General features: G+C 38.0%; 3 protein-coding genes, 2 long non-coding RNA genes and 2 other non-coding genes across 10 annotated transcripts; 4 read left to right on the forward strand and 3 right to left on the reverse strand.

The window, feature by feature from the left end:
- Positions 1-6,840: 6,840 nt before the first annotated feature.
- LOC110262273 (uncharacterized) lies at positions 6,841-67,528 on the reverse strand. Its single transcript, XR_002347101.2, has 4 exons — positions 67,427-67,528; positions 60,219-60,340; positions 9,151-13,642; positions 6,841-7,154 (listed from the first exon to the last, which is right to left on the reverse strand). It is a non-coding gene; the product is annotated as an uncharacterized LOC110262273 (long non-coding RNA).
- A 37-nt stretch (positions 67,529-67,565) lies between these two features.
- Positions 67,566-97,376, forward strand: LOC110262274 (uncharacterized). Its single transcript, XR_002347102.2, has 3 exons — positions 67,566-67,837; positions 88,465-88,690; positions 94,359-97,376. It is a non-coding gene; the product is annotated as an uncharacterized LOC110262274 (long non-coding RNA).
- Positions 97,377-248,902: 151,526 nt separating this feature from the next.
- Positions 248,903-938,754, reverse strand: LOC110255407 (uncharacterized). Of its 4 annotated transcripts, XM_084975506.1 has the most exons (9): positions 888,969-889,081; positions 878,573-878,750; positions 790,132-790,303; positions 783,928-783,980; positions 739,503-739,579; positions 698,356-698,477; positions 421,701-421,879; positions 261,279-261,371; positions 248,903-251,318 (listed from the first exon to the last, which is right to left on the reverse strand). In XM_084975506.1, exons 2-7 carry the CDS (start codon positions 878,697-878,699, stop codon positions 421,861-421,863), a joined length of 570 nt encoding a protein of 189 aa, XP_084831632.1. In that variant the 5' UTR covers positions 878,700-878,750; positions 888,969-889,081; the 3' UTR covers positions 248,903-251,318; positions 261,279-261,371; positions 421,701-421,860. The 4 variants fall into 4 exon arrangements, 1 of the variants encoding a protein (XP_084831632.1); XR_002335555.2 differs by lacking the exons at positions 248,903-251,318; positions 261,279-261,371; positions 421,701-421,879; ... (2 more) ...; positions 783,928-783,980; positions 790,132-790,303 and adding exons at positions 891,749-891,816; positions 932,501-932,677; positions 938,653-938,754 and having other exon boundaries at positions 877,234-878,750; positions 888,969-889,084; XR_002335552.2 differs by lacking the exons at positions 421,701-421,879; positions 698,356-698,477; positions 739,503-739,579; ... (2 more) ...; positions 878,573-878,750; positions 888,969-889,081 and adding an exon at positions 332,760-332,979.
- Positions 249,892-249,999, forward strand: LOC146399754 (U6 spliceosomal RNA). The gene has a single exon (XR_014816996.1). It is a non-coding gene; the product is annotated as a U6 spliceosomal RNA (small nuclear RNA).
- On the forward strand, positions 591,870-592,057 carry LOC146399755 (U2 spliceosomal RNA). Its single transcript, XR_014816935.1, has one exon. It is a non-coding gene; the product is annotated as a U2 spliceosomal RNA (small nuclear RNA).
- A 27,727-nt stretch (positions 938,755-966,481) lies between the features above and the next one.
- PRCP (prolylcarboxypeptidase) lies at positions 966,482-1,039,187 on the reverse strand. The gene is made up of 10 exons (XM_021062572.2): positions 1,038,993-1,039,187; positions 1,000,480-1,000,620; positions 995,417-995,518; positions 991,395-991,576; positions 991,029-991,186; positions 989,935-990,107; positions 974,227-974,391; positions 973,336-973,523; positions 967,016-967,232; positions 966,482-966,910 (listed from the first exon to the last, which is right to left on the reverse strand). Exons 1-9 carry the CDS (start codon positions 1,039,146-1,039,148, stop codon positions 967,016-967,018), a joined length of 1,482 nt encoding a protein of 493 aa, XP_020918231.2. The 5' UTR covers positions 1,039,149-1,039,187; the 3' UTR covers positions 966,482-966,910.
- A 1,642-nt stretch (positions 1,039,188-1,040,829) lies between these two features.
- Positions 1,040,830-1,060,530, forward strand: DDIAS (DNA damage induced apoptosis suppressor). The gene is made up of 5 exons (XM_003129716.7): positions 1,040,830-1,040,932; positions 1,049,114-1,049,242; positions 1,054,602-1,054,763; positions 1,055,936-1,056,053; positions 1,057,641-1,060,530. Exons 2-5 carry the CDS (start codon positions 1,049,130-1,049,132, stop codon positions 1,060,221-1,060,223), a joined length of 2,976 nt encoding a protein of 991 aa, XP_003129764.5. The 5' UTR covers positions 1,040,830-1,040,932; positions 1,049,114-1,049,129; the 3' UTR covers positions 1,060,224-1,060,530.
- Positions 1,060,531-1,081,277: the final 20,747 nt, after the last annotated feature.

Here is a 1,081,277-nt window from a genome sequence, read left to right on the forward strand (position 1 = left end):
AACCCCAAACAAGATGAGATAATCCCAGTTTTAGGTTGAACAAATGGAAAGATTAGCAGAAAATACCTAGATGTAAGTGATAAAGCAAAGAGAAATCAGACTAACTAAAAAGAATATTAATGATTTTACATGTAAAAGTCAAATTTTGTGTCCATAAATTCCTTTCAAAATAACCCACTGCACCCAAGAATAAAATGTAAATATTACTTTCATGACTTTAACATAAACTTTAACATAGTTTCCTTCTTCTCTCCACTATGACCCCCTCCTCTTTTCTCTCTCCTTCTCTTCCTCTCCCCCTGCTCTCTGTCCTTCTCATTCTTCTCCAGCCACACTGCCATTCTTACTCTTACTTTTTTTTTTTTTTTTTTTTGTCTTTTTGCCTTTTCTAGGGCCACTCCTGTAGGGTATGGAGGTTCCCAGGCTAGGGGTCTAATCAGAGCTGTAGCTGCCAGCCTAGGCCAGAGCCACAGCAATGCAGGATCTGAGCCGAGTCTGCAATCCACACCACAGTTCACGGCAATGCTGGATCCTTAACCCACTGAGCAAGGCAGGCCAGGGATTGAACCCGCAACCTCATGGTTCCCAGTCGGATTCATTAACCACTGAGCCACGATGGAAACTCCCTGCTATTCCTACTCTTTTTCAAACATTACAGGCTCATTTCTACCCTAGGATCAAGGCAGTATCTGTTCCTACTGCATGGAATTACTCCTTACTGTAATTTTTATATGGCTGGCTTTAAAAAAAAAACTTTCAGAAATAAGTTCAATGCATGTGAGAATTTTCATGATCACTTCATCAAGAATAGACAGTCACAGTCTCTCATCTCTTGCTGAATCTTGATATTTCAACATGATTTTTGTATTTACCTGATAATTTTGCCTAAGTATATATTATTGTCATTTATGAGTTTTCTCATTGACCCCCTTCTCCTCATTACCCTCTGCCAAATAAAATGTTGGCTTCATAGGGACATTACTTTCTTATTATTTTCTTTGCTTTTTAGGGCTGCACCCAGGGCATATGGCAGTTCCCAGGCTAGGGGTCAAATTGGAATTACAGCTGCCAGCCTGTACCACAGCCACAGCAATGTGGGATCTAAGCCATGTTGCAGCCTACATCACAGCTCACGCAACGCCAAATACTTAACCCACTGAGTGAGGCCAGGGATCAAATCTGCATCCTCATGGATACTAGTCAGATTTGTTTCTGCTGTAGTACAACAGGAACTGTGGGACATTATCTTCTTTTACCTTGTTTTCCTCTTATATTACAGAATCAAGAATAATTTCTTTATAAATTATTTAAACATTAAAAAAGGGTCTCAAAGGAAAAAACACTCCCAACAATTCTATGAATAAACTATAGGATATCAGAATATTTTTGACTCTGATAGTCTTTAAGTAGGTGACATTTTAAAATCAACTTTTAATTTTAGAATAGTTTGATTTATGAAAAAATTACCATTGAGAAAATAATTCCCATGTACTCCCACCTAGTTTCTGCAATTGTTAACATCTTATACTAGAGTAGCAATTTGTCACAACTAAATAACCAACACATTACTAACTAAATAACCAATACATTACACACAACTAAATAACCAATGCATTACTATTAACTAAAGTCCATACTTCATTTATGGTCACTTAATTTGGACCTAATGTCCTTTTTCTGCTCCACACCATGTTGAATATACTTGTCACATCTTCTTTGGATGGATCTCTGTGACAGTTAAATATCCCCAACCCCCTTCTTCGTTTTGGCTACCCCCAAGCATTTTAAAATTCCTGGGTCAGGGACTGAACCAGCACCACAGCAGCGACCTGAGCCACTGCAGTGACAATGCCAGATCCTTAACAGCTGCACCACCAGGGAACTTCCAGACTCCGTCTTTTTTGATAACCTTGAAAGTTTTGAAGCTTACTGGTTTGTAGAATGTCCTTCAAGAAGAATTTTCTCATATTCTTCCCATGATTAGACTGAGATCTAAGTTTTTGTGAAGAAGATCACAGAGGTAAAGACCATTCTCATAATTTGTCAAAGGCATATGCCATCAACAAGACTTCTCATTACTGATGTTGACTTTCAGAGACTGAATTCAGCAGTATTTTTCTTAGTGTTCCCATTGAAATCTTTTTCCCCTATCAGCATAGTACTTCTTGGAAGCAGGTCACTATTCATGGCTCACACTTTGGAAGTGGGAGTTATGCTCCACCTCAAGGGGCAAGCATGTACATGCATTATCTGGAACCCTGTTTATGACAGATTTGTCTATTTTTCTCCATTTATGTTTTTTTCCAATCATTTGCCAAGTCATTTTTTATCACTTGTATTTATTTTATACTTTATAATAGAGTTCATACACTATTAATTTTGTTGTTCAAATTGTTCCAGTTTTGGCCACTGAGAGTTCTTTCAGTAGGCATGTTGTTTACTCTTTCTATTGGAATTTCTAACCAATTAATCATAGTTGTTAGAAATTTCCAGCCTGGTTATTCCAAAATCTTCATCGTATCTGAGTCAGATTGGATGATTTTTTTCTTTCAAACTTTTTTAACAGTCATTGTGTGTTTCAATTTATTACTGGAACCTGAACATAGTATTTGAAATAATAGAAACTGAAATAGGTACATCTTTATTGTCACGTTTTTATGTGTATCTGGGCTGTGTGTATTTTTTATGTGTGCTGGGCTGTGTGTAGTTTTTACTATAGCTCTAGGGTCTAGAAGCTTCAAATTCCTCCAGAATCCTTGCCTTTTTGTTTGGGTTTGTTGTTGTTGTTTTAATTGTCCCCACTGTTGCCTGTGGCTTGAGAACTCCTTGAACACTCTGCACTTACAGCCCTGTGAGCTTTAATGCTGTTACTATCCTGGAGCTCTTTCCATGGTTCGAAGAGCCAGGAGAGGTATGGTGCTCTGTAATCATATGATTGAATCTCAGTTTGTTAGAGGGTCTGTGTACCTGGACAGTGATCTTAATAAGTATATCTTAGTTTCTACTTTTTCTTCTTAGGTAAGACAAGGAGACTAGAGGGGCCTGGAGATCAGGAAATGGCAATTTCTTGGTCAGATAAGGTTCTGACAAGTATCTTTCATATTGAGAGTTTGTCTTTGTTATGGAGAAGGCTCTAGTACTTAACAGAGGTTACTTTACCCCTGCCTGTGTCAGAGCCTCAAGGGTACCATTTTTGGCATTTCACTCCAAGAATCAGGTAAGGTTTTTGGAGATTAAAAACTATGAACTCCTAAGGGCCAACCTGAGACTGAGCTCTCCCCCGCCCCCCAAGAGTTTCTCACTCTTACATCAATCCACACTCAGCCTCCAGCAATTTGTCAAAATGACTATTTCAATGTGCCCACAACTTTAGGACTATAACAACCCCACTGCCAGAGTTGCTCCAGGTTTTTGCTCCCAACCCTCCAACCCCATCTTTAGCAGCACTGTCCTTGCTCAACATCTGCTCACCCACCTCCCCTTTAGCAAGAATTGAGATAAATCTTTAAGTTACAGTGTCCAGAGATAAGAAAGGAAGCTACAAACAAACTAACAAAAACCATGTGGAACCAGCTGGGACCAAGATGGTACGAATCTGGAATGTGACCTCCAACAGACCTTGAGTCTCCTTATATCCTTATTTCACCTCATCAACATATTAAATGACACACCTACAAGCACCCAGAACTAGACATTAAGGACCAAAGAAGAAACTAAAAAGGGGTGACACCCTTAGAAGAAGCCCTGCCCCCTCACTGGCAGACTACTGCATTTGCCTCCCCATCATTAGCCTCACTCCTACCCCTTATCTCTATTCTTTAAAATTAAATTCCTCTCACCAGGTGGGCAAAAGTTGATCTGTGAACTTAGCTCAGGTTTCACCATTCTTCGGCCACCAAAGCACATTCTATGGCTTGTGCTGTGTCGATCTTAGCTTGGTTTTATTATCTGCCTATTCGAATGAAAAATCTCTCCTGTGCGGAGGCAGAGAGACTGGCCTTGGTAGGGCCTGAGTGGGGTCCAAGTGAATTCGGTAACAACCCTACTCTAGGTCGACTGATCTCAGCTGCACTTCTGCATCTGCCCATCTCCAGATTTTCCTTGTGGTTTGTCTTGGTGATCTTAGTTATCCAACAGATACAAAAAAAGATTAATTTTCAGTTTGTTCACTTTCTGTTTTCTTCCCTATGTTGTAAGAACAGGAATGACAATTTCCAAAAACTGTATTTTGGAGTTGAAATCAGAAGTCTTGACTATGTTTTGTAAGTTTTATTTATTTCTTTTTTTTTTTTCAATTTTCTACTGCAGAGCAAAGTGACCCAGTCACACATACATATATACATTCTTTTTCTCACATTACCCTCCAACATGCTCCATCACAAGTGATTAGATACAGTTCCCAGTGCTATACAGCAGGATCTCATTTCTTATCCACTCCAAATGCAATAGTTTGCATCTATTAACCCCAGATTCCTAGTCTCCTCCCTTAAAGGAGACATTCGGAAGACTGGTGCTGCTGGAGTTGGGAGTGATGCCATACCCCCATCTGGGATCTGGTTTCAGAATTGTGTGCAATTCAAGCTTTTCCCACTGAATTACAGCGTTTTTGTTTGTTTTAATACATAAGTCTGTGGGTGTTTAGCAATGCTACTCTATCCTACACCTTCCGGGGACCATGAGGAAATTTTTCGCATATATTCACTAAGAGAAACTGACGGTGTTTCTGGATAAAAAGCCCATATTAGTACAGGGGACCCCTATACTTTGGTTGCAGGACTTTCTTACTGTCACGATAGTCCACAAGCAGTTTGCAGAAATTCATTAGAAATTACCATTGATGTTTTGCTCCAGGAGATCTTGGTTACGTTAGCTACGTGAGTTCCCAATCTCCACCTGTCTTACCAGAGTTCAGGGCGTCAGTCTGCCTTTTGCCCTCACCTCTCCATTGCATCCAAGAAAAGCCACTGATACTCAGTTTTTCAATCTCTGTTGTTGTTGTAATGTTGGGAGTGAGGACTGCTTAGCACTTTACACGTTAGAACTAAAACTAGAATTTTAAGGCTGACTTTTCAATCTGGTTCTTGGTCACTTGAGTGTTGGAGTGCCTTCCATATGGTTAACTTTAGGCATGATACGCTGTTTTTTTGTACTTTACACTCCATTTTTATGTACATCAATAATATTTTGTCATTCTTGGCTCAGTTACTTCAGGATTTGCTTATTCTATCATTTCCTACTCAACAGGAAATTTTAATCTAATGTATAATTGATAGTATGATTTCATCAAAGTCTGTAGCAAATTTTACAGATGGGAAAATTTAAGACCTAGAAAGATTTAGTAATTTTCCAAGATTACTTAACTAATTTATGACTTGACTTAAAAAAATATGGTACTTAATTTTCTTAAAAACCTCACCATGTAAACTATGTCTTCAAGAATAGATTATAAATTGATTACTGTTAATTTACTGGGATCTTTCACAATATATTCATTAAGATTTGAGTTCATTAAAGTTTATAGGTAATTAATAGAAAACCTGAGCAAAGCAGCATAAGGAAATCCAGGTTTGTATCTCAAAAAACAATAAGTCTGGATATAGGCAATACAGTGGCTCAAATGCGCTATGAGGGACTCAAATTCTCCAGCTGTTATCTGCCAGTCTTAGCATTTCGGTATATCCCCAAATTAGTGAATAACCTGGTCCTTTAATGGTCTTTGAGTTTTACGAGTTACACATAATGGAAGGAAATGGTGAAGAGCAAAAAGTGAGACTGCATTTTTTTTTTTTTTTTTTTATGGCTGCATCCATGGCATATGGAAGTTCCTGGGCCAGGGATTGAACCCAAGCCACAGCTACAGTGGATCCTTTAATCCAGTGTGCTAGGCCAGGGATGGAACCCACACCTCCACAGCAACCAGACTGCTGCTGCAGTTGGATTCTTAACCAACTGCACCATGGCAGGAACTTGAGACTGCATCTTTTAATTCATGTGATTTTTGTTCTCATGGGTCAAAAGAAGTAAGATGACATCTTAGAAACACAAGAGAGAGTAAAAAGCCAAATAATTTGATTTCTAGCTATTGCAGCAGTGGGAGGCAAGGGAGACAGGTATTGAGCCAACAACTTCCACATTTTATTAAAGGTGTCTAGAAATGCACTGTTTCTATTTTAACTTAACCTTTACTATATGATTTCTTCACGAAGTGATATTATGTTGTTGTCCCTCAGCTTCGAACTCATCTCTATTCTTCTATCTGTGGTACTAAAGCTGAGCTTCTGCAAATCACATTTTCCTTTTGCCAGCTGGCTCCCTCTTTGTCTTTGTCAATGGGGAAGCGCTAGAGGGAGAATGGGAGGCCAGAGAGGAGGGCTCTGCTGCTTTCTGTTTTGCTTCGTATTAGTGTTGATCCAGTTGTCCTTTACTCTGGCGGCAACACCCGGATCCATTTTGCAGCATGATTTTTCCTCCACATTGCAGAACCAGCCTCATCACGCTTTTTCACAGATGCCAGAGCAACAGCTGGCTGATGCCCAGCTCAGGAGGCGCCTATATAAAAGATGCTATGGCTCTAGCACCAGGACAACCATCTCCCCTACCCCCTGCCAACCCCACAGCCTGTAGCTTGGAATCCCAACTCTGTAGGAACCCTACTCTAAATCTCTAAATTCTAATACTCCTCGTCTCCTTCTTTGATCCCTGACTCTGCTTTCAGTAGTTACTCCTTCTGTGTTAATATTCTTCTTGGAGTTCTCGTCGTGGCTCGGCAGTTAACGAACCCGACTAGTATCCACGAGGAGTGTGTTCAATCGCTGGCCTCGCTCAGTGGATTAGGGATACGGTGTTGTTATGAGCTGTGGTGTAGGTCACAGATGCAGTTTGGATTCCGAGTTGCTGTGGCTCTGGTGTAGGCCAGCAGCTACAGCTATGACTGGACTCCCAGCCTGGGAACCTCCATGTACCACAGGTACAGCCCTAAAAAGACCAAAAAAAAAAAAATTTCTCTTTTTTCTCGCCCAGTTCTCCAATCCCTGTAAATAATTATTTATATTAAATTATCTCTTTTATATTAAATTTCTATCTATCACAGAAATCCTAACTGATATAAAAACTGACACCAGAAGGACCCCCGGGCCCATTCAATCAATGATGGGCTTTTTCCCTAAGGACTCAACCCCAAAACTCCTTGAACTGATTAATAAATTCAGCAAAGTGGCAGGATATAAGATTAACATTCAGAAGTCAGTTGCATTTCTGTATACCAGCAATGAAACATTAGAAAAGGAATACAAAAAAATGATACCTTTTAAAATTGTACCTCACAAAATCAAATACCTCGGAATACACCTAACCAAAGAGGTAAAGGACCTATATGCCAAGAAGTATAAAACTTTAATCAAAGAAATCAAAGAAGATGTAAAGAAATGGAAAGATATTCCATGTTCCTGGATTGGAAAAATCAATATTGTGAAAATGGCCATCCTACCCAAAGCAATCTACAGATTCAATGCAATCCCTATCAAATTACCCAGGACATTTTGCACAGAACTAGAACAAACAATCCAAACATTTATATGGAACCACAAAAGACCCAGAATCGCCAAAGCAATCCTGAGAAACAAAAACCAAGCAGGAGGCATAACTCTCCCAGACTTCAAGAAATACTACAAAGCCACAGTCATCAAGACAGTGTGGTACTGGTATCAAAACAGACAGACAGACCAATGGAACAGAATAGAGAATCCGGAAATAAACCCTGACACCTATGGTCAATTAATCTTTGACAAGGGAGGCAAGAACATAAAATGGGAAAAGGAAAGTCTATTCAGCAAGCATTGCTGGGAAACCTGGACAGCTGCATGCAAAGCAATGAAACTAGAACACACCCTCACACCATGCACAAAAATAAACTCAAAATGGCTTAAAGACTTAAATATACGACAGGACACCATCAAACTCCTAGAAGAAAACATAGGCAAAACACTCTCTGACATCAACATCATGAATATTTTCTCAGGGCAGTCTCCCAAAGCAATAGAAATTAGAGCAAAAATAAACCCATGGGACCTCATCAAACTGAAAAGCTTTTGCACAGCAAAGGAAACCCAAAAGAAAACAAAAAGACAACTTACAGAATGGGAGAAAATAGTTTCAAATGATGCAACGGACAAGAGCTTAATCTCTAGAATATATAAGCAACTTATACAACTCAACAGCAAAAAAACCAATCAATCAATGGAAAAATGGGCAAAAGACCTGAATAGACATTTCTCCAAAGAAGATATACAGATGGCCAACAAATACATGAAAAAATGCTCAACATCGCTGATTATAAGAGAAATGCAAATCAAAACTACCATGAGATACCACCTCACACCAGTCAGAATGGCCATCATTAATAAATCCACAAATAACAAGTGCTGGAGGGGCTGTGGAGAAAAGGGAACCCTCCTGCACTGCTGGTGGGAATGTAAACTGGTACAGCCACTATGGAGAACAGTCTGGAGATACCTTAGAAATCTATACATAGAACTTCCATATGATCCCACAATCCCACTCTTGGGCATCTATCCGGACAAAGCTCTACTTAAAAGAGACACATGCACCCGCATGTTCATTGCAGCACTATTCACAATAGCCAGGACATGGAAACAAGCCAAATGTCCATCGACAGAGGATTGGATTCGGAAGATGTGGTATATATACACAATGGAATACTATTCAGCCATAAAAAAGGATGACATAATGCCATTTGCAGCAACATGGATGGAACTAGAGAATCTCATACTGAGTGAAATGAGCCAGAAAGACAAAGACAAATACCATATGATATCACTTATAACTGGAATCTAATATCCAGCACAAATGAACATCTCCTCAGAAGAGAAAATCATGGACTTGGAGAAGAGACTTGTGGTTGCCTGATGGGAGGGGGAGGGAGTGGGAGGGATCGGGAGCTTGGGCTTATCAGACACAACCTAGAATAGATTTACAAGGAGATCCCGCTGAATAGCATTGAGAACTATGTCTAGATACTCATGTTGCAACAGAAGAAATAGTGGGGGAAAAACTGTAATTGTAATGTATACATGGAAGGATAACCTGACCCCCTTGCTGTACAGTGTGAAAATAAAAAAAAAAATGATGGGCTTTTTGTGATTGGTCTGTTTCCTTGGACTTAAAGGGAAATTGAGTTTTTGAAAATGGGAAGTAGGATGAGCGGCATCCATGTCATGCGATGGCATCAGAATTAATTACATCATCATCTAAGGTTGACAGTGATAATGTCCTTACTGAAACCAGTTCCTTGAGGGACCAAGACGCTATTATGCTATTAACTACCTTGGCAGCAATGACTATAAGGGCAGCAGAATAAGATACTGCTATGGACTACACTAAAACTATAATGGAAAAAATAAAAAGAGTAAGCTCATGTCTTTAAACTCTCAGCTTAAGTCTTGGTCAGGAAACTAGAAAGGTTCTATGGTGGTCTTAAGGGGATCTCTTAGTTTTAGAGCTTCAAAGCTGATCTCACCAAAATTATAATTATGTGTTATGTAAGTTGATTTCTATGATGGATGCTGTGATGTACCACCCAAACTTCCTTTAGGAATGAAGACCTGATTCCCCAAGCTGCTCTGAGTGCTAGAGGCGGGACCATGGCCATATCATTCTCTTGAAGAATACCTTGACTAAAGAAAAATGCCTTTCCCAAGGCCATACCCATTCCAGAGACTCTCCGCATCTCCAGTGACTGACACTGTTACATAAAGACCAGGTCCTCTCATTTCCACTTGGTATAATACTGAAGAGGTATCTCACACCAAAGCTCCTCAGAGGTTATCCAGGTCCAGTCTTGTTTCTTTTCACTCCCTTCCACAAATGCTGATGTCACAAGCATTTTCTAATAACAACTGAACTGCAATCTTCAGCTGAAACTTTGCTTCCCATGGAATGCAACCTGTGACCAGTTCATAGCCTCACCAATCCCCTAATGTGAAAATCAAGGCAATAAGGAATTGACTAGGAAAGTACTGAAATTTGGAATAAGAACATCTAGATGAACTTAGATAAAACCCTCGAGCCTCCCTTCTAAGTAGAAGCATACCACCCTCTCGTGTCTGAGTCTATCCATCTTCTCTTCCTTGGACATCTTATAATAACCCAACCTGGGGTGGTTATCTAGTAAGGATGTACCCAGCATCTTGAAGACTCAACATAATCAGTTCCTGCCACCAGATTCTCATTAAGAGTCAGATTTAAATACATTCTAGGGGGAAAAACAATACAAAGCCTAACTCTAGAAGAAGTACTTTATATTTGAAAATAGTTAAAATATTTCTTTTACAATATGTTGTCATAAAATATATGGTACAAAACACACTGGCTACGTGTGGGGATAGATGCTAGGAGTCCAAGTAAAATAGAATATTTACAACAAATTGGACCAAATTTGTTCATGATTTTACTTATCAGAGATTCTGGGTTGTTTGTGCTTGATTATGTAGCTGGAAGTTTAAAAATGTATATGATCAATTGAGTGAAATTAGAATTCGATAGTGAGTAACCCACATCTAATGAAGCTGAGATACTAGAAATTCCTGTCATAATGTCAAGGATAGAATCCAAAAGTTTTGGAAGATGGGGATATTTGAGTTAATTCATTATAGATGAACTATACAGCCTTACCTCCTGCCATTTATATGCTCCAAGAAGGTTTGGAGACTGTTTCCTTCATTAAAGAATTAAGAGATAACTAATGAGGGAGCATTAATATCCCAGAGAAGGGTGCTGAGAGCTACCTCTGTAGACTGGACAGGACAGCAGGAGATGCTACCATAGAGACATTATCCTTGATGCCACTGGTGCTGATGAGCTTTTAGAAAAGCAAAGACTCGGTGTCAGTGAGTATCTCAGTGCTATTGACACAGTTGTCACATTTATCATAATGGGCAGCAGAGACAAAGTAGTAACCAGAATGTCTTGACACATTGAGATATTTAGCAGTAACTAACCAACTACCATGTCCCTAGGAATGAAAAAATGGGCAATTTTTTAAAAGTATTACTTGATGTATATACTAATTTCTCATTGCTCCTTTAACAAATTACTACAAATTTAGTGACTTTAAGCAACACATATGTACTATAATACAGCCATTGAGGTCAGAAGTCCTAAAACCAAGGTTTGGCAGGGCTGCATTTCTTATAAAGGCTCTAAAGAATAATCTGTTTCCTGCCTCTTCCTGTTTCTACAGATCAGCTGTAACAGGGATCATGGACCCTTTCTCCATCTTCAAAGCCAGCAGCATAGATGCTTCAAATACCTCTTTTTCTTTTTCTCTCGCTCTTCCTTGCTTTCTCTCTACTTCTATCGCTGACCTCTGCCTCCATCATCACATCGTATTTCCCACTGCTTCCATGTCACATGTCCTTCTTTTGACTGTGTCCCATTGCCTTCTTTTATAAGGACCCTATGATTACATAGGATTTGTGGATTTACCTGGATATTACAGAATAATTTGTCCATCTGAACAGTCTTAACCTAATCTAATCACACATGCAAAGTCCTTTTTGCCATGTAAGCTAATATATCCATTGGTTCAAGAGATTAGGACATGGGAATTTTGTAGGAAGAGCGTTATTTAGTCAACCAGAGTCAATATACAGACTTATGTCTGTCCCACCTGCAAAATACATTTACCTCATCCCAATATTCCTTCAAGTCTCAACAGCATCAACTCCAAGTTCAAAATCTCATCTAAGTATCATGAACTCAAAGGTCTCAAATTTCATCAATTAAAACACTGAAATCAGGTAGAGGTGAGACTCTGAGTATTACCCAACCTCAGGCAAAATTCTTCTCCATCTGCAGAGCTGTAAAGCTAGAAAAATTATCTGTTCCAAAGAGAAAGGCTAGGCAGACCAACGGCAAAAATTTTAAAAATTTCTGTTTAAAGAGGGAAAAGAGAGAAGGCCAAAAGTCATCGTCATACTCAAGCAATTTTGAAATCCACCTGGACAAACTCCATTAGGTTTCAAGGTCTGGGAACAGTCTTTTTTGGATCAGGACTCCTCCATCTGAGTCAATGGCTTCGATTTCAGAGTCCTCTTTCCTATTTAAAGAAGGATACTACATGTTGGAAGCTGAGTACCTTCATCAGTCTGTTTACTGACTGTAGAATTTTGTGAGTCTCATGTCCTTCTTTCATTTTATTTTCCCTTTATCCCTTTCTGTTTAAGCTGGTGGTGTTACTGCTGTTCGCAGATTCTTAAGAACTCTGTGAGTCTCCCATATATGTCATGGGATTCATTCCATCAGACACAAGGCTCCTCCACAGATCGTTCCTGGATAATTTTATCTCTATTTCTGGCTTCTGCCAAGATAGCTTTGGGGATCCCTGAATCACATACCTAATCTCTTTAAAAAGCCCTTTCTGTGATTGAATGCTTTGACCTATTGATTCTTCTGAGGCACTAGCAAAGGATTTTTCATCCACACCCTTGGCTTTCTCTACAGAACACACTTTTCTAATAGTGCATCTTTTAATTTTACTATTTTTGCAATCTGTATAGGCTAAGAATTTCCCAAATCATCAAGCTCTGGTTCTTTATCACTTACGAATTATTCCCTCAATTTATCTCTGATTTTACTATAAATACTGAGAATAATCTAGAACATTTCTTCAATATTTTACATGTAAATCTTCTTAGATAAATATTCAAGGTAATCACTGACATGTTTTGCTTTTCACATAACTGAAGCGCACAATTCTGCTAAGCTTTATGCTACTATACAATAAAAAACTTCCTTCCTCCAGTTCTAACAACATGGTCCCCATTTACGTCTGAATGTCTATATTTCAACCAACAGTCTGTTAATGATGATTGAGACCTGCCACAATACATATGGCCCCAACAATTCAGCCTGATGGCCAAAATGGAGATTTTTGGCTTTTAACTCAGGTTACAGACCATACTACCTTACTTGAAGGCCAGAATCCACTGAGTAAAGCCCCTCAAAAATGTTGCAACTTCGTATTTTAAATCTTCCCCCAGGAATTCTCCAAAGGAAACTGCAGCCATTTACTGAGGTATTGTGACTGGGTACTGAGGAACAGAATAATTTAAACTGATACTAAATTGACAAATCCTTGCAAATCCAAGATGCCGCCACGGTCCACCAGTCGACATGTAGTCTTCAGGCAGTCAGGTGATAAACAGAGTTTCATGGGTAAATTTAAATCAGTGGGTCCACAGATTCATCCTGTAGTTATTTCCTCAGTTGCTGAATATATAATTGAATTTCCATGTACCCTAGACTTTCCTCCCACTACAAGATGAAAATCTAATAAAAGATCCCACTTCTACTTGATATAATGAAGTCATAAGTCAGAGAGGTATCCAATTGCAAGAATAATGATAAAGAATTGATTTTTTTCAATACTATCAGTAACTTAATTTGGATATGAAATGAGATAGCTCTTTAAAAAGCACACTGAAAACCATAAATGCTGGTAGGAAGAAACACAGCTTCTATATCAAGGACCTTTTCACTGACCTTCAGTACAACAAGGAACATCATCGCAACAAAAGGATAATGGAGAATCCTCAGGAAAATCTTTCATTTTCAACTGGAGCAACTGTTGCAGAGAGAGGAAAAGGAAATTTTCTAAGATAAAATACCCTGTACACTGCAAAGCAAGGATTAAAAATATCATATTTTGATCTACCACCACGGAGGATCTATTCTTCATTACTGTCTCTCCAGAACTAAATCAGCCTTTGAACAAAGGGGTAAACAAGCTTGAGTCAAGTATCCACATCTCAATTCTCTTCCATCATTTATTTTTTTTAATTTTTTAAATTTTTTGCTTTTTTAGGGCTACACCCATGGCATATGGAGGTTCCCAGGCTAGGGGTCTAATCGGAGCTACACCACTGCCACAGCAACAAAGGATCCAAGCCAGGTCTGTGACCTACACCACAGCTCAGGGCAACACCAGATCCTTAACCCACCGAGCAAGGCCAGGGATTGAACCTTCACCCTCATGGATGCTTAGTCAGATTCGTTAACTGCCGAGCCACGACTCCTGTCTTTAATTTTTATATTGGAATAATTATTTGTTTCTCATTTTCTTTTCCTTTCTTAATAAATCAGCCCCCCAACTATTGGGGGGGCAGAATAAGATAGGTATTTAAATAAAGGTGGGCATGGAAAGCTATGGTTATGTAGAGCAATGTGTTGAAACATGATCAAGTTCAGAGAGTGTCCTCAAGTAGAGATGGGAGCATGGGGCAAAATATTAGTAAACAGTGAAGAATGAGGAATGTTTTTGTGCAGAAGAAAGACCAGCATGTGATGTTAGAGAAAAAGCTAAAAGTTTGAGAAGTGGGACTTTTAGCTACTTTTGAAACTCTACAAAAAAAATGCTTACTAATTAGAAAAAAAGTAATTTTACAATGGAGATGCCTGTCTGACAGCCCCTTCATCAAGTGATCAAAGTGAACATCAACTGCAATGAGAAAAAACAAAATCATGTGCAATCTTACAGAATGTAATGAGAATACAGAACATCAGTTAAGAGGTCTTCCTCCAAAGGATGAATAAAATAAATCTTCTGAGAAAACATCAGAAAATCTAAACTTGAGAGATTTTCTATGAAATAAGTGATCTGTAATCACTTAATCACAAAATGAGGAGAGAGGAAGTATCCTGGATTGAAGCAGACAAAGGAGACCTAACTACCCAATGCAATGTTACTCAGAATTGGATTCTTTTCCTATAAAGGACATAATGTGGACAACTGGTAAACCTTAATGGAGAATCATTCTGTGTTCTATTGCCTAATGTTCTAGTGAGGATTAAGTGAGAAAAATTAGCATTTAGGACAGAGATTACCCCTACTATTAACTGCTAAATACACACAGTCTAGTTTGCTCACTTGTTTATATGTGGTACAGATGGAACTTATGTATCCTCCCAAATCTATATGTTGAAACATACTCCCCAAGGTGTTGGTATCTGGAGGTGGAGCCTTTAGAAGGTAATGAGGGCATAAAAGTAGAGCCCTCATGAAAGAAACTAGAGAGGATACCCTGGGGAGTTTCCTTTCCCCCCACCATGTGAGGCAACAGCATGAAGGTGGCCGTCTCTGAACCAGGAAGAAGGCTCTCACCAGACGCTAAATTTGTTGATGCCTTGATCTTGGACCCCTTAACTTCTAGAATGGTGAGGAATAAATTCGTACTGTTTATAAGATACCCAGGCAATGATATTTTTGTTATAGCAACCTGAATGTACTAAATCAACATGTTGGTTTTTTAAAAAATTCTGTCAATATCCTTTTATTAACCATGGATTTTTTTTTTCCTTCAACAGATAAATGAAAGAGCCTGGAGAAGGCCTCTGCACTAGTTCCATCACTCTTAAACCTCCACATGGAAGAAGGACTGAAGTTGTAGTTTGGTCCTATACTCTATGTCTGTCTCTCAAGAATAAGTAGTTATGAGTCAGAACTCCGTGTGGTGGACTGGATGAAGGCCTAAATTTAGGAAGATACAGAAAGTTCCCAATTGGGTCACCAAACCTAGCCGCCATGTTAAATGCGGCTCTGTCATTAATAAAGCAGATTTTAACCTTTAATTTCCTTTAGATTCCAATGTGTATATTTTAGTGAGCTTCATAATGCAGAAGGAAAGAAGGATTTTAAAGGTCATTCTGAAAATGCCTAGTTTATGGTCATGAAGCAAACGTCCTTCCCAAAGAGAAAGCACTTGAGATTCAATAAACAACTAATAGAGACTGAAGTTTCTGGAGCAGATCTGATTTTAGTAATCTTGGACTTTCTCATGAAGGCCTTTGAATTTAACATGTTGTTGCAGGTATCACTATGCTTGATGTTGGTAGGCATGCAGCTTTGTTCAGTGACGATGTACAAGCAAACGACTTTAGTACTTGTATTATTTTGTTAGGGCTGCCATAACAAAGTACCACAAACTGGGTGTCTTGAACAACACAAATGCATTGCCTCACATTTCTGGAGGCAATAAATATGAGATCTGCAAGTTGATGAGGTTGATTCCTTCTGAGGGCTCTGAGGAAGGACCTGTTCATTGACTCTCCCATAGCTTCTGGTTGGCTGCTGATTAATCTCTGTCATTCTTTGACTTGCAGAAGATCAACACAATCTCTTCCTTTATAGAGTGTTATCCATGTTTGTGTATGTCTGTATCCATTTTTTTCCTTTTTATGAGGATACCAGTCATGAGATTAGGGACCCTATCCCATTCCTGTATGACTAGGCCCCATCCTATTCCTGTATGACTTCACTTTAGCTTAACTAATTATACCTGCAATTCCTAATCAGGACCCTCTTTCCTAATAAACTCACATTCTGAGGCCCTGAAGCTTAGGACTTCAAAATAGGAATTGGAAGGAGGATACAACTCAACTCATAACAGTACAATTTGTCCAGTAGTATAGTGTTAGGCGAATCAGTACTACAACTGGAGTTGAGTCCAGACTGTGGGTTCACCCTAGAGTAATAGTAAAGTTTACTGATGATCAAAAATGGGGTCCTTATTATAAATGAAAAGGATACTTTCTTGGGTTTAGGTAGGGAATACTATTAAATTACTACAAAGACTAAAATGGATATTTTAAAGATACATGTTCTTTTAAAAGCTTGTGCCTAAAATGTTTTTTCTAATAATGAGGTTTGATCACAGAGCCAGCTCAAAGAGAACCCAGATTGATTTTACAAAGCAGTTTATTTTTATCAGCCAGTAAGAAAATAGTAGGGGAATGGGAGAAATTAAAAGAAAAGTATAGGCCTTTTACATTATTATTATTAGTTTACAATTGCTTTTTTTTTTTTGTCTTTTTGGGGCTGCACTTGTGGCACATGGAGGTTCCCAGGCTAGGGGTTGAATCAGAGCTGTAGTTACTGTCCTATGCCACCTCCACAGCAACATGGGATCCGAGCTGCATCTGCAACCTACACCACATCTCACGGCAATGCTGGATCCTTAACCCATAGAGTGAGGCCAGGGATTGAATGTGGTCCTCATAGATGCTAGTCAGATTCATTTCCACTGAGCCACGATGGGAACTCCAAGGGAGTGATTTTTGTTTCTGGAAACTCCAGGGGTATCCATTTCCTTCCTTTCTCCAGTTTACTGAGAATAATCCACTTTCCTTGACTCATAGACCCCTTTATCCATCTCAGCCCCAACAATGTTACATCTTTCTGACCATCCTTTTATCACGTCTACCTCTGACTATGTTCTTCTGCTATACTCTTACACATTTAAAGACCCTTGTGATTACACTGGGCCCACATGGATAATCCAAGATAAACTCTCCAATATAAAGTATGCTTATAGGTAATCTTAATTCTCTTTGACATGTAGCATAACATATTTCTGAGAATTAGAACCCAAATGTCTTTTTAGACTTTCTCTATCTCTGCCTGTATCTATATATAGTCTCCCTATATTCTCTCTCTGTCTGTATATGTATATGTGTATATATATACACACACACAGACACACACATATATACATAGATACACACATATATATACATATATAGTTTCTCTGTATAAGCCTGAGGAATACAGATCCTCAGGTTGGAAGTAGAACCTACAAGGGATTCTTGATGTTTCATCCTTTTGGGAAATGTGAAGGGAACTATTATACAGAGGATGTGGCTAAGTGGGGAATCTCAGGATCACTAAAAGAGTAGAAAAACTTGATTATTTAGTGAGTGCACATGTGCGGAACTTAATTAGGATTCTTGAAACTCCCTCAATCCCTATATGGTGGATACTGGTTTGAAATTCTGCAAGTTGTCAAGGCATCCTCCAGGGAAGCAAGTAGAGTAATGACAAAACAAGTCTGGGATAATCTTTCAGGACCAAATCCCAAGGAAGAAACAAATGACAAAGCAATGAGTGCCTATGAGAGAAGATCTAGGGTATCTGACAGTACAGAAGTTTCAGATTTTCACAGAACAGAACAAAGGAACTTCAGGATGGGACCAGTCATTTCTTAGCATTCACCACCCAGAGTGCACCCAAGGACTGTGCAGGGCAAGGTATGCCATTCCATGTAATCTAAACAGCTGATTAGTTTAAAACTATATTATGATCAAGGTGTTAGGAAAAGCATAAAAAATTTACATATCAAGATATTTTAAAAGCATAAAATTATGATTTAAAACTGAGGAATCCTGCTAGATTTTGAATTAGAGATTGATTATAAATGCCTCTTTAGGAGTAATATACTCTTCTGAGATTTTCCCACCTGCAAAAGCGCACTTATCTGAGTCAGTTCCATCTTTAGATTACCTTGTACAAGTGGCATAAGGCAAATGGGCTTAGGGCATATTGAACCTCAATCTACGGATAGTAAATAGCTCCCCTTATTCCACTGCATTTTATTTTTAATTTGTTAAAGTAATCACTTCTGTATATAGAGAGTTTGGGTAAATTTGGACCTGTGAGCTATAAGGTTGCCTAGAAGTGGTTAGGAGGGAGATAGTTAATGTGGACTTAAGCCTCTCCTGCTTCTTAAGCAGGAAAGAAAATTAGAAGAGATATCTGACATAGCCATACCATGATCACTGAAAATGCAGACTCCTGGGAAGCTAGTATAAGGATTTGTTACAGGAGGATTTCCCACGCTGTCTCTGACTCATTCTATTCACACAATTTTATTAATGTTTCCAGTATATCTCCCTGTTCCTACCACACATTGAGAAAGATTTATGTGTGGTGACTATGAAGTTAATTGGTCCACAGGACTGGTCCATGAGGTGTATGAGGACTCAAGGAGCACTCAGAACTGAAGAAGGTGAGAGTTTCCCAGTGAATAAGTTGGCCAAGGATATGCTCCTTAGAACACATGAGTCCAGAGAGAGCAGGTGATTTCTTGTGGAATAGAAAATGGCCAAAACCTGTTTGCTTGTTTTTTTTAAAGAATGTTGTTACTAGGTTCATCTAACTTCCAAGGGAATTTTGGTTTTTTTAAGTAACAGTGTGGGAATTGGAGCTTTGAGAGTGAAGAATGAGGGTCCTCTTTTGGGGTATTCATCTCTTGGATGGTTTATCAGATGATTCAGTTAGATAAAAATGCTCGTCTGCTTCTTAGAGAGAAACTTCCCCTTCATAACCTTTTAGATGATGAAATAGGGATCAAAGTAGTATTCAGAAAGATAAAGCCATGAGCAAGACCATTAAATTTATTTGGGATAGTTACAGAAAGAACCTAACCACTCAAGATTTTAAGTGCTCTAGACAAAAAAAAAAAAAAAATAAAAAAAAAATAAAAAAATCTAAGTAAAGGTGGAGACCAAAACCCTAATTGGTTGTAAACTGGATATTTTCATAAAAAGCCCCTAATTTGGTCCAAGAGTTAGGGCTTTGACATTCCAGTTAAATGTTCTTTAGCCAGAAATATACATTTAGCAGGAAAAATGTAAGGGAATGGCCTTAAAGTCAGGGGGAATACCTTTAGTTGAACACAATGTCAGACTTACATTCCTTCAGTGTTAGGTATTCTGTGAAATAAGAAAGCACGTTTGATAAGCTAAAACGTTTTAAAATGCCTTCCAATTACATTTGCTACTTTTGAGAAAAGTAGGCCCTAGAGATTCTTTATAGTATGTGTATACAGGTCATGTGCCTTTTTTAAAGTAACTCAAGGTTAAAAGGCAAAAAGAGTGGCCCCTAGTTGCCTAGGAAACCCAGGAAGTGCTTTTATAGGACCGGAGGTTGAGAAAGAACATTTATTATGACTTGCAGGTGTAAATGGCACATGTAGTAGTATCTGCCTTATTTTATCATCTTCTCCATTCTTCACAGACGGTAAATGAGTCTTAGAGCAACCCTGCAGCTTTTTCAGTGGCACACAGATATACTACAGAAGGACTAATATAAATACTCACACTCTATCCAACATTTCAAAGCTCCCCTCAATCCTTCTTAATAGGAGATAGCTGAGAGAAGCTAGCTCAATCTTAGACATTTGGCCCATTCCATTATTCTAGATCATCTAATTTCACAGTTCATAAAGAGAGCATGGAAAAACTCAAACCCAACTGCATTTATGATGCCTCAGCTCAGGATATTTGCTGTATATAAAGTAGCTTATTTATTACCTTATAAGAAGAAAGACAGTGAGTAGCAGGAGATATTGATTTATGGCCACTACTTAAAGAATCTCTGATTTCTCAGTCTTCTTGAATCAAAGTCTTTTGTGGCCCATGACTCCCCAGACTTATCTATCTAACGTCAAAGTTCATTAAAAACAAACAAACAAACAAAAAAAACACTACACTGAAACAAAAAACAGAGGTTGGAAGATGTGGGCATTGATGGGAACTGTGATTCAGTATGGCTGGAATGAATGAGGGTTAGAGGGAGCTAGGATGAATAAGATAATCTGGGGTAGCACTTAAGGGTAAAGAAGATTGGAATTTAAAGTTGGAGTACTCTTCCATAAGGATACAGAACTCTTATTCTTCATCTTCATCATCACACTGTGTATGTTCAGAGTTTGTGTACAGGGCTGTGTGACTGTAGGAAAAAGCAAATAGAACATTTTCCAAATAAACATGAATAGAGCAGAATATGAGCAAGTACCCTTCCCCAGAGTGTATATTTGATATACTCAATCTTGCTAAAATCTTCAAGTAATAAAATACAGCGATTTTGGAAGCTTCATAAGCATCAGTTACATAAAAGGAAGCTTAAATTATAGCCCAGAAGCTAACATCAGAGAAGCCAAGATAAATGTACGATAGCCTCAAGATTAATGTGGTTTAAAAGCAGCTTGCACATCAAGAGACTATTAGTATACACTACAGATTCCTTTTAAAGGGAAAACACACACACACACACAGCAAGAACACTGAGCCATAATGTCACATATAAAGAAAATAGGCAATTTTGATAAAGAGGTAGGGAATACTTTTTTTGCAAAACCTCCAGACATTTTGTCTTTTGGAATAAACTGTGAAGGGAGAACTCTATCTTATCAGAACAATTATCTTTCCTGTCTTGTATTGTCATATTGACTGTCTTAATGTCTTTCTCAGTCACTGAAATTATTCACTTACCAAACTGGAGAAGCATGGCTATATATTGTAAAATTACTCTCCTTGTAAGCAAGTATACAAGCCTTCTCTGCATCTATACTATAATTTTAAGGGTCCTTATTTTACTTTTTCCTTTCATTTAAAAAATTGTGTCCTTGTAATTGCTTAGGTGATAAGAAAATACAGATTGCTATTTTGATTCTGCCACTATAAATCTCTAATGTTGGACCTGTCATTTTAGTGATCCTGTGCCACATTTCTTCTGTTTCAAAAATGGTAGAAAATGGACACATAAATCAAACTGAATACCAATGTACATGCAGTGCAAAACAGTGCATGATAAGGGACAGAAGATGCGGAAAGGTAATCTCTGCTCTCTGATTGGTCTCGCTACTGCTCTCTAGAGTTATATACAAGGACTACAATTACCACAAAAGATTAGAAATGATAATATATAACACGCTTATGAAAGCTGACCTGAAAAGAGAGGACAGACTTAAATTGAAATATAGTCACTCTTACAATTTTATCCTCACAATAACCCAAATCAGGCAAGCAAACAGCAATATCTACATTTGTAAGTGAGGTAACTGAATGAGGTAATTAGCAAGACTAGAAAGAGATGAAACTGGTAATCGAGCCCGAGTTCTCTGCACACCTTGCCCACCTCCCGTACCATTTTGTGTGCATCTACTGCACCAGCCAAGCTGCTGCCTGTTTGTGTAGATACAATCTCTCTGGGGCACAGCCACACATGGCTTTGTTTTCACTGCAGCACAACTGAGTAGCTGTGACAGAGACCATAAAGACTACAATATTTACTCTTAAAATTGCTGACCCTTGCTGTATTTCATCAGTAACACAAGGAACTTGACATTTTTCCTCTCAGTGCTTGCCTATGATTAGCTGGTTTTCAGGATAAGCTTACTGAAGGAAGTCTGAAAAGAAGAAGGGAAGGAAGAGTAGATGAAAGGGGGGCAATAACTGAGGAAATGTCTAGATTTGAGAGCATCTAATCTTTTCAATACAAGCATTCTTATCAATGAACTAACCAGCCATGGTTTTACTGAAAAAGAGTAAGTAGTAAACAAATGAATGATCTGCCATTCTTTGGTTAGTACTCAATTTTTTTTTAATGCTTCAAAATCAGATGAAAAGTAACATTAGCCAGATCATTTTAGGAAGAATATGGACACTCTTCCAACTTCTGTGTAAAGCAGCACCATGGCCTGGCTTCTGTATAGTAAATGTTGTATGAATAAATCTTCTCATTTCCTATGGATGACTTTAATTATTAACCTGTCCTCACTTGATTTCTACTGATTGTTTTGCAGACGAGCAAAATTTCATTTTTGGTAAAACTGAGTCACATACAAACAACAATTAAAAAACATCCAGATATGTTCAATTTGGATTTCAAATGGTATCAATGAATGATTTTACCAAAGAAGATTTCTGAGGATTTTGAAAAACTACCTACCTGTACTCAATTTGAAACTTCCCTCTCTGATTAGACTTACTTTTTAGCCCAAAATACATGATGTTATCATTCACATTATGCTGCGTACTCAAAAATCACAATTTCCCTGATAACTTTCGTGTTGGCATATTAGCATCTAAATTCAAAGTTGAGACAATGAATGTGTTAAGGAGGCAATTTAACACCTTCCAGCTTCTTTTTTCCCCTCAGCTGCACATCTTGGAAGATCAGCAGTATTTAGGCAAACATATGTTTCACTCATCAAGCTTCAGTCCACAGGGTCTTGCTTTGACCTTCGATTAACATTATAAGCCTCAGTCCCTTGAAAAAACAATATGGGCCAGAGGGCCATCACAACAGTTTCAGTTATCAAACTCTGTTTTTTGTTTGTTTTAATTAATAAAAGTGGAGATAAAACCCCATTAAAAGTTTTTGATAAATTATATTGAGGGTAAGGTGATCTGTACGGTATGTGTTCCAAGTCCTGCCTCATAAATTAGACTGAAGAGTGTGAGAAGTTTATCAAGCCAATGAAAGTAATCTAACAAGAACTTGGGTTTTAAACAGATTGAGAAGTGGTACCAACTTATATTTCACCAGTGTTGGAAGAAGAGTGAAAATGTACCTGTGTTGCCATCTCTGATGATAAACTTTAGAGCTCAGCTTCACATCACATGGGCGAAATGCCACACTTTCAAAGTCACGCATGGTGCAGGCAAATACAATGCAGGCAGTCCAGAAAAGAGTAACAGGAGAGGTGACAGGCTTTTGAATATTATGATTTTAGGAGATGGTGGCAGCCTTGGGTTCATTTAGTTGGAAGAAACTCTTGGGGTTCCTGAGAGTTAATTCTGTTTAGGTTTTTATTTTTTTAGATCCCAGGGGAAGCAGGAAAAGCATGAATAATTGGAAAAGGCTATACATATCACTTTTTTGTTTTTTGGTCTTTTTACTGTTTCTTGGGCTGCTTCTGCGGCATATGGAGGTTCCCAGGCTAGGGGTCGAATCAGAGCTGTAGCCGCCAGCCTATGCCAGAGCCACAGCAACGCGGGATCCGAGCCACATCTGCAACCTAACACCACAGCTCATGGCCAGTGCCAGATCCTTAACCCACTGAGCAAGGCCAGGGATCGAACCTGCAACCTCATGGTTCCTAGTCAGATTCGCTAACCACTGCGCCACAACGGGAACTCCACATATCACTTTTTTGACTCAGCTTTCAAACACATTTTTCCCAAATTGAATGAATTATCATAGGATATATCAGTCATTCTTCAGATGACTGCTGTATGGGGGGACAGTTTAGAGCAGAATGAGAAATGACTAGAGAATTTTACAGTCTTTGCAAGGGACTTCAGAGGTAATCTACTCTGAAGTAGATTATTCTACTATTCAGAGGTAATACTACTCTCTAGCCTTTGCCTAATTAAAGGCCAAATTTGTCTTAACAAATTTCTTTTGAGTATTGGGAAGAGAGAGAGAACAGTAGTACAAAAAGTTAAGACTCCAAAATTAGCTGGGCAGGTCTATCAGTCTGTATATTCTTAGAGTCAAGAATCACAGTCCTAATACATCTTCATTCTCCCATGCCTAGAACAGGGCACAGTAAATATCGGTTGCAACAAATCGACCTAGACTCATTCCACTGCTCTTTAAGGCTTCTGCTTTTCTAGGCAATATTCTCCATGAGAGTGGAAAACCCCACTCAAAGTAAGTGCAAAAGGTCATTCCTAAGTGTTTTTTTGCAGTATTGATCCATTTAGCATTAGAAATCTCTGGTGGTCCTGAACACAAAGGGTCTTTTTTCTTTGACCTGAATCCAGTTCTTCCTTCCCTTCCTCACTATCATCTTCTTTCATGACTAAGTATCCTCCCTCAGCTTAGACAAAGACCACATGTTCCCAGCTGGTTACCTGGCCTCCAGTCTTTCCAAAGTACCTGCATAAGATAATACCATGTCATGTTCCTACTTAAAAATTATCACTGGATCTTCCACTGTCTACAGGCAAAAGTCAATTCCCTTAGCATCACAAAGAAGATTTCTCAGAACTTTTACTACTCTAGTTATCTTTGCTAGGATGTTTATCTTCCATTTATCCTTCTGTAAACTACTTGTATTTTAAGGCACAGATCATATATCCTGCTTTTGTACAACTGTCCTGCCTCTTTTCCTGAAGGTATACTTCACATCTCCCTTCATGTTTTTCCCATGGAACGTTTTAACATTTTGTTTCTTTAAATTTTGAATTCTTTGATCTTTGTGCTTCCCTGATCTTGGCATTTTTAGATAACCAATTTATATTTATTGAATGAATGACTATTTGAAAGTTGGAAATAAACCAACATGGTCACCACAAATGAAAGCAAAGAATAATGTAAACCCCCCTCATATCTCTCCAACAATATTCACCCAGACCAAGAAACACTTCAGTGTTATAGCAGTTTTTACTGCTTCATGTTGATCCATTTAAAATTGCATCTAAAAAGCCCATATTTTCCTCTCTTTTCATTTTCTGGGTGAGAATAAAGCATAAAACAGATATTTTAGAGCAGTTATTATACTGATACTGAAGCTAAAAAAACACATAAATGATGCTAGTTGGAAACCTCGGAGATTTTGTAGTTATTTTATGTTTTAATTCTCAATCTTCTACACACCCAAGTTATTTTCTAATAACTTGGCAAATGCTACTGCTGCTACCTATACTATTATTCACTATTGAATATTTTAAGTAGGTATATAAACTTGGAATTCCCATTGTGGCACAGCGGAAACGAATCCAACTAGGAACCATGAGGTTGAGGGTTCGATACCTGGCCTCGCTCAAAGGGTTAAGGATCCAGTGTTGCTGTGAGCTGTGGCATAAGTCACAGACCCGGCTCAGATCCCACATTGCTGTGGCATAGGCCAGCAGCTGTAGCTCCGATTAGACTCCTAGCCTGGGAACCTCCATATGCTGCGGCTGTGGCCCTAGAAAAGATGAAAAGAACAAAAAAAAAAAAAAAGAAATGTAAAATAAATAAATAAATAAACTAATGATAAGGCATGGTAACCCATCATAAAGAATACAACAAATATAATCAAGGCTCTATCCAAGTATTTTTCTTTTCCTAGATGAATTTCACCCTTTGTGAGATACCTGGTGTTAGTGTAGGCAGAACGGAGGACCAGATGCCACCATTTCTGACACCCTTTCTTTGTTTAAACTGTGAGGAGAAAACACACTTTTCCACACTTTCGCAGTTGCTGCCTTTCACAACCCCCACCTTCTCTCTCCCTTTAACCCAAGAGATGACTAGACTAGCTCCCATCCCACCACTGCCTTTGGTGACAGAATCCATCAGCTCTCACTTAGTACCACTAGGCATTCACTGGCATTTGAACCCATTGCATCAGTGAAATAAAATTACTCTTAAAATCACTTACAAAGCACCAGAAATAGTAAAGGTGCAGTAGGAAAGAAAAGGATAAAGGGGAAGCTAGCACAAAGACTAAAGCCTTAGTAGAGAGAAGCAGCAGAGATCATGTTGCCATTAACAACTGAAAATGTGATTTCTGGCCCCACCTCCTCTATCAATACTCCTGAAAGTAGCTGTCATACTACACGGTCATTTGCCATAGCAACATTTTCTGATTGATCCCATTCTATCATGTGACCTTTTCCCCAGACAGTTCATAACTCATTACCACTTCCTAGAGAAACTTCCAGGGAAGATAACCATGTTCACTCTATTCCCAAGCTGCTCTTGAGCAGATTTAAATGTCTTCTTCCTTCTGAATGGGAGGGCTGTGAGCTGAATTCTGCCCCTCTGAAATGTATGTGTTGAAGTTCCAATATCCGGTACTTTAGAACATGAATGTGTTTAGAGATACGGACATTAAAGAGGTAGTTAAGGTTCAGTGAGGTCATTGGGGTGGAACCTAACCTAATATGACTGGTGTCCTTATAAGAAGAGATTAGGATGCAGATATGCCCAGAAAAATGACCAGGTGAAGACAGAGGGAAAAGACAGCCATCTGTAAGCCATGAGGGGCCTTAGAGGAAGTTAACCCTGATCTTAGATTTCTAGCTTCCAGAACTATGAGAAAACAAACTGTTGTTTAAGCAATCCAGTCTGTAATGCTTCACTATGATAGCCTTAACTAACTAATAGGAGAATAAATAATTTCTTTGTTAATAAAACATCATTTAAAATGTATTATTCTGGAGTTCCCATCGTGGCTCAGTGGAAATGAATCTGACTGTTACCCATTAGGACATAGTTTCAATCCTTGGATTTGTTCAGTAGGTTAAGGATCTGGCATTTCTGTAAGATGTGGTACAGGTCAAAGATACAGCTCAGATCTGGCATTGCTGTGGCTGTGGCATAGGCCAGAGGCTGTAGCTCTGAATTCGACCCCTAGCCTGGGAACCTCCATTTGCCAAGGGTGTGACCATAAAAGCCAACGAGTTTCAGCTAATTTTATCTGGTTCCTTCTTGGTACAGTTGGCATGATTTCACTACTTCTATCCCTTTTAAAAATTTCAACCAATCACAAACATGTTGCTGATTAAGGTGTTGGGTGTAGTGCAAGAACAAAAACAAAGTCTTCAATCAGCAAATATCATGGACCTGCTTTGATCAGGGAAAGTACAAAGCAAAGAGATGATGAGTACTTTATATCAGGGCCAAAATTTAGAAAAGGAGGAATAAATCACAACATATTGTAAAGTTAAAATTGTTATAGGGTTCCAATTCTGTTTTTGAGAATTTGCAATATGACATGCAACAGAAGAGAAGTGGGAACATAGACTCCTCAATTCTACACAGCCAATACCCTTCCAGATTCATTATTGTACAGGAAAAAGTGTTGAGTTTAAAAAACAGCTCAAGTAAGACCTTGCTTTAAAATGAGCAAGAAAAAAAGAAGGAAGAATTAAAGAAGAAAGAAGGGGGAGAGGAGAGGGAGAGAGAGAGAGAATGAGAGACTACATCTCACAATGCATATAAGAAAATTATAAAATTAGCAGGAAATTCAAAAGATTCACAATATCCCCAGGCTATCTTCCCTTAATGACATTCTGATTTGGGTCCCTGAATGGAATGAATTTCCTATCAATTCTCATTTGTCAAAATTCTCCTTATTCAAGAAGATACTGTTCACATGGTCTCTCCTCTATGGAGCTTTCATAAATATATCTAACACTTGTTTCATCATCTTCTTTACCACAATAATTTGAACATACCCCATCCTAGCATCTTTTAAACTACGTTGTAATTACTGGGTTACATGCCTTTCTCTCCCATTAGACTTGAAGCCTAAGGGTTCAACTTTAAGTCTGAAATAATATTCAGCTACTAAATGACAAGAATGACAAGTAAGGAATATAGAAAGCGGATATCTTTAGAGCTCAGGCAGAAGGAAAAGATAATTTTTTGAACACTGTAACAGAAGTGTATTTGCGGTGAATTTTGAAATAATATGAATAGACTGAGTGACACTTTGGAGCATACACTCATTCAGCAAATATTCAGTGGGGACCTATTATGTCAGTTAGGCATGGGGGTTATTTGAAAGTAAAATTATACGATGCTATTAAGAAAATGTTTTAAATTAGGAAAGAAAAATAATAGGAAGAAAATACATGAAAATGAACTTAAAGGAAAAGTCTATTATCATCACTGCCAACAGTGCACACTTACTGCCTCACTGCTTTCAGGCTGTGCTTTCAAAACACGCAAGTATTAAATCAATGCCAAATCTAACACTTAAGTAATTCAGTGGAAGTTGTACAACTGAGGTCTAAACTGAGATATTTAAGATCCTCAATACTACTAAATTAATGACCTTTAAGTTTTTTTCTTAAACCTGAGGTATGCATGTATACATTAAAATTTTATGATATATGCATGTCCACCATAAATGTTTTATGGATTATTAGAAAGCATGATTATAATAAACCTGACTCAATAAATTTCCTAGGGAAATGCCATAGTATCATTTCAGTCTTGTTTTTACATTATGAGTATTACACTATATAAAGTAAAAGAAATGTTGGATTAAAATGTATAATATTAACTACATGTCCTTTGAGGGAGAATGTCACATCTTCAAAGCACAGACCTAAACTAACTCTTACATCATTCCTGTCAAGTATACACTATTATCTCAATTTTACAGTTGGATAAACGAAGACAGAAGTCTGGTAACTTGCACAAACTCGGAGTACATCACAACTGTACTTGTTAGGATACAGTGTGATCCATTCAGGGACCTGATCTTGCCATTCATTCAGTGACTTTAAAGTCACTGATCTTTGATTCTCCATCTCCCCATCAGCAAAATAAGTTTGTTATACTAAAATCTAGTCAACAATGATCGCTATATTCTTCCTACAGCTACACTATGGTTGATTTATGCACTTAATTATATATACCCAACTTCTTATTTTTAGGTGTCACATTTATGGTGAGAATCATATTCTTTTTCTTTCAATTAAAATTTGATCTTGGAGATCCTGTTGTGGCTCAGCCAATTAAGAACCTGACTAATATCCTAGAGGATGCAGATTCGCTCTCTAGCTTTGCTCAGGGGGTTAAGGATCCAGTGTTGCCACACGCTTCAGTGTTGTGGGTTGCAGATGTGGCCTGAATCCTGCACTGCTGAGGCTGTGGAATAGGCTGGTAGCTTCAGCTCTGATTTGCCACCTAGCCTAGGTGTGCCTCAGGTGTGGGCCTAAAAAGAAAAAAAAAAAATGCTTTGGTCTTAACTTTAGAACTGTGCAATAAGAAACATTAAGACTACTAATGTCAATGATAAAAATATTTTTGATAAAATACTAAGAGCACTGATACACATAACACAATGATATATTTGGGTTCTTCTGCTAGTAAATACATATATTTAAGAGCTTATTTTATAAGATACAAAAGTGGTAGCTATCAGTATGTTTTTATTTCATTTTCATTAGTTATTACGTAGCATAAAAATAACAACTCTTTGCAATTGTATAAAACATTACAGTTCTAAAATTCCTTTCATGTATCTGTTTTTCTTGAGTCTGACATCTTGATCTTTGTGAGGTAGGGATCACCTTTCTGACTTATGCCTAACTTACAGCTAGACAAAATAAAGCCCAGAGAGTGTAAATGAATGCTACATGATCTGAATTCAAGACCTCTGCTTCAATGACCTGTCCTTCATAATAGAAACAATCTTATTATATCAACAACAATGAATGAAAGCAATAACTAACCCTCGTGTGGTTTTTATACAGGCCAGCTATTTTCCAAGTGACATGAATGTATGTGTACATATAATTTATTATTAGCAACTATTATATGTGATAGATGTTCAAAGACTCTGCTTTACAGATGTGGTTTAGGAATAGAAGGAGTTAGGAGTACCCAAATTTGCACAGGTAATAAGTAATGGAACTGAGATTTAAACTAAAAACTCATGATAATGTGAGGAAAAAGAATGTATACATGTATGTGTAACTGGGTCACCATGCTGTACAGCAGAAAACTGACAGAACACTGTAAACCAACTATAATGGAAAAAAATAAAAATCATTATAAAAATTAAAATAAAAAATAAATTAAAAACTCAAGCCATTTGGCTCTAGTCAATTTGCCTCTCTATAGTAGCATAAATAGTTCTTATTTATTCATTTAATATTCAATAAATTTTAAATACACAGTCATGTTCTCGACTTATTAAGAGAATCAGGTAATACTAGGGTCTGTAGGAGATAAAAAGGTATAATCCCTTCCTTCAAAGATTTACAGTCTGATAAGTGCCAGGCTACCATCAAAAGCCACTTTTAAATGAAATGTGATCACAGGTTAGAATATATAACTAAATTAAGTAACAACGGTTATTTGAATAAATGGTTAATCAATCCAAAAAAAAAAAAAAAAAAAAAAGGTCTGTTTACTGCGGTCACTATGACCAGCAGAAGACATTTAGTGGACCTGGGAGTGAGGAGATATGCCAGAGTAATGGCTAGATACTACTTTATTTTCTTTCTCTTTTCTGCATAAAAAAGTAACTAATAGTTCATTAAGACTAACAGAATGATTAAAACTAATGTGAGTACAAGGTGCAGTGTATACATTCATCTTAATTGTGAAATTATAGTTCATTATTTAGTTCAAGGAGGACTGTGTGTAAAAAACACTCATACATTCAAAAATATTTAATTGACCATCACTCTGCATCCAGCTGAGGTAACAGCACATCTCTGTATAGGAGTTTTCAATCTAGTTGAGGGACTCAGAAAAAAAACAAAGGAACAAAAATAAGTAGAATAAATGAGAGATATTGATAAATTCTTTGGGGGAAAAAAATCAAGTGGAAAAGATGAAGAGGGGTGTGTGCATGTCGAGGTGACAATTTTAAATAAGAAAATATAGTTTTTGCTATAAAAGAATACGTATTCATTATTGAAAATTTGGTAAATACAGAAATAGAAAATAATAAAATACAATTATATATAATCTTACTAACAAAATGACCATCATTAGCATTTTGGTATGTATCTTTTCTGACTTTTAAAAATATAAATAGGAAGAGGTCTTGTCTTTTATTTCTATAAAATGAAACATCTTATAAATGACTTTTTCAGCTTAATAGTATGTTTTAAATGCCTTTCTATGTCATTAGAATAATCTTCTAAAACAATGATTCTTTAATAAGAGCAAGAAATGAAGAGCACTTACCAGAATAAACTAAAGCCACATTTCTAAGAACAGGCGCTATGTAATGAGTAAGATCTTGGTGGATAGCTCTGAAAGGCAAGGGTCTTGTGAAAAAACCCCACCAGGAGATTCTGAAATCCATCATACCCCTAACTCTCTCATTCACACTTGAAAGCCTCTTTCTATAACATTTGTTATTGCATCTCATTAAATGGATGTGTAATAATCACTAATCTATTGCTGTACACTCTTTTTCCCCTAGATGTTCACTATAAGAGCACTATTAATATCTTTGAAAATGTATCTTTAAAAATTGATAATTATTAATATTCTTGATGTGACAGTCAGAGAAAAAAATATGAAGAATCCTGTGCATCTGATACATATTTCCCAGTATGTCCCTTCATTAATAGTTCTCTGGGGTTTTTGGATTTTTTTTTTTTTTGATGTCTCTCACATACCAATATTTATTTTATCTTTAACTCTTTTGAATAAACATTTTAAAAACCAAGTCTTGGTATATAATTTGATTTTCTTTGACTATTAAATATTTTTCAAGTGTACTGAACCTCTGTATTTCTTCTTGAAATGATTTACTTGCATAAGTGCTTCAGAAGTTTTGTCTTTGTGTGTTTAGCTTTTCAAATGTTTTAGATTTTTCATATAAAGACAATACTTTTTCTGTTGGGTATGTCATCTAAAAGATTTTCTTAAGAGAAAAATATTGATCTTCTCCAAATCTGTGGGTGATACATAGAAGCTAAACCCATTCTAGTTATCTGTTTAAAAAACATACATTTGTGTAAAAGGCACTGTTAAAATTCAGATATATGGAAGTTAACACAGTACGACGGCATGTGCTATTGGGTAATATTAGTTCCTTTATTCTTCTTATTCTTAAAAACAATGAAAATAAATCCATATTAAAAACAAAATTATTTCATATTATAATTAACTCACATTTCCTCACTGTGTTTTTCCTTATATTGCCAGCAATTCGACATTTTGAAAAATTCCTATATTAAAATCTTTTCTAACATTTCTTAAAACTCAAGCACATCCTTTGGGCTGAACTTTCCTCTCTGGGCTCCCCTCCTCAGTATATTCCCCAAAGTCCTCATTTAGGAAAGTGAAAAATAATAATAACAGCTGGAGGTGGTTTTAAATAGGAGAAAATGCAATGGCTTTCTTATCACTTGTCTTAAGAACTCTGTAAGTTGTATATTATGTATTCATTCATTTGTTCATTTATTCAGCAATTACTTATTGAATATGCTAGAGCATATGCTTCCCCCATCATTTATCTCATAGATGCAGCTAAAACAGGCTTGCTGTGAGAAGATTTAATATAAACTGAGAACAGTGAAACTCTTAAGCTGGGATGGCTGGTTTGACAGACGTCTTCATCAATTAGCTGAATTCTTCCTACATTTTGGCTTTGACGCTCACAGTGTATTTTCCTGGCCAGAATTACAAATAAGCTTTCTTTAAATGCATTTAGGAAAAACTGAACATTGTGTCATTAATTCAACAGTATTCTAATTCATAAAAAATGAATGATAGTAGGCATACATTCTAACAAAAATACTGAAGTTCTAAAGTAAAATAAAATAATGGAATTAGTGGCTAAGTATATGGGTGACAGTTCTTCCCCAAGCTAAAACAAATTGCAGGGAAAAAATGGATTTTTTTTAACTTATCTTTTTGTTGCTCACAAAATACAAACCTATCATTAAATATTGAAACCAAAGTTGCCTTTAGCTTCATGAGATTTTTATTAATTGCTAAAATTATGTAGCTAGCTAGCTTTGTCTTGCTAAGGGTCTAATATTTTCAGAAAAGTCATCCTTAGTTTAAGTAAACAGTAATTTTTTGCCCAGGATTCTATGCTCAGCAAGATCACGGAAGCTACACAGCATTAGCCTGAAGTTTGAAACTACATGGTTGTACATAATGTGGCTTATATTCAAAGAAGACTCTATAGATAGAGAAAGTCATCTCTAAGGGTGTTAGGCTGGGGACAGTGCTACAGTTAGCTGTTTGTCTGTCCTCAATGCTCTGAGTCTCCTTGGAGATGACACAAACCACACCCTCCTGCTGCTCAGCCTCAGCCAAGAACTGTGCTCTAGGATCACAGCTAGACCCTTGGCACTGCTCCCTGATACTTCTCATCTCCTCTGGTTGTTTTCATTTACCATTCCTAGATGGATCTGGATCTTTGGCCTTTGTGGATCTTTTCACTTTCACAAGCCTTACCCTAATCTACCCTTGCTAAGACATCAAATCAGCCTGATCTTCCCCTCTGGAAACAGAATTTTCTCAACATTTACTGAGACATAATATGTACTAGGCACTGCACTAGACCCAGAAAAAGCTAAGATGAATAAACTGTTGCTCTACCCTCAAGAAATGCTGGATAAAAATGAGGGAAAACATCTATAGAGAACATGCATTATACACTAGACATGGCACTCGGGGCTTCATATAATTTTATTATCCCCCCCAAAAAAAATCTGTTAGCTTGAGCCAAAAACCAACTTCCCTGACCTCCTTTTCACCATCCAGCTATTTGTGAAGTAGACCTCTTGGTCCCCCATGTGCCGGTGTATTTCTTTGAAGGTGGTGCGTGGGCATAACTTCCCTGGCTTGCTGTCATTTAGCACATTGGCTCATGATCGAAACAACAGCAGCAACAGAAGAAAGAAAAGAAAAGAAAAGAAAAGAAAAGAAAAGAAGGAAGAAAGAAAGAGAAAGAAAGAAAAAGAAAGAAAGAAAGAGAGAGAAAGAAAGAAAGAAAGAAAGAAAGAAAGAAAGAAAGAAAGAAAGAAAGAAAGAAAGAAAGAAAGAAAGAAAAAGAAAGAAAAAAGAAAGGGAAAGAAAAAGAGAGAAAGAAAGGAAAAGTAAGAGAGAGGGAGAATGATAGAGAGAGGGAGGGAAAGAGGGAGAGAGGGGAGGAGGGAGAGGGGGAGGGGAGGAGAAAGAAAGAAGAAGGCGGCAACTTTGCTAGAAGTATATAACATGACTGAGAGTATGGATAAATCAGTCAGTAACCCCACATGATTTTTAGCATGATATTGAGGCATTAAATGTTTGTTGAACAATTATGTGCCAATAAATATTATGCATATAAGAAAATCTCATGGAAACTTTATAATCAACCTATTCTTATTTTACAGATGAAAACACAAAGAAATACAGAGTAACACTTAAGTTCTTTACCCACTGATACACATCAAGTAAACGTAGACCTATGCTTACTAACTCCAAATCAAAGATTCTTTAGATTTTTCATTGGAGGATTTGTAAGCCTTATTAACTTAAGAAGATCCAAGATACCAAAGAAGAGTTAGAGCTGAAGTGAACTGATAAATATCAAGAAAAACTTGACAGTATTTAAGTATATCACCTGGAGCATAAACATGGAGATTCACACCTCTGTACAACTTTTATTCCACTAATGTGTTGGGGAGCAACCCTGCTTAGGCAGTTATATAAATATTATATGTAACACTATATCTACATATTTATATATGTGTGTGTGTATATATATATAACATTATATATATAACAATATGTTATATATTAGTTATCTAAATAATGTTCTCTGAGCCATTTCTTCATAAAATTGTCTATCTTTTCCTCATTCCTTCCAAGAAGGCATTGTCTAGGTTTGAGATTTGGGATACCTTTCCCTAACCTAATTCTATAGCTTTAAGATTATCAGTAATTAAACCCACAGGAATAGCAATAATCAGCCTGTCCTCTTTTTATAGAGCTTAATAGCTCACAAAGTGCCACTACATACATCATCTCCAGTTGGTGACCCTAATACATAAAATCTAACCTCGTCTCTCAGACTCTTTAAACAAAAGATTCTTGAAAGATGGATGATAAGTCATATAATAGTGACTATTTCTAAACATTTCTTTTAAAAACTTAGTATTTATCTCCCCTAAAATCTGGTACCTCCAGGCTATTTGAATTTTCTGATGTACTTTATCAGCTAAACCTACCATTTTCTCTTTGTTTTATCCATTCAAAGCTTTTTTCCAAGCTGTGAAACAAAGGCACAATAAAAATTCGAAGGGCGAAAAAATTATGTATTTTTTTAAGGCACTAAAAATCCAAGCCATAAATATCTGAGACTAAGAGGCCTTTTAGGTCATCGATTCTGCAACCTTTCAAAGGTAGAGAAGTAACTGAACTAACAGAGAATAGAATGCCTATTAATATCCATTTAATATCTGTGCCCTGAAAACACAATTTGCTTTTGAGTGGATGCTGTGGTTGTTTCCACTGAAAAGTAAATAATCTCTCCTCTTTGGAAACATGCATTTAATAAAGAAGAATCCCTCCTGTGGCTGAACTAATGTGTCTCCCCACACATTCATAGTTCTATGGCTAATAAAAAGGATTATCAGGCAAATAGAAATACAGTTTACAGTTGCAATAGCTCACACCATTACTTTTTACCTCAATAAGTAAATTAAGCATTTATGCCTGAAAACTACTTAAAAGCCAACTTTTCTGATTCTGTATTCCTCTGACAGCTTATAATAAATATTTTGTCATAGCAAGTAACAAATTTTATTATAGCTCTAATGCTTAAAATTCCATCTGTTTCCACAAACAGAACATGAACAGAGGAAAGCAACCATTAATTTTAAAATGCACTAAAAAATCCTCCTAATAAAGGGCTTCTAAAGGCATTTTAAAATATTCAAGGCCTGTTAATGATGGGGTGCTGTGTGTCTGACACCTCAGTTTCCATTCATTTCTCAGATCCCATTCATGTTAATTCTAAAGATATTTTTAATGGCATTTTAAAAATAGGAAACTGCCTATTTTGGTAGTAGGATAAATAAGGTTCATTTGCTATTTCGTCTATACGTTTCCAAATGAGGATCAGTAGATGAAAGGACATGGGCCACAGAATCACAGAATTTTTTTTCATTAAAATACTATGTATAAGGAGTTCGCTGGTGGCCTAGTGATTACACATCTGGTATTGTCACTGCTATGGCACATGGCTTTCACATGTTGTGGGCACAGCCAAAAAAAAAAAAAAAATACTTCATGTATATCGTTCAAATATTTTGTGAACACCTACCATGTGTAAAATAATCTGCCCTGGAAATTTAAAAATGAAAGGCATAGTCTGCCCTCAAGTATAGGTCACAGATAAGTGGATATTGGCAATGTGAATAATAGGGTACTCTCTAACCAGAAGGGAATTAAGGAATATTTCTACAAACAGATAATATGTGGGAAGAATTTTAATTATTAACTAGGCTTTACCTAACAAAAAAGAAAATACAAATTATATTCAGGTTTGTCTAGGTTAACTCATATATTCCCTGCGATTTAAAAATGAGAATACAAGAGGTTCCTGTGTGGCACAGCGGGCTAAGGATCCAGTGCTGCAGCACTGGCTTTGGCATGGCTTTGATCCCTGGCCCAGGAACTTCCACGCGCTATGGTTGCAATAAAAATAAATAAATAAATTAATTAATTAATTAATTTTTAAAAATCTGAGAAAAGTTAAGTAACTTAAACAGGGCTGTTCCGAGTTCTCGTCATGGCGCAGCGAAAAGGAATCCAACCAGGAACCACGAGGTTGTGGGTTTGACCCCTGACCTCATTCAGTGGGTTAAGGGTCTGGAGTTGTGGTGAGCTGTGGTGTAGGTCACAGACATGGCTCAGATCCTACATTGCTGTGGCTGTGATGCAGGCTGTAGCTCCAATTTGACCCCTAGTCTAGGAACCTTCATATGTCGTGGGAGCGGCCCTTAAAGGAAAGATAAAAACAAACAGGGCCATTCTGTGAATCAACCTGCAATAGGCAAGAATTATCCCACTAATAGCACCATGTTTTTCACATACCCACACATATATATGGCCTTAAATTGCTAATTAGTAACGATTATTACTAATAATTGAACAAATTATTATTTTTTACGTTTCTTGATCAAATAGATTATTAGAGATATGATTCTACACTTGGAGATTATTATTTATTTTATTTCTAATTCTTAACTAGAACTAGGAATCCCACTTGGTTGAGGCATAGCATCTGGCAGTGTTACTATTTGTGTGTTTATTTCAGAGTTAAACAAATAAATAATTAGCCTATGGAATGGGAGAGTATGAACTTGCTAAGGTCAGTGTCCGTTTGAACTATATACCCGAGTTAAATATGAAAGGCATGAAGAGATAAGTGCAAATGAAGGGTCTGGGTTTTCCCAAGTCATAATCATTTCAACTCTCCCGTAGCGGATGAATCCCTGAACTGCTTACATGCATCTCTATTTAGAATTCTTTGAGATGAGACTGATATAATATTAATATTGAACATATAAAATACATAAAGTATGCATCCAAAGTACACAGGTGTGTTTAACAACCCACTCCCAGGGCAAAATACTCCGATTTGTAGCATTTCTCAATGTTGTGATATAAATACTCATAGTGACTAATCTTAAGTCACTAACATGACATCAATGAACTGAGTTTAGAACTGGGAAATGATATACACAATTGGCTTTTTATAGCCTATATTACTCAAACTTAGCATACCAATGGAAATATCCAAAGCATATTATCAGAATTACCCAAAACAAAAGAAGCATCAAACAGAACTTTAACAAAATCAAAGGATATCACAATTCAGAAAGGCTTAATTAATTAAGTTCATTGTTCTACGAGAACAGTTCTCAAAGTGTGCTCCACCAAATTTTGGGGGTCCCCAACTCCACTTCAATGGGTCAATGAGATCAAACTACTTGAATAATAATTTTGCAATGCTATTTGCTTTTTCTCTGTAGACATCTGTAGTAATGGAAGAACTTTTTTCTTTCTGACAGCATTTTAAAAATTAAATTACAGATATTATTTCATATACATAAAACTTTCCATTTGTAAAGTGGAATTCCACTGGAGCACAGGAAAGATTAACGATATATATCCCAGGCACATTTATCTCTCATGGACTATTTAATTCAAATTACTATCTCTCAGATGTGAATTAGTTACATGATTCCTTTCAAGGACAAGAAGCTTGGCAGAAGATCCAAGATGTCCAAACAATAGATCTTCTCTGCTCAGGATCAAGTCCTACGCCAGATGCACCTCGTTACGTTATTTTTCATCCACCCCAATCCATACTCACTTCACTTATATTAAAGTTTTGAAACACTAAGTAATTCAGGTTGAAGATATTTGTACCACTTTTTGATAGGGCTTTACTGAGATGAAATAAACTTAGATATTTTGGAACAAAGGAACCATGGCTGATAGTATATCTTCCGATGAACTTCATAAAGGAACCAGTGTGTCCATTTACTTTCTTCAGACATGTATTCATGACATATGGAGGTTTCACTAAGTGGCACCCTCTTTTCTGAATACTGTATTTTGGACCACACTCTAGTAATATTTTTGAACATCCGCCTCATATCTTAAATCTTTCTTATTCTGGATTATAATATCCAGTAACTTCATCACTACCAGTTCATTTACAATGAGTAAAACAAGCTCTAACACCACTCAGGGTGGTGGTACCAAATTGAATGATCAGTTTTTGTTCTTTGATGCCAATAATTTCCAGTTAATACGCACTTTTATTCACAGAAAGCTTCATCTAGAAGAACAACTTGCAAACTAGCTATTCACACACATTAGAATAACTGGCAGAAACTTTCTCAAAAAATGTGAGCCTGACATTTCTATTAAAGCAAGTAATATTATTTGTTGCCAATGATAAAATGTGAGTTTTCAAGAAAAAAAAGTAGAATTTTAGAAAATGTGTGTATATCACCATGAACTTGAAAGCTTTCGATAATTAAAACTTTTCTAATGAGCTTGGTGGTAAAATCACTTAATGCAATGTTTATATATTACAAAGAAATGTGGAAGATCAGTACAATTCAGGGAGCCACTGTTTTCCAAATGACAAGTGAACATTGTTATAAAATAATACGTAGGTAAAAGATCCACTCAAAATGTAAGATATATTAATAAATTTTAAGGCAACAGAGAACAAAAATTTTACTAATATGGAATCAGATTCCACCCTGCAACTAATTTCTAAGAAATTTCTACTGATGTGGGGACACATAGCATATTATATTAGTGGGAAGAACCCCATGTTTTTGCTTACAGCTTTCCAACTGAGTGCCAGTACTGGGAAAAATTATTCATGCATTTTTCATTGGGTGACTTGCCACTTCTCATATTATGCTAATACAGAGTGATAATTGATAATCCACATTTCCCTGCCTTTCTTGGTGATTGCTTTATTCTCCTCTTGATACTCTTGCTATCAGTCATCTATACCATAAAAAGTATGATGCACAGAAGAATCTGCTCTTGTATAGGAGAATTTTGCTTCCTCAAGAATCACATTTTTTTCCTGCTGCAGCATGCAGGTCAAAGACATTGAAACTAGAAGCGCCATTCGTCTTTCATTAGACATGCAAGCAATCAATCCAAAGACAGTTTTTAAATCTTAATCCTATCCCCAAGATGCTGCCACTGGCATACACTGATACACAATGGCTTTAAAGAGGTAATTAACAGATAATTAAATATTTATACTATGTATAAGCAAGGGCCTAAGTGCTTTGGTGGGAGGATAGATTCAGGATTTACTGATTTACTTTGCATAGAGATGTAATTGACATGGTGACAGAGCAGAGAGTAACTAACAGGATCCTGTCTCTAGATTTTGGCCAGCTGATCCATGAGAGCTACAACTATTTTTATCGTTTCCTCTTCATCTAAGGAACATAATGTGTTGGGTGTCTGTTTTGTGTCCCCCAATTTGAGGGACATAAATATGAGTTAATAAATAATCTCATTTTCAGGAGCTTACACTCCACTGGGGTAACAGAGAATATTTCTTGACGCAAAAATTATATACACTTCAAGTTAAAGTATCCATTAATTTTACTGAAACACGGCCACATTCGTTTATGGATTGTGTACGGCTGCTTTCACACTACAACTACTGAGTAGAATATTTGCAACAGAGACCATATGGACTGCAAATTCTAATTATAAAAATATTTAGTATCTGGCCCTTTATAGGAAAAGTTTGCTGACCTCTGCTTTGAAGAGATTGTGCAAATATTAAATTTTTCTTAAAACACTGAGATAATAAGAACTGCGATAATGACGGTGCAGAGAAAGAAGAGCATCGTAATCATGATCATATTACTTTGATTTTTTACTTGCCTCCAGGCTCAGACCATTTCTTCGGTGGACCACTGAAATCAGTAGAAAGCACATCCAATCAACTATATAGTGATTCCCACTCATTCCATTTCTAGAAATGCAACTTTTCATCACGTCCAGTCATTTCCGATGTTTTCAGATGCTATGTATTAGTTCAGTGAGTCTGGCAGGCATTGTTGCTCACCCAGCCAATTTTTCCACCCTTCTCTTTCTTATTATGAGAATACTGACTTTGCCACATTTGAGCACTGTACAACCCCAGGTACAGGACAGGCTTAATCTCTCCGTACTCTATCTCTCTCTCTCTTTTTTTTTTTTTTTTTTTTTTTTTTTGGTCTTTTGTCTTTTTAGGGCCATACTTGTGGCACATTGAGGTTCCCAGACTAAGGGTCCAATTGGAGCTACAGCTGCTGGCCTACGCCACAGACACAGCAGCATGGGATCCAAGCCTCGTCTGTGACCTACACCACAGTTCATGGCAATGCCGGATCCTTAACTCACCGAATGAGGCCAGGGATCTAACCTGCAACCTCATGGTTACTAGTCAGGTTTGTTAGCCACTGAGCCACTAGAGGAATTCCCTCCCTAGTCTATCTCTTTTCCCCTTATCATTTGGTAGGCTTAGATACAGCATGTGATGATTCTGTCCAAACACATGTGAAACAATATCTCCCAGGGAAAGATACTGCCATATTCCCGACTAATATTCTCAAAACAAAAGGGTACTAAATCTAAAAACTAACTGTTTCTGAAATATGCCACTGCCCACATCAGTGCACTCTAGGGTACCATGTAGACATGATTTGAAGGGGATAAGTTTAAGAAAAAAAATTTGTTTAAAGTGACAAATCTTTCTCAAATAGTACGAATGTTATTGACTCCTGCATTTAAAAAAATATAATTTCAGAGTAGTGTCAAAGACCCAATTTTTAGTTTATCTTGTTCTCTAATTTGTGGTTCTGGAAATACAGAAAAATTAGCATGGTATTCAGAGTAGTTGTACTAGGAAGCTGAAAATTATTTCAATATTAAACAATTCATATATATGTCCTCAAATGTGTATATATGAAAATCTATACATACCATACCTGAAGCATGATATTTATATTGGCAAACAAATGTTAACTGAATACTAGAAGCATTAAGACCTTTATTTTTATAATTATTAGTACATTTTAATTAAATTGCTAACGATTAAATAAAAACAGTATTATAATCATTTGTTTTAAAATATTTTAAATACTATATTTGCCCTTTTAATTTCACTAGATATTTTTGAAAGTTTAAATCGCAATAACTTTCATAAAATACATATACAAAGTAATATTAATGATTTATTCTTATATTTATTATAATTTAAAATATATATTCACACTTGATATATTGAGTACAGTTACATTTATTTTATTTTTTTTATTATTTTCCTTTTTAGGGCCATACCTACAGCATATGGAAGTTCCCAGGGTTGGGGTTGAATCAGAGCTTCAGCTGTCGGCCTACACAGCAACACCAGATCCAAGCCGCATCTGAGACTTACACTGAAGCTTGCAGCAATGCCACATCCTTAATCCACTGAGTAAGGCCAAGGATCGAACCCACATCCTCATGGACACTCTGTAGGGTTCTTAATCTGCTGAGCCACAGCAGGGACTCCGTTTTACTTTTTAAGTTTGCTCTGGAGATATAAAAGTATAATGACTCCTATATACTTACCACCCACCTTCAACAATCCTTCTCTACCAACCATCATTCATTCCCCAATATTATTTTGAAACAAATGCCAATCATATTTGTTTATCTATTAATATTTCAGTTTATAATATTAAAAGAGAAGAACAATTTAAATAGTATTTTATCTAAAATATATTAATAATAGTTACTTCATATCATAAAGTATCCAACTGATTTTCAAAATTTCGATGGGCTCATAAGTGTTAAAACTTATTATTCTTTTTATAATTTTTTTGAATTGGGGCCCCAATAAGTTTTAGACATCGTAATTGATGGATATATCTTATAAGTCTCTGTAAATTCTGTTTCTCTCTCTTTTGCTCTTACCCTTCCTCACTCTCTTGATTCTCTTCTTCACTCTCTTACTGTTGCAGAAACAGACATTGGTCCCATAGTGATTTGTACAGTTTAAATCAGCACAGTTCAACAGAATTTTCTGAGGTGATAGAAATGTTCCAGGCTCTTCAACATGGGACCCACTAGCCATGTGGCTACTGAACTCTTGAAAGAAATGTGGCCCAGGAACCAAAATAAGTTTTTTGTTTTGTTTTGTTTTGTCTTTTTGCCATTTTCTTAGGCTGCTCCTGTGGCATATGGAGATTCCCAGGCTAGGGGTTGAATTGGAGCTGTAGCCACCGGCCTATGCCAGAGCCACAGCAACGCGGGTTCTGAGCCGTGTCTGCAACCCACACCACAGCTCACGGCAACGCCAGATCCTTAATCCACTGAGCAAGGCCAGGGATCAAACCTGCAACTTCATGGTTCCTAGTTGGATTCGTTAACCACTGAGCCACAACAGGAACTCCAGTTTTGTTTTAATGTCTAATGTTAAATTTAAATAGCTACATGTGCTAGTGCCTTGTGGCTGCCACACTGGATAGCATACCTCTAGATTTGTTGATTGCATTACTATGGTATAATTTAACAAGGTCCTCTGTTCTTTTCAGCTCCTATAAATTGGTGGTTGGATCCAAACTACTGGCTTAATCAGATACAATTGCTTTTTGCTTTTTCCTTTGTTTGTTTGCAAGAATTCTTCATAAATGGCTTTATGTTCTTTCTTTCAGAGGCATATAACCCTGGTACTCTTTCTCTTTATGATTTTAGCTGGCTTGGATGTTCAAAATTTAGATGTATTAGTTCATTAGAGGTTGCCAAATGGCAATATTCTAATCCTGCCATTTCTTCTTTTTTCAATATATTTTGGAGAGACTAAGGGAAAGATAAATGGATGATTCTTTCTCTTTATTTTCCAGTTTTCAAAAAGTGATTTGGATCCCTAACATCTTCCATAAATATTATTTCAGTACAATTTAAGCTCATGTATTTATTAATATTTAATATATTTTAATCCACTGCAGTTATTATTCTTGAAGATGTTTATAATTTCTGCTATCTGGTCAGTGAAGTGTCTTTTCTTTTTTTTTTTTGACATTTCTTGGGCTGCTCCTGCGGCATATGGAGGTTCCCAGGCTAAGAGCCTAATCAGAGCTGTAGCCGCCGGCCTACGCCAGAGCCACAGCAACGCGGGATCTGAGCCACGTCTGCGACCTACACCACAGCTCACGGCAACGCCGGATCCTCAACCCACTGAGCAATGCCAGGGATCGAACCTGCAACCTCATGATTTCTAGTCAGATTCGTTAACCACTGAGCCACGACGGGAACTTCCTGAAGTGTCTTTTCTGACTGGTTTCTGAATTCTTTGAGATAAGAATAGTATATTTTAGTAATATTTGTTAGCTTACATTTTATTTTTAAATCCTTTAGATCATTACTCTAAATACAAATTAAGTGAAATGTTCTATTATGATGACATTATCACATCTATTTTATTTTTACTTCAAACATCACTAGCCCCAAAAGAATACCTAAGCTTGTGCAAAAATAATCTCATTCAGATGTCCCTCATATTGAGTTAGCTTTTGGTTATATGAGGACCATAACATTTTTTAGCACATATCATCAATTATTTTCTAAGTGAGAAAACTCTTTTACCTTCCTCAGAGAAAGAAAAACTCAAAAAGTTGAAACTATGTCACCTGGGTTTTTCCCAGATGTAGGATTTGCGTCATTCAGAGTCTCTCATGTTAGGTGATACCATTGTGGAAAACAGTGTGGAGGTACTTTAGAAAACTAAATATAGAATTGCCATATGATGCAGCAATCCCACTCCATATTATCTGGACAAAACTTTCATTCATTTATGCACCCCTTTATTCACTGCAGCACTATTCACAATAGCAAAGACATGGAAACAACCTAAATGTCCACCAACGATGAATGCATTAAGATGTGGTATATATACACGATGGAATACTATGCAGCCATAAAAAAAGAACAAAATAATGCCATTTGCAGCAACATGGATGGAACTAGAGATTCTCATACTATGATGTAATTCAGAAAGAGAAAGACAAATACCATATGATATCACTTATGTCTGGAATCTAATATATGGCACAATGAACCTATCTGCAGAAAAGAAACAAACTCATGGACATGGAGAACAGACTTTTGGTTGCCAAGGGGGATGGAGAGGGAGTGGGATGGACTGGGAGTTTGGGGTTAATAGACGCAAAATATAGCATTTGGAGTAGGTAAGCACTGAGATCCTGCTGTATAGCATAGGGAGCTATATCTAATCACTTGTGATGGAACATGATGGAGGATAATATGAGAAAAAGAATGTATATATATGTATAACTGTGTCACATTAGAGCAGAAATTGACAGAACACTGTAAATCAACTATAATAAAAAAATTTTTTAAATAAATAAATAAAAGGAAAAATATCAAGGAGAAATGTTTTAAAAAGTTCAATTTGGACACTTACATCTTAGGAATTTCCTCCAGGAACCCAGTGCTTGTGCCTAACAAGGCATTATTCTGTCCACAGCGATGTCCACAATCATGATGATGAAGTGATATGAATCTTTTTTTTTTCTTGCTTTATAGGGCCACACCCATGGCACATGGAAGTTTCCAGGCTAGGGGTCGAACCAGAGCTACAGCTGCTGGCCTACATCACAGCTACAGCAACATGAGATCTGAGCTGTGTCTGCGACCCACGCCACAGCTCATGGCAATGTCAGATCCTTATCTCAGTGAGCGAGCGAGGCCAGGGATCAAACCTGCATCTTCATGGATCCCAGCTGGGTTTGTTAACTGCTAAGCCATGAATGGAACTCTGATGAATCACTTTCAACATCTTCTTTGTGTTAGGCTTTTTCCTCATATGTGACAGAACAATTTAATGAAAAGTTTAGTGTGTCTTTATCTTTGTTGCTATCTAAGAATAAGAAAGAATAAATGAAATATCTATCTTTTCTTGTTATTCCCCCATCCATCTCCTATTCAGAAATGTTTGGGTTCTGCAATATCAAGCTTATCTTTACCCCACTGAAAAATAAATACCAATATACTGAAATTTATAACCTCAGAACACCAGATGTTTTTGTTGAAGTGATGGCTAATGTTAGTGAGAGGAGGAGAGAAGCAGCATCTTAGACATTATGAGTGGAGAGGCAGAAACGGCTAAGCCAGAGTTTTCTCACATGGAAACACGCACACACACACACACACACACACACACATTTCTGAGGGCCATCTCAGTGAATAACACTGAACTGCATCCACTTTCACTGCATTGTAAATGGTGACTAGACCCTCTCCTTGAAGGCATGTCCGGGTGAAAAGTTCTGTCCCTTCTAGTTACGACTTTGGGAGCTGCTGTAAATAACAATTTTTACTTCCACGAAGAGAGATTTTACTGGAAACACACACATGTTGAAGAGCTTCATCTTTCTAATGCTCCCCTCTCCCTCCTTGGGAGTGTGCTGCCCTTAGGGAAGGTTTTGATGATTTCCCAGGCATTCTTTGCCAGTGTACAGAGGACTTCCTCATTCAGGAGTGCTATGACCTAAAGCCAGGCATTCCAGCTTGGTTTCTTTCTAGAAATAAAGGTAATATTATGATTTTTACCTTTCATTTTTTAATTATTGCTAAAATTGTGCAGGGATTCTGATAGAGAAAAGATAGGTCATTGGTCTCTTTGAGACCACCAACTGTATAAAATATTTTTTATTTATTAAATCATTACTATGTACAAGGGATTGCTCTAAGTGTTAATGCTAACTTTTCAGCCGCGCACCTTTAAAAGGACTTTGTGGGTTGCTTACCATAACTGAACCAGACTGAAAAGGATAGGGATTGATATATATAACTTTATGATTTTTTCCTCACCCATTATTTTATTAATTGTATGTTTTTAAACCAGTAATTGAAGAAAGTATTATAATAAATATGTGTTAAATGAATGAATAAATTAGTGTTTGGAGTAGAGCACAAATGTAAGATACAATAGTTCCCACTTATCTGTAGGATATGCACTCCAAGACCCCCGGTGAATGACTAAAACTGCAAATGCTATCAAAGCCGACATATATACTATGCTACCTCCTTTTTTTCCCTGTACTAACAGAAGAGCAGGTTATACATTGAGGATATGCTGGACAAAGAGATGATTCATGTGTGGGGTAAGATGGAGCTGATGGTGCAGGTTGGTGGAGATTTCATTATGCTACTCAGAATGGTCACAATTTATAACTTATGAATTATTTATTTCTGAAGTTTACCATTTAATATTTTCAGACCACAGATAACCGAGTACCTGAAACCATGGAAAGCAAAACCATGGATAAGTGGGGCTACTGTAATTGTACTTATTCCATGGAAGGGGCTTGAGTTCACTCTGTGAAGACACACAGACAAAATTCAAAGTTTCATCTCTGTCACGTACCAGTGACTGGACCTTCTTCACACAAGTACTCAACCTCTGTCAGCCTCAGTTGCAGTATTTGTAAAATGGGGAAAATAAATGTAGCTTATAGCATTATTGTAACTTTAATAAATAACAGGAAACTCTCAGTGCATAGCAGACACCTGGGTACCAAAACAGAGCTCTTTGATAGAAAGACTGTTTCTGAGTTAAGCTCAAACCAAATGCATTCACTTGGTTCAATACAACATGCCTCTTATTTGGAACCTCATGCTGTGAAGACACAAGGGAAAGAGACAGTAAATGTAATATTTATCACCCACATCAGTAGTCTTGGACCGATCAAAGGAAATACATTTACTGTTGACTAAAAAGCAGAGTTTCATCCTGGTTCCTTGAGAAGGCAACCTGAAAGGAGGAAAACATCTAAACCTGAATCCAATCAGAGCTCATTAATTTTGTGTCAACAGAACTGTTTACTTTGAAGCCAGAGAAAATGAAAATATTGACACAGGAGACAAATAGGGATCTGCAAAAGAATTAACTCATCTCAAAAGAGAATGAGGGTGATTTAATGATAGGCCTTGATAAAAGTTCAGCAGTCTTTATTCAATGATACCACTAAATTGAACTTGGCTTTTATTTTACTTCTATAGTATAAGCAGTTACACAAAATTAATAACCAAAGGCCAAAAAAAAAAAAAAAATATATATATATATATAGGGGTGGGGAGTTTGCAGAAGGATTCTTCAGCTGATGATCCAACGCATCAGAAAGCATTTAAGCATTTAATTTGGCCCCACTTTCTTGGTGATCTAATCTAGCTTCCTGGGACAGTCAATGGAGGGTGGGACTGAGATGCATCAATCAACCCTATTTAGAGAGAGAAGTCTCAGAAGACCTATTAGCTACAGAGGAATGGGAAGCAACATTCTCTAGGAGAAAAGTCATAGTAAGCAAAGTTAGCAGAAGATCAGAAAACTCAAAGAGATGTGGAGTTCATCCTATTGATAACGGAACAGTTAAGAAATTAGATAAACAAAGCTTGGATATGGGGAAGGAATCGAAGAGGAGATGGAAGTATAGATGTATACTATTTCAAGACTAATTTCCCTAACTCATCCATTATTTCTCTATTCTCTTCCTCTGAGCTGAATTTTGGCCTGGTTGACTGAGCCAAGGATATATTTCTAAAGCAGCAGAATAACTTCCAAAACATGGAATCTGAGAAGGAGCTGCTGTGATTTCCAAAGGGCCTGTGGGGAGAGTGGGTGGCTGGTCTAAATCGCCATCTGCTGTTTGTTCTGTCCCCCCACCCCTTTTTTGGCTCTTTCCCCATGATGCAGAGACTGACTCATTCCCAGTCAACACCAAGTGTTGTCTGAGATAAAAAAACTTAATATAAGTTTCTACACAACGTATTGGCTCTAATGCTTTACCATCTAACCTCTTCTTAATGAAATATGTTTTTTCCCCCACCAGGAGTTGCTGCAAATACCCTATAATCCTAATTCAATTTAATCAATGTTTATTGAATTTATTCCAAGTATCAGTTTAATATTATTCCTGTGCTGCAGGAATAATATTAATCTCCAGTTATTGATTAGTTCAATGGGAGAGATACTGTGCATATATGTAACTGCTCGCTTACTTGTTAGGGATGTTTAAGAGGGGATTAATATAGCAGATACATTAGTCTAGATTGGTGGTCTCAAAACTGGACACACATACCCGGTTGGAATATCTTGTATTCCAAAGAACCTGATTTCCAGGCCCTCAGTGGATCTGACTGCTAGTTTATCTGTGGTTCTCTTTTCTACATCCTTTTTCATAATTGTCTTTCTCTCACACAACAACAGAAGAGTATTTAACACTGAAACACCTAGAATTACCAGTGCATTTCCAGAAATGACAAAAAAAAAAAAACAAAGCAAACAAAAACTCTAGAACGTCATCTACACAGAAAATTAAAAACATCAGTGTGAGAAGCTGTGTAATTCACCCACCATATCCATACAAAATACATTTCCAATAAAATTTAAATTATTATTTAATAACCATGAGAGTTTAAGTCATTTAGTTCAACTGTGTACTATTGATAATTATAACTATAATGGACTCTAATATATCTGTTATACTATATGAGTTTGCAGGACATAAAATATATATTTGATTACACATTTCTGCTGTAGAACATGACAGGGTGATCCACAAAAGATATAGATATTTAGGTGTTCAATTGCTATGTTGGGACAAAATTCTGAGGGACCAGTGGCATGACGGATATAATATCAAGGAGAAAAAGAAGTTAAAAACCTTGCTTTTACATTTTTAATGTATTTTTATGGGTATCAATTTATTGTCATATTTCGATTTTATTAGATACATTTAAAAATCCCATGACTATATTTATTCAGTGATCATATTTATGTTTTATAGTGCTTGTTCTCTTAAACTATTTTCTCCAAAAATGATGGGGCTGCACTATCACTCTTTTGATTGTATTTTGTTTATACTGGAGTATTTATTTTTCCATCCTATATATACTCAAATTTTATTTATACTTACTTTTATATGTATTTATTTTTAATATACATTTGTTTAAAATCAACGTGGCAATTATCTTTTACTTGGGACATACAGATAGGCAATTACACATAGATGTAAAACTATATTTTAGAATATTTTGTCTACTTATCCTGTCTAGCACTTGATCCTTTTTTCTCTCTTTCCTTGCCATCTTCTGGATTGTTTTTTTAATTATTCAATTTTTCTTCTTTGTTTAGAAGAAAAATTTAATAATCTTTTAGTGGTTATCTTAACAGCTTCAACATGTTTCCTCTCTCATCAGAAGAATTACTTTTAATTAATTTCTAGGCAATATCAAAGAACTTCCAGCAGGAAAGCTCCATTTACCTGGATTCATCAAATCAGCTCCTGTTCCTCACTTTAGCCTTTAGTACTAACTCCACTTCCTCACAATAGCCTGTCCTAACACAGCTTCCCTCCAAACTAAACCTGTAATTAAAAAAGAAAAAATAACCCTGGACTCATTTCTGATCATACTATAAGCTTTCCTCAAATATTTTATCATAATTAGTAATGTATTTCATTTGGATGACACGTAAGACCTAGATCCTCCATTAGAAGGTAAATTTCACGAGATTAGGGACAGTTTAAGTGTGTATGCTCTTATATCCCTGCACCTGGATCTTTGTGGACAACAAAGTGCTTATTTACAACATGGTATAACTGTTTCTACCATGAATGATTTTAAACTATGAACTAGATATCACTAAATGCAAATTTGGGAAGAGATGTGCACAGCTGGCTTCAACATACGACTGAAAGAAGGATTTTGTCACTTGCATTAGAAATTGCCAGAAACTGGTGTTCCTGTTGTGGCGCAGGGGAAATGAATCTAAGATCCATGAGGTTGCGGGTTCAATCCCTGGCCTCGCTCAGTGGGTTAAGGATCTGGCACTGGCCGTGAGCTGTAGTATAGGTGGCAGACACGGCTCAGATCTGGTATGGCTGTGGCTGTGGTGTAGGCTGGCGGCAAGAGCTCTGATTAGACCCCTAGCCTGGGAACCTCCATATGCCGTGGGTGCGGCCCTAAAAAGACAAACGACAAAAAGAAAAAAGAAAAGAAATTGCCAGAAATCTTTAACAGACCACAAATTCTGCTCTCTTTATGGTCCAAATTCGCTTGTGAAAAAAAAAAAAAAAAAGGCTTGACATATAGAACATCTCAGAATATATATTACATATATATAAATACACATATATATATATATAGTTTGGGTTATTATAAGTGTTTGTTTTTCCAAACCATTTGAGCATTCTTTGTACATTAATATCTGTGTTTTTGCTAAATATAAAATATAAAATAATCAGATTATTAACTTCTTGGTTCATTTGAATACAACGTGCTTTAACTAATAAACTCAGCATATTTGGGTTCACCAAATAAATAAAATATGCACACTACATATATATTAGTATATATACACACATACATATACATCCTTTGGTGAAGAGAGTGCTCAGGCTACATTTAGTTAACCAAATAGCTCGCCCTGCATAAGACTCCAGGTAGGCACAAACTTACCTAATGCATTTCTGTAGGTGCAGCCCGTGTAAATCTCCCATTTAAAATAAGACAAGGAGAAATGGAAAATAAAAATGGATCACTGATATATTACTAAGCTAAAGGATTTCCTGCTAAGAAAGCCAAGGATTGATCTACATTAAAAATGTGATTTATTCCAGAAAGAGAATAATTAAGCATTAGTCAATAGCTAAGGCATTTTAATAGTGTCTGTCTAACAGCCCAAAGCACATTAAAAGACTAAAATCTGGACCTGAGAAAAGCTTCATTAATTAAGCAAAAATCCTTTTTTCTTCACACTGGGAAACTGTCAAAATGTTTTCTAAAGTGGTTATCAGATGAAATAGATACACAGTTACACAAAGAAAAACTTTGAGTTCATGTGGGTCCTAGAATCTGGAAGCATTAGCCATTTGATGAATTCAAACTGGGAGAAAAATTCATATTATATCAACGTCTAACATATTATCAAAATGAATTAATTAAGAATACTCTGTGTAATAGGCTCACTTTATACCTAGCTAAGCCCTGTGTGCACTATTATAGAATCTTAATTTTAAGGTGCTTTGACCTAGAATTGGGGGAACAGAACAAAGACAGGTAGAATAATAAAAATGTAAGTACATCCTGCTTGGATAGAACTACAAAACCAGCATATTAAGGAAGGAAAAAATGCGTGTGGGGTATAGTTCAGAAAATGCTGCCCGGAAAAAACTTTGTGTGTATGTGTGCATGTGTGTGTACTGAGTAGAGTAGACACTATTTTTCAAGTTTTTAAGAACAAGTAGAATTGGGAAATATGGGAGAGTCATAGTTCTTTTGGAGAGAAATAGCCTAATGATCTTTGTAATAATAATAGAAAAATAATAATGATGATGTAATAATAGGCACCTTAATGTATAAGTTATGCAGATGATTTAATTTTTGTAACAGCACCATGTATGTATTATTTCACTTTAGAGATGCGAAGTTGATTCTTAGGAAGGGTAAGTAGCCAGTCCGAATCACATACAGAGTTGGGCGTCAACCGACTCCAAAGCTAATGTTCCACTCTGCCTCTGCCAGCACTGGCAATGTTAAAGGAAGTTTACCAAAATACTTTAATCCCTGCTCTTTGGGATCCTGAAACATTCATTTATCTTATATGCTTTCCAATTCTTTCATGTGAATTTGCTTCTTAACTCAGTAAAGTCATGGGTAGGAGTATGACATGGAGGAAAAAAGACTGGGTTTGAGAATCCACAAGCTCTCAATCCAAGCTGGCTCTATACCTTATAACTTTTATCATCCAACTCTCGCAGGCTCAGCTTTCTGAAACTACTCTGTTCCACGAAATGAGGATGTAAAACCAAACTTGCCTGGTTGTCAAGAAGACAGAGTGTGATAACGTGTGTTTTTTATACTTAGCACAGGATACATGGCCCTAATTATTACAATTCCTTTTTTTCCTATATAGAGAAAAGCCTACCTCATATTCTATTATGGAAGGTCCTAAAACCACAACCAGAATTTGTTGTATCCTATTTGGTTTTATGGTCACACATGTTCATGACGTTTTCAACGAGGGACATAAGTCAAAGATACAACACCTCCTCTCGCACCTGGTAACATAGAAAGCATTCAGCATTTTTGACTTGCATTTCTCTAAAAATCAGTGATGTTGAGCAATTTTTCATGTGCTTGTTGGCCATCTATATACCTTCTTTGGAGAAATGTCTTTTGCCCATTTTTCCATTGGGTTGTTGGCTTTTTTGCTGTTGACATGTATAAGTCCTTTGTATATTTCAGAGATTAAGCTCTTGTCAGCTGCATCATTTGAAGCTCTTTTCTCCCATTCTGTAAGTTGTCTCTTTGGTGTCTTTTTGGTTTCCTTTGCTGTGCAAAAGCTTGTCAGTTTGATGAGGTCCCATTGGTTTACTTTTGCTTTTATTTCTGTTGCTTTGGGAGACTGACCTGAGAACACATTTGTAAGGCTGATGTCAGAGAATGTCTTGCCTCTGTTCTCTTCCAGGAGTTGGATGGTGTCCTGTCTGATATTTAAGTCTTTCAGCCATTTTGAGTTTATTTTTGTGCATGGTGTGAGGGTGTGTTCTGGTTTCATTGGTTTGCATGCAGCTGTCGAGGCTTCCCAGCAATACGTGCTGGAAAGACGGTCTTTTTCCCATTTTATGTTCTTGCCTCCTTTGTCAAGGATGAATTGACCGTAGGTGTCTGGGTTTATTTCTGGGTTCTCTCTTCTGTTCCATTGGTCTGTCTGTCTGTTTTGGTACCAGTACCACACTGTCTTGATGACTGTGGCTTTGTAATAGTGCCTGAAGTCTGGAAGAGTTATGCCTCCTGCTTGGTTTTTGTTCCTCAGGATTGCTTTGGCAATTCTGGGTCTTTTGTGGTTCCATATACATGTTTGGATTGTTTGTTCAAGTTCTGTGAAAAATGTCATGGGTAGTTTGATAGGGATTTTACTGAATCTGTAGATTGCTTTGGGCAGTATGGCCATTTTTCCAATATTAATTTTTCCAACCCAGGAGCATGGAATATCTTTCCATTTCTTTGCATCTTCTTTAACTTCCTTGATATAATGGTTACTTTTTGAAAAACTGTAGTTCCATGCAGATGGGAAATCTGAGTCAGTGTTCTACGTATGTGGATGTATTTCTAAATATTTGCTTACAAATGTATTGTCACACCCCACTTTCCTTGGTTTGTGTGGATGCATCTATTTTAAAACTGTGTTATCTTATTCTGGTATCGTTGATTCAAGATGAGCATAACAAGTAATTTTTTTTCAGTTCTGTTTCAAATCTAGTTTAAGATCTACATAAGTATATAGATTCATTTATATGTGGATCATATAAAGAGTATAAAAAAGAGTTTTTGATTATAGAGCCCATTTGGCCTCAGAAGAAGGCATTCTACGACTAGGAATAAGGACCATGTTAGAAACACTGGGAATTACTAGCACAGGCCAGCAGAATCCTTAGGTTAATAACATCGAGTCATAAATTATTGTATTGGTTTGCCAAAAGCTTGAGAAGTAGCTATTTTTTGAGAAAATAGAGCCGAGTATTTGCCATTTTGGAAAGATCCATCCCAAGCCCGTCGAACTATTTTCCATCATAGAAAATTGTGTTTCAGGGAATGCTCAGGACAGGAGAAAAGTACTGTTGCTCTGGCACTCAATTTGGCTCTCGTGTAAAATTATGATAATAACATCTGTTTTACTCCTTATTATGGGTGTCAGGTGTGATAATATATGTGACACAGTATCATAAACAAATAGACGTCTCTTTCTTTTCCTTTTATTTTTTTCTTCAACAACTGTAGTGAACCAGGGTTACCAACATTAATGAGCTGGAATCCCCCTTACAGAACATAGTACTAATTAGATGAAGTATTGTCCTCTAGGGTACAACTGTACACTGTACAACTGTGAAACCCAAATGGGTTCAGTGTTTCAAGTATGAAAGGGCCCTCAACAAAATGGTACCCAGTGGATGCCTAATAATATTGCAACAGGGCATTTTAAAGAGATTTTTCATGCACTTATAGGAGACATCCACTGGGATCTCCTAGAAATGCTGGGATTCTGAAAGGGCTGAGGTCCTGCATGGGTAGGTTTAAAAAAAAAAAAAAAGTGGGATTTTTGCTGCTGTTAATATTATTTCTTTTTTATCTTTTATTTAGTTACTTTTATTGCTTTCCCCAGAGCACCTTCTCCCACAGTTCTAGATGCTAATTTAACAAAAAACTTTGAGATTCAAGAGAGCATTTCATCTCCTTTCTTACTTTCCTATGGTTATCTTCCAACCAATGATCAATAAAAGTCCATCTAACCCTAGTATCACATCTCCATTAGTGAAGGAGTGCTTACTTGACTTGCAAGAGCACAGAGTCCCAGAAATGGATTTTTTTAGAGACAGAAGAATGACTAGTTACCTGGAACCATAATTAGCTGAAATTAGGCAACCCTTTCAAGGATGTTTAAAGATTGAAATATGCAGAACAAGGGTGTCATCTGGACTAGAAAGCTAGCAAGAAAGGAATTGTGTTGAAATGTAACAAACACACCGACGTGACCACTGTGCAAAATGGTTCACATGCAGAACCCTACATGTGTCAGATAAAAGATCCTGCCGACACACAGATCTAAGCATGAGGATGTTAAAAAAAAAGACACCAAAATCACACAGTGTGGGGAAGGAAAGTAAGAAAATACAGATTATTTTTCTTATTTTAATGATTTGTTTGAGTCTATATGACTATCAGACTAAAGCAAGCAGATATAGGAAGGGGTTAACATAGTTAAAAAACAAGGCTACCAGAAATCAAAACCAAACATTATATTCACAAAAACTGAAAAGAAAATTACTCAAGTATAAAACAAATGGAAACCATCCAACCAAAAAAAGAAAAGAAGAAAAGAGAAATACAGAAACAACTGGAAAACAACGTTGAAAATGGCAATAAATACATATCTATCAATAATCACCTTAAATGTCAATGGACTGAGTGCTCCAATCAAAAGACACAGCGTGGCAGATTGGATAAAAAAGAAAAAACCTTCAATCTGCTGCCTACAAGAAACTCACCTTAGGGCAACTGACACATATAGATTGAAAGTGAGGGGATGGGAAGAGATATTTCATGCCAATGGACAGGACAGAAAAGCAGGAGTTGCAATACTCATATCAGACAAAATAGACTTTAAAATAAAGGCCATAAAGAAAGACAAAGAAGGACACTATTTAATGGTTAAAGGATCCATTCAAGAAGAAGATATTACAATCATCAATATATACGCTCCTAATATAGGAGCACCCAGATACCTACGACAAATACTAACAGACATAAAAGGAGAAATCAATGGGAATACAATCATAGTATGAGACTTTAACACCCCACTCACAATAATGGACAGATCCTCTAGACAGAAAATCAATAAGGCAACAGAGATCCTAAAGGACACAATAGAACAGTTAGACTTAGTTGACATTTTCAGGACATTATATCCAAAAAAATCAGAATACATATTCTTCACAAGTGCACATGGAACATTTTCAAGAATTGATCACATATTGGGGCACAAAGCTAACCTCAACAAATTTAAAGGTACAGAAATTATTTCAGTTATCTTCTCTGACCACAATGACATGAAACAAGAAATCAACTGCAGGAAAATAAATTATAAAAAAAATGTCTACCTGGAGACTAAACAACATGCTACTAAAAAACCAATAGGTCAATGAGGAAACCAAGAAGGAAATTAAAAAATACCTTGAGACAAATGATAACGAAGACACAACCACTCAAAATTTATGAGATTTCACAAAAGCAGTGCTCAGAGGAAAATTCATAGCAATACAGGCCATCCTCAAAAAAGAAGAAAAATCTCAAATCAACAATTTAACCCAACACCTAAATGAATTAGAAAAAGAAGAAAAAAACCTAACGTCAGTAGAAGGAAGGAAACCATAAACATCAAAGAGGAAATCAATAAAATAGAAATTAAAAAAACAACAGAAAAAATCAATAAAACCAAGAGCTAGTTCTTTGGAAAGGTAAACAAAATTGACAAACCTCTGGCTAGACTCACCAAGAAGAGGAGAGAAAAAACACAAACAAAATAAGAAATGAAAAAGGAGAAGTTACAACTGATACTGCAGAAATACAAAAAACCCTGAGAGAATACTATGAACAACTGCATGCAAACAAATTTGACAACCTAGAAGAAATGAACAGACTGATCACTAGAAATGAAATTGAGTATGTCATAAAAACACTCCCTTACAAATAAAAGTCCAGGACCAGATGGCTTCACAGGTGAATTCTACCAAATATACAAAGAGGAACCTGTACCCAGCCTCCTTAAACTTTTCCAAAAGGTTGAAGAAGAAGGAACCCTCACAAAGACATTCTATGATGCCACCATCACCCTAATACCAAAACCAGACAAAGATACCACCAAAAAAGAAAATTAAAGGCCAATATATTTGATGAATATAGATGCAAAAATTCTCAACAAAATTTTAGTCAACTGAATCCAACAACATATAAAAAAGATCATACACCACGACTAGATGGGATTCATCCCAGGTGCACAAAGATGGTTCAGCATACGTAAATCAATCAATGTCATACACCAAAAGAAAAGTTAAAAACTTATGATCATCTCAATAGATACAGAAGAAGCATTTGAGAAAGTCCAACATCCATTCATGATAAAAACGTTTACCAAAGTGGGTATAGAGGAAACATTCCTTAACATAATAAAAGCCATTTATGACAAACCCACAGCAAATGTAATACTCCATGGAAAAAAGCTGAAAGTCTTCCCACTAAAATCTGGAACAAGACAAGGATACACATTCACCACTGTTATTCAACATAGTATTGAAGTCCTAGCCACAGCAATCAGACAAACAAAAGAAATAAAAGGCGTCCAAATAGGAAGAGAAGAGGTAAAACTTTCACTGTATGCAGATGACATGATACTATATATAGAAAACACTAAGGACTCAATACAAAAACTACCTGAACTGATCAACAAATTCAGCAAAGTAGCAGGATATAAGATAAACATTCAGAAATCAGTCGCATTTCTGCATACTAACAATGAAATATCGGAAAAGGAATTAAAAAATACAATACTTTTTAAAATTGCAACCCAAAAAAATCAAATATTTGGGAATATAACCTGACTAAGGAAGTGAAAGTCTTGTATACTGAGCACTCTAAAACCTTCATCAAGGAAGTTAAAGAAGATGCAAAGAAATGCAAAGATATTCCATACTCCTGGGTTGGAAAAATTAATATTGGAAAAATGGCCATACTGCCCAAAGCAATCTACAGATTCAGTAAAATCCCTATCAAACTACCCATGACATTTTTCACAGAACTTGAACAAACAATCCAAACATGTATATGGAACCACAAAAGACCCAGAATTGCCAAAGCAATCCTGAGGAACAAAAACCAAGCAGGAGGCATAACTCTTCCAGACTTCAGGCACTATTACAAAGCCACAGTCATCAAGACAGTGTGGTACTGGTACCAAAACAGACAGACAGACCAATGGAACAGAAGAGAGAACCCAGAAATAAACCCAGACACCTACGGTCAATTCATCCTTGACAAAGGAGGCAAGAACATAAAATGGGAAAAAGACCGTCTTTCCAGCACGTATTGCTGGGAAGCCTCGACAGCTGCATGCAAACCAATGAAACCAGAACACACCCTCACACCATGCACAAAAATAAACTCAAAATGGCTGAAAGACTTAAATATCAGACAGGACACCATCCAACTCCTGGAAGAGAACAGAGGCAAGACATTCTCTGACATCAGCCTTACAAATGTGTTCTCAGGTCAGTCTCCCAAAGCAACAGAAATAAAAGCAAAAGTAAACCAATGGGACCTCATCAAACTGACAAGCTTTTGCACAGCAAAGGAAACCAAAAAGACACCAAAGAGACAACTTACAGAATGGGAGAAAAGAGCTTCAAATGATGCAGCTGACAAGAGCTTAATCTCTGAAATATACAAAGGACTTATACATGTCAACAGCAAAAAAGCCAACAACCCAATGGAAAAATGGGCAAAAGACCTGAATAGACATTTCTCCAAAGAAGATATATAGATGGCCAACAAGCACATGAAAAATTGCTCAACATCACTGATTATTAGAGAAATGCAAATCAACACTACCATGAGGTACCACCAGTGAGAACGGCCATCATTCATAAGTCCACAAGTAACAAATGCTGGAGGGGGTGTGGATAAAAGGGAACTCTCCTGCACTGTTGGTGGGAATGTAAGTTGGTACAACCACTAGGGAAAACAGTGTGGAGATGCCTTAGAAAACTACACATAGGACTACCATATGACCCATCAATCCCACTCTTGGGCATATATCCAGACAAATCTTTCCTTAAAAAAGACACATGCCCCTGCATATTAATTGCAGCTCTATTCACCATAGCCAAGACATGGAAACAACCCAAATATTCATTGACAGATGATTTGATTAGGAATACATGGTATATATTCACAATGGAATACTACTCAGCCATAAAAAAAGAACAAAATAATGCCATTTTCAGTAACATAGATGGAACTAGAGACTCTCATCCTGAGTGAAGTAAGTCAGAAAGAGAAAGACAAATACCATATGATATCACTTATATCTGGGATCTAATATATGGCACAAATGAACCTTTCCACAGAAAAGAAACCCATGGACTTGCAGAATAGACTTGTGGTTGCAAAGGGAGAGGGGGAGAGAGTGGGGTGAATTGGGAATTTGGGTTTAACAGATATAGAGTATTGCCTTCAGAATGGATTAGCAATGAGATCCTGCTGTGTCACACTGGGAACTATGTCTGGCCACTTATGATGGAGCATGATACTGTGTTGAGAATATTTAACACACTCATAGATCAGAAGAAAGTCTGTCAGAGTGGTAAAGACTACTCAAGTATTCCTACTGCCTTTTCTTTTCTTTGATTCAAACACAATTTTCTGGCCCTCATTGGCAGCTGACCAGTACACAGGGGGGATATGCCATTCATTAAAGATCTCAATAAGCATTAATGTTTGACCATGGGTACAACAATCAAGAAGAGAACTGCATAACTTCACATGACAGATGAAAATCATGCATGGCCATAGGACTGGAGGAGCTGGAGTGCTGGCAAATTTGGGGGACAAACACTTGACATGAAGCTTGACCCTTTATGATGTGCTATATGCCCATTAACATACAATTTCAAAATTAGCGGATTGTGGATATCATTTCGGAATGACCAAGCTTATTTCAGCTTTGCTTCACTATTTAATTTCTCTATCATACTTGCACTACTTTGAGTTAATTCCTGAACTCAAGTTCTCTCCAAGGACTCTGAATTTAATTTATCATTGGCTTCCTCTACCTTGAAGAATTTCAGTTCATATACCTGCCACAGCACAGTCTCTCTAAATCAAACTCCTCATTTCTATAGCTGGTCAGCACCCTTGTTTGCCCACCTAATATTCTAGTGAGGGAGAATGTAAGAATTCTGATATTGGAACATAGGCACACACACAAAAAGAAACATACCTTGTTTTGAACTGGCTTCAGAAAGGGTCCTTCTCAAGCAGCACATCATGTGTCTAATCATTCAAGTTGAAGCATATGATCAGAAAATGACTCTTCTTCAGGCTGAACTAGTTCTGAGTTACCTGTTTCATAGACAGTGTGGAACACTGGTCATCAAATTAAAAGCGAGACTAACTCTGTATCAGGCACCACATGGCAACAGCTGTGTACAGTTGGACAATTCAGAAGGTTGGACACACACACACAGGATCTCCTCTGTGCACAGCCGTCTCACAGAGGAGGGCATGTAGTCTTAGGAAGACGTATAACACACACTCTCATCAAAGGTTCCTGGTTTAGAAAAACCTTTCTTTTTATATTCTTGTTATCTATATTGTATACTAATGTTCACATTCATAAAAAAGGGACAATGTAACAATACTAATAATTTCAAATAATCATTAAGAAACCCCTGTTCTAGGAGTTCCCGTCGTGGTGCAGTGGTTAACGAACCCGACTAGGAACCATGAGGTTGCGGGTTCGGTCCCTGCCCTTGCTCAGTGGGTTAACGATCCGGGGTTGCTGTGAGCTGTGGTGTAGGTTGCAGACACAGCTCGGATCTCGCGTTGCTGTGGCTCTGGCGTAGGCCGGTGGCTACAGCTCCAATTCGACCCCTAGCCTGGGAACCTCCATATGCCGCGGGAGCGGCCCAAGAAATAGCAAAAAAAAAAAAAAAAAAAAAAAAAAAAAAAAAAAACCCTGTTCTAGAACTCAAACATATTTTTCTTTTCATAATTGTTTTTCTATATTTTTATCTAGCTCGATAACGGTCGGTATATACATCTGAGTACTGTTTTACTTTTCTGTGTGTGCATCCCATGCACACTGCAGTGGGGAGAGAAAGTGTGTGCGTGTTAGGATTCTGCCCTTTCATAAAGCATACTGGTGTGGATACGTTAATATTCTTGCACATAATCTTCATATGTGTGTTAGTTTTCCATTATTTCCATTAAAATTACTGTAAATTTAGGGCTACACAAATTTATCATCTCACAGAAGTCCAGGACTGGGTTGAGTCCTCAGCTCCCAGTTTTAACAGGGTCTAAATCAAGGTGATGGCAGGACTATATTCTTATTAGAGACTCTACTGAACAATCTGCTTCCATCTTCATTCAGATTGTTGGCTGAATTCAGCACCTCGTGGTTGTAAGACTACTACATGCATGTCCTTACTGACCGCTAGTGAGGAGCATCCTTAATTCCTGGAGATTTCTCTCTGGTTCCTGCCTGAAGCCCAGTGTATACAAAGCCTCTTTTGTCTTGTATGGTGACACGTTCCCAGGTTTCACTGATCAGGATGTGGACATCTTTTTGGGGGGCAGGGGGGTTATTCAACCTATCACTGCATGGACCATATTTAGCAATTTTAAAATTTTGATATAATATTAGAGAACATTTTCTGGGGATATATATTTGTTTTCATTTTGTGTTTTACAATTTTAAATTATATCATCTTACCTAAAAAATTTTTTAAAAATTTTTATTAAAGTGTAATTGATTTATAATGTTCTGTCCATTTCACCTAGAACTTTTGAATTATTTCCTTTAATCAGATATCAGGGAATGGTATCACTGTGTTATGGGTAGAAACTTGGGCTTTTTCAGCTTATTGCTATCTTGAGTCAAAATAGGTTTATAATAGTTTATAAATTTCAGCCCTAAAAGATCAGAGTTTCATAACTATCTCAGAATTGAAGGCAAACATTTTTAGATGTATATTTCAAGTCTAAAATGGATAGAATAGTAACATTTTGTCACACATATATTACAATTTCTATAGTTTCCTATGTGAAGTACCTTCAGTATTATTTCCTTAATTATCTTTTGGTATCGATGTTTTATAGAAGCTACTTAAAATTACAGAAATTATCCAATCATCTGTCATATGCAGAGAATATATTTTGCATATGTTATTACTCTATTTTAGCTTAATATATTTAATATAGATAGTTTTATCCTTTTAAATTATTCAATTTTATCATCTTTTCCTTGGATCTTGTACTTTTTGATTCAAACCTAGGAATATTATCAATTCTTCACAGATCCTATCAATAATTTCAGCTCTTCAAATCATCTCCTACTAATGTAGGTGTAATATTTTGATCTACCTTTCAAGGATTGATTTGCATACTGGGCACTTTTCAACAGAGGGCAGCATTTTGCATTTGTTCTGCTTTGTGGGTGCATATTTCAACCACAAAACACCAAATGTTCCAAAATCTTGCTCAGGCACATACAGTGAACAGCATGTACAAGAGCATTTCTATGGAAACAAACAATGTATTTTCTTATCACAGAGCTTCTGGGAGATTCTTAAATCTTCTTTGAAATGCAATAAATGTTTTTCAAATCAATAATTGTGGTGGAAACAATAAGGAGTGAATGTTAGGAAAAAAATCGTGTCAGCATTAGAAGGTAACAATGACAGAAAGTCTCATCCAAAACTTTCGTACAATTGATTATGACTGAACGACTAAGCCAATGAGGCTTGAATCTGCTGCAGATAATGTAACTAATTTGGGCAAGAATTCCAACTAGAGCTTTATTTCCTAAACAATTTAATTTTTAAAAGTTTGCATTATGTTTTTAATTGCCTTCATGATAAATTCGGAATCTTTTTTGTGGCTAACAAGGTCTTTTATATTCTTGTCCCAGGCTTCAAAATTCAAGCAACTGTTCTCTATTTTAGTTTCCAGGCAAAGTCGGTTTCCCACTCGCGTGTCCTTAATGTTTTCTGTCTGTGCCTTACTTTTTCGTTACATCCCAGGCTCTACCAGGACCTATCTTTGCCTTATTATCTCTACACGCCAGAATTCGAGCACACCAGAGAGCACATATGAGACCATCATTAAATAAGGAATGGAAAGATGCTGAGATTTAAAATGTTCTTCTTATTAGCTTAGTAACCTTTTCCCCCTAACATTTCTAATATTGTTAATTACTATTAGTTAATATTGGGGTGTCTAGAGATCTGACACTTGTCCAGTCTTCCTAAAGCAAGGATAAGGACATTACAGAATCACTCCGATAGCTCCTATATAGGATAAAATTTCAACTGTGGTTCCTCAGTGCTGAAACACTTCAAGAGGAGCACTAAGTACTTGAATTCAGCTAACTGAGTATTTCTTGAATGCTTCCTATGAGCCAGGGACTCTACCATACCAGGTACATGGGACACAATAATAGATGATGTATATCTGTATAGTGGGCCCTGAGCCCAAGAAAAAAAATTGTGCATCATAGAGTTCCTTCCTTTTAGACAATTAGAGACTTAAGCAAGTTGTGTCTGTAAATGTTCTTCCTTCACTTTCACTTGTCAAATCTCTTCAATCCTCATCTCGAGGATTATCTTAACTAAGTTTCCTCTAATACACTGAATACTTCAACTATTTCTCCTAGACTCCAGTGTGAACTGGCAGAATTACAGTGCTGTGAGCCACCTAGAGGAGACTGCCTAGAGGGAAGACTCTGACTCATATTCATCATTTGTTCCTGGCACAAGGCCTAGCCCAAAGTATAGAAGTAGAGAATAGATACTAGTGGATGCAGTCATGAATGAATAAATGAATAAATGAAGAGTAATTTGTTAACATATATTTGTTTTTCATTACAAAAATATTTAAACAGCTAGAGTATTAAAAATAGGCTCCCATTCCCCATACTGCAACATATAAGTATTTTCCACATCACCTTTAGGTGTTTTTTAAAAGAGAAATAAATTATTACATATCAAGCTCCTCACTTTATTTCCCCGACCTTATTCACCCTTCTCCATCCTCAAAGGGAAACATATACTTGGAGTTTGCATTTAATTTTCTCTTCCAAGTTTTTATATTTCAACTTTGCATGTATGTTTCCATAAACAACAAATAATATTATTTTCATTTTATTAAACATAAATGTTAGTAAGTGTATGATTTTATTGCAACATAACTATTTCATTCTACATTATGCTTTCAAAATTTATGTTAATGACTAAACACCATTCTAAGTGCTATGCAATATTTATGAATAAAACACAAGTTACTCATACTACTACTAATGGACATGTTGCTATGATTAAAAATGCTGATTGGTCTTTTTTGTATCTCCTTGAGCAAAGTTCCAGAATGTCTTTAGAACCCATATCCAGAACTGTAATGTCCAGTTCATTCAGTATACACTTCCTCAACTTTCATGTACTTCTACATTGTTCAGCAAAATGTAAAATTTTGCATTCTCATAAGCAGTGTAGGAGTTTTCCTTTTTACCTAAATTATCATCAAACCTCAATTCTCTTCCATTTACTTGCTTTAATCCTTGAAGCAATTCTATACTTTTTAATTACCCTAGATTTACACCACATTGATATCATATTAGTCTATCTCTCACTTCTTAAAAGGTCTCTAAAAATTATCTTTATTTCTGCTCCTATATTCTCCAATATTAACTTCAGGATCAACTTATCAAGTTCTATAAGAAATTCTATGGGCAATTGTATCTAGAATTGTATTGAATATACAGATTAACTTAGGGAAACCTGGTACCACTGATTCATAATCCACCGATATGATTTATTATATTTCATAAGTATGTCTAAAAAGGCCTTGTAAATATTTGATACATTATTCCTAAATATCTTCATATTTTCTTACAACTATAAATGTTACTTCTGAGGCTGTTTTTGTCTGGTTTAGCTATCAAGTTTTACTAGCTTCATAAAGTTACTAAGGTAGCAGTTCTGATTTCTATGTTCTAAAATAAATTTTTAAATATCACAAATATTTTCTTTTGGGAACAGCAGACTCATTACCTATTCAATTCAATAAAAGATCACTGGGTCAGCTTTTATTTTATTTTATTTTATTTTATTTTTTGTCTTTTTGCCTTTACTAAGGCCACTCCCATGGCATATGGAGATTCCCAGGCTAGGGGTCGAATCAGAGCTGTAGCCGCCAGCCTATGCCAGAGCCACAGCAACGTGGGATCTGAGCAGCGTCAGCAACCTACACCACAGCTCATGGCAATGCCGGATCCTTAACCCACTGAGCAAGGCCAGGGATCAAACCCGCAACCTCATGGTTCCTAGTCAGATTCGTTAACCACTGAGCCACGACAGGAACTCCAGCAGTTATGACTTTTTTTTTAATATTTTAGGGAAATTATGAAATTCTACTGTCAAAATGTTTTTCTTCTGATTTCAAAATCTCTTTTAAATATACTTATATTTTAGCATATTTAAATACTTATATTTTCCTTTTATTTTGATATTATTGACCTTTTTTACTTTTTTTAGACCAGTTTACTTTTTTCTAGAAATAAATATTAGTTTTCGTTGTCTTTACTTCATTTTACATTGAATTATCTTACTATTTTTGTATTTCATTTGTTTTATTTATTAAGATTTGTTATTTTACTAACATCTTTGTTTTCCTTCCCTCTTTACTTGTCCAGGGACTTCTGCTGCCCAACATTTTGCTCTCAAACAAACAAACAAAAAACCTTATTCATAGCAGGGGGTGCATATTCAATAGAGAATGAATGAAAGGAGGGAAGGAAAAAGCAGGTCTTATATCACATTTTAGTGTGACTTCTTTGAAAAATAACAGGTGTTGTCTTTGAGATATCCTGTCCAAGGAAAAGAGAGCCACTACCTTGTGTGGAAATCCACAGGATACCTGCAATAGCAAACACATCTTTCTCCCACCACCTCAGCCAGCAGAGCCTGGAAGTGCACAGTTTCTACACCTGGGGGCTCTGTTCTGCAAGCTATGCCCTCTCCAGAAGTCATGTGCCTCCTTTCAAAGCCAGCCTGGATTTCCAGAAAATTGGCTTTTCACCTTACCCTTCTATGCAACTGAATTGTCCATCTTCCTGAGAGCCTGAATGGGTGTCTCTAATATCATTTTGGTGTTGTCCCCTTTAAAAGAGCTCATCCTGGTGAATCTCTGTACTTCTTACCATAATTTAAAGCCTGGAGCTTTAGGGGCAAATTGATTCCTTCATAGACTCTTTTTGGCTTCTGGGGCATCTCTAGGCTGACAGCCAGCCTGTTAACATAACACAAGTTTAGCTTTCCAAAGGGGGTCTCCTGGCTGAGTCTCTGGGGTAACTTGGGAAGCCAGAGTGTCTCATCTCTTAACAGACTTCTCATCATATGACAGAAGACTCAGCCTCAGAGGGTGCCAGCACCAGCAGAGTCAAACAGGATCTTGCATCTAGGATCTCTTCCCTCAGAGGTCAGAGAAACCTACAGCATCCCCAGATTGCAACCTGGCTCTCATCCAGATTACCTCCCTCCTTATCCAGCTACCAAGCTTGGGGTTTAGCAACAAGTATTCCCAAAGACCTGACCAGATTCAGTTATCCCCAAAGCCCTTCTTCAACTCAGCAAATCACCCCCAGCCCCTACTTTCATCATCATTTTTATCTTTTATCTTTTCAGTTTCTTTGAGGTAATTTTATTTTTTAATTTCCGCTACTGGTTGGACCGTATATATTTTAGTTTTGTGGGTTTTTTTTTTTTTTTTTTTTTTTTTTTTTTTTTTTTTTTTGTAGCTTTCCTTAAATTTTGAAGATATAAATTGACCAGTAAACTTTTCCAACAAATTTAGGAAAGTCTGTGTTTACACCTCTTTTTGTTTTTTTGTTTTGTTTTTGTTTTTTTCTTTCCCTTCTTTCTTTTTATGGCCACACCTGTGGCATATGGAAGTTCCAGGGCTAGGGATCAAATCGGAGCTGCAGCTACCAGCAACTCAGAATCCAAACAGCATTTGAGACTTAAGCTTGTGGCCAAGGCGAATCCTTAACCCATCAAGTGGGGCCAGGGATGGAACTGCATTCTCACAGAAACCATGTGGGGTTCTTAAACTGTGAGCCACAACAGGTACTCCTACATGTTTAATTACACATTTAACACATCCTCTTCTGGGTGTTATATCATCGATATGATAAAAAAATTTCAGTTTTCAACTTTCCCATTAAAAATACTTACAATTACTTTTATATGTATCCAGTAGTTGACCTTTCTAGCACACTATCAACTTCGTGCTTGCCGTTCTTCCCTACGACTTATTTCTGCATCTATTCTTATCAATGTCTTAGCATCGTAATGTATATTATTTAGTTACTTTTTTTTTAACGTAGGGTCGGGGGCTATTGGGGTGGACCGAGCGAGCCCTGAGGCTTACCTTGCTGGGGTGAGGGAAGCTGGTCCCCCGCACAGCACCTGCAGCAGCAAAGATAACAGGCGGTAGAAGGAGCCCAGCACCCCAAGCAGCCGGGAGTCATGTGACCCGCGTGACTCTCGCGAGAGCGCAGAGCCCCGGCGTCCTCCAGAGCCCAGCGCCTAGTAAGGAGCTTGTACTGGTAAAGGCAGCTAGTTGTATTACTTAGGAAAATATGTTTTCTTTTCATCCTTTTTTGACAGGTTATAGAATTCGAAGTGAAGTTTATCCTCAGCATTTGGGATATAATTCTGTGCTTCTCTCTTACAAACTGCCTCACCGAGTTTGTTTACATGTTTACTCGCCTATCTTCTTCTCTCACCCCTTCCATTCGGTGCAAACTCCATCAACAAAACAGTGTCAACGTCGAGAAAGGTAAGCAAGGTGCTGATGATACCTCAGTTCATTAGTTTAGCGAGGAGCAGAGAGAGCAGATTGCATTACATTCTGGGGGTGCTTTCTGGCTGGTGTAGCAGACGGATGAGTCAATTAGTGATCTGAAGGTTCAGCCATTGAAAGGTTTCATGACCAAATTCGGGTTCACAAGGTACAAAGGCAGAGTCAGAAAAGGAGAGATTTTAGAGATTTATGTATTTTACTTATAGCATCTTCCGGTTGACTCCACATTAAGAAAATCCACTACAAAGGAAATTTGAATCCTGGAAACTCATTTTCCTCTTTAGCCCTGGCACTGCACTTATTTATTTATTTATTTATTTATTTTTTGGAGACTGCTCACTGGCGGCATAGTCTAACCATTCTCTTTGGGCTGTTTTTGTTCCCCATCCATTGTAAAAGTTGGAAACACAGGACTTTTATTTCCTCAAAAAGTCTTAGTGCCACTTATTACAGTGTGAAATAGGTGTAACCAGATTAGGGGAAGGCAGAGTGTCACATTCTTCACAATAAAAACTTAGATTTGATTATTAAATAACTATACTCACATTTTTAAAAACAAACATTAAAAAAAAAAGAAAAGAAATTCTTTATTTCTTCAGTTCTGGCCCCAATATATCTAGTATCTGAAATTCTGGGATTTAATCAGTCTTTCTTGTAGTCAGTCTCTGTTTCCCTGGTTCTAGCAATCTCTTGATTTTTTTCTGTCTTCGCTGTTCTTACCCTGTTCTCTGATCCTCGTGCCTTGGGAAGAAAGAGACAATTTCACCCATATTCTTTTGCAGTGGAATCTCCATACTCTACCTCAAATAACGACATCTCTTTAGTGTACCAAGGATGTGGTCAGAGCTGCAATTTTACACATTGTAAAGTACCTCCTAACTGAGGCAGCTTCCTCCAGATTCTATTTGCTAGAGCAGACAGCAACATATATAATTGCACTCAAGTAGTAGTTAATTTGTCTGCCAGAATTATATTTTCCTTTATGACAAGATTAACAAAAATGTGATTGAATCTCTTTACATCTGCTCATAGATAAAACAAACAAGCTAACACTAGCCAGGGAGTCTAGAGTGCCATGAAATCAACATACTTTATAGTCAAAAAGTACTGACTGATAAGTGACTACAAGAAAGAAAATGCATATATGAAACATAACTCAAACCATGGAATCAATTTGTATGCATACTGAATTAAATGAATTTATGGAGAGAAAACAATGAGACTTACCTTTATCACCCTCATTAACATAAAATAATTACATAGAATAAAAATGCATTCCCCTTTATATCATTGACCTTAGGGAAATTTAACTTTTCCATGCATCTGTAATGAGAACACACAGATACCAGTTGTCTTAGGAGTTTGCTCTGGGCCAGATGAAGGAATTCAGATTTTACGTTTAATAACTGTGACCCTATAAATGACTAAACCTTTTCCAATCTCATGTTTTTCTGTGAAATGGGAACTAATATAAAATTTCTAAGGCTATTAAGGAAATGCAGGAAAGTGGTATTTGTGAGGATGTTTCTACAAATATAGAAAAAGTAATCAGTTCTAGTCTTTAAATTCTACTTTATAAATTATAATTTACAAATATGAAAACAAGTTAAAACTAGAAATTATATATTTAGAGCAAATGGTTATAAAGATTAGGATTATTTTCCCCTTGGACTTTTTTTGTCTTTGTTTTTCTCTCTAACATTTTTACTGTTTTCATACAACTGCTTTTGACTTTAAACTAACACCTTTCAAATGATGTAATGTGATGTGGAAATTACTAGAAAGTAAAAGGAATCAAGCACAGAGGAACAATCTTCATTCCTTTGAGAGAAGCAATTGCATAACTACAGATGGAAATTGCAAGAAGTCTTATTTACCAGGATATTTTCTCTGTTCTTTCAATATCAAAAATGAAATCACTATAAAGAGAGCTGTCAGACCCTATATATTTCAAATGACTCAGTCACTCTCATTCTCTTTTTTCGGTCCAAATACAATGCACTTTCCACTGTTTTTAATTCCACTAATGAAGAAAAGAGGTGAAGGTAAATGCTTCTTATACAGAATAATAATCCTGTTCAGGCCACATATGGACTGATGATAAAATATCACTCAAAACAAAGCATTTTCAGAATATTTAGAAGACTTTATCTGGAGTTCCCGTCGTGGCGCAGTGGTTAATGAATCCAACTAGGAACCATGAGGTTGTGGGTTCGGTCCCTGCCCTTGCTCAGTGGGTTAACGATCCGGCATTGCCATGAGCTGTGGTGTAGGTTGCAGATGCGGCTCGGATCCTGCGTTGCTGTGGCTCTGGCGTAGGCCGGTGGCTACAGCTCCGATTGGACCCCTAGCCTGGGAACCTCCACATGCCGCGGGAGCGGCCCAAGAAATAGCAAAAAGACAAAAAAAAAAAAAAAAAAAAAGACTTTATCTGTGAAGTGGGTTACCAGTAACAATAACAGCTTCATTCTCAGGTGAGGATTAACTGAAATTAAATGCACGCATATAAGAAACTAATTCAAGGTATATTGTGTAAAGTGCTTCTCATTTTAAGATACGTGATTTTACAGTCCAGGTTTAGATGACTCCAGGTAGGCATGAAGTTTAATCCTTCCTGAGCTAATCAGATACTGGCACCCTGTATTAATTGCTCAGCAAGGTTTTTGACGGGGAATGGCTCCTATTATCTCCCCAGTTGGTGAGAGGGACAGAGACAGTAATAACGTGAGTAAGCACAAATTCTGGAGCCGAATGGCCTCTGTTCAGTCTGTGTGACTCTGGGCAAGTCATTTACATTTCCATCTTTCAGTTTCCTCATCTGTAAAAGGGGGAATAACAATGTCCCCTATCTTTTAGAGTTTTTGTAAGGGTTAAATGAATATATATATAAATAACTTAGAATAATGTCTGGCACAAATAAGTGCTTGAAAACATTAGCTGTGTTTATTCCTACGCCATGATACAATTGTACCTTAAAATCTCTAATTTATAGTTTGCACCTGGCTATGCCAGATCAGCAGGTTATTCTATAGACATTCTGGCTATGTGTCTCCCATAGCAGTTAAGAATGGCCATGAGGGTGTAAGACCACCCACCTTCATCCTTGAAAAGGTCCCAGTTTGAGCTTCTGGTCCTTTGGAGAGAAATTCATGCGTTTCCTTCCCTCAACTGCTAGCTGTTATCTGTATTCCTCTTCACACAATTAAGTTGTAACTTTTACAAAGGGGATCTATATCTTATCATGTCTTTTTTAAAATCAGTGTTTTCTTTTCATTAATCACAATCAACCTAGTGACTGTGACATGGAGAATAAGAGCCTTCTGTTGGGGAATGGATGCATTAGAACACGAATACAGAATTAATGGTATAGAAGTGTCCAAAATATTTCTGGATTCAAAAATGTTTTCAGTAGTAGAAATATCTGTCCTGACCCTTGAGTTATTTTTTCAAATTTTTTATTTAAGAATGGTTGATTTCCAATGTTCTTTCAATTTCTGCTATACAACAAATTGACCCAGTCTTTTATATATATATATATATACACATTCTTTATATATATATCTGTATTGCTTTGGGTAGTATGGCCATTTTTACAATATTATTTTTTCAACTCAGGAGCATGGAATATCTTTCCATTTCTCTGCATCCTCTTTAATTTCCTTGATTAATGTTTTATAGTTCTTGGCATATGTGTCCTTTACCTCCTTGGTCAGGTGTATTCTGAGGTATATACAGATATATATATAAAGAATGTGTATATATATATATATAAAAGACTGGGTCAATTTGTTGTATAGCAGAAATTGAAAGAACATTGGAAATCAACCATTCTTAAATAAAAAATTTGAAAAAATAACTCAAGGGTCAGGACAGGTATTTGATTTTGTGAGGTGCAATTTTAAAAGGTATCGTCTTTTGGTGTTCCATTTCTAATATTTCATTGCTGGTATACAGAAATGCAACTGACTTCTGAATATTAATCTTATATCCTTCTACTTTGCTGAATTTATTAATCAGTTCAAGTAGTTTTGGGGTTGAGTCCTTAGAGTTTTCTATGTATAGTATCATGTCATCTGCATACAGTGACAGTTTTTTTTTTTTTTGCTATTTCTTGGGCCGCTTCCGCGGCATATGGAGGTTCCCAGGCTAGGGGTCCAATCGGAGCCGTAGCCACCAGCCTACGCCAGAGCCACAGCAACGCGGGATCCGAGCCACGTCTGCAACCTACACCACAGCTCACGGCAACGCCGGATCCTTAACCCACTGAGCAAGGGCAGGGATTGAACTCGCAACCTCATGGTTCCCAGTCGGATTCGTTAACCACTGCGCCACAACGGGAACTCCCAGTGACAGTTTTATCTCTTCTCTTCCTATATGGATGCCTTTTATTTCTTTTGTTTGTCTAATTGCTGTGGCTAGGACTTCCAAAACTATGTTGAAGAGCAGTGGTGAGAGTGGGCATCCCAGTCTTGTTCCAGATTTGAGTGAGAAGGCTTTCAGTTTTTCCCCATTGAGTATTATATTTGCTGTGGGTTTGTCATAAATGGCTTTGATTATATTCAGGAATGTTCCCCCTATACCCAGTTTGGCGAGGGTCTTGATCATGAATGGATATTGGACTTTGTCAAATGCTTTTTCTGCGTCTATTGAGATGATCATATGATTTTTGACTTTTCTTTTGTTAATGTGGTGTATGATGTTGATTGATTTGTGTATGTTGAACCATCCTTGTGAACCTGGGATGAACCCTACCTGGTCATGGTGTATAATTTTTTTGATGTGTTGTTGGATTCGGTTGGCTAAGATTTTGTTGAGAATTTTTGCATCTATATTCATCAATGATATTGGGCGATAGTTTTCTTTTTTGGTGGTATCTCTGTCTGGTTTTGGAATGAGGGTGATGGTGGCATCATAGAATGTCTTTGGGAGTATTCCTTCTTCTTCAACCTTTTGAAAGAGTTTAAGGAGGATGGGCACCAATTCCTCTTTATATGTTTGATAGAATTCACCTGTGAAGCCATCTGGACCTGGACTTTTATTTGTAGGGAGTGATTTTATGACCTCTTCAATTTCATTTCTAGTGATCAGTTTGTTCAGTTGGTCTGTTTCTTTTTGATTCAGTTTTGGCAGGCTGTAAGATTCTAGAAAATTGTCCATTTCTTCCAGATTGTCAAACTTGTGGCTGTATAGTTGTTCATAGTATTCTCTTATGGTTTTTTGTATTTCTGCTGTATCCGTTGTGATTTCTCTTTTTTCATTTATAATTTTGGTGATTTGGGTTCTTTCTCTCCTCTTTTTAGTGAGTCTGGCCAGGGGTTTATCAATTTTGTTCACCTTTTCAAAGAACCAGCTCTTGGTTTTATTAATTTTCTCTATTGTTTTTTGAGTCTCTATTTTATTGATTTCTTCTTTGATCTTTATAATTTCCTTCCTTCTGCTGACTTTAGGACTTTTTTGTTCTTCTTTTTCTAATTCGTTTAGGTGGAGGGTTAAGTTGTCAATTTGGGATCTTTCTTCTTTTTTGAGAAAGGCCTGGATTGCTATAAATTTCCCTCTGAGCACTGCTTTCGCAGCATCCCATAGATTTTGAGAGGTTGTGTCTTCATTATCATTTGTTTCAAGGTAGTTTTTAATTTCCTTCTTGATTTCCTCATTGACCCATTGGTTTTTTAGTAGCATGTTGTTGAGTATCCATGTAGTAGGTTTTTTCTCTTTCCTTTTCCCATGGTTGATTTCTAATTTCATGGCATTGTGGTCAGAGAAGATACTTGATAATTTCTATGCTCCTAAATTTATTGAGGTTAGCTTTGTGTCCCAATATGTGGTCGATTCTTGAGAATGTTCTATGGGCATTTGAGAAGAATGTGTATTCTGCTTTTTTTGGATGTAGTGTCCTGAAGATATCAATGAAGTCTAACTTTTCTATTGTTTCCTTTAGGATCTCTGTTGCTTTATTGGTTTTCTGTCTAGAGGATCTGTCCATTGATGTGAAGGGGGTATTAAGGTCTCCTACTATGATTGTATTCTCATCAATATCTCCCTTTATGTCTGTTAATATTTTTTGTATGTATCTGGGTGCTCCTATATTTGGGGCATATATGTTGACGATAGCAACATCCTCTCCTTGGATGGATCCCTTAATGATTAAGTAGTGTCCTTCTTTGTCTTTCTTTATGTCTTTTGTTTTAAAGTCTATCTTGTCTGATATGAGCGTTGTGACTCCTGCTTTTCTGTCATGTCATTGGCGTGAAATACTTTTCCCCACCCTTTCACTTTCAATCTATATGTATCCTTTGTCCTAAGGTGAGTTTCTTGTAGGCAGCATATTGAAGGTTTTTGCCTTTTTATCCACTCAGCAACCCTGTGTCTTTTGATTGGGGCATTCAGTCCATTGACATTTAAGGTGATATTTGATAGATGATTATTTATTGCCATTTTGAGCCTCGTGTCCCAGTTCTCCATTCTTCCTTTCTTTTTTTTTTTTTTTTTTTTGGTTGGATAGTCTCCTGTTATTATCTGCTTGAGTGTATTTTTTTTTTTTTTTCACTTTTTGCGAATGCAATATTTGGTTTTGGCTTGTGGTTGCCCTGTTTTTTAAGTATGTGAACCCCTTCCCATAAATGTGTGTTTTAGCCTGATGGTCCTGTAAGTTCAAACACTTCATTATTATATTAAAATTAAGAAGAGAGACATACAAACAAACAAACAAAAAGAGTTATTTATTTCCTAACATCCCTTGCCCAAATTTTATGATTTTGATGACTCTTTTTTCTTTTTTTCTTTTTAATTTTATTTTGTTTGAAGCATGTTCATGATTAAATCTGTATGCTGGCTTATGTGAGTGACTGCTCTCTGATTGCAGTTTCCTCAGTCCTAGTTATTCTTCTTCTTTTTTTTTTTCTTTTCTTTTTTCTTCCATTTCCTTCCTTTCTTTTTGGTTTAGAGAAGCCCTTTCAGTATTTCTTTTAACCTGGATTTTGTGTTGCTGTATTCTTTTAGTTTTTGTTTGTTGGAAGAAATTTTTATTTCCCCTTCTATTTTAAATGGTATTCTTGCTGGAGAGAGTATTCTAGGTTGCATATTTTTTCCTTTTAGCACTTAAAATATCTCTTGCCATTCCCTCCTGGCCTGTAGTGTTTCTGTAGATAAATCACCTGATATTCTTATGGGGGTTCCCTTGTAGGTAACATTCTGTTTTTCTCTTGCTGCCTTTAGGATCCTCTCTTTATCACTAACTTTTGCCATTTTTATTATTATTATGTGTCTTGCTGTGGGTCTATTGGGGTTCAATTTGTTTGGGGCCCTCTGTGCTTCCTGTATCTTGAATCCAGTATCCTTTAGATTTGGGAAGTTTCCAGTGATAATTTCTTCAAATATATTTTCCATTCCCTTATCTTTTTCTACTCCTTCTGGAATCCCTATTATGCATAGATTGGCCCGCTTTATATTATCCCATAGGTCTCTTATATTGCTTTCCAGTTTTTTGATTCGGTTTTCTGTCTGTTGACCAGATTGAGAGGCTCCTCCCCAGGGCAGCCCAACTCAGAAAGACCGTCTGAGAATTAGGCAGATCTTTTCACGGCCTGGCTAGAGTTGTTCTAGCTTTTCTGGGCTGCAGGCCTTTTCTCGGGGACTGGTGGTGTTTGGTGCTGCTCTGTGGGGGTGTAGCCCCTGCAAAGGGCAAGCAGGCCTGTGCAGGGACAGCCCCTGCAGTGGTAGGCTTCAGGCAATTGTTGAGGCCAGCCCTCCCGGATGGCAGGCAGCCCCAGGTCTGGCAATTGGGTGGGGGGGTGTGGGGGGAGGGGATGCACTGGGAAGCACAGCTTTCTGCTAGCTAGCGGGTCTGTAAGCTTGCTGTGGCGTGGGGAGTATTCTATGGGGACCCACCCCTTCTTCTCTCCCCTCCTCAGCATGGGCGCAGACCAGGCTCTTCTCCCAGGTTCCTTCTGATGTGGCTTTCCACTTCCCCACCCCTGGAGTATTGCTCCCTTCCTCTGCGACAGCTTTGTTTTCTAGTCTCTCAGGCAGTCTCTGTCCTGTCAAACTTGACAGACCGGTTTCTAGACCTCCCAAGCAGTTTCTGCTCCGCCCCGCCCCCCCAGCCCTTTCCCCGGGGACTAACCTCTGGAGCCGAGGATTCGGTGCCCAGCCCCCACCCAGGCGTCTCAATTTTTGGTGACTGTGCCCATAGTTCAGATGGTCCATTCAGTTCTCGATCTGCTTTTTAGTACTCCAACTTACTGCTACACTCTTCTCTGCATCTGGAGATTCCTCCGGTTCATTTGATCTTTCCCCCAGTAGGTGACTTTCCAGGGTGCGGGATCCCTTTCTCCTCAGTTCCCTTTTGGGAGCGTCCGTCCAGCTTGGATTCACCTTCTCTCACTCTCCTCTTTTCTCTTGTTTTACCTAGTAATGTCACAAACTTCTTGCCGTTATTGGAGTTTAGGTTCTTCCGCCAGCAATTGGTTGCTGTTCTGTGCGAGTCATTTATCCTGTAGATGTGCTTTTTTTGTTGTGTTTGTGGGAGAGGGCGAGCGTGTCCCCCTACTCTTCCGCCATCTTGTCTCTCCTCTCCTACTACATCTTAATCCATTCATCTGTCGTTGGACATTTGAGTTGTTTCCATGTCTTGGCTATTGTGAATAGTGCTGCAATGTATATACGGGTGCATATTTCTTTTTCAATGAAAGTTTTATACAAACATATGCACAGGAGTGGGATTACTGGATCATATGGTAGTTCTATATTTAGTTTTCTGAGAAACCTCCATACTGTTTTCCATAGTGATTGTACCAATTACATTCCCACCAAGAGTGAAGGAGGAGTCCCTTTCTCTACACCCTCTCCAGCATGTGTTTGTTGACTTCTTAATGACGGCCATTCTGACTGGTACGAGGTGGTACCTCATTGTAGATTTGATTTGCATTTCTCTAATAATTAGTGATGTTGAGCATTTTTTTTTTTTTTTCATGTGTCTGCTTGCTGTCAGTATCTTTTCTTTGGAGAAATGTCTTTTCAGTTGGATTGTTTTTTGTTGTTGTTGTTGAGTCGTATGAGTTATTTGTATATTTTGGAAATTAGGCCTTTGTTGGTTGTATCATATTGCAAAAATTTTCTCCAGCTCTGTGGATTTTTTTTTTTTTAATGGTTTCCTTTGCTTTGCAAACACTTGATTTTAATTAGGTCCCTTTGGTTTATTTTTGTCTTTCTTGTCATTCTAAGAGGTGAATCAAACAAGATGTTGCTGTGATTTATGTCAAAGAACGTTCTGCCTATGTTTTCCCTAGGATTTTTATAGTATTTGGCCTTACATTTAGGTCTTTAACCTATTTTGAGTTTGTTTTGTGTATGATGTTAGAGAATGTTCTAATTTCATTCTTTCACATGTAGCTGTACAGTTTTCCCCTTCAGTTATTAATAAAAACAGGTAATCTGACTATGCTGTACTTCTTCACAAACCCTATGACTCTCCGTTGTCCTTAGGATAAAGGCCAACATTTTTTTTTTTTTTTGTCTGTTTCCCTTTTCTAGGGCTGCTTCTGCAGCATATGGAGGTTCCCAGGCTAGGGGCTAATTGGAGCTGTAGCCACTGGCCTCTGCCAGAGCCACAGCAACGCTGAATCTGAGCCGTACCTGCAGTCTACACCACAGCTCACGGCAATGCCGAATCATTAACCCACTGAGCAAGGCCAGGGATCAAACCCTAGTCAGATTTGTTAACCACTGTGCCATGACGGGAACTCTGTGGGCCAATATTTTTAACATGTGCACCAGCCTAGCTCCTGCCTTACTGTGTACCTTATCTGTGTCTCTTATCTGTATCCATATTGCTCTTTTTTTAGATCCTTGAATATGCCATGAATTTATGTAACCTCGTTTATTTAAATACTCAGTACAGTAAACACATCACCTCATACTTATTTCTTTGTTAGGCAGAAACTGATCTCAAACTAAGAACAAATGTAAAATATAAAAGACACAAGTGGGTCAGAAGTCAAAACAAAACAGTTTTACTCATATTCAAAACATTTTCTTGGAAAATGCTTCATTATTTCCACCAATCAATACAAAATGTTTTGAATCTCCACCAGCTAAACAATGAAGATATAAACATGGACCAAGTAGTGCCTGCCCGAAGGAGACTCGTATTCTAATGGAACTATTGGTGATGGCATAATTGTGCCTGACTCCAAAACTGAGAAATGTGTGCTAAAGTAACACTGAATAAAACATCCTATGGAATTTTTAGAATTTTATAGGACATGCCATCACCATTATCATTTTTGACAAATTTTTTTATTGGCCTTCAAAGTTTTCTTGATGTTGGGAGGATGTGAAGAGTTAGCATAGTTTTGCTAAAATATATATTTTACTTATTAAGACATTTTTACCATTTCATCTAATTTAACATCCAGATAGCTATAAAATGTCAAGGTTAGGAATATTTTGATGAATTTCTTTAGTCTTTTTTTTTTAAATATATTTTACTCTTAACAGCTTTCCCATTGTGGTGCAGAGGAAATGAATCCAATTAGGAATCATGAGGTTGTGGGTTCGATCCCTGGCCTCGCTCAGAAAGTTAAGGATCTGGCATTGCCGTGAGCTGTGATGTAGGTCACAGATGCAGCTCAGATCTGCTCTTGCTGTGGCTGTGGCTGTGGCAGAGGCAGGCAGCTGTAGCTCTGATTGGATTCCTCTCCTGGGAACCTCCATATGCCGCAAGTGCAGCCCTAAAAAACAAAATGAATAAATAAATAAATAAATCTCAAAAACCCAAGGTGTAGCAATCATTATTATTGCTCTCACATGTAATTAATTATAGATTGCCTTGTATTGTAGCTATTACTGTATGTATTTTATGTGTACATATTGGGAAATGCATTTTTTAAGACTTGCATTGTCTTAGATATTTTATTTTGAAATAGTTTTAAATTTATTGAAAAACTGAAGAGATACTAGTAAATTGGTTTTTAAATCTGTATATCTACCACAATACTTATTGTAATGCCTTAGATGCTCAATAAATATTTCTACTGAAACACTGATTTTATATCAAGTCTCATCAATTTTATTGGTTAGTTTCATGAGGTAAAGAATTTTGAACTGTGTTTGGAAAATTGCCCTGCTTAATTATATCCTTTTTATTACTATTGTGATTAACTGCAATACTAGGAAATATCCATATACATTTTGCCCTTAGCGAAAGGATAGAGGAAATAGAAAATAATCATCACAAAATTTTGGGTTTTTTTCTGTTATAGATGCTAAATCAAAAACCAACAATAGGGAGACCATTGTTGCTTTTAGCTAAATGCAAGATATCAGCGACAAAAAAGATCATCTGTGAATTTAGAATGATACAGTGATGAATTTGGAGTGGATCCTAGATCTCATTTAGTCCACCTCTCATACTTTGCATATAAAAAATAGGTTCACATATGTCCAATGACTTATAAAAAGGGCAGTGCAGCTATTAAGAAGCAATGGAAATAAACCCTGGCCTACAATTCCAGGTCAGGAACTTTTTTTTTTTTTTTTGCTTATTAGGGCTGCACCTGCAGCATATGGAAGTTCCCAGGCTAGGGGTTGCATCAGAGCTGCAGTTGCCAGCCCTGAGATGCAGCCACAGCAACATGGGATCTGAGAAACGTATGCAACCTACACCACAGCTCACGGCAACGCCAGATCCTTAACTCACTGAGCAAGGCTAGGGATCCAACCCGCAACTTCATGGTTACTGGTCAGATTTGTTTCTGCTGTGCCACAATAGGAACTCTGTTTATTTATGTTAGGGCTACACCTGCAGCTTATGGAAGTTCCCAGATTAGGGGTCGGAATTGGAGCCACAGCTGGAGCCTACACCACAGCCGCAGCAACACAGGATTCGAGCCACTTTGCAACTTACACCATAACCCATGGCAATGCTGGATCCTCAACCTACTGAACAAGGCCAGAGATTGAAACTGCATCCTCCGTTCTTAACCCACTGAGCCACAATGGGAACTCCCCAGAACTTTTTTGCATAAACCAAAATGAACAGTATATTGCTAACCACTTAGGCATTTCTTCTATGCTAATGGTTCTTTGGATAAGAATGAAGATTTCATCTCTTTTAATGCACTACTGGATGTTATACAACTGCCATATTGACTGGCATTGTCATGGTCTGGTTTGTGTCCAGGTTTAAATACTTGACACTGTGAGATTTGAATGCTGCCTCTGTCACTTCTTTCAGTGATGTGGTAGTTATCAAATTAATCTAACAAAGTCTTAGTTTTCCAAGGTATATATAATAACAATTTAAGATAACTCTGGGAATCAGACTGGGTCTTGGCTTAAAGAACTTTCTTTAGAGCCTGGCATAATAGATAATCAGTTAGTATTGCTCCCTCTCTTCGCCACTCCCATGGAGAGGGAAACTTTTTCTAGGGGACAAGAATGTTTAGAAAAAGGCTTGGATGTGGGAGTATGACTGGGTACCATTCCAAGTCTTCCATTGCTGTATGTGCAACTAATGTCTCCAACATACAAGTTCTTCATCAGCTAGGTGGGGATAATACCTCTTTCAGGTGATGGTCTGAAGATTTAAATACCTGGCATACAGTAAGCACTTAGCAATTGTTCTGTTAGTTGTTCCATTTCCTGTATTAGCCACCACATTAAGCAAAAGAGGATTTTGATGATTCTTTGCAACTTTTAAAATGAGTTAGAAATTTGTTCTAAAATATTTTTAAATTATTGACCTTGTAGATAACTCATTCCAGAGAATAAAGACAATGCAGTAGGACATGTCCATCTATAGCTCTCTTTGTCCACAGGTTTCCAAAAAAAACCTATGATTAAAAAGTCCTAATAAGGGAATTCCCATCGTGGCTCAGTGGTAACAAACCTGACTAGTATCCATGCGGTCATGGGTGCAGTCCCTGTCCTTGTGCAGTGGGTTAAGGATCCGGTGTTGCTGTGAGCTGTGGTGTAGGTCACAGATGTGGCTCAGATCCCATGTTGCTATGGCTGTGGTGTAGGCCAGCAGCTACAGCTCTGATTCGACCCCTAGCCTGGAACTTTCATGTCCTGGGTACAGCCTAAAAAGACAAGAAAAAAAAAAATGCTAGTAAGAATATTTGCCAGAAAAAAATGCTTTATAAGCAATCTGGGTAATGTTTCTTAGACTGTAACAGAAATGACTAGTCTTCCCATTTATATATAATGCAGATTTTGTATTGGGGAGGAGGAGTAAGATCACAATAGGTAAGTCTACACTAGGTGCTTTATAAACTCTTACATTCTCAAAATAGTCCTATGTATTATATTCACATCACAGATGGGGAAACAAAATTTCTAGAAAGTTAAATCATAACATGCCCAGCCTGACAGATTTAGTAAGGTATGGACTCTAGTTGTGAATCCAGACATGGTTGTTACCAAAGACCTTTCTCTTCCCAGAAATGTGGCTTTTCTCCACTTCTAATATCTGAAGCACTCTATTTTCCTGTGATGAACTTAAGGTGTAATAAAAAGTAAAACAGAGAAGTCTAGGGAAATTGAGAATGCAAAAAGAACAATACTGCATCCAGCTATTCCTTCCCAAATTACTGGCTTCCTAGTCATCGGACAGTAACATGTACAAATACCTACAAACCCATAGTTGACCGTTTTGTTTGACCTCAGCAGAAATTAAAATAGACTATGTACAACCTCTCCTTTCTTGGACATGGGACTTGTGTAATTAATGACTTCACTTTTTCCACTAGAACTAATTCAATTTTGTTAATTAGAAATTGAAACCAAAAATGGTTACTTGAGAATAATATGCTTGTAGTATGGTAGAATTTATAAACATCACATCAGTGGGTTACATTCTGCATAACTTTTGATAATGCATAATTCATCAGGTCACTGGTTACATTCTGCATAATTTTTTAGTGCAGAAACAAAAAATTGTGGATATTTTCTGCAGGCAGAAGTTTTGAATAGAATATCAATTTTCCTTCACAAGGGAAATTTTATAACAACATCAAGCCCCACTTTACGTCCTCTGTGTTTGGGAAACTGTTCTCCTCTAGCCACTATTCGCTTTCCTCCTGTGCAACATGGAATCAAGGCTTCTTGGACAGCAGTGTAAGGATTGACCTTGAAGGCGAAGCTTGGGTCTAGACTTTACTTTTTACTAACTACACACGTTTCAGAAAAACATTCATTTCCTGATCCTCAGATTTTCCCTCTTCTGTGAAATGAGGATAGTCTTTCAGCCTCACTTTCAGATAAGTTGAACGATCCAAATGAGAAAACATATTTGAATATAGCACTTGTTTCCAAGTTGTAAATGAGAAATGAAAGGACCCTGCTATTCAAGATGTGCAAATGTGTGTGGAGGGGTAGTGTGTGTATATGTTTATACCACACTTTGCTGTTGCTGCAAATCCTCAGAATATGCTCTTTCACTTAAAATCTTCTTTTCCTCTGATTTCCTTTCAGTGGTGAATGTTCTCCTGTGGGAAGTTCCTGCCTTACTTTCTTTTCCTCCTTCCTTTCTTCCCTCATTTGCCTTCTACATGCATAACCTTCCACATAACTGTCCTTTCGAATCATCATCATAACAACAACAACCTTTATGGTAAAGGCACTAAATAGTGTTTATTAAATACTTATTATAAGTCAGACATCGTTGATCGCACTTTGTCTCAGTCCATATTCACACCATGCTCATAATGAAAATACCACGACATGATCATGGAAACTTCTGCCTCCATCCATTCCATCCACTGCTTGTGGATTCTTCTCAGAATAAGTATCTCTCTCTTTCCCTCCTTGTTCCCCACTCTCTGCCTTTTCTCTCCATCCACTCCCCTCTTATTCCAGTATCAATTCTGCTACTTCTAAACATTACTTCTCATGCTGCTATCAAAGTGCCACAGATTATAGTAGAACTACTGCTCTGAAATTCACTTTGTTCCTAATTCTTGCTGACTATATGCTGGAAACAACTATTTTTCTTTAGGAAGATCATCGTTAATGTAGGTGTGCAGTTACTTCCTGTGAGACTCCTCTGTGAGATCAGTTCTCTTAGGAAAAAACAAACAAAAATCCAAACCAAAAACAAACAAACAAACAAACAAAAAAGAACCAAGGCACTGATAAGTTGGCTTGACATAAATTCCTTGGGACATTTTAAAGTTTTATTCTGATGGTAAGAACATAAAAGTTGGATTAGAAAAACCTGAGTTCCAGAACTACAGTCTTCACTCTGACCTCACCACCACCGCTGTGAAACAACTATTCTGTACACATCATTTTATAGTTTAGTGTTTTCTCATACAAACTCATCTTACTCTGACTTAGCCAAATTGGAAATCCAGATAAATAGCTATTGTACCATATCCCATGGACTAGGAATGCTAAGGGAAAATATGATCCTACTTGTGATGTTCACCTACTACAGCGTTTGGTAAGAGAACAAAAAGGGAACTAATATTGGCCGTGTGTTTTCTGTGCTCCAGGCAAAGTCCTAGGTACTTCACACACAGTTGAAATGTCAGAAAGCCTATTTTCAGTGAAGTTCTTTCGTCAGGGTTAGTGAGGTTTAGTAATCTGTCCATGGGTCAGGGGCACAGCTAGAATTAGAGCATAGGGCTGCTGGCTTTTAAGGCCAACGTGCTCTTTGCTGTACCCAGGTGCTTCACTTCCTTCTGGAAAGTTAGATTACTTTGTCCTCCTTTAAAGTCGTATTCTTATCATTCGCAGGTAGTTCCCTGGTTTTATTGGACAATTTTGGACATAATTCTGACTCTTGGAACATTAGTTCCCTGCCATTTAGGATATCAAAAAAAATTAAGTCATATATTAGCTGTCCCAAAGTTAATGTAACTTTAAAATTTTTCTAAGTTTTAATCAGGAAATGATTTTAGCCCCTGAGAAAATTGTATTCAATAATAACAGTTGAAATGGTAATATAATATGTAATTTCACCATCTTAGATATGAAAGACATTAATGGAACTTTTTGATCGATCCAAGCCTTTTCTCAAAATTTGGGTGCTGTGAAAACATCCCTTAAATCAATTGAGCCATTTATTTCCTGGTGTTCTCATCTTTCTCTTACACTTGATGATTCTGCCTCTCTTGAATAACTGCAGATTGCAAATCATTTTAATGTTTATTTCTCCAATTGACTTTCCTCTCGGATGTGAATAATTCATCTACACTTCTTTCCCTGAGTCTCAAGTGCCAGATCCTTTTGTATGAAATGCTAATGTAATCTTGATGATTTTTGTAAGGAAAAGGAAAGTAAAGCAAATTCATCTTTTGAAAAAAGATATGGCCTTCATTGAATTTTATATGAACAAAGAGGAAAGAAATTAGTTAAAAAATAATAGATTTGTGTTTATTAAATGCTACATATTAAACTTCTATGGCATAAAATTTGGGATTTATGTTGTATTATGGGCTAAAATGTAAACAGAAATTACTTTTATATTACAGACAAAATGGTACCTTTCCAGTGATTATACCATGAAATAAAATAGCTTGAGTTAGAAGACATTCAGAGACTTAAGGATGATAATGAAATTTGTCTTGGCTCTATAAAACTTAAGATGACAGGATCCTCTTCCCAAGGCCTAATGTATTCTTTCTTTATACCTGATAAAGTAGTGGCATTTAGAGGTTATAGTGTAACTGGACATCAGAAAGACCATTGCAGGAACCTGATTTGACCACCCTAAAGAAGAGAAAAAGAAATACATGGGATAGAATCTAGAATAAATCTGACTAGAAAATAATTGGATAATTAAAACAAGTTTTTATTGGCTAATCATGCTCCTCTACAATGAGATTTCTAGCCATTTAGCACAGAACTTTGCCCATGGACCACTTTCCTTCATCTAAAAGTTGTAACTATGGCCTGATGACACCAAAGAAACACATGCCAGATTGGTTAGTTGTTATGAAACTGGGACGAAGCAAGCATGTGTAGGATAGGTATACTAAGAAGAAGTGTGCTTTGTTATTTTTTTCTACTTTGGTTTATTATAAGATATTGAATATAGTTCCCTATGCTATACAGTAGTATCCTATTGTTTATCCATTCTGTGTAAAATAGTTTGCATCTGCTATTTGCAAACTCCCAATATATCAATCCCCTAACCCCCTCTTGACAAGCAGATGTCTCTTTTCTATGTCTGTGAATCTACTTCTGTTTTATAAAGTTCATTTGTGTCATATTTTAGATTTCACATACAAGGGATGTCATATTATATTTGTATTTTTCTTTCTGACTTCACTTAGTGCAGTAATCTGTAGGTCCATCTGTGTTGCTGCAGATGGCATTATTTCGTTCTTTTGTTATAGCTGTGTAATATACTACTGTGTGTGCATGTGTGTGTGTACTATATCTTCTTTATCCATTATCTATTGATTAATGTTTAGGTTGTTTCCATGTCTTAGCTATTTTGTACATAGTGCTCCTGTGAACATAGAGGCGCATGTATCTTTTCTAATTAATAGATTTGTAAAGATGTATGATCAGGATTAGGATTGCTAGATAATATGGCATCTATATTTTTAATTTTGGAGGGAACCTCTATACTGTTTTCCATAGTGGCTGTACCAGTTTACATTCCCATGAACAGTGTAGGAAGGTTCCTTTTTCTCCACGAACCTCACCAGCAGTAATTGTTGATTTTTGTTGTTGTTGCTGTTGTCTGTTTAGGGCCATACCTGTGGCATATGGAAATTCCAAGGCTAGGGCTAAAGCAGAGCTGTATCTGCTGGCCTATACCACAGCCACAGCAACACAAGATCCGGGCCATGTCTGCAGCCTACACCACAGCTCACAGCAATGCCAGGTCCTTAACCCATTGAGTGAGGCCAGGGATCAAACCTGTCTCACTCATGGATTTTACTGCTGAACCACAATGGGAACTCCCTGTTACCGACTTTTTAATAACAGCCATTCTGAGTGGTGTGAGGTGGTTCTTCCTTATAGTTTTGATTTGCATTTTCTCTAATAATTAGCTATGTTAAGCATCTTTTCATGTGATTATTGGACATCTGTCTGTCTTCTTTGAAGAAATGTCTGTTTAGGTCTGCCGATTTTTTGATTGAATTATTTATTATTTTGTTATGAGCTATTTATATATTTTAGAAATTAATCCCTTATCATTCGCAAATATTCTTGTCCATTTTGTAGATTGTCTTTTTGTTTTGCTTATGATATCCTTGCTCTATAAAAGCTTATAAATTTGATAAAGTCCCATTTCTTTATTTTTGCTTTTTATTTCTATTGCCTTTGGAGACCTAAGAAAGCTTTGGTACAATTTATGTCAGAGAATATTTTGTCTATGTTCTCTTCTAGGAGTTTTATGAAGCTACGTCTTATATTTAAGTCTTTAAGCCATTTTGAGTTTACTTTTTGTGTATGTGATGGTGTGTTTCTAACTTCATTGATTTACAAGTGGCTGTTCAACTTTCCCAACACCACTTTCTGAAGAGACTGTCTTTTCTCCATTGTTTATTCCTGCCTCCTTTGTTGAAGATTAATTGCCCATAGGTGTGTGCATTTATTTCTGGGCTCTGTATTCTGTTCCATTGAGCCATGAATTAGTTTTTGTGCCCATACCACTCCATTTCATTACTGTAGTTTTGTAATACTATCTGAAGTCCAGGAGGGTAATATCTCTAGCTTTGTTCTTTTTCTTCAGTATTGCTCTGGCAATTCAGGTTCTTATATAGTGCCATATAGATTTTAGGATTACTTGGTTTTTTGTTTGTTTTTGTTTTCTGGTAGTTTTATGTTGAGTCTTTAGGGTTTTACATAATAGTATCATCCCATCTACACATAATGGCAGTTTTACCTCTTCTCTTCCAATTTGGATATCTTTGGGTTTTTTTTGGTTTTTGCTTTTTTTTTTTTTTTTTTTTCTTGTCTGATTGCTGAGGCTAAGGACTTTCCAGTACTATGTTGAATAGAAGTGGTGAGGGTGGGCATCCTTTTCTTGCTCCAGATTTTAGCAGGAAGGCTTTCAACTTTTCACTGTTGAGTATTATGTTTGCTGTGGGTTTGTCATTAATAGCATTTATTATATTGACATACATTCTGTCTGTACTCACTTTAGTAAAAGTTTTTATCCTGAATGGATGTTGAATTTTTATCAAAATAGATGCTTTCTCTACATCTGTTGAGATAACTGTGCTTTTTGCTCTGTATAATATCTCTTCTAATCTTCACAAGAGCCCTACAAAATTATGTCATTACTAAATTTATTTTAGCTAAGGAAATTGACGTTAGATAAAGACATATTCCCCTAAGCAACACCTAATCCAAAAAGTGCTAAAATTCAAATAATGAGCCTACATTCCTCACAGGATACTATGTTCATGGCTGACCTCAGTACTCCCTAAGCTTTTGATATTATGGTATGATTTTTTAAAAAAGGAGAAGAAGAGGAAGAAAGAAAGAAAAATAAATAAGACTACAGTTTGAATCTAGAAATTTTCAACTATTAAAAATGAAATATCTTTCAGGTATGTCTAAAATTACTCTTTATATCTAAAATGATCTTTTCTGTAAACTATCTTTTTTTTGGGGTCTTTTTGTGTTTTTAGGGCCACAACCGCGGCATGTGGAGATTCCCAGGCTAGGGGTCTAATCGGAGCTACAGCTGCTGGCCTATCCCACAGCGACAGTAACGTGGGATCCAAGCCATGTTTGCACCCTGCACCACAGCTCATGGTGACACTGGATCCTTAACCCACTGAGTGAGGCCAGGAATCAAACCTGCAACCTCATGGTTCTAGTTGGATTCGTTTCCGCTGCACCATGATGGGAATTCCTCTGTAAGCTATCTTTGAAATCCCTACTCATCTACCTATACTTAGCTCAAAAGTCACCTCCTCTATGAAGCTCTCTCTAACAGCCCGGATGGCATAGATGACCAATTCTTTCCATATTGTTTTTCATAATGACTTGAGTCTTCATAGTACGTTTTTATACCTTTCTTGATTTAATTATGATAATAATTTTAAAATATATGATTATAAACTTCTTGTAATATTCTAATAAACAGTGAGCCCCTTGAAGGAAATTATCAAGTCTGATTTTTCTTTTAATTTCCACAAAATTTGAAACATGATAAACATTCAACAAGCACTTGAATGAAAACTCTTAAAGAACTAAAATGATCAACTTACTTGTATATGCAATATTTATCGGGGAGTTCCCATCGTGGCGCGGTGGTTAACGAATCCGACTAGGAACCATGAGGTTGCGTGTTCAATCCCTGGCCTTGCTCAGTGGGTTGATGATCCGGCATTGCTGTGAGCTGCAGTGTAGGTTGCAGATGCGGCTCGGATCCCACGTTGCTGTGGCTCTGGCGTAGGCCGGTGGCTACAGCTCCGATTCGACCCCTAGCCTGGGAACCTCCATATGCCACGGGAGCAGCCCAAAAAATGGCAAAAAGACAAAAAAAAAAAAATTATCTACATAGATTGGTTATGTGTGCCTAAAGTTAGTAGGAGGAAGTATCTGCAGAGAAGCAGATTTTAGATAATTATAATATGAATATTAATATTATTGTACATAAGTGTAAATTCTTTTCAATGCCTCAGTGATATCCTCCATCTATTGTTACTTAACTCTGGTTTGGATGCTCACCACTCAAAAGCCAGTAATCAAGAGGAAAGTGTCAGTAGAAAGAAAAGATGCTTTAATCAGAAGAGTCAACAACCTAAGGAGAAGCTGGACTCATATGCTGAGACCAACTCCAAGGATTCTTCTCAGTCACAACAGTTTTTAAAGGGGAAAAATGGAGAAGAATCTCAGTGAATCATCGAGGTAAGAGGTTGGATTCTGCATCATTCTCCATAGAGCACAGACTGACTGACTCTTTCTTCAGATGTTGTCTTGCTAAGGTGGCTGTTGAGAGTAGAGAGCTAGTCATTCTTTTACTACTTAATTCTGCATTCTTACTCCTTTTAATATTGGAGAAGAATCAACAGGTTAGGCAAGGCATGGTGTGCATTCCGGAGAGCAAAAGTCAGAAGTTTGGTAAATTGCCTAATGATTTCATTCCAATAAATAGGTTCTTTCAAGGGTAAAGGGGAATAGAAGTGGCAAACAGGGAAGGGACAAAGAGCTGCTTTCACTGTAACCTACTTCCAAGTCGTATTAGTTTGTCACCAGGCTTATTGCCCCGATGACACTGACAAAAATACCACCTCTGCCTAAAATACTTGCAAGACCCAGGTCAGAGTCTACCTTCTCAAAGCAGCTTTTCTCAACACTCCTCCAGCTCCCCCCTGCCCCTTTATTTTTCTTTTCTGGGTTTAGATGTCAGTTTTTATAGGAGTATTCTGACAGTTACAGTTTCCAATCATCTGGAGATCAGGTAGTTGTGAGAAGCTGAGTTCTATTTAACGCCTCCTCCTGGGAGAAGTGAGAGAGTCCCAGGTTCCAGCTATTATTTTTCCCAAAGACCCAGAGATTGAGGTACTCAGTATCAATTTTGAAGTCATCTTATTGTTGCGCCACAATACCTAAGCGATTATGGCGCATATAAGTCAACATATAAATTTGACTCTGAAGGAATGAGTATTGGGTACATTCTTTGCAAGAGGGAATATACATTGGTAAGATATTGTCAAAAATGCATTTTACAACTGCAACTCAATAATCTTATAAAAGTAAAATTGCATTATTGCCTTCCTAATTTATTGCTAACTTCCTAATTGTTCCCTGCTTCCTAAATATTAATGCCCAACACTTTAACATGTTTCTGCCTTACTTCCAAACTTCAAGTTCTTATTCTTTCTTTCACATTTTCTGGACTTTAGTTTATATTCCAAAGGAAATGCTACCTATTCCATGAATAAGTTGTTATTCATGGCTCAAGCTGTTCCTTTTATCTTGACTTTCCTTATCATCTCTTCAGTTTGAAAACTCCATCTTCAACTCAGGTCAAATCTCAAAATCTTGATAAAGTCTTTACTCCTTCCTCTGAGGCTCACAGTGCCTCACAGAAACTTCCTTAAAGTGTCACTACAGTGATTGGCTTTTTTTTTTTTTTTTTTTTTTTTTTTTGTCTTTTGTCTTTTGTCTTTTTTTTAGGGCTGCACCTGCGGCATTTAGAGGTTCCTAGGCTAGGGGTCTAATCGGAGCTGTTGTTGCCTGCCTATACCAGAGCCACAACAATGCCAGATCCAAGCCGTGTCTGCAGCCTACACCACGCTGCATGGCAACACTGGATCCTTAACCCACTGAGCAAGTCCAGGGATTGATTCATTTCTGCTGCACCACGATGGAAACTCCATGATTGGCTTTTGTTCCCTTACTCTTAGCTCTGGCGGATGAGACACTTCTCTTAGATTTCAAAAAACTTCCTAGTTCCTATCACAGTGTTCAATTTAGTAACTTTGTTGTTGTTGAGTGGTTGTTAATAACAACAGCAACAAAAAATCTAACGTAATGTAAAAGGAACAGAACAAGAGAATTGTTTCTTTATGTCCAACTATAAAACATAATTTTTTAAAATATCTTCAGTATTGAAATGTTATAAAACAAATGTAGCAAATTCATGCCAAGAGGTTTCATGAACATTTTATTCTGGATATGAAGCAGAGGCTGTCCAACTCAGAAAATCTTGGTGTGCATCTCATAAAAGGCTTACTTCAAAAACTTAATACACATACTAGAGTGCCTTTGCTCAGTCATTTGTATTACAGCCTGCTGATAATTACATAGAAATGCCGAGCCCTAAAGATAGAGGTAATTGGTATGGGAAGTCAAGGCAGATTAAAATGAGATTCTTAGGGAAATAGGTTTTTTGCTTTCATTGCTACCAACTGGGCTAAGAGCAACTGTCCTCAGTCTCATGGAATGGCTCTTGAAAGGTGACAGGCAGACTCTGCTCTTTTCATGTCTCTGAGCCGTATTCTCAGCTTGCAAAGTGTTTTTAGGTAAATATCCAAATGCAGAGTTTTCTAACTAAACAGAAAGCCCTAACAAGAGCTTTAGATGAAGATTCATGTTTCTCTTTCTTAGGTTTAAAGCAGTGTTAGAATTGCCACGTAAATCACTTAAAAGCTAGACATTACAACTAAGACACAGTTACAAAGGATGAAAAACCTGGGTGAGTGTGAGAAAAGAGAAAATGCAGAAAGAGATGGAAGGAGCTAGGGACAAAAATAGATAAAATTAGTATCATTCATTTAACAGATTTATGTAATTGATTTCAGAAAACTGGAGAGTTTGGGATTATAAGAAAAGCAGTAGCTTAAATCATGGCTCTGTCCCTTAGTAGCTCTGTGACTTTAAGTGAATGACTTAGCTACCTTAACCTCCAATTAGCCATGTATAAAATTAGGTGATAATATTATTGAAAATAATACCACTTTGGGGATAATTTTGAAGATTAAATAATACATACACAGTGCTTAGCAAATATACACTTCAATAAATAACAAATTTTTAAAATTAATATTTTAACAAAAATCTGATCCTGTTATTCACTTGCTAAAACTCCCTTCTCTGGTTTCCTATTGTGCTCAAAAACAAATTAAAAAAAAAAAAAAAAAAAAACCCAGACTCATACTTTGTCCTCAGGTTTCCTTGTGCTCCATCTCTCATGATCTCTCTAGCCTCCCTCCGCATCTCTCTTTTCTTAGACCACAGAGTTTCACTCTAACCCACTCTCAGTCCTTCAAACAGACAATTGTAGAACCTCATAGTTTTTTCTGACAGGAACATTTCCTCTTTCGGTATATTTCATACATAACTAACCTCTCTTAGTCCTCAGGTCTTTTGTTAAATGTTACCTCCACAGAGAACTCTGTCTGGTCTCCCTAGGCAGAAAGGGTGGAAAGTGATATCTACCCTTTTAAATACACAAGCACTCATAATTCTCTATGATTATACATGATTCTTTCCATTAGTGTACTTTAAAAATTTTAATTATATTTGTTCATTTACTTTTATACTATTTGCCTCCTTGGTTACATTTTAATCACCTTGAAAATAAAGACAGGCGTGCTTCCTTAAGTGCCCAACAAATGTTTGTTACATGAGGCAAGGGAGAAGAAGAAAGGAGTAGTAATATCTTTCTAAGGGCTCAATGGAGGAGCAGGACATTTTTAGGTAGCAAATTAGTCATAAGAGTACTATATAACTAACTGAGAAAGACGCTGTCTTGTATGAATTTTGAGCAATTATAGCAAGAGCACTCAAAATAATTTTCTCTTACGAACGACAAAGCAGTACAAAATAGAGAAAGAACTCTGTGGCACTCAAAAAAAGACAATACAATGACGAATAATGGACAGCAACCAGCACTGAGGCAGGGAGAATATCCTTCCATAAACTTTGATAAGACTTTCACAAATTTTATAGTAAAGACTGGAATGAAATTTGTAGCAAAACTCCACTCCATGGTATGTGCAGGTTTTGACAGTTTGAAGAGGACTGCTAACTTGGATGAATGGGTAATTATTTTTGGCAATATCTCAGTTGACACTTATGCTATATTGGTGGGAATACAAAGATTACAGTCATTGCAAAAACTGTTAGTTACTGATAGCAACAAAATGTACATGCCATTAAACTTAACAATTCCACCTCTGGGGCTCTGTTCTTAAATAATAATATAAAATACAAAGTAAGCTTTATGCATAAGGACATTAATGTTATTTACATCAGTGAAACGGAATAATCATCCTAAATACATTCACAGAATAACTGTTATATAGTACATAATATTGTTTCCAGAGAGTTTGTAATGTTACAGGGAAATGCATGTTACATTTTTTGTGAAAACAGATGCAATAAATATTAAAATAATTTCTATCTACCATTTAGAATTTTAACGAATGTTTGAGCCTATATTAGTATATCAGATAGAGTTTAACCGCATAAGCCAATTGTATTCAGCATATTTAGTCCTATACTTAAAGCCTGAAGTCTTGAGGAGAGGTAGCAGGAAGGGAAGCTCAGGAGCAGCCTGTAACGCCACAGGCATGAGCCGAAGCTTGTTATTCACAGATAAGCAGGCAGCAAAGAAGATCCAGGACAGGGAAAGAGAGAGTGATGGCAGGTCTAGCTCTTCGGGGTACATCAGCCTGCAGAGAGCCTATGCAAACTTATAAAGGGTTCCCACCTGATTAGATCAGATCCGCCCCCAAATGTCTCCCTTTTGATTAACTCAAAGTGTATTGATTAAGGGCATTAATCAAATCAGCATATCACTTCACAGCAGTATCTGAATTAGTGTTTGATTGAATAACAGGAAAAGGTATGTGTGTTTGCTACAAAACAGCTGTTGCCTCCCTTCCTCCATCTAGCTCTCTAAAAAGAATATCTGTGTAGCCAACTTTAAGTGGAAACATGCTAGGGAAGGAATTTGGGGGACTGTGGTTCAGAACAGTGAAGTAGGCACATCACAAAGCCATCACATTCCTTTTATAAACAGAAAAAGAAACTGATTAAAATCTTAATACCTGTATTAGTAATAGAAATAAAAGGGAATGTAGTATTTATTGAAAGCTACTATGTGCCAGTTATTGACATACACATCATTTATCTAATCCTATGAGAAATTTTTAATTACTTTGTCTCATTCATAAATTAGAATGAAAGTTATACAAAGACTCCATTTGTCTCATAAAGTGCTATATTTCCAGTGCCTGGAAGAGGTTCTGGAACCAAAGAATTACTTTCTAAATAAATAAATAAGCAAACCAACTAACAAAGAAATTTGTGTTTACAACAAGAATATAACATAGTTATCCCCATTTTACAAGTAACGGTATAAAAATTCGAATACCCTTTCCTAAATATGAAATAGATAAATGGTAGAAACAGCCTGTAAATTCCCAAAGCTTTAGGTTCCAAAGTCTGAGGTGTTTGTATAGTACTACTCTACCCATTAAATGTTCCTTTTTGTTTGTTTGTTTTTGTCTTTTTGCTATTTCTTGGGCCGCTCCCGCGGCATATGGAGGTTCCCAGGCTAGGGGTCGAATCGGAGCTGTAGCCACCGGCCTACGCCAGAGCCACAGCAACGCGGGATCTGAGCCGCATCCGCAGCCTACACCGCAGCTCACAGCAACGCCGGATCGTTAACCCACTGAGCAAGGACAGGGACCAAACCTGCAACCTCATGGTTCCTAGTCGGATTCGTTAACCAGTGCACCACAACGGGAACTCCCACTAAATGTTCTTAATCTTTCATAAAGGCTCTTTATGAACCATAAGATGGCATCCAAATTAAGGAGTCAGCATCACTCACTTTATTGTCTAAGATTAAAAAAAAGGAGAGGAGGAAAGGGAGAAAAGCATGATTGGATACACTCGCATCCATGGAAAATGAGCTGCAAAAGCAGAGGTCCTGGGCTGTGGTGGGTGAGGTCACTGGAAGAGCATTTGGTCTGGAATGAGCCCCTGTGGAGGGAGCCAGGCTAGAAGACAGACAAGATCAATATGAAAATCAAATGCATTATCTTTGTTTACATCCCAGGTACTGAAGTGTGAGCGTCTTTGGCAAGTGAGGGAACCAGGCTATAAGTGATGAATGTCCCACTTAAATGACACTTTGCGAAGCCTTCATCATGTACTGGCAGAAGAGTCACAAGAGAATAAATGACTTTCTTTTTAAGTTTCAAGAGCAGGACAGAGGAGACAGACAGTGTGAATGTCACAGTCCCTATTCAATTGATTTCTCAGCAGCTCATGCTAAAAAGTAGTCTCCCGAGGGCGGAGAAGGCTCACACACAGACCCAGTGAAGCTTGAGTTGTCTGTAATGACATCCAAAGCTTTTTATTTCTTTTATTTATTTTCAAAGAAAAAAAATGGCACCCATTATAGAGAAATGTAACAAAATGACAAAAAGAAAAGAAAAAGAGTCATTATTTATTTTACCACTCCCACAGTGTGAAATACATAATGATTTTTCCCCAAGTTTTCCATTTTAACTTTAAATAGAAATAAGTTTCAGACCTAAATATACACAGTGGCAAATACACTTGCAAATCATTTAGTTTAGCTTCACATTGATAAAAGCAGATATATTAAATGGCAGATTTATAAACTACAAAATACAGTGAGAAATTATTTGAAATTTGCAAGTATTGCTTACTTTCTCATCCTGTGCCTCCTGTAAAAATGTATTTTCCTTATGCATGCAAGGATTCATTACTGACTATAAAGTTTAGGGAAATGGCTGGGTGATAATAGTAACATTTTAACTAAACTATAAAAAAGGTTCAGTGATTTCAGACAACCTGAAATGAAGGTGGTCACCATAGATCTAGGAGAATCTTGAATCCAAATACAAAAAATCAAAGCAAAACACAAGTTATTAAAATAAACCTGAACAGGAACACATCTAGTCTATAAATGAGCAATGCCTACCTGTGAGAATTAATCATCGGTTTACAAAGAGAATGAGTCCTTTGGTAGGAAGTGGGTGGAGTAACCACAATAGCTAGGGAAAGCCAGTTGCTAAAATTAGAATTTCTTGATTATATTCTTTGGTTTGTTCTTTCGTCTCTTCAAATATTTTCATATTTATTGAGCATCTATTCTAAGCCGCTCCTGTTCTAGAAGTTAGAGATTCGTTGGTTAGAAGATTTAAGTTTTCTGGTTTCAGGTAGTTGATAGACTTGAGAAGTCATGTACAAAAGCATTCTCAATTCCACTCAAATAACTGGTATAAAATAATTCATAAGACAGTGCGGTGGACGCATTGGAGAGACACCTCAACCCCTCCCAAGATTTTATATCAGTTTTTCAGTGGAGCTGATACCTAAGGTGAGGCTTGAACGGAAGAGCAGTGATGTTCAGAGTGAAGAGGGCAGAGGTGGGGATGGCAAGCAGAGAACAAAAACCACAAAGAGACAGGAGCAGAAGGCTTAGTGTGGGGAAGTAAACATGGTTTACTGTGATTAGAGCATACTGATGAAGAGAAAATTGGTTTTAGGTGAGCCGAAGTGATAAGGAGGGACTAGATCAGGAAGAAATTTGTAATTCAAGATAAGGCATTTCATTTTGATCCCAAGAGCAGTGGGAAAGTCTTTGAATTCTTTTAATCAGAGGAATTAGGTCTCTCAATTCCAGAAGGATGTAGCGGTTTCACAGTATCAGGCTATCAGCTCAGACGTTATCAGGACATGGGAGGGGTGCGATGGGGAAGCTTTGCTAAATAAACCCATTCCTCTGCCTAACCCCGGGGCCTTCCTCTGAGCACCTGCATAAATGAACTCTGATTCTCCATTTGACGAAGCTCACCGAAATGATAGCCAGGAAGCCTCCGGAATACGTCCCCATTTAGATTACACAAATACAGATCCATTACCAGCCTGGCAAAAGAAAATTACAGTCATATATCAGGGTCCTAGGGATTTCGGTGAAACTGGTTATAATACCTTTCCCAACTGGCTTTGGATTTCTGCTATAACACCCTCCAGTTTCTTAACTGAACTTACAGACCAGGCAACACCATCAGGACATTTGTCTAAATTTGTATTGTGTTAGGAGGGTATTCAGTAACATGTGAAGCCACGTTCTCCTGACAGCATCTCTGTTTTGTGATTCTTGTACTGAGGTGCATGTACACTAAGTAGTCTATTTCCAATGAACCCTTGAGCTGCACTTTTAAATTAAATGGTCCTTAATTCTAAATATATTCTTATCCCTTACAGCAGCTAACCAGATCTATCCCTTTCTGTGTCTGTTGCCGCCTAAACCCTCCTTCCTCTTTACATTCAGTCCAGGCCTCTATTAGAGATCATTCCTTCCACACTGCACTAAAATCATCACCTCTCTTGGCACCAGCTACCCTCACTGGACCATGGGCTACTGGAGGCAAAAGACCATCTCTTGTTCAGAGTAGTGGCTCAATAAGTGGGAATTTCTTGTCTCATCAAAGATCAGGAAGTGCGGGAAGTCAGCTGTCCAAGTAAGGTGAGACCCGTCACGGTGGCTGGCCCCGTACCTCATTTAGCCCCAACATCTCTGGTGCCCCAAGTTTCTTATTTTCTGTCCATTCCTCTCTGCTTGCCTCTTCTGATCCCCCTTACCACTACCGTCACCACCCTCAACATCCAGCAGGTCTCTTTCTGTCCTCCACCCACCCACCTTTCCCTTTTTGTTTTGGCTTCATGTTTAAGAAATCAACTAAGCCTTAACAGCCTCCAGGCATTCGTTCCTGATTCTATCATCTGACAGCTGCAGATGATATGCACATCAGGAAATTTATAATGAGAGAAAAATAAAGACAATATCTGACGAAGAAGGTGTTCTTCATTTTTGTATAAAAATTACAAACTCAATGCTAACAGACAAACAACCTGTGAAATGGGACGGGGTAAATAACTAAAAGAAGGTATGGCTTCTGGGTTGCTGGGGATTTTCTGCTTCTTTATTTGGGTGCTTGTTATATGGAGAATTTCCCTTTATGAAACGTCATTGAGCTGTTCATATGTAATTTGTGCATTTGGTATTTGTTTAACTTTGACAGAATAGTATAACATGAAAGGGGATTGAAAATATTTTCAAACAGAAAGTTGCCTTTTGAGTTCCTGGCCATTTGTAAAACTCTTTTTGAATGGAAAAGGCAGATAATCAATCAATAATAAGCACTCAATAAATAAATCCTCTCCAAAGTTCCAAAGATGTACCCATGAAAATCACACATCTGTTTTCAAGACTTGCATTCACACTACTCTCTTTCCAAGGAATCGGTACAGAAAGATGCAAAAGCCATTTATTTCTTTTTGCTTCTACTTAATTTACAAACACACACTATCTCAAATGTGTTTTTTAAGGTGATTCTTGTATTGACTGGTTTTATATAGTTGCTGGGCCTAATCTTCAACATAAGCAAACAATTATGAGCACTGATTAATGGGCTAAAGATTTTTCTTTTTGAAGCCTCAATTCTCTTTGATTCTAAGAGCATTATTTCTTATTCTTTTAAAATGAGAATATGGAGGCCAGCAATATTAAGTAGATTGCCAGAGGAGTGTGAGACCTCTTTTGGGTTCAGGAATGGACCTACGAGATTCTTCTCTGTTTTTGGCCTCACCTGTTGCATGATGAAGTTCCCAGGCCAGGGATTGAACCCGCATCATAGCAGTGACAGCTCTGGATTCTTAACCTGCTGAGCCACCAGGGAACTCCGTATGAGATTCTCTTGACAACAATCCAGCCGCAATCAAATCTGCACTCTATAAAAATGACTATGGAGACTCTTTGTGACTTAATCTCAGTATTTTTTTCTACCTTCTTATATCTAACACTAAGCACTATTAGGGTATCTGTATATCTATTGACTGACCTGTAGGGAATTGGTGAAAAGGTATGTCCAGTTGACTTCCAGGTACAAGGTTTATGCCAGCAGAAAACAGTGTATGAGAAGGAGCATAGACTTAGAAGAAAAGTATAATTAAAGCAACATTATTTAAGGAATTCTCATCATGAGTCAGGTAATTTAAATATGTTATTGTATTCTCACAATATGTTGAATATTTCTACCTGGCACTCTGGTAATTAACCTTAGCAATTACCTCACCAATTCATGGAATTAAGCTATTCACACCAAGTCAAACCATTTCAAAAAGACTCTTCTACCACATCACCTGTCATGTGAAATCTGCCCCAGTAACAAGCTTTCTTCACTCCATTCTTCTTCCATATACCTTCTATATCAAGGGACCCTGTCACTAGCTTAAGGTTGAACAAGACTTGATAACCGAAGGGAAAATCTGGGCCCTATGCTGTACAGCAGAAATTGAGACAACACTGCAAGTCAACTACAATAAAAAAAAAAAAATCTGACAAAAAATCTGGCTTACAAAAAATGTTCTTTCTTCCTTTTCTTGAACAATGCTCCTTCTCTTCTTCCTAAGCCAAAGCCATCTCTATCCTTCCTCCTCAAATCTGGGTCACAGATTGTGTTGCTTTGATTTACTTTCTTCATTTTGCTTTATTACTCCCGTGTTTTAATTAGTTAGGGATGCAAAAGATTTATCTTTCAGGGAAACAGGAAATCTAATTTATAAACAGCTATTTCTCACACCTGCTTAGTCCAACTCTCTGTTAACAGTGACTCTGATAGGTCTTTCTTGTGATGGCCAGAGTTTGTACTTTTAGACTTATTCTCTGTATTCATCCCTTTTAATTGCATATACAGAGAATATATAGCTACACTTTTAAGTAAAACTATACTAAACAGTGATAACAATAATAATGAACACGACAGAAAACTACAAGCTAAATTATACATTCCCCATTTTACATGAGAATTACATGGTATTTGAATATGGAAAGGTTAAGGAAATTGAATTAAGTCAAATAATTACAAGTGACAGACTCAGAATCCTAAATTAGGTCTCTATAGAGAATCCCAGCCCTGGGTTTTCAGCCCTGCCAGTTCGCTGACAGAGGTTTTGTCGTTGAATGTGGACTTTGTCTTCCTTTTAGTCCCACTAAGTTTTAATTTCCTGATTTTTAAAATGAAGCTCTTATTTTATATATGTATATATGCATTGTATGTAAAATAATATCCGAATATAATTTACTACTGTTATTCTCTTGTTTATGTTAGCATTCCACTATATGGGCTTAATTATTGTTTTTGCCAGGTCTTCTTCTTTTTTTTTTTTTTTTTTTTGTAATCTGTATCAGAGTTTCTGGTCTCAAAGTCTGAACTGTTAGAGAAATTCCCACTGACAAACATTTAAGAGATATGAAATAGATCTTTAACTGGAATTATAGTCCCTGGGGATTTTACTTTTTTTTTTTTTAACTCCTGGGTTTTTCCTCAGTTCTGTAATGTTAAAAGTTGAATGGATGGTTGATTAGTTAATGTATTTTTCTTCCAAAAACTTCTTTAAAAATTACAGCCTAAAAAAATCAATACCTTGTGTCATTGTCAGTTATGTATAATATCAAGCAGTAGGTAGCCAGAGTAATTGAAGAAATTATGCAAAGCTTTCTTTGTCTGTTGGTAAGCCATGTTGAGTGTCTTGAAATTGAAAGAGGCTGAATCTGAGACTGTAAGCAGTGGGCCATTATAAATAAAAGGAAATTTGCTTTCTCTATGTTGTGTTTAGTATTCTGTCACACTCTTGTTTGGCAGAATAACTTATTTTAATGTCCTACTAAAGTCAAAAAACACACAGAAGTACAAGAAATACATACGAGGAATCCATTTTAGGGTGAATTTAAAAATGGATTTAAACATCTTATAGATTTTGGAGTTCCCATCGTAGTACAGTCGTTAACAGATCCAACTAGAAACCATGAGTTGCGAGCTCAATCCTTGGCCTCACTCAGCAGGTTAAAGATCCGGCGTTGCCGTGAGCTGTGATGTAGGTCACAGACACGGCTCTATCCTGTGTTGCTGTGGCGAAGGTCGGTGGCAACAGCTCTGATTAGACCCCTAGCCTGGGAACCTCCATATGCCGTGGGTGCGGCCCTAGAAAGGACAAAAAGACAAGAAAAAAAAATTACACATTTTAATATTACTTTCTAATTCAGTTTTTATAAGTTTCTTGAATACTATGTTCTGAAATTATATATATATACACACACACATAAACACACAAAACACATATATGTATATAACTCACCTATAGGTGTGTGTGTATCTGCCTCTGCCTCTGCCCCTGGTACTAATAATCCCAGTTCCTGACAGAGTCCCTAAAATCCTTCTAATTTCCTGAATGGTAGGAGTGTCTGACACAAAGATCCTGCATCTCTTGGAACTTCCTGGATGCTAGGAGCATCGTCTAAGAGGTGATGACTCTCAGTGAACTCCTGGATGGAAGCTGGTCATTAGAAAGACCAGTCCATCATTAGAACCTTGTAACGTTCGGCCTGACTGTCCCCTCCATTCTTTAGAGAGGGGAGGACAGTGGAAAATGGAGCTGGTGATTGATTTAAATATAATGTGTGTCGTATTTCTGTTGTTAAAAATTGTTATTTTAAATGAAAATAATCGTGATGATGGTAGTAACTGTCGTGTCATACTCATCATTGTTTAAATGAAGTCAGAATAGAAGCTGTTTTCAAGTTGTCAAGATGACGATGACAACTACTACTATCCTTATCACTAGTATTTTGATTTAAAAATATCCATTTTTAAACAACAGACATGTGACAAACATCATATTAAAGCCCAGAGGCATAATATGAAGAGATGTAACATTTATCATCCAAGAGCCCAGAGTAAAGTTGTGCATCTGTGACATTGTGACATTTACTCGTGTCATTTAACCATCACAGAATACCTTTAAGGTAAGTATTGTTTTCCTTATATCTCAATTTTAAAAAATAGGAAAACAAGCCTGAAAAAAAAAAAAAATCAGTGCACTTATCCATGTTCACACAAGGAGAAGGGGCAAGATCTGGAATTTAAATTACCTTTCTTAATATTAAAAAAAAAACCATTTTGTCACACTTTAAGCATTATCAGAAGTTTTAAGCAGTGTGGCATTCTTAATGGAACTAGAGCTTGAAGTAAAATAACACAATTGGGAAGTAAATATTTAAATGGACATTCCAGACAGCAGAAACAATTTGTACAGAAAGATAGGAAATTAGATTGCTGGATCAAATGGTAATTCCATTTTTAGTATTCTGAGGAATCTCCATACTGTTTTCCACAGCAGTTGCACCAATTTGCATTCCTACCAACAGTGTAATAGCGTTCCCTTTTCTCCATACCCTCGCCAGCATTGTTTGCAGACTTTTTGATGATGGCCATTCTAGCTGCTATAAGGTGGTACTTCGTAGTGGTTTTGATTTGCCTTTCTCTAATAATTAGTGATGTTGAACATCTTTTCATGTGATTTTTGGCCATTTGTATGTCTTCTTTGGAGAATTGTCTGTTTAGATCTTCTGCTCATTTTTTGATGGGATTTTTTTTTTGTATTGAGTTGTAGAAGGTGTTTATAAATTTTGGAGATTAATCCCTTGTCAGTTGCTTCATTTGCAAAGATTTTCTCCTATTCTGTGGATTGTCTTTTCGTTTTGTTTAGGGTTTCCTTTGCTGTGCAGAAACTTTTAATTTTATTGGGTTCCATTTGTTTATTTTTGTTTTTATTGTCATTACTTAATTTATTTATTTATTTATTTGTTTTGCTATTTCTTGGGCTGCTCCAGCGGCATATGGAGGTTCCCAGGCTAAGGGTCGAATTGGAGCTGTAGCCACCGGCCTACGCCAGAGCCACAGCAACGCAGGATCCGAGCCGCGTCTGCAACCTACACCACAGCTCATGGCAACACCGGATCGTTAACCCACTGAGCAAGGGCAGGGACTGAACCCGCAACCTCATGGTTCCTAGTCGGATTCGTTAACCACTGCGCCATGACGGGAACTCCTATTGTCATTACTTTAGAAGGAGGATCTGAGAACTTACTGCTGTGGTTTATGTTGGAGAGTGTTTGGCCTATGTTCTCCTCTAAGAGTTTTATAGTATCTTATTTTATATTTATATCTTTAATCCATTTTGAGTTTATTTTTGTATATGGTATTAGGGAGTGTTCTAATTTCATTGTTTTCCATGTGGCTGCACCATTTATTGAAGGGACTGTCCTTTCTCCATTGTATATTCTTGCCTCTTTTGTCATAGAGTAGTTGACTGTAGGTACATGGGTTTAATTCCGGGCTTTCTATCCTATTCCCCTGACCTATATTTCTGTCTTTGTGCCAGTACCATACAGTTTTGATGACTGTAGCTTTGTAGTAGTGTCTGAAGTCCAGGAGCCTGATTCCTCCATCTCCATTTTTCTTTCTCAGGATGGCTTTGGCTATTCTGGATCTTTTGTGCTTCCAAAGTTTAAGGTATTTTGTTATAGATTCTGAAAAAAGGGTACAGTGAACTTCGTTGCAGAACAGACTCTGAAAAACTTACGGTTTCCAAATGAGACAGATTGGGAGAGGATGCGCTAGGGGTTTGGGATGAAAATGATATAAAATTGGGTTGTGATGATTGTTGTACAACTATAAATGTAATAAAATTCATTGAGTAACAAAACAAAAGAAGGACCCCCCCTCCCAAAAAAATTTAAATTTAGTCCTTCCTTTAAAAATTAATTCCTTTGAAAATTAAATTTAATTCCTATTTAAATTCCTTCCAATAAAGAGAAGTTGGTCCCTGTGGCATATGATTAAAAAAAAAGAACTTAAACAAATAAAAAACAATAAAATAGTGAATTTCAGAAGGATATAGCATCCCCTGACATCAGGAACTGCTTTGACACCTACAACAGGCCTCAGTGTTGTCAGAAGCTGGACTGATGCTCACCACGCAGCCGTGTTGTTCTGTTGGACATGTCACCTCAGAGAACATCAACAGCAGACAAGGATATCTGACCAAAACATAGTGGGAAACAACAAGATTATACATTATTCTGTCTAAGCCCAGACTATACAAGGCAGCACTGTGCCCTCTGCAAAATCACCACCAAACCCTCAATCCTATATATGTTTGAAACCTTCATCCTAAGATGCCCAATGGTCCCCACTGGAGTGTGTTCCTCCTCGCTGCATCCAGTTGTAAATCCAACTTGTTTGCCCACGTATGTGCTCCTAGTGGTCTTTGGCTGAAGAACCTTGAGGGATGTTACCCTTTTGTTTGTCAATTTTTTTACATGTCTTTAAGTTTGCACAAGGGCAAGTGTTTATATTGTTGTCCATGTGTAGTTGTCACAGAGAAGATTTATGGATTCTTATGAGTTTTCATCTTCGTGTGATACTTAGAGAAGTCTTCATTCCACATGTGTAAAAGCTTCATGTATATTTTCACCTAGGAGAGAGGGGTCCAAGGATGAACGGAAACAGAACTTATTGAATTTGGGGGGAAAGTACATCAGGAGCAGTCAGCAAAGAATTCTAAGCTGGTGGATTCTAAGGTTACATCTTCTGCTTTATAATTTTACAAGTACATATAGGTCCTACAAGGTGTTTAATATATGTTGGAACACTTTCTCTTGGGCTTAAAAAAAAAGCTATGATGTTATGATGTGACCAGATATATTGTCCCAGAAGATTTAAATGCTCATGGTGATTGTAATAAAGCACCATATTGGACTTGTGGCTGAAGTAAGTAAGGGACAAGTTATAGAATTATGCTAAGCTGAAAAACTGTTGGATGTTTTCAAGTAGAAGAGAAGCATGGTATAATTTGTATTTAGGGAAATTTTTCTGTTCTTCCTACTAACAATGATAATGGAAAGAAAATTTAGTAGTGTTGCCTTTGAATCTGAAACTAAACAAAATTTTATATCCCTATTTGTTCAGTACTGTCAGCATGAGTAAATTTCCCAATGGAAAAATAAATGTTATAAAACTTGACTTTCTACCTTCCAGCAATACCTAGTTTGATATTTGAGAAACTTGTCATGTTCTAAAATTGAAATGGTTTTTATCAATATGTGTTTGCTGGGAGTTCCCGTCATGGCGCAGTGGTTAACGAATCCGACTAGAAACCATGAGGTTGCGGGTTCGATCCCTGCCCTTGCTCAGTGGGTTGACAATCCGGCGTTGCTGTGAGCTGTGGTGTAGGTTGCAGATGCAGCTCGGATCCTGCGTTGCTGTGGCTCTGGCGTAGGCTGGTGGCTACAGCTCCGATTAGACCCCTAGCCTGGGAACCTCCCATATGCCGCGGGGAGCGGCCCAAGAAATGGCAAAAAGACAAAAAAAAAAAAGTGTTTGCTTTAGGCATTTCGTCATTAGTTGGCATTCTTGACTTTGAATAGGCATGTCTTATTCGTATGACCCATAGCACTTTATGGTTATTCTAGTGCCACTATAAATTGATGGAATATTGGTGTCTGTGGCATGGATTCCATATGCAGAAGAACTGGTGGAAGACAATGGGTGACTTCTCTGAAGGCAAGGTCTTTCAGAGTTTATTCTGTGTTATGTGGGATGTTTATAAGCTCTAAGTGAATTTACCAAAGAATATCTCAATATCTTTCATGTGTTTATTTTTCTCATATCTCAAGCTGGGGATACCAAAACACATTTGCCCAGGACATTTATTTTCCCCCAAACAACTTGGGTCCATAGTTAAAGAAAATTGCATTGTAATGATGATAATAATAGTACAATTTATTAGATATCTACTCTGTTACTAGCATTCTTCTAGGGATTTCCATAATTTCATTTAATGTAATCCTTAAAATAGTTCTGTATAGTAGATCTGAGTCTCTACTATACATATGCTCAAAAAAAGTTAAATGCTCAGTTATTGGCAGAATTAGTATTTGGAAGTTAATATGTATATCTCCTAAACCTATCTTTTTGTCACTATGTTATGTCATATGCTTCAGAAAGAAGGAGATAGGACAAAACCTGAAAATTGAGCAGTTGAAGGAAGGAGTTATACCAAAGGCATAGGCTTGGAGAAAATTCAGTGAGAACAGAATATATACCTCTGAGGAGCTAAAAGCTCAGTAAGGTCTTGCAAGGCAAGATGTCAGAATAGGTGATATATTTCAAACCATTGGTTTATGTTGGGAGGAAGAAGACTTACCTCTAAGAGGGAAATAAAGAAGGAAACAGAGTAAGAATCTTTAGGACCTAAAAAATTAAGTGAAGAAGGCTGGAGCCTAGAAAGAACCTGGATTCTAGCACCAAAACCAAAGAAATAAGAATCCTGGTTAGCATTACTATCTGAAATTATGGTGATTCTGTTATGAAGGAAGAGGTGAAGAGTTTTCACTTTGAAGACCTAGATTCAAGCTTGGATCTGTCATTTACCAGCTTTAATTAACCACATTGAATCTTAGGTGATGAACCGCAAAATGAGAATATTATCTCCTTAACGCCTATGATTGTTGTTAAGAATGGAGTTAAACTTGTAAATGTGTTGAATGCGGAAACTGGTTGTTGAAAGTTGAGGGAAATTATACAAGTACCATTGTATTAAAGAAACAGTTATGTGATCAAGAATGTTTCACACAGCACTCTCTGCTTGGTAGTAGCACATTTTTCTTTATTTTGGAACTGATCATTTTTCTTTATACAAATTACTAAAAATGAATTGTATATAATTATACACCATATAGAATTGTCATTTTTTTCATAGTTAACACAGCTGATTTATTATATTTGCTGTGGATTTTTTTTTTACACTATCATCTATCACATTTCGGATCTATGTATTTCCTCCTCAATTTCGATGTGGCTTTTTGAAATGTTCCAGTGTGGGGAACAAGCTCTAGTCTTGGTAGAGACATAACTCCATGGTGTACATTCCATTCTGTTATTATTTTACAGGTTTTTCTCCTTAAAATTTCTATACAATAAGATGCACAAGGTGTTAAGCTCATGGTTTAAATAGACTTGACAGATGTTTTCATTCCATCAGCGTTTGGAGTGAAATGCTGAACATTTCCATCACCCAGAAAAGTTGCTTGGTACCATTTCTCAAGCAGATTTCCTCAGAAATATCACTGAATTCCATTTCTCTCACCATAAATTAGTTTTGCTAATCTATTCTGGAATATGCTAGAACTAAATGGAATATACACATTATATAGTTTTTATGTAAGATTGCTTTCATTCGGCATGGTGAATTGGTTTCAACTATTTCTGTGGTCCTCCAGCACTATGTGAGAGTTCTGATTGTTCCACATCTTTTCCAAATTTTAATATTTTCTGTCTTTATCTTTTCATGTAGAAATGTTTGTGTACTACCTCATTGTAGTTTTAATTTTCACCTTCCTAATAACTAATGATGTTCAGTATTTATGTGCTTGTCATTCATATATTTTTTGCGAGTTATCTTGTTCAAGTATTTTTTTCCTGTTCTTTAAACAACATGTTTTTCTTTGTAATATTTAGTTATTGAAGTGTTTTTTACATGTTTTTGACATTATATTTGTCAGACGTATGATTTCTGAATTCTCTACCATAGAATTGCATCATGCTTTATTTATACAATCTGCCAATCCCTGTCTTTTAATTCTGGGGTGATTGATCATTTGCATTTGATGCATTTATATATTTAGTTAGTTATTTCTGGCCTGGTCAAGTTTAAATCTATCATCTTCCTATTTATTTTCTGTTTATCTTCTATTTCTATGTATATCTGCTCCTTGTTCCCACTTTTTCCCCTTCTTGCCTTATTTTGGATTAATTAAAATTTTTATAATTCTTTTTTTTTTCCTCCTTTATTTGCTTATTGGTTATAACTGCCTAACTTTTTTAGTATTTTCTTTGGGATTTATTTTATACATCTTTAACTTACCCCAGTTTATCTTCAATGAATTTTATAGCACTTCACATATAAAATAGGAACTATAAAATACTTTGGTTTTGCCTCAAAAATTTGTGCTGTTGTAATACATTCTGCTTCTTTTTTAAAAATCCATCATGAAACATGATGGTTATTTTTGTTCTAATTGGTTAAGTATATCAGTATTTTGTCTATTTTTTTCCTTTCCTTGCAATAGGCATAATAGTATCATCTAAATGTCTTGGAAATCATGTGCTTGTTGTTTAAAATTAGATCGCCAATTTTGATTCAGTTAGTAGAACAGCAGTTGGTGGGAATAGTGTAAAATATGGATTCAGTGTATAATGAAACTTTGAAATCAAGATTGTTATATTTTAAAGAGATTTTAAAATAAGAAAAATAAACTGTATATTAAACTATAAATTTATTACTATAGGTACACTTTTAGAGATTCATATTTCTAATTGATAAAATTTTCCTTTTGTCTAAGTTAAGTATGTAGGAAACAGATGATTTTCCACTTTTGTTTTTGATATTTATTTTTGCTTGGTTGACAGGTTTTGTTGTTTTTGTTTTGTTTTATTTTCCTTTAAGTGCTTTTATATATTATTCCACTCTTCCATGGTTTTTATTGTTTTATTAAATCTGTTATTATTACTTTTTTTTCGCCTTCTTGTCTTTTTAGGGCTGCACCTGTGGCACATAGAGGTTCCCAGCCTAGGGGTCCAGTTGGAGATGTAGCCACCGGCCTATACCAGAGCCACAGCAATGCAGGATCCAAGCCACTTCTGTGACCTACATCACAGCTCACAGCAGTGCTGGATCCTTAACGTGTTGAGCAAGGCCAGGGATCATGGTTCCTAGTCGGATTCATTAACCACTGAACCACAATAGGAACTCCTAAATCTGTTATTCTTTTGTGTTTACTTTCTGTTTCCATTTAGATTGTCCCTTTTTTATTTTTTATTTTTTTATATACTAGGATTTTTTTCCCCATTACAAATGGCTTACAGAGTTCTGTCAATTTTGTACTGTATAGCATGGTGACCCAGTTACACAACATGTATACATTCTTTTTTCTCACATTATCATGCTCCATCATAAGTGACCGTAGTTCCCAGTGCTATACAGCAGGATCTCATTGCTAATCCATTCCTAAGGCAATAGTCTGCATCTATTAACCCCAAACTCCCAATACATCTCATTCCCTCCCCCTCACCCCAGGCACCACAAATCTATTCTCCACGTCCATGTCCATGATTTTCTTTTCTGTGGAAAGGTTCATTTGTGCTGTACATTAGATTCCAGATATAAGTGATATCATATGGTATTTTTCTTTCTCTTTCTGACTTCACTCACTGTGAGAGTCTCTAGTTCCATCCATGTTGCTGCAAATGGCATTATTTTGTTCTTTTTTATGGCTGAGTAGTATTCCATTGTGTATATATACCACATCTTCCTAATCCAATCATCTGGGTTGTTTCCATGTCGTGGCCTTTGAGAATAGTGCTGCAGTGAACATGCGGGTGCATGTGTCTTTTTTAAGGAAAGTTTTGTCTGGATATATACCCAAGAGTGGGATTGCTAGGTCATATGGTTAATTAATATTGCAAAAATGGCCATACTGCCCAAAGCAATCTAGAGATTCAATGCGATCCCTATCAAATTACCCATGACATTTTTCACAGAACTTGAACAAACAATCCAAAATTTATATGGAACCACAAAAGACCCAGAATTGCCAAAGCAATCCTGAGGAACAAAAACCAAGCAGGAGGCATAACTCTTCCAGACTTCAGGCACTATTACAAAGCCACAGTCATCAAGACAGTGTGGTACTGGTACCAAAACAGACAGACAGACCAATGGAACAGAAGAGAGAACCCAGAAATAAACCCAGATACCTATGGTCAATTCATCTTTGACAAAGGAGGCAAGAACATAAAATGGGAAAAAGACCGTCTTTTTCAGCACGTATTGCTGGGAAGCCTGGACAGCTGCATGCAAACCAATGAAACCAGAACACACCCTCACACCATGCACCAAAATAAACTCAAGATGGCTTAAAGACTTAAATATCAGACAAGACACCATCCAACTCCTGGAAGAGAACAGAGGCAAAACATTCTCTGACATCAGCCTTACAAATGTGTTCTCAGGTCAGTCTCCCAAAGCAACAGAAATAAAAGCAAAAGTAAACCAATGGGACCTCATCAAACTGACAAGCTTTTGCACAGCAAAGGAAACCAAAAAGACATCTTACAGAATGGGAGAAAATAGTTTCAAATGATGCAACTGACAAGGGCTTAATCTCTAAAATATACAAACAACTTATACAACTCAATAGCAAAAAAGCCAACAACTCAATGGAAAAATGGGCAAAAGACCTGAATAGACATTTCTCCAAAGAAGATATACAGATAGCCGACAAGCACAAGAAAAAAATGTTCAACATCACTTATTAGGGAATTGCAAATCAAAACTACCATGAGGTACCACCTCCCACCAGTCAGAATGGCCATCATTAATAAGTCCACAAAAAACAAATGCTGGAGGGGGAGTAGAGCAAAAGGAACCCTCCTGCACTGTTGGTGGGAATGCAAGCTGGTACAGTCACTGTGGAGAACAGTATGGAGGTACCTTAGATAACTATCCATAGAACCACCTTATGACCCAGATTTTCTCTTTATTATAGTTTTAAGGAATTTTATTGCAATATGCCTTGGTGTAGATTTATTCGTGTTCATTGTGCTTGTTAAGTAATCTTTTTGAATCTGTAGAATTATAGATTTTCAGTGGGCTTATTGTTTTGGATTTTTTTGAATCTATGTACGATAGTTTAATGAAATTTGGAAAATTTTTCTCATCATTTATTCATATATTTTTCTTTCCCACATTCTTCTGGTTCACTTATATTAGGTACTTGAGTTAGTCCCACAAATTATAGCGATGTGCTGTTTATTTTTTTCAGCCTCTGTTTTCTCTGTTTTAATTTGGATTGTTTACATTGCAATGTCTCCAAATTTACTTATTTTGTCTATGTATGATCTATTAATTATACCTTGTTTACTTTTCATCTCAAATATTACATTTTTCACCTATATCAACATAATGAAGATTTGAAGAATGTATTTCATGAGGAAGAGAATTTAAAATCATTTCCTTGGAGAAAGATTAGGATATCAATTCAGAATTTTGAAAAGAGGGGATATTTTAAGAAAACTATAATAACTTTGAAGAAAAGGATAATATAGCAAACCAGATAAATATATAAAGATTAAAGTTAACATAAATTGATTAAACTTATATCAGTTGGAAAACAAAGATCCTCAGATTAAAAACAACTCTATTCTATCAAACAGACATGTCTCAACAAATACACAGAACTGGTATCATATAAATCATATTTTCCAATCATAACACATTTAAGCTGGGGGTTAAATCCATTTTTAATTCCTCACTTTATAAGTTTAAGGGAGTATCAAGTAGTTTATTTATCAAAGAAAAAAGAGCAATAGAAATTATAAAAATACTTGGAAAATATATCTATATATATTATGAAAACAAAGAGGATTTAAAGCCTTAAATAACTTACAAAAGAAATCTAAAAACTTGCCAATGTATCCAACACGCAGTTAATAAAAACATTTTAAAAAGCATCAGCAAAAGAAAGTCTTAACATGTTGGTATTATATAAATTGAATTCTGAATTATTAGAGACAAACTTTCTCCTTTTATTTTCATCTTTATAGTGTGTGTGTGTGCATGTGTGTGTGTGTGTGTTCATGCATTTTCCTTGACAATAAGACTTCACAAAGATATTTGATTACCCCTACTTCACCTATCTCTTGCAGTGTCTCCTGCTATTGTTTTTTTATCTTATTTCATCACTCTTTCCAATATTTTCTTCAGTTGGATAATTGATAAAAGCTCCGTAGGACTTTTTTATGAAATAATTGTACTATCCTCTAATATTGAAATAGAAGTTATATTTACATAAATTATACAGCAAAGATTTCCATTCAATAACCAAGAAACATTTTACTTCCTTTTCTTTTTACCATTAGTATTGCTTTTGAGAAGCTCATGTCAAAATCATATATTTTTTTTCATAAGTGAATTGATCTTTCTGGAAGCATTTAGAATTCTGTCTTTGCCTTTGATGCTTTTAAAAATCACTAGAAGTTATGTAGTGTGAGTTTTCTCTTAACTCTTCTATTTAGCATTTGTCATGATGTTCATTGAGGTTATTCATCTTTCTTCATTTCCTGAAAATACATCTCCATTTCTTCAAATATTTCTTTTTTTCCAATTTTGATTTTCTTCTTCCTTGTGGTTCCTATTATTAGAAACTTCTAATTACATATTTTACATAACCTAAGTTTCTTCACTTTTTTTTATCAGTCTCTGTTTTTTTTGGGGGGGGAGGCACTTTGAGATTGCTCAACCTCATACTCATTTTTTTAGCTTTACTTACATTATCAAGTCCGTATATTATCTTCCTTACTAAAACAACTTCATGCTCTAACTATAATATTTTCACTCATCTTTATAATAATTTCCTGCATTTCAAATTGATAATGCGACACTTTTCTTACATCGTTTGCTTGCTTAAATTCTTAGTGCTCCTGTTTAGATGGAAATCATTCTAATGATACATGTTGTGCAGTGGCTATTTTGTTCTTTGGGGATAGTGTGCTATAGGATAGTTTCTCTTTATTTTGATTTGTGAGCTCATAACCTGCTAGACAAGCACCCTCATATTGCACATTAGGGAAGAGAGATCAGAACCTATTCTGAGTTTGCTTGCTTGAGGAAGTTCAAGAAAAGATAACAGAATTGTCCCTGTGGCAGGAATTACTGAGATCACAAAACCACAACAAATCACTGCACTTAGGCATAACTTTGGCAATCCATAATCTAGATCACTGCCTCACCTTTGGTTTACAGATGTAAGTAGCTCTGGGAAAATGATGGACTCCAACAGTCCTAAATATTTGGTGGGGCAGAAGTAGATGAATGCCAAGAACTAATCAACATTTCCTGCCCATCTTTCCTAATTTTTCATCCCAAGAGACTTTTTCTAGTGCCTTTCTCTAATCTTTGTGAACATCACCATCAGAGGTCTGAACTTTAAGTAAGAAGGTAAATAACGATAGTCTAAAGGTAAAAGAAACGGATAGGGAAGAGCTGGATTCCAACTGTTCTCTAGTTGATTCTTTTACTCTGTCTCTGAATAAGCCATTCCTCCCCACTCTACAAACTCTCTTGAGTTCAAACAGCCTTCCATCTTACCAGTAATTTCTCAGATTTCTTTTGCTTACTTATGCTGCTGTTGATGTCAACATTATTTTCCTTAATTCCATGTTTCCCTCTGTCAGTTCTCTGAAGATTGACTTTATAGGAAGGAAGCCTGCAGTCTACATTGAACTTGATTCTTTGTAGGCACCTCAAAGTAAACAAGTCGTTTACTTTATCTATATTTATAGCATTTTGCAAAGTGCCTGATCATAGGACGGTCTCAAAAAATACCACATAATAATCACTTGAACAGCCTCTGGCCTTCAGGAAAGCAAGATATCCCTTAAGTTAAAGTTGAGATAACTTATGCCTCCATGACTTAATACAGATTTTAATTGTAGATGAAGTATATATTTCATGAATAACACAAATGGATTTTACATATACTTCCTTATTTACTCTCTAATTAGAGATTACCAAAGAGGAGCAGGGGAACCGGAACCCAGATCAGCCTCCCAGTTTGTTTTCTATCTTCCTGGAGTCACTAATTTAACCCTCTAAATTTTGCTTATAATTTCAGTATCATTCTATCAAATAAGGAAATTAATTTTGTCATGTTAGATCCCAAATACAAATGTTTTCCAGCTATCAGCTGATCATATCCTAGAAATCAAATCCATATGGCTTTATTTTATACCAACCTTTAAAATGCATATGAGCAAGCAAGAATCTTTTAAAAACTAAGGCCATCATCACAACTATGCCTGCTTATCATAATGGCAGAATGTAAGATGTTTTTAAGGTGAGGGGGGAACGGTGGGTTAAAAACAAGTCTGCAAATTGTAACTTTTGTTATAATAAATTAAGGACCCCTAACTGCCAAGCTGTAAAACCCAATCGAGAGTAGCCCTGAAACAAAAAATAAAAAAATAAAAAACCAAAAAACCCACAACTCTTAGAAACCATTAAAACTGGTGTGGTCGTAAATCTGTCCCACCAAAAAACAAGAAGCTGGTTATACTGTCTTCAAAAGGCTGTGTTTGTGGAAATTATGGTTAAAGGTATTGAAAATAAACAGTGGTAGGAAAACTGGCATATTTCCCTCTGAAGCCAAAAAGAACAAACCGAGTTAGCCTTTATTAAACACTAATGAATAGGATTCTTTCTATTTAACTTAAAACTGGGTTAGAGTCTACCTAAATAACTTCAGTATCTTAGATGTCTTGGATAGAAACTAAAGAGGCAGAATTTCTTTTGTGATAGAAACAAGCCCAAACACTGCTTTCTCTATGTGTGAGGGGTAGGGTTTGGGGAAAGATTTTAGCGAAAAGACATGACTCTGGTCTGGAACGTCAGATTGAATTCTTTTGTTTGGAGATTAGAGTAGCTTGAGAAAGACCAAATGTAGAGATTTTTTATTCTGCATATCTGTGGTACCCTTTATAGAAAATAAAAAGCACATATCTTAGGTGTTAATTTCCATGAGTTTGACAACCACTCACAGAAGATACAGAATATTTACATCACTGCAGAATAATAGTTTGTACCCTTTCAGTCAGTCATCACCCACAGGCAGACTTGTTCTAATTTATATCCAACAGATTAGTTTTGACATCATAAGTTTCACATAAAGAGAATCACACATACTTCTGCTTCTGGTCAGGAAGTAGTAACTAAGATTGGATCTGTCTTTCCATTTGAAACAATTTTAAAAAACATATAAGAAATATATGAAAAAAATTTTTTATGATATTGGACATCAGGTCATGATCCCTGAGACATTAGAAGCAAATGAAGTAAGCCTTATCCTTGTCCCAGCTTATTGTCATTATGTGAAATTCCAGGTAACAACAATAGAGCTTGTGAACCCAGGCTGAGCTGGAAAGACGCTACTGAGTAAAGGACATAGTGCTGAGTCCACATTGGCTAGCGTGTTCCAGAAAGGAAGGAGCTGCACACAGGATTTGGGAGATTTTCACAGGATTCCCCTCCGGTACTCAGAAGAGTACTAGTCAGAGCTTATGTGTGAGAGAAAAATGTCCAAAAGAAAGTAAACAGCCACTATAAATAATTAGACTTAGCACTCACCACAGGACCACAAAGAGTGCCAGGTATTAGCCAAACTTCATTGATTAAGGGCACTGGATAGAGTACTCAAAAAGGTCTTGCCTCAGTATTGAGAGATAATTATCTCAAGATTAATGACTACTCTTGCCCCATATAATGTATCTTAAGAGCAAGATCTGAAAGACTCAAAATGTTTCCAAGTACCTTAGCTGCATCCTAGAAAAGAAAAAGAGAGAAAAGAAAAATATTTTTACAAACATAAAACATCAGGCAATGAATTATGTAAAATCTGCAATGTCTAGCAACCAATAAAAAAGTTATTAGGCTTGCAAAGAAGCAGATGTATATGGTGCAAAATCAAGAGAAAATTAATCAATCAAAATCCTCTAAGAACTAGCACAGATGTTAGAAATTTTAGATCAGGACATTACAACAGTAATTTATAACTATCAAATATGCTTTAAAAGGTGAGAAAAAGTTTAGCATATGAAATATATGTTAGAGATGAATACTTCAGCGCTTGAAGAGAAAATACCCATGTCTTTGTTAAAATTCTTATATATCTTCATACATGTTTTTTACCTTATTTTCTACTAGGTTCTGTAGAATTTTGGCAGGAGTTTTTTGTTGTTATTTATTTGTTTGCTTGGTTGGTTTTATCTCCAATCACTGCAGCATCTGTGTCATCTCTTTGACTATTCTGTTTATTCTTTAATGAGTCTGGGTCACATTTGATTACTTTCTTATATATTATGATCCTTGATTGAGTGTTGGATTTTTTTATAACAACTCAGTAGAGATTGAAATAAATATCTATCCTCAGAAAGTTGATATTTCTATTCTTCTGTCATTTTGCTGGAGTAGGAAGGAGCTGGGTTGATATGTGACAGGATTGGAGTGTTTGGGGCTTATTGCAGATTTAGTTTGATTCAGTTTCAAAAATGAGATTAAAATTGCCTTCCAGAAGAAACAAGGATCATTGCAGTGCCCAGGTTTTTGAAATCTTCTCTTTCACAGATCTGGTCTCTAGCCTATGGGAAATCTTTCACTGCTTTATAGCTAGCGTGTCATTTTTTGGAGTCCTTTCTCTCTTTTGAGCCTTACCTGCAGTTTTCTCTCTTGTTCCTTTTGCCGCTAATTCCCTGCTTTCTCTGATGACTGGAATTATTTTGGAGGAAACTCCCCCAGCTCTTCCTCCCTGTCCTAAGTCATTAGGAATTAAAATTTTAAAGTGTCTGGTGGGGATGTTATATGTATACATGCACAATTTAATGCTTACATATATGCTGTTTTTCCTAAAGTAGATTCAAATTAGTTATAATGTTTTCTTCTTAATTATACTATGAAAATATTTCTGTGGCAGTACAGAGTATTTTAAATATTTGGATGTATTTTTTTCTTACTGAGTTAAAGTGATTCCTTTTGTTGGACATTTAAATTGTTAGAGTTTTTTAAATTACTGAAATGTTGTAATAAACAAAATTACATATTTTATTTCATTTTCAAATTAGGAGTCTTTTTGTTCCCTTAAATTCTATTTAAAACAAAATGAGATCCAAATAAAATATTTTGAGATTACAGCCTTCCTTACAGAAAGCATAATTATTTATTTGCTTTTAGATATATTTTATTAGTCCATAAGCTCATAAAGAAAAGATGTGAAATACTTTCATTTCTGTATTCTTTATTCCCAGATAGTACCTTCTGTATAAAGGGTATGCAGTAAAAGTTTAAGGAATACACAGCCACATTCTAATTTCTGTAAGTAAAAGAGGCATCTACTTCTCTGCTACCTGCCCTAGTAATACACACACACACACACACACACACACACACACACACACACACACAGAAATTCATATATAATTTTCTTTGTTCTTGTGAACAGATACAGTGTGATGGGCCATTTCACTGGATCTCATTGAGATGTGACTCATTAACCTAAAATGTTTTGGGCTTTGGGGATGTAAAGCAAAACTCTTTTATAAGTCATAATTATTCAAATATAACATATCATGCCAGATTTTTTCTTTAAGTCCCTGTCCCCAAAGGAAGTTCTTTTTTAAAAATATTTTTTCCCTTATGATGAAAATTGAATTAGCTTTCCACTTATAAGCTTTAGTACCTCTTTTTCTTCAGTCATCTGTGCTTAACTTTCAAAGAATCATATTAATGAAATTTCTTTCAGCACAACTACAAAGTCTAAATAACCTAGTCCAGCCAGAATTGCACAGCTAATGGTCAATATCTAAGCAAAAACAACCATTCTCCTTCAGAAATCTGAAAATGCACCTTCTTATGACAAAATGGGAATTTGTTTTAACCTTGAACCAAATTATTGTTTGTCAGGAGAAATTTATTGCATTTTAAAGCACCATAACATAAACATATTTCGACGTAGGTACCCATTTCTTTTTTGCAAGCCAGTATTTATTTAAGATGATTTTTTCCTCTGTGCATATTTCTGGCTTTTCCCTCCTAAGCTGTTTGCTGTTTTATAGCAAATGAAAATATGTTTGCGGAAATTGCATATAAAACTGTTTATTGAGATTTAAATCTTCTGTGGCTGCTTTTTATTTTTTTCCCAAACCTCCCAGTTGCAGGACTCTCTCTCTCTCTGCTTTTCCCCTCTCCTGCTCTCAACCTCAACCTTTCAGTCTCTCTCTCTCCAAAGAGCCTTTGTATAATTAAAATCCTATATCTTCTATACCCTTGTTCTGTCCTTCAATCCAGTAGTTTGGCTAGGATACTGTAAGGTAAAGTTTAGCTATTTAATGACAGATGAGTAAAGAAAGGATAGTCAAATGCCCAGGATCCCAGAATATTTATATTTTACATATAATTTTAAAAGGGAATTGTTGCATATCTTATTAATTAGAATTTTGGTTTGGCTACAAAAAGAGATCAATAGTGACTTAACCAAGGCAGAAGTATTATTATTTTCTGAAGGCAAGTCCAAGCATAAGCAGGTTGGAACTAGTACTACAGTGCCATAGTGGTCCATAAGCAGGCTGCTTCTGGTTTGTTGGGATACAGTTCAAGGACCTGGATAGAGCAAAATAGAAAGGGAGCCCTGACCCCACCATTTAAACAATAGTTCCAAAAGATGCATGTATCTATTTTCCTTCTTACAATTATTTGACTGGAATTAATTAAAGGAGCTAACCTCACTGCTAGGGAGGCATAAAAAGGTGATACTTTTTTTTAGGTGGCCACAAACCAACTTAAAATTTAAGAATTCCATTGCTGAAGTATAAAGGACATAAATTAGCAGTCTCTGGAGATTCATTAGATTATGCTTAAGAGAAAACAGAAAGGCAGTTTCACTAAAGGGAGAAGAAAAAGTGTATTACAAAAGAAGATGTGGAGTGTAAAATGTTTTTTAAGTGAGACTAATATTTAGTATTTTTATTCTGATGGGCCTGGGTTATTAGGGAAAATCTGTTGATACAAGATAGAAAGAAGACAATCACAAGAGTTCTTGAATATGTGATATAAAATGGATTAAAATAAGTCAGAGAAAGACAGATCCTATATGATCTCAACCATATGTGGGACCTAAAAGGAAAAAAAAAATGAACTCATAGAAATAGAGAAAAAATTAGTAGTGTGTGTGTGGGGGGGGGGAAATAAAGGTGATCAAAGTGTACAAATTTCCAATTATAAGATGAGTAACTTTGGGGGATGTAATGTACAATGTGGTTCTATATTTAACCATACAGTATTGTATATTTGAAAGTTGCTAAGAGAGCAGATCTGAAAAGTTCTTATCAACACATGTGAGATGTGAAATGATGGATGTGTCAGCTAAGCTTATTGTGGTAATCATTTTGCAATATATTCATATATCAAATCATTATGCTATACACCTTAAACTTATACAATGTTATGTGTCAATTTACATCTCAGTAAAAATGGAAAAAATAAATGGTGTGGACCTTAAGTAAGAATAGAGTCATTTCAGTAGTTGCAATAGGAGGGAAGAAAGCTAAAAAAAACTTAGTCCATTTGGTGACTGGGGGACATGGCAATTCTCTTCATATTGCCTCTGTTTACTCAGGCAAATAAGAAGCTAGAACTTTAGATATTTAGAAAAATAAGGAGAATATTGGGTGTTGGAAGTTTAGAGTGAGAGGAAAAGATATTAATATTTTTTTTCCCCAGAGAATCAGAGAACCAACTGACTGAGGACCTATAATATAACTGTTTTAAAATCTCTAGATCATAAATTTAACATAGCATGTGTCAGTGGTAGCACATTTCCTGGAAATATTCTCAGCACCTCAGAAGTAGATGTGCGATAGCCACAGAGTTGAAAATTATGATGGTTCAAGTTTTGCAGACAGGTCTTCACAGGAAAGAAAGACACAATAAGAGAATGATAATGCTTAGGATCAAAACCATGTGATGCTTGCTTTGTATGAAAGGAAGTAAAGAGGTTTGAGGAGTGATAGAAAAATGGTCAAGTTAATGCCTTGAAGATATAACTGGGTTCAAGAATTAATGGCATGAACGTGTAGCTGGTGTGAGATGCAAAGTAGGAGGTGGTGATCAAAATGATATGTCAGCTTTGAGTATGGTTATGGAAATGTGTGGCTGAAATGGGTAAAATTGAAAGGAGGAGATAAAGAGAAAGTTGTTAATGACAGACCATGAGTTACAGAGAGTAGAGTGGAAGGGGTTGTACCTAAGATATCTAAGTCAGATTAAGGGATATAAAAAGTATTGTAGGGATGAGGGATGACTTGAAAGGCTGAGGTTCTTTGTGGTAACAGAATCAAATATCTTAGTGGCTGGAAATGAAAAGGAGTTCAACGTGGCATGAAGAGGGATACAGAATCTAGGAGATGGGAAAGCAGCTTTTGCTGCTCTGGGGTGACTATATCACATCTAGTACTACAAGTTATACTTTTTATCACATTTTTTCAACAAATATTAAAAGTGTGCTAGATGCCAACCACTCTAGATATAGGGATGAATAAAATAGAGCCCTACTCAAAACTCTCTAGTAAAAGGTACAGAGTAAAGATGCATATAAAAAAATAATAACTCACTACAGCATGGTAGTGTCTGTAATAGAGATGTGAACAAGAACCATGAGAACTTGGTAAAGGAAATAACTAGTCATGCTTTCAGACAAAAAGAAGCATTACAGTGGCTATGTTCCAGACACTGAGGTAGACAATTTGCATATGCTAAATATCAAGCCCCAGGTCAAATGACTCTTATTTAGATGTGGCTTTCAGACACAGCCTCCAGCCCTGTGCTAATTCGTTATACCACACAGCTTCTAATAACTGGTATGTTGAGTTACTGGATTTTTACATGGGAAGAGATTAACCCTGAATATGAGAAACCTCAGAAGCACATGACTTCCAATTTTTAATCTGTGAAGAGATTTCAAGTAGATAGAGCAAATATAGAATGAATGGTCAGAGTTATCCTTGGCTCCCTATGAGACAACACTTTCCACGAGTTAGAACTATCAGCAAATGGGGATAAGTATTTTTGCTACTGAAGATATTCAGAGATAGGATGACTGGTGAGTCAAGATGCAAATAGCTTCCAAACTCCCTTCAAATTCTGTTATACTGTTAGTCCATGAAACAAGCAATGTATATGTGAGAAATATTAAAGCAAGCCCCAAAACAGTATTATAGGAAGTAGTATGGCAATATTTAAATGAAAGAAGCCTTGAAAAGCAGCAAGTTCAACTCCATCTTTCATTGTACAGATAAAAGAGCATGAAGTAAACAGGCTAAAAGATGTGCCAGTGGACAACTCTGTTAACACTCTCGCAAGCAAAGTCTGGACATACAGGACATAAAGCTTTCAGGAATTCAAATTTAAAAAAATACCTAGAGCTGTAGGAAGGCCTGGACTGGGATGTGGGTATCATTGTAATGGTGTGGGTTTCTGGACAGACGGGTTTAGTTGTTAGGCACTTGGTACCTGAAACTTAATTAATGAAAAGAAAGAAAGGACAGTCAAAGGGATAGCATATTATAAATTAACATCTTTAAAAATTGGCTAATCCTCACCAAGCCATTCTGACCACGTAGAGTTTGTATTCAGATTTCAGTGTACCAGTGTAAAGGCAGAGGAAAGCTGTGCCTTACTTTACATGCCACGAAAAGCTCTGTATCAAAGTGACCATGAGTTCTTATATATTAAACACATGCATGAGCAATTCTGCCAAAGACTAATGAATTCCATGGGTTTTCTTTAATGTGAAAATGCTCTTGGTCCCAAGCCAGGATATCTGCAGATATAATAGATCATGTTTGGCATTTTATATAAACTCCAGACAGGCAGTTGGATGCAAAGCTAAGGACTAGAAATTCATATATTTTTATTTCACTAGTTGAATTATGCATTGATTAGGAGAATCCTATTATAAGTAGAAAAGCTTGCCAAATCCAAAATTTGAAGTGTCTTAGCAAAGAGTTCATTAGATTGATTTGATATAATACTGCTTTATCTTTGACTATTATCACTTTAACCTTGAGCATATTGTTCAACCTCCCTGAATTTTTGTTTTTTCTCAGTAATATATATTTTACTTGCCAAATATTGTTGCTGAAATCAATCGATAAGACATTTTTATTATTCTTTAATATATTTATTTACTCTTTACTCAGTTGAATTTACCACTTTTTAGAATAGACATTTGGGATATAAAAAATGAATAATACACATGTTACCTGAATAAATGACCCCAGCTGAATGCAAAAGAGCTATTGAGTCCTCATAAGATTTCGGCTATGTGATTCATATAACATTTTTTGAGTAAATATCTGCTAGTTGGATTTTGAATTTACAACGGCAGTCATCTTGTTCTAAGAATGGTTCTTCAGTTATTATAAAATATTAGAGATCAGGAGGGTGAAAGGCCAATAACTAATGATTAAATTTTATATACTCGTTTACCATTCATCAATTATTGTCATTCACATTATTACATCTGCTACTCACAGCCACCTTGTGGGGTTAATGTGATTGGACATTGCTGTAATTCCTAATTGCTTAGGCAAAGAAACTGAAGGTCAGAGAAACTAAGCGAGTGTTTACGCTAAGTTGGTCAACATCATGTAGCTAATGAAATACATACTTTAGGCTATCTAAATTCAAAGTCCAATTGCTTCATGCTAACCCAGGCTGTCTTCACATAAGCTATGCTATACTTAAAAAAAGCTTGGTGCAAGAAATGAGGCTGAATGGTTGTCTATGATTTGACAAGAGACGAGGAAGAAAATAAGAGGGATTTTCCCACCTTGTATAACAACTGGAAATAATAACTAAATAGTAAATATTTCTGCTCTGAAGTTATTTTGGATGTGAGTCTCCCATTTGTCTTGAGAACTAAGTAAAGTTTTTCCATTAGTGTCTTCTATCCATTTGTCTGAATTATGCTCAAGGGAGTAACTGTGTAATTGATGATGATAAGGTGTTTGCTATAATTTTGCTCATTTGAGGTAATCAAATCTGGCACCAAATGCCTTTGTATGTCCGTCTTTAGTCATTCTCAGCCACAGAAGTTCTCCATTTCCTCCCTCTCTTTGTTAAGACCATTAAGGTGTTAAGTGCAGAGTTACTCTTGATGGAACAAGGCTCCAGACAGTCTGAGCTGAGAAAAACCAGCGCTGTGACTTAGTTGTCACAAGATACTGTTGATCAAACATTAGGTAACTGAGGATGGTATTAAAGGGAAAAAGTCAATGAAGGACTAACCATGAGGAGTTCAGAAAGGATATTCCAGTACAAATTTCAACAAAGTTGTTAATATTTTCTTTAAGGTCTTAAAATGCCATAATTTTGAAAAGGTTATAGTTTATATTATAAAGAAAAAGGGGGAAGAAACATTTTTAGGTTATATGAATGAAACAGGTTTTTTGTATTCCCTTTTAGAAAGGAAATGTCTCATTTAAAGGTGCATATGTAAAAAGAATTTATACATTTCAACACACAAATTTGATATTAAAAGTTTAATCCATCACTAAAAGGTTTTAAAATGTTGATGGGATATCTTATTAGAAATAGCATTTAAGGAGTTCCTGTCATGGCACAGTGGAGTGATGAAATATGATGAAGGATAATGTGAGAAAATGTATATATATATATTATGTATATATATATGACTGGGTCACTTTGCTGTACATCAGGAATTGACAGAACACTGTAAATCAACTATAATAGAAAAACATCAAAATCAAAAAAAAAAAAAAAAAAAAGAGAATCTGACTTCAGCGGCTCACACTTCTGTTGAGAAGCAGGTTTGATCCCTGGTCAGGTGCACTGAGTTAAAAAGATGCAAGTTGCTGCAGCTGTGGCATAGGTCACAGCTGTGGATCAGTAACTACCATATGCCATGGATGTGGCCATAAAATAAAAGAAAAAGAAAAAAAAAAGAGAGCGTATTTTTTAACATTAAATATAAATTTATATTAATTTTAAAGTCTTTGATAAATGTTATTTTCTTTATTTCTCTCTTGGAATTCACAGGTCTTTATGTTTTTAGTAGAAAACCTCTTTTACTTACTTTGTAATTCTTTTAGAAAATCACTTTTTATCTGTTTCCTTGTTTTTTTGCAATTCAGAGGAAACACTTCCATCCTACCTGGAAAGTTGCTGAGGACCCTATTTGGCAATTTTTCTGTTTTTCTTGGGCAGATATAAAGCTTCAGATTTTTCACACCCTTCCTTTTCTACCCAAGAGAAAAGTCTTCCTACTAGATAAGGGTGCTGAAGAAAATTTGAAGAAATAAGCTGGACAGAGCAATTTTTAAATTCCTTCCAAAGGATTTACTTTCATAAGAAAATCCTATCATTTAAAAAGACAAGCTTTTTACTTTTAGCTCCTTGTAGCTAGGAATAATATTGGTATCAAGATCTCATTATGAAAAGGCTAAATCATTTGGGAATAAATCAGCTATTTGTTTTTTGAGTTTTTTAAAATGATTTTTATTTTTTCCATCATAGCTGGTTTATAGCGTTCTGTCAGTTCTCTGCTGTACAGCAAGGTGACCCACTAGCACATACATTCTTCTTCTCACATTATCATGCTCCATCATAAGTGACTAGATATAGTTCCCAATGCTATACTTGACAGGATCTCATTGCTTATCCATTCCAAAGGCAATAGTTTGCACCTATTAACCCCAAATTCCCACCCATCCCACTTCTAAATCAACTATTGAGATGAAGTTCAGCCTTTTTCCTTGGGTTCAGCTTTTAAAAGCAGAGGTGAAAAAAAAAAAAAGTAAAGAGAAGTTTACTACTGCATAGATCTAGGTTGACTAAGACGGAACTGATTCTTCAATCTGTAGAACTCCCAAACTGTCATTTTTTTAAAGTTCTCATATTTACGTTCCCATGGCTCTTCTTCAGAACGGCTTTCTAAGTGTGCATCATGATCCTCCAAACCACCCGGGCACAGAATTTAGGCTGTTACCCTGTTGATACCACAGATTCTTTCAGCCCATACACATCATGAGACTTATACCTCATAGGTATTTGAAAGTATCATGGAGAGACACCAGATCAACCTTGTACCACCTCTGTGATCTTGCTGGAGCCCTCTCTTACCAGTTACACATCTCTTTCTTTGGTTCCTCCAGGAAGCAAAAAAAAACTCTTCCTTTTCTGTTTAGTCAAGGAATCCAAGCCCTTGCTACTTTAGAACCCAAACCACCGATGCATACTGAATAACAAAGGGCTTTCTGTTAAATAGTCTTTACCAGTGCTTCACCAATATCTTCTCATTTTGGAGCTCATATTTAACAATGGAAAATTACTCAGCCATAAAAAAGGATGAAATAATGCCATTTGCAGCAACATGGATGGACCTAGAGATTATCATACTAAGTTAAGCAAGTCAGAGAAATACAGATATCGTATGAGATCACTAATATGTGGAATCTAATAAAAATGATACGAAAGAACCTAGTTACAAAACAGAAACAGACTCACAGATTTCAAAACCAAATGTATCGTTACTAAAGGGGAAATGTGGTGAGAAGTGATAAATTAGGAGTTTGGGATACCATATATACTCCACTATATATAAAATCAATAAATAGCCAGAACCTGTATAGTACAGGGAATTCTATTCAATATTCTACTCAATATTCTGAAACCTCAATTTCAGATTTCAAAAGAATCAGAAAAAGAATGGATATATGTATATGTGTAACTGATTCACTTTGCTGTATACCTGGACATTGTAAGCCAACTATACTGCAATAACATGAAAAAAATTATGACTCAAAACAATCGTTATAATAAAGGTATTTTAAACTCTTGGAAGAACGCTATGGAGAGAGTAATTAATATATCCAGTTGGGGGATAGAGATGTTCAGAAATGTTGTATAAGGAAATTGACATTAGATCTTGGATTAAAGAATGAGTATTAATATGTTCTATCTACATTTTACTAAGGCATTTGATGAACTCTTTCAGAGATCTTTGTTAAAGAGATATGTCCCAGAAAAATAAAAGAAATGCCTAATACTTATTCAATATTATGAGATCAACCAAGAAGGAGCCTGATTTGAATGGTTTGGGACCTCTAACCACTAGAACACTGAGAGAACCAGCATTCCAGCCTTAAGTCTTTTGGGGTTCAGCACTGGGCACAAGCATGGTGCCTGTTCAGATTTGGGATACAGTCTCCACAGGAGCCTGGTGTGGTTATGAAAGAAGAAGAAAAAAGAAAAAAAAAACAATGACTTCATTTGCATGGTGGAAGAAAATGTTAGGAATTATTAGAGCATGACTCCAGATGATTTGTATCTTCAATTCAGCCTTGTCTTCTGTACTCCAACTTTCTACTAAACCACTCCACTTGGATCTTCCTCATTTTTTTTTTTTTTCAAATTAAAACCTATGCTACAGTGATAACGCCTTCCTCACAAAACTGTTGTTTTTTTTTTTTTTTTTTTTTTTTTTTTTATGGTGTTTCCTGACCTCAGAGAATGGTGACAGCAACCATCCAGCTGTATAGGCCAGAAATTAGGACTGTTCATTCTCCCTCCTCACTCTAAAACTTCCAGTGAGTATTAATTAAGCTCATTCTGTTCTTCTGTAGTTTTCTTTAATTCATCCCCTTGTATTCATCCTTTTTCCAGAAAGCCATACAAGCTACAGTCGGCCATCACTCCAACTATTACTAAAGATCTTCTTTGCACTCTCTCCATCTACTCTCCTTTATTATTTTCCAAAACACAGCCATAGTTATCATCCTAAAAAAGAAATGTGATCACACCACCCATGGGTATAGTGACTTTCTGTTGCTCCAAGATAAAGTCCAAAATCACTTGCATAGCTTACAATGCACCCCCCCAACCCAAATCTTATTGCTGACTAACCCCGTAGCCAGTTTTTCCTATGTTTATTACCATCAAGTTCTGTTGGACTTCCTTCCACTTCCTCAGGTATGCCATACTCTTTCACCTACGGCAAAGGATGACAGACCATTACTCAATATCTGGGGGAATAAACTTGATGTTTTGCTTTCTCTAGCAAGGGAGAACCATGCTGCTTGGGTGTAATTTCTCTGAGCAGAATAGGTCACTGCTATTATATAGAGTTTTAGGAATGTATAGAGTTCAAGGATTGTTGGATTTTTCAAGGGCCTGTACCAGACCTAACTGGTTGATTGGATTTTCAGAGAATTATATTCTAAATATTTAGATGCTTGAATGGAGGTGTTTTTGATTGGTTGGCACTTAGAAGAGTTTTCACTGGAGTATTTCCATTCCTAATTGCCTGACTTAAAGGAACTGTCACTGATTCATCAGCTAATAAGAACATGTTCACTGAGCTGAGTTATTCTTATTGATTGATCAAAGGACTTTAAAACATGTTTCTACAGTCCTACTTATTACCAGGGCTGTAGAAAAATGGGTCTTTTTTTCTAGACATGTGAGGACATGTTTTATTCTCATCTGCCCACGACTTTTCCTTATTCCCTTAGCTTCTTTTTATCTTTAGCATTCAGCTTACTTGTCACTTCCTCAGGATGGCTTTTGTGATACACCAATTGTCATCCCCGTGAAACATCATTTTATCCTACCCTTCCTATTCCCAACACACATCATATTGTTCACTGCTACTTCCTCTTTCAATCTTGCCTGCTAGGCTGTATCGCCAGAGCGAGAGGAGCCATATAGTTCTTGTTTACCAAGGTATATTTATTCCTACTATAGGAAACTGAGGTTGGAAAAAGACTACAATTAGCCTGCAGTTATGCCCCACGTCACACAGCCTGTAAAAGACAGGGCCCACTTTTGATCCCACGTTTTCTGACACTAAAACCAATGCCTCTTCCGCCATCCCCCAGATGCCTCCCACAAGCAATAGTAAGGAAATGACAGGAGTCGCTGAAACCTTGTTTAAAAAGTCGTCCTCATTTTTCTACTGCAGCTTTGGTAATTTTTCTTAATACTATAGCAAGCCTTCTTTAGAGCAGAAGAAAAGCACCCCTTGTAAAACTTTCAGCAGGGAGTAGCCACTATATCTCTCTAATACACTGTGCCATTAAATTATTATCACATTATTATAGCAACAATGAGATATGCCAGGGAATGATTGAATGCCAACTGGCTTCTGCAAACAAGAAATATATACTTATATTCTGTGAAAGAAGTCAGTCAAGCAGAGACTTTTCAAATAACTGGCAGTGTACCAACTCTCACTGAAACTGACTGATAGCGTTGTGATATAATTTAGAGGGTACTGTGTATATATTTTCACTTTTAGTATTTTCCTTTTTGGTAAGGAATTTAGGTCTCAAAGATGTAATCCCATTGTATGTTATTTAAACATCTACTAAATACCTTCATCTGCTATGGCTAATACTGATAATGAAGTCAAAGGTCTGTTCAGGGTGGGTTTGTTTGTATCAAATATAACTTTGTTTTTCTTTTTTTTTTTTTTTTTTTTAGATTCAGGAGTCCATTTTATTTCATTTATCTAGGATAGGTAACTACATCCAGAACAGCTCAAAACCACCTTATCTCGGGAGTTCCCCTTTTAAAGCACAGCAGATTAAGGACCTGGAGTTGTCACTGCAGTGGCTCAAGTCACTGCTGCATTGTGAGTTTGATCCCTGGCCTGGGAACTTCCACATCCACATGCTATGGGTGAGGCAAAAAAAAAAAAAAAAAAAAAGTACCTTACCTTAATATTTCTGGTCTCAGGATATAAACTTCAGTTTCTACACAATACAGGTTTTGCTATGCTAAAGCTCAGGTTGTTAAGTATATAGACATAAACTTGCAAAACAGCCCAAGAGTTTTAATAATAATAAAAAGATCAATCCTTGCATAATAGAGAACCAAGAAGATAAGTATAGAATAAAAGGAAGTTTTGCTACGAAAAGAGAAAGGGATTTTATTTTTTTGAGATGGAGCTTTTTGGTGGTGACTGTGCAAAACTACAAAATTGTTTGATAAAATCGTCCTATTATGTTTCAGGTTTGTATTCCCAAAGACCTTGTTTCATCCAATGGTAGGTAAATTTAAGGAAATTATTTCTATTTTAAAGCAACATGAACATGTTAAAGAGCATGTGATATCTTATAAACATTTGCATAAGATGTGCTTTCACTCCCTTCTAATATATCACCTGGCTGGAACACTTTGAAAAGCAGTGAAACAACAGGCTGATATTTTTCTCTTCTTTTCCTTTGTTTTTCTTTCCAGCCCACCTTCTCTATGATCTTAAATTTTAAGTGGAATTTTAAGATTATATTTCTAAAGTCTCAAAGAGATCAGGGACCCAAGAAAACATTTTGTTAGGCTAGAAAGAAAAGAGGTAGTATTTTTGGAATTAAGGGCTGTTAGAAACTGCTGGAACACATTTTGAAAATATTTGGTACCAAACAATAAAATGATACTACCGCAGAAATGGAAAATGAAACAAAGAAATTCACCAATGGTTGTTAAAATGACAGTTGTCAATAGCAGCCAGAAACATTTTTGGCCACAATGAATGAGAAACTCCGTCAGGATTTTCTGAACTGACAGTGGAGAGATTGGAGTTTCTCTCAATCTCTCTGTAGTTAAAAATCACATCAGAGCAAATCTTCTTTCCTCTTCAGCTTTATTGAGGTATAATTGACACCTAAAATCATAAGATATTTAACATATACATTGTGGCAATTTGATATATGTATATGTTATGAAGGGATTTCCCTCTATCTAGTTAATTAATGAATTCCATCATCTCACATACTTATCTTTTGTGTGTGTGTGTGTGAGAACATTTAAATTCTACTCTTAGCATATTTCTGTCGTAATAGACAGTGTTATCAACTGTAGCCACTATGTTTTACTTTAGATCCTAAGACCTTTTATGATCCTTATCTCTCCCAAACCCAACCCCTGCCAACCACTTTTCCACTCTGTTTCAGAGTTTGGCTTTTTTTTCTCTAGAACAAAACTTCTTTTTTAGTGTTTTGTTGGGATGTCTGGAGGGATGAAGGGAGTGTTACACATATATATTGAAGAACATGAAATATTTGTTTTGTGGAAAACTATAACCACAGCAGTGTGCCAAGCGCTAAGTTAGATACAGGCAGCTGGTTCTATTGAGATATGAACGATGATGGGTGTTTAATATAGATTAGTGGAAACATGAATTCCTGAAGAAGAACAGCACTTCAAAAGACAAAGTATGGGTTAAGAATTATTTTTTCTTTTTTTCAGAGCTGTACCTGTGGCATATGGAAGTTCTCAGGCTAGTGGTTGAATCAGAGCTGCATCTGCTGGCCTTTACCACAGCTACAGCCATAGCAATGCCAGATCCAAGCGACATCTGTGACATACACCACAGCTTGCAATAACACCAGATCCTTAGCCCACTGAGCAAGCCCAGGGATCAAACCCACATCCTCATGGATACTGGTTGGGTTCTTAACCTGCTGAGCCACAATGGGAATTCCTGTGTTAAGATATTTTAAAGGAGGATGCTAAAAGAATAATATTTAAGAAATTATGGAGGCCTCCATGAATGGGAAATGTTTGGGGGATTTCAGATAGTGTAGTATGGTGACTAGTGCTTTTGAAAGATGAGTAAAGAAAGAATAGTAAAGGCAGTGTATTATTTATTGCTGCATAACATATTATCCAAACTTAATGGCTTAAAACAACAGACATTTATTATCTCAATATCATAAATTTGGGAGCAGCTTAGCTGGGTATTTTGGACTCAAAATCTCTCATAAGGTTGCAATGAAGCTCCATTATTTGAAGTTTGGATTGGGGCTGGAGGATTCTCTTCCAAGGAGATTCCCTCGCTCAGCTGTTATCTTGGGTCCTTATTTCCTTAGTAACTGTATACTGTACACCTAAGTTTTTCACTGCATGGTCCTTTCCAAAGGAGTAAGAGTAAGAGAAAACCCAGAATGGAAGCTTGGAAACCTCAGTCTTTTATACCCTAATCTCAGAAGTGACTCTCTATTACCTCTGCCATATTCACACAGAACAAACCTGCTACTCTGCAGAAGGGCAGAAAAGGAGCATATAAATTACAGGAATTGGGGACCATTGGAGGTCATTTTGGAGGCAGCTGTCACAGAAGGTAAAAGGCAATAAAAAGCAATAACAGAGTAAGATATACGTAAATAACTAGTTTGAAAATAAACAGCTTTCACCAAATATTCACATTTGCCTTCCCTTTTTCAACCTGCCCAAAATGTCCATTCTTAACTTTCATATCTCAAATTCATATTAGAGCAATTTTATAGGAAGAATACAGCAATTTCACAATAAGAATTAATGAAACAACAAGGAAAATAAGCCATTTTCTTGAATGCTGTCTTATTTGGTTGAATCATAACTAGTTGCTTTTATTTCTATAGAAACATGGAGGTTAAATGGTTAGTCACTTCATAGTACATGTGAGCATACAAAAGTTTTTGTGTGAACTGCTTTCTCCAAGATGTCACAGCTTATTAACTAGCTGTGCTGAGAATAAATTTCACCCCTAATCTCCACCCTTTTCTTCCTCTGTTGCCTCTCACTGCCTACTTCATAGATGCATTGCAGTATTGTCTAACTGAATCTGCACATTTCTCATGGTCTATAGTTGTGCTCTCCAGTAGGGTAGCCACTAGCGTCATGTGATTATTGAATTTGTATTGAAACTAAGTACTATTAAACAAAAATGTAAAATATTAAAAATTCAGTGTCTTAATTGTACCAGATCCATTTCACATGCTCAATAGCCATATACATTAGAAGCGAGTGTATTAGACAGCAGCTGTATAGAAAATTTTTATTACTGAAAGTTTTATTGAAAAACACCCCTCTGGGAGTTCCCATTATGGTGCAACTGGATCAGCAGTGCCTTGGGAGTCTTGGGTCACATGTTTGATCTCTGGCCCGGCATAGTAGGTTAAGGATTTGGCATTGCTGCAACTCTGGCTTAGGTTGTGACTATGGCTTGGATCTGATCCCTGGCCCCTGGAGCTCCATATGCCGCAGGGTGGCCAAAAAAAAAAAAAGAAGAACACTAGTCTGTAATATATCTCCAGTTGCCTTTTGTTCTCCCTGTGAGATATGAATATGGGCTACATAGTATGATTCACCCAAGTCCAAACATTATTTTTCCTTTATGTCTAAATATCTGTGATATAGGTTAGTCTGTGGCATTTCATGGTTAATTAATTTTGAAAGGCCACGATGAAAATTTTAATTGGTTGTTCCACATCCTTTATAAAGATACCTACAACTATTTAATTAAATATCTATCAGAGAACAATTAATTAATTAGGCCACAGATATAGGGAATCACCTCATCAGTCACAGAGCTCTGTTCCTTTCCATATTCTTTTTGTAAGTGAAAAACTTAATTACTAAGAGAAATTAAACACTGTTATCTTCAGTCTAGACTCATATCTGTCACCTAATTTTTATAAAAGTCACTTATTTGATTTCCCTGCTTTCACACCATCTCACTCCTACTCACCCTCACCGTATCAGAGTCTTCTTTCTAAGCACTGATTTAATCAAGTTCTTCCTCTTCTTAAAGACATTTTTAATCCCTGACAAATTCCACCTACTTGACATGCTACACTAAGGCCTGTAGAATCTGTAATCAACCTGCCTCCCTATATTTGTCTCCTATCACACCCTCAGACTCATTGTCCTTAGTTTTGCTCCATTTCCTAAACTCATAAAGTCCCTTCTTTCTTTTGAGGCTTCACATCCCTTATTTTTTCCTCTCTTTTCTTCTTGAAATTCCTATGTATCCTTTAAAGCTCAACTCAAATATTTCCCCTTATAGATTTCATTGGTCAAGATTAATAGGCTGCTATTTATACTGACATCTCTAAGGCATATATCCAGAAATTATTAGAGTACTTTGCAACTTGTATCAAAATGTCTGTACCTTTGCCAGTCTGTATGCTTTTAAATGACTGCACACTTATAAATGGTTATAGATAGCATTGGTCATGGTGCCAGCCATCAAACATAGTTTGTGAATGAATAAACGGATGAGTAGATGATTGGATGTAAGAGTGAATGAAGGAACGAATGAATGGGTACATAAATGTTTACAAAAAAGCAATCCAAGAGAAGTTATCTGGGGGTTTTCATACTTCTTTCTGGGTTTAGCAGCAAACATCCACTGAAATTACTTCTGCCCACATTTTTCTATAAACAGCATCTATCTCAAACTTCATGGTGACAGCTATGAATTCTTAAAAGCAATGTTCTACAAATGTGATTGAACCTCACTGATACAGCTAAATGAATGTAACGGAACCTTTGCTTTATGTTAGCTAAATTGGCACTTCCCAACAAATTTGGATCTGAAATTAAGAGATCTCATCCTTGATCTGGCTGTTCCTTTTCTCAAAAAGAAGATAGATACATTATCAAATGAAGCTAGAGTTGGCTTTTATTACAAGTAATCAAATAGCCCCACATTATATGGCATCCACTTAAATAGATCCATTTAAGAGATGAAGCACTCCCATAAAAAGCTTCTGCTGGTACTTTAATTAAAAGATGCTCCAAAATAAGGCTTCTTCTTTGTATTGTTTTACATCAGTAATCTCAAATTCAATCTCTTATCTTACATTTTCTTATTTTAAACTGACATTATTTCTTTCTAATTATTTTCCTATATTATTTCTACACAATCTTCCATCTCTTGATGTTTTTCTTATCCCCAGCCTTATCTGTAAGTGGTCTATAACTATTCAAGAAACTTATCTGCTCAGTCCTATATTAATGTAACAATTTGTGCTCTTTATTTATATCCTTGTATGTATCTGATAAACCATTAATCACCCAAATATGCTCAATTATAAAATTATAATATCATGTACTTAACAAAAATCATATATCACCTTACCAAACATGGTTTGCACCTAATTTCTTTCTACCTACTGCTGTTCTGGTCAATATTCAATTAACAACATATATTGCTTAAATTTTGAGTGTGAGAGAGACAGAGCTCATCTTGACCTGTCAACTCTCTCAAAATATCATGACAGCTCACTTTAGTTTAATGAGCATTTATTGAGGGATTATTATTTACTATTCCCTCTTTTAGTTGTCTTTTCTTTCTTTTTTTTATTTATTTTTTGTCTTTTCTAGGGCTGCACCCATGGCATATGGAGGTTCCCAGGCTAGGGGTCCAATTGGAGCTGTAGCCGCAGGCCTACACCACAGCCACAGCAATGTGGGGACCAAGCCACGTCTGCGACCTACACCACAGCTCACAGCAACCGGATCCTTGTAACCTCCTGAGTGAGGCCAGAGATGGAACCCACAACTTCATGGTTTCTAGTCAGATTCATTAACCACTGAGCCACAACGGGAACGCCAGTTGTCTTTCCTTAAGTGGTCAAAATGTAGAAAGAGAAATGTGTATACAAATAGGCAGTTGAAATAAAGTCCATCACAGAGGTGTGTTATATGCAGGCCAATCAGCATGGACAGAAACATCAAGTTATCCAATGATATGATTAATAGGAACTACAGTCATTTTCTGTAACTTGGGGATTTCCAGCAAAATGGATAATGGCAGAAGATACTGGACAAGCAAGCAACTGTGCACTTTACGAAGCTCCTGGGCTTTATCCTGTAAGTAATGACTATTAGTTAAAAGGTTGTCTAGTACCTGTAGATTAAAGACTTGTGTCACCCAGAATTCGCACCTTTAATCCTAACATTCTACATGGTGATATTGGGGTGGGTGGCCTTTGGGAGGTGATTGAGTCATGAAGATGGAGACCTCATGAAAGTATTAGACATTCCTAATCCCTTCCACCACTTCAGGATGGAGCAAAAAGACAGTCATCTATAAACCAGGAAGCAGGACATCAAATCTGCCAGTGCCTTATCTTGGACTTCCTAGCCTCCAAAACTGTGAAAAATAAATTTATATTATTTATAAGCTACCTAGTCTGTGCTATTTTGTTAAAGAAGCCTGTATGGACTAAGACAGATAGAAATATTATCAGTTATGTGTAAATGGTACTAATCACACATTTTTGCTACTTAAGAAAATAGGAAAATATTCTGTAATCCCACTCTTCAGTATAATCACTGGTTAATAGTTTGGTAAAAGTATTTAAAATTTCCCTATATATTTAATATTTAATAATATACTAATGCACTGCAATTTGCTTTTGTTAGTTTATGTATTATAGAATTTGTAGAATATCAATATAGATCTTTTTATAGTCTTTTGTAACAGCTGCAGAGTATATATTTCATTGTTTATATGCTACATAATTTATTTAAGCATCTCTCCTTTAGTAAATATTTAAATTGTTTCTATTAACTTATTCAAATTATACTTACACACAACTTATATATTTGGTCTGTTTGTACTTTTTGTCTTTGGGACATATTCTTGAAATTCAGGTCAAAGGCAGGGCTGTCACACACTGAATGATTCCAGAAGACACCATTCTCAGGATCTATGGGAAGAATGTCCCTGAAATTGTATAATGCATAGCCTCCAGCTTCTCAACCCACACTCTGAATGCTCTGTTGCATTGCCCCTTAGTATGCACCAGATGGTATTCTAAATACTTCACATGCAAAAACTAATTTATTTCTAAAAACAACCCATAAAGTAGGTATTTTATCCCCATTTTACAGATGAGAAAATTGATGCTCACATAGGTTCTGTGATTTGTCCACAGTCATATTGACCTTCAGTGAATGACATATGTGATCTTAGTGGAAATATACAGTGGAATGTCAGTTTTGGAAAATCAGGGATTACAAAATGGCCTTCAAAATCTAGGGTTAGAGCACTTCTCGAAAGGCAAAGAAATCAGTATTGAGTCTGCAAAAATTTATTTTAAAGAAAGAAAAAAGAATGATGAAATTCCCTTCTGCAACTCTCCTGAATTCACTGTATCAGAGAAGTGGAATGGAACTCTCAGGCCAACAGTGGAAGCTGTAAATCTGGGGCTTGTGTCATGGCATTAAATTATAGTGTCAGAAATAAGAATCTAAAGCCCGTCAGTGGTATAAATAACTGAAAAGAGATTACAGTCTAAAACGGGCTGCATACATATTTAAAAAGTGCTGTGTATACCGCTTGGGAAAATATATGATGCTAAATCTAATAGCCCCATCTTGCTTCCTAGCTCTTGAGCAGTAATTTAAAGCCCCAGCATTTTGAAGGAGGAAGAAAAGGACTATGAATATCACGAACACATGTAAGTTAAAATGCACTAATGACTGCCAGGGTATAAATGAAGGGCTGTGTTTGCAATACATGCTAGTCTTTGTTTTGAAATAAATGCTATTTGTTCAATAAACAAGATGATCCTGCATTTTGCATATTTTAAGAATGTTGTTGTACTGTGTGTTTCTACCCTCTTCTACTTTTTTGGAAGGTGGAAGGGAGGGATGGAGGAGACAAAGTTCATTTCAGACTGAAATGAATTATATAAATAAATCTATGCATAGACTTTTAAAAGCATTTTATAGTACACAATAATAGATTAACTTACTGGTATAATATTTTCCCATAATATCATCATGTTTTATTATGGAGAAAAAATACAAGTTTTAATTAGTTGTTTGGGACATAAAAATGATAAAGATGTCCTTTTTGATATTCAAACAAGTCAAAATCATGAAGTATTAATTTCATTTTGTTTATTGGTATTCATTAAGGATTTCTAACAGCATATTTTAGAGAAAATTGAGAAAAACTTGATCAATATAGAGGATTAATTTTTAAGGTTCTGTACTTCTCATGTGAAATATGACATTTTTATCAGCAGTTGAATTGTAGATGCTCTTAGTTGCTAAGTTAAAAACTTCCAAGTGTCACCTTTAAATATTCAATATTTAGTTGTTCTATTATAAGTAGGTTTATTGCTGAGTACTTTGGGAGAAATTATGTTAGATAAGAGTGATCTGAATCTTCCTAAGACATCACGTCCCTAGTAGATTTCCTTTGTGAAGAATTAAAAATAGCTCCCTTGTATTTATCAAACTATGCTCAGAATCTTCGCTGCATCATAAGAGATCCTCACACAAATTTGTTAGCCCTATCAAGAGGCTAGAAGAAATTGGAATGAATGTGGGCATGTACTGGATTTCAGCAAGTAAAGAAAAGTGGATAATTTATTTCAATCAGGCCAGAGGATAGGTGTATGTGTAGAACCCTATTCATTCGAAATGCAGTGTAAATGGTTAAGAATGAGTACGTATCAGGAACTAAAATCCTAAACCAGGTCTTTTCTTCCACGATACCATGTTTGCCTTCTCTCCTGCCAGTTATGACTGTACTATTTGTCACTAGACAGTGCTCTAAAATTTGATCCCTGTTGAATCAATTAGGATCCCAAAAAGACTCTGGAAAGAATTCTGTTGTACAGCAGAGATTATCACAACACTGTAAATCAACTATACTTCAGTACAACTTTGAAAAATGAAAAAAACAAAGATGAAACTGTTTTATAAAGATGTGGGGAGAGATGAGGAGATCAACAAGGGGTGGTTAAGCATTCGACCCCTAGCTACATTAGGGTGCCATCGTCACCCAACTGTGGGACCAGAAAGACAGTGGGTGGGGACAGAGTTTCTCCAGTCTGATAATAGCTGTGGCCTTTGGAGTGTAAGCATCTGCTAGGAACTGTAGTGCTAGAGAGGAACACAGCCACTATCTTTGTAAAGTCACTTCTCTCCCATGGTCTGGCAGGGTGTCTGCACCCCTATGCTCACATAGCAGCATTACTTACAATAGCCAAGACATGAAAACAATATATATCCATCAGTAAGTGACAGATGAGGAAAAGAAAAGAAAATGTTTTATTAGTCCATAAAAAAGAAAAAAAGCATGCTCTTTGCAAAAATGTGGATGGACCTTGAGGCTATTATTCTAAGTGAAATAAGAGAGAGAGAGAGATAACTACTGTGTGATCTCATTTACATGTGAAATCTGAAAAATAAATAAACAAACTTGTAAAAACAGAGATGAGATTAGTTCCCATTGGTTTATTTTTGGTTTTATTTCAGTTGCTTTGGGAGACTGACCCAAGAAAACATGTATGGTTGATGTCAGAGAATGTTTTGCCTGTGTTCTCTTCTAGGAGTTTTATGGTATCTTATGTTTAAGGTTTTTTTTTTTTTTCTTTTTCTTTTTGAGTTTATGTAAGTTTGCACATGGTTTGAGGGTATGTTCTAGTTTCATTGATTTACATACAGCTGTCCTATTTTCCCAGTATCACTTACTGAAGACACTGTCTTTTTCCCATTTTATATTCTTGCCTCCTTTATCAAAGATTAATTGACCATGGGAGTCTGGGTTTATTTCTGCGTTCTCTATTCTGTTCTCTTCGTCTGTAGGTCTGTTTTTGTACCAGTACCACAGTCTTTATTACCGTAGCTCTGTAATGCTGTCTGAAGTCTGGGAGAGTTATGCCTCCTTCCTTTTTTTTTTTTTCCTCAGGATTGCTTTGGCAATTCTGGGGCTTTTTACTGTGGGAATGTAAATTGGTACAACTAATATGGAAAACAGTATGGAAGTTCCTCAGAAAACTAAACATAGAACTGCCATATGATCCAGAAATCCCACTCCTGTGCCTATATCCAGACAAAACTTTCTTTTAGAAAGATACATGTACCCTTATGTTCATTGCAGCACTATTCACAATAGCCAAGACATAGAAATAACCTAATGTCTCCCATGAATGGATTTAAGAAGACGTGGTATATATTCACAATGGACTACTCATCCACAAAAAAAACACAAAATAATGCCATTTACAGCAACATGGATGGAACTAGAGACTCTCATACTAAGTGAAGTAAGTCCGAAAGAGAAAGACAAATGCCATATGATATCACTTATACCTGGAATCTCATATATGGCACAAATGAACCTATATATAGAAAAAAAAACAAACTCATGAACATGTAGAACTGACTCGTGATTGCCAAGGGAGAGGGGGAGGGAGTGGGATGGACTGGGAGTTTGGGGTTAGTAGATGCAAACTATTGCATTTGGAGTGGATAAGCAGTGAGATCCTGCTGCTACCAGGGAACTTATCTCTAATCACTTGTGGTGGAACATGATGGAGGATAATGTGAAAAAAGAATGTATGTGTGTGTATATATATCTATACGTATATGTATATAGCTATACACATATATATGTATGTGTATGATGGTCACTTTGCTGTACAGCAGAAATGGACAGAACATTGTAAATCAACTATAATAGAAAAAATTAAAATCTTAAAAAAAATTTTAAATACAATTTAAATAGTGAAAAACAAAACAAACAAAGAACAGATGAAAATGATGGTTGCCAGAGATGGGAGTGGGAGGTGGAGTAACTAGATAAAATAGTCAAAGAAGCACAAACTTAAAAAAAAAAAAGAAAAGCACAAACTTGGAGTTATAACTTCTAGTAATGTAATGTACATGATAACTATACTGTAGTTAGCAATATTGTATATTTGGAAGCTGCTAAAAGAGTAAGTACATCTTAAAAATTCTCATCACAAGGAAAAAATAATTTGTAACCTAGTTAATGGATGTTAAGTAAACTTATTTTGGTAATCATTTTGCACTGCATACATAAATCAGATCATTTCATTGTATACCTTAAACTTATACAATGTTATATGTCAGCAATACCAATAAAATTAGGGAAAAAAGAATCGTGAAAAAGTGGAACTGGGACAGCTGTTGTAGCTGCTTACAAGACTTAAACTGATAATCATAGAGCCTTATTTCACTTATTTTTCTCTGTTTCTTTTACATTTTGCTAGAACTTAACTAGTAGAGGTTTCAACCTGTTAAGATAACCTTCATTACTTGAGGTTCCAAGTCCTCTGTGATGTCCTTTTATTAAATTATAGCTTTTCCTGTGCCTTTGTTTTTGGTTATGGAAGTACTAAGCTGGGTACCATTGATCCTATGGATTCCAGGCATAGCTTTCATTCCTCCATTAAAGAACACTTTTCTTAGGACAATAGGATTCATCTCTCCCTTGGGTATTAGAATCTGTAAAGTCACCAAGTCCAATCAGGTCTAAGATTTTAAGAATTGGAAGCAAAATTTCCTTAAATGAGTCTTTATAAAATACTAGTAGATGCATTGTTGAAAGGCCTCTGGGTCTCAGTGGTTCTGGATAACATCCCAGTGCTACCCCTGACTACCTGGGTGGCATCGGCAAGTTGCAATACATCTCTAAACCTCAAGCTTTCCATCTATAAACCAGAATATAATTTTGAAGATTCTTCATATCTCTGATTCTTTCATTCTATGATTAAAATACTAATTCATTCTAATCAAAGACATCTAAATTAATTGGGTCTTTCAAAAGAGAAGATAAGGAAAAATAAAATAGCAAAGATAATATTGATATCAGCTAGTACTCAGAGAATTTATTTAGTGTGCTGCACCATGCCAAATCATTTGCATGTTATCTGAATCCTCAAAAATCTCTTGCATAAGTACTACTTTTACCATTTTTCACTTGGATAAACCAGTCTTAAGTATTGAGTTAATAAGTTAAAATCAGTGGAATCTAGCAATCAACCACAAAATGTTTTCAAACAAAAATGAATTGCCTGCTGTAGGCTACAGGGAGGAAAGAATTAATGACTCAGCAGTCTTTGTGTCCGTTAAGACATCCAAAATGTTATTACAAATGGTAAACTGTTCAACCACATTTAAGCAAACGAGAAATGATCCTGGCTTTTTTTTTTTTTTTTTTTTTGGTAACTGATCCAGACTCATCTTTTCTTTTGCCTTTTTTTTTTTTTTTTTTTTTTTTTTTTTTTTTTTTTTTTTTGGTCTTTCTAGGGCTGCACTTGCAGCATATGGAGGTTCCCAGGCTAGGGGTCAAATTGGAGCTGCAGCCACCAGCTTACGCCACAGCCACAGCAATGTCAGATCCAAGCTGTGTCTGCAGTCTACACCACAGCTCACAGCAATGCCGCTGGATCCTTAACCCATTGAATGGGGCCAGGGATCAAACTTCCGTTGTTGTGGATGCTAGTCAGATTTGTTTCCGCTGAGCCACTATGGGAACTCCAGGGCTCATCTTTTCTAGCTCCCTATTAAAAAGCAAATTATTGTTAACCAGAATTTCAGAAAAGGAGACCCAATTGAAATAAAAAGATGTTTATGTGGCATTTGTTAGAACTGCAAGTGAAAAAACCCCCCTTTAAAAAGAACTTGAATTGTGTTCTGCCTGACTTATGAAGGTAAAAAAGGTAAGGTTACAGTTGGTTACATGAATTGTTTATTAATAATTATAACTGTAGCTGGCGAAAAATAAAGAGTGCTTATTAAGTGAGGATTGGTTGGAGTTTGCAATGATTGGTTGCATAGTTACACCGGGAGTCCTTGAGACCATTATGGCAGTTGGCTGGTATTCTTCTAAATACAGCTGGTGGTGTCCTAGGTGTGGTTCAAAGAATTTCAGATTCTCAGTGGTGCAGAGAGGTGTCTGGGGCCAGATCTTCAATGCCATCTGCTACAGTTTTGTATGCATGAACTGTGATTACTCCATTATAATTTACATGTGACATCATAATATAAGCTAGGTAACTTCCCCATAGTGTATCTCATATCACATGCAGCAATTCTATAGAAGAGCAGTCATCTGCTCCATTTTACATATAAACAACTGAGACTTATAGAAGATCTCTAACTTGTTATCGTTACTACATCTAGTAAATACTGGATTAGAGTTTTTCCTAAAATCTAATTTATCCTGAAGTCCTATATTCATCAGCAGTGGACATTCCTCCATTCTTCTGCCATTGATCAAAGCTATACCTTTGTAAATTAGGGCTTACCTTCAAGCAGGATTGGAGTGACTCCTGCCAACAACTCCATCCTGGACTATTAATGTCAGACCCCTTTGTCCACATTTAGTTTTAAGTATCATACAGTCATGTAGGTGATTTTGTGCTACCTTTAAAATATCCCCAAATGCCTTTATATTTCAGTGATCTAAAAGGGTGACAATCCAGACTAGATATTGCACAAATATTCTTTATATTGTTAGCACTGACCCACAGAAACATCCCTGTGCTTTTGAAGTAAATATGGCTACTGTCTTTTCAGTGAAATGCCATTTACAAATCTTGTGAATTTTGACATCATAGCTTAGTTTTTGTGTGCAAGGTCTGGGGCTATAGGCTCATTCATTGATTATAGTAACCTAGTCAAGGTGCTCAAACTCTCTGTGCCTCATTTTCTGCTCTCCATGTGTAAGAAATGGGCAATGGCTGTACCTACCTGACAAATCATATACATTTATTTATGAGAATTGCTTAGCACAATACCTGGCATGTAGTAGATGCTATGAAAATGTTTATTCTTGCTAAGCGTAAGCAATGTGTCTTGCCTTTGAGAACAATTTGTTCTTTTCATGGCAAGGTTAACATGCATGGCTCCATTTAATCATAACAGTCCTGTAAAGTAGTTCATTTTTCACATGTGGAAACTGAGGCACAAAGAAACTAAACGACTTCTACAAGATCATAACTTTTGAATGCCAGGTCTTCTACCAAGTAGAGTGTTATTTCAGCCCCCTCTTTTCTAAAACTTTCAGGAATTTCATTCAGATGTGGCTTCAGTGTGCAACAGTTAATACTTCACTCAGAAAAGAGCATCTTGCAGATTCATTCACTCACAGGGCTCACAGATCACACAAAGACTTCTCAGCCTTCAGCATGTTTAGGGAACTTTCAATAATTAGCAGTCTGCATCTTTGTTTCCTAGTTAAGATATCTAAGCAATTTCCTCTCCCCAAATCTTTTGATATGGTAATACATCAGGGTAGATTTCCAACTGAATTTTCATGGATATAATTACCTGCAAACACAGGTGACATACTTTCTGCTTTCCTTCCTGATTTACAAATCAAAGCTTGGACATCAAAGATGTAATTTAACCTTTAAAATGTTATCTTTTATTCTTAAAGAAAAAGGAAACCTCATAAAAATCAGTTTTTAAATTACCTCATTATTAAATTTCATTAAGCTTTTGCAACAGAATTTTTTTTTTAATGTAGATGCTTGACTGAACGATTTAATGAGAAAGCCCTGCCTGCAGATGTTTGGGAAATTAGTGAGAGTGCAATATTATGTGAACCTGTTTAAAAATTGAGCAGTCTTTTGAGTGTGATAAAACATATATCCACTCCTCAAACTGATCCATCTCCTCCTGATTCCCATAGAAATGACCAAAGGATTCTAAGTATCAAAGACAATTTGAATTCACTTCAGAAATATGGCTTATTCAATAAATGTGCAGTGACAGCCAGTTAATCACTATTCAATCAAAAATGATTGATCCCTACCTCATATGATAAAACAATAGATTCCAAGTGAACTTAAGAATTAACTCATTTAATAAAGCAATAAAAAAGATAATAAAAGTAAGTGTGTTTTGATGTGTCCTAGAGGGAAGCATTTCTGAACTTTAAAAGGAAAGAATAAATCATGAAGAAAATTTCAAAAAAAAAAAATGTAAAGCTTCTGAGCCAAAATATACTATAAATAAAATTTAAAGAATATAAATACATTCACGATTCTAAATATGTAACGAAATTCAATATCTTTTAAAACTAAATGCCCCCCCAAATATGTAAAGTCAGCAATAAAAAGTGGGCAAAGGAAGAAAAGATATACAAATGACCAAAAAGTTATGAAAAAATTCTACTTCATTGGCACCAAATAAATACCATTTAAAGCAACATTGAGAAATATTTTCATCATGACAGTGAGTGAAATAAAGGCAGTATAAAACTGGGATTGTTCTAGTTATTATGTTTGGAAAATGAGGAGTGTGAACGATAGTGATAGTATTGATTTTAATTTATTTTTATTTTTTTTTATTTTATTTTATTTTTTTTTTGTCTTTTTAGGGCTGCACCTGCGGCATATGGAGGTTCCCAGGCTAGGGGTCTAATCGGAGCTACAGCTGCTAGCCTACGCCACAGCCACAGCAAAGCCAGATCTGAGCCATGTCTATAACCTACACCACAGCTCACAATAACGCTGGATCCTTAACCCACTGAGCAGGGCCAGGGATTGAACCCACAACCTCATGGTTGCTAGTCAGATTCGTTTCTGCTGCGCCACAATGGGAACTCTGATTTTAATTTTTGATACAATTTTGTATTTAGTATTAAAATGACAGATTTTTTAATAATCAGAAAAACATAGGTTATTATAGATTTTCACACAGATAACAGTATTTTCAATGAGGCCAAATGCAGGTTTTCTTTATGATCTCAGTGATTACCAAAATTCAGATCCATCTCAAACAACAATTTCATGAGACACTGGTAGGCACCTACTTGCAGTAGCTCTGCCATCAAGGTTTTATCTATAGCATCATACAGATGAAAACAAGAAATAGAAAGTGAGAAAGGGGTGGAGTCGGCTTCAGGGCTTTCTTTGCTACCTCCAAAGGAAATACTTAATACAGCTGGTAAAAGCTTACTTAGTAAGCCTGAGACCCTCTGGCTGAAGTTAGCCCTAGAACACACCTCTGGCCATCTGGTTTTCTATAAGACATATTAGTAGAGGCTCTATGAGTTAACTAGCTCAAGCCACACCTCTTTCATTAAACCTCTCCTGGCTACCCCAACTCTCTTTGATTTAGGTGATTCTCTCTTGGCCTCGCAGGACACACAGTTCCTCCTCTTCCCTAGCACATGTGGCATCATCTGGTTTGTCATTTAACTTTTTTTTCTTATGAGATGGTTATGACTTTAAGTGTAAGGTTATGTTTTATTGTCTTATGTATCTTTATATATGTAACATATATGAGATCTGTATTAGTCAAATTATTATCTGTTCTCTCAAGAATCAGTTTTACCATTAAAGAAAGTTAAAAAAAAATGTTTTTGTTTAAAAACCAGGGCTGCCTTAAAAGGGATTTGAGTAAACATTAAGCCAGATTCTCTTCTTAGAGCTGTCAACATTTTTTAAACTTGATTAAACATATATTCTTGAGTGAAATTTAGTCTCAAAATTTTACTTAATATTTCCTAATATGATGAATAGGTTATCAATTATGGGATAGTCTCATCAAGGGTATCATGTGTATAAGGGGCCTGGAAAGACAGGTTAATGGGAACACATATGATGGAGACTAATAAATTAATAAGCAAAAATGTGCTATATTAAATGGGCCTATATGTTGGAAAATTAAGCAGGCAAGGAGGTAAGCAGGTTTTAAAGTGTAGGATGGCTTGCTTATTTTTGTTCATTTGGATTTTATTACGTTTATTGTTATGAGGTGCAACATTGCATTTGAACAGAAGCCAGAGTAAAATAGCAGTCGCAAAGATCCCATGTAAATGTTCCAGAGTAAAGCTCCTTACACCTGATGCTCTTGAACAGTCTTCCATCTTTCTAGGAATAAGGACATTTCAATACTTCAAAAAGGCTTCTAAGAATGAAAGGCTATGTTTTCTCCTTTTATCAGGGCCTAGATCCATCACAGGCCCCGTGTCAGTAACTAGCCTTAACCCTCAGCACATTCTTATTTTGTCTTAGTCACTTATTTTGGCTAATGAGTTACATGTACTGTTAGAGTTTCAGTTTCCTTGGTCCCCGACTTACCATAGCAAGGCATTGCATGCGCGAACATTTTACAAATTTATTAAAGCGAAAGTACATTGTCAGAGAGAGAAAGACAGCACGTGTGGGCTAAAAAAAAAAGAGAGGACCTGACTCACTTTACAGTTGTTTTTATTCCAACATTGGAGACCTGTGTGGAGACCCAGTTTCTCCTGCCCTAGCCCCCTACGCTGTGTGTAAGGGATGAGTGTTGTTTGATCTTGGATGGGGCATATTTAGTCATCTGATTGGTCTTGTGCCAATAAGACAAGGATAATTTATTTGCATGGGTAGCAGGTTATGTAGTGGCAGGGTGAGGAACAGGGGACATTCCTTCTCTAGCAGGGAGTGAGCAGCCCAGGCTGGTCAAGGTGGTGGAAGGGGCATTACAATGAGACATGGCCGGAGGCTTTTGGGTTTAATCTCCTTGAAGGGGTCTTGAAGCCTCTAACAGAACCATCTCCCTAATGCATCAGCCCTAAGTATCAGCTCTGGGAAGGCTTGCAGGGCAAGGGGCAGAGTCCCTCACCATAAAGACCACCTGATTCCCATTGCAGGAAATAGGACCTAAAATTCTTGTTTGCATTCACTCCTGCCCTGAACTTGGATTGAACCAAGTGGGCTGTTTTTGGATTTGGCTTCTGGAGGCAGCTTGTCAGAGAGAAAAAATTGTGAGTTTATGGAGTCAGGCAAACCTGAGGCTGGATCCCATTTTCATCGTCATTGGTTGTGTGTGATTTTTCGGGCAGTGACTTACTTTCTCTGAACCTTGATTTTCTTCCATTGATAATAATGGTTGTGATGTTTACTTTTAGAGCTTCACAGTGATCTGGAGGACTGGTTAAAAGGCAGATTCATTAACCCATTCCCGGACGTTTCTGGTTAAGTAGGTCTGAGGGTGGAGTGCAGTATTTGCATTTATAACAATCTGCTAGATTATGCAGCTGCTCTGCTCAGGGGGCCATACTTTGAAAATCACTAATAAAAGATTGTGAACATGAAAGCAGGTCACATATTTACTCTATGTGCCAGGCACAGTTCCACAGACTCTATACAAGTAAAGTGCCTGTTGCAGTAACTTTCCTCCTATTACCAGTACTAGGCCATGACGACTCAGCACTAAGTCTTTGACCTCACCTTGGTGCCTGTGTCCAGCTTCCTGACACCTTTGTTAGAGGTCACAGCTTAAAGGGACCACCAAGCACTGAGTTGGGAGGTTGATTGGTTATGTGAGCCTCCGGGCTATAACAGGCTGGCTCCCAGCATTCTTATTAATGCTTTTATGTTCTTTGGCCTTCAGTTGTCATATTTGTTTTCCTTATAATATAGATGTTTTTATAAATAGACTTGGCTCTTAATGAAATTGCCTTTTCTAAAGGACAGCAAGCCACTTACCTGTGCACGTCTATACACAGTTTTCAACCTGTTGGCATCATTATATTAAATTGCTAATTGTTATTAATTACCTTGGCATTTCTGGGAAGAACATTAATCTTGGCAGAGTCATTTTGTATTTCGATAGGAGCATCATTTGCCTCCCATCAGATGGAATTTCTTTCTTGAGGGCTATTCATAAATGTGTCATTTATTGTAAATCACCACTAATGGGAACGAAATCTAACATCTGGAGGAACACCGGTAAGGTCAAAGATGTCAGGGCTAATTTCAGCCTCTTTATATTTAGATCAATCACTCTGTTCCCTCACAGCACCATTAGAAGGAGGAATGTTATTAGAAGAAGGGAGTAAAGTATTTCAAAACTGGGAAAATAAACAGGCATTAATACTATCAATAATAACACTAACAACAATTGCTAAAGGCATTGATTCTTAACATATGTCTGACACTCTGATGAGGGCTTTACATGCATGAGCACTTGTAATCTTTACCATACAATGAAGTATTACTGTTAACCCCATTTTGCAGATTAGGAAATTGAAATTTAGAGTCAATAACTTGTTCAGGATGGTTCAACTAGTAAATGTAAAGGCTAGAACCCGAATTCAGATCAGATTGGTGACAGCACCTGAATTATTAACTGCAAATATATCATGGTCCCTGCCTTTGAAAACTTGGAGTTTCGGGAAAGGAGATGATGGACACACATGGTCGGGCCAGGCTGATTGTGAAATTGATGTGGCATCCCAAAAATAAGAAACAGCTGAAACTAGGAGAGAACAAATAGTTGATTACATGGGAAAAATCTGGGGAAATCTAGGATTTGGGCAGAGGCATTTGAACGTAGTTTTTCCAACACATGCTTTGTCGCAACCATATTTCGCCCTTACTTGCTATTGTCTTAGATATGGCACTTAGCTAGATTTCTCTAAAAATGTGCATTGATGATGTATTTTATACACTGCATGGTGAGGATTAGATTATATTTGTAAGATCAGGCCATCCAGGATCGCTGTTCTCTTGCTTTCTGTCCACCCCCTGCTATACCAATGCCTGCTTCACCTACACCCTAACTCACCTGACTGATCTTCCTATATACTTGTCCCAGCTAGTAATTGTTACAACCTTTAAATCAGAACAATTCCACCTGGAGAGTTTGTCAAAGGGGTGGTGAGAGGGCGTGCCCCTCTGCTGGTTTCCCTGGTAACCAATAAGCCAACCTGACATCACTTCCCCTGATGACTGGTAACCTCCTTCTCTCCAGATCAAGGACTGCTGCCTGCCCCTTGTGCACCAGTGGAGTGTCGCTCCAGGACCTTGCTTCAGATGCGTAAGTTCCTCCATGTATTAGCCATTATTGATGTCTGTCACGAACTCTGGACCTTTTCTTTGTGCTTGAAACTGGCCAGGTATCGGCCTCGCAGGCCTCTGAGGTGCAGCCCAGCATTTGGCAGAGGAGCTAGAAGGCCGAGGAAATGCCTGTGAGCTCCCCGATGTTGGGAAATGAGGGCAGGGAATTATAGGTGTTGTCCACTAACATGTGGGGCCTGAAATTTGTGGGGGAAATCCCAGGGTGTCTGTCTTTGATAAATGGGGGTCCCCAACAGAAAACAAACAATTCATAGGTTCCTGAAGCTGTTGCAGAGATATTGGCCATCATGATAGTGGGAAACAAGAAGTTGGAAATAAAGTGGTTGGGGCTCAGCTGTGGGCTGCCCTTTGCTTTTTATGTTGAGAAAGGCCACAAAGGCTGAGATAATAGCCAGGGTGAAGGTTAATTTGGATACTGATAGTCGTTCTTGTGATAGTGAAGCATGTGAATGTGAGTAAATGAAATGTATTATTGTCTATTACTGTTATTTGTTTCAACTGAATTGGCTCTTTTAAATTTTGTTTTTATTGAAGTATAGTTAATTTACAATGTTTCAGGTATACAACAAAGCGATTCAGTTATATACACATATATGTGCATATATATGTATGTATTCTCTTCCACATTATTTCCCTTTATATGTTGTTATAAGATGCGGAGTATAGTTCCCTGTGCTATAAAGTAGGTTCTTGTCGTTTATCTATTTTATATATAGTAGTGCGTATCTGTTAATCCCAAATTCTTAATTTATCCCTCCTTCCACTTTCCACTTTCCACTTTGGCAGCCATAAGTAAATTTGTTTTCTAAGTCTGTGAATCTATTTATGTTTTGTAAATGAGTTCCTTTGTATCATTTTTTAAGATTCTATATATAAGTTACATGATATTTCTCTTTCTCAATATGATTTACTTCACTTAGTATGATAATCTCTAATTCGTCCATGTTGCTGCAAATGGCATTATTTCATTCTTATATATGGCTGCGTAATATTCCATTATACATATACACTACATCTTCTTCATCCATTCATCCATCAGTGGACATTTAGATTGTTTCCATGTCTTGGCTATTGTGAATAATGCTGCTGTGAACACTGGAATACATATAGCTTTTCAAATTAGGGTTTTCATCTTTTCAGGATATATGCCTGGGTGTGGAATACCAGATCATATGGTAACTCTATTTTTAGTTTTTAAGGACTCTTCGCACTGTTTTCCATAGTGGCTGCACCAATTATATTCCCAACAGCAGTGTGGAAGCGTTCCCTTTTCTCCACGCCCTCTCTAGCATTTCTTATTGGTAGACTTTTTAATGAGGCCATTCTGCCCTGAATGAGGTGATGCATTCATTGAAGTTTTGATTTGCATTTGTGTTTCTTAAAATCTTAAATTCTTATTTTGCAATGTTGAACATCTTTTCATGTGCCTGTTAGTCACCTGTATGTGTCCTTTGGAGAAATGTCTATTTAGATCTTCTGACTGGGTTGTTAGTTTATTTTTTACATTGAGCTGTATAAGCTGTTTATATATTTTAGAAATTAATCCCAGTTGGTTACATCATCTGCAAATATTTTCTCCCATTTTTTAGGCTGCCTTTTCATTTTGTTTATGGTTTCCTTCTCTGTGCAAAAGTTAAGTTTAATTAGGTCCCATTTGTTTATTTTTGCTTTTGTTTCCATTATCTAGGAGAAAGATCCAAAAATATAGTGCTGTGATTTATGTCGAGGAGTGTTCTGCCTATGATTTCCTCTAGGAATTTTATAGTATCTGGTCTTATATTTAGGTCTTTAATCCCTTTTGAATTTATTTTTGTATATGGTGTTAAAGAATGTTTTCATTTCATTCTTTGTCACAGAGTTGTCCTGTTTTCCTAGCACCACTTAGTGAAGAAACTGTCTTTTCTGTGGTGTATATTCTTGCCTCCTTTGTCATAGATTAATAGGCCATAGCATGGGTTTATTTCTGGGCTTTCTATCACAGAAAGATGTATATTTCTGTTTTTGTGCCAGTACCATAATGTTTTGATTACTTTAGCTTTGTAGTATAGTCTGAAGCCAGGGATCCTGATTCCTCCAGTTCTGTTTTTATTTTTCAATATTGCTTTAGCTATTTGTGGTCTTTGGTGTTTCTATACAAATTAAAAAAATATTTTGTTCCTGTTCTGTGAAAAATGCCATTGGTAATTTGATAGGCATTGTATTGGATCTGAAGATTGCCTTGGGTAGTTAGGTCATTTTAACAATATTGATTCTTCCAAACTAAGAACACAGTATATCTTTCCAGCTGTTTGTGAACTGGCTACTTAGAAACTGAAAAAAAAAAAAAAAAATCCCTGCAAATGGTGAAGATGGGAATCTTGTTACATTCTAAAACTGGTTTTTGCATTTACCATTAGGGGAAGTTAGCTTTCAAGAAGGCACTTGTATTTCTCTTTCTGTGTGTTTGAGATATAAATGATCTAACCTGGATCTTAGAAATGTTAACTGCATCCCTGAAAGTGGGGGGAAAAGGTGGGGTTCTTTTTAAAGCCTCGTAGGAAAACTGGGAGATCTCTGTGTCTATAAAGATATTTGTCTGTCTGTGTATATCTTATAAGTTGTCTCTGCTTCCAAATGGCATTGCCAAGATTGGTTTGTGAATGAGCTCTTTTTAATTGTCTTAGAAGAAATTGAGTACTTACATAAATTGTCAGAAATATGAAAGAAACTGACTGAAATGATTTTTCAGATTTATATGATCTGGGAAATAGTCAATACTCAATAGATATCTGGTATTGAAGTTACATAAGCTTGTTTGATTAATACAGACAGGTTTTTAGAATCATAAGTATTGAATATAGTACTTCTGTTGTACCCAGGTTTATTAGAGGTCAAATAACATCTTATATCTGTTGCAAATTTGTCAGCAAGGAAATTAACTTGATATTATGGAACTTTAACTAAATGTAAATAAAAACTCTGTAGGAATCATTATATTTTGGGAATGTCTATCTAAAATAGTCTGTCCAGATTTGGGGAATTTGAAACTAAACTAAGTTAAATGAAGGGAAGTAATTGACTATATGGATCATTCCAGATAAGATAAAGTATTGGAGCATTAATTGCTGGTCAGGTCTAAGTTTACCTACCTTTGCCTTCTTAGGAGGGGAAGACATAACTTTTCCAATCGAAAATGCTAGTGAGACAACAGTTCATAATTACTTGCTCCTTTGTTTTTGCCAGAGATTAAGGTTACTAAGGGTTATGATATCAGTCATAATTCTAGTTATTGTAACCAAGTTTCTTTATAGATTATAGTGTGATCAGGTTTTTAACTGTGCCTTTTTAATTCTTTTGTCATTTATAGAGGAAGTTACTCTTGGACTCTGATGTTTTTACAGAAGTACTCTCTCTTCAGTAAGATTCATAGAAAGGTCCTTTAAAAAGTACAGGTCTCTGATAAGTTTGAGATTGTACTACTGAAGTAGGTAAGAAATTAAAGAATCCTCACGGAAAACCTGATGGCTTCATAAAAAGTTAATTAAAGTATTGGTTACTTAGTTAACTAGTGAATATGGTTATAATTTTCATGTTTTTTGTCTGGAATATTACTGGGTTTGATCTGTATTTTCCGGATATAGGGAAGACCTTTTCTTCAAGTTAGTTATGACTTAGAGTAGTTTGGTAAACTAAGGCTGTGAGTAGAATTGAAACATTCTTCTTTTCCATCCGCTTGTTCCTTCCAGAAATGAGAGACTCTTGGTATCTGAGCAGCCTTATCAGGTGAATGGGAAAGATTATCTCCTGGTATGTACAGGAATCTCAATATTTGGGGATCTTTAGAAGAGAGAAATAAACCAAGTAGAGCCTGATGGCCATCTTTGGCTTGGCTTTCCTTGCCTTGAGAGGCCTTTTGAGAATTCAGTCTGAGGCTCCTGAGAAATCCCACTACAGCCAGTTTGGAGGAGCCTATGTGGTCAGTTGACTATTTATTTTGCAAACAAATTAGTGTTGACTTAGTATGTTTGGAGGAGATGAAGGTAATTTTAGAGAGGAAAATATTATGTTTTCAGTGGATCTTAAATTCTAGATCTGTTAATTGAGGTCTGTATTTATAAAAGTTACTGTCTTAGCCACACTTGTGCCCACATGTTCAGGAGGAAAAGAAAATTATCTAGTGAAGTTGTCTAACTACCCATGATGTTTCACTCTTGCTTTAAGTCTGCTGCTAAAAACACATATACGATATCTGTGTAACAGCTCAGTGTAGGTAATAAATGTATAGCCTATAAAATGTTTCGCCATTAACATTCTTCTGAGTTGTTCACACTATTGATCAGTTTTTCTCCAACATGAATAACTAGGAAAACATAAAAAAGGTCTAGTACCTATGGACGTGATCTGGACACAGGGCAGGCAGCATTCACTCTGACTTTAAGAGACATGTACCTATCAAATGATCCGTAATCAAAAGGGGAAATGATGGAAAAATCTTCACATGTAGAGGTATGGGGAGATCATTCTGGCTTATACATGGTTTAACTTAAACTTTGCTTACCAAGGTGGCTAGTTTTGTGGCCTCTTGAACACGCATTGTACATCTGCTATGGCCACTGTGCAGGGGAATGCATTTGAAAGTCAGAATGGAGCAGCTGTGATTCAGACATCCAAGATAAAACCTTATAGATGTGATTTGAGACACGTTCTTGCATTGCTGAAAATTTGACTTTTCTGAATGATATTTGAACCGGGACACAAAACTACCGGCAGGTGTGCTTTTTTCTCAGCGTGTCGGCATTACTTGTGTTTCGCATCGTGGTCGTGATCTTCTCCTCTGTGTTGTGCCTGTTGGATATTTTGTATTTCGTCCCTAGCTTGAGTGAAGGAAATCTATTTGGGGACTGGGCAGCCACAATGGCCTCACTGTGAAAGGAATCTAGTTACTGGATTGGCTGTGAGGTGATGTTGTCGTCTTCCGCTGGATTTCCATGAAAAAAAAAAAAATAGGCCTGGTTCAGGTGGGTGTGACTGACAATGGGCAGATGAGGAGACGTGTACCATCTTCCTGCCCCAGTTGCCAATACATCAGAGGACTCCATCAGTAAACGTTACCCTAAAACACATCATACATTTTGCAGGGTACCTGCCCCTGAGCGCCCCCGGGTATGCTATGTAGAGTGGAAAAGATTGGCTTCCTGACATACAAGTCCATGTAGTGGGATTAATGTTTTTTATTTGGAAAGACCTAATGTGCCTACCCCTAATGGCACTCAGTGTAACATGAGGTGGCGGCCCTATACTGTGACTGCTGACTCCTATCTAGGCTACCAGAATGTTTCTTTTAGAACCAGGGCCATTCCCTCCCCTTGGGGGGGCGGGGGTGGGGCTCCAGGTTTGTGAAAACCTGGGACAACCTTACTTTGTTTATAACTGGACAGGTATTGCTGCCATCGACTCTCTCTCCATTGACCCAGCAAGTGCTTGGCTCTGGTATTTGGAGCCACAGGATTTGCCCGTATCCTGACAAATGGCTGTTCTTAGCATACTGGGTCATACTCCTGACAGTCTTCAACTGCTGCTATCTGTATTGTGTTTGTGGTATCTGGTTGCAGTGCCCCCTATCTATCTGACCCCAGGAATATCATGGGAAGGGGAGGCAACATTTTAAGGGTTGTGCAAGGTATGTAGGGGTGCAGTGTATGGTCAGGACACCCAAGATGGCTGTTCTTTTGCTCTCTGTACATCCCCTGCTCAGCCAGTGCCTCTTCACCTATACCCTGCTCACTTGATTGATCTTCCTACATCCTTGCCCCAGGCTGTAGCTAGTCATTGTTCTAACCTTTAGATCAGAACATCTCCACCAGGAGAGATTATCAAAGAGGTGAGGGGTGGGGTGTGCCCCTCCACTGGTTTCCCTGGTAACCTGTGACCCAACCTGATGCCATTTCTCCCTGTAACTAGTGACTTTCCGTTTCCCTGGGGAACAAAGACTGCAGCCATGTCCTGCCACTGTCTGCTGTACACAGAGGGGTTTTGCTCCAGGATCTTGCTTCAGATTCACAAGATCCCTCTATCCATTAAACCACTGATGTCTCAGACTCTGACTCTGATCTCTTTCTTCTGTCTTGAAGCTGGCCAAGTACAGGGCTTACAGGCCTGATTGGTACAACCCAGCATTATCTGGTAAAATAATGTTTTCAGAATAATGGTCAGTATATCATGAGAATTATTTAAATGGGTGTTATTACTTGGATAGTCTTACAAGTGATGAAATGAGTTTGATGGATAGATGGCAGTGAGAAAATGCCAGAAGGTTATAGGTTGAACAACCTGGTCATGGTAATGGCTGCCGTGCATGTTTGAGAAGGATTGCTCAGAATGAATAGAGCTGAGACCATGCCGAGATATGCAGGATGAGGTATGTCGAAGGAACCTGTATGCCAAGTGAGAGAACTTGCAATTTACTCTGTATTTAAAAGTGAACAATTAATGAGTTCCAGAAGTGATGTGTCATGATTAGAGCTATTCTATCAGAATGTGGGATCAATATAATGCAAAAAATGGTGCAGAGAAAACTCAGAGAGAAAGCAGTTAAGCTACTGCTCTAATAACACACAGGAGAGAGGCAATGGTCACCAGTGAATTTAAACTGAAGACAGGGGCAAGTTGGAGTAGAAAGCCTGGAAGAGGTGCTGGAATTTGGTGAACTGATTGGAAGTAAGGCACTGGGGATAGGAAAGATGACTGAGGTTTGGTATCTGAGTACAGAGTTTTGATTTGAAAAGAACATAAATGTTTAGAATGGGGCTGAGTACATATAGCCTCTTTAATGGAATAGTGATAACATTCTAGAATAACTTCTGTTGAATTCTTACAACAAACCACTTCATACACATTATAGCATTTTCTACTTTGAAAAACCTGGCGAAGGTGATATTACTCTTCTCATTTAAGTAGAAAACTGAGTGGTGTAATAACTTCCTCAAGAACACACAATAGGAATAGCTTGAGTGTAACCTAGAATTGATATTGGAGCCTAATGTTAGTTCTAATACTTTGTTGCACATCTCAAAGAATAAAGTGTAGCATTTTACAGGTAAGTGATTCCTTATGAGTTTGAGTGAATATATAAAGGAGATAATCTTGAGGGAAAAAAAAAAAAAGTGAGCTGTATTTTTTATGGCCTTTCAAGTTTAAGTTCCCCAAAAGCATAATTGACATAATTTTAATAATTCATATATTGATATAATGCTTTATAATATAAAAGATTATTTCCATTTATCATCTAAATGTATTCTTATATTAGTCTTTTAAGGTAAGCAAAGCAGATGCTATTATCAGCATTTTACAGAGGATGACACTAGGATTTTGAGACAGATGACAAATGACGTCCATGGTCATGCATTCGGAAAGTGGTAATGTTGAATTTAGATGCTAGTCTCCACACCACTCCCAGTGCTGTTTCCTGTACTTTAAATAGTTGTAAGTAAAAGGCAGTAACTTATACTGCCAATAAAAAAAAAAACTCCATAAGATAGAATTAATATCAGAAAGCATAGATATTTTTGTAAATAGCAATTTCACAGTAGCTTAGAAGAGGGGGTTTGGTTTGAGACATTTTCCCTTCCCATATTGCAGGAGTAGTCAGACTCCCACACAAACTGTTATAAAATTATATAAATAGATATTTATATAATGGGAGTGACCAGTGATACCAAGAATCACCATCAAAATGGGGTAACAAAATTGGATTTATATTTCTTCTTGAAACAACCAAAACATTTTCAAACCACTGTACATAAGACAAAGAAGGATAGAGATAACTGAGAAACTGAAACAAATGATATGAGCTCTATGATTGCTCCAGCTTAAAGCCTTGAAATAATTGGCAAGCTGCTGAGTAGGAAAAGGAAACTGAGGCACAGCTCAAGAGACTGCTTGGATTGAGGAGATTGGAATGAGAATATAAATTCACAAGATAAAATATGAAAGGGGAGAAAACTGCAGAGAGAGACATGCAGATATGTTATAGGGTAAGTCTTGAGAATTCACTTGAGTACTGATTAGTGTGTAAGTTAGAAAAATATACAAAGCTGGTAAAAAAATTATCCAAAGTCCCAGTTCTTGGCACTGACAGAGGACCAGGAAGAGTGCCAGTTCTCACCAGATTCATTGGGTATCGGGTAGAGTACATAAAAAAGACATATGCAGAAAGGAGGCCTGAAGCTGGACCTGTTCAGTAATTTCTCTGCTCTAGGAATGCCCTGGAGTTGACTACTAGACCAGCTTACAAAGACAAATACTAATTATCTGGCTTGTCTTGGCCTTGATGTGATTTTCCGTGGGTTTGCTTTACCTCTTAATGGCTGTGGCTCCAGGGGCAGAAGAAGAGAGAATTGCCTTTATCCCAGACAGCCCTTCACATTGTCCAGCTTTGTCATTGTAAACTGGAAAGGAAGACTGACATTGGAGCTAAATTCTCATATGATAAAATGTGTGTCTTTTATTGTTCTTCTCTGTGCATATCTTCTTGGGTTCTTTGTGGAGGGCATTTGCAGGAGAGCAGGATTCCAAGATTTGGGATTCTGTATTTTGGCCAAATACAGTTTTCTTGATGTCAGAAAAGAAGTTCATTTCACTTCATTTCTGCATACAAAAGAGACTTGATTCGGAAGTAGGGAATAGTTAGCCATAGGATTGGCATTGTTTCAATCCTTCCTAAAAATACTAACAAGATGTAAAAGGATAAACTACTTACAGTCTAGTCAGATGTATCCCAGAACAAGGGTCAAGAATATTCCTGTGAATGTAAAAATTACCCATTACCAAAAAGGTAACATATTTGGCATTTAATTAAAAATGATTAGTTATGCAAAAAAGTGGGCAAGTGGAACCTTCCACGAGTAACTAAATCAGTTGGAACTGACATAGCTATTAGAATTAGGAGAAAAGAACATTCAAAGAGTTTTATAATTATACTGTGTATGTTTAAAATGTTAGAAGACATGAAAGATAAAAATGACCAAACTTGAATTTCTGGTTGTGAAACCTGCAATATCTGATATGGAAAATTTTCTGTGTAGGATTATTGACAGATTAAATGTTGAAGAAGAAAAGATTAGTAACCTTGAAGACATATAAATAAACTACCCCAAATAAAACACAGAGGAAAAGGAATAATGAAAGCAAATGAGCAGACTATCACTTAGCTGTGGGATAATATGAAGTAGCCTAATATATGTGTAGTTAGAATTCCTTAAGGAAAAGCAAAAAATGCTTGAATATATAATGGACAAAAATTATACACACATAAATGAAAAAAGCTCAATAAACCTCCAACAGAAGAATATTAGGGAAATTACACCAATTTATATTATAATCAACTTAAAGTCAGTGATAAAAAGAAAAATCTTAAAAAGACCTTTAAAAAATAAAAATGTATTTAAGTATAGAGGAACCAAGATAAGGATTTCCACCTATTTTACTCTCAGAAACAATAAAAAATGCCAGAGAGTGGGACATATTTATAAGTACTAAAAGAAGAAAAGAAAAACACATACTAAGTAATTTCAGGAATTTCTAGTCATATATAAGGATATTTTTAAAAGGCATACAAACTTAAATGGAAGAAGTAAAAACTGTCTTTATTTACAGATGACATCAGTGTCTATGTAAAGAATCCAAAATAAGCTACAAAAATTTAGTCTATGTAAAGAATCCAAAATAAGCTACAAAAATTTAGAACTCATTAGAGTTCCCATTGTGGCTCAGCAGAAACAAATCTGACTAGCATCTATGAGGATGCAGGTTCCATCCCTGGCCTCACTCAGTAGGTTAAGGATCCACTGCTGCCGTGAGCTGTGGTGTAGGTTGCAGATGCAGCTCAGATCTCACTTTGCTGTGGCGTAGGCCAGTGGCTACAGGTCCAAATCAACCCCTAGCCTGGGAACCTCTAAAGCCCTCAGATGTGGCCCTAAAAAGCAAAAACAACAACAAAAAACCTTGAACCATTATTCGAGATTTTAGGAAATAAGATCAATATTAAAAATTTAAGTATATTTCTATATAGTAGCAAAAATGATCAAACTAAAGTTTTGTAAAAAATACACTTTGTAATAGCATTGAAAATATGAAATGATTATAGATAAATGTGGCAAAAGGTAGGAAAAAATTTATTGAATTCTATAAAACTTAGCTAAGAGAAGCTGAATAAGATACAAGTCTAAGGAAAGCATCATTTCCATGGTCTTAAAGACTTATTATTATTAGGATGTCAGTGTTCACCAAATTGATCAAAATATTTGATGAAATCCCAATAAAATTTCTAGTATTTTTTAAGAAATTTATAAACTAACATTAAAATTCATGTGGATGTGCAGAGGACCTATATTGGTCAAAATAACTTTCTAGTCAAAAACAATAGAGTTTAAAAATTGGAAAAAGACAGTCTTTTCAGTATGTGATGCTGGGAAAACTGGACAGCCACATGCAAATCAATGAAACTAGAACACACCCTCACACTATGCACAAAAATAAACTCAAAATGGCTTAAAGACTTAAACATAAGACAAGACACCATCAAACTCCTGGAAGTGAACATAGACAAAACATCCTCTGACATCAACCTTGCAAATGTTTTCTTAGGTCAGTCTCTGAAGGCAACAGAAGTAAAAGCAAAAATAAACCAATGGGACCTAATCAAAATGACAAGCTTTTGCACAACAAAGGAAACCAAAAAGACAACTTACAGAATGGGAGAAAATAGTTTCAAATGATGCAACTGACAAGGGTTTAATCCCTAAAATATACAAACAATTTAACAAGTCAACAGCAAAAAGTCAACAACCCAATGGAAAAAATGGGCAAAAGACCTGAATAGACATTTCTCCAAAGAAGATATATAGATGGCCAACAAGCACATGAAAAAATGCTCAACATCACTGATTATTAGAGAAATGCAAATCAAAACTACTATGAGGTATTACCTCACACCTGTCAGAATGGCCATCATTAATAGGTCCAGAAATTACAAATGTTGGAAAGGGTGTGGAGAAAAGGGTACCCTCCTACTCTATTGGTGGGAATGCAAATTGGTACAACCACTATGGAAAACGTTATGGAGGTAACCTCAGAAAACTAAATAAAGAACTACCACATGACCCAGGTATCCCACTCTTGGGCATATATCCGGACAAAAATTTCTTTGAAAAAGATACATGCACCCCTATGTTCATTGCAGTACTATTCACAATAGCCAAGACATAGAGACAACCTAAATGTCCATCAACAGATGAATGGATTAAGAAGATGTGGTAAAAATACACAATGAAATACTACTCAGTCATTAAAGAACAAAATAATGCTATTTGCAGCAACATGGATAGAGCTAGAGACTCTCATACTAAGTAAAGTAAGTCAGAAGGAGAAAGACAAATACCATATGATATGACTTATATCTGGAATATAATATATGGCACAAATGAACCTTTCTACAGAAAGTAAACTCATGGACTGGAAGATCAGAGTTGTGGTTGCCCATGGGGAAGGTGAGGGATTGGGATGGACTGGGAGTTTGGGGTTAATAGGTGCAAACTATAGCATTTGGAGTGTGTAGGCAGTGATATCCTGTTGTATAACACAGGGAACTATATCTAGTCATTTGTGATGGTACATGATGGAGCAATAATGTAAGTGAAAGAATCTGTATGTATGTATATATATGTGTGTGTGTGTGCGTGTATGACTGGGTCATTTTGTACAGTAGAAATTGACAGAACACTGTAAGTCAAGTATAATATAAATGTAAAAATCATAAAAAAATAGAGCTCAAAAATAGACTCTCACCCATACATATAATTTATTTTTGGCAGTGATGTTATGTTCAGCACATATTGTCATGATTTTCCAGTATCAGATTTATCAAATTAAACACATTAGTTAGGCACAATTTACTTCATGTCAGTTACACCTCGATAAATCTATTAAAAGTATATTTCCCTCTGTACACATGGCAGATAACATAAATGTTCATTTCTGCATCATTATTTTTCTATGCTGCTTCCTCTATGCATCCTTCCTTTGTTCTTTTCACTTCCTCACCCTTCAGGTATATCTTCCTTCTTCCTCCATGAAGCTTCTCTTTTTTGGTTATATAAATTAGCTTCTGAAAAAAATTGAGAGGTTTTCATTTGATTCTTGCTTGCTTCTACTACAGGTGGTTGTACTCAGAGCCAACATGGCCAAATGTAATGAATGCAAGCTCTGTAGTTAGATGGCAATAAATTCAAATCTCTGATTTATCTCTTTCCATCTGCATGATTTGAAGTTAAGTCACTTAAATCCTTTGTTTTTTAATTTACTTACTTATTTTTCTTTTTAGGGCTGCATCCTTGGCATATGGAGGTTCCCAGGCTAGGAGTCCAATCGGAACAAAAGTTGCCAGCTGACGCCACAGCCACAGCAGTGCCATACCTGAGCCAAGGCTGCAACCTATGCCACAGCTCACATCAATGCCAGAGCCTTAACTCAATGAGCAAGGCTAGGGATCGAACCCACAACCTCATGGTTCCTAGTCAGATTCATTTCCCCTGCTCCATGATGGGAACTCCCAAGTCACTTATTCTCAATCAACCTCAATTTCCTCATTGGAAAAAGAAGAATAATTATAGCTAATCTGTAAAAATGATATATATATTAAACTTAAATAATATGTCATTTGAAGAAAGATTGTCTCTTTGAGCCTAATCTGAAAATAAAGAAAAAAGGAAAAAGAATGTAGGGAAAATTGCAACTATTCACTTAAAGATAATATAGGGGTTAAATGTTAGATAATGCATGGTAACATTTTCTGGCCTTTAATTCTAAATGTCTTAATTTCCCTTCTTTTTTTTTTTTTTTTTTTTTTTTTTTTTGGTCTTTTTAGGGCTGCACTCCCAGCATATGGAGGTTCCCAAGCTAGGGGTCAAATTGGAGCTGTAGCCACTGGCCTATGCTACAGCCACAGGATTGTGATCTGAGCCATGAGTCAAATCTGCAACCTACACCACAGCTCACGGCAATGCCAGATCCTTAACCTACTGAGCGAGGGATCGAACCTGCTTCCTCATGGATACTAGTCAGATTCGTTTCCGCTGAGCCAAGACGGGAACTCCTCCCTTCCTTTTTTTTAAAGAGGGGTCTCCCTCTTCTTTCCTTCCAAAAAGATAAAGCACTTCGTGTCCTCTTTTGTGCAAAGGTAGAACTATATTTCTAATAATGTTAGAGTTGAAAGATACTTTAGAGATAATTTGGTTTCAAAGCTCCTATTTCCATGATGGTAGAATGCTGTGTACAAAAACCAGAAAAGGAAACTGGGCAATCCAAGCCTGCCTAGAATTTGTGTGGCTCTCAAAATACTATTCTTTGTGCCATGAACTGTGTACAATTGAGTAGAAACCTCTTTAAGTCTTCAGCAGTGCAACTGTCCTGATTTTTCAGGAAAGCTGGTGACGACTGTTCCTAGGCCCATTTCATTATTGCTTGCCTTAAGAAGCCAATTCTGTCTCCCCTGCTGTTTTTTTCCACTCTGACGGCTCAGAGTAATGAGGTCTAACTAGAAGCCTCAACTTTTTCCTCAGTCATTGTAACTTTTTATTTATGCCTTTGCTTGAGCTACCTTCTGTCAATAGAAATCAGGTTGAGAGCCATCGTTTCTAAGCAGCCCAGCCAGGCTCTGCATTTTTAGCATCATTTCACCAGGAATTGAACAGATCTCTGATTGGGTGGAATAAATTGTCAGAATAGAGTTGAAATCTGTCACAGCTAGGAAAAAAAAAAAAAAAAAAAACACATCTGGGACACTCATAAGGGGAGAACAGTGAATCTCCTTCCAACAGGGATCCAGGGTGGGTCTAAAGAAGGGCTAGTCTTGGCCTTTCATCTCCTTGAAGTAGGATCTGCACAACCCACTGGGGCCTCTCATCAGCTGGTGTTAAATAGGCATCTTGAGCTCTGCTTAATCTTAAGAAAACATGTATCTTCCTCTTCACTCTTGTTCTGTGACGTCTCATCACCACTGTCTCAAATCCTTAATGGAAAGGAGAGATGCTAAAATCTGCCTGGGCAAATATAAGAGGAAGAAGCCATGGAATGAAAAACTGAAAGTACCGTCTCTGAATTAAAACTGGCCTGGTCACTTAACAATTAAGGTTGCCTTTAACCATCAAACAGTCCTTTGAGATATCATTACCCCTATTCCTCAGATAAAGAAATTGAGTTTTAGAGAACTTCAGGGACTCACTGAAACATACAAACCAGATGAAAATGGAAATAATTGAATTTTCATCTCATGAAAAAAATGTAAATATATATTCAATGCCAAATATATATTTATCAATATGTACATTAGAAAATGTTAAATACTGTGGAAGATAAATGTTAGCATAAAGCTATTCTGTATTTAAATTGTCTTTCTGGATATGATCATCATAAAATATTTAACAAGTGAACAACCTGATTGTTGTTTTGTTTTGTTTTTAACCAATTTAATATGCCACTACTTCTGCTTAAGCATATTTAGGTCCCTTCATTCTCCCAAGTTTTAGATTTTAGGTTGCTTCAAAAGATCTCAAAACAATATCAAATAAATCTGAGTTCAGGGACTAACAGAGAGGGCTATAATGCATGATTCAGAATAAAAATTCTTATTAATTAAAATAAATAACATTTATATTACAGATTACCACGCTTGTCCTTCTAGATGACTTCCTTCATCCTCATAAAGGAAATGCTCTGAAAGAATATATTTAGTCTTTTTATGTAATCAAAACTGAAGCATGAAAAAATAAAAGGTACTTTCTAGTTTAGATATGAACTAACTTTTGACAGTTTGGGAATGCATGCTTATAGAACTTGGTCTTGGTCATTGAGCCAGTAGTTGAGTAGATGTGATACCTACTTAGCTTTATCTGTCTCTACCCAGGTCCTTTGTGCTTCTTTCAAAGTAATTAGTTGACTCATGCACCACTATTAATCTCTAAGCTCTCTACAAACTACACGAAACATAGACTACGTTCCATTTGGAGTTCTTTCATCCCTGGAATCGTTCTTCCCTCTTAAATTTAGCTAATATCAGTAGCTTTTGTGATAAGGGTGTAATAAGACTGCACACATGGCCAAACATTATCCCTCATCCTCCATCACCTTTGGAAATGCCCTCTCATGTTGACACCGAGGTGGCATGTCACCTGCTTTGTTCAGTGGGCCATTAGTAGAGTGACTAAAGAGCATCTTAAAAAGCGCTTACATGTGGGGACTTTCTGCTGTTGGGACTCTGTCCCTACCACCATGCAAGGACTGGTAAGCCTGTCAATTATCTAACATGGCGTGTCCCAGGAGCCTTGTTCATCCTGGTTGAATGTCTGAGTGCCAGACTGAAGTGAGGTCATTCTTGATCATCTAGCCAGTTGACTTGAAATAGATGAGCAAGCCCAAAAAGAGGTCTGCCAAGCTAGACCAGACCAGAAGAACTACATACATATCCCACAGATCATGATTTGCTTAAGCAGGAGTTGTTTTAAACTTCTAAATTTCAGAGTATTTGTTACACATCAAAAGTGAATTAATACAAAAGATCTCTACTTATTTTTTTTTTGTGCCTTTTTTTTTTTTCCCATTGTACAGCAAGGGGGTCAGGTTATCCTTACATGTGTACATTGCAATTACAGTTTTTCACCCACCCTTTCTTCTGTTGCAACATGAGTATCTAGACATAGTTCTCAAGATCTCTACTTATATCCCAGCACATACTTGCTACTAAAAGGTGCTGCATTTTGAAGCTCTCTGAAGTTTGAAGCACTCTGAAGTTTGAAGCACAGGCTAAATGGATCTACTGGTCTCTTCCCTCTAACAGATTCTTTTTGGAATTCCTCAAATTGAATATAAATCAGCTAATTCCAGCCTGCCTTCATCTATTTTCAATGTCACTGAAATCTAAACTAAGCTGTATGATCTAAACCTTGCCACAGTGCCCTTAGTTGTTGATTTTGCTGTTGTGTGGTGTGTTTCTTTGTGTGTCACCCTAAGCCTTTGACTTCAAATACTATGTACTCATATAGCTATATAAATAAATTGCTCTTTGTTTATCTGTCATGTGAAAATATGTGAGCATGTTTTGTGAGGGTTTCCTGACGTGTTGTGTCAAAAGTTAGTGGTTTTGGTGTCTCATCTCTCTATTTGCATGGGTACTGAGGGGTACCTTAAACAAACCAGATATCATCTTTTAGAAAAGTTCCTGTAAGCTAATTTTTACTTAGGCCACCTTATATAGCTTGCTCCATGATGAGTTTAACAGTTACTTATGTTTAGGGCAGGCTAGCTAATAAATTCTGCATCTACATTTAATTCTAGGCTAAGGTCTTTATTCTCGAAACCCCAGAAGCAGCATGAAAGGTCATTGACAGCGTATCATTGTGGTTAAGGATATGAGTCTTTTAAGTCTGTCTAGGATCTACCGAATACCACCACCTCCCTACAGATTTACTTAATGTTTATGACTATTCCATAGAGTTGCCATGACTGTTAAATCAGACAATGATTATAAGGTGTTTAGACTTCATGTAGTATATATTCTCAGTGATGCACTAGTTGGATTACTTTATTCTAGTGTAAATAAGGATCTGAAGCACTCTTTCGTGAACAACCTCAATTCCCTTCATCCCACCTATCAGACAAATTTCCAGTTTTGGTCCATAGTCTCTGACCAGTATGCAGCCCTTGATGTGGGCTCATCAGTACAGGTAGAGATTAACACCACATCTCTGAAGTCAGACCACTTGGGTTTAAATGTTGACTCAAGCACTTATTCATTATACACTCTGGGATATAATTAATTAAATATCCGATAATTTTTTATCTATAAAATGGAGGTATGATAATACGGTCTTTATGTTATAGTTGTAAAAATTCAATACAAATATAAATGTGAAGTGCTAAAATCAGTGCTTGAAACATAATAAGCACTGACAAGTTGCTATGAATATGGTTATACCCAGGTTGCTGAGTGCTGCTGATAAAATTAACCAAAATATATACTGGAACTGCTGCAAAGCTGTACCTTACAAATTCAGCTGGGTAGAATGTCTCTTCTCATTTTACTTAGCTTTCTCTACTTTTTTTAAGGATTCATTGAATAGCATCATGAAAAGTATGGATTAGTCAGATATACATGTGTTTACATCCAAGCTCTGTCATTTGCTCAATGTGTAAATCTGAACAATGTAACCTTCATACATCCTAGTTTATTCATCTGTAAAACTGAGTAATATAAGTCCGTGGACTTTCACTAAGGATTAAGTGAAAAGCACATATAAAATTTCTGGCACAGAAATTATCAACAAATATGTGCCTTCAGTTTTAGTTTGATCTTTTTTGATCCTCAACAATTAAAATTTTAATAAAGTGGTAAAAAAACTGATAAAGCTTTATTTTAATAATAAGACTCTTCACAAGTGTGTGGAAAATAGCTTTGTATTAATGGGAATCAAATTGGTAGTATCAGTGACTATTGTCATAGTAACCATAGCCTAGCAACAAGAAAGAGATGAGAATACCTGTTGTGCCATCATGATGCTACTACATTTACATGTTCACCCAGTAATATTTCAAGATCTCTACTAACTATATCAATATGATGGTTGGAATTAAGACAATGCTGCTTAGTCATAATGAATTGTTCTGTTGATTATAACCCTCTACTTGCCCTTAATTTATTTTCTTAACAACTATTCTACAGTGGTTGTATAGCACTCACCAGTCCACTTCTAGAAACACCTGAATATTCTATGTCACATTAAGAGAGCTGAGCTCTGGGGACAGGTAGTAATTTCTTTGAATGTAAATAATCAGGGCAGTGAGGGCCAAAGGTAACTGAAAAGTCTATGAAGTCTTTTGATCAGCAAGGGGAAAAGAGAGTGTTGCCATCTAAAGATTATAAAAACACATAAAAGACATGCTTTTCTTGCTGGGAATATATCCATTTTCATCCTTGTCACCCTTAGTTACATGGGCTCCAGTATCAAACAAAGTCTTTGATCTTACTCATTTCTTCATTCTACCCTGAGTCTATTATTTTGCAGCTATTTAGCTGGACTTCTGTTAAACAGAGATTGACAAAAAATATTCAAATTTTAATTCTACCATTCTTCAAAAAATTAATCAAGAAACAGAAAAGTATCTTTTTTAATTATAAAAGGACATGTATCACTATGAAGAATTAATATACACATATATATAATGGCTAATATTCATGGTGTACACATATGAAAAGCGCTCTTTTAAGCATCTCTTGAATTAACTCATTAATCCTCCTAAAGATTAGGAAATGGGTAATTTTTATTCCTACTTTATAGAATAATGAGTATTATGACTGTCTCTATTTTATGGGTGAGGAACAGAGAGATTAAATGACTTAGCTCGAGCCACAGATGTAGTAAAGTAGTGAAAATGGGTTAGGCATCCAGGTGGTCTGACCACAGGGCTCACATGCTTCCTGATAGTCAATATAGATCTGAGAACATAGATTTATTCAATCAATGGCTCTTGTTCACTAGTTTAATGTCCAATGATCCATCATTGACTGCCTCTACACAGAAACATTTAATTTTCAAACTGGATAAGGCCCAGACAACACCTAGTCTTACCTTTTTATCTTACAGATAAAGCAACTGAGACACCAGCCAATGTGGTTTGCTTAAATTCACAACATGGTGGCAGAGCTTAGCCCAAATTCTGGTCTCCAGACCTCCAGACTGTACTGTTTCTGTTACGTGATATCCCACTAATAAACTCAATCTTACCCATTGATTTCTTATGTAAAGTTCCCCAAAAGGCATGAGCCCCGAAGAGGGGATAAAACATCCTCTTTTTTATTTTCAGCAGGTGTTTATCCTCACAGATATATCAAATGATATATCTCAGCTGCCAAGTACGTTGCTTTTGAGTGGTGCCAATTTTAACCTGAATCAAATTTTAATGGTATTATTTTCAAACCAAGAAAATGAATTATATAAAAGGAAATGACCACTGCATCCTTAACTACCATACAGCCTCCAAGTAACCCTTCATGTCAACCTTCGGAGCACATGCTGAATTGAATTTCTCCATCAATGGACAGAAAATTGGTCACAAGTGCCATGCTATGACTCTACAATACCACTGCTTTTTTGTTTCAATTTGTTTTGTTTTGTTTTCATTTTAATTCAACAGGGTAATTTACTGTTCATCTCATTTTGCATTTCTAAGATCTTCACCCTCTGTATAGCCAGCTCAAAACTTAAAATATCTATGCTCTTTCTTTACCCTTCCTCTTAAGGATACCAATAACATTTCTGTGTTTTTAAAAATTAATATTTTTGTGCAGATTGAGAAGAATGTTCCTAAGCAAGTTTCAAATAAGTCTCAATGATTCTATAAATCTTTTTAACAGCCCCCATCAGGCCAAACCCTGTGTTTTCAGAAAAAATGACTTGCAGTATCTTTTCCAAATAAGTATTTGATTTTTTTTTCTCCAGGAAATAGCTTAAAGCTAAAGCAATAGATAATTAGTTTGCTTAAGACCAAATTAATTAAAACTCAATGGCTAAATTTCTTTGAGTAGCATTTACTAAATGTGAATGCTTTAATACAAAACAAGAAATCTAACTTTGGAGACTTTTTCTGCAAATTATTGGACCGTAAGAGAGACCTATGTTTCCTGGTTCAGGGTGGTTTTAAAAAAAGAAAGAAGCGATAATCTGGAGTTGGAACTTGGTTATTTTGTGATGGTACTCAGAATCCTATAACAGAAATGTCAATAATCTACAGATATCTGGATGACTAAGAATGTTCATGGATTATTCATATTTTTTGCAAAATGGATACATCTAATCAGTGGATGAATTCAACCTTCCTTATCTAGGTTTTACTGTGTGAAATACTTTCAATATATGCTTGCAAAAAGTTATCAATAATTCATCCAGAAGAGGTTAGGTAGTAAGTATCAAGCTGGTTTTGTCCAACGGGATATTTTAGACTAAAATGTGGATGATTCCAAAGAAAAGTTACGGTCCCTGGAAAGAAAATTTTATAATTCCCTCTAAAAGTTTCTGACTCTCCTTCTATGAGGCTGCAAAAGATTTTTTTTTAATTAGAAGCAAAAATCATTGAAATAATGTGTGTAAAAAATGGAGAAAAGATGAGGAAATAAAGAAAAAATAGAAACTCTAGTGGAGACGGTTAAGTGCCAATAAGTTCAAGAAGAATTTACTTGGCATTTATTTTGCATTTGGCAGGATACTCTGTTAGGCATAGAGAGTGTACAGTAGTGAGGGCAAGAGACTTCTGACTAATTACGGTTTGGCATGATAAGTACTACCATAGGGAAGAGGTATAAAAAGTGCTGAAAGAACACATAAAAAAAGGAATTCACTCTGCCATGATAGGACTCATGAGAAGATGTAATATTTTCGATCCTCTTTAAAAAACATATTTTTACTTTTAGCAAGTCCTTTAGTTACCATCCCTACTTTGAAGTTATTGAAGTTCTGTTTCATAGGGACTTTCAAAACTTTCACCTGTTTCCTGTCGCTGACTTCATTATTTTAAATTCTGTTAATACTACTTTTGTGTATTTTTCTTATTTTTGACATTATCAATTAAAAGATTTCTAACACCTCTCTCCCTATTTTATTTTTCCTAGTATAGTTAAACCACATTTTTATGACTCTAAATGTCTGAAAGATACTGAGGAATCAAGCTGAAAAATATTATATTTCTTTTGTTCCTTTTTTTTTTTTTTTTTTTTTTGGTCTTTTTAGGGCCACATCGTGGCATGTGGAAGTTCCAAGGCTAGGAGTCGAATTGGAGCTGTAGCTGCTGGCCTACACCATAGCCACAGCCACGCCAGATTCAAGCTGCATCTGTGACCTACATGGCAACTCACAGCAACGCAAGAACCTTGACCCACTGAGCAAGGCCAGGGATCAAACCCACATCCTCATGGATATTCATCCTCTGCGCCACAATGGAAATACCTCTTTTGTTCATTTTTTGGTTCATTTTTCATCAATGCATATTATTCTAGATTTTGCATTTCTTCATTTGCTTGGTTTGCATTTATCAATATACTGTAAAATTCTTTGAAATGCCCCATGAGAACTGAAAAAACATTTGTTAATACTGTTTTCTCAGTGTTTGAATTCTTCAGATACAATGTCAGTTTAATTTTTGGTTGTTGTTTTGGTTGGGTTATGTTTGTCAGTCTGTGGCCTAAAGTTCTCTCAGAATTTTCTATGCTCCTGCTCCATGGTAGGCTTTCTGCCCTATGGACAGGTGGGCTTCTGCTTTTCTCTCTGCTTTCTAGAACTTTTTCTTTGTTTGCTAGTATTAGTTCTCATGTGTAGTGGATATTTATAATTCTATTTTGTGCTCAGTATCTAAACCCTTTCTGTGTAGCTGAAATCTTATATTTTATGAGCCCAGCTCCCATTATAGAAGTTGATATTGGTAGATTAAGAATTTTTTATTCTCTCTTGCCACAGGGGTATGTACATCTCACCTGGTTTCTGTGAATCGGAGCCATCTATTCTGAACTTTAATTTTTTCTTTTCAGGGCTGTATCAGTGACACATGGAAATTCCCAGGCTAGGCATTGAATTGGAGCTGCAGGTGCCGGCCTACACCACAGCCACAGCAATGTGAGAGCTGAGCCATGTTTACAACCTGCACCACAGCTCAAGGCAATGCCAGATTCCTGACCCACTGAGTGAGGTTAGAGATGGAACCCGCATCCTCATGAATACTAGTCAGATTCGTTTCTGTTGCACCACAGTGGGAACTCACTCTATTCTGGACTTTGAATTCAGAAGCCTTTGACATAATACACAGAAAGCAGGCAGCTCAATCCAGTTGTGACAGAAGCAGCAGTGGTGGGAATTGTAGCTAGAGCAAATCGGGTCTATTGCTGGTGGTCTTGGCAGTATAACTGGTAGTGTTTAGATGCCCAGCCTGCACCAGCATCATGTCTTCATAGATCAGCATAGAGGACTGATCATAGGTGTTACTTCTGGCTTATTCTGAACTTTCTGGAGCTCCTATTAGTATAATGGTAGATCACCTAATTTTCTACTCTCTGTCCAATTTTATAATTTTTTAATTTTTTAATTTTTTTTTTTTAGTGGAGGCAGTATGTTTCTACTTTCACAGAGATTCTCTCAACTTCATAGTCCAACTTTTCCGTGGTTTCTTCTTTTAATTTGATCATTTAAAAAAATTTTTCAAACACTGCATTCTTGTTCTCCCACTGTTCCTTTATTACCTTGGTGTTGATACCATGGTTACCAGTTTATGGATATGACATCTTTCCTTAACTCTCTAAGCATCTCGTTTATAGATTTTCTTCATTAACATTTGTTTCTTCTCCCGTGCATTGAGGGTGAGTGGGTCTATAACAGGGTCCAGGGGCAGGCTCAGTGGCAGGGTCCACAAGCTAGCAGGCCTGGGACCATGGAGCCTGGGTCTATGGGATAGGCCTGGAGTTTGGGTCCACAGTGGCAGGCCTGATAGCAGGGTCTGCAGCATTGTCTGCCAGTCACTTGGCTCTCTTGCCTCCACAGAACTTCTGGTCTGAGGGAATTTCTTTTGGCCTTTCACACTCAGGCTTAGAGGAAGGATGAGGCAGATTAAGTAAAATTGTACTTCCAGCCCTTTTAAAAGCGTCTTTTCTCATTTCTGCGCTACTCTTGAATACTGTAATCTCTCACCTGGATTCTGGTGCTCTCGTGAAGGTATTTTCCCTGATAGATGGTTGTCAAATTGGTGTTTTTTTAAGGGCAGTGAAGGCTCGGCCATTCTGTTCTACCATCTTGCCGACATCACTAGCTGATACATTTCTGTATTATCTTATTTAAGTAAATATTTCACACCTCTTCTTTAATTTTTCTTCCTACTTTTATCATCCTCAAATATATGTCATTATTTATGTAGAAAAATATGTAAACAAAACATGAACACAGGTATGTATGTATGTGCATATCTATGTATGTATCTGATTCATTCTTTTCATCCTTTCTTTACTACAATCCTAAGTATTGGATTTCTAAATGCTGATCCCTCTCCCTCTTGTCTTTTTGCACTATTTAGATTTGCTGTTTAGTATGATAGTCAATAGAAACATAAGGTTATTTAAATTTTAATTAAAGGAAGTTAAAAATTAAGTTGTTTGGTCTTAGGCATATTTCAAGGACTCAACAGCCACCTGTAGCCAGAAGCTACTGTATTAAATAGCACAGACATAGAACAACTTAATTATTGGAGAAAGTGGGATTCACAAACTCTGATCTAGATTAATGGATCTCATTCCTTCCCATAACCTTCAAATATATGCTGAAGACTCCCAGGTCTGTTTCCTCATTGATGGCAGATCCTGTGTGTAGGCTTACCAACTCAAAATTCCATTTCCTTTCTGTCTTATCTAGCTCTGATTTAGAGACTCTAGAAACAAATACTGGTTTTCCAGCTTCCATGTGACTAGGGACATGGGAAAGGTACCATGCTGTGGTTTTGGCCAATGAGAAAACTTAATGTGTGCTTTCCCTCCACCTCTGGCTTTGTCAGTAGTTCATGGCTGGAGCTGGGACCACCGTTTGTAATCACAAAAAAAGGTAATGAACCACATAGATGGAGACCCTGAGCCATAGATGAGAGTGAGCTATTCACAGATTTTTATTATATGAGAAACAGTCCACTATTTAAGCACTGTATTCTGTTGCCCAAAGCCCAAGAACCTTTCCAGCCAAATCTGCTATAGCGTAATAGATATTTTTCAGGAAAAAAAAAATCTATTGTCTTCCTCAACCCTCCTACCTAGTTTCCTACACCACCTCAGCAATTACCAATCACAGAACTCTCTCCTGTCTGGAATGTAGATTCCATGAAGTCACAAACTGGGCCTGTTTTCTCCATCCCTGTATATGCAATGTCTAGAATAATGTCTGCCATATAGTGAGTACTCAATAAATACATGTTTAATAAAAACTAACATGCATATTCTACTTAGGAGACAAATAAATCCAGACATAAAGCCTCTGAGGAACACAGGTTGCAAAATGAACTCAGATGAGGAGTCACCCAGCTAAAACTATTTCAAAGAAAATAGAAATGTCCTATCTCCTTTAGGCTGGGAAGTGACAGTTATACCTATAAAGGAGAGTGGTGAGACAGAGACTTCTTTCAGGCCTTCGTAAATTCCACGAGATGTGCTTTTATTTTATTTTTTAATTCATTTGACTTAATTGTACATTGGGAATAATAGAGGGTATTCTAATAATGATGATGTCTAATAGAATCTCCACCATGTAAGTTCCCCAACTCTACCTACCATAACATTTTGACTGTGATTAAAACATTAATTTTCCTCATTTCATAAGCACATTGAAGTGTTGAGAAATTGCACTATTTATTTAATATTTACAGCACTCCAGAGGCTGTGCCAATTCTGGGACAAATCATTGCCCAGAGGATGCAGTTTTATTAGTCTCATGATATCAAAATATGCATTACAAATTGTTCTTTATGACTGCAGTAAATTCACATCTTTCCTCAGAAGCTGAAGTTTTTTTGGAGATCAGTGTTAGAGAGATACACAGTTAGAAATGTTTGTCCTGTTGTACTCTGATTTATAGTAAATTATTACAGTTTGCCAGGTAGTCATAATTTTACAATTTGTGTGATATAGTGAAACTATTTAGTTCTCTGTGATGGGGAACTGATCTATTGCTAAATGCTAGCTGTCACCCAAGTTCCTCAGTTTATCAGTCATTATTAGTCATCCTGTTTGTGCTGGCACATGCCTCAAAATAATCTAGTGCACACAAAAATTTAAAATATTTCTTAGACAGTAATCTTATCATGTATTGCATTTTAATGCATTATTTCTACCTTTTTATCCTATCTACCTGTCTATAAAGATAGGAAGAAATATAATTCAGTGGGAACACAATTAATTCAGCACTTGCCATGTGAAAAACACTCTACTCTCTACTCGGAGTTCCCATCATGGCGCAGCGGAAACATCCAAATCTGACTAGGAACCATGAGGTTGCAGGTTCGATCCCTGGCGTCACTCAGTGAGTTAAAGATCCGGCATTGCTATGAGCTGTCATGTAGGCTGCAGACGCATCTTGGATCTAGCATTGCTGTGGCTGTGGTGTAGGTCTGCAGCTATAACTCCGATTAGACCCCTTGCCGAAGAACCTCCATATGCTACAGGTGCGGCCCTAAAAAGCAAAAAAAAAAAAAAAAAAAAAAAAAAAAAAAAATCACTCTACTAAGTGTCGTAAAATGAAGTAAAAATTTAGGAAGTGCTCCCTGGAGCTGTTTTGTGGCAAAGTAATTTAAGGATCTGGCGTTGCCACTGTAGCAGCTTGGGTCATTGCTGTGGCGTGGGTTCAGTCCCTAGCCAGGGAGCTTCCACATGCCATGGGCATAGTCAAAAAAAAAGTGCTCCCTACCCACCCACAAAAACCTCTTAATCCATCAAAAGGAATTAGTGATTTAGCAATAGGTAAAGCTATGCTCCAATGTTGAATTCTACATCCAAATAAATATAATTGATTTTTATTTTATTATAGTAATTATATGGTTTCTCTTCTATGAAACCTTTTTGATGGTTTATCTTCAGTCATCTTGAGTACAATAATTGACCCCTGTGGTGCTCAGTTTCTTTATCTTGCAAAATGAGAGACAGTACTTATCAAAGTAGTAAATAGGTTAAGTTGTGAGAAATTTATAACACAGCTCATAGTACTTTTGTTTTCACTAAATGATAAAAAGGCTATGTCCAAAGGAAATATTGGGTAGAGAAGTTAGCAAAACATGGGATATCATTTTATTGAAGTTTGTTAGCTCTAAAATATCTTGAAAAAGTAGCATTCATTGTATAATTAAAATTCCATATTATTTATTTACTCCCACTTGGGTTGTTATCAGCTTTCTGCTGTGGCAAACCCTGGTGCTCTCAACATCTATGACCGTGAATTTTGGTACATACATCCTAGTGTTTTTCCATGAGGGGAATTGCAAAGTCACCAGCAATGCATAGCTGCAACTTCATAAGATAATGCTAAATTGCTTTCAAATTGCTTTAATAATTAGTATTTCTGTCATTATTGTCTAAAATTTACTTATGTTTCTTAATTGCACAAGTATTTGGGTTTTGTCTTGATTTTTAATTTTCACCACTCAGGAGGGTTTATAAGGTGCTATTACATTTGGTTTTCATTTTTATTTTCTTGATTGTTGCTAAGTAAAAATGTTTTATATTAGTTGGATATTGACTTCTTTGGCAGAAAACGCTGTACATAACTCTTGGTCATTTTTCTATGGGGTTTGTTTTTGCTTTTATTTTATAATTGACATTTATAGGACGGGTATATATCTGGATACTGATCCAATGACAGTTCTGTTTTTATAGACTGAATAAGTGTATCCCCCTCAAAATTCCCATTTGAAACTAATCCCCAATGTTATGTTGATGGGAGACGGGGCCTTTGAAAGGTGGTTATATCACGTGAATGGAGCTCTAATGCATAAGATTAGTGCCCTTGTAAAAAAGACCCAGAGAGTTCCCTCCTCCCTTCTGCCACGTGAGGATACGTGAAAAGACAGTCATCTATGACTCAGAAAGCATGCTGGTACCAGGTACTGAATCTCCCAGTGCATTGATCTTGGATTTTCCAGCCTCCAGAGCTGTGAAGATCAAATTTCTATTGTTTTAAGTCTCTCGGTCCATGGTATTTTGTTCTGTAAGCACAAATGGACTGATGTGTACATTACCAATATCTAACTAGAAAGTAAACTCTACAAGGGAAATAAAAATATTTGTATTGTTCACTGATATGTCCATAGCCCCAGGAAAAGGCTTGAAACACAAAGTACTCAGTGAAAATGTCTTGAATTAATAAATAGAATTTTGCATTTACTGCATCCCTTTATGGGTTGCATGTTTGAAATCTTACAATTTAAAAGCCCTTTATTAGCCTGAGAGCATATAAATATGTTCATATATTCTCTGCTAAAATGTTCAGTTTTCTCTTCACGTGTAAGTTTATTTTTTTAATCCACCTAGAACTGAATCTTGCATGTGATGTGATAATTAACTCTCCAAGCATAATTAATTCATAAGCCTATCTTTCCCCAGTGATTGGCAAAACAGACTTTTTTATATATCAAGTTTCCATATAATAGTGAAAATATTCCTGTGTTCTCTACTGTTTTATATGGTTCTTTTCTATTCCTAAGCTGATTATTTCTAAGTCTTGAATAAGTGTTTTAATTATTGTCATTTTTAATTTATTCTTGATGCCATGCATCCTTCTACTTTTCCTCTTGATTTCCTTCAGAAGTGATTTGGTGTTTCTTGCCTCATTCTTATTGTATCATTTTTAAATAGTCCACAGTTTTCTTTAAAAAAAAGAGTACTAGTGGTTTTATTAGGATTGTATTGACCTTAATTATTCTTAATGTAAAGAAAAAATATCTCTAGAATGTTGAGAATCTTTATCCAAGAGCAAAGTTTATTTCCACACCTATTTTTGTCTCTTCATAAATATCCTTCAATATTTGCTTTTCAATTTTGCAGCACAGTCTTGTACTTCCTTGGCTATTTTTGCTCTGAATCTTACGTTTTGTTACTATTATGTAAATTGTATCCCTTTACAAACTACAATTTGCATTTGTGACCACTGTGTAAAATTTTCACTGATTTTGTATAGATTGGTTATAAATCCATTCACCTTAGTAAACATTCTTCTTCATTCTAATAATTTGCAGATATTTTGAGGTATTTCTTATTTTAGACAATTTTGTTTGCAAATATTGGTGGTTTTGTTTCTTGATTCATGAGCTGTAAATATTTGTTTTTTCTTCCTTTGTGTTTACTCCAATGATGAGAATTTTGGGTAAACTGTCCAACAGAAACAGTTTCATGAGCATCTTAATCTTCTTTATTTTAACAACCAACTTTGCTATAGGTTTTTGTTAGATAGTATCTGGAAGATAAAGGAAATCCTTTCTGTTTTTATTAAGACATCTTGAATGGGTATTTGCTATTATCAGATACTTTGCATCTGTGGAGATACACATTGTTTTTCTTCTTTCAATCAGTTAATGTGATAATCTTCATCATTAGCTTTTTCAATGTTAAACCCACCTTGCTTGCCACAGCTACTACACTTGTTCTTGAGTTATGATCTCTTTTATATCTTGCTGGATTTAGATGGCTCATATTTTACAAATTTATTCATAAGATGATTTCCCTGTAACATTCCTCTTTTTTACTACTCTGACAAGGTTTGGTTATCAAGATTATATTGCATTCATATATTTAATTGAAGAGAGCCCTTCTTTTTTTCTATACCTTAGGAGATTTTTATAAAATTTCAGTGATCTGTTTTGCTAATATTTTATGTCTTGGCAAATTTCCTTTAAATTGTGCAGCCTGATGTTTCTCTTTGGAGAATATTTTGAACCTCTGAATCAAACTTAATTTCCTTAGTGAAATTTTGGTATTTATTTTTCAGAGAGTTTGGAGGAATTTGTCTCTCTCTCTCATACACACACACACAGTATTATATGTTTATTGCTACATGCTTGTTGAAGGTATGCTCTTAGTATTTTTAAACATTTCTGTCTTGGAGTTCGCTCCATGAAACAGTGAGTTAAGAATCTGACTACAGTGGCTTGGGTCACTCTGGAGGTGCAGGTTCCATCCCCAGCCTGGTGCAGTGGGTTAAAGGGATCTAGCTTTGCCACACCTATAGCATAGGTTGGATTCAGTCCCCGATCCAGGAACTTCCATATGCCACATGTGCAGCCATCAAATTAAAAAAAAAGATTCTGACTTGTATGTACAAAAATGTTATTACCATTTTCATTTCTAGTATATTTTATTTGAGCATATCTGTATTTTCTTCACATTGTCTTGCATGAATTTGGCATATTCTTTTTTAAAGAAAAATTTCCATTTATTGTTCACCTTTAATGTCTATTGTTACTACTCTTATTTCCTACTTTTTCATTGTTAAATATGATTATTGGCTCATTAATTTTTGGTATTTGATTTCCTCAGTATAAACAAATCACACTATACATTTCTTTTGAATTATCGTTTGCCTCATCTTCATATATTTTATTTAAAAAAATTTTAGGAGTTCCCGTCATGGCGCAGTGGTTAACGAATCCGACTAGGAACCATGAGGTTGCGGGTTCGGTCCCTGCCCTTGCTCAGTGGGTTAACGATCCGGCGTTGCCGTGAGCTGTGTGGTATAGGTTGCAGACGCGGCTCGGATCCCGCGTTGCTGTGGCTCTGGCGTAGGCCGGTGGCTACAGCTCCGATTCAACCCCTAGCCTGGGAACCTCCACATGCCGCGGGAGCGGCCCAAGAAATAGTAACAACAACAACAACAACAACAAAAAGACAAAAGACAAAAAAAAAAACATTTAATTGTTATTTCCCCAATACAGTTTTTTTTCCTACTGTACAGCATAGTGACCCAGTTACACGTACATGTACACATTCTTTTTTCTCCCATTATATCACACTCCATCATAAGTAACTAGACATAGTTCTCAGTGCTACACAGCAGGATCTCATTGCTAATCCATTCCGAAAGCAATAATTTGCATGTATTAACCCCAAGCACCCCATCCATCCCACTCCCCCACCCCCCTGCCTCCCAGCAATCACAAGTCTATTTTCCAAGTCCGTGATTTTCTTTTCTGTGGAAAGGTTCATTTGTGCCTTACATTAGATTACAGATGTAAGTGATATCATATGGTATTTGTCTTTCTCTTTCTGACTTACTTCACTCAGGATGAGAGTCTCTAGTTCTGTCCATGTTGCTGCAAATGGCATTATTTTGTTCTTTTTATGGCTGAGTAGTATTCTATTGTGTATACATACCACATCTTAGTCCAATCATCTGTCAGTGGGCATTTGGGTTGTTTCCATGTCTTGGCTATTGTGAATAGTGCTGCAATGAACATGCGGGTGCCTGTTTTTTTTTTGGTTTTTTTTGTTTTTTTTGTTTTTTTTTAGCAAAGTTTTGTCTGCATATATGCCCAAGAGTGGGATTACTGGGTCATATGGTAGTTCTATGTATAGATTTCTAAGGTACCTCCATACTGTTCTCCATAGTGGTTGTACTAGCTTACATTCCCACCAACAGTGCAGGAGGGTTCCCTTTTCTCCACAACCTCTTCAACATTTGTTATTTGTGGACTTATGAATGATGGCCATTCTGACTGGTGTGAGGTGGTATCTCATGGTAGTTTTGATTTGCATTTCTCTAATAATCAGGGATGTTGAGCATTTTTTCATGTGCTTGTTGGCCATCTGTATATCTTCCTTGGAGAAATGTCTTTTCAGGTCTTTTGCCCATTTTTCCATTGGGTTGTTGGCTTTTTTGCTGTTGAATTGTATAAGTTGCATGTATATTTCAGAGATTAAGCCCTTATCAGCTGCATCATTTGAAACCATTTTCTCTGATTCTATAAGTTGTCTTTCTTTCTGGTTTCCTTTGCTGTGCAAAAGCCTTTCAGTTTGATTAGGTCCCACGGGTTTATTTTTGCTTTTATTTCTGTTGCTTTGGGAGACTGACCTAAGAAAACATTCGTTATTCAACATAGTACTGGAAATCCTAGCCATAGCAATCAGACAAACAAAAGAAATAAAAGGCATCCAACTAGGAAGAAAAGAGGTAAAACTGCCACTATATGCAAATGACATGGTACTGTATATAGAAAACCCTAAGGTCTCAACCCAAAAACTATTTGAACTGATGAACAAATTCAGCACAGTAGCAGGATATAAGATTAACATTCAGAAATCAGTCTCATTTCTGTACACTAACAATGAAATATCAGGAAAAGAATACAAAAATACAAAACCTTTTAAAATTGCACCCAACAAAATCAAATACCTGGGAATACACCTGACCAAGGAGGTAAAAGATTTATATGCCAAGAAGTATAAAACATTAATCAAGGAAATTAATGAAAATGTAAAGAAAATGAAAGATATTCCATGCTCCTGGGTTGGAAAAATTAATATTGTAAAAATGGCCATACTGCTTCATCTTCATTTTTAAAAAAGTTTAGATATTAGTCAATTCAGTTGTAGGCATTTAAAATTTTATTATGATTTTTCTTAAGAGCTGTAAATAATTTAGAAGTTTTTTTGATAATTTTTATATTGATTAGGAAGTAAAGATATCCCACACCTGCTAATTTCTGATTTAACTGAGCCTTGTTTTTTTCAGTAGTGGGATATGTGATAAAAATGTTTTGCTGTTGAGACCTTACTTTGTGGCTAGGAACACAAAGTGTTTTGTATATATTTTATTGTGATTAATAAGATGCATTTTCTCTAATTTATTTTATAGCATTCCATATATTTCCATTAAATCAAGTATGTTATTAATTTTTTTTAACTTCACTAGCATTTCATCTGTTCTATTAATAATTAAGATAATTATGTTGGTCATGGTTTGTATAATTCCTCTGTCTCCAAATATACATATTAGATTATATATAAAATATACATTATATATGTGTGTGTGTGCATATTGTATGTACTATCAGTAGTTCTGTCATAAATATAAATATGTTTATAAATATATTTATATATTTGTGTTTATTTTATTAGGTTCTAATTTCCTCTTCATCCTGGTAATTGAATTTGCTAATTTTTAATATTAAATTTCTTAGTCCCTGGTGATGGTCCTTCTTTTAATCATTATTTTAGAACAATTTTAGATGTCTAGGAAAATTGTGAAAATGATATAAAATTTCCCATATTCTACATCGTTTCTTCTATTATTAATGTCTTACATTAATATGATACTTTTTTTTTTTTTTTTTTTTTTTTTTTGTCTTTTTGCCATTTCTTGGGCCGCTCCCGCGGCATATGGAGGTTCCCAGGCTAGGGGTTGAATCGGAGCTGTAGCCACCGGCCTACGCCAGAGCCACAGCAACGCGGGATCCGAGCCGCGTCTGCAACCTACACCACAGCTCACGGCAACGCCGGATCATTAACCCATTGAGCAAGGGCAGGGACCGAACCCGCAACCTCATGGTTCCTAGTCGGATTCGTTAACCACTGCGCCACGACGGGAACTCCTAATATGATACATTTTTATAATCAGTGATCTAGTATTTAAACAATGTTACTACCTCAAGTCCATACTTTATTCATATTCTATTACTTTTTGTCTAAAATCTTTTTCCCCCTGGTGCAGGAACCCATCCAATATATCATATTGCATTTAGATAGCTCATATCCTTAGGCTACTACTCTTGGCTGTCACAGTTTCTCTGTTTTCCTTGTTTGTAATGACCGTGACACATCTGAGAAATACTGGTCAGATATTTTGGCTCTTTTGGGATTTGTTGATGGTTTTTCATCAACATGGCTAGATTAGGGTTATGGTTGATTAGGAGGGAGGCCAGAGAGAGAGAAAGTGCCATTTTCATCATATATCATGAGTATCGGCACAGCTCATCACTGTTGACCTTGAATATATGGATGAGTAAGTATTTGTCCATTTTCTCCATTCTAAAATTGCTCTTCTCCATTCTTTCCATGGTGTCCGCTTTGAAAGGAAGTCACTTTGTGCAGCCCAGAGAGGAGATATGCTCCACCTCTTTAAGGGCACATGTCTGTATAAATTATTTGGAATCTTTCTGCACAGAATATTTGTGTCTACTCCCCCACTTCTTTAGTTAATCCTATGTTGATATTAGTATGAACCCTGGATATTCATACATTGGGTTATAATTCAATACTGTTTTGTTAGAAATACTTGCTCATTTTTTCATCCTTCACCTCTGGAAGCTCTTACAGTTATCATCTAGGTCTTTTGGACATACCTCCATCATTGTGGATATTTTTCTTAGATTAACTTTTATTTTTGAATACCTCCCTACTTTATTACAAAATGTCCCAGGTTCGTATTGTATATTTCTTACCTAGTCCTAGAATTAGCCTTCTCTTCAAGCAGCCCTCTTTTCCTTTTTTGGAGAACGTTTGATGTCATGTTCTAAGTGTGCTTATTGCTTTTTAGTGTCACTACTCTAGGCCTTCTGAACTGACAGAGCAAGGGAATCCATGTTTGTACTAACCAATGAATAGATACATATCTTACACATTTTTATATATTACGCTAAACATGAGTTTATGCTGATGTCCCTAACTCCAGTCTGCTACCACATAGATCATTGTAGCTTCTTCCCGTGCTTATTTGCAACCTACTACTCCAACAATGAGAATCCTCGTTCATACCATTAGTCATATATTTATGTAACTGTTCAATTTCATGATACATGGACAATGATATTAAATAGTTAATCCACACCCCCAATCTCAGTACAGTGCTATCTATATACACTTTCTTTTACTTCTGCTTTTATAGACATCATTCATTGTCCAGTTTATTTAGTTCGGCATTTTTCCCCAACCCTTTCTGTGTAATTCTAGATATAACTGTAATACAATTATATTTTTTTACCATAGTCCGCACCCCATGATGTTATCCACTGACCTCCTAAATAATACTTGAAATAAAATCACCTAACTAAAAGTCACACTTTTTACTAGAACATTCTATAATTTTGAAAAATATATAGTATATGTCTACCATTTTAACAACATACAAAATAGTTTCATTGGCCTAAAAAATCCCCTGTGCATCATCTATTCAGTTCTTCCCCCAAAGAAGAGGTGTGTGCAAGTGAGTGATTCAGTGATTACTAATGGAATTTGAGTCTGTTTTTAGCTTCTCACTATTTTAAATTTTATTTTTTACTTTTTTAACATTCTAAAACTTAGTTGTTTTACAGTCTATGTCTGATCATTTCATCACCTGTAACCTTTGGTGTTACAAAACTGTTGTTTGCTCTTTCTACCTAATCCTGCACAGAATAATTTATTTCCTCATGAATAAAGTCATTATTACATCTTGTATTGTTATAGTTGGTGGAAGTTTATCTGTGGGATCCTGAGGAGCTTGAGTTGTAGATACTTTCCTGCTGAGAAGGTCTGCATTTATTTGCTTTGCCATCAGTTGCTACGTGACTGGGACCATTTGAATATGATATATTTGTTGGATAGATCCCTGATTGCTTGGGCAATGCATGTTTGAATTCTGTATCCATTTTAGACCAGGTCAATGATTGCATTTCTCAAAAGTTGATAATTATTATTATATCATGCACTATTCACGGCTCTCATTTTGTTAAGTTTCCTTTTAGAGGGAACACTTAGATTTTTCTTACCTTGTTGACAGATAAATGATTTTAGAGGTACGCTTAACTGGAGCTGTCCAGTTAAAAGTGATCACTCAAGGGACATTCAAATTATAGAAAAGTGCAGAGACTATTGCAGTTGTCACACATACAACTAAATATGTGTGTGAGGTACAATGGCAACATAAAGACGGTTGATTTGTTTCTCTTTTTGCCAGGGAGAGGAAAGTTTTTTGGTTTGGTTGGTTTTTTTGTTTTGTTTTTGTTTTTTGGAGGTGACAACAAAGCTGAATCAGTCAAAGGATATATCAGTTAGTGATGCTCATTTTCAAAAGGGCAAGTTGTGATAATAGCCTGGCATAAAACGATGTCACCTTTTCAAGTTTTGTATGGCTTTTACCATTTCTAAGAAATACTCATTTTACATTTTAAGGCTCCACATTGTCTTTCATGTTAAGCTCTTTGTTATTTGGTCCCAATGTATAGTTCCAGCCTTACTTTTTACAAGCTTTCCCTTTATGAGAATGCTTCCTGCACTCCTTTGTTCCTGGACATTTAGGGTTGCTCTTCTTATGTATTTATCTGGATATTCTAATTCATCTACCAGAAATAAACCTTCTGGAGTTCCTGTCGTGGCGCAGTGGTTAACAAATTCGACTAGGAACCATGAGGTTGCGGGTTCGGTCCCTGCCCTTGCTCAGTGGGTAACGATCCAGCATTGCCATGAGCTGTGGTGTAGGTTGCAGACACAGCTTGGATCCCGCGTTGCTGTGGCTCTGGCGTAGGCCGGCAGCTACAGCTCCGATTCGACCCCTAGCCTGGAAACCTCCATATGCCGCGGCAGCGGCCCAGTAAATAGCAAAAAGACAAAAAATAAAATTAGATTAAAAAAAAAAAAAGAAATAAACCTTCTTTGTCCTCCCAGGTAGTCAGCTTTCACATTTCCTTTTGTTCCTTTCATTGTATTCTATATGGATATATTCAACTTCTCTTCTGTTTGTATATATTTTCTACTCTGTGAACTTATTCTCCAGTGGCCAGGACACTATAGGAATAATATTAAGCAATAGATACTTGTGGCTCTGAATGAATGTATGAAATATATATGTGTGTATATATATGTGTGTGTGAGTAAATATATATATGTAATGTGTGTGAGTGTGGCCATTTCACCTAGCCTCCTAAAGAAGTATAGGATAAAACCAAGGCAGTTAATATTGAGTTGAATTGTACTAATTGAGTGACATCAAGTGCTTAGTGATCAGAAAGTGTAAGTAGCTGAACACCAAATGTGGTTCCAGTGACAATGGGAAATAGATATAGTCAGGAGATCTAAAACAAAGTCTCAAAGTGTTAAATTAGGAAGTGGTATAGGAAAGTAATCATGGAAAGAAATTAATGTCCTGGAACTGGGAAAACAAATTATGCAGTAACACTTGGAACCATATATAGCAAATATTCGTTAGCAGTTTGGGTGGACACAATTTATCTAACTATGAGGTCTTTTTTTAAAGAGCCGTGCTTTTTATATTAGCTGGAGCTGCATTTCATCTAAAAGTTTCCATAGTCCCTGACATAACCTTATTGGCAAAATTTCCCCTGTGGTAAAATAAAAACTTCTACCAAAGGATAAAGACTTAATTGACACTCAGTTTGTGCTCTCCAAATACTGAGTTATATTAAATACTTCTTCAGCAGACAGCCTTAATGAATGAATCCAGATTATAAGAGCACTGTCAAAAATCCTCTACTTACTGCTTTAGATGAGTCACTATAAAGCTCACACCATTATAACAGATATTTGAATAAAAATAAAGCATGGTGTTTAACTTATTAACATATCAAAGTATGATTGAGAGATGTTATTACCCTGAAAAACTGTGTCCTGGGAAACATATCTAACATTCATTTAATTCTCAACACTACACTACAAGATAGTTATAATAACCCTTTTTATCCACTAGAAAATAAGACGTTTAGGTAACATACCCAAGGATACACAGGTTGCAAGTACCTTAAATTAGACTTAATTCTAGGCCTCTTTTCCAAAACGCATGATCGTTGCTGCAGATGTTGTCAGAGCCATTTGTTACTGTGCTATAAAGATGAGAACTACAGAGAGATCAATGCAGTGATCGGAAGTCCTCTAGTCACCTTTGAGAGACTAGTTACACTACAGAGGAAAGCGTAGTAAGGAACATTTCAAAAGATGATAGACTATTTTGTAGAAAGAAGCTGTCCCTGGACCAAATATACAATAATGGTGAGTCAATTCTTCCAGCATTTGATTTCCTTTTCATTTTTTGAAAAAAAAAAAAAAATTCATTGTTTTAGAAACCATTGGAGCACTGTCCTGAGACTGAGCAATTTTTTTTTTTTTTTTTTTTTTTTTTTTTTTTTTTTTTTTTAACACTCATAGACATCCAGTAGAAGTGAGGAGATGTAAAAAGTGGCCACTGAGGGGATCCTGGCCCCTGATCTGGCCTTGGGTTTAAGGTATGAACTGAAAGCATTAAGCATGAAACAAATGAGCCTTGATGAATGGTAAGACAGGCTGCCTGAGTTATGAAGATAGCACAGATCTTGAAAATTTTGTATAGAACCAAGAAGAAGCAAAAGAGTCAAGGGATATTTTCTAAAGAAGGAATAAAGCATCGAATTAGAAAAACAATCATAGGCCAGTGCTCTAAAATTGGTAGACCTAGAGATGGAATGGGTAAGGATTCGTGGGCCATCTCTGCAGAATCAAATGGAGTCTGAAAGTGGAAGATAAATGTCTTAAACTTACTCATCCACAGATATCTGAGCTCTGCTTCCATCTTCTAAGTCAGAGTTGTAACCTGCTCTCTAGATAGTTCATGCAGAATTAAGACTACTTTACTGACTCTGATTATGGTGATAAACTGATCTTTCAGAATGTTCTATGAATTTAATTGCTGCTATAGCTGTCCAGGATCATGAACTCTAAATGTACTACTGATAGGCGCCACAAGCTATGTGACCTATGGCAAGTTCCTTAACTTACCTTTGATTCTTCTAGCAAATGGAGACCATGACAAATACTATGCCCAACAGATTATGTTAATCATTGATGAATTATTGATATATATTATGTTATCATTGATAATAAATGCTTGATAAATATTATTTAACAGATGCTTTCATACATGATTTAATGAAATCCTATATGTGAGGTGAAAAACACAATGTCTTATGCTCATTACATGCTAAAAAAAAATGGTAGTTGTTAATGTAAATATTTTAAATATCTGAGTTCCCGTCGTGGCTCAGTGGTTAACGAATCTGACTAGGAACCATGAGGTTGTGGGTTGGATCCCTGACCTCTCTTAGTGGGTTAAGGATCCTGCATTGCCGTGAGCTGTGGTGTAGGTCACAGATGCAGCTCGGATCCCGAGTTGCTGTGGCTCTGGCGTAGCCCAGCGGCTACAGCTCTGATTAGACCCCAGACTGGGAACCTCCATATGCTGCAGGTGCGGCCCTAGAGAAGACAAAAAGACAAAAACAAACAAATAAATAAATATCATAATACAGTAAGAGAGTGACATTATAAGAACAATTAGAAAGCTGCCTCATTCAGCAGTTTTTAAAATTATAAAAAAGAAATATATATAAAAATATATGAAGTAGAAAATAAATATATAAAGCAGAAAGAAGTTATATCAAGGTCTGATTTTGCATCCAAAATATGCCCTTCTTCCCCCTGTAATTTATATAGATCTGACCATAGACACATACTCTTCTCTAACTCTCCCATAGATAAAGGAAACTTACGGCTCAAAGGAAACTACAAAATGGATAATCATTACCCCTCATATTGCTTAGGAAGAAACTGAGTTCCAAAGATACTGAATAGCAATCTTTGGGTTACATAGCCAGTTAGAGTTTTCTTCTAAATAAGTCCAGTGCACCTTATAGCTGCTCTCTAAGCTTATATAGTTGATAACATCTTTCAGTTTTCAAATCCAATCCAATGAAAGTGTCATTAATTCAAAGGCCTTAAAATCAACTGAAAACATCTCTGGCCTATGCTTTGATGAATACAGCATGCAGCATTTTCAAAGTGATTCTTCTCCTCGATCATGTTTTTGGAGATTATTTTGGATATACAAATCCATATTCTTACAGAGTGTGAGATTGCATTGTCCATTTAGCTGACAAGAAATGATTTAAAACTGTTGCATAAGAAACAGCTTAAAAGGAGTATTTTGAATCCAAAGACTCTTCAATAAAGGTTCACCGGTAAAAGAATGAAAAGAAAAGCCATGAATAGATTACACATGGGGTAAAGAAAAATCAGTTATGAAAATATGCCTGAAGTTCTTGAAAGAATAATCTTATTTTTAAAATATGCAAAATTGGAATTCCCACTGTGGTGCAGCGGATTAAGGATATGGCGTTGTCTCTATGGCTGCTCAGGATTGACCCCAGCCCGGAGAAGTCAGTTAAGGATCTGGTGTTACTGCAGCTGCAGTGAAGGTCGCAGCTGCAGCTTGGATTTGACCCCCTGGCCCAAAAGCTTCCATATGCCACAATGTGGCCATTAAAAAATAAAAAAAGGAAAATTCCATTTGTTGATATTTTAGTATAAAAATCATTCAAAGATCTTTCATGTCAGTGGTCTACATAAACAATTCCAAATGGCACCTTGTTAATATTTTTACTGTTGTCTCTCCCACCAAAACCTGCAACCAAGTCTGTAATAAGCATTTTGCCTGGATTTCTTAACAAAATGCAGTACAGTTCAATGACTATAATGACTATAGTCTTATATGTAACAAATAGGAAAACAAAAACAAAAAGCAAGGATTCTAGATTGAGACAATCACCAGAGTAACTGTTTTTTTTTCTTTCTCTTTTTAAAATTGAGGTATAATTGACATATAACACTATGTTAGTTTCCAATGTACAGTACAGTGATCTGATATTTGTATATATTACAAAATACAACAAGTCGCTATTAACCAAAGCCAAAAAATGAAAAGTAAAACAGAAGTGGGAGAAAAATGAATTAATTTGGAAGCTTTTTGTTTTTGAAGAACTTTGGGAAATTTAGGGTGACATATAAATATGAAAACCCTAAAATTATGAATTCATCATAAATTTGTGACCACTAAAATCATTGAAAAAGGAGAATCCAAGATCAGGTTTGCAATTTCATTTCTGTATATTTGGGAGGGAATGAACTGGCAGCAGAATTTAGGAGGCAAAGTGATTCTTGGCATCATCTAGATGCCTGATGCCAGTGGCTTCAATATGGTTGTAGCATTGGAGATGGAGAAAAAAATTGGGAGTTACTAAGATGTCATTTAAGTTTACACATGAAGATGTGACAGTCATAATTTCACTAACAAAAGTGAACAAAAGGGAGCCCAATGACCTGTCTTCAAAGTACTACTTCAGAAGGCTAGGCAGGGATGGTATATAGAAGTAGGCAAAACAGGAGATGGGGAATCAATTAGCCAAAATATTTAGTTGCACATGCAGAAATTTACCTTCTAATTAGCTTGCACAGATAAATAAGATGATGCATTGGACATGTAGTAAAGTCTTGCACAGAACCAAAGGAAGAGCTATGGGAAGCATGATAGCTCAAGATATTTCAAAGATTAGAACTGGGAATTCATACTACCATCTTGATTGCTACTTTATTTGCTCCTATTGATTTTTTTTAATATGGAGAGAAACATACCTCCTGGAATCTCAGCTTCAAATATATCTCCTTTAGTGACTGCAAGGAACAAGGAATTTTCCTCTCCCAGTTTCTGATTGGACCAGCCTTGCTTATATATGTGCTCTTTGAATACATTTCTGGAACTAAAGATAAGTATGAATAGTGCTGTGTGGTTTACAGTGGCCTCACCTCTAGTGGGAGTAAAGGAGTGGTAAGGAGAGAGTAAGTTTTAGGCCGATAAAACCAAAAATGTCAACTGCAAGTTGTGAGATAGAATCATGAATTCTGATTCTCAGGGCTGAAGCAACAGTGAGATAGATGAGTAGAACTATCTAGTGATAAGTGGAATCAAGAGGAAAGAAATTCTGCCCTTGCACTCAGAGAAGAAATTGGCTTAAGACATAGTCCCTGAGTATGCTAATAATACCCTTGATGATTTCAGTGTAGTGACACCCTGAACAAAATGTGCATTAAAAAATGCGATCTCTCTGTTACATTATATGAGGCAGTGAATGGGGGCATTTGAGGAAGAATTAGGACACTGTCCATGGTGCTTTTTAGCAGGCAGTATGCTGATCTAGGAAATTTGTTATCTTCAAAGCATATCATCAACAGTCCTTTCCCCAAATGGAAAGTCACATGAAGATCATTTCTGAAATCTGCTTGCAAGTAACCTCTGTTGTTTCCACATCACATGAAGCCAGGAACAGAAGCCTTGTCCTTTGTGAAACTGTTCCAAAGGAGTGCATAGAGTGCTAAATGTTGCTTGAAATGTGATGGGTATCTTTCCTTCCACTTGCATTTTCAAGGACCTCAATTCATCATATTTGACAGGTACCTTTTGCTCTTTATTTTACCTCCATTTTTTTAAAATTAAGCTTTAGACTGGGGTTGTAAATTCATGGTTTCACATTTTGCTATGAATGTTATTTCTATACTACCACTTTTTTCAATAGTATCTTCTTCAAGGCATCGTCTGAACAGTGTGGTCTGATATAGTGGAATTTCTAGTTTCATCACTGACCTCTTTTATAAGAATATGTTCTCTATTCAAAACAAAAGATTTGAAATCATGGAAGTACTGGACTGGAGGACTTGTCAGCTAACTCTTTTTGTCCGGTGTAGATAAATTGTCTATTTTTTCCTAGAAATGTTGTGTGAGAAACATCCCATATATATATGAGAAAATTAATGGTTTGTCCTTTGTGAAAATCCTTCTAACACTATTTCAGCCTGCCAACCAAATTCTAGACAGTTCCCATCCAAAACAAGTATCTTGATACTCAATACACAATGAAAGATTACCATACTAATATTTTTCTGCACGTCTATATTTTCCATATATCAATCTGCTGGAAGACTTTGGAGACCAGCACATACTAGCTCATCTTGAAAATGCAGCATACAGTTTGAAACTTGAAGAAAGACTTTTAAAATCATAACAACAACCCAAAAAGGAATCTAGGAGGGAGAGAAAGAGAGTCACAGCCAAAGAATTACTCAGACTTAAGGAAAGAGGTAAAGAATGTAAATCATTTTGAAAGAGATCTGGAAAATTGAGAGTGAGCCCAGAATTTTTAAGCCTTTATGAAAGTGGAGTTGCAGAGTATAGCACACAATAAAGTAAATATCTATACAATTCTAAAACTGAAGTCACTATGAAATAAGTGATACTAATTAGATTTCCTATATTATTGTCCTTCCAGGTACAATTTGTTTTTTAGTTAGTATTCCTGGATTCATTTATAGGCTTCATGTGGTTAAGGTAATATCTTCTGAGATGTGATGGTCAAAAAATAATAATAACATTCTAAAGCAAAGAAGGGAGGTGGTGATAGTTTCTGAAAGGCCAAATACAGAAAACAACTGACTCCTTTCTAGGCATGCAAAAATACAGAAAACTCAACATTAATTTTGTAAAAACTAAAGTTATTTTGCTAAACTGAGATATATTCTTTACAGACCCAAATATTCAAACCAGTGGTTAATACCATATTTATAATTAATCTAAAAATACTAAAAATATATGCTTAAATAAAGGAGATAACATTTTGTGACAGAAGAGTTAATTTAGATCCTCCAGATACTATAGGACCCACTTTAATCTCAATAAAAACAAAATAAATTAATAAATCATGTTGTCATTCCCAATCATATTAACCAAATAATATAACTATAAGTTTTCTTTAATTTTTAATTAAGAAAATTAATGATTTTTCTTACATCTTAATTCATACTGTGTTAAATTTTGTTCTTTAAGTTTTGGTTTAAAAGAATATTTGTGGAGTTCCCGTCGTGGCGCAGTGGTTAACGAATCCGACTAGGAACCATGAGGTTGCGGGTTCGGTCCCTGCCCTTGCTCAGTGGGTTAACGATCCGGCGTTGCCGTGAGCTGTGGTGTAGGTTGCAGACGCGGCTCGGATCCTGCGTTGCTGTGGCTCTGGTGTAGGCCGGTGGCTACAGCTCCGATTGGACCCCTAGCCTGGGAACCTCCATATGCCGCGGGAGCGGCCCAAGAAATAGCAACAAGAACAACAACAACAAAAGACAAAAGACAAAAGACAAAAAAAAAAAAAAAAGAATATTTGTTTATTTAAATGGAAGACAGCTTCTCAGTGCTATTTTTTTACCCAAAAAGAACTAAAGAGGATAGTGAGGATATTCAGGTGTCAAAATTATCTTGGATTTGAGAGCTCCAGAATTTATAAAAAATTATCATAAAACTTTTAGTATTTGTACATTGATGTTTCAGGATAAATTTAAGTTGTGCAAAAGTTTTTTAAGTTGTAGGAAATTATGATCATCACACACTAAGTTTGTAAAAATCATTAGGCTTTTCAAAGGACTGAGGAATATTTTTCATAATATTCAGATTGTTACTTATTCAGAAATATTCATAGATCCTGCAAGACTTGATATTTCTCAAGTGAAAAAGTAGCTTGTACCACTTAGTTGATAAACCAAAGGTGCAGACAAGTTCTGCAGCTCTGAATTAGCATTTCCTTCTACTGTATGTTTATATATAGCTCTTGATTTTTTAAAGTTTTTTAAGTTTGATATGAATTATATGACTACTAAAGATACAATGCACTTTTTTTTTATTCCTGAACATTCTTACTTTTAAAAGATTGCAAAATATTTCCTCTCTCAAGAATGTGTTCCTTCCCTCTCTGATTTCTCACCAAAATCTGTGCTTACTTGTGACCATATTCAAATTGGATAATAATTAACTATTTCTATAATTTTTCCCTTTCTAAAAAGTAAGATATAAAAGACAAAGAACATTCTTTTTTTCAATATAATGATGCTCAGTTACAGGAAAAGGCTAAAAATCATTGATACCAAAACAACAAAAACATAGTATTATAGTAAGTATGTAATATTTTCAGTGCTCAGTATGTCAAAATGTACATTAAATGAATTATATAAAGTATCTCAGTTTATCCTTAGAAGATAATATAGCGATTACTATAATTATTTTCAATTTAAAAAGAATGAAAATCTTAATTCTTCATTCCAATAATTCTAGAGTATCTTGCATAGGCTAACCATCCTGCATATAACAATTAGAAAATCTGAAAGATTTAAAAAACAAAAACTATATATAATCACTGGAATATGACCCAAATCTAGCAGAAAATGTAAGAGAATCTGCTTTGAAAGACAAAGAGTGGCAGATATGCTTTTTGATTTTTGCAGTCCATTGACCAGAAGCACTTTCTATTCCTAAAAAATTGGGCAGCATAAAGCCACCATTTTCCTGCCTTGAGATGTCGGATAATGGAGTTCAGAGATGGTAGAATGGCCATATAGTTAATGAGGTAGAGGTGGGGTGCTCCTGGAAAGAACAATATTTGTGTATAAAATTCACTCAAATACTTGGTAGTCATTGTACCACATATTCCAGCCTGATCCCAGATTTCTCAACAAGAATGTACCAGCTAGAAGCTGTGAGAAATTGATATTTCAGATGCTACCCTCTGCAAAGAAGACAGAGTTCAGAGCTTAACTGAAGCCAGGTTAACTGCTAATTTACATAGAAAACTCTTTTCAGAAAACATGAGAGAATCCCAGTTTCCTGCAGGATGACATTCAGAGCATCCAAATTCCCACTTAAATCACTGGATATGTGAAATACAGGATAATGTGATCTATACTTAAAAATCAGCCAAAATTAATCAAATCCAAGATGACCTTGATATTATAACAATAGATATGGATTTAAAGACAAGTATTATAAACAGTCATAAACTTAAAAAATAAGCATCATGAGTTAATTGATAGGGAATCTCAGCATAGAAGCAGAAACCATAAAGAGGACAAGTGGAAAATCTAGAACCAGGAGGTACAACACCTGCAAAATCACAAAATAAGGGCTAATGAAAGATAGAAGACAGAGGTATGCTTAAAGATAAACCCAGAGAAAAGTATAAATCTGAAGAATACAAAGAAAAAAACTAAGCAATGAACAGTCTCAGAAACATAGGGCATTATATCATATAAATTAAATTCAATCAGAGTCTCAGAAAAAGAGAAGAAAAAGAAAAGGAAAGAAGAAAAAATAGAAAAAACAAAGGCCCTAAATTTCCTGAACTTTGAGAAGGGGCCAACTTGCAAAAGGAAAAGTCTAGATGATACCCAAGCAGGAGAAAGAGAAAAACAAACAAACAAAAAAATCAGCACTCAGGCACATCTCATACAAATGATGGTTTAGACAGGCTTTTATAATTGATATCTGGGTAAGGTTGTTATAGAACTATAAGACAATAGAATGGTACTTTCTAGAAGTATCTGTCTTGCACCAGCCATTTCTTAAATAATTTTAATTCAAATATGTATGAAGCATATTTGGACGTTGCGCCTGCGACCCCAACAGTTCTCATAAAACTCTATGAGCTTTTATTTTGTTCTCTGAGTGTTCTTGGTCTTCCCATTTTGCTACAGAGAAATAGAGATAATTTAAATTTAATTCTGTTAAGTTTAGGGTCCCTTCTCCATTATTTCTAATATAAGATTGATATTAAGGAAAACATGAGGTGTTACTACTAATGCACCAATATTACTACCACAATCATACTTTTTTACTTTAATAATGCTCCTATACTACTATGTTTACTGTAACTGTAAAAATTGCTACAACAATCACTGTGCTTACCATGTGCAAAGGACTGTGATACACACTTTTATAACAATTTCAATCATTTAATCTTTATAAAAGTTTTATTTGTATTCTCATTTTATAATTGAAGACCTGACTTTGTAACGCCTCAAAGTTTTGCAGATGGTAAATGCTAGAGTCAGGGTTAAATCTAAAATTATACATTTTATAATTTAATTTATAAATTCACCTAGGAACTTACTAATGAAGGGTATCCATGGTGTTTGATGATGATGATAGAGATTCTGACAGTTCTTTAGTGATGACAGAATTTTCCTACAGCAATCACTTACTGACCTTAACGTCAGAAACCTAACAATATTATCCGCTCAGTATGGAATTAATAGTTGAGACATTAATTTTAAAAAGTAATAATATCCATGCTGTAACTTGTACACACTACAGTCAAACTGCATTCAATGCCAATTAACTGTATATTATTCTAACAAACTAAATTATAACATTTCCCTGTACACATAGTGAATTAAGCTAGTGCTTTGCTGTTAGTTTTGTATTTCACCAACTATTCTAATAGTATCAAAAACTGAAGATGACAGTCTTTAGTTTCCAAAATTTATAAAACATCACAGAATATAAAGCGACTATCTTCAATTAATTCAGCCATCAACGCGGTCATCACAGTAAACCAATGAACACGCCTAGTGTTCAAGGTGATTCTTCCCAGAATAGTTTAAATATGTCTTGAACACATTTTTTAAGGATAGGATTTCTGTAAAACACTAAAATATTTATATTTAAATTGGTTAATGATTTTAACATTGGATTTTAACACCGTTATGTGTTCACACAGACAGCATACTAGGCTCTGCAGGGTGAAAAATTGTGTCTCAAGCTATACTTCCATAATTGCCAACAACTATCATTGTAACTTAAGCCAAAAATACTTTAACAATCTTAGGCATAGATTAAACTTGCTTTCAAGTATCTTCTATCTCTGATATTCTGTATTTCTGTTGTACTTTTAGATAACGTGTTGAGATAAGAGACTTTATTTAAAGCTTGTTAGATAAATTAAGAATTCATGTCATGGACAATAAGATAATTCATCCACTCTAGTGCATTACTATTGTGGATTCAATAAAATAAGGCCATATTTTCCAGGTATTCACCCATAAAAATTTACATATAAAGCAAATAACAGTTTGCTAACACCACAGAAGAAGGGGTTAAAAATACATTTCTTCAACCTTAATTATCTTGTAACATTGTATCTTAACCTGAAAGTTATTATGATTATCTATCCATCTATTTATTTACTTACTTATCTACTGTTTTCTTTGTAAATATGAGCCTGTTGCATGGCCTCCATACTCATTTATAGAAAAGATTAAAACTATAAATCATCACAACTCATAAGCTGCCTACTTGGAGCTGGGCAGCCAACACTGTACCAGAACTGATGGAGATTTATGATTCTCAAACAGCTCTTTCACCCAACTTCAAGGAAGATAAAGGGAAAGGAAAGCTATCCAATTAATTTAGTGTCCATAGAAGGCATTTAGGTAAACAGATGGGATCAGCTACCTGGAAGACAAAACCTCTAGGAACAGGAGAAACATGCCAGAGCAGAGGTACGTATGGAACCTTGCCTCTTCTACATGTTGAAATCCAAGCTATGTATGAAGTCTAATTGAAGACACTTAATTTTTCAGCTTTATCCAGCCCATCATGATTCATACTAATTTTTTATTCTTCCAATATCCAGTAGATACTTTGCCTTATACCACATGCAGGTATCTAAAACTGCTGTTTCCGTCAAATAGGGACTTATATAATGCTTTAAATAATATTTCAAGCTCTTTAGAGAGATTTATGATTTTTCCTTTATTTATACAGCCCACAATATCTTGTTGTTTCTCCATTTTCTAGTCTTTGTGACTTTTTCAGAGATGAGATGACTGTTAAGGCAATCCTCTTATTCCTGCATTCAATATTAGACTACATTTTCTTTCTTTTTCTTTTTTTTTAAATTGTTATTACTTTTCAGTTGGATATGGGTGTGTGGCTGAATTCTGTCAATGGAATGAAAGAGGAAGTGGCTCATCTTAGGGGCTTCACTGTATTACATTGTCTCTAATCTATACTACACATTCATTTTCCGTTTTTTCTCCTTCTAAGGCCTTGAATAAATTTTGTCGTTTGTACCCTCTCTCCATGCCCCTTCCTCTGTCCCTCTGTCTCAGCACTGTCACAGTCATTCTGAGTTTTAAATATTCCTTTATAAATTGATTATTTAATGAGGAACATGTGGCCTTAGATAATGACCATGTTGACTCCTTCTATAGGAATATCAGAGGGCTTGATCAAGAAGGATTGGCTAAGAGGAGGGATCCATAGTTTGATACATCTAAACACATCAATTTTGCTAAGTTGTACTGAATGAACACAAAACCCAGAAAAAAGCTGTTTTAATGGCACTCATATTCTCTTAATATCCTTATAAATGTTGGTATTTTCCAAGCTTGTCTTTCTCAGTTTTCTCACACTTTAAGCTTTCCTTAAGCACTTACATAGCTTTGAAATTTGTATCTTTATGCCAGACCTTTCTCCTTAGATCCAGAATTGCATATTAAATTACATACCAGGTATGTCCAATTGAATGCTGATGTAACACCACAAACTCACTATTCCCAAAGTGGAGCTCACTATCCTTCCCTGAAAATAAGAACTTCTTTTTAATTCTCAGTGTTATATGAAGGCATCAATCATATCGATATTTCAAGAGAGAAATCTGAGAATCACCCTTGATTCTTTTCTACCTCTTATTTCCCACATAGCCATTTAGTGACAAAGAAAAGTCTACCACCTTAATATCTATTTTAACTACCCCCTTTTCTCTAATTCTAATACTTTTACCATATTTGAGAACCTTAGCATCTCTTTTTTGGTTATCTTGTGAAATGAGGTCTACACTTAGAGGAGAGAAATTAAAGGTACATACACGCTATATATCAACTATAAAAGTTTTTTTTTTTTTTGTCTTTTGTCCTTTTAGGGACACACCTGCAGCATATGGAAGTTCCCAGGCTAGGGGTCTAATTGGAGCTGTAACCACCAGCCTATGCCACAGCCTCAGCAATGCCAGCTCCGAGCTGCATCTGTGACCTACACCACAGCTCATGGCAATGCTGGGTCCTGAACCCACTGAGTGAGGCCAGGGATCGAACCTGCAACCTCATGGTTCCTAGTCGGATTCATTTCTGCTGTGCCATGATGGGAACTCCTAAAAGTATTTTTTATAATGATAATCCAGTTATCTCCTCACATAGAAATAAGTCCCTCAGTAGTTTTCTATTGCCTGTAAAAGTGATTTGAAAATTTTTCCATTTAAGGAATTTTCCATTTAAAAAACTCCTTAGCAAACACCCATTATATGAAGTAGATAAAATTATATGAAGATAAATAAATGTGAGATTTTAAAACATTTAGTACCCACAATTTACATTAATGAAATTCATAAAGAGGCTTATAAAAGAGAGATGGCCTCCATCTGAAGTTGACCAGAACCTCTTTAGTTTGTGAGAAACAAAGATTTAGCTCAAGTCAGAGAAGAAAAGGGGAAAAAAAAAAAACAAGAACCAATTAATATTGTCATAAAATAGGCACCAATTATGAATTATGTTTTTTACCATATTTGTTACATTTATTACATTCTACAGTTGTGTAAAATATGTCTTGTCTAAAATATATCTTACCTGGAGTTCCCATTGTAGGTCAGCAAAAGCAAATCTGACAAGTATCCATGAGGACGCAGGTCTGATCCCTGGCCTCAACTCAGTGGTTTAAGGATCTGGTGTTGCCATGAACTGTGGTGTAGGTCACAGATGCAGCTTGAATCTGGTGTTGCTGTGGCTGTGGTGTAGGACTACAGCTATAGTTCCAATTTGACCCTTAGCCTGGGAACCTCTATATGCCATGGGCGATGCCCTAAAAAGACAAAAACAAAAGAGTAAAATATGTCTTACCTGTGTGCTTATAATTTCAAAGTGAACAATAGAATTTCAGCTTTGTAGTAACTTGAAAACAGAGTTATTATTATTTTAATAGTTTGGGAAAGAAAATGGAAGTTGTGTTAATTATTGTAGAGTAAATATGTATTATAATTTAATAATTTTTCCATCATCTTGATCAACCAGTTTTCTTCTGTCCTACTGGGTTGTAAATATTCTACAGTTTTCAACAGGGTTAACAACAGGGAACAAATTGTAACAAAGTATTTGAAAAAGCAAAGTATATCTAAAATCATGAATACCATTGATGGGATTAGATTTTTAGAGGAAAAATTCTGACATCTGGTCATCTTGATTAAAATAAAAAGAGGTGGCAAGATAACCTATATTGCCTGCTCATTATTTTTAAAAGTGCATGAAATTGGCTTGCCTGTTGAAAGTGACATTTAAAAAAAGTTAGATTTTGGTAAAAACATGATTAAGAAAGCAAAGGTTCTTCTCCAGGCCAGAGTAGGAGAATGCCACTCTAAATGGCAGGCTTTCTCAGATATAAAAATTAAGTATGAAATAAACTTTCTTGGAAGAATCTTGGAATAATGTAAAATGTGGCACTGTAAAATTTTAATTCATATTACATATTTGTCTCACATCATGATCCAATGTTTTTCAATAGTGTCTCATGGTATAATGTAATATAATCATCTATGTAGGATTCTTGCCAAAATATTCATCCTGAATCTATTCTGAAATAAATATTAGACAAATCCAGAATGTGCCAAGAAAACTAACATGACATGAGCCACAATAACTAGTATGACTGCTTTAAAAAGTTAAGTTCAGGGAGTTCCCTGGTGTCTCAGGTTAAGGATCAGGTGTTGTCACAGCTGTGGCTCTGGTTATTGTTGTGGCTCAGGTTTGATCCCTTAACTTTATATATATATCCCTTAACTTTATATATATATATATAATACATATATATGTATAATTATACATATATATGTATAATTAAGTCCATTAGTACTTAGAGGCGTAATAGCTAAATGTAAATGGGTAAGCACTGATGAGGTTCTAGATTTGTGTTTGTTTAAAAGGCTGTAGAAGACACCTTTGAGAGAACTGGTGAAGTCAAAGTTTCCAAAAACAGGTTGTATTTATATAGTATTATCAATTGTTACTATTTTAGGTCTGATTATAATATAGCTATGTAGGAGAACACCTTTATTATTAAAAGGTACATTTTGAGTATTTAGTGATGAAGTATTAATTGAATGTTGCAGAGGGGAAAATGAGAGAGAGAATGAGAGAGAGAGAGAGATGGGGAAAGGGAGGAAAGAACGGATGGGGAAGGGGAGAGAGAAACGTGGTAGGTGTAGAGTTAGGCTCATTGGTAAATCTAGGTAAAGGTAAAGAATACGTTGATCATTTAACTTGTCTTTCTAAATATTTCTAGTTTTGAAAAATTTGCCAAATAAAATTTGAGGAAAATAAAAAACTGTGACATTGAAGTATTTTTCACTTAGTTTGCTCTGTCTCTCATAAAAGGTGGAATAAATACGTGAAAGTTTGTGAAACTATTGCTTCTGTAACAATAGGAAGATTATTTTGTTTATAAGTGAAATTTCTTAGTTCAGTAGTATTAAATATGCGCTTTTGGGGGGTTTTTTAGGAGAACAGGGCAGAAATGGGTGGAGTAGAGGAACTTGGAATTAAAGAGCTCAGCAGTGACTTATTAATGAAAGTTAATATTTACTTTGTACTTTTTATGAACCTATTCATTCTGTTTTTCTGTTGTTGTTTGGGTTTTTTTGTTTTGTTTTTGTTTTGAGAACCTTTACCTGTACAGATGTGGTACCAAGAGTGGCTCTCTAGGGACAAAATTTTAAGATGAGGTTCCTGAATTGTTCTGGGGGCTCTGAAATTGACTCTCAAATCTGACTAGATTTAAAGATGCTAATGATTTTATTTCCAATAGTAAAGGGAGCACTGGTAGTCCATGGAGTGATCTGGCTATAGACACATGAAACCTATTACCATTGGTTACTCCTAGTCAACCACTTAAAAGAGCAAAGAGCCAAAGGACTATATTTGAACATTTTGTCAATCTGATGAGTGTAATGAAATTGGGTGATTGCTCCTAAAGTTGCTGAACAATGTAGCAAAAGTAAAGGGTGAGCCCGGGGTTTTGGATTCCCAGCTCAAGCACCGCATGAGCGACCTAAAAAAAAATCTGTGTGTGTCTAGAAGAAGAACCTGTCTCCTGTAGTCAAAGCACTAAGATTGCCAAAAATCAGGCTGAGAATCTCATCCTTCGACTAGCTGAATTTCAGTGTAAGTTAAACTTCCAGCCTTGAGATTCTGAAAGTTGTAATGAGAAGACCCTAATGAAGCTGGAGACATGGATCTCCTGATTTCTGATGAGTCTTCTTTGCCAGTGGAAGCTGCTTTTCCATCCCCAGTGGAAGCCTGGTTCTATTTCTCTGAAGAACTCTGACTAATACAGTATTGAAACTTTTTATTGAAATCAGTGTAATGCCTTTCTTAACCTCTGTAAAAATAATGAAGTGAAATAGTTTTCTACATGTAACCCAGATACCAGCTATGTTCCCTTAACTTTGGAAGATAAAGATGGCCAATGACCCAACGCTGTGTTTTCAAGGTTTCTTTCTCTTTACTTCCTCTCCCTCCTTATTTCAGATTTTTCTCACAGTATCTTAATTTAGATCTGTGATAACCCAAATGCAAAACTCAGTACATTTGCTTTTTTCCATGAGAAATTTTACTCACACCTAGTAATTAGAGAGTGGTAAGGTCACAGGGAGAGGAAATAGCTTTTCTAACATTTCTACATTTTGTGTGCATGTGCTTTTCTCATATCCCTGCCTGTTAATCTTTCAGCAAAAGCTGAACTATATTCAGTGATATTTGATTGAGGATGTTTTTGTCTTTTCTTGGGTTTTTATGTCAATTATGATAATTTTGCATAATGAATTGGATAGCTATTCTCAGCTCTCCATGTTGTTCAACCGTGTATGTAAAGTCTTCTCTTCAAGAAATTAAAATGTCATAAAATTATAGAGACTGCCGTATGCAGAACGTGTCCAGAAACTTTTTAAAAAATGGACAAACTTACCTGACATGCCCTTTTCCTCTTTCCCTTCTTAACTTGTTCTAGCTGACAATGGATAAGATGCTCATTGGTAAAGGAATCCTGTTTGGACCATGAGGACAAGTTATAAAACAGCATGGATCAGCCAAAGGGGAAAGACTCAGACTTTTTTCATAAGAAAAATTAAGCTTTTCTTTGATCTGTCACTGTAAGCCAAATTTTCTGTTAATTTCAACTGAATCTATTTGTAATTGATATAGTTGAAAATCTGGCTTTTAGTTTTTGTTTCCATTTCAGCAGGTGTGTGTGTGTGTGTGTGTGTGTGTGTGTGTGTGTGTAAAGAGAGAAGAAACCCAATTTTTACTTTATTAATCTCTTTTATCCTTTTTTTTTTTTTTACAAAAATTTAACTTTATACATCTCTCCTGCAATAGTTCTATTACAGGGACCATACACTCTGATTGACCTGTTGTCTTCTTGCTGCATGCTCGATCCCTCAGTCGGTGTGATTTTTCTTTATTGGCTCACCGCTGGTGAACTCAAATGATAGGCATGCCATTAGGATCGAGACCTCTCAGAAAATGGCAGCTGGAATGGGGTCTGGAGTCCAGAGATGACTGCAGAGGAGCAGCAAAGTTGCCAGTCTCCTGATGTCTGTCATTCCCCTGATCCTCTGCTCTCCTGGCTCCTTGCATTCTCATTCCCTCAAGGTCGGTGGGATTCGATGTTCTCATTTAGCAGTGTCCTTTTAAGAGTTAGGATGACCTAGCAAAATGAGGCAAGTCTGATGAATTTTAACACTTTAGGATTTCAGAAATTTCGAAGTATAATTTTAAATCCTTATTTGTTGCCATAATGCTAATTTTCTCTCTTGCCTGGCCCTAAGCATGAAAAATCCCAGATTATTTCTTTGTACCAAGAACCCAGCAAACCCTCATTTTATATACACATAAATTATCTGTCCGTGGCTGCTAAGAGCACCTTTGCATATGGAATGATAATTTGAAATTAGGGTGAATGTTAACAAAGCCATTAAATTTGTCTGTTTTTGTTTGTTTGGGTTTTGGTCCATTAATTATTTTTAGAATAAATTTTCAGATTTTTATAACATTTGTTACTATTTTCCTTTTGACAACTTTTCTTTCACTTTGACCTGAATTACCTAGTGCTTCATAGATTCTCTGAAAATCTTTGTTAAAGACAAGTCTTTTGTCAATTATCCTCCATCATGTTCCATCACAAGTGACGAGATATAGTTCCCTGTGCTATACAGCAGGATCTCATTGCTTCTTCTTTTGAAAGATTGCCCCCCCAGTTCTAAAAGTAGTAGCAACAATATTAAATACTATGTTTCAGCTACTGCTGTAAGCAGTACCTTTCTGTTAACTTGCTGAACCCACAATAACCTTTTGCTGAGGTAACTGTTCTTATTCCCATTGACATAACATTTCAAATCAACTGTAATAAAAAATTTTTTTCAATAAATAACTTGCAAAATATTAAAAAAAGACAACTGTTTTGAGCATTATACTTTGTTCATTTCTTTTAATTATTTTTCAATAAAAATACTTTTTATTTATCAATATTGGCATAATCTTTTACAATTTTTTTTCAGTTTTTAAATTAACATTATTATCTTTATATTCCCCTTGTATTTTGTGTTAAATTCTAATGTTGGTATATTTCAGTATAAACATTGCTAATACTAATAATTTCTAGTTTTTATAATCAAAGGATGTGCCAGAATAATTTTCACATTTTAGAGTTTGTGGGTAGTTTTGGCTAAGCAGAGATATTTCCTCCAAATAGTGTATACCTATTTAAAATGAAGTGATAACCCCTGCAAAAGCTTTGATTGGTAAATATTAATTCAAATATTAATATACATATACAATATTATAAATATGTTTAGTTTATCAGTATAATTTCCTATTATGAATTTATTGTTTTATTTCTTAGCTTTTATTTTACATATTTTGATATTACAAACATAATGCACAAAAATTTAATACTGTTTATTTTGCACCGTTGAGTGCCAATTTTAGGATTATAAAATAATTCTGTTCATTTTAGCTAATGCTCTTTGCTTTAAATTCTTCCTTGTTTGCTATTAGCATTTTCATACTCAGCTGCTTTCTTTTTGTCCATGTATGATAAACTTTATGCATCCTTTTACTTGAAGTCTTTCTATGTCATTTTCTTTAGATATTTTAAAATTTGATTTAGTTTTGTCATTCTTCCTGAAAATATTTCCTTCCTGATAACAAAATAGTTTAAGGCAATTTCCTTTACTGTTATCACTGTTATATGTAGCCTTAATTCTGTCATTTTGTTTTATGTTTTCAGTTTTTTGTTTTTTTTTTTTGGTCTTTTGTCTTTTTTGTTGTTGTTTTTGTTGCTATTTCTTGGGCCGCTCCCACGGCATATGGAGGTTCCCAGACTAGGGGTCCAATCGGAGCTGTAGCCACCGGCCTACGCCAGAGCCACAGCAACGCGGGATCCGAGCCGCGTCTGCAACCTACACCACAGCTCACGGCAACGCCGGATCGTTAACCCACTGAGCAAGGGCAGGGACCGAACCCGCAACCTCATGGTTCCTAGTCGGATTCGTTAACCACTGCGCCACGACGGGAACTCCAGTTTTATGTTTTCAGTTTTGTTTTGCATATTTCTTTTTTGCTATCTTTGCTTTGTCATGGAGAATCTGTATTTACTTTCTACCAACTATGGTGATGTGAAAGGTAATTATTAATTCTACTCCTGAGTTTTTATACTTTCCAAATAGTATTTGACTTATTTCCTAACATAAAAATCAAGACCAATAAAGCTTTGATTTTGTCTTTTTATTTTAGGGCCACACCCATGGCATATGGAGGTTCCCAGGCTAGGGGTCGAATCAGAGCTGTAGCTGCCAGCCTATGCCACAGCCACAGTAATGCGGGATCTGAGCTGTGTCTGTGACCAATACCACAGCCTACAGCAACGAAGCCAGGGATCAAACCCACATCCCCATGGATACTAGTCAGGCTCACCAACCACTGAGCCACGATGGGAACTCCAAGACTGAGTTTTTAAAAGATTTTCTTTTTCCTAATCTAACCTTTGCAAAATTAATTCTTGTTTATGGCATGCTCTTTCATATTAGCATTGTAGGGGAGGAAGAGATTTCCTTTAACCCTGTTAAGTTCTTCTGGGGGGCCTAAGAATTCTATTGACATGAGACAGATTAACAGAAGAAAATCAAACAAAAATTTAATAACATAAATACATGGGAGAGACCCAAGAAAACTGAGCAACTCACTAAAATGGCTGAAGCTCTCCCCTTCAATACTGCGATCAGCTAAAAACAAAGACAATGTCAGGAGTAGTAGTTTGAGACTTGAAAGAGGAGGATTCACATGGACGTGAAAAAGCAAATGTTTAGTAAACACATGTTCTCTGAGTCATGCAGAGTCCATGAGACTCAGAGTGGACTCTGATCTCTAGATTTTTCCCCACCACACCTGGCCCATATTCTTCACTCACATCTCTGATGATAGCTCTAGTTTGAGAACAGACTCTTCATATAAATTCTTTCAGGCAATTAAGCGAGGGGTAACAAGAAAAACTGGGATTTTCGGTAAAAATATTCAGCCTAGATTCATCCACATGTCAAAAAGACATTTCAGGGTAGCAAATATTATTTCCTTACAGCATTAGTATGGTATTGCATATTATTTACTACATTTATATTCAATTTTGTGATAATTATTTATATTATTGATTTCCTTTTAATGCTCCATGTTTATAATCTGATGGTCTTTCTTACAGAGATACATGACTAGGCTATAATTTTTATTAATTTTGATTTATATTATTGGGTTCAAATGTCTATTCAAGGTGTTTTTGCCAGAAATGTATATCAGTGACACATTTTTTTTTGAAATTTTACATATTTGAAAGTATCTTTTTTTTTTGTCTTTTGTCTTTTTGTCTTTTTGTTGTTGTTGTTGTTGTTGTTGTTGCTATTTCTTGGGCCGCTCCCGCAGCATATGGAGGTTCCCAGGCTAGGGGTTGAATTGGAGCTGTAGCCACCGGCCTACGCCAGAGCCACAGCAACGCAGGATCCGAGCCGCGTCTGCAACCTACACCACAGCTCACGGCAACGCCGGATCGTTAACCCACTGAGCAAGGGCAGGGACCGAACCCGCAACCTCATGGTTCCTAGTCGGATTCGTTAACCACTGCACCACGACGGGAACTCCTGAAAGTATCTTTTGATGTCACATATGAAAGAATTTTGGTTCTAAATGGTTTTTTAAGACCACATTTTTCTTCCACAATTTACTATAAACTGCTCTATTATGTTTTTTCATACACGTAAAAAAATTCCTTGATAAGACACTTAAAATGATATCTACCCTTTTAACACATTTTGAAGTACACAATACTGTATTGTTAAAGGGACCATGTTACACAGCATATCTCTAAAAATTATTCATTAAGCAGAAATTTTATGTCTTCATGCACCCTTCTAGTCTTGATTCTATGAAGTTGACTCTTCTAGATATCTCATGTAGGTGGACTCATTCAGTATGTCATCCTGTGACTTGCTTATTTCCTTTAGCATAAGTCTGTTGTGTTGTCACAAATGGCAGGATATGTATATATACTACATATCTTTACCCATTTATCTGTTGATGGACATGAGTATTTTTTTTAATCTTGCTTATTAGGAATGATGCTGCAGCGAACATTGGCATGCAAATATTTCTTTGAGATCTTGATTTCAATTATTTTGAATATATATCCAGAAATGGAATTGTGGAATCACATGGTAGTTCTAGATTTTGTTTGTTTGTTTTGTTTTGTTTTTTGAGAAACCTCCATGTTTGTTCCATAGTTGCTGCACTGTTGTACATTTCCACCAATAGTGTACCTGAACACAGATTTCTCCACATCCTCTCTAACAGTTACTGTCTTTTTGGGGGGTGGGGAGGCTATTTATTTGTTTTTGCTTTGTTTTTTTGGTAATAGCTATGCTGACAGGTTTGAAGTTATGTATTGTTGTTTTGGTTGGCAATCCCCTGATAATTAGTTGAGCAATTTTTCCTATACCTGTTGTCATGTGTATGTCTTTTTTGTAAAAATACCTATTCCATGTTCTTTGCCCATTTTTTAATATGGCTCTTTATTTTATTTTTGCTATTGAGTTACAGTTCAGTCAGAAAAATTAAACTATGACAAAATTGAATCAGCAAACTGAATTAAAATGACAACATGCAGAAGGGGAAAAAATATTTATAAACTCTGTATCTGATAAGGTATTAACAGCCTTCAGTGTTATTAAGTTTTTCCTTTCTCAACCTCTGCCATTGGAGGTATTTACTTGTATTTAGTGGGAGAGAGATCAGGAGATGTTAAAAGTTGCCATCAGTTTAAGCTCCTGGACACGAATTATAATGTGATTCTTTCCTCCTGTTACCAGCTGCTACTAATTCCTTGTCTCTGCTCTTACTTGAAGCATTTCCCATTGTAGAAACTTCCCTCTAGCTATCCCTTTGCTGCTACTGTATTCCCAAATGTAACTCTAATTCAAATATAACTGCTTTTCATAAAAGGCAGCAGCTTCCTGGCACATTATTACCTAAGGGTGTTGCTTTTCTGGGTATTGTTTTTGTGGGGAAAGGTACACCATCAGTCGGGGACAAATGTGGAGAACATCCCAACTGCTGGGATGCTGTCCTATTTCAGGTCAGCTCCGGGTGAGGGGTAGGATCTTTCTTCACAGGGTGGGTGTGTGTGAACAGCAGGAACCATTTTTCTCTCTGATGTGTGAGTGTGGAGGAACAAATGAGAGACTGTATTAGAAGAGAATGCAATGCTAGGGTTGGGGAAGAAAGGAGCTTTATTATTTAAATGTCTAAGATTTTCCTGATGACCATTCAGTTCTTAGTATGGGCCGTCAAATGACAGTAAAGATAGAATCCACAGCATAATTAGATGTTCACATGTTTCCAAAGGAAAACAAAATATAACATGCTAAACTTAACAGTAGGTACTTTTTTATGTGTGGTTTCTTAAATGGTCATAAATTCTAAGATGTTTAGAGCAATTTACCTTACCCTCTAATGTCATTCTGACTTGTGATTCTTTTAGCAATAATGTTAAATAGCAGTGATCTCTGAACTGTGCATTGTGTGCCTGGCTGTATATGTATGTGCATGTGTTGTTTTACAGGAAGAATACTAGCTAAGATAGAAGGGCAGTGGCTATTAATTCTTTTTTTTTTTTTAATTTTCCCACTGTACAGCAAGGGGGTCAGGTTATCCTTACATGTATACATTACAATTATATTTTTCCCCCACCCTTTCTTCTGTTGCAACATGAGTATCTAGACAAAGTTCTCAATGCTATTCTTTTTTTTTTATTAGTGGCTATTAATTCTAATTGATAGGTCATCATGACTGGTTATTAGAAATAAAATTTACAAATCGCATATGTTTCTGAGTGTGTTCCTGAAAATAATAGGGCACTGATAAATACAGTACAGTGACCTGGGAAAGAAAGTAAGTTTATAGAAAATGACAGAATCTAGACTTGAGCATTTCTCATTGCCATGTGTAATTATGTCAATTATCACTTCAAAATTCTTTTCGTCAAGCTCCTTTTAACAAATCCATCAGAATAACTGTTCTCTCCTTAAAGCATTTAACAGATACCCAAACTACTGTTACCAAATCAGGTCTGGCTGTTTACAACTTGAAAATCAATACTTGAAAGATGAATGTTGGTAGGAAAAAAAAAAGATTCTTTTAATCAGAATGCTAGTAACCTGGGGAAATGCTGGACTCAGTGTCCTCAGAAAGCCACCTCTGAAGAGTCTGCTCAGCCATGAAAGCTTTTAAAGGGAAAAGGGGACGTAATTTCAGTTAATCATTGAGATAGGAGGTCAGATTGTCACCATCTTCCACTGTATGCAGGCTTGTGCACAGGCTTGTTGACGTGTTATTTTTCTTTAGACGCTACCTTGTTCTCAGTTGGTTTGTGAGGTTACTGAAGGGGAAGCTAGGGAAGAGAACTGGTCATATGTTAATTATTCTTCATTTCAACTTCTTTGATCTATAGAAAGAACCAACAGATTAGGCAGGTATTGTATGATCAAAAGAGTTGAAAGATGTGCTAGGGCCTGAGATGAGTAAGCATGAGGGTGCCAGGTTTAAGGTTAGTGATAACACAGAAGGATTCCTCCTGCAGAAAGCTCTCTGCTACAGAGAGGTCCTTCCTGCCAAAAGCTGCTTCCAGGTCACCCTGATACATCTCCCACATAAGACAAACAAAGAGTTTTGGGTGAGAGTAAGTTGTATTTGTTTCCAACCTCATTCCTGTCACTTGCATTCACTCTTAACTAAGTAATAAATATGTGAAAATATGGGTGCAGAAATAGAAATATTATTTTTGTATAAATAGATGACAAATAATATTAAGCAACTAGAAATGCTGGGGAATATATTGTGAAAATTTTAAAGATCTTGAAATATTCTGCACTTAGATTTCCTTTATACTATAATGTCACTTTAAAGAATTAAAATGAAACCAGACAAGATCTAAGAACAAAAACTTACCAAGTTCCAGTTGTGTGACTCATATTTAATGAAAAATCCTTGGCTTCATAGAAAGAAAAATGTGTGAATAAAGGTGCATCTATATATTATTGTTAAAGCGTTTGTTTGTATAGTGTATTAATATGATTCCTCCTTTATCCAATCGTTTCAGTTAATGGGCCAAGTGCTGTACTTGATCATAGTGAATGCAAGGTCTTCCATGTAATTAAATCAGCTTTGTTTGAGGAAATCTTTGCCAGAGTCATTATGCCTCAGAAAAGACTTAAGACTTATTCTCTTCCTGTCAGCTCCAAATTTGTTATTCATTTAGAGAAGGTTTTTAACCTGTGAATCATTTTTCTCTTAGTCATTTCTACTGTGGAGCATGTTTGCAAAATGAAAGCTGAATCCCTACTCCTAACTTACCCCCCTGCTCCCTGAGTTGATCACCATAATCTGCTGTGTCGTTTTCAACAATTTGGGATGAGAGAACAAGAAATAACATTAAAATAAAAAACATCTCTCTGGAGTTCCCATTCTGGCTCAGTGGGTTACAAAACCAGCTAGTATCCATGAGGATGCAGGTTTGATCCCTGGTCTCACTCAGTGGGTTAAGTATCTGACATTGCCTTGAGCTGTGGTGTAGGTAGCAGATGCAGCTCAGATCCTGCATTGCTGTGTCTGTGACATAGGCATGCAGCTGCAGCTCCAATTCAACCCCTAGTCTAGGAACTTCCATATGCTGCAGCTGCAGCCCTAAAAAGAAAAAAAAAAAAAAAAAAAACCTCTCTGAATCATATCAGTGTTGAGATTGACTAGCAATATTGAAAGCTGTTGGTGAATTAACATCTGTAGAATAAAATCTAATTTCTTAATAGGAACTATTTTTGATTCTAAATCTCACATTTGGAAAGGGTATTTTTGCCCCCTAAACATTCACTAATTGTCATCTTGGCTACTAAAAGGATGGAACTAAAGAAAAAAAAAAAAAAACTCAGAAATTATTGTTTATGGTGTTCTGACATGAAATTAAAAATTGGTCATCTTCCTTGAAAAAGATAATGCTTTCTAAATCTAAGAAAATTTAAAAACTGAATATGTTTTATTTTTAAATCTCCATTTCATTTTTAGAAATGACAAAGCCTTAAAAGAAAAAATTATTCTGTGTAGAATCAGCCTATCTTAGAATTTGAAAGAGGTTTTTTTTTTTTTTAAATCTATATTTTATATATGCTAAAAGCTCAGATCTGAAAGGTATTATTTAATCAGTTTTAATAAATGATATAAAGACACATCAGCTTTATTTTTATGAATAATACGGAGACACATAACATTTCACAGGCCTCTTCCTAGATAGTCCTCCTCCTAGAAAGACTAAAAATATAATTTCACTGACCATAGACTGATTTTGCCTATTCTTCAATTTCATATTAATGGAAAAATATACCATGTTTATTTTTTTGTTCTGTTTCATTCAGTAAAATATGTTGAAGGCTCATTCATGTGTTGTCATTAATCAGAAGGCTCCTCCTTTGAGTGAATTTGTACCTACGTTTCTTTTCTCCATCCTCATATTGATGGACATTTGAGCTCTTTCAAGTTTAGGGCTAGAAGTATATGTAGCTTTGTGAACAGTTTTTGTACAAGATTTTTCATGGGCATGTGTTTTTCTTTCTCTGGTTATGTATGTAGAAGCAGAATTTCTAGATAATAAGGCAGATGTGTATTTAACTGTTTAAGAGAATAAATGAATTTTCTGAAGGGATTTTACATTCTATGGTAGGACGGAATAAAGCCTGCTGAAGTTATTTAGAACCTTACCTGAAAATGTGTGACTAAGTACTTTACATGGAAAATGTGACTTTTCCAGTGTGGCTAGTTTGGACATTAGGCATGTTTATTGGTTTATTATGATGACCTCATCAATGGCTATATTAAGTGAAGATATTTGCTTCACATTTTGTAATGTTTTATAAAATTTGACCACCACATTTTTTTCTTTCCGTGAGATTCGGTTAAGTATCTTGAAATGGGGAGATTATTCATTGTTATCCTGGGAGTCCAAACGTAATCATTTATAATCTTGAACGTGGAAGCAGAAGGCAGCGTGTGGATCAGATATGTGACAGTAGAAATAGAGGCAGGAAAGAGAAACCTAAGGAAATGATGCAAGGAAGGATTTGAGATGAAGGAAGAGGTTCACAAAGCCAGGAATATGAACGGCCTCCAGAAGCTGAGAATAGCTCTAAGTTTGTAGCCAGGAAGGAAATGGTGACCTCAGTCTTGAACCCCAAGGAACGGAATTCATCCAACAGCCTAAATAAGAAATGAAATGGATTCTCACCTTGGTCCTTTAGAAAGTAACACAGTCCTGCTAAGCACACCAGTCCTCTGACCTACAAAACTGTAAGATAATAAATTTTTGTTATTTTAAGCCCAAAGTGATAGGAATTTATTTACAGAAACACACAGAAAAATAACAGACCATTTTCAGAACCCCACCAGTAATTTATAAGAGATCCAGTTGTACAGATTTGCTCCAGCATTTGGTAGTGTCCTTCTATTGCATTTTAGCTATTCTAGTGAATTTGTATGGGCATCTCATTTGATTTTAATTTGATTTTCCTGATGTCTGATAATATTGATAATGTTTTCATGTGCTTATTTGACATTTTTTTGTGAAATGTGTGCTCAGAACTTTTGCTTATTTTTATGACATGGTTCATATTCTATTATTGAGGTATATTTCTGTAAATATTATGGATTCAAGTTCTTTATCAGCTACGTTTACAAAAGTTTTTCCCAGGCTGTGAGTTATCTTTGATTTCTACAACAGAATCTTTAGAAGAATAGTGACACACAAAAGGAAATCTGGATTTAAAGAAAGACAAACTTTACTTGGAATAGAGATTATTGCAATAGGGAAAATTCTGATCTGAGAAATTGCCATGGAACTCAATATCAAAGAGTAAAAGCCTTTTTTTTTTTCTCTCCTAAATAGAGTGGGGTTAAGAAGTAAGGGAAGAAAAGTCAGGCAAAAAAGAGAAAATGATAAGTAGTATCTGACAGAGAACGTGTCCTGCTGTGTTCAGCCAGTTCTTAGAATAAGTTAATAAGGGGCTATGTTCTCTTTTAAATGTTTTCTCAGACTTGGGACAAGCAGAGTGAACTCTTGGGCCTATAGGGAGAAGAAAGTCTGACTAAAATTCAGCAATGACAAAGTGAAGGGTAAGAAATATTCAATTGTCAACACTTGACCAGTAGAAGATTTCTAAATACTAAGAGGGCCGATTTATTCATTTTTTTTATTGTGAGTAATGTATCTTTTGTTTTCTCTAAGAAACATTTGTCCAATCTAATTCTGTAAGAGAGCTTCCTAAAATTGCTTATACTTCCTGTTTTATTTTTTACACTTAGGTCTATGATCCAGCTCACATTGATAACATAAATGGTTAGGGGTCACATTTTCTTTAATCCACATAAATAGCCATTTTTGCTATCAGTTAAAGTTCTCTCTCCTTTGAATTGCTTTGGAAATCTTGTCCAAAATTCTGAGCATATTTGAGAATATTAATTCTTGACTCCCTATTTTATTCTATTTGACTAGGTTTTGTCTTTATTACCGCTTTTACAGTCAAATTTTTCCTGTGATACACTGCTTAGTATAAGGCTTGCAGCACTGAAGAGTTTCTCATGGTTCTGATTTACCTTAAGATTTCAATAGGCCATTGCCTCCTGGTGCCACAGAGAGGATCTCTTGGTGCTGAGACACCTTTCCCCACTGGGAATCATCTCTTGTCTGGTACTTGATGCAAGGATATGAAGTGTTAAGTAGCAGAAATTTGGAGTGGGGGGTCTTAACTTCCTGCTCAGGCCTTATTTTTAAGGGGGTTCTACTTGCCTTTACCTCAGGGGTAGGGACCTCCATCATGCTTGCCTGCTCTCTAGTAGCAGGTGGTCCCTGACTTATACCCAGTGGAGAGGTCAGGGAGCAGTCAGTTGTTCTGCTCCTCTTCCAGCCACAAACTCCTTCAGTCTTCAACTCAGTGCAGGGTCCGGACTAAGAATACTTCTCTGGTGCTTCCCCAGATGCTCAATACATTGTATATTTGCAGTGCTCTGACTATAGGCAAGTTTCTATTGATGTTCCTGCTTTACCTTCAAACTTTGGAAAGACTGCCATGCTTGTGACAAACATAGGGTCTCTCATGTCTAATAATCAGCCCCACCTTTTCCTGTGCCAGGTTGGTACAGATTTTTGCTGTTTGAGCATTCAGAGAATTCCTGTTGTACTAGCTGCAAATTGCTCTTTAGGAATTTGCTCAAATTTTAGCTGTTTTTTTCCTTATCCACTTTTGTTGCAGCTACTACATCCTCCCGCTGTTCTGTCAAAGAGAAATCAGTTCATGTCTACCACTCTCTGTGGGAGGGGCCTAAAACTCTTCAGACGTATATCATTATTACTTCATACTTCTGATGGGCTCTAAAAGGTACCATTTTTTGAATCTTTGCATTTTTTGTTTAGAAGGGGAGCACTATGTTCCTGAGACCCTTAATATTTTAAATGGAAACCTCTTGATGATTGTAAACTTTTATATAGTTCAAATCTATGTTATAGTGGGGGACATGAAGCCAAAAGAGTACATGACCTGCTCCTGGTCACATAGTATGTCCATAAGAGCTTACTGTAATAATAAGATCTCTGAATTCTAACTCAGTGTTCTTTTTCTTAAATGCAACTTACCTAAAGATATTGTTGTGGGAGATCCCACTGTGGCTCAGTGGGTTAAGAACCTGACATGGTATCCATGAGGATCCAGGTTTGATCCCTGGCTTCAAACCTAGGCTAAGGATCTGGCATTGCCTGGCGTAGGTTGCAGATGCAGCTTGGATCTGGTGTGGCTGTGGCTGTGGCTATGGCGTAGGCAGGCAACCACAGCTCTGCTTCGACCTCTAGCCCAGGAACTTCCATATGCTGCAGGTGTGACCCTAAAAAGAAAAAAAAAAAATATTGTTATTGTTGTTTTCTGTTTTTCCTCCAAGCTCTTTGTCCTCATATTACAGAACCCTTTTCACTTCCTGGGCGTTCGTAGCTACAAAGAAATTACAGCACAGAACCCCAGGTGTTAACTCCACTTCCCACCAAGCCACCTACTGTCCATCTAGGGAAACGTTTCAAGTGACAAGCAAAAAGAAAGGGATTGCTTTTGAAAATCATGTTTCTCCATGAATAGAGGAAGTATTTGCATTTTTCAAAGAATGTTGCTTTAAACCAGGAACATCTGATAATACATTGCTTATATGATCATCTTCTCTCAGTGATACTGCAGATCTTTTTTTTTTTTTTTTTTTTTTTTGTCTTTTTGCCTTTTCTAGGGCGGCACCTGTGGCACGTGGAGGTTCCCAGGCTAGGAGTCTAATCAGAGCTATAGCCACTGGCCTACGCTAGAGCCACGGCAACGCGGGATCCGAGCCACGTCTGCAACCTACACCGTAGCTCATGGCAACGCCAGATCCTTAACCCACTGAGCAAGGCCAGGGATCGAACCCACAACCTCATGGTTCCTAGTCGGATTCATTAACCACTGTGTCATGACGGGAACTATGATACTGTGGATCTTTCTTGACCTAAATATGATTAAACCAGTTTAAAAGCTGTCAGTTCTATTATTTACTTCCATAGAAAGCTATTTCAGTTGTCACTGAAATATTGCCTTAGAATTAGAAATATGAAAATATAATATGTAAAAGGGGATAGTGATCTGATTAAAAAATCCTAATTTATATTTGAGACATAGATATGTTACATTTAACTTGTAAGATAGCATAACATATTTAATTTTTCTACATTGAATAGATTTTTTTTAAATTCTCTATATCTTATATAATTTTCCTCATAGGCTTACAACCCACTGGATGGCATATATAACTTAGACTTGCCAAATAAAGTATTTGTTTCCAGTTTAATCATGTTCCTTTTAGTTAAAATATTTTGTCACTTCAAATTTCATCTGCTTATTAGTCTTGGCTTAAATCTTTGATGTGACTCAGTCTCTTAATTAAAGTACAAGTCTTTTAACTTGTCCTAATCTTATTTTTTCTTACTTTGAGTTTGCTTCAATAAAGAAGTAGCAGAATTGTTGTTTCTTTTTGACAGTAGGGAAGAAGGATTCCTTAGATTTTCTTGGTAGAGAAAAAAGAAAAAGATCTACCTGGTGAAGAATGAAAGTAAGGAAGGAAGAAAAAATGAATGGAAGAAAGGACAAGCTATAGGATGAGCATTATAAATGAATACAGGTAGACCTGTTTGACCCATAGTCATGCAGAAGGCATTAAGACAATATGTGGCTCTTAAATTGTGATTCTGGAAATCACCAACAAGAATACACATTAACCTGGTGCCATTGAATGGACAAAAATATGGAAAAATGCAGATGTTATTATTAATAGAAACCATTTCTAAAATGTTTGTTTTTAGTATGAAAAGGCAATGAGATTTCCAGTTTTATCTCTACCATGTAAAGAAGATGGAAGCAAAATATTACATTCTTACAACAGTAAAATCAGAAGAAAAAAAAAACTGAAAATCAATGACTTTTTGTAAACCCATCAAAACCAAGATTGCAGGGTTAAACTGTTAAGAGAAAAATTGGAGAAGTCACTGGTGACATGGAATAGGAGGAACACTTAAATGGCAATTTTGACAAATAGATGTCATCTGAGTATGGACTACGTAAGAAACTCTTGGAGGCTTTAGTCTTAAAGAGACCCTACATTTTCATGGCTTTTATTTCCAGTAGTCTCACCAGATACTACAATAAGTATCACTTTGTAAGAGAGAGGGAAAGAATTCTTATGAATTACCTCCAAGGCATTCTCCATCAAAAAAGGCCTATTTTGCAGGGAAATATGCCTTATCATAGACTTTTCCTAAAGCCATAGAAGGGCATTTATTTCATTCCAGCTATTCTAGCAAGTCTGGTTCACCTAAGGGAGAGAAGGGATAATTGAGAAGCACTTGTGAAGATCACAATCCTGCTACATATAACTAAAAAATTGAGATTAAACCCTAAGATTATATAATACTTCTCCTTTCTATATTTTGACACCACCACACAATAGTAGTAGATTGTAACTAAACAGGTTGCAAGGTGTAGAATCTCTCTCAGGAGTAGATATTAGGGTAATTCATTGACAACAGCAAAGATAAAAATTGACATTAAAGTAATTTGAGGTCTTTGGCACCTAAAGTTACAAGAAATATAAAATAAAACTCAGTGCATAGCCAGATTAACATACAACATGACAAGAGACCTATTACCTCAGTTATTGTTCAATACATCACACATGACTTTCAACAAAAAGCTACAAAGCATGCTAAAAGGCCAAAAAAGCGAGAGAAAGAGAGGAGGCAAAGCAAGCATTATAACCAGACTCTGACATAAACTGTCATATTAGAGGGCTTAAAACAACTCTGACTTATATATTAAGGGATACAATGGAAAAAATCAACAAAATGCTATTCAGGTGGGTAATATAGTCAGAGAGATTAAATATAGTAGAAAGTCAGAAGGAAATGATAGAAATCCAAAGCATGTTAACATAAATGAAGACTGCCTTTTCATGGGATCATCAGTAGATTGGACATATTCAAGTAAATAATAAATAAGTTTGAAGATATGTCAATAGATACTTCACAAACTAAAAGCAAAAGGTAAAATGGAATGAAAACAAAACAAAACAGAAGAACTGTGGAACAATTTCAAACGATTTATGTAATTTTAATACCAGAAGGAGAAGAGAAGTCTAGCTTCACAACCAGACACAGCTCTAAACTTACAATCTCCATTCTTCTCCCCATTAAGTTGATAGCTGCCAGCAGACCCTGAAGAAAGCTGTGACCCACATCAGATCCAGCTCTCCCACCAAAGGCATTGAGTACATGCAATCTGTATAGGATGTTCTCACATAAGAATACCCTCTCAAGAATAAAATAGATAAGCATTTCACCTAAATTCATAGAGGCAGAGAAAGTTAAGATGAAAAGGTGGGGGAAATACTCTCAATTGAAAGAGTAAGAGAAAACTCCTGAAAAAAATAAGAAATAGAACAGAAATAATTTATTTACAAGATCAAGAATTTAAAGTATTGGTTATTAAATGTTAAATGAAATAAGGAAAAGAACAGATACAGAGAATAAGTATTAAAGGGTACAAGGAAATATACAAAGACCCAAACAGAAATGAAGAATTCAATAGCTAAAATAAAAAATACAATAGAAGGAATGAATAGCAGCCTAAGCAATACAGAAGCATGCATAGTGGTTTGGAAGATAAAATAGTGGCAACCACCCAGTCAGAAAAGCAGAAAAGAAAACATTTTTAAAAAAGCAATTTAAGGGATCTCTGGGATAACATTAAGTGCATCAACATTCACCTCACAGGGGTCCCAGAAGAAGAGAGAGAAAAAGGATCAGCCTTTATGACTGAAAACTTGCTAAACCTGAAGCAGGAAACATCCAGGTACAGGAAGCACAGAGGATTCCAAATAAGATGAACCCAAACAGATCTATATTGAGACTTATTATAATGGAAAAAGTTAAAGATAAAAAGAGGATTCTAAAGGCAGTAAGAGATAAACCGAGTCAATACAAGGGAATTCCTCATAAGGCTATCAGCTGATTTTTTTGCAGAAACTTTGCAGGTCAGAAGGAAGTGGCAGGATATATACAAAGTCATGAAAGGGAAAAAATCTACAACCTAGGATACTTTCTCCAGCACAATTATCATTTAGACTGAAAGGAGAAATAATTTCTCAAACATAAAGTAAAAGAATTCAGCAATACTAAACCTACCCTAAAAGAAATATTGAAGAGTCTTTTCTAAATAGAAAAGAAGTAAGAATACATAGGGAAGAGAAAAATCACAATAGGATGGCAAATGTATATAAGGATTCAAGTTCACTTAAATAGGGCAGTGCTTAAAAACAATCAAAATTTTGTAAAAGCAATTATAACTATAATAAACAGTAAAAAGATAATAATAAAGATGTAAAGTAAGACATCAAAATCACAAAATGTTGAGGGATGCAGTAAAAAACCGTGGGTCTTTTGGACTAAAGACTATACTGCAAAACTACAGTAATCAAAATAGCATGGTACTGGCACAAAATAAAATGCATAGATCTATGGAACAGAAGAGAGAACCCAGAAATAAATCCATGCATTGAAGGTCAGTTAATGTACAACAAAGGAGGCAAGACTATTCAATGGAGAAGAGTATCTTCAATAAGTAATGTTTGGAAAATTACACAGCTACATGTAAACAATGAGATGATAACATTTCCTTATACCATATACAAAAATATGCTCCAAATGGTTTAATGACCAAAAAGAAAGACTTGAAACCATAAAACTCCTAGAGGAGAACATATTTTTACATAAATCATAGTAATATTTTTTTCATATCTGTCTCCTAAGGCATATGAAATAAAAGCAAAATGAATAAGTGGGATCTAATTAAACTTAAAAGCTTTTGCACAGCAAATGAAACCATTGACAAAAGAAAAGACAGCCTACAGGAGTTCCCGTCGTGGCGCAGTGGTTAACGAATCTGACTAGGAACCATGAGATTGCGGGTTCGATCCCTGCCCTTGCTCAGTGGATTAACGATCCGGCGTTGCCGTGAGCTGTGGTGTAGGTTGCAGACGCGGCTCGGATCCCGCGTTGCTGTGGCCCTGGTGTAGGCCGGTGGCTACAGCTCCGATTGGACCCCTGGCCTGGGAATCTCCATATGCCGCGGGAGCGGCCCAAGAAATAGCAAAAAGACCAAAAAGAAAAAGAAAAGACAGCCTACAGAATTGGAGAAAATATTTGCAAATTTGCAAATGATATGACTGACAAGGTGTTAATACCCCAGATTATCAACAGCTCATACAACTCAATATCAAGAACAACTCAAATCCAAAAATGGGCAGGAGACATGAATGGACATTTCTCCAAAGACAGGCATAAGAAATATGCTCAACATCACTAATTATGAAAATTTGAAAGATGCAACCTAAACAGTGTTTGGCAGGAAATTTATAGCTTGAAGTATATATCCTAGAGAAAAAGAGTGAGCCAAAATCAATAATGCAAAATTCTAACATAATAAAAGAATAATTTAAACTTGAAGTAGAAGAAAAGAAATAGTAAAAATTATAATAGATACTGATTTTTTTTAATGGAAAAACAAAACTCTCAAACCAATAGTTGCATCCTTGGAAAAATATCAATAAATTTTATAAATGTCTAGCCAAGAGATTCAAGAAAAAAATAGAAAAATATCAATATCAGGAATGAAATCTGTCATGATTACTGATCATGTGAACATTAAAGGATAATTAAAGGATACCATGAATAATGCTATACCTGTAAATTGACAGCTTAAAAGAAATGTACCAAACCATTGCAAAACACAAACTACCAAAACTCACACAAAGAGAAATGTATAATCTAAATAGGTCCATTTCTATTAAGTTAAATGAATCAATAATCAGTAATCTAAAAGCACCAGGACCAGATGTTTCCACTGGTGAATTCTACCAAATATTTAGGAAGAAGTGATATCAATTCCACACAATCCCTTCTAGAAGATAAAAGCAAGAGGATACTTTCTATCTCATTCTATTAAGTCTGCATTACCCCCAAATCAGATAAGCACATTAAAAAAAAGGACAACTTAGATAAGTGTTTTTCATAAACATTGATGCAAAAATGCTCGAGAAGATAATAACATATACTCAAATAGGTATAAAAGGAATTACATACCAATGGCATGTGGGATTTACGGTAAGTGGGCAAAGCTTGTTCAATATTTGCAGGTTATCAGGGAAATTCACCAAATTAACAGGATAAAGAAGAAAAATCATATGACCATATCAGTTAATACAGAAAAAGTATTTGACATAATCTAATACCACCAGTGATTTTTTTGTTTTAATCTCAGAAATGAGATTAGGTTAGAAACAAATTTACTCAGTTCGGTAAAGAACATATGCAAAAACCTGCAGCTAACACCATATTCATAGGAGAAACTGGAGATTTTCCCCCTATGATTAAGAAACAGGTAATATTTTATCATTCGTATTCATCATTATATAATAATTTTAGTACTATAATACAATAACAAATAAAAAGTTACACATACTGGAAAGGAAGAAATAAAACTGTCTATAAACATAGATGTCATTATTGGCTGTGAAAAAAAGTCCAAATAGTTAAAAATAGAAGTTTCTGGAACTAATAAGCAAGGTCAAATGATACAAGGTTAATTAATTCTCTATATGCTAGCAATAAACAGTTGGAAAATGAAGTTAAAATAAACACCACTTGAATAACACCAAAATAAAATGCATAAGTAACAAAATACATGAGGTTTATATTGAAGAAAAACTACACTTGCTGCAAGAAATAAAAGATTTGACTAAAGGATATATATTCTATAAAATGGGATACTATTCAGTGATCTAAATAAATGACCTAACAAGCCACAAAAAAAAACAGGGAAGAAACTCAAATGCATCTTGCTAAGTAAAAGAAACCAGTCTAAAAAGGCTACTTACTGCAAAGATGATCCCACACCACCATTCATTTTAATACCTATGAACTTTACAACACAAAGGAGAGGCCTTAACTTGGTCAAATTTTGAAAAATCATGTAGGAGGTCGAGATATCCCAGGATGAAATTAACAATGTGCAAAAAAAAAAATACCTAAATGAATTTTCTAAAATGATGAAACAACCTCACTGGAGGGGATGAGGTAAAAAAATGCTATCCCAACTGCCTTTGGAGAATAATCTGTAAGACTAAAGGCAAAAGGTACTATTGGCACTTTTATTATTGATAATCAATGTACTCTCATGGATAAAGTTATTTTTCATGTGGATATTGACTAATAATTCTGATATCCCTAGCCAAATACACTATATCAGGCAATTAAATAATTTGATAGCAGGTGGTAGGAGCTTGTATTTCCATTGTTGAAGTGGAAGGTTATAGATAAGAAAGAAGTGGAAACTAGAATGAACCAAGTAGAAGTGACTGGGAGGTTTCAGAGTGATGTTCTGAATCAATACTGTTAGAGATGGTTACACACAGAAATATTTATAGATGAGAGGAGATACACCAGTTTATACATATAAACATACATACATATATACAAAAACAATATGTATACATACATACCGTTGCTTGCTTTTCTTACTATTTCAGCTATTAAGGCCTAGAAACGATGACACTCAGCAGCAATGAGCATATGAGTGTGCAGTGCTCAGATCTTGGTTTCTAATAGGAATCTGTAATAGGAGGAATTCGTGGAAAAATAACTGATTCTAGGAGTATAGCAGAAAACATACAAAATGGGCCTAGAACATTTTGTGGTGGCAAATAGGAAGTGCTCAAACATAAGTGCAAATGCACGCACGTGCACACATGTGCACGCACACATACAGGGAGAGTGTCAGAGAGATAGGAAACAACTGAAGAACTTTGGCCAAAGCTGGAACAATTTGGGCATCAAAGTGAAGTCATGTTGGATTATAAGCTGAAGTATAAAACAAGAATCTGCCCACACTGATAGAAATGGACGGATAAATGAAGAGAAAACTCTCCCAAGAAGCATGGCAGGAATGTGTTCCATCTTCAAGAAGGTTAAATATCACTCCCCTGCTCATTAAGTGTGGGGAATACATAGTGATTTGTTCCAAACTATGAAAAATTGGGAAGAAAAGATTAAGTTTACAGTGAAGAAGTTTGGCAGGCATTACCTTTACGGGAAGTTAATGTCACATCAAGAGCAATAATTTAGGTTGTTAACTTATACCATGTGATGAAAATGAAACATTACCTTTCTGGTCTTCCTGAAACCCATAGCCCCATTCAAATCATGGGAAAGACATCAGCTAAATCTTAGTTGAGGGATACTCTGCAAAATATCTGACCAGGATTTCTTAAAACCATCAAGATCATTAAAAACAAAGTCTGACAAATTTTCACAGCTAAGAGGGTCCTAAGGAGACACAGCAGCTAAATGTAATGTAATGTGATAACCTGTTTAGGATCCTGAAACAGAAAATGGATGTTGGGTGAGATTTAAGTAAATCCTAATAAACTATGGACTTTAGTTAATAACCGTGTATCAATATCAGTTCCTTAATTTTAACAAATATATCATACTTATGTAAGATGTTAATAATAAGGAAAACTGGACATAGTATATACTGTCCCTATCTTTAAATTATTTTTAAGTATAAAACAATTCTAAAAAATACAAATTTATTTAAAATAATAAAGCAACGAAACACATTGTATCACAGAAGAGCGATACAATTTAGTGGCAAGATCCCTGGACTAGGAGTCAAGAGACTGGTGGAGTGATCCCTATCATGCAGTAATTTCTCTGTGTAACCTTGAATATATCACTTAACCCCTCTGGGTTTTTTATTTCTCACCTGTAAAAATATGAGTTTTGTAACAGAAGGTTTCTCTTGTTTTTAAATTATGTTTCTAATCTAACAACTCAAATCAATAAATCTGTATACCACTTATTTTGATTTTTTTCAATAGGATTTGTGTCAGGAGGAAAATTACATTACCTTTGTTTCATATGTGAGGTCCTTTTTCTATTTGTACCCAATGTATAAATAATATACAATGACAGGGCAATTTCACTGTTTCTGAAAAGTGTTCATAGGAATCCAAAATTGAAGCTTGTTACCAACTGGACATGTTTTGAAATAATATATAAATCCTTAATACTTTAATACTTTTTCATTGTTATTTTTGGTAAGGTTATGATAATTGGATACTTTGGCAGATTATGAGGCCTTAAATTAATCTGAAAGATAGCATTCCGAATATAATTTTATTATATTTCCACATTGATATGTTTAACAAAAACTATTTTATATTTGTCTGTCTCACTTGTTATTCACAACACAATAACTGTTATTTTATAGAGAAGAAAATGGAAGTGCATGCTAGCTGTATAACTAGCTAAAAATCAGTTTATAGCAAGTAAGGGGTAGGGTTGTAATTGGGTCTCAGGCTTCTTTCTCCAAATGGACAGACACTTCTATTCAGATCACAGAATTCTAGTTAGCATATGGCATGGCATATGGGACTCAAAAATAAATAATTGATGCCTCTTCTCTTCCCATTTAGGATATGGCCAAAGAACAGAAGATTACTCCCAAATGTTCAATAATTTAAAAAGTAAAACAATGTAAAAAATAATTATATTTTTTAAAATGATTTTTATTTTTTCCATTATAGTTGGTTTAGTGTTCTGTCAGTTTTCTAGTGTAAGGCGAAGTGACCAGTAACACATATACATATACATTCTTTTTATCAAATTATGCTCCATCGTTAAGTGACTAGATATAGTTCCCAGTGCTATACATCAAGATCTCATTGCTTAGCCACTCCAAGTGATATAGTTTGCATTGCTAACCCTAAACTCCCAGTCCATCCCACTCCCTACCCCTGCCCCTTGGCAACCACAAGGCTGTTTTCCATGTCCATGAGTTTGTTTCTTTTCTGAAGATAGCTTCCTTTGTGTCATATATTAGATTCCAGATATAAGTAATATCATATGGTGCTTATCTTTCTCTTTCTGACTTACTTCACTCAGTATGAGAGTCTCTAGTTCCATCCATGTTGCTACAAATGGCATTATATCATTCTTTTTTATTGGCTGAGTAATATTCCATTGTATATATATATATACCACTTCGTCTTTATCCATTCATCTGTTGACGGACATTTAGGTTGTTTCCATGTCTTAGCTATTGTGAATAGTGCTGCAATGTATATGAGGGGGGGTGTGTGTCTTTTTCAAGGAAAGTTTTGTCTGGATAGATGCTCAGGAGTGGGATTTCTGGGTCTTATAGTAGTTCTATATATAGTTTTCTGAGGTAATTCCATACTGTTTTCCTCCATAGTGGTTGTATCAATTTGCATTCCCACTAAAACTGTAGGAGGGTTCCCTTTTCTCCACACCCTCTCTAGCATTTGTTATTTGTGGACTTATTAATGATGGCCATTCTGACTAGTGTGAGGTGGCACATCACAGTAGTTTTAATTTGCATTTCTCTAATAATCAAGGATGTTCAGCATTTTTTCATGTGCTTGTTGGCCCTCTGTATATCTTCTTTGGAGAAATGTCTGTTCAGGTCTTTTGCCCATTTTTCCATTGGGTTGTTGGCATTTTTGCTGTTGAGTTGTACAAGTTGTTTGTGTATTTTAAGCCCTTGTCAGTTGCATCATTTGAAACTATTTTCTCCCATTCTGTAAGAATGGGTTTCTTTTTGGTTTCCTTTGCTGTGCAAAAGCTTATCAGTTCGATTAGGTCCCATTGGTTTATTTCTGCTTTTATTTCTGTTGCCTTTGGTGACTGACCTGAGAAAACATTTGTAAGGTTGATATCAGAGAATGTTTTGCCTATGTTCTTTTCTGTTTGATGGTGTTTTATCTTATGTTTAAGTCTTTAAGCAATTTTGGTTTTATTTTTGTGTGTGGTGTGAGGGTGTGTTCCAGTTTCATTGATTTACATGTGGCTGCCAGTTTTCCCAGCATCACTTGCTGAAAAGACTTTTTCCCATTTTATATTCTTGCCTCCTTTGTCGAAGATTAATTGACCATATGTGTCTAGGTTTATTTATGGGTTCTCTATTCTGCTCTATTGGTATGAATGTATATTTTGGTACTAGTACCACACTGTCTGGATTATTGTGGCTTTGTAATATTGCCTGAAGTCTGGGAGAGTTACTCCTCTTGCTTGGTTTTTGTTCCTCAGGATTGCTTTGGCAATTCTGACTTTTTTTACAGTTCCGTATAAATTTTTGGATTGTTTGTTCTAGTTCTGTGAAAAATGTCATGGGTAATTTGATAGGGATTACATTTAATCTGTAGATTTCTTTGGGTAGTAAGGCCATTTTTACAATATTAATTTTTCCAACCCAGGAGCATGGAACACAGCACACACATAGGAGTGGTAATTTATACTCCACTTGCAGAACAACAGATTTAAAATACTAAGACTTTTCCAAATAGATGTCTCATTCTCGCACATTTATGTATTTATTCAATCCTTTATTTGTATTAGTTTGTTGTATTTTTTAGATTCCACATACAGGTAAAATACTTTGTATTAAATCAATCAACATGCCAAGCTCAAAAAATTTTATATATTTTAATCTAAGACAATGACAAGATAAAGCTAATAAAATGTCATGATTACTGTAAAAATAAGAGGATTTTGGAGTTCCCACTATGGCACAGTGGGTTAAGAATCTGACTGCAGTGGCTCTGGTTGCTGCAGAGGCATGGGTTCAATCCCCAACTCAGTGCAGTGGGTTAAAGATCCAGCATTGCCACAGTTGTGTGGTAGGTCACAGCTGCAGCTTGGATTCACTCCTTGCCAGGGAACTTCCATATGCCCTGAGTTTGCCCATTTAAAAAAAAAGGAAAAAAGAAAAGAGGATTTAAAAAAAATATTTTACAGGCACTGAGGGCAAAACATTTTTATTTGATACCTTCAAATTTGGGGACTTTTTTGGAGATATCTACTCAGTGCTTACTGTTGTCATAATAATGGTAGCATCTTTAATAATATAAATATATGAGAAAGGTCAATGAATATATATCCTTTACAAGACAGTGTTATAATCATTGTATATGGATTTTTCCTTTAGTCCTCAGAAAATCCCAAATTTAACAGAAGAGATAAATAAATGGTAGACCAGTGAAATAATATTCTTAAGATCTTGTAGATAATGGAAGAACTTGTTTTCTAATTAATATCTCTGTCTTCAAAATCTTTACTTTTTCTATGACTTTCTAATGATGTTTCAATTAGAGGAGATATAATAAATCCAAAGTTGATATGTTTATACCAATACAGAAGTAGCATAAGATATTGTAAAGACTCAAAGTTGGTTCTCATGGAGAGTCCAAATTTGGTTGAGAGCTTATAGAAAAAAAATCTTTAGGGAGGAGATGACATCGAGATATTTAATAGGAACTTAGGAAAGATAGGAAATCTAGGAAGTATGAATAACTGAATTTGACCTTGCTGTCAGAAAGAGGGCCTTAGTTATTAATGATTGTAATTTCAATAGCCACATCATCAGAGAGAAGAAAGTCTGAAGTACATACTCTTCAGTGAAATCAGGACAGTACACCAAATACCTTGAGGTTGGCTTTTAAGATCCACTCTCCTCTCTTCTCATATTGTCCCCTAATCACGACCCTCTGCCTTCCAGCTTGACTTATCTAAGCGTATGACTTTACATGGATCTCTTTCCAGATACTGATACCAGTACCTTCCACTTATCCATTCAGGCCTAGAGTTGATAAATCCTTTGTACTGTAATACTTTTGCAGTTCCCCAACCCTCAACTTCTGTAAATAACCACCTTTTAAATAAGCTCTCCTCAAATAATCCAATTTCAAGTGGGCCATCTGTTTCTTATTGAAACCTTCTTGACAAAGATAGCTCTACAGAGAAGATATCCAAACTGAAGAAAGTAGAAAATTTAATACATTTTGTTAAGAAGAGCAAAGTCCATGTATGAATACGTAAGCAGGGCCAGAATAAATATGACTTAGTTAAAATCACTCTGAAAACTAAAATTTTTAGACAAACTATGGAGAAGGAAGTTGCTCATGAGAACAATAATGACAGAAATGGTCTTTTATGGAGTTCCCGTCATGGCGCAGTGGTTAACAAATCCGACTAGGAACCATGAGGTTGCGGGTTCAATCCTTGCCCTTGCTCAGTGGGTTAACGATCCGGCGTTGCCCAGTGAGCTGTGGTGTAGGTTGCCCACGCGGCTCGGATACTGCATTGCCGTGCCTCTGGCATAGGCTGGTGGCTACAGCTTCGATTAGACCCCTAGCCTGGGAACCTCCATATGCCATGGGAGCAGCCCAAGAAATGCCAAAAAAAAAAAAAAAGAAAAAGAAATGGTCTTTTAAGTTACCAGGGGCTATGGTCAGGAAAGGGAATGGTAAAACTAAAATCAAGTTTGGAACCAGAAAAGGAGCAGGAATTAAAATAGGGACCTTGGCAATGTTATCACAAGGTTACTGATAAGAAAGCTGTCATGGAAGCAAGAGGGAATGTCCTTGGTAGATAATATAAGGGGAACATTTCTGGGTAGGAATGTGAAATAAAATTCATAGTTTATGGCCAGAAAAGAAAAATTTAAACATAAAAATATTTCTCTGCCCATTATCCTCCTTTCTGTCCTCTGTTGTATACTGTGTATCTGCATTATACATTCGCCACGTCTCCCCTACTGGAAAAAATACCTGCCCAGCCATAAAGAGCCACATTCTCCTAGCACCAATAAGACACTCCTTAAAAGATAACATTATTTCTGTATCTTGTAAGGGGCCACAATGATGCTTAGATCTGATTGTGTAAACTGTCAATAATCTATCATCTGATGTACAGCCCTCAGTCTCAAAAAACTCATATAACTGCATTTTGGCTTCTAGTGGCTGGAACAATTCTTGGAGCTTTCTTAGATGCTATTCCCAGGTTAAAATCCTCACATTGGCTCTAATAAAAATTTACATTTCTTTCCTAGATCAACTGATTAATTTTTTTGTCAACAGAGGTCAGTTTTTCACACTAGCTTTTTATAAATTTTTGGAGATTGGGCTTCCTGTTTTTTCAGGCCTGCTGTCACCTCCATCATGCACCTATTTTATGGCACAGGATGGTGATGGCAGAAGCTGAAGGGTAGAGAACAAATGTGATATTGTGGTAGTGATAGTGACAGTACAATTTAGAATGATAGTGAAGACAACAGTAACATCGGGGATGAAAGGAAAATATGGCAAACTTGAGTGAGGAGGAATTAGGAGAGGTATTCAGATAGTTGATATGGAACCAGATTATCAAACCCCCCAAAAAAGTGCTTGAGTCATTTCTATTTCTTTATAATTATAGGATGGTAAAAATACAGGTTGAGCACTCAGTTGAGAATATACAACTGATGAGCACAGTAACACTGAATTGAGATTATAGCCATCACTAAAGTAAGTATGTGAATTTGATAGAATTCCCAACACCCTATCATTTGATCTGGGTCTGTAATTTCCTGCCTCTTCACTCAATAGTGATAAGGCACATCACACACTGCATTAATGCTACTTAATGTGCTCTTTTTCATTTTGCTGATTCAGTAGGTCAGAAAACTGTTAATCTCCCTAGTTCAGAGAAACTTGTTCAGAGAAACTAAGCCTTTCTGGGAAGAAATCATTGTTGAACATAAAATTCACAATCTTATGCAAGAATACCAAGTTTGAATAGGTTTTATCTCAATATTTTTATAAGGTGATAATTTAGAGTTTGAAACACAATTTTCTCCAAAAAAGAGAAATACAATTGGCATTCTTTAAACACTTACAATATACACTGGTCAGGGCTAGGTGCACTACTTGTATTATTTTAATCTTTTTAATATTTTAATCATGTAGTATTTGTCAACAAGGCAGCCATTCAGATTGGATGATGTCCACACCATACTGGCCATTAAATAACTTGACTGTTAACCAGAGTCCTTGGGGATAGATATTACTTTCATCTGATTCTATTAATAGTGAAGTGCAGAGAAGTTTAAAAATATACTAGTCATACAGAAAGAAACTGATGATTGAAGGAATCATTACACTTCCCCATAGTGTGGCTGAAATGCTTTCTTCAGTTGAAGCGTTTACTGGACATTTGCTCTGTTTTAGGCACAATGCTAGGTGGGATAAACATAAGTGAGAGATCCACTCTGGCCATAGAAAAATAGAAAGTCATTAATAATCTTAAAATATAAAAATATTAATTCATTTTAGAGTTTAGCCTGGAAAAGTTATCCAGTATTTTGGTCTTTATTTTCTTCGCATCTCAGGCAACCTTTCAGAAAGAAAGGAAAGGCCCAGTAATATAACATTTATTAACCATGGCAAGTGTTTATTTTTATCATTTTATAATTATAAGAATTGGAAGGAAGATAGTTTAGAACAGTGCTTCCCAATCATATTAACATTGTGGCACATAGAAAAAAATGATGATATTTGTACAACATATTTGAGAAAACTGGAAGGAGTTTGAGAGCATCTATGGAGAACTTTGTTTTTTAATTAATAAATATATATTAATATGAATAGGTAATAAAATTTTATAAAATTTCAGATATTAAACCTCAACATTTTTGGCATTTTGACAAGAAAATTTTTTTTCTTTTGGCCGTGCCTATGGAATGTGGAAGTTCCTAGGCCAGGGATCAAACCTTCACCACAGCAGCTATCTGAGCTGCTGCAGTGACAGTGCCAGATCCTTAATCTTCTGCACCACAAGGGAACTCCACAAGAACCTTGAATTTATTACTGCGAATATAACTATAGCAGATATTTTTATATATTATAGTTTATAACTTTTAAAAATAATTTATGCTTTAAGTGGTTATGTAAAATTCCAGATAAGCTATTTTTAAATTGTCTTTAATTTTAAAAGCTAAGGTATGTACTTGGTTTTGTAATCAAATTATGCAAAAGGGTTCTTAAAAAAATACAGTGTTTTATGACTCATATGCCTCCCAAAGGCAAGCCTTTCAGATTATTTTAAAATAATGTGCTTACACTGCTTTGTTTTATTCATGAACTTGAGAAATTATCTTTTAAATTCCTACTAAGGTACATGCAATTTTATCTCTTAAAATTGAATTCTTTTTGCTTTTTCTCTCCTATTGTTCCAATATCACTATTAGGTTTCTCATTTATATCATATAGGTGGTGTTTACAATTTTATCTTTATGGAAGATTATTCTTAAATGAGTATTATAGTATATTTGATGATACTCCCTTTCTTACTTGTTGATTGTTGGAAAGCAAATATTTGACTTCTTATTTATTTGTTTATTTTGTTTGTCTTCTTCCTATATGTTCTCAGGCCTATCTCAGTACAATTTTCCCCAAAGTCAATCTTAGGTAATCCATCATTTGCTGTATCTTCTTGGAGACTCTTCTCTTAGAGATAGCCTTACTCCTCTCTGGACTGAGTCCTCACCAGCCCTGCCACAAAGCTTGGCTGTCCTTTTTTTTTTTTTTTTTGATATACATATTTTTAATATATATAATGATTTTTTTCCATTATAGCTGGTTTACAGTGTTCTCTACTGTACAGCAAGGTGACCCAGTTAGACATACATGTATGTATGAAACCAGAACACACCCTCACACCATGCACAAAAATAAACTCAAAATGGCTTAAAGACTTAAATACAAGACAGGACACCATCAAGCTCCTGGAAGAGAACATAGGCAAAACATTCTTTGGCTGTCTTTTGATCACATTGAATCTGTCTACATTGGTCCCAGTTTGCAGTGAGCTTATTTTTTGTCTCTTGTCTTACACAATTACTATCAAGTAGGACATTCTCTGATTAGTTTCTGGGTCTAGTCACTTGTTTCCTTGTTTTTCTGTATATCATATATATTTCTTTCTTTGTTTATACCCCTCTCCTCCTGACCTTTTTTTTCAGACTAAATAATCAAATCTTAATTTCAATGTTTGGTATAAAAACATTGCTGGGTTCTCAAGATTATAAAACATATTTCTTATTGGAATAAAAAACATACAACATAAAATTAAACATCGTAATAATTTTGACTGTGCAATATACTAGTGTAATATTATAAGCACTCTGTTGTGCAGCAGATCTATAGAGGTTTTTTATGTTGAAAAACTGAACTTCTATACCCATTGAACAACGACTTCTCTTTTTATCTTCTCCAAAGCCCTGACAACCATCGTACCTTCCCTAAGAGTCTGATTTCTCTAAGACCCTCATATAAGTGGAATCATGCAGGATTTGTCTTTTTGTGACTGACTTATTTAGCATACCGTACTTAAGCTTCATCCATGCTGTAGCATATGACAGGCTTTTCTTGTTTGTAATGCTAAATAATATACCATTATATGTATATACTACATATTCTTTATCCTTTTATCTGTGGGTGGAAATTATTTTGCTTCCACATCATGGTTTGAGAATCATGTGTTATGGATGACAAATTCCTACTGTTCACTGCACTACCAGCCAATAAATTTGAAGAAAAGTTGTTGGGACAAGTAATAGTGACTTTATTTGGAAAGCCAGCAGACCAAGAAAATGGTGGATTGGTATCCCAAAGAACCATCTTGCCGAGGTTTGGATGCTGGTTTATTTTATAGAACAAAGAGTGGGGAGATGAGGAGGTAAAAATTTTAAAAAGGCCATAAGTTGTCACCATTTTTCTTCCTTGGTTCTGCCCAGACTCAAGAGGGGATGTGTTAATTTCTTCTTTCCTGCAGCCACTCACAGATGGGCCTGGTAGGGATATTTCCTACGAGTTTAAACAAGTTATTTTAGCTTAACATGCCAGGCATGGGAGTCAGGGCTCCTAGAGATGGCCACTATGTGTACTTTAAGCTATGGGCATGTGTGTTTAGTGATAAACTTGTAGCAAAAACAATAGAATATGAAGGTTAAAGTAAAAGGACTAATCCAATATTGAGTCAGATTTGTTCTTCCCTATTGCACATGCTGCAGTGAACATGGGTGTGCAAATATTTCTTCAAGATCCTGATTTACTTCTTTTGGATATATATTGCAAAGTGGGATTGTTTTATCATATGGTAGTTCTATTTTTTAGTTTTCTGAGGAAACTACATAATGCTTTCCATAATGCATGTACCATTTTAAAACCCCACTGGCATTGCCCAAGAGTTCCAAGTTTCCACGTTCTTGTCAACACTTGTTGTTTCCATTCATAGTGGCAATCTTAAGTGTATAAGCCAATATCTCATTGTGGTTTTGATTTGCATTGCCCTAATGATTAGTTAATGTAGAGTAAGTTTCATGTGCTTGTTGGCCATGTGTATAGCTTCTTTGAAGGAATATCTAATCAAGGTTTTTGCCCATTTTTCTTTTTTTTTTTTTGTCTTTTTGCTATTTCTTGGGCCGCTCCCGCGGCATATGGAGGTTCCCAGGCTAGGGGTCGAATCGGAGCTGTAGCTGCCAGCCTATGCCAGAGCCACAGCAACTCGGGATCCGAGCCGCGTCTGCAACCTACACCACAGCTCACGGCAACGCCGGATCGTTAACCCACTGAGCAAGGGCAGGGATCGAACCCGCAACCTCATGGTTCCTAGTCGGATTCGTTAACCACTGCGCCACGACGGGAACTCCCCATTTTTCAATGAGATCATTTTGTTGTTGTTGAGTTGTACTTACCCTTTATGTATTCTTGATATTAACCACTTATCAGATATATAATTTACAGATATTTTCCGCAATTCCACAGGTCACCTTTATTACTCTGTTGATTGTTTCTGTTGCTCTGCAGTTGTTTATTTGATGTAATCCCATTTGAATACTTTATTTTGTTGCCTCTGCTTTTGGTGTTGTATCCAGGAAATCAATGTCTTATCTAATGTCAGGAATCTCTCCCTTTTGTTATCTTCTAAGAGTGGAATATTTTCAGGTACTACATTTAGGTGTCTAATCCCTTTAGAGTTAATTTTTGTATATGGTGTAAAGTAAAGATCTAATTTCAATATTTTGTAATTAGATATCCCATGTTCCCATTTTATTTGTTGAAGACACTGTCTTTTCCCATTATGTAGCTTTGGCACCCTTGTAATTTGACCATTTGATAATTTGAGGGATTTGAGGGCTTATTCCTGGGCTCTCTATTCTGTTCTGTTGATCTGTATGTTTGTTTGTATGCCAGTACTATAATGTTGATTTTTTTAAAAAAATTGAAGTTTAGTTAATTTACAGTGGTGTGGTAGTGTTTGGAATACAGCAAAGTGATTCAGGTACATTTATAGTGATTCAGTTATGTGTATATATATATATACACACAGACACACACATAGAGGGAAAGAGAGATTCTTTTTTAGATTCTTTTCCATGATATGTTATTACAAGTTATAAATATAGTTCCCTGTGCTATATAGTATCGGTTAATCTCAAATTCCTAATTTATCCGTCCCCTCTCTTCCCACCTTGGTATCCAATAATTGTGATTTCTTTTTTTTTATTTTTTTATTTTTTTAGGGGCACACCCATGGCATATGGAAGTTCCTGGGCTAGGGGTCAAATCGGAGCTACAGCTGCCAGCCTACACCACAGTTCACAGCAACACAAGATCCTTAACCCACTGAGCAAGTCCAGGGATCAAACCTGCATCCTCATGGATACTAGTTGAGTTCCTAACGCATTGAACCACAACAGGAACTCTAATAAATTTGATTTCTACATGTGTGAGTCTATTTCTGCTTTGTAACTAAGTTCATTTGTATCATTTTTTTAAGGTTCTACCTATAAGTGATATCATATGATTTTGGCTTTGTCTGACTTACTTCACTTAGGATGATAATAGTTAGGTCTACCCATGTTGCTATAAATGGCAGGTCTACCCATGTTGCTACAAATGGCATGATTTTATTCATATATGAATAATATGAATAAAATAACTTTTTTGTTGTTGTTGTTGCTTTTCAGGCTGCACCTGCAGCATATGGATGTTCCCAGGCTAAGGGTTGGGTCGGAGCTGCAGCTGCTGGCCTGTGCCACTGCCACAGCAATGTGGGATCTGAGCTAGGTCTGCAACCTACAGCACAGCTCACAGCAATGACAGATCCTTAACCCACTTAGCAAGGCCAGGGATCAAACCTGTATCCTCATGGATACTGGTCAGTTTGTAACTGCTGAGCCACAACAGGAACTCTCATACCACATTTTCTTTACCCATTCATCTGTCAGTGGTCACTTAGGTTGCTTCCAGGTCTTGGCTATTGTAAATAGTGTTGCTTTGAACATTGTGATGCATATATCTTTTCAAATTAGAGTTTTCACTGGATATATGCACAGGAGTGGTATTGCTAAATTGTATGGTAGCTCTATTTTTGCTTTTTAAAGGAACTTTCATACTGTTTTCCATAGTGGCGCACCAATTTACATGCTAATAGTGTAAGATGGTTCCCTTTTCTCAACACCCTCTCCAGCATTTATTATTTGTAGACTTTTTGGTAATGGCCATTCTGACCAGGGTGAGGTGATACCTCATTGTAGTTTTGATTTGCATTTCTCTATAATCCATATTGTTGAGAATCTTTTCATGTGACTACTGGCCATCTGTTATATCTCTCTGGAAAAATGCTTATTTAAATCTTTGGTCTATTATTCAATAGATTTTTTGTTTGCGGTTTTTGGTTATTGAGTTATATGAGCTGTTTATGTATTTTAGAAATTAACCTTTTGTTGGTTGCATAATTTGCATGCATTTTCTCCTATTCCATGGGTTGTCTTCATTTTTTTTAGGATTTCCTTTGCTGTGCAGAAGCTGAAAAGATTGATAAGGTCCCATTTCTTTATTTTTGCTTTTATTTCTATTGCCTTGGGAGAATCACCTAAGAAAATATTGCTAAGATTTATGTCAGGGCATATTTTGCCCCTGTTCTCTTCTAGGAGTTTTATGGTGTCATATCTTACATCTAAGTATTTAAGCCATTTGGGGTTTATTTTTGGGTGTGGTGTGAGAGTGTGTTCTAATGTCACTGATTTCAGGCAGATGTTCAGCTTTCCCATTACATGCTGAAGAGACTACCTTTTCTCCATAGTCTATTTGAAGATTAATTCCCTATAGGTGCGTGGGTTTATTTCTGGGCTCTCTAATCTTTTCCATTTATCCATATGTCTGTTTTTGTGCCAATAGTATGCTGATTTGATTCCTGTAGCTTTGTAGTATTGGCTTAAGTCTGGAAGCCTCCAGCTTCATTCTTTTTCCATTGCTTTGGCAGTTCTGGGTCTTTTGCAGTTCCGTATAACTTTTAGGATTATTTGTTCTAGTTCTATGAAAAATATCATTGGTAATTTGATAGGGATCACATTACATCTGTAGATTGTTTTGGTGGTACAGCCATTTTAAAAACATTAATTCTTCCAATTCAAGAGCATATCTTTCCATTTGTTTGAATCATCTTCAGTTACTTTTATGAATGTTTTATAGTTCTCAGCATATAAGTCTTTCATCTCTTTAATCAGGTTTATTTCTAATTATTTTAATGTGGTTTTAAAAAGGATGGTTTTCTTACTTTTCCTTTATTTTTTGATTTTTTAATTTATTTATTTTTATATTACTTTTCCTTTTTTATATTTCATTGTTAAAGAAATACAGCCTTTATCCCTGTGATTACTTTAGTAAATCATAGCTTAAGTCTTGAATTGATCAAGTCCCTAACATAGCCACACAATTGGAAGAGAAATGAAATCCTATAAAATGGATCTCAGATGCTAAAAAGAAACTTTCTGAATTTCAAATCATTCAGGATAAATAAAGACTCAAGACACATGGGTAGCATTAGCCTCCAAATATACATAAAATTAGGACCAAGAAAAGACCAACACTTTTGTTCATAAGTTCCATGAGTTTGAATAGCTACTGGGGGAACCAGGGTAATTGGAAGTAAATTTGACAGGGAACTTGTGAAACAGGTTTTTTTGTTTTTTTGTTTTTTTTTTATTTGGAAGATGTGTTAAAGAATCCCCTCCGAGAAGCACCTACCTCTACACTTACAGATTTCAGAATTTAACCAACATCTCTGACAGGTTCTGTGACATGTAAAATCTATCTGGGCCAAGAAAAGTTCCTGGACTTTTTCCTTCTCTTAATTGTATGTTCTCATATTTTTACTCTTAAATGATTGCAATATTTTTATAAAACTCAACCAAACAGCCTATAGTTCTAGGTAAAGTATGAAAAGCAAAAAAGATCTCAAATAAAATATAGAAATACTATGATTTATTATTTGTGCAGAGCAATACAATGCACAGAACACTTTGCATATTTAGAATCTATATCTTGGAAAGTATACAGTAGCCCAATTGGTAATTATCATTGTTATAATTTATGTTTTAAGTAAGGAGACTGAAACTTAGAGGAGTTGAGGAAATTGCTATGCTAATAAGTAACAACTAGGATTCAAATAAAATCAAATTCAGACCCTGGGCTCTTTTAATTTGTCCATTCAACTGTTTTGTTTCAAGAAATCTTGGAGTTCCCATTATGGCTCAGTGGGTTAGGAACCTGACTAGTATCCATGAGAATGTGGGTTCTATCCCAGGCCTCTATGAGTGGGTTAAGGATCCAGTGTTGCCAGCATAGGTTGCACATATGGCTCAGATCCCGTGTTGCTGTGGCTGTGGCTGTGGTGTTGGGCCGGCTGCTGCAGCTCTGATTGGACCCCGTAGCCTGGGAACTTCCACAGGCCACAGTGCAGCCTTAAAAAAAAACTCTTTATTTATATTCTACTATGATCTATGTTGTATGCTGGTTGCTTGGTACATACAAATCAAAAAGCCAAGACACGGTCTTGGCTTTGAAAGAATTCGTATTTTAATATAAGGATAGAGTTGAAAAGATATAATTCTAAAAATATATGATAGATTAAATAAAATATTAGCTACGTGAGAAATGAGATGAATTAAGTGAAAAAAATAATTAACTTTGCTTAGAAAATCAGCCAAAACCATGAATTTTTATATAATGGATTCTTAATATGGTGTAGAATTCCTTAAAGACATTATCTCATGTAATCCTAATTATATCCTAAAAAGTAGGGACTTTTATCCCATTTTTTGTAAATGATCAAACTAACGTTCAGAGCAGTAATAAGAAGCCCATATTTGCACAGCTGGTAAGTAGTGGGAACCATACTGGTTTGCCTCTATAACCATTATATACATTATCTCTGAGATAGCCTCCCAGGAGGAGATGCTTCGTCTTGGTCCTTAAGACTATAGGTGTTCACCCATCTTGGGGAAGATGTTTCTGAAGAAGAGAGTAGCAAGGATCAAAGCCTAGAGGTAGGAAACCAGATGTGGGACCAGAGGAATCATGTAATTCAGTTAGTGATTGAGTGTCGACTTTGGAGTGGGTTAAGCTGTGACACTGAGGAGCGGACCGCTGAACAGACCACAATCTGTCCTAGATACTCTTCTTTTTTTTTGTCTTTTTTTTTTTGCTATTTCTTGGGCTGCTCCTGCGGCATATGGAGGTTCCCAGGCTAGGGGTCCAATCGGAGCTGCAGCCACCGGCCTATGCCAGAGCCACAGCAACGCGGGATCCGAGCCGCGTCTGCAACCTACACCACAGCTCACAGCAACGCCAGATCGTTAACGCACTGAGCAAGGGCAGGGACCGAACCCGCAACCTCATGGTTCCTAGTCGGATTCGTTAGCCACTGCGCCACGACGGGAACTCCTGTCCTAGATACTCTTCTAAGGAGAATGAGAGTGATTCAAAATCACTAAAGAGGGTTCATCTGAAAAAAAAAAAAAAAAAAAAAAAAAAAAACCCAACATCATTAATATTACCTTTTTGGAAGAATGAAATTATTGCACTATGATCCATTTTACCATTCTTTACTAACTAGTAATTCATCTAATTATATGCATTCCAGTTATCCTTAAACATGTCCTTGGGGAGTGCAGCGATGAATGAGCAGAACAGAAATATAGTGGAAATAGTGGAAGCCAGGCTTAGATTCCAGAGAGGTAAACTGTTTTGCCTCCTCAAATCTGTTTTCTCCAATGTGCAACATGGGTAATGAATACACCTTACAGTGCTTTGAGTTTCATATATGGCTTTGTGTTTTTATAACATCTTTATTGAAGTGTAATTCATATACCATACAACTCACCCATTTAAAGTGTACAATTAAGTGGATTTGAGACATTTACAGAGTAGTACAACCATCACTACAATCAATTTTAAAATATTTTCATGACCCCCAAAATAAACTCCTTTTAACCACCATTCCCTGTTATCTTCCCCCCAAGACCCTGGGAAACACTAATCTGTTTTCTGTTTCATCTGGATTTGCCTATTCTGGACATTTAATGCAAATGTGTCATATTCTATGTGATCTTTGTGACTTAGCCTGTATTATTAAATGAAATCAACCATTACCTGTTTGAACCACTACCCTGGCCATCACTAATAATAACAGCATAATAAAATAAAATCTATAATAAATCCCTCCAATTAAATAGTGTGTTTTCTGCTAACTTTTATGTCCTCAGAGTTTAGCCATATCTGGGAATATAATAATTGGTCACTCATTTGTTGACTGCTGAATGAGTATTAATAAGAATAATGATCACACATTTGCACGGTACTTTATGAGCTCATTTTATTTGACCCTCACAAAAGACTTTGAAGAATAAATACTTCAAATACTATTTTTATTGTAATTATTTTACCAAGTAAGCAGAGTCCCCAAAAGGTTAAATAACTTACATAAGTACTGAAGTCTTTCAGTAGTAGAGCCAGAATTTAATTATAGATTTTAATGTCTCAAAGCTTTTTCTCGTGGACCACAAATTCTGAACATGATTGACTTGGAGATTCATAAGAGTGACATTACATTAAAATCTTGCCCAGACTGGTTTTCAAAGGGATATATCACTCATACTATATATAGTCACTCATTACGGCATGTCAGTTTTATCAGGTGCAGAGCTCCTATTGACTGGTGAATCCTTGCACACTGGGTTGCAATGGATTCCGAAGCTATATCTGGGTTTGGTAGAAATGATTGTCAAAATTAGTCACATTCATGGTTTTGAGAGCAGGCTTTAGCATGTACTTGCCACTCCTATGATAAGGCATTGTCCCTGGAAGAGGCAATATAAAAATAAATTATTATTTTATCTAGTTATGATAAACTATTACCTATGCTTGTATAAGTGTGTCATTTGATGAATGATTAAAAGATCACAGCATAATAGTTGTTGGCTTTTTAGGGAGACCTGGAGTATACACTATAAAAAATCCACAAGGAGGAATTTTCTGTGCTACAAAACACATTCAAAAAATTAAGCACAGATGATCCAAAATGTTTTTCTGATTTGAATGATATAAATAAAATTGCATTGAACATTTTTGTAGAAGTTCCTGTCATGGCTCAGTGGTTAACGAATCTGACTAGGAACCAGGACGTTGCGGGTTCGTTCCCTGGCCTTGCTCAGTGGGTTAAGGATCTGGCGTTGCCATGAGGTGTGGTGCAGGTCACAGACATGTCTTGGATCCTGTGTTGCTGTGGCTGTGGTGTAGGCCAGCTGCTACAGTTCCGACTGGACCGTTAGCCTAGGAACCTCCGCATGCCGCAGGTGCAGCCTAGAAAAGACAAAAAAAAAAAAAAAAAATTACAAACCATTTTTGTAGATAAAAAGGTTTTGGTATTTTAAATTTTTTTTTCCTATAGAATAGAGTTTTTTGTAATAGCAGCTTGATACATAGTAAAATGCTTTTTTAAAAGTGCTTTTTTTTGGGGGGGGGGTCTATTTAGGGCCACACTCGCAGCATATGGAGGTTTCCAGGCTCGGGGTCAAATTGGAGCTGTAGCTGCTAGCCTACACCACAGCCACAGCTATGCCAAATCAGAGCCACATCTGTGACCTACATCACAGCTCACTGCAACACTAGATCCTTACCCCACTGAGCAAGACCAAGGATTGAACCTGTGTCCTCATGCTAGTCAGATTCGTTTCTGCTGAGCCACAAGGAGAACTCCATTAAAAAGCTTTATGGTAAGAGATATCATTAGAAGATCATAATATAATTGAAGGAACTAAATTAACAAAAAAGGTGGAGTTCCCGTCGTGGCGCAGTGGTTAACGAATCCGACTAGGAACCATGAGGTTGCGGGTTCAGTCCCTGCCCTTGCTCAGTGGGTTAACGATCCGGCGTTGCCGTGAGCTGTGGTGTAGGTTGCAGACGCGGCTCGGATCCCGCATTGCTGTGGCTTTGGCGTAGGCCGGTGGCTACAGCTCCAATTCAACCCCTAGCCTGGGAACCTCCATATGCCGCGGGAGCGGCCCAAAAGATAGCAACAACAACAACAACAACAACAAAAAGACAAAAGACACACACACACACACAAAAAAAAAACAAAAAACAAAAAAAAACAAAAAAGGTAAAAAGTATAGAGTTTATTTGTGGCAAAAATATGGAAATGTATCTGTAAAGAGAGGGCATTCAAAAGTAGGAAGGGCACTCTGCTCTTTTTTAAAACATATCTATTGCACTATAGTCTATGTTCAATATTACATGTTTCAGATATCCAGCACAGTGACTTACAATTTTTAAATGTTATACTCCATTTACAGTTATAATAAACTACTGGCTATATTCTTTGTGTTGTACAATATATCCTTGTAGCTTACTTATTTTTTTAAATTGAAGTATAGTTGATTTATAGTGTTTTCAATGTAAAGCAAAGCGATTAAGTTATAAATGAATAGATATTTAAGATTCATTTCCATGATAGGTTACTACATATATAGTATACTACATACATCGAATATAGTTCCCTCTGCTATACATTTGGTCCTTGATGCTTATCTTTTTATATATAATAAGGTGTATCTATTAATTCCAAATTCATATTTTATCTCTCACCCTCCTTTCCCCTTTGGTAAACACAAGTCTTTTCTCTGTGAGTCTGTTTCTGTTTCATAGATAGGTTCATTTGTATACTTTTTTTAGATTCCATGAATTCATGGTAACATATAATACATCTCTGACTTTTCTCACTTAGTATGATAATCTCTAGGTCCATCTGTAATGCTGCAGATGGCATTATTTCATTCTTTTTTTATGGTTGAGTAGTATTTGATTGTGTATATAATATGTATATTACATTTGTATACATACACCACATCTTTATCTATTCATCATTTGGTGGGCATTTAGGTTGTTTCTTCAGGTTGGCTATTTTAAATAATGCTATGAACATTGGGGTGCATATGAACTGTAGTTCTTTACAGCTGGCAGGAGAGTAGATGCTAAGCTATGGTCTCTAGGAGTAAAGAAGCCAGGTTCCAGGTGGTCTCAGGATAGGTCTAAATTTTATGTTGCATTCAGAGGTGGACATGTGTAGGTTCTGGTTCCTTCATGGCCTTCCAGCTCTATCTTAATCCCTTTCACATAAATGACTTCATTTTTATTGATTTAAGCCACTGATACTTAAGAGATTTAGAATTAGAGGTTTTGTCTTTTCTAGATCTAACTAATATGATATATTTGGTTAGATCACTAAATCATATAGCAACTAGGTTATTAGTTTTTTAAGGAACCTCCATACTGTTTTTCACAGTGGCTACACCAATTTACATTCCCACCAACACTGTAGAAGTGTTCCCTTTACTGCCCACCCTCTCCAGCATTTATTATTTGTAGAATGTTTGATGATAATCATTCTGACCAGTGTGAGGTGATAGCTCTTTGTAGTTTTGATTTGCATTTCTCTAATAATTAGCAAAGTTGAGCATCTTTTTATATGCCTACTGGCCATCCCTATGTCTTCTTTGGAGAAATGTTTCTTTAGGTCCATTTTTAAATTGGGTTGTTTGGGGTATTTGTTATTGAGTTCTATGAGCTGTTTGTTTATTTTGAAAGTAATCCCTTGTCAGTTTCATCATTTGCATGTATTTTCTCCCATTCTGTAAGATATCTTTTTGTTTTGTTTTTGATTTCCTTTGTTACAAAGAAGCTTATAAATTTGATAAGTTCCCATTTCTTTATTTTTTCTTTTATTTCTATTGCCTTGGGAGATTGACCTAGGAAAGCATTGCTACAATTTATGTCAAAGTATATTTTGTCTATGTTCTTATCCAGGAGTTTTATGTTGTCCTATCTAAGACTTTAAGCCATTTTGAGTTCCTTTTTATATAGGGTATTAGAGACTGTTTTGATTTCATTCTTTTACATGTAGCTGTACGGTTTTCCTAGCACCAGTTATTGAAGTGACTCTTCTCTATCATACATTCTAGTTTCCTTATTGTAGATTAATTAACCAAGGTGCATGGGTTTATTTCTGGGCTTTCTGTACTGTTCCATTGATCAAAATGTCTGTCTTTAGGCCAGTGCTATACTGTTTTGATGACTATAGCTTTGTAGTATAGTCGGAAGTCCAGGAACTTGATTCCCCCAGTTTCGTTCTTCTTTCTCTGGATTTTTTGGGCTGTTTGGGGTCTTTTATATTTCCAAATAAAATTAAAAATTTTTTATTCCAGTTCTGTGAGAAATGTGATTGGTAACTTGATACAGATTACATTGAATTTTTAGACTCCCTTGGGTAGTAATATTTAACAATTTTAATTCTTTGAATAAAAGAACATAGCCTATCTTTTGATATGTTTGTGTCATTTACAATTTATTTCTTCAATGTCCTATAGTTTTTTGAGAAAAAGCCTTTTGCCTCCTTAGGTATGTTTATTACTAGTTGTTCTATTATTTTTGATGCTGTGGTAAAGGGGACTGTTTCCTTAATTTCTTATTCTCATCTTTTGTTGTTAGTGTATAGAAATGAAACAGATTTCTCTATATCAATTTTGTATTCTGGAAATTCATCTAATTCATTGATGAACTCTAAGAGTGTTCTGGTAGCATCTTTAGGATTTTCTGCATATAGTATCATGTCATCAGCTAATGGTGAGTTTTACTTCTTTCTTTCCAATTCAGATTCCTTTTATTTCTTTTTCTTCTCTGATTGCTGTAGCTAGGACTTCCAAAGCTATGTTGAATAAAAGTGATTAGAGTGGAATCCTTTTCTTGTTCCTGATCTTAAAGGGAATGCTTTCAAATATTCACCATTAAGTATGATGTTAGATGTGGGCTTGTCATATATAGCTTTTGTTATGTTGAGGTATATTCCTTCTATGTCCACTCTCAAGAGAGTTTTTTAATCATAAATAGATGCTGAATTTTATTTTATGGTCTTTTGCTGCATCTTTTGCTGAATTTTATCAAAAGCTTTTGCTGAGATGATCTTAGGGTTTTTATTCTTCAATTTGTTGATGTGACATACCAAAATGTTTTGGAGATATTGAAAAATACTTGCATCCCTGGGATAAATCTCATTTGATCGTTTAATGTATTGTTGGATTAAGTTTAATGTATTGTTGGATTAAGTTTCCTAGTATTATATTGAGGATTTTTGTCTCTAGGTAAACCAGTGATTTGTCCTGTTAATTTTCTTTTGTGTGTGATATTTTTGTCTGGTTTTGGTATTGAGGTGATGGTAGCCACATAGAATGAGTTTGGAAATGTTCTTTCATCTGCACTTCTTTGTAATAGTTTCAGAAAGATAGGTATTAACTCTCTTTTTTTTTCATATTTGATAGAGTTCACCTGTGAAAACATCTGGTCCTGCACTTTTTTGTCAGGAGTTTCTTTTTTTTTTTTTTTTTTTGTCTTTTTTTTGTTGTTGTTGTTGTTGCTATTTCTTGGGCCGCTCCCGCGGCATATGGAGGTTCCCAGGCTAGGGGTTGAATCGGAGCTGTAGCCACCGGCCTACGCCAGAGCCACAGCAACGCGGGATCCGAGCCGCGTCTGCAACCTACACCACAGCTCACGGCAACGCCGGATCGTTAACCCACTGAGCAAGGCCAGGGACTGAACCCGCAACCTCATGGTTCCTAGTCGGATTCGTTAACCACTGCGCCACGACGGGAACTCCAGGAGTTTCTTAAGCACAGATTCAATTACAGTGCTTGTAATTGGTCTATTCATATTTTCTATTTCTTCCTGGTATAGTCTTAGAAGATTGTACCTTTCTAAGAATTTGTCCATTTCTTCCAGGTTGTCCATTTTATTGGCATATAGTTGCTTGTAGTAGTCTCTTATGGTCCTCTGTATTTCTGTGGTGTTGGTTGTTACTCCTCCTTTTTCATTTCTGATTTTATTGATTTGGGCCCTTTCCATTTTTTTTTTTAATTGATGAATCTGGCTATCGATTTTGTTGATCTTTTCAAAGAACCAGCTTTTAGTATTCATTGATCTTTTCTGTTGTTTTCTTCTCTATTTTATTTATTTCTGCTCTGATATTTATGATTTCTTTCCTACTACTAACTTTGGATTTTGTTTGTTCTTTTCTCTAGTTGTTTTGAGTGTGTTAGGTTGTTTGAGATTTTTTTTCTTTCTTCCTCTGGTAACCTTGTAAAGCTATAAACTTCCCTAGGAGAATTGCTTTTGCTACATTATATATGTTTTGAATCATCATGTTTTTGCTTTCATTTGTCTCCTGGTATTTTTTATTTCCTCTTTGATTTCTTCAGTGACCCTTTGGTGGTTTAGTAATATATTTTTTGCCTCCATGTGTTTGTATTTTTCACAGTTTTTTTTTTCTTATAGTTGATAGTCTTGCTGATAGTCTTGCTTATATTCTTATAGTGTTGTGGTTGGAAGAGAAACTTGATATGATTTCAATTTCCTTACATTTCCTGAGGATTGTTTTGTGGCCTAGCTTATGATCTATTCTGAAGAGTGTTCCATGTGCACTTGAAAAGAATGTGTTTCTCCTGCTTTCTCATTGAATGCTCTATAAATGTGAATTAAGTCCATCTGGTCTAAAGTGTTATTTATGGTTTATTTTTCATTACTGATTTTCTGTCTAGATTATATATCTATTGATGTAAGTGGGATTTTAAAGTTCTCTACTCTTCTGGTGTTACTGTAGATTTCTCTTTTTATGTCTGTCAATGTATGCCTTATATATTGAAGTGCTCCTATGTTGGGTGCATATATATTTACAGTTGGCACATCTTCTTGGACTGATCCCTCGATCATTATGTAGTGTCCTTATTTGTCCCTTATAACACTCCCTATTTTAAAGCATATTTTGTTTGATATAAGTATTGCTACTCTGGCTTTCTTTTGATTTCCATTTGAGTGGAACATGTTTTTCCATTCCCTCACTTTCAGTCTGTATGTGTCTCTAGATCTGAAGTCTGTATGATCTGAAATCTGACTCCATCCATATGAGTCTCTTATTGGCAGCATATGTATTGGTCTTGTTTTTATATCTATTCAGCTAGTCTGTATCTTTGGGTTGAAGAATTAGTCCATTTACATTTAAGGTAATTATTGATATGGATGTTCCTCTGGCCATTTTGTTAATTTTGTTTTTGTACCTCTTTTTTCTCCTTCCTTTTTTTCTCTTTCTTTCTTTCTTTCTTGCCTTTTTTTTTTGCCATTTCTCAGGCTGCTCCCACGGCATATGGAGGTTCCCAGGCCAGGGGTCTAATCAGAGCTGTAGCCACCAGCCTACACCAGAGCCACAGCAACACAGGACCCGAGCCGTGTCTGCAACCTACACCACAGCTCACGGCAATGCCGGATCTTTAACCCACTGAGCAAGGACAGGGATCGAACCTGCAACCTCATCGTTCCTAGTTGGATTCGTTAACCACTGCACCACAAAGGAACTCCTCCTTCCTTTTTTTCTTCTTTTATGATTTGATGACTATCTCTAGTGTTATGTTTGGGTTCCTTTTTCTTTTTTGTGTGTATATTAATTATAGATTTTTGTTTTGTGGTTACCATGTGGTTTTGTTATAGCAGTATTGCTTTAGGTTGCTGATCTCTTAATTTCAAATGTGTTAAATACTCTTCATTTGTACTCCTCTCTCCTCATGATTGCTAGTTTTTGATATTATATTTTACATGTAATTGTTTTGTATATCCCTTACCTGTTTATAGTGGATACAGGTGATTTTACTACTTTTGCCTTTTAACAAAAGTATTTTGTTCTATTGTTTCCTTTCTCAGGGAAGTTTTCACTTGTTGTCTTTTCAAATATTTTTCCAGGCCCTTTCCCTCTTCTCCTCCTGAGACCACTTTAAAGTGAATATAAGTGCACTTGATGTTGTCCCAATTGTCTCTTTTAAACTGTCCTCATTTCTTTTCATTCTGCTTTCTTTTTTCTGTTCAGCAACAGTGACTTCTACTACTCTGTCTTCCAGCTCACTGATCCATTCTGAATCATCTTGTCTACTATGGATTCCTTCTAGTGTCTTTTTCATTTTATTTATTGTATTCTTCATCTTTGATTGTTCTTTATCTTTTCTAAGTCTTTGTTGAAAAATTCTAACTTCTTTTCTCTGCATCTACTCTCCTACCGAGTTTTTGATTGTCTTTATGATTATTACTCAGAAGTCTTTCTTGGGTAGATTGCCAATCTCCATTTAGTTCTTCTGGAGTTGTGTCTTGTTTCTTTGTCTGAAATATATTACTTTGCTGCCTCATTTTGTTTAATTTGGTATTTGTATTTTTATATCTTTGGTAGGTTAGTTACATTTCTCAGGAAATGGCCCTCTGAAGGAAGCATCCTATGCATTCCAGAAGTGTACTCACCTCTCATCACCCATTATATGCCGTAGGGGTTCTCACTAAGAGGGCTGTGTGTGTTTCTGTTAGAGTGGGTTGAGTCTGTTGGCTATCTAGTAGGCTTGTTTAGTCCCTATTCTGGTTGGTTTCCAGGCCCTGCCTCTTTCAGATTTTGCTGGCTGCTGTTTAGCAGGCTTGGTCACGAGGTGGCTGGTTGCCATATCCTAAGGGATCAGGGCTAGTGCTGGCTCACTGGTAGGCATTGTCATGGTCCTCAGAATCTTGGGGCTGCTGCCCACCCACTGGCATGTGGAGCCAGATCCTGAGGTTAGTGCCAATCTACTGTGAGGCATAGCTGGTTACTAGAACGTGGCTATAGGATCCAAGGATCTTAGAGCTTGTTTCATATCATTGGGGGTAGGGAACCTGCAGTTTCTGTCACAGTTGAGTTTGGGGCCTGACGTGTTCAGAACATTGCATTGGCCTGTTAACAAGCAGGGCCAGGACCCAGATGGTCCCAGGGTAAAGTCTGGCCCACATTGTGGGATTGTAGTTTTCTTGCTTTTGGTGTATGCCCCCCTGGTGGTCAAAGCTGGTCTAGAGGCTTGTGCAAGCTTCCTGGTGAGAGAGAATGGTGTCTGTCTACTGCTGTGTGAATCTAGGTCTTGGCTGGGTCATGTCTAAGGGAAAATTGGAATCCAGAGATACCTGTGGGTCTTAAGTCTTTAGCCAGCCTGCCTGCTGATGGGTGTGTTTGTGTCCCTTCCCATTTTGTTATTTGGCCTGAGGCACCCCAGCACTGGTCCTATAGTCTGTTCAGTGTTGCCAGGTCTTGGAACTAATTAGCTAAGATGTCAATTTATCAGCAATAGCAGTGTTCACAGAACTGAATATTCCTCAATATGTCTGAAACTAGGTCTGTGTTCCCAGGGTAAGGCGCAGCCACCTTGCCTCCACCTCTTAAAGAGACTTTCTAACATCATCAGGGCCTAGACACTTGTCAAATTACTGCTTTTGCCTTGGGTCTCAGAACATGTGAGATTTTGTGTGAGCCTTTTAAGAGTGAAGACTCTATATCCCCCAGTTCTGTGAGGATCCTGCAGTTAAACCCATTTGATTTAAAAGCCAAATATTATGGAGATTTATCTTCCTGGTGCCTGACACCCAGGTGGGGGATCCTGATGTACAACTCAGAACTCTCACTCCTGTTGGAGAACCTCAGCTATATAATGGTTTTCCAGTTTGTGGATCACCCACTTGTGGAGTATGGAATTTGATTATATCATAAGACTGGCCCTCTTACCCTTCTTCTTTTGGTTCCTTTTTTAGGTCTTTAGTTGTAGATTTTTTTCTAGTAGGTTTCAGTCATTTTATTTTTTTTTCTTTGATTTTTATTTTTTTCCATTGTACTTAGTTTACAGTGTTCTGTCACTTTCCTACTGTACAGCAGGGTGAGCCAGTCACACATACATATATACATTCCTTTTTCTCACATTGTCATGCTCCACCATAAGTGACTAGATACAGTTGTCAGTGTTATACAGCATAACCTCATTGCTTAGCCATTCCAAAGGCAAAAGTTTGCATCTATTAACCCCAAGCTCACAGTCCATCACACTCCCTCCCCATCCCTCTTGGAAACCACAAGTCTGTTCTCCATGTCCATGATATTCTTTGCTGTGGAAAGATTGATTTGTGCCGTATTATTAGATTCTAGATATAAGTGATATCATATGGCATTTGTCTTTCTCTTTCTGACTTACTTCACTTAGTATAAGAGTCTCTAGTTCCATCTGTGTTGCTGCAAATGGCATCATTTTGTTTTTTATGGCTGAGTAGTATTCCACTATGTATATCTACAACTTCTTAATCCAGTCATTCGTTGATGGACATTTAGGTTGTTTGCATGTTTTGGCTATTGTGAATAGTTCTGCAATGAACATGCAGGTGCATATGTCTTTTTCAAGGAAAATATTGTCTAGATATATGCCCAAGAGTGGGGTTGCTGGGTCATATGGCAGTTCTATGTATTGTTTTCTTAGGTACCTCCAAACTGTTTTGCATAGTGGTTGTACCAATTTACATTCCCACCAACAGTGTAGGACGGTACCCTTTTCTCCACACCCTCTCTAGCATTTGTTATTTGTGGACTTATTAATGATGGCCATTCTGACTAGTGTGAGGTGGTACCTCACAGTAGTTTTGATTTGCATTTCTCTAATAATCAGGAATGTTCAGCATTTTTTCATGTGCTTGTTGGCCATCTGTATATCTTTCTTGTAGAAATGTCTGTTCAGGTCTTTTGCCCATTTTTCTGTTGGGTTGTTGGCTTTTTTGCTGTTGAGTTATATAAGTTGTTTGTATATTTTAGAGATTAAGCCCTTGTCATTTGCACCATTTGAAACTATTTTCTCCCATTCTGTAAGATGTCTTTTTGGTTTCCTTTGCTATGCAAAAGCTTGTCAGTTTGATTAGGTCCCAGTGGTTTATATTGCTTTTATTTCTATTGCCTTTGGTGACTGACCTGAGAAAATATTTGTAAGGTTGATATCAGAGAATGTTTTGCCTATGTCCTTTATTGTTTGATGGTGTCTTATCTTACGTTTAAGTCTTTAAGCAATTTTGGTTTTATTTTTGTGTGTGGTATGAGGGTGTGTTCCAGTTTCATTGATTTACATGTGTCTGCCAGTGTTCCCAGGGGAGTAGGGCAACAATGGGTGGTGCTTGGCTGCAGCGCCCTTTTTCTTTTTTTTGCAGACCCCTGAGGTAAGGGGCCGCAGGTGAACCCCACTCACAGGCCCCCAGTGGTGGCAGACCACGCATCCCTTTGGTCTTCTAGATGATTTCCATGGTCCCTTCTGCCTTTAGATCATGCAAGAGGCACCATGTTGCACTTAGCCCCCCTGCTGCCCTTAGCCCACACAAAAGGTGCCTGGCCACCCATTTCCCACACAAGAAGCACCTGGTCTCTCGTAGACCAAGCAAGTGAGTTCTTTCCACCCGTAGCCTGAGCCAGTGGAGCCCACCCTCTGAGAGCCTGTGTATGTGCAAGGAGATTCCTACAGTGATCCTGCTCTCCTCCTCTTGCCCTCCCCAACAATGGTGCCTTGCTTCTCCCTCAGGTCCAGTTTCCCTATGCAATGACATTCCACTCCCCAGCTCATAGCACACCACTCCCCCATCTGTGACAAACTGGTCCTTAGCCCCTCATGCTGTCCCTACACAGCCAACCCCAGTTCTCTCCCAGAACTGACCTCCGGAGCCTGAGTCTCAATGCCCAGTCCCCACCTGAGCATCTCCGGCTGTGTGTTGGGGCGGTTGTGCAGGTGATCTGTGCAGCTCTCACTCTACTTTGCCCTCCTCAGTCCAGCTGCTGTGCTTTTCTCAGCGACTTTGAGGTGCCTCCATCTCAGCTGATCTCCCCGTTGGTTAGGTGGCTTCCCAGGATGTGGGTTTCTTTTCTCTTTCATAGCTCCCTCTCAGGAATTCTAGTCTCATCCTGATTCCTTTTCTCTCTCTCTTTTTTTTCTTTTGTTCTATCAAGTTATGTCAAGAGTTTCTTGCCCTTTTTGGAGGTTTAAGTTCTTCTGCCAGCATTCAGTAGATGTTCTGTGCAAATTGTTTCACATGTATGTATGCTTTTTTGATGTGTTTGTGGGAGATGGTAAAAGTGAAGTCTTACTCCTCCACCATCCTGATCCTTCTCCCCAGTCTTTTTAACTGATGGTTGTCCTGCAGGAAGTTGTGGTTTTTGTGTGCTTGTGAACAGAAGTGAGCTCAGGATCTTTCTATTTCACCATCTTGGCCTCTCTCAATATGCTTTTTTTTTTCTTCTTTTTTATCTCTCTCTCTGAATCTTTTCCCACATAAATTATCACTGAATACTGGCTAGAGTTCTCTGTGCTATACAGCAGGTCCCTGCTGGCCATTGCTTTTGAAAGAGGTAAGTGTTTTCCATATGCTGTAAATTGAATGTTTATGTCCCTCCAAAATTAATATGTTGAAAAATAACCCCCATGGTGATGGCATTAGTAGGTTTAGACTTGGTGGTGATTAGGTAATGACAGTGAAGCTCTTATGAATGGGATTATATAAGAGATTCCAGAAAACTCCCTCCTTCTTTCTACCATAGAAGGATACAGTGAAAAGACAGCAATCTATGCATCAGGAAGCATGCTGGCACCAGACAGTGAATCTTCCAGTGCCTTGATCTTGGACTTTCCAGCCTTCAGAGCTGTGAGAAGTAAATTCTGTTGTTTTATAAGCCTCTGAGTCTATAGTACTTTTCTAGAGCAGCCAGAACAGACCAAGACACCATAAATGCCAAAGTTGCCCATTGGGACATAAAGGTGACATGGATATGGTCTACCAAGACTAAACATTAAGCCGAGTATCAGACACTTAAATCCACTTGCTCAGATTCCTTGATGCTTCCAGCTCTTTAGGATAGTTGATGTGCCTCTGTGCCAGCTTAGTCATAAGGTTTAAGCAACAAAGAACACAAAAAGACATGTTTAGCAGATTCCTGAGTTATCTGTGAGAATGGATGAAATGAAGCTTACTCAAGGTCCATTTCTAAACTATGCTTGCACTGTTTTAAAATTGTCTCTTCTACACATATACACTTTCAAATGATCAACAATTAGTTACTTTAGCTACAGATGACTCAAATGGACAATAAGTGCTGCACATGCACAAGGGCAAGTCAGAGAGAGGTTTTATCCTAGAATGTTACATGGATGGTTAATTGTAATAAAAGACAATGGGAAACAGTGAGAGTAAAATTCATATGCAAATCATCCATCTTTAAGCTCTAAAATAATTGTTTCTGAACTATCAGGAGTACACAGAGGGTGACGGTTGGTATGCCAGTAATAAAGTGATGGTAGTACTAGAATCTATTGTCAATGACCTGAACAGTTTTCCTGGATCACCCTCTTAGCACACGAAGTTGAATGCCTCAATTGAATCTGAGTGACAATCCCTTCATCTAACAGATGAAACCAGTCTCTACCTTCCCCTAAGTCATGGCATTTTATTAAAAACTTAAATTATGTTAAAGTGCTCTGCCACCTGTGAGGTGACTGTTGTGTAAATATTTAGGATTTTTGTCTTGGGTCAACAGTCCATATCATTGGAAAGTTTATAAGTTTGGATAGTTTTTGACTGTTAATCATCAGTATGCTTTGTGAAGCCTCCAAATCCTTTTTCTTGTCTTTCTTTCCAGTTTTCTCTCCATCTTGTCTCTTACATACAGAACTATCCATCCAAGTCCCAACTTACGTACAGCTAATTATGCCAGTGTGTTTCCATCCCTGGAGTTCCCTTTCCACTTTGCCTTATTGGGTAACTCCTCACTTTCTTTCAAGATACAATTCAAATATCAACTATACTGTGAAATCCTCTCTGACTCATTTAACCAATTTTAATGATTTCTTCTTTGTGCCTCTATCCTATCTTGTACATATCTATATCTATTATCCAACCTATGATGGAACAATTATCATTGAATATGTTGTTCATTCTTCCTAGCTTATGAGCTCATTAGAGAAATGCCCCATGTGCTCACACTGGCAGCACATATACTCAAATTGGAATGATACAGAGACGGTTAGTATAGCCCCTGGTGCAAGGATGACACAGAAATTCGTGAAGCGTTCCATATTTTTGAACACTGTAAACCAACCATAATGGAAAAAATAAAAATCATTAAAAAAATTTTTAAAAATCCAGTCATCTGTCACTGGACATTTAGGTTGTTTCCAAATCTTGGCTATTATGAATAGTGCTGCAATGAACATGCGGATGCATGTGTCTTTTTCAAGGAAAGTTTTGTCTGATATATGTCCAGGAGTGGGATGGACAGATGCAGACTATTGCCTTTGGAATGGATTAGCAGTGAGATCCTGCTGTGTAGCACTGGGAACTATGTTTAGTCACTTATGATGGAGCATGATAATGTGAGAAAAAAGAATGTATACATGTATGTGTAACTGGGTCACGATGCTGTACAGTAGGAAAAAAATTATGTATTGGGGAAATAAAACGCAAAAAAAATTTAAAAAAAAGAAATGCCCCATACCTTATTCATACAAGTGAATAGATGAAAATGCAAAAGTGATAGTCACTGTAATTATTGAATAAATAAGTAAAAATGATGTTGAAGTGGCCTATCTACTTTCTTGGTTACAGGTAAGCAACCTTCCAATTACCCTCCATATCTCAATTTTACTGTTATGATAACCTCATGCATCTGGATAAAAATAATAAGATTTTGTAGCAAATTAGACTTATCCATAACATGCCTTTTATTCTCTCTGGATTTTTAAAGTTGAGTGGCATATTTTCACTCAAATATGATAAACTCTAAGATCTTCAAGATTCCATTCTCATGTATACCATAACCAGAATATTTCTTCTGGATCATGCAATCAATATTGCAGACTCATTGAAGGATTTTTTTGCCTAAGTGCTGAAATAAGGGTGTTTCTTGTGTTGAGGCCACATTGTAGAATTAATGAATCAAATTTTTGCCTTCCTGTCAGTGTGTTTATCTCCCTTTTTGAGTTATACTATTTTTTGCAAATTTCTCATTATTGGCATCATCAAGTATATATCCGTTTTCCTTGGCTGTTGACTCTTGATACCTCTGCTTATTTTGGCAGCGCCCATCTAGAGCTGTCTAAAAGTTTGTAGTCTTGTGTCTATGCACTTAATTGTGGTATTTCTATTGGCAAGACAAATTCTGCTGTGGGTATGGTTTCATGAGTACTTGCTGGACTAAAAGATTTGTCTAACAGAATTAATTTTGCTCATTTTAATTCCATACTCGCCAAATAGACTTCTGGTTTTGATTTGACTTCTGTTCTTGTGTCTGTCTGCATGGGAGAGTACCCATCCATATGACCTCTTTGAGCTTAGTGACTGGGAATCAGTCCTAGAGAGATGGCTTTATTCACAGTGTGCTGGCAAATGGAGTCTTCTGAACCTAAAAGATAAGAGAGAAAACAGGGTGAGTTTTCACCTAGGCATGGTGAAGTGTCTATTCACTTAGAGTAAGTTTTTGAAAAATAATACTTTGCAACTAAAAGGGAAAATCAATATGAACTCGTGATCCTAATGATAATTATCTTCTAGATCCCTCGACAATGTCTGGCTTTATAAGAATTTTAGCTATAATTTTTTTTTTTTTTTGGTCTTTTTGCTTTTTCTAGGGCTGCTCCCATGGCATATGGAGGTTCCCAGGCTAGGGGTCGAATTGGAGCTGTAGCCGCTGACCTATGCCAGAGCCACAGCAACGCGGGATCCGAGCCGCGTCTGCAACCTACAACACAGCTCATGGTAATGCTGGATCCTCAACCCACTGAGCAAGGGCAGTGATCAAACCCGCAACCTCATGGTTCCTAGTCGGATTCGTTAACCACTGCGCCATGACGGGAACTCCAGCTATAAAATTTTTCATGTAGAACAATATGGTTTAAGTTTTCATAGTATCCTGAAGTTAGTCTTTAAAAATATTTTCCATTCAAAGGAATTGAGACTTTCTAGATGACCTCGTGCATCAAAACAGGAAGAAAAAGAAAAAGAAAAAAAAAAGCAAGATGAGCCTATACTAGCTGCTGTTGCCAGAACTCAAAATGCTTTTATAATTTTCTGAGTGGTATTTTAAAAGGCAAAGGATTTAGCTAATTGTGGTTTGCACCAGATAAGGTGTAATAATTTATGCATCCAAAAGACAATCAATTATAGTTAATAAAAGAGTTGAATATGCAAAAAAAGATGAGATTGTAATTTTATCAAATATGTAAATTTTAAGATCAAATTTAGAGTGTGAAAATTTAATACAAAAGTAAAGTAAGTATATTAAAGCGTAAGTATTTAATTAGTTTTAATAATTAGGGAAATGCTGATTATTTTGTAATAGTTATATTTTAAAATTATAGAGAGCATTTTTTCTATATGTTTTAACAAAAAGGGTGATTTCAAAGAACAGTGAGTCATCTAGAATCCAACAGCCTGTGACAAAAATGATAGATTATCTGCATAACTGTAATGGAGAATTTTCTATATAAATTCATTCCCTCATCTCCTGAGGTACGAAACTCCTGGTGTATCCTTACTAATTATGAAGTGATAATAGGGCATAGTCAAGTAAATTGTGAACTGAGGCAGATCACTCTATAACCACTATATCAGTGACATGGAGGAAAAGCTGCAAGGCGGAGTCTTAGCACCACTTGTTTAACAAGAAAATTTTCATTGTGGAGAAGCCCAATTCAATAAACACTGAGTCAGGTTTTAATTTACTAAGATGTAACCAGATCCCTTGACACAAGGAGGAAATAAATAGGTTAATGAAATAAAATCTGCAATATCAACTAGTTTATATTTTTTGATTTTCAGATTGATAAAATTACTGTGCTGAAATGAATAAAACCATAACCCAAGGAATATATGAAATCATATTAGTATAGAGTTAATAATGAGACAAACCTATGGGATTTATGTTTTGAAATAGGTACTCTAATAATTATTCATAATTATAATCTTTTGAGTATATGAGGCATTTGGAGCATTTAAACAATTTGGTATGCTACATTTATGACTTTATTGAACTGTTTTGAAATTTGAGGTTTTATATTTGGTATCTAAATGTGTAAGGGATTTTGATTTATATAGTTGATATTTAAATTAATAAATTATATGAGCAATGACAACCTTGCTCATAGATATTCTTTCTTTAAAAAGGATTCGTTAAGCAAAGGATGCACAGAAAAGTGCCATTCATAAGCCACAGAGCCACTTAAGCTTCTAAGATTCTACACTGAGGGCACTGACCCTGAGAAACCAAGGCATAAGAGATCTTCAAAATACACAGAACTGCTGTTAGACCGCCCAGCCTCTCTGGTTGCTGAGGTAGCTGGGATGAGAAATTATAATTTAGTCTGACCGTTAAATAATTGAAATTCACCTCTCAAATATAAAGATTTCCCTTGTGCAGCCCTTTCAACGAACTTGTTGTTCAGATGTTTATCCAAGTCAAAGTGAGAATTATTTATTTACTAGATAAAAGGAGGAATTATTTATTTGCTAGCTAATAAATTATGAAATGTTATAATTATACCCTCAGTGACACAGATAACTGATAAAGCAAAATTTGAACTCCCTAAACCTGAATTCCTGTGCCATACCACAGGTACTGCCTAAAGAATGGCAAATCTGGATTTTTGTACAGCCTATGGAGATAAATTCCTATGAAACTGTGTCCACTTGAACTAAACTGATTCGTTAAGGTCCATAAATCCAGTAAAGATAATCCATCTAAATTATCTGAAACAAGGATATTTGCTCTGTGATATCTCTTGTAGTCCATGGACCCCATGATGTGAAAGGTAATGGAATTTCCAGCCATCCCTAGATTGTTTCCACTCAGTCACCTCAATCTTATTTCAGTCCTTGCCATCTCTCCTCCTTCCATGCTCACTGCATCATGCTCACTTCCAGTCCCATGGTTTTGCTCTCATGTATCCTTCCACTTGTCCACCCTCGTTTCTCTCTTTTTAGGTTTTCCCACATGAAGTTCTTTGTCTTTTGTGAAATGCACCATGCCTTCCTCAACTCTTGTTCCTGTTTAACTTTCCAAAATGTAGCACAGGAGTTTGCACAAAACAGTTCTATTGAGGCTAAGCAGGCCCTTTCTACATCCCTAAAGAGCAACAGCTAGAAAGTACTCCCTCTATAGAACTACACGGTCCTAAGTTTTTAGGTCCCAATAAGCCTAAGCTTTTCCCATTATTTCACAAGCCTTTTTGTTAGTGTTTTTTGCCTCACTCCCTTACAACCACTATGTTATCTCTAAGAAGAGGCATTTAGAAAAATAGAAAAGTGGAAACTGATTCAAAAAGCTCATGGATATAAGCTGAATTTTTATGATATGTACAAAGTAAGAGGTGTTCATGTGTGGTGCATAAATATAGGTTTCAGAGACTTAATACATAGGGAGCCAGTAAGCAATAACGTAGCAGCCCTCCCATGGGTACACAGTAGCTATTAATATTTTCAAAGATGAGGCGTTCCCTCATGGTGCAGTGGTTAACGAATCCGACTCGGAACCATGAGGTTGCGGGTTCGGTCACTGCCCTTGCTCAGTGGGTTAATGATCTGGCGTTGCCGTGAGCTGTGGTGTAGGTTGCAGATGCAGCTCGGATCCCACGTTGCTGAGGCTCTGGCGTAGGCCCGCGGCTACAGCTCCAATTCGACCCCTAGCCTGGGAACCTCCATATGCCGCAGGAGCGGCCCAAGAAATAGCAAAAAAAAGACAAAAAAAATATATATATATATATATTTTTTTTTTTTCAAAGATGAGAAAATTGGGGCTTGGTGAGACCTCAGTTTTCCCTAGTTATTGTTCCATTTTTACCTTTTCAATTTTCCATGTTTGTTTATCCAATTGTCTATGTTAACTGCTCTCTTTTCTAAAATAATTTGTATGATGTCTATAGCCTGTCTGGACCTAATTGATACATATAGTATCTGGAATATTGGATGAAATCAATATACATGTTTTCCCAGTTTTGTCAGCTTCGAGGGCCCTCATGATTTGTGGAATCAGTTTTTTCAAAAAATTAAATTACATTGGAATATGGTTGATATACAGTGTTGTTAGTTTCAGGCATACAGCACAGTGAGTCAGTTACACATATACATATATCCATTCCTTTTCAGATTCTTTTTCTATATAGGTCACTACAGAGTATTGAGTAGATTTCCCTGTGCTATACGGTAGGTCTTTATTACTCATCCATTCCATATATTGTAGTGTGACTATGTCATCCCAACCTCCCGTTTTACCCCCGCCATGTTTCCCCTTTCATAAACATAAGTTTGGTTTTGAAATTTGAGTCTGTTTCTGTTTTGTGATCAAGTTCCCTTGTATCATTCTTTATTATATTCCACATATTAGTAGTCTCATATAATATGTGTATTCCTCTGCCTGCTTTTACTTAGTATGATGATTTCTAGGTCCATCCGTGTTGCTGCAAATGACATTTCATCATTTTTTATGGCTAATTCGATTGTATATATGTACTGTGTCTTCTTTATCCACTCCTCTCTTGATGGACATTTAGGTTGCTTCTATTTCTTGGTTATTGTGAATAGTGCTGCAGCAAACACTGGAGTGCATGTATCTTTTTGAATTATGGTTTTCTCTGGATATATGCCTAGAAATGGTACTACTATATCATATGGTAATTTAATATTGAGTTTTTTAAGGAATCTCCATACTGTTCTCCATAGTGGCTGCACAAATTTACATTCCCACCAAAAGTGTAGGAGGGTTCTCCTTTTCTCCACACCCTTTCCAGCATTTATTGTTCATAGACTTTGATGATGACTATTTTGAGTGGTGTGAGTTGATACCTCATCAAAGCTTTGATTTGCATTTATCTAATAATTAGTGATGTTGAGCAAGTTTCATGTGCTTTTTGCCCACCTTCTGCCTTCTATGTCTATTTAGATCTTCTAACCATTTTTTAAATTGGGGGTTTTTTTAATAATAAGTTTCATGAGATGTATATTTTGGAGATTAATCCCTTGTTGGTCACTTCATGTGCAAATTTCTTCCCATTCCATGGGTTTTCTTTTCATTTTTTAATAGTTTCCTTTTCTCTGCAAAATCTTTTAAGTTTAATTAGGTCTCATTTGTTTTTGTTTTTATTATTCTAGGAGGTGAAATCAAAAAAGTATTGCTGCAATCTATATCAAAGAGCGTTCTGCCTTTATTTTCTTCTAAGAGTTTTATAATTTCCAGCCTTGCATTCAGGTCTTTAATCCATTTTGAGTTTATTTTTGTATATGGTGTAGGAGAATGTTCTTATTCTCTAACATGTAGCTGTCCAGTCCGCCCCTCCGCATTGATTGAAGAAGCTGCCTTGTCTCCATTGCATAGTCTTTCCTTTTTGTCATAGATTAATTGACCATAGGTGTATGGGTTTATCTCTGGGCTTTCTATCCTGTTCAACTGATCTGTACATCTGTTTTTGGGCATTATAATACTGTTTTGTTGATTATAGCTTTGTAGAATACTCTGAAGTCAGGAAGCCTGATTCATCCAGCTGAGTTTTTCTCTCTCAAGATTGCTTTGGCTATTTGGGGTCTTTTGTCTTTCCATACAAAATTGCAAAAATGTTTTTGTTCTAGTTCTGTGAAGAATGTTGTTGGTAACTTGAGAGGGATTGCATTGAATCTGTAGGTTACCTTAGGTAATATAGTCGTTTTGAGATGGAAAGAATTAGTATTATCTTTCCATCTGTTTGTGTAACTTGAATTTCCTTCGTCAGTGCCTAACACTTTTCAGAGTACAGGTCTTTTGCTTCTTTAGATAGGTTTATTCCTAGGTATTTTATTCTCTTTGATGTGATGGTAAATGGGATTGTTTCCTTAATTTCTCTTTTTGATCTTTTGTCATTAGTATGTAGAAATGCAATAGCTTTTTATGTATTAATTTTTGTACCCTGCAACTTTATGAAATTCATTGATGATCTCTAGTAGTTTTCTGGTAGTATCTTTAGGATTTTCTATGTATAGTATCATATCATCTGCAAACAGTGACTTTTACTTCCTCTTTCCCAATATGGATTCTTTTTATTTCATTTTCTTCTTTGATTGCCTTGGCTAGGACTTCCAAAACTATGTTGAATGACAGTGGTGAGAGTGGATGACATTCTCTTGTTCCTGATCTTAGCAAAAATACTTTGAGCTTTTCACCATCAAGAATGGTGTTAGGTCTGTTCTCCAAACTCCACGTTCCTGCACTCAACCCCCACTTTTATATGAGGACTTGTGCCTTAGTCTTCAGTGCACAAGGCAATTGCACAGACCCTCTATATATGTCTCATTCTGTCTTGGCTGCCATAGACGGCCTGTTTTGGTTTCCCCCAAGCATCTGAAGCTCCTTTCCTGCCTCAGCTCTCTCCTTGATGGTGAGGGGACTTCCTCAGGTGTAGCAACCTCTCCTCTCCTTCAGCTCTCTCCCCAGGGTGCAGGTCCTGACACACCTCTGCCTTTTTTTTCCTCTGAAGTCCTATCCAGTTATGTGGTGATCCATCTTGTTCTTTCAAGGGCATGTTCACACACCTGGGTGTGTTCCCATTTGGGCACGTTCCCACCATCACCGATATGTATTTTTACATGTATGTGCAGGCTAGCCAATTTATAGACATTCTCATTTAACGTTGGTTAAAAACTCTTGCAAGTTAAGTACTGTTAAAATTTTATAGATAAGAAAACTGCATATTGGATTGATGCAGCTAAGTGACCCAAGAATCCACAATTAAGTGTCAGAACCAGAATCCAACTGATGTCTGTATTTCTAGTATTTTACATTGTGCCATTCTAATGAACCAAAGGCCTAAGAGTAGGAATAATGTGAGGAATTGAGATTAGCAATTAGCACAGAGATTAACAATCTAGTTGACTCTCATCTGAGCAATAAAAGAGTACTAAGTCATGTGGATTAATCACAAGAGCCATAAACAGTAAATGTTATAATTTAGAAAGATTATGAGATTTCCATCACCACTGGGCATCATGGTATAATGGGCATGGTTTTTGCCTTCCAAAAAACTTGAATTCAAGTTCCATCTTTCCACTGTATATGTATTAGGTCACCAAATATCTTAGTCCTGTTTTTTCAACACCACCTCACAGAATTATTATAAGGAGTAAAAGTAAATATGATAGATGTTCAATCAATGTCAACTCTCTTCTGACTTTATAAACTCTTTCATATTTACTATTTCCTTCATTTATAAGCACTTGCATCTCTGTACTAACTAATAATAGAGTATCTTTAAAATTAAAGGGACCTATCTAAAAGTAAGACAAAAAGAAGTTTTGAGCAGTCTTTGGAACACTTTCTGAACCACCATAGGTGTTCACTTTCTGAACACTCATAAAGATAGAAAATTAAAAGCAGATTAATATTGAAATAAAAACAGGCTAAGTGTCTAGTCCCATCCAAATGAAGACATATTCTTTGGCTTCCCTGAGCCTAAAAACTGATTTCAGTGTCTTGATACCAAAGAATCCATGAGCAGTGATCTAGGAAATTTTCCACTGGGTAAAAGGTGGCTTTTTTTTTTTTTTCCCATAGATGAGAAAACAAGCTCAGGCAGGCCTGAGTTTCCCATAGCTAAAAACGTTTAGAAAGCTAGGTCGAACCCAGTTTCTCTAACTCCAAGTCAAATACTCTTTCCAATATCATACAAGATTATAAATCAGTTTAATTCCCTGTATGTTTCCCTGTATTTGTAAGCTTGTCCATTTTAGTAAGAGAATAGCTGTCCTCTATTAGATAAACTAAGAAGCACTAAGGAGACATGTATACCAACACTGCATCTCTGCCATATAGTCACTTCTAGAGGTTTACCAGTTAGAAATGGCCAGAGCATCATTGTTTGCACAAGTGATCTCCAAGTGCAAACTTCACATAATGTACATTTTGGATGCTCTTTGTCAGGCAGTCTTATTTTCTGGAACATAATTGCTTTATTCAATCAAAGTGTCTCCAACTGCTGTGGATTGGAGACCTCATAATCTCCTTTCTATCAAGGCAGTTTTGCTCCAAGTGGAGAAACTTGCCTGATCTAAATGAATATCAACAAAAATGATGATTTTACACTTTTCAGGGAAACAGTAGTCCCAAAAGTTCTTGTGTATTTCCAGGGATCTTATTGGAGGCTAACAGATTTATGGTTTCATTATTGCCTAAAGCAATAAGTCTTCAAACAGGTAATTTTTATGCCATGGGACAGCAGAACATATGGGAATAAACGTTCTTGAATAAAGGAACTGGCTGTCAGGGTTTTTGAATACAGCAGTTACTAAAACAATAGATTTTCACAAAGAAATGAGCTTCTTTTCTACTTAGCTTCTCACCTATGTTTTACCATCACACAACATTAGAAACACTTGTCCCTTTAAATAGTGAAAAATATAACCAATTGGGAAAAAATAATGAAAACCTGTAATTCTATAATTAATGTTTTAATAACATTAATATTTTTATATTCATAATATAGTATACATTTTAATGATAATATGCATTCATAATCTATCCTACCTCAATTAATGATAATTTCAATCTATATGATGTTCTTTTATTTCCAGTCTCAAATAAGACTCAGTGGACCACTCTGTAGAAATTATAAGAAATGTATTTTCTTTTATCAATGTGTATGTTAAAAAAGAAATTGAATGGCCATGAGTGAGCTTGGTTTTGGAATTGAAATAAATTGGAGATTTTAGAATGGATTCATGTATTATATAGGGGATGGTACTGTATATCATAGAATGCTAGGGACCCATGAAAACTAAGGAATATAAAATTTTAGAAACCCATGAAATTAAAGGACATAAAATGAAGGAGAAAAACATTTGTCAAATATTTGTTTCATGCTATGTATTTTGCCAATTACTTAAGTTTTCCCTAATGTATAAATAAGAAATCTGAGAGTCTGATAGGAATGGATGAAAACTGGAAACAAGATGACCTAATTTTAAAGAATTTTAAAGGTGTACTTCCCTAATCCTGCGTGAGAAATATTAATAAACAACCGCCAATTACACATTGCCTACATTCAGTTTTAGTAAGTGAATGGGAATTAAAGATTCAGTTGACAAACAACAACAACAAAGTATCTATAGATTAACTTTAGGTTACACTACATGATCATCAGCGTCTAAGGATACTATTCTAAACCTGCTTCCTTCTAGTCCTCCTCTATTACATCATCCTATTGCATTGACCTCATAGCACTTGTTGCTACATGAAATTATCTTTTTCTTTATTTTGCTAAATATTTGCTGTTGCTTCTCCACCTCTACCTTGTTGCTTCAGGGGAAGTGTTAAAGACAACAGGTCCAAATGGCCTATTGGATATAGGTTTTTGGAAGCAGTCCCTGCAATTTAGATGCTCTAAGGTTTAAGATTAACTAGATTCATGATAAATCTGCATGTTAATATTTTTTTGAGAGGAAAGGAAACTACACACTTCTTTTCAATTTGCTATCATTATTCAAAGTGATCTGAAGTGGTTTGAAAATGGGCTTATTTAAAAATACGTGTGGGAAGAATTCATCCTTAAATTCCCCTTGTAGTACATTTTATGGTAATTGGATTTTAATTTTTGTTCATTGCATCAGTATAAAACTAGAATATTATGTCTTTAAAATTCTTGAGCATTTATGCAACAATAGATTTATTTTAGCCTACTTTACTGTATCATATGTACAAGCTACTTTCAGTATCATAAAACCTACTGTGTCACAGGACATGAGTTAATATTAACCACATTAAAATGACTTGGTTCTCACAGAATTTACATTATTTACAGCTCCAAAATGGAGTTCTTTATCCTAAAACCCATGTTCTCAAACTGAGACTTAATTACACTTTCACTTGTCCTAGAAAAGGAATCTTAAACCAGTCCATCAGGAATTGCCTGATCAGCCTTAGTTAGGTAATCTGCCTGATAAACTCCTCCCATCCCCAAGAAGGAAGGTTACCCTACAATAACCAATTCACTTTTCACCTAGTCCAGTGTTCCTGTTCCTTTCCCTTCTGCCTATGTCTTGCCTTGGGCAGTTCTTTGAGTTCTTTTCTATGTGCTAGGTTGTATGTGGCCTAGTTCATGAAACCCTGAATAAAGCCATTGTGATCTTAAAAATTTACTCATTCAAATTTTATTTTTTAATAGAAGCACATTTCCCTGTTCACTACTGTATCTTCAACACAGAATAGAGCCCCAACGATTATTTGCTCAATCAAAAGCAGTGTTAGCAAAATAGCAATACAGACTTCTCACATAAAAAGGTGATAGTCTATAAAAGAGGTAGAACTGCACAGTGGAAGGAAGGCATGTTTGAAGTCGGATGGTTCACTCACCAATGTCAAATCCATTGCCTCATTTAATCTTCATGACTTCAGTGTGAAGTGGACAGTGTTTTCAGTCTGTGCATGCAGACAATGATAAGACACCTAGAAAATCAGAGTGAGTTTTGCATAAGAGGTAAGATGCAGAGATGAAACTATGATACTTAAGTTTGAAGTACAGCATAACCATTTTATTTTAGTTTTCCTATAATAAACCAAACACAAGTGCATATGAAGGGGACTAAAAATATAACAAGCACATAGATTATGAAAGGAAATGAGTGGTCACCTTTAAGTGAAGAGGACATTTCAAAGAACATTATAAAGTGAGAATAATTAGAAAAGCCATGATGGCTAACTATATATTATGTATATAGGGATAAAGTAACTAAATTTTATATTATGCAAATATGTAAATAGCCACATTTATGTATGGCTAATAAGTTTTTGAGTTGGGAATCTTGGCATGTGTCTTACCTTGAACCTTTCTAGGGCAAATTTAATTGGCTTGAAAATGGGAACTGAGACAATCAACTCTTTCTTCTGTATTAAACTTGGTATGATGTGTGTATCATATATGTGTGTGTTACACTCATGTGTGTTGAAAAACATTGAGAGACTGATTTTGTACCTTCAGCTCAAGCTGTAAATTCCCAAACATAGGACATGCTTCTGAAAGTCCTCTAGACAGTACTTAAGCCAAGAAGGTTGATGATCAAATAAAATATGAAGGAAATGGAGAAGAAAAAAAAAATGAATACAACAGGAAGGAAATTAGCTGAAATGAAAAAAAAAAAAAAAAAAAAAACCTGGAAAAATAGAGAATTATTTGCAACCAAGAAGGAAATAGTCTTTCTTTAGCACTTTGTATGCTATGGTTAAACATAAAGAGGTAAACATGCGCTAAGTCACACTAATGGGTGTCGTGGATGTTGCAGACTCCTCATGGGAAATTGGCATATAAAATTAGAATTGAAATAAAGTGTTAAGGTTCCTGTGACAGAAGACTGTACAAAAACAGTAGGAACACAAAAGCGAGAGTGATTTATTTTGTCTATCTGGTCAACATGTAATTAGCTAGTAAGATGCTTTGAAGAGATCAATTACACTGTCTAAAAATTCATTAATTCTTGTTCTTTATCACTTTTGAATGCCTAAAAAATTTCGCCTTTGTCAGTTTTATAGAGGTACAATGCACATACAAAAAATTCACTGATTTTAAGTGAATGATTCAGTGAGTCTTGACAAATGTACTCCATGTACAATGGTGTACCCACCAACATAATCATGATATAGAATATTTCTATCATCCAAAAATCCCTAATTTTTACTGAAATATAATTGATACATAATATTAGTTCTACGTGTACAGCATAATAATTCAATAGAACAACTATACTTTGATATTGTTTGTTTAAAAGGTATATTTGAATATGGTCCAGATTAGAGTTTATTAACTCTGTGTGCAACAGAATGTCATATTCTCCAACAAAGAGGAATTCAAACAACAAAGCTCCCAAATCTGTGGTATCAGTAACTTTCTGGAAGCAAATTCAAATTACAATGCTGATAGAATCTATGAGGAAGCTAATTGCTAAAAATTAATTCCAAAACACACACACATTCAAAATTGCATCACTGTAATCTAATTATTTTAATAGAAGCTAAACCAATTACACATAATTACTTACAACCTTGAGGTTAAAAATATTGAAGCAAAAACTCTGCAACTATGTAAATGCACTAATATAATGTTTTAATTATATCCACATATCCATTTAAATCAGATAATTCTGCTTTATCCATAAAGCAGTTACCTTTGTATTTGAGCCTGACTCATACGGTCTTATTTATTGAGAATTTTTAAAACAAGAGCATCTATTGAAAAAATAAGTTTGTGATTGAAAACCACTCCAATGTATTCAAATTTATTTAAATTGAATTTATTCAATTCAATGGGGAGAAAAAGTCAAGCTGGTTATTTGATATCATGGAGAAAAAAACAAATCCTGCTGATTGACAGATTTGTGAGATAAGTATAGATATATTTTGGTGAAAAATATAAAGATTCTGACTTTTATATCTAATGCCTACTTTAGTTTTTAGGAAGAGCATTGACTCTATTAGGCATGAGGTTCAGAGTCAACCTAACAAACATACAAGACTTTTCTGAAAATATAAATATCTGGTGATTCCAGCATTTGACAACTTATTGAAAAATAGTAGTTACTACATGGTAGGCATTGGTCTATGTAGAAGACATTACCACTAAAGTTCTTTTCCAAACTCATAGAGTTATAAACAGATCCTTCTCTATATGTTGCAAAGTACTTCAAATTATGTATTATTGTAATGATTTGTTACTGTCATGTATCAATATCTGCAGTGACACATACCACTTCCAAATTATTCCCCCTCAAATGTGCTGAGCCTTGAAATCTTCCATCTAAATGATCAGGCATTCCAGAGACTTTTCCACAGATTTCCAAAGGGCTTAGCACCCATTAAATTCACCAGGGAGACTAGGTTAAGAGAGGTTAAGATACTCCAGAAAGTATCCCTTGCCTTCTAGCTGCATGCTGTTCCTAGTCAGGGTCTCAAAGGTCCTTCCTCTCTCCCTGACCTCAAGTTGGGATTGACTCCAAACATACAAAAATAGAATTGAGCTGAGGACCGGAGCCAGCTGCCAAAAACAATATATCCAAACCTTATTCTTGTGCAAGGGCATATTGCAGTACTGTGTGAAATATAATGCTATTATCTCCCTGCCCCTTTGATTTCTATCAACAAGTCCTATAATAAGATTAAAGGATAAACAACAAGGTCCTACTGTATAGCACTAGTAACTATATTCAGTATCTTATAATAAACTATCATGGAAATGAATCTGAAATATATATATAATATATATTTAATACACCCATATTATTTGTATATACAAATATACCGTGTATATATACAAATACACCTGAAATAACACTGTAAGTCAACTATACGTCAGTGACAAAAGTAGAGGACAGATTCCATATGAAATAATAATTCTAGGTTTATTGCAAAATAGGTCAAGCCTAGACTATCTAAATTGTGAGAACTGTAACAAATGTTTAGTGAGAAATGAGGAATATTTCCACAAAATGTAAGTGAAAGAAAACAGAAAAACATTTTACATATTTTAGCCTCGGTCAAAAATTCCAACATTTTCAGAAAGTGTGAAATTTCCACTTCAAATTTACATGACACTATCATAAACTATCCCAGAATATGCTGAAAACTTTCTATCACTTCCTAAGCACCTTCTGTTTCCTACACCTAGCATAACTCTGTAATCTATCACCCAAATCAAGATATTTTTAAGAAATGCAATAAAACGTCATATTTGATTTATTATATATTTTCACAAATTTCTCTAAAAATTAAAAATAATAAATTCATGTGAATTAAAGCTAAATGTATTTCTTAAGCTCTTTTATATTGCTTATCTAAATAATAGCAAGAACATAATAATTATTTTTGTATATATTCATATACTTTAATCATATCTGTCTTTACTATCCTTCAAAACATATTTTTCTGGGGTGAAATATAATGCTTTTGTCTTTTTATGGCCACACTCACGGCATATGGAGGTTCCCAGGCTAGGGGTCAAATCAGACCTATAGCCATTGGCCTACAACACAGCCATAGCAATGCCACATCCAAACCACATCTGCAACCTACACCACAGCTCATGGCAACACTGGAATCCTTAACCCACTGGGTGAGGCCAGGGATCAAACCTGCATCCTCATGGATACTAGTTAGATTCGTTTCTGCTGAGCCATGACAGGAACTCCTAGAATGCTTTTTAATAAGACAGTGTTATTAATTGAAATTCTCTTATAAACTTTCCTGCAGTATTTAACACTGCATTTTATAGTTAAAGTCTTTCAACTTTATATGAATAACATTTAAACATAAATCTTAAAATAATACATTTACTATTAATAGATATATTAATATAATACACATAAATCTACATATTATTGTAACAGTTTTCATTAAGAAATATTATGTCTGTGGTTACTGAGTTACACAGTAAACTCAGAAAATTCTGCCAAATATATGTACTAATTTTAAAATTTTACTAGTTAAAATGTATTAACATATTTGCTCAATTATATTCACAGCTATTGTCTTTTTGCCTTGACTTAAAAAGTCATTTGGTACTATCATATGATAATGTGTTTCTTGTAAATATAAGTACTCTTGGTTTATAGTTGTTTTTAATTTTTTGTCACATTTAACAATTATGAAATTGTAGGCTTTTTTTTTTTTTATCTTTCTTCCATTCTGGCCAAGGGTAAAAAAATATATACAATTCAAACAGGATAGTTAACTAAAAAAAAAAACAAAACAAAAACAAACAAAAAAAAACTCCCTCTCAAGTTTATATATTCCTAACTTCAATATAAAATTAGCACTGTTCATTTATAATTGCTCAACAATTAAATTTTCAGTCCCTACCTTTTTTTTTGTACAAGTCAACTTTGTTTTTCCCTTTGCAAATTTTGTTTTCAATAAATGCAATTCACCAAAAGCTTAAAAAGTAGAAACTTTTGATCTCTACTCATTGAATATTTTCATTAAAGACTGCCAACCAATTTTGTTCAAAATACAAACAAAATTAAGACCTCTAATTTAAAAAAATGCTTTGTATTTACTGGTAAGTATCAGCAGAGAGATATGTACATCCCAATGTTGAAATACTTTTTTAGTCAAGATCAGTTTTGTCATTAAAAATTTGAAGTTACTGTTTATATGTAAATATTCTAAGTTTTGACATTCTAAATTTATACTTTTGTAAATATAACAGCTTGATTGAATAAATAAATTATTTGTGGACCAACATCAGTTATGAGTACATAGCTCTAAGTTTCTTTTTTTTAATTTAATAATTTAGTGACCTATGGAATCTAGTACCTGGGTTTTTGAGTTTAGTACTTTAGTGATGCTCAAAGGAATTTTATATAAAATATCATTGAAGAAACAATTTTATCTTCATATTTAACTTTTTAACTGAATTTACAGCAAAATTCAAAATAATATCAGGTAATTTCCTTTAAATACAATGAATTTCCAAAGCTTAATTCTATAATCAGGTTAAAAAAATGATTGGAAACAAATCCATTGGTTTTTATATTTGAAGTTTTGGACACAAAGTAATATAGAACTGACATCATGTTTAATTATATGTGAAGTTCTGTAAATAGAACAAATGGATTGATGGTTCTAACTACACTTTATGTATACCCCAAGAATACTTAAAACAAAAATAAGAAAAATTAATTTAGAAAAACAATTGTCTGAGGACAGCAAGATTTCTGCTTCACACAAAAATTACTAGAACTGATAAATAAATTCAACAAGGTATGCAAGATTAACATACAGAAATTGGTTGCATTTCTTTATAGTAACAATGAAATTATTAGAAAAGGAGATTAAAAAAAAACCACTACCTTTAAAAATTGTATCCCAAAAAATAAAATACTTTGAAATAAACCTAATGTATCCTGGGAGGTGAAATACTTATATGCTGAGAACTATAAAACATTAATAAAGGAAATTGAAGATAATTTAAATAAATGGAAAGATATTCCATTCTCTCAAATAAGAATTAATATTGTTATAATGACCATACTGCCCAAAGCAATCTACACATTTAATATGATCCCTATCAAATTACTCATGATATTTTTCACACAACTAGAACACACAATTCTAAAATTTATATGGAAGAGTTTCCACTGTGGTGTAACATGAAAAGTGGTTTTTCTGCAGTGCTGGGACACAGGTTTGATCCCTGGCCCAGCACAGTGGGTTAAGGATCCAGCTTGTCCTCAGCTACAGTGTAAGTTGCAACTGCATCTTGGATCTGATCCCTGGCCAAGCAACTCCATATGCCTTGGTGTGGCCATAAAATAAAATTAAAATAAAATAAAAATTTTTACAGAAACAAAAGACCCAGAATTGCCAAAGCCATCCTGAAGAAAAAGAACAAAGCAGAAGGCATAAGTGTTCCAGACTTCAGACAATACTACAAAGCTATAATAATCAAAACATATGGTATTGGCACAAAACAGACATAAGGATCAATGGAACATAAAAGAAAGTCCAGAACCCACACACCCTATGGTCAGTCTTTGACAAACAAGGCAATAATATACAATGGGAAAAAGACAATCTCTTCAACAAGTGATGCTGGCAAAGTTGGAAAGCCACTTGTCAATCAATGAAGTTAGGAGCATCTTCTTACCATGTGCAAAAATCAACTCAAAATGGCTTAAGGAGTTAACATAAGATATGACACCATAAAACTCCTAAAAGTGATCATAGACAAAACATTCTCTGGCATAAATTGTGGCAGTGTTTTCTTAGGACAGTCTTCCAAAGCAATAGAAATAAAACAAACAAACAAATGGGACCTAATCAAACTTAGATTCTGCACAGCAAATTAACCATAAACAAAATAAAAACACAACCTACAGAATGAAAGAAAATATTTACCAATAATGTGACTGACAAGGGCTTAACTTCCAAAATATACGAACAGCTCATACAACTCAACCACCACAAAATAAAATCCAATCAAAAAATGGGCAGAAGACCTAAATACACAATTCACCAAAGAAGAAATAAAAATGGGCAACAGGCACATAAGAAAATGTTCAATATCACTAAAAATTATTAGAGAAATGCAAATTAAATACACAATGAGGTACCACCTCACACTAGTCAGAACTGCTGTCATTAAAATGTCTCCAAGTAATAAATACTGGAAAAGGTGTGGAGAAAAGGGAACTCTCTCACCTTATTGGTGGAAATGTAAGTTGATCCAGCCACTATGGAAAAAAGTATGAAGGTTCCTCGAAAAACTAAAGATACAGTTGCCATATGATCCAGTAATCCCACTCCTGGGCATATACTTAGAGAAAACTTTAATTTGAAAAATACTTGCACCCCAGTGTTTATAGAAGTGCGGTTCACAATAGCTAGGACATGGAAACAACCTAAATGTCCATCAACAGAGGAATGTATACAGAAAATATGATACGTATATATTATGGAATACTTCTCAGCCGTAAGAAAGAACAAAATAATGCCATGTGCAGCAACATGGATGCAACTATAGATTATCATACTAAGTGCAGTAAGTCAAAGAGAAAGACAAATACCATATGATTTCACTTACATGTAGAATCTGAAATATGACACTAATGAACTTATCTATGAAATAAAAACAACATAGAGAACAAACTTATGGTTGCAGGAGGGGAATTGGGAAAGGGAATGGGAAGTTGGGGTTAGCAGATGGATGGTATGAACAACAAATCAACTATAATGGAAGAAATAAAAATCTTTTTTTGAAAAAGGTCCTGTATAGCACAGAGAACTATATCCAATGTCCTATGATAAACCATAATGGAAAAGATTATACACACACACACATACATACACATATATATATATATATATGTAACTGAATCACTTTGCTGTACATCAGAAATCTGGAGTTCCTGTGGTGGCTCAGTAGTAATGAACCTGACTAGTATCCATGAGGATATAGGTTCAATCCCTGGCCTTGCTCAGCAGGTTAAGCATCCAGCATTGCCATGAGCCATAGATGCAGCTCAGATCTGGTGTTTCTGTGGCTGTGGTATAGGCCAGCAAATACAGCTCTAATTCAACCCCAAACCTGGAAACTTCCATATGCCACCAGTGAGACCCCAAAAAGACACACAAAAAAAGAAAGAAATTAACACCATAAGTCAACTATATTTCAATAGAAAGTTTTACTTCACAGAGTGATGTGTAAAGATACCTTCTGCCACTGCCAGAATTAAACTGATGTTTTTAAGCTTAATCTTCTAAAATAAAACCAAATTGCTAAGGTAAATGCTGATCCTTCTTCAACAGTGATACATCTTCTGGCCTTCATGTGGCCGTTGGTATTACTACAACCCCCACGGCTGTTATATAGGGCCCCAAAATATTTTGTCCAAATTGTACTTCAGTATCAGCATTTTAAAGAAGTTGTAAGTTTTTAAACAAAAACCTTTTTGCCTTCTTAAGCTCATTACTGCCGAAATGATTTATTTAAAATTATGATAGTTAGAGATATGTTATTGAATGACAAAATCACTGTAACAGGAACATCTAGGTAAATCTCTAAACTCTATAAGCAGCACTGCTCAGCCTCAATTTCCTATACATATTTACATTTATTAACCTGGTATTTTCCTCCATAAGCTACTAACTGGCACCTGGCAGTCTTGTGACTTTCATAATCCATGGTCCAGGCAACTATGAGTCCGTCAAAGACAGCACCATCAAATATCACCAACTGGGACCAGAAGGAGCTGGCTATCTCTGGTGGCTGCTTTCTTAGTGTACGTCATTTTTTACTACCCATAGCTCTGTATACTATCCTTTAAAATTATCCTATAAGTAGAAAGAATCACAAAAAGAAAGAGGCTATTTTGAATGATCTCTCAAATTTAATCATGTTACAGTGTGAGAACTTCATATGCTGCCTACACATTTCAAACACAATTATATCAGTTCATGGCAGGGTTCTGAACTATCAAGTGAAAGACTGCCAAACCTATCGGGTTATTTTAGTGCAGCCATTAGGTTGATACTTTATTGAAATATATTAAGGATGTGAGAAAAATGTTAAGTCAAATATCCAAATAATAGATGTAAGATAGGGCTAACCCATGCAACTAAGTCTTTTGTCACCCTGTCTGAATGATGGTATTCCGTTCTACGTGTTTTGCAATGCTTTTGTATGGGTTAGGCCTCTATCTAGCAACAAGAGTTTTTCTAAGCAGTCTTTTTTTTTTTTTTTTTTTTTAAGGTTATACTCCATTTATAGTTATTATAAAATACTGGCTATATTTCCTGCACTGTACAATATACTATTTATACATAGTAGTTTGTACCTCTTAATCCTCTACCTGCCTCTTGTTCTTCCCCTTTCCCTCTCCTTACTGGGAACCACTAGTTCTATCTGTGAATCTGTTCTTTTTTGTTATATTCACTAGTTCATTAGTTTGTTTTGGATTCCACTTACAAGTTCTATCATACAATGTTGGTCTTTCCCCGGCTGATTTCACTAAGCACGATACCCTCCAGATCCATCCATGCTGTTACAAATTCATGTGTTTTCCTTCCTGAGTAGATTTCTAAGAAGTCTTAAAGGCATTTTTGGCATAGAGTTAATAGTGCAGGCTCCAGAGTCAGCTCTTTTGTCTCCAGATTCCAGCTCTGCCATCTTCTAGCTGGATAACTTTGGACAATTTAATTCTCTGCTGTACTAGTCCCATCTACACTCTGGGGAGAAAAATATCATTGACCTTAAAACTTTGTTGTGACAATTGAATAATATATGCCAAGTGCCTAGAATAGTATGTAACAAAAGTAAGCACTCAAAAAATATTAGCTATTATCATTATTACCATACTGTATTGAAATGATCGGTTCATATTGACCTCCCCCATTAAATCGTAATTACTGTAAGGACAGATTTTATCTTCTTAATTTTTATGGTGACAACATCTAGCTGGGGTATATACCTAGTCTGCATTTAATAAATGTATGTTGAACAAATCTGAATAAGCATGGGCTACTTTTTTAGCACTTAACTTATTGTGTTCTACCTGATTAACTTTTTGAACCTTGCTCCATAGAGAGCACATGATGAAAGGGTTCTTGTTCAACACATCTTATATACCTAGTGCTCTGTACATATCACATTTCACAAATGATAAAGGAGTTCTAGCTTCCTGTCTTCCAACTGAATAATATTTGGAAAGTAATTTCTATTTCTTCATCTCAGTTTCTTCATTTTTATTTTTTATCTGTTTTATTAAATAATTTTTTAAATTTCTAAAACATTAGTTCTGCACAGGAAGGTTTGGAATGGGACTGGGGCATGGGGCAGGCGGGAGGGGAGAACAACTTTGGCCTATTTTAATAGAGTAGGACAGCATATCCCTAAGTGTGCACCACAGAGCAGTGCCTTCTGTGTGAAGCCACAGGCTTTCTAAAATGATGAAAAGCCAGTGGTAGGGATGTTGTTCAAAGACACCTGTCCTTGATGTTGCTTTATTCCCATGGAGGATGATGCGATCTTGCTGATACCTGGATTACTTATGAGCTAGGATAGTCAGAAGTTTGTACACATTCCCATAAACCAAAGTCCATAAATAAATTGATTATGTTAAGAACGGTTACACTGATTTAGAGAATTAAAAATTGTGGCTCAGCAAGAAGTGAGCCTTCAGACCTGAGAAGGTGTCACAGGCCATAGCTGTCCCACCCCAGGCTTGCCCTTGCCCTCTCCCCTCTACCTTCTTAAGGACTAAGAGAAGTTATGCTGAGATATGAAAACTGGTTGATGTCATGTGTGCACATCATATAGAAAATGTCTTGGTAAAAGTTGGGAAATTAAGAGTACAATATATATACACACACACACACACACACATATACATACATATATATTTATGTTTCCTTAGTCAAATACATTTTGGAAACCCAGGCTCTAGCAAGGGTAAAAGTGCCTGTGTATGCTTAACTGCAGAAAAATTCAAAACCCTTATTATGCTAATATATGTTATGAATCTTCAATAAGAAACTAGAATTTCAGCATTTGCCAAACTTACCTGATCACAGAAAATTCCGTAGGCCTAGTTAATAATATGAAATGCACTCTGGGAAAAACTGAACTAATCAAGTGATAATCAGAGCCTGAACTATAATGTTTGTGGCATTTAAATTAAGTTAAATTTAGAGTTAAATTTCCTCCCCCTATTGTGAGACATTATTTTGTCTAAAGTTAGATTCAGTTTTTTTTTTTTTTTTTTTTTTTTTTTTTCTTTTTTGCCATTTCTTGGGCCGCTCCCGCAGCATATGGATATTCCCAGGCTAGGGGTCTAATCGGAGCTGTAGCTACCAGCCTACGCCAGAGCCACAGCAACGCGGGATCTGAGCCGCGTCTGCAACCTACACCACAGCTCATGGCAACACCGTATCGTTAACCCACTGAGCAAGGCCAGGGATCGAACCCGCAACCTCATGGTTCCTAGTCGGATTCGTTAACCACTGCGCCACGACGGGAACTCCTCAGATCTTTTATAATTCAATTAGATACTTCATTTGCAGTCTCTTTTTGGACAGATATCCACAGAAATACACATATATGTATATATATGTATATGTACATGATTATAGGAACTTGGAAAAATATTAACAGTTGATTGGTAAGAAAGAATTTCATATTCACCCTTGTAAATATAACTCCTGTTACACATGTTTGCAGTTCATTTTAGTGCTTTGATTTTTTTACCTACCGGAGAATTTAAACATTTGATTTTAATGATTGTGTCATATCCCAATCCTGCAATTAACATGTTTGAACCAAAAGTTTTAGATATGTCAGATTATTTCCTTGGAATGTCCCAGCAATGGAAATGTTGAGGCAGAAAGTTTGAATATATTATGGCTTTTGTTATATATAATTTGATCATTTTACCTGAGGTTAGAGGGGATGGGGAGAGGATAGGAAGGTACTTCTCTGTACTTGCAGTGGAAATCCACCTGTAACATTCATAACTACAAAGCCTGTTGTGGATGATAAATGGCTTACTGTGTGAAACAATAATAATTAATGTAGTATTATTATTAGCATTCATGTAGCAACACTTACTGAGTTGTTATACTACAAACTACATTTATATTTATTATCTCTTAATCGTCAAGAAACTCTGAGGTACTTACTCTCTGTTAGTCTTGTTTTAAAGATTAGGACTTGAAGCACAGAGATGTGAAGTAGTTCACCCAAAGTCACTCAGCCAGAACAGATACAAATTCAGGCAGGCAGCCTTCAGAGCTCTCCTTCTTAATCTTGGATTAAGATCTTAATCTTGATGCTTTCTCTTTAGCACTTAACAGGAAATATATACATATACACAGCTCAACCAAATGAGGGTACCTACTATACAGCTCTGAACTTAGCATCTATCTTGCATTATCAGAGTATGAAAGAGACTCAGAATTGTAGGGAATGGTTCTTATTCCGTCCATTCCTTCTCCACTCTACAATAACTACCTTGGTATTAAATCCTTGGCCTGGTAGATATTGTTCTTTCCCGGTATCTCTGTTAATATTGTCAAATTAGAAGCCAAGATTATTTCAATAAAGAGGAGATTCAGGGTAGATGTCTTAGGTCAAATATGAGTTACAGGGGAATTATACTTTCAATGGACATATTAATTGGAAAACACACACAGAGTCACATACACATACATTCCGGTTCATGGTTCTCATGATCCAGTCAAAGTAGCAAGTAAAACAGGGAGGCAGGAACTAACATGGTTGTTTGAATGGAAAAAAGTCTCTCAAATGTTCCAATTCTATGTCTCTTTTATCCAACATCCTAGCAGCTTGCCCAGCTGACAGTTATATTTCCTAGACTTAGATAACCCATTTCCCAACCAGTGTTTGACTAGGACCTGTATATATTTCATCTTAGAAGAAGCAGCTTTCAGATTGTATTTTGGATTTGTGCAAACATCCTAAGTCATATTTCCGCCAACTTTATTTTCTGATAAATATATACAGATTTGCCTATAATTTCTTTGTAAAAATTTATTCCTTTCTTTAGTTTTCTATTTTGAAATATTAGAATAAGTTCACTATTCCACTAAAGACTAAATATATACTGCTATTTTTTTTTCTTGGCACTATTTAGCAAATATATTTATTCTTAATTTGCTTTAAAATCTTATTTATGAAATAAGATGAGTAATAAGTACAATTATAAGCATTACACTTGTATCCATAATGGTCTCATAACTTCATTAGAGAGCTCACTCTTGCTGAAATAGCTCCCCTAATTCCTGCCACAACTATGCAAAAGTTCCCTTTTGCTTGAGTTTTTAATTTTGCATAAATCTTCATAACTAAAGAACCTTAAAAATAAGCTTTATTGTTATTTATTTTATAATCCCTTGTAGCCTATAATGTGTAATAATAGTGGCTTGCACATAGTAGTACTTCAGAAATTGCACATAGTAGTACTGCACTGAAATACAGTATCAGTGAAGGAAGGAATTACATTTTATTCCATAAGAAATTACTTAGGGGCCTGAAAACTACATCAACTGTTGGCTTTTTATCTGTCAAACTTGATACATTCCCAGATTCATTCCTCCCCAGTTTCACTTTTGATTAGTCACTGGAATCACAGTTCTATGACTAATATGACCCTTTCACTTTTGTTCACTTATCCAAAGGGCTAGCAGTACCAAGCTCATTTATGGTATAAATTGTCTAAGATTTAAACACTCTAGTTTTGTTCCCAGTTTACCAACTACTTTAGAAAATTTATTTTAACCTCTTAGAGTCTTGGTTTCCTAATCTATGCAGTTGGAAGAATAGTATATATATATTTTTTGTATATATAGTGTGTATATATATGTATTTTTTTTTTTTTTTTTTTTTTTGTCTTTTTAGGGCCGCACCTGTGGCACATGGAAGTTCCCAGGCTAGGGGTTGAATCGGAACTGTAGCTTCCAGCCTACGCCACAGCAACATGGGATCCAAGCCACATCTGCTACCTATACCACAGCTCATGGCAACGCTAGATCCTTAATCCACTGAGCAAGGCCAGGGATTGAACCTGCATGCTCATGGATACTAGTCGGGTTCATTTCCACTGAGCCACAATGGGAACTCCTGTATAATCTATTTTTTGATCAAAGATAGCTTTGAGTTATCTAATGAAATTAAGTTAAAGGAAAGTTTCAAAATTTGTTAAGGTGCTAGGAAAATATAAATAATGATTATGGCAAAAAGCTAAAATAAAAGCCCAATATTTGCCTGGATCTTTCCTAAATTATCTGCTTTCCAGCTGTGTGTGTGTGTGTGTGTGTGTGTGTGTGTGTTGTCTATTTGTTTGTTTTTGCTTTTAGAATAATCCAAATTTCTACCAGCAATATATGACAACAGTAGTGGCCACTGATAGAGTGGGTACCATTTAACAGACATTCATTTAGGTACTTAAATTTAATTCTTACAATTATGTGAGGTAGATATTAATTCTAGCGACATAACAGAGAGGGGAAAATTGAAGCTTAGAAAGGCTCGGCAGCTTGTCCAAAGACAAATAATTATTATGTGTGGGAGTCCATATTCAAAGCTAGGAATGACTGACCCCAAAGTTCATTTGATTAACCAATTTGCTACCACGCCCCCTTCTATCCCCTCTAAATGCACATCTTTCTTTACTCCTCTCTCTGCATCTGCCAATATGAAAGTGCCAGGTGTGAAAGCTTCTGAGACCTCTTCATCTGAGAAATTGAGAACTCAGAGAAAAATGAAAATTAGGCCACAAATTTAATGTAAAACAGAGGTCAGACTTGAGAGGCCTTATCTATTGAATAGCAGCAGTTTAAATAGCTTCAAAGTCCCTTCTCACACAGAATAATCTCTGCAAATTCAATTCAGTTACATCAATATGATTATGAACTATGTAATGACTTATGGAAATTCAAATTTAGGAGCAAACAGATTGATTTGCGCTTTGCTGACCAGAGCCTATTCAGTAGAGACGGGCACAAATTTTATTTTTATGTAAATCACCTCAAATACAGCTCTTTCTTCTAAATTATATGAAACTGGCATTTGCCCATGTGCATTATTTCCTGGGCAGCAGGAACCGTGGCTGGCACCTGAAAGCCCAGCAAATCCAAATGTGGATGTGAGGAAAAAGGATCAGGAACGGAAGCATTTTCATTTTCAATATTCAGAAATTGACAAGTGCTTTGAGGTTTGATGTCTATTTAGCGTGATTTAATAAAAAAGTTTGGAATTAGAATCAGGAAAAGCCAGGGTGGAATTTGATATGGATGATTTTTTGCCCTCAGTGAAGTTGGACTCTCTTACTTCCTGTTGTCTGTATCTTTTTCATTTTTTCAGCAAACCTTTCCCAAGGACTTCTTACATGTCAGTCACCTGGATAAGACTCTGGGAGATGAGCAACACAGAATTCCTTGCTAATGTAGTTGCCCATCTAAAGACAGGATAATAGAAACCTAAATAAAAGTCACAGCTTTGCAGGACTGGAGCAAGACAATGGTGGAAGTGAAGGGAGAGGAACTGTAACAAAAAGAGTTAATTTTATTTCGGCAGACAGATAGGCTTCTGAGGAAATACATTGCTTGAGAAATAGATCTTTATAGATGGTAAATAAAGGTAACTATATGAATTTAGCAGGGCGATATTGGGAACAAATATAAAAATATATGTAAGTTCTGATCTTAATGATCTGTATCCAAATGCTAGCGTTATTTTTTTTTTAATTGCACAAGTATAAAACCAGGAATTAGCTCTTACTGTTCAGAACCTATTCTTCTGCTGTATTTAAACATTCATTTTTTAATATCAGAGTCATCCTTATTTTGTGCCTGTAACTGATTTTCACCAGCCTGAAACGCCTGTAAAAGGCACAGGAGCACTCAGGGTACTATATCCCAACCCAAAACATGCTTTTTATCTCTATAAAAATATAAATACAATATAAATATAATTTATCCACTTATATTCTATCTACCACACATAAATGCAAGTACCTGAGTTAGATCAGTATACAAGAAATTGCACCTGTACTCTTGGATCAATTATACTCACCCTTATCTCTCTGCATCCCCTAAGCTCCAAACCACAGGCTCTTGCCTCTGGCCTCAGGTTTTTGTTTTTCCCTCTTTATTTAGCAAAATATCTGAATCATTGCATCTAGAGCTGTTTGCCCTGGACTCCATGGAACCTGAAGTATATACCAGACAGGTTTTTTTTTTTTCTTTCTTTTTTCTTTTTTTAGGGCCACACCCAAGGCATAAGGAAGTTCCCAGGCTAGGGGTTGAATCAGAGCTGCAGCCAAGCAACACGGGATCCGAGCCACATGTGTGACCTACACCACAGTTCACAGCAACACAGGATCCTTAACCCAAGAGGGCCAGGGATCGAATGTGCATCCTCATGGATACTAGTTGGGTTCCTTACTGCTGAGCCACAAGGAGAATTCCTATCCCTGGTATTTTAAACTCAGTGTTATGAGATTCTCCATTTTGTTAAATGAGGCAACTTATTCCTTCTCATTTCTGCACATTACTTCATTGTAAGAACGCATCAATTTATGAGTTCTACTATTAGTAGATACATGTTTATTGGTAGGTATGTGTTTATTGATAGGTATGTGTTATTTCCAGATTTTGTTTATTACAGATAATTCTATCATGAATATTTTGTACATATATTTGGTGCACATATATGCACTATTGTAAATGTACCTAGAATTTTAATTGATGGAACCTCATATAGACATATGTTCAACTTAAATAAAAAAGACAAATCATGTTCCAAAATGGCACTATAATTTTATAAATTCAATGGGTCAGATTTTCAGTTGTTCCTTATTCCCAGCAACATAGTACTTTTGGTCTTTTTATTGTTAGTCATTCTGATGGGTATGGAGTAGCATTGATTTATGGTTTTGATTTGCATTCTTCTTATCACTAATGTGAATGATTTTTCATACACTAAATCGCTAAGGGATATCCTCATTTGTGATGTTCCTGTTCAAGTCACTGGTTCATTTTTCTAACTGGGTTGATTGTTGTGATAGGCAGAAAAAAGGGACCCCAAAAAAGTCCACACTATGATCCCCAGAACTTGTAATACAGGTTCTTATAATAAGTGTTACCTTACATGTCAAAAATAGCTTTATAGATATGCTTAAGGTTAAGGTGGTAAAATTGTCCTGGTTATCTAGATGGGCCCTGTTTAAGATCTCACATGAAACCTTAAAAGTGAAAGTGGAAGGTAGATAAGTAAGGTCAGAATGATGACAGTGTGAGAATGATTTGACACCATGTTGCTGATTCTGAGATGTATACCTAAAAGAGCTGAAGAGATCCCTCTAGGAGCTGAGGACAGTCCCCAGTTGACAGCAATTTTATGGAGACCTCAGCCCTGCAACTGCATGGAACTGAATTCCAAGTCTGAATAAGCCAGGAAATGGATTTGTCTTTGGGGACTTCAGAAAGGCATGTAACCCTGCTGACCCTTTGATTTTAGCAGTCAGACCTATTACAGATTTTTGACTTGCAGAACTGTAGGATAATATGTTAATATTGTTTAAAGCCCTAAAGTTTATTCTAAGTTAGGCTCATGAAAGAAAATTAATACAACTATCTTTTTAATTTATATGCATTAAGTTCCTTCTATATTTTGAATATGAATTAACCATTGCAAAGACCTTGTCCCAACCTGATTTTCCTTTTCATTTCTTTTTTTTTTTTTAGGGCCACACCCATGGCATATGGAGGTTCCCAGGCCAGGGGTCCAATCAGAGCTGTAGCCACCAGCCTACGCCACAGCCACAGCAAAGCAGGATCCGAGCTGCATCTGCGACCTACAGCACAGCTCATGGCAATGCCAGATCCTCAACCCACTGAGCAAGGCCAGGGATAGAACCCGCATCCTCGTGGATGCTAGTCAGGCTCATTAACCACTGGGCCGCAATGGGAACTCCCTCTTTTCATTTCTTAATGGAATATTTTGATAAAAAGTTTTTAATTCTAATATAGTTCATTTATTTATCTTTTCTGTATAACTCATTGTGTATCTTATTTGAGATTTATCTGGCTACCCCAAGCTAATTAAGATATTCTCTCAATTGTGATATAAAATTCCTATATTATGGCAAAAGAAGAAAAAATTTTAAACATAAAAATTCTTTTCTGCCCTTTGGTTCTCTCTCTTCCCCCACTATGCATTTGTATGTCTTCATTATGCAATAACTAAACCTCCCTTATCAGCAGGAATACCTACTCAACCATCAAAAGCAACATTCTTTTAGCATCAACAAAACAATACCCTTTTTTGTGTCTTTTTTTTTTTTTTTAGAGCCACACCTGCAACATATGGAAGTTCCCAGGCTAGGGGTCCAATTGGAGCTTCAGCTGCCAGCCTACACCACAGCCACAGCAGATGCAGGATATGAGCCAAGTCTGCAACCTATACCACAGCTCACGGCAAGGCCAGATCCTTAACCCACCGAGCAAAGCCAGGGATGGAACCCACGTTCACAGATACTAGTCAGGTTCTTTACCGCTGAGCCACAATGGGAACTCCAACAACACCTTTAAAGAACATTCCTTCTTGATCTTGTAAGAGCTTATAGGATCCACTAAGACTATACTTAGATCTGGATTCTGTAAACTGTAAAGTCTTCTCTCAAAAAACTTATATAACCATGCCTTGATTTCTAACCAGGAACACAGTTCTCAGAGCTTTCTGAGATGCTCTTCCTGGATTATAATCCTCAAATTTGCCTTGAATAAAAATTTCCATCTCTTTCCTAGATTGACTGATTACTCTTTTGTCAACACAATCCACTTAGATATCTTTGCATATGGTATGACATGAGTCCAGTTTCATTTTTCACATGGCTATCCAAACGGACACTTCACCATTTATTTAAAAGACTGCTTTCCAACACTGACTCTTTTCCAGTCCACCTTTGTGATATATCAAGTGTTTTTATAAATGTATCTCTTTTTCAACTCCCATTTCTTTTTAATCTTTCCTTTCTTTTAATTTCTTTCTTTTAAGTTTTCCTTTCTTACGCTATACAGTTTAAATCAGCAGTATTTTTAAAGTCTTGATAATTAAAAAAGTCACTCGAATTTGTTCTTTTTCAAGAATGCATGGGTTGACGTTCCCATGGAGTTTGGCTTAGCAGGTAAGAACCCAACATAGTGTCCATGAAGATACAAGTTGATTCCTGGCCTTGTTCACTGGGTTAATAAGGATGCAGCATTGCAGCAAGCTGAGATATAGGTTGCAGATGCGGCTTGGATCTGGTGTTGCTATGGCTGTGGCATAGGCCAGCAGCTACACCTCTGATTCATTGCCTAACCAGGGAATTTTCATGTGCCACAGGTGCAGCTATAAAAAATAAATAAATAAAAATAAGTAAGTTTGGGCAGTTTTGCACTTTTATGGTATTATTTGCCAATTCATCAAAATGGAATTCCATGGTTTTTAGGTCTTCCTCTGTTTTATTTGTATTTAATCATATGTTGTGGTTCTCTCTGAAATAATCATACATATCAGTCGTTAATCACTGTACATGATGTTTTATTAAACATCATATTCTTTTACACGTTCTTTTACATTTTATTTCCTAATTGTTCATTGCATATAGAAATTAAATGATATTTTATAAAAACTTTGTGTATAGAGACTATTTTAAATCACTTAGGTGTCTACAAACTATATATTGCTTTCTACATATATGATAGTGGGATTTTTTTTAAATAAAACTTGTACCTATTTCGCCCCTTACAATTATTTTGCTTTTTAGTTACTTTTCAATCTTAATTCTGGATAGGATACCCTCTATCATAATAGAAATGGCAATAGAAGTCCTCCTTGTCTTGTTACTGACTCAAGGGAGAAAATTTTATTAATGATTATTAACAGACATTTACTGTTAGATTTTTTCTATAGGTACCTGATATAAAAATAAGAACATTTCTGCCTATTTCTAATTTCTCGGTAGTTTCTGTTATGAATGGGAGTTAAATTTTAGCAATTGTTTTTCCTGTACCTATTGAGGTTCATCAATCATAGCCTTTTTTCCTTTATTCTAGTAGTGTGTTGAATTACACTGACTGACTTACAATGGTTAAACTAATTTTGTATTCTTGGGAAAAGGACAAACTTCATCATGATTTGGGGATATTTTTATTTCATTTGATGAATTTAGCTAATACTCATACATTTAGAATTTTCATATATATGTTAATGGGCTAGATTGGGCAACTAATAATACCACCTTGAAATACATCCTAAAAACTTGACAGAACTACAGAGAAAAATGATATGATCATCTTAATAGATGCAGAAAAAGTACTTGCAAAATTCATTATCCACTCCTGATAAAACCTCATCAAACTAGGAACAGAATGGAGTTTCCTTAACCTCACATAATGAATCTATAAACAAAATCTATAGCCCAAGACTGAGTTAACCCCATCCCCCAAAGTAAAGATATTTCCCCTCATCAATTCTAATCATTCAGCTTTGTACCTAAGGTTTTAGCCATGCTAATATGCAAGGAAATAAATATAAGTAGTATCCAGATTGTAAAGGTGGCATAATCATCTATGTTCATAATCATGTGAAATTTACAAAAAAAAACTTCTAAGAGATTTTACAGAGTTGCAAGATACAAGAATATATAGTGATTATATTTCTGTACACTAGCAGTGAACACTGAAAGTATAATTTTAAAAGCATGCCAGCTATAATTTCATCAAATTATGAAGTACCTAAGGATAATTCTATCGAAAGATAATGCAAATTGTGTAAGAGTTTGTGCTCTGGGTGCGTCTTATCTGTTTCCTCTCTATTAAACGTTGGAAAAGATCTGTATGAGCTTATGTTTCTACATCAGTAAACATAGGAGTGAATTTTTCACACGCTCAGTGATAATATAAAGATTGAGATAGTGAATGTGAGAGTCATTAGCATGATACCACATAGGAATTCAATAAATGACAATTGTTTTTTGAGGCTTAGTCTTAAACAGAAATTCATTCCATGATTTCTTTGGCAAGAATTTAATTAAGAATTTATAGGGGAGCGTACAGAGTTTAGAGAGGTCAGCCTTGTCATGAAAAGAGGTATGACTTTGAATGGGCAAGAGAAGAAAAGAGTATTTCTGGAGCTCGGTGAACCCTGTTACCACAGAGCAGAGATGGCCAACAGGATCAAGAGTCCTGGGGTGACTGACCCACTTCTACGAATGTGGTGATGATTCAGGCAAGGAGCAGGGAAAGGAATGAATGTTGTGACCTCTGTTTTCTCTTACCCTCTGAGGACCTTCTGATAAGTCCCCCTGGGTGAATCTAATCATAAACCAGAAGACAAGGAAATATGGGAGATAGAGTTCTAGAGTCCGGGCCCTCCATACACACAGCAAAGAAGATAAGGGCAGAGAGGGCAACTAGGGGGTATCAAGTGGAAATTAATCTATGCAATTCCTTTCTTCTCTTACTAGAAAATGTTTATTTTCAAAACAGATACTATGGGTGCCAAAGGTTCTCATCTTCATTTATCTTCCAGCCAGCTGGCTCTGTGGAAGTCCAATACCCTTTAATAATTTGGCCATGACTGTTAGACAAATGAGTCTACAACCTGACTTAATGATACCAGTAGTATGTTACCATCTATCATGCCTACTCCTTTTTCAATTTTTGACATAAAGTAATTAAAATACTATGGAGTAATAGGATCTGCCCTAATTTTCTCATTTATTATGAAATATTACTAGATAAAACCAAGTAGATCATAGTAACTCATCAATACAGGCAAGTGGTTTAATTGAAAGTGCCAAGTGAATAAAACATAAACCCATTTTGCATGGTGGTACCTGATTGGAACATTTGGCTGAGCTGACCAAACAGCAACCCAAATTACTCTTTCCTACATCTGCCTCTTTAGATGCTGCTTATGCACATACAGAGTCCTTCTACCTAAAGCACTGTTTTCTCCCACTGGTGCCTATTGAAAACTTACCCATCCATCCATCCTTCACAAGCTGCCTCACATGTGACCTAGGTTTTCTGATTTTCCATCAAAAATGACCCTTTGTCCCTTAAGGTCGCCCTTTTTACTCCTCCTTTTTTACATCGTTTTCTATCTTATCAGTAACCCCATCCTATCAACAATACTTCTTATTTTATAGGTTATTTTATATTCTTTTCCTCTGTCCCTTAAAGCCTGCCAACACAATCTCTACCCTGGACTCTGCAACATGTGGACAGCCTCCAAAACTTAACATGGTTCGAAATTTTTCAATATTATGATGGTGTGAAAGTGATCTGCTTTCGGTGGAAATCATACTTTAAATTTGAATTTTGGATCTTTTTTCTGGGCTAGCAATATGTAGTACGATACTCTCTCATGATGCTGGGCAGTGGCACCAGCCACAGCTCCCATTCAGTCACATAATCAGTATAGAAAACAACCAACACATTTATAAACACCCTGTACTCATACAACCATCCTGCACAGTATTCAATACATTACATGACATAGTCAACACTTTATTATAAAATAGACCTTGTGTTAGATGATTTTGTCCAACCGCAGGCTATTGTATTCTGAGCATATTTAAGGTAGGCCAGACTATGCTATGATGTTGGGCAAGTTAGATGCATTAAGTACACTTTTGTCTTATTATATTTTCAACTGATGATGAGTTTATTAAGATATGGCCCCATCTTAAGTTGACGAATATCTGTTTTCCTGACACGTCTTAATCTCCTCATTCATACCTGTTTTCACCAGCAAACTGACTCTCCTAAAAACAACAACAAAACAAAATCCAATCGTGAAAATTTCCTGTTGCAAATCCTTCATTTACTTCTCATTATTACAAAGGTCTGTTTCATTAGAAAGAGACTTGTAGTCTTGAAAGAGTTATCCTTCCATGCCTCATTTCCTGCCACTGTCCAGAAGCTCTTGAGCTCTACTACTTAAGCTATAGAACTTAGTTTCCTCAATTGGTCAGGTTCTTTCATAGCTCCAGGTCCTTGCCTAGGGTGTCTTCCTTACCTGGAAATCTTCCCCCTCAACCACCCAAACACCCAGCTGATTATCTTCACCAACTCCTTTGCATTCTTCTAATTCAATTCACATGTTATCTGCTTCATGGATCTTCTGAAATGCTCCTTTCCCTCCTACACATTTTCCCAATCTATGTATGCTTTCAGCATATAATTTCTCATTCTGAATTATAGAAAGCTGTTAGACATTGAGTTCCTCAAAGGTCATAATTGTTTTCTGTGCTGTGTGCTCAATAAATATTTACTGGGAAAAGAATGAAATAAAATCCTAATTGAACTTTATTTGCTCTAAGTTTATGATTTACAATATCAGTTCTCTAAAAATATTACTTGGTTATTATAAGTATATCTTTACTCTGACTTAACATTGTTATAATCTATGAGCATTAAAAAATTAAGATTGTAAAAATTATTCTGGTCAGTCAGTATATCTCTATAACAAATATACTACCGTTATAACAAAACAGTACTGATATTGTCTCCTGCTACACCAATTAATCATTTACTTTGGCCCATCAGTTCAGTCTAAAAACCAATATGTCATGGCTAAGTTGCTTGAGACCTAATGATGCAAATGATATTTATAGGTTGGCTCCTGACCTGTGTGTCCACAGAACACCTAGTTATATAAATAGAATACAATAACAAGCAAGGCAGATAAATCTCACATCATTAAGGGTCCATATGAGGAATATTATTATAATATGATTATCATATTAATATAATAATATGAGATATTATTATAAGGAAACAATAATTATTTTAAATTGTTATATGTCTATAAAGAAAATAAGGTGGTATTGTGGAAAATAATGAGCGAGACTACTGTAGGGGCTTACCAAAATGAAAGGGAGCAGGACCCTGTGGGGTCCTCTGGTACAAATCCCTCCTAGCGTCCCTCTTTCTTGTTCATTGGAAATAGTCTCATTCAGTTTCTTTGACCTTCCCCAACATCAAAAACGAAGATTCAAACATTTGCTAATCAGAGAAGGGAGGGTATGCAGAAACAAAGGAGGGGCAATCCAGAAACAATAGAATAGAAACAGTCAAGACATTGTTCCAAAGAAGACATGCATATGGCCAACAGGCACATGAGGAGATGCTCAACATTGCTAATTACTAGAGAATTGCAAATCAAAACTACAATGAGGTATCACCTCACACCAGACAGAATAACCATCATTCAAAAGTGCTAGAGAGGGTATATAGAGAGAAAAACCCTCCTACACTGTTTCTGGGAATGAAAATTGGTGTGGCCACTATGGAAAAGAGTATGGAGAGTCCTTAAAAATTAAAAATAGAGTTATCATACACCCTTGGAACCTCAGCCCTGGGCATATATCTGGAAAAGATGAAAACTCTAATTCAAAAAGATACATGAATCCAAATGTTGATTGCAACATTATTTACAATAGCCAAAGACAAGGAAGCAACCTAAATGTCCATCAACAGATAAATAGATAAAGAAAATTTGGTACATATATGTGATGGAATATTACTCAACCATAAAAAAGAATGAAATAATGCTATTTCAGCAACATGGATAGACCTAGAGATTATTATATTAAGTGAAGTAAGTCAGAAGGAGAAGGACAAATATCATATGATGTCAACTCTACATGGAATTAAAAAATGATAAAAATGAACTTACTAACAAAATAGAAACAGACTACAGACATAGAAAACAACCATGATTACTAAAGGGGATAGTATTAGGGGTGTAGTGGGGAAGATATAGTAGGAGATGGGGATTAATATATACACACTACTGTACATAAAACAGGTCAACAACAAGGACCTACAGTATTATATACTCAATATCTTGTCTTAACCTGTAATGGAAAAGAATCTCAAAGAGAATATATATATATATTATATATTATATATTATAAGTTATCCTATTACATTATAAATCATATTTGTAATTATAAGTTATAAATATATATTGCAGAATCACTGTTATATATACGAAGGAACATATATATAATGGAATCACTTGTTTCCACTTGAAACTAATACAGCATTGTAAATTAGCTATACATCAATTAAAAAAAAAAGAAAAAGAAAAGAAACCCTAAGTCAGAAAGAAAAGAAAGAAAGAAACAATAGTGCAGCCTTGGGGCAGGGCCCCTAGTTCCTTCTCAAGGGATATGATATATATAACACTATCTTTGCACTCCTGCAGTAGGCCTCCCCAGGTGGAGGATGGTCACTTCAGGCTGAACACAAGATTCCTGGAACAAAATCTCTGTTGCCTCAGCACCACCAACCAACCAGAAGAAAGTCACGCTCCCTCCAGCCCTCACCCCAAATTTTGCCTGTAAAAACGTCTCCCCCAAAACACCATCAGAGAGAGTGGGATTTCTGAGCATGAGCCACCCGTTCTCCTTGCTTGGCCCTGCAATCAACCTTTCTCTGCTCCAAACTCTGAAAATATTGTTTTGTTAGGCCTCACTGTGTCAGGCACCCAAACTTGTGTTCCGTAGCAAAGAGAGGTGGTGAATGTACTCAGCTAACAATTTAAAAATGACTAACGATTGTCCTGAAAGTAAGGTGAGTTCAGTTGAACTCTTTTGTTAACTCACATTGCCCTGTCCAGTGTCCTAAATGATTAAATCAGTTTTAAGATGGAATTCAAAGTAGAATTGACTCATTCAAAAAAATGTTTTTAACATTTCCTAAGTGATGTAGCATAGCTGTCCCCTCCTGGAACTTAGCTACTGGGAGAGATAAGATAAAAATAATTGCATCAATAATCATTATTTGCAAATGAAAACTTTATCATGTAGCTATGGTTAAAATTGATGAGATCTAATTTACTATCTCTGATGTGAAGATAAGCTAAATGGTCCAAACTTCAGTCATACTAAAACAAGGAGGAAAAAAACACACAGGAGATAAAATAAAACCTGTTAAAATAGTATACATCTGAAATAGACCATAACTGTGTGCAAGTGCTTTACCACATGCTAACTCATTTGTTTTCATAATAATGCTCTATGTTTGGCAGTGTTATTCAAACAATGTTTCTTAAGGAACCATTATTCAGAGAGGATGAGAAAATTTGCCTGCCCTGGGTCACAGTGGCCTATTAAAGGCAGGATTCAAACTTAGTTTTCCAGTCCAAGACCCTTCTTATTCACCTAATATGTTATACCACAAATAAGAAAAAGACAAAGGAGTTCCCGTTGTGGCACAGTGGTTAACGAATCCGACTAGGAACCATGAGGTTGCGGGGTCGGTCCCTGCCCTTGCTCAGTGGGTTAAAGATCTGGCGTTGCCGTGAGCTGTGGTGTAGGTTGCAGACGCGGCTCGGATCCCGCGTTGCTGTGGCTCTGGCGTAGGCCGGTGGCTACAGCTCCGATTCAACCCCTGGCCTGGGAATCTCCATATGCCGCGGGAGCGGCCTAGGAAATAGAAAAAAAGACCAAAAAAAAAAAAAAAAAAGACAATTAAAAAGCGCATAATTTTTTCATGTAAATAAAAGAGACATTTGGAATTCAAAATATTCATTTTAGTTTCTTGGAGCTTCTATTGAGAGATTCAAATAGAATTTACAATTCCTTATATAAAAAGCCTGTAAACTAAGTAAGATTTAGATATGATCTAAATTGTTCTTCTAACAATCAGAAAAAGCACACATTATGGATATCACCCCTATTTAATTGTAAAAAAAACAAACCCAGGAAAATGAAATGACTTCCCCAGGGTCACATAGCCAGTACCTGGCACAAGCATCTAGACTTCTAAAGGTACTGTTCTTTCTGCAATATGTTCTATCATAGTTTTTTTTTAATTGTAATATATCAATGTCTCTCCTTTTCCATTCATATTTTCAGCAAAATACATTTTTAAAATACATTTTCAGTTATGTATTTAGGTATAAAATAATTTCTGTTTTTTCTTTCCAAAAGAAAGCACAATTTCAAGCTCATGTAACAGTTGTTAGCCTTAAAATATGCAATGACTTCCAAATTATCTTGCCAAATGAGTTCAGCAACAAACGCCCTGATGGTCATAACATTAATATAATCATAAAAGTACCATTACATTAATTAGAACTTTGTAAACGCTGTAATTAAGATATTCTGTGACAGCTGTCTTTCCTGTCCCTGAGCGTTCCCAAGAAATCTCCCAACACCACTTATTTCTGAACCATCATCTGCCTAGAGTTGGGAGAAGCCATCTGTTAGTACATTTGAAATGTTAAGTGACAAAGGGGTTTCAAAACATTATATCCCTTAGAATTCTTTTGGGGGGAGAAAAAAAAGAAGAAACACTCAGCAACCATTTCTAACTGATTTTTAGCTATACCTGGAAGGGAGGCTAACTGAACTTATTTTTAATCTTACATCAGAATTAAATAGTAGAAACACTCTAGAGTTCTGACCTGATTGCTCAGGCAAGTTACCTAAACTCTGAGCCTCAGTTTCCTCACCTTTATGATGGGAAAAATAAATGAGGGCAGTAGTTCCTATTTTTTATTACTGTTGAGAAAAGAAAATGCTATGTTTCATGTCCAGTATCCTATAACATGGCCACAGAAGGCTAATTTTATTTAAAAATATCGTTAAAAAGACTTTAATGATGATACACTGCTAGTCTTTTTCCAGCTACTTTTTGCAGTTATGCAAAATATGATTATTTTAGTCCTCAAAACTACTTCTTAGGTCAGTTTTACTTATTTTTATTAAATCTAAGTGTATTAAAATGTAATAAAGAGGAATTCAATTTTTATTATAATCTAACACTCATTTGATTTTAAACAAATCACTTCACTGGCCCTCCATGTAGAAAATGATGGAAAAATTAGGGAAAACAGGGAGTTTAACTGTCAGGAGAATAACTTAAGAATAATAATAGATATTTTCCCTTTTAAATCTCATCCTTGATATTGTTTTTATTGTTTTTCTCATTATTATGAGTTTCAGCAGGTCAGCACATCCCACACCAGGTTAACTCCCTTGAATATTTTAATCTTCACAGCAGTTCTATGGAGTGAGTGCTGTCATTAAGACCTTTTTTGGAAATAAGGAGACTGAGTCTGAGGTTAAGGAACTTGCTCAAAATGTCACAGAGTTAGTAAGTGACAGAGCCTAGACAAAAACCAAGCTAACTTACAACGAAGTGCATGCTCTTAATCTTTTCTGCTAGTGTTTTGCAACTTGCAAAATACTGCCTAAGTGGAAAATGTTAGTTTTACATGAGAAAAAAACAATGATCTGATTGGTAATTTTCATCTCTGTGGGTATAGAAAGGCATGTCTCACTAATAGGGGGAAAAAAGTAGTAAAAATTTTAAATGAACTATGTGTTTTACAAAAAAAAAAAAAACACAAAAAACTACTCCATCTTCCTGATACAAGTAGTTATTGTTATTTTCCTCATTTTGTAGAAGAGAAAACAGGCAGAAAGGTAGAGTATCTTGCCCAAGTTCATACTAGTAAGTGAAAAGTGGGATTTAGATTCACGTGGTCTGAATAGCTCCACTATTTTGCCTTATGAATCACAGAGAAAGATGTGGCTCTTTTGTGCTGCTTTGAATGACTAGGAACTGCTTTAATAAAGGAAAAGCCTACTATGTACCAGTCTCTTTACACATACAACTTCCAGTGACCATTCTCCTGAAATTTGGAATCATTTCTCTTTCCCTCCTACCTAGTCCCCTTTCTCATCTTTTTTCTTCCCTTTTTCTCTCCCTCTTTTTTTCCTTCCCCTTATCCTCCTTCTACAAGACAAATTACTTGAGTTTCTGAGATTTTCCATGGGTTAACCAAGACTTCAGAGCTAATAAATAGAAGTGTTATTTGAGCCTATTTTAACAGAGCTTGATTTGTTCTAAAGTCTGAATTCTTTCTGCTACATCACACTACTTATATCTCAGGTATTTCCTAGATTTTCAAATAGCTAGGGAAAAATAGCCATTTCTCAAGATTGTGACTAAGTTTTAATTGATAAAATTATGAATATTATGTGATAAGACTCTAGGTAATAAAGACTGTTAAAATCTACCTTTAGGAGTATTTAAAAAAAAAAAAAAGAAAGAACTTATGCTCTCTGATGCAAAAGAAGACTTAAGAGACTGGAACTGTAGGACATAAGTACAGATTTTATATTATAGGATCTTGCCAAGCATCTCTCCTAAGCATCTTAAGGGGATAGACACTATAATTTAAGGTGGACATATTATATGAGCCTAGGCATAACTGAGAGCTGTATGTCATCTGTGTGTTTACAACATAACCATGAGGACAAAGGCCATAGTCAATTAACTTGTGTACATTTAAATTGCTATTTTCTCTGAAACATATGGTACAGTGTTCTACTTGAGGGACAAATCACTTTAGATAAGTCTTATCAACATTGTTTACAATGATTTTGAAGGGCAATCTACTTCCTAATAATAATTACAAAGGCAGGCATTTTTAACTGAAAAAGGAACAAAAGTAGCAATGAAAGTCTAAATTTTTGCTCTTTTTGTATTCATGGAAGAGTTGCTTTCCATAACTACCTTTCAAGAGATATTTGATTGTTAAATCTTTTCCATACCTCTGCCCCAGCTTAGTAGACAAATCTCAGATTTACAGTTTAATGCTAGAGGCATCGCACTAGAAGTTATTGATATTGTTTCTTTCAACTCATACTACTTAACTACTAAAGCTCTTCCATATAGAAGACCTTAAACTTGTGCTAGAAGTCCTATATTTTAATCTACCATTCATCTTTATATTTGAGAATGGGATATGTTCAACAGAAACATGTCGGCAAGAGCAACTTGCAAGACTTGTGTTTTGCAAACCTAGGTCTATAGGGATAGCTACTTGGGATTGTACATATTTTGCCTGATCTTGAGTTATATGTAACTAAAGGAAAAATATAGGGATTTTAGCAATGGGGAGAAAGCAAATACTCCACAGGTGCAGATGAAAAAAAAATCATTGAAAGTTATTTATTACAAAAACTAGAACATGTGGAAATTCATAAGCAAATAAAAGGCTAAGTTTAAAAAGTCAGCAGCTTGATGTAAACGGGAAAATGTGGAGATTAAAAGGATGAATAGGAAATTTTTAAAGTCAAACTCAAGTATCAAAATGAAAATTTGCATGAAAGGTAGTAAATATAAAAGGTAATTGGGTTGGAAATTTAGTAAGAATGTGAAGAACAAATTTAAACAGTTTCTGAGTTTATTATAAATTATTAAGAGTATGAGAATAAAAAACAATGAAAGAATGGAAAACAGAAATCCAACGTAAGATTATTTTTTCTCAAGTAGAAACAAGAGTTACAAAAGTTACAAACATAATGAAATAAAACATTTCTTAACAAAGATCCGTGAAAATAAAATGAAAGGACTCCCTAAAATCCAGATAAATCTGATTTCTGTTTTTATTAAACATAGACATGGGTGTCAGCTATAGTGTCCAAATATGAGGACAAATACCTCAGGACTATATTGGAATCATCTCTAATCTAAAATGATTGAACACTGGAAACAGACAGAAAAAGTAAGATCCAGAAAGTTAGACCATTGCTTATTTTTAATGATAATGAGTTGTTCATCTTTAAAAAAAAAAAAAAAAAAAAAAAAAACTACCTATCTACCTTAAACATGGCTTCACAGAGATTCTGATTCTGTTAATCAGGGTATCACCTGGGTTAGTGCTCTAGCACTACAGGTGACTTTTTCATTCACACTCCTGGTTGGGAACTGACAGTTGAGAATATGACAATGATATAATTGGAGGCCCCTTATGCATTTGGTGTCATATATTATCATTTTAAACCTTTACAACTAAATTACATAATAATCACTCTTGTTTTATGAATAAAAGAGCTTAGCCCCCATCTAAACATTTTAGATAGTCCCTACAAAGACGTGACTTTATTCAACGCACCAATAGCTGTTTTGATGCAGATATTCTCAACCCCCGCCACTTTACAGATAAGAGATTAAGCAATACATCCAAGATCACTGAGTAAGTATCTGTTGGAGCCAGTATGCAGAGATTTTTGATATTTAATTACATCTGTAATGTCAAGACAAAGATTTAAACTGTAGTTCATCTAACTCAAAGAACTTTATGCTTTTCAATAAACTATTCAGAAATTAGAAGGCATTTGGCAAGTTTGGCCAAGCACAGATAATCTGAAAGACTGTGCTTAACTTGCCCTATGCCAAAGAATGCGGTTACAAACTGATTTTTTGTGGGTTTCAGATTTCTTTTTGCATTATAGATATAGTAACTGTATTTTGTCTCTTAATCCTCAAAGTTTAAATCACTTTCTATAGTTTTCTGTCATTTATTTATTATCTTGTCAATCAATAGCAGGGAAATAGATGTGGGAAATATTTTTTCTTTTTTTTTTTTTTGTCTTTTTGCTATTTCTTTGGGCTGCTCCCGCGCCATATGGAGATTCCCAGGCTAGGGGTCGAATCGGAGCCAGCCTACGCCAGAGCCACAGCAACGCGGGATCCGAGTCGCGTCTGCAACCTACACCACAGCTCACGGTAACGCCGGATCGTTAACCCACTGAGCAAGGGCAGGGACTGAACCTGCAACCTCATGATTCCTAATCGGATTCGTAAACCACTGCGCCACGACGGGAACTCCAGAAATATTTTTTAAGATTTTCTTTAGATTATAAAGTAACTGTACCATAGGACTTTATTTATTAGTGTACTTCAGTGAACTAATAACTATTTTAATTCTGAAGTGATTAGAATATGCCAGGAAGCTCTTTAAATATTTAAAAGAGAATAGAAATAGTAGATAAGGATAAAGTATAGTATACTGGGAAAATGTTCTGGAATTGGTTTCAGAAGACTGAGTCTTTGTTTCAAGAGTTACAAGCTGCCAAAAGAGAGCTGAATCTCTCTGATTATTGAGTTTTTTGTTTATAAAAAGGAGTCAAACCTCACATGACTGAGTGTAATATAGGGATGTACAATTGTTTTCCCTTTTTAAAGGATTGTTTTGGGACTATCCAGTTTGAGCCAGAATGTGATATGTAATTAACTGACTTCATTCACTATTCATTTATTCAGCTCCATTTGCATTCATTATGGCTCTCCTGTCATAAAGGAGACCCCCTATTATGTGCAATATGTTTGGCTAAACAGTTTATCTGCACATTGTCCCTAAGCTTTCAAAAGTGTTCCTCACTAACCAAGTCTGCTGAACCTTGAGTCCAATTCTATTCTGGACATCATAGATGTATTTTTATAGAAACAAGAGATGGAGGTTCTTCTAAAGCGTTCCTACCGGAAATGAGAAAATTTCAGATTCTGCTGTAGAAAAAGGATCTTGGAGATCCAGACAATATCCTCACTTTCCAGAAATGACTAGTATCTATAAAAGCGAATTAATTTGCTTAAAGTCATGTACTTATGAGTAGATCACAAAATTAAATCACTATCTCCTCTCTTTTAGTCTAGTGCTTAGGTGTTTATCCATGCTGCAACAGTTGAGTTCAATCACTAAAAAATAATGACAACCATCAAGCCCTTGTTTGAAAGTCCTGCTCTACTTGGGTTTCATACTTGATCTGAGAGTTTGAGATAGTCAATTGCAGAAAATGCCAACTTCGGGAATAAACTCCAGAATATCTCTAAGATCACTCAAACTCACATGCTGGCAAATCTTTCTAGGCTTACCTTATCCTCAACACATCCTTCGACACTTCCCAAGAACTTAAGGAATTATGTCAAGTCAATGCAGTTGCATTTATAATTCAGCTCTCTTATGTGTAAATTATATTTGCCCTTGGCTGCTAACAATCAATTTTTAATAACTCATTGGACATTGATCAGTTTCAAGGTCATCCACACTGAATAATCAGGCCGGTGCCATCAGATCTCTGAATTCTATAAACAAAAACAGCTTATGTTTCAGTATGTAAAATGTGGTTACAAGGAAGGACAAATTGTTTTGTGCCTCAAAACATCCAAAAGTGAATAGTCCCAAACCGATAGACTACGTATTTCAATACAAGTTGTTTTCTGCCTCAACATTTTAGGCTTTGAGTTAGTGGACTTGCTAAGAATTCAGATATTTTTGGTAGAGTCAAAAATCCTGTAACCTCTTATTTCCCTCTGATATCTTTATAATGGTTTCATTCTTCATCTATGCATCCTACCAAATGATAAAAAGGAAGTTCATGTGAGATAGTGGATTTTACTAAAAAGCTGTAAGTGGTAGCTTGCAAATAAAAGGAAAGCCAGATAGCTCCTATTTCTTTCTCAGCAGTTGTAACTGTATAATAATAACATTGGTCATCACTTATTGATAGTCTAAAATGTAGTTTACCCACATGACATGTTGTTCAGAGCTATGGATTATGAAGCCACACAGCCCTAAGCTCTCATACTGATTCTGCCACTTACTTGTTGTTCACATGGGTAAGTCACTTAACAATTATAAATCTCCATTTATCTTTAAAATATGAGTAATATCAAATTCATGGGATTGTGGAATGATTAAACTAAATCATGTATGTTAGAAACGTTGCCCAGGCTCTGACAAATATTAGAGCATAATAAATGCTAGGTATTATTTTATTGTTATTTATTTTTATTTGCAAATTGGCCTGAAAAATATTATTATCATCCCCTCAGAGTGACTAACTTATTGCCTCCAGATCGCGCAGCTAGTGAGTAGCTGCATCACAATTTGAAACCAGGAGTCTCTTTTTTTTTTTTTTTGTCTTTTTGCTATTTCTTTGGGCCGCTCCCATGGCATATGGAGGTTCCCAGGCTAGGGGTCCAGTCGGAGCTGTAGCCACCGGCCTACGCCAGAGCCACAGCAACTCAGGATCTGAGCCTCGTCTGCAACCTACACCACAGCTCACGGCAAGCCGGATCGTTAACCCATTGAGCAAGGGCAGGGATCGAACCTGCAACCTCATGGTTCCTAGTCGGATTCGTTAACCACTGCGCCACGACGGGAACTCCTTTTTTTTTTTTTTTTTTTTTTTGTCTTTTAGGAGTCTCATTTTATAAGCTACAGCTTAGACAGCTGTGAGACAACAGCCTGTGCTCTTTCTAATACATGATTGTATGTTCCCTACTTTCTATATTTCTGAAATATTTTCTAATTTCATCTCTACAGTTTAGTTCAGTTTACAGACAAATCCAGTAGTATCATGGGAATTTACTACGTATTAAAAAAACTTTGTGTTTTTGTCTGTTGATATTTTATTGACACAAAAGCAACATGACATGACATGTAACCATCTTCAAAATATAAGCATCACTTGGAAAGATAATTAACTCTGGATTAAGGCTATTTTAATAATCAATGCATTATTTACCTATTGAATAATGTTGCCAGGAAGGAGATAATTTGATGTATTTTGTTTCAATTTTGTAGGGTCCTTGGAATGATAATCTGCTTCAATATTACTTCCATGCCCCAAATCTCCCAATGACTTTCATGCATCAAATTTGTTATACATAAATAAATAAAACTGAAAAAAAAAAAGATGCACTGTCTACCCTCAAGGAACTAACATTCTAGTGATAAAAAGTGACTGCTAAATAATTAATTCAATAAACATAGCAAGTTTTATGGTAACAAAACATGCAAGGTAAATTAAAGGACAGAGAAAGATTGTTAAAGTCAGTCTTAGGTGGCAAGGTTATGAGAAGAAAGGAGTTACCAAGAAAGAATCCTAAGTAGAGGTACTGACTTTAAAAAATAGACAAAAGGGAAGGAAAACACTAGAGCTCCCCTCACATGTATTAACCTGTTAGCAAAAGAAATGCTTAAACATTTGGAATGATTTACGATTACTAAATGCCAAAAAGTTCTGGACATTGAAAATAGCTGCAGCTCATTGAATTCCAGCACAATAATAGTTTAGTAATATTGTCCTGGTATATTTCAGCAGCTTCATTATTTTGCTCAATTTTCTTAACTTGATCTTTATTGGTATAGGGCAGCTGGTTTAGCATGTGGCGGTAAGTGTTATTAATCTGTAAAATACATTACACAGCAACAAGCTTAAAAGAATCAATAAAGTTATTGTATGTCCTGACTCATCATGTCCTTGTTTAGATTAGCAATGCATATTTTTACATATATTAAAGGAATATATGGGAACTTAAAACCATCTGAATAAAGACACAGTATAGATGCAGAGAAATAGTGGCATAAAATCAACAGTGATAACTAGATGAACAAATTCTACATCATATTTCTAATGTATATAGTCCTGTTTCTAACGTATATCACATTAGTAAAGTATCTATTCATAATAATAATTTTAACAATGCTTTAACATTTTAGAGCCCTTGAATGTTAATGTATTTTGACAAACTAACCTTCTTTAAGTTGCCCACTATCAGATGAGGTATAAAAAACATAAAACATGCCTGATTTCCTATTAGTATGATAGAAATATATGGATTATGCATCTGAAAAGTACTAGGTGATTTAAAATAACATAGTATTGAAACATGTTATTCTTTCCAAGGGTCAAATTCTAATTACCAAGAGAGATATAGTAGGGTGGTGGCAGCCCAGGAAATAACTCTAATTCAATACAACATAGGAGCAATTCTTAAAAAAATAAAATAAAATAAAATGGGAGGGGCAACCCCATTCTTTCAACAAGGATTCATCAAGTACCTACTACACTTCAAAAACAGACTAGTTGTCAGAAATATAACAATGACAATACAACCATGTTCCCTCAGGGAGTTTACATACAGTTTGGGAGATGCAGCAATAACAACAGATGAGGAGATACAGGGTACTCTGCCGGTAGATAGAAAAGATATGAACAGGATTTTAATTCCTGTTAAAGAGCTGAGGTTCGATTCTAAAGACAAAAATAAAAGTTCTTTGAAGGATTTTTGCAGCAAAGAGACAAAAACTTACTCGTTTCTAGAAAGGCCATCATGGCCCCACAAGAAGAATGGAGTACTGTGAACAGACAGAAAGCTGGTCAGTGAAGAGAATGTTACTATAGCAATCAAGGTGAGAGGTAGTACCAGCAGTGTAGACATGAGCCAGAGATAAACTATACATTTTTACATGATCGGAGAGGAGGAGTCAGTAGGATTTCCTGATTTGATAGTGTGAAAGGTTATAAGAAAGAGAGGGGTAAGATAACCTGCAAGTTTCCAGCTTGGAGGACTGAATGAATGGTGATGTTATTCCCTTAGAAAAGAGAGGCTGTTTAGATTGCTTTGTTGGTAAAATTTTAAAAATGCTTTTGCACATAGAATTGTCTAAACAGTTACTACGTTACTGGTACTTTTTTTTTTTTTTTCCTCCCTTGCTTGGAGATCAGGGGCTTTTTAGAAATTTAGCCAATGTTCAATAAATATGTAGAGGATAAAATAATTAATGAGCAATAGAATGAATGATAAATTGCTGGGTATTACTTCATTTGACATTTATGTCATCTCTGAGAAGAAAAAGTAGATGTTTATCTATTTTACATATAAGAAATATGATATAGGATAGGTTGTAGCAGTTGGTCCAGGTTACTTAACAGATGAACACAAAAACACAGGCTGAAATACAGTTCCTTTCACTCACATTCCAGTGCTCTTTTCACTGCACCAGCCTACTTATTACCTGTCTTTTCAACATCTCAAGCCTAACGAAGGAGTCCTCATGAGTTATGTTGTCTCCATTTCCAAGTCAACGAAAAAGATGTGCACAGAATTTCCCCTTAATAAATTACTAGATATCATGGGGCATCTCATCATCTACAAAATTGCCATAATTAACGAGGGCATGTAATTGCTGAGTAGATCCATCAAGCTGTTCTTAAGCTTTGCACAGCAGGTAAAAGATTAGATGCAAAGACTAATTATCAACATTCCAGGTCAGTGTGAGAGAACACACGTGTACACACACACACACACACACACACACACACACACATACATTGCAGAGGGGGAAAAATGATCTCTTTCAATCTAAAAAAGAAAAAAAAAAAAGAAAAAAATCACTTATGATTGTTCCTCTGGGTGAATATTATTGGCAGAAAGAATAAAGGCATTCTTCCACATAATCAAATCCAGGGAGCAAATTCAGAGTCAGAGGAATTTTGTATAGAGTTCCTGAATTCTCCGTAAATAGTTTTCACATGGCACTTGGAGAAATTAACATAAAGAAAACAAGCATTCCACTTTTTAAAAATTGACATAATAAATGGCAAAGCAATAGTTTCTAAAACTAGCTGCTGTTAATAGTTTCATCCTTTCACTCACATTAGCTTTCCTGGAGCTTCAGAAACACTGCTCAGTTTGAAACATTATTAAACACAAGTTCGTTTGTTTGTTTGTTTACTATCTAGGGGCTCAGAAAATAATACAGAAGATGCAAGGGAAATCAAGATGCAATATGATCCACACAGTAGTAAAGGTGTCCTGATTGGTTTGATGCAGAGTCAGAAAGAAGTCAGAAAGGTGACAGGGTGAATCCTGGCCAAGCCATTATCAAGTTTTGTAGCCTACAGAAGTCATAAACCTTTTTGAGTCATACTGCCCACATCTGCTAAAAGAAAATAGTAATAGATTTTATTTGACATGTTATTATTAAAGAAGAAGTTATTTACTGATGTGAAAGAATCTTCCACAGTTTGCGATTGTAGATGAGGTCTTGGCAAATTTGGGCAAGTACATCACAATTTCTTAAGCAATTGCAGGAAGCAAGGATTCTGGATAAAGGGAGCAGTATGTACAAATTAGTGACAGTGTAAACACAGAGTCATGTAATTCAGCAGATGCTCTGTCAATACTCAGCCTCAGTGCCATCCTAGCTCCTTATTTTCTGCTCTAGGAAACTGTACTCAATGAGGTAGGAGGGAGTCTGAAATGTCTGTCCTCTCCCTAACTCTTATTTTTTACCCTGTTGTTCATACCATCCAAGGTTAAGGGCCACAGACAAAGACATACATCCTAGAAGAAATTCCTCTCCCCTCTGAGCCTCAGTTTAATCATTATAGAGGTCCATATAAGCTTAAAAATGTTTTTGAGATACAAACTCTGGGGTCAAAAAGCCTAAGCTCTGTCAGATGTCAGTTTATTCTATCTCCTATCTAGTCTTACTCAAAGTAGTAGGCACTTTGCAGAAGCCAATCAAACACAGAGAGCAGGGAGATTTGCAAAGAGTAACCCTAAATTTTGTCCATTTTCTAGATTACAATTACAAATAAGAACGGGAAAAAGTACAGTAGAAATACCAAACTCTTTGATTGAGGTAGGTATCTTCTAAACTTAAAAATAATGTTGAAAGACTGAAGTGAGTTAGTGTGTCTGAAAGCACTCTGCAATTAATATGTACAAACTCTAATGCCAGTCACAAGGGAAGTAAAAGCAAACAAAGAAGCTTAGAAAATGAGGCAGTAATAATACAGTAAGTAGGGGACAAACATACAAGTAAGCAAGAATTATCATGGCCCCAGCAATTAGATGCATATATATTTATATCTCATATATATAATAAACACTATATATAGTGTGCTGATTTATGCATTAATTCTCTATTAAATAAGAGCTTATAATACCTCCAGAATCGAGTATATAAATTACCTTGAATTCAGTTCTAAGTCTACAAAATCATATGTCCTTGGAGAAGAAAGATATGGAAATAATAGTGTTCACTGTGCAGTCAAAATGACTTCATGTACCCACTCATTTATGTAAAATGAATACAGAAAAGATAAACCAGAAACTAATGCAATTGGTTATTTACAGGAGGTACATTAGAAAAAGGATGAATGGGAGTTCCTGCTGTGGCTAAGCGGAAATGATCCCAACTAGAATCCATGAGGATGCGGGTTCAATCCCTGGCCTCGTTCAGTGGGTTAAGGATCCAGCTTTGCCTTGAGCTGTTGTGTAGGGTACAGACGTGGCTTAGATCTTGCATTGCTGTGGCTGTGGCATAGGCTGACAGCTACAGCTCCGATTTGATCCCTAGCCTGGGAACTTCCATGAGCCGCAGGGGCAGCCCTAACAAGACAAAAAAAATTTTTTTAATTTAAAAAAAGAAAAAGGATGAAAAGATAAGGGATATAAAGCAGAACAGTGACATGGCTCTGAGTATACCTCATTGTATATTTCTGACTTTTGTAATTATGCTAAAATTTTCCACAGCCCAATCAATCAATCAAAGATGAGGGAAATCTTAAAATAGCTTACAAATATAAACCTTATATATTTTAAATCAATAAACACATTTTAAAAGGTAAAAAAGTAAAGAAAAAAGAAAAAAGTAATAATTTTTGTACCCAGTATTATGATATTATATCCTCAGTCTGAAGGCAAAAAAACAGTAAATACATTTTGAACTCTTATTAGTGGAGTTGCCTTTCTCAGTGGTGTGTGTATGCAATTCTGAAACTATTTTCTGTGTATTCAGGACTCATGAAATAAGTAATTATTTGTAGTAAGTAGATCTGTAGGTTTCTCACTGCTGAGGAAATGGGGGAGAGCAGAAAGAATTTTGCGATGATGGATTGGAACTAGAGGTAACAGCAGAGGCATTTTTTTGAAATATAGATAGAGAGGTAAATGGGTATATAGATAGATGCATAGAACTCTGTGTGTACTTATATGCCTGTCTCTGTTTATTGAGAGAAACTGGGGGCAGTGATACTAGAAGAACAATGAGATCATCAGGTTCAAAATATCTAACCTAAAATCTCTATTAAAATCAATTAAAATGAAACTTAAACCTTTTTTAATATAAAGATAGTCCATTCTATCTCTCTCTCTCTCTTTTTTTGGGGGGGGCGGGGGCACACCTGCAGCATGTGGAAATTCCCAAGCTAACCCTAACTGCAGCTGCCAATCTATGCCACAGCCACAGCAATCTGGGATCTGAGCCACGGAGCCACATCTGTGACCTATACCATAGCTAAGGGCAATGCTGGATCATTAACCCACTAAGCAAGGCCCAGGATTGAACCCACGCCTTCATGGATGATACGTTCATAACCTGCTGAGCCACAACTGGAACTCCCCTTTCTTTTTTTTTTGTTTTTGGCCTTCCTGCAGCACATAGAGTTCCCAGGCCAGGGGTCAAATCTGAGCCACAGCTGCAGCCAAAACCACAGCCGTGCAAGCCGGATCCTTAACCCACAGTGCCAGGCCAGGGATCGAACCTGTGTCCCAGCACTCTCAAGACACGGCCAATACCGCTGAGCAACAGCAGGAACTCCAGACCATTCTACCTTTATATTAAATGGGACCAAATAAAGAGTCAGCCACCTTGCCAATGAGAAGATTGCAGACTAGTACAATGTTCTGAAATTTAGCAGTTCTAATGCGATGCTTATTCACTGATTCTCTGTGTCATCAAAATAGTTAATAAATGTTATTTTAGGCCATGAATGGCCATGAAAATCTGTTGTGAAAAATTTTTAACTAGAGGATAGAAATTTTTTGAAAATATAAATTCTTAAAAATTTCTTGAAAGCGATATAAATTACTTTCCTCTGAAATATGTTGTCATTGCTGAAATAAAAGTCTAGTGCACTGAAGTAAATATGTAAGATACTTTGTCCAATTCTCAGCTTCCTTAATGAATACAAAGAGGGGAGAGAGAAGCAAAAAGAAAGAGAATAAAATTTACTTGCTGCGCATAACAAATCTTACAGAACCGGAGAGATGAAGCAGCTTACACCTTGCTTATGATCCCAGAACAAATAAGCACTATCACTAGAAAGAAAGTAGGCTCTCCTGGCCCTGATTTGAATAATCAAAAACTAACACTATGTTACCTTCTATTCATAAAGCAAGTAATAAAATGTTACTAAAAATAATAGCTTTGAATCCAATTAGAAGCCGTCTTTGTCACTCAGTAATTTCCTCAAACAAACGAACAAAAATCAGTACAACAGCAAAGAATCTTACCCATTTTCAGAGATCCTGAAAACTCCTTAGAAGAAGGTTCTCCTAGGCAAGGCTTCTCAGGGACATGTTTTTAAGAATCTCAGACAGGAGGTGAAATCAATGAAACAAATATTTACAAAAGATTAAGTTCTGCAAATCATGTGCCCTCTTTAGAGCAGCTTTCCTGGCAGACTTTGGTGTTGTGGATTGGTGCACGCCTTACTTCTCTGGATTTACAATCAGTCTCGTCCCACAAAATCAAAGCCATAAAGAGCTTAAGAAGTTTACATTCCAAATGAACTACCATTTATTGATCACAGTCACCCAGCCAGTATTCTGGGTGTTTTATAGGTATTAGTGGATTAAAAAAAAGTCCTCTTAATATGTCTGTGTGGAACTAATTCATTCATCATTTATTCAGCAAGAGTTGATTAAGCACTACCATGGGCACAGTCCCAAGTACTGGATAGAGAGGTTAAGTTATAGAGAGATTAAGGTCTCTCAGACCTCAGCCTATCTACTCTTGAGGAACAGGCAGACAAATAAAACAGGACATTTCAAAACAGCCAAAATAAGGCTCTCAAGAAGAAAGCCCAGAATTCAACAAAGGCAAATAAGATAGCACTTAAGCCAGGTGCAGGCAGATCAGGGGCTGCCAAGGAAGGCTTGCTGAGCTCAGTGATAAGTTTACTAAAGCAAAAGTGTCCAGGAAGATGTTTTTACACTCATTTTCACTTGAGTAACCTGAAGCTCAAGGGAATGAATAAACTTTCAAGGTCACGGAGTAGTTATATGCATATATGTCAATTGCCAATAAATTTATATGTTTATACAATATTCAAAGTGTGGGTTTGCCCACATTAACTAAGACTAATGTTTTTATGGTCTTTAATCTTTAATTGAGACTTTTTTATATATGTATGTTACATTTATTTATTTATTTTGCCTTTTTGCCATTTCTAGGGCCACTTCTGCGGCACATGGAGGTTCCCAGGCTAGGGGTCCAAGTGGAGCTGTGGCTGCCGACCTACACCAGAGCCACAGCAACGTGGGATCCAAGCTGCATCTGCAACCTACACCACAGCTCATGGCAACGCCAGAACTTTAACCCACTGAGCAAGGCCAGAGATCAAACCTGCAACATCATGGTTCCTAGTCAGATTTGTTAACCACTGAGGCCACGATGGAAACTCCTAAGTATGTTACTTTTACATCTACTTAATTTTTGAATGGAGAAGTTCTCCACTGTGCTTCTGATGATGTCCTATTATCTCTTCTATTCCATTAGTCAGCGTTCTCTGGAGAAACAGAATCAATAGGAAATACATGTGGAATTTATTTTAGGGATTGGCTCACTCAGTAACAGAGAATAAGTCCAACAATCTGCCCTCTGCAAGACTGAGAACCAGGTAAGTCGATAGTGTAATTCACTTTGCTTTGGAAAGCCTGAGAACCAGGGGAGACAATGGTGAAACTCCCCATGTGAGGCCAAAGGCCTGAAAACCAAGAGCTCTCTAATGGCTTAGTTCAAAGAGAAATGGCTCAGTTCAAGATAAGAGAGAGAGGGAATGAGCCCTTTCTGTTCTCTTCAGACCCCCAACAGACTAGATCATGCCCACCCACATTGGTGAGGAAGATCTCTTGCTCAGTCTACTGAGTCAAATGCTAAAGCTCTTCCAAAAGCATCCTCAAAGACACACCCAGAAATAATGTTTGACCAGTGACACAGGCATCCAGTGGCCTAGTCAAGCTGATCCATTAAATTAACTTTCAAAACTATCCTATTCTTTTCTGTATCTTATGGGAACTCTGAGAAATAAAGACTGGACCAGTGCATTATTCCAGTGGCTGTGTTAAAAGTGAAGGGGTAAAAACATCACTCTCTTGAGGGCAGCAATAGGTACATAGCAAGAGCAAGAGCTGCATTTAAGATTCCTAGGAATAATTAAAATGCACATGTTTTTAGGAGTAAATATTCAGAAATGTTGGGTCAGATGCTTCATTTCAAAGAGAAATCTCCTGCTGTCTTCCCAAGGAACTCCTCTAGTTTTCTGAATTCTCTTTTACAGAGAACATCAGCAACTTCCGCCTGATGCAGCCCTGTCCAAACTCAGAAAAATATTAGGGAGTCACTGAGAGTCATTACTTCTCATACTAGTGCGCATGTGTACATATATACACACACACACACACACACACACACACACACACTCTTGTCTAGTTTCTCAACTCTTCATGGCATGAAACATGAAATCCGTGCTTTGGACTACAAAACTCTATGTGATCTGGTCCCTGCTTCCTTCTCTTAACTCATCTCAGATTCACTTTGTAGTTTCCAGGGTGTTGAGCTTTTATCTACCTCAAGGCTTTTAAGCATGTTGTTTTTATTTTTATTTTTAGTTTTAGTTCCTAATACAGCTGATTCCTACTTATTCCTCAAGTGTCATCTTATACCCTGAAAGAGGCCTTCCTAATTCCTTGGGTTTTAATTTGATATGGCTTATTCCTTTATTTCAAATAATATTCCCTTCTTTTTTGAACTGTACATGTATATTATCTATTTCTTGATGATCTATTACTTTAAATATTTGTGTATCTTATAGGCTTCTTTGAGGGCAAGAAGTGTGGTTTTCAGGTTAACCACTCAAGACTTGCTGTACAGTTGGTGGTGTCCAGTGCAAAATGAAAACATGGTCCCTTCTTCGAAGCTTATTAAGAATTTCAAGGAGATTGGATCAAGATAGCAGGAGTAGGATGTGAGGTTTACTTTCTCCCAAAAATACATATTTTAAAAAATCTACATGTAGAATGATTCCCATAGAACATCCACTGAATGCTGGCAGAAGACCTCAGACTTCCAAAACAGCAAGAAAATGACATAACCGAGTAGGACAGAAGAAAAAAAGAGAGAAAGAGAGGAAAAAGGAATCAGGATGGGACAAGCAGTCTTGGGAAGGAGCTGTGGAGGAGGAAAGAATTCTACACAGTGGGAGGCCTCCTGATTGGTGAGGAGATCAACAGGGAAGGAGGGGGAGCCTCAAAACCTCAGAGAAAATCACTTAGCAGGTCTGAGGAGGGCAAAGCAGAGAGAGAGTGCCATATGTTTGGTGCCACCACCCAGCGCAATCCAGGCTGAGACACAGGCTGCAGCTGGGTGCTGAGGCTTGGGCTTCAGAGGTCAGTCCTGGGAAGAAGAGTAGGGTTGGCTGGATGGAAACAACTTGAGGGGTCTAGGAAGTGGTGCACCACACTTAAGGGAGTGTAGGAAGCAAGGTGCCGTAGAGGGGGAGTGAGAGAGGAGGGGGACAGGGCTGCCTTAGGAGTTTTTTGCAGGCACATGAGCTCTTAGGTAGCAGGGCACCTCTTATACAGGCTACAAAGGCAGGAGCAAGCCACAGAGCCAATTTAAACTCCAGAGGTGGGCACAGCCCTCCACTGCTGAGGGTGCCACAACCAGATATTACCCATTGTCCCCACCTACTCTTGAGCATATGCAACCTGCTACCAATGCTACCAACCACCAATGCTGAGGGCCCCACAACCCACTAGGATACTGTGAGAAGACATCACCAGTTGCCCCTACCTCCCTGTAAATGAGCATGCCCTGCTATTGTTTCAGTCAAGGGTCTTGTAATGGGGGGGTGGGGGAGGGTGGCTACAGCCACTACCAAGGATCTGACAACCAAGTGCTGTGCCCACTGCCCCCACTTTACCTGGGAGCATGTGTGGTCCATGCATCTGCAGACCCACTATTAAGGGGAAAATGGCCTGCACATGCTTAGGAAAGAGATAGCAAACATCCAAACTGAAAGCAGCCCTCATGCCAAAAAATTAAAATTAAAAAAAAAGTAAACCCATGCAAGCATACAAGCTATGCAAGAAGGCGTGCACATATAAATAGCCCTACATGACTACAGTAAAAAATTGTTTCCACTTAACAAAGTAAGAGAAATATAAGCAAAATTAAACAGAGGAACCATCCCAAATTAAAAGAAAAGGATAATTCACCAGAAGGAGCAAACAATGAAACAGACCTCTTTAGTCTAACAGAAACTGAGTTCAAAAATGAGGTAATGAAAATACAGAAGAAATTAAGAAAGGCTATCAACAGAAATGAAGATTATTATAAAAAGGAACTAGAAATTTTAAAAAGGAACCAAGAAAAATTAGAAAATCCATTTGCTGAGAATCATGCTGAGCTAAAGGCAATGAATAGAAGAATGAATAATGCAGATGAAAAGTAAAGTAACTTTTTGAAAATAGAAGAATGGAAATCATTCAATTAGGACACCAGAGGGAAAGCCAAATTAAAAAAATTAGAAGCAATATAAGAGATCTATGGGATATTGTAAAGTGAGCCAATCTATGCATAATAGGGATCCCAGAGGAGAAGAAAGAGAAAAGGGGATTGAAGGGGATCTGAAAAAATTATGACTGAGGAGTTCCCGTCATGGTGCGGTGGTTAACGAATCCGACTAGGAACCATGAGGTTGCGGGTTCGGTCCCTGCCCTTGCTCAGTGGGTTAATGATCCGGCGTTGCCGTGAGCTGTGGTGTAGGTTGCAGACGCGGCTCGGATCCCGCGTTGCTGTGGCTCTGGCGTAGGCCGGTGGCTACAGCTCCGATTCAACCCCTAGCCTGGGAACCTCCATATGCCGCAGGAGCGGCCCAAGAAATAGCAACAACAACAGCAACAACAACAAAGACAAAAGACAAAAAAAAAGAAAAAATTATGACTGAAAATTTTCCAAATCTAAAGAAGGAAAGAAATATCTAGATACAGTAAGACAAACTCAGACATACACCAAAACATATTATAATTAAAATGGCAAAAGTTAAAGAGTAGATTCTAAAGACAGTAAGAGAAAGAAAAAAAACACATAAATTAAAAGGGAATCCCATAAGACTATTAGCTCATTTCTCTACAGAAATACTGCAGGTCAGAGGGAGTGGCAAGATATATTCAAGATGCTGAAAGGGTAAAAAATCTGCAAACTAGAATATACTACTCAGCAAGATTATCATTTATAATAGTAGGAAAAAATAATTAAAATTATTTAATTTAAATAGACAAGCAAAAATTAAAAGGATAGAGCAATGCTAAACTTATTCTAAAAGAAATTTTGAAAGTTCTCCACTAAATATAAAAGAAGATATAGGATGGAGGAAAGTAATCACTTAAATAAGCCAAGATACAGATAAAAACAAACAAACAAAAAAACTGTGAAAGCAATGGTAAACACAAGGAACAGAAGGATAAAAATGAAAACGTGGAAAAAAAGGACATCAAAATCATATAATGTTGGGAAGGAGAATAAGAAAATCTAGACTCTTTTTTTTTTTTTTTTTTAGAATGTATTTGAGCCTATATGACTCTCTGTCTAAAGCAAGCAGATATTGGAAGGTTTTAACATATTTGAAAAACAGGGTAACCACAAATCAAAAACAGAAATAGATTTACACAAAACAAAAAGAGGACACAAGCATAAATAAAAGGAAATCATCAAACCCCCAAAAAAAGAAAAGGAAAGGAACAAGGAGAAACAGAGAATCAACTGGAAAACAAGATTTAATATGGCAATAAATACATATGCATCAATAACTACTTTAAATGTCAAGAGACTGAATGCTCCAGTTAAAAGAATTAAGAGTGGCAAACTGGATAAAAAAGTAAGAACCTACAATATACTGCCTACAAGAGATCCACCTTAGGACAAGGGAGACAAAGATTGAAAGTGAGGGAATGGAAAAAGCTATCTTATGCAAATGGAAATGACAAGAGAGTGAAGTCTCATATAAAACAAAATAGACTTTAAAACAAAACCCAAAAAGAAAGATTAAGAATGACACTATTTAATGATAAAATGGTCAATTCAAAGAGAGGATATCACACTTGTCAATATATATGCCTCTAATATAAGATACCCAAATACAGAAAACAAATGCTGACAGACACAAAGGGAGAAATTGATGGGAATACAGTAACAGTAGGAGATGCAAACATCCCACTCACATCGGTGGACATAAAATGGATAAAGCAACAGAGATCCTGAATTACAAATTAGATCAGTTAGACCTAATTGGTTTTTACATGACAGCATAATACTCCTAGAAGAGAATGTAGGCAAAATATCATCTGTCATAAATCATAAAACAATACAAAATGTATAAATAACTCATACAACTGAACAACATAAAAACAACCCAATCAGAAAAGGGGCCCAAAACCTAAATAAACATTTCTCCAAAGAAGACACTCAGATGCAAAAGGCACATGAAAAGATGCTCAACATTAGTAATTATAGAGAAATGCAAATCAAAACTACAATGAAGTACCACCTCACACTGGCCGGAATGGCCATTGTTAACAAATCTAAAGATAACATATGCTGGAGAGGCTGTGCAGAAAATGGAACCCTCCTACACTGTTGGTGGGAATCTAAATTGGTACAACGACTATGGAAAACAGTACAGAGGTTCCTCAGAAAAGTAAAAATAGAATTATAATATGACCCATCAATCCCACTCCTTGGCATACATCCCAACAAAACTTTAATTTGAAGAGATACATGCACCCCTATGTTCATGGGAGCACTATTCACAATAGCCAATATATGGAAACAACCTAAATGTCCATCAATAGAGGAATGGATTAAGAGGATGTATTACATATGTACAATGTGATACTGATCGGCCATAAAAAAGAATGAAATAATGACATTTGCAACAACATGGATGCAACTAGAGATTCTCATACTAAATGAAGTAAGTCAGAAAGAGAAAGACAAATATCATGTGATATCCCTTATTTGTGGAATCTGATATACAGCACAAGTGAACCTATCTACAAAACAGAGACAGACTCACAGACATAGAGAAGACACTTGTTGCCAGGAGTGAGTGGGGAGGGAGTGGAGTGGACTGGGAGTTTGGGCTTAATAGATGCAAACTATTACATTTAGAATGAATAAACAACAAGGTCCTACTGTATAGCACAGGAAAATATATCCAGACCATGATGGAAAAGAATATTAAAGAAAATGAAAAGAATATAAAAAAAAAAGGTCTGGGGGTGTCTGTGTATATATAACTGAGTCACTGTGCAGTACAGCAGAAATTGGCACAATACTGTATAAATGAACCATGACATAATAAATGATAAAATAAATTTAAAAATTTTTAAAGAATTTCGAGATGAGGAAGCAGAACACTGAACCAAGCGTGGCACCCTTTGAGAACAGAACCCTGTAAGATGGCACAGATCACACCCAACATGAAGCTTACTCTATTGTCACTTTATAGTCCGTGCCTACCACAATCACTGGTAAAGAATTAATGTAAACATATTGAAAGTGATGAATAAATTACTAGTAGATGAAATACGGTGATATATCTTCATACTTGTATGTGAATAACTTATTCAGAAGCTTCCCTGGAAACATGTTTTGAGAAGAAAAATTGAAAGAATATAAGACACTATGAACCAGGGGGAAAAGGGAATGAAATAAAGCAAGCAAAAGGCATAAAAATTCCCCTGCAAAATTTTCCTTGAGGTCATTTTTCCTCTATTAAAAAAATATAGAAAAAAGATTCTCAAAAAGTAAAATAATAGTTCTTTAGCTCTTTAAGAAAGAAAAGGATAACCTTTTAAATACATAAGATATTCTAGGCACAGGTTTCTTTCACACATATTATTTCATTTTACCTTTCTCAACAACTGTCAGAGATAATCTATTTCTTTTTCCTTGCATGTAGTGAAGAAAGCTATAGTTCACAGAGGTAAGACAATTTAACTAATTTCACAAGTGAATTGTTTTGAGGGTAGAAAAAAAAATGTTTGGGACAATACTGCAATTCTATGGCTCAGGTGGCCACAAATTGTAGGGTGCCTTCTTGAAATTTTTGAGATCCTACTATTGTATCCAAGACTGGGTGGGGCTGGTCGTGCCGTCAGAGTAGAGCACCATGAGCCTGGGACCATATGGTCACAAATTTTTCTCTCTAACCTTCTATGCCTGCCTTTGAGCACATTTTTTGAGTAATGATAGTATTGCTGCCTTTTTTTTTTTTTTCCATGGTAGGAGATCAAATTAGCCAGGAGTGGCACATTTGACAATTAAGAACACAACGAGATGGTTCTTGGACCTGAATAGGAAGAAATGGTATATGAACACTATGAAGAATCTTCAAATGCATGCAATGGACAATAAAAAAAAAAAAAGTATGAGTACCTCTTCTCTATGCATTCATTGTATAATCTTCATTGATAAATCACTATATTCCACGTAGACCCATGAATTTTGTATTATGTTTTTAAATCAATTTTTGTATTAGTAGAAAGAGGCCTCATTAAAAAATGTGGGGGCCACACATATCCTGGTCTGGGGTATAAACCCAGGTCTTTTTGAGAAGCAGCCATACTCCTTAAAATCTATAAAGTAACAAATGCAGCAAAGAAGATAATGCGTTTGCCTTTTGAATGCCTGGGGAAACACATGTTCTCCAATGTGAAAGGGGAAAATCAAGCATAATATTTACTGAACAATAAAAGTAAGCTTTTTGCGAGGCAAGCTGAATTACCTTTAACCAGGAAACTGTGTTTAATATCACAGAACATAAATCTTAGGCTTAAAAATAGAGGCAGGCTGTATAGATGCACCCAACTGTGTGGATAATGACAACACAGAGTTATAACTGTTAACCTGGTAGTTTGAACCAATGTGCCACAGCATCAAAGTTAAAAGGAGGCACAGTTCCCTGTTTGGAGGTTTGTTCCTTGGGTCAAGTGGTGTTTGATCATTAGGGCCCACTAGTTTTGAGGAGCATTTCAGAAGCCATCATGCAGTGACTTGGCATTAAATATATTCTTCCACTATCAGCATGCAGTCATGCACAAAGGCACCTTTGAGCCTCACTTGGCTTATTTGCCAAATGCAGATAATAGCGGAGCCAAGTCACTGCACACAGCCTAGAGCTGGTACCAAGCAAGCACTAACAGCTCTTATATCTGGCTTTTCAATACTCATGGTCCCAACTGCTTAATGTCTTCTTTAACTTTTTTTTAAACCTCAAGGTTATACATGTTAAGTACTCTGAAAAACTGGATATAGGAAGGTTAGGTGGCAAAATGTTTAGTCGCAGGTATTGTTTTAGATTCTTCTCCCACCCTAGAATCCCAGAGGAATTAAGAGGTTTATATAATGTCTGCCTGAAACAATGGTTCACACTGTTCATGTGAAAGTTTTGCATTCTATTCCTGTGGTATCTGTTTATTGCTCTGTGCTGGACTTTGCCTGGATATCTTTCTGAGAGACAATCAAGTTATCCATTGTCCTTTCCGCCTAAGTTCCTATGAGACAGGAAACTGATCAAATAAACCTCCTATCCAAGCAACACCGACCCCTTTCTTCCTTAAAGAGAAAGTTATTTTTCGGGTTCAGGCAGTTTAGGGGTGTCTATTACCCAAGTATCTCAACTCCTCTCCTGACATCACCTCTGCTCTTTTCAAAGGAAGGTATTGTGTAGTGACTGACAAGATTCAGAGTTTTGCTTGCCTTCAGGGTGGAAGGAAGAGGAATAGAAAGAAAGAGTGGCTTAAATTTGCTTCTCTTTCTGAAATACAAAGAATAAGCACAAATTAATACCTTCCTTTAAAGAACTGGAAGTTTAGCATGTAATTTATATCTCCATCTTCCTCACCTTCAGCATGCATTCAAGTACTAGATTCCACAGAGTCCACTCCCTCAACTCCTCTCACTTTTCTCCAGTCTCCTTAGCGGCATCCAAGGTCAGGTAGCCACCAATCCCGGGCAACTGCCACAGCCTGGTAAATAGTCTCCTAACTCCACTGTTTATCTGATCAGATCACATCTCCACAGCACAGGGAAAAAGATTTCTCCAAAGGATGATCTGTATATGTCAACACCTTTATTTTAAAAAAATCTTTCCTCCTTGTCTTTCAGATGAAAGACAAGCCATTTACCTTGGCCTTTCTGATCAGACACGACCATTTCATCCACAGTTCTTACTACTCAAGTATCTTCAGCCAGACAAAAACGCTTTGATTCCTGCAGTTAGGGTGGACTCTTTCTTCTCTTACATCCTGTTAAAAACATGCTCCAGGCCAGCTGATGCTCTCTGCTTAGGTAAATTTTCCCTAGTTCTTCAGTCATCAGCTCACCCATCACTTTGTCTGAAAGAATATTTTGGCCTGTGTAGTCAGGTGCATGCCATGCCAGTTATTCTTGTTTAATGCCCATCTTCTCCATTAGATTATAAATGTTATGAAAAAAAGGTGTCCCTTGGTCTTTCTTGTCTAGTCGAATACCTAACATAAATATCCACTAGGTGAATGCATAAAAGGAACAAGTAATAGAATTCTTGATATCCTAATTATGGCCTTGCAGGTATTATAAACAATATCCAACTTGAAGTCTATTGTAACTTTCCCCTTTATTGTTCTAGTGTTTTAATTCCAGAAATTAAACTATCAAAGCCAAAAAAAGTCAGAGTTTTCTGTCAAAAGGAAACAGAAGACAAATATTCCATACTCATTTTTATTTCTTTTTTGGGTTAATTTTGGATTAAGTAAACATATCAGGTTCCAACAGCCCTATTATGGACAACTGTGTCAAAGAACAGGCTGTAAAAATAGAAACATGTAAGGAGCCCAGCTTATGGAGATGACTCCATTGACCAGACAGTAGGATCAATATAGAAGGGGTTTGATATAAACTGCCTGAGAAAGCAAAAATTGAAAAAGTGACTTAAATTATCAAGAGTCAATACAATTATTTAGCCTTTTGCTAAAGGAAATATTCAACAGTGGAAAAAAGCAAGATTTCATGTCCATTGTAACATTATCAATAAACATAAGGAAATATTTTATCAATTTTCTTTTTCAGAAATTATGGCATGAAATCAATAAATTATAATATAGTATGCACTGAAATAACAGTGTTTCCCAAAGTTTCATCTGTAGACTTTATTTCAGAAGCATCTGCTTGTTAAATATCCAGATTTATGGGCCTCGATCCACAGCTACTGAAACAGAATTTCTGGAGATAAAAGATCTAGACAAATGTTTTTCTTAATGGATGACTCACTTTCAATTTATAATATTTATGGAAAATACTTTAAACAACTATTTTAGAATAATATGAACAAAGGTACTCTAGAAATTAAAAAAAGAAGACTATTGATTCTGGTCTTCACAGATGTATGAATGCAATTAATAAACTTTATCCCTTTTGAATCTAATCTGCAGCAAACCTGCAGTGAAATATCCTGAAATTTGAAGCCAAAAGACATGTTTTAATCAACAGTAAATCATTTACCTTTAAATGTGATCTTAAAGTTTTTACTTAACATCTGAGCTGCAGAAGTCACAGGCGCAAAAAAAAAGGAAATAAATTCACCTCACCTGCCATGAGATAATGTAGGAAATGTGTAGATAGTGAGTGGATAGTGATTGGATGGAAGAATAACAGGCTCTGGGGTCAGAGATACTTATGCTTGAGTACTAGATCTCATTCCACTGTTATGCTGCTTCAACACTTTTCAGTCTGTTTAGCTATAAAATAGGTTCAATAATATATAATTTAATAGCTTACTTGAATAATTACATGAGATGATATTAGTAAAGCTGCATGGTAAATATTAGTCATTATCTTTCTCAAAACAGAAGGAATTTCTTTATCCTCAGCCATGCACACACAGAATTTCAGGATAGGAAACCAGAGGCTCAGATTCAATTTACACTAAGGATACAGGGCTTTCCAACTACATCTTATTAGGCATTCATTCTAATGTTCTATTCTCCAGATCTTAACATCTTAAAAGAAAAAAAAATGATCTCTGTTTTTTCTCTAATGACCTTTTTTTTCAAATTCTTTTTTTACAGTATTGTGCCCTTTGAAAAGCGTACCATCAGTGCTTTTCTTTACAAAAAGTATGACATAAACACACACACACACACACCCCTTTTGTAGGAGTTCCCTAAGCTGAACTGCTTTACATTTGTCTATCTAGTGGTTAGTCGTATTTCGATTTGTAAATTAGGTAATACAGATCATGGATGTTGCATCAGTGGTCAAATCTTCCAAAGAATAATTGTGAATCCTAATTGATCAAAGTGAAAACAACAAAGGAGGTAGACATAATATCACCTAGTTACACTTAGCTTCCTTCAAGAAAAAGCTCTTGGTTTGCAAGCTACCATATATAAAATGGATAGACAACAAGATCCTATTATATGACACAGGGAACTGTATTCAATATCCTATAATAAACCCTAATGGAAAACAATTTTTTTAAAAAGCTCTTGTTTGTCTACTGTTCATAGAAAGCCTAAGTAATACCCAAATAATGCAATTAATAAGAGATTTAGGGAGTTCCCGACTAGGAACCATGAGGTTGCGGGTTTGATCCCTGCCCTTGCTCTGGGTTAAGGATCCGGCATTGCCGTGAGCTGTGGTGTAGGTTGCAGATGCGGCTCAGATCCCGCGTTGCTGTGGCTCTGGCGTAGGCCCGCAGATACAGCTCCGATTAGACCCCAAGCCTGGGAACATCCATATGCCGCGGGAGCAGCCCAAGAAATGGCAAAAAGACCAAAAAAAAAAAAAAAAAAAAGAGATTCATTGTAGTGCTCCACAGTAGGCTGCTACTTAGGCCTGTAATTCTTAAATAAACATATAATGAAAGGCCCTGCCTGCTCAAGGAGACCCCTGAGAACCTACCAAGAGCAGAAGGATCACCATATATTTAGAAGGACTGGTATGTCACGTAAAAAGTTGAAAATGTCCAAAGAGAGGACAAAACTTGTGCAAGATCAAACAAATCTTTTCAATAATGTACACTTCTTGCTATGGGTTTCTATTCCTTTAACAAATTCACTTAAAAATATACCTTAATTGTCCACATTGAGCAGAACAGATTCCCTATTATAGAACTTGCATTCTAGTGGACTCTAGATGGACTAGAGTCTAGTGTACTCTAGACCTCTAGGACTTCAGTAAGTGCTTTAAAGAAAATGTAGGAGTTCCCATCGTGGCTCTGTGGAAATGAATCTGACTAGCATTCATGGGGACACAGGTTTGATCCATGGCCTTGCTCAGTGGATTAAGGATCCAGCAATGTGGAGAGATGTGGTGTAGGTTGCAGACACAACTTGGATCCTGCGTTGCTGTGGCTATGACATAGGCCAGTGGCTATGGCTCCAATTTGACCCCTCGTCTGAGAATCTCCATATGCCGCAGGAGTAGCCATAAAAAAAAAAAAAAATGTAGAGGGTGACATCATAGAGAATAGAAGGAACATGAAAGGTACTATCTCAGGAAAATTACTCATGAAAAGCCTCTTGGAAGAGAGTGTGTTGGGCTAATATCCAAATTTGAGAAGAAACTCTAGGGAAAGAACATCCCAGGCAGCAGTGAACTCAAGTACAAGGTGTCCCTGGGAAGAACACAATGGATACTAATGCGGAAGAGAGGAGAATTACCATTGAGGTCAGAAAAATATCACTGCTCTAAAAAAAACCAAAAACCAAAAAACAAACAAACAAAAACACCCACTCATTACTGGTGGGAATGCAAAATGATAAAATCACCTTGGAAGGCAGTTTGGTAACGTATTATAAAACTAAACATCATTTTACCATAGCATCCAGCAATCACATTCCCTGGTATTAACTCGAAGGAGGTGAAAACTTCTCTCTGCACAAAAACCTACCCATGGATATTTATAGCAGCTTTATTGATAATTGCCAAAACTTGGAAGCAGTCAAGATGTCCTTCAATAGAATGGATAAATAAACCATGAAAAGACATAGAGGAAATTTAAAGCATACTGCAAAGTGAAAGACTTTGATATGAAAAGGCTACATGTCACATGAGTACCACTATATGGCATTATGGAAAGGGCAAAATTATGAAGAGAATAGAAAGATCAGGAGTTAGACAGGAAGGATGGGGGGATGAATACCACAGAGGATTTTAGGGTCATGAAACTATTATGTATGATACCAAAATAATGGATAGGAATAGACGTCATAAAACATTCATCAAAACCCATGGAATGCATAACACCAAGAGTGAACCCTGATGTAAACTGTAGATTTTAGGTGATTATGGTATGTCAGTGTAGGTTCATCTATTATAGCAAATGTACCATCCTGGGGGGAGACGTTGATAACAGGGGAATGTCTGAGTGTGTGTGTGTGTGTGTGTGTGTGTGTGTGTGTGTGTGTGTGTGTGTGTGTGTGAGTGGGAGGGGGGGAATGTCAGGAGATATAGGAAAACACATTTTATTTTCTCAATTGTTTTGTGAACCTAAAACTACTCTTACAATAGTCTATTAAAAGTGAAAAAAATTATCAAACCATCTGGTTGATAAACCCGGTATTCTTACCCCATCTTGGGTTGACTAGAGCTGACTAAATCACAAAGCCAGGAGGTGGTATAGCTGGAACTAGAGCTAAAGGCTGATAAATTTTGAGAAATACCTCTTTCTATACACACACACACACACACACACATCCATGCCAAAAAATTAATAGATGTCCTTTCCTATCTAGAGGAAGATTATCATTCCCTATTGAATATCATGAAGAGTAATAGAGTATTACCACTCTGTTGTCTCAGAAACATAGGAAACCTGGGAGCTATTTTTTTTTAAGTAGACAAATTGATTATGGCAGAGACATAAACTCTCATCTGATTTTCTTTCTGACTGAATGAAAGGCCCGTGTTGTTCATTCTGCCTTGTGGTTCAGTGGGACCATGTCCCCAAATACCAGCCAACGGAATGTGAAGGAAGTGAGGCGTTTTGCTAATACACTGTGGTCCCTAACCTTTTAGGTGCCCCTTCCACTCACTAGCTGCCATTATGTGTCATCAACATTTGCTCCAGCAGAGGACTCTAAACCCTTGTAGATGAGCAAGCTGCTACAGTGAAGATACCTAGGCCTGCAAGACACTCTGAGGAAAACCACCCACCAAACCCGTCACTGAACTGGGACATGAATGTGGAATAAACCTTAATGGGGTAAACCGTGGAGATCTGGTTACCACTGTGTGGGACTGTGTGGGACTGTGTGGTAACCATATATGTTGCTATCTTCAAATTCAAACATATCGATAGTGATCTTCTGCTGGACGGTTAACCATCCATACTGTTTTCCACTTCAATCTTCAGGATATCTGACATGGCAAAGGAACTTTTTGACATGGATCATAGTTCAGTACTTCCTACTTTTCTTTTACACAAACGGTCAATACATAAAATAGAATAAGATGGAATTTGTTGAATTAAATATCTGAGAAGTTTGCACAAGCAAATGGACCCTTTAGAAAATGAAAACAGAGACGTGACTTTTAATTTCATCATGTCCTATTTGACTTTGGATGAGTTAGAAATTTCCCTGGGTAGGGTTGGCCTAAGATAGCTATAAAGATACTTCTAGATCTACAACAAACATATGGTGACCATCCAAGGCTTGTTTTTCTGTAAATACCCTTATCCCCTTCAGTTTGTTGATACTTCTAAAAATATTTGGTACACAGCCTTAAAGGACCCTGAGAACCTGTTATTTCCATCCTGTGTGTAAGCCGAATCATATGCCATAGATATCATTTTGCCTCTTCAGGTTGCAATTAATTCATTACGGTGCTACAGAAGGCTCTAACTTTCACTAGCTTCTCCTGAGATTTATTACAAGAGGTATTTTTTAGGATAAATCCCTTACCATCTGCCTAAATTTAGTATGTACAATCATTAGCAGTCATTATATCTAATCAACATCTAATCCTCATTAAAATAATACATTAATGAGATGAAATAGGAGTAAAAACCCAATAATGTTAAATGTTCATTTCCTTTGAATCAGCTTTCAGTAGCAGAAGATTTTCAGCCTTTTGAACCATGGCTCTAAAATAATATCTTGTCAATTTTAAGCCCTGCCTTGAGTTTTTCATTAGTATCACCTTCCACAGTAAATGGGTGCATCAAGTCCTAACTATAGCACAGTTCATTTACACAGTATTTACCCAGGTATTAAGGTGTAAAATTAAACTGTCCTAGTTCAAACAAGTTAGTGTTCCATAAACAAATGTATTATTTTAGTCTTTACATATAATATTTATACATTATTTTTGATGACTATTTATATGTGGAGATTAGCCAATTCATTTCTGTTAAGTCATAATTTTTTTGTTTGTTTGTTTGTTTTTTAGGGACACACCCGGGGCATATGGTGTCTAATCAGAGCTGTTGCTGACGGCCTACTCCAGAGCCACAGCAATGCCAGAGCCAAGCTGCATCTGTGACCTACACCACAGCTCACAGCAACACCAGAGCCAGATCCTTAACCCACTGAGTGAGGCCAGGGATCAAACCCGCAACCTCATGGTTCCTACTCAGAGTCGTTTCCACTGTGCCAAGATGAGAACTCCTCTGTTGTCATAATTTTAAAGGGTATAATTTACCAGTACCTGGGATCTATATGTTGCTGGGTCTGAATGATGTTATTTCATGAATAGCAACTCCCAATATCTAAGCAACCTTGAAACCCTCCAATTTTGAGAAGACCCAGAGACCATCTTAACAATGTTTGAGCATTTGTTCTCTCTCATCAATTATGTGATTAGATTGACCAAACCAAATGACATAAAAACATACCTAAATACTCAACTGCCCCCAGTTCCTTTCAACAACATTGTATATCAGACCCACTGGTTCACAAAAGGTAACTCTTTCCCTTACTACCATTGTATGTGTTTGCTCTCGTCCCAGTTTTCTTTATCAGGGTTGTCCTTCAGGCTTCCCACTGCACAGCCCTCAGTCTACTTATATCTTCTTTCACAAACTCTATATATGTTTTCTTGGCTGTTTTCCCACAAATGACTGTGCCTCTGATCTTCTGAAGGAGGAAACTAAAATTCATGGTATTTTTCCACTTATGGAAAAGCTAAGAAAATACTGAACCTCCATGAGGTAGGGAAATAGAGATTCTGCTATACACTTTTGCTAAAAATTGTGTTATTTACAAGGGAAAAATGGCATATGTATATGTGTGTATATACATATATATATATATAAGAAATGTTATTTTAAAACATTCATTGAAGCTTAAAACTTTCAGTACCATAAAATAATTGTTTTAAGCATTTAGTGAAGACAGTTTCTGAAATATATTTCATAAACTCTGATATTTTTATGCAGAGAAGCCTGATATAGGCATGTAAATAGATAGAAGATGGATGGATGGATGGATGAATAGACAGATAATGTATGAGGCTCAGAATCAAACACATTGGAACTATTATAAACACAGATTAACGTACAATCACCTAAACATGCTAGCTGTAAGTCTTTTTATCAGTTAAATAAAGAAACTGGAGTAAAAAGTTCTAAAGCCTATTAAGACTAAATTCCTAAATGCTAACCATGAGTTTATCTTTAGTTCATGTTACAGAGACATAATAAACACGTTATTTTTTTTTTTAATTTTTTTTTGTCTTTTTAGGGCCGCACCCACAGCATATGGAGGTTCCCAGGCTAGGGTTCGAATCAGAGCTACAGCTGCCAGCCTACGTCACAGCCACAGCAACTTGGCATCCGAGCCACGACTGCAATCTACACCACAGCTCACGGCAATGCAGGATCCTTAACCCACTGAGCGAGGCCAGGGATCGAACCCACAACCTCATGGATGTTAGTCGGGTTTGTTAACCACTGAGCCACTGCAGGAACTCCATAAACACAAGTTATTTTAATCATACTCTCTGCATGTTAAGCATCCTCTACATGTGAGATACTACAGAAATAGACATATTTGATAATCCTATGAGGTAGCATCCTTGCTCTTGATTGTAAACCAAATAATTATTTCTTCTTTATACTTTACTACCACAAACTATTCACATTTTTCCTACATGTAAAATGTACTCACTCCTACTCCAGGACTGCCAAAAGTCATTTGCTATTACTAGATCAGAACTGAAATCTAGGATCTAATTCTCTAAGTTAAGTCCAGATATATAAATGACACTAATACCTCAGCCCCGAGGTTATAGCTCCTCTGATCTAGAGACCTTGAACAATAGGCAAACAATAAGCATATTATGGTGAGACAGTGTTACAGTGTCAGATAATGACAATAGATATGCTTATTTAGAAGGAGAGGAATACCAAGCATATGGCAATCACAGGTCCATAGAATTTCTGAAATCTACCTGCTCACACCTCATTGGAACATCCTCTTCCATGGCCAGAAATTATTACTTGATTAGGGCCCAGTTCTGCTTCTTGGCAGTATCTGAGAGTCCATTTTCCTCCAAGATTCTGAATTCCACCGTCTAGCATGGTCTTCCTTTACTATACGTAATAGCCTATGATTGCCACTAAGTAGCAATACTCAGCCTACTTCATGCCATAGAAAATTGGGAGTCTGGAGACCTCCATGTAATTTGAACTATTCCAGTACTTTTTAGTCTGACTAGCACAATACCCTTAAATCTTTGCAGGTTTTCTCAAGTTTCTATGAACAAAGTTCAAAGTGTCTTCAATTTATCTGAACAAAGAGAATAAACTTGTGTGTCATTTAGGTTAAGTCTGTCAAATTATACTCCTCTCTGTTAAACAAAATACAAGCCCATACTCCTTTATGTGACAAGTCTTTTTATCTCTAGACTTACTCATAGTCATAATTAGGGATTACATTTTCTGGATCATGCCCTTAAAATCTATGAAACCCTTTTATTCCACTGAGAGGATTTTCTAATACCATCTTAAAGGCTTCAAAGTCTTATACACACCCTTAATTTATCTTTACCCTGAAATTATGTCATATCCAATAGGTGAGGAAACCATAGAAAGCACAAGAGAAATTAGTGGAACCATGTCTCTGAAGGACTTGGGTATAAGAGAAGCTGAGATGTCATGTTTACTAGAAAAGTAATGAATCTAGAACTGAGAAAACCTCTAAAAGGATTAATTCACAGATTATGCAGAATACACAAAGTTTCCTCAATTTATATGAACAGAGAATAAATTTGGTGTGTCATTTATGTTAAGTAGCCTTGGTTTATGTTAGAAAATTTACAGAAATGACCAAGTTAGTTTGTCATGCATAAAAAATTACCATAGCCAAGAGCAGTATTTTTCCATCTAAAATATTCCTTTAAGCACAACAGAGTAAGAATGTTGTATTCTGTGATTTGAGGACAAGGAGGAAACAGGGTTGTACTTGCCTCCTCTGCATCTACCCCAGTACCTATCTACACATTAAATATTTGCTTGCTTTATCAGATATCTAAGTCTTCTGTTTAATTTTAAGTGACACATCTTAGAATATAGTTAGTTCTGAGATGAATGACAGTCCGACAAGCAAGAGAACCAGATTGCTTTATAATTTTTTGTGAAATGCAGTTTGAGTCTTTTGTCTCAAATTGTTATCTCTGAGGCAGAAGCATCAGTATTACCTGGATGCTTATAAAAGAGATAGAATCTCAGGCCCAATTTCCAACCTACTGAGTCGGATTCTCCATTTTATATCCAGATGATTTTATGCACATGAAAATTCGAGAGGTACTATCCTGAACACTGATAAATGCTACAAGGTGACTAACCTGTAACACCTGCTGCAAGTGAGTTCATTGTTCAAAGGAGATAAACAAGCCAGTCGTTAATTCATTGTGTGACTGGTGAAGGATCATTGTTAGTGCCTTTCCTGAAGCCAAGTTTTGATGGAAGTAACGTGAGGGAGAGGAAAGAGCAAACTGTTATTTGAAATATCATTCATGCTGTTACAATGCTTATTACCTTGTGACAGAAAGAATAATAAGAATACAGACACCAGTACATAGATAAGCAAGAGGCAGAGCTGCAGAATCAACCAGCTATTTCCATTAACAAGTGAATAAGAAAGTTTGCTTTCTGAAGGCATATTTACAGGTGAAAAAACCCCTAACAAACCAATTTTTAACGTTTGCTCAACTCTCCCAGCTGACTCCGAGATCTCAGAAAGAAATGCTTATTTGTGAAATCCACTGAGATTTCTCATTGTTTCTTTTGTAGTGACTACTAACAAATCAAGTACATAAATGGAGACAGAACACTAAGGACCCTGAAATAAGATGACATTCCAGAGACTAGTTCACAGAACAAGAAGAGCATAAAGTTGACCAGAAAAAGACACAGAGTGCACCCTCACCCGGACTCTACACTCATCAATAGGTAACAATTCTCAGCCATCTCGGAGAACATGGGATTCATTCCAGATCCTATTATCTATCTTCTATTCCATTGTAGGAACACACATAATGAGTACCATTTCTTCCATCATGGGGAGGATTCAGCTACTCTTAGTACATCCTGATTATCTTCATAAAACCCTAACGGAGGAACTTCTCTAAGTTTTTATTTAGATAACTATGCAATGGATACGCCCTTCCTGAATATTAGAGGTAAGATTCTGGTATACAGAGAGGTCCGTTACACCAGACATTTCTGAATGTTCTGGGAGATCTACTGTGTCTGAACCTAGTGCTCCTCTTGTGGTATTATAATCACAATTCCAAAATAGTTGTCTATCATTTACAAAAAATATGTTCAAGATTCTTAGGTCATGTCTGCCAATGTTACATCTCTCTTCCTGAAACTTCTTGCTTTTTTTTCTCCCTGTGTCTCTTTACATCAGCAGATGCAGGAGATACAACATATTCTTAGAACACATAATTCAGTATGCCACCTACCAACACTGATTCCTTAGAGAGGAAAACTCAGCATATTGAAATTTAGGTTGTCCTGTTGCCCAAGAAATGTTTTTCTTGCCATACAAATTCTTCTAAACACTAGCTGTATGCCGGAACCTATTTCCATGATTGATATGTCTGAGTTTGAAATAATTGTGTGTATATGTTAATATAACTAGATATCCTTCATTTTTCTGCTTGCCCTAGCGTGGGTTTTTTGTACAAGAGGATGCATCTTGACTCTTATGTACAATGTCTTATTTCATATGAGAATGATAATCACCATTCTTCACTTTTTTTAAGAACACAATCTATTAACAATTATGCATTAGTGAATCCCATATATATAATATATATGGTAGTGGAGAGCTACTATTTTGTTCCTCTTGTTTTTCTGGGATTCAGTTCTTTATCTTTGTGACAGAAACTACGTAATTATCTTGTAGGATCATTCTGAAAATTAATGAAATCTCACATATAAAGGCTGAAATACGTTGTTTTTCTCAGACCATGCATGGAAAAAACTTTAGCTTCTTCCACGTCCCCTTCCTTGACTCACCAAGGGGGCATTGAAGAGGTAAAGGGAAGTTGAAAGAGGATCTATAATTCTTTCTGCTGTCACAGACATGGTATCTCACGGAACAGAGGGGATTCAAGCTCCATCTGCTCATTTATTTAAAGATTCTGTGTGCTACCTATCAGTCTAGGTACTAAAAATATAATTTGAACGAGTATGAACAAATTCTTATTCAGTTAGGAAAGGTTATCCTCTAACCTTCGGGATGTTTAGTTAGTGTGAAGCACATCCCTCAACCAAGCATTACAGGCATGAATTTCCAGCTAGAATGAATCTCTACCCCACTCTTCAGTGTGCTTAATAGGGATCGTGACATTGCGATCTTAACTCTTTGCAAGTCCCTTCTGTTGATATGTGCACACTGCTTACTACTGCGTGATGGTTTCGATGATGATGGCGATGGTGATGAAGTTGAAAATGGGTATAGCATAATTTGAAATAATTTCTTCTCAGCCAGATTATTTTAAATGGGCTACTTTTCTCTCAGTTTCTTCCTGACCTTTTCAAGGAAAGATGGTTTGGGGTGGCCAGCTATTTCCACAATGATTATTCTCTGCCATTTTCTTCCTAGCTAATTGAGATAAAGCATCTCTGTTAAATAAGCAAGTTTTTCCTACTTGGTGATGACCTAGTTAATAAAGCTATTGACATGAAAATTAAGAAGTATACTTTCTCTTATCTGAAGTATCTATGTTTAGGATTCTTAAGGTTTGGCATTCAGAATTAATGACTTATAAATTCCCATTTTCTTCATTAGAGAGAAATGTATATATCAGTTAAAGAAATAAAGGATGCCTTCTATCCTTACCTCAAAAAACGTAACTATAAGGGATTATAGTTGTAACTGAAAGGAAATTGCTATGTGAGAAGAGAATTTATTATAATTTTGAGAATAGATCGATTAGGATGCCTCTGGCCATGTACCAGATACTATTATGGGTGCCTCATGCCATTTACATATTTGCGACTGGAGAAGTTACAGGTCACACCTGCAGATTCTCCAGAGCACTACCCTTGAGCTGCAGGTGATGTCTTGCTTGAAGGTGTCTGGAAGGTTATGCTTTACAACCTTCCTTAACCAATAGTCGTGGTCAACCAAATGGAGGATACTGGAAAAAAAGACCCCCAAGTCTTTCTTTCCTCTAAGCAACATAACATAAAAACAAACAGAAAGAAACTTCTGTGGTACAACATATGCTGCGGACCTCATAGTTTGTCTTCTTTGCCTCCCTCGCTTACTTAACAATTGCTACTGACACACTCCCTAACAAATTACTTGTCCAAGAAAATCCTCTGATTCTACTGCTAGGGGCCAAATCTAGGAGTTCTTGATCCTAGAAAGCCAACTTTGAGGAAGGGGACATGGATATGGATAACTCACTGGCTAAATGGCAAAAAAGCCCATTGTTGGGAGTAGGGAAAGTATGGACAAGTCCTGGGCATGCTCTCTAAGTGCTGTCATTGAAATCTTTACTTCAGGTGAACTGGAATGGAACAGTGGTGAAGGAGATGCTACAGTTTATGAAATATAAACGACATTTAAAAGTGTAAGGAAAAGAGCATTTATAGCACTATTGATACAATAAAAAGAGAGTATCACAGGTTCAGGTAGAGTATTTATCTATTTTAATCAAAGATCCCACGGTATGGAGAAAATCCATAAGGTATTAATGCTGAGGCCTTGGGATCTAGGCAAGGACCTTCTAACATTTTCATGGCTGGATTTTAATAGTGTTTTGAACCAGGACTACTTTGTGTTTTCCCTTTTTAAGCAGGAATAATTACAGCAGCTGCTCTAGGCCTCCTCTACTTTTCCATCTTGGGGAGAGACAGATGACTCGTCTCTTTAGTTTCACATCTTTCCCGAAACCAACCCCTCATCCTACATTTCCAACCTCAGTGCTCCACCAGATAGTCTACTCTACAAACCTTGGAGTCCTCACAGACTTCTACAACTTGACTAGCTGAATATCATACCATGTGGAGTTTCACATGTATTTCTTAGAACTCTTCTGTTCAGTAGAGCTACCATTTCATCACAACCATGTTACCAATGAAGTTGAATTGAGCAGAGTTACCCCCACAGATAGAGCAAGTGTACTCCTGGTTGGGCATATATAGATAACTATGGTCACCTGATCCTAGAGCCTTTTCATCTTTCCAAATTTATCTTTAAATATACAAAGTTTTGTTGAACTATACTTAGAAAATCCTAGGACACTACCAGAAAACTGTTAGAGTTCATTAGTTAATCTGGTAAAGTTGCAGGATACAAAATTAATACAAAAATGGATTACATTTCTATATACCATTAAGTAGAGATTAGAATGAAAAATTAGGGAAACAATTTCATTTATCATCACATCAAAAAGAATAAAATACCTAGGAATAAACCTACCTAAAGAGACAAAAAACCTGTAGTCTTAAAACTATAAGATGCTTATGAAAGAAATCAAAAATGACACACACAGATGGAAAGATACACCGTGCTCTTGGATTGGAAGAATTAATATTGTCAAAAGGACTATACTAGCCAAGGCAATCTACAGATTAAGTGCAATCCTGAAAAAATTACCAATGATATTCTTCACAGAACCATAATAAAATATTTTAAAATTTGTATGGAAACACAAAAGATTCCAAAATAGCCAAAGCTGTATTGAAAAAGCAATATGGAGCTGGAAGAATCAGGCTCCCTGACTTTAGACTATACTATGAACCGAAGGTCATTAAAAACCGCATGGTACTGGCACAACAACAGAAATATAGACAAGTGGAACAAGACAAGAAGCCTAGAAATAAACCCAAGCATCTATGACAAAGAAGGCAAGAATATACAGTGGAGAAAACACAGTCTTTTCAATAAGTGGTGTTGAGAAAACTGGAAGGCTACATGTAAAAAAAAGAAATTAGAACATTCTCTAACACCATACACAAAAATAAACTCAAAATGGATTAGGGACCTAACCCTAAGGCCAGATGCTATAATACTGCTAGAAGAAAATATAAGCAGAATGCTCCTTGACACAAATCACAGCAATCTCTTATTTGATCCATCTGCTAGAGTAATGAAAATAAAAACAAAGATAAACCAATGGGACCTAATTAAACTTAAAAGCTTTTGCACAGCAAAGGAAATGATAAAAAAAAAAAAAAAATCAAAAAGACAACTGGCAGAATGGGAGAAAATCTTTGCAAACCAGGAGACTAATAAGGGAATAATCTCCAATATATAAACATCTTATGGATATCAAAAAAGCAAAAACAATCAGAAAAAATGGGCAGAAGATATAAATAGATATTTCTCCAAAGAAGACAGACAGACGCCAAGAAAAACACATGAAAAAATGCTCAACATCACTAATTATTAGAGAAATGTCAATCAAAACTACAACGAGGTATTACCTCACACCAGTCAGAATGACCAGCATCAAAAAGTCTACAAACAGTAAATGCTACAGGGAGTGTCAAGAAAAGGGAACCCCCCTACACTGTTGGTGGCAATGTAAATTGGTGCGACCTCTATGGAAGACCATATGGAGTTTCCTTAAAAAACTAAGAAAACTACCATGTAATTCAAGCAGTCACACTCCTGAGCATATATCCAAAGAAAACTTTAATTTGAAAAGATACATGTACCCCAATTTTTATTGCAGCACTATTTACAGTAACTAAGACATGGAAGTAACCTAAATGTCCTGTAACAGATGAATGGATAAAGAAGATGGTGGTACATATAAACAATGGAGGATTATTCAGCCATAAAGAACAAAATAATGCCATTTGCAGCATCAATGGACCTAGAGACTCTCAAACTGAGTGAAGTAAGTCAGAAATAGAAAGACAAATGCCATATAATATCACTTATTTGTGGAATCTAATAAAAAATGACACAAACGAACTTATTTATAAAGCAGAAACAAACTTGGAGTTCCCATCATGGCTCAGTGGTTAACAAACCCGACTAGCATCCATGAGGACACAGGTTCCCTGGCCTTGCTCAGTGGGTTAAGGATCTGGTGTTGTTGCTGTGAGCTGTGGTGTATGTTGCAAACACGGCTCAGATCCCACATTGCTGTGGCTCTGGCATAGGCTGGCAGCTACAACTCCGATTGGACCCCTAGCATGGGAGCCTCCATATGCTGCAGGTACCGTCCTAAAAGACAAAAAGACAAAACAAAAAACAGAGACAAATTTAAATATATCAAAATCAATCTTATGGTTACCATGTGTGAAACATTTGCAGGGTTGTGGGGGTGGAGGAGGAGAGAAACTGGAAGGTTGGGAATATCATATGCACACGACTGTATAAAATAAATGATTAATGAGAACCTACTTAAAGCATAGGAAAGTCTGCTCAATAATTTGTAAAACCTGTTTTCCTCTATATGAGAAAAAAATGGATCTATTTGTACGTATGACCGATTCACTTTGCTATTACACCATTGTAAGTCAACTATACTCCATTAAAATAAATAAAATACCCTTCAATTGAAACACTTTTTAAAATATTTATTTTTGTTATTCTCAAGTCAGAACCAAGAGTCAGTTCTACATATTTTTTTCATTCCTTCAAAGTACTCAATTTTCCCTTAAGTAAATCAATCAGCTACCTTGTTTATCTAAATCACTCATTAAGAAGGCCATCTTAATGACAAAAGTACATTCATTTGTGACACAGATCCTAAGGATTTCTCAACAATCAGCTTGCGAAATCAATCTAATCTAATGTTTAAACACATATGGCTTTTGTCTGTGAATATCCTCTTCAGGTGAGTTTTCTTGTTAAACTGCTAACACTTGAATGCATTCATTGTATGAATTCTCCAAGTGATTAATTTCATGAAATATCAGATCATAAGATCCAAATCTTCCTTCACTAGCATGCCTGAGAATATCTGAAGTTTAGGATAAGCACTACATAGTTACATTTTAAAATGTTATATAAATTTAATAAACCCACATACAAATATGCCAAACACTAGTTTGATTATCTAAATTCCATAAAGAAAAGTAAAATCCCTTAGTAAACTTTATTCATAAACCCATTAACCTCACCTGTAAATCCTAATGCTCTATTCTTTTCCTGCACAGAAACTACATGTTTAACATATAGCCACCATCACACAATTATTGCAAATTTATTCTATGTATCTGTTAGTCACCTTCTAGAAATCCATGGACAGGGTATTTTTCATCAGCTTCCTACTCTGCTCCCTTGTTTTCAGATCCCTTTCTTTCTGCTAATTTTAGTAGGTTGGAGTGAAACAGTTTATTTTATTGGAACTTGTGTTATATTTTTCTTTTTATAATTTTCTTAAGATTTCTATGTGCTCCCTTTCTCATGCCCCTCAAATAGTCATGTTTACTTTTTCTCCTGCTGTTTCTCCTAATAGCTTCTCTTACTTTAACAAAACCATATTGAAGAGTTGTTTTGTCAGTCAAGATCAAAATGGCTACGTGGAAGTAACAAACAACTTCATTATTTCAGAAGTTTATTGCAACAAACTAACCATTCACCCTTGCTAGCTCTACAGCATGAGCCATTGTAGTCACTCAAGGACTATAGTCGACAGAACTTAATTTTTTTTTTTTGCCTCTTTTTAGGGCTACATCCATGGCATATAGAGGTTCCCAGGCTAGGTGTCCAATCGGAGCTATAGCTGCCAGCCTACACCAGGGCCTCAGCAACATGGGATCTGAGCTGCATCTACAACCTTTCACCACAGCTCACAGCAATGCTGGATCCTTAACCCACTAAGCAAGGCCAGGGATCAAACCTGTGTCCTCATGGATGCCCGTCAAGGCCTCAACCACTGAGCCACGACGGGAGCTCCTGATGAAGCTTAATTTTAACCTTGATCCAAGGTCACTTTAAGCACGTGCCACAAAGAGCTGACCAACTTTAAGTTCCTACTCTAAAGTAATGCATTCCCCAGCTGCTTGCATTTCCTTGGATAAACAAGTCGTATGTTTGGGTCTAATTTAAATGGGTCAGAGCAATTCTGAGGAATTGTACAAAATGGAAAGCTCTTACAGACAGAAGAAGGCAGGGGCAAGGAAAAAAAAAAATGGATTACTTCATCCTACTTTAGGGAATGGAGGGGGTTGATCAGGCAGTTTACCTTACTTCCACTGACCAGGAAATTCCAGACTGACTAGTTAACCTTACATTCTTGGAAGAAGTTGAAACTGCAATTAGCTTAGGTATTAAATCTTGGTATGCTGATGTGGAGTTTAGCACAAGTGACGCCATTTCGGGCACACTTTCTTTTTAACAAAGCAAATTTCAGAATTCCGTTTTGTAACACAGTGTCTGACTTAAATATGCATAGTAGTTACTAACATCCCTAATGCTAATGCATTATTTTGAGATGGGCTGGGACCTGGAACATGAGACCCTTTACAGGAGTGCTTGCACCTGAACAAACATATCCTCAAAAAACAGAATACAAATAAACTGTAAGAAACTAAGAATAACTGTGTGCATGCACGTAATTGGTGGGAAATTTTGAACAATAAGATTAAATAAAAGGTCACAAACCTACTGCCAGTCCTGAGGTGTGGGAAGAAAAGCAGGGTCCTGGCCCATGATCTGTGTACAAGACCACCTAAGCCACCACTCCAGCCTGACCCTCTGACCCACCCCAACTCTCACCCCTCTTAAGGGACCGGCTTTCCCTTCCTCAAGGAACAATAAAGAAAACCTGTTACTTGTTTTCACTCCCTTGTGCTTCAGCAGAAGTCCCAACAAAGCCTTATCCAAATTCCTCATCTGGCCTCTTATCAATTTCTGTTGATTAAAGAGTCCAAGGACCCGTGTCAGTAACACTTGCACCCAAGTCACAGAATACTTAACTGTCAGTCTACACCAAAATGAAGAGAATTATATCTAAAATTCTGTAGTTTTCCTAAAGTATATCACTTAGCCAAGAAACTCAGGTGTGGTAATTTGCTTCTTCAGTAAATAACTACAAAATTAACAAAAACCATTCACCTGGTCATTTGATCGTCTAATTAGAGTAAAAAAAAATTAGGGCCGTACCCATGGCATATAGAAGTTACCAGTCTAGAGGTCAAATTGGAGCCACAGCTGCCTGCCTACACCCACAGCCACAGCCACACCAGATCTGGGCCTCCTCCACCACCTCCACCATAGCTCACTGCAGTGATGGATTCTTAACCCATTGAGTGGGGCCAGGGATTGAACTCCATCCTTATGGATGGTAGTCGGGTTTGCTACTGCCAAGTTGCAAGAGGAACTCCTAGAGTACAATTTTAAGGAAGGTGTATAATTAAAGAATAGTTTCTTGTTTTAATATGAGCCCAAATTTGAAATTGTGTCAACAATATATCCTTTGTCTTTGGAATTATATTTCTTTGGGATGAAAATACTTGAGAGAATGGACTATTGCCATTTTAAACATATTAATCTTGACTTTCATCATAACATTTGTTGCCATTAAAGTTTATATTTGATAGGAAGCCAAAGAAAATGCATTTTTACCTTGAGGAAACAAAGATGTTCTCAATACTATCAACTGGAGACTAAGGGCAGGGGACCTTGACAAGCTTCTCTTTTAGTTAAATGTTGCTCTCTGCTGAGCACTAGAATAAAGTTCACAGTTCTGAGGTCTGAGCCCACTGTCAATTGCTATCTCTCCATTGTCATGGCAATTGTATTCTGTTGCATTTCTGCCAACTGTTTTAGATCTTTTTTGTCGTATCAACATATCAGATTTTTCCCTCCAACAACTCCAGAGTAAACTGGCAGTCAAGAATTCAGTTACCAGAGCTGACTGGATATCTGGTGCATAAACTTTCTGAACTGTCAGTCTTTTTACTCTGAATTAAATCAGGAGACAGAAGACTGAACTTCCAAGTCTGCTAGAAAGAAAACAAAAAAGGGGGGAAAATTTTTGTAAACATTGTCACACTGGTAACTCTAAGCCAGCTTATGTTCCATTCATCTCTCCCCAAATTAGGGTCTGTTTACAACCCTTTATTGCCTCCTGGTTATCTTCAAAATAAAGTCAAAATTCTGGACATAAATGTAACAGAGTCCTTTTCCATTTTCTCTATTCCAAAATTTCTCAGCCTATCCCCTACTACTCTTCACCTGAACTCCTTGCTCACCCTAAATATTAAACACTGACATATTTATCATAGGGTTTGTCCTCAATGATGAAAAGAGGAAGTAAATATTTCAACGAATATAGATGAAATGCTGAGCATAGTTGGCAGATGAGTAAATAGTTCAAAGCCTAAGAATTTCTTTTGTATAAGATTTAAAGATTGTTTTGATGGTGGGGCATACAGGGACCCTAAGATGAAAAGAATTCTTTGTTACGTAGCTCCAAACAAGAGAAGGCTGCCAGGAAGGATGACACAGGGAGTTGTCTCTGCAAATGGGGTGACAAACAGCATGCTGAGTTATAGGGGTCAGCTTATGTATGGCAAATGGGGTGCAGCTGGCTAGGTTGCACTGGCTCCTTGGGCAATCTGAATAACTTCAGGACTCAGGAACATGGGAACTTTCTGTAGTTGTCTTGCACCTGGCCCTGGGGCAACTAGGGTTAGTGCATAGTGTTCCCTGACTGTGAGAGCCCCAGCCCCAATAAGGGAAGCGTTGCCGTGTGGACCTAATCCACCCCTGCTCAAGAACAGGAACTGACCAGCCTACATCTAGGGCCTCAAAACTGGGGGAAAAAAGTATTAAAAAATATTTTTTTCTCAGCTCCCTGAGCCACACTAACAAGGAATTTCACCGATTCCTTAGTGAAGAATGAGTTGAATTAAAACCAGAACCCTGCTATGTTTACATTCTTGTATACAGTATATAATCTGACATTCATTTCACACACGCACGTTTGTAACCAAGTAAGTCTGGCATTGCTTCTTTACTCCAACCCACAATTCTTTTACAAAATTATTCCTAAAACTGTAGTAATTCATTGCTTTTCATGTATCCAGTCAAGCTCCAATTTTTTTTTGTTTTTTTCAGTCCTGAAAAATAATTCTTTAGGTTATGATTAATGGTGTGCTTCTAAAAAAGGTTAACCTCAAGTGAAAACTGCTGTTAGAATTTTGTTGCCAGGGTGGCGTGTTTTGTTATTTATCAAAAAAATATGTTGTTTATCAAAAAAAATTGCTAATAATACCTACATGTAAAGATTTTCATGTTTTTGCAAATTAACCTTAGTTATTTTTTAACTGGAATTATTTTATATATTTTCCTTTCATGAAGCCCATCACAAACAGGAAAAGCAAACAAATGAATCCCTCTTGTACATTTTATTGGCAGGGTTAAACATCACAAACAACTAAGCATCATAGGCAAGTTTTTAAAGTATAAAATGGAAAATCAAGAGAAATAATGATCAGTCCCTGGATATGTGGCTTCTGGTTTTGAGCAAACCGAAGTCTGATATCATCACTCCACCCTAACAAGCTAAACAAGCTGACAAAAGTCAGTAATTCTTAGATCCCAAAAAGAGGAGAAGACACAGGGCAAATGACTGGCCTCAAGATTATAGATAGAGGCAGGTGAATAAAGGGATTTGTCACTCACCATAGCAGAGACTCAGGAGCAGAAACTGCCTCAGGAACCAGTGCCAGGGTAAGAGAACCAAAACTGTAACTGATGAATTGCTGGAGGCTCCTTGAAGACAACTCTGAGAGGGTAAAACTTCAGGAGGGGCTTAATCAGAGGAGGATCTCCCCATATTGTGGGATTTACCTCCAGGAGTACAACCCAGTTCCCATGCTACACAACAGAGAAAAACCTCTTCAGGCTTCCGGCAGGAGGAGGGGGAAAAGAATCATTCTGAAATACACCAGAGCACTCTGATCTTCTTAATAAGGCCTGCCCCCAGGAGAAACTAATTAACTAAACCTAACCTACTGGGGTATTCTCAGAGACTAACTGACCAGGAAGGGAAATATTCAAATATCCTAATCCAGCCTACTCCAGCCACTCTGTCCCATCTAAGAAAGGAAGTAAAACACCTGAGAAACACGAGTGAATTCCATAGTCCAGAGGCAAGGTCTAACTAAAATTGAGAACTAATCATAGGACTATAGCTTGCTTCCCCTCCCCTCACACCTCAGCACCGCATTATTTAAGGACTAATTACAGTGGTTCCTTTTACCAAGTATTAACGTCTGACTTTCAAGAAAAATAATATAATAACAAAACTTTAAAAAAGACAAAAAAAAAAAAGGAATTTGAGAAGACAGAACATCAAGACCAGACATGGTAGGGATATTGGAATTATTAGACAAGAATTTAAAACAGCAATTATTAATATACTAAAGATTAATGGGTAAACAACATGAAAGAACAGATGGGCTATGTAAACAGAGAGATGAGTCCCTGGCCGAGGGGACTTCTGGGCACATGACTTTCTGTGTCTCCCATTTCTTGTTTTTAGCTTTATCCTCAATGACCTTCCCTGAGTTTCAAAGGGCAGGTTCAAACATTTGCTAATCAGGAAAGGGAGGGGATACAGGGGCTAGGGAAGAGTAGTCAAGAAATAACAGTGCAATCTTGGGCAGAGTCCTGGTTTCTCCTCAAAGGATATACATACCAATATCTTTGAGTCTTTCAGCAGAACTAAAACCCTCAACAAATGAAAGCATGAGAGGAGGACCACCAGAACCAGTCCTGGGGCCACTAAACACCAACTTTGAAGAAGAATGAATGAAAGCTTGCATCTATCCTGATCCTTATCTGTGGCCCTATTTTCCACTCCCCAAACTATAAAACCACTTCCTAATCTCTCCCAAGAGAGGGCACAGTCTTTAGGGCATTAACATGCTATGACCTTCTTTGCCTGCAAATCAATACAGCTATTTATTTCTCCTTCACCGAAAACTCTGTCTCTGCATTTCTATTTGGCACTAGTTGGGACAGAGGCTGTTTTGGCAGCATAAGAAAGCATCAAAAAGAAATGTAAGATATAAAAAAAAACACTGTAACAGAAATTAGGAATGTTTTTGGTGGACTTCTTGGTAAACTGGACATGGCTAAAGAAAGGATCTTTAGGCTAGATGATACATCAATAGAGTCCTTGAAAACCAAAAAACAAATAGAACAAAGACTGAATATCCAAAGACTCTGGGACAACTATAAAACATATAACATGCATGCAATGGGAATACCAGAAGGAGAAAAATAGAAAGGAACAGAAGAAATATATAAAACACAATGGCTGAGCATTCCTCAAATTACTGTCAGACACCAAAACACAATCCAGGGAAGTTTCTCCTCTCTCAGAGTTTCAGCTCCTGCAGTCTCCCATTGCCACAAGTTGCAATCACTACCCTGGGACAATTAGGGCTGGAGAAAAGAAAGTGAAAAACTAATAGATTACCGACTTCCTCTAAGCATAAGTTTCCCTTGTTCATTCATTGAGGCAGAAATAAAGTGAATCTCTTGGAACACCTTCTCTGGGACCCTGGACTTACAGATCACATAAAAGTATACCAACACATCGAACGTCCAAATTTCCAATGCATTGACCTCTGACCAGGGAACTGGACAAGAAAAAAAGCGGTAAGTTCACTGCTGGTTTGGTGGTTTATAGGTTCATTTCTTCCCTTATTTTCCTGCTACTCTTTTTTTCAGAGTTTTCTCAAATAGCTGCTCAATGCATTTTTTTTTTTCCAGGATTTATAACCACACTCAATGGGAGAGACAGGGTAGAGTGTGCTCAAAACTTCTCACCAGGAATTTGAAACCTAAAGCATTTCCATTTAATGTGATAATCCATATGTTCAGATTTAGGTTGATGAAAAAAATGACAAAAAGTCATCTAAAATACAATGGGAAAATTGGCCTTTCCCCCTCTGCATGTTATATATCTGATTTATATAATAAAGAATTATTTCAGAAGAGTATCTCTAGTGAAATAAAACCAACGTTTATGAGTGGGAGATTTTTTTCCCCAAGATAGTGGATCTTTAGTGGCACATATCACAAATCTTTTGATGGGATGAATTTCTGGGTAAAGGTAAAGTGCCCAGATAGTGGACTGCAGCCTTGACATTTGGCATCGATTGGTTAGCAACTGAATTAAGACAAAATTTTAAAGATTTCCTGTTTTCTCTGCCTTGAATATGCTTCTCTGGGAGAACTGGAGGAGAAAATTCACTTTTTTCAAAATAGTACTTTCTCTGTAAATATGTTTTGTTTGGAGGAAGTTCTACCCAAGTCCATTGTCCATTTTTAAACTGGGTTATTTGGTTTTTTGCTGTTGAGTTGTAGAAACTCTTTATACATTTTAGATATTAACCTCTTTATCCTTGGGTATTATCTTCTTTATTAACCTGCATTATTCTCAAGAACTTGTAGTGGAAATAGACATCTGGTTGGGATATACAAGTTTCTAGAGACTGATATTTTTGCTTTTGGATTAGACATAACTTCTTGCCAACTAATGCCTCTTTCTCCTTTCTTCATTCTCTTTCCTTCACTTATCTTTATTTTCTTCCATTTCTTTCTCTCCTTTTTTCTCCTCTTTTTCTGAAACTTCTACCTTCTGTTTCTGTATCTTTGTCTTTTTCCCCTTCCTTCCTTCACCCCCTCAGCCTTCCTTCTTCTAGTATTTATGCAATTTTCCAGGTGATGACTCATTTCAATATCAAGTCTGTTAAGTATCAGATGATAAGGGATAGGTCTTATTAGAATTATTTACTATGAAAAGCCCTTGAATATGTAAGATCGCTAAAAACAGTGAAAATAAACAAAGTTAATGTGAGGATTCAACTAAATTGAAACTAAACACTATTACACTAAATATGAAAGAACAAAAATTTGCTAGTCTTTCCTTCATGTTATTAATTAATTAGGGACACAACAGTTTTAATAACATTTAGTCAAAGTGTACACACACACACTCTCAATTTTCCAAGTCCATTAGAAAAGTTAGAAGATTGGAAAGTGTAACTCCAACAGAGCTGGACCCTATGGGACCTTCCTGGGACAGACACCACCACCCCACTTAGCCTATGCCCCTGCCTCTTATTTTAGAAAAACTTTAGAAAAACTATACCTTCCCTGGGTTCCCTGGGTTCCAAAGAATAAATTTCATCAGAGAAGTTAGAAAATAAATAACCAAAGGAAAACAGTCAAGCAAGACAAAATAATAGTTTATCCATCAAATAAAGTCAAGGAACTTTATTTCAAGGGCTCTAGATAATATTCTTAGCCACATCTTTTGAGCTGTTTTGCAGATACTGAAACTCCTACCAGGTAGAAAAAGTTAACTGTATGCTACCCACAAGCACATAGACCTCAGATGTGTTGGAACCACAAGATAGACATGGCTGAGTCCCAACGACCTCACCACTGATCAATCCAAAGAATGTCCATGAACTGATCACACACCCCACACAATCCTCTCCCTCACCCTGTCTTTAAAAACCTTTCTATGAAAGCCATTGGGGAGTTTGGGTCTTTTAAGTACTAACTACCTGGACTCCTTGCTTGTCACCCTGAAATAAACATTGCCTTTTCCATCACCACAACCTGGTGTCAATAGATTAGCTTTCCTGCTGACAGACAAACAGACCCGATTTTGGTTTGGTGACATAACTAGCTATTAAAACAGACATAATTATTGCACAATTGCAACCCTTGATCTAATTATATAGTATAAAATCCTCCAATCTACCCTGTATTCTAAATCTGATTTGTTTGGAAGGTATTTTTTCTGTTTTTCTGAGTTATTCCTGTTTCATAGCATATATTTCTTATTTTTAATATGCCTAAGCATGCCATAGGAAAAAGCTGTTTTTGCATGAATGTACCCAACTTACTATCTTCACAAAAGTGTCTTTCTTTTTTTTTTTTAAATCTTGGTATATCAGAGGAAAAAAACCCCTCAGAAATAACAGCATTTTGATCCTTCAGTTTTCAGATAAGGACAGTGAGGTTTAAGAGGAAAATATATATGTATTTTTTTTTTCAAGAAAGAAAGAGTGGGAGTGACAGGGCTAGGACTAGTACCTGGTATTCTGATTCTGAGTTCAATGATTTTTCTTGTGACACCGCAAAGCTTTTTTATGAATAGGTGAGAATCCTAAGATTGGCTAGATAGGTGTGTCCTTCTGTAAGTCAAGGTATTTATGTTGATGTCATGACTTGATTTCTTCATAAAGCCATGTAGTCTATATAATGAAAGTTAGTAGAATTCCTCAATTTTTCTAGAAATCAAGGGAAGGTTTTTTTTAATTACAGGGAAATATTTTGTTATTTTAATAAAAATAATATACTGAAGTTATTAAAATGTCTCATCTCTGAAAGACCATCTTGTCTATATCAGTTAGAATACTGCTCTTCAGAAAAACGTTGGTTGTACTAAGTTGTGTTAGCTGAAAAATAATAACCCTTGCCAGGAAGTGACCACGATTTTCAGTGGAAGGAACACATTCATCCTTGGAAATACCAATCTTAATCATAAACACCATGTGTTCAGTTAAAACACTAATTAAATGAATCATCTAGTCTTATAATTAGGTTTATCATGTTGTTCATCATAAGGAATGTAACGTGGTCAGGAAAAGACTCTAGCTGTAGATAAATTTGAATTTGAATCCCAGAGCTATTAAAAAGCTATGTGACCTTGGGCAAACTACCTAATCCCTCTGAGGCTTAGTTTTCACATCTATAAACTGAGATGCTAATTCTTACTTTCTTGACTCAGATGGGACAGCATATGGAAATCCTTGGACAAATGAGATGCTTGCCCTTGCCCTTCTGAATGAAAATTCCTGCTCTGCAGCATGTATGCAGATCATATGTGAGGAGAATAAGTCTATATGTTAGTGTATAATACAGCTATATTAAAGACACAAAATAAAAGCCACTATTGTAAATTGTGACATACTATGAAGTAAGCAACTTGTTTCCTTAACCATTCCCCATTTCCTTCCTTGCTCTCTTTTTCCCTTTTACACTCTGATGGGCTCCTGTTTTGCTAAATTTTGCCATTTACTGAAGTTAAGCCACAGCAGAACCTCTCTTGTCACCATGACTACATGTGAATCCTGCCCTGGAGAGATTATGTAGATTCATTAGGCCGCCAAGTGTTTGTCTGATACATTCCTTTATCCTTAGAAGAATTTTTGTTATTAAAATACCACAAATTGTTAAAAATCATTCTTTAAAAATATATTAGGATTTAATTAAGCTAAGCAAATGAAAAGTAGATTTTCTATAAAGAAGAATTTGCTATTTCTCTATTTAATAGGAAAGAATAACTTTTGTAAAAGTTATTTCTTTTGTTATCTCTTTTAGCAGAGATAAGTGAATAGTATTAGTAAATAGCATTAATTATTCTCCTAATGAAGGAGTTCCCGCTGTACCACAGTGGGTTAAGAATCCAACTGTGGCAGCCAGGTCATAGCTGTGGCTCAGATTCAATCCCTGGCCTGGGAATTTCCATATACCAAGGATGAAACCATTAAAAAAAAAAGTCTAGCACAACCGTCCCAAGAAAAATATTTATATCCACTTGTTCCTACATTGAGTAGGTACAGATAAGGGAGTATACTCACAATTGTGTCTGTACATTTTGATTAAGTAAAAAATAGAAGTAATAGTCATTTACATTTTGCTAAACTTTACAGATTTTAAAGAACTTTTAACTGAGTTTCTACACTGATTAGCATTATAAATCTAAGATAAGTAGTATTCACCTCACTTAACAGATAAGGAAATGAGTATCAGAGTCTAACTTGCCAAGATCATACAGTGGCCGAGATAATAAGTAGAATTGAGTTTCTGACTCCATGATATTGAAGTACGTACGTAACATAGTGCCTTGTAAACATCTCTTTATTTTTTCCACCCCCCCAAGAACTTGAGTTTCAAGGGACAAAGCTCAGTTTCACACTCAATTCTGTAAGCCCCCGTGCCAAGAATAATGCCCGATACATGGTAAATTAAGTTATTCTAAGTTATTCGGGAAATGTAGTTGTTGCCCTAGCTTTCACCTTTAGTTAGTCCACTCATTTAACCTCTTTAAGCCTCCTTATTTATCAAATGATGAGATTAGACCGTATAATCTCTGAGATCCTTGCCAGCTCTAATATCCCACTACTCTATCTTGGAGGTAAAGTGGCAGTTTTCTTAGTCTCAGCGCAGGAGATAAAATTCCTGCAGTAAAAGCTGCGGGGTCTAACAAGCACTGTTTTCAGGATTCCCTGGAAGTTCTATTACTTCCTAATGCTGTGGAGGTTTGTCCTCTCATGACGGTTCTAACAACGAACTCCCATATAAATCATGGAAGCATGTTTCATAAGTTAGGGAAGTAAGAATGATAACAGGAGAGGCATCATGCAGCCAAGTATTTCCTTTACAGAAATAAATATTTAATCCAAACAGGATGGGCTTTGATAGAGGGGGTTGTCAGCTATTTAGATACAAAATCACTTATTTGAAGATAATTTGTTTTGTCATGAAAAAGTTTGCTTTTTTAAATCATTTTCAAATGATTTCCATCTCTTTGTCCCTAGTGTTGTACCACATTTATTTATTTATTTATTTATTTATTGGCTGGGTCCACAACATGTGAAAGTGACTGGACCAGGGATCGAACCCATACCACAGCCATTACCAGAGCCACACCAGTAACAATACCAGATCCTTAACACACTGAGCCACCAGGAAACTCAAGACAAAGAATTTTAACTAACTATGATCTAATAGGTTATGGACTCTAGTGGAGATATTAAGCAATATGAGAGAACAGATGGGTAATATGAGCAAAGAGATGGAAATTCTAAGGAAATTTTTAAAAAAATAACTAGCAAAAGTGAAGTCTGTTTTTTAACAGTAGACTGGACACTGCCACAAAAGCATCAGTGAGCTTAAAAATAGGTCAACAGGAACTTCTCAAACTAGTATGCAAATGGAAAAAAGAACTTTTATAAGCTAACATCCAACAACTATGGAACAATATCAACTATATGTCATCTATAAGAAACTTACTTTAAATATCAATTTTCAGATAGGTTAAAGTTATGAAGAATGCTAACACTAATCAAAGCTGGAGTAGCAATATTAATTTTGGACAAAGCAGAATTCAGAACAAGGAAAATTATCAACAACAACAAAAGGCATTACACAATGATAAAGGAGTCAGTTTTTGAACAAGACCAAATAATGCTAAATGTCAAAATACTTGAGGCAAAAATTGATGTAACTGAATGGAGAGATAGGAAAATATGAGTTGTATTAAATTTTGAAAGAGATTTTTTTTGCCTGTTTTGCTCACTACCATACCTTTATGCCTGTAAAGAACCTCACAGAACTAGGTTTATAGTAAACACTTTAAGTAAATAAATATTGCAAATATCTGCTAGTATAGTGCCCCTTTCAAATAGATATGAGAATTATGTGAGTTTTGGATGAGAAGGCATTAAAACCTTAGAAAAAGTAATATTTGGCACTGCTGCACTGGGAATACTGTGAGGATAACTCTTATACCAAGGAGGTTATTAAGAAGAGAAGATTAAAGAATTATATAACTCTTTTCTCACCATCTAAGCTTGGAGCTCAGATGGGTGAAAATGCTATCTTTTTTTCTACCACTAGTAATAATGCATAGAAGTCCTGAGTAAGAAAGCTGACTATGCTGAGTTGGCTCCTATGACAAAATAAATCTCACAGTACTATAGTATGGCCTGAGATGCATCATAGTTGGTCCTTGTATCCAGACATATTTCATAGAATTTTTTAAAATAAATGACAACTTTTACACCTATGTAAAAGGCATAGCAATTTATAAATCTCATCATGGCAGGTTTTGATTTTTCCTAAGCCTTTGAATAAAAATCATCTATTGCTCATGGCAGTCATTTCCAATTCCGTAAAGGGATATTTTTGATCAGAAAGAACTTTTGAAAACTCATAATAAAAGGAAACAAATTGAAACAAAATTCTACATTCTTCAGAAATGTCTAACAAATGACACTTATTCAAGAATTATATCATTTTTTATTTATGTCATAACTTCTTAAAGTAAAGCAAGCATTTTATTGATTTAGAAACTCTGATTCAATGTTTCTTCTCAAAAGAGTGTCATTCACAAAATAGATGTGGTTTTAATGATACCCTTGATGAAATTGGATCCAACCTCTGCAACTTACCTTCAAAAGTATCCTAAATTCCAGTTCTGTATGAAGAAAAACAAAATTATAGAAGCTTATTAAGTCATGTATTACAATGTGAAAATGGAGACTCTCAGAATATTAATTGTATAAACCATCTTTGTCTTTAGATGGAAAAATAGTATTTCATATTCAACCAAACATAAAATATAAAAATATAACCCTTTATTAATCAACCTAATAATTTCATAATGCAATGCAAAGGTGTTGAAAGAGTTTTCTACTTAAAACATATTTTTCATAGACATACACCTTTAAGAAGTCCTGAAAACCTGCATAATCTGTGACAGAGATCTAAAATAACATTTTATGAATACATGTTATTTTGCAAATAGGACTAAACATTACTAAATAGTTAATACATTATTAAACAATTCAAGGAGATATTCAACATGTTGAACTGTTCCTCTGTGAATTGACAGATAATGAAAGTTATTCTAAAATATATAAAGCCATTCTTTTTTCCTTTAATATTTAAGACTATAATTTTAGGTATTTCTCTAAAACATTATCTATGCATATCTTACAAAGACATATGCATCCTAAGTGCCTAGGCATCATAAATTATATACAGTTGGCTACAATAAGATGACTGTCCCTAAGTGGGCTGCAGACTGCCCGTATATATAATTCAGGATATGCAAAATACAGAGTTTTCCATTGTGGTCTAACAGGTTAAGAACCTGACATAGTGTCTGTGAGGATGTGGGTGTGATCCCTGACCGTGCTTAGTGGGTTAAGAATCTGGCGTTGCTGTGAGCTGTGGCACAGTTCACAGATGCAGCTCAGGTGCAGCATTGCTGTGGCTGTGGTGTAGGCTGGCAGCTGCAGCTCTGATTCAACCCCTAGCCAGGGAACCTCCATAGGCTTCAGGTATGACCCTAAAGAGAAAAAGAAAACAAAAAAAGTTATGCAAAATACAAAAATGAAACAAAATAAAAAATATTTCTTAAGAAAAGTGAATGTGAACTTGGTGGGCACTCAGGGGAGGTAGTGATTCTTTCCAATTGTCTGTATTTTGAAAGTTAGAGGAAGAAGAAAGAGCAGGGTCATGTCAGGTGAAGGGGAAAATATTTGCAGCAAATATTTCAGCCTGATTGTTGAAGTTATTGGCACAGCATAAACTGTGGGGCAAGAGTACAAAGTTATGTTTTGGTCAAATAACAGAGACCAAAAAAAAGTTGTGCTTATGAATTTGGTCTTCAAATCTCCTAGTAAATAAAATGAAGGTTAGAGACGGAGAAGTGTGAAGACCAACTAGAAAACCATTGCAATAATCAAGGGGAGAGATGGACATCTAAATTAATGGAGCAATAGTGAGGATATAGAGGAAAATGTTTTATGAATATGGGAGAAACAATAGCAGGGAAAACAACAGATTTTGACAACCAATTAGATATGAAAATGAGACAGATGAAAAAGTCAAAATAATTCATAAATTTCGATCCAAGGTAAGTATTTTGACGATGACATCAGTGACTAAGTATAGAATACAACAGGGCATTGGAAATAAACCAAAAGCAGAAAAAAACCTGAGAAGTATTTATTCTTGAAAAACTACTAGAGCTTCAGGTGAGTGGAAGTTGATGATCATATTGCTTGGGTTACTCCTAGCCTTATTCTTTCTCCCCACTCCTGACTTTCCAACCCCACACTGGAGTCAGTTAATGAGAACTGTATTTTTTACCACATGAGTCTGGCCACAAGAAATAGCTACTTTGCTGCTGATGGAAGCAGACTTGAATTGGGACAGGAAAAGGGTGTGAAACCCATCGCTCTGCTCTAAAGCCAATTAAATCCATAGGAAACAAACTGAAACCCCATGATTTGCTAGTCTGATGTTCCAGATCCTGTTGGGACAAGCCATGGACAACCCAGAAATTTAAGTGAGATTCAGAAAGTTAGAGAGCCAGGCAAGGGCTACTATAGCTCTCTATAAATATCAGCTGACTGGGAACCAAGGGATATTTGCAGATACACGCAGAGAAGTAAAAACTAAGAGAGACTGAAGAACTGTCTGCAACATTTAATGTTTCTGAACCAACACATAATTTGGCAGAGGGCAGAAGCCTTAAAATCTTGAGATGTTTGAGATGAGCCACTTTATTTGGTTTTCTGTTGAGTTATGTAGACACCAGGGTGATTCCTAGGAATTCAGGCTAAAAAATGGAAATAATAAAAACTGTGTATAAATATCAGCAGCCATAGTAGATTCTGCAGTTTAAGTCCAGACAAGATTGAATAACAAAACAAAGCAAAACAAAACACAACTTACAGAAATAAAACAGAATCTAGAGTTACTATGATACATTTTATTGATGTTCCATATTTAATAAAAAAAAAATGGTGAAACAGGAGTTCCTGCTGTGGCACAACAGGACCAGTGGCGTCTTGGGAGCCCTGGGACGCAGGTTTGATCCTCCGCCTAGCACAGTGGGTTAGGGATCCAGCATTGCCACGGCTTGGATTGGGACTGCAGCTCAGATCTGATCCCTGGCCCAAAAACTCCATATGCCTTGGGTCGGCCAAAAAAGAAAAAAAAAAAAAAATACAAAAAGCAAACTAAAACAAGAAAAAAAGCCAATCAATAGCAATAAAATTAGAAAGGGTTAAGTCAAATGCCTTTATCCACTGTTGAAATAATCTCATATGCAAAATTCCTAAGGAATCTACCAAAATTCAAAATCCTACTAAAACAAATAAGCAAGCTTAATAAGGTCACAAAATATACAGTAAATACTCAAGAAAATTGACTTTATATACTACCAGGAAAAATCTAAAAGTCAAATTTAAGAATAAATGTTTAAAAATTATCATTGAAAGAGAATAAAAATACTTAAATCTAACAAAGTGAAAGACCTGCACATTTAAAAATACATAATATTGATTTAAAACAGTAAAGGGGCATTAAAAACTGGAAAAAAATACTGCATGTGGATATTGGCACACTTCATAATTTTAATATGTACTTACATCCAAATAAATATGTAGATTCAATGTAATTACTATCAAAATTCCAGTGACATTTTCTTGAAAGTGATAAGCTCTTCCTAAAATGTGAATGGCAATGGGTTTCACACAGTTCAAACATTTTTTAAAAGAGACTATAATTATGGGAATCACACTATTATTAAATTGAAATTTAAGATGAACAATTATTAATCTTTTTGAAGACTACATAGTAGGAAATCTCCATTACCAAGAGTTAGGTGAAGAGTTTTTAAACATGACACCAAAAACAAAAAAAACATAAAAGAAAATATCAATAAATATGAATTCATCAAAATTAAAATGTATACTGGATTAAAAAAAAATAGCTTTAGGGAAGGAAAGAACTCGCCACAGAGTAGGAGAAAATATTTGCACATCACATAGCCAACAAAGGATCCGTCTCCCAATTATATAAAGAAATCTATAGTCGCAACAGGAAGAAAATACATAATCCAATTAGAAAATGGGCAAAATACTTGAACAGACATTTCACCCAAAAAGGGCATATGGACAGCAAATGAATACATGAAAATATGATCAACATCATTAGGCACTAAAGGAATGCAAATTGAGAGCTTAATGAAATACCACTACATCCCTATCAGAATTTCTGCAATAACAATTTACTAAGTGCTGATGAGAACGTGGAGCAACTGGATCTCTGGTACGCTGCTGGGGAGAATGTAAATTTGATAACCACTCTGGAAAACAATTTAGTTGTTTTTTATAAATCAAACATGCATATCCCACATAATCTAGCAACCCACTCTTGAGTGTTTACTCCAGAGAAGTTGGCACAAATTTTCTATAAAGCGCCAGACAGTAAATATTTTCACTTTTTTAAGCCAAATTCCATTTCTATCATACATTCGTCACTTTATTTTTTCAATCCTTTAAAAATGTGAAAACATTTTTACAATTGTATAAACACACATCGTCATTTAATATGGACAAGGACCTGGAATTGGAATTGGCAAATCGCATGATAAATATATATTTATTTAAGAAACTGTCAGATGGATTCTAAAGTTGTTCTACTTTACATTCTCTCTAAAGTTGTTCTACTTTACATTCTCATCAGTAAGGAACACGTGCAAAGTATGATGATTCTAGCTTCTCACTTGGCATATTGTTGTTTTTCATTACAGATATTCTAGTGAGTGTGGGTTTATCATAAACCTTGTAGGTTTTACAAAAATAGGCCATGGATCAGATTCTTCCTGCAGGCCATAGTCTGTTGACTAATGTCCTAGAGAGGTAAAAATTATATTCACATAAAATTTTGTACCCAGGTACCTATACCAGCTTTATTTGTAAGAGCCAACTGAAACCAGCTTAAATGCTCCCCAATGTTTTTCATGGTGAATTGTGATATATTCAAATAATGGACCTAGCAATACAAGAAAAATATAGAACCACTGATATGCACAACAACCTACATAGATCTCAGGAGCATCATGCTGAGTAAAAAAGACCAAAAGGCTACATAGCATATGGTTCTTTTTACATAACATTTATGAAGTGACAAAATTATAGTGATGGAAACCCATCCAACGGCTTCCAAGGGTTAGTATTATTTGGAAATATAATGAGGAAACATGATAGAGAGTCTGGGATGATGGGGTAGTTCTGTCTTATGACTGTAGTGATGGTTATAGTAGTTTCTAGTTGTGATAAAATTTTATAGACCTTCATTCCCCAGAAAGAGTGCACATAACCCTAGTGAAATCTAAATAAGATGTACACATTAGTTAGGAGTATTGCACCAATATCAATTTTATAGCTTTCATAATTGGGCCATATGTATGTGTTAAATTTGAGGAGAATGAGTACATTTTTTTTTGCAACATCTATGTTTTCCTAAAGTTATGTCAAAATAAAAAACTATTTAAAAGTGAAAAATGAGATTCCATTATATATTCAGTAGAAAATGTATAATCAAAAAGAACGACAATACCATTCTAGAGTTATAGAATACAATAAATAGAGTTCTAGTTAGGAAAACTAGATCTCTCATACACTACGTATATTACTCATAAGAGTGTAAAATGATACAACTACTTTGGAGTAAATTTAGCATTTTCTTTTCTTTGTCTTTTTGCCTTTTCTAGGGCCACACCTGCAGCATATGGAAATTCCCAGGCTAGGGGTCTAAGCAGAGCTGTAGCCGCCAGCCTACGCCAGAGCCACAGCAGTGCCAGATCCAAGCCGCGTCTGCAACCTACACCACAGCTCATGGCAACGCCAGATCCTTAACCCACTGAGCAAGGCTAGGGATCGAACCTACTACCTCATGGTTCCTAGTCAGATTCGTTAACCACTGAGCTACGATGGGAACTCCCAGCATTTTCTTAAATAAATGTACATTTACCACATGAACTACTAATTCTTACTTCTAGGTATTTATCCAAATTAAAAGAAAACAGGCTTACACAAAGAATATATATAAATATACATGAATATATAATATATATCAGCCAAAACCTGAAAACAATCTAAATGTGAAAAAACTTGATGAATGAATAAACAATATGACATATCTGTATAACGGAATACTATTATGCAATATAAAGGAAAAAAAAAAACCTCAAGATGCAGGAAATAATATAACTGAATAGCAAAATCATTTTGCACAGTGAAAGAAACCAGATGCATATATTTTATGATTTCTTTCAAACAAAATTTCTGAAAAAGCAAAATCTATAGGATAGAAAGTAGCTAAGCGAGTTCCTGCCATGGCTCAGCAGAAACGAATCTGACTAGCATCCATGAGGACGCATGTTCAACCCCTGGCCTTGTTCAGTGATTAAGGATCCAGTGTTGCTGTGAGATATGGTGTAGGTCACAGATATGTCTTGGATCTGGCATTGCTGTGGCTGTGGTGTAAGCCAGCAGCTACAGCACTGATTTGAGCCCTAGCCTGGAAACCTCTATATGCCATGGCTATGGCCCTAAAATAAAGAGAAAAAAGAAAAGAAAAAAAAAAGTAGCTAAGTGTTTTGCTAAGAAAAGAAAATTACCTACAAAAGAAATGAGGACAATTTTGTAATAGTGGAAGTGTTCTAGAACTAGATTGTGTTAACAGTTGCACAAATGTATAAATCTACAAAAACCCATCAAACTGTATACTCTCAAGAGGTATATTTTATAGTATATAAATTGCATTAACAGTAAAGCTGTAAAAAAAATTAAAGCCAAATTCATGGATACAGAGAACAGACTGGTGGTTGCCAGAGGTGTGGGGTGGGGAACGGGTGAAATGAATGAAGGAGTCGGAAGATAAAAACTTCTAGTTATGAAATAAATAGTCATGAGGATGTAATGCACAGCATGGTAACTCTAGTTAAAAATACTATATTGTGTATTTAAAGTTGCTAAGAGAGGGAGTTCCCTGGTGGCTTAGTAGTTAGGATATGACACTTTCATTGCTGTTCCCTGGGTTCAGGCCCTGGTCTGGGAACTCCCACATCAAGTTGCTGCATGCTGCAGCTAAATAAATAAATAAATAAATAAAATTGCTAAGAGAGTATGTCTTAAAAGTTCTCAGCACAAGAAAATAACCAAATGTATGATGGATATTAACTAGATTTATTGCGGTTTCATTTTCCAATATATACAAATATTGAATCATTATATGTTGTACACCTGAAACTACTATAATGGTCTCTGTCAATTATATCTCAATTTTAAAATAAATATGCAAAAATCTGTCCATATAACTTTTCATTTTAACAAAAGAAAACATTATGTCAATGGATAGCAAGAAAAAAATTAATAGCATGCCATAGTATTCATGGCTTTTAAAGGTAGTTTTAATAAACCAGAAATATAAGAAATCTTCCTTGATATATTTTACTGTATCTATAAGCTCTTTTGAAAAAATAGTAGAGGCACTCTCTTTAAAATAAGAACATGCTACCACCTCTATAAACATGCTGCATGTTTTACTCATAAGATAGCATAGAGCTGTTTTTTAATCTATAATCTCAGTTTTCCAATCATTATCTATCTTGTGATATTTTTCTCCTCAGTTTCCTTTTTTTTTTTTTTTTTTGTCCTGATTGTCAAATTTCTGTCTATATTAGTCTGGATCCTTGGTTGAAAGAGACAAAAAAAAAATGCAACTTTAATTAAATTAGGCCAATATAGATATAGATCTGTGTTTACACATGTATATACATATATGTGTGTATGTATATATACAGAGACAGTATATATTACATATAGTGCTTTACTCCTAATATCTGAATATGTGAATTTTGTATGTTTGAAATTCAATTCTAGAACCAATCAGGTCTCTGATATTTACCTCTTTGTTATTAATTATTCAGCAAGAAGCTTTTGCAGCAACCTCAAATGAAAAATGTCAGGGCAAAATGCAAACTGTCTCAACTGATTGTTTCATCCCATCTTACATATAATGAATCTAAGACTAGAAATGGATATTAAAAAATTTGCCAAGAGCACATGCTGTATTTCTAAGGTCACTTAGACAGGAACTATGGTCAGGATGAGGCCCAGGATAGCCTGTCTCCAACAGCTTTGTTCTACACAATAGTGCCAGGAAGGTCCTACAGGTACCCAACTAGAATCAAAGCTTGTTTTAAACCATCCCTATAGATCTATACTAATACCAGACATAGATTAAGCACCATAATTTTCATGAAATTTTGCTGCCTGTTGGGACATTATATACCTACCCTTGGAAGAAGGATTCCGTCAAACAACTTTCCGAATGCCTCAGAGTCAGTATTAATCATGACAGTATAAAATGTCAGAATTTACAAAGAGGAAATAGCCTAATTTGCAATCTCTTCATCTCAGATATCATGATGCATCAGTACACCCATAAGTTGTTTGACATTGAATTTCATAACAGAAAGCATCTGTGACCAATGAGAACAATTTCTGAAGCTGGGACGAATTATCCCTCTTAAGAACAACTGTCTCATTGGTCTGCAAATGTATCTTCCCCTTTAGCCTCAGAGAATATTCATGTTGCAGGAAAGCAGTGACAAGGGCATCACAGGAGGTATGGCTCTGGTGGAAAACCAACTGTTCTCCATTTATCTTTTTGGTGGCCAATGAGCCTTTATTCACCATACAGCTGTTCCTGCCCATCCTCCTGAGTAGACACACCTGTGCGCTGTGTACATGCCTGGTCATCAGATATATTTATCAGCATGTGAGAAGGTCTCCTCTCACATATTTCTCTGTAACCTCAAGGGTAAAACCAATAAATATATCAGTAACTGAAGTGAGAATCAGGATGAAAAATGCCTGGAGCTGGACTTCCTATTAGTATGTTATATATTTTAAAACTAAAAGCTTAAAATGATAGAGATTATCTGAATGATCTTACCACCCTAAATTATCTTTCCTTTTTGTTCCTCTTAATTTTACACTAAGAGTGAAGGCAATAATAAACTCTTATGTTAGAAACATCCCATTATATTTAATAAAAATTAGAAAAAATGTGGATGTCTCTGAAATGTCACTCTGGCTCAGATCTCTCATGAGAAATTTAGAACAGTTCCCAAATAACCTATAAGAGTTAATGGCACTATACCCTATAACGTCACGAATATATCATAAAATATCTTTCCCAACAAATATTGAGCTTTCAAGACAATGTGTTTTCACATTTTCTGCTAAATTTAACAAATCACTGAATATTAATTAAAACACCACTAATTTTCCAGCACAAAGATGGTTATTTTGGTGGATAAGGAATAATTGGTCATCCTTCCCTGCCCTCTTCCTGAATTTACCCGTGAAAATTTGGGCTCTCGATAATAAATAAAATCTCCCCTTTCAAGTCCTCTCCATCAACGCTATGGCTGTAATCAATTTGAGTGGGTATGTGTAAGATTCATGGTTTTTCTCTGTGACCAATAAAATGTTGGGGACGTAAAGATGTATTTCAAAAGTCAAATTTTAATTTAAAAGGTTGTAGAGAGTATAAACTAGACAGAGGACCTTCAAGAGACTATTTTATCATCAGCTTATTGATGTAATTTTTTTTTTATTATTTTTTTTTTTTTTTTGTCTTTTTGCTATTTCTTGGGCCGCTCCCGCGGCATTTGGAGGTTCCCAGGCTAGGGGTTGAATCGGAGCTGTAACCACCAGCCTACGCCAGAGCCACAGCAACGCGGGATCCGAGCCGCGTCTGTAACCTACACCACAGCTCACGGCAACGCCGGATTGTTAACCCACTGAGCAAGGGCAAGGATCGAACCCACAACCTCAAGGTTCCTAGTCGGATTCGCTAACCACTGCACCATGACGGGAACTCCAATGTAATTTATTTATATACAACATTCTCATGAAAATTGGTACAATTTTTATCTGATTTGATGAATTTGGACAAACGTATCTTGTAATGTAATTACCATGTTGATGGAGATACAGAATATCCTCCCCCCCAATTTTTCTTGTGACTTTTCTAGTCAATTCTATCCCTTTACTTTTACCTGCCACCCTTGGAAACTGCTGACTCTCCTTATCTACAGTTCTGACTTTCTAGAACTCCATATGAATATATTTTTTGATATCTTGCATTAAACTTTTGAGATTTACTTATGCTCTTTCCCACATCAGTAGTTCATTCAACTTTATTTCTAAGTAATATTCTATTTATGGATATACCACACTTTAGTTTATTCATTCATGATTTGATGAATGTTTGGATTAATGTCCAGTTTGGGGATATTATAAAGTTTCTATAAATAATTGAATGCAAATCTTTCTGTTGAGATATGTTATCATTTATCTTCAGTTAATAACCAGGAGTGGAATTGCTGGGTCATATTGTAAGTACATATTTAACTATAAGAGACTGCCAAACTATTTCCCAAAGAGGTCATACACATTTGCATTCCTCCAGAAAATGTGAGATCCAACTGCTTTATGAACATGTCAACATTTGGTGCTGTCAGTCTTTTTAGATATAGCTATTCTTAAGATATCAAAATATCACATTGTGTATTTTCATTTTAATTTCTGTGATAGCTAACAATATCGAGTATCTTTTAATATGTTTGTGTGCCATTCCTACCTACCAAGTGATGAACTATCTCTTCAAAATCCTTGCTCATTTTTAAAAAGTGGATATTTATTTTCTTCTTAATGTTTTTCCCCTCAATGTTTAAAAAAAAAATCTCTGTATTAAGGCACAAAAAGTGTAATTATTGGATATTACGTGGAACCTTGGAAGGTACATGTTTTTCACTTTATCAGAAATTGCCAGATTGTCTTATTCACTTGTTTTAATAACTAATAAATGCATAACAATATTGATATCACATATTGAAAACAGAGAGTACGTTAAGTTTTGAAATATGTATATACCCTTACATCATCACCACAATCTATGAATGTATTCGAACTCATGAAAAGTTCCTTTGTACGCATTTGTAATCTCCTCTTTACTTCCTCCCCAACTATTCACACTCCCCACCCCAAGATAACTATTGGTTTTTTCTTTCTGTCACTGTAGTTTTCATTGTCCAGAATTTTATACAAATGTAATAATATATATGTGTTTATATATCTATATATACACACAACCGCACACATACATATGGCTGCCAGCATAAATGATACTATCTGTGGCTCTTACATTTTCTCCTGTCCTTCTGCTGATCCTACCCAGGACTGTATTTTGCCATAAACCACTCGTCGGTAGTCATGGACTTTGTAGTTAATAGATATTATCTAACTGTCACTAGGATCAGGCAGTCTCCACTGTTAGTCCCTAAACAATGATGAAAACCTTCTCTGATGTACTCCTGGTACCCCGCAGAATGGTTCCCCATTCGTGAATCTTAGCTTAGGAAAGCATATTCCATTTCCCATCATCCACTCCCACACCTTAGGTTAATAATAAAATTGTCCCAATGGTCCCTCGGAGGTGCATGGTGCAGCTGCAGATGTTTCCGCCCAATCCTGATCCCACCCTGTGGGTAAATTATCCCATAAGAAATTGGTCCATTGATTATATGGAGCTTCCTGCATCATTTTTCAGTCTCAAGATGCTTTTCAGTTTGATGGGCACTTTTGAGTAGTAAGTGTTCGGCTCCCTCCACTGAGCAAAATTATGAGCTATATCCATGGTGTTGTGTATATCAATAGTTCATTTCTTTGTACTACTCAACAGTAGTACTTTTTTTTTTTTTTTTTTTTTTTGTCTTTTTGCCTTTTCTTTGGGCCGCTCCCGCAGCATATGGAGGTTCCCAGGCTAGGGGTCGAATCGGAGCTGTAGCCACCAGCCTACCAGAGCCACAGCAACGCGGGATCCGAGCCGCGTCTGCAACCTCCACCACAGCTCACGGCTACACCAGATCCTTAACCCACTGAGCAAGGGCAGGGACCCAACCCGCAACCTCATGGTTCCTAGTCGGATTTGTTAACCACTGCGCCACGACGGGAACTCCAAGTAGTACTTTATTATACAGATACACAATATTTTACAAATAAAATTTCTATGTACAAGTCACTGCATGGACATATGCTTTATTTCTTTCATTTTCATTTTTATCAGTTCAGTACCTAGAAGAATGACTGGGTTGTATGATAGACATGTTTATCTTTTCAAGAACCTTCAAATTATTCTTTGTAAAATGATGTGAAGTTGATATATGATTTTAAGTTATATCACTACATCTGCAAGACTTTTAGATCTTCTACACCTTCATCAGTACTTGGTATGGTCAGTCTCAGTTTTAGACATTCTAATATGTGTATAATTATATCTCTTCATGGTATTAATTTTCAATTATTTAATGATTAATGATGTGAATATTTTATCATGTGCTTATTTCCCATCCATATATCTATGCAAATATTTTCCCATTTTATTATATATTCCCTTTTGTATTTTCTTTTGATTTTCTACGTAGATAATCACATTATCTGTGAAAAAAGACATTTCTATGTTGAGGTAGGTTCCCTCTATGCCCACTCTGGAGAGTTTTTATCAGAAACAGTTGTTGAATTTTGTCAAAAGCTTTATCTGCATCTACTGAGATATTCATATATTTTTATTTTTCAGTTTGTTGATGTGGTGTATCACCTTGATTGATTTATATCATTTCTATTAGATTATGCTGCTGATTTTTTTTTTTTTTTGTCTTTTGTCTTTTTAGGGACACACCCACGGCATATGGAGGTTCCCAGGCTAGGGGGTCTAATTGGAGCTACAGCTGCCGGCCTAAGCCAGAGCCATAGCAATGCCATATCCGAGCCACATCTGCGACCTACACCATAGATCATGGCAACGCTGGATCCTTAACCCACTAAGCGAGGCCAGGAATCGAACCCACAACCTCATGGTTCCTAGTTGGATTTGTTTTCACCACTCCACAATGAGAACTCCAGGCTGATGATATTTTTTAACTCAGATCTTCATTTTTTGGTGGGCATTTCTCATTTTTGTGTTTGTCTAATGTTTCCTCCCGAATTATCAAAAGTATGCATTCCTAGTAGTAACATAAAATGGGAAAACCTGATCTAGAAGTACATGATGTCATTCAGTCATTTTTTTCTGATGTTAATTTTGATCACCTGGTCAAAGTGTCATCTACTTTCTCAATGTCAAATTACTTTCTCTTAAAACTAATAAGCAGTCTGAAAGGAGATAGTTCAAGACAATGCAAATGACTTTCCCTTCATCAAAATTTTCCCTTCATTTACCATTAAGCATTCTTCATTGTAATATAAACAAGAATCATTCAATCTTTTTGTATTTTATTATTTGTATGAGCTCAAAAATTCTCATTTTCTATTGGTTTGTGTTTCATTAAGGTACTTCATTATTTTGGTACACAAATTATCTGAGATTTAATCAATGCAAGTCTTTCATATGTTTCTTTATACTTTTGACTCATGTCCATTCATTTTTAAGCATTTTATTCTTGTAATGATAATAATATGTTCCAAAACTATCTTTTACCAACTCTGCCACAGCATTAGAATCACTCATTTACCCAAGGAGCCTAGGTTCTTTTTAGTGGAGATGATTCAAGCATCAAGTGCTCATTGCTATTTTGGCTTTCATTACTTCATGTATCTTTCACAGAAGAAGCTAGGAAATATACATATGTATATACACATAGATACAAATATATCTATACACATATATAATATCTATCTACATGTATATGTGTCTGTATATATTATCTAGATATATGTACATTCATACTTAGACATGTGTACATATAAATTTACACAGGAATACATATATTTTAGAAATCATTTTGAGTCTATCCTCACAGGCTTCTTTTTTGCTTTTCTTGATTCCATATTTTATCTATTTACTAAATGAAACTTTAGATCTGAATCAACACACTGACTCAAAAGTCAGTCTTCCTCCACTTACTAAAACGAGCAGGTTTGGATTCTTTCTCACATGACTCCAGTCTAAAAAATCATCTGTAATAATCAGGGATAATTTTAGGGCTCGCTTCATGTGTATTCCTCCTCTTCTTATGTAGGTTTTTCTGTTATTTCATATATTTATTTAAGGTGATAGAATAAAACTCACCCCTGTTACCGCATAACGAATAAAAGTGAATGCGTCTAACAAATTTTTTTAAAGCAATGATTATGGGATGTACAAATCTGTGTTTTTATTGATAAACTCACAAACCATCAATCCAAGTTGAAACTTGATCATCACCCTTTCTCATGAGAATAACAAATTTTGGTTAGTTTATGTTGGCCACATATCCTGAATCCAACCTCTTCATACCTATTCTAATTACTAAATTCTGGAGGTGGAGAAAGACGGCAGAGGAGTAAATGTTTCTTTGATGTGTTTCTCCCACAAACACATCAAAAAAAAAAAAACCACTACATGTAAAACAACTCGCACAGAACATCAACTAAATGCTGGCAGAAGAACTTAAACCTCCAAAAAGGATAAGAAACTCTTGACATAGCTGGGTAGAACAAAAGAAAAAAGGAGAGAGAGAAGGAATCAGGATGGGATTAGCATTCCCAAGAGGGAGCAGTGAAGGAGAAAAGGAACCCATATCCTGGGAAGCCACCTAGTTGACAGATCAGCTGAATTGGCAGGCCCTCAAAGTCTCCAAGAAAAGCTCGGCAGCTGGACTGAGAACAGCAAAGCAGAGTGAGAGCCGCACAGATCATCTGAACCACCAGCCCGGACACCACAGCCTGAGACGCTCAGGCAGGGGCTGGGAGCTGAGACTCAGGCTCTGGAGGACAGTCCCAGGGAGAGTACGGGAGCTGGCTGTGTGGGGACAGCCTGAGGGGCTAAGGAGCAGTGCACAATGGGTGGGGGAGTGGTATGCCATGGGCTGAGGAGGGAAACACCATGGCAGAGGCAACCCGGGAGAAGGTCCAGACCTGCAGGAGAGGCAGGCACCATTGTTGGGGAGGGCGAGAGGAGGAGGGGCTGCTGATGCCATAGGAAACTCCCTGTGCCTCAGTGTGTGCATGCCCTTGGACTCTCAGAGGGCGGGGCCGCTCTGGCATAGGTTATGGGTGGCAAGAAGCCTCTTGCTCATTTAGAGGAGACTGGGTGCTCCTTGTGCAGGCTACAGGTGGCCAGGCACCTCTTGTGTGGGCTAGGGGGCTAAGTGCTACATGGTGCCTCTTGCATGATCTACAGGTGCCAGGGACAGACCCCAGCGGTCATCTCAGAGGCCAGAGGGAAGTGTGGCTTGCCACCACTGGGTGCCTCTGTGTGGGTTCCACCTGCAACCCCAGTCACCTCAGAGGTTGGCAAAAAAGAAAAAACAAGGAAACTGCAGCCAAACACCATACGCTGTTGCTCTCACTCCCCTGGGAACACACCTGCCTGCAGCTGCCACTGCCAAACACTCTGGGTGGTGCCCAGATACTTGGTCACCATCCCTTCCCAAGACCCTACAACTAGGAGCAGCTGGTGTAGCACCTCCTTCATGGGCTAAGTGGGACAGGGTTCTTCTTGCGTGATCTGCAAGTGGTGAGGGCAAACCACTGCAGTTATCCCTGATTCCAGAGGTGGGCATGGCCTACCACCACTGGGGATACCTGAACAAAAGTCACTTGTAACCCCAACCACCTCAGAGGGCACCATAGAGAAGGACATTGTGATGGAACACCACCTGTTGTTGCTCTTGCTCCCCTGGGAGCACACCCACCCTGCTGCTGCCACTGCCCAGAGGCTTGATCACTGTCCCTTCCCAGGAACCTGCAACTAGGAGCAGCTTGTGCAGCACCTCCTGTGGGGGCTAAGCAGGACGAGGTGCTTCTGGCATGGTCTACAGGAGGTGGGGCAAACCACAGCAGTTATCTCTGACTCCAGAGGTGGGAGTGGCTCGCCATCACTAGGGGTCTTTGAACAGACACCACTTGCAGCCCCATTCACCTCAAGGTCACTGCAGAGGAGGGCATTGTGACCGAACACCACCTGTTGGTGCTCTTGCACCCCTGGGAACACACCCACCCTGCTGCTGCCACTGCCAAATGTTCTGGGCAGTACCCACATGTCTGATCTCTGTCACTTCCCAGGATCCTGCAACTAGGAGCAGCCTTTACAATACCTCATATGTGGGCTAAGTGAGACAGGTTGCTTCATGCATGGTCTACAGGTGGTGGGGGCAAACCACCACAGATATAACTGACTCTAGAGATGGTCATGGTCCTCTCCCACCAGGGGTCCCTGAACAGGCAGCAACTATGGTTCCAATCACCTCAAAGGAGGGCATTGCAATTTAACACAAGCTGTTGTTGCTCTCACTCACATGGGAACTCATGCACTCTGCTGCTTCTTCTGTCAAATGCTCTGGTCACCTTGAAGCTCTGCCTAGAGCTTATTACCACTTCCCAGGGCCCTGCAACTAGGAGCAACCTGCACCACCTTCCTTCAGGTCCTTGATGCTTTTGAGAACCCAACAACCAGGCACTGACTCTTGGCCCTACCCATTGCCTCCTTCTCCCTGAAAACACACTGAGCATCCTGGGAATAGCAGCCTACTCACACCAAAGAAAGAGACAGCAAATATTCAAACTCCCACACCAAAAATAAATACTAACCAACCCCAAAATACAAAGGGGTATTCTTACACAGAAGTAACCTTAGAAGTCTACAGTTTGGCTTTGCCAAACTAATAGAAAAAGAAAAACAGAAGCGAGACAAAGAAGCTCAGAAAACATTCCCAGTTAGAGGAACAGGAGAATTCACCTGAAGCAGTCAACAATGAAACACACCTATGCAGTCTGAGAGACATTGAGTTCAAAAGGCAGATAGTGAAAATACTGAAGGAATTAGGAGAGGATATGAACAGTAATGAAGATTCCTTTAGAAAAAAATTAGGAAATATAAGAAGAACATAGAAAAATTAGAAAATTTATTTTCAGAGACATAAACTGAGCTAAAGGCATTAAGAGCACAATGAATAATGCAGAGGAACAAATTAGTGATGTAGAAGACAGAATAATGGAAATCACCCAATCAGGACAGCAGTCAGAAAACAAAATGAAAAAACATGAAAGCAATATAAGAGACATATGTGATAATATAAAACCAGCCAATCCATGCATAACAGGAATTCCAGAAGGAAAAGAAGAAGAAAAAGGGGATTGAAAATATATTTGAAGAAATTATGGCTGAAAACTTTCCAAATCTAAAGCATACTGATATCAAGATACAGGAAGCACAGAGGGCCCCAAACAAGCTGAACCCAAACAGGCCCACACCAAGACATATTGTAATAAAAATGGCAAAAGTTAAAGAGAGGATTCTAAAGGCAGCAAGAGAAAAGCAAAGCATTAATTATAAGGGAACCCCAATAAGGCTATCAGCTGATTTCTCTACAAAAATACTACAGGCCAGATGGGAGTGGCAAGATATATTTAAAGTGCTGAAAGGAAAAAAAATTTGCAACCTAGAATACTCTATCCAGCAAGGATATCATTTAAATTAGAAGGGGAAATAAAGAATTTCTCCAACAAACAAAAGCTAAAAGAGTGCAATACTAAACATATTCTAAAATAAATACTGAAAGAGCATCTCTAAATTAAAAAAAAAAGAAAGAAAAGAAAAAAAAAAAAAAGAATTAGGACGGAGGAAACTACAATTGAAAAGCAGTCACTTAAATAAGCCAGCATACAGATCTAAACATGAAGACGTTGGGAAAAAAAAAAAAAAGACATCAAAACCATACAATGTGGAAAAGGAAAGTAAGAAAATATAGATTCTTTTTTTTATTTTAATGATGTGTTTGAACCTATATGACTATCAGGATAAAGCAATCAGATATAGGAAGGGGTTAACATACTTAAAAAACAGGGCAACCACAAATCAAAACTGATCATCACATTCACAAAAACTGAAAAGAAAAGCACTCAAGCATAAAATAAATGGAAATCATCCAACCAAAAAAAAAAAAACCAAAAAAACAAAAGAGAAACATAAAATCAAATGGAAAACAAGGTTTGAAATGGCAATAAATACATATCTATCAATAATCACCTTAAATGTCAATGGACTGAGTGCTCTAATCAAAAGACACAGAGTGGGCAGATTGGATAAAAAACCAAAAACTTTCAAATGTGCTGTCTACAAGAAACTCACCTTAGGGCAAAGGATACATATAGACTGAAAGTGAGGGGATGGGAAAAGATATTTCATGACAATGGACAAGACAGGAAAGCAGGAGTAGCAATACTCATATCAGACAAAATAGACTTTAATACGAAGGCCATGTAGAAAGACAAAGAAGGACACTATTTAATGGTTAAAGGATCCATTCAAGAAGAAGATATTACAATTGTCAATATATATGCCTCTAATGTAGAAGCACCCATATATCTCCAAGAAGTACTAATAGACATAAAAGGAGAAATTAATAGGAATACAATCATAGTAGGAGACTTTAACACCCCATTCACAACAAAGGACAGATCTTCTAGATAGAAAATAAATAAGGCAACAGAGAGCCTAAAGGACACAATAGAACAGTTAGGCTTAATCAATATTTTCAGGACATTACATCCAAAAAAATCAGAATATATATTCTTCTCAAGTACACATGGAATATTCTCAAGAATTTATCACATCCTTGGGCACAAAGCTAACCTCAACAAATTTAAGAATATAGAAATTATTTCAAGTATCTTCTCTGACCACAATGGCATGAAACAAGAAATCAACTGCAGGAAAAGAAATGAGAAAAAACTGACTACATGGAGACTAAGCAATATGCTACTAAAAAACCAATGAGTCAACGAGGAAATCAAGAAGGAAATCAAAAAACACCTCGAGATTAATGATAATGAAGGCACAATCACACAGAATCTATGGGATGCTGCAAAAGCAGTGCTCAGAGGGAAATTCATAGCAATACAGGCCTTCCTCAAAAAAGAAGAAAAATCTCAAATCAACAACTTAACCCATCACCCAAATGAATTAGAAAAAGAACAAACAAAACCTAAAGTCAATAGAAAGAAGGAAATCATAAAGCTCAAAGAGGAAATCAATAAAATAGATATTGAAAAAACAGTAGAAAGAATCAATAAAACGAAGAGCTGGTTCTTTGAAAAGGTAAACAAACTTGACAAACCTCTGGCTAGACTCACCAAGAAGAGGAGAGAAAAAACCAAATAAAACAAATAAGAAATGAAAAAGAAGTCACAACTGATACTACAGAAAAAAAAAAAAATGAGAGAATACTGTGAACAACTGAATGCCAACAAATTTGACAACCTAGAATAAATGGACAACCTTCTAGAGATTTACAGCCTGCCAAAACTGAATCATGAAGAAATAAATTAACTGAACAGACCAATCACTAGAAATGAAATTGAATATGTCATAAAAATATTCTCTACAAATAAAAGTCCAGCACCAGATGGCTTCACAGGAGAATTCTACCAAACATACAAAGAGGAACTGATGCCCATCCTCTATAATCTTTTTCAAAAGGTTGAAGAAGAAGGAACACTCCCAAAGACACCCTAATTCCCAAACCAAAGATACCACCAAAAAAGAAAACTATAGGCCAATATCTTTGATGAATATAGATGCAAAAATTCTCAACAAAATTTTAGCCAACTGAATCCAAAAATATATAAAAAAGATTGTACACTACAACCAGGTGGGATTCATCATAGGTTCACAAGGATGGTTCAATATACATAAATCAATCAATGTCATATACCACATTAACAAAAGAAAAGTCAAAAACCACATGATCATCTCAATAGATGCAAAGAAAGCATTTGACAAAGTCCAACATCCATTCATGATCAAAACTCTTACCAAAGTGGGTATGGGAGGGAACATAACATAATAAAAGCCATTTATGACAAACCCACAGCAAATATAATACTCAATGGAGAAAAGCTGAAATTCTTCTCATTAAAATCTGGAACAAGACAAGGATACCCACTCTCACCACTGTTATTCAACATAGTACTGGAAGTCCTAGCCTCAACAATCAGATAAACCAAAGAAATAAAAGGCATCCAAATAGGAAGAGAAGAGGTAAAACTGTCAGTGTATGCAGATGACATGATACTATATATGGAAAACCCTAAAGACTCAATACAAAAACTACTTGAACTGATCAACAAATTTAGCAAAGTAGCAGTATATAAGATTAACATTCAGAAATCAGTCACATTTCTGTATACTAACAATTGAAACATTAGAAGAGGAATACAAAAATGCAAAAACTTTTAAAATTGCATCACAAAAAATAAAATAGCTGGGAATACACCTGACCAAGGAGGTAAAAGACTTATATGCTGAGAAATATAAAACATTCATCAAGGAAATTAAAGAGCATTCAAAGAAATGGAAAGATATTCCATGCTCCTGGGTTGGAAAAATTAATGTTGTAAAAATGGCCATACTACCCAAAGCAATCTATAGATTCATATCAAATTACCCATGACATCTTTCACAGAACTAGAAAAAACCATCCAAAAATTTATATGGAACCACAAAAGACCCAGAATTGCCAAAGCAATCCTGATGAACAAAAACCAAGCAGGAGGCATAACTCTCCCAGACTTCAGGCACTATTACAAAGCCACAGTCATCAAGACAGTATGGTACTGGTACCAAAACAGACAGACAGACCAATGGAACAGAACAGAGGACCCAGAAATAAACCAAGACAGGGAGTTTCCGTCATGGCTCAGTGGTTAACAAATCCAACTAGGAACCATGAGGTTGCGGGTTCAATCCCTGGCCTTGCTCAGTGGGTTAAGGATCCAGCATTGCCGTGAGCTGTGATGTAGGTGGCAGATGTGGCTTGGATCCTGTGTTGCTGTGGCTCTGGCATAGGCTTGGCAGATACAGCTCCGAATGGACCTCTAGCCTGGGAATCTCAATATGCTGCAGGTGTGGCCCTAGGAAAGGCAAAAAGACAAAAAAAAAAAAAAAAAAAAAAAAAGAAGCAAAGAAACCCAGACATCTATGGTCAATTAATCTTTGACAAAAGAAGCAAGAACATAAAATGGGAAAAAGACCGTCTTTTCAGCAAGTATTACTAGGAAACCTGGACAACTGCATTCAAATCAGTGAAGCTAGAACACACCCTCACACCATGCACCAGAATAAACCCAAAATGGCTTAAAGACTTAAACATAAGACAAGACACCATCAAACTCCTGGAAGAGAACAGAGGCAAAACATTCTCTGACATCAACCTTACAAATGTGTTCTCAAGTCAGTCTCCCAAAGCAACAGAAATAAAAGCAAAAGTAAACCAATGGGACTGAATTAAACTGACAAGATTTGCACAGCAGAGGAAACCAAAAAGGAACCAAAAAGACAACTTCAGAATGGGAGAAAATAGTTTCAAATGATGCAACTGATATGGGCTTAATCTCTGACATATACAAACAATTTATATAACTCAACAGCAAAAAAGCCAACAACCCAATGGAAAAATGGGCAAAAGACCTGAATAGACATTTCTCCAAGGAAGATATACAGATGGCCAAAAAGCACATGAAAAAAAATGCTCAACATCCCTGATTATTATAGAAATGCAAATCAAAACTACCATGAGGTACCACCTCACACCAGTCAGAATGTCCATCATTCATAAGTCCACAAATAACAAATGCTGGAGGAGGTGTGCAGAAAAGGGAACCCTCCTGCACTGTTGGTGGGAATGTAAGCTGGTAAAACCACTGTGGAGAACAGTATGGAAGTACATTAGAAATCTATAAATAGAACTACCATATGACCCAGCAACCCCACTTTTGGGCATATATCTGGACAAAGACAGATATATGTCTTTTTCCTGGAAAAAGACACATGCACCCGCATGTTCATGACAGCACCATTCACAATAGCCAAGACATGGAAACAACCCAAATGTCCATCAACAGATGATTGGATTAGGAAGATACAGTATCTATTCACAATGGAATACTACTCAGCCATAAAAAAGAACAAAATACTGCCATTTGCAGCAACATGGATGGAACTAAAGACTCTCATCCTGAGTGAAGTAAGTTAGAGATAGACAAATACCATGTGGTATCACTTATATCTGGAATCTAATATATGGCACAAAGGAACCTTTCCACAGAAAAGAACATCATGGACTTTGAGAATAGACTTTTGGTTGCCAAGGGGGAGGGCGAGGAGTGGGATGGATTGGGAGCTTGGGGTTAATAGATGCAGACTGTTGCCTTTGGGATGGATTAGCAATGAGAGCCTGCTGTGTAGCACTGGGATCTATGTCTAGTCACTTATGGTAGAGCATGATGATATGAGAAAAGAAAATGTATACATGTATGTGTAACTAGGTCACCATTCTGTACAGTAGAAAAAAAATTATTGGGGAAATAACAATATAAAAATATAAATTCTTACTTATTGTCTCATAATCTCTTCCCTTATATTGCAAAAGAGCCTATTAATCAGTTTCCCAATTTCTTATTTATTTAATCCCAAATCCATCCACTGTAGGGAAACTGAAACAGTTTTGATAATGCCACTTTCACGAGGCAAACATCTTCAGTGTTTCATCCTGCTAATACAATGAATTTTACTTTTATCTAAAACTATATATGAAGTGTAGTATTTTGTCCCTTCTTTTCCCTCTTCAATTCCCCCAATATTTGAGCAATACAAGATTAGGAATGTTTATTGATACCTAAATGTGTAAAATATATTTCTATGTTTTCAAGAGCAGGAAATTTTGCATCAAGTAGCCTTTACCCATTGATTAAATCTAGGTAAGTTTCCAGCTTCCCTGAGAGTCAATTTTCTTTTCTACAGTATAAATGTAATAAAGTAATTGCCTCACAGTTCTTCCTTGGGAATTAAATAATATGTTTCAGAGTTCCTATTGTGGCTCAGCAGTAATGAACCTGAATAGTATCTGTGAGGATGGGGTTCGATCCCTGGCCTCGCTCAGTGGGTTAAAGGACCCGGTGTTGCCATGAGCTTTGGTGTAGGTCACAGGTGGGGTTCGGCTCCCACATTGCTGTGGCTGTAGCATAGGTCAGCTGCTGCAGCTTCGATTGGAAGCTAGCCTGGGAACTTCCATATGCCTCCAGTGTGGCCCTAAAAAGAAAAATTATAATAATAATAATGTTTCCATCAGGGAGCAATTGGTAAAAAGTTGGCTTTAATAATGTTGATGATGGTGATAATGATGATAATGTATGTTTCCTTGATCACTCTGAATTCTTTTTCAAGGCTAAAACTCCAATGTAGTCTCTAAGACACTTTTTTCATTTTAATTATATAATCTCATCATTTTCTCTACTTGTGGAATGTGATCTTTCTTGAGCAGTGGAGACACTATTGGATTTGTCAGGTAGCACCACTTTACAGAGGCAACTGAACCACCATTAGTTTGTGTTTGCCAGAAATATTTGAAGCATTAGCCCCATTATGTGTATATTCTAGGAATGGAAAAGCTTTCTTTTCTATTTGGGTTTGGCTTGTTACCAAATGAAGTGATTCTTCATCAGGTATTTAGGTTGATAAGATCCATGTTTTAGGATTACTCAGTCAACAAGTATGGAGGTTAAACTAGGGGCAAGAATAAAGGATGGTACTGGCAGGAGCTATGGGTACCCAAACAAAGCAGAACAAAAAAATTAAATTCTTTCAGGCCACAACTGCGAGCCAAGCATTCCATCAGGCGAAGATTAGGAAGAATCTCATTTCATAGATGACAAAGATAGAGACCAGTCAAATGCTGTTTTCCTAATATCACAGAGCTTGCTTGTGTTAAGAGGTAGGAGTTCTGCTTCCATATCATTTTATCTATGGCTCTTCAGGGATCCTGATATCATCCCCAACCACCCCAATCCCAAAAACACAAACACTTATTCCAGTGATCCTTTGAAGATCTACTGTCTTTGGGTAAAGCATTTAACTCTCGAAAAATAGGAATGCAGTATTAGAAGAACATAAACTGACTTGAAAGAGACCTGTGTTTTGCCTCAGGTCCTCCACCCTCTAGTAAGAGCAACTTACAGAACATCTTTAAGCCTCAACATAATCAATTGGAAAGGCCACAACCTTATTCCAAAGGCTAAACAAGGTGATAATACATGATCACTAAGTCCTATGTCTTACAAAAAGTTCTGCTCTGTCATGCCATATTGAAGTTCTATATCAGGATATTATAATGCAGCACTGCCTCTGAAAAAGAACTTGATCATTTGTAAGAGTGAGGTCTATTCCAGATGTCCATGTCCCCTGCCTAAGAAACTAAGCAACAAGTTTCTTCCTCACAAATATAACCAAACAGGGCCCTTGGGGCTGCTGGGCACAAAAGCCTTTCTGTGTCCCCCATTTCTTTTCTTTTTTTTTTTTTTTTTTTGTCTTTTTTCTTTTTTTAGGGTGGCATCTGTGGCATACAGAGGTTCCCAGTCTAGGGCTTGAATCGGAGCTGTAGCTGCTGTCCTATGCCATAGCCACAGCAACATCAGATCCGAGCCGTGTCTATAACCTACACCACAGCTCCCAGCAATATTGGATCCTTAATCTGCTGAGCAAGGCCAGGGATTGAACCTGCGTCCTCATGGATGCTAGTCAGATTCATCTCCGCTGAGTCACAACAGGAACTCTGTGTGTCCCCCATTTCTTGTTTTTAGGGAAAGGGTCTTATTCAGCCTCCATGGCTTTCCCTGAGTTCCAAGGGGCAGGTTCAGAATTCGCTGATGGGGAAGGGAGGTGATGCAAAGGCAGGGGAAGAACAAGAGGAACAGTCAAGCAACAGTAGTACAGCCTTGGGGTAGGATCCTGGTTCCCCCTCAAGGGATACACATAATGATGAAAGCATCTTAAACACATAAGAGAAAGGTTGTATTCCTTATGCTTCTTTTAGAAACGAATACTTTAATATTGAACATCTTGGAGCCCTTCCATGTACTTCTCCCTTATTGGACTGCACCCTAAACACAATCACCTGTAAGCTAAAGCTTACAAACGCACCCTGAACACAACTGCCTGTGGGTTAAAGGTTATTAATACATGATGTTTTTCAGGAACTCTCCTAGTTTGTTCTAATCTCTGATCAAGATGCCAGTTTTGCAAGTACTGTAATTCTAGGCAGTAACCCAGAAGGCCACCACCAAGATCCCATTGAGATCTCCTGACACCAGCTTCAATGGCTAAGATTCTCCCAAAGAAAGAAGAATGCATGTCTGCCCTAGTCCTGATTTTTCTGAAATCCTGTTTTTCTCCTTTTAGACTATAAACTCCTTGCAATTCTTCCCCTAAATAGCGCACAATCTTTAAGGCATTAGCCTGCTGTGGCTTCCTTTGCCTGGCAAAGCAATAAAAGCTATTTTATTCATCTTCATCCAAAACTCTGTCTCTGCATTTCTATTCAGCACCAGTGGACAGAGGCCAAGTTTTGGCAATGCAAAGATGAGGTCATCATGTCCCTGGGGAGAAAACTAGCAACCTGCCTGCTTTCTGAGTCTTCCTTAGGAGAGCAAGTCTCTAGAACTTAGATGGCCCCTAGGATAACCCAAGCAGCAGAGATGCATAGGAGATAGAAGTGCATTATCCAGGAAGGCAAGAATTGTTTATATATTTGGGAGGTAATGAAGCTACAACAGAGGATACTTGGAATGGATGCAGAGATACAGTGAGAGAACAGAACAACTTTCCTCTTTTATTGCTGTGGTTAGTTCCAGCAGAGGGAGGGAAGAGCAAGATAAAAATCTGGGGGCACATACATGCATACAAAGCGCTAGATACTTGACATACGTTTTCGTACTTAACTCTTTCGGCAACTCCACAAGTGAAAAATTATAATCCCCACTTTTGAGGGGAAAAAAAATTGAGCCTCTTAAGTAACTTCACTGTGCAATTTAGCAAGGCAAAACTTATACCTGAACCAATATGGTTTGCTCTAAAGCCTGCACTCTTTATATTCCATGCTAGGCCATGGGGAGCTTCTGCCTCTTATTTCTTTGAGGTGAAGGCATGTATCCATAGACATGAAAATTAAAATAAAAAGGAGTTATACTGGCAAAGGTCCCAGCAGGAAGCAGATGGCCTACTCAAACAAGACAATTTTAGGAGAGCTTAATAAAGGATTATGTACAAAGTATAGAAATGATTAAGGGAAACCAATAAGAAATGTAAAGGAAGCATCAAACCAGCAGCAAAGGGAGCAGCTAGTATTCTACATCTGAAGGGATAAAGGGAAGTCACAGAAATCAGAACCTACAGAGAGAAGCATAGCTAGAGAGAGGAACATCTTAGAGGAGCCAAGGTCTTCAGTAAAGGAATACAGCCACTGCCAACCCATGATCCATCAGGGAGAGGTGAGGGGAATAAAACTCACTGAGCTCATTCCAGTCTCATTTTCTATGCTTCCCACTAGTCAAACTACCTGTAACCCAAAACTCAAGAGAGTGGGTTTTTTTTTGTTTGTTTTTTGTTTTTGTTTTTTGGTCTTTTTAGGGCCACACCCACAGCATATAGAAGTTCCTGGACTAGGGGTCTAACGCTAAGGCTAAGGCTAAGGCTGCGTTTCTGGCCTACACCACAGCCACAGCAATGCAGGATCTGAGCCACACCTGCAGTGTACACCACAGCTCACAGCAATGCTGGATACTTAAACCGCTGAGTGGGGCCAGGGATTGAACCCATATCCTCATGGATACAAGTCAGGTTTGTTACCACTGAGCCACAAGAGGAATTCCAAAGCGAGCTTTTTGATGCAGCCCTAAATTATCTAGACGTGGTGGTGTAGTTTAGTGGTAGATCACATGCTTTCCACGAATGAGAACTGAGGTTTGATCTCAGGGCACACTTTAGCTGAACTTTGGAACAGAAATTCCCATTCATGTCTCATTGTTTATTCATGACAGGTCTTTCTTCAAATATTAAAACAATTAAATAGGTTATTGGACACAAAATTGTCTATTTTCTGGAACAAGGAGAATGACGGAGCATAGTGAACCCAGGTGGGCAAATAGAAAATATCCAACAGTTGAACATAAATTATATTTGAGCTGAACCTGGGAAAGTGAAGCACCTTCACACACTCAGGCCAAAGGTGTGTTAAACAAGCAGTAACTTAAGTCCTGGTCTCAAGGAGATCCTGGTCATCAAGAACAGAGAAAATAGGAATTCCCGTCGTGGCTCAGTGGTTAATGAATCGACTAGTGAACCATGAGGTTGCAGGTTCGATCCCTGGCCTCACTCAGTGGGTTAAGGATCCGGGATTGCCAGGAGCTGTGGTGTAGGTCGGCTCGGCTCGGATCCACATTGCTGTTGCCGTGGCGTAGGCCGGCAGCTACAGCTCCAATTAGACCCCTAGCCTGGGAACCTCCATATGCCACAGGTGCGGCTATAAAAGAACAAAAAAAAAAAAAAAAAAAAAGGACAGAGAAAATAACCAAATAAAATGTGAGCTAAGCTATCATCAGCATCTGCATGGTCTGCTTTACAAGAGTGAAGAAAAGTTTCTGGAAGACAATGACTCTCGGTGTCAGGTGAAGAATCAATTTAATATCAGGGAATTCTAAAAGAGGCAATTAAATAATATTAAAGGCAAGCACATAAATTAGCTCCTTATATCCAAATTTCACTATACTCTCTTTAAAGAAAATTAGTATCTCCCTTTACTGTGTAAAAATTATCTTTTGATTTTGTTTTTACATTTAAACTGGCATTTTTTATTTTTCATTTTAACCTAGTCATAGACAAAACATTTGGAAAATAAAGAAAAGTAGAATGCGAAGATCTATAAGCCATGATTCCACTTCCCAAAACAGTCACCATTAACACTGTATTCTCAACACCTTTAGTTGGCATAATTTTATTTGCTCAAAACTTTTTTCAGATATCACTTCATTTGCTTGTTTTATATCCTTGTAACCATCCTTTACATCAGTAGTTCTCAAAATACGGTCTTGGGGCCAGTAAACACAGACATCACCTAGAAATTTGCTAGAAATGCAAATTACTGGGCCCCATTCCAGATGCAGTGAAGTAGAAACTGGTGTTGAAACTCAGAAATCTGTGTTTAACAAGCCCTCTAGGTAACACGACACATGCTGAAGTTTAAGAACCATTTTATATTCAAGAGCTATTTTATATTCTATATTTTTTCACTCAAAATGATCATATTCACATTTTCCATATCATGATTAACACAATCATCTCAGTAACTTCCTAGGATTTACAGTTCTGGAATTATAATTTATAGTTTATAATTTATTGTCCTAGGATTTATAATCCTGGAGGAGATAATTCACTTTAAACAGATGTGCATTTATTCATTTATCTTGTAATATATATTCTGTACCTTCTGTGTAACAGATAATGTTCTAGATGCTATGGATATAATATGAGAGTGAAGAATGTTCTGCTTAATCATTACTAACTTTGGTTATTTCCAATTTCTTACCATAATAATTAATGCTAAGGCTAAATACATTTTTAGTGTAAAGGTTTACGCTCTCCCCCTTGTATTTTAGAAGGAAGAAAGAAAAGATTATCTAAATCAGTATGACTTTAAATACCCCATATTTTCATCAAAAGAACATTTTTATTTTTCCATGATTCTTTTCTCTTTATCAAGATAAAAAATTCTGTCATCTCAAGTACTGCAGTAGACCAGTCCTGGTTTTTGCTGTTCCTCAAAGAAAATCATTACAGGAATTCCCATTGTGTTTCAGCAGGTTCAGGGTTAGGGTTAGGGCTAGGGTTAGGGTTAGGGTTAGGGCTAGGGTTAGGGTTAGGGTTAGGTGAGGATGCAGGTTTGATCCCTGGCCTTGCTGCACAGGTTAAGGATCCCCTGTTGCCACAAGCTGCAGAATAGGTCACAGATGCAACTTGGATATAGTGTTGCCATGCTGCAGCATAGGCTGCAGCTATAGCTCCTTTTCATCCCCTGGCCCGGGGAACTTCCATATGCTGCATTAGAAACTCCAGCTAATTCTCAGAAAGAACTCTGCACTATGATTGCTAAAAATATGTGGTCCTCACTCTTTGAGGCACTTCTTATCCAGTTCATAATTAAAGCATTTCCATCACTGCTGGTTAGCAATAATTTTTACTTTGGATTGAGGAAGAAATATGCCATCTCTTTCTCTGGTACTGTTCTCTGGGTATGCCTGGGCTCCCCATATGACCTCACACATTGGTCTCACATCCAATGGGCCAGAGAAGCTCAATATGAAGACATCATATAAGCCACATGCTACTGTGCAAAGCAGAGTAACATTCCTCTCGGGCCTTTTAAACATGTGGTTGAGCATGTCTGATTCTCCCCTCCCTTTCAGTGAGTTCCAATCCCTTGTTATCCAGCCAGTTGACATAAGACAGGACTAACTTGGCCCATCAAAAATATCTAACAGTGTTACATCCCCAAATGAAAGTGATCTGATTTAGTTTACTTCCTCCCCAAAGGTTTCTTGGGCCTTTTACCATGAAATAGAGAAAGGGCAGAAGCTATTCAGCAAAATCAAGTATATGTAAGTCTATTTGCTCAAATGCTGACAGTTAAATCAATTAAAGCTATATAACTCTAAAGGATCATCCTAAAAAAAACCCAGCATATTATCCAGGATTATTAAATATCTGAGTCTATAGATATAACAGAAATTGAAAATTTTAAACTATCTTCTTTTTTAAAGATTTTAATTTTTCCTATTATAGTTGATTTATAATGTTCTGTCAATTTCTGCTGCAGAGCAAAGTGACCCAGTATGCATATATATGGGTATATATACCTATCTATATAGAGATAGATAGATGTATATATATTCATACATTCTTTTCCTTACTTTAGCCTCCATTGCATTCCATCACAAGCGACCAGATATAGTTCCCTGTGCTATACATCTGGATATCATTTCTTATCCACTCCAAATGCAATAGTTTGCATCTATTAACCCCAGAATCCCAGGGCATCCCTGTTGCTTACCCCTCCCCCTTGGCAACCACAAGTCTGTTCTCCAAGTCCATGAATTTGTTTCTTTTTTGTAGGTAGGTTAATTTGCCATATATTAGATTCAGATACAAGTGATATCATATGGTGTTTGTCTTTCCCCTTCTGACTTACTTCACTTAGTATGAGAGTCTCCAGTTCCATCCATGTTGCTGCAAATGGCATTATTTTGTTCTTTTTTATGGCTGAGTAGTATTCCATTGTGTATATATACCACATCTTCTTAATCCATTCATCTATCGATGGACATTTAGGTTATTTCTGTATCTTGGCTATTGTGAATATTGCTTCCATGAATATAAGGGTGCATGTATCTTTTCAATGAAAGTTTTGTCTGGATATTTGCCCAGGATGGGATTGCTGGGTCATATGGTAGTTCTATATTAGTTTTCTGAGGTATCTCCATACTGTTTTCCATAGTGGTTGTACCAATATACATTCCCACCAACAGTGTAGGAGGTCTCTCTTTTCTCCACACCCTCTCCAGCATTTGTTATTTGTGGACTTGTTAATGATGGCCATTCTGACTGGTGTGAGGTGGTACCTCATGGTAGTTTTAATTTGCATTTCTGTAATAATTAGTGATGTTTAGAATTTTTTCATGTGCTTGTTGGCCATCTGTATATCTTCTTTAGAGAAATGTCTATTCAGGTCTTTTGCCTATTTTTCTGTGCTTTTTTTTGTTTTTTGTTTTATTTTGCTGTCGAGTTGTATAAGTTGTTTATATATTTTAAAGATTAAGCCTTTGTCAGTTGCTTCATTTGAAATTATTTCCTCCTATTCCACAAGTTGTCTTTTGCTTTTTTTATGGTTTCCTTTGCTGTATGAAAGCTTGTAAGTTTGATTACGTCCCATTGGTTTATTTCTGTTTTTATTTCTATTGCCTTGGGAAACTGACCTAAGAAAACATTTGTACAGCTGATGTCAGAAAATGTTTCACCTACATAGTCTTCTAGAAGTTTGATGGTGTCTTGTCTTATGTTGAAGTCTTTAAGCCATTTTAAATTTATTTTTGTGCATAGCGTGAGGGTGTGTTCTAGTTTCACTGATTTACATTCAGCTCTCCTGCTTTCCCAGCATCACTTGATGGAGAGGCTTTTTCCCATTTTATATTCTTGACTCCTTTGTCAAAGATTAATTGACCATAGGTGTCTGTGTTTATTTCTGGGTTCTCTATTCTGTTCCATTTCTTTTGTTTGTCTGATTGCTGTGGCTATGACTTTCAATGCTATGTTGAATAAAAGTGGTGAGGGTGGGCATCCTTGTCCTGTTCCAGATTTTAGTGGGAAGGCTTTCAGTTTTTCTCTATTGAGTATTATATTGGCTGTGGGCTTGTCATAAATGGCTTTGATTATGTTAAGGTGTGTTCCCTCTATACCCACTTTGGTAAGAATTTTTAATCCCTAATGGATGTTGGATTTGTCAAATGCTTTTTCTGCATTTATTGAGATGATCATGTGGTTTTTAACTTTTTTTTTTAATGTGGTGTATGATGTTGATTGATTTGCAAATGTTGAACCATCCTTGTGAACTTGGGATGAATCCCACTTGGTCAAAGTGTATGATCTTTTTTATATGTTGTTGGATTTGGATGGCTAAAATTCTTCTGAGAATTTTTGCATCCATATTCATCAAAGATATTAACCTATAATTTTCTTTTTTGGGTAGTATCCTTGTCTGGTTTTGGTATTAGTTCTTTTTTTTTTTTTTTGGCTTTTTTTTTTTTTTTTGGCTTTTTGTCTTTTGTTGTTGTTGTTGTTGTTGTTGTTGTTGCTATCGCTTGGGCCGCTTCCGCAGCATATGGAGGTTCCCAGGCTAGGGGTTGAATCGGAGCTGTAGCTACCGGCCTACGCCAGAGCCACAGCGACGCGGGATCCGAGTCGCGTTTGCAACCTACACCACAGCTCACGGCAACGCCGGATCGTTAACCCACTGAGCAAGGGCAGGGACCGAACCCACGAACTCATGGTTCCTAGTTGGATTCGTTAACCACTGCGCCACGACGGGAACTCCTGGTATTAGTTCTAATGTACTTCCATACTGTTCTCCACAGTGGTTTTACCAGCTTACATTCCCACCAACAGTGCAGGAGGGTTCCCTTTTCTGCACACCTCCTCCAGCATTTGTTATTTGTGGACTTATGAATGATGGACATTCTGACTGGTGTGAGGTGGTACCTCATGGTAGTTTTGATTTGCATTTCTATAATAATCAGGGATGTTGAGCATTTTTTCATGTGCTTTTTGGCCATCTGTATATCTTCCTTGGAGAAATGTCTATTCAGGTCTTTTGCCCATTTTTCCATTGGGTTGTTGGCTTTTTTGCTGTTGAGTTGTATAAATTGTTTGTATATGTCAGCGATTAAGCCCTTGTCAGTTGCATCGTTTGAAACTATTTTCTCCCATTCTGAAGTTGTCTTTTTGGTTCCTTTTTGGTTTCCTCTGCTGTGCAAATCTTGTCAGTTTGATTCAGTCCCACTGGTTTACTTTTGCTTTTATTTCTATTGCTCTGGGAACACATTTGTAAGGTTGATGTCAGAGAATGTTTTGCCTCTGTTCTCTTCCAGGAGTTTGATGGTGTCTTGTCTTATGTTTAAGTCTTTAAGCCATTTTGAGTTTATTTGGTGCATGGTGTGAGGGTGTGTTCTAGCTTCACTGATTGGAATGCAGCTGTCCAGGTTTCCCAGCAATACTTGCTGAAAAGATGGTCTTTTTCCCATATTATGTTCTTGCCTCCTTTGTCAAGGATTAATTGACCACAGGATCTGGGTTTATTTCTGGGTTCTCTATTTTGTTCCATTGGTCTGTCTGTCTGTTTTGGTATCAGTGCCACACTGTCTTAATGACTGTGGCTTTGTAATATTGCCTGAAATTTGTAATATTTGTCTCCTGCCTGGTTTTGTTCCTCAGAATTTCTTTGGCAATTCTGGGTCTTTTGTGGTTCCATATAAAATTTTGGATTGTTCTATGTCTGTGAAAAATATCATAGGTAATTTGATAGAGATTGCATTGAATTTGTAGATTTGTTTCAGTACTATGGACATTTTTACAATATTAATTTTTCCAACCCAACATCCCATAGATTTTGAATGGTTGTCTTCATTATCATTTATCTCAAGGTATTTTTTAATTTCCATTTTGATTTACTCTTTGAACCATCTTTTTTTGGGGGGGGGGCAGCCTGTTGTTTAGCTCCAATGTAGTCACTTTTTTATCATCTCTTTTCCTATGTTTTGTTTCTAATTTCATGCCATTGTGGTCAGAGAAGATACTGGAAATAATTTCTATACTCTTAAATTTGGTGAGGTTAGTTTTCTGTCCCCGTATGTGGTCAATCCTCGAGAATGCTCCATGTGCACTTGAAAAGAATGTGTATTCTGATTTTTTGGGATGTAATGTACTGAAAATGTCAATTAAGTCTAAGTCAAGCATCTACAGCACAGAATGCACAACAAAGAAAACTTGGATCACAATCAAGGACAACAACAGAAACCAAAACACAAAATACCTGAGGGCTGAGCCAGAGATACTGTCAAAAAGTCTTGCAGATTCAGGAGGAATCTTCTTGCTGACCACTGCTGAGAAAAATAGTGCAGTAACCCATGACCATTGCAAGTGAGGAGAATATCTGTATCAAATGTGACTAGATTTCTTCCCATTGGATTTCAATTATTGAAATAAAATAGTTTTCAATTATTTCAATTATTGAAATAAAATTAAATAGTTATAGAAAATAAGTAAAATTAAATAGTTATAGAAAAACAAATGATAAAGTAAGCCTCCTTTCACGTTAGATCCAATTCAAATAATATTTCTGTGAAATTTTAGGTATTTCCTATCTCCTAAAATCTATGATAGGCTGCCTAGGTCAGCAGATAAGAGAAGATATAATTGGCTGAGGTAGGGAAACTTACTATGAGAACAGGGCAAGTTCAGACTATATCAAGACTGAAGATGTTGAAGGAAAGAGTTAAACCTCGGCATGGTTTGTGGCTTATGCAGAAACTTCTCTGACCCTGCAGCTGTGAATTACATGAATGCTTTGACCCAAGGGGAAGAAAGGCAGGATGTGACTGTGAACAAAGGTGATCACAGAACTGCAGACTTATAAATGTGTCAGGCTTGCATGTGGACTAGATGATCCATGAGTTCATTTCCAATGTCCGGCTCCACACCTATTACTTATATTTCCCTTGTGAGTGGCCTGACCATGTGAAAAACATGGCACTCTATTTTGGGGTCTTTAGAAAAACAACCCATAAGTTACTCTATCAGCGAAATGAAGAGCTGAAAGGTTTTTGTTTTGTTTTGTTTTAACACAGTACTTCCTTACTTGTCTGGTCAAGCAATTTTGAGACAGACATACTTCACAGAGGTGAAGCAGAAACAAACCCATTTAAACAGCAATAATTACAAAGTACATCTCCTCCAGTAAGTCTCTAAGGACAACTCTGTTAAAAACCCAGTGGAAGTTCCCTCTCTTTCACTCTTCAATTTTAAGGTAATTTGTTGATAGTTCTATAGTAACACTTATCAAACTGTTTTCCTAAATTTTATTCATAAATCCCTACCTTCTGTCTATAAGTAGACCATGCTCCTAAGGGTAGGAGTAATAATTCACTCTTTTGTATCTTCAATGTCTGTCACAATATCTAGGCCTCAAAAAATGCTGAACAAATGTTAAAATATATTTAAGGGGTCATAAACAGAAAAGTATTATTAGGAAACATGCATCCTGTTACCTTAATACTATCAGGTGCAGTATTTAAGAACAAGGGCTTAGGAATTGTAAAAGCCTGAATCTTGGGGCTTTGATATGCAACGTCTTTTCTGTGTAAACCTGAAAATTTTCCCAAGCCTTTCTAACCCTTAATTCCCTCATACATACAAAAGAATACAATAATAGTATTTATACAATAGGGATGCTGGAAGTATTTGTCAAATAATTCATAACATATGTTTAAACATAGTGTTCAGCATATAGCGTGTATTCAATAAATACTAGTAATTATTTTGGTTAATGAAAAAGGAGACAGAAACTCTGTTAGTAAGTACAATTCTTCAGAGGAATTCAACTTAATTAGAGGAAGTAGACAATTATCATTGTAACCTGAATCAAACTCTGGAAACAACTGAGGAATTTATTCACTTGGAGATGGAAGAACAGTGTTTAAAGTGAATTCTAAAGTCGACCTCTGGAGAATTGATTGTGAACTTCACTCTTGACATGATGGCTAAATAAACAATTACTTATTAACTGCTGCCTGGAGGTTCACGTTTTAATCTCCTAAACTAGCAATAAAGGGAAGATCTGATTTGGAGATTTAAAGTCAGGCTATAGATAATTTGCAGCCAAGGTGAAAAAGTCACAGGAAACAGGGAGGCTTGGGTCAAGTGGCAACAACACACATTTAGTTGCTGACCAAGAAGAAGGAGACATTTTTGAGGCTAAGAACACTTGGGACAATTTACCGTCCACGGATGGGGGCATTCCTCAATATCATTTAATGGCTTTCCCCTGAAGGTACTGCCTTTCAAAGCACTGCCTTCCCCTCATTTGTTCTTCTTTTTCCATTGTGAGAGCAGCACCTCAATCACTTGTGTTTTTAATGTTGACAGTGTGCTACTTACATGATGGATAGCTTTCTGACGGTTATGGAAAAGGAATGTTTTGATAACCACAACTATTGCACATGTTGATGAGTAGAAAATCCTGAGAAAAAAAGGAACCCTCAATTATCAGGTCAGAGCTAGACACTGGTCATAGAGTAAAGCCAGGTAGTCTGAGGCTTGCCACCAACAACAGCTGACCTTTAAACCACACAGGTTTGAACCGCACAGGTCCACTTACACGCTGATATTTTTCAGTGATAAATATTACACAGTCTGTGGTTGGTTGAGTGTCCAGCTGCAGAGGAACTGTGGATCCAGAAGGCTGACTATAAATGACACTCAGATAAACCTCTCATTGTTTAAGGGTTAACTGCAGTAGTATGCCCTTGAAAAAGTTCCTTTATCTCTATGACACCCAGTTGATTTTTTGTAAATTAAGAATAAGAGTATCAACCTCAAGAAGGTATAAATAGGCAGGACAGGGCTAGGAAAGGAGATTCTTTCCCTGCCTCTCTGCTTATACCCTAGTTAGAATTCAGGCCCCAGAAATCTGCAAGAATTGACAATACAACCAACACTCAGCAAGGAACAGCTTTAACATGGACTCTGTCCAGCACCTTAAAGAAATATTTCTCACAGTCTTATTTGTGATACTTCTACTGGATCCTTTGGAATACAGTTGTATCATATAAGTTCAATTGTGCAGTTGCCTTTCTGAAGGAGACCGTACCATAACAACTCCTCTTACTAAGAACTGGTGAAAATCCCAGAGACATTCTGAAGCACTATATCCCAGTCTTTGCCTTATCTTCCAGCTTCTGATAATTTTTTTTTCAGTAAATCTATATCTGACGATGTCATTGATTTCTGTACAATGCTACCACCAGAGGGCACTGACCTCCAGAGGATCCATAAGGATTGTCCAATAAATATTTCTTGACTTTAAAACAAAAGTGTTATAGAACCTATTCTGAAAACCCAGTGTCTTTCTGCTAAATAGCCCGGAACATTTCGAATCTTTGCTCATTTGTTCAGTGTCAGATAAGGCGCATTCATCTTGCCACCACCAGTGATACTTGAGGAATATAAGAGTTAAATCTTGTACAACATTAATTAAATGTCTGCAAAATCCCTTAATTTTTCTATTTCTGGCAAAGTGATCCTCCTTGGGTATTCAAGAGAAGTCACAGTGCAAGTGGGGAAGGATCTGCAAAATTTTTTCAGTGCTGCTTCACTTTTACATAGCCAAAGGTACTACCATGGAAAAAGAATGCCTTATTACATATCTCACTAAATGAGCTTTCATTTCAAACTCAACTCCCCTTGATGGGGCTAGGAAATTACTACGGTAAACATGACTGTTTAAGGCCAGCCCCTTGCCTGTCTGCAGGTGCAATAGAAAGCATCTCCCTATACGGTATATTAATGTGCAGAGCCCATATAGGATGCATACCTAAAAGCTACTCTCCAACCCGTCAGGACCAGTAATTAATTAATCATGGGAGGGACTGGATTTGGTCCCAAACAGAGCATCTCTGTCAGTTAGCCACGTGCATTTTGCATCTCAGGAAGCTGACTGCAGTACCTAGGACATACCCTTTCTCTCCTACCTCTGGAAACCCCAACATCACCATGAGGTTCCCTTGTTTTCTTGGCTCACTGAACCTAGGTTTTAGAGGACTGAAACAGATGACAGCATGAACACACAATGACTAATATAAGTTAATATTGGAGTTCCCATTGTGGTTCAGTGGTTAACAAATCCGACTAGGAACCATGAGGTTGCAGGTTCGATCCCTGGCCTTGCTCAGTGGGTTAAGGATCTGGTGTTGCCGTGAGCTGTGGTATAGGTCACAGATGTGGCTTGGATCCCACATTGAGGTGGCTGTGGTGTAGGCCGGTGGCTATAGCTCTGATTGGACCCCTAGCCTAGGAGCCTCCATATTCCATGAGTGCGGCCCTAGAAAAGACAAAAAAAAAAAAAAAAAGTTAATATTGGAATTATTCTAATCTAATGATAAACTTAGAAGTATTTCTCTCTTCTCTGCCAAACAATCAAAGACTTAGCACTTTGTAACTTGACATTATTCCTATTAAAACAAATCACTAGTAAACACCAGGACTTAGTCATTCAATGTCCTCAGTGAAAGTACTTCAAACTTGCCTTACATTTCATGCAAATCAAAACCACAATGAGGTATTACCTCATACCAGTCAGAATGGCCATTACCAAAAATTTTACAAACAATAAATGCTGCAGAGGGTGTAGAGAAAAGGGAACCCTCCTATACTTTCAGTGGGAATGTAAATCTGTGCAGCCACTAAGGAAAACAATATGGAAATTCTTTAAAAAACCAAATATAGGACTACCATATGATCCAGAAATCCTACTCCTGGGCATCTATCCAAAGAAAACCATAATTTGAAAAGATATGTGCACCCCAATGTTCATTGCAGCACTATTTACAATAGCCAAGACGGGGAAGCAACCTGAATGTCCCTCAAGAGAGCAATGGATGAAGAAGATACGGTACACAAAATAAAATATGAATAAAATAATGCCATTTGCAGCAACATGGATGGACCTAGAGATTATCATACTAAGTGAAGAAAGTCAGAGAGACGAAGACAAACACCATATGAGATCACGAATACGTGTACTCTAACAAAAAATTGTACAAAATAATTTACACAACAGAAACAGAGTCAAAGATTTTGAAACCAAATTTATGGTTACTAAGGAGAAATTTGGGGTGGGAGGGATAAATTTGGGGATCTGGATTGACATATATACACTACTATACATAAAATAAATAGGTAACAAGGACCTACTATATAGCATAGGTTTATCTCTTCAATACTGTGTAATAACCTACATGGGAAAAGAATCTGAAAAGGAACACATAGGTGTATATGTCTAACTTATTTACTTTGCTGTACATATGAAACCAACACAACTTTCTAAGTCAACTATAATAAAATTTATTTAAAAAACAAAAAATTTCAGTTTTGCAAATGTTGTACTTTTTCACACTTTTTCCATTCACATTCCATGACTCAATAATTCTTATCTTTAAGTAGTTGGCAATATTAAAAATGTGGAAGCATATCTTGTCCTATCACTTGTACCAGGATATCAATATAAGAGCCTGGATTTGAACAGCCCCAAAGATCAAGTTTATCTGGGTACTCCCCTCATGATAACCACACTGCACATGAATCTATCTTCCATCTTCAGAAGCAATTCACTTTTCCTTTAAAAGTCCATTGCCCACTGTCCTTTTCAGGCTACCTAACACTTGTGTCCTATGAAAAGTCCTCACCCAAACCTGACAGCACCAAAGCTGACAGTACCAAAGCTGACAGCACCAAAGCTGACAGTAAGCCACGTGATCTCCTTCAAATACTACCCACTAGAGGCCATTTCCATCCCTTGGCTCATGCCCCTTTCCTCCATCTGCAAAGCCAACAGTATAGCATCTCAAATCTCTTTCTTGCTTCCTCTGCTACCATCATTAGCACCACAGCATCATTTGTCTATTTTTAACTACTCTTGCATCCCTCTTGCAGGATACTCTTGTGATTATACCATGATGCCTATCTGAATAATTCATGATAATCTCTCCATCTCAATATCCTTATCTTGATTACATCTAAAAAGTCCCTTTTTTTTCCTATAAAAGGTATAAGAGCATTTATAGGTTCTGGGAATTAGGAGGTTCTAAGGGGGCACAATTCAGTCTATTATAGATGCCTACCTTTGCCATGGCTATTCCTCTGAGGCATGAATATACTTAAAAGTATCCACAGTAACTTTCAGTATCACTGTTTGGGCACACTATTGCTTCCTACCAAATGAGAAAAACAAAGTAACACTGCACCAAGAGGGAGAAGGCATTACATAAATTGACAGTATCTTCTTTTTTTTAATGTATACGGGGAATTATTGATTTTTATCTTTAACTCATTTAACTCTCCTGTTGGACCAATGCAGGGGGGAAAAAAAAAAGATGTGAAAGAATGACAGTAGATACTTTTTGCTTAGTCAAGGAGGAACCCCAATTCTTACAAAAGTTGAAATGTGATCTTAGGTGAGCAAATAAATTTGACCCCTAATAATGCCAGGCTTATAGCATTAAATCTGGAAAGTAAAAGTGTTCTCTTATTTGTCCATTCTTTCTTCCTTCCGTTCTTCCTCTTTTAATTCCTTTCTTTCTTAGATATGAAAAGAATTTGTAGTTTTGATTGAGAGACCATAGTATAGTTGTGCTGGATGTTTACCAACCTTGAGCACTCTGCATCCTCACACACTCCATCTTTGGGGGAATATCCCATCGTGCGTCAGATCTCCCCAGTTATGAAAATTAGAGTCTTGGACACACTAATTCTAGTCTTAATTAAGATGCTTTTTCCTGAGATTTTGAATATTAGTAGTACACATATTCGTGACTCAGAGTGGGATTTAGATTCGGAGACAAGGCTAACACAAAGGAGATGGTGACATTAAATAAGCAAGTGTGAAAGAAATATTAGTAAGAAAACCCCCAAAGTGTGGTCATGTATGCAGAATTTTAGCCAGGAAACAAGGAATGGGAGCTAGAGAATGGAGTTGATAGGGTGGGCACATATTCCTTGCTAATGGATCCTTTTATTATACCAGAAAAAATCCCCACCCATTTTCCTGTACCCAGTCCCTTTTGACTGTTCTTTAAGCCTTTTCTTAAGCAACATGACACAATACTCATCTCAGTCACTTTAATTGAAAAGACCTTTTAAAGTTTAACAGCTTTGCAGAGAATGGACATTTTTATAATCTGCATATTTTGTGGCATTTGATTTAATTTACAGCTCAATGAACTTGTCTCTGTCTGAAACTGACACTTTATATTTACTTCTTTTTCCCCTCTGCTTCTTATTAATGATCTTGAACACTAATAAAGTTTTACAAGAGTTGTGACTTCCTGACCTAGCATAACTTTGTTCACAAGTGATAAAGCAAAAGGGCAGAGTTCTCAAGGCTACGCTGAATTTTGTAGAAGCAACACTTATTTTAGTTTCAACTTCTTCCCATTACTTTCAATGCATTAGTAATATTTTTAACAGTCTCAACTACATATTCATAAGAGACTAACTGTAGATTCAAGTTCCCAAAATCAAGTTATCATCCTTAGACAGACCTGGTATATAACTCACTGTGAATCAAATAGCCACAGAAGACAAAGGCAGAGCAAAAATATTTCCTATATTAAATTCAGTTTATAGATTTAAAAGGAAAATAGAAATGGGCAAGGTTGGGGAAGGGGGAGGGAGGAAGAGACAGAAATAAAGACATAAGAGGGAAGAAAAGAGACAAAGGATTATCAGATCACTAAACTTCATGCCCTTGGGCCCCTTGACAAATTCTCTGGGTCAGTAATACAGAAAGTCCACCAGTTAGATGCTTTTCATGGTCTTTAACATTTTGCTGGGGTTGCAGATTCAAACACCAATACAATTTCCATATGAGTTAGTCTAAGCCATTAATTAACCATGAAGATAACATTTTATACCCTACCCTAAGGCTAGCATTAAAATCAGCATAGTCATTGGTTCTCTTTTTCTAAACCACCCCATTTTTCACCCTTGGTATCTGGTCCATTACCACTGCTCTAAGGGCCTCTTCTTATAGCAGTTCTCACCAGATTCAGCTCCTGTATCTGGACTGGCCTCTGCAAACTTTGTAGGAATGTAGTGACCAAGCTTCAGCTGGGCTAGGCTCCACCTCTTTCTTGCTGACTCACAGAGAGTGAAAGACCAGTATATCTCCTTTCTGAGACCAAGATGGCACTGAGAAAATCAGGCATTCATTCATTCATCCAAAAAAGCAATATGGATACCTTCTGAATGCTAATTTAGAAAAATCCATACTCTGTGAATGTGATGGGCCAACTGGAGACAGAAATAAGAGGTCATCCCTAAGTGAGGGTTTGAGAAGCATGGGAACACCTAAGACTCCAATCAAGGTGAAATGGGTCTAAGTTGACAAAGACTGTCCTGGAATGAGATGGTTGGTCTGTACACAATACAATCTATTGTATTTTGTCTGGAGAAAGAAGAAGAGAAGGAAGTGGCAACCATTAGGAGAGGAAGAATAAGTGCTTGAAACTGGTGCTCTATCTCCAACAATTTGTTGGGAACAGAGACACAGAAAAAAGTCACTAGGGGCTGTTTTGCTATAGTTTGCTGAGTTTTATTGTTATTTTTCTGCTCTGAGGGATGAAGTTATAGTGTTCTATGTAAAAGATCTTTCAGAATCAGCTACCTTATTTTTTTTCTCTTCCATATCTATTTCACTTTTATTATAAGACCCTGCTCTGAAACACGCATGTGCGCATGTGCACACACACACACACGCACACACACTGTATATCACATCCCAGAATGTAGTTTATTAAATTTATATGAGAGTAAGGAACATAACGTTTTGTGAAAGGGGGCGATGTCTTCTCAAAAAGTATTGATGTAAATTGACCACATGGCTTGGTTTTCTCTGAATATTCCTGGCCACACTAGTGTTATTTCCTAAGCTTATTAAAGGATGTAGAGGCTTGGCATCTGATCATTTAGCATGGAGAGGCTTCAGTGATAATGCAAGACAATTGATTGAAAGCTCAAAGAGATGTCCCTAGAGAAGTAGGACCAGACTATCATGGGAGTGATGGTTACACTAGAATCAACATAGTAAAAATTAAAAGCAGGCATTGAACTCTTCTGCAATGCAATGCATACAGTGCAACATTCTTTGACAAAGAAAAAATATCCAGAATTTCATGTAAACCTACAATGTTGATAAGGCAGCTTAAAATTACTAGACAAAAGATAAAGCAGAAAATATTACCAATACATAGCTAAAATCTCTGTCAGAAGAAACAAAACAAAAAGGACATAAACAATGGATGTAGTAAGCAAGAATGATAAGGCAACCAATACAAATAAGCGGATGCATTTAAAAGAAAACCTAAACATAATGAGGAAAGAAATGAAAATAAAAATTTAGAGCAGAATAAAAGATTTGTGATCTTGAATACAAAACAATGAAATCTAACCACTTTAAGACCAAAAAGAAAGGGACTGATATTTTAACAGAGCCTTAATAACATGTGAGATAAAATTAAGTAACATAATACATGTTTAACTGGAGTCCCAAAAAAGGGAACAGGAAAAAAATATACAAATAAAAACTGCCACTTAAAATCCAAATTCAAGGAAAACTGTAAATACAGATGTAGGAATCTCAACACAGTCCAAGCAGGGTAAACACACACACACACACACACACACACACACACACACACGTACACATAACCTCCAAGGGGCATAAAAATTGACTGCTAAAACCCAGTGTTAAAGAGAAAAATCCCAAAATAAAGCTTATAAGAAGCACAATGAAAAGGAAAAAAGATAAGGATGTTGAAGACCACTTGGCAGAAACTATGCAGGCCAGAAAAAAATGAATCCACATTTGGAATGTACTGAATAGAAAAAAAATACTGCCAAACTAGAATTTTATATCTGGCAAAAATATCATTAAGAAATAACAGGAAAAAAAAATCAGACAAATTTTGTGAAAATTGATTGTTAATGGGCTTATTAGCCTACAAGGAATGCTAAAGGAAGAGGAAGGAAAAAACACCAGATGGAAACACATATCTTTGCTAATTAATAAAAAGCAATGGACAGTGTATTTATGTGAGTAAATGAAGGACATTTTTATCTCATTTTCAATTACCTCACAACATGATTGGCTCTTTGAAGCAAAAATAATGATTAAGTATTTAGTGATTTAAAACATGTAGAAATAAAATGTAAGACTATAATACTACCAACAGTTAGAATGAGAAAAAGGAAATACAGGATTTTAAAGTTCATATATTACACATAAAGTAGTATACTATTTGTTTAAATATAGACTGTGAAATATTAAGTGTGAGTACTATAAATATTTGATCAAGTATTTAAATTTTTAAAAATGCCAGTGGTTGAGATAAATAATTTTTTAAAAACTTAATTAGCTTGAAAACAGGAAAAGAGGAAAACATAATTTTAAATAAATAGGTAGAACAAAAGAACACCAATAGAAAGATGGTAGATTTAAAAAGAACAATAGAGTTGTGTGTATATGTTACTACAGTACACACTACTGTATAAAATAGATGATTAGTGAGAACCTGCTGTATAGCACAGGAATATCTATCTACTCAACAGTTTGCAATAATATACATGGGAAAACAAGAATGGATATATTTATATGTGTTTGACTGACTCACTTTTCTCTACACCTGAAATTAATACCACATTGTAAATCAACTATATTCCAATAAAATTAAATTTTAAAAAATAAAATAAAAAGAACAATTATATAATTACATTAAATGTAAAGTATCTAAATATCTCAATTAAAAATAGAGAAAAAAACAAAACAAAACTCTTGTAGTTCCTGTCATGGCACAGCGTTTAACAAATCTGACTAGGAACCATGAGGGTGTGGGGTTTGATCCCTGGCCTCGCTCAGTGGGTTAAGGATCTGGTGTTGCCATGAGCTGTGGTATAAGTCACAGATGCTGCTTGGATCTGGCATGGCTGTGGCTGTGGCGTAGGCTGGCACCTGTAGCTCCAATTCAACCCCTAGCCTGGGAACCTCCATGTGCCATGGGTGTGTCCCTGAAAAAAAAAATAAAGAATATCAATCTGGAAATATAAATAAAATTCACATTTATGCTGTGTATAATAACACCACTTTATTATAATAGTAAAAGATGGAAAGAGATATATCAGGCAAACACTAACACACTAGCCCATGTTCCTTGACTATGTGATTCAATATAGTAAAGATGTTGATTTTCCAAAACTGATATATAGATTCAATGTAATCACATTCAAAATGAAAGCTGGATTTTGGTAGAACTTGTAATGTTTATTATAAAATTTATATGGAAAAGTAAAGACCTAGGATATCCTAGAATTCAGGGACTGATAATAATGATATGAATAATAATAATAATATCTAGTTATTGCTAACTTTAGTACTTGCGAAGTATCAGGCACTGTTCTAATTATTTTATACACATTAACTCATAGTCTTGACAACAACTCTATGCAAAAGAGAATATTATCTGTTTTACAAAAGTGGTAACTAAGACATAAAAAGGATATGTATCAAGATAATGGCAGAACTAGGATTTGATATGTGAGTGTCCTTATTCTGTCATCTTGAGTAAGTGTTAGTGAAGGTCTGTGAACCAATGTGTAGAACTATATTTAGTTACTTGTGGTAAACTGATCACATTTACAGCTCTCATACTTTCACTGAATCCACATCAATTGCTATGAAAGCTTGTAGAGTTTCTACTAGTCTGACAAGCCATGTAACTTGTTCTATCCATTGAATTTTAGGTTTAGAAAGTGCTTGTGTGATTGGGTTTGCAGCTATACTTACCTATTTTGTGCATTGGTATTCCAGATTTGAGAACAGGGATTTCTGTCAAAAGCATCATTCATAAACAGACGACTAGACAGATAAATGATGAGATAGATAGATAGACAGAGAGATGGATAGATAGATAGATAGATAGATAGATAGACAGACAGACACACACACAGACACACAGACAGACAGATCACTATTCTTGCTCAGTCCCATCATTTCTGAGAGTTGAGGTGATGGGGAAGAGAGAATACATTTACTAAGCACCTGTGCTTTGTGCTGGTTATTTTTAATGTATTGTTCCTTTTTAACTTCACGACCCTGGGAGATACAAGCTATTCGTCTAATTTTTTTTTCTTTTTATTTCTCTTTCTTTTTTTTAAAGTGGGTATTTGGAGGATTAAATGATATATATCAAGGATATATTCTAATGCCCCCAAAATAAAAGAAACATGAAAAAATGATAAACTATTAGTAATGATATTGTCATTTTTATTATTAATAAATCATTTGAATCCTTGCATAAATTTCATAATTCATCCAAATTTGTTTATTTTTATCTACTTAACATCATGTGTTTATCTATTGCCTTTGCTTCTCTCACTTTCAAAGCTCCACCCTGGTTCTGAGTTTCTGTCTAGCCCTCAGCCTGGGACACTCTTCCACTCTGGCCCTGCTTACTTGGTTCCTAGGGTCCTTAAGCTGAATTCACGCACTCCGTTCTCCATCACCAAGAGCATCCATCGGTCAAGATTCTATTTGTCATTAACATCAAGTCCAAAAACTAGGAGGCTGAGGTTCACGGAAAAGACTGTAAGCTCTAGAATCGGGGCATCCTGAGTGCTGACTAGCAAGCATACTACAGAACTCTGATTTTCAAGACTATCTGATAGATACTCAAGACCCAAAGAATAGGAAGCATGCACTAAAACTAATGCACAAACCAGGAACTGGAGATTCAGCTAAATGGTAAGAAGCACCTGACTGCTGGAATTAGTGTACAAATTTCAGTGTATAAACTAAGACAAAGATTATTTTAAATTTACTCCAAGAATGCTTTCATGGGTCTATTTACATCTCTATTTCTAGGACAGGCCCTAGGTTTTGACTTAAATCTAAGCTAACAGTGTTTTCAAACACTTCCACATACAAGGGAGAACTTGAGACCAGGCAGGGCACAACACCATATTGCCTTTTTGCCCCAGTTTCCTTATCTGTAAAAGAAAAACAATATATCCTCTGCCTGCCTCAAGATGTGTCACATCATACTGGGTTTGCGGAAGGGCTATATGAAGTATAAACACTTGTAGATTTATTTTTTACAGCATTTATTGCCTTCCAACAATCTTTACATTCTGCTTATACATTCTGCTGATTCATTAGTTTCTCTGCCTTTTTACCAGATTCTGAGGTCCTGGAGGGGAGGAATCTGTATGTGTTTTGCTCACTGGTCTGTCCCCAACATCTATCAGTAAAGAATGTTTAGCATATGTTAAGTAAGAAAGTAATATTTGCTAAATGAAAAAATGTTAATGTTTATAATTCTTAATTGTATTGGTTAAGACGCTATCCATTTCAGTTGATAAGGTTGTTTCTATAGCAACTTTCAAGAGAAATACCTTTAACTCATGGACTGGCTAAAATGGTAAGAATATCAGATCTGATCTGAGCCTAGAGATAGATTTATTTTTGGACAGGTAAGCCCCATAGAGTTTTCAAATTACATAAAGTAGACAATAACTTATCTGCCTAAGAGGCTTGCTGGCCTCAGCTATAGAAGAAAATACAGAATTTCCAGGATCCAAATGGTTTCATCTCTATTCCTCAATCCAATGACAGCATGTATACACAATTTCACTTAACTGAAATCATTTTAAACATGATTAGATTCAGCCAAACAAATGTCTATATTGGACCAATAACATCAGTTCCCTGAATCAGCTCTTTCCAGCTGGTCGATTTGGCTGTACATGATTACAGGCTGGAAGGGATTTGGATGGGAAAGTAGCCTGTGATTGTTCCAATCTCATTGTTTAGGACTGGGCTTTCAATTCCCTCCCTTGTGGGTCACAATCTGTGTTTGAAACAAGTACAAATAGATGTTTTTTTCAAAAAGACAATAAAGCACGTACTTCGTTTAAGGATTAATTAAATGAGCATAATGGAGATCACATGCATAAGCACTTCATCCACCCATCCAATATTAGAGGTGAACACAGAGATGTATGGCAATACATAGGCTAGAGGTAATCAAGGATGGCTTCCAGGAAGAAGTGATGTCTTTAAAGATATATTAAATGACAAAGAGTTAACTTGATGATGAGAGAGCAGGAATTTTCTAGCAAAGAGAACATCATGTTCTAAGGACCAGAGGTATCAGGAAGCACATTACAAATTCAGGGAAATAAAAATATTCATCATGGTTGGGGAGTAGGGTACATGTCAACTAAGTAGGACCTGACTGCCATTGATCAGCACTGCACAGACATTTTTGGGAGCTTCACAGTTTCAGAGAACATGACAAACCCTAAAGTGCTATTTAAAATAAAAATAGCTGACATTTACTGAGGATGGACTCTGCCCTAACAGAGGTTAAGTCACTTGCCCCAAGGGCACATAGCCAAGTGATGCAGCCAGGATGGAACCCAGTCACTCTGGCTACAGAGATCATGTTCCCATCAAGTACATCCTAAACGCAGGTGCCCCACATGTGAAGACTATGAAGGATCACAGCTGTAGTGGAAAGGACCTCCCTCTGGGTTATTCTCACTGTTCATCTCCTGCATGGGTGGAAATGCAATGTATTCTCTTCCCCCAGAGGGCAGAGTGCATTGTCTTCTCTGTGGGCATGTTGCTGCATCCAAAGCCCTCCTAGTGACTGAGCAGATGTCCTGCCAGATGGTAGCCACTTGGACACAGGCTCTACTGTGGCAGGCGGCCAGGACAGTCGCCTTGTAATGGTTGTTAATGTCACTATCTCTCACAGACTGGACAGCTGGACAGAATGCCCAAAGAAAAGCAGGTGCTGACCATAGCGTACATGGTTTTGCTGCCCAAAGGGAAGAAAATGACAGTGTTCCTGGGCACATCCAAGACTGTGCCTTTGGAATAGTTTTCCTAATTGCACCAAACAACAGGTTCCATCATACCTGGGAAGCAGAAGAAACATCAAGGGAAAATGTTATTATTCACAAACATTTCTGATTACCAACCACCTGGTTACCCAAGCCTTCCTGATTTAACATCCTGCCTATCTACTCATCTTTATCCTTCCAAGGTCAACTTAGGTATGCCTTCCTCTGTGAAGGCTTCCTGACCTTGCCTAAAGTTAACTAATAAACAGCCCTCTCCTCTGGGTACACAGACTGATAGGGGAAAAAAAGATATGTGATAAGCTGCAAATATAAAGTGATGTGTAGAAAGTCCTACATGGCCCAAAGGAGAAAATGAAAACTCTCATGGCAGATTCATGGAAAGCTTCACTGAGAAAGAAATACTTGATATGTAAGAATGAATACTCAAGAATAAAATAAGAATTCAGTAGGCAGACAAGAATCTGAAGGCAATCAAAGTAAAGAATCCTAAGAGTAGAGGTTTACAGCTCGGAGTAGCACTGAGCAACTGAATAGGACAAGCATGCAGAATGCTTTATGGAAAATGTCTCAGTTTGCTTTTGCTGCGTAACAAACTGTGAGGCACACAACAATAATTGGCAAGACTCTGGTGATGTCATCTGGGCTTGCTCACTCATTTGCAGGACTCTGCTCTTGTCAGCACTTGGCTGAAGCAATTTAAGTGGGAAAGCTCTGTCCCATTTGTTCATCATCCTTTCCCAGGCCAGCAGGATAGATTAGGTGTATCCTTCTCATGGAGATGGCAAAAGTGCAAAAGCAAATGAGGCAACCATCCAAGCAGTGGGACATAGAGTCAAGGAGTAAAGAAGTGAGCCCCATGCTCAGTGGGAGGGCACTTTACTGCATGAGTACAGAAAGCAGTAAAACATTGTAGACACCAACATACATGGGAAATAACCAAGTGATGAGCCTGGGGAGGCAGGTTTGAACCAGATCACAGGATACACTATGGACTATCCTAATAGAATTTTCATATCATCCCATCTTGTAGACAAGGGCTACACTGAAGCATTTTAAATAAAGAAATGACATGAATATATATGTATTTGAGGAACTTCCATCTCTCTACGGAAGATACTTTGAATAGTATTAACAACAGAGACAGAGAGGAGCTGAAAGTCTTAAAGTTAAGGTCTTATATAAGGCAGTAGCAGAGGACATGGTGATAAGCTGATTTGGTGATTTATAAAAAATTAGTACAATATGTGGTATTCACAAACTGGTACCAAGGCAATAGTGAGGGAAAGGAGGAGCTTAAGAGTTCTGTCTCACCTGTCTTGACTAAGGATGGTCCTATCCAAGATAACCAGCAGAAACAAGAGGAAAACAAGTTATGGGAGGAAAACAGTAGGGCAATAGGTCAGGCTAGAACATGAGTAGCCTGTGGGACTTCCTAGGAGGAAAAAGTTTTGTAGTATTTGATGTTGAGTAGAAGAGACTTCTAATATGGAAGTACAATTTGAGAATGAATGGTACTTACGTGGTATTGAATGCTATCAGCATGATGGCAACCGCTCAGAGAAAAGGCAAAAGGATAGAGTGAAAACAATAGAGGTTCAGATTTGTTATTACGTTATATCTTTGGTCACTTTGAAAATCTGAAGCAAGCCATGAATTCTCTCCCAGAAAATTACCCAGGCACATATAAATCAAACTGTGAATACAATTCTAGGCAGCCTATGGATTTCATGAAGTCTATCTGAAGATCCTTTAAGGATTATAGAAGCCAAATTACAAATCCCAAATTTTAAATCATGAACAGGGAGAAAATCACAAATGAAAGAAATGAATAGGAAGAGATCTTATCAGAGAACAGAGATAATCTGGGTCATGAACAAGAGCTCATTAAGTACTAAAGTTCAAGTCACTGTAAAAAATTTTGAACAGGCATTCCCGTCATGGCGAAGTGGTTAACGAATCCGACTAGGAACCATGAGGTTGTGGGTTCGATCCCTGGCCTTGCTCAGTGGGTTAAGGATCTGGCATTGCCATGAGCTGTGGTGTAGGTTGCAGATGTGGCTCGGATCCTGCATTGCTGTGGCTCTGGCATAGGCCAGTGGCTACAGCTCTGATTCAACCCCTAGCCTGGGAACCTCCATATGCTGCAGGAAGCGGCCCAAGAAAAGGCAAAAAGACAAAAAAAAAAAAAAAAATTTGAACAGCTACAATGATGCCCATTTTTTTGAACGTAGTGGCAGTGGAACCTCCTGAGGCCTCTTTCTCCAGCAAATTCCATCACTGCTTAGGATCTGAGCACCATTTTAGCTGTTCTAACTTTTCAGTAAAAATCAGAGTGGAGGGCAAAGAGCCAGACACAAAAGGAACACAACAGTGGAAAACAAGACGACTTGTTTTCATCCAGTTCTCAAAGCCACCTCAGTCACACAGGCCATCCTTACTTCCCTCTTTACTAGTATGTGGGTATGAGGGTCACTTTACCTACCCCCTAACCTGGCAACATGGGCACAGGACCAGCTGTGAAACCAACAGCAGGAGTCACATGTCAGTAACTATGAGTCATCTTAAGAGACTAGGGAAGGCAAAGGATAAAAACAGGGACTTGGTAGAGGGTGTTTAAAACTATCACCAGTCACAACTACCAGAGAGTCCTGTGAGTTGGGTAGAAGCTAGAGTGAGAAGTTGGCTAAACCATCGTATTGACACTGACAGAGTCAAGCAATCCCCTAATTTTTTAGAGGGCAAGGAGTAGTTCTTGCCCACTAGTATCTAGCACCTAGAACAGTACCTGGCAAACAGTATGAATGAACATGTGTTATAGGAATGAACTAAGACAATTCTATGAAGTACCCAAGAACTCCTTCTCTTCAGGCTTGGAAATGCCATCCTTCTCTAAAACATGTCTGCTGCCCTAATGTTCTGCCTGTTGTCTTTCTAGGGAAATACTGAGTCCTCTTTTCTAATTAACTCATCTTACTGTTAGTAGTTCAACCAAAATGTGAGACAATTCAAAAGCTCAGATACAATGGAAAGTGTTTTTTTTATTATTTTTTAATTTTCTCTGGCGCCAAGCAAATTTGGCTTCTAAACAAGGGCTAATAAACCCTGATTTAAAAGCAATAATGCCTCTAGCGTGTGCACCAGAAGTACAAGATGATGCAATACCATAAGGCCCTGTTTTAGTTAAAAGTCACGTTAATGATTTCATCCTTCATAGTTGCCCAAAGAACCCTGAGAAAGAAACCTTCAACTCTTACATCGTTTTCTGTCTTAAGGGTAATGAACCATATGTGTAGACAGCTGCACTGTCTGTAAACTATGGTCATTAATTAGACAGGAGACAGGACACTTCCAGGCAGAGGCGGGTGGAGGGAGAAGAGTGAGATTTGAAAAGTCACAGTGATTATTAATAACAGAAAGGGCAAGGAAAAGGGTAAAATGCTTGTCCTCCATATTTCAAATATATTGCATCACCCAGAGCAATGAAGTGGTGGAAAGGTCTGGAAAGCACAGTGAGAGTTTTGGACCTGCACACAAGGCCAGAGTTAACCAAAATAGGGCACTACAGCCAAGGATACATACAGACTCATGTGTAGAAGTCCAGAGACTATGCCAAATTGGTGAACTCTATGCCCAAGGAAAAATACGACAATTTAGTCTTAAGGGGATACAATTACAGTGCAGAAAGTAAACCAGTGAAATAAAGGAGAGAGCATCAGGTCTGAGTTTTCCCCCAAACATCAGCTATGAATCCCTAACTAAGCTGTTGGGAACGTGAATGATTAGAACTATGTCATAAAATATGGGGCAAGAGTTCAAGTTCGTTCAGGACAAGCAAGGCCAAAGGCTAAGACCAACACAGACCTTCTAGCTTACAGGGCCAGATCCAGCTAGAGAAGTGAGTTCAGCCCATGAAGGTATGGTGTGTACCCCGGTATCCTTAGTCATTTTAGGGGGACACACAGGTCAAGAAACAGAGAATAGCTAGAACATGTTCTTGAATCCGTTTTTTGAATCTACTCTAAGCATCACCAACTGCTATACTAATTCTGGCAGAAGCCAGCGTCTGGGTTAAGGAACTAGCACAAAGCCTCCAAGGTCTGAGATTGTGTCTATTAACCACTTATTCCCAGTATCTCATGTAGTTGCTGAATAAATGAACTTAATGAACTAAAGCATATATTTAATGTAAAATGGGAATAACCTATCTATAAAAGAACCCAGAAATATATTAAAGACAGAAGGATAAAGTTAAAAGTCAGGGATATTTGGATGATAATGATGTATCGATGGAGGTTTAAGAACTGTAACAAATGAACCATGTTGGTAAGAAATGTTAATAATGGGAGAGGCTATGCATTCCTGGGGAATGTGGTCTCTGGGTAAATTTAGTTCCTTCTGCTCAATTGTGCTATAGATCTAAGACTGCTTGACAAAAATAAAGTCCGTTTTTTTTTTTTTTTTTTTTTTTTTTGGTCTGTCTTTTTAGTGCCACGCCCACAGGATATGGAGGTTCCCAGGCTAGGGGTTGAATTGGAGCTGCGGCTGCCAGCCTACACCACAGCCACAGCAATGCCAGATCCGAGCCGCGTTTACAACCTACACCACAGCTCATGGCAATGCCGGATAGGATCGTTAACCCACAGAGTGAGGCCAGGGATTGAAACTGCATCCTCCTGGATGCTAGTCAGATTCGTTTCCACTGAGCCACAACAGGAACTCCCAAGTCCATTTCTAAAAAGGCAGAGATATAAGGGTGAGAGTGAAAAAAGCATGATTTTTTTTTTTCTGTTTTGTGGTATGGCAAGAACAACAAAACTTATCAGTGCAGAAAAAAGTACTAGCAGAGAAGGGAAGACATCTGACAAAAGAGAGGGCAGTTTAAAGAACAAGGAAGAATTCTGTACAGAGGAGTGGTGTGCACAGATTTACATGGGGTGAGGATCCCTCCAGCAGTTGTCTGGTAAGGGGTATAGCCAGCAGAGTGAGTCATTAAAGGCACTAGTACATCTAGCAAGACATGAGCTAGTAAGTACATGAATTGGGATTGTGGGACAAAGAGACTGGGATGGATACTGATCAGGTAAAAGTGATGGGACTTTGTGAAACTTTGGTTACTAGGCAAAAAAAAAGAAGAAAAAAAATCTAGAGTAGCTTCCAAGTCACCAATGTCATAACTGCAAAATTTAGTAGGCATTCAATAAAAGTTTCATGAATGAGTAAATAAAGCATGCATACTCTTTAAATTCTTATTATCATAAAAACTGTGGTGATACAATAGCCAAGACATGATGACAACCTAAATGTCCATCAACAAATGAATGGATAAAGAAGGTGTGGTACATATATACAATGGAATACTACACAGCCATAAAAAGAATGAAATAATGCCATTTTCAGCAACATGGATGGACTTAGAGATTATAATACTAAGTGAAATAAATTGGAAAGACAAAGATAAATACAATGAAATCACTTACATATAAAATCTCAACTATGATACAAATGAATTTATCTATGAAACAAAAACAGACTCATGGGCATAGAGAACAGATTTGTGGTGGCCAAGGGGGAGGGGTTTGGGGAGTGATGGACTGGAAGTTTGAGATTAGCAGATGCAAACTGTTATATATAGAATGGATAAGCAAGGTCTCACTGTATAGCCCAGGGAACTATATTCAATATCCAGTGACAAACTATAATGGAAATGCTATGAAAAAGAATGTAATCCTGTATAACTGAATCACTTTGCTGTATAGCAGAAGTTAATACAACATTGTAAATCAATTATATGTTAATAAAATATATTTTTTTAAAAAAATGGTGATAACACGTTCATGCTCACTTTTTAAAATTCAGGCAGCATTTGCTGAGAACCACCTAAGTATCGAGTGAAATGGTGAACAAGGTTGAAAAATGAATGAAAGAGGAAGGAGAAAGCACCATACAGATTATAAGCATGTGCTGCATTTGGGGGACTGCCCTGTTTTAAATTTTCCTGTCCCAGGGTTTCCAGGAGAAGATTAGAACTTGTCAGACACAGTCCTAATTTTGGTTCATAAAACACTGACACTGGGATGGTGGCCAGCAGCTCTCAACTGTGTGGTTGAATTAGGCCTTCACAGGTTCCTCTGCCAACAAATCTGGATCACTGCCCCTTCGGAAGCACCAAGGAGTCAGGCTGGCCACAGGGTTATCAGTGTCAGAAATTCTCTTCACAGCACGCGGAACATTGCCCCTTAGATTTACCTACAATCAATATCACTTATGAATTCCCATAGCGTATTGTCTTTTCTCTTTTGTTATCACTATTATCTGTATCTTAAGTTTTGATTTCATTTGTTTGTGATTATGTCTTATAACCTCTCATAGAATGAAAGCTCTTAACAAACCTTCAAAATCATCAAATTAAACTTCCCTTCTGTCTTTTAGTACCTGAAGTCGTTATACCTCATTTCTCAATCTTAAACAAGTTTCAGCCATTTGAGATCATTTTGTGCTCATGAAAACAGAGGAATCATCATAGTATTAAAATTACCCAGTAGATTCTTCAACAATTCTTGAAGAATTGTTCAACCTCAATTAAAGAGCTTAAATATTAACAACTTTCCTTGTCATTAATAGAATCTGTTCTTTAAAATCCAACCTAATTAAATAAGGATGATTGAGCACTTATTATATGTGAGCTTATGCACCATATACTGTGGATATAGGAATGATTAAAGCACAGATGGGTGACCGTTTGTTTGAGAAAACAGATGTGAACAAATACGGCATAAATACTGACAATACAATAAATTAAATATGTGCAATTTACAGGCAATTTATAGAAAAAGCACAAATGTGAAGGGAAATGTCACCTGACTTGGATTTTGAAAATCAAATGAAAATCAGTGGCAGGTCTTTCCAGGAAAAGCAAAACCCTCATGCAAAGAATCAATGTAGTGGAGTTCCCATCATAGCTCAGTGGAAACTAATCTGACCAGCATCCGTAAGGACACAGGTTTGATCCCTGGCCTCACTCACTGGGTTAAGGATCTGGTGTTGCTGTAAGCTGTGGTATAGATGCAGATGCAGCTCTGATCCCACATTGCTGTGGCTGTGATATAGGCCAGTGTCTAGAGCTCCGATTTCACCCCTTGCCTGGGAACCTCCATTTGCTGCAGGAGCAGCCATAAAAGGACAAAAAAAAAAAAAAAAAAAAAAGAATCAATGTGGTAACTATAAGATACAAAGACATGGCCTATATGAAGGTGAAACACTGCAGAAAACAGTCTTTTAAACATGGGAAAAGCCATCTACATTAATCAGATCAAGATTCAAAGCATCAAATAATTTCCTGTGCACGCTAATATACCCAAATTCCAACATCTGAGTTTATAGAGAAAAGATTATTCCTTTTGGCGATCTTTCCTCATTGGAAATAATCAAAAGGTACAAAGTGCAGCAGGTACATGTTAGATAAGTACCTATTGCTAAATCCATACATAGTCAGCTAAGACTAGAATTAGGCCTGAGAGAGATTAGATTTTAACAACAGCAAGAACAAGAATATCAGGCCAGACTTACTGAGCATTTACTAGGTGATAAGCCTTGTTCTAAGCACCTTGTTTTATGAATGGATTCACAAAATACAGAAACCATAGAAAATGCAGAAGCTTCCTATTGGTATACAATTTCATAGAGAAATGGAGGCACAGAAAGATTAAGTGATTTGCCCAAGGTCAAAGAGAATATAACGAAGTCAAATCTTACAGACAGCTATAGTGTAGGCTAGGCGAGAGATGCTGGTACTTTTCTTCCCATCAGCAGTTTTCTGGGTGGCTACTGGAAATGACCAATGGATGTCAAAGAGAGGGGTCTGTATGTGGGAGGTTCTGGGACAAAGGGGATAGGCAGGGTTGCCAGGACATATTTTGGAAAGTTATTTAAGCCACAGACAGGAATACTCATCTGAAGGACATATATTTTAACAGTTATCATATGTCAGCCCCATAGTTCAGTTTAGGGAAATAAGAGTAAATAACACAGAGACATGACAAACCACACAAAAGTTCATCCAGGACAGAAAGTAGTCTAAAAGTACTATGAGCAAAATTATATGTAAGTCAGGTTATAATTGCAGCAAATGCTCACACAGTAGTTTCAATGTAACCCCCCTCCCCCACGTGAGAGCCTTGCAAGTATTAACTCCTCAATCCTCACAACCCTAGGACATAGGGACTACTTTTATGATCCACAGTCTCAGGTGAGGAAACTGAGGCATAAAGAGATGGGCAACTTGCCAGGCACTATTCTAGGCAACAGAGGTATAGCAGCGAACAAAACAAACAAGACTCTTCTTTGCATTCAAGACACTTCAATTCGTGAAGAATCACTCTGGTGAATTAAGAAAAGGGCTTATATGCGACAAGCACTGTACCTAGCCCTTTATATCCCATAACTAATGTAACCCTCACAACCCTTTGAAGTCTGTACCATCACCATCCTCATTTTACAGATATGGAAATTAAGTCTTAGGGCCATTAAGTAAAGCCCCACAGATTATAAGTGGTGGATGTAGAAACTCAGACATAGATCTGCCAGTTTCCAAAGTTTATACTTAAACCAGCTTACTCTAGCCTTCAAAGAAGAAATAGAATTAAAAGATGTATTTTTTATGATGTTGAGTAACAGTCATTTTCAGCCTTAAGAATGGGCAGGAGGAGCAGAAGGTAATTGCAGCGATGGTTCAAATGAAAAGACTGGAGAGTTAAAACAAATGTTTGATGATACAGATGACAATTTTAACTGAAGGGTAAGAAAGTTATAAAAGATTATCTGCATGTTTTTAGCTGGACTCTCTCAAGTGTTTGATCTTAAAGGGTTCAGCAGAACAAATGCAAAACCACTGTCATGTTTATTTTTTTTCTTCAAACATAAGTTTTAAAATACCAGTGTTGCCCCAGAATCCTCATAGCCCCATAGCCAAGGACTGAAACTGTACAAAAATAGGTTTTACTCAATGAAACAACAGTAAATCTCTTATGATTCAACATATGGAAGATAAACTTTTTTTTTTTTTCCTGAAAGTAATGGAAGCAGAAGGGTTAGGCTAGGCTGAGCTATCTTTGAAGGGATCTACCTTTTCTCCTTTTTAGTGATGCTCTCTAGCTCCCCATGCCTCTATGCAGGAAGGATGCCTTTGTATCATCTGTTATCAAGAAAGACCATGCTGTTCCAAAAGCACATGATGTGTCAGAAATACCTGCTGGATGCCCTGACTGAGCTCTGAATTCCAACTGCTACATAGCCTTTGTCCAAGGCAGAGAGAATGCTTAGTGCCAGATTAATGGTAACGTGATCATTTAAAAATATTATCCATCCCTGTGATAATGCCTTTTGGGTTGTTGCCACGTCAAAGGGATGGGTCAGTGCTATTCCCCCTCACCCCAAAGGGATTTAAAACCAGGCGTTTAAAAATAAGCAGACAAGCCCTGTCAGTCCACAATCGTTTGCCATTATATGCCTTTTTCTTTCTGAAATGGCTTAAAGTCATCAGTGCTATCTCTTCATACCTAGCAAGGGTACACTTGTTTTTAATAAGTCAGATCTTAATTGCTACAGCATAGTAATCTACCACTTACCCCAGGAATGGAGTTTTCAATCTGAAGAAAAATAACCTTATGTTTTTTCAAGCTTCTTAAGCACTTTCAAATTTTGAAATACTCTTTTATCTATGTCCCATTTGATCATCAAAGCAATCCTGTATGAAAGGCAAGGAGAATGCTATTATCCACATTCTGATATATGGAAACTGAGGCTTAGAGCAAGGATGAGAATGAACCTAATCAAGAATAGTAAGAAAGTGACCGAGCTAAAGTTTAAATATAATTTTCCCTTTTTTTCCTGGAAGCCAAATTCAGTTCTGTGTTGACACTGTGGAAAAAGTATAACACATGAAAACTTAGGGAGTGAAAGTTAAGAAAATGCACCAACAGTCACAGACTACAAATATATCACATAGATTTTATGTAACATGCAGTTACATGAAAGCCTCACTGCTTGCAGGATCACACTCTTGACTACATTTCATATCTGAGGGCTAAATCTTAGATAATGATAGGGTTTTGGAGAGAAGTAGCCATGTCACTTGAATCAGCCTGAGGTTGAAGATTTAGGACAGGTGCAGCAGCATCTCCATGCCTAGGTAATCTCAAACACATCCTTTCCTTGGACTCTTTTATGAAATCATTCTTGCTGGTATTTGTTCCGTTTTATTTTTAGGAAATTCTATGATCCTGTGCATATGGATTTTCATCACATCCTGAATATGATATTTGTTTTCCTCTGATGAATTCTCATGATAGCATGGTCTCGAGTAAGACAGTTTGGCTTGCAGACAAATTCAGTAGCCCTTCTCATTTTCCCAGTCACCACTAAGGCACAAAAAGACCTTTCCAAGAGTTCTTTGTGAATGAAACCTTTATGAATGGAATACAGATTATATTCCATTGTCCATCCATTTATCCATAATAGCATTCTTTGTGAAACATGACCTTACAAATTATTTTATCAGCCCAAAACATAACAAAGTATTTAATTTGTTGCCAAATAATGTACATTCAAACAATGATGTATTGGTTTAATCCATCCTATTAGCAATTTTAAAAAGAATTAATTTTGACAGTTGTGGCATAAAATGTACATTATAATTTATAGTTGGAGAGACTGTAAATCTTTACAATATATTGGGATGTATTTTGGAATATGTATTTAATAAGTTTACATAGTAATTGTGATTTCTTCCCTAGAAATAAGTCCACAGTAATAAAACATGTAAAACTTAGACAAAGATTTATGTGTCAATATATTTATTAAATAGCTATTTATATTACAAAATAAAGAGGAAATGCTTTAAATATTCCCCCAATAAAAGACTAAAGTAAAATATGGTACCTCTGTATCAGAATATGATACTCAGCTTATGTTTTCAAATGTTTCATGACATAAGAAAAAGCTCATAATAAACTTTTAGGTGAAAAAAAATAGCAGGATGCAAATCTATTATGTAAAAACACAAATACAAAGGAGAATATGGGAGTTCCTATCATGGCTCAGTGGTAACAAACCCGACTAGTATCCATGAGGATGCAGGTTTGATCCCTGGCTTTGCTCAGTGGGTCATGGATCCGGCGTTGCTGTGTGCTGTGGTGTAGATCACAGATGCAGCCTCATTCACCCCCTAGCCTAGGAACGTCCATATGCTGTGGGTGTGGCCCTAAAAAAAAAAGCAAAAAAAAAAAAAAAAAAAAAGGAGAATATGAGTTTCAATTAGGAAATAACATAAGGGAGATGGCCTCAGTTCTAAATCTGGGCAGATAGATTTCTGGGTGGATAGAAACCACAGCCAGAGTGAGGGGATGAGCCTTAAAGCAAACTGGTTCCAAGGAGGAAGAAACTCAACTCTGGAACTGGATTATATAAGAATTTCAGGAATTTCTCAGAAATTTTACAGGGACCCCCAGTCTTTCAATAGTATCTAAAATCTGAGAAGAGATGTTATACTTAGATTAAACGGAAAGGAGAGGACATATGGTATACAAATGGGTTGATGTTTGTTTACTTTGGGGGCTTTATCTTTGTAATGAGAGTCGAGGTAGAATGATTTCACAACCTGCCCTATTCTGGTTTTCTCTGTTTTTGTATGGTGAAATTTCATACCTTAACTACGACCTGAAACATTCATTATTTCATTCATTTATTAAGCATCCACTAGGTATGGTGCCCCTCACAAAAGTTATTATGGTGAGTTCAAAAAATATACGATGTAGAGTTTAAAGACAGGAAATTCAGATTATTTTTTAAAAATCAGAAAGTAAAATTACCTGAATTTTTTTCTTGTTTTGTACTATTACTAAATATTAAAGGAAGTTTTGAACATTTTGTAGTGGAGAGAAAATTGAGACTTCTGCCTCAGGTAATTATAGGCTCCATAATTTGAAGCAACCAACCTTCCACTGAAATATTGTCTAAAGGTGAATGAAATAAAAATTGCCTCTTTCATGAAAACGTCAAGAAGCTAACCAAATACTAAGCAATTAGAAAGGTTAAGATCCAGGTGATGCCAGGCTCATGAAAGGAGAACAGAGCACTAAGAATCACTTTAGTTCTCAGAGTGTTCATTTATTATTGAGAAGCATGTATGGGAGTTGTACTGGATGCCCAGAGTGGCCGGGGGCCAAAACCTGAAATCTAAGTCCTAACAAAGCTGTAGAGCCTGGTAAAGAACCTATGCTTTATGATGGGATCAGAAAGGGCACCATGCCTAGGAAGTAGAGATTTTAAACCAAAAAACAAACAAGAAACTCTCATTCTGTACCTCTTTTGTTCACATTGTTTAAATAGGAGAAAACCTCAAGTTTGGAACTTGGAAACACTGTTTTCACACTGCCATTGTCTTCAGGCACCCTGCAAACATAAACATGACAGTTCCCCTTTTCTAGAGGATAAGAACATCATCCTGTGTTTCAAATTAATTTTTCAAGTAAAATTTGAAATACAAGATCAAAGTAAATCAGGCAAACTGGGTAGTAGGTAACAGCAGGTAAAGCCAGCAGGGGAAATGTAAACAAATAACAGAAATGGACCTACATATTGCAGTTAGAAGATACGTTTTGTGAAACTGTTATGCATGTTATGCTTAAGGAGTTAAAGGCAAGCATAAAAATTTCAGAAGGTAATTAAAAAAAACCATAAAAAGCAACAATATATCTGAAAAGAGCACACGTTAAATGTGAGAACCAAAAAATTTGGTAACGAAAACAAACATAGTGGGTAGGTTTAAAGCAGATTAAATGCAACAGAAAAAAAGAATTACTGTAGCAATCTATGCTTCTTTCCATTGTCTTCCTTCTATGCATGTCTTTGTGTTCAAATTTTCTCTTTTTAACGGTCATCAATCACACTGGATTAAGTCCACCCTCATGACTTTATTTATTTATTTATTTATTTTTTTGTCTTTTTGCCTTTTCTTGGGCCACTCCCGCGGCATATGGAGGTTCCCAGGCTAGGGGTCAAATCGCAGCTATAGCCACTGGCCTACACCAGAGCCAGAGCAATGCAGGATCCAAGCCGAGTCTGCGACCTACACCACAGCTCACGGCAACGCCGGATCCTTAACCCACTGAGCAAGGGCAGGGATCGAACCTGCAACCTCATGGTTCCCAGTCAGATTCGTTAACCACTGCGCCACCACAGGAACTCCTGTGACTTTATTATCTTAACTAATTACATCTGCAACAATCCAGCTCCCAGAGTCACATATTTAGTCACTTGGGGTTAGAACTTCAACATATGAATTTTTGGAGGATACAGTTCAACCCATAACAGTACCTCTAACCACTTCTCCACATCTGCCTAACAAAATGCGGAAAACCATGGCTCATAAATGTCTTCTATCTTTACCACTATTCTTGTATATGGTTGTCAGTCAACTCTAGTCTAAGTATTTTATAAATGTCATGCTTAGGAAAGATTATTCTTTCTTCTTTAAGGACTACACAGCAGAAAATTTCACTAATGCTTGACTCCTCTCTCATTCCCTCTGCATACCCCTTAGCTTGAATTTTTACACACTAATGCCATAGCAGCTAATTCAACATAGGCAAATTTTTACCACACCCTCCATAAATAAGTCTATTTTTCTTAGGTATTTCTATGATCTTTCTTGCAAAATCTTCCTGAAACACTTAGGTAGAGATGTTTGTGGATTGCCTTCCCTCTCAGTTTGCTCATAATTGTAACCAAAACTGAACTTCCATGACTTTTCAAGATGATAACGAAAAGCTTTTTTATAAAGATAAAACAGCCTTAAATAAAAATGTACCCACTGGATCATATTTTCCATAATCCAAGATCAACTGTTTCTAAAGGTGAGTCTGGACCATAAAAATCATATTGCCACATAGCATAGGATAGCTGAGTTACCTTAGAAATGGTGCTTAGATACTTTTTATCCACAAAATGAGAGCAATGAGGTCTACTTCACAAGATTTTTGAATGCAAAAAGCCAGAAAGAAAAAGACAAATACTATGAAATCACTTATCTGTGGAATCTAATATGTGGCAAAATGATCCTATCTACAAAACAGAAACAGATCACAGCCAAGGAGGGCAGACTTGCGGTTCCCAAGGCAGAGTGGAGAGAGACTGGGATGGATGGGCAGTTTGGGGTTTTGGGAGGCAAACTGTTATATTTGGAAAGATAGGCAACGGGACCCTACTGTACAGCACAGGGAACTGTGTGTGATTGGGTCACTTTGCTGCACAATAGAAGTTGAAGAAACAGAAATCAACTACACTTTACTTATTAATTAATTAACTAACGTAAATGAAGGATCTACCAAACAGCAGATATTCAATAGTTGACCTTTCCTTCTTTCCTTCTCCTTGCCTGATCCCCATGACATATTTGAATCAACTTCTAATTTGGGGACAACCAAACCGAAAGTCCATAGAAAGGAAAGTCCACTGGCAACACCTGATTTTTGTCTGCTTTGAAATGTCCTCATGCTTGCAGAGCCTCCAGCTCACCTCAAAAACAGATTCTGATCACAATCTATATCTGTTACACAGCATAGTTTTCATCAATCTTGATAGGTATAAGGATATAATCTTCCTAATTATATAGTTCACCAGGAATACATCTACGCATACTCTTTAATCACTATTGCTTATGAATAATTAAAAATCAAAGCCTTTAAGTCTTTTTTTTTTTTTTACCTTTTTTTCCAGTTATACTTGAGTCATTTAAGTAATCAGATCTACTTTTTAGCATGATTTATGATATTTGGGGGTCAACACTGTTTTCTCCTTCTGGGAGAACTTAACTCTAAATTCACAACGTCCTGGCTAATAAACCAGGGTTGTCTATGTAACAAGCATGGGCCTTGTTTTCCTTCAAAATGTAACCTGAGTTGTTAGTTTACTTTCTCTTACCAAGGGCATACCCTTCATGGAGGGCAAGACACCTTCTAGCCCCAGGTTGTGAATCTTTGGAATTCAAGACAATCAGGTGGAATTCACTCTCCCTGCCAGCTGATCTGTTGAGGCATAAAGGGCCAACTTCATGGGCAAACTTAGAAGGGCCTCATGCTTGGTTTAGTGCTCTGTCACCTTCACCTTGAAATTCTTAATTTTTAGCAGGGAGCCCTGCACGTTCATTTTGACTTTGGCCTTGCGAATTAAGTAGATGGTTCTGCAGGCACAGGCATGTGATCCAATGCTGGGTAATGAGACATGATGGGAAAACTGCTGGGAAGCTGCAAGGAGGTTTTCTTCTTAGCTCATAAACAGAGCAAGCTTCTCCTTTTTTTTGCCTCTGGACATGATAGTCCGTATGTGAAGTTTAGAAATGAGACCATGTGGAAAACTGCCCAAGAGGATATGTCAACATTCAAGATGACATAGCCATGCTGAACACTAAACTACTATATTGTTGTTTGTTTCCTTGTTTATGTATGTTGGTATCCATGTATATATTATTACCTGAAATGACAGTCTTTATTGTTGGAATTATTCTTAGCTTCCCCTCTATTTGAAAACAAAAAAGTATCAATTTATGGTAAACATTTTTATTTTCCATGCAAAATCCATTTTCTATTTTTTCCTTAGTAGGAAAGTACATTTTGTTTGAATCTGTGATGCATACAGTTATAAAATGTATTATCCTTTCCTGCCACTACTGCTGATATCTGTAAAGTTCTAGGCAATAATATATGAATAAATGAGTTGTATGGAATTTCTAGGAAGATTGTTTCAAAAGAAATTATTCAGCTGTGAGAAAGGCCTTTCTCCCTTTTTCTCTTTCATTCTTCCAAACAAGGATGAAAAGGCTGGTGCTCCAGCAGCCATACTGAAACATGAAGTATTCCTAAGTTTGAAGGTCAGCACTAGGGCAGTTGAGCAGACAGACAGAAGGATCCTGGGGCTCTAATAACTGCAGCCCCCATATAAGCTTTGACCTACATGCCTCTGGACTTATTTTATGTGAGAAAGAACAAATTCCTATCTTTTCTGTGCAGACTTTTCTGCTATATACGGTCAGAACTAATTCTACAAAATACACTATATACTCTTCTAAAAATGAAGGTATTGATTTTATTGTCAAAACATACCCACATACCCAATAACCATAAATTAAATTTTTAGGAATATTTCTATTCTGCAATGACATATACATGGCTAAAGCATAATGCCACTCTCTCTAAATGCTCATTTCAGTGTTCTCCAATGCACACTTATATGCACATTAAAGCGTGTGACATTCTTAACTTTGGTTTTAGGGTAGTATTTAGTTTCCATTCAAAATGAGCCCAAGAACGAAGGAACATGATCCATAAAACTGACTTTCTACAGAGAAAGCCAAAGCTCTTGAGACTTCAATCATATTCTGGAACCTTTTGGAAGACTGGATTCCTCATTTTCACATAGATTTTTTCTTCTTGAGCAGTCTTTATTATAGTTTCAAAGTAAATTGAGAGGTTCTAGGAGAACATGCACAAAATAAATCATGTGTTTGAGAAAAAGAAGACAAATTTGCATCCACTCTACTACATAAATAGATCAATGGTTAACTTATCAACTAACCATTATCTTAAAAATCAAATCTAATCACTAACCCCTCTAGAGCCAAGTGCACACCCATCAACATCCTTCCTTTATATAAAATATGGAATAGAATGTTAAGTTCTATATAATAAAGTACTCCTCCAAATTGTGGGTTGATCTAGATTACACATGTAACTAGCTCTGTTCGAACTATCTGGCCCCATCTCTTATTAGGTCCATATGTTTCACTGTTTCCACCTACAACGAGGTATTCCTCTGTATTCTTACAGCTTCTAGTACTCACACCAGAGTATTTACCACTCAGCACAAAATTACTGATTTACAATGTTTTTTTCAACAAGGAGACAGTGAACTCAAGAGGATAAGACGTGTGTTTTTTCACTTTTGTTTGTTGAGCTATAGCACAGTACATGGCACAAAACAGGCAATGTTCATTAACAGAAGAATAAATAAAGAATAACTAAGGCAATCCAATGCATCATTATATCTGGCTATGTATTATCTTTGTTCAACTCTAAACCTGCCACCACAATGTCTTGTACATTGTAGAATGCTAATACTATAAAACTTTAAGATCACATGCTCAGAAATATTACTAATTAGAAATGTTTTATGGTTGGTAATTTGGCTCCTCTCCTCAGCTCCCATTATTAAATAGTGGTGGGCTGGTGTTTTATTCCTCAGAGGGAGGGATGGGGGAAATAGACTGGAGGGAAAGGCCAGGCAGGGAAGTGGGTCTCCATAGTCCCAAGTTTGTCTTACCTCCACTTCCCTAGATGAGGATGGAGAAACAGGTGCCAACTACCCATGAGATTGCTAAAATTTGCTGCCTCTATTCTAGAAACATCAGCAGCCACAAGACCCCTAATCTTCCCAATCAATATTTAAGCTGAATGAACAACTACAGTGAGACTGTACCATCTCAGAAGAAGGTGAATTTGGATTATGCAAAGATATGACAAAACTCCAGGTCTGGTAGCAGCACAGATTCATCTTAGCCATGTCATTAACCTTGCAATAATCTGCGTACATATTTTATGCAATTCAATTATTTTGACCCTGATTATCATGTTATGGTGGGTTTATATATTAATTAAACTTAAAAGATGAATATAAAGTAGAATTTAAAAACAGAATTAAAAAGTCACACAATTAATTAAACTCCTGGATCCATGACTGGTTCTGAAAATGTACTTCTAGTTCTTGATATAGGTGAAACTATGTAAACAAGTTCAAAAATAACATAAACTTCACTTAGAGGGACAGATTTTAGAAGGCAAATATCTAAATAACCAGTCATTAAAATCTAGCCCATGCATTTTAATAAATCTATCTGTATTCAAAATATCACAGCTATTCAGGGAATCACTAATTAATTGTGCATTGAAGAGAATTTTGCATACTGTAAGTTGGGAACTGTTTTTAAAATGTCTTCTTGCTTTAAACACAGAAATATTAACCTTTTCTAATTTAACAACATTATTATAAATTTCATAATGACAAGGAGATGAAGATAGATACTGTACTCTTTTGGCTTCTATAAAGGATGGAAGATGAAAGAATATTTAAAGTATCCTTTTAGGAATGTAACTGGATAAAATCAGGAATTTGGTATCTCTAGACAAAATGCATGTAATTGAGTATAATGCCATGAAATCCCATGAATGTCATTCAAATATAATACGGTAATGTCTGGACACATATATATATTGGGAACATAAGCTGACAAAAACAGTATAGTTTTTATTACTATAAAAATAGTAATATCCATATAAAACTCTCAAAAATCTTGAAAAATATGGGGACTATGATAAAAAAAACAACTTGTAGTTTTCAAACACACACATTGGTATGTTTTTTTCTAATTTCCTATGCTTTTTTCACATAATTTCAAATATTTTTAAATTCATTTTCATTCTAGTTTATGTCTTAATATTATATCAATTATTTTCCATGCTCATGAACTCTTCTTCAACCAACTCACTTTCCAACAACCTTCATTAAAATGCAAGATGCTTGATACCAAAGATTATGTTTTATCTTTATTTTTGTCATGGTTCAACAGCTTCTGACCTATGTTAGGAACTCAGTATATGTTTATATACCTGGTACAGAGACCCCGTATCCTTGAGGATTCTTAACCCCCAACTGCCATGCCCTTCTTGAATAAAATTGTGGGCACTACCCTTGAATAAAATTGTGCAAGGGCTTCTCCAAAGACACACCAGTGGATTAGCTCAGTGATAATTACATTGTTTCTTTTTTCGTCATATGTCAAGAGCCCTTACTACTCCCAACAGAGGAGTCATTATCATACACACATAGCATAGTATTTCAGGATCCTTCCTCCTGGGGGTCATGCCTTTTCTATAGTCAGGGACACTTAGTCTGAAAACTAGCTCAGATCCAAAAAGTAAGCAAGGACATAAGACTTACTGTTGATGCATCTGCCCTCAGCCTCCTGATCATCCATGCTTGATAAATTGTGATTACATAATTTGAACATAGCTGTTTTGACTTTCAGCCTGTCTTGCTTCTAGGGATGCCGTGTCCTATTTAGCCATCTTCATCGCTCTCTAACAGTCAGGTCCCACCAACATCTGCCTGCCACTATTATCATGGTTTTCATTACAGTACTCACATACACTTTGCTAAACTCTGCCACCAAGCCTCTATTATTTCAGGATTCTGTCATTATCATTCTTATCAGGGATCCTTGTTCTACTAAGTCCTACTACTAGCCCTGACCTACGATGGACAGCCACCTCTGGCTTCTGGGTGTTGCCTGTACACCCTGACTTGTGCATTCGCTATAATAAGCAGGATGTATCTAGGCTCCCAAAGGACACAGAACACCTGTGGGTTACATCTGTTGTGACACACTCACCTCTCTTCACTTTTTGATCTCTTCTCCTACAATCTGATATAAGAGCTGTGGCACTTGTGATTCACTTCTGTGGGCCTTCACTTATTTTCCCCAAACTTTCAAGAGCTTCCTAGCAATGGGTAAACATCACCTTCTTAGGTTTTGCTTAGTGTTTTAAATAATGGATCATGGAAAAGTGTCCTCACGAGCAACTTTCTGTATAACTTTCCCTGATTCAGATTTATTATTCCACCTCCTTAATCCTGCAATCTCAGAATATAACCCCAGTCATTTCCTGGATCCTACAGATACAAGACTCTGAAACTCCTTCAACGTATTGACATATTGTCTCTTTTCTCTCTTTGTACTTTCCTGTCTTTGATTATGTTTTGATTTGACCCTAGTCTTGTAGTCAGAAGGTGAACAACGCTGATATTCAAGGTGAAGGCACCACCATTGTTTGCAAGCAGAGAAAGCTAGGAAAGACTAGCCCTTGCAGGAAGTAACTTCCAAAGGCAGAGTTCGGGGTAACAGGGGATTTCAAGATTTTCAAGTACATCAGCTCTGACAACCTCGTCTTAAGTCTCCGAGCCCCACATTTTTTTGTCCAGTTCTGTGACCTTAACATAGTAGACTTGGCGGGACTAAAAAGTCAACCTTCTTAGAGTTCTGTCACTCTCATAATTAATTCCCTGAGCTGCTCCTTAGCTTTTTCTGAACTTCAATAGATAAAAGTTTCTTATGTGTTACCTCAGAGGCCCTCTGGCTTTCACCGATTGTCGTCAGTTGGAGATTAATCACCCACACTCTCTCATTTACTTTCTCCAATGCATCAACGTCACTTAGTGGGAACCATATAAATTCCATTCCCCAAATCTTCTTTCAGCTTTCTAGGGCAACTGTATACTTTCTTCTACTGGAAGGAACTTTTGGGTAAATGCTTACTACTGAGTTTTCACTCTAAGACTCTTCCAGAAGTTTCTCAAAACATGCTTGAAGGCAAAGAATTTTTATATTTTTTACTTTGTTTCCCTTTCTAGTTTCCCATCTCCTCCTGTTCAAAGCCTACATCCCATTCTCAAGATTTTTTTTTTACTTATCTAATTATTAATAACGTGATAATGAAGTAAGAATTGAGCAGAGTGAGTTTGGGGGTTTATGTCTATCTTCACCAAAAACTTCCTCCCTTAGGCTCAACTGCCCTTATCTCTATCCATTTCCCAGTCTGACTTTTTGCCTGTTCTTTTACTCTACAACCCCAAATAATTAATTGTTAACATCTGAAGCTCTTATTCCTTTTTAGGAAAGACTTCATAATTAGGCACTCATGACATAATCTTTCAGACAGAGAATAAACTTAATCGTGGGCTTCACAAACAAAAAGCAAAAGCATATGGTGTTATTTTTTTTCTGGGCAAAACCTTTATACATCATTCACCCAGCAGCAATTAACAAAACCAACATACTACTCAGGGGCATAACCTCTGTCCTAGATTGTGCTTTCTTATGCTAAGCAAAGTTATATACAAGACAACCTTCTAGGAGACAAACATAGAAAGGATGGTGAAGTTAAGATCTCATTCTCTCTCCCTCTCTTTTTTAATTCTATGGATGCACCTGCCACATATGGAGTTCCTGGGCAAGGCATTGAATCCAAGCACAGCAGCTGCAGCAACACTGGATCTTTAACCCACTGCACCAGGCAAGGGATCGAAACCAGGCCTCTGTAGCAGTAGGATTCTTAACCCACTGCACCACAGTGGGAACTCTAAGATCCCTTTTAATAGAATGTTTCCAATATCCATTTATTGAATTCTGCTCAAATACACTTTGAACTTTTTGCTCATATTCACAACCATCTCATTTGACTTAGAACAAAGGCAGATAGTATTATTTCCATTTTGCAGGTGAAAAATGTGAATTCCACAAAGTTTGATTTTGGCTATTTATTTAATACCTGTCTTCTTATTAGACTATTTTCTACATAATGGCAAGGATTGGGTCTCTCTTGTGAACATGACATGTGATACTTAGAGGCATTCAATGAATACTTCTTGAATAAATGAACGAATGAATACATCTAGATTGTCCCTGGAAAGGGAGAATCAAGCATATAATTTATGGAAAACTATTTTTTAAAGTGCATTGGTGCATCACAACTATAAAGTTTTATGCAAATTATTATAAACCATTCTTTGCAAATATTAGCTCTCATCACACACATATGTATATATACTTGTATATATAATACAGCTAATATCTGCATATATATAAATATATATTAAATTATTGTAAAAAGACGAACATGTTAACATAGAAACTGTCCTTGATTTTAAATCTAAACTGAGATTTAATTACAGGGCCGAGAAAGAGAGTGAGCCTTGCTTTATTTTGTTGAAATTTCTTTTAGTAATTTCATAGACGCTCCCATTATGAATTAAAATAAAAACACCAGCTACCACTTCAAAGCTCTTGATATAAACAACTGACTTCAAAAAGCCAACCGTGTGTAAGCTTTGCTATAAACCTGCTCCTTAATTACATTCCACTTTGTATTCAAAACCATACTTGTGTCACTTTATTTCACTTTCACCCTTTCAAGAGCATTATTCTTCAGTTTATTTTTAGTCCTTCCATGACTGATAACATTTTTTGATCAATGAAAAGGTTGATGTTGTTTCTGAAAGCAATGGTATGTAATAAAGCTGTTCTGCTCCAACAATTAAAAACATTTTATTATGTAATAAAATAGGCTCCTTTTCTCCAGCACTTGCCACACAACATTGATTTAGACACTAATTTGCACATGATATATTATTGCTAGACCTGTATGGGCATTTATTAGAAACACGTATACATACACACAAACTTATTAGATTATATAGTATATTTAGATAACATAAATATCCAATATCAGTAGATTTTTATTTTATTTCAATATAAGGAGAATTTTCCCTTTTGCAGGGGTAAGCCTGCAAGTGCAAGTCCAACATCCGAAAAATCTCTTAAGGTATTTCATAACATAAAAGTATTTTGGAAAAAAGATACATATAAATCAAAATTAAACAGGACAATTTGGACAGCCTCAAATCTATAGTACTTCATGTTTAAAAGTTTTGTTAGTTGAGATGTAAGTACGAAGTATTATTTATAAGGCTTCATGCACAACCCAAAGCACAGAACCAGTAGCTAAAAGACCTGGGTTTAATCTCAGTTCTGCCAAAACATACCCATTGTTTTACCCTGGGAAAGTCTTCTCTCAGGAAGTTTCCTCCTCTTTTCATTGAGGATTTTGCAGGGACTCAGAAGCTTCTTTTGGCAAAGAGATTCTCTGACTCCTGAGTCAGCTGAATTGTACTTTTTTGTATAGGTCTTCCGGTGGCCATATGCATTAGTGATCAGAGGCGAAAGCGAGTCCTTCTGACTTGTGGTTATCAGACTGAATTTTTTTTTGTTCTCTTATGTGAAATCTGTAAGTTGAAAAAAAATTTTTTTTTTGGTCTTTTTTTTTTTTTTTTTAGGGCCACACCTGCAGCATATGGAGGTTCCCAGGCTAGGGGTCGAATCAGAGCTGTTGCTGCCGGCCTATGCCAGAGCCACAGCAACACTAGATCCAAGCTGCATCTGTGACCTACACCACAGCTCAAGGCAATGCTGGATCCTTAACCCACTGAGCGAAGCCAGAGATTGAACCTGCAACCTAATGGTTCCTAGTTGGATTTGCTTCCACCGCGCCAAGACGGGAGCTCCTATAAGTTGAAATTTAAATGCCTTCTCACGATGTGCCAAGTGTTAGTGACCTGAAGGATATCTAATTCTGCAAACCCCCATTGATAGGGATGGAGTAGGCACAGGTAGTTGTAGAAGTCCCCTTAAAGGACCATATTTAAAGAGAGAAACTCAGGGGACATTGGGAGATCACTGTAAGTTAATAAATTGCTCAAGAAAACCATTAGCATAAGGCAGGCTTGCTTCATTAGTGGAGCCTTGAGAATTGCCTCAGGTTGCTGGGTTGGGGGTGGGATGAGGCATGCATTCGTATTCAGACCAAGGGCAAGAGTTTGAGGACCATGCTTCTGCAGATTTGAATACACACCTTACCAGATACTAAGGAGGAGCTACTACTCCCAGAAAGGAAGAGGTGGGCTTTTCCCAACCCCCATTCCCCTTGGATGATAAAACTGTAGCCCACTAGATCCTCAGGGGCAGAGCTTCTATGCCTGCCCGCTTGCACCTCTCACAAGTGTCCTATCTTAATAAATCCATTTCTTGCCTATCACTTTGTCTCTCGCTGAATTCCTTTTGTGCGGACACATGAAGAACTTGAACCTCAGTGAGTCAAGACATGGGGTGAGTGATTCTAATTTAAAACCATGGGTTCAAGTCCCAATCTGGGTTTAGGCTGGGTTCGAGTCCTGGCACATGGGTTCAAGTCCCAATCTGTGTTCTGGCTAGGTTCAGGCTGTTAGTGCTGTCATTTTCAACTTTCATGACCTACTTCATCTTTGTAGTCCAGTGTTGCTTTTGCTCTGTGGTCCAGCTCACCAGATCTGCCAAATTAGTTCCTGCTACTGGGCCTCTAAACTTGTTAACTCTGACTTGAGTGTCTTTCCCCCCATTTTCAGTCTGCTAAGACTTACTCCTTACCCAAGAGTTTATTTAATCAGGTAAATACTTATTTGACTATTTATGGTAATAGGGTGACATGTAATATAGGGAAGTTGAAAAAAAATGAGGAGTACTATTTAAAATGCAGATACATAGGGCCATCTTGACTTCTCCCAATAAACTCTTAGAACAGAGCCTGGGAAACTGTAGTTACCTTTGTCTTGATTGATGCTTATACAACTATTCAATTGATGACCTGTAAAAAACATGGGCTACAAGGAACTGTGTGTTCACTTTGCTGCCCTTGGGAGTTGGGGGCAGTGGGGAGGGTGAATAGTGCTATCGCTCCAAAAGAGATAAATTTCCTCTCAGTGTCTAGGTTCATTTCCACATTTGTTTCTTCACTCACTTCTACAAACTCAGATGAAATATGCCAGACTCCATGCTAAATGTTGAAGACATTGGAAAAGAACAAGGTCCACTCAGTCTCTGCTCTTAATAGGGTCAGTCCCACTGGAGGAAAGACCCATCACAGATTAGTTATATAATGATTCATTTAATTAAAGTTATAATTAATACTGGGAACGACTCCCTAATAGTCTCTGAGACTATTATCCTGACTTAGCATCCTATGGGTTGGGGATAGTTTCTTTGGAAATTACCACACTGCTGCACAGAGATGAAACAGCCCATAGGGATATGCATATATAAATACATTTAAGGCACAGTAAAGACAAATAAGTTGACAGAGGAGTCAGAGATGCCTATGACACTGATATTTGCACAGCCGCTCCAGCTGATGGTTGGCATCTATGCAGTGTATCTTTTACCATCCTAACACCTTCGACTATTTGATACTTGAATCCAAAGTGTGTCTCCTGTAAGCAGCACATAATTGAATTTTTTAAATCCAGCCTGACAGTCTCTGTCATTTTATTGGATTGTTTAAGCTATCCACATTAAATATTTTCACTAGTATATTGGGATTTACATCTGCTACTGTGGTTTTCACTTTCTATATGTCTCACAACTATTTCATACCTCTATTCTTCCTTTACCACCTTCTTTTGCACTGAACAAGTATTCTCTTGAATATGACTTCAATTTCTTTAATAAATTTTGCCTAATTTTTAACTTATTTTCTAAGCAGTTATTCTGGGCCTTAGAATATACATCACGAACATCAGAATCTACTTCAAATTCACACTAACTTAACTCCAGTGATAAGCAGAAATATTACTCCTGTAAAGATGTGATCTCTTACCTTTTTCTGTGTTATTCGTTTATATATTAAGCCTATGTATATTAAAAATCCCCCAAAATATGTGTCATAATTATTTCTTTATATAATTACATATTATAAAGAGGCTAAGAGAACAAAGAAGGGCTTAATAATATTTACAGAGTTCTTTTGAAGTAAATATTAATCTTCTTGTGACCATTTGTGGGTTCTCTTTATATACCCTCGTGGATTTGAGTTACCATCTGGTGTTACTTCCTTGTTCCAACATAGCTTGATTCTTTTTAATCCCCTTTATGCTATTATTGCCAAGTTTATATGTTAAAGTCCAAACAACATAATTTTATGGGTATTGTTTTATGTGATTGCTTTAGCTATTTTTTATTTTTAAGAATTAATTCATTATTTTATTAATTTTTTGGCTGTGCCCAAGACAGCCAGAATTTTCCAGGCTAGGGATTGAATTTGAGCCACAGCAGTGACAACAGCAAATCCTTAGCCACTAGGCCACCAGGGAATTCCTGTGATTTCATTGCTTTTGCCTGAATTCAGCCAGAGACTAATAGCTCTGAAGTTCCCTGTCTGGTTGCTCCTGACAGGCTGCAGCTTTGGGCATGTGCGTGGCCTTTGGGCATGTGCGTGGCCTTCCAGACCACCAGCAATGAGTGCAATTTTTTTTGAGCCTGGCTTCCTTGATGTCATCCATCAGTCAGAGTGGCTTATTATCCATCCTTCATTTAGTCAAAGATGTGCTTAGATCCCTCAAGATAGAAAGACTTCTGACCTTTGCTCATGAATTTGTTTGTGGCATGGAGGATGTTTTCAACTCTTTCTGCTCTGATTACCCCAGCTTTCCAGATCCCCAGGCATGAATGTGAACCCAGGAGAGCCTTTCTCAAATATCTCTTTCCCTGCCTTAGGCATGAACTTCTCCACCTCCTGTTCCAAGTAAAGCCTATGCCCTCAGGCAGAACCGTGGCATTACTAGTTAAGTCCTGTCTCTTACCTCAATTAGGACCTCAGCCCGCTGTATTAAGGCTGGAGGCTGAGACAGTAGCCTGCTTCCACTAGAGGGACACTTCTACTCTATGAGTAGACATTGGAGTGAATGGTACCCTCTGGTCTTCCTGGCTTGCACCTCTTGGCATGAAACCTTAACCCAAAATGGAACCAAGAGAAGGAAAATTCTAGGACTGTGGTAGTCATTTTTTTTTTTTTTTTTTTTTTTAGGTTTCATTGAGATATAGTTGATTTATGATGTTGTGATACTTTCTGCTGTATGACAAAGTGATTCAGTTACAAGTGGACACACATTCATTCTTTTTCAGATTCTTTCCCCATGTAAATACCACAGAATATTGGGTAGAGTTCTCTGTGCTATACAGCATGCCCCCATTGACCAGTCATTCCGTATAAGGACTGCTATATTCTTGGTGTGTTGTACCCTAAGACTGAGAGCTGATGGGGGAAGGGAATTCTAGTTGTCTCAGCCATTCTCACCTATACCAGAGCATCTGTGACCTAGAGATGGGGAAAGTGAAGATGAGATGCAGGTGACCTGCAACTCCCAGTATAAAAACCATGCCCCTAGACTGAGAGCTGAAGGGAGACGGTGCCCCCATTGTCTCGGCACACTCATTTGTAGTAAAGCTTCCATAATACAGAACTGAGGAGTGGTTTGAGAAGGGGAGCAGGCCATGGTTCAAAGGCCATAGACTCACTATTCCTCCCAAGATTTAGTAGATTTTCTTATATTAATGGTTCTCCATTTGATGTACATTCTTCAGGTCGATTTCCAAAGACTTAAATTTTTAAAAGTAATTTTCATCAGTGAAATGGTTGCCTTTGAGGGTCTAACAAGATCCTCACACAGCTATTCTGGAAGTCCCTTTCACCAAGAAATTAGAATGCATACGCCGTGAGATCCTATTGTATAGCCCTGGGAACTATATCTAGTCACTTATTTTGGAGTGTGATAATGTGAGAAAAAAGAATATATACATGTATGTGTGACTGGGTCACCTTGCTGTACAGTAGAAAATTGACAGAACAGTACAAACCAGCTATAATGGAAAAAATAAAAATCATTATTAAAAAAAGAAAAAGATAATCAAAACAGAAAGAAAAGGGAAAAATTAAACAAGAACATGAGGCAACCGTGGGGTCTTAAAAGTCATGGGAAGACAGAATTTGAGAAGGATGTGCCAAATAGTGTTTAAAAACTTCCAAAAAAATCAAGTCAGCTGAGTACTGAGCACATGCATTGAGGTTAATAGCAAGAAAGATGGTGATTTTGATGTGCAGTGGTAGGTAGGAAAGCCACATTCAAGCGGGTGAGGCGTGTGAGGTGGGCGAGGAAGCTGAAGGCGTGATGAAGTCTGTAAAGTGTAGTAGCCATATGAAGCCGTGACTATGGGGGGCTTTAGGGTATTGAAACGATTTGTTTGTAAGAGTTGGGAGAGATGCTGATGTATTTAAATATACGCGGGCAGGATCTTGCAGAGAGGTGGGTAAAGTCAATGGCATGTTAAAGAATAGAAGATTAAGGTTTCTGAGAAAGTGGGAAGGAATGACAGTGGAGTCCAGGGGAGGGAAGCAGCACAATAAAATAGGAAGACCCTTCTGTTATAACAGGAGGGAAGGCGCAAAGAACCTAAGGGCAAATAAGACCTCAGGTGGCACAAGGCTGATGGAGTTCATTGACTCTCCATTGTGGAAGGGATCTCAACTAGGCCTTTAAGCTAACGTGTATATTCAGACAGCTATGGTATTACCATTTCCTTTTCTGAAGCTAATGCTCATGGCTTGTCCAAAGACCAGACACTAAATAGAGTGGCGAAGCGTGTAACATGGTCAGGGAAAGGCATACGGGGTGAAGCAGCTGCTCTGACTTTAGTGCTTTTGAACATTTTCCCCAGTCAGCACATACTGGGCTCAGAAGTAGAAACACTCAATGAAACAGTATGAGAACTAGACAATGGGAAGTTGAGGGTAGGGAAGAAAGTAAAACATATTTCATCTGAAAGTATATGAGTCCCCCTGAGATTAAAAACTCATATATATAGGTATTAAAATGTCCTGACTAGCTAATCTAGGACACTTATGCCTTCTGACTAGAAAAACTGAGTTGCTGACTTAAGATACACAATCACCTAGAGGCAAAACCCAAGTCTCCTGACTCCTAGTCTCTGACTGCTCCACTATGGCTATGTTTACTATTCTATTTTGCAAAGAAAAGTTACCAGAATCTGATAATATAGTGACACCTGCAATTACTTAAGAGCTCAGAATTTGGTATATATTGTTAGCCTACAAAGGGCCATAAAGTTGAAATACATAATTATCAATAGCAAAAAGTTCAGATAATTTCATATAAAAATACAGATTTGGAGGACTTTTGAGAAATTAAAAATATCTGGCAAGACCAGTTAACTTTAATTGCCATAAATTGAGTAACAATTTCTTCCTCTATAAAGTAGCAAAGTCTCCCTACCAATTCCCCCATAATTAACATTGTTGCAGTATTTTTACATTGGGCTGATTTCACCCATTAAGGCTACATGCCTAGTGCCAATAAACATTTGAGTTTGTGTTGGCATATTTAAAAGCATATGTTATAGAAGCAGCTAGGATCAAAACAAAAGAAAACAAAAACACAAAAAAGTGAAAAGTATATTCAAAAGCACAATCTTATGGCTGTTGTTCCAGTTTCCCTAAAATGACTCTCCCTATCCACTCTTCTTCTACAATCTCCCCCTCTTCCCTCTGGATAAATTCCATTAATTTTCTCATCATCTCTGGAATTACTTTGTGCAGGAAAATGTCTCTAAATACCCACCCCACAAAGTATTCAGGTTTGAAAAGGTGCCCTTCTTGTGCTCCCATAGCACCCTATGTTCCCTAGAAGATGGTAACTTTCTTACTATATAACTTCTTCATCACTATCTATGTATGCATCCATGCCCTCGCTAGGCCAGAGACCATAATTCACCTCAGTGTCCATCAAACCATGGCTGGCAAATGTTAGGCTCTAGGTAAAGGTGCATTGAACTAAACTGCACTGAACTCAGAATTCAAATCTCTGGACTAGAGAAAGAAAACTGATCTGAGAGGATGTCAGACTATGTTAGCTCTAATTTGCACTCTGTAGCTAACCCTCTAAGTGACTTTGGGAAAAATCACATTTTCTCCCTGGGTCGGTTCCTCATATGGAAAATGAATACATTTGTTAGACTTCAATTCTCTTAAGGGTCATGACATGTGATTCATCAGTGATGCTCAGGAGGCAATTAAGACAATAAATTTACAGGTATTTCTCTAAGACCATTTTAGCTGTGGAACCATGTCATTGATTCCAACAGAAACAGCACTTTACTGAAGGGACTGTGACTTTCTCTGAGTGGTTAAAATGCTGGAGAAGAGGCAAAGGGGATTTCTCATTTGCACCTCTTTCAATGTACATTGAATCCTTTAGGATGGCTAATTCTAAGCAAAGCTAGACTAACCACAAAGCAGCCCACCTGCAAATTAGCCCATTGGTGACCTCTAGAGGACTTTCTATTATTTACAGCAATATGAGAAATGAAAACATTTAAAATCTCTACATTAATTCTAGTGGAAGATTTCTAATTAACTTTTCCATTTAGGGAAAGTGAAATTGGAAGTCTATACTTACATAAACTCCAGGTCTAGTAAAAAATTAGTTTGTTGTTTGTTTTGTAAGTTAGTTTTTTAATCAGCCCTGGCTAGGTTTAAAACAAGTTCAGATGTACAATTTGCATCATTAGTACAATAAAAACTTTAAATGGTGAAGGCATTCTTTCTTGAGGGGTCTTCTAATGTCACTCATCTATCACCTCCAACCTTACACCTTCCAGGGTTGTCCATGTACCATCACAGTTTTGTAAATGTCCATGCATGTCATTCCCTCTAGATTTTCAACATTTGAATGAATAGTAGGCATTACCTCCACTTCTCCAGGTCCTAGTAGAGTGCTTGTCTTAGAGAAGATTTTTAAAGTGACAACAATCACTCTTTACAAGAGTTACAGATGTCTGTCATGAGGAGAGCACTGAGGCTCTGCATGGCAAGCAGCTCTACACGGGAAGCAGCTCTGCATGGGAAGTAGCTCTGCACCAGAAGCGCTTTGCAAGGTGCTATCCAAGTGCCATTGCAAGTTTCCATCTATCCAGCCTGGTGCGCTCTGGGAAAGAGGGGCTTCTCATCCAGGGCATTTGCAACGGCTGCAGAAGCATCTTCTTGCATCATGTGGAACTGAAAAGAGTTTCTGTGATAACAGCAATCTCTTTAGGGATCTAAATTTTTCCCTAGCTGTAGTGAGAGTTTTGGTTGGGAAGACAGGATGCCAGTGGTACTAAATGAAAAACAGAGAGTGGGAAACCATAAAGTTAATTAGAAAGGATATGTTTTCTCTTTGGGCACTAGAAGTTCTGTAAAAGATGGGTTGGTCCTTACTATCATAAGTCTTTGTGAAGAATGTCTACTTGAGATTTTGATAGAGCATTGTGTTTATAGCTTTGAAACTTGAATAGTTCCTCATTAAATACAGAATAGGGCATTAAGAATTCTCTAATTGACAGATCTATAAATAGAATTGCTTAGAAAAGGAAAACAAGAACCAGATTAAGATCAAATGTAGAGGAATGAGGGAACCAAATTTTATTGATATGCACTCTCTTGGCCTAGATCTTAAATGAACTCAAGATTGCAAAAACTTTCGGAACATCTCACCTTGAAGTTTCCACACACATTCCAAACTAGTCATGTCAGCTTTTGCTGTTGAATGTCCTACCCAAATGACCGACACTACTCAGTCACCCAAATCAGAAATATTGAAGAAATCTTTGTTCCCTCTTTACATGTGTCATTAAAAATTCTCTCACCCCTTCTCATTCTCTCCCATATTTTGCTTTAGTTCAGGTCCTCAGCACTTCTCTTCTGGATTATTGATACAGTCTGCTAATTGTTTTTCTTATTTTCAAAATGTAACTTCCCTCCCCTTTTGATCCGCCTACTAAATTACTGCCAGAGTGACTGTCTGAGAACCCAAATATGATCATTTTTGTTTCCTGCTTAATAGCTTTCAAAGTATCATAATAGCTTAGAGGACTACTCATAAATTGATTAGTTTTGCCCATAAGACTTTTGTAATTTGAACCTTTTCTCATCTCTCACCTGCCCCAACAATTATCCTTTGCTTCTAATCTTCCAAAAATCTATTGGGTTCCCCTTTGCTGTTTTATGGCTCTTTGCCTTCAAGCATGTTCTATCCTCTGCTTGGCTTGTCCTCTCTCTCTTCTATTCCTTGAAATTTCCATTTTTCCTTTAACGCATAGCATGGATCACCTCCTTGTCAACGTCATCTTTGACTTCTCCCAACCAAGGACCATTCTACACATCTCACTTCTGTACTCCTTTAGCATGTCCTAAAAACCTCCAACATCACATATCACATTGCCTTGTAACAAGTTAACTGTTGGCCACTCATTCTTTCTCAGAAGAGGTTGACTTTTACCCAGACACTTAATGGATGGCTCCCTGATGCCCTCAGGATAAAATTTTTAAAGAAATCTTAGCATGGCATACAAGTTCTCCTAACTTCTAGTATCATTCCCTAATAAACTTCCCCACTTCACATCCTATTCCCCAAGTCCAGAGAACCATTTGCATTTCCCCCGGTAGCATGCCTCTTAACATACTCTCTTATCTCTGCCAGGGACATGATTTTCTGGTCTTGGCCAGTTATTTATTTTTTTAAGCTTATGTTCAATGGCCTGCCAAGATCCTTTATCTCCCCTGTATTCCAAACCAAATTCCCTCTCTCAACCATGGTTCTCATCCCACTGAATAGACATCATTAGTCTTCCTGTCTTGCCCAGTAAGCTTGGAGGCACTTTTGAGAGGGATGGGCTGCTCTGAGCTCAGTCTTCCCAGCACCAATTCCCAGCACTATTGGCCAGAGAGCTCAGTGGTTAAAGCTCTAATGTGTAGGCTTTGGAGTTCAACAAGCGTCCAAGTTCTTCCCTGGCACTTTCTAATCATATGATCTTCACAGATAATTGGGACAAAAATAAATGTGTATAATACTTTTTCAAGAATGAATAATATATGGTACACCAAGGCATGATTCCCAAACCAGTGGCCGAGTGAGCCCTGACTCAATAATGTATGACAGGCATTCAGTTACATCAGTGAATGAATGAAAGATTCAGTGAGTAGCAGGAGCAGTGATTGGAGAGCTGTGTCTCTAAGTCCAGAAAAGAAGGGGGGTGGGGTGGGTGGAGATACTCCAGGTGAGAAAAGCACATGGAGGTATGAAGGCATGTGATACAGAAATGGAGATATGGCTGGAGAAGATGAATGCACCATGGAGTAAGCAATGTTCATTGTGAATGCATGGTAGTGACGATAGCCTCACCTTACTCTCCAGTGCACGCTGGGCGCTGGACCACACTAGGAGTCTGGATAACCCCCCAAACTTGTTGATCCTGAGAATGCAAATGCTCCTTAACAATCCCACCAGATTTTTTTGTTTCTGATCGCTGTACAATGGCTTCTCCTCAGTCTTCCTTCTTCTTTTACACTTCACAGCAGTCCCTGGAGGGCAATGTAATAGATTAGCTGGGTTCCCATGGTTACGATTACCTCTCACCCACTCCCCTGACTGCAATGGCACTTTACATACTCCCCCCTTACATACTCCCCATGGGATAAAGAGGCAAAAAGGTAGTTAAGTGGAAAGATGTTGTTTTGCTGAGGTGGTGTCTAAGAAAGAGCTGCTCCTGGCCATAAATATCTTATGTTTGTTATCTTGAATGCCATTTTTGTACTTTCCTTTCTCAAAAGAAAAAGAAAAAAATTCAGTGGGCTCTGAAGTTTCTTATTCAGCTACTGGGTATCTCTAGGGCCAATCAGGAGTATATTTTTCTCTTCCTCCTCTTCCAACAACTTTTTTTTCCTGTCCTTCATGTAGTTTCATCCTTTATAAATTAATAGGATTTGCTTTGCTATCGATTGCCTGCTGTGTTTAGAGTTCTGAGACCTGTCTCTCCTGTTTTTCTCTGTTATATCAGCAGTACAGAAGTTAGAAATGGAATACAATATCATAACCCCCCACACACATTCTTGCATACACACACATACACACACACAAATACACATGCTCTCAAACCTGTACATCTACTGTTAGTTTGAAATATTGATCTTAGAAAAACGCTGGAAATGGACTGAAATAAAGCATTAGAGCATCCAGCCCACGCAAACAGGACATGAAGGAGCTATGAAAAATGGATTGTCTTTTTCCCATTTCTTATATACTAGACCATGTGGAGGAAGACAAAGAACTTGTGTCATGACCTCATCTGCCTCTACTGCTTGGGAGATGCCACGTCAGCTCCTTTTTCAGAGTGCTTTGAACCAGTTGAAGAAAAGAAAGGTATTTTTCCAAGAATAAAAACATCAAGTTTCCATGTTTCCAGAGAAACACACTATTCATTATCCCCGGTACCGTAGACTCCAACCTATATGAATTTAAGGATCTAATATTTTTTATCATATACATACTTTGTGTATATTTGTGTATCTCTCCACCCCAGACTAAACTGAGAATTCTTTGCAAATAATTTGATTTTCTCATTATTTTCTTTCATTTATCAAAAAATTGCATTGCATGTACAATGAGCCAGGCACTACCCCAATGGCTTTCCAAATACTATAACTTATTTAATCTCATTACAGCTCTATGATTCAGAGATTCTTATTATCTCTGTTTTTCGGATTAGGGACTTGAGATTCATAGAGATTAAGTAATTTTCCCAGGGTCACGAGCTAATAAAAGGAGATGGGAATAGAAACTAGGTGCTGAAGCTCCATGGCCTCTGCTTTGAAGAATTCTGCTCTGCTGCCTTTAATGATAGTCAGTTACACCCTAAGGCTAGCACAACACCTGCACATAGTAGGTGTTCAATACGTAATCATGAAGTGAATAACATATTTGTCCTGATTTTTAATTCCTTGCTGATTCAAATGTTTGTATGTTTATTGTGTGTCTTTCAGAAAATAGGAATCTCATCTGACTTACCACTATATCTCAGCTCCTGATTTTGTTCCTGGAAAAATACTTAACAACTATTTGTTCAACACATGGATGAAGTGATGAGTCAGTGATCATTACAACAAAAAGTACAAACTTCCACAGAGGGAAACTAAGTCACTGCACCCTTTTATATTGGTTTTCTATTGCTGCTATAACACATTGCCGAAAATGTAGTGGCTTAAGAAAAAAAAAAAAAAGAGTTCTGAATGTTAGAAGTATGACATGGATCTCACTGGACTCAAATCAAAAAGCTGGCAGGGCTAAGGAGCTTTCTGGAGGCCCAAGAAAACCAATTTCCATTACCTTTCCAGCTTCTAGAGGCCTCCTATTTGCTTGGATCTGGCCCACTTCCATCATTACACCTGGCCACACTGCACCTTTCTATACCAACTTCCACAGTCACATCTGTCTTGGACTAATTCTCTTCTTCTGCCTCCTTTTTCCACTCTTTTTTTTTTTTTTTTTTTGAGGTTACAATATCATTTTTATTTTTTTTATATAATGATTTTTATTTTTTTCCATTATAGGTGGTTTACAGTGTTCTGTCAATCTTCTACTGCACAGCATGGTGACCCAGTTACACATACATGTACACATTCTTTTTTCTCACATCATCATGCTCCATCATAAGTGACTAGACATAGTTCCCAGGGCTATGCAGCAGGATCTCATTGCTAATCCATTCCAAAGTCAATAGTCTGCATCTATTAACCCCAAGCTCCCCCTGTGCTTACTCTGGGCCCTTTGATAATACAGGATAGTCCATTTTAAGATCAGCTAATTAGCAACCTTAATTCCATCTGCAACCTTAGTTCCTTTTTTGTCATTCAAACTAACAGTTTTTATAGGTTAAATGGATGAGGACATGGACGTCTTTGAATGGTCATTATTCTGCCTTTCCTATCTTTCATCATTTACAAATTTCCGTGATCCAAAATGTGTATCCCTTTACTTCATCTTTAAATAAATCTGTTCTCAGGAGTTTCCATCATGGTGCAGTAGAAACAAATCCGACTAGTATTTATGAGGATGACAGTTTGATCCCTGGCCTCACTCAGTGGGTTAAGGATCCACAGTAGCCATGAGCTGAAGTGTAGGTTGCAGACATGTGTGGGATCCTTCATTACTGTGGCTGTGGCATAGGCCAGCCACAGCTCTGATTCGACCCCTAGCCTGGGAACTTACATATGCCACCGGTGTGGCCCTAAAAAAAAATCTGTTCTCTTCATTATTTTTAACTTCAGTATGATACTGAATTCTAGAATGAGGTATTATTATCCCCAATTATATGTATCATAAAATACATACAAATGTAGGGATAACATGACTTTCCCTATGTTCATATGTATTTTATCTCCCACAACAAAATAGGGCTTTTTCAGGAAGACCCAGACAACGCCATACCTCAGAGAATTTAACACAGTGAAAACTTGGAACATAGACTTATCAATATTTATCTGCAGAAGAACATCATACAGTTTAGTTCTTTTACTTGCAATTTCTGAAAGATAAAGCTGAGAATGTACTAAGCACTAAGGAGATAAAAATAGTTGAAGGCAGAGGGACAAGAATGCAAAGACAGGGTAAGAGGGACCTGTGTGCTAGGACATGAGTGCTGTGTGTGACAGATAAATTGTGTTGGGACATCAACAGAAAAAACAACAGCAATAGTCATTTTTACAGATGCCCACTTACTGTGGTACACTCTGCACTGACACTTAATTGCAATTTCTAATTTAAATTACATCAAGAGATAGCAAGGTAGATAAGCCTTATCATATAGATTATAAAACTGAAGCTCAAGAAACTTAAATAAAGCACTAAAAAGAATACCTGTATAAATATATAATTCCTACAAAAATCTGACTTTTGTACACGTTTTATGTCAGAATAAACTAAAATTCAGAGAAGTTGAAGGTCACTTCCACTCTTAGTGGTGCAGACAGAATTAGAAGGTAGGTATTTCTGGCACAAAAGAATATTCAATCTCCCTCAGAGCTTTAGAGGAGGTTTAGAAAAACTATTCCTGACATAAAAATGCATTTAAAAAAATGGGAGACCTTGAATGACCAGGCTTATTTAGTTCAACAGTTCTGATAAGTTAGTGAGATGGAAATGAGTAACAATAACAGCAATATTGTAACTTTATTAGGAAACTGTGTGTTTATAATTAATACTCTGCATGATCCCTGAAGTGATTTATGAAAAAAATAATCAATGTATCAATAAATTAGAATGTATAGATATATACATACATATAGAGTAAGATTTTAAATAATAGCTTTATTGACATAACATCACACCATACCATAAAAGTCACTCTTTTAAAATGTAAAATTCAGTCTTTTTAGTATGTTTTCTAGTTTTGCAACCATCACCACGAACACATTTTGAAACTTTTTTACCCCCAAAGAAACTCCATACTCATTAGCAATCACTCCCCTTTCCCTACCCAAACCATCACTTTCTCCCACCCCATCCAAGTCCTAGACATCCACTAATCTAATGTCTGCCTAAATATGCCTATTCTGGACATTTCTAATGAACAGACCACCAATGTGTGTTCTTTTGAAACAATTTTTCATATGCAATACTGTTTTCAAAGTCCATCTATGTTGTCCCATGGATCAGTTCTTTATCCTTTTTCATGGCCCCCAAATAATTCATTGTATGCATATTTTCCTATGTGAAGGAGGGAAGGGAAGGGAAGAGAGAAAGGGGAATGGAAGGTGAGAGAAAGAGAAAGGAGATGAGGAGAAGGGACGTGATGTAAGAGAAAGGGAGAGGGAAGAAGGAGGAAGGGGTTCATTCACCCCTTCCTGAAAATATGGGGTTACATATATGAGTGAATTAGGAAAAAGACTGAAATACAGGAGAAGGTTAATCTTGAACAGTGCAGAGAGAGAGAGAGCTCATCGTGGAAAGTAGATAAAAAATTCTGTGCAAGCAAGATAAGTTTGGCAGCAGAGGGAATTTAGTGGAATGTCAATTGTCTGGTTCTTCATTTTCTCAATGAGATATATATATATATGTAAAGTAATTGAAACTTGCTCAATTTAGCAATTGTGTATTGTTGACTTAAGCCATGCCTAGGTCTATTTGAAGCACAGTAAAAAATCGCTAAGAAGTAAAGTCTATGGCCCATGACATTCAACAACACCCAGAATCATTTAAGCTTGAGCATTTTTTCCTCTAAGAATTCATATTTTTAGGAACTTCATAGAATCAGAAATTCAGGCTTGGAGTTAATATATATGCTTATGCATGCTTGTATTCCCATCTACGTTATGCCTAGAAAGTGAGTTTTCAATTTCTGCCTGAAAATTTTTAGGGATGAGTAATTTCCATGCTCATAGGACAACTATCACAAGTGCTAGGGGAACAGGTTTTAAAGCCATATATTATTTGGGTCCAAACACTTCTCAACCACTGAAAAGATATGCGACTTTGAAAACCTATGTTCAGTTTTCTCACCTATGAGGTAGGAATAATGAGGATACTTAATTCAGAGGACTGTTGTAAGGATTCAATAAGTTAATATAAGTAAAGAATTTGAAACAGCCTGACATATACTGTGTGTTTGGTAAATGACAGCCTACCTGTAAAATCTGAAATCTATCTTTCAGTTCTTTCTGATATAGAGCAAAATTTTGATCTATGTGGCTTCTATCCATAGGTTCTAATTATAACCCTTCTTTGCCCCTGTAGATCTTAAATTTCTTTTTTATGTGCATATACGAAATCTAAGAATCATGTTATTTCTTCTATTCCAAAATACCTTACTCTCCAACACTGGTTTTGTTAAATTAGTCTATACTATCCATTTTTATAACCTCTAAGTAACACTATAGTAGTGAAAAAAATAGTTAAAACATGGCCATACCACTCTGGACACACCTGATCTCATCTGAACAAAATAGTTTAATAGCTGCAGAGTATTTATACCATGTAGCTTTACTCTGATTTATGTAGTATATTTATTTTTAGAAACTTAAATTTTCTTCACTTTTATAAGCTATTATTCAAAACTTTGGTTTGTTTCTGATGACTTTACCAGCCTCAATTGCTATAAAAAAGTTATTATCTAGGATACAAAGTGATTTTTTGTTCTCTCATCACATTCTCACACACAATTTTTGTTACTTTTCGCTTATTTGAGGAAAATGTTAATGATATTTTTATGACTTTAAATTACGTATTTTAAAAATTGACCAATTTCTTAGTAGGATTCATCTCAGAGCTTCAATATGTACATTAGAAATATTAAAAGGAAGGAAGTTCTATTCACTGTGTCCCAATGTAGTTGCCCATGAAATGTTCTTTTCTGCATGTGGAATATATTTCAAGGAATTCAGTTCTGGAGCACTGAAATAATTCTCTGGTTGTAAGCATCAGAAAAGAGGGGCATTTCAGAATGAAGGATTCCCTTTCCTTTTTTAAATTCCTATGTATGGCACCATTTCCTAGGGGGTCCCCACATAAAATTTTAAGTCATAAACTAAAAAAAAATGATGTTTCCTGCAAGATAAAACAATGTAACACTTCAGAAAAAAAAGGGGGAGGAAAGATTTAACAGAAGATCCACACTGATAAATACTTACAAGTAAAAATTAACATGTGCTGGAATAATTACATCTTAATTAAATGTTTTCCACATTTCCCACAGAAACTTGGCACCCTAAAAACATTAAGAACTAGAAAACACAGGCATATTTGACTAGACTATAACAAAATTTTAATGAAGACATTAAGATTACTGCAATTAAATGGTCTCTTTAATCATCTCTCTAGAGATGAGGAAGAAATTTCACATATGAGGCTATATTCCGAATAATCAAAATCACATGGGATTAGATTTATGACAAAAATAGAACAGGCTGGGGGAACTTTTTAGTTTACCCACTATTATTGCTGCTGTGACATTGGGCAAGGCTTTATAGGCTATCTGCCTGTTTTGCAACATGGGGCATAATCATGCTCTCTGCTTTAGCTGCAGCATGAAGAGGGAGATTTTGTCTCTGGTAAATTTGAAAAATTGCTATTATTTTCTGATTATACACAGACAACATTGGAGGAAAATAAAGATTTTCTGCTGCATATTCAGAAAGGGTAGAATTGAAAAGGAAACAATCCCCTCATATTTGAAGTTGCTTCTCTCCTCACTAAACCAAAGCAGTATTTGCTCCTCTATGTAAATTCCATTAGGGATGTATTTCTTGAACATTTTCCATGTGTTCAAATCTAGATTAATAACTGTCAAATAATATAAAATCTCTGTGACTAGTATCAGAAGATCCAGGCTTGACTCCTCGCCTTGGGCTAAGTGAATTCAGACAAGTCACTTCACTTCTCTGGTACTCCATTATGCTCATCTCTAAACCAGTTTCAGTAATAAGGGCTACCTTTCAGGGTTCTTAAAGGGATAAATCAGATAATGTATAAGAAAACACTTCATAAACCGTAATATATTTGCCAAATGTTAGTGATGATCCCAGGGAAAGTGAGGGGAAAAAGTACCTGAGTTTTAGTTCTAACACTGTTGTAAAATCCCTTTACACTGAAATTCCTTAAAATCTACTTGGGAAATATTTCTCCTTCTTCTGCTTCTAAAAAAATGCTCACCCAAGCATGTTGTCCTTGGACAAGCACTCACAGACCCTTTTCAGGTATGGCTCAACTCTTTCTTTCTTCTTCTTGCCTATCCATTCATCTGTGCCATTCCCTGCCCTGTTTCTTCACTCAACAGTGATGCCAATTACTAATGTTATAATACAACATATCATCCAAGATAAATATAATTTTCTACATGGTCCCTGGATTAGAATACCACCCGCAATGTTTGCTCTGTGGCTTTGAAGTGCCACTCACACAAGGTGTGATATGTATTTTCTCAACCTGTTACTATGGAACTTAACCATCTGACTTGCTTTGGCCAATGAAATGAGGAAGTTTCAAGGTACCAATCCTGGCCGAGGCCTCAAAAGATACCTGTGTTCCCAATGTTTTTTTGGGGGGGGTTTGTGATTTGCCATGAGAAGAACATGACTCAGGGAGCTGCTCTTCCAAAGAGAATCTGGAGACATATGGAGCATGTTAGGAGTATGTTTAAATTTTAAGAAGCTGTCAAACTTTTCTAAAATTGTCACATTATTTTACATTCCCATCAGCAATGCTGAACATTCCCATTGTAGGACTTAGCACATTGCAGAACATACACATTGTAGGCTTAGCATTCTCTGTCTTTTCAAATTTTAGTCATTCTAATGGGTATGTAATGGTAGCTCATTTTTGGTTTTAATTTGCATTTTCCTGATGACAAGATGTTGAACAAATTCTAATATACTTATCAGTTCTCTGCATATCTTCTTTTATAAAGAACCTGTCCAGATTTTTTTAACTTTTGTCTGCTTATTATTGAGTGGTGGCTTTTTCATATATTATAGATACGGGCCTTTATTGGCTATAGTAATATATACAGGTAATATAGTAATACATACATATAAATTAGATCCTATTTATTGTCAAGATCTCTGAAACACTGCTTATTCTCTCTCAATTTGCTTTCTTTCTTTTCTTCAGAATGTTTAATTTCAATACATTTATTTTCACATTCACTAATTCTCCCATCTTCAATGTTTTTGAGTCATCAGAGTTTTTTTTTTTTTTTTATTTTAGGTTATTTAATTTTAGTTATTTTAACATTCGGGTCTGGGATTTTATATTTCCTTGTTTAATAGTTTCCATCTATCTTTTGAGATTTCCTACCTGCTGATGAAAACCATTTTTTCATTAATTCAGTGTATATATATTAATTATTAAGTATGTTTGCAGTAAATGCCTTGAAGTCTGTCTGCTAATGCAACATTTGTGGCCCACCAAAATCATTTCAGAAAGCAGCAAACTCAAAGTCTCCACTTACATGCAGCTCTGTCTTTCAAGATTAGAGTCCGTCTCATCTCTGACTTACACTGGGTCCCCATTTTCCCCTTTATTTGCATATTATAGTAGAAAGCCAGACATTTAGGCAAAGTTTATGTACAGATTTGGGTTTTTTTTCCCCCACTTCTGTATTTCTCTTATTTCCAGAAAGTCAGCCAGCCTTGATCTCTGTCCTTGTCACCTCAAACTGATTGGGCTGTGGTTTTCTGTTGCCATTATCAAAAGATTGTGCATTACTCTCAGGGGGAAAAAAGCCACAAATTGATAGTTCTTAACTATTACAGGTGAAGTTTCCGAAGAGTAAACCCTTTTCCTAGTTCTACCTGCTTTTTGATGTTCCAGTGGCTTTAAAGAATTTGTTTTTTGGTCTCAATATTATGTTACCTGTAACAGAGTTTAATGATCACTTCCTTCATTATCAAAATTCATTTAAAATTCATTTAAAATGTTTTTTTCTGGACTGCTAATTACATTCTGGTGAATATTCTTGCATGAATCACATTCATAACCAATCTTTGCTAATGTCTGGCTTTTCTTATGAAATGGAAAGATAATTTAAAATTCTTGTGAAGTTAGGTGCCAAATCCTACATATTTATAATATTTCCAGTCATTTACCATTGGTTACTTACCGAAAGTTACAAAATTTTGGTGCTTCATCTTTATAGCCTTCCCAAAGCAATAAAACTATTTGCATTTTCACATTTTATCAGTTTATTTAAATGTAATTAAATAATATAATTGTGATACCAAGAAAAACCACATAAATAGTTTCTTTTTTCTTTTTTCTTTTTCTTTTTTGCCTTTTCTTGGGCTACTTCCCACGGCATATGGAGGTTCCCAGGCTAGGGGTCTAATCGGTGCTGTAGACACTGGCCTATGCCAGAGCCACAGCAATGTGGGATCTGAGCTTCATCTTCGAACTACACCACAGCTCACGGCAACACCGGATCCTCAACCCACTGAGCAAGGTCAGGGATCGAACCTGAAACCTCATGGTTCCTAGTCCGATTTATTAACCACTGCGCCACGACGGGAACTCCATAAATAGTTTCTGAGGAGAAAAAAAAAACACCTAAACCTTGACCTACAAACATTGTTTTTGCATGAAAAAAAGTGTGGACATATTAGAGTGGTCAGCCAGCAAGCAACATGAATTCAGAGGGTTTGTTCATCAATCAGTGTGTTTTTCAGAGGATGTGGGGACAGACGGTTAACTGAATGAGTTACTTAAGTGGAGGTCCATTAAAAGAATATCCACTTTATTACTCTCTCCATTTCATCTGAAGAATATCAGTTTCAGAAAGAGTGGCAATTTCCCCAAGTTCATACATGTGTGTGCCAACATGGCATTGATACCACTATACTGAGCCACTTCTTCTTATTAAAGTATGGTTGATTTACAATGTTCTTTCAAGTTCTGTTGTACAGCAAAGTGACCCAGTCATACGCAGTTCCCTGTGTTGTACAGTGGGGGCACTTCGCCCATCCATTCCACTCCCACCCTTTTCCCCACTGGGAACCCCAGGTGTGCTCTTCAAGGCCATGATCTGTTTCTGTTTTTTTAGATAGGATCATCTGGTCCATATTTTAGATTCCACAAATAAGTGATATCACATGGTATTTGTCTTTTGCTTCCTGGCTTACTTCACTTAGTCTGAGACCCTCTAGTTCCATCCATGTTGCTGCAAATGGCATTGGTTTGTCTTTTATGGCTGAGGAATATTCCATTGCATATATGTACCACATCTTTTTAATTCATTCATTGGTCAACAGACATTCGGGTTGTTTCCATGTCTTGGCTATTGTGAATAGTACTGCAATGAACATAAGGATGCACGCATAATTTTGGATGAAAGTTTTGTCCAGATATATGCTCAGAAGTGGAATTGCTGGATCATAATGGTAGTTCTATATCTAGTTTTCTGAGGTACCGCCATACTGTTTTCCATAGTGGTTGTACCAATTTACATTCCCACCAGCATGGAAGGAGGGTACCTTTTTCTCCACGCCCTCTCCAGCATTTGTAATTTGTTGACTTGTTAATGATGGCCATTCTGACAGGTGTGAGGTGGTACCTCATTGTAATTTTTATTTGCATTTCCCTAATAATTAGTGGTGTTGAGCATTTTTCATATGCCTGCTGGCCATATGTATGTCTTCTTTGGAGAAATATCTATTTAGGTCTTCTGCCCATTTTTAATATATATTATATTTTCCTGAAAGAGTATGTCTCATTGGGGGTCCAAAATACTTTTCTCTAAAACACCACAGAAAAACATGCTTAAGAAAAACTCAACTTTTTTTTTTTTTAATCTCTGGTGTTCGATTTAGTCAGCAAGCTGTTGAAGTTCAATCTATGGCAGATTAGATAAAAAATGCACCAGGGACGCTTGTAATGCAGCTGAAAATTACATCTACCTAAATAAAGTAATTGACTGAATGACAAATCATTCAACATAATCTAGTTAAACCAAAATTAAACCTTACAGACATTGGCTTTTCTATTTCTCTTGCTATACTGAAAGCCAGCCAAGTCACTCATTTCCTCTTGCCTACTTACTTAAATATGTTTCTAAATCACTAAACATACACTGCATTTGGCTGGATAATTGTACAAATTTTACTCTGGAAAATGTAATACCAGCACAGTCATTCTCCTGAGTTATAAACTTAGCTTTGCATTCATTTCTAGAAGCTATAACACTAAAAGATTATATAACTGTATCTATGTATCTAAAGATCTGTATATTAAAACCTTTACCTTGTTTTGGTACAATGACTGTGGAAACTAGTAATGACATATAAGATTCATAGTTCTCTTCAACCAAAGTTTTGCTATCTGGAAATTATCACTCCTGGTACAGACACAAGATTCAGAAATTCATAAAATTAGAAGATATTTCAGATACCAATTAGTCCAATTGCTTCCAGTCTTGTATTCCTATATTTCTAGGCATCCTTTAGTCAGTAGGAATACCCTGGAAGTTATTTTCGAAAGAAATCATGAAGACCATATGTTTATTTCAATTAAGATGCATAGGTAGGAAAAAAGTCAAGGTAAATTTATATCAACTTAGAGCAACAATAAGTAAAAACTTATGCTATGGTTGATACAATTGTGAGTACTAATTAATATATTCAGTATTACAGAAATATCCTTTCAAAATATTGGGTTGGAAAAGTAATAAAAATGTTAAGAGATGTTGATCTAATGCCCTCATATCACAATTAAATTTATAGGTACAAATACTAAGACAATTATAATTGCTTTCTCCAAGATTTTGAAAAAAATTCAGTTCAAAAATTAGAGCTGCCTGTATCTGACATGTTTACCTGCAGTTGTGATTTATTATCATCAATTACTCTGCATAGGTACTCAAAAACTCACAAGTGGGCAGTGTACATACTGGGTGCCATGTACATGAGGAAATGGCGGAACACATGTGTGCCTGCTTCCTGGATGGCATGATATGATTTAAAAGTGCTGATCTGCCACTATCTATGTAAACTAATATCTTTTGTCATTCATCCATCCCAAACAGTTTTAAGGACCATGTTAAGGTGAGTAATGCATGTTGTAAAAATGCTGAAACATTATTCCTGGAGGTGACCTGATTCACTTGGGGGATATTATTCTTTGCTGGATTTTTTTTGACTTCAGATATAGAGTTAATCATAGTTCATATTTTATGATATATTATCACCATTGCTCTCAGTATGAAACTTTTTTTCCCTTTTATCCTGTTTTTGTAAATTTTTTTGGTATTTTTAGTGCCTCGCCCATGGCACATGGTAGTTCCCAGGCTAGAGGTCCAAGTGGAGCTGTAGCTGTAGACCCTTACCACAGCCACAGCAACACCAGATCCCAGCCGCATCTGCAACCTACACCACAGCCCACAATATTATAGGAGTTTCTGCTGTGGTGCAACAGGAATGGTGCCTTCTTGGAAACGCTGGGTGGTGGGTTCAATTCCTGGCCCCAAACAGTGGGTTAAAGATTTAGTGTTGCCACAACTGCAGCTTAGGTCATGACCCTAACCCTAACCCTAACCCTAACTTAGGTATAAACAACTAAGGAAGTGAAAGACTTGTAAACTGAAAACTACAAAACATTGATATAGAAATTGAGGAAGATGCGAACAAATAGAAAGACATCCAAGTTCATAGATTGGAACACTTCATGTTATTAAAATGCTCATAATACCCAAAGCAACCTATGAGTTCAACACAGTCCCTATCAAAATCCTATTGGCATTTATTTTCATAAACAGGACAAAAGTCCTAAAGTTCATATGGAACTATAAAAGATCCCAAATACCAAAAATAATCTTTTTTTTTTTTTTTTGTCTTTTTGTCTTTTGTTGTTGTTGTTGTTGTTGCTATTTCTTGGGCCGCTCCCGCGGCATATGGAGGTTCCCAGGCTAGGGGTTGAATCGGAGCTGTAGCCCCCGGCCTACGCCAGAGGCACAGCAACGCAGGATCCAAGCCGCGTCTGCAACCTACACCACAGCTCACGGCAACGCCGGATCATTAACCCACTGAGCTAGGGCAGGGACCGAACCCGCAACCTCATGGTTCCTAGTCGGATTCGTTAACCACTGCGCCATGACGGGAACTCCTCCAAAAATAATCTTAAGAAAGAAAAACAAGGCTGAAGCCCTCACACTTCCTGATTTCAAAACATTACAAAGCTACAGTAATCAAAACAGTATGGCACTGACATAGGGACATAAAAAATGACCAACAGAAGAGAAGAGAGTATAGAAATAAACTTATAGTCACATGATCTTTGACAAAGGTGCCAGAATCATATAATGGGGAAAGGACAGTCTTTTCAACAAATGGTGCTGAGAGGGAATTCCCTTCATGCCTTGGCAGTAAATGAATCTAACTAGGATCCATGAGAATGCAGGTTCAATCCTTGGCCTCACTCAGTGGGTTAAGGATCCTGCATTTCCATGAGCAGTGGTGCAGGTCACAGACACAGCTCATATCCTGCATTTCTGTGGCTGTGGCATAGGCTCTGATTCAATCCCTAGCCTGGCAACTTCCATCTGCTGCAGGTGTGGCCCTAAAAAAAATGCTGAGAAAACCAGACATCTACATGCAAAAGAATGAAATTGGACCCTTTGCTTACACCATATACAAAAATTAACTTAAAATGAATGAAAGATTTAAATACAAGACCTGAAACTATAAAATTTCTAGAAGAAAACTTAGGGGAAAAGTTTCATTACATTAGATTTGACAATGATTTTTAGGATATGACACAGAAGCACAGGCAACAAAAGTAAGAAAGCAGAAACAGGACCGCATTAAGCTTAAAAACATCTGGGTAGCAAAGGAAACAATCAAAAAAATGAAAAAGAAACTATGGAATGGGAAGAAAATATTTGCCAGTTACATAACTGATAAAAGGTTAATAAGTAGAATGTACATAAAGAACTACAGCTCAACGACCAAAAAAATGAATACCACAATTTTAAAATGAGCAAAGAATTTGAATGAACATTTCTCAAAGAAGATGTATAAATGGCCAACGAGCATATGAAAAGATCTTTAAAATTATTAATCATCAGGGAAACGCCCATCAAAACCAAAGTCAGGTATTGTCTTATTCCCTTTATGGTGACTACTACCAAAACAACAAAAGATGAAAAGTGTCGGCAAGCATGTGGAAAATTTGGAACCCATGTTCACTATTAACAGGAATGAAAAATGGTGTATCCACTGTGGAAAATGGTATAGAAAGTTCTAAAAGAATTACAAATAGAAGACATATGATCCACTAATCTCACTTCTGGATATGTATCCAAAAGTATTGAAAATAGGACTTCAAAGAGATATTTGCACACCATATTCACTGCAGCATTACAGACAAAACCAAGAGGTGGAAACAATCTAAATGTCCAATAATAGATGAATGGATAAAGAAAATGTGGCATATACATGCAATTAAATATTATTTTTCCTTAAAAAAGAAGTAAATCCAATTTATCCTTTAAAAATAAGGCAATCCTGTCCTGTGCAACATGGTTGAAACTTGAAGACATTATACTAAGAAAATTAAGTCAGTCACAAACATACAAATACTACATGACTGCATGATTCCAATTATGAGGTATCTAAATGAGTAAAACTCTCAGAATCAGAAAGTGGTTACCCAGGGCTGGGGGAGAGGGGAGGAAAGGGAGAGTTGTTCAATCAGGACAGAGTTTCAGTTTTGCAAAATAAAAACTTTTTTTTTTTTAAATCTTTTCAGGGCCACATTCATGGCATATGGAGGTTCCCAGGCTAGAGGTCAAATCAGAGCTACAGCTGCTGGCCTTCACCACAGCCACAGCAATGCAGGATCTGAGCCACGTCTGTGACCTACACCATAGCTCATGGCAATGCCGGAGCCTTAACCCACTGAGCAAGGGCAAGGATCGAACAGAAACCTCATGGATCCTAGCTGGATTCATTTCTGCTGCTCCACGAGAGGAACTCCCAATAAAAACTTCCTTGAAATCCCTTGCACAACGATATGGATATGGTTAACACTATTATGTGAGACACCTAAAAATGATTAAAATGGTAAATTTTATGTTATATGGTTTTAACACAAATTTTTAAAAAGCAGATGAGTGCTTGCCTAGAGATGCAGATAGGGCAGGAGGGAAGGAAAGGAAGGATTATAAACACACACAAGGAAATGACCAATATGTACATCAAACCACACAGAATTTATTTGAAATGTATCAGCTTAAATATTAAAAAAATAAATAAAACTATGCAAGTATTAGAAGAAAACTTGGGCAAACTGTTGTATATTCTCACAGTGGGGGGGGGGGGCTTTCCAGATTTCTCTGAGTCAAGAAACTAAAGGCTGATAACTACTTAACTTTCTTCCTAAATACATGAACTACTTAACTTTCTTCCTAATTACATGAACAAAAACATCGTAACCAAAGTCAAAAAACAATTCATAAACCAGGAAAAATACTTAGAACTTATATCATAGAAAAAGTTATCCATATATATAAACAGCTTCCAGAAGCCTAGAAGAAAAAAACAAACAACTCAATGAAATAAAGTACAAGAGACACAGAGACAGTTTATGGAAAAATAAATAACAATGACTTTTAAGTATATAAACAGGTATTCAACTTGGATCAGAATAAAAGACATGGAACAGAGATATTATTTTTTGCCCTCAAATTAACAAAAATTTAAGTGTGCCAATACATTGTTAGCAAGGCTGTGGGACAAAGCAGTCAAGCTGTTTTTGCTTTGGGGAATATGAAAGTGGAACAAATTCTAAGTAGGGCAAATTGACAATAGCTTTCAAATAACACTTGAGTTTACCTTTTGGCAATTACCCTTGAAATTTATTCTATACACCTACTCATAAACAAAATATGTGTATGAGGTTATATATGTATAAAAATACATGTGTGAGCATTGTTTATCATAGAAAATAGACTGGAAATGTGCCAACATCTAGCAAGAGATTAATTTTGGCATTAAACAACTCACCTCTCCTCCCAGATGCAGGGGTATGTGCGCGTGCACACATACACACACACACACACCCCACTCACACATCAACTCTCCTCCACTATCTTGAGTTTCATACTCGGGCCTTATAAAACTAGTTGTGGTTACTAAGCACTTCCTGCTTAATCACATCTCTGAGCCTTTATACTTTGTTTCCTTCACCTTACATGCCTAACTCCTCTGTTTAAATCCTCTAGGAAACTCTTATATACCCTGATCAGTTGACCAGGTCTCTAGGGACAACTTTCATGATTTCACAGAATAGCACTCTCTTTTCACAAAATGATTAAGGCTTTCACAATATAAACGAGGGCTTTTCTTCACTTCCTTTCAGCCTGATGTTCTCATTCGAACTGAAATCAGAAGCCAAGAGTAGTTGTTGTCAAAGTAATTCACATATTTACGTCCATCTCTGAGAGAATATAAGAGGACATCTACCCACAACCCAGCAATATTTTGTTTATTTCATTATTTTATTGTTGTTAGAACACTTAACATAAGATGTACACTCCCAACAAAATTTTAAAACTACTAAAGATTATTGTTGACTATGGGTACAATGTTGTCTTAGCAGCTCTAAAGCTTATTCATCTTACTTTACTGAAACTTTATACCATTGATTAGTAACTACCCATCTTCTTTTCTCTTCAGCCTCTGGCAATCACCATTCTGCATTCTGTGAATTTAACATTTTATAAACATCATCTAAGGAGAATTTGTCCTTCTATGACTGGCTTGTTTCGTCAAGGTTTATTCATGTTGCTACATATTACAGAACTTCCCTGCTTTAGTTAGTGTTCCATTGTATGTATATATCACATTTTCTCTATCCATTCACCTGTTGATAGACACTTCTTGGTATTTATCCAAAAGAATTGCAATTAGGGTCTCAAAGAGATGGTAGTGTTACTGTGTTCATTGACGCACCGCTCACAATAGCCAAGTTATGGAAACACGTTGGCAGTAAATCTTAAAATTTATTAAGACTAGAAAGAAAAGTAAAGTAAGTTTAGAGCCGAGAGAATAATCAGGATGGTAGACTGGGAAACCTTATTAGGCAAGGTTGACTACCATGAAAACCTTTTCATATTGCTCCCTCTTTTGAAAGCAAAACAGACATAGAGGATACAAAAAATCCTTCCCAATTCTCTTACTAGTCCTTAAACTGTCCAAGTAATGTTTTATGTGTCAAAATATCTCTGAAAATCTTTGCAAATGAATTGACTGACAAGGGATTAATTTCCAAAATTTATAAACATCTCCTCTAGCTCAATATCAAAAAAAAACCAACCCCATCAAAAAATGGGCAGAAGATCTAAACAGACAATTCTCCAAAGAACACTTATAGATGGCCAAAAGACACACAGAAAGATGTTCAACATCACTCATGATTAGAGAAATGCAAATCAAAACCACTGTGAGGTACCATCTTGCACCAGCCAAAATGGCCATCATCCAAAAGTCTACAAACAATAAGTGCTGGAGAGGGCGTGGAGAAAAAGGAATCCTATTACACTGTTGGTGGGAATGTAAATTGGTGTAACCACTATGGAAAACAGAACAGAGAGTCCTCAGAAAACTAAAAATAGAACTACCATTTGATCTAGCAATCCCACTTCTGGCAATGTATGCCTTTTATTCACATAAATGTTTCAGGATAAAATGTACTGACCTAAATATTCTGAGGAATACAATGTTGATTCAGTAAGAGCAAAATAGGAAAAGAAAATGGTCTATTTTTCAGCAATGACTCCTCTTATATATTTTAAGACACCTTCTTGTGTATTGAATCTTTGATTATGCCAGCAACAGTGGGTACATGCTATTACAAGCTTCCTTGTTTTACATGAATAGTATTTCAGACTTATCTAGGTGAAAGTAACTCAAAGTAACTGCAGCCATTCAAATTATAAGCCACTTCTGATGATAAACCTTTGCAGTACACTCCACTGTTTTGTTTTGTTTCACTTGAGCAAATTAAGTTTGAGACAAGAACTTACTAAAAGACTCATTACTTACCATTCTATGTGTCTAACCCTTCTTTGATTATCAAGTATTCTTTTCAGAGAAATTAATAGTTGTTCAAACTAAACTAGATCTTGGTTGTGTGTCTCCTTTGCCTTTGAGTGTACGTAAAAGACAAGACTTAGAAGGGCATTATGCATTGCCCTTATTACATTGTGCACTTGAGTTTATCACATTGTACATTCATCTTTTTATGTCTCAGGTTCTCCTCTTGAACTGCAGCTTAGGAAATGGCAAAGACCATGACTCCCTAAAGCTCATAAACCTCAGAAGCTAAGTCTGCCAATCATGGTAAAATCATTGCCCTGCCCAGTGATTGGTACAGGAATGGGCATGAGATACAAATATGCTGTGTGATTGTTGGGAAAGATTTCTTTTTTCCTAGAAATGAGACCCAGGAAGACAGAGTCTCTTTATTTCTCTGGACAATGGTTCTGAATTCGATGGCCAGAATTGCTGGAGTCAATATGTTACCTACCTCGACATATGAATAAAAAAGAAAGAGAAAAGTAGACTCACAGTCCTGACATAATTCTATCAAATTACTCTGCTTTCACCATTATGTAAGGCAAATATATTTATTCTTTGAACCACGTTCAATCACTTTGCTTACTTATCCTGAAGTATATTTCCTTCAAAAATCAAAGCCTGGAATGGTATATATTCGATAGTAACTCTAACAACTATTCTGTACCTATTACATATCTGTGATTAAGCCTAATTCCAAAATTAAGAAGCGAATACCCTATGTGAGCAACTTTTTAAAAGATTATATCCTCTCGCCTGTATTAAGGATGTGTAATGTTTTTTTTTTTCTCCTGTGAACTATATCAAGTTATAATAATGACAAAAAAGAAGACATCATATATTAATTCATATTCATGGACTATACTAGCCTAGATGCACTGCTTTAATTCTCAAAAGAACTCCCATAGTATATGGCTTTGTTCCAGTTTTATAGAAGGGATATCTGAAGCTAAGAGAGGTTATATAATTTTCCAAATGTATAACATGAGAGGGAACTCCTTTAAAGAGGAAAATAATATATGTTCATCATAAACTTTCATATATATCCTTATAATCAGAACTCATTTGACCCTTACCAAACTCTCAGGTATTTTAAGACACTTCTGCAGGAGTGCTCTCAAACACAAAAGACTAGAGGAAATATCAGGGTCATCCAACACCCTTTCCAATCTTTAGCTTCTTCATTTGTAATAATGAATTGTGTAGGCATTTATTCAGTTGATCCTCAAAACGATCCCATGAGAAGAGCGGTATGCCTATTATACTCATTCAAAGAACCAAAGAGTATAATTGACAAAGGTTAGACATATACAAAGGGAAAGCATGTGCTTTTAAAACAACCTTCCAGGAAGGATGTAAGAAGTTCTAACCTTTTTAAAGGACCACACAAATTACCACACCTCTGCCTTTACAGAACAGGAACCCCCAACCTGGGATGTTATCATTATCTGATAGACTTTGTCATTGGCATCATTTACTAAAAAATAAGAGAGTCAAAGCAAGAGTCCATATTAGTCCTGGCTTCTTTTCATTGAGCTGCCACTGAATCATGCAGCATCTCAAAAATCCATGGTCAAGATCCTGTTACAAACCAAATGGCATATGAATAGAATCACATTAATCTGTCTGAAGTCAGACTTAACAGAAAGCACTATTTAATGATGGGGCTGAGCATAAATCTTGACTGCAGATGTGGAAACAGTGATAATAGCTCTTCCCTAAAAATTTTCACTGATGAACTTTTGTTCCTGTTGGAACTTGATATTTAGTTATCCACTGAGCTCAGATGGAGAAATGGAAACTGAATAACTAAATGGACTAAGTTAAAAGCATATTAATTTAATCTGTATATTTGAGGAAGGCATTTTTGATTCTCATTTAAAATTAATTTGTCCCTATTTCAATTTTCATGAATAAAATGCTTGGTCATTTTTATGAATCCAAGTCTTTGAAAGGTTTCTAAATTTGCCCTAGAATTTTTTTTTTTTTGCCTTTTTTTTTTTTTTTTTTTTTTAAGGGACACACCTGCAGCACATGGAAATTCCTAGGCTAGGGGTTGAATTGGAGCTGCAGCTGCCAGGCTACACCACAGCCACAGCAACACGGGATCCAAGCCGTGCCTGTGACCTACACAAAAGCTCATAGCAATCCTGGATCCCCAACCCACTGAGCAAGGCCATGGATTGAACTTGCAACCTCATGGATACTAATCGGCTTCATAACCTGCTGAACCATGACAAGAACTCCTGCCCTAGATTTTTTAAATGAATCACTAAGAACAGAGAAACAGATGGGAGAGACCTGAGAGATTAGATAATAAACAAGCTTCAACTTTGGGGGAAAATATGAGCTTAGAGAAAGAGGAAAACATAATTTAAAACAACATATCTTTGGTGAAGGTGAGAACCATAGCAATAAATTACAAAGACTTACCAAGGATGTGAATCAAATTAGACATGTGTATCAAGTACACAGTGCTTAGAGACAAGAACACAATACTTTGTAAATCCTGAATTTTGACTCTTTGGAGACAAGGATTGCTCACAACATGATGGGCCACTTCTCTTCCTCCTCTTCCACAGACATACAAACGGTGTTTTACAATTTGAATATTAGAGAGATGAAGATGAAATAAAAGAGTTCAATGGATTTGCGAATGAAAACTACTGAATAAAGTGTAGCAAAAGGGAGATGATAAATAAGTATGCATTAGTTTCCTACTGTGGGATAACAAATTACCACAAGTGTTGCATCGTAGAACAATACCCATTTATAATCTTACAGTTTCTCCAAGTTTGAAGTCTGCACAACACAACTGAATTCTCTGCATAGGGTCTCACCAGACTAAAATCAAGATGTAACATTGAGAACTATGTCTAGATACATACATCGCAACACAACTATGGGAGGAAAAAATATGTATACATGTATGTGTAACTTGGTCCCCATGCTGTACAGCCAAAAAGTAAATTAAAAAAAAAATCTAAAAAAAAAAGATGTTAGCCAAGGTTGTGTTTACATCAGAAGTTTGGGAGTCATCTTTCAAGCTCCTTCAGGTTGTTGGCAGAATTTAGTTCCTTGCAGTTGTAAGACTAAAATTTCCATTTTCTTCTTGCTGGCGGTTGGCCAGAGATTACTCTTAGCACCTAGAGGATGCCCACAGGTCCTAGCCACGTGGCTGCTCACAAAATGGCAGTTACATTTTTCAAAGCCAGCAGAAAAATTTTATTCTAGTCCCTGAGGTCAGTCATATAGTAACATAATTAAGGGAGCAATTATGTTACAATTATCCCTCATATTCACAGGTCCCAACCACACTCAAGAGAAAAAAATTTCACAGGACATATACACTTGGTGCTGAGAATCTTAGTAGCATTCTGTATGTTTGACTTCATAAAAAAAAAAAGAACCCAAACTTTATCCAAAGTTATTGTACCATTTTACATGTATGAGCAATTTTTGAAAGTCCCAATTATTCCACAGTGTCAATTACATGTAATATTGATAGGTATTTAGATTTGCTTTGGATTCTTTTTTTTTTTTTTTAATTTTAGCCACTCAAGTGGATGTGGTATCACAATATGTTTTTAATTAGCATTTTCCTAATGATGAATTGTGATAATTTTAAGAGATTATTGGCCATTCATATATCTTCTGTTGTAGTTTATAAGATACATGTTCAAGTTCTATGTTCATTTTTCAGTTGGATTATTTGTCTTTTTATTACTGAGTTAAAGAAATTATATATTCTGTACATAAACCTTTCACCAGGTTTATTATCTACAAATATTTTATTCTAATTTGTGGCTTGCCTATTCATTTTTAATGATGTATTTCATGAACATAAATTTTTAATTTTAATGAAGTCTACTTTTTAATTTTCTTCTTTTATGGTTATCGAACACTTTCAATTTTTAAGAATTCTTTAACCACCCCTAGATTGTAAAGTTCTTTTACTGTGTTTTCCCCCAAAGCTTTATAGTCTTGGCTTTTAGGCTTTCTCTTTTTCAGGTTTATTGAAGTACAACTGAGAAACAAAAATTGCATACATTTAAGGTGTTCAACATGATGCGTGATACACATACCTACTGCAAAATGATTCACACAATCAAGCTAATTTATATGCTGTTACCTCACATGGTTTATATTCCCACCAGCAGTGTAGAAGAGATCCTTTTTCTACACCTCGTCTCTAGCACTTATCTTTTTGTCCTTTTGATAATAGCCTTTCAAAAGCCATTCAATGAGGTGATATCTCCTTTTGGATTTGATCTGCATTTCCCTGATTATTATTGATCTTGAAAACCTTTCATATACCTGTTGGCCATTTATATATCTTCTCTGGAGAAATTTATTTCTTTATTATGATTTATTTCTGTTGAACTCCTTTTGTTTATGTATTGCCTCCCTCATTTCATCGAGCTGTCCATCTCTGCTCTCTTCTAGTTCGCTGAACTTTAAATCAGTTATTTTGAATTTTTTGTCACAGGTCTCCATTTCCGCAGGCTCAGTTGCTGGGAAGTTAGTGTGTTCTTTTGGTGCAGGCATACGTCCCTGATTTTTCATGTTCCTTGAAGTTTTAAGTTGCTCCTTCAATCTTGACTGGCTGCGGAAGACAAAGACCTTTACCAGTCAGCACAGCTAGAAATTCCAGGCATCTCATAGAAATTTTTATGGATGAAACTGATCTGCTGTTTTGTTTTATCTTGTTGGGAAAGTTTTAGGTTTGTACGCCTTCTCAATCCCACAAGTCAGGCCAGATGCTGGGACCCTCCTTGTCAACGCATTCGGGGGTATGTGCCTTTTCCCAAGCTATCTACTTATGCTTATTCATGATGGACAGAGGCTTGGCCATCTACGGGAGTGCATACGTGATGCCAGTTCCTAAAGGAAATAGTACGTGGATGCTGAGGACATGTGTGGGCTATCTGGGGAATCCACAGGTTAAGCATCCTATGAGGTTCATGGGTGATCCTCTTGTTCAGTCTACAAGGTGCTTAATGGAAACTGCATCCATTTTCTGAGTTTCCAAACCTGGTTGCTGTTAGCTGTGTGCATTTTCCATGATCCTACCTAGCTCAGACTGTTTAGGCACACCAGTCCTCTCAGTGATCTGAGATGGGATGAGATAGGAACAGACCTCCCAGGCCATGTCCCACAGAGCTGGGGAAACTAAGAGCTCACTAAGCTCTCACTTTCCCCAAGTAGATATCAAAAGCTGACAGGTGTCCGTTGGCACTGTGCTGTGCCGCCTTTGGGAAGGAGTGATGCAGGCAAAATGAAACTGTTCCTGTTACCTTCTTCAATGCATCTATCCTCAGAGTTTTTGCTTCGACAGGACTGAAATCTCTTCACTGGACTCCTAAGCACCCACAAAAACACTTTCCATGGGTGGTTGTTTAAAACTGTTTTTGGGGGGAGATGAATGAGGGCCAAAATGCATATTCTACCACCTTGCTGACATTTCCATGTGTCTTGCTTTATCCCCTCTCAGCTTTACTGGGTTATAAGTGACATATAACCCTGTATCTTTATTTTAGGCTTTAATTTATATGTGGTAGGAGGGAGAGGTTTAAGTTCCTTTTTTTTCCAATACAAATATATAACTGTTCCTACACCATTTGTTGATGAGAGTTTTTTTCCCTTTGTTCAATTGCTTTTCTGTATTTGTCAGTAATCACTTGAACGACTTACATGCTAGTATGTTCTGTAAACTAAAATCTATCCCATTAATCTAAATGTCTATCTTTATACCAGTATGACAGGGTCTTGATTACTGTAGATTTATATGATGTCTTAAAATTAGATAATTTGAATACTCTAGCTTTGATGCTTTTCATGATGATTTTGACTATTTTAGCTCTTCTTTTTTTCTTTTTTTTTTTTTTTTTTTTTTGCTTTTCAATATGAACATTAGAATCAAAAGAGCCAATGATTTGGGTTGCTTTCCAATGCTTTAAAATAGTAATTTTAAAATAAATTTTAACCCAGGGTTTATAGTTATCATGTGCAAAAAAAATAATCTAATAGAAGATACTCTGTAATTACCAGAAACAGAAACTCCTCTCATTTTTCGTGGGTTTTGTTGTTGTTGTTGTTTTATTTTGTTTTTTGACTAGGGCTCTGTCACTGTTGTGGCTCTAATCAGCCACCCTACAGCAATTCAAACAAATAATCCAACAAATAAATTATTTATGTCTCCTTTCAAAAGCATTGTCTCCCTTCAGAACCTGTAATAATGGCAACATACACAGGATTCAGCCCAACACTACTGTTCTTTTTGGAACTATAAAAGGTCCTGAGACCTAATCATTTTTTCCAGCTCCTGAATATCCTTTTCCTGAATCAGCACTCTTTCCATTATGCCTTGTAACTAACTTTGCCCCAACTTATAAGGACAATCAGCAAGAAGTCATCCAGTTTGATATGACCACTTAAACCATGATTACCTCATGCTTAGCAAATCTGGATCACCAACAATAATATAACATTTATATTCTCAGTTACTTTATTATTTTCTGAATTATACAACCCACTCAAATTCAGTCTACAATTTTCTCAAATCTTAACATTCCCTCTCTTCTCTTTATTTTTCTTGCTCTGTAGATATGACATATGCTCTTTTTTTTTTTTTTTTTTTTATTTTCCCACTGTACAGCAAGGGGGTCAGGTCATCCTTAGATGTATACATTGCAGTTACAGTTTTTTCCCCCACCCTTTCTTCTGTTGCGACATGAGTATCTAGATATAGTTCTCAATGCTATTCAGCAGGATCTCCTTATAAATCTATTCTAGGTTGTGTCTGATAAGCCCAAGCTCCCGATCCCTCCCACTCCCTCCCCCTCCCATCAGGCAACCACAAGTCTCTTCTCCAAGTCCATGATTTTCTTTTCTGAGGAGATGTTCATTTGTGCTGGATATTAGATTCCAGTTATAAGTGATATCATATGGTATTTGTCTTTGTCTTTCTGGCTCATTTCACTCAGTATGAGAGTCTCTAGTTCCATCCATGTTGCTGCAAATGGCATTATGTCATCCTTTTTTATGGCTGAGTAGTATTCCATTGTGTATATATACCACATCTTCCGAATCCAATCATCTGTCGATGGACATTTGGATTGTTTCCATGTCCTGGCTATTGTGAATAGGGCTGCAATGAACATGCGGGTGCATGTGTCTCTTTTAAGTAGAGCTTTGTCTAATATAAATATAAATATAAATATAAATAATATAATATAAATTTCTAATATAATTTTCTAATATAATTTGGTTTCTCTCCACCAATACCTGCCTCTCCAAATAAGCTCTTCCTTAAACTACTTTGCATAGAGCTCTTTTTGTTCCACTCAGTACCTGGGTTTCAACCTGAGGACAGTCTCTGCAAGTGCGTAGTCTCAATCTAAGTACACAGACTTCAATCCAATTACTCACTCCTCCAGGCTTGTTTCCCTCTTGGGAGGATAATCTTGGCAGGGGCTGCTATTTCTGCTTTTCTTCTCCACCTCTACTTTGGGAAAACAGTTGCATGTTTGGCAGTGGTTCTCAAACTAGTTGAAATTCAGATTCCCAGCCTCGCCCTTGAAATTCAATTAACTCTCAAGTCAGTAAGTCTAAGGTGAAGTCCAGCGATCTATTTTAGGAAAGGGAGTGTCTCATTTTCACACCTCGAACACCAACTAGCATCAGAATAGATGCTCAGTCACTATTTGTTAAATTTAAGTGATACTAAGTAATTCTAGCCCACAATTAAAAAAAAAATACTTCTCTTTGTTCCCATAATTAGCGAGTGCTATCAGTTCTACTTCTGAAATCTGTTGGACTCTCCCTCTTTTGGATTTTACAAGATTAACTTAAAGCATTATTTTCTACCTGGGCTACCCTCAACAATCTCCTAACTGTTCTCCTTACTCCTGCTTTTCATTAGCTAGAGAAATGTTTTCAAATAAGTACATCAGATGATGTTACCCACATGCTTAAAACACCCCAACACTTCCAAGCCATGATTTGTATGTTTCCTATATTCCTAATCCCACTTCTTACCAATTTTTCCTCCTCTCAATCGGCTTGTCACCCGGTATTTCAAAGGATTCTTCAACACATTCCCCTACCACAAGACTTTGGTACTTGCTGTCCCCAGAGTCTGGAATGTTCTTCCCCTGATCTCTGCACGACTAATGCTGCCTACAATTCAAGTTTTATTACCCACGAAGGTCTTTTCACTGAAACTAAGGAATCTGCCCTCACCCTTGCTTCTCTACCATGTTGTCATCCATAGGTTTTTCTCCTTAAAATTTATCACAAGTTAACGCCATGTTCATTCATTTATTTACTTATTTTCTATAGCCCCTCAAGCCACATGGAGGCATCAGCTTTATCTATTTTCTCCATCACTGAAGTTCCAGTGCCTGGAACAATTCCTGTCACAGAGTGGGCACTCAAACAAACAAACAAAAAACATTTGTTCAATAAATAACAGATTGGAGCAAAATAAGTGGGGAGGGAGGGAGAGATGGAGAGGTGGGGGGAAAGAGAGAGAATCACAGTTCATCAAAGTAAAAATGTGTTCTTCAACCAGGGGAGAGTACCCAAGGAAAATAACATTATCTATCTGTGTCTCGTATTTCATGCCCATTCAACCAGTTTATGAGATTAGGCCTATTTGCAAATATGACCAGCTAGGTATTACATCTGTGCTGTGGTGCCATGTTTTCTAATAATGAAAAGAAAAACAAATATCACAGTTTGTAAACATTGTCTGCACAAAATAAAATATGAAGAAAGTGCAGTAGTGAGAAAAAGGGGTAAGATTTTAGATATGGATAGAACTGAGCTTGAATTTAAAAAAAATTCTTGAATTTATAGTAAAAAGTTCAAAGGCTCTCGTGTCTACATTAAATTAAATATAATTTTTTTATTCTACAAAGTAGCCATGGGAATTAGATGAGACAAAATGAGAACATACATGAGAACCTGGCACATAGTAAGCCTAACAAATGTTAGTCATTTTCCTCCCTAAGTCCTATCATTCATTAAGTAGTACTCTGCTGAGTGAAAGCATCCCTCCTCTGCTCACAACACATAATTTAATTCACTTAATTTATGAGAGCATGACCTCAACAATGAGAAAGATCTAATCAAAGATGCCCATCCTACCTTGGAAGCAATGTGACTTAATGAAAATAATCAAATTCAAAGACTGAATTTGCACATTCAGGTTTCTCTATTCGGTCTAATTGTTAATTCCTGACTGTGCCAAGAGACCATGTACCTCTAGGTTATCAAAAGGAAAATTTATCCAAGAACCTGACATTGAGACAGTGGGAATGTATTAATAGTTTTGCTATTAACTAAAGAAATACCACACAGGCATCAGATGACACAGGTTCCAATTTATCAGTTTCAGCACACTAGCAACGTCTTACCTCCCATAGCCTTCCTCTTATCAATTCTACACAAATAAAAGTGATGCAGCAAGAAAAAAAGTTCATTACTACTGCAGGGGTAGCAAATTTTCTAATTTTTCTTCCACCATATCTTAGCGCTCCCTGTGCTACATAAATAAAAGCATAAAGAATGTTCTCTCGGTGTGATGTGATTTCCTCAGCATAATGTCTGTGAGATTTTGTTGTGTGATTTTTTTCTTTTTAATTTCTAAAGACTATTCCATAATGTGAATATACTACAATGTATTTTAAAACTTTCTTATTGATCAACATGTTTCTAATTTGGGGTCATTATTAATAACATTGTATGAACATTCTCTCAAAAATCTTTTGGACATTTTTTTTTTCCTTTCTCTTGATTAATACCTAGCAACAGAATTGCTAGGGTGAAGACAAAAATGTATGCATGGCTTTATTTTTTAAAAAAACTGCCAAACATTTGCTCCAAGTGGCTATACAATATTACACTCCTAGAAACAAGGAGGAGAGGTTGAATTGCTCTTCAAACATTTTGTATTATAAGTCTTTTTAACTTTAGCCATTTTAGTAGGTATGCGAAGACATTTCTTGTGGTTTTAATTCACATTTCCTGGAAGACTAAAGCTATTGAGCACTCTTTAAATGAGATTAATGGCGTTAGTAGATCATCCTTTGTGAAATGTGAAGTCTTTAAATTTTTTTTTTTTTTTTTTTTTGGTAATTGGATTGATTATGGTTTTGGTATAGAGTTATAGGAGTTATGTTTTCCTCTGGAAGTTTTATAGTTCAATTTTTTATGTTTTTATCTTGAATAAAATTTAATTCCATGTGAGATAGGGTTTGAGGTTCACATTCTTTTCCTTATGGCTATCTAGTTGATACTGCATCAATTATTAGTATTTTTTTTTTTTTTTGCTGAATTGCTCTGAACCCTTCATTTAAAATTGATTAATCATATCAATATCAGTCTCTTTCTCTCCATTAAATGTTATGTAAATGGATTTTTAAAAATTTTATTTTCCAATTTATTGTTATAAGTACATATACATATAAAAATATACATGTTTATAATAACTTTGTATCTTGAAAATGTCTTAAGTTTACTTTTAGTACTTGCAGTTATTTATATTCCTTCAGGATTTTCTACATAAAAAATTATGTCACTTTGGAATGGAGATAGTTTTCCTTTTTCCTTGTTAATTTTTTTTTTTTTTTTTTTTTTGTCTTTTTGCCATCTCTTGGGCCACTCCCCGCGGCATATGGAGGTTCCCAGGCTAGGGGTCTAATCGGAGCTGTAGCTGCCAGCCTACGCCAGAGCCACAGCAATGTGGGAGCCACGTCTGTGACCTACACCACAACTCACAGCAACGCCGGATCGTTAACCCACTGAGCAAGGCCAGGGATCGAACCCACAACCTCATGGTTCCTAGTCGGATTCGTTAACCACTGCGCCACGACAAGAACTCCTCCTTGCTAATATTTACGCCTTTTTAACTTAAAAAAATGTTTTAACTTTAAAAAATGGAAAAAAAAAAGATAAATTCCCCTTGACCATTATAGGCAATTGTTATTATACTGAGGGTCTTTGCATCTATACTTATGAGAAATGCTTTTCTATAAAAACCCTTTTTCATTTAATACATTTTTCAGGTTTTGGTATCACAGTTTAAGACGGCCTTAAAAACAAGTTGAAAAGTTTTCCTCCCTAATATATTTCTGAAAGAACATTTGTGATATTGCTGGTTTTTTCTTCTTTACACGTTGAACAGAATTGCTGGTGAAGACATATACACCTGGAGATTTATGTCATGGGTTTTGATAAATAATTTAATTCATATTTTCTATTTTATCTTCCATAAATTCTGGTAAGTTGTCTTTTTCAAGAAATGAAAACATTTCATTGAAGCTAAGTTTTTATCTTTTAAAATTGATAGGATCTCTAATTAACTTCTTTCATTCCTTAATGTTGGCAGTCCTCATGTTTCCCTTTCATTTCCAATCACTTTGAGAGGGGTTTCTATTCATTTTTTACAAATTTGGGTTTATTCATGTTTGTGTGTTCTTATTTCATTTGTTTCTGCTCTTATTTTTACACATTTTATTCTCTTTAACTACTTGGGCCTAATGATTTCTATTTAACTTACAGGGACAATTATATCATTGTTTGCTTAAGCACTTCTTATTTTCTGATAAAAGTAAACAAAGTTATAAATTTTTTTCTTAGCACAAATTAAGCTGTGTTCCATAATTTTTTTAATTTTCCTTATCATTCACATCCGTATATCTTTTAATTTTCCTTGGATTTTTAAAATGTATCCCTTAAGTTATGTATGAGTGTGTTGCTAATTTTTAACTATTTAAGTGTTCCACATATATTATTTTTTATGTTATCTTTTTTTTTTTTTTTTTTTTTTTTTACTTTATAGGGCTGTATCAGCAGCACATGGAGGCTCCCAGGCTAGGGATCAAATTGGAGCTGTAGCCACTGGCCTACACCATAGCCACAGCAACACAGGATCCGAGCTGCATCTACGACCTATGCCAAGGCTCATGGCAACTCTGGATCCTTAACCCACTTAGCAAGGCCAGGGATTAAACCTTCATCCTCATGTATATTAGTCAGATTTGTTTCCGCTGAGCCACAGTGGGAACTCCTTTTGTATGTATCTTATTGTTATAGATTTCCAACTTAATTAATTTGTGTTTTGGTAATATATTCCATATGTTCTCAACACTTTTACATTTATTAAAACTTATTTTATGGTCCTTTATAAGGTCCATTTTTGTGAAGATCTTGTGTGAATTTGAAAAGAATGCATGTTCTGCTTTCTCTGAACGCAATGATCGATTGACATCAACTAGGTTAAACTGTTTGATAGGGTTATTTATTTATTTTTTTATTTTTTTATTTTTTTTTTTGTCTTTTTGCTATTTCTGGGGCCGCACCCGTGGCATATGGAGTTTCCCAGGCTAGGGCTCGAATCGGAGCTGTAGCCACCGGCTTACGCCAGAGCCACAGCAACGTGGGATCCGAGCCGCATCTGCAACCTACACCACAGCTCACGGCAACGCCGGATCGTCAACCCACTGAGCAAGGGCAGGGACTGAACCCGCGACCTCATGGTTCCTAGTCGGATTCGTTAACCACTGAACCACGACGGGTACTCCTGATAGGGTTATTTAGATTTCCTACATCCTTAGTTCATATTTGACTAAACGGTCTGTGAGTTATGTAAGGAACAAATATCCTATGAATTATTCAGGGAATAACTATTAAGATTTTCCTCTTTCCTCTTGGTTTTCAGCAGTTTGACTATGATGTACATGGGCGGGATTTGTTTTGATTTTTCCTGCTTGCATATTGCTGAGTTTCTTGGTATTAAACGTTTTCACCATATTTGGTCATTTTTTTTTCAGTTTTTTTTTCTCTTCATTTTATTTTTTTATTAAAGTATAGTTGATTCATAAGATTTCTTCATTTTTAAATTATTAATTTTTCAAATACTTTTCTGTCCCACTCTGTCTCTTACTCCACAACTTTATTTGTACGATAGATTACTTGGCATTGAGTGCAGTTTTTTTAATCTTTTTTTTTTCTTCATTCTTCAGGAGAATACTTTCTAATGACCTATCATCAAATTCACTGACCCTTCTTTATGTCTTATTCAAGGAGACAGAATAACTGTGGCCAATTTTCATCAGCCAGTCTCTGTGGACTGATGGAATCAGGATTAAAGTAAGAATAGTATCAGGGATAAAAGCAAGGCACAGATTCAAGAATATGACTCTCGCTTGCCAAGATTATTCTTACAACCAACTTTATCAAATATCCAAACTGCCATCAACCAACTAATGCTGAAACCCCAGTATGGCTACATTCCTCAAAGAGACCAGCCACTTAGTCACAAATTTATTCTACTGGGCTCCTTCTAAACTAGACCAAGCAGAAATTCACTATAACTAGAATCAAAACATATTAGGGTTATATATTTGCTTTCTTACCTGGAGTGTCTCAGCCAGTACTTTGATCTAAGGGCTCACATGTAATATGCAAGTGATCTAACACAAACAGGATTTTATATAACATCACATCACACGAAGGGATTCACTTTACATCAGAAGAGGCATGGTAGAGGGCTCCATTCAGTTCCAGTGGATCCACTGATCCTATTATATGCCATAAACCCTGAACCAAGCAAGATAACAGATTTTTGAAGGCATAGATGAGGCAACAGCTTTGAAATAATGGGACTCTATCCTTTAGGATATAGAATATTCCTTAAACCAATATTTATTTCACAGTGCTATATCCCTAATAGGTAGAATATATAGCTTTAGGAACCAGAAGAGGGGATCAGAAGTGGCCATTACCAATCATCTATAGGTAAATGTATACTGATTCCTGCATTTCTAGTTTCTGTGGAACTATAGGCTTTGGTTCCAAGAGGAAAAGGCACCTCATTAAACTTTGTCTATAGCTACCACAGTCACTTTGAACTCTGCGTGCCAAGAGGCCAGGAGTCAAGAACAGGAAACTAACATGCCAGGAAGAGTAATGAACACTGGTACTCAGAAGGAAGTAAGTCTGCTGTTAAACAATGTGGTAGAAAATAATACACTGGACATCCAAGTGATCAAGTGGAATTTATCCTGGTACTCTTCTGCCCAACTTTGAGAACATATCAGCAAGTGAGAAGCCATGATCTGAGTAAGACATGAAAATTTGGAGCTCAAAATCCCTCAGAGACGAAGGTCTGGGCAATATCACCAGCAGAGTAGGGAACAGGAGTAGGGAATTCTAGAATGATAGTAATGGGTAAAATGATGAATATCAGCTGTAGGCTGAAGAATATCTACCAGTATCAACTTTGCTCTAGTAAGGACTTTGGGTACCCCAGGAGGAGACCAAATTCAATCTAGGAAAAGCTGTTTCTAGGTGGTATGAGCTTATTATAGGAAGCAAGAGGATGCAAATGGTGCAAGAAGTAAACTTTTCAGAACCAAGGCATTCAACATGCCAAGCACATTGTCTGCCTATAACTCATAGCTGAGTCTCTCCCTAAGAATTAAACTTAGCCCTAAGGAGCCGCCTTACCCAGTGTTACACCTTCAGAGGTAGTCCACATCCAGTGACCTGTTGATGTTGTTGGACAAAGATTCAGATCCTTTGCTCCAGTGTGAGACGCCACTGAAGTGCCATCTCTGTGTGAGAGCATTCCATGGGATCAGCTGAGGCCTCTGTGCAACTTCACTGCAGACCAACCACGTGCTCTGACAAATCCTGCTTCCCTTACTCCTATACAGGTGGTATGCTTAAGGGAATAAATAGAAGTTTGACCAACAGCACAGAGGTAATTCACATTTCAGGAACAAATGTCCATCTTTGAAGTCGAAGGCATATGAATAAGCCCTACTTGATCTCCCAGCTAACAGTCGGCATCATCCCCCAGACAAATGTTTGCACTGCCTTGGATATGCAAGCCAGCACAGCTAATACAAAACTGCAAAGTAGCAAAACTAGTATTTGAAAACAGGTCTTATGGGTCTCTATCCACTGCTTGACCCTCTACTCCACTGCTGCGTATCAAATATAAGTAAATAATATCTAGCAGAGAATTTAAAACCAGCATAATAGCAAAGAGCTCATGTTACCAAATTATCCAAACTTGAATTACAGTATCAGCTCTACCACTTACTAGCTGTGTGAATTTGGATAAGCTTATTACCATTCCAGACCTCATTTCTCCACATAAAAGGATACGGTTCATGATAGTCTCTACTTACCTTATAGGATTATCATGAACGATAAAAGAGCTAATGAATATAATACTTCTGGCACATAATACTCAATACATTTTGGTTATTATAAAAATACTCCTGTCTTAAGATTTTTAGCCTGTATAACCCTGTAAACCTAGCCTCTGGTTCATTTTTCACTACTATGGTAGAAAAGAATATAAAGAATTCTATATTTCTCAAAGAATATAAAGGGCTTCACTTCATTAACCAGACCTAAATATTTCCTTTGTTCCTTGGATGCATCATCAGCAAGTATCTCACAGTTGAGTGCAGTAAAATCTCCCAATGTTACACAAATTTCAAGAGGCTGAAAATTCATCTAGATAACACACAACCAATGTTCATTATAGCTTTAATTAAATTCCATTGTGGGGTTTTATCTACCCACTTATCTGTCTTTGAAGTCTCCTGTAAGGTTAGAAACTATCTGGCCATAAAAACTAAATAGATTTGGATGACTCTATATCAGAAAACACTAATGCCATTCCCTTATCTCTGTGAAATAGTCTTTTTTCTATATACACCTCTAATCACTACAGGAAGCAACCTTGGGTAGTGTCCTCAATTTGTTTTGAGTAATTTCTTTTTTTCCTGTCAGTTTTTCTACTAAAAACTTAATTTTGTGCTTTATGTAGGTATATGATTTTTTTTTTAAGCAGCAGTACAAATCTTCGTATTTCTTCATCCTTTTGGATATTGCATGGAGTGTGATTTGTTGTACTTTAAATGCCTCCTCTGCTTATAATATTTGCTATTACCATCTGAAAACTGCTTCTGAGAATTAGGTAATGTCCAGCACTATATGTTTAAGTATACAACATATTTCATATGCCTGAGGAAATAAAAACCAAAAAAAAAAAAAAGTGATTTTTCCATTCATGACTTGCTTAAATCAAGACTGGCTGCAAAGCATCATTGCCTACACCTGGAACCTCAATATGTAAGATTTACCCCTATTTGCCTAAACTGTTGCTCCACCCAGAGGGCTGTGCCTCCCTTTTATATATCAAAGTCCAATCCTTTCCCCAAGATTCAGCTAGAGACCTACTATTGCTAAAAATCCTTCCCTCTCTCTTTGAGCTACAGAGGTACTGCTTATATGCAGCACTCCTTGCTATTTTCTCCCTTGGACAGAAGCTTCAAACTGTCCTTTAAGAACGTTTCACAGTACTATATGTGTACAGGAGATTATTCCTTAGAATTGTTATAATGTATTTATTTGAAAAGCAGGAGGCACTATGTCATGGTGAGAAGAAGATGAACTTTGGCATTGCCTAGAATTTCAGCTCAAAGCTAGCATTCAAAATGTGTGAATCTGAGAAACTCAGCTAACTTTCTTGTACCTCTGATGATGCATCTGTAACAATCCTGTGAATAATGAGATTACTGAGATGCTTCGATGAGATAAAGTGTACAGGTAGGAACTTGGTAAGTGCTCAATAATATTTGTTTCTTTTCCTTTTTTTTCTTAATAGTTTACTAAGAGGAAGGAGCAGAAATCAAGTACATATAATTTCCTAAACAAGGTCTTTTCTTCCATGCAGTGATAAAGGACTACCACACATGTCACAAATAATGGCCATCTTCAGGACCTTGATATGGCCTATCATGAAGTAGGCTGCCCCAAGTTTATACATAGCGCCGTTGTAGGGTGTTGTTTTAAAGAAACAGTCAGCTATTCTCTCTCTTTCCCTTATAATTATATTTATAAAGCAACAGACAAGAAATCATTGAATTATAGACCAAGAATTAGAACCGGTAACTCACAGATTTAAAAAATACAAATTTCCATTAAACAGGAAAAGAGGCCCAATCTCACTGATAACTTAAACATCTGAACCAAAATTACACTTGAACAATTTTTTTTGCTTACTACTTTAGCCAAGTGTTAAATAAAACTGTTGGCAAGAAAGGAGAAATGGTGAAATAATTGAGAAACGAGTAGTTACATCACCTTGCAGAAATATGATCGGTGTTGACTAAAATAAAAGATATGCATACCTCATGACCAAGGAGTTCTACTTTTATATAAATATAAGTAGCTAAATAGGCTGTAAAAATATTTTAATGGATGCTTAAAGAAATGTGTTTAAGAACACACACTGCAACATTATTTCTAATGGCAAAAAGTCAAAACAATGCAAGTATCCATCAGAAGGAGACAAGTAAAGAAATGACAGTATATTCATATAGTGAAATACATCAAACATTCAAAAGAATGACACATATACTGACATAAGCTCTACCTTACATATATTGCTAATTGACAAAAGCAAATTGATAACGTGTTAATATGACATCATTTTACTAATCCAAGTATCTATCTACTATCTATGTATGTATATATAGAGAAAAAAATATATAAAGATTTACACTAAATTGTTGATAATTTTCACCTTCAGGAGGTAGGATTGAGAAAAACAAAATTTGAAGTTTTTATTTTTACAATTAGCATTTTTAAATATTTTTGTGAATATGGACTTTTCAACTTAAAATATTTTAATAATTAATTAAATTAAATTGATATGTATTGAGCATGTACAATGTATTTTAGATAAAGCTTAAAGATTAAAACCACTACCAACAGTTTCAACGTTAGGAGCTTATTCACAACATTAGGAGTTTTCTGGTGGATCAACAGATTAAGGACCAGGTTTGTCACTGCTGTGGCGCAAGTTTGATCCCCGGCTCAGGAACTGCCACGTGCCATGGGCACAACCAAAAAAATAAAATAAAATATATTTCAACATTAAATGAAAGAAGAAAAATGTGTTTCTAATTTTATGTATATTATGCATATTATGTATTTTAATTTTCCAAATTCTTTAAGCTAGGTATTGTCATACTTATTCCACAGATAAGACAGTTAGGGTGATTTGCCTACTTTCATCCCAGTAATGAGTGACAGGTCTGGGATCTGAGATCAAGTCTATGTGAACTGCAAAGGCAATTCATCTTCTATACACTACTGTGGAATCAGAAGACAATAATATAATAATTCTGATATTTTCATATCCACATTCCTAGATTTAATGTCTTTCCTAAAATCCAGCTACTTCTTCTGTATTTCACCTGCATGTCTTGCTGTCAGACTTGGCATCTCTAGCATTAGTTTTCATTGATCCTTCAAACGGTTCCTTGTCTTGGGTATATCACAGATCACAAGACTAATAACTGCCCAGCCACTCCAACTCAGAACATATTTGGTATCTCCATTTCCTTCACCACCTTCCACCCAGATCATTCAGCCATCATTTTAACTCTCACACTTACTGCTAAAAGGAGTTGCAAAACCATCTCAATCTTGTGACAGCTCTAGTGCAGCCTTCAGCATGTGGAGTCCCAACTACTGTGAGAGCCTTCTAACTGCTTTTTGGACTCCATCCACTGCATCCTCCGTATGGTAGTGTACTTTTCTAAAATAATGATCTGGTCACATCATTTTCATGTTGCAATTACTCCCCCATACGGGCTTCAGAATAAAATCCAAAGTACACAGAATTCAAATTTATTCACAAACTTCTTCCCTAGCGTCTTTGCCTCTCACACATGCACACACACACCCGCATTGAATACCAGCCCTTTCCTGAAGATGCCTTAGAGTTCCACATATTTGTGCCTTTGCAAATGCCATTCCTTCTACCTAGAAGCCCCTACTACTGCATGAACGACACATAATTATCCTTCAGAATTTATCTCATAGGCCACTTCTACTCAGAAGATTTGCACAACTCCTCTTCTGGACAGAAAAAAAAATATCACCCATTCTATTCAGCTGAAGCATAATTTTCAAACCATATACAAAAATAACCTGAAGATAGATTTAAGACTGAAATGTAAGACTAGGAACTATAAAATTCTTCGAAGAAAACATAGAGTACTTTTTGACATATGTTGTAGCAATAAGTTTTTTGGATCTGTCTCCTAAGGCAAAGAAAACAAAAGCAAAAATTTTTAAATAGGACTTAATTAAGTGTAAAAGCTTTTGCGAAACCAAGGAAATTATTGGCAAAATGAAAAGATAGCCTATTGAATGGGAGAAAATATTTGTAAATTATGTTTCCAATATCCAATAGGAACTTAATATTCAAAATATGTAAAAAACTCATACAACCAAATACCAAAAAACCAAACTACCCAATTCAAAAAATGGCAGCATTTATTTTTGGATATGATGTGACAAAATGTTCTAATTTCATTCTTTTACATGCAGCTATGTAGTTTTCTCAGCACCACTTATTGAAGAGCTCTCTTTTTTTCCAATGTATGCTCTTATGCCCTTTATAGGAGATTAATTGACCTTAAGTGCATGGGTTTATTTCTGGGCTCTCTATCCTGTTCCACCGATCTATATTTCTGTTTTTGTGCCAGTACCATACTATTTTGATGACTATAGCTTTATAGTCTGAAGTCAGGGAATGTGATTCTCCCAGTTCTGTTCTTTCTCAATACTACTTTGGTTATAGGGGGTCTTTGGTATTTCCATAAAAATTTAGAAATATTTGTTCTAGTTCTGTGAAAAATATTGGTATTTTTATAGGGATTGCACTGAATGTGTAGATTACCTTGGGTGTAAACAATTTTAACAATAATAATTCTTGGAGTTCCCGTTGTGGCTCAGTGGTTAACGAATCCGACTAGGAACCATGAGGCTGAGGGTTTGATCCCTGGCCTTGCTCAGTGGGTTAAGGATCTGGCATTGCCGTGAGCTGTGGTGTAGGTTACAGATGCAGCTCAGATCTGGCATTGCTGTGGCTCTGGTGTAGGCCAGCAGCTACAGCTCCGATTAGACCCCTAGCCTGGGAACCTCCATATGCCGTGGGAGCAGCCCTAGAAAAGGCAAAAAGAGAAACAAAACAAAACAAAACAATAACAATTCTTCCAATCCAATAACATGGGCTGTCTGTTTATATCATCTTCAATTTCTTTAATTGGTTTCTTATAGTTTTCCAAGTATAGGTCTTTTACCTCCGTAAGGATGTTTATTCCTAAGTATCTTATTCTTTTTGATGAAATGGTAAATGAGATTATTCCTTTATTTCTCTTTCCAGAACATTCTCTAATCTATATAAAAAAATAAAGTCAAAAAGGATTAAAGACTTAAATGTATGACCAGAAACCATAAAACTCTGGAGGAAAACATAGGCAGAAAACATTATTTGACATAAATCATAGCAATACTTTTTAGACTGGTCTCCTGAAGCAGTTGACATAAAAGCAAAAATAAACAAATGAGACCTAAATAAACTTAAAACCTTTTCACAGCAAAGGAAACCAGTAACAAAATTAATGGGTAATCTTAATGGGAGGAAGTATTTGCAAATACTATTACTGATAAGGGGTTAATATCCAACATATATACATAAACAGTTCATACAACTCAACATCAAAAAATGACTCAAACTTGAATAGACATTTTTCCAAAGAGAACACGGATATGGCCAACAGGTATATGAAAAGATTCTCAATATCATGAATTATCAAGGAACTGAAATCAAAACCACAATAAGATGACAGCTTACACCTGTCAGAATGGCCATCATCAAAAAGGTGATGTGTGTGAAGAAAGGAGAACTCTCCTACACTATTCGTGAAAATGTAAATTGGTACAATCACTATGGAGAACAGTATGGAAATTTCTTAAACTAAAACTAGAGCTATCATGTGATCCATCAATTCCATTCATAGACATATATTCAGAGAAAACCATAATTTGAAAAGATATATGCTCCCCAGTGTTCACTATAGCACAATTTACAATAGATAAGACATGGAAACAAGCTAAATGTCCATCAAAAGAGGGGTGGATAAAGAAGATGGGGTACGTACATACAATGGGATGTTACTCAGCCATAAAAAAGAATGAAATCATGACATTTGCAGAAACGTGGATGGACCCAGAGATTTCCATATTAAATAAAGTTAGACGATGAAACACCAACATCATATGATATCAGTTATATGTAGAATATAAAAATGAACTTATTTGAAGAACAGAAACAGACTCACAGACTTTGAAAACAAACTTATGGTTACCGAGGGGAGGAATAACTTAGCAGTTTGGAAATGACATATACACACTACTGTATATAAAACAGACAATGAACAAGGACCTACTATATAGAACTGGGAACTCTACTCAATATTCTGCAATAACCTCTATGGGAAAAGAACCTGAAAAAGAACACACACACAACTGAATCACTTTGCTGTACAACTGAAATGAACAAAACGTTGTCAGTCAAATATACTCTAATTTTTAAAACCCTAAATGCACAAGTATCATATAACCTAGAAATTACACCCCTAGGCATTTATCAGATAGGAATTGAGAATTATCTTCACACAAAAACTTGTATGTAAATGTTTAAAGTAGCTTTATTTATAAAAGCCCCAACTTAGATGTCCTTCAATGGCTCAATGGTTAAACAAACAATAGTATATCCATATTGTAGAATGCTACTCAGCAATAGAAAGAAATTAATGGAGTTCCCATCGTGGTTCAGTGGAACCAAATCAGATTAGCATCCATGAGGATGTAGGTTCGATCCCCGGCCTTGCTCAGTGGGTTAAGGATCCAGCATTGCTGTGAGCTGTGGTGTAGGTCACAGACATAGCTCAGATCTGCTGTTGCTGTGGCTGCTGTTGCTGTGGCTACAGCTCCAGTTAGACCCCTAGCCTTGGAACATCCATATGCTGTGGGTGTGGCCCTAAAAAGACAACAAAAAAAAAAAAAAAAAAAAAAGAGAGAGAAAGAAATTAACTATAGATAAATACAACCTGGAAGGATTTCCAGTGAATTATGCTGAGTGAGATAAGCCAATCCCCAAAGGTTACCTCCCGTATTACTCCAATTATATAATTCTTAAAATGACAAAGTTATAGAAATGATGGATAGTGGTTACCAATATTTAAAGGGTTAGAGGGCCGGAGAGGAGTAATTTGGCTATAAAAAGGACAACATGAGGAGTACCTGCAGTGATGAAAGTACTTGTTTCTTGACCATGTTAACGCCAACATAATGTTTGTGATATTATAGTATAGTTTTGCAAGCGGTTTCCATTGGGGGAAACTGGGTAAAGGGTACATAGGAATTCTATTATTGCATACAACTGCATGTGAATTTATAATTATCTCAAAATGCTTAGTGTATTTTAACAGCCTAAAAAATATTAAAGTTCTATTTTTAATGTTTTGAGGAACCTCCTTACTGTTTTCCATTGCAACCGGACCATTTTGCTGCTCTACCAACAGTGTACAAGGGTTCTAATTTTTCCAAAACTTCACCAACACTTGTATTTTGTTTGTCTGTTTTGATAATAACCATCCCAATGATATGGGGTTCTTCCTCACTGTGGTTCTCATTTGGATTTCTCGGATGACTAGCAATATTGACCATTTGTATGTCTTCTTTGGGTAAATGTATATTCGAGATTTCAGCCCATTTTTAAGTCAGATTATTATTTTTCACTATTGAGTTGTAATAGTTCCTTATATATTTTGGAAATTAACCCCTTGTCTGATATATGGCTTGCAAATATTTTCTCCCATTCCATAGGTTGTCATTTCACTCTGTTATTTTTTTCCTTTGTTTTGCAGAAGAATTTTAGTTTGAAATAGTCCCACTTGTCTATTTCAGATTTTGATGCCTGTGCTCTGGTGTTATATCAAATGAAATCATTGCCAAGACCAGTGTTGTGGTGGGTGGGGGAGGATAAATGAGGGTTGCTAATCAAAAAGTATAAAGTCTCAATTATGCAAAATATGCAAGATAAATAAATTCTAGAATTCTACTTACAATACTGTTGTTATAATTAACAATACTGTATTATATCTTTAAAGATTTGTTAAGGGGATAGATCTCATGTTAAGTGTTCTTAGCAATCATTTTTTTAAGTCTCAATGACATGTCACTTTGCTTCCTCTTCATGTCCCCAACTTGTACAACATAACACATGTAATATTACAATTGAAATCTTTCCTTGATGAAACTGAAAACTTACTATTTTGTGGTGAAAGACTTTCCAGAAAATGAAAAAGTCATAATGAAAATTGTTACAAATGACTTTTCCATGGATACATCATCTTAAAATGTAGGAAGATTTTAATGACTGAAACTTATTACAGACTGTATTTTCTAATTAAAAAGTAATATATTTGGATCAAATTATATTTGGTAATAATTACATAATTAGCAACTTGGACATCTTGGGTTCATGTAATTTTGATTACCTAGGAAGGGTCTATTTCCCAGAATATCTTTCCACTTAACATTTCTTGGTAATAATAGAAATGTCATATCTCCTGTTAAATTATATCAACCACCGTTAAGGCAAAGAACATTAGGAGAGAAGAGATCAAAGTGTGAAACCCACAATCAATTAAAGCCCCCCTCCCTCACAGGTTTCCCAGACCCATGACTTTTATATTGTTCCTTTAACCCAGAATGACATATCCAATAGATTTGAGGGAAACAGCCATCCTTATTATTATTATCTAGCCATCCATTAAGTAATCACTGATTTCTATGTGCCTAACAAAGCACTGGAAGCTGAAGCAATTGTGGAACATTCCATCCCAAAGCAGCAGAACACACATCCTTCTCAAGTGCACATGGAATATGCACCAGGATAGATCACATCTTGGGCTACAGATCAATCCTTGGTAAATTTTTTAAAAATTGATATTACTTCAAGCATTTTCTCTGAACACAATGCTATGAGACTAGAAATCAACTATGAGGAAAAAAAAAAAAAACAGCAGAAAACACAAATTCCTGGAAACTAAATATGTTACTAAACAACCAATGGATCGTTGAAAGACTCAAAGAGGAAATCAAAAGATATTTAAAGACAAATGACAATGAAGATATGACAATCTTTGGACTGTCTATGGGACACAAGCAAAAGCAGTTCTGAAAGGGAAGTTTACAGCAATACACTGTTATCTCAGGAAACAAGAAAAATCTCAAATAAACAAGCTAACCTTACACCTAAAATATCTAGAAAAGGAAGAATGGACAAAGCCCAAAATTAGTAGAAGAAAAGAAATTGTAAATATCAGAGCAGAAATAAATGAAATAGAGACTAAGAAAACAACATAGAAGATCAATGAAACCAAAAGTAGGTTCTTTGAAAAGACCAACGAAAATTGTTCAACTTTTATCCAGATTCATCACAGAAAAAAAAGGGGGGGCCCAAATCAATAAAATTAGAAATGAAAAAGAAGTTACACCTGACACGGCAGAAATACAAAGGATCATAAAAGACTACTATAACCAACTACATGCCAATAAAATGGACAACCCAGGAGAAATGGACAGAGTCTTACAAAGGTACAACTTCCCAAGACTGAACCAGGAAGAAATAGAAAATATGAATAGATCAATCACAAGTACTCAAATTGAAGCTGTGATTTAAAAACTTTCAATAAACAAAAGTCCAGGACCTTTTGGCTTTCCAGGTTAATTCCATCAAACATTCATAGAACAGCTACATATTCTTCTGAAACTCTTCCAAAAAATTGCAGAGGAAGAAATACTTCAAGCTCATTCTATGAGGTCACCATCAGCCAGATTACCAGAAAATTGTCACCAAAACCAGACAACGATTAACAAAGAAAAGTAGATTACAGGCCAAGACAATTATCACTGATGAACATGGATACAAAAATCCTCAGCAAAATATTAGCATACTGAATCCAACTATATATTAAAAGAATCATATACCACAGTCAAGGAATTGTAAATTTAGAGATAGAGTTCCTGTACTGTTGGAGTTAGTAACAAGACTGGGAGTTTGTGACCAAAATTGCTCTTCTATGGATACATGCATCTGTTTATACTCAGCACCATTCCTCCCTTTCTAAGTTCTCCCTTTTCCACAGATTCTGAGAGCCTGGAAACCTCTTCCTAGATTCTAGTGCCAGCAGGATTGCATGGTAAACTTCTAGCCATGCAGAAGATTCAACTTTGTTTATTTTACCTATTATGTGCTGTATATTTTATGGATTTCTGCTCTTATCTTTTTTTAAAAAAAAAATCTTTTCTAGGGCTGCACCTTGGCATATGGAGGTTCCCAGGCTAGGGGTCTAATCGGAACTGTAGCAAGTGGCGTCTGCGACCTACACCACAGCTCATGGCAAAGTCGGATCCTTAACCCACCAAGCAAGACCTGGGGTCGAACCTGCAACCTCATGGTTCCTAGTTGGATTCGTTAACCACTGAGCCACGATGGGAACTCCTGCTCTTATCTTTATTATTTCCCCTTCCCTACCTCCTTGGAGTTAATTTTGCCCTTTTCCCCTAGCTTCTTAAAGGAAAATTTAGGTCATTTATTATAGATCTTTTTAATGGCATATAAACATTTAAAACTATAGATTTATCTCCAAATTGCTAACATAAGCATTTAAAATTTAAAATTCCCTCTAAAGTCTGATTAGCTACATACCATAGAACTTGATATATTATATTTTTATTACTATTCAGTTCAAGCTATTTTCTAATTTCCCTTGTGATTTCTTTAACCCATGAATTATTTACAAGAGCATTGGTTAATATGCCAATACTTAGGGATTTTTTTTCTAAACATCTTTTTGTTACTGATGTAATTTATTTTGTGGCATTTATATTTTCAGTATTTCTAAATGTCTGAGACTTTTTATGGCCTTTCCTAAGGTCCGTTTTGGGATATAGACCACTGATTATTTTGGTATAATTATTCCATCAACTGTTGAGGACAGGGTGTTAAGATATCCAATAATGGTTGTGAAAATTATCTATTTTCCTTTTTAATTCTGAAAAATTTTGCTTCATGTATTTCAAGCTCTATTGTAATGTGAATACACTTTTACCATTGTTACATCTTCCTGATACCAATTTTCTTTCATCATTATGATATACCTCCCTTGATCTCTGATAACACATTTTATTTCAAGGGTCTATTATATGTGACAGTAAAATAGCCATTTTAGCCTTCTTAAGCTTTTTGTCTTCAAGGTGTATCTTTTTCCTTCCATTTACTTTAATCTATTGTATGTATCTTTGTGTTTAAAATGTACTTCTCATGGATAGCATATATAGTTAGGTCTTGCTTTTTTAACTGTTCTGACAATTTCTTCCATTTTTTTGGAATGCTTAGTCCATTACCACTCAGTGCGTTTAGTTTGATTTAATTATGGGTTTCCACTTATTCTCTGTTTTCATTGTTGTTGTTTTCCCCACTCTTACCACTTTGCTGCCTTATTTAAATATTTTTTAGATTTTTAATTTATCTGTTGACTTTAGGTATACTTATTTGCAGAATTCTATAGTGATTGCTCTAGAGACTATGTTATAAATCCTTAACTTTTCACAGTTCATTTAGAGTTAATTTTGTATCATTTTATATCAAATGTAGAAAATCTTCAACAGTTTTATTTACCTCATCTTTTATGTTATAGCTTTTGTATATATTACATTTACATATTTTATAAGCTGACAATTCAATGTTAATTTTGTTATATAAGTATATATAATTTAAAGAAATTAAAAAGAAAAATAGCCTTTCATATTTATCCATATATTTACCGTTTCTGATATTTTTGATACCATCCTAAAGATACATTTCCACCTAGCATAATTCTCCTTTAGTCTGAAGACATTCATTTAACATTTCTTTCAGTGCTGGACTAATGGCAACAAATTCTCTTAGTCTTCTTTTATCTGACAATATATTTATTTTCTTTTATTCATGAAGAATATTATCCATGACATATTCTAGGTGACTTTTTTTTTTTTTTTCTTTTTAGGGCCACAGGTATGGTATACGGAAGTTCCCAGGCTAGGGGTCGAATCGGAGCTACAGCTGCCAGCCTATGGAACAGCCACAGAAACACCAGATCCAAGCAGCATCTGCAAGCTGCACCATAGATCATGGCAACACCAGATCCTTGACCCACTGAGCAAGGCCAAGGATTGGACCTACCTCCTCATGGATACTAGTCAGATTTGTTTCCACTGCACCACAACGGCAACTCCCTAGGTTGACTTTCATTATTTTCTTTCTCCGTCATTTAAAGATAGTTTCCCACCATCATATGGCATCCACTGTGTCTGATGAGAACTCAGTCTTCATTTGAGTCATTATTCCCCTGCATTTTGACAGCAACCCCTTCATCATTTTCAAAATGTTCTCCTTATATTTTATTTTCATCAGTTTTTTATTTATCATGACAGATTCACTGAGATTCTCCTATTCCTCTTGCCAAATATCAGCTATTATTACTTCAGATATGTTTCTGTCCCATCCACTCCCTCTTCTCTTTATAAACTCCTATTTACATGTAAGGTAGAGCTTAGATATATTCCCAATGATCAATTCATTTTTAAAAATAGTTTTTGTTTCTCATTGAGATTTCCAATCTTTTCATTCAATAAACATTACCTTTTACATCTTTGAGGATAGTTATAATAGCTGGTGTATTTGTTTCCTAGGACTGCTATTAAAAAGTACCACAAACTGGGAGGCTTACACAACAAAAATGTATTGTTTCATAGTCAAAGGGTCAACAGGATTAGTTCTCTCCCAGGGCTGTGAGGGAGCATCTGATCCATGCTTCTCCTCTAGCTCCTCGTGCTTTTCTGGCATCTTTGGCTTCTAGATCACCCTGATTGCTGCCTTCCTGCTCACATGGTGCACTCCCTGTATGCATGTGTGTCTATGTCCAAATTTCACTTTTCATAAAAAAAAATCAGTTATATTGGATTAGGGCCCACACTATTAATCTCATTTTAACTTGATTACCTCTGCAAAGACTATTTCCAAATAAGATCACTATTTGAGGTTCTGGAGGTCAAGCCCTCAATAGATCTTTTCTTTTGGAGGGAATGCAATTCAACCCATAACAGTTGGTTGGAAATCCTTGTCTGCTAATCACAATAACTGTGTCACCTGAGATTGGATGTTTTTCCCCTCTGCAGAATGGATCAGGTTGGACTACTTTTTAATATGTCAGGTGATATAAGATTTTACAGAATTATGGACAATATGTTGTAAGACTGGAAGGTTTGACTACAGTCTCTGAAGAGTATTGTTGGGTTTGTGTGTGTGTGTTTTAGCATCTCAATTAACTTGGCTGGACTCAAATTGCAAACTATGTTCTCTTTTCTTTGTAGGCAATTGTTCTTTTTTAACATTACCTAGAGTTCTTGGAGTCTGCTTTACATATAACTGTTTCAGGAGCAAGAGAGGGATTTGTGCAGACTCTATACACCAAATTATGGGCTCCTCCCTCTGGTTTTCTCCTTTCCAGGATTCTCCCTTCCTTCCTAGTAGTTGTGACTGCCCTGAACTCTGCCTCTGGTTCTTGAACCAAGTAAAATTATAGGTTTTCTCTGTATCACATGACACACAATGAGGCAGGCTCTCAGGCTAACAGATATTAAAATGTGAAATTTACCCAATGCTATCCCTTTCTTCCAAGGGCAGACACTGCTTTGGCATGATTCTGCTTTTAGGTGTTCTCAAGCTTCTTCATAGGTTTTTCTCATCTTTCTTGTTTTGTTTCATTTTTTCAGGGGCACACAGCAGCATATGGAGGTTCTCAGGCTAGGCATTGAATTGGAGCTGTAGCTGTTGGCCACAGCCACAGCCAAAGCAATACCAGATCCAAGCCAATGTCTGCGACCTACACCACAGCTCACGGCAATGCCAAATCCTTAACCCACTGAACAAGGCCAGTGATCAAACCCACATCCTCATGGATGCTAGTTAGATTTGTTTCCACTAAGCCATGACAGGAACTCCCTTTTCTTTTTTAATTTTTTTCCCAGAGTTAATACTTGTTATCTGTGGGAAGGTTAATCTAGCAGTATGTACTGCCTTCACTGGAACCCTGCATAATTTGTAAATAGCAGAATCAGAGCAGGCCTTATTATCTATGCTAAAAATTCATTTCAATTTATTATTGCTTTATAACAAAATCCTCCAAAAATCAGTGACTACTCTCAGAATGGACCTATATCCACTTCTTTGGGAAAATACTCCAAAAAGCTGGCAAATTATCATGTACAATATTTAGGCCAATAGTTCCTAAATATGCTTAGGAGTAAAATCCATCATCATCATTAAGGTTTTTCAACTGTGATCTTACGTGCAACCTGTTTTTAGAAGACTAAAAAGTGTGTGTCGGGGGATAAATTAGGCATTTGGGATTAACATATACACACTACTATATATAAAAGAGATAACTATCAAGGACCTACTGTGTAGCACAGGGACCTCTAATTCATATTCTATAATATTCTATATGGGAAAAAAGAATGGGTATATGTGTATATTTGTGTAACTGATTAAATTGCTGTACACTTGAAACTAATACAACATTGTAAGTCAACTATACACCCATATATATATTTTTTTAATTTTTAAGAAGATGACTACAAAGAATGGCTGTTTCTGTATATTTGCCTTTATTACAGTAGACCTTGATACTGTCTTGAGAGTCATCATACTTACATGATGACTTTGTGGACTCCTAAGTTTATAAATGGATTATTTTTCAGGCTCTCACATTACTTCAAATTATGTTTCTGTTGAGAGTAATGAGCTCCCTGGCATAGCCTCAAATTTTAACTACAGTTTTCAACATTTACTAAAGTTTTATCTCTCCCTTGTCAGCAACATTTTATAAATGAAACATTTTTTACAACCTTAAGAGAATAGGTATATAATGAGGAGAGAACAACCCAGCTGCACTGAGATTGACTGACTCACATCATTCACTATCTTACTAATTCACAGACCTGCCTTCAGTTTTTGTGCTTCAGCAAGGGAACAAACTGTCCTGGTAGCACTTATCAAATATTATAATTACATGATTTCTTTTCTGTATCGTCTACTAGATCATAAGCTAAATCGTCATTGCACCTCTAGTACATAGCACAGCAAGCTTCATTAACATCTGTTGAATCAATTAGTGAAAAGAAACTACAAATACTAAAACTCTACTGAATTTACACATTAAAATAAAAACTCTGCTTTTCAACATTAGTGACAGTTATGTGATATATAAACATATGTATCTAGAGGTGGGTGAGTATGTGTGGGAGGGGGTGGGTGTGTGTATAAGTATGGATATGATAACTATAAATAACAGGCATACCTTGGAGATACTGGGGGTTCAATTTTAGATGATCACAATAATGTGAGTATAACAATAAGGAGAGTCACGTGAATTTTATTATTTCCTGGTGCACATAAAAGTTATGTTTACACCATACTGTTGTCTATTAAGTGTGCAATAGCAATATGTCTAAAAAACAATGTCTATACCTTGATTAAAAATAAGAATTAGGAATTCCCGTTGTAGCACAGCAGAAATGAATCCAACTGGGAACCATGAGGTGGTGGGTTAAATCCCTGGCCTTGCTCAGTGGGTTAAGGATCCAGCATTGCCATGAGCTGTGGTGTAGGTCACAGATGTGGCTTGGATCTGGTGTTGCTGTGGCTGTGATGTAGGCTGGCAGCTGTAGCTCTGATTCGACCCATATTCTGGGAATCTCCATTTGCCACAGGTGTGGCCCTAAAAAGCAAAAAAAAAAAAAAAAAAAAAAAAAAAAAAAAAAATTATTTAAAAATGCTAACCATCTTCTGACTTTTCTATGAATTGTAATTGTTTTGCAATATTAACATAAAAAAATCACTGATCACATTGTGGTTGGAGAAAATGCTTGAAATAATTTCAACTTTTTTAAATTTACCAAAGCTTGATCTATGGCCCAAGAAGTGGTCTAGCCTGGAGAATGTTCCATGTGCACTTGAGAAGAATGTATATTCTGCTCCTTCGGGATGGAATGTTCCATAAATATCAGTTTAGTCTCTCTTGTCAAGAGTGTCAATTCCTGTGTTCCCTATTTGATTTTCTGTCTGGATGATCTGTCCATTGATGTAAGTGGGCTGTTAAAGTCCCTCATTATGATATTGCTGTCAATTTCTCCTTTTATGGCTGTTAGCAGTTGCCTTATATTCTGTAGTGCTCCTATGTTAGGTGCATATATATTTACAATTGTTATATCTTCTTCTTGGATTGATCCTTTGCTCATTATGTAGTGTCCTTCTCTGACTCTTGTGACCTTCTTTAAAGTCTATTTTTCCTGATATAAGTATGCTACTCCTTCTTTCCTTTGATTTCCATTTACATGTAATATCTTCTTCCATTCCCTCACTTTCAGTCTGTATGTGTCCTTAGGTCTGAACTGTTTTAAGTTGTTATTTAGAGTCTTTTTTCATCCCTTCCTCTTTTGCTGTCATCTCTTGTGATTTGCTGATGATATTTAGTGTTGTGTTTGGATTGCTTTTTCTTGAATCAAACAAACAGAAACAAGTAAAAATGGGCAGAAGACCTAAATAAACATTTCTCCAAAGTAGGCATATAAATGGCCAACAGACTCATGAAAAAATGCTCCACATCATTAATTATCAGGGAAATGCAACTCAAAATTTCAATGAGGTATCACCTCACACCAGTCAGAATGGCCATCATTAACTAGTCAACAAATAACAAACTCTGGAGAGGGTGTGGAGAAAAGGGAACTCTCCTTCACTGTTGGTGGGAATATAAATTAGTACACATGGGTGGAAAACAGTATGGAAGTTCCTCAGAAAACTAAATACAGAGCAACCATATGATCCAGCAGTCCCACTCCTGGGCATCTATCTGGACAAAACTTTCATTCAAAAAGATCTATACACCCCTATGTTCACAGCAGTACTATTTACAATAGCCAAGACATAGAAGCAACCTAAATAACCATTGGCAGATGAATGGATTAAGAAGATTTGATATATATGTGTATATATATAGACAATGGAATACTACTCAATCGTAGAAAAGAAAAAATAATACCATTTATAACAACATAGATGCAACCAGAGATTCTCATACTAGGTGAAGTAAATCAGAAAGAGAAAGACAGACACCATAGGATATCAATTACATGTGGATTCTAAAATACTGATGATCCTATCTACAAATGATCCTACCTACAAAAGACAAACAGATCCTGGACATGGAGTGCACACTTGTGGTTGCCAGGGGGGTGGGGGAAAGGAGTAGGATGGATGGGCAATTTGGGGTTGGTAGATGCAAACTATTCCATTTATAATGGATAGGGAATGAGTTCCTACTGTATAGCAGAGGGAACTAGATCCAATCTCTTGGGGTATAACATCATGGAGGATAGTATGAGAAACTGGATGTATATATATATGGATGAATGGGTCACTATGCTGTATAGCCACAATTGACACAACACTGTGAATCAACTATACTTTAATAAAAAATAATACAACTATGAATCATCCATGTACGTATATCTTCAGTTGTCTTCAGTATATACAGGCATACCTTGGAGATATTGTGGGTTGGATTCCAGACCAGCAAAGTAAATATCACAACAAAAAAAGATCACTGATTACAGATCACCTACTAACAAATGTAGTAATAATGAAAAAGTTAGAAATATTCTGAGAACAACCAAAATGTCATTCAAAGACATTAACTGAGCCAACAGTGTTGGGGAAATGGTACCAATAGACTTGTTCAATGCAGGGCTGTCACAAACCTTCAAATGCAGGGTTGCCACAAAGCTTCAATTTGTAAAACAGTGTCTATGAAGTATAATAATGCAAAGCACAATAAAATGAGGTATGCCTGATCTTATATGAGTAATTTTACAAGGCATAAATGTCTTGGAAAACTACATTTTCTGAGACATGAGTTGCTTGTATCTTAAAAAACACTCCTGGCTATGTGATCAACGACAATACTTCCCTGCTATGCCCACCCTCTGGCTTTTCTTTTGATATAACCTAGACAAAGGAAAATACTCCAAGGCTGGGTTTTACAGAGAACTCTATGGATTCTAACATACACCGAGGTCTAATCTCAGACATCGGATGAACACTATTCCACTGACCAAAGACATGTCATCCAGCAATCAAGAATACTTTTCCTGGAGTCCAAATATTCTTCCTCATGTCACTCTCTTGCTTAGGGCACTCATTTATGTCCCACTGCCTAATGTAACAATTCAAATTTCTTAATATCTATTCTCTTTTGGCCCCCAGTCTTCTGCTTCAATCCTTCATTAGCTAAGTGGCTTAAGAAAAGATAGGCGCCTTCTCCGAACTTACCTCCACTTATTAAGTGGAAATACAAATATCAATGAATATCAAATATAAGCAATATGAAACACAGGAGCCACTTAATCAATAGCTATTAATTTAATTATTACCATATATTTTCTTTCTCACAAAGCTAACTGAATTGTGAGCCATTCCTCCAAAATGCACCCTCTCCCCCAGCACAATTATTAAAATTTAGTGCTGACAGAATTATCTGTGATGTTAGAAATGTTCTTATTTATATATATTGTTCAATACAGTATCCATGTAATTATTGAGCATTTAGAATGTGGCTTGTGTAACTGAGAAAGTAAATTTTAATTGTATTTAGTATTAATTCACTTAAATGTAAATAATCACATATGGTTACTGGCCATCTTATTGGATAGCATAGCTCTATACTTTCCTTGAAACCTTAGGTGAGTCCCTATAGAGAAATGCGATTCCTTCTTGAGATGTCCTATTTCCTCAACCCTAGTGAACGACTCTTTGATCATTTCCACTAAGAAGCCTGGGTTTTGTTTCTACGTGTTTTGTGTCTTGAAGCAGGTGTCTTTTGACATTCTTTCTACTGCAGAAGGTGATGAACGGGTTTATTCTGATAGTCAATGACAGATGGAAATCAAAGCCGGAGGCAGTGGAAGTTGAGTCATTTCTATGCCTGAACAATACCCTCCATCCGCTACTTCAAGAGAACCTTGGAGAAATGATAATTCAAAGACACTTCAATTCTAGCATTCATTGTTTTAAGTCGACAGACTATGGAAGAAAACACTCATTAACTCTAGGATTCGAAGGTATTCATGTAGGTGTAACTGGAAATGTGAAATGTTGTCTGGCGTTCCCCTAGAGACCATGCACAAAATGAGAAGAAGATCTTAAGTCAGTATTTACCCAAGATAAGTGTTTTAGTACAGGGATAGCTCTGAGCTAAAGTAAGAATATAAAAAGACTTTGGCTTCCTCTAGAACCACAGGCTAAACCTTACCTTTTAACCTAGAGAAAATTCATCTGTTCAAAAGTCATCTCATTTGAATGAAACATAATTACATAAAAATTTATACTACCAGAAAGAAACTAACATTTTCAGTTGTGCACTTATGTTCACATGTATCTTCAAAATCATTCTATGACATAAATATTAGACCCATTTTATATAAATAGAAATGAGAAGAATAAGCCTCTCATAGATTAAATGACTTGTCCAAGAACACACAAATATGAAATGGCAGAACTGAGGTTTAAATTCAGACTTGTCTCTATCCAAAATCCGAATTGCTTCCCAAGTAAGTTATCCTCCTAAAAAAACAAAATCATCATCAATAATGTTTTTTGGAATAGGGGATTGGGAGTAGAATCATAATATAAAAATCCCCAGCTTTTCTTCCTGAGAAACGGCTGATAAGTGATATTAAGGAAAATTAACGTAGGAAAAATATGTTACAACATTTAAAAATAGAAGATAATGCTATCATAGCAAATCCCTACCAAAAATTCTGTTGTCTGGGCCTTAAATTGAAAAACTATTTCAATTTTTTTAAAAAGAAAGAAAGAAGGAAAATGAAAGCAAAGTCATGGGTCTCTTAGAAAGACAATCTAAAATAATACCCTCTTATGTGGAGAAAAGGGAACTCTCCTACACTGTTGTAGGGATTTAAATTAGTACAACCACGGAGTTCCCATCGTGGCACAGCAGAAATGAATCCAACAGGAAGAATGAGGTTGCAGGTTTGGTCCATGGCCTCACTCAGTGGGTTAAGGATCTGGCGTTGCCGTAATCTGTGGTGTAGGTCGCTGACACAGCTTCGATCTGGTGTGGCTGTGGCGTTAGGCAGGCAGCTACAGCTCTGATTAGACCCCTAGCCTGGGAACCTCCATATGCCACAGATGCAGCCCTAAAAAGCCAAAAAAAAAAAAAAAATTAAATTAAAAAAATAAATTAGTACAACCACTATGGAAAATAGCATGGAGGTTCCTTACAAAATAAAAATAAAACTACTATATGATCCAGCAATCCAATTCCTGGGCATATATACAGAGAAAACCATAATTCAAAAAGATACATGCACTCCAGTGTTCCTTACTTACAATACCCAAGACATGGAAGTAACCTAAATGTCTACTGACAGAGAAATGGATAAAGAAGATGTGGTACATATATACAATGGAATATTACTTAGCCATAAAAGAGAATGAAATAATGCTATCTGCAGCAACACGGATGGATTTAGAGATTATCATACTAAGTTAAGTAAATCAGACAGAAAAATAAGTATCATATGATATCACTTACATATGGAATTTAACTTAAAACGTGATACAAATGAACTTATTTATAAAACAAACAGACTCACAGATTTCAAAAACAAATTTATGGTTGGGAGGGATTAATTAGGAGTTTGGGATTAACATATACTCTATTAAACTATGTTACTATATATAAAATAGATAACCGACAACCAACAAGGACCTCCTTTATAGCACAAGGAATTCCACTCAATATTCTATAATAACCTATGTGGGAAAAGAACCTGAAAAAGAATATATGTATATGTATAACTAATCACTTTTCTGTATACCTGAAACTTACAAAACATTGTAAATTAACTATACTCCAATCCATTTTTTTAAAAAAATATTAAAGTAGCGGCAGAAAAACAATGCAATCGCAAACATGACACTGAAGTTCTAATCTTGCCAATGTAGAGGATGAGAACATGAAAGATGAGATTAGAACATCGGATTGTAAGCAAGGCTCTAACATTTCTCCTCTGAGTCTAGACAATCAAAATCAGACCTCAGTTTCCTTAACTATAAAATGGAGATAACAGTAGGGTCTGTTTCACTGTTTTGCCAAATTACTAAAAATCAAATTATGTAATTGAAAGCAATTATCATTGCACATGCTTGCGTTCTTGGAATGTCTATCATTTAAAGTTTTTTGTCCCTTCAAATAATTCTTTTTTTTTTTTTCTTTTTGCCATTTCTTGGGCGGCTCTGGCGGCATATGGAGGTTCCCAGGCTAGGGGTCTAATCGGAGCTGTAGCTGCAGCCTATGCCAGGGCCAGAGCAACGCAGGATCCGAGCCATGTCTGCGACCCACACCACAGCTCACGGCAACACTGGATTGTTAACCTACTGAGCAAGGCCAGGGATCGAACCCGCAACCTCATGGTTCCTAGTCGGATTCGTTAACCCCTGCGCCATGACGGGAACTCCCAAATAATTCTTTTTAAGGCAAGAAAAGATAATCTGATGCTTCAGAAGATAGAAATAACCTTTTTATCCTTTTATTTCACTCCTTAATAACTGAAATTATAGTCTTGCAACTGACACAAATTTTAAAAAAGCATTTAAAATCAGCTAGAGCTTTTCATTACATTTAGAGAAGACAAAAATAACAGTAGGTGAAGATAAATGTAACATCTCAAATTCAGCTAGTATTATTTTCAAACTTCAAATGCAATACCACAGACTATTTTTACAAATTCAGTTGCCTCTAATTAAATGTTGACATGAACACACACACAGACCTATACATACACACTGGTGAGAGGGACTTGTCTAGCTTTTTGTATATGAACTCTATTCACTGACATGGGCATTAGTTTGCCTACATTGTGTGGCCTTAATTTCAAAGGTCCTAGCCAAAGCAAAGTGCCAGTGAGACCATTGTCTCAGTTAAAATAGACATGTAAAGTAGTTAGCTTGGATTTATCTTACATGTTGCTATCTTCTCCCAATCATCAAATTAAAATAAAAAGTAATTTATAAAAAAAAAAAAAAGGAGTTCCCTGGTGGCCTAGCAGTTGAGTACCCAGCATTGGCACCACTGTGACACAGGTTCAATCCCTGGCCTGGGAACTTGCACATGCAGTGGGTGTGGCAAAAAAAAATAAAAGATAATAATAATGTCTTAATGGATATAGCAATATTCAATAAAAAGGACCCTTTTAAAAACAAAAATTGGTTAATCTCTGCAGTATTTGAGTCTGTTGACCATTTTCTCTTACTTGAGACTCTCTTTCTTCTTTGTGACATTTCTTATGCTCCTCTTATGTCCAGAACCATTCATTTTTAATTTCCTTACTTTGATCCCCTGCCCTTCTTCCTGATCCTCAAGAGCTGGTATTCCCCTTAGTTCTCCCTTGGCCTATTGCTTATTTTATGACATAATATTTTATTAATTAACCTCTTCTACTCTCCACGTTTTAACTTAAAATGACATGCTATTGTTCTCCCAATTCATGTGTCCAACTAAAGGCTAGAATCTCAGTTCCTCTAACTCATCCGTTTGTACTCTTCCCAGGATAGCATTATGGACTTAGGTAAAATACAGCAGGTTGAGAATTACAAGCAGGGTTCCTAAAACCACAGTGGATTACTGGAATGTGACTGAAAAGTTAAAAAAAAAAAAAAAAAAAAAAAGCATATCAGATAAAGTGTGAGTGCCTGACATGAGGCCACCATCACTATGAGACTGTCAATGAGTCTAGACAGACACAGTAGAGTTTGGATATATTTCTTTCAACTTCTCTCTTCCTAGTCATTTACCCACCCTCACCTATGGCGTGTCTACTTTAAAACAAGTATGGTTTCTATTCTAAGTGATTCTTTATCTCCCCTTAGATCTGTAAAGACCAAAGCAAAATGCAGCTGTCGAACAAATTTCCCTTTGCTTAGCCTAGTCTCTAATTCCCCATTCTCATTTTTCAGCAAACCAATTTTCTTTTTACCGTCTGTCTCCTGCAAATACATTTGAGAAATCCTTTCTCACTGATTGAATTAGGCCCTGCAAATTAATACTCTGTGTTTTATTTTCTTTCACTTCCACTTATCTCTTAAAGATTTGTTCAGTTTACTTGCCTTTGAATCTTCCCAATTCTTCCCATCTCTGAAGAGCTGGTTTTCTTTCAAAGCAGCCTATTTTCTAAGGCTTCTCTGTAGTGATCAGCAGAGTGAAAATTCTCTTTAACTGTTTAATCAGCAGCTATTAATATGTTTTTAACTAAAGTTCACTAGTTTTGCAAACTTTTGTGACTTCAGCTCAACCATAATTTAATACACACCTTACTAATATTTCATCATTTATTCATTCAAAAACCATTTATTGAACCTATAATGTTCTAGAAATGATATTAGAGCTTAGAGATATTAAGATGAACTACACATGGAAGGGAAGCTTCCTCTAGGGCTTAGAAACTTGAGAAAAAATATGTACCTAGATACCATATAATAAATAATGTATTTATTAGTAATAAAATTTTGAGTATCTCTATGAGAAATACTTAGACAGAGATGACATCTTAGAAGTATTGCTTGATGTGAAGCCTTCTGTGCAGAAGAAAGGTAAAAGTGCATTTAACAGAGGAAGCAGCATTCTTTTTTTTTTTTTTTTTTTTTGTCTTTTTAGGGCCACATCCACAGAATATGGAAGTTCCCAGGCTAGGGGTCAAATCAGAGCTATTGCTGCTGGCCTACACCACAGCCACAGCAACAGCAACACACAATCCGAGCCACATCTGCGACCTATGCAGCAGCTTGTGGCAAAGCTGGATCCTTAACCCACTGCACAAGGCCATTATTGAATCGCATCCTCTTGGATACTAGTGAGGGTCATTACTGCTGAGCCATACCGGGAACTCCCAGAAGCAGCATTCTAGTCCAATATATGTTTACAATGGACCCTTTACGGGTACCTGAAAAGCTCAAAACATTCCACCTTTGTCTAGGAAATGCTCCCTGGTCTAGAACATTGACACAGGTGAGGACCCCTAGTGCCAAGTTTGGACTTCATGACTCTACACTCCTAACCATAGTTTTTGGACCAGAAATGCATAAACTAAGTTCAGCAAATACATTTTCATTTCCCAATAATTTTGATATGAGACCTAAAGAAAGGCATATTACTCTCCTTACTGTTACATAAACACATGAAGTCAGTAGTTCTGAAATAGCTATGTCCCACCATGTGATCTAAGATTGCAGTGGGAGAAAGAAAAATGAAATAGACACAGAGCAGAAAGCAGAAGGGGAAGTAGGGGTGCAGACTGCTTTCTAAATATCCATTCCAGTTCTTCAGAGACCTGGACGTATTCTAGCTCAAAAGTTCTGGGAGATGCTCTTAAGTCTTTCTAATACATTTCTTCTCTTTGGCTTAGGCAGGCCTGAGCTGGTTTTATCACTGGTAGCAAAACAGTCCTTTCTAAGTTCAAGCCAATTATTTCAAGCCCCCAGTGGCCAAAGCTGGAACATAGCAAAAAACAAAATTAATAACGTAGTATTGGATTATCATCCAAAGTAGAAAATGAATAGTCAGAAGATGATGCTGATATAAATATATTATTGACTGGTTAGTAAGTAAGTAAATACGGGAAAGGAAATAAATTGACTTTCAGAGGAATGCCAAATAGTTTATGTTATACTACTCCCTCCAGGAGGTGGAGCGTAATCCTCCCCTCACCCTTGTGTGTGCCTTGTATGTGGGCCAGCTTAGTGATTGACTTATAGGTAGAGAGTACAGAAAAAGGAGATTATTTACTCTTCATTGGAGAAACCTGGCCATCACTACTTTAACCAAGAGATTAATGTTAACATCACAGTGATGTCATGTTGATCGCATGTTCCCCTTGACATGATGTGATGAGCAGGGCATATCACTCTGTGATAGTCTTCACAAAAATCTGTAACCCCAGTCTAGTCATGAGGAAAAACATCAAAACAAACTCAAACTGAATGATACTTTACAAAATACCAGTATTCCTCAAAATTCTCAAAACCATAAAAAACAAGGAAAATCTGAAAGACGGTTTCATACCAGAGGAGACTGATGATTAGATGCAATGCACTATCTTCAGTGGAATGCTAGAATAGAAAAAGGACATTAGTGGAGGAACTGCTGAAACTCTACTCATGAATTACAGTAATGTTCCAATATTTGTTTCCTGGTTTTGACAGATATACCATAGTAGTGTCAGATGCTAAGTATAGGGAAAACTGAGTAGGGGTACATATGTAAACTCTATTTTACCTTTGCAAAGTTTATGTCAATCTAAGATTATACCAAAGTAAAAAATAAAGGCAAATATATTATTAAAAAAAAAAAAGATTTAGATATGGTTCACGTAAGGGCAGGGCAGCAAACAGAGATCAAAGGAGTGAGTGAACCAAATTTTAAAGACCTGTCTTTCCTATACAAGATAATGAAAGCTAGGCAAAGGAGTGAAAATTTCAAATCTTTCTTTTAGAAACAGCAGTCTGGCAGAAGCTATTTTAGAGGGAAGGCAAGGCTTGGAGAAGAGAGCATAGCTGCAGGGGCATTACAAAGTACAGGCAAAAATTTCATGGACCTAAATTAGGGTATCTCTGTTGATTTGGTACTACCCACTGAGACCAAGACCCAAAATAAAAGCCCATCACTCAACCAGACTTGTAAAGTCATATAAAGCAATTTTCAAAGGCCAGAGAGACATCCGATATATTTGGACAAGCCCTGCTCTGAGACTCTATTACTGGTCTAAGATCATTAAAAAGGTTTAATTTTCTTTATTGGTTTTAAAGAAACACTTCAATTCGCCTTTAAATATTTTTCCCTTCTTTCCCTTCACATTATAAAACTTCTATCAGTGATCCCTAGGGCTTTCTACATGTTCCTACAAAATCAACTTCCTTTAGTGTTTCCTCCACTTAGCATTTAAAGTCTAATAATATTGTGGTCACTGCCATTCCCCAAAGTCTAACCCATTATCATAGTTGGCTTTTTTCCTAGGATGCACTTAGAATAGCAACTACTGAGCACAGCCTAGGAAGAGCAGCATGAATCTAAGAAATCCTGCCCTGTTCTCAAACTCTCTTTTCTGTAGTTGGTTTCTAGGTGTTCTGATCAATATCTGAATAATTAAAAATTTTCATGATCAAAGTTCTGCCCTTCACATTGGCCCTGCTTATCAGTAAAAACATGTCTTGATCTCCTTCTTGGTAGATGCCTGGAGGTTCCTACAGCAATAGCTCTAAGCCCCTGCCTCTCTCCCCTGTCCTTGACTTTGGTTCATGCTGTGTCTGCTGCGTCAGCCAAAATCACGCCTTTGGCTGCCTCAGCTAATCCTCCACCAGCTCCCCTTCCCTTCCCTCTTCTGTAACGCTCCTCACACACTTTCTCAACTGCTATTTTAAATCATCTGATATTTTGCTGGTTCAGCCCTGTATCTGGTTGGTTTTCCTTTTATGAAATCTTAAAAACAAGGAATTCAAATCCAATAATCCAATTTTGTATGCTCTGGGTATTTGTAAAGAAAATGTATCCTCTGCTTTGCCAAAAGAATCAGTGACAGTCCTCTCTTTTCCAGGAAGCACCGTCACCACGCCACTTGCCCACCCAAAGAAATAGAGGCTCCCTTCAATGCTGAAATCTCTTTGACCCCTGGCTAAGGTTATCAAACGTTCTTATTTTACATTTACCCACCACTGCCTACTAAGTGTCTCCTATGATCAGGTACTGTGGCCATCAGGAAGGTGCCAGGAATAAAGCCGAAAATCAGAGAGATGTGGTCTCTGTCATTATGGGTTTTAAATAAGCAAATGCCAATTCTAGTAAAAGTTGCAGTTAAACAGAGCTTGTCCACAGCTATGTACTGATATATAAGAACTATCTATCCAAGACAGAAAATTAGAATCTAGCAAAAGGTACATATTGATCTAAATTCTCATCTACAATGAAGTTCAGGAAAGCCTCTGTTATCCTAGGTGCAGATGGCCAGTCACTCAGCAAGTGTCTGAGGGGCAGATCTTAGGGGCAATCATCTCTATCTTCTAGTTCAGTTTCCCTTTTTTTCTGGGAGGGGGGGTGAATGCTACTATGTCAATAAATTTATTCATTATTTCTTTTTTAATGTTATTGAAGTGTAGTTGTATTAATTTCTCCTGTACAGCAAAGTGATTCAGTTATACAGCTCACTTTCTGCATTGGATTTTTGTGCCCAAGATCCAAAAACATTTCTCTGGCCACTTTCCCAATCCAAAGCATCAAAGAAATATGAAACGCTTCAGCAGCAAACTTTCTTCAAGAACTAAAATCATCATGTGGACTGGATTTCAATCAACATTCTTCACTTCTGAGTGAGAAGGGCAATGGTGGTTTAACTATCCAATTTCAACTCAACTTACCCCGGAAAGATTGGCAAACGCTGCTCCAGGAAACGCTGGTCTGCCCCAGTCATCAACTCATTGGGTCTTCCAGAGTACTGTTACTGACCTCCTACTGGACAGTAACAGCAATGAAGACAGTTAAATTTCAGGATCTGTCCATATAAATGGTCAACTTGCAACTTAAAGACAACACAAAAATTTCACAAAGAAAGGAGCTAGTGGATGTAGTTCTTAAATATGTGTGGTCCATATCAGAACTTTATAGAAAGATAGACCTTAGAGTTCACAGATCCTCTGTCTAACCTAGAGAAGAGAAAGCTGAGACCAAAGACTTTAACCAACTTGCTCAGTGTTGCATAATTAATAAGAAAGCCCAGATTGGAATCATCATGTCCCCAAATCTGCATTTTTAAAAAGGACAGTAAAAATATTACAAGACTAGCCCATAGTAAATATTTATGGAATGTTTTCTAGGTTCAAGATACTCTCCTGAGGCTGCCCCTCCCTAGTTTATCACACTGTGATAGATATTAAATGTAACAATGGCTGTGAAAAATCATATAAACTGCTCAGCACGTAATTTAAATCACCATTATAGTAACGGCAATATATAAATATTTATACCCTCCCCCATTTCTATCAAGGCTAGATAGCACAAAGTCTCTAGAAAAATATTTACTAACTAAAAGTATAGTAAAACAATAAAAAGAACACAAAACTTCAGCATAAAAATAATTTTCTGATCTTTTTACTTCTGCTAATTTTGTTTGCCCTTACTTCAGTGTAACTGAGCAGGAATTTTATTCACCTCTGCTTTTCACTCAGCAGGAAAGTAGAATACTGAACCATAATAAATAATATATAGCAATATAATCATATCAAAGTAGAGTACGCATCAAAGCCTAAAGAAAGAGCTGTTCAGAATTATGCATAATCAGATACAAATGAGGAAAAAGAATGTGGGATAACTATGTTGGGAAAGGAGCTATGTTCATAACATGTTATATCCTATTTGCTAATTGTGTAATTCACATGGAATAAAATTACAGCATGTGGTTTAGAAACATGGTGAGAAATCATATAAACCAATCCCATCACTTTTAAAGATGAGATTTTGGAGAAGTATATTTCTATCTTCAAACAGATACCCAATCAGTTAACCAGGAGTGACCACGAGTCACAGTGGCTCCACAAACAGTGCTCAATGATACCACCAGGTTGTGGCTGTGTTCATAGTTTCACCATTTTGTACAGATTAAGAGTGGTCTTGCCATGACCTCCAGACGTGCAAAGGCTAGATTGGGAAATCCATCATAAAAAAGGCAAAAATAAATATGCACTTAAAATGATGATACTCATAACAATGGCAAACATTTATTGTGCTTCCTCTCTGGAGACACTGCTCCAAGTCTTTTATAAGGTAGTAACTCAGTTAATACTCACTTTAATTTGATAAAATGGGTAAATTAGTATTAGCATGTTGTATATGTTGAAACTAAATGACACATGTTAAATAACTTGCCTAAAATCTAGAAACTGGCTAGAGAGCCCAGATTTAGTGTCTAAATGGCAATAACTCTAACTCCAGCTTCCTGGCTCCAGAGCCATTCTTAGACTAAGTTCTACTGTCTATTGGTGGGTAGCTCCTGCCATAATTATTGTCATTTCTCCTTCTACAACTGAACAGGAGAGCCTCTTCATGAAGATAACCAACATCTCCTCCTATGCCAAATTTCAACCATTTCTAACCCTGCAAGCCTGTCGGTCTACTCATTCTCTCTTCACTTCCCTGCCTCTATATTCTCTCTCTTATATTGGTCTTTAAATTAACATCCAAACATACTCAGTACATTCCTCTAACCCTCCTTCAACTCACATCCTTTTTCAAACACTCCCAAATACAAAATCTCTCTGTATCCTTCAAAGCTAATTGTATGTAGCAGATTTGTTGATGCAGGCTGCTTTCTCCTTATTAATTGATCATTGATGCTACAACACACTGAAATCCACCTTAGTTCTATCTATATGTAGATCACTCCCCAAACTCTATGTCTATACATAGAATCTCTTTCCTAAACTCTAAATCCGTAGATCTGATCAATTCAACTGGCTACTCCACTAGCGGAACCTCGGGTACTTCCAACTTGGCAAATGTAAAACTAAACTTTTATTCTCCCTCTTGAGTGGCCAGTCAGAATGACATCACCACCAAGGCAATCTAGGCTTTTCTTACATGCACCTCAAAATCATTCCCAGCCTTTACTTATTACCCATTTCCAAAGCCACTTCCACATTTTTCAATATTCATTACAGTAGCACCCCACTATGAGAAATATCATTGAGTACTCTCGCTTTCTGCCTTCTCTCTTCCTCTTACATATTTTCTCTCTATCACCAAGTCTTATCAATTCCACCTCCTAAATACCTTTCAAATCATCCCCACATTCCCCCATCTGAGTTCTCATAACCTTATTTAGGTTTCCGTCAATTTATGCCTGTGTATTAGATTCCTATTGCTGCCATGACAAATTATCACGTCTTTATTAGCTTAAAGTAACACAAATTTCTTGTCTTAAAATACTATGGATCAGAAGCCTCACCTGAATCCCACTGGCCTCAAGACAAGGGATCAGCAGAGCTGTGTTCCTTTTAGCAGGCTCTAGGAAAGAATCCACTTATTTTCCTCTCTCACTTTCTAGGGACTACATGCATTCTTAGGCTTGTTGTCCCCTTCTTCTATCTTCCAGCCAGTAGTCTACCATCTTTCTGACCCAGCTGCTCTCCTCCAATATCTTTCTCTAACAATAAGCCAGGAAAATTCTCTATTTTTGAAGACCTATGTGATTAGATGGGGCCACTTCGATAATCCAGGTTAAGGACCATATTCCAAGATCCTTAATCACTTCTGCAAAGTCTCTTTTACTATATAAATAACATTCACAGGTTCTGGGTGTTAGGACTTGAATATCTTCAGAGCTATTATTCTGCCTAACACTGTGCAGATTACTCAAATACCTTACTAATCAATATTTCCCTATCTATTCTTTCTCCCTCCAGAGCGCCCCTATGTGCCACCAAAATACTCTTCTATGGTGAAAATGCCTTTCTTAAAATCTTTTAGTAGCTTCCCACTTATCTTCAGCTAGAGTACCCAGTTATGCAAGGTGAAACACACATAGCAAAGAGGGAGCCCAGGTAAGAGAGCATTTGGTCCATCCACTATGCACATTCATGTAAGGTCTCATATTGCTTTTTAATCACTGAATGAGATTATACCCAGTTGTATTTTTAGAAGATTATTGCTTTGTCAGTATAAACATTTTAAATACAATATAAATTTAAATATAAATGGCCTGCATTTGCAGCAACATAGATGCAACTAGAGACTATCACACTAAGTAAATAAGAAAGACAAATGCCATATGTTGTCACTTATATGTGGAATCTAAAATATGACACAAATTGGAATTTCCCATGTGGTGCAGCTGGTTAAGGATCTGGCATTACTGCAGCTTTGGCACAGTTTCAATCCCTGGCCTGAGACTTTCCACATGCTGCGGGTGTGGCAAAAAAAATTTAAATTAAAAAAATAAAATATGATGTAAATGAACTTATCTACAAAACACAAACAGACTCACAGGCATGGATAACAGATTTGTCATTGCCAAGGAGGTGGTTAGGGAAGGGATGGAATGGGAGGTTTGGTTAACAGAAAACTATTATATATAGAATGGATCAACAACAAGGTCCTACCATATAGCACAGAGAACTACCAATATCTTATGATAAACCATAATGGGAAAGATAGTAAATAATAGTGTATATATATGTATAACTGATAACTTTGTTGTACAGCAGAAATCATAACATTGTAAATATACTATACTGCAATATATATATACAATGTGTATATATACATACATATATACACACGTATACATTATATATGTCTACATATTAAAATATATACATTTTATATACATGTGTGTATGTATATATACACACACTTTTCTCATATTACCTTCCATCATGTTCTATCCCAAGAGACTGGTTAGAGTTTCCTGTGCTATACAGTAGGACCTCATTGCTTACTCATTCTATATGTAAGAGTTTGCATCTACTAACCTCAAACTCTCAGTCCTTATCACTCTCTCCCTTTCCCCCTTGGCAACCCCAAGTCTGTTCTCCATGACTGTGAGTCTATTTCTGTTGTGTAGATAGGTTCGTTTGTGCCACAGGTTCCACATATAAGTAATATCATATGGTATCTGTCTTTCTCTTTCTGACTGACTTCACTTCATGTGAGAATCTCTAGTTGCATCCATGTTGCTACAAATGGCATTATCTTGTTCTTTTTTTTTTTTTTTTTTTTTTTTTTTGGCTTGGCTGAGTAGTAAGGGGAATCACATAGAAGGGGAAACACATAGAAAGAAAGCAGAAACATTCCACTTTTTTTTTCTTTTCCCCTCCATTTTCTTGTACCCCAACTCCCAAGAAATCTTGACATGGTAGGGACAGAGACAGAGGACAAGCAGCCTATAAGGGAAACTCACAAGAGCCAAAATTCTAAAGTAGGATCATTTCCCTTTCCCTTCAGTAGTGCTGCAGTTCAAACGGGATGGGACCCATCTGTAGAGAGGAGTTCCAGTGAACCAAAAAAGTACTGGAGAGGTTACACAAACAGAAGAGCTTGGAGGATTGACCCCATATAGTTATTTTTGAACTCTGGGCTCAAATTCATGCCTCAGAGGCATGAATCTGGTACAAATCAGCAGCATACCTGAGACTTTGAGAACTGAATTAATGGACAGACCACTGTCCGGGTCCCAGACTGTCCCCTGGATGGTGCACATTAGAAACAGATGCAAAACTCTATACCATGGTTTTGAAATCTAAACTGACTTTGAAATCTCAGCCCACAGAAGGAGATTTGGAACTCAGTATGAACCTTACTGGGTAAATTCCCTGCTGAAACAATTTCCATTGGATTAAAATAAGACTCTGAGCTGCATAACATATATTTTAATTTCCATAATTTAATTTAAAATAATTCAGCAAAGGAAGACTCTTCAAAGTTTGCAATCTCATAACCTACTCATACCGATATTAAGATGACATAAACATTGTGATTATCATTACAAGATATTAAATCATCTATTATCAAAATTATCAAATGACTAATTGCAAAAATCCCGAAAACAAATTTTAAAATAGAAAAAATTATCAAAGAAAAATACACAAAGAAAACTGAAGTGGAAATTTAAGAACTGAAAAATACAATAACTGAAATGGAAGAAAATATTTTAAAACCCACTGGATGGACTCAAAAGCAGAATGACAATAATAGTAAAAAGAATTGGTGAATTTAAAAATAAATTAATAGATATTATCTCACCTAACCAACAGATTAGAAAAAAAGATTTTTAAAAATGTGAACAGGGTCTCAGAAACTTGAGAGATGATAACATATGATCTAATATCTGTGTCACTGACATTCTGGAAAAAGAGAAAGAGTATGGTATTGAAAACGTATTCGAAGAAATAATAAACAAAAACTTCTTAAGAAGTTGAAAAAGGTAGAAATCCATGCATCTATACAAATGAAAGAAAGAGGGAGAAGAACGGGCGGATGGGGGAGATTAAGAGAAAGTTCTTTACTGTAGAAGGCAAAATACTACATGTAGAAGGAATGAGAGTTTTCAAAAATCAACACTGAGTGCTAAAACTGGTAGGGAAAATCTTAATAAGGAATCATTATTTACACAGCCTCCTTACAAAATACTTTTAATTACAAAGAAAATAATGCCAACTTTATTGTAGGGAAATTTGATAGAAAACACTTTAACCAAATGATTAATGTAACATTACCTTACCTGGGATAATTATAATGAGAGAGAGAGAGAGAGAAAAACATTATTATTTATGGCAAGTGCATGTCAGATAATTGCAAAACAATAACTCCAAACAGGACAACTGACAACTACATTTTCATCTCTTTGACTGTTCTTCACTCGGCAAAACAAAAGCAAACCAACACCAAACAACACTCTTACAGAGATAGAAAATAGAAAATGTGTTTCTTTAGGGAACAGCAGAAATAATTCTTTTCAGCAGCTCTTAGATAAAATGCAAAATGAAGCTGAATGGAAAGAATTAGAATCAGAGAGACTGGGTTTGTGATTTAGTTGAAGTTCATAGTAGCTTTGTGGTTTGGGGAAAGTAACAACTTCTCAGAGCTTCACTGTTTACCTTAAGATATGATACATAGGGCTATTTTTGAGAAACAAATGGAATAAAGTATGTAAAGCTGCCAAGCACATTATCTGCCATAAAATAATACATTTTAAATGAATTAGTTGGATAGGGATGCTCTGAAGTATTTCCTCTGTAGGGATGAGCAGAAATTGTCATTTTGTGGGACTTGGGACAGTTTTCATCAGTCATGAGAGAGGTCTTCTCTTATCTTAGGCAGGATAATTTACTAATTAAATAGCAAAAGTATAGGGGGAAAAATGAGGATTTCTAGGATTTCAGGAATGGAGTCATTTCTAAAGCTTGCAGGTTTAAAGCCTGCAATAAATTCTGTTCCTTCCTACAACTCTACTAAAATCAGGATAAAGAATGTTTTTGAAGCCATTCGTCCATGAGGATAAAGAAGACATGAGGGGACACAAGAGCAATGAAACTATGGCATCTGAAAAGCAAATGAACCAGGTAATATTGACAGCAAATCAGAAATAGCTAGATCCCCTATTGAAAGTAGGCTAAACTGAGAAGCAAACTAATCTACCTTTCAGGACTCCCATAAGGCTCAAAAATCAGTGACTCTATTATCTCTAGAAATGGAGACAAAACAGGGTTGAAATCAGAACAATCGTCTGAAAATATATTTAAGGAGTTCTGTCGCGAGACATGTTTCTACAATATTTTCTCAGCCTCTTTGCTGAAAACTCCATCTTGTCCTGCTTTGCTTTACCCCATCTTCCTGCTTGGAAAACAGTCTCAGTGCTGGTGAATGACTTAAGCTTAAGAACAAAGACCTAAAAGACTAAGTTATTCATAGGGTCAGCTGAATGAGGACTTAATGCGTTGGTCTAGGCATGTGGACCTGTGCAGATTGGCACACTGTTTGCACAGCATGACACCTCCTCTTAATAGTAAAAGAAAGAAGAGCCTCATGGCCTCAAGGGGTCTATTAGGGGTCGCTAGCAGGATATGCATTAGCAAGGAGAACCAAGGTGCAAACCTAGGCACTTCCTGCAGAAGCACAATGGTAATTCTCTAGATGCTATGCATAGATAGCTGACGCCAAGCTTCCTCAAATGCTAATGACTGTTAAATGCCTTGAGGTCAGAATAAAAGCTTAATCAGCAACCGGCTGTGTGACTTTTACAATAACTTAAAAAAAACCTATATCCTACACCTACAACCTTCTCCCCACTTGAAATAATCCTAAAAAGCACAATAAAAGCAGCGTGGTTTCTTGAGGCGGTGCTCTTGGTCCCTGAGACCTTGAGTCCCCCAGTTCCCGCCTTTACTTAAATGTCTCTGTGTCTTGTTTTATGTTAACTTTTTTCCTTAAGTTTCACAGCACCCATTCTTCAGCCCCATTCTGCTGAGTTGGTCTCAGCAGAGTTCAACTCCAGATTTCATCTTTTGTTCTTTACAGCTAGAAAACTATTTATTCCCATTCCAATAGAACTCCTGATTTTTTTTTTTTTTTCTTCTGAAAATGTAATACGGAAGGTCTCCAAACTTGGAAAACCAAGCACAGTTTAGGCCTGATTTCAGTAAACACAGGTACTAAGTGAAAATTCCCACACTAGATTTTGATATCCATGCCTTCTCTCCTTCAGCTCACAGAATTCTGGCAGCCAAAGTTATGTTCTATAGGCAAGAATGAGTCCATGAAACATCACCTGGAGATATATTAACATCAGCGTTCTCCCAACTAATCAGAGTACACAGGTCACCTTAATTTGGAGCACAGAGTAGCCAAGCCTCATCCTTTCAAACAGAGCTTTTTGATCACTTCTCTTGGTGTTCCAACCACTCTAGTGAACAACATGAAACAGATAAATAATCAGCTATGATAATTGCTATTTTACCAGCCTAACTGAAAAGAAGAGTTAAGGAACTCAAGAATACTTGGGACAGAGCACTTACTGTGTTGGAGGGTGAGAACAAAATTGCTCACAATGTAAGTTGGAAAGTGAGAGGGTGGTAAAAAAAGGAGTTGGGACATATTCAATGAGAGAGAAGCCTTTTAAGTAGCAAAAGTATATTAGAATGTACCGGAAGAAGGGAACTTGTAAGACAGAATACAATAGAGAATAAAATCCTTGAACTTTTGGTTGGAAAAGTATCGTTGAGGGTTGTGTGGCATATGATATGGCCATAGCCATGGTGAATTTGGATTAGATGGCAAGGAGGAAACTATGATTGCAGTAGATAAGGTCAATGTTGCAGGTGACAAACATATAACTATCTTAAGCCAACTCAAACTAGCTTAAACAAAATATAGGTGATATTTCCTCATAACTGAGAAGCCCATAAGGGCAGCTAAGACTGGGAATTGTCCAATAAATGCCATTAAACTCAGATACTTTCTCTTTGCTCTGCTTTCCTCTATGATAGATTCATTCTCAGGCAGTTGACTCCCAGTAAATATTATTGATTTGATGAATAAATTATATCAGCCCTCATCCCTTTACCTAAAAGTATCTTTTCCTTACTCTCCATTGGTTTATTTCTCAAAGAAAAGATGTGCATCTCTTTTTCTTTCTAAGTTCTGCATGTATAATATAAATTCTCATTTCTTTCCAGAATCTCTAGAACTACTTTCTATAAATTATTCTCCTTCAATTTAAGCATCACTCTCTCTACTTGATGCTTCCTTGCTCAAACCACACAAAATTTTATGTTTTCCTATCCTGAAACAAAAATAATTTTAAAAAGCTTCTCTCAAGACTGCTACTCCTTTGTACTCCAATTCTTTTTCCTTACCTTATTTAAATGCACTCTGTATTTAGTGATTTTCCCTACTTTATAATCAAACTTACTCATAAAACTTCTTATAGTCCAACTCCAGCTTCAAACAGTCATGAAATTGCTGTTTTAGAAGTCAGTTATGATTTTCCACACCTATTCCATGGTCCAGGTCTGACCTCAGTTTCCATCTTATGACCCAACCAGCCTTATTAAGCTCATTCCAAATTTTTATTCTTAATATCCTATCAAATCTGCTTTCATTTAGATTCTGCCAATGGTCCTCCCAATTTCCCAAGAAGACAGATAGAAAACTCAGTGTCAAAGCAAGAATCCTGTCTTCCTCCCTCTCCATGGCTAACAGCTAACAGTAGACTGCCTCGACTTTGCCTCTGGCAACTGTCTCTTGCTCTCCTTTCTCAATCCCAGATAATTATATCTCCTACATTTCTGGAAATTTAGTTACCTTTTCTTTTTTTTTTTTTTTTTTGTTGCTATTTCTTGGGCCGCTCCCACAGCATATGGAGGTTCCCAGGCTAGGAGTCGAATCGGAGCTGTAGCCACCGGCCTACACCAGAGCCACAGCAACGTGGGATCCGAGCCGTGTCTGCAACCTACACCACAGTTCACGGCAACGCCGGATCCTTAACCCACTGAGCAAGGGCAGGGACCGAACCCGCGACCTCATGGTTCCTAGTCGGATTCGTTAACCACTGCGCCACGACGGGAACTCCTAGTTACCTTTTCAATTCATGCTTCACAATGCCAATGATCTACATTCTTAAGAAAAATCAACATCATACCTCTCTTCTCTTTAAAAATGTTCCTTAGCTCCTCATCGACTACAAACAAAAATTTCCAAATTCCAGAGAACAGCATTTATTTTGTTGCAAATATCCTTCAGCTGCTATGGTGAAATGTAATGATTATAGAAAGTGGAGCCAGAAGACCCAGTCTCAAATCCAGTTCTAATACTTTCTTTCAAATAATACTTTGTAAATGAACATTCTATAGGTAGAAAGTAAGATCCATAAAATATGCATAGATGTCAAGAAAAACAATTGAGAGGAAAGGCTTAACTTGTCCAAGATTGATCGCTGAAGGCCCACTTCCAGCAAATGAGTTCGTTTCCTGCAAAATCCCAGGGAGACTGACATGACCAAGTGCTCAGAATAGCCAGTCTTGGTTAACAAGTCTTGATGACCACTGCATCACTTATGTGAGGCAAGGTGCTAGCACTTTCCCAAATATGAATACTGAGATGACAGGATAAAGCTGGCTACAAGGTTCCACACCATCACATTTTTTATTTTATCTCAGTTTCTGTTCACACTAGGGAAAGGACCAGGACTTTCCTAATATTGCAGGTTTGAAGCACCATAGCCGAGGGTCAGAATCCCTCTCCTACAATCTGACGTCTGGTCCTGCCAGATGGCTCTGCACTCACTACAATGTAATGGGAAACATGGGACTGGCACATTTCTACCATTCTGTCAGCCTAAGTGTTCCCAACAAAAACTGTTTCAACAAGTCTGGTATATAATGCTTAGGCATCTTTCCTTGTAGCTTGCTAGCCATGTCATAAACATTTACACTGTTCTAGTACCCAATACTGTTCAAATGTTCTCCAGCTAGGATACTTCTGAAAGTTACCTAGCATCTTTGGACTTCAATGTCATTACAGTAGAATAAAAACACAATTTTTTTTTTTTTTTTGCTTTTTAGGGATTCACCTACAGCACATGGAAGTTCCCAGGCTAGGGGTTGAAACGGAACTATAGCTGCTGGCCAGCACCGCAGCAATGCAGGATCCAAGCTGTGTCTTTGACCTACACCATGGCTCACGGCAATGCCAAATCCATAACCCACTGAGTGGGGCCAGGGATCAAACCCACATTCTCATGGATACTAGTCAGGTTTGTTTCCACTGAGCCACTGTGGGAACTCCAACATAGTATTTTTTTAATTGAAGTAAGGTTGATTTACAATATTGTGTTAGTTTCAGGAGACACCTAGTGATTCTATTTCATTATAGGTCATTAAAAGATACTGAATATAATTCCCCATGCAATACAGTAAATATTTGTTGCTTATCTATTCTATGTAGTTTGTATCTGTTAATTCCATACTCATTTGTCCCTTCCCATCTCCCTCTCCTCTTTGGTAACGTTTGTTTCCTATGTCTATGAATAGGTTTTTGTTTTACATACAGATTAATTTGTATTCTTTTTTAGATTCCACATGTAAGTGATATCACATAGTATTTGTCTTTGACTTCACTAAGTATAATATTCTCTAGGTCTATCCACGTTGCTGCAAATGGCAGTGCTTCATTCTTTTTATGGCTGAGTAATATTAAATTGTGTGCATATGTGTACACATCTTCTTGAGCCAATCATCTGGCCAGTGGACACCTGGGTTTTTCCATGTCTTGGCTAATTGCAAATAGTGCTTCCATGAACATTGGGGTACATGTATCTTTTCTAATTAGAGGTTTGTTTGTTTGCTTGTTTGTTTTTCTGGTTATATGCCCGGGGTGGGATTGCTGGGTCATAGGGTACGGGGTGGGATTGCTGGGTTATATGGTAACTCTTTGCAGTTTTTTAAGAAACCTCCACACTGTTTTACAGTGGCTGCACCAATTTACATTCTTACCAACAGTGTATGAGGGTTCCTTTTTCTTCACACCTTCTCCAGCATTTATTATTTGTAGACTTTTTGGTGATAACTATTCTGATCAGTGTGAGGTAATACTTCATTGTGGTTCTGACTTTCATTTCTCTAATAATTACTCATATTGAATATTTTTTCATGTGCCTGTTTACCATCTGTATGTCTTCTTTGGAAAAATGTCTTTTTAAGTCTTCTACCCATTTTTCAATATTCAGTTGTAAAAATAAAATGTTTTGTGACTAAAACTTATACCATATATGAAAGTGCCAAGTACTTACCAAAGAATTAAAATCAAAATGATTATTGAATTGAATAAAATCCAATTCTATAAAGTATCTCAGGTTATCAATAAGGAAAATAGGATTTAAGAAAATTAATGGACTTCTTAAATACAGGAGGTCAGAGAAAACCAAAGTAATCAAAGGCAAAGAACATTATCTGTCAAAGCACTTATATTTATTGCCATTAATAGAATATAAAAGAAAAACAAGGAATTACATGCATTTTTGCACAAGATAAATAATAAAAAGTGATACTTTAAAACAGACTAAAGTGTTATAACTAGGCACTGATGTTACATTTATTTCTCCATGTTCAGAGTCCTTATCTCCTCTAAATATTGCCCAACCAAAATGTCAAAATCACATACTACATGAATTAAAGGGATATTTTTTTCAATAAAATAAATGTTTTTCATTAAGAACCTACTGTCTGGAGTTCCCTCTGTGTCACGATGGGTTAAGGATCTGGCATTGTCTCTGTGGCAGCACAGGTTCAACCCCCCACCTAGAGCAGAGGGTTAAGGATGCAGCATTGCTACAGCTGTGGCATAGGTTTCAGCTGCATCTCAGATTTGATCCCTGGCCCAGGAACTTCCATATGCTGTGGGTACAGTCAAAAAAGAAAAATATAACCTATTGTCTGCACTGCCTAGGCAAAGAGTTATGAAAAATACGGAAATATGTGTAATGCAAAATGAATCACTCTCCTGAAAAAAATAGCATCGCTTTCCAACTTGATCTACAGATTCAATATAACCTAATCAAAATCCTAGTAAGATATTTTGTGAATATTGGCAAACTGCTTCTAAAGTTTATATGGAGAGGCAGAAGACCCAGAATAGCCCCAGAGTAGCCAACACAATACTGAAGGAGAAGAACAAAGCTGTAGCACTGACATTATTCAATTTCAGAACTTACCATGAAACTATTGTAATCAAGACAGTGTGATATTGGCCAAAGAATAGACAAGTAAACCAATGGAAGAGAATAAGAAGCCCAGAAATAGATCCCATAAATATATCCAACTGATCTTTGACAAAGGAACAAAGGCAGTACAATGGAGAAAAGCTAGTCTTTTTAACAAGTGGGGCTGGAACAACTAGACATCCACATGCAAAAAAATTGAATCTAGACACAGATGTTATATCCTTCACAAAAATTAACTGAAAATGGGTCAAAGATCTAAATATAAAATGCAAAACTATAAAACTAACAGATAATGCTTTTTTAGATATAACACAAAAGGCATGATTCAAGAAAAAAATTGAAAAAGCAGAATTTAATTAAAATTGAAAACTTCTGTAAAAGACAATGTCTAGAGAACAAGACAAGCCACACACTGGAAGAAAATATTTACAAAAGATATCTGATAAAGGACTGTTTTCTAACCAAGAACACTTAAAATTCAACACTAACGGAGTTCCCGTCGTGGCGCAGTGGTTAACGAATCCGACTAGGAACCATGAGGTTGCGGGTTTGATCCCTGGCATTGCTCAGTGGGTCAAGGTTCCGGCGTTGGCGTGAGCTGTGGTGTAGGTCACAGACGCAGCTCGGATCCTGCGTTGCTGTGGCTCTGGTGTAGGCTGGCAGCTACAGCTCCTATTCGACCTCTAGCCCGGGAACCTCCATATGCCGCAGGAGCGGCCCAAGAAATGGCAAAAAGACAAAAAAAAAAAAAAAAAAAAATCAACATTAAGGAAAAAAAATGCAACTAAAAAAAAAAAAAAAGACCTTAACACACACTTCACCATAAAAGATCTGTAGATGGTAAATAAGCATCCGTCATTTGGGAAATGCAAGTTAAAACAATGATGACATAACACCATGCGCCTATCAGAATAGCCAAAATCCAGAACACTAGACCACCAAAGATGACCCAAGATTTGGGGGAAAAGAATGTGCTCTATTTTTTGATCCCTCTTTCATTTTTTTTCTCACTGCCCATAATATCATGGTTGAAAGAAAAGAAAAGAGGTTCTATTGATTCTTTTGTGTTTTTTTTTCTTTCCTGCTTAACTCACCTCACCAGTTAACAGTAATTGGCCATCAATGCCTGGTGTAAGACTGGCATTCAAGTTCAGATTCTCTCACAGTCAATATATGGGTACATGTCAGGGTCTTTGAGGACCTTTAACATAGACAGCCATTTTCCAACAAACTATTTTGTCTCTTATTTGACAAAAGAGAAATTATTTGAAAGGGCACATGCAGGTTATCTTTAGCCTAACTAGTTTTCATGACGTTCACTTGTCCCATGGAAAACGTCCCCATTTACCATGCCGAACAGTAATAGCACAGATGGACTTAGTAGTGCTTACATTTACAGGCTATTTTCAACAGACTCTATTTACAGAATTCTCTAAATTGAATTCTCTGGGTATTTATGTGTGCCCCCCTAATCTAAAGAATACATGTTAACCTCTCTCTAGACAATTTTCCAATCATGTTCCAAAGAAAAGACCTACATAAACTCATAATCTACTCATGAGTGTCAAGTTTGTTTTTTGGTTTTGTGTGTGTGTGTGTGTATTTTGTTTGTTTGTTTTTGTTTGTTTGTTTGTTTTTTGCTTTTTAGGGCTGTATCCATAGCACATGGAAGTTCCCAGGTGAGGGTTGAATAGGAGCTACAGCTGCTAGCCCACACTATAGCCACAGCAACACGGAATTCGAGCCATGTCTTCACCCTACACTATAGCTCACAACACCGGATCACTGACCCACTGTGCATGGCCAGGGATCAAACCCGCATCCTCATGGATACTAGTTGGATTCATTTCCACTGTGCCACAATGGAAACTCCCTTGAATCAAGCTTTGTAGTGAGAGCCCAATCATCTGTTTTGCAGCCATTCCCAATTTCTATGAGTGGTATTCTTTAAAGACTTCTTACTTAACTTTGGAAGAAGGTAAATAAATAGGAAATTCTCTATCCCATTAATGTCTTCAAATTCCTAACCTCCTCTTAGATAGCCTACTTGGGATGCTGTAGTTAAAATTATAAAATCCTCATCCCATATACTAGTAAATTATGGAAACTGTATCTAAAAAGTTTTACTATCTTGGGAGTTCCCTTGTGGTGCAGTGGGTTAAGGATCTAGCTTTGTCACTGCAGCAGCTTAGGTTGCTGCTATGGTGCAGGATCAGTTCCTCAAGCACAGTCAAAAATTAAACATAAAAATTAAAATTGTGTTATCTTTATAATGTGGAGGTACACTAATATTACTTTGTGTTTTGAATGCAAAGTTTCACCTAACGTCCTTAAATTTCAAGAAAATGTGCATGCTACAGTTTGCATTTTGGTTCAAGAATAAGAACATAAAGGATTCGGTTTAATGATTGAAACCATAGTGTAGAATGAAAAAAGTTTACTTTATGATAAGGTTAATTTATAAAAATTGCAAAATATACATAAGTGCACTCCTGGTATTAATTTCCAACTCTTTAACACTGAGAACTAGTAAAGCATACCCAAGTATAGCTAAGGGAAATATCACAATCCAGGTCTTTACCTTTTTTGATAGCTGCTATTCTGTACTCTAAATTGTCATACAATGCACTCTATCATAAAAAGAATTTTTTCTACCTAGCAACCAAAAAGTGATAATAGAAATACAAAATTATCAGACCTAATTATTCTGGAATCAAGTTGTCTCTATATCAAATCAAACATAGCTTAAATTACATTGTTTTCCTCTAGTGCACCTAATATATTCCAGATTCAATCTTTCAAAATAAGGACAAACCACTACCAATTTGTCTTTCTTCTTACCCTGGTCTGAGGGTGGTATGTTCTTTCTTGTGTGATTCTTTTATTTGTTTTTTTTTTTTCCCCAAAGTATCTACTATAGATCTCAGCACTCCATCTTTGCATACTATCTGGAATTGAAGCATTGTCTATTGATGCTGCTATAAGAAGGATACTATAGACTGAGTGGCTTTAGCTTTGTAAACAACAGAATTTTAATTCTCAAAATTCTGAAGGCTGGGACATCCAAGAGCAAGGTACCAGCAGATTCAGTATCTGGTGAGAGCCTGCTTACTGAATCACAAATGGTCAGCTTCTTCTTTCAGCTTCTTCTTTTGTCCTCACATGGAAGAAGGAGGAAGGAAGCTCACCAGTATCCCTTTTAGGAGTTCCCATCATGGTGCAGTGGAAGCAAATCCGACTAGGAACCACGAGATTGGAGGTTCAATCCCTGTCCTTGCTCAGTGGGTTAAGGATCCTGCATTGCTGTGAGCTGTGGTGTAGGTCGCAGATGCAGCTTGGGTCTGGTGTTGCTGTGGCTCTGGTGCAGGCTGGCGGCTGTAGCTCCAATTCGACCCCTAGCCTGGGAAACTCCACATGACACAGGTGCAACCCTAAAAAAGCAGGAAAAAAAAAAAAGGAGCTGCCAGTATCTTTTTATATTGACACTAATTCCATTCATGAAGCCTCTACCCTCATGACCTAAATCACCCACCAAAGGCCTCCTATATCCAAATACCATCACTTTGAGGGATTAGAATCTAGAGGACACAACATTCATTCTATAGAGGGTATCTTTCACCCTGGTTTTTGGTAGGAAAACAACTTCCATTTAAACCTTACATGAAAAAGACTCCCCCTCTCTGGCACAAATTATTTCCTAACACTCTCTAAGCATTTCTTTTCAATACACCCCCATCGTTTCATCCATTTTGAGCCTTTCTAATTATTAAAGCCATGTTTGTTGTTTTTTAACTACTCAAGAATTTTATTGTATAATTCATTTTATAAGATATAAAAAACATGCAGAGTCTGCAGTAGTTTGCGTAAACTGCAGTAATTTGCCACCGTTTCCTACATACACATTCTCTGGCAATATGACTTTGTTGCTTCTTTCATCAAAAGATGGTATCCATTTCCTCAGTCCTTGAATCTGGTTAGGCTTGTCACTTGTGTTGTTTAGAATTCTGCAGGAATAATGCTGTGCTAGTTCTGACTCTAGGAATCTATCCATGTTGCCACACTCTCAAAATCCTACTGTTCAAGTTAGCCCGCTTTGTGATGAGATATGGTAGTCTAGTCAGCTCCACAGCCCCAGATGACAGCAAGCCAATCATAAGAATGTAAATGAGTCCAGCAGTAGTCTGGCAGTTGACTATTAATGAACGACTGAGACTTGTTGAGACCAGAAGAGCCCAGATGAGAATATAGCCCAGGATAAAACTCAAACTTCCAAATCATAAAATCCCTTTTCTTCTTTTTTTTTTTTCAGACTAGGGGTCAAATCAGAGCTGTACCCACCAGCTTATACCAGCAATGCCAGATCTGAGCCGCATCTGTGACCTACACTACAGCTCATGGCAACGCCGGATCCTTAACCCACTGAGCAAGGCCAGGGATTGAACCTGTGTCCCCATGGATGAAAGCTGGGTTTTTTACCACTGTGCCACAATGGGAACTCCCAAGTTGTAAAATCTTGAGCTAAACAAATCATTGTTGATTTAAGATATTAATTTCTGGAGTAACAAAATTCAAGCAACTCACGGGAAGGCAGGAAAATTAAAACAAAGGAATCAAAATTAAGAAAACAAACAAAAATAGAAATAAAATGGCAAACATAAACCCTAACATGTTAGTAATTACATTAAATGTATATCATATGCACCACTTAAAAAGTGACATTGGCAGAGTAAATTAAAAACTGTTACCTAAATATATGCTGTCCACAAAAAACTCACTTCAAATATTATGACATAGATTTCACGTAGTTTGCAGCTCTGTTGACTGGTGTATAAACATTTAGGATTTTTATGTCTTCATGATGGATTGACCCTGTTATCATCATATATCTTTCTCAGCCTTTGGTAATTTTCTTTATTCTCAAGTCACTTTGCTTGATATTAATACAGCCATTCCTGTTTTCCTTTGATTAATGTTTCCATGATATATTATTTTGCATCCTTTTATTTCACCTGAGAAATATATGAAACAAAATCTGAAAGGAGATATATACAAATATGCTACTATAGTGGTAGAATTTAACACCCCTCTCTCAAAAAAGGATAGAACAAACAGAAAACCAGCGAACTATACAGCTCATCAACAACACCATTCAACAGGATCTGACTGACGTTACTGGAACACTTCATCCAACAACAGTAAACTACACCTTCTTTATAAATACCCACAGATTATGTACCCAAATTACCATATCCTAGAGCATTAAACAATCCTCAAATGATTTAAAAGAATTTTAATAATATATACTGTTCTGTGCCATCACAAAGGAATCAAGAAAGAAATCAGTAACAGAAAAATAATGGGAAAATCTCCCAATAGTTGGAAACTACACAACACACTCTGAACAACTCATCAGTCAATAGGAAAAACAAGAGGTTAAAAAGTACACTGAACTAAATGAAAATAAAAATACAATATATGAAAATGTGTGGGACACAACTGAAGCAGTAGTAAGGAGATTAACAGCATTAAATGTATGCACTAATAAAAAGGAAAGCTCTCCAATAAATAATCTAAGTTCATTACATCAAAACTCTAGAAAAAAAGAGTAAAATAAACCCAAATCAAGCAGAAGGAAGAAAGTAATAAAAAATAAAAGTAGAATTCAATAACACTGAGAACTGAAAAATAGAGATCAGGGAGTTCCCGTCGTGGCGCAGTGGTTAACGAATCCGACTAGGAACCATGAGGTTGCGGGTTCGGTCCCTGCCCTTGCTCAGTGGGTTAATGATCCGGCGTTGCCATGAGCTGTGGTGTAGGCTGCAGACGCGGCTCGGATCCCGAGTTGCTGTGGCTCTGGCGTAGGCCGGTGGCTACATCTCCGATTCAACCCCTAGCCTGGGAACCTCCGTATGCCACAGGAGCGGCCCAAGAAATAGCAACAACAACAAAAGACAAAAAAGACCAAAAAAAAAAAAAAAGAAATAAAAAAAAAGAAAAATAGAGATCATTGAAAAAGTGAGCTGGGTCTTTGAAAAGATCGCTAAAATTGATAAACATCTAAAAGGACAAAGTAAAACAGAGAAAAGATGACAATTATCACTATCAAGAATGAAACAAGGACTATTACTGCATTCCCTACAGATTTCAAAAGAACAGTAAGAGAATACGATGAAAAACTCCACACACATGAATTTGACAAATGAGAAGAAATGGACCAATTCTCAAAAACACACAAACTACAACAATCAACCCAATATTAAATGTATTATTTGAATACCCTGTACCCATCAAACATTTTTTTTTGTTCTGTCAATTTTTGCTGTACAGAATAGTGAACCAGTTATTCACATATATAAAATCTTTTTCTCATATTATCTTCCATTATGTTCCATCACAAGTAACTGCATATAGTTCCTGGTGCTATACAGCAAGACCTCATTACTTATCCATTTTAAATGTAATATTTTGTATCTACTAAACCCAAACTCCCAGTGCATGCAATACCCTCCCCCTCCCTCTTTGCAACCACAAGTCTGTTCCCCATTTGATGGCTATTTAGGTTGTTTCCATGTCTTGGCTATTGTGAATAGTGCTGCAATGAACATAGGAATGCAGGTATATTTTTCAATTAAAGAATTCCCTTTTCTCCACATCCTCTCCAGCATTTATTTGTTGACTTGTTAATGATGGCCATTCTGTTACCATTGTGAGGTGGTACCTCATTGTAGTTTTGATTTGCAGTTCTCTAATAATTAGTGATGTTGAGCATTTTTTCATGTGCCTGATGGCTGTCAGTATGTCTACTTTGTAGAAATGTCTGTTTAGGTCTTCTGCCCATTTTTCAATTGAGTTGTTTGTTTGTTTTGCTGTTGAGTTGTAAGAGTTGTTTGTATACTTTGGAGATTAAGCCCTTGTCAGTTATATTGTTTACAACTATCTTCTCCATTCTGCAGGTTTTCTTTTGATTTTTTTATGGTTTCCTTTGCTGTGCAAAAACTATTAATTTGTAATTTTACAACCCCCAAAAACTAATTCTCCAGGTTCAGATGGTTTCACTGGAGATTTCTACCAATCATTTAAAAAAGAATTGGGGAGTTCCCGTCGTGGCGCAGTGGTTAACGAATCCGACTAGGAACCATAAGGTTGCAGGTTCGGTCCCTGCCCTTGCTCAGTGGGTTCATGATCCGGCGTTGCCGTGAGCTGTGGTGTAGGTTGCAGACGTGGCTCAGATCCTGCGTTGCTGTGGCTCTGGCGTAGGCTGGTGGCTACAGCTCCGATTGGACCCCTAGCCTGGGAACCTCCACATGCCGCTGGAGCAGCCCAAAGAAATAGCAAAAAGACAAAAAAAAAAAAAAAAAAAAAAAAAAATTAAAAAATTAAAAAAGAATTGGCACTAGATCTTCCCAATCTTTTTTAAAAACAAAATGTGAAAGAACACTTTCCAATTCATTTCATAGAGTTAATATTATTCTGATACTGAAATCATACCTGAAAATGCACAAAATGTACTAAAGCATCATATCCCTCATTAATATTAACAGTTCAACAGTACATAGAATTAGACACAATTACCAAATCATACTGTTCTAGCCAGTGAAATAAGGCAAGACAGGGAAATAAAAGACATACAGACTAGAAATAAATAAAAGTATTCTTATTTGTAGACAATATAATTGTTTATTCCAGGGATGCAAAGTTGGTTGAGCATTTGAAAAACAATCAATGTAATCCACTATATTAACAAGTTAAAGAAGAGCAATCACATATCACATCAATGCAGAAAAACAGTATGACAAATTTAAATACTGAATTGTGATGAACACACACAGAAAAATGGGAATTTTTTTTCTGAGAAAAAGGTAAATTCTTAAAATTTAAAGAGAGGTAAAATCATCAACATGATAAGGAATGTATACAGAAAACCTAACACTTAAAATTATACTTACTGGTGATGATGTTTTCTCCCTTAAATCAGAACAAGGCAAGTATGTCCATTCTTATCCAGTGCAAAGCTGGAATTTCCAGATAATTCAATAAGCCAAGAAAGAAAAATAAAAGATACACACATTGGAAGGAAAGAAATAAAACTCTTCTTATTTGAAGATGATATAATTGTCTATTTGGAAGGTCCCTAGGAATATACAGGATCAGTCTCTAGAACTAACAGGTGAGTTCAGCAAATTCACAAGACACAAGCCAAAGTAATCCATTACATTACTACACATTAGCAGTGAGCATACAGTCATTGAAATAATAATGCAATACCACTGACAATCACTCAAAAAATGAAATTCTCGGGCATCAGTCTAATGAAACGTGTAGTACTTGTGGAGTTCCCATTGTGACTGAGTGGAAACAAATCTGACTAGCATCCATGAAGACATAGGTTCAAGCCCTGGCCTTGCTCAATGTGTTAAGATCTGGCATTGCTGTGAGCTTGGTATAGGGTACAGATAGGGCTCCAATCCCGCATTGCTGTGGGTGTGGTGTAGGCCAGCCTGGAAACCTCCATATGCCACAGGTGCAGCCCTAAAAGGATAAATCAAAACAAAACAAAACAAAAAAATGTTTAATACTTGATTGCTGAAAACTACACAACATTGATGGAAGAATTCAAAGAATGTCTAAATAAATGAAAGAAAAAATATGTTTTGGATTTAATGGCAAAATATAGTAACTACATCAATTTTCCCCAAAATTGATATACAGTTTAAGGCAACTTCCATAAAAAGTCCAGCAATTTTTTGTAAATATAGACAAGATTATTCTAAAAGTTACATGAGACGACAAATGAACTAGAACAGTTAAAACTATCTTGAAAAAAAAGAATAAAATGAGAGGAATAAATCTACTGATATCAAGACAATTTATGGTTATAATGTAGAAGACTGTGTGCTGTGGCAGAGGGACAGGAACATAGATCAATGGAACAGAATAGAGAAACCAGAAATAGACCTACACAACTATACTCAACTGATTCTTTACAAAGGTACAAAAGCAACTCAATGGAGGAATGGTAGGCTTTTCAACAAATGAAGCCAGAAAAATTAGACATCCATAGTAGGGAAAAAAGAGCTGTTACCTAAGTCTTATATACTTTATAATAATTAATATAAAATGGATCATGGGCTTAAATATAAAAGGTATAAATATAAAACTTTTTTAAAATCATAGAAAATCCTTGGGACCTAAGGTTAGAGAAAGAATTCTTAGACTTAACAGCAAAAGTACAAATTATAAAAGAAGAAAATGATCAACTGGTATTCCACCAAGTTGTAACATTTTGCTCTATGAAATGCCATGTTTAGAGGATGAAAAAAACAAATTAATGCTGGGAAAAACCTGTAAGCCATATATATCTAACAAAGGACTGGTATATAGAATATAGAGAGACATCTCAAAATCCAACAATAAATAAAACAACAACCAAAAAACCAAGCAATCCAATGGACCTGAGCACACAAAAACCTGTGCACCAATGTTTATAAAAGCTTTATTTGTAATTGTCAAAAGCTGGAAACAACCCAGATGTCATTCAACAGGTAAAATATTAAACAAACAGTGGTATGTCCATATCATGGAATACTAGTCAGCAATAAAAAGGGATGAACCGCTAGGGAATTATGCTAACAAAACAAAACAAAAAGGCTACATACTGCATCACTCTATGTAATTCTTGAAATGAGAAAATTATAAAGGTGGAAAACAGAATGGATGTTGTTAGCAGTTAAGAAGGGAGTGGGAGTCACAAGGAAGTCTAGAGGACTATAAAAGGGCAACAAGAGGAATCCTTGTGGAGGACTATAAAAGGGCAATAAGAGGAGTCAATGTTCTATACCTTGATTGTATCTGTACCAATATTCTGGTGACCATACTACAGTATAATTTTGCAACATGTTACCACTAAAAATAAATTGAGATCTCTTTGAATTATTTCTTTCATTTGGATATCTACAATTTTTTCAAAAGAAAATATTTAATTTTTAAAAGTTATGTAAATCACAGAAATTGTAATGTCAATATACAGCCAAAAGTATTCCATATAACAAGAAAATCCATTGTTACGCTAACTGATTTCCTGTCTCTTTGTAAGGAAAGCCTCTCTACTCTTTCTATATGAGCTTGCTTCTTCTGAGAAATTTCTCAAACTCCTGCGGACTCTATGCACCATCGACTCTTTCCTCCATGCTTTCATGATTTGCTTAGGATGACTAGAAACTGTAATGGCCTCTGTGGGAAAACTAAAACCTCCCCAAACTGGCTCCTCCAAGAACTCTCCCTTCCCATTGCTTTCATCCCTCCTCCATTTACTTACCACCCTTCTTCTTCCCTTCGGCTCCCTGGATCTGTGGATTTGTCCCCCACTCTGGTATGTGCTACGTGAGTCCAGAGGAAAGAAGAGGAGTAAAGCTAGTGTTCAGAAAAGTAGAATCTGATCTGTTTCTTGAAAAAAGGGATTGATTTGGAAACCCGTGAGAAGTACACCAGCGAACATGGAAGCTCAATCTTATTGGAGAAAAAAATTTTAATAGTAAGGTAGATTAATCAGCATAGGAATTTTGTTAAAGTGACAAAATTTTCTTCCTCCTGTCCTCTGTCTCTTCTATGTTTAAAACTCCTTATCTTTTGTTGAATCTTTTTTTGGTACCTTTTAATCTCCTTCACACATTTCTCTCCTACACATTCCCCTCTGGCAACCAGCTGTTTGTTTTCTGTATCTTTGATTCTGTTTCTGTTATTTGCTTTGTTTTTGTAGATTCCATATATAAGTGAAATCATATTATTTGTCTTTGTCTGATTTATCTCACTTAGCGTAATATCCTCTAGGTCCATCCATATTGTTGCAAATGGCAAGATTTCAATTCTTTTTTAATAGCTGAGTAATATCCCATTGTATGTTTATGTGTATATACAATACTACATCTTCTTTATCCATTCATCTATTAATAGGCATTTAGGTGTCTTCCACATCTTGGCTATTGTATATAACACTTCAATGGACATAGGGGTGCAGATATCTTTTCAAATAAGTTTTTTGATTTATTTGGATAAATAAACAGGACTGGAACTGCCAGATTGTATGATAGTTCTATTTTTAATGTTTTTAAAATTACTGTTTTCTATCGTGGCTACACCAATTTATATTCTCATCAATAGTGCATAAGGGTTCCCTTTTCTCATATCCTTGTCTTTTTGATAACAGCCATCCTGACAGGAATGAGGTATTATCTCATTGGGGTTTTGATTTAGATTTTCCTAATGATTCATGATGTTGAGTATCTTCATATGCCTATTGGCTATCTGTATGTCTTCTGTGGAAAAACGTTTAGTCAGGCTCTGTATTCATTTTTTAATTGGGTTTGTTAGGGTTTCTCATTTTGAGTAGTATGAGTTCTTTGAATATTCTGAATATTAAACCCTTATCAGATACATCTTTGTAAATATATTCCCCCATTCAGTAGGCAGCCTTTTCATTTTCTTCATAGGCTCCTTTACTGTGCAAAACTTTTTAGCTTGATGTATCCTCATTTGTTTATTTTTGCTTTTGTTTCCCTTGCATGAGGAGACAGATACAAAAAAAAATATATTGCTAAGACCAATGTCAGAGTGTACAGCTTATGTGTTCTTCTTGAAATTTTATGGCTTTAGGTCTTACATTTAAGTTGGATTTAATCCATTTTTGAGTTTATTTTTTACATGGTGTGATAAAGTAGTCCAGCTTGACTCTTTTGCATTAACAGTCCACTGTTCACATCATTTTCTAAAGAAGCTGTATTTTTTTCTTCTACATTCTTGCCTCCTTTGTCACAGATTACTTGACCATATAAATGTAGGTTCATTTCTGAGCTTTCTATTCTGTGCCTTTGTTCCATATGTCTGTTTTATGCAAGTACCATACTGTTTTGATTACTGTAACTTTGTAATAAAATTTGAAATCAGGGAACACTGGTAACTCCAGCTTTGTTCTTCTTTCTCAACATTGTTTTGGGATCTTCTGTGTTTCCATACAAATTTTAGAATTACTTGTTCTAGTTCTATAGAAAATGTATTGGTATTTTGATAAGGATTGCACTGAATCTGAAAATTGTCTTGGGTAGTCTAGTCATTTTAATAAGATTAAGTCTTCCAATCCATGAGCATGGTGTATCTTTCCATTTCTTTGTGTCATGTTCAATTTCTTTCATCATTGTCTTATAGTTTTCTGAGTATAGTTATTTTACATTCTTAGATATATTTCTAGGTATTTATTACAAGGGACTTAGATCTGTGATGTGTTGCATTCTTCAATTTCTCTTATGATATAATCAGTCTTTCATTCTTATTGATAATGTCATTTGTGTAATAATCCTCCCTTAAAACAAAAGAAGTAAATACTACATAGGCTCTCAGAGAATATACTTTTTTAATAATGTATCCAGCAAGTGCAATGTGAACAGAGTTATCACAGCAGAAGGAATAATCTCTGTGTAAATATCTATGTAAATAATGGTTATTTGTGAAGCATTATCAACCAATTCATAACATTTCTCTTTAAATTTCCAAATTCTGAGGTAGAATTTCATTTGAATAGTTTTATCATTTCCTCCAAGAGACTTCCAAAAGTGAAGCATGCTTTTGTTTTTCCCTTGAGAATGTTTTTTTCAGGAACAGAAATCCTTTCAGAAATACAGGAGTAAAAAGGTGAAATAGGCCTCCTCACAATTCATTTCCATTAGTATGCACTAGAAAACCCAATAATCAGAATATTTGAACTGCACTAAGAAAGTTAAATAAGACACAAAATCAACAAAGTTAATTAGTAAGGACATGCAGAGACATGTGATAAGGTGAAGAAAACAAATATCCTATAACCCAACCAGATGGGAGGCAGGTCAAGTCAATGAAGAATCACATGTTTTTAGAGAAGACAATTCAATCAGTTTCCCTTCTACTAGTTCTTACACAGATTATTTAACTTCTGACCTCCAATTCTCTAACTACAACATGGAGATAACTTCTCATGGTTTTAGGGGAGAATAAATAAAATCATTGCACAGAGTTGTTAGCACATGGTAATTGCTCAATAAATAAGTTTCCTTTCCTCTAAAATGCCCTAAAGTTGGAGTTCCCACTGTGTCATGGGTATGATCCAAATTAAATAATTAATGAATTAAAATGCCCTAAAGTTATGTTGCACATTTAACTTAATTCAACAAATATTTATTTGACTATGATCATGTGTAAAGTCATGTATTCAATGTTTTTCAGATTACAAGGCTTAAACTGCTATGAATCATGACTTTAAGATTTTACACTGAGAAAAGATGACATATTTATACTTCTATAATTTCATATGAAAATTTGTATTGAGTTCTAGAAGCTGGCTCATTCTGCCATTTCAACCTCCTTTGAGCTGGCACTCTACTATTACAGAGATGAAAAAGGCAAAACTACATTTTTCACAGTCAACTGCAGCTACGGTGTAGAAAACTTATAGCTTCTACCAATCAGACATAAATGCCAATCATTTGGAGGCAAAAATGACCAAGCTTAGAGAATTGTCATTTGCTGATAATCATGGTAAGGCTCTTTACAGGAGCAAATAGTGAATGATATATTGTATATCTGGGTGACTAGAGTTGAGTTCTAGAATCTAATTCTCCTGTCATAGGGAAGGATGGAAGTGGCTGCAGCCATAGTCAAGTGTTGTGCTTGACTTCATTGGTTCTAGCTTCTTACTCTGTGGCCCATTTTAAGATTCTTTAAGCCATTTAATATTCTTTAATACTGAGATCTACTGTTCTCTGTCATCCACAGGGAAGAACCTTGAATAATACAAAAGGGGTATGTTTTGTTTGGTTGTTTCTTTTTTTTTTTATTTAAAGCTGTTAGGTAATTGCTTATGTGTTATATACATTCAGAGGAAGCCAATATGAATTACTATACAATTCCACTTTCCCTTTTTTTCCTAGATTCAGTACATTGTCCATAATATGGAAGGCTGAAGGATTATGGTAATAATAAAGATTATAATACTACTCTATCAAGGTACATCTGCCAAACAATATTCAGTGATGAAAAGCAGAAAATGGTCCTATTAAATATATTCAGAACATAACAAGAAGTGAATGTTATCCAGAAGAGGTTTTAAATATTGTCCTCACAAGGCTCAGAAACCCCAAACCAGGGTTATAATTGAGAAATTCAAAGATAATCAGAATCAGACGTAGAAGAAGTAAAAAAGCATAGTTGGATCAAACTGATTTCAAAACATTAGCTCCACCATACTTACTAACTGGCTGTCCTTGAGAAAGAGTTTACCTTTTTGGACCTCAGTTTTATCCTCTTTAAAACTCAGATTAGGCAGTTCCCATCATGGCATAGCAGAAACGAATCCGACTAGGAACCATGAGGTTGTGGGTTTGATCCCTGGCCTTGCTCAGGATCCAGTGTTGCCGTGAGCTGTGGTGTAGGTCACAGACGTGGCTTGGATCTGGCATTGCTGTGGCTTGGATCTGGCATTGCTATGGCTCTGGTGTAGTCCGGCGGCCACAGCTCTGATTAGACCCCTAGCTTGGGAACCTCCATGTGCCGTGGGTACGGCCCTGAAAAAGACTAAATAAATAAATAAATAAATAACTCAGATTATGAAGTCAGTAATAAGGTCTGTCTTTGATTAAAGATAACAATATAAATGAAGTACTTTTAAAAATTCTATTTCATCATCATCGTAATATTATTCTTACAATGACAATTTTTATTTAACTATTATTGTTCAAAGTACATAGATATGTACAGTAAAGTAAAATTATTTTCCATTATCATTTCAATAATTCTCAAAAAATACTTGACTTTTTAACCTTCCCCTTAATACCTGTGAGGTATTTTAATATATAGATGTCAGAACATGAAATTTGGTTAGAGTTCTGATGTCCAAAGTAGGACAACAGATAAACAATATTCTTTAAAGCACTTAATTAACTAATAGTAATTTATGCTTGTAGGGGGTTATAGATTATATGTTCTTATGAGACAATACAGAGTAGAGCAGCAGTTCTCAACTAGGGGTGATTTTGTCCCCTCAGGCATATGTGAAAATATCAGAGACATGTTTGGTTGTCATATTTGGGAGCGGAGATGCCAATGACATCTAGTGGGTGGAGGCCAGAGATACTACTAAGGTTTACACAATACATAGGACAGCCTTCCACAACAAAGAATTATTCGCCCTAAAAGGCCAATAGCCTTGCTGTTGAGAAACTCTAGAGTACTGATTAGGGGCAAATTCTGTAGTCAGGTTGCCTGAGCCATAACCTAAGTTTTCTATTTACTAGATGTGTGCTTTGGGGCAAGTTATTTAATTTCTGTGGTTCAATTATCTGTAAAATGAGAATAATGATAATACCCACTTAAAAGGTTACAGTGAGAAAAGAGGCACATATAAAAATACCAGCACACAGGTCTACTCAACAGCATTCTCTATTATTTCATATACATTATGGCTTCAAATGTCTTAAGCTATGAAATGGGCATTATTGCCCTTGTTGTATTAATTACTACAAACAGACTCTTGGCAAATTTAAATTATTTGCACTAGGTCACCTAGTCAGTGAGAGGGAGCATAGGATTTAAATCCAAGTCTCTAAATCCTCTTTACACTCTAACACAATGCAAATAATTATATTTTTGGATGGGATAAATGTAGGCCTGATTTTCTGCTTAGAAATCAAAGTTAATAGGCTCAACTTAAAATCTCTTAAAAATCTGATTTATGGATTATCTATGCCCAAGAACCTTATTGCACCATCTTTACCCCACATTTCCCCTAGAACAATTGAAGGAAATAATCAACAATCATTGATCGCATATTCAGCAAGTCATTATTAAGCACCTTCAGGAAGTAGAAAAGCAAAAAGAAAATGGTCAAATCGATTCGGTTCAATTTAATTACTTACTTTATCAAATGAGCAGAAAACAGAAAAATTAAAATGTAGGTATTTGCAATAATGGAACAAAGGCAGAAATAAATGGGCAAGTTAGAAATGTAAATGCATAGTTATAATTGAAAGGCCTTTGGATGTAAACTATGTTCTATGGTGAAAGAAAAGAAAAGAATATAAAGCAAATGTTGTAAATTCATCTGTGAAGAATTTTTCTAAAAGGATCAATGTAGGCAAAGGGACATATGCAATGGGATTTGTTCCATGCACTCATAAGGGAAATATGGCGGACCTGGTCAGGAGAGCAAAAGTCTTTGGTTGTTTCGTTCACTGAGGTATCCCCAGGGTCCATAACAGCGCCTTCAATGTGGTGGGAATTCAATTCCTAATTGTTGATTAAATGACCTAATTAATATACACCTATCTCAGAGTTTCCACTGTGCCACAGTGAGTTAAGAATCCAACTGCAGTGGCTCGGGGCACTGCAGAGGTGCAAGTTTGATCCCTGCCCACTGTAGTGGGTTAAAAGGATCTGGCATTGCCACAACTGCAGCATAGGTTGAAGCTGTGGCTGGGATTCACTCGCTGGCCTGGGAACTTCTGTTTGCCATGGGTACAGCAATTTATATATATATAACTATATACAGTGTCCTGGGTAGGAACCGTACAGCAGCAGCAGAAACCAGGCCTACCCATTTGTCCTTTAGACCCTTGAAGTAAGCGCAGTTCAACCTACTCAGACTGCCTCTGATTTCATTATGATTTATTATACCAGGCTTATTTACCTTCTTTGAGTCTTAAATGCAAACATCTCAATTCACACTAAGTGATTTCTGAAAATTTGGATAGTAGTAGCTTGGTCTTACTCTCTTCTTGCTCAGGAAAGCCTTACACAGAAAATCTACTTATTACCCAGTGACTGGCTCTGTGCACCAAGAGATGCTAAAGTTTTTGTTTAGCAAATAGAGACTTTTTCTCCTCTCATTTCTCCATGTTAATGAGTGACTCTTAAATCTACCTAATTAAAGGTAAGCACTCAGAGAGTCTTGGCAGAACTTTACAACTATAGCATGCTATCAGAATGTGACTTACGACATTACTGCTAATGTGATGATGTTAGTTCTGAAAATCTGGAAAAATACACAGCAAAGTCTTAGCAGCATTTACATCCAAAAGGTGAGATTAAAAGGTACTTTCTTCAGGAAAAAAAAAAGATTTTTGCAGGATGAATAATATCAGGTATAATCTGATGACTCTGAGTGTTCATCCTACTTGTAAGCACGAGTGACAGGGGTTGAGGTGATGAGTGCTGGTAAAACTTTAACAACAACCTCTCAAAATACACAAATATAAATTCCCAATTTGTGGCATTCATCAATTTCCATGATACAAATATTTCCATCACGGCCTGCCAACATGACATTGTGGAAAGAGAAATGGGAAGAGATGTGGACAGTCAGCCTTCTCTCCAGCGCAAGTCAACTTCTGCACACCCATTTGGAGGAATGAACAAAGTAGAGAGAAGGAGTGCCAGTGCTTATCAAAGAAAAATTACCAATTATCTTTGAACTTATAATTTGAGAGTAGGCATTTTAAAAGCATGCCAATAATTTATATGCACACGAAGTTCATATCTTCCTAGAGTAAAACTGATTTCTTTCTAAAAATAAGAAGGCTGGTGGTTAACATTACCTTTACAAAATTTTTCCAAAGTTACAAAATACCTTGGAAATAGGATGAACAGCATGGCCTTGCTTCCAACATCAAAAATGGTATTTTTCATTACTTTTTCAAATAAGCTTTGAGCAAAACAATTTGAAGAAAAAAAATTTTTAACTATTTTTCTTATTTGTGATTGATATTTTAACCTCTGTTTTAAATGATTACATATACATTGCATTATACATAACAGTAAAATAGAATATTTAAATCTATAATTAAATCATACTTAGGGACATACCTATATAATGTCTTAGAATGGAGGTCTTATATTTAAATCTATTACTCTATTTCCTTTTGCATCTGCACTTTTCATACAAATTTCCGTGAGTACATTATGTATGAAAGCAAGTGATTTACTAAATTGAAGAATGAAGGCAGGCTAGTAGGGGAGGCAGGCTTGCAAATTGAAGATCTATAAGAATATAGCAAGGCTAAAATTTAAACTGAAGTTTAGGAGAAGGTTTTTATTTTCAATCCAGATGGACAAGAGACAAGGAAAAGAAAGCGGAAAGCAATCAATATTTTTAAACTAAAAAATGCTGGGCACTAAGTGTTTTTTTTTAAATCTTATTCAATCTTCATTACAGCTCTTTGAGTCAAGAGCATTTGATCTTATTTTGCAGATTTGAGAACTCAATTTTATAAAGGATTATTGATGATAACACAGCAGGCAATGACAGAGTAAGGATTCCCCTGAGTGTTGCGAGATTGCAAAGCCAATGTTCTTTCCATTCCGCAGCGCTGCTCAGGAGAGATGTTCCCCCAAACCCGTCTTTGCCTAAAGACAAAATTGTCCCCAGAACCTTGGCAGAACTTGGAAAGAACTATGTAGATAGTGGTCCAAAGGTTGTGGGAGTGCAGAGATGCAAACTGCTGACAGGGCACAGGTAGGTCGTTTGTTGGTCATATTTTCTTTCAATTCTGTTATTCCAATTTTTTATTATTCCTGATTCCCTCCCCAGGCATTGGGGAGGTGCCCTGCAACACACCCAGCACTATGTCAAGCGATGCTGAGGAAATGTACATAGAATAACAACATAAATCATTCACAGAGTAAAATATAACCTCTGTTCCAAGTAATGTACAAAACCAATGTAAGAAAAAGACTCACACATATAAAATGATCAGACTTGAAAAATATATTTCCATAATCATTTTTAAATAATAAAAAAAATTAAAGGTAAACAATATAATACCATGTATAGCTAACTAAATTGAAAGCAATAAGGCACCACAGCTTACAGAACAGACTGCACGTCTCTGGGGAGCCAGATCAACCAGATTGTTCTAGGGCCGGTCATGTCAAAAGCTTTTAAATGAATGAGAAAATTATATTAATATTCAAAATAATTAAAACCAAATATAATAAAAAATATGCAGCTTGTTTAGAGCTGAATTCAAATACAATGACCACATTTTTGGTTTTGATGAATAATGCCACTTTAAAATAGAAGAGGCGTATAGTGCGAGGAAAAGAAGAATGTGTGTGTACGACTGGGTCACTTTGCTGTACAGCAGAAATTGAAGGAACATTGTAAATCAACTGTACGTTAATTTTAAAAAATTTAAAAAAGAAATATAAATCTTTGAAATAAAACTCAAAATTTCTCACTAGATTTTAGTATTAAATTTTAGACGTACCCTCCATTCAACTGTTTTCTTCACAATCATTAGCATCTAACACAGCTCAGTTTGCTTTTTTAAATAAAGATGATACAATGCATACTTAGTTTTCAAAACCCTTTCACACAATGTTTTTACTAAAACATTGAACTTGGGAGAGGCACCCAGTCCTTAAGCTTTATGTCCCCTACCGCACTCTGAACAAAAGGGGTAACAATAAAAGGCTGGGATTACTGTCGAGATTAACTATGTCATATAAAACTTCTCACCCCTCACACAGTGGGTATTTAGTAAGCAGTAGTTGACTCTAAATCTAAATTCTCAGGACTCCACTGTTGGAGCTGAGGCCTTAATTGACTCAGTCTCCCGACTTCTTTTCCAAAACACCTTTCTCTATAGCATACTTGTTTGACAGTCACATGCTTGCTCCTCAAAGAGCTGCTCAATATAAGATGGGATTCCCAAAAGTAAATGCGAACAGGGTGGAGTTCCCACTGCGGCATGCGGTGGCACATGGGGATAAGCGGTATCTGTGGAGCATCAGGATTCAGGGGTCAATCCCTGGCCCGGCATCTCCAGGTTAAGGATTCAGTGTTGATTCCTGGCTGAGGAACTCCATAGGCCACCGGGCAGCCAACAAGCAAAGAAACAAAACCAAAAGTGAACAGGGAGCAGGAAAATAACGCTTCAAAATCTGTCTAAATTTTCACAGTAAAGTGGGATATTAAATGGTTTTAATTTTCATTTATTTGAGTTCCATGAGAGTTGGTCATTTTTCAAGAATTCACTCATCATTTATGCTTCAAATCAGGGCTAGCTTTTAATTGTGAAGGAAGTACAATAATTGAATAACAGTACTGAACTGAAGTGCTTCAAAGACGGTCATAAGAAGAGATGCCTGAAGTATGCTTGGGATTTGAACAGGCAGAGAAAATAGTGGACAATATAGTTTTATTGTTTTCCTTTCCTATGCTTCGTTCTCATGGTATCTGCTTTGGAAAGTCTCCTTATTTGCACTTTTCTTTTCTTCCACCGGTAACTAGCCTGTCTTCTATTTTTAGGCTAATATTTTTTGGACTTTATTAAGAAGCATTGTAATTGCAGTCTCCTTAATTGCTTCCTAATTGGTTCCTTCCTCCCCTTGGTGTATTTTTCATGCATTATTAAATTCCAACTGGCTTTCCGAAACTCATTTTGCATTCCTCCCAGACAGCTCTTCCAAAGTTAAGCTGTGTGTCTGCTGGGCCCTTAGTCACACAGGAAAGAGCACTGGGGGAATTGAGAGGATCCCTGGAACCTATGTGCTTCCTGCTGTAATTAACAACAAGGACAACAACAACACCAAGAATTTCAAGCCTTCACTGCCATTCACAAGTGTGCTAACAAGCAGCAACTCCTTCAGTAAGTTTCTTAAAGCAGGTGCTATTATTCCCATTTATCAAGAGAGGCATCTAAGGATCAAGGGGTTAAATATCTTTCCCAGAGTCAAAAGCTGTTTCGGGACTCACACTTAAGTCTCTGGACTCTAAGTCCTGTGCTCCTCCTATCATCAGTCGCTGCTTGTGGATAAAACCAAATGGCAGGCTTATACCTAATTAACCTCATTAGCTCTTCTACATATTGCCCAAGAAATTGTTTATCTTTTCCATCCATGAATTCCTTTAATAGGGAAAATGTGTGAAGGAAAAATTAAAGCATCTTAAGTCAGAAGGTCTGATTTTGAATCCAACTCCAGCTAGGAAAACTTTCTAACCCATCAGATCTTCAGTTCCCCATCTGTAAAGCTACTAATTATTAGAATTATTTTAATTCTACAATGTATGTGAGTTATTTTTACATGTGGTCAGAAGGCTGAGAAGCAATGTTATTTTTATAAGGACAGTATTTACTAAGAGATAAGAGGTCATTGGGCTATATGACTTTTAAGGTTCATCTCTAATCCAAGATTTTATTAATCTCCAAATATCTTAAAATGGCATGCCAGCAAATGCTTTAAAGACTTAATACTTGAAATACTTTTTGAAAAAAGGTAGAGCTAAAAACTAGTAAGGGAGTTCCCATCACGGCTCAGTGGAAACGAATCTGACTAGCATCCATGAGGACACAGCTTCGATCCCTAGCCTTGCTCAGTGGTTTTAGGATTCAGCATTGCCGTGAGCTGGGGTGAAGGCTGCAGACACTCCTTGGATACCGCCTTGCTATGGCTGTGGTGTAGCCTGGCAGCTATAGCGCCAATTGGACTCCCAGCCTGAGAACCTCCATATGCCGCAAGTGTAGCCCTGAAAAGACAAAAGACAAAAGACAAAAAAAAAAAAAACCTAGTAAGAATTTCAAGCCAGCAATCAAGAGCCATTCTGAAGCTCTTAGGAATTTCAAAATCTAAGGTCATTTATTGTTTATTGTATTCATATATATCTTAGTATATATTTCTATGAATTGGTCAAAAATGCCACTAAACCCTTGTAGTTCAAAATTAGCATTAGAATTTTAAGACTAATCCAAAACAACTCTGTACCTATTAGTAACTCTTTATTGGCAAAGTCACAAACCTGAATTACATATATGCTCACCCAATTGTCAGAGCAAGTTACTTGGATAGTAAGTGTGTTTAACCCCACCCTCATTTAACATCAACTTTGATTTTTTTTCATACTTATGTAGGTAAGTAGCTTCTTCATAAGGCAAACCATATTCTAAACTGTTAGTGAAAATTTTACAATAGTCTAAGAATATATCTGATGCAAATATTAAGAGTTCTTTCTACTTATTGAGTAAATTTTACAACTGTCTTTTGCATTGTAAGGCTTAGAACAGAAATGGGAAGCCATGCCTAGACTAACAAATATGGAGGATACCTCTAGAAACACCATAATGTTTCTGATCAAGAAGGAGGTGAGTGGTGGTGAATCATAGAGGAAAGATAAGTATATTGGAAGTTCAATTGTACATATGCCTCTTAATCTTGAAATTCACTCACTTAATTATCTTCCACCTTCCATACTTCTCTTGATAGATTCTCTCTCTATATTTTTCACTCATTTCCCTGAAAACCACTTTTCACTGTTTTCAAAAATTGCTCTGAGTTCATCCTTCTTTATAAGCACTCTACTTATCTCAGCCTTAACTGGAAGCCTCTGCCTCACCTGAGGACTTATGTTCTCCAGAGTTAAAGACTGAATCACTTCTTATCAAAAACACAAGGTAAGTTTAGGAAGGGTTTGGTACTCTCCTGATTTTCCATTGCCATTTCTGTTATTCTACCTTTCAGTCAAAATCCATTGTCCTCCGAAACTAATGACATCACACCTCTTCCTTTATTCACCACTATCAACTTAACATCTTAAGATTTTCCTTTATTCAGCAAAGTCTCTAGATTTTGGGGTAAAGATTTGTATCCTAGCTCATGTTTTCATCCTTGGAGATAAAACTCTTGTAACTGGATCATAAAAACTGCACACTTTGCCTTAAGCCTCTGGAGTCCCAGGTGTGGCCCAGTGGGTTAAGAACCCAACATAGTATCCCTGAGAAGGCAGGTTTCATCCATGGCCTCGCTCAGTGGGTTAAGGATCTGGCATTGCTGCAAGTTGCAGTGTAGGCTGCAGATGTGGCTTGGATCTGGTGTTGCAGTGGCTGAGGTGTAGGATGGCAGTTGCATCTCCAATTTGACCCCCAGCCTGGGAGCTTCCATATGCCCCAGGTACAGCCATTAAAAGGAAAAAAAGAAAAAAAAGACCTTAAGCCTCCTTCACTCCTCTATCTTCTCCTTTTTTGAACTTCAGCCCCTAATGCAGAACATGCAATAAATAATATCATCTGCAGATCTGTTCTACCTTGAAAGCCTAACTGCCTCAACACTCTACCCTGAGTGTGACTTCCTCGACTCCTAGCTCTCTCCTGTCCTCATTTCCCTTCCCGCACACATTCAATTCAGAAACACATTCGGTGCATTGATTCTGCTTTTCTCTACCTGCTGGTCTCCTCCCAGATGTCTTTCCTTCCCTGTCAATCCTGGACATATAAGGTTTTATTTCAACTGTCTTTACATGCACTTACATTTTCTTACACCCCTAACTTTCTATTATTCAAAAGCCTTCCCTCTGGATCCCTACTAAAACTTATCTTTGTGCTGCCATTTTTTTTTAAGGTAAATGGGTCATTTGTCCTGCCTAATATCCAATGCTCTTGATTTAGCTAATTGCTTTCTCACGGTTTTTAACTTTTTCCTTTCTCCTCACATTTTGCGAGTTGTTAAGTCTACAAGGCTTTTTTTACAAGAATATTTCATACCTTATAAATATGCTATAAACTTTCTATTACATAGTGTTATGAAACACATCATGTTCTTTTATCTCAAAGATGTTAAAATTGATTATTAGGCTCAAGGGTTTTCAGTATGATCCATCCATTATAAAGTCTTCTTCACATATTGGTCTTAATACTCATTGATAATCCTTGCATAAAATTGCTTTTTCCCATTGGGGATTTCAAATGATAATTTTCTAAATTCTTCATTTGTCTGCATTTATTAGCAATAGTTCTTCTAAAAGTAAGAATATTCCCTCATTATTTCATTGCCACAAAATAACACTCATGAAGGTTAGTAGGACAAATACTTTATTTATTTATTTTTAATTTTTTTACCGATTTTCAGACTAGTAAGTTGATGTCTAAATTACCTCCAAATATAAACAACTTTCTTCCTTTTTGAGTTTTATTATGGACTCAGATTTTTCTAGAATTGATATGTTTTTTATTTTTTTAATCAATGAATTTTATAGAAACAACCTCTGTGTTTTCAACCCATATTCAGTAACAATTGTTATACAAAGTCATTTACACTGCATTGTGGGAGTTTCCGAGACACATAAAAATACTTTTCCTGTAGAAATTCATAGTAAGAGGAGGAATGAAGTATGATTTTCAAGACTCAAAGAATAAAAACAGAGCCTGATGTTATCAAATATTATTTGGAATTATATAATAAGTAATGATATCATTTTAAATGCAAATTTAAATGTGTTTTGAAATTTCTGCACTTTATCACTGGTTCCACAGTTCTGAAGAGCTGAAAATTTGCAGGCACTAGTGTTGATGGTACTAGAATTGTTGTTTGCACTTATTACCCCTATAGAAGTATTCTTGGTTGGATAGATGCAGGAATCCACAAGGGGCACAGGGTGATGGAATAAATGCCCAGTTCCAGAAGCCTATTGAGCTGGAACTAGTGTTAAGATACTGGCTTCTCACACCATGTGTATAAGGGTCAGACAAAGATTCTGATTTGGCATCAAATGTTTCAGAGGTTAGGAAAGTAGCCTCTCATAGGCAGTCTCTCCTAATGTCCAACTGTGTACAAGAGGACCTTCTGGGAGTATAGCATCTCAAGTTAATATAATTCCAGTTTTTAAAATCTGCTTTTTCTCATGTAGCTTTATCTCAATTTTCTCTAACTCATGGTTTGAGTTTTGCAGTCAAGTGACTAAAGCAGATAGTGGGATCAGGAAAAAAGAGAGTTGGCTTTCAGATTGAATGTTCTAGAAGCCAAATCAGCATCTACACTATTACAAAAGCAAAACTATATGCTTTCCTTTGCCTCAGTCTTTTAATTAAAATATAGTTGATTTATACTGTTGTGCCTAAGTTTTAATTCAAGTCATAATTCTTTCTGATGTTTAAATCATCCCATCTTTAGCCAGCAGGAGCCCCTTTAAATAAATCCTGGATCCCTTTCAATGTCCCTAGGATATTCTGAGAGCTTCCTTACTTTCTAGGAAAAAAACAATGTTCCAAGCATATTCTGTAGATTTCCTGCGCCACACTCAAAACCTCATTCCTGGTTTCTTGCATGGGAAATAGAGTTTAGAGAGTGCAAACAGGCGCTATAGGTGGTGATCTTTGCTGAAATTTCCATTACTTGAAAACCTTTTTTTAGCAGACATAACTAAGAAACAAGCATTTTAATAGAAAAATAGATGATGAAATTATGCTGATATTTACAATTCAAATGTAAGATTATAGAAAGTTTTTTTGAATTCTTTTTTATGGTCATTTTTTCTTTAATTATGTTGAAAAACTTGGTTGCTAAGATATTAACAACATCATTTACCACTTACTGCTTAATTTCCAATAACAAAACTGAAAAAAAAGTTTTTTTCTTAGCAATTGCTTTAATACTTAGGATATTTCAAAATATATGTTTTGGGGGTAGATCAAGATAGCAGAGGAGGAAGATGTTGTGCTCACCTTCTCCCACAAATACATCAAAAAAAAACACATCTACCTGTGAAATGACTCACATAGAACATCTACTGAATGCTGGCAAAAGAACTTAAACCTCCAAAAAGGGTAGGAAACTCTTGATATAACTGGGTAGAACAAAAGAAAAAGTGTGCAAGAGAGAGAAAAGGAATCAGGATGGGACTAGGATTCCTGAGAGGGAGCTATGAAGGAGAAAAGGAACCCACACCCTGGGAAGCCGCCTAAACGACAGGGAGATTGATCAGCAGAGACAGAGGGGCCTCAAAGTCACTGAGAAAAGCACAGCAGCTGGACTGAGGAGAGCCAAGTAGAGTGAGAGCTGCACAGATCATCTGCACCACCGCCCCAGACACCACAGCCTGAGATGCTCGGGGGCTGGGCACTGAGACTTAGGCTCTGGAGGTCAGTCCCAGGAAGAGGACTAGGACTGACTGTGTGGCGACAGCCTGAGAAGCTACGGAGTGGTGTGCCATGGGTGTGGGAGCGGTATGCTATGTACGGGTTGGGGAGTGGAACGCCACAGCAGAGGGAACCTGGGAGAAGGTCTAGGCCCACAGGAAAGGCAAGGGGCCATTGTTAGGGAGGGCGAGAGGAGAAGGGGCAGACGGCCATAGGAATCTTCCTGCATGCAAGTGCTAGGGCTCTCAGAGGGTGGGGCACCTCTAGTGAAGTCTATGGGTGGCAAGAAGCCACTTGCTTGGGCTATGGGAGAGCAGGCACTTCCAGTGCAGCCTGCAGGTGGCTGGGCACATCTTGTGTGGGCTAAGTGCAAGTGACGCCTCTTGAGTGATATACAGGTAGCAGGAACAGATTGCAGCAGTCCTCTCAGGGTCCAGAGGGAGGCATGGCCTGCCACCACTGGGGTCCTGTGAGTGGACTCCACCAGTGGCCCCAGTCACCTCAGGGGTCAGCAAATAAAAGAGGGCACTGCAATCAAGCACTACACATTATTGCTCCCACCCCCTGAGAACACACATGCCCTGCAGCTGCTATTGCCAAATGCTTGGGAAGCGCCCAGATGCTTGATCACTGTCCCTTCCCAAGACCCTACAATTAGGAGCAGCTGGTGCATCACATCCTGTGTGGGCTAAGCGGGAGGGGTGCTTCTTGGGTGGTCTGCAGGTGGTGGGGGCAAGCCACTAAAGTTATCTCTTACTCCAACGCCATGGCCCAACTCCACTGAGGATCCCTGAACAAGAAACACTTGCAGCCCCAGCCACCTCAGTGGGGACCACAGAGGAGGATATTGCAAGGGAACACCACCTGTTGCTGCTCTCGCTCCCGTGGGAGCACACCCAACCTGCTGCTGCCACTGCCAAATGCTCTGGGCACCTTGTAAATCTGCCTAGGCTCATTATCACTTCTCAGGGCCCTGCAACTAGGAGTAGCCCATGCCATCTTCCTGCAGGTGCTTGATGCTAAAGAGCCCAGCAACCATACACTGACTACTAGCCTTATCCATTACCTCCTTCTCTCTGGAAACACACTCAGCACCATTGGGATAACAGCCTGCTCATGCCGAAAAAAGAGACAGCAAATATTCAAATTCCCACACCAAAAATAAATAGTTAACCCCCCACAAAGTACAAAGGGGTGCTCTTGCATACAAGTGGCCCCCCCCAAGACTACAGTTTGGCTTCATTAAACTCACAGGAAAAGAAAAACATAAGCAAGATGAAGAAGCTCAGGAACCATTCCCAGTTAAAAGAACAGGAGAATTCATCTGAAGCCACAAACAATAAAACAGACCTCGGCAGTGTGATAGACACTGAGTTCAAAAAGGAGGTAGTGAAAATATTGAAGGAATTAAGGCTGAATATCAAGGAATTAAGGAGTGGATATGAACAGTAATGCAGATTCCTTTAGAAAGGAACTAGAAAATATAAGAACATAGAAAAAATAGAAAGTTCATTTGCAGAGACACAAACTGAGCTAAAGGCATTAAGAGCACAATGAATAATGCAGAGGAACAATTAGTGATTTGGAAGATAGAATAATGGAAATCACCCAATCAGGACAGCAGACAGAAAACCAAATGAAAAAACATGAAAGTGGGAGTTCCCATCGTGGCTCAGTGGTTAACGAATCCGACTAGGAACCATGAGGTTGAGGGTTCGATCCCTGGCCTTGCTCAGTGGGTTAAGGATCTGGCATTGCCGTGAGTGTGGTGTATGTTGCAGACACAGCTCAGGTCCTGTGTTGCTGTGGCTTGGTGTAGACCAGTGGCTACAGCTCTGATTTGACCCCTAGCCTGAGAACCTCCACATGCCACGGGAGCAGCCCAAGAAATGGCAGAAAAACAAACAAACAAACAAAAAAAACAAAAAACAAACAAACAAAAATGAAAGCAATATAAGAGATCTATGGGATAATATAAAGCAGAAAAATGTACACATAAAAGGAATTCCAAAAGGAAAAGAAAAAGAAAAGGGGATTGAAAATACACTTGAAGAAATGTCTGAAAACCTTCCAAATCGAAATGAAACTGATATCAAGATACAGGAAGTACAGAGGACCCCAAACAAGTTGAACCCAAACAGAACCACACCAAGACATAGTATAATAAAAATGGCAAAAGTTAAACATAAAGAGAGGATTCTAAAGGCAGCAAGAGAAAAGCAAAGCATTAATTATAAAGGAACCTCCATAAGGCTATCAGCTGATTTCTCTAAAGAAACACTACAGGTTAGAAGAGAGTGGCAAGATATATTTAAAGTGCTGAAAGGAAAAAATTTGCAATCTATAATACTCTATCCAGCAAGAATATTATTTAAAATAGAAGGGGAAATAGAGAATTTCTCCAATAAACGAAAGCTAAAAGAATACAGCAATACTCAACACATTCTAAAAGAAATACTGAAAAGGCTTCTCTAAATAAAAAAAAAGTAACAAGAAATAGGATGGAGGAAACCACAATTGGAAAGCCATCACTTAAATAAGCCAGCATACAGATCTAAAAGAGGGATAAAAAAAAAAAAAAAAAAAAAAAAAACTACTGTAAAAGCAATGACAAACACAAGGAACAGCAAAAGAACAAACATGAAGATGTTTTTTAAAAAAAAGACTTCAAAATAATAGAATGTGGGGAAGGAAAGTAAGAAAATATAAATTTTTTTTAATTTTAATGTGTTTGAGCCTATATGACTATCATGCTAAAGCAAGCAGATACAGGAAGGGGTTAACACACTTAAAAAACAGGGAAACCACACATCAAAATCAGACGTTGCATTCATAAAAACTAAAAAGAAAAGTACTCAAGCATAAAATAAATGGAAATCATTCAACCAAAAAAAGAAAGGAAGAAAGGAGAAACATAGAATCAACTGAAAACAAGGTTTAAAATGGCAATAAATACATATCTACCAATAATTACATTAAATGTCAATGGAATAAATGTTCCAATCAAAAGACACAGAGTGGCAGATTAGATAAAAATACATAAACTTACAATCTGCTGTCTAAAAGAGACTCACCTTAGGGCAAAAGACACACATAGATGGAAAGGGAGGGATTAGAAAAGATATTTCATGCCAATAGACAAGATAGGAAAGCAGGAGTTGCAATACTTATATTGGACAAAATAGACTTTCAAATGAAGGCCATAAAGACAGACAAAGAATGACACTATTTAATGGTTAAAGGATCCATTCAAGAAGAGGATATTACAATCAGCAATATATACGCTCCTAATATAGGAGCACCCAGATACCTACAACGAATACTAACAGATATAAAAGGAGAAATTGATGGGAATACAGCAGTAGTAGGAGACTTTTACACCCAACTCACATCAAAGGACAGATCCTCTGGATAGAGTATCAGTAAGGTAACAGAGATCCTAAAGGACACAACGGAAAAGTTAGACTTAATCAACATTTTCAGGACATTATATCCAAAAAAATCAGAATATACATTCTTCTCAAGTGCACATGGAACATTCTCAAGAATTGATCACATATTGCGTCACAAGGCTAACCTCAAAAAATTTATGAGTATAGAAATTAGTTCAGGTATCTTCTCTGACCACAACGGCATGAAACTAGAAATCAGCCACAGGAAAAGAAATGAGATATAACTAACTACAGGGAGACTAAAAAAAACCTGTTACTGAAAAACCAATGGGTCAATGAGGAAATCAAGAAGGAAATTAAAAAATACCTCAAGACAAATGATAATGAAAGCATAACCACTCCAAATATATGGGATGCCATAAAAGCAGTGCTCAGAAGGAAATTCATAGCAATACAGGCCTTCCTCAAAAAAGAAGAAAAATCTCAAATCAACAACTTAACCCAACACCTAAATGAATTAGAAAAAGAAGAACAAACAAAATCTAAAGTCAGCAGAAGGAAGGAAATCAGAAAGATCGAAGAGGAAATCAATAAAATAGAGTCAAAAAACAATAGAAAAAAATCAATAAAACCAAGAGCTGGTTTTTTGGAAAGGTAAACAAAATTGACAAACCTTTAGCTAGACTCACCAAGAAGAGGAGAGAAAAAACACAAACAAAATAAGAAATGAAAAAGGAGAAGTCACAACGGATACTACAAAAATACAAAACAAACCATAAGAGAATACTATGAACAACTGTATGCCAACAAATTTGACAACCTAGAAGAAATGGACAACTTTCTAGAGACTTACAGCCTGCCAAAACTGAATCAAGAAGAAATATATCAACTGAACAGACTGATCACTAGAAATGAAATTGAGTATGTCATAAAAACACTTCTTAAAAATAAAAGTCCAGGACCAGATGGCTTCACAGGTGAATTCTACCAAACATTCAAAGAGGAACTTATACCCATCCTTCTTAAACTTTTCCAAAAGGTTGCAGAAGGAGGAACACTCCCAAAGACATTCTATGATGCTACCATCACTCTAATTCCAAAACCAGACAAAGATACCACCAAAAAAGAAAACTATAGGCCACTATCTTTGATGAATATAGATGCAAAAATTCTCAACAAAATTTTAGCCAACCAAATCCAACAACAAATAAAAAAGCTCATACACTACGACCAAGTGGGATTCATCCTAGGTTCACAAGAATGGTTCAACATATGGAAATCAATCAATGACATACGCCACATTAACAAAAGAAAAGTCAAAAACCACATGATCTTCTCAATAGATGCAGAAAAAGCATTTGACAAAGTCCTCCATCCATTCATGATCAAACTCTTACCACAGGGGGTATAGAGGGAACATACCTTAACATAATAAAAGCCATTTACAAGAAACCCACAGCAAATATAAACTCAATGAGAAAAGGTGAAAGCTTTCCCACTAAAATCTGGAACAAGACAAGGATGCCCACTCTCACCACTGTTACTCAACACAGTATTGGAAGTCTGAGCCAGAGCAATCGAACTAACAAAAGAAGTAAATGATATCCAAAATGGAAGAGAAGAGGTAAAACTGGCACTGTATGCAGATGACATGATACTATATAGAAAACCCTAAGGACTCAACCCAAAAACTACTTGAACTGATCAACAAATTCACCAAAGCAGCAGGATATAAGATTAACATTCAGAAATCAGTCACATTTCTGTATACTAACAAAGAAATATTAGACAAGGAATTCAAAAATACAATACCTTTTAAAACTGCACCCCAAAAAATCAAATACCTGGGAATATACCTGACTAAGGAGGTGAAAGAAATCTATGCTGAGAACTATAAAACAAACCACAAGGAAACTAAAGAAGATGTAAAGAAATGGAGAGAGATTCCATGCTTCTGGGTTGGAAAAATTAATATTGCAAAAAGACCATGCTACCCAAAGCAATCTGCAGATTCAATGCAATCCCTATTAAATCACCATGACATTTTTCACAGAACTAGAACAAACAATCGAAAACTTTACATGGAACCACAAAAGAGCCAGAATTGCCAAAGCAATCCTGAGGAACAAAAACCAAGCAGGAGGCATAACTCTCCCAGACTTCAGGCAATACTACAAAGCCACAGTAATCAAATTAGTATGTTACTGGTACCAAAACAGACAGACAGACCAATGGAACAGAATAGAGAATCCAGAAATAAACCCAGATACCTATGGTCAATTAATCTTCAACAAAGGAGGCAAGAACATAAAATGGGAAAAAGTCTTTTCAACAAGTATTGTGGGGAAACCTAGACAGCTGCTTGTAAATCAATGAAATTAGAGCACACCCTCACACCATGCACCAAAATAAACTCTAAATGGCTTAAAGACTTAAATATACGACAAGACACCATCAAGCTCCTGGAAGAAAACATAGGCAATGGAATACTACTCAGCTCCTCTGACATCAACCTTACAAATGTTTTCTCAGGTCATTCTTCCAAAGCAACAGAAATAAAAGCAAAAGTAAACCAGTGGGACCGAATCAAACTGACAAGCTTTGGCACAGCAAAGGAAACCAAAAAGAAAACAAAAAGACAACTTCAGAATGAGAGAAAATAGTTTCAAATGATGCAACTGACAGGGGCCTAATCTCTAAAATATACAAACAACTTCTACAACTCAACAGCAAAAAAGCCAACAACCCAATGAAAAATGGGCAAAAGACCTGAATAGACATTTCTCCAAGGAGGATACACAGATGGCCAACAAGCACATGAAAAAATGCTCCATATCCCTGATTATTAGAGAAATGCAAATCAAAATTACCATGAGGTACCACCTCACACCAGTCAGAATGGCCATCATTCATAAGTCCACAAATAACAAATGCTGCAGGGGGTGTGGAGAAAAGGGAACCCTCTTGCACTGCTGGTGGGAATGTAAGCTGGTACAACCACTGTGAAGTATGGAGGTACCTTAGAAATCTATACATAGAACTACCATATGACCCAGAAATCCCACTCTTGGGCATACATCCAGAAAAAATTTTCCTTGAAAAATACACATGCACCCTTATATTCATTGCAGCACTCTTCACAATAGCCAAGACGTGGAAACAACCCAAATGCCCATTGACAGATGATTGGACTAAGGTGTGGTATGTATACACAATAGAATACTACTCAGCCATAAAAAAGAACAAAATAATGCCATTTGCAGCAATATGGATGGAACTAGAGATTCTCATACTAAGTGAATTAAGTCAGAAAGAGAAAGACAAATACCATATGATATCACTTTTATATGGAATCTAACATCTGGCATAAATAAACCTTTCAACAGAAAAGTAAATCATTGACATGGAGAACAGACTTGTGGTTGCCAAGGGGGAGGGAGACGGAATTTGGGGTTTATAGATGCAAACCATTGCCTTTGGCATGGATAAGCCATAAGATCTTTCTGCATAGCACTGGGAACTATATATATAGTCACTTTCAATATAGCATGATAATATCAGAAAAAAGAATGTATACATGTATGTGTAACTGAGTCACCTTGATGTACAGTAGAAAATTGACAGAACACTGTAAAGCAACTATAATGGAAAAAATAAAAATCATTATAAAATAAAAAATGAAAAAAAACATATTTTAGAATTGTTTGAAATTATCTTTCTGTATATTATTATGCAACCCTCCTGATAGGGTTTAATTTTTCACCTTTGGAAATTATTTTTGACATAATGTACCTTTAATTATTTAAAATATTTCCATGTTTCTATGTATATAACCATTATCATCCTCATTTCCTTTTCCAGTCAATGAGGTCTTTCTTTTTCTTTCTAGCAGGTTTTTATTATTTATTGAGGTTTAATTGACATTTAATGTTGTATTTGTTTTAGATGTGCAGAATAATTATTCTATATATGGATATGCAGTGAAACGATTAGCAGAGTCAATTTGTTAACATCATCACACACTGTTAACAACCTTTTGCTTATGGTAAGAGCTTTTATTTTTTTTTAATTTTTGATGCAGACTATTGCCTTTGGAATGGATTAGCAATGAGATCTTGCTGTGTAGCACTGGGAACTATGTCTATTCACTTATGATAGAGCATGATAATGTGAAAAAAAAGAATGTATACATGTATGTGTAACTGGGTCACCGTGCTCTATAGTAGGAAAAAAAAAAACGTATTGGGGAAATAACAATTGATTACAACTTAAAAAAAATTAAAATTAAAAGTCTTTCTTCTTTTAAAACAAAATCCTCTAACTGCTACCTTCCTCTAGAACACTCCTTTATTGGCTTCCATCTCTGCATCTTCAGTATCTTTCTCAAAGGAATTCTCCTCTTTGAAACCAAGTTTTTTCTCTCTGCTTACTAAGTGTTCAAATCAATTCCAACAACAAAAATGATACTCCTCTGACCCTGAAACACTCTGGGCACTTAACAAACTGTGTATTGCACAATTCATCCAAATACATCAGCATTTACTGCCTGCATTTCTTTACCTTCTTCATCTTAACTCAACTGAAATATGACTTGTCATGGGGCATCTCTTTTAAGCAGAGCCTGGAGCTGCCTAGCATTGCAAGATAAACTATGAAATTGCCAAAAGTGAATTGAATGTACCAGAAAAAAAACTCTACACCCTCCCTCAGATCTCTGAGCACAGATCTGTCCCTGACACCTGCCCTAGGTCCTTAAATTAACTAAAACCACAGATTCTGATCTCTCACTCAGCCAGATCCATGGTTGATTTTTTTTTCTTCTTCTTCTTTTTTTTTTTTTGGCTGCATCCACGGCATGTGGAAGTTCCTGGGCCAGGGATTGAACTCTCACCACAGCAGGAGCCCAAACTGCAAAAGTAACAATGCCAAGGAATTCCCATCATGGCTCAGTGGTAATGAACCTGACTAGTATTCAGCAGGACACAAGTTCAATCTCTGGCCTCGCTCAGTGGGGTAAGGATCCAGAGTTGCCATGAGCTGTTGTGTAGGTTGCAGACGTGCCTCAGATCCCATATTGTTGTGGCTTTGGTGTAGGCTGGCAGCTGCAGCTTTGATTTGACCCCTAGTTTGTGAATTTCTACATACTGCACCTGTGGCCCCAAAAAGAAAAAAACAAAAACAAAAAACACCAAGTCCTTAACTGCTCAGCCACAAAAGAACTCCCATGAATGATTTTTCAACAGGCTCCAAAATGCAGAGTCTGACATTGCAGGGTACCTGTCTTTTGTTTCTAATAGTCTTATTTTTAATGAATATATCATAACATATATTCATAAAATTTATACAGCTTCTGTAACACCATAATAAACTGGTACATCATACCTCTCTGCCTTTTTCTAAGAGAACCTCAGAGTTATATCTCTTGAGTTATACCAACCAGCATATATACAGTGGAATACGACTCAGTCATAAAAAGAACAAAAATAATGCCATTCGAAGCATCATGGATGCAACTAGAGATTCTCAGACTAAGTGAAGCAAGTTAGAAAGAGAAAGACATATACCATATGGTATCACTTTCATATGGAATCTAAAACATGACACAAATGAACCTATCTACAAAACAGAAACAGATCACGGACATGGAGAGCAGACTTACGGTTTCCAGTGGTGGGGACGGCGTGGGGTGGATGGGGAGTTTGGAGCTGGTAGATGCAAACTATTACATTTTGAATGGATAAGCAATGAGGTCCTACTATATAGCACAGGGAACCATATCCAATCTTTTGGGATAGAACATGAGGAAGATAGTATGAGAAAAATTATATATATACATATATATATGTATATTTAAGGACTGGATCACTATGTTGTACAGCAGAAATTGACACAAGACTGTAAATCAACTATATTTTAATAAAAAATACATAAAATAAGTATGGCTGAAAGTAGCTAAAAGAAATGGTTCCTTTTATTAGCTAGAGACCTGCTAAATGCAGCTAGAACTGAGAGATGGAAGCACTTGAACCACCTAGATGATGGTTCTTCCTGGCTGCCCATTCAAACAGTAGCATTTACGCTAAAAGGTAAAACAATAATCAACAGAACCTCACTTTCTTGTAAAACTCTAACTTCCAGTCCCCTCTCTGTGTCTTCACTCATGCTGTGACCCTCTTCCACTGATTTCTTTCTGTGTCCAGGTATTAGAAGATCCTATAAAAATGTGAGTATGTTCCCTCAGATGGGGAGTCAGGTAATCCGCTGTGATCATCAGTGATTGATAGTTCATCATTCATTGACAAATCAGGAATACGATCTAGTTGACTGAAGTATTCAAGACGGTCAAGGTTTTGACCAGGAGGAGTGAGGCTATTCTGAATACTTGAGGTTCTAGTCACAGTAATGATTGTAATAATAGCCTCAATATAACGCTGAACTATTTTGATGTCTCAGGTTTTGGTATAAGCACTTTACGTCAATGTATTTAATCACAGAGATTTGTATGAAGTAAGTTTAATTGCAATCCACAATAAAGGATGAAGCAACAAGGTCCTATTACAACTGGTACAGCTGGAAAGATGCAGACAATGGGGAGCTCTGAGCATCCATACTCAGGACAGGAACCTAACATCAAAATGAAGGAAGGGATCTGGAGGCCAGAAAGATGAAAGTAACTTTTCTCTCAGCAAATTTCAACTTTTTACCAACTTATCAACCTGCCACCAAAACCTAGACTCTCATCTAAAAGAAGCCTTGGCAATTTTTCTCCCCAAAAGCCCTCACCTAACTGGAGGGGAGATAATTTGTCACTGCCAGTGGGTCAGCGATAGACCCAGGACCGGAATACAGTCAAAGTGACTCCCCAGCCTGTTTCTAAAATCCCTGTACCCATTTTCCAACTTGCAATGGGCATTTTTTCCTGTCATGCTTCTGCATTTATTTTAATGAAGATTTATAATCCCCAAATATAGTATAGTATGATAGGAATAATGTGCTATTCAGAGCTAAGCAGACTCACATTTGTATGCCAGGCACTCACACTTACTGGATGTCCTTTTTGTCATCCAGACAGAACTAGTTCCACGGAATGGTTGTGAGAGTCTATCCAATGTATGCACATGTCTACATGACTAGCATCGAGTGGAACTCAGTTAAGGTTTTATTCCTTTTCCCTTCAAAACTCAAGTTGTTCAACGGAATGCAATTTTTTTTTTTTTTTTTTTTTTTTGTCTTTTTTGTTGTTATTGTTGCTATTTCTTGGGCCACTCCTGCGGCATATGGAGGTTCCCAGGCTAGGGGTCGAATCGGAGCTGCAGCCACAGGCCTACGCCAGAGCCACAGCAACGCGGGATCCGAGCCGCGTCTGCAACCTACACCGCAGCTCACGGCAACGCCGGATCGTTAACCCACTGAGCAAGGGCAGGGATCGAACCCGCAACCTCATGGTTCCTAGTCGGATTCGTTAACCACTGCGCCACGACGGGAACTCCCCGGAATGCAATTTTAAACAACACGTCCTCCTGATAATTCCTAAAGAGACAGAGAGGGACCTTAAGCAGGATACTTATTCTTTCCTGACCCCTGTTTAACATCCTGTGCATCTGGGAAGATGTATGTTCCTGTCATTACCTGTATCTTATTACCCAAACTCATCCTTTGAAACATCTTGATGTTCATCTACCAGGAGAATTCCTTAACACGTGATACATGAACTGATTGTCAGGCCTGCTGTCATAGTTTTGATTTCTAAATCATTTCCATGTTTCCTTTTGAAGAGTTCAAGAGCAGGAATAAAAAAAATTCTTCCTCAATCTGATTTTGTCATGAAACAAAATTCCATGCAAAATTCTAATCTGTTTAGGAAGATGATCAGACCTAAGAAAAGAAACTAAACTAGCTCCCTTCTGCCTGGTCCTGTGATCTTAAGTAGCCCCTCAACCATGTGCAAGGCACTCATGACAGGCCCCACATCCCAGCCTCACTTGTGAACCAGTTCATCAGACTTATTCCGGTCCCTTCAGCATGTTCTCCTTCTCCAAGCTTTGGGTTGGTTTGCTCTCCATACACTCAGCACTATTTTCCCAACTACATACAGTCTTGCCTTCCTTTTGCCCACAATCTATGTACTACCTTGAATGGGAGTGTGGACCAACTGTTTTAATGCCTTTGCCTGAGATATTTCAACTGAAGCAGGAAAAATATTGTTGAACTTACGTAATGTTCAACATAAAGGAACTGAATTTCTTGAAGATCCTTGCCCATGACATCTAGTTTCAGACCTCAATTATTTCATTTATACTCCTCTCACTATTTGGAATGGCCTTTCTATCTTTTTCTTTACCTATCCAAATCTATTCATCACTGAAGATTCAGGTAATGTATAAGATCTTCTATGAAACTTTCCCCAAATTTTCCTACCCCTACCAACTGTGTTAGGTGCCCCACCTTTGTGCTTCAGTAATATATTAAGCATATTTCTATTATGGAATGCAACATAACATATTATAATTATAGTTCCATACTGATAACATAATTATCATCACATTTCTTACAACAGACTGTGAACTCACTCGGGACAGAGACTTGTTCTTTTTCATCATCATTTCTACCACATTTTTCCAGCACAACAAATACTCAACAAACTTGACTAAAGTCTAATAAATGTCCATAAGAAGATCTGGGACACTAGGAAGAAGAAGGTCCCAAAATACACCAAGTTGAATCACGGATTTCAAAACTCATGAAAAAAAACCTTTCTTGATTAAAAGTAAGAATTTATAGAATTCCTTGACACATCCCATTTTCTTCATCTATAAAACAGGTACAGTGACAAATAATCTTACACCCATGCTAAGGAGATGAAATGAAACATATGAAAGTGCTTTGTGGTAGTAAATAACTGGGAACTGTTGTTCTATCTAGATTTCTCCTGTCATTTTTATTAAAACAGAAAAAAAGGAAATGGGAAACAGAAGTTGATAATTTTTAAATGTGTAAAAGCTTTATGAGGTTATTATATCCTTTTTCCAGCCTTACTGAAATATAACTGACATGTAACTTTATGTAAGTTTAAGATGTACATGATGATTTGATACATGTCTCTACTGCAAAATTGTTAACACACTAAGGGTATTTCACGCCTCCGTTATGTTGCATAGTTACCTTTTTTTTTTTTTGGTGTGTGGGTAGTAAGAACAATAGCTGTTCAACAATACTATCGTTTTTCTACTGAAATGCCAAGCCCAGATTTGTCAAACAGGATGTACTACTTGTTTGCTAAAGAAATTAACATGTGTTTTAAGACTACAGGACTCCTGAAGATTTGAAAATTTCTCAGCCTATTCAGATTGCAAAAGACACCCAGATTAGTAGATTCATTGTCAAGGAACCATACTCTGGGAAAAAAAATCAAGGCTGTGTCTAGATAGTGTTTTGCTAGTGCCTAGAAAGTCTCAAAGGTCAGAGTATTCAATCCCAGAGAGGGCTCCTTAAAGAGATTAGGGCTGCGACTCAGATCTTCCCAGTATCTCATTAGAAGCCACAAAAAATATAGGACTCTTCGAAAAATACTTACAGAGGAGACCTGTCTAATGAAGTGAATCCCTGAGGCATACATGAGAAACCTATAAGGCTTCTGTGACTATTATACCAACAGAAATACTACCCTGGACTAAAAGGACAAAGAAGAATGAAATAAAATAAGTTGTTAGACTCCCAAAATTCTATGGGCATGAAACAAGTTGATAGAACTATTCAAGTGCAAATGTTAGCTACCCTTTGTGAAAAAAGGATTACCTAGAGAACAGAGCCACCAGCTTAGAGGGCAAAATTGCCAAGCCCAGAGAGTAGAGCTGTGGGCCAAGAATCTGTGGTTATTTAGTATAGCAGCAATGGGAATCAGATACCAAATCAAGAACTGAAATTATTTTATTCATTCAATTGTTCAGTGTCACATTCCTTCTTTCAGAAAGTGCGTGCTATGAGAATCAGAACTTGCATGTCTTGTTCACCATTATATCCTGAGCAGCTAGACCAATGTTCAATATACTGTATATACTCAAAAATATTTATCAGATAAATGAATATATTAATGATCAAGATGTACATTAATAATATAATTATGGAAAAGGATAACATAAGCTAAAGTTTCATGCCATTCACAGGTATAATGCTAAGCATATCTCTTCATCTCTATAAAGTATAGCAAAATGTACCATTAATGTAGAAATATATATAAAACTATTCTAAACAATTTAAGAGAAGTCATGTGAGGTGTTAATATTTAACTATGATAAAGGACAGGTGTATTTTTGATATATCTCACAATGACCTGGACACACTAATGTTTTACAACCCCAAATTTTAGGACCTCACCTCTGGAATGCTGTCAAAAGTCATGTGCTTTCTCATCTTTAACCATCCTTGGACCACTTCTCCCAAAATAAAGAAAATGGTGATGATAGAACCTTTGGCTTTGCTCCAAAATTCTGAGGCCATTTACTCTTGAGCTGCTGCCTTTCTTGAAGATTTTATCCCAGGAAAGTTTAAAGGCTGATGGGTCTCATTGTAAGGAACCCAGAGATAATCTGGAAGTTGGATCTTCTTTTTTTTTAAGACCATTTTATTTATTTATTTTGTATTTTTGCCTTTTCTAGGGCCGCTTCCTGCGGCATATGGAGTTTCCCAGGCTAGGGGTCTAATCAGAGCTGTAGCTGCCAGCCTAGCCAGAGCCACAGCAACGCCGGATCTGAGCCGCATCTGCGATCTACACCACAGCTCACAGCAACACCGGATCGTTAACCCACTGAGCAAGGGCAGGGATCGAACCCGCAACCTCGTGGTTCCTAGTCGGATTTGTTAACCACTGCACCACGACAGGAACTCCTTTTTTTGCTTTTTTTAGGGCCGCACCCATGGCATATGGAGGTTCCCAGACTAGGGGTCTAATCGGAGCTGCAGCTGCTGGGCCACGGCCATAGCAATGCCAGATCCAAGCTGCGTCTGCAACCTACACCACAGCTCACAGTAACGTCAGATCCTTAATCCACCGAACAAGGTCAGGGATCAAACCTGCATCCTCATAGATGCTAGTCTGATTTGGTTCCACAAAACCACAACCTCATGGTTCCTAGTGAGATTCATTTCCGCTGCACCATGATGGGAACTCCAGGTCATTTTTAAACTGTGCATAACTTTCAAACAATTGAAGTGGGGTCTCCCAAGCCCAGCTTGATTTTTCAAATCCAGTAGCTCCATCTTTGGGCCATTGTTGAAGTCTGCTGCTACATTTTTTGCATTTAAATTATACTGGCTGATGACAAAATCAGGCCCATGAGCCAAGTATATATATTTTTCCCCCAAATTTTGTTCATATAAATGGCCTCAAGGTACACCTGATACAACGGCAAAGTCTCAAATGGCATGTTCAGCCCTTGAGAAAATCATTTGGTTGTGAAAAGTAATCTAACTGAATATCCTCAAATTAATTTATGGCATGCAGGGGAGAATTTACTAAGTATGTGGAGAAAAGCAGAATTTTAATAAGGAACTGATTTTAATGTCCAACTGTACTTTAAAAGATCACTCAGATTGCTTTAACAGAAACAGAAGAAATGAATAGAAGTAAGCATGAGTAGGTATTTAGAAAGGTTATTTACTAGCACTTTTAGGGATTTTCAAACTAATTCTTGTAGTCCTTGTTTCAGTTGTTTAAAAAGTACGCATTGAGTACCTATCAGGTGTCATGGACCTAGGAATTCCTGATTAGAACCCAACAAGTCAAGACATTCTTTATCATCTGTCTCTCAATGGCATCTCTATATCTAGCAACAAATCCTCCCTAAAAATCCAGTGGGAGGAAAGAGGACTCCATCCTAGACATAATGTCTAAATTACAGGCAAGCCAGTGATGGCTCTTGTATTAGTTCTTTATAGCTATATGACAAATTACCCCAACATTTAAAACAATAACCATTTATTATCTCATATTTTTCTGTGGTTCAGAGATGCACATGTGGCCTCAATAAGTGCCTCTGACTCGGTGTTTTCACAAGACCACAGTCACCTTGTTCACTACAAGGCCCGACCAGAGTGAGCCCAAGCTCACGTTGGTACATGTAAGGTCCCTCATTGCTATTGACTGGAAACATCAAATCTATACCACAAAAACCTCTCTATCACACAGCTCACAACACGGAACCCGGCTTCTTTCAGAGTAAACATGCAGCGCAGAAAGAGAAGGCATTCAAGATGGCAACTGTCGTTTTTTTGTAACCTAATGTCTCAGGCAGCATCCTGTCACTTTCACATTATTCTGTTTGTTAGAAATCAATCACTAGCCCAACCCAAACACAAAGGGAGAGGGTTACACAGGTCATGAATAGTAGGAGGCAGGGATCACTGAAGACGGCCTACCCCAAATTCCTACTCAGAGATTTGAGATCCTCATCCTGTGATAGCTAATTTTATGTGTCAACTTGATTAGGACACAGTGACCAGTCCTCCAACACTAGATGTTGCCGTAAAGGTACTTGTAAAGTGTGATTAACATTTACAATGTGTTGACTTTAACTAAAGCAGATTATCCTCCTTAAGGTATCTGGGCCTCATCCAACCTGCTGAAGGCCATGAGAACAAAGACTGAGAAAAAGCAATTCTTCTACCAGACTGCATCACAGAAAATCTGCCCAAATTTCCAGCTTTCCGACTCAAGACTGTAATTATCAACTCTCACCTGAATCTTCCGACTTACCAGTCTCCACGATCTTGTGAGCCAGTTTACTAAAAATCTTTCTCTCCCTCTTCCTTCTCCCTCTCTCTCTAATAGGTAGGTACAAAAATGATAGATTTATATTGGTATGTACACATATATATCCTATTGGTTCTGTTTCTCTGGAAGGCTATGACTAATACATATTATATGAAAATAATAACACCTAATCTAATTATCACTGAGGATTATTGTGAGACTAAAATATAGTAGCGTATTAAAAGAACATTGATTGTGGTTTTAGTCGCACAGACCCAGCTGAGTTCGAAACCCAGGTCTCTCCCTTAGATAACAGTTTTTTGACCGTGAACAAACTACTTAATCTTCCCGAATTCCTGTAATGACCTAAAATAATGGTACACTGTAGAATCAAAATAAAATCATGCAAGAAAAAGACGGCTTGAACATGGTAGTTACTTGATCAAAATTAGTCATAAAGATTTTTGTTACCAAATACAAACTTCACAAGTATTATTTTTGGTCTTTATTTATTTATTTGTATTTTTAGAGCCATACCCACAGCATATGGAGGTTCCCAGACTAGGGGTCTAATCAGAGCTGTAGCTGCCAGCCTACACCACAGCCACATCAATGCCACAAGTATTATATTAATGTAGCTGTTGTTACTACTATCATCATTCTTTTCCATATTCAAATAATAAAGACTGCATGTGGGTAAAAAACCATTAAACCAGTTCTCTTTTCACTGTTTATGAGTTTCCTACCAACTGGAAAAACAAAAGTTAACAGCAAAGGGGGCATTTAAAGGTGGAAGGAGTAAATCAGAGTTAAAAATAGTCAATCAGCTCATTTTCCTTGAAGTCAATATGTTCTCACGTTTTCTGGTATGTTAATTATTGTGGCAAGATTTTTCAAAGTTGCTTAGTAAATTTAGCCACATTTCAGCCCAGATGTGTGTTTGCCATAATATGTTTAATATGTAAATATTGAGAATATTTCTTTGTGGCAATTTTATGTTTCTGTTCACTTTAATGGCATATGTGTTCACCTTTCCTCAGCTTACACAGGAATGGATGGATGTAACTATTAGCTTGTAAATCATGACATGATGCGATAAAATCATAGAGGGCAGAGAAGTGGGACAGTGAAAGGTTTTCACTTACTCTAACAATGAACATCTTACTTGGATAATATATTTATGATCCTGCCTTAATGAGTATAAGCACCAGGTCTTCGATGTGGTATCTGTTGTCCATTAATACATATGATTCATTAAAAACTGTTCTCAGCATTTCTGTTAGTGTGCACATATGGAATATCAATGCAGTACTGCATGATGCAAATTGCAGTGGGCTGAGGCTCAAACAAGGACTGTACTGGTTTTCTGCTTATAATCATGTGATTTTGAAGAAGTCATTTAACCTCTCTGAGCCTTACTTTTCTCAGGGTGAACCAATCAGAATACAACCCTGCTCTAGGCCTATCTAAGGATAATATCAAACTTCAAATCCTTCCCTTGGGGGGAAAAATAGGCATATCATGTTCCAAAATATGTATTACTCTGTTTCATTTATCTATCTATATATCTAAGTCATCGATGACTATAAGTTGAGCAATGAATGGTTACTTTTTTTTAACCAACTCGCAAGTGGTACTCTAGCAAAACTTCAAGGAAATGAAAAACTAGATAGTTAAAAGTAAATCTAAAGGATGAATCTGGAAAAGGCCAGGACCAAATAAATTGCCAAATAATACAATTTAATCATAGGTATCTATTTTTTTTTACCAAGGTATACATTTTTAATCAAGGTATGTATTTTTTAATAATTATTTTATTATTATCATTAAGAGTTCACTCACCTCAAGACTAAAGCAAGTCCATTAAGGTCTCATCATCTGCCCTCCCATCTTCCTTTATAATAGTGAGGGTTTTTGTTTTTGTTTTTTGTTTTTCCTTGAGCCTTAATCGATGTATAATATTATGTATGCTTCAGGCATATAACATAGAGTCACAATTTTTAAAGTCTATACTCCACTTACAGTTATTGTAAAACATTGGCTATTTTCCCTGAGCTGTATAATGTATATTTGTAGCTTATTTATTTTATACATAGTAGTTTGTACCTCTTAATCCCAGACCCCTATCTTGCCCCTTCCTCCTTTTCTCTCCTCACTGGATATATGAAATGACTGGACAAAAACAAAAAAAGAGATCAGTCCCACATTCAAGAACTGGAGCTACGTAGAACCCTGTTTTGGAGTTGTCTTTCTTCTCTGTCAGCTATTGTAGAGATGTGGGCACACATTACCTCCAGATATATATCATCTGTCTTCTCTCCCTAGAGAAATAAACTATCCTCAATATTCTGATGCACAGAAGCTATCATGAAAAGAGAATAAAAGTTCATCCAAGTTGTATCCAGGAATATCTTCAGGGACATAGGTGATATTATCGAGTAGAACCTAATCACTTGCTGGGCCACTGTAAGGTTAATGTGCACCTCTAAGATTGCCAAGAAGGGAAGGAGAGGGAAGGGAAGGAGAGAAAAGAGAAGAGACAAGGAAACAAAGCAAGAGAAGAGAAGAAAAGAGAGAACAGAGGGAAGGAAGGGAGGGTGAAAGGAAGGAAGAAGGGAGAAACAGAGGGAAGAAAGGGAGAAAAGGGAAAAAAATGCAAGTTGTATTTTCTGTTTCATGCCTCTTATACAGCAAGTACATCTGGGCAGCAAGCCCCTAGGACCTCAGATATCCATTCTCTCTGTTTTAGACACCAGACTGTGTCACTAAGTCAAGTCAGTTCTATTGTTGAAATTCAATCGCATAAATCATGGATGACAAAAACAAAAGAGAGACTTCCATGTTACTAAGCTTAGATGTGGTCTCTAATAGAGTTCACTAGAAAATCCTGATTTGAGATTGTGCTTTTTTAGTCATTAATAAAGTGAAAATGTTCTCTATTTGACTCCAGTTTTTCTAGTATATACTTCTTTGTCAGGAAACCAAAATGAGAGGAAGTAAGAAGCATATAATTCAAGTACCTATCTCTTTAAAATATCCTTTCCTCAAACTTCCATAGTATTGTTAAGGGACATTTCTTATATCTGTTTTTTATCTTGTATTATAAATGTTTATAAAAGTGACTTTATATAAATACTAAGGTTATTTCTTGTTACTACTGGTATCAATGAACCCTACAACTGGATATTGGTATTCATAAATGAGTTGATTACAATTAAGTATATTTTTTCCTAAATATACCTGATCTTCTGTGCAACTCATTTACATTATTTATAAGTCAACAGTGTCCCTAGGATAAATTATTCAACATTGTATGCAGAATGGTTGATGCTTCTGACTTAATCCTTTTGCTTATACTCTTCAAAATAACAAGTAAATTATTTGTCTTTTAAAATATAAATAATAATTGTACCACAAATTTGTTTAATGTTTTAGAAAAATCATTCCCAATCACCAGGCAAAGGACTAATGGCCTTTAAAATTTTTCTAATATTGAAAATGGAGTTTTCAAATAGTCAGTCTATCAAATTAAAGGAGAAAAATAAAAATAAAAACAGAACAAGGAGTTTTCCATTTGGGGTTAGTATGTAGAAGATTAAGAGAACTTTCTTACATCATCATAAGAAAACACTGAATCAGGTAGAAAAAAAATCACAGTTTTTAAAACCATCAGAGTAATGAAGATGTTAAAAAGTACAAATGAAGTAAATTCCAGAAAGGGATAACCCCTTTTAAGGAGACTTCTTTGCACCATATATAGGGAATCTCACTGATATAAGGAGAAACAAGAAAAACTAAAAGGCAACGCATGGGTCAGCATGTTATATATTAATTCTAAGGAGTTCCAGATTCACAAAATCTATACATGCCTACCAATTATTTCCCAAGGGGCCATGACACATGTGTGTTGGGATATCAAAGACTAGGAAAGACAAGAAGGGAGGGAGAGAGAGAAATCTCCCAAGTCTGAGAAAGCCATGAGCAACATTAAAGAGAAAAGAGAGCACTTTAGTAGCCCCAAGAGCTGGCAGGTAAACTGTAAAACAGAGATAACCACAATCTTACTGAGGTTTATATCTCAAGCCCTGCTAAAATAGAAATCCTTAAAATGTCTCCAAAACATTTACAATCAATAATGAACTGAAGCTTATTAAAACTAGAGCCCAGGCCAGACTCAGGTCAATATTAGATCAGATCAAGGAAATTAGCCCCTTTATCTTGCAGCCTCAAACAGAAAGAGGAATTCCCTTTTCTGAAGGTAAATATTAGTTATTTACATCTCTATCATTTGGTTTTAAACAATGTCTGGCATACTGTTAAAAATTATGAGACATGAACAGAAGTAGGAAAATGTGACCCAAAATCAACATAAAATACTGTCAACAGAAGCAGAACTGCAGATGAACCATATATAGAAATTAGCAGAAATGGACTTTAAAAATCAGTATTACAGGTGTTCCCACTATGGTGCAATGTGTTAAGATTCTGACAGCAGTGATCAAGTTGCTGGGAGGCGCAGGTTCAATTCTTAGCTTGGGACAGTGGGTTAAAGGATCTAGCATTGTCCTAGCAGTGGCATAGGTAGTGGCTGTAGCTCAGATTCAGTCCCTTGCCTGGGAACATCCATATGCCATAGATTTGACCATAAGAATAAATAAATAAATAAATAAATATTAGTATTATAAGTATATTAAATGATTTATCAGATAAGGTGGAATAAAATACATGAACACATAAGAAATTTCACCAGAGAAATAATAACTTTAAAATAAAACAATTAAATAAAAATTCTGATAAATGCAAGGAAACTAGACTTTGAAGCACCTGGGACCTTCAGCTATAGAAAACATTTAATAAAACTTGCTAGTCCAAGTGCTAGTAAGATTAACATGAAACCTTGCACTAAAGGCCATTTGCCTTAGTCCATATCACACAATACATCACATCTGGCTGCCAACAAAAAAACTACAAAAAAACACATAAAGGCAAGAAAAAAAATACAGTCTGAAGGGACAAAGCAAACATCAGAATTAGAACCAAATAGGATACATATGTTGGGATAACCAGACATGGAATTTTAAATAATGATGATAAATATATTAAGAGGCCAAATGGAAAAATGACAGAACAAGCAAGTGTAGATGGGTGATTAAAGAAATGAAAATCATAAGAAGCAATCAAGAGCAAATTCAATAAATCAAAAATACTGTAACAGAAGTGAAGAATATCTTCCCTGGGCTTATCATTATACTGGATATTGCAAAAGAGTCAGTGAGCTTGAAGATAGGTCCCTAGAAACTTAAACTGATAGGCAAAGGAGAATGGATTAAAAAACATTAAAAACCTATGAGACAATTTCAAAGAGTTTAACTTACATATAGTTGGAATATCAGAAGAGCAGGAAAGATCAAAAGAAAAGAAAAACATTTGAAGTAAAAATGACTGATAATTTGCTATAACAAGCACTAAAAAATCCAATGACAGATTCAGGAAGTCAGGAAACATTAAGCATTAAAAAAAAAGAAAAAAAAACAGTAAAATCTACATCAAGGCATATCATATTCAAACTGAATAAAAACAAAGAAAAGGAAAAATATTGAAAGAAAACATAGGAAGGATTAAAAAAATTAATTATTAGGAAACAAGAGAAAGAATTACAGCATACTTCTCATCAGAAACCATGCAAGCAAGAAGATAGAAGTGAATCTACTGTATAGCACAGTGAACTACACTAATTATCTTGTAATAACCTATAATTTAAAAGAACCTAAAAAGAATATATGTATTATATATATTATATATATCATATATAACCTTATCTATAATTGATTCACTTTGTTGTACACCAGAAACTAACACAACATTGTAAATCAATTACATTTCAATAAAAATTTTCCAAAAAAAAGAATTATCATTTGTGAAAAAAAGAGTGAAACATTTAAAGCACTATAAGAAAAAAAATTAATGTAGAATTCTATATCCAATGAAATTAATTTTCAAAAGTGAAGAAGAAATAATGGCTTTCTCAGAAAAGGAATAACAGAAAATTAATCACAGCATACCTATCCTGTAAGAAGTGTTAAAAAGAGTACTTCATACTATACCTAGAAAATCCTAAAGACACTACCAGAAAACTGTTAGAGCCCATCAATGAATTTGGTAAAGCTGCAGGATAAAAAAATAATACACAAAAATAAATTTCATTCCTATATACTAAAAAATTGAATATCAGAAAGAGAAATTAGGGAAACCATGCCATTTACATTGCATCAAAAAGAATAAAATACCTAGGAATAAACCTTGTTAGAGCAAAGAGACAAAGACTTGTACTCTGAAAACTGTAAGATGCTGATGAAAGAAATCAAAGACGACCTAAACAGATGAAAAGATACACCATGGTCTTGGATTGGAAGAGTAAATATTGTCAAAAGGACTACACTACCTAAGGCAAGCTACAGATTCAATACAATCCCTATCAAATTACCAATGACATTCTTCACAGAACTAGAACAAAATTATTTTAAAGTTTGTATGGAAACACAAAAGACTCTGAATAGCCAAAGCAACACTGAAAAGAAAAAACATAAGTGGAGGAATCAGGCTCCTTTACTTGAGACTATACCACAAAGCTGCAATCATCAAAACAGTATGGTATAGGCACAAAAACAGAAATATAGATCAATGGAACAGGATGGAATGTCCAGCAATAGACCCAAGCACCTATGGTCAACTAATCTGTGACAAAGGAGGAAAGAACATACAATGAAGGAAAGACAGTCTCTTTAATAAGTGGTGCTAGGCAAACTGGACAGCTACATGTAAAAGAATGAAATTAGAACATTCTCTAACAACACACACAAAAATAAACTCAAAATGGATTAAAGACCTAAATATAAGGCAAGATACTATAAAACTCCTAGAAGAAAACATAGGCAGAATGTTCTTCTACATAAACCACAGCAACATCTTGTTTCATCCACCTCCTAGAATAATGACAATAAAGAAAAAAATTAACTAATGGACCTAATCAAACTTATAAGCTTTTGCACAGCAAAGGAAACCATGAAAAAAACAAAAAAACGAAAAGACAACTCACAGAATGGGAGAAAATCTTTGCAAATGATCCAATTGACAAAGGCTTAATCTCCAAAATATACAAATAACACAATACAACTCAAAAAAATCCAATTAAAAAATGGGTAGAAGACCTGAATAGACATTTCACCAAAGAAGTCACACAGATGGCCACCAGGCACATGAAAAAAATGCTCAACATCACTAATTATTTGAGAAATGCAAATTAAAACTACAATGAGTTAACTACCTCACACCAGTTAGAATGGCCATCATTAACAAGGCAACAAACAACAAATGCTGGAGAGGATGTGGAGAAAAGGGAACCACCCTTCATTGTTGGTGGGAATGTAAATTGGTGCAACCATTGTGTAAAACAATATGGAGTTACCTCAGAAAACTAAATATAGAACTATGATATGACCCAGCAGTCCCACTCCTGGGCATTTATCCAGACAAAACTTTCATTGAAAAAGATAGAGACATGGAAACAACCAAAATATACATTGACAGTTATGCATTAAGAAGATGTGGTACATGTAGACAATGGAATACTATTCAGCCATTAAAAAGGACAAAATATTGCCATTTGCAGCACCTTGGAACTAGAGACTCTCATACTAAGTGAAGGAAGTCAGAAAGAGAAAGAACTACCATATGATACCACTTATATCTGGAATCTAATATATGGCACAAATGAACCTACCTACAGAAAAGAAACAAACTCATGGACATGGGAGAACAGACTTGTGGTTGCCAAGAGGAAGGGGGAGGGAATGGGAGGGACTTGGAGTTGGGGTTAGCAGATACAAACTTGGAGTGGATAAGCAATGAGATCCTGCTGTATAGCAAAGGTGTGCGAAGAATCATGAAGGAGGATAGTGTGAGAAAAAGAATGTACATATATAGGAGTTCCCATTGTGGCACAGCAGAAGTGAATCTGACAGGAACCATGAGGTTGACAGTTTGATCCCTGGCTTCACTCAGTGGGTTAAGGATCCGACATTGCTGTGGGCTGTGGGGTAGGTCACAGATGCAGCTTGGGATCTGGCATCGCTGTGGCTGAGGCATAGGCCAGCAGCTGTAGCTCCAATTTGCCCCCTAGCCTGGGAACCTCCATATGCCACAGGCATGGCCCTAAAAATACAAAAAAAAAAAAAAAGAAGAAGAATGTACATAGATATGTACATAGATGTATGACTGGGTCATTTTGATGTACAGCAGAAACTGACAGAACATTGTAAATTAAGTATAATAATAATTTTTTAAAAGACCACATATTCACCATGACACATACCTTAATAACTTTAAGGAAATACAAATCATACAAAGCATTTTTTGGATCACAATGGAACTGAAACAAATTAATAGCATAAAAATAGCTGGAAAATCTGAAATATATAGCAATACAACACATTTTTGATGATCCATGGTCAAAGAGGCCTGAAGGTGAATTATTAATATTTTAAGTAAATGAAAATTAAAAGATAATGTCAAAAATTTTGCTTAGAGAGCAATTTATAGCTTTATATACACATATCAGAAAATAGGAAATATCTAAAATTAGTTATATAAGCTTCAATCAGGAAATTAGAGAATTAAAAAATAATTAAGCCTAAAGAGAAGAAAGAAAGAGAGAAAGAGCTAAAGTAAAATTAATGAAATTGAAAATAGGAAAAAAACAACAGAAGCAAAAGCTAGTTCTTTGAAAAGATCATAAAAATTGATAAAACTCTAGCCATGCTAATTAGAGAAAGAAGGGACACAAATCATCAATACCACCAATGTAAAAACAGGGGCACCACTATTCATTTTATGGACATTAAAAGGATTATAAATGAATATTATGAACAAATCTATGACCATAGATTTGATAACTTGGTCGAAATGGACACTTAATTTGAAAGGGAAACTACTGAAAATCCTTCATGCAGAAATAATCTGAATAGAGTATATTTATTAAATAAATTGAATCCACTGTTAATAACTCTCCAAAAAAAGAAAGTGTCAACTCCTCTATATGGCTCACTGATGAGTTCACCAAACATTTAATTAATAAGAAAACATCAGTTCTTCACTTTATCTTCCAGAAAACAGAAACAAAGAAAATTTTCTAATACATTCTTTAATGTCAGCATTACCCTGATGCCAAATCAAGGAAAGACACTGACAAAAAAGAAAACCACAGACAAATATCTTTCATGAACATAGATGTGAAAACCCTCAACAAAATATTACCAAATCAATTATATAAAAGGATTTATAGACTATGAACAAGTGGGATTTTTTTCAGGTATGCGAGGCTGATTCAAAATTCAAAAATTAACCAATTGTAACAACTCCCTCAATAGGCTTAAGGCCAACTCCCCACCAAAAAAAATACAATTTTATCATTATTGCAGAAAAAGCATTTAGCAAAAATTGCATACCCATTGTTTATAAAAAGCTCTCAAAATAGAAGGAAAGTTCTTCACTCACTGAAGAACATCTAGAAAAAAACCTACAGATAACATTATATTTAATGCTGAGAAACAGGACATTTTCCAACTAAGAATGGAAAAAAAAGACAAAAATAAGAAGACAAGAAAAGAATTAAATACATACAAAATTAGGAAGGAAGAATTAAACTGTCTTTCTTCACAGGTGACATGATTGCCTGTACAGAAAATTCCAAAGAATTGACTTAAAAAAATTCTTGAAACTAGGAAGTACAGCAAGTTTGCAGGATGCAAGATTAATATATGTAAATCATTTGCCTTTATATATACCATTAATGAACAGAATTTGAATTTTAAAAAAGAATACTATTTACAGTATCACCATAGAAATACTTAGATATAAATCTAATAAAATATATACACATCAATGTATAAAAACCTAAAAAACAGTGATGAAAGAAATCAAATATCTACACAAATGGAGAAATATGCCATGTTCATAGATTGGAACTCAATAGCTGAAGGCCAAATCATCCCAAAATGATCTGTAAAGGCAATGCAATCCCAATCAAAATCCCAGAAAACTATTTTGTAGATAAGCACAAACCCTAAAGTTTATATGTAAAAGCATGAGACAGAGTGGCCAACACAATGCCAATGAAGAACAAATTTGAAAGACACACACTACCTGATTTCAAGACCAATTTAAAGCTATCATAGTCAAGACGGTGTGATATTGGGCAAAGAGTAGATGCATAGATCAGTGGTACAGAACAGAGAGACCTATACAACTACAATCATCTGATTTGACAAAGGAACAAAGGTAATTCAATGGAGGTAGTCTACAACGAATTGTTGTGAAACAGTTGAAGGTCCAACAACCAAACAAAATCCCACAAGAACAATAACAAACCTATACACACCTAGACACAAACCTTACACCTTTCACAAAAATTAACTCAAAATGGGTCACGGCCCTATATGTAAAACTCAAAACTGGGTCATACGGTAGTTCTATGTATAGTTTTCTAAGATACCTCCATACTGTTCTCCATAGTGGTTGTACCAGCAATCCCACTCTTGGGCATATATCCAGACAAAAGCCTCCTTAAAAAAGACACATACACCTGCATGTTCATTGCAGCACTATTCACAATAGCCAAGACATGGAATCAACCCAAATGTCCACTGATAGATGATTGGATTAGGAAGATGTGGTGTATGTATACACAATGGAATACTACTCAGCCCTAAAAAAGAACAAAATAATGCCATTTGCAGCAACATGCATGGAACTAGAGACTCTCAACCTGAGTGAAGTCAGTCAGAAGAAGAAAGACAAGTACCATATGATATCATTTATATCTGGAATATAATATATGGCACAAATGAACCTCTTCACAGAAAAGAAAATCATGGACTTGGAGAATAGACTTGTGGTTGCCAAGGGGGAAGGCGAGGGACTGGGATGGATTGGGAGCTTGGGGTAAATAGATGCAGAATGTTGCCTTCGGGATGGATTAGCAATGGGATCCTGTTGTGTAGCACTGGGAAATTTGCCTAGTCACTTATGATGGAACATGTAATATGAGAAAAAAGAATTATACATGTAAGTGTAACCATGCTGTATGGTAGAAAAATATATTTATAAATAAATGATTAAAAAAACCCTCAAAACTATAAAACTTATAGATGAAAACACAGGAGAAAAATCCAGATAATCTTGGGTTTGGCAATGGGTCTTCAGCTATAACACCAAATGCACAACCCATGGGGAAAAATTACTAAGTTGCAATTTGTTAAAATTTTAAAATTCTCTGAAAAATACACTTAAAGTAAAAAAATAAGCCACAGACAAGAAAATGTTCGCAAAATTAATATCTGATAAAGAACTGACATGCAAAGTATACATGGAGCTTTTAAAACTCAGTAATAAGTAAGCAAACAACCCATTTAAAATGGGCGAATGACCTAAATAGGTACCTCAACAAAGTAGATACACAGGTGGAAAATGAACACATGAAAAATTGCTGAACATCTGTTGTTATCAGGGAATTTTAATTAAAGCAACAATTAGGTATTACTACACCCTTAACAGAATGGCTAAAAAATTTTAAATACTGGCTATATCAATTGCTGGTAAGTATGCAGTGTTCAGAGCTCTCAGTCTTTGTGGGAACTTAAAATTGTTCAGCCACTATGGAAGACATTTTTGTAGTTTCTTAACAAAGCTAAACATAGTCTTATCCAATCATCATGTGCCTAGGTATTTAATTTGAAAACTCTACTCAGGCAAAAGCCCACATGCAAATCTTTATATATGCTTTATCTACCTAAAATAGCCTAAAAAATGGAAAAATCAAGATATCCTTTAATAGGTAAATGGATAAACTATAGTACTTCTATGTAAATGAATTTTATTTGACAACAAAAAGATAGGAACTACCAACCCGCAAGACAGGTAGAAAACTTCAGTGTGTATCCCTAAATGAAAGAATCCAGTATGCAAAAGCTATGTACTAGACTACTTCATCCACAAGGCATCACAGAAAAGCAAAACTCTAAAGATGCTATAAAGATCAGTGGTTGCCAGGGATTCTGGAAGGAGAGCAGGGAGGGTTGACTTGGAGAAGCTCAGTGAAGTTTTTAAGTGGTAAAATATCTGTACAATACTGTAATGTAATATACATGACACTGTGCATTTATGCATTTCATTTATTGAACAATGCAGAAGAATGAACCTTCATGTATGCAAATCTAAAAAAATCATTTAGAAAGTCAGGGAATACCAGGATAGAATGCAAGAATGTGATAGTCTCACTATATGTATGAAATGTATGAAATACATCACTAAAGAGGTTAGAAGGACAAGATGCTGACCTAAGCAAATTTGGAAATGAGTGGAGTCTATAAGACTAGAATTAAAAAAGAAAAAAAACAATAAATCACCATTGTATTCTAGCTGATAAAGTATTTTTCCCAGAGGAGTATGGATAAACAATTCTAATACCACTACACATGAATACTGAATTGAACAATTAAGTAAAAGAATGGCAGATGGTAATAGCCAGGTTCCTTACTGCTGGAGTGAGAATTTATAGATAAGCAAAAGAAAAGGATAGAATGATCCATGATGAGTATGAACTCAAGCTTAAGATTCATGTAGATACATATAATTCTGTGTATAAATTTTTATGGATGCAGGTCTATAAATTGTTATATGCGTACACACATGTATGTGTCCATTACTCTGCATTTCTTCCCTATGTCAGCCAAGAGAGCTATAAGCAAAGACAATCCAATAGCAGAAGCAAGCTCTTGAATTATAATATTCTTTAATAGAAGGAGCCAAGGGACTTAGAGAAACTGTTGATTCTAGAACATGGGCAAAAAATACACAAGATGAACCTGGAGCATCTTGTGCTAGGAAGTTAGTAAGTGCTCAAATACACACGCATATACACACACACAAAGTCAGCTGTGTGAGTATGTGGATAAATCAAAGAGACACGGGAATCAACTGAAGGAGTTGCTGAATCTAATCATGCAAAAAATCAGGTAATTTTTAATCGATAGGTATTCTACAAAATACAAGTATACCTCAAAACTTTCAGCGTCATCAAAAGCAAAGACAGTCTGAAAAACTCTCACAGTCAAGAGGAGCCTGAGAGACATGATGATAAATTGTAATATGGTATTTTGGATGGCATCCAGTATCATCGAGAGGCCATTTATTAAAAAGTAAAGAAATCTGAATAAAGCATAGATTCGTTAAAACAGATCAATATTGGTTCATCACCTATAACAAATGTGTTTTTAAAATGTAAAATGTTAATAAGAGGAAACTGTCACAGAGTATTATGGGAACTTTACTAATTCACAATTTTTCTGTAAATCTAAAGCCATTATAAAAATTGAGAATATTTAAAACAGTAAATAAATAAACCATTAATACCACGTGATTTCCTAAATTTTTGTTTCCTTATCTTTTACTTCCCTATGATACAACCCAACTAGGACTTCTATTTTAGACCTTTTGAAGACCTCATGTAAGAATTAATAACTTTGATGCTCATTGTAATTCTCTGGCATACCTAAAATAGCTGTTATTATTATTCTCATTTTATAGGCTGGGAAAATAAAATCAAGAGATATGTGCTCTTTTTATAGGTATTAGCAAGGAAGTAGTAAAGATAGATTCCTGACTATCCATTCACCCATTTCATTTTTTTTTTCTGTTTTGGCCACGTTCATGGCATGGGGAAGTTCCTGGGCCAGGGATCAAATTCATGCCACAGCAGTGACCCAAGCTACTACAGTGATAGTGCTGGATCCTCAACCCACGGAGCCACAAGAGAATTTCCCATCTGTTCCTCCTTTGCTTATATCATTCTGTTACATACTTAGCCTCACACCAAATTATTAACCTATTGACATGCATATCACCAGCACCTTACACAGGGTCTGATTAATAACAGACTCAATAAAGAACGTATACAATAAGCAATGTTTCATGTTTAGGTTTAAAGAAATTTATAACTAGGAAAAGATTTAGGGATAATCTTTGCAGTTCAAGCTCTTTCATTTTGAGATGAGAAAAATGAAACTCAGAAAGGGGAGCTAATTTGCCCGAAGTTCAAGACACTATTAGTGAATATCTGTACCAGAACTGAAATCCAGTTACTTCAAGAGTATGTTAGTTAATATATTGTGATACTGGAAAAGTTTCTTCACCTATGGCAGAATACTTATGAAACAAATTTCTCTAAGAATTGTAATGTTCTTAAAAGTTCAAGGAAACCTCTAAGCAGATGTTGCCTAAAGAGCAAGAAAATGAAAATTAATACAAACCAAGAAAGAACAGCTGTAGACAAATACTCCAGGGCATTAGGTTGAGACATATGAAGCAGTTGACTTTAAATCTTTTGATGTGCAAAAATATAAATTTTATATGGTTTAATCAAAGAGTTCTTAGCAACTGGAATAACATAGGATAATTAATAAAACCCAAAGGAAAATCTGCCTATCATATTGATGTGCATATTAAAATGGTACCAATTGGTGAATCTTTGTGTATGTATTAAAAATAGCATTTATTCATTCATTCACTTAGTTAATATTTATTGAGCATTTTCTATGTAAGGCATTGAGCTTCATTTTTATAGCATTTAAAATATATACAATAAATGTCGAGTTGAAAAAGAATGTTGACTTAGTCTTAGGGCTAAAACATGGACATCATCACCATAAAGCAATAGCTCTTCTTCATTATTCAGAATGTAAAAGGAACTATATTATGTCCTTATGCAAGTATCTCATTTTAATTTTCTGATAATCTTAAGGTTAGAAATATAATTTCATTTTCCAAGTGAAGAAACTGAAACTTAGACAGGTAAAAAGACTCAAGTAAATCAAAGAGTTCAGTGTGAGAGCCAGTATCTGAATTCCAGTCTACCTGCCTTCCAAATCTATGTTAATTCTAATAAATCACATTGATTTTTGTTGATAAAAGGTGAAGCTGTTGACAGATAAAATATCTCCACACAAGTGATAAAGATGTAATTTAGGAAACTGTTGGTCAACATCTACTCAATCTGAACATAGGCATATTCTATGACACAAAAATCCCATGGTATATTTTTCAATTTTACCATAGGATTGTCTAATTTTTTCTAAACCTTCCAAAGAATCAGTTTTTGGCTTTGCTTATCCTCATTAGTTTATCTTTGTTTTTTTATTGCATTAACTTCTACGTTTGTTTTTATCACTTTTATGTTGGGAGGACATAATCTGTTACACTTTTATAAATGTCTTAAGTTGAATGCTTGCTAAAAATTTTCAATTTTTCTTCCTCTTAATATAAGCAATTATCAGTAAAAATTTTACTCCAGGTAACATTTTGACTGTATCCACAAGTACTATTTTTTTTTAGTATTCAGTTTTAAATATTTTCTAATTTATTTAGAATTTCTTATTTTACTTCAGGTTAATATAGAAGTGTGTTTTAAATCTGCAACTATTTAGGGATGTTATTTTGTCTACATTTTTTTATTCCCCAGTAAATTATTTTTTTCTACTGTACAACATGGTGACCCAGTTACACATACATGTATACATTCTTTTTTCTCACACACTTCATGCTCCATCATAAGTGATTAGACATAGTTCCCAGTGCCATGCAGCAGGATCTCATCGCTAATCCATTCCAAAGGCAATACTCTGCATCTATTAACCCCAAGCTCCCCATCTGTCCCACGCACTCCCTTCTCCCTTGGAAACCACAAGTCTATTCTCCAAGTCCATGATTTTCTTTTCTGTGAAGAGGTTCATTTGTGCCTTATATTAGATTACAGATGTAAGTGATATATGGTACTTGTCTTTCTCCTTCTGACTTCACTCAGGATGAGAATCTCTAGTTCCATGCATGTTGCTGCAAATGGCATTATGTCATTCTTTTTATGGCTGAGTAGTATTCCATTGTGTATACATACCACATCTTCCTAATCCAATTATCTATCAGTGGACATTTGGGTTAAATCTATGTCTTGGCTATTGTGAATAGTGCTGCAATGAATATACGGGTGCATGTGTATTTTTCAAGGAAAGTTTTGTCTGGATATATGCCCAAGTGTGGGATTGCTGGGTCATATGGCACTTCAATGTATGGTTTTCTAAGGTTCCTCCATACTGTTCTCTATAATGGTTTTACTAGCTTATGTTCCCACCAACAGTGCAAGAGGGTTCTCTTTTCTCCACACCCCTTCCAGCATTTGTTATTTGTGGACTTATTAATGATGGCCATTCTGACTGGTGTGAATTGGTATCTCATGGTAGTTTTGATTTGCCTGTCTCTAATAATCAGGATGTTGAGCATTTTTTCAAGCACTTGTTGACCATCTATATATCTTCCTTGGAGAAATGTCTATTCAGGTCTTTTGCCCATTTTTCATTGGGTGATTGGCTTTTTTGCTGTTGAGTTGTGTAAGTTGCTTATATGTTCTGGCGATTAAGCCTTTGTCAGTTGCATCGTTTGAAACTCTTTTATCCCATTCTGAAGTTGTCTTTTTGTTTTATTTTTGGTTTCCTTTGCTGTGCAAAAGCTTGTCAGTTTGATTAGGTCCCACTGGTTTACTTTTGCTTTTATTTCTATTGCTTTGGGAGAATGACCTGAGAACACATTTGTAAGGCTGATGTCAGAGAATGTTTTGCCTCTGTTCTCTTCCAGGAGTTTGATGGTGTCTTGTCTTATATTTAAGTCTTTCAGATATTTAGAGTTTATTTTGGTGCATGGTGTGAGGGTGTGTTCTAGTTTCATTGATTTGCATGCAGCTGTCCAGGTTTTCCAACAATACTTGCTGAAAAGTCTGTCTTTTTCCCATTGTATATTCTTGCCTCCTTTGTTGAAGATTAATTGACCATAGGTATCTGGGTTTATTTCTGGGTTCTCTACTCTGTTCCATTGGTCTGTATGTCTGTTTTGGTACCAGTACCACACTGTCTTGGCGAATGTGGCTTTGTAATATTGCCTCAAGTCTGGGAGAGTTATGCCTCCTGTTTGGTTTTTGTTTATCAGGATTGCTTTGGCAATTCTGGGTCTTTTGTGGTTCCATATCAATTTTTGGATTGTTTGTTCTAGTTCTATGAAAAATGTCACGGGTAATTTGATATGAATCTGTAGATTGCTTTGGGTAGTATGGATATTTTTGCAATATTAATTTTTCCAACCCAGGAGCATGGAATCTCTCTCCATTTATTTACATCTTCTTCGATTTCCTTGATTAATGTTTTACAGTTCTCAGCATATGAGTCTTTTACCTCCTTGGTCAGGTTATTTTGTCTAAATTTTTACTGATTTTTAACTTCATTGCGGTGAAAGAATATAGTCTAAATGGAAAGTCTAATATTGAAGCAACACAAAAATAAATATCAGTGACTACCTTCGGCTGGTTGGTATCAAGAAGGAAGAATAGCAAGGTACAAAAATTTAAAAAGGAGACGCTAAGCTGGGAAAAACAACCTAAGTGTCCAATGATAGATGAATGGATGAAGAAAATGTGATAGATAGATGATAGATATAGATAGAGACCATATTATTCATCCTTCAAAAATAACAATATCCTGCCATTTGTGACAACATGAATAAATCTGGAAGACATTATACTAAATAAAATAAGCCAAACATGAAGACAAATATTGTATGATCTAAAAAATAATCTAAAAAATGTTAAGCTCACAGAACCAGAGGTTAGAAAGGTAGTTGCCAAGGACTGGGAGTGGGGAAAAATGGGGAGATGCTGTCAAAGATTATAAACTTTTCAGTTATAAGTGAATAGCTCTGAGGCTCTAATGTAGAGATCAGTGACTATTATTAATAATACTATATTTTATACTTGATATTTCTCATCTAAAGTGTTCTCATCATACATACACACACAAAGTAACTTTGTAAGGTGATGGGTATATTAATTAGCTTGATTGTAGTAATAATTTCACAGTGTATACATACATTCAATCATCACATTGTACAGCTTTTAAAATTACATTGTACAACATATAGAATTTTTTGTCTTATTTTTTAGGGCCTCATGTGTCACACATGGAAGTTCTCAGACTAGGGGTCAAATTGGAACTGCAGCCACTGGCTAATGCCACAGCCATAGTAACACAGCATCCAAGAGGCATCTGCAACCTACATCACACCTCAGGGCAATACAGGATCCTTAACCCACTTAATGAGACCAGGGATTGAACACACATCCTCAAGATACTAGGTAGGTTCGTTACCACTGAGCCACAACAGGAACTCCAATATATAGAATTCTTATTTGTCAATCATACCTAAATAAACTTAAAGCAAAAAAAAAAAGTGTATATAAACAAACAAAAAAGACTCCTTCCTTGGAAAATTATTTCAGAACTCTCTGAATTCTTCACCCCAGTAGACTAATGGGGAAGCATTTATCTATTGCCTACACCTACCTTGGTCAAGGCTAGCCTCAATGGCATCAGCTGCCCCCAATTCCAGTTTGCATGTGCAGAGAGGCAAAAAAGACCCTAGACTGTAAGAGATGGAAGTAAAAAACACAGATCTAGGCCCAAGCCAAGGAATGTCCCATTGCACCTGCAAAAGTCTGATGAAAAACCCTCAAGATACCAGGGTAGGAGGTGTGGCTGAGAAGATGCTGAAAGGCCACAAAACAGATGTCTGATATGCTCCTAATGCTAACTAAATTTCACTTTGCTTTCCCTTGTCTCTTTTATGTTTAGGATTTCAGTGTTTCCTCCTGAGTTAAAATGATTGATTAAGCCAAAGGATTCAAGTATTCCTAGGTCCTCTGGCTAGTTACCTTTTGGAAATTCAGATCTAATCATCTCTTTTCTCCATTTTATTTTTTTTAAGTTTTTCATCATCATTTCATAGCCAAATCCAACTGGAATCACACTCATCTAGTATGGCTCACATCATCTTTCCATTTTAAACCATCTAATGTTTTTCCATTTCTCTCAGAATAAAAACCAGAATTATTTAGAGCCTTCCTACCTCAGCCAAGACTCATTTTGTGCCAGCCTTCCAATTTCTCTGTGCTCCAGTGATACTGTCCTCCTTTTAACTTTCAGGAGCCATGCTCACTCTCCTCTGGGCCTTCGTACCTGCTGCTTTGTTTGCCCCTTCTCCTGGTTAACTTTATTCATCTTTCCATTCTTATCTCAAATGCCTAAGAATCATCTTCCAAGAATTCATTTCTGTTTCCACAGACTTCTCTAGGTCCATTTGTTGTTACATGCCCACATGATATTCAACACTATTTAAAATTATGTGTTTACTTGCTTGCTTATCTGGACCCATGGCTATCTTATCCATTAAACTGTAAACACCATGAGGGCAAGAAACGGCTCCATAATTCATCACAATATACCAAGTGCCTGGAACTTACTTGCATGCAAATCAAAGAAACAGAAATGTTCACAGAAGGAAAGCTTTTTTCGAAATTAATCACAGTCTTTCCCATTCCTACCGAAAATAATCTAAAGTACTTGGCCGTTATTATTTAATAGTCCTTTCTAGGAAATTTGATATATTTGGACTACTTTCATTTTGGTTCCCTGGAACACACTTTGTTAGTTTCTACCTTTACAACTTCCTCACAGTGTTTCCTCCATAACTGGAATGTCCTTCCATGGTCTACCCATCATAATTCTTCCACACATTGACCCAGCCCGCATTGCTCCTCTCAGACTCATAGTGAACCCATAGTAATTACTTTTCAGAATGGCCATAATTAACAAGTTAACAAATAACAAATGCTGGAAAAGGTGTGGAGAAAAGGGTACCCTCCTTTACTGTTGGTGGGAATGTAAACTGGCACAACCGCTGTGGAAAACAGTATGGAGCACCTTTGTGTTCACTGCAGTACTATTCACAACAGCCAGGACATGGAAACAATCTAAATGCCCACTGACAGATGAATGGATTCAGAAGATGTGGTATATATACACAGTGGACTACTACCCAGCCATAAAAAAGAACACAATAATGCCATTTGCAGCAACATGGATGGAACTAGAGACTCTCATCCCGAGTGAAATAAGTCAGAAAGAGAAAGACAGACACCATATGATATCACTTATACCTGGAATCTTTTCTGTACAAATGCAATTATATACAGAAAAGAAACAAACTCATGGACTTGGAGAAGAGACTTGTGTTTGTCAAGGGGGAGGGAGTGGGATGGACTGGGAGTTTGGGGTTAGTAGATGCAAACTATTGCATTTGGAGTGGATGAGCAATGAGATCCTGCTGTACAAGCACAGGGAACTATATCTAGTCACTTGTGATGGAACATAATGGAGCATAATGTGAGAAAAAGAGTATATATACATGGCTGGGTCACTTTGCTGTACAGCAGAAATTGACAGAACACTGTAAATCAATTATAATAAAAAAAATAAAATTCTTACCAAAAAGGTTTAAAAAAGAAAAAAAGAAAAGTGACGATAAATCAAACATGATTTATCTGAATTATATAAAATAAAATCAGCATAGTCAGGGTACCCAGCAGAAAAATCAGCCAGAGTTTCCAACACACAGAGACATATATAGATTCTCAAAGTCTCACAGTTGCAGATGACAACACTTGTATGAGCAAGAATCACATCAGAACTCTTGGAAGCATAGCAGTCACCTTTGGCACCTAAATACTCTTCAAATGTGCCAAGAGCAACCTCATCTTGGCCTGGAGCACCCATCAATCTCAAAGCATTACAATTCATAATATAAATGTGGGATACAGTAGTTAGCCAAGCTCTCAAAAACACCAAGCCCATATACTCCCTAGGCTAAATCAAGACTAAACGATTAACATTCCAGAACTGAATACTGCAGAACAAGAAAAGAAATCAGTTTGCCAAACTCCTCTGGGGAATTAAAGCAAGCTCTACTCATTCTGTATATCCATATATTATATTGTTATTATTATTGTCTTTTTAGTTTCCAATATCTGAAAGTAAGAGATAACACACAAAACAGTAGATTTTTTGCTTCTCTTAACAATTCCCAAAGCAACAGTGGAAGCAACTTGCTTCTTCCATGGGTACAAAATAGCAACAGTATTTTTTAAAAGAAAAAATGCATTCTCTAATTTATCTATTTCCTACCACCCAGTATTACTTTTCCATGAACAACTGCATTCATTTCCATTTTACCTATAGGCCTTTGCTTTTTTAAAATCTAAATCATAAGCTCTCTGTGGGCAGGACCTTGCCTAACTTAGCTCAGCATTTAACAAATCACTTAACACGTAGAATTATCTACAAAAGTCGGGAAAAGTAGACTTGTGTTAAGAGCAGTGGGCATGGAGTTCAAATACCAATTTTCCCCTTGGTAGTTTTAAGGTCAGGGGACTGTTTCTGCATTTGTCAAGTAGAAATATCTGTAACACCCATTGGATAGGGTTACTATGAATTAGATAACATTATGCAAAGAATCAGAAATATATTAGGCTCTCAGTAGATGCTCATTTATCATTTTTATTTTTACTTGATTGATTGTGGAAAACATGCAAAGAAAAATGAAGACTGGATCATCAGGCCAGCAAGAGACACATTAAACAGATGGCAAGGCAACAAAGATATGAGGCATGAGAGAGCAATTTGAAGAAGTCAGGGATGCTGAGGTTTAATCAATATGGAAATGTGAGCACAAAAGGTCCTGGATGACGCTGAATACATTTTCTTCTCCAATAAAGAAGACCCAAGCCACCCCTGCAGGCTGTGCAGATTTCCCAGTTTATTATACCAGGGCTGGTCTTGCCCTGTGCTATCCCATAATTTACATGGCAAATGAAAGTAGGGTCTGAGATAGAGACGCAGAGCCTACTGCGTCTGGCACACTCTCACAGGCCAGGGAGACCAACCCATCAGCAAAACAAAGTAATAGACTTACACTCTCATATCTGCTCCCTATGAGGACAATAATTGCAAACACACAATAATTATTATTATACCTCTTAGTTATTACCTCTCTTATTATGTATTGCTTATGCTAAGTTATACTGAGCTGAGCACTTGCAATGAGATAAGCTTTACGTATTTTGCTACAAGTAATTCTACATACTGCTCTATAAAACCAGTTGGAATATGTATGATTATTAGCCCCTGTTTATAAATAAGGAGTCTCAAGTTCATAGGAATTAAATAATGAAATTTGTCATATGGCTGGTAAGTGTTGGAGCCACAATTTGATCCAACATCTGTCTGATTTTAGAGCCCTAATTCTAAACTACCAAAAAAAAAAAGGAAAAAAAAAAAAAAAAGAAAGTATTTACTGTATGAGAGAAAGATCCAGGGCATCCAAAGGCTAATTCTGGATATCTATGAGTCACTCTAATTTATATTTACTTATCTTCAAGACTAGATATTAATTGTGTATTCATAATTTTTAAGAACCAATAAAAATTATTTTTAAAAAAACTTATCATCATTGATATCCTAGCATTGGTAGCATAACAATCATTATGGCTCAGGTTATGGTTTGTGATCTACTAAAGGAGAAAAAGATGAATATGAATAAATGGTTCAATGACTATATTGCCTTCCATCAATGTTAATGGGTATACTGTTTTTGCTATCTTCTCTGAATTCCTACCCCTAAAAAGACTGGTAAAAGATCAGTTAACGTAATGGCATTTAAAACAAAAACTCAGTGCTTTGGTCCCTTCTGCAACATTCACACCAATGTTCCTCCAACTGCGACATGGATACTGACAGAGAATATAACCACCTGCCAAGGGTAGCCATCCCTGCAAAGTTTAGACTTCTAGAATGTTTCACAAATGTGAGACAGAATCTTTTCCCCATAACTCCATATATTGATCCCTGTTCCATTATCTAGGGTCTCACCAATCAAATCTCACTGAAATGAAATGGAAAGAAAAGAAAAGAAGTAAACAGAAGAAACAAAACATGAAGGTGCAGAAACTAAAACAGTATCCACAAAATTACTGCCTTTGGCAAATCAACCAAGGGTACAGCATAATCAGTGCCCCTCCACAGACATTCTGGAGGAACAAGTGCAAATAGTTTACTTGCATAACTACTGTGAATTGCTCAATTTTCAAGACTTATTTACCCTATCAAAAATGTGTTATAATTCAATGTCATTCCTCGGTTTTTGCAATTTTCCCAAATATAAGCACCAATGCTCTCAATATATCTTTATATCCCTTTCCTAAGCCAAATTTGTGGTAGGCACCTCAGTAGATATTAAATCAGTTATCAGCATATATTGAATGAGCACTGACCTTGTGTCAGGTACTATAGTAAGTACCAACACTGAACCACTTAAAAAAATAAAATAAACCCCTTGCTAATGCTGGAGGTGACATCCTAGAGAAGCAGACTAAAGTGAATAATAAATATTTAATTTGATAAGTGCTACAAAGAAAAATAAAGCATGAAAGGAGACAGACAGAGTGACTGGGATGGGAATGCCACATGGTATCATTGAGAACTTCCTTTGATGAGACAATATTTGAGCAAAGATTTGAAGAAAGTAAGAGAGGAAAGTTCTCTGTGTCTCCAGATGGAGGGATGAGTGATGAAGTAAGTACCCAAGAAAGAGGATGGAAGAGGCCACAAAGGGAGCAGTGAAAGATGACAAGGAGACAGGAGGTGGTGGAAAATGATCAGCATTGAGATACATGCTTTTAACTAGAAACAAGAGAATTTGCTTATGAATTAGATGTTTTCATTTTCTAGGGATGCCACAACAAAATACCATGACTGGATGGCTAAACAACAGGAATTTATTTTCTCACAGTTCTGGAGGCTAGAAATCCAATATCAAGGTGTCGGCAGGATTGATTTCTTCTGAGATCTCTCACCTTGGCTTGCAGACGGACATCTTGTGTCTCCACATGCTCTATCCTCCGTGTGTGTCTGTCTTAATCTCCTCTTCTTATAAGGACTCCAATCATATTGCCAAAGGGCCCACACACAAGACCTCATTTTACTTTAATTACTTCTCTAAAGAAGGCTTCATTTCCAAATACAGTCATATTTCAAGAAACTGAGGGTTAAGGCTTCAACAGATGAATTTTGCAGGGACACAATTCAGCCCATAACAGATGTAGAGTGACAGAGAAAAGAGGATGCAAGAATGACCTCACATTTTCTACTACTCTGAGCACTGAGATTGGAGTTATCATTTACTGACAGGAAAAAAAAAAAAAAGAAAGAAAGAAAGAAAAGGAGAAAAGGAGACCAGGGGAATAGCAGGTTTGAAGGTAAAGATCGTCCAGGTGGCATGTTGAGTAGGCAGTTGGATATGATACTAGAATTCAAGGAAAGGTCAAGGATAAAGGTAAATCAATCAAGTGATACACCACATTAACAAACTGAAGAATAAAAACCACATGATCCTCTCAATAGATGCAGAAAAAGCCTTTGACAAAATCCAACACACATTTCTAACAAAAACCCTTCAGAAAGTAGGCATAACGGGAACCTACCTCAACATAATAAAGGCCATATATGACAAACCCACAGCTAACATCATTCTCAATGGCAAAAAGCTGAAAGAATTCCCTCTGAGATAAGGAACGAGACAAGGATGTCCACTCTTACCACTACTCTTCAACATAATTTTGGAAGTCCTAGCCACAGCAATCAGAGAAGAAACAGAAATGAAAGGAATCCAAATTGGAAAGGAAGAAGTAAAACTATCACTACTTGCAGATGACATGATATTACACCTAGAGAATCCTAAAGACTCTACCAGAAAACTGTTAAAGCTTATCAATGAATCTGCAAAGTTGCAGGATACAAAATTAAACCACAGAAATTGACTGCATTTCTATATAATAACAATGAAAGTTCAGAAGGAGAAATTAGGGAAGCAATCCCATTTGCCATTGCATCCAAAAGAATAAAATACTTAGGAATAAACCTACCTAAAGAGACAAAAGACCTGTACTCTAAAAATAAGATGCTGATGAAAGAAATCAAAGATAGCACAAACAGAGGAAAGACATACCATGCTCTTGGATTAGAAGAGTCAATATTATCAAAATGACTATACTACCCAAAGCAATCTACAGATTCAATGCAATCCCTATCGAATTACCAAGGACATTTTTCACAGAACTCAAACAAAATGTTTTAAAGTTTGTTTGGAAGCACAAAAGACCCAGAATAGCCAAAGACATCCTGAAAAAGAAAAATGGAGCTGGAGGAATCAGGCTCCCGGACTTCAGACTATACTACAAAGCAACAATCATCAAAACCATATGGTACTGGCACAAAGACAGAAATATAGATCAGTGGAACAGGAGAGAAAGCCCAGAATTCAACCCATGCACCTACAGCCAACTCATCTATGACAAAGGCAGCAAGAATATACAATGGAGAAAAGACAGTCTGTCCAATAAGTGGTGCTGGGAAAACTGGACAGCCACATGAAAAAGAATGAAATTAGAACACTCCCTAACACCATACACAAAAACAAACTCAAAATGGATTAAAGACCTAGATATAAGACCAGATACTATAAAACTCTTAGAGGAAAACATAGGCCAAACACTCTATGACATAGATGACAGCAGTATCTTCTCAGATCCACCTCCTAGAGTAATGACAATAAAAACAAAAATAAACAAATGGGACTTAATTAAACTTAAAGTTTCTGCACAGGAAAGGAAACCCTAAACAAAATGAAAAGGCAACCCACAGAATAGGAAAAAATATTTGCAAATGAATCAACTGACAAGGGATTAATCTCCAAAATTTATAAACACCTTCTGCAGCTCAATACCAAAACAGTAAACAACCCCATCAAAAAATGTGCAGAACTAAACAGACAATTCTCCAAAGAAGACATATAGATGGCCAAAAAAAAAATGTGAAAAGATGTTCAACATCACTAATTATTAGAGAAATGCAAATCAAAACTACTATAAGGTACCACCTTATACCAGCCAGAATGGCCATCATCAATAAGTCTACAAACAATAAGTGTTGGAGACTGTGTGTAGAAAAAGGAACCCTATTACACTCTTGGTGGGAATGTAAATTGGTGCAACCACTGTGGAAAACAGTATGGAGATTCCTCAGAAAACTAAACATAGAACTACCATTTCATCCAGCAAGCCCACTCCCCAGCATCTATCCAGAAAAAACCATGACTCCAAAAGACACATGTACTCCAGTGTTCTTTGCAGCACTATATGCAATAGCCAAGACATGGAAGCAACCTAAATGTCCATTGACAGAGGAGTGGATCAAGAAGATGTGGTACATATACACAATGGAATATTACTCAGCCATTAAAAGGAAAGAAATAATGGCATCTACAGCAACATGGATGGATCTAGAAATCATCGTGCTAAGTGAAGTCAGTCAGTGAGACACTAACATCAAATGCTATCACTTACATGTGGATTCTAAAAAAAAGACACAATGAACTTCTTTGCAGAATAGACACTGACTCACGGACTTTGAAATACTTATGGTTTCCAAATGAAACAGGTTGGGAGGTGGGGGGATGCACTGAGGGTTTGGGATGGAAATGCTATAAAATTTGGTTGTGATGATTGTTGTACAACTATAAATGTAATAAAATTCATTGGGTAATTTAAAAAAAACATAAAAAAGGATAAAGATATACACTGAGATGTTTGTCAGCAAAAATATGATATTTAAAATGTGGGATGGTTGAAATCACCTAGAGACTGTGTTTGGATAGAGATTAAAATAAGCATGCAGATGGAGATCTATACTATTCCACTATAAAAAAAAATTTTAGGAGTTCCCATCATGGGTCAGCAGATTAGTATCCATGAAGATACAGGTTGGATCCCTGGCCTGCCTCTATGGGTTAAGGATCCAGCATTGCCACAAGCTTCAGGATAGGTCTCAGATGCTGATGCAGCTCCAATTTGACCCTGGCCCAGGAATTTCCATATGCAGCAGATGCAGCCTTTAAAAAAAAATTCCAATATAAGCCATTCCAAAATGGGAAAGGAAACTGAGAAGGAGTGATCATTGAAATATAAGGAGAACCAAGAAACTATATACATGAAAAGCATAGTAAACCAAGTGTTTCAGGAAGAAAGGAAGGATCAGATGAATGAAAATATGAAAATAAGACAATAACACGAGGACTGAGAGTAGACCACAAGCTTTTTCTACCTGAAGGTGAAGAGAGGCTTTGACAAAAGCAATACTAGTGATATGATAGAGGTGAAATCTTAATTTGTCACATACAATAGGTGTTTTCTGTAAGAATTTCTTCTCCTTTACTCCTGGTTCTCAAGCATGTCGAGTACACAGCTATTAGGGGCACATTAGACACCAGTCCCTTTAGTTGAGCAAGTATCTCGAAGCTCACCTCCCTCTTGCCACTTTATTCTTGCCATGAAATGAACCAACTGCTGCTTGGAATTCTGCTCCCATCAAATAAACCACCCTAAACTACAATTCCACCACCCACTTGAAGCAAGGTGGTCAACTGCCCACCTAGAAACACTTGTTTCCCTTTTAAACACTCTCTGCCAGCCAGTATGTGTCATTATTTGAGCTGATAACATCTGAAGAATTGTCTAAAAGGCATTGTCTCTAGATACAATAGAAGATTACATATCTAGGAGGCTAGCTACTGGAATATCTCAAACTGCAAATTCTTCTAAAAGAGGATCCTATTTTCACAATCATCCATTTTATAAACCTAAAAAATTAAATCACTATTTGCTGTACTCTATGGTATAGGAAAATAGTTGGATCCACTAGGCTATGAATAACTCCCTGGTGATGGCATGGTGGTGATCTACGATTTAGCTATGATGGTTGGTGTCATAACATATCATAGAATCAATTTCAAGCTAACACATTAATGATGGCTATCGTTAGTCATTTTGTGTTTTGGTCAGTAAACTATTTTAGAAAATAAATTATAATCACTTATTATACGCAATATAATTATACACAGATGACAAATTTTGAACAAGTTGGGTTTATGGATGGAAAGCAATCAGGAGAAAAAAAAAGTTATCTTTTTCTTTCCCACTGCCCATTCAGACATCATTTGCAGGCCTATTTCACAACTGCTCCTTGGATGCCATTTCTAAATCATAAAGTGTTGCAAGACATGTTTCCTTGAAAACTCCATCTTGTCCTTCTTTAATTTATCCCATCTTCTTGTCTTACTTTATCCCATCTTACTGCTTTGAAAAACAGTCACAGTGCTGGTAAATGACTTAAGTTTAAGAGCAAAGACCTAAAGGCATAAGTGACTTAAGTTTAAGTACTGTTATGTGCCTAGAGGTCAGAGTAAGAGCTTAACCCTCTACCACCTAAGTGGCTTTTTAAATAGTATAATAGTAAACAAACCCTGTATCATCCACCCATAGCCACTCCTCACTTGATCTCAGAATAAAAGCAGTGTGGTTTCTTGAGGCAGGGTGCTCTTGGTCCCTGAGACCTTGAGTCCCCCAGCTCCCACCTTTACTTAAGATAAATGTCTCTGTGTCTTGTTTTATGTTAACTATTTTTCCTTAAGTTCCACAGCACCCGTTCTTCAGCCCCATCCTGCTGAGCTGGCCCCGGCAATAAAGCATTCTTCACTTAGATCTATGTCCAAAGGTGTAAGAATAAAATAAATAAAATCTAGGCTTCAAAGGTATATGTTTGGTTTATTTCCTACTTTTTCTATGCTTTTATTCTTCTTTCCATGTTTATTAGTTTGCTTCTGCTATCTCTAGGGTGGAAGACAGTGGAGGAAGAAGAGGTTTGGAGGCAGAAAGATCTTAGTTGACTGGCATGCCATATGCTCATGTTGGGGTTCTCCAAATATTTAAGCTGATCTTTCTCTCATGGGATATTTTCATGGGTTCTGTGGATAAGCCTCTTCAAGCAAGTGTTGCAGTCTTTTCCTGTAGTTCCCTAGCACAGATAATATACCCTCTTTCAACCTCTGGTTGTACATAGAAATCTCCACATATAATGTCTATTAGTGATTGCTGGTGTTACAGCACACTTCCAGGAAAATTCCTGAGCAATGTCCCTTTAAAATGGCCTCAGATGTTCTCTTTCTCTTTCTCTTCCTCTGCACCTTCTTCCCCCACTGATAACACACACACACATACACACTTTTGAATCTCAGAAAATACAACTCACCTCATCATTTGAAAGGGTAAATACCACCCTTTACTGTCAGACAGACCACTGTAGCCACACCCTTCATTTTTAGACCTCCTGGGTATAGGTCCAGTATTGGACTCTACATCTTGATACTCCAAGGACAAAGGATCAAGTTATCCAGGTGACCTCCTTAAAGACCTTGAGGTTTCATGAGGCATCAAGAAAAGGGAGAATTACCAGTTCCACTGCCCCACAAGTCTATAGGACTTCCTAACAATACACTTTTACTCTTTTTAATTTTTGTAGCAACATGGATGCAACTAGAGATTCTCATACTAAGTGAAGTCAGAAAGAGGAAGACAATTACCACACGATACCACTTATATGTGGACTCTAAAATATGGCACAGATGAACCGATCTACAAAACAGAAACAGACTCACGGACATAGAGGACAGACTTATGGTTTCCCAAGGGGCAGGGGGGAGGGGGTGGGACGGACTGGGAGTTTCGGGTTGGTAGATGCAAACTATTACATTTAGAATGGATAAGCAATGAAGTCCTCCTGTGCAGCACAGGAAACTATATCCAATCTCTTGGGATAGAACATGATAGAAGAGAGTATGAGAAAAATAATGTGTATATATGTGACTGGGTCATTATGCTGTATGGCAAAAATTGACACAATACACTTTTAAAAAGCTGCAGCTCCAATTCACAACCACTCTCTTGGTCTCTCCAATGTCTTTTGAATAACTGAGGTGAAAAGTGAACTAAAAGTGGAAAAAATAGATCATGACCTCCTGCTTTGTAAGTTCCATTCACGTTTTGCACCACCTCATCCTCGTTTTGGAATGTGAGAGTATTTGCCACCCTTTTTAACTACTTTCTTGAGATTTTAGCCAATAATGATGAAAAGTATTTTAATATCTTTCTACATTAGCAAATAAATATTGCACAATAAAAGCATTTTATTTGGAGAATTATTAAAATGATATTTACAAAATGTTTAGCCCAAATGGATCAGGTCATTGACCACGTAGGTAAAGAAACTTCTACTGGGTTTGAAAATAGAGCCAAGTTATCTAGTGGAATACTCATCAGCAAAAAATGAATAGATTGGAGATACATACAACAAGGGTGAATGTCTACACTGAGCAAAGGAAGCCATACACAAAACAGTTCATATTTATGATTCCATTTATATGAAACTCTAGCAGAAACAAATCAAAATCTTTAGAGACAGAAAGCATATCTGTGATGGCTGAGATGGGGTAGGGAAGTTTCACTAAGGTGGGACACAGGAATTTTGAAGGTGACAGAAATGCTTGTGGTGAATATATGGCTATAGGAGTATATAAGTTTGCCAAAACTCATCAAAATGTATACTTTTTTTTCCTTTTTAGGGCCCTACCTGCAGCATATGGAAGTTTGCAGGCTAGGGGGAGAATCAGAGCTACAGCTACTGGCCTACATCAGATCCATAGCAACGCAGGATCCAAGTTGCATCTTTGACTTACTCTGCAACTTGTGGCAACCCTGGATCCTTAACCCATTGAGCAAGGCGGAGATTGAACCCACATCCTCATGGATACCTTGTTGGGTCCTTAACCCATTGAGCCACAATGGGAACTCCAACATGTACACTTTAAAGGGCTATTTTTAAAATTTTTTTTAATTTAAATTTATAAATATACATATATGTGTGTATATATAAATATAAATAAATATACGTATTCCTAAATTAGATATGGGAGCTACACACCTCAAGTGCATATTTGCCCTTATAGAATTGCTTTCATTGAATTGTACTATATTTTTATGTTTTGTCATGAAGCCCCGAAAGGATATATTAAAAAGTAGCCTTATTAACACAAGCTGTATTTTCTAGAGAGATACTTTTGAGTCAGTTGTTCACTATGTTACACAATATTTATTTCTATGGGGAAAAACAAGAGACATTTCAGTATTATGTGAGCTACTTGCAAACCAGGTTTTCACCCTGTGGACACTAAATCACATAAAGGACCATTTTTTCCTCTCTCGGGTTACGTCTACCGAACTCTGAGCTTTGAAACCTCTGGGATTTATGGCATGCGTCCTGTAATAATAACACAACTTTTTAGTTCTTTTTTTTTTCTTATTAAGATTAAACTCTCCTGAATTGACATTGATTTAGTATTGCAGAAAGAAATAAAGTAAAAAGCAAAATCTTGAAAACATATGTCAAGCAAAGAGAAAGACTATAACAGGACTCTAAAAGCAACCAGATCAATAATTAAACTCCAAATGCTAAAGACCTGCCCCATCTCTCTTGATATATGTAAGACATAAAAATTCATCATAGAATCCAGGCATATGAAAAGTGGAATGTGTTTTATGTCATGACTACTGATGAGAAATCTGAGCTATGGGTCAAGAGGAAACAATCTAAGGAAATAATGCTACCGGGAAGTTTCTGAATCTTGTCCTAGAAATCAAAGAATTTTAAGAAAGTAACTTCAGTTTTATTAACTAGAAAAAAATATGATTTAAAAGCACCCAATTCACTGTGTTTTTTAAATGTTAATTAAAATGATGTGTGTAAGAGAGCCTACTAACATTGGTGTTTTTTAAAAAGTTAATAAAAGTTAAATTATACAAGCAGCATCTAAGAAAACAATGGTTGGTGGCTTATTAATGAGGAAAGAGCAAGGCAAGTAGAGTGTACAAACCACACACAGCTGCTTCTCAGACAATAGGGGCTGGGGATGAAAAACAACATACAACTATTTCAGTATTTTCTCCTTCTGGCAATTTCTGATTGTTATTGTTCTGTGTTCATTCTTTTCACAGCTGTTCTCAAATTCACTAGTTATCTTGTGTTGTATCCTGTCAACATGTTTCTTACATCCTTTTCCACTTACTCTCCTCAAGCATTCCCAGTAGAATCTGATATACACAAGCAACCTTCTCCTCACATTTTCTTTTATTTCTAGTTTGCTCCCAGCATGTCTTCACAGGGAGGAAAGCAGCATTGCCAAGACCCTCTCCAGCTTGAGTGAGGAAAACTGCTAAGCATGCTCCGATTTTTCTCTCTAGGTCCACAGGTGGTAAAGCCTTTATTCTCATCTACTGGTTCATTTGACAAGGAATACCTGGACATCTTCTATGTGCCAATTGCTGTGTAACCAATGGTTGCAAAGTGAATTCACAAACACTACCTTGACAGTACTTAGCATCATCTTGATGCCTTAGTAATGTCTCCATTTCATCAAGGGAAAACTAACTGAGATTAAATGCAGGGGGGAAGACATCTCCAGCCTAGAGGTTATGCTCATAGCAGCCATTCTCTACACAAGGCAGTTCCAACTGCCTCCCATGAAAAAATAACAAATTCCTGGATTATTGAAAGAAACTTTGTAATAAGTTGCAAACATATAAAGAAACAAGCGGGAAAGAAAAGGAAAGAATCAAAGAAGGAAGAAAGGGAGAACACCAGCAACAGAGAGCTAAAACAAGATTTGAGAGTATGGGCTCTAAGAGAATATGGAAAGCAGCTTATCTCAGGATAAATGCCTATATCAGTGCTATGCTATCTTGAGTCCACATGAAGTTGGAGAGGATGAACCTGGGATTCCCCACTTTAATCCTAGACCCTCAAAGAGGACAACTGCAGTGCCAAATCAGATGGGCCCACCAGTCTCCAATAGAAATAAATGAAACCCTCTGAAGGAAAGCATCATCAATTCATTCCCTCAGGGTGCATTCAGATTAAGTTGATCCAATAAAATATTAACAAACACCAAAGGAAAGAAACCACCAAATGATTCAGTGGAAACAACAAAAAATAAATTTCTTTACACGATCTCAGATGTGAAATTGAACAGTAGTCAATGTTTAAATAAAAAAAAAAAAAGTTAAGGTGGAATTAAGAACCTAGAAGTAAAACTAAGCTACATCAAAAAAAGAAGAGAAGTAGCAACACAAGTGGTACTGGAAAGTTAAGAGGGTGATGAGGTGGACACACCCACAGAGGCAGCTAAGCAGGTGGCAGTGAGGTGGCAAGGAAGAAGGGGCTATCACAGATGCTTCAGCAAGCCCAGTATCCTTTAGCATGTATTGCAGTGCAAAGAGCCCATTGACAAATGCTTCCAACATTTGTGTATTTGAAACTATCTATATCTCACTTCATTTTACCAAAAAAAAAAGTCCTTAGATACAGAATTTATGTTAATTTGTTCAGCATTGTAGTGCTGTCATTCCACTGTCTCTTGTCACTCAATTTTTCTTATGGGAAATGGGATGTCTTTCAGATTGCTGTTTCCTTGTGTGCAAAGTTTTCCCTGCCTCTGGTGGTCTTGAAGTTATGTTCTTTCCCTTTGATTTTAAACTGCTGAGTTATTACATGATTTTATTTGTGCTTACCTTGCTTAATTTCCATTGATTTTGCTGGAGCTTTGTTTGGTTTTGGTTTTGATTTTTTTAATCATATTTGAAAAATGTTTGATGAATGATTTTTCAAGTAAATTGCCCTAGTAACTCTACTTTTAGGTAATAACCCAAGAGAAATGATGAACTAGTGCCACAAAAAATAAATTATACAAGAAGTATTATAATAGCAAAGATCTGAAAAAGCCCAGACGTCCATTACCAAGTAAATGGATAAACACATTGTTGTTGCATATTCAAACAAGGGAATGCTATTCAGACTAAAAAGGAATGAAGTACTGACAAACACAATCATACGCATGAATCTGAAAATATAATGCTGAGAGTAGGTAGCCAGTTTTAAAATAATATACTCAATATAAGACCATTTATATAAAATTTTAGCACAGGGAAGACAAAATTAAGCTTTGGTTATCAATATTAGAACAGCATGGCCTGGTGAGGGGATCACTGACTGGAAAGAGGCACAAAAGAACTTAGAATTCACCGGGATATGGAAACATTTCAGAACCTAATTGTGGTGGTGACACTAATGTGTACATCTGTCAAAACCCATCCGACCATACCTAACATCTTTGGTTTATACTCTAAGCTACTGATATGCATCCCCTCCTTCAAATTAATGGGAAGGTTGAACAACTGATTAAACATATCTAAAGACAGAAATTGAGAAATGGAAAGTAGAACAGAAATTACTCAAAGGGAAACAGAGCAAGAAAAGGAAACTAAAGAAGAAAGTTAAGAGACATAGAAAACATTTTATCTTTGCATTAATTTGATAGGCTATGTATCTATATCAACCTTCAGCTAATTAATGATTAAAAATTCAGGTCTGGAGTTTCCATAGTGTCTCAGTGATTAACGAACCCGACTAGTATCCATGAGGTTGTGGGTTCAATCCCTGGCCTTGCTCAGTGGGTTAAGGATCTGATGTTGCCAGAGCTGTGGTGTAGGTAGGCCACAAACATGGCTCAGATAGCCAGCAGCTACAGCTCTGATTCCACCCCTAGGCTGGGAACCTCCATATGCTGTGGATGCAGCCCTAAAAAGACAAAAGACAAAAAGAAAAAAATCAGGTCAAATATTTTAAGAATCTTCCTAAAATAATACAGAGCTGATAAGCAATTTGTGAATCATTGCACCAAGATCTAAGCAAAGCAGGACTCCAAGGAGGTAAGTGGAGAACTGAAACCACTTTAGTTCTGAGGGCTTTTGCCAAACCTGGGAAAGGCTTAGATTTGAGAGTTTCCCAGGGCTGAGTGATAAAAGTTCAGAAGCAGTAAAATCTGTGCCCTAAAGGGCAAGTCACTCAGATAGGAATGATCTGAATGAACACATTCAATCCCGTCCCAACCCCAGGCAAATGCAAGGAAACTTGCCTTGGCTCTGATGTTAAGGAAGGCAGATGTTGCGTGGAAATGATTCCACAAGAACTTAAGGGCTGCAGGCAAATCTCAAGCTTATTTATGGCCAAAGTTCGTATCATCCTTGTAGTTGAAAATCTTAAGTGGAGTCAAGGTAAAAGTGCTCCTTGATAAGGCACCTGGATTTAGCATATTCAAAGGCTTTGGCAATAAAAACAACTCATCCTAAACTCCAAAGAATGCTCATAAATGATTTTCTATGGACCCAAAGCATTTCATAGCCCAAAATTAGCCCAGGAACAAACAAGTCACTAGGAGAATAATCCAAAAAATAAATATAAACCAGCAGAAACAAATCCACATAGGCTTTATAAATATTGATAATTTGCAATTATAAAATGCAAATTATTTTAAACATATTTTATCATGTTTAAGAAATTAAAAGTGAAGCTTTGTAATAATTGCAGGGAAAAAATAAACTGACAAGAACTTCCAGAAATGTAATCTACATATCCCAAAGAAAAAATTCAATTTACAGGCTTTAGAAACATCTGAAAACAGAAACAGTTCGAAAGATATTATTCAGAATCTACCACAAAGATTAAAGTGATGGGAAATATGAAAGAGTGAATAAGAGACATGGATGAGAAGAAGGGATAGTCTAATTGTGTCTATTCCAAGTTATAAAATGAAAAGATAGCATGGAACATGGGTAATATATAAAGAGACAATGTTTGAAAATTTTCTGAAATAGATAAAATGCAATTTCTCAATTTAACAAGCCTGTGGCGTATGAAAGAATACAAAAATTCAGTTCTATACACATCACAATGACACTGATACGCTAAAGACAGAGATAAGACATTGACAGCATCTTCAGGAAGAAGGAAAATAGACCACCTTCAACGAAGCATCTATTAGATTGATAGCTGACTTATCAATAGCTACTTCAGAAGCTAGAAGATAGTACACTTATATCCTCAATATGAAAGGCTACACTTGCAACCTAGAATTATATACTTAACAAAAATATCTTCCAAAAGTTTAGAAGAATTAAAGATATTTCAGACAAACCAGTATATTTTTAAAGTTTGGCACCATGTGACCCTCAAGAAAGGAAGTGCTATGGCAATGTGATCCCAAAGAAAGATCTGAGTTACAAGAAAGAATTAAAAGTAAAATAAGCCATAAATATACATGTAGATAAATCTAAAGGAAGATTGCTATATAAAATAATGCTATAATGTTTTATAAAAAAAAAAAAAGAAAAGAAAAAAAAGAGTTCCCACCATGGCTCAGCAGTTAATGAACCTGACTAGCATTCATTAGGACACAGGTTCTACCTCTGGCCTTGCTCAGTGGGTTAAGGATCTGTGAGCTGCAGTGCAGTTCTCAGATTTGGATCAGATCTTGCGTTGCTGTGGCTGCAGTGTAGGCCAGTAGCTACATCTGCGATTGGACCCCTAGCCTGGGAACCTCCATTTGCCACAGGTGCGGCCCTAAAAACACCAAAAAAAAAAAAAAATGTTCTATGAAATAAAATAACTGAACTAAATATAAAAAAAATATACAAGTTTGAAGGTGGGAAATGGAGCTAACCTGTTCTAAGGCCCCATGTTGTGCAAAAGTAGGGTAAATTTTTCGATGAATTTTAGATTTTGTAAGTGAAGTACACCTGTTATAATTTTTAAGGTGATCAATGGAAAATAGAAACAGAGTATATAAATTATGAGCTAATATAATTCTGAATAATTGACCCCTCAAAATACATCCTAATCCCTGAAATATGTGGATATTACCTTAGGAAATGTAGACATATGGCAAAGAGGAATTTGCAGATATGGTTAAATTTAGGATCATAAGGTGGAAAGTTTACTTTGGATTATACAGGTGAGCTCTAAATATAATCATAAATGTCTTTATAAAGGTAGGTTTCAGAAATGTGACTACGGAAAAGGAAAATGTAATGGGATAATGTAAGAGGAAACTGAAATAATGTGCTTTAAAGATGGAGAAAGGTCAAAAAAAAGGAATACAAGTGAATACTAAAAAGTGAAAAAGGCAAGGAAACAGATTATCCTCTCATTACCTTCAGAAGTGATGAGCCATACACACCTCTTCACTTAGCTCAATAGAAGTAATTTCAAATGTCTGATTTCCAACCTTGTAAAAGAGTATTTTTGTTTGTTTGCTTTTGTCTTTTTTTTTTTTTTTTCTTTTTAGAGCCACACCCACAGCCATATGAGGGTTTCCAGGCTAGGGGGTCGAATTGGAGTTGCAGATACCGGCCTACACCACAGCCATAGCAACGGAGGATCTGAGCTGTCTCTGTGACCTACACCACAGTTCACAGCAACATCAGATCCTCAATCTACTGAGCAAGGCCAGGGATTGAACCCATTACCTCATGGTTCCTAGTCAGATTCGTTTCCGCTGAACCATGACAGGAACTCTAGTAAAAGAATTTTTTTTAAGTCACTAAATTTGTTCTAAGTTCTTTCAGCAGCAAAGGGAAATAATACATATAGAAAACATGAAATGATACAAGTTATTCAACCAGTCCAAAAAGAAGAAAAATAACAGGAAAAATAAGAATCATATAAATGTTAGAACATAGAGAAAGCACAAAAAATGTAGATATGATTCTCTGTATATCTGTTATTATAGTAAATATTAATGAATTATGCTCCTACAGATAAAAGCAAAGATTGATCATTTTAAAATGGATCTACAACTAGATACAAGAATAGAAAAATATTTAAAATTGAAAATTAAAGCAGGGAGAAAGATATAGCATGCAAAATATGAACCAAAGAAAGTTGGTTTAGCTATATAGACCAAATAGCCAAAAAACCTTTCCAGAGGTAAAGATAACCACTCCACAAATACTCAGTTCATCAGAAAGAAGCATGTGAAAATATACTCAACATTGTTATTCAGAGACATGCAAGTTAAAACCACGATGAGATATCATTCCACACTTAATAGAAGACTATAATAATTTTAAAAAGCATAAATTAAACTGTTGGTAACAATATGCAGAAATTAGAACCCTCATATATTGCTACTGGGAATGTAAAATGGTGAAGCTTCTGTGGAAAACAATTTGGTAACTCCTCAATAAATTAAACATAGAATTACCAAAAACCCAGTAAAGAAAGTGTGGTATATACATTCAATGGAATATAATTTATCCTTTAAAAAGAAGGAAATTCAGCCATTTGCAGCAACATGGACCTGGAGGACCTTGTTCTATTATGCAATAAGCCAGACACAGAAAGACAAACACTGCATGATCTCACTTATATGTAGAATCTAAAATAGTTTCTTCAATCTTAATTGCAATGCTCAAACATTTTTATAACAATGTTGTAAATAAGTATATAGCATTAATATAACAATGTTGCTTAGAAATGTCATAGACATTCTGCCTTTATCAAGTTACCAGGAGAACAGAAATAGAAAGTTTAAGAAAGAACACTGTAAACCAGCTATAATGGAAAAAAATAAAGATCATTATATAAAAAAGAAAGAAAGATCAAATTCTCTTTACCCACCAGACAAAGTCACCATTTTTCCAAGTTAAGAGTGCTCGGAGTTCCTGTCATGGCTCAGCGGAAACAAATCTGACTAGCATCTGAGGACACAGGATTGATCCCTGGCCTTGCTCAGTGGGTTAAGGATCCGGTGTTGCCGTGAGCTGTAGTGTAGGTCGCAGATGTGGCTCAGATCCTGTGTTGCTGTTGCTGTGGTATAGGCTGGCAACTACAGCTCCAATTTGACCCCTAGCCTGGGAACATCCACATGCCACTGTGTGGCCCTAAAAAGACAAAAAAAAAAAAAAAAAAAAGAGTGGCCAATTGGTCAATTGTTAGAAAACGTATATGATTCAATCTAACATGTACACTTAATGAATCCATGGCTATCAACTTGATTAAACTGAATTGAACTCAAAGATTCAAGGTTGGGATAGTTAGATATTAAACAAACAATATAAATATAGGAAACAGAATGGGATACAACTGTTGAGTTTACTGGATGGGGGCAAGGAAGATCAGGCCTAAGGAAGCTCTCTGAGCTAGCAAAGCAAAGATGTTTTGAGGAAACACATTACAATGGAGGTCAAATATCACATTTAGAAAATAAATAAATGAATAAATAAATATTTACTGCTATAGAAGGTCTCATTTAAGTTCAGGTCACTTAAATGAAACTGCTTGAACATTCACAGGATACTAGGAAGTATGGTAAAACCTAGAAATAGACACATATAAGGCATGGTCCCTGATCTCTAAAAACCAATGTGCTCACACTTATTGGACTTCTATTATCTGCCAGACATTATGTTTGTAGCTAAGGATAAAACATAAATAAGAAACAGTCTCCGTACTCAAGGTATTTATGAACACGTGGAAGCAGACATAAAAATAATAATTTAATATACAAGGCAGAGAGTGGCACTGATGAGGTTGAAGAGGTGAGAAGAGATAAGATAATAGAGAGCTTTGCAAATCATGCTTAGGAATTGTAGGTTTTCATCAAACCAGTGGTATTATCAGAAATATAATCTTTGCTGCTGTGTACAAGATGGTACAAGAGAAATGAGGATGAAGACAGAAACCTAAGTCTTTGCCAAGAGGAAGAGGATCTGAATTAAGGCAGGGGCAGAAGAATGAATACTTTCTTTACTTCAGCTTCTGCTCTCAGAAATATCCAAATCAACCCACCCCCACTCCAATCACATTATAAACAAGCATCGCTATCTCAGCCCTCCCCATGCCCCCCCATCACCACTTCCCTATTGGTGGCCAAGTTCCATCTTGATTCATTCAGGTAGACTTTTTGTGGAGTGCTGGGTAAACAGTAGATACCCAAGACATTTGTTTTTGCTTGACCACATGAATAAGGGAAGCTGCTGCAGAGTGGACACATGCCTTCCCTCCTGTTTTGTTGGCTTCCTCCTAACTTGGCAAAAGTCTATGGCCTTGAAAAGAAAGGACTTGGACTAAAAAACAGTGAGGAGCATCTGTGCTCTGTGTACACAGCACTATCTTGAAATCTCCTGTCCCTGCTTTAAGAAGTTGACAGAAGCCAGAACCAATTTTTTGCTTAATGAAAGCACAAATGTTAAAAAAAAGAAAAAAAAAAACTGTTAACTTCCTTTAGAAATATTCGGTGTTCAGAACTGACTTCATTACTCAAAAATCCTTTCATCTTTCTGTTAAGTACTACTATGTACCAGGTACTGTAAGACTATAAATAAATACATAAAATGCAGGTTCTACTTTGCATGAGCTTACATTTTAATAAGAAGAATATAAAAAGGACGTGATAATATATAACAGGTGATAACAGACTAGATAGATAAGAGAGAGAAGGAGAGAAATTGATCAACAAAGCAGGTTCTAAAACAAGAATAAAGAGTTTTGAAAGAGTAGAGAGAGGCTAGATCATCCACCTCTTCCAGAGGCACAAGGGCAGCCTTTTACAGTCAGAGCTGGGTAGTTAAAGATAAAAAGGAGTGTAGCAGAGAACAGGAGGAAATCCCAAATTAGTTCAGTACAAGGCAACATAGGATATAAGCATACAAGAAGACACAATTGGAACTAAGGAAAGTTCAGGCCAGACTGTGGGAAATGATGAATTAACCAAGGCAATGCCCTCCAGCCCAAAAGTCTAGAGACTTTCCCATGTGCTTTTTAAGAGAAAGACATTTTGGATATGCACCTTTCATTTATAATCAGCCAGTATCTAAACTGTGAAGTACAATGGCCTTTGTCTTAATTGTTCCTGCATTTTCATCCCATTTTGGATCTTCATACTATTAGTTAGCTACTCAGAGTTCCCAAGAGAGGAGAATATAAAAAAAATTTTTACCTTCTCTATGAATCAATGACTGAGTAAAACCTCTTTTTCAGAAAAAGTAAACTCTGTGGTTCTAGGTGAATCATATATTCAATGGGGAGGTAACACAGGAAGTTTTCATCATAAACTCAATAAAACCTTTTGTTTTTCCTGCATGCCATAATCAACATTTCTTGATCCCTGATGTAGATGTTGTAATACAATCTATGGCACAAATTTGGCAAATACAGCAAGGCCCCCACTGTGTGGGTGGTACAGGATCCACAACATAAGCCTCCAAATAGGTCTTTGAGTCAAGCCACAGATGGTGTGACAGCTCCAGCACCATCAACTGACCGGCCATGTGCCAAACATAAAATGTCAACAGCCATCTCTGTGATGACCAGAGAGTCCCTCTTCAGAATTTAAATATACCGCAGCCCACTTAGCAATATGGTCATCTGCACTTCATGAATGTAACGTAACATTTTCGTTAGTGAAAAGTTCCAAATCAGCAGTCATTATTTTACTCCTATGAAAACAATAGAGAATTGTTCCAGAAACTTGGACAGTAGAAAACAATTCAGGAATGCCAAGTACCCCACACCCTAAAGGGAGGTGATAGGACACTCTAGGGTATTGTGAAATCAGCCTTAGAGCATTTTCCTCTCATCCACATACAAGATACATGAGGAGAGGTTAAGGGAATTGTCCTAGAGACTCTGAAGGTCATATGTAGTTTGGGCATTTTCCCCAATGGTAGCTATGGGTAATGTGCCAGGGCCAGCTGGCAGAAGGTAGCCTGCATTACCATTGGTCATGTTCTCTGATGTATCTGGGGTCACTGCCCAAAGGGAGGTTCAAATGGGTACTGATTTCTTCAAGGGAAAGTTTAAGGAAAAAGGAAAAATCAGAGCTTGTGGTGTCATAAATTTAAAAATGGACAAAATAGGAGTTCCCACTGTGGCTCAGCAGTGTTGAGCCCAACTGGTACCTATGAGGATGCAGGTTTGACCCCTGGCCTCACTCAGTGGGTTAAGGATCTGTCATTGCTGTGAGCTGTAGTGTAGGTCACAGATGTAGCTCAGATCCTGTGTGGCTGTGGCTGTGGCTGGTTGATGCAGCTCCAATTACACCCCTAACTCCAGGAACTTCCATATGCTGCAGGTGTGCAGGTGTGACACACACACAAAAAAAACAGACAAAATACAATCACTCACGCCTAAAAACATGAGGGATATGTGTGTGTATTTGTGTTGATAAAGCAGTGCGCCCCATCTGGAGATTTGTGAAAAGGAAATAAAAACTGGAGTTTGCAACTACGGAGACATGAAGGTAAAAGCATCGACAATGAGATGGAAATGATATCCTTTCATCAAGTTGTTAAAATGTGACTTTTCCTTCATCCCATTATTACTTAAGACCTCAAAGGTAGAGAGCATTTCAAGGCCAAGACAATGCACACACCTTTTAGGGAGATGGCAGACCCCACATGTAGGATACACTAAGAGATGATGAAATTCATCATCTTGATAGTTCTCATCCATCAAGTGCATCCAAGCTGCATCGTGGGAAGATTGCCAAGAATGACAGCAAGTAAATCACTGTTTGGAGAACATTGTCAAGTGTGCTGTGTGTGTGGTGGGGGTGACACTGGAGGGTGGTTGTGGGGGAGACCCTATAAAGATGGAGGGGAGAATGATTCTCCAAAAGTAGGGGGCAGGAGTGGTTCATGACAGAGGGCTTGACAGTTCGGAAAGTCTGAATATAAGAGGCAGTGCCTAAAAGACTACATATCACCAAAAATGTAGAATCAGGGGTTTCCGTGGAAGCAGAACAGAGGATCTATATTTCCTCTGAAAGTGGGGCAAAGGCATTACAGTAGAGTCGGGCTTGGGCATTCCCACTGAAGCTGGAGAGGAAGGTACACAGAAGAATGGTAGAATGCCGAAAGACAGAGGGGCCACAGGAAAGTCATCAAAAACCAGCACAAAAGGCAAGAGGCATCAGGTAGAACTCTCCAAACCACACATAGAATACACCACGGGAAAAAATAAAAGCAGTATTTAGCATCTTCTACATCGGACAATTGCTGTGTCAGTTATCAATTCCCTGTCTCTAAGCCCCAAAGGCACCCTTCAACATACTCTGTTAATGAACAATGAAATCCCTATAAGAATTTCTCCTTTAAAGTAAGAACAATGTTAAGCCTTCTCAGTAAGAGGTTCTGGAGAGACACTGCAGGAGGAAGAGGCTGGCCTGCAGTTTCCACCGAGGGTGGGGGTGGAAGGTATGGGGGCATCGTCATAGCAGAGCATCAGCCCAGCCATGGATGCTGAATGCAGTCCCTCTGCAACTGTGCAGCGCTCCAGACCTGCACACTAGAGCCCCACTGTGCCCCCATACTCTGAAGGCCTCACCTGTATCTGTCCGGAGACTCCCACTACAAGTCCACAACCACTACTGCTGAGCTCCTGCCAGCCTGTGTGCCCTCCTATTATTTGGCAGCAACTCCCCGCACCCAACTCCCAGCTCCAGACTGTCATCCCATGGGTTGAACCACTCCTTCTCCTGCAGGAAGGTCTGAGGCTTTCCAAGTTTATCCTTTTTTGGGTATTCTTCCTCAAGCCACATAATTCCCTTTTATCTTATAGTCACTCTTTGATCATAATCATTCCTTTTGTTGAACTTCCTCTGTTTAATTTACTATCTTCCAGACATCAGTAGCAGACAGCATTCATTATAGACTATAATTACACAAATCAGGTAAGACCTTCTGCCCTTTTCCCTCTCTCTTCGTCCTAATCCCCTCCAACTCTGGAGAGTCTAAGGAGCCCAAAGAAGGGATGGGGGCTAGAAAGCACAAGAGAAAGCTGATGAAATAAGGAGACCACAAGCACCCTGCTCCACTGCAGGCTTCTGGAGTCACTGCAGGCCTGATTCATTTTAATATATGCATTTAATTATCATATTCTGAGATAAGGGTTTCATAGAACTGTGAGAACTGTACTCTGCTAACCTTTAGGCTACATCAAATGTATTGTTTTCATCACTACATCTTTTCAGTGGTTAAAGAATATTGTCATTTCTCGACAACCTATATTTTAATATCTTTGAGAAAACTGTTACGGTCAAGGACTAAAGAAGGCAGAAAGAAGAGGGAACCAATATTTAGTCAGCAAAGAGCAAACTTATCCAGAAGTAAGAGTATTAAAATGAACCAAATTCAAGAAAAGTTTTTTAAAAATTCAATTCCAAAATGAAATTATTGTAAATGTGTATTTTTCAAATTACAGAATTATTAATCTGAGGGTATCCCTTTAAAAATAATCATAAAATTTTGTTAGACAGGCTATGCTATGGTCCTTAATACTTGTCCCAAAACTTAAATTTCCTTTGTGGTATCCCTATAGCTTCTTTTTAAACAACTAGGAACAAGGAACCTATCCCCTCCAAGAAAGACCTGAGCCCAACTTCAGATAGCACAAATGTTCAGAAATAGCTTCCTTTAATTGAATCAGGAGAAGCCCAAAAAGGCAAAGTCCCTGTTCCTTAAGACAGCTGTTCAAATACCTGAAGGAGATTATTGTATCCCTGGAGATTTTCTTTTCTCTAAGCTAAATAGCCAATATTTTATTTCTTATATGGCATAATAGAGTTTTTTCATAGTCCTAGTCAATCTTCTCTGAACTCAGAGCATTTATAATGTCTTTTTCTTTTCTATTTTCTTTACATATCTTCCTCTCTTTGTAATGAGAAATTTATACTACGATTGGCACACTCTATGGTCTGCATGGTGGAACAGAGCCAGACTTTTATCTACTAGGCTCAATAAATCTACTTCAGTGAGAGTAACTGAATCCCTGCTCACACTCTGCTCATGTTTCTTGTGCAAGGTCACTAATTTGGGGTTGCTTTAACCAACACAAATATGATCTCCTAATGCCTGGTCCATAACATCAGTTCAGGCCTCTTCCCAAGCTCCTGATGCATTAACCCTACTACCTGCTCATCATCATTCCTGAGTCTTAGGAAACCTAAGAAATGTCCCAGAAACGCTTCAACTTCAATAGCTGCAATGCTAAAATCTCCATTTTCCGCTAGAAATGTGCTCCTCATCCTATATTCTTCATCTCCACCATTAAGAGTACTACCGCCATCCCAGACACACTAATAGAATGCACCATGCCAAGGCGAACATTAATCAGATGTTTCCTCTTTATCACTCTCTCAATATCTCTACTAAGTATTCTTGTTGACACTCATGAACAAGAATACTGTTTCACGATATTCTTCATGTTGATATTCTTTCTCTGGCTCTCCTATCAACCCCATCCTATTATTTCCAATTCCTCATTCAATAATTAACTCAAGCATCACTTCTTCCGGGAAGCTCAGAGGGGAAGAAAGTCAAGCCCTTGCCAAAGCTCAAAATACAAATAAGGATAACTTGATGGTTTGTCTACTGCATCCTTCTTCAAACCATCCTCCCCTGAAATCAATGCACAGCACCCACTCCTCTCACTTCACCCTAAAATGCATTTGATTTCTTCTTTGATTGTGGGTTTCTTCTTTTTTTTTTTCCAAGTGTTTCCTAAGACTTCTCTTAGGTACTTATTATTTCAAAATGAGATACCCACACTTAACGTCACAAAATTTGTCTCCTACCTCTTTTTTTTGAATCCAAGAAACTTTGATTTGTCAAAGAAAACCTTTGACAACTATCATCTCTTCAAATCTTGGGCAGAAAGGGTCCCTTTCTAATACTAGGGAGACTGAAATCCTAGATTCCAGAGATTTTATAACACCATCCAATGTTTCAACACACCCAGCCATCAAGGAAAGATTTTAAAATAATTCAGAGACACACAGCAAATAGGCAGAAAGCCTTTAGAAATTAGTGATTCCAACACAGACACTCCTTCAACATCTCAGAGTCAGAACGTGGGCTCTGGAAGGAGATTAACTGTGTTAGGACACTGGATTCATTACCTAAAATTACTGCTAAGCAAGTGCCTTAATTAAGTTTCAGTTTCCTCATCTACAAAATTAAGACAATAGCTCCTATCTCATAGGATTTTAATGGGGATTAAATAAGATATAAAGTACCAGTGAGAGCTCCAAAGTATTAACTATCAGGAACACTCAAGAAACTAGTTAGGCATTTAACTGAGACTTGTCTTAAATCCCCCTATATCATATCTACACTATCTTTAGAAGTCTATTTTAAGAAAACAAGATAAATGGTTAAGAAGCGAAATGACTTTGGCCCTTTTTGTTTTTCCTTTGTTGATTGATTCAGCTTAAGACTCATCAAAATTTTCCAGTGAATTGCCCCGAAAAAAACATGATATTGGGCTGTAAAACCTGGCACATACAGTCCAGAGGCCATGAAACTCTGTAATGAAATGATTCCTTAATGAACATTAACCTCCTTCAGGAGCCTTCCCTCCTCAATCTTGACTTCTTTAAGATGTACTTGTTAGAAGAAACCTGCTGATTTAGATATATTAGATAGCTTCATATGTTTTGCCTCACACCAAAAAAAAAACCAAGGTCTGCATAAACCTGCATTTTTTTTATTAAAGTATAGTCAACTTACAATGTTGTGTTTGTTTCTGGTATACGGCAAAGTGATTTATATATATATATTCTTTTCCATTATAGTTTATTATAGGATGTTGAGTATAGTTCCCTGTGTTATACAGTAGGAACTTATTATTATCTATTATATATATAGTAGTTTGTATCTGCTAATACCAGACTACGAAGTTATCCATCCATCCCCTTTTTCCCCTTTGGTAAATCTAAGTTTGTTTTCTATATATGTGAGTCTAAGTCCCTTTGTATCATTTTTTGTTAAATTCCACATATTAATGATCTCATATTTTTCTATGTCTTACTTACTTCACGTAGTATAATAATCTCTAGACCTATCCATGTTGCTGCAAATGGCATTATTTCATTCTTTTTTATGGCTGAGTAATATTCCTTAATATGTATATACCATATCTTCTTTATCCGTTCCTCTGCTGATGAACATTTAGGTTGTTTCCATGTTTTAGCTACTGTAAATAATGCTGTCATGAACACTGACGTGCATGTAATCTTTTCAAATTAGAGTTTTTGTCCTTTCTAGATACATGGCCAGGAGTGGGATTGCTGGATCATATGGTAACTCCACTTTTAGTTTTTGGAGGAACCTCCATATTCCCTTAGCAAATCTGAAATTAAAATGTTACACTCTGAAAAAGGCTGCTGTACTGTACTATAGTACAGTTTAAAACTACACAATTTTTGAACTGTTTAAAAACTACGTACAACTTTTGAACTGTGCCATCTGATTTATTTCAAGTCCACAAATATTTGAACACATTCTATGCAAGGAACAGTTCTAGGTCCTGCACTTCTTCCTTGAGCCTTCATATTAGTTGGTACAAAGACAGGGTGAAAGTATTTTTGTTGATATGATTAACACATAGTAAATCTCCACCCAGGTTTAAATAATTATGAGAAAGATTCACAGTTTGAACTCAAATTTTTTCAATCTAATGATGAAGACACACAAATAACATTTAAACGAGAAATTCATAAAAAGGTCTACATACAGCATATGCAGGTAGCTATGGAAAGGAAACAGATGAATTTTATTTAAAGAAATTCTTCCTAAAGCAAGTGCTTTTTGAAATATGCCTAAAGGTTGAAAAGAATAGATAAGCTGATGGAGGGTAAAGCTTCTAGGCAAAAGAGCTAAAATAAATACAAGCTCATGATCTTGAAAGTATTTGGGACTACAAAGAGAAGATACCCTTATAGGAACCCAGACCCCAGAGCTTAATACACCAGATCTGTATTCTATTCACATTTGGTACCTGAAACCTCTCACAGATTTGACACCTGCCCCACAGTAAATGGTGAAGGGAAAGGGAGCAAGAGAGAGGGAAGTAGAGAGAAAAGGAAAATACCAAGAATAAGCACCCATCGGCACAGATGTCTCAGAAATGGAGATTTTACTTGAATCCTGGTTCAATCTAGTCAACGTGAAAAGGAAAAAAAAAAGACTATCAGTAGCTAAGAAAAAGACTATCAGTAGCTTAAAAAAAAAGAAAAAAAAGAAATATGAATGCAGACTATTTATATACCTATTTTTTAATTATCACTTTTATGTGTGATAATAGGATTGTACTTCTGTTTTAAAAGTCCATATTTTAAAGAGATCCATGTTGAAGTACCTATCAATGAACTAAAACAATATTGGGTAATACTTCAAAATAATCCAGTGGTGGGCAAAAAAGGGGGCTGGAAAAATAAATGAAACTCTTAGACTCATGTATCAATGACTGTACAAAATAGTTACTGGATGCATGGAGATTACAATCTATTTTCAAGTTGGCAATTTTATGTACAAATATTAACAAAAATAATAAATGTCTTCAGAAGACTTTTGATTTTAAAAGTTCTGCAGTAAGTCCTATAGTAAAATGAAATTTTCTACCATAGTTCTTTACTATGAAAAAGCTATTTTTATATAAGTGATTTGAGCAAACTTTATTTTACCTGCAGTATGTTATCTTTATAAGAATACTTTCATGGGAGTTCCCACTATGGCACACTGTGTTAAGAATCTGACTGCAGTGGTTTGGGTCACTGCAGAGGCATGGGTTTGATCCATGGCCTGGTGTAGTGGATTAAAGGATCTGGCATTACTGGAGCTGCAGCATAGTTCTCAACTGCTGCTCAGATTCAGTCGCTGGCCTGGGAACCTCCATATGCCACAGGTGAGAGCCACAAAAAAAAAAAAAAAAAAAAAGAAAGAAAGAAAAAAGAAAAAAAGAGAGAACTTTCATGTATTTTGACATAATAAACATTTAATTTTAAAAAATAAAATACCCAATCTGAAGCTAATGTCACACCACCTTTTCTCCAAAATATTCTTCTACCTTCCTTATATATATATATATCTTAAATTCATGAGTACCTAAACTGCATTATGGCCAGAGTCAATAACACTCACTCAATAAACATTTACTCAAAACACTTCTACATGCCAAGTACCTGCACCATGTATGCATAGGACACAGCCTCTACCCTCAAAGAATCCATTCTGCAGTGAAAGAGCTTAGTGACTACTGGTCAATTACATTATATACTATACATTTTAATGGCTGGATTGAGCATGCCCCTAGATTCTTACCATTCTAATCTGAAAAGATGGTTTAATAAAGGTTAGTTATCAGAATCAAATGAATGTCACCTCTAAGTGAAAACGAATAGCAGTAAATCAGTCATCTGAAATCATGTAGACAGTAATCTCAGCCTATAAAATATAGCTTAAGGACCATTAACAAGATATTTTTTGAAATATTTAGGATATTTCTTAGGTTGCTTCTGAGTGAAAGGTAATATTTTAGGTCCAACTAACTCAAAGAGACATCCACACAAGTCCCAAAAATTAAACAGTGAAAACTGCTACTTCTCTAATTTAATTTTAACAGCTTTGGAAAAGTTCATAGTGTCAGTTCAAGTGTAATTGAGAGGAAATTTTTTCACAGTCTTTCTAAAAGAAAGAATTAAAAATAAAGCCTATTAAAACTCTATTGGGCTAGTTATTCCAAATTCTATATACAGAATTACAAAATTGAACAGTACGTTCTTGGCTCCCTGTCTGCCTTTTTCCCCTTCTTAGGAGAAAAAACCAAGGGTATTTTAGGTTTAAAAAAAAAAAAAAAATGTCCTTCAGCTTGTTAATTTGGAAGCACCACGATTCAGAGTGATTCATTGCAGCCGTGAATAAGGAATGTCACCGAAATAGTGAGATGGCCTGAACCACTTTAGAAATTAATGGACTGACTGTAATATACTGGTGCCTCTTTCATGCATCTATAATTGGAGTGCCAATTTATTTCCAATCATTTCAAGCACTGTAATTAGAGAGCATCATCGTTGCCTGTTTAACATTCATACGGGAAGCTGTCACATGAATGCCAGCCAGGGACCAATACTTTGCAACTGAGATACATGAACAAAATAGAAGGAAATATAAAAAGGTCTGGTTTGTTTTTAAGACCTGAGGTTTGGCCAAGATCGGCAGCATTAAATGAGGCAGTGGAGCTGCTGATGGATTTTTAAATCACAAAAGTTTCTTTTAAACATAGCCTCATTCAATATGTGGAGAGAAGAAAAACAAAGAATGACAACAGGCAATTGTTGTTGCACTGATATAACGATGACATTTCAATAGGCATCCCATGAGCATCTGCTATGTACCCAGGCATTCTGCTAGACACTGGAGAGATTGAGATAAAAATGAAACAACACCCATACACAGATATTCAAAAAGATGTTACATTGAGAGGTGGTTATACACTGCACATCGGGAGGGTACTTTTAAAATGGTATCTGCTGGATACTATTGTTTTCATTTCAAGTCCGCTGATGCAAAGGCAAAGGCTGCATAAAATTTTACTATAATTTTTTCCCAATTTTAGAAAGCAAAAATAGTTTGAAATTCAGGTTCAAAGTTTTAACAAAAGAAATATTTATCCCTACCTATGAGCCCTGCCAACAGCTTAGGTGTTATCTCATCTGCTCCCATAATCGCATCCTGTCTTAACTAACCTCTGTTAAAACACTTGTATCGTGATATAATCTCCACTTCACATAAAGCAAGGCAAGGAACGTGTCTTAATCTCAATGCAAATTAAAGCACCAGGCTCATACTAGAGACTCATAACAGTTTTTCCTAAAATGGAATTAACAGGTACATGAATGAAGTTCCCTTTCATAACACCATTCATAATTATCAGCTCATTTCCATTCCATTTCTACCACTTAGGTAAGATCTTCAGCTTAACTGCCCTCCATTCAATACCTAGATGCTAGTGAAAGATTAAATCTTCCCTAAACACCTTTATGCATGCCACAAAACTTTACCCAAAGCTTTTGATTACTCCCCATTGAATGGAAAATAAAATATTATCTCCTTAGTCTATTTTTCTGAGTCCCCCACCACCTTGTAATCCACCTCTGTACACTTATTCTTAATATTAAGGATTAAATGTTACTCCGTAATGTAATATTTTTTGAGTTACAGTATTTGCAAAATTTAAACTTCAAATTATCAAATATTTAGTACCAATTCAAGTACCAGTTTTTATACTCATTATGAAGTTATAATTATAGGAATTTTATGGGTACATAAAAATTATAATGATAGCTACTTTAACAGTGAGTTAGAAAATAATTATATGTTATTAAATTAATAAGGAAAGAGAAAGCTTACATGAGAGGGTATGATATAGAAAAGTTTGCCAGAGGATAGACAGAAGAAGGAAAAACAGATTTTAAACAAATTGCCAAGCCAAAGCTCTCATTCTCCCCTGAGAACAGAAAGATGGACTAAGTGATCTGAGCACAGTCATGGCTACTGAGAAGACAGTATAACCTTTCTTTTGAACTTGGCTGGTAATCATCCATCTATGTGAGATTTTCAGAGCCACAGAATTAACATTGACTAGGTAGTGGTAGATTTATATGGGTAATTGAAACAGTGATTCTTGACATCAATTTATATGGGTAATTTTATTACTATTAATAAAGCACAATGGTAATTATAAAGTGTGATTAATACAAATAAATCTATTATTGAAGTAATATCAATGGTCTAATGAGAAAAGAAACGACGAAGTTATAAATTTGCTTTGAAAAGGGAAGAGAAAAATAACCATTTAGCCCACAGTATGTGTTCCAAACTCTGTTAGATACTTTGTGTACATTATTTCACTAAAACTGTCAAGTCAATAGTATTATCAGAGGTGAGTAAAAGAGCTCAGCAAGGTTAAATAATTTGCCCAAGGTCAATCAGTTAGTAGATACAAAGCGGAGATTTGAACTCAAATCTCTCAAAATCCAAAGTTACGTATCTTTCATTTCACTAAAATTTTTCATGGAGAAAATGAAAAATAACTAAGGGAAAAAAAAATATGAGTTCCCCCTGTGTCACAATAGGATCAACGATGTCTCTGCAGAGGCAGGGTCACAGGTTCGATCCTCAGCAGTGGGTTAAGGATCCAGCATTGCCGCGGCTATGGCATAGGTTCCAACTCTGGCTCAGAGTCAATCCCTGGCCCAAGAACTCCATATGCCACAGGGCAGCCCCAGTCCACCCCCCCCAAAAAAAAATGAAGTAGAATTTGGACATCTCGCATCTCATGCAGTAGTAAGTTTTAGGAGGAAAGTATTTTATAAAGATATATCTTCATGTGGACCATCCATCCACTGACACCATCACTGAAGCTTCCGACAGTTGCACTGTGACAACATGTAGCCACTCTGAATGAATGGTGGTAAAGAACTCTCAGTGCAAAGAGGGCAACGGTGTGATTAGATGTGGATATAAGTGTGAATGTGCCTGTGGATAAAGAGCAAGTTAAAAAAAAAAAAAAAACTATTGAAAATCAGAATTCTAAATACTAAGCCCACTCCCTCAAGGTTTTACATTCCTTTAAAAAAAAAATGGATTTTTACTTTGTCACTAGACATTTACATATTAGATATTCTAATTTTCCAAAACAGAGAACAACCGAGAGAACACAGAGCATCTTTGGCATTCAGACTGTGTGAAAAAAGAAAAAGACAAGAAAAGAAATTCATAGTTACTTGTATTTTGAAAAAGTATTGAAAAGTGGTAGTTCCTGTATTCGCTAGAAAAAGTTCTATTTGAAATAATACTTATTTTGAAGGTTCCAAGGAATGGGAGATGGGAAATACCCTTAATTGGTGCCCCACCAAGATGCCTATTATGTCTCTCATGTCATACTGTTAACATGGTATGGTAATATCACAGGATGAATAAAGGACCACACATAGAATGTTAATATATTTGCAGCAAGTGGATTACAAATACGTGTTTGATACATTGCTGGGAAAAAAAAGAAAAATCAATCACTGGAAAAAAAAAAATCCAGAAGACAAAATTATCAAATTGGGAGAATGCTACTGGGCATAATAGATCAAACAATTCAGCAACCTTGTAAAATAAGCCAAATTACCATGATGAAATTTAATGATGATAAATATACAATCCACCGAGACCATGAAAATCAAAAACACAAGTACATGATGATTAAGATATTAGGTAATTGCCATTTATGTGTAAAAGGCCTAGACACAAGCTGACAGCAAGCTCAATATAAGTCAATATTTTGATATCAAAATACTTTATCTTAATCTATAATACTAGAAGTGTAATATCCAAATAAAAGGGATGGCAGTCCCCCTGTGCTTTGTGTTGATCACATATTAAGTACTGTTTCTCTTACAGACAAAAGATTAAATAAGGTCTATTGAAAACAACACCTAGAAACAAGGTCAAAGAACAAACAGCTGAAGAATGCCTATGAGAAATACGAAAGCTGTTCTCACACATTAAAAATACAGTAACATAGATGATACCCTACCCAATCGCAGAGAGCAGAACTAAGACTAAAGAAGATAGGAAATGAAATTGAGACATGCCTCATTCTCATGCAATAGTAAATTTAAGAAGTATTTTATAGATAGGAACCTTGAAAGGACAACCCCACGTGGACTGTGCATCCACTGACACTAGCAAGACAGCAGAACACATTTCACTGGACTTTATGCAGAGAAGTGAATTCCTAGGCATCAACAGAGCAGGACAACCCCAGGCTTCCCTCACATGGGCAGAGCCTGCCCTAGGAAGCTGACCCCATTGTGGAGAGCGGTCCAGAGTAAATCAGGCAGGCAGGTCTGTGCATTTAGCTTCCTTACCCCACTCTCAGGCCTGTTCCCATATCCCAGCTTCTCAGTACCATGTCTGATATCACTCACCAGACCTTAAACTATTTAAGTTTTATCAAAGCCTAACTTACCTGAGGATAGAGAACTACCCAACTCCATCCAACTCTGGCTATTCTGACCCAAGTAAGGGGAAAGCACTTGTGAAGTTTACTGCTCCTTGGGAGGAGTCAAAGGGAAAAAACATCTTATCCAGAGAGGAGCAAAGATAAGAATTATATCCAATTTCTTCTCAGAAATAATACAAGCAAGAAAAGAGAAGTGAAATATTTAAAGTTTTGAAAGAAAATTTAGAAACCTAAAATCATGTATCCTGTGAAATTACCCTTTAAAATTGAAAGAGAAATGAAGTCATTCGTGGATAAACAAAATTTGGAGAAATTTATTGCCATTGGACCTGTCTTGCAGAAAATGTTAAAAGTCTTTTAGAGAGAAGAAAAATGATGCAGTTTAGAAATCTAGATGTACATAAGAAAGGAAGAGCACTGAAGAAGGAATAACTGAAAATAAAATAAGAACTTTTATTTTCTATACTTAATTGATGTAACAGATAACAGCTTGTTCAAAATAAAAACATCAACAATATACTGGAGTATGTATACATACATATATATATATATATATGTGCTTATGTATAAGCAAAATGAATGACAGCAATGACACAAATAACAAGAAGGAAAAATCAGAAATTTATTATAATACACATGTACTACTTGTGAAGCAGTATAGTGTTATTTATTTTAAATGAACTTGTATTACTTGTTAATGTATTTTGCAAACTCTTGGGCAACCATTAAAAAGGGGAAAAATGTGTAAGTGATATACAAAGAAACAAGAGAAAGCAAAACTATATAAAATGCTCAATTAAAACCACAAAAGGAGAAGATAGAGCAGATGGCATGGCTTCTCGCCTTTTGGCTAAGATCAAGTGCACTGCCTGATCTTATCAGTTTAACATCTGAAATGTCCTCTATCCGAGGACAATCATTAAATGGATTTTTGGAGCAGGGAGTTGGCATAGGAGCTTTCTCTGCCCACTCCACCCACAGCCTTGTATTGCAGTATCTCCAAGAACAGTGAAGCCCTTCTTATAACTGTGGTTGTCAAAGGTAGGTTCTCTATCTCTTTAATTTTCATTTTTTAGTGGGGCTGATCTCACTTTTGCTAGTACTTGGGTTTTGCATGAGTGGTCTTGAATATTCTCTTCCAATTTTTTGGCTTGAGAAGTGTGACCTGCACCAGGCAGGTCAGTGGCCCACAAAGGTTTAGATATGGTGGTGGCCTATGTGGGATTTAAGCCTATGGACCACCAAGTGCATTCACTCTTATCACTCTATGCCAGTTGCTGTCATCTGCCCAAGGGCTTTTTACCTTAGCTGTTGAAGTTGCAATACCCCCAACACCAGGAACTAGTTTCTTCCAGCTCTGCAAAGGTGGAATCTCCTGGTAACATGTATAAATGCTTAAGTAGATGGCAGAAATGAGGGTTCAGCTTCTATCCAGGCTCCATGCTCTTCACTGATTCAAGCCCACCTGACCACCAGGTATTTACACCTTCAATAGGGTCTGCCGCTCCAATATCACCCCTGTGCCTGTGGTCAGGAGAAGCCAGGACCTCATAGGTCTTCTGGTCTCTTATTCCTCCAGACTCCCCTACAGGTCATTCCCTGGAAAGTTTTAGCTCCTGTCTCTCTCCAACATCATTCCTGGTGATCTCAACAGCTACAGAGATGGGCCTATCAGTTCCTTGACATCAGCCCAATCTACCACCCATTCCCCTGGTCTGACCCTAGTTCTAGTCATTACTAAAAAAATGGGGGGGGGGAAATGAAAGGAACAAAAAGAGTGGAAAACAAAATAGGAACAAAGAACAAGAACAATAAATAGAGAGTAGTAATAAATACGGTTGATATTAATTCAACTATACCAGTAATCGGTTTAAATGTCAATGATTCTAATACACCAATGAAAATATAGTCAGAGTGGATCAAAAAAACAAAATCCAACTATATGTCATCAATAGGATATAATCCTCTTTAAATATAAAGAAACAAATAGATTAAAAGTAGAGATGGGCGAATTCCCAGTACCCTAGCAGCTAAGGATCTGGCATTGTCACTGCCATGGCTGGGGTCACTGCTGTGGCATGGGTTTGATCCCTGGCTCTGGAACTTCTGCATGCCATGGGCATGGCCAAAAAAAAAAAAAAGTAAAGAGATAAAGAAAGATATATCATGTGAACACTAATCAAAATAAAGCTAGAGTAGCTATATTAATTTCAGATAATGCATACTTCAGAGCAAAGAAAGCTACCAGGAATGAAAAGAGTGTTATATAATGATTAAGAGAGTCAATTCTCCAAAAAAAAAAAAATAACAATTCTTAATGTGTATGTGCCTTTACATGAGGCAAAAAAAGAATAGAACTGCAAGGATAAAGAGATGAACCTACTATCATAGTCAGAAAAGTTACCCTCTATCAGAAATGGACAAACTCATTAGTCATAAAATCAGTAAAGATATAACTCAACTCAAAAGTACCTTCAATCAAGTAGAAATCATTGAAATGTAGACTATGTTATTCAACCACAGCAAAATATACATTCCTTTCAAGCTTACATGGGATATTACCAAGATAGAGCACATTTTGAGCCATAAAAAAGCACCTTAACTTCTACACTGTTGGTGGGAATGTAAACTGGTGCAACCATTATGGAAAACAGTATGGAGGTTCCCCAAAAAACTAAATAGAGTTGCTATATGATCCATCAATCCTGTTTCTGAACATATATCCAGGCAAAACTATAATTTTAAAAGATATATACACTTATGTTCATAGCAGCACTCTTTACAACAGCCAAGACATGGAAACAACCTAAATGTCCATCAACAGAGGAATGAAGAAAGAAGATATGGCGTGTACATACACACACACACACACAAGGGAATACCACTCAGCCATAAAAAGAATGGAATAATGCCATTTGCAGCAACATGGATGGACCTAGAGATTATCATACTAAGTGAGGTAATTCAGAAAAATAAAGACAAATACTATATGATATCACTTATATATAGAATCTAAAATATGACACAAATGAACCAACCTAAAAACAGAAACAAACTCATAATTATAGAGAACAGACTTGTGGTTGTCAAAGGAGAGAGGGATGAGGGAGTGGGACAGACTGGGAGTTTTGGATTAGTAGATGCAAACTATTATATATAGAATGGATAAACAAAAAGGACCTACTGTATAGTACAGGGAACTATATTCAATATCTTAAACTATAATGGAAAAGAATATATATGTATAACTGAATCACTTTGTTGCATAGCAGAAATTAACACAACATTGTAAGTCAGGTATACTTAAATAATTTATTAAAAGCACATTAACAAATTTAAAAGAATAGCAATCAGACAATATATACTATCAGACCACAGTGGACTTAAACTAGAATTCAACAACAGAAAGATAGCTGGAAAATTGCAAGTACTTGGATGTTAAACAATGCACTCTTAAACACTGGCTCAAAGACGAAATGTCAAGAAAAATTAAGCAATATTTTGAACTAAGTGAAAATGAGAATACAAAGTATCAAAATTTGTGAGATGCAGTGAAAGCAGGGCTTAAAAGAAAACTTACACTATTGGAGTATATATTAGAAAAGAAGAAAGATCTAAAATTGATGATCCAAGCTTCTAACTTAGGGAATTAGACAAGAACAGAAAATTAAATTCAAAGTAAGCAGAAGAAAAGAAATACAAAATAAGTCAGAAAGCAATGAATTTGAAAACAGGAAATGAAATAGTAAAAAAATCAACAAATCCAAAATCTTAGTCTTTGAAGAGATCAATAAAAGTAATACCTTCTAGCCAGATTAAGAAAAAAGCAGAAAGAAAATATAAATTACTAACATTAGAAATGAAAGAAGTGATATCACTACAGATCTCATGAACTTTAAATGAATGAATAATCAATAGTGTGAACTCTCAGCCCACAAACGTGAAAACACAGATAAAATGAACTGACTTGTGAAAAGACCCCATCTGACAAATTCACGCCAGAAGAAATAAACAATCTGAATAGGTCCAAATCCTTAAAAGAAATTGTACCAAAAATTAATAATCTTCCAAAATAGAAAGCACCATATGGGTTTACTGGTGAATTCTCTCAAGTATTTAAGGAAAAAAAAAAAAAGGTATCAATTCTCTACAATCTCTTTCAGAAGATTAAAGGAGAGGAATATTTTGTAACTTATTCTATGAAGCCAGCATTATCCTAAATCAAACCCAAACAAAAATAATTACAAAAAACTCTACAGATCAGTATCTCTCACAAATACAGATGGAAAAATTCTCAATAAAATATTAGCAAATAAAATCCAACAATATATAAAAAAGAATTATATACCAGGACCAAGTAGGATTTATCCCAGTTATGCAAGGCTGGTTCAACATTTGAAAATCAATGTAATCCAACACATCAAAAGGCTACAGAATAGAAGTTACCATCCTGGCTCAGCAGACACAAATCTGATTAGCATCTGTGAGACGCAGGTTAAATTCCTGGCCTCACTCTGTGGGTTAAGGATCTGGCATTGCTGTGAGCTGTTGCATAGGTTGCAAACATGGCTTGGATGTGGTGTTGCTGTGGCATAGACTGGCAGCTACAGCTCCAATTTGACACACGGCCTGGGAACCTCCATATGCCATAGGGGCAGCCCTAAAAAAAAAAAAAAAAAAAAAAAAAGACAAAAAAATTTTTAAGGCTACAGAACAAAAAAATCACATGATCATATCAACAGACACAGATAAAGCATTTGACAAAATCCAGCATCCATCCAAGATAAAAGAAAACCTTCAGTATCTTCCTCAACTTGATAAAGGACCTCTACAAAAATCCTATACCTAACCTTATACTTAGATGATCAGGAACAAGGCAAGGATATCCCCTCACCACTATTTTTCAACACCATACTAGAAGTTCTAGTTATGTGATTATGCATAATACGATTATGCATTATGAAATTATGGATGGGGAATAAAAGATGCATATATCGGGAAGGAAGAAATAAAACTACCTTTGCTACAGATGAAGTAACTATACATAGAAAACGCAAAAGAATCAACAAAAATATTCCTATAATCAATGTGGAGTTTTTTGAGGTTGCAGGAGTCAATGTTAATATACAAAAATTAATCACTTAGCGATAAACTATCAACGAGCAAATGTAATTTGAAATTTCAGATATAATACTATTTATATTAGCATCCAAAAATGAAATATTTAGGCATAAATTTAACCAAAATGTAGACAATATGCATGAGAAAAACTAAAAAAAATCTATTGAAAGAAGTGAAAGAACTAAATATAGTCTGCCCTCCATATCCACAGGTTCCACATCCACAGATTCAATCATCTACAGTTGAAATACAATAAAAGAGGAGTTCCTGTCATGGCTCAGTGGTTAATGAATCCAACTAGGAACCATGAGGTTGCAGGTTCAATCCTTGGCCTTGCCCAGTGGGTTAAGGATCTGGCGTTGCCGTGAGCTATGGTGTAGGTCACAGACATGGCTCAGATCCTGTGTTGCTGTGGCTGTGGCATAGGCTGGTGGCTACAGCTCTGATTCCCCTAGCCTAGGAACCTCCATATGTCACGAGTGCAGCCCTAGAAAAGGCAAAAAAGACAAAAAAAAAAAAAAAAAAAAAAAAAACACCTTCAGAAGTTTCCAAAAAGCAAAACTTAAATTTGCTACACACGGATAACTATTTATATATCATTTAAATTGTACTTGCAATCATTTACGTGATATCTATATTGTATTTGGTATTATAATCTAGAAATGATTTAAACAGGAAATATGTATAGGTTATATGCAAATACTATGCCATTTTAATTAAGGGACTTAAGTATCCATGGATTTTGGTATACATGGGGGATTCCAGAAGCAATTCCCAGCAGATACCATGGGATGATTATATACGGAGAGACCGTCCATGTTCATGGATAGGAAGATTCAATATTGTAAAGATGTCAGTTCTTCCCAACTTGTCCTGTATATTTAATGTAATCCAAATCAAATCTCAGTAAATTATTTTGTGGATACCAACAAACTGTTTCTAAAGTTTATATGGAAAGGAAAAAGACCCAGAACAGTCAACACAATATTGAAGAAGAATAAAGGTGAAGAACTGGCACTACCCAAGTTCAAGACTTACTATGATGAAAGAGTAATCAAAACAGTATGGTAATGGCAAAAGAACAGACAGATAGATCAGAATAAAGAACCCCAGAAATAGACCCACATAAATACAGTAGACTGGTCTTTGACGAAGCAGCAAACTCAATGAAATGGAGTAAAGACAGTCTTTTCAACAACTGGTATTGGAACAAATGGAAATTCACATGGGAATAGGAAGGAAGGAAAGAAAGGAAGAAAGAAAGAAAAATTCCTGCTGTGGCTCAGCACTTAACGAATCTGACTAGCATCCATGAGGACACAGGTTCAATCCCTGGCCTTGCTCAGTGGGTTAAGGATCCAGCATTGCTGTGAGCTGTGGTGTAGATCACAGACGTGGCTCAGATCCTGTGTCGCTGTGGCTGTTATGTAGGTCAGCAGTTACAGCTCTGATTCAACCCCTAGCCTGGGAACCTCCAGAGGGAGGGAAAGAGAAAGAAAGAGGGAAAGAGGGAAAGGGGGAAAGAGGAGGGAGGACGGAAGGGAAGGGAAAAAGGAACTAAACTAAAAAGGAATCCTCACACAGGCCTTACACCTTTCACAAAAATTGACTCAAAATGGATCACAGACCTAAATATAAAATGCAAAATTTTAAAAGTCATAGGAGATAGCAGAAGAGAAACTCTAGATGACCTTGGACAAGGAAACTACTTTTTTGATAAAATACCAAACACATGTTCTGTAAAATAAATAATTGATAAGCCGGACTTCATTAAAATTAAAAACTTCTGCTCTGCGAAAAACGTCAAGGGGATGAGAAGACATGCCACAGACTGGAAAAAAATATTTTCACGACATCTGAGCAAGGACTATTTTCCAAAACATACAAATAACTCTTAAAATTCAACCATCAGAAAATGAACAACCCAATTAAAAGTGGGCAAAAGACCTGATACCTCAACAAAGCTATATAGAGATCAAGTTTTTATACAAAAAGATGTTCAAGAGCATATGTCATTGGGAAGTTACAAATTAAAGTAACATAGTGAGACACTACCGTATAAGATTATACTGGCTAAAATCAAATACACTGACAGTACCAAATGCCAGTGAGAATATAGAGAAGCAGGGACTCTCATTCATTGCTGGTGGAAATGCAAAAGGGTATAGTCACTTTGGAAGCTAGTCTGGAAATTTCTTGTAAAATCAAGCACATTTTACCACATGCTGTAGAAATTGTGCTCCTTGGTATTTACCCAAATGAGCTGAAAACTTATGTTGACACAAAAATCTGCAATAAAGTATTTATAACAACTTTATTCATAATTATGTGAACTGGGAAGGAACCAAAATATTCTTCAGTAGGTGAGTGGACAAAAAACTATGATACTTTCAGACAATGAAATATTATTCAGCACTAAAAAGGAATGTACTATCAAGCCCTAAAAGATAAGTAGGAAACTTAAATGCATATTACTAGGTGAAAAAAAACACCCAAAGGAAAGGCTATAAACCATATCATTCCAACTAAATAACATTCTGGAAAAGGTAAAATTATAGGACCAGGGTCTAGGGAAGAGGGAAGAGGGTGAATAGGCAGAGCACAAAGTCTTTTCAGGGGAATGAAACTATTCTGTATATTATAATGGTGAATATATGTCATTCATTTGTCAAAGCCCATAGGATGTACAACATCAAGGGTTAATCCCATTATACACTATGGACTCTGTGCAATAATGATCTATCCATATAGATTCCTGGATTGTTAACAAACACATAGGACCTTGACATTGAAGGATATTGTGTTCATATGGGGGCAAATCTCTGTATCTTCCATTCAGTTCTGCTGAGAATCTGAAACTACTCTAAAAAATAAAACTTTTTTTTTAAAATGAAGCTGGAGTTCCCGTTGTGGCGCAGTGGTTAACGAATCCGACTAGGAACCATGAGATTGCGGGTTCGATCCCTGCCCTTGCTCAGTGGGTTAACGATCCGGCATTGCCATGAGCTGTGGTGTAGGTCGCAGATGCGGCTTGGATCCCACGTTGCTGTGGTTCTGGCGTGGGCTGGCAGCTACAGCTCCAATTAGACCCCTAGCCTGGGAAACTCCATACGCCGCGGGAGCGGCCCAAGAAATGGCAAAAAGACAAAAAAAAAAAAAAAAAAAAAAAAAAAAAAAAAAAAAGAAGCTGAGAGTACTTTTTCACTAGGTTTCTATGAGAATTTGATCTCCCATACTTAAAGTATCAAGTGCAGGGTCTTGCTGGCACATCACAGCTGCCCACAAAACCTGAGCATGAAAGGTATTCAGTATTAAATGGATTTTCTTCCTTTCTCTCTTCACTTATATTTTATAGCTAAAATCAAAAAATTAGAAAATGTTCTCTGGATTCCAAATTTCCCCATAGCTAAGGAGTATCTGGTTGAAATTTCTTCATCCAAACAGAATACAGGTTCTCTCCCATCCTTATTAATGGGTCACAACAGTAGTAAAAGCCCATCGCTTGACACCTAAGTGTGGAAGCTACTGCTTGAGAATTAGAAAGATAGTTATTTCTTAAAAAAAAATAATCCTAGAAGCCTTAGTTGTCATTGATTAAAACAACTGGATGCATTTTCCAGCAGTCTCTCTATGACCCTTGGCATGTTATTAAACCTCTGTAAACCTCTCTGTACCTCTGGTCTCCCTTTTTTGAAATGAGGTCATGATACTACTCTCAGGAATTAAAAAATAAAAAATTAAAAAAAAAAAAGATAACAGTAGGATAATAACTGCTTATGGCACTCTGCAAGAGAAACTGAGAAACTCTCAGCCAGGCCTGGTAATTAAAAGCTTAGCAGTATATCTATAGTATCATAACTTTCCTTACAGTAACATTCTAAACTGTCTGAATCCCTGCAGTAGTTAGCAGAATAGTGTAGCGAAAGGATAATGTGCTTTCAAGTTCGATGGATCTGTCCATGCCTGTGTGACCTTGGGTACATAAATCCTCTGAGCCTTGGTTTTGTTATTTGCAAACTGATGATAATAATACCAACTCCAATAGGTTTCTATGAACACTAAAGAAAAAAAATAATGTGATTGAGTTATAGTCCACATCCATTACTTTTTCCTGAGTAAGTTAAAATCAGAATCTTCGGGTATATTGTTCTTCTTTTTCAAATAGAGGAGGAAGGAAGGAAGGCAAATGATTATCACTGAGAGTACAGTCAAAAGAAGACAGTTAAAAAAAGGGGGGGGCGTTCTCATTGTAGCTCAGTGGGTTAAGAATGTGACCTAGTGTTCATGAAGATGTGGGTTTAATCACTGGCCTCACTCAGTGGGTGAAGGATACTGCATGGCTTCTAGCTGCGGTAGTCATACATGTGGCTCAGATGCTGTGTTTCTGTGGCTGTGGTGTACACTGGCAGCTGCAGCTCCAATTTGACCCCTAGCCTAGAAATTTCCAATTGCCACAGGTGCTGCTGTAAAAAGGAAAATAAATAAATAAATAAAAAGAGCTAACTCTGTTGAGTTCCTGAGGTCATCAGATCAGAGGAAGAGAGAGCAGATACACAAGTACTCATCTGGTTAGTGGCCTAGAGTATGGTCTTCCAATGTGCTGGTAACAGTTTAAGCAAGCTTTCAATCCAAGAACTTGGTGACTCCAAGTCACTTCCTGCAATAATACTTGAATAACAACTCCTAAGTATATTCAGGTCCTAATCCCTGGAAACTGTGAATTTTGTGGTATATATATAAGGTTCATGAGATGAGATGAACCTGGATTACACAGGTACACCCTAAATGTAATCTTAAATATCCTCATAAAAGGGAGATAGAAGGAAATTTGACTATCCAAGAAGAAATGAGAACATGATGACAGAAGTAGAGATTGGACTGACATGCTTTGAAAAAGGATGAAGGAAGCACAAAGAATAAACCCTAGAAGCCCGGAGTTCCCTGGTTGTTCAGTGTTTTAAGGATCTGGCATTGTTAGTGCTGTAGTAAGCTTATGGCTATGGCATGGGTTTGATCCATGCCCTGGAATTACTGTGTGCCAAAAAAAAAAAAAAAAAAAAAAAAAATTTTAAAGCCTAAACCTCAAAAAGGTAAGAAAACACATTTTCACTTCCAGAGCTTCAAATTCCACCTACACCTTGATTTTTAATCCAGTTAAACTCATTTCAGACTTCTGACCTTAATTGCAAAATAATACATTTGTGTTGTTTTATGCCACTAAATATTGTTACAGTAGCAACAGGAAACTAATGTACCTTTTATTTTGGAACTTGTTCAACACAATGAAACAAAGTTCAAAAAGCAAAGCAGAAATATGAATGGTGATATATACATTTAGGGCCTTAGGAAGTCATGAATTCTGGTTTGATCATGCAGATTTCTCAGAACAGAAGGAATGTTCCCAAGAGGCAGTCAAATGCTGAGTATGAGACCCTGATGGGAACTGTATTATCTAAAGACAAGAGAGGATGCTCTGTAAAGTTAGCCTATGATATATAATTGATTTCATTTGTTTTAGCTGGAGCTTAATTTGAATTGTCTACATCAGTAGAAGAACTCATATTGATTTCTTTAAAATTTAAATGAACCTCCTGTGTACCTTCCATATTTTTAAAACCTGAGATGAATATTGTTCTTTTATGTTTGCGATGAAAGGTGCAGACAATGAATTTGGAATTTTATGGCTTGAGGTTAAAATACGGTTTATATGTGTAAACATTAAAATCCAGTTAAATCTATTAACTTTTCTTCAATGGAATGCTTGTCTTCTAAGTACCAGCTGCTTTGCACCAGCATGCAAGGTCTGCCATGATCTGAAATGTACATCATCTCCTGCTTGGAATCCTATACCCTACCTTTGCAAAGAGTTTCAGTTCTGGCATGTCTGGCTTCCATGTCTTTGGAAATACTGTGCTTTCTCCTTGAAATATTCTCTCTTCCATCCCTTAGCCTCCATTAGTGGGAGAGAGGATGCCTACTCATTCTTTAGGGCCCAAACATGCAATGTCACCAGCTCCATGAAGCTTCTCTGAACTCCAGTTCATTATTCCTTTCTCTGTGTCCCAGAGTATACCACACACATTGCTGACTTCTGCTTCTCCTCCACTTAGTGGTATGGATTGTCTGAAAGTACTGGCCAAAAGGAAGAGGCCAAGAAGCAAATCTAGGGGTTCCCATCGTGGCTTAGCGGTAACGAACCTGACTAGTATCCATGAGGATGCAGATTCAATCCCTGGCCTCACTCAGTGGGTTAAGGATCCCGCGGCATTGCTGTGAGCTGTGGTGTAGGTTGTGGACATGGCTCAGATCTGGTATTGGTGTGGCTGTGGTAGGCCAGCAGCTGCAGCTCTGATTCTACCCCCCCCCCAAAAAAAGAAAAGAAATTAATGGAAATAGTCTAATAAGAAAGCAGCCACCTATAGGAGAAAGACCATGTGTGTTTCGGATTTTATAGAAAAATCCACTTAATGAAGGATCACGTTAATTGGTCCAAATATGCATGTTCTTGATCCCTTCACGCCTGTAGTCTACTCTTCTTCCAGAATTCCCGTTTGGTCTCTTCCTCCACAAAATTTTATTAGTATCTACATTCCTTTTTTCAAACTTACTTATAATTCATTTTTATTTCTGCTAACACTGACAGCCGCCCCCTCCTCCTATAAAATAATGCTCCCCACTGAATACCTCCTCTGATCAATACCACAACTCAATATTCTCCCATTTTATGTGGTTCAAAGATTTTTCACCTTCCTTTAATAAAAGTACTACCTCATTACTTTCCATATACATACATTCTGATCAGAAATCTCATTTCTCATTTGACCAGCATTTGTGATCAATAACCTAATTGCCAGTCTAATCTCCAATTTATAGCTCACAGGATTTAGGTTGCTCCATACATGGCCTTTTTATACATGATACTGGAAAACTCATCATTAGCTCCTCTGTGTTACCTTACCTATTTTTGTTTTATCATGGATTCATGGATCATTCAGAAGATTCAATTTAATTCTATTAACTCTACTGGTTGTTTCTTATTCTCATATTATTATTCTTTGGCCACTATGAGTTCTCTTTTCAGGTTGATGGGCTTTTGTTTTTGTTTTTCCCAAAACAAGATGACTTGAACTGCTCAAATTCATTTTGATATTTCTTGCTCCAAGATGTAAAATTGATTCATGAGATGTAGTGCTGTTTAATAGAAAATGAAACAACTGGCCCATATCCACAGAGGTGTACAGGACATTGTTCCATGCCATTACATTCATGCAGCTGTAATAACAAAGAGCCTGCTGAAACCTGCAGTGATAGAGTACAGATTCCTTAAAGAGAGAGACGGTGTTCCTAAGTTTCGTGTAGGTTTCAAATTGATCACTACTTTTTTTTACTTTATTCAAAAATGAGAGTATGCAAAATCAATCTAATCTTTTTTGAAAGTTTTGTCCACTAATAGGGGTGTTCCATCCTACAGAGTAATGGCAATGATTTCACAGGTGTTTACTCATTCTCAACTCATGAAGATATATATATTAAATAAGTATAGCTTTTTGCATGAAAATCATATGTCAGTAAGATGTCTGAAAGGTTTAAAAAATAACTTTGATGATAGAAAGCTTCTATAATGTTGAACACTATAATCCAAAACAGTAGCCACTAACTACATGTGGGTATTAAGCACGAGAAATGTGGCTGGTGTGAATGGAATGAGGAAGTGAATGCTTTAAGTCATTTTAATTAATGTCAATTTAATTAGCCACTTTTGGTTAGTGGCTACTGTATTGGACAACACAGCTATAGAAGATCATCAAATAAAACTATAGACTTAAAAAGTCTTCCTCGTAGCTCTCGTCATGGCTCAGGGGTTAACAAATCCAAATAGGAACCATGAGGTTGCAGGTTCGATCCCTGGCCTTGCTCAGTGGGTTGGGAATCCGGCATTGCCATGAGCTGTGGTGTAGGTCACAGACACGGCTCAGATCCTACATTGCTGTGGCTCCAGCGTAGGCCAGTAGCTGCAGCTCCTATTAGACCCCTAGCCTGGGAGCCTCCATATGCCATGGGAGCAGCCCAAGAAAAGGCAAAAACACCAAAAAAAAAAAAAAAAAGTCTTCCTCATTCAAAAAGAAGATATTACAATCATCAATATATATGCCCCTAATATAGGAGCACCCAGATACCTACAACAAATACTAACCGATAAAAGGAGAAATTGATGGGAATACAATCATAGTAGAAGACTTTAACACCCCACTCACAACAATGGACAGATCCTCTAGACAGAAAATCAATAAGGCAACAGAGATCCTAAAGGACACAATAGAAAAGTTAGACTTAATCAACATTTTCAGAACATTATATCCAAAAAAATCAGAATGTACATTCTTCTTAAGTGCACATGGAACATTTTCAAGAATTGATCACATACTGGGGCACAAAGATAACCTAAAAAATTTAAGAGTACAGAAATTAGTTCCAGTATCTTTTCTGACCACAACGGCATGAAACTAGAAATCAACCACAGGAAAAGAAATGAGATATAACAAACTACAAGGAGACTAAACAACATGCTACTAAAAAACCAATGGGTCCATGAGGAAATCAAGAAGGAAATTAAAAAATACCTCAAGACAAATGATAATGAAGACACAACCATTCCAAATATATGGGATGCTTTGAAAGCAGTGCGCAGAGGGAAATTCATAGCAATACAGGCCTTCCTCAAAAAAGAAGAAAAATCTCAAATCAACAACTTAACCCATCACCTAAATGAATTAGAAAAAGAAGAACAAAACCTAAACTCAGCAGAAGGAAGAAAATCAAAGATCAAAGAGGAAATCAATAAAATAGAGATTTAAAAAACAATAGAAAAAAAATCAATAAAACCAGTAGCTGGTTCTTTGGAAAGGTAAACAAAATTGACAAACCTCTGGCTAGACTCACCAAGAAGAGGAGAGAAAAAACACAAATAAACAAAATAAGAAATGAAAAAGGAGAAGTCACAACAGATACTACAGAAATACAAAAAAAAAATGAAAGAATACTATGAACAATTATATGCCAACAAATCTGACAACTTGGAAGAAATGGATGACTTTCTAGAGACTTACAGCCAGCCAAAACTGAATCAAGAAGAAATACATCAACTGAACAGACTGATCTGATCACTAGAAATGAAATTGAATGTATCATAAAAACACTCCCTACAAATAAAAGCCCAGGACCAGATGGCTTCACAGGTGAATTCTACCAAACATTCAAAGAGGAACTTATACCCATCCTCCTTAAACTTTTCCAAAAGGTTGAAGAAGAAGGAATACTCACAAAGACATTCTATGATGCCACCATCACCCTAATACCAAAACCAGACAAAGATACCACCAAAAAAGAAAACTATAGGTCAATATCTTTGATAAATATAGATGCAAAAATTCTCAACAAAATTTTAGCCATCTGAATCAACAACATATAAAAAAGATCATACACCACGACCAGGTGGGATTCATCCCAGGTGCATAAGGATGGTTCAATATATGCAAATCAATCAACGTCATACACAGCATTAACAAAACAAAAGTCAAAAACTACATGATCATCTCAATAGTTGCAGAAAAAGCATTTGACAAAGTCCTCCATCCATTCATGATCAAAACTCTTACCAAAGTGGGTATAGAGGGAACGTACCTTAACATAATAGAAGCCAGTTATGACAAATCCACAGCAAATATAATACTCAATGGAGAAAAGCTGAAAGCCTTCCCACAAAATTATGAAACAAGACAAGGATACCCACTCTCACCACTATCATTCAACATAGTACTGAAGTCCTAGCCACAGCAATCAGAAAAACAAAAGAAATAAAAGGAAATCCAAATAGGAAGAGAAGAGGTAAAACTGTCACAGTACACAGATGACATGATACTATATTTAGAAAACCCCATAGACTCCACTCAAAAACTACCTGAACTAATCAACAAATTCAGCAAAGTAGCAGGATTTGAGATAAACATTCAGAAATCGGTCACATTTCTGTATACTAACAATGAAACATTAGAAAAGGAATACAAAAATGCAATACCTTTTAAAATTGCACCCCCAAAAAATCAAATACCTGGGAATACACCTCACCAAGGAGGTGAAAGCCTTCTATGCTGAGAACTATAAAACATATAACAAGGAAATTAAAGAAGATGTAAAGAAATGGAAAGATATTCTATGCTCCTGAGTTGGAAAAATTAGCATTGTAAAAATGACCATACTACCCAAAGCAATCTGCAGATTCAATGCAATCCCTATTAAATCACCCATGACATTTTTCACAGAACTAGAACAAACAATCCAAAAATTTATATGGAACTACAAAAGACCCAGAATTGCCAAAGCAATCCTGAGGAACAAAAAACCAAGCCAGAAGCATCTCTCCTAGACTTCAGGCAATATTCTAAAGTCACAGTCATTAAGACAGTGTAATACTGGTACCAAAACAGACAGACCGACCAATGGAACAGAATAGAGAGCCCAGAAATAAACCCAAACACATACAGTCAATTAATCTTTGACAAAGGAGGCAAGAATATAAAATGGGAAAAAGACAGTGTTTTCAGCAAGCATTGCTGGGAAACCTGGGCAGCTGCATGTAAATCAATGAAACTATAACACACCCTTACACCATGCACAAAAATAAACTCTAAATGGCTGAAAGACTTAAATATCAGACAAGACACCATCAAACTCCTGGAAGAGAACAGAGGCAAAACATTCTCTGACATCAACCTTACAAATGTTTCTCAGGTCAGTCTCCCAAAGCTACAGAAATAAAAGCAAAAGTAAACCAATGGGACCTCATCAAATTGACAAGCTTTTGCACAGCAAAGGAAACCAAAAAGAAACCAAAAAGACAACTTACAGAATGGGAGAAAATAGTTTCAAATGATGCAACTGACAAGGGCTTAATCTCTAGAATATACAAACAATTTATACAATTCAACAGCAAAAAAGCCAACCACCCAAATGGAAAAATGGCCAAAGCCTGAATAGACATTTCTCCAAGGAAGATATATAGATGGCCAACAAGCACATGAAAAAATGCTCAACATCCCTGCTTATTAGAGAAATGCAAATCAAAACTACCTTGAGATACCACCTCACACCAGTCAGAATGGCCATCATTCATAACTCCACAAATAACAAATGCCGGAGGGGGTGTGGAGAAAAGGGAGCCCTCCTGCACTGTTGGTGGGAATATAAGCAGGTACAGCCACTATGGAGAATAGTATAGAGGTACCTTAGAAAACTATACGTAGAACTACCACATGACCCAGCAATCCCACTCTTGGGCATATATCTGGACAAAATTTTCCTTGAAAAAGACACATGCAGCTACATGTTCGTTGCAGCGCTATTCACAGTAGCCAAGTCATGGAAACAACCCAAATGTCCATCACTGATGATTGGATTAGGAAGATGTGTTGTATATATACACAATGGCATATTACTCAGCCATAATACTGCCATTTGCAGCAACATGGATGGAACTAGAGTCTCTCATACTGAGTGAATTAAGTCAGAAAGAGAAAGACAAATACCATATCATATCACTTGTATCTGGAATTTAATATATGACACAAAGGAACCTTTCCACAGAAAAGAAAATCTTGAACTTTCTTGAATAGACTTGCGGTTGCTTGGGGGGAGGGGGAGAGAGTGGGATGGATTGGGAGCTGGGGGTTAATAGATGCAGACTATTGCCTTTGGAATGGATTAGCAATGAGATCCTGCTGTGTAGTGCTGGTAACTATGTCTAGTCACTTGTGATGGACCATGATAATGTGAGAAAAAATAATGTATACATATATGTGTAACTGGGTCACCATGCTGTAGAGTAGAAAAAGAAATAATGTACTGGGGAAACAAACAAATAAATAAATTTTTTTAAAGTCTTCCTTTTATTTCTTCCCTTCTTGATTCCCAACCTACCTCCAGCGTGGATAGATCCAGCTCTGCCTGAGCACAGAACCAACCAACTGAAAACAGAAAATTCCAACTCCATTCCAAATACCATTCTCCCCAGACAGACACCAAATGATGCAAACACGTAGGTCATTAATGCGAATGAAGTTTTCAAGCATTTACATCACCTAAAATAATGTTAATAACAATAAACATTGTACTTTTGAGAGTTACTCTAAATTTCTCCTCTAGCTCCTCTTTATATGAAATGTATTAGCCTAATACATTTTATTATTTTATACATTGTATTACATATAATGTCTACTCCTTTGTTAATGTCATGTTAAACACTGATTAGCAACATTTTAGAGGCCATGAAAGCCACAATTTCTAAAATTCAATGTTGCAAAATTGTAATTTCTTTGGTGCAGAATGCAAATTGCCAGCAAATATGAGAGTGTAAAATGAGGAATTTGAAAAATGACAACATTTTAGAGGTTAATAAAATAGGTTAAGATAGGCTCCTATTTCACCAATTATTTCCCAAAAGATTTTGTTTGTTTTTTTCTTTTTTAGGGCCATACCTGGGGCATATGGAAGTTCCCAGTCTAGGCTCAAATCAGACCTGCAGCAGCCAGCTTATACCACAGCCACAGCAACTCAGGATCCAAGTCCGGTCTCCAACCTACACCACAGCTTGGGGCAATGCGAGATCCTCAGCCTGATGAGCAGGGCCAGGGATTGAACCCACATCTTCATGGATACTAGTCAGTTTCTTAACCTGCTGAGCCACGATGTAAACTCCAAAAGATTTTTTTTTTTTTTTTTTTTTTTTTTGTCTTTTTGCTATTTCTTTGGGCCACTCCCAGAGCATATGGAGGTTCCCAGGCTAGGGATCAAATCGGAGCTGTAGCCACCGGCCTACGCCAGAGCCACAGCAACGCGGGATCCGAGCCACGTCTGCAACCTTACACCACAGCTCACGGCAACGCCGGATCCTTAACCCATTGAGCAAGGGCAGGGACAGAACCCGCAACCTCATGGTTCCTAGTCGGATTCGTTAACCACTGCGCCACGACGGGAACTCCAAGATGTATTTTTTTAAAGCTGATTTCAAGTCAAGATGTAACTGTTCTGCTATAAAATGTCTGCGTTAATTCTCTCTCCTCATAAGCAAAAGAAGGCTTACAGTTCTTATTTGTATGAATACTTGGATTAAAAAATATTGTTTAGTGGTTTTAATAGTTGATTTAAGTGGAAACATAGCATTTCCACTGATTAATTATTAAACATCAGCTAATTGAACTTTATTTATGAAAGGCAGGTGTGTTCATAGGTGTGAAATTTTTATTTATGTATTGTTTATATATTATTTGTGTATTTGTTGTGGCCACACATGTGGCATATGGAAGTTCCCAGGACAGGGATCAACACAGAATCCTTTAGTCAGGGTGGGGATCAAATTCACACCTCCATAGTGACCCAAGCCACTGCAGTCAGATTCTTAACCCACTGTGCCACAACGGGAAGGAACCCTGCAAAAATTTTTTAAATTAAGAGATTCATCATTTTCAAGACTGCTTATGTTTCCCTGAAATACTAAATTTAGATGATCTTAGTGCATTTTAATGAGATTATTATATATTATACTGTATGTGATATCACAGTATGTCATGTTTCAGGCCCACATCTGTATTATGAATGGGAGATGTGCTGAATTAGAACTAATAGAGAAAAAGAGTAGGTAGGCAAAAAGAAAATATACCCAGAACAAAAATCATCAGGTTTCTTTTTCTTAAAACTGTAATTTTGGAAGGAAAAAAAGAATCTTTGGGGTCATTTTAGAGTTTATCTGTGAAGCTGTGATTCTACCTGCCCTGGAGCCTCTAAGTTTCCTCCTCACACTGAACTCATTAAAACCAGTAGCCCCAGAGTTCCCACTGTGGCGCAATGGAAACGAATCTGACTCATCTCCATGAGGATGCAGGTTCAATCCCTGACCTTGAGCTGTGGTATAGATCACAGACTTGGCTCAGATCCCACATTGGTGTGGCTGTGACATAGGTGGTGGCTGTGGCATAGTTGGTAGCTGTAGCTCCAAGCTGACCCAGATCTGGGGACTAGCCATGTGCTCTGGGTGCAGCCCTAAAATAGCCAAAAACAAAACAAAAAACAAAAACAGTAGTCCCGAGTCTGGGAGGCAGGGCTCAAGGAAATTTGCCAGATTGTCTACCTGTCCACCTTATAGGCTACCTTCCTGCTCTCAAGACACTGCTCCAGCTGGTTTTTCATCAACCCTGTGTTGATGACTACACCCTTCAGAGGAGGTCATTAGGCAACAATATATACTTCCTGACCATCAAAGCTTCCATAAAAATTGTAATTATCTCCCTAACAGGGGATGTTCCTTTCCAGTTGGTCCTCTGAAGCTTTCTCTTAGATGCAGTACAAGATGCTCTTGAAACTGGTTATGTGGCTACTGGGCTTACAAAGATACTGTCAGCAGTGTGGTTTTCTGAATTACAGTAATTGCTGACTCATTCTAGTTATCATCTTGACCAAACCTTGCAGATAGACCCCATTACCTCGCCACAAATCATCCCTGCCCCATCTATGTGTTACCGGGGACTTTCCACTTGCTTTAAGGTAAGTGCTCATCTATTCATTGAATAAACTTCATGTAGGTTTCTTTATGGACATGAAACCCACATGCATTTCCAAAACCAAATCTGTATTAAAACAAACATATATGGCCTGAGAGATACTATGCCTGTAGAATTCCAGACGAATTCATTCCTAAAGGATCTGCATGCAATTCAGTTGCACCTATGGCAGCTCCTATTAGTTGAGCTGGGATAACAGTCGCTCCTCAGCAATCAGCTCAGACTCTCCTCAAACACCAAATCACTTGTGCCGGGATCTAATCATACATCCCCATCCAGATGATTTTAGCTTTCCAGGACCAAAGTAAAGGAGTCAATATAAATAAATGCCTGCTAAAATCAATGATTTCCCAAACAAATTATCTGAAAGTAACCAAAGAATTGTTCAGCCCTTCTGTATTCCCAAATTCCTTCTAGGTACAATCCCAATGGGGAAAACTGGTAAGAACACATAAATATATATTTTTCCTGATTTAATGATTTTCCATATAATCAAATAAGCAGGAGAAATAAAAAGGAGGCACTATTCACTATTTACAGTAGCCAGGACATGGAAGCAACTGAAATGTCCTTCAACAGAGGAATGGATAAAGATGTGGTACATATATACAATGAAACATTACTTAGTCATTAAAAAGAATGAAATAATGCCTTTGCAGTAACATGGATGGACCTAGAGATTATCATACTAAGTGAAGCCAGACAGAGAAAGACAAATATCATCATTTACATGATGATACAAATGAACTTATTTGCAAAACAGAAATAAACACATAGACTTCTAAAACAAACTTATGGTTACCAAAGGGAAAATGAGAGGGGGAGAGATAAATTAGGAGTTTGGGATTAACACATACACACTATTGTATAGAAAATAACCAACAAAGAACAACTGTATAGCACATGAACTCTACTCAATATTCTGTAACAACCCAGATGCAAGAATAAACTGAAAAAGAATGGCTATATCTATTTGCATAATTGAATTACTTTGCTGTATACCTGAAACTAACACAACATTGTAAATCAACTATACTCCAATATAAAATAAAAATTAAATTTTAAAAAATACAAGTTAAAAAAAAAAAAAAAAAGGAAGCACTATTTGCGGAAGCCCGCTAGTGTTCATACAAAACTTCACCTTTTTTAGTATGTTATCCACTTTATTCCCTGACAATATTCCGTGACAAATTTCTCCTAAATGTTTTCTGATTTTCCCCAAAGAAGAGCTTCCTTTAACAAATGACTCCACTTTTTTGTATTCTTCACTGACACCTCATTTATCTCATTATAATATCATCATTGTAAGTTGGAGGACCCAGGGCCAGGACAATCAGGCAAGCATTGGACAATTCAGGGATTATGGAACCCTTAACTCCATTAGTAAAACTCTGACTTTGTTCCTTTCATTCACATAGTTTAAAGAATGTAAAACATCCTGCCAACTTTGTTTGTACTTTTCTACTAGGTCTTACCAACCTTTTTTTTTTTCTTATTACCTTAATTCATTGTATTTCTACTAAATAAATTTAATGCCCTTCTTTCCTACTACAAGAGTGATTCCTTCTCCAATTTCCTCCCTGATCAATATAGTACAGTCAGCTTCTTTCCCCAATTGAGCATCTATTACAACCTGTGTGTGTATCACTGGTCTAAGAACAATTTGAAAAGAAGGATCTTCCCTTATTCTCTTTTGTATAAATAGAATAATGTTCAAAATAGATATTAAAATGTTTAATGTATTAATTAACTAAATGACCAATTTTCTACAACTGTAGGAGGTGGGTGCAGTGGTAGCAAAAGATCCTCATGTGAGATATACAGGAGGTAAAATAGTTTCCCAGTCCACAAATTCAGGAATGCCAAAGAATTAAACTACTTTTCTATTTCTGAACCCAATTTTTTTTTTTTTTTGGCATTTCTTGGGCCACTCCCGCAGCATATGGAGGTTCCCAGGCTAGGGGTCGAATCAGAGCTGTAGGTCCCCCCGACCCCCAAACTACACCAGAGCCACAGCAACACAGGATCCGAGCCTCATCTGTGACCTACACCACAGCTCACGGCAACGCCGGATCCTTAACCCACTGAGCAAGGCCAGGGATCGAACCCACAACCTCATGGTTCCTAGTTGGATTTGTTAACCACTGAGCCACGACCGGAACGCCTTCTGGACCCAATTTTCATCTTAAGTCCCCATTTGACTGAAGACGAAGAATGACTTTGGTTTGGTTCTTTTTGTTCCCCCGTCCCCAATGAATTCAGGATTTGAATGGCAGTTCAAGACTTCCTCTATCAAGTTTGCTGAGTTGCATCTCAGTTGTGGGAGGAATGGGTGAGGGACTTTCGAACTAAGGCACTGGAGGCAAACAGTGTCTGGCCCTGAACATATTCTGTCCATATGGATATTCTCTGAGAGGTAGATAATACAGTCTTTTTTTTATTTTTTTATTTTTAGGGTCATACCTGCAGCATATGGAGGTTCCCAGGCTAGGGGTCAAATCAGAGCTGCAGCTACCAGTCTACACCACAGCCACAGCAATATGGGATCTGAGCTAAGTCTGCAACCTATACCACAGCTCACAGCAATGCCAGATCCTTAACCCCCTGGGCGATGCCAGGGATCAAACCCATATGCTCATGGATAATAGTTGGGTTTGTAACCACTGAGCCACAATGGGAAATCCATATAAACTGATCTTTTTGCCTGTTGTCATCTGCTCACTTTGGCATCTGCAGAGATGTCTGTATTTGCATCTGGTCAACAATTTTGAAGTTCGTCCTTGCACTGAATTCTTCCCTTCAAACTTTCTGAGAACTCTTCAGGGTCCAAACCATCACAGCCCATGTCTGCTCTACTTAGAGCTGTACAAGGTGGGACGGGCTTGTCAGGGACAGCAGTGTGCAAGTTCCTTTCCTATGAAGAGAGACACCAGCCCCTAATGATATTCCTTCCTTCTTAGGGGGAAAAGAACGAATTGGGGGACAACCAGTAGATGTTTCAAGGGGAAAAAACCATCTTCAATGCACAAATAAATGTCAGTTTAACCTCTTAACAAAATTAAACAAATTTTCTGTTATGACATTGCTTAGAAGCTTTAAGATGCTGGCGCCTTCTAAGAGGGGGTGTATCAATACAGCAAGTGTCTAGTTATTTGAGCAGCTCCTCTGGAACAAGCCATCCCTAGAATTCTGTTTGGAAAACATTGTTCCAATATGTCCTGCAATTACTGAATTGTTTTGTTGCTTAATCACCAACACAACTCAGGGTACAAACCAGCATATGAAATAGCGTGACTCTGGGTCTCAGAATTTGATGTTTCATTTCAATGCAAAATTCTCCCTTACACCACCTCAAACAATATGTACAGGGGACCCTTCAAGGCTAAATGGGAAGGGACCAGGCTGAGCAATTGCCAATCTCTTCCTTCCTCTCCTTTTCTAACTAAGAGCTCATGTCAAGATGGAATACTTTGTATTTATTTAATAAGGTTGGAGCAGGGTGTTTGGAAAGAAAAATAGACAGGAAATGGAGTATCCAGCCCTGGTTTCTGCCACTAGCAACCTGTGTGGCTTTGTCAATGTACTTCACCTCTCTGAACCTCCACTTCCTCACTTTATACTGGGGACTTTTGAGTAAACAAGGGAGAAACTGCGCTTGACTTTCTATTCTAATAACATTCTGTCCAGTGACCATCATCACTGGCTGGTGGATCTACTTACCAGACTGTCATGTAAGAAATCATTCCTCATACACAATCCAAAGCAGGAGGCATTAACATTGACAATTCCCTATGTTTACAAGGCACTTAGCAATTACTTAACCTCTTCACCACCATAAATGTGATTTGACCCTTAGGACAGCTGATTTTGAGCAGGGATTACTATTCTTTTTATAGACAAGGAAACCAAGTTTCGGATATTCATCCAAGGTCACACAGGTGTTAAGTGACAGAACTGAGCTTGAACTTTGACCTTCCCAGTTAGAGTCCCAGGAGTGTTTATTGATATAGTGTTTCCTTTCCATTCTAAAACTCCAGAAGGGAGAAATTTTGCTCCGTCCTCCACTGCTGCCAGACAATCACTCTAGGGAAAGCGGTACTCATTATTTTTCTGAAGGGAAAACACAATGTTAACTCAGAAAACATAATAATTTTATGGTCTGAATGAAAAAAAAAATTTTTTGCCCCTGTCAGATTCAATTTATATCATGAGACTAAATAAAAATTTTATATACTGGGTGAAGGAAAAATGGAGAGAAAATGTCCTCAGTGGACAAGCTTAAATTATCTCCCATTTGAATGAGTTCATTTCCCAGAGAGTTTCATCAGGCTTTTTAATTAAGAGCAAATTGTTCATCTAGAGTCAGTAATTTGCCAGTGACCTCTTCTTAACTCTCCGGTCTAAGGTGACAGAAATGACAATGGGACTTTCAAATTAAAAACATCAAGCTCTTGCAGATACTGAGCCCTTCAGTTCAGTAACTGAGTCAGAGAAAGGAAGTGACCTAGGTGCAACAATGATATTTTGGTCAAATTTCACCACTAAAATTAAGGCTCAGAGACGTTAAGTTTAGTAGGAAATGATACTGGAGATTGAAGACACCCAGGAACAGGTTATAAATAAGAATATATATGCAAATATATCAACATATATGTGTATGTGTATACTATACATGTGTGGGTATATATATACGTATACATACACATCCATGTTTATATAGCATAATATGAGCATAGAAAAAATCAAAAGAATACTTTCTAAGTTGTTAATATGATGTTAGTACAGCAGTAGTTGAAAGTGAGCTGGAGGGATAGTAAGAGAAAAAGGAGAGGGGAGCAAAAGCAAAGAAAAAAAAGAACCGAAGCCCAAAGAGAATGCATGAATAGGATAGCTTTTATCCTACGTCAGCTTTCATATATAAGTGTGTGCACATCAAACTTTAAGGGATATACTAACAGCAGGAGGCTGACAAGATACGAAAGATTTTGAAAGCTCCAAAGAACAAATACTGTGTCTGAGGCTGTAGGAACTGGTGCTGGAGAGCTGGGCAGAGGCCTGAGTAAGGACAGCTAAATGCAGAATGCAAAGGAGACTGGACTTCCTTCTGAGGTTAGAGCCACAAGAAGAGTGGCTGGCTGGACCCTGGATTTTATACAGGTCATTCTATCACTGGTGTCATGGTTAAATAGGATAGGAAAGTAAGGAACTAATGGTCTAAATTAGAAGTGGTGAGTGGTAATGCGGTTGGTTAGAAGTGTAGAATTCAGAAAAAATAGGTGCCACAACCATCCCCCCAGTACGACTTTATGCATTTACCTATATTACTATATTATTGTTACCACTACAATTTAGTTGCTACTGTTTAATCAGGACTTACTCTGTCCCAGGCACTATGTCAAGAACTATATATTTTTGTCATCCTAATTAACCCGTAAAACAGGCACCAGGCTGCCAACAACTGTACAAAGTATCGCCTGAGCCATGAAAAAGTGACTCTGGCAAAGACAAGAATCAAACAGAAACCACAATTTGCAAGAGAAACATGGCTTGCAAACCAAACCATGATGTGTAACAGAAACTACCTACATTCAAAATGTTTTAATACCAACTCATTCATATCCAGTTATTCCCTCAAAAGATCATGAATTGTTTAGACAGCAAATTCCCAAAGACTCATATAGTCCCAAAGTAAGATCTCTCATTCTTTCAGCAACTCACTTAGTTAACAAATTATAATTTCCCAAACATATTTATTAGTTTATACCCTGAAACTACCCCATGACTAACTCCAGCCTCTAAAATAGTCTAAACCCCATCACTAAGCATCAGAGAAATTCAAATTAAAACCACTATGAGATATCAGCTCACACCAATTAGGATGGCTATTATTTAAAAAACAGAAAAGAACAAGCATTAGTAAAAATGTGGAAAAGCTGGAACACTTGTGTACTGTTGGTGGAAATGTAAAATGATGCAACCACTATGAAAGAGAGTATAGAGATTCCTCAAAAAACTAGAAGCAGAATTACCATATGATCCAGAACACACAATTCTGGATATATATCCAAAAACACTGAAAGCAGGATTTTGAAGAGATATTTGCATACACACATTCATGGCAGCATTACTTACAATAGCCAAGAAGCAACTGCTTGTCTACAGATGAATGGATACACTAAGTATGAAATACACATACAATGGAATATTATGCAGCCTTAAAAAAGGAAGGAACTGCTATCCTATCACATACTACAACATGAATGGACCTTAAGGACATGATGTTAAATAAACCAGTCATAAAAAGACAAATACTGTATGATTCCACTTATCTGAAGTATCTAGAGTAATCAAATTCATACCCAAAAAAGGAGAATGGTGGGTATCAGGGCCTGGGGGAGAAAAGGAGTAGGGAGTTGTTGTTTAATGAGTATCAAGTTTTAGTTTTGCAGAGTAAAAAGTTCTGGAGATCTATTGCACAATGTGATTGTACTTAACATCAATGAACTATATATTTTAAAATGGTTAAAATGGTGCATTTCATGTTACATGTTACTTGCCACAATTAAGAATTCAAAATCTAACCAAAAACACAACCCTCTATGCTCCTTGCTGTAACCTCACTCTATGGAGTCACTACTGAGACTCTGTCAAGACGGTGCTCTCCCATTCAAAACAAGCATATAAACCTAGCTCTTCGTGATCAGCAGGCTTCCCTAATAGTCATAGAGGGACTTGGACAGTGTGCCCAGTACACCCTGCAGGTTCACCCTGCAAGTCACAAGTTCTCGAATGCAGTGGTCAAGAACATGGGAGTTGGGACACTAGTTTCACCAAGGGACTGGTGAAAAAAATTTCACCAAGGGAGTAAGAGTGTTTATTGCATAGGACCATCAAAATTAAATAGGATAAATGAAAATGTCTGGCACGGTGCCAAGAACCCTGTGAGTAGATGCTTTATACACACAGCTGGTGATATTGCTTCATGCTCATTCATCACAGGCCTCCCACAACATCATCATCCTGAATGAAAAGTGGGAAGAATTCCTTCCCTCTCTATCTGATGTTTCCTTTTTGTTTATTTTCTTAACCACCATTCATTAAGCTCCTACAAAGGGTCAGGCTCAGAGCTAGGTGTTGGGAATGTAATGCAGAGGCGCTCCATCATGGAGGAGTTTCACATCTGGTAGGAAAGGCAAACGCCCACCCAAACGACACAAAGAAAATGGGTTAGTGAGGATGCTGAGAGTGGAGTGAGCACAACACCATCTACCTTCAGGGTTCCAAATTAAAACAGCCTCACTGAGCCTTTTTAAATCCTATCTGCAGGAAAATTAAAATAAAATACTAATAAAAATAGTAATAATGGACTGGTTTCATTCTGGAAGCCTGAAAATAATCTGGATAAAGGAACCAAAGACAGAACCCATCGCTTTGGTTTCTTCTTCACAGGACCTTTGTTCTTTTAAAAAATAATTCCAGGAATTCCCATCATGGCACAGAGGTTAACAAACCAGACTAGCATCCATGAGGATGTGGATTCAATCCCTGGCCTTGCTCAGTTGGTTAAATATCTGGTGTTGCTGTGAGCTCTGGTATAGGTCACAAACACAGCTCAGATTGCATGTTGCTGTGGCTGTGGCATAAGCCAGTGGCCACAGCTCTGATTAACCCCAGCCAGGAACCTCCATATGCCATGCATGCAGCCCTAAAAAGAAAAAAAGACCAAAAAAAAATCCACAATATATAAACACACACACACACACACACACACACACACACACACGGAATAAAAAAGAATGAAATAGTGGCATTTGTAGAAACATGGGTAGACCCAGATATTTTCATACTAAGTGCAGTAAGTCAGAAAGAGAAAGACAAATATCATATAATATCATTTGTACATGGAATCTTTTTTTTAAAAGGATACAAATTAACAAATTACAAATTTACAAAACAGAAATAGACTCACAGATATAGAAAACAAACTTACGGTTACCAAAGGAAAAAGGGGGTAGGGATAAATTAGGAGTCTGAGATCAGTGGAGACACATTACTACACATAAAATAGATAAGCAACAAGAAACTACTATATGCCACAGGAAACTCTATTCAACATTCTGTAATAACCTATAATAGAAAAGAATCTAAAAAAGAATAAATATGTTTGTGTGTGAATATAGCTGAATCACTCTGCTGTATGCCACAAACTAATACAACAATGTAAATCAACTACACTTCAAATTAAAATAATAATAATGATTCTACCAGTTGAAATCCTTGTTGAGAAGAGACTCTAGAAACAGACTGTCATCAGTCTTGGAATTTTCCCTCTCTTTTCCCAAAAGAAGGAAGAAAAGGAAAATCAACTAACTCTGTGCACAATGCTAAATACGTTGATATATGATCTCTTATTTCTCTTCATAGCATCTCTGCAAACAAAGTTCATGTTCTCACTTTCCATATGACAGAAATGAGGCTCAGAGATGTTCTACACTCTGCCCCATGTTACACAGCCATTCAGTGTGAGAGCTCGGGTCAGTATGACCTAGAATTCTGTGTTGAGTTTCAATCTCCCACCCTGGTAGGGCTATGACAGTTCTTCAAATGAAGCATCTTAATATTCTCAAATTCTTCAGAGAAAAAAGAAAAACAGATCCAAAGGTAGCTTTTCTAGAGACACTCTTAGAAGTTGGAAAATTGAGACACTTGCTGACCCAAAGGATCTTGAATTTTACAGCGTCTCAGTTTCTTGTAAGCAATCAAATGGATCACCAAAGAAAAGCTGTTATAAATATTCCAGCAAGTTGAACTTTCAGGACAGTTCTGAAATCCATGCCCAGGAATATCAAAAACGTGGGAACTGCAAATGTGTATCTATATAATGCTGTGTTAATATTCACTGCTCATTCTCTCTCCTGCTTCAGTGGTGGAAAAGATTAATATATCATTCAGTTAATACAAAGTATAATTTATTTTCAAAGTGATGTGTTTCCTTTACAACATCAAATCTGGCAGCTCTATGCAGTGTTGCTCTGTCAACTGGAATAATGCCTTTAATGAACTTGTCTCTGGAATATCAAATATGTAATCTGCTGTACGACTTGCACCTCTACTGCTTAGACCTTCATCATTTGGCCTACTGGCTTCCACTATCAAGAAAAAAGAGTCCATTCCAGGGCTCTGACCTCAATAAGCCACAAAGCAGCAATCAGAATATGCAGGGTTAGTTCCAGTTTGCTCATGGTTTATCTATAATGCCACTACTCTAACCAAGGAGCACAAATTGGACAGGAGTATCTTACCAACCCAGAATACTCTGCTCCTGGATAGATAATATTTTTCAGAACCATCATATTCATATTGCCTTCCCCCCTCCCCGAGAAGTAGAGTATGGTCCTACAGGAACCTAATGTCCTCTCCTGGGGCCCTTATTAGGTGATGCTCAGATGCTGCAAAGCCAACACTTTGGCTAGCAACTAGGCTTCGCCATTCTGCCATATGACCCTAGTCCGTTATGAGAATTTAATCCATCTGGCCATTATGCTTCTGAGAACCAAAAAAGGCAAGCCCAAAATAACTGCTCTGCCAAGAGCAGTGATTCCATGTACTCATTCCTGTGCTGCTATCAATCTGATCTTTTTCTCACTTGGCTACCACCAGACCTCAAGATTTACCTGTGGCCCTCAGAGTGTGAACTTTGTGTTGTCTGATCTCCCCCAGTGAAACCTCAAATTAACCAAGGGACTATGTAAATTTGGCCCATCCAATTCATTTAAAAAAAAAAAAGATTGTGTGTTCCAGCATTATTCTAGGTGCAAAGAATAACAAAGAAACAGAGCAGGGGAAAAATAATCTATTTATCTCATGGAGTTTCCATTCTATGGGGTAAAGCAGATAATAAGTCAAAAAAGTAAGTTATATATGGTAATGGAGATAAAGAGAAAAACTAATGCAGGAAAATGGATGAGGAAGGATAACTCAACTGTAAACAGGGTCCTCAATGCCTCCCTCTGGAAGGGATATTTTAGCAAAGACCTCAATCAAGTGAAGGAGAAGGACTGCTAGTTGAGCTGCCTCTTAGGAATAACTTGCCACATTGAAGAGTCATGGAGAGCATGAGTGTTGGGGTCAAGTGGTTCTACCATGGGCTAGTTTAGAAAGGAGCAACACATTATCTTCTCTGGGCCCCCACACTCTCAATGTAAAATAGAGACAACAGCAGCTTTCTCAAAGGAATTTTGAGATTTCAATGAGATAACATACATAAAATCTTCAGAGAAGCTCTGTCAATATTACTTGAATAGATAAGATGATATATAAGTAGAGAGATGGGCAGATTGACAATAGGATGTGACACATTAGAATACTATTAGATGGGATAGGATAATATGGGAGAGGGGAAGACTGGGCAGGACAAGAGAGCTAAAAGGGAGCACATAGGTATGTAGAGAGAAAACAAATATTTAGGTCCACAGACTCCAACATTATTACTTGGCCTCCCCTCAACCGGGGCACCTCGCTACTGTATCTGATAATGAAGAAGGTCTCTAATTTACACCTTAGACCTAGCTCTCACACTAACAATTAGTGTGACCTTGGGCAAGTCAGACAGGATTTCTGGATTTTACTTCCCCATCATGAAGTGAGCATGGCATATTAAATAATTGCTATGCCTTCTCCAGCTCTATTACTATATGTGTCAATAAGGTCCAAAATGTATGGACTTTACCACATCTAAACAAAGAAATCATAATTATTTATTCAAAAGGATGGAGGTTTCTTCTTTTCTTAAAAACAGTTTAGGCATTCCCATTGTAGCTCAGTGGTTAACGAATCTGACTAGCATCCATGAGGACGCAGGTTCAATCCCTGGCCTTGCTCAGTAGGTTAAGGATCCGGTGTAGGATCTGTGGTGTAAGTCACAGACATGGCTGGGATCCTGCATTGCTGTGGCTGTAGTGTAGGCCAGCAGCTGTAGCTCCAATTCGACCCCTAGCCTGGGAACCTCCATATGCCGCAGGTGTAGCCCTATAAAAGGCAAAAAGACAAAAAAAAAAAGTTTGAAAAAATTTAACATTTAAAAGAAATTTGGCCATCCCCATGGCCGGTGGAAGTTCCTGGGCCAGGGATTGAACCCATGCCATAGCAAAGACCCAAGTCACAGCAGTCACAACACTTAATCCCTAACTTCTGGGCCACTATGGAACTCCAAAAAAAACCCAGTGAGATATTTAACATTTATTGAGCATCAACTATATCCATAACCTTATAATATAATAGGAAGAATTAAAGAAATATGCAACAGTGGAAACAATTACAAATTTTTTAAAACATAAATGCATGGTCCAAGGCTTAACAATATTATGTACTTAAAATCTCCAGCAATTAACCTCTGGCACTTGTAAAATTTAGCGTTTGAACATATCTTCTGTGTCAATTTTCCATGCTCCTACAAGTATAAAATTACCTTAATTTCAAGTTTTTAAAATATACTTCAGACAATAAAAATTAACTCCATTTCATTCCAATGTTATCTAATAATCACAAAATCTCAAATGAACATCCAAAATATAAAATGAATGAATATCAAAAAATATGCCAGCCCAGCTCCCTATCCTCCATGAGATGGCATACACTAACTTATAAACTGATGACTATTTATTTATTCACTTATTTATTTGTTTGGAGGCAATTACTGAGAGATTAACATGTAAGTATCCACAGGCAGGAACACAAATATGTCAAGGCCTTTGCCTTGGAAAAGCACAGGTTAGTGGGAGAGAAAGAGAGTGCTTGCTAGAGTACTGAATGATAAATGCATAATCATTGTGAATACATGATAGAGGTTTGTCATCAGAGAGAGGTTGAGAAATCACCCTTTGGGCAAATATTTCACAAAAGCAATGCATTCAAGAAATTTTAAAGAATGAGTTTGTCAGGAAAACAATTTTTCAACAAATGTGTCTCACACTCAAAATCAGAAAAAAAAAGCGATAGTCATTATTTCAAGGTGATGGGTCTACAGGGAATTATTTTTTCTCTTTTGTCCTTTTTGGTGTTTTGGATTGTTTCCAAGTCATGTTTTATTTCTATCATCAGAAAGTGATGCAATGTTAATACCATAAAATGAACTACGTTCTGTTTATGTTTAAGGCCCTTAAGTTTTATAAAGTTTATGCTAATTTTCCTCTAATTCATCAAAGGTGATAGCAATCTGGTGACTAAAAAAGTAGAAATGTCATCTTTGGTTTCCTGATAGAGAAATAATACAGTCAACATGTACTAGCTCAAAAGCTCCCGAGAAACTCCTGCAAGTGCCAGGAAGCAACAGTGCTCGAGGGGCCGTCAGACTGTGCAGAGGTTCACCTTACCCAGTCTGTGTCATCTCTGATGGGTGCTCTTACACTTGCCCTTTTCTGACTATTTGCCAAAGTTCTACACATGCTTCAATACTTACTTCTGACATTTCTTTTGTGATGCCTTCTACTATAAAAAAGAGAGAGAAATAAAAATAAGATATATCTGTTAGTTTTCTTCCCAAAAATAGAATCAAAGGGCCTTAAGAAAGGGCGTTTCCAGTTCTAGTGCTACCTCAGCTCATTGCCTTGCCTTGGTGAGCCCTTTGGACGTGTTACTCCTGCCGCTCTGCTACTCAGTGATACCTCCTAATATATTGTGTTTTTCAATTCTTGTCTTCTGCATTTTTAGTTGAGGGTAAGATACACTTATCCTCCGACCAGGCCTCATGGATCACTTAGATACTTAGATGCCCATGTGCAACTTCAACACAAAAACATCAGTTCTGTGCGGTAATACTGATTCCGTCCTACTAACCCGAAACTTTGACTGAAGAATACTTTAGAGTGATTTTAATTCATGCTTTGTTATATAGGTCCTCAATAAAAAATGGAGTAACTGTAATTATGGTTCAATAACTAATTTGTAAAACAAAAGGTCTTTGAGATATATTCAACAAATTTTATTGAATTCTTACTATAGCCAAGCATTATACCTCAAGAAGCATGTGTTCTAGTGCGGGAGACAGACTAAGTCTTTCCAAATAAAAAGGTGATAAATGACTGGATAAAGAACCATCTCTGGCATGAAAAATGAATATTCGGTATATTCTGAAGAAACTCTTCATGGTCGAATTCATAAATGTCATCCTGACAATACCAGACTTGACTGAGTACCCCTCCACTATGCTTTCAAAGTGCCCTTCACCTAATAACACATTTCTTATTACTTTGAAATTATCTATTTATATTTTTACCTCTCCTGTTGCTGTGAACTTCTCACAGACAAATCATATCTCCTATCATTTTTTAGGCTTTAACATTAATTACTCATCTAGCAATTAGGAGGTAATATACAATGACTATACACCATCGAAAATCATTTACAGTAGTAGAATTCTGTTCTGGCCTCTATAAAATGTCCATAAACCTCTACACATACTGATTAAACATGTAGCCTCAACAGACTGTGAAGAAAGCATTCAACACACACACACACACACACACAAATTGGCCAACATTGACCTAAATGATCATAGCTGAGGAGAGATAAAAGCTCTCTGGTCGATTTTCTTTGGACTCCTTCCTCCATACCAGCTTTCGAAGCTATCAAAACCTACATGAATATGCATAAGGAATGAAAAAAAATTTTGTTTTAAACCCACAAGGTAAATAGGTGATTTTTTTAAATATACCAAGAAAGCCATGTTAATTTCAAATAGGTATATCATTAGAGTAGCATTCAAAGTTTTCTTATGTTCTGAAGATAAACTTAAGCCTTCAAAATAAAGTCACGCTTTCATGGGATCACACTGAATCATATTCTCCAAAAACAGGATGGCGAGGGCTGGAGGCAAGAAATTGGGAAGAGCCATGCTATCTTCTGTCATGGAAGAAACTCTAGTGAAAAAGCTGAAAATCCTCAAGTCAAAACCACCCCTCATTTGAGAGAGAAGGTATACCATTTTACTGTACAATAAATGACAATTATTTAATAAAAATATGCCAGATCTAAGTAATATTAATTAAGCTCTTCAAAAACAATTTTCTTTTTCAGAAAATGGAAAAATCTTTCAAGAGGTAATGTGGGATAGGCCAGTTCTATAAAAAGAAACAAGAACAAATAAATAATAAAGCCAATTGTTTCTTAAATTTATCTTGATAAAAAGGGAAACAGCATTCAGAATCATGTGATTTGCCCACACTGTGATTTGCCCAAAAGCGATGTTCAGTATTCAAGAACTTTTTCACATTGTCAAAAAAAAAATCTAACCAAGAAAAAAAACAGCAAGGTTTTGCAGAAAAGTCTTGAGTCTTCCTTTTTATCCCATATACTTGTCTTTCCTATTTCACTCTACTTCCCAAACAATGTAAAAGAAAACTGAGCTTGAAAGTCCCCCCAAATGTATATGGAGTGAGGTGAGAAAAATAAGAAAAATAATATTACAGTGTTTGCCTTTATGACAAAGGTAAGATATGCATGAATTGAATGTACACATTTAAAATAATCCTCAATGTATTTTTTTTAATTTTGCTATTTAAAATTTTAACCCATTTATGCCCATTTTACAATCGGAAAAGAATTCAGCACCAAGGAATAACATAAGTAAAAGAACAATAAAATGGCAGAACATTTTAAAATGGCATAAACAATAGCAATTGACCAAAAAAATCCATCTAAAACAACAGCAATCATGCTCTAATAGCAAAGTTTTCTTTCCTGAAGCTTCAGAGATACCAACTGTCTGAGTGTGCCTGGCACACTCAGATATACATCCAGAGTTCCCATGTGGCTCAGCGGGTTAGGGATCTGGCATTGTCACTGCAGTGGCTCTGGTTACTGCTGCTTCAGAGATTTGATCCCTAGAGCAGGAACTTCTGCATGCCACAAGTATGGCACATATATATTATAATACACACACACAAGTGGCTAATAGATTGCCTAGATAACTCTGGCTTGAAGTCTAACTCCAGATACCAGATACCAGCATAAATACTACTTGCTTATTAACTTTAACTTATTCGTAAAACCCTTACTGCTAAGTGAAAATCCATTAACAAAAAGTTTAAAGATCCCACTAATTCTAATGTAAAAATTTTGATGTTTCAACTCAATCAAAAATATTGAAACAATTTTCACAGGTTAAAGAAATACAACCACTGAACAATAAAAATAAGTTATATGAAGAAAATCTGTGTTTTGTTTTACTCCACCCCAATTCTGACTTGTTCCTACCATTATTTAGCTGTTGATGTCTTGATTTTTCTCATGTCCTATTTGACATGAAATTTCAGCAATATCCTTCCTTAGCTTGGATTTCTAACTGATGGATCTAGTTTCTAACTGATGGATCTTTTTATCTCTCTCTATGGATCCCTTCACACAGCATAGCTGTAGCTGGTATGAATACTCATTTTTCAATTCCATTCTTCCTTCAAAACAATTCAAATGTTACGTCTTCTTTGAACTTTTTTAGTGACTAGTCTTGTCTCAGGCATTATATGCCATTCCAGATACAATAGGACAGACACAACTTTGATATTCCCAAAGAAATTTGTGGCTATCCTAAGGAATTTTCTCACTCATTAATGCGGCACCCTCTGTAGTCTAGATTAGGATATCTTTCAATGTAGTTACTATGTCTTATTCATTTTCATATCTTCAAATCTTTACACACAACTTTGTTATTTATTATTTACTAAGAGTTTACCATATATGCAGAAACTAAACTATATGCTAGGAATAAAATGAAGCACAAAAACAGTCATAAGTCTCTGCCCTCAGCCTGGTAGGAAAGAGATACTAATCGTATAATCTCAAAATTAATTGTAAATTTGTAACCATGACAACATCTCTGGAGACATACACAGAGCTGTGCATCTATAACTGGAAGACCAGACTTCATCAGAATGGCCTCTCTGAGGAAGTGACATGTGCACAAAGTTCAGAATAATGAGTTAATTAGGTGAATAGGTGAGAAATGAACATTCTAGGTGGAAAGGACACAATGAGTAAAGACCTTGCAGCAAGAGAGAAGACAGAATGTGAGGGACTGAAAGACAGCGAGTGTGTCTGGAGCGCTAAGGGTGAGAGTAATGGTAGTGCAAACTCAGGCTGGGGATGCAGGTAAAGGTCAGACCTTGCAAGAAATTATAGATATGGAAGGATTTTTGGCATTTTTCAAAGAAAATTGTGAAGTAATTGAAGGTCTGAAGCAGGATTGGATTAGAGATGCACGTATGCAATTGGAGAGATTCTTAGGAGAAACATGCAATAAGAATGGATAATGGACTGAAGGGGGTGGTTGATGCATAAGGGGCTATCAAGGATGACTCTCAATTTCTAGTCTCAGCACCTGAAAGGTTGGCACTGCCATTGGCAGACAATGAAAATAACAGAATAGGACAACGTGTGGAGAATAGTGAGTTTGGTTTTGGACATGTTGACTTTGAGTTACTCTGGGGATATATAGGAGTTGGAAGTGAATGGCAGATTGTAAGGATTTAAAACTCAGAGAGGCGGTCTTAGCTATACATACAAATTTGTATATCATCTGAAGTCAGATAGCAATGGAAACCCTGGCTGTGAACAAGATAACCTGGTGACAAAATATAGAGTAAGGAGAACAACAAGCCTAGGGCTTATATTTCAGCAACCACAGCATGCTGGACAAAGAGGATTAGAATGTAGAGCGAGATGGAGACACAGTTGAGGACATAAGATGAAAACAATGTGGTTTCCACATCAAAATTAAAAAGCAAGGGGGCGGTAGTGGTATTTCAGGGAAGAAGCCAACAGTGTTGAAAATACTGAGAATTTAAGTATGATGAGTATTAAAGATGCATTGATGGAATATTGTATAAGAAAAACAATGTAATATACATATGACTGAGTCAGTAAATCAACTATACTTTAATAATTAAAAAAAAAAGCCTCAGGGAGGGAGGGAAGGAAGGAAGATACATTGGATAGATCGACGTAAAGGTAACTTATGAGCTCAGTAACAACTGTTTCAGGAGTTCCTACTGTGGCTGAGTTCCTGTTGTGACTGAGAACCCAACATAGTGTCCGTGAGAATGCAGGTTTGATCCCTGGCCTCATTCAATAGGTTACAGATCTGGCACTGCTGCAAGATGCAGTGTAGGTCACAGATTAGGCTCGGATCCCACGTGTGGTGGGTGTGGCATAGGTCAAAGCTGCAGATCCAATTCCACTCCTCACCTGGGAACTTCCATATGCTGCAAGAACAGCACTGAAAAGAAAATAAGAAAAAAAAAAAAGAACTGTTTCAGTGAAATGATTGTGTCAGAACCAAACTGAAGTGAGTTGATGAAGGAGAAGAAGAAAATAGAGACCAATATATGAAGTCTTCCAGTGAAATAAAGGAAAGAAAGAATGTAAAACTGAAGGATATTATAGGTGCAATATTTTAAAAGGAAATACCTGAGGATATGTAAAAGATGGTATAACATGGTAATTAAAGACTCACACTGGAGTGACAAGCATCAAAACTAAGCTCCACCATTTACCACATATGTGACCCTAGGCAAAACCATTAATCTCTCTGTACCTCTGTTCTTCATCTGTAAAATAATAATAGCATTACTTAATCCAGAGAGTAGTTTTAAGGATACAATAAAGTGATTTGGCAGGTGGCCTAAGATAGTATCTGTCACACAGTAAAAGCCTAAACTAGGAGTACTGTTAGTGTCTCTAATATAAAAAAAGGGGGAATGGAATACATGGAGTTATACGAACATTTATAACTAATATTGGCAAATAAGACAGCTCCATGTTGATAACTGGAATTTTTGCCTAAGTAGGAGCTAAGGTCATCTGCTGAAAAGTATGGGGACAGGAGTATTTAAAACAGTAATTACTGTAAGGAGAAAGGCAAGTTGACCATACAAACATAATATGATTACCCTAGAATACCAAGGGCCCAAATGGACCGAATGGCAAGACTGGTCAACTTAAATTTATAAAGAAAGAAATCTATCTCTAGTGGGAATTTCTCTATGAGCCTTAGCTGCTCCTATGTAGGGATGGAGAAAATAAATAAATGATTGACTTCACCCGAAAGGCTGGCATTCTGCCAGAGGGTTGTGATAAAATACAGCAGAGAAAGGTCATTTAGGTCATTATCTAAAGTGTTGTTTAAATGATGACATCACAGACTCAAGACTGCATGAGGAGGAAAATGAATAAAGGAAAGGTTTTATGATTGGGCGAAGGGAGAATGGTCAGTACATTGGAGATCTTTCTGAAGTTGAAGGATGGTCATGGGGTGGAGAGGAGAGCTGGAAGCAGATCAGTTTGCAGTGAAAAAAAAGTGTGATATCTGAACTAATAATAGTTTTAGGTAAGCAATTACAGGTGATAGCAAGGTGCACGTTATCACCTTGTCATCATGGGAGTGCATATTCAAAGTGGAGTGAAATAGTAGGTGACTGAAGATGAGAAAGTGAGGACAGGTTACCTGCATGTGTAGTGAAGTCACTGAGGATGATGGTGGGCTTGTGCCAAAGATGTGATAAATGAGGAAGTGGGATGAACAATTTTCCTTTTTACTAAAATTTGATAGATAAACCAAACTGATTTTAACTGAAAAAAAAAAGATTAGAATATAAATTTTTCTTGGAGTTGATTTATAGTGTTGTGTTAGTTTCAGGTGTACAGCAAAGTGATTCAGTTATACATACATGTGTATCTATTTTTTCAGATTCTTTTCCCCTATATGTTATTACAAAGTATTGAGTATAGTTCCCTGAGCTACACAGTAGTCCTTATTATCTATTTTATATACAGTAGTGTACACATGTTAATCCCAAATTTCTCATTTATCCCTCAATAAACCCACAAACATAGAAAACAAACTTATGATTACCAAAGGGGAAAGAGGGGAAAGAATACAATTTTGAAATTTCTAACATTCAATGTATATCTATCATGTGCCAATTTAATTTTAATTACAATTCTTAATCTATTTTAAAGTTGAGGAAACTGGAGTTTGGAGTAACCTTCCCAAGTCACCAATGTTCTGAATGGATGACCTAACAAACAAATCTCCTGAGTCTGAATCCTACAACCTCACATCTAATTCAAACTAGAGAGCGTCTAGAAACTTGACGGTACACCTCTAGCACATTTAGTTCAACATTAGGCTCACTCTGAACAACAGATGAATTTGGCCCCCACATTATGCACGATCCTTAGAAAAAGCTTACAGAGCAGGAACATGAAATCCTTCTTAGATCTGACACTCCACTTCAATGACTTAACCTGTCTTGAGGTGAGTCATTTTAATAAGCTTGACAATCCTCCATGGTCCTAGAAAAATTTAGGCACAAGCATTTCCTGAGGTCCTTAATAATACAAGTGAGAGTTCTTCAATGAAAGATCCTCCCAAACACAGTAAATGTTGTAGATACTTGTGTGCCACTTAATTTACTGGTTATTCTTTGTCATCACATACTACAGACTTTAATTCTTCATTTAACTATTCTCAAAACCATAAGTTGAAAGAGAAGAAATTTGATCTTGCTCCATTGAAGAAAATGCTTCTATGCTCAGAATTAGATTCCTTGCTTTGCATAAATCCTATTTCGTAAGAGCAAATTAATTATCCATAAAAAGAAATGAGTAGCTTCAGTCATGTTTTAAAGTTTGATATACCTTCACCAGCACTAGAAATTGAAAAGATCAATCTTGCAACAAATAGGAAGTTGTCTTCAAGCCATAAAAGAGGTTTTTAGAATGACTGAGCAGCTCAAGGAGGAATAAGAGAAAAAAAAAAAGGTGAATGGGATGTTGCAGCAAATTGGTACTCGTCCCATACTTTCTCCGGTCATCTTCATATTCAGAGGATATAGTATACATTGCTTTGGGGGCAACCAAAAACCCATTCACCCTGACTAGTGTTGGGGGATTCCATTCTCCCAATAGTTATTAGACTATGTGCTTAGGATGAAGCCTCAAACTCCAGGATTCAGGATCTAATCACTAGGCCTACTCTTCTACCCTGTCCCCAGTTAGACTCAAGCCAAACTAATCAGGACCAATCAGAGCTGGTCCTGGGGACTCTTCTTGAGTAACAGAAAAAAGGCACTGACTCTTTTAGATTAAATTAGGAAGGATGTAGTTTGGCACTACCTTTAAAACTTAAGGGGAGACTCTCTCTGAAAATAGTCAATATAGAGGCTGTCAGAGTCAAAAGATGGGGAAAAAAGGAGGGGAATAAAACAAGGCATGGTGGCAGCTTTTGTACCTTGAACACAGACATACCCAAACTCTTCTGGATTTTTTTTTTTTTGTCCTTTGCCTTTTTAGGGCCCTTCCCATGGCATAAGGAGCTTCCCAGGCTAGGATTTGAATCAGAGCTGTAGCTTCTGGCCACAGCCAAAGCCACAGCCATGCCAGATCCAAGTCGCATCTGCAACCTACACCATAGCTCACACAAACGCCAGATCCTTAACCCACTGAGCAAAGTCAGAAATCGAACCTGCATCCTCATGGATGCTAGTCAGATTCATTTCTGCTGAGCCATGAAGGGAACTCCTTCTTCTGGAATTTTATAGTATGCAAACCATTGAATTTATTTATTGCACTTTCAGTTTAGTTAAGAATTTCTTGTCACAAGCCACTGAATCCTATCTGACACAGTGACTCAGCACGTACTACCCAACTATCAGCATTCTAGAGAGAAACAAAGGGTATATTATTCTAGAACTGTGGTTTCAAGAGGCCCAACTATCCACTAATTTTAAGCAGGGGTATGATGTGATTTTTAAGGGCAGCTACCTTGTATAATTGGGTAAAATGAGAATAACAATACTAATATTTCATGGAATTATGTAGCATAAAGTTTTACAGTATATGTTCAACTTCTAACACAGTATCTAGAATGTGTAGTCAATAATGGTGGATATTATTATTTGTTGGTCTGTATATTACCCCCTACTGTTCATTAAGCTACTCAATGGTATCTGCAGCCCTTTTTTAAAAACTGGCCAGCAGGCAGATGAAAAAACACTTAACATCACTAATTATTAGAGAAATGCAAATCAAAACTAAAATTAGGTTATCACCTCACATTGGTCAAAATAGCCATCATTAATAAGACTACAAATAACAAATGCAGGAGAGGGTGTGCAGAAAAGGGTGCCATCCTACGCTATTGGTGAGAAAGTAAATTGGTACTTTACTTGGAAGTAAAGTATGGAATTCAGTATGGAGTTCCTCAGAAAACTAAATATAGAACCACCATATGATCCAGCAATTCCACTCCTGGGCATATATCCAGACTACAGTTCAAAAAGATACATGAACTCATATGTTCATTGCAGCACTATTCACAATGGCCAATACATGGAAACAACATACATGTCCTTCAACAGATGAATGGATTAAGAAGATGAAGTAAATGTATACAATGGAATACTACTCAGTCATAAAAAAGAATGAAATGCCATTTGCAGCAAGACAGATTGTTATACTAAGTGAATTTAAGTCAGAAAAAGAAAGACACATTCCATATGACATCATTTATATGTGGAATCTAAAATGTGGCACAAATAAACCTATCTACAGAGCAGAAACAGACTCACAGACATGGAGAACAGACTTGTGATTGTCAAGGGAGATGGGGAGCGAGTGGGATGGACTGGGACTTAGGGGTCAGTAGATGCAAACTATTACGTTTTAAATGGATAAGCAATGAGGTTCTACTGTAGAGCACAGAGAACCATATACAATCTCTTGATAGAACATGATAGAAGATAATATAAGAAAAGAATGTATATTTATATATTACTGGGTCACTTTGCTGCACAGTAGAAATTGATACAACATTGTAAATCAACTGTACTTTAAAAAAAATTTAAGATATCTGTATCTCTGCACTGGCCCAGTGCTTTGTACTATGTAGGTAGTCATTACTGGGTGAATGAATTAATGAAGAGTCTATACTCTCAAAGTCTCAATTCTTTAAGTCTCCAAAGTGTCCTTCTTTGGATGGTAAGTTATAGGTAGCCCTATTTATGCTATTCTTATTTTTTCATAAGTCAATTTCTCCAGTTTTAATCAAAGCAGGTTTTCTCTGACTTGGGCTTCCAAAGACACAAAGAAAACTTAATTAGGATTATCTTACAAATATTTTTGTCGAATACAAGGTACTATTTAATAAGTTTGTTAGCAGAGAAATACTTGGTGGAAGAGGACAGAGCACCGGATTTATACTCTAAAAGACGTAAACAGTCCTAGTTCTGTAGTTTACTTTCTGTGAGACAAGTAGGTCATAACATTTCATATTCCTTATGTGTGATAAAGTGAGATTAATAATCCCAACTCTGATAATTTCAGGCTGATGAAATGAAATAATATAGGTTAAAAAGTGCTTTGAAAACCCTCCAACACTATGTCAATAAGTATGACTAATGCTGTGAATTAATAAGGAAAGCACTCATTTTCCTCTTTCTACCTTGGACAAGGATGATCAAAATTTTTAATCTAAAAATTTATTATTTCTTTGCCACACTTGGAAAAGGGCATGACTGCGCTTTTGATTTTAGTAAGCGTTCTATTATGAAATGGAAAAAACGAAGAAAAAGGAGGAATGCATTTCATAAATGCCATTCCCTTACCCTGGATTTTTCTTCCCTCCAACCCACCACCCCCTCCTTCCCCCAGGACGCATCTGAATATTTCCTGTACACCAAGTAAGGCTTCAACTATCATCCACTAAAGAAAAACTTCTTCCCCGGGTACAAATATACCACCAATTTAGTGACATCTCCATTGCATGCCATGCTCCATTTCTATTTTTATATCCATCACAGAAAGTGGTACGTATTTGTTTAGATGCTCATCTCCCCAAGTAAGTCATACATTCCCTGAAATAGGAGTCTATTCATTACTTATCTTTTTATTACCAATAATTAGCATAGACACTGACACACAAAAATTAGTCTGGATACATGTTTATGGAATTGAATGGAATGAGCAATTATTAATCACATATTATGGGTCAGAAAACATACATAGATGCTTTACATACGTTCTCTCATTTGATCCTTAAAACAACTTAATAAAATAGACATAATTTTTACCATTTTAAAATTTAAAAAACTTGGGCTTAAAAACACTCAAAGATCATTCCATCATCTTATGTAGGAGCTTAGTTCAAAACCTATACTAATTATTTAAAATATGAATTATAGGAATGTAATAGTGATGCATTTCTCCTTATCTCAATTACATGCATATAAATGTGAAGATTCATAAAGACCATTCTCAATTCTGTAAGCATCCCTAGACATGTTGATTAGCTAGAAGAGAACTATCATTTATCAGCTTTTATGACACTAAAAGTGTGATCATTCCAAACTGCACTGGAAGAGCTGTTTCTGAGACATTATAGCAAATAAATGTTAAGTATAGAAGCTCTGAGAAATCTCAAAGCTAGTCATGTCCTTTATCTCTAGAATAAGAGCAGTAGTTAATCAATTTGAGCTAGGAGCTACAGGACCAAGGCTTACCAATAAAATAATGGCACCCATGGTAACTGAGCCAAGAATGAAGCATGGGCTAGTAAAAGATAAGGAAGACATATTCAGATAACGGGACTGTAATTATAAATGACTTTTAGCCTCAGCAAAATTAATTGAGAAACTCTTGATAGATGGTTAAGACTCAGCCCTGAATGACACTGACTGTGAGTTATGGCTTTCTGGAGCAAACTCTGAAATAATTTCCCTGAAATGAGTCAAAGCTAGATCTATCCCAATGACAATGCAGGAGATGGATAGGGAATGTGTCAAATGATTGATCAGATTCTTGACCGCAGGGTCTCTGCCTATAATTTTTAGAAATTGAAAAGGAGTTTTTACAAGAAATTGGGCCCTAACTATATCATGCAGGGAGAAAAAGGAAGGTCACAGAGAAGAGATAATAGATAATCTCAGTGGGAGGTGAGACAGATTAGTCTCTGAGTATTTTTTAAATTCCTCCTTGATGACCTATCACTACCTCGTGAACATCACATCCAACCTCCACACTGTCACCTGCATTATCATTTTCACAGAGTTCTTCAAGATATTTTAGAGTTCCCGGTTTCCCACAGAATAAAGTCCAAACTTTCTTGCATGTATGTCATGTATTATCCTTCACAATGAAGATCAGACTTAGATTTACAGTGCTAGCTCCTTCCTTCCTGAAGCACTGTAGATGCTTTCAAAAATACAGTGCCTTCTGCATGCTGTTCCTATACCTGAGATGCTCTTTCCTTTTCCTGCTTTTTGGTGAATCCTATCTATCTCTCAAGACCTAACTCAGGCATTGCCTCCTCTGAGAATTCCTGAGTTCTCCTAGGTAGGACAACATCATCATCTGAACACCCATCTGTACAGCATTATCCTGTCACCTTACAATTATCCATCTCCCCCCTCCAGATGACAAGCCAAAACTATGATTTATTACCTTTGCATATATTCCAGGGCTTAACACCTGGAGCTGTGAACACCATTATTATTATTATTATTATTTTTATAGATGTTTTGATTTTTTTTTTTTTTTTTTTGGCTTTTTGCTATTTCTTTGGGCTGCTCCCGCGGCATATGGAGGTTCCCAGGCTAGGGATCGAATCGGAGCTGTAGCCACCAGCCTACGCCAGAGCCACAGCAACGCGGGATCCGAGCCACATCTGCAACCTACACCACAGCTCACGGCAACGCCGGATCGTTAACCCGCTGAGCAAAGCCAGGGACCGAACCCGCAACCTCATGGTTCCTAGTCGGATTCGTTAACCACTGCGCCACGACGGGAACTCCTGTGAACACCATTATGTACCCTCGGCCCTAGAATCTAGTACCAAGCAAAACATATCTTTGCTTCATTTTATGGAGTTAAGGAAAAAGAAAAAGTATAAAATAAGCAAATATATGCAAAATGACCACAAACGCTATAAAGCAAAATTTTAAAAGGGTAAGGGGGTAAAAGTGACAGGAGCGGGATGTTAACTTTAATTTACAAGGTCAGCAAAGATCTTCTGAAAAGATGGTGTTTGATCTTTATCAGAGCTATTTCATCAGAGACATTGAGAGAGTAAGCTAGAGAATGCAAGTATCTGGGTGGTACCCAAACAAGGGAGTATCTTAAGAGATTTATTCCATGTTCGGGAGCAAGAAAAGTTGGACGAAGAAAATAAACCACATCTTAGGAAGAAATGAAGGTCCAAGCTGAGGAACTGGTACAGCATAGAGAGACTTGACATAGAAAGACTCGATTCTCAAGTCCAATCAACCCAAGTTGGTATCGTGTGTGTTTGCGTGTGTGTAAAGATTACAGATAGCCCAAGAATTCTGAGTCTCCAGTATTCAAATTCAGAATGCAAACAGATTTGGATTTTCATGTGTCTGGTACCATTGTCAACACTGGCTGGCAATCTCAGGGCTGGAATCAAGTTAGAAAATCAAGATGCCTGGAGTCAAGGGTTTCTCAATAGTGGCAATACTGACATTTTGGACCATGTGATTACTTGTTGTGGGGGGTTGTCCTGTGCCTTGGGAGACATTAAGGGGCTTCCCTGGCCTCCACCCCATCTCCAAACACTGCTAAATGTCTCTTGGGGGAGGGGGATAACACTGCTCCCAGTGAAGAAACACCACTGTAAACAAAGGGGACAGGGTGGAGAGAGAGGCAATGAACCACAGTCATGAAGACACAACCACAGGAGTTCCTACTGTGGCTCAGCTGGTTAAGAATCTGACTAGTATCCATGAGGATACTAAAAAGACACAATGACAGACAATTAAAGCAAATAGGCCTGCAGAGTCTAAATCAAATTTTTAGTGGAGTTTTCATTTAGAAGATAGGTATGGATCACCAGAAATGTCTCGTAACCCCATTCCTTCCTGAACCCCTAAAGATCTTTAATTATCTAAGAACAAGCCAGCCATGCCTATTTCTTCAAACCAATGAAAGTCATTTATTTTAGAAGAAATTTGAACAACCAGGTTTGAAAAGATAACAAGTATTCATCAAATCCTCCTTTCTGACATATTACAATTAATCGAGATTTTGTTGACCTATAAAAAATCTCAAGCTTATTTTTGCGTTCCCTAAGGATTGAGGCTTTTTCTGGAAGGTGTTATTTTTATTCCTTGATTAGACAAGCCTACATTGAATCATTACTGTGTGTTCATATCTCAATAGGAATGAGAGTCTCTGACCTTCAGGGTACCTAATGAAAAAGATAGTTACATATTTGAAGTCATTCTACTTCTGATTAGCTCATAATATAGGGTAAAAGAGCATGGGCTGCTGACTCCCTTTCCTGAATCCTGAACTGAAGATAAATCAGAGGTGATATGGAAGTTGATGGACCCCAGATACTAATCTAAAATCGACGAAAAAATCCTGGATAGACAGAGCAGCTGGGTTGTTAGGGTGTGTCTGTCTGTCTGCCTTTGTGAGTTGGGGTAGGGGGATGAAAGAAATGATAGTCTAAAGCAAAAGTGGGTTGTGTGCAGTAAGATTTCATTCCTCTTTGCAGACAGACATTGCCTAACAAAGTAGCTGTTATCTTCAGGGAAACAGTCATTTGAAAAAAAAAAAAAAAATAAGTCATGAAACCTTTACAGAATACAAACATTTTAAAGGAAAAACGACAAATCGAACAACCTGCATTATTTGAGCAGTACTAATGAACCATTCAAAATAAGAATGCAAAATAGGTATAGTAAATATTCTCAAATATATAAAAGAAGATATTGGGGGAAATGAGAGGAACAAGAAGAGTGGGCATTAGGAAAATATTAATATTTGAAATTAAAAGTTCAGTATATTGGCTGAATAGCAGAAAGGATAGGGGTAAAGAGTTGAGTAGGGGATTTGTGTATCAGGATGAAGACCTCGCTTAAAGGGCATCAGGAATAACAGAGACCAATCATTTTTTCAATTAGTCACAGAAGGAAAGGAAAGAATAAGGGGAAAATCTTTTTTTAATTATAAATTATGGAGTTCCCACTGTGGTGCAAGGGGATCGGTAGCATCTTGGGAGCACTGGGAGGCAGGTTTGATTCCTGGCCTAGCACAGTGGGTTAAGGATCCAGCAGTTCCACAACTGCAGCTCACATTGCAACTGCGACTCAGATCTGATCCCTCCAGGAACTCCACAAGCCATGGGGTGGCAAAAAAATAAAAAAAAATAAAAATTAAAAAAAAAAATATATATATATATTAGGATTTGACAGAATAACCAAAAATAGCTTACAATTTTGTATTAGTTACAGAAATGTAAATGAGTTAAACTTACATTGAAAAACAAAGACTTTCAGATTTGCTAAGAAAACAAGATCCAGAAGTATATTAACTGTATAATTTAAACACAAAATAATATTCAATGTTAGAAAGGAGTTCCCATCATGGCTCAGTGGTTTAACATATCTGACTCCGAAACATGAGGTTGTGGGTTCGATCCCTCGCCTCACACAGTGGGTTAAGGATCCGGTGTTGCTATGAGCTGTGGTGTAGGTCTCAGATGCAGCTCAGATCTGGCATTGCTGTGGCTCTGGCATAGGCTGGAGGCTACAGCTCCAATTAGACCCCTAGCCCGGGAACCTCCATGTGCCATAGGTGCAGTCCTAGAAAAGACAAAATGACAAAAAGACAAAAAAAAAAAAAAAAAAAAAAAAAAAGGAAAAAGAAAAACATACAAAATAGAGATAATCTAAACAAAAAGTCGTGATGGCAGCAATTTTTTATCAGTTAAAATACAATTTCAAATGGAAAACAATGCTAAAAAAAGATGTCACAAACTGATAAAATGAGCAAGAAATTAAGCATTAGCAATCTTTTATATACATTTAATAATATTATTTCAATCTATATAAAGAAACAACTGACAGAAATAGGGAGAGCAAAGATAAAATACAACTGCAGTTGGAGATTTTAACACACACCCACCTAACTTCTGATAGAGTAGCTGACAAAAACAGAAACCAAGCTATGATATTTGCAGCAGCTAAAAGTAAACATAGACTAAGGTCCTAAATACCTAAGAAATTTCAGCCTAGCCAGAAAAAGGCAGAAATGGGAAAAGGGGAAATGATGAAAGACCTAAATATTTAATATTCTCAAGAGAAGCCTAAATGGCTATAAGTATACGGAGAGATGCAAAACTATGACAGTAATCAGAGATATTCTGATGTTTTATCTTCATATTTCTTTCTAAAGCACCAGCCTATACCACAGCCACAGCAATGCGGAATCGGAGCCACATCTGCAACCTACACCACAGCTCACGGCAATGCTGGATCCTTAACCCGCTGATCCAGGCCAGGGATCGAACCCACAACCTCATGGTTCCTAGTCGGGTTCATTAACAACTGAGCCACAAAGGGAACCCCTGAAATATGTAAATTTAAACATAGGCATAAACAAAATGACACTATATAATCTTCACAAATGTGTGCATAACTAAAGACAGAACTGTCTTTTTGGTAAAAATCAGCAGTAAAGATCAGGGAAGAAGAATAGAATAGTAAGTGAAATAAAAAGAGAAGGCTCGTGCATAGGTCAATGATGATTACAAACCCACGAATGAATGAACATGACTTAGCACTGTGAACCTGATTTAAAAAAAAATACATTACATTGTTTTCTAAGTCAGTTTTGGAAGGACAAATTATGGAGGAACTATTTGTATGGGCAGTGGGTGGTAAATGCTTCATAGAGGCAAGGACAACTGAGGATTCAAGGAGCAATACAATCACAAGAGGTAGAGAATGCAGGGAGGAAACTATTACAAGGTTAAGAAACCTCATGCTCAAGGACACAGGCAAGAAAGATCATCATGTTTGGGGAACAGCAAGTAGTATGATGGGTATAGATTGTAAGATTCGGTGGATTAAGGAAGAGTTGGATGGCTAGGAGAGGCATGGCTGGCGTTAAGGAGAGTGATAGGTTGGGTTCAAACTGTGAAGCCCTCCTATGTCTTAGGAAACCACTGGAAACCTGTGGAGGTGGGATAGGTTGGCCCTTGGTCGCTTGTGAAAGCCACATGAAGAATTTCCAAGCATTCACAACCTAGCCGGGTTGTGAAGATTCCAGAACTAGAGGGTAGTAAAGCAGTTAGCCCAAACGAGGCTCCCGTGAAGAATGTCCATGTCACTCTGTCTGGGGTAGCATCTGCTGTAACAAGAGATGAGCAAGTCAACAGTCACTTTGATCGTCAAATGATTTATGTCAGCCATCATGCGTCAGAGTGGCAGCCACACATCTGTCATCAGGACAATGTTGTATAAAAGTGGTTTTAATTGCCTCTGGATTATAAATAAAAAGAGCAGAGCATCACAGGGATAAATTATGGGATCACGGCTAATTTGCAGATTGTGTCGTAAAGGACAAAGTAAACCCCCAATGGGCTTGGGGGGTGGGGGGCAGATAGGAAGTTATTTCACTGATAGGAGGTGTAGGCAGGAGTGTTTTCATAACAAGTGACAACACTTATTCTATGACAAGAGCCTCGATTCAGAAAAACGTCAAGCTGATATATTTCGTTTTCTCTCCTGCATTTAATGAACTGTAGAAGGTGCTGATGGAAGATGCCGGCCATAAGCAAAGGACCTGAGCATGTCAAATATTAAAAGAAATATTCACATATTAGGTCATCTCTTCCAATTCCCTATGTATTTTAGCCACATTTTCATGTCTCCACACCTGCTTTTGCCTGCCTCTATTTCCCTCCCCTTCATAATCTACTGTCTCTTCCCTCATATAAACCCTTATCTTCCTTATGCATCTCTCTCCTCCACCACAGAAGGAATGCCCCTGAAGCACTGCCCAGGTTACTCAAGGCCCTTGCCCAGCAACTCTTCCAGGATAACCACTGCCTACAGAATCCAACTTCTCCTCTTTTTCTTGAGGTCAAGGCCCTTCGGAACACCCATCTGCTCACTCAATTCATTTGATAAATATTTACTGAACACCTACCATATTTCTGCTCATGTGGGATATGCCAGTGAGCAAACCTGGTGAGTATTCCTGCCCTCAGGGAGCTTATTTCTCCTACAGGACCCTCAGCTAACACTTCAAACCTGCTTCCCATCAGACCTCTAAGAAAGCACAGACTAGGTTACTCATAACCTAATGATATAGTCCTCAAACCCTCTCCAAACTTTTCTTTTGCCTGATGTTTATTTATATATTCAGTAAGTACTTTTTTTTTTTTTTTTTGTCTTTTTGTCTTTTCTAGGGCCGCTCCTGCAGCATATGGAGGTTCCCAGGCTAGGGGTCTAATCGGAGCCGTAGCCACCGGCCTACACCAGAGCCACAGCAACGTGGTATCCGAGCCACATCTGCAACCTACACCACAGCTCACAGCAACACCGGATCCTTAACCCACTGAGCAAGGGCAGGGATCAAACCCGCAACCTCATGGTTCCTAGTTGGATTCGTTAACCACTGCACCACGATGGGAACTCCTAAGTACTTCTTTTCTATTAAAATATCTTTGACATCCATGAGCACAGTCCATCCAATTCCTTGAACTCTCTGTTCCTCAACATTTACTTCAAAGATCTCTTCCTCCTTTTAACCCTCCTATGCTGTAGATAGGAATGTAAACTGGTGAAGCCACTATGAAAAACAGTATGGAGGTTCCTCAAAATACTAAAAAGAGCATTGTTGTGTGATCCTGCAATCCCACTCCTGGACATACATCCAGACAAAACTGTAATTCAAAAAGATAAATTCACCTCAATGTTCACAGCAGTATATTTACAATAGCCAGGACATGGAAGCAACCTAAATGCCCATCAACAGATGAATGGATAAAGTAGACGTGGTATATATAAAAGAGAATACTACTTAGACATAAAAAATGAAATAATGATATTTTCAGCAACATGATGGACTTAGAGAATATCATACTAAGTGAAGTCAAGGTCAAAGACAAATACCATATGATATCACTTATATGTGGAATTTAAGCTATGGCACAAATGAACTTATCTACAAAACATAAACAGACTCACAGAGAACAGACTTGTGGTTAGCAAGGGGAGAGGAGAAGCGGGGAAGGGATGGATTGGGAGTTTGATATTAGCAGATACAAGATATTATATATGAAATGGATAAAGATTCTACCATATAGCACAGAGAACTATATTTAATAATGTGATAAACCATATTGGAAAAGAAAAAAAATTAAAGTAATAAGAGATGAAGAAAAGTTTTAAATATGAAAAAATAAATCCTGTTTTCCTCTCCTCCTTAGCCACTGTCTTCCATGGTCTGATTCACTTGACTTCTCAAAACAGCACCAGTTCTCAACTCTTGACTCCAAGTGGCATGCCTCTATTGACTACCTCCTAATTTTCCAGATCCCCTCTTCCTAGTGATCCAGCTATAATAACTCTTTAACTTCATCACTTCTAAGAGATTTCTTTTACTGTCAGTCCCCACTACCATTCCTCACTGAATTCTTAGTTAGATTTAAGGATGCATTAATGCGTTTTTATATTACTACTCATGTCTATCTTCTCACACATATCTTTTTGACACTTTATACTCAAGACTCAGAATGTAACCAAACTAATAACTACAATTAATATTTTCTGAATACTCACAAGGTGCTAGGCTTGGCTCTAAATGCATTCATGTATGAATGTATTTAATTACCACGGTGTCTTATTTTGGCCTAGTAGATTTGTTTTATTGGAGTAGAGTTGATGTACAATGTTGTATTAGTTTAAGTGTACAGCGCAGTGATTTAGTTGTGTGTGTGTATTCCTTTTCAGATTTTCTTTTGCAGGTTATTACAGAATATTGAGTATAGTTCCCTGTGCTATACAGTAGGTCCTTGTTGGTTATCTCTTTTATATATAGTACCTCACAATAACTTCATCCCCTCCCCCTTTTACCAGTGAGAAAACTACTATTTTTCGAGTTACAAATCTTTTAGTGGTTACCCTAGAAATTATAATAAGAATAATTAATTTATAAAATCAAATGTTAATTAATCAGAGGCCATGAAAAATTAAGTAAACTGCCCAAGTTCTCACTGGTTGCAAGTGGTGGGGCAAAAACTAAAAATTCGAATGTAGAAGTCCTAGTTCCATTTCCATTAACTTCACCACTACACTATCATGGAATATAGTAAATGCTCAATAAATACACAGAATGGATGAATGAATATTTCCTCTAGTGATAAGTCTCACATTCTCCCTGATAATTGAAACCCTCTCAATCAATCATGACCCAGGTTGACAGCTTAATTTCTTCAGGAAGACTTATTTGATAAGTCCTTCCCCCTTCCCCAACTCAGAAGAGAAAGAATCTCTACTAGTTGCATCATACAAACTACTTCATCGAACCTTGGAAAAAAAATCCTATGAGGTAGGCATTATGTTTATTTCTAAATAATAATGGTAATAGAAAGCATTTTTGAGTCCCTACTATATTCTAGAGCTTAATTAAGAGTTTTATATCTACTGACCCATTCAATACTCACAATATGCTTATGAGATAGGAATTATTACTATCCCCATTTTATACACAAGAAAACTGAGAATTAAGTGCTTTCACAACACGGAGATAAAAATTAAACAGGTAAATTCTTATAACGGAGCATGATAATGTGAGAAAAAAGAATGTATACATATATGCGTAACTGGGACACCATGCTGTACAGTAGAAAATTGACAGAACACTGTAAACTAGCTATAATGGAAAAAAATAAAAATCATTATATTACAAAATTAAACAAGTAAATTCTAAATAAAATTATAACTTAAAAATTATAATGTGTGGTGAATATAATTCAATCCTGATGCAATTGGAAGTCATATCCATTTGTGGGCAAACTTAACTAAAATGTTAGTTACTAAGATAACATCTTAGTCTTAGTAAATATCAATGTTTTTTATCCACACCACAATCTTCTTTTGACTTATATGTAACTGGATATAGGGTTGATATCAAAACCATTATGAGAAAAAGTTATCCAGATTCCCTTATCCTAGTTCTAGGTCTAGCCCCAACCCTAGGCTACTGGCTTAGATGTGACTAGGTCACAATTCAGAAACCAAAAATCGTAGTCAAAGATTGATCCAGAAAAGGCCCATCCTTCTCTGGGTGGATGGCAATGACAAATACCATAGTGACTTTGGGAATGGGTCCTAACTCTTGCAAGAACTCTCAGGTTCCTGTAGATTGGTATCCTAGACAATGGACATGAAATTAGAAACCCAGGATTAAAGTTCCAGCTCTGCTGTGCATCCTCGGACAAATTCAAGAAGCATCAAAAAAAGAAATTATGTCTATCATGCAGAGTTCTGATTAGGACTACTTAAGCTGACAAAGAAGCACTTTATAAACTAAGAAATTCTTTAACCATATAGGAGACCACTTGGTTATCGGTCCTTCATGGCTAAAATCATCTTAGTATGATATCTCTGGGAAGATTAATAAATTGTCTCCATTAATTATATAACTATTCAGGTTTTCTATTTCTTCTTTTATCAATTTTCCTAAGTTGTATTTTTCTAGTATTTATTCCATTTTATATAAATTGGCATAAAAACTTCAAACTTATCAGCAGTCTGCAGGAATGACAATGATACTCTTTCATTCCTATTTCCTCTTTCATTATCAGTATCACCAGTAGTTTTATCAATTTTATAAATTATTTAAAAGACCTATTTTGTATTTTTAATTCTCCTGACTATATATTTGTTTTTTCTTTAATTTTTGCTCATATCTACATAATTTATCATACTCTGTTATTTGGGTTTAACATTATCATTTCTCTACTTTTTGGAATGATTATCTATTTCATTGATTTTCTTTTTTTGGTCTTTTGAGGGCCTCACCCATAGCATATGAAGGTTCCTGGGCTAGGGGTCAAATTGGAGCTGTAGCCACTGGCCTATGCCACAGCCACAGCCACACAGGATCCAAGCCGCACCTGCAACCTACATAGCTCACAGCCAACGCCAGATCCTTAACCCACTGAGTAAAGCCAGGGATCAAACCTGCGTCCTCATGGATACTAATCAGATTTGTTTCTGCTGAGCCACGATGGGAACTCCTATTTCACTGATTTTTAAAACTTTGCTTTGTCTTATACAGATAAGACTATAAAATTTCCTCCATTCATGGCATTATTTGCATCATAAAAAAAGCCATTACATAATGATCAAAGGATTGATCTAAGAAGATATAGATCAATTTTAAATTTATATGTACCCAACATATATTGTTACTCTTATTTAAAAGATGAGGATACTAAAACAAAGGAGATAATTTGGTATAAGAGAGCTAGAATTTTAGTCTTTCTTCTCCAAGGCCAAGCTTGTTTTTCCTTCCACTTCTCTATAGTTACTGCCAGAAATAGGAGTATGGGACCAATAAGGCCCTAAAAAGTGTTTGGTGAAGAAGAAGGAAATTCAAGGGCTGACACAGCCTGACTTCAAGACTTACTATAAAACTACAGTATTAAAGACAGTGTGGTATTGGCAAAATAACAATGGAAGAGAACAGAGAGCCCAGAAATTGACTCCCATAAATGCAAGACAAGTCATAGACTGGAAGAAATATTTGCAAACGGCACACCTGATAAAGGATTGTTATTCGAAATGCAGAAATAGCACTTAAAACTCACCAATGAGAGCTCAAACAGCACAATTAAAAAATGAGCAAAAATTTTAACAGATACTTCACCAAAGAAAATAAACATATGACAAGTAAAAATATAATCCACAGCAAGTGTCATCAGGGAAATGCAAATCAAAACAACAACGAGATGCCACTCTGGCTAAAATCCAGAATACTGACATCATTGAATACTTCTGAGTAGGTGGAGCAACAGGAACTCTCAACCATTGACAGTGAGAATGCAAAAATGGTACTTTGGAAAACAACTTTGGCAGTTTCTTATAAAATTAAACATACTTTTGTCATATGATACTGCCATCATGCTCCTTGGTATTTACCCAAAGGAAGTAAAAAAATATTCCACAAAAAAAAATCTGCACACAGATGTTTATAGCAGCTTTATTCATAATTACCAAAACTTGGAAGCAACCAAGATGTCCTTCAGTAAGTATATGGATAAACAAACTGTGGTACATCCATACTATCCAGCTCTAAAAAGAAATGAGCTATCAAGCCATGAATAAACATGGAGAAATCTTAAATGCATATTACTAAGTGAAAAAAGTCAATCTGAAAAGACTATATTCTGCATAATTTCAAGTAGATAACATTCTGGAGAAAGTAAAACTATGGAGAAAATATAAAGATCAGTGGCTGCTTCTGTGCATTGGAAGGGGTGAGACAGATAGATGATAGATAACAGATATGCAGAACAGAAAGGATTTTTAGGGCAGTGGATATTATAATGGCAGATCTGTCATTACACATTTTTTGAAACTTATGGACATTGTGTGATTATGATATGTCAATGTAGGTTCATCCTTACTAAAAAAAAAGTACTATTCTAATAAATGATATTGCCTAATGGAATGACTATGCATGTGCTGGGGGTCAGGATCTACATAGGAAATCTCTGTACCTTCCTCTCAATTTGTTGTGAATCTAAACCTTCTCTGAAAAAAATGTCTAAAATACATATATGTGGCTTCCCTAGGTCTTAACAACTTTATGGAAAAAGCAAATTTCCCAAAGAAAACATGATCCCAAGTAATAAATGATAGGCTTAAGGATTTGGGCTTCACTCTTCTGTGGGTTCTGATTATAAATTTTCCACAATCTTAATTAGCTCTTCACTATCTTTAAGCAGACAATATTCATATTTTATCTAGATCTTCCAGGTATCCTCAGTTGTAGAACTGTAGAATTACCCATTCTGTCATTGCTGAAACTAAAGTCATAAACAGCTTTTTGTCACCCAATATTTCATCTCAAATATATTCTCATAACAGCTAAAGTTTAATGAACTAATGCGCCTCTGTGGCACATTTATACTGCTTCCTAATTTTTATTACTCTAAATCCTCCAAAATAATAGTAACATTGGTAAGAACAATAATAATTACAAACATGTGATTAAAGTGAGCCAGGTATATGTATGACCGATTCACTATGCTGTACACCTGAAACTAATACAAGATTGTAAATCAGCTATACTCCAATAAATGTTTTTAAAAAGATTCATCACAATTCTCACCTGAATCATTAAATCTTATCTGTTATAAATTCTTGTTATAATTCTTTGAAACTCATGAGTGATTGTATTCTGTGGTAAAACAATTGATGTATGTTGATTTTTAGTTTTTTTGTTTCCTTTGGTTTGCTTTTTAGGGCCGCGCCCATGGCATATGGAGGTTCCCGGGCTAGGGGCTGAATCCGAGCTGTACCCTCCAGCCTACACCACAGACACAGCAATGCCAGACCAGAGCCACGTCTGCAACCTACATGGCAGCTCACGGCAACGCCGGATACTTAACCCACTGAGCAAGGGCAGGGATCCATCCGGCGACCTCATGGTTCCTAGTCGTTGGGTTAAGTATCCGGCGTTGCCATGAGCTGCGGCGTATGTCGCAGATGTGACTCGGATCTGGCGTTGCTGTGGCTGTGGTGTATGCTGGTGGCTACAGCTCCGATTCAGCCCCTAGCCCGGGAACCTCCATGTGTCATGGGTGCGGCCCTGAAAAGCAAAGATAGATGATAGATAGAAAGATACATGCATACATACATACATACATAATAAAAATTAAAAAATAAAATAAAATGAGTCATGCATTATGCTAAATGATTTACATCTATTCTTTTATATTTACCTCAAAACAACCTTATTCTACAGATGAAATACCGAGGCTTAAGAGAGGTAAACACAACTTTGGAAGCTTATGGGGTCAGATTATTTAGCTGCCATTGAATGAGGTACTTGCTGGAGGGAAAGAGAAGACCCTGATAACCAAAATACCCACTTGTCATATGGTACCCTGATTAAAGGGTGACTGCCACACAGAATAACATAGAAGAAATAGACTTCTCTAAGAAAAAGTCTAGGTCAAAAGAAATGAAATTTTAAGACTGGATATCAATCTAGATAGAGATGTAGGTATAGATATAGATCAGTCTATGAATACAGCTAGAGATAGTAATAAATGACATAGACATAGATATAAATATATCGATCAATTTCTTTCAGAAAAGTTGCATGAAATTTTCTCTATACTGGCACTGTATGTAGTGGTTATTTCAACATCTTCTTTTGTCAGTTGAATTACCTTCCCTGTGCCCATTTTTTTTTTTTTTTCAGCAGGAGTCTTAGTGTTTTCACACGTTCTCATATACACAGTAACTTCCTTGCAGTCATAAAAACTGCTTTTTCACATAAATTGGCCTTTACAAGAAAGCCAACTGGCAGGAGTGATGATGAAAATGAAGAAGTCTAAGAAGTGGATGGATCTCAGCCAGAACATAGAAGTTTGAAATAAATCAAAGAGCAGATGGCCTCATTCAATAGCAAATAAAAAGTGTGTGAGGTTGGGGGAGAAGAAGATTATCCATCACCAAGGGAGGAGGATAACAAGCTGTGTCCTTAAAAACAGAAAAGTGATGGAGTGAATGGGGAGGTGATTCCAAGTTATCCAAAAATGAAAAAGGAAAGGGGGTCTATAAGGAAGGAGAGCTAACCCTAGTCCCATGTTAAAGCTTAGCAGTAACTATCATAAGCCCAATGATTTGATATTTTTTCAATTTTTTTAGCAGTTGGAAAGGCCAAGGGTTTGACCACTTGCTTTTTATTACCTTCCAGTCGCTAAAAGCTTAAATACACAGAAACAGGAAAAAAAAGAGGAAGGCATTATCTGGAAACAGTAAGAATGGAAATTCCTATCTTCTGATTTCAAGGGACTTAAAGATCAAGAAACTCATCTGGAGAGGAATTACATTTATTAAATGTGTATTTCAAATGATTGCATTGTGTTTAATGCAAATTACTCAAAAAATCTTGTTTAAGAAGTAAATTTAAAACTTCAGTATTTTCCCGTCTCATCCACAGTGAAATCCAAAATTCTGAAATTGCCTTCAAGGCTCTAGAAGATCCTGTGCCAGTCCCCACTTTTTATCCTACCAGGTATTATTTCCTACAGCTCTCCCCCATGTCCATTCCTATCAGGCCAGCTTTTTCACTAGTCCTTGAACACTTTAGACATCTCCTTGCTCAGGACATTTTCACTTCAGCACACTAATTTCTTCCCCCAGTGTCAAGAGAGTTCACTTTCTCAACCTATTCAGTCTTTTACTCAACTATAACCCCTGCAGTGAAGCCTCCCCTGATTACTATGTAAAATTACATCCTCCCTGCCCTGCCCCCCAAAAACACTCTTTCCTTTTTCTGTATTAACTTCCTCCTTTAACTTAATTGTCTTTAATATACTATTATATTCTTATTTATCTTGTTTTTGTCTGTATTTCCCCCAGAAGGTTTTTAAGAGTATATATTTTTTTATGTTTTATTCAGTGTTGTCCCCCCCATACCTGGAAAAACACCTGTCTCATAGTAGGCAACAAATATATTTGCTAAACAAATGAAACTAACATTCCTGTTAATTTTTTCTCTTGGATTTTCCACCAATTGAAATGTTTCTAAAGCATTCAAGATACACTCTCAAGTCCTTAATCTTTTTTTTTTTTTTTTTTTTTTTGTCTTTCTACCATTTCTTGGGCCACTCCCGCGGCATATGGAGGTTCCCAGGCTAGGGGTCGAATCGGAGCTGTATCCGCCAGCCTACACCAGAGCCACAGCAATGCGGGATCTGAGCTGTGTCTGCAACCCACACCACAGCTCACAGCAACACTGGATCCTTAACCCACTGAGCAAGGGCAGGGATCGAACCCGCAACCTCATGGTTCCTAGTCGGATTCGTTAACCACTGCGCCACGACAGGAACTCCTCAAGTCCTTAATCTTAAGTGTAAAGCTTCATTCTACAGAACTAATATTGTTAAAATGGCCATAATACCCAAAGTATCCACAGATTTAATTCAATCCCTATCAAATTACCCATAATATTGTTCACAGAACGAGAACAAATAATTCAAAATTTTATGGGAACCATAGAAGACCCAGAATTGCCAAAGCAATCCTGAGGGAAAAAAAAAATCAAGCAGGAGGAATAACTCTCCCAGACTTCAGACAATATTGCAAAGGTACAATAATCAAAACAGTGTGGTATATGTACAAAAACACACATACAGATAAATGGAACAGAACAGAGCCCAGAAACAAACCCAGACACCCACAGTCAATTAATCTTCAACTAAGGAGGCAAGAATATAAAATGAGAAAAAATCTCTTTAGCAAGTGGTGCTGGCAAAACTGGACAGCTGCATGTAAATCAATCAAACTAGAACATATCCTCAGACCATGTGCAGAAGATAAACTTAAAATGGCTTAAAGATTTAAACATAAGACATAACACCATAAAACTCCTAGAAGAGAATGTAGGCAAAGCATTAATACAAACCACACAAATGTTTTCTCAGGTCAGTCCCTCAAGATAATAAGAAATAAAAACAAAAATTTTTTAAATGGGACCTAATCTAACATACAAGCTTTTGCCCAGCAATGGAAACCATAAAAAAACAAAAAGAAAACCTAGAAAATGGGGGGAAATAGTTGCAAGTGATGCAACTGACAAGACCTTAATCTCCAAAATATACAAATAACCCATTCAATTCAATAATAAAACCCAAACAACCCTATCTAAAAATGGTCAGAAGACCTAAATAGACATTTCTCCAAAGAGGACATACAGATGACTAGTAGGTTCATGATAAAAGGCTCTACATCACTAATTACTAGAAAAATGCAAATCAAAACTACAATGAGGTTACCACCTCACACTGGTCAGAATGGCCATCATTTATAAGTCCACAAACAACAAATGCTGGAGAGGGTGTGAAGAAAAGAGAGACCTCCTACACTCTTGGTGGGAATGTAAACTGGTACAACTGCGAAGGAAAAGAGTATGGAAGTTCCTCAGAAAACTGAATGTAGAACTATCACATGATCCTGCAATCCCATTCCTGGGCATATATCTGGACAAAACTAAAATTCAAAAAGATACATGTACCCCTATGTTCGGAGCAGCACTATTCACAATACCAAAGACATGGAAACAACCTAAATGTCCACTGAAAGATGAATGGATTAAGAAGATGTGGTACATGTGTACAATAGAATGCTACTCAGCCATGAAATGAAAGGAAATAATGCCATTTGCAGCACCATGGGTGCAACTAGAGATTCTCATACTAAGTGAACTAAGTCAGAAAGAAAAAGACAAATACCATATAATATCATTTATATGTGAAATCTAAAATATGGCACATAAGAACCTGTCCACCAAACAGAAACAGACTCACCAACAGAGAGAACAGACTTCTGGTTTCCAAGGGTTGGGGGAGGGAGAGAGATAGAGTGGGAGTTTGGGGTTAGTAGATGCAAACTATCACATTTAAAATGGATAAGCAATGAGGTCCTACTGTATAGGGAATTATATCCAATCCTTTGGAATAGAACATGATGGAAGACAGTATGAGAAAAAGAATGTGTGTGACTAGATCACTTTGCTGTATAGCAGAAATTGGCACATTATAAATCAACTATAATAAAAAAATTAAAAAAGATTCTTCCCACAAGACACTGATTGCCTTCTTTGGACCAGTTTATGAGCATCGGAGGCCACTTAGAGAGGATCTCCAAAGAACAGAGCAAAAGATCTTAAACCTAAAATCAGAGCTCTTGTTAAGTGTCTCCTATTCAAAACTGTGCCTCTTAACAATTCTGTCTGAGCTCTCAGACTCCATGCTCAGCCTTTGAATAGCAAAGCAGGTTCACTTTCTCAGCAGAAACTAACTTCTGTCAGTCCACCAACTGCCTCCCTTCTGAACGTTTGTACTCCTCTGCTTCTGGGATGCTTCTCTGTACCATCTGACCACAGCAAAATCTTGACCACTCTAGCCTAGATGAAACACCTGGCTTAAGCCATTCCTATCCCTCGATCCCCTGTATAACATAATGAGGGATTCCCTTAAGATAATCCACAGCTCCAAAGAGATGCCACTCTTTGTTAAAAATTAATACGTATGTGTATATATATTATAAAATGTTGCAGGGTACTAAAGTACTAAGGTGTATTAGTGGTTTCCTATGGCAGGAGCATGTATGTTTGGAGGCACATAAGGAATGACTAATAATGGGTACAGAGGTTTTTTTTCGGGGGGGGGGCATGAAAATGTTCTAAACTTAGCTTGTGGTCATGGTTACATAACCCTAAATATACTAAAAATAACTGAATTCTATACTCTAAGTTTTATTGAAGTATAGTTAATTTACAAGGTTGTGATAATTTGTGCTGTACAACAAAGTGCCAAGTCATATATATACACATATCCAGTCTCTCTTGGATCAGAATCTTTTCCCACATAGATTATCACGGAATACTGGTTTCTCTGTGCTATACAGCAGGTCCCCGTTAGCCAATCATTCCATATACCTCAGTGTGCATACACCAATTCCAAAGCCCCAGCCCATCCCTCCCATGCCTCAGATTGGCCCTCCTACTTGTCAGATTCCATGCTAGGCACTAGAGATACAAAGAGAACGAAGAAGCATGTCTCCACTACTACAGCTCACAATCTCATAAAAAAATGGATTGGGCAAGTGCTAATACAGAGAATTAAATAGGTTCCTGAGCAGAGTTCTATGCCTAACCCAAAGGTAGTCACTGTTGTAGTTACCATGGTGGTACCGCAGTAGTTACTAAGAGAACACAGCAAAATGTTGATTCTGTTCTTCTTCTCTCCTCAGGTCTTATTAACCTCCATACACATAGCTGCTCATCTTTGCTGCTATTATAGGTCTGATATGGCTCACTGTACATCCAGAAAGGACCCATCCAGGCATAGTCTTTCCTATGGCTTGACACATAACTCCCGGAATTCCACAAGGTCTTCAATTCCTCCATCCAAATCCTCGCTCTTGAAGAAGAACGTGTTTTCAAAAGGTAATTCTTTTTCAAAATTACCTCCAAAAAATCAAGCTCAAAACATACCATATTGTTGTACCAATCAAATCCCCATGATTTGGCATGAGCTATTTCCTCCTGGCACTCTGTTTCAAAACATAGCATTGACTTCTTGCTTAAGTGCTGAAAATGTATGTTCTCAACACAATCATCATGAAACAGAATCTTTCACTTCAAAGAGGATTGAGAGACCAGGGAATTCCGGAATTGAGTTCTTCCAGAACAAATGCTACACTTATAAGATTTGAAGCAGTTTTCAAACACGGGTGTCAAGGTGCCCTTAAGTGATTTCATTCCACTCCAATTTGTGAGGGAAGCCGTAGTGAAGTCTGTTGCCTCTCCAGTTGTGTTTAGCTGTGTGCCCTTATGTGTGAACCTTTATAGCTGCCGTGTGAGGCATTTTTTGTTTTTATTTCCTCTTAATTGGCTTCTTTTCAGCTGGAGGAAATCAATGAAGGGAGGCTTAACAAAATCCTCAAGAAATTAAACACAATCCATCTAAGCCACCTCTGTAGTCTGATTCACCCAACCAGAGTATATGATTGCTTAGACATTAAAGCATGTTAAAAGAGGCAAATGTATCATAGTGGGAAAACACCTGCAACTGGGGTCAAAAGACCTATGTTTGAGCCTGGCCTTAGCAAAGCACTCTGGGCCTCAGCAAAAAGGCATAGCAATGCACTTGCAAATGTAAGGTTTTAACCCTAAGATATTTTAATAACTCAGTGTTTTGATGTTATTTCATGCTGATTTTCCAGATATGCTAGCTACACAGAATATCATTAAATATTCACTTTTAAAATTAAGGTCCTGGATCACAAGATAAAGGCCATCCCCTTTTGTTGCCCCAAAACTTTATGCTATCTCATCTTCTATGCTTGTCAATCCAGTTTCTTTCCTGCAACTCTATTCTGCCTCCTCCCTCCCACATTCCCAGTGCCCCTGTTTATATTTAGTTTATTCTCTCTGCCATCCATGCCCTCCCTTATCCTTGCCACCTGTTTTTTCCCCATGTACACTGTCAAATCCAAAACAGATCCTGCCTTATCTATCATACCTTTTATAACTTAGATAGATACTATTTTGTCTAACTTCGTTTAATGAAATCGCTCTCTCTCTCCCATACACACACACCCATCTTCTCAGGTCACCTCCTGTTTGTGTCAGGTCCTCCAGCTACAGCAGATTAGGCTGCCGTCTGGAGGGAGTAATAGAGAGCAAGACTGAAGAAGTCAGTTTTGATGAGTCTGTGGAAGGCTGTGAATTCTAGCCCTCTCTTACGGTCTTGAAATAGTCAAAGGTTTTAAGCAGAAGAGTGGCATGTCAGGGCTGTGTTCAGAGAGAGCCAAGAGTGTAGGGACCAGCCAGGAGGCTGCTGCAGTAGTCTAGGCACGCAGTGATGACGACAGGAACTAGAAATTTGGCAGTGGGACACAGGGAGAGGCTAATGGTGAAAATGCCAGGCATGGGCTTGTGATCATGTCCTGTGTGGTCCTCCTCTTCCTGTGAACTTGATGCTACTGAGGGCTCTCTCTCAGGAGGTGAAGCCATCATCCCCTCAATCACAGAGGAAATCCAGGGGGCTTCCTTGTTCTTCATGCCACATCCCATCGAATCACTAATATAGGCCAATGCAGCATCCTGGGTGCAGCCTTCTCTTCTCTCTAGGCACTGACCACCACCTGGGACCAGATCTTCCTACCTGTAAGCCAGATCACTCCCATCTAGTATCCCTCCGTCAAAGGTGTCCCTCCAGTCCATTCCCTAAATCTTTTCAGACAGATGGATCTATCTGAACTGCCTCTCTGATCCTTTTTCTCACTTAACACATGCCAGTGATGCCTTCCTGTCTGTAACGGTTATTCCAATTCCCTCATTATGGCTGAAATACCCAATGTGACCTGGCTCTTTGCCAGTTCCCCTTGCCTCTCTGTATTCTACTGTCCCTGAACTTTTCATACTTCTGAACAGGTGCTAATGTTGAATACCCCCATGCTTTTGCACATGCGTCACTTTTCCCCTTTGCCCATAATCAAAATCACTTCGAAATTACTTAACTCTTCAAGTATGTGAGAAAACACTCATCCTTGGTTAGAAATCTACCATGGTTCTTCCTAGTCCTCCCCAAGCCCCATTATGATGCCTGCTGACTTCACAAAACACAATACATTTCAATTGTCTTTATATTACTTTATCTAGCTCCATTCCCTGAGGACAAAGACTGGGATTTTCATCCTGTTATCCTCAGCACTGAGTACAATTTCAAGGCATAGGGCTGACAACTCACAAATGTTAAAGAAATCAACACATCAGTGATTGTTCTTCCCCAAAATGGAAAGGTGGAAAACAGGCCAAATTCATAAAGTCCCAGATGTTCACATCCCAAACCAGACCCAGGTTCATGACCGAGTCAGAGCTGGGCCTTCACCAAAGGTAAGGGCTCCTGCTGAGGCAAATGACTTGAAAGCACGTGAGAGCTAGTGTCTTCCAAGCTCAATTTAGGAACTCAGCTAGGGCGCTGGCTTTGAAGGAATAGCCAAAGTGCTGCAGTGAGTTTGGTCCACTTGTCATTATTGCGTGGCAGAACTATCACTGGGATTACTAGAAACCGTCAGTTCATTCTTGATCCTAACTCTTACTAGACTGTAAATGAAGCCTAGCATTTCTATCATCTTTAAATGAAGAGGGTAACCATCACCCCCCCACACACACACACACAACTGGCATGATGTTTAAATGATAGGGATACAAAGTGCCTTCGACGTGGCTGGCTTCGAGGTATAAATGGAAATCATCATCATTACTATCATGTGAGAGTTTCAAGCACAGGAAATACTCTCCATGTATTTGTTTAAAAAGAGTGTGGACAGCTCCACAAGCATTAAATTCTCAATGAGCTGATTCTGCTCAGGCTTAACCCATATTAGAGGCTTACCTTGACTGGCTGGTGATCAGTGTCCAAGATTCAAGCCATGCACAGAGGATGGAAGATTTCAGCAGCTGGGTGCTGCTCTCATCTGTATGTACAGCCATCAGTTACAGAGCAATGACTGCAGCCAGAGGCATTGCTGCCTGTTATCTTCTCCACAAGGGTAGAAGGTAGGTATTATTATCCCCATGTTACAGATGAGGAAAGTTTTGTTTCAAGAAGTAGAGGAAAGTTGTTTTGTTTCAAGAAGTGAAGGAATATGCCCAAAGCCACCCAAAGTGGCACAACCAAGATCTGAAACTAGGCTAGTGCTTTCTACTCATGCTGCTTCTTCACTGTGCTTTGTCCTACAGTGTGGGGGACACAAAGCATTGTCATATGTATCATGTACTTTGACCTGGCCCACTTCCCTAGGAAATAACCAAATAAAGAAACTGAGACTCAAGACATTTAAGTTGCTTGTGTACAGTCACAAAACCAGCAAATAACAGCCCAAGAATGCAATCTCCTGTCTCCTGACTCATCCACTGCACTTTCCTATAATGGAGCAACCGTCATTTGCCCAGACTAAAGAGTGTAGCAATAAGGACATAACTGCTTCTTCTCAAACCTAGTGCTCTAAATTTACATAAAATTTTCTCCTGGTGGAGTAGTTATACAAGCTATACTTAATGTGTGAAAAAGATTCTAACACATTACACATAAATGTCTTCTCAACTTCCTAACATCAGAAAAAATTATCTACTATATGCAAAGCCTTGCATTTACCAAAAAGCCCACCTGGGATTGAAGGAACTGCTCAAAGATCATGAAGATGTAATATTTTTAAATGGGGTTTTATTTATTCAAAAGATGGGACTTCACTAAATACTATAGAGATTTGGATGAAAATGTAAGCATGTGTTAAATGCAATTTTAGTGATCCTTGTTGTATTAAGTGAGTTGAAAAATCAAATATTCAGAAATAGCATCTTTTTAATTTGTTTGAAAAGTTTATCAAGCATTTATTGAGCTGCCTATTCATCTCTGGGACACAGAGATGAGTAAGACATGGCTACACCCTCAAGGAGTTTCTGGTCCAACAGGTGAAACCAACCTATCAACAAGTACAATAAATTACATTTTGTTTGCCTCCATTATCATCTTAGAAGAACACAGTGCATGCAACAGCCAGTTACATGCAAAGATACACTTCCAAAAATAAGTGACATTTAACTGAGTCTTGGAAAGGGATAAGCATTGCCAGGGAACAAGGGACTCTAACTGGCTATATGGGAGTCAAAGGACATTATAGTCTCTTTTGTTCTAGGAACTTCAAATGGTGCCATGAAAGTGAAGTTTAGCGGGCAAGAGAAGCAGACATGATCAGATATCATGTGAGGTCACATTAAGAGCCTGAACTATGGCTGTAGCAGTGAAGATGAACAGATGATACCTCACAGATGTCAAGGATGTAGGGTCGTAGGCCTGTCTACATATAAAGGGGAAAAGAGAGAGAGTTGCAGCATTCCCGTTGTGCCTCAAACCCAACCAGTATCCATGAGGATGTGAGTTCAATCCCTGACCTCTCGCATGGGGTTAAGGATCCAGGTTGCTGTGAGCTGTGGTATAGGTCACAGACACAGCTTGGATCCCATGTTGCTGCGGCTGTGGTGTAGAGTGGCAGCTGCCACTCTGATTCAACCCCTAGCCTGGGAACCTCCATATGCAGCAAGTGTAGCCCTAATAAAATAAATAAATAGATAACTGAGGGAGTTCCCATCATGGCACAGCAGAAACAAATCTGACTAGGAGCCACGAGGTTGCAGGTTTGATCCCTGGCCTCGCTCAGTGGTTAAGGATTCTGCGTTTCCATGAGCTGTGATGTAGGTCACAGATGTGGCTAGGATCCCGGGTTGCTATGGCTGTGTTGTAGCTCCGACTAGACCCCTAGCCTAGGAAATTCCATATGCTACAGATGCAGCCCTAAAAAGCAGAAAATAAATAAATAAATAAATAATTTTTTTAATAGCAAAAGAGAGAAAGTTTCTGCTTTGGTGGCACAAGGATGTCAATGGCTGAGACACAGAATAAAATGGGCAAAGACATCAAGTTCTCACTTTGATGATGAGCTGGAGAGTCTATGTAAAATCCATATGGAGAAGGGAAGTAAGTAGGCAACCAGCTAGATGAGACAGGATCTCAGGAAAAGGTCCAGCCTAGAGATACAGAGTAAGGGTCATTCATATTTGGGTGGTTGATGAAAATCACATGAATGGGTACTTTTGTCAGGAAAAGATAGAATGAGAAGAGAAAAAGGGTTGAGGACAGAATGTTAGGTGTCAACACTTAAGACCGCTGGCTTAATGGTCACAAAAATAAAAACAAACCCAAAAGAGGATGAGGAAGATTGATCATAAAGGTAAAGAGAAACCAGGAGACACAACCTAGCTAATTATTAGAAAAATGCTAATCAAAACTACAATGAGGTATCACCTCACACCAATTAGAATGACCATCATTAAAAACTCTACAAATAATAAATGCTGGAGAGGGTGTGAGGAAAAGGGAACCCTCCTTCACTGTTGGTGGGAATCTAAATTGGTACAGCCACTATAGATAACAGCATGGAAATTTCTCAAAAAACTAAAAATAGAGCTACTATATGATCTACAAAATCCCACTTCTGGGCATATATTCAGGAAAAAAAAAAGAACTCTAATTTGAAAAGATACATACACTGCTATGTTCATGGCAGCACTATTTACTAGAGCCAAGACATGGAAGCAACCCAAAGGTCCATCAACAGAGGAATGGATAAAGAAGATGTGCTATAATATATGAATATTACTCATCCTTTAAAAAAATAATAATGCCATTTACAGCAATATGAATGGACTTAAAGATTATCATACTAAGTGAATTACATCAGACAAAGACAAACAGCATATGATATAACTTAATGTGGAATCTAATTTAAAAATTTACAAATCGGAATTCCCGTCATGGCTCAGTGGTTAACGAATACAACTAGGAACCATGAGGTTGTGGGTTCAATCCCTGGCCTTGCTCGGTGGGTTAAGGATCCAGCGTTGCTGTGAGCTGTGGTGTAGGTCGCAGACGCGGCTTGGATCCCGTGTTGCTGTGACTTTGGTGTAGGCTGGCAGCTACAGCTCTGATTAGACCCCTAGCCTGGGAACCTCCATATGACGCAGGAGCGGCCCAAGAAATGGCAAAAAGACCAAAAAAAAAAAAAAAAAAAGAAGGGAGCAGTCAGCAGCTCCAATGTCACACAAGCTCAAGGAAGGAAAGAGTGAGGCAGAGGACACAAAACTTCAGAAGACAATTAAAAATAGCATTTAATAGACAAACAAGACATGACCTGTATTGCAAGAGGAATGAGATGATGAGAATGCAAGGAATGAAAGAGACACCAAGATTCTTGACTTGTCTGAGATACCTACTGGCTATGAGGATGATGAAAACAAAGAGTCCAAAGATGACCTCACCCAATGTCTAGCTTGTGTAGCATAACTCATCCAAAATTAACACAGAGAGAGTGAGTTTGGTGACAAAAAGCATGAGTTAAGTTTTAGAGGTTCTGTGTTTTAAGTGCCTGTGGTAGGTTCTACAGAAATAAAAAAAAAAGAAAAGACATAAATTATGTAGAAAATAGAGTGAATGGCTAGAGAAAGGCACCAGTGATGTAAGGTGAATAAAGAAGAAATTGAAGTCATAATGGGGAAAACACTCCAAGAGAAAGCAAAGCAAAGAAACTACAACCCTCCAAGAGGGATGAAGAGCTAGAGGAGGTAAGAGAGATTATTGTAGTCTCACATTTCAAGAGTTGAAATGGTGTCTGCAGTAACTGCCATATGACTTGGGACGTGAAATAGCTGGAACAAAGAAGGAAACTATTGGAGTTCATGAAGCCAAGAAGATTTGAGGCTACTACAGACCATCCACTTGGGTATGGAGATTATCCAAAATGACAACGGGAGTTGGAAGAAAAGTGAAAATAATGGCCAGGAGCAAAATAAGTCCTTGATGAATAGATGGGAGGAACTAGGAGTTCAGGAAACGGAAGCCATCCAAAGTTATAAAAATGATATAACCAAATACTATGAGCCTCATAGAGAGGTACTTCATAAAAGGTCGTAAACAGAACAATGGTTTGTATTTGACAAAGGGAAAAGAAAATACCATTGACGGGACCTCCAGGACCTTTCAGACACATGGTAAATGACAGCAGAGGGTCTCCGCTTAAGGGGGTTGGAGAAGAAAATGGTTTTGATGCCAAAGGGCCAGAGTTCTGACAAGAGTTTTAGTGAAGATCCCATCCAAAGAACAAGGAGGAAGAAGCAGAAGAGAGTAAGCACTGTGCAGAAGAAGGATGGCAATAGTTTACAAAAAAAAAAACAAACAAGGAAGCTGAAGATGAAGGCTCTGCCGTTTACTCACATGTCTACAGTGATAGGATGACAGTAGCCTTAGAGATTATTGGCATCAAGCTTCAGGATGGGCATGCGATTTCAGAGGCCTGATGAGGTTGTGGTCTTCACCTTATGCGAAGTCAATGGTGAGCTATTGTTTAGGAACTCCTAAAAGGAGTCTTGTGATGACAAGCAGTACACCTTCTCTGGTCCCTATCTCCGAGGAACCCACAGAGAAGGAAGACAGTCAGCCTCAGCAGCAAATAGCAGAGTTCCCACTGTGGCGAAGTGAAAATGAATCTGACTGGTATCCATGAGGATGCAGGTTCGAACCCTGGCCTTGCTCAGTGGGTCAGGGATCCAGCATCGCTGAGGGCTGTGGTATAGGTCACAGATCTGGCATTCCTGTATCTATGGCTCCAGTTTGACCCCTAGCCTGGGAGCTTCCATATGTCACTAATGCAGCCCTAAAAAGCAAAAACAAAATAAATTAATTAAAAAAATGCAAATAGCTACTCACATGGTGGAATGATGTAATAGTTCTGAGAGACTGAGCAATCTTGTCCTCACCTGGTTTCTGCTCCCTTTCCTCAGCACTTGGAAATAGTCACTATAGAAGATTTTATAGCCCCTTTTTATACACCCTTTTTTTCAGCCATGCCCACGGTATGCATAAGTTCCCAGGCCAGGGATCGAACCTGAGATATAGCAGTAGCCAACACCAAATCCCTAATCACTAGGCCACCAGGGCACTCCAGTCTTCCCTTTTAAAAGATAGTTGTTTATTTGCTTGAATGATGAGGCCAAAATCGGGGAGGATGAAGCAACCTGTGACAGTAGCAAGTGACTGGTCATAAAATACAACTGCTAACACACTGCAGACATTCACCATCTTGGATGTGAAGTTATTCAGAAGGACAGCAGGAACTGGGACAGAGATGAAAATTATGATCAGGTGAGAAGTCCTCAAGGGCCTGAAGTTCAAGAGAGTACAGTTTATCTCCGCGGCTTTGAAAAGAGACATGGTATTTGTTGAAGGTTACTTTCACAGTAGTGGAGAGAAGGTGGTAATAACTATGACAGATTCAGAGGTTCTGTTTCCTTATTGGTAACACAGAAATTATGAAATGTATATTGCAAGGTTATTTGGGGGATCTGATGAGATAATATGTGTTAAAATTCTTAGCATGATGCTAAACACATTGTAGATTCCTGAATCTACTAACACAGAACACATATCATATTTTTATTTAACTGTTTGTTTTACATTTCATTTTAATCCTACAGATGGCCAATGACTTGAAATGGTTTTCGTGGGGCCTGATATTCTACAAATCAGTGCCCATTTAGTTGACCTTTAGCCATGTCCAATTAATCCTTATCTCTCCATTAATTCTAAATTTTTAGATCTCTCTAGTTCACAGTTGCATCATTCATTCCCAAAATTAGCATATAAATGCTAACATACATAACATAAGCCATATGTACATATAAAAACATATCGTGGTAGGAAATTAATTTTCCCTCTATTACCCTAGACTCATTTTGCTGCTTCTTTTCAATTTACTTTGTTGGATTTTTAAACAAATTTACTGATGTGTCACTATCATTCTAGAAAGTAAAAGCTTAAAAAAAAAAACTTCTATAAAATGATAATTCAACTTGCATCAGAAAAGGTTTTTGCGGTTAAGTTCCCTTATGTCACAGTGGTTAAGGACCCAGCATTATCATAGCTGTGGCACAGGTCACAACTGTGTCACAGGTTTGACCCCTGGCTTGGGAACTTTCCACATGCCATGGGTACAGCCAAAAAAAAAAAGAAAGAAAAGAAAAAAAAGAGTAAGAGGTTTTATGAAGATTCAGAGGGATCAAGGGATCATGCAACTGCCTAATTCAATGCCTGTCACATGGTTGAAGCTCAATGTTATTATATAAATAATGTAAATAATATAAATAATGTAAATTGAAGCTCAATGTTATTATATAAATAATATAAATAATTTTCCTCTTGACATGGAGGCAGCATAAGACAGAAGGTAGAGTTTGAGCTTTGATCTCTGAAAAGCATGATGAGTTAAAATCAGGGCTCTGTCTTTTACCAACCACATGATCCTGATCAAGTTATTCAAAATCTCTAAGCCTTCTTCACAGGTTCATTACAGAAATAAAATAAGACATCTGGAAAGAGCCTGGAACAGTACATAATACACTATATTTGCCATTATTTATGACCACATAGATTTCTAACTGCATGTTTTTTAAACATTTTAGAAATTTTTATTTTTCATTTGAACCTTACCGAACAGCAGGGCAATCTTTTTACAATTAGGAAAAATTTGCATTTCTGAGTAGTCCTTTCCCTAATATGAGAAAAATAACAACATTTTCAAGGTTCAGGTTGGTTTGGGAACTTATACCATTTCTCAAAAACAGCCCGAGAGGCTTCATCATTCCTCCTTCATTGCTCCTTTTAATTAACACCAAATCTTTACATCAGGATCGTAATTTTCACTTCAACAAAGTGTCTTCAAAAATTCAGCATGGAGTTCCCTGGTGGCAGATGGGTAAGTATCCACCATTGTCACCGCTATGGCTCAGGTCACTGCTGTGGTGCAGGTTTGATTGATCTCTTGCCTGGGAACTTTCACATGCCATAAGCATGGTGAAAAAAAACAAAAACAAAAAAATCATCTTACAATATTCACATAATACCCCCTCAGTATGAGGTAGGTCAGACATTATCATCTTCATTCTAGAGATGAGGAACTGAGGATCAGAAATGAATTCATCAAGGCCAAAGAGATGGGAAATGTCAGAGTTGGGATTTGTACCTAGTCTTTCTAGCTCCAAGGCTGGAGTTTGAGTCATGGTCCAAATTAAAATCTTATCTCCTTATTCTAATTTCACAGGGTATTTCTATTAGCTCATAGCTGCCTCTCATATCAGTTAATAGTATTTTCAGAGAGCAGATTTTCTCTATATGACACCACTAAAATCAAGAGAATCTAACACATTTCTGGAACACAGTCATCAAGTCATAGATTGTAAAAAATGGAAGATCCCATAAAAAGCAAGTAGTTCAATCTTAGAGCAAGAAATCAAGATCAAGAAACATATCTACAAAATATACAAACATCTCATACAACTTTATATCAAAAAATAAAATAACCCAATCAAAAAAATGGTCAGAAGATCTAAACAGACACTTCTCCAAAGACATACAGATGGCCAAAAAAACACACAAAAAGATGTTCAGCATTGCTAAATATTAGAGAAATGCTAAATCAAAACTATAATGAGATATCACCTCACACCAGTAAGAGCGGCCATCATCAAAAAGTCTACTAACAATAATTCTGGAGAGGGTGTGGAGAAAAGGGAACCCTCCCACACTGCTGGTGGGAATGTAGGTTGGTACAACCACTGTGGAGAGCAATGTGGAGATTCCTTTAAAAACAAAATTTAGAACTACCACACAAGCCAGCAATCTCCCTCCTGGGCATAAACCCAAAGAAAACCATAATTTAAAAGGATATATGCACACTAATGTTCATTGCAGCATTATTTACAATAGCCAAGACATGAAAGCAACCTAAATGACTCAGCAGAAGATCAGATAAAAAAGATGTGGTATATCTATACAAGGGAATATTACTCAGCCATAAAACCAATTAAATAATGCCATTTGTAGCAACATGGATAGACCTAGAGATTATCATACTAAGTAAAGTAAGTTGGACAGAGAAAGACTAGTATCATATGAGATCACTAAAACGTGGAATCAAATAAATGATTTTTTAAAAAGAACTTACTCATAAAACAGAAACAGATGCAAAGATTTCAAACCCAAACTTAAGGTCACCAAAGGGGAAATGTTGCGGCAGTGGACTGGGAGGTTGGGATTGGCATACATATGCACGCTACTATATACAAAATTGATGGGTGACAAGGACCTACTACATAGCTCGGGGAAATCTATTCAATACTCAGTGAGGACAGAATCCAGAAAGAATGGATATATGTGTATATGTATGGCTGATTCAATTGACTGTACACCTGAAACTAACACAACATTGTAAGTCACTTATACGCCAACAAAATTTATTTCAAAAAAGAAACATTTGGAGACTTGTTCAAGATCATAATTATTAATATCAAGTCAGATTCAACCATGGGTCTCTGACTTCTGATCCAATGGCTCTTTCAACCATTCTATACTGATCTCTCAGACATGGACCAGAACAACAATGAATTTCAAAATACTCGTTTGCTCAGGATTCCTGAGATAATTTTGTTTTCTATTAATTTAAAATTAGATTGTTGGTAGAGAAAACAGAAATTTCATTTAAATGTATTGAGCATTCTCTTTTAGCATCGTTCAATACACAAGGAATATTTTTTCATTCAAACATATTACTTTCATCCTCTAAGTCCACATTTAACTAAATACCCTATTTTAATTATGGGGGGGTGGGGCATGAGAACAATTCCCTGTCATTCCTGAGATTTAAAAGTATCTACCTTTAGCAAATTTCACTTTAGAAGTGAAATCTGTTTGTTTGGTTTTTTTTTTTCTTTTTGTTTTTTAGGGCCACACCCGCGGCACATGGAGGTTCTCAGGCTAGGGGTCAAATCGGAGGTATGGCTGCCAGCCTATGCCACAGCCATAGCAACACAGGATCCGAGCTGCATCTGCAACCTACATCACAGCTTACAGCAACACCAGATCCTTAACCCACTGAGTGAGGCCAGGGATCAAACCCGCAACCTCACGGTTACTAGTCAGATTCGTCCCCAGTGCACCACAACAGAAACTCCTAGAAGTGAAATCTGGAGTGCTCTGCCTTGATGCCACAAGAAATGCAAAATGTTCCCAATTATTCTGCCATCACAAAGGTATTAACTAGACACATTTGACCCTGTTGTGATATATGCCTATAACTACAACTACTAATATATCAGAATCTGCTGCAACATTCTCATCTTAGCATTTATTTTCCTTTCTACCTTTCTATCAGAGGAAAAGAGCATTAACCCAGACATAAAAATTCATTCTTTTTTACCCGTATCATTGAAACACTAGTTCACAGAATTGTCTTTTCTTGTACAAGTTATTTTCTTGTTCTTTGAGAAAGCTTCTGGGATCTGACATATACCTTCTCTTTTCCTTTTGGGCAATTTAAACTGTAGATTGCCTTAGCACAAAACTAAAATAAAGTTACAATTTATATAAGTGTATCACTTGCCTAGGAAGTAGGATGTATGAAGAAAAATATCAGCTTTTTTGTCCCCTGCATGGAGGTGTAAGCCCCAATTCCTCACATCAACTTTGCGACCTTGAACAAGCCTTAATTTCCACATTTTTAGACTACGGATGATAAAACCTATTTCTGAGGTAAGTTGTATTGATTAAAGGAGATAAAGTTTATAAAGAACCTAATATAATACTTAGGACACATTCACAGCATACCTTCAAGAAATGTTGAAATAAAGTAATGGTAATATAAAAACTAACACATGAAAGAAGAGAGTCACTAAACTGGAAACATTGCAGCCAGACGATGCTGTCCGTTTGTGTTACCTTTTCCTAAGTTTGAGGGAAATCATTCAAAAGAAGGGAGTAAATAATTGGGGATTTTGTTCCTATGCTTTAATCATTCAGTAGTGATTCAGTGAGAGCCTCCTATGAGCCAGGCACCATGCAAAACACAGAAGATGGAGTAGTGAGTTCTTAATATTATCCTCATTAAGCTTATTAAGTGCAGAGTAAGAAGGGGAAAAAATAAAGAATAGAAAAGAATGAGTGAGGGTATCTAGTTAGGCTTCTACCAAAAAGACACTGATACAAGGATTTGGATGTGTCTGGTATCTTTGATGTAAGAAACTTTTCCTCAGGCAGTTTGCCACACATCTAACTGAATTGACCATAGACAATTTTTCCATAAAACAGAAAAGACAAAAATAAAAGGATATAAAAGAGGGAGGGACATTAAAAAGGACATAATGAAATGTGAAAAGTAATAACAAACATTTTAAACAAACAGATGAGGAATGCTGCTATTCTTCGCCAGGTTTGTAACATACATAACTAGTAGAACATACCTGCACTGCATATAAATGCTCTATCACATACGTAGTCCTTCTATTTCACCAAATCATCTAAGCTAGATTCTGTCCCAAATACCAAAAACCTGTCTATATCATGTTCTCCACTACCAAGTAGGAAAAAAAAAATCATTTTCAAGACATTTATACTCATCAGGAATCATGTAACCAGTTCTTTCAGGGGGTAGAAGGAGCTCAATTATTCTTGTGCCTCCAACTTCTAATACTACATGATAAATGCGGTAAAGATGGCATTAGAGAGCAGGCTGTTGTATCCACGTTACCTGAAGAATCAGTGACTGGTGCTCTCAAAGACTGTTGCGAATTACTAGCCGCCTCTTTTGTATTTTCACAGCTTAGTAAATTTTTGGTTTTGATGTGTGGGAAGGATGACAGTGCTTACCAGAGCATTTGTAAACTATGTTATTTTCTAGTATAGTTTGCAATCCAGCTTTACACCCTTTTATTTCACACTTTCAGTCAAGTTTTCATAGGAACACATTTCACCAAGTTGATATATGTAGTTGAAACCAAACTGTCAACCACTTATTTTATCTTCTACACAAAATTGCACTGTAGGCAATTAGTTGTGTGCTTAAAGTGCTTACAGAGGAGTTCCTATTGTGGTTCAGAGGATTAAGAATCCAAATAGTATCCACATAGGATGTGCATTCGATCCCTGGCCTCACTCAGCGTGTTAGGGATCCGGTGTTGCCACAAACTGCAGTCTTGTCGCAGATGCGGCTGGGATTTGGGGTTGTCGTGGCTGTGGTGCAGCCCTCAGTTGCAGCTCCAATTCAACCTCTAGCCCAGGAACTTCCATGTGTAGCAGGTATTGCCCTAAAAAGAAAAAAGAAAAGATTCCTACAGCAAATATTTTTATGGTGAAAATAACTAGAATGGAATTTGGGTATACATAATTTATTTGTTACATGGTCCTAGAAAACAAGGTGAGCATGAAGACATTAGAAAAGCCAATAAAGAATACCTTAAATAATACTGTATTATGTACTTGAAATCTGCTATGAGAACAGATCTTAAGTTCAACACATGCACACACCAGAAACAATATGAGATGATGGAATTTGCTAATGAGCTCGACTGTGGTAATCATTTCACAATGTACAGGTATTTTAAATCACTGCATTGTATATTTTAAATATTTTAAATATACAATGTAATTTACTTGTCAATGACATTTCAATAAAGCTGGGTGTGGGGGAACTGAACCTATCCCTACTCAAAAAAATGCCTGGGTATGTTACTATACAAGCAACTGGGGATAATCCCGCTATAACACCCCCCAGAGAGGCAGTGCAGCACATACCTTGGAATTGTTCCCCTGAGAGGAGACAGCTGGGGTGTACATTCACCAAATCCTGCCCCTGATTGGTTGAGGGTGACTCCTTAGGGCAGTAACTCTCATACTTCCAATCCACCCCACCCACAGGCCAAGCAAACTCTTGTGGCCTGAGAAAACTTTCCTGCCAAGATGTTTGAGGTAGCAAGCTGTCTCTGCCTGTACAGGAAACTACCCACCAAAACTGCAGAGATATTTGATGTAGGCTGGGAAAATATCAGTGGGGCCCAACAGCATATTCTATAGATGGGTTGCCATTGAAGATGGGGCAGTCAACAAGTCCTTTCTGAGCAAGAGAAATTTGATAAAAGATACAAATAAAGTAAGGAAGAAAGCAAAGCAAGCATCTAGGTTTACAGCCTTCCAAGAAAAGGGAAAACAAATGACCCTGAGGCAGAAGAAAACTTGGCATGTTCAAGGAGACTTGGATGGTTGCAGTAAAAGAAGCCAGGGGAGAGTGCCAGGAGGTAGAGGTTAGAGATGATCTGCCAAGATCAAGATCACACAGGGCCTTGTAAGAAGTAAAGAGTTTGCACCTCGTTCTGGATGAGATGGACATCTACTGGAGGGGTGTTGGGCAAAAGAGCGATGTCAATCAACTTACATTTTAAATTTCAGTTTTGGCTTCTACTTGGAAAATGGACCATAGCGGGGTACGAGTATAAGGAGCGACACCAGGTAAGAGGTTAACACAACATTGCACAAAGAGTTCAGTATAAGTGGAAATGATGAGACGAGAACAGACTTGGGATACATTTCATAGAGTAGAGCCAACAGATCTCATAAAAAAGGAGTCATATTTCATGACTAAAAAAAATACTCATAGAACTGAAAGCCAAGAGAAGAATTCTTTTGGTCATTGAGAAATTGAAGAAGTAGCTCCCTTTTTTTTCCATCAATATTTATATTTTATTTATTAGAGTATAGTTGATTTAGTGTTGTGTCATTTTCTGCTCTACTACATAGTTATCCAGAAATATATATATACATATGTTTATACATATTTTTTCTCTCATATTATCTTCCATTATGTTCTATCCCAAGAGACTGGATATAGTTCCCTGTGCTGTATATTAGGACTTCATTGCTTATCCATTCTAAATGTAATAGTTTGCATCTAACAATCCCCAATTCCCCATCCATCCCACTCTCTCCCTCCTCCCACTGGCAACCACAAGTCTGCCCTCCATATCCATGACCTGTTTCTGTTTTGTAGATGGGATCGAGTTCTATGGCTGCCTGTGTCAAGCATTGTTGGGAAAAACAAGGGAGGAAATACAAAACAGCAGATGTGCATCACAGAGAGGTAGGTAGCCATCTCTCCAGACCCATGGCAGAGAAGAGCAAGGTCATCTTAAGCCTAAAGCATGAGTGGCTGCAGATTAAAGAGACTATGAAGGATCTATTCCCAGTAGGTACCAAGGCAGAAATAGAATGGAAGTTGTCTGCCCAGGAAGAGAAGCCCATGCCATCCCCAACAGTGATTACAACTGCTGGCCCATGGTGATAACAAAAAGCAGGCAACTTGCAGTTTTATTAGGTATATTCTTACAATGCATGACTTTTTTGCCTGCACCAGAGGTGGACTGCTCACCCCAATCCTCCTCGGTAACCATTGCAAGCACCCAGAAAATGGAATGAGTATGTAATGATGCTAATAGCTAATTCTTATTAAATGCTAACTAGGTTCCAGAAGCTCTAAGGGTTTTACATTTTTATAAACAATATCTAATATACTATTTAATTAATTCTTATACTAAGTAGTAGATCCTATTACTATTCCCATTCCACATATGAGAAATCTAAGGTTAGAGTTGAAGAAGCTGGACCAAGTTCACACAATTGCTAGATGGCAGAACCAGGGGATTCAAACTTAGGTCTGACAAATGAAAACACAAGGTCTTAACCCCCATTCGTTTATCTGAGAATAATACAGCCTTTTTTTTTTAACAGTCGAAGATTGAAAATTAAATTTCACCTTTCCACAAGCAAGCCCAATGACGTGGTGGTTACACTGGCTGCTGGTGAGGCAGGAGTGGAATCATGTGTGCTCAGGGTCCGGTACGAGAGCTAACACTGCTCTGTCGCTGAGTGAGCATGGCCTCAGCCAGTGTCCCGACCTCAAGGGGAGGACGCCATTCTCACTCATGGTTAGTAAGATAACCATGGTTAGTTGAAGTAAGGTCAACTTTTACTTCTCTGAGGCTAGGGTGGGAAACAGATTCTCAAAGAAGAAAACTGCTGATGTTGTCGACAATATTTCAAAGGAGTTTAAAAATATCAAAATATACAATAGTTTACCAGGAAATGAAAGTTTCGAGTAGCTTGCGGGAGTTTTCACATCTAGGGCAGGAACAACTGGGGCTAGTCCTCTGAAATTTAGAGACGTAAAGTAACTATTGAAGGCTACGGAGCTGTTGGAAAACAGAGCTATTCACGCTGCTGTAATTTCTCATACGCAATGATAAAAGGAGTTAAAGTGGTATACTGGCAGCTCTTGTTCCACAAACTGTAACTGCATCTTCCCCATCCCCGCTGTATCCTGTACCTTCCTTCCCCTCCATGGGTAGAATAGGCAATTAAGTTATTCAAAGTTCCAGAAACTATCAAGAGCCACTAAATGTCACTAGAGTATCAAACTGGCACTCAGCTGCTTTCTACATGTATGTGATAAAACACAGGTAGGAGTTGGCCTCTTGAAGGGTTCTGGTTCTCTCTCTCATCTCCTCCACACAGTCAGTTAATTAGGTAAGTTGAGCCAAAGGCTACACCACTCACATGCCCAGACAGCCAGCTACAGGGGTGCTGAGAGCCTTGCTCAATCTCACACCAGAGCCAAACTCCCCACCTAACCCTTACCAAAGGTTTATGGTAGGAAATCAGGAACTCGTTCAGCTAATGACAAAGTGGCACTTTGCTTCCCAATCTGCTATTGTCCCCTGTGCATACAGCCCCTTGGAAGCCTCACAGAAGGAGCTATGAGCAGTGCAGGATTTATGGCATAACACCATCAACATCCACCCCAAATGATAAAGTGACAGGCTGTTTTCCAAGTTACTACCAAATGCCATATGTTAGTTATGATAATTGCTGCTTATGATAACACCAATGGAAACAATGATAATTACATGGTAAGGCAACCGTGTTATCGCTCATGCACCTGGAATAGAATACCTGTCATCACAGTGGCGACAAGAGGGATGGGGCTTCCCTCTGCTCCAGTGCTCTCATGGGGATGTTTTTATCTACTGGATAAAAAGGATCTCTGTTGTTTTAATAATATAGTTTAGTAGGCTTTAAGAGTTCTGAAGGAGGAGTTCCCTGGTGGCTCAGTGAGTTAAAGATCCAGTGTCACTGGCCTGAGAACTTCTACATGCCATGGGTGTAGCTAAAAAAAAAAAAAAAAAAAAAAAAAAAAAAAGAGTTTTGAAGGTAGATGTTTAGCATTTTTGTATCTTTAGTTGGTTTCAAAAGGGTTGGAGGTGATACACACTACAAAAGCAGTGACACAAAGGGACCCTTTCTGCACACTGTCAGATCATGGAGAGACTTATTATGAACTTGTGCTCTGCACTTAAGTAACTGAGCTCAAATCCAGACTCTGTCACCTGCCAGTCCAAAGACCTTGACAGACAGCTAGTGTGGTCCTTATCACCTCGCTTCTCCAAGTCTCATTCCTCAGTTATAAAGTGAGCATGGCAAAAACTACCTTACAGGAACCCTGTGAAGATTAAATGAGAATATGCTTCATACACAGCTTGACACAGAGTGGGTGCTCACGAAGTATTAGTTTACTACTGGAACAGCTGTGCTCTAGATTGTCATTTCCTCTTCTTTTTCCCGGTATCATTTTTATTAAATTTATATAAAATCTAAACAGCCAAGAAGGTCCATCTGTGGGTTGAGGGCAAAGAGGACTAGAAGGCTGCCCCTTTGCCTGCTCCTAGAAAAGCCCTTTGATCTGCGTCAGTGGCTCTGAAAGGATGCCTCATGGCTCTGTGTGGTTCAGCTCAGCTCACCAGGAGACATGTTTATCTTGGTTCTTGGAACCAAGCTTGAGCCAATGATGACAAAATTCCCTACCACCAAGCATCCACTTGACCTTGTCTCCCTTGTGGCACCTCATAGCCCCAAGTAGGAGATCTGGGATCTCGGGCAACTGACACCTTAAGTCACCATCTACCAACTTAATCCCTTTATTTAAACCATGTTACAAGACTGACAGTTGAACATGAGGATCCTTCTTTCATAGGGATGAGGAGTCTGAGACTCAGAGAAAGCATTACGGTTCAGTGGTCACACCATCAGGAAGCTGAGATTCAACCCAGATCTTCCATGTACAGACCCAAGTCCTTTCCTTGCTGTTCATCCACACAAGACTCACGTCAACGAGGATGATGCAAGGACCAAGTTGAAGGGTCTAGGTCTTTGTCAACAAAAGCAATTCTACTGTTCTCTGAAAAAGCTACTCTAATCCATCATGTTTGTTCTTAGTGATCATCAACAAAAATGTTTAAGCAGATTTTTAACACCCTTGAGCTAAGACATAAAAACATCATTTTAGCTCAAATATTTACATCTACACTGGATCTAGAAAGTCTATTTTTGAGCCAAATTAGAGCAGCAGGGCTCAGTGACAGAAGCAGCATAATTGGCCTCCTAGTCCCTCTTTATGGGGTTTCCACTTCCCCATCATCCAGCCAGAGTCACTATCTCCTCCTCCCCAGAGAAGTGAGTGATGAGCATTTCAACAAAGACCTTTCACACTTTGCTGTTTCTCTGGGCATTTCCTGCCACCTGTATATGTTACACACTGCTGGAATCAGTAACCCTATAGGTCATAGAAATATGGTCAAGAGAATGTGATGGTTGCTCAAAAGAGGACTAGATCTATCAGTCTAATAGGTATAGATGAAATTTTACAGTTCCAGAAATGTCCTTAGATACAATCTGAATGGTTTTAAAAAGCAATACCATTTTCATTTCCAGTCCCTTCCTAAGCCCTCTCTCCTCCAAAGCCAGGTCCCTGACATCTGCTTTGTAAAGCCCCCACTGGCCACCTGGTCAAAGGGATCATTTTCCTTCTGTAGAGAGTCTTTCTGCTTATTTGTCTTACCTGGAGCCATGCCTCCCACAATTTGCCTGCCACAGTAAATGCCCAATAAATGTATATGAATACACACACACACACACAGTGAGTGTGTATCTGGCAAATGGGCTAAAATGCTAAGATTTAAGTGCGCCGTTTTTAACAGGCCCTAGGGCAAGGCTCAAGAATACAAAAACGAAAAAATGAAGAAAAGTTCTTGACATTGATCCTCATAGTTCAGGGATTGTGCTGAGGTGCGGGTGGGGGCAGGGGAGACAGGAAAGGTGAAGAAGACATGTAAATAAGCATGACAATGTGGTGAATGCTATACAGAACAATGCCTTAAGATTACAAATAAAGAAGCATTTCACACTCCCTGGGGAATCCAAAGAGCCTTCACAGAGGAAGTGAACCCAGTCTACAAGGAGGAGTAGTGCTTTTAAGGCAGACTACAGCAAAGACCCTCTAAGCACTGGATATTCCATACATTAAAAAAAGGAGTGGTACTTAGACAAGGGGGCTGTACTTCAGTATGACTTGAGCATGAGGCATGAAGGGGAAGGGCAAGACTGAAGACTAGAAAATTAGGTAGGGAGCAATTCATGAGAGGGCTTATATACTATCCAGAAATTAGAACTTAGGAGTTCCCTTCATGGCTCAGCGGTTAACGAACTGCACTACAATCCATGAGGATGTGGGTTCGATCCCTGGCCTCACTCAGTGGGTTTGGGATCCGGCATTGCCATCAGCTATGCTGTAGGTTGCGGATACGGCTCAGATCCTGCATGGCTGTGGCTGTGGCTGTGGCCAGCAGCTGTAGCTCCAGTTAGACCTTTAGCCTGGGAACTTCCATATGCCTCAGGGCAGCCTAAAAAGCAAAAAGAAAAAAGAAAAAAAAAGAAAAGAAAAAGAAAGAAAGAAAAAAATTAGAACATAATGCTGAGCCACTGAAAGGGTTAAATAGTGCTTGCCAATCGTGTGTATACAGAACCTATGCACGTACACATTGTGGTATGGGTAGCAGACTGTCCTCAGTAGAAAAAAACCATTCCCCAAATGGCAATGGGTGAAGACTGATGAGGAACAGACATTGACTGAGGAGTCCACTTGGTGATGCTCAGAGGACAGCCTGTCCTTTAAGGCAAAGAATGGGTTTGGAGTCAGACCCTGGAAATAGGATACAAATGAAGACAACCAGAGCACAGAGACCCTGGCAGTCATGGAGATAAGCAGCCTGTGATAGATATCCTTCTATCTATTAAGGATAGAAATGAATGATTCCCTAAGCCAAGGATCAAAACAACAAATTAGTCTTCTTGCTTCAAAGTATCTTAGCCAAGGCTTCCAAGACCTTGACTTACAAGAGGGCACTGCTATCCACCACCTGGTAATTGCATATTAAACAAGGACATCAGAAACTAGGAAGTGACATCAGAAACTGTAGCTCGTGCCCAGGATCTCTGTGGCACAGTCCAAGTCCAGATCTTCAAAAGTGTGAATCCCATTCTGTAACATATCTCAGGTCAAGTGTTACCTCCTTATTGACCTGTCAATATTTAAGAGCTCCAACTCATCCTCAAGTCACTCTCTAGGGATTTATCATCATCTTCCTTACAGTATCTGAAATTATTTGGTGTATTTATTTACTTCTATATGTCCTACCTCTTCCAACTAGAATGATGACCACTTCTATTTACTAACCCCAGGACCAAGAAAATTTCATGGCATGTTAAAAGTTCTCAATGAATATATAATTACTTAAGAGTAGGAAGAGTTCAGAAGCATCTTCATTCTGCAGAGACACTTCTGATGAAGCAAAATTATAGATAAGCACTTGGTACTGTTGATTTTTCTATTTATAGGAAAACTACTTCCATTAAATTTCTCAAGCTAAAGTTAAGACAATATCTACTTTCCCAACCCCTGTTGCTTTTAAAACTAAGCATCAATTGATAGAAGCATCATTTGAAGAGAGCTGCAGCTTTGGCCAGTTGTTGGAACTGTCAGGGCACTGGATTGTCAAAAGGTATTTAGCAAGTTTCATTCATTCACTAACTCCAAGAATGATAAGCACCTAGAGTGTGCTAGCCTCTGGGACACACATAGAACAAGGATGGGTAAGTAAGCACTAAGTAAGAACAAAATGTCACAAGTGCCAGGGAGATTATTCCAAGATGGCAAAGGACACTTCTAGCCACTGGCAAGACTTGAAAAGGTAGCATTCTCAAGCTTGACACTGAAGGATAAGAAAAATGTTAGTAGGTATAGATTCAGTCTTTCTTGCTTTCTTTAGATGAAGATTTATTAATGTTTTTTTTTATGTGTCAGATACTGGTTAGATCCTGGAAAAGAACAAAGATTAAAAAAACAAAACAACAACAACAAAAAAAAAACAATCCCATCTACAATCAGCCCAAAATTTGATGGAGAGGAGAAAAACAAACAAAAACAGAGAGAATTAAAATAAGCAAAGATAAAAGCTAAAGTGAATAGAAATGCAGTGTTAATAAGGAAACAAACAAAAAAAGAGAGTAATGGGTATATGTTGCTTGATAAAAGGAAATTTTTAAGTGAGTCTGTAAGGATGAAGAGCAGTTCACCAGCCAGAGAAGTACTAATCAAGGCTGCATCAGGAAGTTGATGAGGTTCTGTGCATTTGGGATGTTGCAGGGAGTTTAGATCACCTGGAACCAAACTTTTAAAAAGAAGAGAATAGATTTGTGGTTGCCAAGGAGGAGGGGAAGGGAGTAAAATGGATGGGGTACTTGGGGCTAATAGATGCAGACTATTGCCTTTGGAATGGATTAGCAATGAGATCCTGCTGTATAGCACTGGGAACTATGGTCACTTACGATGGAGCATGATAATGGGAGAAAAAAGAATGTATACTTGTATGTGTAACTGGCTCACCATGCTGTAGAGTAGAAAATTGACAGAACACTGTAAACCAGCTATAATGGAAAAAAATAAAAATCACTATATAAATGGGAAAAAAAATAAAATAAAAAATCCAAAAGGGTGAGGCTAGAGAGGTAGGTAGGCCATATCATGAAGGATGTTTAGGCAGTATCACAGAGAAGAAAAAAACAGAAATTCAAAAATATGGCATCAAAAAGAGTTCAAGAGCCATTCAGAGGAATAGTGGAGCCCTCCTGGTAGAAGCAGGCTGCTGCTGCAGGGGAGCTGCATCTGCAAGGAGAGTGGAGACTTTGATCATACAGGATGCCAGGCTGCAGAGCACAGGGCTTCTCCTCTCAGCAAGGGCAAGAAAGCTACAAGTGTGTTCAGCTTTCTTTCTGCCCATGTAGCTGCATGATAACACATGCTTGCTTTATCAGTCATGTTGGCTATCTCAGTGATTTTGCTTTGGATATCAATGTGAGAAAAAACATAGTTAGGCTATCTTTATAGCCATTTATGTTTTTCATTGAAATTATTTCCTTCGTCTTTTTTCCAAAGGTGAAATAAGGTAGTTAAAAGGTTTTGACAGTTTTATAGCTCTTCTCATATATGACTGTCTTGTGCTCCAAACATGTAGAAACTAATTTATGCCCTCATAAGAACATATATCTCTCTCTAAATCTTTTTGTTTTTCTTTTTAGTGCCACACCTGTCGCATATGGAAGTTCCCAGACCAGGGGGTGAATCAGAGCTGCAGCTGCCGGCCTATGCCACAGCCACAGCAATGAGGGATCAGAGCTGCATCTGCAACCTTTGCTACAGCTTTTAGCAACACCAGATCCTTAACCCACTAAGCAAGGCCAGGGATTGAACCCCCATCCTCATGGATACTACTCAGGTTCTTAACACACTGAGCCAGAACATGAACTCATTATTTCTCTGTATCTTAATTAACATTGAGATATACCATGTACATTTATTTTGTTAAATTACAAGGCACAGTGGGAGTTCCCTGGTAGCCTAGCAGGTTAAGGGTCTGGTGTTGTCACTGCTGAGGCTCAGGTTCTATTCCTGGCCTGGGAAATTCCACATTCTGTGGGTATGGTCAAAAAAAAATTAAAAGACATACTTTAATGACATTTTAACTTATGTTTAGATATTGATAAGAGAATAGATTTATTAATGTGATGGTATTTTCTACTTTTTAAGCAGAGGTATGTTAATGCTGAGATATGAGTATAGACAATTATTTCAGGAAGCAGCCCATGAAAATAAGTGCAGAGGGAGCTATGTTGTCCCCATCCCTGGTCAGTACCCGAAAATATAGTCATCAATCAGTATGTGTCAAAGTGATAAATGAATCAACGAATGAAAAGAAGATATAGTTAGAAGACCTGGAAATCAAACTTTAGTATTTTACGTGACTCTGTGCTCTTTGACAAATTACTCAACCTTTTTAAGCCTCATTTTCAATAGGTTATTTAGAAGACTGTTTCTCAAAATTTAACATATATATGAGTCACCTGAGGATCTTGTTATATTTCAGATTCTGACTCAGTGGGCCTGAAGTTGGGCTCAGGCTTCTGTATTTCCAATAAGCTCCACATGATGTCGAGACTGATGGTCTGAGAGTTCTGTGGAGTCGTGGGTTAATGATGCGGTGTTGTGGCTGCAGCTTGGGTGCCTGCTTTAGTGTGGGTTTGATCCCTGGCCAGGGAACTTTTGGATGCTGGGGGCATGACAAAAAAAAAAAAAAAAAAAAGACCACTGGCCATACTTTTGAGTAGAAAAGTTGTACAAGATCTAGTAAAGTACATCAACACTTCATAAGCTGCTAGGAATTACATGAAAGTTATTTGCTGCTATCTATTCAGTTAGTAATTTTATCAGTTGTGTTTGCCATATACCCAGCTTTCTATCTTCTCAATATTTATTAGATTTTGGCTTGCAAAATAGATCTTCCATCCAAAGCTAGCATAAATATATCATTTCACTTCCTTCTAGATATTTTCAGGCTCCAAAAGAAATATTTAACTCTTTTAAACTTCTGAAAATGATCTCAGTGTATAGAATAAGGACTGAATTCAAATTATATAGTTTCTACTGACAGTCAAGGGCCCAATGTACACTTAATAATCATTTCTTTACTATTTTGTAATACTTTTGTTAAATCTTAAGGCCCTAGATGTATCCAGTTTCTCTTAAACATTTTTAAGCATCTACAAAAGTAACAAACCTATGTCTGAATTTAGCAAAATTTCAACTCCCTATCATGTAGTTTTGATACATGAAACTGTCACTTTCTAAAATAGTTTAAAATCTATCTAGCAATAACATTGCTATTGCCTTAAAAAAATAAAAAAGGCTCTTGGTACTCTTGCCAACTCTTACATAAAAATCCACATTTCAAATGTTTTAAATCCTACGGAAGACCCTGCAAAAATTCTAATACTGCACAATTCTAAAATTGAACTAGGGAATTTCACCATCTTTATAATACTTAGTATTCTCTTCCAGGAACAGAGCATAGCTCTCCTTTTACTTCTATCTTCTTTCGCTTTCCCCATTGAGGCATCATAATTTCTCTTTATGAAAAAAAAAAAAAGCTATTGTGTTTTAGGAAAAAATATAAACTATAAGTATACAACTAAGGAGCAACGGGGGGGGGCGGTTGGCAGACTGGCCAGTTTTATGAAAAGTATTTTTTCCAGTAATTTCTAAGTCTCATGATAATAGAAGGTTAAGTAGAAATGCCATCAATTGTCGCATAATTGTTGCATATCTATGTTGCACTGCCATCAGTAATTTTGGTTGAATGTTTACGGGTACAATTAAGAAAGCTGCAAAGTGGCTTGTTCATTTCCTATAGCCTTTTCTTTCAATCATTAAAGATCCTGTTGAGTGCCAAGTATGTGCTGGACACACAAAAGATTTTGCAACAAACAACAATGACCACACAAAGCAGCCCTTCGAATTGTTCAGAACCTAGAAAGGAAAACACACAGGCAAGCCAATCAGTGAAAGCACAGAATGGTAAGGAGAGTTCACTGTTAAGTACAGGATGTAATACATTTTCTTCAGCAAAGAGACTACCAGCATCTTGGACCAGTATCTCCAAGAAAAGACTACCAACTGTCCCAATACCAGGTAACTTATTATATAAAGCAAGTTTATTCTGAGGTGCACCAGCGGTAAGCCACAGCAGATGCCCTGGCAGGCCACCCAAATACTCCTTCAAGTCCAAGGCACTTATCCTTCCAGCTGCTGGGAGGGCTGGCTGCTGAGAGCACTAGTGGGTCCCTCCACTAAAAAGAGCTGCCTCACCCAAGATTATGCTCCCTCTCTGGTTATCCTTCTGCCCATGCGCATGACTGAATGATGCGAGGTACAAAAGCCACAATGTGCGACACCTCTAAAGGTTAACTCCCAATCTACAGCACTAGGTGGGACTGACCAAGGCCTCTAGTGTTACAGGTCTCTGCGAACGTCTCCCTCTACTCAATCCAGCATCCTCACTCTGTTACCTGGTCCTACAGGCACATCTCTATCCTGGAGCCCCTTTTCCAAGAACTATCTTAGTACTGTATTTGTTCTTGCTTTTTTTCTTTCTTTTTCCCCCCTCCACTAGAAGAGAAGCAAGGCCCGTTGTTGTCATTCCATCTCTGTACCTCCAACATCTACAACAGTACTTGGTACATAGGTGTGCTTAATAAACATTTTCTAAGTAAACACACAAAAATGGAACCCTTCTTTGCTCTTTTCAGTTGAATCAAAGGGCTGGTCCCCTGCCCCTGAACCTCAGAAAGTAGCAGGGAGCTGCTACCCAACAGATTTCCTGGGGTGGGCCTGCCTATCACGCAGTGCAGATCTCTGGACACTGCCTGTTCCTAGATTGCCACAGCTTGCGACATCGCTTTGCTTGAGGAAATCAGCACTTCCTGTTTGATCTCCCTGCTGCCGACACTTGCCTGAACCTGAAGCTGGTGCCCTTCTCTCCAGTTTTCTTTTCCTTCTTGCTTGGCCTCTGCTCCATCACCTAGAGTTGGTCTCCTCCCAACTCCTCCCCACTGTCAGTAAGATTCAAATCCAAAGACCTCAGAGTTCAAAATTATGCTCTGCCTACTTCAACATGCTGCTACTCAAGGCACAGCAATTACAGCTGTGCTTTTAATACCATTTGTATGGCACTTTACAGTTTACAAGGCACTATTACCTCACAGCTGGTCCAATGCTTAGTGACATTCATTGCATGGCATTTACCCTTTGCTATCAATGTCACCATATCTATCCCTCCTGGAAGTATCTGACATGCCAGGTATCTCTTCTAACTACAAATCTGCTTCAAGAAAAATACAATTATAATTCAGAAATCAGAAATAATAATCAAGTTGGTAGCATCACACAGATCCCAAAACAACCCTGCTGCCTAATTTCCATCTGTGGCTGCCCATCCCTTTCCTCCGAGGGCTGAGGAGAAAGGCAGTATCCTGTATTCTTTTCCCAGAGCCTCAGTTTTATGCACCATCTAGATTTTTTTCTTCCCACAGGTGCCTAATTATGACACGGCCTCAGCGGTACACACAGTTCCCTGGGTCCATTTTTTGGAATCTGCTATTCTTCTTTCCTATTCTCCTTGTGAAAGAAACAGAGAGTGATTGCAGTGCTTTTCCCTTCCGATGCCAGCCTGTTGTTCTCAGCTCATTACCATCTTCTTCCTCCACAGCTGCTCCTCCTCTCCAGACAGTCACCTCAGGCTTCCTTTGCCATGATTTTTCCTAATAAGATTTTCAGCCTCTCTGTCCACACCTCTGAATGACAGCCGTGTTAGACTATATCTAGTACTCAGAAAAAGTGCCCAGGGTGGCTGGCGCAGGGATTCTACCATCCCAGTCAGCATCTGATCAAGGAGAAAACGAAGTCAGTTATTTAACCAAATTCACATTGTCGCTAATGGATGAACAGGAAACTGATCCTAGTTTTCCTAGTTCCACATCTTTTGGCCCAAGGTGACATATAATAGCAACGATGACAGTCACAAAGATTGCTTACTATGTGCTAAACCCTGACCTGGGCTGTTATCATACACCGCCTCTTTTAACTCTCAAGACAATCCTGTTTTCATGGAATAAGTAAATGATGTTATCATCCACATTTTACCTACGAGGAAACTGAGGTTCAGAGAGGATGTATGTGACCTACAGCCTGGTCACACAGTCAGGAGATGTTGGGACAGAGATCTGATCTGATCTTAGGAGACTGTTCTATCATACTTCAAAATGTAGCTGTTATTCTAACAAACGTCACTCCCCATTGTTGGTTTTATTTGACATTATGTCCACAGGATGCGCCGCCATAACTCATATGGTATTTATCTCTTATTCTCATCTGTCATTTTATAAAACCTCAATTGCTTTCTAAAGACATATTTACTTCCCTATTCACCCTTGTTTTCTCAAGAAAGAGTGAACATTTATTTCAGATAAATTCTCACTTGAACACTCTCTTAATAGACACCAAAAACATGGGTCATCTGCCATTTCTTCAGAGCAGCAGTTAAAAAAGAGGAATGGAACTAGTATTTACTCATGTTCACTTTGCCCCAACTACTTCATATGGCTCACGTAGCATAAACAACAATTATAAAATGGGTATCATCAACCCATTTTACAGATGAAGACCTAAGGTTCAGGAAATTTAACTCACCCCAAATCACACAATTTCCAAATGACAAAGAACTCAAACTTAGCTCACCAAAGGAGAATGCGCTTTCCACCATGCACACCTGAGTTCAATACAACAATGTATTGAGGAGAGAACACAGAACTACCTTTTAAGCAACAGTACAAAATTTCCTGACTGAGTCTTTTGCACTTCATCAGGATTTCCACTTTTTATTTATTTTCTCCAAGACCCCAAAGGACCTCTTGGACATTTTTCTCTGTGAAGTCGAGGCATTCTGAATATTAATAACAATTTTTTTTAAAGCTCAATATACATAACTCCTAAGTTATTAGGTTTATTAGCAAGACTATTTGTTACCTTGTACTGAGAAAATCATGTTTACTGCTCATATTGCTGAGGGGAAAATAAGAAAATTTCTAAGTTAATTTCTCCTCATCAATAATACATGGCCAACACATACACGCACCCACGCACGCACCGTCACTTCAGGCTGCATCTTTGGGTCTTTGACGCCATCTATCGGCTGTGTGCCACCTGCAGCAGCACCTCGAGGTGGGAGGGTGGATGCTGTGAGCATCCTAGTACATGCCTAGCCGGGTGTGATGGTGGATCTCAAGAGCAGGAAAGAATGAGGCTTAATGTCACACCAGATGTCCTTGAAAGGAATTGATTTCAAAAGACTGCTCTTGTTTTTCTTTAGAAAGGATGTCTTGTTCCTAACAGAGTGGCCATAAGATAGGGAGATCTCCCCACAGAGGACAAGTACACTGAAGATGTGATGCTGCCACAGAAAAATGGGCAGAAAGACAGAGCTGGAAAACAATGCTTTGGCCAAGACAGACTATGAAATGAGTAATAGAGGAATGAGAGGGCAGGGTTCTGCTGTGCTGCTGTGTAAAAACTTTCAATCCTGATGGAAAGAAAACTTGTTGTCTAGCTATGAGGTGTTGACACATCTTCAGAGCCCTCAACCTTGTCCCCAGATGGGCTTCAGGGGACCTGCGAACCCCCTGAAATTTTATGCAAAATGGCTTTCATGTTTTTGTTCCTCAGGGGCAGATTTTTAAAGTCTGCTAGTTTTTCCAAAGGCCAACACATCAGCAGAGCCACAGATCCTGTTATATCAGAAAACAAAACCATGTAGACAAAAAGCATGGATTTGAGAGTCAGGCCAGGGATGATCCTCCTCTGCCACCATTTAGCTGCATGACCTTGAACATGGTCATACAAGTTCTCTGCCTCTCAGTGCCCCCATTTTAAAGCTACAGATAAACTGCATCTGAGAAAAAAAGAAATGACTTGTTAGAGCTTATATACCTGTGGATGCTGGAGCAGGAGTTCTAATCATGCGACCTCCCCAAGCCTAGCAACTGTTTCACTCACTTTCGTTTTCTTCCGTGTCCACTATCAACACTGAGGGACAACTCCTCAGGTAGGACTGTCATGGGCTCATACCTGTGCAGTTGTTCAGGACTCCATGCTCAGAAGGGCCCCTGCCCTTGGGGTTCAATGCTCTGTAAGTCACCACCTTGAATTCTTCATAATGGTGTCTTTGAATTTGTGTTTTGTAAATTATGTCTGATAGGATAATGAAGCATGTGGGAGGGGAGGGACTTGAAGCCCCAGCTCACATCTGGTCCTTCATCTTGCCACTTCCCCACCCACCAGGCTTAGGCTTCCCTCCCCAGGCCCCTCATTAGCACCTCACTCTCAGCCCTGCTCCCTCCTTGCCCTCCCCAGCCAGCTGCCAACACATCTCCACTCAGGGCAACAGACCTCGACCCAGGGTGACAACCACCAGGTCTTAAGGCCTTGTTTTGTCCCCTCCCACCACCTCCTTTTGAGGAGCCTGGGAGCAGGGGCAGGGAGGAGAGGGTAGAAATAGGGAATGAGTTGGGGGTATTGCAAGGCAGTACCCATCCCTGCCAGGGGCCGACAGAACCACAGTAAGTTTGGGGGGCAATTCAGTGAGGACCTCTCATTTAACCCCAGTTCCAGTACCAAGCACATCCCTGCACAGAGGGTGCAAACCCTTGGAGAATGCTATTTGCCACAGAGGATTAGGGCAGGGTACCCAGGGGAAGAGGAAATTGACTACTCTGCCATGTCAAGGCCTTACATTTTTATTTTGCGTTGAGCCCCATAATGCATGTAGTGGCCTTGTCCTTAAAGGAAAATAGAGGTAATATTTTAAGAGTGAGAAATAAATGCTAATAAGCTGTTATTACTTAAATTCATGTTTTAAACTTCTTCCGGTTAAATCCTATGTCTGCTGGCATTAGCACTCTGGCCTCACATTTATATGCCATCAATTATTTGGCGATGAAAGTGCAAACAAATAAATGCAATTGTATCCAAAAAAGAGACTACATATAACACTACATTAAGGTGTCCTATCATATGGAACCATATGGTATTTCTATTTTGAAAACTGAGGGGAGAGAAATGGGCCAGTTGGGATAAAGCTAATATTTTTTCTCCTCCTCGCAGTCTCTTTGCCACAGCTCTGCTCCAGTAGTTAGCACTGACAGGAAGGCCTGTGGAGGATTAGTTCATTTTACAGGCTAAACAGCAAAAAAGCTTGCTTGCTTGCTTTCCTCGTTTATTCTTGAGGAAATTGGCTGCAAGCTGTATTTTCTGGTCTCAGTCAGAGTGCTCAATCCATGGGTACTCAAGAAATAACATGCATCTATTCATAGTACAGCTGCAGGGAAGATTCACCTACTTTCGTCTTTCTCCCTTTTCCCCAAGGCACATCTGAGTGGACTTAGGCAAAATTACAAGTAAGGGAAATTGTTTTGATGGCCCCATTCTCCCTGTTCTAAGTCATTCTTTTCCACCTCAGATTTGGATCTATTTTACTACCTGACTGACCACTTAAAGGGCAAATATGATTATCTCCCTCCTGTGACTACAAACCCAGTGGATCTCCAGTGCTTAAAGAATCTGCTATCACTAACAGAGCAATCCTGCCCCTGCCTTTGGAGGTCCTGAACCAACTTGCTATTAAGGTAAGCATAATATAGAAGATTTTATTAATTGCATTATCTCTGTCTCTCTCCTCCTCTCCCTCTCCCACCCCCCACGCCACTCCCACTCTCCAGAGGAACTAGACAAAGTCCCAGTTCAAACCTAGCTCAAAGAGAAAGGCTTCCACACACAGTGATACCATAGGGTATCACATGTAGAACCTAAAATATGGCACAAATGAACTTATCTACAAAACAGAAACCGACTTACATAGAAAACAGACTTGTGGCTGCCAAGGGGGAGAGGGGAGGAAGTGGGATGGACTGGTGGAGCTTGGGGTTAGTAGATGCCAACTATTACCTTAGAATGGGTAAGCAATACTGTCCTATTGTATAGCACAGAAAACTATATCCACTCCTTTGGGATAGACCACGATGGAAGACAGAGAAGGAATGTGTGTGTCTGTGTGTGTGTGTGTATATATGACTGAGTCGCTTTACTGCAGAAACTGATACAACATTGTAAATCAACTATGCTTCAATTTAAAAAAAAGTTTTTAAAAGGCTTTCCTCAAAACAAAGAAAACATCAAAAACAATCTGCCAATTTTGTGCTCTTCCCAAATCTATGAAACAAAAAGGTCTCCAGACCTACCCTTTCAACACCAGAGACGTTTAACATGTTGGCTTTATTTCTAAAAGAGAAGGTAAACTAGGTGTCTACTTCAGTGGGACCTAGTCCCTTGGTAGGAATATAGAGATAACACAGGCTAATTAAAGCAATTAGCCAGGACAGGAAAAGGGCGAAAAAGCAGCTTCTGCGCAGAGGGCTAGCAGGTGAGCTATCCAGCCTGTAGTAGGACCAAGAGGAGGAGAGCAAAGGGATCAGCAGCAATTACAGACAGCTAGAGATACCCCAAGGGAAATCTCTTTAGAAGTCCCATTATAACGCTCATCATACTCTATTATACTCACATGCTCAATTGTCTATCACCCCTACTAGACTGTGAATTCCTTCAGGGCGAAGACTCTGCTTGCTTATTTCTGCCCTGATGCCCACAATAGTGTGGACTCTATTCCCAGCTGTTGATGGGGGTGAAAAGGGCTTGAGAATATGCATCTTTAATTGAAATCTGCACCACTGAATTTTCTTAAGTCCATTTCACTCTGGAGAATCAAGATCATATGAATAGTATTTTTTTTTCCCTTTCATGCAGTTTTCCAACTGCCAGTCCTAACAGCACCAAGTTTGTCCCAAGCACCTAGATCAGAGCCTGGTCGTCAGCACATATGCCGCACGTTGGTCCTCCCCCTCTGCTCAGTGCTCGTCTTAGCGTTAGGACTAGCCCCAAATTACCCAATTCAAGCACCCGCTGACCAGGAGAGAGAAAGGCTTATAACCTCTAAGTGGAGCTTAGAAGGATCCATCAGCTCCATAGCCCCACCCACGAGTAAATACTGTCATCTGAAGCCTTGTCCATCCCTGATGAACCAGCTGGTATACTTCAGGGACAACCAGCCTCCAATAGCCTCACTCCACCTGAGGCAGACTATTCTGAAGAACAGGACAAATGAGTCTTCTCGGCAGAAGCCCCTCCTCCCCATGATTTCTGCTGGAAATACCAATATAGACCAACTGTCTAATTTTCCATGATCCACACCACAACTGGGGCACATTCTACCTGCCATCTGTCACTTGTTCTCTTGTCAGATTTCTTGCAAGGCAAAGGAAACTGATTGTGTTTTTACATATAAATTAAATTGATACCGGTAGTAAAATACCTGACTGAGTTGGTGCAACTTAATAAATGCAGCCTGTTTGGGATAACCATGTCTGCACAAGACGGAGTGGCAGTCATCTATCAGGAATGGCAGGTCCTGCTGCCTGCCTGCACCCAGCAGCCCCTGCAGTATCTACTGTTCTCTCTGTCATACACATCTGTTTCTTCTGGAGCATAGATCCTGTGGGAATGCCAGACCTTGTAGAAAGCCTCTCCTTGATCTGGCAGTCAAGTACAGTGGAAGAGCACCCATTCTGAGGGCAGGCAGACTTGAATGTGGATCCCCACTGTCAACTTAAAGAACATTGTGTGACATGAGAATTCTAAGTTTAAGGTTTACTCATGGTCTTACAAAGGACTATAGAACAGAAATGGCTCAGAGGAACTGCTCTGAAGAGTAGTCAGTATATATGTACATGAGTTTTTTGACTAGGAAATACACACAGTCAAGCCTAGATCTTGGTAAAATATTACTGCTAATCACAAAGAACAGACATCTCAGATTAATGATCTTCTTTTCTTTGTATGGGAAGTTGCAAGAATCTGGGGTCATTGAAATTCTTCCTGAGAAATGCATCTAACTATCTAGGGTACAATTTATTGAAAGCACAGAGTGCCTCATCCTGTTTTTTTGTCCTGAATTCCTCTCAGTGTGCAAGGTAAATGGATGACTGCAGTGGGTTGCAACTTAACCCTTGAAGAACTGGATGATGAGTGATACTCTGTTTTGCTGTTGTTCTCATCACTCTGATTGCTAACAGGATGTACTTAGATAATTCACTGGTCTTCTCTAAGCCTCAGTTTCCTCAGTATGTAATCCAAGTCTTCTAGTACCTATTTCTGAAGATTCTTCTAGGCTTAGAAATAAGGTATGTAAAGCACCTGGCTTGCCTTTGACCACCCATAAATAGTAGTCAGTAATAGGCTGTAAGAAGTCATCTGTGTCAACCTCCACTAGAAAACAGCACCTATACTATTGTTGTTGCTGTTGTTTTTAATCATTTTCGCAAATTATTTGGGCATATAGAAGACTTTTCCAGGATGAGATTAGCAGGATTAAAATTAAAAAGTACTATCTGCTTAATGGAATAAAATAAAACAAAAAATCATCCAATACTATTCAATCAACCTTTTCCCTATGTTAGCTAGGTCCCTTCAGTTCATTCCAATCACCTTATCTCTAAGTGGAAATAAGTAAAATGGGAATTTCGACAGTAGAACCAGACCTCACCTAAATGAGAACATTGCTAAAAGCCTCAAAGATCAGTCACCAGAGCTCTGGCCACCAAGTTTTCCTGTGGTTCCCTTGACTCCAATACTCTGCCAGTAGTGACTCAACATGCCCCTTTACCCACTCCTACTCCTCTGACACTATGTCCCCTTTCTGCCTTTCTCAAAATTTCTGCTTATCCTTCTACTTATCTATGGCCCTGACTGCTCATGAATTCCTTTTCATGAAGCCTGTATACATATCTCATGCTCCCCTCTTTGTGTTCTCTGCCTCGCTGGCCAACTGCTGAGTCTACGTCTCATACTCAGACTCCCCAGTGGAGAAGTTTACAGTTGAGTTTATCACTGTCAAAGATAATTAGCATCACCCAGGTGAGAAACTGTGCATCAGGCTACTGTGAATCAGAGACCTAGCAGCCTTAATTCAGATACCTCTCCCTTGTTCAGTCAGTTATGGCCAGAACCTCAGAATCTAATTCTACCTGTGCATAGGAAGCCCTAGGGCTGCTTACATCCACAGCAGGCTGCTGGCTTGGCAGGCAGTCAGCACGACAGATTCCCCTCCAAAACATCTCTTTCCTCAGGCATTTTTATTTCAGAGAGGGCTTGTTACATGAATCAGAAAATTGATTACCATACCAGAGATGGTACTTATTATACAGGATCCCTCGTTTCAGAAATTTCAGTGTAATCAGAACAACAAAATGCCATCCCTAAACCGTGTCCCTTGGAACAGGAAGATTTTGAATCATGGAAGGCTTTGTATGTATTTGCAAATACAACCAGCTTAATACAAAATCCATTTTCAGAGTTCGGAGAGAAGGCTTCTAATAGTACAAGGATAACTAGGAAATATTTAAGATGCTGAAGCATACCTGACTCACTCATTCTTGATCTTGTACTGGTAGCTCCCCCATTAAGTAAGTACTTATGAGTCATATACTAACAAATAAGTAACTCCTTGCTGACTGCTTTAATACCTATGGATGATTGAGGGACAGTCTCAAAATAGCTTTGGCGAATGCCAGGTGGTGAATACCAGGTGGTAAGCCTTATGAAAACTGGTAAAACAATTGCATATCATGCCTGAATTTCACACCTCTAATTGTGATGTTCCACTGCTTTATTTCTTGGAAACACATCCTTAACTCATTCCCTTGCAGAATTAAAGACTAATAATTAAACAAAGCCAATTCTCTTTGTATCATTCGGACAAATTTCTGCTTTATTCTGTCAAGAAAGTGGTGTGGGGTTGGGAGGGGAAAGTTGGCCAAACCAGGAGCTTATTTTTATTAATGTTTGGGAGCATCATACTGCACTTTATGGTAGTTTGAGGCAATGTGCATGACTTGTTAAATGATGAAAAGCAAAGTAATGTTGTTTTATGAATGATCGCAAGGTCAGAGGACTCAAGGGTAGTATATAGAAGCAGGAACAATCTCGCCTGTGAAATGCTGCTGAGGGCCATTACCCAGATGTCATTCCTGCAGAAGAATTAGTCCAACAATTTCCTGTCTTACAATGGCTGGACTGACCATAACTGAGAAGCCCCAGCCTGGTGCTTTTGTAATATAGAATTTGTTGAATAAAAAAGAGTGAAGAGGCTTAGATGGTACTTCCATGATGCCCCAGACAACAAAGTCCTTTTGCCTAGAAGAATAAATCGAAATGATCTATTTAAGGGGCTGTCTCTTCAGTTAGGAGAGGACCCTTCATCTCTATTGACTCAGTACCGAGCATAAAGTAGAGTCAATAAAAGCTTGTTAAATTATATGGGGTGGGGTTCCCTTGGCTTAGATTATCTCTTATGAGGGGTTGCCAATAACGTCTTGAAAACAAAAGGGTTAACTAAGGATGACTGACTGGGGTAAGTATATAGTTTCTTATAAACTCGTATATATGTGTGTATATATATGAGAAATATCTCTAAGTTCAAAATACATAAATTTATGTTATATGTGTATATGTATGTACCATACGTATATTTATGTGTATGTGTATATATACATACACATATGGCAAAGACTATAAGCGGGTTCTGGTATCTATAAAACAATTGAGTCCATTTGGGGGTCACCGCAAACTGTCTCTCTGTTCATTCGCTGCTGATTTTCCTCTTATTTAAGACTGCTCTATGCTTGAATTACCCCAAAATTCACTTAAATTTTCCATCATTAGTATTGCTAAGGACTGTCCCACCCTCACCCAAAGTTAACACTTTTCCACCTAACTTGTTACCCTCAAGAAGAGCTGCCCTGGCCTGGGTCCTTAACCAGTTCCTCTGCTCTGGGTGGCTATGTAAAGAATTGCAAAGAACAGGGCCTTGGAAAATACACAGTCAAGGACTTGTGTCTCTAGTTGCTTAATTTCTTAATTCCTTTAAGTTTCCATCTCTTCTTCTCTAAAATAAGTATAATAATAGTACCTATCTAGTTGGGGCATCATAGAGATTAAATCAGGTAATATGTAAAGTACTGAAAAGAGTTAGGGGCACATAATAAACCCTTTTAAAGCAGTAGTTATTTCTAATCACTATTTTTTCACCTGATTTTCTTCTCTGAACATTGAGTTATACACGATGGTCCTGAACCCCTTTTTGCAATTTGTTCTAAGAAGGTGAAGTAAGCAGTGTAGCTACTTCTTTCATTAGCATGTGAACTAAAAACAGAGCTTCTCCAGCCACACACCCCTTAGTATTTCTTCTCTAACATATGAAACATAGTCCCCACTCCAAATCATGTAACTATTTCAAACTCAACGAGGTAATACTTCCAAGTCTCAGCAAACAGAAGTATTAATTGTCATATAATCACTTAACTTATAGATGAGAAAAAAACTCTTGAACTCTGTGAATCTTAGGAATAGTGAGTTTGATTCTCTTTGAATCGAACTAAACCCAAAATCTTAAGGATGGATATCCACAAATATTTCCTTTGGCAGAAATTAATTGAGTGCCCATTCTATGTAAAACACTATGCTGCATCCTTCCCCAGTGCTCCAGCTTGGGTCAACTGTCCTCATGTCCCACAAAAATAGGAGATGTCTCAACTGGTCTATCACACATCCTGCATCCAAACTGCCTATTTTACTTGTCTGACACTATGTAACACCAGCTCTTTTAACCAAATCTCTACTTAATCAACTCTCTGGATTAAGTATTCACCTCTATAGCCCACTGACTGAGACCACTGAAGCTTAAGACTGGTAGGCTGTTCACAATGTCTTCACACACATTTTGCTTCCAACATCTAGGTTGTGAATTTACCAAGAGCCAGTGATGTTTGTTACCAAATCTTTGTTTGTTTGTTTATAGTTGATATTGGAATACAAAGTTTAACTAACATAAACCCTTTAAATATGAATGCAAAAAGAGCTGTTATATCAGTAATACTAAACAGAGTATTTTGAAAAGACTCAGTGAAGGTGAGTCATTTTTTAATGCTGCTAAACAAGGAGAGAAAATATTTTTTAAAATTGGAAGAAAAAGTATGTAAAATTTTTAAAAGCTCATGCATTCAGTTTGCTTGGCAAGTACCCAGGTTTTAGCTCTACTTTAGAGTAACAGAATCTGGAAGTTGTAAACAATGCATTGTGGATGGGGTTTATGCAAATAAAATGCTAAGGACTCTCATCAGTGGCTTCTTCATAATCAAAGAAAACAGTAACCCTACATTAAAATACTGATGACTAAATATGCCCTTGACTGTTACAAGTTAAAATAAAATGTTTTAGGTATGCATGCATGATTTTAATGATACTTTAAGCAGTTGCTTCAAATAACCAAACAATAACTTATATGAGCCACAGGGTCTCATATTGCCTTGGTTTACACAGTGTATCTCAAGCCTAACATGGTGGTGAAACATGGGAAGGCAGGAAGGAGGAAAAGAGAGTGGAAAGGAAAAAGGGGGAGGAGAAGGGGAAGGGAGGGAGGAAGGAGATAAAGGAAGAAATGGTTTTGAGTGGCTTAAGTGAAAATTTGGTTCTTATAGGCTGCAAAGTGGCAGGTCAGGACAATACCTTTAAAGTCCATCACATGGTGAGAGGAGTTTGGTTTGTCTCTTACTCCCCAACCCCCTGCCACAAATGTTTCAAGGCAAAACTTTGTTTTTCCTACTTGCAATAGATTCATTATCTAAACCAAACTCTCAAGAAATGTGAGAAGATTCTCCCAGACTACTGCTTCTCTTGCATCTAATATTTATGCACATCTTCCAAACTTTTGCAAATCAGCCCATTGTGTGTGCAGGAGGAGTTGGATTTTACACATCTCCACGGCCAGTGGAAGGTGACAAAGAGTCTAAAACTAGCACGACAAGAGGTCATTCTGACTTGACAACTTCCAGCTCCCGATGTGTCCAAGGTTAGGAAATGCTGCTTTTAGGAATCATGTTTGGGATGACTGACTTATGAGAGAATGGACACTAAGGAAAAACAACGCCAATTAAGCCCTACTGCACCCCAAGCCCTGGGCCAGCTCTTTGCTTCTTTAATCCTATAGCAATCCTGTGAAGGAGGCATTGTCGTCCTCATTTTACAAAGGAGGAAACAGACCAGCTAAAGTCAAGCCATTTGCTTGGGATTGCACAGCTGGTAAAGTAAAGGAAATCCCTGGACCTTTCCTGACCCCACCTTGCCCCCCAGCCCCAACTTGGGCCAGTTGGAATTGGTTTGCATTAAGTGCTGAGCCCACAGGAAAATCCAGAGGTTTAAAGTTTCATCTAGTCATGACTGAGAGCAGAAACCTAAGAAAAGAAACTATGACATATACCCACAGTCTCCAATCTCATCACAATGCAAGCAGCATCACCGTCTTGCACTCCAAATTCTACGAGTCGTGAAGGAGCACTTGAGTACAGTGGAGGGTCCTTGTACACATTTGGGTAATTAGGGCTGGGATTCTTCTAACCACTCATTGACCAAAGCAATTCCTCTCACAGAAGTTTCTGCTCACACGTCTTTTTTGTTTGTTTGTTTTTACATCTGCATGAGAATGATTTCCCAGAGTAAGAGTTCCACCTGGAGGATGAAAGAAAATTTGGACCACCTTCCACAAAAATATTTAGGCGATAAACTATGCCAAAGGCTGAAAGCAAAACAAGTACTCAGGAAGCTGTACTATGTATGAACTATGACATGATGGTATTGAATCCTCAATACCAACTCTTTAACAGAAGTATTATTATTATTCCCACTTTGCTGATAAGGTAATTGAGGTTTCAAAGCCAGTCACTTTTTTGAATTCACTCTTCTTCTAAGTAGTGAAGAGGGAATTGAAACTCCGGTTTCCATAAACAAATTTTAGATCTTAAGGGATATGACATACTCCATCTCTAAGCAAGAGAAATACTAAAATAATGACAAATGGGCCCATAAATCAAAACAGTATCCTCTGCCTCTACCCCAATCCCAAAAAACTTCCCAGCCTGGATGTGGCCTTCACCCCTTTTGTGCTATGATGCTCTCCTTAGAAACTATTAAATTTCTGTTGCAAGCAATATGACTTAAACCCATGTACACTCAAAGTATAAATATAGTTTAATCCATAAGGCTTAAGCTTTATTTATTCATTTAAATTGATTACTTATGCTCAACAAATAAAACTGAAGCAAAAATTCATCATTTCTTTACCAATGCAAAATTAATTGTTCACATCTAAATTAAGATAAACAAAGCCTAATCTATCAACCCTTGATAGAAAGCCGCCATCAGATCTGGGCTGGCTCTGGGTTCTCCTTTCTTTACTCTGCCCCAGACCTCCTAGCCTTTCCTCTAGGCTGCCATCAGCCATCCCATCCCTCCCGAGTCTTCTCCCCCAAACCCATCTCCAAAACAGAACACAAGTTCATCTCTAAAACAGGACATCATCTCTCTACCAATCCCAATTCTTGTGACATCTGAGACAAATTCATAGACCCTTTGAGATTTAAGGATTTCCTTATGGGGTATAGAAAGGGTAAATAAACAGAAGACAATATGGGGCAATGTGGAAGTTTTTATTTTCCAAGGTAGCCACTTGTTAAAATGTGACATTGGCAGACTAAGCAGCCAAGTCTGTGTCTACTTCTTTGAACTTCAGTCACTGCTTCACAGTAGAGAATGGTGAAGATGATGCTCTATGACCTCCCATTAAAAGAAATGCCGTAACCTTTCTCCTTGCTTTCTTAGGGCAATTGCTTTTACAACTCAGACACCATGCTAATAATACCAATAATCTCTAAGAAAGAAAACTGCTAAAACATTGACTAACAGGCTCAGAAGCCAACTAATAATAATAGTCTCAATAATCCCAAACTAGCTCATGGGGAATGACCACATTGAAGAAGTCACAGATAGGTATTCTGGTCAACAGATCAGCTAGACTGGTTTTCTGTCCCCCACAGTCTCATACTATCTAACTAATAAAACAGTCAATGGTATATTATTATTGCCTTCTTTCTAACTCTCAACAGGGCTGGGCTTATTCAAAGTTATTGGATTTAGACCCTAGCTCAATGTGCATAGTAGCACTGTTAGTTTTTTTAATTTCATAACTAGGTATAAATTCTTCATTTCTGATCAAGAAGTCTACCTGAGAAAGTTAGCATTTGAGCTAGGTGTAGAAGAATGGGTTAAACTGGAACATTCCAAGGAGGGAATTCTGTTTGAGTAAAGACAGACAGCAAAGTGGTGGGCATTTATGGGTCATAGCAAAATACGTAAAGTGGGAGCACAGATCATATGGGAAAAAATAGTGAGAAGAGTATTTTAAGGGAGGGTGTCATGCAGTGATGAGAGTCTTTACAATCTCCATTTCACTTGATGACCATTGAGGGATACTGAAAAGTTTTAAGAAAAAGAAAGCTGTAATCCTGTTTTCCCTAACCTATACTTCCAAAAGTTTAAATCACTTGTTCACAGCTTACATGTTGATCTAATTAATCATGTCTTACATAAATGTTTGGACATACTGTTTATATGCCTAAGAGTCAATGATGCTACAATTCCTGATCAAAAATCATGTTCCTGGGTTGAACAAGTGCTAATCCTTGGCTTTCTCTGAGAATCTGGGGGTGTGCTTAGAGGTAACTGGCACCTTATGACAAATTCTCCATGTCCCCGTGCAAGGGAGGTCCAGATGGAATCACCGGCCAGGCCTTCCTGTATTTCCCTCAGCAAAACTAATGTGATGAAAGGATCATTATCCAGAGAGAAGCAGCAAAAATTATTAACTGCAGCAGCGTATCCAACAGTGCTTTGCAAAGACTCCTTTCCAAAGAGCCTGAAGCTGCTGTTTCTTTGCCAAGTACAGGCTGAGACCAGCTTCCTTTACGTGTGGCTCCAAAGGAAAACTCTGTGAAACTTTTAACATAATTTCTAAATGATACGCTAGGCTTATTGCTAAAAACAGATTCTTCTAGGAGGTCAATTCACATATATTCAAACATGCTGAGAAGATCGACTATCAGCCAGTCATTTTATACACATTATTTCATTTAATTCTTTATGATAAATGGGTCAATTATTTTTAAAGACAATGAAGCCTAAGTTTAAGGCCAAGTAATTAGGCCAAGGTCACAGAGTTAGTAAAAGCTAGTTTCAAACATGGGATGGTTATAGCTTTTTTCCTCCCCATTACCCAGGTCTGTCTCTTGCTATATGGCAGGATCAGACTGGTGTTGGGAGTACAGACGTAAGTGAAAATGCCATCCTTCCAATGAAGGCCCTCACAAATTGTGTGGGCGACAAGCGGTAAACCAAGAAGATATAACTGATGGCCAAATAAAAATAGCAATAAAATGTAGTAGGAATAGCAATAAAATAAATGTAGTAGCAATAAAATTAAAAATGAGTAATTACATCTAATCTCAAAGATCTGTGACTACAGAGTTTTTTCCTTCATAAGGAAATCCATCAATCTTCTTTCAACATGGATTTTCATGAATGAACAGAATTTTGACTGATGGTAAAAGATCAACAAGTTATAAGAAATTCTGAGCTGGTACTGAGCTTCCAAACAGATCTGAGTCCCTGCAGAAATCTCAGAATCAATTCTAGATATTGGAGTTGTCAGATACCTATCTAAAGAAACAGGTTTATCGTGTGTAAAATATAAAACACTGTATTGAAAATAAGAATAGCATGTAATGGTAAATTAGAAAACACAAATTAGCAAACCCAATGCATCAATTCATAAAGTGGTATAGAAAAAAAAAAAAAAAAACAAAAAAAAAACAAAAAAAACCCTAGCCAGCGTGATGGTTTCCTTTGTTCTTGGGATACAAGAAAAACCTCTTAATGTAATTCACCAAATGAAATATTTCAGAAGAAAAACTTAAATATATGTATACACACACGCAACGCAATTTTAATTAACACTCCCTATGATTAAACGTCTTAGAAAATTAAGAGCCGAATGAAATTTCCTTAGACTAATAAAGGATATCTACCAAAACAAAAAGAAAGGACAGTGCAGAAATTATACTCAAAAGGTAAAAAGTTAGATGCATCCCCTGCTACAATCAAGGCAATAACAAAGGTGTGCACTATCACTTTCTCTTTAATGTTATACTTAGGGAACTACCCAGAATACTGATGCAATTACAAAAAAAAAAAAAAAAAAAAAAAAAAGAGGTGTCAGTATTACATTGAAATCAAGGAAACAAAACTATCATACTTTTGTAGTTTGTAAGGAATTAATAAAGAGAAACCTCAATTAAATAGAGTTGAAAAACCAGAAGGGGAAGCTCTTATACCCCCACCACAATAGCAGAGCCCTACAAAAAGAAGAAAAGCCTCCTTCTTTCCTAGCAAGAACTCCAGCCAAAAAAAGCCATGGGCTGTATACTCTAGCCCTCCCAACTTCCTTTCCCACTCTATGGAAGAGTTCAACTCTCTTTTTGGCTAGATATATTTGTACCTGGCTCTCCATGGTTGCAGACCCCTAAATTGCAATTCTCTGCTGATTCCAAATAAATCTTTTTTCGTTGTATCTTGCTGGAGAAATAGATGGCAATACATTTGTTTTAGATCTACAAGTTAATATGAATACCTACTCAGAAAACTCAGAAGAACCTTCAGACAAATAAGCAGAATGAATATTCTGCTAATTTTAGAAAAAAACAGAATTTGGCTAATCTTTTTAAATTAGACTCAGTATTTTAAATCAAATTTTCTCCAAAATTGCCAAATTTCAATCAAATCTCAACAAGTTTTTAAAGTGACTTAACAAGATAATTCTAAAATAAATCTGGAAGATGAACAAAAATTATCCAAATATGCTATATGAGAACAGAGTTAACATTGCAGATCAGTGGGGTAAGTATAGGGAAGGTTTTCTGAAATAAGACACATGAACTACCAAATCTTACGGACAGTACTAATAAAACACTTTAAATCAAAAGAAATTATGAAGAAAAATTTAAAATGAAGCATAAACTGGGAGAAAATATTTTTTAAATTATCTAGAATAGATCAGGTTGAACAATATACAACCACCATTTTTAGAGGTGGAAAAAAGGGTCAAACATTCATTTGGTTACCAATCAAGAATTCCTATGAATTATTAAAGGAAAACTAAGCAAGGAGTGACTTTAGCGTCATGGCTGCATAAGGCATCTCTCATTTTTTGTAGACTCACCATCCCAACAACAAATATCAGTACCCAACTACAATCAAAACTGCCTCATAGGAGGTGTGGGATTTATAACTAAGGAACCCGGAGTTGGGGGGGGGGTGCCTCATCCACCTACCTGTATGTCAGGTGGTAGGCAACAGACCTCAGTCCTGGCTATAGGCCCTGAAGTGACCCATGAACCAGTTCTGGCCCCTTTCCGCCAAGGTCCAAAGCCCAGGAAAACTCTGACTGAGGAAAGCACCCATGGTGGAGCAGAGAAGGCCTTTATGGGAAGTCCAGGTTTCCAGCAAAACAATACAAGTTTAAGGGCACTGGACTAAATAATTTAATAGGGAAGAACAAATCTGACTCTGTATTAAATCTATTTCTTTTTTACTTTAACCTTTGTATGCTATTGCTTTTGCTTCCAGTTAAGAATGTTGCCTATAGCTTGAAATATACCAGACAACCCATTCTCAATGCTCTGACCTTTTAGAGAATAACACTTTTCATTCATATAGAGATTAAAAATAGCAGAACAGAGAATAACATTTGTCCTGTAGGAGGTTTACAGGAACATCATGACCTGACCAATGTGGACAACTCCAACAACAGCAGATTGCTACAGGAGAAGTTTGTAACAACTAGCCACACCCCTCACTCCCTCTGCCTTTAAACATGCTTACTGAAAGCCTTTGAGGAGTTGGGGGTGTTTGGGGCATGAGCCACCCATTTTCCTGACATGGCCCTGCAACAAACCTGTCTTTGCTCCAAAACACCAACATTTTAGTATGTTTGTTGGGACTTCACTGCATGTTGGGACATGAGCTTGCACTGGGTAACGGAAGAACAGTTTGACTTTGCCTTTGTCACCCCTCCCTCAAGGCAGCAGAGCTTAGGGTCAGAAGACCAGGGGCTTAGGGACCTTGATTTCTCCCCTGGGGTAAAATGAGCCCATGAGTGACACCACACTTCCCCAGCTCTGTAGATGCCACCAAAGAGGTTCATTTCTCTTAGCCTCACCTTCTAGGGATTGGTTCCATGGGCTCTGCTATGTAGACTACAATCCAGGGATGCCTAAGTCCCTTACATGAAATGGAGCCGTAAATTTGGCCCCCCACATCAGAAGCTTCTCCATCCATGCTTCTGCCAATAGTCGACTGATATTTGATCCAAGGTTGGTTGAATGCCCAGAGATGGCAACCAGCAGGTTCAGAAAGCCAAATTCATTAAACCAGGAGCTCCAAGACTTCAGGCCAGGAAGAGTCTGGGAATGTGCCCAGGGCTTTCAGATGACATGGAAGGGATGCAGAGCTTACTAAGAGTATGGTGGACTCCATCAAGAAGCCTACCCACAAGCTGCTGGGAGAGCCCACCTACAATCCCCCAGCTGACCCATGGACACTCCCAGAACCCCCGTTCCTAAACCACGCACACCCCAAGTCTGCAGCAGGTACCTGTGTGCCCCCTGAAGGTGGTAACAAGGGCTAGCTCTGGGAGATGTCCAGCAAGCACATGCAGGAAGCAGGCATGAATCTGTGGGCCAAGGGGACACCACAAAGTTGATCTGTAACGCCACCTGTGGGAAAACAAAAAGAGACTGTCAGCATTGGTGTATTGAAGAGGGAGAGAAGGCATACGCTCTTTAAAAATGCTGCCACAAGAGGGAGCAAGAAGCCTGGAGCAGGTGTAGCCACAGAAGGTCTGAGAAAGCTTTACAATCTCTAGGAGGGCAGATGGAAGGTATTTCTCCCTGGAAGTTGGTATAAACTGCTACTTCAGCTGTGAAGATAGTGATGCAAAACTCAAAGGAACATGCAGAATCAAGGAAATGTGACACCAAAGGATCACAATAATCATCCAGTAACTGACCTCAAAGACAAGGACACCTGCATTTTACCTGATAAAGAATTTAGAGTAGCTGTTTTAAGGAAACTCGTGAACTACAAGAAAACACAGACAATTCAATGAAATCATGTATCTATATGGTATCAACAATGGAATACTATTCAGCCATGAGAAAGAAGGAAGCCCTTCCATTTGTGACAAGTGGATGGATCTTGAGGGCATTGTGCTAAGTGAAATAAGTCAAACAGAAACACACAGTGTATTGTATCAGTGTATTTTATATGTGGACTCTAAAATAAAGTTCAACTCCCAGAAACAGAGAAATGGTGATTACTAAGAGGTAGGGAGAATGATGAGATACTGTTCCACAGGTACAAACTTCCAGTTATAAGATGAAAAAGTTCTAGAGATCTGAAGTACAGCATGTTGCATAGAGTCATAGTACTGTATTATATACTTGAAAGTAGCTTATAGAGTGGATCTTAAATGTTCTCACACACAAAAAAAATATTTCTATGTGACGTGATAGAGGTATTAATGCTCTGGTATTAATATTTCTATGTGACGTGATAGAGGTATTAATGCTCTCACCAATGCTATGGTGGTAATCACTTTATAATACTTAAGTATATCAAATCGACCCATTGTACACAAACTTACACAATGTTATATATTACATATTTTTCCAATGTACTGTTAATTTTATTTTTTAGTTTTTTATTGAAGTACAATTCATTTGCAATGTTGTGTTAGTTTCAGGTGTACAAAATGATACAGTTATACATATATTCTTTCTCAGGTTATTTTCCCTTATAGGTTATTACAAAATACTGAGTACAGTTCTCCATGCTATTCTGTAGGTCCTTGTTGTTCCTCTGTGTCGTATATAGTAGAGTGTATATGTTGAGCTCAGACTCCTTATTTATCCCCTCCCTGTACCCCATTCCCCTTTTGTAACAGTAAGTTTTTTTCTGTGTATCTGTAGGTCTATTTCCGTTCTGTATATAAGGTCCATTTGTGTAATTTTTTAGATCCCGCAAATACTCAATACCACACCACGTTTGTCTTTCTCTGTCTGGCTTTCTCCACTTACTCCGATAATCTCTGGGTCTATCCATGTTTCAGTTCTATCTTAATAAGATTGGATAAAAGGGGGAAAAGTTAAGCAGTCTTAAAGGAAAATGACTAACAGATGATCAACATTTCACAGAGGTATAAGCAACTGGCCTATTGATAATCGAATAGCTAACAAACATGACAATCAGGAAAATGAAAATTAAAACCTAGAGATATATGTGATCTCACATCCATTAGATTGGCAGAAATTATAAAATTTGATGATGCCAAGAAGGCAGGCTGGTCTAAGCACTGCAGAAGCAATAGAACAAAGAGACTTTTCATTCGGTGCTGGTTTCCATGTTGGAATCAGCCACCATTATTTTTCTGTGCACTTTTAATCCCATCTCTCTCCAGGACAAGAGCAAGAACAGAGGGCATACCTGGAGAACCATACTCTTGTAACCTAAGCAAAAATCACATTTTTTCCCAAGATGACAAAAACAATACAAACAAAATAGTTGAACTTTAAACAAGAAGCCTGTACTTCAGGGCAGTGGTTCCCAAACTTTGTCATGTACCAGAATCACCTGGAGGAATTCCCAGATCACTTGCTTCATGCTCAGAATTTCTGATACAGGTATGTGGTCGTGGTAGAGCCCAAGAAGCTGCATTTCTAACAAGCCCCTGATGCTGATGCTGATGCTGTGGCCTCTGATGATGATAATGGGGTCTGGGAACCACACTCTGAGAATGATTGCTCTAGAGAATGAAGGAACGATGCAATGGAAAGGAAATTAGCATTTATGTGGGCCCCACTATGTGCCAAGCAGTGCGCTTTTCAGTAAGTTACTTTGATAATCACAGAGAACCCTTAGAGCCGGTGTTGTTAATCCCATTTCACAAGACACGGTAATAAGGTTCTCAAGTAATTCTTCCAGTATGCCATAGGTAATACATAACAAAAAGGAGTTTAAATTTAGATCTATCTCACTACAACTCTAATATTCTTTGCCCCATTCTCCATGACTTTCAATGAGACTAAACATCCTCTACTATTGGTATCATAATATGTGAGCAGGCCACAGCTGTCTGGAATGGGCAAGTGCTGTCAGTAAAGATTGGAAGTACAGAACTAACATAATGAAGGTAGAGGCAGCGTACCAGAAAAAAAAAAAAAAAATACTAGCCCAGCCTGAAGGGCTATCCTAATACCAATGTGAAGAGTGAGAAAAACATTGCAGATACCCCTTTATATTTTTTCATTTTATAAGTAACTGTGAATATGCAATTATGTTTATTTAAGCTATAAACATAGTTAATACAATTTATTTCAGTATATTTTAACTTTTTAGCAAATACGTATGCTGTTTAAAGTCCCGAAGTAAAGGACTCCAACAGAGGTTATTGAGAAGACATCCCTCCGTGGAAAGGACCCAACACTTTTATCTAGTCCCGCTCTGGTTTCAGTATTGACTGGAATTAGAAAATTTTATTAACAAAATCAACTCTTCTTCTTAATGTCTAATGTTTTCTATGACCACAGGCACTATGGGATACAATAAGGAGTGGTTGTTTATGCCAGATTCCTCAGACTCTTCTTAAAGCTCAGGTCGAAAGCCCTCCTCGGAGATGTTTGAAGTTGGAACTGACAGCTAGAGCTCTTTAAGGAGCCGGCAGTTTCTGAAGAGGTTTACATTGTGCATTGTGTGTGTGCCTAGCATTTCAGAAGAGGCAAGGCATTAAACAATGCAAACATTTACTACTCTTTAAGCTTTATGTTAACATCGCTTACATCTCTGCCATGCTACAAAAACCCAAAGGATCAAATAGCTCATTTGAGCTCGTCATGTTTGCTAGCGTGAATAATCCTCTACCTCTGGTACCTCTTTAAAGAAGGGGGAAAAAGCCTTCCTATGTGAACAAAACCCAGACTTACAGTGAAGCATAAAACAGCAAACTGCTACTCAGCAGCATTAGTCTAGCCTGTCATAGAATTCCAGATTCAGATGCTAAGGTCATCAGCTAATTACACTGTGTATAGGTGTTCTGATCGATTCCAGTTTGGGGTGGGGTTGGGGGCAGTTCCCATAAGAACAAGCAATGCTCAGGACACAAGCTGCTATCCTGTAATTCAACTCAATTCTGACACTTAGTTATACCCAGAAATGGCATCATATTCCACAGGTTGAGGGCAAAGTCCCACAAGACTGTTCCCCAACACACAGACGCACGCACGTGTGCACACACACACACACGCACACACACACACACACACATTTCAGGTATCGGTAGAAGATCAGTAGCAAGTTATTACCTGTACTTTTGACCAACTGGTTCTAGATCAGAGGTTCCCACAACCCCCTCCTTGGGTTCAATTCATTTGCTAGAGCAGCTCACAAAACAAGGAATTCATTTGCTTGCTAGATAACAACTTACTACAAAAGGATTTAACTCAGAAACAGCCAAATGAAAGAGAGGCATGGGGTAAGGTCTGGGGAAAGGGCTCAGAGCTTCTGTGCCCTCTCTAAGCACCATTCTCCCCAAATCTCCATATGTTTCCCAGCCCAGAAGCTTTCCAAACCCTGTCTTTGGAGGTTTTATGGAGGATTCATTACATAAGCACAATTGATCACAATTGATTAAATCACAGGTCACTGGGCAGGGAGATGGGACTGGAAGGTCCAACCCTCTAAGGATATGATTGGTTCTCCCGGAAACCAGGCCCCATCCTTAGGTGATCGAAGGGCAGTTCAAAAAGTCACCTCAGTAACATAACGAAAGACATCTTAGTCTCAGCACTTAATTCCAAGGGTTTCTGGAGCTTTACGCCAGAAACGGGAGGAAGACCAAATATACATTTCTTATTATAAATCACAATTATCACATACTGTCACAGCATGCTAGAATCTGTCCAGTGCACACCACATCATTTCATTACAGCTTTGGGTTGGAGGAAGAATCACATAAATATTCACCTTTTTAGATTTAACAGTAATCTGTATTCACCCATACTCCTTCCTGCAGTGGCCTAATCAAGTATGGAGGCTAAGTTTTGGACTTTGCATAAACAATGCTCATTAACAGTGGCCTTTACAAATCATGAGGACTAACTGTTGTTTTCAGGCATAAAGACAAATATTGATGTTTCATTTGGAAAGTCCTCATAGCTTTAGTCTTTTTCTTAACTGAAGGAAGCATCCTGAAAGTTAGCCACCTTCTCTTGAAAGTCAGGCAAAAGCTTTTGAGAGAGAGGGCTGTCTGCCACCAAAATTACAGTCCTTCAAGCAGATAAACTGGTCCCCACCCTGCTTATCACTTTTAGATTCTTATGATATATTCTGAGAAATTTGGCAGATTCTATTTCCTTTCATTGCATTGCCTGGCATGTGCCAATCATTCTTCTAGACGCATATTTTTTATTTTAATGCTGTATCATAATGCAGTATTTTTGAAGGTATTTAAACCAGTAATTCAGATCCAGCTTTAAGCTAAAAATGCAAGACCCCCTCTAATGATATTGACAGAGATCATTCAACCGAGTTAACAATCAAGTGACTAAGTAATTTCCATGTATAGACAAGTGCATTTACCTCAGACAATGTAACAGTCCAATAACTAACTCTTCTGCTCAGCCACTGACAGAATTGTTTATCTTAATTTTGAAATGCATCTCAACCACAGTGATAGTAACATGTAGGGAGACGTATCTCATTGTCAAGGGAATATTCATAATAATAAGGAAGGGCACATAGGCCAAACGCTCTCCAACATAAACCACAGCAACATCTTTTCAGATCCACCTCCTAGAGTAATGACAATAAAAACAAACAAATGGGACTTAATTAAACTTAAGAGTTTCTGCACAGCAAAGGAAACCCTACACAAAATGAAAAGACAACCCACAGAATGGGAGAAAATCTTTGCAAATGAATCAACTGACAAGGGATTAATCTCCAAAATTTCTAAACACCTTTTACTGCTAAATACCAAAAAGGCAAACAACCCCATCAAAAAATGCACAGAAGAGCTAGACAGACAACTTTCCAAAGAAGACACACAGATGGCCAAAAAACACATGAAAAGATGTTCAACATCACCCATTTATTAGAGAAATGCAAATCAAAATTACTATGAGGTACCACCTTACACAAGTCAGAATGGCCATCATCAAAAAGTCTACAAACAAGAAGTGCTGGAGAGGGTGTGGAGAAAAAGGAGCCCTATTACACTGTTGGTGGGAATGTAAATTGGAATCTCCACTGTGGAAAACAATATGGAGATTCCTCAGAAAACTAAAAATAGAATTATCATTTGATTCAGCAATCCCATCCCTGGGCATCTATCCAGAGAAAACCATGACTCCAAAAGACACATGTACTCCGATGCTCATTGCAGCACCATGTACAATAGCCAAGACATGGAAACAACCCAAATGTCCATCGAGAGAGGAGTGGATAAAGAAAATATGGTACATATACACAATGGACTATTACTCAGCCATTAAAAGGAAAGAAATAATGGCATGTGCAGCAACATGGATGGACCTAGAAATTATCATGCTAAGTGAAGTCAGTCAGACAATGAGACACCAACATCAAATGTTATCGTTTACATGTGGAATCTGAATAAAGGACACAATGAACTTCTTTGCAGAATAGATACTGACTCACAGAATTTGAAAAACTTATGGTTTCCAAATGAGACAGGTTTGGGGGTGTGGGGATGCCCTGAGGGTCTGGGATGGAAATGCTATAAAATTGGGTTGTGATGATCATTGTACAACTATAAATTTAATAAAATTCATTGAATAATAAAAAAATAAAAACAAACAAAAAGGAATGGCTGCCATTCACTGAGCACTAACTACATGAAAGACACTTTGTAACCCTATAAAGAGGAATTAAATTTTTATTATAGGTGATAAAACTGAAGTCCAGAAAAGTTGTGGAATTTTCCTAAGATCAACAAATAACAGGCTATGTAACCAGTGCAACCAAAAAGTTTATGAATTTCGTTTGTCTTTTTTTCACTATGATTTTTTTTCCATTATAGCTGGATTACAGTGTTCTGTCAATTTTCTACTGTACAGCATGGTGACCCAGTTACACATACATGAATAGATTCTATTTTCCCACATTATCATGCGCCATCATAAGTGACTAGATATATACACAATGGAATACTACTCAGCCATAAAAAAGAACAAAATAATGCCATTTGTGGCAACATGGATAGAAACAGAGACTCATACTAAGTGAAGCAAGTCAGAAAGAGAAAGACAAATACCATACGATATCACTTATGTCTGGAATCTAATATATGGCAGCAAAATTTTTTGAATTTCTTTCTACTACAACCATGTTTCCCTAACCCAAAAATACTCATGAGAATCACCTGTGAGTATAAGTGTCCAGTTGGACAGACCCTAATCCATCCTTCCTAATCAGGTGGCAGACAGTCCAGCAAATCAAGCTTTAGGAGCCACCAGATTGTGCCACACTAGTAATAGTTTGCCGTTAAGTTGCAAGACTCTTGTTCTGCCAACTTTGGAAGATAGGTTATTGAAAACTAATAGTAAAGAAAATGTTGTCACAATCTTTAATACGGTGTCAGGCTACCTAGCGTTACAGTAACTGCAAGCTATGCAATGCCGTAACATTCAGAGGACATAACAGAACTGAGTGCTTAACTATAGCTGAGCATCATTTCCCTTGAGTGTTGTTTTCAAAATACACAACCAAATAAAAAGAAAAGAATACATAAAAAGAAGGGCTGAGTAATTTGTTCAAGATCATAAAATTAGGAAGTGCACGATACTAAACTAGATCTGTCTCACAAGACAGGCTGCCTTGATGTGCCTGCTTAAGTCAATCATTTTTATGACTATGAATATAAAAATTCCAAATAAAATTGTCACAATGGGAATTCAGAATATATCACAACCAAGTGAACCTACAACAGGAATGTAAGGATGGTTTAAAAATCAGGAAATGCATTAATGTACTCAATATATTAAATTAAAAGAGACCTGCTTGTGTAAGAGATGCTGAACTTGTAATAAAATTTAGTGTCATTCACAGCAACATCTATGTTCAATGGTAGGGAAAAGGTTACAAATTATGTCCATTCACCCAATAAGCATTCATTAATAACTCCTTTGGAAGCTACATAATAACCTAAAAAATGCTTAAGATAATTTCATTGGAAAATTCAGTGAATGAAATTGTATATAGATGATAATTATACAAGGGGACAAGTCTAGGGGGGAAAAAACTGAAAACACACAAACCAAAATGCTAAAAGGGGTATGATAATGTGCAAGCATTATAGGTGTTTTTTCTTCTTTTCAAGGTTTTGCTTCTAATATTTCAATATGAAAAATGAAAAATATAATCTAATGTAAGTAAGAGTCTTTTCATCATAACTATAAAAATGTGTTGACGCCACATTCATCTTTCTCCTGACTGCTTGTATTCATTTTATTCTCATCCTCAGGGCAATATGATATATCCAGGATCTGTGTTTCCCAAGAATTGCAAATATTCCATTCTGCATATTGCCTGTTTCCTAACTCATCAGGGGGCTGCGTGAAGTATAGGCACGGTTTATGTTTGCTGGGCTCTTAATAATGGTCACATGGAGAACAGCTTTTTATCTGCTGTCATACATAATCCATTCTGGAAATAAAATTACCTTCTGCATGTAGGATGTGCCAATTCTCCTTTGGATGGCGTAAAAAGCTTTATAGTTCAAGAGATCAAATTGATTTTGTTTCCAAAACTCAAAACCCCCATGGCCTCAGGATCTGTAATAATCTAAGGCAATGTATTATGTGTTTTCCCAAGGGGCTATTGGCCAGTTTTTCCTTTTGTGGGAGCCAAACAGCAGTTCTATTTTTCATTTGAGAAACCTCCATACTGTTTCCCACAGTGGCTGCACCAAGTTCCATTCCCACCAGCAGTACACAAGAGTTCCCTTTTCTCCAGATCCTTACTAATATTTGAGTTCTTGGGGATGATAGCCCTTCCGACAGGTGAGATGATACCTCATTGTGGTTTTGATTTGCATTTCCATGATGATTAGTCTTGTTGAGCATCTTTTCTCAGGCACACATTTTTTTCAAGTTATATAACTTTATTTTAAACCTGAAACAAAGGATGTTTCCTGTGGATCATATATTCACACCATCATCCCAAAGAACTCCCCTGAAATATTTGTTCTGACGGACAGGGAATCCAAAAGCCATCTGCAGCCAACACTGTCTCAACTACTTTATTCCAAACTTCTGTCTAGCCTCACCTAGTTCTTCTCCTTTATTCAATTTTTTGTCCATAATCCCCATAGATCCCAGAAGCTAATCCTCAGAGGAATGTGAGGGGGATTCTCCACTCATGGACACAGAGGTTGGACCACCTATTAGCTGTGTGATCCTGAATAAGTTGTGTCACCTTTTACAACATCATCAAGGGAACAGCATCCGCTCCTACAATTGTAAGAATTAAACATCATCTAGGTGAGGCTGGCACATAGCAAGGGCTCAATTCATGTATACCGAATAGTAAAGGATTATTGCATAGTAGAAGGAGAACTAAAATGAAAGAGGTAACCAAGTGGAAGGGTGTGATGGAAAAATTCTTTGCCCCCCCCCCCTTTTTGTCTTTTCAGGGCCACACCAGCGGCATATGAAGGTTGCCAGGCTAGGGGTCTAATTGGAGCTGTAGCCACTGGCCTACACCACAGCCACAGCAACAAGAGATTCAGCCACATCTGTGGCCTACACCACAGTTCATGGCAATGCCAGATCCTTAACCCACTGAGCAAGGCCAGGGATCAAACCCACAACTTCATGGTTCCTAGTCAGATTTGTTTCCGCTGCGCCATGATGGGAACTCCCCTTCTCTGCCCTTCTAGCTAAATTTGGATTGTAAGCCTTCTGGGCTACTAACTAGCTGGGGGACTGTGGGGCAAAACCTGTTCCTCTGTGGATACCAGCTTCTTTGCCTATAAGGTATAGAAACAGGTTATATGATCTCTTAGACTCCTTTCTGCCTTAATGTTGTTTTCTTGCGTTTTCTTTGTTTTTGAAGCATGCCAAGTACACAGCTTCCAAACCCTCCTCACTTCCTTGAGAGAAATCTTCAGCTCTTTGCTTTTCACCTGAGAGTTTTCGGCAGCTGTCACTTCCTACACAGAGCTACAGAAAGGGCTTGTCATAGCCCCGAGCAAGCATGGCTGTTTGGCAGCCCAGGTGCAGAGCTGAGTGAACAGGGCAAATTCTCTAACCTTCCCACCTTGAACAGGGCAGCAACGCACAGTGTTTGATCAGACAAAGCTTTCTCCAGCCCTTCAGTCTGGAGCTCTCCCTGTGCTCAACCAGTCACTCACATTCTTGTTACAATCTCCCCACGAGCCAGCAGCAAATTGGAGCCAAAGGGTCTGAGTGCTTTGTGCACATGGGAGCCTCCGCCTCCTAGCCATCCTCGTCAGCCTGCCACAGCTCATCTACAGCAGCATGCATGCCTGGTCAGGGCTCACTGGGGAGCCTGCAGCAGGCACTTAATCTGGGAATGATGGGAAGGAGAGCTCTGCTCACTGAAGGGCTATTTCCACAAACGGCTTAAAGGGGCCCTTCCTCAAGCCAGGGACTTGCCAAAGAGAGCCTGGAGGCACAACCCCAGAGGCAGGGCAAGGGCAGGCAGTGGAGCCGTATAAAAGACAAGAAGACATGGAACCTAGATTTTCTTTTTTCATTATAGTTGATTTATAGCGTTGTATCAATTGCTGCTATATAACATAGTGACCCAGTCATAGGCATGTATGTACATTCTTTTTCTCATAGTCTCTTCCATCATGTTCTATCCCAACCTACTCTATAGGTTCCTGTCCTATACAGTAGGACCTCATTTCTTATCCCTTCTAAATGTAATAGTTTGTATCTACCAACCCCAAACTCCCCATCCATCCCACTTCCTGCCCCCGCCCCTGGCAACCACAAGTCTGTTTTCTATGTCTGGGAGTCTGTCTACAAAACAGGATCCTAGAATTTTTAAGCAAAGATCTATTCAGTTGCAGGGAGAGCTGGACCCCAACCTGAGGGTGAACCAATCAATCTGGGCTGCCATCTTGTATCATAACATAGTTACCTCTGTACTTTTTACTTGCAGAAAGCCTCACAATGCACTTAGAAGTAACTGTTACCCATTCTTAACTACTATGATTCAATAGTCACGTGTGGTAGATGTTACCACCTTTCTTTTCCAGATGAGAAAAATGAGCTTCTTTGTGAGTAAATCACTTTATCAAGGGTAGACATTACAAAGTTGTCCTAGATGAAATTCCTTCATCCTGAGCTAAGAATTATGTGCAAGTACTTGTTGAGGAAAGAGTTCTCAAGGAGCAATCAGTAACTGAGGGGGGGTGTGCAGGGAAATAGGAAAGAAGAAGGATATGAATGAGAGTGGGATTTCAGGCCAAATTCTGAGCCAACAGGGGAACTCCGCAGGGTTGACTGTCTCAGAGTCAACCCACCCACAGTGCAGGAGCTAAACTGATGTTTTAGTCATTAGTTAAGGACCTTCAGAGAATTATACACTTCCCAGCACTTTGCAAAGTGGCTGCCGAAGATCACAGGTGCAGGCCATTAGCAGCAAAAGCCAATGAAAGCCAGGAGAGGGGCATGGAAATGACAGAAAGGACCCATCTAATGGGGGCCTGGGCGTAACACTGATACCGTACCCTACACAGGGGGCAAAGGAGGGCTCAGACTCAGCTCTGTCTTCATCCTAATCCCTTTTACCACAACTTCATCTATTTTTGACAGGCACTTTCAGAGAAAGACCAAGATCAGCACAGATCACAAAAATGACACTCAGATCAAATAACCCACCCACGTCGTACAGCTAGAAGGACACAAAGCAGCACACACACCCCAATTCTCTGACTCCAAATCCCCTTCTCTTTTCTCTGGGCTGCTTTCTGAAGCAGAACAGAGGAATGGCTAAGCGGTGTCATACAGCGGTAATTGAAACCGTCTTTACCACCAAATGTTTTCCCTCTGGAGTGTCTGTAAATCCACAATCAGGAATATGCTCCTTTGGGTAATATTGCCTCTCCATGGGCCTCTGTTGGAATGTCACCACTGCACTGCAGACATCCCCTGAAAACACTCGCCACAACCAAGAGGCAGACAGAAGGAAACAGGTGCTAGAGACCTCAAGTCCCTCTGGACAGTGTGTGTGTGTGTGTGTGTGTGTGTGTGTGTGTGTGTGTGTACAGAGCACCAGGGGTTCCCTTGGACCTGCAGGGTGGCCACACACAATACCTAGGTGAGGAGCTTGATCCTCATCTTACACTTGAGAAACCCGGCTCTGACAAAGGTCACTTGTTGAAGTCACCCAACACAGAGGCGAAGAGCCAGGAGGCAAAGCCCTCTATGTCTTACCCATCTTGACAACTGTCTTATCTCTGAATACAGTGTAATTACTGTACAGTGTATTCTCTCTGGGGCTTTCCTGTGCAGGGTTCTTTATTCATCTCCTGTCACTTGGTTACTGGAATCAAGAGAAACAACATTCCCATCCCATGCGGTCTTGGTGAAAATGGCAAATTGTGTGGGGGAGGCACTTCCCCTATCACGGCACTGGGCTCCTGATCCCACCTCTCAAACCAGAGCACCCTGTTCAAACTAATTGGCTCACAAGAGGACACATGACCCAAGCAAGACCAATCAATCTTTTGGAGAAGACTGACATGGATGCCAGGAGATTATCGAGATTCCTGCTGGGAACTGTAAATGCTAAAAGTGATGAAATTTTAAGCTTCCCAAACTATCTTTACAACCAAATAAAGAGACTTTGCCTAGAAATAAAACCAAAGCAGAATAAAATAAAGGAGTAAGTGATGGAAGGAGGAAAGAAGGGAGAAAGAGAAAGAAGCATTGGACTCCCCAGATCTAGCCAAGGCTAAAGGGAACACTAACTGCCTTAGACTTCCTAGTTACATGGGACTTGCAGGCTCTTCTTTCTTAAGTTTAAGTTCCGTTCCTGTCACTTCCAACCAAAAGTGTTCTTATAAATATTATACCATATAACTTTCAAGTATATATAGATATATCTCTGTATAGTAGTAGATTCCAATCAATGTAAAGAAATGTTTTAAAAGAATCATTTATTTTAACTCCATGATAAATAACACTGTGAAACTGATGATGCTATGCAATGGTTAAAAAAGTTCTAGACGTGGCCTCCAAAGCCCTGATTCCATCTTCAGCTCCATAGATAGAAAATTTCATGCAAGGCCCAGTTCAGCACTACCAGCTCAGCACACCAGCTCTCAGAGAGACTAAAATATGTGTCCAATCTCCTCGTCTGCAAAATAAGACATCTGCCTCTCTCACATACTAGGTATGAGAATTATCAGGAAAAAGACAGAAAAGATGCTATTTCTACTTAAATAATACTGTGTAGATATGAGAGATTCCTTGACTGAGGCTACAGATACTGCTCAATACAGACCCTTAGCTAAAGTGTCTGTCTCTGTATCAGTCTGTGTGTGTCTATCTGTGTGTCTCTCTCTGCCTGTGTGTCTATGTGTGTATGTTTAGAAATTGTTGAGTATTGCATGGGTATAAACACAAACTGAAATAGCATCTCAATGATTGCTCTCTGGTCATTCTTTACCTTTAATGGAGTACCACTCTGAGGTGTTTGTTGGTTTGTAGAGCGGCTTCCTGGGTGAGTTCCCCTACCAAACCTACCAAACATCAGAGCAAAAGAGGAAAATAGACTTTGACAGGCTCTGAGTTAAAGCTATCTGGATTCTTCAATGCAAAACTCAAATTCTCTATGTACTATTTCATCCCTGAATGCAAATGCTGCTGACAGCCTGTCCTAGCGGCTTTTAAAGTTTCTGCAAAATACATGAGATCTGTTCAACTCTGCCTCTTTGAAATCCAGGTTACTGTGATCAGTAACCTGGGTGTCCTCTTCTCTCCCTCGATCCCCTATCTCATCAATCCGTTAGCCTTGCCAATTCCACTTCAACCCTCCTGATGCATCAGCATTGACAATTCCAGAATTCAGGGCTCATCATTTCAGGGCCTCCAACCCAGAATGATGTGTTTCTAAGGCAACTATCTGAATATGCTATTTCCCAGCTAAAAGCTCTTGAATAACTTCTATTTACTAAATCAAATATTAATCTCTTAACAAGACTCTTTGAGATTTCCCCACCATTATCTCTTCAATTTTCTTCTCCCTTCTCCCCAGATGCACCTTTTGTTCTCGCCTTATCAAAATTTAACTTCAAACTTCCCGGAGCCAAGCTCTTATTTCTATGGCCTAGCATTTTCTGTTTCTTCTGCCTGAAACTCCTCACACCCTTCTCAACCATACCTTCTTTGTGCAGAAAGTTGCAAATCATCTAACAGGATTAACTCAAGTTTCAGCTTCCTTGTAAAACTATTACTGAATAGATCTCTTCCCCACTGCAGACTTTTGCAGCTCAACTCCCCATGTTACCATCATCATAGCTAACAGTTATAAAGTGTTTACCACAGGCCAACTATAGTGCTAAACACCTTACATAAACTAATCTCATTTCATCATCTCAACAACACTGTGAAGTATATTATTTTTATTCCCATTCTACAGATGTGAAAAATAAAATTTATGAAAAATAAAATTTGAGAATATTACTTAAGTACCTGAAATTAATTAGTGGTAAAATCAGGATTGTAATCCAGGTTTCCAGACTCGAGAAGTCATGTGCCTAACACCCATTCACAACATTACACTAATGGTATAGTTCTTTTCATTCTTTTGTCTGTTTTTGTCTTTTTAGGGCCACGCCCACAGCATATGGAAGTTCCCAGGCAATGGGTCACTTCAGAACTGCAGCTGCTGGCCTACACCACAGGTCATGGCAAAGCTGGATCCTTAACCCACTGAGGGAGGCCAGGGGTCAAACCCGCATCCTCATGGATATTAGGTTCCTTATCGCTGAGCCACAATGGGAACTCCACTTATGGTGTATTTCCACTGCAGCATTTACTGTATTTCATTTTAATTAACATGTCTGTTTCACTTTGAAAGAGGCATGAGCCAACTGTGAATCTTTAAGGTAAAGATGTGTTTTCATTTAGTCAGCCAATCTCTCAGTTGTAAAGAAGAAACCTGAAAAAGAGGGTGTGAAGAGAGGGTTAAGAACAGGATGTTATGGGGGCACAATAAAGCAGAAATTGAGTAGAGAGGGAAGGCATCTCGGGGAGAAGGAATGGCGTGAGCAAAGGTATGGAATCTGAGAAATCAGAGCAAGTTTCAGAAGTCCTTTCCTGACTTTGGTCAGCAGTTTGGCTTTTAGCTCTCCTTCAGCTGTATTCCAGTCCTCAGGGCCTCCTGAGCAGCCCCTAGGAGTGGAAAGAACAGCCTCAGTCTCTGGGGAATGGAAACCACACTGTCTGATCAGAGAGGAGAATGCTCCATGCAGGGCACAAGTAGGCAAAGAAGTTTGCTCTCCCGGCCCCTCCCCAGCCAGACCGTGGTTCCTGGTTATGTCTTTAGCAGCCACCTAAGCATGATGACACCACTTAACTTTCCTGAGTCTGTCTCCTCAGCAAACTCGTAGAGTATTGCACATCCTCTGTTTGGGAACTAACGTTTGAACCTAAGCCAGGAAGGAAGTCTGATCCTGGTACACAGGCCAGTGCTCGACAGGACTGGCTTAATGAGAAATTCGTTCATTCATTCATTTGTTTATTCAGAATATGCATTGCATACTTGCTAGTTTTGAGAGCTCTGCTTGGTGCCCAAGACATACATCAGTGACCGTCACAGATCCATCCTTTGTCGTAAAACATAATGGGAAGACAAGCATTTGAAAAAAAAACAGTTAACATTAATGTGAGTTGTTTTCATAGGATTTTTAAAAGGTAACTTGGAATATTCAGCAGGTAGACCTGACCCTCTTTCAGAAAGTCAGAGAAGGCTTCCTGGATGAAGCAGATGTGACCATAGAAAAGCTGAAGCCTGAAGGACGAGTGAAACCACTGAGTGAAGGAAGGAATGGAAGGAACACTCCAGATACGTGGAAGAGCAGTAAAAATCCAAGTCCAGAGAAGACATGGCATATCACAGACATCTCAAGGAAACAGCCCAATATAACTGGAGCATAAAGTAGGAGGGAAAGAGTCGCATAGATGAGACTGAAAGGGGTGGCAGGGTGAGATTTAGAGTACCTGTAAACCAAGGTGAGGTATTGGGGCTTTAACATTAGAATAATGGGGAGCCATTGAGAGATATTAATTAGAAAAGAGATATGATCCCTCTGAGTACTGCTATAAGGAAATCTTAGTCTCCTTTTATGGAAAAATATCCAGGCCCTTTGAATCCTGTCCCTGAGAGAATTTCCACAAGTATAGAGAAAGTCGGAAAAGACCTCTTCTATCTTAACCTGCCAAATCAGGAGTTCTTGTTGTGGCTCAGCAGGATTAGAACCCAACTAGTACCCATGAAGATGCAGGTTCAACCCCTGGCTTCACTCAGTGGGTTAAGCATCTGGCGCTGCCACAAGCTCTGGGGTAAGTCTCAGATGTGGCTCAGATCCAGCGTTGCTATGGCTGTGGTGTAGGCCAGCAGCTGCAGCTCCAATTTGAACCCTAGTCTTGGAACATCCATATGCTGTAGGTGTGGCCCTAAAAAAAGAAAAAATAAAGAAAAACTAAATCTATCAAATAACTTTTATCTTCTCAATTTCTCTCTAAGGGCACTCTAGTGGCACTTTCTATCTACCACTCCCTGCTGGCCTCTCAGGTACTGTTCTCCATTTAATGGTCAGTCCAACTGGGACTAGGAGGAATATTTAAGTAACATTTAACAATGGATGAAAATAAAAGGAAAATGATATTTACGCAGTGTTTAACATACAAAATGGACATCTGGCTCAAAAACTCACCCTCTGCTGTAAAACCCCTATGGGTTTTAAACCCCCTTTTCTTCTTTCATCTCTTCCCACTCTCCCCAGGTATATGGCTTTAAGGTCAATTATATGCACATGACTCAAAAATACTCCTCTCTTCTCCTGATTTCTCCCTAAACTCCAACCTTGTATATTTAGGTCACAACGTGTTGTCTCAATTTCCTATGTAACACTGTCAACCAGTTATCTCAGAAGCATCATAAAGTTAATGCAGTTACATAGAAATTCTGATTCTATCTCTTCCCTAAAGTTTGTTCTCCCCAGTCTTCCCCATCCTTCTGATCAACCCTTGATATGACCAGATGCTATTCTGGTTAACAGTCAATTCCCCCTCAATAGATGTAATAGGAAGAGCAGGAACCTTGCTAGTTGAACCAGCACTCTATGCTCTGCATCCAGAACTGTAGCTGGCACACAGTAAGATGCTCATAGTTACAGAATACATGCATAAATCTTAAACTGGACCTTGATATAGCGTACTTCTTCCACAAAACCTTGACAGCATCCAAGTTACAGAGACTTTTTGCCATCACGTGGCTATTTAAAAAAAAAAACTGACTCGAGCTTCACAGTGACCTGATCATTTGGCTGGTTTGACCATATATGCCTACACATGGTCATCAAGGACTCAGTGTCTTTTTTTCTAGGATTAATGTGATTGACATTAAGAAAAGGGGGTTTTTTGTATTCCATCCATTTCAGCAATGAAGGAAGGTGCTGCCCTTGTACCACCCCCACAAACTCTCATTCTGTTTAGAGAGGTAGATGCATACCTAGATGCTCTTTATGGAAGACAGAGTGGGTTATATGCCCTGACTGCAGTACAGGCAAATATATACAGGGTATGAGTGAGTGCAAATATTCATTGCACCTTGGGAAGAAGAGAAAATCTAAAGGAAGATGGAATTGAGCTAGGAGTAGAGTGATGGTGAGGACAGGGAGGATGGTATTGAAAGCAGAATTACAAATTAAACAGTCACGTTTATGAAGGATTATCAGGAGCTTTCAAGGAACAGTTAGTAGAGGTCTATGCCTAGAGCTCTGAGTACACCAGGCAGGAAAGACACCTAGAGCGTATACCGCAACAAAAATCAGGACGCATGCGAGTTAATAAATCCCAAGAGTATCATCCTTGCCATCAGAAGATTTGGGTTCCCATGGACAAAGAGAAGAGATTTGTGGTTGCCAAGGGGGAGGGGACAGGAAGAGGGATGTCCTAGGAGTTTGGGGTTAGTAGATTCAAACTCTTACGGTTAGAATGGATAGACAATGCGGTCCTACTGTATAGCACAGGGAACTATTATCTAATCTCCCGGGATAAACTAGAAGGAAGAGAAAAGGAAACCCTGGTGTGCTGTTGGTAGAAATGTAGACTGATGCATCCGCTATGGAAAACGGTAAGGAGGGGCCTCAAAAATTTAAAAATAGAACTACCACATGAACCAGCAAGTCTACTCTTGGTATACATCCAAAGAAAATGAAAACACTAATTCAAAAAAGTTTCTGCACCCCAATATTCACATAAATATTATTTACAATAGTCTATATGTGGAAGCAACCTAAGCGTCCATCAACAGATGAATGGATAAAGGAGGGATGTGGTACACACACAAACACACACATACACAGAGGAATATTATTCAGCCACAGAAAATGAAATTTTTCCATTTGCAAGAACATGGATGGACCTGGAGGATATTAAGCTTAGTAAAGTAAGTCAGAGAAAAACCTATAATGTATGTTTTCACTTATATGTGGAATCTAAAAATAAAAAGAAATCAATATAACAAAACAGAAGCAGATTCATGTAGAGAAAACAAATTAGTGGTTACCTGTAGGGAGTGGGTGGGGGTGGGGCAGGACAGGAGAAGGAGATTAAGAGTTACAAACTACTAGGTATAAAATAAAATAAGATGTAAGGATGTAATATATACACAAGGGATATATCCAGTATTTTGCACTAACTTTAAATCAGTTGTAATCTATAAAAATATCAAATAATTATGTTATACACTTGAAACTGATAAAACATAAATAACATAAATCAGCTATACTTCAATTTTTTTAAAAAAAGATATCTTTGATGGATATGCAAAAAAAAAAAAAAGTCAACATCCTAGACTCCACCCCAGAGCTGACTAATGCCAAAGCCTCCTTTTTAATCACTATGCCAAACTAAGGAAAACACCGAATGAGAATTGTAATTCAGGACTTTCCAATGTCAACATCTGTGAATCCTCCTCTGTGCCAGTCTGCCTCACAGAGATAACCTCCAAATTTGGAAACAGAAGGAATTCAAGTATGGTGTTACCATCTACTTAGTGCTGGAAGGTGTGGCAGTATAGAAAGAAAATACGCAGACTGGTTTTGGATATACAACTTCCCTAAGTATTAGCCTCCTTGAAAATAAATAGAATTCCACAAATTTCAAGAAACCATTTCCAAACCTCTTGATACTTGAAAAGAACATCATCATTACTATGATATATGTCTTGATTAGTATTTTCTCAGCACGACTCTTTGTTTTAAAGAAACTGAGGCAATATCGACAAAGTCCTATTTAACACAGCTCATGAATTTAACAAAAATGTTCATAAAAGTCTTGTGTCACTTTGGAAAGGTAGAAAAATATTTTTACAGATATAGGTGACCCAATTTCATACAAGTCCTAGCAAATGAGCCTTTGTTGTTATTAATGAAGTCAAGACATCTACAACTAGAATTATAAACAAGACTGTAGAGTGATAAATTAATCATTTGGTTCAATTCAATCCAATTAAATAAACTGTTATTGAACACCTACTTCATGCAGGGCACTCTGCTAGGTAATGGGATTACAAGAAGGTTGAGATAAAGTTTCTCTCCCCTAGGACTCTGAAATCAATCTTGGTGCAGAAAAAAAATAAAAACATGGCTTTTTACAGTTACGATGTCCTGGCTCTGAATCCTAGCTCTGCCTTGAAGTGGTTCGTATCCTTGGGCAAATCACTCGAACTCTCCAAGTCCCTACTTATTCCTCTTTGATAAAGCCAAAGTGATACATTATACTTAACTTTCTTAGTTGCCATGAGAATTAGTAACCAAGTAGTAAATCTCAATAAATGTTATCTATTAGCCTTAGTAGATAAGACAAGTTTTTAAATAACTACAACAAATGACCCTGTAATAGAAATGTATATACAGAAATGAAGTGATTATGCTTTTATTCTTTCTGAGAGTTTTTTCTATGGAGTTCATTTAAATGAAAAAAGTGAGTAGAAAATAAGTTTTCTTCAGTTGTTAGAAAGTAGACATCCCAAGTGGAAAAGGAAACTAGACTTTTATCAAACTCAACACATTTTCATAAATTGCCTTATTTAACCCTAACCACAACCCCATAAGGACATATTATTTTGTCTATTTTACAGATAAGGAAACAGACTCAGGTTAAATTGTGTCCAGGATCACACAGCTAGCGAGTAGCAGAACTAGAATCCAAACCTCCATGCACCCCATGTTTTGCATCCCTGTGCTTCCTCCTACCCTATTTGGAGAAGCCTCCACAAAGATTTTGGTTTTGTTTGTTTTGCTTTTTAGGGCTGCACCTGCAGCAAATGGAAGTTCCCAGGCTAGGGGTGGAATTAGAGCGGCAGCTGCTAGCCCACGCCACAGCCACATGGGATCCTTAAGCCAGTAACCTAGGCCAGGGATCGAACCTGCATCCTCATGGATACTAGTTGGGTGTGTAACCTGCTGAGCCACAACAGCAACTCCCTACAAAGGATTTTGGAGACAGCATTCCATGAATGTCTGCTCATCTGTATGGAGTTGAGGGAGTAAGCCGAATGTAAAAGAAGCACAAGAGATCTGTCTGGCTAGGAGGGTTAGTGAATTCAGGAGATCTTTGGGATAAGGAAGGCAGGGAGTTACAAGGTACTGGGATAGTCAAGAAGGGAACCCACCCATCCCCCAATTCCTTTTGGAATTCAGTAAAATGATGCTTCTGTAAAGCCTCTTTCAAAGGCAGAAGCTAGTTAGAACTTACTAGTATCCAAGCTCTGAGCTCTCCCATCATCCTGATCTACCTTTGAACATGCTCCTCCAATAATAGGTTTTATCCTTCTTAAAATCCTGACTCCCGGAGCTGAATGCAATGCTCGGAGTTGTGTCCATTTAACATGGATTGAAAAGTACCATAACCTCCTTTGCTTTGAACACTATCAAAATGAATATGGCCTAAGGGGATATAGGTATTTTGCTTTCAGCCATCATGGACCATTTAATGACCCTTGTAGTCCACACCAGGTGTTTGTTTTAAGAAACACATGTTTTTTATTGACAAAAAAAAAAAGACATAGTGCCACCCTGCCTTTAAGAGATACCCAACAAGATGACTTTCTATTTCAGACTGTGCCTAGGGTTAGAGAGGTTTCAGAATCACAGCATTGTTTCCTAGGTCACCATGACAGCTAAAAACACTTCTCTCCAGTGACTCAAGAGGAAATGAGCAACTGCCTCAGTTCCACAAAGAACACATCTACCCTCGGTGTGGTAGCTCCTCTCTTCTCCCCCATTTGCTTTCATTCCATCTCATCACACAAGTTGCATACCACTTTGAGGGGCAAGTTCTCTAGGAAAGCAAACTGATTAAAATGCAAAGCTTCCCCCCCCCCAAAAAAAATCTATGTATTATCACTTTTTTTCCTGAAGAAAAATAAATGAATAAAACACCCCATTGGTCTGCATTGCTAGTTTAGTATTCCTGAATTGAGACTTTTCTGAGATCTTTGTCAAGGTCTGCCAAAACTCTTGGATGTATAAGTAAGATTTGATGCACACAGACTGTGGCTCCTTCTTAGGATACTGTCCTAGTAGCAGAAGAAGGTACTCTTTGTCCTCAACAGGGGTTTCTGCAGAAACATACTATGAGCAAGTATTTTACAAAGCATTAGCCTCATCATCTCCAAAGGCAAGGATGAAAGAAGCATATAAATGGCTGTGTAAGAAAATTAGTTTCCAATCCTCAATAGGAGCCAGGTGTATGAATAAATAGGGTAAGAATATGGTCATTAAAGTAAGGGGAAAAAATCAGAACCAAAAGAGCAGATTTTCCCTTTATATTCAGAACTAAAATACTAGAAATATTCATTAACTAGATTCATCATGTGCTAATTTTCCCTCAGTCCATTTTTTAAGAATGTGAACACTTAATGAGCAACTACTCAGGAAATAACTAGGATTGGGAATCCAAAGAAAAATAGGGCATGTCTCTTGACCTCTTGTAGCTCTGTTTTCAGAGATTTAAGACAACAAATTGTAACACAGCATATTTGCTAGTAGGTGTGTCTGGCCCTAAAGGATCTTTCCATGAAAAACTTGTGTAGTTTGTCTTCAGGCTTCTCCAATTTTCCTTTTACGTATTATCTTCCTCATCTCAATCATCACCTTACCACAGACCTCCAGAGCTCTTAATTGCTAGCATGAGTGAATCTGACCACCCAATGAGGAGCAGATACCAAATTTGCCCTTCCAGGTGTGACCTTCTGTAGTAAGCTCTACCCTTCCCAGAAGCATTTGAAGAGAAACAGCAATGCTTGACCACAAAACAGCAATCTCCAATAATGGAATCCTGAATACGGTCCTGCTCCTTGGGGGAAAAAAGACAAGCTTGAAGCTGAGGGTACCAGGTTCAATCCAATCCCAATCAATTCAACAGGCACATGAAGAGTATCCACTGTGGACCAGGTGAAGAAAATAGTTTCTGACTTCAAGAAGTTTGGTTTCTGTGGCAGAAGTAGACTTGCGAATAGACTATGGCTATGCAGAAGATTAAGCACTGAGGGGAGAAAGCACAAGACACTGAGTTTAGACAGAACACCTAAAACAATCAAGTTTCAAGAAAGGCATCTTAGGAGTTCCCACTGTAGCACAGTGGGTTAAGAATCTGACTGCAGCAGTTCAGGTTGCTTCTGAGATGTGGGTTCAAATTCAATCCTTTGCCTGGCACAGTGGGTTAAAGGGCCTGGCATTGCTGCAGCTGTGGTTCAGATTCAATTCCTGGCCCAGGAACTTCCACATGCTGTGGGTGAGGCCATTTTAAAAAAAAGAGAAAGAAAATATTCTTAAAAACCTGTAACAATTAAGCTGAAGTTAAAAGGACAGGGAAGAAGGTCTCATAGGATGAAGAGGGTGAGTAAGACAGTCTTCAGGCAGAAGCAGCAGCTGGTGAGAGGCTTGGAAGTTAAAATGAGCAGGATCTAGAAACTTCGAGATACTCAGGGTGGCTGGAGCCCAAGGTCCATATTGCAAGAAACAGTGCCTAAGTTGATTATAGAAAAGTGGGGAGGAGCTAGAAAACTGAAGGCCTTGGGTTTCACACTAAGGAGCAGAGACATCCTGTGGATTCAAGGGAGATGAAAAGGTTTAAGCAGAGATAAATGATCTTTAAGTAACTCCTCCCCACTCCACACCTTGGACCAGTTTGTCCGTCTCAGATTTACCTGTAATTTGGGATCAGTCTACATGATTTTCCAGTCTGTTCTTGAAAATCTAAGCTGCACCTTCCATAACCGTACTCCTAGGAGCCCTGCCATGCAGACCCCAGCAGAGTTCATTCTGTACAAGTTAAGCATTTCTGCACAGGCTGCTTCCCAAGCAAGACAGCCAAGATCTGAGCACAAGCTCCAAACAAACTCGACAGCTCCTGAATTATTCAGGGCACTGTGGCACTATTAAAATGAGACTCACAACTCACTGGGCAAATTAATTTTAATTTTTAAACAGGCAACATTTTAAACTGTTCATTTCCTTGAAATGTATCCATCCTGGCACTTTTATCATCAGAAGAGTAAGTAAAGCTCACAAAGGAAGGAAAAAAGAGCTGCCATATCCTAGACTAGGACTCTCTGATGTCCAGGAAGGAGCTCTCTGGTATGAGCTGGTCACATCTGTTCCAAAGGGTATATGTATCTGGCAAATCCAGCATCAGTCTAAGAAATTCAGTTCTAGAACATTCATTTTCCCTCTGTTTTTGTCATAATGGCATGTGGTCAGTAGCCTGAAACTCCAGCACCTTCAGCCAGAATTCTTATAACTCCACTTTTTTATTTATGTATTTATTTATTTATTTTACTTCCACACAAAACAAAAGGAAAGCAGAGTCAATGGCTCATGGTATTGAGACCTAAGAACAATCCTCTATACAGTCGTCTTTTCTCTAAGACAAGGACCACGTGTTGCCACTCTTTGTTAAGTTCCTAGCACCTAACACAATGTTGCTCAATTAAGCTTTACTCTATTGACCTGAACTTCGGATGGAAAACTCTTATCAAACACACAGGCTGTCCTTTATGTTTTCCCTTTTCTTCTGAAACGTCTCTGCTCTTTAGGACTCTGGTACTTTTAAGTGTCCTCATGAAGCAGTGGCCCCAGAAGAAAATTAAATGCCACCACTACTACCTAGAGGTTGGCTCAAAAAATGACCAGACTCTGACTCTCTTGTCCTTCAGACATCGCAGATCAGTGTAGTTGCCACACATTAACTGCAAAGGAGGATGCGATGTTAGCGGAAGGATGAGACTGGTACCCAGGCTTTCTCTCACCCAGTCCAGCGCTTTTACTACCACACTCATGGCCAGATGTAATCAGGAAGTGTTCAGACATAACTCCGACTTTCTCCCCTACTCTTCCCCTTCCTATTTGCTGGCAATCACAGAATGAAATGTGAACCAAAAAAAAAAAAAAAAAAAAAAAAACCAACAAGGAAGAGAGCATTGCAAACCAACCTGAAAGGAGTTCAGGATGAAAAACAGAAGTACTCTGTGCTTTGGATAAACAGGCCCCTAGATAGTTAGATTCATATCCCAGGAAGAATGTTGATGAGTCCAAATTCTTCTATCTTCCCACACATAAAAAAAGCACTAAAAAATATCAGTGACTTGAGATATCTATTCTTTGCAATTAGCAGTAATCTTGTACCAAGATGTATGCTTAACCATAAGTATTTCCTATCCACAAAGTTCATATATATATTGGTTCCTTCCCCCCCGCCTCTTCAGAGTAGTCCCTCAAAGCCATCTCTGGTAGTCCTCAGTAAGACCCTGAACAAAACAAACTTCCACCTGTTGTTATTTCTTAAGTTGACAGAAGAAAATGAATGAGTGTTTTTGAGACCCCTCACTATAGGCCCACCACTCTGATAAGCAATTCATATATATATATATATATAACTTAATCCTTTGAATCTGAGGGAGAATTTAATATAGTTGACATACAACACTGTATTAGTTTTAAGTAAAAAACATAAGGATGACACATGTTTATATTGTGAAATCATCACCCTAGGTTTAGTAAATATCCATCTATACACATAGTTTTTTTCCTCTTAGTGAGATCTACTCTTAGCAATTTTTGAATATATAACACAGTATTGTTAACTACCACCACCATGCTACATGTTACATCCCTAGAACGTGTAACTGGAAGTCTGTACTTTTTGACTATCTTCCTCTACTTTGTCTATTTCTTACTCTCTGCCTTCGGCAACCACCAATTTGTTCTCTGTATCTATGAGTTTGGGTTTTTCTTTTTCTACCCCCCACTTTTTTTTTTTTTTTTTTTTTTTTTTTGCTTTTTAGGGCCACATTCATGGCATATGAAGCTTCCCTGACTAGAGGTCAAGTTGGAGCTACAGCTGCTGGCCTACACCTCAGCAACAGCAACGCCAGACTGGAGCCATGTCTATGACCTACACCACAGCTCATGGCAACACTGGATCCTTAACCCACTGAGCAAGGTCAGGGAATGAAACCACGACCTCGTGGTTCCTAGTTGGATTTGTTTCCACTACACCACAACTGGAACTCCGGTTTTTCTTTTTCAATTCAACTTAAGAGTGAGATCATACAGTATTTGTCTTTCTGACTCACTTCGCTTAGCATAATGCTGGGAAGAAATTTTTAGACCTATGATGCTATAGCTGAGAAAAACTGAGGTTGAAGAGAATTAATTAGTAAACCAAAGTTACATAGAAAACCATTGGTAGTATTAAGATTTTAATCCCTGTCTGTCTGACTCCAAAGTTGTTGTTCTTTTCACTCTACTGTGGAAGTTTTGGGTGGGTTGGGATCAACTTTCTGAATGAGTAAGTAGACCTCCTTCTCACAGCCCTTACTCAAGCTTGCAACCTTTATCAATATTTCTTGATTCCAGGGTTCCCTCACCCTAAGGCAGACAGGATTTCTCATTCCCAACCCATCTGTGCCTCATGACAATTTCTCAGACCCATCAATCCTCTGGGCATGGCACCACAGGACTGATAGTGACCAGCATTTTGGAAAACCTTCCAGTGGCCATAAAGGCAGCTCTATTCAGATCTATTCTACCCACTCTTAGCTATGCTCTCATTTTTAGACTGCTGACACTGTCTTGACTAAGGGTCTCTATAAGCTCTTATACTTGACAGTTTCCTAATTGGTCTCTCTGCCTCTTGTCTTTCCCTCTTCCAATCCACACTCCACACTGATTTCAAAGATGTGGCTCCAAAGAGCAAATGTGAACATGATACTCACCTGTGTAAAACCTCTCACCTCTGACCACATGCAAACCTTAAGCAGGGTACATAGTCTTGCAGGTTCTGGCCGCTGACTCCTTCCTTGTCCTTTCCTACTTCCCTACCCCCATTCTTAATCCCTATGTTCCAACTGTATCAAAATATTGCCATTTTCCATTCTGAAGCATACCTGTGAGGCTCACACATATTACAACAAACACACACACACACACACACACACACACACACACACACACACTTCTCTAATTACCAAACTAATCATTCCTCAAAACCTGGATTGAATGTGGTATTTTCATGAAGATTCCCATGACCATTGCAGAAGTTTTCACTTTAAGCACCCACTCTTCATTGTATATCCTTAAACTATAAAACTTAACCCATGTCAATCTGTCATTTTTAAATGCTTTACTTTTCTTTGTTAGATTGTGTTCCTGAAGAAAAGACGAATTATTATTATTTTTTTTTTGGTCTTTTCAGAGCCACACCAGCAGCATATGGAGGTTCCCAGGCTAGGGGTTCAATCAGAGCCATACCTGCTGGCCTACACCACAGCCACAGCAATGTGGGATCCAAGCTGCATCTGTGACCTACACCAGAGCTCAAGGCATCACCGGATCCTTAACCCACTGAGAGAGGCCAGGGATTGAACCTGCATCCTCATGGATGCTAGTCAGGTTTGTTTCCACTGAGCCACGATGGGAACTCCCTATCTTTGAATCCCAGTTTGGATATATCAAACATTCAACAAACATTTGAAGAATGAATGGGTAAAATAAATGAAAAGCTTAATAACTCATATACAACAAAGAATGGTACCACTAGAGTAGCCAAATTCTACCCTTAGTTCTCTTACTTTTTCTGTCATCGGTCTTCTGAATAGTTTTATTTCCAATCTAAACCATTTTTTGTATGGAAAAAAAAAAAAAACATTCTGACCAGCTCATACTCATAGTTTCTACAATGTGGCAGTTGTATTTCCTATCCATTAACAAATGGACTTTCTGATTTATACACCAATCTTCCATGAATGTGGTTAGTACAAGTCAGTCTTTATGATGCTAACCTCCAACTCCATGGGGAAAACAGTCTTTGGGATCACAGCAAGCTAAGAGCTGTGTTAAAATGACCAGTCACTTCTGTCTTTATGGAATTGCCCTTCAATTGAAATTTAAACTGTTGTCAGAATTTAATCACTGAGTCTTTAATGTGTTAATTATAAAAATAGAGGATTGGCTTAGATCCTGAACCACAAACTCAAATGCCTGCTATTTAACCCCGATGAGTGAACTCAGCTGGGTGTTAAACCAAAAGACGCTCTGGGTTGCCTCTATGACGATAATAATCTTGATCAATTGAAGCACAAGATGCCAAGCACAACCACTGACTTTGTAGAGCATCAGTCACCTGGTACAGAGGCTTTCTTATTACACGTAGGGCCATAAAATGCTTTAAGACTATGATTCTGTGGCTGCCATTTCTATGACCTTAATTCTTTCTTCATGTATTCATGTAAGCATTGCATTTCCAGAACTTACTCATCTTCAAACTGGAAGTTTGTACTCTTTGACCAGCATCTCCCCATTTCACGAAGTCCCCAGCCCCAGAGTTCATTCTCCTATTTCTACAGGTCCAACTTTTCCAGATTCTACATATAACTGTTATCACAGTATTTGTCTTTCTCTGTCTGACTTATTTCACTTCATATAATGCCCTCAAGGTCCATCCATGATGGACATGTTACCTAATAGCTATAGTGCTAGTCACGTTACAATATGTAATTCTATCAAAACAAAACATTGTATACATTATCTACATTAGACATATACAGCAGTGCTGTATGTCATCTCAACAAAGATGGAAAAATACTTTAAAATAGTAAGTATTGTAAGGCATTGAAATAAGGGCTAATAATTGATGGCAGGTGTCACTAATTATGACCCTACCATCAATGAATACCAGAGTCTGTTGGACGAGATGAACTTATAATTGAAGACAGTAAGTGTATAAGAGGGTTTAAAAAGAGCAATGGAAGCACAAAAAAAGATATCACCTATGCACAAAAGAGTTGACCCAGGAAGACCAGAAAGGCTTCACAGAGAAGGTGAGATGTGAGCTGCATCAAGGAAGATAAACAGTTTTTCATGCAAATAATGGCATTCCAGGCAATGTGAAAAACATGAGCAAAGGCAATAAGAGTTAAAGAGCTCCAAATAGAAGAGGGAAGGATATTAACTCTCAATTGTCTCTTTAGTCCAAAACTACAGGAGCTAACGAAGTGGAAAAGAGAGTGGTTCCATTGAGGCTTATCCCCAAGCACTTGGAGGACAGTAAACCCACCACAAGCACCACCATTCCTCATCTGCACTGCTGTCTTTGTCCAAGTTTTCCGAAGAAATGAGTAGGACGCCTCTCATACATATTCATGCTGCAGCTTCCTTTCTCATGGCAAGATGTTCAAGCCAGCAAAGATGACCCTCCTCAGAGGTCCTTGTGGCCCAGATGTGGCTCTTCACTGAAAAGCCATTTGATTCATATTTATTCTTTGTAGTGAAAGATAGACACTAAACAGTCCACAGCTCACACTGCACATACTGTGTTCTCGTTATGACACAAATGTTAATTCACTTAGTCCTCACTGCAGCCCAACTAGGCAAGTGCCACTGCTGTCTTAGTTTACAGATGATGAAACTGAGGCCCAGAGAGCTTTATTCTCATCTACTTGCTGGTAAGTAGTGAGAACAGACTGTTTTATGTCAGGCAGGAGACCATAGACTTAGCTCTTTAGAATATGATTTTTGGCCTTAGGATCCAGTAGATACAAATGCTTATGCCCAATGGTTTGGATGAAGTGTTATTTCACCTTCATCACAGTCTATATTATTAATTAAAAGCTGAGGCTTACATTTGCAGCAACATCGATGGACCCTCACACCATGCACCAAAATAAACTCAAAGTGGCTTAAAGACTTAAATATAAGACAAGACACCATCAAACTCCTGGAAGAGAACAGAGGCAAAACATTCTCTGATATCAACATTACAAATGTTTTCTCAGGTCAGTCTCCCAAAGCTACAGAAATAAAAGCAAAAATAAACCAATGGGACCTCATCAAACTGACCAGCTTTTGCACAGCAAAGGAAACCAAAAAGAAAAAAAAAAGACAACTTACAGAATGGGAGAAAAGAGTTTCAAATGATGCAACGGACAAGGGCTTAATCTCTAGAATATACAAACAACTTCTACAACTCAACAGCAAAAAAGCCAACAACCCAATGGAAAAATGGGCAAAAGACCTAAATAGACATTTCTCCAAGGAAGATATACAGATGGCCAAAAAGTGCATGAAAAAAATGCTCAACATCCCCAATTAGTAGAGAAATACAAATCAAAAATACCACGAGATACCACCTCACACCAGTCGGAATGGCCATCATTCACATGTCCACAAATTACAAATGCTGGAGCGGGTGAGGAGAAAAGGGAACCCTCCTGCACTGTTGGTGGGAATGTAAGCTGGTACAACCACTTTGGAGAACAGTATGGAGGTACCTTAGAAAACTATATCTAGAACTACCATATGACCCAGCAACCCCACTCTAGGGCATATATCTGGACAAAACTTTCCTTGAAAAGGACACATGCACCCACATGTTCATGGCAGCACTATTCACAGTAGCCAAGACATGGAAACAACCCAAATGACCATTGACAGATGATTGGATTAGGAAGATGTGGTATATATTTACAATGGAATACTACTCAGCCATAAAAAAGAACGACATAATGCCATTTGCAGCAACATGGATGGAATTGAGACTCTTATCCTGCTGAGTATCTCTGGGAACTATGTCTAGTGACTTATGATGGAGCATGATAATGTGAGAAAAAACAATGTATACATATATGTGTAACTGGGTCACCATGCTGGATAGTAGAAAACTGGCAGAACACTGTAAACCAATTATAATGGATAAAAGATAAAAATCATTATATCAATTTTTTAAAAATATGTAAAATAAAATTATAAATTGAATCTCCTGTTCACCAACTGTAAACTCCCACCACTCCATTAGATCATTTGCTCTCACACCCTCTTATCAGTTATTTTTCAGCCTCATTGAGATCACCCATCCACTGACCCCTCCACTTTTGATCTAATCACCAGCCTTCTATTACAGAGATCCTAATCCAGATCCATGGCCATGGTTATTATCAAGCTCTTATTAGTACCCCTAACTCCTTTGTCTACATCACCCTCAATGGTGCTCAACCCAACCCTGACTAACTTCAACCTTCTGCCTTCTCATTCAGTGCCTCCTTCACGCAGCTGAATTTCCTAAAGGACATCACATAATTGAAAAAATTGGTTTCCCTCTATATTCATGATCAACAACCCCAAACTCAGCTTCCTATTCTACACAGAGTTCTCCTGTTTCCTCAAAGATCCCCTACTTCACCTATATTCACAGTAGTGGGTTCTACCTTGCATTTTAAATAGGAAGAAGAGAAGTCATGTGACAATAACTCCTGTACTTTCATATCTACCAAAATACATAGCCCACAGCCATTTCTCTTTCCCTCATATTATAAACATGAAACAGTCCTTTCACTAGCAATGGTCACTCTCTCTACCCTTTGCATAAGCTTTGGATTTTATTCTCTCTTGTTCTCCAGTTATCTTTTTCCACTTATCTTTTTCTTCCTTTTTCCAGTTATCTTTTTCATCTCTCCTTCTCTAAGATTTTTACATCATCCTTAAAATTTCTCTCCATATTTTAAGAAAAATTCTCTCTAGATTCCAAATTCCTCTCCAGCTACTGCCCTGCTTTTTTGCATAGAAAAACTCAAAAAAAATGTTTAAAATGACTTATTACACATTTAAATAAGGCGACATGAACTAACATATGCAAAGAATTTTTTACTAGATCTGATTTACGCCAAATGCTCAATAAATGATAGTATTGGTAGTAAAACAGTAATAAAAATAATAATTGCGACTGACATGGAAACTTTCTTACATGCCAACACAACCCTTAACACTGTAAGTAGATTATCTCAGTTTGCTCCTACAACAACCCTGTGAAATAGGTACTAATTTTTCCCCTAATTTTACAAATGATGTATCTGAGAAAGATACATCATCTATAAGATACATCATGTATAAAATTCATTGGCTCAAGATTCATTGGCCCTAAGTCCCAGAATTAGTAAAAAACATGAGTAGGATTTCAAGTCCATCTGACTCCATAACCAAAAATTACCTCACTCTTAATCACACTTATCTTCTGTTTCTCTAGCAGTCTCTCCATACCCTTAGCTTCTAAGAATAGAAACGGTTTTTTCGTAGGAGCAGATGAGTGATACTTTGAACGAACCTCTTCAAACCTCTTGTGAAGCTGGGTGACGATGACAATCTCACGATGACAACCCCTTGGATGTCGGTCCATGAGGAGATCTGCTAGAGAAATGCCAAGGAAAGCGTTTTTATGGGGGAACACCAGGTTTAATTCATGAGCAATGATGGAGGAAACATCTGTGGATGGTTCAAGATGTTAGGCAAGCCTACTGGGGAGGCTATGGAATTTGGGGAGGAAGCAAGGTGTGTGAGTCTAGGTTGCGAGAGACAGCAAGGGAGTGGATAGATCAGATATACACTAACATGGATGCACCTTTCGGGTGGGGATGAAGTGTTGGCTTCAACAGAAATGGTGGACTCCACATTTATAAAAGGACTTTAAACCTAGAGCTATCAGTAACCATATAATTATGACCTTGGTTCAGGGTTTCAAACAGCTGTCTTGAGTTCATTTATGTAAAGCACCTAGCACAGCCCCTGATAAGTTGTCAGAAATCAGCAGTGATGGCTATTACTATTACTGTTCTGGCTCTTCACATGGTGTTTACTGAATAAATGCTAACTCCTTCTTTTATACTAAATGTTTTAAATTGCATATTAGTAGAATTCCCCATGCATCAGAGATGAGTAAAAATAGCTAATACTTTTTAAGCACTTGCTTTGCAAGGTTATTGAATTAACTCATTTAACCTTCCCAATAATCCCTTTAAAAAGATGCTATTATTATTCCAATTTTACAGAGAAGCTAAACAAGTAGCTTGCATAAGGGCACACCATGAGGAGGTTAGAGGCAGAATTGAACCTATTTCCCTGACTACCTTTCCAAAATGATCATTTTATGTATCATATAATCCATCTGTCTAATGCACATAATATTGGGCTAGAAACACAAATTGTGTATATGTTATGCAGCAAAAGCAAAAGATCTAGTACCAGAGTTCCCATTGTGGCTTAGCAGGTTAAGAACCCGATATAGTGCCCATGAGGATGCGGGTTCAATCCCTGGCTTTGCTCAGTGGGTTAAGGATCCAGCATTGACACAAGCTGTGGCACAGGTCGTAGATGTGGTTGAGATCAAGTGTTGCTATGGCTGTGATGTAGGCTGGCAGCTGCAGCTCCTATTCAACCCCTAGCCTGGGAATTTCCATATGCTGCAGGTGCAGCCCTAAAAAGAAACCAAAAAGATCTAGTATCTATTTCCAATGAAGAGAATTTGGGGGAAAGAAAACAAAAGGCTGCATTAAATCCAGCTCAACACAGAAGGAAGGAACTATGAATAAGAAGCAGAAAGTATTCAGTAGGTGAGGTGATAATCCTCTCTACATATCAGACCTGAGAGGATGACTGGCAGAGTTGGAATATTCCTCAAAGATGTTCTCAGTCAACAGGGAACTGTCAAGACCAGAGGGATGATGGTGAATGGATGCATTAGAAGTGCTTACAACTAGACAAAAGGCCAAGTGGGAAACACTGGAAATTAGGATACATTGATTGCAAAATCAGTAGCAATATGAAAAATGTATCCCTGAGTGCCTCCAAGGCCAGATTAAAACTTTGAGGAAAGCATGGGAGACTAAGTAAAAGCAGAAAATGACAGAGGAAAAATAAATTATAAAGGGTAAGGGAAGGATTGCCTAACCTAGCATGGGCCAAGCACTTAATTTTAATATACACTCATTGAGATATATATATACTATTTCCACTTTACATGAGAACATTGAGGTTTAGAGAAGCAAAGTGAATTTCCCAAGGTTATTCAACTATAATGTGAATTTTAAGCACAACTACTAAGAATCAGAATTGAACTATCTTGACTTAAAAACATGATCTTTTCATTTCCAGGGATTGCCTCTGAAAAAAGAACTATAATGGTATGGACAGCATGTCCAAGACATTTAACTTGGGAAAGAAAATGCTGTGGAATCTTGAGCCTTTTCTTTCCTGCCACCTAAATGGGATTTCTCATGTTTCAGAATCACCACTGTATTTTTTTTTAATTTTTTATTTTAGCTGATTTACAATGTTCTGTCAATTTCTGTACAGCAAAGTGAACCAGTCATATATAAACATATATTCTTTTTCTTATATTATCTTCTATCATGTTCTATAACAAGTGATTGGATGTAATTCCCTGTGCTGTATAGGACCTCATTGCATATATATCCTAAATGTAATGGTTTGCATCTACTAATCCCAAACTCCCAATCAATCCCACTCTTTCCCCCTCCCCCTTGGCAATGCAAGTCTGTTCTCCATGTCTGTGAGTCTGTTTCTACTCTGTAGATAGGTTCATTTGTGCTATATTTTAGATTCCACATATAAGTGATATCACCTGGTATTTGAGAGCGCCAATTATGGGACACTCAGCCTGTTAGGGCCTTATTATTAGTTACTTGTAGATCCTTGTCATATCCCCTGTATCTTTTAATTATTTGTGTATTTCTCATGGTACCAAGTATAGAGTGAGCTAGTGTTTGGTAGAATATGAACACACACACACACACACACACACACACACACACACACTAGTGACTGGCAGAATATGAACACAAAAAGACATACACACATTTATTTAGCAAAGGATGCTGAAGGGCTGCAGAACAGAGGCAGTTAGAACTTACCTCACCACAGTTTTTCTACCAGGGTCCTATGGTCACCAGTTATTCATGAAAAGTCGGATTTCTGCATCAAATTAAGTTTTATTTTATGCTATTCCACATCCTTTTATACTCAAAGTTTACATTACTATTCAGGAAGAACTCAATCCTTTTGGGGGGATATTTATAGACCTTAGGAAAGTCACGATTTTCTAGTTATTCCCTACAAATTCCAAAATTTTAGAGTGTATTCCTTGTACTATCCCAAATTATTTTTCAACTAGGGTTTTTTTGGCTTGAAAGCAATAGAAATTCCAATCCCAAGTGATTTAAGCAGTAAGGAAAATTTATCATTTCATGGAACCATTTGTGTAAATCCTAAATAAGGTCGCTGCAGAAATGGTTACCCCAGTTACTGAACATTATTAAAGACCCAGGTTCTTTCCATCCTCAGTGTATCAGCTTTATCCTCAAGGAAGCTCCTCTTATGATTGAAAAATTCTGCTATATTTTCCACCTTCCCGAATATATTTTCCAGTTTCCCAGAAACACCTCTCTAGACACCCTGTTTTATCTAAGTGACTTGGATTGGGTCACCCACCATTTGAAAAATAAAAGTTCAATCAGGGATGTTGTTTGTCTTGTTTACTTCTGTATCCTCAGAACTCAGAACAATCTTTGATACATAGTTTATTTGAACAACCTATGGAAACATATTTCATTTTAGAATATAGTGACAACAACAAAGTAATAACAATAAAATAATAAGACAGCACATCTGTTGAGATTCTAGACCCTAGAGCCTAATGACATAGGATATTTTTTCCTTTCTTTTTGGATCTCAAATGAACAAAAATGGAATAATGAGACTCTCACATTTATGACACACTGTAATCATTGCTCCATGTATAGCTTCCTTATTTATTCACTTATTTTCTAATAACGTCATAGAAACTGATGAACCACTCAAAACAAAAGTTAGGATCTTGGCAATAGCCTACATCTAATTTTGACCACCATTCATATTCCCTACCTGCCCCACCGAAGACAACTATGATTTTCTTTTTTTTAAGTTTATTACAACTATATGTATTCCTTAAAATATTTTATTTGTTTCTACTTTACAAAAAAAAATTTCATTTCATAAAAAAAAATGTAATAAACTTATAAGTAATATTTTGAGATTGACTTTTTTCTTTTTAGAGCTGTACTTGTGACATATGGAAGTTCCTAGGGCTGGGGGTCAAACTGGAGCTGCAGTTGCTGGCCACAGCCACAGCAACACAGGATCTGAGCCATGTCAGCAACCTACACCACAGCTTGTGGCAATGCCAGATCCCAACCCACTGAGTAGGTCCAGGGATCAAACCTACATACTCACGGATACTAGTTGGGTTCATAACACACTGAGCCACAACGGGAACTTCCAGAGATTGACTTTTTAACTTAATATTATATTTGCTAATAATATTCACCCATATTTTTTTATGTCACTGGAGTCCATTTATTTTGACTGCCCTATAATAGCCCATCTGGGGACGACACCACCATAGATTCTCCCACTCTCTCACTGATGATCACTTGAATCATTTCATTTTTGCTATTGTGAAAAAAAAGCTGCCATAAACATTCTCACAGAGCTGCTGTCGTACACATTCAAGTTCCCCTTGGGTATTTACATGTCAATGTGGAATTGCTGGATCATAAAGTACATGAATATTTAAATCAAGTAGATAAAAGCAAATGGTTTTCGAAAGCGGTTGATCCAAATTACATATATAATAGCAACGGCTCCACACCCTCTCCAATATATGTTATTGTCATTCTCTTGATTCCATTTTTTTCTATTGAATTAGTTGTGCTTTCCTTATTGATTTATAGAACTGATACACACACACACACACACACACACACACCCCACATCTTCTTAATACAATACATTTTCTAGTCTTTCACCTATATCTAGGGTAAGCAATTTAATCTATTTGTGCCTTTGTCTCTTACCCTATAAATTAAGGAGAAATACGTTACCTACCTGTGATAGTTAATTCTATATATCAACTTGATGGGCAAGCAATACCCAGAAAGATGGTAAACATTATTTCTGGGTGTGTCTGTGAGGGTGTTTCTGGAAAAGACTAGCATTTAAATCAGTGGACTAAGAAAACCATCCTCCCCAATGTTGGTGGGCATTATCCAACCCTCTGAGGGCCTGAATAGAACAAAAAGATGGAGAAAGCATGAATATGCTCTTAACTTGAGCTGAAACATCCATCTTCTCCTGCCGTTTGAGCCCTCCCTGTTCTCAAGCCATCAATTCAGACCAGGCCTTATACCACCGGCTCCCCTGGTTTATCAAGACCTCAGGATTGGACTAGACTTACACCACTGGCTTTCCTTGGCCTCCAGCTTATGAGTGGCCTGCAGTTCCAGATCATGGAACTTCTCAGCCTCCATAACCACATGAGTCAATCCCTCATAATAAACCTCTTTCTATAAATCTTCATCCCTATCTATCTATCTATCTACCTACCTATCTATCTATCTTAATTGATTCTGTTTCTCTCAAGAATCCTAATACAACACCTAGTAATATTGTTTAAGGAATATATTAATATATAATGATTCAAATACTATCTGATACATAGTAAGTACAGTTAAAATTATTACTACATGTAACTTCCTATGTGCCAAGCACTATAATACCTTATCTAATTTAATCTCACAAAATCCTATGATGTATCAATAGGATTGATTCCACTTTACAAATAAGATCCTACTTTACAAACAAGCAGGTTGAAGCTTAGAAAGGTTCAATAATTTGACCAAAATTATATAGCTAAGATTTGCCAGGGCAAGATTATATACCCAAATGATCTGAGACAGAGCCTCCCTTCTTAACCCCTCTTACATCATGAAATTAGAAAACTTGTAAAACACTGCAACAAGGCAAGACAATGGAAAATAACACTTTTGATTGCTATGCTCATTATATATTTGGAAAATACATTTTCTGCCTTGCAAAATAATTATTAGAACTCAGATTGATCAATATAATGTATGTATGCATAATAACTAGCACATAATAGGTGGTTAATAAATGTTAGCTATTATTATTATTATCCCATAATATCTTACAAATCAAGCTTAATTTAACCAAGCTATTCCTCATTTTATCAATAGGAAAATAAAAGTTCTAAACCAAAAGGGTAAGTTGCCCAAGGATAAATGTTAGAGTAGTTATAAATCATGAGTCTATCTGATTGTAAAGTTTGTGTATGTTTGAAAAGCGCTACATTTTATTATCAAAAGGCTGAATTTCTCCCCTTCAAAGGATAAGGATTATTATAGCATAGATGGTGAAATGTGAATATGGACAGCTGCTATTATTAAGAAATGGCCTAAGATGAAAAGATGTTCAACATCACTATTAGAGAAATGCAATTCAAAACTACGATGAGGTATCATCTCACACCAGTCAGAATGGCCATCGCCAAAAAGTCTACAAATAATAAATGCTGGAGAGGGCCTAGAGAAAAGGGAACTCTCTACAATGTTGGTGGGAATGTAAATTGGTGCAGCCATTTTGGAGAATTATATAAAGATTCCTTTAAAAACTAGAAATAGAGCTACTATATGACCCTGCAATCCAACTCTTTGGCATATATCCAGAAAAGAAGAAAACTCTAATTTGAAATGATACATGTATCACAATGGTCATAGCAGCACTATTTACAATAGCTAAGACATGGAGCAACCTAAATGTCTGCTGACAGGAATGGATAAAGAAGATGTATATATGTGGATAAAGAATACACACACACACACATATACATATATACATATATACACATGCTCATATACACATATATACACTTACACACAATGGAATATTACTCAGCTATAAAAAGAATGAAATTTGGCCATTTGCAGCAACATGGATAGATCAAGAGATTATCATACTAAGCAAAGCAAGTCAGACAAAGACAAATGTCATATGATATCTTTATATGTATATTCTAAAACTTATTTACAAACAGAAATAGACTCACAGGCATAGAAAATAAACTTTTAGTTACCAAAGGGTAAGTAGGGAGATAAATTAGAAGTTTGGGGTTAAGAGATACACGTTACTGTATATGACATAGGTAAACAACAAAGTCCTACTTTATAGCACAGAGAACTATATTCAGTATCTTGTAATAACCTATAATGGAGAAGAATCTTAAAAGAATTGTACACTTGAAATGACCACAATATTGTAAATCAACTACACTTTTGATTTCTATATATATATTGCTGGAGCCCAAAGTACATATTCTCTACCACAATAGTATATGCTTAATAGGAAGGAAAGCTTTGAAACAGAACTTTCCAAATGCACTAGGATCCTTATCACTGGGGATATAAAAGAAAAGGGTTGAGAAAACACTCCACTAGTATCTTACTGGAACTATGCATGTGTTTACTCATTTGATCAATGTTTATTAAATGCCTATTAGGTAGAAGTCATATTACTTTACAAGCTAAGGATTAAATGAAAAGCGAAATTGTGTCAGGAAAGCAGGTTTAAGTGTGAGGTGGAAAATTGAAGAATTTTTTAGTTTCTCTAGCCATGCAATTCTGTAACTCTATTTCCCTTGTTCCAAATAATGCCAACAGTTCCCAGAGCAACTAAAACAGAAGGAATTTGTTTCTCTAGCTACCTGATTTTTTTCCTTCCCAATATCTTTATTCCCTCCCCTACTCACTGTGCTGATTTGGATTAGCTTTAATGCCACTCAAAATTAAGGCATGAAATGCAGGGGCTTCTGCAGAGCTCTTTACAACTGATGCTGAAACCTCAAGCTGTGGTGTAGCATGAAATGCCCATCTACCAAGTACGTCATATGCTCTCACTGCCATTTCATCAGGGAAAGAAGATTATCTATTTTTCTGCTTGAAATCATCATTTCATTTCCTGTCTTCAGTCTGGATAGCTTATCTATTTTTAAAACAAAGGATGTAGATATCACTTTTGTTTGTTATGTCTAGTTAATATTAGGAGACATTTCTATCCACTAATTATTGAAAGGATAAGACAAGTATCGACTCAAAATATAGGAATTCTCTTTTTACTTTTTTTTTATTGTGGTAAGAACACTTAATATGAGATCCACCTGTGAAACCTATTTTTAAGTACACGATAGAGTATTGATAACTATTGTATTGGCACAAGACTGTACAACAGATCTCTAGAACTTATTCATCTTGTATAACTGGAAGTTTATACCTTTTGAAAAATAACTCCCCACTTCTCTCTGCCTCCAGCTCCTGGCCATAATCATTCTAATTTCTGCTTGTATGTGTTGGACAATATAAGATGGAATCATGCAGAATTTGTACTCTGTGACTGGCTTACTTCATTTGGTATAATGTGCTACAGTTTAATCCATGTTGTCACATATTGCAATATTTCCTTCTTTTCTATCTATGTTATGTAATTAGGAAAAAATGTATCCATGTCTGATTGTATAGTGAGGTTTTTAATCAATTTCTTTTAAATTGTAATTTGTTGTTCATCTTTTTTTCAAACAAATATTGGCTTCAATGTCTTAAAGAAAAGTATCAACCCTCAGTAACTGATTCTTTCGTAAAAATTTATATTGAATTATTCAATTATACACTAGGAAGATTTTTATAACTAAAGCAGACTTGAAAAACTCATTCATGGCCATTTCCACATTGTGCAGCTTCTGACAAGGTTACTTCCACAAAGGAGGCTAATTCCACAGTCATCAGATTCCATTTATTCTTCACATTTGATTGGAAAATGGCAACTGATTATTATAAGATCGGACTAAGCATTACAATCCAATTTGTGTTTTATGAGCCAGGTGTGGGTCACTCATAATAACAGAAAAGCAAGAGAACACTATGTGGCAACAACAAAAAAGCTTTAACTAAATGCCATTCCCTAAAGTGGCATTGTATCAGATTGGTCCATGGAGCTTTGAAAATGACATACACTGAAGGGGGACTTCAGACTTTCTAATTCAGAAGGAAGGTGAGTCCAAATGTCAGAAATGTATTTGAAGTCTTAAAATCATTCTGATGTGTACCCCCAGTGGAGAACCACTGATTTGCCTATTAAAAGTCCAAAGCTTTTAACCTGAGTCACTAGAGCCTGGATGACTGGCTCCTGCTCATCAGCCCCATCTCTGAACTGCCTCACACTTAAGCAGCAGTAATACTGAGCTACTTGGGGTTTCTTGGAAACATCATGCATTTGCTCATAATGTTTTCTTCCCTGAAGTAAACATTTCCCCTTGTAACCTTGGAGCATTCTATATCTATTTCAAGATCTGGTCCAAGAATCATCAACTTTCTCACATGTTTCTAGTGACTCCCAATAAAAATTAGTGACATCCTATTCTAAGTCCCCAGCCTACCTTACAACTAAAATATATACATATTCCAGTTAGCACACTCTATTGTCACTATTTGTCTAGGTTTCTGTCTTGCCTGCTAAGCCATGAGCTCCTAGAAGGCCCATAACCTTTTTATCTTTCAATCTATAGTGCTCAAAACAGTGTTCTACCAATGGCAGGTACTAAATCAACATTTGTTAAATAAAAAATGGAAACTATTACATTTAGAATGGATAAGTAATGAAGTCCTACTGTACAGGACAGGGAACTATATCCAGTCTCTTGGGAGAGAAAATGATAGAAGAGAGTATGAAAAAAAGAATATACATATATATGTATGACTGGGTCACTCTGCTGTACAGCAGAAATTGACACAACACTAAACCGACTATACTTTAATAAAAGTAAAATAAAATAGAAAAGAAGACAGAATAACAACAAAAAAATGAGTGAATGAATGGCATCACCAATTACCCAATATTTCAGAAACTCTTCTCTGTTTTGCTGTCATAGTCACAAATTATACCACTATAGTATTTATTTTAGTGTTGGTTTATGTCTCTTCTTCTCTATTGCAAATGTATGATTTTTCTTCTATGGACTAGTGCCACATTAATGGCCTTCTATTTTACCCAAGAGCCTTCAGCAAAACCTCTGAACACCCTGTCATGCCATACGAGGCCATCTCCTCTCTGTGTCTATCCGCCTTTAGGCCTCAACTTCTACCATTTCCACAAACACAGCCTATAGTCCATTTACATGGAACTCCACACTCAGGCCTCCAAAATAGGTCATTAAACTCTCTCTTACCTCTGTGATTTTGTATATACGTCTTCCCGTCTTAGAAACTCCTCCTTCTTCTCTGCCTGGATAGATTCTACCTACCACTGAAAAAAAAAAAAAAAAAATGTCAGCTCATCTGTTCACATTCCCTAGAAAGGCTCATCTAATCATCAACCTCCTGGATTGGGCTAGATGAACAATCCTTCTCAGGTGTCCATAATGCCCAGTGCATCCTTTTAGGTCCAAGTCATTATAGTCGCTGACTTGTATGTCTTTTCCATTAGGCTGAGCAATTTTCCAAAGAAGAGACTCAGGCACCTAGAGCCAGCCTATTTCATGTGATTCTAACAATCTACCAGTTGTATCCAGGATGTAACTCAAGACTTAGGAAATATCAATTTGTTTAAAATGTGCTTAGTCTGAGGGCTGTAAATATAGTTTTTCTTCAACTAATAGCACATGGAAAACATTGTTAGAAGAGATTCTTACATTGAAATGAAAGAAGTTTGAGGATTGACCATCAAGAGCCATTTTTATCAGGACAACGTCTTCTGAGGAACTTTGGCAGAATGAAACACTTTTCATAGTCTAAGCACAGAGTTCCAAACACAGGAGGCACAGGAGACCCAGGGATGACTGAGACATGACTCTTGCCCTCAAGGATGTGGCAAGCTGAACTTAATAATTCGCTAAGAAGCAAAACCATCACTGTCAATCAGTACCCCTTAGACATCAGTGTGATGAGAAGCAATTTCTGCTCCGAGCCACAGAAGTTTAAACAAACTTAAGTGTTCTCATTTCTTCTTTTTGTGATGGTGAATCCTGTTTGATTAGACTCCTTTTGATTAGAAAGATGCCTCAGTCAGGCTCTTTAACTCACTCATTAATTCATTCATTTAATAAATATATTTCCTGACCATATCGCACATTAGGCACTTGGCCATGCACAGATGGTACAAAAAAAAACTGTAAGATAAATACTTCCCCTTAAAGGCATTTTTAATGACACATAATCATTCTAAAAACAAAGTAAACTTAACCCTGCATGAGGACTATGAAAGGTTTCTCAGTGCAGATAACATTTAACTTGAGAAAAGAGTTGGAGTTTGTCAGAAATTTTTTTATTAGAGTTAATGATAGAATCGAACATGGAATTTGGTTTCACTGTGCATTCTAGCCAATAAGAGCTTCTAGCCATGCACACACAATTAACAAACCATAAAGATGACATATTTCCCAGAGACAGGTTCTGCCATGTTACCGACTAGAACCCCTTCGATTATTTTCCCAGGCACTTGAATTTAAAGAAAAGTTTTCCCAATCTAGATTCCTCAGGAGTTCTAAGGGACAAATTACTTATTTCTTATATTTTATACCTACTAACTAAAGGATTTTCAACAAACCTTTGTATGAACAGATGTGTGAAGGACACTGAGAAAGTATTTCTTATGTCGTGAAAACTTTGACTTGAGAATAAATGCATTCCTCCTGTTTTTGCAAACATGGGCATTTTAGTCCCTTCAAAACATTAAAAAGTAAGGATTCATGGAGGAGAAAAAGTCTCATAATATTTTAAAAAATAGAAGATATTTCAGTGACCAGTGAGTCAGTGTATCTTAAATTCCTAGCTGGAACAAGTGAAAAGGAGACACGCAATATATTGATTATGTCTGACCCCCACTCCCCTTGGATAATAAAACTGTAGCCCACCTGATCCTCAGGGCAGAGCTCCCATGCCTGCCCACTTGCATCTCTCACAAGCATTCTTTATCTTAATAATTCTATTTCTTGCATATATATATATATATATAATGATTATTTTTTCTTCTTAAATTTGATTTTTCTATTCATAAATGAATAGAATCACACTGTGGAAAACTGGAAAAATACAGAACAAAATAACTATGATCATGATGCTATTGTTTGCTGAACACTTGCCCACTAATGAGTTTTATACACATCGCCTCATCTCATCCTCACCACAACCCTCTGAAGTAAGTTTTATAATCATCTTCATTTCACAGTAAAAGAAGAGGCCAAAGGAGACCCTAGAGTTACCAGGAGGCGTAGTGCCAGGTGATAAACTTAAGATGTCTGATTCCAAAGCCCTCACACCTAGCCACCTTCCACAAGGCTGCCACCACTTCATCTAGCTATCTATTTTATCTCTTCTTATTAAACCATTAACTCATTGAAATAATATTTCATTACACATTTATATCTGGTACCATACTAGGTGCTGGAGTTACCAAGGTAAGAGCAGTCTCTGCCTTCATAGAATCTATATTCTAGAGGAAGTGACAGACATCACACATGTAATTAGGAATGTGATAAGTATAATAAAGGGAAGGCATGGAGTGGTTTGGGAACTTATAACATAGGGACCAGATCTAGTCTGCTAGATCCCAGAATGCATCCCCACGTCACCCCTCTATGCACTTACTTACACAGAGTTAAGTCATAATGTTTCTGAATTTTCAACATTACTTTGCCCATCTAACACTATGTCCTGAGCATTTCTTGAATAATTAAATTTTGTTTTAACCTGCTTACATAATTTTTAGACATAGGAATGCAACCATTAGCCATTTTCTATTATTGGATATTTTGTTAGTTTTCAATTTTTTGTTATAAACAATAATATAATTAATGTCATTGTGCATAAAGCTTTTTTGTATGTCAGATAATTTTCTTAGAAAAAAAAAAAAAAGAATCCCCAAATTGGAAGGCTGCAGATACCTAGAGTATTACAGGATCTCAAAAATGCATCTGTTAAATAACTCTATATATAAATAAATGGGGGGGATTACCACCATTTCAACTTGAAAGAGATGTATGAATATTCTGAGGTAGAAAAACGTGTCTCTATAAACAGTTCTTGTTATAACTCAAGACAATATTGACAGCAAAAAAAAAAAATGGAACGCTGTGAGCACCTTCATCAATTACACTTTCAGGTGTAATTCTGTACAGAATCACATTCCTTCATTAGCATAAACCAGACCCCTCCTCCTTGGTAATCACTGCCTGGCATTAAAACTCCAGCTGCAGCATAATCACCAATAGTGAATGCTAGTTGTGAATTTCACGCACACTCCCTGTTACCCTCATCCAGGGAGAAGAGCTTTAGAGACCAGCTCTGTAACCTTGGTCACATTTCTTAACTCCTTAGGTTCCAATTTCCACATCTAAAAAGCCAGGGATGGAGTTCCCATCGTGGCACAGCGGAAACTAATCCGACTAGGAACCATGAGGTTGTGGGTTCAATCCCTGGCCTCGCTTAGTGGGTTCAGGATCTGGCATTGCTGTGAGCTGTGGTTGTAGGTCGCAGATTCGGCTCAGATCTGGAGTTGCCGTGGCTCTGGCATAGGTTGGCAGCTAGAGCTCCAATTCAACCCCTAGCCTGGGAACCTCCATATGCTGCAGGTGTGGCCCTAAAAAGACAAAAATAAAATAATAAATTTTTTAAAATTAAAAGCTGGGATAATATCTCCAGCTTCATGCCTGTTAAGAATATTAAGACGAATGATGTCCACTTGCCGCAGACATGTACATCTGGTACTGTGTGTAAGGTCCTTTGTATGGTATATATAATGTATAACAGTGGTGACTCAACCTTCAGATCATATATCAAGGAGGGAAATCAATGTGGGGGTACAGGGGTAGCTAAAGATACTGACTTTCTAGGATTTCAAAGAGATATCTGCACCCCCCTGTTAAATAGCAGTATTATCTGCAATAGACAAGACAACATGAGTGTCCATCAGAAGATAAATGGATAAAGGACTGGTGGTGTGTGTGTGTGTGTATGGTCCAATATATATTCTATTGTGTATATATATTTTTTCCATTATATATCTGTATCTATATCTATCTATCTATCTATATATATTCCATCTACATAATGGAGTATATCTATACAATGGAATATATATATAATAGAATATATATTATGCACCTATATAATGGAATATATATAGATATAAAATGAACTGTATATATTTGTATAGTGGAATAAAAATAAGTAAATCCTGCCATTTGTGACAATATGGATGGACCTCGAGGCCATTATGCTAAATGAAATAAGTCAGGCAGAGAAAGACAAATAGTGTACGATCTCATAAGCGTAATCTAAAACCAAAACAAAACACCCAAACTCATAGAGAAAAAAAAAGTTTTGTGGTTACCAGAGGCAGGCAGTAGGGACTGGGGGACTAGGATGCAGGTAGTCACAAACTCCCGTTTCTAAGAGAAACCAGCACTGAGGATGTCACGCTAGACGGTGACTACAGTCAACACTGCTGGGTGGGAAATCTGAAGTTAGGACAGTAAATCCTGAGAGTTCTCATCACAATGAAAAAACTTTTTCTTTTTCTTCTTCTTTTTTTTTTGTACCTTTATGAGACAGCAGATGTTAACTAAACTTACTGTGGTTATAACTTCAAGATATATGTAAGTCACATAATTATGCTGTACACCTTAAACTTACACAGTGTTGTTTGTCAATTATATCTCAATAAAACTGAATAAAAAAAAGATACGGAGTTTCGTCTTAAGGTGATAAAAATGTTTTAAAATTGACAGTGGTGATGTTTTATATATGTATCTGTGAATTCACTAAAAGCCGTTGAATTGTACATTCCAAATGGGTGAACTGTAAGGTACAGAAATTTCATCTCACTAAAGCTGTTTAAAAAAGAGAAAAATAAGTTATCAAGTGGCAAGTTCACCTTAGATTCTGGCCAATGTGAAATTGTATTTTTATTTGATAAACACTTATTAGGCACCTGATTAAGACATGCCAGGAACAATTCTGGATGGCAGAGATATAGCAGCATGTAAGCCAAAGCCCTACCCTAAAGGAGCTAACAATAGGCCAAAAACACAGATACATATAATACATATTAGGCATGATAAGTGCTGTTAAAAAATAGAAAAAAGGATTGAAAACTATTTTAAATAAGGTGACAGGGGAGACAGCTCTGTGGAATTATCCCGTGAACAGAAAACTGAATAAAATAAAGGAGCAATTGGGGCAGAGGAAATGATAAATGTAGTGGGCCTGAGGGAAAAAATGAGTGTGGCTTACTCAAGAAATAGGAAAAATGCCCACAATTCTGGAACATATTGAGTCTATTATCTCCAAATTTGTGCTTCTGTCAGTCTGGACACCTGCTGGTACCTATCTTACAAAATGGCACAATCTCACCAGAAATAATTTGGAATTACAATACCACGTTGGGGAACTTGGAAATCAACCAAAATTCCCCATCTTAGAGCAAAAGGGCAGCAAAATTCCTAATTATCTACAGTCTTCTTTATTCTGTTAGAGTAAAAAAAAAACTCTTGTCTTTGTTTCCATTTTTGAGATATAAGTGACATAGATTAGGCTCTGCGGCATGATTTGACTTTCATGTGTCATGGAATGATTACCACAGTAGGTTTAGTTCACATCTGTCATCTCACAAAGATACATTATGTATATATGTGAAGAGAAATCTTAGAATCTACTTTCTTTACAACGTTCATATATCACACAGCGGTGTCCACTCTAGTCATCAGGTTGTACCTTGCATCCCTAGTACTTATGTATCTTATAAGTGGAAGTGTGTGCCTTTTGACCACCTCCATCTAATTCCCCCTACTCCAACCCCTGCCTCTGGTAACCACAAATCTAATCTCTTTTTCTGTGAGTTTGGTTTTTTAAAAAGCTCTTTAAAACTTCTTCATTAGTATCTAAAATTACTTAGATATACCACACATATATGTATTATATATATGCATATTTATATATATACATACATTTATATACACATACATAAATACACATATTTATATATACATATATGTGTGCTTCTTTACCTAAAGTTAATGAAATCTGTGAAAATTTTAGAAACGTTTTACTTTTGGATCCATCAAAATCTTATTCCTCTAGTCATTGCCTATATTCCACAATATCTTTCTTTTCATTCTGATAGTCCCCCAACTCTTTCTTTGTATCGTTTTCTCCTAGATCTTCTTTCCTTTCCCCCTGGTTCTCCCGGTCTCAAACCATCTTCCTCCCTCTGATTTCCTTCTAAAGGTCACAGTTTCCTTTGCAAACGCAATCACCAAAACAGGGATATATTCAGGTAGATTTTAAGATCTGGCCTTGGTCTGACTTACAGACAATTATCACATATTTTCCCAAACTCTGAGAGGAAAGGCAGAAATTTACTGCAGATCTTCAATGGTTTTAGGAACCAAACATCCCAATCTTCCTGGCCTATCATAGCTAACACTTGTGTTAGAAAGTCCATTTGATACTCGATGCTGAAGCCTGGCAAAAAGAAAAACAAAACAAACAAGCAAAAATAAGTCTTATGTGAAGTATTCAAAAAAGATGAAGTTATTCCTGAGGTTCATCAAAAAGAAGAGAGATTTTTAACAAGCATAAAATGTGGGGCAACGTTCACTGAGGATTCTACTTGTTATATTTCCAGTAAAGAATGGCTTGTAAGCAAAGAAAGGACAAATCCATCAGAGGTTTCAGAAATCAACTTTCCAGTCACTTCAGTCAACATTCAGGAGCAGATCCACAGGCAGACACTGCGCTATTCTCATCTTTATAAATAGCCCTAAGCTAGAAATACAGGACCTGGTATATAATCAAACACCAGAATAGGAAAAAGTTCTCCCAACAGACCTTTAGCATTTACCCAAACATATTGAGAGGGTCTTAGAACAAAAACAGAGTAAGGCCCAAAAACAAATTAATAGCTTTGCCAAATAAAATAACTGAATGGCCCCATGCCATCCTGGATTCCTTCCAAAAAATGCCCATACACAGACAGCATGATAGATGTGTGGGATTACCTATGATGTGTGATGCTTTGAAAAAAAGTAATTCTTTTTAAATCCAATATGGATTCCTATCAAAAATGATTAAGTAGTCAAGGAACTTCGAGATACTCTAATGCTGACAAAGGAAGTAGCTATTCTAAAGGCAAAAATTAGGGAGTGGGATGGATGGGGTACTTGGGGTTAACAGATGCAGACTACTGCCTTTGGAATGGAATAGCAATGAGATCCTGCTGTGTAGCACTGCGAACTATGTCTAGTGACTTATGATGGAGTATGATACTGTGAGAAAAAAGAATGTATACATGTATGTGTAACTGGGTCACCATGCTGTACAGTCGAAAAGTGACAGAACATTGTAAACTAGCTATAATGGAAAAAAATAAAAACCATTATATACAAAAAATAAAATAAAAATTCTCTTCAAAATAGATGATCTAGAAACAGAAAGACTCTAGCTCTTCATTATATCAGTTACTCCTTATAAATGTACCTGCCCCTCTGATATCCTCCAAAAACCTAGATTTGGAAAGGGTCCAAATAGATCATTATAGAATGCCAAAATTCAGCCCCAATATCAAAGAATAAATATTGGAGACTATATGGATATAACTATATGGATAATCTCTGACATTCCCAGGAGAGCTGACTGTTAGCACCATATGACCTCAAGCAGAACCTCAATAAGCTCCTTCATGAAATCCACAGCACAGCAAGAACAACCTGGTCATCATTATGCACCAGTACTACTGGGGGAACTGGGGAGCGACCACTGAGGATGTAGCTATTGCATGTCTTACCTGTCAAGACTGTAAATGTGGAGCATGAATGGTACAAAACTCCAGAGTCTATCTGATATTCAAGATGGGATTTTACTTTTTTATTCTGGTTGCTGCATGCTTGTTTTTAGATCGTTAAAGCTGTGCCTTGTCAAAAGACAGCATCCTTTCTCCCCTTTTTTAAATTGAAATATAATTGACTTACAAAATTATAAGTGATTCAAATTTTTTGCATTTTGAAATGATCATGACAATAAATCTAGTTTACCATCTATCACAATAACCAGACAAAGATAGACAATATTATTGACTATACCCCCTATGCTGAACATTACATTCCCTTGACTTACTTTATAACTGGAAGTCTGTACTCCTTAATCTCCCTAAGCTATTTTACTCACCCCACCCCCATCTGCCTTCCCTCTGGTAACCAGCTATTTTTTTTTCTCTATATCTATAAGCTGGTTTCTGCTTTAGGTTTGTTTTGTTTTGATTTTTAGATTCCACATATAAATGAAATCCTCTGGTATTTTTCTTTCTCTAACTTATTTCACTTAGCAAAATACCTGCTAGGTTCATCCATGCTATTGAAAATGGCAAGATTTCATTCTTTTTTATGTCTGAGTAATATTCTATTGTGTGTATATACCATATCTTCTTTATTCATTCAACTATGGATGGACGCTATGTTGCTTCCCTATCTTGGCTATTATAAATAGTGCTGCAGTGAACACTGGGGTGCATATATATTTTTGAATTTTTTTCATTTTCTTCAGATATACACCCAGGAGTGGAAATGCTAGATCATATGGTGGTACTATTTTTAATTTGTTGAGGTACCTCCATATTGTGTTCCATAGCGGCCACAAAAATTTGCATTCCCATCAGCAGTACATGAGGGTTCCCTTTTCTCCACAAACATACTAGTACTTGATATTTGTTGTCTTTTTGATAATAGCATTCTGACAGGTGTGAGGTGATAGCTCATTGTGGTTTTGACTTGCATTTCCCTGATGACCAAGGATGTTGAACACATTTTCGTGTATCTGTTGGCCATCTATGTCTTCTTTGGAAAAATATCTGAGTCCTCTGCCCACTTTTTAACCGGGTTGTTTGTTTTTCTATTATTGAGTTGTATGAGTTCTTTGTATATTCTTATATCAACCTTTTATCAGATATATTGTTTGCAAATATCTGTTCCAAATAAGTAGGCTGCTTAATTTTGTTTATAGGTTTTTTTCACTGTACGAAAGTTTTTGGCTTGATATAGTCCCATTTGTTTATTTTTGCTTTTGTTTCCTTTGCTTGAGGAGACACATCCAAAAAAATATCACTAAGACCACTGTCAACGAGTGTACTGACTATGTTTTCCTCTAGGAGTTTTATTATTTCAGGTCTTAACATTCAAGCCTTTAATCCATTTTCAATTTATTTTTGTCTATGGTGTGAGAAAGTAGTCCAGTTTGATTCTTTTGTGTATAGCTGTTTTCCCCACACCACTTCCTGAAGAGACTGTCTTTCCCCATTGGGTATACCTTGCCTCCTTTGTCACAGATTAATTGCTCATATAAATGTGGGTTCATTTCTCGTCTCTCTCCTATGTTCCATTTGACCTAGGTATCTGTTTATGTGCCAGTACCACATTGTGTTGATGAATGTAGCTTTGTGATTCCTCTAGTTCTATTCCTCTTTTTCAAGATTCCTTTGGCTAGTCAGAGCCTTTTGGAGTTCTATACAAATTTTAGAATTATTTGTTCTAGTTCTGTGAAGAATGCCATTGGTATTTTGATAGAGATTGCAACAAATCTACAGATTGCTTTAGGTAGTATCATTGCTTTAATAATATAAACTCTTCCAATCTATTTTTTTTCATTGTAGCTGTTTTTTTTAAAATTCTTCCAACCTATGAGTATAGTATATCTTTCCATTTGTTTGTGTGTCTTCAATTTCTTTCATCAGTGTGGTACAGTTTTCAGAAAAGAGGTCATCTCAGAAAAGAGCTTCTTGGTTAGATTAATTCCTAGGTGTTTTGTTCTTTCTGAGGCAATTGTAAGTGACATTATTTTCTTAATTTCTAATTTGGATAGTTTATCATTAGTAAATACAAACACAATAGATTTCTATGTATTAATTTTGTATCTTGCAAGTTTTACTGAATACATTTATTAGTTCTAATTTTTTGGGTGGCATCTTTGGCAAAGAGCAGCATTTTTATAGCATAAAAAAAGCTATTTAGGAGTTCCCGTCGTGGCACAGTGGTTAACGAATCTGACTAAGAACCATGCAGTTGCGGGTTCGATCCCAGCCCTTGCTCAGTGGGTTAACGATCCGGTGTTGCCGTGAGCTGTGGTGTAGGTTGCAGACGCGGCTCGGATCCCGCGTTGCTGTGGCTCTGGTGTAGGCCGGCAGCTACAGCTCCGATTCGACCCCTAGCCTGGGAACCTCCATATGCCGCGGGAGCGGCCCAAGAAATGGCAAAAAAAAAAAAAAAGCTATTTAGATTTGTGTTTCTTCTTTGGATATATATATTATATATATTCTACCTATATAATAAAAACTGTACTCCTACTGGGACAGTCATCAAAGAGCTCTGGGAGGTATCACACCTAAGACATCCATTCTATGCAGGCAAATTTAAAAGGACAAATAAAATGATCAAATTAAAGTTAGACAAATTTTTGAAAATGTTTGGATTTTATTAGCCAAGAGCCTACCCTTAGCCTAAAGACAATAATATTGATAACTTCTGAAGCTCATTAATCTCTTTTCTTGTGACTTAATAACAAGCCAACCATGCACCTATGCATATAACTTATACTCTTAGGCTCTGTCCTGATATAAGTGAATATGGCTGAAATACTGCAAGGGACTCATGAAGTACACTCCATATTATCAACAGATATGCTCAGCCCTCCTCAAAGTCCATCCAGCAATTCTTGCTTGACCAAAAAAGTTAAAGAACTGGTCTGAAAGAGGAGTTCCTATTGTGGCTCAGTAGTAACAAACCTGACTAATATCCATGCGGACCCAGGTTTAACCCCTGGCCTCACTCAGTGGGTTAACCATCCAGCATTGCTGTGAGTGTGTAGGTCACAGACATGGTGCAGATCTGGTTTTGCTGTGGCTGTGGTACAGGCCGACAGCTACAGCTCCAATTCGACCCCTAGCCTGGGAATTTCCATATGCTGTGGATGCAGCCCTAAAAAGACCAAAAAAAAAAAAAAAAAAAAAAAAAAAAAAAAAAAAACTGGTCTGAAAGAGATAAAGACATCCTTTGAACTCAAATGGAAAGAATTTTATCGGGTTTGGTCAACAATTAGCAAAGCAGTAAAACGCCAAAGTGTGGCTTCTTGGCTCCATGTCTCACAACCCTAAAGTCACATCTTTTCTTTAGAACACAGATAGAATATTCCAACTGAAGAACTCAAGCTCTGAATCCTTAAGAATTCTCCAGAAGCATAAGATCTTCAGGAGAGTGCTAACCCCTAATCCAAGACGATAACAGCAAAATGAGGACAGTTTCCACCCAAGATCTTCGGCCTAGTTCAGACCAATCAGATGCCCAGAGACACAGGGTAACATGTTACCCTTTATCTAGCATTCTTACTTTAGTGTTTGCCTATTTCTTGCCATGTTGCTGATTTTCAGTCATAATTGCTCATAAAAGGGCTTCTGCATCATAGCCATGTCAAAGAGAATTCCTCTAACCATATTCAAATACCATTTTGCTCTGGATGAAATTATATGACACTATCATAAGATTCTTATAGACTATGACTATAGCCCTAAATTTATAATGATTTGGGTTTGCTACAGATCACCCAGGACTTCAGATTAAAATCTAATCGCTATTCATCTAATCATACAGAGCCATTCCACTGAACCCTTTTGGTACCTAAAATATAACCACAACTGTAACATTCAGTCATGTAAAAATAGGACCTGAATGTATAACAGCAAAAATACTTCTATAAAAATAATTACAATGCTGTTAGTAGAAGCCAGAAACACAATAAGGATAAGAAAAAATACTGAGGCTATATTTGTGTAGTAGGCTACTTGTTCTCAGAGATTCTCCAATATCTTTACACAAGTTCTTTAACTCCATTTAGAGGAAATGTTTTTCCAAAGGAAAAGATAACTGGCATAATCCTATTATGTTAAATATCTACTCTCATAGCAAAATTTGTGCTTCAGTAGAGTACTCTCCTATGAAGTCCTATGGCCACTGCATATGTGGCCATAAAATCCTCACTTGTTAATTTACCATAAACAAATTCTACTTGTATATATCAGGTAATTGGTCAAGATGAAAGTTACTACATAGAAAGTTTGTATAGAAATACAAAGTTACTATATGCTACTCTGAAGAATAATCACTGATTCACTTTTTATATGCACCATCTGAGCAACAATTTATATAATAAAGGTTATGGAACTAGTGAAAGTAATCAGAAATTTATCATTAAATATAGCCAAAGTTACAAATGATATTCTCCCAGAGCTCAAGCCTTGGAAGGCAGGTTTAAAACACTTTAGTCCAAGTAGAAGTAATAATTTTAAAGCTTTCACTTTCCATTAGCTACCATGGTGGTAATCTGTCATTTCTAATTCTTCATGTTGAATTTGGATAAACACAATTGTTCAGGTAGAACAATTCATCTCTAAACCGAAGGTAATGGCAATTTGCCTCTCCAAGGTAGACCAAAAGGAAGTCTGGGACATGTTTTACTCCATGGATTTTGGTATTCGGGGATCATAGCTTCAAAATATTCAGTCTCTTATTCTTTATGTATACTATAGTTATCAAGTGTGGCTTTTTTTTTTGAGTCTTAAATGCTGCTACACAGCCACTGTCATGCAAGATGACCCAGTCACTGATCATCTGACAAAGGAGCAAGAAGGTCAGACCCCTGGTTTGACTCTGAACTGCTGTGACTGAGATAAGGACAGGGGTGTATATCCAGAGTGAGAATAATTTTATAGTTGACCCGCTGGCCTAGCCAGAGGATGGATAAAAGATAGAGGTCTTACAACCAATACAACAAGCCCCAGACTCAACTAGTACAAAATTAATCCAAAATGATAGATACGTACGGACATGTGGATCAAAGTAGACAGGAGAAACAGGAGTATATTTAACCTTGATGCTGTAAGCCAGCTATCTGGCTTGCAAAATAACAGGAGAGAAGTTAATTAGAGACATACATTTCTCTTTTTAGATGCAAAATCATTAACAAGGTGATTCTAGGAGTTCCTGTCATGGCGCAGTGGAAATGAATCCAACTAGGAACCGTGAGGTTGTGGGTTTGATCCCTGGCCTTACTCAGTGGGTTAAGGATCCGGCGTTGCCATGAGCTATGGTGTAGGTTGCAGACGATGCTCATGTCTGGCATGGCTGTGGCTGTGGTGTAGGCTGGCAGCTATAGCTCCAATTAGACCCCTAGCCTGGGAACATCTATACGCCTTGGGTATGGCCCTAAAAAGCAAAAAATAGATAAAGAAAGAAAGAATAAATAAATATGTACTTATAGAAATGTATCAAATCCATACATTGTATACCTTGTACTTACATAATGTTATGTGTCCATTGTATCTCAATAAAGGTGGAAAAAATTGATTTTGAGCACTGTTCAAACTGCAAACCAAATATTAGCGAAGCAAGAAACAAAATACCATATGGATTGTTAATTACAACAATATAAAATAAATACCTATGAAAATGTCCTGGAATGAAATACAACAAGTATTAATAGTAATGACAGCGAAATAACATGAATATCAAGCTAAGGTCATAGATATTTCTTCCATTCAAATTAACACAAGCCCATATCCAAAGAGCCATGAAAATATCAGCCACTGCAAACAAATAAAATAAATAATCAAATGAATCTCTCTTAAAACATGTATTTGAGAACATAGTGAAAAGTTGGCTTAATACCTCCACAGGCCACAGACGGTTTCTGGCAAAAAAAAAAAAAAAAAAAAAAAAAGAAAATCAGAAAGAATGTGAGGGACATATGAAGAAGGTCCATAAGTCAAGTAAAAATGGAACATAGGCTATCTTTTTAAAGTTTGCAAAACTGACATTTAACTACAAATAACCTAAGGTCTGGTTCAGTAAACCCACCCCAGGTTTTAGCAGGCCCAGTCTTTCATACCAAAGTTGAATTCATTCTTCTATAGTCCGTTAATCTTTTAGTATTGGCTCTCAGTAAAGATAAAGTTACAGTCCTTTAAAAAGTCATAAATGTATAGCAATATATAGCATTATATTACAGTAGAATTTTTAATATTATTTAAAACAAAACATGACTGTAGATATTTCTGTCTTCTAAAAGTCTGGATGAGGTACATAAATCATATTAATGGAGGAGAAAATGACTCGACCATGGTTCCTTCCACTTACCGTGAATAAGCGAGTAACACCTAAAATTTCTTATTTTTGACTACTTCCGTATTGTTAAAGAGTAAGATGTAGGGCAGATAACACCTTTTCATCGGAGTCCCTCAATTAATTTCTGGTTTTGAAAAGCATGCTTGGAGGTGAATAAGGGAATGGAAAATTAAATTGTTCTAATTGTGAGAAATTAAGATGTAACTGTGTCTTGAAGATTGAAAGAGAGGAATCAGACTAGCAGAGAACTGAAACTCACTGAGAAATTTGGTCAGTTCACTGTGGTGGAGGGGTAGAAGAACTCTTCGAAACGGAGATGTCTACTCTTGAATTTTATGATATTTTCAATTTCTGCATATAAAAATTCCTCAATAAATAAAGTCAATTACAACATAAATTGCTTTTGTGAATGGTCTAGGAGGAAATTAAGAAAAGAGGACTGTTTCTCATTCGAGCTGATGGCAAGAAACAGTTAAATAAGAAGAGACAGTACATTTCTTTTATTGAGACATAAATAGTTTTTTTATTTATGTGTTCATCAAGCTGTTAAGCTTTGGGAAGGTGGGAACACGTCTGTCTTATTCATCAATGCCCAGAGATTGAGCCCCTGACTGAGCAGATCTCCAATAAACATGTGCTGAGTGAATTAACAAATTATGCTGTCAATATACAAACACTAAACACAGTAGTGTGAAAACCCATGGAAGAAAGTGCTTAACTCTTCCCAGAGAGTTTAGGAAAAGAATTCCAAAGGTGTTTAATTAAATGAGATGTCATTTGAGCAGTCTTGAGTTCACCAGAACACAAGAGAAGGAGTGAATTCTAGCCACAGGAGACAAAATGTGCAGAGGTATAAAATGACCAAGGCTGTCTGGGGACCTGCAGATTGTTTGGTGTGGCTCGGTCTCTGTGTGTGTGAGAGTGCTAGGAGTAAAACCAAAAAGGAAGCCGAGACCAGAGCCTACAGATGTGGTGTGATGCACCATGATATGAAGACATTTACTATACCAGCAGATGACTCTGTGTGTGCAAAGAATAGGACTGTTATCCCTTTTGTTCAGGACACCACTCTCTTATGAGTACAACTCACTAAAATAACCAATGTGGTAATTTGGAGATGCAGTCTTTTGTCCCTGTTAATTGAGGAAAGCAGCCATTTGTACCATTGAAGATGCATTCATTTAGAGCCCCAGAGATGTGGAGGTGTTCCAGCACATGTACGTTCAGAGACAACACAACACACTGAACACTGAGGCTAGGAGACACTCCCTGCCTGTCACTGATGAATCGACAGAAGAGATTAGATGATCCACAAGATGAGATGTAATTCCTTTCTATTCATAAATTGATACACATACAATCATAATTGAAAGCCTAACACATATGGGAGAAAAACCTAATTAGGACCATCAGAATGTGCATTTGAAATAACACTGAGATATAAGGAGATTGGGAAAAGAACCTCCAGGCCTTTTGATTATCATATGCCTAAAATCTGCATATTCATGCTCATCTGGAAAGTTACCACAAGCTATGTGGTCCTTATGTTCCATCTGCATTTGCCATCTTCCTTTCCCCACCCCTTGATGCTTCCAGTAAAAAAATTTTTAATGCAAGAAATTACAAGAGTAGGCAAGCAAAATTTTATCACTGGATTTTGCAGTCCCAAGCCAGAGTGAGAGCTAAAGCTTCATTATTCTTACAGATGCTGTTGATTTATTCTAATATTAGTGACATTTCAAGATATTTTGACAAAACTATGTGACAATGAGGAAGGCATAGAGGGCAGGTCACAATAACTGAGTAAAGACATTAGAGAGAGAGGACAGCTGACAGAAGTCCTAGGATATGGTCTTCATTTGGAGTCCAGAAATCACCCACAGGACTATTAAGAGATTTCTGGGGTTCATGGACTTGGAAGTGAAAATATAATGTGTATTATTTTCATTCATTTCTAACTAAAATGTGGCATTTTCTGAAGCTATGAATGTAAGTCATAAAGCATTGTAATGCCAGCCATCTACAACCCTATTTACCAAAAGAAATAATAGACATTTTCACATAACATTAGTTATGGTAAATGCGCCACTTATAAACACCACTAATTTGAAACTACAGTATTATTTAGGACACACCTCTAATTGCCCTTTATCATTATCTTCCTGTATACAGGAAGAAACTGTCTAACTATAGGGCAACTCTGCCCCTAGCAGTTACTGAACCCCTAACGATGGAGATGTGTGTTCTCACATTGGTAACCAAGATATGGTCATTGCTCTCCAGTGCATTCTGTCTAAAATTGTTTACAGGTTAATACACTGAAAGGTGTGAGTCATGTAATATTTCAGCTCCTTTGTTTCAATATAATTGTTATCCTCTGTCATTTTATGTATGTTATTGTCTGCATATAAAAACTTCAGTCTGAGAATTGGTCTCTAAGCTTTACCAGACTGCCAAAAACAAACACTAAACAAACCAAAAAAGGTTTTAATCCCTTGGCATAGGTTATATTGCCTTCTAGAAATTAGGAGGAATCAATTCTTGGCTTCCTTCCTTCCATTACTCTACTTGGTGTCATTAAAGGGTGGAATCTAGGGAATGGGGGGGAGTTTGGTGGACTTCACTGCTTAGAACAAAAGTAGTAGGAATGTTAGCTTTCAGGTCAGGAAGGAGTCAAGTCTGGAATTCAAATTTTGAGAACTTCCCAAGGTCTAAAAGCTTGTTCTTTTGTTTATATTCATTGCTTAAAATTACTTGCATTATGCCGTCATCAGCAACTCCTAGAAACCAGAAGGGTTTCTGGGTTTCCCTACAGAAGTAGATAGGAAGCAAAGCACTAACACAAGAACAGACCCAAACAACAGAGTAGGTGGCAGAGGTGTGGGGAGGAAAGGAGAGATAAGCATGCTGAGCTTCCCCAGTTGTCATAGGAAGGGAAGAGGGCACACACCTGCAGCTATTCTATGACTGGAGAAAGGGATGCTAGGGCTGGATCCATTGATTACTCCCTCAGGCTTTCTCCAGAAACTTTAAGAACATAGAACAATTGCTGAGGAACTGTTGTGTATATATGTTGGGTATATACCCATGTTCTGAGGCCAGGATCTATTAAAGACTCCTGCAGAAGCTAACCTCTGTGATCCCCTTCTAATTCTGGAACGTGATCATGGATTTTAAAGATTCAAAGCCTGTCTGCAATGCTGCCATCACTATATCACCCAATTCCCACTAAGTCCTACAAAAGGAATAAAGCATTTCCACCCTGCTTTAAAATGCTGATTCCACAGGAAACAGTTCCATCCTTAAGGGTACTGGGTCTCTGAAGAGGGAGGAGTAAAGGAAGGGGGTAAGCGTTTCTTCAGTGCTAGGCCTTGTGCTAGAAATTTATTTCATGTCACCCTAAAGGCAACAATTAATTAATATACTACCCCAATTTTCGGCAAAACAAACCTCAGAAGGATTAATTCACTAGCTCACATTCACATAAAATAATCAAGGCTAGTTGGCTCTAAACCTATTATTCTAAATCTACCACACAGTATCATGCAGAATCATAAACAAGAGTTCGTATTATGGAAATAAATCCAAGCATCTTCAGTTTTGGTTAGATTTCTATATCCCTCTGTGCCTCGATCCCGTCATCTGTAAAATGCGGATAACAGTATCTACCTCAGCACCATGCACTTAGCACATAATAAATGGGTGGTAAAAGTTCGTTATTTTCATCATGGCACAAAAAAAAAAGAACAAAACTCATAAAGGAAAGGAGGAAAAAAACTAAAGCAGCAAGGAAATGACCTAGCGCTTCACATGATTTGCAGCATTTTGTCTCAATTTTAATTCAGGAAACATTCATTGCACATCCAATATCCAAAGGAACTTTAGAAAATACAAAGATGACTTGGAACCAGATTCTATTTTGAAAGATTTTAGTGCCTAAAAAAAAAAAAATTGTTGATACAAATGAATTTATTTGCAGAAGTGAAACAGACTCACAGACTTTTAAAACAAACTTATAGAGTTCCCATCATGGCTCAGCGGTTAACGAACCCAACTAGCATCCATAAGGACACAGGTTCAATCCCTGGCCTCACTCAGTGGGTTAAGGATCTGGCATTGCCATGACCTGTGCTGTAGGTCACAAACATAGCTAAGATCCCGCATTGCTCTGGCTCTGGTGTAGGCCAGTGGCTACAACTCCACTTGGATTTCCAGCCTGGGAACCTCCATATGCCGCGAGTGCAGCCCTAAAAAGACAAAAAATAAATAAAAATAAAAAAACTTATAGTTACCAAAGGAGACAGGTGCAGGGGAGAGATGGACTGGGGGATTGGAATTGACATATGCACACTGTGGTACACGGAATGACAGCACAGGGAACTCTACTCAATGTTCTGTGATAATCTATATGGGAAAAGAACCTGAAAAAGAATGGATGTGTATAACTGAATCACTTTGTTGCACAACAGAATTCTCACAATATTGTAAATCAACTCTGCTTCAGTAAAACTTTAAAAATTTTTTAAAAAGTAAAAAGAAAACTGTTGAGGTGCTACCCTGAGCCAGATGGAGGCAATAGATACAATGCAACATAAAATAAGACCTTTATGGGGCTTAACATACCCATCTCCATTTATGCTGCAAGCGCCTTACAAACAGCACCCCTTAGTCTCCATTGTCTTTCCAGAGATGATCCCAGTGCCCTGAACACAAAAGTTACATAATAAATGTTCCAAGGAAGGAGAGAGGGAAAGAGGAAAGCTGGGAGGAAGTGAGCAGAGAAAAAGGATGAAGAACAGAAGTAAATAGGAAGGGAGAGGGTCTACAAAGAGGCACAATCACAGGAAAGGGACTTGAAAGGAAGGCAATACTAACTGGGTGGGAATATTTACGGCATTTGACATGTATTAGGTGGCTTGAGGGATGGGTTGGGACATAGTTTTGTTCATTGTACCTGATATAGAGGAGGACCGGCAGTATGTGCTTGTGGATTGAACGAGTTAATGAATGATAGTACAGGCGTGGGAGAGGGTCCTGGGAAACCATTGCAGGAATCTGAACACGCCAGATGCCTTTCCTGGTCTCAGACTGCTCACCAGACAAAACGAAGGATGAAATCAAGCCTTTTGATGGTTTCTACTAACATTTTCATCTCAAAACTAATTTTGCCACTTTATCTTTTGAAAAACATAAAACAGAAATTTTACTCTCTGTTACCTGGTGGCTAACCCACATTTTTGTAATCCTACACTAAATTCTGGCTCCACATAAATAGTTCCCAACACCAGGGCATGAGTTGTAGGCTCCACAACTTTTTACAATGTCTGAGACTCATTAAGCATGTGAAACCAGAGAAATGTATCTAATGCCTTTTAAATGGTGTGGTTTTATGTCTCACGGAACTAGGAAGGCATGTACAGTAAAAACCAAGAAGCTGACAAGTTACATGAACAACTTCCTTTGATATCTTTTCTATACCAGCAGCTCAGATGCTCTGCCTCATTAAGTAGAACTACTCTCTACTCCTTGTACTACTATTGAAGAGCGAGGTCCTGGCACTTTTGAACTGAGTGACATTCAGAGATCCTTCTCCCACCTACAAATGCTGAGCAGTTAGAGCACAGCCTCACGCAAAGATTGGTGGGCAAGGAAAGATGAGATAGGAACGAAATCAAACACTCCCCTGGCAGAACATCACGATCCTCTCTCAAATGTTAAGGTTCCTGAGAGGAAAGGAGGAGGAAGAGAGAGGAAAAGGAACTGAGGAAGGAAAGAGGAAAAATAAGGAAATGATATGGTAGGTAACAGCTTGCAGTTTTCAAAAAGGGGATACTTATTGAGATGTATTCTGTGTGAAACACTGCCAGGCACTGCAGATAGAAAGATAAATGAGGCAAAAGCTCTGTCCTTGAGGTCCTCACAGTAGACTGAAGACAGGTTAATAAGCGGGTGTTTTCAGTGTAATACAAGGGTCACATTAAAGTCATACCCACCATGTATGTGTGAGGACCCTCTTGGAGCTCTCAGTATGTCCACAGCATGAAAAAGACAGAAATCATGTGAATTCCAGCACTGCCTCTTACTATCTATGTGACTTTTGGACAAGTTACATAATTCCACTTAGATTCCCTATATAATAATTATATCTACCTCTAAGGACTATTGAGGATATCAAATGAGATAACATATAGGGAAGTTTTTATTTCAGTGCATGACCATAGAAGTTATACTACGTGTTTGCTCTCTTTGAGAATATTTGATTGTTAAATAGCAAGAGTCATGTTAAATAGCAGTAGTAATTACGCTAGTAACAAATCAGATAAGTTAAGAAACATTAAAGACGGATAAAACAGTGGAATATGTGAAAGAATAAATAAGAGTGTGACTAATAAATAGAAAAAAAATAAAAAGACAAATTTCTAAGGTGTAGTTATGTGTCCTCTGGGCTGACAGCTATGTCATCTAAATATCAGCTACCCAATATGGGCCCAGCTTATTATTTTCCCAAGTAACAAAAAATTCCATAACAGTTCATCAGGCTAATGTGTACTTGTACCTGCCTCTCTATAAAAAAAACAGACGATGTGTTTGGGCACCAGGTACCTTCTGTTTATTGAGTCCCTTTGTTCAAACCTCAATTCTGGTCCTTGCATATCCAATATCAGAAAGGCTGATGCAGCAAAAAGAGAAAGACAAAATATAGAACATAGCACATTTGGGGTTTTGTGGTTCATACATCTTGTTTGCATCTTAGCCTAACTATATTAGCCAGATCTCTCCTTTTGCTTCTCTTTACTTTGCATTACATATATGTTTTAAAGTGACTTGATAAACTATGTGATTTAAGCATCTTAATCTGATATATGAACTTTTCTGTCCCATGAGCTCTGAGATAGCTTGCCTGGTTGCATAACTGGAGGCTGCCATTGCTTCATGGTGGTTTCTTACATGTCAGAAGTTGTGCATATTAGCAATAGCCAAGACATGGATACAACTTAAATGTCCAACAAGAGGTGAATGGATTAAGAAGAGGTGGTACATATACACAATGGAATACTACACAGCCACAAAAAAGAACAAAATAATGCCATTTGCAGCAACATGGATGGAACTAGAGACTCATACTGAGTGAAGTAAGTCAGAAAGAGAAAGACAAATACCATATGATATCACATATCTGAAATCTAATATACGGCACAAATGAAACTATCTACAGAAAAGAAACAAATTCATGGACCTGGAGAACAGATCTGTGCTTGCCAAGAGGGAGGGGGAGGGAGTGGGATGGATTGGGAGTTTGGGGCTGGTAGATGCAAACTATTTCATTTGGAATGGATAAGCAATGAGATTCTCCTGTATAGCCCAAGGAACCATATCTGATCACTTGTGATGGAACATGATGGAGGATAATGTGAAAAAAAGAATGTGTGAATGTGTGTGTGTGTGTGTGTGTGTGTGTGTGTGTGTGTAACTGTGGTACTTTTCTGTACAGCAGAAATTGATAGAACATTGTAAATCAACTATAACAAAAAATTTTAAATAAGAAATTGTGCATATCAGTTCTTTCCTTCTTTTATCTTATTGAGAGATAACAAAATAATGAATCACAGTTCATTTCATAATGGGTATGGCTTAATTAGATTTTTCCATTTGACTCAACTTCTACAAAATGTCTATCATTGCATGTCCCACTCAAAATTCTGGCTGTATAAACATCTGCTCACATGATGCCGCCTCTCTGGCAGAAGTGCATTGGACCAGCGGTGATCGATCCAATACTAACCAACCATAGGCTGGGCCAGTGACCTGAGACTTGTAAGAGACATGCCTGAGAATGATCAGTAAGGCTGGTTAAACAATGATGTTGAGAATTTGGACCTGTTACACTGAAGCCAGTATCAGTTATAAAGTGGCATTAAATGCACAGGTCATGCTATGGCTAAGGCTGGTGTGGACTGTGGGTGAAGAGATGAGCAGGATCTACTGGCCACGGTCAGGATGATGGGAAGGGAAGAGAACACTAGTCTTTGGAAAGAGGACACAGATGCACAGGAAGAAGCAGAGATATCACTGAAAAGAGACAACAAACTCCCCAGGAGGAAAAGGGATGGGGAAAGTCACTTTACCTGCAGTTTTCCATTTCCAGCTTTAGTCGGACCTAATTATTCAGAAGTTCCCCGCATCAGTACAGTCTACAAGAAACTTCCATTTTTCTGTTGGGAGTGGGGGTTGTTGGGGTTTTTTTGTGTGTGTTTACCACCTCTATTTCTTACAAACAAATAAATTAAAACTTCCATCAGGATGCGATGTTCATTTTAATGTTCACAAATAACCTCATTAGAAGCCACTTACATGTCTTACTTTAAGAGTATGTATTGATGGTAAAACTATATGATTCAATTAATACAATGTCACTCACATATTTTAGTACCATACTTAGTAGTTATGTCATAAAAGACACCATCTGTGCACACCCTAGTAAATTACAGAACTTGCTGATGACTTGGAGGCAGCCAACAGAACCATGGTTCCCTTACACCTATCCCATCTAGAAGAATGAATCCCAACTATGTTGGGATTCATGCTACTAGACAAGCTAATGATAGACAAAACTTGTCTAGTAGCTTTATGCTACTAGACAAGTTAATGATAGACAAAAATGTAGCATATCCCCAAACTTACCTAATTTACAGAAATGCCAACAAAAATTGTCATCAATTAGCCAGCAGAGTGCAAGAGACCAGTAACATTGCTTCTCCAGAAAAATTATTCTATTTGATAGTTGGATCACATTTAGCCTAGATGTAATTATATCTTGGTGAAAAATTAATTAGCAAAAAACCTAATCTGCCTGTCTCATAATTTTATGAGACATGAACCATCAAGGCCTGACAAGGTCACATAAAAATGTTTGTAAGCATGCCACAATCAGGGAATCTAAAAATGAATGCCTCAGCCAGAGTTTTATTATACACATATTAACCAGTGAAATGATTTCCAGCTTTAAAAATCAATTCTAACTAAAAATAATTTTATATGGAGGCTCTAATGTTGCTTTAACTCCATTGCCCCTCTCCTATGTTCCAAGCACCACATTTCAATCTATTTGATAGGGATGGAGTAGAATAGTTAGTTACACAGGTAGCTGTAAAAGTCCCAACAAGGGGCCACAGATAGAGAGGGAAACCTAAAGAACTTTGGGAGACCACTGTAAATTAATAATTGCTCAAGAAACCATCAGAATGAGGCAGGTTGCTTGACTAGTGGAGGTGTGAGATTTGCCTCAGGTCACTGGGTGGGGATGGGCTAAGACCTGCACTCAAATTCAGACCAAGGGCAGCAGTTTAAGGACTGCCCTTCTGCTGATTTGAATAAGCAACCATGACAGTCCTAGTTAGACCTTACAAGGTCAAATACTCTCTTACCGGATACCAAGGAGGAGCTACTACTCAAAGAAACAGGAAGAGGTGGTCTCTTCCTACCTCCACTCCCCTTGCATCATGAAACTGTAGCCCACCTGATCCTCAGGGCAGAGCCTCCTTGCTGTCCACTTGCATCTCTCATAAGCATCCTATCTTAATAAATCTATTTTTTGCCTATCACTTTGTCTCTTGCTGAATTTCTTCTGCATGGAGGCACAGAGAAACTGAACATCAATAAGTCCAGACACTGGGTAAGTGATTCTAACTTAAAAACCATGCATTCAAGTCCCAATCTGGGTTTAGGCTGGGTTCAAGTGCTGTCAGATGGGCTCTGGATAGGTTCAAGTCCTAAGTGCTGTCAGTTTCATATTGACAAATAGATTGTTATCCCCATGAACAAAAAGCAAGCTGAGGAGTTCTCTTATGGCATAGCGGGTTAAGAATATGGCATTGTCACTGCAGCGGCTTGGGTCGCTGTTATGGTGCAGGTTTGATCCCTGGCCCAAGAAATTCCACATGCTGAGGATGCAGCCAAAAAATTTAAAAATACAAAAATAAGCTATTTTTTTTAAAAGTAAACTAAGATTTGGAAAAATTATATTACTTGCTCAAGGATACAGCAACTACAGAGCTCATTTTCTGTAAATTAGACCATGTCTAGCTCCAAATCTAGCTTTTCCATTTCATCAGACTACTTTACCTCAATAAAAATGTGTTAAATTGATGCTATTTAAGCAATAAAATGTGTTTTACTTTAATCATTTTTATGGAAACATATTTGGCTCTAGCCTTATTTAAACACAATAAACAGTTTGGGCTTTTTCACTGATTTGGCAAGACAATGAAGATCACTATTTTGAGTGTAAAAAGGTGCCAATAGGAGGTTCTTCAAGATAAAATTTACCTTTGGAGTTCCCAGCGTGGCGCAGTGGTTAACGAATCCTACTAGGAGCCATGAGGTAGCAGGTTCTATCCCTGGCCTTGCTCAGTGGATTAAGGATCCGGCGTTGCCAGTGAGCTGTGGTGTAGGTTGCAGATGCAGCTCAGATCCCGCCTTGCTGTGGCTCTGGCATAGGCAGGTGGCTACAGCTCAGATTAGACCCCTAGCCTGGGAACCTCCATATGCTGAGGGAGCAGCCCTAGAAAAGGCAAAAAGACCAAAAAAAAAAAAAAAAAGATAAAACTTACCTTTAAAAGAAATGGCCTTCAGTCATCACAGAGGCTGTCCACCATAGGTTTGTTAAATGGATCTTAAAAAGTCCCTCAAGCACTTGCTCTGCATCTCCAACACTAAACACATCTTTCTTTTCCAAAAATAGAATAATAAACAAATCTGCCTTGCACTTCCCCATATGAATGGATGGTATCACCGTGTCTGGTTTCCTACACTAGAATCCTAGAAGTCATCCTGACTCCTCTTATTTCTGATGCCCTGTATTCAGTGTGGTACTGTGCTAGACAACTTCCAGACCCCCTCTCCAGATGTACTTCCTTCTCACTCCTTTCTTAAGTCAGCTTCAAAGGGAGGGGATCATGTGGCTTACATTTAGCCAATGCAGAGCCCCAGGAAGATGTGGAAGAAAGAGAGTGAAGTCAGCAGGTTTTGCTCATGGCTCCACCCCTCCTAGGACCCTATGAGCTAGCTGTGACTTTAGGCCAGTGGGAGCTCTTTCTCACCAGGTTGGAGGAACTACTTTCTTCTCTGGCAATTTAAGCCTAAGGGTAAAAATAGCTCCCCATTGTATCAATCTTCCTTTAGCATACCTACATTCTGCCCCCACATTTGTAGTAGTTACTTTACTCACCTGCAAAGAACTCCTCTGCCTGTTCCCTGTGTTCTGACTAGTACCCTCTTATGATTCTGTTTATTTTAGTTTTTTGTTTGTTTTTTTGCTGCCATTAAGACACATGTAAGTTCTCGAGCCAGGGATCAAATCCAAGCAAGAGCTACAACCTACCCCACAGCTACAGCAATGCCAGATCCTTAGCTGTGCCCCAGTAGGAACTCTTATTCTAGATATTTCTTAAATCTGTCCATTCCTCTACCCAAAGCCTTTGCCTTAATTTGGAACTCCATTTGTTATTTTTGGATTGCTGCAATGCCCCCTTGACCAGTTTTTAATCCTTTCTCCATAGTCTACTTAGTGAAATCTTTATAAAAGATATTTTATCATGATCCTATTTAAAGCCCTTCAATGATTGACTGACTCCTCATGTACCATGGTAACTGCAAACTCCTCAGGATGTCCTACAAGTTTATTTATCAGCTGGACCATGTTTACTTTATCAGACTCATCGCTCAACACTCCTCCTTTCTGCCACCTGGAACTCTTTGCTTCAGCCATGCTGGTTAGTAGGTCAGCAGTTCTCCATAATGTACTATGCTTGATTCCCTAACTCCAATTCAGTCCTCAACAATTCATTTCCTCCATCTAGACCAACCTTCCTAAGACTGGCTGGAACCTGGGACCTGGATCCTTTGCTGCAGTGGTTGCCATGCTTGCACCTAGACAAACATCTCCTGGAGCAATAAAATACAAAGAAACCATCAGGGACTAAAAATAACTGTGGACATGTGCAGTTGGGGCAAATTGTGGGCAAGAAGATACAAAAAAGTCTAAAAACCCAACTGCCACTTCTGAAGAGCCAAGAGCAAAAGCAGGGTAATACACATGCCCCCTGCACACAGACCACCTGAGTCACCCCTCTGGCCCATCTCCTAGACCCGGAGCTTACCCTTATGCTATATAAGGAACCAGCTTGCCTCTCCCTACACTCCAGTGAGGGAGCAAGCAAGGGAACCTGTTACTTTTTATCACTCCCCTCCTTACAACAGATGCCCCAATTAAGTCTTGCCTTTAGTTTCCTTCTGGCTTTATTGTCTAAGAAAGGCCAAGCACTCAGATGGGTAACTTTCCCATTCAACTTCCACTGGCTAATTCCCACTGCTCCTACAGGATAAGAGTTGGCTCCCTCATCTCTGGGAAGCCTTTACTGAGATGTTTTCCCATTCTAGGTTAGTGTTCTTTCCTGTGTTCCTGTCTTGGTCATGATCCTAAATCACTCTGCTGGCTCCCACTAGACAACAGCTTCCTTGAATGAAATAACCAAGTCTATTATCTCTGTATCCATAGCTTCAGGAACATACTTGACATAGAAGAGGGACTCAATCAAGATGTGCTGAATGAATTAATTTAGCCCCTTGAATATACCTCCCAGCAAAACACAAACCCCCACAAAATATATTTTCCTCTATTTTCTTTATCAAAGTGTCTTTGGTACAAAAGTGTTTGTGATATGCATGTTTATCTGAAATATGAGGTGATATTGATTTGTATGCATATTTATATTTGAGGCAGTCACATTATGCCATGCTTTGGTAATAGCTGCATAATTCTCCCACTGGGAGAGCAGTTTCTATAATCGCAGCTGATGATTTCTTTTTATAGACTTTATATTTTATGCACTGCTTTTTATTGTCAGAAATCAAATTAAGAAAAAGAATTCTTCTAAAATGAGAGCTCTGGCCCTGAAAACTATAAATTCAAAGGTGGAACTTATCTATCCCAATGAAACGCCAGGTAAATTACCACCAGGGATTGCAAACTGCTTGAGAAAATAAAGTTTCCGATTCACTGACACAGAGTGGGAGAGGATATAAAATCAGAACGAATATGATATGGAAAGGAAGTTTCACAGCACTGAGGATCTTGAACCTTGTGGATTTAATTGTGGATACACTACAAATGAATTACACCTACAGCTACCACAGAGATCAGTTACAGTTCGTTTTTTCGTTCTCTACTCTTTTTGTTGATGGGTAGACTCCGTAGTTATAGACTGCAGGAACTAAGCTCTGGTTGTTTATTCTTCCCCTATCTATAATAAAACACTAGCTGTTATAGAATCTCTGGCACACTCCCATTGCTCCTCTCCAGTGGAGGCCATAAAATTTCCATTTTGTGAAAATGGATACTCCCTATTTGTCAGTTATCTACTGCTCCATAATATACCACCACAACTATGTAGCTTAAGACTATCATGTAATTCTATCACAATTCTGTTGGTTGGTAATGTGGACTGGGTTCAGTGGAGCCATCCTTCTGCTGGACTCCACCATGGGGTGGATGGTCAGCTGGTGGATCAGTCACAGATGGTTAGATTATGAAGGCCACCCTGAGATTCTGGGATGACCAAAGCCTCACTCCATGTAGCACTTCACCCTCCAATAGCCTCCCTGCTCTCGTTCACATGGAGGTCAGAGTTCCAGGAGCGAAAAAGAAGGGCAAGCCCCAAAGCACAAACACTCTTCAAGCTACAGCTTCGGTCATGTTTGTTATTTTCCCACTTGCCAATGTAGGGCTCATGGCCAAACCCAGAGTGAGTAGGATAGGAGACTAGTGAAAGTTATGGATACAGGAAGGCATGAACAAATTCATGGCCATGACTAAAATATTCAACCATGCCATTCCTGGGTATTTCCTGCTATGTGCTTGAGGCTGAATTACAGAATACTCGCGGCCTCTCCTGCCCCTTCACTCATTCATCACCAGGAGAAAAGCAGTGATTTTTTTTTCTTGGAAATTTGGGTGAGAAAAAAGCAAGCAAGCTAGGTTTTCTCTTTTTCCCATTTGGGTGGGCCAGCCTAATTCTGTAACTTAAGAGTTGCCTGTGTCTGTTAAATTTAAGGGCTCAGTAATAAAAAAATCCATTTGTCTACAGGCAAAAGTCATATTCTCCAATACCTAGATTTTGCCAATAAAGAAATTTGAGGCCCCATCTATTTGCTATTCTGCCTTATTTCTCAATTGGTTCAAAAATCAGTGTAAGACCCTACCCTTTTTATCCTAATTCTCTGCAAGCACATGCACACGTGCACACATGTGCTTGCGCGCACATACACACACACACACACACACACACACACACACACACGAGCAGTTGAATGGGAAACATTAGCTACTGTGCCAAAATGAAAGTTCTCTTAACTAAAAAAAGGGGGGGAAATTGATAAGATAATTCCTGGGAATGACTATAGAGTAATGAATATAGAAATTCCATCATTGAACAATGGACAACTTGATAAAGTGTTTAAGAAAAGACTTCATTCCCATTGTGGATCAGCGGGTTAAGAACCTGACATACTATCCATGAAGATTTGGGTTCAACCTCTGGCCTTGATCAGTGGGTTAAGTATCTGGCATTGCCACAAGCTGTGTTGTAGGTCTCAAATGCAGTTTGGATCTGGCCTGGCCATGGCTGCGGCGTAGGCTGGCAGCTGCAGCTCCAATTCAACCCCTATCCTAAGAACTTCCATATGCCATAAGTGTGGTCTTAAAAAAGAAAAAACTTCAGCTTTAAGCATAGAAAGACTAGAACAAAGCTTGAAGAGATCTAATGCCATTACAGAACCCAAATAAATATAATGCATCAGTGCACTTAGACAGGAAAAAGACCAAATCTAAGGTTTCTCAGTGAGGGTGATTAAGGCTGAGTTTATCAAAATAATTGGCATTGGAAACAAAAACAAAATTAACAAGAGTGGGCTGGCAGCAACCCCATGTATGTAAATGAAGAGACTGGTAAACTACAGGAAGAAGAGTGGCACATTTTCCACTTTCTACTGCTGTAACCCTAAGTAGTTTATATACTTCAGCATTAATCTTCGTATAATAGCCCTGACAATTACATATGATTAGTCTTGTTCTATAAGTGAGGGAATAGAGATAAATGTAGATTAAGGGACGTTCCCCAGTGTGTCGCCAAGAATTTCATTTTGCTATAAAAGAGATCTGGCCTTTGTCCTGGCCTACTGGGAGGGAGAGTGTCCATCTTTGCTTGAGGGTAGCCAAAGAGGAACAGTGTGAGTTAACGAAAGGGCTCTACTCACATCAACTATGTGATTTAGGGTAGGGGGTTTGGATTTATACCTGGGGGTGGAGACTAGAGAGCAAGATCAATCATATGGGTAATCAATCAAATAATTATGCCCATGTAATGGAGCGCCAGTATGAATAGCAAGGCTTGAGTGAGCTTCCTTGGTTGGCAATATTCCACACATATTGCCACACATCATTGCCAGAGAGTAATGCATCTACCGAGCATATTGAGGAAGCTTCGTATTTGGAACACTCCTGGACTCTACTCTTGGGATCTCTTCCTCTGGCCGGTCTTAATCCCTGCAATAAACCATAACTGTGAACATAACAGCTTTTAATGAGTTCTGTGAGTCTTTATAGAAAATTATTGAAGCTTGGGGTAGATTTGGGAAACATGGCCTCACCCCAAATTGGCTGCTGGTGTCAGGAGTGAGGGAAGTCTTACGGAGTGTGCTCTCTAATTCTGTAGCTGACGCTAACCTCTCACACCAGCATAACCTATGAGCTACCACGTGTGGCTCTGCAATTTGCACCCAGAAATCTCTATAATGTGCCACTTACACAGAGTACAACTAATACCACCAACGAGATGGATAAAACTACTGCTCAATAGATCCTTTAAATAACAGATATCTTTACTCTTCTCCTTAGAGTTGAAGATTACAAAAATAATGAAAAATCCAATATTAATTGTTCGGTCTATGTAAAAGCCTTATTGGTAATAAGCTATAAGCAAGTCTAGACAACCAAAACTTGGCATCACAAAGTCAAGTATCTTGGGGTAACTGTGTAATACTTGACACTTCCTAGACCTGTGTGCATATCTGGATGGCCCTGATAACTCAGCTAGGAAGTAGTAAAATCATAATTCAAACCAAGACCTAGCATGAGATCAAAATTGGCTCTAGAAACCAGGCTAAAAATAAATCCATAGGAAGGGAAAAAATAAATAAATAAATTAGACCAGAGTTCCCATCATGGCTCAGTGGAAATGAATCTGACTAGTATCATGAGGATACGGGTTTGATCCCTGGCCTTGCTCAGTGGGTTAAGGATCCGGCATTGCCGTGAACTATGCCATAGGTCGCAGACATGGCTTGCATTCTGTGTTGCTATGGCTGTGGTATAGGCCAGCAGCTGTAGCTCTAATTCAACCCCTAGTCTGGGAACTTCCATACACCGTGGGTGAAGGTGTAAAAAGACCAAAAAAAAATTTTTTTAATAAATTAAACAGATGTGCAAATAGTTAAGATTCAAAAGCTTAGCGTTTTATAGGGCTTAACTCTAAATAATAAAACATTTTAATGTTACCAATAAGAGAAAAAATAATTGTTCCCAAGATGGAATGATGATCTACTACGTAGTCTATGACTAGAAATTTGGGGAGTACCTTAGGTTACTCTCTGAGCAAATAAATATCTACAGTATATCTACCCATTGCACGAAAAAGTTAGTGGAAACAAGTTAAACATGTAACAAATAAAAACTGGATAAATACCAGTACCTGGGAAATGGTCAAAGTATTTTTTTAAAAGAATGGTATCACACAAAGAAGTATCCATTTTAAGTTTGGATTTTAAGAAAAGAGTAAAATTTTCTCCCAAGAGGCTTGTAAACACCTTTTCTAAAAGGTAGAACTGTGTCTTATTCTTTATTGTTTTCTCAACTTTTCTCATGGGGATAGAACATAGCACTCCATAAAGGATTGTTGCATTTGTTAAATTAATGAGAATAAGTGGGAAGGGGTACCGTAATCAGGTCTTGCTGCCTGAGAGACTCTTCCCCCTCTCTGCCCTCCACCTTTTAAATTGTCCAGCTCCCTCTTAGTCACAGAAGGGACTGCAGTGCCATGGAAAACAATAAAAATAATAGTAACCTCTAATATTCCTTCAGCTCTAGAAGTACAGTAGTTCTGACTCTCTGTCTTGTGCAGTTTATATTGCCAAGTGAAAAAAGATAGAAACTCTGTAAAATAGACTTCTGAAAAAAATTTAGATCCTCATTATTTTTATTACAGCTATTGATGAAAAGAAGCAATTACGGGATATGGTTAAAAATTACCTTAATGCGTTCAACATCAAAATCTAATATTAGTTGTTCTGCTCATATAATAGTCTTATTAGTAACAAGCACTAAGTCAAATACAATCCAGGGCAAGGCAAAGCAAAACTTTGCACCCCATGATCAAGTCTCTTGAGGCAGCTGTGCAAAACTTGACATTTAATTTAAAAAGCATGGAGGCATGATGGAAAAGCATCTCTGTGTGGAGAGTGGAAAGCAGTGGTGCATTTTATTCGACATGGTGGATTTGCTTTCCTTTATTTTCATATTTTAATAAGTTCAGCTCATGAAAGCATAATGAAAATAGAAAGATCAGCTATAATCAGGATGCATGGACATTTGGGGATCTTGATTTAAAAAGCAGTTGCCTTCCTAAGTCTTTCAACAAAATGTAAATTAAACAGATGAAATTGCCTAAAACATCACTGATTCCCAAGGGAATGTAATCATGCTTAAATGCCAACACTAAATTAATCAGAGGAACAGAATGTGGAGATGAGAAATTTCATTTTAAGCAGCTTCGTGTTTCATTAAAGTAAGTGGACATGGCAGGTCAGGTTAAGACTTTGCAAAGAATGGTTTGAAAAGCAAAAGGCAAAGGTTTCCATCTCAAAACTGTGCAGTCACAAAGCCTATTCAAATAGAACTGAATGTTAATTCATGTGCATAGTATACTCCCCAGTTGATCATTTTCCCAAGATATTTATTTTTTCTCAATGCAGAATTCTGGGGGAAAATGTTAATATTTGTGTAACTATGTTGTTTTCTTCACAATAGCTTAGTTATAGTTTTATATACTATACTTACATTGCTTACAAATAATCACAATCTTCCACACTAAACCAGTCTACAGAAAGAAATTGAGCTGCCAGTCAAAACACGTATGTATTTAACTTGAACAAGCAGAGAAAAAGATTTGGACAGGATGGTAAATGGACAAAAATTTTATCAGAAATCTTTTATTTACTCAACATATTTTTTTTTTTTTACTTTATCACAACACCTACAGCATATGGAAGTTCCTGGGCCAGGGATCGAATCTGAGCCACATTTGTGACCTAAGCCACAGCTGCAGCAACAAGGATCCTTAAGCCACTGTGCCAGGCTGGGGATGGAACCAGCAATGCCACAGAGAGAAGCCAATCACTAACCCACTGTGCCACAGCTGGAACTCCTTAACACATTTTATGAGTGCCTATTCTGTACCAAGCATTGTTCTGATGCTTGGCATATACGTTGAACATGCACACACGCACACACGCACACACACATACACACACACACACAAAGAATTTAAAATTTTGAAAGGTAAATTTTGTCTAGTAGAACATAATAACTGGAATAAAAAAAGGGTAGGTTGGGATAAAAAGAAAAGGAGGGACTGAGGGAAGCAGACGACTGTAGCATCATTAGCATCATAGGAGATCCCCAGGGCAGGCTTCATTATAAAGGGGATTTGAAAGAGACAGGAGATTCCTATGAGATCACTGTAGACAGAAGTGGCCTTCAAAGGCTGTGAGGCTGAGATATGCTTTTTGAATAGAATTGAATGTGAGAGGTAAAAAAGAGACAAGTCCAAGATGCCTTCAAGATTTTGGGCAGGAGCTACTGAAAGAAAGGAGCTGAGTTGAAGAAGCTTGTAAGTGTGAGAAGCTTAGGGATGAGGAAGTTCAAGTTTGGACATGTTGAATTTGAGATGTCTCGTAGAAAGCCACATGGAAATATGGAGAAAGAGATTAAATACACTAGTTTAGAATCCAAGAGAGAGATCTGGTCCAGAGATCCAAATTTGGAAGTTCTTAATGCATAGATGAGAAATTATAATGGATCTCCAAAATTAGGGCTCACTTATACAGACTTGTCAAGAATTATAAAATTTCCTAATTTTCAGTCTTTGACTTTGATCTTTTCCCTCAACATTATATTCCACCTGTTAAAGCCAACTAATTCATTCAGCTCAAATGAAATCTCCTCTAAAAAGCTTTACATAAACATAACAGATTAACTGACATAATAGATTAACATCTATTCTTGTTATATTTTCAGTGCTCTTGTTGGGCCCTCTATTCCTATCCATATCATAGTCTATCTTACAGGACAGCCCTTATGCTCATGTCTCCCCTGCTTGACTGTGAGAAGCTTGGGAAGAAAGATTTATTTTAGTCATTGTTATGTTTCTAACCCAATGCCTAACCTATTGCCTAACACAGTGCCTAATGTATTAGGTGTTAATTGAATATATAAGGTCAAAGGGAATTTAAGTTTTCAGGACAAAATAAAAAATAATTTACATGTGGAATCAAAAATATGGCACACACGAACCTATCTACAAAACGGAAACAGACTCACAGACTGTGAGGCTGACAAGGAGAGCAGGGAAGGAGTGGGATAGACGGGGAGTTTGGGTTTGGTAGATGCAAACTATTATGTTTAGAAAGGATATGCAATGAGGCCTTACTGTATAGCGCAGGGAACTGTATCCAATCTCTTGGGATAGAACATGATGGAAGATAATATAAGAAAAGGCATATGGGTCACTTTGCTGTAGAGCAGAAATTGCACAACATTTTACATCAACTATACTTTAATTTTAAAAAGTAAAAAACATTTAAGTGAAAAAAGGAGAGGAAAGTCATGTTTTAACCAGTTTGTGTGCAGCTTGAGATGGAATTTGGAGAATTAGAGAAATTTCTATCCTGCATGAGTACATTCCTCATATGGGGACACATACAAAATTATTTAGCATGTACTCATGTGAAGCCCTTTAAATATACTGTCTCATTTTATTTATGCAATAAGCTCATATAGTTGTTAGAATCTGGCCCATTTTACAAATGAGTAGACTAAAAAATAAATCAAAGAGCAGGAATTTGAGCCCAAACGTATCTGACTCAAGAGCTCACATTTCCTATACTGTCCCACTGCTGGGCACAGGGTTGTCAGAGCTCTGAGCATAACAGCAAGAATCCATGACACCACTGCACTTCCATTAACATGAAAATGAAGCAGTGCCCTCGACTGTTTTCATCTAGATATCACCATCTTCTCCATTATCCCTCCCTCACCACCCACTTTAAAAGTATCACAGTTTTGGAGGACAAAGGAAAATTAAAGCCAAGCAAGGACGAAAGGGAAAACTCAGGGTGCTGAGCTAACCTGTTTTTTGTTTGTTTGCTTGTTTGTTTTTTTGGTGTGTGTGTGTGTGTGTGTGTGTGTGGCAGGGATTGCTGTGCCTATGGCAAGCAGAAGTTCTATGACCAGGGATTGAACCTGAGTCTCAGCAGCGACCTGACCCACAGCAATGACGATGGCAAGTCCTTAACCCACTGAGCCACCAGGGACTTCCTGGACCAGCCCTTAGCTCTCTCCCACAGTGAACTATGACCTTTGTCCAGGCCTCTGGCCCAGGCCACTACCATGCCTCTTCACCTAGAGCCCAAAGTTCTAGTTTGAGAAATATTATATTGGATTATTTGTGACCAGTAGAGGAAATAAATTTGCTCTTAACATCAGCCTGAAACAAGCCAGCCAGCTAGAGACAATGTGCACAGCGAATCAAGAGATGGATCTAAATCAGACAACCTGGGTTCAAACCTCAGCCCTACCACTTACATAATTATGGAGTCTCTCAGAAATTATTTTAATTCTCTGAGCCTAAATTTCTACATCAAGTAAAAGAAAGCAGTAACAACTGCCTTGCCTCTATCATAGGACTGTTGTGAGAATGGAAGAGATCATGAAGGACCAAGTGCTTCAGAATCTAAGGATATTATTCTTGTTTAGTTTACCTACCTGGGTGCATAGTAACTATTTCTAAGGTCTAATTTGCATAATTTCTGCATACAGTGTATGAGAGACACGAAGAATGATCTGAGTTTATTATCAAGGCATTTATGTATCTGAGATAAGACCCAGGAATGACCCAGACATGAATAAGAGGCTTAATATGATAATTCCATAGCAGGGTTCATTTAACCACAAAATGATTCAATGGACTTCAAACTGATAGAAGCAAAACCTTAAAACAAAACCATAATGGATACCAGATGGTAGGTTGCAAAAACTGCCACTATTATTTGCTATTTTTTCCTGTCAAAGGTGGAATGTATTTTCTATCCTAAAAATCCATCGGTGGAGCTCCTGTTGTGGCTCAGTGGTTAACAAATCCAACTAGGAACCATGAGGTTGCGGGTTCGATCCCTGGCCTTGCTCAGTGGCTTAAGGATCTAGCATTACTGTGAGCTGGGGTATAGGTCACAGATGCAGCTCCAATCCCATGTTGCTGTGCCTCAGGTGTAGGCCAGTGGCTACAGCTTCGATTAGACCCCTAGCCTGGGAACCTCCATATGCCGTGGGAGCAGGCCTAGAAATGGCAAAAAAAGACCAAAAAAAAAAAATCATGACATCACATAAGTTTTGAACCTAAGCTTCAAGAGGCTTTGCACACTTCTATCTGCTCCCTTGGATCCTGGCCTCAGCCACCATGTACAAGTCTAGGTTTGTCTGACAGAGGCTGAAAGACCACATAGAACTAAGACAAGCTCTCCCACTCTGCCATCTTGGACCAGTAAGACCCCAGCCAATCCTGCTATACAAATCAAAGAGTCCATCCAAGATCAGTCAAACCTGGCCCTAGGCAACTAATCCCAAGCCAAGTTGCTGACCCATAAAATCATGAGTTAAATAACTATATTTAAGCTCCTAATTTTGGAAGTGATTTATTACATGGAAAGTAGTAACTGTTGCAACAACTGAGCTTATAAGAATGGGAATTTGCAGTAGCATTTGAGTTACTGCCATGCTCTCATATCGGATCCTCTATTTGTAAAGGTTAGATTTGCTCATCATGAAAGTTGGCTAGATAAGGACAAAGGAGATAGAACTCTCCTTTGCCCCTTAACAAGTAACCTTGGTAGTGTGAAAAAAGTTGGAAGGTCCAATTTTACCTGGTCATAATTGAATCTCTGAGATGGAAAAGAAATAAACTAGTAGAACAAGAAGCAGGAAGAAAGAACAGTAGACTCTATTTGAGCTGAAATTTTAGTGACTTCCTAAAAAGAAACCCAATAATTCAGACTTCATTGGCTCACTTTGTTCACATGGATGGGGATTCAGCACAAACACTAATCTCACAATGCAATGAGGCAGAGCCCATTTTCTGCCTATCCAGTGGAAAGTGAAATTGCAGTCCACCTCCAGTGTAAATCAAAATGTCTTTCTAAGCTCAGTTGTTAATGACAAATGTATATTTCCCATTTCACCACCAACTTTTTAGAAATCACATATTAAGAGACTTATTTCATACAATATCTTACTTTGCTCAAATTGATTTCCAAGACTTTTCCCAGAGGCCATGGAGCTGCTTGTCTAAATAGATTTTTTTTATAAGTTATGAAGTTTAGATTATTAACAAAGAATCTAGAGATGTGATCCTTAAGGTGCCTGACAAATCCATTTTAATGTTTTATAAATAACATTTGTTCAAAGAATATGCTTCTACTTTTATTTTCCTGCAACTTTGATTCCAGTAAGAGCATTTGTTTAGTGGCAATAAAAGAACAGAAAAAAAAAAATCAAGATAGAAAGTGAAAATATCTGTAAGCTGCATTTCATTTCAGAAGGTACAGACATGTTGGCTTTGTTCTACTCATTGATTTTGAGGCTTACCATAATTGACCTTCAACCTAAAAGCTGATCCATCTTCTGCCCCCAAATTTATTAGAACTAACTTGCCCTGTCAGCACCTATTCATCCCACTGTCAGGGATTTTCCTGGGATTTAGAAAAAAAAATAATCAAAGGACTCCCTCATCAAAAGAAGCATAGGGGCCATCATTAGGTCCCAGGAAGTGTTGTGTGAAATACATAAGTAGTTAAAGTATTGCCTCTATTCTCAAAGTGCTTAAAATCTTGTCATGTGTTAATACTAACACATGAAAATGTTGATCAAATAACTAAATGCTGAATTGAAAGGTAGATACGGAAGTGCCATCACTAGGAGAAACGTCATTTATGAATCTCATCCTATATTTTAATATGCTTCAAATAGTATCTCATTTAATCCTGCCAACAACCCAACAATCTTCTTTTGAAATTATTACAACTATTTAATAATAAAAAAAGTTGTTTAAAAATAGGAAAGTAAGAGTTCCTGTTGTGGCTCAGCAGAAATTAACATGACTAGTATCCATGAGGGTGTATGTTCGATCCCTGGTCCCACTCAGTGGGTTAAGGATCTGGCATTGCCTCAAGCTGTGTGTAGGTCACAGACATGGCTCAGATCTAGTGTTGCTGTGGCTGTGGGCATAGGCTGGCCCCTGTAGCTCTGATTCAACCCCTAGCTTCGGAACTTCCATATGATGCAAGTGTAGCCCTAAAAAATAAGTAGGTAGGTAAGTAAATAAATAAATAAAGCTGAAGATGAGAAAAGATAGGGAGCTTCTCCAACGTGTAAATGGTAGAGTTTGTCTACTCAAAGACAAACTCAAGTTTGTCTGCCCAAAGATCACATGCCTTTTCTTTCTACCTTGCATTGCTTCTCAGGTTCAAGTGGAAAGGAAGCTGCTTTATGCCTCTTCAAGTCTCCCCTAAGACTATACTTGTATGCACCTTTATTTATGATCATTACTAATAAGGACCAGTCAGTATATTAAAATCAGAATAAGCTTTGGAGTCAGAAAGATCTGATTTCAAAATCTCCACTCTGTTTCTTATTAGCTAAAAGAATACAGACATGTCACTTAACCTCTAATGACACCAATATGAGTAAGAGGTAAAATAAATTTACTCTCAACAAATACTGAGTATCTTCTATGTGCTAAACATTATTCTGGATTTTGATCACAACAGTGAACAAAAGAGGCAAAAATCTCTGTTACCTTGGTGCTTACATCATCAGTGAAGGAGACAGATAATAAGTTAATAAATAGTATAAATGTAAGCAGTGGTAAGACCTATAAAAGAAAAGAAAGCAATGTAAGGGGAACAGGGTAAAATGTGTACATTCATTAAATATACAATGGGCACAAGTCATTAAACCAATCATGTGGAGGCTCATATAAGCTCATGCTTGTCTTCAAGGAGTTTGTGCTGGGAAAGGTGGAGACAACATTGCGAGGGGGACTCATACCACACATACAGACTGTAGGCTATACCACCACCAGGTGAGCATGCCAGGAGAGCTATGTACAGGTACTTGGGAAAACAGAGAAGGCAGAGATCAGTTCTGCCAAGAGAAGAGAAGATGAAGACTAGTGATAACAATATGAAGAACTCACTGACAAAAGAAGCCACCACTTTGTGCCAAGCAGTATAGACATAATGTCCTATTAATCACCTCGGTATCTTAAAGAGGCATTATTATCCCCATTTAACATTTGAGGAAAAGGAGACTCAGAGGGTTAAGCAAATTACCAGTCATTCCATAGCCTGAAAATTGATATTCAAACCTAAGTCTTTAAAGCAAAGCCCTTGATTCCTCCTCAAGGTCATTTGGTTTGCCCCCAACATAAATCAGTATGTAAATGTCCAGGGGATTACGTGTTGGAAGAGCTAACCTCACAATTAATCAATTTCTATATCAGCTCCTTGGTATACAGAGTAATCTCCTATCTGGTCTCCCCAAGCTTTCCATTATTCCTCTCACTCACAGGAGCCATGGCATTCTGCAGTCTTTTCCTAAGGTCCTTGCCCACAACCTTCTAGATAAACAATGTGCTTTCTGGTCCAAAAAGTGTTTTCACACCTTTTAGGGTATTTTGTGTTTATGGTAATTCTGTGTGTTGGCTGGAAGGTGCACCAAACCCATTTAACAGATAAGGAAACAGGCTCATGCAGGTTAAGTGATTCTCTGAGAACCCACAGCTGGTAAACGGGTTTAATGAGGTTTTCAATGTAGGCTGTTTGGTTCTCCATTGATCACCCTTTCCACTACATTACCCACATGGGGAAAGAAGAGGAGACCAAATTCAGGTAAAGGCAGTTCCTGAAGCTCCCCTTTATCAAGACAAAAAGAAAAGGAAGAGGCAACAGAATAGGGAAGGAATGTCTTGAAAGATCACTCTCTACTTCTTAGAATTCTCCTAAATTCTTCTTTCTGCTTGGTTTTCCAGAATCACTTCTCCCATCACCCCTCATTGGTATGAGCTAGTCCCATCACCCTGGGTCTAGGGAGAGCACCCCCTTGGGCAGGGATTCCATTGAACCTAGAATAACCTAGAAGCAAGAGAAAGTAAAAATCTAGGCCTTTGAAAATTTTGTACATATAGATTAGCCATTCTATACTAGACATTGTGCTGCACTCTGGGGACAAAGATAAGAGTCGGGGAGAGTTTCTGAACCTGAGCAGATAACATCATGGAAGGAAGAATAATAAGTGCTCCAACAGCAACAGTACAAGGAAGAATGAGGCACGAGCTCTGAGATGATACAATCTAAGGTCTTCCAGGATGCAAACTGAGAGCCTTCCATTCTGTGATGTAGGACCAGGGAAAGCTTGATCCCTGGCTGAGAACTTAACATGGAAGGACCTGATATGCACATCCGTTCAGTATATGCTAGTGATTAAAAGTCGTGTTGACAGGGGGAAGGAGGAGGAATTGAGGAATAAGCAGAGCACAGAGGATTTTTAGGGCAGGGAAAATATTCTGTATAATAGCAGACACATGTCATTATAAATTTGTCCAAACCTATATAATGTAAAACACCAAGAATGAACCCTAATGTAAACTATGGACTTTGAGTGATGATGATGTGTCAACGTAGGTTCATTCATTGTAACAAATATGCCACTCCGATGGGGGATAATGATAATTGGTAAAACTACGTATGTGGGGGGGCAGGGGTTATATAGGAAATCTTTGTACCTTCTGCTCAATTTTGCTGTGAACCTAAAAGTGCTCTAAAAAAAGTAAGTCTGGGGAAAAAGCTCTAGGAGTTCTCTGGTAGCTCAGTAGGTTAAGGATCTGGCTTGGGCTGCTGCTATAGTGTGGGTTCAGTCCCTGGCCCAGGAAGAGTCACATGCCACAGGTGAAGCTTTACAGAAAAGGAGTTTAACTGGAACCCCAACTCTGTCATTTTATAGTTGTGTAAACATGAGCAAGTTACTTTAGCTCTTCTTGTCTGACTTTTTCACTCATAAAATGAGTATCATAATACATACTACACATATAGATGTTCGAAGACTAAATGAAAGTAAATGATGTCATATTTAGGTAAAGTGTTTTAGCATGTGTCTGGCTGTTACTGCCCTAAGTAAATGAGAGTCTCTTTTTTCTTTTTTTTGCCTTTTTGCCATTTCTTGGGCCGCTCCCGCAGCATATGGAGGTTCCCAGGCTAGGGGTCTAATCAGAGCTGTAGCCACCGGACTATGCCAGAGCCACAGCAACGTGGGATCCGGCAATGCCAGATCATTAACCCACTGAGCAAGGGCAGGGATTGAACCCGCAACCTCATGGTTCCTAATCTGATTCGTTAACCACTGCGCCACGACGGGAACTCCAAGAGTCTCTTTTTTAAGATCATATATACAATAGTGAAGAGTTGAAAGAGAACAATCCAAAGACAGGAAAGCTAGCTGGAAAGCTGAAGCGTGAAATCCAATGGGAAATGGCAGAGGGCTAAACAAGATGTTAATGACCTTCTGAATAGCTCCCCAAGGCATGTCACTGCATGGGAGCTAATAAAGGCAGTGTATGTAAACTGAATTCATTGTCTTTCACTCTAAACCTGCACTTCCTCCTGCCTATCTAGATGAATGACACACCCACCCCTCAGGCACCTAAACCAGAAACCTGGAAGTCAGATTGACTTTGCTCTCTCCTTACCTCCAGTCACCAAGACCTGTAGAATCTACCTACTTCACATCTTCCTTTCCTCAGTCTCAGGCACTATGTGTCAGCCCTCTGTTGGCTTAGTCCTCCATCACCTTTCCTGTGGATTAGGCTGTGATGGCCTAAGCAGTCAACCTTATTCTGTAGACAGGTAGGGTTCTCCAAAGAAAGAGCACCAGGAAAGACTTTCTTGACATAACAGAAGCCACTTCAGGTCATTCTGGGATCCAAGCCTGGCCATGATGCCTGCCCATGCAGAAGAACAGGTCTCAGGAGCCAATGATTTTAAGGGAACAAAAAGATGTAGAAACAAGCAGATATCGTCAAGCCAGAGAAATAACCATACTGGAGGCAATAAATCAGTTGCTAAGACTTCCAGTTCCATTTCAAAGGTAAAGAATACCATGACGCATATTCTTAAGCTATTTTACAGGGTCTGAAGCCCCATGAACAATCAGCCAGAAAATTAATGATGCTCACTTTTGCTGGGCCTTATGACTTCAATCAACTAAAACCCGGGTTTTGTCAACCCAGGATGACTCTTGCCCCAATTCTATGTCAAATTCCTCCTGGTGCAAGTGCTTTTATGAATGAATATATCTGCTCCCTTAGCTTAGAACTTCCCCAATTTTGCTTTTCTGGGAGACACTGCTTTGGGAAAGGTCCCCAGCTTTCTCCTTTCTTGTTGCAAGTAGTCAAATTCTTTCTCCTCCTTCTCTTTGATTTGGTTGTGTCTTTCAGCTTGACACCCACTGAGAGGCCAACCCAGTTCTCAGGTAACAAATTTCTCTAGGCCTCAGCCCCTCAAATATAATTTCCCCATTGAAGCCTCACAGAGCAATTTTTCTAAAGCATTAAATCTGATCATTTGTCCAGCCTCCTAATAGGTCTCATTGTCAAGGATAAAGTCTAAACTAATTATAGTGCTCTATATTATCTAGCCCTTGTTCTATCTCCTCCACACACCACAACTATGGTGGCCTACTGACTTGTCTCCAAGCCTGGCAGGGTATTTCATGCCTCTGTGCATTCACGCATACATTTCCAAAGGGTGGTTCATGAAATACTAGTCCCCAAAGATTCTCCCTGAAACAAATGACCATTACTCAAATGAGTTTTATAAAAACTGCACATTTTTTCTGGAAAATCTAAGATGTCCTATAATCAAAACATCTACTTAACTTTGTTTAATCCTTGTGCTATCGTGATTTATAAAAAGAAATATATCTTTGGTCTTTGACCTGTTCCTAGTACAGAGCTCCTAAAAATGTTGGAATTTCCTGTAATAGGAATACTAAAAAAGTGTCTTTTGTTATGTTAATTGTGTTGATTAGTGACTTTTAGAAAGCCCTTAGTTACCTAAGGATGGGGGCTGGTTGACAAGTGAAACAACCTGGTGATCAGAGGACTGGATGTCACAGTCCCATCCTCTCCCTAGGTGGGAGGGGAGAGAGGTTAGAAACTGAATCAAGGGCCAGTGGCCAATGATTTAATCAATCATGGCTATGTAACGAAGCTTATGTAATGGAAAAAAACTCAAGAGAACAGGGTTCAGAGTGCTTCCATGCTGGCAGAAGTGCTGGGGGAATGGTGCTCAGGAGAGCATGGAAGCTCCACGCCCTCTCCCCATGCTTTGCCCTATGCATTTCTTCCATCTGACTATCAAGGGTTAAATAGGAGCTGCAGCTGCAGGCCTACGCCACAGCCATAGCAACACAGTTGCAACATACGTCACAACTTGAGGCAAAGCCAGACTCTTAATCCACTGAGCAAGGCCAGGGATCAAACCCACGTTCTCATGGAGACTATGTCGGATCCATAACCCACTGAGCCACAATGAGAATCCCCACCTGACACTTATTCAGTTACATCCTTTTATTATAAACAAGTAATCCAGTAAGCAAAATATTTTTTATAAGTTTTGTGAGCAACTCTAGCAAATGAACCAAACCCAAGGAGAAAATCCTGAAATTCTTTTTTTTTTTCTAATCATAATTTCAGTTTTTATTTACATTGTTTAATATTAAAATCTTTTTATGAAAACAAAAACAATATACACATCTTCAGAGTTCAAATTTTATATAAATGCATTACTTTAAAAATTAAAAGACAACTTTGATCTTTTCACCCCCTAGTACTCCAAGATAACCAGTATCAAGAGTAAGGTGGATTTTTTTCTAATCCTTTTCCTTGGAATGCTTTTTTTTTCATTTTATTAAAGTTTTACTGAAGTCTAGTTGATTTACAATGTTAATTTCTGCTGTACAGTGAAGTGATTCAGATATACATATATACATACTTTTAATATTCTTTTCCATTATGGTTTATCATAGAACATTGAATATAATTCTCTGTGCTATACAGTAGCATCTTATTTATCCATTCTAAATGTCATGGTTTGTATCTACTAACCCCAAACTCCCAGTCCATCCTTCCTTCTCCCCTCCCCTTTGGAAACCACAAGTCTGTTTTCTATGTCTATGGGTGTGTTTCTGTTTCATAGATACGTTCATTTCAGTCACATTTTTTAGATTCCACATATAAATTAAATCATATGGTATTCATCTTCCCTTTTCAGTACCAGAATCTATTTAATCCCTTGTTAAGGTATTTGATAATAGAACTCTTTTTTGAAGTAGCATTTCCTAGGACTTACATATCCCAGAAGAAGCATTTTGTGAAACACATATTAAAAACTCCATTCCTGGAGTTCCCTGGTGGCCTAGCAGGTTAAAGATCTGACATTGTCACTGCTATGGCTCAGTCACTGCTGTGGCACGGGTTTGAACCCTGACCTGGGACCTTCCACATGCTACAGCTGCAGCCCAAAAAAACAACTCCATTCCTATATATGTATGGTTATATGTATGATTTTGAATCAGATCTTCATCTTGTTGGCTTCTGAGTCTGATAAATATTTAATACTTTGATTTCCAGGAAATAATAGTGGCGCTTCCATTCTAATTTTTTTAATTCCACCTGTCATCAAATTAAATAGATTTTGCAAAATCCAAGAAAATTCGTATCAGTTTTGAGTCTTGCTGATCCTAATGGTATGTTCTTAAGATTAATGCACAGATAATTTTTTACATCAGAGGAGCAGTGAAATGTGAACTATCCCTTCCTAAGTATGCACTCAAATCCTCTACTCTAAATTTAGAATTTACCTGCTGTGTCATTTGTTTGAAATAATAACCCCATTAGCTTCAATAAAACATGCAAACCCAAATGAAATTAGATATTACCTGCTGCTGTTCTTTCTATCAACCATTTTCTTTCCTTTGAAGAGTGGATATGTCTACAAGAAGAGAGATTGCTAATATTAACAAGACTCAGAGAAGCCAAACGCTGAATGTTATAACTGAATTTGAGTACAATAAAGGATGAAAATATTGAGCCTCTCCAATTTACCCTAATTTGCATAGTCAGCACATCTTACTGTGGTTGGGACTCAGAAAAAAAACAAATGGAGAAAAGTAAGACATTTCTGTTTGGGAAAATGGGGACTAGCATCAAAGAGACCTAGATTCAAAATCTAACTTATTCTTTGCATGAACTTGAATTTCTTAATCTCTCTGGGCTCAGTTTCTTCATCTGTAAAAACGGGGCCAATAATACAAACCCTACCATACTATTTTAAAGTTTAAATAAGAAAACACACATTAAACACCAAGAGTAGTACCTGTAACATAATGTAACACAGTAGATGCTCAATAATATTGGTTTTCTTCTTTCCTCTCTAATCTACCTACAATTCCCATTGATAGTTGCTCAGCCCTTCATTCTGTTATCAGACATCCTTGCCCACAAAATACACTTAACTTTGCTGTAGATCATAAACCAGGAGGTCAGAAAACTGTCTTCTACAGGTTAAATCTGGCTGACCACCTTGGTTTTGTAAGTAAAGTTCCATTTGGACACACCAATGCCCATTTTGTTTGCATTTTGCCTGTGGCTGCCAGGGACAGATATGAGCTGCTGTCAGTGACAGATTTGAGCAGCTGTGACAGAAATTATACTTACTAGTTGTCTGTTGCTGCTATAAGAAATTACCATTAGTACTTAGTGACATACACATTCATCATCTTACAGTTCTATAGGTTCAGGGTCTGACACAAGTCTCATTGGACTAAAATTAAGGTGTCAGTAGGACTATATTGCTTTCTGGAGCCTCCAGGAGACACAATTTCCTTGGATTCTCCAACTTTTAGATGCTGCCTGAGCTCATTAGCTCTGGCTCCCTTCCTCTATCTTCAAAACCGGAAACAATAGGCTTAGGCCTTCTCACATCTCACATAATATCACTCTAATCTTCCCTTCTGCCTCTTTCTTCCACTTTAAGGAAATTTATGATTACATTGGGCCCACTCAGATAATCCAGGACAATTATAACCTTCCTGGATCAGCTGATTAGCAACCCTGATTCCATTTGCAGCCTTAATTTCCCTTTGCTATGTAACACAGCATATTCCCAATTCTCTGGGTTTAGTAGGTGGATATCTCTGGGGGACCGCTATTCTTTCCACCACACCATATAATCCACAAAGTCTAAAATACTGTCAACCCTTTACATATGAAAAGTTTCTGACTTCTATCCTAAATTTTAACCCAAGCCTAAGAACCTAAGTATATATAGAACAACTATTACTATAAAAATAAGAGTAACTTTTCACCAGGTAGCTATGATAAAAAGACGAGCAAGATAAAGTTCCTGACCCCATGGGCAGATAAATACACAAGAACTCCTAATAAAAATCATAAATCTGTATGTTCATAGCATTACTATTTACAATAGCCAGACTTGGAAACAACTTAAATGTCCATCAACGGATGAATGGATAAAGAAGATGTGGTACATACACACAATGGAATATTACTCAGCTATATAAAAAGAATAGCATAATGCCATTTGCAGCAGCATGGATGGAACTAAAAATTATAATACTAAATGAAATCAGAAGGATAAAGACAAATACCATGTCATCTATGCATGGAATCTAAAAAATGACATGAATGAACTTATCTATGAAATGGACTCACAGACATAGAGAACAGTCTTGTGGTTGCCAAGGGGGATGAGGGTGGAGGCAGGATGGATCGGGAGTTTGGGATTAGCAGATGCAAAGTATTGTACATAGAATGGATAAACAACAAGGTCCTACTATATTGCACTAGGAACTACATACTCAATACCCTGTAATTAACCATAGTAGAAAATAATATTAAATGAATAAACAAATAAATCACTTTAAAAATTTAATAGTACATGAAAGTTAAGAGTGAGAACTTAGTAGTGGGATAAATCCAAGTTTGAATCATAGCTCTTTTAATTACTAGCTGGGTCCTTTTATAAATCAACCACCCTGTGCATGAATTTCTGTATCTGTTCAAATATGTCATATGGTTGCTATGAAGATTAAATGCATGTAATGTGATTAGCACACAGGCACATCTCAGAGATATTGCTGGTTTGGTTCCAGCCACCACAATAAAGCCAATATGGTAATAAAGCAAATCACATAAACTTTTTGGTTTCCCAGTGCAAATCTGAACTATGCTTACACTATACTATAGTCTATTAAGTGTGCAATAGTATTACATCTAAAAAATAAAATACATACCTTAATTTAAATGCACTTTACTGCTAAAAATGCTAACCATAATCTGAGCCTGAGTGTAATCGTTTTGCTGGTGGAGGGTCCTGCCTCAGTGTTGATGGCTGCTAACTGATCAGGGTGGTGGTCGCTGAAAGTTGGGGTGACTATGGAAATTTCTTTAAATAAGACAAAAATTAAATTTGCTGCATTGATTTACTTTTCCTCTCACCAACCATTTCTCTGTAGAATAGAGTGCGGTTTGATAGGATTTGACCCACAGTGGAACGTCTTTCAAAACTGGAGTCAATGCTCTCAAACTCTGCTGCTTTGTCAACTGAGTTTATGTAAGTTCTAAATCTCTTGTTGTCATTTCAACAGTCTTCACCAGGAATAGATTCCACCTCAAGAAACCATTTTCTCTGCTCATTCGTAAGAAGCAACTTCTCATCTATTATTTTTATGATGAAATTGTAGCAATTCAGTCACATCTTTAGGTTCCACTTTTAATTATAGTTCTCAGGCTATTTCTAGCACATCTGCAGTTACTTCCTCCACTGAAGTCTTGAACCCTCAAATTCATCAATGTGGTTGGAATCAATTGATATTTTAACTTGTTCCCATGAATTACAAACGTACTTAGTGGCATCTAGAATGGGGCAAATCCTTTCTAGAAGGATTTTTAACATACTCTTGTTTGGATCCATCAGAAGAATCACTATCTGTGGCAGCTATAGCCTTATGAAATACATTTCTTAAATAAGTCTTGAAAGTCAAAATTACTCCTTGTTCATGGGCTGCAGAATGGATGTTGTGTTAGGAGGCATGAAAACAACATCCGTCTCATTGTACATCTCCATCAGAGCCCCTGGGTGACCAGGTGCTTGTCAATGAGTACTGCATTTTGAAAGGAATCTTTTTTTTTTTTTTTTTTTTTTTTTGCCCAAGTGGCAGATCTCACCAGTGGGCTTAAAATATTCAGTAAACCATGTTTTAAACAGATGTACTGTCATTCAGACTTTGATGTTCTGTTTATAGAGCACAGGCAGAGTAGATTTATCACAATCCTTAAGGGCCCTAGGATATGTGGAACAGCAAATGAGAACTGGCTTCAGTTTATAGTCACCGGCTGCATTAGCCCCTAACAAGAGAGTCACCCCGCCCTTGGAAACCAAGCATTGATTCCCCCTCTACAACTATGAAAGTCTTAAATGGCACCTTCTTTCAATAGAAGGTTCTTTGTCTACACTGAAAATCTGTTGTTTAGTTTAGCCACCTTCATTAATTATCTCAGATAGATCTTCTGGATAACTTCTTGTAGCATCCACGTGGGCACTAGCCGCTTCATACTCTACTTTTATAGCAATGCCTTCTTTCCCTTAAATCTCATGAACCAGCCTCTGCTACCTCCAAGCTTTTCTTCAGCAACTACTTCATCTCTATCAGCCTTCATAGAACTGAAGAGAGACAGGGTCTTGCTCTATATTAAGGGAAAGTTGCAGCTGGTTTGATCTTCTACCCAGACCACTAAAATTTTCTCAATATCAGCAATAAGGCTGTTGCACTTTCTTATCATTCATGTGTTCACTGGAGTACTTTTAATTTCCTTCAAGAACTTTTCCTTAGCATTCACAACATGGCTATAGCAGTTTGGTGCGAGAGGCCTAGCTTTTGTCCTGCTATAGCAGTTGGTGCAATATGCCTTCCTCACTATGCTTCATAATTTCTAGCTTTTTTAAATCATTTTTTTAAAGTTTTAGCGAAGTATAGTTGTTTACAAGGTTTTGGTAATTCCTGCTGTACAACAAAGTATTCAGTTATACATGTACACATACCCATTCTTTTTCAGATTCTTTTCCCATATAGACCATCACAGAATATTGGGTAGAGGTTTAATATAAACTGAGAAATGTGAGACCTCCCTTTCCACTTGAACACTTAGAGGCCATTGTAGGGTTATTGATTGGCCTAATTTCAATATCATTGTATCTCAGGAAATAGGGAGGCTTAAGAAGAAAAAGAGACATAGGGAATATGGTCTGTCAGTAAAGCTGCTAGAAAATACACATTTATCAATTAAGTTCACCATTTTATATGGGTGTGGTTCTTGGTGACCAAACCAATTATAACAATAACATCAAAGATCACTGGTCACAGATCACCGTAACAAATATATAATAATGAAAAAGTTTGAAATATCACCAGAATTACCAAAATGTGACACAGCAACATGAAGTGAGCAAATGCTGTTGGAAAATGGCACAAATATGGAGTTCCCTTGTGGCTCAGTGGGTTAAGGATCCAGCTGCAGTGGCTCAGGTCACTGCTGGGGAATGGGTTCAGTCCCTGACCTGAGAACTTCCACATGCCACAGGTGTAGCCAAAAAAAAAAAGTGAAAAACATCACCAATAGAATTGCTCAACACAGAAATGCCATAAACCTTCAGTTTCTAAAAAAAAAAAAAATGTAGTACCTGCAAAGTGCAATAAAGTGAAGCACAATAAAACAAGGTACCCCTGTAGTTTCTGGCACATAGTAAGTTCCATAAATCTTAGCTGTAAATGTGATAAGATAGAGGTTCCAAAGAAAATTGGAAATTAGGAAAATTGCTCTGTTCTCACTCAAGGATCTATCTGAAGAGACATCTCAGAAAGATCAAAGAGTATGGCTGAATTATTTTCTTAAACCTAGTATTCTTAACCTCCTGCTGAAGATGCCAATCAAAGTTACCAATTGAAACAACCAATTCATCCTTCTTCATGCTGCCTGAAGTCCAGCCAGTAGATGATTTCACCATCCCATCCATGGCTGCTTACAATTAAAGGAAAATTTATATTACTGGCTTGGACTAACCAATGAGTAAGGGATTGGGAGATAGGACTAGAGGGCAGCTTCAAGTTATTCGGATATCCTAAACTGAAGCCACCAGGGGTCCCAGGTCAGGACATAGAGAACTACATTTACCCAGGCAAAAGGATCTTCTCTGGGTGTTGGAGGGCTCCATATTATTCCAAATAGCAAAACATAAATGTTTGCTTTTTAATCTCATAAGAAAGATTTTTCCCTTAAATATGAGTAATTTGTTGAGCTAACAGGAATTATAGAAGAGGATCATATAACCCAAGTCCCTTCTCCCCATTTCCCACCAAGAACAGAAGACACAAGGCTGAGAGTATGTGCAGAAAAAAAGAGAACACCACTGCTTCTTGCCTGGGAAACTAAATAAAGAGTAGCTATTTTTGCTTAAGTTTGACCACCCCACATTCACCCAAAGTGGGTATCTAGGCAGGCCAAATATTCCTGATAACTCTTCTTCCCTATCCTTTCTGCTCAGATGGTTTCATTTGGGGAAGTGCCTAGAATGATCTATTATTCCTCAGATGGAAAAAAATGAGAAGAAAAACTTAAGGAGAAACTGCCCATCAGCCCCCTGAGGAGTGTGGTCAGGTCAGTCCCCATCCTGGGTTCAAGCTGATCCAGTCACCACCTAAGCATCTCAAGCTCTGACCAAGATTCTACTCTGCCTTCTTCGGCAGATTTGAGGCTTTACAGGGGGACAACTGTCCTGGGAGAGAATGTAGAATCTTTAGTATACAGGTCTCATGAACAAAACCCAGCCACAGGGCTACAGTGCCCTAGTGGAAATCTACGCCAGGCTGTGGGCATAGCTTGATTTATAACTTTTAAATATGTAGACAGGTGGTTGGTGAGCCTCCATCTATACCCTTGCCCTGGACTTTGCAAATGTTAGAGGAGGATCGCTCACATGTCGCCTCCCTGCAAAGCACCCACCTCTGAGTTCCCTTTCTCAACTGCGCTACTAGGGATGGATTCTGAACCAAAAATGACTATACCTCTGACACAAGGAGGAAGTAGTGACTGAGATCATGATGGTTTTCCAAGGCCGACATTCTGCATCTTTGCTGACACATACACCCTTATAACAAGCATCCTGTTGTTTAATAGCAATCCAGCTCTTCTTGGTTGGAGGACAGATTAGGATTGTTACCTTTGCTTTTAGCAAACCTATAAGAGGAAATATGAATTCATGTCAGCTGGAAAGTCAAACACTAAAAGCAAAATCTAATTCAATACGGCCAGACCGTAAATATGTACTGAAGAAATACGAACAGTTGAATTTCTATGATCAAAAATGTGTTATTTTCCATATATTGAAGGTGGGCAGTGGGGAAAAAAAGGGAAGAAAAATAAATATGTTTAAAATAAGAGGCTGCCTTGCACTTTCAGATATGTCTTCAGCTATTAATTAATTGCTTCATCAATGCAGTAAGATCCAGGCAGCTTAAGGGAAGAAAATTAGCCCTTAAGAGGTGGGTGGGTCTCTACAAAAGGATTCTATCCTGCTGATATGTCAACAACCCTTTCAGCTGCAGCTGCCTCAGTGGGTTCAGGAGAGGAATCAGAATGGAACTAAATACAAGGACATTACAGAAAATTGACATCCAAAAGATTCTAGAGAGAGATTAAACTGACTTAGTCCTTCAAAACTATAATCTGAAAAGACATATTCACCCCTATGTTCATAGCAGCACTACTCACAATAGCCAAGACACAGAAACAACCTAAGTGTCCATCACCAGATGAACAGATAAAAATGATGTGATACATATATATAATAGAATACCACTCAGATATTTAAAAAAGAATTAAATAATGCCATTTACAGCAACATGGGTGGACCTAGAGATTATCATACTAGGTAAAATAAATCAGAAAGGGAAAGACAAATACCATATGATATCACTTATATGTGGAATCTAAAATATGACACAAATGAACTTATCTACAAAACAGAAACAAACTCACAGACATAGAGAACAGACTTGTGATTGCCAAGGGAGCAGGGTTGAGGGAGGGATGGACTGAGAGTTTGGGAGTAGCAGATGCAAACTATTTCACATAGGCTGGATAAACAACAAGGTCCTACTGTATACAGCACAAGGAACTATATTCAATATCAATGGAAAAGAATATAAAAAAGAATATATAATGTACATATAACTGAATAACTTTGCTACACAGCGGAAATTTCAACACTGTAAACCAAATATACTTCAATAATTTTTTTTTAAATGACTCAATCCTTGGTCCTAACAATGGTCTGCCAATAGAAAGAGAGCACTTTTAGAAGAAATTTTGAGAAATTTTTTCAAAGTATTTTTACATTAAGATAAATTTAATAGCCTTGGTAAAGGCTATTTAGACTTTTAAAGGATTTTGAAAAGATTATTTTTGAGTTATACAATTTTACTTTGGTTTGTTCAATTCGCAAACATCTATTTGAACACCAACTGGATAGCTAAAATGTGGGCTTTGTGATTTAAAACACCACAAATAACATAAGCCCCTACCTGCAAGGAATCCATTTTCTAACAGGAAGTGAAGCCCAGAGCTAAGTAGAGAGAGAGAAAGACATGACCCAAGTGAGGTCATTTAACCTAGTCTGACTCCTTGCCATATGGACAGAAACTAATAAAGGGTTGAGCTCACTATTGTTTGTGTGATGGAATAAACTAACCAGACCTCCTTACTAACTCCCATCCACCAGTTTTAATCAGAAGCAGACTTCGAGAGATGGGATTAAGATGGCAGAGTAGGACTGGAGCTCACCTTCTCTCATAAAAGCAACAAAATTATAACCAACTGCTGAACAACCTTCAACAAAATAGACTGCAATCTATCAAAAAAGATATCCTACTCCAGAAGACAAAGAGGAGGCCACATCAAAAGGCACAACTATACAATATAACCAACCCCATACCCACCAGGTGGGCAGCCCACAGACAGAAAAGTCACTGTATCACAGAGACACACCTATGGGAGTGAGAGTTCTGAGCCCTACATCAGGTTCCCATGCCTAGGGATCTGGCATTGGGAGAAGGAGACCCCAGAGCATTTAGTATTGAAGACCAGTGTGGCTTGTGTGCAGGAGCTCCACAGGACTAGGGGAAATGGACACCCCATTCTTGAAAGTTGCACACAGGCTTTCATGTGCACTGGGTTCCAGGGCAAAGCAGAGATTCCATAGGAATCTGGGTCAGACCTGACTGCAGTTCTTGGAGGATCTCCTGGGAAAACAGGAGGTGACTGTGGCTGGTTGTGGAAGAATGACACTGGAGGCAAGGTCTCAAGAATAATCATCAGTATGTGCTCCTCTTGAGGGGGCTGTTTTCAAAATATCTGGCCCCACCCATCAGCAAACAGGCTGCTTAAAGACTTCCCAGGCACACAGTTGACTCACCTGCAGACAAAGCCCCACCCACCAGAGGGATAAGAATCAACTCCACCTACTGGTGGGCAGGCACCAGTCCCTCCCATCAGGAAGCCTACAGCAAGCTCCCCTACCAATTTCAGCCACAAGGGGAAGCAGACATCAGAAGCAAGAGAAGCTACAACTCTATTGTCTGCAAAAAAGGAGACCACATCAAAAATCTATACAAAATGAAAAGGCAGAGAATTATGTCTCAGGTAAGGGAGAAAAAAAAAAAAAAACAGGTAAGTGATCTGGAGATTATCAACCTCCATGAAAAAGACTTTAGACTGATGACAGTGAATATGATCCAAGATCTTGAAAATAAACTGGAGGCAGAAATTGATAAATTATGAGAAACACTGAGTAAAGAAATACAAGATTTAAGTACTAAGCAAGCAGAGATGCAAAATAAAATAACAAATAAAAAATTCATTAGAAGCAACAAAAAGCAGAATACAGGAGGCAGAACAAACAGGCGAGGTGAGAGACAGACTAGTGGAAATCACTGGTGCAGAACAGAAAAGAGAAAAAAGATTGAAAAGAAACAAAAACTAAGAGAACTCCGGGACAAAGTTAAATGCACCAACATCTGTATTACAGGGGTGCCAAAAGAAGAGAGAGAGAAAGGGACAGAAAAAAAAAAATATTTGAAGAGATAATAAACAAAAACCTCCCTAAAATGGGAAAGGAATCACTCACTTAAATACAGGAAGCACAGTAAGTACCATATAAAATAAACCCAGTGAGGAACACCCCAAGACACATATTAATCAACCTGACCAAAATTAAAGACAAAGAGGAAATACTGAAAGTAGCTAGGGAAAAGAAAAAAATAACATAAAAGGGAACCCCAATAAGGTTATCAGTCAATTTATCAGCAGAAACTCTGCAGTCCAGAAAGGAGTGGCACAATATACTTAAAATGATGAAAGGAAAAAACCTCCACCCAAGATTACTCTACCCAGCAAGGCTATCATTCATATTTGAAGAAGAAATCAAAAGCTTTATAGACAAGCAAAAGCTAAGAGAATTCAGCACCACTAAACCAGCTTTACAACAATACTAAAGGAAATTCTCTAGATGGAAAAGAAAAGGCCACAACTAGAAACAAAAATACTACAAATCACAAGGATCACCAGTAAAGCATACATATAGTAAAAGTAGGAAATCATCCACACACAACTATGATACCAAAATCAGAAATTATGAGACGAGGAAGATACAAATGAAGAACACTGGAAATGCACTTGAAACTAAGAGAACGACAACTTAAAGCAATCTTGTATATATAGAGACTCCTATATTAAAACTTCAAGGTAACTGCAAACCATAAATCTACAATAGATGCAGACACAAATAAGAAAAAACAATCCAAAGACAACACTAAAGATAGTCATCAAACCACAAGAGAAGAAGGAAAAAGACCAACAAAAACAAATCCAAAACAGTTAATAAAATGGCAATAAGAACATACATATCAATAATTACCTTAAATGTTAATGGAATAAATGCCCCAACCAAAATACATAGACTGGATGAATGGATACAAAAATAAGACCCATATATCTGCTGTCTTCAAGAGACCCACTTCACTTCTAGGTACACATACAAACTGAAAGTGAGAGGATGGAAGAAAATAGTCCATACAAATGGGAATCAAAAGAAAGCTGGAGTGGCAATACTCATAACAGACAAAATAGACCTTAAAATAAAGAATAAGAGATGAGGAGTTCCTGTCATGGTGCAGTGGTTAACGCATCCGACTAGGAACCATGAGGTTGTGGGTTTGATCCCTGCCCTTGCTCAGTGGATTAATGATCCGGTGTTGCCATGAGCTGTAGTATAGGTCACAGACGCGGCTTGGATCCCACGTTGCTGTGGCTCTGGCGTAGTCCAGTGGCTACAGCTCCGATTAGACCCCTAGCCTGGGAAACTCCATATGCTGCAGGAGCAGCCCAAGAAATGGCAAAAAGACAAAAAAAAAAAAAAAAAAAAAAAAAAAAAAGAATAAGAGATGAAGAAGGACATTACATAATGATAAAAGAATCAATCCAAGAAGAAGATGTAACAATTGTAAATATATATGCACCCAACATAGGATCACCTCAGTATACAAGGCAACTGCTAACAACCTTAAAAGGAGAAATTGACAATACGATTATAGTGGGGGACTTTAACACCCTGCTTACAGAAACGGACAGATCATCCAGACAGAAAATCAACAAGGCTACACAGGCCCTAAGTAATGCAATACACCAGATGGACTTAACAGTTATTTCTAGAACATCCAAAAGCAGCAGAACACATATTCCTCTCAAGTACACATGGAACACACTCTAGGATTGATCATATTTTGGGCCACAAATCAAGCCTCAGTAACTTTAAGAAAATCGAAATCCTATCAAGCATCTTTTCAAACCACAATGCTATATAACTGAAAATCAGCAAAAAGAAAAAAACACTGCAAAAAACACAAACACATGAAGCCTAAACAACATGCTACTAAACAACCAATGGATCACTGAAGAAATCAAAGAGAAAATTAAAAAATACCTAGAAGCAAGTGACAACAAAGACACGACACTACAAAACCTATGGGAAGCATAGGTTCTAAGTAGTTCTAAGAGGAAAGTTTATAGCAATACAAGCCTACCTCAGGAAATAAAAAGTTCAAATAACAACCTAACTTAGAAAACCATAGAAAAGATCAATGAAACTAAGAGCTGATTCTTTGAAAAGATCAACAAAATTGCTAAACCCTTAGCCAGATTCATCATTGACAAAAGAGAGAGGACTCAAAATCAATAAAATTAGAAATAAAAAAGGAGAAATTACAACAGACATCGCAGAAATACAAAGGATCATAAGAGACTACTATAAGCAACTATATGCCAATAAAATGGACAACCTAGAATAAATGGACAAATTCTTAGAAAAGTACAATCTTCCACGACTAAACCAAAACAAAATAGAAAAGATGAAGAGACCAATCATAAATAGTGAAATTGAAACTGTGATTTAAAAACTTCCAGGAGGTCCCTTTGTGGCTCAGCAGAAATGAATCTGGCTAGTATCCATGAGGAGGCAGGTTCAATCCCTGGCCTTGCTCAGTGAGCTGAGCTGTGGTGTAGGTCACAGACACAGCTCAGATCTGGGGTTGCTGGGGCTGTGGTGCAGGCTAGCAGCTACAGTTCTGATTTGATCCCTAGGCTGGGAACTTCTGTGGGCCATGGGTGCAGCCCTAAAAAAGACAAAAAAAAAAATTTAAATAAAAAACTTCCAATAAACAAAAGTCAGGACCAGGAGTTCCTGTCGTGGCTCAGTGGTTAACAAATCCAACTAAGAACCATTAGGTTGCAGGTTCAATCCCTGGCCTCACTCAGTGGGTTAAGGATCCAGCATTGCCGTGAGCTGTGGTATAGGTCACAGACACAGCTCAGATCCCACGTTGCTGTGGCTGTGGCATAGGCCAGTGGCTACAGCTCTGGTTAGACTCCTAGCCTGTGAACCTCCATATATCATGGTGCAACCCTAGAAAAGAACAAAAAATAAATGAATAAATATTTTTTAAAAAGAAAAAAAAGTCCACAACCAGATGGCTTCACAGGCAAATTCTACAAAAAACATTTAGAGAAGAACTAACACCTATCCTTCTGAAACTACTCCAAAAAATGGCAGAGGAAGTAACACTTCTAAACTCATTCTATGAAGCCATCATCACCTTGATACCAGAATCAAAGATACCATGAAAAAAAGAAAATTACAGGCCAATTTCACTGATGAACAGAGATGCAAAAATCCTCAACAAAATACTAGCAAACCAAATGCAACAATATGTTAAAAGCATTGTACAACATGATCAAGTGGGATTTATCCCAGGGATGCAAGGATTCTTCGACATCTGAAAATCAATCAGTGTGATACACCACATTAACAACCTGAAGAATAAAAACCATATGATCCTCTCAATAGATGCAGAAAAAGCCCTTGACAAAATCCAACACCCATTTCTGATAAAAACCCTTCAGAAAATGGGCATAGAGGACCATACCTCAACATAATAAAGGCCACACAAGACAAACCCACAGCTAACATCATTCTCAATGGTGAAAAGTTGAAAGAATTCCCACTAAGATCAGGAACAAGACAAGGATGTCCACTCTCGCCACCACTATTCAACATAGTTTTGGAAGTCCTAGCCACAGCAGTCAGAGAAGAAAAAGAAATAATCCAAATTGGAAAGGAAGAAGTAAAACTCATTATTTGCAGATGACATCTATACCTAGAAAATCCTAAAGATACTACCAGAAAACTGTTAGAGCTCATCAATGAATTTGGTAAAGGTGCGGGATACAAAATTAATACACAAAAATCGACTGCATTTATATATGCTAACAACAAAAGATCAGAAAGAGTGATTTGTGAAACAATCCCATTTACCACCACATCAAAAAGGATAAAGTACCTAGGAATAAACCTACCCAAAAAGATGAAAGACCTATACTCTGAAAACTATAAGATGCTAATAAAAGAAATAAAAGATGATACAAACAGATGGAAAGACATACCATGCTCTTGGATTGGAAGAACAACAAAATAAATATACTACCCAAGGCAATCTACAGATTCAACACAATCCCTATCAAATTACCAAGGACATTTTTCACAGAACTAGAACAAAATATCTTAAAGATTGTCTGAAAGCCCAAAAGACCCAGAATAGCCAAAGCTAACCCAAGAATGAAAAATTGAGCTGGAAGAATCAGGCTCCCTGGCTTCAGACTATACTACAAAGCTATAGTCATCAAAATAGGATGGTACTGGAACAAAATCAGATATATCGATAAATGGTACAAGATAGAAAGCCCAGAATTAAACTCACGCACCTACAGTCAACTAATCTGTGACAAAGGAGGCAAGGATATATAATGGAGAAAAGAGAGTCCCTTTAATAAGTCATGCTGGGAAAACTGGACAGCTACATATAAAGAATGAAATTAGAACACTTCTTAACACCATACACAAAAATAAATTCAAAATGGATTATAGAGATAAATATAAGACCAGACACTATAAAACTCTTAGAGGAAAACATAGGCCAAACACTCTCTGACATAAACCCCAGCAATATCTTCTCAGTTCCACCTCCTAGAGTAAAGACAACAAAAACAAAAACAAATAAATGGGACCTAATTAAATTTAAAAGTTTCTGCACAGCAAGGGAAACCCTAAACAAAATGAAAAGACAGCCTACGAAATGGGAGAAAATATTTGCAAATGAATCAACTGACAAGGGATTAATCTCCAAAATTTACAAACAACTTCTGCATCTCAATACCAAAAAAGCAAACAACCCCATCAAAAAAGGGGCAAAAGATCTAAACAGACAATTCTCCAAAGAAGACAAACAGACGGCCAAAAAACACATGAAAAGAAGTTCAACATCACTAATTATTAGAGAAATGCAAATGAAAACCACTATGAGGTACCACATTACACCAGCCAGAATGGCCATCATCAAAAATTCTACAAACAGTAAGTGCTAGAGAGGGTGTAGAGAAAAGGGAATGTTGGTGGGACTATAAATTGGTGCAACCCAGTATGAAAAATAGTATGGATATTCCTCAAAAAACTAAAACCAGAATTACCATTTGATCCAGCAATCCCACTCCTGGGCATCTATCCAGAGAAAACCATAACTCGAAAAGATACACATATTCCAATGTTCATCACAGCACTATATACAACAGCCAAGACATGGAAGCAACCTAAATCTCCATCAACAGAGGAATGGATAAAGAAGATGTGGTACATACACACAATGGACTATTACTCAGCCATTAAAAGGAAAGAAATCATGGCATCTGCAGAAACATGGACGGACCTAGAAATTATCATGCTAAGTGAAGTTAGACAGTGAGACACCAACGTCATATGCTATCACTTATATGTGGAATCTAAAAAAGGATACAACGAACTTCTTTGAGGAACAGACACTGACTTACAGACTTTTAAAAATGTATGTTTTCTAAATGAGACAGGTTAGGGGTTGGGGGGATGGGCTGGGGATCTGAGGTGAAAATGCTGTAAAATTGGTTTGTAATGATCATCATACAACTATAAATGTAATAAAATTCATTGAGTTCTATAAATAAATAAATACATAAGCAGACTTAGAATCAAAAATTTAATCAGATCCATTCAATCCAAGTTGTCACAATTCCCCCTCTCCCTTAAGGTAGTGAAAAGAATACCCATTAGTAGAAAGAAGGGTCAAGAAAAGTCAAGAGATTCTCAGCACAGTAACTAGAGAGTTTGTATTTCACAAGATCAAGGACAAAACCCTGCTGAAAGGAAAAATGTCATTTCTTTACTAAGAAACTGTACTGTACAAACTCTGGGGAAGAATAAGGTTTATATTTACAAGGCCTGCTTGCTTATAGGTGACATCATAAAGAAAATTATTCAGGTCAAGATTCTCAGTGGTCTACCATATGGCAGTGGAATGCAGCAATCCCACTTCTGGTTATATAAACAAAGGAAATGAGATCGGTACCTCAAAGAGATATCTGCATTCCTATTTCATTGCAGCATTACTCAAAATATCTGAGATATGGAATCAACCTAAGTATCTATTGATGAAATAATGGATTTAAAAGTCGTATATATATTAGGAATATTATCCTAATAAAGAATGAAATCCTACCATTTATGACAATATGGTTGAACCTGGACGACATTATGCTAAGTGAAATAAGCTAGACACAGAAATAAAATGGTGATATCACTTATATGAGGAATCTGAAAAAAAGCTGTACCCAGAAACAGAGAGTAGAAGGGTGGATACCAAGGTTCAGAGAGTGGGAAATAGGGAGATGATGGCCAATGGGTCATACTGTTGGTTATAAGATAAATAAGTTCCACAGATCTAATGAACAACATGGTAATAAAGCTAATAGCAATGTATCGTATACTTGAAATTTTCTAAGCAAGCAGATATTAAGTATTTTCAAAACACACACAAAAAATGTATGAGATGAAGGATATATTAATTATCTTTATTGTGGTAATCATTTCACAATTATATAATAAAGCATCATGCTGTACACCTTAAACAAACCAAAAAAAAAAAAAAAAAGATTCTCAGTGGTTGAAGGACTAAGGAAGACCTGTATTACATAATTCAGGAGACCAGATCTCACCTCCTTTCTAGAGCCTGTTTGGATCATAAGCATCAATATGCATCAAGCTGTAGTCTGTAGTGTTGCTCAAATTTGCAAGCTACAAGAAAATAGATTTGTAAACTCTAAGGAGTAGGATCCATGTAAGATCCATCCCTCTGCATGGGATAAGTAGAGTGTTCTGAGTGAGGAGGTTGGGGGTCACACACCTGAGAAATGTGAACAGAACAGTTAGCAGCATAAGAAAAGGTGCCCAAGAGGAGAATTAGTTCAGGAGGACCCCATGGTGACATGCTCACCAAGGCCCACACCCAGTAGAAGAGAGGTCTATGTAACCTGGAATTTCAGGCTCTGCTCTCCCACCACAGTGATGTATTTCCGACATCTGCTTGATTCTTTACTAAGGAACAGTTAAGTCTGTGTGCCTGAAGCACAGTGAGGCCAAATAATTCCGAAATGTCAGAGTTCGGAGCAGGGAAAGGTTTATTGCAGGGAGACAGGTGGCTCAAGCCTTAGAAAGGCCAAATTCCTTGAAAGCTTTTAACAAAATCCATTTATAGGCAAGGTGAGGGAGTGGTGTAGTTAGTTGGTGCAAACTTGTCTATCCTTTGTTCTTGCAGCTGTCCACATAGGTCAGATCATGGTCAGGTCATGATGTTCCTGTAAACCTCCAACAAAACCAATGTTATTCTCTACTCTGGACACTTAACAAATCTCATAAGCAAAGCAGCAACCATTACCCCTCATTTCACTTGTTCAGGGACCCAAGGATGGCCTTTTGTCCTCTGAGATCTGGACCCAGGCTAAGAGAGAAGTGGTGCTGGCTGGTCCAGTGGAAGCACTGGACCAGCACTCAGTCTGGGTCCTCCATCCAGTGCCCAGGCCTGGCTGAAAAGGGAGATCTCAGCTGACAGAACCCTCAGGGCAGGGCCCCATACCCTGCCCAGCCATCATCACCTGAGGAAGCAAGGTGCCCAGGACCCAGCCAGCCCTCAGGCTCCCCAGGCCACACAAACAAGGGATCTCACAGACTGTGACCCAGGGAGACTGACTCTGCCATTAGGTCGTGGAGGCGAGGCATGGCCAGGCCCTGGGCAACAGTGGTGAGAGCTCTAGAGCTCTTCAGGTCCCCAGCTCACCTGCCAGCCCAAGGCCAGAGGGCCTGGAGAGCCTTGCCCTGGAGAAAAGGTCATGACTGGCTTATTACCATACTTTCTGCCCTGAGGGCCATGGCAAGACTCACTGTTGATGGAGCAGGATCTCTACCTGTGCTGCACTAACGGTCATAGCTAACGACCTCACAGTAAGAGTGTGCACTAACAGCCACCAGCACTAACAGCTACATGCCTTCCCTGCCCCTATTACAGAACCTTGCATGGGTGCCTTGAAATCCTGGGTGCTTAGGATAGAGAAAGTAGGTGGATTTGGCAAGACAGCCTGGGAAGGGGATGGACCCAGTCCTCCCACACTGTCTTGAGAGGTTGGATAGCGGTAGCTTAAGGAGCATTAACTCCTTTAGTTGGAGTAGGGACTGAGATTATTGGGTCATCACAGCAGCAAAGAGACCTGGGTAGAACAGAAAAGATTCAAGATGCCCAAGACAGAAAGACCACAAGTTGTCTGAAGAATGCCTCTTCACAACTGAAAAAGGGAGGAGGTCTTGACTCATCAATGCTATATTTAGACTTGTGCAAGAGTATAAATTCGGCAAATACCAATGAAAATCTTTTCTTCACACTCCAGTTTACCTGAAGTTACTGGATCCTCGGATACGAACAAAATAGTCCTAGTTGTGAACACCCTGGATCTGATCTCAGTAGGTCAGGTCACAATCAGAGCCAAGCTGAGGGCTGGTCAGGTATCTGAATTTATCTGTTGAGCCCCTTCAAGACTCGTTCCACGCATCACCATCTTGTGAGATCTTCTCATTCCGTTCCAAGCTAAGATACATGGGATAGTCTCTTTGTTCTCATAGCAACTTACAACATTTTCGATCATTAATACTTCACATGACTCTGTGACTATTTTCTGATCTGCCCTGGATTGAGGGTTTGGTCTTCTTCAGGAAATGATTTGAGTTTGTTCTTCCTGTATTCAGAGCATAGCAGTTAAAAAAATGTCTGAGGTTCAGTAGGTTACCACATGTAGCAAGAGTCACTGTATTTTTTACATTTCCTTTTTTGACTACAGCAACATTCCACTGGTAATGATGCTACCAGTCCTTGTTACTACCTAGGATCCTGAACAAGTGCCTTCATGGTTAATCCACAAAAAATGTTAGTTCCCGCTGTCCACCCCCAGCAGGGATGTACCCATGTTGGTTGATCCATTTCTATCATCTGGAAGCTCCAATGCCATCTCAGTTCAGAAAGCATAGACTGTGAGCTCCTTGAGGACAAGGATTTGCCTTTTATCTTTCCATCCCTAGACTGTAAAAAATAGTGGGTGTTCACTAAACATCTGTTGGTCGAATAGCATTCTTACTAATGGTCTATCTTATTTTCAGTTGCATTTCTATTTGTCTTTGGAACTTACTACTTCAGAGAGGTAAACTAACCTGCCTGTGGTCATCTGGCCAGTAAGGTACAGGCCAGGAATACAATCTTCTGTCTGTATGGGCCAGAGACCACACTCCCTCTGCTGCCCCACATTGCTTCTCGAAGAACAATTACATTAGCCAGAGTCATTCATATTGGACCACAATGGAATAATTTAGAAGTTGGAATAAACAAAATAGTGAGGAAGAAATTTTTGATTAGGAGGACTTTCCCTGGCACTTCTCCCATAATAATAGCAAGCTTACTACATTTGTGGTGAGCTTATTCTACTCTAGACACCATGCTAAGTATTCCACATTGATCAATCCATTTAATACTCATAGGAGAGGCTGGTGCTATCATTCCTATTTCATGGATATGGGAACTAAGGTTCAGAAAAGAAAAGAAGATTGCCAAAAGTGTGAGGCATGAGGCTATCAGAGTCGATGGAACTGTGATAGAAAACCAGGTCTTTCTGGCTCTTTACAATACTAAAAGAAGTCCAAGTACATACCTAACTCACTTCTCAGAATAAATATAAAGTTCTATGTTATTATGATATACTCTGATGAACAATGAGAATCAATAATTAAATGCACAGGCAGGGAGTTCCCGTCGTGGCGCAGTAACCATGGGGTTGCGGGTTCAATCCCTGGCCTCGCTCAGTGGGTTAAGGATCCGGCATTGCCATGAGCTGTGGTGTAGGTTGCAGATATGGCTCAGATCCCACGTTGCTGTGGCTGTGGCGTAGGCCGGCGTCTACAGCTCCGATTCGACCCCTAGCCTGGAGACCCCCATATGCTGCAGGAAGCAGCCCAAGAAATGGCAAAAAGACAAAAAAAAAAATGCACAGGCAATCTTCAACTGGGAGGAATGATAAATGCATTCTAAAGATGTTTGAAATGCTAGATTCATTCTAACTGATAAAATGCCAACACATTCACTGGGAACAGTAACAAGTGAGCTACTTAGAGGTTAAAAAATGTTGTGGGTCAGGGGATTACAAAGTGAGATTTGCATTCAAAGCATTGCTCTAAATGCTACATGAGGAATGACTTAGAAAGGGCCAAGAATGAATACAGGTGGAAGGCCTTTGCCATGATCCCAGCAAAAGCTGGCCACATTCTGAACTAGTGCATTAAGTTCAAATCTAGTATTTCATATGAGATACCAACATCAAATGCTTTCACTGACATGTGGAATCTGAAAAAAGGACAGACTGAACTTCTTTGCAGAACAGATACTGACTCACAGACTTTGAAAAACTTATGGTCGCCAAAGGAGACAGTTTGGGGGGTGGGGGGATATGCTTAGGTTGTAGGATGGAAATCATATAAAATTGGATTGTGATGATCATTGTACAACTATAAACGTAATAAATTCATTGAGTAATAAAAAAATGTAGTATTTCAGCCCATATATTAACATCCCATCTCTGCTTTGTCCCAGGAAATATCTGATAGAAGACACTATAAGACAAAACAATGTCTTCTCTATCCAATATTTTCTTGGGGGAAAAAAAAAAACCTGAAGAAACAGATCATTCAAGGATCTATAACATCTGGGTGTGGTAGGGAACTTCATTTAGAGAGAAGCTTCCTAACAATTAATCCATGGCATCCCAGAAGCCCTTGAAGAATAACTTGCTGGGGAAGCCCTAAAGGGACCATGAAAGGCAAGCAGGAGTTATCTATGGCCTTAATAAGCTACACAGAGAGCTAAATCTCAGGACCATGATAAGGACTGTAGACATTACAACACACACACAAAAAAAATATGGCTGCCCCGCCAATAGCAGGTGTCTGAGCAAAGTTAATGCAACTGTACACCTGGGAGCAATTCAGAGTCAATGGGAATGAACCTGGACAAGTGAAAACAAATAAAGTTAATGAAGAGAAGAAGAAATAATGTACTCCTAGTTCTATTTTTCAATTAATAGCTAAGGAGCAGTAGCCATCAATCCCATTCATCTTCGACCAAGCACTTTCCTCATAAAATAATGTGGAAATAGTTGAGCAATTCTCATCTTAAGTTTATTTTAAATTGAACTCAAGAATTTATTAAGGACTCGCCTTGTGCTAGGAAGCAAAGCAAAGATGCAAAAATGAGTCAAATGTGATTGTGACCCTCCAAGCACTCACAATGCAAAGAGAAAGCAAGGCTATAAACTGTTAATTATAATAGTAGCAGCTATAATTTTTTCAGGCAGTTAACCTATGTCAGACAGTGTGCCAGGGGTGTCCATCCATATATTATTAACCTAATCCTTAAGCAACTCTGAGAAGCAAGTATAATTGTTCCCATTTTCATGAATGAGAAAATTCAGACCCGAAGAGGTCATAGAGATCACCTAATATCATATTTCAGATGATGATCAAGTCTTACTACAAGATTCATATTCTCTCCATTCTACCATACAGCCTTTCCAAAAGTATAGGCTAGGGAATGAAATAGACAATACACAGGATCAAGATGTCCAATGATACTCTGAGGATGTCTGGGACACCAGCTAGACTGTTTAAAAAATTAATTATTTTTCAAAAATTTTTAAAGTGGCATTTCAAGCTGGGTCTTATTGAGAAATATTGCAAAGCAGCTAGAAACTGAGAGAAGATGAGGCTGAACTATGATGTAAGCATTGCCAAGGATCAAACCTAAGGGCCAAATTCTTTCCCTAAGTCTAAATAAAAAGGCAACTATGGCAGTAAGATTGATTAACAAATCAAAATGGGAAAGTAGCAGCTAGACACCTATTGTGGAGCTGGGAGACACATGCTTAGATTCCTTACTTGTAAAATGGAGGTACACCTTCTAGTAGGATTGTTGTGAGACTCAGATTAATAAAGGTGAGCACACATCATAAATGGTCAAAGTTCTGTATAAACATTAAAAATCATTGTTATCACAAAGCACTTTGTGGTAAACAGAATTCTAAAGGTGTTCCCCCCACCCCCAGTATTTCTGTTCCCTGTTTATTTGGTCAAACACTAATCTGGGGTCTGCTGTGAAGGGATTTTGCAAGTGGAATTAAGCTTACTAATCAGGTGACTTTGAGGGATGGATATTGGAGTTCCCTTGTGGTACAGCAGGTTAAGGATTTGGTGTCATCACTGCAGCAGCTCAGGCTGCTGCTATGGCACAGGTTCGATCCCTGGCCTGGGAACTTCCATATGCTGTGCCCACAACCAAAGAGAGAGAGAAAGAGAGAGAGAGGAGAAGGAACATTATCTTGATTTTCTAGGTGCAATGTAATCACATAAGCCCTTAAAAGAGAAGTAGAATCAGATGTTTACAAGAAGAAGGTAGGAGAGACCTGCTGTATAGTACAGAGTACTATACCCAATATTTTGTGATAATCTATGTGGGGAAAGAATGGATGTGTGTATATGTTTAACTGAATCACTTTGTTGTACAGCAGAGATTATCACAACCTTGTAAATCAACTATACTTCAAAAAATGAAAAAAAAAAGAATGTAGGAGATACGAAGCAAAAGAGGAGGTCAAAGAGATTCCAAGTGTGAAGAGATACTTGATTTTCTATTGCCAGCTTTGACTATGGAGGAAAGAGACCACAAGAAAGGAATGTGCACAGCCTCTAAAAAAGTAGAACACTGGCCAATAGCCAGCAAGGAAAAGGGGACCTCAGTCCTACAACTGCATGGAACTGACTCCAACAAAAATCTGCAAGAAAGCCCTGCTCACCACTATACCACCAGTGTACATTCTACCAACAATCTGAATGAACTTGGAAGTAGATTCATCCCCAGAACTTCCACAAAGGGGTAAAGCCCTGCCAACACCTAGGTTTTGGCCCTGGGGACTCTAAGCAAAGAAGCAGCTGAACCCCATTATGCTTGGACTTCTGACCTACAGAAACTGAGATAATAAATTTGTATTGTTTTCCAGTGCTATGTTGCAATAATTTGTTACAGCAGCAAGGCAAAACTACAGCTGCTGGTCTACATCACAGCATCAGCAACATGGAATCCAAGCTGTGTCTGCAACCTACACCACAGCTCACAGCAACGCCAGATCCCCAACCCACTGAACAAGACCAGGGATGGAACCTACCACTGACCACATTACCACTGACCTACAATGGGAACTCCTCACACTGATTATTATTCATCCATCTAGCTAACTCCTTATCTAGACAGTATCCTGGAATCATTTTTACCCATATTTTTTGCTAATGAATTCTAACTTCAAGAGTCCCAAAATTGACTCCCAAAGACATTCAAAAATTCACCCGCCAAACTGCACAGACACATATCTATACGTAAGCAAGTGAATGGTGAGACTGATTGTTTACACTGACAAATACATAGACATTGAATACTAGAATTGCAAAGAGTTAAATGTTTTATTTTAAAATATTAAGTATTGATCTACTTTCAAAAAATTAAATTTCTACCTTCACTTAAATAATTTTGATTAATCCTCCAAATATTGCTCAACATTTAGGTACAGCTCTTGGGAGTATCATGCTGATTCATGACAACCTCTGGAACCTCATATTAAAGCACAAAAATAAGCGTTTCCTACTGGATCCTGGGCAATACTAGAATACGAATGGCTTGCTGGGCAAAAATCTACTGCATACGTTACCTAAAGAGGAGAGATTTGACATTAGAATTAGTTTGCCTTTTCTTTTTAGCTAAAGTTCCTGCTACTCAAATCCTCCTGCATTGGAAAGAAGACTCCATCGCTGACATGAATTGAAGCAAATCCACAATACTTCAAGTATTCATATACAGTTGTCTCTTGTTTTGAGAACATAGTGCAAGAGATATGAAGGGGTATTTCCCTGAGGCCTGAATGATGGTAGTCACAGAAGCTGATGTTTGAGATAATGGTTCACCATGTGCCAGTGCTAAAGACCCGATTCTACATAGCCATCCAGTGCCTTTAAGTAAGTTTTATTTTGGTGTGTTCTTCATCTGCAGGGCCCAATAAAGCACAGGGCCCTGCAGAGGGACTTTTCTTGCCCCAGTTTCAGAGTGATATCCTTCCTAAAAATATGAAACCTAAAGCCAAAGATGCTGATTACTTTTATTATCTTCCTGAAAATCACACCATTGTGAAGGTTAAATAAACATCTCTACAATAAAACACAACAGAAATTTAAATCTGTGTCCCTTAAGCCACACCTGCATAAACACACACACACACACATTTCTATAAATATTCTGAAACCAGTAGGAGGTGCCTTCTTAAAATTGAAGGGTGTTCAGTGGTTTTCTTTTAATTTAATCAAAGTTTGCATTATCTTGGGGGGGTCAAGAGGTGAATTCTTTATTGATCAATAAAGGTCAACTGCAATATTATGTAACCACTATGTCATTGGAACCATGCAAATTACAAATAGAAGTTGTAAGCACTGTGTCTAGAAGAAAAAAATCTTAAGTTCACAGCAGACATAAAACTTGAATAAAAGATCCATTAGAAAAATGTGCCTTCAGATTGATGATAAATGCTTCACTCATCACTTTTATTGCTAGATTCAAATGATTACCAGATGGTTTTAGCAATTAATTTGTATTCAGCACACAAGTATTGAGCAGTTAACATGCATTCGGTGCATTTTTCTCTGATACTTTCTCAATAAAACGGATGTGGGTTTAAATAATCTATGCTCTGTTTTTCTTCCCAAAGATCATACCCCCAAAGACCTACTCTATAACTTAATCTTTCTTTACATCATATGTTCCTTTTTTTTTTTTTTTTTTTTTGGCTGTGCCTGCAGCATGCAGAAGTTCCTGGACCAGGGATCCAACCAGAGCCACAGCATGACAATGCTGAATCCTTAACCACCAGGCAACCAGCCTAGGGGTAAAACTGGAGCTGCACCTGCCAGCCTACATCACACTCACAGCAATGCCAGATTCGAGCTGCATCTGCCACTTACGCCACAGCTTGCAGCAACATCAGATCCTTAACTCACCGAGCAAGGCCAGGGATTGATCCCTCATCCTCATGGATACTAGTTAGGTTCTTAACCTGTTGAGCCACAGTAGGAACTCCCCCATTCTTGTTTTTATATTACAGTTGATTTTCTATTATAGTTGATTTACAATGTTCTGCCAATTTCTGTTGTACAGCAAAGTTTTTGTTCTTTGAAATGACTGTCTGAGATGGAAGTTTCCATTCAAAATCCCTTTGGCCTGTCCTCTAGCACAGAAGGGTGAGGTATGAAAAATCATAGCATAGTATTTTATACATGATATGTCAGAGGCTATGTGTATGTGTAGGTAAGAAATAGTGATATTCTTTGGATAGAGATATTCAAATTCACACTCAAGTTCAAGCAGAAGAAAACATGGCACCATGGCAAGAGCATGAACTTTAGAAACAGACAGCCCTGAGGTTGAATTCTAATTCTTTCCCTTGCTAGTTATATGACATCAAAGAGTTTAATTAAATTCTCCGAAACTCAGGGCTTCATTAGTAAGATGTGCATAATTAACACATGTATTTTAAGCTAGTCTAAGGACTGAAAAAGACAATGGTTATAAATCACATAGCACGATGTCTTGCAATACTTTTGTTGTGCAATACTCTTATTTTCCTGTCCTATGCTCTTTATTTTTTTATTTTTTTTAATTACTTAATGAATTTTATTACATTTATACATGTACAGCAATCATCACAACCAAACTTTATAGCATTTCCATCCCAAACCCTCAGTGCATTCCCCCCACCCCTCAACCTGTCTCATTTGGAAACCATAAGTTTTCCAAAGTCTGTAAGTTAGTATCTGTTCTGTAAAAAAGTTCATTGTGTCCCTTTTTTAGATTCCACATATAACTGATAGCATTTGATGTTGGTGTCTTATTGTCTGACTCACTTCACTTAGCAGTACTCTTAAGTATCCACAATGGATACTTAAAAACCTTTGGTCCCTTTCCCTAATAGTTATCAAACTGCTATCACATATCATGCACTCCACTACACACTCTTATGTGTATATTTCTGAATGCATGTTTCATACAGGCATTGTGTGGAGACTTTCTGAAGCAGCCTAATATAGGTATCCATTACAGTAGTGGGAAGTTGGTGGGGAAGCGTAGGGGTCAGCTCAAGGTTCTGCTTGCTGCAGAATGATATACATTTTAACACAGTCTTGGAGTTGAAATTCATAACCAATATAGGGAACAAAAGCCTCCCCTACTTCTCAGAAAGACTCTCAGACAACAGATTTGTCCTGAAACAAGAAATAGCTAAAAGTGAGGCGGAGCAAGATGGCAGAGGAGTAGGAGGTTGTGCACACCTTATCCCACAAACACATAAAAAAAAACACATCTACATGTAAAACTACTTACACAGAACATCAACTGAATGCTGGCAGAAGAACTTAAATCTCCCAAAAGGGTAAGAAACTCTTAACATAACTGGGTAGAACAAAAGAAAAAAAGAGAGAGAAAAGGAATCAGGATGGGGCTAGCATTCCCAAGTGGGAGCTGTGAAGGAGAAAAGGAACCCACCTCCTGTTAAGCCACCTAACTGATGAAAGATCAGCTGAGTTGATGGGACCTCAAAGTCGCCAAGAAAAGTGTTGCAGCTGGACTGAGAACAGCAAAGCAGAGTGAGAGCTACACAGACCATCTGAACCACCAGCCCGGACCCCACAGCCTGAGATGCTCAGGCAAGGGCTGGGTGCTGAGACTCAGGTTCTGGAGGTTCTTGCTGCTATTTAGAGCCCAACGACCAGGCACTGACTGCTGGCCCCACCGATTGCCTCCTTCTCCCTGAAAACACACTGAGTTTCCTGGGAACAACAGCCTGCTCACATCAAAGAAAGAGAGCAAATAGTCAAACTCCCACACCAAAAATAAATGGTAAATGGTAACCCCCCCAAAAAAATACAAAGGGGTATTCTTGCATAGAAGTAGCCTTATAAGACTACAGTTTGGCTTCCCAGAACTCACAGAAAAAGAAAAACACAAGCAAGATGAAGAAGCACAGAAGCCATTCCCAGTTAAAGGAACAAGAGAATGCACCTAGCAGACAGCAATGAAACAGACCTCTGCAGCCTGTCAGACATGGAGTTCAAATGGGAGGTATTGAAAATACTGAAGGAATTAAGAGAAGATATTAACAGTAATGCAGATTCCTTTAGAAAGGAACTAGAAAACATAAGGAGGAGCAAAGAAAAAGTAGAAAATTCATTTGCAGAGATACGAACTGAGCTTAAAGCAATAAAGAACAGAATGAATAATGCAGAGAAATGAATTAGTGATGTGGAAGATAAAATAATGGAAATCACCCAATCAGGGCAGCAGATAGAAAACCAAATGAAAAAACATGAAAGCAATATAAGAGGCCTACAGGATAATATAAAGCAGGTCAATCTACACATAACAGGAATTCCATAAGGAAAAGAAGAAGAAAAGGGGGTTGAAAATATATTTGAAGAAATTATGGCTGAAAACTTTCCAAATCTAAAGCATACTGATAATAAGATACAGGAAGCACAGAGGGCCCCAAATAAGCTAAACCCAAACAGGCCCACACCAAGACATATTACAATAAAAATGGCACAAATTAAAGATAAAGAGGATTCTAAAGGCAGCAAGAGAAAAGCAAAGCATTAATTATAAGGGAACCCCCATAAGGCTATCAGCTTATCTCTCTACAGAAACACTACAGGCCAGAAGGGAGTGGCAAGATATATTTAAAGTGCTGAAAAGAAAAAATTTGCCACCTAGAATACTCTATACAGCAAGAATATCATTTAAATTAGAAGGGGATATAATTTCTCCAACAAACAAAAGCTAAAAGGTTACAACAATACTAAACCCATTCTAAAAGAAATACTGAAAGGGCTTCTCTAAATTATAAAAAAGATAGAGAGAGAAAAGAGGAAAAGAAGAATTATGATGGAGGAAACCATAATTGGAAAGCAATCACTTAAATAACCCAGCATACAGATCTAAATATGAAGATGTTTAAAAAAAAAAGACATCAAAATCATACAATGTGGGGAAGGAAAGTAAGAAAATATATATTCTTTGTTTATTTTAATGATGTGTCTGAGCCTATATGACTATCAGGCAAAAGCAAGCAGATATAGGAAGGGCTTAACGTGCTTAAAAAACAAGGTAACCACAAATCAAATCCAAACATTACATTCACAAAAACTGAAAAGTATTCAAGCATAAAACAAATGGAAACCATCCAACCCAAAAAAGAAAAGAAGAAAAGAGAAACATAGAATCAACTGGAAAACAAGGTTTAAAATGGCAATAAATACATATCTATCAATAACCACCTTATGGAGTTCCCGTGGTGGCACAGCAGTTAATGAATCCGACTAGGAACCATGAGGTTGCGGGTTCGGTCCCTGCCCTTGCTCAGTGGGTTAATGATCTGGCGTTGCCGTGAGCTGTGGTGTGGGTCGCAGATGCGGCTCGGATCCTGCGTTGCTGTGACTCTGGCATAGGCTGGCGGCCACAGCTCCAATTCGACCCCTAGCCTGGGAACCTCCATATGCAGTGGGAGCGGCCCAAGAAATAGCAAAAAGACAAAAAATAATAATAATAAAAAATAAAAAAATTTTAAAAATTAAAAAAAAATAATCACCTTAAATGTCAATGGACTGAGTGCTCCAGTCAAAAGACACAGCATGGCAGATTGGATAAAAAAGCAAAAAACCTTCAAATGCGATGTCTACAAGGAACTCACCTTAGGGCAAAAGACACATATAGACTGAAAGTGAGGAGATGGGAAAAGGTATTTCATGACAATGGACAAGATAGGAAAGCAGGAGTTGCAATACTCATATCAGACAAAAAATAGACTTTAAAACAAAGGCCATAAAGAAAGACAAAGAAGGACACTATTTAATGGTTAAAGGATCCATTCAAGAAGAGGATATTACAATCATCAATATATACGCTCCTAATATAGGAGCACCCAGCTACCTACGACAAATACTAACAGACATAAAAGGACAAATCAATGGGAATACAATCATAGTAAGAGACTTTAACACCCCACTCACATCAATGGACAGATCCTCTAGACAGAAAAATCAGTAAGGCAATAGAGATCCTCAAGGACACAATAGAAAAGTTAGATTTAATTGATACTTTCTGGACATTACATCCAAAAAAGTCAGAATATATATTCTTCTCAAGTGCCCATGGAACATTCTGAAGAATTGATCACATACTGGGGCACAAACCTCAACAAATTTAAGAGTATAGAAATTATTTCACGTATCTTCTCTGACCACAATGGCATGAAACTAGAAATCAGCCACAGGAAAAAAAAATGAGAAAAAACTTACTACCTGGAGACTAAACAACATGCTACTAAAAAACCAATGGGTCAATAAGGAAATCAAGAAGTAAATTAAAAAATACCTCGAGACAAATGGCAATGAAGACACATACACTAAAAACCTATGGGATGCCATAAAAGCAGTGCTCAGAGGGAAATTCATAGCAATACAGGCCTTCTTCAAAAAAGAAGAAAAATCTCAAATTGGCAACTTAACCCAACACCTAAATGAATTAGAAAGAGAAGACCAAACAAAACCTAAAGTCAGCAGAAGGAAGGAAATCATAAAGATCAAAGAGGAAATCAATAAAATAGAGATTCAAAAAACAATAGTCAAAATCAATAAAACCAGTAGCTGGTTCTTTGGAAAGGTAAACAAAATTGACAAACCTCTGGCTAGACTCACCAAGAAGAGGAGAGAAAAAACACAAATAAACAAAATAAGAAATGAAAAAGGAGAAGTCACAATGGATACTACAGAAATACAAAAGACCATGAGAGAATACTATGAACAATTGTATGCCAACAAATCTGACAACCTGGAAGAAATGGACAACTTTGTAGAGACTTAGAGCCTGCCAAAACTGAATCAAGAAGAAATAGATCAGCTGAACACATCAATCACTAGAAATGAAATTGAGTATGTCATAAAAACACTCCCAACAAATAAAAGCCCAGGACCAGATGGAGTCTCAAGTGAATTCTACCAAACATACAAAAAGGAAATTATACCCATCCTCCTTAAACTTTTCCAAAAGGTTGAAGAAACATCACACTAATCCACACACTAATCCATCACACTAATTCCAAAACTAGACAAAGATACCACCAAAAAAGAAAACTATTGGCCAATATCTTTGATGAATATAGACACAAAAAATTCTCAATGAAATTTTAGCCAACCAAATGCAACATATAAAAAAGATCATACACCATGACCAGGTGGGATTCATCCCAGATGCACAAGGATGGTTCAACATACACAAATCAATCAATGTCATACACCACATTAACAAAAGAAAAGTCAAAAACTACATGAACATCTCAATAGATGCAGAAAAAGCATTTGACAAAGTCTAACATCCATTCATGATCAAAACTCTTACCAAAGTGGGTACAGAGGGAACATACCTTAACATGATCAAACATGATCAATACCTTAATATGATCAAAGCCATTTATGACAAACTCACAGCAAATTTCTCAATGGAGAAAAGTTGAAAGCCTTCCCACTAAAATCTGGAACAAAACAAGGATGTCCACCCTCACCACTGTTATTCAACATAGTACTAGAAGTCCTAGCCACAGCAATCAGAAAAACAAAAGAAATAAAAGGCATCCAAATAGGAAGAGAAGAGGTAAAACTGTCACTGTATGCAGATGACATGATACTATACATAGTAAATCCTAAGGACTCAACCCCAAAAACTACTTGAACTTATCAACAAATTCAGCAAAGTAGCAGGATATAAGATTAACATTCAGAAATCAGTCACATTTCTGTATACTAACAATGAAACATTAGAAAAGGAATTCAAAAACACAATACCTTTTAAAATTGCACCCAAAAAAATAAAATACCTGGGAATACACCTCACCAAGGAGGTCAAAGACTTACATGCCAAGAACTATAAAACATACAACAAGGAAATTAAGGAAGATGTAAAGAAATGGAAAGATATTCCATGCTCCTGGGTTGGAAAAATTAACACTGTAAAAATGGCTACACTACACAAAGCAATCTACAGATTCAATGCAATCCCTATCAAATTACCCAGGACATTTTGCACAGAACTACAACAAACAATCCAAAAATTGACATGGAGCCACAAAAGACCCAGAATTGCCAAAGCAATCCCGAGGAACAAAAACCAGGCAGGAGGCATAACTCTCCCAGACTTCAGGCAATATTACAAAGCCACAGTCATCAAGACAGTGTGGTACTGGTACAAAAATAGACATATAGACCAATGGAACAGAATAGAGAACCCATAAATAAACCCAGACACCTATGGTCAATTAATCTTTGACAAAGGAGGCAAGAACATAATATGGGAAAAAGAGTCTTTTCAGCAAGCATTGCTGGGAAACCTGGACAGCTGCATGCAAATCAATGAAACTAGAACACACCCTCACACCATGCACAAAAATAAACTCAAAATGGCTGAAAGACTTAAATATAAGACAAGACACCATCAAACTCCTGGAAGAGAACATAAGCAAAACATTCTCTGACATCAACCTTACGAATATTTTCTCAGGTCAGTCTCCCAAAGCAACAGAAATAAGAGCAAAAATAAACCAATGGGACCTAATCAAACTGACAAGCTTTTGCAAAGCAAAGGAAACCAGAAATGAAACAAAAAGGCAGCTTACAGAATGGGAGAAAACAGTTTCAAATGATGCAATGGACAAGGGCTTAATCTCTAGAATACACAAGCAATTTACACAACTCAACAGCAAAAAAGCCAAAAACCCAATGGAAAAATGGCCAAATGACCTGAATGGACATTTTTCCAAGGAAGAGATACAGATGACCAACAAGTACTTGAAACAATGCTCGACATCACTGATTATTAGAGAAATGTAAATCAAAACTACCACTAGATACCACCTCACACTAGTCAGAATGGCCGTCATTCATAAGTCCACAAATAAGTCCACAAATGCTGGAGGGGGTGTGGAGAAAAGGGAACCCTTCTGCCCTGTTGGTGGGAATGGAAGCTGGTACAACCACTGTGGAGAACAGTATGTAGGTACCTTAGAAAACTATACATAGAACTACCATATGACCCAGCAATCCCACTCTTGGGCATATACCCAGACAAAACTTTCCTTAAAAAAGACACATGCACCCACATGTTCATGGCAGCTCTATTCACAGTAGCCAAGACATGGAAACAACACAAATGTCCAGTGACAGATGATTGGATTAGGAAGTGTGGTATATATGCACAATGGAATACTACTTGGCCATAAAAAAGAATGGAATAATGCCATTTGTGGCAACATGGATGGAACTAGAGACTTTCATCCTGAGTGAAGTTAAGTCAGAAAGAGAAAGACAAATGCCATATGATATCACTTATATATGGAATCTAATATAAAGCACAAGTGAACCTTTCCACAGAAAAGAAAATCATGGACTTGCAGAATAGACTTGTGGTTGCCAAAGAGGAGGGGGAAGGAGTGGGTGGTTGGGGAGCTTGAGGTTAAGAGATGCAAACTATTGCCTTTGGAATGGATTAGCAATGAGATCCTTCTGTATAGCACTGGGAACTATGTCTAGTCACTTATGATGGAGCATGATAATGTGAGAAAATAGAATGTGTACATGTATGTGTAACTGGGTCACCATTCTGTACAGTAGAAAAAAAATTGTATTGGGGAAATAACTCTTAAAATAATAATAAAATAATAAAAATATATATATACCCCCAAAAAAATAGCTAAAAGTGGACAGAATCAGGGATATTAGCTAAGAGTCAATGAGAAGGAACAATTTAGAGCATCACTAACGCCATCTTACCACAAGTCCTCAGAGAACATGTCTCTAGTTTCCGATCGTCTTAGTTTGTCTTAGGCTGCTATAATAAAAATGTCATAGACTGGTGGCTTATAAACGACAGAAATTTATTTCTCACAGTTAGGAGGAGGATTAGAAGTTCAAGATCAAGACACTAGCAGAGTCAATAACTGGTGCGAGCCTACCTGTTCAGAGACAGCTGTCTTCTCATTGTAACCTCACGTGGTGGCACTCTCTAGGGCCTCTTATATTAGGGCACTAATCCCCTTCATTAAGCCATGTGGAGCCCTCACATCCTAATCACCTCCCAAAGGCCTCACCTCTTAATACCATCACATTAACTTAGGGGGGCACATATGAACTTAGGGAGGACACAAACATTCAGACCATAACACTGATGTATGGAACTCTCTGAAAAAATGCAAAAGCAATAAAAGCTTAATCAAATAAAAGTGAAACAGTAGAGGCATTGTAGGAACCAGAGTGTAAAGTCTAAATAAAGGGCTAGTACAGAAATGGCTATTTCCTCGTCTCAAGAAAAGCAATTACGAGAACAAAGAAGCAGGGAGGATCACTCAGGCCCAGGAGGAATGATGACAGGTTAGCAACTAGAGAAGAGGAGGAACAGCCCAGGCCTCAGGGACCACAAGAGCAACGTCATCTGAGCTACCATTCAAGCCACTCAGGAGCAGCAATGGGAGCCCCAGCCAAGATAAGAAACAGATATGACCAGCAAGTGGTCATAAAAGGCCACCAACATGAGAGCAAGCCAGGACAAGCCCAGGAGAAGGGAAGACCTTCAGCTGACCTTCAGCTGAGCTGGAGCTCACTAAAAAAGACTTCATCACACCCTCTTCTCTCCTATTGATTATCTTCATCCAGTTGTTTGGATGGAGGATGAAGGGACAGCAGCCATTTCAAAAGAATACACAAATCAGGTATACATGTATAATTATAGCAGACAATTCCTATTTAACAAGATAAACATTTGTTGGGTAACTACTATGTATCGAGTAACCTACTAGGTGGAAAGGGTGCAAAAATAGATACATAGACAATAAACTATGGTAATAAAAAGCAGAGACAAAAACTTAGTAGATGGAGAAGAGGAAATCAGTAATAGTGGATTTCAAGCTGTCAACTAGAACTCAGTTATTTACTGCACATATTTTGGATAAATAAAAGATTTGCATTTTAAAATAATGTGTGTGTGTGTGTGTATATATATATATATATATATATGACTGGGTCACTTTGCTATACAGTAGAAATTGACAGAACACTGTAAACCAACTATAAGTGAAAAAATAAAAATTATTTAAAGAAAAGAAATAAATACATGAAATTGAAAAAAATTTGCATTTTCATTCAATAATTCCTTAAATTTTTTTTCTTCTCCTGTGAATTCCATACACATACTAAATGTTGTTGAGTAAGTTGAGACTGCCTGGCCTGTTTCCCCCACTATATGCAGAATGCTAGAAGCCAGACTTACACCACTGTATTGGCCCATGTGGTATGCCACCTAGATGCCTCTTCAGGAGGCATATAGGAGATAGATAGATAGATAGATAGATAGATAGATAGATAGATAGATAGATAGATAGATGTTATATATATAGATGTTATATATATATAGTTATATATATATCTTTGTTACAGGAACTGACTCACACTATTATGGAGGCCAGGAAGTCCCGTGATCTGCTATCCACCAACTGGAGGACCAGGAAAGCTGATACTATGATTCAATCCAAGTCCAAGAGCCCAAGAACCAGGAGTACTGATGTCCAAGGGCAGGAGCTCAAGCAAGGAGAGCAAATTCTCCCTTCCTTCAACTTTTTGGTCTCTTCAGGCCCTCAACAGATTGGATGGTGCCCCACGACCCATTAGTGAGGGCAGTCTTCTTTATTCAATCTAGCAATTCAAATGTTAATCTCTTCCAGAAACACTCCCACAGAAATACCCAGAAATAATGTTTTCCAGCTATTTAGGCATCTGTTAGTTCAGTCAAGTTGACACATAAGATTAATCACTTCAAGGACTAAAGAATGTCCCTCAAGGGCCAGAAGTTCTGATGGCAGACAACTCAGCTGTCAGCCCTATTCAAGAAATGTCTCAGCTGAAGAATTGCCAAGGCCATGGCCTCTGTCAAGAGCGACTACACCCAATGACTGACCAACATGAAGGTATACAGATCCAGCTGTTCTCATGCCAATGCAGATAATTTAGAAGGGCCATCCCAGTTTCAGAGTTCCCATAGGGTCAGCTGAGGCCTTCACTGACAGTGCATCATAGCCCAAATTCCCTCTGTCAAGTGCTGTTTTTTTCCTCTTTATTTCCATAAGTGTTGATCACAATGGTATTCTCTAATAAACTTTTTGCGTCTTAATCTCTGCTTCCCAGGGAATACAAATTATAATACCTTCCAGGCAATAAATGGGTAGATACTTTTCTGGGGAATCTGAACATTCTAAAGAAAGCCCTAAAGATATCAACATCAAGGGCTCCCCAGTGAAACTATTCAGCCAGATTTCTCTATGGTAAAACTCACAGTTTACAAGGAACTCATCCACAGTTGAAAAAAAAAAAAAAAGCCCTACCCATGCACACAAAGCTCATAATTACTTTTTTATGTCCCATTCTTAAATATGAATGACCAACATTAATCACTTAATGATTGTTTAAGAAAAACATAAAAATGAAAGACAAAGGCCAAAATAGAAATTAACAGCTTAATAAGGAATCAGACTGTGCAGAAAGATAGAACCAGAAAAAAAATATTTTGGGAGAGATAAGAGAACACATTCCATCCATAAAGCAAAAAGCTTATTAAAACTAAAAATGAATATTCAGAAGACATAATGACTGGAAATTTCAAAATAAGATAACAGGAATGAAAAAATTAATAGTGGGCTGGAACACAATGTTGAAGAACTATCCCAGGAAGCGGCTTTTTTTAAAATATGAAATTGAAACACTGGTTCCATTTTTGGACATCCAAATACTAGGAGTTCTAGAAGGAGAGAACAAAGAAAATAAAAATAAAGACATTATCTTAGAAGAAAATTGATAAATTTTATGGTAAAACAGTTTTGTGCCCAGAATAATAGATAAAATAGACCTATACTAAAGCATGTCAACAAGAAAATTCAGATCTGCAGGTATAAAGAAAAGATCTTAAAAGTTCTATAGGAGTTTCATACAAGAAGATACTGAAGGGTGTAGACAAAAGGGAGGTTTCATACGATGGAGTCAGAATGGTATTGGACATCTCTATGGAAACTAGAAGAGAGCAATACTTTCAATATTCAAAGGGAATTTTATTTCCAACTGAGAATTCTATACCCAACTGAGTTATCAATTAGGTGTGAGAGTAAAGGTGTTATTTGATATGCAATGTGTCAAAATATTCACTGCTGATGCACCCTTTATGAAGTTTTTGGAGGACATGAGTTTTTAAAAATAAAAGAACATGCTATAGAATCACAGAAATAAGGAATTCCACATTAGGGAGAAGCAAAGGGAACACTCATGATGATGGAGAAAGAAACACCAGGATAAAAATTCACAACAAGCACAGACACCAATGGGAGTTCCCATTGTGGCTCAGTGGGTTACGAACCCAACTAGTATCCATGAGGTTGTGGGTCGGATCCCTGGCCTTGCTCAGTGGGTTAAGGATCTGGTGTTGCTGTGTGCTGTAGTGTAGGTTGCAGACAAGGCTTAGATCCTGAGTTGCTGTGGTTGTAGTGTAGGATGGCAGCTGCAGCTCAAATTTGACCCCTAGCCTGGAACTTCCATATGCATGGGTGCAGCCCTAAAAAGAAAAAAAAAAAGAAAAGAAAAAGAAACATGGACATCATCGATAGAAGATTCTGAGGTAACTTCTTTGAGAGGATATAATTAATAAAATACCCAATGTGTTTTAATGTGTTGAGAGGATATTTACTCAACTTGAGGTGAGTTGAGAGATAAATTAGTTATAAATACTTAGAAAACTAAGCAAATAAAAATCAAGACCTTGATTAACCACACAGAAAACAATCAGCTGAGCAGGAAAAGAAAAGTTTACCTTATTTCTAAGGTCTGAATAGAACTGACATAGTCATAATAATGTAAACTCTGAATATTTACCTAGCTAAAACTGCTAGGTATTTTGGGAAACTGGGAGATAGTAAGTGCATATGTGTATGATGAGGCCAGGTTGGGGATGAGAATTGAAAAAGAAATAAATTCTTATCTTCTATAGTGGGAAGTTGATAAACAAACATCAAAAACTAAAGAAAATCTGGAGTTCCCTTTTTGGCTCAACGAGTTAATAACCTAACACAGAGTCCATGAGGATGGAGGTTCAATCCCTGGCTTCTCTCAGTGGGTTAAAGATCCAGAGTTGCTGCAAGCTACAGAGTAGGTCACAGATGCAGCTCGGATTCTGGGTGCTGCAGCTGTGATAGAGGCCAGCAGCTGCAGCTCTAATTTGACCCCTAGCCTAGGAACTTCCATATGCCGCAGGTGTGACCCTAAAAAGAAAAGAAAAAAAAAGATCAAAGTGTAGCAAAATAGGCATGCTATTCAGGAAACTGGAGATAAATATCTAAAATCGATCAAAACTGTTAAAAATGGTTACTTCTCAAGAAGTGGGATGAGGGGGAGTTATTTCCTAAAGTGAGAAAATGGTGTAGTTTGAAGAGCTGGAACTGGTTTTTTGGGGGTTTTTTTTACAAAAGCACTGTAGAATAAATTGACCCTTTAATCATGTGCATATATAACTTGATCAAAATAAAAGCTATTTGAAAATCCTTTAGCAACTCTCCATTTCTCTTAAATTACAATCTAAATATATGAAAATTATTTACAAAATCCTTTCTAATCTGCACTCTCACAGATTTCTCAGTCCCTTTTCTCATCTCTCTCCACACTCACATTCTGTGTTCCAACTGAACTAAATGATGAAGAAATGGTTCACATGCCATGAAAGGATGTTTGGCTTTATTCTTTAATTGAAGAATGGAAGTTTATGCAGAGTTTGAGAGAGAGTGGTGTATCAGTATGAAGACTAGATTAAAAGGAGGCCAATCTATAAACTCCAAAATCACATGGAGGACTATTATTGCCATGGCAATGAAGAGGAGGAAGAGAAAATGAACAATGAGAAGCCCAGAAATCTAAATTTTGACCACCACTAATTTGCTCTATAACCTGAAACAACTCACTTAACTCCTCTAATTCCTGGGCTCCTTAGGTGCAAGATATGAAATATGGGATGGTTTTCACATGAACCTGGTGCTTTTTCAGGGTCACCATCAAACACCCAATACTCAGAACTCTGTGACATCCTTGACACTTCTCTCCTCCTCTCCATCTATACATATCCTATCAATCACCAAGTCCTTTTGATTTAGCCACTAGCATTTCTTTGGTCTATCTCTGTCTGTCTTACTAGTTTTACCCTAGTTCAAGCCACTCTAGCCTCACATTTGAACTATAACTATTTTCTTATGCCCTCTCCAACCCATTGTCCACAGTGTATCTGGAGTGGTTTTCAAAAAAAGTAAATCTTATCATATTCCCTCCCCTTGCTTAATATCTGTCAATGGTTTTCTTTTGCTTTTAAGATAAAGATCAAAATCTCAAACATGGACTTCCATTCATGCATAATTTGCCTCCTGCCATTCTCCTCTGTTCTCTAGTCACAGTTGCTTCAAAAGTGACATGCTACTTCCCATTGGACCTTTCCACATGATGATCCCTCTGCTCTAAATAATTTTATAGTCCTTTCTTTCATTCCCCTTGCTTATTGCCAATCATCCTTCAAATCTCAGCTCATTCATTCCTCTATAAGAAAATATGAGCCTTCAAAAGACATAAATTATGCATTTTATTTAACACAATAGATACTCTGCATCCCTAGGAAAATAAATATTTGTTATATGAATAAGTGAGCAAATGAATTAATGAATGAAGTGGATATATGGAATTCTCTGTTCTGTTCATCTAATTTAGTTATTCTTCTTCTCTACCTTGTAGGGAAAGAGTCTTGTAGCATCATAATACAACAATGCTAGTTATAAAATGTTGTCAGCATTAACAAGAAATGGTCAGTTTGTCATAGAGACTTTAGACTATGAAAAAAAGAAAAAAAAAAAGAAGATCCAAGCCAGGCCAATCAATTAGTTTTTCTGGCATTAGACAAAAGAAATGAATGGTTTTAGTAATCTCCAAAAAGATCAAAAAATGTATATAGATAGATATAGATATATAAAGACAGCTTATAGGAAAGGGATTTGCAGGAAACCAGAGGAGGTCTGAAAGTGACACAAAGAAAAACAGTGAGAACATATTGGCACTGTGCTCTGGATTGAGAGTAGGTATATGATGAGCTGCAAATAAGATTGGGTTCTTGACTACATGCACCCCAGTGTTCTTTGCAGTACTATTCACTATAACCAAGAGATGGAAACAACCTAAATTTCCACTGACATGTGAATGGATTAAGATGTGGTACATATATGCAGTGGAATACTACTTAGTCATAAAAAATGAAATAATGCCATTTGAAGCAACATGGATAGACCTAGAGATTTTCACACTAAGTGAAGTAAGTCAGAAAGAGGAAGACAAATACCATGTGATATCACATATGTGGAATCTAAAATATGGCACAAACAAACTTATGTAAGAAATAGAAACAGACTCACAGACATAGAGAACAGATTTGTGGTTGCCAAGGGGGGACGGGTAAGAGAGGGATTGACAGGGATTGATAGGGAGTTCAGTAGATGCAAACTATTATATACAGAATGGAAAAACAACAAGGTCCCCTAATATAGAATGGGGAACTATATTCAGTATCCCATAATAAACCATAATGAAAAGGAAAATAAAAAGAATACATATATGTATGTATATATATATATATATATATATATATATATAGTATGTGTATAACTGAATCACTTTGCTGTACATTAGAAATTAACACAACAATGTAAATTAATTATACTTCAATATTTGTTTAAATATTGCTTTATTGAAAGTAATGTACTATGCCTAACACTTTCCAAACCTTGTGTGCATGATGACAGAATTATACATTTTTTTTAAATGTTAAAGCCTACTCATTCTAGAACTTGAGAATTTTGTAGTCAAGATCCAACTTTAATTTCCAGCCTTCCTATCGCATAATTCCAGAAACACTAAACAGCTCACAGTTTTCCTCAGACGCACAGCATACACTCTGACGCACCACTTGAGATCAGCTCCACTCCCGCTTTGCCTCCTTGTCCGCCCCCAAAACAATCCTCAAAACCTAGCCCAATCATCCACTCTCCTATGAAGGTTTCCTCAAGCCCTCTAGTCAGAAACCATTTCCCTTCTTTTTGCTGAACCCTAGAGTCTTTCATTTGCTGTCATTATCATTAGTTATAACATATTGCTTTGGTTCTTTTAATCAATGATAAATAAACCTGTAAACTGCTGTATTATTCACAAAGCACTTTTACACCCAATATCCCTTTTTGCTATAACTCAGCAGCAATAATATAAAGCAGGTGATTATCCTCACTTTATAGAAAGAAATTAACTCAGTTTAAATGGAAAGATGAACCAAAGATCATCCAAAGTCACACTGCTAATACATGGCAGGCCTGAGACTATGTTTCCTCTGGGAACCCAAGGAACATTTTTTGCATACTGAGTCTAGGAGTAAAAACAGTCTGAGTGCTCACAAAAAAATGTGTAGAGATTTGGGGGATGCTATTGTGCTTTTGCACATGCTTCTCCCCTTGTTTGGAATGTCTTGTCTCCTTCTTCACATAGAAAACTCCTATGTACCTATTAAGGGCCAGTTCAAATGTCATCCCTGTATGAAACCCTCCTAGATTCTCCAAAGCAGAGTTCACACTAAATTTTCAATGTTCCCATAGCATCCTGTTGACTTGTATACTTCATAAGGAGCCCACATCTCCAATGCTAGTCAGATAAAATCTTTTTAAATGAAGGCAATTCTTCTTTAAATGGTTCTCCTTTTTCCTTTCGAAAGCCCAAAATGCATTAGATACGTTCCTGAACATGTTTAGGAAAAGAAAACGAACTAAAAGCTTTTACGAGATGCCTTTTCATCACTGCATGGCAGAGAATAAAATCAGTTCTTGTTATTCCTTAGACAGACAACCCTTTTTTGCCTCCTGGGTTCTCTAGGCTTTCAGTTCTTCCTATTGTTATAAACCATGACACAGCATGTGACTCACAAAATTACTTTTTCAAAGAAGGCACTGAAGCTGCCCTTGTGAAGGTGATGCCTCCAGTTTGTGAAGGTCAGTTTGCTGAGGGCAAAGTCATAAGGCAATCTTCTCAAGCATTTTGGGGACTATCTATCATCTATGTGTTCAGACCACGCATAAAAACCTTCATTACAACTCATGGGCTGGAGAGACAGCATCTAACGAAACCCCTCCTTGATGACAAGGCAACAGAAAAGGAAATGGCTGCAGTCTGATTAAAGCCAGCCCATTGAGTGAGTTCTCAGAGCTCTAAAATTCCCATTAGAAGGCACGACCCTGTAGCTGTCCAAAAGAAGAATGAGAATGGCTGACTTACTCAAAAATACTGTATATCTCAATTTTTCAAATGGTTCAATCTCTTCTTCACTACTGTGTTGACATATCTATCCCCCTAAAATACATAAGGCACTGCACTTATGTTTAGAATTTGTCTTTGTTTTGGTTTCACCCAGATGGAGCTGCTCAAACCCTGAAAACTTATAGAGGGTTCTCCTATCATCCCCCTGTTCCTGTTCTATAACCCCAAAATCCTGGGTCATGAAACATGCTAAACCTTAATGTGGTTAGAAAAGAAGAATGGAGTAAGTCAACCTACTGTTCAAAGGGGCTTAGAAAACACAGGTCTGTTCCAGACTGTGCTCAGTAGGAGGAGGGTGCAATTTCATGAGATGGGATAGGACAGCAAGAGCCTATGGTTATTCATGGTACTAATTCACTGCCTCTATTTATCTAAGTCTGGGTTGAAGAGGAACTGAAGATTGATGAGTGGAGAATGTGGATCCCAGCCCCAGGCACAGGAGTTGTCCAGTGTTAGAGATCTAGGGGTTTGCTTTCTTGAAAGTTCAAGGAACCTCATGGGAAATAAATATGCCCTAAAAAAAAAAAAAAAGAAATTTTCATAGTACAGTCAGTCCTAAAGCCTAAGTGTACCATATACACAGAGTGTTGGGGACAAGGTAAATGCCTAATAGACAAGCACAACATATAAAAGTTGATAACAAGATCAAGTTCAAACTTCACTTGTGTTTTGTGAGGGAAATTTCAGCACACCACCCAACCCGGCACTCATCACCTCACATCCAAGAGGTGCTGAGCCTAGAGGCTGAACATCTCTAATAAGTGTATCTAACTGAGCTAGAGGAGTAGAGCCTGGACTCCTGAACCCCTACTTCCACCTCACTTCCTTCTGACAGGTAAATCTTTTTATCCCACCAACCAAGACTGTCCAAATGGTATCATAAATAGATTTAAGTAGATATGACTCAGTGTTTTCTGCGATGATTAGTTTAATGTGTCAATTCTACTGGGCTAAGGGATGCCCAGATACCTCATAAAACAATATTTCTGGGTATATCTGTGAGTTTCTGGAAGAGATTAGCATTTGTTTCAGTAGATTGAGGAAAGAGAGCCACCCTAACCAAAGTAGATGGATATTGTCTAATCATTTGAGAGCCCAAACAGAACAAAAAGCCAAAGGAAGAATGAATTCTCTCTCTCTCTCCCTCTCATGCGTACTCTCTATCTCTCTCTCTTACTGAGATGGGACATCCATCTTTCCCTGCCCTTCAACTTGGAGCTACTGATTCTCAGGACTTGTGACTCAAACTGAAAATGATACTTTCTGGTTCTCCAGATTGCAGACAGCAGACTGGGGCACTTCTCAGCCTCCATATACATGGGAGCCAATTCCTTTAATAAATATTTCTCTTCCTCTCCTATTCATTGTGGATCCTTGGAGAACCCTGACTAGTACACTTTCAAGTATGTACTGAATACCTACCTTCAAAGTGGCAGATACTCAGTTAACTTGAGAGTGGCAGCTCTCAAGTTACAAAGATGCGATCCTTCAAAGAGTTCACAGATTAGTTGAAAACACACAGATAAAATAAATAATTATCATACAGTGTGAGGAGTATATTAAGATATGCAGAATATTATGGCTGGGTATCAAAGAGGTCCCTAACCCAAATTAGAGAATTCAGGGAAATCTACACAGTTGAAGTACCTCAATAGTACCCTTTATTTGGTTCCAGTATTTTGAGTATTTTGGTTGAGTACTAAACAATGAGCAGGAGTTAGTGAGGGGAAGTGTAGGGAGTAGGCATTCTAGACAGAGGGAATGGTGTAAGGTAAGCAAAAGCAAGAAAACAATCATGTGCACTAGGAGCCATAAGCAGTTCCATGTTGCTGGAACACAATGCATGAGGCAGGGAGGGAAGGAGATAAAGCCAGAGAGGTAGACAGAAGTCAGAATATGAAGGGCTTTGCAAACCATGTCTCTGATCTTCGACTTTCCCTAGTGAAAAATGGAGCACCAATATGACCCCTAATTATTAGCATATTTAGTCAGACAGATATTCAAAACAAAATAAGAATATGCATTCTTCTTTCTCTGGAATCAGTTTTTGATCCTAGATCATTCAACCACTTACTGTGTGATTTTAGGAAACTCAACTAATTTCTTTAAGGCTCCTTTTCCCTTGCCAGGTGCATCATCAACAAGTATTTTCTCCCATTCCATTGGTTGTCCTTTCATTTTTTTATGGTTTTATTTGCTGTGCAAAAGCTTATAAGTTTCATCAGGTTCCACCGGTTTATTTTTATTTTTACTTCTACTGCTTGGGAGACTGACCTAAGAAAATATTTGTAGGGTTGATGTCAGAGAACGTTTTGCCTATGTTCTCTTCTAGGAGTTTTATGGAGTCTTGTAATCTCCAAAATATACTCCAAAACAACTCATACAATTCAACAACACAAAACAAACCACCCAATCAAAAAATGGGCAGAAGACCTAAATAGACATTTCTTCAAAGAAGATATACAGATGGCCAACAGGTACATGAAAAAATTCTCAACATAACTAATCATTAGAAAAATGCAAATCAAAACTACATTGAGGTACCACCTGACACCAGTCAGAATGGTTATAATTAATAATTTCACAAATAACAAATGCTGGAGAGGGTATGGAGAAAAGGGAACTCTCCTACACTGTTGGTGGGAATGTAAATTGGTACAACCACTATGGAAAACAGCATGGAGGTACTTCAGAAAACTAAATATAGAACTACCACATCATCTAGCAATACCACTCTTGGGCATATATCTGTACAAAACTTCATTCAAAAAGATACATACACCCCTTTGTTCATTGCAGCACTATTTACAATAGTCAAGATGTGGTACATATACACAATGGATTCACTTTCCTTTACATCAGAAATTGACAGAACATTATAAATCACCTATAATTTTTTTTTTATTTTTAAAGACTCTTTTTCCCTATATCTAAAATGTGGGCCAACACACCTTACAAAGTTTCTGAGAGAATTAAATGACAAAGTATTTAAATGTGGTGGACTCCAAACTCAAACCCAGTACAGATTCAAGACTCTTTGCAACTGTGACTACTGCCTATTCTGTGGGTTTTATGACAGAATAAAATAAGTCTTCACAGAGAATATTATTAATGGAGAAACTCTTCTTCACTATCTTGTTATATTGAATAAGAAAATTAAGCGAGATTATTCTTCCCCACAGTTTCATCTGTAGGTCATCTGTACTTCCTACAGCGGGTCATCAATAACTTGCAGTATATAGGAACTGACTGAATGAAAAGTTATATTTAATTGGGAAATCAATGAATAGGAAGAGGGCATGAAGGTCGCAGAGACTGTATCATCCTGACCAATCTCGCTCCTTTGCCCTTTCTCTGGGTCTTCCATCATCATATCACAGTTGCCAATTCCTCAGCAGTCTTAATTATGGGCACAGTCATTTGTCTTCAAATATCACAGCTCTGTGAAATCTATGCATCGATAAATACAGCTCAAAAGCTGTTTTCCACACTGCTGGAGAGTTAATTGCTTCTGTGGTTAAAGCAAATGTGGTCATTCTTTACCTTTGAGGGGGACTTTCAAGGTCCCCAAAGCTTGGCTGGAAGCTTCCAATAAAGTCAGAATAAAGAACATCTAGTTTTAGTTGAAACTTGAAGTTGTGCATCAAAAAAATCCACACTTTCAGATTAGCTCTCGGTAGCCAAAGAATAGCAAACCAGACTTCTAGGGTGAAACAGAGTCAGATAATCAGTTCTGTGTCTTAAAAGAGTCCTCTTCTTTATGCCAACCCTCATCTCTTAACCCACTTCCCCTTTTACAGAAGTATTTTAGAAAGCAATGATGGAGTAGTAGAGATATGTCAGATATTTGGAGGGAAAACAGAGTAAAACAAGAAATGGCAAAAAAAATAAAAGGAGTTCCTGTTGTGGCTCAGCAGATTTAGAACCCAACATAGTGTCTATGAGGGTGTGGGTTCGATCCCTGGCCTCGCTCAATGGGTTAAGGCTCTGGGATCGTCGCAATACATGGCATAGATCATAGATGTGGCTCAGATCTGGTGTTGCTGTGGCTATGGCACAGGCCTGCAGCCACAGCTCCAATTCCACCCCTAGCCCAGGAATGGTTCATATGCCACAGGTATAGCCCTAAAAATAAACAAACAAACAAATAAAGATTAGTGGAGAAGGCAAATACTTTTTTTTTTTTTTTGTCTTTTTTTGCTATTTCTTGGGCCGCCCCTGCGGCATATGGAGGTTCCCAGGCTAGGGGTCGAATCGGAGCCATAGCCACCGGCCTATGCCAGAGCCACAGCAACGCGGGATCCAAGCCACATCTGCAACCTACACCACAGCTCACGGCAACGCCGGATCCTTAACCCACTGAGCAAGGGCAGGGACCGAACCCGCAACCTCATGGTTCCTAGTTGGATTCGTTAACCACTGCGCCACGACGAGAACTCCCTTTAAAAAAATTCAAAACAAGCATAAGGGCACATGACAAAAAAGCTTATCAGTACATAGGAGACCCTATATACAAAGAATGGAGGATTAATTCTACTACAAGATGGGCATCATAGCAGAGGTATAACTTACAGTGAATCTCAAGATGAATATGTATTCAGCAGTCAGGAATGGGGATTAAGGAAGAAAAAGCTTTCCATACAAATGTAGCAGAATAAATGAAGGGACAGAAATGTGTTGAACACATATGACCAATCCAGGGACTGCAAATCATTTGGTATGGATGGCAGCTGGGATAGAAATGGGGACAGAAAGAGAAGAGAGGCAGAGGATGAAAGAAAGACACAGATCATAAAGTGTCCTGTGCAGTTTTAGTTCAAGAAAGCTACAGGGGTCACTGATGAACTTTAAGCAGGAAAATTGCATACTCAGATGTATTTTAGAAAAATCATCCTGGGTGCCAGTATGAGTAATGAATTAGAGGGCAGAGAGACTAGAAGGAAGACAAATTAGAGGGCATTTGCAATAATTCAGGAAAGAGAGAGACCATGAGAACAATAGTGCGGTAGGAGCAGTAAGGATATAGGGGAGTGGACAAATACAAACGAGGATGACAGTTCCAAAGACAAGGCTATGGGCAGGCAGAGAATGAAGTTCTCACTGACTTCTTTCCAAGAACAGATGAGAACAGGCTTGGAAGTTAGTAAGATGGAGACTAACCAGACCAAAAAGATGCCGAGATAAGATAATGGAGAATTTACTCTATTAAATTCATCTGATTTTTCAGCTATGTATGCAAAAATTCTTTTGTGTAATTTATGCAACATTTTCATAAATTTGAAGTAGGAAGAGCAGTCACCCATTTCATGTCAATTTGCCATATTCATGACTCCATGATTCTGAAAGCAATAACTGTAGTTTCAATTTTCGTTGTGCAAGTTGCAAAAACTTATATCTATTCTTCTTCTTCTTCTTCTGCTTCTGCTCCTTCTGCTTCTTTTTCTGCTTCTTCTGCTGCTGCTGCTTCTTCTGCTGCTTCTGCTGCTGCTTTTGCTTTTTAGGGCCACACCTGTGGCATATGGAAGTTCCCAGGCTAGGGGATCTCATCAGAGAGGCAGCTGCTGGCCTACATCAAAGCCACAGCAACCTGTGTTCTGCAACCTATAACCACAGCTCATGGCAATGCCGGATCCTTAACCCACTGAACAAGGCCAGGGATCAAACCCGAATCTTCATGGCTGCTCATCGGGTACGTTACCACTGAGCCACAAGGGGAATGCCTAATCACTCTTCTTAAGTCTTTTATATAACCTGAGGTGATGTATTCATTTTTGGATATCAAAGTTTCAGTGGGAAATTGACAGTATGATGTACTTCTGGAACATGTACTATTGAACATGATGAAGAATCTAGAAACTTGGCCATGATAGAAACACTTGACCAGTAAAACTCTGCTTTGCCTGAAGAAGATTTGGGGGCACAGAGCACTGCCACCACATATTTAAAGGGCTGTCATATAGAAGGAGAATTAGTCTTTTTTCATGTAGTTCTAGGGAACGGACCCAAGATTGTGCTGCAGAGAGCTAGGACGCTGGTGAGCAAACTCTGACATTGATTCATCACGGAACAACCTTGGACAAATCACCTTCCCCTTATGGACTCCAGAGAACTCATCTGTAAAATGAGGAGGCTGCATCACACGAGTGCCCAGTGCCTTCAGCTCTAACAGATTTTGGTTCATTTCTCATCAAAGGTAATGAGCGGGATTTTTCCAGCAATGAATCAGTGGGCACACTTGATAGATGAGCTTGACCTCCTTTACTTCATCCTCAGTCAAGACAATATATTGCATTTTTTTTTTAACTTCACCGAGACTACAGACCTCAAGCTAAGCCTCCATCACACCCTTGTGGGCCAGAATCTATAGTTTAAGAATGCTTGAAAGGCAGAATGGGATGAGGAAAAGACTATGGGTTTTGGTGTCATACGGACCTGAGTACCCAGCCAAAGTTTCCCCTTCCAACCCTGTGGCCTTGAGCACGATTTAACTTCACCATTTCCCCTTCCATAAAATGGAATAATATACATTTTAATGGTTAATGATTATTAAATGTTTTAAAACCACTATAAAAATGTCTGACACATGATAGGCATTCAATAAATGTTAGCAAAATCAAAAATCAAAACCAAATGTTCTGTATTGACAAGGGATGGAATGGTGCCTATGACAACAGGATATATTTTAATCCTTCCAACATGTTACACCATCATGCCTTCATATTGCAAAATATCTTCTATCCCCATCTCAGTTTTCATGCATTCCAAATTCTAATGATTAATTATTTTCATACAAGGTATAGTTATCTGAATTACTCAATATCTGGGGCATTTCTAGAAAATTATCTTCCCCTTGGATTGTTAAACCCTGGGTAATCAAATCCCAGTCTCATAAATATTTGATTTAGCAAAAAAACAACTGCTCTCCCTCTTGGTAACCAGCATTTCTTCCAACTTATCTCGGGCCTCCTTCATTATCTCTTAGCACAAAGGGATTCCAGCTTCTCATATTTCTGCTATCACACCAGAGCTGCACTTTATAAGCTGGCATCTATGCATCTATCTCCTGACATCTGAGAGGATCTTAACTTGGTAAACAACACAACTGGATTCATTAAAAGTTTCTGACTCATAGCAACTCCATGAAAACTTCCTTTATTTTCCTGATGAGAGTTCTTTCCTGGATTCCTTTGTCTTGAGGGTTTCAGTTTGGTAATGCTGTTCTTGTCTATTTTTAAAAAGGAAATTAAAATCATCTACACACCCTACATATATAGGAGCAACTCTAATCATGAGGGATGGAATGAAAATGTTGAAGAGAAACCAACTGAACTAATAGACTATAGTGATTAGCAAATGGGTTCGAGGAGTTCCCATTGTAGCTCAGCAGGTTAAGAACCCAACTAATATCCATAAAGATGCGGATTTGATCCCTGGCCTTGCTCAGTGGATTGAGGATCCAGCTTATGCTGCAGATGCAGCTCAGATTCCATGTTGCTATGGCTGTTGTGTAGGCAGGCAGTTGCAGCTCCAATTCGACCCCTAGCCTGGGAACTTCCATATGCCACAGGTTATGGAAAAGGGGGGGTGGGGTTTGAACTTCAGTTCTGAAGTTGACTGAGTTCAATTTCAAGCTCCAACACTCACCAGTTAGATGATACTGAATAAGTCAAAAAAGCACCAAGCTCTAATGCCCATATCTGCATAATGGGCACAAAATTCTGTCTACGAGTATGCAGCAAGAGGGGAAAAAAGAAAATGCTAGATCCCCTACAGTAGCAGAACATACATGAAAATCTGTCCCTGGAAATATCAAGAACAAACTAGAAAAATATAAAATAGTAAAGCCGGAAGTCCCTCAATCAGAGACGGAGAGGATACAAATAAATTTGTTTCACCATATTTTTTATGCTTGTACTAAAATGATCTGCAAAGCAAAGATCACATTACTATATTAAGACTCAGCCTGTAAATTCACAAATAAGATGTGTGATATAGACACCAGAACTGATAATGCAAGCCCATGAGCAGAAGCAATAGCCACATTATAAGAAGTGATGCTTCTTGAGCACTTACCCTGTGCTAAGGACCATGCTCTGCATTTTACATGGACACTTGCATGCATACCTCCTTTGATCTCTATTGTGTTATTGCATCTATACCTCATTTAACAACGCACAAGGAAGGTATAACATGAGCCCCACTTAAAAGACAGTCTCAGCCTGGCCTCCACCTGAAATTATGTGCATGTAATTTGGAAAATGATGACAGGCAGCAGAAGTGATGGATGAAAAGAAGGAGGAAACTCAATACAAGCAGACACTATCCAGCTGACCTCCGCTGTGGTCTCATCCTGCCCCCCTGTCTGCAGAGTCCCTGCTTTCCTTACCCTTGGGTTGAGAAAAGCTCACAGGCACCATCTCTCTCCTATGTCCAGGGTACCCATGTGTGAGTACTGAGCAGGCTCTTGCACACACACTGGGACAGAAAGCAGCACATGTCCTCCTGAGGTGCTATCAACAGTAAAGCCAGCAGAAGCTTGAGCAGAACTGTTTATAACAGCTCTAGCTGGAAGAGAGAAGAGGCCAAGAGGATGTGAGGTAGTGGATGCACAAGAGGAATCCTATTTACGGGAAGTGACCAAGACTTATGGAGACTGTCTTGCCCAAAGGGACACAAATTGAAAACCCAAACCTGATCTTCAGTTATGGATGGAAGACTTTAATAGTCTTTCTAGCCCCCCAAACATGAAAAAAAAAATAGGCGTAGATATGGAAGAATGATTATTCAGAAACAACATTCATGAATTGAAAACCCCTCTGTGGAGTTCCCTTGTGGAACAGTGGGTTAAGGATCCTGTGTTGTCACCACAGTGGCTGTGGCGCAGGTTTGCTCCCTGGCCTGGGAACTTCCACATGCCACAGGCACAGCCAAGGAAAAATTTTTTAAAAACTTTCCATGATATATTTTCCACTGGCCCCTTTGGTCTCCCCTACCTCTACTTTCCTCCTCACCCTCCATGCTTCAGCCACACCACAACGCTTGGCATGTCCTCCAAGAGGTTAAGTGACTTGTCCGACTTCACTCACCACCTGGTAATCTCAGTCTGGGTGGCTCCAAAGCCCAAGTTCCCATCAATATTCCACACTGTATTTATGCTGCTTCCATTAAAGCAACCTAAGATTGTATCAGTCAACCTATAGATTTATATACTTGACAGCAAGTGGGAAACTGAAAATCAGCACAGCCCAGAGTTTCTAGTTATTGGGAGAGAGGTGACTAGGAGCCTGGAGCCCTCAATTCTAGTCCTGATTGCATCTAGCTCACTGTGAGACCTTGGGCCTTCCACAGCACTGCCTTGTGCTAGGCTTTAGTTTTCTAGTAAATTATTGAGTTGAGACAAAGTCTTGCCAAGGTCCCGTCCAACCATAATAGTTTGTACATCTGGGACTATTATAAAAATAGATCAGATTTCTTCTTTTCATGTTCTCTTCTCATTGTTTTCCTTAAGGATGAGGTAAAAGTCTCTGTCTGTATTAAACAGAGAGGCAGAATCAGATCAAGCCCCACATTTCAGGCTTGTCCTGGGCAGGCTTGTCTGCAGATACTGAAAGTCAAGACTGCTGGGGAAAGGCCTGCAAAGTCAGGAAACCAGATCACTCCATACTTGAAATTCATCTCATAAGTTTCTTTTCAAGTCAGGACAGCCGTCCAATGAAAGCACATCCTTAGACTCTTTCAACACTGTAAGAGTATGTGCCATAGACACATGGATTGTCAAGGCACGAAGATACCAAAGAAGGCATCATGTCTAAGCTTCTCACTTTACTATCAAATTCCCTGAGGCCCAGAGAAAGGACATGACTCTCCAAAGGACCCACTATGAGCCAGTTGCTGTGATTAGAGCCCCAGTCATCTGACTCAAGCTCGTGCTCTTTCTATAGCATCACACCTTCTCCTTGAGGAAGAAGATTGTTGCCCAAAAAAAAGTACTGGACTGGGAATCCAAGACCTGAGTTTGAATCCTGGTTACACTGCTTTCCAACTTGTCCTTCATCAAGTGTTGAAAATGAAGATTACAAAAGAAAGTTATGTGGAAGTGTCTAGTGACCAAACATAACGTATAGTGAGGGTTTAATAATAAATGCCTTTTCACAAATGAACCAATCTACAAAACAGAAACAAATTCGTAGACACAGAGAACAGATTTGTGGCTACCGGCAGGGGAGGGGGGAGTGGAATGGACTGGGAGTTTGGGGTTAGTAGATGCAAACAATTACATTTAGAATGGATAAGCAATGAGGTCCTGCTGTATAGCCCAGGTAAATATATCCAGTCTCTTGGGATAGACCGTGATGGAAGATAATATAAGAAAAGGAATGTGTGTGTGCATATATATATACACACATTCCTTTTCATGTATATACATGACTTTTCAATATATATTCACATATTTTCAACATATATTCACATATATATATATGTATATATATGTGTATGACTATATATGTGTATATATGTGTGTGTATGTGTATATATATGCATGACTGAGTCACTTTGCTGTACAGCAGAAATTGGCACAATATTGAAATCAACTATATTCTAATAAAAATTTTAAATGATAATAATAAATGCCTTTTGACTCTCAATCCCTCAAGGAAATATAGTAAGATTTGGCTGAGGCAATTCATGTGAACATATTACATAGCATGTAGAGTGGTATGGAAATGGAAAGAGTTGTTATATTTTTCAGTAGTAAAACAAAGACCTTTTTAGATAGGATTGCAATGGATGACAGAAGTTATTACCTTCCATCTCATAGACAAGTTGCAGCAATATTTATGCTCTTAAACTACCATTGCTTGCAATTCTGCATCAAACTCGGAGTCTTAGACATAAGCATTCATACTGACTTGAAAATAAATCCATTCTATCTGGACCAACAGGAAAGACCCAGTGCATAGCAAATATACTGAAATAAATAGCTTAAGTGTTGGCTATCACCTGCTGAACAGAGCCAACTGAGCCAGCCAATCTCCAGAAATAATTCAAGATGCCCTTGAAATAAGAAAACACTTCTTTCAATACTCCTAAATATTTTATGGATACCAAAATAAAATATATTGATGTTACAGTAAAGTTTTACCCCCTTAAAGCTTCTGAAAGAAAAAAATCTGTGAAAATACCTACTAACCTCTCATGGGGTATGGCAGTTGGGAGGGAAACTAACACTACAGATGCCTAAATGCCAAGCATTCTGCTGGGTATTTGATTTATACTGTCTCATTTAACTCAATCTTGAGCCCTATTATTATCTCCACTTCAGAGACATTGTCAAATTTCCCTAGATTCACATCCAGGTCTGTCTACCACATACAGTCAATCCACTGTAAAACACGCAACCTTGCACGCACCACAGGACGTGGCTTTCTTTTTTTCTTTTTTCTTTCTTTTTTTTTTTTCTTTTTTTGGCCTTGCCAACAGCACATGGAAGTTCCCAGGCCAGGGACTGAACCTGCACCACAGTAGCAACCTACACTACTTCAGGGACAAACGCTGGAGGCTTAACAGAAATCTAAGCCCTCAGAATACTCTTTGGGAGTTAAGCCCATCTAGATAACTAGATTTCTTTCTTTCTATAACAAAAAGATAATAAAGTTCTTTACTATTGCAAAGAACTTTAAAAAGTATTTTTCATAAATGGCACAGCTAAGATATAAATCCAAGTTTCCTGACTCCACATCTAGCCCTTTTCCCGCTAAAGCCTGTTTCAAAGGAAGCTAAACCAGAGCTCAGGATAATACACAGTCCTCCAAAAAGAGCCCTCCTTGTTTACAGAGTACACTTCCAAAGAAGAAAATAATTCCACTGGTATGATCTCCAGGATGGGGCCATTATAGAAGCTAGTGACTTGACAGGAAAATTGACAAGCAAGAGATAATGATTTATTGTTTCTAATTTCTGTCTATAAAATATATGTTAGCCATTTGATGAAACCATCCCAAGCCATAAACAAGGGCAAAAAAAAAAAAAGGAACCCTGTTTATTGAGTCATAAAAGATTTTTTCAATCAGTAGAAACACTCTTGGGAATTGATATTAAGAAGGGAAAATCTCTAAAAAAGAAAAAGCTGCATATGCAAATTCACTTCAATGCCATGTAAACAGTGAAACACTGAAAATAATCCATAAACCCAACCACAGGGTAATTGCTGCATGACCTATGCACACCAAACAGATGGTATTTTATGTAACTGTTAAATATTATATGTCTAAGTACTAGATAAAGCTAAAAAGTTTAGTATATATTAAGTTTAAGAAGAAAAATTGCTATGCCATGCAAAAATAACATGTGCATATAAGCAAAGAGTAGAGAATATTAAAATGACAGCTATTAATTTGTAAGTGTAACATGATTATAGATGATTTTGCTCTTCATTTTTTAATTTCCAATTCATTTATTATGATATAACTTATTTCAAGTAGAGTTTAGCATTGTTCTAAATTGACTTTCTTCTAGGCAAATAACAGTTAAAGACAAGATATTTAGAATTTCTTTGGGGAACCAGTGATTTTTCAATCCAGTGTGTGAAAGTTCTTATAATTGATCTTAGTCATTCAATTCAATGTCACCCAAATTTACAGATCTTTGTTTCAAGATAACGTAGATAAATGATGCTCATGCCAGACTATTGACATTATCTTGGCACCTGGGCACATCAGCACTTTGGGTGTTTGATTAACACATAATCCAGGCTTGGGGAAGCTAAGAACTTGATGTAAGAAGTCTTCTTTTCTAATTTTCATGGCAGCATCAAAGGAGCAATGGGCTCAGAACTGAGAGACCCGAGATCTATTGTGTCCCAGTTCTACAACATACTGCTTATATGAATCACTTAGCTCCCAAGTGCCTAGCTATTCATCTTTAACAGAATGAAAGTGGGGATCCCAGCCCCACTCACATTGCAGGGTTGTGGCAAGACATAGATTCTCTCATAGACAACACAGGTTATGCAAAGCTGTAGGCAGGGGCATCCAAGACAGGAGCAGCTTTTCAAATGTTGCACAAATAATACAAATTACCATTTACTCAATGCAGTCTATATGTCAGGCCCTGTGATCAGACATTTACATGCATCATGCATTTATTTTAAAAGTATATATCAGGAACTCCCCCTGTGGCTCAGTGGGTTATTGATCCAGCTTGTCTCTGTGGAGATGGCAGTTCGATCCTCAGCCTTACACAGTGGGTTAAGGATCCAGCATTGCTGTAGCTGTGGTGTAGGTTGCAGCTCCAGCTTGTATTCAGTTCCTGGCCAGGGAACTTCCATATGCCATAAGAGTGTTGCTGCGGCTGTGGAGCAGGCCTGCAGTTACAGCTCCAATTCAACCCCTAGCCTGGAAACTTCCATATGCCGCAGGTGCATCCCCCAAAAGAAAAAAAAATTTTTTTTAAAAAGTGTTGCTTATATAGTCAAGTAACTTATTCAAAGTAATACAACATTTTAGCTGCAAAGCCAGGATGTAAGCCCCGGTCTATCTGACCCAAAGTCTAACCATTAAACACTGCATTTTGTTGCTTTCCAAATCAAAAGCCAGGAGTGTCCACGTTTTCCTGTGAGTGGCCATGGGATGAGAATCCCTAAATGTTTTATGAATATGACATACGAATATTTTATTGATAACAGTGATAAATGGAGACGGGTTTCTCATACTGATCATGATGTGAATGAAGTGCCTAAAGAGACTTGGCTCATTCCTGTTTATCCTTTAGTCACTGAGCCTCCACGATGCGGCTTTATAATGCAGCAAGCAGGATTAGATATGAGTCCGACTCCGTCTCAATTATAATAACTAATGAATCCCGACATGCTGGCCCAACACCTGACAGCTGCGGTTACGTGGCTGGGTCCCATTAAGATCAACTAGGATGCCTTTTAAAAATACAGATTCCAGAGTTCCCATGTGGCTCAGCAGGTTAAGAATCTGACTGGTATCCATGGAAATGTAGGTTCAATCCAAGGCCTTGCTCAATGAGTTAAGGATCTAGTATTACCTCAAGCTGCATCATAGGTCACAGATGCGACTCAGATCCTGCATTACTGTGATTGTGGTGTAGGCCAGCATCTACAGCTCCAATTCGACCCCTAGCCAGGGAACTTCCATATGATGCAGGTGTGGCCCTAAATAAGAGGGGGAAAAAATACAGATTCCAAGCTCTGCTCCTCACCTACAGAAACAGAATCTCCTAGGATAGTTTCAGGAACATGTATTGTTACAGTTCACTTTTCTTCCATTGATTCTTCTGCCATCATACAGGCACCAGCTGGTTAAATGGTGCTTGAGAATTTCTAAGTAAGAGCAGCAGGGAACAGGTGGGTGGACTCTACTGGTTTCCTAGGTAGGACGTTCTCACTAACGTTAAAAAGCACCATGACTCAAAACATGGCCCCTGAGCAGCAGCAGCAGCATCACCCAGGAGATCATTCAAAATGCAGAACCTCAAACTGCACTCTAGACCTACCGATTCTGAGCCTGCATTTTAATAAGATTCCCAGCTATTTTGTAGACATGGTGCAGCTTAAAAAGCACTGGAAAAATACTTAGCAACAAACCCTAAGTAGGGGTCAGGTAGGATGCAGGCAGCTTACTAGTCATTTGTTGGACAGGTGATATTTATGTACCACCCAGCTGGTACATCCTGGGTGCTTTACATACATTATCCTACCTGCTCCTCACAACAACACTTTGAGGTGGATATTATCCACTGTGCAGGTGAGAAAGCCAAGGCTCAGAGTTATAGCAACGTGCCGAAGGCCATTCAGTTTTTAAGAACTTGCACTGGGATTTGAATCCAAGCCTATGTCCTAAGCATAGTTCACCCCACTGTACCATATTGCCTAAAATGAAGAGCACATCAGAGGCTCAGCCAAATTAGGAAAACTCACTTGGGCAATCAGGGGGAAAATGGAGTTAGCTGTCCAAGAATGTCTATAGCGGGAGTCAGAACAACATGTCATTGAATCAGGGTTGTTTGCCCAAGCCTTAATCGCATTAGATACCTGCCATTACATTTCTGTAAGACAGCAGGCCTGGCTACTCTCTACTGCACACATAGGGTGGCATCTGGCATCTGCCTGGCTCTTGGGATGGAGTAGGCTGTGTTCTACAGCAGGTGGAAGGCACCCAGTGCTACCTGCAGCAGTCTCAATCCAATAATGAGTAAACTATTCCCTTGGAGTAAACTGTTCACCCATGTGCGGCAAACAGAACCAGAACAGCTGCTCCAGGGTGAGGGGAACGGTGCCATCCACATACCATCTGATTCCTTAGAACTTTGCAGGTAGCAAAAATCATCATAGCAAACTCTTGCAGCATGTCTTGGAGTCTTGAAAAGACCACTGACACGGATATCTGTTGGTTTATTTGCCCTATAGAGAAGTCCCATGAGTTAGTTTCCTGATGAGAAAACAGATTCAGAAGATCAATGCCTTCTCCAAGACCACACAGCTAGCAAAAGGCCAAGCATGTACTCAAACCCATGTCTTCTAATTTTAAAGCCTTGGTTGTCACCCTAAGAGAGTGAGTACGAAATAACTGAAGAGCTGAGCCCCAGAGCTATGGGAATCAGGAAGGATTTTTCAATATGGACAGGCTGGAAGCTGTCGCTCAGTGGGGGAACTCGATGACCAGAATCTAGATGTGACTTTTTGAAGAAGGACAAGCCTTTTCTATCCACTGGCCAGGGGACATCCTTTTGCTTCCCATTTCCTGAGGTCTTTACAATGAATTAGTTCAACAAAACAGAAGTGAGGGTTCGGCCAACAGCAAGGTTGGTTCACTAACCCCCTAGCTGAACTCAGGAGGCTCCTCAGAGTTACTTCCTGGACCTAAATCTCTGCTACAAGGAAAACTAAGTCCCTTCCATACAACTCCTTGCTTCCATCCCTATAAATGTGTGCTCTTCTGCCAGAGTGCTTTCCACTGCACTGTCCCCCATTCACACCTCACTGTATAACTGTGCTGGTTTGGGGATCCTGTGCACTCTGCTACCCCTGTGCTTACAGGTCGTCCTCCGTGTATCTTTGCAGAGTTGATTCCATGTGGCATTAGTGGTGTGGGTTACCTACACCGCATATGAAGTGGTATCCAATGGGGGTTCCTTCATTCCACCAAAAGGGAATTTTGGAAGACAGAAGAGAATTTTACCCGAATGACGTCATCAGAAAACCTCACTGTTGGGGACAGTGGCGCATGATCAGCCAAGTCGAGTGGTCACTGACTGGATAGTTGGGAAGGTTATACCCTCAGACTTAGAAGCTGCAGAGCAGGGGATCTGCAGTGAAAGGGAATCTAAGGAAGATAAGGATGCTCAGAAAACATGAACATTTTTATTAACTTGGAAGCTTTTTTGAGCTCTCAGCTCTCCTGGATACAGTCAGGGCATCCTACGCCACTGCGGGACTTTGACGCAGCTGCCAGGGCATTTGACTCCCTTGGAAACAGGGAAAGCACATCCAGAAGGGAAAGAAGAACATGCGCCCTTTATGACTCTGTTAGAACCATAAATCACCCCCTCAAGATGTGTGGCATATCTAACAGGGGCCTGAAGAAAGCAGCAGCGAGTGTGTTCATGCACAAAACTAGACTGAGACTGTCTCCAGGGTGGCTATCCTAAGTCTCCAAGCCTGAGAAATCTTCAGAGGTCCGAATGATTCGTTTGCATGAAGAAGTATGCCATCAGCTTGGCTGAATAAAGCCAAATGCCCGCTATGGAGGATTTCTACTATAAACTCTACTACAGAATGAGTCGTCTGGGTTGACTAAGATAGAAAGGAAAGGTTTTCCAACTTGAACTGGGTACCAGTGGAACTGTGTATACATACTCCTTCAAGGAGATTTCCCCAAAGCAGTGGAACTGGAGGACACAAGGCCATAGCCCCTCTAGGAAAACAGCCCTGATACCCTTGGTTATGCAAGACCCAGGGGCATCAGGAAGGAACTCCAGGCAATATGGTTTGACTCAGGGAATGCTGGATAATTTGATATGGGCAGCCCTCCCCACCCACTGGGCAAATGGGCAATGGCCTTGCATTTGCTCCTGTGCTCTGGAATAAAGAGGTAAAGTCTGATACTTCCTCAAAGAGTAATAATAGACCCATCTCTATGGATAATCTAGAGGGTGAATAACTTCCTCCATTCTTGTTATGGATATGGTCAAAGGACCCCAAAGAGTTCTTCCTGGAGAATTCCAGACACTGGATTGGAATGCAAACTCACATTCTGTTGACTATGTAACTCACCAAACCCCATGCAGAGAGCCCTTTGGACACCCTACCACTAAGCATTGCCATAGAATCAGCTGGAATCAAGAGAGAGACTGCCATAAGGCCAAGGGCAGGGCAGGGGATAGAATAAGACAAATCCTGATGATTTGGAGGTTGACTTCCTTCCCCCTTTTGGTAACTTAATAGCGCTCTGGCTCAGAAGGTATGGTTAACGCCAAAGGGGGGGAAACCACTATGACTAGTTCCTAAGCTTTTCTGAAGGCTTTTTGTTCAATCATTCCAGTTTGCATGAGAATACGGGATTTTACAAGATGCAGGACTTTGAGTGCTAAAACCTGGACATCAGTCCCAGGCAAACCAGAATGGTTGGTCACCATACCAACCAAGGACCTTCTATCCTAACAGCAGGCAGATGTCTCCTGGCTCCATAGTCTGCAAATATATAGAGCACTTTGGAGGTAGAGATAGGATCCTTCTGTATTAGAACTTCAGCTGTGGGTGTTCCCATCATGGCTCAGCAGTAAAGAAGCCCACTAGTATCAATAAGGATACAGGTTTGGTCCCTGGCCCTTGCTCAGTAGATTAAGGATCCAGCACTGTGGTGAGCTATAGGGGAGGTCACAGATGAGGCTCGGATCCTGCAATGTCGGAGCTGTGGTGTGGGCCGGCAGCTGTAGTTCCAACTCAACCCCTAGCCTGGGAATTTCCATATGCCACAGGTGTAGCCCTTAAAAAAAAAAAGACTTTTAGCCATGGAACCCACACTGAGCCCCTCTCCCTGTGGGGTAATGAGAGTGTGGGATATGGCCCGTCAACACCACTTCTTGTAAATTTTTCCCTAATAACATCCTGTTTCTATTTGCCAGCGTGGCATGAATATGTGCCCAGCCCTTCACAAATGACTGTTCCTGCCAAAGGAGTGGGCTTCTAAGAGTCTGCCTCTAGCTATTGCACAGGCAACAGACAAGAGCAGTTAGGAAAGGGGCATAAAGTTGCAAGTCTATTCCAAGGTAAAGAAAATACATGTGCTACAGAGTCATGGATCTGAACAACTGAGCACGAATACAGAGCACCAGCTCACAGGCATCTATGGTTTGGGGCGCCTGGGGGTTGATTTTTCTCTAATGGACTCTAAATGTCTAAAAGGCCTAGTAAGAGCTCTGCAGGTCATCAGGACACTCAAGCCCTCTGCTGCCTCGCACTTGCCGCTGCATCTGTTCACTGCTCCTAGACACAGAAGTGCAAGGCTGGATCCTCTAAACTGGGCAGTCACAGGCACTTCCAAAGAACAAAAGAAAGCTTTAGCTTAGGGTATAGCTAGGAAGGGGAAGTTTAACACAAGGTAATTAAATGCAGAATCCTAGAAGGTGTGGAAGAAAGAGTTTAAAATGTTGCTTGACAACATGGTTGGACCTAGAGGTTATCATACTTCAATTATTTTCTGCAAGTAATTACTTTCTGAAGTCAGAGAGAAAGAAAGCAAATACCATATGATATCACATATATGTGGAATCTAAAATATGACACAAATGAACTTATCTAGGAAACACACTCACAGACATAAAGAACAGATTTGTGGTTGCCAAAGGGAAGGGGGGTAGGGAGGGATGGATTGGCAGTTTGGGGTTAACAGAGGCAAACTATTCTACATAGGATGGATAAACAAAAGGTCCTTCTGTGTAGCAGAGGGAACCGTGCTCAGTATCCTATGATAAACCATAACAGAAAAGAATATATATATTATATATATATAATATATAATATATATATATTATATATATATGTAGCTGAATCCCTTTGCTGTACAGCAGAAATTAACATTGTCAATCAACTATACCTCAATGAAATAATTTTTTAATGCTGCTTGATAGTATTGTTCCAGATATTGCCACTTCACGTCAGGATGACTAAAACCTACTGCTCCCCCGTCTCCACACATGCAGACATCCTTCCTCACAACTTACCCCACACACAGCCATCGAGGGCCATTCCGCACATCCCTGCCTTACTCATCTGCACACCCCTGCGGCCCAGCAAACAGTAGTGCAAGCACACAACAGTGATTTATGAATCTAACTCACACAATGACTTAAAACTTTAATGGCTCCATCATCACTACTACCGTGACTTTTGGTCTTTTTCTTCCCACTGAAATCTTTGATAAATGAGTTTGCCTTTGGAAACCCCAAAATGCAGAGGAAATAAAGCAGAGCTGGCTAATGTGGCTGGGGAGGCCTGGAGTGTTTCTCCCTGTTCCTCATCCTCTTCCTCCTTAGCAATGGTCTCGAGAGGTCGGACACGTCATGAACTATGCCTTGAAACCCACTTGCTTACAGGATGAAAGCTGCCCTGGAGGGCCCTTCACAAGCTATATCCACAAGGCTCCTCACCCACACACTCCTCTCCAGCGTGAACCTGCTTCCGAGTGGTCCATGTCCTCAGAGCTTGTCCTACTCCCTTTCCCTTCTTCCTGCAGTGACATCTCCCATTGGAAGTCCTTCTGCCTCTGTAAACACCACCTCACCCTTCAAAGCCCAGCAGCAGCCCATCTCCATCCCTCATCCCCACCAGCGAAGCCCACCTTGATCCTTCCCTTTAGGAAAGGTACTGTTGTTAGTATCTATGTCATCATTTTGGAAGGTTCATTACTTAGTCTGGCATGGTTGACTACCTCTTATGCGTGTATCATGAATTCTAACCTAATCTATCAGCTCCTGGAGGTCAGGCATCATACCTTATATTTTCATAGTATCTGGCACATGGGAGGTGGACTACACATACAACCAGAGATGTGTGACTGTTAGGTTATGGGCCTTTTAGATCAAGAGAATAGAGTCCTATGGCCCAGTCTCCCCCTGTTACTGTAGAGTCATGCCTATAGAAGGTGTTATTATAGGTGTGTCTGGTTTGTGGAGCCTAAACACTATGAAAGAAAGGAGATTCATAGATGAATTTCTTTTTCTTTCTTTCTTTCTTTCTTTCTTTCTTTCTTTCTTTCTTTCTTTCTTTCTCTCTCTCTCTCTCTCTTTTTCTTTTTAGGGCTGCACCTGCAGCATATGGAAGTTCCCAGGAAGCTAGGGGTCAAATCGGAGCTGCAGCTGCCGGCCACAGCCACAGCCATGCCAGATCAAGCCACATCTGCACCCTACACCTCAGCTCATGGCAATGCCAGATCCTTAACCCACTGAGCGAGGCCAGGGGTCAAACCCACATCCTCATGAATACTAGTTGGATTTGTAACCCATTGAGCCACACCATGAATTACCCATAGATGAATTTCTGTGAGATTTAGAATAAGCCAGGAACTCTCCAGATAAGCCACCAAGACCAGATTCTCTGTCCTAAATTTATGTATCCATGTTTTCCCATCTAAAGAGCGAAGTGTCGGAACTAGAAGGAATCTGACCATTGAACAGCTTTGATGACACCTGTCAGAATCATCACCAATATGACAGCACAGTACGAGGTATTACAACTTAATGTGATAGGCCAAGGCCCCAAGGGTAGGAGACACTGCCATTGCTCCCCCTGCACCCTTCAGATCCCCTCACTATTTACTTTCATGTCAGCACCTCTTTTTCTCAGAGAGCTAGTTTGGGATAACAGAACTCATTCTGTCTGCCCAAGGCACAGGCTAGAACCCCCAGCACTGAAGACACACACACCCTAGAGAGGAGAGGGTAGGCAGCCTTTAACCAATAGATACCCCAACTCCTTCTCCCACTGACCAGGGGAATTCCAAGACATGTGTTTCATAACATTTTCCAGAGTTTCTCCATGGGATTAAGCAACAATTGCCACTGTGAAAACTGGCTTGAAGCCACATGGATGGACCTAGAGATTCTCATGCTTAAGTGAAGTACATCACACAAAGACAAATATCACATAATTATCATATAATATCACTTCTATGCAAAATCTAAAAATATGATACAAACAGAAACATACTCAAAGATTTCAAAATCGAACTTTTGGTTACCAAAGGGGAAATATGGGGGAGGGATAAATTCAGAGGTTGGGATTAATGCATACCCACTACTATAAATACAATAGATAATAACTAACAAGGACCTACTGTATAGCACAGGGAAATCTACTCAGTATTCTGTAATAACCTATAGAGGAAAAGAATCCAAAAAAGAATAGTTGTATGCACATGTATAACTGATTCACTTTGCTGTACACCTGGAACTAATACAACATGGTAAGTCAACTATACTCCAATAAAATATTTTTTTAACTGTCTTAATCATTGTATGCACCACCAAAATGCCATACAGAAGTGTCCCCTCACCCTCAAAACGTTCTTGGAATACCTTTTTGTAATTAAGCCCTCCCACATTTTGCCAAACTTTGCCACCAGTGACCTGTTTTTTGATCCCTATATTTTGTTTTTTCCAGAGTCTTACATTAATAGCTTTTTCGGTCTTTTTTTTTTTTCACTTAGGAAAATATGTTTATGATTCATCTTACTTTAGCATGAATCAATAGTTTGTTTCTGTTTATCGTTACTATTATTTTCTCTGCCCATAATTTTTTAAAGAGAATTCAAATTCTATATTTTTAAAAATAAAAACATTTCAGTATGTTCTGGAAAAAAAAATTGGCTTTATAATTCACCCTTTAGTGGCTGACTTCTCCCTCTCACTTCCCTGTTACCTGCACCTTCCAATAAACTGACTGCATACAAATCCTTGGTTCAAGGGCTGATTCTGGGGAACCCAAACCAGAATACCAACACCACCAATGTAGAACTATGTGAGCGTGAACATCACCATGAGATAAGGTGGCCAAATAAGCATGTGCTCACCTCCTTCCTGAGGAAGAAAGGTGTTTCCACAGACACTGTGGTCCCTCCCTCTCCTTCCAGGTGAGGAGAAAAGAGCACAGCAAAGGAGACATCTGCTGGCCCATCCCACAAGGACAGAGGCTTTTTTTCTGACTCCTGGTGGGCTTCTACTCCGATTTAAGTTCTCCACTTGCTGCGTAACGCATTTCCTAGGAAGCCTTCTCTGACCCTTTCCTTCCTCTCCCTCTTCCTCCCACAACACCCTCTACCCGCCCTGTCCTGGCACCAACTGCCCGCTTGTCACTGCCACTTGCTTTGCCCCCCACTCCACTGTGAGCTTGGTGGAGGCAGGGACTGTGTTTCATCTTTGTGTTTACCTTTACCCACAAGATAAAAGACAGTGTCGGGTGTAGAACAAGTGCTCAAAAAATACTTGTTGCATGAGTGAATGAATGAATGAATGAATGCAACTTTCCACACACCATCCTAATCCTGACCACTCTTGGATCCTATTTCCTTCCAGTTACCAGAGTGACGGACCTAAACTCACGGGACATTTGGGTTATAAAGAACCAGTGAGATCCCTTCGGAGGTCATTTTTACAAGTAGAAAAACTCAGACCCAACATGTTACAAAGCCAAAATTCAGAAAAACTGGCTTCTCCCCCTTTAAGATAAGAGACCTTGAGCAAATCTCAACAGACTTCTCTTACTCGACAACCCCCCTGGATCTGTTTCCCTATCCATAAAACTGGAATAGTTGCATCTGTCTTACCTACTTTGAAGAACAATATTTCTTCTTTCAATATTTACTGAGCACTAACTAGGTGTCGTGTCCTCTGCCAGGGACTGAAATTGTAACACTCAGTACTTAGACAGCCTCCTTAGGAAGCTGACATTGGTGATGATCCAGTGAGATGACGACTGCATCCTACAAAGGAGGAAATTGATGTTCAGAATGGTCTATCACCTGTCCAAGTTCACACAGCTAGTTAACAGAAGAGCCAAATCTCAAACTCAACTCAGTTCTAAACAATACACTAGCTTTCCAGACCCTAGAGTTTCAGTGCCCCCTCTTCCACCTACTTCCAATATGAGGTTCACACGTTCTTGCCCTTGGTTTAGATTTTAGGGTAGCTCTATATTTCAGTGTACAATCTAATTTTAGCAACAGCTTGGGTGGTATGGTCAAAATTAGCTAAATAGAAAAGAATAAAAGGTCAGGCACTCAGTAAGTGCTGGCCATCCTGAACCAAGTTGAATAGTTTTGATAATTTGGTTTCATGAGACTTGGCAAGTCCGAAGATCTGGACCACTTCAAGCCCTCCAGCTGCATTTAATCAGGTCAATCCCACTCTAACCCATTCATAATTCTTTATTGACTACCTAGGATGGCAGGACCCTACACTCACAAGGATGGGTAGATAAATACAAGGACGCAAAAGACTAAAGAATTTATAATTGGGGAGTTCCCATTATGGCTCAGTGGTAACCAAGCTGACTGGTATCCATGAGGATGTGGGTTTGATCCCTGGCCTCGCTTAGTGGGTTAAGGATCTGGCATTGTCGTAAGCTATGGTGTAGGCTGCAGATGTGGCTCAGATCTGGCGTTGCTGTGGCTGTGGTGTACACTTGCAGCTGCAGCTCCAATTGAACCCCTAGTCTGGGAACTTCCATATGCCATGGGTACAGCCCTTAATAATAAAAAAAAAAAAGATTTTGTAATCAGACTAATCTTAAGTGAAGGCAGCTGTTATCACACCCAGTGCTTATATGCTGCCTGCCTTGCTGAGTGGATAAGTTCTTACATTTCAATTCTATTTGCTTTTTTAAAAGAGCAGATGCTCTGAGTCACACAGACCTTTATTTGAATCCTAGCCACACCACTTACTATCAGCTGTAACCTGGAGCAAGTGTGTGGTCCCTCTGAGTCTGTTTCCTCACCTGTAACATAGTGACACTACTGCACGTCACACACACACACCCCTTTTTTTTTTACAAATAGTCTCTTGAACATTTATAGTAACCATGGTTTTGAGAAAGTAAGAGAGAATTTGGTACTGGCTGCACTGCTAAGTGACAGGTTCTTTTTTTTCATTTGCTTGGTTTTTTTGTTTTTTTAAATGTTTGCTTTTTTTAAAGCTGCTGTCTATACTTCTTCCCAGGTTTTTGTTGTTGTTGTTTATTTGTTTGTTTGTCTTTTAGGGCCACACATGTAGCATATGGAAGTTCCCAGGCTAGGAGTCAAATTGGAGCTGCAGCTGCCAGCCTATGCCATAGCCATAGCAACAGCAACACTGGATCCAAGCCACGTCTGCAACCTACACCATAGCTTGCAGCAACATCAGATCCTTAACCCACTGAGTCCAGGGATCAAACCGGCATCCTCACTATGTTGGGTTCTTAAACTGATGAGCCACAACAGAAACTCCCTTCCCAGGTTTTTGGGATCTGGTCCTTGGAGCATGTACTGGGAAGAATCCTGGCTGCAAAGCTGACCTGTTTAGTGACTTTGAGCAAAGTGCCTTCATCTCTCCAAGGCTGAGTTTCTTCATTTATGAAATGGGGACAATAATAGTAGCTAAGTTACAGGTTTATTGTGAGGACTAACTAAGATGACATGGGGAAAGCTCCTGTCTCCACGGCTGGCACAGAATAACCATTCAGTAAATAATGGTTTCTTTTCCTTATGCTGCTTCCTCTTTGCTGCCTCAACCCTACACACCAGGGTCTCCTGGCTTATCTACCTCTCGCCTTTCCAGGAGGAAACTTCCAATCCACAGCAAGTGCTCCTGCCTGCACCACAGCAAAATCAGTTCCAGGAAGAGCTCCACCCCACCTGAAATCTATCACTGTTTATAACTGTGCAACCACCCGACAGCACAGGAGCCCCATTCAAACTGCCAAGGAGGAAGACCCTGTTACCAGATCCAAATCATGAAAGGGAGAGGAATCACACAGTGCCTTCTTTAACACAAAAGACAACAAACACAGCTGTGCCCCCACATGGTAGTTCAGAACAAACATAGCAGAAAATCCCATCTGCTCAGGGAGGCTGATTCTGCACCCAGGTCCTCAGAGGCACTTGTAGGCGCGCTAGGTGCAAAGCTGATCCATTGCTGAGCTCACAGTGCCACCTGGTGGTAATTCTGCACCACTACAATTACTTTTAATCCCACGGTCAAAGATACAGGTTTTGATCCCTGGCCTCACTCATTGGGTTAAGGATCCAGGGTTGCCATAAGCTGTGGTATAGGTCACACATGCAGCTCAGATCTGGTGTTGCTGCGGCTATGGTGTAGGCCAGCAGCTGCAGCTCTGATTTGACCCCTGGCCTGGAAACTTCCACATGCTTCCCTAAAAAGAAAAAAAAAAAGACACTTTTATTTCCTTCTGCCTCACTGTGACAGGCCACACAGGGATTTATGTAAGAGACAGCTTAAGCTTGCAAAGTTTCAACAATTATTTCACAGAGGAAAAAAAGTTACATTAAATACAAGGAGTTCCCTTCATGGCTCAGCAGAAACGGATCTGACTAGTATCCAGGAGGATGAAGGTTTGATCCCCGGCCTTGCTCAATGCGTTAAGGATCCGGTGTTAGCCTGAGCTGTGGTGTAGATCACAGATACAGTTCGGATCTGGCATTTCCATGACTGTGGTGTAGGCCAGCAGCTACAGCTCTGATTCAGCCCCTAGCCTGGGAACCTCCATATGCCAAGGGTGCAGCCCTAAAAGTGATACAGGCACTTTAGGGCTCCAGGTGATCCAGGGCTCCATATGCCAAGGGTGCAGCCCTAAAAGTGATACAGGCACAGCCCTAAAAGTGATACAGGCACTTTAGGGCTCCAGGTGATCCTGTCCCCACAAAGGGCTGAAAAAGACCCAAGAGGAAAGAGGATCTGATACCACGATGGCACTGTGGCATCAACATCCAGTGTTGAGATGGGAATTTAAACATTATCTCTCCCAACCCTTCCTTTTACATGGGAGTAAGGCCCTTAGGATGGGCTTTGCAGAAATCCCACAGAAATTAGTGACAGAGTTGGGGGCAAAAGCCAGATCTCCTAAGTAGGGAGTGTGAGAACCTTTAATATAGGAAAGAGGAGGCATTTCAAATCTGCAAGGAAAACAAGGATTAGCCAATAAACAGCCTTGCTCTAATTGACCAGCCATTTTAGAAAAGCAACGAAAGCTAGGTTCCTCCCTCACGTCCAAATTCCAGAGAATTTCTTTCAAGTAAATACTTCTTCACAAGAAAACAAAGTCAAGAGAACACAAAAACTTAAGAGAATATTGGCCTTCATTTGCAAGACAAAGGGCCAATTTCCTCACCATAAAATGAGCTTTCACAAATCAATAAGGAGAAGCCACACAACCCAATAGAAGAGCTAATGTTCAATAAGTAGACTTTAATACGCTCAATTATACTCATAATTAAGAAAATATCAATTAAATCGACATTGGCTACCACGTCACATTCCTATCAGTTTGGCAAAATATTTAAAGTTTAGTAACACTCACTGCTGTCAAAGAGGAGGGGGAATTAGCCCTTTCGTGCACTGTGGGAGCATAAATCGGTCCAAGCGTTTAGAAGAACATTTGGGAAAGAACATTTGGGACATGTTCTGCACTTGTCCCACAGCTCGAGGTGCAAATACCAGCCAGCATCTTTTGTTGTTTTCATATACATAAGCTCTCAGGGGGAGGTCCAGAACCTCCTTCCTGCTGGCCTGCGACAATTTTCTAAAAGTCCAAGTCTTCTCCTTCGGGAGAGTGAGGCTGTCAGCCCCGCTCACAATTTCCTGCAGCACAGTTAGCGGTGCCTGCTCCTCCCCTTGCTTCTCATCCACCACAGCTCCCCATCACTGATGAAGGCTAATTCGGGAACGCTCCTCGGTCAATTCTTGCCCACTGCTCCGGGTGCCCTGGTGGCCCCTGCCCCAGTATTTGGGTTTCTTCGAGAGCGGGGCAGGTCCACCTCCAGGGTCAGCTCAGTGAGGAGAGCTGGAGGCCTCGAGGTCAGGGCTCACAGGTTTTCCTCCCGGAGCTATTCTGCTTCCGCGGGGCTGGCCTCTGCCTCTGGGGCGTGGAGGGGTGGGTCTGGGGTCTGTCCTTCACGGGCCGGGAGGGGCGGAGCTTCCGGCAGCCGTGGAAACTTGCCCCAGAGGATTTGGGTTGGAGATGGCCCCGAGTGTGGTGGCTCCGAGGTCCGGCCCCTCACGGAGTGGCTGGGCTTGCAGCCTCTTCTTCACACGGTGCTTATGTAAAGTCTGTGAGCCCCTGAGTTACAGCCCCACCAGAGGGCTCCACCCAGGGCCAGGGGCTCAGCCGTCCTCGGAGCTCTCAGCGCCACTGCCCCAGAGAGCAGGGAGCCGCAGGGGCGCTCACACTCCTTCCTCTTCCTCATCGTCAGGCCAGGGTGAGAGCCACCAACGTCCACCCTCAAAGCCCCCCCTAACTCTGAATTTCAGACAGAAGATGAGCTCGGGAAGAAAGAGGAGTAGAACTCTCTGCCTCCCAAGAGGACCGTTTACGGCCGTCAGCCTAACTCCTTCCAGAGCTTCCCACCGGCTCCATCACTCCTCACCCAGGGCAGGGACCCGGCCTGGGGCACAGCTGCGGATTTAAGATCTCTCCCTCCAAAGGATGGGACCGTGAAAAGAACCTGAGCTTTAGAAAACACAGGTCATCTCTTAATCATCTCTCTGTGGCTGGAGACAGTATCTTAACGTCTCTACCTCAAAAATTCTAGACTTAAACATCCTTTTCCCCTATCTCTGTCCAATCTTGGTGGGCTTGACTAAATACAGGGCTGTATAAATATTTTAAAAGATGTAAAACTATTTCTAAAGCCTCAAGATGTGATAAAAACTGAAATTACTTTTAGAAAATAGTTTCAGAATAGTTAGAAATCTTAAGATTCAGAGGGTTTTTTGATTTAAATTAGGCTAAATATTTGTCTTCTGAAAATATGCACATTTGGGGTTTTCTCCCTTAACTGTACTGACATCTCAAGATGACACATTTTATGTTTGTGGTTGTTGACCACCTAGAACATATACATGTACGGTTCATCAAAATACATTTTGTGGAATATTATCTAATGATTCTTCATGTAATTATCCACCCAGTATATATGTTGTCTTATAGAGGCACCAAAGAGATCAGTTATATGAACAATGTATTTTTAAATAACAGCAACCAAGGAGAAACAAAAAGATCTGTTCCTCGAGATGTGCTTCAGGGTGGGAGCAGCTGACAGCTGCTTTCACTGGGAAAAAAAAAAAAAAAAGAAAGAAAGAAAATAAAAGGAAACAGTTTGAGAGTTCCTGGTGTGGTGCAGCAGAAACAAATCCAAGTAGGAACCATGAGGTTGTGGGTTCGATCCCTGGCCTCACTCAGTGGGTTCAGGATCCAGCATTGCCGTGAGCTGTGGTGTAGGTCAAAGACACAGCTCGGATCTCGAGTTGTGGTTGTGGTGTAGGCCGGCAGCCATAGCTCCGAATGGACCCCTAGCCTGGAACCTCCATATGCCACAGGTGTGGCCCTAAAAAAAAAAAGAAAGAAAAAGAAAACAGTTCTCTAGGATAGGGCTCTTCCTTATACCAGAAATGTGATTTGTAGGCATTTGCCTTACAGAAATACTGGGACAACTATACAAAGATAGCCATTGTGTGTAGCAATGCAACATTGTGTGCAAGAGTGGAAAACTGGACACAACCAATAAACACGAGAGTGGTTAAATAAATTATAGTATAACCATACATACAGCGCCACCATGCAGCATTAAAAACGCAATGAGGTGGATTTATGTTTACCGAGGTGGAAAGATGTGCCAGATTCTTTAGTGAGAAAAAGCACACTTGAAAGCCACACTAAAATATACTTCCGCATCACCTTTTAAGAGATGCTCTGTAAAAATCACCACCGCTGCGTGCCAGGGACTCTGAGTTCAGTGCTTTACATTTATGAACTCCTTTATCCTCAAAACAGCCCTATGGGGTGGGGGTCCATTTCATATATATGAAAACTGAGGCACAGGGAAGTTATATAACAGAGATAAGCTCATAAAGCTACAGGGAAAAAGAGTTACCGCAGGAACCCAGGCAGGCCGGCTCAGGAGTCTAGCATCTCAGCACCACACTGTGTTCTTCTGTGTAGATGGGTCTGCCTGCACTTGTTTGGAAAGAAACCCAAGAAAATTCTTGGAGTTCCCGTCATGGCTCAGTGGTTAACGAATCCGACTAGGAACCATGAGGTTGCAGGTTCAATCCCTGGCCTTGCTCAGTGGGTTAAGGATCTGGCGTTGCCATGAGCTGTGGTGTAGGTCACAGATCCCGCGTTGCTGTGGTTCTGGTGTAGACCAGCAGCTACAGCTCCGATTCAACCCCTAGCCTGGGAACCTCCATATGCCACAGGAGCAGCCCAAGAAATGGCAAAAAGACCAAAAAAAAAAAATTCTTAGCACTAGTTACCTCTAAGAATCAGGACTAGGAGATGATGAATGGAAGACATTTTACCTTTTCACTATATGGCTTTCTGTACTACTTGTCTTTGGTTTTTGCTGAGGGGTTTGGGGGATTTTTTTGTTTTGTTTTGTTTTTTGGCCATGCCTTCAGCATGTGGAAGTTCCCGGGCCAGGGATCCAATCCATGGCACAGCAGCAACCCAGGCCACAGTGACATCGCTGGATCCTTAACCAGCTGCGCCACAAGAAAACACCCTACTTGTCTGTTTTTAAGAGGATGCATTGCCTTGCAAACACACATCAGGTACATATACACACACAAAAATATACTGATATTTGTTTAGAATGAGTCTCCAGACTTGGCCTGATGCCATCATCCACCTTAGGCCGAATCCCAGTGATGCTCCCTACAATGACTTGCTAAAATCCTACTCCACTTTTACATGCATCCATTAACCCAGAATCCCCTCGGGGTGTCAGGCCTGATCCCCGGAGACACCTTTCTGCTTAAAACCTTCCATAGCTTTCAGCAGCCATGACAAAATCTGAGACCCAGGGCCTCCCCAGCCTAAACCCTTAGCACTTCACGCTCCAACTTTATGCTTTGGCAACACTGGACAGTTGGTCTCCCCCTGCTCACAAATTTCTGTCACTGGCATCCCTTCTGTCCCCTCTCCTGATTGCTCTTCCAGCCACCCGGCCCACCCTGGCATGTTGAACTCCCAATTACCTTTTAAGGACTCAGTTCAAGAAGCACCTCAGCTGGAAGCTCTCCCCAAGCAACTCGCTGAGGCCCCTCCCCACCGAGACTGAGTTTGGTGCCCCTCCTGCCCCCATTAACCCTGTGTGTACCTCCTCCTAGGACTTGGCACCTAGATTTTAACTGCCTGACATGCACACCTGTCTCCTGTGAGCAACATGGGGCTTCGGTGACCATCTTTGTTTCCCAGGCAACTCGCACAGGACCTGGCATGGCACAGATGCTCAAGAACATTTGAGAACTAACAAGAGAATATTCAAAATAACAGCAAGCCCTGTCATGCCAGGCATTCATCTTAACCCTTTATATGTATTAGCTCTCACTGAATCTTCACAGAGCCTTATCATGGAGGAACAACCATTAGCTTCCCATCCAAGAGCTTTTTAAAGACACAAAGTAACTGTATCATTTGCCTAAATTCATACAGCTGGAAAGTAGTAGGGGTCAGAGGTAGATCCAGGTGTTTGACCCCAGCACCAAGGACTTAACCCCTGTGCTAAAGCTGCCTCTTGAATGGAGAGCTAAGAAATCTAGCTCCAGGCTTAGTTCTAACTCGTCTTCAGCCACGGCACCCCTCCCCTCATCACTCCCTAAGTTCTGACTTAGGAGTACAGCACCCATGAAACCTATAAGTTAGGGTACAGACAGATGGCATTTCATTGCTTCATTAAAGCTCCCATAGGGGAAGCCAGATGTTGTTCATTTGTGTTACCCCAGTGAGCAGCCAGAGCCCAGAATCCAGAAGCAACCACTAAGGTGCATAATTTCTAAAGGCAGGAAGGAAAGACCGAAGACAGAGACGGCTCCCATATATATCCCCACCTCCTCCTCCCTACCTGTTGATGGACTCACGTGTGTGTGTGCGCATGCACACACACACACACCCTCTCACACTCACACACACTGACACCTTAGATCTCATGTCTTCTGAGTATCTCAGTAGTCAGGGGGAAAACGACTTTAAAACAGCATCTCAGGCTCTTTCCTCTGGTTTTTCTTTGTAAAGAGAATGAACCATATGATCCTCTCAATAGACGCGGAAAAAGCCTTTGACAAAATCCTACACCCATTTCTGACAAAAACTCTTCAGAAAGTGGGCATAGAGGGAACCTATCTCAACATAATAAAGGTCATATATGACAAACCCACAGCGAACATCATTCTCAATGGTGAAAAGCGGAAAGAGGTCCCGCCGAGATCAGGAACAAGACAAGGATGTCCGCTCTCGCCACTACTCTTCAACATAGTTCTGGAAGTCCTAGCCTCAGCAATCAGAGAAGTAAAAGAGATAAAAGGAATCCAAATTGGAAAGGAAGAAGTAAAACTATCACTATTTGCAGATGACATATACCTAGAGAATCCTAAAGACTACCAGAAAACTGTTAGAGCTCATCCATGAATTTGGCAAAGTCGCAGGGTACAAAATTAATACACAGAAATCGATGGCATTTCTATACACTAACAATGAAAAAGCAGAAAGAGAAATTAGGGAAGCAACCCCGTTTACCATCGCATCCAAAAGAATAAAATACTAGGAGAATGACAGTCCTTTCTTCGCAAGTTTCAAGCAGCATCAAAGCGCCTCAGAACTGACACTGCAGCGCCACCTTGTGTTCAAAGGTTCAAAATGTCACCCCAGTTGAACCAGGTAAACAGGGTCAAAGTCTTTTTCTAGTCTAAACATTAATGACCACATACACGCTGTTATAGACACCCCACCCCTTATAAAATACCATTGTGTGGTGGACACGGCGTGCTCTGCTTACATTCCCCTCGTTAAAGTACTTGTCACCTAACTGCGGAGAGTGTTCAGCTGCGGACAGCCTCCTGGTGCCAGCCCCAGGAATTGCCTCTGCTGCAAAGAGCTTCCTGGCCCCTCATGCCCTTCCCAGGGCGACCCACATGCAATGACCAGTTGATGCAGTTGGGTAAAGGTCTGACCAAAAGAGAGACACCCCTGAAGAGCTATTATTGCTCCACAGCTCCTTATAGGTTGGCTGTAGCTGTCCTTAGACTGCATTGCAGCTCCAGGTCCCTCCGCCCAGTCCTGCTCCATGTCCCCTCTCCCATAGGTGAAGGATACACCCCCCCTCACAGAATCTGCTTCTTTCGCAACCTGAGATGCAGAAGTATCTCTGAGATGCAGAAGTATCCCTGCTTACTCATCTATTCAAGCATTTATCGAGCCTGCATGTATTAAGGAATGAATTAGATGGAAGACCTAACTCTACTTCTGTAATCTGGAGCTCATATTCGTCTAAATGCAGCTCCTGATCCTCTCAGCTTGTTTGTAGGCAGGTGAGACTAGAAGTAAAGCAGGGGAATCAGTTAATAGCACCAAAACCCTTTTCGAGGTACTGGAATAACCCAAAGAAATAAAGTTCGGGGCCACATAATCTTGTATTTTACCAGTCATGTGGCCATTCACATGAGCACTTACCCCTTACTCATGGGGAAGAAGGAATACACATTTCCCACACAGTTTCAAAGAATGCGTTTTGAAGATATTTGTTTAAGTGAGAGCAGGGAGAAAAGACCTTTCCTATGCCAGCATTTCATAACGCCCTCCTGGCGTTAGCCCCTTTCCATAAGCACAGGAGTTAAGGCCGTTCTCATAGATGCACACCAATACTCTGACCCCTGATTCAGAGACACAGGTCCTAGGAGTTCCCCACCCATCTTCTAACTGTGAGCTGCTGGCATCTTGCATCACGCATTTCAGCATTAGGGCGCCAAAGCATCTTTACTCATGGCCAGCCTCATGAATATTGATATCGTATCTACTCTCCATTACACCTAAGTGGAGGAGAAGGCCAGGCGTCCTAAGGGCATGCGTGTTGTCACTAGTCGCTCTGAATAGCTAACAAAATGCAGAACTCTAAGAGCTCTAATGCTACTGGGTGGACACCCGCTATTCTGCCTAAATAGACACATGCAAACTTTCCGCCTCTGAGGAACATCAGCTTCTTCTTCTGGAAAATATTCTCCCATTGCTCTAACCATGAGGCTCACAGGAATTATTATGCCTGAACATGATGCAATCACCTCCATCAGCACCACATTTGGGCAGCGACCACACCTAACCAAAGAAGCATAGGTTCACCACCCCCTGCAGGAGAACTACATCAGAGTGTCTTCTAGTAAGAAAGAAACATGGGAAGTAGTAGCGGGTGGTTTTGTTACACTCTAAACAAGTCACTTACCTCTCTGGGCCTTTTTCAATTGCACTTAGAGATGAAATTGTAGCCATCTGGTGGCCTGTGATGGGTCCAGTGCTGAGCTTTGGGCTTTACTTAACACTGCTGCCCTTACTTCTCTCAACTACTCAGCCAGGCAGTTATTCTTGATTCCCATTTTACAGATGAGAAAGTGAAGGTTCAGAGAGGTGAAGTAACTTGCCCTAGGTCACACAGCTGGGAACCAGCAGAGCTAATATTTGAACCTTGATTTATGTAATAATGAAACCCAGCATCCTTACCCCCCACATTGTCCTCTCAGTAGTATCACATGAGTTCCTGAAAGAGCAAATGAGAAAGCCCCTCCCAGCAGAGCACCTGCACATCATAGGCACTTAGTAAATGCCCCAAGGGAATGAAGCTGAAGCTGTAAGATGAAAACTTGCACAAAGGATGGTACCGCACAGCCCGCTGCCATCACGTGCTCGAAGCTATCGGTCAAGATGGTTAAGCTACATTGAATGTGGAAGAGGCAGTGCGCACTCCCTCACCCAGACCGTCTCTCACAGAAAGAGTCTGTCCTCCACGTAGTTTCAGGGGCTACCTAGACCCCAGCATGCCTGTTACTCCAGGGCTTTGACTCCATGAACACCAGCTTCCTTTGCCTCAGGCACAAGGTTTATAGGCCTCTGTGTCTTTTCATCACATCCCTCCACCTCTGTGATTGAAGCTTTTAGAACAAGGATCTGTCCTTCAGCCACTAATTGCCTGGGTTTCAGGAGTATCTTCAGTGGTCTCAGGAAAGCCAATGCGTCATCTCTCACCCCCACCTCAACCTCCTTCCAAGGCGAACCAAGGCAGTTTTCTGAACAACAGTATCTTTTTTCGACAGGTTGCTGCCAAGATGGTGATGCGTCTCTTAACTGACCTAAGAAATCCGCGTAGGGAAGAGGATGGTATTAATGATCTACTCCCGGCACGTGTGACACTTGATGAGGGTCATTTCTAACACCACCCTCCTCCATAAAATACATTTATTCGCAGTAATAATTACGAAAGGGGGCGTTCCCATCGTGGCGCAGCGGAAACGAATCTGACCAGGAACCATGAGGTTGTGGGTTCGATCCCTGGCCTTGCTCAGTGGGTTGAGGATCCGGCATTGCCGTAAGCTGTGGTGTAGGTTGCAGACACGGGTCAAATCTGGCACTGCTGTGGCTCTGGCGTAGGCCGGCGGCTGCAGCTCTGATTAGACCTCTAGCCTGGGAACATCCATATGCCGCACCTGCAGCCCTAAAAAGACAATTATTATTATTATTATTATTATGATGATGATGATGATGATGATGAAAGAAAACAAATAATAAGAATGAGCAGACAAGGAATTCAAGGAGTGAAAAAAATTTTCACCACATACAGGTGTGTCTCTATATATATGTATTCATAACAATAAAAAAATTTAAACTGACGTAAATATTAAAGTAGAGAAGGGGGACGATATAATTACATTAACTACTTTTTCTTTAAAGAAGAAACACTTGAAGAAAAGCTTCCAATAAAGCGAACTCCGTGTTGTTCTAAGAATGATTGGCACAGAGAAGGAAAAATTGAAGTAGCTCAGGTTCTGTTTCATCATTTTTCAACCACTATACTATCTATTTTTATTATTAATCTACTTGCTTAAGTGCCAAAATATGTAGGACCACAGGGAACTATGCCCAAAATGGGCTGGAATGATTCCATATCATTATGAATTACTTTCCAAACTCACCTCTGTAGCTGAGTCCGCATATGTTAGGAACTTAGTGAATAATTAGAAAGTCTCCAAATTAACTTCCATGTAAATTATAATTTTAAATAAAAGATAAGTGACAAAAATGTATTAGATTAAGCATAAATATATGCATTCATTCAACAAAAGACATCATCAACGAAATGAAAAGACAACCTACAGACTGGGAGAAAATATTTGCAGACAAGGGGCTAATCTCCAAAATAAACAAACAGCTCATATAGCTCAATATCAAAAAAAAAGAACCCAATCAAAAAATGAGCGGAAGACCTACAGAGACATTTTTCCAAAGAAGACATAAGATGGCTAACAGGTGCATGAAAAGATGTTCAATATCGCTATTAAATGCAAATCAAAACTACAAAGATATCACCTCACACCAGACAGAATGGCCATCATGAAAGTCTACAAAAAATAAATGCTAGAGAGGATGTATAGAAAAGGGAAACCTCCTACATTGCTGGTGGGAAGGTAAGTTGGTACAACTACTATGGAGAATAGTATGGAGGGTTCTTTAAAAAAACTAAAAATAGAGCTACCATACTATCCAGCAACCCCACTGTTGGACATATACCCAGAAAAGAATAAAACTCTAATTTTAAAAGATACGTGCATGCCAATGTTCATAGCAGCAATATTTACAATAGCCAAGACATGGAAACAAGCCAAGTGCCCTCCATGGATGATCCATTTAAGAATATGTGGAATAGGAGTTCCCTTGTGGCTCAGTGGGTTAAAGACCTAACACTGTCATTCCAGTGGCTCTGGTTGCTGCTGTGGCATGGATTTGATCCCTGGCCCAGAAATTTCCACATGCCATGGGCACAGCCAAAAAAAAATTTAAATTATAAAGACTTTAAAAAAGATGTGGTGTATATATATATATATATGTATATATGTGTTGTGTACATGTATAAATACAATGGAATATTACTTGGCTATAAAAAAGGAATTAAATATTGCGACTTGCAACAACATTGATGGACCTAGAGAATATCATAATGAGTGAAATAAGGCAGACAGAGAAAGACTGTTTTGTTATCACTTATATATGGAATCTAAAATATAATACAAATGACTCTCTATACAAAACAGAAACAGACTTAGAGACATAGAAAACAAACTAATGGTTACCATCGGGGAAAGGGAAGGGGTGGGGATAAATTAGGGGTACAGAATTAACAGATACAAACCACTATACATAAAATAGACAAGCAACAAGGATTTACTGTATAACACAGGGAACTATATTCAATATCTTGTAGTAACCCATAATGGAAAAGAATCTGAAATATATATATATGTATACACACGCAACTGAATCCCTTTGCTGTACACCTGAAACTAACACAATGTTGTAAATCAGCTATAGTTCAATAAAAAAAAAAAGTGTGTCTGCATATTGAAATTATTCAACCTCTACAGGACCCACAGCAAAAGTCTTTTTTTCCCAAGGACCAATATTTTGTAACTGACATTGTTAAAATTGCTAGTTTATGGTGATAATAAAAAGCAAACCAATTTCCAGACAGCTTTATTTCTGTTTATAAATTCTCCACAGAAAAGCCACCCCTTTTATTGCTGATGCATACAGCAGACACCCCAACGCCACCACCCTTGGACCACTGTTAAGGGATACTGTTTCTACCTGCTTCGTGCCACCAACTGTGCTACAAACGTTAAATATATTAGCTCATTTAACACTTACAGCAATCTTATTAAATGAGTTAATATACTCAGAATGTTGCCAAGCACATAGCGAGGGCTCGAAAATGTTCATGCTCATCTTTATCCTCATCATTAATAATCCCACCTAATCACTTGAAATCAAGGCACAGAGAGGCTAAGCAACTTACCCAATATGACCCAGCTAGTAAAGAGCAGAACCAGAATTTGAATTTCAAACTACCCGACTCCACAAGTGAGTTCTGTCTGCAACACCGTTTGGCTGAACATTAGCAGAAGGAGAAGTTGCCTGCCTGGCAGTCATGCAATAGATTCCTCCAGCTTCTGTCTGCTGTTCAGTCCCTCTCACACCAGCCTTTGGAAATATCTGGAATTCAGCCATTCACCCCTCTTTTCCACTTTAAGTAATATGCTTGGCATTGACAAGAGTGTGATGTTAAGTAGGTCAGTGATCATTGGACAAAAGCATGTCCCCCATAGGCTGACAGTTGCAAGAAGACAGGGTGAGACCACATCTGCTTTGCTCCTAGTGTCTCCAGCACCAAGCTTAGGTCCTATGACATCATGGGCACCAAAAATGCCTATGAGATGTCCAAACACTGGCACTTAAGTCTCCAATACTGACATGTCCCTCATTCAAAAGATCCAAGAGCCTCAATGAAATTCAATTCAGCATTTATTGTTAGGAGACTGTAAAAGCAGATGCAGAAAATAGTAAGCAAAATCGCTGCTCTTTAGAAAACTTGCATTCTAGCAAGAGACAAGAATATACCCAACAGAGCTGGATATATTTGCCTTCAGTCAGTTTCATGTGCCAGTTAGCACAACATAATTTCTTTGCCATGCATGGTTCTAATGGCCAGGGTGGGTTATGTTTTGGTTTGGCTTTTTTTTTCCCCCCAGGGCCGCACCTGCAGCACATGGACGTTCCCAGGCTGGCCTATACCACAGCCTCAGCAATGCCAGATACAAGCCATGTCTTCAACCTACACCACAGCTTGTGGCAATGCCGGATCCTAAGTGAGGCCGGGGATCAAAGGCGCATCCTTGAGAATACTAGTCAGGTTCTTAACCTGCTAAGCCACAACGGGAACTCCTGGCTTGGCTTTTTATTGAAGTAAAGTTGATGTACAGTATTACAGGTTACAGATTACAGTATAGTGAATCATAATTTTAAAGGTTATACTCCATTAATTGTTAATATAAAATATCGACTATATTCCCTGTGTTGTACAATATACCCTGTAGCTTATTTTATACCTAATAGTTTGTATTTCTTCATCCCCTACCCCTATGTTCCCCCTCTCCTCTGCCCTCTCCCCACTGGCAGCCACTAGCGTGTTCTCTATATCTGTGAGTCTGCTTTATTTTGTTGTTGTTGTTGTTGTTATATTCTGCAGTTCTTTGCACTTTTTTGGATTCCACATATAAGTAATATGAGTCCTGGTTTCTTGCCAGTCTCCATGCTTCTTTCTCTCTCTTTCATTAAGAGGGTAACTACTCTGAGACCATCTGAAAGAAAAGATTTGAGTGGACAACACCTTTAATCTGGTACTTGTTTAGCATCCCTTTATTTAATGACAAAATCGTCACGTGATAAATAATGCAAACTTTCTCATCCATACAGTCTTCTGTTGCATAGAACAGAGTCCCCTTCCGTGGACCCCGGGACTATTCTAAGAACAAGAAAGAAACAATTGTGTTGAAGCCTCACATGTATGGAACTTTTTGTTGCCAGAACCTAGCCTACAAACACTAAATTTGAAACTGACTATAATACACAGCAGAGTGAAGTAAAAGCTAGGTAGAGATATAAGTCATATATTTAAGAGAGCACAGATGAAGAAATTATGATATTTTCTGCTTAATATTTATTGTCTGGCATATCAGATTTTATCCTCACAGTAATACTGCTGAGTATATTGCATCTCCTTTGTATAAGTCAGGACACAGAGATTAGACAAATTAACGAATCTGCACAGTAGCACAAAACTATTTGTAGAAGTGGGATGCAAATTTAAGTGTCACTTCAAAACTCTCAGTCTTTTTAAGACACCATATTACCCCTTGCTGTGATGGTCAAAGATGACTTGAGAGGGAGCTGGCATATGAACTGGGCCTGAGACAGTGAAAAGGGTATAATCACCCAGAATCAGAAGCTCCCAAATTACGCCATCAATATCACACTTCTGTTCAAATTAAGCTTTGCCTACGTGGCCCAAAATTATATTATGGTGATTATGAAATTGGAAACAAAACTTCTTTAATACCTAAAGCCACTTTCTGGAGGGGCAATATTCTCGAGCTGAGTGTGCATTTGTCCTCTTCTTCTAGGTACTCAAGTCATTGGGATGACGGGCCCATTCACCATCTGTCTGGATAAATAATAACTGCCAACAGCCAGGGGCTGAAGCTCCTAGCAGAGCAAGGACACGCAGGCATCAGCAGTCGGCTTGAGCCTCCTCGTACAGAACATACCAATTAAGGGGACTAATTAGGCTTCTGTTAGATTCCAGTGGGATTCATTAAAAGAAAATCTTGTAAAATATTTTATCCCAGAACGTGTACTTGGATAATCTAGAAGAGTGATTTAATTAGGGGATTAAAAGCTCATTGAAGTAGACTCCAGGACAGAATTGTTTCTGTCAAAACAACATGGAGATCACTGTCCAGGGTGGAAAAAAAAAAAAAAAAAAAAGGGCATACCAAGCATCTTCTGCCCTCCTTTTTAATGGGCAGATGGCAGCAGTGATTCATTTCTTAATCACTGTAGGTCCAAACACATAGGAGTAATTTTCAGTGAGTCTTTCCTGCGATGATTAAACTGTATTGACCTTACAGATCTCAATTTCTCTTCCCCGTGTTGCAACATTAAGGACCCCAGATCCTCTGACAAAATCCATGTTCAAGGTCATCTTGGTACTGGATGTTCTGTGTATCCCCTTCCCAATTGGGAGCAAGGCACAAGCTGGGTCACACATTAAAGCCACCCCAGTGTCTGGTATATTGTGACATAATCCAGAATCAACAACTGTTCCAGGCAATGGAAGGCTGTACTTGAAATTTTCCACATTGCCCCAAGTTTCAAACTCTACCTATGAGTGAGGTTCCAGTCACAGTAAGAGTCAAAATCCAGATTCCCTAATATACAGCGCAAATGAAACTTTCTGCAGAAAAGAAAATCGTGGACTTGGAAAACAGACTTGTGGTTGCCCAGGGGGAAGGGGAGGGAGAGGGATGGACTGGGAGCTTGGGGTTAATAGATGCAAACTATTGCCGTTGGAATGGATTAGCAATGAGATCCTGCTGTGTAGCACCGGGAACTATGTCTAGTCACTTATGATGGAGCATAATAATGTGAGAAAATAGAAGTGTACATATATGTGTAACTGGGTCACCATGCTCTACAGTATGAAAAAAAAAATGTTTTGGGGAATTAACAATTTTTTTAAAAATCCAGATTCCACCCTTTCCTGTCTCCATGTCCATATGTAGAACCTCCACTTCTGCAAAGCCTTTCTACGAATTTCCAGAACGTGTCTCACCTGTGCTCAGGAGCAAAATCAGGTAACTCCCTTGTGGGGACCACACTTCTTTCCTCTTCCTATCCTGTCTCCACTTTCTAAAAATTCAGATGCAGTGGGGACTAGATGAGGAAATAAACTGAAATAGCAGATGCCACACTCGACTCAAACTTGCCCCTCTCGACCTATTACCAAGACCTCCAGGTTGTGTCTAGTTCATCCAAGCTGGGTCCTTTTCCCATCAGGCAAGGTCTTGTTTAGAAGGCTCTTCAGACCACCACCCCCTCCCAGCAAACAGGCTTCTGATGAGCTGGACCCTCCCAGGCAGCAGACAGGGCTGCATCTTCTCAGACTAGTTCAGGCTGGTGATACTCTCACACTCTCACACCATGTGTACTCTACCTCGTGACACGTGTCAGAACCCACGTCATATTATTTATTACATCATTGATTAAAATAGGATCCAGGGAAGAGAGGGCTGTGTGCCTTGCTCTCACCACTATATCCCCACTGCTCGGCACTGAGCCCAGCATGGAAGACATTGGATAGACACTCACGGAGTGAAAAGACTCAGGCTTGGAATGCTTCCTCCTCCCTCTGTACTTCCCTGGCTCCTAACTGCTGGTGCTGGAGAAGAGCTAGTCGGTCCATGAATCATTGTAATGAAAAGAACTCCAGATTTCCTGCTGTGGCACAGTGGGTTAAGGATCCAACTGCAGCGGCTCAGGTGACTGCAGAGGCTCAGGTGACTGCAGATCGATGGGTTCGATCCCTGGCCTGGTGCAGTGTGTTAAATGATCTGGCATTGCCGAAGCTGTGGCACAGGTTGCAACTATGGCTTCACTCCGTGGGTTAAGATCTGGCGTTGCTGTGAGCTGCAGGGTAGTTTGCAGATGTGGCTTGGATCCTGAGTTGCTGTGGCTGTGGCATAGGCCCGCAGATAAACCTCCAATTAGACCCCTAGCCCAGGAACATCCATATGCCACAGGTGTGGCCCCAACAAAGAAAAAAAAAAAAAGAACCAGCTGACACCTTGATTGCAGCCTTATGAGATGCTGAGCACAGAACCCAGTTAAGCCCACTTCTGACCTCCAAAATTGTGTTGTGATACATGAATATTTTTTAAGCCACTAAATGTGGTCATTTGTTATGGCAACGATAGGAAACAAATATACAGCCAATGAGGAACATAGCCACTGCCAAAACCAGAGATCCATGTGGGGAGGCAGGGGAATAACACCCCAATCTCTATTTTCTGTCTACTTTCACACTGTAGTGACATTGAAAAAAAAAATAACATAAAACTCAAAATGTACCATTAAGACAAGAATATCGACAGCAAACTGGTTAATGAGCATAACAGATCAAGGATGGTTTAAGACTAGTCACTGTGACAGTCTTCCTGGACCAGGCACTTTGGAACAGATTCTATGACAGTACAACCTCTAACTGTGTACCCTCTCTTAACAAATGCACAGTGAATACATGAGTATTCCTGGAAACTATGGTAAACCCATCTCTAATTCCCACTGTTGATCGGATAAGCACAACCAGCACACACCTGTACTGACTGACTTCACTCTAACAAATGCAAAGATGTGTTACAGCTCAAGCCCAAAAGAGGTTCACTTCCTGCTTGTATAAAGTCCAAAAGTGGTTTCCTTCATTGACTGGCAGCTCTCCTCTAAATGATGACCTGCCAACCCAGATTCCTTCTATCTTGTGGCTCCCCCTTCCACACATGAATTCCAAGGCTGCCATCTCCATCTGCATCAAACCATAAAGGAGAAAAGGCATGGGGAAGGGTGGCATTGGGGAATCACACATGGGAAATTTGGGGGGCCCAACCCACCTGCAAGGGACGCATATAACTTTCGCTCACATTCTTCACCTAAAACTCCATCACATGCACGCCTCTGCCTGCAGACCAGGAGCTGAGAGTAGAAACCGTGCTTTGTAGCAGTTCAGGTCCTTGGAGGTTCCCAGCTTTTATCTAGCATCACTCTGTAGTCCAGTTTATAAGCAGATAAAGTACACAGTTACATCAGTCTCTGTTTGGTGTTTGCCAGGGGAGGCGCAAATTTAAGAGAGGAAGAAAACAAATCCATTCCTGCTACCTCTATGCCAATGAAGCTACCGACAAAAGACAGAGTCCTGTGCATGTGTCATCACTAGGTGGCTCTTTAGGCCTTTGGATTCTTCAAGTTTTGATCTGCGATGCTTTTCAGTGAAGCAGGATAAAAGGATTTTCCAGCCATCTGAGCAGAGATTTAAATGGCCCTATTCTTCCTGGCCTCACCCAAAGAATGGGTCTGGGCCTGCCCATGACTCTGGAAGATTAGCAACTGGGAGAAAAGAGAAGTCACCACAGTTAAGCAGGGCCTGGGGGTGTCCGCTGGATGCAGAGATGCTGAGCCCACCAGGCCTAGTCAGAGCCGTAGCTCCACTCCAGATGCTCAAGGGGACATTGCCTCACATAAACTCCGTTTCAGCATCATGCAATGGAAACTGTAATACTGTAGCAACTTAATACAGTGTTCTGGCTTTTCCAAGCACTTTCACAAACACCTTCAACCCTGTGTCATGACAGTCCTGTGAGGTCAGCATTAGGTTCCACGTTGCAGGTGGGGAAGCTGAGGGGCTAAAATGAAAACTCGCTTGCCCACGGTCACCAAGCAAGTTAGGGGCAGATGCAGAACTTGTGGTTCTTTCCACTGTTTGGTGCTCCGAGTCTTATAAAACAGTCAGGGAATTCCCACTGTGGCTCAGGGGGTTAGGAATCTGACTAGTATCCACGCGGAGGCAGGTCTGGATCCCTGGCCTTGCTCAGTAGGTTAAGGATCCGGCATTGCTGTGAGCTGTGGTGTAGGTCACAGATGTGGCTCGGATCCCATGTTGCTATGGCCGGCAGCTGTAGTTCTGATTTGACCCCTAGCCTGGAAACTTCCATATGCTGTGGATGTGGCCCTAAAAAAGACACACATACACAAAAAAGTCAATTATATGATTCTGGTGTGCCTCACTACAGCATAATGAAGTAAGCAGGACAAGTAGTGTCATCACTATATTCATCTCACAGAGGAAAATACTGAGATTCAGGAATGTTTAGCAACCTGCCCATTTGGGCAGAGGAAAGGCTATATCTCATGATTCCAGATTTCCTCTTAAAACAGGCTTTTTAATCTTAACACCAAACAAGGCCAATTTTCTCCACTTGCTGCCACATAGAGGATAAATGTTTAAATTCATTTTAAATGTTTAGGAAAGTCCTTTCTCCTCTCGCCCATCAGACATGATTGTATAATTCTGTCCAGTGTCAAGGTTAACCCTGTCTTTTACATCCTCTCATTGTACATTTTTTCAACTATATGAATCAAGAAAATAGAAAAACAAAAAAGGCATTGGCAGAGGCTGAGGAACAAATGGGTAGTAGAAAAAGCAGCCAGTTCTCCAGGGCCCCTGTGAGAAGCATGCGGCTCAGAAGAGTGGTTTTCAAACTGGGCTCCAACGCTGGCCTGGCAGCACCAGCCACTCCAGCGAGTGTCAGTGGAGCTGTTTTTCAAGCCCTCCCCTCACCCCAGGTGACTCGGAAGTTCAGCTAGGACTGAGGACCATTCTGCTCTCCAGGGTTTGCGCTTCTGCTTGAAACTTTTCCCTTAGCCAAAAGGAAATGACAATCTCATGCAGAAGAAATAAGAGCAACCTGACCTAAAAGTCAGCTACCAGCATTAGCTTAGAGTTGGGATCCATTAAGGAGCCAACAGGACTTTGATCTTCCTCAGACTCCAGATGAAATGAAAATATAGTCGCAGCTAAGGAGGGAACTGTGTGCTCTAACCACGTGATTTTCAGATTCCACTAACATCTACTGAAGTCTCCAACACGGCAGGCACTCTGCTGGAGGCTTAACAGCCTCCGAATGTAAGCCACTTGTTCCTCCGCCTCTGCCAGTGCCTTTTTTTTTGTTTTTCATTTCACAACCATCATGTGGAAATACCAGTGTCCCTGTCTTATAGATGATACTCAAAACTAGTCAAGTGACTGCCCTACCTAGTGCTTGTAAGTAGCAGAGTTCGTTACATCTCAGTTAGAAATAAGGATACCTACCTACCATGGTCTGGGAGTCTGCTATGTGCCTGGCCCTTTGCCAGTAGCTATATACATGATTTTATTTTTATTTTTACTTGTATTTTTTTGCTTTTTAGGGCTGCATCCATGGTACATGGAATTTCCCTGACTAGGGGTCGAATCAGAGTTACAGCTGCCAGCCACAGCAACGCAGGATCCAAGCTGCATCTGCAACCAACGCCACATATATACGATTTTTAATGGTCAGAACCACCCTTACCCGCAGAGTTATGTTTTTATTCCTGTTCTCCAGATGAGAAACCAACACTTGGCAAGGTTCTATCACTACCCATGGCATCACTAGGAAAAGGCGGGAGCAGAAGTCAGTGCAGGTCCCGGTCACTGTAATGGTAGCTGTGGTTGTTTCTTCATTTTCCACTGTTTTCCAGCTTGCTCTCGAAGTCAGTGTCGGTGTCTGGTGACACCTAGGAGCTACAGGTACGCTCCCCACCCCCACCTCGGCTCAGAGAAAGGCTGGTAATTAAAGTCAGGCTGCAGGCTCCCTGTTTCCTCGCCCGATTGTGTGGACGAGAACGGCTGCTCTGGCAGCCACCCATGACCCAGGCCTGTGCCAACATGCTTCAGATTCTGCCTGAGTTCTGGGCGACTGTTCAAACGTGTCCGGGTTTCTCTGGGCCATTTGGTCCCCTGCCATGCAGTGAAATCCTGTCGTTCTGGAAAGAACTGATTGAGAGATAGGAGTCGAAGCAGCAGTCTACACCCAGGTCTCCGGTGTCCTGGACTCTCTGGACACAAAACTGCCCACCCACCCTTCGGCCCTCGGCGGAGGCCTGCTCCCTGTGGGCAGAAGGATCCAAGCGCCCAGCGCGGGAAGGACACGCCACTCCCGCTCCCCACTCCGAGGGTCCTTTGTGCCAGTTGTGTTTTGTCTTCTGGGGTAAAGGCTCCGGCCACCATCGCTCCTTTAGGAACCAGCTCCTGTGAAGGGGCTGGTTAGTCACGGATTCCAAGTCATTGTGGGGGGACCGGGCGTTTTCAGTGCCGGGGCTTCCAGTGAACTTTTAAATCCTGAGATGAAAATACAGGGGCATCCAGGGCCCTTCCTCACTAAGTGCAGAGAAGAGAAGGAGCAGGAAGTTCAAGGCTCTTTGCCTGCCCTCTGTTGAGGCCTCTCTGGCCCATGGTAGTAACAAAAATAGTTACAGGTTTAAAAGGGTCTTTCTATAACACCTGGGTCTCTACACATGTCATCTAAGGCATCCACAAACCTGTGTGATACCATTACTACCATATGACAGAAGAAAAACCTGAGGCTCTGAGTTACTATTCTGCCCAAGGGCAGCAGCTGAAAGGACAATGCAGGTCTTGACATTCAGTTCTGGAGTTCCCGTTGTGGCTCAGTGGTTAACAAATCTGACTAGGAACCATGAGGTTGCAGGTTCGATCCCTGGCCTTGCTCAGTGGGTCGAGGACCCGGCATTGCCATGACCTGTGGTGTAGGTCACAGACTCAGCTTGGATCTGGCGTTGCTGTGGCTGTGGCGTAGGCTGGCAGCTACCGCTCTGATTAGGCCCCTAGTCTGGAATCCTCCATATGCTGTGGGGAGTGGCCCTAGAAAAGGCAAAAAGACCAAAAAAAAAAAAAAAAAAAAAGGACATTCAGTTCCATCTGACTGCGAGGCTCCAAAAGTGACCCTCAACCTTCAGACCATCTGACTAAGATATCAGGGACCTTATCAGTGGCCCTTATCAGAAGATAGGAGTTGCCAGCTAGACAAGCACAGGCTGAAATAGGCAATAACTGTGAACTTTCAGGGAGCCTCCCTTAAAAGTGAGGAGCCCCATTGTCTCAGCTCGGGCCGCTGTAACAAGTACCACAGAACGGGTGGCTCAAACAACAGACATTTATTTCTCACAGTTCTGGAGGCTGAAAGTTTGAGATCAAGGTGCCAGAATGGTGGGCTTCTTGGTGAGGCCCCCTTTCGTTCTGTGTCCTCACACGGAGGAAGAGAGTGTGCCAGCTTTCTGGCCTTTGCTTTTAAGAGCACTGATTCCATTCATACAAGCGCCATCCTCGTGACCTAATTAACTCCCAAAGGCCCCAACTCCAAATACCACTGCACTGGGGGTTCAGGTCTCAACCTATGGATTTTGGGGGAGACACACACATTCAATCCATACCACCCACAATTCAAGGAAAGAGTTTAAAAGGAAAAGCTCATACCTAAGTAGACCCTAGAAAGAGAGGAAAAAGAGTGTTGATGGTGCTGGGGCCCCCGGGGTGATGGCTCCAGACCAGTCCTGACCTACTGCTCCTGGGAGGAGATCGCCCTCCCACAATGCACTTGGGACCTTCGCAGCAAATGCAGTCAGCTGTACCAGCTGGTCTGTTCCTTTGAGTAAGACCAGTTTTCAAGATTGTCACCCAGGGTCAGAGCTACCTATACAGTGCCTTTGTGCAAATTAAAAGAAGAAGAAGAAGACAGCCCCTGTTTGATGCACAGCTTAGTGGCTCTAGAGTAAGCATGGGCTGGAATTTAGTTTCCACTCATCTCTATGGCTGTGCAACTCTATGATCCTGAGTTTCATGACAAGCAACAGTAGCAGAATTATCAGACTGCAGTTCTAGATTCACTTGAATCACAAAACCAGTTTGAATCCCTCTTTTGGACTTTATGTTTGTTGGACTAGGTAAGCCTCCAGGTTCTGGCATGCTCTGGGGAGAGGGGAAGCCTCTAGCAGAGAAAGACATTAAGAATTCATGCAAATAAGGCAGTAGGTGCTGGAACAATTAATTAAACATAAAGAAGCCTAGCCGTAGTTGTCCCCAGACTGGATCCCTGTGTTTTTGGACAGCACAAGTCAGTCTTCCAGCACTGGATCAGTTCTGGGGCACTGACTCAATGCTAGATTGAAAAACAGGTTTTAACCTGGGCAAATGGCAGTAAGTGAGACAAAATTCAGGGTCAGAGCATGAGCTTGCCCTGAAGCGTTAGCAACATCTGCCTTGACTGCAAGAGTGAGGGGAGGTTCCTGCCACACATGTGCCAGCTCTGGCTCACATCCCATTTCTGCAAACTCCTCTTATGTTTGCCCCTCTCTATTCCTGAGGGTGTGTGGTCACTCTCTCGCACTGTCCTCATATACTACTGCTGTTGCTTGAAGTTAACCAGAAGCTCTGTTGGGGCAGGGAGACTCCAGGTTTCCATGTCCACCTTTCTAGCTATCACATCCCCATCACTGAGCACAGTACCCGCCCTCAGTAGCAACTATGTAAAAATGTGCGACATGAAAGAAAGAACATACAGCTCATTGGAGCCACTTGTGATACGTGCCAGCAGAGTTAGAACCTTCTTTTTGTTCCTGAAGGACTTCACTTATGCCCTAGTTCCAGCGCCTAACACACAATGGTTGTCTGTCTGTCTCACTAGGTTATGTACCACTTGAAGTTAGGACCTGTGGTACATTTATCTCTGCATCTTCGTGCCTGGCACATAATGGGCACATTTACAGAGCTATATATGTGCTATAGAAAAGGTATTTGAATAAGAACTAAATTAATGTTACATGAATGAATACCTTCCCTAAGGCAGTTTCTTTCCTTCACCAGAAATATCCTCTTCCTCCAAGTACTTCTCCAAATCTTACCCATTCTTGAGTTCCTGCTCCACACTCTGAAAGAGCTCTGATTTCACATGTCCCAACAGCCGTGGCCACATAGGCGTAATGAAAATAGCAGGTTGGCATTAGATTTGTTGAAAAGTTTTTCTGCGAGATGAACTGACTTCTTTTCACTTTTATTAAGATCTAATTAACATGTGACATTACATAAATTAACAGCATACAACATGATGATTTGATAAGTATATGCATTGCAAAATGATTTCAAGCACCTTCATCATTACATATGGTTATCATCTTTTATTGTGGTGGTAGTGAAAATACTTAAGATCTACTCGCTTAGCAACTTCCTTTTTTTTTTTTTTTTTTTTTTTTGGTTGCCTCACAGCATATGGAGTTTTTGGGGCCTGGGATCAGATCTGAGCCACAGTTGCCACCTAAGCCACAGGTGGCAATGCAGGATCCTTAAACCACTGTGCTGGGCCAGGGTTCGAACCTGCATCCCAGCACTCCCAAGATGCCACTGATCCAGGTACACTACAGTGGGAACTCCTTAGCAACTTTCAAATATACAATTCCGTTTTGTTTACTATCATTGCCATGATGGACAACAGATCCCTGGAACTTATTCATCTAATAACTGAAAGTCTGTACCCTTTGACCAACATTTCCCGTTTTTCCTCATCCCGAGCCATCCCCAATCTACTCTGCTTCTATGTGTTGACATTTTTAGATTCTACATGTAAGTGAGATTATACAGTATCTTTCTTTGTCTGACATATTTTATTTAGAATAATGCCCTCAATGTTCATTTATAGTGTCACAAATAGCAAAATTCCCTTCTGTTTTTAAGGGTAAATAATATTCCATTGTAAATACATTACATTTTCTTTATCCTTTCATCTGTCAATAGACATTTAGGTGGTTTCCATATCTTGGCTATTATGAATAATGCTGCAATGAACGTGAGGGTGCAGAATCCCTCTGAGATAGCGAGTTCATTTCCTTTGGTTATATAGTCGAGAGTGGGATTGCTGGATCAGATGGCAGTTCTAGCATTACATTTTTGAGAAAACTCCATATTGTTTTCCATAATTACTGTACCAATTTACATTCCAACCAATACTGCACAAGCATTCCCTTTATGCCAATACTGCGTGTCTCTTTTCTTTTTAATAACAGCCATTCTGATGCGTGAGAGATGATAACTCATCGTAGTTTTGATTCTCATTTTCCTAATAATTAGCGATGTTGAGCACCTTTCCATATAACTACTGACCACTTGTATGTCTGGAGCAATGAGCATTCAGGTTCCTTACCATTTTTTTTTTTTTTTTTTTTTCCTCTCTTGGCTGCACCTGCAACACAGGAAGTTCTGGAGCTGTGACCTATACCACAGCTGCAACAAACTGGATCCTCCACCCACTGCCTCGGGACAAGGATTGAACTGGCACCTCCACAGAGACAAGCCGGATCAGCAACCCACTGCACCACAGTGGGAACTCCTCTTTGTCCTTTTTGTTTGTTTGTTTTTGGGGCCACAGGTGTGGCATATGGAAATTCCAAGGCTAGGGGTCAAATCAGAGCTACAGCTGCCACCACAGCCACAGCCACAGCAGTGCCAGACCCATGCCTATACCACAGCTCACAGCAACACCAGATCCTTAAAGCACTGAGCAAGGCCAGGGATCAAACCCGCATCCTCATGGATACTGGTCGGGTTTGTTTCTGCTGAGCCACAGTGGGAACTCCTCTTTGTCCATCTTTAAATTGAGTTACTTGGGGTTTTGTCATTGAGTTACTGGAGTTCCTTATGTATTTTGTATATTAATCCCTAGTGAGATATACGGTTTGCAAATATTTTCTCTCATTTCACAGGTTGCCTTTTTCTTTTGTTGATTCTTTAGTTTGATGAGGTCCTAATTGTTGATTTTTCTTTTGTTGCTTATGCTTTTGGTGTCATATCCAAAGCTTCGTTGCCAAGCCCATTGTTAAGAGGTTTATCCCTATGTTTTCTTCTAGGAGTTTTATGATTTGAAATTCTGTTCTTAAATATTTAATACATTTTGAGTTAATTATTGTGAATGGTGTAAGATTGGGGTCCAATTTCTTTTGCATGCAAATATTGAGGTTTCCCAACACCATTAATTGATGAGCTCACCCTTTCCCCACTGAGTCTTTGTGGCTCTCTTGTCACATATTAGTCAACTGTATATGTGTGGGTTTATTTCTGGGCTCTCAATTCCATTCCATTGGTCTATGTGTCTGTTTTTATGCCAGTAAAACATGGTTTTTATATTACCATAGTTGTGTAATATAGGCTGAAATCAGGAAGTGTGACAGGTATAGCTTGTTCCTTTTAAGATCACTTTGGTCAACTAATCCACTACAAAGGAAGCAAGACCATACAATGGAGAGAAGACAATTTCTTCAATACACGATGGTGGGAAAACTGGACAACTACATGTAAAGGAATGAAATTAGAACATTCTCTAACACCATATGCAAAAATAAACTCAAAATGGATTAAAGACCTAAATGTTAGACTGGATTCTATAAAATTCTTAGAGGAAAACATAAGCCAAACACTCTCTGAAATAATCTGTAGCAATATCTTGTCAGATCCACCTCCTAGAGTAATAAAAAGAAAAACAAAAATAAACAAGTTGGACCTGATTAAACTTTAAAGTTTTGTATATAGCAAAGGAGATCATAAACAAAATGAAAAGGCAACCCACAAAATCAAAGAAAATATTTGCAAATGAAGCGATTGACAAGGGATTAATCTCCAAAATATACCTCCTGCAGCTCAATGTCAAAAAAAGAAAAATAACCCAATCAAAAAGGGGTAGAAAACCTGAATAGACATTTTCCCAAAGAAGACATAGAGATGGCAAAAAAAAAAAAATGAAAAGATGCTCAACATCACTAATTATTAGAAAAGTAGAAATCAAAACTAAGGTACCACCTTACACCAGCCAGAATGGCCATCATCAAAAGTCTACAAATAATAAATGCTGGAGAGGGTGTGGAGTAAAGGGAACTCTCCTACACTGTTGGTGGGAATGTAAATTGCTACAACCACTATGGAAAACAGTATGGAGTTTCCTCAAAAAACTAAATATAAAACTACCATATGATCCAGCAATCCCACTCCTGGGCATCTATCCAGAGAAAGCCATAATTGGAAAAGATGTGTGCACTCCAGTATTCGTTGCAGCACTATTTACAATTGTTAATACGTGGAAGCAACCTAAATGTCCATTGACAGATAAATGGATAAAGAAGATGTGGTACATATATACAATGAAATATTACTCAGCCATAAAAAAAGAATGAAGGAATGCCATTTGCAGCAACATGGATAGATTATCATATTAAGTGAAGTTAGTGAAAGGCAAATATCGTATATCACTTTTATGTGGAATCTTTAAAAAAGCATACACATAAACTTATTTTCAGAACAGAAGCATCCTCATAGACTTTGAAAACAAATTTATGATTACCAAAGAGAACAGGTGGTGGGAAAAGGGTGGAGTAGGAGTTTGGGATTGGCATATGCACACTGGAGGATATGGAATGATTGGCCAACAGGGACCTCCTGTATAGCACAGGGAACTCTACCCAATATTCTGTGATGGTCTATATGGGAAAATAAATTGAAAAGGAAAAAAAACATTGCTTTGGCTATTTGGGGTCTTCTGTGGTTCCATGTAAATTATAGAATTGTTTCATCTGTTTCTGTGAAAAATTCCATTGGAAATTTGATAGGGATTGCATTGAATCTGTAGAATGGTCATTTTTATAAGTTTTCTTATCTTTTATTTATTTATTTTTTTCTGGCCATGCCCACAGCATGCAGAAGTTTCCATGCCAGGGATTGAACCCAAACCACAGCAGTGATAGTGCCAAATCCTTAACTGCTAGGCCACCAGGGAACTCCCATGGGTATTTTAACTATCTTAATTCTTGTGATTCATCCATGAATATAGAATATCTTTTCATTTATTTGTGTCTTCTCCAATTTATTTCATCAAAGCCATGATTTCAGTATATAGATCTTTCACTTCCTTGATAAAATTTATTTCTCAGTATTTTTATTCTTTTGGATATTATTTTGAATAGGACTATTTTATTTATTTCATTCTCAGAGAATTCATTCTCCATATACAGGAACGCAACTGATTTTTGCGTGTTGATTTTGCATCCTTGAATTTTACTGTATTTATTGATTCTAAAAGTTTTTTGCTGGACCTTTTATGATTTTCTATATAGAAGATCGTGTTATCTGCAAATAGAGACAATTTTACTTCTTCCTTTCCAATCTGTTTGTTTTTTATTTCTTTTACTTGCCTAACTGCTCTAGCTAGGGCTTCCAGTACTGTGTTGAATAGGAGTGGTGAGAGCGGGCATCTTTGTCTTGCTCCTGACCTTAGAGGAAAAGCTTTCAAACATTTGCTGTTGAGTGTGATGTTAGTTGTGGGTTTTTTATATATGGCCTTTATTAAGTCAAGGCATGTTCCCTCCATATCCACTTTGTTGAAAGTTTTCGTCATGAAAGGATGTTAGATTTTGTCAAATGATTTTTTTCTGATCAAATGATTTTAATCCTTCATTTTATTAATGTTACATACATTAGTTGGTTTACATAGGTTGAAACATGCTTGAATCCCTGGGGAAAAAAAACACTTAATTGTAGTGTATGATCCTTTTAATGTACTGTTCAATTTGATTTGCTAATATTTTGTTGAGGATTTTTCTTCAGTATTCCTCAGAGATGTATTGGCCTATGATTACCTTTTCTTGTAATGTTATCTGGCTTTGGTATCGGGGTAATACTAGCCTCAAAAACTGCAGCTGGCTTACTATATGATGAGACAGGGCCACAGGCTGTAATCCACAATTGGACAGGCCACTAGCTGTGCTCTGATGTTGGGCTGGCTCCCTGATTGGGTTGGACCACTGAATATGCTCAATAATTGACTTGGGCCTTAGGCTCTGAGACTGGGCAGGTTTGGTGCCCAGCCTCCATGGTTGGACAAGGCCACAAGCTGTGCTCTGTTGCTAGGTAGGACTGATGGCTTGCTTCCCTGCCCAAACAGAGCAGTAAACTGGGCTCAGAGGCTGCTCATGGTCTCTTGCCAGGCTCTTGCCAGGCAGGACTGGGGGCTTGGCATCCAGGGTGGGTAGGGTCATAGTATAAGATCTTCGGCCAGACAGCCCCTTGGGTGGGGACCCAAACTGTGCAGAACTGCCCACAAAACCCGGCCAGACAGGGCCTCTAGCTCACTCTGTGGGTAGGCAGGACACTGGTCAGGCTCTCTGCTCAGGTGTCATCACCAGCAGGAACATAATTGGCCAAGACCCACATGTTCTTTGCTGTGAGCCTCATCCCCTTCTCTGTCTCTAGCTGATCCCTACTAGTCTACCCTCATTGACTCCCCCAGTGATTCCTGTGAGGCAAGGCTGAAGTGGCCCTCCTGGAACGCATCCTGGAATGCTGGGGAAGCTGGATTTTGACCTTGAGCTCTCTTTATCCCACAGAAGAGATTATAGGCCCTGAGAAACCCTCCAGGAACAGAACTATGCCTGCAGAGGGGAGGGGCCATGCAAAGCGACATCGTGGTCTCAACCTTTCCAGTGCAGTTTTTCTTTGTTTCTGTACCTTGGATCCAAGCGTATGCTTCAGCCTTACTCCTAGGATTTGGAATCTTCCCAGAGGCATCTTGTGCACAGTTGCCATCAGGTCTTTCTGTGAAGGAGACTGAAGCCAGGACCACTTGTTCCACCATCTCATTAACATCAGTCCTCCTGACTGATATTTCTTTATTACCATATTCAACCTTGAAAAAAAAACAATTATTTTTATACTGTGGCCAAACAAATAAAATCATGACTTATATAGTTAATTTCATGCCTTTCTAATAATCCTACAAATTTCTGATTTTAACAAAAGCTTCTCCTTTGGAGAAATGACTAGTGGGAGTCTTTCATGGGGTAAATATTACCAAGAAGCTGGAACAGGGCTAGAAACATTGAGTCGGATGCTTTCCTAGGGTCCAGGAAAGAAGCTTAGTCACAAGGTCCCAGAGGCAACTGGAACTTGGACTTGGATACACGTTAGGGAAAAGAGAGGACGAGAGGGACAGGTGAGACATTCCGAGCTGTTAGAATCCAAGCACAGCAATCACATGAGAGGCAGCATTTTAGTTCCAAGGCCTCTTCAAAGGCATCTTGAAGCAGTGGCTGGAGCCAGCAGAGAATCTGATATCAAGAAAGGACAGAGGCCTGGAGTTCCCGTTGTGGCGCAGCGGAAACGAATCCGGTTAGGAACCATAAGGTTGCAGGTTCGATCCCTGGCCTCGCTCAGAGGGTTCAGGATCTGGCATTGCCATGAGCTGTGGTGTAGGTCACATATGTGGCTCGGATCTGGCATTGCTGTGGCTCTGGCATAGGCCGGCAGCAACAGCTCCAATGAGACCCCTAGCCTGGGAACCTTCATATGCCATAGGTGCAGCCCTAAAAAGACAGAAAAAGCCAAAAAGGGGTGGGGGTACAGAGACTTGCCAGTAGCAACTCGGAGGGCTGGCAATTTATTCACATAATAAGTATTTGAGCCCCTGTATGTCAGACCCAGGTAGTCCCTGGAGGTACAACAACAAACAGGGCACACACAATGCCTGCACTCACAAGCCTTAAGTCTAGAGCCAAAGACAAAGGGCCAGGCCTCAGCTAAGTGAACTGGATGCCCCGATGGAGCTCCAGACCCAGCCAACCCTGAGCAGAAGACAGGGCAAAAGCAGTGCCATGCAGATCAAGCACACACCAAGGAGGGCAGAGGAAAGGCCGCATGCTCCTGAACTCACAGAAGCTTGTTAGATTCCCCACACCACCACTGGGCCAGTAGACTCACCTCTTGGTGAGGAGCAGATACCCTCAGCACTATCAGGCTCTTAGCAGCCCAGATGCTGAGTATTTGCAGCTCAGGGAAGTTGGATGCAGTGAGGTTCAACAATAGCCTCAGAGTGCCTAACAAATAGCCAGCTTCAGCATCTCTGCCAGACGCCCCTCATTCTGACCAAGCCTGGGCATGAACTGAGCTGCTCAGTCTGCTTGCTAGCATTATTGGCAATGGAGAGCCCATCCCTTAAATTGTGGACAGCTTCTATAGGTTGTATTATTTCTGTTGAGAGTCCTTTCCTACCATTCCCTAAAATGAAATGAAATGGAATGAAATGAAATATGGCATGTTGCATAAGTCTTATTTAAGCACACAAAAGATTTGTGTGACATGGTAATAGGATTTAATTTTGCTTGTTATAGTGTCCATTGTTTTATTAGTTTCCTAGGATTGCTGTAACAAAGTGCCACAAACTAACTGGATTAAAATAATATAAATTTATTATTGTACAGTTCTGGAAGCTAGAAGTCTGAAATCAGGGTGTCAGTAGGGTCCATATGAAGGTGTTAGAAAAAGATTCTTCTTTGCCTCTTCTCGCTTCTGGTGCTGATGGCACTCCTTGGTACCACTCCAGTCACATGGCTGACTTCTCACTTCAGGTCTTCATATTGTTGTCCTCTCTTTGTGTCTCTCTCTGCATCTAAATTTCTCCTTGACATCAGTCATATTGGAATAGTTCCCACTATAGTGACCTCATTTTAACTTGATAACCTCTGATTAGATAAGACCTTATTTCCAGATAAAGTCACTTTCTGAGAGCCTAGGAGTTGGGACTTCAACACATCTTTTTGAGGGAACACAACCCAACCCATAACATTTATTCTAGGTAATAAGTGGCTCTTGAGCCAATGGCCAGGAATCTTAGCCAATCTAGCCACATATCACCACCACCACCATGCCCTCTGTCTCCCCCTTCTTCCCCCCACCCCCACTGCCATCGCATTCTATGAATAAATAAATATGATTTTTCTCAACTTGGAATATGTTTTTAGAAACATCGCATTGGGGGGAAAAAAACCTGCCTATATGATTTAGTTAGCAATTAAACTATCTAGTACTTTGTGACATATCTTGGATTCCTACATTGTTTCTTCACTCTCATATTGGCTCTAAACATTTCTTGTCCTTATAGTCTTAACTGTTTAACTCAATTTTAGACCCTCTGAGAACAGAGCTTCTAGTTATTGTTAATCTCACAGAGAAAGATTTTGGTCACACTCTATGGGGGGAACAAATGATTGAAAGCATATCACCATACATTCTATGCCTGCCACCAAACATACCACTCCAGGCAAAGTAACTGTGCCCTTTGGCCCAATAAAATTATTAGTATGGTTGTTCTTGCCACATACAAAATTCCTACCACAATTAGGGTTTCCACAGAAAGCTGGCTGTCTTGGCACAGTAGGTCCTTAACAAATAGTAGCATATATGGCCAGTGGACAAGTTTGGGGCAAAGCTCAAATGTGAAGTTCCTTCTTCAACTTCAAAGCCTCATAAAATTCATCCAGCAATCACTTATTACATGTAACTATTGCTGGATCCCAGAAAATGATAGGGATGCAGAGGTGAGTATCTGCCCGTTAGAGAGCAGGCAGAGGAATAACTACTCTTACAACAATATAGTTAACTGTAACGAGAAGATAAGCCTGGGGTCTTGGCATATCATAGATGAGTCCAGAGTAGAAGCACTTAACTGATCCAGAGAGGCTTAAAAAGGTGACACTTAGGAGTTCCCATCGTGGCGCAGTGGTTAACAAATCCGACTAGGAACCATGGGGTTGAGGGTTCGGTCCCTGCCCTTGCTCAGTGGGTTAACGATCCAGCGTTGCTGTGAGCTGTGGTGTAGGTTGCAGACACAGCTCGGATCCCGTGTTGCTGTGGCTCTGGCGTAGGCCGGTGGCTGCAGCTCCGATTCGACCCCTAGCCTGGGAAACTCCATATGATGCAGGAGCGGCCCAAGAAATAGCAAAAAGACAAAAAAAAAAAAAAAAGGTAACACTTAGGGTGAGAATGATATGTTTAGTAGGAATTAGCAAGCAGAGAAAAATGGGGAGTGCATTCTAGGTAGGTGTAGGTAGTACAGAAATACATTCATGAAGTGACATGGATATGGAACATTCAAGCATCTATCTACAATTAGTCTATATTCCTGTAACATAGATACTATAGCGAAGTGGTAGTAAGACAAGAGAGGCTGACAGGAGCCATATGTTTAAGCTAACTTTGAACTTTACCTTGAAAGTGACAAGGAGGCACTAAAAGATTTTAAGAAAAGGAGTAATGACCGGAGTTGCTTTTTTAGCAAGATGGCATCAGCAAGCAATGAGGAGGATGAATTAAAGGACCATGAGTTTAAAGACAAGGAGATCATTAGGACATCATTGCCGGAGGTGAGGTGAGGGGTGATGAGGACCCAAATTAAGGAAGGGATATTGGAGGCTGGAGATATAGGAGACTGAGGATAACTGATGGAGCAGCATCTTGTCTTCATGAAACAGGAGAGCAGGATGCTGAGCTCCGAAAGCAGGTGAGGGTCCCACCTGCCTGAGAGAAAATCCTTTGTGGAGGGGAGGTTACAACAGAAGCAGTCTTGTCAGAACATGGAATGAAGAGGGGGTAGAGTGGAGGCTTGAATGGAGATGAGCAAAGGCTTGGAACAGTTATTTAGAAGATGGAAGAAGACTAAAACACACTCCAAGAACTCAGGGATGCCCAGCTGAGATGGGGAGTCATAAATATGCAGCATATAATGTAATTATTATCACCAACTAGGCGAAGTCTTACAACTGCAAGCACATTATAAATCTGGTCCTGAAAAATAGCTACCATTATACTTAAAAATCATTGTCTATGTATGGGCAAGTACATAGCTAACCAGGAGACAAAAATACCTCATCACAGACTGCGGGATAAAATGACATTCGAAAGCCTGCAACAATCCATTCAGCCTTTGGCAGGACTATTGTTAATGGGCACTCCTTACTGTACTATGGTAGGTGGCACAGTCAGACACACATGACCTCAGGCTGGAAAGCAACATGTGGAGAGGAAGAATCAGAGACGGAATCATTTGGAGGCTACACAGGGGCCAAGCACACATTGTTGGCATCCTGGATAACAAGGCAGTTTGGAAAATTGACCTAATGCCAAACCTTAGCTGCAGGGTACGAAGAACTATCTCTCCCTCTTGGTGGCCATTTATACAAACCCTATGCCAAAACCCCATGAAAACCCTTTGGGATAGTTACCCAATTTTGCCCATGGGAAGACTGCATTTCAATACAATTAAACAACTAGCCCATGGCTGGTAAATTAGCAGAGATGAGATGTTGCTAAATTGATTGATTTAGTCCCTCCCCTTGTCCTTACATTCTACCTATAAAATCGAAGATAATAATAACACCTTAAGCAGAGATCTTCGTAAGCATTAAATGCGGTCATATGTGTGAAAGTGCCAGACACCCACAGCAACTGTTTACATATTTATCTAGCACAGTGGTTTGCAACTGATAGCAATTTTGCCCCCCACGGCATTTGTGGTAATGGAGACATTTTTGATTGTTGCTCTAGGAGAATGCTATTGGTAGCTAGTGAGTAGAGGCCAGGGATGCTGCTAAACATTCTATGACACGAAGGACAGCCCTCCTAGCAGAGACTTATCCCACCCAAAATGTCAATAGTGGTGAGGTTGAGTCCCTGCTATCAGAATAATGCAGGAGCTGGGAGCCACACACACTAACAAAGCACAGCAGAGCCTCCCAAGTAACAGGCAGGTCTTGGTGACCCGACACTTGTAGATCTGGATCTTGGGTCCACAACTTGCTTGCAGCAGTTATTTAACCTGTCTGTGCCTCACTTGCAAATGAGGATAATAACAGCACCTACCTCATGGAACTGAGAGAGAGGCTCATTGAGTTGGTCCTTAGCTCAGAGCTGGCACATGGAAACAAGCAGTGGTGGTGTTATCATTAGTAATGAAAGGTATGGCAAGGAAGATGCTGGGAGAAAGACACCTTGTTTTACTAAACTGGGTAAGAAGAGGAAATTAAGAAACATTGCAGTGACACTAAAGCCTTAGTAATTGTCCCAGGGTTATTAATGTTTTCCTGCTGTGCAACTCTACCCTGGATTGTACTCATGGAGGGGGAGAGAGTGGGAGGGATCGGCAGCTTGGGCTTATCAGATACAACTTAGAATAGATTTACAAGGAGATCCTGCTGAATAGCATTGAGAACTATGTCTAGATACTCATGTTGCAACAGAAGAAAGGGTGGGGAAAAAACTGTAATTGTAATGTATACATGTAAGGATAACCTGACCCCCTTGCTATACAGTGGGGAAAAAAAAAAAAAAGATGCAAAAAAAAAAAAAAAGAAAGTAGTTTCAATAAATTAAATAACTGCTGAATAACATTCTGCTAACATAATGGAATGAGTTGCTCGTCACCATCTTGAAATTTAACAGACACCAAGTTTCCGAAGTTGCAAAAGTTCTTTTCATAGTTAACAAGACTCACCACTGTATTTCCTGTGGTGTTTTCTTAAGACAGGTTTTATTCAGAAGACTATCACTTAGGGATAGCATTTAAAGTTGTCTGCCATGGCTTGATACTATTTGTTTGCTTTTTCACAAATGCTTTTCTGAAAAGACTGCAGTACTTTTGACTTATACAAATATTGATCTAGATTTTTATAACTTTAACATAACACAGAGTTTCAACTTTCTTACATGTAGCTATTTTGATCATCTATCTTGGTGTCTGAACAGAGACAGCTCTTCTCTGCAACTTAAACAGTAAGCAACACCTTATATTGTCTGCATGTAGGTCTCTCTGGACATTTTCACCAGCAAGTCTGCAGAACTGAAGGGCTCCCTTTATTTCCTTCCAGCAACTCATTTCCCACATCTTTCTCTACCCCTCAACCATGCTGATATGCCATGAGTCCTCTCTGCTACGTCATGTCTGGTTAAAACATTTCTGACTTTTCGCAAGTCTCCCTCAGATTAACAGATCAGACTCCTCTCCAGGGCCCTTCAGCACAGGTGAGGTCCGCAGTCACCCACCAGTCTCCTGTCCACAACTAACACACACCTAACAAGGCAGGGAGACCACACAGAAAACCGTCCTCTAGGAAAATACCCCAAAACACCCAAATCAATAACAACATACCTCTGCTCCATTCTTTTCAATATAGGCTTTAATTCATAACACACTCAAGGGGAGGGAAGGGGAAGGTCCAGGATACCGTTTGGAAGGGGCAATTACCCTAAATACACTGGCCTTGTGATGAAAAGTTGGGAAAGGAACAGGTGGCTACAGAGGCCACTTCCTGTCCCTTTCGCCATCCCACCCTATTCCCTAAACGACGAAGTGGTTTCTTGGTAAGAACCTACCAACTGCTTTAAAAAAAGAAAAACACCACACAAGGCTGTGATTAAAACAACCCCCAACTTCTCTGCATTTCTTTCTCCGAAGTTTCTTTTATTAATTGAATTTTTAAAACCCCGTTTCAACTCCATGTGCATTTTCCCATCGTTCTTTAGGCTTGGGAGAGACCCAGAGGCAGGAGTCCCCCAGAGCAGTCTTTTATTGGGAGAGAAGAGTACCTCGAAGTCAGTCCCGGGGCGCCTCCTCCTCTCCGGGCGCCCCTTCCCAAACCCCATCAGGTCTCCAAAGGCTGGAGTACGCGGAGCGGCTGTAGCCAGCGCTGTACTCGTAGGACACCTGTTGGGGCGGCGGCGGGGGCAAAGCGCAGTCTGAGAAGAAAGGGGCGAAAGAGGCCAAAAGACCAGGCCCGTCCTCCCCGCCCGGAGAGTCCGGGGCGGCGGGGTACAGAGGGCGCAAGGGCTCGTTCAAGGTCAAGCCGCCGCGAGGGGCAGCGAGGGGCGGCTTCTTGGGCGCTGGGCAGCCCGGAGCGCTCCAGGGCTCGGGATACAGTAGACTTCCCACCATTGCGGGCGGAGGCTCAAAGAGGCCGGGCTCCAGCTCTGGGGATCCCCGCACGACCGCTGCTCCGGTGGGGAACACATCAAGAGGCTCCGCAGCCAGCAAGACGCCCGCCTCGGTACCCTGGCAGTAGTCGGGCCCCAGCAGCTCGAAGAATTCCACTGCCTCGGCGCCCTTCTCCAAGTCGCCCAAGCTCACGCCGGGCCCCGACGGGCCGCATCCGCCGCTGACCGCCCGGGACGGCTCGGTGAAGAAGGACGGGGGCAGGTTGCGGGCCCGCAGCGGGACCTTCCTGGCACCGGGGACCACCGGACATCCCGCGGTGCCGGCCGCGTCCCCTCCGGATCCCCCAGCGCCAGCTCCGCCGAGGCCGCCCGCGGTCGCCGCCACCGCAGCCCCGGCCGACTCGGCGCCCCCAGGGACGTGGCGCAGCGAGTCGAAGAGCGCGGCCAAGCTCCGGCTTTGCAGGCTGGCGGCCGCCGCAGCTTGCGACGCCTCCCGCCGGGGGGCCGCCTTGCCGTGAGTCGCGACCGCGACGGTCTGGGCGCCGGCAGCGGCCAGTGGCCGTTTGGCGGGCGTGTCGGTGGCGCCCGGGGAGGGCGGGCAGGGGGGCGCGGCGCCCATGAGGCCGCTGCAGCGCTTGATTTGCTTCTGCAGGTACTTGCGGTGGTTCACCTTCCTCTTCGACTTGCCCGGCTTGTCCAACGCCAGCTTGATGTTGCTGGACGCCGAGTCGATGAAGCTGAGCAGGTCGCGGGTGGCCTCGCGCACGTCCCCGCCCTCGGCACCCGCCAGCAGCGCTCCGGCCGGAGTCCCGGTTTCCTCGTCCTCGAAACAGCAGCCCTTGTCCAGGGCTCCGAAGGCGCCCCCCAGCCCATCCGGGGAGCCCCCGAAGCCGAAGGGGACGAATGGATGCGTGCTGAGGAGCGCCGCCTGGACTGCCATCCCCGCGGCTCCTCGGCAGCCCGCACCGCGGCCCACACCTCCGCCCGTGCGCCCCCGACCGGTTTCCGCCCGCGGCCCAGGCCCGGCTCCCGCCCTGGCGCGGTGCGAGCAGCGCAGCCTCCTCGCTCGGGGCCGGGCTCGCTGGTCGGCCTCCCGGGGGAGCTCATTAGGTCTTGTAAGCGAGGGGCGGAGGGAGGAAGCGCAAGGCGACCGCCCCGGTGGCGGAGGGGAGGGGCTTATTTAGCTGGGCTAAGCTGGAAGTGGGGGGGGGGTCACTTTTCCAGCTTTCTAGGCTTTCTCAGACTCATCACCTTAACCCCTTAGTTTCCCTTCACCCCTTGCATTTTTCTTGGCCAGCTCCAACTGCAAGACTTGAGGATCCTCAAGTCCAGCTCCTGCATAACCACGCCCTGGCGAGGGGTACTCTCCTGGAGGCTAAGGCAAGTGTCCAGACACGTGAGTTTCAGTACCAGCTCTGGTAACAGTAATAGCCATCAGCTGCTGGGCACTTGCTCATGCTAGGCACTGTCCACGTACTCATCATTGAATCTTTGAACAATAGTCCTATAAACTACGTCTTATTATCACCATACAACAAAACAGGAGACTGAGCCTAAGAGAGTTTCAGTGTGTTGGCCAGAGGCTATATCCAGACCAGTCTGACCCCAAAGCCATTCCTAAGCCCTTGACAAAACTGAAGTTCTCTCTTGGCCGTGGATTCCTCACCTATCCGATGGGGAAGGAAACTAATGTCTCTCTTCAAGTTCTAGCCCTGCTCCTAAGATTCCAAACCGAGTTTCTGCAGGACTCTCAACTCTGGTGCTCCTTCTTCTAACCCTTAATTGTTAGAGCAAATCCGAGCCAGCACTTGACCCATCCTTTATTAACAGCAGATAGACAGCAGGAGGCAAGAGAGAAAGTTGCTCCCACTAAGCTAGCTGGTGAGAGAGACAGCAGAGCAAGAGAGCGAGAGAAAAAGTCTCAGCATCTTGGGACAAAATATGGATTGGAAACTCTCCCCTACCTATCATGCCATTTAGGTTGATCTTTTGGAACTTTTATTGCATTTCAGGAATCACCCTGAAGTTCAACCCAGTTTCACCTGGGTAAGCTTCTTGGGATAGAGAAAATGAACAACGGCAGAGGTAGAAGATGATTCAGAAAAGACTTGGTCTCTGGTCTTAGCCTCACCACTCAGTAGCTCTGTGATGGGTTGAAATCTTTGATGAGTACATAGCTTTGGGCAAGCCAGCTGACCTCTCTCTGCCTTAGCTTACTCAGGCTAAATGCAGGTAAGTGGCCCACCTGACAGGGCACTTGCAAAACATCTTATGAAAAATCCTTATCTGTTGGCTGTACTATAGCCTGTGATGAGTATTTGCTCTTATTTCTCTAAAACACAAAAAGGTGACTATGTTTCCTTATATGAACACCTAATATGTATGAACACCTCAATCAGAGTGTTCATGGGGATTAAGTGAAGTCACATATATGAAGGTACTATGTGTGATAGAGTTTTCTTTAAGTTATTATAGTTTAAGTGCAGAGTCTACTCAGGGAAGCTATAGACCATCCCTTTCAAAACTCTTTTCTTTAAGCCTCACTTTTCAGGATGTGGCAAAACCATTTTTGAGCAGCCTTACCAAAGAAGAAGGTGCCCTATGAACACTTTATCTGGGAGATGAAGTACTTTTCCCAAGCTAACATGGCTGAAACACGCTTGTAAAAAACAAACAAACAAACAAACAAAAAACCCTTAGGTTGGCTCAATTATAATATACCTTTCATTTGAGTTACACACAGGATTTTATCTTGCATGATAGGACTATTTTATTGCTGATGACCGTGCACTCAGAAAACTGTGTGGGCCTGTCACCAGGTTGTGCTTCTCGCACCCCTCCCCCTGCCCCACCACCCTTGGATGTGAATGCCAGAACTTCCCTTTTGATTTTGGCAGGATCATTCCATTGACCTCCGGGTCTGGCAGCCAAGAGCACTAACTATTTTTTTTTTTTTTTAACCATCTTTCAACTGAGCAACTCTTACAGACCCCCAGACGGAGACTGCTGAGAACAATACATTTAATTGACATCTTTAGTCTGAAAAAAATCTCTTAATCCCCAGAGAGTTAGCTAAGTCCTCAAGTAATCATATTCAAAATAAATGGAATATGAAAAGACTTATAGGTAAAGTCTCTTTACTTACACATCATTGGAGCTCTGAGCATCAAAGATGATTGGGAGTTAGATGAAGACAGATTCAAATTCTGGTGAGTGCCCTTAGACAAGTCAGCCTATCTTCCTAAGGCTCAGTTTCCTCATCTGAAAAATGAGAATGGTCCCAACTGTTCTCAGAGTCTTTGTGAGAATTATATAACCTCACAAACAAATAATAGCTGCAAGTCCTATTTGATTTATCTGTGCAATGGAGAGCATCTCAACTCCTCAGGGTTGTTGTGAGATGGTATATACGACAGCTCCTGGCACAAAGTACCAGCTCAACAAATGTCCATGTCTTTGATTCCTTAGGCTCCATTAATTTCTTACCAACACATCACCCTATAAAATCAGCATCATTTGTTCTTTCCCTCAGCAAAGTGAGTGACTATTTTCAAATGCAAGAGAGCAGTAATATTTACACGTTGTAGAAACTAAGAAAAAAGCCGTGTAAGAGTATAGAGAGAGTGCTGAAATTAGAACCATGGATTGAGACGGAGTCCAATATACCCTTTCATTATCCAACTGACTATAAAAATTAACTTAATCCCCTGTACCTCAATAGTTCCATCTATAGAATGGTAATAATCATGAATCTATTTGATAAGGCTATTGTGATACTCAGTGAAATAATGGAAATGGAAGTCCTTTGTCAACCATAAAGATCTATATACAAATATATTTCACAGCTTAGAAGTTCTACAGCCTGATTCACAAAATTGACCCTTACACATAAAATATCCATCCAATCACTTACTTATTCAACCAAAAGATCCTGACACCAACAATGTGCTCAGCACTGTGCTAATACTGAGGATAGAGATAAGAAGCCATTTTTCCTACCCTTTCTGGTGGAAAGAGATGCATGCAAACAAGCCACTGTAATATAAGGTGCTACTTCTCAATGGAAGCAAATTAAAGGTACAATAGTTGATGGGATAAAACACTTTCACATTCCCCAGAGGAATTGGGGGACCCTGTATAAACAGGTACCATCTGAGCTAAGATTCAAATGAAACATTTGAGTTTGCCAAGAAAACAAACAATATCTCTGGTAACAATCAGGCAGAGGCATGGTCAAATGAAAGCTCTGGTGTTTATGGAAAACTATAGACAAGAAGGCAACAAAGAGAGAGTTCCCATCATGGCTCATCGGAAATGAATCTGACTAGCATCCATGAGGACACAAGTTCAATCCCTGGCCTTGCTCAGCGGGTTAAGGATCTGGCATTGCCATTAGCTGTGGTGTAGGTAGCAAACGGGGCTCAGATCCCACGTTGCTGTGGCTGTAGTGCAGGCCAGCAGCTAAGCTCTCATTCGACCCCTAGTCTGGAAACCTCCATATGCCGCAGGTGCAGCCCTGAAATAGGACAAAACAAAAAACAACAACAAAAAAAGGGCAACAAAGAACTTCCGCTTGAAATAGCTCTATACCTGAGACTAAAACAAATCCTTGGCGCTTCCAATATGCAGCTAAATGGCACATGTGGGCCCCAGCTCATGGTCTCAGCTGCTTTTCCCCTTTCCTTTGGGGAAAGATCTCCGTCTCAGATGAATTGAGTTTCAGCAGTCAGTAGCCTGCTCCTGGCAGCCCATCAGCCCCTCCTCCTACACCCTGAATGAGCAAGCTCGTTTGACTAGCTTTGACATCAATCCATTCCACTTCCTATGGGGCGGAGGAACCCAGCTCCAGCCTGCACTAGGGCCTCTCTGCAGATCTCCAAGCTAGAGCTCTTTTGCTCCACTGATACCTAATGCTGAGCAAGTAGGATTAGTCTCCTTGGGAACCAAGCCCCCCAGGGACTCAAGGGCTGAACTCGCCCCAAACCATTTGGGAGAATTGAGATTTCATATTGTTCTTTTACACTTGGATTTCGGGACATTACTTAGACAAAAGCCCACCTGAGAGCTGCCTCCTTTCTTGTGGGTAAATATAGCAGCAGGATCAAAAGCTGACTTACTTATTTTGTTTTCCTCTTTGTAACTTTAATCATACTCCCTGCAGGACAATCTTAGTTCTCAGAGATGTCAGGAATGCACATTCATAAAAGGAAAAATAATTATGCATCATTTTCTCTCTCTTTCTTCTCATGCCAATTGCTTGTCATTCACTATCTTTGAAATCTCAAATAACACAAATCGATTCCTCAGTTTCACCACACAATTTATAGTGTCAGTTTCATCATAAAATAATGTTACCTTATGAACTGTGTACCTCCCCAAAATGTATCTCTTATTTTCTTTCTCATCCTTTCCTCCCACCCTCTGATCCATGTAACATCGACAATAGCTGGTCTCTAGGATCCAAGATGCATCATTCATATGACTGCACCTGTGCCTAGACATGCTGGCCTATCCAGTAGGCGTACTCAGACTTCTTACCCGGAGGCTCAGGAATCCCAGAGACAGTGTTCCAAGAGGACTTGTGGGGCATCTGTCAGGCTTCGTATAATCCAGCTCCAGAATTCCCAGAACATCACTTTCACTACATTCTATTGGTCAAACAAGTCATTAAGGCCAGTTTAAAAGGAGGGGAATTAGAAAATTCCCTTGTGAAGCAATGGGTTAACCATCTGGTGTTACTGCCCAGCATGGCCAAAAAAAAAAAAAAAAAGAGGAAAACTAGAATCCAGCCCCAATGGAAGAAATAGCAAAGAATTTGCTTGGTATGTCTCTTAAATCTCTTTTCATCTACATCACCCCTTCTTTGTTTTCTTTACAGTTGGTTTATTGAAGAAATTGGCCACTGCCTTGTCATTTTGCTCCTACCTTCTGGATTCAGTTAGTTGGATCCATCTCCATGGTGTCATTTAATATTTCTCTGGCCCCTGTGTTTCCTGTAAATGAGAAATAGATAGAGTGGCTTGGTCAGATTCATGTTCTTTTTTATGTTATGGTGTATGCATGAACACATGCGCGCACGCGCACACAAACACACACACTATAAAGTACATGCTACAGGAGTTCCCCTCATGGCTCAGTGGTTAACGAATCTGACTAGGAACCATGAGCTTGCAGGTTCGATCCCTGGCCTTGCTCAGTGGGTTAAGAATCCATTGTTGCCGTGAGCTGTGGTGTAGGTGGGTGGCTACAACTCTGATTAGACCCCAGGCCTGGGAACTTCCATGTGCCGAGGAGGGTCCTAGAAAAGGCAAAAAAAAAAAAAAAAAAAAGGAAAAGAAAAAAAATTAAATTAATTAATTAATTAATTAAAATAAATACATTCTACAATATGGCAGTTCCCATCGTGGTGCGGCAGAGACAAATCCAAATAGGAACCATGAGGATGTGGATTCGATCCCTGGCCTTGCTCAGTGGGTTGCCGTGAGCTATGGTGTGGGTCGCAGACTCGGCTTGGATCTGATGTTGCTGTGTCTGTGGTGTAGGCCGGCAGCAACAGCTCCAATTAGACCCCTAGCCTGGGAACCTCCACATGCTGTGGTGCGGCCCTAAAAAAACAAAAGACAAAAAAAAAAAAAAAATATATATATATATATATAAATACATATATGCTACAATATGTATAATGGTTTCAGAATAACAATGCCAATATTTTTACCAATAATACACTGAAATTTTATTTTTCCCCTTTTTTCCATTATTGTCCTCAAAACTTATCCTACTAGTGATGAACAGTCTAATTACTGTCTTAAATTCACTTTTTAAAATTCTTCTCTGTGTTGTTGTCCGACCAATTCAATACACAGGTAGGTTTGTTTTGTTTTATATAAAATTTCTTTATAAATCTTTAATTTTGTTTTATAATTTTTAAAATATTTGCATGGTTTCAAAGTCAAAACTATACCAGAAGACATACTCAGAGAGAACTGAATTGTGGTCCCTTCCACCCTATTCTCTCACCCTTTCCTATAGGTAATCATTGTTGTTGTTTTGTTTTGTTTGGGTTTGGGCTTATCCTTTTTAGATAATCATATTTTTATTATAAATTTTCTTCTTTCTTGTTTTGTTTGCTTAACAACAATACATGTTCATTCACTTTTTACGTTGTGTAGTATTCCACTGAGTGAGTCTACCATAGTTTATTTAACCAGTTCTGTTATGATTAACTTACTTGGGTTTTTTTTAGATCTTTTATATTATAAATTGTGCTTTGATGTAAACCAGTATCTCCTAACTACTGGTCTGGTACTCCTTTTGTAATATTTATGTAGTTATGAAAACAAGGCATATACTAATTTATATTTATTCCTCATTTCATTTATTTAACAAGCCTTTATTGAACTCAGACTATGTCAGAAAGTGTATGATTTTGGAGAAATATAAAGATGCATAAAGCAGAGTCCAACTTTCAAGGAATTCATAATGTAGTAGACAGTACAGACATATTCAAGACATGCAAAGCTTTACAAAATAAGGTATAAGCAAATCACTGTGAGTTCAATAGAAAGAGAAATCCACTCAGATAAAGAAAATTAGGAAGTCATCATAGGCAATGTGACATTTCAGTAAAGTTAGAGGAGAACTGGAATTCCCCAAAGTACATGAAGACAATATAGACCATATGGAAACTTAGTCTTAATGTTTGTCCTTACCTAGGACCTTTTCATTTGTCACATGGAGAATGTATTCATGTATTATTTATTTATATACATTACAGACTTAGTTAAAATTTCCGTTTTTCAAATGAATGTGGATGGCGTTTTCAGTACGTAATGAGTACCCCTGTGTTCCTGGATATGCGTGGGAAAATACTTGGACACGATGCTGTCTGGGCCAGGATTATCAGATACTAAATGTCAAGGCAAGAAACAGTGGAAACGCTGGAGTATGTCTCTGCCTTTCCATATCTCTTGAGATATTGTTGAGCTTGGTTTATGCCAAAGAAAAATAAGACCCAGAGAGAAAAGACCGGATTTAAGTTTTGGATCTACATTTTAAATGCATCTTGTTTATTTATGCTAGTCTACTTCATTTCAGAAAGGAATTTAGACCATTTATTAGAGTACATAAAATGCAATAAGGTAATACAAATTAAAAGCAAAATTGCAACCCAGTGCCCAAATCTTGGTTCTTTATACCATTCTCCGGTAAAAGGAACTAGCCCTTGTTGGAGAAATGATTGATTCTAGGACTGCAGGTAGAGAACAAACAAGATGAGTCTGGAACATCTTATAGTGCCAGTAAGTAAAGAAGTGCTCAAAACACAAAATGACGGGCTAAGTCAAAGAGACACAGGAGCCAACCGAAAGAGCTCCCAATGACCAAAGCTGGAATAATTTAAGCAACAAAATAAATAATGTAATAATCGATTATAAGCCAAAGAATAAATAAATATCCATTAGTCCATACTGATGTAAACAAATGATTTAAGAAATAAATAAATGAGGATAATAAATAAATCTCCCATGAGGAAGAATTCCAAGTAATTTATATACACTCTGCTGTCCAGGAGGTGAAGCAAAACTTCTCACTCTTTAAATGTGAGATGTGCAAGATGAGCTTTTTTCAAAGAGAATAGCATGGAAAGAAGTGGAAAAGAGTAATTTTACAGTAAAGAAACCTGGCAGATAACACTTCAGCCAGGCAATCAAGGTTAACAACAGTGCTGTCATACAGATAGTATAAACCCTTGATAGGACAGCATGAGAATGGCACTTCTGTGGTTTTCCCAAAAACCTATTGCTGCCATCTAATCATGAGAAACACATCAAACAAACTGCAACTGAGGGGAATTCTGCAAGAATACCTGACCAGTACCTCTCACCACTGCCAAGGACACCAAAAACAAGGGAAGTCTGAGAGGCTATCACAAACAAGAGGACCCTGTGACAGAACTGAAATGTAGTCTCCTAAATGGGATCTCAAAGCAGAATAAAAAGAAACTACAGGAGTTCCCATCATGGCTCAGTGGTTAACAAATCCGACTAGGAACCATGAGCTTACGGGTTCGATCCCTGGCCTCGCTCAGTGGGTTAAGGATCCAGCATTGCCATGAGCTGTGGTATAGGTCACAGACGAGGCTCAGATCTGGCATTGCTGTGGCTCTGGTGTAGGCCGGTGGCTGCAGCTGCAATTAGACCCCTAGCCTGGGAACCTCCACATGCCGCAAGTGCAGCCCTAGAAAAGAGAGAAAGACAAAAAGAAAAAAAAAGAAAAGAAAAGAAACTACATAAGCAAAGGATATCTAAATTATAGACTTCGGTTAATAATAACATAAAAATATTGGTTTATTAGTTGAGCAAATGTGCCATAGTAACATAAGATGCTAATAAGAGGTAGGGCAACTGGGTATAAGATGTAGAGGAACTTTATACTATTTTTGCAATTTTTCTGTAAATCTAACTCTATTCTAAAATAAAAGGCTTATTTTAAAAAGAAAAAAGGGGAGTTCCCATCGTGGCTTGGCGGTAATGAACCCGACTAGTATCCATGAGGATGCAGGTTCAATCCGTGGCCTTGCTGAGTGGGTTAAGGATCTAGCATTGTGTTGCTGTGGCTGTAGTGTAGGCCAGCAGCTGCAGCTCTGATTAGAACTGCAACCTGGGAACTTCCATATGCCTCAGGTGCAGCCCTAAAAAAGCGAAATAAATAAATAAATAAATAAACAAAAAAGGGTAGGAGGATGTCATGAAGAAATAAAAATATAAAGCATGGCAGTGTGCTCAGTGGTTCCTCAGATCTGCCTCTTGCTTCAACAGTGTTTGGATCGAACAGACCCAGGGACGCCACTTGTTCCAGCCTCCCACCACCCTCCCAACATTTTTTTCCAGTCCTTCTAAGTTAGCCACTCAGCTACCCTCTGCCTCCAGGACCAGCCAACACCATTTGTTGAGCTTAACTTCTTATTACCAATCAGCCATGAGCTCCCAGATTTGCCAGAATTAGTCCACCAAGTCGGAAGCTATTGTCAGCTACCTGGTCAACATGCAGCAACCGGCCCCCTTTACCTACCTCTCTCTGGGCTTCTATTTTGACCATAATAATGTGGTTCTGGAGGGCATAAGCCACTTTTTCCACAAATCGGCAGAGGAAAATCACAAGGGCAACTTGAAAATGCAAAACCAGTGCAGCAGACAGGCCCTCTACCAGGAAGCCATTTCAGGATGAGTGGAATAAGAACCCAGGACGCTCTGGAAGCCACCATTCTCATGGAGAAGAACCGGAACCAGGCCCCTTTGGATCTGCATGCCCTGGGTTCTGGCTGCGCAGAGCCCCACTTCTGTGATTTTCTGAAGAGCCACACCCTAAAAGAGCAGGTGAAACTCATGGAGAAGATGGGCGATCACCTGACCAATCTCCACAGGCTGGCTCATCTTCAGGTTGAGCTGGGCTGGATGCATGTCTCTTCAAAAGGCTCATCCTCAAACAAGACTAGGAGCCTCCGGAGCCTGTGGCCTTTGAGGAACCCCTCTGGTGTTGGGTCTTCTGCTTATAAGACCCTCTCTACAGCCACTAAGCAGCTTTTTAACCACCCTGGAGCTCTCTCCCAAGGCTTGGACCAAATGGAAACAATAAAGCTTTTTGCAGAAAAAAGTATTAAATGAGACCTGAGACCTAGAATAAGATTAAGCCTTAAAAACATATATTATATCCTTGCGAAATAATCACAAACTTGGCCCTAATCTTCGTAAGAATCAATGGGAAAAGCAAGATCTGATCAGTTATCATAATTAACATTAGCCAGAAGATAAAAGGAAACCAATTTTTTAGGATAAATAGAAGGATCTTTGGTACTAGAGACAGTCAGGTATTTCTCTCAAGGGTCCTCATAAAGAGGAAATTGTAAAGTGGAATGAACAATGTTCATATACAATAGCTGTGGCTGATCATTGCAGTAATGGCCCTATTGGATGACTGATCCCTGGGTCCCCCTTTGCTATATGTCATTGCCTCTCCTTCCATCACAAGCTGGAGTCTGTTTCTCCACACCTTTGAACCTATGCTGGAAATAGTGTAAGAATTCCAAACTTTTGCAACCTTAACATAAAAGCCCTTACAAGGATAACTTGATCCCCTTGCTGTACAGTGGGAAAATAAAATAAAAAACTTTTAAAAAAAGCCGTTACAATATCATTGTGCTATGCACCTGAAATTAACATGATATTGTACATCAACAAAACTTCAGTTTAAAAAAGAGAGACTTTGTAGTTTCCACTTTCACAGTGACCCCATGCTATGAACAATCCCAGGGGAACCAAGGTGCCCCTGATGACAGCCTGCACCACTGCCAAATATGCCTGTGAGACTGTTCTGCACCCTCCAAACCTAGTCAAATCATCAGACAACTGAAACCACATGAGTGGTTCCTGTAAAAGAATCCCTCAGATTGCCAACCCATAGCATCATGTGAAGTTTTACATTTTGATTTTAAGCCAATAAATTTTGGAATGGTTATGCAAAAAGCTATTTTTAAAAAATAGCCTTCACTGTAGAAGAAAAGCACCACACTCCAATAAATCTATCAAAAGCAACTGAACAGAAACCCTTCTTTCTAACTGAACACCTTGGAAATCTCTCTTGAGCAAGATAACCCCTGCCCTGCTCACTTCAACTGAGATAATGGTTGTAAAAGTGCTTTGCAAACTGGAAAGCATCCTACTTTGTTGGACAAAGAACTTTGTCCAACTTTTTTTTTTTAATTTCCAAGGTTGTATAAGTTTTCTGTTTATTTGCTATTAACGGGAAGTCTGAATTCACAAGGAAAATATACAGGGAAGATTTTTTTTTCATTTATAGTGATTTTTTTTCCATTATAGCTGGATTACAGTGTTCTGTCAGTTTTCTACTGTACAGCAAAGTGACCCAGTTACACATACGAGTATATATTCTTTTTTCTCACATTATCATGCTCCATCATAAGTGACTAGATATAATTCCCAGTGCTACACAGCAGGATCTCCTTGCTAATCCATTCCAAAGGCAATAGTTTGCATCTATTAACCCCAATTCCCAATCCATCCTACTCCCTCCCCCTCCCCCTTGGCAACCACAAGTCTATTCTCCATGTCCATGAGTTTCTTTTCCATGGCAAGGTTCATTTGCGTCATATATTAGATTCCAGATATGTAATATCATATGGTATTTGTCTTTCTCTTTCTGACTTACTTCACTTAATATGAGAGTATCTAGTTCCATCCATGTCGCTGCAAATGGCATTATTTTGTTCTTTTTTATGGCTGAGTAGTATTCCATTGTGTATATATACCACATCTTCTTAATCCAATCATCTGTCAATGGACATTTAGGTTGTTTCCATGTGTTGGCTATTGTGAATAGTGCTGCAATGAACATGTGGGTGCATGTGTCTTTTTCAAGGAAAGTTTTGTCCGGATATATGACCAAGAGTGGGATTGCTGGATCATATGGTAGTTCTACATATAGTTTTCTAAGATACCTCCATACTCTTTTTCCATATTGGTTGTACCAATTTACATTCCCACCCACAGTGCAGGAGGGTTCCCTTTTCTCTACACCCCCTCCAGCATGTGTTATTTGTGGATTTATGAGTGATGGCCATTCTGACTGTTGTGAGGTGATACGTCATTGTAGTTTTGATATATATTTCTCTAATAATCAGTGATGTTGAGTATTTTTTCATGTGCTTGTTGGCCATCTGTATATCTTCTCTGGAGAAATGTCTATTCAGGTCTTTTGCCCATTTTTCAATTGGGTTATTGGCTTTTATTTATTGTCCAACTTCTTAAAAAAGGCTATGAGCTTTCCAGAATATTGCTAAACTAGGATAGTTAACAGTACATGCATAAAAATAACACTGGATTCTCCTTACCCTGGACAATCACTAAGTCAGTTTTCTAAACTATGCTCTCCCTCCAATGCTTGTCACCAATGATCATTCAGATGGTCCCCAGATGGCTTGACGTTTTCAAAGGAAAGGCTGAAATCAATTTTGAAGCTTGAAAAGTTTGAAACAATTTTGTGTACATACATTTCAAAATCTTTAAATTAAAAATTATGGTTTGGTAGTTCCCATGGTGGCTCAGCAGTATTGAACCCGACTAGTGTCCATAAGGACACAAATTCAATCTCTGGCCTCACTCAGTGGGTTAAGGATCTGGTATTGCCATGAGCTGTGGTATAGGTCACAGATGCAGCTCAGATCTAGCATTGCTGTGGCAGCTGCAGCTCTCACTGGACCCCTAGCCTGGGAACTTCCATATGCCATGGGTGTGGCCCTAAAAGACCAAAAAAATGGCTTTTGCAGAAACTCAGTTTTTTCTTTATAATCATATCACAATGGTTACACATGTATTTCAAAGACTATAGATTTGTTCCACTTAAACTACATGATCAGTCACTTAATAGATGCAGGTTTCACCTCAAATTAATGTAATTTACACATTACAGTTTTTCTTGGTTACATTTTCATTTTGCTCATTATTAATATATTGCAATTATATCTCAAATTTATGAAAGCAAATTAATGGCTTTGAGGCAGTTTTGTAGTACTAAATTAGAAAAATATTTAAAACACTATAAATATATAAGTAAACAAGATAAATTAAAATCCAAAATATACATGCTGGTGTAAACACATCTGTAGGTATAATAATTTGTATAAGCACTACAAAGAAGAAGAAGAGGAGGATGAAGAAGGGGGAAGGATGTGGGAGGAGGAGGAGGAAAGAGAAGGCGAAGTTGGAAACTAGCTGATTTCAACCACAGAACACAGGAAAGCTTCAGTACTTGAGAAAGTAAGAGTGAAGAGAGGTAAAGTAAGAGAATCGGTTGAAAGCCAATTAATGGATTAAGAAGATGTGGTACATGTACACAATGGAATACTACACAGCCATAAAAAATAATGAAACCATGCCATTTGCAGCAACATGGATGCAACTAGAGATTCTCATACTAAATGAAGTCAGAAAGAGAAAAAAAATACCATATGATACTGCTTATATGTGGAATCTAAAATGTGGCACAAATGAACCTATCTACAGAACAGAAACAAACTCACAAACATGGAGAACAGACTTGTGGTTGCCAAGGTGGGGGAGTTTGGGGTTAGTAGATGCAAACTATTACATTTAGAATGGATAAGCAATGGGTTCCTACTATATAGCACAGGGAATTATATCCAGTCTCTTGGGATAAAACACGATGGAAGATGGTATGAGAAAAATAATGTATACATATGTATGACTGGGTCACTTTTCTGTACAGCAGAAATTGGCACAACATTGTAAATCAACTATACTTAATTTTTTTAAAAAAGAAGTAATTAATTTCAAGCTCCCCTCCCCCATCCCATACAGCCACATAGCAAGTTTTCTCCCACCTGGATTGAAAACGAGTTTTCTATTATCTATGGAATTGATTCAGAATGGTTCTAGTCTAGGGTATTCCATGTACAACATAGAATGTGCAATTAGACACTGTACTGAAAACAAAGGGATTAAATGAGTTTCTATGTTATGAGTAATGAATAACAACCGTCAACCTTGTCTCTCCAGTCAGTTTCTAGAATGTTTGCAGCAGGTCATATGCTCCTCCATCAGGAAGTTTGAGTCTTCTCTGAAGAGTTAATAGCACAAGAGAAAAGACTGAGTGGATTTCCAATAAGCTTTTTAGTTATCCACTCAAATATAAATTGACATCCAACATTGGTCAACTATTTTGGCAATGTCTCCAACATGGATGACAGAAATTAAAAAACAAAAACAAAAACGGCGGTGGTGGCGGGGGGAGAATCCAGAGTAAAGAGCAAAGAAAACTTCAATATAAATTATAATTTAAAGAAATAAAATAACATTAAAGAGGTAATAGAAAATACTGCAACCATGAAAGAAGAATTAGATGCTACAAAAAAAGAGGGGAGTAAACAAAAATAAGAAAGCACTCAGAAATTTGTGGTAATGTATTTTTAAAAGTCAATAAAGGGATTGGAAGATAAAGTTAAGGGAATCTCCTAGGATGAACAAAAGGTCAAAGAAATGTTCAACTTTAAGCCTATAGGAATTTCATTAAAAAAGAATGATAAAATGGGGGAGAAAATACTATCAAAGAAATAAAACGAAGAAATGCTATACGACTGAAGGATGTCGATTTCCAGACCAAAAGAATCTACTAAATACCTAGTAAACTTAATGATAAGACCCACACCAAAGCTCATTAGTATAAAGTTTCAGAATATCATGGAAGAAAGGACTCTTAAAAGAGATAAACATTACGTACAAAAAAATAAAAATTGTCAGAATAACATTATATCTCTCATTAGCAATGATTGACAATGAGGTACCACCTCACATTAGTCAGAATGGCCATCATTAATAAGTCTACAAATAGCAAATGATGGAGAGGGTGTGGAAAAAAAGAACCCTCCTACACTGTTGGTGGGAATGTAAATTGGTACAACCACAATGGAAAACAGTATGGCGGTTCCTCAGAAAATCAAATACAGAACTATCATATTATCCAGCAATCCCACTCCTGGGCATGTATCCAGACAAAACTATAATTCAAAAAGATACATGCACCCCTGTGTTCATTGCAGCACTATTCACAATAGCCAAGGCATGGAAACAACTTAAATATCCATCAACATATGAATGGATTAAGAAGATGTGATACATATACACAATGGAATACTACTCAGCCATAAAAAGAATGAAATAATGTCATTTGAAGCAATATGGATGGACCTAGAGATTATCATACTAAGTGAAGTTAAGTCAGAAAGAGAAAGACACATACCATTGATATCACTTATATGTGGAATCTAAAATATGGCACAAATGAACCTATCCATAAAATAGAAACAGACTCAAGACATGGAGAATAGACTTGTGGTTGCCAAGTGGGAGGAGTTGGGATTGGGAAGGACTGGGAGTTTGGGGTTAGTAGATAAAAACATTTAAAGTCTCTTGGGATAGACCATGATGGAAGATCATAAAATAAAGGCAGTGTGTGTGTGTGTGTGTGTGTGTGTGTGTGTGTGTGTGTGTGTGTGTGAGAGAGAGAGAGAGAGAGAGAGAGACTGGGTCACTTTGCTGTACTACAGATATTGGCACAATATTGTAAATCAACTATAATTTAATAAAAATTTTTTTAAATACTGGAACTTGAAAAATGGAGCAATGCCCTTAAAAATTTGAGAGAGAAGTATTTCCTACTTAATGATTCCTCAAGTATAAGGAAAGAATAACATTTTCAGATGTACAATATCTTATGAAATTGCCTTTCAAGAAACTTTTCTCAGGGAACCACTGAATAATATGCTTCATGAAAAAAAGAAAAGGGTAACCAGAAAACAGGGAAGCCATCATGGGATAGAGTCAGAGAATTCCCTGGTTCGTGACAGAGAGAAGTATCACCACACCCATAGAGCAGGCTGAGTGGTGACCATCAGTCTAAATCGGAACAGGAAAATGGAGAATTCCTGGAGAAGGAGGGGCATGTCTCCAAGAAAAATAAATGACAGTGGTTAGTTTTCTTATGCATTTGACCATCTCGATAGGAGCTGGCAGGTACTCTTTCCACTTTGAAAAGCCTACCCTTATTCTTTTTTTTAATGATTTTTATTATTTCCATTATAGTTGATTTACAGTATTCTGTCACTTTTCTACCATACAGAAAAAGTAACCCAGTCACACATACATATATACATTCTTTTTCTCACATTATCCTCCACCATGCTGCATTACAAGGGACTAGATATAGTTCCCAGTGCTATACAGTAGGATCTCATTGCTTATCCATTCCAAAGGCAATAGTTTGCATCTATTAACCCCAGATTCCCAGTCCATCCCCCTCCCTCCCTTTCTCTCTTGGCAACCACAAGTCTGGTCTCCAAGTCTATGAGTTTGTTTTCTGTGGAAATGTTCATTTGTGCCATCTATTAGATTCCAGATATAAGTGATATCATATAGTATTTGTTTTTATCTTTCTGACTGACTTCACTTAGTATGAGAGTCTCTAGTTTCATCCATGTTGCTGCAAATGGCATTATTTTGTTCTTTTTTATGGCTGAGTAGTATTCCATTGTGGAAATAACCTAAATATCCATTGACAGATGAATGGATTAAAATGTGGTATACCTACCCTTATTCTTACTCGACAGAGCACACCTCCCTCTGTGGAAACTGAAAGTGACAGAGAGTTGCATCTCCCTTTTAACCACGGTAAGAGCATGAGAGCTAATCTTGGTCAATGAGACTTTAAATCTACTCTTGTAATTCTATGAAAATCCTCACCTACACATTTTAAAAGGAAATAAAAGGAGAAAAAGTAAGAAGAGAGGAAGAAATGTTCCCCTCCTGCCTTCATTATGTGCAAGTGATACTTGGAGCTGCAGCAGCCATCTTATAAGCATAAAGAGTCAAGTCTAAAAGCAAAATATCAACATCCTGAGGTTGGCTGAGCAGAAATATGAAAAGCAAAATGTAAATGTAATGTATACATGTAAGGATAACTTGATCCCCTTGCTGTACAGTGGGAAAATAAAATAAAATAAATTTTTTTAAATTAAAAAAAAAGAAATATGAAAAGCACATGAATCTTCAACAACATCATAATGTCACTGAGTCAACCAACCCCAGATCCCTAGCTCTGGACTTCTTTAAGAGTATGATAATAAAACTATTTATGCTTGGGCTACATTTAGCTGGATATGATGCTGCTTTGCAATCAAAAAGCATATTAAGGAGTTCCTGTTGTGGCTCAGTGGTAATGAACCCAATCAGTAATCATAAGGATGCGGGTTCAGTCCCTGGCCTTGCTTCATGGGTTAGGGATCCAGCATTGCCATGAGCTGTGGTGTGGGTCACAGATGCAGCTCGGGTTCTGCGTTGCTGTGACTGGCAGCTCCAACTCCAATTTGACCCCTCGCCTGGGAACTTCCATATGCCATGGGTGCAGCCCTAAAGAATATGAAAAGAAAAGTATTGTAAATTCTATAAGAAGTTGCTAATCTTCTGTTAATGTGCTTAGGGAAGAATAAAGTGAAATATACATGGAAAACTAAGTAACTCCCCCCCCCAAAAAAAATAAGGCAATTATTAATTTCAGGCAAAACAAAAAGCTGTACAAGAAATTTTAGTAAAATGTAGAATTGTGAATGAAATGTACATAATAATAGAATAATCAATGAATATTCATTTAAACAAACTATGTTATAGATATTCTGGGAGGACTGGGAAAGGGAAAAGGAGGAGTACTCCATGGGTGGAAAAACTGTTCTATAAGTAATAGAGTTTTCAGGGCAAGTAGTTTTTTTGAGACTAACATTTATGAAAGGCAAAAGGGGGAGAAAGTAGAATTGGACAAGGAAAGCCTTCAGACTACAATGCAGATCTGAGACTTGTGAAAAGAAAGGAAAGGGAGGGCCTCAGACGGTCCCACAGACGCTGACAAAGTCTCTGCAACTACTGCGTAGCACAGGGAAATCTACTCGATATTCTATAATAACCTACATGAGAAAACAATCTGAGAATGGATATATATATGTGTATAACTGATTCACTTTGCTGTACACCTGAAACTGACACAACATTGTAAGTCATCTATACTCCAATAAAAGTTTTAAAAGTCTCTGCATGCCCAGAGGGGACATTTGGAGCAAAAATGATTCAGGAAAGGAGTACTACACTAGGCAGAAATGGCTAAGCCTGTGTATGGCCATGTCGCCCCATTATTCAATGGAGTCACCTGCAGAAGAGTGTGGCCTCAGCTTAGAAGAACAGGAAGCCTGTACCAGGTAACATCTGAAGGCTGTCAGCTCACCACACTTGCGGCAGCTGGGCAATGAGTCCTTTCCTGAAGAGGGATCTGAGCATGTCCATGCCTGCCACATAAAATTATTTTGAAATATGTAGGTAAAAATAGAAAGAAACAACAGTTAAAAATATTTAAAGTGAGAATCAAAAATAGGGATAATGGGGAAGAAAATTCTAATATTTTTCTTTCTAAACTATGCACATATTTTATTAACAAATTAAAATTTTACATGTAAAAAGTCATTCTATAAGAGCTTTTCCACAGTTACTCTATTCTAAGTAGAAATAATTACACCATAATACTAATAAGGACATTTGTAACAATGTTAAGAGTATTTCTCAAGTGTCTTATCTTAGCAACATATTCAGTTTCCTGAATAGCCAGGACTAATCTTGTTAGAGCTGAAATATCAAGATTGCTTTATTTCGAGGATAAGATAATGAGATTTTCAGGAATAAAATTGTGGAGAAAGCAACTTGATTACTTACGGATTGGTTTTTTGTTTTTTTTTTTTCTTTTTAGGTGATGGTTTTCTTTATTCATCCAAGAAAGTAATTAAAGGCACATTATTGAGAAAGAATTCAAAACTATATCAACAAACTGCAATGGAGCATAAAAAAGTACTTTCTAGATCCATATAGTGACAGCCAATAGCAGAATTAGAAATCCATTCATCTCTACCACCCAAATTAAGAAGTTCAAGCTTGTTAGGCTTATAAAAAGTAACATCTCACGGGATGTTTTGTATGTGTATGTCTTTTTTTTTTTTTTTTTTTTTTTTTTTTTTTTTTTTTTTTTTTTTTTAGTGCTGCACCCACAGCATATTGAGGTTCCCAGGCTAGGGGTCAAATCAGAGCTGTAGCCACTGGCCACAGCAACACCAGATCTGAGCCACATCTGTGACCAACACCACAGCTCAGGGCAACACCGGATCCTTAAACCACTGAGCAAGGTCAGGGATCGAACCTACGTCCTCATCCATGCCAGTCAGATTCATTTCCACTGAGCCATGATGGGAAATCCTTCATGGGATGTTGAGTTAGAAATCTCTTTTTAATTTCTTGGTCTTTATAATTGGACTGGTGGTCATAGAAAATTAGGTAGGTAGGTAGATAGATAGATAGATAGATAGATAGATAGATAGATAGATAGATAGATAATTGATAAATAAAGTGTTCCTAATGTGAGCAAATCCTGACATTGGTTCAGCTCCACATTGGTACTACCATGAGGCCAAACTCCTAAATATGTTCATTTTCATCCTTAGGTAGATGCCTCATGGATGCAAGATAGTTGATCCACTTCCAGACATCACACCCCTATTCCAAAAGGGCAAAGGGACTTTTCCTAGAGGCTTTATGATTTTATACAGAAGGAAGTTCTCATATTCCTAATGAGCAAAATATCTCATTACCCAAAACCAGATTACCTGCTTACCTAATACCACTCAGTGACCATGGGGAAAGCTGTTATGATGATGTGTTCAAGACAATCATAACTTACCTCTGGATCACATAGGCATCTACAATCACTGAAATGGAGGGCTCTTTCCTCAACACCTAAACATATCACCTAAACAGATCAGTGTTCTGCTAGCAGAAAAAGGGGGGAATGGCTTTGGATGTATAACGTACGACATGACTCATTTGATCCATGTATCCTGAGCTAAGAAAACCACCAGACATTTGTGATCATTCCCAACAAGCTATAATTGGGAGTTAGAACTTCTAATTTGGTATAGAGAGTAAGAAAAATTGCCTAGGTATAGAATCTTACCTATAACTGAAGCCATCTGTTAACTGATCTGGAATGAGTCATCTTGCTAAAAAACTGCATATGATTCACTCCTCTGCCTGGTATATTTTTATTGCTTTTTAAAGCTGCATTCTTGTGGTTTAATCTGTGATTACTGTTTTAAAATTTAATATCATTCGCCTAAAATTGATGATCTGTATTAATAGGTGTAGAGTTTGTTTTTGAGTAATAAAAATTTCCTGGACCTAGATACTGGTAATGGTTACACAACTTTGTGAATATATGAAAAACCAGTGAACTATACACTTTAAAAGGGTGAATTTTTATGGTATGTGAATTGCATCTCAAAAAAAAATTAGTGACATGCATGTGTGCTGAGTTCCCACTGAGAAATTCTCAGATGTTGCAAGTTTGAGACGGAGCCACCAGGGGCTAGAGATGGGCACTAGGTATCCGACAGGATGGGGCTGGCAGTGAGTAGTCTACCTGCATTGCCTGCTTTTCCAGCCAGTTTCATAGACTGTGAAGACACCTGATTTGTGCTGGCTGTTAAAGCTGTACTACATAACATTGAGCAACCTGATTCCTTATCCAACCAATGAAATTATCAATTTTCTATCTGAAAATCCTCTCTTTACAGACCACAACACTCTTCTGATCCTAGGACTGCCAATCTAAGTTGTGAATTATCCCATTCTCAAGGACCCCAACATCCAGTCTGTAATTGTGGGATGTATAAGGGGTCATGGGCACACCAAGGACAGAAGAAGCCTAGGAGGTAAGGGAAGGTGTCACACAGACTGTAAGGCTATGGAGGAAACTGCTGGTGGTGGGTGGTGGGTGGAGGGAGCAAAGAACATTTAAGGTGAGGACACAGCCAAGTCAGAATACATGGAAGTAGAGACGATGTATTACCAGAACAATGAGATGTGTACATGGAATAGTGCCAGGAGATGAGGCTGTGGTCGGAGGAGAGGGACTTGAATGCCATCCTCAAAAGTTTTTACATTATTATGTAAGCAATGGGGGACTGATGAAGGACTTTATAACCAAGAATGTTCAGTTCTTTATTTTAGAAAGATTATTTTATACACATATAATGGAGCATATATATTTGTGTTTATATATGGTATATACTTTTTAATTGTACATATAGACACAGTATGCAGTTGTATATGGAATGCATATACATGGAATATGTATGTGTGTATATACATATACATATATGTAATAGAATACTATTAGTAATAAAAAGGTACACATTTTACAACACAGGGACTATAGTCAATGTTTTATAATAACTATAAATGGAGTAACCTTTAAAAATTGTAAATCACTATATCATATACTTATAAGTTATGTAATATTGTACAGCAATTACACTTCAATAAAATAAATTAAAAAATTTCAACCATCTTGTATTTCCTTTTTATTGAAGTATAGTTAATTTACAATGTTGTGTCAGTTTCAAGTGTACAGCAAATGATTCAGTTATATATATTTATTCTTTTTCAGATTCTTTTCTATTATAGGTTATTATAAGATACTGAATATAGCTCCCTGTGCTATACAGTAGGTCCTTGTTGTTTACCTATTTTTTATATAGTACTGTGTGTATGTTAATTCCAAACTCCCAATTTATCTCTCCTCCCTCCCTATTCCTCTGTTGGTAACCATAGGTTTGTTTTCTATGTCTGTGAGTCTGTTTCTGTTTTGTAGATAGGTTCATTTGTGCCATATATTAGATTCTGCATATAAACAATATCATATGATATTTGTCTTTCTCTGTCTGACTTACTTCACTCAGTATGATATCTCTAGGTCCATTTGTGTTGCTGCAAATGGCATTATTTCATGGCTGAGTAATATTTCATTGTATATATGTACACATCTTCTTAATTCATTTTTCTGTTGATAGACATTTAGGTTGCTTCCATGTCTTGGCTATTGTAAATAGTACTGCTATAAATATAATATTTTTAATTAAAAATATTACAAACTACTGATACAACAACATGGATGAATCTCAAAAACATTATGTTGGACCCAAGAGTTATGCCTCCTGCTTTGGTTTTTTCCTCAGGTTTGCTTTGTCTTTCATGTTCCATATAAAATTTTGGATTATTTGTTTTAGTTCTGTGAAAAATGTCATGGATAATTTGATAGGGATCACATTAAATCTGTAGATTGCTTTGGATAGTATGGCCATTTTAACCATATTAATTCTTCTAATCCAGGAGCATAGGAACATCTTCCATTTCCTTGCTCGATTAATGTTTTATAATTCTCAGTGGATAAGTCTTTCACCTCCTTGGTCAGGTTTATTCCTAGGTATTTTATTTTATTTTGGGGGGGTGTGATTTTAAAAAAGGTATTTTTAAAATATTCTTTTTCTAATATTTCATTGTCAGTGTAGAGAAATTCAACTGATTTCTGAATGTTAATCTTATATCCTACTACTTTGCTGAATTTGTTTATCAGATTGAGTAGTTTTCTCTCTATACTATCATGTCATCTGCATAGAGTGACAATTTTACCTTTTCTCTTCCAATTTGGAATCTTTTATTTCTTTTTGTGTCTGATTGCTGTGGCCAGGACTTCCAATACTATGTTGAATAAAGGTGGTGAGACTAGGCATTCTTCAGACATGACAGATCTTAAATGTACAACACCTCAATGAAGATACACATTTCTGTCATCACAGAAAGTTTCCTTGTGACCCCCCCCTTTCAGGAAATCCCTTCCCCCATTGGCAATCACTGTTCTAATTATCAGCACAATAAAGTAGTTTTCCTATTGTAGAATTTCATATAAATGGAATCATAGTATATGCACACCTTATATGTGCATGTAAATCAATGAAACTAGAACACACTCTCACACCATGTATGAAATAGTTGCAAACCATGTAACTGACAAGGGCTCAATCTCCAAAATATACAAACAATACATACAACTCAACAACAACAAAAAAACCAAACAAGCAAATTGAAAAATGGACAGAAGACCTAAATAGACATTTCTCCAAAAAAGACACAGATGGCCAGTAGGCACATGAAAAGATGCTCAACCTCACTAATTATTACAGAAATGCAAGTCAAAACTACAATGAGGTACCACTTCACACTAGTCAGAGTGGCCATTATTACTCAGTCTACAAATAACAAATGCTGAGGAGGGTATGGAGAAAAGGAAGCCCTCCTACACTATTGGTGGGAATTGGTGTACAACCACTATAGAAAATAGTATGGAGGTTCATCAGAAAATGAGATATAGAACTACAATATGGTCTAGCAATCCCATTCCTGGGCATATATCCAGACAGGACTATAATTCAAAAAGATATATGCACACCTGTATTCACTGCAAGACTATTCACAATAGCCAAGACATGGAAACAACTTAAATGTCCATCAATAGATGAATGGATTAATAAGATGTGGTACCTATATACAATGAAATACTACTCAGCCATAAAAAAAAATACCATTTGCAGCAACATGAATGCAACTAGAGATTATATACTAAGTGAAGTCAGAAAGAGAATGACAAATATCATATGATATCACTTATATGCGGAATCTAAAATATGGCACAAATGAACCTATCTACAAAATAGAAACAGGCTCACAGACATGGAGAACAGATTGTAGTTGCCAAGGTAGGGAGGGGAGGGAGTGGGATGGACTGGGAGTTTGGGGGTGATAGATGTAAATTATTAACTTTGGAATGGAAAGACAATAAGGTCCTATTGTATAGCAAAGGGAACTCTATCTGATTTCCTGGGATAGACCATGATGGAAAATAAAATTTTTTAAAAGAGTGTAAAAATATATATATGTGTGTATATATATATATGTATATATCACTTTGCTATACAGCAGAAATTGGCACAGAACTGTAAATAAACTATGCCTACACTTTCCCCCTTTTTTGGCCACACCCACAGCAAATGGAAGTCCCTGGGCAGGGGATCAAATCTGAGCCACATCTGCAACCTACGCCACAGGTGCAGCAATGCCAGATCCTAACCCACTGTGCCACAGCAGGAACTCCCAACTACATTATAATAAAGAATAAAAAATAATTTTTAAAAGATCTGTCATGTCTGTGTTTGTAAATTATACATAAAAAACAAAGAAATCACACTAAGGCGTGAATGTGAAGGATGGGAAGGCGGAGAGCAAAGTTGAAGATGAATCTGCTTTTCCATTGCTTTCTCTTTTATTAACAGCTCACGTGACAGTCTGCTGCAGGCCCCCACCCGGCAGAGGAGTCCAGGGTGCAGGCTGACAGGCTTGATTTCCAAAGAGCAATTGTGTCCCTTTCCTTTCCCTGGAAATGAGGAAAATTAAACCAGACCCTCCACGTGAAATCTTCTTTTGTTCAGATCCATTCAAATACCTGATATCTTACTCCTCTTGGAGAGGCTGGACTTAAGTTGAATGAATGTGGAGCAATTCTATCAGAGCACAGCAGAAGGCTGCTCTGAGCCTAGGGTGGTTTACAACAAAATGTGACAATTGCGGACACCAGGGAGACCCAGGGCCTCAGTGAGGCTGGGTAACTTGAGCAGCCCTCAGTCCAATATCCGGTGTGCCAGACAGAAATGCTTAAAGACCTAGATCCTATTATATGAGGCTGAATTCATTCAATTAAACAGCTTAAGCAGCTCCGATCAGCCGCTGGAACACTTCTCTTCGGAGTGCTAAAACAATGGCCTGGGGGGCAGCTGAAGTTTGCTTTCTCTTGTGTGAGGCCAGCTGGAGTTGCCCAGCACAGGGCCACACTGGGGAGGGCCAACTCGGCATAATTGCATTAAACTTGCCTGCTCTTTCCGGAAAGCACTTCCTGACCATTTCAAGGAGGAAATGAGTTAAGGGGGAGATTTTGAGTCTTAAGACATCACATCTATCTTTCAAATCCCTCATCCAACCCTTCAAGATCACTTTTATGAGAAGAGAATCTAAATTTAGATTCCCCTACCTAGGGTTAGTTTTGCTATGTTACACCTGGTCCTTCCTCCTTGGCATTAAGGTGACTTTTGTTGGGTATAACATTGGGGGCAGCAGAAAATAGATTAGATTTCTCTAAGGTAGAACCAGGGTATCACTAATTCCATTGCAGTTCTGAAGATCATAGTCTGATGTCAAAATCCACGTAAAAGGCTAATCTCTCTCAAAAAGTCCTCCCAGATCTCTGTTACCAATTCAGGCTGTCATATCCCCCGCCCCAGCTCCCACCCTGTGTGTCCTTGATACTTTATCTCTTCTGTGGCACTTCTTTTTTTTTTTTTTTGCTCTTTGGGGCCACACCCGCAACATATGGGGAGTCTCAGGCTAGGGGTTGAATTGGAGCCGTAGCTGCCAGCCTACATTACAGCTAAGCCGTGTCTGCGACCTACACCACAGCTCAGGGCAACACCAGATCCTTAACCCACTGAGCAAGGTCAGGGATGGAACCTGCATCCTCATGGATGCTAGTCAGATTTTTTGTTGTTGTTAACTGCTGAGCCACGATGGGAACTCCTGTGGCACTTCTTTATTCATCTCTCCATCAACTCAACAAGCATTTATTGAGTCCCCCCATCTCCGATGTTCGAAACAGTTCTGGGCACATTCCCATATTATTCATTTAATCTTCACAATAATCCTTTCAGGTTGCTGATGTCATCCTGCTTTCACTGAAGATACCTATGCCCACAGCATGCCGAAGATCTAACAGCCAGTGTTGACACTGAGTTGCTTCAAATCTAACATCCTATCCCCCAACTCAGACTGCTATGAATTGTCTACTTGTGTGTTTGTCTAGCTCTGTCACTTAATAAATATCTACTGGAACCTACTGTGTGCTAGGCATCATCCTAATCACCAAGGATACACACTAAGTCCTGGTCCTGTTCCCGAGGATCTATTTGAGTCCAATGGTCATGTCATTTATTTATTCACTAGCCAGACATATGAGGAATACTTGCTGTATCCTAGGGGCACCCTGCTCTAGGCATGGAGAAATGGCAGAGACATGCTTCCTGTCCTCAGGACAGTGTCCAAACAGAGGCATGAGCAGATCGTCACTGGAATACACAAGAGGGAATGACTTGTTGCCTGTGAAAAGTTCTGAGACAGCTTCATAGAGAAGATGCCATTCAGTTGGGCTTAAAGATAGGGACAGTTTTAATAGATTTCTTTTTTTTTTTTTTTTTTTTTTTTTTTTTGCTTTTTTTTAGTGCCACACATGAGACATATGGAGGTTCCCAGGCTAGGGGTCTAAGCAGAGCTACAGCTGCCCAACCTACACCACAGCCACAGCAATGCAGGATCTGAGCTGCATCTGCGACCTGCATCACAGCTCATGGCAATGCCGGATCCTTAACCCACTGAGCAAGGCCAGGGATCGAACCCACAACCTTATGGTTCCTAGTCGGATTTGTTTCTGCTGCACCACAATGGGAACTCCCGGATTTTTTTTCTTTCTTTCTTTTATTTTTAGGGCCGCAACTTCAGCATATGGAAGTTCCTGGGTTAGGGGTTGAACTGAAGCTGCAGCTGCCGGCCTACATCACAAACACAGCCACGGCAACACTAGATCCAAGAGCAGCATCTGCCACTTATGCTGCAGCTCGAGGCAACACCAGATCTAGTTGGGTTCTTAACCCGCTGTGCCACAAAGGGAGCTCCAAGTTTTTTCAAAAACTGGGGAGGGGTTCTCATTGTGGTTCAGTGGGTTTCCGTTATGGTTTCATGAGGAATCGGGTTCGATCTCTGGCTTCCCTCAGTGAGTTAAGGATCCACTGCTGCCGCAAGCTGCAGCATATGTCACAGATGTGGCTCAGATCCAGGATTGCGGTGGCTATGGTGTAGGCTGCAGCTGTAGTTTCAATTCAACTCCCAGCCCCAGAACTTCCATATGCTGCAGGTAATGCCCTAAAAAAGAAAAAAAATAATAATAATAAGGAAAAAAAATTCGGGAAGGCATCCTAGTGAGAGTCCTCATGAACCAGGACATGGAGGTATAAAACGGCAGGGTGGCATCAGGGTGACTTAAACAGTAACATGTGGCTGGAATTCAGGGTGTGAGGCAGGGTGTGGAGGGAGATGAAATTGAAAAAGCACCTTGAAAGTTACGTAAACGAGCTTAGACTTGATCTCATGAAAATGGAGGGAACCACTGGAGATTTCTGAGCAAAGGAGCTTATTTATCTTTGTGCCCCATGGCGTGTGGCACACTGCCTTGTTCTTGGTAGCAGATTTTAGCATTTGTCACTTTCCTGGCACCAGAGAGGACTCTGGCCCCCAACATGATGTCATGCTCTGTTTACACAGGAAAAATAATGCCTATGCTCTTGCGTATAGCAATTTTCTTGCCAGCCCCTCTGCCAAGTCATCCCAGGTCTGAGAGCAATCTTTCTCTTTTATCCAAGGCCAAATTGCTGCCTCCATGTAGTTGTCGCTGCTATAGACCCTGCTTATTTTCTCCTTGGAGAACAGAAGGTGGTCCAATGGAAGTAGTACTGGCCTGAGAGTCTTAAGGAACCGGAGACCTGGTCCTGTTCTACAAGTTCCTAGAATGCGACCTTTGCCTGTGGCCCTTCTGTGAAATGGATAGATGATTTCTTTTTTTAAGTTTCATTGCAGTATAGTTAATTTACAAGGCTATGATGATTTCTGCTATACAACAAAGAGACCCAATCATACATAAACACATGACCATTTTCTCTGTGATTCTTTTCTCACATAGATTATCACAGAATACTGGGTAGAGTGCCCTGTGCTATACAGCAGGTCCCTGCTGGCCAATCATTCCATACGGTCAATCCCAAACCCACAGTTCATCCCCCCCACCCCTCGACCTGACCCCTTTGGTAACCATAAGTTTTTCAAAGCCTGTGAGTATGTTTCTGCTCTGCAAATAAGTTAATTTGTATCTTTTTTTTAGATTCCACAGAGGTGATGTCATATGATGTTTGTCTCTCACTGCCTGACTAATTTCATTTACTATGATAGTTTCTAGGTCCATCCATATTGCTACAAATGGCATTATTTCATTCTTTTTTATGACTGAGTAATATTCCCTTGAATATATATACCACATCTTCTTTTGGATAGATGATTCCTATATTCCCTTCCAGACTTAAGAATTTCTTTCTTTTTTCTTTTATGGCCACACCATATGGAAGTTCCCAGGCTAGGGATCGTATTGGAACTGCAGCTGCTGGTCTATGCCACAGCCACCACAACATCAGATTTGAGCCACATCTGCAAGCTATGCACAGCTTGCAGCAACACTGGATCTGTAACCCACTGAGCAAGGCCAGGGATTGAACCCACATTCTCACAGAGACATTGGGTCCTTAATCCACTGAACCACACTGAGAACTCCAAGAGTCTCTATGTTTTTTTTTAATTTATTTTGTCTTTTTTGGTTCCCAGGCTAGGGGTCAAATTGGAGCTGTAGCCGCTGGCCTATGCCACAGCCACAGCAACACGGGATCCAAGCCATGTCTGCAGCCTATACCACAGCTCACAGCAATGCCAGATCCTTAACCCACTGAGAGAGGCCAGGGATCGAACCTGCATCCTCATGGATACTAGTCAAATTCTCTTCCACTGAGCCATGACTCTTCAGCCACGAGACCCTGAAGAGTCTCTCTTTTAAATGTAGGGTCGACATGACTTCGGCCAGGCCAGATGGTAGACTTTCTACTACTGGCAGAATAATTTTCTTTGGTTGCAGCCTGTTTTATTCTCTCTTTACTTTGTCTCACATCTCCACACTCCACCCACTCCTTGCCCATTCAAGGAAGGTTTTCAGGGATGTTTGCACCTAAGAGAGATTTGTATTGCTTAGCTGGAAATACAAGTTGCTAAAGAAAATTCTCAAATAAACAAACAAAAAAAATTGGAGTTCCCATCGTGGCGCAGCGGAAACGAATCCAACTAGGAACCATGAGGCTGAGGGTTCCATCCCTGACCTTACTCGGTGAGTTAAGGATCCAGCAGCGCTGTGAGCTGTGGTGTAGGTTGCAGACGCTGCTTGGATCTGGTGTTACCATGGTTCTGGTGTAGGCCGGTGACTACAGCTCCAATTAGACCCCTAGCCTGGGAACCTCCATATGTCGTAGATGCAGCCCTAAAAAGACAAAAAGACAAAAAAAGAAAGAAAGAAAATTCTTGGAGTTCCTGTCATGGCTCAGCAGCCATGAGGACGCAGGTTCGATCCCTGGCCTTGCTCAGTGGGTTAAGGATCCGGCACTGCCATGAGCTGTGGTGTAGGTCACACATACCACTCAAATCCCACATTGCTGTGGCCATGGCACAGGCTGGTGGCTACAGCTCCAATTGGACCCCTAAGCTGGGAACCTCCATAAGCCATGGGTGCAGCCCTAAAAAGACAAAAAAAAAGAAAAAGATAAAGAAAAAGAAAATTCTCTACCAGTCTTCTTTGAAACCCTCAATACACTGAGGATATGAGGTTACTTGTCCTAAATGGGGTACAGAGAAAAAGGGATACTTTTCAGAAGGAATAGCACGATTGAGAAGTATATCTTTCTTAGAATAAACAAAATCAATCTTCTGAAGGAAGATGTTTTTGAGAATAAAAGGTAATATTTATTAAAAATTTCTCTGGGAGTTCCTGTCATGGCTCAGTGGTTAACAAACTCAGCTAGCATCCATGAGGATTCGGATTCAATCCCTGGCCTGACTTAGTGGGTTAAGGATCCGGCATTGCCATGAGCTGTGGTGTAGGTCACAGACGCTGCTTGGATCCCATGTTGCTGTAGCTGTGGCTGTAGTGTAGGCCAGTGAATACAGCTCTCATTGGGCCCCTAGCATGGGAACCTCCATATGCCACAGGTGCAGACCTAAAAAGACAAAAAAAGAAAAAAAAAATTCTCTGAAAGCATAAGCATAAACCAGGACGGTCCCAACTAACTATGAAGCATAGTCACTCCATACACCATTAAATCCAAAAAAACAAAACAAAAAAAAAAAAACAAAACAAAAAAACATGGCATCACAACCTTACTGTCCTATAGATATCACTAATCAATCCCCACATTTTTTCCACTGAGCCCAGATGAGTCTAGAACCCTTCTGAACAAGTGCTCCTGACACTGCTAAGCCATCAGTGTTAGCCTTTGAGTTGAAATCTCTTTATTACAGTTAGTCTTGTAGTAGAAGCCAGATGTAATAGTTACCATGGTGCTCTGCCCAGATCCCCTCTGTAGGCTGAGGAACTCATCCCTCTGCTGCCAGATCTACTGTCTGCTAATGGCCTGACAAATGGACCCCTCCCCAAGCACTGCCCACAGCTGAAGGACACTGCCTTTCCCAAGGTCATGTCCTCTCCCAAGTGCATTGAGACCAAGCACTGGTTGATGAAAGGATACAACGGCCAGACACCCCCTCCCTCTCTTCCTTCTATTTGAGTCAAATCTGCAGGGCCATCCAAGCTCCAGAGCTTTCTGTAAGATCAGGTGAATAGTGACTTCTCCTTCTGCTCAATCATGACTTCCTCACTTCCCCACAGAAGTATCTCCCGGGAATCCTCCTCTATCAACCTTCTACGCACAATTCTCCATCTCAGGATATGTTTGCAGGGGTCCCTACCCAAGGAACCAAACCACCTCTGTGCATTAGTAAGAAGTAAACCCAAGGTTAACTTCCTAATTTGTGCCTCAGTAACACAGGTCAATGAGCATACATTTTTTGTTTTTATGCTTAATTGATCTCAATTTAAAAGCTGTCCTGGAAAATAAAATGCCCCTTCACTCTTTGCAATCAGAAGATGCCAAGTCCTCTTCTTCTCTAGTCTCTAGAGGAAGAAACAGGATTGCTATGTGGCTCCACAGCAATAAAATGGAGCAAGTACTTTCAGGGGAACAGGAGACCTGGGTTTTAGTACTGGCTTTTCCACCGATTCATTATCATGTGAGCAAATCATTTCCTTTCTCTAGGTGGATCCAAATTTACCTATCTGAAATATAGAGCTTTTCAGAAAAATTACCCAAAATTTAGAAATAGGGCAGAAAGGTACGTCCCCATTCTTTCACTGTTATGTGGGAACAAAGATTGTCTAGGTGAATGTATGTAATTTCTCTCACCATTTGCTATTGTTTGTACACCCCTGATTTAGTGAAATTACTTATTACCTATTAGATTATGTCTCATAGATATGCAAATAATTTCTGTCCATGGAACTTAAAACCACAAAGATTTATACATAACCAAGTTTTCTACCAGTAAATTAATTCTAATGGATATAATATATACTCAGCTTTTTAAACGTTCTTTGAACCAGTCATACCATCATCATGGTTCCCTCACTAACTCATGAGTTAAAAAGAATCTCTTACACGTGGTTTATTTTATATTTGCCTGAGAGGAGGGGTTCTATCTTTTTAAAAATTATACTTCAGTAGGCTTGATCTGATCCATGACACTGGAAAAACAAAAAACAAAAAAACAGTCCACATACACATCTTGGGAACCCATGGATCACAGGATTAATGTAACACAGGACACTGAGGACTCCTTTCTAAAGAAATCCTCTGGACACTATTACCCTTCAGAAAGCAGTCAGCAATACCAGAGTCTCCAGAGCCATCATCCCTCCATCGCTGTGTGGCTGGGATGGCGTGTGGAGAAAAGCAGCCCAGCCAAGGCTTAGTGAGAGGGATTTCCCCAGGGTTTCCCAAAGTCTGGAAGTTATGACAGTTACATGGGGTCAGAGCTGGGATTCAGACCCAGGCCTGTTTAGCACTAAAAGCAGCCCGGGAACTATACTCCTCATACTTTCATGCCATGCCTCACCTGCCTATATCCCCAGGGTAGATCACATTTACCTGGCACAGAGCAGGCACCCAATGTATACCCCATGCAATTAAAAACCTTAAGTATTCCTCTTGGCTAGAGTTAGAATATTCCCAAAGGACCAAATCTATTGATAAGTCTCATTTCAGAGCATTCGAAAGACAAATGCCTGGGAGCCAGACAGGCCTCTGATCCACCCCATCATTGCCATTTCATGGCCAATTAGCAGCATAACCTTGAACTGGAATGAAATCATATGAGCCTCAGTTTCCTCGCCTGTCACATGCAAATAATCCTCATAGGCTGGTTATGAGGCTTAAAGGAGAAAACAGGATGTGAAAGCACTTAGCCCAGGACCTAGCCCAAAGGTGCCCCCACTGCTAGTGGTCTTTTGGTCTTTCCTTTCCCTCTCAGAAGTCCCTGGAAGCCTTTGAGGCCTTGGCTGTGCTGCTGCTTCTACCAGCCCCCATCCCAGCCACACAGTGATCAAGGGATGGGAAAATGCTCTGTTCAAACAGGTGTCACTGTTCTCAACCTACAGTCTCATTTCCTGATCGTGTCTTAATCTGCTCGTCGGTGGTGAAAGTTGATTTCTTGCACATTCTTATATCAGTGGGAATTTCTGCCCTTGGCTGACAGGCATTATGGGCTGGCTTTGACATACAGCCCTACAGGGCCTGAACAGCCCCTATTCTTTCCCAGTCCTGAAAGGGAGCTTTGTGCCAAGGATTCATTAAACTGCACTGCACAGCCCCTTCATAAATGGGGCTCAATAATGAACAGTCGATTTAACTGGAAAAGCTGCTGGAGCTGTTAAATTAAAGGGAAATAAAGTGCACTTTAGACTCAGTCTGCCAGAAGAAATGGTGACCTAAAAGGAAAATCTTCATTTTTATTGAAGTTTTTTAAAAAGTTTAAAATGTCCAGGAAGCTTCTTCGTGACAGGCACTGAGACATAAAAGCTCAGAATGCAGGGTTAAGATAGTGATGTTTTTCATTCGCCATCATCATCCCAAAGTCTATCTTGGGTGCTTAGAAGAGACAAAGGATTGATCTAATTTCGAGAAGCGAATATGAGGGGACGCTGCAATATGCATCAAGAAGTGGTTTTCTGTTTGTTTTTAATTTAAAAAATTTTTTCAGACCAGGCTTTCTCTGTCATTCTTGGAATATTTGGAGACCCAAGAGCCTTGCTTATCAGATTTTTTTTGCTCTCTTTCAGGAATAAGGAATCTTTCCAGGAGGAGATCCCATTGTTTCTCTTCCTGCTGCAACTCAGTTATATTTGATTTCAGAATTGACATCTGACTCCATAGTCTCTCTCTTAGGTTTGAGACTGTCAGCATTATACATACGTGAGTCCAAGAACTTTCTGTTCAACTTCTTCTGCATTATATCACTTCTGAGCATGGTAAGGTAGAACTTCTAATATCTGCTGCAGTGTTATAATTTGCAGTAACCCTCATGTGCAAGAAGCAGAAGCCACTGTGCTTTGGCAGATGAAATAACCCTACAGTGGTTTTAGCTTTTCTCTGCTAAGCCTCTGTGAGCTGTGAATTCTTCTTTACATCTCCCCTCTCCTTCGCGTTTTCAAATCTTTATACAGAATCGGCTTCTGAGTATGTCACAGGCTTCCCTAGTCAAGGCCTGGTTTTCATCTCTAAGCATCGGTTTACAATCAAAAACGACAAAAGTCACTCATCACGAGGATTTTAAAGAGAAATCTGAAAGGCAATGTGAAATAAATAAAGGCCCACTTCCACCCTCATTGTTCAGGGTCACTGGAATCCAAACCCAGATTTTCAGTTGCAAAGCTGTATAGAAAAGGCAAAACTTCCTTTCTAAGAAGTTTTATGCTCTCTTTTTGGAACCTGCTTTATTTTTTCATTTTGAATTCTAAGCCATAGATTTAATATTTTTAGGATTCTTTATTGAGCAATTCAAAGTCACCTTGAAAATTCCCTGAAGCTGAAAAAAAAATAAATCTCTGTATGTGTTCATTTTTAATAGTAACTATGGTGACCCACTAAATAGTATTGTTTCATTCTTCGTCCATCTACCACCAATGAGTCACGGTTGACCAATGTAAATCATGGGCTCTCCACACCATGAAATTCTGGGTTCATAAAAAACTGCTGCCTGTGACGACTTCTGGGACGGACTTTGCTCAGTGTAAGCCCCAATGATTCTTAGAGTCTGCACCTATATCAAAGTTTCATTCACTTTCCATTAAAGATTGCCAGCGTCCAAAATGGCCATGCCATCCTGTGGGAGCCTTATTACATTTTGACATTTAGAAGTGTGGTAAATATTCATTAGAAAATACGTATTAGATCAGTCCAACTTTTAGACATGGCATGAGCCATTCAGATGTACTTGCCCAGTCATGACTTATCCTACATAAACCACAGTCTACCTATTCAAAAGACATTTAGCCTTAAAGAGGGGAGATAAGACAACTTTCTGGATCTCACCATAACAAGACTACAAGTTAAGGAGAATGTTAGCATGTCACAATATATCTGAAGAAAAATGACTGGGAGAGCGATGCTGATCAAAATCAAAACAAAAGAGGAAGTATGCCTGTATATGATTCAGAATATCCCTGAATTCTTCTATTTATTTTAATAAATAAAAAGTTATGTGCCTTTTTTTTTCTACCAGGGTATAATCTCTCTTAGGAAAGGAAAAAGGGTATCCTCAGTGCCTGACAGAAAGTATGAGGGGTAGAGGTTTAAGAAATATTAGACAAGGGTGCAAAAGAAAGGGGAGCAGAAAGAGAAGGGAAGAGAAAAAAGGGAATGTGAGACAATGAGAGGAAAATGTTAGCCCAAGGAAACTTAGAAATGACACAATAGCTTTTCATTTAGAAAAGAGACAAAGGGGAGTTCCCATTGTGGCACAGGGGAAAAGAATCCATCTAGTATCCATGAGGATGAGGGTTCGATCCCTGGCCTCACTCAGTGGGTTAAGGATCTAGCGTTGCCATGAGCTGTGGTGGAGGTTGCAGACATGGCTGGATGCTACACTGTGGCTCTGGCGTAGGCTGGCAGCTACAGCTCTGATTCGACCCCTAGCCTGGGAACTTCCATATGCCACAGATATGCCACAGGTACAGCCCCAGAAAGCAAAAAAAAAAAAAAAAAAAAAAACCACTGGAGAGAAAGAGATTAAAACTTACTCTTTCAGAAACCAAATAATTTAGCTATGAATAAAAGGCTAACAGATTTCTGGGTCCTGGATGTAAGGCACTTAGAAATTGCTACCTTGTCTAAGCAAATAAAAAGCTAAAAAGAAAACCTGAAAAATTAACAACTTTTTCCAGCTCTGTAAGATAATTAAGGTAAATGAGTTCACAGGGCAAATACTGACTCCAAAATTGGAGAAACAGGTGAATACAGAGAAGCACAAGTTATTGGAAATGAAACATTCATGGAAACTAGAGGGGGCACATATTCAAACCACTGTCAATATTTTTCCCCACTAGGCTTCCCATAGGCCAATCTCTCCTGCTTCCCCTTTTACAAGGTCTCTCTTCTGCCTTTGCTGTTGTGGTTGGACTGTCCCTCTAATCAGATGGCCTGCTACAAACTGCTATGAGCCTAAACACAGATCAAATTCCTATGTATATGCAGTTATGATTTTGGCATATCTTGAGATATATACATGTATAAGGATATTTACTTATTTATAGTTTTAAATTCATGGATAGATGTTTGGCTACAGTATCCACTTAACCTATGAGAACATCTTTCTAGTAAATGTGTGTTTTTTGTTTTTTTTGGGGGGGGTTGTTTTTTGTTTTTTGTTTTTGCTGTTGCTGTTTTGGCCATGCCCATGGCATATGGAAGTTCCCAGGCCAGAGATCAAATCCGCACCACAGCAGTGACCAGAGCCATAGCTGTGACAACAGAGATCCTTAACCCCCTGAGCTACCAGGGAACTCCTCTAATATATATTGATTATCTTTTTCTCCTTTTCCATATATAATCTTTGTATTGTTGCCATTTCAGGTTTTCTGTATTACTAATTTTTTTTTCTTGTCTTTTTGCCATTTCTTGGGTCGCTCCCACGGCATATGGAGGTTCCCAGGTTAGGGGTCTAATCGGAGCTGTAGCCACCAGCCTATGCCAGAGCCACAGCAACGCGGGATCCGAGCCATGTCTGTGACCTACACCACAGCTCACAGCAACATCGGATCCTTAACCCACTGAGCAAGGCCAGGGACTGAACCTGCAACCTCATGGTTCCTAGTCAAATTCGTTAACCACTGAGCCACGAGGGGAACTCCTGTATTACTAAGTATTACATGCACTGAATTTTCCTGGATCAGCTATTTCCACAAGTTTCTTGTGAGGCAGAGTGTAATCCTTCAGAAGAGCTAATTTTCACAATCCGACTACTGCCACAGAGACAGGCTTCTTCCTATAAACATGGCTCATCTGTGTGAATATTTTCATAACCCATTCCTTCTGATTCTCTAACAAAATAAGTCTAGAACTAAATACCCAAGTTCTTGAACCCTTGGTTGCTTTTGACCTTCAAGATGTGCCCCTCATCTTCAGTAAGTATATTTCTGCTGGTGCTGATATTTGCCATTACATGGTTTTCTCACCATTCTCCAAGCCCCTCATTTTCTGCCATGTGGCTTTTATGTGCCCCCAGCTGCTTTTAGCAGATGTATTTTGAATACCGACATATGCAGCCATATTCATATTGGAAATCTAAAAGTTTGAATTGAAGTCAGACGTGGAGCAATTCTAGATGATAAGTCCAGAATGTCCATGAGAGTTGGTAGGAAAAACAGGAGTCAAAATGAAGGCCTACAAGGACCAGCATAACTTGCCCTCTCTCAAGCTCTCAAACTTTATCCCAGTTAATCTCTCTCTCTCTGTCACTGAGTTCTGAGCACACTGGCTTTAACCAGTTCCTTAATGCACTAACCTGTTTCTTATATAGGGCCTTTGCTCTTGCTGCCCGCTCTGACTAGAATGCTCTAGTCCAGCTTTCTTCTTAGAATTTATTTACAAAATAACATGACATGGAGGGATTATACCAAAATCCTGCTTTGTCCCTACCTCCAGCCTCCCTCATCCCCTCCCTAGTCACTACTCATTTCTTCATCCCTTCCTTCCTGAACTGTGTGCTCCCACCCAACACTGAATTGTTTTCCTTCTGTTATAAAGGACAGTTCAGCTTTCTCTACCTCCTACCTCCAAAGTTACCTATCTAAACCCATCATGCTCTCAGCTGAACTAAAGGGCTTCCATCCAGTAACCACACTCCTTAGAAGGAAAATAAAATAAAAGTAGTATGAAAATAAAGTATCTCTGCCATTACAATATCCTCATCATTCCAAAGAGAAAGTTAGAGAAGCTGACATGTAAAAAGGGAATAAGACTTGCCTAAGGCAATTTATCAATCCAAGCCAGCTATGGCTGATCACCAAACTCAAGTTCTATGTCTCCCAGGCCAGAGCTATTTTCATCAGAACCCAGAACATTGTACCCCATTTCTATGTAGTCATTTTTTCTTTCCTTTTCTTTTTTATCTTTTCTTTTCTTTATCTTTTTAGGGCTGCACTCACAGCATATGGAAATTCCCAGGCTAGGGGTCAAATCGGAGCTACAGCTTCTGGCCTACACCACAGTCACAGCAATGCCAGCCAGATCCTTAACCCACTGAGCAAGGCCAGGGATCAAACGTACATCCTCATGGGTACCAGTCGGATTCATTTTCACAGCACCACAAAGGCAACGCTGGTAGTTTTTCAATTATTCTCTCCATTCTCTGGATAACTCTGGCTTGTTCTTCCATACTTGGAGAAAACATTACTTTCTTAGGGAGACTTTCTCTTACTGCTCCTCCAGCTGAACAAGATTCCAGCATTATTCTCTGTCATAATACCTTGCTATTTTCATAACATTGGTACCCATATAATGCAATTATATGTCCCCTTGTTCATTTATATTTAATGTCAATGTCACCCAGAATAGAGTAAGTTTCATGATAATGGGAGGCATGAGTTTTTTAAATCATTCTCAACTCACTGTGTATTATAGTAAATACTTTGAAACAAAGTATTCAATATAACATTCGTGATAAGGAGTTCAATAAAGTCAAAGGTTTTGGATGGCTTCTCCTTGTGGACACTAAAGTCTCTAAGGATGATGATAGACCTTAGCCTAGAGAGCAGCATGGAAGCCAGCACCTGGCGCCATCATTGAGCGGGGAGGGTGACCATGAGACCAGGCAGGGGGAAATAAAGTACCATGAAACTGAACTCAAAAGAGAGAGTTTTTACATGATCAAATTTTAAGTTGTAATACAGCTACTCATCTCCACTCATCCTCTAATTTGGATCAACCTCTTACTCATCCCAATTCCCCCAACCCAAACTTTTCCTCAGGGCCCCCTAGAGGTTTATTCCATTGAAAGTAGCTCCCATAACATCCTTCAACTCTTTCCTCAATTTCCTTCTACCATCTTGCCTTAACTAAAGTCTAGATTTACCCTAAGGATCCTATTTTGCCTTGCACTGCAGTTTCCAGAGCCAGCTCCAGCCCTTTCTCCTCTTTCAATCATGCAAATACTTCCTGTTTTTTAAAGTTTTTATCACAAGCCAGATACTTCCCACCATTTATTGAAGACCGAGTCATAATCTGCCTCTCCACTCTAATAGCCGCCATTACTTTAGTTTGCTTGAATTTTCAAGGAGACAGTTCATCTAACACACTAGCATTTCAGTTCTATGAATGCCACATTTCCACTGCAATGCATTTACCCATACATTTAACCAACGAATATTTATTGGGCAACTTTTGTGGGCCAGCACAATGCTAAACACTGAAAATGCTGTGATGGCAAAGACAGAGTATTTATACTCAAAGGATTTACACTCTGGCAGGTGGAGAAGGCCATGCAACAGAAAAAGTCCTTGAGGGCTGGACCACGTCTTCCTTGTTCCTCATGTATCACTCACACCTATCACTGTATGTGTGAGGCATCTAGGAGAAATTTATTATATATCCTTTGAATGAATGAAACTGATAGTTATAATACAATGTAAGGAGTAAGCACAGGATATTATGAGAACAGAAAGGAGAGTAAGATAATGGGAAGAGGGGGAGAAAGAAAGTACAATTCTCAAAATGTTAAAAATGTAATTCTCATAAAAATACCTAGAAACTGGGTGCCACAGTTTTAATTAACTCATACATGAGGGAAGAGTAAGATAACAAAATCAGTTCAAAATCAGTTAAAAAAATGGAATCCTAAAATAAGTTAATGTTCCACAGGGCAATATGAACATAATAAAGTTTTATTTCCCTAAGTCAGATGATCCTAGACAAATGTATCAGATAATATTCTGATTACTTTTTTTTTTCTTTTTAGGGCTGAACCAGCAGCATATGGAGTTTCCCAGGCTAAGGGTCAAATCAGAGCTACAGCTACCAGCCTACACCACAGCTCACAGCAACGCCAGATCCTTAACCCACTAAGTGAGGCCAGAAATCGAACCCACGTACTCTGGATGCTAGTTGGGTTCGTTAACCACTGAGCCATGACAGGAGCTCCCAGATAATGTTTTGATACGACATTGAAAAGATAGACATCTTTTTGCCTTGTTTCCATGTTTTAGACACTTTTCCTCAACAAAGGCTTCTTCAAGATAACACTGTAGCTGATACCTGAAGACTGGGTAGAAATTGGCCAGTAAAAATGGCAAAGGGAGAGGTGACAAGTGTGCCAGGGAAAAGGGGAGGCACAAAGACCCACTTACTTCACTTCAGTCACCCCTGCCCTGGTCAGACTCTGGGCTTGATCCAAATGGAAAAAAATATTTCCGTTCTGAAATATTAAACTCTAATATCTCACTTTTTGACAACTTCCAATTTTTTCAAATTTTATGCCTTACCTCCTCTTTCACACAGGCTTTTCTGCCTCACAGAGACCTCTGGTCACTTGATTCTTCCCTGTTCTCCCAGGCTACCAGCCTCAACCCCATCTAAAATCCATGGGTTGACCCTCTGACCTACTCTTTTGTTAATACTCTCAACGCTTTTACATTGTTACACTGTTATTTTCTATTGAAGAAATGAATTTACCTGCTTAAATTTATTGGCTGAACAAGTAAGCTGAGTAAGATAATATTTGAATGCAGGTTTGTTTGAACTTACTAATTAACCATAATTTGAAGGGAACTGGAGGTAGAGCCCTATATATTTCTAGACAAAAATGCCATCTGATTCAAGAGCCCTATTGCTCTAATTTGAAAAAAATCAGCCCTTCTTACAAAGATATTTCTGGGAATTCGCAGTGTGTAAGATGTATAGACAGAAACAAGTCTCCACAGATCTTTTACCACCTACCACATGAGTCAGTCTATAAATTATATTTTCATAGTCATAAAAAGACTAAAAATTAATTTCACTAAGAAATTATATATGAAGTCCAAAGATGATATCTAAAGCCGCAAAAACCTATAGCTAATATCACATTTAATGGCAAAGTGGACTGTTTTCCCCTCCTAAGATTATGAAAAAGGGAAGAATATCCCTCTCACCTCTTCCATTCAACAGTGTACTAGATACTCCAGCTAGAATAACTAGGCAAGAAAACAAAATAAAATGTATCCAGACTGGAGTTCCCTGGTGGTTCAGCACGTTACTGCTATGGCTCAGGTCACAGCTGTGGCACAGGTTTAGTCCCTGGCCCAGGAACTTTCACATGGGCCATGGCCAAAAAAAAAAAAAAAAAAGACATTTGGATTGGAAAGGAAGAAATATATCTACTTGCTAATGACATAATCCTATGTATAGAAAATCCTAAGGAATCCACATAAAAACTATTACAACTAATAAACAAGTTCAGCAAGACATGCTACAAGATCACCATGAAATATCAGCTCAGAGTTCCCATCATGGCTCAACGGAAACAAACCTGACTAGTATCCATGAGGATGGAGATTCAACCCCTGGCCTCATTCGGTGGGTCTGGGATCTTGTGTTGCCACGAGCTGTGATGTAGGTTGAAAACGCCGCTCGGATCTGTCATTGTTGTTGCTCTGGCACAGGCCAGCAGCTACAGCTCTGATTTGACCCCTAGCCTGGGAATCTCCATATGCCAAGGGTGTGGCCCTAAAAGGACAAAAAAATAAAATTAAATTAAATTAAATAAATAAAATATCCACTGTATTTCTATACACTAGAAATGAACAATTCAAAAGTGAAATTAAGAGAACAATACCATTTCCAATAGCATCAAAAAGAATAGAACACCTAGGGTGTTCCCACTGTGGCTAAGGGGTTAACGAGCCTGACTAGGAACTGGGAGGTTGCAAGTTCGATCCCTGGCCTTGCTCCACTCCTAAGGATCTGGAGTTGCCATGAGCTGTGGTGTAGGTTGCACACGAGGCTCAGATTCCATGTTGCTATGGCTCTGGCATAGGCTGGCAGCTACAGCTCCGATTAGACCCCTGGCCTGGGAACCTCCATAGGCCACAGGTGAGGCCCTAGAAAAGATAATAATAATAATAAAAAAAAAAAAGAATAGAACACTTAGGAATAAATCTGACAAAAGGAGTGCAAAATCTATAAATCACTGCTCTGAAAACTACAAACCATTGTTGAAATAAATGGCAGATATTCCATGTTCATAGATCAGAAGACTTAATATTGTTAAGTTACTAACCAAATTGTTCTACAGATGCAATGCCATCACTATCGGAATTTCAGCTGACACTAAAGGGAGTAGAGAACAGGAAGGCATTCCCTCCCCCTCTCTTCTCTGGGTCCAATTTCCCACCAGTGCCTCCCATCGGCACAACCAAACTGAAGGAAGTCAGCTAGCAAGGAAGTCTAGGAAAAGCAGTTTACTGAGTCCCAGCCCCAGCACCACAGTACAGAATATAGGCTAGTAGGTTACATCTAGGAGACAAAAGATAAATAAAAAGAACACACAACATACCCCTCTACTCAGTATCCAATCAAAGATCTCTACTCACATTTAAATTTTTATACAACAGTAAAAACTTCATGCTGCCTCCTAATAAGATGCAACTAACATTTATACAAAGGATGACATTCTTACCCCAAAAGGGGAGACTGAATCCTAACAACCAACATATCCATCTCTGGATGAAGTTAACTTCTGTTTTAGTTCAGTCAAAATTCCACCTGAATATGTTTTAACCTAAACATTAAATTATAGTTATCCCAACAAAAAATTCCATAAAATAAGAGAAAAGCAGCAACACAAAATAGTTAACATATACTAAAATTCATACAAAGCAAAGAATAAAATAATATCTGCTATACTTTCATTTCTCTAAATGATCACCATGTTGGAGTTCAGTTTTATACTTTCTTTTTTTCCGCTAAATTTCCATGCTCCTCTTTCTTTCAGCCAACAGTTGATCAAGGTGTATAACCTTGTGGGATGACCCAGATCTTCATTCTTAAAGGGTGTGCACATTAGCAATCCTACCCTTTCTGGGTCACTGTAGTGCAGCTAGAGAATCCCCTACTTCCCAGACATTGGTCTCTTTTCCTCATTTTGTAGTAGCTGCCCAATTTTCCCTTTGAGAAAGCATCAGAGTGGCTGAGAAAAAAGACACACTGACTTCTACAAAATTGGGTTCTTGTGCTCCTAAAGTACATTTCTGCTGGAGCCAGTAGAATATGTGGGACCATATGTAGAGCAGGCTAGAATTTTCTTCCTTTGTCAAGTGGTAACAGAATTCCCCTTGAAGCCAGGGGTGTGGGTCATTGAGGTCACACCACTAGTTTACAGTGGAACTAATATTTAAATCTGGTTCTGACTGACATCTAAATCTATCCTCTTTAGGACAGCAAATTAATGACAATTACGTGACTCTTTCTCCCAAATTTCATTGCTGCCAGCTGAAGTTTTTATTAGGTCTAGCTCTTTGATAAGCCCTAAGCTGAGGAAAGACTTACAAAAACAAATACATCAATGCTTATGAACATCAGAACCAATTTCATTACAGAATGTAGGCCTCCTAGAAGTTTCTCTTGAACAAGTTGAAGCTCTTCAAATGAAGCTCTTCAATATCATGAGGGAAAGATTTCGAAGGGTCAGTTTGGGAAGTAGACAACTTAATCTGAACATTTGGGTCTTGTAAGCCTCTTTCTTAAATTTTTTTAAATTTTTTGGCTGCAACTGCATCATGTGGAAGGTCCAGCCAGGGATCAAACCTGTGCCACAACAGTGACCTGAGCCACAGCAACGACAACACCATATCCTAACCCACTGAGCCACTAGGGAATTCCTTGGACGCCTCTTTAAAGCAGATTTACTCACATACTGATTTGAGATTTTTCCAAAGCCCCTATGTGTGATGACTTCCCCAAACAATATCCCAGTAAAAAATTTAGCCTTGTCAATGGGAAAGGACTATCACCCACTTCTATTTTGATGCAAATTGTCCCAGCAGAATGAAAAAAGGGACAGTGAAAGTGATGACACTGATCTAATTATCTGCAGGCCAATATCACCAAGTTTTTGAAAGGAACCCACAGAATGGCCTGACACAGACACACAAAACATAGCCAGGAAACAATCAGGACCTTAGCAACAAGGCAAAAACTGGCTCCTCTCTGCATAAAGAGCTGTTTTATGAGCATTTCTTGTTACTTTCCATTAAGTCCCACTACCTCCCCCAAAGAAGGTTGCAGTCAATTTTTAATTGATGCCCCATTGCCCTGTAATCATTGACATGCACCATTCCACCAACTTCTGCTTCCCAGGCCTATTATCCACATGTACCATTTCAAGCCTGTTTTTATAGAAAATGTAACATGTAAGAATAAGACCTCGGTGGATTCAGAGCCCCAGCATCAAAACAGTGTGGCACTTTATAACATGTTTCTCTAACAGTATTAATCACAAAGTGAAGCCAATGGTAAAAGCTCCACGTTTAAAAGGAGGAAAAAGAAATCGAAAAAGAGAAAGCCACTCAGCAAAGTGCTCAAAGCTAGCAAGGAGAAAGAAGGAGCACCTAAGTCTAGGATTCTTCACACTGCACCCCACCGCAGCTGCGTTGTTAGGATAGCCACAAAATGAGGAATTGAGAAGTATACCCTAAAAAGCGACCTTCAGGGCAATTTAACAAATAGTTTCCTGGTTTGCATTTTTGTTTCCTGAATCCAGCCTCCTTTACCTGGGTTCTAAGGCCCTACCAATCTTTGCTAAGGAGCCAGCCTCTCTCAAGGGGCTGGGGTCCATCCTATTTCTCTCACTACTGCCCATGCCTCTAAATCTGCTGATAGCTATAGCCCTATTTCAAATCCTGGCTGTCTTATCCCCAACCTCTATTGTCTATATATCATCACCACTTAGGTCCATATCTGGCCCAGCTTTGTGTCCAAATAAAAATCTTTGCCTCTTAATATCTGTTCAGATCAAATCAAGTTCATCCCAACCCCTTAGGCTCTTAGGCACCCACTCCAGGGACCAGGCCTACAGACAGGTTACTTCCCATAGCCTTGACCCTGCCTGAGTCCAGCTCTATCTATTTCTCCAGGATCTTACATAAAGTTCCATACCCTTTAGCAGAGGTAGTGTAGGGTAGGCAGTTATCATAGGCTTTGGAGTCAGGCAGACAGACCTGGGTTTGAATACCATTCTGAGTTTGGCAAGTTATTTCAGCTCCATAAACTTCTATTTTCTTATCTGCCAATGGAAAACGATACTGTTTATCTTGTGAGGAATCAGCACACAGTGATTGTTCAATACAGGGCAGGTGTGTCTAAGTCATAACTCTCCTTTATATTTAATCAAAATTCTTCCTACTATTATTGAAAGATAACTTTGCATTCAAATTAAGTGCTGATAAACTGCCTTACTACTTAAAATAGCTAACACTATTTAAGGAGTGAATAAATGGTTAAATGAATGACTACATAATTGGATGAATCAATCAAGCCATTGGATGTACTTGGTATAACTGAATCAATTCCATTTTAAACAAATATATCTTAAATATTATTATACCTCAGGTGCTGTGCTAAGATCAAGGTAAATAAATGAATAAATATATAGGATCTTGGGAGTTCCCACTGTGGTGCAGCAGAAACAAATCTGACTAGTATCCATGAGGATATAGATTCGATCCCTGGCCTCGCTCAGTGGGTTAGGGATCCGGTGTTGACATGAGCTGTAGTATAATTTGCAGACTTGGCTCGGCTCCCATGTTGCTGTGGCTGTGGTGTAGGCTGGCAGCTGCTGCTCCGATTTGACCCCTAGCCTGGGAACTTCCATATATCATGGGTGTGGCCCTACAAAGCAAAAAACAAAAGTAGGCAGGATCTTTGCTCTCATAGGTCTTAAGAGTCCAACAATTACTCTCCCATTTGGCTTTTGATATGAAATCCGTTATAATGTTGAACAAACTGAATTGGAACTACTTGTTTTGGAAGGTACCTCCTCCATGAAGGTAAAAGCTGAGTCTTGATCACCTGTCTCAGGGCCTGGTAGTGATTTTAATGGCTTTATGTACTAGTTTTCCATTCCTGACAGAGAGAGATTTTACTGTCTCCCCTGGACTTTCCTTAATTGTGCACATTTCTCTTTCTCTTCCCTGACAAAAATTCAGATAAGAGGCTGCCCTAGAATTTATTCCTCAACATATGGTGGGAGTGAAGGTTTTGGTGGGGAAAAACTTTTTCGATCAGTTGCAATATATGGATGCAGAGAGTGAATTTAAATGAGAGAGAAAGAATATGTAAGTAAAAGGATGACATTGGACAGAAGAATGAGCCCAAAATAGTACGTCAACTGAAGAGAGTCAAGGTACGGATGAGAGACAAATTGGGCACCAGGGACCAAGGAACTGGATTGGAGCGAGATCGCAACGGCACCCAAATTATACCTCGTGAGACTAGAAGCCAACCCTGCTGCTCCTTTTAAGTCCTCCTTCCCACCACGGATTTGAGTATGTGGCCCAGGTTCGGTAAAGAAACAGAACTACATGGGCACTGTTAACCTGTGGTGCCTCAAACCTACCCAAGAACCAAACGAAATTTAGGCAAAGATTGAGGAAACTTAAGAGTGACCACCGTTTTCCTACCAGGAAAATTAATTCTATCTTCAGAGACTTGGGGCTTGACTTAAAAATGACTTCAATTAGGTGTCAGATACCTGCACGAACAGGATGTGCCAGGGTCCCTTCACCTTCTTTCTGGCGTCACAGGTCGGGGAGGACAGATAATAAGGACTAACAATGATTTGCACTTACTTATGCAATGGGTGGAGAACAGGAAGCCTGAATGCAGCTGCCTCACCCCCGTCTGGACTTGTAGCTGGAGATCACAAACATCTGAGCGTGTGTGGTTTTCCACTTTTCCACACGGGAACCCTTCAGAATAAACTGTGCCCAGCAGGTCATTTCATACAGCAGACGGCAGCAGAGCACCTGTGTGTAGAATGAGGATATGAGGTCTGGAAAGCCACCTGCTTATCCCCCTCCTTGAGCCATGCAGTTCTCAGGGGTGAGGGGAAGGGAGAAGGAAGGGAGAGAGAGCTGGAGAAATGAGGTCGTGGCTCATAAAGAGAAGCCCACAATGCTGCTGAGCACTGAGGATATTCTTTCAGGGTTTGTTTTTTTTTTCCCCCCAGGGTTTTATATCCCAAAACAATAGTGAATGAGAATGATGAGGAATGAATAATAACTGGCTGCCAGGATCCTTGTTAACCATGGTGATTATCTCTCAGCCAAAGTCAACAGGCAGCAGACCGATAAGAGACACATCAGTTCTTCTGTTCGCAATTCATTTAGAGCTTTTTTTTTTCCAACGTGTAAGCCAATTTATTCAGACTTCCAAGCTAGATCTCCAGTCATCAAGAAAGCATTTTCCCTTGCCCCTCACCCTCTCTGAGTCTTCAAAACCAGAGAGGAAAAGGTGCCAAACCAGCTGGTCAGAGAGATCTGTATACAGGCAGGAGCTGCCTTCAGAGGTTTTGGAGGCAAAAGCCTGTGTAACTGCATCTGCCTGTGGCCAAGCATCTTCGGAGGCCCCCTTTCCCACCACATCCCAGCTTTGGGCAGCTGCTTCTCAGATGCAGCGGTTGCCAACCCTCAGACTGCAGAAAGGGAAATAAACCACTGCCATTTATCACTTGTCAAAAATTCAGCCTCCGCTAATCCTGAAGAGCAATGGCGGACACAAAGGCTTTCTCTTTCATGGATGCTGATGTCTTTGGGAGAAATGCTCAGGCTTTTGACCGTCTCCTCCTTCCTCTAATCCACCCCAGGAATGGCATTTGGATGTGTGCGGAAGAGTTACCTGGGCCTGTGGTGGTTGGGGAGGAGGAACCTCCTACCTCTTCAGGAAGTTCCTTATGCATCACGCTCTTGTCTGGTCCCTAGATGAGTACACACAGAGGCGTTCCTGATCCCATCAGATCTTTAGGGGATATCACACCAGTACGTACTAATGATCAGTTCAGTCTGCTGGTCACTTGGTGGTAGCAAAATGTCAATTCCTACCTGGTCCTTTCTCTATCTCGACTCCAACTCTTCTAGTCCACTAAGCTTCTCAGCATGCCTAAGTCCTAAGACCAAGCTAAGCAGAAACTTAGAAATTCTCCATGTGCTCTTCACAAGCCAAGGGAACCTGCAGTGCTGTCTTACACCATCCAGTTAGACGGCTTCTCAGCCACTGCTACACTCTGCAGCTTCCAACTGGTTAGGCTCAGTATTCATTCAAACCCACAGCTTCTCCTAGAAGCTTAAGCATTCCCAGGCCCCGAGTACGGGCCACTAGTTTCCACACTTTCAGTTCCCTCAAATCTGTCTGAAGACTTCGATGGTACATACACACAGACCCATGCGCGTGTGTGCCACACACCTCAAGGCTGCACTCTAAAGGGGCAAGAGGTCCGGATGGGGATCCTGGTGTCTCTCTTACCCTGCCTCCTGCATGGTCTCTCTTCTCCTTCCAACATTAGCAATACTAAGGCAGGTGGGATTCTTTTCAGTTTCATGAGTCAGAGTCTTTCCCTACGTACTCTATTCCCTGCACTATGATTTACAGTAGTTTTTGTTACATGTTTTAAATTATTGGTGTGTTGCAAAATCAATTAGTGGGTCAAGACCAGAATTTTATTTTATTTTTGTCTTTTCATCTTTTCTAGGGCCACTCTCGTGGCATATGGAGATTCCCAGTCTAGGGGTCTCATCGGAGCTGCAGCTGCCAGCCTACGCCAGAGCCACAGCTACGCGGGACCCAAGCCGCATCTACAACCTACACCACAGCTCATGAAAACACCAGATCCTTAACCCACTGAGCGAGGCCAGGGATGGAACCCACAACCTCATGGTTCCTAGTCGGATTCAGTAACCACTGAGCCACAACGGGAACTCCCAAGACCAGCATTTTAAATGAAATAAAATAGAATTGGACAGAATAAAAAATATTAGGCCCATCCTCTAAGAGCAATACTATTTTCTGAATTTTTAAAATTTGAAGTATAGTTATTTACAATTGTATGATGTAGTACATTAATATTTGCATACATCATGAAAAAATCACCATGATGAATCTGTTTATTCTCCGTCACCATACAAATTTATCACAACATAAAAAAGACGAGGGATGTTCCCATCGTGGCTCAGCAGAAACAAATCTGACTAGCATCTATGAGGATGCAGGTTCAATCCCTGGCCTTGCTCAGTGGGTTAAGGATCCGGCACTGCCGTGAGCTGTGGTGTAGATCACAGACACGACTTGGATCCCTCATTGCTGTGGCTCTGGCCTAGGCCAGCAGCTACAACTCCCATTTGACCCTTAGCCTGGGAACCTCCGTATGCCGTAGGTGTGGCCCTAAAAAGACAAAAAAGAAGTTATTATGATATTACTGACTATATATGTATATGTGTATATATGTATGTATGTATGTGTGTATGTGTGTGTATATATATATATATTTCCTATGTTGTACATTAATTTTTCATGACTTATTTTATAACTGGAAGTTTATACCTCTTTATCCCCTTAACCTATTTCACCCATGCCGTCTCCTTTGTGGCAACCACAAATTTGTTCTCTGTTTCTATAAGCCTGTTTCTATGCTATTGTGTTAATCATTTATTTTGTTTTTCAGATCCCAAATATAAGTGAAATCATATGGTATTTGTCTTTGATTTATTTCATTTACTATAATACCCTCTGGGTCCACGCTGCAAATGGCAAGATTTCATTCCTGCTGAGTAATATTCCAGTGTGTGTGTGTGTGTGTGTGTGTGTGTGTGTATGCATGCCACATCTTCTTTATCCATTTATTTATTGAAGGACACTTAGGTTGCGTTCATATCTTGGTTATTATAAATAATGCTGCAATAACATAGGGGTGCATGTATTTTTCAAATTCATGTTTCTGTTTTCTTCAGATATTACTCAGGAGTGGGATTGCTGGATCATATGATAGTTCCACATTTAATTTTTTTTTTTTTTGTCTTTTTGCTATTTCTTGGGCTGCTCCCTCGGCATATGGAGGTTCCCAGGCTAGGGGTCGAATCGGAGCTGTAGGCACCGGCCTACGCCAGAGCCACAGCAATGCGGGATCCGAGCCGCATCTGCAACCTACACCGCAGCTCACGGCAACGCCAGATGGTTAACCCACTGAGCAAGGGCAGGGACCGAACCCGCAACCTCATGGTTCCTAATCAGATTCGTTAACCACTGCGCCATGACAAGAACTCCTACATTTAATTTTTTGAGGAACCTCCGTACTGTATTCCATAGTGGGTGCACCAATTTACATTCCCACCCACAGTGTAGAAGGGTTCCTTTTTCTCCACATCCTTGCTAATACTTATTTCTTATTTGTTAAAAATAGCCATCCTGACAAGCGAGGTGATATCTCATTGGGGTTTTTGTTTGCATTTTCCTGATGATTAGTGATGTTGAGCATCTTTTCATGTGCCTCTTGGCCATTTGTATATCTTCCTTAGAAAACTTTCTATGAGGCCTTCCGCTTATTTTTTAATTGGACTGTTTGTTTTTATTTCCTGAAATTTCTGTTTCAGTTTTACACAAATATAGGCACGTGTGTGTTGGGTGATAATTTTATAATGTATTTCTTTCTTTCTTTTTTTTATCTTTTTTTTTTTTTTTTTTTTTTTTGAACTGCACCATGTGGAGGTTCCCTGGCTAGGAGTTGAATCAGAGCCGTAGCTGCTGGCCTATACCACAGCCACATCAACATGGGATCCAAGCCAAGTCCACGACCTAGACCACAGCTCATGGTAATGCTGGATCCTTAACCCACTCAGTGAGGCCAGGAATCAAACCCGTGTCCTCATGGATACTATCGGTGTTCATTAACTGCTGAGCCAAGACAGGAACTCCTATAATGTATTTCTTATCATGAAGTGTGGTCAAAAGTTTGAAAATCAGTGACTAAAATTAAATGTTCATGTTAGGAAATCTAAGCTTTGCTTTTGACACACTTAGGTAGCTTAAGACCTTTAGAAATCAATCTTTTCTTTCAAAAATGCCTGATTCTCAAAACTATTATCATTCTAAGAATTCATCCAAGAGTTTAAATCTGAAACAGAAAGCTGAATAATGGACAATTTGCTCTTGATGGTCATCTGCCCTTCCAATGAAAGAGTCGTTGAGTCATTGAGCAAGAAGCTACAAGGCAACAAGATTTATATTAAAATTCATCTGAAAAAGAAAATGAATTCACGTTGTGGCACAGCAGAAAGGAATCTGACTAGTATCCCTGAGGACACGGGTTCAATCCCTGGTCTTGCTCAGTGGGCCAAGGTTCCAGCATTGCTGTGAGCTATGACATAGGTCATAGACATGGTTTGGATCCCACATTGCTGAGGCTGCGGTGTAGGCTGGCAGCTGCAGCTCCAATTCGACCCCTAGCCTGGGAACTTCCATATGCCACAGGTGTGGCCCTAAAAAAGCAAAAATAAAATAAAATTCATCTGAATAGTCCAAAAAGTATGCTTTTAGAAAAGCATGTGCACTACTAGCAGATCTGACCCAAGTAACACATCAAGATTCAATGAACTGTTACTTCCTAGTGTTTTGTCAGACATCTCATAATCACAGATATCTTGGCTCAGTTATATGCTATCACTAATGACGATTTTAATCCAGTGATCCTCAGTCAAACTGAGTTAATCATTATTTTTCAGGCCAAATTTAGGGGTAGGACAGCGAAACCATTTCCTAAGACCCCAGTTTATAAAGAGAGCTAAAGCAGGCCTAGACTGTCTCATGTCAACACAGATGGTTTTAAATAAGTCACAGCAGTCCAATTTCACCAGAAAAACCCACCAACAGAGTCAGAAGAAAGCCTCAGAGCACTTCATGTTTTATAAAGGAAGAGTGCCTTGGAGTCTGAGCTGATCCAGACAAGACCATTCTAAGAATGGTCAGAATTCTGTGCTCCTGATGGGATCCTGACCTCACCCTGTTCTTTCAGCCCAATGCTCACAGCCTCACACTACTATCTGCCTTGAGATCAGGGTTAATCTCAAATGCACTTTACACCTGTTTAAGTCAGATACCTTTGGATCAGGGCACCCTCATCCCCTGCTTGGCTCTCTATCTCCATTTTTCTGATGCCTTTGACTTCAGGAGATTCTGGGGGAAACCCTTCCACTGTATCCCCCTGGAAATCAGAAGAGGCATCAGCAAATCCCTGTATGTCCTCAGTCTAGAATTTTCCCTTTGCCTCTGGCTCTAATAGAAATCTGACCCTCTCAGGAGGGCACTGCTTATCCAGCAACCCTCTCAAGTGATTACTGTTTTATCGCCAAACTCCTTGTACCACAGACCCAGGTGAAGTGAATATTCTCCTTTCCCATCACAGTGCCTCTTGACCACTCTTACCCCTTCCTCCTAAAACTCCCAGCTTAAATAATATTGCCAGACCCACTGCCCTTTCTTGGTTGCTGTCATCTACTGACATTTAAGTCATGCTCCTTCATTTCTTGGAAACTGTATCTCACTTTTACTCTTAGTTATAATTCAATTATTTCACTGAGATATAATTACAATAATGATACAGATGTTCTTCCCCCTGTCTTGGCTTCTCTGTTCCTTGATCTCCTCTCCTCCAGAGATTTCTCTTACAGGCTAACCTCATCACTCATTGCCATAGTCATATCTTACACCTTCTTGTCACCAGTAATTGCAACTTTTACCTAATCTCAGTTCCAGGCATGCCACTTTCTGATCACCACCACCTATTATCTTTCCAGGTTTGATACTCCATTCCAACAACTCTTTGACGCCACAGAGCCCTGCCATCTCTAGATCGCACTCCTTTTCACCGTCTCCCAAAACAGCACCCTGCTGTCGCTTCCCTCCCCTACCTACCCAGCTTAGAGTCTGCAATTCGTCATTATAATTTCTCACTTACATGCACCTTCAGCTCTCTTTTCCTCTCTTGCTTCATGGTACTCTTCTTGAAAAACTCCAGCCTCAGTGAGACCCACCTCTTCTCTTCTCCCAGCCTGCGCCTGAGCAGATAAACTTGGTTAGAGATAAACACACACCTGTGCTGACAGGCTGACCTTAAGGTGGTGACTCCTAAACTTGGGCAGATCTTTGGAGATACTCAGAAATCATCTCCCTGATCCCTTCACTCTCCCACTTTCTGAGATAAGTATTTCATACATTTTCCTCTGTATAAACCTCCACCCCCCTTCCCTCATTACTGCGTCTTTCACTGAGGAAGTAGAAAGAGTCACAGAAGCTGTATTTTCCCTCACATATGTGTCTGTGCCCACACTCTCTGCCTCCCTCTCATTTCTGTGAATGGGCCGTCTCCTCCTACCGAAGGCCAACTGTCTACTCCTATACTGATGCCTTCCCTTTTCCTTAATCAAGGGTATCACTCCAGAAATTCTCTTCTCTCTCTTTTATGTTATTGATGAATATCTCTCCATAAAAATCATTCCCATCTGCATAACTAAAATTCTTCCATTTATTAAAATATTGATTTATTTGCTGTAAAGAAAAATTCCTGAAAAGGTTTGTCTATGTTCATTTTCTCCAATTCCTCTCTTTCTGTTCACTAGAGAATCCACTTCAAACAAGAATTCACTCCTACCGTTTCATAGATACTACGTTCATCGAGGTCTTTAGTAATCAATGTTGCTAAATCCAATGACTATTCTTAGTCATAGCTCACTTGTCAATCAAGAACATTTGATCTCTTTGGTTCCTCCCTCCTTCCTTTAAACAGTATGTTTACTTGGAAGCCAGAAAACTGCAATCCTCTTCATCCATCTCACTGACTGCTCCTTCTCACTCTCCTTTTCTGGTTCTTCCTTATCTTCCTGACCTCTAAACACTGGAGCACCGTAGGGCTTAGCCCTTAGATCGGTTCTCTTTCCTTCACATATTCACATCCTGTAATCTTATCCAATCTCATGATTTTATTTATTTATTTATTTTTTATTTTTTTTTTTAGGGACGCGCATGCAGCATATGGAAGTTCCCAGGCTAGGGGTCAAATCAGAGCTGCAGCCACCAGCCTATGCCACAACCACAGCAACATGAGATCCAGCCACGTCTGTGACCCACACCAAGCTCACAGCAACGCCAGATCCCAGACCCACTGAACAAGGCCGAGGATCGAACCCTCATCCTCATGGATACTAGTCAGACTCGTTTCCACCACGCTACAACAGGAAGTCCACACTCTCATGATTTTAAATAGAATTGCCAGGCTGACAATTCTTAAATTATAAGCCTAGTACAGATTCTCAACTGAACTTTAAATATCCAACTGTTTAATCAACTAATTCTATTTAGAATTCTCATAGACATCTGAAATTAACATGTCTGAAGCCAAACTCCTGATCTTCCCCTAAAACCTCTACTTCCACAATTTTCTCTTTCTCAATTAATGAAAACTCCAAACGTCTGGCTTCTCAGGTCACTAACTTTTAAGTCAACATTGTCTTCTTTCTCTAATACCAGACATTGAATCCCTCACCAAATTCTGCTGGCTGTGTTTTCCAAACGTCTAAAATCCAAACTTTTCTCCATACCTACATTATGAATTCTCTGGTCCAAGAAAACAAACCTGGTTTATTGCAATAAACCTACTGAACAATGTCCCTATTTCCTCTCCTGCCTCACTCCCTAAATCTATTCTCCAAACTTTTTCAAATGTGTGAAACTATGTCACTCCTCCACGCAAAATTTTCCAGTGGTTCCCATCTCACTGAGTGAAAGCCAATGAGTTCCATGTGGAGAAAACGGGTCTCTACCTCCTCTGAATCCCATGTGTACCGGTAGTAACACATCACACTGAATGCTAATAAGCTTGTTACCAGTCTACCATTGCCTACTCTGTTAATTCCTTGAGGACAGGGGTTGAGGGCATTTTTCTGTCTTTTTCATTTCAGTATTCCCTATGCCTAATGCATAGAAGACCAATACATAGATAGTGGTTTAATTCTAATTGCACGTGACCACAGTGGGTCTTACTAAATACCCAATTTTTCTTGAAGAAAAGGCCGAGGTACATTCCCAGATAGATGATAACCTCCATGAGGGTAGAGGCTGCCTCTGCCTCTTTCGTTCTTTCTTTTGTTTGTTTTTTTAGGGCCACACCCTTAGCCACACACAGAGTTTCCCCGGCTAGGGGCCCAATCGGAGCTATAGTCGCTGGCCTACACCTCAGCAACAGCAACGCCAGACTGGAGCCATGTCTGCGACCTACACCACAGCTCACGGCAACACCTTAACCCACTAAGGGAGGTCAGGGATCAGACCTGCATCCTCATGGATACTAGTTAGATTTGTTTCAGCTGGGCCACGAGGAATCTCCTACATCTGCCTCTTTCTCAGTTCTGTCCTCAGTACGTAGTGTGATACCTTCTACACAGCAGGTGCCTGGTAAATGGCTACTGAGGGAACGAACGTATGAGTAAGGAAGTAAAGGTCCCACAGCTCGGGCTGACTACCCCCGCCCCCCCCCCCACAAATGCCACTGTCATCTCCAGAACAGCTCCCTGTACTTTTCTGAGAGAGGGCTTCGAGCTCTTAACTTCTTTCAGCAGTGCCGAGTTGGCAGAGAGCAACAGCTAGCCTCGTTTCCCCAGCTCAGCTGGCTGGGGTCCGAGATGCGCGGCTGGCCCTGGGCTGGGGGAGAAAGGGAAGGGCAACTATAGATCACCGTTTCAGCGAAGTGAGCAACACTTGCTTCCGCAGAGAAAACATCTTCTTTATTCACCTTCACCTCGACTCCAAAGGGCTCCCGACCCGCCAGCTTTGTCCCCAGATGCTTCCTCCTCAATCTCAGGAAGCCAGGAGCCAGGGCCCACTCCCTCTTTTCTGGTGTGTGGTCTGAGTTTCAATTCCGTCTGGCAGACAGTATGGAGGACTCCAGGTCAGCAGGGTCATCAGAATGCTAAGAGGAAATCTGATTGATGAGCAACTGTCAGCAGGAATGAATGGGAGCCTTAATTAATGACTTCTGCCCCGTTTCAAAGAAAGGTTCCCTTACACCCAGTTCTCTCTTCTCTCTGAAAAAAAATTGGGGTGGGGTGAGGAACTGAGGAAGAAAAGGAGGAAAAAACACCCCTATAATCCAAAGTTTTCAAAAACGACATAAAGGAGACTTCAAAGACAGACATGGTCAGTTTTTTATGTGTGAGACTGGTTCAGTGATTCTCTCCTCTCTTTGTTTCCACGGACAGCTAGGCTCCATTCCAAAGCTAAAATATAAAAGGCCACATTGTTCTGAGGGGAGCTAGCTTTTACAAGAAATTTCCTCCTCACCACTAGGGCAAATTAACTGCCTTGGCCCTGGGTGCTCCGGGAGCATTTCTTCCAGAGCTGGCCCAGCAGGCCAGCCTCCCACTCCTGCCTGCTCAGGGCAGAAGAGAAGTATTATCCATCTAGTCTACACAACAGACTTAGAAAACTCACCTGCCTGGTGGAAGAGCACAAGTCAGAGAGGTAAATGTGGTAACAGAGGTCTGATCAGGATTTACATGCAACAAAGAGGTAACATTAGGGTACAGGGGATACCTAGAACAGGTGGTATCTAAACTGAGCCTACATTCAGGAATTTTAGCTTGCCCTTAGCACTGAACACCACTGAGTTGGATGATATAACAGAATACAAAGAGGAAATTTACAAATTGCAGCTCAGCAAGTCTCTTAAATTCTCTGTTCTTAGAATCCTCCCCTCTAACCTGGATTTCATGTCTATTTCTAGGGGTTGCTGAGGAAGGGATACAATGAGATAACATAGCTACAACTTTTCTATAGAACTTGGCACATAGAAGCTCATCAATACATGATAGTTTCCAAAAGGGGAGAGGGCTTAGTCCTGTCTGGAGGATCTCCCAGCCTAGTGAGAACAACAAACATGAAAAACAAGTAGTTACATTGTGTCTTGGTTGACAAATTACCACAGACTGGGTGTTTTATAAACAACAGACATTTATTTCTCATGGTTCTGGAGCTGGAAGGCTAAGATCAGGGTGCCAGCACGGTCAGGTTCTGCAGGAGTCCTCTTCTGGTTGCAGACACTGCCTTCTCTCCATGCGCTCATTCATGAGGGCTCCACACTCATAACCTAATAGTCCCCAAAGGCGCCACTTCCTACCCTGTTGAGACTAAGGATTTCAACATGTGAATTGGGTGGGGGTTACAAACATTGAGTCCATTGCACAATGTGATATGATGAAGGTTACAAGAAGGGTATACAAAATATAAATATGAAGCAGAGTGTACTATAATCCTCAAGGGGAATTTTCAGCACAGATTTAATAAAGAAGCCAAATTTAATCTGAGTGTTAAAAATCAGGTAACACTAAACCAAATAAAGGAAGCTGGGAGGATGATCTGAGGAGTGGGTCCAATGAATCCAGTTCAAGCTGCTGCTATGAACTGTATGATTGGAGATGAACAGATGAGAGAGGCATTGGGGTGACAGAAGCAACTTGGCAAAGGGTTGGATGTGGGGTTTGGGGGCAGAGGAAGAAGTCAACTGGGCTTGATGGTGGGAAGCTGGTGATGCTCCAAACTAACCTCACAAGGAACAAGGCAGGGATTTCCCAGTGTGTCTCAGTGGTAACGAACCTGACTAGTATCCATAAGGATGCAGGTTCAATCCCTGGCCTCACTCAGTGGGTTAAGGATCCAGGATTGCCATGAGCTGTGGTTTTAGGTCACAGACGTGGCTCGGATCCTGCATCACTTTGGCTGTGGCTATGGCCAGCAGCTGTAGCTCCAATTTAATCCCTAGCCTGGGAACCTCCATATGCTGCAGGTACAGCCTAAAAAGAAGAGAAAAAAAAAAGGCAGGACAAAAATGAAAGAGCAAATTGAGTGGATCACAAAGTACAACCCAATGGGACAATTTAAATGCTCTCCTTCTTCTGGAAATGATGAGCTGGAGGACAGTCTCAAACGGTAACAGACCCCATTCTGCAATTCCATCACCTTTACAAGTTACTGCTGAAACACCGATCAGAAATTCCTCTAGCAACTCTTTCAAGCAGGTAAACATATTCACTGTCATCTTATAGATAAGAAAGCTGAGATAATGAGTAGTCTTACTGAAAAATTATAGGTCTTCTTTTTAACTTAACTGACTTAACTGATTGTGTCTGAGCTAAAGTCCAGGGATTTAGCTTACTGAATTTTGCAAAAACACCTAAAAAAAAGTAGTAAGTCAAATGGTTTTCCAATGATAAATTAAGTCTAAAGTTAATATAAAAAATTTACTTTTTTAGGGGTACATGCTGTAGCATGGTGGGTTAAGAATCCTACTGCAGTGGTTTGGGTTGCTGCAGCTGTGGCATAGGTCAAAACTGTGGTTCAGATTCAGTCCCTGGCCCAAGAACTTCCATGTGTTTTTTTGTTTTTGTTTTTTTTACTTTTTACAGGTTTGTTTTGTTTTTGTTTTTTTGTGGGTTTTTTTTGACATTTGCACTTTTTTTATGACTAGAAAATGTATGCTCCTGGTTTAAAAAAAAAAAAAAATCTGTTGTGGGTTAAGGATCCAGCATTGTCACTTCTGTGGCTGAGGTCACTTCTGTAGCATGGATTTGATCCCTAGCCCAGGAACTTTCTCATGCTGTTGGTACAGCCAAAAAAATATGTTAAAATTCTAATGGCATGAAAGATTACAGTAGAAAAGAAATCTGCCTGTCCCAAACCACCTCCGTTTATCTCTAAAAAGAATATTTGTGTATATCTAAAAAGAATATTTTATCTTGGATAATATATTCTAAACTAATAAAAGGCTGTTTGTATTGTTCTTTTGTTTATACAAATGACATTATACTATACTCATAGTTCTGTACCTGTATTCTTTCACTTAGCAATATATATTAGACATTTTTCCATATCATTATAGAGTTGTTCTTTCCTTTTCATTATTTTACAATTACAAAAAGTGCTTTATGAAATATTCTGGTATATAGGTTACTTTACAGTTTGTAAAATAAAGTCTAAGATATGCTATTGCAGAAAAAGAAGTTATGTGCATTTTCACTTCCTATAGTTCTTGCCAAACTGCTCTCTGGTTAACATTCTCATTAGCAATTCATGAAAATATCTAATTTCCCTCACCTTCACCAGTGCAATGTGTCGTCAAATATTCCCATCTTTGCCAATCTGATAGACTAAAAACGCCTCTTATTATGAATGAAATTGATTATTTTTTCATATATTTAGTAGCAACTTGTATTGCCTTATCTATAAATTGTATATTCTGATTATTGGTCTTTCTTTAGTGAGTTGTAGATATTTTTTTATACACTCATTTTATGCCAGGCACCATTCTAACCATGTTACATAAATTAACTCCTTTGGTCTTCATAATAACACCATTAAGATAAGTCCTAGCATTCCCGTTTTCTTAAATGAGGAAACAGAAACACAGAGAGGCTCAGTACTTTGCCCAACGTCACACAACCACAAAGTGGCAGAGTATGTATTTAAATGCAGACAGTCTGGCTAGAACCTGAGAATTAGCTAAGCATTATGCAGTAGAGTTTCTTAGATTTGTACCCCTCTTCTTTAACTAGTGCTGTCCATGTACTATATGACACTGTATAAAGGAAGGCACAAATGAATATTTGACCCAGTGAGGAGTCCAAAATAGGAAGGATAAGGCCACTCAGAACTAAAAAGATGCCTGCCCTTTGTACTCTATCAAAAAAAAAAAAAAAAATGGAGCAGGTGATTGGTCAAGATGGTGAAGTAGGGAGTTGTCGATGTGGTTCAACTGTAACGAAGCCAACTAGTATCCATGAGGACGTGGGTTTGATCCCTGGCCCACTCAGTTGGTTAAGGATCCAGCATTGCTGTGAGCTGCAGTGTAGGTTGCAGACGCAGCTCACTTCTGGCTCTGCAGAGGCTGTGCCGTAGGCTGGCAGATGCAGTTCCAATTTGACCCCTAGCCTGGGAACTTCCATATGGCACATGTGCAGCTCTAAAAAGCAAAAACAAACAAACAAACAAACAAAAAAGAGGATGTGGAGTTCACCTCCCCCCAGGAACACATCCATATATAGAACAATTCTCACTGAAAACAGAATTGAAACTAGCAGAAAGACTCCAGTAGACCCAAGGCTATTAGAAAAACACACACACATAACCAGTAGGAAAGGAAGAAAAATAATCTGATATACCTGGGCCCCTGGAAAGCGGCTCAGAGGATAAAGGAAAATACACAGACTGACATCCACCCTGGGGAATGAGCAATGAGTGCCAGTGATTGGACACCATTGTCCAGGGGTCCCACACAGGGAAGACAAGCCCTCTTGGCTAGGAGGAGAACAATTGGGAATAACAGGAGGGCAGTGGGAAGCCTGGACTCTACTCATGAGAGGGTGCATGCTGGTTAGCCCCCAAGGCAGGGCTGAGAGAGGTCTGCTCTAGCAGTTAATGAGTTTCCCAGAACTACCTTGGCAGGCACCCCAGCCAAAGCTAAGCAAACACTTGGGCCCTGAACACTCCACAGCACAGAACTGGGTCTGGAGCAGCCACAACCAGAGAAGACCCAACTGTGGGACATAGAAGTGACCCAGTCCTGGGGCAGTGGCTATTGTTGGCACTTAACTCAAGCAGCACATAAGGAGCAGTCCAGAACTCTGGGTGGAAAGCCCATTCCACCACAACTCACACCCTGACACATGCAAGAGTCTACATAGGTTCCTCCAGCTCTGCAGTGTGGCTCTACAACAGAGTTGGAGTGGGAGAGGCTAGGGGCCGTGATACTATATGAGAGCCAAAAGAACTTCCACACAAGGCTTCATCTGAGTGGAGTGAGAGAAACAAATAAAGGCACGCATACAGGCAGCACATCAGAGACAGCTAACACAAGCTGAGAATCCACACGGGTCCCACTTGTTTCAGCACTGTCCCTTTTTAGGTCAAAGGCCCCAGTGCAGGGAGAGGGGAAAACATAGGGAAGAGAGCCAGCCCAACCCTCAGGGCTTCTGCTCTAGCAATTAGGGATTAAATCCCACTCCCAACAGAGTGGTTACAGCCACTGAACAGAGGAGAAGTCTTGCTTCACGAATGGCTCTGGCTGTGGCCCCTTCATCGCCAGCCCTACCCTCTACCAAGGTCATAGCTGCCAGCACACCTTGAGGAAAGACATAAGTTGGGTCCATATCAAATCCAGCTCTCCCATCAAAGGCACTGGGTATATGCAGTCTATATAGGAATGCTCCCACATAAGAACACCTCTTCAAGACCACCATAGATAACTACTCCACCTAAATTCATAGCGGCAGAGAAAGTTAAGCAAAATGAAAAGGCAGAGTAACCGCTCTCAATTGAAAGAGCAAGAGAAACTCCCTGAGAAAATAAGTAATGAAACAGAAATAAACAACTTACCAGATAAAGAATTTTCAAAGCACTGTAATTGAATTAAGGCAAAGACCAGATTTATACTGTGAGGATATTAACAAAGAACTAGAAAATATTAAAAGACCAAATCACACATGAAGAATTCAATGGCTGAAATAAAAAAAAAAAAATTGGAAGGAATGAATAGCAGACCAAAGAATGCATAATTGATCTGGAAGGCAGAATAATGGAAATCATGCAATCAGAACAACAAAAAGAAAATCAAGTTTTTAAAAAATGAAGACAGTCTAGGAGACTTCCGAGATAACATTAAGTGTACGAACATCTGCATTATAGGGGTCCCAGCAGGAGGAGAGAGAGAAGGAGATTGAAAGTGTATTTGAGGAAATTATAGATGAAAACTTGCCATACCTGAAGAAGGAAACGTATACCCAGATGCAGGAAACACAGACAGACACAAACAAGATGAAATCAAACAGACCTACCCCAAGGCCTACATAATTAATGTGGCAAAATTAAAGAGAAAATTTCAAAGGCAGCAAGAGAATCATGAAGAGCCATATATAAGGGAATCCTCTTAAGGCTAGCAGCTGATTTCTCTGCAGAAAATTTGTAGGCCAGAAGGGCATGGCATGATATATTTAAAGGGCTGAAAAGGAAAAACCTGCAACTTAGGATATTCTACCCACAATATTATCATTTAGTACAGAAGGAGAGATAAAGAATGCCTTAGAGTTTCTATTGTGGCAGCTATAATGGAAAAAAATAAAATCATTATATAAAAAAATAAAATAAGAAGATATAACAATTGTAAATATTGTCGTACCCATCATAAGAACACCACATTACATAAGGCAACTGCTAACACACATAAAAGGAAAAACTGATAGCAACACAGTAATAAGGAGGGAATTTAAACCGCACTTATATAAATGGACAGATGATCCAAACAGAAAATCGATAAAGAAACACAGGTTTTTGGAGTTCCTGTCGTGGCGCAGTGGTTAACGATTCTGATTAGGAACCATGAGGTTGCGGGTTCGGTCCCTGCCCTTGCTCAGTGGGTTAATGATCCGGTGTTGCCGTGAGCTGTGGTGTAGGTTGCAGACGTGGCTCGGATCCTGCGTTGCTGTGGCTCTGGCGTAGGCCAGTGGCTACGGCTCCGATTGGACCCCTAGCCTGGGAACCTCCATATGCCGTGGGAGCGGCCCAAAGAAATAGCAAAAAAAAAAAAAAAAAAAAAGAAACACAAGTTTTAAATGACAAATTAGACCAGATAGACTTGATTGGTATCTCTAGAGTATTCCACCTGAAAGCAGCAGAATACACATTCTTCTCAAGTGCACACAGAACATTCTCCAGGATAGATCACATCTTGGGCCACAAATCAAGCCTCAGTAAATTTAAGAAAATTGAAATCCTAAAATTCATATGGAACCATAAAAGATCATGAATTGTCAAAAAAATATATATATATATATTGAGAAGGAAGAACAGAGCTAGAGGTATCACCCTCCCAGACTTCAGGACATTTGGGATTTTGACCAAGTCAGTGACATAGGAGGCTTCTGCACTCCCCTTATCCTGTGGACACACCAAATATACAGCTACAGACAGAGTAATTCCTTCTGAAATAAATACAGAAACCAGCTGGGCAACTCTTACACATCAAGCAAATGATAAAATACCTACATCAAAACAGGTAGGAAAGACTGAGACACACACTGACCATAGATTCTACCCCCAGAACAGTACCATGCACTTGGAAGGGAATTCACAAATCGCAGCTTCTACCTAAAGTGCAAAGGGTTTGGATCCACATTTATGCTCTAACTTTTAAACTGAGGGATAGGCCCTCAGAACACCAGGCTCTTAAAGCCAACGGGGCTTGCATTCAAAAGCCCCACAAGACTAGCAAACAAAGATGAAATTCTTTTTTTTTCTTCTTCTTCTTTTTAATGGTTAGGGGGTTTTGTTTGTTTGTTTGGTTTGGTTTTGGCTGTGCTTGCAGCATGCAGAAGTTCTTAGCCCAGGGATCGAGCTCACACCATGTCTATGACCAGAGTCACAACACTGGGTCCTTAACCTAAAGCCACAAGAGAACTCTTATTTCCTTAACTCATGGTTAAGGATCCAGTGTTATCACTGCAGTGGCTTGATTGTTGCTGTGGTGGAGGTTTGATCCCTGGCCTGGGAACTTCCACATGCCATGGGCATAGCCAAAAAACAAAACTAAGCTAAAAATAGAGCTACTCTATGATCCAGCAATCCCACTCCAGGGCAGATATATCCAGAGAAACTTTAATTCAAAAATATACATGCACTCCAGTGTTTATAGCAGCACTACTTTACAATATCCAAGACATAGAAGCTACCTAAATGAGTAGATAAAGAAGATGTGGTGTATCGGAGTTCCCGTCGTGGCGCAGTGGTTAACGAATCTGACTAGGAACCATGAGGTTGCGGGTTCCATCCCTGCTCTTGCTCAGTGGGTTAACGATCCGGCATTGCCGTGAGCTGTGGTGTAGGTTGCAGACGTGGCTCGGATCCTGAGTGGCTGTGGCTCTGGCGTAGGCCGGTGGCCACAGCTCCGATTCAACCCCTAGCCTGGGAACCTCCATATGCCGCAGGAGCGGCCCAAGAAATGGCAAAAAGACAAAAAAAAAAAAAAAGATGTGGTGTATCTAAACATGGAATACTACTCAACCGTAAAAAAGAATGAAATAATGCCATTTACAGCAACATGGATGGTCCTAGAGACAACCCTACTAAGTGAAGTAAGTCAGTCAGAGAAACACAAATATCATATGATATCCTTTATATCTGGAATCTAAAATATGTTACAAATGAACTTTATTTACAAAACAGAAACAGACTCACAAACATAAAAATAAATGATTACTAAAGAGGAAAGGGGGGAGAGATAAATTAGGAGTTTTGGATTAGTAGATACAAACAATTATATTTAAAATAAACAACAAGGTCCTTTTGCATAGCCCAGGGAATTATATTCAATGTCTTGTAATGAACCGTAATGGAGAAGATTATGAAAATGTTGGGAAAACTAGGATCCACATGCAAAAGAAGGAAATTGGACCCCTATTTAACACTATACACTAAAATCAACTCAAAACACACTAAAAACTTAAAGATAGGACCTAAAACTGTAAAACTCTTAGAGGAAAATAAAGGGGGAAAGTTCCCTGATATTGGCTTTGGTAATGATTTTTTTTTTTTGATATGACACCAAAAGCACAAGTAGCAAATGAAACAATCAACAAAATGAAAAGGCAACCTATGGAATGGGAGAAAATATCTACATCCAAAACACACCCCAAATATCCAAGAAACGTCTACAAATCAATAGTAGAAATGCAAATAATCTGATTTTCAAATGGACAAAAATCTGGATAGACACTTTTACAAAGGAAATAATATTTAATGATCATAAAAATTGGAGTCCACTAAAACACAAGCCAGAGACATGATGCATGGCAACCTCTCTCAACAAGAGTCTCCTAATAAAATTAAATTTTATAGAATATATTTTGAATGACTTCTCAAAAAATTCTCTTGCAGAAATGCAAATCAAAACTACCATGAGATACCACCTCACACCAGTCAGAATGGCCATCATTAATAAATCCACAAATAACAAGTGCTGGAGGGGCTGTGGAGAAAAGGGAACCCTCCTGCACTGCTGGTGGGAATGTAAACTGGTACAGCCACTATGGAGAACAGTTTGGAGATACCTTAGAAATCTATACATAGAACTTCCATATGACCCTGCAATCCCACTCTTGGGCATCTATCCCGACAAAGCTGTACTTAAAAGAGACACATGCACCCGCATGTTCATTGCAGCCCTATTCACAATAGCCAGGACATGGAAACAATCCAAATGTCCATCGACAGATGATTGGATTCGGAAGATGTGGTATATATACACAATGGAATACTACTCAGCCATAAAAAAGGATGACATAATGCCATTTGCAGCAACATGGATGGAACTAGAGAATCTCATCCTGAGTGAAATGAGCCAGAAAGACAAAGACAAACACCATATGAGATCACTTATAACTGGAATCTAATATCCAGCACAAATGAACATCTCCTCAGAAAAGAAAATCATGGACTTGGAGAAGAGACTTGTGGCTGCCTGATGGGAGGGGGAGGGAGTGGGAGGGATCGGGAGCTTGGGCTTATCAGACACAACCTAGAATAGATTTACAAGGAGATCCCGCTGAATAGCATTGAGAACTATGTCTAGATACTCATGCTGCAACAGAAGAAAGGGTGGGGGAAAAAACTGTAACTGCAATGTATACATCTAAGGATAACCTGACCCCCTTGCTGTACAGTGGGAAAATAAAAAAAAAAAAAAAGAAAGAAAAAATTCTCTTGCAGATGGTGCCACTTTCAGATACAATGGAGAAAAGTTCATTCATTACACACAATGGATATTTTAAGCATTTGGGGCATATTTTTTTCACTGAATACATTTAAATGACTTGAACTGAAAGTCTGAGGAAGAGAGAAGGATCAAGAAGGAAACCTGGGCTTCAGGCTTGACACCTGAGATGCTGGGAGTTCTATTTATTGAAACAAGAAACAGTACTCCACCCTCACCTTTCTGGTTGTAGTAAGTTCTGTGGCATCTAGAGAAATATTTCTTGTCCTTTCTGCCAGATCTGCCTGGACGTTCCACAACCAGAATCACACCTCAGGGCTCAAAACCAAGTTCTCATTTGCCATTCCCATATATCCCCTTTCTACCCTCAATTGGTTGGACTTTACCCTGAAGAAGACAGAAAGTCAGTGTTTTGCAATCATCACTTCAAAGGCAGGATCTATGCCGATGTATCTGCAATCTCACAGTACCTGCCACAGGGCAAGTGCTCCATATACTTTGAGTGAATAATTAGTTATGCACTTAAAATGACTAAACCATTTGGAACTTTTTTGGCTGTGCCCATGGCATGCAGAAGTTCCCAGGTCAGAGACTGAACCTGACACACAGCAGTGACAACGCCAGATCTGTAACTGCTCGGCCACAAGGGAACTCCTACCATTTGGGAACTTTCTAAGCAAGAAAGTGACTTAAGATTTGTATTTAATAGGATTACTCTACCTGCAGTATGTAGACTATCCTAGAGCAAGCAGGTTTTCTCAGCCTTGGCACTATTGATACTTGAGCTGGTTAATTCTTTGTGGGGGCTGTCCTGTGCATTGCAGGATGCTTAGCATCCTACATCACTGACCTCTACTCACCAATTACCATTAGCTTCTCCCCTCCCCAACTATGAAAGCCAAAAATGTCTCTTCAGACATTGGCAATGTTCCCTAGGAAGCAAAATTGCCCCTGGATGAGAACCACTGTCCTGGAGGGATAAGAAGATGAAAGATCAGTCAGGAGGCCATTACCAGATAACGTCATAAGAGGAAGAAGAGGGAAGTACACTCTCACTGAAAATGTCTACTATGCACTGAGCACTTTACATGTTATAATATTTTAACGAGTTATACAGGATAAGAAATCCCCATTCCCATACCAACTGCCCCTGAAATCCCTTCAGGGTTAACTGAGGTCAAGCTCCCAAGTGATTAAACCCTAGAACAGACACCATCACTTTCCCTGGCCCCATATGAGCACAGTGAAGTCTAATTCCCACGCCATGTCAAAGAGGAGTGTTTGACATTGCCCCACGGATATTAATTTAGGGTATTCTCGGGAGGCCTCAAAATCACTTTCCAGTCAGCTCCAAAGGGGAACAGGGCAGAGGTTCTTTGCACAAACTCATGAAACTCCAGAACTCGGGTGTCTTATTCCTTTGCTCAAGCCCTCAGCCACCCTTGGGAGCCTCTCCCTAGGGACCACGCAGCAGCAGCTGGGCTAAGAGCTGAATGCTGGAACTGACCAGTTTTCTTGGTGAGGTCCAAAGCTCAGAGGGCCCTGGCAGGTGCCTTTGCCTTCACTCAGCAGCCGGAGGACTCAGTTAGCTCTTCTCTGCTCCCACCAACGCCTGCTGATTGTTGCTGGTATTAATAACATAAGCAGCAGGAGGCTTTGCACCAGAATCAGGGCTGTCTGGATAATTATCTAGTGGCCTAGGACCAGTCAGTAAATTACTCTGTGACCTGAGAATTCAGCAGGTTACCACCATCACTCAGGCCTGCTTACTTTATTGCTCTCCCCTCCTGCTGCACTGACATTTATTTGTCTAGTTTACATTCAGAACATTGATTTCATGCCTTTTGTTTTCTGTCTTAGAGGTAAGAAGTAGCTCCTTTGGGAAGGCTGGTTCTCAGGTCAGTGGCTGTAGTGACGCAGGGAGGGGGAATGTTAGAGGTTTTGTTTTTTTGTGCAATCATTTAGTGTGCTCCAACACCTGCTCTCTGTGGTACTCCCAAATGCACTAGAGCTTTTTTGTCAGAGTTGTGACACTCTCTAGTAAACTGCCTGCGTATGTAACCTTGCATATTGGAGAAGGGAATGTCAGAGAAAAACGCTCATGCCACTCCACTCCACAAACTACATACACTTCAGCTATATCAAATGGAAATGGTATATTCAAGTTAATTTTGCCAAATACAATGGTCCCTCTCCTTGGGTATCTGCTTCACTGTTCCCTCTGCCTACAGCACATTTCGCCCTCTCCTGCACCACACTCTTATTCATCTTTCAGGTCTTACCTTAGCTGTCACTACCACCGCTCCCCCACCACCTCCCCAAGGAAGCTTTTCCTCACCCAAACAGAACATACTCATGCCCCTTCTGGACCACCACAGCACCCTATAACTTATTTCTATCAATAATTCCACTTGGTGGCAATTACCTGTTTCCTTGCCTGTCCCATCTTTTAGACTGTACTAATAAGAACCAGCTCACATGGTATCAGGCCCCCATTTAAAGTAGTCAAAAATGTTTAATCAATAGGTAAGGAAGATATCCCCAAACTCTTCTTTCCAGGCAAACCCAATTCCCAGCTTCAGCTCAGCCAAGACACTCACTCACATATCCAATACCACTCTCCAAAGAGAGCTGTCATGAAGTTTCCCAGTGGGGAAGCTACAGCTTCAGCTAAGGACTTTATTCCTATTCCCTGGAATTACCTAATTCATCTCTCCCTCTTTTCAATTCACTCTATAAATGCACCTGAAGATAATCCTATAACTCTCATTTACTGTTCACTTTAACTCCATAATCCATCTTTTTAACACAAATATTCCTGGCTCAGCTGGTTAAACTGCTTTATAACCTTGATTAAGACATTTACATGTGTTCAGCCTTGATTTCCTCTAGCATAGAATGAGTTCATGTTCTTTTAAATGCCTTCCATCATGAAAGTTTTCTTATTCTAAAATTTGCAGTATATTTTGGGATTCTGCACCATAAACATGACAATCGTTCCCACTTTACTGCAAAACCCCTTTAGATAAGCAAAATATAAATCAATTAATTACAATAAATAATTTACAAATTTTTCCACAAAGGTGCTGTGCGAGAGATCATAACCTGACCCCTACTTACTCCTCCAACCTGCCCACTCCACTGTCATCACAAACTGCCTCTATTTCCTCTCTGCACAGATGCTTTTCTAGCCAATGTGCTTTTTACCTATGCTATTCCATCTGCATTTTTCCTCCATCCACCTAGAAAACATCTAATTCTGTTTTGAAACCTAGCTACAGTTAACTCCTCAGGGAAGTCTTCCTTGACTTGAGATGCAACACAGCAATATGAGTAAGGGTTTAAAGTGTCAAGTCAGACAGATTTGGGATTCTAATTTGGCCTACCACCTACCACTGTGGAAAAGCGATCTAATTGATCTGACCAATCCTCAGCCTCTTCACCTGTGAAATGGGCATAATAGTTCCTACCTCATAAGGCTTTAAGAATTGAATGAAGGAACTTAAGTAAAACATTTGACTCAGCTTCTGGCAGATAATAAGTACTATATGAGATTTAGCTATTATTATTGACCCCAGGTTAAAATTAATCACTTCTGATGCATATTTATCAAGCTGAATCTTATACACCTGTCTCCCCTACAGACTGTGACCTCCTTAAAGTTCAGAAACTTCTTCATATCCGTATTCCCAGAACTGTGCTGAGCACGTAGTAAGTAGTGAACAAATGTTTTAAGTTAAATTGAATTGTACACTTAGAAAAGAAAGGTATTCTTAAAAAAAATAAGAATTCAAATACTTAAAACTTACGGTTACCATAGGGGAAACTGCTGCGGGGGAGTGACTGAATTAAGAGGAAGAGAATAACATATACATACACACTACTGTATAAAATAGATAATTAACAAAAACTTACTATATGGCACAGAGAACTCTACTCAATAGTTTGTAATAACCAATATGGAAAAAAACTTAAAGAAAGAAAAAAATATATATATTATCAATTTAGGTATAAAAGTAATAGGTGTTTAGATGAAGAAATAAATTACAACATACTCTAAAAAATGGTACGTATTCAAATGTTAAAAAAAGAAAGATATTAAGGGACTCAAAAATTAATTAATACTTAAAAGTGTACAACATGTTATCTGATCATGCTCTAGATTGGCTGTGACACTTTCACATTCGTGTTCACATTTTCACTTTCTCACAGTGAGTTTATGTGGCAGGTTCACAAATGACACAAACAGACCCAGAGGAATTTGATTTTGCACCAAAATCAGAACAATTTGCAGAACCCAAACCTGTATCACTCTTCTTCCTTATGCTTCCTGTGTACACCCCACCCCCCAAAAAGGAGTAGTTCAGCCACTCTTAAAACTCAGGCGTTAGATTTTAAGTTTCCACACGTGATCCTTCACCTAGCACCCAGGGAAAGCAGGCACCAGGAACAGGGCCCTTCTCTGAGATGCCATTCCCACTGGTTACGGCAGCCCCCATTTCTCTGCACGCTGGTGGAGAAAGCATGCATGTGCTGGACATTTTGCCCTCGGCATTCAGGAGACACTTGGTTTCTGCCAGTGCTTTGGGCTCCTCCAGGCTTTTCCTGTGCTTTTGTGTAGCTGAGAAGGTGAAGCGTAAGGGTATCAAAAGCTGCAAACAGGCCCTACCTCTGGAGACAGGCATTTACTAGGAGAGAGAAAGGACCAATGGCTACCCAGAGCATTGTTCAGCCACATTAGAGAAAGGATTAAGCAGATACATTCAGCTATTCTAACAGATTTTCTTTAAGCCTTGAATACGCCTCTCACACTCACTCAGATAATCACATTAGTTTTGTCATTAAAAGATCCCTTTTATAGAAAGTACCTAAACCGCTTAAACCACCCAGAGAGGTTGCATACATTATCAAACACCAAGACCAACAAAAGGGATTTTCTGTTCCAGATCTCAGTTTTCTTTATTCCTCAAAAAATTTAGGAAATCAAGGTAGAAATTATTTTGCAAATGGACAGTGGCCAGACAGCAATTCTCACTCATTGCTTCCCTTGGCAGTCCCTCAGCAATAGGAACTGGAAAGACTGGAAGATTTCTTCAGCATTGAGGTCAGCAGAAAACAAAAGTTAAGACAGAGATGAAGACAGCATGGCAAGGAGGGGGGTAGAAGGAAGTGTGCTTGTCTCTCTGCCACAGGAAATTGCATTTGGAACCAAGAGGAGAAAAGCATAGGATCTGGGATCAGACCACAGCCACTTCCTAGATCTGTGGCTAGTGGTTGGGGGTGGAAGAGTCATTTCATTTGTCTTGGCCCCATGGTCTTCTTTATAAAATGCAAGTAGGTACTACCTGCTTTGCCTCCCACACAGGGAGGCTGAGAGGCTCAAGTGCAAAAAGACAGGCAGGAGAGCTCTGAGGTCTATGAACAATGGTACAAGCATTGCAGGGGAGGTTGGTTCCTTCTGGCTTTCTTTTTATAACCCCCATAATGACAGGAACTATGTTTGTTTGTTTGTTTTCCCACAGTAACACGACTGGCACCTAACCCTGGGTAATAATAGGTGCTTAATATTTTTTTTTAAGTGCTTTTATGGCCTTTTTCACCAAGCTCCATCCATTCTGCAAACTTACATCCTCTAAGCCTCAATTCAAATGTTACTTCTCCTTTAAAGGCCTCCTCAGACCTTCTGGATGAATTCATCACTTCAGCTTTCATGCTCCCACAGCATCTTGAATGCGACATAGATTCTTAGCCCAATGTACTTAATCATCTGACATTGTGACCATTTCTCCCCATTAACACCGAGCTTCTTGAAAACAATAGAGCTTTGCCTTTGAATTCCTACTACCTAACTCTGTTCTGCATAAATCTTTGAATGAACAGATAATAAATGAACAATCCAAAGAATTGGAGTTATTTGACACAGGGAAGAGAAATATAAGGAGTAACTTAAGAATCAGACTTCAAAATAAAGGTGATTAGATTTAAAGAATGTGTCTGTATTATACATTGTGCCATTGTGTTGTTTAGAGTATAAGACTACAAGATGAAATGAATTAACAATCAGTTTCTCATCTCCTTTGCACGGTAAAACTTGAGGAAAGGGCCTTAAATTATAATGGAGAAGATTTAGATTAGACTAGAATTTTTCAACACCAACACTATTGCCATTTGGGGCCATTTAATTCTTTGTGGTGGGAGGCTGTCCTCTGCACTACAGGATGTCAACTAAATTAGATGGCAGTCACCTGCCACCCCCAATACACACACACACAGAGTTGTGATGACAAATAACATCTCTAGACATTGATAAATGTCCCTGGGCAACAAAATTGATACTGGTTGAAAACCACTGACTTGGACCTAAAGAATAAACTCCTGCAGGTCAGGGTTTTGTGGCATCAGAAAAGGAGAAACATGGTGTAACTCTGACCATGAGTTCCTTAAAAATAAAGCAAATGGGAGTTCCCGTCGTGGCGCAGTGGTTAACGAATCCGACTAGGAACCATGAGGTTTCAGGTTCGATCCCTGCCCTTGCTCAGTGGGTTAACGATCCGGCGTTGCCGTGAGCTGTGGTGTAGGTTGCAGACGCGGCTCGGATCCTGCGTTGCTGTGGCTCTGGCATAGGCCGGGGGCTGCAGCTCTGATTAGACCCCTAGCCTGGGAACCCCCATATGCTGCGGGAGCGGCCCAAAAAAATAGCAAAAAAGACCAAAAAAATAAATAAATAAAAATTAAAAAATAAATAAAGCAAATGGTTTACTTGTTTATATTGTACCTTTCACTCTGAAGGCAGAGAGATTAACCAAGTGAACTGACATCATGATAACATATGAAATGTCCTCCGTAGATCATGAAGTGAAATTTCTAAAACAGGAATAATCTGAACGCGTTTGTTGGTGAAATAGGAAGCCATTTATCAAATCATCCGGCTACTTCTACTTCAGTGTATTACACTTATTCACAGCAACTTACATATCACCTGAGCAAAAGAGTTCAATATCGTGGAGTTACTGATAGTTTTCTGCACACCATTCTTTGGCTATTTACATCTACAGTTTAGAAGCTACAAAACAAAGAAAAATGGTTAAAGCCACTGTACCAAATCCAAGTTTGGTAACATATGCAAACATTTCCGCACAGAAACATCTGACGACCCTGTCTCTGCTCTGCCTCCACGTGGCTAGTGAGCTACCATTGGTCCCCTAGGTCATCTGCGAGCCAAGTGGGGTGACAGTAGATGCAAATATGAGTAGATTCAGAAGTAATTTTTCAAATTGTTTCATTTGTGTTATAAAACAGCATTCCTCCCCCCATTCAGCTACCTACAATGACATTTGAACTGGCCAATAAACATCTATCTGGCAAAATTTTGGCTGTCAGTGTTCCTCCAGACTCTGTAAGATCTATTTCTAGATTAAGCCAGATAAGCAAATACATACACACACACACCAATATATGTACATGCCAGTAGTATATTTCCCTAGTTTATCAACTAATAATTGAAATTTGGTTATGACTTTCCTTTATGCTGAAAGATCACATAAGGATGAATACAGGGAAATTTAGCAGTATGTGTAGAAAAATTGAAGATCTTATTACATTTTTCTCCTTTCTGAGGCCCTTTTAGGAAGTTCCTGCCTGGAACTCTCCAAGTTGATCAGTCTGGTTTTATCTTAAGCAAAGTGAACAGTTTAACTGACTTTGTTTTCCTCTTTGCAGATGGCTGATAGAAAGCTTAAAGCCAAACTTTTGTGGCCTCCATCTTCAGAAAATATATAGAATTTCATGGCAGTATTTCCTAGCAGGTGTTTAAACAGAGCACTAGCACCTCCAATGTTGTTGGGAAAAAAAGGGTTCCAGATGAAATAAGTTTGAGAATTGTCACATTCTTTTAATTCACAATGCCCATGGCATATCAAAAGTTTTGAGAGACTCTGTAGTAAAGATAAGGTGTTTAAATTTATTTCAATTATGTTCAAACACTTTGATCATGTACCTTTTTTATGTAACACCCACTTACATTTGGCCTTACTAGCATTCTGTGGAAACTATTTGGTAAATGCTGCTTTATGGTTTGCATTCCTAGATTCATTTTACATCACTAACCATCTTAAACCTCTTCTGGTCCACTTATGCTAGACTTAATATATACCTTTAGATCACCTGAAATCCTTTCAGGACCAGGTGTGACAAAAAAACTAAAACTAAATAATAAATAAACATGCTAGCTGTATGACCTTTGGCAAGTAACTTTCACACTCCAGGCCTGAGTTTCCCTTTTTTTTTTTTTTTTTTTTTTTTCCATTCAATAAATGTTTATTGGCCAGTGACAGTGTCAGGCCCTGTATTTGCTTTTTTTTAATTAAAGTATAATTGATTTACAATATTGTGCCAATTTCCGCTGTACAGCAAAATAACTCAGTCATACCAGGCCTGAATTTCTTAATTATGTTAGCCATGTTAAACACGTGTGTAGAGCCAATGACCCCAAAACTGCTTTCCAGCTCTGCTATCGTAAGCTTCTATCATCCCAACTCCAATATTAGGCAGCAAAATCTATTGGAAGCAGCCCCTTCCTTCACCCCCTTGCACTGAAAGGTGACTCCAGAGAAATCTGTCCACTTGAATGGCTCTGTTTCTAGTCAGTGTTCTATTCCCACCTAATATCAGGGGAGCATTATATTGGGCTCCCTTAACAAAAAGTGCCAGGCTGATGGAGTGGAAGAGGGAGCCTGGGGCGTGTATAGTTGAAATGAGGGAAAATAAGTAAATCCAAGTTATAGAGGTACTGGGTACTTGGACTCCCTTTCCAAAATCTGGGGAAGGAAGTCACATGAGCACATCAGATGCTTGGATAGAAAGCTTGACCCAGACACCTATGGTCAATTAATCTTCAACAAAGGAGGCAAGAATATAAAATGAGGAAAAAGTCGTCTCTTCAGCAAGTGGCGCTGGCAAAACTGGACAGCTGCATGTAAATCAATGAAACTAGAACACACTCTCACACCATGTACAAAAAATAAACTCAAAATGGCTTAAAGAATTAAATGTAAGACAAGACACCATAAAACTCCTAGAAGAGAACATAGGTGAAACATTCCCTAACATCAACCACACAAATATTTTCTTAGGTCAATCTCCCAAGGCAACAGAAATAAAAACAAAAATAAACCAACAGAACCTAATCAAACTTACAAGTTTTTACACAACAAAGGAAATTAAAAGAAAAAAAAAAAAGACAAACTATGGGATGGGAGAAAATAGTTTCAAATGATGCAATGGACAAGGGTTTAATCTCTAAAATATAAAAAAAAATTACACAACTCAACAGCAAAAAGAACCAACAATCCAATTGAAAAATGGGCAGAAGACCTAAATAGACATTTCTCCAAAGACGATATATAGATGGCCAAAAGGCATATGAAAAAATGTTCAATGTCACTACTTATTAGAGAAGTCAAAACTATGAGGTACCAACTCACATGGGTCAGAATGGCCATCATTAACAAATCAACAAATAACAAATGTTGGAGAGGGTGTGGAGAAAATGGTACCCTCCTGTGCTGTTGGTGGGAATGTAAACTGGTACAACCACTATGGAAAACAGTATGGAGATGCCTCAGAAAACTAAATGTAGAACTACCATTATGATCCAGCAATCCCACTTCTGAGCATATATCTGGACAAAACTTTCATTGAAAAGGATACATGCACTATTCACAACAGCCAAGACATGGAAAAAACCTAAATGTCCATCAACAGATGAGTGGATTAAGAGGATGTGGTACATATATACAATGGAATGTCAAATATATTCAGCCATAAAAAAAGAACAAAATAATGCCATTTGCAATAACATGGATGGAACTAGAGACTCTCATACTAAGTAAAGTCAGAAAGAGAAAGACATAGTATGATAGCACTTATATATCTATAATCTAATATATGGCACAAATGAACCTATCTGCAAAAAAGAAACAAACTCACGGACATAGAGTACAGACTTGTGGTTGCCAAGGGGGAGGGGGAGGGAGTGGAATGGACTGGGATCTTGGGATCTGTAGATGCAAACTATTGCATATGGAGTGGATAAGCAATGAGATCCTCCTGCATAGCACAGGGACCTATATCCAGTCACTTGTGATGGAACATGATGGAGGATAATGTGATAAAAAGAATGTATATATATGTATGACTGGGTCACTTTACTGTACAGCAGAAATTGACAGAACATTGTAAATCAACTATAATAAAAAAATTTTTTTTTTTAGGAAAGCTTGGCCTTTCCACTCTGGAAAGTATTCATTCATATAAATTACCGAGGGCCAGGTGAGACCAGCTGCCAGGCCCCCGTGTCATTGCTAGATGCTGATTAATAGAATAACTACTAAAATTAAGGTATAGCCCCTGCTCTCAGAGTGCTTGGTCTTTCTAAAAAGAGAGTGAGACCATTTAGCAATCTATTACAACTTGGGGTATGTGTACTAAATTAGAGGTGGTCAGGCACTGTTGAAAAATACTAGAAATGCAGAAATGAACAAGACAATTTTTACCTTGATTTAGTTTACATTTTAACTGTCATACCAGGTGTGAACCTTGTTCTGTGAGAGCACAGATTTAAAAGGACTACTCCTTTAGGAAAGCTGAGAAATTTCACAGGCGAGATAATCAAGTTGATCTGGGCTTTGATGGATGCAAAGAAGTTTGTCAGTGAAAACATACTAGAGGGTTGTTTTCTTAGACAAAGGAATAGCATTTTAGAATAATATAAAGTTTGGTGTGGCTGAAGTGCAGGGTATTAGAAAAAGTGAAAGGCAGCAGTTTAAGGACAGGAAAACAGTTTTAGGAAAGTCTGTACCAGGGAATAAGCGGTGAGTTGGCTCAGTGGCGTCAAATGTACTACAGCTGTAGGAGAATTAGGATGTTTGGGTTTTCTTAAAAATGTATCACGGTGGGTATTGTAGCAGCTCCTGAAGTATATTTCCTGAACACTAGCTCCTTGAGCTCACATCTTATGCTTTGATTTCCATCTATTCACCATGGCTCTCAAGCCTCGACTGGTTCTAGATCTTTACATCCAACAGTCCTACTTGACAGCTAGCTCCACTTGGTTATTTCAAAAGTGCATAAAACTTAGCATGACAAAACTGAACTCATAATCTTCCTGCCAAGCCTGGCCACCCTGTGGGGCTCTCTTTCCAGAGTATGGTACCACCATCTATCCAATCACCCTTGACACCTGCCCAACTCATTTCTCATATAGAACCCATCACCAAATCCCATGGACATTCTTTAGCAAATCTCTCTCAGAATTACACACTTTTCATATCCACCTCTACCACCCTAGTCAGAGCTCTCCTTCTCTTACTTGGACAACTGCAGTAGTGGCCTCCTAAATCACATGCTTGCCTCCTCCAACACACACTCCAATCCATTGCCAGTCATCTTTTTATTCATTTATTTATTTTGTTTCTTTTTTTTTCTTTTCTTTTTTTTTTTTTTCTTTCTAAGGCTGCACCCGAGGCACATGGAAGTTGCCAAGCTAGGGGTCAAATTGGAGCTGCAGCTGCCGACCTACGCCACAGCCACAGCAATGCAGGATCCGAGCCTCATCTGCAACCTACAACAGCTCACAGCAATGAGAGATTCCTAACCCACTGAGTGAGGCCAGGGATCAAACCCGCACTCCCACGGCGACTAGTCAGGCTCACCACCACTGAGCCAAACAGGAACTCCCAGAGGGTCATCTTTTTAAATGAAAATCTTTTTTTGGTCACTCCCCCTGAATGAGGATAGTCCTCGGTTTCCCATTCTTTATCATGACTCCTTATCCTGGTCTACTTGAATGAGCTTCCTCCCTGCCCACGTCTCACATTCAACTTATGTCACTTTTTCTGTGGTCATCTGCTGCCATACAGAGGCCTTCTTTCAGCTCCCTGAATATGCTACACTCAGGGCTTTAGCAGATGACATTTTCTCCACTCTTTTTCTAGGATAGCCTCCATTTATCATTTAGATAATGCCAGAATGTCACATCTCAAAACATCGTTCTCTTACTCCCACAGACCAGCTCAGACACTCCCTGCTAAATTTCCTAATAACCCCCGCTCTTCATAGAACTTACAACTGTACCAAGTGCTTGCAGAATTTGACACTTCCTATCTTCCTCCCGCTAGAATGTAAACCTTAATAGGACAAACACTATATTTGTTTTCTCACCATTGTATCTTCCAGGTTCCAGAACAACACCTTCTGCATTGTAATTACCTGTTAAGTAATTACCTGTAAGAGTAGGAAAAGCCGTATTCTTGAGTACCATTTTAGAAAGTTACCATGTGTGTTTACAGATTTAAATACTATTTAATTTTGTTTAACCCATCAATTTCTAAATTGGCTTAACTGTGGATCTCTCTGCTACATAAATCACTGGCTTTTTTTTTTTTTTTTTTTTTGGACACCTGTGTTCCCAAAAACACTGTTTGATGGATATATACTGCATTGCTTGAACTGCTTTTTCTCCATTTTCACCCTAAATAGTGCATCTCTGAAGCCATGTTTTTATGACCTTGTCCCTCTATAACCACCTGAGACTTGTATGCTTGTGAGACGGTACAGCCTCAGGGGTCTGAGGACACCATTTGGGGAAGTCATCGTAGGCCTTTTACAAGCAGAGAGCAGGAAGCTGTCTGCAGAGATGAAGCAGCCATGGGAAAAGGAGCGTTAGGCAGGGCTCTCATACTCAAATGGGATCAGGTAGGATAAGAGGAGTGAGGAGAACTGAAGAAAGGTGCTCTGAAGAAATTCAGATTCAGAATTCTCCAAATTAGTAGTTCTCAAAGTGGAATCCTACGGCATCACCTGGAAATGTGTTAGAAACGTAAATTCCCAGGATCCACCTCAGGACATACTACAAACTCTGGAATGGGGCTCAACAATCAATGTTCTAATAAGTCCTACAGGTAATTCTGATGTACATGCACATTTTAGACTGCTAGACAAACTATGAATATTTGAGGAACAACTCTTACCCACGGGCTGACAAGTGGTGACTTCTGTTATGAGAAAAACAGAGAGTAGCAGTCTTGTCTTTTAATGAATTTCCAGACCCCAATTCCATTCCTTCAAATTCCCAGTTATCCAAGTTGGAAGCTATTCCTGCATAGCTTAAAGAAATTCCCTCTTTGATTAAACTGGCTTGGTAAAGTTTGGATGCTTGAATTCAAACAAAGATTTAAGCTACATAAACAAAGTGAAAACAACAAAACAGTAGCAACAACAAACAAACCTGTATTCAAAGCTTGGTTCTGCTCAAAATGAGCTTGAGGTCTTAGATAAGTCCCTTCTCTCTGGGCTAAAATGCCAACACCTACAAATAATGTGGTTGGACTGGATGACCTCTGAGATGCCTTCAGAACTCTCTAATACACTAGACTAGACACTAGTCCCTGGGATAATCTCTTGACCCTACAGATCCCTTAAGAAAGATCTCTAAGTTTCTTTAGTTCTACCCATTGACTATAGGTAGTTAGAGTAACAAAAACAGAAAATAAAAGACACCTCAACTCTCTGTGTCTCTTTCTAGGTCTTGCAAAAGCATTACCTATTAGAGATCTGCTTTAAATAATAAGGCTTATTTGATCCAATTTAAAATTTAATTTTAGCGTATTTATAATTAGGCCAACTTTAGTTACAGTTGCCATCTGTCATGAATGTACATAGAACCAAATTATTCTTGCAGAAAGATGGTCATTTTGGCAAGTTTTCTCTTCACAAAAATGCAATTCATCAAACAATCAACATTAAGTGAAGTGGCAAAGAATTTTAAAGGTTTTAATTAAAAAAAAAATGTTTCAAGGAAAATATCCTAAAATCAATAGTAAGAATATCCTCCATTAAGCCCATAAACCCTTCATTGCATCACTTCTTAGTTGACAAAGAATAAAAACTATTGTTTTGACCCTTAAATTCCCATTCCAACAGACTTTTCTCTGATGCTGAAATGAAAATAGTGACCAAATGCTTTGATGGACAACTCATTACAATGAGAACTGAAGGCTTCTGAAACTAGACAAAGATTTTTCTGTTATCTCCCAGATGCCAGGGAAAGTAAGGGAAATATTTCAGTCCCCCACACAAAAATGAACTTTATACCTACTTTTTATTAAAAAAATAAGTGCTTTAAAAATAACTGAGCTCAAGAGACAGTTTTTTTAAAAAGTAGAAAATGTTCCCAAGGCAGAGTAAAGGGGAAAAAAAATTTGAGAGAAAATAAAAGGAACACGGGGAAAGAAATCTTTCAACAGTGTAGAAACTGTTAGTCTCTCTCTCTCTCCCTGAAAGGTTTTGATCCAACCCTATTTGTTATCCTAGAAAAGCTCTTCTGAAGAAAGGTCTCAGTGTAAGAACTGCTTGAAAGAAGCCAACCCCTTGGAAATAGGAACGGCTCAGCCATTTATTAATGTCAAATATGCTGCCGGCATGAATTAGTCAGCTTGTCTTTTGGAAGCCACACAGAAAAGTTCTTGTGCACCTGCCTCTTAGTGTCCTGACACTTGTAGCTTTAAGGACAGCAGTAACAACCACGAGAAAATAAAATTTAAAAAACAAAATGCTGAACATTACCTTCTACCTTCTGAACAGCTGAATCATCAACTTTTAAAGGCTTCTTATGAAAGTATCATCAGTGACAAGAGAATATAAAAGCTTGTTCAGATGCAAAAAGAAAAGGAAAACAGAGTCATTTTCCTGAACTGGCAAAATATAACCAAATTACCACAAGACTGACCTTAGAAACAAAGAGGAATGGGGGAGAAAAAAGGCCAGATTTCTTACTGGCAGTACCATAATGGCAAATATCCCAGAACTAAGAAAAGCTGCCAAATAGAAGAGAGAAAATTAAAGGACTTTCCAAAAACAGCCAAGCCCAGTACACACAGCATTCCCAACAGCTGGAGTGAGCGTCAGAAGCAACACACAGGTATACGGTCCAGCCTTATTCTTTATTTACAGCACAGTTCAAAGTCATTAAATGAAGCACAAAAGAAACGGCCCCCATTTCCTGGCTTGGCATCGAAATCCTTCCTACCAGCTGCAATTACTTCATTTTTATCCATCTTCTGCTTTTCCTTTTGGAGGATACAGGAGGGGGAGGGACAAATGAGCCAAAGAGACTTCAACTTCAAAACCAAGAGAAATCCCTGCTTTCAGAGAAACAAAGGAAGTGACTCTCCCTCTTGTGAAAGGCAGTCAATGCTCTGCTCCAGTTATGAAGGCCACTGATGGTGTGGGAAAGCTGTCATGGAGAAATTCTTCCTGGGGGTGGCACAAAGACGGCAAGGACTCAGGTTAGGGGATGGCTGCTACCACCACCATGATGTTCTCTTCTATCCCAACCTTCGCCACACCAAATCTAATGATAAACAAGGGAAAGTAATTAGACATAAAAAACCAAAATGAGTGGACATGGGGGGTAGAATGAACTTAAAGGAAGAAACTGAAAATGATCAAAAGTTACTCAGTGCTTCCTTCTCAGACTGGCATAGAAATCTTTGATCCACTGCTTCATATATCTGACTTCCAAGGAGCGGGCTAAGAGCACAGTGGTGGGATCAAAGGCAGTGTTGGCTCGGAGATCTAGATGATGGGCTCCCTTTGGGATGACAATCGCAACTAAGGTGTCTGTAACATTCTTGGTTACACCACCTCCTGACCAGGGGTCTAGTTCACCATTGCTAAAGTGAGGGAAAGGAAAAAAAAAAAAAAAAAAAAGAAAGACGGTTAGTTTCTCATATCTACACCCAGGTAAGATAGGAGCAAACTATTATATGCATAACATCTAAAATTATAAGCTTATAACCCAGGGATTTGATCTGAGGAACTTCCAAACGCCACAGCCACAGCAATGCGGGATTTGAGCTGAGTCTGCAACCTACACCACAGCTCAAGGCAATGCCAGATCCTTAACCCACTGAGGGAGACCAGGGATCAAACCCGCATCTTCATGAATCCTAATAGGGTTCATTAACCGCTGAGCCACAAAGGGAACTCCTCACTGTGATTCTGATATGCATTTCCCAAATGACTGAGAGTACTGAGCATTTTTTTCATGTGCTGATTGGCCACTTGCATATCTTTTTTGAAAATGTCTATTCATATCCTTGCTCATTTTTAAACTGGATTATCAATTAAATAATTTGATTTGAGTTCATTGTTTTTGTATAGTATGAAATAGAGATTCAGCTTCAGTCTTTTGTATGAGAATATCCAGTTTTCCCAGCATTGTTTCTTGGAAAAAAAAAAAAAAAAAAAAACCTATTCTTTCCCCAATGAACTGTCTTAGCATTAACTTACTGATGCTGTTGTGAATCAAATTTTTGCCTAGTACTATCAACTCCACACATGCACAGACTGATTTAGAGTTCACAAAGCCTTTTGCATTTGACCATTACAGCAATTGTGTGAGGTTAAGTTTAATTATAACTCTTTTATAGATGAGAAAACTAATGCCTAGAGAAGTCAGAAGCCTTACTCAAATCAAGCCTCTGAAATACAAACTCAGGTCTTGTAACCCTATTCCAATGTTCACTTTATACTACATTGCATTTCATGGACACATGATTGCTGTTGGAAATAAACAGAACATATTCTTCTTGGCTTGTTTGGTGCAGAGTAAGAAGAGCACAAACTTTGGGATCAGACATACCTGGGTTCCAGTCCCAGTTCTGCCTCTCATCTTCCTAATCTCTTGGAAGTTTAGATTCCTCAGGATAAAAAGGGGTTGAAACACTTGGATTTAAGTACCTGACTCATGATAGGTATTAGGTGACTTTGCCCTGTACAGCACTTCTTGGTATATATATATCTTTATCTATGTATCACTGGAAATCATTTACAGAATATTTTAATGTTCTGGCACAATACACATTCCATTTTGCTGATATGGTCACAAAGCCTGAAATTACAAATCTTCAAGATCACATTATCAGATATATGAAATTATTTCCATAATTAGCATAATCATTTTTTTTAACTCTCTCATGGATAAGTACAAGCTATAGATAGATGACTATCAAATAATATCTCCAGCCAGGACCTCTCCCCTAAACTTCAGAACCAAAGCTCAACCGTATACTTGACATTTTTCATGGAGGTCTAATTAGACATCTCAAACTTTCAGGTCCAAAACAGAGCTTTTGATACTCCCCAACTCCCAAACAGCCCTGCCCACTATCTTCCCATTCTCTGTTAATGGCAACTCTATCCTTCTAGCTGGTAGGCCCCAAGTCTCTTACTCTTTAATCTCCCTCTTTCATATCTAATCTGTTGACAAATCCTGTCAGCTATACATCCGAATATATCCAGAATTTGAACACTTCTCACCACCTCCACTGCCACTGCTCTGGTCTAAGTCACCATTTTCTCTAGCCTGAATAGCTACTCTTGTCTCCCTACCATCTAACATCAATAGAGCAGCCAGTCTGATCCTCTTTGAAACCTGAATCAGATTATGTCACTCCTTCGCTCAAACACGTCAAGTTTTCCCATTTCATTCAGAGTAAAGGACAAACATGTAGGACCTACAAGTCTCTCCATGATCTTGGCCCCCTGCTGCCTCTCTGATTTCACCTCCTGCTACTCTCTCTAGACCTCATTAACTCTGCTCCAGCTACACTGACTTTTCACTGTACCTGGAAGAGAACATGCCAGGACATTTATCTCTCAAGGCCTTTGCCCTTGTTTACCTCTCTTGTTCAGTGCATTCTTACCCCACCAAACTCATGGCTGGCTAGCTCCTTCCTCTAGATCACTATTCAAAAGTCACCCTTTGGTGGGAGGTCCCATCGTGGCACAGCAGAAACGAATCCAACTAGTATCCAGGAGGACATAGGTTCAATCCTTGGACTTGCTCAGTGGGTTGAGGATCCGGTGTTACCGTGAGCTGTGCAGGTCACAGACACAGCTCAGATCTGGCAATGCTGTGGCTGTGGCATAGGCTGCAGCTAGAGCTCCAATTGGACCCCTAGCCTGGGAACTTCCATATGCCAAGGGTGTGGCCCTAAAAAGACAAAAAAAAAAAAAAAAAAAAAAAAGAGAGAGACCCTTTGGTAAGGTCTTTCTTAGTCACGTCATCTAAAACTTTAAATTCATTATAAACTCATCTCTGCTTCCCACCAACATTTCACAGCCTTCTTCCTTGGTTTACTTTTTCCCCTTAGCACTTATCTCCTTCTAACTTATTTATAGGTGCTATCTTGTTTATTACCTACCTCTCAAACTAGAACTCCCCAAGGGCAGGGATTTTTGTCTATTTTATTATAGTGCCTGGACAAAATAGGAGCCACATAAAGTTATTGAATGAATGAAAAAAGAATGTAAAAGTATCTATCTGAAGACTTTTATCAGATGCCCTACATGAAAAAAAATCTCTAAGTCAGAGTTCTCATCATGGTGCAGCAGAAACGATTCTGACTAGCATCCATGAGGACACAGGTTCGATCCCTGGCCTCCCTCAGTGGGTTAAGGATTCAGCATTGCCGTAAGCTGTGGTATAGGTCACAGACACAGCTCACATCCAGTGTTGCCATGGCTGTGATACAGGCCAGCAGTTGTAGATCCGATTAGACCCTAGCCTGGGAACCTCCATGTGCTGCAGGTGCGGCCCTAAAAAGCAAAAATAAATAAATAAATAAATATGTAAGTATATGCATGCAAGTTCAGGAACACGTAAATCACTTCAGTACATTTTACATGGGAAAGCAAAGTTCACATAAGTGATTAATACAAACATAGAGACTGACCTTCAGCTATGTGTAATATTGGCAAGAACAATGAGCTAAATTGGCAGATAGAAGTTTTATATCCTAGTAAGCCACATGACTTTGAGTCATGTGATCCCTCTGAACCTCAATTCCCATACGTATTACTAAAAAAAATTTTTTTAGGATACTGTGAGGCCCAAGTTGAATAACATATGTGGAAGTAAGGTATAATCTATAAAATACTACATGATGTACAGTATTCCTATAATTATTATCATATTCTATAAGCATGAGAAGTGTTAGTACTTTTGAAAAGTAAATGAATCATGAAAAGGGATTGTGACAACACTTCTCACAGAAATTTGATCAGAAATTTTCAGTCAGAAAATGAAATCAATTTTCTAGATAAATGTACAAATTAAAAGAGAAATAAGCATGTAGGTACATTAACTATATATCTGTTCAAAATACAAGTTCAAAATCCCTGTTCTATCCTCACCTTACTTTTTACTAGATTTTTCTTTAAAAAAATTAATTCAATTACAACTTAACAACATCACTCTTTGGGGGGAAAAAAACACCCCAAAAATGTACTTTTTTTGATTTTGTTAAAAACAAGAGAAAACTCATATGCAAAATAGGATCCTTAGTTTTCAACTATCAGATAAATTTTTAAAGTAAACTATACAAGGGGTTGGATTCTTTTAAGTTAACAAATGGCCTTTATCATTATTCCAATTTGGCAGAACCAACCCAGATAGGAAACTCTCCATTATTTGCAAAACAAAAAACTATCCCAACAGCTACATAATAAGCAAACTGCATTTGATTTAAAAGGTCATCCGAATCAGCCTAGTGGCTTAGCAACAGTGTTTAGAGTTGCTGAGAGACCTAAGATGCACATGGACTTGAATTTCTTGGTCCTAGATATGTGAAAGCTAAACTAGTCACTGGGAAATTTACAGGAGAAAAAACACTGGCTCTCATGAGAGACTCTAGATGCCTGGATAAAATTCCCAACAGTGAGCTTTACTTAATTGCTGGGGACAATTAATTTGCCTGAGAAATGATGTTAAACTAACCAGGTTCTCAGGAACTCCTTTTTCAAATGTATTTAAATAACTGAAAATGACCATTGGTAAGATAATTTCTTACCAACTGAGGTTTGGGGGGAAAATAAATCCTTCCCACAAAACCATTTGGAATAAGAAAATCTGTGAAGTGGAATTATTAAGAGCTACCATTAAGTCCTCATTCATTCAGCATGCTTGCTGAGTGACTACTAGACATCAGGGACTGACTGGACACAGGCAATTCAACCGTGAATAGACAAAATCTCTGCCTCCACCGTGCTCACTTCTGTGATAATCTATTTCTCAAAGTAACCCTGTCAGGTACTCATTATTTCTAACTTATATTAATTGGCAATTTGCCTGAGGCCATGAGCTAATTCAGTAAAGAAGCAGAATGGCACCCAGATCTCCCTGGCTTCAAAGCCCAAGCTCTTAACTGGCAAATCTCCAATCTAAGAACTAAAAACAAACTGAATTTTCCAACCAGAAAAGCAGTCACGGTTGGATTTGTGTGAGGTGACTTAAGGAGAGAAGCATGAACATAAAGAACAATTTCCTCATGGTTTTGGGGAGAGTTTCTTATTCACCAACCAGAAATGTTTTCTAGCTGGTAGCTACTAAGACAGAATTAGAGACACCTAAGGCTGCTCCTTTACTTTAGGAATGTATTTTCCTCAGAAAAGCAGTAGAGTTTTTAATTTTTAAATAACAAATTTTACATTGAATTTGTCACAACTAGCAGCATATGAGAAAATATTTCTTTTTAAAAGTAGACTTGCCAGAAAGATAAAGCAGCATCTTCATATTGTCCTGCCTTTAAATTTTCACATGTCTCTGAAGACTTCCTGAACTTTCTATCATTCCTCATCCTCATCAACACATAAATTTACTAGGCATCCATTACATGCCAGTCATTGTAGTCGGTGCTAAAGGCACAGGGATGATTAAGACAAAGTCTCTGTCACTGAGAAGTTTACAATCTCATGGGGCAGACAGACATGCGAACAGCTAACTTCCATACGGAGTGCTAAGGGATGACCACAGGCCTTAGGGAAGCTGAGAGTGTAGCAGCAATGTAATCTCCCTGGCGGAATGATGGAAGGTTTCTTGAAGGATGCCTGAGTCTTAAGGTAAAAAAGACGAAGGGAAAGGGACATTCAGAGACAAATAGAAAGTCCCCTGTTGGCTAGAAGGTAAAGTGCAAGGCTGAGAGTGTACTTCCATTAATTCATTAAATAAACATTTTTTGAGCATATATATTTGCCAGGTCCAAGCCAAGTACTTCACTTGGGTAACTTTTAAGCATCACAACTCTATGGGGTAAGTAGTATAGAGTCTATTCGATGAACTCTGATGTGAACAAATATCAAATATCTAAAGGAGCAACATAAGAGAAGTACAAATGTGGGTTTTATAGTCAGACAGGCCTAGGTTGAAAATTGGCTTTATCACTTAGTAACTAAAACAAAGCTGGATGAGTTTTGGCAAGGACTAAACACAGCGACCTTCACTTTCCTCCTCAGTAAAAAAAAAAAAAAAAAAGAGAGATGATAACAAATTGCTTCCCAGGGTTGTTGTGAGAAATGAATGAAGTAATTTATTTAAAGTGCCTCATACAGGGGCAGTTCTGGAACAGAACAGAGGGCACTTCAAAAGTATTAAATATATACTGATATTTTTTATTATCATTAATAACAATAGCAAAAATAGTAAGACAAATTGAGAACAACGAATGATGCTTAACTTTGTGTTGGAGAGTATTTTTTAATATATTTTAATTTTGCTGCTGTTGTTTTTAAGGCTTTAAGCCTGCTGGTAATAAAGCATAAAATCACATCATCTCTCAGCATCTTCTGTCTTTCAAGGAGTGGAAAAACATGATAGATACTACTGCTGTATTCTGCATTGTTTTAACCGTGCGGCATTTTCCTGGTTCTCTTTTCTCAGCTATGCTACAAATGTCTCCATTAACCAAAGTTTTCTTTGTGTCAGCAAAAATTCACCTGAAAATGATGTTCGTGTGTGAACTGATGTTTTTGCCTCCATATACAGTAGTGATCCAGTAGGGCCTTGGTCTCACACCCCACTGTCCAAAACAGTCATCAGAAAATTCCTTCAAGTCCCATGAGTTAGGTTCAAACATGTCATCAATACCATTAGAACAGAAGGGCATAACCATTTCTGTGCAGGCCTGAAAAAGCAAACCAGGAGAGACTCCAATGAGAAAATGAGGTACAAATAGTTAAATTATCCAAAGTCATACAGCTTGTAAGCAGTAAAGCCGGGGTTTGAACTCAGGCAGTCTGGCTTCAGGGCTCCTGTTCTTTACATCCATGCCCTATCACCTCTCATTATTCCTGGAAAGGCTCAGCTTAGAAGTCATAGCAGTTGGGGCTATACATTCTTTGTCAACTGCTTTATTTCATATCCATTATCATACTTAATCCTCAAAACAACTCTGGAGGGAAATATTACCATTATTATTACTAGTCTCATTGTATAGATGAAGGAATGGAAACTCAGAATCAAGTTAGATGATTCTTTTCTGTGTCCATAAAATGCTTCCTTTATAGGATTCACCAAGATCTGTATTGTAATATTATTTTAGTTACCTATCTTTAACACCAAGCTATTTTGATGATTATACCATATCTTATTTATCTTTTGTCTTTGGGGCCTAGAACAGTGCCTGGCATGTGGTAGGTACTCAGAATACTGAAGTTGGTATTTAATGAATGAATCAATGAATGAGGAAACTTATTATGGTCTCAAAGATAAGGTAACAGATCCAGATCTGAATCCAGGTTCGGTGACAAAATCTTGTGACTTCTCTGCTATAGCACAACCATATCAGTGAAAAGTAAGTTCCACATGGAAAAATTATACACACTTACTTGATAGCTCCAACCCAGGGCTCCCAGACTGCTGGTTGCTGTCTCTGATATATTCAGGCATCTAGCTTGGCCTGAATAATTATAATATACATTCAGAGCTTGGAAAATATTCTGCACTAGCAGTGAATCAGATACATTGGGATTTTTCAAATACTGGCATACTACCTGTCATTTCAGAGAAATAAAAGGGAGAAGAGTCAAATATAAATATAAAATTACAGTTTAAGACGACAAAGAAGAAATACAAGTTTCATTTGATCATAAAACAACTGTAAGCATCTAACTGCTCTGCTTGACAATGTCTACCTATTGAGTACAGCCACCTTCATAAATGAATAAACCTTTAAAATTACTCCCCAGGCGATAGAAATAAACTGAAGTCATGGTTTGCAAAGTCCTCCCTACTTACCATTCTAGCTTCATCTTTTGTAACCTTCACTCTAGCCTAGCAAAACCATTTCTACCACATCAACTTCTTTCCTTCATTGCCTTCGCTCACACGAAAATGCCCTTTCCCCACTCTCCCACTCCACTAGTGCCTGGCCAACACCAACTTGTCTTCCTCAGCACAGCTCAAGAACCACCTCCCCTATGAGGCCGTGGTTGCCTATGCCCTTAACTCAGAGAGAACTAAATCACTCCCTTTACTGCACTTCCACTGTGTGCAGTGCTTATTTCTATCAGAGCCCCTATAATGCTACTGCCATCATTTGATTCCAGAATGTCTCCCTCAGCACTTAACAAGGCAGCTGGCAATGAAACATTTGCTAAAGAAATGGCTATATTTTTATAAAAATGCAAAATTTATAAAACTTCTCTTGGAAAAACTACACCAAGCTCCTATGCATACGGCATGAAAAGAAGCATGTCAGGCACCTCTCCAGTTTCCAAGTAATCCTCCTAACGCTCAACTATAATCAGTGCTAAAAATGACAGGTAACACTCTGGAATTGAGAGTGAAGGCCAGACTGACTAGTCAGGGGCATAGCGAACTTTCAAGGACATGAAAATATTTCTTCTCTTCATAGGGGTCTGTTTATACAACAAATAGCACACTTAGGATGTGTGCATAATCCTAAAAAAAAATTATAAACAAAAAATGAACTCTAGATAATGATGTTAAAGCTTAAGTATACAGTCTATACTTCATTTGTTTCTACTCTAATCTTTATTTTCTTCCTTTACTAACTTTGAGCTTCACTTGTTCTTTTTTTTCTAGTTCCTTGGGTGTAAAATTAGGTTATTTGAGGCTTTTCTTGTTTCTTGAGGTAGGCATTTATCACTATGAATTTCCCTCCCAGAAGTTCTTTGACTGCATCCCATAAATTTTGGAATATTACATTTCTATTTTCATTTGTCTCAAGGTATTTTTTATTTCTCTCAATTTCTTCTTCGACTGACTGGTTGATCAATAGCATGTTGTTTAATCTCCATATATTTGTGAATTTTCCAGTTTTCTCATGTAATTTATTACTAGTTTCACACTACTGTGGTTGGAAAAGATGCTTCATAAGATTTCAATCCTCTTAAATTTTGAAATTTGAAAAATCACAGGCAATAGATTCATAGCTGAATATCAACAACAGCAACAATAGCAAGAGTAGCAACTGATTATTGATCACTAGGTTTACAACCATTACATATTTAATCCTCAAACAATCTCATCAGATATATTTTTGTCTGCTAGTTCCCACAAACAAACTGATTCTTAGGCTATCATTTTATTCATAGTCATCCACTTAGTAAATGGTAGAACCTAGATTTTTTTTTCCAACCCCAGGTCTTTCTGGTTGTGAAATATACATTCTATCCTTTATGCTACAGAGCTTAGGAAGTATCCCCTTGTAAAACTGCAAATACCTCCAACGGCAAAGAAAATATATTAAGGAGTTCCTATTCTAGCTCAGCAGATTCAGAAAGTCTCTGTGAGGATACAGGTTCAATCCCTGGCCTCGTTCAATGGGTTAAGGATCTGGCATTGCCACAAGATGCAGCTTGGATCCAGTGTTGCTGTGGCTGTGCCATAGGTCATAGCTGAGGCTCCGAATCAACCCCTTGCCTGTGAATCCCATATGCTGCAGGTGCAGCTATTTAAGAAAAAGAAGAAGAAGAAAGAAAAAAAGAAAAAGAAAATACATTAAGCTTGCATACTCTATTAATACTGTGACATAAATTCAGTGATCTTGTCCCTTCTATTTCATATGAAAAAGATATATACAACAAGGCAAGTTTTGACAAAGAAGAGGCAAGTTCAGAGAAGGAGGAGCTAGGAAAGAAAGAGTCCAGTTATCCCATTTCAGAGAGAGATTCTAAGCAGCAGGAGCAACCAGGCCTGGCCTAGGGACATGCTTCTAGTCAGGTAAGGCGAGTACTGAGAAGGGAGGTGAATGGCCACAAGCAAAGACAACTTCTCATCACAGTTCTGCCTAGGACCAGCTTCCAGCAACACCTTCCTGAAAAAAAGGGAAACTTGAAAAGACAGAGGAAATGAATTATGAGGAAATTTTAATACCTTTCTCCAAATATATTTGGCACAACAATATTTCTATGAAATGTTAAATATTATTTTGTGAATGAAGATTTCATAGTCAAATAATTTTAGGAAACAAAGCAGCAAATGTGAACAGTTTTCTTAACGTCAGAATTTCTCAGAGCCTTTAACATGCTGAACTATGATATGACTTTGCAAAAATGAGATAGAATGTGCATTCTTCTCCATAAGTTTTTGGAAATGCTGAGTGTGAGAAGTGTCTGCATAGCCATTTTCTCAGAAAATGTTCATGAGAAATATGCCAATGTGAAATACCAAAGAAACAAACATAGAATTTATCAAACTATCCACTGCCAACAATTGATCAGCATTCCACCCTGCATATGGACACTCTCAGTGGACTTAGCTCTTTCAAAATGCAGCACAGAACTCTGGAGTAGACCCACTGAATTCAGAGAAAGGCATTATGTTCAAGCGCAGCATGGTAGATGAGACAGGATGAAAATGCAAGCTGGGCAGGGGGAGAGGGGGTGCTGATATACAGCAACAAGGAGCTTAAAACTCTGGAAAAGAACAGTACCAAGTGAGTGTGACTCAGATGCTGGCATCAGATCCCCTCTCAGAGCTAGAACACTGGGCCTCTGTCAGGCAAAGAAAAGGAGTCCCCATGAATAGCCATCTCTGCAAACAGCAGTTACTGTCACTCCCTTGAAAGACACAAGCATGGCTGGGGACAGGCACTGGCTGACAATACATGGGTTTTGGCAGCCCCACTTACACAGAGAGAACATCATGCTCAGAAACTCAGCCTCTGCTGATAGTAATTCCTGGGCCAGATAAATGCCAATCCTGGGCCCACTGTCCTCTGTGAGGTCAGAGCACCCTTAGAGTACTGGGTCCAGTTCTGAGCACTACATTCTACTAAGGACAATGACCAACATGAGAAAATTCAGAAGGGAGCAATCAGGAAAGGGAGCTGAGAAATAGCTGAAGAAACCCTACAACTGGCCATCTGTGTCACTCCCAAACTTTTATTATTACAAGTAAGGTTACAATAAACATCCTATGTGTGTATACACATACATATATGCCCTTAATTGTTTTCTTGAGATAAATTTTTAGCGGAATTACTGGTTTGAAGGAAATAAACATTTTTAAGTCTTTTGCTCTATCATGTCAAACTGCTTTATAGAAAGGAAGTACCAATTTATAATTTACCAATATGCTAAATAGAAGGCCTGAAAGATACCACTTAAAATTTGTTTGCAAAATATTTGCAGATTTACTAAGAGAATTTTATCTTAGGTGTTCCTAAAGTTCTTTTCTAGCTCAAAAATTCTAAGAGTCTAAGTATCATCCTCTAACATAAAAGACACACTCTCTGGATATCTCTATTGTTTTTATTGCATTTAAGTTGACCCTTGAAAAACACAGGGTTGAACTGAGTGGGTCTATTTACACACAGATTTTTTTTTCAATAAATATACAATCAGTCCTCTGTATCTATGTGCTTGGCATCTGTGGATGGAAATTTCCATCTGAGGTTAGTTGAATCCATGGATGGGAGACCCACAGATAGAGAGGCCCACTGACTATACTGAGTGTAGTAACCTATAAAAGACGTGAGCATCTCTGGATTTTGGTATACAAAGGGACTCCTGGAACCAGTCCCCTACAGATACCATGGATACTGAGGGAAGACTCTATTCCATTAAGAATTTTGGGAACAAAGAGGGAATAAAGTTTTCAAAAAAATACTTATGCAGGCAAAACCTAAGTACTATTTCCATGCTTATTCAAAGACTAGTAATTCAGAAGGAGCTATTCAAATACCTTTATTAAAGATCTACAGGATGCACAAAATACCAATGTAAATGTTAAGTTGAACCATATGAAACTGCCATGTTTATAAGTCAAACACAGATATTGGCATACTTGGTTCAATCTCAAAATACTTCAGCTAAAGCCTGGTAATTTGCAGATATTACCTACCTGATGGAGCAAGCATTTGGTCTTGATTATTTATGTGGGGGCTATGATCTAATCGGATAAGGAAAAGGAAACTACCAATCAAGTTCCATCCAAAATACTCAGTACTGAGGTAGGTAAGCCCCTGTACTATATGCCCTAATTATTTTGTTGACACTAGCAAATAGCATCTTCTAAACAATTTCTCCATAAAGTACAACATTCCTGCTTGGGCCATAAATCCACTGATATGTAGGCAGCTGGGGCTGAGCCGGTCAGTAAAACTACCAACTGTTCCTTGAGATCAGGTGCTTTCCTTACAATGACCCACGAAGAAACATATAATAACCACCCTCATTTCACAAGGAAGGAAACAAGCTTAGAGAGGTCTGGCTACAGATACATATATTAAAAACCATGAATATAGGTTCTGAACCCAGACTTTGGCTACAAAGTCCTATATAACAATGCCTCCTTGATACACATAACAATAATAATATTTATTGTTATTATCATATAACTAGTATCATTTAGTGTTTATTATACACCAAGTCCTATTAAATCCCCATAATGACTCCCATAAGCATTACATTGATTATTATCCCCATTTTGCAGATGTGCTTTAGGAAACTAAAGCAGAGAGAGGTTAAGAAAATTCTTCAAGGAGTTCCCATTGTGCTTCAGCAGATAGGAAACCCGACTAGCATCCCTGAGGACCTGAGTTCGATCCCCGGTCTTGCTCAGTGGGTTAAGGATTTGGCGCTACAGTGAACTGTGGTGTAGATCGCAGACGTGGCTCAGATCCTGTGGTGCTGTGGCTGTGGTGTAGGCTGGCAGCTGTAGCTCCGATTGGACCCCTAACTGGGAACCTCCATATGGCCGCGGGTGTGGCCCTGAAAAGACAAAAAGATTAAATAAACACACCAAAAAAAAAAAAAAAAAAGAAAGAAAGAAAGAAAGAAACTTCTTCAAAGCACATAGCTAGGAAGTAGCTGAACTGGTATTTCAGATCGACCCCTAGCCTGAGAACCTCCATATACCACAGATGCAGCCCTAAAAAGAACAACAACAACAACCAAAAAAATGCAGACTCACTCTGAAGCTTCCATTTGTAACCACTACACCATGACACTACATACACACACTTAACTTTGACGTTATAGTGTAAGAGACAAATAACAACACAAACAGTACCTGAACATACCTGAAGCATCATGCTTAATTTTGTAAACAAGTAATTTTTATTTTTAGATTATATTTTTTCTGTTTTTTTTTGCTTTAGGTAAAAACTTAGAAGGAATTATGTGGCAATACAAAATTATGAAACTTGTTATCATGCAATAGTAAAAAGCAAACTGTAAAAGTAGAGTAAAATGAGATTCAAGAAATGTACAGACCTATTCTAATTCACTTCATGTTTCCTAGAACAATTCAGGAAACATTCAGAAAACCATAAAAAGACCATAAGAGAACCATTCTAATAATTCTGTTTTTTAAAGAGTAGAAATTATGGAGATAGTAGAACATTCTAACCTTAGTACTAATCTAATCAGCTCTGTACCCAAATATTTAGGTTCTGCCCTTTGACTCATGTATACTAGAAAAAATAAAGATAATGTATTGTTTAGTGTCCCTCTACCTATGAGGATAAGCATTTGAATAAGAGAAAGAACAAGAAGGTAAAGAAAATATTTTTTAAAGAAAAAGGAAAGAAGATAGGTTAAAAAAAAAAAAAAGACCAATTTCTTCTCAGAGAGTATGGTCCATCCACATTAGAGAAAGGATTAAGCAGATACATTCAGCTTTTCTAACAGATTTTCTTTCTCTAAGGCTTCAATACCCCTCTCACACTCACTCAGATAATCACATTAGTTTTGTCATTAAAAGCTCCCTTTTCATAGAATGCACCTAAACCGCTTAAACCACCCAGAGAGGTCGCATACATTATCAGACACCAAGACAAACGGAAGAGATTTTCCATTTTATGTCTTATTATTTCACTATATCTATCTGCATGCTCAGGAGACTAAGCCAAAAGACTTGATGAGTTATCAACTGAAAATGATTCCAAAATAAACAAATTCTACAGTATCCTTTAAAACGGCTCTTTAAGCTGAGAACTGAAAGCTAGTAATTTTTATGCTGACAGAGCAGTCAAATGACAGAGGGGTTTTCTATTTCCCTTTTCTCTTCTTCCTTGTGTTCTATCAGCCAAGTCCATGATTATTTCTGCATGAATGTTGCAGCTTCTGTTAACAGTAAACAAAAGCAAATGGAGTCCGAGTGTGCATGGTCCACAGATAAATCAGAAAGAATGATACTTGAGGTGACATGGAAAATGGCATTCAGTTGCTGCCTATTGATACTTCAGAACCGTATGAGATCCAGGCAGAATTGGAAATCGTCTGCTTTTTTTTCATAACCCAACTATAACATATTATCTCACCATCCTAAGCCTGAGTTACAGACTCAGAAAAGGACGGCTGTTTGTCAGCCCTTTAAAAAGGAGGAAGTGTATCAGAGGGAGGAGGAGTCCTGGTTAAATGGAACTATCCAAGTGAAAGAGCGCTCCCCAACTGGGTAGTGTTCCAGGGATTAGGGGGTTGGGAGAACAGAGAGAGGGTCAAGAAAGGAGAAACAGAATGAACAGTGATAAAAAGTGATCTTACGCTAAAAGTCTGAGAGGAAGATAAGCAGTGGAAAAATTCTGAAATCGGATAGGATGAAATTAGAGATAGATGTAAGCAATAGAAGTTTCTCAAGTAAAAGCCAAGGAAAAATTACTTTTGGTAGGGTGCAGACAGGAAACAGAATTACAAATATATCATCAGCAATCGAGAATTCTTTAATATGTCAAAAGATAAAGTTGGTCAAAAAAACATATTACCTAAAGGAAATGACAAGAACAAGTCCTGGATAAAAAAAAGTAAAAGGTAAATGTGAGGCAAAAACATAAAGTTATCTTGCCTTAAAAATAAACTTTTACCCGATAAATAAAATATATATTTAAATATATAAGTACAATTGTGTTAAAGACAGATGGCAAAACATCTTAAATACACTCCACTAGTTCTGAATGATTATTTAGGAGAAAGGATAGGATATACATTTACATTTAAGACTCAAAAGCAAAACATCACAAAAGGAACATTAAAGAAACAGAGAAAAAAATGGTTAGACTGTTCATTGTTCCAAATCATAAACAAATGAATATTAAAAGCTGTATTCCTCTGGCATTTTTTTCTAAGCCACATCAGCAAACTACAGGTTCCAGGCCAAGGCTAACCCACTGCCTGTCTTATAAACAGTATTATTGAAATATAGTCTTCCTCATTCATTTATATACTGTCTATGGTTATTCCTTGCTACACCTACAGAGTTGAGTAGCTGTGACAGTGTATGGCCTATGAAGCATAAAATATTTACTATCTAGTCCTTTGCAATAGTTTGCCAAATCCCAGTCTAAGTAACAAGGAAATTCCCCAAGTGTTTTTATCATTTGACAACTCAGTTGTTCTCCAAGCAGGCATAAAGATGCAAATGTAATTCTCACTTTATACACAGAGTGCAGAGTTAAATCCGATAGTTGTCACACTGTGGCAAGCAATCCACCCAAATCTTCAGTCAAGTCTTCTCCTAGTTCAGTGTAATGTGGGAGATCACAGGCTCTCAACAATGGTAGACTCAGATTCAAATCTCACTTCCACTTCCTCTGAGTTGAGCTTAAATTTCATCAACATAAAACTCAGATTATAACTCTTTTTTCCCCAACAGTATTTTTGTGGGGATTAAATAAGAGCATGTATATCAAAGTGTTTTATAAAAGAACAAAATAATGCCATTTGCAGCAACATGGATGGAACTAGAGACTCTCATACTAAGTGAAGTATGTCAGGAAGAGAAAGACAGATACCATATGGTATCACTTATACCTGGAATCTAATATACAGCCCAAATGAACCTTCCCACAGAAAAGAAACTCATGGACTTGGAGAATAGACTTGTGGTTGCCAAGGGGGAGGGGGAGGGAGTGGAATAGACTGGAAGTCTGGGGTTAATAGATGCAAACTATTGCTTTTGGGATGGATAAGCAATGAGATCCTGCTGTATAGCACTGGGAACTATATCTAGTCCCTTGTAATGGAGCATGGTGGAGGATAATGTGATAAAAAGAATGTGTATGTGTGACTGGGTCACTTTGCTGTATGGTAGAAATTGACAGACCGCTGTAAACCAACTATAATGGAAAAAATAAAAATCATTAAAAAAATTTTTAAAAAGAAAGTGTTTTATAAAAAGTAAAATAATATAGAAAGATAAGATGTTATTAGCACATACACATTTATGGATACTAATTGGTTCAGGTTTAGTTTGTTCTCATTATTTTGATCCAGGTTTTCTTACCCTGAGAAAGGTTTGCTCTTTAAAATAACTGTATAGGAGTTCCTGTTGTGGCTCATTGGAAATGAATCCGACTAGTATCCATGAGGATGCAGGTTTGATCACTAGACTCACTCAGTGGGTTAAGGATCTGGCGTTACCATGAGCTTGGTGTAAGTTGCAGATGCGGCTCAGATCCTGAATTGCTATGGCTGTAGCGTAGACTAGCAGCTGTAGCTTGGATTAGATCCCTAGCCTGGGAACTTCTATATGCTGCAGCCCTAAAAAGCAAAAAACAAAACAAAAAAACTGTGTAGTGTCAAAATTCAACTTAATTCAGTATACATTTACCTCTAGCCTGCTTTATATAAGATACTGGTCATTCCATTTTTGTTTGTTTGTTTGTTTGTTTTGCTTTTTCTAGGGACACTCATGTGGCATGTGGAAGTTCCCAGGCTAGGGGTCAAATCAGAGCTGCTGCTGCCAGCCTACACCACAGCCACAGCAACGCAGGATCTAAGCTGCATCTGCGACCTACACCACAGCTCACAGCAATGCCGGATCCTTAACCCACTAACCAAGGCCAGGGATCAAACCCACGTCCTCATGGATGCTAGTCAGTTTTGTTACCTGCTGAGCCACAATGGGAATCCCCATTCCACTTTTTAGATGAAGAAATATATCTCTAATAGCAAACAATCTTGTTCCATTATAAAGTTTCAAGCAAGGTTTGTATTTAATAATTAAAAGGAACAGTTAAAAGTGCTTTGGGGGAGAAGGCTCAAATCAATTAAGTTAGAAATGAAAAAGGAGAAATTACAACTGACACCACGGAAATACAAAGGATCATAAGAGACTACTACATGTAACTATACACTAATAAGGCGAACAAGCTAGAAGAAATGGACAAATTCTTATAATGGTACAACCTTCCAAGACTAAACCAAGAAGAAATAGAAAAGATGACTAGACCAATCGCAAGAATTGAAATTGAAACTGTGATTTAAAAACTTACAACAAACAAAAGTCCAGGACCAGATGGCTTCACAGGAAAATTCTATCAAACATTTAGAGAAGAGTTAACCCTTATCTTTCTGAAGCTCTTCCAAAAAATTGCAGAGGAGAGAACACTCCCAAACTCATTCTATGAGGCCACCATCACTCTGATACCAAAACTAGACAAAGACACCACATACACAAAAAAATTACAGGCCAATATCATTGATGAAGATACATGCAAAAATCTTCAAACCAAATTCAACAAGACATTAAAAGGGTCATACACCATGATCAAGTAGAATTTGTCCCAGAGATACAAGGATTATTCAATATCTGCAAGTCAATCAACATGATATACCACATTAACAAACTGAAAAATAAAAACCATATGGTTATCTCAATATGATGCAGAAAAATAGATGCAGAAAAAGCTCTTAACAAAATTCAACATCCATTTCTCATAAAAATTCTCTGGAAAGTGAGCATAGAGGAACCTACCCCAACATGATAAAGGCTATATATGATGAACCCATAGCTAACATCATTCTCAATGGTAAAAAGTTGAAAGCATTTCCTCTAAGATAAAGAACAAAACAAAGATGTCTATCCTCACCACTCTTACTCAATATAGTTTTATAGGTCCTAGCTATAGCAATCAGAGAAGAAAAAGAAATAAATGGAATACAAATTGGAAAAGAAGTAAAACTGAAGAAAACCCTAAAGAAAACTACTAGAGCTCATCATGAATTTGGTAAAGTTGAAGGATACAAAATTAATACACAGAAATAACTTCCATTCCTATCTATACACGAACAACAAAAGATCACTTACAATCACATCAAAAAGAATAAAAAACCTAGGAATAAACCTACCTAAAGAGGCAAAAAACCTGTACTCTGAAAATTATAAGACACTGATAAAAAAAAATCGAAGGTAACATAAATAGACACAAAGAAATACCATGTGCTTGGATTGGAAGAATCAATATTGTCAAAATGACTATGTTATCTAAGTCAATTTAGAGATTCAGTGCAATTCCTATTAAATTACCAATGGTATTTTTCACAGAACTAGAAAAAAAATTAAAATTTGTATAGAAACACAAAAGAGTCCGAATAGCCAAGGCAATCTTAAGAAATAAAAACAGGAGTTCCCATCATGGCTCAGCAGTAATGAACCCAACTGGTATCTATGAGGATGCAGGTTCAATCCCTGGCCCTCCTCAGTGGGTTAAGAATCTGGCGTTGCCATGAACTGCAGTGTAGGTCACAGACATGGCTCAGATCTAGAGTTCTTGTGGCTATGGTGCAGGTCAGCATCTACAGCTCTGATTTGACTCCTAGCCTGGGAACTTCCATATGCCATGGGTATGGCCCTAAAAAAGAAAAAAAAGAAAGAAAGAAAGGAAGGAAGGAAGGAAGGAAGGAAGGAAGGAAGGAAGGAAGGAAGGAAGGAAGAAAGAAAGAAAGAAAGAAAGAAAGAAAGAAAGAAAGAAAGAAAGAAAGAAAGAAAGAAAGAAAGAAAGAAAGAAAGAAAGAAAAACAGAGCTGGAGGAAACAGGTTCCTTGGCTTCAGACTACAAAGCTACAGACATCAAAACAGTATGGTACCGGCATAAAAACAGAAATATAGATCGGTGGAACAGGAAAGAAAACCTGGAAATAAACCCACGCACCTATAGTCAATTAACCTATAACACAGGAGGCAAGAATATACAATGGAGGAAAAAGAGTCTCTTTAATAAGTGGTGCTGGGAAAACTGGACAGCTACACATAAAAGAGTTAAATTAGGAATTCCTGCTGTGGCTCAGCGGCAACAAACCTGATGAGCATCCATGAGGATGCGGGTTCAATCCCTGGCTCTGCTCATTTGGTTAAGGATCCAGTGTTGCAGGGAGCTGTGGTGTAGGTCACAATGCACAGATTCCACATTGCTGTGGCTGTGGCTGTGGTGGCAGCTGTGGCTCTGATTCGACCCTTAGCCTGGGAACTTCCATTTGCCATGGTACAGCCCCCCCAAAAAAAGAGTGAAATTAGAACATTCTCTTATGTCATACACAGAAATAAAATCAAAATGGACTAAAGGCCTAAATGTAAGGCCAGAAAGTATGAAACTCCTAGAAGAAAACACAGCCAAAACACTCTTTGACAGAAATCACAGCAATATCTTTTATTATCTACCTCCTAGAGTAATGAAAATAAAAATAAACAAGTGGGGTCTAATTAAACTTAAAAGTTTCTGCATGGTAAAGGAAACCATAACCAAACAAATAAAACATCAAAACGACATCCTATAGAATGTGAGAAGATATTTTAAAATGAAGTGACTGACAAGAGATTAATCTCCAAAATACATAAACATCTCATAAGGCTTTATATCAAAGAAAACAAGCAATTCAACCAAAAAATTGTCAGAAAATCTAAGTAGACATTTCTCCAAAGAAGACATATAGATAGCCAAAAAGCATATGAAAAGATGCTCAATATCACTAATTATTAGAGAAATGCAAATCAAAACTACAGTAAGATACCCCCTCACACCAGTCAGAGTGGCCAGCATCAAAAAATCTACAAACAATAAATGCTGGAGAGGGTGTGGAGAAAAGGGAAACCTCTTACACTGTTGGTGGGAATGTAAATTGGTACAACCACTGGGGAAAACAGTAATGGAAGTTCCTTAAAAAACCTAAATATAGGAGTTCCCGTCGTGGCGCAGTGGTTGACGAATCCGACTGGGAACCATGAGGTCGCGGGTTCAGTCCCTGCCCTTGCTCAGTGGGTTAACGATCTGGCGTTGCCGTGAGCTGTGGTGTAGGTCGCAGACGCGGCTCGGATCTAGCGTTGCTGTGGCTCTGGCGTAGGCCAGTGGCTACAGCTCCGATTGGACCCCTAGCCTGGGAACCTCCATATGCCGCAGGAGCGGCCCAAAGAAATAGCAAAAAGAGAAAAAAAAAAAAAAAAAAAACCTAAATATAGAACTACCATATGATTCAGTAATCCCACCCCGAGAATCTATCCAGAGAAAACTGTAATTCAACAAGATGTTCATTACAGTACTAGTTACAATAGCCAAGACATGAAAGCAACCTAAATGTCCACTGACATAGGAATGAATAAAGAAGATACAACAGAACATTACTCAGCAACAAAAACATGAAATAATGCCCTCTGAAGCAACATGGATGAACCTAGAGATTATTGTACTAAGTGAAGTTAGACAGTGAAAGACAAACATCATATGATATCACTTATGTGTGGAATCTTTAAAAAAAAAAAAAAAAAAAAAAGAAGGATAGAAATAAACTTATTTGCAGAACAGAAACAGACCCACAGACTTTGAATAACTTCTGGTTACCAAAGAGGACAGGTGGGATGGGGAAGGTTGAACTGGGGATTTGGGACTGGCATGTGCACACTGAGGTAAATGGAATGGTTGGCTGATGGGAACCTGTTGTATAGCACAGAGATACTCTGTAATAATCTATGTGGGAAAAAAATCAGAAAGAATGGATGTTTGTTTATGTATAACTGAATCACTCTGTTGTGCAGCAGAAACTATCACAACCTTGTAAATCAACTGTACTTCAAAAAAAAATTTTTTTTAATGGGAAAAAAAGATGCAGTATATATATACAATAGAATATTATTCAGCCATAAAAAAGAATGAAATAATGCCATTTGCAGCAACATGGATGGACCTAGAGATTATCACACTGAGTGAAGTAAGTCACGCAAAGACAAATATCATATGATATCACTTATATGTGGAATCTAATAAAAATTGATAGAAAAGAACTTATTTAAAAAACAGAAACAAACTCACAGATTTCAAAACCAATCTTGGAGTTCCCATTGTGGCTCACTAGAAACAAATCTAACTAGTATCCATAGGCCGAGGATTCAATCCCTGGCCTCACTCAGTGGATTAAGAATCCAGCACTGCTGTGAGCTGTGATGTAGGTCGCAGACACGGCTCAGATCTGGCATTGCTGTGGCTGTGGTGTAGGCCACCAGCTGCAGCTCCGATTGGACACCTAGCCTGGGAACCTCCATATGCTACAGGTGTGGCCCTAAAAAGACAAAAACAGGGAGTTCCCGTCGTGGCACAGTGGTTATGAATCCGATTAGGAACCATGAGGTTGCGGGTTCAGTCCCTGCCCTTGCTCAGTGGGTTAACGATCCGGCGTTGCCGTGAGCTGTAGTGTAGGTCGCAGACGCGGCTTGGATCCTGCGTTGCTGTGGCTCCAGCGTAGGCCGGTGGCTACAGCTCCAGCTGGACCCCTAGCCTGGGAACCTCCATATGCTGCGGGTGCGGCCCTAGAAAAGACAAAGAAAAAAACAAAAAAACAAAAAACAATCTTATGGTTACCACAGGTGAAACCACTGGGGGCAGAAAGAAACAACTGGGAGGGTAGGAATAACATGTGCACACTAACAAGAACCTACTGTATAGCACAGGAAAAATCTACTCAATAGTTGGTAATAACCCATATGGGAAAAAAGAATGGATATATTTATATGTATGACTGAGTCACTTTGCTGTATACCTGAAACTAATACTACATTGTAAATCAACTATACTCCAATAAAATTAAATTTAAATAAAATAAAATAGATAAATAAAAAGGATCTACTGTATAGCACAGGGAAATCTATTCAATACTCTATAATAACCTATATGGGAAAAGAATCTGAAAAGGAATAGATATATGTATATGCATAACTGATTTACTTTTCTGTATACCTAAAACTAACACATCATAAGTAAACTATACACTAATAAAATTTAAAAAAATGAATAAACGAAATGAAAGTACATGAACTCTCTTGTGGCTCAGTGGGTTAAAGATACAGTGTTGTCACTGCTGTGGCTCTAGTTACAGCTGTGGCACAGGTTCATTCCCTGGCCTGGGAAGCTGCACATGCTGCAGGTGCAGCAAAAAATAATGAATAAATAAATAAATATGCTTTTTAAATCTGGTTCTTGTATTACTAATTCTATCTACATTTACAGTGCTCATTCTAGATGTAGAGTCCATTATATTATCTAAGTTTAATAACCATCAAGTTGGCCAGCCTTTTTTTTTTTAAACTAAGAGAAGTGCTCTTTACAAAGTAATACTTAAAAAGAATACATACAATAAAGAATTTTAGCATGAAAACAACCTTAAAATTTATTGTCACGTGTCTTTATACTTTCCAGAGTGTTTTCACATCCACTATTTTATTTGATCCTCAGCACAATCCTATTGAGAGCCTAAGTGTCATTATCTCATTCTGCAGAGGAAGACATGGAGACCCAAGGAGAGACAGCTGGTAGGTGGTAGTTCTGGACAAGGGTCCAGAGTCAAGTGCTCTTTCCACTCTACTTTACTATGTGGGGAATCATGCTTTAGAATGCTTTAGCAGTTGAATGAATCACAGAACTATGATAGCAGCTGCCATAAGCTCTGACCATGTATTACCTGTTCTATGGGTCTCACATAAATAAACAGTGTGTATGAAGTGCACAGAAGATGAAGCAGCATATAGCAGTTATTCAATCAACAGCAACCACTGGTCTTATTTCTTAATAATGAGTCAGTTCTTAGTTCTAAGAGTTGTAATTCATATCACTCTGTAATCTATGAATTTTATCTCCATTATTCAAAAGAGGAAATTGAGGTTCAAAAGAGCTAGATAACATTTCCAAGTCTGAGTCATCAGTAAGTGACAGAAGCCAGGATTCCTGCCTAGGCTTGAAGTTTGACTAACTCTGGAGCCCCTTTGTCACTGAGACATCCTCTGATGCTAAAAGTCAGAGAATGCACCAAAAAGACAGAGAGAGAGAGGATATTATTTAAAGTGATGAAAGGTCACTTTGCTGTTACCTTGATAGGCCAAGCAGGCAAAGGCTGCAGAAAGTCAGACTCATAAGGGTAGTCCACCATTGCCAGATTGACCCAAGTTTCAGAAATCCAGTCTTTCAAACGCTGAACATCCTGAGAATTTGTTAACGGAGTGCATAAGTGAAGGACTTCAGAAAGCCAATGCAAACCAGTGCCTGAGAATAGAATCACATTGTTGGAATATAAAAAGCACTGCTCAACAGAAGGGCTTTACAGATCATTTATTTCTCACTTGGTAAAATGAGTTTTAGAAAACTCAGTCTTCTATACAATTTCTCCAAGAATGCTTTTTCAACATTCAACAAAATATTTTTAGAACAAGTAGATAATCCCATGGTAGATAAGTTGCCTATCTTCATGGAGCTTACGAGAATTAGTATTCTGAATCATTCCCTTTTGTAAATAAAACAAATGGAACACTACAGAGCAATGACAATGCAAAAATTACAACTAAAGAAAAACAAATGGATTTGACAAATGCAGAGTTGCGCAAAAGACAGAAGAGGAAAAAATATATACTATGCAATTCCAATTACTGAAAAATTCAAGAGAAAGCAAAATTAACCTATGGTTCTAGAATTTAGGATAGTGATTATCCTGACAAATGCAGAGGTAGTAACTGCAAAGAACATGAGGGAATTTCTGAGGAGATTTATTGATCAGCATGCTGATTATGCTATATATTTGCTTTGCTAAAATTCACCAAGCTGTGTGTCTTGATTTATGTACTTTTCTATATGTCATACTTAAATATATATATTATACTTAAACAAAAAGTTTACTTCAAAAATGGCAAGTATTAAATTTAATGCATAAAAGGTAAAAATACACACACACAATTCCATTCTCTTAATTAAACCTTACCCTTTCTTAAAAAATTTAATTTAATTTAATTTAAAGAAAACAATCCATCACTGCCATGAGCTGTGGTGTAGGTTGTAGACTCGGCCCGGATCGGGCGTTGCTATGGCTCTGGAGTAGTCCGAAGGCTACAGCTCCAATAAGACCCCTAGCCTGGGAACATCCATATGCCACGCGTGTGGTCCTGAAAAGAAAAAAAAAAAAAAAAAACTTACCCTTTCTTGCAAGTCGATTAATGGCATCCCAGGACCTGCGGATGGTCTCTGAACAATTTGGGCCACTTTCCCTAAAATCTTTAGTTACAGTCTTCATAAATATACCACAAGGTACCAAATTCTCAAAGTGCCAAATGGGGGCAGAGGATGCAAGAGCTCTAAATGGTAAGAACAAGGAAGGATAAAAGAAAAAAATATAACTCATCAAATTCAAGTTTTAAAATTTAAACTGATGCTGAACAAAAATGGTGAGAAAAATGACAGGTGTTAATGAAACAGAAATTAGAAATCTCAGTACAATAGAATAGAACATGTTTGCCTTGACAATTATTAAGAAGTGCTCATGTCCAGTGTAAATGCATTTACCCAACCACCATATGAGGGTACTTCATCCTGAACCAGGCTGCAAGCATGCCACCGTAAGAGCCCCCAAGAGCAATAACAGGTTGATTTTCAGTTCCTGGGATTTTTCTTTTCAAGTGTCTGATTAACTCTGCAAAATCAGCCAGAGCTTGTTCTGATGTCAGAAAATTCAAGTGTCTGGAATCCTAAGAAAAATAACAAAGAACATGTGAATAAATGTGCACATTATAGCAGCTTAGGCATAACCTAGATCCAGAAAAAAGCCAGATAAGCTTTTCGCCAAATAGAATTTCTAGGCAACTGAGTTAAAACACCCAATCAAAGCAATAGCAAGGCTGATTTAAACAACTCATGAAAAAATGATTTTAAGTTTGTGGGAAGAAGAGCAGGTATTTTGCATTCAAATGTAATTTCTATTAAATGCTATTTATCAAAGATCTTATTGAGATAATAGAAACAACAGAGATAAACTATGAGTAACATTTGACAACAAATATGATGGAATACAATACTAATCTTAACAGACAACTACTCTTAACATCTATTTCAAATCTGGAAACATAACACAATGGCTACCATATAAGCAAAGGTAAAATAAATCCTGTGGGAAATTGCAGTAAGAATCATCCGTAAAATCATCCTTCCTCATCAGAAAGATTATGTTTGATATACCAAAAACTGGAAAAAATAGTCAGCCTGTTGTACAAAATTGAGTTAACAAAAAAAAAAAAGCAACTGGAGTTCTTGTCGTGGCTCGGCGGTAACGAACCCAACTAGGATCCATGAGGACACGGGTTCAATCCCTGGCCTCACTCAGTGGGTTAAAGGATCCAGCGTTACCACGAGCTGTGGTCTAGGTCACAGACATGGCTTGGATCCCGTGTTCCTGTGGCTGTGGTGTAGGCTGGTAGCTATAGTTCCTATTTGATCCCTAGCCTGGGAACTTTCAGATGCTGCGGGTGTGACCCCAAAAAGACAAAAAAGAAAAAAAAAGAAACCTATTGAAAAACTATTTTCAGACACTGGAAAAATAGGTAACACAAGACACTGATCCTGAGAGAAAGATACTCAGCAAAAAAGTTTCATGATCATGTAGTTCTCTGCTGAGGGAGAATTTCGTCAATGCAATGTAGGGAGGTGGAAAGGAGAGTGCTGCTAAGCTGAGGAGGCTAATGAGGTGTCTCTTTTAAAAGGGGAAGCCTAATTCTCTCCCTTTGAACTTGGGCTGGACTTAGTGACTTGGTTTTAATGAATAGAATATGGCAGAAGTGATATGTGACTTCCAGTGTCAGGTCATAAAAAGCACTACAGTTTCAAATGGGAGTAAGGGATTAAAAGATACACACTACTGTGTATAAAGTAAGCTACAAGGATACATTGTACCACACAGGGGATATAGCCAATATTTTATAATAATGATAAATGGAATATAACATTTAAAAATTGTGAATCACTATACTAAAAAAAAAAAAAAAAAAAAAAAAAAAACAAGCCACTGCAGTTTCTACCTTGCTCTCTTGTACTGTGAACTCTGAGGGAAGCTAGCTGCCATGTCATGAGGTCACTCAAGCAGGCCTTTGGAAAAGCCCTGGAGGGGATAAACTGAAGCCTCTTGTTAATACCCGGCACTAGTAGTTTGTCACTCATGTAGATCCTCCCTATGCAGAGAAGGTCCTCCAGCCTAAGTCAAGCCTTCAGATGACTAAAGCACCAGCTGACTTCTTACTGTCATGAGATTCCCTGAAACTGAACCACCTCACTGAGCCAGTCCTAATTTCTTACTCATGCGAACTGTGAGATAACAAGTATTTATTATGGTTTTAAGCTACTAAGGTTTGAGGTAAACTGTCATGTAGCAATAGACAACTAATATAGCTACATACACATATTAGGCTACCCTACTTGACCTTCATGCTTTGGTCTCACCACTCTGATGGCTCCCACCAGCTGGTACATTTCAGAACCAGAGATTTCCATCTTTCCTCTTTCCTATGTATGTCACCTATTTTTAACCTTCCCCTTCATCCAAGATGTACACTATCTGACTTCCTACCTTCACTCTAATTGTCGGTCACTGCTGTTTACTTCCAGTTTTCACAGCACTATGTTTAGCTGAGTGCAGTTTTTTCCCAATTCTCACAATATATTTGTAATATTCCCCCGTGCTACTGACAAATTCTGTGAGCACATGAAGGGAAGAAAGACCCAAAGTGAGCCCTTAGCTCCATTTGCTAAGAAAGTACGAACCACAGGGACCTAGGAAAGGAGGTTATGTTTCCATCTGCAACAAACTACTTCCTCACGGTTTCAGGACCTGTCAGCTCCCCTAATTAGATAATTATGCAAAATAATAAGCTAAGGAATAGAGTTTTCCATGCCGCTCTGCTTTTCATTTATAACACAAGGACTTTACTTATTTATAATATGAGATAATAAACTCTCTGAAAACAAAAATAACCTTTTTCAAAACAAGCCTAGAAAATGACTGGCACCAAGTTCTTCTGACTCAGAGTTCTCCAAAAGCATGGTATGTGTATACTGATGGTATACATGGTGATCTTAGGCAGTGGGTAAGCATTTTTAATTTAATACTTGTTTTATTTTAATGTAATTTAGAAAAAAATAGTACATAAAGCCCTTATTAAGATAACACTGTTTGAAAAGCAAGGTGTTTAAAGAAAACTAATCAGTAAATAATAATACAGATGGCTAATTCATACAGCCAGAATCATAAGGATAGTACATGAGAGACTCAGTTAAGGAAAAAGGTATCCTGGTTTACTAAGTGCAGATCTATGGCCGAGGCCAAAGGTCCTTGTAAGAACAGAAAGGGCAGAAGGGAATCCAAGTGGACAGTTGGCCTCACGGAATGATAGAGAAGATTTGTCCTTATTTGATTGAAGAACACCTTATTAAACAAATATTTGTATTCTCATTACATTTTTTCCAGGGGTAGACCCAATAATTTAAGTGTGTAATTTATAAAGCAGATTATTTACTGACAGTTTAAACAACAAAAAGTTCCCTCCACAGTCTCTTCAGCACAAATTAATATTCACTTGGAAAAGGCTAGCCTCATCACACTGAGTTAAAGACTGAGTTAAAAGCCTCAATCTGTTCAAATTATATATAAAGAGGAAGGATTATTCCCTTTTATCCACACCCTCTCCTGCATTTGTACACTGTTGGTGGGAATGTAAACTGTACAACCACTATGGAAAACGGTATAGATAGAAACATCTCAGAAAACTAAATAAAGAACTACTTTATGATCCAGCAATCCCACTCCTGGGCATATATCCAGACAGAACTATAATTCAAAAAGATACATGCACCCTATGTTCATTGCAACTCTTCACACTAGCCAAGACATGGAAACAGCCTAAATGTCTATCCTCAGATGAATGGATTAAGAAGATGTGGTATATATACACAATGGAATACCACTCAGCCATAAAAAAGAACAAAATAATACCATCCGCAGCAACATGGATGGAACTAGAGACTCTCATACTAAGTAAAGTAAGTCAGAAACAGAAAGACACATGCCATATGATATCACTTACTGGAATACAATATATAGCACAAATGAACCTATCTACAGAAAATAAACAAATTCTTGGACATGGAGAACAGACTGCAGTTGCCACGGGGGAGGAGGAGGGAGTGGGATGGACTGGGAGTTTGGGGTTAGCAGATGCAAACTATAGCATTTGGAGTGGATAAGCAATGAGACCCTGCTGTATATCTAATCACTTGTGATGGAACATGATGGAGAATAATATGAGAAAAAGAATATATATGTAAAACTAGTCACTTTGCTGTACAGCAGAAATTGACAGATCATTGTAAATCAACTATAATAATTTTTTTAAAAAGAGGAAGGATTAAATACAAATTACTGTAATTTCAGGTTAAAGCTACCATTTCTTTCTCACAGGGGGACATGTAATTAGAAAATGTTCTAAACCTAACTTTTTTATGAGAGAAAATGTTCTAAACTTAAATGTAGAAAGTATACTTACTTTGAATGAGTGGGCACCAAAGGGGAGGGACTCGCCATAGTATCGATGTTCAGCAAACACCAACATAGCTTTCAGTTCCTCAGCTACATCCCACATGAACCCCTAGGAGGAATTTGCAAATTCACAGGATAAAATCAGGATGCGAAAAAAGTCTGAATCTTTTTGCAACTCATATGAAATGAACATTAAACAAGATCAAAAAGAGGTCTCTGAGAAGCTCCACAATTCATACTTGTTCTACAGATAAGTGATATAATTGTCTCTTTGTTGCACTCACTCTCACAACACATTAGAGTGAAACAATTAAAAATAAGGAGCATGATAATGGGAGAAAAAAGAATGTATACATGTATGTGTAACTGGGTCACCATGCTGTACAGTAGAAAAAAAAATGTATTGGGGAAATAACAATTAAAAAAATTTTTTTTAATAAAATAAAATTTAAAAAATAAATAAGTCCAAGTTGCTCAACTAACAGTCATTCCAACTCTCCTTATTCCAACACTCCAGCCTCCCAATCAACACAATAAAATAGCCTTCAAATTGCACTGTATGCCAACGAACCTAGGAAAGAACTGAGGATAACTAAGTTATCGGTCTACTCACAGATAACTTTTAATTACACATAAAAGAAAAGAGTAGAAATAAACATACTGGACTCCTTGGGGTTTTATATTACTCTTATTTACATGAAGATAAATAGTAGCTAACAATAACTAATATTAATTGCTTACAACTTGTCAGACACTGTTCTAAACACTTTATACATATTAATTCACTTAATTATCACAATCTAAGAGATAGGCCCTTTCTTATCCCCATTTTACAGACAAGAACACTGAGGCACAAGAGTTTAAATAACCTGTGACAGTCACACAGCTAGAAAGTAGCAGAGCCAAGATCCAAGCACAGGCTGTCTGGCTCCAAACACAATCATCAAGTGCCATTAGAACTCCTTATTTCCACACATAATGCTGGTCATTAATCAACTACTGCATTTTTTTTTTTCACTTACCTCATGTTGTGCCTTCAGAATCTTTCTCAACAAAGCATTCTAGGTGGGCAACATCAATCAACTAGATTTAGATTTAGCACAAATTAAAACTACTTGTCATTCCTAGTGCATATTATTGCTTTTTAATGAGCTACTGCTCCCTAACAAGGACTAAGAACCTCTAAAAGTTTTTGTTTATTTTGACCAATATCATGGACAGTTAAAAGAGCTGTAAGCATGTGAGGATGGAGAATTTAACCTGATATCCGTCATGGTTCCAGTAACCTCCATCTTCTCTCTTAACACCCTGCCCATTCCCTGCCATGTATCTCCAGATCCTGTCACACCAGACCCTGTCACACCATGCCCTCCTCTGCCTGCCCTACTATGGCTTGCTGATCCCTGCCTCCTCTCAACACCACTGAGCTAGGTACCAATCTCTACTGCTTTGCTGCAATATTTGCTTAAGTGTATGTCTGATCCTACCAGACTATGAGCTTCTTAAGGGTAAGGATCATCCATCAAAACAGCCAAACCTCTGTATAGTTTTTGTTTGTTTGTTTGTCTTTTTTTTGCCTTTTCTAGGGCCGCTCCCATGGCATATGGAAGTTTCCAGGCTAGGGGTTGAATCAGAGCTGTAGCCACCGGCCTACACCACAGCCACAGCCACGCAGGATCCCAGCCGTGTCTGCAACCTACACCACAGCTCACGGCAATGCCAGATCCTTAACCCACTGAGCAAGGCCGGGAATCGAACCCGCAACCTCATGGTTCCTAGTTGGACTCGTTAACTACTGAGCCACCACGGGAATTCCACAGACCTCTGTATAGTTGATCTCAGGCTTTGAGAGAAAACAACTGATTTGTATCGTATAAAGTGATTATTTGCCCTGCATCTATTTCAGGGTATTTGATTTTTCAAAAAAGGTGCATGTAGGAGTTCCCGTCATGCCACAGTGGTTAACAAATCCAATCAGGAACCATGAGGTTGCAGGTTCAATCACTGGCCTTGCTCAGTGGGTTAAGGATCCGGCGTTGCCGTGAGCTGTGGTGTAGGTTGCAGACGCAGCTCGGATCCCGCATTGCTGTGGCTGTGGTGTAGGCCAGTGGCTACAGCTCCGATTAGACCCCTAGCCTGGGAACTTCCATGTGCCGTGGGAGTGGCCCCAGAAATGGCAAAAAGACAAAAAAAAAAAAAAAAGGTCCATGTAACATATTAACATTAAATAACATTATGTGCCAAGATGCTCTAAGTTCCTAATTCTTATTTTCCCTCATAACAACTCTTTGAACTAGGTATTAGTACTATATACATTTAACATGTGAAAACTGAGACACAGAAAAAGAAACTTGCTTCAAGGTACCAAGAACAGTGGCAACATCAGAATTCAAACCTCTTCAGTCTGTCTGACATCTTCACTCTTGAACACTAAGCTACACTGTTTCTCTCTCTCTTTTTTTTTTTCTTTTTTTTTATTCTTTTGTGGGTGTGGTATCTGTCCATCCATTCATCTATTTTTTCTTTCTATCTATCCATCCATCCATCTATCCTATCTAATCTATCATTTATCTATTAAAAATGACCCACATACCACCTATATCAGAGACATATATCACAGTGACTAAATTTTCTGAACCAAAAATTATGACATTATTCTTTGACAATAGAAAACTTTTTGAGACCAATGCAACAGGATCTTTAAAATCAAGGCTAAGTCAGAAAATCCAGGACATTTCATTGCTTAACATACTATCTGGGTTGAAAAATTAGAATTACAGAAAGACTAAAAAGTACAGCCCTAGAAGAGATAGACTGGAGGAAATTTGTCGTACAAGTCACTCCCCTGGGAACCTTATAATCTAGTCTTAACCTAGAAATGGGAACTGACAGCAGTAAAAAGTGAGAATAGATTTTTGCAAACTGTATGCAACACATTCCTCACATATCTTATTGTCCATTATAGCCTTATTCCTTCATCAAATTTTTTCTCATTCACTTAATAAATCTTTTTGTTTTTTATTTATTTATTTATTTTTAGCATTACACCAGGTACAAGGATCACGATGAGAGCAAAACAACCTCTTCCTCTTAACGTTTATCCAGTGGAGGAAAGAGGCTTTAGTCAAATAGTCTTATAAATTAATATGTAATACAGCTCTGGTAAGGGCTGTAAAGGCAATTATAAAGAATACACATAAGGTTGTGTAGGAAGGACCTGATCCAGTTTGGGAGGGTCAGAAAAGGCTTCCTGGAGGGAGAGAGTCTGAACCACAGAACCAGGGTTGAAGGAAATGACGAGGTAATGGAGGCAGGAGGTAGATACAGCTTTCCAGACAGGAAGGGCGTCCTGTGCAATATCCTGGAGGAAAGAGCAGTAAAACACATTCCATAGGCTCTGCTATACTTCTTTCAATAAATAAATGTCCATAGTATGTGAATATGCAACCCAAACATTTTAGTATGTAAGGAAGCTGAGACTAGAGCTGGGAAGGGGCAGACTGTCCTTCTAGGATCAGCTTTTGTTCTCCTCAGTTACCTGGAACTGTTCCTACCCTCAGTAGCATTTCCTTTCTACTACTTCTGAGGTCAGAGATTGCCAGCAAGACTTAAGTTATGCTGCAGTGCCTGTCAGAGCAGTGGTCTGTGGAGGCAGGAACAGCTGCCTATCTATGCTAAAGAACTGGAGCTGGGAAAATAACTACATAGGAGAAGCCACCCTGGCCTTGACATAAAAAAGAAATCATATAAGAAAGAGAAAGGGAGACAAGGCAGCCTCTGTTGTTTCACAGAATAAAAGAACAGGAATCTGATGGAAAATAAGTCTTGATTTTTATCTATTACTTACCTAAGAGAAACAGATATCTAGGACCTCAGTTCTTGGGGCATTATTTTATTTTTAACTAACATATTTAGACTACTAACATTCCTAAGGAAATAATCATAAATATGGAATATAATAACACATATAATTGGGTTCATAACTTTGTTTTCAATGCAGTTCAAACATTTATTGAGACCTCCTGAATACTAGGCACTTATGCAGGACATTACTGGTGGAGAAAAAATATGATCAGTCCCCACTTTAAGGTAATTTACAGACTAACCAGTTTTTGGCAGAAAGTTGGTACTTTCTTTATTATTTATTTTTTGCCACTCCCACAGCATACAAAAGTTCCCAAGCCAGGGATCGAACCTGCACAACATCGACCTGAGCCACAGCAGGGAGGATGTCAGATCCTTAACTGTTAGGCCATCAGGGAACTCAGAAAGTTGACATTTTCTAGTCTTAGCTCTGGCAGATTAAAAAGGAAAATTTCTTCCTTTCATGTGTCCTTTTAAATTAAGTTTTGGTAGTGGATTTAAGCATTATTATAAAAGATAATAGAACATATAGTCAGGGAAGTAAGCTAAAATTATATTATTTTTTATCCTCACAAATATAAGAAAAATGATAGAATAAGAAAGCTAAGCATATAGCTACAACTTCACCTTTGTCCATCCTATTTGACAATCAAAATTTGTACTTTTTAAAATTTGAATTGTTTTTACTTAGATTTTATCCATTTATTTAACAAATATTTATTTTAAAAAAAAAGCATATTTATTGAGCAACTACTATACGCCTAGCACAGTCCTGGCTCTGAGAATACGACACTGTACAAAATAATTCCTGCCCTTGTGTTTATGTTCTAGAGACAATCATAATAATAAACTATAATATTTTATAACATTCCTATTCACATCTCCCTCATATTCTTGTTCAATTGTGAAATAAGTAGAGATCTTTTTCATCTTTTAAAATTCAATTGTCGAAAAATAGCATTTCATTCTTTTCATGTGTAATTCTTTAAGACTAAACAAGCTTATTAGATATCTGTGTTTATTCTTTTGTGAACGACTTATTCATGTACTTTTGCTATTTTTCTATTATATATGAGTTCATCTTTTTGTTATTTAAAGAAATTCACAATACAGAAAGAGTTGGTCATATATACTGCAAAATACTTTTTTCAGTTGATCATACTAAAAAGGAAATTGAGCGCAAGAGTTCCACAAATCTGCACATACCGTATTATTGCAAAACCAGATAATGTCCCCTTCATTACCAGTGTAGAAAAGTATTGATCCACCATCTTTCCGCCAGTGTGTATCAGCTATTAAATACCGCTGTTTAAAAGTTTTATCAGTATTAAATCCAAAATGATCAACCTGTGACAAAAACAAAATAGATAAGACATATTTCAAAGAGAAGTAAAGATTAAAAAGTAATTATATTTACTCTTTCATTAAAACCAACCTATTTCCACAAAATCACAAAAAAAAAATTTAAACTTCATTTGGTTTATTTTGAATTTTTTTTATATTGTAAGATAGGACTTCCTTGTGGCTCATAATATATTGTAAGATAAAGCTATGTTACTGGTGGTCAAGATTTTCAGTGTAAGAGAAAAGATACAATTATAAAATTAAGTAGCTACTTAAAAACATAATAATGTTGGAGTTCCCATCATGGCACAGTGATTAACGAATCCATGAGGTTGCAGGTTCGATCCCTGGACTTGCTCAGTGGGCTGGGGATGTGGCGTTGCCGTGAGCTGTGGTGTGGGTCGTAGACGTGGCTTGTATCCCACGTTGCTGTGGCTCTGGTGTAGGCCAGTGGCTACAGCTCCAATTAGATACCTAGCCTGGGAACCTCCATATGCCACGGGAGCGGCTTGAGAAAAGGCAAAAAGACAAATAATAATAATAATAATGTTAAAACTGAATTGAAAACAGCAATATGACCCTACTAATTTTTAAAATACAGACATTCCGGAGTTCCCGTCGTGGCTCAGTGGTTAACGAATCCGACTACGAACCATGAGGTTGCAGGTTCGATCCCTGGCCTTGCTCAGTGGGTTAAGGATCCCGCATTGCCGTGAGCTATGGTGTAGGTTGCAGACGCCGCTCGGATCCCGCGTGGCTATGGCCCTGGAGTAGGCCGGTGGCTACAGCTCCGATTCGACCCCTAGCCTGGGAACCTCCACATGCCGCAGAAGCAGTCCAAGGAATGGCAAAAAGACAAAAATAAAATAAAATAAAATAAAAATACAGACATTCCTTACTCTCTGAATTTTCATTATTGAAACTTTCAATATCAAAATTCAAAGACTAAAGAGACCACTAAAAAGGTCTATAAACATTGTCATCCCAACAATAATTAACATTCCAAGGGCCAGGATTTTGAAATCTAATACTGTTCCCCACTAAAAGGAACTAGGGATTGTTAGTGAAGTGGCTAACATTTGGGACAAGGAAGCTGCAAGATTAAATCAATGCATTTTGCTATGCAAGGAAGCACTCAAAAATTAATGGAATTATGTCTAACAAACATAGAAACCCACTACAAGGGGCAATCATTGGTTCTAGAGTTTTAATAAGCTGAACATAGAACAACCTGAACATAAAAAGAATAATGATTATAGTTGATTAAAACATTCAGTTCATGAAAATCCATTACTCCATAAGGATATCAAAAAAGGGAAAGCAAGAATAATATTCATTTGTCACCACTTAAAGTATCTATTAAATCAACTCCTCATTTTGAAATCTGAATAAACAGGTAAAGAACTCAGAGTTCCTGCTGTGTTGCAGTGAGTTAAGAATCCAACTGCAGTGGCTCAGGTCGCTGGGGAGGCACAGGTTCAATTCCTGGCCAGGGAACTTCCATACATCTTGGCCATTAAAGAAAAAAAAAAAGTAAAGACCTCAACATTTAACCTGCCTTTCTAAGTGTATTTCAGGGTACCAAATCGTCTCAATTGATGAAAAAGAACTCTTTCTTATCAAATGTCAGCTAATACAGAATTAGAAAAATCAGGCAAACCCTAATGAAGTTACAAATTTAGGAAAGAATTACCAAATGGTGTTAAAAGTATTAGCAGAATGGATGATAGGTAAATGAACATTCATATTACTACCAAAGTAATATAAAGTGTAGTGTCACAAGATCAGGCTATCATCACCTTAACCTAGTGACCAAAGTTAGCATCACTAACGGTGGTGTGGGCAGGAAGTATGTTATCTCCTCATATGGTACAACCCAAAGCATATCACCTATGATGAATTCTTGCCAAAAATGTTAAATTTGTATCTTAGTCCAGCCTTTAAATCTTTAAATACAAAGGGTAGAAGAACAAGGAGTTCCCGTCATGGTGCAGCAGAAACAAATCTAACGAGGAACCATGAGGCTGCAGGTTCAATCCCTGCCTCACTCAGTGGGTTAAGGATCTGGCATTGTCTTGCCTTGAGCTGTGGTGTAGGTTGCAGATGCAGCTCGGATCCTGCATTGCTGTGGCTGTGGCATAGGCCAGCAGCTGTATCTCCAATTAGACCCCAAGCCTGGGAACCTCCATATGCCGTGGGTGCGGCCCTACAAAGCAAAAAAATAAAAATAAAAAAAAGGCAGAAGAACAAGCTGAAGATACTTTGAAAAGGCAAATCAGACAAATCCAAATGTGAGACACTTATAAGACAACAGCAAGGCAATGTCTGATAAAAGGACTGTTTTAGGTTAAATAAAGTTTAAGGAACGTAACAACCTGATGCAATGCATGATTCCAGATTGTATCGTGGTTTGAGTAAACAGAAATAAATGACAATTTAGGGACAATTGGATTAATTTAAATATGGACTAGGTATTAGGTGATTCTAAGTGCTTAATTTTGTTATAAGTAATCATACTGTTTTGACTACATGAGAAAATGTTTTTCTTTTATTATAGCAATACATTGAAGGATTTAAAAAGAAAATGTCATGCTGCCAGCAAATTACTTGAAAATACTTCCGCATAAAAAAGTAAAATGAGGAGTTCCCGTCGTGGCGCAGCAGAAACAAATCTGACTAGGAGCCATGAGGTTGTGGGTTTCATCCCTGGCCTCACTCAGTGGGTTAAGGATCTGGCATTGCCTTGCCTGAAGCTGTGGTGTAGGTCACAGACGCAGCTCGGATCTGGCGTTGCTGTGGCTCTGGCGTAGGGTGGCAGCTCTGATTCGACCCCTAGCCTGGGAACCTCCATATGCCGCAGGTACAGCCCCGAAAAGACAAAAATGTCAAAAAAAAAAAAAAGTAAAATTAATTTAAAGGGAAAAAAATTATATTGAAAGAGACAAAATACACTGGATACTGAGACGTTGCAAGATAACATGAAACGTCAAAAATGACACAAATAATACAATTTTAAGCTTAAATTGAACTTTAAATATATTTTTGAGATTTTTTTTACCCTTCACTTAATAAATTCATCATTTAAATAATAGAATTATTAAATCCTGTAATATGATGAGGTTCATACACAACTGCCTGAATTTAAAGAGTTACCCAGCAGTACAGAGCCTAATGAGCCTTTGGGATAGCAGGGCTTGATTCCTCAGTGCTTTGGAAGGACAGGGGTAAGAAAGCAGGGTCTAGGCTGGGGCACACATAGGCTGATCCAGGGTTGCTCCAGTCTCCTGGTTCTGAACTAAACCGGACCCCTACAAGATTTCCCTAGGCTATTCTAAAGCAGTTGGAACTCCCCATACCCCTTCCATCTACACACACACACACACACACACACACACACACACACACACACACACACACACACTTCACGTCCTTACCATAAGTTCCAAAATGCAAGTTTCTCAAAATTGCACCTAATTTCATATTTCCTGATGTCCACAATCATCAGCATATACAGTCCTAAAATATAAGCTATTCTAGACTACATATGCCTTTCAGTAAAATAGGCAATTTTATGGAGCAAGTATATAATAATGACAAACAAAAAATTTTTAAAAATTAAAAAAAAAAGCTCCCAAGACATATGTTAACTCAATCTACTCAATGGGTCAAAATACTTGTTCTAGGCCAAGCAGTAAGCTAAGCAACAGGATAAAGAGTTGGCTGAACCACAGCTCCTTCATTTAACTTAAACAAATTCAGCTACACCCACTAAGCGTAAAAGTAAAAAAGAGCAAGAGAAACAGTCAGACAGTGAAGGAAAGATAGACAAGTGACTCCACTTGCTTCTATTCAAGTTAGTACAGTGGTTCTCCATGTAAGGTCCCTGGATATCAATGTGAGTTTCATCTGGGAACTTGTTAAACATGTAAATTCTCTGGCTAAGTCCCAGGCCTAGTGAATTAAAAACTGTGGGGAATAGAACCCAGTGTTTTAACAGACCCTCAAGGTACTTCTGATTTGTATCTAGTGTTCTGAGAACTGGTGAGTTAGCATAAGCCCCCAAATAAGACATGGATCTGCTATTCCTTCTTTTGATCTAGCTTTCAGAATACTTCTAATACTGTAAGCCTCTCACCACAATGAATGAGACGCTGGTGTTTAAAGATGTGAATTACCACCTAATATGGCCTCTAAATACAAGCCAAAAGGAAAAACTGATCTGTTTCAACAAAGGAGAAAGACTGGCTGTACTGGACTTAAAGAAAGGAAGTTCATGGCTCTCTCACAATATGTCTTCCTGTGATATTCTCAAAGATAATTCTGCCATAGTTATTTCCAACTTACCTACTGACTTTAGATCCTAGCCTTCCTGTAAATGAGATATTGTTGTTCCCCAACTCACAAAAAACATATTTCAATGATCCAGTTTAAAGGTTTCAAATTGGAAAATCGGTATGTGTTTGTATACATCATGTTAAGAGTCCAAAAAATTGCCAGAGGAAAAGCTTCCATCTAGAATTTCAAGGGCCACAAGAACTTTAGACAGAGAAACCCAAACTTCCTTGCAGAGCCACTCTCAGGGCACTCCTCCTCCCAGCAGGAGTTTAGATTAGGGGAAAGAGGATGGAACTCTGGTAAGGCAGAAAGTAAGTAGGTTCAGAAGTTAATAGATCTGAAGTTGAATCACTACTGTGGGGCCTCAGGCAAGTCACTTAACCTCTCTGTGCCTTGTTGTTGTCCTATATAAAGATAATAACGCACAACTGAAAAGATTGCTGTGAAGATTAGAGAAAATGTACCTAAAGTACAGGCAGTGTCCCTGATATATAATACATGCTCAGTGTAGGTTAGCTTTCCTCTCCATCCCATCCGCACACCAATCCTAAGCATGGAGCATTAGATGAAGCATTAGACGAAGTATTAGATGAAGTAAATGAGGTAGAGTGATAAAGCACTTCACAGAATTATAGGAAATGCCCTTAGAATGTCAAAATCTCCTATTTCTTGAGTGCTTCATCTAAATATTAAACAGAAATTGGTAGTGAAATATCCTTTGCAAGACATTAATATACAGAATATTCTTGATTCAGCAAGGATATCAACTTCAGGCTACATAAACATAGTTTCCATTACCCAACCGTCAGGCATACTAGATGCAGTGTGCCCTCTGCTGCTAAGAACTGAGGCCTGCATGCCACTTCCAGCTCTGTGCTCCTGAACAGAGATTTGATAAATCACAACATAAAAGGAGACAAGGACCTTAGAAACCATTTGATCTGCATTGTTCAACTGAAGAAACCAGGCTCAAAGAGGTCAAGTGACTTGGCCAAGGTCACAAGTCAGAGGCAAAGTTGGAATTTTTAATTATTTTTGCAATTTGATATACTGAGATAACTAAAATAATAGCTCAGTAAAAGCAACACAAGCATGACCTCTGAAAGGAAATACACCTCTAGTCACCCACAGAAATTCTTTCTAGAATGTGGTTCAAGACATTTCAAGAGATGCATCCCCCCTTCACCTTGTAGAGGAGAAAAATATCCTTGAGAATAGGTGGGTGGTCAAGAAGAACAAAGGAAAAAACATCCCTTAGTTTATTGTGGCAAAAATAACTATTTGGACTTTAAAACCACTCAGAAATAAAATCTATATCCATAAAAGCCTGTAAGAAAATCACGTCTATTAGAAACAGTTTTGGTGGCAGTGTGGGGGGAGTGAGAGGGTGAGGAGACAACACAGAACCTACTCTGTTTTCTACTGTGTTGGTTCTTTTCGCTGATCACCTCACCCTCCTTCCAATCACTCTGGGGCACGTTCATTACATCAGTCTTATAATAAGAACACTGAAGCTCAGAGAGGTCACATTTGTCCAAGGTAATAAACCTAACAGATAAAAATCAAATACAGTTCTTTTTCATGTGCTTTATTTGCTACCCAACCCTACATCTGACAAAATCCAGTCTGCTTTTTTTCACTTTAACACACTATTGCAGATAGGGCTGGCTACAAAATTTAACCTTCAGCAGGGGACACTAGAGTTTCTTTCTCTCAGATTTGCAAAATAAAGTACATATATCCAACCATATACTAACAGCTATACTGAAAAATATGTGGAACATTGGTCTTTTTACTGACTTGACCCAATAATTGTTACTATATTATTTTTAACTCATTTAATTAGGCCACTGATTTTTTTTTTTTTAATCACATCAAATCCTACGCAGTAGCCTTTAGTTTTAGGAAACTCAGTATATAGTTGGTCTTATTTACATACTCAGATATATGAGAATAGCTAGCTGAAATTTTACTAGACATATGAAGAGTATATTGAGAGATAATGCAGGACAAAAAAATGGACTCACATCTCCAATAAATTAAAGCACCTTTAAAGAGGGCTCTCTGGTCTCCAATTCTAATCCAGACAGGCTAAAATGAAATAAGACCTCCTTTCTTCCATGTCATATGTGTGTCCTATATTAATTTTGGAATTATGGCATTACATTCTGTTAGCGTTCCTAAATGGAGACTGACATAGTTTCTTTGAAAGCTTGATCTTGCCTGATGTGATAGACAGCTTCATCTTAGAAGGATGTAAGTTCTAATGAGGGAACCAAAATCTGAAAGGAAGGCGGGATTTAGGCAGGTCCTCGGTCTACAGTTGGAGAAAGGTAGGGTCCTATCAGCGGGACCCTATCAAGTTGTTGTCCCTTGCCCAGGTGTAGCCCCAGAGCTGGGACAAGATGAAAAATCCAGCCATGTCTTAAGAGTCAGATCATGGGTGACTCTTGGTTTATTTCTACTTTATTATTTCAGAACCTTTCAAGAATCCTTTGAATTTTCTAACTTTGTTCATCTTTACTATGAAGATACCAAGAGGGACTGGAGAGTAAATTTAACTTAAAGAATTAAAAGGGAGGAGTTCTCGCTGTGTGCTTTGGGTTAGGGATCCGGCGTTGCTGCAATCGGGGTGCATGTCACAGCTTTGGCTCAAATTCAATCCATATGCCTCAGGTGCAGCTGAAAAAAGGAGAAAAAAAGAATAAGCATTAAAAGGGAAACAGTACCCTTTGATGACAGACTGGTGGTGGTGACAAGGGAAAGGATCACAAGGTCCTCCAGGAGGAAAGTGAGCCTAAGAAAGAAGACTGTCCTCCCCTTTCTACAGGGAGGCTCTCTTCACTGCCCATCTTAGCAGGACTTGTTCCCATTTTAGCAAGGAAGGTCGAAGTTTTATTAGAGATACCCTTCAAATGAAATCATCCTACTACGTAATAAGACACTGCTCATCTTCACACACATTTCTGTCCATACTAACAGAGAGAGAGAACTGAATTCCTTCCTTCTGCATATTATTTGTAACCTGTTCCTAATCTCAAAAAGGAAATTCATAGAAATAAATTATAAAATAAATTATAAAATGACTGGGGAGGGAAGAAAAGACTATGGGAGGATTCACCATGGGAAGAAATTGGCTATCCAGTCTCCTATAAATGGATCATTAGAAAGGCAAGAATAGAGTATCTACCACAGTGCTGCTGTATAAGATGGATATTTATATACAAAGTACTTAATATAGTTATTAAAATGACTGTAGTTCAAATCTTCCAAAACAGTGGCTCCCCATATTTAGGTCTTTCTTGTTAATGTTGAAATTCCCATATATCTTATGTTATATCAAGCCAATGCTTGAAAAGATATAGAAAATATAAGAGAAGCTATTATAAATTCAATAATGGTATAAATAAGTATCACAACATAACCTAATTACATTTTTTAAAATAGTACATACTTGGTAGGAAGATGGATTAAACACAGTTCCGCAGTGCTCAAGAAGCCCCTTCTCCTGACAAAGGATTTTGGGCCCCAAAGAGAGGATCCCATTCAAAATTACCAGAATAGTATAACATCAAAATACTACCTGCTCTACTGATAAAACAGAGGTGGAAATATCCTGCCCTTGAGAACACCTAAAACATTCCAGTAAATTAAGAATAACATGTTTGGTCAAACAATAGTTAAGTGTTTCATCTGAGGAAAATTCTGGCATCATTTGTTGTCTAAACAGCTCTGTGACAGCACCGCTTGATCAATAACTTCCTGTGGCTTAAGGAAGCTCTGTAGCATTAGAATTACCTGACCGCAATTTAAACTCTCGAACTTAAGGAAGTGTTACATCGCCAGAGGGCACTGTTGTATAAGTAGAAAAGTGGGAGAACCATCAGGTTTTAAATATTAGATTCGTAAAATTTTAGGACAGGAAGGGAACTTAAATCTCACATCCAAACTCCTAAATGAAAAAAAAAAAAAAATGAGATACAGAGTTGTCAATCATTTTAAATCTTTCTTTTTAAAATAAAGATACATTCAGAGTTTAAAGTCAAGGTTCAAAATACATGCTGCTAAAAGTCAGAATAGTGATTACCCTTGCAGGGGGAAAGTGACTCTAAAAGATAATGAGGATATTCTGGAGTTAGGGTGATGCAAATTTTTTGGACCTGTAATAATAATTAGCAAAATTAAGATCTCCTTTAAGATACATATGTTATTTTATAATGTACATATGATATTTACTTTTTTATTTCCTTCTAGTCATATGTAAATTATATTGTACTAAAGCACATCTATATTAAATGTTTCTTTCATTTAAAAATGTGTATGGGGAGTTCCCGTCATGGCGCAGTGGTTAACGAATCCGACTAGGAACCATGAGGTTGCGGGTTCAGTCCCTGCCCTTGCTCAGTGGGTTAACAATCCGGCGTTGCCATGAGCTGTGGTGTAGGTTGCAGATGCGACTCGGATCCTGCATTGCTGTGGCTCTGGCGTAGGCTGGCGGCTATAGCTCCGATTAGACCCCTAGCCTGGGAACCTCCATATGCCGCGGGAGTGGCCCAAAGAAATAGCAAAAAGACAAAAATAAATAAATAAATAAATAAATAAATAAAAATGTGTATGGGAATTCCCCGTCATGGCTCAGCACTAATAAACCCAACTAGTATCCATGAGGACATGGGTATGACCCCTGGCCTCACTCAGTGGGTTAAGGATCCACCACTGCAGTGAGCTGTGATGTAGGTCACAGATGCGGCTGGCTTGGATCTGTGTTGCTGAGGCTGGGGTGTAGGACAGCAGCTGCAGCTCCAATCTGATCCCTAGCCTGGGAACTTCCATATACTGCAGGTACAGCCTTAAAAATAAAAATAAATAAATAAATAAAATCATGAGACTGGATAAGAAGTGGCAATGATTTAAAGATGGAGGTGAAAGTGTAGCACAGAACAAGGATGCTTATAGGCCTCCATAGGGTCCCTGAGTTTAGAGGCTAAATTTGCAGGAACAATATTCTGCCTAGTTGTGGGTTTGTTTCAGCATATGCCCACCACCCAGGGTATGAGTAGAGAAGTTAAATGGCTGGATAAAACTAGGATGGGATTTTCATAAAGAGCCTATGACAGCACAGGAGGAAACAGAGCTGGAGTCATCCCTGATGTCCAATCAACCATGAATACCCAAAGCCAAGACGTCCTCTCCATCATAGGCAAATAATTCCAAAATCTGTTTGCTGAACTGCAAGGGAATCTAAACTACATTACATTTATTTCATATGAAAAAGTGAAATATCTTGCCAGAATTCATATACATATACTCATCCATTCATATACTCATCCATGGGGAATATGTTCCAAGACCCCCAGTGGATGCCAGAAACTGCAGATAGTGCTGGATCCTAGATAATCAGCAAACCCTATATCAACCCTCCATATCCATGGATATGGAATCTATAGATATGGAAAGTCAACTGTATTAGGCCATTTTATATATAATTATAATATAATACATATATATATAATTTTATTATATATATATATATATATATACACACACACCTTAAGTCTCTGTGGATTTTGGTACCCATGGAGAGGTCCTGGAACCAATCCCCTAAGGGTAACAACAGAGCATATTCTGTTTTTCCCTATTCCAACAGATGGTAGCATATATAGCATGGATACCCTGGACATAGGGATGATTCAGGTCCTAGCGGGACAGAGCAGCAGGAAGTGTGAGATTTCATCACACTACTCAAAACAGCACACAATTTAAAACTTATAAATTGTTTATTTCTGGAATTTTCCATTTAATATTTTTAGACCAAGGTTGACTGTAGGGAACTGAAACTGGAAAGAAAAACCACAGATGAGAGGGACTACTGTACACAATATATAGGGATTTTAATAATAATCTTACAAAAATCATGTAACATTATCAAACAAAACTTTATAGGTTTATATGCTCCTGCTTTGTTAAATACAATATGATGGACTACTAATACTTATCATCCTTTATGTTTTATTGTTCCGAATGTTTCTGTGCATGTAATATATTCTCCTGGTAGTACTTTATAATCATATACAACACCAGATCTTCCGGGAGATGGAGACTGGCATCTGGTAAAATGTGAAAGGATAAAGGCCCCATTCCCACCCCCAAAAAAGCCGTACTTCTCAAGTATAGGACACAGACCTGTGGTGTACGTAATTTACAGTCACATCTGTACTCCCCCTCTTCTGAAGGAATGGTTCTCCTGCAGAGGGCTGTGATGACTTCCTACATCTTCTCTTCTCCAACGAAGCAAAACCTCAATTCTTACCCATAAAACATGATTTCTAAAATCTTCATAACCCCGTTCACATTCTAGTTATCTTCCCTCTCATGGATGGTGCACCCAGAATTGAGTACAATGCATGAAATGTGGTCTAATGAAGTACCTTGCTCACCAATGATGAGAAATAAATAACTTGTATGTGTATAGATACAGCTCTACTAACACAGCCAACTTTAAATTGAGAGTTAGGGAAGGTGTACTGGGTTGAAAAATGCCTCACCCAAAATTCATGTTCTTCCCAGAATGTCAGAATGTGACTTTATCTGGAAATAGGGTCATTACATTAGTTAGAATGAGGTCATGCTGGAGTAGGGTTAGCCCTTAGCCCAATATAACTAGTGTCCTTCTAAGAAGAGAAGAAACATAGAGACAGACAGCGAGAAGGCCACTTGAAGGCATAGGTGTACAGAAGAAAGACAACCGTGTGCTGACAGGAGACACTGGAATTTTGGCAGTTACAAGCCACTAAGGATTGCCAGCAACCACCAGAAACTAGGAAAGATGCAGAACAGATTCTCCCTAGAAGGAACCAATCACATGGACAACTTGATTTTGAACTCTAGCCTCCAAAACTGTTAGACAATAAACTTCTGCTGTTTTGAGCCTTCCAGTTGTGGTACTTTGTTACAACAGCCTAAGAAACTAACATAGAAGGCCTCTCAGTGGAGCCTGTATTGGAGGTAAAGCCTGAAGGAGTCAGCAAGGGGACAAATTCTAGAAAGAAGGAGCAGAAAATACAAAGGCCCAGACCCTTGACATGTTGTAGAAACGGAAAGGCGACCACGGTGTCTGGAACGTGGTAAACAAGGGGAAGGGTGGTGTGGGATAAGACGCAGGGCCAAGGAGGCTACTGTAGGGAGTTTAAACTTAACACCAAGAACAGTGGGAAAGCCTTAAAGAGTTGTAAGACTTATTCTGATCTATGTTTGAAGGAGATCACCTGGCTGTTCTGTGGAGACTGGACTAGAGAAGGAGATGATAAAGAAAGGGGAAAAGGGAAAACAATGAAAGTTGCAATAAATACATATTTATCAATAATTACTTTAAATGTCAATGGACTGAATGTTCCAATCAAAAACATAATATATCTAAGAAAGATCACAATGAAAAAGGACCCAACGTATGACATCAGCAGTATTTGCATAAATATCAATCAATAAAAGGAAGTCTTCTGAACAGCTGTAACCACCACTATTGTCCTTTATTTAATAACTGATTCTGCAATGACCCTGACTCTCAGTATTCTAAATAGCAGAGTTCCAAGACCATCACACTCCCTGCAATGGAAGCTAACAAAGTACATTTTATTTCTATCCTTTCCTTCCAAATATTCTTCAATTAAATAATACAAAGTGAAAATCTAACTGTTCTCAAACTTGATGGTCTCTGCTCCTCTCTGGTGAGACAAAAGACATCAGGGAACAACAATTTTTACCTGGTTACCTCCATTAACTCAATAAACTACTTTTTTTTAAATAGCACATACAAACAAGATAATACAACACCATGCTAAAATACACCTCCTCCTCCCCACAAAGGATCTTCTGTGAATCACATTGTGAAAACTGCTGAAAAAGAAAACCACAGCAGTCTCTCTTTTAGAGACTGCTTTGAAGGAATTATTTTTATGACATTGACTAATACATGGTTTTAAAGGCTTTTAGCATTCCAAAAAATTAAACTACAAAATGCCCACATGAAGATCATCCACAAAAGGAAGTAACTTAAGAAAGTAGCAGCCTGAGCTTTTTCCTCCTGGGGAACTCCAACCTCCAATTTTTGGTTCTGGTTTCACTATAAAATGGCCTCTAGAGACCCTTAATCATCAATGTAAAAATACACTCCGTAGAATACTCATTGTTTTCAGCATTCATCCAGTCTGAATGATAAGGGCACTGTCAGAAAGATAAAGGAAGGGAAAAGGATATCCTCAGCTGAAACCAAAAAGCTCAGAACAATGACAGCAAGTTCAAACACTACCGAGTTGCTCCTTTGATTACTTTCAGGTGCTTTGTCACTGTGCCACCGTCTTGTATAGCAACTGTCAAGAGCTAATAGGATACAGATAAAGTGCAGTCAGTGGTTACAACAGTTGTTCATTCACTGAACAATTATTTCTGAGTGCCTACCAAGGGTTAGTGCTAGAGACAAAACAGTGAACAAGCTAGATATGGTCACTGGCCCCACAGTGCTTGGTCTAGTGAAAGAAGCATTTTAAAATAAATAAATAAATAAGCAAATACACAAGTAAACTCTGAGAAATTGTAACTGTGCAGGTTTTACTCTGACAGAGAGTAACAGAGACAGACCTAATTTTAACAGGGTGATCAGAGAAGGGGTGTCAGAGTAGGCCATAGCTAATTAAGCCTTTCATCACCACAGCCTTCTAGTTAGGTATGCCAACTGTGTGAAAAGGTCTAGGAGATTCTATTCAATGCCACTTCCTACAAGAAGCATTCCTTGGCCTTCCTGCCTTCTTTGTGCTTCCATGGTATTTTAGCCCTTTTATAGTGATTTTCAAATGTAGACTTTGCACTATAATTACTTATATACATTCACTGTACACCTGCTATACTATTATAAACCCTACACCAAAGTAACCCTACATAAGATGTTAGAACCTATTGATCAAAATTATGTATATTATCCACCTCACCCCACCCCTACCCCTGTGAATAATATAAGGGTTCCACTAAGGGTCAAAATGTGCATTCTCTCATTTGTTCATCACAGGAATCCTATGAAGAGGAGAGGCTGCATTTTTTCCCACCATGTCATTCTGCTTTTCCTTTCTTGCTCATGTCTGAACCTCCACAGCACAAGGTACAATGGGCACAGGACTTGCTCCATCAGTAACTGCTGAGTTGAACTGAGCAGAAGTAAGAAGTGTGATAGGACACCAGAACACCAAGTAATCCAGCTGGACTTGGGCCACACCAGTTAACTCTACTCTGGGCCCTAGGGGCCACCTGTGAGACTCTTTCCATCAGGTGTGTCAGCCTCAGAAAATCTGAACAGATTCTAAAATTATCAACTTTGAAAGAGTAGGAGAGCAGCAAACACAGAGATGACTATGGTTAATAGTGATTCTCCTTAGCAAGGGCAAGGCCCTTTCCTCCTTCTACCACTTCCTGAGTGCCTATTTCATGTGCCTGGCTACACTGAATGCAAGGATAAAAGGCACAGTCTTTGCTCTCAAAGAGGCCACAGTCTAGTGGAAACAAGCAAGCAAAGAAATAATGTCACACAGAAGATGCACATTATGCACAGGATGTTTGTTATGGCAACCAGGAGGAGATACAAGCCAACCAACTGCTGGTAAAGGAGGCTACAGAGGAGGCAACTCAGAGAAGCTGATACTGCCTGTGCTGGGCCCTGCCCACCTCTTTCCCACCTGCATCTTCTGCCACTTCCTCCTCTCCTAGTCCATAATTCAGAAATCATATGGATATAATATGCTTTCTCAAGGTTCCAGGCTGCTGCACATGGATTTCCCCCCGCCTAGAATGTCCTCCTCCCTCATATCATTACAGAACAGCCCTATGTCACCCTCTATTCATCCAAGTATTCACCCAAGCACTGCCCCTTCTGCAAAGCTTTCCAAGACAACCCTAAGATCAGAGGTGCTCCTTTAATGGAAAGAGCCTTGCCTTGCAACCTGGAAATCCTGACTGGAAATGCTGATTGTACCACTTTCCAATGAGGTAAGGTCCAGCAAGTTTTTCATATCTATGAACCTCAGTTGCCTTATCTCTAAAAGGGTTTCCTAATATCTTCCTGATAAGGTTGCCAGGATTCAAGTATTTGTCCAAATTCTTGGCTCGAAATTTATTGGAATATAGAAAAACCCTCTGAGGATTGACAGTCACCAATAATTTTATCTTGTGACATTAAAAGTACATCACAACCAACCATATGGTTATTTTTACAACATTTGGAATGTGACCCTGGAGAACCTAAAAAGCAATGTAATAATGCATTTTCCACAGGTACAATTCTGTCTTCATGACAGCAGTAAAAATCATGTATAACAGCCTTTACATAAAGCATCTCCTATAAAAGAGCTGCCACAAAGAATATAACCAAGAAAAGCTTCATTGCAAAGGTTTATTTTATTTTTAAAAAAGAAAGAAAAGAAAAAAAATCAATGGAAAACAAACAGCCACTCTGAGGTAAATTATTCAGGGCTAAGATTTATAGTCTGCCAACATTACTTACCACAGAACATGCTCTCCCTTTAAAACTATAATTCAAGAAGCCTACAGTGAAAAGGTAATTGCCACTATTTGCAAGTGATGGCATTTTCATTTCATAGTCTAGTACCTCTTCCCCTTCCTGCCCCTTTCCTCTGCTTTTTTTAGGGTGGCAACCACATCATATGGAAGTTCCTGGCTAGGGGTCGAATTGGAGCTGCAGCTGCCAGCCTACGCCATAGCCATGCCAGAGCCAAGCTGTGTCTGCGACCCACACCGCAGCTCAGGGCAGCAGCAGACCCTTAACGCACTGAACAGGGTCAGGGATCAAACTTGCATCCTCATGGATACTAGTTAGGTTCGTTACAGCTGAGCCATAATAGGAACTCCAATCCCCCATTTTTAAAAACAGTCTTTTTTGGGAGTTCCCACTGTGGCACAGTACAGTGGCTTGAGGTCAGTGGTGAAGTGCAGGTTCAATCCCCCACATGGCACAGTGGGTTAAAGGATCCAGCGTTGCCACAGCTGCAGCATAGGTCACAGCTATGGCTCAGATTCAATCCCTGGCCCGGGAACTTCCATATGCCACAGGTGTGGCCAAAAAATAAATTTTTTAAAAGGTTTTTTTGTTCATCCCCAAAATGAATGATTATTAAACAAGAAATAAGTCTTCTCCCCCATCCTTCTTTGCTCATTAGTATTTAGAAATACAATCTCGTCAGGAAACCTCAATTACAAGCACTGCTAATATGCAAGCACATAAAGGCTGAGGAGGAAAACAAGATGGTGAATAAGAGGAAATGAGTGTGTATTATTCCTACCTGCTTTTACAAAAGAAAAACGCTCTGAAAGAAATGCTCTAACTACCAAAGGAAAAATCTATAAGACTATTAAGGACCCTTCTTCCCCAAACAGAATCATCTTCCTAAAATAGCAAGTAGTTTTCACTGTGCGTTTCTCTCTCCTCTGAACGCTCATGCTATATACCTCGCCCTATAATACATCACACTCACCCTCTAGTGAAGATTTTTTGCTTCTAGGGCTTACAGGAGAAAAAGTTATCTTTGTAAAGCCCATATAGTGTTTTATATAACGAAGGATACAGTCCATTAGTGGGTTACAAACTCAGTTTAGTTGGTCACAGTCAGTATTTCTCTTTTAAAAAAATTGCATGGAACAGACCGAACACTAGAAATGAAATTGAAGAGGTCATAAAATCCCTCCCTACAAATAAAAGTCCAGGACCAGATGGCTTCACAGGTGAATTTTATCAAACATATAAAGAGGAATTGGTGCCCATCCTCCTTAAACTCTTTCAAAAGGTTGAAGAAGAAGGAATACTCCCAAAGACATTCTATGATGCCACCATCACCCTCATTCCAAAACCAGACAGAGATACCACCAAAAAAGAAAACTATCGCCCAATATCATTGATGAATATAGATGCAAAAATTCTCAACAAAATCTTAGCCAACCGAATCCAACAACATACCAAAAAAATTATACACCATGACCAGGTTGGGTTCATCCCAGGTTCACAAGGATGGTTCAACATACGCAAATCAATCAGCATCATACACCACATTAACAAAAAAAAAGTCAAAAATCATATGATCATCTCAATAGACGCAGAAAAAGCATTTGACAAAGTCCAACATCCATTCATGATCAAGACCCTCACCAAAGTGGGTATAGAGGGAACATTCCTGAATATAATCAAAGCCATTATGGTAAACCCACAGCAAATATAATACTCAATGGGGAAAAACTGAAAGCCTTCTCACTCAAATCTGGAACAAGACAGGGATGCCCACCCTCAGCATTGCTCTTCAATATAGTTTTGGAAGTCCTAGCCACAGCAATTAGACAAACAAAAGAAATAAAAGGCATCCATATAGGAAGAGAAGAGATAAAACTGTCACTGTATGCAGATGACATGATACTATACATAGAAAACCCTAAGGACTCAATCCCAAAACTACTTGAACTGATTAATAAATTCAGCAAATAGCAGGATATAAGATTAACATTCAGAAGTCAGTTGCATTTCTGTATACCAGCAATGAAATATTAGAAAAGGAATACAAAAATACGATACCTTTTGCACCTCACAAAATCAAATACCACGGAATACACCTGACCAAGGAGGTAAAGGACCTATATGCCGAGAACTACAAAACTTTAATCAAAGAAATCAAAGAAGATGTAAAGAAATGGAAAGATAGTCCATGTTCCTGGATTGGGAAAATCAATATTGTGAAAATGGCCATACTACCCAAAGCAATCTACAGATTCAATACAATCCCTATCAAATTACCCAGGACATTTTTCACAGAACTACAACAAACAATCCAAACATTTATATGGAACCACAAAAGACCCAGAATCGCCAAAGCAATCCTGAGAAACGAAAACCAAGCAGGAGGCATAACTCTCCCAGACTTCAAGAAATACTACAAAGCCACAGTCATCAAAACAGTGTGGTACTGGTATCAAAACAGACAGACAGACCAATGGAACAGAATAGAGAATCCAGAAATAAACCCTGACACCTATGGTTCAATTCATCTTTGACAAGGGAGGCAAGAACATAAAATGGGAAAAAGAAAGTCTATTCAGCAAGCATTGCTGGGAAACCTGGACAGCTGCATGCAAAGCAAAGAAACTAGAACACACCCTCACACCATGCACAAAAATAAACTCCAAATGGCTGAAAGACTTAAATATACGACAGGACACCATCAAACTCCTAGAAGAGAACATAGGCAAAACACTCTCTGACATCAACATCATGAATATTTTCTCAGGTCAGTCTCCCAAGGCAATAGAAATTAGAGCAAAAATAAACCCATGGGACCTCATCAAACTGAAAAGCTTCTGCGCAGCAAAGGAAACCCAAAAGAAAACAAAAAGACAACTTACAGAATGGGAGAAAATAGTTTCAAATGATACAACCAACAAGGGCTTAATCTCTAGAATATATAAACAACTTATACAACCCAACAGCAAAAAAGCCAATCAATCAATGGAAAAATGGGCAAAAGACCTGAATAGACATTTCTCCAAAGAAGATATACAGATGGCCAGCAAACACATGAAAAAATGCTCAACATCGCTGATTAGGAGAAATGCAAATCAAAACAACCATGAGATATCACCTCACACCAGTCAGAATGGCCATCATTAATAAATCCACAAATAACAAGTGCTAGAGGGGTTGTGGAGAAAAGGGAACCCTCCTGCACTGTTGGTGGGAATGTAAACTGGTACAGCCACTATGGAGAACAGTTTGGAGATACCTTAGACATCTATACATAGAACTTCCCTATGACCCCACAATCCCACCCTTGGGCATCTATCCGGACAAAACTCTACTTAAAAGAGACACGTGCACCCGCATGTTCATTGCAGCACTATTCACAATAGCCAGGACATGGAAACAACCCAAATGTCCATCGACAGATGATTGGATTCGGAAGATGTGGTATATATACACAATGGAATACTACTCAGCCATAAAAAAGGATGACATAATGCCATTTGCAGCAACATGGATGGAACTAGAGAATCTCATACTGAGTGAAGTGAGCCAGAAAGACAAAGACAAATACCATATGATATCACTTATAACTGGAATCTAATATCCAGCACAAATGAACATCTCCTCAGAAAAGAAAATCATGGACTTGGAGAAAAGACTTGTGGCTGCCTGATGGGAGGGGGAGGGAGTGGGAGGGATCGGGAGCTTGGGCTTATCAGACACAACTTAGAATAGATTTACAAGGAGATCCTGCTGAATAGCATTGAGAACTTTGTCTAGATACTCATGTTGCAACAGAACAAAGGGTGGGGGAAAAATGTAATTATAATGTATACATGTAAGGATAACCTGACCCCCTTGCTGTACAGTGGGAAAATTAAAAAATTATATAAAAAAAAGAAATTAACTATTAAAAACACATGTTCAAAATGCTGTAAAAATTGCATGTTATTCAGCAACCTAACTACAGAATTTATGTCTATCAAAAAATTTTAAAAATCTAATAGCCTGAATCATTACGCTCCTATGGGTGTATTAATTCTAGGGCTTTCTACTCAAGAGATAACTACCTATTAAATCACATTCCAAGATATAATTACAGTTCAGCCAACAAGAGCCATTTCACAAAGTTGAGGACAGTTAACAGCAAAACGAATGCCACAGGCATAAGGTGCTAGAGTAGCCTGGGGAAGGACAGCTCACGCTAAATCAGATGGGGAAGGGTTCTCTGAGGAAGTGAGACTTAAGCAGGGCCCAGTAGGGCCCCTGGATTGGAAAAGAGAAGAAGAAAAAAAAATGCCAGCTGGCGTGGACTGAGGCCAAAAGAATAGAGGAACACAAGAGGTTACTGTAATAGTTTACTCTGGGCCTATAAAAGGTATTAACCCTGAGAATGTAAAGGAAGGGGCAAAGACTAGGAAGAAATCATGGAAAGTCCTGGTGATTGATTGGATTTTGGCCTGAAGGTGAAAGTGAGGGAATCAAACGATTCAAAAGTTTTCTATCCTGGTGACTAGGAAGAGAGTAGTGCCACTAACAGCGATGTGAAAGAAAAAAGAAAAAAAAAAGAGTTGTAGAAGGGAGTCTTATGTAATATGTAATAAAAAATTAATACTTGTTATAAAAGTTTATCTTGCTCTAAACCTCTGAGTTGTACCTAGGTATTATTATGAGGGACACTAAGCAATACAAGCAGCATTCTATTCTTAAGGTACTCATTACCTGGAAGAACTGAGTCCAACACTCAGCCAGTTCTTAAAATACTGAAACACTTCCATACCTGTTGGCAAATAATTACCTAGCATCCTGATGGATGCCCACCCCCTCTCTATGCCTACCTTCCCAGCTGCCTCAGTCTCTTCACACCTACAGACCTAAAGAACCAACCTACACCATTAGCTCTACGACCAGCTTCTGCTTTGGTTGGGCAGTGTCTATTGCCATATTGATAGCACTAGGCAAAACATAATAAAAGTGCTAACAGCTTTCAGAAGAGGGTATAATCACTTCAGCTTGGGCCATTTATGCATTCAAACAGCTAGTGAGGGCATACACTGAAGATACACTCATGGATGTGGTCCCAGCATTCCGGCTGCTCATAGTCTAACAGGAACACCAACATATAAACAAATCACTGCAATTCAGAGTAGTAGCACAGAAGTATCTTTAGAGTGCAATGGGAGACACAGAGAAGATAGTCAATTACCCAGCCCATGGGAAAAAAGAAAAGCAGTCCCATAAATTTTCACAGAGAAAGTAATGCAAGACTTAATCAGCAAAGGAGAACAGGAATTTTCCAAGCAGAGATACCAGCACTACATAAACCACATCCCAGCATACAAAACAATGAGATGACCAAAGTGTAAAGCCTGGCACACAGTGTCAATAATAAATAACAATAAATATTAGAGTTTTTACTTAGCAGATTTATGCTTTTAAATGTTGAACCTAGGAGTTCCCGTCGTGGCTCAGTAGTTAACGAATCCGACTAGGAACCATGAGGTTGCAGGTTCGATCCCTGGCCTCACTCAGGGGGTTAAGGATCTGGCATTGCCGTGAGCTGTGGTGTAGGTTACAGACGCGGCTCGGATCCTGCGTTGCTGTGGCTCTGGCGTAGGCCAGTAGCTATGGCTCCGATTTTCCCCCTAGCCTGGGAACCGCCATATGCCATGGGTGCAGACAAAAAAAAAAAAAAATGTTGAACCTAAAATTCATTTCCAGTGTCTAGGCCAACACTAGCTAAGCAAGGGATGGAGCTGTCAAGATATCCTGAGACACATGGGGTCAGTCAGCTTGGAAATTTTAAATGAAGCATATGGAATCTGTACATCACCTAGAGTTGCCTACACTTGTTAAATACGTTTAATCAAAGATGAGGGAAGGACAGTAAATGAGTTGGAATATAAAATAAATGAGCAAAAGAACAGAAGACCTCATTATTTTCCCAATTAACAAAAGAGGGCTCCCTGGAGGGGACATTTTTTTTTAACACTAGAGGACAAGTGAGTATCAAACAGGCCAGACACCTTGAAAACTGAATAAGTACTTAAAGAATAAAAAGAATAAAGCTTGCAGGAAGACCAAGAAGAAAGTGTACATACATATTTGCCTGGAGTGTGTAATGCAAAAAGGTCACATGAAGAACAGAGACTGCAGACAAGTGACTATAAATTCAAATTAATAAAAAGGTTTGGCAACGTTACAGAATTTGACTGCAAAAAGCCTTTCTAGAAATCTTTAGAAAACATGATTCATATTTTTTGTAAAATAATTCCCCTGGCATCTTGGTCAACATCCATCCATTCACTGTGGTAACAGACATTCTTCACTGATGGTCCAAAGCACTGGGGGTATATAAGTAATAGCAATAGGCTCTTCTATCCTTGCCTAAGGTCAGATATTAGCATTTAGTGTTTACAATAAAATAGAATATAACATGCATTGTCACTCCATCAGCTCAGTCCCACACGTACAGAGCTTGGTACAGATGAGTAAAACCCAAGGTTACTACCAATGAAGAGATCACAGAGAGTTGTTCAGTAAATACGAATTCTCTTCTCTTTTAAAGTGTAACCTTTTTCTAGATATTTATATCGTCTAGACTATATAAAAAGGCAAACAAAAAGCCTATTTTGGTCTGCACTGACTGCACCAGTCATTGTCATTTAAAGCCAATTGTTCAAGAGAAAGGAAGCATCCGACGCCAAGAAGGGAGTCATCACTACAGCTTTCCAAAACCGTTGTATGAACGGCTCCCTCAAAGGAAGAAGCCATCAGTGCTCAGGAAGCAACAGAAGTTTCCGACAGTTTTAAAGCACAGTGTCTGCAGTGTGACCCATGGTTCAAACTGCATAAAAACAAAAATTAACTGACAAATGATAACAAGTACTTCCGCACTTTCCTATCTGATGAATCAGAGCCATTGTTTGGGTTATGGTTCCTTGTTTAAATTAGGTTATTAAATCACAATGATGCTGACCAAACATGCTAGTCATATGCTATCAGGAAAACTTATCAAAAATGCCAATGTGTTTCAAGGTTTAAACACACACACACACACACACACACACTTTTGAACTAATAAAACCTAACCAGTACCAAAGGCATCTTTCAAAAACTTTGTGTTTTTTTTTTTTTCTCCTGTGATCTAGCAGAAAGAGAAGGGAATTAGAAGATAGAGTTGAGGTTGAGTGTCACTTCTGCCATCTATTACAGCTCTCTGAATTTGAACAAGTTACTTCATGTTTTGGGGCTTGTTTTCTTACATGTAAAATGAAAACTAAAAACAAAACCCTATTCCAGCTGTGTCTTGTGATGATTAACTTGGATAATGCATTCATGCAAGTAACCAGCAATGGCCTGCAGAAAGTGAGAGCTTGGTTATTAACACATTTTGTAGTATATTATTAGCATGCGCCTCCCAAGTCTGAAACTTCCAAACACACACAAACATACATAAGGATTTATATTCTTTGTTACAAACATATATAAGGATTTATATTCTTTATTATTGCCACTTAGGAGAAAGAAAGTAGTATATGAAACCTCAGCAATTTGTTCTGAGTGTTTACTTAAAAAACCATGACCTTACAAAGTAAAAAAAGTTTTTTTAATTCTTTTCGGCTCCCTTGGGACTGAGAACAGCCAAGAGGGTAGTGACTTGGTGACAGTAATTGCCTCTTAGACACCAAATACATTGCAGCCTAGTATGTAATATGCCTTTGCTTTCGACTTTCTTTTCAGTTACCAGTTACTAGTACTATGACAGGGCAATGTATTTATAGTACATATTCATTGCTACATAAATTAAGTAGCTCTGCAGGAAAGGTACACATTTGGAAATCTCATTTACAAAGAAATTTTAAATCGGAGTTCCCATGTGGCTCAGTGGGTAAGGATCTGGCACTGTCACTGCTATGGCTCGGGTCACAGCCATGGTGTATATTCAGTTTCTGGCCTGGGAACCTCCACATGCCAGAGGTGAAAGAAAGAAAGGAAAGGAAGGAAGGAAGGAAGAAAAGAAAGAGAGAGAGAGAAAGAAAGAGAAAGAAAAAAAAGAAAGGAAATTCATGATGGTGGTTAGCTTTTGGAAGATTTATAATCTTCAGCTTATGAAATGATGAAGGGGATATCACAGACTATTCTATTTTATTTTTTCTTTCTTTCTCTCTACCAGGTACTGGCAGACTTTCAAAAGCAGAGTGCCAAACGGTGACCAACCTCTGTTCTCTGGAGTTATTGGGTAGGAGGGGGGCATACAAGGACCTCTGCAAGTGGAGTGGAAACTAAAGATATGGCAGGGACTAGTCCAAGCAGCACAGACTAGGGACCTTTACATTAACTCCTATTAACGTATTCCAACCCAAATTTTGTACACGGACTGTTGGGAAAGCCTAAAATGGAGGATTCACTAATGGAACCACAGTAAACTGTATTAAACACCAAGCTTAAGGGAACAACATTCTAAAGTAGTGACCTCATTCATCTGTTCCTTTGGAGACTGCATTTTTGGTGATCATCAATGGTGGTCTCTTAATGTCTTTTACTCTAGAATGTATAGAGCCACACAAAAATATCTCCTAGTATGTCTTGTCTTCGGTCTCATAGTCCCCTTCTGCTGCTAACACAGTCCCCATTTACTTAAATTCTCTTTCCATAACACAAAGCTAAAATTAGATGAAAGTTCTATATTGCTAAAAATCTCCATTATGATTTTTTTTTCACTCTCCAAAATTACACAACTTGATGTTAGAACTAAAACTTCTCTTATTCCTCAACTTTATTACTGTCTAACCTGGATTTACTTAACAAATGTGAATTCCACAAGTATCTTTAAATCAGGGCATAAATTACAAAACCTTCTATCTATTCCAGAAATACAGCTAGTTCAGAGGAAAAATGGAGTAAGGGGTCTGATGACAACAGAACTTAGTTTAAATTCTGGTGCAATCATTTATCAGCTATGCGATCATAGATATGTTACTTCATCTCTCAGCCCTTTATTCCTCTATAAAATACAGGTAGTACCTCTGTTCAGGGTTAAAGACAAGTATATGAAGAGCACTTACGCAGAACCTATCACAAGGTGAATGTCAAACTCTGGTGAACAGAGCAGTGCTCTGCCCCACACCAGTTCAACACCAAGTCATGTTCCTAAAGTCAATGAAAGTTTCAAAGAAGGAACATCCAGACCAGGAGGGTATAAGCAGAAATAGTAACAACACTGACTTCACAGTGTTAATGGCCCATCTCCTGCCTCATCATCTGTGCCCCCTGCCCCATCATCTGTGCCCCCTGCCCCACTTCTTATGACAGCTACTGACACAGTATATGGCACATAGGAAAAGTAAGATAAATATTTGCTAAATGAATAATATAACTTTGTTGCTTTACTACATAAATGTTAGACATCATGATACTTCATACATATAAATTGTATCCCATAACCAAATTGCAGGTCTGCTCTGGGAAAGTTCCTAAAGAAATCTGACTTTAATAAATCTGCTTTTCCTAATTCCATGTGGGCCATCCTCACAATATAAGCAGCAAGAAAGAGAACATCATGAGCCTGACAGACACTTGGCGGCTGCTTCCCTCCAGTCACAGCACCTCAGGGCAACTTGGAACTAACTGACTCACACAAAACAGATAGCAAGGATCCACAAATACACAGAGTTAATTAGCCTCTGTTTGCAAATGAAAAATCAAAACCATAAAAAAGACCGCCTTTACTTTAGCTCTCTAATAAACACAGGCAGTACACAGTCACCACAGACGTAGCTTTTAAGATATCGTTCCTATTATGTTCATTCTTCACCCTTCCCCTAGCCCTCATTCATACACAAGACAGAAAAAACAGGGACTGCTGCACTCCCTCCCACAACCCATTCTCTGCAGATACGTCAGGAGAAGGGTCGGTACAGACAACCAGCTTTCAGATCATCAAAATAAGATGAGAACAAGCAGACTTGTTTTTATTTGCCTGACTTCCTACTTTATTCCCCCCAAGCATTTTAGATAGTTGCAAATCAAGTTTCCATACTCTCCCGCTCTCCCCTTTCCTAATTCATGCATATCCCTTCTTTACCTCAACATGTAGGAAAGCAAGAAAAGGGAAGGGGGGAGATATAGATTCAAAGAACATTTGTGCAGATGATATTCTAAGTAAAACAATGTGCAGTATGATGTAAAGGGGTATGGAAACTTACAAGACAGACTTCCTGCTTTATAGAGGGAAGAAAAGATTTTAACACAAGACTGTTATAGAGGTAGAAAGATCTGACCAATCATATACTTTCCTAGGAGATTAAGAAATGGCTCCTGGAGGAGACAGTGTCTGAGATAGGGCTTAAAAAATAGAAAGGGTTCATAAAGGAGGGAAGGGCCAGGGGAGAGGCATTCCAGGCAAAGGGAACAATGTGGGCTAAAATATAGAAACAGGAAAGGAATGAGCATGTGTGGAGAATAGATTAGCAAACTGAGAAGATGGGTTGGAGCCAAAGGGTAGAATGCCTCAAACACTACAAGATTTTGTTCTTAATAAAGCAAACAATAAGGAATCATTGCAGGTCCTGAGCAGAAGAGTGGTTTGACTGGAGAAGAGGTGATTAATGTAGCACATGGGGACTGCCATGGATGGGGTACTGCAGGTTACACGGGGGACCTTTTAAAAGACTCTTCCAGTCCAGGAAGGCAGTAATAGGAGCCACAACAAAGCAGGATGACTAGAGTGAAAATAACAGATATACTCTGAGAATGGAATCCATCCAAATTGTTGTTACAAAGAGTATGAGAGAAAGAAAGGGAAAAAGAAGACCCCAAAATAACTAACACTTCAAGCTTTAGGGATTTTATACTTTCTGCTCCCTCTCTGATGCAATGTCTCTTACTCTGAAAAACCTTCCTGAGATACACATTTCCCATCTGCCGTACCCTATATTTACACATACATATCACCTGGCTTATTTCTCCAAGGTAATCATTATAATCTATAATTCTTATTTATTTAATGTATATTTGCTTATTATCTTCTTCCTAACCAGAAAATAAGCTCCACATAAGCAGTCCAACAGCTGTCTCAAGGACCATGCCTGGCATATATGCAGACCTTCAATAATTTTTTTAATGATAATAGTGTCATCAGGAAAAAGTAATCATCTAACCAGATTACTCTGATTCTGAGACAGAACTACAGATCCAAGTAGAAACATCAGGAGGCAGAGTGAGATAGTGAGTAAAACATACTCAGGGCCTCAGTTTCTCTATCTATAAACTGGCGATAGCAGTACCAAGACCTCAAGAGGTCACTGTGAAAACCAATAGCCAATGTGTGGAAAGTATTACTTATGTTATGTTACTTATGTGTTACTAGGTATTAGCACATAGCAAGAGCTCAAAAAATACTGCCTAGTACTATGTAAAAAGTGAGAGAGAAAGAAAAAGATCAATCTGCAGTTATGGGTTTGGGAATGATTTGAAAAGCAGCCCTGAGAGGAACCATGGGCTCCTATCAGGGGAAAAGTACAGATAGGAGGGGTTGGAGAGTTGGGGAAAATACATGCCCTGGTCCTATTTAGGTGGCCTGAAATCCTCCTCCTCTCTAACACAAGTACAAATTCTTCCGGAAACCTTTTTCCTTTCCTCCCACCCTCTTTTCCCTTCCATTCAATAAAACCTTAGGTTGAAAAGGGGCTAAAAAGGAACATTGTTCCAGTCTCTCAAAGCAATAGAAATAAGAGCAAATATAAACAAATGGAACATAATCAAACATATAAGCTTTTGAGGAGCAAAGGAAACCATAAACAAAATGAAAAGACAACCTACAGAATGGAAGAAAACATTTTAAAATGAAGCAAACGACAAAGGCTTAATTTTCAAAACATACAAACAGCTCATACAACTCAATAACAAAAAACAACCCAATCAAAAAATGAGCAGAAGATCCAAGTAGACATTTCTCCAAAAAAAAAAAAAAAAAAAAAAAAAAAATACAGATGGCCAATAGGCACATGTAAACAGATGCCAATCATCACTAATTACTAGAGTTATGCAAATCAAAACAATGTGCCACCTCACACTGGTCAGAATGGCCACCATGAAAAAGCCTACAAATAAAAAATCCTGGAAAGGGAACCCTCCTACAGTGTTGGTGGGAATGTAAATTGGTGTAGCCATTATGGAAAACAGTATATAGGTTCCTCTAAAAATAGATTTGTCATATGATCCAGCCATCCCACTCCTGGGCATATACCCAGACAAAACTGTAATTCAAAAAGATGCATACACCCCTATGTTCAGAGCAGCACTATTCGCAATAGCCAAGACATGAAAACAACCTAAATATCCATCAACAGATGAATGGATAAAGACGATGTAGTACATATAAACAATGGAACAGTACTTAGCCATTAAAAAGAAAGAAGTAATACCATTTGCGACAACATGGATGGACCTAGAGGGTATCATACGAAGTAAAGTAGGTCAGAAAGAGAAAAACAAATATCATATGATATCACTTATATGTGGACTCTAACATATGACACAATGAACATACTATAAAAGCGAAACAGACTCACAGATACAGAGGCTTGTGGAGGCCAAAGGGGATGGGGAGAGGCTGGGAAGCTCGGGATTAGCAGGTGCAATCTATTATACACAGGATGGATAAACAACAAGGACCTACTGTATAGTACAGGGAACTATATTCAGTAACCTGTGACAAATCACAATGGAAAAGAATATGAAAAAGGATAGGTATATATATTCTTTCTTCTAAACATACACACACACACACACAAATAACTGCATCACTTTGCTGTACAGCAGAAGGTAGTAACACGATGTTGTAAATCAACTATACTTCAATAACTTTTTTTTAAAAGGGGATATTGTTCTTTTTTCCCTCCATCTCCACTCAAATGAGTTCTTCATCCTTGTCTCAACTGTGTATGGAAGATAGGGTGTAAAATATTCAAGAAAGAGATGGCAAAGCAGCCATAGCAAGGTAGGGAAATGAGGAATAAGAGTACTTTAAGTGTTTACCCAGATATGTGGGGCTGGGTGGTGCAGCCTGGACTCATTTTTAACACTTAATAATATTCCATTTAATGGTTATGCCACAATCATTTATAATGATGTACAATTATGTATTTACAATGAAAAACCAGGAAATTGACAAGTGGAATATTTTGGATGTTTCCTCCTTTAATCTTTTTGAATCTTGGTAGTTTTACATCTAAAAATGAGGATAGTAGGGAGTTCCCGTCGTGGCGCAGTTGTTAACGAATCCGACTAGGAACCATGAGGTTGCGGGTTCGGTCCCTGCCCTTGCTCAGTGGGTTAACGATCCGGCGTTGCCGTGAGCTGTGGTGTAGGTTGCAGACGCGGCTCGGATCCCGCGTTGCTGTGGCTCTGGTGTAGGCTGGTGGCTACAGCTCCGATTCGACCCCTATCCTGGGAACCTCCATATGCCTTGGGAGTGGCCCAAGAAATGGCAAAAAGACAAAAAAAAAAAAAAAAAAATGAGGATAACATCTACCTCAGGACTGTCATAAAGACTGAACATGGAATATAAATAGATACAGAGATGTCAGTTTTGTTACTACTGCTTGCAACACAGCATCCTGGTGTCAACTAAATGAAAGATCATAAATCTTGGAAGCAGAGATTAAAATATAACTCAGAATATTGTCCCTCAATAGTTTGATTAACATACTTAGCCTATATGAACCGCCATTAAACCATCTATTTTTAAAAGTGACTATAATAATTAAAAATAGATATATAAAAGAGTTCAGCATAATATCTGGCCCAGATTAGATAATCAGTATATTTCAACGTTCACTGCTCATAAATAGTAACTGGGTCTTTTCTTAAATTGTGAACCAGAAGTAAAAAAGATTTTTGTATGTTCTTGGAGTTCCCTGGTGGTTCAGTGGGTTAAGGATCTGACATTGTCATGCTGTGGTGTGGATTCAATCCCTGGCCAGGGAACTTCCACATGCATCGGGTGCAGCCAAAAAAAAAAAAGGATTTTTACATGTTCCCAAACAAATATATACTATCAAAGCAGAATTTTTCCTTTTTTGATGAACAATTACCCAATACTTATAAAGCACAAGTAAGATTTTTATATAAATCTCTATATCAGTTTTATTTTTTAAAAGATAGGTCAAAATAAAATTAAAAAGAAAAAAAAGAGTCATCAAAATCATAAAATGTGGGCAAGGGATGTTAGGAAATAAATAAACCCTTTTTGTTTGTTTGTATGTTTCTCTTCTTAATTTTAATATAGTAATGAAGTGTTTGAACCTACAGGACCATCAGGCTAAAACACACAATTATAGGAAGGGGTTAGCATACTTAAAAAACAGGGCAACCACAAGCCAAAACCAAATATTGCATTTGCAAAAAATGAAAAAAACAAAACAAAACACTCAAGCAGATAATAACCAGAAACCATCCAACCAAAAAAAAAAAAAAAAGAAAGGAAGGAAGAATGGATGGAGAACCATAGAATCAATTGGAACACAAGGTTCAAAATGGCAATAAATAATCATCTATCAATTATCACCTTAAATATCAATGGACTGAATGCCCCAATCAAAAGACACAGAGTGGCTGAGTGGATAAAAAGGCAAAAACCTTCAATATGCTGCCTACAAGAAACTCACCTTAGGACAAAGGATACATATAGATTGAAAGTGAAAGGGTGGGGAAAAATATTTCACGCCAATAGACATGACAGAAAAGCAGAAGTTGCAACACTCATATCAGACAAAATAGACTTTAAAACAAAAGACATAAAGAAAGACAAAGAAGGACACCACTTAATGATTAAAGGATCCATCCAAGGAGAGGATGTTACTATCGTCAACATATATGCCCCAAATATAGGAGCACCCAGATACATACAACAAATACTAACAGACATAAAGGGAGATATTGATGAGAACACAATCATAGTAGGAGACCTTAATACCCCCCTCACATCAATGGACAGATCCTCTAGACAGAAAACCAATAAAGCAACAGAGATCCTAAAGGAAACAATAGAAAAGTTAGACTTAATTGATATCTTCAGGACACTACATCCAAAAAAATCAGAATACACATTCTTCTCAAGTGCACATGGAACAGTCTCAAGAATCGACCACATATTGGGACACAAAGCTAACCTCAATAAATTTAGGAGCATAGAAATTATCTCAAGTTATCTTCTCTGACCACAACGCCATGAAATTAGAAATCAACCATGGGAAAAGGAAAGAGAAAAAACCTACTACATGGAGACTCAACAACATGCTACTAAAAAAACCAGTGGGTCAATGAGGAAATCTAAAAGATAGGAAAAAAATTTAATTACTGAATGATAATAAGAATAAATTCCCACTTTTATTATGTGCTCCAATGTGTATATATATATATGCATATGCACATATACACATGATTATGATAGGCTGAGCAAGAAAATATTAAGTAGAACAGTCTCACTTTGGGGATATTTTTTGAAGCAATCTGTGAGTTGCAGCCATATAAATGCCATGATATCACAAATTTATCAATGCTTTTCCATATGTTTTTTCTTCTCCTTTTTCTTTCTTTTTTCTTTTTTCTTTTTTCTTTTTTCTGCTTTTTAGGACCACACTGCAGAACATGCAAGTTCCCAGGCTAGGGGAAGAATCAGAGCTGCAGCTGCCAGCTTATGCCACAGTCACAGCAAGATGAGCTCCAAGCCACGTCTGTGAACTACACCACAGCTCATGGCAACACCAGATTCTTAACCCACTAAGTGAGGCCAGGGATCAAACCTGAATCCTCATGAACACAGTCAGGTTTGTAACCTACCGAGCCACACTGGGAACTCCCCATAATTTTCAGATACAAGTTTAAGGGTGTGCTACTGGAATGGTCAACAAATGTAATATGAAGTCCTTCAGGATGCAATCATCTCTGCTTCCCCAAGGAACTAGCCTGGTACCTGACATAGAAAAGAAACTGGATAAACACTGAGTAGGTGGATGGGTGGGTGGTTAAGTGACTGGTTGAGTATGGTAGTCATTAGTGTTGTCTCTCCTTCTAGGCACTCAAAGTCAACACTTTTTGTCTCCCCACCCTGTAGTTAGATGAAACAATACAGCCTGTTCTGGCCAATGAGCTGCAAAAGGAAGCAACATGTCATTTCCAGGATGGAGCCTTTATAAAGACACAAGTCCTTCTATGTTCTTTCTCCACTGCTTCAGTGATCATGAAAGCATAGGCTAAGAAGAAGCCTTCAGCCTCTAAGTGAATGCAATGCACAGAACCCTCTGCTCAGCTCAATGGAAATACACTACGAGTCATAAATTTTTGTTATGTTAAGTCACCGAAATTTGGGAGTTTTGTTACCACAGTGCAACCTAGCCTATCCTGCTTACTACAACAAGCAAGGTAATGACATTCATTTTAGAACTAGAAACTCATGAGTTTAGTTGTGTTTTTTGTTTGTTTGGCTGTACTTGCAGCATGTGGAAGTTCCAGGCCAAGGACTGAACCCACATCACAGCAGTGACCCAAGCCACAGCAGTAACAATGCCAGATCCCTAACCCTCTAGGCCACCAGGGAACGCCTCATGAGTTTATTTTTAGAAAAACAAAAGGGTACAGATAAGTGGTTTATCTTGAACATGTAACTTAACCTCTCTGCATGATAGTTCTCTCACCTATAAAGCTGGACAATAATAGCATCTACCTCATAGGATGGCTACAGGGATTAAATCAGAGAACATCTATTAAGAATTTAGCAGAGGAGTTCCCGTTGTGGCACAGTGGTTAACGAATCTGACTAGGAACCATGAGGATGTGGGTTCAATCCCTGGCCTTGCTCAGCAGGTTAAGGATCCGGTGTTGCACTGAGCTGTGGTGTAGGTTGCAGACATGGCTTGGATTTAGAGTTGCTGTGGCTCTGGCACAGGCCAGCAGCTACAGCTCCAATTAGACCCCTAGCTTGGGAACCTCCATATGCCGCGGGTGCGGCCCTAAAAAAAAGAAGACCAAAAAAAAAAGAATTTAGCAGAGTACCTAAGGCATAAAGCTTTCAACAAATGGTAACAGATTATTATTATTACTATTACTAATTCATTAGACACTTATAAAAAATTATAGCTAATTTTTTCCATTCAAAAAATCTTTAAGAAATACTATGTAGAGAGTACTATGCAAGACATTAGGAATGAAAACAAATAAGACATACCATCAGTGATTCTTCTTGCCTATGATTCTTCTTTCTTCTCTAATCCACCCACAACTGAGCAAACTTTAAAATCATAAACATAAATATAATGATCTATATTATAAATATTGTAGAGCTAATTAGAGAGCTAATTTTTTTCATTTATTTTTTTGAGAGCTAATTTTTAATTTAAAAATATTTTACATGATTTGAGGCTGCATCTTATTCAAAGTTGAGATGGAAAAATTGTTTAGGTCTGATTTACTAAAGACAATTAATGGTAGGGCAAAAATAGAACTTGGGCTCACATCCCCACTGCTCATAATATAGTGCCTTATGGACAGGTGGCACTTGTAAACAGAATTACAGATGCATCAGAGATCAGCAGATCTAATCTTCCTATCTTACATGTTTGTACACTGAGATGTAGAGTGAAGCAACTTGTCCAAGGTAGTAACACAAATTAGTGGCAGGGCTGATACTAGCACCCAAATTTTGAAAATGTTGTGTTTTAAGTGCCTGAAACACAAAGTCCCTGCAATATGCTCATGGATATAAACATGACAGTATAAAACCTACAATTAATTTTTGCTGAAATCATATTTTAGCATTAACTGAAAAAATATTCAAAACTTGGCAATCAGAAAGAATGTTAGATTTCGTATAATTATGGAGAAGGAATTTGCAAAAACCTAAAAGGATACATTTATTACCATATATTTTCCCCTTCACAATTTATTAAAACTCAAAATAGCATAGAGAAAAATAGAAATAGCTTCCTTTTTTTTTTTTTTTTTTTTGCTTTTTAGGGCCACACACATGACATATGGAAGTTCCCAGGCCAGGGGCTGAATCCAAGCTGCAGCTGCCAGCCACAGCCACAGTAAGGCAGGATCCTATCTACATCTGAAACCCAAGCCACAGTTGGCAACAGCGCCTGATCCTTTACCCACTGAGTGAGGCCAAGGATGGAAACCACATCCTCATGGATACTGTTCATGTTTGTTATCAGTGAGCCACAAAAGGAACTCCAATCACAGCCTTTCTTTTTTTTGGTTTTTAGGACCACACTTGCAGCATATGGAAGCTCCTAGGCTAGGGGTCAAAGTGGACTTGCCACAGCCACAGCAATGTAGGATCCCCGACCACTGTGCGAGGCCAGGGATGGAACCCACACAGTCCTGGATGCTAGTCAGATTCATTTCTGTTGCACCACAATGGGAACCCAATATGCCTTTCTTCCTTTTTTTTTTTTTTTTTTTTTTGGCTTCTTTTTTTTCAGGGCCGCACCCACGGCATATGGAGGTTCCCAGGCTAGGGGTCTAATCGGAGCTGTAGCCTCTGGCCTATGCCAGAGCCACAGCAACACCAGATCTGAGCCGCGTGTACGACATACACCACAGCTCACGGCAATGCCAGATCCTTACCCCACTGAGCGAGGCCAGGGATCAAACCCACAACCTCACGGTTCTTAGTCAGATTCGTTTCCGCTGCACCATGACAGGAACTCCCCAATATGCCTTTCTTAATGTATAAGTATTATGTAAAAGAAGATGATTTCAAGTGAGGAAAAAATTCAATTTATATGTCTTATTTATAGATGTATTATATCATATTCCACTGATAAAAAGACACATATGTACTACTTATATAACAGAAAAGAATTCACAAAGATTTTCATATTTTTCAGAATAACTATTTTAGGTACGATAAGGAATGATTTAAATATTTTAATCTGAGTGGAGAGGACGTAAGTTAAAGCCAGATACATTAGGAAATTGTAAGATAAAATAAAAATAATATTTACCATTTACTGAATATTTACCAAGTGATCTAAACTGCTAAATATACACTTTACACATACCAGCTCATTTCACATCAAATCTGTGAGATGAGTTGCATAATTATCCCTATCTTGCTTATTATAAAAAGGAAAGCTGAGAGAGGATTTCCTCTGGTGGGGCAGCAGGTTAAGGATCTGGCATTGTCACTGCTGTGGCTCAGATACCTGCCGTGGCTTGGGTTTGATCCCTGGCCCTGGGAAATTTCACATGCTCTGAGTGTGCCCCCCCCCCTCAAAAAAACCTGGGAGTTCAGTGTAACTTGTCTGAAGTTACCTGGTTAGTGTTAGAAACAGAATTCATTCCCAAACCTGTATGGTAATCAAGCTCTATCAAGTTCCTAACCCTTCAAATTTCAATCAAGGTCACCTTAGATACCATGAATTGACCATGACCAAAATTTGAAGGGTTAGGAACTTGGTAGAGCTTGAATACCATACAGGTTTGGGAACCACCCCATCTGACAATGATTCTTCGAGCAAAAACTGAAATCAGTTCAGAATTCACATAATATTTGTGATGGTATATACTCCAAGCCTAAGGGGAAGGCCAACAATAGATGAACAAATAAGAAAAAGAGGAGAAGAAAGAAAAAATAAAAAGAGGAAGAAGAGGAAAAAAAGCAATAGGCCCTTCCAAGGAGCCTGACACAGCTCCATTTTACTGAACATCAGGACTACTGTGACAGGAAAGGGAAACCCAGAACAGGAATTGAAAGTACAAATGTAAGGGATATACATAAATCAAAATGGCTGTGATGGTCTCACAGCAGATAAGGAAAGAGGTGTGGGAAAGCCTTGCGGGAGTCAGCAGCTATGAGCTCAATGCTGGGCCAAGACGCAGAGTTCTCACGTAAACACTGGTAAGAAGTTAAATAAGAGTAGTTGAGTATACATGACTGACCACTAGGTTTCTAGAAGAGGCATTACCACAACTGTCATGCATTTGGATCAATCCAAAATGTATAGCACTATGGAGACTGCGGTTTTAAGACAGAGCAGGGGAGGAACCAGCATTTTTTTTTGTTTTTTTTATTTTATTTTCCCACTGTACAGCAAGGGGGTCAGGTTATCCTTACATGTATACATTACAATTACAGTTTTTCCCCCACCATTTCTTCTGTTGCAACATGAGTATCTAGACATAGTTCTCAATGCTATTCAGCGGGATCTCCTTGTAAATCTATTCTAGGTTGTGTCTGATAAGCCCAAGCTCCCGATCCCTCCCACTCCCTCCCCCTCCCATCAGGCAGCCACAAGTCTCTTCTCCAAGTCCATGATTTTCTCTTCTGAGGAGATAGGAACCAGCATTTACTCTATTAAGTTCCTTAATTCCCTTATGTCCAGGCACTGTGCATGTGCTTTCCCATATTACCCTATTTAACCTTCACAACAACCTTGGTAGGTGAATGATTAATTTTACATGTCAACTCAGCTGAGCCATGGTGCCCAGATATTTGGTCAAAAGTATTCTAGATGTTTCTGTGAAGGTGTTTGGGGATGGGATTAACATTTAAGTCAGTGGACACTGAGTAGCAGCTTTACCCTCCATAACATGGGCCTTTCTATTCAAGGGAAGGCCTAAATAGCACAAAAGACTGACCTCTTCTGAGCAAGGAATTATGCAAGTCAAAGGCCTTTGGACTCAAACTGTAGCTCTTCCCTGGATGTCCAGTCCACCAGTCAATCCTGCAGATTTTAGGTTTATCAAGGCTGCACAATCATATGAGCCAAATTCTTTTTTTTTTTGCCACACCCATGGCATGCTGAAGCTCTCAGGCCAATGACTGAACCCCCAAGCTGCAGCAATGACAATGCCAGATCCTTAACCTCAAAGCCACCAGGTAGCTCCCTGAGCCAAATTCTTACATCAGTCTCTCTCTGTAGAGAAAGACACACACACACACACACACACACACAGAATGGACACAGACACATCCTATTGGTCCTATTTCTCTAGAGAACCTTGACTGATACTATAGATAACTGCTTTCCATTTTCACCACTGAGGAAAATAACAGCCTGAAAGGACCCATTCTCTTTCCCTACAACATCACATGATAAAATACCCTCTGGATTCCCATTCCAGTTTGAGGGGCTAGGGTTGCCACAGGAGGTTAGAGAAGCAGGGAACCCTCATAACTATAAGCTATGCATCCGAAGGAGCCCTTTACAACACTGGTATCACACATGTACCCAGAGCCTTGATGTGCCCAAGTAACATTCTATCTTTTGGTCTTCTGATTCAGTTATTTTGGATAAAGAAATCAAGTATTCCTACTAAATCAACAACATGTGAAGACTTTGAATGAAGAAGAAGAATATAATTGCTAAAGAATAGAAGTAAAAGGGAGTTTCAATTGTTGCTCAGTGGTAATGAACCCAACTAGTATCCATGAGGATGCAGGTTCGATCCCTGCACCAGCTCAGTGGTTTAAGGGTCTGGTATTGCCATGAGCTGTGGTGTAGGCTGCAGACATGGCTAGGATCTGGTGTTGCTGTGGGTGTGGCCAGGAGCTGCAGCTCTGATTCGACTCCTAGCCTGGAAACTTCCATATGTGGCGGGTGAAGCCCTAAAAAAGCAAAAAAAAAAAAAAGATTTGTGTCAATTAAATGATGGTAGTCTGCTTTGTTTGGACTTTCTTTGGATAGCCATCCATGCATTCCCTCAACAAATACTCATTGTTATGGGCTCTTCTGGGTGCTGGAGAGTGCAATCTAGCTGAGGAGACACACACAAAAGAGTTAATGTGAATATGAATTAAATTTAAGCCCAAGGGCAAAAAGCAGATCATGCAAATCAGCAAAAACATTTTTAAAAAAGGCCTTAACTTATATTTCTAAAGAGTAAATGGTCAAGAAAGGAATCTGCAATGAATGAATATAAATTAGGACCAAAGAGATCATTTGGTCTCTTCTACCCTTTCATTCTCCCCCTTTTCCGCTGACAGTTCCTCTTATCATTCCTAAAGGATTGTAGAGATCCTAGTTCCAACAGTACTCCTTCCACTTAACTTTAGTTATTAAACTCTGCAAAATTCCAGAATATAAAACAGATAACAAACATAAAGCTCAGGATGAAAGGGAAAGAGGGGGTTCTGGGACACCCTAACTTGGCTTCCACTTGGGCCTTGACCATCCCTCTGAGACAGCTCCCGAAGAACCCTGCATTTTCCTCAGTAAAGTGTGAGACACACTGGTCCTCGTTCAAACTTCTCAATTTACAAATGAGGAAGCTGTAGCCTAAAGAATTGCCTGAGAAAATACCCGTTTCCTGGTATCCCTGCTAAAATTAGAAAGCTTTCTCTCCCTCATTATTTCTAATTTAAATTTCTGGATTAAAAGCCATTTCTTATAAATTATTCTCCAAGTTCACGCCATCTCTCTATGTCAAATTCCTATTCAAAATCCACATAGGTCCGTAACCATGAATTTAGTAAGTGCCTACTAGGGACATGTCATCTGCTCTCATGATACCATCATCAAATCACCAGGAGATCAAGAATCTGGCTCAAAAAGATACTGTAACCTTCTGGAAGTCACTGAGCTAGCAGATTGGAATTGCAAGCAAATTGGTCTATGTGACTCCTAAAGCCATACCTCAGACTCTTGCATCTCTAATCCCAACTTTCCCCAAATCTTTGCCTATCTTTTCAGAGGTTCCCAGAAATACAGAACTCTAAAGGATCCTGTCATTTCACACAGGATGTACTTCATCCAGGCTTCTCAGGGAATACCTATCTCAAGCTTCAGCCAAGCACAAAGGGATCCTGACTACATTAAATCTCTACATTCAGGGTTCAGAACTATAGAGATGCTCACACCAATTCCCACCTCCAAATCGTGACAGACACCTGCAACTTCCTTTACAAGCATGACTTACACATACTGTTCAGTTTTATGGAGAATAGGGACGGTTTAAAACTTACTAAAAGGGCTACAAAATCAACTCTGAGCTGAGCATGAGATGACAGACTGGTATTTTAGATTGAATAAATATTAGATATTATCTAATAAGATAACTGGAAATTTGAATTTAGGGGCTGCTTTGGGACAAAGAATGACTATCACCGCAGAGTAGGGGCCAAAGCTGGCAATAAATAACTTGAATTTGGCGGGAGGTCAAGAGAATTTTAATTAGGGAATCCTCTGGGAGCAGAAAGGAGTTGAAGTGACTGCTGTGACCAATCACAGAAGAGAATGTAGAGCCAGAACTGATGTTAAATTATTGGTAATAGGAGGAGAGAGCTGAAACAGATGGGGACTTGGTGCAACCATCTGTAAAGTCTAAGCCAAAGATTGGATAAATCCTAGGCTTTAGGAGTCTGAAATTCTGGGTGAGTTCCGGCACCTGCGGACTACGAGGCCCCATTCCCGCCTCTGCACACACCCCCCCCCCAAACCCCCGACATCCCAAACCCCTTCCGCCTTACCTTCTGTTGGACGTAGTGAATCGAGTACTTCATGGCCACAGCAGGACCGGAACTGAAGCTGCTTGACAAGTGCAGGCTGCTGAAGGCCCTCAGGGCCGGCGGTACTGGGGTGGCGGCCCCAAACATCAGGAAAGCCAGGAGCAGGAGGCGTCCCATGGCTCAGGCTGGTGGCTGCGGAGCGGGTAGAAAGGGTATAAGCGACGAGCGCAGCCAGAGCCTGGCCCAGCCCCAGCTCCGCCCACCTCAGACAGGCTCCTCCTCCCCGGGGAAATCCAAAGGCACTTGGCCCCTCAGCCCAGTCCTGTCCCAGAGGGCACCGCCACATTCATTTCCCTCTGGTACCACCCCCTCTTTAGAGCCCACATTTATTGCGGTCACATGCTAGCCTGCCTTTATCATCCCAAGGCTCCTCCTAGCAGACCGGTGAATCCCTTTCCTAACTGTATCGCACCCACCCCACTCCCCCAAGCCCACCTTCTAGCCCAGTCACCCTACACGCTGGCCTTTATCATCACTGCTAAACCCTGCCCTGTCCGCCTCACTTCCACTGTCACACCCCTGTCCTCCACAAATCGCCATCTGCCTCTACAAGGTTTAAGACACTAGTCACTTCAACTACTGGCCTTCAACACACCCTGAGAGGAGTTGAGGGTGAAGATCAGGAATGGGGCACTCTGTGCTCTGGGAAAAACGGGAGGAACAGGCATTCTGATAGTGAGCTATTTTCAGGAGGTTTTATGCGCCCCAATTTTTGCATCTTCTCATATCTAGCGCTAAAATCATTAACGGAGACATCTGCTCCTCCTGACTAGCAGCAAGCCTCTGATGAAATGTGTGTTTGATTGCACATACCCTCTTCGTTAAACCTATGTATAATACTGACCTTTCCCCCACGTCTTTGAAGCAGTTCCTCAGAGCTGAGAAGCTGTTACCGGCACTAGAATCCTCGTTTTACCCCAAATAGAAGTTAACAGTTAAGTCACAATTTTCACGTTGTGGGGTTTTTTTCCCCAGTCAACAGTACCGTGGTAATTTATTGATTCACTACAGAATCACTATAGCACTAGGCTTAGTGGCACACACATCATCTCTCAACCATCCCACCATCTCGTGCGTGGTGTATGATGGTTACTCCCATCTATAGCCGAGGAAACAGGCTCAGAAAGGTGCTGGGGGTTGCATTGGGTCACTCAGAGGGAAGTGTGGAGCAGGGCTTCAAAGACTGCTGAGTCTGGTTCCTTTGCACGCTCTCTCGATGAAGCCACCCTAACCACCTCCTATTGCACTGTCGCTGGGGCACCTCAGACCTCGGTGTAGCCCACACCGTCAGTCCTTCAACCGAGGCTGCCCTGTAATTCCACTAGGTCCGGGTCCCTCCTTCCAGGTTACGCCCTCTTTCTTCTCCCAGCAGCCCGCAGCCCGCTTCAGGCCCCGCCTTCGCCCACGCCACCCCATCCACAGCAGGCAGAGCCCCTTCCGTGCTCGCGGCTCCCGCACCATCCAGCGGCTCCCCCACCATCCAGCTTCGCTCCTCCTTCCAGGCTGTCCGCAGAACCCCGGCCCGAGGGGCGCTCCCGCCCCCTCCCACTCCTTTCCGGGGTCCTTACGCCCAACTGGCTCAACACCGCCCCGAAACCAACTTTACAGACTGCACTACTAGTTTTTTCTCCACTAGTCGAGAAAAAACACTTGCCAACACCGTCTCAACCCCCAGTTTGACGAAAATGGCTGTTCCCAAATGCTCACTGGTTGCTGTGCTAAGTCGCCACCCTCGGCGGCACCTTCTTCTGATTGGCTCTGAGAAAGGACGGCCAGAGCGTCACTTCCGGCGGAAGGGGGCGCGGGAGATTCGATTGGAGGGCGCTTAGTTTGCTTCTCAGTCCTGAGGGCCTTGTCACTAACTGAGCTTCGTCCGGGCAGGTTCCCGGCGCTCTGCCCAGGTGAGTTGCTGCGGGAGGAGGTCCTGGGGGGGGGCAAGCGCCGGAGACTCCTTAACGAAACCCTTAACGTCGTTATAAGTGAGACTCAGGGCATTCTATGTTGTTTTTTTCAGGAGCCTTCTTTAAAAGGGCGGCAATGAGGGTAGAAGAGTTAAGAAGGTCATTTTTAATTTTAGACAATGCTGTTGCAATCGCTCAGTGAGCGTTAATCGAACATTTAGTATGCCATCGAGCTGGACGCCGGTGAGCGTCTGGAACCGGAAATACGGAGAGGAAAAGGCATCACTCTAGCTTTTGAGATGCTCAGAGATACATATGCAACCGGCTGCTATGCCGAGTAATACCTGTTGAAAAGGGGTCCTTTCCAGAAGTGCTTTGGTGACCCAGAGGGGAAAGTTCTTAACTGAGTAGTGTGTTTAGACCAGAAACTCGAAAGCTGTCTAGATGCCCTTCTTCTCTCTCACAACCAGCCAGTCATACCAACCTCTTGAATATCTCAAATCCATACGCTTTTCGCCACTTTTACTGTACTTACCTTGGTTCAGCACAACTGCCGCGTAACTGTGACAGTAGCCTCGTAGCTGGTTCTCCTTCCAAACCAGTGCCCATTTCCAGGCTGATAAGTGCAAATCTAATCAGGGTCTCCCCATTAACCTTTCCTTTGATTGCTCTTATTTGCCCTCAGGTTTAAGTCTAAATTCCTTACCGTGGTTAATAGGGCCCTTTTTGTCTTTTTGAGTTCCTCAAATGCGTCATCCTCGCTTACCTCCAGACCTCTTCTAAATCCCATCCCCAACCCAGCTAATTCTACTCATCCCTTAGGTCGCATTTTATAAAGCCTTCTAAGTCAGGAAGTCTTCCCTGACCCTGAAAGATTGGGTCACAATGCACCAAGTACTTAGTTACTCGTGCTACAGGTCGTTTTTAAGTGCTTCCCTCCTCTGTGCCCAGAACTGCTAGGTACTAGGATTACACTGGTGAGCAAGACATGAGATTCCTATTCTAATGGAACTTAAACCTTTTATGGGTGGACTTAAGAATAAAGTGGAATCTATTTGAGTTAGGTTGGTCTGGGAAGGCCTTTCTGAGGAGTTGGCACTTAAATTGAGGCCAAAAAGTTGAGAATGATCCAGCCATGCCACAGAGGAAAGGAAGAATCTTCCAGAGTGAATAGGTTGTACAAAGGCCTTAAGGCAGGAAAGAGCTTGGCATCTTAGTGTTCAAGAATCTAAGAAAAGACCACTGTTGCTGGAACATATTCAGAAAGGACAGTTGTATGAGATGAGCCTGGAGAAATGGTCAGGGACCAGGAGTTCCCGTCGTGGCGCAGTGGTTAACGAATCCGACCAGGAACCATAAGGTTGCGGGTTCGGTCCCTGCCCTTGCTCAGTGGGTTAACGACCCGGCGTTGCCATGAGCTGTGGTGTAGGTTGCAGACGCGGCTCGGATCCTACGTTGCTGTGGCTCTGGCTTAAGCTGGCGGCTGCATCTCCGATTCGACCCCTAGCCTGGGAACCTCCATATGCCGCGGGAGCGGCCCGAGAAATAGCCAAAAAAAAAGAAAAAAAAGAAATGGTCAGGGACCAGATCACACAGTACGATGTTAATACAGCAGCATAAGCAGGAGATGGTGGTGGTTTGGATTAAAGTGGTGGCAGAATATGGGGGGGGGGGGGAATGTGAGTGGTGGTTTTTAGATATGGAAGTAGACTCAAGGGTATCTAAAAAACATGGATAAACATGATATGGGACTTGACAAAAAGAGAGGAATGAAGGATGACATTGCTTCTAGGTATCTGGCTTTAATTACTGGTTGGAGAGTACAGCCATTTACTGAGATGGAGAAGACTGCAAGTAAAGAGATTTGAGAGGAAACTAAGAATTCAGATTTTTTGCCTTGTAAGCCTTGAAATGTCTGTGAAACACCCAAATACAGTTGGTTCTTGAATCGGCAGTTGAGATATGTAGGTATAGAACTTGGACGTACTGTGTACCTTTGTGTTGCTTCATTGGTAGTTACACATTGTCTATCTTAGCCTTATCCCTTGAATTTAAGAGCCTGTTTTTTTCTGTTACTCTGTCCCCTTCCCCATCCCTAGAACAGTATCATAATGATATTATAGAACCTATCATAAATACAATGAACAAACTGCATTATTCTAAGAATTTCCTGGGTAATGTTCTTAAAATATTTTTCTCAAGTACTTCCCCAAACAAAAGAGGTTTTTTCTGTTTTTTGTTTATTTAAATTTCTGTCTCCTAACTGCCTCTCTCTTCCCTTTCTAGGATTTTCATGTTACTATCAGTAAATCATTTTTCAGGGAACTGTTATGATTGTCTTTAGAAAACTTAGACAAAGCATGCACCTTTGGAGAGGACACCCTTAGGTAGTTTTAACAAAGTAACTCAAAATAGCCACCCTTTGTGTAGTGGAGGCCACTTGTCCTATATATATATAAAATGGGAAATCTGAAAGCAACAAAGTGACTATTTTTTTGCTAAGCAAGAGGAGTTTAGAGAATAATGAAGAAAAGGGAGAAGAGTTAGTCCTAGCTCCTTTGCTATATACTCTTAGAAGTAGGGCTAGGTTTGTTGTTGTTGTTGTCGTTGTTGCCTTTTCTAGGGCCACTCCCACGGCATATAGAGGTTCCCAGGCTAGGGGTCCAATCAGAGCTGCAGCCCCGGCCTAGGCCAGAGCCACAGCAACGTGGGTCTGCAACCTACACCACAGCTCACGGTAACACCGGATCCTTAACCCACTGAGTCCAGCCAGGGACTGAACCCACAACCTCATGGTTTCTAGTCGGATTCGTTAACCACTGCTGCCACAATGGGAACTCCTAGGGCTAGGTTTTTCAGGAGTGATTTCATCCTTTGGCCAGTCTTTAAACAGATAAAAATAGGTTACATGTGAAGCTTGAGCAAACAATGTACTTGACTAGAAAGACTGGTGAGGGGAGTTCCCGTCGTGGCGCAGTGGTTAACGAATCCGACTAGGAACCATGAGGTTGTGGGTTCGGTCCCTGCCCTTACTCAGTGGGTTAACGATCTGGCGTTGCCGTGAGCTGTGGTGTAGGTCCTGCGTTGCTGTGGCTCTGGCGTAGGCCGGTGGCTACAGCTCCGATTCAACCCCTAGCCTGGGAACCTCCATATGCTGCGGGAGCGGCCCAAGAAATAGCAACAACAACAAAAGACAAAAAAAAAAAAAAAAAAGAAAGACTGGTGAGCTATTCATCAGAAGCCATGAATTTCAGGCCTGATTCTGGCTGCTTCTTGACCTTTAATTAGTTACTTAATTTCTCCAAATAGATCACATAATGTTGTAAGAGCACATTGAAAACTGTAAAGCGTTCAAAAGAAATTAGAGCCCAACCTGATTATAAACTTTATTAAAATAGAATCTCCATCTTATACTTCTCTTCACTATTCTCTCCAGATGTCAATTCACACTAAATACTTAATTTTCTTTCCAGTGGTCTAATATTTAATAAGAATTATTCTAGATTCTCTAGTCTAATTTTTTGGATTTTCTAATCTAGCCCAAACATATATGCAGGCATATATGGGCATGTTTTGTTTTTTAATAGGTTATTAAGATATCTTCTACACCTTCGTAATGAGGAAGTTAAACTGAAAAGTCACCAGATAATAGACAAGAGCAAAGAATTACAAAGTAATATGAAAGATATTGAAATGCTCTGAGACTTTACAATTTCACTATAACCACATTAATCACAAGTATTGTTTACCATCAGACAGCCGAAATGGCTGGGCCAGCGGTTTTCTTGTGTAGAAAACACAAGCCTTATCTGGAACTTGAGAGACATGCATATTTTCAAGCCCTCATTCCAGACTTAATGAATCAAACTGTGAAGTGGGCGGGGGCCCCAAAATCTGTGGATTATCATCTCCCCAGTGATTGTGATGCATGCATGCTAAAGTTTGAGAACACCTTGGCGCGAATGAAAATGGGATGCGGGGGTGGGGGGTAATCAGTGAGCTTATATCTGGGCTGGTGGCCAAAAACATCTCTAGCGTGATAAGGATACATCAACTCTATTAGCCTGATTCCATTGAACATTTGCTTTATGTAGTGCCCCTTCTTCAAGTAACTTTGTTTATAATTTGTCTTAACATGTAGTTATATCCAAAAGAAAATTTGGGCTTAAAATGAGTCCCTTCCCTGTGATAGCAATTTTTCATGGTTACTTAGTAAAGCATCTTGTATTAATGGTTGATCTCTCACGTGGCTGACTAAAAAGAGATAAAGCAAGTACTCCAGAATATTTCATATTAAATTTAAAATGTACTATAATATGTCCACCTGGACTCCACGTATTTTCATGAAGTGTCAAGTGAAATAGACTCTTCGTTCTTCATTGACTTGAGCAATCTCCAGTCTTTCAAAGCAAAAGCCAACTGAGGCCCTAATTAATTCCCTAATATTTATACTTTCCTCTCTCTCTCCATCTCCTCCTTGTTTCTACTTCTCTATGTGAGAAATCAAGAGGACCCAAGGTTTTCTTTTATGTTATTGCTAAGTTCCCTGCCTAGTACTTTTATGATATTTATTGTTCTAATTATAGAAGTAATGCATTTAGAAAATATTTTAAATATATAAAAGAAATAAAAGTCACCTTTAATCTGACAACTCTGAAAAAAAATACTTCAAAAGATTATTTATGTGCCTAACTATTCTCCTCCCTCTCCCCATCTCCTCAAGCCAAGACTCGATCAGTCCCCTTGTTAGATTTTCTCATGGTATTATGTACATTTCCTTTATAGAATTTTCCACAATTTCAGTTTTTTGGTGTGATAGTCTGGTCTGGTCTCCTGCACTAGACTAGTGACTAAGTAGGGCCCTTGTCTATTTCGTCTGTCAAATATATTATTCCCGTGACCTGGTATGTCTCAGCTGCACAATAAATAAATTGATAAATAAGTAAATATATTGAACTTATTAAGTTGGAATATGGTTTTCTCACTGTGAAGGAACTGAAAGAAATGTAATACTATAGCACCATCCTTCCCAATAAAATCAAGGGGAAAGATAAATTGCAATAGATACCACATGTGAAATTGTTCCCATGTCTGTGACCATATTTTCCTAATTTAAGCATTTGCTCCCTCCGATGCTTCATGCCGTTATCTATCAAACATGAATTCAACATACTTCTTGTCAGGCAGTAGAGAGAGAGAGACAAAACAAACCAGAAGACAAGTATAATGAAATACTGTGCAAACAGCAGAGACAGTAGCTAATGCCTAAAAGGATCTTACTGCATTTTTTCCCACCAGCCAATGAATATCTTTTTGCCATTTGCTGGAGTTTACCAAGTGAAACACCATAGTAAAAATACTTCAGTGAGCTTTTTCTTTTCAGTTCTCAAACTTACCATTGTTATAGTTTTCCAGATATACTTATTTCTCCACTAGAGGGCAATAAATGCTTAAATAATGACAATTTAACCACCCTTCCTCTAAAAGTAAAGCAATTAGTGCTCGCACATTAATTCAGAAATTAATTCCCAAGTATTTCTGCTCTTGTATGCTTTTCATTTATCAATGACTTATAGACCAGATCCCCATCTTCGTGAAACTTTCAGACTAATGGGGAAGAACCAATAAAAATAAGTTAAAAATAAGTAAGCATAGGAATTTTTTGGGGCTCAGCAAGTTAAAGACCCTGTGACACCTGAGGATGCAGGTTCAATCCCTGGCCTGGCTCAGTGGGTTAAGGATCCGATGTTGCCATGGCTGTGGCATAGGGCAGCAGCTGCAGCTCCAATTCAACTCCTGGCCTGGAACTTCCATGTGCCATGGGTGTGGCCATAAAACGGGAAAAAAAAAAAAAAGTAAGCATGTATCATCTAATATATACATTTTCATGATTGCATATATCATGAGCATGATGAGTACCATGAAGGAATAAAATGGGTGATATAGAAACTAAGAGGAAGCAGGTGTCTACTTGAGATAAAATGTGGCTTTCTGAGGGATAACATTAAAGATTGAAGGATGAGAATGAGCCAGCTCCTTGAAGAACTAAGGGAAGAGCATTCTAGACAAGCACAGAAACCCAAGAAGAGAAACTCTTTGGTGTGTTTGAGGAGCAGAAAGAAGGCTAGCATGGCTTGAAGTGCAGTGACTGGGGGGTAAGTGATACAAGGTGAGGTCAAGGAGGTGGGGCTAGATGAACTGGGGCCTCACAGGCAGTATAAACTATTGAGGCTTCATTCTAAAAAGCAGGATTTTTAAGCAAGTAAGAAACCACATTTTTAGGAGGGAGTTTTGCCCCATTTTATCTCCCCTAGCTCATAGGCAGGTATAGCACCATGTTATGCCCTACCCCAAACTGAGTTTTAGACATGTAGAGGGAAGATGCCTTTGCTGACATACGTTCCATCATTTATTGTATTGGCAAGGAGGAACTTGAAGTTAGTAGTACAATGAATAGCAGTGTTCTCTAACCTTTCTTTCTGCCTCCCCTTGTACCCTATGTCTCCTCCTCTGCCTTGTCCTTAGATTGCCACATGGCCTAAGGTGACAGCCAAATCTAGGGATACATAGCTGCTCTTCTTCATAAAACCTTACTAGTCACGTATGCCTAAGAGTCTAAAAACAAGAATAACAAGAATTAAAGCAGGATTAGATTTTTTTTTTTTTTGCTTTTTCTATATCCCCCTTTAATAACATAAATTTTGATAAACTAACATTTGGATTTTTAAAAAGAAAGTATAAAAAGGTGAACACTGCTGGGAGTTCCCTTTAGGGCTCAATAGTTAGCAAACTGACTAGGATCCATGAGGATGCGGGTTTGATCCTGGCCTCACTCAGTCTGTTGGGGATCTGGCGTTGCCCTGAGCTGTGGTATAGGTCACAGATGTGGCTCAAATTCCACACTGCTGTAGGCCAGCGGCTGTAGCTCTAATTTGACCCCTAGGCTGGGAACTTCCATATGCCACAAGTGTGGCCCTAAAAAGCCAAAAAAAAAAAAAAAGGTGGACATTGCTAATTTTTTTTTTTTTTTTTTTTTGGCCACACTCTTGGCTTGTAGAAGTTCCCAAGCCAGAGATCAAACACCATGCCACTACAGAGACAACACCGGATCCTTAACCCACTGCACCACAGCAGAAACTCCCCCTCTGGTATGTTTTATACGAGGCTCATAAAGCACTTAGAACTCTCCTTTGAGCTTGCAAATTTTTATTTTTTACACACACTAAACTGTTGTTTTTTTTCCTCTTCAAGCTGTATAAAAATGTAGAGTTCCCACTGTGGCACAGTGGGTTAAGAACCTGACTGCAGGGAGTTCCCGTCGTGGCGCAGTGGTTAACGAATCCGACTAGGAACCATGAGGTTGCGGGTTCGGTCCCTGCCCTTGCTCAGTGGGTTAACGATCCGGCGTTGCCGTGAGCTGTGGTGTAGGTCGCAGACGCGGCTCGGATCCCGCATTGCTGTGGCTCTGGCGTAAGCCGGTGGCTACAGCTCTGATTCAACCCCTAGCTTGGGAACCTCCATATGCCGCGGGAGCGGCCCAAGAAATAGCAACAACAGCAACAACAACAACAGACCAAAAAGACAAAAAAAAAAAAAAAAAAAGAAAGAAAAGAAAAAAAGAACCTGACTGCAGTGACTCAGGTTGCTGCATAGGCAGATTCTGATCCTCAGCCTAGAGCAGTGGGTTAAAGGATCCACCGTTGCCACAGCTATGGCTCAGTCTCTGGCTTGGGAACTTCTATATGCTCCAGTGCAGCCAAAAAAAAAAAAAAAAAAAAAAAAACTGTATACACTGAAATCTAATAAAGTTAATTTTTTTCAGCTAAAAAGAACTATTTCCCACAGACATAGGTTCTTTAAAACATTCATGTAAGTTCATTTAAAGTTCCTTCCTATTAATAGTAGAAACAAATTCTATATAACTCCTAATACAGATGTTGAAAGACGATAAATGATACCTATCCTGAATTATTGAGATGGAGCATTTATTCAAAAATAGAGTATTTGCTGTTTTAAATCTTAATTAAGCAGAAAAAGAAAATTAGTCCTCCAGTATATTGACATGAACTATGAAAAACATCCATTGGCTTTGCAGTGGAGGTTAAGTGATTTTCCTAAGAAATGAATTATGCACATACAGTTGAAGATTTGCCATTCATCCCATGGTTGTTTGTTTTGCAGGCCACAGTGAGAACACATGAATAGAAGAAGAAAATTTCTTCTTGCCTCAGTTCTTGCTCTCCAGAACACCAGTTTTATATATCCTTCATGTCAAAAGTGCTTCTCTCGGATAATCCTGGTCTCCAAGAGGTAAAAATAAAGCCTATAAGTGTGAGAACGGAAACTGAAGTGTACTCTGTAGATTTCCTATTCACTCCAGGACCTAGGATTCTCTTAGGTTGGTTCTTCTGTTAAATCCTAGAATAGAGTTGGCTGGCAGTCTTCTACTGCTAGAGGGACATTTCAGATTTTCTCAAAGTCTTTGCTAAGTACCAGATTCCGTGAAAAAAATAATTTCCCAGAGAATAAGTCACAATCCTGATGCAAAACTCAGCCCACTTCTGGGATATCCCCAGAAATAGTATAGGGGGTATTTGTTTGTTTTTTGTTTATTTTTACATAATCTCCATATTATTTTTTAGTAAATAAATAAACTCTTTGAGAAAGAGACTATATTGTAATCTCTGTAAACTTCAGCAGCTGGAATAGTGCTCGGCACATAACACTATTACGGTGCTCAGATTCAGGCCAAGTATACCTGAGGGCCTAAGACTCTTCTCTGATCTTTATCGGGTACAAGTGAGAGGTTAGGGTCGGAGTTTCTTCAGAAAACATTCTCTCTACCTGGAGAAGAGGTAATAAGAACCTAGTAGTGTATAAGTAGAGTAGTTGGTCAGCAATATTCTCAACTAGTCTTTTTGTTTAGTTAGCATTGGATGGGGAGGAATTGACAGTTCCAGCCCCCACCTGGCCTCTTAAGTCATCCTTCCCATAGTTGTCACTGTTCCTTTATTAAGCCATTCTTTCAAGTACTCATTTGTAAACTCTGAGAGAAAGAACCTGTCTGTGTTACTCATCATTAAAATTCTCAGCATTCAGCCTGTGAGTAGTTCATAGAAAATATGCAATAAATATTTGTTAAATGAATGAATAAATGACAATATGATAGTGTCTAGGTTGTCTTAGATCTGGACTTAGGTTCACTCATTTTTAGGTTCCTACCTATTTTCTGAAAGAACTAAAACCCAGGGACTGTTTGCTTTTGATTTGGACCTATTCTTGGAAGCAGTGTGGTATCATGGAATGATTTCAAACTTTGGAGAACACAACAGGGTTGCAGAGAGTCTCTGACACTTGATAATTGTGTGATCTTGGGCAAGTATATTTTACCTATTCATTATGTCCTAGTGATTAGAAAGTACAGTTCTCTGCAACCAGACTGCCTGTGTTCAAATCTGAACCCTGCCACTTAAAGCTTTGTAGTTATGGGCCAGTCAATAAAATTATCTGGCTCTCTGGAGTTCCTGTTGTGGCACAGTGGTAATAAATCCAACTAGTATCCATAAGGACAGTGTTCAGTCCCTGGCCTCGCTCAGTGGGTTAAGGATCTGGCATTAAAGGCATTAAAGGATCTGGCACTGTGAGCTATAGTGTAGGGGGGTAGCTACAAATCCAGTTTGACCCCTAGCCTGGGAACTTCCATATGCCACGGGTGCGGCCCTAAAAAGCTTTAAAAAAATTATCTGGATTTCAAAATGGGGAAAGTAATAATATCTGCTTCATAGGGTTGTTGTAAGGATCAAATGAATTGATAAATGCTTTAGACCTTATGTGATACATAATCAGTAATATATAGATATATAGGATGTGAAATATTTTTATTTTTTAATTTTAATTTTAATTTTTTTTTTTTTTTTTTTTTTTTGCTTTTTAGTGCCGCGTTCATGGCATATGGAGGTTCCTGGGCTAGGGGTTGAATCAGAACTATAGCTGCTGGCCTATGCCACAGCCCCAGCAACACTGGATCCAAGCTGTGTCTGCACCCTACACCACAGCTCACAGTAGTGCCAGATCCTTAACCCACTGAGCGAGGCCAGGGATCAAACCCGCAACCTCATGGTTCCTAGTCAGATTTGTTTTCACTGCACCATGACAGGAACTCCATAGGATGTGAAATATTTTTAAAACTGAGTTTTCCCCCAAGTCATTTCTTCTTTTTTTTTCGGTGGGGTGTGGGGAGGGCACCCATGGAACTTCCCAGACCAAGGATTGAACCCACGCCACAGCAGCAACCTGAGCTGCTTCACTGATGATGCTGGGTCCTTAACCTGCTATTATTGCACAAGGGAATTCCATCCCAGGTCTTTTTTTTTTTTTTTCTTTTTTGACCGCCCCACAGCATATGAAATTCCTGAGCCAGAGATTAGATCTGAGCCTCATTTGCAACCTGAGATCCTTAACCCACTGTGTCAGGCTGGGGATGGAACCTGTGTCCCCAGACTCCAGATATGCTGCAAATCCCATTTTGCCACAGCGGGAACTCCTCCCTGCAAGTCATTTCTTTTAAAGATAATTTATGACAAACAATTAGGTTGACCAGTACAGCCATTTTTACCTCTTTAGAGTGGTACTAACAATAGATGACATTAATGAGTATTTACTGTATGCTAAGCATGGTCCTAGAAACTGTGTAAGCATTGTATCTTTTAATGCAACAGTCCTGTGAGGTGATGCTATTGTAAATGCCAACTTTCAAAGGAGAAAACTAAAGCTTAGAAAAGTTAAATAAGAAAAGTTAAATAAGTTGCCTCAAATCACATAGCCAGCTCGTTAGTGGCAGAAACATATTCAAGCCTAAACAATATGACTGCTGTCTACATATATAATCATTATGTTACCTCTAAATTAGCAGTGGAATTTGTATCCAGAATAACACCTCCCCCTCACTTTCCCAGGGTTTAGGATGCTTCCAGAAAAGTGAGCTCTAACTGGACCATTTAGGCTTATAAAATCCACAGCACTTTGTCCTTGCCCACGGAAATGTCCACAGACATATAGCCTGTCCTCTGTAGATATTACACTGACAATACTACAAAAAGTCTATTCCCATAATTTCCAGTGCTTGTCTTTCCTGTTATTTCTGCTTTCCTTTTTTCTTACCTGGAGTCAGTTGTAAGCCAGCATAAGAAACAGAAATTCCTTGCTGCAAGCAAATTCCTTGCTCAGCAAGTTTATGACAGAGGAATTCCACACTCCAGCCTTTGTAGACTTTAGAGACAATGAAGAGAAAAAGACTGCTCTTCATTGTCTCTAAAATTTCCCTGAACCCCAGTCCTTAGGTTTTGTGTTTTATGTGATCACTTTTTTGTCTTTTTAACCTCCAATACTAGAGCAGTGGTAGTTTGAAAAGCTTTGATCTATAATACTCCATACTAGCATTTATTTATTTTAATCCAAACTTATTCCTAAAAGGATTAAAGGAAGGTACATAAATAAATAAATATCTTCAGACATTCCCTTGCGGCTCAGTGGGTTGAGGCTCCAGCATTGCTGAGCTGTGCCACAGGTTGCAAATGCAGCATAAGTAAGATTCTTAGCCTGGGAACTTCCACATGCCACAGGTGTGGTCATAAACAAACAAAGAAACAAAAAATAAATATTTCCATTTTACATAGAAGATCAAAGTATGTATAATTTAAGTGTGTATATGCATTAATACTAATAGACTTGGTCTTTATTAGGCTATTATTGATATTCTCTATTTGCAACATAGTTCATTATTAATCATACTGTTTGTATAGTTATCATACAGAAAAGAACTCTAAAACAGGAATCCAAAGCCTTGGATTTGGTTATAAAATTCACTAACTTTGTCACCTTGGGCAAAAATTTACCCCAGTTTCCCAGTTTGTAAATGGGAGTAAATGCCTTGTTTACCTATCAGAATGAAATAATGTATGTTGAAAATATTTGTATGCATATTGATTACTTTAAAATTTGCTAAGAATTTTACATTAGACCTGAATGCATTATTAATACATAATCTTTAAAGAAGTTCTAAGATACATTTAAAACGCTTAATTCATTTCACTAGAGCTTAATACTAATGAGGTTTTATGCCCTAGTGACTCGATTACCTTCACTTTATGCTATGGTCAAACTGCAGCACAAACTCCAGAAGATTTGCTTAAGATTATATGAATGGACTGATACACATCCATCCTCAGTGTGTGAAGAATTAACCTTGGTTCAAAATAATTACCTTTCCAGCTATGGAATTTAGGCTCCCCCTAGTGGCTATCTGGCATCAATTAAATTTATACAACTATCTTTAACTTATTTTCCGTTTGCATGTTTCAGTTCATTTTTAAGCCAGATTGTTAGCGACGTTAACAAAAAACAAAGTTCTAGGATTGACCATTACCATAAGATGTCTTAAGGGTTCAAAAAACATGCTAAATTAAGAATGTGAAAGATGGATATAGTTCTAAGATATTGCAAACTAGAAAAGAGGGAAACACTAGTTAGAAATGATGCTAACCATCACAGTATTTAATATAATTATAAGAGAAAAGCAGGCTAAAGCATCAATTTGATGAGATCTGTACTGGATCTTTTTTTTCTTTCTTTCTTTCTTTTATACTTTGCCTCATTTTATCTGTCTTCAATCCTGGATTTACAAATGAGTAAATCTAGGTTTAAGGGATTTAGCATCTATATCAAGAGCAGACGTCTAGTACATAGCAGTGGTGTTACACCTGACACACAGTAGTGTTTGATGAGAAAGCCATTGGCCATAATTGCCTTACAAACAAGTTAAACAAGATGTTTTGTATTTAACTTTTATAATTAATAAATTCTCAACATGTCTTTTTTTTGGCTGCACCTGCCTCATGGAAAAGGGCATGGGATGTGAACCAAGCCATATCAGCACCCAAGCCAACAGGAGATCCTTAAGCTGCTGAGCCAGGGAACTCCTCACATATTCCAATGAATTAAAGAAAGTAAACCTATTCTTACAATAGAGAAATATAACTAGGTACTTTGTGTATAAATATTTGTTTTTAAAAGTATTTATTAAATGTTCTGAGATTATTCCTTGTTCTCTTAACAGATTATAGACATTAAATTTCAGGACTTCTGTTGGTGTGATGCTCACTTCGTTATATTTAGTTTGTCCCCACTCCAGCCTCAGACTATAATATGCCACAATTTGTTAATGATGATTCAGCTACGCAACAACAACCCACCAACCTCTCTCTCTTTCTCTCCCTTCCTCCCTCCTTCTCTCTCTCTGTCTCACATACACACACAGTTTTCTTCCAGTTTCCATCAGTTTGGTGCTGTTTAATTTAAATCAGCGAAAGTAACTGTTATGAATAGACAAGTTCAAGAGAGGTTGATGTGAAATTAAGAAGAATATAAGTTATATAGGTATATTTATACACACAATATCATTTGTAATTGTTACTTTTCCAAATTCATTTTTATTTTTCCAGATTTGTGTGGCACAGTGGGTTAAGGATCTGGCATTGCCACAGCTGTGGCACAGCTCGCACCTGTGGCATAGGTTTGATCCCTGGTCTGGGAAGTTCCACATGCCACGAGTGTAACCGAAAAAAAAAAAAATTAGTGAATATCTCTATGCTTTTTTCTTCCACTTTTCCAGGTCTAATTGTCCAAAATGTGGCTTTACTGGTAAAGCTGAAAATGCCAATTACAGATATAAACTTTCCTTAAAAGTTGCAGAATCAAACAGATTATTTGGCATTACTGTATTTGGAAGCTGCTTGGATGCATTTTTTGGTCTTACAGCCACTGGTTTGCACAGGTAAGAATGTTTAAAGCATTATTTTTCCTAGCTGCTCCTTTAGTACATCAGTAGAATTTGAAGACGCAAGATGATCACTCCACCTCAGGTCATCACTTCCTTTAAAAGTTAATCAAATGAGGAATAGAAAGATGTTTATTTCCTGAATATATATTGTGATGTTGTCAAATCATGTTCCTTTTATTCAGGCCAACTAAGCTGTAATTGAGTTGGGTTTTTGTTTTGTTTTGTTTTGTTTTGTTGCTTTTTAGGGCCACACCTGCATGTGGAAGTTCCCAGGCTAGGGGTCAAATCAGAGCTGCAGCTGGTGCCACAGCAACACAAGATCCGAGCCCCATCTCCGACCTACACCATGGCTCACAGCAACACCAGATCCGTAACGTACTGAGCAAAATCAGGGATCAAACCTGCACCCTCACGGATACTAATCAGGCTTGTAACCCACTGAACCACAACGGGAACTCCTGGAGTTTTAAATTACAAAACTCTAATCCAAGTTAAAGAATTACAGAATAAGAAAGTAAAATCGTTTCAAACTGAAGGATCATTCATATCAAGGGGCTGTGGTCCCTTGAGATAGAAGAAGCTATTTAAAGGAATATTCGCAAATCAGAAGTTGAAATTTTGTCATTTATTTCCTTTGCATTGTAACTTCATCTGCATGGCTTGACCTGTTAAAATATTGTCCTGAGAATGTAAAAAAATATATAAATGATTGAAGCTTTTTCTCCCCTTCAATCACCTACCCTCTTCCCCTAATCACTTAACAACGGAAATCTCTTGTCTCCTTATAGTTGAGAACACACTAATTTGAAGAAGGGGAGAGCCTAGGGGCCACAGCCAGGATTGCCAGCAATGAGGAAAGACATCCCTTTGCTTTGAGGAGAGGGATTAGAGATCCCACCACTACTCCCACTGTCACTTTCAGAATAATTGCTGGGCTTGATTACTAGGCAGGCATCTACTTTATTCACACTTGATCAATTGTTTTTGTCTTTTTAGACTATGAGAACATAGAGGGAACAAAATACCTAGCTCTTAAAGTCAGTTTTCTATATGTAACCCAAAAAGTTCATGCTGCATTTTCAAACTAATTGTATCTTCTGACTTTATGGCAAGTTAAAATTTCAAAGCTTATCTTTTTCACATTTTTTATTTTCTTTCTAATCAAGGTACATTCAGGATCCTAATGAAATTCCAGAAACACTGGACAGTGATACAACTCAGAAGCTATTAACTAAAGCAGTTGAAACTTGCTTTGTTGGACAAAGCTTTATTTTCGGAGTGACGGTAATTGATACTAGCTTTCTTTTTAGTATTATGCTAGTATTTCCATTGTAATGAAATGATGTGAATTTTGTAAAGTTATCAGGAATCATCAACACAAGGACCTGTAGAAGCACTATAAGCTGTGTAAAAGTAGGCTATAGGTGATCTGTTAAAACACCATGTATGACAACTTCCTATTACAACACTGAAAATCAACTATAATTTTTAAAAAATTAAAACAAGAAACACCATGTATGACAACTTCTTTCAAAAGTCAGAAGAGCCCAGCTGAGATACTTTCAGTGCTTTAAAAAAGTCTGAATTTATTATAAATTCATAAGTGTTTGGGGTTTTTTTAATATATATTTGGAATTTATTATACCCTCTAATTTTTTTTTTTTTTTTTTTTTTTTGTCTTTTGTCTTTTGTCTTTTGTCTTTTTAAGGCTGCACCCATGGCATATGGAGGTTCCCAGGCTAGGGGTCAAATCAGAGCTGTAGCTGCCAGCCTATGCCAGAGCCACAGCAACTCGGGATCCGAGCCACGTCTGCAGCCTACACCATAGCTCACAGCAACACCGGATCCTCAACCCACTGAGCAAGGTCCCTAGTGGGTTAAGGATCTGGCTTTGCTGTGAGCTGTGGTGTAGGTTGCAGATGTGGCTTGGATCCCGTGTTGCTGTGGCTCTGGCGTAGGCCAGAGTCTACAGCTCTGATTAGACCCCTAGCCTGGGAACCTCCATATGCTGGGGGAAGCGGCCCTAGAAAAGGAAAAAAGCAAAAAAAAAGAAAAAGGAATAGAGCATTCTGCAACTGAAAAGTGAGAAAAACCCAAAGGGAAGGTGAAACCAGGAGCCACAGAGGTTTGCTCTGTTAAAATCTTAGATGGCTATTTTTCTTCTTTTTTTAACAAGTGACAACATTCCTTTAAACACTCAAAGTTTATGCAAGCTAATGAGAAATGTAATAGTAGCTACCATTTATTGCTAAGCACTGCGGTTTTTTGTGTTAATTGCTAGTACAGTAATCCTGCGTGGTTTTTTGTTTTTGTTTTTGTTTTTGTCTTTTTGCCTTTTCTAGGGCCACTCCTGTGGCATATGGAGGTTCCCAGGCTAGGGGTCTAATCGGAGCTGTAGCCACCAGCCTACACCACAGCCACAGCAATGCAGGATCCAAGCCATGTCTGCGATCTACACCACAGCTCATGGCAACGCCAGATCCTTAACCCACTGAGCAAGTCCAGGGATCGAACCTGCAACCTCATGGTTCCTAGTCAGATTCAGTAACCACTGCGCCACAACAGGAACTCCAGTAATCCTGCATTTTTATCCTTAATTTATGAATGAGAAACCTAATAATAACTTGTCCAAAGTCCCAACACTGGGAAATGTTAGAACCCAAGATCTAAGGACAAGTCTCTTTACTCCAAGGTTTACTTCCCCATAATTTCAAGTCCTCTAGCATTTTAGGTCTTTAACACTAGAGGAATTGAAATTACGGTGGTGAGGGTTATAGCTGCATCTGTTTTAACCTTTTAAATCCCTGTTTCACATTTGAGTCAAAGTAAGAAAATTTTATTCTCATTTAAATTCCTTTACTTCTTTCACAGAACTTTGAAAACCAACACAGACAAGGTTCAGATTCCAGCAACTTCTTACAGCAGTTCTCCAACTACAGAAGAGAAGTTAAAGCACTAGTAGCTTGCCAGATTGTTCTACCAGACCCCAGTGTTGTAGGCTTCACTGTCCTTGACTACTTCCATCAGCTTTTGCAGCTTTCTGATACCAGGAAACTTGGCTGTGGCTCCCAAGCACCTAACAGCCACTTCCTTGCTTTAGAGCATTCAGATAGTGATCTCAGCAGCATATATGGCCCTGACAGCAGTTCTTGCTGTTTTGAGTCCCATGGCAGAGATAATTTTTCAGGATTCTGGCAGCTATCACTTGAACTCACCTCCATTGTTTCACAACTAACGGATGATAATGATTTTTCAACTTTAGAACACAGCAAGGCCACTGGGACTCTCGAGGAGAACAGAAAGTGCATCTCCTCTGCAGAGGCCCCTGGTTCCGACAGCTGCCATGACACAATTCAGGGCTCATGGAGCCTTGTTTCATATATGGATAAAAAGAATGCAACACAAAAGTTACAAGCTAATCAGCCAAGTACAATTCATAGTAATCCTCATGAACTTGGAGTTCCTGGCTCTCATTTCTTCCCTCTGAAAGTGCAAGAGACACCTGAGTCAAGTAATACAAAATCCTTCCACAGTGCAGTAGAAATTAAAAATACATATTCCCAGTGGGAGCCAACCTGTCACCAGCATGATGATGTAGATACCCCCACTAGCCTTCAGGAGAGATCTTTATGTTGTCCACCTTCATCACTCAGACTTGAAGAGATAGATGGTGGTTCCCAGAACTGTGACCCCGAGATCTGGGATGATCTGCCATTCTCTGAAAGCCTAAACAAATTTCTGGCAGCTGTCGAAAGTGAGATTGCTCTAACCCAGACAGATGCCAATAGCAGGAAATGGCATCTAGATAATGACATCAGTAAATTCAATGCAGACCACAGCAGGTTATCAGTCACACCCCAGAAAGCTACTAGAGCCTTGCATACACCATCTCCAGCCTTAAGATCACCACAAGCAAGAGTCAAAGCGAACTCCAGCAAAGATAACTTCCCTTCCAACTGTGAAGCAAATCCAGGTCCTGGTATTCCTAAGGCGTCACAACCAGAGAACATGGCAGAGAATGGCTATGTAAGTGGTAGTAAAAAAGATACTTCTGAAAATTTTCTACCAAATGTTTATCTGTCAGCTCTTTTTCCATCTTCAAAAGGCTCTGGCACAACAGTTACTCTTAAGTCTACCAGAATTCCACCACATAATGCTGAATTTTCACTTAAGCGCAGCACCTCAGAGCGTGACCATTCTTGTCTCAATAGCAAATATTTGAATGGATGTGCAGAAAAATCATTTTCTGAAATGAGTGAAAAGTTGATGGCTTTGCATTATAGGAAGTATAATGTTTCCAAACTTTATAACTTAGATAATAAACATTACTGTAAGTGGCCAAAGAACCAGGGTGACAGTTCTACAATTTGCAGGAAACTTACATATCCTTTAGAAGCTCCTTGCAGTAGTCCCAACAGAAGTACAAATACATTAAAAGAAATGACTTATGAACACACCAGTAATAACCTAACAGAGAACTGTTCTACTGGTCACGAAGGTGGCTATGATGCTTCGGCTGATCTCTTTGATGATAGTGCCAAAGAAATGGACATTGCAACAGAAATGACCAAAAAGTCACAGGATATTTTGTTAGAATGGGCAGAAAGTCATCATACAGAATCTGACTTTCCTTTGAGATCACCTTCTGAAAACTACAGCCAGCTTTCACAAAAGTTATCCTCGCAAATCACACCTGCCTCTCTGTATCCAAGAACATGTTCCTCTCCACCTCATTTTCCATCAGATTCAGAATGTGATTTTGAAGATAGCCAAGACTTTGTTCCTTGTTCACAGTCAACTCCCGTTACAGGATTCCACCAAACTAGAATTCATGGGATGAAAGGAATGTTCGAAAAACTACCTGCCTTTTATTCAGACCTTGACACTAACTATAAAAAAACAAGGATTTCCTCTGAAAATGAAGCAAAGCAGGCCATCCCTAGCTGTCCAAAAAATATAACGACCCCCAGCCAGAAATCCAGAAGCCCTGCTATATCTGGTGGAACACAGCCAGAGGTTTTCAACGACTGTCCTATTGCCAAGGGCCTTGGCACTGATGTTGACGAATGGGTCCCTCCAACCACACAGAAAGTCTTTCCCTCAGAAAAACTTGGATTCCGGGCCATGGGTCTAAGGAAATGCCCTGCTGCTTATAATTCTCCTAATCAAAAAGAGTTACCAAGAAAAAAACTGAAATACATCAAACAAAGAACTGATAAATATTTAGCTAAGAAGGAGTTTAATTTAAAGAATACATTTACAGCAACAGTTACAAAACAGAAAACTAACTGTAACACTACGAGGTCAGGCTGGATTTTCAAAGAGTCGGTTTTGGGACTTGGTTCTTGTTCAGAAGTCAAATGTTTCCTTCCATTTTCAGAAAACTGGCCACCTTCAGTGCCTGAAACTACAAGTGCTTGGTCTCCTGAGTTGTTTTCACAGAATGTCCCCTGAACCCAATTATTGAACTTTTAAATGTAAGTCTGTTTAGAAACTCTTACCTCCAATGGCATGGAAAACTTTCTTACCACTTTGAATACTTGAAGAGAAGCAAATAGAAAAGAGGTGATGGTGTGTCTTTTTAAATGTGGGAAAGCCATTGTTTTTCCCAGTGTTTTACCCAGATCACTCTGATTTCACGTAATTTGGCACTTTATCTTATATTGTTGATTGTACTTAAGTAATACTGTTGATTTTGCTTGTAAAAAGTATTTGTTAAAATTGCACATACATTCAGAAATAAAGCCTTTGCAAACCAAAACTTAGTCTTAATTGTTCAGCGTAAATCAAAAAATGTCTGCCATGTATTAAGCCAACTATTGTGATGAGTTTGTGATACAAAGCTACAGGATCACTGATCTCAAAAGATTTTAGTCCACTGAGTAAGATAGAAATAGAAGACTGTTTCAGTACAGTGCAGTAAATGAAATGATGAAAGTTTTTAATGGATACTACATTTATGTTGCTCTGGGAGAATGGCAGAGAATCAGTTAACTTAACAGCATCTATGGGTTGGGATAAGAAAGGGTCAATAAAAACTTACTATTTAGAGTCCAATGTGAAATTATCACTATTTTATTTAATAAGTACTCATTGAATGCTTACTAAATGCATTGTGCCAGATGCCAGGAACTCAAAAACGAAAGTCAAGCCCCTTACCTCAAGAAACTCATGGTCAAGAAGAGTAAACACTTAGTAACCGGGAAGTTCTGCGATAGAAAGATAAGCTTGAAGGGCTAATAAAGAACAAAGATGAAAAGTAGTTCTAGACAAAGCATTCAAGTCCTTAGCAGTGCCTCAGCTGTACCCCGTAAAATCTCCTATGTACCTGGTCAGCTCCTTTGCCATTCCCTACAACAGCTATTCCAAATCTTCACTCTCTTCATGCCACTGAGCTCCCTACTCCCTTGCCTGGTCCTTCATGGAACTCACCTGGCATTCCCTACCTCCCCACTTGTCTGTATCTACTCCCCCACAACTTCTCTAATCTCAGCAAATGATGACACCTCCTATTTAGTGCTAGTCTTTCTGTTTGGGCTGTTGATGCATTATACCTACCTTCTTTACCTTCTCTCCTGACTTTTTCTCCTTCCCCTGCTTTTTATTTTGAAAATTTACAAACAAAAAATTTGAAGGAATGATACTCATGAGATAGCATCTGTACATACTACCTCGATTCAATCATATGTATTTTTATTTTTTTGTTGTTTTATGGCCCACACCTGAAGGACTCGGATGTTCCTGGGGCAGGGATTGAATCAGGATCCTTTAATCCACTGCGCCAGGCAGGGGATCCTGCGTCTCCACAGCAACCCAAGCAGCTGCAGTCAGATTCTTAACCCACTGCACTACAGCAGGAATTCCCACTTTCAATGTTTTATCTTTTATGTATGGATGTATTTGTTTCTAATGTGGGCTTGTAGATAAATATAGTTGTTTTTGTTGGACCTTTTGAAGATAAGCTGCAGAAATGACATTTTACCGCTAAATACTTCATGAGTTTTCATAAAATAAGGACTTTTTTGGGTACAAAACTACAATATCATTATCACATTAAAGAAATAGTAATTCTAGGAGTTCCCGCTGTGGCCCAGTGGTTAACGAATCCGACTGGGAACCATGGGGTTGCAGGTTCAATCCCTGGCCTTGCTCAGTGGGTTAAGGACCCGGCATTGCCGTGAGCTGCGGTGAAGTTTGCAGACGCAGCTCAGATCCTGAGTTGCTGTGGCTCTGGCACAGGCCGGCGGCTACAGCTCTGATTAGACCTCTAGTCTGAGAACCTCCATATGCCACGGGAGCGGCCCTAGAAAAGGCAAAAAGACAAAAAAAAAAAAAAAATAGTAATTCTATAATATCATCTAATGTTTAGGCCATATTTAAGCTCTTTTTTTTTTTTTTTTGTCTTTTTGCCATTTCTTGGGCCGCTCCCACAGCATATGGAGGTTCCCAGGCTAGGGGTCGAATCGGAGCTATAGCTGCTGGCTTACACCAGAGCCACAGCAACGTGGGATCCGAGCCATGTTTGCAACCTACACCACAGCTCACGGGAACGCCGGATCCTTAACCCACTGAGCAAGGTCAGGGATCAAACCCGCAACATCATGGTTCCTAGTCAGATTCATTAACCACTGAGCCATGATGGGAGCTCCTAAGCTTTTCTACTTGTCCCTAAATTGCCTTGTAATTGGTGTTGATGTTTAACCAGGATTTCATTAAGGTGACTCTGTGGTGTTCGGTGGGTCTCTTGTCTCTTTTTCTAAAACTTCACCTCTTATTTTCCACCACATTGTCTTAATGAAAAACTCAGACCATTGTTTTGTAGAATGTCTCACATTCTAGATTTTGTATTTGCTTGTTTATAGTTAATTATCTTGTCTCTCTATCCCCCAGGATTTCCCATAAATAAGCTCTAAAGACTCAGTCAGATTCAGGGTTTGGGCAGAGATTTCATGGGTTTATGTCATGTGCTTCATGTTGTATCACATTGGGAGACACAATGTCAAGTTTTCTTACTATTGATGCTAAATGAGATTCTTTAAGATGTTGCCCACAAGATCTCTATTGGTTGGGTTTTTTTTGTTTGTTTGGTTTGGTTTGTTTTTTTGTTTGTTTGTGGGGTTTGTTGCTATTTAGGGACACACCCGCAGCATATGTAAGTTCCCAAGCTAAGGATAAAATCGGAGCTGTAGCCAGCCTACACCACAGCCACAGCAATGTTGGAGCCAAGCCACATCTTTGACCCACACCACAGCTCACGGCAACGCCAGATCCTTAACCCACCGAGCGAGGCCAGGGATCAAACCCACATCCTCACAGGTCCTAGTCGGATTCGTTAACTGCTGAGCCGCAAAGGGAACTCCCTAGATCTCTATTGTACAGGTACTTTCCTTACTTTTTAAGAGTAAAGAGTCAGTATATAGTTGCCTACCAGCAGTGTTGAATGAGTTTCCTTTTCCTGCTCTCTATCACTGTGTACTTAAGAGTCGTGTTTTCTGGTTTCTCCTAGTCTGATCAAGCAAAGCATGCTTGTAGGGCAGGGGGGGTTTTTTGTGCTTTTGGTTTTTGGGTTGTTTTTTGGTTTTTTTTGTTTGTTTGTTTGTTTGGTTTGGTTTTTGCAGAGCCCTATATAAACAATCATTTACTTATTTATTTGGCCGCACCCACTGCATGTGGAAGTTCTCAGGCCAGGGCTGCAAGCTGCACCAGAGCAGCAACCCAAGCCACTGCAGTAACAATGCCAGATACTTAACCCACTGCGTCACAAGAAAACTCCAACAACTTGATTCTAAATGGTCCCACGTTAGGTAGTCTGTCAGTGAAGATTTAGAGTAATGGATAAGGAAATGTGTGTATTTATTGCCCAGTCAGTGCATGTGAAAATTCTTTATAGGCAGCATCTCTTTCTCAGGCCAAGGAAATAGTCTCTTTATGTTTGTTTGTTTTTATTTTGTTTGGTTGTCTTTTGTCTTTTTAGGGCCACACCCATGGCATATGGAGGTTCCCAGGCTAGGGGTCAAATCAGAGCTGTAGTTGCTGGCCTATAGCACAGCCACAGAGACACAGGATCTGAGCCAAGTTTGCAACCTATACCACAGCTCACAGCAACGCCAGATCCTTAACCCACTGAGCGAGGCCAGAGATGGAACCTGCCTCCTCATGGATCCTAGTCAGGTTTGTTAACCACTGAGCCACAACAGGAACTCCTCTTCACATTCTTTATTGTCAAATGTGCCACTCCTGGCTAATTTCATATGTCCCATGATGATTAAAGAGTAGCAATGCAGTTACTATTGTATTGAACTATATAGGTATTGCCTCTACAGTTCCCTAATATTGTTTATTTAATGCTTGTTACATCTTTACTCATGATGCTGCATTCATTGTGCCACCATGAATACTGGCTTCCAGTAACTCTCAGATGTTACTCTGCTTCATTGATGATTGCCAGAAATGCAAGTCTTATCCACAGTATGCAGGAAAATGTGAATAATATTTCATTTTCTGGTTATATTAGATTTAGCATTTGGGCTTTTCTAGCATAAATGTAGAATGCATATTCTAACCATATCTTCTCCTGAATTTTTTAGGCTGCAATTATTGCATTCCTAAACTGTGATCTCTTAGCCACACCCTGGAAGAATAGGCAAGAAGCCCATGGGTGGAGCAAGAAGAGTGGTTTCATTTATGCAAGGAATGTCCATTCCTCCATCAGCATGGCTTAAGCCCAGATCTGGGGAGCACAATGTCACTGTCAATTGGAAATGAGAGGACAGTGACTGGAAGATCCAGTTGGCATAGTGGAGCAACAGTCTTTAAAGGCCTCAGATGAGATGGGCCTGTCCTGATACAGTGCAGAACCTGCAGAGAGGGGTAGAGTGACCTCCCTGGTGCCAGTGGTGGGAGGTGGACAGGATTAAGAACAGTGCCACCATCCTCACAAGCCTCGGGGTCTTCAGATCAGAGACAGTACCATAGTTGGAACACAGATCAGTGGGAGCCAATGCACAGACCTACACACACAACTCAATCCCAACAGTAAATCGTTTAGTAGCCTAAAATCCTGAATACATGCTGTGTCCAATATGAGAATCACCTAAAACCAGAGATCCTGTCATGGCAGAGTGGAAACAAATCCGACTAGGAAACATGAAGTTGTGGGTTCAATCCCTGGCCTTGCTCAGTGGGTTAAGGATCCAGCATTGCCGTGAGCTATGGTGTAGGTCGCAGATGAGGCTCGGATCTAGCATTGCTGTGGCTGTGGCGTAGGCCAGCAGCAATAGCTCCCATTAGACCCATGGCCTGGGAACCTCCATATGCCACAGGTGTGGCCCTAAAAAGTCAAAAGACAAAAAAAAAAAAAAAAAAAAAAAAAAGAGAATCACCTAAAACCATGTCAGTGCCATTCTGGCAGCTAGTCTCATACTATTATGTGAAAAAAAAAATATTACTTCAGCCAGTGGACATGGTCCCCTCTTTGGAACCAGGGAAATTCCATAGACACAAGACCCAGAGCTCCTCAGAGCATCTGTTCCACACCAAGAGTGGTTAGAGGGTCAGAGATACCTCAAAGGAGAGAAATGGTACCTGTCCCAGCACCAAAGTGAGACTTAAAATTTTTTAAGAGTCATTCTGGTGACCAGGGTTCACGTGGGACCAGATCTAGGCTCAGGATACCTTCCTTAGTCCCAGGAACTGGAGGAGTGTTTAGAAAATCTTGAGGAAGATAACTCCAAAGCATTAATCTCCCTGAAACATGGTGCTGGGATAGGGTTCCTTCTTACTCAGGTCTTAGGTGTATGTCTGATCATCCCTCTTACTGTCCTTGACTGCCTCCTTATTTGCCTGCCTTTTTAAAAGGGGTGTCTCTTAGTCTTCTATCATTGGCCTTTCTGCATATACTCTTTAATTTATCCACTTATCTACAGTTACTCTGTAATTTATCCACTTAACTACAGTTACTCTGTAATTTATCCACTTATCTACAGTTACCTTTCATAAGCTATTTAATTCAAAATCTATCCTTTATATAGACCAAACTTGTATGTCAATGTTTTTATCATTCAGCTCAAAATGTTCTCCTTGGTAAATACTGTAGGTAAATTAAAAACAACAGTTTACATATACTTTACTCATTAAACTGTAACAATCTCTTAATGGACAGAGGTTGGAATAGGTTTTTTAATTTACATACAAAAATTCACTTCATCCAAATTTATCTAAAGGAGAAATTTTAGCTACATAGTTTTTTCAATCAGCATTTTCATTTTATCAATTTATTTGATAACTGTCAATTATGAAAGCCATAGCTTTACCTTTTGGATGACTGATTATGCCCAGGGACCAGAATCTAATGTGGTATTGTGGCCAACCAAACTTTTCTTTTAGTTTCTGTCTTTAAAGAGTCAATAACTATTTCTTGATAACCGTTAACTTATGTGACAGACCCAGTGTTAAGTTCTATCATTCATTAAAAGTATTCAGCAAATTGCTAGGCACTGAGCTAGGTTTAAGATAACTACCCTCAAGAAGTGCACAAATAGATGGTATCACACACATTATATCATTTAACCTTCATTTAATTCTATGAAATAGAGAGTGTTGTCCCTTTAGCCTCTACTTTCTTATCTATAAAACAGAAGTAATACTTCTTACTGTGGGAATTAAACAAGATAATAACTGTGGAGCATGTTTCCTGCCATCAAGTTCTTTCCACACTACCACACTTGGCAGTACCAGAATTTTCTGTTTGCTTCCACCTACCCCTTTATTCTTCAGATACATTTCAAATAAGTATCTGCTCTGTAGTTGTAATTCGTTACCCAGTTCCAGCTCCTCACCTCCACTATGGCTTTTTCCCATCTTTCTCCCTCTATTAAAATCCAATCCTAGGCTCAGCGCTCCTGGTTGACTGAAGTTTTTTGACTGCTGAAAAAACCCAAAAGAGGTTAGGAGACGGAAAGATACATACGTGCTTTAAAAACACTTAGCTCAGAGGTGTCCTGGTCTGCTGTGCCCTGTCTCACCTGACCTCATGCAGAGTTACTTCCCACCAGGAGAAAGGGAGCAAGGGAGAAGCCCCATCAACACAATAAAGAACACGCTATAAAAAACCATCCCCATAGACCTAAAAATATTCTATGATGTCTCGTCTTAAAAAATAAATGAACTCAGAATGGGATTAAGATGGCAGAATAGAAGGACTGGAGCTCAACTTCTCTCCTAAAAACAACAAAATTCACAACTAAAGCCTGAGCAATCTTCAACCAAATGGACCAGAAACTTTAAAAAAGATAGCCTACTCCAGAAGACAAAGACATCAAAAGGTAGGAGGGGCAATTACGTGATATAAGCACCCCATACCTCCTGGGTGGGAAGCTCCACAGACTGGAAAGTAACTGGTTCACAGAGACTCACCTGCAGGAGTGAGAGTTCTGAGCCCCACATCAAATTCCCACATGTGGGGATCTGGCACTGGGAGAAAGAGCCCCCAAAGAATCTGGCATTGAAGGCCAGTGGGGCTTGTGCACAGGAGCTCCACAGGACTGGAGGAAATGGAGACCCCATTCTTAAAAGGTGCACACAGACTTTCATGTGCACTGGGCCAAAGGGCAAAGCAAAGTCTTCATAGGAATCTGGGTCAAACCCGACTGCAGTTCCTGGAGGACCCCTTGGGAAAACAGGGGTGAATGTGGCTTGTTGTGAGGGAAGGACATTGGAAGCTAAACTCTCAGGAATATTCAAATATTCAGCAGCATGCCTTTCTCTGGAGGTGACCATTTTGGGAAAATCTTGCCCTACCCATCAGTCAGTGCTGAGAAGCTTCAGGGCAAACAACAATCCAGGTGGGATCACAGTCCTGCCCATCAGTAAACAGGCTACCTAAAGACCCCCCAGGCACACAGCTGCCTCTAATCCCATCCAGAGACTAAGCCCCACCCACCAGAGGGATAGGAATCAGTTCCATCCACCAGTGGGCAGGCACCAGTCCCTCCCATCAGGAAGCCTACAGCAAGCCCCTGTACCAACTTCAGCCAAAGGGGGGCAGACACCAGAAGTAAAAGAGGCTACAACTCTATTATCTATAAAAGGTCACCACACCAAAATCCTATAAAAATGAAAAGACAGAGAACTATAACTCAGATGAGGGAGAAAGAAAAAACCCCAGAAAATCAGCTAAGTGATGAGGAGATTCTCAGCCTCCAGGAAAAAGACTTTAGACTGTTGATGCTGAAGATGATGCAAGACATTGGAAATAAACTGGAGGCAAAGATGGATAACTGACAGGAAACACTGACCAAAGAGATACAAGATATAAAACTTTTTTTTTTTTTTTGTCTTTTTGCCTTTTTTTCTAGAGCTGCACCCACGGCATATGGAGGTTCCCAGGCTAGGGGTCTAATCAGAGCTGTAGCTGCCAAGCCTACACCAGAGCCACAGCAATGCAGGATGCAAGCCACGTCTGCAACCTACACCATAGCTCACGGCAACTCTAGATCCTTAACCCACTGAGCAAGGCCAGGGATCGAACCCACAACCTCATGGTTCCTAGTCAGATTCGTTAACCACTGTGCCACAATGGGAACTCCCAAAAATAGATTTTAAAATGAAGAATATTTTAAGGGACAAGGAAGGTCACTACCTAGTGATCAAAGGATCAATCCAAGAAGAAGATATAACAACTTTAAATATCTACACACCCAACATAGGTTCACCACAATATATACGGCAACTTCTAGGAGTTTCCATCGTGAAGCAGTGGTTAATGAATCCGACTAGGAACCATGAGGTTGTGGGTTCAATCCCTGGCCTTGCTCAGTGGGTTAAGGACCTGACGTTGCCATGAGCTGTGGTGTAGGTTGCAGACGTGGCTTGGATCCCACGTTGCTGTGCCTCTGGTGTAGGCCAGTGGCTATGGCTCTGATTAGACCCCTAGCCTTGGAATTTCCATGTGCCATGGGAGTGGCCCTAGAAAGGCAAAAAGACAAAAATTTTAAAAAATAAGGCAACTGCTAACAACCTTAAAAGGACAAATCAACAATAACACAATCATAGTGGGGGACTTTAACACCCCACTTACAGCAATGGACAGATCATCCAGACAAAAAATCAATGAGGAAACACAGGCCCTGAATGAAGCATTAAACCAGATGGACTTAATAGATATTTATAGGGCATTCCATCCAAAAGCAACAGAATACACATTCTTCTCAAGTGCACATGGAACATTCTCTAAGATTGATCACATCCTGGGCTACAAATCCAACCTCAGTAACTTTAAGAAAACTGAAATCATATCAAGCATCTTTTCTGATCACAAGGCTATTCAACTGGAAATCAACAAGAAAAAAACTGCAAAAAAACACAAACACGTGGAGACTAAACAACATGCTACTAAACAACCAATGGATAACTGAAGAAATCAAAGAGGAAATTAAAAAATACCTAGAAGCAAATGACAACAAAACACAACACTCCAAAACCTATGGGATGCAGCAAAAGCCGTTCTAAGAGGAAAGTTTATAGCAATACAAACCCACCTCAGGAAACAAGAAAATGCTCAAATAAACAAGCTAACTTTATATCTAAAGCAGCTCAAGAGAGAAAAACAGACAAGACCTAAAGTTAGTAGAAGGAAATAAATCATAAAGATCAGAGCAGAAATCAATGAAACAGAAACAAAGAAAACCACAGAAAATATAAATGAAACGAAAAGCTGGTTCTTTGAAAAGATCAACAAAATTGATAAACCCTTAGCCAGACTTATCAAAAAAAAAAAAAGAGAGAGGACTCAAATCAATAAAATTAGAAATGAAAAAAGAGAAGTAAAAACAGACATCACAGAAATACAAAGGATCATAAGAGACTACTATATGCAACTATATGCCAATAAAATGGCAAACCTAGAAGAAATGGACAAATTCTTAGAAAGGTACAATCTTCCAAGACTAAACCAAGATGAAATACAAAAGATGAATGCACCAGTCACAAGAACTGAAGTTGAAACTGTGATTAAAAAACTTCCAACAAACAAAAGCCCAGGACCAGATGGCTTCACAGGCAAATTCTATCAAACATTTAGAGAAGAGCTAACACCTCTCCTTCTCAAACTATTTCAAAAAATCACAGAGGAAGGGATACTCCCAAACTCATTTTATGAGGCCACCATCACCCTGATACCAAAAGCAGACAAAGATACCACAAAAAAAAGAAAACTACAGGCCAATTTCACGGATGAACATCGATGCAAAAATCCTCAACAAAATACTAGCAAACCACATCCAACAACACATTAAAAGGATTGTACATCATGATCAAGTGGGATTTATCCCAGGGATGCAAGGGTTCTTCAATATCTGCAAATCCATCAGTATGATACACCACATTAACAAACTGAAGAATAAAAACCATATTATCCTCTCAATAGACAGAGAAAAAGCCTTTGACAAAATCCAACACACATTTCTGACAAAAACCCTTCAGATAGTGCGGATAGGGGGACCCTGCCTCAACATAATAAAGGCCATATATGACAAACCCACAGCTAACATCATTCTCAATGGTGAAAAGCTGAAAGAATTCCCGCTGAGATGAGGAACAAGACAAGGATGTCTGCTCTCACCACTACTCTTCAACATAGTTTTGGAAGTCCTACCCACAGCAATCAGAGAAGAGGTAAAAGGAATCCAAATTGGAAAGGAAGAAGTAAAACTATCACTATTTGCAGATGACATGATACTATACCTAGAGAATACTAAAGACTCTAACAGAAAATTGTTAGAGCTCATCAATGATCTTGGCAAAGTTGGATACAAATTTAATACACAGAAATTGACAGCATTTCTATATACTAACAATGAAAGATTAGAAAGAGAAATTAGGGAAGCAATCCTGTTTACCATCACATCCAAAAGAATAAAATACCTAGGAGTAAACCTACCTAAAGAGACAAAAGACCTACTCTGAAAACTATAAGACACTGATGAAAGAAATCAAAGATGACACAAATAGATGGAAAGATATCCCATGCTCTTGGATTCGAAGAGTTAATATTATCAAAATGACTATACTGCCCAAGGCAATCTACAGATTCAATGCAATCCCTATCTAATTACCAAGGATATTTTTCACAGAACTTGAACAAAATATTTTAAAGTTTGTTTGGAAGCACAAAAGACCCAGAACAGCCAAAGACATCCTGAAAAAGAAAAGTGGAGCTGGAGGAATCAGGCTCCCGGACTTCAGACTATACTACAAAACAACAATCATCAAAACCACATGGTACTGGCACAAAGACAGAAATATAGATCAGTGGAACAGGAGAGAAAGCCCAGAATTAAACCCACGCACCTATAGCCAACTAATCTATGACAAAGGAGGCAAGAATATACAATGGAGAAAAGACAGCTTGTTCAATAAGTGGTGCTGGGCAAACTGGACAGTCACATGAAAAAGAATGAAATTAGAACACTTCCTAACACCATACACAAAAATAAACTCCTAGTGGATTAAAGACCTAGGTATAAGACCAGACACCATAAAACTCTTAGAGGAAAACAGGCCAAAGACTCTCTGGCATAAACGACAGCAACATCTTCTCAGATCCACCTCTTATAGTAATGACGGTAAAAACAAAAATAAACAAATGAGATCTAATTAAACTTCAAAGTTTCTGCACAGCAAAGGAAACCCTAAACAATACAAAAAGACAACCCATAGAATGGGAGAAAATCTTTGCAAGTGAATCTACTGACAAGAGGTTAATCTCCAAAATTTATAAACACCTGCAGCTCAATACCAAAAAAACAAACAACCCCATCAAAAAATGGGCACAAGGGGAGTTCCCGTCGTGGCGCAGTGGTTAACGAATCGGACTAGGAACCATGAGGTTGCGGGTTCGGTCCCTGCCCTTGCTCAGTGGGTTAACGATCTGGCGTTGCCGTGAGCTGTGGTGTAGGTCGCAGACGCGGCTCGGATCCCGCGTTGCTGTGGCTCTGGCATAGGCCGGTGGCTACAGCTCCGATTCAACCCCTAGCCTGGGAACCTCCATATGCCGCGGGAGCGGCCCAAGAAATAGCAACAACAGCAACAACAACAACAACAGACAAAAAGACAAAAGACAAAAAAAAAAAAAAAATGGGCACAAGATCTAAACAGACACTTCTTCAAAGAAGACATACAGATGGCCAAAAAACACATGAAAAGATGTTCAGCATCACTCATGATTAGAGAAATGCAAATCAAAACTACTATGAGGTATCACCTTACACCAGCCAGAATGGCCATCATCAAAAAGTTTACAAACAGAAGTTCCCGTCGTGGCGCAGTGGTTAACGAATCCGACTAGGAACCATGAGGTTGCGGGTTCGGTCCCTGCCCTTGCTCAGTGGGTTAATGATCCGGCGTTGCCCTGAGCTGTGGTGTAGGTTGCAGACGCAGCTCGGATCCTGTGTTGCTGTGGCTCTGGCGTAGGCCAGCAGCTACAGCTCCAATTCGACCCCTAGCCTGGGAACCTCCATATGCCGCAGGAGCGGCCCAAGAAATAGCAAAAAGACAAAAAAAAAAAAAAAAAAAGTTTACAAACAATGAGTGCTGGATTATCATGCTAAGTGAGGTCAGCCATACAATGACACACCAACATCAAATGCTTTCACTGACATGTGGAATCTGAAAAAAGGACAGACTGAACTTCTTTGCAGAACAGATGCTGACTCACAGACATTGAAAAACTTATAGTCTAGTCTCCAGAGGAGACAGTTTGGAGGGTGGGGGGATATGCTTGGGTTGTGGGATGGAAAGCCTGTGAAATTGGATTGTGATGATCATTATACAACTACAGATGTGATAAATTCATTTGAGTAATAAAAAAACAACAATAAGTGCTGGAGAGGGTATGGAGAAAAAGGAACCCTAGTACACTGTTGGTGGGATTGTAAATTGGTTCCACCACTGTGGAAAACAGTATGGAGATTCCTCAGAAAACTAAAAACAGAACTACCGTTTGATCCAGCAATCCCACTCCTGGGCATCTATCCAGAGAAAACCATGACTCGCAAAGACATACGTACTCCGATGTTCACTGCAGCACTATTTTCAACAGCCAAGGCACGGAAACAACCAAAATGTCCATCGACAGAGGAGCAGATCAAGAAGTTGTGGTACATATACACAATGAAATATTACTCAGCCATTAAAAGGAACAACATGGATGGACCTAGAAATTATCATGCTAAGTGAAGTCGGCCATACAATGAGACACCAACATCAAATGCTTTCACTGACGTGGAATCTGAAAAAAGGACAGACTTAACTTCTTTGTGGAACAGATATTGACTTGCAGACTTTGAAAAACTTATGGTCTCTGGAGGAGACAGTTTGGGGGGTGGGGGGATGCACTGGGGTTGTGGGATGGAAATCCTATAAAATTGGATTGTGATGATCATTGTACAACTATAAATGTAATAAATTCATTGAGTAATTAAAAAAAAAATCCAATCCTTTTGGGTTCCCCCTTGCAACCCATTTTTTTTTAAAAATGCCTTATCAATGATACGCTGTTGATGGCAATATAATTGGTATGCAATCTGTGGAAGATAATTTGGCATTATCTATGAAAATTTTTTTTTAATTTTTTGTTTGTTTGTTTGTTTGTTTTTTTGTCTTTTTGCTATTTCTTGGGCCGCTCCCATGGCATATGGAGGTTCCCAGGCTAGGGGTCAAATTGGAGCTGTAGCTGCTGGCCTACGCCAGAGCCACAGCAACACAGGATCCGAGCCGCATCTGCAACCTACACTACAGCTCACGGCAACACCGGATCGTTAACCCACCGAGCAAGGGCAGGGAGCGAACCCACAACCTCATGGTTCCTAGTTGGATTCATTAACCACTGCGCCACCACAGGAACTCCTCTATGAAAAATTTTAAAGCAGAATTTCCACTTCTAGGAAGTTATCCCACAAATATATTCACATATAAGGCAGTATTAAAGAAAGTATTCCATATAGCATTGTTTTTAATAGCAAAATAGTGAAAAAAAAGCCATCAACATTTATAAATAATTTCATATGTGTAGAATATTACTGGAAATATACACAAAAACCAGTGAAAAAAGTAAAGATCAGAGTATATTATATTATACACACACATATATATGGATATATATATTTCATGAATGTAATGAAACTTTATAAACACTAGTCAGCTTCAAATGATGACAAAGAACCAATTCATTACCTTGAAAACTGATAAAAAACAAATGGAAAAAATAAGCACTTATCTTTCTTTTCTTATATGAACCGTATCGCTGGATAAACAAATAGATGTGGGGAAGTTCTTACAAAAATATTCTGACTAATACGTTTCATAAATGAAAAAATAGAATATCACCATTTTGCAACCTTCACTGAATTATGGACGTCACTGAGCATCAATGGCTGCTAACATTCCCCAAAAAAGACAAAAAGCACTATTTAGTAGATGAGCTGCTACTTGATTCATGAATCATTCAAAAAAGCCAATTAGATCTTCCAAAAAAACCCCATAGAGGCAAGATACTATATACTTCCCGATAAAAGAATATATCACTTCCTTTAATCTTGCCAGAGGGATTGAACCAGAATCTGATCTTGCCTCTGTATCTAGCTGTTAATTGCAAAATACACAACTGACCAAAGAGCATGCAGATCTATACCAATACAAATTAAATCAGCAAAATCCAGATGAGGAAACTGCTTATCAAACAATGCATGTTCTTCAACAGATGATTTTAAGGAAAAGAAAGAGAAAGAGACTATCAATCATTTAAAAGGCACATGAAATTTTTTTTAACAGGCAAAACTAAAATCCGGTGCCTTGAGATGTACACATGTGTGTCACTTCCTTGATTACCATGAAAGTCAAGATAGCAGTTCCTTTGAGGACGAGAGGAGATTCAGGAATGGCTGGCAGAGTACTATTTCTTGACTCAAATACAACTTATAATAGTTTACTAAATGATATATTTGTTTTCCTGCATTCATATTTTAGTTTATATTTTTTAAGTGTTTTAAAAATAATTGGAAAATGGAGTTCCCTTGCGGCATATGGGTAAGGACCTGGCATTGTTACCACACAGGCTTGGGTTGCTGCTGTGGTGTGGGTTTGATCCCTGGCCTGGGAACTTTTAACATGGCCCAAAAAAAGAGAAGAAAAGAATGTGAGGAGGTGCATTGTAATGCATGAAACAATGACATGCAGAGCATCTCTCTCTGGGCCAGTCCTCTTTGTCATTTACAGAAGTCAAGTAACTTACTCAAGGCTAAGGCCACACCACTAAGTGGCAGAGCCAAAGCCCCGATTTTTCTAGTGCACTGCACTGCCTCTCAGGGCTTAGGGGGAATGCTGCATGAGCCCCCATCTCTCAGGCTAGGCATTTCTCTGTGAAATACCTTCTGCCTTCTTGTTGACCATCAATGGCTATGGCTACTTGAATAATTTAAGGTCAAAGGTAGATGAAGCATTCTGCAGTGTTTTTATCTGATCTACCACTTGAACTTGCAGCCTAAACGAATCTGTGATGTGATTAAAAAGAACATTGTCTTTGTGGGAGATAAATGAACTCACCTACAAAAATCTTGCTTTTTCTGGGAGTTCTCATCGTGGCACAGCAGAAACAAATCTGACTAGGAACCATGAGGTTATGGCCTCGCTTAGTGGATTAAGGATTAAGGATCTGGTGTGCCGTGAGCTGTGGTATAGGTTGCAGACACGGCTCAGATCTGACATGGCTGTGGTTGTGGCGTAGGCTGGCAGGTGTACCTCTGATTTGAACCCTAGCCTGGGAACCTCCATATGCCCAGAGTGCGGCTCAAGGCTCTGTGGTAACAATGCCAGGTCCTTACCCATATGCCACAAGGGAACTCCATTTTCCAATTATTTTTAAAACATTTTTAAAAAAGGCTTGCCTTTTCCCTGATAGAATTCAATCTGTTTCTTGCAGTTCCCTTTAGGTGCCAAACTGAAGTATATGACCACTTGGCCTATTGCCCTTCCTCACAGCTCCTTCATTGGCCAAAGCATTTTCTGCTGACTAACTAGAGGCACCAGCTTTTCCAAGAGCCAAGTGTTTGTCCATCCCTTGCCTGCCTTGAGTGGGAAATGATAACTTGGGACATTGCAAAGCCCAGGGCTGACCAGTAGCTTTTTCATTTTGTATACAGCAACTACAGGGCTCAGAACCTGGGTCCAGAGACACAACACCTATAATTAGCACCTATAATTAGATTTCAGTGCTATGTACACCGGCTATTGACTGTGACTTCAATAATTACAAAGTCAACTAATCAAAAAGCATCTTGAAAATAGATGTTATCCAAGATGGCTAAAAAAGAGACCTAAAAATTAGCAGGGGCTGGCGCAGCATTTTCCCAGTCTTTGAAGATCTAAATTTAAGATACATGTGTTTGCTAAAATAGGCATTTTTCACCAGGCCTTAATCAGATTACTTCTCTCAGGGCTCAGTTTGACTGGTGTCAGATAAAGAGATTTATTGAAAGCATTTGAACAAATAATAATTTGAGCAAGCTTAATGGACATGATTAAGTTAACTGAAATCCATAAATCCCATTGACAACATGTTACAACTCTCCTAGATCTTGGGATATTTCTTACATAACAAAGGGGAAGTGGACATGGTAACTCTCATGTTAAACCTACAACTAAGCAGCCAGCCAGCCAGTTAACTAACCCCATGTGCTATGGACTGAATGTTTGTGTCTCCCCCCCACCCCCAATTCACCTGTTGAAACCTAATCCCCACAGTGATGCTATTTGGAGGTAGGGCCTTTGGGAGGTGATTAGGTCATAAGGGCTGCCGTCATGAATGGGATCAGTGCCCTTGTTACAGAGGTCACAGAGAGCGCCCTCATCCCTTCTGCTGTGTGTGAACAGTGAAAAGATGGCTGTCTATCAACCAGGAAACATGCCCTGACCAGATATCAAACCTGCGGGTACCTTAATATTGAACTTCCCAGCTTCCAGAACTGTGAGAAATAAACTTCTGGTGGTTATAAAGCAAAGAGTCTATGGAATTTTTTTTTGTGGTGGGGGGGCTGCACAGGCAGCATGTGGAGGTTCCCAGCCTAGGGGTCAAGTTGAAGCTGTAGCCTCTGGCCTACACCAGAGCCACAGCAACACAGGATCCGAGCCGCGTCTGTGACCTACATCACAGCTCACCGAAACGCCGGATCCTTAATACACTGAGTGAGGCCCGGGATTGAATCCAAGTCTTCATGGGTACTAGTCAGGTTGGTTAACTGCTGAGCCACGACAAGGAATTCCTGACGCCATCTCTTAATAGCCAGCTAGATGACTAATTTTTATTTCACATACATAGTACTAATTTATTATGTGCTGCTCATATGTCAGAAACTATGGCACTGCCTCAGAGTAGCAGTGGTATTCTAAGCACCAGCATTAGGTTAACTTTCAGGAAGAGAACATTGAGATAAAATAACTCGTTCAAGGTCACAACCAGTATATGATAGAGCTAGGATTCAAACACAGACCTTTTGTCTATAAATCCATGCTCTTCCCACAAATGCAAAGGCAAAGATTGCTAACAGCCTACCCTAATATCCATTCTCTGCTTCCTCCTTTGTAATAAAACCCTTATTTTATTCAAGAGAGAAACATGCTCTATTTGTATTTCCCAGCTTCCCTTGCAGGTCAAGTTCTGGCCGAGAGATATAAATGGATATGTTGCCTGAGCTTCGAAGAAGTCTCCTTAGAATGAAGGCACAAGGGCCTTCTTCCTCCTTCCTTCCTCTTTCTCCCTTCCTGCTGCGGAGACTGGCCATGATGTCTAGGCTGCTACCAGCCACCTCGGACAGTAAAGCAACCTCGGAAACAGAGGCCAGAGCGAGAGCCCAGGTCACAGATGACACCATGAAACCATGAGTCCTAGACTGCCAACTTCTAGACTACTTTAACAGGAAAAAAAGAAACTCCCTCTTGTTTTCTTGGGTTTATTATATGTAACCAGATAATCCTTACCAATATGCCACAGGTATCAGTATTCTACACACATTTTGCCTTGCACAATTATCTAAAGCCTCCTGCCACCTAGGAGTTCCTGTCATGGCTCAGAGGAAACGAATCTGACTACTATCCATGAGGACGAAGATTCAATCCAGGGCCTCGCTCAGTGGGGTAAGGATCCAGCGTTGCTGTGAGCTGTGGTATATAGGTCCCAAACGCAGCTCAGATCTGGCGTGGCTGTGGCTGTGGCGTAGGCCAGCGGCTGCAGCTCCAGTTCTACACCTAGCCTGGGAACCTCCCCTTCTGCTGTGGGTGCAGCCCTAAAAAGACAAATAAGGAAACAAAGCTACCTAATTCTGCTTTCAATGACCCACGATTTAGTAAAACAGCTGTCTGCTGCTCCAGGTTCTTTAACTCTTTATTTAAAAGGCCCAAAGAGAAGAGAGCATCTGTATACTTTCTACTCTACGTGTTAAGTACTCACATAAATTATCTCACTATTTCATTCCATGTTCATGCCCTTCAGCACTAATATATCCTACTTTAAAAACAGGCGTTTCAAAAAAAAAACCCAGGAGTTCCTGTTGTGGCACATTGGGTTAAGAATCTGTTTGACTGCAGCAGCTCAGGTTGCTGCAGAGCGGCAGGTGCAATCCCTAGCCCAGCACAGTGGGTTAAAGGATCTGGCATTGCTGCAGCTATGGTGTAGGTCGCAGCTATAGCTTGGATTCAATTTCTGGCTGGGAAACTTTCATGTGCCATGAATGCCGTTTAAAAAAAAAAAAAAAGTTCTTGGAGTTTCCTCGTGACTCAGTGGATTGAGGTTCTGGGATGTCAGTGCTGTGGCTTATTGTCCCTCCTGTGGTCATGTGTTCCATCCCTAGCCTGGCAACTTCCACATGCTGTAGGTGCAGCCAAAACACAAAACAAAACTCTTTTTTGGCTTCACATCCCTTTCAACACACCTTATCAATAAAAATTCCCAAAAAGAGTTTATATTATAGTCCTGTTCATCTCCTCTCTTCAGATTCTCCTGAACTCACCCCAGGCATTCTCTCATCTGCATGACTCTGATAAAATAACCCTATCAGCGTCACCCATGACCTTCATGTTGCTAATTCGATGGTCATCTCTTAGTCCTCGTCTTTCTTAATATGTTAGTGGCATTTGACACAGTCGATTGCATCCGCCTTGAAATACTTTCTTCACTAGCTTTCAGAATACCACTCTTTGCTTTCTTCCTGTTTCACTGGTTATGTGTTCCGTCCCTTGCTGGTTCTTTCTTATCCCTGAATAAATATTGGAGTGTCCCAGGGTTCAGTCCCTCTTCCACTGATACTCACTTTTTGGTGCTGACAGTTTTATGACTTTCAGTACTACCACTGTGCTGTCAACCCCCAAATCTCTACCTCCAGCCTGATCTCTTCCCAAATTTCGGAAACATATATATAACTGCCAACTCAATATCTCTATTTGGATATTGAATAGACATTTCAAACTGGACAGGTCCTAAACCAAACCCCTGGTTCACTCTACCCACCCTACCCACTACTCTTCCAGCAGTGTTTTCCTTATAAATATCAATACAACACTGCCAATTGCTTAGGCCAAAAACTTCAATGTCATCCTTGACTCCTCTTTCTCTACATCTAAACCATGAGCAAAACCTATAGGCTTTATCTTTAAAATATACACAGAATTCATATTGAAGGATATAAAAATTATTTAAAACTTTTTAGATATGCTTATAATACTATGGGGGGTTTTGCTTGTTTGGCCTTGCTCATGGCATGCAGAAGTTCCCAGGCCAGGAACTGAAGCCACTCCCCAGCAGTGACAACACTGAATCTTTAACCACTAGGCCACCAGGGAACTCCTTAAAACTCTTATATTTTAATGAAATATTTTAGGTGAAATTATACGATGTATAGGCCTTGCTGTAAAATAATACAGAATGGAGAAAATGGGAATATAAAAGAAATAAGATTGGCCATGAGTTGATAATTATAGATGGTGAGTGATATCTACTTTAAGGTTCATTAGACTAGTCTACTTTTATCTATATATGACATTTTCTATAATAAAAAGTTAAATAGTTCTCATCACACAAACAAAAAATTGCTTCTATGTGTGGTGATGAATGTGAACTAGTGTTATTGTGGTGATCATTTTGCAATATACACATATATCAAATTATTATTTTGTACACCTGAAACTAATGTGTCAGTTATATCTCAATTAAAAAAAAAGTTAAGTAAAACACAGCCAGACTATGAGCCCTTCCCAGAGTCCTCACACCTCCTCCCATGTCCTAAGTCACCTTCCTTCACCTGGATTACAGCAGTGATCTCTACAAATGGTCTTCCTGATTCTATCTTTGCCCCTTTATAATCTACCTTCAAGAGAGCAGCAGAGTGATCCCATTAAAATACAGGTCAAATCATTCCTCTACTCAAAACCCTCCAGGGGGTGTCAGCTCACTCGAAAGTAAAAACCAAAGTCATTGTGTTGGACTCCAAAGTGCGAGGTTCTTTGCCACCACTCCCCTCAAACCTTGGCCCCCTCACTTTTCCATTTTGTTTTAGCCATGTGGGCATGCATGTGCCTTAAGGTCTTTGGGCCTTCTATTCCCCTGCCTAGAACACTTTTTACCAAGCTATGTACACCATTCACTCTATCATTTCTTTTGGGTCTACTATTAAATGACATTATCAATGAGGCCTTCCCTTAACTATGTTATATAACGTAGCAACACACCACCATCACTGCTTCTCTCCCTTGCCCTGATTTTTTTCCCCCACGCTAATGATCACCATCTGACATTATTATGTGTGTCTTTATTTTCTACCCCTCCATGCAAACTCAATTCCACGAAAAAAATTTTAACAGTGTTCACTGCCATAGTTGCAGTGACCAGAACACTACTGTGACATAGAGGTGCTTGACAATAAATAAATGAATACAGTATTGAGATCCTCATTTTATAATGAGGAAACTGAGGTAAAAAGAAGTAACTTGCCCCAAGTGATTTAAATACTATGTCCTAAAGCCTTTGTACTTTCACTGCTTTTGCCTAGAATGCTTTCCAGGTTCAAGGCAGGGTCTCAATCCTTGTCTTCCATCAAAACTTGCGCACGTTCTACTCCACAAGTGCTGAAAGTACTTCACAAGGTTATAACCAGGATTAAACATGAATATGAACATCAATAAACTTCATAGAATTTTAGGCCCCATACAAGTTGTTAGTTCTTGTGGTTTCATCTCTAAGTTCAAAGTCAGAAAGACTAGTTTGTTTCTTCAAGCTCATTTTTATTTAGATGTGAAAATACAACTATTCTCTGGGAAGCCAGGTATTAAAATTTCGATAGGCCATCTTATGTTACTAACATGTGGTTTCCTGAAGTAATGGAAATAAGATATTTTGGTTCTTGAAATATTCAGAGGTGAGCACCTGGCCAAAAGCATAGACACATGATTGTGGTTTTAAAATAGCTC

Source organism: Sus scrofa, chromosome 9 (assembly GCF_054392235.1).
Source record: "Sus scrofa isolate SSC_HxYL_T2T_F1_AM1 chromosome 9, Sscrofa_HxYL_maternal_Yorkshire_Landrace_v2.0, whole genome shotgun sequence".
Classification (NCBI taxonomy): Eukaryota; Metazoa; Chordata; class Mammalia; order Artiodactyla; family Suidae; genus Sus; species Sus scrofa.

Coding starts and splice junctions, on each gene's coding strand:
- LOC110255407 (XM_084975506.1), bottom strand. CDS start 878,699: ATGGTGGAACAAGTGGTCCTGGCTTCAGTCTCCTTCACAGAAAGACCT. Junction 790,304..878,572: donor AGCATACGCTTGGATCCAAG/GTACAGAAACAA, acceptor TTCCTCTTATAG/GTTTGCTAAAAGCAAAGGTA. Junction 739,580..783,927: donor GATAGAAAGAACAGCAGCAG/GTAATATCTAAT, acceptor TTTTTTTTTCAG/TGGTAGGTAGAATCTATCCA.
- PRCP (XM_021062572.2), bottom strand. CDS start 1,039,148: ATGGGACGCCTCCTGCTCCTGGCTTTCCTGATGTTTGGGGCCGCCACC. Junction 990,108..991,028: donor TAATCGACTTGCAAGAAAGG/GTAAGTTTTTTT, acceptor TTCTATTCTCAG/GCACTGGTTTGCATTGGCTT. Junction 973,524..974,226: donor CCCTGGGTTGGAGCTATCAA/GTAAGTGTGTAT, acceptor TTGCTTTTTCAG/GCCTGCACAGAAATGGTTAT.
- DDIAS (XM_003129716.7), top strand. CDS start 1,049,130: ATGAATAGAAGAAGAAAATTTCTTCTTGCCTCAGTTCTTGCTCTCCAG. Junction 1,049,243..1,054,601: donor ATAATCCTGGTCTCCAAGAG/GTAAAAATAAAG, acceptor CCACTTTTCCAG/GTCTAATTGTCCAAAATGTG. Junction 1,056,054..1,057,640: donor GCTTTATTTTCGGAGTGACG/GTAATTGATACT, acceptor CTTCTTTCACAG/AACTTTGAAAACCAACACAG.